The sequence below is a fragment of the Neofelis nebulosa genome, chromosome 14 (assembly GCF_028018385.1).
Source record: "Neofelis nebulosa isolate mNeoNeb1 chromosome 14, mNeoNeb1.pri, whole genome shotgun sequence".
Taxonomy (NCBI): domain Eukaryota; kingdom Metazoa; phylum Chordata; class Mammalia; order Carnivora; family Felidae; genus Neofelis; species Neofelis nebulosa.
In genome coordinates this window covers 3855925-4855760 of record NC_080795.1, presented here as the reverse complement: position 1 = coordinate 4855760, position 999836 = coordinate 3855925, and the positions used below count along the sequence as shown (strand labels likewise).

At 40.0% G+C, this 999836-nt stretch overlaps 3 protein-coding genes, 2 long non-coding RNA genes, 1 other non-coding gene and 1 pseudogene across 12 annotated transcripts; 4 read left to right on the top strand and 3 right to left on the bottom strand.

The window, feature by feature from the left end:
* Positions 1-106041: 106041 nt before the first annotated feature.
* On the top strand, positions 106042-106761 carry LOC131494776 (uncharacterized). The gene is made up of 2 exons (XR_009253592.1): positions 106042-106136; positions 106615-106761. It is a non-coding gene; the product is annotated as an uncharacterized LOC131494776 (long non-coding RNA).
* Positions 106762-148940: 42179 nt separating this feature from the next.
* LOC131494775 (bublin coiled-coil protein-like) lies at positions 148941-149190 on the top strand (annotated as a pseudogene).
* Positions 149191-219432: 70242 nt separating this feature from the next.
* On the bottom strand, positions 219433-247488 carry LOC131495058 (proline-rich protein HaeIII subfamily 1-like). Its single transcript, XM_058699828.1, has 3 exons — positions 247474-247488; positions 244984-245034; positions 219433-220263 (listed from the first exon to the last, which is right to left on the bottom strand). The coding sequence occupies exons 1-3, from the start codon at positions 247486-247488 to the stop codon at positions 219433-219435; spliced, it is 897 nt and encodes a 298-aa protein (XP_058555811.1).
* Positions 219700-290563, top strand: PCMTD1 (protein-L-isoaspartate (D-aspartate) O-methyltransferase domain containing 1). Of its 3 annotated transcripts, none has more exons than XM_058699376.1 (6): positions 219700-219858; positions 251386-251816; positions 263549-263651; positions 275480-275651; positions 277491-277614; positions 285177-290563. In XM_058699376.1, the coding sequence occupies exons 2-6, from the start codon at positions 251510-251512 to the stop codon at positions 285542-285544; spliced, it is 1074 nt and encodes a 357-aa protein (XP_058555359.1). In that variant the 5' UTR covers positions 219700-219858; positions 251386-251509; the 3' UTR covers positions 285545-290563. The 3 variants fall into 3 exon arrangements, with proteins under 3 accessions (XP_058555359.1, XP_058555362.1, XP_058555360.1); XM_058699379.1 differs by lacking the exon at positions 251386-251816 and adding an exon at positions 269846-270037 and having other exon boundaries at positions 219709-219858; XM_058699377.1 differs by lacking the exon at positions 251386-251816 and having other exon boundaries at positions 219710-219858.
* Positions 253644-254338, bottom strand: LOC131494777 (uncharacterized). Its single transcript, XR_009253593.1, has 2 exons — positions 254257-254338; positions 253644-253925 (listed from the first exon to the last, which is right to left on the bottom strand). It is a non-coding gene; the product is annotated as an uncharacterized LOC131494777 (long non-coding RNA).
* A 3987-nt stretch (positions 290564-294550) lies between the features above and the next one.
* Positions 294551-718569, top strand: PXDNL (peroxidasin like). Of its 5 annotated transcripts, none has more exons than XM_058699364.1 (23): positions 294554-295497; positions 457128-457199; positions 508004-508075; positions 532208-532279; positions 582550-582621; positions 587815-587886; positions 594013-594182; positions 596787-596904; positions 604537-604706; positions 608311-608577; positions 612373-612489; positions 614219-614377; positions 628404-628516; positions 631240-631396; positions 641775-641883; positions 643606-643763; positions 645997-647482; positions 675900-676034; positions 678838-679046; positions 695724-695826; positions 701166-701295; positions 715585-715698; positions 716469-718569. In XM_058699364.1, the coding sequence occupies exons 1-23, from the start codon at positions 295334-295336 to the stop codon at positions 716589-716591; spliced, it is 4362 nt and encodes a 1453-aa protein (XP_058555347.1). In that variant the 5' UTR covers positions 294554-295333; the 3' UTR covers positions 716592-718569. The 5 variants fall into 5 exon arrangements, with proteins under 5 accessions (XP_058555349.1, XP_058555351.1, XP_058555350.1 ...); XM_058699365.1 differs by lacking the exon at positions 294554-295497 and adding an exon at positions 395016-395119; XM_058699366.1 differs by lacking the exons at positions 715585-715698; positions 716469-718569 and adding an exon at positions 702912-703545 and having other exon boundaries at positions 294551-295497.
* Positions 718570-983642: 265073 nt separating this feature from the next.
* On the bottom strand, positions 983643-983750 carry LOC131495203 (U6 spliceosomal RNA). Its single transcript, XR_009253833.1, has one exon. It is a non-coding gene; the product is annotated as a U6 spliceosomal RNA (small nuclear RNA).
* Positions 983751-999836: the final 16086 nt, after the last annotated feature.

Sequence of the window (999836 nt, the reverse complement as noted above, 5' to 3'; positions counted from 1 at the left end):
CCTTTCTTCTGTGACTGATTATTTGGTTTGAGATGAAATCGGAGTCTGACGTATGAGCTAGATATGCACTTTGGGGATTTGACACCTTAATAATGCTTTTAAAGGATCAGACTTTTAACCATGGGAAATCCTTGTAAACACTTATTTCCAAGACTGGTGTCCTTGAATTTCAAAAATGAAGAAGAGAACCTTCAAGGACCAGAAACATCTCCACCCACACAGCTGGCTGTGCCCAGGACACAGGTCACTGTCCTCTCCGACATGTCTCCGCTATCGGGTTGTGTCCATTAGCATGAGTTTACTATTCCAGGAAATCTCTGCCCAGGGAGAATAATTGAAAATATTTTCATTATTTGTTCCGGGAACTTCTTCACAATGCATTTATCTGAACAGGAACTGCTCAAGGTACTCTCAGAGTAAATACCCGTCTCAGGACAACAGCCAGCCCGAAATGACTGTTCTCTCTTCTAGACTCACGCTGACCCAGCTTTGCTGTGGTGTCTCTTCTAAACTGTTATGTCGTGAATCTATCCCATTCCAATTACACTCTTATGAAAAAGTCTTCCTTAAATCAGACCCCCCAGACCACACAAACATCCCCCCTTTGCAAAGACTCTGCCAGGGTAAACTAAGTTTTGTGTTATCAACAGATCATTTTGTCTGGATTCTGTGGGAACGGCATTCGACACACCCAAGTAATTCCCACACACAGCCAGGAATCCATATCTGGATCTTCAATTTTTCAGTAAGCAGGTACACCCCTGGATCAATTTTGAATCATCCAGCAGCTAAGAGCTTGACTCTAAACATTTTCCACAACCTCACTGGATACTTCTGCAAACATAAAGCAAAACAGAATGCTTTTACTCTCTCCCACATGCCCTTTTCCATCTCCCTCAGATCATCTAGATCGGTAGGACAATGTAAATAGTCCACAGAGCCAAGGGAGGAAGAAGAAAAGGAGTAGAGGGTGGAGGGGGTGAAGGGGAAAGAGCGCCGGAAGCCGAGCAATCCCACCAGCCTGACGGCAGGGCCCAGGAGGTGGATGGATCGGGACTGCAGGGCGGCCCGCCGACGGCGAAGCTTCTTATATTCCCGCTTTTATGTAATTTGGCCTTAATAAAAGTACCTGGGGAATTGTCTCTTGGGGAATTGCCCTCCACAGGCCCCTGGGAAAAGAACCATTGGGGAAAGAAACTAAGGTTCTGCAAGGAAATTGTGCAGCCCTACATTAGCCCTTGCCACCCCCCATAAAGGCTCCTCTACCTAAAGGAAGGATAGCCCCATGCATTTCCCAGCCAAGGAAGGAAAAAATGGATTTGAAAGCCCCACTCCAGTAACTAAGGAGTGTATCTATGGGCACAGGTTACTCCGACCTCTAGGCCCACTTGGCCCCCAGGAGGCATTCCAGATGATGACTGAACCTAGTCGGTTAAAGTACAGAATGGTTCATTAGTTCCTAGGTGCATGGTCTCTCTGAGAATGTATAAGGCGTGGGTTTCTAGGGCCTTCTTGGCCCCCTCCTGGCACCTTGGACCGAGGCGAACACTTTTGTTCCTCAAGCCACAAGCGGTTCAGGGAAACAACTAAGAGGTCACGTCCCTGTAACTGTTCCACTTGAGGTGTTGAGAGATAGATGACCTTTCATGAAAACAGCAAAGCAAATGCTTTTAGATGACAGACAAACATAGATACATAATGAAAACAATGTAAGAAATTAATCAATAAGCAAAGGGCAGGAGGGAACGTTATGAGAAAATAACCATGTTATTCCTTAAAGGGTGATTACACATAGGAACACTTTTAGAATCAGGTAATGCCAGAAAACATAGATGACGCACGCTACGAGGAAATTGCTGGCAAATATAATGCCACGTTTGCCACAATAAAGCGGCCAATTCAACCCACTGCTGTTGCCTGTGTCCGTTTTTATTTTTGTTTTATTTTTTTTTCACTTTTTCGCCGACTCCGTTCATCCTTCCCGCTGGAGCGGGACTCTGGCAAAAGAGAAGAGACAAAGACAAGAAAAACGATCATTCCTCGGTAACATAAGGATTTTGAAAAGTAAGTAAAAAGTGAATTCAAATTCCTTGCTTGGAACAGAAGGTGATTCATGGGTCCGGACACGCACAAAGCCTGCTCCCTGTTTCCATAGGTGCTCCAAAACACTCTGTGTGTATGTGTGTGTGCGTTAACATTTGTTCGGTGCTCAGGGTTCGCCGGGAACTGCTCAAGTGCTCTGCATACATTATGTAACTCTCAGTACAATTCTGTGAGTTAAGAATCCTAATCAGCACACATCCTGAAAAGATTCGCACAAAGCGGTTAAGTGACTTGTGCACAGCTGGGCACGGCTTACCCCTTCACGTCTGCTCAGCCCTGCCCTCAAGAGCCGCCTTGTTCCGTCTGTCCCGTGCAGACTCTCCTCCCAGCCTTCCTGCCCTTCCAGCAGCATCTGTAATAGGTTGGGGCCGAGCGCTGCATTTCGGCTGGTGCCACCGGAGATACAAAAGTATCTGGGTGTATTGAGTTGGATAGACTACGGTTTTAAAATGAAAATTCCCCTTTCCGTGTTACTTATTCTCAATGTAACTGCTAGAAAATGTGAAGTTACACGTGTGGACTTCACTACACGTCTATCCAACGGTGCTTTCTGACCATTCCTTCTGCAAGAAGCCAGAAGAACATTCAAAACGAAAATCTAAGAACATATTCTGCTTTTTTACCTTTTCTGCAGCTTAGAAGTCGATAATGATTTTTGTTTGTTTTTTTTTTTGAGGGAGAAATCTTCCAGCTATGAAAACATATGAGATTATTATAATTTTTATGTATTCAGACAAAGAAACGAAGTAGCTAATCAGACCATAAAATCCATAGGTATACCAAATAAGCTAGCATAACCTGAAAATCTAATCATTTTAGCTCGCTTTTTTTTTTTAGTAATAACCAATCTACAGAATCAAATTCTGATTTAAACGATCACTAATAGGGGTGCCCGGGTGGTTCATTCGGTTAAGCATCCAATCCTTGATTTCAGCGCAGGTGATAATCTCACAGTTTGTGAGACGGAACCCCAAGTCGGTGCAGAGCCTGCTTAACATTCTCTCTCTACCTCTCTCTCTGCCCCTCCCCTGCTCACATGCTCTGTCTCTCTCTCTCTCTCTCTCTCTCTCAAAATAAGTAAATAGTTTTTAAAGAAATAAAAGATCGCTATAATAGTTGGAATCTTTTTCAGTACACAGCTACATATAGTGCTGACTTAGAAGCTTAGAGAGCCTAGAGGAAATTAGAAAACCCAGAAAGGGGGTCCTGGTTGGCTCAGTCAGTAGAGCATGTGACTCTTGATCACAAGGTTGTGAGCCCCATTGTTGGGCATGAAGCCTACTTAAAAAAAAGAAGAAGAAGGAGAAGGAGAAGAAGGAGGAGGAGGAGGAGGAGGAGGAGAAAGAAAAAAAACATCAGGTGGATTTCTTGTCTTTTACACAAGCACAATCTTTTGTTGATTAAAGAAACTGAGTTCATTACTGCCACAGGAAGAGAGCATCACTTCTGGAAGGGGAAAGACAGTCATGGGTTATTTATACTGTGGGGTTCTGGTTGAAGACAGATCTTTCTATGACAGTGCCTAACTAGGATCGGGTCATTTACGTGATATGATGGCTTACAATCATTGGACATGGGTTAAGAGGTGAGCATTCTGAAGGGAGTCTTGGAGAGCAAATAGATGTTTGACGCTATCTATTGAAAATTGACTGCTCTGACGTCCATTTAAATAGATTTGGGGTTGGGGGGGGTGTTCTGAAATGAAGAATAAAGTTATTTGCAGCTTTATCTTCCTGGGCAGAATTTCCTGGAATTGAAAAGTCAAGTGGATAAAGACACTATAACAATATTAATTAGTTGTATCAATGTATATGGTAAGCTATGTGAGATAGATGGTTTCTGCTCTCCAAGGTAAATCTTCAGAGATTTTATGGTGGGGTTAAGCAATCCTGAGGCCTTAAGGCTGGCAGGGATGGCCTACTGTGGGGACCAGCTAGCCAACGTCAGCAGGAGTCTCTAGGCAAAGGGACGCCACAGGTTCTCAGAATGTTGCAGGAGCAAGCCACTATCTACTAATGACCATAGCACAGCCTGACCCTAGACACCTCGATCCAACACTCCTTTACTGTGTGTATCTGGGAAGGGATTAATCAAAAGCATACACGCTGTCTTCGCCCCCAGCACACAGACACACGAACCTTAAGTCAAAGTTGTCGAGCACCCAAAAGAGTCATGTCTAATGTAACCCAAAAGCTGCTGAGCATATGTAATCTTAGAAAGTCTCTCCACAAAGCAGGTATTTGTACCTATAGTTTACATAGGGCTCAAGAGAGTTAAGTCCTTCAAACCCAGGTCTGTCTAACTCGAAATATCATGGTTGTCCCCACATTATATGCAACCTGGTCCTTGACTGAGAAAAATATTGGACCTGGGAAGGGGAGGAAGTAGATGGTGGAAAGTAACTTGGGAACACCAGCTGGGAGGCTACTGCAAAGGCTGAAAAGATGGCAAGGGCGTGACCAAAGGTAATTACAGTGAAAGTTAGGAGGAAGGCCAAGTTCAAGGAAACATTTATAAAGGTAGAATTATTATAACTTTGAGATTAGCTAAGAAAATTCACACACATGACAGATGATAGATAGATAGATAGATAGATGATAGAGACATAGAAACACAAAGACATAGAGACATAGATGATGGAGATGACAGATAGAGACACAGAGACACAGAGACAGAGACATAGATGATAGTGATAGATCGATACAGATCCATATATGGATAGATATAGACGGATAGATGATAGATAACGATAGATGATAGATACATACATACACACAAACATAGATGACAATAGATAGATGATAGATAGATATAGATATATAGATGGATAGATATAGATAGATGGATAGATGGATAGGTGATAGATATAGACAGATGACAGATATAGATTGATGGATAGAGACATTTGATAATGATAGATGATAGGTAGATAGATAGAGATAGAGATACATAGATGGGTAGATACAGATAGATGGATAGACAGATAGATAGATAGATAGATGATAGATATAGATAGATGATAGTTTTGTTTGTTTGTTTCTCTTTACTACAGGTGGAAAAAAAAAAACCTCTGAAGCTGAGCTGATCATCTAACGCTGGGCTTCTCAGGTGTGGTGAGCAGGCCACAGTGAGTCCCGGGGTTCTGCCCCGTAATCTCTCAGGGGTGCAGCAGTTTCAGAAGAACAGGAAGGGGACTCTAATCCAAATGATTATTCCTGCAGAAATCCCCTTTATCAGTTTGGTTCTTAAGAATTGCACATAAGCTGTGGATGCCCTGGGTTAGTTTATACAGGCTAACATTTTGTTAATGGGGTGCAGCTCGTCTCTGCAAATGTATTTTTGTCCGCTGTGCCTTATGTTTGCGTTGATTACATTTTCATTGTCTTGTTTTGTTGATACAGAAGTGAAGCAAGGGCCCAAAACTGACTCGTCGACGTGGAAACGAAGAGACGGCAATTCCAACACAAGTATTTCAACCTAGAAAACATACTCCCGTGAGGCAGACACTAACACTCTCGCCACTGATATACGGGGAGACTGAAGCATGTAGTGATTTCCTAAACTGGGATCACGTGGGGCGCCTGCGTGGTTCGGTCGGTTAACCATCCAAGACTCTTGATTTCAGCTCAGGTCATGATCTCACAGTTCGTTGGTTTGAGCCCCACATCAGGCTCTATACTGACAGCGCAGAGCCTGCTTGGGATTCTCTCTCCCTCTCTCTCTCTCTCCCCCCCTTCTCTCCCCTAAAATAAATAAATAAGCATTAAAAAACTAAAAGCCACAAACTGCACTCTTAATGAACCAATCAATAAACTGGAATTATAAAGCCTCTAGGTGGCAGAGCTTGGGTTTGAGCCCCACCATTTGGGGTCTGGAGCCTGCATCTGTAAGCACTCCATACACTGCCACACAGCTAACGGGGGAGCCTTTTCTCTTATCGCCCAAAATCTGTGAGATTTTTTTTTTTGCCCCACGAATGACAATTTTTAAGCCATTATTTATACTTAGTATCAGTACTGATGGAGCACCTGCTAAGTGTGAAAAAAGGAAGGGCGTTAGCACTGGAATGAACTGGTTCAACTTGAATGCCAACCCACAAACCTCTTCATTCACAGGGGGCAGCTGGCATTGCAATATGCTTCTTGATCTTAATGCCGTGTTGGAGGAAACAGTGAAAGTTGGAAAATTACCTTCGGACACCAAATATACACATTCTTAGCACTCTTTGTAAAGAGCCAGGAAGTGAGTTTGGTTTTTCACCCTGAAGTGCGCTTTCTAATAAAAGGGAAGATGTAAGTGCTAATTGAGACTTTTCTTTCTTTCTTTCTTTCTTTCTTTTTAATGATTTGATTTTATTTTTAAGATAGAGCGAGCAGGGGAGGGGCAGAGAGAGAGAGGAGGACAGAGGATCCAAAGCATGCTTGGTGCTCACAGCACAGAGCCTGATGCGGGGCTCGAACTCAGGAACCGAGCCGAGAGGTGATGACCTGAGCTGAAGTCGGTTTCTCACCTGACTGAGCCACCCAGGTGCCCCTAATTGAGAGTTTCCTTAAATGAAGAATGAAATAAAGATATTTTTAATTACCCTGATACTGCTAATGAAATCATCTCTCAGATTTTACGCAGCTTTGTTAAGTTGGGATCTCAAAGATAGTCAGTGTCAGAAGTATGATGACCCTATAGCTTTAAAAGCAAAATATCATAATTTCTAATGTTGAGGATAAGACAGAATTTCCTAAATAAAACAAACTACAGATCAAACAGTTCAATCACCTGGAGTTAATACTTGCACCAAACTTGATTATTTTTTCACTCAGTGGAGAAAGAAACCAATGCCCCATTATTGGATATACTTATAAACTATACTAAGATCAAATACGTGCCAAAATGCTTTCAGAGACACATGCGACCAAGGAACGGATCGGAAATCCATTTTCAGCTATTATCCAAGTTAACATTGAACCTCTCAATGTTTCAGTGGGAGGCATTTGTCACCTTAATACCTTTGAAGCACTGAAATTACAAAGAGGTGGGAAATCTTGGCATTATTTCTGGGTCCATGTTCAATCAGATATCCAGAACTTCCTGCCAGAGCCCCTGAACAATTGCTATCCTCTGAATGACTAATAATTACGCCAGGATTTTCTAATTTTGCTGGGTTTTGTTTTTTATGTTTTTTTTCCAAGTATAATTACCATACAGTGTTATATTAGTTTCAGGTGTGAAATAGAACGATTCAACAAGTCTACATGATTCTCAGCGCTCGCCATGACCAGTGTGCTCCTAATCCCTTTCATCCATTCCACCCTTCCCCCAATCCAGCTCCTCCCTGGCAACCAACACTTTGTTCCGTACACTTAAGTCTTTTTTGTTTTTCTCTCTTCTTGTTTGCTCATTTGTTTGGCTTCTTAAATGTCATATGTGCGTGAAGTTATGTGGTATTTGTTTTTCTCTGACTTATTTCACTTAGCATATTATATCCTCTAGACCCATCCGAGATTTTCCAATTTAATATAAAGAGTAAACACTTAATTGTGTTAGATTTTTTTTTAATGTTTATTTTTGAAAGACAGACAGAGCGTGAGCAGGGAGGGGCAGAGAGAGAGGGAGGCACAGAATCCGAAGCGGGCTCCAGGCTCGGAGCTGTCAGCACACAGCCCGATGTGGGGCTCGAACTCACGGACCGTGAGATCATGACCTGAGCCACCCAGGCGCCCAGATTTGGTTTATTTGAAGCTAACAGTAAGACCCAATTAAGAGGAGCTTTAACATCATGGAAAGTTCTTTCTCTCGTTCTCTCGCCAAGAAGTTGGATCGCTCTAGTTCTATCCACCTTTCTATTTATTGATTTTATTTTTGAAAGAGAGAGAGAGCATGAGCAGGGGAGGGGCAGAGGACAGGGAGAGAGAATCCCAAGCAGGCTCCGTGCTGTCAGCATAGAGCCCAACACAGGGCTTGATCTCACCCAGGGGGACACCACGACCTGCGCTGAAATCAAGCAGCGGAGCCTTAACTAACTGAGCCAGCCAGGCGCCCCTTTCTGATCCTACCCCTAGGTTGCAGCCACAAGGTCATCACGAGTCAAAATAGCTGCTGGATCTCCGGCCATCTCTCCTGCATCCCAGGCTGAGAGAAGGATGACAAGAAAGAGAAAAGAGCAAAAACCAGAGCCACAGAGCTCAGCCAAGTCCCTTGAACCAGCCGCCACGTTAGTGACCTCGACTTACCTCACTCCAGTAGAGTCGGGGGTGGGCGGTGAGGCGGGGAGCAGACCTGCCCTCCCGGCAGCCCTCCTCCTTCCGGGCTTCTCCCTCCCTTCCAGCCCCTCTCCCTCCTCTGGGTGCCTCCTGGGACCAGACGCACAGCTCCAGCCTCTCCCACCCAAACTGCCCTCGGGTCAGACCACGCCCCTCTCAGCCCCCCCACCACCCCCCCCCGCGCTCTCTCGCTTTCAGGTCCTCGGATCCTTGCCCCACCCTGTGTGGGGGAGCCCTGAGCCAACAGAGGACACCCCCTTTCTTCCACTACCCAGTGGAGGTGAGGTCGGGCTGTTTCAAAGTGTGAATGAGTTCGGGTCTAATGGCAGACGCTTTTGCCTGGCACACAGTAGGACTTTTCAAGCCCCCTCTGCCCGTTTCTGCTTATTTTTTTTTTAATTTTTTTTATTTTTTAAATTTTTTTTTTCAACGTTTTTTATTTCTGGGACAGAGAGAGACAGAGCATGAACGGGGAAGGGGCAGAGAGAGAGGGAGACACAGAGTCGGAAACAGGCTCCAGGCTCCGAGCCATCAGCCCAGAGCCTGACGCGGGGCTCGAACTCACGGACCGCGAGATCGTGACCTGGCTGAAGTCGGACGCTTAACCGACTGCGCCACCCAGGCGCCCCTCTGCTTATTTTTAATCATCACAGCTGGGCTTTTTTTCCGGATCTGTGCTAAATCCTCACGTGTGGGCAGGAAAGGGAGTCAGGGCGGGCAGGGGCTCAGGAGCCCAAACGTCGAGCATCACAGATCCCAGAGGCTCTGAGGTCTGGCTGAGTTAGTCGTTATTCTGCTTTGTGTTTAGGTGTAGTTGACAATGTTACATAACAGTGCCAGGTGTATAACATCCTGACTTTATATTTGTGTGTATTATCAAATGACCAGCGAGTGAAGTCTAGTTAACATCCACTGCCGTGCCCAAATTTATTTTCTTGTGATGAAAAATTTTCAGATCTATTCTTAGCACCTTTCAAATATACAATAGAGCATCGTTAACTGCAGTCATTATGCTGCACGTTACATCCCCAGGGTTTATTTGCTGTATAGCTAGGAGTTTGTACGTTTTAACCCGTTTTGCCCACCCCCTATCCAAACGCTCTGTATCTGTGAGCTGGGGTTTGTGTGTGTGTGTGATGCGTTTGTTTCAGATTCCACATGTGCGTGAGATCACTGTGCGTCTTTCTCCGTCTGACTTCTTTCGTTGACCGTAATGCTGTCAAGGTCCACGCACGTTGTTACAAGTGGCAAGATTTCATTCCTTTTTAGGGTTAACAGTCCACTGTATATATACATATATATGCCACACCTTCTTTATCCATTCGTACATCCATGGCCACTTAGGTTGCTTCCGTGTCTTGCTTTGTAAACAATGCTGCAGTGAGCATGGGGGTGCATTTTCAAGTAAGCGTCTTTGCTTTCTCTGCACGAGGACCCAGAAGTGGGATTGCTGGATCATCTGGTAGTTCTATTTTCTATTTTCAGTGTTTTGAGGAAACTCCCTGCTGTCTTCCAGAGTGGCTGCACCAATTTCCATTCTCCCCAACAGTGCACCAGGGTTCCATTTTCTCCACATCTCTGCCCACACTCGTTATTGCTTGTCTTTTGGTCACAGCTATTTGTCAGGTGGGAGGTGACATCTCACTGCGGCTTTGGTTTCTATCTCCCTGGTGACGAGCGATGCTGAGCACGTTTTCATGTGGCTGTTGGCCGCCTCTGTGGCTTTGGGCTAGGGTCTTGAAGAAGGAGCGAGGAACTGCAGTCTCATAGAAAGACGGTGGGGCTGCTGAGATGGCTGGGAAAGGGTGTGGTGCTGTCGCTGCAGCGCTGCCCCAGGGGTCTGGGGGCAGTGACGCTCTGGGGTCCCCTCGGCAAGGCTGCTGCTGCTGCCCAGCTGGAACTGCCAAGGGAGCCATATCTTCTCACCCCTGACCCCTCTTGACTGTTGTACAAACCCGGGGGAAGACTACCGCAGCTCTCTTAACTCTCGGATCGCCCCTCTTGGAAGGGGACCTACAATGTCTCAAGGCTGTCCTGTGGGGCTGAGCCAGAGTTTCCCTCTGTGGACCCTCTCCGTGGACTTTCTTGACATCCCACCCTTGAGGGCCTCCTCGTCCCTCCTTCCAAACTCCCCTGCCAGTTTTTCCCTGGAGCATTTCCCAATGTTACATGCCCTGGAGTCCTGGTCTTAGGGACTTTGGGTGAAGGACCCAATAAGACAGCACAGGGAGAAGGGGAGTAGCCAGTGGGCAGAGTAGGGGCGTGGCTAAATACAAGCCTTATCACTTCACCACCCTGCCTACACCTGACCTCTTTTTTTTTTCCAGTTTCTCTGAGAAATACTAATCAGCATACATCACTGTGTGAGTTTAAGGCACACAGCATAATAGTTTGAATTACATCTACTGTGAAATGTTTAACACAATAGGTTCAGCTAACATCCATCTTCCCATACAGATACATGATCTCTTACTTTGAGGGCATAGAGGGGCCAGGCACCCACAGGCAGCCCGATGATGGGATCGTCCTCCTCTACATTTCACTTTGAAACATCTCAACCGCAAATCGTCGTTTTTCACTTTCACCCAAACATGTAAAATAATGATTCATATTAGCAAAAACTGTAAGGCACTTAGGTAAGACATTTGATATAGAGTTAAAAACATCTGTATCTGTTTGAACACAGGGGTTTTATTTATTTATTTATTTTTTTCTACTTCTCCTCTAAAGGTTTTGGCACTAAATAGGCAGAGCCTGAAAAATATTACAGCCTGACTCATGTTAGCTAATGTTATATAGATTTAGAAAAACAAATTGGCCAAGACAGTTTTTCAAAACTGCTATGCAATAACCTAATGCTAATTTCTCTGCTGCAATTACATTTGGATGTGGCACTAAACAATGAGTAAATCAACTTTTCAATAGCCTTTTTTAGCCTGTTCCTATGACTGAATTACACACGTTTCCCACGATGCTCTTAATTTCAAAACTCATTTCCTATCATAGTGCATATCATTTTTCTGCACGTTCCCTCATGAATTTCAGGCTGTTTCTATATTTGATTCCTCAAGCACCTGATTTAGTTAGGGAACTCAATGTGAGGAAAGCTTATGTCACATATAGATAAATGCTTTACTCTTCAGTAAGAAGGTTGGGTTACACGACCTGTGGAGAGGAACTCATTAAAATGCAGGGGTGAGGGTTATGTATTTCACGCACTGTGACAACACTGACCCGGTTTCATCACCTTTCAACAACCTATTTTAATTTGTTTTCCTTCCCTCTTTTTTGTCCTCATAATTCTTTTCCAGTCAACCCTATGCATTATTCTATTTGAAAATTAGTCCAATGTATTCTCTGATTTAATTTGGCCCAGAGCCCTGGTTGGTAGATTTGTAGTCAGTTGATATCTACTCTCTATTTTGCAGACCCAGAACAATTTCTCTTAATAATGTCCTTTAATGGTCCCTAAAACATTTGAAGGCTTTTGCTGAAACTACACCTATTAAAGTTTACTTTTATCCGCCTGGGGAAATCCAAAGAAGTATTCGGAAAAGAGTACAACATAACGTGACCATCAGTGTGCAACTTCCTCACGGGACGATGTGTGGCAGGACATCTTCTCAAGCCACAAGGGAATGCGGTCTCCTCCCTTCAGCGGGTGCACGAATGCCCTATCAGAGAAGATGGAAATAGTGAACTCCACAAAGCTACACTCTCAGCATGTGACTGAAACCAGAGCCACTCTGGGTATGTTCGAACCACATCACCCTGCTGACTTGGGCAGGTTCATCAGGACTCCTAAACATGTCTGGGTCACATCACTGGCGAGAGAAGCCAGACAGTGCCGAACTGACTCTCCGTTTCTCCCAATGTTTTTGTTTGGACTACAGGGCGGGGATGCCCAGGTTTCAAGTGATCCCAGAGACAGTCAAGCCCCAGTTTCAAAGGCAATTCTCAAAACTACAGCTCCAGGCCACCCCCCCCCCAAAAGGTGCTCCGATTCCAGAGAGAAGTCTCTGGAATAGTTAAAGGGAAAGTGAGGATCAGGAGAAGCCCACCAGCCACTCCAACAAGGGATGTTTGAATTTTACTTCAGTGGCAAAGTAGGGCCTCAGAAGGAAGTCCAAGGTGGAGTTGAAATTGATTTTTCTTTCTTTTTTAAAAATGATTTTCTGTAACGATCCCATCGGAATCAAGACTTTCTGAAGCTGAGAGTCACAGCTCCTTTATGGGATGGGTAGTTGTCCTTAATGAGGAGAGGACTGGGGTGCAGCTCTTGGCTCTGTTAGTTACTACCTGTGTGAGCTGGGATGAGTTTCATAACCTTTCTTTAAAAAAAATTTTTTTTAATGTTTATTTATTTTTGAGAGAGAGAGAGAGAGAGAGACAAAGCGTGAGTAGGGGAGGGGCAGAGAGAGAGGGAGACACAAAATTCGAAGCAGGCTCTCCAGGCCCTGAGCTGTCAGCACAGAGCCGGATGCGGGGCTCGAACCCACGAACTGCAAGATCATGACCTGAGCGAAGTCAGATGCTCATCCGACTGAGCCACCCAGGCGCCCCTTCACAACCTTTCTTGGCCTCAGTTCCTCCCACTATCTAAAGTATCAGTTTAATCTAATTCAATATTTGTTGCATTTCCACCTAGGAATAAAAGGCCCAGTCTCCTATACGAATTCCTTGAACGACTCAAAGCTCATCTCTGATGAGGACAAGACCTAGACTGGATTTCTTTTTGATGTTGGGCTATGGCAGGGGGCAGAACTGGGAACCTCTGTTTTGTTCAATGCGTTCAACCTCTGTCTTATTCGAACCGACCAACACACGCTGCCAGCCACATCTAGTAAGGAAGAACTGAGATCCCAGGAAAGAGACGCTGAGGCGCAAATTTGCATGGAGGATGTTTAGTGGGAGTGTCCATGCAGTCACGTCCTGGGGGAGCAGAACTGGGCAGATAGGAGAGCTGAGCTGTGATCCAGTCCATGCAAAGACTTCAGCTGAGCTCAGCAGAGACTCTGGAGCCCAAAAGGCTCCACACTGAGGCAAGGGAGCTGGGCCTTGAAACTCCCCCCGCCCATAGATGAGTCCTTAGACCCTACCAGCTCTGTGGAGGGGGCATGGCCGGGCCAAGGCAGCTTACTTCAAGAGAAGGGCCCAGCTGCAAGCTGGCTAGCCACGCTCCCAGAAACTGTGGTGAAGGGGTGTCAGTGCTTCAGCCCGGTAGTGAGGGACTGGGGGGTGCCCCCGGCACTCACTCCAAGCACAATCATGGAAGAGGAAGTTCTTTTTCTCCTCACTGCATCGCAAAGCCAGATGTATTAAGTGCTATAGTAGAGGGAAGATCAACTCTGCCTGACGAAGCCAAAGAAAGTGTTGTGGAGGCAATAATATTTAAGCTGGGATTTGAGGAACGGATAGAATTCTGGAAAACTAGATGGAAGATGGGCTTTCTAAGTGAAGGAAACAGTGAAAAGAGGAATAAAAAATGCATTTTTTTAGAGGATCAGGTCTGGGGAGGCAAATATCACTCGGCCAGATTTAACTAACGCAAAAGGTAAGAAAGGGAAAGTAAGCAAAGAAAAGTTGCAGAAACAAGAATGGCACAAATGAGAGATAGAATGAGCAAGACCAGACACAGGGCAAGCTCCTGGTGTCTAGAGGGCAGAATCCTAGCCTAGAAGTGACACTCACTCGGGAACTGAGTTTGTGGGGTCCGTTTCACTGAACTTCCACAAGATAAAATAATAACTCCGGGCAGCGTTACTTACAAGTATTAGAAATGTCCTCAAGGGCTAGTTTCAGAATCCTTGGGATATTGAAGAGGATTGAGATTTAACTCGTCTCCACCCCGTATGCTGCTGGCATCCAGCACTTTCCCTTGCACACATTAGGGTTCCCAGAGGGACCGTGTTCTTCTGGTGGCTTCTCCCTCTAAAACCCCACTTCCGGGATTCTGGCCAACACTCAAAGCGATGGCAGAAGTCCACATGACTTCCTCCACTTGTGAACACCTGTCAGACAAGTTCATGAGCTAGCCGGAGTTCACACAGCCCCGGAACTAAAGCCAGGTAGCTCTCCCTGCCCCCAAGCCTGTCCATTCTGTATTTATATTAACAAATTCAAGGGAAGGGGGCGGGGTAGGGGAAACCTCCTGGTACATGCAGAGATTGTACTGAGTTTTAATGTTTAACATATCTTCTAAAGAACTTAACATAAAGTATGCTCATCACTCACATGTATGCCAGCCTAGTTATTATGAGAGATTCTTGAATAAACTCCTTTCTCTGATTCACAGTGTATGTCTTTTTAAAAATATGTGGAACTTCATCTATCTTTATAAGAGCCACGTTAGCAATAATTGGATAAAGAATACAACATTATAAATGCTTACAATTTTGTTACTAATTCATAAACTATTCATTTCATTTAAAAAGAGTAATAAACGGATACAATTTCGACTATATAATTTACGGTAATGGACTCATTCTCTCTTGGCTCTGTGGAAAAGCGGACAGAAATGCAAAGCATGTGACTACTTTTAATATATATTGGAAATAGCCCTGCTTTATTACCTTTCATGAAAAGCACAGGAAAAACATCTCCACCAATGCTCGTTTTTGCGTGACTCCTGGTGAAAATAACAATGACGATGTTTGTTGTTATTATTTGATACCTGGTTGTATTTTGTCTTGCAAATTATTCTTTATTGACACACAAATACATTAAGAAGTAAATATAGAAAGGGGCGCCTGGGTGGCTCAGTCGGTTAAGCGTCCGACTTCGGCTCAGGTCAGGATCTCACGGTCTGTGGGTTCGAGCCCCGCGTCGGGCTCTGTGCTGACAGCTCAGAGCCTGGAGCCTGCTTGGGATTCTGTGTCTCCCTCTCTCTCTGCCCCTCCCCTCTCATGCTCTCTCTCTCTCTCTCTCTCTCTCTCAAAAATAAATAAAAACATAAAAAAAGAAGTAAATATAGAAAAAATGCACTGAAAATCAGGAAACACAAATATTAAAAAGAGATTTTACAAAATGTTAGTATTTAAATGTACACAGAATTCATTAGCAGCCATTTCCTACAGCAGTAAATTCCTTCTCCTTACCTTCCCCCATACGTCCTCAATAATTGTCCTAACATGTATTTTTATAAATATGTTATCACGGGAGAGGTGAGTGGGAAAATCTTAACAGTTGAAACCTTTCTCATAAACCACGCTGAAGGAAAAAAAGGCCTGTAATTGTATCCAGAAAACACTACCGGGTACTTCTGTGCACCATGCTGTTCTCAGAAAACGTGGAAGGAGGATCTAAACTTTGCTGTGATCATAGATGCCAATCTCATTCATGAGAGTGGAAGGAAGGGACGGTGAGTTAAAACAGGGAAGCTATCGTGCAGCTAGACATTTTGACCCCTTCTTCGTCTTTTAAGTTGCATTTCCCAAAACAATGAGACCAGCAAGGAGAAAGGAACTGTCATGAGAGAGGAGGCCACCGCGCAGCTGAGTGGCTTATGTCCAGGCTCCGTGGTGCCTGGAAGGGGATGAATGGGGGTGCAATCTGGTCATCATGAGCCTTGTGCCCTGGCCTGGAGTGTGCCACCAGAGGACATGGCTGCCTTTTCCTAGTGCTTCCATTTAAACGGATCCCCTGTGTTTGTAATTTACTCAAAGGAAGCTGAAGTCCTCGAAATAGCCTTAAAGCAAGAGTATATAGAAAGTGCAGAGTAGTTAGAAAGCGGATGTTTAAGGGGTGGCTGAGAGAGACCTACAAAGAAAAAACAAGAACTAAAACCCAGAAATGTAAGAGAAGCACTAAGAGAAAAATAGCATCATAGAATTCAGGGAAAAGCCTCAGAATTCAGGGAAGAATATAATGAACAATGCTGAATGTAAAAAACAAGTCCAAAAGACAATAATTGAAATTTGTCCTTTGAAAAAGGTCATCTGTAGGTCACTTAGGACCTTCCCAGAGCATTAGCACGTCAGTGTCAGGGGCAGAAGAGAGAAGAGAAGGAGACAAGCCAGCAGCTGGAAGGACAAGCAGGTTCAAAGGAATCGTTTTGTTTGTTTCTCATGGAAGAGACTTGAACGTGATTTTAGGCTGATGGGAAGAAACTGGTAAGAGGCATGGATATTATTTATAAAGAAGTGTGCTTGAATAGCAGGGTTTTTTTAACCTTTTTTATTTATTTTTGAGAGGCAGAGACAGAGCACGAGGTAGGGAGGGGCAGAAAGAGAGGGAAGCACAGAATCTGAACCAGGCTCCAGGTTTTGAGCAGTCAGCACAGAGCCCAATGCGGGCCTCTAACCCACGAACCCGAGCTGAAGTCAGACACTTAACCGACTGAGCCACTCAGGGCCCCCAGAATAACAGTTTTGACATCCTTTTTTTTAACCTCTTTTATCTTCTTTCAACTATCTATGTTTTATATCCCCCACCATCAACCTCATATTACTTTCCTGTATCAAGTACACTTTTGGTCTATTAATTTGTGTTTATTACAATCATTAGTGTAATATCTTGTTAATGGCATCTCGTTATGATAATTTTATGCTGTTGAAAATACTATTTGCAACATACAGATGTTACAGGCCACATTCTCTCTCTCTATTTTTTCTATAAAGTCCATAAGTGTAGAAGGCAAATAGATTTTTAAAAATTCATTATTCTTTACAAAAAGGTTATTAAGGTCATCCTGTTAGCCTAGGAAAATTTCTACGGAAAGTTTCTACTTAAAATCATCACATTGGTCATACAGCGAAGGGTCAGTTTCAAGAAAGTCTAACAAGGGAGAATTAACACAGAGCTAAAAATTTTAATTTGCTTTCTACCAGCCTTCTTACTTCTAGGTATTGACCCAAGAGAAATGAAAGCATCCATAAAAATATTTGTACACGAATGTTCGTAATAGTTTTATTTGTGATAGTACTCAACTAAAAATGACCCAAATGTCCAGCAACAAGAAAATGGAAAAACAAATTGTGGTACATTCATGCAATAGAATGCTTCTCAGTAATAAAAGGTAGTGAACCATTGATGCATGCATGGAACAACATCATGGTGGAGAAAAATACCAGACAAAAGAAGAAACAGTATATTCTGTATGACCTTATTTATCTAAAATTCTAAAAAAAAATAAAAAGTAATCTACAGTTCTAGAAAGTATAAAGTGGTCTCAAGGATAAAGGGTACCAGAGAAAGATCATGATCTTATTCAGCCTGTTGCAATAGAGAGAATGTTTGTTTGAGTTGGTTTCTATAAGAATAGAAATATTGAGGGACGCCTGGGTGGCTCAGTCGGTTAAGTGTCCGACTCTTGATTTCAGCTCAGGTCATGATCTCTCAGTGCATGGGCTCAAGCCCGGTGTTGGGCTCTGGGCTGACAGAGTGGAGCCTGCTTGAGATTCTCTCTCCCTCTCTCACTGCCCCTTCCTCACTTACACTCTCTCTCAAAATGAATAAATAAACAGGTTTTAAGAAGAATATAAATTTTGAGAGCATGAAAAGTACTGGAAGTTAAATTTTCTTAATTTCTAGGTATTTCAGAAATATTTAGCTTAGATTGTCTCTAAGGCAGTCAGTCAGAGTATAGTTCCTTTAATTTAAGAGATCTTGTAATCTAATTTATTAATACTATCCAGATGTGGGGAAGTGTTACGCACTCACACAATCACAGACATATAAATATGACACAGACAGTGTAGCTTTATGAATTCAATTCAAAATTTTGCCATGGGTCAAAGATAAACACAGGATTGCATACTTACTGTTTTCTTTTAATGTTTATGTATTTATTTTGGGAGACAGAGAGAGAAAGCATGAATGGAGGAGGGGCAGAGAGAGAGGGAGAGGTAGAGAATCCCAAGCAGGCTCCATGCTGAGCCTTGATCTCATGACCACGAAATCATGACCTGAGCTGAAATCGAAAGTTGGATGCTTAACCAACTGAGCCAGCCAGGTGCCATACTCACTGGTACATTTAAAAAAGCTGTTCTCTTCCCAAAGGGTATGAATCCTTAATTGATTTGAAATCAAAATAGATAAAGTAGACAGAGCAGACTAACAAATAGTTACAAGATCTCTACAAACCATCAGTGTACTTAGAGAGATCACAAAATGGATTGACCATAAAACCAAAAGAAGCCAGTACCAGGGGCACCTGGATGGCTCAGTCAGTTACACGTCTGACTCTGCATTTCAGCTCAGGTCACGATCTCATGGTTTCTGAGTTCAAGGCCCACACAGGACCGGCAGTGTGGATACAGCCTGGGATTGTCTCTCTCTCTCCCTCTCTCAGTCCATCCCCAGCTCATTCTTTCTCTTTCTCTTTAAAAGTAAATAACTTTCAGGTGTGGAGTTTGGTGAGTTCTTTATAGGTTTTGGATACTAGCCCTTTATCCGATATGTCATTTGCAAATACCTTTCCCATTCCATTGGTTGCCTTTTAGTTTTGTTGATTGTTTCCTTTGAAGTGCAGAAGCTTTTTATCTTGATAAGGTCCCAATAGTTCATTTTTGCTTTTAATTCCCTTGCCTTTGGAGATGTGTTGAGTAAGAAATTGCTGCATCTGGGGCCAAAGAGGTTTTTTCCTGCTTTCTCCTCTAGGGTTTTGATGGTTTCCTGTCCCACATTCAGGTCCTTCATTTTGAGTTTATTTTTGTGAATGGTGTAAGAAAGTGGTCTAGTTTCATTCTTCTTCATGTTGCTGTCCAGTTCTCCCAGCACCATTTCTTAAAGAGACTGACTTTTTTCCATTGGATATTCTTTCCTGCTTTGTCAAAGATTAGTTGGCCATTCATTTGTGGGTCCAATTCTGGGGTCTCTATTCTATTCCATTGGTCTGTGTGTCTGTTTTTGTGCCAATACCATACTGTCTTGATGATTACAGCTTTGTAGTAGAGGCTAAAGTCTGGGATTGTGATGTCTCCTGCTCTGGTTTTCTTCTTCCATATTACTTTGGCCATTCGGGCAGAAGACATGAATAGACACTTTTCTAAAGAAAACATCTAGATGGCCAAAAGACACATGAAAAGATGCTCAACATCACTCCTCATCAGGGAAATACAAATCAAAACCACACTGAGATGCCACCTCATGCTGGTCAGAGTGGCTAAAATGAACAAATCAGAAGACTATAGATGCTGGAGAGGATGTGGAGAAATGGGAACCCTGTTGCACTGTTGGTGGGAATGCAAACTGGTGCAACCGCTCTGGAAAACAGTGTGGAGGTTCCTCAAAAAAAATTAAAATAGAACTACCCTATGACCCAGCAATAGCACTGCTAGGAATTTACCCAAGGGATACAGGAGTGCTGATGCAAGGGGCACTTGTACCCCAATGTTTATAGCAGCACTCTCAACAATAGCCAAATTACGGAAAGAGCCTAAGTGGCCATCAACTGACGAATAGACAAAGAAGATGTGGTTTATATATACAATGGAATACTACTTGACAATGAAAAAGAATGAAATCTGGCCATTTGTAGCAACGTGGATGGAACTGGAGGGTATTATGCTAAGTGAAATAAGTCAGGCAGAGAAAGATAGTTACCATATGTTTTCACTCATATGTAGATCCTGAGAAACTTAACAGAGAACCATGGGGGAGGGGAGGGAGGGAGGCAAACCATAAGAGACTTAAATACTGAGAACAAACTGAGGGTTGATGGGAGGTGGGGAGATGGGAAAGTGGGTGATGGGCATTGAGGAGGGCACCTGTTGGGATGAGCACTGGGTGTTGTATGGAAACCAATCTGACAATAAATTATATTTATGGGGCACCTGGGTGGCTCAGTCGGTTGAGCGTCCAACTTCGGCTCAGGTCATGATCTCGCTGTCCGTGAGTTTGAGCCCCACGTTGGGCTCTGTGCTGACAGCTCAGAGCCTGGAGCCTGTTTGAGATTCTGTGTCTCCTTCTCTCATTGCCCCTCCCCCACTCATGCTCTGTCTCTCTCTGTCAATAATAAATAAACATTAAAAAAACGTAAAAAATAAAATAAATTATATTTAATGTAAAAAAAAAGGAAATAACTAAACTTAAAAAAGAAAAAAAAAACCCGTACCAGAAATCAAGTACACGAAAGGAAGCAAAACCAAACCCTCACAATGCTTCCAGAAGAGAGGTCTGGCAGGAGTCAGACCACAGAACCAGAAGCTCCTCTCACTGCTGGGTCCCCAGCTGGCCAACCAGGAATGGAGCCCTTTGAAGATCTTGTCACCCAGATGGAGTAAATGAAAACTCAAAGTCAAGGTCCAATCTGATGGAGCCAAGGCACCATGCTGTCAAATCCAAGTACACTGGACAATTAAGGAGATGATTTTATTCAGGCTATCACATTCATTAATGAAGACTATCTCAGAGAAAAGAAGGCAGGTCGACAAGAGATTCATCCATCTCTCTGTTGGGAATCATTAAGAAGGGTGCAGATGGGTCTTAGCTCAGAATATACAAGGGTAGGCAGTCCTTTAGTGTGAGCTCTTTTTTGGAATACAAAGGGGTGGAGAGACTTTGGAAGACAAAAGGATGGGATGTTTCTTAATTGTTGCTGTTTTTCAGGACTTAGCTTAAGTCACATTGTCAGTGGTCGCCTGAGTTTAGGGGAAAGGGTGGGAGGAGAGAGGCGAAAGAGGACTCCAGAGGCACCAGAAAATTTGCGGTGTGATGGAGATCTTCATTATCTTGATTGAGGTCATGGTTTCAAGCAGTATAAAAGTGTGAAAAATTATCAAATTGCACGTTTTAAATGTATGTAGTTTAGCGTATGTCAGGTATACCTCAAGAAATAGGTTGAAAAAAATATGCTTGATAGAGTAGACTGACTGGTATAAGATTTCTTTTCAAGAAGGGATTGTGATCATATTGTGAATTACCATGTTACATTCAAAATTTTGGAAGTGACACCACTGTTCATAAGCTTTTTCACATGTGCTCAAAAACGGAGCCCTTTACCAAATTCTATTCTGTATTTTATTTTTTTTAACGTTTATTTATTTTTGAGACAGAGAGAGACAGAGCATGAATGGGGGAGGGTCAGAGACAGAGAGACAGAATCTGAAACAGGCTCCAGGCTCTGAGCTGTCAGCACAGAGCCCGACGCAGGGCTCGAACTCACGGACCGCGAGATCATGACCTGAGCCGAAGTCGGCCGCTTAACCGACTGAGCCACCCAGGCGCCCCAATACTCTGTATTTTAAAACTAATAATTATTTCAGGAGATATATTCTAGATGCTATAAATTTCTACCATTGCTAAGAATCCTTAATATTCAATCACTCAACTGAGAGCTATTTTCTCAAGTCAGCAATTGCCATTATATTATGAAAAACCAACTTTCTGCCTTGTTTAATTCTAATCTGCTTTAATGTAATAGAAGCAGTCCCAAAAAGATATGATTAAGTCTAACTTTTGTCAATTAACCATATTCAAGGTTAAGAAGATAACTCAATATTAATTTTTTTATTCCGTTTGTCTTTTTTGTTGCTGTTTCATGTTTTTAAATGTTTACTTATTTTTGAGACAACGAAAGACAGAAACAGAGCACAAGCAGGGAAAGGCAAAGAGAGAGAGGAAGACACAGAACATGAAGCAGACTCCAGGCTCCAAGCTGTCAACACAGATCCTGACGTGGGGCTTGAACCCACAAGTCGTGAGATCATGACCTGAGCTGAGTCAGATGCCCAACAAACTGAGCCACCCAGATGCCCCCTTTATTCAGTTTGTCTTAAAGTTAGATTTAAAAATAATCTAGCACCTCTTCCAATTTCTTATAATGACACAGAAGGGGACTGAGGACCAATTCATGTGGTACACGTACGTGTGAGCGTCATGTATTTTATGTGCCAGTTGACGGGTCAAGTTGTGCTTTTAAATTACTAGGGGCGCCTGGGTGGCGCAGTCGGTTAAGCGTCCGACTTCAGCCAGGTCACGATCTCGCGGTCCGTGAGTTCGAGCCCCGCGTCCGGCTCTGGGCTGATGGCTCGGAGCCTGGAGCCTGTTTCCGATTCTGTGTCTCCCTCTCTCTCTCTGCCCCTCCCCCGTTCATGCTATGTCTCTCTCTGTCCCAAAAATAAATAAAAAACGTTGTAAAAAAAAAAAAATTTTAAATTACTAGAGTAGGAGTCTTAATTATTTCTTTGAGTGAGAAGTGAAGGCAGGAATGAAGGTAGAATAAAAGTGAGAGATGGAGAGAAGAGATAATAACATAGCATGTTATTGGGCAAAATAAAATGTGGTGGGAGGGGGATGCCCTTAGGATAACTGCTCAGTCAGTCTTGTATCATTTTACTGAAAGGAACTTGAGATTTACAAGCAGAGTCCATTAACTGGACTTGTAACTTGGGTTTGGGATGAAGTTTGAGGTACTCATGGATCATCCCAGGGAATATGCAGTTATCTGTTTCATAAAGGAGATGTGCAGCTCAGCAGAGAACTTTATCAGGCCAATAGAACTGAAATATTGAAGAAAAAAAAAAACACTCTTACATACCTCAAGGGGAAAAGCATTTGTGATACTGAATTACCTAAGAAACTGCTAAAGTTACATGTTACTTTGTATAAATTCTTTATCATTGGAAAATATTCAGATTACTTTAGCAGTATTTTTCTTTCATGAAATCTAAGTTTATTTATATCTAATAAATTGAGGCCTGGCATTGCCCACATACTGTAATTTTGTTTTGGCTTTCCATATATAAATTACTTATAATAAAAATGTTTCATCCTTGTTACTGGTTGAGTTGTGCACACCCCCACCCCCCACCCCCAGAATTCATATGTTGAAGTTCTAACCTCCAGAACCTCCAGCTTTATGTGGAGATAGGATCTTTAAAGGTAATTGTTAGCCTGAGATTAAGTTAGAGTGGACTCTAATTCAATATGACTGGTGCCCTTATAAGAAAAAATTAGGACCCAGGCACACATACAGGGGTGTGGGGAAATAGGCTTCTACTTACATAAACGGATTAGAAAAAAAGATTATGGTGGAAAGCCGCCACCACAGGGTGAAAGCCCCTGAGGTTAGCTGGTGAAATAAAATATTGTGATGGGATCACAAGTAACTTGTTATAACCTGCAGGGAACTACTTTCCATCTGGTGCCAATGTACCGTGATGACAAACTCCACTTGCCCCCCAGACCCTTTGCTTCTCACACAAGTTGATGATTACTGTCTGATTGTTTTCTTCACGTTCACCACGTGGGTAATATCTTGTGAGCTCAACAAATACAGAAATGAAACTCCTGATCTGGGCTCTTGTCTCCTCCCAGACATTAGCCTCTCTTGTATTCAATTCTGCGTCCACTCTCTTGCTGGACAAGGGAGAACTCCAGACTCATAGTCTGTGACACAGGGGAGTCCCGTGGGAACATGGAGATGGCCATCAGCACGCCAAGGAGAGAGGCCCTAGACGGATCCTTCCCTCACTGCCCTCCGAGGGAACCCACACCTGATTCAGATTTCTGGCCTCCACACCGTGAGATAATACATTTCTGTTGCATACTTTGGAATGACAACCCTAGCAAACTAACATAACTAATATAACCTCCTATGCTCTGTTTATACTATAATGGATTAAGGAAAAATAACCTTTAGGCCAGTCCTGAAGTTCACTGTCATCTAAAGTCCATGCTGGCTGGGATACAAGCAGCAAGCTGACAAACCAATTGTTGTGTTACTTGCCCTAGTTTTAAAAGTGTTTAAGAGGAACATCTGTGTACTACTCATGTGCAGTTGCTGTTTCACCCACAGGCAGCTGTAGGACCCCCCAGACAAACATCCCCACATGGAGATAACTGCAGTGTGCAGTATAGCCACAAAAGCAGGCAATCAGCATGTGCTTTTAATTTTCCCTGTGCCAGTGCTGGGGTGCCAGTTCTGAAACTACTATACCAAAAAAAGAAAAAAAGAACGCGTTTCTCAGTCCATGTAAAAGAGCATTTGATCAGTTCTGAATAAGCTTGGCAAACTTGCCTGATGTAAGAGACACGTTTTTTTTTTGCAGGAAAAAATCTGTTTTGATAAACTTTCAAAACCAGTGAGACGTTGTTCAACATCATCCTTCAACAGTCCATCCTGCATTAAAAATTATTAGATTAGGTAAAAATGTGAAATAGTGAAGATTCTACCATTTTGTGATTTATGGCGTTCTCACTCATGTCTTCTCAGTGCGATAAATTTCATTAAATACTCAATAGTCACTAAGGAGTTGAAATTTGACAATTTTTCCAAATTCCCATTTCCTGCAGGCTGGTTACTGCTGAGAGGAGGACATCCTGTAGGTATGAAAGTTGATAATACTGCCCAGCGAATTTGGAAGTAGGTTTTCAAATAATTAAAATAACAAAAACAAATATGGATTATCATCCCTCCTTGCTATTAAAAGTATGTAATTCTTCATGTAGAGCAGATTTTTAATGACGCAAACTACTAAGAGTTGCCATATGTAAAAGAATCTCTTCTTTAAAGAGATTAGAGGGACGCCTGGGTGGCTCAGTCAGTTAAGCGTTTGGCTCAGGTCATGAGCTCACAGTTCGTGGATTCAAGCCCTGCACTGGGCTCTGTGCTGACAGCTCGGAGCCTGGAGCCTGCTTCAGATTCTGTGTCTCCCTCTCTTTGTGCCACTCCCCCACTCATGCCCTGCCTCTCTGTCTCTGTCTTTCTGTCTGTCTGTCTCTCTCTCTCAAAAATAAATAAGCATTTAAAAAATGTAAAGAGGACAAAGGGCTAGTATCCAAAATCTATAAAGAGCTCACCAAACTCCACACCCGAAAAACAAATAATCCAGTGAAGAAATGGGCAGAAAACATGAATAGACACTTCTCTAAAGAAGACATCCGGATGGCCAACAGGCACATGAAAAGATGCTCAACGTTGCTCCTCATCAGGGAAATACAAATCAAAATCACACTCAGATATCACTTCTGACTGATGCCAGTCAGAGTGGCTAAAATGAACAAAACAGGAGACTATAAATGCTGGAGAAGATGTGGAGAAATGGGAACCCTCTTGCACTGTTAGTGGGAATGCAAACTGGTGCAGCCGCTCTGGAAAACAGTGTGGAAGTTCCTCAAAAAATTAAAAATAGATCTACCCTATGACCCAGCAATAGCACTAGTAATTTATCCAAAGGATATAGGAGTGCTGATTCATAGGGGCACATGTACCCCAATGTTTATAGCAGCACTCTCAACAATAGCTAAATTATGGAAAGAGCCTAAATGTCCATCAACCGATGAATGGATAAAGAAATTGTGGTTTATATACACAATGGAATACTACGTGGCAATGAGAAAGAATGAAATCTGGCCTTTTGTAGCAACGTGGATGGAACTGGAGAGTGTGATGCTAAGTGAAATAAGTCATACAGAGAAGGACAGATTCCATATGTTTTCATTCCTATGTGGATCCTGAGAAACTTAACAGAAGACTATGGGGGAGCGGAAGGAAAAAAAGTGGTTACAGAGGGAGAGAGCCAAAACATAAGAGACTCCTAAAAACTGAGAACAAACTGAGGGTTTATGGGGGGTGGGAGGGAGGGGAGGGTGGGTGATGGGTATTGAGGAGGGCACCTGTTGGGATGAGCACTGGGTGTTGCATGGAAACCAATTTGACAATAAATTTCGTATTAAAAAAAATGTAAAGAGATTAGAATATCACTAGTAATTCAAGGACTTGTACTTTCTCCTGCGGTCTTTGGTGCAGTATCATATTTCTACAGTTGTAGAGTCCAGTGTTTCACACTTTCCAAAATTACAGTATATACTTTATAATAGTTGCTATTAAGTAGATGCTTCTAACACTTTCTTCCTTTTTACACATATTCATAAGTTTTCTATCTCCATATTTCTCCCTCTGTCTGTCAATATAAGTGTCTCCTCTCACTCTCTTTCTCCCCACCTCCTCTTTCATTTCTGTAGTTAAATAATCTCATCTAACTGATTTGCTTCATAATCTCGTATCAAGTTGTGTCAGGTTGAATTGGGCTGCAACTCCTGTGCTCTGGTTATGCCTATGTTAAACGATAGTGATGTGTGCTATCTCACATAACAGTATGTGTAGACACAGGGCAAGCTTCAGGTTGGTTAGCTCATTAGCTCAACTAGTCAACCAGGTGTCAGGTTCCTCCCATCTCTCTGTTCTGCTCTCCTAAATATCATCTTTATCCTCAACAGTTCCAGGCTTAATGCCATCCAGGGGATGGAGGCAGTCCATTTTTTCCTATGGCACTCCCTTAGGAACAAAAATGCTTTTCCCAGAAAGTCTGCTACAGAGTTCTCCTCACCCCTCTTGTCCCCTTCCCTGAATCAACTGTTAGGGGGAAAATGAGAGATCAATTGGGGTCACCTCTCTATCTTCTCCTGCCTCTCTCACTGTGGTCTTCCAGGGCTGAGCAGATTGTCATTATCGTCCTGATACTCCTCACGCCCAAGCTTCTAGTTCTTTGGCTTCCTGGCATTCTTCCAGCCTCCAAGACTAAGACCACTGGGATACCACAGTGAGCTGATGTCAATTTCCCCTTGTGTCCACAAATGCCTTAACAAAAAGATCTTCCCAGCACCTTCCCTCAAGTCCCGATCACTGTACTTCAGACTAGTTAACTGCCTTGCCCATAAATATAGAGTTAATTGCCAAGGGATGTTCAGCAAAACACAGGAGTTCACCCAAACCTAAAGGTTGGCAAATTATAGCAGCCACAGATGTGAGGAGATGGACAATTCAGTGGTAAACAGAGAGGAATAAAACATAGAGGGCATGGTACTTCTAGAACCCTCTCCCCAATAATTAATTATCATTCCTATTTGAGCTTATTTGAGTTTTGGGGTTCTCTTGCTTCAACTAAGAGTCCTGTCTAATCAATCACCCACTAGCTAAATCTCTCCAAGTCTCGTGTGCCTGCTGGAACTAACATCCTGTCAAGAAAAACTGCACAGAGCTGACAGACCCAGTTCTCTACAGACCAAACTGAGCAACTTGTAGGGCAAAAGCAAAATCCTTAAGAAGCTTCAAGGCAAGCCAAGAAGACTCAATGCTAAGTCCAAAATGGTGAGAGTGGGAATATAAAAGGAAAAGAGAGAAGAACGAGAGGAGAAGAGGCAGGAGCTGAAAAAGCAAGCAAGGAGGTGCATGAGTATGCTAAACTGTCTTAGAGATACAGACTCAGGTTAAATGGACTTTCTTTTTAAATTAGGAGAAAACAGTGTTTTCCTCCCAAAACTGACATGAGGTAATAAATAAGGTGCTGGAAACATTGAAAACTAGTAGATTTTTTTTCTTCTCTAGCTTTTGTCACAGTGAGATAACACATAAGGGAGTTGTTGAGGGGTAACGAATTCAACCTTCTTAAATTAATCGATGCTTCTCATTCCTTCTGCCTTTGTACAACATGGAAGCTGATGTTCTCTAGCATTACCAATGAGATTACCAGTGAAGAATGTACCAAAAAAAGAATGTCTCTTCAATAAATAATGCTGGGAAAACTGGACAATTACATGCAAAAGAATAAAACTGAACCACTATCTTATATGATAAACAAAACTAAGTTCAAAATGGGGGTTCCTGGGTGTCTCAGTCAGTTTAGTGTCCTGCTTTTGGTTTTGACTCAGGTCATGTTCCCATGGTTGGTTTTTGAGTTCAAGCCCTGTTTCTGGCTCTGAGTTGACAGCATGAAGCCTGCTTGGGATTCTCTGTCTCCCTCTCTCTCTGCCCTTTCCCCACTCATTCTCTCTCTCTCTCTCTCTCTCTCTCTCTCTGCCCCCCCACCTAAAAATAAATACATAAATATTATTTTTAAAAGGGTAAAAAAATAAGCTCAAGATGCAATAAAAACTTGAATGTAAGACCTCAAAAAAACAAACAAACAAAAACACCTAGAAGAAACCACAGGCAGTAAGCTTTTTGACATCAGTGTTAGTAATATTTTCTGGCACACTCTTTTCAAGCAAGGGAAATGAAAGCTAAAATAAACAAATGGGATTGTAGCAAACTAAATAGTTTTGCATGGTAAAAGGAACCATCAACAAAACAAAAAGCAACCTACTGAATGGGAGAATACGTTTAAAAATCATACATCTGATAAGGGAATAGTCCAAAGTATATAAAGAACTTACAACTTGAGAGGAAGATCGTGGAGTAAGAGGAACCTAGGCTTGCCTCATCCCATGAACACAACTAGATAACTGTGAAATCATCCTAAATACCCCAGTAATATACCCAAAGACTGACAGAACAAACTCTACAACTAAAGAGAGAGAAGAGGCCACACTGAAGAAGGTAGGATGTGCAGAGATGTGGTTTAGGGAAGAAATAGATCACAGCTGCTGTGGAGGGGAGAGAGCTATGGTCACAGAGAAGGGTGGGAAAGACAGAAGCACACAGGAGAATGTATAAGGATAACGTTTCCCCAAGCCATTGGCTTGGAAAATGAGAGGGGCTGAATTTCATGAGTTCTTGCAACCAGCGGGTCTTAAAGTTTAGAGTTTTAAAGGTCAGCAGCCTTGGCTGGAATAGATCCCAGAGGGCACTGCCCTGTTCCTGGAGAGAAGGCAGCCAACCCAGGGAGAGACAATGTGGAAACACTGAGCTGAAGAGTGCCTACAGCACACAGTGGGAGATTATTCACTCTTCTGGGAGCATGTCCCTAAGAGGTAGCATTCATGACACACCTCTCTAGGAACAAAGGAGATGGCCAACACCATTCCCCTCCCCCATCATTCAGCATAAACAAAGAGCAACTTGCAGAAACAGTGCAGCACCAACAGTGGCTGCCTAACTTGCTTACACCAAGCCCCACAACCCTAGACACCTTTGGGACAGCCATTCTCAGTCAAGTTTGCCTCAATCCCAGTGTGGCCGGTCCCACCGCCCAAAGACCAGCACAAACCCCTGCCCACACCATGTCTCCCAACCAGAGAGGTCTGCAGGGCCTCAGTTCCAGTGGAGGTGGTGACAGGTCTCGTTTCACAAGAGGACCAGAGCACCTAGGTAAAACTCACCACACTCAGTCCAGGGAACAAACACTGCCCACTGCAGGCAAGAAGAGCCTTGCAGATGACTGGCCTGAGGATAGAGCAGCCACAATACCATAGTGCTCACATGACACACACCAGACACACTCCCTGAAGTGCTTAGCCCCGGGCACTACATGACCTCTTCTTCATAAGGCCATTACATTCAGGAGCAGGAGACAAAACTGGATTTTCTAATACAGAGAGGAAGGCAGAGACTTAGACAAAATGCAGAGACACAGGAATTTATCCAAAACTAAACAACAGGTTAAGGCCATGGCCAGGGAGCTAAATAAAACAGATAGAAGTAACATGCCAGATGGAGAATTTAAAGCAACAATCATTAAGGATACACACTGAGCTCGAGAGAAGAACAGAAGATATCAGTGAGACCTTTCAAACAGAGAAAAAAGAGTTAAAAAGAGTCAGTCACAGATGAAGAGCACAATAAATGAGGTTAGAAACACACCTGATGCAATGAAAGGTGGCTGGAAAAAGCAGAAGAACAAATTAATAACCTGGAGGAAAAAGACATGAAAAACAATGAAGCTGAACAAAAAGAGAAAAAAAACAATTATGCAAAATGAAAATAATACTTAGGTAATTCCAGGACTTCATCAAACATAGAAACATTTGTATTATAGAAGTCCCAGAAGATGAAGAGAGAAAAGGGGGCAGAAAATTTATTTGAAGAAATAATAGCTGAAAACTTCCCTAATCTGGGGAACAAAACATACATCTAGATCCAGGAAGCACAGAGAACTCCCATCAAAATCAACAAAAGCAGGCCAACACCAAGATATATTGTAACTACATTTGAAAATACAGTGATAAAGAAAAAAAAAATCTTTAAAGCAGCAACACAAAAGAAGTCATTAACTTACCAGGGAAAACCTATAAGGTTAGCTGGACATTCTTCACCCAAAAGTGGCAAGTCAGAAGGGGGTGGCATGATATATTCAAAGTGCTGAATAGGAAAAATCTGCAGCCAAGAATACTCTATCCAGCAAGGCTATCATCAGAATAGAAGAAAAGATCGTTTCCCAGACGAACAAAAACTAAAGGCATTTGTGATCACTAAACCAGCCCTGCAAGAAATATTAAAGGGGACTCTTTGAGTGCAAAGGAGAGACCAAAAGTGATAAAGACAAGAAAGGATCACAGAAAATCTCCAAAAACAATAACAAAACAAGTAATAAAATGGCAATAAATACATACCTATCAGTAATGACTTTGCAAGTAAATGGACTACATGTTCTAATCCAAAGACATAGGGTGTGAAAATGGATTAAAAACAAAAACAAAAAAACCCACAAGATCCATCTATATGCTGCCTACAAGAGACTCATTTTAAACCTGAAGACACCTGCGGATTGAAAGTGAGACAGTGGAGACTCATATATCATGCAAATGGATGTCAAAAGAAAACCAGAGTAGCAATATTTATATTGGACAAACTAGCCTTTAAACAAAGACTGTAACGAGAAACAAAGAAGGGCATTATATAATAATAAAGGGGACAATCCAACAATAAGATATAAGTGTAAATATTAATGCAAACAACATGGGAGCACTCATGGCTTTGAATGACACACTGGACCAGGTGGACTTAACAGATACATTTACCACATTCCATCCTAAAGCAGCAGAATACACATTCTTGTCAAGTGCTCATGGAACATTCTCCAGAATAGACCACATATTAGGTCACAGAACAGGCCTCAATAAACGAAAAAAACTGAAGTCATACCATGCACCTTTTCTGACCACAAGGCAATGAAACTAGAAGTCAACCACAAGAAAAAATTTGCAAAAACCACAAAAATAAGGAGGTTAAACAACATACAACTAAACAATGAATGGGTCAAACAGGAAATCAAAGAAGAAATAAAAAAATACATGGAAACGAATGAAAATGAAAACACAATGGTCTGAAATATTTGGGATCCAGCAAAAGCAGTCCTAAGAGGGAAATACAGGAGAGATCCAACATGGCAGAGCAGCAGGGGGACCCGAAGTCCCCTGGTCCCTCAAACACAGCAGTGTTGAGGCCAAAGGACTTTGAATTCCAAGAGCCCAGGCTGTAGAGTGACAGAGACGTCTCCGGGGCCCATGGGGACAACCTGGTGGGCCATAGGTGCGTGATTGCGAGTTGAGAGAGATAAACCGAGCTGCGTAGGCACGGAGGGGAGGGATCCCCTTCTGCAGAGAGACAAAGGGAAGAGGAACGGAGGCTGGGGAAGCACAGGACTGTATCTGGGGGAGAGAAAAACCACCGACCCAGCGACGAAGACCCAACCCCTGACTGCGGGGCCTCCTCCGGACTGGGGCCGGCCGCCCTGTTCGTGCACCTGGGGAGAAGGGGGGCCAGCCCAGGGCTCGGGAACTAGTTGGGAGGCCCAGCCCGCGGTGGGAGAGAGCGGTCCCCTGCCCTGGAGTGCCGTGGGAAGAAGGGGCTTAGCCTTTCAAAGGACAAAGACTGCCTGCACCCCTCAGCCAGAGGCCATAGATCGGTGGCGCGGGGCGGCACTTGCCCAGAACCGGGGCACACGGAGCGGAGTCCTTTAAGACACCGGGGTTTCGATCCCAGCCAAGCACCAGGGAGGCTGGGGGGTCAGCGGAGCAAGACAAACCGCCTCGCTCGATCCCGCAGCACTGCGAGGACAGCCTTGATCCAGTGGTTTTGGACACCAGGTCTGGAGAGAAGAGACTGGGTGGTCACTCTTTTTCTCCCCGTCACCAAAAAGGCGGGGCCGCAGGGAACAGACAGCGCGCCCACCGGGGAGGCGGGCCCCGCCCACACCAAACCACGCCCCTCCGCACCTGCTAACTGTGGATCTACCGGAGCGGGATTGTCGCCGAGGCACCAGACGGCCCCTCCTCCAGACCAGCGCTGCCACCGCTTCCAAGGCACCCAGCGGTTTTGCATTTCCTGATTTAATTCTTGGACAATTCTTATTACATATACATTTTTTTCTTTTCTCTTTCTTATTTCTTCCCTCCTTTAGTCTGGGTGTTCTAGTTGTTGGTTCGTTTAGGCAGACACCTTTAATTTATTTTCTTTATACCTGTTCTACACCTCCTTCTTTATCTTCCTTTCTCTCTCTCTGCATTAAGCTGTATAGTCTCTCTTCCCGGTCAATTTTCTTTTCCTTCCTTTTTCCCTGTCCCTATCATTTCAGTCTTTGTATGGGATAAGGCCTCTTCCATCAACAATGCTCCCACCCCATTGTTTGGCTGTAGCTGGTGGTTTTGGTTTTTTTCTGTTTGTTTGTTTGTTTGTTTGTTTTCTTTTCCAAGGCTACTTCAATGAACAAATCAAAGCATGCCTGGTGAAGGGTCCAACACATCACTATGAGCAGGGAGATAAAGCAACCAGAGTCACAACAACAGAGAGCAAATAACATGCTCCAAAAAACACTTCCTGAAGGGCCGGGCCCTGGAGAATGTATGATCCCTCTTTAATATATTAGTGCTTACAGGGGCAGGACACATAACAAGCTTGTAAAACTCATAAGGAACAGAAAACTAGCCAAAATGATGAAACAGAAAAATTCTTCTCAAAAGAAATTCCAGGAAGAAATGACAGCTAAAGAATTGATCAAAGCAGACATAAACAATATAACTGAACAAGAATTTAGAATAAAAGTCATAAGATTAATCTCTGGACTTGAAAAAAGCATAGAAGACAGAAGAGAATCTATTGCTGCAGAGATTAAGGGACTAAAAAATAGTCATGATGAATTTTTAAAATGTTGTAAATGAGGTACAAAATAAACTAGAGGCGATGACAGCGAGGATAGAAGAGGCAGAGGGGATAATAAGTGAAATAAAAGATAAAATTATGGAAAGAGATGAAGCTGAGAAAAAGATAAAAAATTCTGGACCACAAGGGGAGAATTAAGAGAACTAAGGGATTTAATGAAACGTAATAATGTCCGTATCATGCGAGTTCCTGAAGAAGAGAGAGAAAAAGGGGCAAAAGGTGTACTTAAAGAAATCACAGCTGAGAACTTCCCCAACCTGGGGAAGGAAATAGACATTGAAACGCAGGAGGCACAGAGAACTCCCTTCAGAGATAACTTGAATCGCTCTTCTGCGTGACATATCGTAGTGAAACTGGCAAAATACAAAGATAAAGAGAGAATTCTGAAGGCAGCTAGGGACAAATGGGCCTTGACCTACAAGAGGAAACACATAAGGGTAGCAGACCTATCCACTGAAACTTGGCAGGCCAGAAAGGAGTGGCAGGAAATCTTCAAGGTGCTGAATAGGAAAAATATGCAGCCAAGAAGCCTTTATCCAGCAAGCCTGTCATTCAGAATAGAAGGAGAGATAAAGGTTTTCCCAGACAAACAAAAACTGAAGGAGTTCATCACCACTAAACCAGCCTTACAAGAGATCCTAAGGGGGAACTCTGTGAGTGGGATGTTGCAAAGCCCTAAGAGGGAAGTATATAGCAATACAGTTCTATGTCAAGAAGCAAGAAAAATCTCAAATAAACAACCAAATAATACACCTATAAAAGCTGGAAAAAAGAACAACAAATGAAGCCTAAAGCCAGCAGGAGGAAGTAAATAATAAAGAGATTAGAGTAGAAATAAATGAGATAGAAACTAAAAAAGAAATGTGTGTGTGTGTGTGTGTGTGTGTGTGTGTGTATATATATATATATATATATATATATATATATATATATATCATGGATCAATGAAACCAGGACCAGGAGCTGGTTCTTCATAGCATTAATAAAATTGATAAACCTCTACCCAGACTTATCAAGAAGAAAAGAGAAAGGACCCAAATAAACAAAATCACAAATGAGAGAGGAGAAATAACAACCAACACCACAGAAATATAAACAGCTATATTATGAAATATTATGAAAAACTATAACCCAACAAATTGGACAACCTAGAAGAAATGGATAAATTCCTAGAAAAATATAAATTACCAAAAATGAAAGAGGAAGAAATAGAAAACTTGAACAGACTAATAACCAGCAAGGAAATGGAATCAGTAGTCAAAAAAACTCCCAAGAAACAAAAGTTCAGAGCCAGGTAGCTTAACACATGTACTCTACCAAACATTGAAAGTAGAGTTAATACCTCTTCTTCTCAAACTATTCCAAAAAATAAAAAAGGAAAGAAAACTTCCAAATTCATTCTATGAGGCCAGCATTAGATAAAGATAAAACCAGATAAAGACATCACTAAAAAAGAGAACTACAAACCAATATACCTAGTGAACATAGATGCAACAATTCTTAATAAAGTACTAACAAACCTAATTCAACAATACATTTAAAAAATCATTCACAATGATCAAGTGGGATTTATTCCTGGGTTGCCAGGGTGGTTCAATATTTGCAAATCAATCAACATGATACATCACATTAATAAAAGAAAGGATAAGAACCCTATTATCATTTCAATAGATGCAGAAAAAGCATCTGACAAAGTACAACATCTATTCATGATAAAAAAGAAAAAAAAAACACTCAACAATATAGGTTAGAGGGAACATACCTCAACATAATAAAGGCCATCAATGAAATCATTCAATCAGCCAATATCATCCTAAATGGGAAAAAACTGAGAGCTTTCCCTGTATGGTCAGGAACAAGGAAGGGATGTCCATTCTTACACCACTTTTATTCAACATAGTACTGAGAGTCCTAGCCACAGCTATCAAACAACAAGAAATAAAAGCCATCCAGTGCAGCAAAGAAGAAGTAACATTTTTCACTATTTGCAGATGACATGATGCTATATATATAGGAAACCTGAAAGACACCACCAAAATCTGCTAGAACTGATAAATGAATTCAGTAAAGTCACAGGATACAAAATCAACATACAGAAATCTGTTGCATTCTACACATCCATAATGAAGCAGCAGGAAGAGATATTAAGGAACCAATACCATTTATAATTGCACCAAAAACAATAAGATAGCTAGGAATAAGTCTAGCTAAAGAGGTGAAAGACGTGTTCTCTGAAAATGATAGAACACTCATGAAAGAAACTGAAGAAGACACAAAGAAATGGAAAGACATCCCATGCTCATAGTTTAGAAGGACAATTTCTTTTTAATGCCTACACTACCCAAAGCAATCTACACATTGAATGCAATCCCTATCAAAATACCAACAGCATTTTTGACAGAGATAGAATAAACAATCCTAAAATTTGTATGGAACCACATAAAACCCCAAATAGCTGAAGAAATCTTGAAAAGGAAGCAAAGCTGGAGGCATCACAATTCCAGTCTTCAAGTTATATTAGAAAGCTGTAGTGATCAAGACAGTTTGATACTGGCACAAAAATAGACACATAGATCAACGGAACACAATAGAAAACCCAGAAATGAACCCACAACTACATGGTCAATTAATCTTTGACAGAGCAGTAAGGAATATCCAGTGGGGTGGGGGGAACATTTCTTCAACAAATTGTGTTGGGAAAACTGGACAACAACATGCAAAAGAATGAAATCGGACCACTTTCTTACACTATACACAAAATTCAAAATGGATTAAAAACCTAAATGTGAGACATTAAACCATAAAAATCCTAGAAGAAAATCCAGGCAGTAATTTCTTTGATACCAGCCTTGGCAACTTCCTTCTAGATATGTCTCTTGAGGAAAGGGAAACAAAATAAAAAATGAACTATCAAAATAAAAAGCTTCTGTACGGTGAAGGAAACAATCAACAAAACTAAAAGGCAACCTATAGAATGGGAGAGGATATTTGCAAATGACACATCATACAAAAGGTTAGTATCCAAAATCTATAAAGAACTTATCAAACTCAACACCCAAAAAGCCAAGTAATCCAGTGAGGAAACGGGCAAAATACATGAATAGACACTTTTCCAAAGAAAACATTCAGATGGCCAACCAACACATGGAAAAATGCTCAACATCACTCATCATCAGGGAAATACAAATCAAGACCACACTGAGATACCACCTCACACCTGTCAGAACAGCTAAAATGAACAAATCAGGAAACAACAAATGTTGGCAAGGATGTGGAGAAACGGGAACCCTCTTGCATTGTTGGTGGAAATGCAAACAGGTGCAGCCACTCTTGAAAACAGTATGGAGGTTCGTCAAAAAAATTAAAAATAGAACTACCCTATGATGCAGCAATTGCACTGGTAGGCATTTATCCAAAGGATACAGAAGTGCTGATTCAAGGGGCACATGCACCCCAATGTTTATAGCAGCCCTGTCGACAATAGCCAAATTATGCAAAGAGCCCAAATGTCCATCGACTGATGAATGGATAAAGATGATGTGGTGTATATCTATCTATCTATCTATCTATCTATCTATCTATCTATATATATACATATATATAATATATAATTTACATATATATATATAATGTAATATTACTCAGTGATCAAAATAATGAAATCTTGCCATTTGTTAACAATGTGGATGGAACCAGAGTATATTGTGCTAAGCAAAATAAGTCAGTCAGAGAAGGTCAAATTCCATGTGATTCCATCCTTATGTGGAATTTAAGAAACAAAACAGATGAACATAGGGGAAGGGAGGAAAAATAAGATAAAAACAGAGGGGGAGGCAAACCAAAATAGATTCTTAAATACAGAGAACAAACTGAGGGTTTCTGGAGTGGGGGGATGGGCTAAATGGGTGATGGGCATTAAGGAACGCACCTGTGATGAGCACTGGGTGCTGTATGGAAGTGTTCAATCACTGTATTTTACACCAGAAACTAATATTACACTGTATGTTAACTAACTGGACTTTAGATAAAACTTTAAAAAAAAAGAACAAACATATAGCCAGTATAACAATGAATTCAAGTATCTTTTCCACATTCACAACTAAGCAGTGAACATTGAATCATTGAATAAATTTACATCTCCCAGATCATTCCTCATCTTTGACTATATGTCATATTCTCTTTTCTAGTTCCTGCAACTAAGACTTTACCATTTGCCTGTCCATTTCCCTCACTCATCATTCTGAATTTATTTTTTACTTCTACTGATTTTGATTCACATTTGTCCCAGGCTAAATGACTTTTAACACCTGAAACAGAAATTGACCCTCCAGAACACATTTCATTTCATTTGCTTTCAATAATCCCCACTAATGACTCAAAATAAATTTACAATCAAAATCAGGTTACCACTTGGGAAACAATAAGTAAAAAATTTAAAAATGGCAGAAGACTTGAACAGACATTTTTTTAAAGACATGCAGGTGATCAACAGATCTGTGAAAAGATACTCAACATCACTCACCATAAGGAAAATGCAAATGAAAATTACAATGAGCTATCACTTCACATCTGTCAGACTGGCTCTTATAAAAAAGACAAAGTATAACAGATGTTGCTGAGAATGTGAAGAAAAGGGAACCTTCATAAACTGTTGGTCGAAATGTAAATTGGTGCAGGCACTAAGGAAAACAATATGGAAGATCCTCGAAAAATTAAAAGTAGAACTACCATATGATTTAGCAACCCCACTGCTGGCTATGTATTCGAAGAAAACAAAAACACCAGTTTGAAGCGATAAATGCAGCCCATGTTTACTGCAGCATTATTTACAATAACCAAAATATGGAAGCCACCTAAATGCCCATCAATAGATGAGCAAATAAAGAAGATATGGTACATATACACAATGGAATATTACTCAGTCATAAAAAAAAAGAATGGAATCTTGCCATTTGCAAGGGCTAGAGAGTAAATAAGTCAATCCGAGGAAGACAAATACCATATGATTTCACTCATACATGGAATTTAAGAAACAACACAATCAAGCATAGGAGAAAAAAAAGAGAGAGAGAGGCAAACCAAGAAACAGGCTCTTAACTGTAGAGAAAAAATCGATGGTTACCAGAGGGGAGGTGGGTGGAGGGATGGGCTAAATAGATGATGGGCTTTAAGGAACGCACTTCGTGATGAGCCCTGGGTGTTATATGGACTTGTTGAAACACTATATTCTATACCTGAAACTAATAGAACACTGTACTTTAACTATACCGGAATTAGAAACTTAATAAACAAACAAAAAAAGAGGTACAAAGTTTCACTTATAAAATAAATAACTCATGGGGATGTAATATACAGCTTAGGGAATATAGTCAAATTGTAATAAATTTGTATAGTGACACATGGTAACTAGGCTTATCCTGGGGATAATTTTGTAATATAAAAATATCAAACCACAATGACATACACTTGAACTAACAGCATACTTTATGCCAACTATACTTTTTAAAAAGATAAGTAACTGAAATATATTCTAGTCTTTGCTCTGCAACTAGCATTGGATAAACCACTTAGTTTCTCTGACTTAACTTCCTCCAACAATAAACTAACAGTTGGATTCTGTGATCTCTCTGGTATCTTTTTCTTCTAAGGACACGCTATTAAAATTCTAATGAAACAATGTCAACCCCTGCATTCATCTTCTTGCTAGTCTGTTGTTTCTTGTATCTCTCCCAAATCTACTTGTTCTTAACACTGGCTTGAAAGCAGAAGGTACTACTCTAAAAGTCATCTGGTCAAGGCTACAACTTATAACGGATAAGTGTGATCAAAATGAAATTAAGATTAGAGTTGGTTTTTTAACACCTACTGGGACAAACTAAAGACGTTCTATGTCCATCAAGAAACATTTTCTGAAACTAGTAAAGTCATTTAATCCAATAATTCCACATTAATATAATTTTCTATTCAGGGCTGAGCCATATGAAGGCTTATTTATGCATAAATAGATCCAAGTAAGCCTCTTCACTGTAGATTTTCAGACACTTCTCTAAGATGACCTGAGAGAAGTCACTTTAATAAAAGCAGCCTATATTAGAATATAAAATTTACATTAGAAAAAAATTGCAATATGTGTTGAAATTCCTAAAAGGTGGCCATTTTCTAACATTAGAATGGATACACTTTAACAAATGGCACATTTCTTCTGATTCATACAATGAGTAAGAAATTTGGTTTTGTGACATTATCCATAGGGAGAAAAAATAATATTTGTATTTTCATTCAACTACCACGAGTTTGACTTTTAAAGTGCTATGGTAGACACCTTTGGTATTGGTCAAAGTTAATCATGTCCCAATTCTCTCAGGTAGGTAAATATTCTTTGAAAACAAACAAGGGGGTGGACATTCTGTGACAATGAGATACTAAAGGCATTCAAGGGTTTTGTATTAACCATTCATCTTCTACTCAAGAACCTACTAAATATTTAGATATTATTTACATTAGTTTCAGCCTTCTGCTAGACTCAGTTAAGCCATCTGCTGGAGATTTCTTATTCTGTTTTGTTTTTTTAAGTCTAAGCCGATTCTAGCCCCACCCTCTCTCAGAGGGCAAATACAGAGTTTAACACGTAACCATACGGCTGTTTAGGTGCTCTGAACACCCCCATATCACCTCTCCTAGGACGTTAGGGATGATCTGTTGTCCAGTTAATTATTCTGTATTTGATTGGTGTTCAGCAGACAAATCCCTATTTTTGGTCTAACAACATTTAGAAGCCAGAAGAATTACAAATTTTACTTTGGCACTATGCGCAGTGAATATTTCAGAGAAAGGTGTTAGCAGCTCTTGATGTGATTAATTGAAGGTATATAACAATCAGTTTCCCAATTTCACTGGACTGTTTTCTGTGAGGAAGAGAAAACAGTCGTGCCTATAAAGAATGTCCATGGGTACTTGGTAATATGCATTTTACCATTGTTACTGGTGCATTGAAATGATGAAGGGGAATGTGGAGGGATAAGAGAAGCTACTTTTGTCTTGGCCAGGATTTTCTTTTCTTTTTTTAATGTTTATTTATATTGGAGAGAGAGAGACAGAGACAGAGAGTAAGTGGGGGAGGGGCAGAGAGAGAAGGAGACAGAATCCCAAGCAGCTCCAGGCTCTGAGCTGTCAGCACAGAGCCCGACATGGGGCTCGAACCCACAGACCGTGAGACGCTAAATCGACTGAGCCACCCAGGCGCCCCTTGGCCAGGATTTTCTTGTGTTTTCTCACTTGCAAATCTGTGAACAACAATCATTGACTTCTCGAGGATGTTTCTTTGTTCATTGCATTGGCAGTAAAAACTCTCCCCCAAAAGAAACTGTGTTTTTCCTCCAGGTTGGAGGCTGGCTTCAGACTCATTGGAGGCTCCATCCTGTCACCCTGGAGTAAATTCGCCCTTATGCACACTCTAGTATGAATACAGGAGATGTTCGTTTAACTCTCACATTCATGTCCTGTGGACCTCTGGTTAGGTCCACTATTCTTTACTCAGCTTTTTTCAGTTCTCTATCTCAGAAGGGCGAGCCACCTTATCTTAGGTTTATTGTGTGTAGACTGAAACCCGTGTTCATGGCAACATAAAAATGCTTATAGAAGAGCATTTTTATTGAAGTATAATTAACATACAGTGTTATATTAGCTTCAGGAATACAGTACAATGATTCGACAATCCTACACATCGTTACTCAATGCTCCAGTTAAGATCCGGTACTCTTGACCTCCTTTATCTAGTTCGCCCATCCCCCCACCTCCCCTCTGGCAACCAGCGGTTTGTTCTCTCATATCTTTGTTGTTGTTTGTCTCTTTTTTTTCTTTGCTGGCTCATTTGTTTTGTTTCTTAAATTCTACATATCTGTGAAACCATATGCCACTTGTCTTTCTCTGCCTGACTGATTTTGCTTAGCATAACACTCTCTAGCTCCATCCAGGTCATTGCAAATGGCAAATGTCATTCCTTTTTAGGGCTGAGTAATATTCCATTATAGCTATATCTTCTTTATCCATTCATTTATGGGTGGATACTTGCTTCCATATCTTGACTATTGTAAATATAATAGAATGTTTAAAAATAAGCAACAAATAACAGGTTATCGGTGAGTCTTTCCTTCACAGACCTCAGTAGCTGAGATGTCTGAAGGAGGTAGAAGGACAATGGTTAGAGCTATAAAAGGATCAGAATAGACTCAGGTACACTTTCTCTTTTAACTTCTGGGAGTTGTTACAGTGACATTACAATTAGCTCCTGTAATAACGTCCTATTGGACTTCCGTCCCCGTGTTTCTGCCTCCCCTCACTTGCATTCTCCTTCCTCAGGCAGTTCTTGACAATTCATGCTAGGATTTGCCAAAACTCCTTTATTCTCAAAGATTCCTTGTTAAGCAGGCCCAGTGCTGATAATAACCAAAGCCTTTACTCAGCCTTGGTGAACCTAATCCTTAGCGTGTCTCACCTCATGTCTGGTATGAAATCAGAAAAAGCTTTCATTCAAGTCATAATGTTTAATTTTCCCTGTTTTGTGCATCTGTGCATAAAACTTAAAAAAATCATTTCGGGGCGCCCGGGTGGCTCAGTCAGTTAAGTGTCCGATCTCACTGTTTGTGAGTTCGAGCCCCGCGTCAGGCTCTGTGCTGACAGCTCAGAGCCTGGAGCCTGCCTCCGATTCTGTGTCTCCCTTTCTCTCTGCCCCTCCCCTGGTCATGCTCTGTCTCTCTCTGTCAAAAAATGAATAAACGTTAAAAAAAAAAAAATTTTTTTTTTTTTTTAACGTTTATTTCGAGAGAGAGCGCGAGTAGGGCAGGGACAGAGAGAGAATCCCAAGCAGGCTCCGTGCTGTCAGCACACGAGGTTCAATCTCACAAACCATGAGATCATGGCCTGAGGTGCAATCAAGAGTCAACTGCTCAACCAACTGGGCCACCATGTGCCCCCAGAATATTTTCTTTGAAAAACAATGAGTTACACTTGGCCATCACATTGGTAAAGTAAAAAAGGAGATGAAACTAGTCTTGACCAGGGTTTTTGGAAATAGGTTTTCTATTACACCGCTGTTAAAAGCATTAGTTGCTACTCTTCTGAAGGAAAACTTGTCAACTTGTATCAAAAACTGTAAAATGTTGGTATCGTAGATCCAGCAATATTATTTCTTTTTTTTTTTTTTAAGTTTATTTATTTTTGAGACAGACAGAGACAGAGCATGAACGGGGGAGGGGCAGAGAGAGAGGGAGACACAGAATCGGAAACAGGCTCCGGGCTCCGAGCCGTCAGCCCAGAGCCCGACGCGGGGCTCGAACTCACGGACCGCGAGATCGTGACCCGAGCCGAAGTCGGACGCTTAACCGACTGAGCCACCCAGGCGCCCTTCCAGCAATATTATTTCTAAAAATGGCACCTAGTAAAGATGTGTGCAGAGAGGTTCATTGCAGCATTGTTTATAAGGAAAACAGAATTATCTTCATTGTCACATAAGAGGATGGCTAGGTCACTCGTGGTACATTCATAAAATAAAACACTATAACCCATTAAAAGGTAACTTAAAATTATGTGCGCTAATCTAGAAAAAAAATTTCCTGATACACATATAAGGAAAATTACAAGCTTAAAACAATATAAAACTGTAACAACAATTTACCAATGGTTATCTCTGCTTAATGAAATTACCGTTGAAATATACTTTTTTTAATACGGACATTAAGATTTTACTGCATAAACTTATATTTTGATATCTTTCAAGATAATCTTTAAAACTTTCAAGTTTGTTCCATTTTTTAAAGAAACATCGGGACTGTCAACATTAGCTACTCCATAATAACGTTGAGAGAGATTATTGGGAAGACAGATATAACAAAAAAAGGAGACAACAAAGGCATGCAGAGTTGGAATTCACAGATGATTTAAGACTTATTTTCATATCTTCTCTTTTTAAGCAAACATGGAAATAAAATCAGTTGCTGAGTTTAATTTCAGCAATTTCTTGTGTTCCCTAACAAAACTGGGGGACTATGGTGAGTGAACCAGAGCAAGAGGAATCATATATAGCCCCAAATAACTCACCGATTACACATTTATTGACCTACTGACTTGGTCAAGTTTGGCTATAGGCCCTTGATTATCAACATTCATGTTAATCAAAAGATAGTGAGAGGCCCCAGTAATTTTGCTGGGGTGGTCACTGGAGCACATTGTGAAGGAGTGAAATGTAGACATCCACAGCAGTTCCTGTCACAGTATTTTCCACACCGCATTTCACCTTCATGATTATTATCTCCGACTAGACTGTAAACTCTTAAGAGAAGGACACATCTGTTCTTCCCACAGTTAGAGCTCCGTTTCCCTCCATATGCCTAGTACGGCTACTTTGGCAGTTCGCTGTATTTGTTAAGGGAATGAATCAATGAATAACAAATGATCGTTGCTGCTCTTCCACCCATAAAACAGATCTCAAACACTCGGTTTCTGCTGCTTCTGATCCTGTGCTCTCGCCAGGAATCCCAAAGGTCTCAGAGAAGACCACGGGCAACTTCCTGTCCCTTCCCTCAGCCTCAGTGACTTCATCCAAGAGCAACTGTATCTGTCTGGGGAACTGCCTTGAGGCAAAGTAGTTGCATGAGCTCCTTGAGGACAGGGATAATCTCACAATTCCCTTCAACCCTCATCTACCGACTGGAGGCCCCCCGCACCCTAGGCCTGGATAAACATCACCTCCTTCTGTCCCCTCTCCTCCAGCTACAAGATTCAGCCAGAATGCTAGATAAATTTATTTGCAACAGAGAAGATAAAATAAGTTGCCCTACCAGTGTTTTAATTCAATTCCACATATTTCATAGTCCCAAAATTGTCTCAGATGGAAAAATTGGTCTGAAAGTATTCTTTCAGCAATTCTCCAAACTACCATTTGGAGCCTGGATAATTATTAACGCCAATCTAATAATAAGAGGACAATCTGTTTGTAGATATTTTCCTGGCAGTAGTTCGATGGTTTCAGTCCACTTTGGATCATTAAAAAAAAAAAAAAAAATGTTTCATGCTTTTACGTTATTATCAAGTTGCTAATTTTTTACAGTTACAAAATTCAATTTCATAATGACAGACTTTGGGAAATTTTTTGTTATTCATTCTCACAATCCAATTTTCCCTAAAAGAAAAAATTGCATATTTTCCATAGAATTTTATAAGGGCTTTGGCTTCCTTAGATTTTAGGGTATTTTTCCCCCCAGTACATTTTGAACTATTCTTTTTAGTGAAGCAGTATCAAAATAATTTTTTTCTCTGGGTTTAAGCATTGATATATGCATTTTTCTGTTTTCTGAAATTTTGTTTTATGAAATGAACAACATTCATAAAGTTACACCCTAACAATAAATTATACAAGGGTAAAATAAGTCATCTGAAACTCAGATTATGGTTCATCCTCATGATTAAACATAACATTACTGACATTGTTTTTCCAGCTTTATGCCATGATACCTTTCCGATTATCTCCACTGTGAGGAGAGTGTGTAAGTTCATAAAGCAACTATTTCTGCAGTTGGTAATTGTGATAACTGCACTCCCACTGGCTTTCTCCCCTACCTTGTATTGTTAGAGCATCACACCCACCCACCACATGATTATAGTTATCAAACACTTGTTATGTTTTATTCAGAATCCAAAGTCATTTAATACCACCTTTGCTGATGACTCCCAATTTTATGCCGTTAGTCTTGATGTAACCCTAAGCTTCGCATGTAATTCAATTGCATACCTGATATCTTACTTGACTATGTAATGGGTATTTCAAATTCAACAAACCTGAAACACAGTCCTTTACTAAAGATGTTATCCTCCTAGGCTTTCTGACCTCAGTACCCACCTTCTACTCAATTACTAAACCTAAAAACCAAGAACTACCATAAACTCCACCTTATTGTCCATTCCCCTCACCCAACCTGAACGAATCTCAAGTTAACCCACTTTTCTTCTTGGCTGGATCACTAACAAGCTTCTATTTTTCACCTCTTCATTGCATTCTGCTCTCAGTGGACAAAATGACCTTTAGAGAACATAAATCAGATCATTCCACCCCCAGCTGTACCTTGAAACCCCTCAAAATCGTCTCATTGCAGTTAAAAAATACTAAGTGATTAATGTTAGCTTGTCATGGGCTGATTAAATGATAGTTTTGCATCCTAACAGACCCAGAAGACAGGCATCTAGCGGGCAAAGCGCAAAGTTTACTTTTGATAACACTGTTTAGAGAATGCTGCTGAGTATCGGCCAAGTAGGCTGCTGCTAGCCCAGCCCTGGAGTAGGCAGGGGCACTTCCAGATGACCATGGGTCTGATGACAAGAACAAGCAGAGCCCATCACACAACACAGCACAGACGTGACACATGCCTTCTGCAGGCAAGAGTATTCTCCCACCAAAGAGAGAGCTCAGAAGGGGCACGCTCTGCTACTTTTCCGAGTCTCACCATTAAGCAAAAGCGCTGGTTCCCTGGCGATGGAAAGAAGCTGGAGAATTCCCCTCATGGAGACACGCTTCTTGGGACACAGAGTCTCCCAACACTCAGCATGGCTATAAGACCATTCTCTACCTCGCTCCTGTCCTACTCCTCCCCAGAGAACTCTTTTGCCAGGAGATCAGCCACAGTGATCTCCTCGCGTGTCCTCAGTTACGTCAAATTTTTTCTTCCCTGCTTCCATGTCTTTGACTGCTTTTTGCCTGCAAAGGGTCCATCTGAAGCCTGAACACTTTTCATCCTTAAGGTCTCGTATCAAGTGGCATGTCCTCAGAGATGGCAAACAGAACCTAAAACAAAACCTTAGGAATATGCCCAAATCCATCAGAACTGCTTACTATTGGAATTATTCTTTTTAATCCAGCAATTTGATGTTTATGTAATACAGGCATAAAGCATAGAAGCAGAAATGTTGAAAATGAAGAATTGGAGGGCGCCTGGTTGGCTCAGTTGGTTAAACGTCTGACATCAGCTCAGGTCATGATCTCATGGTTCATGAGTTCAAGCCCCATGTTGGACTCTGTGCTGACAGCTCAGAGCCTGGAGCCTGCTTTGGATTCTGTGTCTCCCCCTCTCTCTCCCTGTCCCATGCTTGCACTCTGTCTCTCTCTATCTCTCAAGAATAAATAAACTTTAAAAAAAGAAAATTGGAAAAAGATGTTAAGGAAACCAAAAGGTAGTATAGAGATCTTTATACTAGACAGAAGGGACTTTGAGGATAAAGCATTAGGACAGATGTTGGGAGATGATACATAGTAATAAAGAGGAACAATTATGCTAGTAGATACAATGAAGTCATGAACTTGTATGCACAAAATGGCCCTGAGATAGATATATATATATATATATATAGATAGATATAGATATAGATATAGATATAGATATATAGATATATAGATATAGATATAGATATAAATATAGATGTATAGGTATAGATAGACTCAAAATCCAATGGAATCTTATGGAAAACTGCCAAAACTATCATCTTGGTAGGAGACTTTAACACATTCTCATCAGAAACTGATAGATCAGGGTTCCTGGGCGACTCAGTCACTTAGGCATCAGACTCTTGATTTCAGAGTCTGAAATCGTGGTTGTGAGATCAAGCCCTGCATTGGGCTGTGTGCTGAGTGTGGAGCCTGCTTTGGATTCTCTCTCTCTCTCCTTCAAAATAAATACATAAACATTTAAGAAAAACAAAAAAAGAAGAAGAAGAAACCGATTGATAAACCTGGAAAAACTAAGCCATGCCACATTGGCTTCAAGACCATGCAGTGAGACAGGCTTTAAGGTGCCCCCGCAAGACCGTGAAGGCTGGAAGGTCAGTGAGGAAATGGGCAGCTGATTTGTGTCAGCACGGTAAGAAAAACTCTCGCTCTTAGTAAATGGACAAAAGGATTCCTAATAAAATTAGAGATGTGGCTAAGGAGATTTCCATGGCGAAATACCCCTGGCTTCTATTAGCTGTTTATAATAAAATATGAGAGAAATAAAATGAGCTAAATAAGGAAGTGGTTCATTTTCAAGTGAAATTTAGAGAAAATATAGAAAGACCAAAACCAAAACTGTTTTTCGTCCCTGGTCTTTTTTGTAGTGAAAGAGTCTCCACATTATAAATTTCCTGAGAGCAAAGATCAGACCCAGAAAATAAATAAATAAATAAATTAATTAATTAATTAAAGAGAGTAGCCCCAGGAACAAAACCCTGTAAGACATTTTGCTAAGACTTCAGGAACGTTAAGGCAAAACCTCATAGACTCTGTCAGAGTCACAAAAGAGCTCCATTTCCAAGTATCTTAAGACTGTACTTCATAGACTACCCAGGTAGATAGTAGGGCTTCTAAGAATTTTAATACGTCCCTCACCACTCTTTCAGCCCAAAGTAGCAAAAGACCTTTCTTGAAGGGATTTATGGGTGTGACTTTTATTCAATGGAATAGATTTATAATTTGATATACTGCAAATATAATGACTTTTAAAAGGACTTATAATATATTGGACTAAAAGGGCCAGAGATGGTTCAAAATGAAAAAGAGGCTTCTAGGCCTCCAGGCTCCCATGGAAGAAAATAGGCTGTGTGGGAAAGGGTTAACTTAGCAGATCTGAGTTTCTCAAACACATCACATTCTCAGGAAATACCTGATCCACAACTTGACCCTGGCTTGCTCCTAGGATATGAGCTCGGGGTCCCAGAATATTCTACTTCAGAGTGCTTTTGTATACCTGATGCTTTGGGGATGGTTTTGGAGTGGCTAAATAGGTTATGCAGGCACTATATGCCTACATGACTGACCCCAATAAAAACAGTAGATGTTAAGGCTCAGATGACCTTCCCTGATAGTCAACACTCCCGGTATGTTGTTACATATCACTCCTGGAAGAATTAAGTCTGTCCATGTGACTCCTGGGAGAGGACACTGGAAGTTTGCATCTGGTTTCTCCTGGATATTGCCCCTTTACTGATTTTGATATGTATCAGTTTACTGTTATAATCCATAATCATAAGTATAACAGCTTCTGATTTTGTGAGTCCCTCCAGTGAATCATGGAGTGAGGATGGTCTTGGGGACCTCTGATACAGTGGGTAGCAGAAGTGGGATTTTCTAGAATGACACTCACTCACTTGAAATATGGTGAAAGCATTGCTTGGGGAAAGGCAGGATGATATTAGGAGGGAATGACAAAATTCTGATGTCCAAATGGCCACCAAGTCACCTGTGAACTAAGACAACTGCTGTGCTACAATCAGTTATTGGAAGTGAAAACTATCAATGGAATTTAGGAAGATAGACCCGACTCCTGAAGCTTTGGCTCACTGGATATGGAAGGCAATGCAAAACAATGAGTAACTAAATATGCAATCTTAGTTGTGTTTATCTGTAATAGCTAAAATGAAAGCAAAGAGTTGTGTTGGGGCAGATCCTGGCCCTGTGCCAAACTCAGATGGTAACTGGTTTGAGCTACAGCTTTTAGTCTCAGGGTCACACTGAAGGGACAACTTATGCTGGAACAATAGATAGCACCTCTAGGACAGAGGCTAGTCTTGGTGGCTAGGGGAGGCAAAACCAAAAACTACTGATACTGGCAGCTTTCCAAAGAGCTTTTACTAAAATGGATTGTGACAGTGATTAACTTGGGAAAGTCTGCAGAACACTGCAGAATGGAGGAGCATGTTTGGGTTGATGCTTTTTTGGAAATATCTAGGGAGGAAGGTATGGAAGAAGAGGCTTACACAGCTATGCAGTTTTTCCCAACATCCCCTCAATGGGTCTAGGACCCAAGTGACAATGGGGGTGCTAGAAGTAAGAATGATCCTTAAGCAAGAACTTTAGCCAGAATTTCTAAGGGCTTATGTGGTGGATTGTGGCTTCCCTCTTACTGTCAAATTTAGGGTTGACAATGAATACAGCTATATTACCTAATGATCGAGACAGCCCCCTAATTCTATACCTAACCTTACGCCATATCAATGTAACCTTACCCCATGTCAGTGGGAATAGACTAAGTGGCACTTAGGAGGCACTTGACAGACGAGCATCACTGCTGGCAACTCAGCCAGCACAGTGGTGGGACCTATGTTCCTTCCAAAATTGGAAAAGGTTGGGTAAAAATCAATGACAAATGGAGAAAAGGCAAAACAGTAGCTAAGGGTAAAGGAATGCATAATAAGCTATGAAACAATGGAAGCCCAACATTACTTTGCTGCCTCAAGAAAAGCTCAGAGGAAGAGATGATATTCTCTGAGTTTAATTATAATAGATGCCTGAAAGGGTAAAGCTACATACTGCCAAGACCACACCTGCTTTTGAACCTGACAGGGTTAAAATAGAAGCCTGCAAACACGAGAGGGCTCACTCTAGGAGACATTTTGATCATACAATATGATCATGAACTAGACCACTTTTTAAATAATGATGAATGGGAGTCTAGTAATATGTCAATAACTTTTGACTCTTATTTTTTAGGTCACATTTATTACAAAGGATATCATTTGGCAAGGAATTTCTGGAAACTACTCCACACAGAGCCATTGGGCCACATAGTGTACAATTCTTGGCAGACTGATCTATGTAACTATAAACCTTGATGACCAGATGCTTAGAAAAGTTCCTGGTTACAGTGGATAAAACACAGAGACTGCATGCCTTACATGCTAAAACGTGTTGTGCACAAAAAACATACCAGCTCTGTTCTTGTGGATGGAAAACTTGAAACAGAATAGAAAGGATAATGGGAATTAAGCACTAGGCATCACACAGTGGATCTCAAATTCCCTAGGAAATGGTCCCACCCTGAGACAAGAAAGGCTGTGGTGGCCTCATAGCATACTCACACTAAATTACATTTGGTGTGACTACCATTCACCTGACCCTAGCATGCAGAACCTAACATTTTTGGGCATAGAACTAGTGTCTAACTGCACTTAAGCCATTATAATACAGTAGCAACATGCATGGTGGAGGAAACAACACTAGCCCATGAGATAGGAAAGGGCTTTAGAGGGAGACTGGTGCTGGTCTAGGTAACCCAGGACAAATTGAATTTACTTTAAGTGAGGAGAAGCACTCAGAAATGAAAAGATTTATTAACTAGAATAAGCATACTCAAGGGTATTCTCTTCTAGGAAGAAAACAATGGATGAAAGTCACCTGGGAAGATAATGAGGTTTTAGTGAAGTGGTCAAGCAAATCCAGCAGACAATGCTTCATAAAGTCAGGACCCAGCATTGGCAAAGGCTTGTCCCTGGCCCAACACGGTCTCTTGACTATTTTAACACAGAAGGAGACTGAAGTAGCCATGGGACAACGGCTCTCCATCCTAGCTGCTGAGATCCAAAGGGCACACCTATGAAAAACTTATGGACCTTTACAATTATCGAAATTCTCTGAGGGCACTTGTAATTTACTTTGATGCACGATGACTGCCTTCATCCCAAGAATAGATCAAAATAAGACGTATCTTGTAGTACAGTTAGCTGGATTAGGAAACATTCTGAATACCACCTGTTTCCTTTCTGTAGAAAGGATGTGGACCCCACTATATAACAGCACACAGTGGAAGCCAGTCTCAGTACAAGGCTTTTAACTGAGACAGAAGGACAGGCCTTGCCCCCCAACTGACTTGGAATCCAAAAATACCAAATCACATCCAACTATAATCATGCCTGTTCATTATAATTTCTTGTATATGGGCAAGGGATTATTTACTCTGTTGAGAAGGCATAGCAAATACATCTATAATTCTTACTGATGTGTTCTGTAATAAAATTGAATTTTACCATGACCACATTGCAGTATGGTGTAACATTGGCACTGTTGATAAAATTCAAGTACCTTCTGTAAATAATTGATCCAATAATACTGATACTGATGATCAAATGTGTTGGGAGATCAAGTTAAAGCCCCCACAAGACGTAATGCCAATGGAAAACCACTTGCCTAGGGAAGAACTGTATTTAGCAAACCATCAGCTGAATTCTATATGAAATAGTTCTGTACAAGTTTATCACAAGATACAAATAATAGATCAAGGGGGAGAGCAAATAAATCAATACAAAAATATGAAAATGTATGTAATGGCTTTAAAGGATGGATTAGTTGTTTCTTAAATCTATCCCTATCTCACCCTGGCCTCTCCAAATGTTAGTCATATTTATACTTATATTACTACTGTATCTCTTGTATAAATGTTCTACTAAATGTAGGTGCTCATAAAGATATGATTTCCTAGGGCAAGGACCAGGACAGGTGGGATATGCAGAAAAAGGTTAACTTAAGAGGTCTCGGTTGCTCAAAAACTGCACATTCCCAAGAAATATATCATTTCAGAACTGGACCCTGACTGGTTCCTGGGTAATGAGCTGTGAGCCCCTGGAATATTCTGCCTGATAAGAATAATTCTGTATGCCCGAGCCCTTGGGCCATGCTGTACCAGTTTGATCAGAGAGTTCATACTGATGATGTGATTTCTGGTGTGCATCTGATTTTCCTCTGGAGTCTGAGTAAGTGAGGTGTTGTGTGCCTAGATAACTGACCTCACTAAAAACTCTGGACAGCAAGGCTCAGGTGAGCTTTCCTGGTTGGCTACATTTTACTCATACTGTCACACATTATTGCTGGGAGAATTAAATGCATTGGGTCAGTTCACTGGAAGAGAGCGCCTGAAAGCTTGTGTCTGCTCTGTCCAGGACATCATCCCATGTCCCTCTTCCCTTTGCTGATTTTACTCTGTATCCTTTCACCATAATAAGCCATAACCATAAATATTACAAGCTTCCAATCTCTGTGAGTCCTTTGAGTGAATCGCTAAAAGTGAAGGTTGTCTTGGGGGCCTCCAACACACGAACTATGAAAGCTGTCATGCTGTAAGCAAGGGCCATTTCTCATAGAAAAGATATGACTAAGAGTGGGGTGCCAAGGTCCATGGAGAAACACCCTCAGGTGGCAGAAGGGGAACTAGCAATCTGTGCCTGTCAGGGTTTCAGAATTGCTATGGATCAGTGACTGCCAGGGGCCTCTTATTTTCCTCTTTTCTGATTAGAGGTATCCAATTTTCCTTATCACAGCCTCGCTGAAGTCTGTTGGTAAGTGGACGACAGAGAATATGAATCTTGAGTTCACAGGTCTTCAAATTGAGAGGGTCCACTCCCAAGGAGCCTCACCTGCACCTGGACCTAATTTGGATAAGGAGATCAGTAACCTCAAGCATGAGCCCTAGATCGTAATAGAATGAGACATCTGGAAGACATTCTAGGGGATAAGTGTATAAAGTATATGGTGGAAACATGAATCATTGAGGGTCAAGAGGTGGACTGTGGTAGTCTGTTGAGTTGGTACCTCCACTTAACCACATTTCCCAGTATTCAGGCTTCCCCTTGAATCCAGGCTGGGTCTATGACTTGATTAATCAAAAGAATAGGACAGAAAGATATTGTGCTCATTTTGTGCTGACTCTTAAATTCTGGAAGCTTTGACTTTTGCACTTTGGAGATCCCTGAGCTTCCATGTGAGAGGTGTGTCCAGCCTGCTGGAGAAACCATTTGAGGAAACTTAGTGTGACACCATGTGGACAGGCCACAGGGAACAAGAGTGAGAACAAGAGCAAAGGACACAAAGGCTACACACAGGGAAACTGATAAACACAGCCAACAAAGAGATCCTAGTCTGGGCGTCCCAGCTAGCCATTGATGCCATCTCAGCTGAGAAACTAGAAACGAGTGGAAAGAACATCTTAGACATTCCAGTCCCAGAAGATATCACATGGAGTTGGATGAACCACCCTGCTGAGCCTTGTCTGAATCCCCAACCACAGATTCATGAGTACATAAAACGGTTGTGGTTTTGAACTGCAAAGCTTTGGGGTCATTTGTTTTGCAGCAACAGATATACTTTAACAAATGCCCCCCCAACATTCCACTCTCATTTTACCAGCCAGTTCTTTCTTCTTGTCAAGAGTTAAAGCTGTCCATTTGATTGGTAGAGTATGGAACCTAAGTCCGGGTCCATTTCTGCCACACCAGTTCTGTGATCCAGTCCCTAACCTTGAAGTTCTATTTTCTCACACAGGAAAGAGGAATAATATTGCCTTGCTGCCTCATGGTCACAATTAAGTAAAATTATACTAGTAAAACATCTTTGAAAGAACTAAGCTTATTCTTAAGTTCTTCCCACAATGGAAACTATTAATTTTTATATGAAGGGACTTCTTCCCCACGTGCCATTGTAGGACAGTGAACACGGTGACCTACATGGGCCATGTTCAATAGGTGTCTGTTAGGTACTACAAGATGTCAATTCTCCTGGCCATAGAATAAGAAGCCACAGCCTTCCAAAGGATACAGTTTAGACTTACATATATTTTAAAGTGACTATTTTGACTACCATTGAGACCATAGGGTCTTTAGGCAGCTGCTTTTCGACAGCATGAGCAGGAACTTTAGAATTAGACGAACATGGACTGAAATCCTGACTTGGTTACTTTACGCATGATTTTGGATGTCACTTCACTTCTCTGCAATATACTTCCTTTTTCTGTGGAATGAGACTATAACAATACACATTTCACTATTGATATTATTTTGTTGATTAGATATAACATTGTGTTATTTATCAAGCTTCTATTCAGTTTTTCTTCAGTTTTGTCCAAAACTTCCATGAAAACAAAATATTTCTTTTTGTTTTTAATTTTTTTAACATTTATTCACTTTTGAGTTACAGAGAGAGACAGATCACGGGCAGGGGAGGGGCACAGAGAGAGGGAGACACAGGATCCGAAGCAGGCTCCAGGCTCTGAGGTGTCAACACGGAGCCCAGCGCAGGGCTCGAACCCATGAACCGTGAGATCATGACCTGAGACGAAGTTGGATGCTTAACCGATTGAGCCACCCAGGCACCCCATAAACAAAATATTTCTAATAAAATAATTGTACTAATTACTAGCACTAAAATTTATATTCATCTACTCATCATAGGGACTGTTTTAAAAATTTACATAATTCCACAAGGAATGCACCTATTTTCCATTCCATGAATAGAAACACTAGTGGTTGTTTTTTAATTAACGTTAGAATAAATTCTTATTGCATGAATTAGCCAATAGATGGCAAGACTTCAGAGAAAACTGAACTTCTGCTGCTCCTGTGCAAAATACTATCTGCATATCCAAAAGATCCTTAACAAAGATATACTACCTCCAGTTTGGAGTTTTTAATTCCAGCTTTGCCTATTTATATTTTAAGTGTTATGGTATCTTCTTTCAGTCTAATAATAATTTGTATTTTTGTATAATTTTAACAAAAAACATTCCATTGAGCATGAAAATATGATGATATGCTGTAGTACTATGTTAAAAATGCTTAGTGTGTTAACACTAGAGAAGATACATAATTCATCTCAGAATAGATGGTTCTTCGTTCAGGAAAATATGTTTTTTTTAGGAAAAAGATAGTCTCCAGAGTATAATCTGGAAAGAGATGGAGAACAAAGGAAGCTGATTTTTTGCATCTGAATTAAATGTTAAAGACACCAGGAGAGAGAGATTGAGTAACACAGGGACCAAGAGAAAAGACAAGCCTGTGAGGACCCCATGAGGAAGAGCTATTTAGGCAGCATGCCTCCCCCTGCTTCTTTTGGCCATTTTTGAACCCCCCTGCAAAATCTGCAGCCCCCGGAAGCATCTTGTCTTTTCAAATATTATATAATGTCTCCCTCTAGACCATGCGATCTCAGGTGTTTTAACGTGCTATAAGCCTGGGGCTCCGTTCTGATGCATATTTGCATAGTTTTGCAAATGCTGTGCTCCTTTTGCAGAATCTGCCCTCAAGTTTAAATCTACAAACAGCAGCTTGAGTAGGGTTTTGTAAATTAAAATAATTTTCAGGCACACTGGGACATTCATATCCTATATTATCCTGGCACTCTTGGCAAGAGCTCAAAAGTAATTGTACACTACATTAATATTAAACAAGCCCTTTAAAAATCTTTCTGAAGGTGGTGATACAGTTTCAGTGGCTTTCCCCCCACCCCCAGGCATTTATAAATATCAAATTGGTTTAGCAAAGAAGCACTATTAGAAGGCTTCATCATAAACTGCACCTCTTAAAATAATCCTTCAATATACCATGTAGTAATACCCAAATCTATGGCATTGAAACAGATGGCACAATTGTGCTATTTAGCACCAATGCCACTCTTGGACTGTTAATTCCTATTATAAAATTTGAGTCATGGAGGGGGAGATTATGCGACTGGTGCTGGTCAGAAGTGTGTTTTCATAAGGTCACACATTTATTATTTTTTTAATGTTTATTTATTTTGAGACAGAGAGAGAGAGAGAGATGACAGGCAGGGAAGGGTCAGAGAAACAGACAGAGAGAATCCCGAGCAGGCTCCGCACAGTCAGCGCAAAGCCCGACATGGGGTTCCATGTCATGAACCATGAGATCATGACCTGAGTTGAAACCGAGAGTTGAATACTTAACCAACTGAGCCACCCAGGCGCCCCAAGGTCACACATTTTTGACGTTAGCTTGTACAGTAGGAAACAGGGATCTTATTACACTTATAGCATAGCACTGTCAGAAACACAGGAGCTTAGTTTTAGGAAACTCTGGGTTTGCCTCGGGTAAAATCAAAGCCTCCTGGGATAGGTGTCAAGAAGTTGGCTGACGGAACCCCAAATTTGCACCAACCTTCTCTTATTTGAGAGGCTCCTCTGAAACAAGAGGGCAGAATGAAATAATGAAATAATGGCAGAATGAAGCTGGAAAGCAATATCTTGTTTTCTGAACCTGGACAATATAAATAACTCCAATGCTTAAAAGTGGTTAAAACTATGCAAGAGCCTCTTACAAAGGAAGGGGCACAGCTTCATGCTACTTGTTATCCTGAAAAGAGAATATCAAGAAAGAAAGAAAGAAAGAAAGAAAGAAAGAAAGAAAGAAAGAAAGAAAAGGAAGAAAGAAAAGGAAGAAAAGAAAGAAAGAAAGAAAGAAAGAAAGAAAGAAAGAAAGAGGAAAGAAAAGAAAGAAAGAAAGAAAGAAAGAAAGAAAGAAAGGGAAGAAAGAAAAGAAAGAAAGAAAGAAAGAAAGAAAGAAAGAAAGAAAGAAAGAAAAGGAAGAAAGAAAAGAAAGAAAGAAAGAAAGAAAGAAAAGGCAGAAAGAAAGAAAGAAAGAAAGAAAGAAAGAAAGAAAGAAAAGAAAAGAAAGAAAGAAAGAAAGAAAGAAAAGGCAGAAAGAAAGAAAGAGGAAAGAGAAAGAAAGAAAGAAAGAAAGAAAGAAAGAAAGAAAGAAAGAAAGAAAGAAAGAAAGAAAAGAAAGAAAGAGAAAGAAAGAAAAGAAAGAAGGAAAGAAAGAAAGAAAAGAAAGAGAAACAAAGAAAGAAAGAAAGAGAAAGAAAGAAAAGGGAGGAAGTCAAAAGATACTAAGGATTTTTGAGTAGTTAACATTCGTCTTCTTTTCCAACCCACAGAAATGGTGTGTGTATGGGGGAAGAGAGTGAGTTAACAAACCTCAAAAATCTTAATACCACCAAATGTGCAGAAAAGAGGTCCAATGGGTTTGGTTCTTTGAGGAGTTAGCCCAAAAAGACGCAGGAAACATCTGAAAGCACAAATGCTCCTCACCACTTCCACTGCATGCTGGGGAAGACTGCCAGGATTTGTCTTATTTCATTTGGTTTGGTTTTGTTGAGTTTGGTTTTGGTGGAAATAGGAGGAAATGAGAAAATGTTGACACACCAATTATGGAAGACAATATTAATGTAAAAAGGCTAAATTATCACAGTCCTTGTATTCGTTTGCTAACAAAATTCCACAAAGTGGGTGGCCTAACCAACAGGAATGTACTTCCTTACGGTTTTGGAGGCTGAAAGTCCAAAATCAAGGCGGCAGCAGGTTTGGTTTCCTACGAAGCCTCTCTCTTTGGCTTGTGGGTGGCTGACTTCTTGCTATGTCCTCACATCGCCTTTCCTATATGTGTGTGCATTCTTGGTGTTTCTTCTTCTTATAAAGACAAAAATCATATTGTATTAGGTCCCAAGCATATCATCTTATTTTAATTTAATTACGTCTTCAAAGGCCCTGTCTCCAAATACAGTCACATTGTGGAGTACTAGGGGTTAGGAATTCAACATATGAATTCGGGCATGGAGGTACAATGAAGTCCATGATGGTGGTCTAAAATAATGTGTGATCTATCAATAGAGACTTAGTAAAAGGTGAAGACTTAAAGGGGCGTGAACAGAAGGTCTACTTTGGGCATGGATACGTGAGGAGCTCCACAGACCCATCCCACAGTGGAACTGGTGAAAAACCATAAAAAGACGCCATTTAAATTCTCTGGAAATAGTCCTAAGGTGAAACACTGAACGAAGGGACATTTATTCGAAAAAACCTACTAAAACTCGGTCAGAACAGCAAGAGTCTATGGCATTTGAACCATGACCCATTCCTCTCTCCCTTGTTTCCTTCCACTGAGATGGCAATTCCACTCCAGATGCAGGTAGCTGAGACCACAGGGCTCCTTTCTCCCCAGCAACCCTGCTGGATGGCTCAGGTATCTTCCTGGGAGAGGCAGGTTTCAGCATTTATCCTCTCAGAAACCTGGCAAAGAAGCTAAGTTACAGAAGGGCACAGCCATGACATTGGGGCTCTCTTTTGTGGAGTGGTGGCTCTAGCTTGATTGCAGACAATGGATGTGCTGGGACCTGGATGTCTCTCAGCCCATACATGGCTCATGAGGTGGAAACTTCCCACCTGAAGAGACGAGCTACAAAGACCAGAAGTGACTGGTAAGACAAAAACAAAGTTTTACTCAGAAGGGGACCCTAGGAAGACTATAGCAGACTTCTCACCTGAATCATCAGAAACAACGGAGGTCAGAAAAAAATGGGTAACACTTTCAAAGTGCTCAAAGAAATAAACATCAACAAAGACTTATAACCAGCAAAGTTATCCTTTAGAAACAGAAGCAAAATATAGACATTCCCATATAAACAAACACAGAAAAAAAAATGTTGACAGAAGATCTACCTTACAAGAAATACTTCAGAAAGTTCTTTGGGGGGTTCCTGGGTGGCTCATTTGGTTTAGCTTCCAACTTCGGCTCAGGTCACGATCTCACCCTCTGTGAGTTCAAGCCCCGCGTCGGGCTCTGTGCTGACTGCTCAGAGCCTGGAGCCTGCTTCGGATTCTGTGTCTCCCTCTCTCTCTAACCCTCCCCTGCTCATGCTCTGTCTCTCTCTGTCTCAAAAATAAAATAAAACATTAAAAAAAAATTAAAAATAAATAAATAAATAAATAAATAAATAAATAAATAAATAAGAAAGAAAGTTCTTTGGACTGAAAGCAAATGATGGTAATTTGAATCCACATGAAAAACAAGGGTTTTGGTAAAGGTAAGTATGTATTTACAAAAGACAGCATAAATGTGTACTTCTCCTTTCTTCCATTAACTGATCTAAAAATCAATTATATAAATCAATATGTATATAGAGGTTACATATTTGGACCTATAACATATCAAGACATTTGCCCAAATTGTGACACAACAGAGAAGAACGGGAGCAAAGCTGCATTAGACTATGGAAATTACCACAGATGGTGATTCACAACCACAGGAACAAATGAAGAGAATCAGCAATGGTAAAAAATAAGGTTAATATAACAAAAGCTATAAATATACACTTACTCTCCTTTCCTGTCTCAGCTCTTTAAAAGATATGAGCTTGTATAATTTGTAACCATGTATTGTTAGGTTTGTAACATTTATAGATGCACTGCGTACAACAATAATAACAGAAGGCAGAAAAAGGAAATAAAGCTACATAGGAGTAACATTCCTTTATCTCATTGGAATTAAGTCAGTATAAATCTGAAACTGATTTTTATAATCAAGTCTAAAGCAACCACTAAGGAAACAACTCAAAAAAACTGTGAAAAAAATATTTAAAAAATCAAAATGTTATGTTAGAAAATATTCACTTAATGCAAAAGAAAGTAGCTAGGTCATAACAGAGGAACAGAAAAGAAGTAAGACACTTAAAAATAATAAAATGACACACATAAATCCAACTATATTCAATAGTAACACTAAATGTGAATGGATTAAATAATCTAATCAAAAAGCAGAGATTGTCAGACTAGATTTTTAAAAAATATTCAACTAGGGGCGCCTAGGTAGCTCAGTCAGTTAAGCATCGACTTCGGCTCAGGTCATGATCTCACAGTTTGTGGGTTCGAGCCCCATGTCGGGCTCTGTGCTGACAGCTCGGAGCCTGGAGCCTGCTTTGAAGTCTATGTCTCCTTCTCTCTCTGTCCCTCCCCCACTTGTGTTCTGTTTCTCTTTGTCTCTCAAAAATAAATAAATGTAAAAAAAAATTTAAAAACATTCAACTATACGCTGTCTATAGGAAACATACTGTAGATTCAAAAATACAAAAATATTAAGTCAGAAATGAAAAAAGGGACCTTACTTCCAGCCTTATAAAAATAAAGAGGATTATTAAGGAGTAATATGAACAGTTTTGTCAATAAACTAGGTGATTTAAATAAAATGGATGAATTCTTAGAAAGACAAAAACCCAAAAAGAAATAGAAAATCTGAACAAACCTATACCAAGTAAGGAGATTAAATTACTAAAAATATATTAATTTATAAAAAACTATGTTGAAAGAAACATGCAAGGTCAGATAGATGCACTAGTGAATCCTACCAAATGTTTACAAATCAATACAAATTCTTCAGAAACTATCCACCAGGAGGGAACACTTCCAAACACATTCTATAAAGCCAGTGATTACCCTGACACCAAACCCAGACAATCATAAGATGTCTAAGAAAACTAGAATGATAAAGAAAAAAAAACTATGAACAAATGTATCTTATGAATATAGATACAAAATCTTTCAAAAAAAATACTGGCCAGCTGAAACCAGAAACATAAAAAACATTATACATCATGACCAAGTAGGGTTTATCCCAGTAATCCAAGGTTGGTTTACCAGGTGAATATCAATATAATACACTATATCAAGTGAATTATAAATAAGATTAGCCAAAGGCAAAAAGAATGGACACCTCAAGTGGAAACCACCAGATGTTTATTTAGATTGAAGTTCTTTATTCATTGTCTAGTATAAAATAGGTTTTTGATAATTGTGGAATAACAAGATTTAAACATCTGCATATATATGGCGGGGCTTTAAATTTAGGGCTTCTCTACCCAAATGTTTCTCATGGTCTATATTTATTAAGAAGCCCCATAATTTCCCATATTAACACTCCTTTTTTCCCCAACATTCTAAACAAAATAAGCTGTTTTAACCAATAACTAGTAATGGGTACTTCCTGACAGTGGCTGTTCAAAAGACTCCCTTTTTTAAAACCTCTAAAATCCCACAAGAGTTCCCTGAAGTAATGAGATTCCCATCATCAAAAAACTATTTTGATACCCTACTCTGTGCCTTTCAAGGCAAGAGAGTGTCCTAGCATATTTAAAAGTGGTGCACACACAGAAGAAAAGTCATGGGCACAACATTGCCATGCTGGTTCGTCTAATTGTACACACCGAGGATGGGCCAGCTTCCTTTTGCTTCTCCAGCTATAAGGACCCACCACACAGAGGGATGGTGCTAAGAGTCATCATTCACAAAAGAAGGAAAATTGAAAAAGCTGGAAAGATATTACTCTTGTTTCTGTCATTATGACATATTTCAGACATGCCAAAAAGTCTTTTTTAAATTTTTTTTAATGTTTATTTATTTTTGAGAGAGAGAGAGACAGAGACAGAGACAGACAGAGACAGAGACAGAGAGGCGAAGGGCCAGAGAGAGAGGGAGACACAGAATCTGAAGCAGGCTCCAGGCTCTGAGCTGTCAGCATAGAACCCGATGCGGGGCTCGAACTCAGGAACCGGCAAATCAGACCTGAGCCGAAGTTGGGAACTTAACTGATGTTGAGTCACCCAGGCACCCCAAGACAGGCCAAGAAGTCTTAAGGATAATTTAAAAAACACTCATGTATCGTGAATCCAGGTTAAGAAATCAGCTGATACAGACACATTTCGTTCTTATATGTTGTAACATTCGTTTCATTTGTTCATTGGCCTTTATTTTAATTACATGACAAGAAGTCTGAAAAAAATGCCTGGGTAAGAATTAGAATCACAAGTTCAGGTCACATTCTTTGGCTGAAACAGAGACATCTTTTGTATCTCAGGCCAACTGAAATCTTCTTGTCATAATTGCCATTAGCTGCCATGGGTTTTGATTTTTACTTGTTCAAAAGTAAGCAATCAAAACATCGCCCCCCCCCCCCAAATCCCTTTAAATCAGTCTGTATAAAACTGTTCAAGGGTGCCGGGGTGGCTCAGTTGGTCAAGTACCCAACTTGAGCTCAGGTCATGATCTCACAGCTTGTGAGTTCGAGCCCCATGTCGGGTTCTCTGTGGTCAGTGCAGACCTCATTTTGGGTCCTCTGTCCCCCTCTCTCTCTCTGCGCCTCTCCCACTTAGGCTGTCTCTATCTCAAAAATAAATAAATATTAAAAAAAAATAAAACTGTTTAAAAGTCTCTGACATATGCAGGTGAATGTACATTACAGGAAGATTTTAGGGTATCGCTGTTAATTACCTTTATAAAAAATTTTAGGCTTCTTTTGTCATTCATTAGATATTCAGATAATTAATATCCCTGCCATCTGTTTTTTAATAAATCCATATAACATTATACATGAGTATGGAAAATAATCACTACTTATTTGGGCCATTTTTAGGCTTTTTGAATCATGGTTACAGCCAACTTCAGCCAGCGGAGAGATAGCATTGTTATTTTATGAGCCAGGCACTTCTCAACATTCCAACAGAAAGAGTAAGTTTTGAAGTATAGTCATTTCTGATTGTAATCCAGTCTGGAAGCTGAAATAGTCATCTAAGTATATATTAAAAGCTCTCGTAAAAATCATCTTGTGAGAAGCAATTGCAGAAGTTGAATCAAAGTGAATTTACATTCTAATTTATGAACACTGCTTGGTTTTATCTTAGTAAATATTTCACTAAGTTTCTTAAAACACTTTCTCTGTTAAGAGTTCTGCTTCAATACATTGGAAGTGGTATTTCCAAAGACTAAATTGCTCCATTCTCTGATTTAGTGGAATGTATATGCCATGTTTACTTTTTGAAGAATTACAGATGAATCATAGTGAATTTTCTTTTAAATCTTGGAAATGACCCAGAGCTATGACTTATCCATTGCTATTCTCATAAAATGTAACACTTGGTAGGAGAAAAGGATTCAGAGACAGATCTAACATATTTTCTCCCTAGTGTCCTGGGAAAAGGGAAGCTATGAGGTTAAATCAGGGTAAATAATTCACTACCTATTGTTCACTCAGAACAGAAGTGAAAAGTCGAATATGTGTGTTGCTGTGTTCGTCTCTGAGGGATGCCGTAACAAAATACCACAGCCTGGGTGACTTAAACAACAGGAATTTATTTCTCACAGTTGCGGATTCTGGAAGTCTGAAATCAAGGTGTCTGCAGGGTTGGTTCCTCTGGATCTCATTTCAACTTAATTAACTCTTTAGAGACCCTGTCTCCAACTACAGTCACACTCTCAGGGACAGGGGGTTAGGGCTTCAACATACGAATTTAGGGGACCCAATTCAGCTCGTAACAATTACATAGCACTTCTGCAAAGCCCACACTCTCACCAGCGGGCAGAGGCAGGGCGCTCATACATGGTGCCACTTTCCGAAAGAAGCCCTTTTGTTTCAATTCAAGACGATAATTTTCATCCCCGTTTTCAATTCTGACTCAACGCTAACTGCTCCAGCTGACTCAAAGAATCTGATAAATATTTACAGAGAGAGAAATAAATTATTGGACATCCAACTGAAAAGAAAACACTCACCTTGAGTTTCTAAGATAGCCAAGTTTAGACTCCAGAGCGTCTTCTGGCATTTCTGAAGTCGCTTTGGCAACTGTTAATAATGGAAATGCTGCTCTGCTAACAGCAAACATTTCCAATGACCCCACCAGCGGACCGAAAGCACTTCAAGCCACAAGGCTCAGCCATCAAGCATATGGCCCTACTGTCCTGGTCACACTTCCGTCTCCAGGAACAAGCCGAGTCCTGCTTCAGTGAGGTTCGAGGCACCAAGAGTCTGCCCTTTGCCTTGACACTGTTTTCTTCTGATGGACTCAAATTTAAGTAGAATGATTCTAGTCCTTCTTATACATATAAAAATATATTCTATCACTTTTATTTTTGTGAATGCAGAAATGGAATGTTATACATACTGTACTTAAGGAAATCACGTTATATCCTGGGCACCTAGCTAACACTCCTAATCTCTATGGCTTGGGAACTTACTACCAAAGAACCTCTGTAGCTTAAGGATTCATGCTCTGTAAGGATTCATGCTTTGAATTCAGAGCATGAATCCTTAAGCTGTGGCTTAAGATTCATGGCTTAAATAATTCATGCTCTAGCAGCCCCTAGAGCTCAGTGGTGCGTTCTAGGCCTGATGTAAGAGAGACCCCTGGACAGGACTGTCCTAGGAGAAATGTCACAAGGCCCAGCAGACCCACTCAGCCTCTGGGTGAAAGGAGAAAAGCAATCTGGGCTGAATGCCTTCTTACAAGGCTCATGCTAGATTGTCTCCATCTTACCTGTTTACTTCATGTTCACAAGCCTAGAAAAATGTACATGTCCTTCCTTCCTTCCTTCCTTCCTTCCTTCCTTCCTTCCTTCCTTCCTTCCTTCTTTCCTTCCTTCCTTCCTTCTTCTCTTTCTTTTTCTTTCTTTCTTTCTTTCTTTCTTTCTTTCTTTCTTTCTTCCATTTTTTCTAGTTTTAGGAAACTAAAACTCAGGGCTGTTGCTTTCCTATTAGCAAATAGCTCCTAACTAGAAATGCCAAAATTCCATCACATGGTCATCATCCTCCAAAACCTGTGGTCTTTAGGTGTCTCATACCTTCAATTAGGTGCAGAAGGAAATGCCTGGCCCCTATTGGCCATCAGAGTGGGGCAACCTTTTATGAGATGTTCTGTCAACAACTTAGGGAAAACTAACTAGCACAAAAGAAGTTCTATAGAGTTCTCAAGTTTTTGAGAATATAATTTCAAACAAGTATATATATGAGTTCTTTTTATAGGATTAAACTTGGCTCAGAAGACTAGTTTCTGAAAAAAAACAAAAATTTAAAAAATAATTAAAAAATAAAATAAATTAAAAAAAATTTTTAAAGACCAGTTTCCGAGGACTTAGTAAATATTTGTTGAGACAAAGAATAGAGACGTGTCAGGAAGTAGGTCAACCAAAAATGAGCACATTTCCTTTGATGATAAGCATGACTGCACAGGCAGTCCAAGCCCTGCCTCTGTCTCCCACTAACTATGGTGTCATCAGGTAAGTTGTTAATCCTTCGTGTCTCATCTTTTTCATCTGTAAAATGAGTATAAAACTAATAGGTGAATGCATAAACTGTAATACATCCAGACAATGGAATATTATTCAGTTCTAAAAAGAAATGAGCTCTCAAGCCATGAAGTCACATGCATATCATGAAGTGGAGGAGGTCGATCTGAAAAGGCTACATACTGTATGATTCTAACTATAAGACATTCTAGAAAAAGCACAATTATGAAGACAGTAAGAAAAAAAAAAGTAGTTGCCAGGAATGGGGAAGGGGAGGGACAAGACAAATGAGTATATAATGAGTACCTATGTCAGTCAGCCTGTCGGTCAGTAAGACCAATGGGTTACTCTACATAAACCACTAGAACTGGTTGGGGCACAGTCAGCTCCAGACTCCTACTACTACCGCTACCTCTGTACTAGCAATCTGAAGAAGAGGGGCTGTCACATCTATTAATCCCGCAGACTACTTCAATATGGCCAAGAAAAGGAGGAAGGCCGTTCTCCAAAGCCCACATGAATGAGTTATTCAGAACCTGAATACTGTGTAAAGAGATTGTTCACAAAATTGAGTGCGAAGGACTAAATGTTTACGTCCTTCAAAATGTATATGTTGAGGCCCTAACCCCTAACGTGGTGGTGTTTAGAAGTGGGGCCTTTGGGTAATTGGGTCTTGAGGGTTGAGCCCAGATCAATGGGATTAGAGCCCTTCTAAGAAAAGACATTAGAGACGTAACTTCTCTCTCCTCCAGGGGAGGACACAGCTAGAAGGTGGCCATCTGCAAATCAGTAAGAGAGCTCTAACCAGGAACTGAATCAGCTGGCACCTTGATCTTGGACTTTCTAGCCTCCAGACTGTAAGAAATAGATTTCCGTTGCTTAAACGAGACAGTTTGGGGTATTTTTCTTATATCAGCCTGTACTGACTAAGACATTGAGTGAGTGTCAACAGCACCTGGAGGGCTTGTTTGAACTCTATGGCCCTTCCCCACAGAGTTACTAATTCAGTAAGTATGGGGTAGGGCCCAATAATTTACATTTCTAGAAAGTTCTCAGGGGATATGATGTTGCCGGCCTGGGAACCGCACTCTAAGAACCACTGGTTTACTGAAAAGCCTGGCTCTGAGTTGGAGATGAGTAGAATGGCAAATGACCCAGGTGAGAGCCTAGTTGGAATCAGCACAAGTTGTTTTTTTTTTTTAATTTTTTAAAATATTTTATTTATTTTTGAGACAGAGAGAGACAGAGCATGAGCAGGGGAGGGGCAGAGAGAGAGGGAGACACAGAATCTGAAGCAGGCTCCAGGCTCTGAGCTGTCAGCACAAAGCCTGACACGGGGCTCGAACTCACGGAGTGTGAGATCATGACCTGAGCTGAAGTCGGACACTCAACCGACTGAGCCACCCAGGCGCCCCGGGATCAGCACAAGTTGTAAGCTAGAGCTGTTGAAATAATTGGTACTCCAGGTAGATCCAGAATTCCTTGACATCATTTTTTTCCGATGAGGTAAAATCTAAGAACACATGGAAAATGTAAGTCTAAAAATAATGAAAATATAAAAGAAATAAAACACTCAGTTCCAGCAAAATTGCCCAACATAAGAGGAAAGGGAAGGGATCCACTTTTATGAAGTGAGTTAAACTGCTAAAACTTCAACAAAATTTTTCATCAAATAGCAAGGGAGGAGGGCTCAAGATGGTGTCATAGAAAGATCTTGAACTCAGTCTTCCCACAAATAGAATAAATCTACGGCTACATATGAAACAATTCCCTCGGGTAAGGAACTACTTGAACAGCACATCCACAAAAGAGGATAAAAAGGTCACATCAAGTTGGGTATGAGAGGTGGAGATGCGGTCTGGCAAGAAACTCCACTCCAGATGCCAGAGACCCACAATCAGGAGGGATCTCACAGTATGAAACTTGCCCCTGTAGAGTGAAGGGTTTATGCCCCACATTAGGTGGGGACCTACACCAAAGGACAAGACCCCATGGCATCTGGCCCTGAAAAACAACAGGGCTTACTGCCAGGAGAACCACTGGGTTGTAGGAAATAGAAAATCCACTCTTAAAGGGTTTGTGCACAGACACAGTCACTTCAGGTTTCAACACAAAAGGAACAATTTGACCATATGCAAAGGAGACCCATTTCTTAATCTAAAAGCACCTGCTAGAGACACAGGCACATGTTGTGTTGGGACTCTCCCTGGGGACAGAGGTGCTGGTGGACATAATTCGTGTTCTCCTTCTGCCTCGCTGGTGCCAGTGCTGGCAGTACCATTTTTGTACCTTCCCCTGCCATAATCCATCAGCAGGAGTGCCCTGCCCCCACATGCCATGGCCATAGCTCACCCCATCACAGCCAGCAGGCATGTGCAGCATATATAGGGGATGCCCTCTGAGCGCCTGGCTGTGGTGGCCAGGGAGGATTGTGTTTCGGACACCATGGGCCTGAAGTGATTGGAGAGACTATCTTTGGCTGGCCACCACCCCCAGGGCACTGCACAAACAGCAGACTGACACACGTCTCTAGTCTTCACGTGCAACAAGCCTTTGTGCCCTCAGCTTCATTGTAAGGAGCAGGTTTCAGGTTTGCCACACAACCAGAAGCTACAGGGGTGTCCCCAGGGAACGTGCACAGGAAGACACTATACAGTGCCCTTCCCTGGCCCCACCATGGCTTGCTGATACCTCCCAGAAAGGAGTTTATTCGCTTATCTAAAGCAATGATGTTTCCAACTGTTGCCTAAGGGACACCTCCAGAACTCCTGATCCGGAAGCCAGCAGAGTTTACAATTATAGGCAGGCCCATAAAACTATATATATTTACATACCTTAAAAGCTGCACGCACGCACGCACACACACACAAAAGCTGCTACCTGAGGATCTGGCTTACAATTAGCCTGAACTAGGCACTATCTGAGATCCCTTCTTTTGGAACACTGGAAGGTCTTGGCACACCCTTAACAACTGGGACCTATGAAGAACAAGTCAGGCTACTTAGACAATCACAAAGTTCTGATTAAAATAAAAAAAAGCTAGGACAATGTTAAATAACAAATTTCATCTCCTATATAAAACCACACCTTCAAGATTGGGACAGGTAGCTATTTAGCCTGATATATAGAAACAAATGCAGAGAATCTAGCAAAATCAGGGAATATAAGAATATGTTCCAAACCAGACAAAACCTCACAAAAAGACCTTAATGAAAGAGAGGTAAGTAATGTGCCTGATAAAGAGTTCTAAGCAATGGTCATATAGAAGCTCATCGAACTCAAGAGAAGGATGGGTGAACACAGTGAGAACTTCAACAAAGAGATAGAAAACATAAGAAAATACCAAACAGAAGTCACAGAGCTGAAGAATGCAATAACCGATCTGAAAAATACACTATGTGGGTTCAACAGCAGATTGAAGGAAGCAGAGGAATAAATCAGCAAGCTGGAAGAAAGCGTAGTAGAAATCACACAGATAAAGTAGCAAAAAGAAAAAAAGAATTTTAAATATTTAAAATAGCTTAAGGGACCTATAGGACAATATCGAGTGGAATAACATCTGCATTACAGGATTCCAATAGGAGAAAAGAGAGAGAGAAAGAGGCAGAACACATATTTGAAGAAATATTATTAGCAAGGAGATTGAATCAGTAATTAAAAACCTTCCAAACAAAAGTCCAGGAAACAGACAATTCTACCAAATATTCCAAGATTTAATACCAGTCTTTCTTAAACGTTTCCAAAAAATTGAAGAGGAGGAAATGCTTCCAAATTCATTTTACAAGACTGGAATTAAGCTGATACCAAAGCCAGACAAAGATCCACACAAACAAAAGAAAGTTACAGCCCAATATCTCTAACGAACATAGATGCAGAAATCAACACAATGTTAACAAACCAAATTCAACAATACATTAAAAGGATGATACATCATGAACAAATAGTGTTTATTCCAGGGATGCAAGGATGGTTCAACATCCACATATCAATCAACAGGATATACCACATTAGCAAAAAAAAGGATAAATTTCATATCATTACCTCAAAAGATGCAGAAAAAGCATTTGACATAACTGAACAACCATTTATGATAAAAACTCTCAACAAAGTAGTGATAGAGGGAATGTACCTCAATATACTAAAGGCCATATATGACCAGCCCACTGCTAACATCGTACTAAATAGTGAAAAGCTGAAAGTTTTTCCTCCAAAATCATGAACAAGGCAAGTACGCCCACTCTCACTTTTATTCAACATAGTATTGGAAGTCCTAGCAATAGCAATTAGGCAAGAAAAAGAAGTAAAAGCCATGCCAAATGGGAAAGAAAGAAGTAAAACTGTCTCTTGCAGATAACAGATTTCTTTATATAGAAAACCTTTAAAACTCCACCAAAAAACTTTTAGAACTAACAACTCAATTCAGTAAAGTTACAGGATACAAAATTAATATACAGAAATTTGTTTCATTTCTTAAACTAACAACCTACCAAAAGGAGAAATTAAGAAAACAATTACATTTATAATCACGCTAAAAAAAACTCAGAATAAATTTAACTAAGGAGGTGAAAGACCTGAACACTAAAAACTACAAGACATTACTAAAAGAAATTGAAGAAATAAATGGAAAGATATTCCATGCTCATTTATTGGAATAATTAACATTATTAAATGTCCATATTACCTAAAGCAATATACAGATTCAATGCAATCCTTGCCAAAATCCCAATGAGACTTTTCACAGAACTAGAACGAATAATTCTAAAATTTGTCTGCAACTGCAAAAGATGCCAAATAGCCTAACTGATTTTGAGAAAAAACAAAGCTGAAAGTGTCATGCTCCCTCTTTTCAAACTGAACTACAAAACTATAGTAATCAAAACAGTTTGGTATTGTCATAAAAACAGAAAACAGACACATAGATCAATGGGACAGAATCAAGAGCCCAGAAATAAACTCACACACATATGGTGATTCATTTATAATAGAGGAGGTAACAATATATCATGGGAAAAGGACAGTCTCATCAATAAATGCTGGGAAAGTGGACAGCCACATGCAAAAGAATGAAGACCCCTGTACACATAAATTGCACAAAACCACACCATATACGGAAGTTAACTCAAAATGAATTAAACACTTAAATGCGAAACCTGAAACCATAAGATTCCTAGAAGAAAGCACAGCAGTAAGCTAGTTGACATTGGTTGTAATCATTTTTTTTCTTTTTTTTTTTAATGTGATTCCGAAGGCAAGGGCATCAAAGCAGGGATAAACAAGTGGAACTATATCAAACTAAAAATCTTCTTCACAGCAAAGGAAACCATCAATGAAACAAAAAGGCAACCTACTAAATAGAAGGCATTTGCAAATCATATATCCGATGAGAGGTTAATTATCTAAAATATGTAAAGAACTCATACAACTTAACAATAAAAATATTCAATTAAAAAAATGGGCAGAGGGGGCGCCTGGGTGGCGCAGTCGGTTAAGCGTCCGACTTCAGGCAGGTCACGATCTCGCGGTCCGTGAGTTCGAGCCCCGCGTCAGGCTCTGGGCCGATGGCTCGGAGCCTGGAGCCTGTTTCCGATTCTGTGTCTCCCTCTCTCTCTGCCCCTCCCCCGTTCATGCTCTGTCTCTCTCTGTCCCAAAAAAAAAAAAAAAAAAAAAAAAAAAAAACGTTGAAAAAAAATGGGCAGAGGACCTGAACAGACATTTTTCCAAAGAAGACATACAGATGGCTAATGAGCCCATGAAAAGATATTCCACATCACTAATTATCAGGGAAATGCAATTCAAAGCCACAATGAGATATCACCTTACACCTCTTTGAATGGCTATTATCAAAAGACAAGAAAATCAGGTGTTGGCAACGATGTGGAGAAAAGGGAACCCTTGTGCACAGTTGACGGGAAGTAAACTGCTGCAGCCACTGGGGAAGACAGCATGGAGATTCCTCAAAAAACTAAAAATGGAACAACCGTATGATCCAGTCATTTCACTTTTGCTTATTCATTCAAAGAATACAAAACTACTCATTTGTAAAGATCTACGCACCTGTATGTTCGCTTATCATATTCATAATAGTCAAGATAGGGAAACAATCTAAGTGCCCATTGATGGATGAATAGATAAAGAAGATGTGGGATAGATAGAAAGATGATAGATAGATAGATAGATAGATAGATAGATAGATAGATAGACAGACAGACAATGGAATTCTATTCAACCATATAAAAGAATTTAATCTTGCCATGTGTGACAACATGGATGGAACTTGAGGGTATTATGTAAAATAAGTCAGAGAAAGATAAATACCATATGATTTCATGTGTTGTGGAATCTAAAAAACAAATTAACAAACAAAAACAAATTCATAAATACTGAGAACAGATTGGTGCTTACTAGTGGGGGAGGGGTTAGGGGTAAGAAATAGGTGAAGGGGCTCAGCTGTGTAGTGACGGATGGAAATGAGACTTATGGTGGTGATCACTACACCGTGTATACAAACATCAAATTATAATGTGGTACTCCTGAAACTTACATAATGGTGTATACCAATTTTTACCTCAATAAAAAAACAAACAAAAGAATCAAGGCAACAACAATGAAAATAGAACAGAGAGGCATGTGTCACTAACTTAGATATCAGAAAGAAGTATTTATGCTGTTATTAAAGAATCAGGAGAGGGGCGTCTGGGTGGCTCGGTCGGTAAGCGTCCGACTTCGGCTCAGGTCACGATCTCACAGTTCGTGAGTTCGAGCCCTGCATCGGGCATCTGTGCTGACAGCTCAGAGCCTGAAGCCTGATTCAGATTCCGTGTCCCCCTCTCTCTCTGCTCCTCCCCCACCCATGCTCTGTCTCTGCCTCTCTTTCAAAAATGAATAAACATGAAAAAAATCTTTTTAATAAAATAATAATTAAAAAAAAAAAGAATCACGAGATATTCAATACCTGGAAAATCAAAGAGAACAGGAAACATTCTGAGGACCAGCCCCTGACAGGGAATGGTCCTCTCTCGGAACCCCAGGGCTCGAGGTCAGCGACGTCAGCTCATTCCTCTATCTACCAAAAGTGATTCTCTGAGGGAAATGAACACGCGGAGCGGGGAACACCAGCCTGAGGGGTCGGTCGTCGCAGCGCCAACCCCAAGAGGCCGTGGCAGCGGTACAGGAGGAGTAGACTGTGTCACCTGTCCGAGTCCTATCCTCAGCTTGACCCCGGGAGAGCATGGCCACTTGGAAAACAGGGGCACTCAAAACAGGGGTTTGATTACACTGGAGGGGGAAGAAACACACATCAATAAGGTCTTGGGTCTGTGGCTGCAGCTGCTGCAAATTTCTAATGTTTGCGATGAACTCTGCGAACTACTGGGAGGAAACACTATGCAGAGATGAGCTGTGGCCCAGCTTGACGAGCGAATTCTCGCAGCGAAACCTACGTCCGTACAGTAGTGGACACTAACTGACCTTGCGTTGAGATTGAAACAAAAAATGGTTCCATCTCCCTCCTTCCATCAGAAGTCACCGGATCTTTGCCCTGGTCTCAGCTTGCTACGTTCCACACTGCTGGTTCGGCAGACGTCCTTTTGCTTCAGTTAACGGTGACACCAACAGTGATTTGCTTGCGTATGTGTCTATTGTGTGCGTGCATACATGTGCGTCTACACTCGTGCACGTGTACTGCGCCCTGTGTGCATGTGTGGGTGTCACGCGTTTGCGTGCACGTGTGCCCATGAATGCACGCGTATGTGTACGTGTGCATTTGATGGGAGTGGAGCGCGTAGTGTGGTGTGTGACCTACTGGCCTTCTGGATTCTCCAGAAGGTGAAACAGTCAGCGGCTTGCGTTGCCTTGGCTGGACTTCTGAAATCCTGAAGGAAGCGCGGTTGGCAGAGACGGCCACGCAGCTCCAGCTGCCGCCAGGAATCACAGGGAAGACTTTTTGGCTGAAGCTAAAGGAAGTAAGAAACGGGAGGGTCATTTGGTGCTTTCTACTTTCTCCCTGGAAATCTATTAACGTACAGGAATTCGCCGTGGTCAAATACGGAACATTTTTACTTGCTGGTCCTTTGGAAGGACGCGCCTTTAGTTGGCCTTCTAGTTATGTTGCAAGGATGAGCCTTTAGTTGGCTTTCTAGTTATGTTGCATAATGTCTGGAGACCTATACTGTCAGCTGGGCAGGCCCGGAGCGGGAGAATAGAACAGGAAGGGGGTTGTCACCCTGAGGACGACACTGTTCTGGAGCAGAAAAGGGGTGCAGGGCACACGTGGGCTGGAACAGCCAACGTGATCCAGAGGGCTGCGGGCTAACCCGGATGACAGAGCGCCCGTCTCCCGGCAACTACCCCAAAACTGATGAGGAAACATTCAACCGATGACTTCCTCCATCTGGAAATCAAACTGCAGCCTGTTGCAGAAAATGAAACCCGGAGGAATGTTCTCGTGCCCTGACCACCTTTCCCAGAACACCCTTGGCCTCTCGCCTCTGCCTGCATCCCATACTCAGTGTCCCTGCAGGTGGCATGGCTTCTCTGATTGCAGGATTCTGAGGAGACATTGCCACCCCCTCCCCTCCCCTGCCAGTGGCTGCCCGACTTCCTGGTATGCAGCCTGCATTCAGTCAACCCTCATTCATGCAACCCTCATTCAGTCAACCCTCCAGCCTGCAAGGGAAGCTTCCAGCCTGGGAGGTGGAGTCCATGTGGGCGGGAAGGGAGAGGGTGAGAAGGAGGGGGAGGGTGGTTATTGACCAGACGCCATCTGCGTGAATCGGTGCATTCGTGCATCAGTGGGACGGAAGCTATCATTTTGACCACCTGTCGGATTCCTGCCTCTACTTCTCCAGTGGTTCCGAACTTGGAGAAGGGTCCGAAGAGTGTGGGACTATCACTGCTCAAACCCCAGCCGTGGTAGCAAAACCCTTTATTGGATATGGCTAGATTGGTTGTGAGGTATGAAGACCGGCGTCTGCAGCTCTCTCATTTCTGTTTGAAACTCTGCCACCCCAGCTTTCCCACGGGTGAGCCCCCCAGGGACTGCAAGATCCAGGGGAGTCATGATGTCTGGTTTTCACGGGCTATATCGCTGAAACTCCGCTAACCATGATGCCTGGGCTGGGAGAGGGCAGGAAAGGTGAAACCCCCACCAGCACAGAACTCCAGACTCTGGCTCCAGCCCGTCCCCCACCAGCCTCTCAACTGCTACCAACCGAGCAACACACAACCAAAAAACTATGCAGCACGAATCCCACCTTCTTCATGAATGTTTCCCTCTGCATCCCAGTCAAGAGTGTTTCTCGGCCTTCTGTGAACCCCTAGAGATTTTAAGCCTTCTGTAAGGCATTCACGACGTTCTAACCTATTCTGGTACTCCCGGCTTCTCTGCCACTTGACTCTAAGCCATTGGAGGGTAGGAGCTTCATCTTCTTCATTGCGTGTCCTTAGGAGAGCTTGCAAAGAGCAGTTGATACAAGTTCGTTCAATGAAATCAGTTTTACCTCCTGTCGAAAGTATTTAAAGTGCTCGGCGTTACAGCTTTGTACATTCGTCCCAGGGGGAATTATTCTTTACCACCCAGAAATTGTGAATTGCATTTCAGATGAAAGCTTTTGATTAAAACAGGCCTTGCTGGCAAAAGCCTCTCATGTCACTAGCTGTGAGTGGTGCCAGGATGCGAAAATGAGCCGGGTCCCATCCGGCTTTCAGATTTCAATAAACATCAATACTCATACGTTTAAAACGGAAGCAAAATCCTTCAAAAGATCTTAAACTGTGCTGGAGTAAGGATGAAATATACTGCTGATCTGAGAGTTGGCACGGCAGGCAGAATTTCTCAGTCTTTGATCAATGCTGAAATGGCCGAGAGTCTCACAATGGAAAATAACCATGTAGGTTACGCAGCCAGATCCCTCCTTTCGTGGATGAGGAAACTGAGACTCAGACAGGGCCGCTGATGGGACCGGTGACTTCACCGCTGGTCAGCTGAGGTGCTCGGGGCAACACATCCCCCTGGCTCCCCGCGAGGCTGCGGAGATTGCCAGTTAGTCCAAACCCAGCTGCTGAGAGAGCCACCAATGAGGCCACGATCCAAGTTGTAGGAGGAACAGTCTGGAGGCCATGCTCAAGGCTAGACAGAAGCAGAAAAGCAGGGGAGAGGGGACACCCTGGGCCAGGAGGAGGTGACGATGGCATGTGCTTTAGGGGATGTACTGGGGAGAGAACATTTTATAGAAATAATTTGTTTGATAAACTACTTTCTAAATTTTTTTAAGTGTATTCATTTTCGAGAGAGAGAGAGAGAGAGAGAGAGAGAGAGAGAGAGAGAGAGAGCATGAGCAGGGGACAGGCAGAGAGAGAGAGGGAGACACAGAATCTGAAGCAGGCTCCAGGCTCTGAGCTGTCTGTCTGTCAGCACAGAGCCCAACGTGGAACTCGAACCCACGAACTGCGAGATCATGACCTGAGCCCAAGTAGGATGCTTAACCGACTGAGCCACCCAGGTGCCCAGTTTGATAAACTACTTTCTAAATAAATTAAGGAATGTTAGTCCCCGATATTCTTTTTTATACTTATTTTCCAGTGGTTCCTGCCAGATTGTCCCTCTGGGCAAGACATAAGAAAATGATAACGTTAGAGCTCTTGTCCACAACACAGAAGACATGTCTCTTTTTATCCATCTCAGAGGAGGAAACAAAAAGACCTGAATATGCAAAATAGAATACATTCACACTTTGGACTATCATGCAGCTATGAAAAGACTAAGGAAGAGCTTCTGTAGTGATGTGCCAGCACTTGAAGAACACCCAGGTAATTCTGTGAGTAATACAAGTCAGTGAACGGCCTTATAATACCAGCCCACTTATTTAGAAAGCAAATGGGGCAATAGTCAGCAGGTGCACAGCCCTGTGTTCATAAATACAAAGGCATCTCCCTTGAATCATCTCCACAGGAAAAGGGAGCATGGCCTTGCCAGTCTATATCCATCCACGCTGTCCAAACGTTTGCTAACAAGGATGCATTTGTGTGATAGTTTTGTTAAAAAATAGATTGAAAGTGTGCTTTACTATACCAGTTATGTTGGCATTGCAGACAAAAAGGACATTTCTACCCAACTTTCTTGGCTTGTAGAGATAAGCAAAAGCTGCAGCGAGAAAGTTTTGGGAAGATGTGGCTTTAAAATTTTTATTTTATTTTTTTAATTTGTTTTTTAATGTTTTATTTATTTTTGAGACAGAGAGAGACAGAGCATGAACGGAGGAGGGTCAGAGAGAGAGGGAGACACAGAATCCGAAGCAGGCTCCAGGCTCCGAGCGGTCAGCACAGAGCCCCATGTGGGGCTCAGACTCACAAACTATGAGATTGTGACCTGAGCCGAAGTCAGACGCCTGACCGACTGAGCCTCCCAGGCGCCCCGCGAAGATGTGGCTTTTGAAGGGCCAAGAGGAGCAGGTCCAGAAGCCTGGGACCGGGTGAACCCTGTTGTGGTAAAGCATAAACCTGTCCAGAGAGGCATCAGCTGCTGTCAGGGCAACAAGGCAGCACGCCCGGCTGGGTGGCCTCAGAGAGCCACACGTGTACCTGATATTTTCCTGTAGGGACTCTGTCAGCGATTCGAATATATGGGTTATAAGAATTTATCACACAGTCTGCTATACAGTTTAATCAACAATGTGTGTCTGTTTCTCTTCTTGATATTTTTATAATAAAAGTCTTTTCCTGTGCACGACGTTAGCTTTAGCAGATCGAATGAGACAACCTTTCGGCAGTAAGCACACTCCTCTGACTCAAAGAGTGGCTAAAAGCGACATTAAAACTTTCCCCACATTGTCCTTTCCCTTCTTTTCTTTCACTTATCAAAATGATCTGAGGCCTCACGGTTTTACTGTCGTTTTGAAAATTACTTGGGCTTCTAAAGAAAAAGTGATCCAGAGATTAAACAATCGATTATCTTTAAGATTGATTAAGGATTGCCTGGGGACCATAATTTTATTGCAAATACATTACCCATAAACTACAGAAAAATCACCAACTAACTTGAACCTGCGGAAATCTTATTACTATAGATCCTAATACTGAACGTGCCCCCTTTTAAAATGAGAAAATAACCTTCAGCTCCTTTAAAATGTAGAGTTTGGCATTTTACTAAATTTCATAGGGAGAAAATGTAATGAGTCAATAAACCCAATTTGGAGGCTGGTTATTGTCACATAAATTAATTTGCCTGCTAAATGATCAGATTCACATCCACCTTTTTCCCCACCATCTGCCTCACAACAAAGTTGGCATTGTACTCCTTTGAGGACGGACGATAAAAATGTCATTACTTAAAGGCTTATTATCCACCGAGTCATGTTAAACTCCAATTTCCCTGTGCTTGCTAGCTAACCAGGTAAAGAACGGAGTTTAGATTTTTTTTTTTTCCCAAAAAAACTATATACACCAGTGGTACGCCTCGAGGCGTTTCTTTTTATCGGGCTATTGTCCAAAAGAGCAGTGCCGCCATGTGACCTTGGGACTCCTGCTTGGCGAGCCACCCCCATTTAGTGGGAAGATGACAGGCCACGTTTCCATGGCTCGGTTTTGACTTGTCTCTCCAAACACTTGTGATCTGTGAAATCTCTCCTGACTGTCACACTGAGTGATCCCATCCCATTTCTCTGCGCAATCAGGCACCTGGCAGGCTTTGCCAAACAGAATGCTGGTCAGGGAGGGGTGTGCGGGAGCCAGATTTTTGCTCTAGCCAAGTTCTAAATATGACCCTGATGGAATCCAAAGGCCAAGATAATCCTGACCAGGGTCTTCGTACAATCCTTGTTTGATGGTAGAAGGAGAAATATGCTCAGTAGAAAAAACAAACAAACAAACAAAACATGGTCGATATAAAAGAACTGTTTAATATTTAAAAGTTTTTTAAAAGTCAGACACCAAATCCAGAGTCACTACTAATAGCCTTTTTTTTTTTTTTTAAATAGCTAAGCTACAACACCCAGTGGTCAGTGATGATTTTGTGTTTTTATTTTTTGCTTTTTCATTTGTCTTCCCTAGCAGTCAGGGTAGCATTAAACATACCAAGCCATTCTGTGCTGTGTAACTCCTACCGTTTAAGCTTCACTGTAATGATATAATGTGGATTTCTTGTTTGATGACTCAAATTTTTTTGGAACTATGTGACATGTAGATAATTGCAGCTATTCAAAAAAATGGCTGATAATCATATTACTTGAGGAAAGAATAGTGGGGAATATATTTCAACCTCAGCTTTTCACAAATATATTCTTAATCCACTAAAAATTTTGAGAATTTACTCTATGTTAAATATGCAAAAATAAATACAATATAAAAAATAGACGGCCCATGCCCATAGGGCATAGAGTGTCTAGACTCTAGCAGGAAAATCGGAAAAGTAAAAAGTAATCTACTCAAGTATGTAATACAAGAAAATATTATATTAAGTACAATAGAGGGACAGAGTAAGCAAGGTCCCTGGGAGCAGCTGGGTCTAGCATGGAATGTGACTGGCCAGATCCAGGCAGGAATTCAGTTCTCAAGTGTTTCAAATGTCATGCAAAAGATTTTAGAATTTGTCTAGTTGGGAGCCATTGAATAATTTCAGGCAGAAGAATGATACAAGGTATGAGTTTTGGAAAGCGCATGTATTCCAACAGAATCAGAGCAAATGTGTTGGGACCAGGGTGAAATTCTCAGTGTGGACACCAGAGGAGGCTGCTGTGGGTCAATCCAGGAGAAGATTCTGAGTCAGAGTCACACAGCAACAGCAGGGACTCACAGAAGTGTGGGTTCAGGTGATGAGAAAGGACCACGGTTAGCCATCAGTGAGAACAACACAGTGAGGAAGGGAGAGGTCAACTAACTATGACTCCTAGATGACTGTCAACGACAGCTCACCACAACCACGTGGGATGAATTTCCATGTCCAGTACAAATGGTAAAAATGAAAAGGAATGAGACGCACTGATCACACAATTTACCTGAAGGGCAGGCTGTCTGGAGGGAGGTAAGGAGATTTTGCTGTCCCAACAGCACGAAGACGAAGCAGAAGGAAAAGGACAGAAATCTAGTCATCAAAGATTAACGCCCAGCCATCCAAAGAAGCATTTGGGGATAGTAGAATGGGAAAGGAAATGGGGTGGATTCAAGTTTTAATTTTAAAATTTGGGTTAGAAAGTGGTGAAAAGACAGACAAGACCTTGAAACACGCTAAATATATTGGTGGCAGTGGGAAAGGGAGGGATATCCAGAGGTCAGTTGGAAAAGGAAAATGGTGACAAGGGCACAGAGGACAAGGAGTAGACACCCATATGTGACACCTCCGCCCACACCCAGAGAGAAGCTTCTAGTCTCAAGGTTGGCAGGCAGCCGAAGCCGCAGGAGGTGCTCGCCCCTCCTGAGCTCTAGGTCGCCTTTCCTGAGCTTGCCCTGGGCACTGTCAGTCCCTGAATCTACTGGAATCTTGTCTCCACAGAAGATTTGCTAGTCGGTGGGTTTTCTCTGCAAGATCCCGAAACATCTGGCTGAGTGTTGGGACAGCTTGGGAGGAACCAAAAACACTTAAGCAACAAAAGAACACCAAGTCAACTTCCAAGGGTTGAGGTTCCTGGGCCAACATGAAATTTGTCAGGTTAATCTAAATCGTGGAAACTAAGTCATACTGCAGACACTTGCCTTGAGACTTACATTATATGAACCTGCTATCTTTCTTCACTCAAAATCAGATAATTTCCAGATAACGCTTTCCCTCAGTATTGCATAGCCTCGGCTTGAAGGCTTCATTTCCAGAAGGAATTTAAAAAATTCAATCATGGCCTCACCATAGGAAAGTTAAAGGGAATCCTTCCCAAGGTTAATGTTAAAGAAGCCCGAAGTTCATTCTACACTGTGGCATTATGGAAATAATCCCAACCTCCCGAATATAGTTTGAGTAGACAAGAGTGCTATTAGAAATCAAAAGTATTATAGACAACAGAGGAATTACATTTACAAATTGCCATTTGTATTCAGAAAATATAACATCTATTGCAAAGATACCCTGTGCATTACTTACATTATTTGAGACCACTTTTTCATACTAATGATTTCAGTACCACATAGCAATTTAAAACCTTTTTATCCTGTACTTTTTGTGAAGACACTTTTGGTCATTTTCATACCATGAATGTTAGTGATAATGGCAAAAATCCATCTGAATTAGTTACTATCTGATTTTTGTTTTATTCCTGTATACTCTTCTAATTTTCAGTTTACAAATCAAACATATTTGACTTGAGACTGCCAGTTCAACATCACCAAACTTTTCAAAATATTGGTGCTAAGTTACACATGAAGTTCATTGAAAATTTAATTCTATTTTAAGTGTGCTGAAAATTAGGCATATTTATTTCCTCTAGAAGAGAGCCTTTTGTCTCAAAACACCCTTTAGTAGTATTGACTCATTTTAACTTTTGGAACCAGGTTAGGGTGCCTGGGTGACTCAGTCAGTTAAGCGTCCAACTTCAGCTCAGGTCATGATCCCATGGTTCGTGGGTTCGAGCCCGGTGTCAGGCTCTGTGCTGAGAGCTCAGAGCCTGGAGCCTGCTTCCGATTCTGTGTCTCCCTCTCTCTGTCCCTCCCCCACTCACACGCTGTGTCTCTCTCAAAAAATAAATAATAGGGGCGCCTGGGTGGCGCAGTCGGTTAAGCGTCCGACTTCAGCCAGGTCACGATCTCGCAGTCCGTGAGTTCGAGCCCCGCGTCAGGCTCTGGGCTGATGGCTCAGAGCCTGGAGCCTATTTCCGATTCTGTGTCTCCCTCTCTCTCTGCCCCTCCCCCGTTCATGCTATGTCTCTCTCTGTCCCAAAAATAAATAAAAAACGTTGAAAAAAATAAATAAATAAATAAATAAATAAATAATAAACGTTAAATTTTTTTAAATTTTGGAATAAGGTTAATTTTAACTATATCAGTATAATATGGGAAATAAATTTTATTCAGATTTTTTCTAGAAATTGGGATTTCTGAGCTCCTATAAAATTTATTGGTCTCTCTTTTTGATATTCTTGTTATTATTATTCCTGTTCATATGCAGTTAATTTTCATTCTCTCCCATTGTTTCTATAGAGTCAAAAACCACAGGTCTAACATGTCTTAAATATTATGCTATGATTCAGTAATAATAAATTGTGACAAAGATGTTGGTATAGAATCAATACCCAAATCTATGCACATCATTTCATTTTTCTTCCTGAAAATTATGACAAATTTAAGTACTAGTTTACTAAAAGAGGTCTGCTATTGGAATAGGACTTACATTCTTTCGACAGAAATGAAGTAAAAGCGAGTCAAATGTCGGGGATATACTTAATGCTGAGTGCACACACATACAAGCACACGCGTGCACAAAGCACACGTACATTAGAAAGTCTGAAACCTACGGGTATTTGCTTAGAGCGACAGATGCCAGAAGATCTATACTACACATTCATTATTCAGATCTCGGCTAGCAACTCTGAACTGGGACTATTTAAACTGAATTTTGTTAACTCACTTTGATAATAGGATTAAATAGCTGAATACCATTTGCTCACCCCAGAAGCAAGTACTTTCATCATGCACAGCTGTTTTAACTTGAAAAATACATAATGTTTCCAGGCCCTGACTATGTATTTCTTAAAGAATGTGGAAATATCTATTCTACTGTTTGAAATAACACATAGTAATGCATTTTAATACCTAAGCGATGTAGGGGTGCCTGGGTGGCTCAGTCTGTTAAGCGTTCAGCTCTTGATTTCAATTCAGGTCATGAGCTGGCAGTTCATGACCTTGAGCCCCGCCTCAGGCTCTGTGCTGACAGCCTGCTTGGTATTCTCTCTCTCTCTCTCTCTCTCTCTCTCTCTCTCTCTCTCTCTCTCACTCTGTCTCTCCCTCACTCACGCTCACTCACTCTCTCTCCCTCTCTCTCAAAATGAATAAGTAAACTTTAAAAAATACTTAAGTACTATAAAGAGAATATCTAATGGAAAACAACAATTTGATCTTAAGAGATTCTGGAGCATATTCTGAAAAACCCAGAAAGTCATAATTGATGAGTGTCGTAAGGCGGTATTTTTGTCTCCATCTTCTTATCACCGCTGTAGTAAACATAAATGCTTTTAAGGAAAAATGGTCTTGGCTATTCTTTACAAAATTAATGTAGACCTCTGTGTTACAATCCCTGTGGATCTCTAAGGAAGCCAAATTAACAGGTTGAGAAAGGGACAGTCCACTGTCTGGGTCTGATTTAAGAAGATTCTTCAAAGAATTGGTTAGTGTGTGGTCGTTCAAAGACTGTCTTCCTTTACATAATGCCACAGCTATTTTTACAAATATGACAATAAGCCCCCAAAAGATGGGGGCGTCTCTATCATTAGAGCCTCTCTCCCCAGACTTACAGTACCTGGTGTATAGCAGATACTCAATAAATATTTGCTGAGTCAAAGTTTCTACCCTTTCTAATATAAGGGTGAGAACTGAAAGATGAGAAAAGATCCAGGCAAATAGAAGATGCCGTGAATATTGTGAATGTACCTCACCTTCTCTTTATATTGAATTCTACTTCATAATTAGAGGTAAGGCTAAATATATAGTGAACATATTCACCAACATGATTATAGACCATTCATCACCCAAGCCAGGAGCACACATGGCTCGTAAGGACCAGAGAGATCAATGGACTATGGACAGATGGAAACACATCATCAAAGAAATGATGGTGCAGAGATGGCAGAGATAACTGACCAAAGGGTAGCCTAACGGATGAACTGCCCAGCTTGTTTGGCTAAAGACATATTACTGAGCTAGCCCACTGCACTGAGACATAAGGCACAGAACTAGAGGCAGAAGATCTTTGGAAATGTACAAGACAACTGGATGCCAACGGGAGCCTACAGATGCCAATTTTTGAGTCAGAAAAATTGTACCTGGACCTCCTGTCAGGTAAGCTACCTAAAGTAAGTTTTTTCTTGGTCCTCTAAAAATTGAGCTTCTTTCCTTCCTTTCTGCCTACTCCTCTTCCCAGGGAACATTCTTCTTCTCTTCTCTCAATACTGGCTATGGGACTATTCTTATTTGTCCAGTTCCCATTCTCCTTGCTATCTCAGAAAAAAAGAAACACACTGCGTTAATTGGGCTTTTACTACTGCTTTACCAAAAGGCAACGGGAGATTTGGAAAATAGCAAGCCAGATCTCCAAAATTTGGAAGTTTCAAAGGCTCGGGAAACCACCTGAAAATAACTGGCATGAGTTTTTATGTGGGCGCATCCTTGCTCTAAGTGCTTCGCATGTACCAGCACATCGTTGTCATGGCAACCCCAGCAGATAGGTGCTATCATGATTAGTCCTTAAAATACAGAAACCAAAGTTTGCACAGTAGTCATGCCATTACCTGGGCTGTAACACAAAATAATCCGGGCCTTGCTTCTCACAGCATTTTCTTTGACTCTTTTCTAAAAAGTCTGGAAGTTTCTCTGCCAGGAAACCTCTCTTGATTCCTGGACTTCCTCGCATCTACCCACCTCACCCCCCTGAGACATTCTCTCAATAACTTGTAACTTCTCTGTGTGAAATAAGGGGAAATAGCACTCACTCTCGAGCACTGTTCTACCTGCTTTACGTAAATGTCTTCACGTAACCTTCAGAGACAAGGTAGGAAGCATTTTCCCCAGTCCGTAGGAGACAATGAGACTCAGAGACGTGAACGGTTTCCCTAAGTCAGGAAGCCGGTGCTCGCGGGCAGGGTTTGATCCTACACTGTTTCAGCCTTCCATGCTGCCCGCCTTTCGGCCAAGCAGGTCGTGGTCACTGATGCGGTCCACAAGGAGACACTGATTAGCAGAGAAGGCAAAACTTCCCCCATAAATTCAGAAACGGCAGCCAGATGCCCAGGGACGAAAGTCTAGAGGCCTGGGCTGAGTAGGAAGAGACAACTCCCAGAAGAACACAAATGTCACCGATGTCACCGTCCTGATTCAAACCGCACCGGCAGGGCTCAGCGGAGGAACCGTGCACCTGAGCTGAGCTGGATGTGCTGGTCGGTGGGAGCCCAGCGCTTTCCACACCAGTCTTGCAGGTAACTTCTGTGTGCTCCTCCCAAGGCTACTTCTCTGCCCTGTACCAGCCCTACATTACCTCCGGGGGGTTCCTGAGTCCCAGGGGAAGATCAGAGAGGGGCAAGAAGCAGAATTGTCACTCCTGGCCCCTTCCCAGCCTGCCAGCAGGTTTCTCCCTTAGGTTCCAGGTGTCCTTAGGCGTCTGACTTTTCCCTCCCGCCTGGGGACACCCCTGCTGGTTGCTTACGCCTAGCCCACTGCTTAGGAAGCAGCCGTCTCGGAAAGCTTCCTAAATGGTCCTCACTGGAGCGTGTCATCCTCTCGCCGCGGATTCCAGGACTGATACACACACACAACTACAAAACCAGTTTGAGGAATATTTTTATCGTAGATTCCTACTTGAAGAAATTATAGAAAATATAGAAGATATAGAAAGATTGCTTTAAAATATATAAGAAATTGTACTTTTGTCGCGACCTGTATCTATTTAAAATTCATTTTGGAACCATCGAAGTGATGAATTTACACGTTAAGACATCTAGTCTTCCGCCCCCGCCCCCCTCCTTTCTTTACCTCCTGGGTATCTTTCTCAAAGGCTACCACATTCAATTCATTTAACCATTTCCTCAACCTTTACCTCTATGCTTCCAGTTTTAGAGATGTCTACAATGTCTTTTTTTATTTGTTCAACTCTGGCCTACTGACATCTGGTTGTGAAGGACAGGATTTAGCCTCTATCCTGGCTACCCCTACTTTTCTCCTGCTTTCCTCCCAGTATAAAAACATCACAATGTTTCATCATTCACACTATGTGTAAATACCATCGTTGGCCTGGAAGTATTTTTTCGCTGCCGAGCCCATCAGCGTACTATAAACACATTTTCTTTTCTATACAATTTTATTAATTGACTGATTTTTTTCATCAGCTTGATTTTTCCACATCCCTATTATTGTTCATTCTTAAGCTTTCCAACAGTATCATTTAAACACTCTGAATACAACTTTCCATACAGTCCAGCATATCCAGTAGCTTATCAGTTCATTTTCTTTTTCCCAGGGAGGGCCCTGTTCTTGGGCTCCAACAGAGACTGGATATCTCGCTGTCCTGCACAGCTCCCTCCCTGGGACTTTTGCTGCCTTCTTATCTGTGTCCTGTCACTAGAACCCGAATCTTACTCTATTCTGACTTACACCTTCCCACTGGGGGAAGACCTCCTCTTTTCTTTGAAAGTGTATTTGAGTGGTCAGCTTTTTGAGAAGTCCCTTGTATGGAGTTGTCTGCTCTGTCCTCACATGGTGGAATTATTGTCCTTTGTCATGTGGAAAGTATGTCTCCATTGTCTTCCTCAATTCCAGTGTGATTTTCAGAAGCATCAGAGCATCCTGATCTTTTGTCTTTGCTTCAAACATTTATTTTAATCTCATGATACATTTAGATTCTTTTCTTTATTGATCATTGTCTTGGGGAGTCAGGTTAGTGGGAGGAGATGCTAGACCCACCCAGAAATTAATTTTCTTCAGTTTGAGGGGTGGGGGGGGCGGCTTTAAAAAATGATTTTTCTCTCTCCTAGAGAAAACTTCTGTTTTAAGGAAATTATTTTAAGAACGCAGACTACTTTTCCTATTTTTTTTTAATCCTTCCTTTACCAGTTTTCACTGTTTTACCATCTTATTTTCATTTCTTCTGGTTTGGGCTTTCTCCACTCTATCTTCTGAATCTTCAACTGAGTTTTTATTTTGAGTTCTCACATATTTTGCCATCTAGAGTTCTTTCTTATTCCCTCTTTGTTCCTTCTGATATTTTTACATGAATAAATATTATCTGTTATTTCTCTGAAAGCATTAGATATTATTTTACTATTTTATTCTCATGTCTTTATTATCATATCCCCACTGAGTTCCTTTATTTTCTTCCTATTTTCCTTTTTTTTTAATCATTGACTTTATGACTTTATTACTCTTTTTTTATTTTTTTTTTAATTTTTTTTAATGTTTTATTTATTTTTGAGACAGAGAGAGACAGAGCATGAACGGGGAGGGGCAGAGAGAGGGAGACACAGAATCGGAAGCAGGCTCCAGGCTCTGAGCCATCAGCCCAGAGCCCGACGCGGGGCTGGAACTCACGGACCGCGAGATCGTGACCTGAGCCGAAGTCGGACTTTTAACCGACTGAGCCACCCAGGCGCCCCAATTACTCTTAATTCATAATTAAGAATGAGACACTGATAACCCAATTGAGACATCTTGCAGCTGGGAAGGACTTGTAAGGAGTCGGCTTCCTTAAAGATGAATCAGCTGGGGAGCAGGGGCCTTACAAGTCCCTGATCTCAGGCATTTCCCCTGAGGCTGCTCTGTTTCCCTGGAGGAGAGCCCCCCAAGGTGCCCCCTGGAAGGGAATGCCAGGAGCCAATGGGGAGAGGAGTATGAACATTCCCCCATGGACTTCTGTAATCTCTTATGTTGCCTGATTTCTTCTACTCATCCCCGTCCCTAATCTATGTTGGTCCTGGTGAGTTTAGGGCTGATGTGACTCATTTTCACCAGGGACTAAACTTCTAAGGTCATTGTGGGAAAGGGCTTGTGGAACAGAGAGGAGAAGGGGAGAATCTAGGGCCCGGCTACTCCACCCTTTCCAGACACTCCTCCTGTCCTTGGCCCTGGCCATCCTCTACACCTGTTGGCTCCCCTTCCAAGGTCCTTCCAGAGAGCCTGGGCAGGGCCAGGCTGTCCTCATCAGCACTCCCTCCACAGATTCTTCCAGTTCTGCCTCTGTTCCGCAAGCTCCCCTTTAGTCACCTTTAGTCACCTTTAGTCACCACAGTGCTCCCTGTGACCACTCGTCACTTGTTCTCCTTATGACGAACAAACTAAAAGTGTCCATTCACTTGGAGTTTGTGGACTTAACACTTTTCTGAGTTTTTAACCTTCATTTCGTTGGTGAAGGAGCCAAATAGTTAAAGTTCACGTGATTAACAGTTATCAGAGGCCACCTGGCACCTGATATGATGTGGGCCAGGAGCAAATGGTCAAAGAAAAACTCTTGAAACATTTTCAGTGCAAGAAGGTGTTTCTGTTAAAGCACTGGGACTGGACTCCTTGTGGGCAGAAAGAGCTGCACTGGGATTACGAGGAGTGATTGATTATATACTTTTCAGTTGGGAGGGACAGAGATAAAGAATTTTCATATGTTAAAGAAGACAGGATCCTGGAGTCCTGGCTATTGTCAAGCTAAGGTTGTTTTTCCCTCTAGCAAAGCATTAACTTTGAGACATGAGAGCTCCTGGAGGAATGTGCCTCAAGTATCTGTGGATGGGCAGCGAGTTGTAAGGAAATTTAATTTCATCTACATTTCCTTTTGCCTTTGCTCCTCCCCTCAGCTCCCCTATCCCATTGCGCATTGCCCTTACCCAAAGCCTTTTTCCTTCCATTTCAAACTTTTCCTTTTATTTCCAGGGGAAAAAGAGGAACCTAAGACTCTTTTCTTCAATTCAAATGGAAATATGGAATTGAATGTGATTCACGTGGAGATATTTTTTGCACGACCTTTTTTTATTATTCTTCTCAGGAGTTAAGTAATTTTTTCCCCTTTTTTGTTTTATAGAACATTTATAGTGGAGGAAATACATCCAGAGAGGAAGCTGTGCTTAGCCAAAGGCTAATAGTCAATATTTTGACTGGACACATAGGAGAGACTCTATAGAGCTATTACAAAGGAGACCCAAAAGCTGGCAGTCATGGTAAATAAAACTTTTGTGTTTATGTCTGAATATGAAGAACATATTCATGGAATGAAATGGAATGAAAACAACACGAGAAGCACAAAGCCCAGTGATGATACGTGTGACAATGTGGTGGTTACTTTCATGTGTCGACTTTATGGGGGTGCCCAGATATTTGCTCAAACATAATTCAACACGTGTCCTTGAGGGTGTCTATGAGGGATGAGATTAATATTTAAGTTGGTAGACCAAGGAAAGCAGTTTGCCCTCCCCCACGGGCCTCGTCCAATCAAGGAAGGCCTGACTAGAACAAAAGTGCCCCTCTCCCAAGTAAGAGAGAGTTCTCCTGCCTTAAAGTCTTCAAACTGGAACATAGACTCTTCCTGGTCCTACAGCAGCTTCCAGCCTTTGGACATGAACCGGGACATCAGCCATTAGCTCTGCATGCTTTGGACTTACCAGCCTCCGTAATCATGTGAACCAATTCCATACAATAAATCTCTTTTTATCTATCGATTGATCAACTGATTGATTCATAGATATGTGTGTATATATGTATATACACATCCTATTGGTTCTGCTTCTCTGAAGAACACTGCCTAATACACACTGTTGGTATTGTACTGACGACCCCCCTACTCCCATCCTTGTGTCTGAATCACAGTCACTGAGTTAGTTAGCAAATCTGGGATAGCGTCAACTCAGCAGACATTGGAGGGTGGGCACACAGTGGGTACTTTATTCTTTCATTTAGCAAAAATATATTGATTACCACCTGTGTGGCAGTCCCGGTCCTAGGTTCTGGAGAAATAACATCTGCCAAAGACAGAGGCCCTTCTCTCATGGGGTTTACATTGTCTTGGGGGGCAGACAGGGCAAGCATGTCAGATGGCAATCAATGGAGAAGGAGGTCAAGCTAGGGAGGGTGGTCAGGGAAGCCTTACTGATACGTTGGCAATCCATGAGCGTCTAAAAAAAATAAGAGAACCAGTCAGGCAAAGGTCGGGAAGACGGCAAAGATTCCTGGCAAGTGCCCCGACCTTGGGGTGGGAACGTGTTCGGGACATTCAAGAAATAAGGAGGGGGCCAAGGTGGCTGAAACAGAGACACCAACGACAAGACTGGTAGAGTCATCCAGCAGCAGCCAGGGGCCAACTCAGGAAGAACTTGGAGGCCACATGAAAGCTTTGGATCTTGTTCCAAGGAAGAACAGAAAGCCTCTAGACTGTTTTGAGACAAAGAGTGAAATTATCTATTTGGGTCACTCAGGCTCCTGATGAATGTTAGCCTAAAGGAAGGACGGGGCAAAAATATTATTATTATTATAATACTGTCAATATTATTGTATTATCATTAAGATTATGGTTATTATTATGTGGAAAACTATGAAAGCTTATGAAAGAAATTAAAGAAGATACAAAGAAATGAAAAAACATACCATGCTCAATGAGATACCACCTTGCACCTGTCAGAATGGCTAAAATTAACAACTCAGGCAACAACAGATGTTGGTGAGGATGCAGAGAAAGAGGATCTCTCAAAAAAATAAAAAATAAAAAAATAAATAAAAAATACAAATAAAAAAAAAAAAAGAAAGAGGATCTCTCTTGCACTGCTGGTGGGAATGCAAACTGGTGCAGCCACTCTGGAAAACAGTATGGAGGTTCCTCAAAAAACTAAAATAGAACTACCCTACGACCCAGCAATTGGACTACTAGGCATTTATCTAAAGGGTACAAAAATGCTGATTCGAAGGGGCACATGCACCCCAATGTTTATAGCAGTGCTATCAACAAGAGCCCAATTATGGAAAGAGCCCAAATGTCCATCGACTGATGAACGGATTAAGAAGATATGGTGTGTGGGGCACCTGGGTGGCTCAGTTGGTTAAACGTCCGGCTTCAGCTCAGGTCATGATCTCACAGTCTGTGAGTTTGAGCCCCGCATCAGGCTCTGTGCTGACAGCTCAGAGCCTGGAGGCTGCTTCAGATTCTGTGTCTCCCTCTCTCTCTGCCCCTTCCCCACTCATGCTCTGTCTCTCTCTGTCTCAAAAATAAATAAAAATATTTTAAAATTTTTTTAAAAAAAGAAGATATGGTGTGTGTATGTATATATATATATATACAACATATATATATATATATATATATATGCATACACGCATATACACACACACACATACACACACACAATGGAATACTACTCAGTGATGAAAGAATGAAAATTTGCCATTTGCAGTAACGTGGATGGAACTGGAGGGTTTTATGCTAACCGAAATAAGTCAGTCAGAGAAAGGCAAATATCATATGATTTCACTCATGTGGTATTTAAGAAACAAAACAAATGAACATAGAGGGAGGGAAGGAGAAATAAGATAAAAACAGAGAGGGAGGCAAACCATAAGAGACTCTTAGTGATAGAGAACAAACTGAGGGTTGCTGGAGGGGAGGTGGGTGGGGGGATGGGTTAAATGGGTGATGGGTATTGAAGGCACTTGTCGGGATGAGCACTGGGTGTTATATGTAAGTGACGAATTACTGGGTTCTACTCCTAAAACCAATACTACAGTGTATGTTAACTAACTTGAATTTAAATAAACAAAATTCTTAAAAAGATCGTTATTATTTTAAAATACAGAACTACATTTGGCATACAGAAGAATAACTGGACTACAGAAAATAAAAACAAGAAATAAACTATAATATGTGAGCTGGTAGATGTGTTAACTAACTTTGCCACCATATTGTGGCGATCATTTTGCAGTAATACAGGTACCTGAAATCCATTAGGTTGTACACCTTAAACTCATACGATGTGATATGTCAATTATATTTCAATAAAGCCAGAAAAATAATTAATTAACGAAATGTTTTTTAAATAAGGAAGTAAGAGTAAATGGAATGGGAAGGTCTGAGCCAGCGCATCCCCACTTAAGTGGACAACAGAATTCCCTGGAAGCCTTGCGAAAACAGGTTCCTGAGCCACAGCCCAAGGGCTTCTGACTCAGTCCATCTGGAGTGGGGCCAGGAATGTGAACTCCAAGAAGCTCCCAACAGAGTAGCCTCATGTATAAATGACACTGATCTACAGATTTTCTCACTGCTTTCACTCTCCCTCACGTCCCGCTAAAACGTATATACTTAATACTGACAGAGCGTATCATATATTTTTCTTACTTGCATTCTGCCAATGCTTTTGTTTAATCTCTGCTTACATGTTCCGTCATCCATTCCATAAATATCTGACGGTGTGCTACATGTGAGCACATGGTAGGCATTGGGGCACAAGTTCTATTTTTTACGATCAATCATAGAATGTCCTAGAAAAGGAAAGCAAGAAAATGTATTTAGCGAAAGGTAATCTTAAGATGGCTGAGATGTGAACGGTATTAAGTAAACGTTTTACTGTAAGCAAGCGATAATTGTTGATGTCACCCGAGGATTTGATTCTGTCTTACACCATAGTACGCATTAGGTTTGTTTAGCAGGTGAGGGAAAAGTGTAGAAAGATAAACGGGTTTTCTCAAGACACAAAGAATGAAAGAAGGAGCCTGGACTGGGACCTGGGTGCTCTGGTTGACAACCACATGCATTTTCCCTTGTAACTCGCTGCTCTTCTAAAAGGACAACAATGTGGATGGAGGTTACATTTCAACATAGAAAGTAAAAGGCCAGCTGGAATCGCTCATCAGTACAATCTTACGATCCTATTTTTTTCCATACAATTCTATTATATTCCTCCTCAAGCACCTCCCTTAAAATGTCCCTTCAACATATACCCCTTATTATGTGGACTCATTGAAATGAAATGAAGGAATACTGGAGGTTATTGGAAACTAAAAAAAGGTGAGGAGCCATCGTACCTGCTTAAGATATCATCAATGTTCAGACACATAGATGGCACGCTTTAGAGAAGAGTTGACTCTTTTCTTAAAATATACACTATGAGCACCAAAATAACCCCATGGTAAAAAATATTTTTTCGTAGTAGGAGATGTTTGTTAAAAGAATACATGAAGAAAATAAATACCCTACCTTATAGAGTGCTTTGTGATTTGTTACTTGTTTTTGTTGTTTTGTTGTTTTTGTTACAATTTTGTTACTTGTTTTTAATTTACCATCACAGTAGAGGTCTAAACAAAGTATGTCTAATAGCTTTATCATCACTGTTTTGCAAATGAGAAAGTCAAGCCTCAGGAGAGCCACCTGACCGCCCGTGGTCACATGGGACCCATCTGTTGTTAGACACGCAGTATGGTCCAGGGGATTGACATAGCTACTTGACATTGATTAAGATGATGCTAAGATGAAAATATTTCTCTCTAAATGTAAATTGTCTTAAATGTATTACTTAAGGTTCTCTGGTTGTATCAGGAACTCACTGTGTGTGACAAGTAAAAAGGGACTTACTGAAGGGCTCTCAGGCAATCTCCAGAGCAGAAAGGAAACTGCAGAATTCAGCTTTGAGCTGATTAGAACCAAGGGCAGCTCTGGAGACTGGGTGGGGTGGACAATTTGACATCTGGGGACAGATTGTGGTTTGGATAAAGAGCCGACCAGGTCACCACTGACTGCACAAGAAACACCTTGATTTACAGTCTTAGCAAGACTGAGACATCGTGGGGGAGTTAAATCCCTATTGTAAATGTGGGTGCTGTGACCTAAGGAGAAACAGACACTGGGCAGGCAAAATGACATCTGTCCACTCTTCTTGGTTCACAGCTCTGGCTTATTTATGGTGATGCCAAATGGAGAGCAGTCCAAACTAATCTGTGCAATTTTCCAATGCACCTTATTCCTAGCAAGTGGAAAAATACGGTTTAAAATGCAGAGTTGGGTAAAATCCCAAGGAAGTTGAAATTTCCAAGCCAACAGGAACAACTCTTTTATTGTTGCAGTTTTTCTCAAGAGAATAGAGCTATCAGAGCTGAATAGAACATTAGAAGCTCTGTAATTAATGGTCTGAATTAGGTTTGATTTTGTATTTAACCAAATTTTGAATGATCGAGGACCTCGGAGTTAAAAATTCTGAGTTGAAAGGACAGAAGCCGGTTGCTTCATCCTGGCAATTATTTTGTTCAAGTAAATCAAGGCAGTGGAATTTAGGTTTCTGGTTTCTCTTTCATATCAGAAGTTAAATTGAAAATATATTATTACAAAATGGCAAGATGAGATTTTTCTCACTGCCTTAGCTGGACCTCATGTTCTGCTAGAGCTCATAGGTGATACTGATAGAGCACATCATAAATATTTAGTTGCATCCTTGTCAATTCCTATATTTAATCTCTGCTTACATATTCTGTCATACAGTCAATAAATATTTGAGAGTATGCTGTAGCTAGGCCGGGATACAAAGACACAAACACGAGTAGAGACTCACAGACATCATAATGTAGCCAGTGCGGCTGGAGAACAAATGATGGGTCTCTTGATTGCTTTTTTTCTAGCAACAGCACCCCAAGGTAAGCACGGTTATGCCCACCGCATAGACAAGTTGCACCTAGAGTCTACGGACCTGAAGGTTATGGTGCCGGAATTCAATCCCTGTGCCCCAAAACCTGTGCTGTTTTAATAAGACAAAGGCTTCCTCAGAGGGACCAGCTATGTACATGAGTCACACATGGATAAATGCTGAAGGGGTTGTACAGTCCGCTAGGGGACCCCAGAAGACTTCACAGTTCGTTCTACCTGGAGAGATGGTGACATGTGACTTGAGCCTTGAAGCACATATGCAACACTGTGCCAAGCAAAAAGGGAAGAAAAGACATTTCACATAGAGCAAAAAATTAGCAAAAGGAGCACAGACTTTCTTTTTTCTTTTTTTTTTTTTAACGTTTATTTATTTTTGAGACAGAGAGAGACAGAGCATGAACGGGGGAGGGGCAGAGACAGACGGAGACACAGAATCGGAAGCAGGCTCCAGGCTCTAGGCCATCAGCCCAGAGCCTGACACAGGGCTCGAACTCACGGACCGCGAGATCGTGACCTGAGCTGAAGTCGGACGCTTAACCGACTGAGCCACCCAGGGGCCCCAATGGAATGATGAATAGCCAGGTGATAGGATACATGCTGACGGGGGATCCTGAACATCATGCTGAAAAGATCAGCCAGACCCAGTCATGAAACTCCTACAAGGCATCGAAATTAGTTTTGTTTCTCAAAATACTGATGACTGTGGCTGAATGTGGCCATGTGACAGGAACCATCACCTGATATTTCCATCTTCCCAGTGTGGAAACGATAGATATACAGGCCTGGGAGATGTATCTGTCTTGGTAGATAGATAGACAGACAGATGTGAAGAGAAATATATGTTCGAATTAATTGTTTTAGGGGCACCTAGATGGCTCAGTTGGTTGAGCGTTGGACTGGGGCTCGGGTTGTAATCTCACGGTTGTGGGAACAAGCTCCGGGTCAGGCTCCACACTGAGCACGGAGCCTCCTTGAGATTCGCTCTCTCTCCCTCTTTCTGTGTCCCTGTCCCCTGCTCACACACACTCTCTCTCTTCTAAAATAAAATTAAAAACAAAAGAATTAATTCTTTTTTTTAATTTTTATTAAATTTTTTTTAACATTTATTTATTTTTGAGACAGAGAGAGACAGAGCGTGAACGGGGGAGGGTCAGAGAAAGAGGGAGACACAGAATCAGAAACAGGCTCCAGGCTCTGAGCCATCAGCCCAGAGCCCAACGCAGGGCTCGAACTCACGGACCGCGAGATCCTGACCTGAGCCGAAGTCGGACCCTTAACCGACTGAGCCACCCAGGCACCCCAAGAATTAATTCTTTTAATTCAGAATACAAAGTGAATACATTCTCAATACAGTGAAAAGTATCAATCAGCAGATACAAAATTGCACATGTTAAACCACACAATATAATCACAACAGGGGCGCCTCGGCGGCTCGGTCGGTTGAACATCCGACTTCAGCTCAGGGCATGATCTCATGGTTTGTGAGTTCAAGCCCTGCATCGGACTGTCTACTGTCAGCACAGAGCCTGCCTCAGATCCTTTCTCCCCCTTTCTCTCTGCCCCTGCTCCACTCATGTTCTCTCTCTCTCTCTCTCTCTCTCTCTCCTTCTCTCTCTCTCTGAAATAAAATAAACATTAAAAAAAAAGCAATATAATCACAATAGTGATAACCAACAATAATGTCACAGGGTGGTGTATATAGATAGATTTTTTTTTCAGAATCCTGTTTAATTTCGTGAGAACATCAGACAATGTACTCTCTTCCCCCAAATCTGAGATTAGACTTCATTTAGAAACAGAATGCTAACGTTGGCTTCGCTCAGAACCGAGAGCTCCCAGGACTGAGAACAGAGAAAGCAGGAGCCGAGGAAAAACAAGAGAATGACAAACGTGAAATAGATGCATTTTATAAACATATATTTAAGCCCATGCCCGTCAGAAATACTCTCACAAAGTATGTCTCTCACGTTGGAAACTATTGCTTTATTAAATCATTCACATGCTAGCCATCCCACATTCTGAGTCTATTTCTCTCAAAACAAATGAACATTAAAAAAAAAAAAAGGCATATTTGTCAGTGCAGAATGATTTACAAATTTTAGGGGAGGAAGCTGCCAGAAGATGACTGTCACATTGGTCTGACTCGTGTCCTACCCCTGGATTGGCATGACCCAGGGACAGTGCAGCCTGGCACAAACCAAATTTCCCTAAGTGCTCCTTTAATTCCAGAAAGGAGAGCAAGCCTTGTTAAGCCTGGAGACTTCCAAGTTCTGAGATGCTTTTCTATTTGTTTGCTTGAATGTGTAGCACTAGGTGAGGGGCTTAAACTTTTACTAAAATACGGTGATGACTGAGAAAAACACAGATTTTCTTTCACTTCTACAGCCCAACATCAAATGCCTTATTAGAGTAGTTTTCTGGGTTTTTTTTTTAAATTTTTCTGTTCAAGCTAATATGATTAAGTTCATTGAAGATGTCCAAGAGAACCAAGTAAAATTATTAAAAGAGGGTGTGTTTTATTTTCAAAGCTTTGGTTAAATTTTTATAGAAACAAACATAAGTAAATCATATATAAAAATCAGAGTTGTTTTTCTTCAGGACGTATTCTGTCATATTCATTAAGATACAATGCAGGGGCACCTGGGTGTCCAGTCGATTAAGGGTCCGGCTCAGGTCATGATCTCACAGTTTGTGGGTTCCAGCCCCGCGTCGGGCTCTGTGCTGACAGCTCAGAGCCTGGAGCCTGCTTCCGATTCTGTGTCTCCCTCTCTCTCTCTGCCTCCCCCACTCACACTCTGTCTCTCTCTGTCTCTCAAAAATAAATAAACGCTAAAAAAAAATTTTTTTAAAGATACAATGCAGGAGGTCTTGACAAAATCTGACCCGCAGAAAGAAGCATTTCTATTTGAAGCCATTTTGTGGAATATCAGCACATAGCTTTGTCTTCCTGAAATATATAAAAGTATTCTATTGTAAAGTAAATTATCCCCCTATCATCCCAGGTGGGCTTTTTTAAACAGAAGACAGATAGTGATATGCCTGTGTTCAAGTCCTGGAATGGCTTCCTGGCTCCTCAGAGTCATTGCGAAGGTTCTTACAAACGCACCCCTGGCATCCAGGAGCCGGCCCAGCACTCACAGATAACTCACAGCACAAATGAGTGTTCTCCCACTGACCACAAGCCATTTCACACCAACATCAGACAAGGCCGTTCTGCGGCCATGATCCACCAAACCTGGAACAAGGCCACCCTGTCGCCTCGTCTGAACAGTCAAAACATCAAGTTCAAACCACAAAATGACCGAACATCGCCCTCTCCTGGCTAGGATAAGTCACTGCGCTCTCTTTACAAATCTGCATTAGCCTTGCTTCTCATCACATCAGTAAGACAGGTATCCAATCACTGCCTCCTGACAGTATTATTCCTCAGCCATTCTTGGATCCCTCCTCCACAACCACCCAACACAAGTCCAAATCTTATCAGCGTTTCTTTCCAGCACCTTCCTGAGATGCCCCTGGTTCCTCCTGGTGTGCAAACTTCTTCAACCACACTTGTGGTTTTGGTGGGCATTGGATTTTCCCACCATGATGTGTTTTTGCCTTTGGCTATTAAATCCAAAAACAAAAACATGGCCTCTGATCACTTTTTCATCTAATTTAATGAAATTTTGCGAAGTATTAAATTGAGAATTGTTGAAGGTATGGCTACAGACTTCACATTTCAAATCTACCCTGTCAGGGTGGCTCAGTTGGTCAGGCACCTGACTTAGGCTCAGGTCATGATCCCACGGTTCATGGGTTCGAGCTCTGCACTGATTTGCAGAGCCAGCTTGGGATTCTCTCTCTCTCCCTCTCTCTCTGCCCCTCACCGACTCGTACTTTCTCTCTCTCTCTCAAATAAATGAATAAACTTAAAAAAAATAAAAAAAATAAAATCTACATGCTGATTTATTAAGAACTGTTTTGCAGGATGAAAGAGATTATTCCTAACAGAAAGTTGCAGGATCATAACACTGTTTCGTTTGTTTGTTTTTCATATAACATACCAAACTGTGGGCGTTCTTACCAACTAAGCCCAGCTTCCAGGATTGCAAGGGCAAAGGCCCTCGGATCCGTAGGAGGGAGGAGAGGCCATGTCTTGTAATCACAGACTGACAAACTTCAAAAAAGTCCGTCTAGAAAGAATCACAATGTCTGTCTGGAAAACGTAATATTGACGATTTGCTCTTTTTTATGGAGATTTTAACTTTGTTTTTCCAACAACCAACATGTAGCACTGACCATGACAGAGATTTTACCTTTACTGACACATCTACAAAGACACAGACATTTTTATGTCCTGGATGCCTGCTTCGTAAATATTGTACTCTCTGGGACGGCTCTATGTTATTGCTAGTGTATCTCTCAAAATAATAAGCTGAGGCTCATTATTACATAGTAAATACATTTTTCAATTTTTTCGTAGTGATAACTTCAAGTTTTGTGTGATTCGTTGTCAGATGTGATTAAGTTTTCGTTGTTTGTTTGGTTTTTGCCTTGTAATATTACTAACAAAGAGCTTTTTTTGATTGAAGAGTGACCATTCTGTCATTTTTTAATTTTTAGTTTGTGTCTATGTTGGTGCCATTATTTTTTTTTAATTTGTTTATTTTGAGAGAGAGAGAGAGAGAGAGAGAGAGAGAGAGAGAGTGTGTGTGTGTGAGCAGGGAAAGGGGCAGAGGGAGAGGGAGAAAGAGGATCCCAAGCAGGCTCTGCACTATCAGCATGGATCCCCTCTTGGATCTCGATCCCATTAACCAAGAGATCATGACCTGAGCCGAAATCAAAAGTCGGACACTTAACTGGCTGAGCCACTCAGACACCCCGGTGCCATTACTCCAATTTACGGTTTCTTTGCAGGAGTGTTCTTAGTCTCTTGTTCGTTTTGTGGACGCGGTTTAGTTAATACCAGAGAATGTAATCTGCAAGTACATTTAACTAGGCCCAACCAAACTGCAATAACTTTGCAATTTGCTGAAAGCTAACAGAGATAACATGATGCTCTTGACCCCGGGGGTTATGGCTCCCAACTGTTCTCTCAGGAGGCTTTGCAGCTGTGCTTGAAAAGGAACCAGACACAGGGACCTCGTGAGGACACAGTCTTCATTGGTAATGAATCTCACTGCAGCTCAATTGCTTTACTTATGACATATAAAAATACACGTGGAATGTTCTAGTTTTTCCCTCCTACACTGCAATAGAGCACAGAGCACAGCTTCTCATACTATCTTTAGTGAAGGACTAGTGGGCTTTTCCCCCCTTTCTTGGACACATGCATTTGCCAAATATAATAAAAATAAATGACTAGGAAAATAATTTTTTAAAAATGCATTCAAAACACAAAAGAAGTTTTTATTATTACGGTATCCATAGAACGTAAAATTACTGTCACGTGGCCATAGCTGTTTCTAAGCATCCGCTCTCAGTTCCCGTGCTGATCTCATCACAGACCAAGAGTCTGTGGGTTGGCACCAGCCCCACACCTTGCTCAGGCAGGGCGGCCCAGAACACTGAGCGGGGAGGTTAGCTCCCTGAAGACAGAAGTGGGGGCAGCATTTGCTACTGTACCCCCAGTACCTGGCAGGATGTCTGGAACGTAGAGGGTCCCCAATACACATTTGTCAAACAAATGAATGAATGCAAACAGGAATGATGTAAACGGAGCACCATTCATTCATTTACAAACATTTACTGAACATTTTGGTGTGTGTTAGGCATTGCTCTGGATGTGGGAAATGAAGCATTGAATAAAACGGACGCAGATCCCTGTGGTCACGTTGAAAAGAGGACAGCATTTATTAATATCAATCAAATGTGTACACCAAATGCTGGAAAACAGGAATATGTATCAGGTGAGTGTCTTTAAAAAGCTCATACCCTTGGGGTGCCTGAGTTGGCCAGTTGGTTCAAAGTCCAACTTTGACTCGGGTCACGATCTTGTGGTTCGTGAGTTCGAGCCCCACGTCGGGTTCTGTGCCGTTGGCTCAGAGCCTGGCGTCTGCTTCGGATTCTGTGTCTCCCTATCTCTCTGCCCCCCACCCCGTTTGCTCTCTGTCTCTGTCTGTCTGTCTTTCTCTCTCTCAAAAACGAATAAACATTAAACGAGTTTTTTAAGTTCATACACTTTGATTTCATAATTTAATTTGGGAGAACTATTATATATTTGTTATATAAATATATTCTACATAATTATATAATGCATATAATATGTACATATTACTATATACACATATATGTGATATATATCATATATAGTGATATATATATGATATATACAGTGAGATATATAGTGAGAAATATATATCATATATATGTATATAGTGACAGAGTGAAAAGTTAAAAATCTACCACCTAAAAATCTGGCAGGCTAGAAAGAAATGTTTAAATAAAGATTTTTTTAAAGTGTACTTGGTGACATATTCAGCTGTTAAATTGTATGTCAACCAGAGTGAAATATTGGTGGATGAAATGATGTAACTGGATCCCGGATTGTGTCACAACACCCCAGGAGAAGCCAGGGAGGAGGGAAAGCGAGGGGAGGCACAGATGTGCCAGCAGCCTCTGCCCAAACGTCGTATCTCTGCCTTTGCGTTGTGATAGCAAGTGACAGAATGGCGAATACCTCCGTGGAGCTCACGATGTGCCCAAGCAGTGTGCCAAGTCCTTTAGCTACTTCAGTGAATCCTCACAAAGCCCAAAGTACACACCTACCGAGTGGCGGAGTAATGGAGGACATACCTGCCTACTCAGGCTGTCAGGCACGTCCCCTAACCACCACTCTGCAAATACAACTACAAAACCCATGCCAGTGGCTTTTCCAGAATTGGCGTGGCCTCCCCCCAAAAGCGAACGAGAGTCTAACTTCTGGCAAAAGACAGAACAAAAGGAGGTCTTGAAATGACATTCTCATCTGCTTTTACCCTCCCGTCAACTGTTCCTTTCAAACCAGTCAACGTCTGCCCTCAGCTCAGAACCCTTGTATCCCTTCCATCCTTGTCGAACATCTCTGCTAGAAAAGCTCTTCTCCCAAGTCCTTGTTTTAGGGATGGGACTTAGTCCAGGGTTGGTCACAATAAAAGTCTTCTCTCCTCTTTTACATTTAGCTTCCAGAAGCACACATCCTCTTCCTCCGTACTAGATGCATATAACTGAGAGAATGGCTTTTAACAGAAGTATCTTATCTACAAAGACGTAGAGGTCTGTCTTGGTCACGTCTTTGTCATGATCAAGGACCCAGGTGGTTTGGTGTGGCTAACGCCCGAAGCTCCCAGGAAGGAGTGATGGCAAGAGGTGAGCGCCCTGTGTACATTCCGTGCTAAAGAGTTGAGATGTTTCCATGGGCAATGGCGGAGCCACGAAAGCAAGACAGTAACCTTATCTGATTCGCACCCCAGAGTGATGAAAGGTTTGTGCAACAAGGAGGCAGGGAAGGCAAAGAGGGCACAGAGGATGTCCTTACAATAGTCTGTGAGAATTCCTAGGGCTTGGATTAGGCCAGTGCTTCCTACATTTGAATGATTAGCTCCCATCTTTACAGTGTTTGTATAGAGAGTAAAGATGACCTTTAACTCTTTTTTTAGTAATTCATTTAAAAAAATTTTTTAAGTTTATTTATTTTTGACAGAGACAGAGTATGAGCATGAGCTGGGGATGTGCAGAGAGAGAGAGGGAGACACAGAATCCGAATCAGGCTCCAGGCTCCGAGCTGTCAGCACAGAGCCCGACGTGGGGCTCGAACTCACGAACTGTGAGATCATGACCTGGGTCGAAGCCGGACGCTCAACCGACTGAGCCACCCAGGTGCCCCTAGTAACTCATTTTTAAAAGAAACTTTATATTATTACTATCACCATAAATTGCATGACAGAATTATTTGTCATAAATAGAGATAGAGGTAGGAAGATACATTCAAGAAAACAAAACCACAGTCTTGAATCCTAGCTAGGCATTCTTGCCATGTAGGGGTCCATCTTGGTTGATAAGGATGATTTTAGGGATACACTAGCTCCAGGCTGAGATCTTTCCTTCAAATAATTGGAAGGAGTGAAAGGGAACAACCTTTTCTACATGAGTCAATATCATGTGAAACCACATCCAAGAAGTACCTCAAATGACCTCACCCTTTTCCGGTACATCTCACTTCAAAGGAGTCCCTGAACAAGATCATGGCCTTGGCAGTGAGGAAGCGAACCCAAGGTCCACTTAGGAGGCCCAAATCGTAAAACCAGGGGTCAGATGAGAAAGGCCACTAATTTCTCATGTCAAAGTCCCTTCCCTTTTTCAGATGTTAGAGTCAACCCAGTTAAAGAAAACTTTTCAGGAAAACAAAATAAAAATTGGAACATATGAAAGATATGTATGTCATAATATACACATATTACATAATATATATAATACTTTTCTGTACCTTATCCACCGAAATCACTCCACAGAGATGGTAAGGAAACAGATATTTAAAAGAATTTTATTAATGTTTATTTATCTTTGAGAGAGATAGAGTGTGAGCAGGGGAGGGGCAGAGAGAGAGGGAGACAAAATCTGAAGCAGGCTCCAGGCCCTGAGCTGTCAGCACGGAGCCCAACGGTGGGTGTCAAACCCATGAAGCGCGATATCGTGACTTGAGCCAAAGTCAGACACTCAACCGACTGAGCCACCCAGGTGCCCCAAGGAAACAGATATTTTAAACAAATACATTGTAATGGTTAAGGATCTAAAAGAAGGTGATGACAGAAAAAGGGTTATTTCATATTTGCCCATTATTATAAAAAATAAGTTACATCTCTAGCTATTGTATGTCTGTATCTCTTTCCTTCTGTCAGCGTATTAAAAGGACAAAAACAATTGTAAAAGGTTCACCTTAATAATTTCAAGGATTTATAACCTTAACATTCTGATTGTTGTAAGAAACTACATTTTAAGCACATTGGTCATAGGAAATTTTGTTTGTTTAAACTTATAAACAATCTTTTTCACAGGAGCTTGATTTTAATTAACTTCCTTGTCATAACGAACTATAAAGGCCTCAAAGATTTTAAGTAGGCTATTAATTATATGTGGAACAGAGCATTTTCTTAAGAGTTAGAAACATCTAAAAGTATTCATTCTGCCTCGTAAAGTTACTACTCAAGTAAAACACGTAAATGCTTTAACAAGTTAACTTTAATATACAGTGGGAAAAAAATCTAATCTTTCACAAACTAAAAGAACAAAACATAAAGTGCACGAGCTCGATAATCCAAACCTAAATTCTTCATTCAACCCGCTCTTCCTTCCTATCAAGTGTTACGATGCTTTGTGGGCAGCTCGGGATTTCAGCCGGTTGTGTAGGAAATGACAGGAGAAAAGTGGGTCCTGACCAGGCCTGGGAGCCCTGTATCCCTGCAGCCGGGGATGGAGTTTGAAAGGGGGGTGGCCAAGCCACACAGAAGGGACACGCAGGTGATGCTGCCGGTGGCAGGAAATCGTTACTGCCCACGCAGCACAGGAGGCAGGGCCTGAGGCTGCCGGATTGCAGCTCCTCTAAGGGCCCTGCCTCCAAATATAGTCGCATTCTGAGTACGGGGGGCTAGGACTCCAACGTGAATGGGAGGGAACACGGGTCAGCCCAGAACACCCAGGGCAGTTTTATCCTCAGCATATGCCACACCGTCGGTCTTCACCCTGTACTCAAGACGGAACTCCGTAAGGTAGGCTTGTCTCCTGTCACGTGCAAATGACAGCTATCAACCCAGCATCGAATAAGACACTGACATCTGGGTGCCTTTCGGACGGTCTCCTTGAACTTCAATGGGATTCCTAGATCTGAAAAGCCCCGAATGAAATAATAAAACCCAATTCCTGAAACTGCCCGGTCCAAGACAGGACCCTGATGCCACTGCCACACAGGTTGTGTTCCAGGCAGGGATTCACGCAGACTGTTCTGCAAACGCCCCCATCCCGCACCCCCAGGGGTGCCAGGCCGCCCCGCCTGCCTGCCGCCCCCCACCCCGAGCTGGCCCCTTCCCTACACTGATTCTAACCAGTCTGTGGCCCCCGTCCTCAACTGCCCTCCCACATAGAACAGCATCTGCTCTGAACAGGGGTGAAGGGAAGGAAGACAAAGAAAGGAAACACCGTCTCTGACAAGGTGGGCTTAGGGAACCCTGGGGTGCGCTGTTCCAGCTGAGCCCCCCCCCCCCCCCATCGCTGAGGCTGAGCGGTAAGGCCGCCTCAGGAGACAGGAGTGGAAGGGACACCAGCCTTGGCATCATCAGACCTGAGTTCAAAACGCGCGTGGCCGCCTCCCGGCTGTACCGTGCAGGCGTCGTAGCACACATTTATAACCACAGGTTTATCATCAAGAGCTGCGCTCTTCGATCCAGTGGCCACGAACCACACGGGTGGTTACTGAGCGCTTGAAACGTGGTTGGTCCACAGGGAAAGAAGCCCTGACTGTAAATACAGCCCGGATTTCACAGTCGGTACAAAAAAGAAGAATGTGAACTAGCACGTGAATAATCGTATGAAGACTGCCATCGAAATTATAATATTTCTGAGATGCCAGTTCAAATATATTATTCAAGTAAATTTCACCTATGTCTGTGGCTTTTTAAAAATGGGACTAGACCATTTTAAATCACCTATCTGACTTGTGTTCGGTTTGTACTGGAGAGCACTGATCTATAACACGACTTTGATGGCCATCTGTCCTGGTCTGACCAGAAGAGTCTTAAATCATGCCTAGTGTCCTTATGGAATGATCCAGTTTGGCACTTTTCCTGGATTTTTTTTTTTTTAACAAAGTAGTACTAATAGTTGCGTGAAAATAAGCTGGAATGAGTTTGCAGATCGGCATGCTAAATACCTACATACCTATATCACCTATTTCTTTTCCTGACCCTTTCCAGAAGCAATTTTACTTACACCTCCCTTTCAAGGACACATGCAGGCACTTACGGATTAAACAAAATGCACTCAGAAACAGGCATATTTGCAAATACTTGCGCATTTTGACAGCTGCGGCTTCTCCTTATGTCGGTCTCTTTATATTGGAATGACACCACAGCTGGTGTGGGCACACTGTGAATTATGTCTGCATCATAACCAAAGTCAAGGGCTTCTCTGCTCCCCAGCTTTCTTAACTTCGTAAGACCAACATTGCTTCCATGCCTCTGCACTCACCCAGAATGTTTTGTAGTATCATCCCCAAACTGGTATCTTCCACGTGGCAGAATTCACTCTGCCATTGCTAAGTGCTTCAACATCCATAGAGACTTTTTGACATTAAAACTATTACGGTCCATAGGGAGAAGTCAATGGAAAGTACCCATAATTCCGACTTTATTAACTCCAAATGGAACTTTGAAAAAGACCGAAGGCAATTTTATTTTTAACAGCTTTAAATAATAACTATATTGAAAAAAATATTTTCAGAAAATACCAGCTCCATGGTATTTTAAAAAAAGATAGGTCTTAAAAGTTGATTCAAGTATTTGAATATAAAGTATTACAGTATTTGAATATTTAAATCTATAGCAAGAAAAAGGACTCTGCCATTTGAATGATCGGATAATCAATATAAAGTTGTTTAAAATTTTTTCTTCAGTATACACAAATATATGCTATTTTTCTTTTTCAGAAGGAGATTTTTGAATGCAATTAGTTTGCAGATCTGCCCCTATAATAAACCAATGTGTTGGTTAATAAATTGATATTTTAAACTTTTTTTTTTAATTTAGGGACTCCTTTTTATTCTCAAAAGTGTCCCACGATAGGTAGGTGGTCTACCATTTGGTCAAGAGACAAGCCCAGAAACAACCATAACCCCCACCCTCCAGGGTTGTAGCCGAGGTCTGTGGGCTTCTGTGTGAAATGGTGTGCACATACATCCTTCCAGATGCATCAGTCCTACCTGTGACTATGATACTTCCACAATACCCCCGTTTCCCTCCTTTCCTTTTGCCTCATCTTCAAAAGCACTGACAATCAATGGTGTTATTATTACACTTTACTAGTACGTTAAAAAATACCCTTTAGCTAAGAACTGAATCATTAGCATATAAAACTTCTCACCCAATTTGCCTGTTCTGAATAGCTCTCTTTTCGGAGACTTTATGGTATAGTATGAGACCAAAGAAAGTGTCTTTTTCTTCAAAGTGACTACATGATCTCAATTCAGAATTTTTATTACCTAACAACTGTACCTTCCAAGTCAAGAGAATACTAATTAAATCAAGGCCCTAGTGGTGTAATCTTTAATCATAACCTAACTCACCAATATATGTTTTAGCGTTAAACAAAATACAAAGATTAATTTATTATGCTGTAATTATGTTAATTATGCTAATTTACTACCTTAATTATTAAGACACCACCATACCTAAGATGCCTTAAAAGTGAGTATGTAAATGAAAAAGATGATGACATTCCATTCAGAAGGTTGAAATCAATTGTCTTTTATCGTTTGGGGTTAGATTTACATTTTCTAACACGTGGTCTTCCCAAATTTTTGATTTCGATACTATTATTCAAAATAGAAGATAAAGGCTAATGAATCAGTCAGAAATCTACCCTGCCTGAAACTCTACAGGACACAGGCTGAATTTAGAGAAAAGAAAAGATCAGGTCCTGCCTGAAACACTAAAGGCCACGGGTGAATTCAGAGAAAAGGAAGGATCAGGTTCTGCTATTTCCTTCGGTCGTACTTCTGAGCCTGTGCCCGGAAGCCTGTGCTTAGGGACACAGCGGCCTTCAAGGACAGCGGCGTCGCGGCCCCTACCGGGCTCGTCCCGACCCACCAGGCACAGAGCGCCCCTGGCAGCTCTATACCAGAGGCAGCCGTGTCTGGAAAAGCCCAGAATTTCTGGACCTTTCTGCGGTTGTATTCTCTCACGAACTGCACTCACTGCAAGCTTGTGAAGATGAGACTCACTGCTGAGGTTAAAACAGAAGTCCCAGTTAAAAACGCAAAGCAACCTGTGATCTGGAAAACCGACGGTTCGAACCTTCGAGAAAAACTGTCACGGCCCCGTGAGCCTTGCTTTCGCGCCTCCCCCTCCGTTTACAACTAGTCAGACATCCACCGGGACTGGAGCGGTCCGTCCATCCGCGCAGGGGGCCGGGGGGGGGGGGGGGGGGAGGCTGGACCTCGGGGAGGCTGCAGAGACAGAGGAATCGGGTGGCAACCGGGGGGGGGGCGGCGGCCGTGGAGCTGGGGTGGCAGCAGAGACGGTGGCACCGGCAGCAGTGGGCAGCAGCGAAGAAGGTGGAGGGTGAGACTGGCGGGAGGCGTCTACAGCTGGAGGGGCTGGCTGCTCTTCCTTAGAGCCCAACTTGCTGAGAGGCCTCCTTGGCTGCGGACTGGGGGAGGGGAGGGGAGGGGAGGGGAGGGGAGGGGAGGGGAGGGGAGGGGAGGGGAGGGGTGGGAGAAAGGCAAGGAGCTCTAGAGGAGCACACTTCCGGCCCGTCTGCCCTGGAGTTAAGCGAAGAGGCCCCGCTAGGTGCCCTGGGATTCCCCTGCCTGTGGATTCCCCCCAAACCTGAGCAACCGGTGGGCACGCCCAACCCCAAGGGCTAGCACGCACCTCCCCCGACTCTGCCACTGGCCCTTTTTTTTTTTTTTTTTTTTTTTTTAGTGTAGGCTCCACGTAGGGGCTTGAGCTCATGACAGGCCCAATCCAGGGGCAAGACCTGAGCTGAGAGCCCACTCTTACCCGACTGAGCCACCCACCCAAGCACCTCTCTTTTTAGGCCGGCTCCCAACTGCAAAGGCCACACAGCTCAAGGAAGAGAAACTAAAACCTTGTGCTCAAGCGCCACCTACTGGAAAACAAAAGAAAGGCTTCTAATTGCCAACCTATTGAACTCCAAATGAATAAAATCTTACCCAAGTGTGAACAGTGTTCAGTATTTCAAGGGCAGCGACAGAAGCCCGTTTCATCGAATGCCAGGAAAAAAATCACAGTAATACGGTATCACAAACAGAAAATGACAGATCTTCAGCAACCAAATAGAGACATGGAGTATTGTGAAGTCACTCATTTTTGACAGCTGTAATGAAGAAATTCAACAAGCTCTGTAAAAAAACTCAGGCAATTCAGTGAACTCAAGAATAAAATTAATGAATGGGAGTGCTTTACCAAGGAGACTGAAATTCTAAAAAAGAACCAAACAAATTCTGGAGCTGAAGAACTCAATAAAGGAGATAAGGAATGCATTGGAAAGCATTGGAAATAGAGCAGATAAGATGGAAGAGAGAATAAGCAATCTGGAAGACAGGAATCTAGAAATGATTCCGGTGTAAGAGACAGAAGATCTTTTAAAAGTAAAGAAATCCTCTGAGAATTACCAGACTCTGTTAGGAGAGTGAACATAAGAATAATGGGCATACATACATGAAGAAGGAGAGGGGAAGAAGGCAGAGAGGTTATTTAAGGACACTTCCCAAACCTGAGGAAGGAACTGCATATCCAAGTCCGTGAAGCTAATAGAATACCTTATTATCTCAATGCAAAACTACCTTCTCTGAGATACGTTACAGTGAAGCTGTCAAAAGTCAATGATAAAGAATTTTAAAGGCAACCAAGGAAAGAAAGTAACTGACAAAAACGAAAACAAAACAAACAAACAAACAAACAAAAAAAACCACTCCCATTAGGCTATCAGCAGATCTTTGGCAGAAACTCTACAGGCCTGGAGAGAGGAGAATGACATATTTAAAGTATTAAAAGATAAAAAACTGTCAGTCAAGAATAATCTAATTTAAAACCTGGGGCGGGGCACCTGGGTGGCTCCGTGGGTTAAGCATCCAACTCTTGATTTTGGCTCGGGTCCTCATCTCATGGTTCAGGAGTTCAAGCCCCACGTTGGCCTCTGTGCTGGCAGTGAAGAGCCTGCTTGGGATTCTCTTTCTCTCTCTCTCTCTCTGCTCTTTCCCCACTTGTGCTCTCTCTCTCTCAAAATAAATAAATAAATAAACTTAAAAAAAATTTAAAGAATACTCCATCCAGTTGAGTTATCCTTCAGATATGATGCACAAAGTCCCAGGCAAAGCTAAGGGAGTTCACCACCATTGGATCTGCCTTACAAGAAATGTTGGAAGGAGCTGTTCAAATTTTAATGAAAAGACAAGAGTACACAAAACTTTGATTAAGGTGATACATAGGCAGTCAGAATTTTAAAACAGTAACTCTGTTTTGGAATTGGGTGTCATTTATAGCATAAAGTTTAAAAGAAAGAAATATTAAAACTATAGCCTCTACAACTTGGTAACAAAATCACATTAATTTAACATTAACAATATAAGAGAGGAATAAAAGGATGGAGGCTTTATAAGTGAATGAAAATAAGTTGCTGTCAGCATAAAATGACTATTTTATTTATAAGATGGTTTATGCCAACCTCATGGTAACCACAAAACAAAAATCTGGAGCAGAGACATGAAACATAAAAAAGAGGGATACTGAGAAAATCACCATGGAAAACCACCAACTCACAAAGGTAGAAACAGAAGAAAAAAGAAACAATGGAGATAACAGAAGAATTGGAAAGCAGTAGTAAGTCCTTACATATCAATAATCACCCTGAATGTAAATGGATTGAACTCACCAGCAAAAAGGCACTGCGTAACTGAATGGATAAAAAAAAGCATGATCCAACCATATGCTGCCTAGGGAGAGTCATTTCAGCTCTAAAGACACACATACGCTCAAAGTGAAGGCGTGGAAAACGATATTCCACGCAAGCAGAAAACAAAAGAAGGCAGGCATAGCCATGCTCCTATCAGGCAAAACAGGCTTCAAGCCAGAAAACATAACAAGAGACAAAGAAGGTCATTACATAATGAGAAAGGGATCAATGGATCAAGAAGTTACAGCAATTATAAATATGTACATTCCCGGCACCTGAGCACTGAAATATAGTAAGCAAATGCTAACAGATCTTAAGGGAGAAAGAGACAACAATACAATAATAGCAGAAGACTTCAATACCGCACTATCAGCAATAGATAGATCATCCAGACAGAAAGTCAACAAGGAAATATTGGACGTGAACCATGCTTTAGAACACATGGACCGAACAGACATATACAGGACATTTCATCCAATAGCAGCAGAACACACATTCTCCTTACATGCATGAACTTTCCCCAGAATAGATAATATGCTAGAACAGAAAACAAATCTCAGCAAATTTAAGAAGATTGAAATCCAATATACAAATGTATCACAGTGACACATTGTACACCTTAAATTTACATGTTTATTTAAAAATGAAAAAAAAAACTGTCTTACCTGCTTTGATCCTAATATAAAAAATAACATCTTTTTTTTTGCTAATTTATTTAAGTACCATAAATTATGCCAAAGGTGGTGTTGAGAGTGAGTTGAATCAATGAACTGATATGAAGTGGTATAAATATATTATGCATTATTATTCATTATCGCATAATATTTTATGACATACAGAGGAAGACTCTATCTTAGATTTGCATCCTGGCTATGCTGCTTACAAATTGCATGATCTGAGGCAATCGGTTTCATCTTTCTGGAATCCTGTATCTATAAATGGTTATGGATTGTGCTTGGTTACATAGAAAGGAAAACCCAAAATGACTAACAAGACAGGCATGCATTTCTATCACATGTATTTCTATAACTCTAGTCATCTGGGACCCTAAAACTTTCTATCTTTCTGCTCTTTCATTCTCAAATTCTGAGCCCAGGGGCTTTTATTTTTAAGATTATTTCATAAACCAGTACAGTGCCTGGAGCTCCAGCCATCACTTTCATAGTCCAGGAGGCAGGAAGAATGAAAAGGAGAGGGTCAGAAGCCCAAACAAATTAGGTTCCTTTAACATACTCCCCAGAATTCCCACACAACACTTCCAGTTACATCTCCGTAAACAAAATGTAGCCTCACGGTTTCATCTAGTTGTAAGAAAGGGTAGGAATTTAAGCCTTTAGCTAGGTACACTGACTGTTCCAAATGTAGTAAGAATTACACTCCTTAGGAAGAAGACGGGCATGGATATTGGGAAGCAACCACCGCTAGCAGTGTATTTATATGTAAAATGGAGTAAATTATGCCTAACCAAATGGTGTGGAATCCAGTTCAGGTTTCCTCTAAGAATCATGGAGGCCTGAGAACCAGGAGCACTGAGGGCAGAAGACCGAAGTTAACAGCAGTCAGGCAGAGACTTCATTCAACCTTTCTCCACCTTTTTACTCTCTTCAAGGCCCTCAGGGTGTTGAAGGATGCCCATCCACAGGGGGAAAACCGTCTGCCTTACTGACTTCACTGATTCAAATGCTAATCTCTTCTAGAAACACCCTCACAGAAACACCCCCAAAGTAATGTTGGAGCAGATACCTGGGCATCCTGCGGCCCAGTTAAAGTGATGCACAAAATTAACCATCATTCCCTGTGAAAGCAGCCCACCCTCCCAAACATGAATCAAGTAAAGTCTTCCTTCACTTCAAGACACATCATAAGCTCACCTAGAGCGGTTTCCATGTGAAGGGAGGCCTATTTTCCTTCAGATCAACTCAGCCAGCCCTCGTTGCCACAAGACCCAAACCCGGTGACATATATCGGCATCTTTGGGAGAAGAACAAAACCTGACTGGAGGAAATCGTTCCTGCACCAAAGTAATTGCAAGATTTTTATGATCTATGTTATCATAAAGCTAAGGGATCTGTATGAGGATGCATTTTCATGATGTCACATCAAGGAGAATATATTTAAAAACCATAAGGAGCGGGGCGCCTGGGTGGCGCAGTTGGTTAAGCGTCCGGCTTCGGCCAGGTCACGATCTCGCGGTCCGTAAGTTCGAGCCCCGCGTCAGGCTCTGGGCTGATGGCTCGGAGCCTGGAGCCTGTTTCCGATTCTGTGTCTCCCTCTCTCTCTGCCCCTCCCCCGTTCATGCTCTGTCTCTCTCTGTCCCAAAAATAAATTAAAAACGTTGAAAAAAAAATTTAAAAACCATAAGGAGCCAAATTTATTGAAATGGGTGCACCTGCCAGAGAGTCTGAATTTAATGTATTACCTCATGCTGTTGCAGATAGCTCTGACAGGTTATTTGGGTTCCTTGTTGTTGCTGTTGCTGTTGTTTTATTTGAGTATCGTTGACACATGATGTTACGTTAGTTTCAGGCATACAACATAGTGATTTCACAACTGTAGCTGTTATGCTCACCACAAGTATAGATACATACAGTCTCAGTGTATTTGGTTGGTTGGGTTGGTTGAACCTTGGACTTAATGGTAGCTTAGAGAAACAAATATATTAAAGTGAATATATCACCCCATGACCTGTATACCCACCCGCCCATGCACTGCATTCCCTTGGAGGAACCAGAAGACCCTGCATCCATTAAAACATTGAGAGACCCATTAGGGAGTGGGTCACCCGCATCTTTGCAAAGCTCAGTGGTGACACTGCTGTCTGTACACCATATACCAAGGAAGGAAATGCCATCACTGAGATGGATTCCCTGATTTGAAGGGTACAGGTAGCGGAGTCCTAGAATGGCGGAGTTCAACTGGCGGTCCATAACTCCCAAAGGCAAAGAGGGTCCACTAACCATAATGGGATAGGGAAGAAGTAGTCACCAAAATGTGTTGACCCACTGGCATCTTTGGCAGTGGCTAATTGACCATGATGTCCCTACAATGAAAGAGGAAAATGGCCTACTGAAATGTTACTTGATCTCTATACCAGGAAGATCTCCAGTTTTGTGGCCAGAATCTGGACTTAAGACCTCAAAATGGAGGGTCATGAACTTTTATCTCGGTTCCATACCTAAGCCATTCACAAACCCAGAGTGCCTTGACTAAAGTGTAGGCAGGCAGGGAGAGTCCGTTGAGAAGGGACCCTGCAGCACCAATACAAGTGTATAAAGGATTCCTTTCTTACACTTCCCCAAAGGTATGTGTGGCCATTTAATGAAGTCACTAGACCCTGGGAAAAAAAGGAAATACCTAGACCTTTGGGGATTATTAGGCTTTGGCTCTGAATTGAACTATTTCCTCAGCACCCAAATTATAGAATTATAGAATTACAGAATTCCAGTGAAAGGAGGGGCCTATAGTGGTGAGATGATGAATGAAGTTTGGGCCCAAGTTTGAATCATGGCAGACCATGGATTCATTAATGGAACTTATGGGTATTTTCCTGTTTTGCTGAATGTGTAATTAGAATGGACATTCTGACTTTGGAAACAAGATCCATTATGAGAGAAAAGACAAAGACGAAGCCCCTAAAACTTCCTCTCCCGACTGGTATACAAACCAATGACAATACACTTGCAGGGTATTTGCAGAAATTGTGCCACCATCAAAGACTTGAAAGATGTAGGGTACATGCGTATATCTAATTTGCCTCTCCTTCCTATGCGGCAGATGAAAGGGTGTTCCAGAATGACTTTGGATTGTCATAAACATAATCACATGATGCTGTAATGTAGCTGCTCTTCCTCATTGCTATCTTTATTAAAGCAAAGAACACAGCCCTGGATATGAAGTATTGATTTGCCAAAGGCTCCTTTGTCTCTACTAGTTAATAGGGACCACCAGAAGTGGTTTGCATTTTTCCCAGTAGGACCAAGAGAACAGCTTTGCAGTCATACCTCTGGGGCTCATCAACTCTTTTGCTGTCTCCCATAACATGGTTCTCAGAGACTGTGATCATCTTGATATTCCACAAAATATCACACCGGGCCACTACACTGATGATATTGTGATAATTTACCAAATGAACAGACATAAAAGTTACTCTGGATACCTTATTAAGATACATGTGAACCGGAATATAGCAGGCAAACTCCATGAAAATTTAGGACCCTAACATTTCAGTGATGTTTCTGGCACACAGTGATCTAGAGCATAAAAGAAGAATGACATGTAATGGCATCTTGCGATGGCTGCCACTGAAATAGAGGTATAATGCCTGGTGGGCCTTTTGGATTCTGCATTTTGGTGGGTTGTTTGTAGTAGCATTTGAGTATGTTGCTCTGACCCACTTATCAAGTGAACCAGATGCCTGTCCATTTTAAGTGGGGGAACAGAGCACAAGAAGGTTCTGCAGCAAGTTCAGTCTATGGTGCAAGATGCTCTCCTACTTGGGCCTATGACCAAGAGGTAGAATGATACTTATAGCATTTGTGGATGTTCAGAGCCTTGGGAAAACACAGATAGGGAAAGCATAGCTCAGATCTCTAATGTTTCACAGTAAGTTCAAATCTTCTGCAGATAACTATTTTCTTTTGTAGAAATAGCTTCTGGCATGCTCCTAGGCCTTAATGAAAGCTGAATGTCTAATGATGCTTCATCAAGTCACCATAAGGACATAAGACACCTCTCTGACCCAATAAGCCATGAGATTGGACATAAATAGCTACAATTTATTATCAGGTAGAAAAGGATTTAAGATCTTGCTTGAGCAAATCATAAAGGTACAAGTTATAGGACCAGATAGATAAGACAACCTTCATCAACTCCTGTATCACCTCTTTCCCTTCAAACCATACCTATAAACTCAGGGGGGGTGTTACTGATGACGTGTTGAATGAGAAAGAAAAAAAACTCAGGCCTGGTTTGCAGATACTTGTCCTGAATATGCTGGCCCCAAGTGAAAGTGAATGTTGACATTGACACAATTATGGACCCACTCAGGAGTGGCCCTGCATAAGACTAGTAAAAAGAAATCTTTTCAGTGGAAAATGGCCTTGTGTCTGTGGCATTAACTAATATCATAGATACCATCACCTAGATAGGTGGAACTAATATAATAAGAATGGAGCCTTCGAAAACTCAGTTTTAGTGCCAGTTGGGATAAAAGGACACTTAAAGCATGGGCTTGAAGCTTACAGAACACAGTAAATGCTTTGAATCCATGACCAATAAGTTATGCAGTTTCTCCTACAAAATATATACTGGTTCAACAAAAATGAACTATTAGGCCCTCATCAAAATAAAAAGTTTCTGGGGCGCCTGGGTGGCGCAGTCGGTTAAGCGTCCGACTTCAGCCAGGTCACGATCTCGCGGTCCGTGAGTTCGAGCCCCGCGTCAGGCTCTGGGCTGATGGCTCGGAGCCTGGAGCCTGTTTCCGATTCTGTGTCTCCCTCTCTCTCTGCCCCTCCCCCGTTCATGCTCTGTCTCTCTCTGTCCCAAAAGTAAATTAAAAAAAAAAAAAAAAAAAAAAAAAATTAAAAAAAAAATAATAAAAAAATAAAAATAAAAATAAAAAGTTTCTGCACAGTGAAGGAAACAATCAGCAAAACTAAAAGGCAACCGACAGAATGGGAGAAGATATTTGCAAACGACATATCAGATAAAGGGTTAGTATCCAAAATCTATAAAGAACTTGTCAAACTCGACACCCATAAAAACAAATAATCCAGTGAAGGAATGGGCAAAAGACATGAATAGACACTTCTCCAAAGAAGACATCCAGATGGCCAACTGACACATGAAAAAATGCTCAACATCACTCATCATCAGGGAAATACAAATCAAACCCACAATGAGATACCACCTCACACCTGTCAGTATGGCTAACATTAACAAGTCAGGCAACAACACATGTTGGTGACGATGTGGAGAAAAAGGATCTCTCTTGCACTGCTAGTGGGAATGCAAACTGGTGCAGCCACTCTGGAAAAAACAGTATGGAGGTTCCTGAAAAAATTAAAAATAGAACTACCTACCCCTATGACACAGCAGTTGTACTACCAGGTATCTATCCAAGGGATACAAGTGTGCTGTTTCAAAGGGGCACATGCACCCCAATGTTTATAGCAGCACTACAACAATAGCCAAAGCATGGAAGGAGCCCAAATGTCCATCGATGGATGAATGGATAAAGAAGATGTGGTATGTATAGACAATGGAGTCTTACTCGACAATCAAAAAGAATGAAATCTTGCCATTTGCAACTACGTGGATGGAACTGAGGGTATTATGCTAAGTGAAATTAGTCAGAGAAAGATAAATATCATATGACTTCACTCATATGAGGACTTTAAGAGACAAAACAGATCAACCTAAGGGAAGGGGAGCAAAAATAATATAAAAACAGGGAGGGGGACAAAACAGAAGAGACTCATAAGTATGGAGAACAAACGGAGGGTTACAGGAGGGGTTGTGGGAGGGGGGATGGGCTAAGTGGGGAAGGGGCATTAAGGCATCTACTCCTGAAATCGTCGTGGCACTAGATGCTAACTAACTTGGATGTAAATTAAAAAAATAAATTAAATTTAAAAAACAAAAACGAAAAACAAACAAGCTGGTTCAGGAATCAAGGGTGAAAATGGCAATGGCTCTTCTCACTTAGTTACTTACTAGCTCACTCATAACATGTCCATTGCCCATTCCTGAAACCTCGAGCTCTGCTAGTTTGGAGGTCTTGCTTCCGAGCAGAATTCTTTCACCAGAATGATAATAATTCCACTGCACTGGAAGTTGTGACAACCATTTGGCCATTTGGAACCCTCATGCCACCGAACCAGCAGGCAGAGAAGGGAGTTACTGTCCTGGCTACTTGACCCTGGACACCGGGGACACTGGATTCTCCTTCACGGGGCGGGCAAAGTCTGGAAACCAGGTTTCACCCAGGGCCTCTTGGGACTTCCATGTCCAGTAAGAAGAAATTGCAGGAAAACTCAAGCAACAACCTCAACGCAGAACCACTGACAATTCAGAAAGTTTGGCGATGAAGGTTTGGGTCATCCCACTGGGTAAAAACATCCTAACCTGCTCAGTTCCGGTAAAGGAAAAACACACACTGACTGGTGGAAGAAGAAAGTTACAGGACTGTGGCAGCTGGTGCCTTTCTTACTTGTGTGTACATATTAACTAATTTCTTACCTCCTCTCCTTTCCCTTAATTTGATACAAGGCCTGCTGGTGATGGTTAGCTTGCCAATTTTGTGTTTTGGTAACAGAGTATTCAGATAGATCTGTGATGGAATTGAAAGAATAATTAACAGCAGCTGGAAATGCATAGTATCACTGTTGGGACTTTGTGGATCCCCGCTCTGGGGAAAAAGTGAAAAACTCTTGGTACAAAAAGATAACTGTGGCTCATTAGGAAGATGTATGGAGTTGTTTCGGATGTTGTAAACAAGTTCAAAAATATATGCAAGGTGTATATAAATTGTATCAATGAGTAAATGTACTTTCTCAGCTTCAAGCCCATTCTTCTAAACTCTGTTGGGGGTGGGGGGGGGCAGGGCACCTGGGTGGCTCAGTTGGTTGAGCATCTGACTCGTGATCCCGGCTCATGATCTCATGGTTTGTGAGTTTGAGCCCTGCATCAGGCTCTGTACTGACAGTGTGGAGTCTGTTTGGTATTCTCTCTCTTCCTTTCTCTCTGCCCCTCCCCTTCTCACTTACACGTTCTCTCTCTCAAAATAAATAAATAAACTTAAAAAAATTGTTTTAAATCTGTTGGGACTCTGCAGACCACATTTATATCTTGCCCACTGGCTCCACATTAGGGTCTGCCAATCAGGGCACAGGAGGGTGACCAAAGGTTAAAGGAAGAAGAAGGGACACACTCCTGTCATCGTCACGCAGGCGATGTCCCCTGACTCTGCTTGTAGCAGTTTGTCCCAACAGCAGCAGTCCATTCACAGACCCAAGCTCATCTTGTCCCTTCAGAGATCCCAGCACCGGTCGGCACCTCGTCTTTGGAGATGTGGTTCCAGCCCGCTGGCGCCTTCTATGAGCTCAGAGACACTGGTATGGTCAAGCAGCCTGTCTTCCTCAAGGCCTCCTCAGTTCTTAGGGTCCCATCTACTAGTACGTAAGTTCTCACGATATCACCCATGTCCCTTTGTTCCCCCAGCCCAAGACGCGGTAACTGCTTCTTGATGTGGCTGCCTCTGTGAAAACAGCATCCACCCCTCTGAATTTTCATCTCACTGATACTAGTTAGCAGTCGTTGTGTCAATTCTCTGTTAAAATAACTGGTGTGGTTTCTGTTTCCTGACTGTCCCCTGACTGATCTTGTGGACAAAACGACTTTGGACTTGGGGGAGATGAGAAATCCTGGGTGCACAGTGCACGAGCTATATAACTCGGTAAAGTCATCAGTCCAAGTGTTAGTTCCCTTATGTATAAAAATGAGATCATAGTGTTGCTAAAGCTGTGACAATTGAATGATAAAATTCAAGCGGAACAGGTTTATTCATGAAAACCACAGTGCAGATGTACAGAAACAAAACAACACTTTGATTATAGAAGTTAGCTTAGCTCTAAAACACCGATTTCCATTGATGGTGGAAATAACCTTGCCGGCCGACATGACTGCTTCTGAGTCAATCCCATCACTCTTCCCTTTTCAAGGATTCTTGCCTTCTGTCTTCTTCCGAGGTCTGTCTGGTTGGCTCCCGGACTGTTGTGAAGCTTAGGCAAAATAGGGCACCAGGCCAGCGCATCACATCCTGTCCTCACGGGCTCCTTGGGGGCCTTTCGTCTGCCTTGTTTTCGGTGTTATTCTGTCCTTGGTCCTCGCTGTGGAATTCTGGCTAGTTTGCTCCATCTGGATGACTCTCAGCCAATTGGGCCACCTGTCCCCCCAGTGACCCCAGACACACACATGCCAGCCGACACCCCAATTCAGGACCCTCTCAGTCTCGGCTCTGCTCCCTGGGGTCTCCCATGCTCACCAGGCCTTCTGCAACCTGGCCTGGGGCTCTGGACAGTCAGATGGCTTGAACCCACTGCCTCCTCATCCCCTAACGTCCCAGAGGCGTCTGGGCCTCCCTCCCCAGGTCCTCTTCCTGGACGGATCTCCAGACGCCGTGGCTTTGTAGAAAGCCATGCTCTTTCTAAGAGAAAGGATTTATTTTCACTGCAAACCAAGCTGTATTATTTGAATTTTCTGCCACAAGTGGATTGTTTCCATTTTATTTTTAAAATGGCACAGAGATAATCTGGGCAATAGATCGTGACTCATTTTTGCGTTCTTACAATATTTTCTTCTGAAACTGAGTAAACGCTTGACTGATGTGGAGAGGGGCACACTAAAAACTTTCCACAGCATGTGCAGATCCTAAAGCGTCTGGTGACACGTCCCGTGTCCCATTCTGTAGTGACTCATCTCAGCCGCTGGCCCACACAAAGCCAGGCAGCCTCAGCACCAGGAAGGACAGGCACCCAGTTTGGGAAAAGCAGAGCAATTCTCTGCTTCAGTAATTGTGGCTTTCAGTCACACAAGGAATATTGCAGGTTTATGCTAGATGAGGCTTGCTTCCAATTTATTATACATTATTCTACAAAGCATTACTCATTATTCCACATTTGTGTGAAAGATAATGTCGTTAGTAGGCAAGAAGCAGAATGTGGCTAGGGAGTTTACCAAAAAGAATGGATTCAAAACCATGCTTACTGATTATGATCCTTATTGGAGCAGGGACAGAAAAAGAACTGGTTATGTATTAGCAAAAATCAAATTGTGATTTAAAGGCAGTAATTTAGTTAACCGAATGTATGCCTGTGATTAAAATGCAATATTGCTGTGATTATAATGCAATCAGCAAATTATTAAGCTGCAATCAAAATGTAAACAAGTCCTACGTGTCTGCCAGAAGTCTCCTCAGCTCATTATTTTTAACTCAATCTGTAAACTAGTTTTTAGTAAATAGACCCTTTCATATTTCTCCGCTGTCACATTCCATTTTTTTCTTTTAATTTGTTAACTGAAAGAAAATATCAGAGGGATGTTCTCAAAGAATGTAGTATATCTTTCCAAGTATAATTTTTAAAAGTATACAGATCAGGGCTTATCAGTATTATTGTACAAAATTCAATTTGTTTAAAAAAAACTAAACATCTTGCTTGCCTGCTTATGACACAAAAAAAGTCAGCAACATGTTAATGAATGATAAGCTTCACACTATTTTTATGATTGGTGAATTAGTTTACAAATTAAGTTAAAAGGTCACAGTACCTTGAGTATATAAATGTACTCAATGCCAGCCGTGGATTTGATCACACTTTGAAAATATTTTAATACAGGTAATTATTAGATGTTAAAATTATAAAATTTTCAAATTGTAACAAAACAGTGCATTTTATTTAAATCATACATGTTGACCTCACCCCCCAGGTTTCTGTGGTTGGCCCACATTCTTTAAAATATTTGACTGATTTTCTGAACCTAAACCACACAAGAAAGAAAGAAACCACCTCTCAAATATTTCATCCGTCGTATCCTAGTACCTGCCCCTAAGAGAAAACCTAAAATATTTTTCACCAACAATCTCCTAATTTTTACTTGAATTTAACATTATAGTGCCTACTGTTTACTATGAACCATCGTCTCCAGACTTCTTTGGATTCCTATAACATAATCTTCAACGAAGCTTTGTCTTTCATCGGAAAACCCTTGCTAGAAATTCTGACTGTACCTCTAATGTTGCAAGATAGGTGGGCTGGGCTGTCTTCAGGTTGAGACACAAAAGGCTATTTCATGTAAGCAAAATAGAGTGCCTCAGAATTGTTTTCTTAGACTAGGGTGGGTCCCAGTGGCAATTACCGAGTTTGAGGCTTTGCTTTCAGACAGCCTGCATTGTCTGTCTCTGGGACTGGAACAGCCGGGAGGCATCTTAAAACTGACCTGGTTGTTAAAAGGAATTTTAATTTTTCCTTTCTATGTCTTCTGCTTTAAAATAACAAGCAACAAAGTTAAAACAAACAAAAAAAGTAAAATATAATCTTTTCTGACTAATTTTTAAACACTCAAAAGTTAAATATAAAATCAGTGTATAATATTTTTAGGCATTTTTCTTTTTTCTTTTTCCATGCAAAAAATTTTATGAATCTGCTTTTTCCATATGCTTGCCTTTTAACTTACAATAAAATTCTGCGGTTTACTTATTCATTCTATAATTACTAAATATTTGAGTTGTTTTTAGTTGTTATTAACACATTATACAACTAGCTATCTTCATACAAATATTCCCACCTTTGAAATAAGTAAATAAAATGAATTGTGCAATCCTTAAAACCAAAAAAAAATATTTAATCACAACACTAAAGAGAGAACTCATTGAATTTTAAGAACACACTACATACACACAAGGAATATGTTCTGGGCAATGTTCTAAGTGACTTACACATATTAACTTTTAATCCTGCAAACAATGTCATAGAAGCAAGATCGTTTGTCATCATTACAGTGGTTACATTTTATAGATAAGGAAACTGAAGCACAGAAAAGTAAAGCAACTTGCTCAAGGTCACACAGATAATACACGAAAGAGCTAATATTCCAACCCAGGCTGACTGGAGTCAGAGCACATTCTCACAACCATTACACTACACTGCCTCTCTAATGAGTGTAAAAATAGAGGATCCAAAAGTAAGAAAGACTGGATTGAGATAGTGGACTGAAAACAAAATGATAGGAGACACACACACACACACACACACACACACACACACAAGAAAGAAGGAAAGAAGGAAGAGAAGTAGAGAGAGAGAGGTAGGGAAGGTGGGAGAAAAAGCAAAAGGAAGGAAGGCAGAATCGCAAAATCTATGACATCATTAGAAAGCAAGAAATAGGCAGCAGTGGAAGAGAACATGTGAGGAATTCCTGGACAATGAGGCCATCATAGTGGATGGGTCGGCGGACCAGCTGAGAGCACCTCGACACACACACACACACACACACCGCAGGAGGCATCAGCAGTTGGCCTAGTCTAGAGCTTTAACCCCGGAACATGTCCTATGAAGAGAGTGAACTAACTCCCTTTGGATGGTTCCATGTAGGGAGTAAATACCTGAGAAATAAGGAAGCATTGAACCATCATAACAACCATAAAAGAGAAAGAAAGAAAAAAGAAGCCTCTATACAGAATGGGAACCACCCAGCCAGGTAAAGATGGCTTTACCTGGTCCTTTGGGCTCCCTGTCCTGCCTGACTGTGCCATGCCCATGACCTTAACAAACATGAGCCTGTCATCCACACAGCTCTCCCACCTTACTGACCTGCCTGGAGTCAGCTCTCTCACTCAAGGGAAAAGCCAGTGGGAAAATGGACCTAAAAATGGCAGAAAAACTCACACCAGCAACTTGCAGGAGGAGGGAGAGAATCACCAGATGGAACAATTGATCCTTAAAAGTCTAAAGTGATTCAAGACAGAAAGTAACTTAGAAAAAAAATTAATTAGGGGCACCTGGATGGCTCAGTTGCTTGAACTTCCAACTTCGGCTAGGTCAGGATCTTGCAATGGTGAGATCGAGCCCTTGCGCCAGACCCCGTGCTGGGTGTGGAGCCTGCTTAAGATTCTCTCTCTCCTCTCCTTCTTCTTTTGCCCCTCCCCTCACTCCCTCCCTCCCTCAAAAAAATTAAATTAAATTAAATTAAAAAAAGAAGAAGAATATCTCTCCCAGCTAAAGAGAGGCATCAGACCTTGAGTTTACGTGCCTAGTCCAATATGAAATGGGAAAGCATTCAAAGACCATGACCTATATGCATCCTGATGAAATAAAAGAACCCAAAAGGCAAATAAAATACCTAATAGCTACCATTATGATGGAAGATGGGGGAACAAGGATCAGATGGCATCTGGCAATTAGATTGCTACTAGCAATTGGTAATTAGATTGCTTTAAATAATGAACATTATCTTCAAAGTTCTGAGGGAAAAATGCCAAGTTTCTCCACTGGAAAGGTACAATGTTTCCTTTTCCACATTCTATTAAAAGCCAGTCACTACATCCGGCCCACTTCCCCTGGAGAAAGAACTATCAATGAATGCACGGACAAATGTTAAAAGTAACCACAGTAAAGATAAATATTTTGACAGAGATGCATTGAGACTACACAAATATTCTGTTTCTTCTGAAAGGTTCAGGCTAGGATTCCAGCTCTGCTTAAAGTACAGCCATCATGTACTGGCTCGGCATGTGCCTACACCAAGATGACAGCACACATTCTCCTCTCTTCTTCATACCTATGATCAGAGGCCCCTCCACAGCCCTATATAAACTAACACACACCACCCTGAATCCTGTGACCACTGTCACTTTTCTTTTTAGCACTAGCTGACCTTCTATTGTAATTACCTATTGTAACCACCACAATGTAAATTCCATGAGAAAGGGATTTTTGTTTATGTCTTTCATTGCTTTATAGAGTGCCGACATAGAATCTGAAAATTGTTTGCTGAATGGAAAACTAAATATTAATATTATTTGGAACCAAAGGACTCTAACATTGTAATTTATATTTACATTAAATAATATTTCTTGTCTTTTTGAAATTCACCTATTATTCAGTCAACATTTAATTGAATACCTACTATATGCAGGAGTTTCATAGAGGGAGAAGTAAAAAATCGTGGTGGATAAAACAACACTTTCTTTTTCTTATTATTGTTTATAAACGCACAGATCTTCACAATGTTATTTGAGATAAAGGTCATAATGGACAAATTACCAAATGCTATTGGCATTATTGCAAGAAACTGTTAAAACTAATAGATAAATAAGGATAAAACATCACAGGATAAAAAGTCAATATACAGAAATCTGTTGCATTTCTATACACTGATAACAAGCTATCAGAAAGAGAAATTAAGAAAACTTTCATTTATAATTGCATGAAAAAGAATAAAATACTTAGAAATATATTTAACAAAAGTGAAAGACCTATACCCTGACAACTGTAAGACACTGCTGAAAGAAATTAAAGAAGACATAAATAGATGCACAGATATTCATGCTCATGGACTGGAAGAATTCATATTTTTTAAATGTCCATATGCCCAAAGCATTTTACAGATTCAATGCAATTCCTACCAAAATGCCAATGGCATTGTTCATAGACATAGAACAAACATCCCTAAAATTTGTGTGGAACCAAAAGATCTTGAATAGCCAAAGCAAACCTGAAAAAGAAAAACAAAGCTGGAGATATTAAACTGTCTGATTTCAAACTATACTGCAAGTCTATAGTAATCAAAACAGTATGGTATTGGTACAAAAATAGATATATAGATCAATTGAACAGAATAAAGCAGTCAGAAATAAACTCACACAGGCATGGGTCAATTAACTTATGACAAAAGAAATATACAAAAGAAAGAATATACAATGGAGAAGAGACAGACTTTTCAATAATGATGTTGAGAACAGTGGACAGCCACATTCAAAAGAATAAAAATCAGGGGTGCCTGGGTGGCTCAGTCGGTTAAGCGTCCAACTTCGGCTCAGGTCATGATCTCGTGGTCTGTGGGTTCGAGCCCCACGTCGGGCTCTGTGCTGACCGCTCAGAGCCCGGAGCCTGTTTCAGATTCTGTGTCTCCCTCTTTCTCTGCCCCTCCCCTGCTCATGCTCTCTCTCTCTCTCTGTCTCAAAAATAAATGACTGTTAAAAAAAAAAAAAAGAGTAAAAATCAGATCAGTATCTTACACCACACACAAAAAATTAACTCAAAGTGAATTAAAGACTTGCATATAAGACCTGAAACCATAAAACTTCTGGAAGAAAACACAGGATGTAATCTTCTTGACACTGATCTTGGTAATGAGTTTTTGGATTTGACTTCAAACACAAAAGCAACAAAAGCAAAAATAAAGTGGGACTACATCAAAATAAAGTTTCCAGCAAAGGAAACAATCAACAATATAGAAGGTCAACCTTTTGAATGGAAGAAAGTATTTGCAAATCATATATCTGATCCTTAATTTCCCAAATATGTAAAGAACTTACACAACTCAATAGCAAAAAAATCCAATTAAAAAACAGGCAGATGATCTGAATAGACATGTTGGCAGATGGCCAACAAGTACATGAAAAAATGTTCAACATCATTTTTGATGTTTTGATGTTTCTCATCAGATTTGATGAGAAATCATTGATTTGATGCAAATCAAAACCTCAATGAGATATCACCACACACTTCTTAGAATGGTTATGATGAAAAAAAGAAGAAATAACAAGTGTTGGTGAGAATGTGGAGAAAAGGGAATTCTTGTATACCATTACTGGGAATGTAAATTGGGTGCAGCAACTATAGAAAACAGTGTGGAGGTTCCTCAAAAAATTAAAAATAGAACTACCACATCATCCAGCAATTCCACTTCTGGTTATTCATCCAAAGAAATGAAAACATTAATTTGAAATATATATGTGGCCCTATGTTCATTGTAGCATTATTTTCAGTAGTTGTTTCAGTTGGAAACAACCTAAATGCTCACCAAAGGATGAATGGATAAAGACAATGTCACGCACGCATGCACACACTACAATATTATTCAGCCATAAAAAAGAATGAAATCTTGTCATTTGTAACCCTACTGACGGACCTTGAGGGCGTTATGCTAAGTGCAAGAAGTCAGACAGGGAAAGAAATACTGTATGATCTCTCTTATATGTGGAATCTAAACAACAACAACAAACCAAGCTCATAGATACACAGAACATATTGGTGGTTGCCAGAGGTGGGGGTGGGAGAAATGGGTAAAGGGAGCCAAAAGTTACAAACTTTCATTAGTAACATGTATTAGTCACGGGGAGGAAATGTAAAGCATGGTGACTATTATTATTTTTTTTTTGAGAGAGAGATAGAGAGAGAAAGAATCCCAAGCAGGCTCTGCACAAACAGCGTGGAGCCTGATGTGGGGCCTGAACTTACAAACCTCGAGATCATGACCTGAGCTGAATTCAAGAGTCTGACGCTTAACCAACTGAGCCACTCAGGCACCCCGGCATGGTGACTATTCTTAATAACACTGTATTGCATATATGAAAGTTGGTAAGAGAGTATATCTTAAATGTCCTTGTCACAAGAAAAAAAATCTTTTGTAAGTATGTATGGTGACGGATCTTAACTAAACTTATCGGGGTCATCATTTCACAATATATACAAATATTGCATCATTATGTTATACACTTGAAACTAATATACTGTTACACGTCAATTATACCTCAATAAAAGTTTTTCGAATTTTCTTTACTAGAAAAATATTGTGTCAAAAAAAATAGCAAGCCCAGAAATAGGTGGAAGAAGGAAGAGAAAAAAAATTTTATGTTTAGTACCTTTAATGACACTCTCATGCTGTTTACCTGTGCTCTCATTGTGCACCGGACCTTGTCAAAGATAAACAAAGCCAGGCATTAGTTAAAACGTTATGGACCGATTTTAATCAGTAATAACTACTGCAGTATGGAAAAGAGCCCAGCATGAACAGCATTCAACTTAGATTCTCTGGAAGGTGACTGCACAATTTAAAGGGAATGTGAGTACCTCGGGAGGGAGTGGGGATGGTGGGCGGGAGCTCGGTGGAGACAGGGAAAGGAATCCCTAAAAGCAGAAAGGGGGTTGGTCCATGTGACTAGGCCATTTGAGCTGGCTAACTCACGCTTATCCTTACCAAAGTCAGGTTCCTAGACTCTCACAAAGACCGGGAGGGCGCGGTCCTATCTTCAGGTGTTGGTTGGAACAGTAAATTCTTTTGACAGCCTGGACCTTTTCCACGAGGGATGGGAACATAATGGGGATGGAGGAATTGCCTTGAGGATGCTGCCTTGAGCTGTTAGAAACTATGCTGGTGTTTGCTCGGGTCTCTTAGTAGGGGCTGGGTGGGGACACAATCATTTGTACTTAAGAGTCTGCTTTCAAATTGTAATGTTTTCAAACTATGCATGTGATATGAAGAGTATCAACTATCTTTGGCTGAATATTTTTTTTTAGTGTCTTAAACCTGGTTCCTGGCAAACTAAAACTAATTAACGCTTACTCCTTTCAGTTTCTGTATTTTGATTCTTTAAAATATCATCTTCAATATTGTATTGCTCTATGGTGCAGAAAATAAGCTACTTTAAATATATACTTATATACTTAAGACTTAACACATAGTATGTAATGTCTGATTCTGAATTAAGAAGGTTTTCTCTAAATTCAGCGGTGGAGAAAATTAGCTTCATAAAAATGATTTAGAACTAGATGGAAATGTTTTATTTCCGTGTTTCCAGAAAGAAAATTAATGAGTCTCTGGGATCATTAAATTCTAAATAAAAAGTTCCTCTGCCGAAACATTATTTTTTTAAAAAGAGTGAAAACATCTTTCGAGCCAATAATATGCTATGTAGGTTTGGAAAAAATGACTCATTTGGGGAGTGTGAATGTGACTAAAATATTTAGTGAGCTTCCTTCACTACCTAATATGGACCAGTTCAGACAAGCCTGCATGTTTGCTCAAGTAGATAAGCAGTAGGGAATCTAAACTGTAGCATTTGCAAAATCTCCTTTATTACTAAGTGGTTCCTATGGGATATCTTTCATTCGTTCATGCATTTATTCACTTCACAAAAATCTGAGAGTTGGATCCATCAAAGACAAGGCCTGCCAGCCTGGTGGGAAAGTTAGTCACATCAAGGACCCCCCAGTTCAGTCCTGGAGTGAGTGGGGACAGCCAGACACAATCCATGCAGTCCAAAGAAATTTCAAGATAAGTGCTCTCTTAGCTTAGGTTTCTCCAGAACCCAACTCTGAAACAAGGGAAGGTATGTGATTTGGGAGTTGATTCCAGGAAAACACCACCCGGAAAGTGGGTATGTTATAATGTTGTGTCTCCCCTGGGATTCCTGGAAGCAAGTGCTGTGGGGACACTGCATGTGGTCCTGGAGTTGGGAAGTCCCCAGCTTATCCCATGGTGATGGCTGGGGACAGCAAATTGGTAGGGTCCCAGCGGTGTGCTCCGTGGACTTTACATAGGTTTCTCACTCTAGGTGAGTATAAGACCCTCCGAATATTTCTTACATGTCCCTTGGTCTCCTCAGAGAAAAACGTCTTACCATTCCTAGCCACTTTGTCTTTCGGTACTATCCCTTCCAATTCTGGTTTAGAAGAAGATGAAAAGCTTGAAGACAGTCTTCAATGATCAGTTTTTGCCTCGAATTTTATTTAATCCAATGATTGCTCTGCCAGACATACGGGGATGCTGTCAGGAGCACAAAGGCAGCCTCTGCTTGGGACAGTTGGAGAAGACTTCTTAAAAGGTGAGGCTTAAAACAGATGAGGAGTTTGCAATGTAGGGACGGGAGTAAAGCCATTCCCAGGACAGGAAAGAATGCGTGCAAGGCTCCAGGGCGCCCTAGAAAGAAGAAAATGTGCTTTGTGCCTGGAGTGCTGGGTACAAAGGATGTTAGAAAAGAGGTCTCAGGTTGGATAGAGCCAGACAGCACATTGGAGGATTAGGAAGGACAGCTGCCAAAAACAAATGCTTTCCTCCAAACGTGCTAGTAACACTAAAGATTTCCATAACCCAAAGTCAAGTACAATGACATAATAGAAAGGAAGACAGAGCAAGTTGGGGGGAGTGGGGTAACATAGCCAATCCTTCATTTATCCATAATGGAAATAATAAATACTAACTAAGTAATAATAGAAATAACGAGCAACGAGGAAGAATTTAAAGTGGCAACAAAATATGGGATGTACAAGTAAGACAATTAGACGTTACTAAACAGGCTAAAAATGATTGTATCTAGGAGTGGGGCCCAGAATGAGATTAAGAGGCAGTAAGTGGATGAAGAATCATTTGACTTCTAAAATATGGATATGAACATGTGTTAGGTCCATAAAAGTAAGGATAATTTTATTACAACTTCACAGTTCAGTACCTAAATGAATGTAGTTAATCAAGAAACATTATTTGCACGATCCTCTGTAAGATGTGTTCCATTGTTAGCAACTCTCCTGCCAAGAGAACCATTGAATGTTCTGACTGGGGAGCTCTGAAAAACTTTCTTACTTCCTATAAATGTATTAGAATTATGGTCAGTAAAGGCTTATTGCATGTTAGTGTGTTAAAAGTTGGTTCCATTATCGGTTTAAATAATTTTCCATAAATGCAGTCACTTTGAAGATCAAAAGTCTGCATTAAGATAACAAAAAAAAAAAAAATTTCATCATGTTCTCCCTAGAATTCAGAATCTCTTTAAAGCTGTGTTAAATATTAATAGAATTCAAATTTACGAGGTTGAACGCTGAAACTTTGAGGGAGAGAGGCCACTGGAGTATTTTCTTGCTTTTTGGTTTTTACACTGAGAAAACCCAAATGTGAAAGTGTTTTCTGCTAAACAATCATTGGCCAACATCCATTATGTAGAACTGGTTTTCTAACTGCGTAATTTTATTACGCATAGATGAATGATACTAACTCTTTCCCTAGATCCCCTCAACAGAAACTTTGACTGCCAGGCGACCATCTACAACACCAGACAGGCTTAGCAGAAAGATAACATGAGCCTATGATTTCCTGCTTCAGTTTTGTCAAGAACGTGTCTTTTGACAAATGTGTGGGTGTGCGCCCATGCACGCGGGTCTTTCCTATAACAATAAAGACTGGGAAATAATTGGCGTTTTAAAGTCCTTGTAAAATGCGGGGCGCCTGGGTGGTGCAGTCGGTTAAGCGTCCGACTTCAGCCAGGTCACGATCTCGCGGTCCATGAGTTCGAGCCCCGAGTCAGGCTCTGGGCTGATGGCTCGGAGCCTGGAGCCTGTTTCCGATTCTGTGTCTCCCCTCTCTCTCTGCCCCTCCCCCGTTCATGCTCTGTCTCTCTCTGTCCCAAAAATAAATAAAAAACGTTGAAAAAAAAAATTTAAAGTCCTTGTAAAATGGTAGATGCAAACAAAAGACAACTTTTTCCTCCAAGTTCCTGTCAGTGGCATTGTGTCTGTCACTTACTGGACCTTGGCAACTTGATATGCAAAGTGTGTGTACATCCTGGGCTGTCACAAATAATAAATAGCCCATCAATACATTGTTGCAGAGTGTTTATTGCCTTAGATTTAGATGACCACACTAATCACTTACAAAAGAGAATAGTTGCCTGAAACTGTTTTTTTTTTCCTGTGGTGTTGGTGGATTTCTATCAAAAAAAACCTTGATGAACTTTGGTGCATATTTTTATAATGGCTGACCAGAGTTGGTTAAAGCCACATACTGTGGCCATGAGATAATGCAAAGCTAAGTGACCCATATAGAAACGAATTGAGTTCCATACTGTGGCATTGGCTTCATGTGCTAACTAAACACATGACTTAACCTCACTGAACAGCTAGGTCAAAAAACATAGATCATGTTACAAACTCTGGTAGATTAAGAACCCCAAGTGATACATTCTCCCACTACACTTGAATGTCATTATGAAGGGAAAAGAATGAACAAAAAGGATGAGATGAGGGGGTATATTTTGCAATAAAACTGACAATTGAGGCAAGGAAGAGATTTATCAACAATTTCACATCATGAAAATGTGTGTTATAAGAGTTAAGTTTGTCAACTCCTTTTGAGGACTGTTTGTTGGGCAGCACTTTGAAATCCACTCCAGGAATACTGTGTAATAATTTTATAATGGGTACAAGTTACTCTTCACTTAATTTTTTAAATGTCAGCTATCCCTCCCAAAAGTAGACAATTCTTTTGACTCGGTGTGATTTAGTAATATGACATCTGTCGTGGTTTTGAAAATTAACAAACTGCCTGATTTTCCTTAGTCCTGAAATTTGTAACCTTGCCACAAGGTGGCAGTAGGTCTATCTACTACTTCAAGTAATTAACTACCGTCCTTTCTTGAGATCCAAATTTCGACCAAGAATTTCGTACAACTTCTTGTTGGTATGTAAATCCAGTGTATAAGTCTACTAATGTTACCAAACATGACAGATACGGAGAGTACAAAAGGCATTTTTATGGTCATGTGCCCCAAGGAGATTTGTGTCTGTCTGTTCTCAGCTGTGCTGGGCCCCCAAGGATGGTCTGACACCAATAACTCTTCAAAGGCATTTCTGACGGGGACAAAGAATAATATAGAAGTCTTTCTGAAATGGGTATAATTTGGTACTCACCTTAATAATCGTAAGTTGATCATTCTGAGCAATAAATTACTTACTACATTCTATTCCTAGGTTTTTTGTCTTGACATCAACCCCCTCCAAGGACATGCATCATTCTGTGACTCCTCAGCCTGACCTGCATCCCAGAGATTTCCTCAGAGGGAAAATCTAGTCCATCACGTTTGGCATAGTTACTCCTTCAAGAATTGTGGATTCAGGTAAAAATGTTCACTTGTGGAGGGGAGCAGAAAGGATAGGGTAGGAAGGACTGTGCAGTAACAAAAATATAAATGTTACAGGGGTGCCTGGGTGGCTCATTTGCTTGAGCGACTGACCCACAATTTTGGCTCAGGTCATGATCCCAGGGTCGTGGGATCAAGCCCCGAGTCAGGCTCTGCACTGAGTATGCAGCCTGCTTAAGATTCCCTCTCTTGGGGCACCTGGGGGGCTCAGTCGGTTAAGCGTCCGACTGCAGCTCAGGTCACGATCTCGCAGTTCATGAGTTCAAGCCTCGCGTCTGGCTCTGTGCTGACAGCTCAGAGCCTGGAGACTGCTTCAGATTCTGTGCCTCCCTCTCTCTCTGCCCCTCCCCTGCTTATGCTCTGTCTCTGTCTCTGTCTCTGTCTCTCTCTCTCTCTGTCTCAAAAATAAATAAACATTAAAAAAAAAAGATTCTCTTTCTCTCTCTCTCATCCTCTGACCTGCTCATGCTCTCTCCCTCTCAAATTAAATAAATAAATAAATAAATAAATAAATAAATAAATAAATATTATATAGTCCAATAAGAGTGGAAGCAAGCAATTGCTGACTTCTTCTGCATGCCAGATTGTGTGCTAAATGCTTACGGTGTGTTTCTATGTTGCCTTGCTGGGTAAGCCTCAGGCTCCTTACCTCTATGTGAGGATACTGTTACCTGCCTCCTGGGGACATTATATCAACGAGGTGGCTCATATAGACTCAGCGATAGACGCCAAGAGGTTGACTAACTTCATTCAAGTCACAATTCTAGTGAAAATGACAGAACTGGACTTTAAACACAGGCACACCCATTGCAAAGCCCGTGCGTTCCATTTTCTTGCAACACTGTCTTTGGTCTGTATTAAGAAAACACTTTTTGACTTGTTTTCATCATCAAAATATTACTTTTTCTTGATTCATCTGTTGTGTCCCTTTTAGTGAATTTTCTCCAATTAAGTGTTTCTTAACTTTCTGAGGTCACAAATCATTTGAACATCTGATAGAAGTTCTGCACTATTTCCACCCCCAGAACAAATGTCAAGACAATCTTGCACATAACTTCAGGAAGGTTATATGCCCCCAAAATTCTTTCATGAAACCTGCCTGTTACTTAAATATCTTATTTTTAAAATCATTTTCCAGTGTTCAGTTGGTGCCTGTTACACTAAATATGTGTGTTCCCTCCACAATGTATATAGTGAATCCCTAACCCCAAGTATGGTTGTATTTATAGATGGAACCTCTAAGAAAGTAATGAAAGATAAATGAGGTCATAAGGGCAGGGGCCCAGATCTGATAGGATTAGTGTTTTTGTAAGAAGAGATATCAGAAAGCTTGACATGCTCTCTCCCTCCCTCCCTCTCTCTCTCTCTCTCTCTGCATGCAAGCACCAAGAGAAGGCCGTGTGAGGACATGAAGGCAGCCATCTGAACACCAGGTGGAAAATCCTCACCAAAAACCAAGTTGGCCAGAACATTCATATTAGACTTCTAAAATTGTGAGAAAATAAATTTTTGTTGTTGAAGCTACCCAGCCAGTTGGTATTTTGCTATGAAAGCCCAAGGTAACTACAAGGGCACCCCCCATAAGAAGCGTATCAAACCCACAACTATTCAAAAACTTTCATGGATGTTCATGTTTACATCTTAAGTTTTAAATTTTAATTTTTTAATAAATGCTCACTTATAGAAAATTGAAATATACAGAAAAACCAAACTAAATTAGCAATTAGTTTTTTCTTTCTACAGATTAAAGGTAACTACTATTAAAATTTTAGTATGCTTTCTAAAATACAGTTTTGATTATGATACATATATAATTCCATATATTTTTTAGTGAACACTAGACAGAAACATTTCTCCATTTGATCAAAATAGCTGAATTAAATTTCTTCAAACATAAACATTTCTAAATTTAGCTTATTTTTAATTTTTGACATAAATTTTTAAATATATTTGATGTTATGAGTCACAGTATGAGATCATTATGCTTTTTTAAGGCTTTTTTGATACATTCGGACAAATCACTTTTCTAAATAAGAAAATAAGTTATTTATTTTCATGAGCATTTATGCACGTGAAATATATGTATGTATATGTGTGTGTGTATATATGTGTGTGTGTATAAATATTTGTGTGTATATGTATATATTATGTATATATAATACATATATATATGTATTACATATATATATGCAGCTTTTGCTTTGCATGATTCCAATATGCATGAATTTCAGTTACCATGACCTAGTTAAATAATACCAGTTCAACACAATTCAAATTTTGGTTGCAATGGTTATATAGTGAAGCATTTATCCTGCCAAAAGAGAGGTCTGATCTTTGCCCCCAGCCCCTGGGAGATAACCTCTACGTTGCTGGAGTTTCTAGAGCAATAGGAGTCTCTTGTCATTCATGGTGGACCCCTCAAACAACACTGACAATTTTTGCTAAAATGGTGATGAATGGTGGATGCATTGCACCACTTGGTATCAGCCCAGCCTCTGGGAAAGTGGTCAGGATTAGAGATTGAATTCAACCGTTGGGCAATCAATCAATCAATCAATCAATCATGCCCATTTGTCTAAATCCCAATAAAAACTGTGGACACTGAACTTCAGGCAAGTTTCTCTGGTTGGCAATACTCCATGTGTCACATAATGATGCCAATAGGGTAACACATCCTGAGGTCAATGGAAGCTTTACATTTGGAATCTTTCCAAAAATGTTTGATATATAATAATATATAATAATTAACCAGTTCTCTACAGATAAACATATGTATATATGTGGCTCTCAGAATAGTTTTGAAACATAATAAAACTATGCATTTGTATGTGCTTTTCAGTTTTCAAAGTGTTCTTACGTTCATTTCATTTATTGCTCAAAATACTCCTGAGGCTTAGCTGCTTCTGATGGCAAATCATCGTTCTTTTATCATAGGTGATTCTGAAAATTCTAGATAGACCAACAGACAAATAAATCAACAGAGTGCTCACCGAATCATGGAGTCTTTCCCTGGGAAACGATCCTACAGACCATGCCATTGACAGTTCATTTTAAGCCTGAAAGATAAAGAAAGTTATCCCACATCAAATATTCTTCCACAACACCAAGCTACTATTCACATATCTGTAGAATAGGTTTTTAAAGTAAAATGACCTAAAGAAAAGACTATTTTCCTCCTGACACCCATTATAAAAGTGAGAACCCATTCCAATGGAGAGTTATTCTCAACCACAATGGCGGTGAAGAGACCTAGGGGTTTTGGCTGTGCACACTAGCTCTACATCATAGGTAGTTATACAAACAGGGGAGTTTGGTGAGTAAAATCATCGGTTTGGGGCAGAGCTGGACCCAGGTTTCCCTCTTAGTCATCTGCTTACCAACTGGTTCCTTAGCTGGTTATCTGACCACTCAGCCCCACTTTCTTCATCTACATAATGGGGTGTATAAAAGTAGCAATTATCTTAAGAGGATGTTGAGAGGACTAAAATGAAATCATCTCCATAAAGTATCTGACACAGTGCCAATGATATAGCAAGAGCTCAGTAAATGTTAGTTATATATGTTGGCCCCAAATGTTTTCCTAACTTCAGGATCTCTGAAACCTTTCACTCGAACTCAAATTACAGAGTTTCCACATAAGCCATTCTACATTTTTGCTTCTTCTGGAAAATGACCCTCTTCCTTTGAGTACTCACAAAATTTGGTCAAATCGATTAGTGCCAGATTTAAAGCTATAGGGTTCTCAACACCTAATGAGCATAAGTGTAAGCTGAGAAACGTAGATATTAATGCAGATATTTGGGGCCCCCTATACAGAGATTACAATTCAATTTGTTTGAGGTACAGCCTAAATATCATTATTTTTTACAGTTTTTTAGGTGATTCTAATGTATAGGCAGAAGTATGAAACCAATACTCCAATTTATTACAAGTTCTATAATTTAAATTTTAAATTTAAGGCTTTATAGTTAAAATCTGACCTTTGCATAGGGAAATAAAATGCAGTCAACAGAAACTATCCCTAAGGAAACTCTGATGTTGGACTTATAATTAAAACTTTTTTTTCTAGGGGTGCGTGGGCGGCTTAGTTGACTTCTGCTTAGTTGACTTAGTTGACTCATGACTCACAGTTCATGAGTTCAAGCCCCACGTCAGGCTCTGTACTGACAGCTCAGAGCCTGGGGCCTGCTTCAGATTCTGTGTCTCCCTCTTTCTCTGCTCTTCCCCTGCTTTCTCTCTGACTCTCTCTCTCTCTCTCAAACATAAATAAACATTAAAAAAATTTAAAAAACAAAACCCTTTTTTTTTAGTTTATTTATTTTCAGAATGGGGGGAGGGGCAGAAAGAGACATGTAGGGAGAATCCCAAGCAGCCTCCATTCTGCCAGTGGCAGATCCCAATGCAGGGCTTGAACTCATGAACTGTGAGATCATGACCTGAGCTGAAACCAAGAGTTGGGCGCTTAACTGACTGAGCCACCTAGGCACCCCATTACTAAAAGATTTTAAATCAAGCCCAATAGATATGTCAAAGAACTAAAGGATACAATTTTGAAAGAAACAGTTCATGACAGTGTTGCCCTACCAAATGGAGACTACCAGTAGAGAGAAATTGCAAAGAAAGGACCAAATAGAAATTCTGGAGTTGAAGAGTGTAACTTAAATGAAAAAACAAAACAAAACAAAACACAACACTAGACTTAACAGCAGATCTCAATGGCAGAAGAAAGACTCAGAAAAGTTGAAGATAACTGTCTAAAGAAGACAAAAAAAAAACTAAAGAACAATGAAAAGCATCTCAGAGATCTGTGAACACCTGAAAACATGGCAACTTATACATAATGGAGTTCCTGAAGGAGAAGGGGAAGTGAAAGAGGCAAAAGGAACACTTGAAGGAAAAAACGGGCTGAAAACTTTCCAAGTTCATAAAAACATCAATTATTTAAGAATTTCTGCCAACCCCAAATAGGATGGACTCAAAGATATTTTCACCTCAAAACATCAGAGCCAAACTGTCAAAAACAAAGACAAAAAGAGAATCCTGGAAACAGCAAGTGAAAAGAGATTCATTCTGTACAAGGGATCCTCAACAAGATTTTGGCTGACTTCTGATCAGAAGCTATGGAAGCCAGAGAGCAGTGGGACGACACATTCACAGTGCTGAAAGAAAACCATCAAGAATTCTGTGTACAGCAAGATGATTCTTCAAGGTGTAGGAGAAATTAAGATATTCCCAGGCAAAGAAAAACAGCGAATTTATCTCTAGCAATTCCTGCACTACAAGAGATACTAAAGGGAGTCCTTCAGGTTGAAATGAAAGACATCAGCCAGTAACTCAAATCCATGCATATAAAGAAAGAGCACGAGTCCTGACCACAAAGGGGAACGTGACGGGCAATGTACGTGTATTTTTGCATGCAATTCTTTCCTACTTCTTTTGGCCCTAAAACATATTTATGGGGAGCCTGGGAGGGGGGGGCTTCAGTTAAGTGTCCTACTCTTGATTTCAGCTCAGGTCATGATCTCACATTTCGTGAGATCAGGCCCCACATCAGATTCTGTGCTGAGCTTGCTTAGGATTCTCTCTCTCCCACTCTCTCTGTCCCTCAAAATAAATAACCGCTCTCCCGCTCGCTCTCTCTCTCTCAAAATAAATAAACTAAAAACATTTATATTTCCATAAAGCAATAATTTTCAAACATATTAATGGGCTTATAATGCATATATTTATAATTTCAATGTCGATGATTACACAGAGGAGGGGAGAGAAAAGAGTGCTATACCGGGGCAAAGTTTTCACATAGTATTGAAATTAATATTTTTAAATTGAGGACACTAATTGTAATTTCTAGGGCAACCACTAAGAAAATAACTTCTAAAAATGCAGTAAGAGAAATAAGTGATTTAAAATGGTAGGTACAACAGGAAATACCTGTTTACCCTAAAAGAAGGTACTAGTGGACGAATAAGGGGAAAGAGATGTGGCACGTAAAGAAAACATACAGAAAATGGCCAAAAGAAATCTTACCTTTCAGTAATTATGTTAACTGAAAATTGATTCACCACTCCAATTAAAAGGCAAAGATTGGCAAAATAGATTTAAAAAGCATTATTCAGCTATGAGCTGTTTGCAAAACAATTTAGTTTCAAAGAGACAAACTGGTTGAAAGTAAAGTTTAGGAAAAATATAGTGTGAGAACAGTAATCAAAAGAAATGTTGGGTGGCGCCTGGGTGGCTCCGTCGGTTGGGCGGCTGACTTTGGTTCAGGTCATGATCTCGCGGTCCGTGAGTTCGAGCCCCGCGTCGGGCTCTGTGCTGACCGCTCAGAGCCTGGAGCCTGTTTCCGATTCTGTGTCTCCCTCTCTCTGACCCTCCCCTGTTCATGCTCTGTCTCTCTCTGTCTCAAAAATAAATAAACGTTAAAAAAAATTAAAAAAAAAAAAGAAAGAAATATTGGGTGGCTATAGTAATACCACAGAAAATGGACTTAAGGCAAAAACTGTTACTAGAGATACAGGACGTTTTGTAATGATAAAAGGATAGACTATTCGGGAAGACATATAACTGCAGATAAGAAAGTAAAATAATAATGAATAGGTAATTTCATAGAGACAGAAGAGTTGCCAGAAGCTGAGAGGAAATCATGGGCATGTGGTATTGTTTTGTGGTTATAAAATATGTAAAATTAGAATATACTATGAATAAACTGCGCGAATATACTAAAAAATACTGAATCGCACACTTCAAAAGGGGGAACTCCATAATACGTGAATTATGTCACAATAAACTTGTTATAAAAACCAAAAAGCAAAGGTGTCTAACATGTTGCTGTAGTCCCATTGTTCTCTGTTCAGTAACTTAGGGAGCTTGGCATAGCATAACTACAGTGCTAGCTTCATTGTCCTCAGTGACTCTATCCTTAAACCCCTGTAGAGATAAAGTGAGCTCCATTCACCTTTGCTAAATAATAGCTAATGGGCTAAAGAGTTGTCACATGTTTCAGCTGTCGACCAGGCGTGGGAAAGCGAAACATGGAATTCTTAGGACCTTCCGTGGAGAAAAACATACTGAAGCAGTGATTGAAAGACCAACTGTTGGCATGATATTACCTTGTAGCCTCCCTAAGTCACCTCTGACTGAGCAATTGGTCTACTTCCCAGTTATTTACTTGGGAGAAGAGGAGACTGAGGATCCACTGTGATTCTTCGATACTGCCAGACCATTTCTAGTGGATGCTGTTCATGGCAGAAATCGAATCAACGGCGTATTTTCAACCATGTGGCGAATAACCAGATGCAAAATATGACCCTATAAAAGGCATCACCTAAATGAAGCAGCATACTTGGAATTTACTTATCTTAATGAAAACTACCCTCTTGTGTATTTCTAAATTTCTTGAGACAGGTGGGAGTGTAGAACCCCTGGGTAAGAATATACATATCTACATATATGCTATATGTATGGGAGGATCCCTTATGAAATGTGACCTTACTTACATTTCTAAATGCCTTCACCTGATTAATGCCAAGGTTGTTTAACTTTCATGTCATAGTACCTTGGCAGAGGTGAATTCATACTCAGAAAAAGCTCATGTGATACTTCTGTGATATGGAAATATCTTCCTTGTTATAGTAAGCATCGGCTGCATACTAAAGCCCGCTCAGCAGCTGGGATGATGTAGGGAGAACCATTCTGGTGTCTATAAGTTGTCCATGAAAATTGAGAGTCTGTGTGTCTTCAAGGTTTCTATTTTTTAGGAGCACTAAACACTCACTGGAATTTTATTTTTTTTAATGTGTATTTATTTTTAAGAGAGAGACAGAGGCTGAGTGGGAAAGGGGCAGAGAGAGAGGGAGACACAGAACCCAAAGCAGGCTCCAGGCTCCGAGCTGTCAGCACAGAGCCCAACACGGGGCTCAAACCCACGAACCAACTGTGAGATCATGACCTGAGCAGAAGTCGGATGGGGAACCGACTGGGCCACCCAGGCACCCCTAGAATTTTAAATAATAGAGGAACCAACCGACACAGTGGAAACAACGGTTGTATATTCCCTGATAATTTCATACTGGGATCGTTTTACATTGCTGCACACGTACAATAAAGCAATGGCTGATCAAACTTTGTATATGAGGCTCCGCGTGTCGGGAAGTACAATCCCCTTGCGACAGCTTTATCAACATTCAATCTGCAGTGCAGCTATGACTGCAAAGAGCAATGCTTAGGCAGCTCTCCCCTCCCAGCTTCCTGCACACATTGCCCAAACGCACACCCTGGTGAGTTCACTAGATCACCTTATCTGAACCCTCCCCCTTTCTAACTCCTTCCTATGCTTTACTTTTTCTTCCCAGAATTAGCCCCATCTAAAACTGTTATTAACATTTTTCTTACTTGCATGTTCCTTTCCTCCTCCCCTATTAAACTCCGCATGCAGAGATTTTTCTTGTTCATGACCTCCAGCACGAGAACAGCACCTGCACATTGTAAGCACCCAGCAATGTATGTGCTGGATGAATAAATAAACGTTCATTTCAGGCTCTGAATGCACAGCGGTGTAAACTTTCCCAGCTCCCTAGTTTTGCATAAACGTGAAAGTCAATGAATTTTTAGTCTTCCATCAGTCAGGAATTTGGGCTCTGTTGCAGGCAAACCTGTGTCCTCCCTTGGGACTCGCTGGTGAAAACCTCTTGACTCTAGAGGATCATGGTTGTCGGGTTCAGCTATCCCGAAGCCTGGGTGTGTGACCCGGACCTTAGGAAGTCTTGAGTTCTAAGAGAAGATTTAATGCAAGTTCATGTCTCCAAGCTCAGAGTGAACCAGAAAAATACAGAGGCGTAACTGGTGGCAGTTAACATTTGGTGAAGAGAGTGATAGATTATATCTAAATGTTTGTGTTATTTTAAACCTCTCTCCTAATTGCATGTTATGTTCATTCCTAGTGGTGAGTGACACTTGCTTGGTAAAATCCCATCTGCTTTCTTCTGCCTTCCGGAGCAGCTGTGTGTTGCTAGAGGAAATTACAAACCAAGCTGAATGGTTTCACTTTAAATTCATGACCACAAAACCAAAATGGGCCCTTATCATGGTGCAGGACTCCCACCATGTTTCTTTAGTAGATAATACTCCTCTACACCCCTCGGCAACGGTTTCAAACTTTTTTCTCTTTTTTAAATCTCCTCCCCATACATGTTTCACTGAGACTCTGGAAGCCATAAATTAGACACACTGTGCCTGCCCCATCTTTTTCCCCTTCTGTTACAGGAGAGAAAAAAAAAATGTCTTTCCTTGTTAGGGGCTGAATTATGTGCCCCTCCAAAGTTCACATATTAAAGCCCTAACCCCCATTACCTCGGAATGTGACTGCTATAAAATCAATGCTTGTATACCCTCCTCTGCATGTAAGAGGACAGAGCCCCATAAATGGGATTAGTGCCCTCAGAAAAGAGGTTCAAGTGAGCTCCCTTGCCCCTTTTGCCTGTGAGGACACAGTGGAAAGTGGGCCATCCGTGAACCAGGGAATAGGTTCTTACCAGACACTGGACTCTGCCAGCACCTTGATCTTGGATTTTGAGCCTCCAGAACTACAGGCATGTTGTTTAAGCCACCTGGTCTATGGGACTCATTTCTTCAGATGAGTAGGTTTTATTTCCATGAAGATTATGAGTTGCACTTATTATAGTCCCGACAGCTTCTGGATCATTCCTATTCAGTGTATACTTGCTGTTCTGAATTGTGAATGTGGGGTCAGAAATTCTGGTAGAGCTGAGATTACTTTTACTTCTGGTACATTAAATGGGTAAACCATCCCATTTGTTGGAAGTATGAGCTTTACTCCCTAGGGAAGGGATAAGAAAGTCACAGGTAGTGCATTTGTCCAAGTCAGATTCAGTTTTTTCCTGGATTCCCATCCCACTGGGCTGGGAGCAGGTTCAACCAGGGACCTAGCAGGGAGTTTCTTCCCCTCCCCTCAGGGTTGAAGGAAAGTGTTTGGCTTCCTATGCCTTCCAGAACACTGGCCACCGCTAACATTTTCACTGTCCAAATCTGAAAATATGGAGCTCAAAAAACCTTGAGCTGAATTTGAAGACAGAGGTCTTTAGCAAAGCAAGCCCCCAGGATTTAAGTCTCCCAGGGACACCACACTGCTGTTTCCCTCTGAGATGACCCCCCTTCCATGGAGTCTTATACAGAAACCTCCTTGGCCCTCTGTTTCCCCCAGATCCCCTATCAGTAACATCTGCTTTGGTTCTCCTTCCGTTTTCAGTAGGCCTAGGTAGAATCTACTCGATTTTCCTCTAGGAGCCTACTTTAAAAATAAAGAAAACCTGTGACTTGGCCGAGCTTTTTTAATAAATGAGACTGAGGGAAGACAAAGTTCTAGGTATAGATGAAAGCAGAAAAGATATACAATTTTATCTGCTTAATCCAATAGGAATGTATTCAGTGCCCATTCTTTGCCAAGCACAGTTCTAGACATCAGTTGCAGCAGTTAGCTAAACAACATTCCTGCCAGCGTGAGGCTTACGTTTCATAGAGAAGACAACATATAAGAACATTCATTTATTCACTTATTCAATCAATGGTAGGTGGTTTGAAGAAAAGTAATGGGAAACAAATGAAGAAACAGCAATGAAAGTAAAACATAGATTGTAATGTCAGGAAAGTCTGAAGAGGTTGTCACACGAAGACCTGAACAAAACTATGGAAGAAGGACATGTAAATACAGAGAAGATAAAAATCATTCCGGGACAATGGAGAAGGGAAGCCTCAAGGTTCTCATCTTGGCTTGCTCAAAGACCAGCAAGGGAGCCAGCGTGGCTCAAGGGAGAATATGCGAGGCAAAGAGACTGGAACTTCACTCAGGTTCCCAACAGGGAGAGATCTGTAGGTCAGAGGTGGAACTCTCAATGTGCTCTAAGTGCGATGGAAGCCTTGGGGAGCATTCGTTTAATTGCTGCTTTGGGTGTTTGTATGCAGATATCACTAAAGCTGGCCAAGAACAGAAGTGTCTTTTGCAAAATCTTAGTCATTCCACAGTGTAGCTAGGGCTGGTGGGGGGGGGGGGTGGCGGCGGTGGCAAGGATGTGATGTTCATTGCACAGCGTGGATCCATTTTCATCCTTTTGTTGGACAATTAGTATACCCTTCAAATCAAGAAGGGAGCATTTTTCCTGACAAAATTTCTTGAAGTCTCCTATTAAAAACTTCTCTCCTTTTGGGATGAGCACTGGGTGTTGTATGGAAACCAATTTGACAATAAATTTCATATATTGAAAAAAAAAACAAAAACAAAAACTTCCCTCCCCTATTTTATCCTTATTATTTTTTTTTTTTTGGTCGTGGTGCATCTGAAACACCTATTACTTTGACGTTGGACCTCCCATAATTATCTCCTAATTTTCATATATTTCCCTCTTATTTTGCTTCTTTTTTCGTTGAGAGATCACTGACGTGTAACATTGTATTAGCTTTAAGTGTACGAAATAGTGATTTGATATATGCATACGTTGTGAAATGATCGCCACAATAAGTTAACACCCATCACCTCAGGCACATAATGGTAATTTTTTGTTCTTGTGATGAGTACTTTTACGATCTGCTGCCTTAGCAACTAAACTATACGATTCAGTATTGTGAACTATAGTCACCACGCTGTACGTTACATCCCCTGGATTATTTATCTCTTAACTGGAAGTTTGTACCTTTGGACCCTCTTCCCCGCCCCTCACCCCCACCTCCACCTCCAGCAACCACCAAGTTGTTCTCTGTATCTACAAATGCAGCTTTTTGTTTTGGTGTGTGCGTGTGCGTGTGTGCGTGTGTGTGTTTTCAGGTCCCACATACAAGTGAGATCTATGGTATTTTTCTTACAGCAGCTCAAATGGTCTACAACAGTAACTATATTTGAACATGGGGTCTTTATAGAGATAATTAAGTTAAAATGAGTTCAGTACAGTGGCCCCTAACCCAGGATGACTGGTGTCCTCATAGGAAGAGGACCTTGCATACACAGAGACATGCACACACAGAGGAAGACCACATGAACACACAAAGAGAAGACAGGTGAAGGAAAGGGTCCTTCTCCCATAATCCTCAGAAGGAACCAAACCTGCTGACAGCTTGATCTCAACTTCCAGCCTCCAAAACTGAGAAAAAGGTTTTCTGTTGTTTAAGCCGCCCGGTCTGTGGCGTCTTGTCAGGGCAGCTCTAGGACACTAATGCGTTCCTTCCATCGTAATACGTACCAGAAGTCAATCTCTTCAACCGTGGTTTGGTGCTCATGCCTCCCTGTGTTCTCTTGCCACTGCTTTCTGTTGTCCACTCTCCCTTGAATCACCAATCGTATGTCTTGAGTACCAACTACAGAAAATGCCTCTTCAATTTTATCATTTCAGCCCAGAACGCTCAAGTCCAGACTCCTTTGTTTGACTGCTTGACTTTTCCATTGAAATATCTTTGCAAATACTTCAACGCAATCTTTTCAAAATAGAAAATTCTTTTCTTCTACACATAACTCGTATTCCCCAATTTTTCCCACCAGCTTCTTGAGCCCTTAAATCAGAGCCCTTGTGATCACTCTTGACTGCTGACTGTCTTTGCCTATCATATCCTTCCATACCTATCAGTACATTCCATCACCGGCAGACTCTTCGCCTAAAAGATATGTGCCATAACATTCCTCTCTCTCCCTGTCCACTACCATTCACTAGTTTAGGTCACTCGTGCCTCTCACCATAAGGTTTATCACACCAAGAACTCACTAACGGGTCTCTACCCTAGCCCAGCCAGTTTTCTACACAGAACCCAGAATGGAATTTTTAGTACTTAAATCGGACCATGTTGTTTCCCTCCTCAGAGTCCTGATGTTCCTTCCCCAAGCACATAAATTTAAATCTCGGGACCCAAGGTCCTGCAGATGTGGCCAGTGCCCACCTGCATGACCTCTTCCCTTTGACACTGTGTTTGTGCCCTACCCCAGACAGCCTCCTTCATCCCATTCAGGACCCTTGCATAAGTTTTTCCTTATATTCCATACACCCTCTTACCACCCCCCCCCCCCCACATATAGCCAGCTCTTTTTCATCACACAGGGCTGGGTTTATATGCTGCCTCCTAAGAGAGGGCTTTCTTGGCTATCTTCCATAGCATGTTCCCCTCCCATATTTCTTCTCAGTAGCCTGCGTTGATTTTCATTTATAGCAAGACAAATTTTAGTAAATTTTTATATGTCTTTTTTTTTTCTCCAACTCTCCCACCTGACTACCAGCTATGCCAGAGCAGGGACCATATCTGCCCGGTTTATCATTTTATCCCCAGCATCTACCAAAGAACCTGATGAATAGCAGGTGATCAATAAACAGTAGCTAACAAAGAATACATATTATAGAAAATGCATAAACCCTTGTTCTCCAAGCTTGTAGTTATCCATACCTATTTCTTTTAAAACTAGGATTTCAGCCACTGATCCTTGAAGCTTCAAATCTATAAAATGATAACATACATCACATGTTCCACACAGCAAGCAGATCATTTACTATTTCCTGGCTACCAGCAGGAGGAGTCACAATGTACTAGGTTAAGACAAAAGGCCAGAAGTGGCAAGAAACCTCCACGAACTTGTTCTTCAAGAATAATCAGTGCCTGGGTTGCATGAGATTAGTGTCCCCTATTATAATATCATAAGTTGCATGAAAAAAGAGGTTACTCCAGGGTCTTGGTCCCAAAATTATGAAAATGTGATTCGTTTATTACAAAGAGGTGGACAAATCTTAGACAAGTCAGTTGACGTTGCTTTTTATTTGATGTCCTGCCTAATGAGATGAAGGACAAAGTTTAGCTTTGCAATCAAAGCAAATTTCAGATTTGCAAGAAACACCTGGTTTAGCCCAGATCTTCTAGAAAGCAGAGCCGGAAAAAAGGATTAAGTTCCTAAAGCTTATTTGAGAGGCGCAAGCCCAAAACAGTGAGGTGAGGAAAAATGCAAAGCCAGGCAAAGAAATGTATGAGACACCACGCATATGACACATGACAATACTTCACATCAGCTGGAAAACAACCAGCCTGATGTCCACGTGCAGGGCTCTGGGCTGTCCCCACTAGGGGGGGAGGAAGGGTGAGTATATTTGCTCAGCTCCCTCCTGTGTACCATTTCTCATCATTCAAGGCTTGCTCCGCAGGCGGCTCATTCCCACACCCTGGCTCTTGTCCTCTGGGCAGGTGGGAGCCAATTCCCACATTACCTGGTATTCGTGCAGGTCTGAAAGTGGAAAGGCAACTCGGCATGGGTGAGGCACCAAGTGAGAGGAGAGGGAGTCAGAGAATCTGAGCTAGGACGAGCCTGCCTGTAATCAACAACTTTCTCTTTAACTTCCTCCAGAAGATATCATCCAGGGGTGCCTGGGTAGCTTAGTCCGTTGAGCACCCAATTCTTGGTTTCAGCTCAGGTTATGATCTCACCGTTCGCGGGATCGAGCCCACGTCAGGCTCCAGACTAACATCAAGGATCCTGCTTGGGATTCTCTCTCTCCCTCTCTCCTGGCTCCTCCCCCACCCTCAAAATAAATAAACTTTAAGAAAAAAAGTTTAAGCGGTGCCTGGGCGGCTCAGTCGGGGAAGCGTCCGACTTCGGCTCAGGTCATGATCTCGCGGTCCGTGAGTTCGAGCCCCGTGTGGGGCTCTGTGCTGACAGCTCGGGGCCTGGAGCCGCTTCCGATTCTGTGTCTCTGTCTCTGTCTCTGTCTCTCTCTGTCCCTCCCCTCGCTTGCACTCTACTTCTCTCTCAAAAAGAAATAAACGTTAAAAACATTTTTTTAATTAAAAAGAAAGAAGACATCATCCAAACTAAGATTTAGCACCTCCAGAATTAGTTACCCTCTTTTGTTAGGAAGTTTTAAGTTTTCTTGAGCTAAAACCTGAGTCCTAATGGTCATGCTCTTACTGCTTCCATCTATGCTCCCTTCACTAAGCGCAGGCAGGAGACCGAGCACATTACTGACATCATCTCATGTATTCCTTACACGAACCCTGTGAAGTTAGTACGGTTGTCCTTAGAACAGAGATGAGGGTAATGAAGTTTAAATCGGTTTTTAATGTTTATTTTTGAGAGACAGAGACAGAGACAGAGAGAGACAGAGAGAGAGAGAGACAGAGCATGAGCAGGGGAGGGGCAGAGAGCGAGGGAGACACAGAATCCGAAGCAGCTCCAGGCTCCGAGCTGTCAGCACAGAGCCCGACGCGGGGCTGGAACCCACGTATCGTGGGATCGTGACCTGAGCTGAAGTCGGACGCTCAACCGACGGAGCCACCCAGGAGACCCGAGGGTAATGAAGTTTAAATACATCAACTAGCAGAGACAAGTTTCCACAACTATCCAGGGATGAGCTGGCACATGAATCTGAGCTGCCTGACTGAGCTCAGACTGAACCGCTGTGTAGACTGTCCCCTTTCACAGCCCTGTTGCCCAGGATTCCTTCCCTGGATGACACAGAAGCTTATCATCTCGTCAAAATACAACCCCCTTCAATATTAGAGGTGGCTTTCATGGCCCAAGCTCTCTCCACAGCCATTCTTTATTTTTCATGATTGCCTTGGTCAAACTATGTTGGTCCTTTAAAGGTTCTTGGAGATCATCTCTTTATACAGCCATTTCCTGCCTTTAGGTACAAATGAGGAGAAAAGAAAGAGTCTTCCTCTGTTTTCTATTTTAATTTGGTCTTTCTGCAATTAATACCACACACACACACACACACACACACACACACACACACACACACACACACCACCCCTTAAGTCTTTTTCCGATGGCATCTAATACTAGAACCCGATATGGAAGAATTTACAGCTGTACTTCACAGCTTGTTTTTTTACAGCATTTAGAAGTGTTTTTGTTTTCTAGCAGAATTATTAAGTGTTACTATATTAAATTCATTTACAATGCTTCTGTTTTGTTTCCAGAAAATTCTGATCTCTCAAGGGTTGGGTAAAACTAATTGCCAAACCCCAGGAAGAGAAAATTAATGTTAGAATAATATTTTCTGTTCTGTTTTTTTATTTGAAAAGTTAGAACTTCTCGTGGTCACAATCGTCATGGATTAAATCTCTGATAGATACAGCGTATTAAGTCATTTAAGGTAAAATTTACATTTTAGAATGGAGAAGTACAGGAAATAGGGTACAGAGCTATGCAAACTCTGCTTTGAATCCCAGCTCTGTAACTTTTACTAGACGAGTGCTGTCAGGAAAACCACTCCAATTATCTAACCTTGCTTTTGGCAAATTGAGGATAATGGTTTCTATCTCACAGGATTTGGGGGAAGACGAACATGAGATAACAATAGTTCTTGACTCAACTTTAATAGTCAGTAAACGGACTCGTATTTTTCATGATGGCTATTGTTACATACCTTCATAACATAAAAGTAAGCAAGCTTTGTTGTCCTCAATATTACCCATTGTGAATGTTTTCATATCAAAGATATCAGATTCAACAATCAACACAGATTTTTTAGGCAAATTAATGCAAAATACTTCTATATAGCTGCCTATTCAAAGATGTCCCCTGGGAAATACCAACACCCCGCATATACTGTTAGGTGTTCCATGAGAAAAGTTCCAAAATTAATACATGTGGGAAACAACATGATATTCCCTCTTGAAAGTTCACATGCATAATAGCATACTAAAGGCTCAGAGATTCCTTATGGGAAAGAACCTATTACATTTGTGCTAACCCAACGTATTTTGGAAATTACTTGGCCAGAAAATACGTATCTTTTTTCATAGAACATCTAGTACTGTCTCTCTCGACGCTGGTGTCACACGGGACCGAGCTTGGGAACACTTCATGGGAACATGTGAAGTGGGAGTAGCAATACCCACAAGGGAGGATCCGTGGAAGCGTCGTGTGGAAATAATCGTTTGGAGTGTGCTTCCCTGATGCTAAGGAACTCTGAGTCACAACGTAATTATATGGCACTAGCACAGTTGCCTTACTCCAAGCAGTCATTTTCATGCAGATGACTGGTGCGAAATAAAACGGCACATGATGCACAAGGCAAAGAAGTGCACACCGCTATTGGCTCGGGCACTGTGAAAGCAGTCTGCTCGCTTTGGTGGTGCCCGGACGAATTTCGCTATGGTTTGTTTTTCAAAATATTGGTTTAATTTGTGAGTCTATATTTCGAACACTGGTTTGCCTTTTCAAAGCGAGCAGTCATAGCAGGACACTGCAGGAATTTTGTGAAGGCACTTCCTGCTTCCTAGCCGAGCAGTGAAGGTGTGCAGGCAGGCGAAGGCAGGGACGCGGAGCTGCGGACTTGGCAGAGGGACAAGCTTTGCTGCTTACGAGCTGCTATGCCCTCTGGAAATCGGTTTCCCATTTGTGAGTCTGGAACAAGATAACCTATGCAGTAGCATTTTCCATAGTGATAAATTCTGTGTACATACAAGGTATTAGTATCAAAGTCCATATTGCTAAAAGATGGCGAAGAAAGGTCTACATGTGTGTATGAGTGAGAAGTAACAATTGTGACTACAAATTTGAGGGGATTCCTATTCCTCTTTGCTCACATTTCTAAGTGGGGATTTCTGCTCCATTCCCCCAAATCTCAGATCTATATCCGAGGACCAATTTCAGCCTTTACACGGCTCTCCACATAAAAACTGACTTATCTGAGCAGAGAGAAGTTGGCGTCTGACATCCATCAGTCCCCTGCCATCTACTGGTTATGATGTTCACTGGGACCTTGGCGTCCAGCTCCTTGCCCTCTGCCCGTGGCTTCCTGCTCTTCTTTTCTCCCAAGTGGCCTCCGGGGGCAGGATGGGACCCCAGGGGATAGGGGAAAGTGAAAGGAGCCTGCAGTGTGGGGTGGAGAATTTCAATTCAGAGATGACATTACTAGCAACCCTATTTTCTTAGGGTAGAAGGTGTGTAACTGGTTCTTCAGAGAGGAATCCAGTGACAAAGAGCGTTACTTATAAAAACCACATATCAAGTCTGTAACAAAAAAGACAGACCATATCTAGTGTTGAGGATGTGGAGAATACGGACCCCTTATATGCTGCTGTGGGAACGTAAAATGGTGCAGTTGCTTTGTTGCTTTGGAAAAGAGTTTGGCAATTTCTAAACATGTTAAAAATGAACTTACTATGTAACCCAAAAATTCCACCACTGGAAATTCGCCCAGGAAAAATACAAGCATGCATCCACACAAAGACATGTATATAAAACTTCCTAGCATCCTTATCCATAACAGACCAAAATTGGAGACAATCCAAATGTCATGAAGAGATAAATGCATCAGGGCCCTCTGGCTGATGCAGCCAGAGAGTGTGCAACCTTGATCTTGGGGTTGAGTCCGAGCCAATGTTACGTGTAGAGATTAGTAAAAAAATTAAAGAAAAAAGAGATAAATGCATTCAAAGTGTTGTGTATTCATAGATGGAACACTATTTAGCTAACAAGCAATGAAGTACTGAGATGTGCTAAAACATGGATAAATCTCAAAAGTATTCTGCCAAATGAAAGAAACCGGATGAGAAAGGCCACATATTATGTGATCCCGTTGATATCAAATGGTCCGAACACACAAATTCATGAAATTGGAAAGCATATCTGTGGTTGCCTAAGGCTAGAGAAGGAGTGGGGATTAACTGAAAATATGCACCACGGAGTGTTTTGGAGGGATGGGAATGTTCTAAAGTCAGATATTGGTGATAATTGCACAACTCTCTATATTTTCTAAAAATCACTGACTTGTACTTATAATGGGTGGGTTTTATAAAACTCAGTCAGGCTGTTATGAACGAGCAAAGCCACATAATACGTAATAGTTTAAAAACTGGTGTGCTTAACGTAAGTACTGAAATACAGGTATTTTATTTGAACATGTGCTTCCCTGGCACCTCCACCTTCTGCCCCGAGCCAGCTGTGGGTGCTGCACTCCACGATCACGCTGCCCCAGTGTCTCTGGAGCCTACAATGTTGGGTTCCAAAGGGGAACTGGGCCTGCCAGTGGAGGCGGGCACGGAAGGCAAGGATGACGGCTTCGGGGATACAGAATGTTACCATCAGCTCCATGCTGGACCAGATCAACTCCTGTCCGGACCACTTGGAGAAGAAGAACAACCACCTCCATGCCCTCCTCCGGGAGCTGCTTGAGTCCATCGGGCAGACAAGCCCTGAATTCCAGCGGCAGCTCGGGGAGGCTGCTAGTGATGTCGGTCCCTAGGCTCTGGGAGCCCCAAACTGCCCCAACCCTGCCTCCCTGGGCTAGGCTCTGGCCTGGGCACTCACCATTTGGCTTAGATACCTTCTCAAGGGCTGGCCTACAGGTCTCCTGGGGGTGTGTCTGTCTATGCCACCCTTCTGCTACTCCCTCTGGTGTGCCTGGGCCAGCCCCCAGCATCCCCTCCTGGGGTCAGGTGTGGGTCTGCAACCCACCCACCTTTGCCTGCCTGCCCCATTCCATGGCATTTCCCACTCTGCCTAGGCCTTGAGTGTCCACATCAAACAAATCTCTAATGAGAGAGAGAGAGAGAGAGAGAGAGAGAGAGAGAGAGAAAGGAGGGAGGGAGGGAAGGAAGGAAGGAAGGAAGGAAGGAAGGAAGGAAGGAAGGAAGGAAGGAAGGAACAGAGGGAGGAAGGGGAAAAGAAAAAGGGGAAGGGAAGGGAACAGACAGGAAAGGAAGGGAAAGAAAGGAAAGGAAGGGAAAGGAAAGGAAAGGAGAAGGGAAAGGAAGGGAAAAGGAAGGACAAAATCTGCTTTCAGCAATATTATAGTTCTTTGGGTGATTATTTTCCTCTGCCATTGAATGTATCTTAATAATTACATAAGAATTTTCACATACAATGAAAATTCTGCTACCAGTAAAATGCAGTCAGCAGGATTTATGAACTAATTTACAGGCAGTTCCCATTTGCAGGTCCATATTGTAGCACCTTCACATCTGAGCAGTAAGGCCCAGGAGTACTCCATACCCCAGAAGCTCTTGCAACATGGAGTCCTGTGAGAGTATTAAATTTGCAGAAATCCTATCTTTTTAGGATTTTCTTAATTTTGATATGGAATGGATATACACATGCTTACAACTACTCAATATAGTTTTCAGTGTATAGCACCTTGCTTTCTGAAAGACTATATGTAAATTCTCTGGCTAATCCCTAATGCCCTTAACACCCCCTGCTAATATACTAGCTACATGAAATACTAGCTACAGGAAATATTTCATTAAAATAACAGTTTCATATCTACAGTGCCTTGAGGAGTTGTACCTTACATTACCCTTGACTAGTTTTTGTTTTTGTTTTTGAAATCAAGAAAATGTTTATAAAGTCCTACGGAGGGGCGCCTGGGTGGCTCAGTCGGTTGAGCGTCCGACTTCAGCTCAGGTCATGATCTCGCGGTGAGTTCGAGCCCCGCGATGGGCTCTGTGCTGACCGCTCGGAGCCGGGAGCCTGCTTCAGATTGTGTGTCTCCCTCTGTCTCTGCCCCTCCTGCTCATGCTCTGTCTCTCTCTGTGTCAAAAATAAATAATAACATTAAAAAAAATATTTAAAAAGCTATACAGAGACCTGATTCAGTGAACTGATAATTTATTAAACAACACTCCTGAAGTTTAAGGGCCACGCCCAGAATATTTATTTTCTAGAGGGGCCTTACTGGTAGAGTTAGGCACATTAGTAATAACAGAAGCATTTTTATGTTCTCTACGCTTCAATAAAAATGATGCCCCATTACTTAAATCCCATAGTTCTGTAAGACAGATGAATAGATAGTCAACACCAAACCTGGAAAGCAGTAATTTCCGTTCAACTGTTATTTTTCTCATGTTCTGTGGCTGCAAATTCTGACAGAAACGGACAATGCAGTTGCTAAAACGAGTATGAAAATGATAATGAGAATCAAGAAGTACAACACTGACAACTAATCAGTTGCCAATAATTGAAACATTTTGGAACAAAGCACCATGAAAAGACAGTTTCTGTAATTGCTAAAGCTGCATAGACAAAGAACACCGTGGCCAAGTAGGTGCCAGTTCTGCACCTGAAGCATTAGCAAGTCTTAAACCTCGACCCCGGGTGGTCAAACAAATGAGAAACCACCAGCAAGAGCTCCCCGCTGGCAAGGAATAGTAGTGTTCCCTAAAATCTCTTTGAGGAAATGAGGCAGAACATTTCTAGGTGCAATGAGACTTTTTAAAAGAACTTCATGCTTTTTTTTCCATACTCTGAAAGATTAAAAGCTACTCCCTGAGTTGTACATGAAAATGACTTTCCAGGGGTGCCTGGGTGGCTCAGCCGGTTAAGCGTCCGACTTCGACTCAGGTCATAACTTCACGGTACCTGGGTTCATTTGTCGGGCTCTGTGCTGACATCTCAGAGCCTAGAGCCTGTTTCGGATTCTGTGTGTCCCCCTATCCCTGCCCCTCCCCAACTTGTGCTCTCTGTCAAAAATAAATAAGTAAATAAGTAGGTAAATAAATAAATAAATAAGAAAATGGCTTTACACACCCAGCAAAGTTATCAGATCTGTTTAGGACTGTTTTTTTTTTTTTAATGGGATATGTTTCTTTTTCTCAGTGACATAATAAGACCTAAGGAAGGCTTCCCTGCCTAGAAATCTCTGAAGCTGTTTTACATTTAAAAAGTTTTTAATTGTGGTATTATACCCAACATAAAATTTACCAAGTATGTTTACGTGCACAATTCAGTACTGTTAACCATGTGCACTTGTGCGAGCCATTTCCCGAGTATTTTTTATCTTGTAAAACTGAACGTGTATATTCACTGAAGTCTATACTCCTTATTTCTTTCCCCCCCACAGCCCCCGGCAACACCATTCTACTTTCTGCCTGTATGAATATAACTACTCTCAGTATCTCATTAAGCAGAATCGTACAGTGTTTGTTTTCTTGGGACTAGTTTATTTCACTTTGCACAGTGTCTTCAAGGTACATCCACAATGTAGCACATGTCAGCACTCCTTTTAAGGGCTGAGTAATAGCCCCTTGTATGTATATACCACATGTTGTGTATCCATTGATCTGTCAATGGGCCTTGGGTTGCTTTCACCTCTTGAATATTGCGGGTAATGCTGCTATGAACATGAGTGTATGTTCTATCTCTTTGGCATTCTGCTTTCAATTCTTTTGGATTCATATACCCAGAAGTAAAATTGGTGGTAATTCTATTTTTACTTTTTGGAGGAACTGTCATATTGTTAATCACAGTGCTTGTACCATTTTTACATTCCCAACAACAGTGCACAAGTTTTCTAATGTCTTCGTATCCTTATCAATGCTTGCTATTTTTTGATTTTTTTTTTTAGTAGTCATCTAAATGGATGTGGAATAGGGGCGCCTGGGTGGCTCAGTCGCTTGAGTGTCCAGCTTTGGCTCAGGTCATGATCTCCCAACTTGTGGGTAAGGGCCCCGCATCGGCTCTGTGCTGACAGCTCGGAGCCTGGAGCCTGCTTCGGATTCTGTGTCTCCCTCTCTCTCTGCCCCTAACCCACTTGCATTCTGTCTCTGTCTCTGTCAAAAATAAATAAACTTTGGGGCGCCTGGGTGGCTCAGTCTGTTAAGGGTCTGACTTCAGCTCAGGTCATGATCTTGTGGTCTGTGAGTTCGAGCCCCGTGTCGGGCTCTGTGCTGACAGCTCGGAGCCTGGAGCCTGCTTCGGATTCTGTCTCCCTGTCTCTCTTCCCCTCCCCTGCTCACGCTCTGTCTCTCTCTGTCTCAAAAATAAATAAACGTCAAAAAAATTAAAAAAAAATAAAATAAACATTAAAAAAATTAAATGGATGTGGAATATTATCTCATTGTGGTTTTGACATATTTTTCCTAATTAGTGATTTTGAGCATCTTGTTACATGCTTGCTGCTTTTAAAGCCTTTAAGTTGTAAAAACATGGCCAGTTTTTATATGGTCAACCATTTTGTCTCTAGATTCCCATTCACCGTGCTATTTGTTCAGCAGATTTCCTTTCTTTGGAAGCATTTTTAAGAAATCATAAACATGTCTGCAACAAAAAGATATTTCAAACCTCTGTGTTTTTAACTGTAACCATCTTTTTTTTGTTTTGTTTTTAGGTTTTTTTTTAATATTTATTTTTGAGGGAGAGAGAGAGAGAGAGCATGAGCAGGGGAGGGGCAGCGAGAGAGGGAGACAGAATCTGAAGCAGGGTCCAGGCTCTGAGTTGTCAGCACAGAGCCTGAACGGGGAGTTTGAACCCACGAACCATAAGATCATGACCTGGGCTGAAGCAGGACGCTTAACCAACTGAGCCACCCGGGCGCCCCCTGACTATGACCATCTTAACAAACATATTTTAAAAAAAAAAAGAAAAAAAAAGTTACAAATAATCTTAGCCTAATGGCTAGAAGCGTGAGCAAAATTCTGTTCTCACACTTGGGTTGGTGGTTGTGTTAGTTTGCTAGCGCGGCCATCACAAAGTTCTACTGAGTAGCTTAAACAACAGAAATGTATGTTCTCATGATTCTGGAGGCTAGAGGTCCAAGATCAAATTTTCATCAGGGGTGACTTCTTTGGAGGCCTCTTTCCTTGGCTTGTTGATGGCCTCTTCTCCCTGGTCTTCACACGGTCTTCCTTGTGTGTATGTCTGTGTCCTAATCTCTTCTTATAAAGGCACGAGCCATATGGTGTTAAGGCACACCGTAATGACCTTTCTTAACCTTAATTATCTTTTTAAAGACCCCATCTCCAAATACAGTCACATTCTAAGGACATGGGGCTGGGATTTCAAGGTATGAATTTAGAGGGGGACACAATTTCCCCCAAACTAGCTGTAGCAGATGAAGAGAAGATAATGCACTTCTGTCAGAGCCCAGCTGAGAGTTCAGACTCCAAATCTAGCTGGGAAGAAAGCCGTGTGGCAAAGCCTGTTATGGAAAAGTAACAATATACTACCCAAAAGGTTATCAATGGCCTTCATAGCATTGAGGGGGGTTGTGTGTAGAGAATGAAGAGTCCCTAAAGTCAAGAAAAACAGAAAAACAGAATCTGTCTTCTTGTAGTGGCAATAAGATGACCCTCAAGAGAAGAAGGAGTCAGGCTCTTTTGTATTTCTTTTTTGTTTTTTTTTTTCTTTTTTAATTTTACATCCAGTTTAGTTAGCATATGATCCAATAATGATTTCAGGAGTAGATTCCAGTGATTCATCCCCTATGTATAACACCCAGTGCTCATCCCCACAAGTGTCTTCCTTAATGACCCTTACCCATTTAGCCCATCGATGGCTCAACCCACAAACCCTCCAGCGACCCTCAGTTTGTTCTCTACATGTAAGAGTCTCTTATGTTTTGTCCCCCTCCCTGTTTTTATATTATTTCTGCTTCCCTTCCCTTATGTTAATCTGTTTTCTATCTTAAATTCCACATATGAGTGAAGTCATGTTTGTCTTTCTCTGACTAATTTCATCCAGCATAATACCCTCTAGTTCCATCCACGTTGTTGCAAATGGCAAGATTTCACTCTTCTTGATTGCCGAGTAATACTCCATTGTATATAAATACCACATCTTCTTTATCCATTCATCTGTAGATAGACATTTGGGCTTTTCCCATATTTTGGGATGGTGTGGGAAAATAGTTTCAAGAATTCCTTATACTTACATAAATGGGTTGAAAAAGCTTAAGGTGGAAAGCTGCCACCACAGGGTGAAAGTTCCCAAGGTTAGTTAGCAAGATATTGTAGTGGGATCATGAGTAACTTGTTACATCACCTGCAGGAAACTACTTTCCATCTGGCACCAATATACTTTTATCACTACTTCAAACTCCACTTGCCCTCCAGACCCTTTGCTCCTTACACACAGAAGTTAATGATTACTATCTGATTGTTTTCTTCAGCACAGTCACCACATATGTAAGATCTTGAGAGCTTAACCAGTACAGAGATGCAACTCCTGTTCAGGGCTCTTGTCTTCTCCAAGACATTAGCTTCTCTCATTTTCATTTCTGCATCTGCTCTCTTACTGGACAAGAGAGAACTCCAGACTCAGAGTTTATATGAGACTCACAGCTGCCATAAACATTGGGGTGCTTGTGCCCCTTTGAAAGACACACATCTGTACCCCTTGGATAAATACCTAGGAGTGTAATTGTTGGGTCATAGGGTAGTTCTATTTTTAACTTTTTGAGGAACCTCCATAACTGTTTTCCAGAGTGGCTGCACCAGTTTGCATTCCCACCATCAGGGCAAAAGAGATCCTCTTTCTCCACATCCTCGCCAACATCTGTTACTGCCTGAGTTGTAAATTTTAGCCATTCTGACAGGTGTGAGGTGGTATCTCATTGTGGTTTTGATTTGTATTTCTCTGATGATGAGTGATGTGGAGCATTTTTTCATGTGTCTGTCAGTCATTTAGATGTCTTCTTTGGAGAAGTGTCTATTCATGTTTTTTGCCCATTTCTTCACTGGATTATTTGTTTTTTGGGTGCTGAGTTTGATAAGTTCTTTATAGATTTTGGATATTAACCCTTTATCTGATATGTCATTTATAAATATCTTCCCCCATTCTATTGATTGCCTTTTAGTTTTGTTGATTGCTTCCTTCACTGAGCAGAAGTTTTAATCTTAATGAGGTCCCAATAGTTCATTTTTGCTTGTATTTCCCTTGCCTCTGGAAATGTGTGGAGTAAGAAGTTGCTGGGGCTGAGGTCAAAGACATTTTTGCCCGATTTCTCCTCTAGGATTTTACGTCTTACATTTAGGTCTTTCTGTCTTACATTTAGGTCTTTCACCCATTTTGAGTTTATTTTTGTGTATGGTGTAAGAAAGTGCTCCAGGTTCATTTTTCTGCATGTCGCTGTCCCATTTTCCCAGTACCATTTGCTGAAGAGGCTGTCTTTATTCCATTGGATATTCTTTCCTGCTTTGTCAGATTAGTTGGCCATACATTTGTGGGTCCATATCTGGGTTCTCTATTCTGTTCCACTGATCTGAGTGTCTTGTTTTTGTGTCAGTACTGTACTTTCTTGATGATACAGTTTTGTAATACATCTTGAAGTCTGGGATTGTGATGCCTCCAGCTTTGGTTTTCTTTTTCAGGATTACTTTGGCTATTTGGGGTCTTTTCTGGTTCCATACTCTTTTTTGTATTTCTATGGCTGTTGTTTCCTTCAACTACCAAGGACTGGCTCCTAGCCTGTTGTGGGCCCCTCTCATGGTTCTCTCTCTTCCTCAGCCTTGCATCTATATACTTTATTCTTTTTCTGTGTGTTTTACTTGGGCTGCTACCTTAGAAGGGAAGCCTTTTCCTACTTCCTTTGGGGAAGATATTAATATTTGTATTGAGGGTTAAGCTGCTCATCAGGCAAAAACATAAATGCAACCCATTATCCAAGTAACAGAATTCTTCCTTGCATCTTGTTATACATGGAATCCATTTCAGTCTTATTAAAATAAAATCCACCATGGATTAGCTTTCTGAGCAGGCAAAACCTGTTGGAAGTTGAATTTATTTAGAGAAATATATATCCTATACATAAATATTAGGAATAAATTTAACCAAAGAGGTGAAAGGTCTCGACACCAAATATTATAAGACGTTGATGAAAGAAATTGAAGAAGACACAAACAAATGGAAAGATAGTCCATGCTCAAGAACTGGGAGAATTAATAATGTTAAAATGTCCATACTACCCAGAGCAATCTAATGATTCACTCCAATACCTCTCAGAATTCTAATGGCATCTTTTACAATCCTACAAAATTTGTGTGGAACCACTAAAGACTCCTAATAGCCAAAAGTAATCTTGAGAAAGCCAGAAGCAGCACATTTTCTAATTGCAACCTATACTACAAAGCTATAGCAATCAAAATAGTATGATACTGGCAAAAAACAGACACGAGGATCAACGGAACAGAACGGAGAGCCCAGGAGTAAACCCATGCATATATGGTTAATGAATTTTTGACAGAGGAGCCAGGAATACACAGCAGGGATAGAACAGTCTCTTCAATAAACGATGCTGGGAAAACTGGATAGTCACATGCAAAAGAATGAAACTGGAGCACTACCCTACACAAAAATCAGCTCAAAATGGATTAAAGACAAATGTAAGACCTGAAATCATAAGACTCCTAGAAGAAAACATAAGATAATCTCCTGGACACTGGGGTTGGCAATCATTTTTGGATTTGACACACAAAGCAAAGGTAACACAAGCAAAAATAAACAAGAGGAACTACATCAAACTAAAAAGCTTCTGCACAGCAAAGGAAACCATCCACAAAATGAAAAGGCAGCCTATGGAACAGAAGAAAATATTAGTAAACCATATATCCGATAAGGATTTAGTATACAAAATATATAAGGGACTCATCCAACTCAACAGCAAAAAGCAAACAAACCAAGCAACCAACAAACAAAAAACACCAAGCAACTCAATTAAAAAGTAAGCAAAGAATTTGATTAAACATTTTCCCAAAGAAAATATACAAATGGCCAACAGGTACATGAAAAGATGCTCAACATCACTAGTCATTAGGGAAAGGCAAATCCAGACCACAATGAGATATCACCTCATACCTGTTAGAATGGCTATTACCAAAAAGACAAAAGGTAAGTATTGCTGAGGACATGGATAAAAGGAAACATTTTGCACTACTGGGTGGGGGGTGGGGGTGGGGAATGTAAATTGGTGCAGCCACTGTGAAAAACCAGTACGGAGATCCCTCAAAAAATTAGTAATTGAACTACATTAGGATCCAGCAATCTCACTTCTTGGCACACATCCAAAAGAAATGAAAACAGGATACTGAAGAGATATCTGCACTCTCATGTTTGTTGTTCACAATAAGCAAAATATAGAAACAACGTAGGTGTCCATCAGTGAATGAAGAATATATATATATATATATATATATGCACACACACATATATATATGTATATGTATATATATATATATATATAGGATAGAACCACATATACACACATATATACATACACACATATATATATATATATATACACACACACATATATGTAGGATAGAACCAGAAAAGACCCAAATAGCCAGAGGAGTGTTGAAAAAGAAAACCAAAGCCAGAGGCATCACAATCCCAGACTTCAAGATGTATTATAAAGCTGTAATCATTAAGACAATAAGGTACTGGCACAAAAACAGACACACAGATCAATGGAACACAATATAGAACCCAGAAATGGACCCCCAAATCTATGGCCAACTAATCTCTGACAAAGGAGAAAAGAATATCCATTGGAAAAAAGATAGCCTCTTCAGCAAATGGGTTGGGAAAACTGGACAGTGACATGCAGACACATGAACCTGGACCACTTTCTTACACCATACAGAAAAATACATTCAAAATGTATGAAAGACCTAAATGTAAGACGGGAAACCATCAAGATCCTACAGGAGAAAACAGGCAACAACCCCTTAGACCTTGGCAACAGCAACTTCTTACTCGGCATGTCTCCAGAGGCAAGGGAAATAAAAGCAAAAATGAACTACTGGGACTGCATCAAGATAAACAGCTTCTGCTCAGTGAAGGAAACAATCAACAAAACTAAAAGGCAACCAATGGAAAGGGAGAAGATATTTGCAAATGACATATTGAATAAAGGGTTGGTATCCCAAATCTATAAAGAACATATCAAACTCAATACCCAAAAAACAATAATCCAGTGAAGAAAGGGGCAGAGGACATGAATAGACACTATTCCAAAGAAGACACCCAGATGGCTCACAGACACATGAAAAGATACTCCACGTCACTCATCATCAGGGAAATACAAATCAAATCCATGATGAGATACCACCTCACATCTGTCAGAATGGCTAAAATTAACAACTCAGGAAACAACAGGTATTGGCCAGGATGTGGAGAAAGAGGAACCCTTTTCACTGCTGGTGGGAATGCAAACTGGTGCAGCCACTCTGGAAAACAGAATGGAAGTTCCTCCAGAAGTTAAAAATAGAATTACCCTGTGACCCAGCAGTTGTACCAGTAGGTATTTATCCAAAGAATACAAAAATGCTGATTGGAAGGGGCATATGCACCCCAATGTTTACAGCAGTGCTATCAACATAGCCAAAGTATGGAAAGAACCTAAATGTTCATCAACTGATGAATGAATAAAGAATATGTATATATATATATATATACATATTCTTTACACACACACACACACACACACACACACACACACACACACAATGGAATATTAGTCAGCGATCGAAAAGAATGAAACCTTGCCATTTGCAACAACATGGATGGAACTAGAGTGTATTATTCTAAGCAAAATAAGTCAATCAGAGAAAGACAAATATGATTTCACTCATATGTAAAACAAGAAACAAAACACATGAACATAGGAAGTAAAAATAAAAGATAAAATAAAAACAGAGAGGGAGACAAACCATAAGAGACTCTTAATTATAGAGAACTGAGGGTTGCTGGAGGGGAGGTGGGTGGTGGGATGGGCTAAATGGGTGATGGGTATTAAGGGCACTTGTTGGGATGAGCACTGGGTGTTATATGTAAGTGATGAATCACTAAATTCTACTCCTAAAACCATTACTACACTGTACCTTAACTGACATGAATCTAAATTAGGAAAAAACATATACATAAAGTACAGAGTATTATATAAAAGATAGAATATTATTCAGTCACAAGACAAAGGAAATCCTGCTCTTCACAGCACCATAAATGGAGAGGGCATTATGCTAAGTGAAACAAGACAAAGACAAATACTGCATGGTATCACTTATATGTGGAATCTAAAAAAGAAATCAAAGTTATAGAAACAGCAGAAAAGTGGCCCCAGTGCTAGGGCCTGGGAAATGAGGAAAATTTGTCAGTTATACATCCATAAGCTGAAAATATACGTATATTTAATGTATGTATGTATATCTGTGTGTGTGTGTGTGTGTGTGTGTGTGTGTGTGTCTGTGTGTGTGTAATTTAAAGGCATAGGTCAGGTTGATTCTTATTTCTAAAATTAAATATGTATTTTTTGCCTACTAGGCAGTTGTGCATAAGAAGTCTAACATTCCATTTTGCCCAAATAAACAGAAGTGGAGGGATTACTGTGGACACAAATAAATGGAAAGATAGTCCCTACTCATGAACGGAAAGAATTCATAGTGTTAAAATGTCCCTATACCCAAGCACTCTACAGATTCCACGCGGTCCCTAGCAAAATGGCAGTGCACACACACACAGACACACACACGTCTCTGACTGGCCTGAACTGACCAGGTGGAGATGAGTCACCGCTTATGTTTTATTTGGTTCCACCCCTTCCCACAGTCCTTCCGAAATTGTGTGCCAGGCTCTTAACCAGAGGACTGGAGACCTTAATCCCCTCGGGGCCAGTCCTAGCCAGCCTTGACGGGCCTGTCTCCTGACTCTCCACTCCTTGAGGCCTGTGAGCGTACTCCAGGGCCCCGTGACACTTGAGTAAACCTCTACAACCAGCAGAAGGACTCCTGCTCCCCATGCCTGGCCTGTGGCCACAAAAATGTGGGAAGTTCCAACGACGGCTTTCATGTCCCCTTTCCTTTCCTTACTGCTTGTGGCGCAGTTTCAGTCCTCAAGGATATGTTTGTTTATCAGTGAGGATAACAATCCTAGTCTCATATTTAGACCAAAAAAGGCTAGTGAAGGGGTTCATCCGACTCAATGCAAGACCGGAGCTCTCTCCCCAGCCCTTGCTCCCCTCCTCATTCTCCCAGGAGCAGGCTCGGTCCTGGCCCTCTGGGCTCCCGCCCTCAGTGAGCTGCCTCTGGGGACTGAGGGCCCAGGGTGAGGTGGCTTTCACTGAACCACATCCTCACAGATGAGCTCTTCTTCCAACCTGGGGTCAGCACACCTTCCTTTACTGAAATTCTAGCCTGTGATTAGCAAAAGCAGTCCAAGGCAGCCATGGGGCTCGTGGGTGGCAGTGTCGCCATGGTAACACTTCCTCAGGCTGTCCGGCACCACACCGAATTTGGAGCCGGAAGGGGGAAACCCGTACTCAAGATGGTAGGTGTGAGAAAGAGCAGAGTGCAGGAGGCGGTGGGGGCCGGGCCAGCTCGGGAGCATCTCCTGGCCACACCATGGACAACACTGTCCCTGGCGCATGTCTTCCTCCCTCAGGGGCTAAAAGGGGCACCACCTGTGCAGGCAGTTGGAGGAGGAGGGCAGTCTTGCACCCTGGGGAGTCATAGAAATGAGCTCCACAAGGAGGTGTCTGTCTGGATTAGAAATAGGGAAGTGGTCTTGCAAAAAGAAGAAAAAAAAGAAAGAAGAAAAAAAGAAAGAAAAAAGAAATAGAGAAGTGGTCTGCAAAATGGACAGAAAATGTAACTTCTTGACAAACACATTTTGTGGAGTTTTTGGGTGGTCTGATTAGCCTATGAAACATGCCAATGCTTGATTCTGAGGCCCTGGTATCACAAGGAGGGAGAGAAGGAGGGAGGAAAGGAGAAAGGATTTTAAAAGGACATGCGAGGGGCACCTGGGTGGCTCAGTCGGTTAAGCGTCCCACTTCAGCTCAGGTCATGATCTCGCAGTTCCTGGGTTCAAGCCCTACATCGGGCTCTGTGCTGACAGCTCGGAGCCTGGAGCCTGCTTCGGATTCTGTGTCTCCCTCTCTCTTTGCCCTTCCCCCACTTATGCTATGTCCCTCTCTCTGTCTCTCACTCTGTCTTGAAAATGAGTAAACCAACAAAAAAAAGAACATCAATGTCCTTAAAAGGACATGCTATTCAGAACTGTGATCTCATAGTATGCACTGTAATTAAGGGAAGGAGTCTGAAACCCAGACCTGCTTTAAATCACATTTCCCCGACTTAATCTCCAGCTTTAGGCACTATCTACTATCTCTGCCAATTTCCTTCTTTATTAAACACTCACCTCAGAAAACTGTGTCTAGCCTTTACTTTCCCCTAGCTAGTAGGTAGTCTTTATGTAACTGACAGGTTAGGAGAAAGATCTTCATAGACATATATTAGCCTTGACTGAAACCTACTTTGAAGTAGAAGTGAGCAGTATTGTCTAGTCCCATGAGGCTGGTGTTACACAACGTCAACATTTTACTTAGTCATTAATGACATTACTGAGCACCTATTATCAGATGCAATGTTCTAGATTGTGAGAATGCACCAATGAATGAGACCAACCAGGTACCTGCTCTTGTGCAGTTAACATCCTTGTGGAGGAAAGAGTCAACTGACAAGTAACCAAATGAAAAACAGTATCAACAATGATGAGTGCTATGAAATGATTAAAACAAATTTCAATGTTTATTTTGAGAGACAGAGAGGGCACACAAACAGGGGAGGGGCAGAGAGAGATGGAGACACAGAGAATCCCAAGCAAACTCCACACTCCCAATGCAGAGCTGGATGCGGGGCTTGAACTCATGAACCATGTGATCATGACCTGAGCCAAAACCAAGAGCCAGTTGCTTAACCATCTGACCCACCCAGGCACCCTGAGTGCTATGAAATATTTTAGGGAGTGTCGTGATAGAGAGTGATGTAGGGGTTACTGCATATTGGGTGACCAGGGAAGGCCCTTTGATGAGGCGATATTTGAACAGACCCTGAAAGACAGAAGCCCCAGATGCAAAGGCCTGCAGGCAGAAACGTGCTTGGGGTTTTGAAGGGCAAGAAAAGTAAGCCTGCGTAGATGGAGGTAATGAGACACCGTGGGGGACATCTGAGCAATCCTGATTGCTGTCTCCTTCTGTTACCCAGGACCCTAAAGAGCCAGAGCTCATGAACAAACGTGGAGAGGGGGGGAGGGTGGGTAGAATGCAGCTCCAGGAGTGGCAGCAGAGCCAGGGAAGTGAAGAAGGAAGTACCCACCCAGGCAGGCGATCTGAGGGCAGCACAGAGCATCATGGAGCCTGGAGAATGCACATGGCACCTGAGTATTCTGCAGCAAGAGTCCAGGATGCTGGTCTCCAAGGAGAGCCTCCAATCCTCCCATCCTATGTTCCTGAATCCTGGCCTTCCTCTGCACTCAGAAGAGAGCTTAGACGTCACTTAAGCAGCATCCGTGGGTCCTAACCTGAGTTCATCTGCAATGGCAGAACCATTTTTGGTTGTGGGTTGTCTTTATTCCATTCTTTCTAGACAGTATTCTGTTCATAACATGGACAACACTGCCCATCTCTCTCTTCTCCCATTTTTTTCACTGGGTAGTATGAACACTCAATAGACAATGTTGGAATTTGTTTAAGAATCTTAAAACAGGAGTGCCTGGCTAGCTCACTTGGTGGAGTGTGCAACTCTTGAGCTCAGGGTAGTGAGTTTGAACCCCACACTGGGTATAGAGATTAGTTAAAAATAAAATCTTCAGGGATGCCTGGGTGGCTCAGTTGGTTAAGCATCCAACTCTTGACCTTGACTCAGGCCATGATTTCATGGCTTGTGGGTTGGAGTCCCACGCCGGGCTCTGTGCTGACAGCATGGAGCCTGTTTGGGATTCTCCCTCTCCCTGTCTCTCTGCCCCTCCCTTGCTCATGCTCTGTCTCTAAAAATTAAATAATCCTAAAAAAAATAACACATTTAAAAAAAGAATTTTAAACTAGAAAAAAAATTGAAAAGCACTTTCTTTTTATTTATTTTATTCTTAAAAAATATTTATTTTTGAGAGACAGACAGGCAGAGCAGGAGTGGGGGAGGACAGAGAGAGCAGGAGATACAGAATCCAGAGCAGGCTCCAGGCTCCAAACTGACAGTAGAAAGCCCAATGTGGGGCTCAAATTCACAAACTGTGAGATCATGACCTGAGCTGAAGTCAGATGCTTAACCAAGTCACCCAGGCGCCCCAAAAAGCACTTTCTTTTCAAAGAAAAAATGTAATACCTTCTCCTGGTTTCTTGACCTTAGGATATGTTAAAAGCAAAAGAAAGGAATCCAAATGACTTGAAACACTATCAGGATCAGTTCCTTTTAGTAAAAGTTGATTGAACTTCTAGTTTGTAGTGGGCACTGATTATACAGTAAGTTAATAACCAAAAGGGTGAGTGAGGCAAGACTATTGCATATAAAGAAAAGTCCATTTGGAAAAAAAGTTTATTTCCTTCTAACAAACAGCAGGATGTATGAGTCTAGAGCTTAGGAAAATATTGAGATAGAAAAATATTTCCCAGCCACAAATCCTACTGTAACTTTCTATTTAATTTTGTTTAATGTTTACCCATTTATTTTGAGAGAAAGTGAGTGAGCAGGAGAGGTAGAGTGAGGGAGAGAGAGAATCCCAAGCAGGTCTGTGCTGTCAGGACAGAGCTGGACTTGGGGCTCAAACTCACAAACTGTGAGATCATGAGTCCAACCAAGAGTTGGACACTCAACCAACTAAGCACCCAGGCACCACACCAACTTTCTATTTAATTTTACGTATCTTAAAGTCAATCTTCCTCCACAAATTAGGGAAGAAATACATATTCAACAAGAACTAGATGTTATGAGATTTCCACAGATTACAATCCATGCCAGGCCAATTGCCTACATGCAGGAATCCAGGTATGGCACCAGATACAAATGCTTTATTGATCTCTGTGTCAGTCCAGTTTAGGTCTTATTTTCCTCCCAGAAATTATCATGGTGGAAGGACTGACATCTGTTTTTCGTCTTCTTGATTTTAGCCATTCTGGCAGGTGTGATATCTCATTGTGGTTTTGACCTGCATTTTTGATGTTGAGTGATGTTGAGCACCTATTCATGTCTGTTGGCCATCTGTAGGTCTTCTTTGGAAAAATGTCTATTAAGGTGCTCTGCTGATTTTTTAATTGAACTGTTTGTTTTCTTGATGTTGAGTTGTAGAAGTTCTTCTTATGTTTTGGATATTAACCTCTTATCAGACGTATCATTTGCAAATATCTTCTCCTACTCAGTAGGTTGCCTTTTTGTTTTGTTGATGATTTCCTTCACTATGCAGAAGCGTGAGAGGATTTGACACTTTATCAACGTTTTTTTTTTTTTTTTAATTTATTTTTGGGACAGAGAGAGACAGAGCATGAACGGGGGAGGGGCAGAGAGAGAGGGAGACACAGAATCGGAAACAGGCTCCAGGCTCCGAACCATCAGCCCAGAGCCTGACGCGGGGCTCGAACTCACGGACCGCGAGATCATGACCTGGCTGAAGTCGGACGCTTAACCAACTGCGCCACCCAGGCGCCCCGAGGATTTGACACTTTAAATGAGCTAATTAAAATGCAAAAGTGGAAAAGAGAGGAGTAGACTTTAAACAAAATAACGTGACCCCATGAAAATACCCAAAAGTCTTACATTTGACTAATGCATCCTACGGTCATTGCACATTAAATAAGTAAACATTACAAAATAAATAAGCAAATAAACTTGGACATGGAGTCCAAAGAAGAGCCGCAAAGTTGTACGTTACACGGCTCACTCTAGTAGAGTATGAAAATGAAATGCTGAGCTGCTACTTGAACTGTCTTGGCAGGTCTCAGTGGCAGAGACACTGCATGGGATCAGGAGTCTTGTGGAATATGGCTGTTCCCACCGTTAAAATAGTTAAAATACTTACCACGAGGAAGGAGCAAAGATCAAAGATGGCTCACACACAGGTGCTAACAGCTGCAGAGACTTTGAAGGTGCACTTTGGCCAGATTAGCTCCCTGGGCAGAAGCTCTTCTCACCTTTTAAAGAAGTCCTTTCAGGACCAATTATCAGAGCTTTCCAACATCCATTAATCCTAAATAGCAATAACTGCTTGGAGACTTATCAGGGACCTCAAACTGGAGAACACTAACAACACGGAAGGCTGGAGTCCCGTTTAGCAATGGTGCATAAATCTCAGTCAGTGAAACGGGAATGACGGTAAGAATTCACTAACAGTAACCAGCTCCAAGAATGATCAATACCTTCCAAGTGCACTGACTTCTGTACACTTAAATCTGAACATGTCCTGTGCTAAATCTACTATCATTTATGCACCATAACATGAAACTTGTAGTGCTTTAAGACAGTATTGGTGGGGACTGAAAAGTAATTTGAGCAAGGAGAAATTGCAATTCGAATATGGGTATCATAATGCTGAATAGTAAATGCTTACTAATTAAAATTGTCTTTGAAGTTATTGGCAATAAAATTTTAATAACTGTACAATATTAATATTGGATCAAATTAATTTGCTAATAAAGTTAGTATACTGAGTGACCTTATGTGAAAAAAATGTAAAAAGTTTAGTTGCAAAATGTATTTATGGGAGCAAATATTTTAAGATTTTAAGAAAAAGTAAGAGGTTGAAGAGAAGAAACGGTGTCTGATGGATGATTGAGTTGAACTCATTAAACTCATCCTAAAAGCTTTCCTTTAACTACTACAAGTGATGATAGTATCATCTACAGATTATGCCGGAGTCTCCCAAAGAAGTGAATTCTAGAAATGGCCTACTTAATATTAAGAACAAAAACTAGGAATCCCAGTTGTATAACCCAGCCACAGAGGATGGTAAAATTAAATGTGAGCTTTGAGATGAAAAGGTACGACCCCAAGAGTGTGAATGACTTATCAGTGGTCAAACAGGGAATTATGCTGAGTAGGGTCTTGAAAACAAATCCTCAGACAGGTGCTAGTAAACCTTCAGTGGTGCCAGACTGTCTGCAATAAATTAAATCATTCCATCTCCTCTCCATTTGGAGAAAGAGTGTCTGCTTGACAAACGGTTAGGTGAAAGCCTCACTCTCAGGATGGACATCAGCTTAGCTCCTCTGCCAAGGTGCAGAGTTGTTTTTATGAGAACTTGCAAAGTTCATACAAAGCAGGACAAGAGATTTTTAATTTGTTCATGAAGCTTTTCTTTATTCCATTACTTTTTAGTCTTACATAGAAAGAATATTTTGGGGAGCAGTATGCACACTCATATTTAAAAAGCATTATGATCAATGTGATCTAGATTTGAAAGTTCTCAGTTAAGATTTCACATTTATTTTTAGATTCTTTTGTAGTAGGTTATCAATAAACAAACAAAAACAATGATACATTCATATCTAGGTACATGTGGTCAGTTTGAGTGTATGAAAGATACTCATTAATAAGTTCATCCATCACCATATTTAAAAAAAATAAAACCATCCTCCCTTTAAAATTTTCGAAGTTTTGTTTTAAAAATATGATACTATCTGGGAAGAGTCCTGACACCTTAGTTATATACTAAATGTTTTATTTCAGATTTTTACAGTTAGTAGCTTTCTGGGAAATTAGTTAGCTCATAGTGCATCTCAGTGTTTGTGATAGCAATCACATTACATTTTTACTCGCAACTTGTGACATTTTTTACTTCAACCGTATATCAAGTGTAGCACAGCGAGGGACAGATGTTTAAAGTAACTACACAGTGCAGCATGTGTTCACATACATCTTTCAATTTTTTTTTAATGTTTATGTAATATTGAGAGACAAAGAGAGAGCGTAAGCAGGAGAGGGTCAGAGAGAGAGGGAGACACAGAATCCGAAGCAGGCTCCAGGCTCCGAGCTGTCAGCACAGAGCCCGACGCGGGGCTTGAACCCATGTACCGTGAGATCATGACTTGAGCCGAAGTCAGACGTTTAACCAACTGAGCCCCCCAGGCGCCACAACATTCATCTTTAAAATTGTCTTGGCTCTGTGTCTCCCTCTCTCTCTACCCCTCCCCCATTCATGCTGTGTCTCTCTCTGTCTCAAAAATAAATAAACGTTAAAAAAAAATTAAAAAAAAAATAAAATTGTCTTGGTTCGCAATTGGCATAAAATTTCTCTATGGATATATAAAAATAACATTATTCAACTTCAAAATACTGCATAACTTATGATTCTAAAAGTATATTGGAGACTAAAATAGAAAATCTAAACCAGCAGAAATGCATGGACTGTATGGAGCAAGCAATATTCCAGAGAGCACTTCTTGAGGCAGCAATGAGACACCTACTGCTCTCCTTTCAGTGGATGGTGCCTCTCCTGTGATTCCCTCTCTGTGCTCCCCTCTTTCTGTCTCCACTGTTGGGTGAATTGCTGATGCTGCCAAATGAGTTCCAAGATTAATTTATCTGAATGCATGTTTAGCCATGACATTCTAAATTTTTAAAAATTTCAAAGTAGACGTTTTCAATGGACATGCAAAAATACAAACCGAAAAGGCAACACAAATCCTGAACATGACAGAAGATCAAGAATTATTTGTAGGGGCGCCTGGGTGGCTCAGTCGGTTAAGCGTCTGACTTCCCCTCAGGTCATGATCTCATCATTTATGGATTCGAGCCCCACGTCAGGCTCTGTGCTGACAGCTCAGAGCTTGGAGCCTGCTTCAGATTCTGTGTCCCCCTCCCTCTGTCTCTGCCCCTCCCCTGCTTGCATTCTCTCTCTCTCTCAAAAAAACAAAAAAAAAATTAAAAACATTTTTTAAAAATTAAAAAACCATTAATTGTAAATATTTAAACTATTTTCAGTATCAGGGTTAGAAAGATTCTTTAAGATACTGTACCAAGTCCAATGTGTGGGTATTTTCCCCGTACCACCAAAAATGGGGTGTTCTTTGTGTAAATACTCAAGTCACTTCTGAAACAGAAATGTTACTTGGAAACTGTCAGATCCTACAGGTTAAGGGCTCTGTCCCACAAGACTGCTCCTCCCCCCAATTTCAGATGTCAATCACAACTTGGAGTCCCTCTCCCTGTCCCAGAGATCAAGGGCTGGAACTGAAAGTTTCAACCCTCTAATCAAGTTGGTTCCCTTGGCAACCAGCTCCCCCAATTTAGGGGATTTCCAAAAGTCACCTCATGAACATAAACTCAGTGGTGGTTAAAAGGGATCTGTTACAAATACCAAGACAACAAAAACTCCAAAGTGATCTCAGAGACTGAGGACAAGAGACCAAATATTATAGCAAAAGATACTCCCATTGTTTTCTACTTAGGAAATTCCAAGGATTTTTGGACTCAGTACCAGAATTGGGGACAAAGACCAAATATGTGTTTATTGTAAGTCACAATAAGCATAGTCCACTCCCTGGTCTCCAGGGAGGGAAGAGGGGCTGGAGGTTGAATGCAGCCATTCAATGGTCAATGACTTAATTATCTAAGCCTCCACATAAACCCAAAAGGTTGGGGTTTGAGGAGCTTTTAGCTTTATCAACAGGTGGAGGTTCAGGGTGAGTGGCAAGCTCAAAGAGGACACTCTTCCACTCTTCTCCATGTCTTGCCCTACACATTTCTTCCATCTGGCAGTATACATCCTTTTGTAATAAACTGGCAATCTAGTACGTTAAATGCTTCCCTGAGTTTTATGAGCCACTCTAGCAAATTAATCAACCCTCAGTAGGCCACTGGAACTTCTGATCTATAGTCCAATTGGCCAGAAGCACAGGTAGCAATCTGGACTTGCAATTGGCATCTGAGGTGTGTGGGCAGGTGGTCTTGTGGGACTGAGTCTTTAATCTGTGGGATCTGATGCTTCTCCAGGTGGACAGTGTCAGAAGTGACTTGGATTATAGGACATCCGGCTGATATTAGAGAACTATTTAATGGTGTGGGGCAAACCCTCATACACACAAAAACAAACAAAAAGTCACCACAAATCCCAAATACGACATCCCAAATATTTAAACCTATTTTCAAATAATTTTAGGATTAGAAAGATCCTTCCATTTAAAACAACTACTGCTTAACTTTCCTTCATGTCACCTTCATAGGCTTGAAAAACTTCTAAAATAATGGGAATTTACTATCCAATGCACCCGACTTCCCTTATATAAAATAGCTCTTTGCCTCATAATATCTTTCCTGGTAATAGTTCTACAAGAGTTTTGATATTTTCCTATATATGGTTTTGCTATGTGTTCTCTGAGCAAACTGGGTATTATTTCTTGTTAAATTTGTTTGTGGTACACACACACAGTTTGGAAAAATCTGGATCCCTTTAAAGTGGATGTATTAATTGAAGTGAGGAGCAAAATGAAGGAATTCATGCAGAAATGATAAAAGGATTTTTGAAAGTTCACTATATTAATTATACTTTGTTAATATATATGTATTATATTAACAGTCTATGCAGTATTGTTGGATATGTGTCATTGTCTAAATATATACTAAGTAAGTTAACTATATGTTGTTATGTGTACTTATTTGTTTAAAGTGGAGACACTTTAGATCCGGAATCAGCCACCACATGCATAGGGAATGCAGAGCTTCGTTTCTATGGCTGCTTTCAAATATGTGCCATAGTTAACAGTAATGTCTTAAAAAGTAACTCAAATAACCTGATGGAGACATCCAAATTCCCGGTGGCAGAGTGTATTTCACATCAATTTTTTTATTGAAGTATAACTGACATACAGTATCCTATTAGCCTCTTATGTACATCATGGTGATCCAGTATTTTTGTATTTTACAAATGATCCCCACATTGGTCTAGTTCCCAACTCTCACCATACAAACTTAGTCAGTATTATTGACTATATTCCCTATGCTGTACAATATATCTCCAGGACTTATTTTATAACTGGAAATAAGTACCTTTTCATCCCCATCACCTACTTAATGCATTCCCCCAACCCGCCCTCCTCTCTGGCAACTGTCAGTTTGTTTCCTGTATCTATGAGTTGGTTTGTTTCATTTTGTTGGCTTGTTTTTAGATTTCACATACAAGTGAAATCATATGGTGTTTGTTTTTGTCTGACTCATTTTACTTAGCCTAATACCTTCTAGGCCCATCCATGTTGTCACAAATAGCAAGATTTCATCTTTTATGGTTAAATAAAAATTATATATATGTGTATATATAATATACACTATTTTATATATATGTGTATATATATATATATATATATATATATATATATATATATATATGATATATGCCATAGTTTATTTATTCATCAGTGGCTTGCTTTCATATCTTGGCTACTGTAAACAATGTTGCAATAAACATAGGAAGCATGTATCTCCTTGAATTGGTGTTTTTCTTTTCTTTGCATAAATACTCAAAAGCAGAATTGCTGGACTGCATGGTAGTTCAATTTTTAATTTTTTGAGGACCCTCCATACCGCTTTCCACAGTGGCTGCACCAATTTGCATCCCCACCCACAGTGTACAAGCATTCTCCTTTCTCTGTATCCTCACTAACAATGGCTGTCTTTTTGATAACAGCTAATCTGACAGGTGTAACGTGGTACCTCATTGTGGTTTTGATTTGCACTTTTCTGATGATTAGTGATGCAGAGCATCTTTTCATGTGTTTGTTGGCCATCTGTATGTCTTCTTTGGAAAAAGGCCTATTCAGGTCTTCTGCATTTTTTTTAAGATTATTCATTTTTTTTATTGTGAGGTTTTATATATTTTGGCTATTAACCCCTTATAAAATACATAATTTGCAAATATCTCTTCCCATTCAATAGGTTGCCTTATTTTTTTGACAGTTTCCTTTGCTGTACAAAAGCTTTTTGTGTGATGTAATCCCCCCCCCTTTTTTTTTGAGAGACAGGCCATGAGTGGGGGAGGGGCAGAGAGAGGAGACACAGAATCCAAATCATGCTCCAGGCTCTGAGCTGTCAGTGCAGAGCCTGACATGGGGCTCAAACTCGTGAACTGCAAGATCATGACCTGAGCTGAAGTCGGCCGCTTAACCGACTGAGCCAACACCCAGGCGCCCCCATCCCGTCTTTTTTTAGATTTTGTTAGTCTTGTCTGTGGAGACTGGTTCCTCCTCCTCACCCCAAGATATGTGTATATATTTATTTATACATTTATAAATATAGCTAAGACTGATGTCAAAGAGCTTACTGCCTATGTTTTCTTCTAGTTTTATGGTTTCAGGTCTTACATTCAAATCTAATACATTTTGAGTTTATTTTTGTATATAAGAGAGTGGTCCAATTTCATTCTTTTATATGTAACTCTCCAGATTTCTCAACATCATTTATTGAAGAAACTGTCTTTTCCCCATTTTATGTTCTTGCCTGCTCTGTCATAGATTGACTATATCTGCATGGGTTTGTTTCTGGGCTCTATATTCCATTTCATACACCCATGTGTCTATTTTCATGTCAGTACCATATTTTTTTGATTACCACAGCTTTGTTGTACAGTTTAAAACCAGGGCACATGATATCTCCAGTTTTGTTCATCTTTCCCAAGATTACTTTGGCTATTCTGGGTCTTTTATGGTTCCATACAAATTTTAGGATCCTTTGTTCTACTTCTGTGGAAAATGCCATAGGGATTTTGATGGGGATTGCATTGAATCTTTAAATTTGCATAGTATGAACTTTTTAGTAATACTCTTTCAACCCATGAACACAACATCTTCTATTTGTGTGATCTTTCATTTTTCTCACAAATGTCTTACAGTTTTCAGAGTACTTGTCTTTCATCCCCTTGATTAAATTTATTCCCAGGTATTTTACTCTTTTTGGTGAAAATGTGAGTGGGACTTCTTTCTTAATTTCTCTTTCTGGCAGCTCATTATTGGTGTATGAAAACACAACTGATTTGTGTATGTTAATTTTGTATCCTGAGGCCTTACTACATTGTTTTACTCTAATAGTTTTTTTGGTGCAGCTTTAGGGTTTTCTATATATAGTCTCTGTCATTTACAAATAGTTTTCTTTCTTCTTTCCTTATTTGGATATGTTTTACTTATTTTTCTTGCCTAATTGCTGTGGCTAGGTCTTCCAATATGTTGAATAAAAGTGGTGAGTGTGGGCATCCTTGTCTTGCTCCTGATGTTAGAAAAATAGCTTTCAGCCTTTTACTGTTGATTACAATGTTAGCTGTGGGCATGTCATATATGGTTTTTATTATGTTGAGGTACATTCCTTCTATATCCATTTTGTTGAAAGTTTTATCATAGACATTGAATTTAGTCAAATAAATGCTTTTTCTGCCTGTGTTGAGATAATCATAGGATTTTTATCCTTTGTCTTTTTAATGGGGTGTACACATTGACTGATTTATGGATGTTGAACCATGCTTGCAACCCCGGAAAAAATCCCACTTGATTGTGGTGTAGGATCCTTTCAATGTTTTGTTGAATTTAGTTTGCTAATATTTTGTTTAGGATTTTGGCATCTATCTATATAAGGAATATTGGCTTATAAATTGTATGTGTGTGTGTGTGTGTGTGTGTGTGTGTGTGTGTGTGTGTGTGTGTGTGTGGTGTTTTGTCTGGTTTGGGATCAAGTTGGGTGCTGGCCTTGTAGAAGGAGTTTGGAAGCACTTCTTCCTCTTTAACATTTTGGAATAATTTGGGAGGATAGGTACTGACTCTTCTTTAAATGTTTGGTAGAATTCACCTACAAAACCACCCTGGACTTTTGTTTTTGGGGAGTTTTTAAATTACTGATTCAATTTCATTACTTATCATTGGTCTATGTAGATTTTCCACTTCTCCATGATTCAATCTTGAAAGGTTGTGTGTTTCTAGAAATTAATCCATTTCTTGTAGGTCTTCCAGTTTGTTGGCTTACAATTGTTATAATCCTTTGCATTTTTGTGGTACCAACTGTAACTTCTCTTTCTGATTTTATTTGGATCCTCTTTCCTTTTTTCTTGATGAGTCTGGCTAGAGGTGTATCAGTTTTGTTTATCTCTTCAAAGAACCAGCTTCTAGTTTCATTGATTTTTTCCTATTATATCTTTAGTCTCTGTTTCATTTATTTCTGCTCTGACACTTACCATTTCCTTCCTTCTAACCTTAGGTTTGCCTGTTCTTTTCTAATTCCTTTATGTGTCAAATTAGATTGTTTATTTGGGATTTTCTCTTTTTCAATTTTTTTAATGCTTATTTATTTCTGAGAGAGATGGAGACAGAATGTGAGTGGGTTAGGGGCAGAGAGAGAGACACACACAGAATCTGAAGCAGGCTCCAGGCTCTGAGTTGTCAGCATAGAGCCCAATGCGAGGCTCGAACTCACGGACTGTGAGATCATGACCTGAGCTGGAGTCAGATGCTCAACTGAATGGTCATCCAGGTGCCCCTGGGATTTTGTTTCTTAAGGTAAGTCTATATCACTATGAACTACCCTCTTACAACTGCTTTTGCTATGTCCCATACATTTTGAAAAGTTATGTTCCATTTTTATTTGTCTCAAAAATTTTTTAAATTTCCTCTGTTTTCTTCATTGATCCACTAGTTGTTTAGTACTGTGTTTAGTATCGTGTGGCTTAGTGTCCATGTGTTTGCGTCTTTTCCAGTTTTCTTCATGTAACTGATTTCCAGTTTCATACCACTGTGGTCTGAAAAGATGCTTGATATGATTTCAATCTTGTTGTATTTGCTGAGGCTTCTTTTGTGGCCTGATATGTGATCTATCCTCAAGAATGTTCCATGTACACTTCACAACAATGTATATTCTGCTGGTTTGGGATGGAATGTTCTGTACATATCAATTAAATCCATCTAGTCTAACGTGTTAAGGCCAATAGTTCCTTATTGGTTTTATATCTAGATGATTTACCCATTGATGTAAGTGGGAAACTGAAGTCCCCTACTATTTGTATGCTGTCAGTTTCTCCCCTTGTGTCTGTCTTACTTGTTTTATAGGTTTAGGCCTTCCTATTTTGGGTGCGTAAAATATTTACGAATGCTATATTCTCTTCGATTGACCCCTTTATCATTGCATAATGTCCTTCTTTGTCTTTTGTTAGTCTTTGTTTTAAAGTCTATTTTGTCTGATATGAGTATTGCTACTCCAGCTTTCCCTTTATTACCATTTGCACGGAATACCTTTTTCCATCCTTCCACTTTGACTCTGTGCATGTCCTTACATGTGAAGTGAGTCTCTTGTAGGCAGTAGACTCGTTTTTCTATCCATTTAGCCACTCTATGTCTTTTGACTGGAATATTTGGTCCATTTACATTTAAAAATAATTACTCATAGATATGTACCATTTTGTTAATTGTTTTTGTTAACTGCTGACATTTTGTTAACTATTTTGGGTTGTTTTGTGACATCAATTTTAATTTAAGAACACCTCATAACTGAGTTCTTTCTCTAAAGGTTGATAAAACACTTAATGTTTCCAGAAGAATATTATATTCAATTTAAAATTCACTCTTAAATTTACCTAAGTACCAACACAAGATTAGAGGGACATCAAGGTTACTCTTAAGGTTATTTTTAAATATATAGTGAAACTGTGGTTCGGCAAAGTCAGATGACTTACCCAAGGCCATACAACTAAGTGGGATATTCCATACAAAACCTCTGTTTACAAGTTTTGTTTAAGGAAAGATGCTTGACCTTAACATAGTACAAAATGTTACTAGTTTTGTTCTATGGTAATGAAGTAAAAGTACATGAGCCTGCTGCCATATCTCTACGCACTTTGGCTAAGTTTTAGTAAGCAATTAACAAAACTCACAGCAATTATACACTAACATTTAAAATATGACTTGAATAACTTTATAAAACATTATTATGAGCAAACCATAGTACCATCTGTATAAACAAATGAGATTTTCTTGCAAGAGTTTTGTCTTCATCAAGGCTGAGTATGAATAAAGCCATGAGATGTCCCAAGACCCAAGGGAAGAAATTAGCAGCAATGTAAACTGGTTCTCTTTTTGTTTATTACTTAGGGAGGAGGGAAAAGTTTTACTCTTCTATTGATATAGCAGAATGGTTAAGAACAAAGTATTAAAGTTTTTCCTTCCATCCCAGGCATAAACATTAACTGAAAACACCTATGTTGCACGAGACAGCCTGTGCCCTGACCACCCAGAATTTATATTCTACCACAGGCATAAAAGAGGTCTACACTGAATGGTACTGGCTCCACACTAGTGCAAGTCTACATTTCACTGAGCTTCAGCTCTCCTACAAGTCTAATGAAATTAGTATTAGTTCCTCAGTTACATGGAGAGGTGCAGTTTTGATCATAAAAAGAGATAATTCATGAAAAGTGGATAATACAAAGTTAGAAGCATGGTAAGCTAGCAATTAAGATGAGCTACTATTATAGATTTTCTTTTAAGGACCATCTTATGGGAAGGGTTCGTATTTTTTTTTTTCCCTCAACCAGGCTAGATGATCTTTTAAAACGACATTTTATATTTGATTTTCCTCTTTGTAATAACAGCATAGTGTTCAATCTGAAGTAGGCACCAAATAATCAGTGATTAGCTCACTGACCAACTGGCTTAATGAATGAGTGGCTATTATAGTAGTCAATATTTTGCTTTTCATCTTTGCACTCTTTTGAGACTTTTCATTGGTGAGTTTAATAGCCACATTGTGTACTAAAACATAATCTCTTCCAAAAAGATACTGTACTCCTTTAGTATCTAATTGACACAATATCTCTAAAAAGTAAAATTTTTAAAAATATAGAATGATGCAAAGATCACAGGCAATATGAAAAAAAAGATAAATTGGACTTCATCAAAATTTAAACTTTTGTACATCTAAAGACACTATCAACAAAATGAAAGGCAACCCACAGAATAGGAGAAAATATTTTCAAATTATATACCTGACAAAGGATTGATATTTGTAATACATAAATAACTATAACTCAACAACAACAACAAAAAGCAACCTGGTTAAAAATGGGCAAAGGGTTTGAACAGACATCTCTCCAAAGAAGACACACACACGGCCAATAAGCACATGAAAAGATGCTCATCATCACTAATCATTAGGGAGATGGAAATCAAAACCACATCCCAATTCACACTAAGATAGCTACCATAAAAAAATAAAAACAGCAACAAATGTTGACAACGACATGGAGAAATAGGAATTGTTGTGCATTGCTGGGAGGGATGTAAAATGATGCAGATGCTGTAGAAAACTGTATGGCAGTTCCTTAGGTAAAGTTTTGTTGAGGAAAAAAAATTAAACACAGAATTACTATTACAATCCAATAATTCCACTTCTGAGAAAATAGAACTCAGAACTCACAGAACTGTGGCTGGAAACAGGGACTCAAACAGACTTTTTTTTTTTGTATATCCATGTTGAAATAGCATTTATCATAGTAGCCAAAGTGTAGAAATCACCCAAATATCTATCGATGGGTATACAAACTGTGGTGTGTGAGTGAGTGAATGAATGAATGAATGAATGAATGAATAAATAAATGGATTCAGCCTTAAAGAGGAAGGGAATTCTGGTACACGCTAAACATGAATGAACCTTGGAAACATTATGCTCAGTGAAATAAGCCGAAAGGACAAATATTATATGATTCTACTTGCATGAGGTATGTAGTGAAATTCACAGAGGAAAAAGAAAACAGAATGTTGGTCCCCAAGGTTTAGGGGAAGGGATTAAGGAATAAGGAGTTCTTGCTTTCCTGTAAAATTCAGTTTGGGATGATGACAGATTTCGAGAGATGGACAGTAGTGATAGTTGGACAACACTATGAATGTACTTAATTGCACAGAACTGTACACGTAAAAATGGTTGAAACAGAAAACTTGTTATGTACATTTTACCGTAACTAAAAAATTAAAGTTAAAAATAAGACAAATGTCCAGAAAAATTCTTTTGAATAGTAAAATAACAGTGATCAAAATAATGAAAATGAGTTCTTATGTAATATCAGTGTATTAATGATTATGGAGGAGTTCTAAAAATTTTTGACACAATTATCTGAATAGACTACTCATTTCTTTAAAAAATTCATTTAATTTCTAAATACTTTAGCCATTTCAAAACACATTATTCTATACATTAAAGTAGAAATATTTCTTATGGCCATTCACTAACCTGTTTGCAAAGTCTACGTACTTTTTCTGTTACAAAGGTCCTTCTTCTACTTAAACCAAATGTCTCACATTGCAATTTAATCTCATGTCTTCTTTTTCAATGTCTAGTGGATTTGTTGTATTTGCTTTATTAAAGATGACTCAATATCCCCAATTAAAAAAGATGTGGCAATTCAGCTATCTTTAAGGAAGCAATTTTCATCTGAAATTTGCACAAACTTTCATTTCCTTCGCAGGGCAAGAGACAATGATTGGAACAGAGCCAAAGTGAATTCCTGAGACTGAAGCTTTTCCATCACGGAGCTCTGGCTGCATTGCAGTCACGGTGGTTTAGGTAAATCCCTGTGATGTTACCAAAACAAGGACCATCTGCTCCCAGGCCACACTCCCATCCTGCTAGAGAGCTGTGTTTCTTGGCTGCATTTAATTAAGGCAGAGGCTTATTAGCTTTCTGTGACCAATCTGTTTTATGTTTAATTATAACTTGCTTTCTTAATGTGCTATGTACTTTAGGAATAAAAGATTAAGGATAGCAAAGTTGTGAAATTTAAATACACATATTTTTCTAACTTTTCCTTTTGGAATGCTCGATTGCAAAGTATGTATAATAGAAGCGATTCAGTACTTCCAGAACAGTTTCCTTCTGATCAAATATTTGCATTATCTGGAAACTAAAATAAATATTCAATGCAGAACTGGAGGTCAAGCCTTTTCCACTCTTATCTAATTCCTCATTCTCCCAAGTTAACTACGTTATGCTAAAACTGAAAAAAGAAAATGCATAAGGAAATTAGTATCTTGTTTGGGTAATTTCATATTTTGATTCATGAACGGGAATAGAAAACACTTCACAAACCTATCTTTAAGCAAGGAGATAATTCTGTTAATACATGAGCTATCAGTATCTGTTTTCCTCAGTGAAAGTCATACCGACCTTCATTGTTTTTAATTCAATAAAAATTGACCTAAGAAATTAGAAATAACTAGCCAAAATTTGTGAAAAATGAGCTCGTAGTTCTGACGGACGTGGAACCGCATCTTTGTTGCCTGGCTTCAAGTTTACCAAGTTTGTGCAGTATGCTGCATGGTGTTCGGTGCCTGTGGTTTGAACAGAACTTCGCACATTAGGAAGAGACAGACCCACAGGCAGAGACTAGCTGGGACAGGGCTGGCCGCTCCCCAGCCGTGTCACCTTGGATGTCAGCTCTACTGCATGGTGCTACATCTGCAAGAAAGGACAGTTATTTTTGTCACACGTAGGGAAGTTATGTTGGCTACAGGCGGGGGACGGTTGGATCATAGAATTAACTGAGAACTACAACTTAATCTCCTGTCCATCCAGACATGGTGCAAAGCACTGGGGGTCACAAAATACACAGGCGAGTCAGGGCACTCCTTACAGCTCCCCAGGAGGTTTCAAATCTGTGGTCCTGGGCCATGAGGCTTGCCCTGAGCTCACCTCTCCCCAGAAGTCCCTCATCTCCTATCCTAGGGCTTCCGCAGCCCACTGGGCTCCATGCTCTACCCTGCAAGTGCTTCTCCCTCAGGACATTTGCACTGCTGTTTCCTGGGCTAAGAGACTCGCCTGCAGATACTATCCTCACTTCACTCAGGGCTCTGCTCAAATACCACCTCTGCCCTCAGGCCTTCCAGGCAACAACTATGCTTTTGTAGACTTCTTGTTCCAACACAGGGTACCCCTGAGCCGGTCTGTTTATCTCCATAATACATATTCCTACCTGATGTACCATAAACCTGTTTGTTCACTGATTTATTGTTTGTCTCTCCCACAAGAATATGAGCTTCGTGAGGGCAGGGACTTTGTTTTGTTCGACGTTGTGTTCCCATGGATTGAGAACAGTGTCTGAAATGTAGAAGATAAGTAAATAATTGTTTGGGGAAATAAGTGCATGAATGAAGGCATAATTCCTGGGGGAGAGAGACAAATAGGTCAAAACATTTGGAGCAACACTTCTGGGCGGGGGGCCAGAGAAAAGACGCCCCAGACAAGTGATATCTGAGAGGGATCTTAAAGAGAGATGTGCCAGGCAGAAAAGGAGGAAAAAGAGCATTATATTGCAGGAGGGCAAACACAGGAAGGCACAGAGTTACGACACTATTAGGTTCAAGGAAAGGTGGAACATTAAGCTTCATACACCACGTGGTTTCAAGTGGAGAAATTACAACACTATTACAGCCGGCACCTAATTCAACACAGGAAGTCAGACTCCTGGCACACTCAGCTGGGTAATTTGAGTAGCGTTAACAGACTAGTCACAAAGGTGGATCAGGGTTTAAAGATACCAAAAAGGGCTCACGTCACTCCCCGGGAACCCTTTGCCAAGCCTAGGCCTGAAGTGGAAATAGAAGACAGGCCAGACCCAGAGAGGGCAATGAGGAGGGACACGACCCACCCTGGGATCTGCCAGAGGCCACGGAGGAAAGGTGTGCCTCGACCTCCCCTTCCCCCAGCCTCCTATCACCTTCAGGGCCTCCCACTAGCTGAATCTAACTGGAAGCCTAAGGTGGGAGGCTTTTGTTGATGTGGTCCATAGGGCAGGACAGAGAAAATTCCGAGGGACCATGAGAAGATACCCACCACAGGAGAACTCTCTGTAGTGGTAAAAACTCTTCATAGAGCACCTTGAGATGGATGGTGAAACCCCAAATTTATGACCCGACAACCAAAAATGTTCATCATTTTATTTATTTATTTTTTTTCATATTTTTTTTTAACGTTTATTTATTTTTGAGACAGAGAGAGACAGAGCATGAACGGGGGAGGGGCAGAGAGTGAGGGAGACACAGAATGGGAAGCAGGCTCCAGGCTCTGAGCCATCAGCCCAGAGCCCGACGCGGGGCTCGAACTCACGGACCGTGAGATCGTGACCTGAGCTGAAGTCGGATGCTTAACCGACTGAGCCACCCAGGCGCCCCGAATGTTCATCATTTTAGTACCTGCACAGGCAGCAATGAGAGAAGTTTGTTTTGCTTCAGAGGAGGAGGAGAGAATGTGAGGAGAGAGAAGGGCAAGGGAGAGAACTCTTGTGTCTGCCGTATACAACGTAGCTTCCCCCCAAGGACCACAGATCTTCAGCAGCCTGCATATTCCTGAGTAGATCCATGGTTTTTGTGAGATTATCTTTGTGTGTGTGTGTGTGTGTGTGTGTATGTGAGATCTTATAAAGTAACTAGGTTTCACACATGGGACAACCCACCAGCCCTTGCAGAAACACAACTAAAGAGGCAGAACAGGCCCTCAAGTTCCCATAAATCTTTTAGGGCTATTAGTTTTCCACAGGCTACAAAATTGCCAAGGTTTGTCCAATTCTACCTAGATCTTTTGGTTCCAAAGAGTTGTAACTTTAGTTGTAGCTTACAATTATTAAGAAGTGTGGATTTTTTTTTTTTTTCCTCCAAGCAATGGTCTAAATATGGAGGAATTTATGTAGGAGGTTGTCATGGTGGGTTTGTGGAAGGTGGGCAGAGTGTCCACTTAAAAGAGGTTGTAAAAATAGGTTAGGCAAGAAAGACAATGCCCCTACCTATGACAAAGCCTCTGAGAATGTTCTGGGCTCTTGGAAAAATGTATGGCTCTACACTTAGGCCATGAGTATCATCCTTATTAAATCACTCAGGGCCCGAGTTCACATATACTTAGTCCTTAAAATGTTTCACTTAACATCCGCCCTTTGTTCAACTGCCACTAATCACTTCCCGTGTGCATTTTCTGAGGGGTTTTTCTTTCACTCCTTGGGTTTCTTTTAGATAGAGGTCATAATTTCTCTTTTCTCCCCCATGCAATGTAACACTGTGGTTCCTCTAGAGCTCCTGTCTTTCATACACACTCCTTACCATCTGGTATTTTCATGAATTAATCATTCTAACCAGCAAATGATGGTTTCACCTTACTAGTACGGAAGGAAATTTAAAGTCCCTGTTATGTTATATTGGAAGACAGAAAGGTGATGTCCTTAAACACTAAATGACATTTCTTCCCTTTAGGAAAAAAAATATTTCAGGAAAACAAATGCTGACCAAACATGGTAAATTTGAGCATTCGGAAAAGGCCAGAGCTCTCATGATACCATCAACATAACCCAAAGTCACTGTATATAAGCACCTACTGTCCCACATGCTTATCTGAAAAGGCATGACTTCAAAGGAATGTCGAAATTTAAAAGACCATTGTCCTTGGTAGAGACACTAATTTCCTAGAATTCAATGGTCCTGTTTCCTGTAATTTTCATCTTTGGGAAAACCATGGTTTCCATGAGATGTGACATTTATTAATGACACTGTTTTTAAAAGTTGTTTGAAAGTCATCTAACAGCCATTTTCTAACACATACACACGAATAAAGTTATATATTGAGCCGCAGATAAAATCCATCCACACTCTTACATTTATCAACTCAAAAATGAGTAAACAGGTAAAACATACTTTCATGTACTTTAATGTACCCTATGGCTATAAGCATAAGTTATTTTAATAGACTGATCTATCATCGATTTTTAAAAATTTTGATAGAGCCGGCTACAACCTTGCTGAACTTTGCTTCGTGGTGCACTGCCGAAGCATTGAAGAAAATCCCTATGTACAAAGCTTTCCCCGTGGCATACACGCCACACTCACACCCAAATGGTATTATTTTTTGGAATACACGCTCTTGGATTGCTTGAACCACTCAACTGCTTCTTAGTAGTTTACAAAACAGAAAACGAATTAAGGACTCTAATGTGATATTAAAGGTTAGGTCAGAAATGTTCAATACAGGAAACTGCTATTCAAAGAACATGCATTTTGCATGTGAGAATCCAGAATAATGGTTACTAGGTTCTTTATTCTCATTCCGTCTAAAATTCTAAAAAATGCAAAACATCAGGTAGCTTATTCAATGCCAGCGTACCTCAAAAGTTATGAATTCGTACTTTGATAATGGACTGTAACTGTTGCTCCAAGGGTGATTCTCAAAACACCCGCATCAGGATAATCTAAGATGTGAATCAAAAATGCCATTTCCCGAATGTGCCTGAAGTACTCCTGAAGCCCACAGCATGGGCTCTACTGCCGTGGGAAAAGAGGTCTCCTTAACGTCTGCATATCTGGCCTTGATAACCTGCCTCAAGGAACAGGTGGCACCCCTTTCAGTCTCGTAAGATACGGTACAAAACAGAAAGAGAAGAAAAACAAGAGATGTTCTTTGATCTTTACATCTTGCTCTAGAGTTTCTGTGTGCTTGAAACTTTGTTCTATTTTTGTTACAACACAGACCCGTTCTTCCCTCAGTGCTCTGGACTAAGGAAGTCGGAGTTGTGATTTAGTGCTACTGATGGTATAAAGGAGGGCCGAGTGTCTCCTCGCCAGGGGCAAGGCAGCCTTTACCAAGCTCGGCTGTGGGTTTACTTAACAAGCCGATTATGTGGCTCTCGTCATGTGCTAGCCAATGTTCTGAGTGCTTTACCAGTAGTGTTGACTTACACAAACCTCTAGATAAGCCTATCAGGTAGGTGTTACTGACCCATTATGAATGAACGCTTTTTTTTTTTGTCACCCCTCTTGAGAGCCTCGTGTCTCAAGTTCTCGGAACTTTGAAACGCACCACCAAAAAACAAAACACAACAAAAAACTTTGCGAAAGTAGAAAATGGAGAAATTGGTGCCTAAAATGTATTTCCTTGAAGTGTTCCTGGGCATGGAAAATCAGACTACTGAAAAGTTCTTCTGCTGGGGGTCCTACTTAGAGCTCTGGTATAAATTTGGGACATACCAAAGGGAAAGAGAGGTCACCCCTGAAACTCCGGGTGCTGCCTGAGACCTTGCCCCTCCAAACACTTAGGTGGAAGTCCCCTCCTCCCTACGGCCTGGCCAAGCTGCATTCAAGGAGGCTCCCAGTCCCCTCTGCAGCCCCAATGACAGGCAAACATCAGCTAAGGCAATACGTTAATCTCTAATAAAAGAGCCAATATTTTGCAATGTGGTCATCCACAGAAGCTGCGCTTCACGTTTACAATGGTAAACTACAATCACGGTGTTAAATATTTCTCTAAATTGTTCCGAGGCATGAGAACCGGACTTCAAATTGGCAAAGGGAGAACAGGGCACAACTCACGTCAAAGTCCCTCTCAGGAGGACACAGCTTCAAGCAGCCAAACTTGTGGTGTCTGTCCACTCCAGGTGGATCTGGAAGGGCGTATCTGAAAATTAAACGTGTGTCACACTTTTTCTTTTAACTCCCTGTAATCTCCACATTTCATAGAGAAGGGGAGGACTATGGAAAGGAATCAACATCTCCTAATGGTCGATTATATGATGCATTCACCTCCTTTTTTAGTGACTCGGGCAATTAAAAAAGAGCAGTCAGTAGAGTTTCTCATATCAGCTAATATATATTACATTTTAAATGATGTGACATTGTTTATGATCCCCAAATGATAAAACATCGGGCCTAAAATTAATTTTTCTAGGTGTATTAGTCAGGATTCTCTAGAAAAAAAGAACCAATAAAAACATATGCATGTATCTCTCTATATACACACACACACACACACACACACACACACAGTCTTTAACATATCTACAAACATGTCTGTGTGTCTGCCTGCCTATTTATCTATCAGAAGAGGGAGATTTATTTTTTTGTATAAAATCTTGGGTTTTTATTTTTTTTCATTTTTTATTATATGAGATTTGTCAAATTAGTTTCCATACAACACCCAGTGCTCATCCCAAAAGATGCCCTCTTCAATGCCCATCACCTCCCCTCCCCTCCCTCCCACCCCCCATCAACCCTCAGTTTGTTTTCAGTTTTTAACAGTCTCTTATGCTTTGGCTCTCTTCCACTCTAATCTCTTTTTTTTTTTTTCCTTCCCCTCCCCCATGGCTTTCTGTTACGTTTCTCAGGATCCACAGAAGAGTGAAACCATATGGTATCTGTCTTTCTCTGTATGGCTTATTTCACTTAGCATCACACTCTCCAGTTCCATCCATGTTGCTACAAAGGGCCATATTTCATTCCTTCTCATTGCCACGTAGTACTCCATTGTGTATATAAACCACAATTTCTTTATCCATTCATCAATTGATGGACATTTAGGCTCAACAATTTGGCTATTGTTGAGAGTCCTGCTATAAACATTGGGGTACAAGTGCCCCTATGCATCAGTACTCCTGTATCCCTTGGGTAAATTCCTAGCAGTACTACTGCTGGGTCATAGGGTAGGTCTATTTTTACTTCTTTGAGGAACCTCCACACTGTTTTCCAGAGTGGCTGCACCAGTTTGCATTCCTACCAACAGTGCAAGAGGGTTTCCATCTGTCCACATCCTCACCAGCATCTATAGTTCCCTGATTTGTTCATTTTAGCCACTGTGACCCATGTGAGGTCGTATCTCAGTGTGGCTTTGATTTGTATTTCCCTGATGAGGAGCGATGTTGAGCCTCTTTCCATGTGCCTGTTGGCCATCTGGATGTCTTCTTCAGAGAAGTGTCTATTCATGTTTTCTGCCCATTTCTTCACTGGATTATTTGTTTTTCGGGTGTGGAGTTTGGTGAGCTCTTTATAGATTTTGGATACTAGCCCTTTGTCCGATTTGTCATTTGCAAATATCTTTTCCCATTCTGTTGGTTGCCTTTTAGTTTTGTCGATTGTTTCCTTTGCTGTGCAGAAGGGAGAGAGATTTATTTTAAAGAATCGATGGGGCGCCTGGGTGGCGCAGTCGGTTAAGCGTCCGACTTCAGCCAGGTCACGATCTCGCGGTCTGTGAGTTCGAGCCCCGCGTCAGGCTCTGGGCTGATGGCTCGGAGCCTGGAGCCTGTTTCCAATTCTGTGTGTCTCCCTCTCTCTCTGCCCCTTCCCCGTTCATGCTCTGTCTCTCTCTGTCCCAAAAAAATAAATAAAAAACGTTGAAAAAAAAAAAAATTAAAAAAAAAAAAAAAAAAAAAAAGAATCGGTCAAGTGATTGTGGGAACCAGTTAATCCAAACTCAGCAGGGTGGGCTGTCAGACAGGAGATGAGGAGAAAATTGATATTGCAGTGCAAGTCCAAAGGCAGTCTGGAGCACAGTTCCCTCTTTCTCAGAGGGCCTCAATCATTTTTCTCGTAAGACCTTCAACTGATTGGATAAGGCCCGCCCACAGGATGAAAGATAATCTACTTTACTCCAAGTCTACTGATTTAAATGTTAATCTCATCTAAACTATACCTTCACAGCAATACCTAGACTGGTATCTGACCAAATATCTAGGTACAATGGCCTACCTAGTCAAGTTGCCACATAAAATTAACTATCACAGTAGGAAAATGATCAATGTTGTGTTGATGGGTACTTCGATTTTTAAATAGAATTTTGGAACTAGAAAGGTTTTTAAAGATGAAACATCTTAAAGTCAGAGATGTGTAAAGGATGGCCCCCACATCACGGTTGAGAACTATCAGAGTTCACTGCTGCACCCCCAGAACAAAAAGCACCCCTGACACTTAGGAGTGAATTTGCTCTATTCTAACACACACAGCACTGCCGTGTGTCAGGCATTGTTCTTCTCAAACATTACCATCAAGTCCTCGAACCTATCTTGGGAAGCGGGTACTCTATTATTTCCATTTTACAGACACGGAAACAGAGTCATGGAGATACAGCTCACGCTCAAGCTCAGCCAGTGTGACTCCTCATCCATTTGTTGGCAAGCAAGGCTTCTGGCAGTTTTGTTATTTCTCTGAGTTCTGGGAGACCACAGCCCCCAGTTCTCCCCGCTGAAGTCTCTCTATTGGCCCTGCAGTCCCATTCAGAATTCTTCACCATCCTTCACACTGCCTGGGATGGGCAATGGGGTAGGGCCAGGAAAACTTATTTTACAATCGTACAGCCTTTCCTGCAGAAGTGCTCTAGCGTTATTTTCAGAATCTGACATTTGATGCGTATTTTGCATTTCTTACTCTTTTCAGTTTTCTGCAAAAAGTAGATAATAGTAAAAGTTGTTCCTATCATCCTATGTTATTTGCAAGACCTGTAAGTAATTCAACTCCAAATTCACAGCTGTGTGAAAAAAGAAATTATTTCACCATGTTTATTTAATTCTAAGTGCAAAATGGGAAATATTTCTTCTCTTCCTCCTCATGCCTTCCCCATTGAATTAGGGTCCCAAAGTCAACTCCTAATCTGCGTTTATACTGGTGTTTTCATAGGCCAGAATGGGCAACCAGAAATCCTTACAGAATGAGATCCTACAGGACGCATAATGCACAGGGCTTTAATCTCAGAGGTAACTCACCAGGCATGCCTAGAACTCAGATTAAGACTCTAACAAGAAGATGATATGGAGACCACTTCAAATAGTTTGCCTTGTGCCCAAGGTGGGAGAAAGATGGAATGTCTCTGGGCTCCACTCGGAGGCAAGTCAGGAGAAAGATGGAACGTCTCTGGGCTCCATTCGGAGGCAAAGGTGAACGTGGATTTGAGAAGGCAGACCTTTTTACTCAAATATCCCTTGACCTGGGTACACTTGTTTCATATAACTTGACAGAAGAGAAAGTGATATGCCATGCTCCCTTCAGAGGAAATTGTGTGAAAGTGCTAAATAGTTAAATAGTAAAACAAAACATAAAAACAAATCTCTCAGTTCCTGCAGACACAGATGTATTGGCACTAATCAGGAAGCACATATGGATCTGTCTTAGAACACTGTTTTCACAGTTTGATCCTGTGAGCTTATTAGAAATGCAAATTAATGTGCCCCATTCATATCTACTAAATCAGAATCTCTGGAAAGAGAATGAACAAATTTAGAGTTTTAACAAGTTTTCTATGTGATTCTTGGGCACATTAGAGTTTGAGAGCTACTGCCTCAGCAAATATTTTTAAAAAATGTTTATTTGTCTTGGGGGGAGGTGGAGAGAGAGAGAGAGAGAGAGAGAGAGAGAGAGAGAGAGAGACAGGGAGAGAAAGAACATGCATGAGCTGGTGAAGGGCAGAGAGAGAGAGAGAGAGAGAGAGAGAGAGAGAGGGAGAGAGAGAATCCCAAGCAGGTTCCACGCTCAGTGTGGAGCCCAACGTGGGGCTCAATCCCATGACACGAGACCACGACCTGACCGGATACCAAGAGTTGGATGCTCAACCAACTGAGCCACCTAGGCTCCCCACGAATATTTTTTGCTATACCTCAACCTCAATCTAGAGGTGACACTTACCCCTTTCCCACCCACAGAAAGCATGGTATAAATTTATCCTGTCAGTACAATCCAAGCAAAATACAGGAGTTAAAGCCTGCTTGAGAGACAGCATAGCCTAGTGCAGTGGTTCTCAAAGAGTAGGTTTTGTTGCATTGAAGATTTGTAGCAATCTTCAGGAAGACAGCCAGTCTGCATGAGGCACTGCTCTGGCTCTCAGGATAGATCAGGGGATAGGTCAGCGAGGGAGAGAAAGAACAAAGCACCTGCTTCGCTTCAGGGAGCTCACTCCCAGGGCAGGGCAACACTTGAGAATGCATAAATGGCACAACTTCTCATGGAGAGGAGTGCTACAAAGAAAATAAAACAGGTGCATTGGCTACACAGCACAGCAATGGGGGAGGGGGCAAGAGGGAAAACTCTGAGAAGTCAACTTTTCAGACGAGAAATAAGAGACAGCAAATGAGAGAGAGTAAAATGTAAACTGCACAGCATGTGTTATGTTATATATCCATAAGAATTGCGATGAGTAAGATTCAAGAAAGCATGTAACCACATCTAGAAAAGGCTTTTGGATGATATGAAACCAAAATCAGGTATTTGACTGACCCTACTTTGGAAGCATTAGGTATTCTTAGAGATCAAATGGAATTTATTAATAGAAATTGAAATACAGAGCAGTTAGAGGTGCAGCAACAGAATGACAAGTGACCACTTGAGGCTCAGCTACAAGGAAGCCCAGGCATTTGGTGCAGAACAGCATGAAGCAAAAACTGGGAAGAGGGTCAACAGAACTCACACAACAAGAAGGAAAATCTGCAACAGATAAACCCAGCTTGCTGAAATTTGTACTAGTTCTAAATGAAGAAATATTGAAAGCTAATTTAGAAACACCAATTTAAGAACATTAATGTATGTTCTGCAAAATTTGTTGCATACAATTATGCATACTTGAACTGTAAACTACACAATTCTCATTCTGTAGTAGTCCTTCCATTAAATCCTTTTTATAGTCCATATTTATCAAGTCCCAGGTTGAACAACCTATATAATTTAATTATAATTATAATTTTATTACAAATAATAAAAATGATATGACCTTGAGAGCTCACAGAGATTGGAAGTTGGGAAGAGAAAGTGGGAAGTGACTGCCATCCTTTTACAGAGTGGAAAATTGAGAGGCTGTTTATGCTGGATAGAGCAGGAAACATAGGCTTACATAGATTTTTCTAAAGATAGAAAATATAGAAACAATAAATTCACAGGAATAAAATAGAAGAGAAGTAATAGTGAAGGGAACAATTTCCATATCCATTATTGGAAGAGGATGATGAAGTGTAGATTAGATGATAATCAATCAATAAATGGCAGTTCATGCATAATTTTAGAATAAGGAAATAGGCACTACCAAAATTTTAAAGGGAATGGTTAGAAGTAGTGTCCCATGGGAAGAGTGGGTCAGGGGTAAGGAAGGATGGGTGAAGGGACTGTTGACTTTAAGTTCTACAGGACGATTCGGTTTTTATTAACCATGAGACACCTCACTTTGATACAATTTAAATACGGAAATTAAAAAAAAAAAAAACAACTTTCCAGGCATCGTTGTAAATAAATATGTGGACCAGTGGACCTGTCAGTGAATTCTAAGTGCACACTGTTCTCATGCTTAGAAGCTCGCAACAGGACGCAATAAATAGCCTTTGTGGCACTGATGACCAGTGTGCTGCCTGAGGACAGCCAGCATCAGAATCACCTGGGGCACGTGTCACACAGTAAAATCCCTGAGCTCAACTCAGAACCACTGACTCTGAACCTAAGAGACAGGAGGACGGTGACAAACAGCATTTTTCACACAAGAGGCTTTTGTGGATACGAATGTCATAAGACTAAGTCTTTACAGTATTTTAAGCACTAGATTCTACGAAAATCCGAGGTGACAAGACAAACGATACTTCTGAAATTGAATGCAGGGGCTTGAGTTAATGTCGGAACCCACAGCTACTACATACCTGAAATGTGAGCTATCAGAACCCCTGCCTCAGTAGGAAAGTGAGGAGCACAGCACTTTGCACCACGCTGACAGTGATAGGGAGAAGTGGCACGTCTCTAGTCTGCAGGAGCAAGAGCAGCAGTTAAGGTCAAGAGATGACAAACAACAGAAATGAACCACTGGGACCTCATCAAGATAAGCCAGCTTCTGCACAGTGAAGGAGACAATCAGCAAAACTAAAAGGCAACCGATGGAATGGGAGAAGATAATTGCAAAGGACATATCAGATAAAGGGTTAGTATCCAAAATCTAATAAAGAACTTACCAAACTCAACACCCAAAAAAATACTTTCGTGAAGAAATGGGCAGAGGACATGGATAGACACTTTTTGAAAGAAGACATCCAGATGGCTTACAGACTCATGGAAAGATGCTCAACATCACTCATCATCAGGGAAATACACATCAAAACCACAATGAGTTCCCACCTCACACCTGTCAGAATGTCTCATGTTAACCTCTCAGGCAACAACAGATGTTGGCGAGGATGTGGAGAGAGAGGATGTCTTTTGCACTGCTGGTGGGAATGCAAACTGGTGCAATCACTCTGGAGAACGGTATGGAGGTTCCTCAAAAAATTAAAAATAGAACTATCCTACAACCTAGCAATTGTACCACTATTTATCCACAAAAAAATGCTGATTTGAAGAGACACATCCATGCCCAATGTTTATAGCAGCACTGTCAACAACAGCCAAAGTATGAAAGAGCCTGAATGTCCATCAATGGATGAATGGATAAAGAAGATGTGGTGTGGGGCGCCTGGGTGGCGCAGTCGGTTAAGCGTCCGACTTCAGCCAGGTCACGATCTCGCGGTCCGTGAGTTCGAGCCCCGCGTCAGGCTCTGGGCTGATGGCTCGGAGCCTGGAGCCTGTTTCCGATTCTGTGTCTCCCTCTCTCTCTGCCCCTCCCCCGTTCATGCTCTGTCTCTCTCTGTCCCAAAATAAATTAAAAATGTTGAAAAAAAAATTTAAAAAAAAAAAAAAAAAAAAAGAAGATGTGGTGTATATACATACAATGGAGTATCACCCAGAGATAAAAAAGAATGAAATCTTGCCATCTGCAACAATGTGGATGGAACCAGAGTATATTATGCTAAGTGAAGTCAGTCAGAGAAAGATACATATATGATTTCATGCATATGTGGAATTTAAGAAACAAAACAGATGAACACAGGGGAAGGGAAGGAGAAATTAGATAAAAATGGAAAGGGAGACAAACCATAAGAGACTTAAATACAGAGAACAAACTGGGTTGCTGGAGGCATGCTGGGTGGGAGGATGGGCTAAGGGGGTAAAGGGCAGTAAGGAGGGCACTTGTCGGGATGAGCCCTGTGGGTTTATATGTAAATGATGGATCACTAAATTCTGTTCCTGAAACCATTATTACACTATATATTAACTTGGATTTAAATAAAATTTAAAGAGAGAGAGAGAGAGACAGAGATGACAGAACCTGCACCAGGCTTGCAGCAGGTGGGCATCAGAGGCATCCATCCCAGGACACTGCCAAGCGAAGGTGTGCATTTGAAATGAAGTAGGACCTTTAGTCATTGAATTGGTGAGATCTGGGGGCTAAGGACTATTTCTCCTAACACAATTATTTATTCACAGTCTGAATACTCCTTGCTGGGGCTGGTGTTGCCTGAGAAAGAAAGTGATGATGGAAGGAGAAGGACGGGGAGGAGAAGATTGTCAGTGTTTTCCTTGAGATCAATATACAGAAAATATTTTAAATCAACATACATATTTTTAGCAAGACTTACTAAGCACAGTTTGTGGTTCACTTGTAACATTTGTTGACCCTCTAATATGTGTCTGACATTGCGGTATGGAAGGTGAGGAAGAGAAAATGCTTGCCCTCAAAGCTACAATTCAGTTAGAGGAGCAAACCGGTAGACAATTATGAAAGTGAAGGAGGTGGTCTGACTCTCCCTGGAAAAGTTAGAAATGGTAGTGCACTTTGAATGGAAAGCCAAAGATCTAACAGATCCACTGGCAGGCTGCAGCTATGAGCACCCTGACGGAACTAGAGAGACTGCGGTGATAGATGACCATGGAGGGGAAGCCTGTGGCTGTGGCCGTTCTCATTGAGGCTGCTCACTGGAATCGTCTTTTCAAAAACAATTAAAAAAGACTTTAAAAAACAGTAAGTGGTCAGTGAAAATGAGGAAGTAGGCAACTGTAAGCACTCATCCGTCCACAGAAGCATTAAAAAAAAAACAAATCAAAGGGAAACGATCAGAGCTACCTTTGCTCTGAAAAACAGCCATTACTAAATGCTGAATAAAGGTAAAAACTGAAAAATGGTAGAAAAGCTTCATGGCATTTTTACTTGCCCTTGCCGCACCCCCTCCCCAGCTCAGGGGTGGTCTTGAAGAAGGCCACCCACATTCCCAGTGTGGGACTCTGGTCTCTGGCTCTGGAAGGAGCAGAGCAGAACTTATTTGCAAAGAATTGGGTCTCTATGTTTTAATCTGTCTGAGGCTATCTGAAGGACGGACAGGAAGCATTTGTTTTTGTTTCAACTCAGAGCTCAGGCTGGAAAAGCAGTAGGTATTCCTCAAATCATTCTAAAATGAACTAGCAGCCTGTAGTCACCTGGACAAAAGATTACAGTTGAGGTGTATGACAGAGTGCCAAAAACTTAAAGGGAAAGCTGGAAAGAGAGTGTCTTTAGGAAATAAGGGCATGCAAAATCTTCCATGTACATTATGGAATTTAGAGGGCTATGCATACGGCCAAGACAGGATATATATTCACAGAAGGAGAGAGAAAGCCTTAAGCTTTCACTTCTGGCTGATTTCTGGGCTTAGTGAATGCAGGAAGAACATGGAGAAAATACTCTAAATGGGCTGGCTAAATACTGATGGAGTGCACTAGCAAACAGCCAAACTGCAAAGACTGGGAGAAGAGTGTGTGTGTGCGTGTGTGTTGTGTGCTTGGCATTTTTGTTTCTTCTTCTTCTTCTTGTTCTTCTCCTTTTTTTCCCCTTAGTTCATGGTGTTCAAGGAAATTACTCTCAAAACACTAGCTGAATACAACCTAAAGGAAAAGAGGCTTCAGAGACCACACATGACAAAGAACACACACTTTACAAAAATACTTTAGAAGGGTCACTAAACAAAAACATCCCACAGCACACAACAAAAACAAATGCTGAGGAAGGGGAAAAATCTGATTTCCAGTTTTACTACATTATACTGTTCAAAATGTCCAGTTTTCAATAAGAAATTATGAAGCATACAAAGAAACAGGAAAGCATGGCCCTTCACAGAAGTAACAGAAACTGCCTGAGGAAATACAGATTTGGACTTATTAAACAATGACTTTAAATCAACTGCCTTAACTATGCAAAAAAATCCAGCGTAGTCAGGACAATTATGTATAAACAAACAGAGAATAGCAGCAATAGACATTATAAAAAGGAACCAAATAGAAATTCTGGAATTGAAAAGTACAATAGTTGAAATGAAAGTGAAATTAAAGAAAACCTAAATAAATGGAAAGACATCCAATGTTCATGGATCGGAAGACTCAATATAGTTAAGATGGCAATCTACAGATTCAATAAAATCCCTATCAAAATACCACTGTTTTTTAAAAATTTCTGCAAAGGTTGAAAGCTTTTCCTCAAAACTTATATGGATTGTGAAGAGCTGTGAATAGCCAAACAATGTTAGAAAAGAAAAACAAAGCCAGAGGACTCATACTTCCCAATTTCAAAACTTATTATAAAGATACAGTAATCAAAGTAGTGTGTACTGGCATGAGGAAAGACATACAGACCAATGAAACAGAACAGAGAGTTGATAAATAAACCTATGTGTCTATGGATAGTTGATTTTCAACAATGGTGTCAAAACCATTCAATGCAGGAAAAAGTCTTTTCAACAAATGGGGCTGGGACAACTGGATATCCATATGCAAAAGAATGAAGTTGTACCCTCTACCTCACACCATAGGCAAAAATTAACTCAAAAAACTGGAACCATAAAACCGTTAGAAGGAAACTGAGAGGTAAAAGTCTTCATGACTTTTATTTGGCAATGGACTGATTCTTAGATACGACCAAAGCATGAGTAACAAAATGAAAAAAAAATGATAGATTCAGCTTCTTGAAAACCAAAAACTTTTGCGCACTTAAGGACATTATTATCGAGAAAGTGAAAATACAACCTACAGAATGGGAGGAAACATTTGTAAATCACATATCTGATAAGGTCTAGTAGCCAGAATATATAAAGAACTACAACTCAACAACAAAATAATAACAAATATCCCACTTTAAAATCAGGCAAAATATGGGGCGCCTGGGTGGCTCAGTCGGTTGAGCGCCGACTTCGGCTCAGGTCACGATCTCGCGGTCCGTGAGTTCGAGCCCTGCATCGGGCCCCTGTGCTGACAGCTCAGAGCCCGGAGCCTGTTTCAGATTCTGTGTCTCCCTCTCTCTGACCCTCCCCCATTCATGCTCTGTCTCTCTCTGTCTCAAAAATGAAATAAACGTTAAAAAAATAAAAAAATAAATAAAATAAAATAAAATAAAATTAGGCAAAATATGTAGACATTTCTTTAAAGAAATGTGCAAATGGCCAACAAACACATGAATAGATGCCCTACCTCATTAGTCATTAGGGAAATGCAAACCAAAACCAAACTGAGGTACCATTTCACACCTACTAGAGTGGCTATAATAAAATCAAACTGGAAATAACAAGTATTGGCAAGGGTAGATAAACTGGAATGCTCATACATTGCTGGCAGGAATGTAAACTGGTTCAGTTGCTGTGGAAAACAGTTCGGTAGTTCCTTAAAACGCTAAACATAGAATTACCATATAGCTCAGCAGTTCTATTCCCATGCATTTTGAAAGGACTAAAAGCAGGTACTAAAATCCATTTGCCATGCATACTCATAGCAGCACTGTTCACAACATCCAAAAGGTGGAAACAGCCAAATGTCCATCAATGGATTAATGGATGAACAATTATGTATACATACAGTGGAATGTTATTCAGCCATGGAAAGAATGAAGAACATTGAAGATAATTTGCTAAGCGAAAGAATTCAGACACACAAGATCACATATTGCATGATTCCATTTAGATGAAACATCCAGAAATGTTAAATATATAGAGACAGAACAAAGACTGGTGGTTTCCGGGGGGCTGGGTAAGGAGGGGGATGGGAGATAACTGCTTATTGAGAATGTGGTTTTCTTTTGAGGTGATAAAGAATTTAGAACTAAATAGAGGTGGCTACCTCTGAATTAGTCACTTTTAAAATACTAATTTTATATTATGTTAGTTTCACCTCAACAAAAAAGGCACAACAACAATGATAACAAAGCGTGGACATCAGCCCACACCAATTAAATCAGCATTTTCAGGCATGAGGCCCAGGAACTTTTAAGTCTTCAAAGCTATCCAGGTGATTCCAGGAATATCCAGATTTGAGAACCACTGGGCTGGATTGCAAAGAATTTGCTTTTTATTAATATTTTGTTTGTTGTTTTTCTATACTTACAGAGAAGGAAGCCGTTAAAGAATTTTAAATAGAACAATATGGCAACACATGCCTTTTAAGATATTTGGTAGCAGAGTGAAGAAAAATTGAAGGGGGCTTCGACTGGAATCCACTGGGTTTGCGGGGACTCAGACCGATAGGCCCAATCCAGACAAAGCCAGTGAAAACTGACAAGACCCAAGAAATAAAACATATGTGGAGGTGAAGTGCAAGGAGAAATTTGTGACCTGCAGTTTTCTGGCTTGGGCCATTGAGTAACTACTGAAAGAAAGCTCTGAGGAGACGGAGGTAAGAAGAAATGCTGGATCCCAGGCTTGCCTTTATCTAGGATGTACTGCGCTTGAGGTGATGTGCCCGCAGGACATGTGGGCATGGACATGTGGGCAGGACATGAGCTATGCAATGGGCAGTCAGAACTATTCCTCTGGAAGTCCTGTTAATAGTGTGCTGATGGGCTTTCCACAACATAACCTCTCCGACACTTACGAGATTCACAAAAAGGCAACAAGAGAACATCAAAAATAAATTAAGACTGGCAGCGTATCTCACAATAACTTAGAAGGAATTTCCAAAAACTGAACACCTGAAGCATTACTAGAACGACAATAAGCAATACATGTTTCGTCACCAAAACAAAGGGAAACTTATTTCTTCCCCCAGTGCTTACCTTAGGACTCTGAAGCTGAGGGTTTCTAACTACCTTAGTACATACCGAACCCCCTACTTTGAGGAAACATCTAGCCTTCTGTCTTAGTAGCTCTATGGTCGTTTCTACAACCATCGTGAAGCTCTGAATCCCAGAAATCAACAGAACAAGCACTGGCAGAGAAGGAAGAATGACTCTAGGTGCACATAATTCTAGGCAGTATAACCCCAATTACAGGAAGCTGCCTCCACAGGGCATCACACAAGAGACTCGGCCGGAAGGATTCTCAAGTACTTGACATATCAGCCATATGTGCAGGGCCTCTGAAGAGCCTAAAAAAGAGACACTATTGTCTTAAAAGATGAGAGAAGGTTCTTTCCCCCTACTTCTCCTTCTAAGTATAACTAAAAATCCCTGAACGTTACATATAAAAACAAACATAAGAAGACTATGAAAGTTGGAGAGAAGACGACAAACAGGATAGGGACCTTAGGACCTAAGGAACAAACCGGTGGTGACTTCCTGGGTTTTCTTTTTACCTCCTTCTCCCAGACTGGAGAAGCTGGCAACCCAGAATCACAAATGTGATTGTGCCAAAAATAAAAACAAAAGAAAACAAAAACAGTCACAACCTACGCCTGCTATCTAGTCAAAAGTTGAGGAAATAGACAGCTTAGCAATACAGAAAACCTTTAGACAATAACTGCTTTACTGCCAAAGAATTTAGGCAGTCTCTGGCAGCTAGAAGAAAGGGACTCTCCCATAGAACGTTCTGGAATGAATATCCTGCTGAAACCTTCATTGTAGTCTAAGGAGCCGGATTTTCAGAATTCTGACCTTCAGAACTGGAAGATAATAAATTTCTGTTGTTTTAAGTCACTAAGGTTGTGGTAATTTTTTACAGCATTAATAGGAAACTAATAAAGATTTTGGTACTGAGAGTGGGGTGCTGTGGTAAAACAATACCTAAGAATGTGGAAGTTGCTTTAAAATTGGGTAAAGTGTAGAGGCTAGAAGAATTTTTAGGAGAATCACAGGAAAAAGCTTAGACTGTTTTATTATTATTTTACTTATTTTAGAGAGAGAGAGAGAGAGAGAGAGACAGACAGACAGAGCATGAGTGGGGAAGGGAGGCAGAGGAAAAGAATCTTAAACAGGCTCTGAGCTCAGCCTGGAACCCAACACGGGGCTCGATTCCATGACCCTGGGACCCTGGGACCACAACCTGAGCTGAAATCAAGAGTGGATGCTCAACTGACTGAGCGATCCAGGTGCCCTGAGGACTGGATTGTTTTGAATACATTGTTAGTTAAAATACGAATGTTAATGGCTCTGCTAGTGAGAACTCAGAATGAAGGACAGGGTTAAGAAAAAATGATAACACTATTAGAGAATACTTAAATTATCATCAATAGACTGTGAATAGAACAAAGACATGAGTGCTTGGAAGGAGATGAAGAATGTTACTGGGAACCACAGGAAAAGGGATCCTTATTTTACAGCAGTATCTTAGCTGAATTGTTTCCTAATTTTGTGTGTGGTTTTTTTTGTTTTTGTTTTTTGAGAGCGAGCAAGCGAGCGAGCTAGTGTGAGCAGGGGAGGGGCAGAGAGACTCCCAAGCAGTCTCCACACTCAGCACGGGGCTCCATCTCACAACTGGGAGATCATGACCTCAGCAGAAATCAAGAATTGGATGCTAACCAACTGAGCAACCCAAGCATCCCTCTGTTTCCTATTTTTTATGTGGAAAGCAGAACTTACAAGTGATGGATTTACACACTAATTTTTTTTTAATGTTTATTTACTTTTGAGAGAGAGAGAGAGAGAGAGGCATAGTGCAAGCGGGGAAGGGGCAGAGAGGGAGACACAGAATCTGAAGCAGGTTCCAGGCTGTGAGCTGTCAGCATAGAGCCTGACACAGGGTTTGAACCCACGATCTGTGAGATCACAAAGACACTTAACCGACTCAGCCACCCAGGTGCCCCTGGACTTACACATCGTTAAAGAAAAATAAATTTCATGATACTTGTTAAAGACAGGCTGTCACTAAAGATGGGCTGCGAGAGATTTAGCTAAACAAGAGATTGAACTGTTACAGGGACAAGTAGAGATTTATAGCCAAGGAGCAGGGTAGAGGTCAGTGGATGGAAAATTACTAAGAGGAACCATCAAGGGTAGGGGGATTCTGGCTAAACTAACTTGAGGGGACTTTTGCTGAAGACAGGCTAACAAAGGTTGGGGATGAAAGTGATCAGATATCAAGGGTGGGGATTTTCACTAAACTGACCCAGAAAGGTTCTTGCTTAAAACTGAACTAAATAGGCCAAGGACAGAGCTCAAGGGCAAGGCCTAGTCAAAACAGGACTGAGGAGCCTGACTAAAGTTTGGTCGTTGGAGAGAATTTGTCAACGTTTAGCTGAGGGGATTTTCAAGCAGAGTGTTGAAGGTGAAGTCTGGTTCCTTCCTACTGCTTATAAGTAAAATGTGAGAAAAAAGAGATACATTGAATCAAGAACTGTTAAGCAAAAAGGAATTTGGGCTTGATGATGTAGGAAATTTTCATCCTATCCGGACTGTCAAAGATGCTAAAATTGAGAGATTCACTGTCAGGAAAGCATGCTCTGAGAGACAGCCAAGAGTGTGGCTGGATAACCTTTTGGTAGTGCCTCAGAAGGACAGAAAGGTTGGAGTATTCAGTCAACAGGGGGCTCTGTGACGAGTAGGCATCTGACTCATGGATCTCCTTAGCCATCTGAGCAAAACCCTGGAATAAATATGGGATTATCTAGGAAAGACTTGTGGAGAAGCCTATTGCTTAATGGAGTGAATCCCTGAGACATACATGGGAGACCCACAAGGAGCTTGGCTGAAACACTGCACTGAAACGGACCAAGGCAGAAGGAAATAAAGACAGACTGTCCACGCTGTCAGACTCCCACAGTCCTAGAGACGAGAGGGAGGCTGGTAAAACCCGACTGCAAATAACTGCTACCTTTTATGAAAAAAGAAAGATGACTCCAGGGGTGGGGCCAGGAGCCAAGGGCAAAGGTGAATCCATGAGCACAGATGATTATTCCCAGGCCTTAAAACCTAATGGAGTTTGACAAGTTGGATTTCTAAACTGCTCCCAACTAGTACGTCCTTTTCACCTTCCATTTTCTCCTCTTGGGAACGGGAATGCCAATAACTGGTATCCTACACCTGTCCCATCATATTTCTTGTTTTCTAGTTTCACAGGTCCCAGATTGTCAGGAATCCAGAAGTCATAAAGAGCATGTTCTTTGAGTATAATGGAATCTAACCAGAAATCATTTACAAAAAGGTAACAGAAAAAAATTTCCAAATTTAGAAATTAAACAGTATACCTCTAAACAGCCCATAGATTCAGAAAAAAAAAAAAAAATCTTGAGGACAATAAAAAAAAATTAAACTGAATGAAAATAAAAACATAATATATCAAAATTTGTAGAACACAGACCAGCACCAAGAAGAAAATTTATAGCACTACAATGCTTATATTAGAAAAGAAGAAAGTCCCAAATAAATATGCTAAGGTCTCACCTCAAAGTACTAGAAAAAGAACAAACTAAAACTGAAGGAAGCATAAGATAAAAATAAAAATAAGAACAGAAATCCACGAAATTGAAGGCAAAAGACAATAAAGAAAAATCAGTGAAACAAAGACTTTTTTGGGTAAAGATTAATAAACTGACAGACCTCTAGGAAGACCAATAAAACAGGAGAGAAGATACAAATTACTAATATCACTAATGAAACATGAGATATCACTACAGACCCTGCATTCATCAAAATGATAATAAAGAATACAAAGAAACTCTGCACACATAAGGTTGACAACTTAAATGAAATTACCACAACTCATCCAGTATGAAATAATGTGAACAGTTCTGTAATTACTAGGCAAATTGAATTTTTAACTAAAAACCCCCTGAAAAAGAAATCTCCAGGGACATCTGGGCAGCTCAGTCAGTTGAATGTCTGACTCTTAATTTCGGCTCAGGTCATGATGCCAGGATCGAGCCCATGCTGAACGTGGAGCCTGCTTAGGATTCCCTCCTTCCCTCTCCCTCTGCTCCTCCCCCACTTGCACATGCATGCATGAACGTGGACTGACTCTCTCTCTCTCTCTCTCTCTCTCTCTCTCTCAAAAAAAAGAGATCTCCAGGTTCAGATGGTTTCACCAAAGAATTCTACTAAACTCCAGTTTAAAGAAAATTTAACTCCAATTTACACAATCTCTTCCAAAAATTAGAAGAAAAAACACATTCTAATTCACTCAATGAAGCCAATATTACACTGATATTAAAACAAAACAGTAAAAAAAGAGAACTACAGATTCATATCTCCCATGAATATAGATACAAAAATTCATTTTTGTTGTTTATTTTTTTAATTTAAATCCAAGTTAGTTAACATATAGTGTAATAATGGTTTGAGTAGATGCAAAAATTCTTAAAATATTACCAAATAGAATCCAGCAATACAGAAAAAGAATTATACACCATAACCAAATGGTGTTTATTCCAGAGATGCAATTCTGGTTCAATATTTGAAAATCGACCAATGTAATTACCCTATTAAGAGACTAAAGAAGAAAAATCACATGATTGTATCAATATATACAGAAAAAGCCTTTGACAAAATTCAATACCCATTCATGATAAAAACAAAGTAGAATATAGGAACATTTCAATTTGATAAAGAACATCTACAAAAAAACCTACAGGTAACAGTATGCTTAATGATGAAAGCTTAAATTGTTTTACCTTAAGATCAGGAAAAAGGAAGTATACGTATTCTAACCACTTACAATCAACAGAACTGGAAATTTAGGCAACACAGTCTATATAAAAATCCCAAGAAATCTACTCATGCACACACAGAAGTTCTACAACTAATAAGTGAGTTCAGCAAGGTCACAAGATATAAGGACAACATACAAATATCAGCATTTTATATACTAGCAATGAGTATGTAGAAACCAAAATTTATAATTCAATACCATTTACAACTGCTCAAAAAAGTGAATTATCTAGTTGCATATTTAACAAAATATGTATAGGATTTGTATGCTGAAAACCATTAAACACTACTGAAAGAATCAACAATATTACGAAGTGAGAGATATTCGGCGCCTATGAATGGACAAACTCAACACGGTATGTCCACTCTCTCCAAATTTTGAGATACAGATTTAATACAGTTTCTACGAAAATCCCAGAAATGTAGTTTTGTAGGCGTGGACATGAATGTTTTAATACTTATATGGAAAGGAAAAATAATAAAACAGCTAAAAGAATTCTGAAGAAGAACAAAGTGGGCATAATTATTCTGTTTTAAAAACTTATATAGCTAGTGAGCCTGGGTAGCTCAGTTGTTAAGCATCTGACTTCATTCAGCTCAGTTCATGAGTTCGAGTCCCACACTGGGTGAGTTTAAACCCCACTTTGGGTGAACATCAGCCCTACTTCAGGTAAAACACAAGCCCTGGGTGAGCCCTGCTTCTCTCTCTCTCTCCGCCCTTTGTGGGATTCTCACTCTCTGCCTCTCACTCATTTGTGTCCTCTCTCTCCCTCAAAAAAACAAAAAACCCAACAACAAACTTATATAGCTAGAATGATAAAGACTATGTGGCATTGGCAGAGGGATAAACTCATAAATCAATGAAACAGAACAGAAAACACAGAAACAGTTCTATATACATACAACAAACTTTTTTGATAATGGTGCAAAAGCAATTCATGAAGGAAGGATAATCATTTTAATTAATGATGCTAGAGAAACTGAATATTATAGGAAAAAATAAAACTCAGCCTAAAACTCATACCTAATATAAAACATTAACTTGAAATGAATCATAGATTTAAATGTAAAACTATAAAACTTTTAGAAGGGGAGGTGTTCTTAGGCATGATCCCCAAATATGGATTTATAATAGACAAAATTGATACATTGGACTGCATCAAAATTAAAACTTTTGCCCCGTGAAGCACCCTGCTGAAAGATGAAAAGGCAAGCGATAGACTGGGAAAAATACTTGCAAACCACAATTCTGACAAAGGACTCATACCTAGAATATGTCAAGAACTCTCAAAGAATGACATTAAAAACACAAAAATTCAACTAGAAAATGAAAAAAGACATAAAGAGACATTTCACTAAAGAGAGTATACCAATGGCAAGCAAGCACATAAAAAAGATATTCAAGGTCACTACTATTAAGAGAAGCTAAAACAAAAAAAATAGCAACAATACGACAGACTGGTGAGGATGTGGAAAATCTAGTTCCCTTGTACCTGGCTGGTGAGAATGTAAAAACGGTACAATCACTGTGGAAAATAGTTTGGCAGACTCTTAAAAAAAAAAACTGAACATATACTTATCATGTGATCCAGCAATTGCACTTCTTGGTGTTTATTCCAAAGAAATGAAAGTTTACGCTTGCAGAAAAACCTGTATTCAATTGTTCATAGGAGTTTTATTTGTAACAGTTCCAAATGACCAAAGTGTCCCTCAATAGGCGAATGGTTCAATTAATTGTGGTACGTTTGTACCATGGAATACTACCCAGAAATAAGGGAGAAACTAGTGATACACACGACAACTTGGGTAAATATCAAAACATTATCTTTAGTGAATAATGCCAATCACAAAGTTATATATTGTGTGACTCCATTTCTGTGACATTCTTTACCTGACAAAATCAGACATGGAAAACAGATTGGTGGTTATTAGAAGTTAGGGATGGTGGGAAAGTGGCTGTCATTACTAAGGGGGTGGTTGATGGAAGATATTTGCTGGTCTTATTGATGATACAGTAGTTTTATGTCTTAATTGCACTGCTGGTTACAGGAATCTACACAAGTAATAAAATTATGTAGAGTCATCCATACAGAAGTAATATCAGCACGATGGTAGATTAGGAGGTCCCAGCCCCACACCGCCACCCCTCCCCCGCAACAAAACCAGTGATTGAACAATTACCTATGGAGGAAAATAGCTTTGGGAAAGTTTCAGTGCACAACTAAGAAGCTGCAGCAACCCGTTGGAGCATAAAAACCAAGAAGAGCTGCACAGAAAAGTTCAGGAAGCATTTTATCTGTGTCAACCTCATTCCCCAGCCTGGCACAGCATGGCGTGGAGAGGGATCCCTTCAGTTGCAACTTCTCCTGGGGGGCAGGGGGGCGGGGAGCGGTGGTGAGAGCAGGAGGACCCCAGCAGCCCTCACCACTGCAACAGACACCTACTGCCTTTGCCAAGGCCCACCCGGTCTTTGCTGATGCCCACACAGCTGCCTGAAGACCATGCTGCTGAGCAGGACACTCTCCTGGCTGCAGCCGCCTCTGCACTCACTACTCCTACTCAGCTGGGGCCATGGCTGCACACACACCTCCAGCCCTGGTGCCCCCGCATCCCCCAGAATCAGTGCCACCACAGGCCTCCCAGAACAAGCATCCCTATAGAGCCCCCCAGAAGTGGCATCCCCACATATCCCTGGACATGTCACTGCTGTGTACCCCACCTAGCAGGCAATCTCATACCTACTACCGGTGATGGTCTTTCCCCACAAACGACAACTCACAAAGTCTGCAACAGGTCACTGTTCTTTCAAATGCAGACACCCAACACGAAGCTACAAGGTGTGCACACAAAGACACCCAACACAAAGCTACGAGGCGTGGGCGCGTGCACACACACACACAAATCAAAGAAACATGACGCCATGAAACAATATATTTCCAATAAATAACTCCAAAAAATGGAGATCTACAGATTTTCCTGACAAAGAATTCAAATAGCTTTAAAGCTGCTCAGTGAGCTTCAAGAGAACACAGATACACAATGAAATCATGCAAACATGAACAAAACGAGAAGTTCAACAAAGAGACAGAAATCATAACGGAAAAAAGAACCCAACAGAAATTCTGGAGCTCATGAATACAATAAATGCATGAAAAACGCAACAGCAGACATGAGCAAGCAGAAGAGTCACAGACTTTTCACACTCGTATTTTGGTCTTCTCTTTGTGGAAATGGGAAAATTATCCACCCTCTTGCAGACAGACTGAGCCTATGAAAGGTTCTAGCTAATGAGTTCTGGGCAGAAATGCTGTGTGTCACCTCCAGGCTGGACCACTTATTTGCTGGCGTAAGACACTCCAAGAACTCTCTTTTCCCATTATAACAATCGTGCAAAGCACATGTTAACACAGTGGTGTCTGGGGGTGCCTGGGTGTCTCAGTCAGTTAAATGTCTGCCTCTTGATTTTGCCTCAGGTCATGATCCCAGGGTCATGGGATCAAGCCCCATGTCAAGCCCCATGCTCAGCATGGAGCCTGCTTGAGATTCTCTCCACTTGCCCCATCCCCCTTCTGCTCACCCACGTGTGTGTGTTCTCTTTCTCTCTCAAAAAGAAAATTAATATGGTGGTGTCTGGAATACTGAACCTTTCCAAGGAGGACAACTGCCTACAACGTCACCTGATAAACTTTTGTTGTGCTAAGCCACTGTCAATTTTGTGTTGTTAGAACAGCATAATCTAGCTTATTCAGACTGATATAGTGGAATCAGTTATGTATCAGGAAGCCATATAATTTATCATCCAAACCTGGACACCTTTGAGTCTAAAAGGATACACTATTAATAATTACAACAGGACAATAGTCATAGACTGGAACTGTCCTGGGTGACCAAAATGTGTGGTCACCTCAAATATGTGGTAAGTAAAAGCAGAGGTATTGGGAACATCTGACCATCAGATAGCTCTCCAAGAACATTCTCTAGTGGCATGTTGGAATGTGGTTAAAACCACAGCAGATTGTGCAAGTTTTAGATCATAAGACAATATAGTCAAAATGTTTTTCTAGTCAAATTAATTTTGAGTTTGTGCTCATATTCTATAAAACAAATGAGAAATTTTTAATTTGAATTGTATTTTCAGGTCTCCTCTCTCTGGGATTTTCAGTTTTTATAGAAAGTGAAATCATTGAGGAGGCTCTGCTGGCCATAAGCCATCAGTTCATAGTGGTTACTGCTGAAATGCCCATTGTTCCAGCTGGTGTGGACCCTTCACTTCTGTTGGTCCTACTGATTCCATTCTACCTTTGGGGCATGAGAAAATGTAGTAAAACTGTTAACTCCAATTCTAAAACTCCAGCCTCTCTGGATATACCATGCATCCACTTTCTTTGAGGTTTTGCCCCCTCCTTGGGGCACTGTTTGGTAAAAAAAAAAAAAAAAAAAAAGTTTTGTTTTGTTTTGCTGCCCCTTAGATCCAGGGTCACCTGTTTCATTCCCATTCTGGGAAGGGCCTGGAGGGTTATTTTTGTGTAAGCAAAGTCTGGTTTCTGCCTTGCCAATACTTTACCTCTTGAACAAGGCAAAGATCCACGCAACTTGGCTACCTGCTAAAACAGATTAATAAAAAAGGAAAAGTTGTCAGATAAAAATATAAACGACTGGTTCAGAGATATAGTTCATCTTCCAGCCCTTTAATTAGAAACTGAAGGAAGCTAAGAAAACAAAAAGTCCTCCAGAGTATAACAATCTAGTGGTCGCTTACCACTGAGGCCAAAAATTCTCTATCATTGGTAGAATATCATTATTTTATTCCCTTGTAATAATTTTAGATTTTAAGAGTTGCCTAAATAAAAATATTCCTGAAAAGAAATAAAGCTGATTTTATATATGAAGCATCTTGGTATGAATTCCTTTATCATATGGTCTTTCTAGCTGAGTTCTGGGTTCAACAGGACACATTGCAGAGAAGCAGAGAAAAGGATGGGCCGTAGGACAATATAGATGGGCAAGGTGTGGATGAGACTCTAGAGGGATACCTACACAGCCTTAGGCAGCATGACTGCACTGTTCCCTGAAACTATGACACACTCTGCTCCTGTTACACACTGATTTATAGTCAGTTCTGGCAGCAGGAGCAGTGGAAGCAGGGGGAGCCAACCATTTGTGCTTTTTGGATTGCCTTTATCACTTAGCCACGACCTTCAAATTGGGCAACACTGAACACTTTTCCAGAGGGTTCGGTGTTGACCAGACTCTTTAAATGTCTCCTTGAAAGGACAGTGAATTTAAATCGCATTCTGATTTATCCAGCATTTATATTACTCAGCATCTAAAAAATGGTGTTGATTATTTAGGACAAAGGTTTGCTTTAGGATTTCTCATTTAAAAGGTTTTGTTTTGTCCTAATAATGGATTTGCTGTCACAACCCTATTTTTAATATTGATTTTGGCAAATAATTCCATTCAGTGGGATTTTAAAAAACACTCTATTTGAAGACCATTTGGTTCTCGGCAATTCCTCATAATTATGGTGTTCAACATTATCAACCTATTTAGAGGAGAAAGAGTCTATAAATGCTAGTTATCACGTCAGTGCCCGGACTCACTACTGTGGTTCAGAATCTGATCAAGTAAGTCAGGCTTTTGGCCAAGTAATTTATCGTCTTCATTTCAGAATTCTAATGTCATAGCTTAAATACACACACATACACAGTAACTTCATGTATATTATGAATCACTAAGGCAAACTCTCAAATGGTCTGACCTCATAGCAATAGTTATGTACACTATGACTTTTAGCTCTGAGATAAGGTACTAGAATTAATTACACATAAATAAAAATGAACATGACTTCCCACTGTCTGATGCATGACCATCAATATCTGGTCTTATACTTTTCTACACTTAGCTCCTATTATCCCTTTTGTACTTTATGTTCTAGCTAAAAGAGATTGATCACCACTCTTCGAAAATGCACTATGAATTTTCTATTTCAGTGTTATTCTTTATGCTATTCCCTTCGTAAAATGACTGCTTTCTTCATCTTTGTAAAGTAAAAGTTCTATCTAAATTTCAGATCCTGATTCAAATTTGACTTCTGCCATGGAGCAGCGTACCCTTTTTATTATGTCATGGGTCACTTTCTTTGTTGTATTATTTTAGTACAAGTTTACTAAGAAAGCAATAATGTCACATATTGTTGTACATCTTTAGCATCATACTTTTAAGAAAATGTTCATTGAATTTTTAATATTCTTCAAAATTGAAAATTGTTACATAAAATTTAAAATATTTTTATCTGTAGTTTTGATGCATGTAGTTTATAAGCAGGATTTTAATGAAGGGAAAGCATCTACGTAGGTTAAAAACCATAATGGTTTTAAGAGTTAAAGCCACTATTTACTGCACACAATAAATTAGAAATGTTTATTTTCCTAAAAGAAATTCCTTTTAATATTACTTGGCAAACAAAAAGAATGAAATCTGGCCATGTGCAACAAGTGTATAATGCTAAGCAAAATATGTCAGAGAAAGACAAATACATGATTTCATTCACATGTGGAATTTAAGAAACAAAACAGATGGACATAGGGGAAGGGAAGGAAAAATAAGGTAAGAACAGAGAGGGAGACAAACCATAAGAGACTCTTAAATACAGAGAACAAACTCAGGGTTGCTGGAGGGCTGTTGGGTGGGGGGATGGGCTAAATGGGTGATGGGCATTAAGGAGGACACTGGTTGGGATGGGCACTGGGTGTCATGTGTAAGTGATGAATCATTAAATTCTACTCCTGAAACCATTATTACACTACATGTTAACTAACTTGAATTTATTTTATTTTTTTTTTCAACGTTTTTTATTTATTTTTGGGACAGAGAGAGACAGAGCATGAACGGGGGAGGGGCAGAGAGAGAGGGAGACACAGAATCGGAAACAGGCTCCAGGCTCCGAGCCATCGGCCCAGAGCCTGACGCGGGGCTCGAACTCACAGACCGCGAGATCGTGACCTGGCTGAAGTCGGACGCTTAACCGACTGCGCCACCCAGGCGCCCCTAACTTGAATTTAAATTAAAGGAAAAAAACAAGAAATTCCTTCTGTTGAGAATTTTTATATTTTCCTTTTATTGGAAAAATCTCCAGGATCCTGTCAATGTTAAATCTACTACAGTTCCCAAGTTACAGTTAATAATCTATCTGCAAAACATGAAGACCTCACCAAATGACTTCTAAGGTAACGTTCAGTTCTTAAAATTTTTATACTAGTATTCCATAATTTCATCTTCTGTTTTACATACAGCTGCATTAAAATATGTACTCAAGAAGGCAAGGGACTTTGCTGACGTACTACCTGCTGTATCTCCCACGCCCAGCATATCTTACATCCTAATAAACACTTGATGAATGAATGAGTTTGTCCTCCCTCCCCAGAAGTTTATATATTATGGAAATTCTACTCAATACATTTTTTTGTGGGGCACTGATCATGAGCAGGCCATGGTGATAGGCCCCAGGCTCCTATTAACCTTCTCACAAGCTATTTAGAAAGGCTTGTCAACAAATTAAATATGAACACAGCTGTAAAAGAAGTTAAAAACAAAATAATATGGAAAAGGCAATACAAAAGAATGAGAACGGTCAACTAATTTGGCCGATAGGAACTTTACTAAATGGAGAATGGGAGGTATTGACAGGTTTTAATTTGCTCTCTCCTCCCTTTGCTCTCTTCCTCCCTCGTACTCCCTCCTCCTCTCCCTGTCACCCCCCCTTCTTAGAAATGTAACATTTGTAGATTATAATTCTCATGGTACCAAAGAATAGGAAATATAGAAACGAATATACTTCCAGTATTTCTCTCCCATTCCTCAGTAAAAGACTGAGATCAACAAATTTGAAAGTTACACGCCATTACTCTTCAAGTTTATAATTAGTTTATATGTGGCTCTCTGAAATAAGCCTTGGTATATTTAAAAAAAAAAATCTAAAAATGGATCTGAATCCAGATCCAAGATGACACTTATATTTATTTTCTTAAATATTAATGATGTCTGAAAATTGAATAACCTACTTTTCCTATTTATTAGTGCTTGGATACCCTGGAGGAAAGTGACAATGAAAACTTGGAAAAAGAAGGAGAAGTTGAAAGTTTTCATGGTTACAGAGTATCTTAAATGCTGTTTGTCAATAAAATAACATCCTTATTATATCTTATTATTTTAACAGCTTAACATACATAAATATATGTGTACTTATAAAATAGTTATTACCTAAGTAGGACAATCCCTTCCCTAAATTGTTATTCTAATGAATGACAGTAAAACACAGTAAAACCTTGGTTTGTGAGCATAATTGTTCCAAAACATGCTTGTAATCCAAAGCACTCGAATATCAAATGAATTTCCCCATAAGAAATGGAAACTTAGATGATTTATTCCACAACCCAAAAAATTCATATAAAAATGATTATAATAATGTAACATAATACAAAATAATAAAGAAAATACAAAATATAAAGAAATTAACTTGCACTTACCTTTGAAAACCTTTGTGGCTGGTATAAGGGAGACCAGAGGAGGGTTATTGTGTAGGCTGACTTTCACTATCACTAACGGAATCACTGCTATCTATTGGCTCAATGGAATCTTTTTCTTTTCATGCAGTTTTAACAAGGAACCTATCCAATGACACTTACTTTTGCCTCCTTTTGAGCATTTCGTGGAAATGTGACATTGCACTGTCCATGAACAGATTCATCATTCACACTGCTACAGCCTTATTTGGATGGTGCTTTTCTACAAAATTTTGTACTGTTTCCTACACTTTACACATCTCTCTAATCTCATCTGAAGTGAGGGATTCCTCCGCCTTTTTCTCCTCCTCCTCTGCAGACGATGAGATGCAGATGTAGACCTCTTCTAAAATCTTGCTATTTCGGGCACTCGCATACCACGATTGTACTTCTCAATGATTTCCTTCTTAACTTCTGCTGTGATCATCTTCTTACTGTCTTTCTTTTCAACCTCTTTATGCATGGGGGCCATTGTATACGCTTGCATGGATGTTGACTACAGTACAGTATTAATAAACAATAGGTATATAATGTAAGTGGCAATAAGGCAGCAGAAGAAAGGGTCTACATCTGCAGGCAGCCTGACCTAGAATGAAGCAGAGCATTCCTAAGCTTACTCTTGTATGGAAAATCAAAGGACTGTCCACAGGCCTTTGAAGTGACAAAAAATATACTAATGACAGTTGTGGGCACCTCCCAACGTTCTGAAAAATTACCGATTACTGCCAAACGCTGCGGGCTGACACCAAGAATCCGAGCATAGGAGACGATCACCCACAATCCTACAGCGAGCAAGCGAGAGAGACAGAGAGAGAGAAGAAGAAGAAGAGGAACCACTGGCTCAGCTGGCATCACGTACTACTCGTACTGCAAGACATTGCTCATCAAGTTAAAATTTATTAGAAATGCTTGCTCCTCTTGTGGAATACTCGCAGAACACATCACTCACAATTCAAGCTTTTACTGTATTCATATTTGAGTTCCAGAAACCAGTCTGTTTTGCCAAATTTGAAACTAAGAAACAATGTAAATTTCATCATAAAGAAATGTTTTAACTTGTCCTTTTAAAGCTATTATAGAGAGGCAAAATCTGATATATGGAGGGAAGACAAGTTCCAGGGCAAGAGAAAAAGGGGGCAAAGATACACCCAGTATACAATTATTTCAACTGTTTAAGATGAAGCAATAAAAAGTTCTTTTGTCCTATCCAAAAGCAACAAAATACACATTCTTTTCAAGTGCACATGGAACATTTTCCAAGATAGATTATATGTTAGGCCACAAAACAAGTCTTAATAAGTTTAAGAGGATTGAAATAATGTCAAATACCTTTTCTGACCACAATGATATGAGGCTAGAAATTAATTACACAAAGAAAACAAGAAAATTCACAAATATGTGCAGATTAAAACGACATGCTACCAAACAACCAAACACCTTTTCAAAGAATAAAAAAATCCCTTGGATTTGTAACATACTAAAGTTTATAGGATGAGCAAAAGCTGTTCTAGAAGGAAGTTCACAGCAATAAATGCCTACCTCAAAACAAGAAGCCTCAAATAAACAATCTATGTGCCCTAACTACCCTGAAGAAACTAGAAAAAGAACAAAAGAAGCCCCAAATTAGTAAGAAGTAACAAAATAACGAAGAGCAGAAATAAATGAATAATTACCAAAAAGACCATTGAAAAGACAAATGAAACTAAGAGCTGGTTCTTTGTAAAGGTAAACAAAACTGACAAACCTTTAGCTAAACTCACCAAGGAAAAAAAAGAGGACTTAAATAAGATAAAATCAGAAATGAAAGAGGAGATATTACAACTGATAGCACAAGACTATCATAAGAGATTATACTAAGGGGCGCCTGGGTGGCGCAGTCGGTTAAGCGTCCGACTTCAGCCAGGTCACGATCTCGCGGTCCGTGAGTTCGAGCCCCGCGTCAGGCTCTGGGCCGATGGCTCGGAGCCTGGAGCCTGTTTCCGATTCTGTGTCTCCCTCTCTCTCTGCCCCTCCCCTGTTCATGCTCTGTCTCTCTCTGTCCCAAAAATAAATTAAAAAAAAAAAAAAAAGTTGAAAAAAGAGATTATACTAAATAATTATATGCTCACAGACTGAACAACCTAGAAGAAACGGATAAATTCCTAGAAACATACAACCTACCAAGACTGAATCATGATGAAATAGAAAATTTGAACAGACCAATTACTAGTAAGAAGATTGTCCAGGTAATCAAAAACCTCCCAACAAACAAAAGCATAGGATGAGACAGCTTTATTGGTGAATTCTACCAAACATTCAAAGAATTAATACCAATCCTTCTAAAACTCTTCCAGAAAATAGTTGAGGATGGAACTGTTCCAACTCATTTTACAAGGCCAGCATTACCCCGATACCAAAACCAGACAAGGATACCACAACAAAAGAAAATCACAGGGCAATATCCCTGATGAACACAGATGCAAAAATCTTCAACAAAATGTTAGCAAACTAAATCCAACAATACGTTTAAAGAATCATATACCATGATCAAGTGGGATGTATTCCAGGGATGCAAGGATGCTTAAATGTCCACAAATCAGTCAATGTGATATACTACATTAACAAAATGAAGGATAAAAATTGCATGATCCTCTCAATAGATGCATAAAAAGAATCTGAAAAAATTCAATGTCCATTTATGTAAAGACTCTCAACAGAGCAGGTATAAGGGAATGTACCTCAACATAATAAACACCATATATTACAAGCCCACAACTAATACCATATTCAATTAAAAAAAGTTGAGAGCTTTATGGGGCACCTGGGTGACTCAGTCGGTTAAGCGTCCGACTTCAGCTCAGGTCATGATCTTAACAGTTTGTGGGTTCGAGGCTCTGTGCTGACAGCTCAGAGCCAGGAGCCTGCTTTGGATTCTGTCTCCCTCTCTCTCTGCACCCCCGCCCCCCCTCCCCCACTCATGCTCTGTCTCTCTCCCTCCTTCAGAAATAAAATAAACATTAAAAAAATTTTTTAAAAAAGAGGTTCAAGAAGAAAAGAACGTTTGCAGCTTTATTCAGCACAGTATTGGAAGTCTGAGCCAGAGCGATTAATCAAAAACAAGAAATAAAAGGCATTCAAAATGGAAAGGAAAAAGAAAAGCTGTCACTATTTGCAGATAACATATTATTTACAGAAAATGCTAAAGACCCCATTAAAAATTATTAGAATAAATTAATTTAGCCAAGTTGCAGGATACAAAGCCTATACACCAGATTCTGTTCCATTTCTATATATTAATAATGAACTACCAAAAATGGAAATTAAGAAAAACATCTATTTACAATTGCATCAAAAAGAATAAAATAAATTTAACCAAGGAGGCAAAAGACCTGGATATTGAAAACTCTAAGACATTAATGAAACAAACTGAAAAAGATACAAAATAAGTGGAAATATATTCCATACTCACGGATTCAAAGAATTAATGCTGTTAAAATCTCGTATTACCCAAAGCAACAAACAAATTCAATGCAATCTGTATCAAAATCCCAAAGGCATTTTTCAAAGAAATAGAACAAACAATCCTAAAATTTGTGTGGAACCATAAAAGGTCCCAAACAGCCAAGGCAAATTTGATAAAGAGCAAAACTGGAGGCATCACACTCCTTGATTTCAAATTATATTACAAAGCTATAATAATTAAAACATTGTGGTATAAAAACAAATACACAGATGAATAAAACAGAATAGACATCCCAGAAATAAACTCACCCATAAGTGGTCAGTTTATTACTAAAACAAAAACAAAAACCAGAAAGAATATACAATGGGTAAAGAACAGTCTCTTGAATAAATGATGTTGGCAAAATTGGACAGCCACATTCAGAAGAATAAAACTGGACCATTATCTCAGACCATACACAAAAATGAAATGAAATGGGGGGCGCCTGGGTGGCGCAGTCGGTTAAGCGTCCAACTTCAGCCAGGTCACGATCTCGCGGTCCGTGAGTTCGAGCCCCGCGTCAGGCTCTGGGCTGATGGCTCGGAGCCTGGAGCCTGTTTCCGATTCTGTGTCTCCCTCTCTCTCTGCCCCTCCCCCGTTCATGCTCTGTCTCTCTCTGTCCCAAAAATTAAAAAAAAAAAAAAAAAAAAAAAAAGTTGAAAAAAAAAATGAAATGAAATGGATTAAAGACTTGAACATAGGACCTGAAACCATAAAACTTCTAGAAAGAAAAAGAGATGGTAAGCTCCTTGACAGAGGTCTTAGCAGTGATTTTTGAATCTAAGATCAAACACACAAGCCACAGAAGGAAAAGTAAACTAGTGGGACTATATCAAACTGGAAAGCTTCTGCATAGCAAAGGAAACCATCAGCAAAATGAAAAGGCAACTTACTGAGGGATAGTATTTGCAAATCATTACTGATAGCAGCTAATATCCAAAATATATTTTTTTTTTTTTAAATTTTTTTTTTCAACGTTTTTTAAATTTATTTTTGGGACAGAGAGAGACAGAGCATGAACGGGGGAGGGGCAGAGAGAGAGGGAGACACAGAATTGGAAACAGGCTCCAGGCTCGGAGCCATCAGCCCAGAGCCTGACCAGAGCCTGACGCGGGGCTCGAACTCACGGACCGCGAGATCGTGACCTGGCTGAAGTCGGACGCTTAACCAACTGCGCCACCCAGGCGCCCCTCCAAAATATATTTTAAAAACTCATACAACTCAATAGTGAACAAACCCCAAACAATCCAATTAAAAAATGGACAGAAGATCTATTATTCCAAGGAAGACATGCAGATAGCCAACAGGTACATGAAAAGATGCTCTACATCACTAATCATCAGGAAAAAACAAATCAAAATCACAATGAGATGTCACCTTACACCTGAAAAATGGCTATTATGAAGGGGTTTGTAATGAACACAAGACCCCCCTCAAAAAAGAAAAGAATGGCTACTAACAAAAAGACCAGAAATAACAAGTGTTAGCAAGGATGTGAAGAAAAGGGAACACTTTAGTGTTGATAAGAATGTATGTAATTGGCGCAGGCGTTATGGAAAATAGTATGGAGGTTCCTAAAAAAAATTAAAAATAGAAGTACCATATGATTCAGCAATTCCACTTCTGGGTATTTATTCAAAGAAAGTGAAAACAGTAACTTGAAAAGATATATGCACCCCCATGTTCATGGCAGCATTACTTACATTAATGAAGATATGGAAACCAGGTAAGTGTCCACTGATGGATGAATGGATAAAGTAATAGTGGTATATGTGTATAAGAAAATATTATTCAGCCATAAAAAAGAAGGAAATCTTGCCATTTGTGACAACATGGATGGATCTCAAGGGTGTGATGCCAAGTGAAATAAGTCGGACAGAGAAAAACAAATACCCTGTGATCTCTTATATGGGGAATCTAAAAAATGATAAATAAGTTAATAGAAAACAAGCTCACAGAGAATACATTGGTGGTAGCCAGAGGTAGGGAGTGGAGGGTGAGAGAAATGGATAAATTGTTTTTTAGTCTAAGTGAGTTGAAAAAAAAAAGTACTTATGTTATTACTTCCAAATTGTTACTTCATATATCTAAATGTATGCAGCAATAAATTATCATTCATCAACTTCTTAGACATAGGACATCAAAACATATAAACACAGCATTTAGATAACTTGATTTCTCAAATCACTTCATAAATGATAAATTTTCTCTTCAATAAGACCCATACTAGTCCTTCTTCCTTTTTTTCACTGAATATCAATTTACTTAGTAATAGAATGGATATTATACATCATTTTAAATACCACTTGGCAAATTTAATATTACATTAGTAATTATAGTGTTTGACAAATGTAAGATAAGTGACCTTAAGACTTCTCAACCTGGATGATCAAATGGATTATCTGTATAGCTCTTTAAGTATAATGACATCTCCCCAGCCAGCAGAAAAAGAGTTGATGTAGGAATCAATTGTCCATTATAATGGACATACTGTCCATACAATGGACCATTATAATGGACAATTGATTCCTACATCAATACTAAATAGGTTACTTTAGCAAATCCTAAAAAAGAAATGAGGCCTAAACCAATTATTTAAATATCGTTGATGTTTTTATGTATACGAGGGATCTCTATATAGAAATAACATATATGTACATATATAATGGTTTATAAGTACTAGAGAGTAATTCTCTAATTAAAATTCATTCTTAATTGGACATACTCTGGACAAACAAGTTCATTTTTAATATTAAATAGGGCAGGAGTTTCTGAAGTATCCCCTTAAAGAATAGGATCAAATGACTTTGGGAAAGTACAATTTTATGTTTAACATTTTAATGGTCAGTGAATTTGAGAGGCTAAGAGCAACTTTTCTGCTTTTCAGTATTTTGCTATGAATACTTTCGGTGGAGGGACGTGGCTCAACACAGCAAGTCACGTGTATTTACATATTTTGTTAGGTCTCACACGAGTTCTATTCTTTGATGTTCCAAGTTTTCTATTTTCTAAGATTCTATTATAATTTTATATAAACTTTATCACAGCTTTCAAAAACACATTTGGAAATTTCAGAAAATATAGAATAGCTTGAAAAGGTTACAAAAAATATTGGAGTCTGATCAACTTGGCATTTTGGCTAGGTAGTTCCTATGGTGGAAATAAAGAAAATAAATAGTTGCTAAACATGAAGGCCCAATAATGCAGCAGGGGTGCACAATTCTGGGCAACTTCCCAGTATGGAAAGGATTGCTTGGGCAGTCTTTTCAGCCACACCCACCATCACAAATACCATCTTTACATGTGAGGCAACAAAACATCATTGTATTATGACTTCGAGGATTGAGAAAGGCTCATAAAGGAAAAAATATTGGGGTGGGTATAGTTGCCTTAGAGAGGGATCATAGTAAATGCACTGGGAATACAAGAAATGGAGTATTTTCACCAAAGAAGCCTATATTTTTACCCCATTTCCTACTTGTGAATTACACATATTAAATAAACATACTATGTACATTTAATGATTACAACCGATGGTTCTCAAATTTTAGCATTTATCAGAAACGCCCAGAGGATGTATTAAATTAGGGTAGGGTCTCATGAATTTGCACTTCCAGTAAGTTCCCTTATGTTTTGATGCCTCTGATCCCAGATCACATTTTGAGAACCACTAGTTTAAACAAAGTCTTTTTCACTTTTCTTTAGAGAATAGCTACTTTATCTTGTCATAGGGCTCTTAATCCTTAATTTTGACTATACTGTTGCTCAGGATGTGAAGCAATCATAAGTGGAATCCCTGACAGTGAGATACAATACGAGGGAGAAATCTTGTTATTTAAAAAAGGTGCTAATGGCTATAGACAAAGATATAAATTAGAAGAATCCTTTTAACGGGTCAGCTCTAAGCCTGTTTTCCAGTTCCTCAATTTGTAAATTACATAGATATTACTTCTCCGGAATGTAGGGGGTTAAGCTTTCTCCTTCATTTTCAAATACTAGTCCTACTCTAGAAAACATTATCATCTTCCCAACAAAATACATTTTTGCTTCTTCAAGTCATCAACCTAAGGAAATGTTGATATGTTTTGTTTTTCAAACAGAAAAACAAGTACTGTGAGACTAACCCTCTTTTAGAGAGGAAAAATTTGTTTTTATTGTGTTTTGGGGGGAGGGGTAGCCAGGAGGTGATGGGACTTGTAACTGTACTGAAAATAGTACAAGGAAATAAAGTTATAGAACAAAAGAGTTCCATATTTAGTAGGATTTAGTGTTGGGTTTTCCCCAGACAGTGCAGGTTAAATGAAAGCTATAAGGAAATTTTTTCAGGCCTCACAGGCCAGCCTTGGCACGATAAACCAAAACTAAGGCCTATTATGCAACACAGGTGTTTGCAAAACCAGATGATGTGTTAATCTGGGCAACACATGGAGACCTCAAATTCTGAGGCTGAAGAAACACACAGCAACCATGCCATGCCTGTGGGATGGTGAACTCCTAGGAAGGTGACCAGAGCATCTCTGACATTACAAGGCCCCTGCCTGCCCGGTACTCTGCATTCACAAGTATCCACTTTGGGTGTTGTCCGCTTAACATTAAAAGTGAAACAACCTGGTATGGAGAATTGAGTTGTTACAGCAAGCGAGGCTTTGCTGTTGCCAGGACCGGACTTGCTACAACAGTGGACCGGGAACTCCAGGAATACAATGTTTGGGGGTTACCTAAATTCATCCCGGTCTAAATAAATCTCTGAACAATTCTACATGATGGAGTAACTTAAATTGTCCATTCCACAGACGGAGAGTGACCAACATTTCAGCAGACATTGTACTATCCACTGGAAAGCAATAGCGAACACAGTGGCCATGTGCCCAGACTTTGTGGATTATCAGCCATTCGGAAGACACATGCTCACCAGAAGTAAACTATACATGAAACATGCTCAATGGAGGCATAATCAGAAGCGGTCTAAATGATATAGATGGCGTGGCACCGTGAGACATGCGTACCACGGAAGATACAGTCGATGGCTTATTTACTGTTCAACTACTAACCCACAAAATGCCACTTAGTCCTACTTATTAACAAAGTACTTACTAGTAGTCTTATTAAAAATAACCTGTGGTCAACTTTAAATGTAATAGAGTACGAGGAGAAAGAAAAGGTCTAGGACCCTGAAAAATGCACAGAATGGGGAAAGTAAATACACACACGAAGGGGGAGAAAAGAGGGGGCAGTCCTAGCAGTTGCTTAACGATTTTAACGATTTTTCTCAATAACTTCTACTTAATTTGCTTATGGCAAGATATTTTCACGTGCTAACATTTCTGCCTGGAATAGCAGAAAGCTAATCCTGTAAGACTGTTATATGATCTCACCACAGTCAGGAGGGCGCTGGGACCAGGCCAAGGGCCAAAAAATCTGTGCAAGGGCTCTAATCTGGATGGCAAGCGAATAGAGATTTTGTAGTTCAGAGCAAAACGCCCCCCGTATTTGCATTCGCATTAAAGAACACAAAGTTCATTAAAGTTACACCAGGTTGGTGGCTTGATGGCCGACCACCGTAGCAGCAACTTTGCTCTCGTTCGCAACATTTATTTCGCGAGGCCAGCTCTGCCCGGGCTCGCAAGCTCCCCTTTCACGCATAGATTACTTAACCACTTTGTACGCCATCAGCTATGGTGGGAAACAGTAACCAGGGCATCGAGGCCATTCTGATTTACAGGGGGCAACCTACAAAGGTAGGTACCCTAAAACCACTGACGATCTGAAAACCAAAACCGGGCAGAATTCAAACAACGCAAGCCTACTTGGGGGCGGGAGTGGCACAGGCACGGAGAGACTCGGGAGTGATAAAGAAAAGCCCTGGCACAAAACTCACTGTACTTACGAGGAGACATACTGACTTGCAGGCGCACTAAACGTCACTTCGAAGTGTGACCAGCCTGCTTGCTGCCCAGGTTCACGGGGCAGCGTTTTCTCAGCCCTCCGGACCCTCGTCTCCTTTCCCTGTGTCAACTTTCGAACCCCTCTCCCTCAAAACCCTTTCTCTCCGCTAACGCGCTACGGGATGTTTACGCAAGCCACGAGGAACTTGCTTGGCACACGTGTCACCGGTTGTAAGTGCTCAATTTGCTAAATGATGAACACGTTAGCTGTGGGGGCAAGCCCAACGCCTGAGCCAGGCCGAGAACGCAGGGAAAGGCGCTGGCCCGGCGGCGGAGGCGTTAACACCGGGCGGTGGGGAAACTTCTGGGCTCCAAGCCGTCACTTTAAGGCGGCACAATCCTGTGGAAAATGCTTGCTCTTCAGATAAACCGGTGAGCACGTTCCGCAAAAGCTTCTGTATAGTTACCCCGCGGGGACGCACCCTCGCAAGTGCTCCGACACCTAGACGCCCCGTCCCGAAGCGCGGCGTAATAGAACGGCCTCCCCGAGGGGAGGCCTCCTCCCTCAACTCCAGCGCCGCCGCCGCGGCCCGCCTCTCACCTATTCAGCCCCTAGGCGTCCGGACGCTAGGAAGGGGGCGAGGAGGGCGATGCCCTGTTCTCGCGGGATCTCTCTCGACCGGGGCCGTCCCCAAGTCTCCTCAAGAGCTCGCGTTGTTTGGGCGTGGGGGCGGAGCAATCCCTGTGGTGGGGAGGGGCGGAGCCGGATGGGGGCGTCCCTGAAGCCTTGTTGACTCCGGCGTCCTCCTGGAGCAGTTCTCGCGCCCCCTGCTCTGCGCATGCCTGGGTTCCCGACGACTCCCGGGGCCGCGACGGTCGGGCTTCCCCAGCCGCGGGTCCGGGCCCCGCCCCTCCTCCGGGTTGCAGCGGCGGCGGCGTTGGCGGCGGTGGTGTGGTGGCGGTGGGGGCGGCGGGCTGCCGTGGAGCCCGCCGAGTCCTAGCGCCTGACCCTGCGCGTCGCTGCGGCGGGCCGGACGGACCGTCTCGCCGCAGGTAACGCCGCTGCCTGCGGACTCGGGGTCTTGCGGGTCGGCGCGTCCCGCGTGCTGGAGTGTGGCGGCGGGTCGGGGAGGTCGGGGGCTGGGGAGTCAAGGGAGGCCGGAGGTTTCGAAGGGGGCCGGGAGGTTGGGGGTCGGGGTCGGCAGGGTCGCAGGGGCCGGGAGTCGAGGGCGGTCGAGGGAGTCTGGAGGGGTCGAAGGGTATGGGAGGTCTGGGCGGATGGTCCTTGGGCTCTGACCCGGGCTCGGGGACCAGGACTCCCTGACGCTGCGGTCCGAAGACACCCACGGGCCCCTTCAAGGCCTTTTCAGTTCCACCCCGTGACTTTCTGTTGTTGTTTTGATTTGGAAGGAAGAGAATCCAGCCTACGTAGGCTCGGGGAAGCCTCGGGGGTTGAGGCTGGGAAGGGATTTACGAGGCTAGAGCAGGCGCTAACATTTTCTTACTTTCTGGGTTTTTTTTTGTTTGTTTGAGCGTTTACTACCGTTCAAGTGTGGTGCCCGTTTTTTAGGGCGTTTCGAACACTGACGTAGAGAGGAGCCCTGAGTAGAACGAGCGGGAGTAATCTTGCAAATGCAAGATTTTTTTTTTTTTTTTAACTTCTAGTACTGTATTTTTGTAGGTCTTTTTTTTTTTTTTTTTTTTAAACTGAGAAGTCATAACTATGTTTTGAAAATTACACATTAGAAGTATTTGGGTACGGAGGAGAAAGTACAGTTTTACCAGTGGCTATTTTCTCCCGGTTATTTTTTTAATTAACAAAATTACTACGTGCTCTTTAAGAAAAAAAGCAGCTAAACAATGAAGACGTCTGCTCCCCACCCCCTACCCCCCATTTTCCCCTCTTACTACCCAGGGTAACCAGTCTACAAGTGTGGTGTTTAGCCATTCAGGATTTTTCTATGCATGTAAGTATGTTTTAAGAAGAAAATTGGGATCATACATAGTATATATGCTTTTTATTGGCCAAGGGTACTCACATTTAGTCCTCCATTTTATTACATACCTCATTCTTTGTAAAAGCTACATAGCTATGTTGGTTTTTTAATGCTGAACGTTGTATCCAGTTTTTCTGTAACGTTTCAACTATTATTAAGTAGCTTTTAACAAGGGTTACAAGCTGTTATTTTGAAACAAATGTGGTAAAACTTCAAGATTGTCTAAGGCCAGATGGGGATACTTACATATTAGGCAAGTTAAGTAATATGTTTACACAGAGTTTATGGTAGCTTACATGAAGCTTGGATGACTCCATAAAGCAGGTTTCTAAAGTAGTTTTCTTTTTTGTTTTTTGGTACGTGCATTTTTCAAGGTACATTTAAATTCCGTACGGTCAGTTGAGAACAAATTCAGTTCCTTAAACTTGAACCTGCTCATGTGAAGAAAAAGTAAAAGGTAGAAAGCCAGTGGCCTAGAAGTTTGCATTTCAAAACAGATTAAAAAAACGAAACCTCCCAGCAGCCAGGGACTAAATATTTTGATAGTCGACCCTAGGGAGTGAGCTGTAAGTGAAACGATGATACTACACTGCTTGCTATTAAATAAGACAGAAAGCTGGGAAATTGTCACATTTTGTATTTCTGTGTGCAGAAGTGCTGGAGGCCGTGTTGATCTAATCACTGGCATGTACTTATTAACAATGCAGTGTGTGTTCATCCTCTTGCTGGCTTCCAGGGAAAACAGAACCGAATAAGATCATCGCAAAGAAGTCTGGTTCTAAAAGCATGCATATGTCCTGAAATCTTAGGCCCAAGTGTGTACTTTTTGGGGGAGCTGTGGCTCAAAAGGAGGCAAAATATCTATGGCATTTTAGTTACAGTTGCTGGTAATAATATGCTTTTTCTTTTTTATTTCTAACAACATAGGTGGCATTCTCTCCAGTCTGAGGATTAATAAACAGGCTCTGATAGATTAACTTAACTGCTCAAGATCTCATCACCTTTTTAGTGGTGGTGGCTGCGTTAGATTCAGGATGAAGCCAAGAACCTGTGTTTTCTTCTCTGCCGTGTTGCCTTTCATTAACGAACAGTGTCTTACAAAATTGTTGAGCTTAGAGTTTTTCCCTCTCTTTGTGCTTAGAGATGTTCCTTACAAAATAGAGACACGAGTATAATCAAATGCATTCAAAAATAGCCTAAAAATATTATGAAACTCTGGTATCCTTTTAGATGAGGTTTCTGGTGCTGTGTTATTAAAATATACCTTGAGCTGGTGTCGTTAAGAAGGTGAAGGATTGTGTTATTTTAGTCACTCTGATGGCATGCTAAATTTGGGTATCATAGTAAATTGTAGTTATTGCAGGTGTCTTCTTAAAAACTCGGATGGGTAACCTCATATAGGTTAACATTTTTATGAATTATAAACTAAGATAAAAAGAGTACAAAGAAGGCCCTAAAAAATGATCTCATTTTTAGTATTTTGTAGTTTCTCAAAAGCTCAGCATGACAATTTAATAAAGTGTAGGTCCTAATATTATGGTATATAGTACGTGTTTTAGTTTCCTCGCATATGTCACACAGTTGCATTTTAAAGAAATACGGCAGAAACTGAAGTTCATAAAGTACGATCAGTTGTAACATGTATTTGAGAAGAAACCCACATATGGGAAAACATTTGAGCTTTTATTTCTTGGTGATTGTTAAGGATGGTAACTGGATTCATATCTAAATGGCAGATCTGCTCTTGATTATCTCTTGGACAACTTAACACTGAATGCGAGTAGGTTTTATAGTTGTGGGATACAAAAATATTTCAGCACCAGAAAGATGTCTTTAGAGTATGTTAAGACCTATTGAGTTTTCAGCTGTTGAAGGGTGGGGAATACAATGCTGCATGTGTGTATTTTCAAAAATTAATAGATCTTATTGCTGATGGAAAGAAATAGTTTATTTTGCAGTTTAGCCTGAAATTCTTTTTGAAGACACACATTCATGTGTCTCTGTCCCCCCCTCCCCCATCAAGAAACTATGTAGGTCCTATTAATGATAACAAGAGAAGCATTAGGTAGGATCCAGAGTTTAAAATGTAGTTGGGTTTTAAAAACTGTTTAAATCAACTATTGTGGAATTTCATAGAGGATTGTTGTTCCCTCAGTGTCCTGTTTCTGGGGAGAAACTAGTTAAGATGAAAGAGAAGCCAAAATAGAAGGGGGAAAAAACCTGGGAATTGGCTGTCTCAAGTAGACAGAGGGAGAGGGGTTTCCTGAAATAGTGGGTAATCAGTAGAGTCAAATGTGTGGATGGATGTCAAGGAAGATGAGGACTTAAAAGTTACACTTCTTTGAGCTTTGAGATACTGGAAAATTATCTAATTATAATTATAGTGTGTTAGCTGGGTCTTGCTGGGGGCTGAGTTGGAATAATTAACACTTTTCAGTCACTTGCAGGCTCTTAGAACCTGTAATAATCACATCATCATAAGTCAGTTTGTAATCTCAGTTCTACGAGCATTTGAAGAGCTGTGGAATGCACGGTGCTGGCGAGGCTTTGTCTTCTCTGTAGCTTGCACAAGCCAGCATCTCAGACTTGTGCCTCCTTGTGGCCTTTGTGCATTTTCTCATCCCACTTCTCTGCAAGTGTTACTTTAGATTGAGTTCACAGCTCTGTTGTTAGAGTTGTCTTTTCTCTTTTCCAGTCGCACGCACACCCATGGTTCCACTGTTCATTCCCTCCCCCAGCCTCATTTTCTTTCCTAAGCTTCAGACCTGCCTTCTGTTCTCGATCAACTCTAAGTAACTCTCATTTTGTGATCTGGAACGAGAAGGTTCAGAATTAAACCGTGTCCTTTACACATTGAATCTTCCCCTCATTTTCATGTGTATTTCAATGGTCTTACCACTTTCTTAGTCACGTAGGCTTAAAATCAAAGGTTACCTTTGCTTCTTCATTCTCTCTTCTTCACACAAATTCTTTGTACTTCTATTGCGTTACGGTTCAGAAATCAGGTTCTCCTGCTGCTTTTCCATTTTCTCGGCAACAGAATGCTTTTAATCCTTTTGCCTCAACTGCCGTTAATAGGAGACGTCCCCAATCTCAGGTTTTGCCATTCGTCGTGCATACTGCTGTCAAATTAATTGTCCTAAAGGCAATCCTGATCACGTTTTCCCCGCCTGACAGAAGCAAACAAAACAAAACACACTTCTTGAATGTTTCTTATGCCAGCCTTTGTACTTAACGCTTTGTTCTCATTTGGTTGTCCTAGTAGTTTTCTGTTGCAGATACTACTTTCCTCCTCTACAGATGAAGAAATTTAGACCTTGCAAGCCTGGAAGGTTGCTAGTTGGTAGAAGAGGTGGAATTTGAATCCCGAACGTGTCTTCCAGCTGTTTCTCCCCAGAGTGGCTCCTGATCAACTCTAGAGTGAAGTTCTTGTTCCTTAGGTTTGCCTTTCAGGTCTCAGCGCTCTTTTTGGAAGTCAACTCTTGTTTTATTCAAACTTGTGTTTGCATTCTTTCTGTAAGAGAAAGAATGTAAACTTTTTTGGTTTCTCACGCATTTCCACTTGGAATTTTCTCCCTCTACTATCTCTGCCTTCTGAAGTCCTTCAAGTAGAAAGGCTAGCAGATACAGCTTATTTCCTCTTTTCTGTCTTCGGAGTGGTAAGGTCTCCCCTTACTCGTGTAGTTGCTTAACGTCTTGATAATCACTTTCTCTTCTGAATTTGTCTTTGAGTAGTCCAACAGTTGTAACTGGATTATAAAATCCTGAAAGCAGAAACCGTATCTTACTGTTGTATTTCCCAGGGGATGCTCAGGAAATACGTGTGGACGAATATGAAAATGATCACTAGTCATCTCCTTTAATGGCATTTAAGTAGGGTTTGATTTTAGTTGCTAGATGACACAAACAGTAGTTTACTGCAGTTTTTAATTGTGTGTATATATATAACAAAACCAGATTTTCTTGTTATAGGCTATCAAACCAGTTCTTTGTTTCCAGCTTGATTATGATAATCCTTATTGAGTATGACAATTTGTTATGATAATTGTGATAAGTTTATTTATTTATTTTTGAGACAGGGAGAGACAGAGCATGAACAGGGGAGGGTCAGAGAGAGGGAGACACAGAATATGAAGCAGGCTCCAGGCTCTGAGCTGTCAGCACAGAGCCCGACGCGGGGATAGAACTCACGGACCGCAAGATCATGACCTGAGCCGAAGTCGGCCGCCTAACCGACTGAGCCACCCAGGCGCCCCGATAAGTTTATTTTTAAAAATGCTGTTTTGTTTTTCTATATGCATATGTGAGTTCATTGTATATAAAAGTTCTTAAAATTAATGGTTTGACATTTGAATTCTTTTCTATGCTATTAGATCTTCAAATGAACTGTAATATTCTCATAATTCTTTGGCCTCAGCTGCTTCTCTGCTTATATGGATATGAAAGGCAGAATAAAACTTTCCCTATACTGCAGTGTCATTTTCTTCCTTTTGGTGATATCGGGACTCTCCCCAGCTGTATGATTAGCTGAAATGTCCTCCACAAATTACACATAACTCTTTGCTTCCTAAAGAGTTCACGTGAAATTTCAGACTTATTTGAACCCATCAAGGTTAATGGTTACCATGCAGAATTTACAATTTTATATTTCTCCGGTATCTGTCTTTGCGTCCCATATCGTGTTACAGTTTAGTAACTTATTAAGTAATTATTGTTTCATTAAATAATAACGAGGTGGGATATCTTGGTGATGGTGTTGGGGGAGACATTTGGGGTTTCTTTGGGGACGCTGAATGCATGATTATAAAGGAGTGAGGTTGATTCTCAAGCTAATCAATTTGCCAGTCTGCCTGCTGTCAACTTTCTAAAGTGTTCACAGCAACCACAAATGCTCTGGAAATAAAAGTTACAAGCAAGTTTAAAATAATGCATCGACTTTAAAATTAGGTAATATAGTCACATGGTTCAAATTCCAAGTGTACAAAAAGTTTTGTACACTGGAAATGTCTCCTCCTCAGCCTTCTGCTTTCCCCACTGGGACGTAGCCATTCAACTCTGGCATGATGTAAAAGTAAGAGTTTACTTGTATGCAAGTAAATGTGAATAAATACTCTTTCTCTTTACATACAGATGAGGTACACTGCACATGGTTTTTCACTGAATTTATCACTCATTCCATATCAGTAGGTAAAAAGCTTCATTCTTTAAAAATATGTTTTGCAGCCTCGAAGTATTTGCCCTCTATAGTCACATATACAGATTGTGTATGTAATGATTTAACTATATTTTCTCTTGGTGAGCATTTAGATGGTTTTCAGTTGTTTACTGCTATACCCCTTGGAGCAACAATTCGAAGGAAAAGAATGAAAACGTAGCAGCTTTTTCCCTGTAGGGGAAAATAAAGCTTGAAAGCTGAAATGGACGTTTCATGGTGGGGAATGAAATGGCTATCTTTTCTGCCCTGGATGATGAATGGCTAAGTGAATGGAGAGAAGGCAAAAAGGACAGTTCGTGCAGAAATGCTTGCTGGAATTCATCGTCGACTGTTGAATTGGTAGAGTAGGGACAGCGGTCCTTACGGGTAGTTCCCAGGACTAGTTGTGTGCCCTGGGCAAAGGTTAGCCCCGGATGTGTTTGGAAGTGCTGAGAAGTAATCCTCGATACCTAGAAACTGGTCTCTGGGACTGTGGCCTTTAACAATATACTTCATATAGATCGGAAAGCCATTCAGGTGATGAACTAAATTCCCTGTGTATCATGTAGAAGGAAATCTCAGGGCCTGCAATGCAGTCTATTTCATGTGGTCGTTAGGTTTTTTTCTTTATTGTATTATTGCGTGTTCCAAGATCACATTTGAACTACTAAAATGAATGAAATTAAAAGAAAATTTCCTTCTTCAGTGAGCCTCCCCCCCCCCCCCCCCACATCTATTCCTGTTAGGTTGCTTGGGCAATGGTTTTTTTAATAGTGTGGTGTGAATCCTTTCAGATTTATAAACGGAAAGGACACATTCATACATTTTAAAATGTCAGTCAGAATCCTGTTGAATAAATAAATGGTAAGAATGATAAAAGTCACAATTGAGTGAAATAAGTGAATAAGGTGATGATGGGATATAAGGTAAACAGTGAATGCCCTTTGATTCTTTCAGACCGAGGGTGCTATAAACACAGAGCACTGTCCTGTGAAGTGTAGCGACTGCTTAGGTTCTGTGGCCGCTCTATCAGGTTACCCCTGACAGGTCGTGGTTTTTTTTTAATGTTTATTTATTTCCAAAGGAGGGATAGACAGTGTGAGTGGAGGAGGGGCAGGGAGAGAGAGGCGCGCGCAGACACACACACACACACACACACACACACACACACACACACAGTTCCGAAGCAGGCTCCAAGCTCTGAGCTGTCAGCACAGACCCGACGCGGGGCTTGAACTCACCAACTGAGATCATGACCTGAGCCGAAGTCGGATGCTCAACTGACTGAGCCACCCAGGCGCCCCCTGACAGGTCGTTTAAGTTGTGTAGCCTGTGACTTTTATTTTTTTTAAAGTACTACCATATGCCTTAACAGCGATGTATTTTCTTTGTCATTTTGCAGTCATTCTGTCTTAAATGTGGGATTTGAGTGTTCTGATTGGCATTAAAAAATTAGGTTTTAGATGTTTGATAGATTGGTCTTTTCACAGTGGTCCTGCATATGGTTTAGGTTTTTAGAACAGTGGTTCATTTGCACTGACTTATTTCTGTACACCTGTGATTCTCTTTGGTCACCTAACATGCGCTTTAGTAATCATTGTAGAAATAATAAGTAAAAGATGGTTTGTTTTCGCTTTTTTCTCCATGTAACAGCAGTGGGAATTCACTGTAGAAAACCCAGAAAATACAGATAAAGAAGCAAAGGATTGTCAGGAATTTACCACCCTGGGATGGTATATCCTGTAGTTAATTCTGAGAGATTGCTATGTTACTGAGAATACAAATTAGAAAAGCCCAGCTTTATAAATCCGTGCTACCACATGAGGCAGATAGATTGGGTGATGGAAGTGTGGGAAAATGTGTTTTGAGTTTTCTCCCATCTGGATTCTTCGCTAGGTAACCGAGGCTGTGGTAGGCCCTCCGCTTTGTCGATTTGTGCGCATGTCCTGCCCAACGCGAGGTTGGTCCCCTGTTGGTGATGGGGGAGCTACGCGCCTCACTCAGCTTTTGTTCCGCTTACATGTCGTTGTGTTTCAGTAGTCCGTCTTTGAAATACTGGAATACTTTGAAGTACCTCTTAATGCTCAGAATGAGTACCTTTCAGTTGTCTGTAATCTTGTTACTCTCAGTCGTGTTAGACAAAAAACATTTTACTAATTTAAATAATGTCCGTTATTTCATTTGATTCTTAAAACTGAGGCATAGTCCATAGGAAGGGTAATGGGCACTGGTGAGGTTAACAGTGTTAAGGTAAAGGCCAGGAGCTCAGACCTTCATAAATGTTTGATTCTGTGTTTTTTTCTCACTGTTCACCCCAAGTTTGTTTTAAAGTTCAGTGTCTACCTGCTTCCTTTTATATCCATTACTACTCTCTGTTGTGTAGAACATTATTAAAATCAAGTCCTGCTCCTGAATGTCTCCATATTTTTTGTCTAGTGTGTCTTTCCATTCGTTTTTAGTGAGACACAGAAAACATTTACCTGTAGGCAGTCTATTTTTAAAAGGATGCTGCTCCCTCTTGAGGTCAATCTGGAATCATACTACAGTAAAAGAATAAATTATTTGTTTATTTTTATTTTTAAAATTTTTTAACGTTTATTTATTTTTGAGAGAGAGAGAAAGCGCTAGCAGGAGAGGGCAAGAAAGAGGGAGACAGGACCTGAAGCAGGCTCCGCGCAGTGAGCGCAGAGCCAGACGCGGGGCTCGAGCCCACAAACTGTGAGATCAGGACCTGAGCTGAAATCAAGAGTTGGCCACCTAACCAACTGAGCCACCCAAGGCGACCCCCATAGTTTTTTAAAATTAAGTATACGCCAACTTGGTGAACTTCTTGTTCTTTTTAAAATACTTACTTTGAGGGGCGCCTGGGTGGCTCAGTCAGTTGAGCGTCCGACTTCGGCTCAGGTCATGATCTCACAGCTCGTGAGTTTGAGCCCCATGTCAGGCTCTGTGCTGACAGCTCGGAGCTCTGGAGCATGCTTCAGATTCTGTGCCTCCCTCTCTCTCTGCCCCAACCTACTCGCATTCTGTCTCTGTCTCTCTCAAAAATAAATAAACATTAAAAATTAAAATAAAATACTTACTTTGAGACACAGAGCGTGTGCTTAAGAGAGAGAGTGGGGGAAGGGCACAGAGAGAGGGAGAGCGAAAATCCCAAGCAGGACCCACACCCAGCACAGAGCCTGAACCTGGGCTCACAAACTGCAAGATCATGACCTGAGCCGAAATCAAGAGTTGGACTCTTAACTGACTGAGCCATCCAGGCGCCCAGTACTCCGTTGAAATATGACAGTTTTGAATCTGCTACAAATCTTGGCAGGTACCAACAGCTAAGAAAAGATGTATATGTTGTACAGGGTCTTACGCTGAACTGAATTTTTGTAAGCGCTCAGTGAATCTGCATAGTAGCTCTCCATAATTCTAAAAGTAAGGTCAGGAATTAAGCAGTACTGTGCCCTAAGAGGTTTTCAAGCTTGAGCTTATATTTAGGCACACTTTTTCCCAGTGGTGTAAGTATTAGAAACACTGCAAGTTTTTTGTAGTGCTGTGTTCAAGGGTTAGGATTAGGCATAGATTTTCTAAGAGAAAAATGATTACGTGGCTTAATAATAACCAGACCAAACAGTTGATGGTTTTATTTTTTGCAGTTTTCCCAGTTGGTACTTCAAATTGAATTTCAGGGTCTCTATGAGGTTCTTTTACTAAAAATTAGTCTGTGGTGTAGTTATTGTTGATTCAGTTGGAGGATTTGTGACCACGCATTAAGAGAAAATGAACTCCATGGGGCGCCTGGGTGGCTCGCCGGTTATAAGCATCTGGCTTCGGCTCAGGTCATAGTCTTGCGGTCGGTCGTGCATTCTAGCCCTACATCAGGCTCTGTGCTGACAGCTCGTAGCCTGGAGCCCGCTTCAGATTCTGTGTCTCCCTCCGACCCTCCGCTGCTTGCTCTCTCTCTCTCTCTCTCTCTCTCTCTCTCTCTCTCTCAAAAATAAATGTTAAAAAAAAAAAAAAAAGAAAATGAATTCCAAGTTCTGTCCAGGGATATGAGCATGTGTCTTTGCACTGATTATTCTTGTGATCTCTTATTTCCTTTCCTGTATCTCGGGGGGAAAATAGGTTAGGTGACAGTGGACTTGGGGTACATATTACACATTTAAGTTGGGTTTGTTTGATTCCCTGTGGAGCAGTACTCTGCTGGAGATAGAGGGTAAATAAAATCTGGGGAGTGTATGTAGTAGACAAGTAATGTCCTTCCCCCCCCCCCGCCCCCCCCCCCCCCCCCCCCCCCGCCAAAGAGGTTCATGTTTTAATTTCTGGAATCTGAATATGTTACTTTCTATGGCAAAGGGAAATTAAAGTTGCCAATCCCCTGACCTTTGAGTTAGGAAGACTACGCTGGATTTTCCTGATGGGCTTGGCGTAAACACAAGGTTCCTGGTGGGAAGTGAGGACAGGAGGTGGAGCGAGGAGGACTCCGCCTTATGTTGCTGGCTTTTCGAGATTCAGCAAAGGGTCGTGAGCCAAAGAAGTAGGTGGCTATTAGGCCCTGGAAATGCAAGAGAACAAACCCTCTTAAAGCTTCCGGGAAGGAATCCAGCCCTGCTGACACCATCATCTGAGCCCCGCGAGACCGGTGTCAGACTGTTGACCTCTAGAACTGTCACGGAGTGAAGTTGTGTGGATTTAAGTCACTGACGTTTGCGGTGGTGTGTTAGGGCCATGGTAGGAAAGTAAGGTAGGTACGTAGAGAGCATTTGCTCTCTTACGGAAATGACTGCTAAGCAGTCCCTTCCCCCCAGGAAACACCAAGATGACCCTCCTAAAACTGATAAAACTGGTGCTACGGGATTTTGTTCTTTTGTGTGTCGTTGTTTTTGAGAGAACGGAAGGGAGTGAGCGCTACAGGGAGGGGTGGAGGGAGAGGGAGAGAGAGAATCTTAAGCAGGCTCCACTCCCAGCACGGAGCTTCACGTGGGGCTCTATTCCGTGAGGTCATGACCAGAACAAGATCAGCAGTTGGATGCTTCACTGACTCAGCCACCCGGGTGCCCCAGTGCTAGTGGGTTTAAATGGCGGTGGCCTCGAGCCCCTGCCAAGTGGATTTCCTCTCATTTCTGCAGCTTCCTGGAGGCACCTCTGCATTTCTGGAGCTGCTGCTTTTCTTTAATGATAAAGTTGTTCTACTGGGCAAGTGGGTCAGAATGGTGTGCAGGATGCTAGTGAAGTTGGGAGAACCACAGGCATGAAGACCAACTGGAAGTTAGTTTTAGTACTCTAGCTAACATTAATAAGGATAATGACAGAATAGCATTCTGACTAAAGAGGAGTATGAATAATTGAAAAAATTGCTAGTTTGAGAGGTGAGGGACTAGAAAGTTTTGGGTTCACGCATAATTTGGAGTGATGGCAGGAGCCCCATCCCCTGTGAAATTAATCTGCAAACTTATTAGATGCACTGTGAAATTTGTGCTAAAGACGAGGAGGCTTTTGATTGAGTCAGCAGGGTAGCGGAAAGGAGAAATGCGTACCTGCCCTAGAATCCCTGAGGCAGTTATGTTGGAGAAAGGCAGAAACAAAATCAACAGCCATGACATTGTTTTTCTGGCAGACAAGAGTCTGGGATCCTTGTCGGTTCGCTACGTGGAGTCTTTCCAGTTGGGAGGCAAGAGTCTTGTACTTGAAGAAGTTGTACATGTGCTTTGTTCTCAGTAGAAAGGAAAGACTATCCCTGCGCATTCACTGTAAATACACAAATTTCTACCCTAGGCTTGCCAGCTGTAAAACATGTTTGGAGAGATTAGAGTAAGGTAGTGGGATAAGACAAATTCTTACCAATTACTGTTTTTGAAAGTATTTTTGTTCCTCGAAAACACAAGTCCGTCCCAACCCAGCACTCCTTAAAATAAAACAAATGCCCTATAGAAACGTAAGGCTGTCTTTCTGGCAATTACCTCTTCTTTGCTGGTCAGTGCGTTTTAGCACAGTAGCACAGTGTGCGTGGCGTATTTAGTGTCATTTACTGTTGATTTCTTCCAAAATTGTTTTCTGCTAAATGAGTGATACAACAAATCTGTTGACTTCTTTAGTGCCTGCTTATATCTTTAGTTTTCCCTCTACGGTTTTCCAACTCTGGGACTGTTTTATTTCAAGAAATATTTTTTGATGCTCTTTTCTTTCATTTTGAAACGCCACTTACAAGAAGAAGTAACCTTTACCATTGCTTATCCCTGGCGTTTGTTTCAAGAATTTGGCTTGGCTGTTAACCTGCTCCTTTATTTCTCTGTGGGTTTCTATTTTTGGCTTACCTAACATGCATACATGAAATTGAATGAGTTTTTCAGTGGTTGATTTTGGCCTTTTCCAAGTATGCTAATAATTATTGAAATCTATAGGGGGGAAATGGGCACCGGAAAGGTCACGTGCAGCATTTAACGAGCTCATGTTTAAGCTGACTCCCAGATGCAGCCACTAAGCCATCCTCCCATCTAAAATTTTGACCACAATGGACTTCCTGGGCAGGAGTGTAAGATGGTGGAATTGGCAGCTGCCCTCAGTACTCTTAGTCACTTGGCTCTCTGACGTTCCTCTGGGATCAGGAGGGACAGCTCTTGCAGCACGGAAAAGCTGGTGACAGGTGTTTAACATTTTGCCGTGAAACTAAAACTCAGATAGTTGGAAGTTAAAAAAACAACCAAGAATGTTTGCGGGAGATAGCAATTTAAGTCATATGCAAGGGACTGTGGATGTCTGGCTGCAAAGTTTCAGGCTGTTGTATTGTCGGTTCATTTTATTGCCTGTCTGCTTGTTCTCCGTCGCCTCACTGACCTGACTGTAGTCTCCGTGGTTGTCAGCATTGTATCAGTCTAGTCCAAACAGGCCGGAGAAACCACACAGGGTGATACGAACAGGGAAAGTTCAACGTAGAGAAGTGTAGAGAAACATTAACAGAATTGACTGGTCAGCAGAAAGAGAGCTCTAAAGAATATGGAAATAGAAGGATTCCCCTCTGCCCCTAAAGGCCATATTTAAGCACCCAAGGAAGAGGCCCACCCAGGGCTGGGATCCAGACTTCGTTGAGAGAGCGAGTGGCTCATTGGGTGGCAGAGAAGTTGCTCTGGTGCCTCCTTAATGGATTTTATAGAAATCTGCTTTCCGGGTACCAGGGAAGATGTTCACAGAGAGGTGTTTTCCCAGAGGGTGTCTTCGACCAACCACCCAGGGGAGGGCGCTGGGGGAAGCCACTGGCTGCTAACCCCACCGCAGAAGCCTGCCGAACAGTGCACCGGACCTAGAAGCAAAGCCCTTTTTTCGTGCAGTGTCCGGCACCATCCACTCGTGCTCCGGCCAGACATTACCCGTCAGTAGGAATTGATGCAGGAAATAGAATTTTTTTCTATTTTCAATTGAATGAATTTGACATATGACACTGTATAAATTTAATATGTGTGATGTGTCACTGTGATACATTCATATCTTATGGTTGCCTTTGTAGCAATATTTTTCTTTTAATGTGTTTTTTGTTGTTGTTGTTGTTGTTGTTGTTGTTGTTTTGAGAGATAGAGCATGATCAGGGGAGGGGCAAAGAGAGAGGGAGACACAGGATCCGAAGCAGGCTCCAGGCTCTGAGCTGTCAGCACAGGGCCCGACGCGGGGCTCAAACCCACCAGCTGTGAGATCATGACCTGATCCAAAGTTGGCACTCAAGCAACTGAGCCACCCAGGCAACCTGCCTCTGTAGCTATATTTATCACATGACATAATTACAGTTCAGTATTGTCTGTATTCATTACGCTGGGCATTAGATCTCTGTAACTTATTAACCGCTCGTTGCATGTTTGTACTCTCAAACCCCATCAGTTTTACCCCCTGGTAACCATGATTTTACCCTCTGGAAGTAGAATATTCTTTTTTTTTAATTTTTTTAAGTAGGCTTCATGTCCACTGTGGAGCCCAGTGTGGGGCTTGAACTCACAACCCTGAGATCAAGACCTGAGCTGAGATCAAGAGTCAGATACTTAAGGGACTGAGCCACCCAGGCGCCCCAGAAAATTTTTGATTTGTACTTCATGTCTCTCTCGTGGAATCAGGGCAATTAACTGCTGTGCTCTTAAAACCTCTCTCCATTGCTTTTCCTCCCTGTGCCATTCGAAACCTTTCTCCCAGCTGAAATGATGGTAGACACCTTTTGACATAAAGGCCACTTCCTATTTTTATATTTTGTTCCCAGTCAGCTGGTCTTGACTGTTTCTCGTTTGCCTGTATTCTCTCACATTTAAATATCAAGAAGCAGTCCTAGTCCCCGGACCAAATATTTGAGCACTGCTTCTCTCTTTTTACTGCCCTGACTCAAAAATTAGCTCTGTGTACACCTTAAGGAAGGACTCTACGCTTCTTCCCTGGCTTACTTTAACACTATGGGGGTTTGTTGTTTTAAAACCAGATAAAGGCTTGTTATCTCAGAAAAGGCATCACTTTTTGAGCTTTTGTTGTATAATGTACTGGAAAGAAACTTGGAGCCTTGAATTCTTGGAGCCTTGAATTCTTGGAGCCTTGAATTCTGTCACAGTGGCCTTGAGCAAGTAGTTTTGTCCCCTGCGTGACTGGGTGAACTTGATACTTTTAGGAGTTTTCTTCTTTACAGTTTATTTTTCTTGACTTGCTTTTCACGGATATCAAAGTGCCGTATCTTATCTGGGTTTATATGCACAGAAAACTGTATGAATTATGCCTCTGCTGTCATGGATCACAGACTTTAAAAGCTTTAAATTCTAGAATGAGATTTCAGGTGTCAGTAATACATAGGCATCCCCCGTTTTATGAAAGTCCACATTGTACCACTTGGCTTTTACAAAAGACCTGCATTTAGTAGCTGTTTTCACTAACTGGAGGAAATTGGAAGAGAATTTTCACTTTTATGAAAAGAGCCATTACCTTACTAACGTAGGTCTTTCTTAAAGTGGCCTTGGAAAGACTTTGGGGGTGGGGAGAATACCTTTGCCTCAGGCCCCTTTCGGTTGAGAAAGTTTTCTCAGGGACACTCTGGGATAGCCCAGGAAACCTGTAGTTTGTTTTTGACTCATTTTATTCTCCTTTTATTGTGACTGCCACAGTACCTCGCTGTAAGGAAGATGCCCAAAAGGTCTTGTAAAAGTGAATGATTTAGAAAATGTGGTACACATGCCCCGGTTGCTTTCAGGTTGCCTTTCTGAACACATTTTAATTACCAACCTTTGTGTAACTCTTTGTACTTACAGTATTTGCAAAACTAAAGTATTCCTTCTTTTATGAAATTTATTGTGGTTTCACATTGCATTAATAATTCAGAAGAACATTTGAAGTCCCCTGCCCGAGCCCTCCTCCTCCCCCACTGTGTTTTTGTCTCTTTGTGTCTATTTTTTCCTAGTGAGAGTAATCTCCTCACTTCCCATCCTGAGGGCATTAAAGTGTCCTCAACTCTTTCCACCTTTATTAAGGACTCTGGAATCTCTACTGTGGTATCTCTGCTCCCAGGTTAACGTAGTATCATTACATTATTGAAGATTATTTGTATGTTTACAATATTTTTTTTTACATTTTTTTAATGTTTATTTGTTAGAGAGAGAGAGAGACAGAGTGAGTGGGGAAGGTGCAGAGAGAGAGAGAGAGAGAGGGAGACACAGAATCCGAGGCAGGCTCCAGGCTCTGAGCTGTCAGCATTGAGCCCAATGCCAGGCTCGAACTCGTGAATCTTAAGGTCATGACCTGAGCCGAAGTCAGCTGCTTAACTGACTGAGCCACCCAGGTGCCCCTGTTTGCAATAATTTTTTACATATTTTTGGTAGCACACATTTGTCTGTTTCTGGCTATTATATTACATTCCTTGTTAACTTGCTTTCATTTTGAACTCCTGAAACATTCATTTTGCCCTTTTTTTTTTTTTTTTTTTTTTTGTAACTGTAGTATCGCCAACTGAATATTAAGCTCTGTAAGCTTTTTCTCTTCTGCGATGAAGTATGCCCCGAAGCAGACCAGAGTAATAGTGCAGTGGAGGGTATAACTTGTCTAGCACTCAGACATCTCTGCTCTTCTTCCCATATCTTTTTACTGGGAAACTAAACAAAATTGATCACTGGGGGTGGTCTTGAATTAAATTCTTTGTTATAAGGTGCATCAGTCTCAAAGGCAGAAACAGCCTGAGAGGTCTGTGTAACTCAAATATTGGTCTCACCCTTCCATTTTCATTAAATGAATATCATGCCGAAGTTACTTTATTCATTCATTTAGTCTCTTTCGTCATTTACTGTTTGCTTCCATGATAGCCTCTCTGGTAAGTGATAGAAATTGGTGAGTAGCATGTGGAGCTTTCTCTTGAAGAAAAACAGTCCTACAGTCAAGTGGGTGAGAAATGAAATAACTTTGTGGAGCAGTGTTTCAGGTATAGTCACGGGTGTTTGAGAGCACTGAAGAAATGCACTGTTGTGGCCCCAGTGTTTGTGTCCCTGAAAAATTTTAATGTCGAAGCCGTAACCCCGAGTGTAGGTGTATTTGGAAATGAGGCCTCTGAGGAAGTAATTAAGGTGAGTACAAAAGGGTAAGGCTCTGATCCTGTAGGAATAGCGTCTTTATAAGAGGAGATGTCAGTGTTGGTTCTCTGACCACACAGCAGGGAAAGGCCATGTAAGAGAGTTCTCACCAGAAGCTGACCATGCTGACACCCTGATCTTGGATTTCTAGCCTATAGAACTGTAAGATAATTTCTGTTGTTTAATACCAGCCTGTGGTATTTTGTTATGGTAGCCTTAGCTGACTGATAGGCCCCTGAGTGTTCTGGAGGTGGGCTTAGAGGAGATTTTTAGGAGGAGGGGTTCCTTCTGGATTGAGAGATCATTGTAAAGCACTTGGTTGAGTGCTAGGCATCTAATAAATGTAGTACTTATTTAGTAAGGTACTTAAATTCCAATAATGGACAAAATCAGGCCTATGGAATTTCAGAACAAAGGTCGAATACTCTGCTTGTGGATGTGTGTACAGATGCAAGTATATTTGTAATAATACTGTTGTCCGGTGGTATGGGGTTCAGGTGACAGTCTGGGGAAGTTGAGGCTTTTGTCTCACGACCTTGTTTGTGGAAGAGAGACAAGTATCACCTTTGTTAGGGAGATTCATCTTGAGGGGACGGTGGCAGTGGTAGTGAGTTTGCTGTGGAGGATGGGAGCGACTGAAGGCCAGAGGTATTGCTAGGTGCTATTGAAAATCCAGTTGAGATTGAAGAACGGAAATCTTTAGTGGTACCAATCCAAGTGGTGGATTTTTTTTTCTTCTGTAACACTCCACGGTATAAAACACTACACAGAAGAGAGATACTGGATTGATGCAAAGTCAGGCGTTTACAAGAGGAGTGAGGCAGAAAGTTAGAACGAGGGGTTGAAATAATGGAAAGTAATGGAGTGAAGCCATGTTTATCGGACATGTTTGGTTTGGGAAGAAAGTGATATTGATAGGCGTCAGCAGATTATGGTGCGTGGCCCAAACCTGGCCCACTGCCTGTTTGTGAATAGCCTGCAAACTAAGAATGGTGTTTACATTTTTAAAAAGTTGGAAAAAAAATTTAAGACTAAGTGAGAATTATGTAAATGATACATAAATGTATCTATAAATATGTGTTATAATTTAAGTTGCAGTGTTCATAAATAAAAAAATTTGGAACACAGCCATACTTTGATTTACGTGTCGTTTGTGGCTGCTTTTGCTCTTACAGGCACAGAGTTCAGTAGTTGTTAACAGAAACTAAGGCCTGCCGGTCGTCAGGTATTTACTGAGGTCCTCAGGTCTTTGATGGATGATCTTTGCTGTAGCACTAGTGACAATGAGTGTGGTGGTAGAAAAAGAACGGGCAAAGTAGATGTCAGATGTGGTTGTAGAATCAAATAAGGATCCGGGGCTTGGATAGCGGGCGGGAGTAGGTCCTTGCAGTTGAACTTTGGGGCTCGAGTAGTTGTTGAAGACGCTCAGTTACTTGTGAGAGCCGGAGCGCGGAGACCGCAGCAGAGATGCCAGGGCTCCTGTTACCGATGGAAGAGTGGACACTCGAGTGTCTTCCGGTGGGAGCGGGGGAATGGGAGATTGCTGTTAATAGATGGGAAGATGTAGTAGAGAAAAATGCAAAACATGTTTTCCTCCACCTTTTGCAACCAGAGTTTGGGTTTATTTTGAATCACTGTTTATGTTTTAGGCATTCATAAACAAAGGGAAAGTATGTATGTGTGTTTTCTGTAGCTTTCTGTTTTATACGTGTGTGTGTGTGTGTGTGTGTAGTTGTCCAAGTCAAGTTAACGAGCTCATACTGATGATTCCTTCAATTCTGTCCAGCATCGCAAGGTATATTCGCAGTGTCTTTCTCTAGTCATTCCGTGCTTTGGTTTCCCTCAGAAACATCGTCCAGCTATTGAGATCTTGTTGAAAATTGACACCTAAAATCCAAAGTATTTTATAGATATTACATATGGATTTTTATGCATTTGATAAACGTTTCTTTTTTTTTTTATTTTTTTTAACGTTTATTTATTTTTGAGACAGAGAGAGACACAGCATGAACGGGGGAGGGGCAGAGAGGGAGACACAGAATCAGAAGCAGGCTCCAGGCTCTGAGCCATCAGCCCAGAGTCCGACGCGGGGCTCGAACTCGCGGACCGCGAGATCATGACCTGAGCCGAAGTCGGCCGCTTAACCAACTGAGCCACCCAGGCGCCCCGATAAATGTTTCTTGAAATGGGACCGTGGTCTTTTGTGAGGGGATGAAGTAAGCCTGTGTTAATGGAAACCGGTAACGGATTGAGTACTTGCTATGTGACAGGGACTGTTGGAGGCAGTTTACATACATTATCTCAGATACTTCTCATGCTAATCCTGTGAGGTAATTATTGTTACCAATATTGTTTTTATCATGTAGCAGCTAAGGCCTTGAGAGGTGAATGATGTTCCTGAGATCACATAGAAGTTATAGAATTAGGGTTCCAGTCTAGAACCTACACTGTGTTATATGATCTTTAAGTATAATTTTTATTTATGTTGACAACAGCACATTCTGTTAGAATATCACTTGTAATGAAGCTACGACCCTATATGAAATTATTATAATTTGATACATTAATATTCATTCTACAAATAATCTTTTTAAGGGTAGCAAATGAGTAAAATTGTTACATTCCTATTGATATAAATCCTGTTGAATTCAGACCAAAATTTTACATTGCGTTAATGTTCTAACTCACCACTATAACCCGTGTGGATTCAGTCTAGATATACTTAATACATTGTTTTCTGTAGTAGTTTCATTTTGGACATTTTTTTTTTCCTTACAATCTCCAACAAATTGTCATAAAGTCAGGTTTCAGTAATATTGCTTGCTATCAGTAATTAAATACTGAACTTAAGAAAATTTTCTGAATTTTTAAAAAAGAAACATTCTGCTCACTTAATTTTAAGAAATCTTGGCATGCCTAGGTGGATCTGTCGGTTAAGCATCCGACTGCTGATTTCGGCTCAGGTCATGATCTCACCATTCGTGAGTTCAAGCCCTGACAGTGCAGAGCCTGCTTGGAATTCTCTCTCTGGTGGCCCTCCCCATCAAAATAAATAAACCTAAAAAAAAAAAATCTAAACAAAGGAGTAAATTCGGCCTTTTTGGCTTTATACTAATGTTTGAATAGATTTTCTCTTATCTAAGATTAGTATATAATGATTTGCAAAAACTTGGGTTTCTGACTTGTGTGATTTTTTTTTCTAAGTTAAAAAAATGTTTTTCTAATGTTTGTTTGTGAGAGAGACAGAGCATGAGTGGGAGAGGGGCAGAGAGAGAGAGGGAGACACAGAATCCGAAGCAGGCTCCAGGCTCTGAGCTGCTAGCACAGAGCCCGACGTGGGGCTGAACTCACGAACCGGGAGATCATAACCAGAGACGAAGTCGGATGCTTAACCCGCTGAGCCACCCAGGTGCCCCAATGACTTGTGTGATCTTGGACAAGGCAGCTGCTGGGGCTCAGTTCTTTATCCATGAAATGAAGTGAGCTTTCTGTAACTGTTACCTTATAAGAAAGCTCTCTAATTTGACTTTAGCTTCTGGAGTTTGGTCTCTTAGTCCTGCATACCTGCCATAGTTCCTGAGGCGTAAGTAGGTGCCCAGTTTTGTTAATTGAATGAGGAAATCACCAAATGGAAGTCTTTTGTGCAAAACTTAGAATATCGAAATGGAAGGCAGTACTAGTAGCTTTGAGTAATTTTTTATTGAGAGCGAGAGCATTTAGTATTTTAAAGTGTACTATTAATAAACATTCTCAGTTATGAGTACGCAGTTTGCTGTTTACAGTTCGAAGCCCAATCTAATTAGTATGAAATAATTCCTTACATTGTTAAAAGCTTTCAGTTGTGTCAGTTTATTGTAGCCAAATTGAAAGTAATGTTTAAACATTTTTTTAAATGAAAATACACTAACCATTTAAGAGACTAATTTCCATGAAAAGAGATTGTCTACTGAACTGAAGCCATTCTTTGACTTTCTGTCCTCTGTGTGCCTGTGTCCTGCTCAACTTGCTGGACCAGTGGTGAAGAAGTTGTCTAAGTGAAGCCTGGCGGGAGGTACTAAGCTATAGTTTAATAAGCTTTCACAAGCGTTTTGGTGGTTCAGTTTGGACAGTTTTCTCCAAATGAGTTCTGTTGGTACAAGATTAATCATTTACGGTGACCACTTACTTTAGAGCTTGTAGCATTGTGGTGATGATCTTATGATTACAGTTTAAGAACTTCCTTAACTTTCTCTGGGTCATGAGTAAAAACAGGGATAGAGTTATTTGTCCCAATAAATGAAATGAAGGTATAGTATCAAATGTGGTGTGTGTGTGTGTGTATTTGTCAAAGGGTCTCAGACCTACATTTGCTGTTTTATTTCTGATAATGTGAATATTAGTGGTAATGCATGACATTAGATCTATGAATAAGACTGAAATATGTCTTATATGGAAAATCTAGAACAAATTGTTCTCAATCGGTTTTCTTCACATGGGTAGTGCAGATAATACCACCTTTCCTGTGTAAATATCCTGGAGTAGTTAATGAAATTGTATGAGTTGGTATGGAAGCGCTGCAAATTAAAATGATGTATAACGAGGTATTTTGTTCTATGTAGCTTTCACTGCCTGTCCATAGATAAAATGGTCATGGTGGACTCTGGAAAGATACCATTTTATAAGGCCAAAAAACTTTATAGTTAACCTGTTTACATTTTTTATTTTTGTGTAGCAAATATGCTTAGACAGTTTTAGAGTTGTTACAGGTGCCATCGAGAAAATTTGATTTAGTAGCAGTATCTTCCAGGTGAAAAAACTAAAGCCAGGAAAGATAACAATTTGCTCAAAATTGTATGGTGTGACAAGGCCAGTCTTTGCATTCCACAGTATGATATGCAGGAAGAATATCTCTGGTGTGAGTTCATGTTCTGGTTTGTGATGGGAACAGATGCCGATCATCTGAACTCCCAAATTGTGGGATTTTGCTTTGGGGATATTCTTTTATTTTTATTTGAATATTGTTCTTTGTCAACTCAAAATGTTTCAAATAAAAGAAGCCCAACTTTAAAAGACTGACCGGAGAGGAGCTGACAATGTATTTGCTTTTCTCTCCTGCTTCCCTATTGATCTCATGACGTCCTAAGAGCATCGTTCAGCAGACCAGAAAGCCCAGTCAGGGTCGGTTCAGTATTCTGCCTCAGACTCTCCCTGAGCTACAGGAGGTAAACACCTCTTCTGTTTGAAAGTTTTTCTGGGCTGTAGCTTCTGTAAGGATTTTTTTTTTTTAAGTGTTAAGGTTGGTTAGTACAACACTTAATGTTTCTTGAAAAATTGAAGATGTTAAGCAGTAATCCTAAACTTTGAGGCAGTAATTCTCTGAGGATTTTGGTAGTTCAGAGATACGTGGGACTGCATATTGAGGGCATTTGGAGTATACTTGTGTGGTGTTTAGGGATACACATGTCTAATGGTGTATTCATAGAGGTTTTAAGAGGTCATATATTCAGATCTTAGAGTAAAAGGAGCGGAGGAGACTTTGGAGGTACATGGAATCCTGTAATTTTCGGGGCGCCTGGGTGGCTCAGTCGGTTGAGCGTCCGACTTCGGCTCAGGTCATGATCTCACAGTCTGAGTTCGAGCCCCATATCGAGCTCTGTGCTGATGGCTCAGAGCCTGGAGCCTGCTTCTGATTCTGTGTCTCTCTCTCTCTCTCTGCCCCTTCCCTGCTCATGCTCTGTCTCTCTCTGTCTCAAAAATAAATAAAAACATTAAGAAAAAAAAATTAAAAAAAAAAGAAATCCTGTAATTTTCAAAATTATAAGATTTCAGCTTGTCTCATCTTGTCCTTTAAAAATGTTTTATATTTCCTGTTTCAGATTCTGTGTCTCCCTCTCTCTGACCCTCCCCTGTTCATGCTCTGTCTCTCCCTCTCTCAAAAATAAATAAAACGTTAAAAAAAAATTAAAAGAAAAATGTTTTATATTCCTCTCTCACCTTATATCCCATACCTTGAACTCACGTAAAGCCGCCTCCTACTGTTTTTTCCAGTCTTGTTTGAGTTTGCGCTGGTCTTCACTGCCCCCAGCAAAGGAGAATAGGAAAGTTAAAAGAATGAGGGGGGAGGTAGAGGGAAGAAAAAGGCATAGGAAGCAAGACTGGAATAGAATTGAGAATATAACTGAAGAGTCTACGTCTGTGAATATAGGCACCTTGCAACTTGATAAATATCAAAATATAGAACCTGGTTGCTTCTAAACAGAACTTTATTTTGTTACTTGAGACTGTGTAGTAGTGAATTGAAGGGTTGGGGAGGAGACGACAATCTTGAATTATCTTGAGAGAGTGGCTTATCAGCCGTCTGATCAGATGAAGATTCCAGAGTTCAAGAGAATTTAAAGGAAAAATACACTTTCACTTTGCTGTAGTTGTTAGGTATGTTCAAATTTGAAAGTATTTCCTGAAGTAAAAGGCTTGAAGTTGCTCTTACAGTGTATTATGTTTGTTATTTATTAAATGCTTGCTAACACCTTTACAACTGTGATGAATATTTTAAATATTTATTTTATCTTCGTTTTATTTGATCTTTATTATTGAGTTTACAATTTGGATAGAAAAGATGTGTTGAACAAAAGAAAACTATATGAGACAGCTACTTTTTGCTGATTTATGGAACAAATGCTCCATTAGAGAAAATTAGCACAGGTGGAAGTTAGCTAGTAAGTTACCAAAGAGAGTCTCCTTACCTGCCTGCTTCCTGAGCCCGTGTAAGTGAGCACAGAGGGCAGCTGGTCCTGATGTGGGCCTCGTGGCCTGGTTTATGGCCCAGAGCATGACAGAAGTCACTGCATTGGTTTGTGTTTGTGGTTTTGGTTTTTTTGTTTTTACATTAACGCCTCTCAATCAGTTTACATGCGAAGGGGTGTATTATTCCTTTCCCTTCTGTATACACTGTAACTTGGCTTTTCTTTAGGATTTACATTTTCACCCTGTACTTCTGTCTTCAGGAGGTCACTAAGTGATAACGTCACTAGATTTCAGAATTGACACTTACTTTTTTGTTTCCCTTTTCGGTCCTTTGTGTTTAAAAATGAACGTTTTGAATGTGTCTTTTTTTGTCCTAGATGTGAAAGAAAGTGAATTATTTATTGGACATGTGTACATTAGAAGTCTTATGCGCAGTGCTCTCTTTACAAATTTATGATGCAGTTAATATTTTTCTCATTTTATAGACAAGGACAACTGAAGATCACAGGTTAGACTTTTGCCTGAGGCTGCATAGTCAGTACATGACATCAGATGCTTTATTTCCACTATCCCATTCTTCTTTTGGAACCCAGAGTACTAGAGGGGAGGAAAAAGGAAATTGGAGAGAGGGAGGGAGATCTGAATCTTCTTAGCTAAGGGGATGAAAAGTTTACTTTTGAATTATGAGCCAGGAGCCTCTTTGCAAATTGTTCTGTTTCAGAAGGGTTTTATGGCTTGCCAAACTGGATTTGAGTTGTGGCTCAGCTACACATAAGCTCTGAGCTTTGGTCTCCTCATTATAAAATGAAGTTAGTACTTCCTCATAGAGTTTTGGTGAAGAAATAGAGCCCAGAGCCTGTATGTAATAGAGACATAGGAAATTGCTTGTGTATATTATCACTAATAAAAAAAATTAAGATGTGTATTTATCATTGGATATAGACTTACCTGGATGTTCTCCCGGTAGCTTTGGGCGCATGAGTAGTGAATCTTTAATGTTGGAGGAAAATATTTTCCTTCTGCTCTTCTAGGTTCTTTGGCTTCTCTGATAATCAAATTAATATAAGACAGATTGATGGGAGAAAATTTGAATTGTATGGGAGCCCCACAGAGACAGACCCAAGGAGAAGCTGGGCAGTTGAGGTTTACATGCCATCCATCCATTGAGAGCTACGAAGTGGGATAGGGGCCTGGGAGGTCATAGGGAGGTTCACGGGATGGTAAGAGCAGATATTCGTCCTGCTCTGCAGATGGGTCAAGAAAATTAAAAAAAAAAGAAAATGGCCTTGGTAATAGCTTTCTTTCTGGGCCCACCTCCTTAGCTAAACTCCTTTAGGTAGTTTAAAGAGAGGTAACAGTTTTGCTTTAGGCTGCTGGGTCTTGATTGCCTTCAGCTCAAAATGGTCTACATGCCAAAGTGGTACATCTCAGGGAGACTTGTTCTGAACCCCTTCATTAGTCTGTTCCTCCCTTTTCTTTCTTCTGTTGTTCTGTATTTATATCTCATCAGATCTGTTTGCCATCACTGAGAAGCACCCCCCGCCCCCACCCGTGTCTTTGCACACTCAAAACAGGCTTCGCGTGGCTCCTCTGATCTTTGAGGCGTGAGGAAGAACGACCCTCTGCTCATGCCCTCAAATAGCGTGTTGTCCTTTGGATGACTAATCTTCTTTCCCCCAAAGCGGGTGAGCCCTGTCCTCACCTTTGCAGAGAACGGAGCAGCAAGCAGCACCTGGCTGCCTGCCCCTGGTCGCTAGGAGGGAAAGAGCGTGAGTCAGCGTTCACTGTTCCCCAGCGCTGTGACATCTGTCCGCCATCTGTTTGCCGCCCGCCTCCTTTGACTTGTTTTTAACCTTCCGTAAAACATCCCTAAGGGGCCTGAAAGACACCGTAATATTGAACTGGGCCTTCTGTAGATCTTCCCCTAAACCAAATACCTTGAAACCACATCCCTTATTTTGAAAGACTGGCAAGCAACTTTTGGGAACACCTTACAGAGATCATCTCAGGTGAGCTCGTGTGAATGTACGCACCCTGTTGTATTCCCCCGAACCCCAGCACGCATACTAGAAGGAAAGTGCCAAGGAGCGAAATTGTGTTCCGTGAGTTGATATGGTGACTTCGTTCTCAAAAGATCTAACTGCGTGAGCTGTCCAGTCTTCTTTTCTGACGTTTCTCTATTCTGCCTTGGTCTTTTCTTTTTCTTCGGTTCCTTAGTTTGCTTTTATTGTTTAATGTAGGACTTGACCATTCCCATTTCTTTCTTTTCCATGTTTGGAGAGAATGGCAGGAGTGGGGCGCCAAAAAAATGTGATCAAAGTCACAGAGGTGCCCAGGCATGGACAGACATTCCTGCACAACTAGAACTCAGCTGTCCTCAAATGCGGGTTTGATGCCAAAATGGCAGGGAAATTAGAGCTCTGGGGAACCTTAGGAATCCTAGAATTTAGCCCCTTCATTTCACAGGTGAGGAAATGATGTTCTGGAGAGCTGCCCAGAGCCATACAGCAAAGTTTATCAGTGGGACCAAGGCTAGACCTTAGTCTCTTGACTTGCATTTGGCACTTTTCCGTGATTGAGGTGGAATTATCTCAGAATTAACAAACGACAAACACTTCTGTGACTTAATGCTGCGATGGTTTTTTAATAGTGTTTGCTTGACTCATAAAAAATGAAGTGTATTTCAAGTTAGGGGATTATTATTGAATTATCACAATATTCATTACAGATTTTAACTTACTAACTCTTCACATACACATTAAGTGTGATCCAAAATTCACTGTCCAGCAGTCAGCGGGGGGACTCATTATATTTTGGTGCCTCCATGCGGTGGGACAGCACACCTGGATTTTCGAAGAATTTTTGATGACGTGAAAATGCTTAAGACCTATTTGGCAAAAGTTTGAAGTAATAATATTACTAATTTTGTTAATAAGAAAGCATATATGTGCTTAGAAAGTGAATATTAACAGTGGCTCTTTAAATGTTAGGGTTATGAATCATTTTTATTTTACTTGGTTGTCAAATTTTATGCAAATGCACATATTTTTATAATTGAATCTGTCAACATTATGGAAATGTGATTTATAATAATTCATTTTCCACCCACTTTTAGGAACTGTATGATAAAATGACTTACCTTTGAAGCTCTGTGGTATAAATTGTTAATAATCTCTTTTTTGTTCTTTGATTTTTCTACCATAAACTATTAAGTGTATTTTTATTCCTTCAGAAATTATTTTCTATGTGTCTTTAGATTCATCTGGTCTAATACACACACACACACACACACACACACACACCCTTTATATTCAGCTTGTCAGTTTTGTTCAAATAATGCATGTGCACAATTTAGAAAGCCAAGTGATCCCTTGAAGACAAAGCCTGGCAGTTCATGGCTTCACTCGTTTCTGCCTGGAGACTCACACTCCACAGGGAACATAATGTGTTCAGCTCTTTCATGGTAAGGAAGTTACCTCTGCATTGCTAACTAAGATCATTCTTTTGCTCTTCTTCTTAAATATTTAGACAGCGTTTAGTTTCCGGAATCACAGATGAGGTGTTAGCTCCCATATCCCTCTTTATCTCTTCACCTCTTCCCTCTCATCCTTCCTAGTGTGCTTAAATGACTATTCGCGTTAAATTTTTTTTTGTAATGTTTTTATTCATTTTTGAGAGAGAGGGAGTGAGCAGGAGAGGGCCAGAGGGGGAGACACAGAATCTGAGGCAGGCTCCAGGCTCCGAGCTGCCAGCACAGAGCCCGACGTGGGGCTTGAACTCAGGAACCGAGAGATCATGACCTGAGCTAAAGTCGGATGCTTAACGGACTGAGCCACCCAGGCGCCCCAGCGACTACTCACATTAAATCAGCCACTGTGTTTTCGCTATTCCGACTGTATAAACATTGTCTTCCCCAGACCAAATAACGAATTGTAATTATGTTCTCTTTCTTTTACAGTTTTGGTTTTTCCTTTACATCTTGTTTTAAAATTAGTCATACAATATGTCTCTCATCTCAAAAGCCTTTGCTGGCTCCATTGCCTGTGGGAGGAAGTCCAAGCGCTGTGTGTGTGTGTGTGTGTGTGTGTGGCCTGCAAGCTTCCTTTTTCATGTCTCTTAGTCGTTCTTGCCTCACCAAGCACTGCTTCTATTCCTGCGCTTCAGCTCTGCGCTATTATTTGTAGGGCCTTACCAGGGGCCGGCGCATGGCCTCTTGTCTCCTTGTCTTTTCCACATGTTTTGAATACTTTTCCTTCCTTCTGCCTTCTTGCTTACCCGGTCTTCCACCTTTAGGAAAACTTTCCTGTCCTTTTATTGCGTCCCCGCGTCTGAGCTGAGTGTTCCGTAACGTCCTTGCACGGCTCTGCTTATCCCATTTCACAGTTTTGCATGCCAGCTCTTCTCCAGACTGATCTGTGGTCCCTCACATTTCCTACGATCCTTCAAGGGCCTGAGGTCAAGTACTGGGTTTTTCTATAACATCTGAAAACACCTACTAATGTTTCACAAAACAGCGGGACATGTGGGAGAAATAGCCTTAGGGCATACCACTGAAAACCTGTGCAACTGTATAACCAGGTTACTGACAAAGACGGACAAAGATAATAGCAATCCTCATAAGATTTCTAGCATAGCTAAATCTACTGGGATTTGTACCTGGCATCATAGTCCTTCAGTCTTTCACAGCCTTAAACCCCAGGGTTCATCTTCGTTTTGAAATTTAGGCCCTAGAAGACAGTTTGCTTATGGATATCATTTTATTTATTTTCATATGTCTATTTTCATCACAATTTTAAAATCTGAACCTGGATATAGCCTTAATTCATATGTTGTTTTAATTCAGGGACAGTGTCTTATCATTTTTTTTCATCTGCATTCATAGCTTCCCCAGACCACTTGAAGTAACTGTGACGGCATCTACCTTAGAAGCAGGTCCTCTGTAACTTCAGCTTTTTGCTGAAAGTTTTCGTAAGTTGCTAAGGTGTCTCTGTCATGTGCATAAGCTTGTACCTTGCTGTCACTTCACAGCATGAACATGCAGACCACCATGACTGTTATCTGCACATCCTTACCTTACATCTTGTTTAAGGAAACAGGATGCATTGCGGTGATTGCTCCTCTTATTCCAGAAAACCTTTCCTGATCACCTCCCTCCTGGATACCCTACAGCTTTGTGTTCAGATGTGTTTCTTTCCCATCAGACCAGAGTGTCCTGGAAGTCTGGTTCCGGTCTTGCGCTGCTCCTTCTTGACAAGGTGATGTGTTTCCCAACTTTCCAAGTACCTGCTCTCCGGTCTGTTGCAGTAGATCAGAAACACAGATTACACTGCACTCTCTGAAATGGAAGTGTAATTCTCCTGCCCTTTTAATCTCCCTTCCTTGTTAATGCCTGCGGCTGACTCTGCTGCATCAAGTAGATGTTCTTAAATTAGATTCAGCTCATGGGTTTGTAGGAACTCAGGCTCCTTCTGAAGCTGCATAAAACTTTTCCTTCATTCATTTGTCAATGAGAAGGACCAAAGTATGATCGGATTCTCAAAAGGATCCAGGCTTAAAAAAAAAAAATAAATCACTGGCCGACGGGATAAAGGTCTTAAGGTGATCGAAAGTACCCAGCTGCGTGTAGTTTCTTAAAAGGGTCATCTGCTTTGTCGCTTTAATACCAGCCATTTCCTCAGCCTTTGATTCCCTTAGTCCTTTAACTGTGTTACCCAGTCTGTGCCTTCTTGAGAAAGCTCTCCTGGGTTCCTGGATCCACTTTGCTTTGGGCTCCTGTAGCAGCAGTCACATGCATTGTAGTATCCCAGCCAGGCCTTTACAGATTGTTTCTACTTGAAAGTGGGCAAGGGATCGCCTTCCTCACAGGCTTAGCGTGGCTTTTAACGAGACCATGTGTTTTAACGAAAACACAGAGTACGGTACAGGGTCTGTCAGCAAATGGGAACAGTTCTTACTGGTTTGATTCTTCCTCCTGCCTTTCTCATCACGAGTGAGCACTTCTGTGTAGTGAAGTCAACATTTGTTTGTTTGCTGTGATAAGTTGGGACAGGTTAGAGTCCAGAAGGACCTGAGAAGGATTGGGTCACTCCTTAGCCCTGGAAGCAAACGGAAGGGGAATAGTTTTTCAAACTAGTAAGATGCAGCACTTCGAGGAGAGCCATCAAATGTCTTCAGAGTCACAATTAGGCTTCATAAAGTCCTGCGATAGGTGCCACGCTGGGACTGATGAGCTGCTTCCAGTTCAGCGTAGCCACTTTTTCTTCCATCCCGGGAAGGCATTCACTCTGAGTACCAGGTGAAAAGTTAGCCTACGCCTAGAGGCCGTGTTGTGAAACCCAAAATGAAACAAATCTCTAAATGCTAGAATTTTGCTCAGCGAGTTAAGATGCTTGGGTTAGAAAGGGGTGCCCAAACTAAGACTGTGGAGGGAAGAGCACGTTGACGTCTCCGTGTGCTGCGAAGTCTACTCATTGAGGACGGTGCTGTAAGCCCATGTGTTTTTCCAGTTACTTCTCTTTGGGGTTGTGGGGGCATTGGAGCCAGCCAACTCACTTGTCGAGGTGAGTTTCCGTAAGTTAAATAGTGTGACATGAGTTCACAGTATTTCCTCTGCTCAGAAAGTTTAAGGAGATCACAGGAAAAGACAAAAGAGGACACAGACAGACAGTGGGGACAGGGCCTGGTGAGGAAGCTGTCCCTGGACTATTGGGACAGTTCAGTCACAGAAGTCTGAGAACCCTGAGGAAGCTCGAGGCCTCAGTTGCTCTTGTACTCAAAAGTCAAGGGGCGCCTGGGTGGCTTAGTCGGTTAAGCGTCCGACTTCGGCTCAGGTCACGATCTCACGGTCCGCGAGTTCGAGCCCCGCGTCGGGCTCTGGGCTGACGGCTCGGAGCCTGGAGCCTGCTTCCGATTCTGTGTCTCCCTCTCTCTCTGCCCCTCCCCTGTTCATGCTCTGTCTCTCTCTCTCTCAAAAATAAATAAACGTTAAAAAAATAAAAAAATAAAAAATAAAAGTCAAGAGTGAGGGTACGGCCCTGCCAGGGTCGGCTGTCAAAACTCTTGTTTTTGGCTATGGGCATTTCATTTCTCACTTTCCCTCCCGTGACTTATTAATTCAGAAATTAGTTGTTACGTGAAATTAATTTATTAACCGTAGTTGAATCAAAGATTAAATTGTGTATCATGATGATGTGTTAAAATTCTCAGTTTATCAAGTTGCACTTATGTTTTCATTTGAAGATGCTGAAATTTTTAGTTGAAGTTTATTGTACCTGAGTGTAACATGTTCTGGTGCTTATGCTATTAAAGTTTTTAATAAAATTGTGGTCTCCTTATTTATCACCACAGGGTTTACCAAATAAAACACTTTAACACACATATGTTTGTGTGTGGGTGTGTGTATTTTAAACGTGTGGGAGTTTGTTTTCAAGTGGGTTTGTTTTGTTTTGTTTTTGTATTCAGTGTTTGGGTAATTATGTTGCTTTGTGTTAACATTTTGAATTTATGTGGTGCACTGAAGATTTTTAGCATTTAGGTGGTAGTGGAGTTTTAAGTTTAGGAAGTTTTAAGTCAGTGAAGTAATTCATGCATGTTAAACTAGACTCACGATACTCCGAAGGCTGCCTGCCTTAATGATTAAGAGCGTGGTTTCTGGAGTCGGAAAGACCTGGAACTGTGTCCCAGAATTGTCGCTTTCTAGACCAGCTCTGTTCAGTGTGGCAGCTACTGGCCACACGCAGCTGTTAAGCACTTGAAGTGTGGCTGGGGTGCCTGACTGATTTTTACATTGTATTTAATTTTACTTAATTTAGGTCTAAATAGCCACCTGTGACTAATGGCTACCATATTTGGCCTTTCAGTATGAGGTGACTTAACTCTTCAGTGTCCAAGATTTGCCACAGGTACAGAAGAGATCGAACTTAAGCTACCTTTTGTGGTTGTTATAAGAGTAAATAATAATCTTGAGGAACTTAACCCTATGTCTGGAACAAAATATATCCTTGAAAAATGGTAGTTATGATGACTATTATATATTTACTAAACTGGAATTACTTTTCCTTTGAGCATTAATTTAAACCTGTTTATTTTTATTCTTCCCTTTCAGGATTAATTTATTTTTGGAAATCAAGTGCAATTTTAAAGGGAAAACAAACCACACTCCATTATTGGAAGCCATTTCTGCTAATTTTATTACATTTTAAAATTTATGATTTGATTTGAATACTATCATGGGAGGAGCTGTGAGTGCTGGGGAAGATAATGATGACTTAATTGATAACTTAAAAGAAGCTCAGTATATCCGCACTGAAAGAGTGGAGCAAGCCTTCAGAGCGATTGATCGCGGAGATTACTATTTGGAAGGCTACCGAGACAATGCGTACAAAGACTTAGCCTGGAAGCATGGCAACATACACTTGTCAGCACCTTGCATTTATTCTGAAGTTATGGAAGCGTTGAAACTTCAACCAGGATTGTCTTTTCTTAACCTGGGAAGTGGAACCGGATATTTAAGTACAATGGTGGGCTTAATTTTAGGTAATTTTATTTTTGTGAAATTTTATTTTAAAAAGTAAGCTGAGTTTGTATAACTGTTTATGATTTCCAGGGTTTGTAAATTTGTATACGTTTGAATGTATATACTCAATAGAGTAGTTCTCCTCCTTACTTGAGTGTGGAAACACAAGGCGGTAGCAGTCTTTTCTTCGTCTCAGCCCTGACCCTGAGAGGCAGCATGTGCATTTCATCCTAGACTGAAGAAGTCCTCGGAAGTGTTTTTCATCCCCCGGTCATCGTCTGTTCAATATCGGACAGCCGGTAGGCAGAGAGCTCAGGAGTCTCGTGTAATCTATTTCAGGTGAAGGGCTGTGATTGGCGGCTGGCGTAGAGTTTCGTGGTCCTCTGTGTCCCATTTTAAAGGGAAGGGTGCCAGGTTTCTGATAGAGACACGGGAGTGGGTGTAGAGGGGGTGTAGAGTATATACATGGCACTGGTGAGGCCAAGGAAGGGATTGGAGAAAGAAAGTACATGTCAGTAAGCTTGCGGAGGACATGCTGTCTGTTCCGTCAGGCGTTGTTCGTGGTGTAATTATACAGCAGTGATCCAGAGGAACAGATCTCTGCCTTTGGGAAGCTGGCTGGGTGGTGGTGAAAGCACTTTACGTAGAGTACCTCACTTAATGATCCTAATCATCCTGTGATGTACGTACCGTTAGGATCCTGCGTATAAAGGTGAGTAAACTGAGGCACAGAGAGGTTGACTGACTTGCCTCAAGTCACATGGCTGTGAAGTGACACCTGGGAAAGACAGAATGTGGGTCGAAAAAACACGGATGGAGGAAAATATGCTCTGAGACATGATGTTGATGGAAACAGCCATTATTTTTACCAAGTGCTGCTACGTGACAAACATTGAGGTAGAACACCAAGGCCTGTCACGTAGACTCTTGCCCTGGAGTTCACAGACTGATGAGAGTGGAGAGACTTGAGAAAATCAGCAGTTTTCATCCAGTGTGATACATGCTATCGTTGAGGCATGTGCTCAAGTTGTAGTGATGAGACGGTGATTTAAAATTCATTCTGAAGTGATGGAGAACCATTGAAGGATTTTGAATAGAGAAATGAGTATACTCTCGTAGGGGGAGTCTGTGTCTCAGGGTGTGGGACAGTCCTGGTTTATCCCTGTTGTCCTTGCATCAGTATTTATAATGTCCTTTTCTTTCCTGAACTGCCCTAGTTTGGGCAGCCAATTATGTAGTCCCATTAAATGACTTTCAAGGCATTTTCAGGCCTGAAATCCTCCTTTCTTACACACTGACTGGCTCCTTACTTTCTCTCCTAGTCCTGGAACCTGCAATCCAGCTCATAAAAAAACAACTGAGTCAGTTCGTGATACATGATACAATCTAATAAATAAAACATTCTGTTTTATCCCACAACCGATGAGTATGTTTTTGATACGGGATGGTATGTTAAAAAATGGTGGCAAATTATTAATTTTTACCAACAAAGAAGTTTAGCAGCTTACATTTAAAATTGGTATTCCTGCCCTTCCTGAGACAGGACTTTCTCAGCAGGTTGGGGACCCTGACCTTTTTGAAACAGTGCATTTTTTGGCCAGCTCTGGCAGCTTTAGGCTGGAGTCTAGGCCTCACAGCCTGTCTGGCCAGTTTCAGAGCACCTGTTACCCTCTCTTCCACTTCTCTAGCCCTGTCAGCTGGCTCCTGCTGACGGAGGTCAGTCGTAGCGCAAGGGCTGGGGGGAAGGCAGGTCATAACTAGTTAGCAACCTTGCTAGCAGTGAGATTGCCCTCTTGAACTCTACTCAGTCTCCTCTCCAGGAGATTCATTTCCTGTGGCCAGATAGATGCATCTGTAGGCTGACCTCAAGCTTTATTGTGTCTTGAATGCCTACATCCATACCAGAGGGCAGTGTGGAGAAACAGACCCCCGTGTAAGTGATCCACGGTGCACTAGATGTTTTCCTCCTGTTACAAGGCTCCAGGGTGTCATGGTCTTTAGTTACATGTATGACGATGGTTACTGGACATTATGCCAGGATTTATCTGTGTCTGACAGAGTCAAGGCCAAGATAAAGTTCTTCGTGTTTTGATGTGGAATAGTCCTCTGGTGACGAAGATAAAAGCACTCTAAAGAAGGAAAGGCAGAAAGCAGAGTCTGTAAAACAATGATTATAGCTAATAAACCTTGGATTGGTCTAGCTTCTGAGGAAGCCTAATCTTTTTACCCCTGCCTCTCCGTTTTTGGTTTGCTTTGTGAGTGCTTTAAGCCAGGACAATGGAACTAAAGAAAGTCGCTTCTACGTGCCCTGTCATTAACCCGAGCATGGCGAGTCGGATTTGGGTCCGTTGCTTCACAGTGACCTTATTACCAGAAGCTCTGTCCTTATTAAGTAACTAACATCACGGCTCTGAGCCATGCTTCTCTCCCGGTCACAAGATGAGGGTGACAGGTGCTCACCATAGGCAGTGGTTCTCCTCCGAGGACACACCGAGCTTGATCTGGAGGAGTCCTGGCTGGCGCCTGGAGAGGGCGGTGCCTGTGGCTTGGTAAATACAGATGAGAAAAACGCTCGTTGAGGAATTTCCACCGCCACTCTAGAAACACACCTGTAGTACGTAGGCTACAATCTGGCGAGAGCTTTTGTTCAGTGAGCGGAAGTTAGGTTTTCTTAATATCAGCAAATTTCTCGTGGCTGAAGCAGTTGTTCGTAAGTGGAATGTGTTTTTGCTCCAGACGTGGAGAACGGATCACTCCGGCTCCTAATGTGCCTCACTTAGACAACTTATTTCACATTAAAGATAAATTCTTATTCCTCTGGCTTTTCCTGAAGTCTTCTGAGAACTAAAGACTGACACAAAGAATCAAGTACTGATTCCTCCTCTCAGTGCTGTCTTTTTGATACCTATGGAATCCCACTGAAAAGCAGGGTGCAAGAAAAGGGCTCCCAAGTCCTCAGTTTCCCAGAGTTGAGTTATAAGTATCAGATCTATGAAGGCAGATCGATCCTATGATCTTTCTAATTCAGGTGGGGGTGGTTCTCCATTCCGATCCTCTTTGCTTAGGTATTCCCTCCAATTTTCTTACATAACCCACGATGTAAAAGCTATAGCTTTCGTACGAAACTTAAAATATCGGGGTTCATCCAACTTAATGTTTTCCTCGCCTAGTTCCTGAGTTAATAGAAGTGACTGCAGCAACGGCCAGAATCATTCCAATGCTGTGTTTGCCACTACCTCAGCTTACAGTACTACTTCTTAAAGGTAAAACAGTTGGCCAGCTTATGTGCTTTACAGGCAACTTCCTGCCCACACTGTATCGCCCAGTTGCTGATGAGTTAGGCTGCGTGTTGCTGTCACGTCTCTGTACTCTTTTTCTGTTTACCAGAGGACATTGAATGGTCCTCCTTCAACTGCCGTGAGAGATGCTCCAGTATTAGCTTTCATGTCAGCCCCCTTCTCTCTTTGATGAGGTATCATTCACATTACCCCATTTTAAGTGTACAGTGAGTTTTAGTAAATTTGCAGTTATGCAAACAGTATCATAGTCCAATTTGAGAATACTTCTATCACCCCCAAACATCCCCCATTCCCAGTTGAATCCACTTCCTGTCCCCACCGCAGCCCCTGGCAACCATTCGTCTACATTGTTTCTATAGATTGTCTTTTCTGTACATTTCATATAGGTAGAATTCTACAACATATGGTCTTTTGTGTATGTTTTCACTTGTCCTTATGTTTTCAAGGCTGTAGCATGTATTAGTACCTCATTCCTCTTTTATGGTTGAATAATACATTATTACATGGGCATACCACATTTGTCCATTCACCACTTAATGGACATTTGGGTTACCGCTTTTTAGCGGTTAGGATCGATACGGTCACGAACATTCACATGGTGCAGATCTTTGGGCATCCGTTTTCATTTCTCTTGAGTGGATTCCTAGAAGTGGAATTGCTGGGCTCTATGGTAAATTTGTTTAACGTTTAAGGAAATTGTCAAAGCGTTTTCTAGAAAAGTGGCTGCACCATTTTCTATTCCCACAATGTACGAGGTTCTGGTTTCTTCGCTTCCTCACTGATGCTTGTGTGGTGTTTTGTTTTCTTTTTGTAATAGTATCATAGTAGGTATAAACTAGTATCTCACTGTGGTTTTAACTTGTACTTCTGTAGTGACAAATGATGTGGAGGAGAATCTATTCCTGTGTTTTTTTAGTCGTACCCATGTTTTTAGTTAAATGTCTTCACATCTTTTCCCCATTTTTTAATTAAGCTGTTGGGTGTTCTTATTGACGTCTAAGTGTTCTTTATACAGTTTGGATACAAACGCTTTATCAGAAATAGGGTCTTCAAATATTTTTTTTCATGCTCTTTTAAGCACCTCTTTTAGGAATCTATTTTGGCTCACTTTAAGCCAGAGATGAATCAGGGAAATCCAGAGTGGTCTTCAGCCCCCACCCCCCATTCTTTTTGATAAGACAAAACACATTCTGCAGGTTCTTAGTGTTTGCTTTAGAATATATTTTGTATTAAACCAAACCTCAGTTATTCCTCTATCCACCCCATCCCCCCGCCCTTTTTGTGTGAGGATTGGTTTTTTTTTCTTTTTCTTTTTTTTTTTTTTTTTTTTCTTTTTTTCTTTTTAGGAGTTACAGAGGCTCTTGGCATGTGCTTTATTTTGGGCTCTGAGCAAATCTGTTTTGAAAAGAACCATTTATTTCATTTAGGCTACTCATATTTTCTGAATTCAGTAAAACTCATCGCTGTTTGAACTGTTCCTTCTTTGTCCCAGTTAGGCTTCTGTGCATCTTCTGCCCACATACCCTGTCTTGAGCTGCCGTCACTAGTCTATATTTTAGGGCTCTTCCCTGTTTTCACTTATGGTTGTGGAGTGGAAGTCATTACTAATCTCAACCATCTCTCATTTTTACTCCCTCTAAAAATCAATACCCAGGTGATTTTGTGTTTATGGAATATTACTGCTAATTATTATAGGGCAACAAATAGTAATAAAAACATCAAATATTAGGAAACTACAGATTTTTAGAAATTTTACAAAGTTTTCATAGTAATTTCTGGTTATATTTCCTCATACTGTTCTTCAGAGTTCTAAGGCAGTCCCCTTGGTGTGAAAAATCTTAGGTTGTTCTTGCACATCTTGAGTTTGTATTTATCTTCAGGATCAACTCTCCCCAACTCAGATTGTCTTTGTTTTACAGTTAGTTGCTCCCTATTATTTGTGAATTTGCTACTTAAAATTTATTTGTAACTCTCAGATCAGTACTTGGTGGCTTTTGAGGTCATTTGTGCACGAGAGCGGAGGCGTGAACACTTTGGGTCACTCTGCATGTTCCTCGCTGGGGTGGACGGGGGACAGCTGTGCCTTCTTGTCACAGCTGGCTTTTAGAGGAGCCTAGCAGATGAAGACAGAAGGGGACAGTGCAGCACAAGCAGCTCCTCTGGTTCTGGAGCCCGTGTTTGGCCCCTCCTGGGATGCTCTCGGGCAAACATCTCTTAATAGTTCAGAAGCTCGTTTTCGCTTTTGTAAAATAAAGCGAACAAGCAGGTTGAGTTTTTAGGTTTTAAGATTATTATGTGTTTGAGGTATGTGTGCGTGTGTACGTGTCTCCCCTACTAGAGTGGTTCGGCACTTGGTAATTCAGTGTTTGCTGAACTTTATAGAACATAAACTACCGTAAGTTAGGAGTGTCAACCCTGTGTTTCGGAAGATTACTTAAGCTTTCCGAATTTGTCTCTTTATGTGTAAAGTAACTTGTGAAGACCTCACAGGGTAGGAGCTGGTGCCTATTCCCTTCCTCTCCTCGTACAGTTTTCCCTGAGTGGACTTGGTCGGTTGGACTGAGCACGTAGATGAGAGCCAGAGATCGGCTCGAGTCAGCAGGGCTACTTGGCCTGCTGGAGTTCCTGATCCCTTCTAGAACCTGTCTTAACATTCTCTTGGAGTGTGGCTTCTGCAGGGGTCGGCTCAGCCACCCTCCCACACCTTTGGCATTCAAGGATTCTTTCCCTGGATTTCAAGTCTCTTTCCACTGCCTTTGTGAACACTTTTCCGTCCTGTTAGGGAAGCTGATTTGGCTTTGGCTAGCGAAGGGTGAAGGGTGGATCTTTTCTTCTGTCTTCAGGTAACATCCATATACAGAGGATTCACCGGTTTCTAGCACCAAGGCCTGGCCCGTCTCCTGAACCGGGGACACTCTTGATCTTCCGGGCTGGGCCAACACACTGGATGCTAAATACATGGTGCTTAGGGCGCATCTCTTCAGTGTGCACAAGATTCCGGAAGTGTAGCCTGTTTCCGGCTCGGGTCACCGTCTCTTACTCTGTCCCACACGAGGCAAACAGTTCACGTTTTCTTCTTCCTGTTGTTGCTCATTCTGGTGAGAGGTAGCTTTTTATTTTCTACCCCAAATTCTTCCAGGTGGAAACCTGGACATCAGACTCTCTTCGCTCTTTCATCAGTTTTTGTGGAATGGGTAACATACTGGTAGGGTTAAAAAATGCCCAGCGAATCGAAAGGTATACTCGAAAAGGTTTTCCATTTCTCTCCATTTTGTCTAGTTGGCGGGTCCCCACTTCAAGAATAACTTCATAGAGTTGGGGACACCTCTACTTTTGCATGATACTCACATGATTATACGGATAATAGCTGACTTGAAGTCATAATCTCCTTCGGTACATGAAGGAAAGTATGTATTGCATTTTAGAAGATTCCCATCATAGCTAACGTTAACAGACTTCTTTTGAATGGAATGTCCTTCCCTCAGTCTTCCTTGGAGTGCCTCGTTCTGCGGTGGTAACAGATAAAATAGATTTGCCGTATACTTAATGCCTTTTGCCAGTATACTTGATATTTAAATTAAGACATGAAAAATACACATTTTAGGTTTTGTGTACATCATTTGCTTCAGTCCGAGTTGTGAGCCTTTTAAGTTTGGGAGCGTAGGTACATTTTTGTACTTTTTTATTCCTTCAAAGGTATTTGTTATATTCAACACTGTGGTGGCTGCTGAGGATCCAGCAGAAAACGAGACCCATCGTGTACACTTGAAATTGTGCTTCTCATTTCTGAACTAGCAGTAGAAGCATTGTTGTCAGTTTCACCGGCCCATTCTTCATTTAGTTCACTGTTTGTTGTGTGAATTGGTCACCATGCTGGCCCCAGTGTATCTTCAGGTATTTCACAAATATGCAGTGCAGTGAAAGAGCTGCTGAAAATCGCTTCCAGGGGAAATGATTACATCAAAGAGAATTTAGATCAAGTGTGAAGCTGTTTAAATTAACTTTTAAAACTGTTTTTTGTAGGTGAGCACGTTTTATTCTCAGTTGATTGAATTTACTCTGGTCGAAACCTAATCTCTATTTGAATGTTCCACCGTAGATGTGTGAGATAGTCCTAAGTTGCTGTGAACATAGTAGAATTGAGTGTATTCTTAGCCTGCTGGGCGGAAACATGTAAATGATCTGATTGTGACGTCTGGTTTTGGACATGTAGTTTACTTAAGGGCTCGGATCTATTTTCTGTAACTGTTCAAGCCAACGTGTTCAGATTTTGTGTAAACATACATCTAAAATTCAAGTGTAATAAAGAAAAATAGCACTTAGAAATCCGCCGTCAGCCGAGAGGAGCTCGAGGGGCTGGAGCTGGAACTTCCTGGAAAATTTTCAAGATTTGCTTCATGAAGCCTTTCCTAAACCTACAGAGCAGAGAACCAAGTCTAGTCTAGTCTTGGGTAGATCCAGCTAGCTTCAGAATGGTTATGTGAATGTGGCAGGACTCAGTAAACATTTGACCCTGTTTTTCTTTAACGTGCTCTTTTTGTACAAAAATGTATGGGAAAACCATAAGAAATTGTTATCTTAAGTGGCAATATGTGAGATCAATTTCTTTTTTATCTAGTTAACGATTACTTAATCTTTTGCGGATTCCTTTTACTTCCCTTTCCTTTATGTACCTTTGCACTATTTATGTCTCTTTGTTATACCCCAAGATGTTTACAGAGAGAATGAAACCTGTTCTCTTACCTGTTACTGTCTCTGAATTCTTACAAAGTTGCTTATAAATCTTCCCCCAATGCTTTATTTTATACAACTAAAATTAGTAATAAAATATCATTGGAACTTATTAAAAGATGTTTTTACATTATATATTTCAGTTGTTATTGAGAAACTTTATACTGGTTTCATAGAACTCAAGTACCTGATTCACCTGCTCCCTCTTGTGGTAAATACTTAGTTTTATCCAACATGCTTTTATTGGTAACACTTTACCAATGAGGATAGAGGTTTGGATAGTCCAAAGAGATTTTAAAAATCAGGAGGATGTGGCTAGTGTGCTCAGCCTGGACTGTGTTTAAGGTTATCTGTAGGGCCTAGGCCACACCCTGAGAGATTCCCTTGGTCTGTCTGGGGTGGGAACCAAGCATTTACAGTTTAATTTTTTTTTAAATTTTTTTAAAATGTTCATTTATTTTTGAGGGAGAGAAAGAGTGTGAGCGGGGGAGGAGCAGAGAGAGAGGGAGACACAGACTCCGAAGCGGGCTCCAGGCTCAGAGCTATCAGCACAGAGCCCGATGCAGGGCTCGAACTCACAAACCATGAGATCATGACCTGAGCCCAAGTCGGACACTCAACCGACTGAGCCACCCAGGAGCCCCTAGGTTTTCCTAATCGCTATTTGTCTTAAGTAAACTTTGATTTCTGTGTATATTTCTATTTTTTCTTCAATGTTTAGCTATTAGAGATAATGGTCAACTGTTAGTACTTTTATTTTTTTAATATGTAATACAAAAAAATGAAACCGTTAGCATTTACAGAAAAACCTCTTCACATTGGCAAATACAGAATAGAATTGGTAACTACTGAATACAAAGTTACATTTATACTTTATCTCTTAGATGGTGCTAGAAAGTGTTGACACTTCTTTTGGGTACTGTTTCATTTTTTCCCTTGTACCTTTCTGTTAGAATTCTTTTATTAATTTGAAAATCTGAAGACTATTTTTTGGTGATCTCTTTGACTAGCCCATTATTTTCTGATAAAAAGTTATATGTATGGGTATAGTCTGGACACTTTAGACCAAAGGGTGTAATGACGGACATGTCTCCTTCCCACCCTAGGTCTCTGAGGCCCTTTCCTTGGAAGTAGCTGTGTCTGTGTTCTTAGTTTTCTAGGTTTTATTTTCTGTTCTATTTAATGCCTGTGTCAAATATGAGTTGTAATAAACAGCATCACACTACATTTTTATCATATATTTAAAATGTTCCAGTTGTATTTTACATTCTAAATAAATGAGATATTGGCAACATTGCTATTTAAGTTCTGTCTTTTATTAATGAATTCTCTTAAATTTATTATTTTTAATATGTTAATTATACAGCTTAATAGTGATAAGGATATGTTTCCATGTTACTTACATTTCGTTCATTAAAAAATCATAAATGGTGTATTTGCACTAGAAGTTAATACATAATATATTCTGCACGTCTGTTTACGGTATGGTCAAACCCTTTATATATTAATGAAATTGTTTTTATACCCAGGTAATGTGAAAAACAAGTTATGTGAAAAACGTCCTTAAGAAATGTTCTAACTGAACTTTAACCTTATTTCCAAAAGTTGCCACTTTGGTTTTAGACAATAAGCAGAAAGCAAGGAAAGAAAAAAGAGACTTTTAAGTGATGAACCACCTGTGTAGTCCCTTTGAAATAGAACTCAAGGTCAGACTCCCTCTCTTAAGAAAGCAGTGTGAAATACTGAATAGAAGCCTTGATTTCCAGATTCTTTGCATGATACCTTTATTATGTAGCTTATGCATTTGGTCTTAAAGGAAACTTCAGATTCTAGCAATATGGATGTTTTCCATTGATTTCTTATCCATGTAGCCCGGGTTTGGTCTGGTCTTATAAGAATAGTTGATTACTATAGCTAGATTCTTAATGAATAATGAAAATATGGAAGTCTTTGTTTTACATTAAATGGATCACCTAGGAATTTATCTCCTAGAACAGTATTTTCCTCAATATGTGCATAATGTTAAGTAATTATGAGTTGAGTTTTTTTAGTGAGGAAAACTTTATTCAGTGTTTCCTAGCATTCTTTGTTTCCTTATGGAAATTCAAGTTATTAAAGTATTCAGATTCAATATAAAAAAGAGATGTCCCCATGTGTTCTCTGAGGTTTTTTTTTTTTTTCTTTGCCGCTTTTATTTTTGAAGACAGGTTATTTTTGTTTATGATAATAATCAGGAATTACAAGAAGTCTAAAATGATACCAAATAGGATGTTCCAGTTTTCAGACGACCCAACTGTTTGACTGTAAGGAGACAAAAACAGAACATTTAAGATTGCATCAATCAGCATAACTTACTTTAAAAGTATGAAAACACTGCAAAGGGAGTTAATTCTACCCGTTGTGTTTTGATGGATCATGTACCTTTTTACCCGTATCTGAATACATTTTTCAAGTATAACCGTTTTTTTTAAATCATATTAAATGGAATATGATAGAAATACAGTAGGTTAAAGCATTATCTGATTTTGGCTTGAAGATAGTATCCAAACATTTTGGTTTAATTTTTCTAGTTTCGGTAGTTTGTAGATCATACATCATTTTTTTCAGGTGCCCTCTGAACATTCAAACATGATAATTGATGACTGATTTTTCTTGTTTAAAAAATCTTAGAGGTCAGTAGAACTCCACTATGTATTGTATTTTAATGACATTCAGTAGGGGGTATATCCAGTTAATTAGTTCCTAAGATACAAGATACAAAAAAGAAGTACGCATAAGATAGGGAAGATACATACACGTATTTTTTTCCTAGAAGACCAATTTCAAAATAAAAATATAACTAAAGTATAGAGTAGAAAACTCTGTCTCAGTTTTGGAAGTTCAAAAGCACGTAGCCTACCCAGATGAGATTGTGTCTTACTGTCCTGTGTGTCACGGGGCAGGCGGTAATGCACCCAGTAGCTTTGGGAGATGAGAATTCGGTTGCCGGTATTTTGTGACTGTCCCAGGGCGCCCTCCCAGTACCATCTCCTGGGGCTCAGAAAGCTCTCCTTTTCTTCATTCCTAGAATGTCACTCCTCCCTGGCTGTGGGTAGAAAGAAATGCTAAGTGAAGTGTGAGACACCGGAACAGAAGAGTAAAATCGGCTGTGCAGTCCTGCCGTCTGGTGGCCACATTCTGCTAGACGTGGGGAGCTCCGGAAGGCATAGAGTGTAGGAACTTAGCATATAGTGGGATGTGTGAGACATTTATAGAATAGCCACGTTAGCCCCTGGTGTCAGGCACTTTAGAATTACCCAGTTTTTAACAAGTGATAAATGAAAATGTAATGGTGAAGAACTCAAAACTTTAGATAAGAATATGATTATTTCTTAGTCAACATTGTCCTGACAGATGGGCTGCTCTCGAGAGAACTCTCTATAACTTAGTCTTTGTTTTTCTTTCTTTCCTTCCTTCCTTCCTTCCTTCCTTTTTCTTTTTTCTTTCTTCCTTTCTTTTTCTTTTTTCTTTTTTTCTTTCAAAGCCATGGAAACAGATTTTCGATTCAGCTTTTTAAATCTGGCTAGCAGACATTCACATATTCAAGCCTTTTAAATGCCCCTGTGGTAGAAAAGTGAGCTGAAGTTAAAAGAACTCTGTAAAGACATATTACTATGCATATATGTGTGTGTATTTATAAATATATATATCTTATAAAAATGCTGCTGCTGCTACAATTGCAGGTCCTTTTGGAATAAATCATGGGATTGAGCTTCATTCAGATGTGGTGGAATATGCCAAGGAAAAACTGGAGAGCTTCATCAAAAATAGTGACAGCTTTGACAAGTAAGTATTCACATCTATAGTTTTGATTTGAAAGCAGTTGATAAGCAGCTAAATATGACATGTCTGTTCCTCAGTGCTGTTCATCGATCCTGAATTGCTCCACTGAATGCACCAGAAATCAGTGTGGTATAAAATGACTGAAAAAATTAAGTTAGAGAAGTCACGCGATAATTTTTGTTCTGTGTGACTGTAAATTATAAATAAATGCAAAGTAACTTTTGTAATCATTACTATCCCTGTATCCGTCAGTGATGGATACAGGGATAGTAATGGCGGTAGGGTTACGTTCCATTCATTCAAAATCATACAAGCACCTTTTCTGGCGTTAGAAAATACTGTTCTGGAACTGATTTTATACCTTTGGAGCAGTAATTTAAGAGTTCTGCCCTCTTTAACATAGGGTGATACCTGTTAGCATACAAAGGACTTTTTTTTTTTTTTTTTTTTTTAAACATTTGTTGATTTTTGAGAGACAGAGAGAGACAGAGCACTAGTGGGGGAGGGGCAGAGAGAGAGGGAGACACAGAATCTGAAGCAGGCTCCAGGCTCTGAGCTGTCAGCACAGAGCCCCATGCAAGGCCCTAAATCACGAAGCACGAGATCATGACCCGAGCCGAAGTCGGACACTTAGCCAACTGAGCGCCACCCAGGTGCCCCCGAAGGACTATCTTAAAAACACTCAATTACCTTGTAATATAACTAGAGTTAATTATCATAGAAATATATTGATCTATTTTGTGATAAGGTTGTGTTGAAGCCATTGCTTTGTAAAACATTGTTTTGAACTCGGACTTGCCCTTAGAAAGTGCAGACTTTGGTCCTTCGCCTGGCAGGGGAGTCTTCTCAGTGTGCAGTGTTCCTAAAATTCAGCAATGATAGCGCTACGGGGCAAGGGTGTCTTATGCTGAAGTGCACGAACTCTGCGAAATTGTGTAAAACGTGATGGCATATCTTCCAACTAGTCATATTTTCCAAGAAAGCCTTAAAAAGCTTAGAACACTAGCTTAGAACAAGGTCACCTTCTCTTGCAAAGTTTTAGTACAAAGCCAGAGTTCTAACTCTGCTTGTCGGGAGTGGGCCTTCCCCACTCATCTCTAGACCCTGGCCACGACCACGGAGGTGAGAAACTTGGGAGTCTGAGTCAGGGCTGAGGGCTTTTTTCTAAGAGAGTTTCAGCCCCGGGACAGTGCATGAAGGAAGCGGAGAAGGCCCTGCGAATGTCTGCCAGAGTGTTTTTTCCTTTTTCCTCCCCTTCTCTGCCCCTCCTCTCCGTCCCCCTGCTCTTCGCTTTTTCTCCCCTTGCCTTTGCCAGTGTGTATCTATCTGTCCTCTGGCAAGTGGCACTTGATTGGTTGACGAATAGAAAACGGATACGCTGCTGCAAATCCTCAGTGAAGGGGAGTCTTCTGTCTGGCTGTGGTTGTAATCGGGTTATGAGAGACCTCAGGCGGGCAGGCTCGAGTGAACTGGAACGTGTTCAGGTTTATTTTGTCCTATAGTTAATTCCATGTATTTGAGCAAGCCATTTGAAATTTCTGTGTCAATTTGGGGAACACCATCCTTTGTCTTATTTATGCTTGTCTTTATAAGTAGTGAAAATTTAAATCACATTGGAATCATTTTTCAAGTGCTTACCGTGTTGGTTCATATTCTGTTTCCAAGAATAACATATTGTTTGACAGAAAAAAAAAATAGTTTTTAGCCGAAGTTATTTTATAGGAAATTGGAATTCAGTTTTACCGTCCTTTTGTGTCTTATCATTTCTGTCTGCTTATTTGTAACATGTTAAATGCTTAAGATGTGGACAGGAATATTTTTTATATTGTTTATTAAAACTATAGAATTTTGTTGCATTTATTGGATTCCTATTTTATGTGTTTTTTGTTGTTGAAACAGTATACACAAAAGGACCTTTTGAATACCTTTGAACTTAGAAAATACAGAAGTACTATTAGTAAAAGCCAGTGTTTAAGTTCTGCCATGAAGTCTAGTATTACTAGATAGTAATCCATTTCCAACAGAATGCACTCAAGGATGAACCTTGAATCCCTGAAGCATCTCTATACAGGTATCTATGGAGCTCAAGTTTAGTGCTGACAACTAGGCCTGGGAAACAATAAAATATGTTATTATTTAAAGCATTTCTATGTTGATGTAATTTAAATATCAAATAATCCGTAACAGAGAAGTTCGAAGACTATATATTTAAGTGTCTCAATTAAAATTTTTTTTCTAAAATTGTTTTCATATAATTATAAAACCATTAAAATTTCCTTGTATTTCTTGAATTTGTTGTTACTCTGTGATATAGGTTTGTTATTCATAAAATGATGACTTATACAATATGGTGATATGATTTCTCTAAATGTTTATAATTTTTAATGGTCTTGCTATTTTAGTTAAAATAGTCAGACTTTATAACAGTTGTTTTTGAAGCATTGCAACTTTTTTTTTTTTTAATTTTTTTTTTTTTTCAACGTTTTTTATTTATTTTTGGGACAGAGAGAGACAGAGCATGAACGGGGGAGGGGCAGAGAGAGAGGGAGACACAGAATCGGAAACAGGCTCCAGGCTCCGAGCCATCAGCCCAGAGCCTGACGCGGGGCTCGAACTCACGGACCGCGAGATCGTGACCTGGCTGAAGTCGGACGCTTAACCGACTGCGCCACCCAGGCGCCCCAACATTGCAACTTTTTAAAGCAGATTCGTACATTAAGAAACTAGTCTAAAAAATTAGTTCTGGAAATATTATCTATTTTGGTATTCAGGTAGTGTTCTGAAGTTTATTTAAATATTTCAGATCTCTATATAGAAGTATCTTACGTCCAAAGAGCACTAGGTACTGGGAAAACGTTTCCATTTGCGTAAAGTGGTGAGTGGTTGGAAGCTGAGATATCAAAGTCGATGAGTTCTCGTTGGGCTCCTGTTTTGGTCCTTTTATATTATTTGGTTTTGGTGACAAACTATAAAGATATAATAGTGTTCTTTCTGTCTTGTGTTTTGATGATTTCTTTGCAATTTTTTTGGTGTTTGTGGATGATATTTCTATTTATATTAATTTTTGGAATTTGAAAAAGTTGCTGTGCAAAGTGATTTTAAAAATCCCATTTCTAAGCAGTCACATTATATTGTAAACAGGTCATCAAGATACATATTTTAATTAATAAAATAGAAAGTAACTCTGGAAAATTAATTGCTCTTTATGTATTCCTTAGTACCAGATTATTTTTGATTATGTGTAACACAGAATAGGTAGCTGAAACGTAATACTCTTCCTTCCTTACTTATCCTATTGGTTTGGATCTTTTTTTGGGGGGTGGGGAGGGTTGGATCTTTTTTAATCAGTTGCTTTTTCAAAACTATTATGTCACTTACGATTTAAACTGCATTTTTAAATTTTCCTACATGTATAAATTGGAGATCATAACTCCAAATACAGTAGGTAGGGAAAAAAAATCCATAAACTACTCAACCTTAAAATAAATAATGTAAGGTGACCTTTTAAGAAATGTAAGTGTGTGTTTTTGTGTTTATTTTATAAAGCAAGCTGGGTTCCTGAGTCTTGAAAGTAGTATTTCTTCTTTTAGAAGAAAGTGTCTTTATTGTAATGTATGCATTTTAAAATTTTCTTTCCATGCCTTACTCCTATATCAGCAAACAAAATAATTTGGAGAGGCTACTCTGAATTGACTGTATTTGGAGATGGGCAGGAGGGGGAGCTCTCTTGTATGGTTTATCCTTTTGCTCTACGTTGGTATTTCCAGATTCGTTGAAATTCCCTTATAAACATGACATTTGATTCCTAGGGTCCTCTAAAACATTGGCAAACTTCTCTAGTCAAGGACCTAGTAGTAACTACTTTGGGCTTCCTGGGCTAAATGGTCCCTTTGGCAACTGCTCAACCCTGCCATAATGCAGAAGCAGTCTTAGACACTTTGAAAGGGAGTGGGCATGAGGTGTTGTAGGGACACTTGCTTTACAAAAGCAAGCAGCAGGGTGGATTTGGCCTGTTTGCTGACCCTTGTTGTATCTTCACACACTCTCTTCAGAACGCCTTTATTTTAGTCCACTCTGATCTAGACAAGTCTTTGGGCCTAGGTCTTAAAGGCCCTTAGGTGTCTGGCTTTCATGAGGGAAGAAGTTTGGAGAAGGTCAAGTTATAATCAGTATTTGTGCTTGAGCAGTAAGCAAAGTAATCTCTCTGGTGGTAGTTGCTTGGAAGAATAATTCAGTTAAAGTAGCCTGAATTGTAAACCTTTATCCTGTAAATGCTTTGCACATGAGTTGGTAATTGGTATACACTTTTTTATAGCAATATTATGTATTTATGTAATATATACATGCGCATGTAGTTGACTCAGCTCCCTAGAATGCATGCTTTGGAGTGTGCCATTTCCTAGGAATACATCGCTCGATCGTGTCTCCCCTCCCTTTCAACGATACTTTAGCTAATTCTGGGAATAGTCTAATATCAGTAGTCAAATGAGTGCAGCATTGTTTGATATATTTGAAGATTTTCATTCCGTTTGAACAGAAGACTATAGTTTCTATATAGTTTGTTATATACATGAGTCATGATATGAGTACTGAAAACAGTAATGAGATAATAAAAAAATAATAGCACCTAATATGTATTGTCTGTTCATTAAGTACCACGTACATTCCACGTGCTTAATCCACAGTCCTAGAGGCCATTTTGGTGTCCACGTTGCCCAAGTGGGAAAACTGAAGACTGGACAGGCTGTGACCTCGGCTATGTCCATCTTTTTATTTACTTCTGAGTTAGCTATGATGATGTAAACAGTGATTTATCCCAATATTTGTTCCAGCAGGAAGCTACCCATGAATGACAGTCGAGCAATTTAGCCCCAGGTACAAAAGTTGAAGCAGCGCTTATATTTTCGTCATTTATTTCCTTTGATTAGGATTAAGGAGGGCTGTTAACATGGTTAAATGCACGGTAGCATTTTTATTACAAAGCATACTTACCCTGTTCACTGATGAAACTCACCTATGGTGTGAGTTACTTTTGGGGGCAGAGATGAGTGAGCGAGGCAATGCAGTTGAGGTATGAGTTTTCGTTAAGTGCAGATAGTATACTCTTATGTTTCAAAGATGTAATTGGCTTATGGCAATGTCTAGTGGCCTAATTTGAGTTTTAAGTATAGGTTTGTGTTGCATGTGCTTTGATTTGCCTTGGAAAAATGCTTCTATGTCCTGTCGACTTTACCACTAGAATAGTCCTGCTTCCTCTTTAAGAGAGTTATGGCACACTTGAAGTAGTTTTGCGATCTATAAATGTATATTCAACATTACTTCAAAATATTTCTCAGGTATTTGAATATTTTCGATACACTAATACTGCTCCGATGGTAGCTTTATAGCAATTACTACAGGTTGTGAACTGATTTCAATCATGACATGCATTCAAATGGTGGTAACAGAAGTGCTTGAAAATAGTCATCAGGGCTATTCATCAGTTCTGTATTTTTAACATCCGTGAGAAATGGCACGGGGAAAGGTTGGATTTAGGAGAAGAAATTACCGTTGAAATACTTGGACGCTCGCTTTTATGTGATGTACCTGTCCTGTTTCCTATAAAGTGTTTAGAGTCTGGTTTTGATCCTATGGATTTTCCTAAAGCTTCTTTCAATGAAAAAACACTGTATTTACTTACTCTTCACACTTTGCTTTAAATAATGCTTGAAATTATTCTGAGATGAGATTGATGCAGTTGGAAGGGAAAACACTTGAAAAGGTAAAGTCTTTGCTTTTTAAATTTTACACTATTCCGTAGCTTAATTATTGATTGTAAGAGTTTTTGAATGGTATAACTGCATTTGGAGGGCAAGAGATAATAATACTTCCCTGGATGTTTCTTCCCAGTGGAAAATTCTGAAGTTTTGCCTTGTTTTAACTAAACAGTCCTAGCTCTCAAGACCCAAAATGTATATTTTGACTAAGTGTTTTAAGAAAAAGAGGTTTCTGTGATTCATTTGGCAGGTGGTTTTGGATGAGGTCTGAGAACAAGGTAGGATTCTTTCCTATGACCTTGAAATCCTTTATTCCATCGGAATAATTGTCTAAACTTTCAATGACAGCATCCTGTGGCACATGATAAACTAGGTGTGCAAATTGTCAGCCCCCCACTTCAACAGTGTATTGAAGGGGAATGTTGTTTTTTCTACTCTCAGTCAGCTCCTAGACCTAGACTATCCGTCTAAGAGGGAAGCTGCAGGGCAAGGCTAGGTCACCCTGATCTCCTAGCAGCTTATCAAAAGAATTATATGGGCAAGTTGGCAAGGTCCGTGCTGTGAAGGAAATCACCTGTCCGACTCCAGATGAAGATATTTCAACACGCACCTATAAAGAAAACCACTGCTAAGGTAAGTGATGAGAATCCCAGTGTTATTTCGGGCCAGTGTTCGTGTGTAAGCCAAGATAATGTGCTCTCTGTTTTCCCACAAATGATTTCCAGTGTACGTTGTTAGTAAGAGTGTGCCGGATAGTTTTCCCTCTCCGCATAAGAGAGTCTGAAAACAGTTCCTGGCTTTACAGATTTAAATCAACAAATGATTAAAGTCTAAAGTGAATAAATTTGTAGTCATTACACGCATTTCAGAGCTGTTTATTTTGTGTACGGATAACTTATATCGTTAGGTATAATTCAGTGTAATTTAGGAGCGTGAGTCATCTCCATCTGGGAAATTTTGTTTTGGAAATTTTCTTCAAAGAATAAAAATGATTGCTACTTTTCACTTTACTAACAGACATAAAATTTTAATGAACTTTCCTAAATTAAGAATAAAAATTAGAGCAAGCACACGTGAGCCATAATTTATGAATAATAATAACCACGAAGGAAATGCCAGTTTGGTTTGCCTCCCTGCTCCCTCCTAGGTTTCGTATAGTTTTTGATTGATGTGAAAAAATGGAGTTTGGGTGTTCCTTTTCACTAATTTTAACCTAGATTTCCTGTATAGATCTATAAATAGTGTAGTACTGTTTTGTAGTAAACCGAAAAGTTCTGGCTAATTTATTGCTGAAGTCTTCCAGATTATACACAGATTGTATTTGTGGTTTAAAATATGTCCTTTGCCTCTATAGAGGTTTGTGGAAACTTAGGTGAGATTCAGCTTTCAGAAGATAGTGAAAGCCTACGGGAGAACATGTTTTCTTTGTTTTCCTGTCAACACCGGAAGAATGAATAGGAGTTGTAATTTACTCTGATGACCCGGTAGCTACCATCCACGTCTCCAGTCAGTCGTCTGGCTCTCTAAATACTGCCTGGGCATCATCTGCCACGGGTGGGGGCACATCCATAAACATTGTCCTACACACATCATTAGCCATGGCACTGGTGTCAGTTCATTTACCTGAAATGCTGTCATAAAAATAAGCCACAGTTTTACTGTTAGAATACAGAATGTCTAAGATCCTCAACTCTGTACCTAGTTAGAAGGACTAAAGCTCATCTCTAAGTCCTTTATTAGGAAAGATAGTCCATTACCTACTTTTTTTTTTTAGACACAATGTATAAAATAATAATGCATTTTGAGAATTGTTTTGTGTTCTTTAATAATGTGAAGGATTCATGTATTACTGGTAGAAAAGGTTAAGCCATAGTTATAATCAAGAGTCTCCAGGTGAGACACTATCTCTGGTAGATATTTTTCTTAATGACCACTAAACTGGTAGTGTTACAATTTTTTGGTAATGTGTTCGGCATATGAATTTTCTTTCTTTTTAAAAAAAAATTTTTTTTTAATGTTTATTTTTTGAGAGAGAGAGAGTGCAAGTGTGGGAGGGGCAGAGAGAGGGAGACACAGAATCCGAAGCAGGCTCCAGGCTCCGAGCTGGCAGCACAGAGCCCGACGCGGGGCTCAGACTCACAAACCGTGAGATTATGGCCTGAGCTGAAGTCGGATGCTTAACGGACTGAGCCACCCAGGCGCCCCTGGCATGTGAATTTTCTATGTTCTAGATGTTCTAGTGCCAACATTTGAAGACATTTCAGTGTCCTCAGTTTTACTTATGTCCTTGAAATTTTACTATGTTGTATCTAGAAATAGTCCCATCCTTTTGGAACATCTCAAGTTCAATTAAACTTTCAGATTCGAATATTCTGTTAAAATAAATTAATTTGACTATGTTAAATGAAAGTGTAAAGAACTCGTATGTATTTGTTAGAAATATATGTTCCATTTGCATTAGTAGAAATTTATAGATTTAGAGACTACTCCCTAAGAGAAAGCAAAATATACTTGTTCTGATCTGCATTACAGGGGGAAAAAGATGAAGTCGTTTTCCTAATGTTATTGTGGCTTATTTAAGATCTTCTGAAAGGCCCAAAAAAGTACCTTTCAGTTATAGGACAGTTGATTTATTCATTAAAGGTGAGGATTTTTTGAAATTATTCGAGTTTTGCCTTTTTTGGCATTTTGAGAAAAACTACCTTCTGTAGCATGAAGTTATGGCTTTTTATAGTGACCAGTTTAGTACAGCAAGGATCGTCATACTGTTACAGAAAGTATCATAGGCACATATTTTTCTGTATCTTTCTGGGCAAGTTTCTCTTCTAGTCCTAAGATTTTTTGGGTTCCTATTCAAAGTGGATAGGTAGAAAACATTTATGTTTTTTGTATGGTTCTCTTAGTAAATGTATTCTGAGGACTGTCATAGGTGGTGGAGATACATTTAAAACTCAGAAGAAATATTCACAGAAATAGAAAGGAATACCAGGGGAATGTTTCAAAGGGAAGCCTGCATTAAGGAGAAAATATTTGAAGCGCCTCGTCAGAGATTATAAGCAGAAGGGTATTTGTTTAGTGTCTTTAGTTTATGTGGCTGTTGAAATACACACGCCCCTACACATAAATAAAAGAAATATTGCGCTATTTTACATTTATTTTGGGCTAAATCTTTGAAATCCTGTGTGAATTTTATCCTCACAGTACAGCTCAATTTGGACTAGCTGCATTTTAATGGCTCAGTATCCACACGTGGCTAGTGACGACCATCGTGGCTCCCCTGTGGTTCTACATTGTCCTGTCTCATCTTGACATTTCTCAGGGAGCCTTTCTCCGATTCCCTAGGTCTATTTCCTTTCGTCCTTAGTCTTATGGAATCATATTCCTTTCCTTTAGAGCATTTATTATAGCTGTAAATCTGTATTAGTGACATTCTTTGATTCTTGTCTCTTCCACTAGATGTAGGCTTGAGTGTTTCCCATTCTGTTTCCAATCTTTACACACAACTGGGCTCGATAAATAATATTTCACTTAATGAATTGTGCTTCTTAGGAAATTTGACCAGAATCACACCTTTGATTTTAGAATCAGGCACTAAATTATTTCTAATTAATTTTGCTTGGATGAGGACGGATAAACTGTCACTAATCTGAGAAGTGGTCTTAATCGTAAGTTGTGTACTCATAATGGTGTTGTCTTAAGTAATAGTTCTGTAAGTTACCATGTATTTTTAACAAATAGGAAGCTTTTTAAACCGTAAGCATATTTTTTAAGTTGATTTAATAGACTTGATAAAAGAGGTTGAATAATTTAATTTTTAAAATACAAATTCCCAAAAAATAAGACTGACTTAAATTATCATAAAATTAAATTATTTAAGATGAATTTGTATAAGAATAAAGATTTTTAGATTTCCTTGAAAATAGTCTAATGTTTTCTTGTTAAAGAATGCTTACTGTGGGTTTGGTAGAATGATTACACCACATGATCCACAGTATCTTATACTTAAAAGTCAAGAAACTATACTTTGGCCATATCTTAGGCCATCCTAGGTCATCCCATAATCTTGAGTTTAAAAGGGATTTAAGCATGGCCCTAGCCTAGGTGCAGTTTTATGTGTACCATGCTAGTAGGAAGAATGAGACACTGTTAAAACAGAGTTGGGTAAGATTTCATTACTAAAACTAATACTTGAACTGTGTCTTGAAGGGATGGTAGGCATTTATCAAGGGAAGGAGAGAGGGAAGGGCATTTCAGTCAAAGGAGCCGCATGTACCCAGCTACAGGATTTCCAAACAATTTGTGCTACTTCCTCTAAGCAGCCAGAAGCACACACAGTTGACTCTTGAACAACGTGGGCTTAAACTGCGCAGGACGGCTTAAATGCAGATTTTAGTACGGTGCTATACGTGTATTTTCTCTTACTTATTTTCTTAATATTTTCCTTTCTCTAGCTTACCTTTTTGTAAGAATACAATAGGAAGTACATGTAACTAAAAAGTGCTAGTCATCCGTTCATGTGGTCATTGTGAGGCCTCCGGTCAACAGTAGTTTGTTAGTAGTTAAGTTTTGGGGGAGTCGTAAGTTATACTCGGATGTTTGACAGCAGGGAGGAGGTCAGCACCTCTAACCTCCGCCTTGTTCAAGGGTCAACTGTAATTCAGGTTGGCTACAACATAGTATGTGTGTGTGGGGGGGGGCAGTGAGGGGGAAGAGCAGGGAAGGCAGAGGCAGGAAATGAATCTGGCAGGACAGCTTGATGGTAGGGTCATAAAGAGCCCCATGTGGCACTCTAAGGAGCTTCACTCCGTCCTCTGCAGTAGGGAGCAAAATGATGGAGGGGAGACCTGAAAAGTGTGAGCAGCGAGGAGGCAGTAACAGTGAAAGAAATAATGAGGCATGGACTCTACCCTAGTGTGGGGGTATGGGCAAGAGAGGGTACACTGATAAGTCATCCCATCCCAACTCCTCAACCCTTCCCAGCCCACCTGTAAGCCTCCACTAAGAAGGTAGGGGACCAAAGACAGGGCATAGTTCTGGTAAACTCTTCTTTAAACATTAGTGAATATAACGTGTCTGTTGTTTAGTGAATTTTAATGAAAAGTTGTTATGTAATAAGTCTATTAATTAGCAAAGGACAGGATATGTTTTACAAAGTAGAAATGATTATGATTCAATCATTGTCATTTTTTCCCGCATGCCGAAACTTTTAACATGGATTATTCCATCCTCAAATAATAGCCTGACTTTTACGTGTGGTCATATTAACGTTAATCAACTTAAAAGTAAAAGGATATTCCATGAATTAGTTTTCTAAAAGATTATATGTTTTATTAGTGCATTGGGTTTTAATTAATGTTATACGTTAGAAACTATTTACAGATTTGTTACACCTTAAGGAATAAAGTAGGAGTCTAAATAGGATAGTTTGTAAAAGCATAACTCTCTATACCGTGAACCAACACTGTAACCAGGAACAGGCGGCCTGGACAAGATGCCTTTGCTTTGAAACCCTGTCTCCTTCTGTTGCATAGGGAGATCCCAGGGGCCAAAGCAGCAGTCACATCGCAGCCCTGTAATGTACCTCTGCTAAAATCTCCCTAATCATAGCGGTTGCTGAAGTGCGTCCTTTCCTGGCGAAGCTTTGCCACTGTCAGCCACGGCAGAAATGTCAAACAGAGATGTGGACTGCACGAGCCCTTTTCATGGCCGCTGGCCCATCGGCTTTTTTTTTTTTTTGGAAAGGGCAGCGGAAGGTGAACTTAGTATCTATCACTTGTGGGGCATCACAAGATTGGTATCATGAGGAGCTTTTCCTTATGCCCGTTTTTTAAGCCCTAAGTGAAGTTTCAGTATGGCAAAAAAACAGGTTGTTTTAAAAATGTGAATTATATCATTGATAATAAAACTATATATTTGGTCAGTTTAACTTCATAAATATGATATTTAAATCAAATCTCCTGATATTTTATCCTTAATTTTGGTAACTTCACTATTGCAAAGAAGTGGATTATGTTAATTTTTTTAGATTTAACCTTTTGTTTAAATGAATTAAAAGATGTTTGTTTTTTCGTGCAGATTTGAGTTCTGTGAACCCGCATTTGTGGTTGGTAATTGCCTCCAGATAGCGTCTGACAGCCATCAGTATGACCGCATTTATTGTGGGGCTGGTGTCCAGAAGGACCATGAAAACTACATGAAAATCTTACTGAAAGTTGGAGGCATTCTGGTCATGCCTATAGAAGATCAGGTAACTTCTGCCCTTTGCTTAAGCACGTTAGTTTAAGGTGGGAAATGTTCTGTCAGTGAAAAGTAGGCTGTGATTTTTAAGGAAGCAGTACTCTTCACAGATCTAGCTATAAAAACAACAAAAACAAAACCTTGAAACAGACTCTTGAACCAAAGCAGACACAGAAGAGATCCTTCTACTAGGGTTTGAAGAGATTTTCGTCTCCCCAGAGCTTAGCCTGTGTGATGTTTGCCAAGTTGCTTCCTCCCACAGTTTTTGTACCCAGAGCTGTTCAGTTGAGTGTGAAGATCTCTACTAGCCACTCAGTTTCCAACATTCTTTAGTTCTTTGAGCGTAGAAAAGAGAAATTCTATTTGGGATTTGGTTTGGACTGCTTAAATCCGTTAACGAAACAAGTAAATTTTTAAATCTTGATTTAATATGACATGGACTCATTTGAAAATATTTTTTCAGTTATTTATCTGCCTTCGGTTTGGGATTATTAGGGATAGTAAGTGTATGAAATACTAATGTATTCAGGAAATGGGTGGATCTTTCAAAAGGAAATTACTTTAAAAATTTATAAACATGGAGCGACCTGGGTGGCTCAGGCGGGTAAGTGTCTGACTCGATTTCAGCTCAGGTCACGATCTCATGGTCATGACCTCAACCCCTGTGGAGCCTGCTGGAGATTCTCTCTCTCCGCCTCCCTCTGCCCCTCCCCTGCTTGCACTTTGCTCACACGTGTGTGCTCTCTCTCTCTCTCTCTCTCTCTCTCAAAAAAAAATTTTTATAAAAATGCATTTCAAAACAAATCCTTAATATTCATATTAACCTAAATTTGAGATGTTTAAAATGCCTTGTGGTTTACACGGTAGAAGATAAATTATATAAGACAACTGGGACCTTGCCTCATCATTTTGGAGTTTATAATCTTCGGGGAGGGGGTCCCTTAACATCACAGCATGTTATTTGCAGCTCAGTAGATTTCACCATTACCATGCACTAAGCTCTGTAGCAAATTGTTTGTCCATAATTAAAAAGACATAATATAAAAACATTCATTAAAAAACATTCCTGGAAAAACATTGTTACTTGAATGCTTCCAGAGTTGAGACTCCCAGATGAACAATCTTCTGTTATCTGTTGAAAATACCTTTCCAAATATTTTTAAGATAGGGCTTCCCATTGGTATTTTATTAAATATTAATTATATACTATCATCCGAATGTCAAATGGGCTTATTTTTATAATAGAAATTGAAGATATTAATTCAGCTCGATCAAGCCATGTACTGAGCTAGTTTTTTTTTTTCCAAGGACTGGGGATGAGTTTTTGCCAGGTAGGTAAAACTTGTAATGCTCTTGTGATTAATTACGTTTATTTGTGAAATACTAAGTTGCGATTAGAATTAGAATCTGCATTTTATGACCATCATGGGCAACCATGTAGTTGACTCATTGGTACAGTAATCAGAACGTGGTTTTATTAATGCTTTATATAATGCTTTAACCAAACAACTGAACCTATGTGAGACATCTAATTTGGGATCCACTGGCAGGTGTGGGTTGGAATGAGACCCCTAGAAGGTATCAGACCCCAAATATAACATGATGGGTCACTCGACCATATTTGGATAGTCTATGTACATTGATTTATCTATCTTGAGCTGCAAATATTTGTGATTTCTTCTGTATTATTTTATGGTAAGTATTTAAATGGTAGTAATTTGGTTGCACTCAAATACAGGTGATTATATAGCAACCATTGGCAGTTATTCCATGAAAACAAAATTGTGACTGTAAGGTGATCGCATTTCCAGGATTAAGCTATTCTGTTTCTGTGTTTTCCTCCAAATAGTTGACACAAATTATGCGAACTGGACAAAACACTTGGGAAAGTAAAAATATCCTTGCTGTTTCATTTGCTCCGCTTGTACAACCAAGTAAGAATGATAATGGCAAACCAGATTCCGTAGGACTCCGTAAGTAACTGTTGGTCCTTTCCGACTGAACCGTGACTGTTGTTAAACTCTTATGGTTGGGATTTAATGGACTATATAATTATGAAAAATCGAATAAACATGCAGTTATATAGTCAACAGATTTATTCAGCTTTTTTGTGGGGGTGGGTTAAAACCCCTACCTTGCACCAGACACAGTTAGCTGCCTTCATGGACATATGAAAAGAAGGGGCAGGTGAAAGAAATGATGAATTTATTAATTATAGCTGTGACTTTACTAATTATATTAAATTTGTTGTCATTTTCTACACAGAAGGATGACACACACAACAGCCTTTATTTGAGCTGAAAAGAGCTTGGTTGTTCTAAGACCGGAAACAAGTTTCAGGGTAGTCGAAGTTCGTTGGCTAGAGTATAGAAGATAGATTATGTACAGGGCTTTCCTTATCAAAGGTAAAGTCAGTGTTGGTTGTGGATAGACTTGTTCGAAGGTAGGAAAATAGTAGACTGAATTGTAGGCGGTGGTAGAGAGAAGAAGAAGGATGGAGAGTTTGGCCTTGAGCGGCTAGCTGAGTGGTGGTACCATTCATTGCTGTTTGCAGGACTGGCGATGGAATAGTTTGGAAACAGGTGTAGGAAGATCAGGTATTTTATTCTGGCCGTGTTTGAGTTTCCTGTTGGCATGCACATGGCAGGCAGTCAAGTGGTTGTAAACCCACTGCACAAGGGGAGGTGTAAATTGGGAATCCTCAACCTAAAAATGGCATTTTCAGCTATGAGAATGGATGAGAGTGCTTGGGGGAGAGTGAGGAGAGAGAAGAGGTGTTTGTGTTGGAAATCAAGAAAAAAGCAGTATTTCAAGAAGGAGGAAGTAATAAACTTACTGCAGCTGAAAGTAGAAACAGAGGTAAGAGTAATATTAGTTGGCTTGTGATATATCGTGATTTTGGAAATCGGTGAGTAAGGTTCCTTCCCAAAAATGAACTAACTTTACCATGGTAGACTTCTTGCTTTAACTTGCTTTTTAAATGACTATACTTCAAAGGAACCTGGCTTTACATGTAACTTTATTTTCATTGTTTATTTTACCCTCTTGTGAGCTACGTGGTTTTTGTGGCCTGTTTTTCCCTCTTCCACGTTCTTCCCAATGGAGAGAAGGATTTGGCGGTCAGATAGCTAGGAATTGAAACGTCATTTTTATCACCTACTAAAGGAGTAGGGGCGGAATATGGCTTTGGTCCGCACCCTTAAACTAGACTATCCACGCAGCCACAGGCAGTAGTGGCCAGCCTCCCGTCGTGTGGGCTCGCTCCGTAAATGCAGGGGAGCAGAGCTTCATGTGTGGGTGAGCGGAGGAAAAGACCAGGGAAAGGCCACACGTGGACAGCTGCTTCGCACTCACGAACCATACAGACCACTCCTCCTGCCATGGGGACGAAGGTATGTGGTGGTGCAGACAGACCCATGTGGTTCTGTGGTAAGGGGCAGTGAGCGGCAGGGGCGGGGGTCTCTTCCCTAGACCCCGGGAGAGGGCTTCCTAGCGTTCTTCTGTAACGGGAGTTGCCATCAGAGAGACCTGTTGACCGCTCTTTCCAGAGTCACAAGATGCATCAATTCTGACACAGTGCTCTTACTTTAATCTCATTTAGAAAGAAATCAGGCACTCAGTTCAAAAAAACTTTTGAACCTTCCACAATTCGGAAAGTGTTAATCAGCCATTTTTTCCGAAAGTACTTTTTGCTGTTGTATGTTATGAAATTGAGTCAATCTACACAACAGAGCGACATAAGACGATTACATAAGGAGACTTGAGTATATAGAAAATTGAAAATAAGAATGATTAAAAAAAGGATTATCAAAAAGATCCATTCTGTTAGTAAAGTTACTCTGCTGGAATGTTGAATTTAAACTTCCTTCCTGTCTGTTCAGAGACACGTGCTAGATGTATTCTGGGACTGAAAGGGACTGGTGCTAGGAACGCCAGAATCAAGTAACTGTCACCTGTATTCACATGCATTGTACAGTTATTTCAAAGTATACTTTTTGGTAGACCATACACACACATTCCCTCGTATATATAGGTGTATGTATATACCATATACTACCTACTATAATATTTAGTAGACCGTCCCGTACTAAGATCATTGAATATTTCAACTCCTTGCTAAAAGCAATAACTAAAAGCAATAATAATAATAACAAAGTAAAACTATTTTTTCCCTCCTGTTTTCCAAATATTAGAATTACAGGTCATATTTATGACCATTTTCGTTAACCTATCATAACAGGTTAGAGAGTCACAAAAAAGAAGTAATGAAAAAAATTCTGTGACACGGTGGCCTAACCACAAATGTAATAATGTATATCTGTAAAGACATATAAGTGTCCTTATAGAGGTCCCTGTGGACTTCTGTGCATCAGCCATTTAGGTGTTTCACTTTCTCATGGAGACTGTTGTAGCCCGAGACATTCCTCTTTATCTGACAGTTTCCCTAGTTTAGTGTCCTTTAGAGGAGTCTAGTTTGTAAATGTGGTTTTGCAGTAACACAGTTACAAATGGGCAATTTTCATTCTTTCTCATTTTAAAGATGTCCATACAGTGTAGATTTAGGTAGTTAATAAGACTGTCCTCTGTGGGTTGATGGACATAACTGTGAATGTAAAGTAGGGGCATAAATTTGGTCGAAAGGGATAAAAGGGGGAAGAGCCCAAATTAAAAAAAAAAAAAAAAATCCGTCATACCTGTGAAATACTTACAGGTGAAATGATCTGTCCAAATTTGTCATCACAATCGTCTGTGGTGGATTTGGGAGGAAGAAATGGGAGTGTGGTAAGATTAGCTGTATGGTGAGGGTTCAAGCTGAGTGGTACATGGGGTTCGTTATACTATTACTCACTTGTATACATACTCGAAAGTCTCTACAATAAAAGGGAAAAAAAACCACATCAGCTCCCAATAGCATAAAAATGAGCCAGGAATTACGATTTTGTAAAAAATAAAAGCTTTTTTATGAATAATGTTCACAGAACGATAAAGTTCTGAAGATACTATTTGTCAAAACTTAATAGGATGTTTGGAAAATAAGAACAAGTTTCTTCTGTTAAAATTGCTGATTAGAGAACATTATTTCATTAATTATAGGGGATTAAGTTACGAAAGAATGTTAGCAAAAAAAGAGAGCTAAAAAAATACACATGCAAATCTCTGGCAAGTGTATTTTGTAGCTATGAAATTGCCTGTATAAATAGTTACTAAAATGTAGTTAGAATTTTCCTCAGGTTTATCACTACTTCTGATTCAATTCAAATCTTTCCTTTGTTCGCGGGGTGGTATGCAACATTCTAAAGGAGCTGCTTCAAGTTCAGGTGGGCCCTTTAGAAGGGGAAAAGGAAAAAGGGAAAAATTCTATACCAACTTAGGCAAAACTTTCCTCCATACACCACCCACTAGATACTTCCATCTCTCAGACATGTGGGTTTTTCCACCCCAAGGAATTCTCGAATTCTTTGTGGACACCAACTAGGTGTCCTGTGATCTGACCCCTCCTATCACTAACCACTGTTCGCATAGACCCCGGAGGTTAAAGGGCTTGTACGAGGCTGCCGCCATCTCCTCCGACTTGAGCCCCCAGCCACAGGTCCAAGTTTTCACCTGTGTTTCCGTCAGCCTGGCTGTAAATCAGGAACTCCCGTGACCCCTTTCTGGAATTCAATAATTTGTTGGAGTGCCTCACAGAACCCAAGAAAACAGTTCACTTACTGGATTACGGGGTTTAGTATAACAGGGGTCAGCACAGAAACAGCCGGCTGGAATCGAGGCACAGAGGGTTTGTGGGAAGGACCCAGCTTCCGCGCCTCCTCTGAGGGCCCTTCTGGCACTTGCGTGTGTTCATCAGCCCGGAAGTTCTCCGATCCCTTGCAGTGAAGGCTTTTTATGGAGGTTTGATTGATTAAGTCATTGGCCATTTATGACCGGCTCAACCTGCAGCCCCTCGTCCCCTGCCAGAGGGTGCTGGTGAAAGTTCCAGTCCTCTGGCAACCAGCCCGCTCACTCAGGGGCTTACGAAAAGTTGCCTTATTAGCCTAAACCCAGGGGTGCTTGAAAGGAACCTGTTATGCTCTTATCACTTAGGTAACTCCCGGGTGTTTTCAGAGCTCTGTCAGGAACGCAAAGCCAAATGTATATTTCTTGTTAAAAATCTCAAGGGGCAAGAGACTTCATAAATTGTGGCAACAGTTGTGTGGCCACTTATAGAAGCTGCTGTTTTTGTAGGTTCAAAAGTGGCCCCAAATCAATGCTTTCGTGAGATTGGCCTAAATAGTAGTCAGGGTGAGTATCAAATCCTTAACTCGTAACTGGAAGCATTACAAACAAGGGAGTGTTAAAGAATAGAAAATACGGGGGATTTTGAATATTTTCAATTCTGAGAATTATCTAAAAGTTTGTGTATCATTGAGACAAACTTTACATGAAGCTCTTGTGGGTGCTATTTTAGGACTTAAGTCTGAATCTTTTGCCATTCAGGGTCTAGTTGGTTTCTTTATGAAGTGAGGTATTCTGACAGTTTAGGATTGAAAGGTTCATCATTCTAACAGTGTCCTTGGAATAGCAGTGTTGGCAGAGGATGAACATAATTCAGGTGCTAAAAGAGAATACCGAAGGAAAAAAAAAAAAAAAAAGAATACCGAAAATGAGAGCAAGGTGCAAGAACAAAGACCAGCTGAAAAGACTAATTATAGCTCTATTTCTTAGCTCTTTTATTAAAATTCCCAAAACTCTTTTATAGATTCATTCTCCACCAGCCTCCCCCACCCCTGCTTTTTCAGTGTTCACTCAGGCACAGGTTTCTTCTGTGTCTACACTCCCCCTTGGGTGCTTGCCAGAGGCTGTTGGCTCTCAGATTTCTGTCCCCAGCCCTGGCCTTGCCCCTGAGTCCCAGACACATGATTCAGCTGCTTGCGGTTGGGCAGGAGCAGAGACCGTGCAGTCAAAACGCCCACGTTCAGGTTCCACCTCCTGTCACCTACGACCTCTGTGACCGGGACCAAGTTATTTCGCTTCTGTCTGCTTCCTTTTCCTCAGCGCTAAGTGTGCTGTTGCCTGTAACACGCGGAGATGGTGGCCAGCGTGTCGCTGTTGTTTTCCTTTCTGAAGTCTTCTTCCAGGAGATGTTCACAGACATTCCAGATTTCATACGGAACAGAGTTTTGATTTTCTCCTCCCCAGCTACTCTTCCTCTTTGTCGTGTCAGTAATTAATTGACAGTCGCATCTACCAAGCTGCCTGGGCCAAAAACTCTCCCACATCCAGTGCCCGTCCAGCCTGCCTTCAAAGTGTGTTTCAGACTTGTCCGTTTCTCTACGTCTTTACTGCCAACCGCCCTTACTCTAATCTGCATCACAGTGTGGTCAGATCTCAGGTGGATTACTGGAGTATTCCCGCTGGGCTCCTGCTCCCTCTCTTTATGATCCATACTCCACAGCGGACCCTCAGTGCCATTTTCATTGCATTATGACCCTGCCTTTTGAAAACCCTTGATACAAGGCACATTTTTTACCAGGGCCTGCAAGATCACCCCGACCACCTCCCTTACTGTTTGCTTCCTGGTCTAAACTTCATTGACACCAGCCTTCTTTCAGCTCTTTGGACGTGCTAAGCTCATTCACCTTCTAGTGTTTTTCGCCATTCCCTGTGCATGAAGCTATTTACAGACAGCTGTTTCTTCGCATCATCTAGATGTTAGCTCAGACACGCCTCTCCTAGGGGAGACCATTGGGACTACCCAGTCGGAAGTAGCCATACCCCATGATACTTTGTATGTCATTGGTGTTTTTTCTCATATCTTCTTTTTTTTGTCATAATTATTTCTTATCTATCCCTCCCCCAAATATATAATCTCCATAAGAGCGGGGACTTTCTTAGTCTAAATCGTTCACTCTATCTAAACGAGCTCTTTAATAGTACCTGGCGTATAGTTTAACACATGGTTGTTGAGTGACTGTGAAACAGCTTAACAATTTTGGGCGATAAGCAGAACAGGTGGTAGGTAGTTTACACATTTTAACATATAAGAGATGAGATTTCCCATCTGTTTTTACTTAACCAGTGTTTGCAAAACTCATGGTTGGCAGAAGCAGGACTTGAACTCAAATTGTCATATGTTTCGGTTTCCGTGTTGGATAGTTGGGAGCAGGCCCAGACAGTAGAACAAATGGTTTTTAGTTGAACATGCCCAGTATGGCCCTTGGGAATTCTTTTCTATTTCAGATTGCAGTAGGGGACTTGAAAAAAGTTTGAAGAAAAGATTTTGTCGTGGGCCACTTCGGTGTGTGCTGAGGGATCGTTGAATCAGCCTAGAAAGGCCTCCCATGCTGGAGTTTTACCAAAAACCCCGTCCCTTGCTGCAGCGTGTATCCAGTCTGTGATAGGGTCTAGGGGAAGGAAGCACTCGGAGCCTTGGACAGGGTGATAGACTGTGCACTTCTAGTACTGCAGGCCCCTGTACGGAGCACAAGGAGGAAGTGCCACGGCCCCTCGTTCCTGGAGCTTACAGTCTGATGTAGAGGGAGGCCACATACCAAAGAGTTCCTACAGAAGGCAGGATTTCATAGTTATAACAAAAAAGTTTGCAAGGGAAGTATCCAGAAAAAGAGTACCAAAAGGAAAGAAAGAAAACACAAATGGAGAGTTTTTAGTGCTGTTTAACTGAGGAGGGTTGTGTTTTGTTTCGTTTAGGCATTTGAGAAGGCTCCTTGATGGTGGTTTTATTTCCACAGGGGTGGCAACTAGGAGAAATGAATTTCACGTGGGACGAGAGAATTAATTTCTCTGTGTCTAAAGCATTGGAACAGAGCAGGCTACAAGGAAGAGTATGTGTTCTAGGGCTTAAGGGTTTGCAGATCGGTGGGAGATGGGAGCGGAGGACCGACTGTATTTGCTAGAAGCAAACATCAATAACTGAAGGAGATCTCAGTGTTTTGGCCTGTTTTGGCCTATTACATTGTATACAGCATGATTTCTGGCGGGCCTTTGCCTAAGTTGTACTTACTGATTTACAGAGGAAAACTCGGTGTGTGTGTGTGTGTGTGTGTGTGTGTGTGTGTGTGTGTACACACATGCACAAGCTTTAAAGCTCAGACTGAGGCGGTCGTTCAAATGTTGCCTTTGAGTTTTAGGAACAGATCGTTCTCTTGTATGGTTTTCAACATCAAAAATATAAAAAAATATATGTGGTATAAAATCTGTCTTCTCTTCTTATCCCCTAGCTGCTTCATTCTTACGGAACCCGTTTCTAAGTTCGTACTTCCTCTTTCAAAGAATATTCATGCGTATACCTGGGGACACACATACACACATATCTACACATAGATACCTCCCCGCTTTCCACAGAATTGAGAATGGTGGTGTGGCATATAGAGAGCACCTTTGAAATCTTTGTTAGAAAAAGAAGAAGTTTTATACTGGGTGTTTTCTACCGTTTGCTAAGAAATATTTTGTTCTGTGAAGAAATGAGCAGTGTGTAATGTTTTGCTTTTTTATGTGTTCTGTGTGTGTGTTTTGTTTGCGCTTTTCTTTTTTTTAGCTCCCTGTGCCGTCCGGAATCTCCAAGACTTGGCTCGCATTTATATCCGACGTACACTTCGAAATTTCATAAATGATGAGATACAGGCCAAGGGGATTCCTCAGAGGGCTCCACCCAAAAGGAAAAGAAAGAGGGTTAAACAGAGAATCAATACTTACGTATTTGTGGGTAATCAGCTTATCCCTCAGCCTCTAGACAGTGAGGAGGATGAGAAAATGGAGGAGAATAACAAAGAAGAGGACGAGAAAGACCACAGCGATGCCATGAAGCCAGAGGAACCACCTCAGAATTTACTGAGAGAAAAAATCATGAAACTCCCTCTCCCTGAATCTTTAAAGGCTTACTTGACATATTTTAGAGAAAAATAACTTAGATCACGAAGAAAGAATGCCTACTGATAATTCCTTTAGTCTTGAAAATGTAGCATTTGTTAGGAGTTAAAAGAGAGCGAATTCTTTCCACAGAGCGAACTATAGTGGAAAAGGTATAACTTGTTTCTGTCTTAGTAATAAAAATGATGTATTCAGTAATTAAAAAGAATCCCTTTTTATGAAATATATTTTTCTTTAAATCTTGGAAAAAAGGCTGTTTTAACTCAGAGTGACTTCAAGAGTGGAATACAACAATACTCAAGATTTGTATACCGTAAATCCTTTTCTGATTCCTTACAGATTTGTAGTGCTGAGGCTTACATTTCATTTTATAGAAGGTTACATAATTGTTAAGCATATACTGGTTTTTGAACAGCAGTTCTTTTCCTTTCCTCTATGAAAACCTTCTGAGCGAATTAGGAAATCAAATGCTGTGTAGACCCACTCACCTTACTTCGGTTGCGGTCACTACTGTTGAGTTGCTGTAGTATTCCGGGCAATCTATGAGTGCAATAACAATACAGATGTTGAATAATTTAGCTTTAAAAAAAAGTTTCGTGGAGTTCAGTGGCACTGCTACTTTTGCTTTTGAATCTATTGCCAAAAGACATGGGAAAATATCTGCTTCTCTCCTAGAGATTTTAAGAGCACATCAAGTGAATATTAAATAAAAAGTATATACTTGATACAGTTCTTGATTTGTATGGACCCTTTACATTTTCAGTATTTAAAAACAATGAGGTTATCCTACTCTCTGGAGTTTTAGAAGATAGTATGTTTGGGATGGGTTTTTCTCTTGTCCACTGTGTAAAGTGTTTGGTTTAAAAAAAAATCCACTGTTCTGTATGACTGTCGATACGACAGACAGGTAGGGAGTGAGCATGAGTAACGGCCCCTTTCTTGGGCTGCTCTCAGAAGCAGGTGCACTTTAGCAAATGGAACTTCTGGTTCATTTGAATCTTTGTCTTTGACAAGGTAGGACTGAGCGAGCCTCAGAAAGAAACTCATCTTTGTAGTGTAGGAGATGTTCACAGGAATTGTATGCAGATGCCTCTTGTTTTGAAAATCCAATTCAGAATCGTAGTGTAATCTTTGGGACCTATGTTGTGCTCATTTAACTTTCTCACGGTGCGTGGGTTGTTTGTTGTTGTTGTTGTTGCTTTTGGTGAAGTTCTAATTGTCACTTTTTTCTTAATATCACACACTTAAACTATCCATCATTAGAATATTAATTATAGCTTACCAGCGATACAACAGTAAATGCCATTTTTGATTTGTTCCTTTTCTTCCCACTAGGGCCTGAAAATAGTCATTCCTTGTTAAGAAAGTACACAATGGAACATACTTACTACTTCATGTAACATGGATTATGTATTTTTTAAAAGGAAAAATTTGAGTGTATCTCTTATTACCACCAGCATCCCTGTTCCCCGTAGTTGGTCAACTATGTTTAAGGAAACCCAACTGCTACATAGTAAAAGGATTGTTATTATCTCTTTTCAAAGATTCAACTATTAGTAATACATAGTTGGTTTAAAAAATCTCAGCTCTGGTAATTCTACACATTTAAAAATGAGCATTTGAAATATTCTAAGTATGAATTATCTCAAGTAAATGAGGGTATTTTAGTAATGGGAAAGATAATTTCATGGAAGGTATTTGTTTTATACCAGTGACTATAGGGCTAGGTGATAGGGGTTGGGGGGTTGGGTGTTATCTCCACAATTTTTTTTCTTTTTTTAGATGATTGCTAAGCTGTTACGGTTAAGAAATGTCCCATCGCATTTCTATCAAGGAAAAAAAATAGTTGATACAATTGTCATCTGTTAGGAACGGTCACTTTATTTTAAATTAAATGTTAGTTTTAGAAGTTTAGTATTGTTCCTGGTGCCCACCTGTTTTTATCCAGCACCACCCCCCCACCCCGGCCGCCCTCTCCGTACTCACTCTGTCGGTTTTGGAGCTCGTGTCCAGATAGTAAACATACATATTCTTAAATGATGATTTTACTATTCAGAAGAGAGTTTTTGTTAAGGATATATTTGAAGATTGACTTGCTCACATGGTCTTTTACTCTGTGGACCTTGGCAAAGTATACAGTAGGTTTTCGTTGCCATTACATATTTTTGTCATTGAAATGTATCTTTTGTGTTTTTAAATGCATCCATTTTACAGTTGTGACTTTATTATTGACTTTAAATAAAGAAGTAGAAATAAATGAAAATTAAAGTGAAAGCCCTTTTATTAATGGGAATATAGTAGAATGATCAAGAATATTTTGGGTTCGTGTTTATTTTTTAATGAATTCATGGTTACTTGGGTGTGAATAATTACGCTTTATAGGTGGAAAAAGTAGCAAAGAAAGGTAAAATTAAATGAAGATGATGAGGACTATATTCATGGGATTTTAACAGCCAGATAAAACATTGGAAATAATCTAGTCTTTTCTTTTGTAGAGAGGAGGGCTAGGGAGATAGCACGAGTCTCCGAAGTCAGACAGCTAGATGGAGAGGACTTTAAATAGCGTCCAGCACCTGATAAACCTCAAGACATAACGACCAAGAAGACAGTTTAAGTCTACACTTCTTACTAGTTGATACATTTGGTTCTAGTCCTAATAAACAAAAATGCCATTAAAACGGCATGCGTCACGGTTAAAACACCAAAAATGTTAAGTATTGGTTTCTAGCTGTTTGAGAGGACAAAAGTGAAGCAAAGCCTGTTCGATCATGGGAAGACTCGGAACGTTATTTTAAATAAGCAGTTGCATATAATTCAGTTTTGTTCTCTAGTAGCCTGGCATTTTCTTCCTAATTTAGGAAATCTCTATACCAGTGGATATATGCTTGAATTATTGTATACGGTTCATTGTCTGTATTTGAACATCTCATTTCCTTTGGAGTGTTGCCACCTTTGAAGACAGTGTAGGCTTTTTTTTTTTTTAATTTTATAAAGTATTAGGTATATATGAAGGATATTTAGAAGATATATGCAAAACACAAGGAAGAATAATTCAGCGTACATGTAAGTACACGGGTGTACCTACTACTGGGTTTGACTACTGGCATCACCGTGACCTGGGTGCCCTTCGCGGTGTCCTCTTTATTCCCCTGGGGGGTATTCCTTTTGTGTCAGTCACGACCTTGCTCTTTGCTATAGCGTTACCACATAATGTTCGTGTCTCTGAACAGTGTATCACTCGGCCTCATGCATACTGAACTTCACAAGTGGAGCTCTACTCTTGTTCTGCAGGTGACTGTCTCAGTCCACACTGCCTTTCTGAGATCGATCCATTTTGTATACAGCTGAGTCAGCACCCACGGACTCAGTCTATTTGCTCATTCTGCTGTCAATGGACATTCGTTGTCACGTCAGCTGGTTTGGTCGGCGGCATTCTTCGGCATGTCTTGTGACCATACGCGTGCGGGAGCCTTCACAGAGTGCACACCTGGGAGTAGAATTGCTGGATCATAGAGCATGTTTGCATTCGCCTTCACTGGGTGGCGCAACATAGCCGGACAGCGTGTGCCTTCCTGCCATGTTCACATGTTCCAGCTCTTCCATGACCTCACCTGCGTCTGATGGCGATCTGTGCGTGTTTAGTAGTGTGAAGTGTTACAGAGGCTTTGTTACTGGTTATGGAGGTTTTGTACCTTTCTGAGTGTTTCTTCGTCTTCGGTTTCCTTTCTGTAAAGCTTCTATTCAAGTCTTTTGGAAATGATTTAAAGAAATTGGCTTTCAGGGTTCCTTCTGTCTTCTGGCTGTTAACCCGCTGTCAGTTACGTGTATTGCAAATCTCTTCTGTTAGGTTGTGGTTTCTGTTCTCATTCTGTTTGTGGTGTCTTTAGTGAATTAAAATTTTCAATTAAAAAAATGAAGAGTTTTTTTTTGTTTTGAGAAAGTTGTGTGCGTGCGCGCACAAGTGGAGGAGGGGCAGACAGAAGAAGAGACAGAATCCTGAGCAGGCTCCTGCACCATCAGCACAGAGCCCAGAGCCCGATGCCAGGCCTTGAACTCACAACCCATGAGATCATGACCTGAGCCAAGGTCAAGGATCGGGCGCTTAACTGACTGCACCGCCCAGGCGCCCCTGTCCCCCATTTTTTTTAAGAGTGGGTACAAGTAGGGGAGGGGCAGAGGGTGAGGGAGGAGAATCTTAAGGCGACGCCATGCCCAGAGTGGAGCTGGATGTGAGGCTCAATGTCGTGGCCATGAGATCATGACCTGAATCGAAATCAAGAGTGGACGCTCAACTGACTCAGCCACACCGGCACCCCCACGTTTTCAATTTTAATTGTGCGAGATTCACCTTCACACAGCCTCAGTCCAGGATCATGAAAATACTAGCCTGTATTTTCTCACAAAAGTTCTGTGATTTTTGTCTTTCACATTTAAGTCTGTAGTACACCTCTACTGATATTTGCATAAAGCGAGAAATAATAAGTTTTTTTTTTTTTTTTTTACATAGTTGATCAACTGTTTCAACACCATTTTTTGACAAGTCCCATTTTCCTCCTCTGATCTGCAGTTTCAACTCTCATAAATTAAGTTTTCATATGTTTGTGCTTTGTGTCCAGATTTTCTTTTCTGTTTTATTAGTCATTTATGGATTCCTGTGCTAAAATTGCACAGTCTTACTTACTACAGGTTTACAATAATTCTTGATCTAGTGACGTAAGTCCTTTCAACTTAAATTTCAGGAATATCTTGGCCAGTCTTGGACCTTTTGACTTTGATAACCATTTTAGAGCCAGCCTCTCAGATTACATGCACACAGTCTTTTTGGGATTTCCTTTGGAATCACACTGAATTTATAGATCAATTTATGTGAGAGGTAACATGTTCATGATACGGAGTCCTCCGATCCATAAATATGGTACTTCTTTTATTTACATCTTGTTAAGTGTGTTAGTAAAGGTACACAATTTTGTTTCAAACATCTTCAGATTTTATGTGTACATGTTTTATATTTTTCGATACTGTTGTAATGTTTATTAAAATTATGTTTGCTCTGTATTGGTTTTTGAACATTACTTAAAACACTGTTGTGATTGTTCTAAATTTTCTACATAGATAACCAAATCGTCTTTGTAGAGACAGTTTGTTTTTCCCTTTGGATTTTGTTTTGTTTGGATTTTGTTTTTGTTTGCATATATGCTAGTTGGGGCCTCCTGTAAGTGTTGAATAGAAGCAATGAACAAGAGCAGCCTTGTTTCTTATTTTATTGCCCATATAAAGTCATTTAAAAAATTTTTTTAAGTTTATTTTAGAGCATGAATGGGGGAGGGGTAGAGGGAGAGGGAGACACAGAACCCGAAGCAGCTCCAGGCTCCGAGCTGTCAGCACAGAGCCTGATGCAGGGCTGGAACTCACAAGCTTGGAGATCATGACCTGAACCAAAGTCGGACTCTTAACTGACTGAGCTACCCAGGTGCCCCAAAGTCATTTTAAATAAATGGCATGGTGTGCTTAGAATACATATTGTGTTGTTCAGTATAGTGTTCTGTAAATGTCATTTGAGTCAAATTTTTGACTGTATTCAAATCTAATACAGTCTATGTAAACATTTTTTCTGTGCTTTTGTGATTTTCAGCAAAATCTCTCACTTTGATGGTAGAATGTCAGTTCGTTGTAGTTCTCTCCATTTTTGCTTTGTATATTTTGATACGATGACACTACACTTTAGGTTTGCTATGTCCGTTTGGCGATTTGAACCTTTAATGGTATGTGGGAACCCTTTTTATATTTTTATATTCTTCAAAGTCCATTTGGTTTGATACTTATGTAGCATTTAAAATTTTTACTTTCAATGTCTTTTATATCCTTATTTTTGCGATGTTTCTTATTAACATATAGCTGAATCTCTTAAAAAAAAATTAGAGTTTGAATTTTACTTAAAGCAATCCATCCATTTACTTTCATTTTAAATATTAGTACTGAGTATTTTGTGCTATACACCTTTTTCAATATTTTTGTTCTCTCCTCTTTTTAAAGGATAATTGTTTTCTCTTAGTTTTTGTCCATTCCTGTTTATGTGTGCTCCTTCCCCGCCCCCCCCCACCCCACTCAATATTTTAAAACACTCACCTAATTTATCAAAGTCTGAAGTTACCCTATCTTCCTAAGTGAGGCAAGGCACATAGGACACCTCAGCTCTGAAGTCATCGCTTCAAAATTAATAGACTAACATATTGTATGTATTATTTCTAAATACGTAAGCCCCTAAAGTATGCCATTAGCTTTACTCCCACATTTGCACTTTGTTTTCTGCTCATTATACTTTCTTTGGTCTTAAGTCATTACAATTTTCTTTTGCTTAAAATACATCTTTAATTTTTTTTATTTATTTATTTTTTTAATTTCAGAGGGCGAGCAGGGTAGAGGGACAGAGGGAGACAGACAGAATCTCAAGCAGCCTCCACACTCAGCAGATCCTGATGATGCAGGGCTCAATTCCACAAACCTGGAATCATGACCTGAGCCAAAATCGAGTCAGACACTCAACCGAGCCAGCTAGGCACCCCCATTTTTTTTTAAGTTTATCTTGAGAAGGGGGAGAGAGGCAGACAGAGAAAGACAATCCCAAGCAGACTCTGTGCTGTGAGTGCCCAGCCGGACAAGGGGCTCAAACTCACGAACTGTGAGATCATAACATGAGTCAAAATGAAGCATTGGATACTTAACCAATGAAGCCGCCGAGGCTCCCCCATCTTTTAAAATTTCTTTTAGTGAAAGACTGTAGGTTGCTAATTCTTAGTTGTTGTTGTTTCCTGTTTGGAAAAATTTCGTCTTCTTGAAAAGTATGACCGCACAATTTTAGATTAATGGTATTTCCCATAGAACAGTGGAGTTACGTTTCTACATTCTGGCTTTCACTACAGCTGTTGAGAAGTCGACCAATAGCCATTCCTTTGAAGGTTATCTGTCTTTTATCTTTGTACTTTAAAGATTTTTGTCCTGACATTGAAAATATTCTTGTCTTGGCACTGTTAATTCTCTAGTTTCATAAAATGTGCCTTGGTATGTATTTTTTCATTTATCCTACTGGTATTTGTCTCGTAGCTGTGTGGGTTAGTGTCTTTCATCAGTTCTGGAACTGGCCATTTTTTTCCTTATAAATATTGATCAACTTTTTGTCTCTCAGCAGTGAATTTAAAATAATTTCTTCAAATTGATCTTCTACTCACTAATTCTCTCTTTCGTTGCCTTAAATCTGCTGTTAAACCCTTACGTTGGGTTTTAATGTCTTAATTTTTCTTTTTCAAACCTGTTTGGTTGTTTTTATAATTTTCTGCTCTTTATTTATAAATTTCTGCTATTTATACATTCATTTCTCTAAACCTACAGGTCCTAATATTATATTCCATATATATTGAACACTTACGAGGTGGGCTTCTGTGCATGATGCTTGTTTTTTTTTTTCTCTAAATGTTTATTTTTGAGAGAGAAGGAGCGTGCGCACGCGAGTTGGGGAGGGGCAGAGAGAGGGAGACAGAGGATCCAAAGCAGGCTCCACGCTGACAGCAGAGAGCCTGATAGAGGGTTCAAACTCACCAACCATGAGATCATGACCTGAGCTGAAGTCAGACGCTTAACTGAGTGAACCACCCAGGTGTCCCTGTGCACTATGTTTCTAAGGCTTTTATAACTTTCTCTTACATTTTGTGGGTTTTGACTAAGCCAGAAGCACTACTAGGGCATGACCTCTTTTTAAGGTTTTCAGACCACTCAGGTAGAAAATTCATGTAAAAGCTAATTTGGGGATATTATACCTCCAGGGAGATTTGTTTTACTCCCTCCCCCTCTCAAGTGTGAAAGGCAATTTTCCTTGCATTTTCTGGGTGGATGGGGGAAGGGGGTAAAGTGGATTGTTTCTAGTTCGTCCTTCATGAACTTGATGAAAATACAGGTTTTCCACCAGACGGTCCACTTAGGAAAGGGCTTTTTCTTCCCGTCTACCCCCAAATCTGTTTATTTTACTTGGTTAAGCAAATACTCTGAAGCTGAACCAACCTGTGTTTACTTACCTTGCCAGCTTCTCATTTTCCCTTCATTTTTGGGCTCTTGTATGTGTCTTTCACTTAGCACATCGATGTATTTTTTAAAACGTTCATGGTATTTGACATATCTTAATGGTTTTCTGCAAGGGAGTTGCTCTAAGGCATTCTGGGAAAGAATCTACAGCCTGTACTGGCTGTGTCATGCACGTCGTTCTCTGTGCCTTGCTTGCGGTTCTTTGCCCTGTATTCGTGGGAGGTAATGGGTAGATTGTCTCATTTAATGGCAGCTTGGGTTTCTAAGGAAACCTATAGAAAGTGTATAGTCCATCCTGGAAAAATGCTCTATGAATACAAGCTAATATTGTATTTTGAACTGAAAACGCACACATTTGTATGCCTTGTCCATCCAAGCCCTCCAAGTCACAAACATTGGTGGTAAGAGCATAGTTATTGTAAGACGTGGGGTTGAAAAGAAATCTGCTTTTTTAGTTTATTGCGATAGACTTAGACAGTAAAATACACGTGAACAATGTCAGCATGCTTAAAGTGTATTTTAAAATCCTTCTCGTTCACGGACATTGTTTTCTTCTGATCTTTGTATTTTAAAAATAATGTTAAAACCCCACATATTTAAGTTTGAACATTTTGCCAAAAGAGGGCAGTATTCACCCGCAGTAGAATGTAAAGGGACTGAAAACTTACTGGAAAGGAGGCGAGTGAATTTATTTTTCCTCATAAGGTTGATAAAGTTTGACCAAACTAGCCCTGCAATGACTAGATTTGCCGGCCAGTCTGGTTCTCTGGGATGGCTGCCCCGGTGGGACCATCCCACATTTTCATGTGTTTTTCTATTACTTTGACATTTTTTAAAGTGCTAGTTCAGGGGGAAGAGTTGTTTGAAAACTTTAAGGATAAAACCAAAAACCTTTCCCAAATACCTGCTTAGAGTGACCAAAAAAGCACGTGTGTAAGGCGAGGTCATTGAAGTCTGTCCCGGCCCGTGACTCAGGGCCACTTCCCTCAGGGACCCGTGGCCGTTTAAACCCGAAAAATGAGGCTCCGGCCGGCCGTGGTGCACCCGGACCCGAGGTGGCTCGGCCTTGCACTTTGCGCGTTTGTTTTTCTATCAGCTTGTCCCCTCTGCGCGTTGGTACAGGAGTTCGCGGTTTAAACATACAGCCTTGAACGTTAAATATTCAAGGAGGAAATCGGAAGTAGCTGCTTTGAATGTCAAGAGTGGGGTGCTTTGGGTTTCCAGGAGTGGAATGCGCAGGAGGCAACGAAACCGATTTCTGGAAGCACAGGAAAATGTGAGCCTAGACCAGCGAATTAGAACCCTGCCTGCCCTTTAGGGTTTGGCGATATTACCGGATAAAAAGGAAAGCCGTTGTGCACTGGTTCAGTACATCACGAATCCACTTGAGCTGCAGAAGGACAGACAGCTCGGGGCCCGGAGGCCCGGGCTTACGTAACGCGCAGTGGAAGCCACTTTGGAAAAGCTTTACACTTGCGTTCTGCCGCCTGCGGCGCACGCTCGTTTCCCGAAGCGGCTCCGGCGGGGACGAGCTTCTCCGCGGCCCTCGGGGGGTGCGGCGCCCCCTAGAGGCGGCGGGCGCCCCCTGCCCTGTAACGTGATCTCCCTTGCTCCTGGATTGGCCAGAAGCGGAGTTTTCCCCGGGAGCCGCTCGTAGCTGGGCTCCCCAGCCGGGCTCCCCACGACGGGCCCCGCACGGCAGCCGCCGCCGCCGCCGCCACCGCCGCTTCGCTTCCGGCAGCGGATGGAGCGATGGCGCCCGGACTCCCCTGCTGGACCACTTGCTTCCTCCTGGTCGTGTGGTGCCCGCCCGCGCTCCCCTGCCCTAGCCGGTGCCTTTGCTCCAAGAGCACCGTCCGCTGCATGCACTTGATGCTGGATCACATTCCTCAGGTGCCGCAGCAGACCACAGTCCTGTAAGTTCACACAGATGCCGGTGCAGCGCCGCTCCGTTGCCCTCTGCCGGAACCGAGCGCTCCTCTTTTAACTGGGGTTCCTGATGCGGTCCCTGCTCCCGGCCGGGAGAGGGTTTTGCCGCTTTTCAGACAACTTAATGATTCTGCTTTGTGGGACTAGAAAATGTGAGCGAGGATGAGCTGAAATAAATGTATTTGCACCGGGTGCAGTTCTCTTTTCCAGCATCTTCCAGAACTTGCTATTGAGAATTTTCATCTTTGTTTAGGAGTTTTCCTGCTTAGGTTCTCAGGTTATTCCTTTCATCCTCTCCTCCAGAAACTTTCAGACTCCTAATTAGGTCAGCATGTATCTGTCCCATTTGGAAAGAACCGACTTGGCTTCGGAATGTGCTTCCAATTCATTATGTGCGGGCGACCTGGATTTTTTCTGTTCATTGTTGGGCTTTGCGTTGGGCGTCTCAGGTGGGGGACGTTCTCAGTCTCAGGCCCTTGAGGGACTGTTGGTTTTCCAGGGCGGTCCCTCCAAATGGACCAGGAGAGCAGAGTGCTTGGAAGCCTTCCGGAGCAGTGACTAATCAGCATCCGGGAGGCATTCTGGGATGGTAGAATAACCCGCAATATAGGAATCAGGTGGGCCTGGGTTCCAGTTCCGCTTCCTTCTCTTTAATATGGCGATAGTAAGCCTGTGTCGTAGAATTGACGTGTGGGTTAAATTAAATAATACGTGTGAAGTGCAGATCTTTTGTTACTATAATTTTCAAGCCTCACATCACAAGACAAGGAAAATCGCTGAAAGGACACATTTGAAGGGTTCTCCCTGGTAAAGTTTTTGTGGATTGTGTCATGTCCGTGGAAGAGGGAACTCCTTTCCCCGTTCCGAGTCCATTCTTGGGCAGAGGGGAAATAGCCTAAGATTCCCGGAATTTCGAGATGTTCGAGATGTGAGATAAGATCAGCACCGTGTGTGTGTGTGTGTGTGTGTTGGCTGTAATCATGAAATGAGGATTTTAGCCTGCTAATGAAAAGTCGAAGCTAGTGGCTGGTGGTTGTGTAGCAAGAGAGAGAGAGATTTGCCACACGTGCTTTTAGGAATTTTGATTGAGCCTTTTGTGTGTTGCTCGCAAATACCAAAATATGTCTTACTCTCAAAACCAGTAAGACAGATTCTTGAGCCTGGGACCCCTGCGTTGTGCAGCCAGTCAGAGCACTGCTCCAGAGGGGCCTTCGTCCTCGTCACCATCCCTGTGTCACTTTGTAGGAACGGTTTCTGACAGGAACAGAATCTTGGCGAGGAGACGGCTTGTCTCATCAAGTGCCATGGACTTAAAGAAAAGGCCACCTAAGTTCCAACCTGGACCTAAGATTTTGCTTCTTTGGTGTTTCAAAGAAGAAATGAGCACTCAGACACTCTCTTCTGGATGTAATGGGCAGGACTGAAAGCACACTGTCCATGTGCTTTTTTAGATGTTTATTTTTGAGAGAGAGAGAGCACGAGCAGGGCAGGGGCAGAGAGAGGGGGAGACACAGACTCCGAAGCAGGCTCCAGGCTCCGAGCTGTCAGCGCAGAGCCCGACGCGGGGCCGGAACCCACGAACGGTGAGATCGTGACCCAAGTTGAGGTCGGGCGCTTGACAGACTGCGCCCTCCGGGCGCCCCCACACTGTGCATGTACTTTCGAAGAGCCTTCCACTCCATGTAGAAATTAAGTAGTTCTCAGGTTCCAGACCAGGCCTGCCCGTGAGGCAGATGCCCTGCAGATGAAATGTGTGTTGCCATGGGTGAGTTCTCCACTCCTTGTCTCAGTTTCCTAGTCCATTCAATGGGGACGCTAACGGTGTTCACCCTCTAGGGTCATTCTGAAGATGACATGAGATAATGCGTGTCAAATACTTAGGAAGGTGTCTGGTCCCACTAAGCACCACGGAAGGGTTCACTGTCATTATATTTACAATTAAGGTCAGGAGCTGCAAACCCAAAGGCCTACAGGAAACCGGTTGGTACAGTAAAGACAAACTACTGTGTGAGTCGTGTGCGGGACAGCTCGGCTCGGGTCGGGGTCGGGGGTGGGGGTGCGGCCAAGGGGAGGGACGGGAGGGAGAGGCGGTCAGCGGTCTGGGCCGGCCAGCTCCTGAGCTCATGGCTGCCCTGTGGGAATGTGGGCCTATTGTTAATGAGCTTGCCATATTTTTAAGAAGATGCGGAAGTCAGAAATGAAATTCCCTAACTTTTACATCTTAGAGGATAATTAAGTCGTTTGCTCGTTTTTTGTCTTGTTTTGTTTTTTATGAAATGCAACAGCATATAGGCCCCACCACACGCGTTTGTGGATTCCTTTTATCCCGGGACCTTTCATCTGCGACCTTTATTAGAGAAATGGCATAAAGGCCACGAAATGTATGTGACGTTTACGAAACTTGGTGCTCTACCTCTTTTGGGCCCCAGATCAGCTGACCTGGGATTCCATGGTCACGTGAGCAATATTATGAAAGTACGCAAGTAACTGCATCAAGCTAAAAATGCTGAGGAAGAAAAACCCAATCAGCCTCTGAAAGCCAAGGCGGAGGGGACCTGGCCAGATTTCCCCCTAGCAGCAGCATCAGGAGTTTTTGTCAAACCACGCTCAGATGTGTGTGGTCATTGTGACAGTGGGAACGGTGCAACAACACGTCGCATGACACGTAGCCAGAGTGCTTGGTAAATTTCCTGAGCGGCAGTGTAATTTTCTTGATTTTGCCTTTACGTGTTTTGAAAATTTTAACCTGAATACAGAAAATATTCTTCTCAACCGTAGATAAGGAAACTTCACTATACTTAACGACTGATTATGGCTAATGAGTGTTTCAAGTATGGAAAAACACAGAACTACCCCCCCCCATTTTAATTTAATTCCATCTATAAAGAGATCATTGGGTGTTCAAAGCAAGTATCAGCAAACAGTCCATTACCATTTATTTATTTATTTATTTATTTATTTATTTATTTATTTAATGTATTTATTGAGAGAGAGAGAGAGAGTGGGGTAGGAGTAGAGAGAGACAGAAAGAATCCTAAGCAGGCTCCGCCCTGTCAGCACAGAGCCCCGACACAGGGCTTAACTCATGGACGGTGAGATCACGACCTGAGCCAAGATGCAGAGCTGGATGCTCAACGGCCTGAGCCACCCAGGCGCCCCAGTCCAGTACCATTTGGAAACTGTCACTCCTCAAGGTGTGCATTTTAGCAGGGCAAATCTTTCAGGGTTGGAATTGGAATTAGCAAACAAAAAATTTCTAGTAATGAACTTCGGAGTGCCTGTTCAATAGTCAGAAGCCCTGCTTAGCTTTCGTTGATCTTACTTTGGCCCCGGGTCATGAGGTTGTACCTCCGGAATCTCAGTCGCTGGTTCAGAAATAAGATGTTCTTAGAATTTCCGGGAGTGAAAGAGTGAGCATCAGTGGAACTCAGGGACTGTGATTAAACGGACTCTAAAAAACCATCTCAGTTTCACGAGAAAAATGGAAAAAATGAGAATTTCCCCCAAAGTTTTAAATTCACCAGTATGTACAGTGTGAAGTTTTCACTATTTAATTGAGGCATTTCCTTTATGTATGAAGCCGCCTTGCCCTCCAAGGAAGACAAACCTCGGGAGGAAGGCTGGGGGTGGCGAGTGGGAAAATGACACGTTCGGTCGTGAAAGCGTTTATCCAGCTGATAAAAATGTCATCTTGTCCGAGAAGAAAATAGGATTCCTTCAGCTCTTTCCAGTTTCCAATCCAGTTAGATTTTTTTTTTTTTTAATTTAACCCTCAGGGGTTACTTTGACCTTTGAAACAGAATTTTTCATAACTTTTTTATAACTGACGTAACTTGTTGGCTTTGAGTTATCACTTGCCGGTGGTGAGCAGGCCTGGGCGCCCTGGATGCTTCCCCCCTTTTGGCCCGATTGAAGGGAAGCATGAGGGGCCCGACTGAACTGCATCTAAATTCAAACCTCCCCCTGGTTGCGGACCTGTTGGGGAGAGAAATGGAGCTAAAAGTTGAAACGCATTTCCCATTTCATTGGCCACTTCGTAAGTCAAGGTACACTATTTCGGCACGTGCCTCCCATCTTGGGGACCTAATGCCGTGTAGCCTCACCACCCTCGTGACTCAGGACAGCTCGGTCCTCAGAGAAGAACGAGAAGAGGCTGTTCTAGAAGGGGCGGTGAGTGTTCGTGGAGCCCACGTGAGGATTTGGGGCAGAGGAACAGTGAGGAGAGGGCAAGGTCAGGGGTGTGGAGGGGGAAAAGCCGCCAGCTGTCGGCCCCACTGTCCAGGGTGGGGCCCGGCCCTGATCCCTGGGAGTCACCCTTCATTCAAGCCAACCTACAGGAGAATTAGTTTAGGGGAGAAACGAGTCCCATGTGGGCGTGTTACTTTGGAGGTCTCCCGTGGGACAAACAGTTGAAGTGCAGCGAGTGGTTATGGGGACCTGACCTGGAGATGCAGATCTGTGACGTTGAGCACTCCCCTAAGCCACCAGGGAAACTGCAGGGCAGAGGAGTGTGACGGGAACGCGCCCCTGAAGGGGGGAGAGTGAGCCGGCCAGGCCACCGCAGGGAAGGCAGACGACGCTTCCCGGAGTGGCGGGACCCAAGGACCGCGGCGCTGAGCTTGCGCGCTGAAGGACAGCCTGACCCTCGGACGGTGCAGATGACTTCGCAAAAGCAGCTTCAGCTGGGGAGCAGAAGCCAGACTGCAAGGATTAAGGAGTAATAGGCCGGCTTTTCCAGATTTCAGAACTTGGCCTCCGTCAAGGAGGTGTTAGCGTCCCCCTCTGAGTGTCGGTATCCTCATCAGCAAAATGGGGACGCATGATTGCCGAGTGATGCCAGGACCCATGTGATCTTGTGGGGGGGTTTCCTACCATGGTGTGTACCTGGGCGATCTGTGCTGATTAAATGAGTGGAGTAGACTAGTGTTTTCTACACTGAGCTCTGCATTTCAGTCCCTCCTGTAGATTCTATGTGAGATGAAGGAAAGCACCGCACAATGGCAGCTTTTAGGGGGGTGGTTACCACACGAGGTGGCAAAGCTGAGGTTCCCGTTCTAGTTGGACAGCTCCTGCGTATATGAAAAGCTGAATAGAGAAACCTTGTTGAGTTTTGCTTGGGCATCCTGGCGGGAGAGGCTCAGAAATACAGTAAGCTCGGGAGGCCAGGGGTGCAGCCCTGAGAGTCCTTGGAAGAAGAGCGTGCATTAACTCAGCCAGGAGGAAATGGAATTTCCCAGGAGACACTTGTAGAATGAGCAAAGGCAGCCTAGGCTACAACTCTGGAAAGCCCCGCAGGCCAGGGGAACAGATGTAAGCGGGAGCCCGGCCCACCAGCTGTGGTTGCAAGGTCTGTGCACTGCACAACGCCACCCCGTGCTGGGCATGCTGCCCCTGGGGAGAAAAGAGAGAGGAGTCCGAGAGGAACACGGCCACCGAAGAAGGAGGAGGCGTCCCAGAGAGGAGTATTGTCGGTGTTTCAAGAGGGAGGAGGGTGGTCAAACCCGGCAGAAGTGGAGATGGCAGAGTCCCACGTGTGCCTTCAAGATGTTGGAAGAGAAGGAGAAGGTCGAAGGGATCGAGTTGTTCTCGTTTGTTGTCTAGAGGGCGGGGATGCTTCGTGTGAGTGGTAGGCAAGGGGAATGGGAAGTCGTGCGGGAGGATTAAGGACGGGAGAGAGGGGGGGCTGGTATGTTTTCGTTGGACCTTGCAGCTCCGAGGGGAGGCGAGGGGAGGCGGCCCATCGCACGTCAGTGTGAGAACGTAGCTGAGAGCTTGAGGTCCAGATGGACGAGGCAGGGTGCAGACCCTCTTATCGGAAAGGGAGAAAATCCAGCAGGATAGAGGCCTCAAGCCTCAGAGCCAAGGCATCTGGAGACCATCACGGCTGCGGCAGATGGATGTCCCAGCCCAGGCTCGGAATGAGTCTGATGTTTCTGGCTCCAGAGGGAGAGAGAGAGAGAGAGAGAAACGTTATAATGATGGTGAGAATTACAGAAATTCAGTTCAGGAGACAGTGGATGTTGAGCAACCGGATGTTTGTGTTAATTTATTGCGTTCAATTTAAAGTGTCGCTTATTCGGTGGAGTGGTCGACTTACTTAAGGTGCTTGTGTTAGCTCAGGCTGCTGTACCAAAATACCATAGACTGGGTGATTTGTTTTTTTAAGTTTATGTATGTATTTTGAGAGAAGGAGAGAGAGAGAGATGGAGAGGAGGGGCCCTGGGGGAGAGAGAGAGAGAAAGAGAGAGAGAAGCCCAAGCAGGCTCCGTGCTGTCATAACAGGCCCGATGCCGGGCTCAGTCTCGCGAACCACGAGGTCATAACCTGAGCCAAAATCAAGAGTCGAACACTTAACCAACTGAAGCACCCAGGCGGCCCTAGCCTGGGTGATCGAAATGACATTTATTTCTCACAGTTCTGGAGGCTGAGAGGTCCAGGATGTCTCATGAAAGGCCTCTTCTGGTCCATTGAGATGCTGCCTTCTCGTTGATCCTCACAGGACGGAGAGGGAGACCATCTCTCTCCTGTCTCTTCCTGTAAGGGCGCTGATGCTATCCTGAGGGCTCCCCCCTCGTGACCTAAGTACTCCCCAAAGGCTCCGCCTCCTAACAACAGCACCCTGGGGATTAAGGATTCAACATGTGAAATTGAAGGGGAATCAAGAACTCAGCCCATAGCAGTGACTCGGGTTTAAGTTATCGAACTGTTTATCAAAAACAAATAGGTTAGTGACCGAATTGAAACATCATGGTGTGTTCTTTATTTAATCCTTTCCACTGTGAGATACAATAAACGATTTCTTGAGATACATGGGAGGCATATATGTTTCACAATTCTCCTTCTTGCTGTTGCGTAAGATGAAGCATATCTGACCAAAATTCGAATCATGGCAACTTTTCCAAGTGCGACACGAGACATTTAAGCATTTTAAACAGTCTGCCTTTCTTTCGGGCGACTGAGTAGCCACAACAGATGACACGACATGGTTTTATTGTCTGACTCCACACTATGCAGTGAAAAACAGGGTTATGTTTAAAAATCATCTTGTTTGACTGTTCCAGACTGATCAGTTTGGACTGATCATTCCGTTCCCAGTGATTCTTATCTGAGTAGGAGAAAAAAAATATGTTTGGATTTTGAAATGGAAAAAAGAAAAATATGAACCTGATTTCAGCTAAACGTATTTAAAAAAATCCGAACTCTACTAACTTCATTTATTTTAACAAGCAGAACCCAAAGGCCCTCATTTAACCTCAAATACTGCAAAGCACTAATGGCTGGATATGATAGGATAGATATCTATAATACGGTGTGTAAATGTTTTCCAAGGGTAAGGACACAGATTTTTTTGGAGGGGTGGGGAGTTTTTCTTTTAAGTTTCTATTTTCATGCCAGTATAGTTAACAGACAGTGTAATGTTAGTTTCAGGGGTACAATATAGTGGTCCAACAATTCTGTACGTCCCTCAGTGCTCATGATGATAAGTGTCCTCCTAATCCCCGTCATCTATTTCACCCAGCCCCCCACCCACCTCCCCTCCAGTAACCACCAGTTTCTTCTCTGTAGTTACGAATCTGTTTCTTGGTTGGCCTCTCTCTCTGTCTCCCCCCTTTGCTCCTTTGTTTGATTTCTTAAACTCCACAAATGAGTGAAATCATATGGTGTTTGTCTTCCTCTGACGAATTTCGCTTAGCATACTATTCTCTAGCTCCATCCACGTCATTGCAAATGGCAAGCTTTCATTCTTTTTACGACTGTGTAATATTCCATTGTAAATATATACTACGTCTTCTTTATCCATTCATCAGTCCATCTACACTTGGGCTGTTTCCATAGTTTGACTGTTGTAGATAATGCTGCAGTAAACATCGGGGTGCATGTATCCCTTCGAATTAGTCTGTTTGTATTCCTTGGGTAAATATCTAGTAGTGGGATTGCTGGATCGTAGAGTAGTTCTATTTTTAACTTTTTAAAAAAAGTTTATTTCTTTATTTTGAGAGACAGAGCGTGAATGGGGGAGGGGCAGAGAGAGAGGGAGAGAGAATTCTAAGCAGGCTCCACGCTGTCAGCACAAAGCCCGATGTGGGGCTTGATTCCACAAACTGTGAGATCACGACCTGAGCCAAAATCAAGAGTCAGATGCTTAACTGACTGAGCTACCCAGGCGCCCCTCTATTTTTAACTTTTCGAGCAACCTCCATACTCTTTTCCAGAGGCCGCACCACTTTGCATTCCCACCAATAGTGCGAGAGGTTCCTTTTCTCCACATCCTCACCAGTACGTTTTGTTTCTTGTGTTGTTGATTTTAGCCACTCTGACAAGTGTGAGGTGGTATCTTAGTGTGGTTTTGATTTGGTTTCCCTGAGGATCACTGATGTGGAGCATCTCTTCATGTGTCTGTTGGCCATCTGGATGTCTTCTTTGGAGAAATGTCTGTTCATGTCTTCTGCCCGTTTTTTAATTGGATTATTGGTTTTGGGGGATTCATAAGTTCTTCATGTATTTTGGATACTGATCTTTTATTAGATGTGTCATTTGCAAATATCTTCTCCCATTCCATGGTTGCCATTTAGTTTTGTTGATGGTTTCCTTTGCCGTGCAGAAGTTTTTGTTTTTTTTTTTTTGATACAGTTTATTTTTGCTTTTGTTTTGCTTGCCTCAAGGGACATATCTGAAGGAAGCTGCTACGGCCGATGTCAGAGAGGTTACAGCCTGTGTTCTCCTTTAGGATTTTTATGGTTTCAGGTCTCAGGTCTCACATTTACGACTTAGGTCTTTAATCCATTTTGAAGTAATTATTGTGTTTGGTGTAGGAAAGTGGTCCAGTTTCATTCTTTTGCAGTTTGCTGGCCAGATTTCCCAGCCCCATTTGTTGAAGAGACTGCCATTAGCTAATCTTTCCTGCTTTGGTGAAGATTAATTGACCATAGAGTTGGGGGTTCATTTCTGGGTCTTCTATTCAGTTCTGTTGATCACTGTGTCTGTTTTTGTGTCAGGACCATACTGCTGTGATCACTACAGCTTTGTAATATAACTCAAGGTCTGAAATTGTGATGTCTCCAGCTTTGCTCTTCTTTTTCAAGGTTGTTCTGGCTATTTGGGGTCTTTTGTACTTCCATACAAATTTTAGGATTGCTTGTTCCAGCTCTGTGAAAAATGCTGGTGGTATTTTGATAGGGATTGCATTAACTGCGTAGATTGCTTTGGGGAGTATAGACATTTTAACACCGTTTGTTCTTAGCATGGGGTGTTTTTCCATTTTTTTGTGTCATCTTCAGTTTCTTTCATCAGTGTTTTATAATTTTCAGAGTATAGGTCGTATATCTCTTTAGTGAGATTTATTCCTAGGAACAACTGTAAACGGGATCGATTCCTTAATTTCTCCTTCTGCTGCTTCATTAGCTGTGTATAGAAATGCAGCAGATTTTGTACATTGATTTTGTATCCTGTGACTTCACTGAATTTGCATACCAGGTCTAACAGTTTTTTGGTAGAGTCTTTCAGGTTTTCTGTATAGAGTATCATGTCATCTGCAAATAGTGAAAGTTTGACTTCTTCCTTGCTTGATTTGGATGGCTTTCCTTTTTTTGTTGTCTGATTGCTGTGGCCAGGACTCCCAGTATTACGTTAAATAACAGTGGTGAAAGTGGACATCCCTGCCTTGTTCCTGATCATACGGGAAAAGGTCTTAGTTTTTCCCCACTAAGGACGATATTAGCTGTGGGTTTTTCATATACGACCTTTATTATGCTGAGGTATGTTCCCTCTAAACCTTTGTTGAGGTTTTTTGTTTTTTTTTTTTTTCATGAATGGACGTTGTACTTTGTCAGATGCTTTTTCTGCATCTATTGAAATGATCGTATGGTTCTTATCCTTTCCTTTATTACTGGGGTGTGTCACGTTGATTAATTTTTATTTTATTTTATTTTATTTTATTTTATTTTATTTTATTTTATTTATTTATTTTTTTAAAAAATTTTTAATGTTTTATTTACTTTTGAGATAGAGAGAGACAGTGTGAGCAGGGGAGGGGCAGAGAGAGAGGGAGACACAGAATCCGAAGCAGGCTCCAGGCTCCGAGCTGTCAGCACAGAGCCCGACGCGGGGGCTCGAACTCACGGACCGCCGAGATCATGACCTGAGCCGAAGTGCGACGCTTAACCGACTGAGCCACCCAGGTGCCCCTGATTAATTTTTAAATATAGAACCACCCTTGCAGCCCAAGAATAAATCCCACTTGGTTGTGGTGGATGATTTTTTTTTAATGTATGGTTGGATTCGATGTGCTAGTATTTTACGGCGAATTTTTGCATCCATGTTCATCAGGGATGTTGGCCTGTGGTTCTCTCTTTTACTAGAGTCTTTATCTGGTTTTGGTTAGATAATGCTGGCCCCATTAAATGAGTTTGGAAGTTTTCCTTCCTCCTCTATTTTTTGAAATAGTTTGAGAAGAATAGGTATTAACTCTTTAAATGTCTGGTAGAATTTCCCCAGGGAAGCCATCTGGCCCTGGGCTTTTATTTGTTGGGAATTTTTTGATTCCTGATTCAATTTCTTTGCTGCTTATAGGTCTGTTCAAGTTTTCTGTTTCTCCTTTTTCAGTTTCGGTGGTTTGTATGTTTCTAGGAACTTGCCCGTTTCTTCCAGGTTGTCTAACGTGTTGGCGTATCGTTTTTCATAATGTTCTCTTATCTTTATATTTCTCCAGGGTGGGCAGGGGCTTGTGCTGGTCCTCTGGGCGAGGGGCCCCCCCCATGCTGGGACTGAGGCAGGCTTGACTGAGAAGGGCAGTTCTGCCAGAGCACAGTAAGGGGAGGCCTGAGGTAAGCAAGTTAGGCAGCCAGTGTTGGTGCCGCGCTGGTGACTTTGTGCTCGTGCTGAGGGGCAGGGAACTGAAATGGTGTCAGCCAACATCTTTGTTCCCAGAGAGGTGTTTCGTGAATGCTGCCTGTCAGGGGTGCGCTGTGAGACCAGCGAACGATCTCCCCACCGTGTGCCCCAGGTGTTCCTCCGATCGTTATTTCCATGCCGTCCGCCACCCACCCCCCAATTATTTGCCCACCTTCTCTCCAGGAGCAGGGCAGTGCCCTCTGGGCTGCATCCCTGCCAGGCGCCCTGACCGTTAAAACTGGAGTTTTAAGGCCTGCCGGTCGCAAGAACCCACAAAATTCAGCCCCCCTCATTTCCCAAACCAGTGGCTTTGGGCACATGTTCTCTTTGTGCATTCCCCTGTGTGCTCCTCTCTCTCTTGCCCTTCTCCTCGACCACGGCTACCCTCCTCTGCCGCATCCAGAATCTCTTTTTCCTCTAAACCCCGTCTCTGCACTTCCTACCTTCTTGGATGTGGCCTCTTCTCTCTCTTTCGTTGTGGAGTTTCTTGGCCAGTCTTCAGGTTGATTTCTGGAGTATTTAGGATGATTTGATAGTTATCTAGCTGTGATTGTGGTGCGAGACGAGCCTAGGGTCCTCCTACTCTGCCGCCATTTTGCAAATCCAGGAAGAGATCTTAAAATTCATTTCCCAATGCCACCTGGATTGGGAGCCCCACGAGTAATCAGTAGAGGCAGCTGCCTGCACACATGGTTTGAAAAAAACCTAGAGGGATCCCAAAGTTAGATTCCCCAACAGCTTACCAGATCCCAGCATTTGCCACCATCTGCCCTTGTGTTAGATCACCCAAGACTCCAGTGAAAAGCACCCATTTTGTCTTGCAGGGATGTTATGCCCTCACAGACCAAATAGGACCAGGGAATCGGTTCATTAAATTCGTACCAGAGTGTAGCCCCTGGACAATTAAAAAGTCTGTGGATTGTGTTTCTAGGAAGGTGCAGCAGGAAGTCCGGAGATGCAAGAACCCAACAGGCCTTGTACCCACTGCTCTTCCTGGCCGCGACGAATGGACACCCGTTGTCCTCGCTTGGCCCGCTTCTGCTTAGTCTTCAGAGGTCAGCTCGAGCTCGCCTCTGGGAACTGGTCTCCATCTCTTTTCCCTTCCTCCCAGTCTTTGGGAGATCCTTTTCCTGTCTTGACCAGGGAACATGCCGCATGGGATTAGGGTTGTTAACTGTCTCCCTGACAGACCAAGTCCCTCCAGGGCAGAGAAGACAGATTACATCGCTTCTTTTCAAACTCTGAGGGCCCGCCAACATAAAATATGTTGAATGTGTAAAGGAGCCAACTGGCAAAATGAAACTTGAGAGGTGGTGAAAACATCACCCATTTGGCACTTTACGTAGGGCAGGCCCTACCTTCTATGAAAGCTGCAGACTGCCCTGTTTGGCCTGGATTAACATGATTTCTGACAGTTGTGACCCTGACCTCGTGCTTCACCTGTGTTGACCACCACTCTTGTAAGCACGCTATGTGATATGCTACTTAATCGCAGGCTTAGAGAAGGAAATCAGTGCCTAGACACAAACATCTCTGGCGGAAATGAAGGAGAGAAGAGAAGAGAATTGGAGGCCCAAATTCCAGCACGTAGACGTGTGTTATCTGAGCACAGACTCATACTGTAGTGCGGGGGCAGGGAGGAGGTACTTAAGAAGATCGTCGCTTCTCCAGGGGATCCCCTCGGTTTCAACAAGATGTTGGTGCACAAAAAGATGGTTTGTTTCCTTCTTCACCCCACGTACATGGGACGGAGTGCCTTCCCACCTGGAGCTCTCCCCGTCCTGTGTCACCCGCCCAGCTCCCTGTTGGAGACAAGCAGACTTTGCTATCATCTATATTTGACCATCTCTAAAGACGAGCATAGATGAAGAGCTGGTGCAATTTTGAGAATTTATTTTTAAAATGTTCAAAATCAGCTAAAAGCAGCTACCAACTAGGGATTATAACTCAGGGCCCATGGGAGTTCTTGTCAGTGCTCACAGGAACATACCAAGAAAACAGGGCCATCCATCATTACACCGTTTAAACTTCTCCAAATTAGTTTCAGGAGTATTTTATTTACTTACACCTCACATTTGTCTAGAAACTATTTCAAGTGGCTAATAGCTATTTTTAGTTCCAGGAGAAGACAAAAATCAATGTTTCCCATCTACTTTTTCTAAATCTTGTATTTTCCCTTTTTGCACTTGTTTCTGATAATGTTTTTCTTTCCTTTTTTTTAAAGCTTATTTATTTATTTGGGGGGGGAGAGAAAGAGAGAGCACATGCAAGCAGGGGAGGGGCAGAGAGAGAGGGAGCGAGCGCAGCCCAAGCAGGCTCTCAGCTGTCAGTGCAGAGCCGGACTTGGGGCTCAAACCCGTGAACCAACCACGAGATCATGACGTGAGCCCAAATCCTGCATAGCCAACTGAGCCACCCGGGTGCCCTCATGTTTTTCTTTTTATTTATTTATTTTTTTTAATTTTTAAAATTTTTTTATTTTTAACGTTTATTTATTTTTGAGACAGAGAGAGACAGAGCATGAACAGGGGAGGGGCAGAGAGAGAGGGAGACACAGAATCGGAAGCAGGCTCCAAGCTCCGAGCCATCAGCCCAGAGCCCGACGCGGGGCTCGAACTCACGGACCGCGAGATCGTGACCTGAGCCGAAGTCGGACGCTTAACCGACTGAGCCACCCAGGCGCCCCATGTTTTTCTTTTTAAATACTAATCTCTTCAGACTTATTGAACGCAAAAGAAGAGGAAGTAGAATTCTGTCAGAACAGAATACCATGCTGTGACATCAACAGAGTTGTAACCTAGTGCCGAATGTTAGTCAGACACCCAGGTTATTCTACCTAGAGGGAACCTGTACAAAGAATCTGATATCGAAGAGTATCGATCATTACCAAACATGCGGAGGATTTTGTATCCAGGATGGAATTGCCGTTTGCCTTTATCCAGCACAGTAGGTCAAGTTGAGTTCTAACCCGGACTGTCTAGAGGCAGCAGGAAGGTAACTAACTGTACTAAGGGGAGTCGAAATTAGCACTCTGACTTTTACAGAATTGCCTAAACTGGCAGGGCTGCATGTTAGGCCAGACTTCCGGTGCATCGTTCACTTTTCTTCCTCCAGCAGACTTGGGCAGTGAGGTCCTGGCCAGGACAGCAGAAAGTCACTGGACCAAATTGTCACGGGTCTCTTGGTTACCCCAGCCACTGGGCATTCTCTCTGCTACAGAATGGCTTTTCCTTTTATGACCTTCAAGTCGTACATGGTTGCTTCTAAAAAGGGGTCATTCGGAATGACGCTATGCCATATCTATGCAGGGTGCACGGTACCTCCCGGCCAGTTTGGACCAGGTGCTTGTAATATGATTCTAGTCATGCTGGGAATAAAGTCCCATTGAAGGCATTATGACTGCATGGCGTGTCAGTATGTAAATTTAGTAAATTTATGTTTTGCCTAAAATATATTTCAGACTAACAGGTCCGGTTGAGGGCACTGTTCTCAGCAGCGAGGATCACAGACTGCCTACCTTGGAATTCTCCTTTCACGATTCGTTAGCGCACGTCCTTGGGCAAGTAACGGAAGTCCATTGGCTTCTATCTTCTCTGTAATAGAGTGCTTACCGTGTGTCAGGAACTGTTTAAATGTTACTTGCTGTAATTAGCACTAATATTATTATGGCCATTGAAGTCTGGAGGTACAGATGTCAATTCTAAAAGATCCTCTGTTTCTCTTTCTCCCTTGTGTGTAAGGCAGCATATAAATGTTATTTACAAAGATTCTGAAAATGACCGACTCCTGTCTGTTGAAACCCAAGAATTACTTTTGTTGAGAAAGCATTGGAAACACTCTTCAGCATGACTCTACTAAGGTTGTGTGTGAAACGATGACTTGATGTTCAGAAAATGTTATTTGTTTCTGAAACTCAGGTTTTTACAGGGTGTGAGAATTACGTGCGAGTCAAATCATTAGCCTAGAGAAGAGGGTTAGTGGATTGTAACTTTTTGGTAAGATTTGTAGATTTGCTTTTTTCCGGCATAAAGTTACACTTGTTGTGACATTAGGGTCACCCCGCTCAGATTTTGTTCTGGTCCCAAAGCCACCACCCTATTTTATTTAGCAAGCGGCTTTGTATAATGGAAAAGGGGAAATTCTTTAAAGTCCCCGCTGATTACAATACAGAAACGATTCCTAGTTCTGGCAGCGAATGTCATAGGTTAGAGCAGAGTTTTATACCACTTAAAACCATAGATTGTAAATTGTACGTTTTTTTTTTCTCAGATTCTAGTGTGTATTAAATCAGGAGACTTACGCTGTGGGAAAATGCTCTCTTCATCTTTCCCTCGGAGATATGTGTAGGGAAGAAGGAGAAGCTTAAGTGGTGTGTGTGTGTGTGTGTGTGTGTGTGCGTGCACACACACCGCTGTAGGAGTCTGAAACTCTAGAGTTGTTAAAAATAAAAGAAGATGGACACAGTGAAAAGATCAGTGGTTGTCAGAGGCCGGAGGGAGGAGGGATGAATAGTGGAGCACAGAGGATTTTTAGGGCAGTGAAACTGTTCTCTACGATACCACAATGGTGGATACATGTCAGCCTGTAGAATGTGCAACGCCCAGAGTGAACCCAAACCTGGACTGTGGAGTGGTAATGATGTGTCACTGTGGGTTCATCAAGTATTTCACCTATAATCGCACTACCCTGATGGGGCTGTTGGTGTTGATATTGACAGCTGGGGAACTCTGTACCTCCTGCTCAGTTTGGCCATGAATTTGATACAGTTCGGAAAAATGAAGTTTATTTGAAAACATAAAATAAATAAAAGAAGATCCCTGGGGAGGTACGGCGCAGGAGTCTGGAAAGGAGCAGGAAAGTTCTGGAGATCAAGAAAGTACCTGGAAGCAAGGGGGTGGGCACAGGCTGGAAAAGCAAGCCACCTGTGAGCTAAAATCTCTTGGCCCAGGAGCAGAGTGAAGCCAGGTCCAGTGTCTGGGAAGGGAGCCTCTGCACGGGCCTACAAAGAAACCAAGCGTCCTGGTGTGGGCCTGTTTATAGTATGACCAGGCGGTCATCAAAATTCGAGATGTGAGTAAAGCATATATAAATTTAACTTTATTTTAAAAGTTTAGATCCTGCTGCTATATGCTTCCCCCATGCTTCTTGACAGCTTGTTTACAACAAGTTTACAACAAATGTAAACAACAAGTGTTTACATTTACTTACTTAACGTTTTCCCTATGACTTTTAAGCTCCACAAAAGAAGGAATCATTCGGTCTTTGTTAACCCTCTCCCCGGCTCCTGACGGTTTCTGGAATTTGGGGGATGCTCAACAGGCATTTGTCAGGTGAAATGCCTGGGAGCCTTACCATGAACAACAGTGGCTTTCTGCCAGGCTTGACCAAATGTAGGAGGCAGATCTTCAGGCAGATCTGACGCTCCCCTGGGAGACAGGCGTTGTCTTCACTATTCTGTCATTGTACAGATTCGGCTTGGAGCCTGCACCCTGCTGGGACCGAGACAGGGAAGGCCCTTGCCCCACATTCCAACGCACGACACAGAGAGAAGCGGGTCTGGGGCGGGAGGATGTGCTTGTTTAGATGGAGTGGTCCCAGAGGCCCACTGAGGCAGAGACGTTTGTCATGGGATCTCAGTGACCAGAAGGAGCGGGTTTCCGAGGTTTGGGGTGAGCCTGCCGAGCAGGGGCCAAAGGTAGGGACCGGCATGGTGCCTTTGAAAGAAAGGCCAAAACCAGATGAGGCGAGAAGATAGGCAGGAACCTAGCAGGCACATGGAGTGGCTGCGTTCCAGCAGGACTTCCGCGATGGTGACGCGGAGATCTCCGGCAGGGGGTGCAGGTGCAAGGTGGGTCAGGGTGGGGGGACCAACACCTGGGCCCTGAGGTCTCGAGGGTGGTGCACGGCACATTCCAGAAGTTTCTCTCCATGAGCTGGGGCTGGGTTTCCTGGACGCCATCAGCCCAGGCCCTCCAGGGAAGGGTCTCCTTCCAGACGCCTCTCTCCAAGACTGGGACTGGGTCCCCAGACCTCATCACCCCCTGTCCCCTTCCTTCATCATTGCACCCAGGCAACTGGTCTTCGTACTTCGTGTCCCTTGTGTGGCTTTGCTTTTGTTTTAGTTTTTTTTTTTTTTTTTTTTTTTTTATTTTTTAATATATGAAATTTACTGTCAAATTGGTTTCCATACAACACCCAGTGCTCATCCCAAAAGGTGCCCTCCTCAATACCCATCACCCACCCTGCCCTCCCTCCCACCCCCCATCAACCCTCAGTTTGTTCTCAGTTTTTAACAGTCTCTTATGCTTTGGCTCTCTCCCACTCTAACCTCTTTTTTTTTTTTTTTTTCCCTTCCCCTCCCCCATGGGTTTCTGTTACGTTTCTCAGGATCCACATAAGAGTGAAACCATATGGTATCTGTCTTTCTCTGTATGGCTTATTTCACTTAGCATCACACTCTCCAGTTCCATCCACGTTGCTACAAAAGGCCATATTTCATTCTTTCTCATTGCCACGTAGTATTCCATTGTGTATATAAACCACAATTTCTTTATCCATTCATCAGTTGATGGACATTTAGGCTCTTTCCATAATTTGGCGATTGTTGAGAGTGCTGCTATAAACATTGGGGTATAAGTGCCCCTATGCATCAGTACTCCTGTATCCCTTGGATAAATTCCTAGCAGTGCTATTGCTGGGTCATAGGGTAGGTCTATTTTTAATTTTTTGAGGAACCTCCACACTGCTTTCCAGAGCGGCTGCACCAATTTGCATTCCCACCAACAGTGCAAGAGGGTTCCCGTCTCTCCACATCCTCTCCAGCATCTATAGTCTCCTGATTTCTTCATTTTGGCCACTCTGACTGGCGTGAGGTGGTATCTGAGTGTGGTTTTGATTTGTATTTCCCTGATGAGGAGCGACGTTGAACATCTTTTCATGTGCCTGTTGGCCATCCGGATGTCTTCTTTAGAGAAGTGTCTATTCATGTTTTCTGCCCATTTCTTCACTGGGTTATTTGTTTTTCGGGTGTGGAGTTTGATGAGCTCTTTATAGATTTTGGATACTAGCCCTTTGTCCGATGTGTCATTTGCAAATATCTTTTCCCATTCCGTTGGTTGCCTTTTAGTTTTGTTGGTTTCCTTTGCTGTGCAGAAGCTTTTTATCTTCATAAGGTCCCAGTAATTCATTTTTGCTTTTAATTCCCTTGCCTTTGGGGATGTGCCGAGTAAGAGATTGCTACGGCTGAGGTCAGAGAGGTCTTTTCCTGCTTTCTCCTCTAAGGTTTTGATGGTTTCCTGTCTCACATTCAGGTCCTTTATCCATTTTGAGTTTATTTTTGTGAATGGTGTGAGAAAGTGGTCTAGTTTCAACCTTCTGCATGTTGCTGTCCAGTTCTCCCAGCACCATTTGTTAAAGAGACTGTCTTTTTTCCATTGGATGTTCTTTCCTGCTTTGTCAAAAATGAGTTGGCCATACGTTTGTGGGTCTAGTTCTGGGGTTTCTATTCGATTCCATTGGTCTATGTGTCTGTTTTTATGCCAATACCATGCTGTCTTGATGATGACAGTTTTGTAGTAGAGGCTAAAGTCTGGGATTGTGATGCCTCCTGCTTTGGTCTTCTTCTTCAAAATTACTTTGGCTATTCGGGGCCTTTTGTGGTTCCATATGAATTTTAGGATTGCTTGTTCTAGTTTCGAGAAGAATGCTGGTGCAATTTTGATTGGGATTGCATTGAATGTGTAGATAGCTTTGGGTAGTATTGACATTTTGACAATATTTATTCTTCCAATCCATGAGCAGGGAATGTCTTTCCATTTCTTTAAATCTTCTTCAATTACCTGCATAAGCTTTCTATAGTTTTCAGCATACAGATCTTTTACATCTTTGGTTAGATTTATTCCTAGGTATTTTATGCTTCTTGGTGCAATTGTGAATGGGATCAGTTTCTTTATTTGTCTTTCTGTTGCTTCATTGTTAGTGTATAAGAATGCAACTGATTTCTGTACATTGATTTTGTATCCGGCAACTTTGCTGAATTCATGTATCAGTTCTAGCAGACTTTTGGTGGAGTCTATCGGATTTTCCATGTATAATATCATGTCATCTGCAAAAAGCGAAAGCTTGACTTCATCTTTGCCAATTTGGATGCCTTTGATTTCCTTTTGTTGTCTGATTGCTGATGCTAGAACTTCCAGCACTATATTAAACAGCAGCGGTGAGAGTGGGCATCCCTGTCGTGTTCCTGATCTCAGGGAAAAAGCTCTCAGTTTTTCCCCATTGAGGATGATGTTAGCTGTGGGCTTTTCATAAATGGCTTTTATGATCTTTAAGTATGTTCCTTCTATCCCGACTTTCTCAAGGGTTTTTATTAAGAAAGGGTGCTGGATTTTGTCAAAGGCCTTTTCTGCATCGATTGACAGGATCATATGGTTCTTTTCTTTTTTTTTGTTAATGTGATGTATCACGTTGATCGATTTGCGAATGTTGAACCAGCCCTGCATCCCAGGAATGAATCCCACTTGATCATGGTGAATAATTCTTTTTATATGCTGTTGAATTCGATTTGCTAGTATCTTATTGAGAATTTTTGCATCCATATTCATCAGGGATATTGGCCTGTAGTTCTCTTTTTTTACTGGGTCTCTGTCTGGTTTAGGAATCAAAGTAATACTGGCTTCATAGAATGAGTCTGGAAGTTTTCCTTCCCTTTCTATTTCTTGGAATAGCTTGAGAAGGATAGGTATTATCTCTGCTTTAAACGTCTGGTAGAACTCCCCTGGGAAGCCATCTGGTCCTGGACTCTTATTTGTTGGGAGATTTTTGATAACCGATTCAATTTCTTCGCTGGTTATGGGTCTGTTCAAGCTTTCTATTTCCTCCTGATTGAGTTTTGGAAGAGTGTGGGTGTTTAGGAATTTGTCCATTTCTTCCAGGTTGTCCAATTTGTTGGCATATAATTTTTCATAGTATTCCCTGATAATTGTTTGTATCTCTGAGGGATTGGTTGTAATCATTCCATTTTCATTCATGATTTTATCTATTTGGGTCATCTCCCTTTTCTTTTTGAGAAGCCTGGCTAGAGGTTTGTCAATTTTGTTTATTTTTTCAAAAAACCAACTCTTGGTTTCGTTGATCTGCTCTACAGTTTTTTTAGATTCTATATTGTTTATTTCTGCTCTGATCTTTATGATTTCTCTTCTTCTGCTGGGTTTAGGCTGCCTTTGCTGTTCTGCCTCTATTTCCTTTAGGTGTGCTAAGGGTCGATGTTCCCCAAAATCTTTATTAAATTGCTTTTAAATTTTGCCATTAAATTTTTATCTCATTTGTTATTATTTTGGCGGGAGTTCCCACCACTTTTTTTTTTTTTTTTTAAAGATAAAGGAGAAGCCTTTCTAAGGCTATGCCTTTTTTTATTCCCTCTTCCCAGGAGCAATCATGTGGAGCCATTATTTTCCCTCTGAGGGGAGACCCCAGGACTCCTCTGCTCCTTTATGGAAACAATGGTGGGGAGTCTGCTCTCTCAAACACTGCTCTAGGCTCCCAAGGTTAGTGTTTAAGGCCAAGACGAGGGCCTGGAGACAAGGGAGATGGGGAGTCTTGGCTTAGAACAAACTCCCTTGTCTCCAGGCCCTCGTCTTGGCCTTAAACACTAACCTTGGGAGCCTAGAGCAGTGTTTGAGAGAGCAGACTCCCCACCATTGTTTCCATAAAGGAGCAGAGGAGTCCTGGGGTCTCCCCTCAGAGGGAAAATAATGGCTCCACATGATTGCTCCTGGGAAGAGGGAATAAAAAAAGGCATAGCCTTAGAAAGGCTTCTCCTTTATCTTTAAAAAAAAAAAAAAAAAGTGGTGGGAACTCCCGCCAAAATAATAACAAATGAGATAAAAATTTAATGGCAAAATTTAAAAGCAATTTAATAAAGATTTTGGGGAACATCGACCCTTAGGAGTCTAAGGCAAGTTTCACCTGGGAAATTGGTGACTGACAAAATATCATACTTGCTGTTTGAATGCAGGTTGGTAAAGAATTTTTTGCCTCTTACTCTTGCCTCTAGAAGGTTGTCTATCCAGGATCCTTTCTGTCACTTTTCTTTCAAACTGGGGTTTGTAAAAAAAAAAAATCTATTAATGAAAGTTAACATGAGGGGCACCTGGATGGCTGAGCCTGTTAAGTGGCTGACTTTGGCTCAGGTCATGATCTCTCACGGTTGGTGAGTTCGAGCCCTGCGTGGGGCTCTCTGTTGACAGTGAAGAGCCTGGAGCCTGCTTCAGATTCTGTGTCTCTCTCTCTGTCTCTCTCAAAAATAGCCATTTAAAACAGAAAAATAAAATAAAAATAAATACAAATTAAAAAAAGAAAGTTAAAATGGAAGTAAATCTTATGATTTATTTCCATCCCTGGCTCTAATTTCATAATTTTCTTTTCTTTTCCCATAAAGTTATATCATACCTTTCTTTTAAAAAAAATATTTAATGTACCTTGAATAATCTCACAGATTTTAATACACTAGAAGCATTTTGAGAAAAGCATCTGTCTTGGCTTGTTCATTCTGAGTCTTGTTGCATTTTAGATTTGCTGTAAACTTCCCAGAATTGAAAAATAGGGGAAAATTTAGTAGAAAAATATTACATTTAGGGCAACAATAATAATGGTTACAATAATTCATTTATAAAAACGACTAAATCTGAACATCAGGAAACACAATTTTCCCTTTCATTTTCAAATATGGGTTATTTCTAAACTCCAACCCCCTTTATTTGTATGCTCTTTTTCCTGAAAGATACTCCTTGGGGGGATCTATCTTGTAATTAAAAGCCTTTTTCTAGTAAAGGCCATATGGAAACCAAAAAAGGGGAAAATGGGAGAAGATAATGCTCCTAGTTCCTGTGGCGTGATTTGTTTTGATATAGCATTAAAATTACACAGGAATGGGGGCACCTGGGTGGCTCAGTCGGTTGAGCGTCCGACTTCCGCTCAGGTCATGATATCGCAGTCCGTGGGTTCAAGCCCCGTGTCGGGCTCTGTGCTGACAGCTCGGAGCCTGGAGCCTGCTTCGGATTCTGTGTCTTCCCCTCTCTCTGCCCCTACCCCACTCGTGCTCTCTCAAAAAATAAATAGATAAACATGAAAAACTAAATAAAATTACACAGGCATGGCATCGTGGAAGGCCATGAATCAGAATACCTGTTTTCTTCTGACCCAAGCCTCCAAGCCCCAAGCCTCCAGGATTTTCTTTTTCCTCAAGGTACAAACTGAAGACTGTAACCAATAACTGCACGAGACACTGCTGAATACTGATCATGGCTTGTCCCTGGAGACTCTTGTGTCCTGCCCAAACCCTCATCCACCATTTGTACTTTCTAAACTCAATGATTATCTTTTTTTTTTTTTTTAATCTTTATTTTTGAGAAAGAGAGACAGGGTGCGAGCCGGGGAGGAACAGAGACAGAGAGAGACACAGAATCCAAAGCAGGCTTCAGGTTCCGAGCTGTCAGCACAGAGCCCGACGTGGGGCTTGAACACACCAACCGTGAGACCATGACTTGAGCTGAAGTCAGACGCTTAACTGACTGAGCCACCCAGGCACCCCCATGATTATCTTTTTGGAGGAAGAGAAAAACCAGATTTTATCATGGTCAGGGCATTCTCTGAATTCCAGTTTTTGTTTTTTTGTTTTTGTTTTTTTTCTGTAGAAATATCAACATGTTATCTGTGACTTTCTACTTCTGGTTTCATCCTCCCATGTTTAAAGTGACATGATCATCATCTCTTGAACTGTGAAACTGTGCCATGAATGAGTCGGTGGGGGCCTCCGCGTCCCCTCTCCCGCTCCTCCCCCACAGGGGCCTTTCCTTTGGAGAATTCACCCTTGCGCTATTCTCAACCACACATTTTAGGTGAGAATAACTTCATTCCTAGCTCCAGAGTAATATTTCCATGAATCCTCAAAATTATTAGCTGATTCACAAACATTTATTGCTAGTAGTTACTGTATTAATCAGAATAGCAATAAAATCCCATTTTCTTCTTACAACTATAAATGTGCACATCTCAAGGATTATTTAATGAACCATGCTTGTTCTCTCATTCAAGTCCTTTGACCAAAACAAATAGCCAGCATTACATTGTTTGCAATGAAACCCAAGCAGTGAATTCTGTACTTAGTGTGAGGAGAAGTTTTAGAGAGTGTGAAGTACAATATGCAAGAACATATTAGAAACAGCTTGCTCTATCTACAATGAAATATTTAGTGCTACTAAAGATCTTGATGGCGAGCCCAGGACTTCACTGGAGACCATTTGCTGAGAGAAGTGCGTCTTGGGTGTTTATTCGTAATTTTACGCATCATAGCAACACCGCAGTCTGGAGTATTTCAGTTATTTCAACAAGCAAGAGACACATGATGAAGATGTTTTCATTTTAACCGAAATATAATTCTTCTTACTAAAAAGAAGGGTAAACTGAATCTCGTTTTTCAGTCGTTTTAGGCACTAAATTATGACTCTTTTCTCCATGTATCATTCTATGCTATAAAATGTATAGCAACATAATAAAGGGAAGCCATGTGGAATGATGGTGTCTAACTGCAGGAGAACATTCTGTGTTGCTTACTAAGTGCTCCTCCGATGAACAAACATACTGTTTATTGTGTCTTCAGACATTCCTCTATCTTTTATTACTAGAAGCAAATTGTATTTGCTTCCTTGTAATATTGATGCAATTAGGAGTAAGGCTCCTGTAGAAAGAAGTGGAGGGTGTGAAGAGGGGGTGTGATAAGAGGGTGCATCAGACCGGCCATCCGACTGCCTGATTTTCTGTTTAATGTCATAGGAACTGTCAAGGGCCCCGAGGCTTCTTTGCTACTCACAATAATTTTGTGTTGTACTTGTAATAAATGGGAAAGAAGCATACGAAATCCGTGAATGAGATTATGGTAGGAGTGCACTATGCTGATCTGGGAATTCACAGAAATAATAAAAAGGCACGATTTGTCAAGGAGAAATGATTCGTTTTTGGCTGCTGGCATTTGCAGGTTGGCTCTTTGGCAGTTGTACATGGATCTTTCACCCATTCACAGACGTGAAAGTCACGTCTCACTGGAATGCCTTCTCAAGAGCTGGACGAGGAAAGTAAAATTATTTATTAAATATGTCTACTCCCTGCTGCAAAAAAAAAGGGAGGGGTTTAAAGATTTTGGTCTCAGAGGACTTTACAGTCTGCTAAACTACAAGTATTTGAGCAGGGATTTCCAAATAGTTGCATTATGCTATTATCTGTTCTACCAACAAATGGTTATTAATGTTTTCCCAGATTTACTTTTTTGAAAGAGAATATATTTAATCAAAGTCCATCTGTCTCCCAGAAGAGAGGGACAACCACAACTTGGGATTTTCAAGCACTGGACCTCCAGATGTATCTCAGGAATACAATTTTAGCACTATGGATTTAAAATATTTCAATTCCACTTGACCAATTCCTATCCAACGGGACTCCTTCTGAGCCTTACTGAACATAGATAGCATCAGTTGTTTTTGGTGGTGCTATAGTAGGAGCCCAGCCACCTGACTGATTAAACTCTTACAATTCAGAATGCCCATTCCCTGTGGAATTTCTCTTGGTTGAGAGAAGGCGTGGAGAGGCCCTTTCCCCTAAATATCAGATGCGTATCATATTTCAGTAATGGCCTCTAGTAGTTTATCCTCCGTTTATCCCATATTGAAGACAGGAGAGTATTATTTCTACACAGTTTAGTTATCATAAGACATGAATAGGAAAGCATTGAAATTAAGAGTACCCTGTGTTCTCTTTTGGTCTACTGACTCCTGGTGTGAACGCTTCAGTTTTAAAGGGATGTGAATACTCTAGAAAGCCAAGCAAAAACACGTTGCCACGATTCGTGATTCCGTTGCTGTTATTTCTTGCCTCGGGATTCTCTATTAACGAAGGCATTAAGTGTTGCTGAGCTCAGCAACATAAAGAGGCTTTCTGTAATGGCCAGTGGTTACTGGCATTTCAACCTTGTGTTCATCATGGTGTAGATAATAAAGCACTTCCCATTTTGATGGTAGGGGTATGCATACCCACCCAAGGCCAGCTAGTTCTGGACACCAATGACTTACGGTCTAAGAACTCTATCTTTTGGCAAAACGAACTGGAGTGAAATGGTCTCCAACTAAAACTATACTACTTTAAATCTATCTTGATACATTTTTACCCTAGAGGAAGCCTAGAGCCGTAACTGTGCGATACCGAATTTTTTAACTCAAATTTTGTAAAACTTTCTACCTGTTTGCATACTGTCCATTACCTCAATGATCAGCCAGTGCAGATCCGAGAATGCTGTACCTTTTTTTATAAGTCAATTTGCTTCATGAATATTAAAATCTCAGATTGCCCTCTGCTTCTTAAATTGAGTATAGAGGGAATGCTCAGTAGGGAGATTGTTTGACATATTCAGGACATTTATAAATCCCTAAAGTAAATTTTCTGCCTGGAAGGAAAATTTAAAAAGCATAAGGTTCTGTTAACTCTGGGAGATCGTTGTTGGTAATCTTGGCTTCATGGATACGTACATGTCTTGAAGTGTTAGCTAGAAGCTACTATAGTTCAGCTATAGAGTGAAATTCTTTTTATTTAACATGCTGTAAAGCAGTGAGCATATGCTGGAGGGATTATTCAGCATAATTCAATAAATACGAGAGGTGATTGAGAAGCATCCGTCCATATTCTTATGTGGAATGATTTATTCAACAAATATTTGATCAGTGACTATCAGGGGCCCTGTCCTGTAGTAAGAACAAGGGAGGAGAATATGAGTCAATTCTTTCAGGAGCTTGTAATCTACTGAGAATGAAAGTAAACCTACCAAAAGGCATGATGAGGCCTGTGGTTGGAGGGGCTAATCTGACTTTATCCAGATGTCAGGTGGCAGCAGACTGCTCTTTCTGCGTGACCTTAAAACATAGTGGCTCCTTCTTTGACCTTCTTGCCATTGAAAGATGATGCTTGTGTTCCTCTCCTTGAACCTGGGGCATCATGACTGCTCCAACCCATAACATGTGGTGGGAATCCTGAGGCCACTCGAAAGGCCAAGTGGTGCTGGTCAGTTTTGGGGACTCTCACTGCTGGAGCACCGGGGCCCCTAATAAGGATCTGGCTTCCCTGAAGCATGTGTGGTCACTACAGACCATAGTCCCCAGGAGGTCAGCCTTTCCATCTTTTCACAGAGGCCCCAGACACCAGCCACCCCTGCTGTGTCCTGCCCACCTTTCGGACCCACGACACCACGATGTTTTAAGTCACTAAATTTGAGGGTGGTTAGCTTTGGAGTCTTGGCACTGAACATGTTTTATATGGTGGTGGTAGCTGAGAATGTCCTGGAAGCAGTTGGGTGAGGAGCAGGAGGACAGTGTTGTAGGCAGGAACGGCTGCGGCAAAGGCTGGCGTCGAAAGTCACTCCTTACAGGGGCGCCCGCAGGTCATGATCTCACAGTGCGTGAGACTGAGCCCCGCGTCAGGCTCCGCACTGACAGCCTGCTTGGGATTCTCTCTATGCCCTTCCCCTGCTCACGCTCCCTGTCTCTCAAAATAAATAAATAAACTTTTTTTTTTTTAATTTTTTTTAACGTTTTATTTTTGAGACAGAGACAGAGCATGAACGGGGGAGGTGGCAGAGAGAGAGGGAGACACAGAATCGGAAGCAGGCTCCAGGCTCCGAGCCATCAGCCCAGAGCCCGACACGGGGCTCGAACTCACGGAGCATGAGATCGTAACCTGAGCTGAAGTCGGACGCTCAACCGACTGAGCCACCCAGGCACCCCTGGTTTGTTTTTAAAGAAAGTTACTCTTACGCTCATGCACCTCTGTTTTCTGACATTAAAAAAAAATTGATCTGGAATAATTATGACATTAGAGCATCACATCGGGAAATGGAAGTTTCGTAGCACAGAGGATGACGAATTCACGTGTTCCTGTGAGCAGCAGACAGTGTGCACCCCTTGTCCGCAAGACCACCCCCACCCCTCCTCTGGTGACAAGCTTCCCTAAGAACTTCCTTTTCTCCGGAGGGAGAGGGTCCCAGGAAACATGTTTTATGGGAACGTGGCTATTTTCCAGTAGATGGGAGTGAGAGTTCTCACTGAGAAGGACTGAGACTCAGAGCCAAGTCAAAGTGAGCCAGTGAACCAAAGTGAACCAAAAAGATGACATCACATGTAACTGGATGAAGAGTCACAGGGAAACGAACGTGCCTCAAAGTCCCTCAGGATGATGAAGTTCCAACTGAGTGTGACTTCGAATCAGTAGCCTTTCTGCGGCTGCCACAGGTGCCCCGTTCTTTAACGCGTTTGCGTGACGTGTTTGAAAATAGCCAGTCAAGGCCACGTGTGTGTATGTGCCCCATGCGTGTACACAGATCGTCCAAAGTAAACCTAAAAAGACGTTGCATCTTACGTTCCCTTTTCCCAAACCTAAAACGCTCACCACAAAAGCAAACACCCTTTTGGTTTACAGATGTTGTCCTCCACACTGTCCGTATATAGTGTAAGTTACTTAACCTATGCATCCGTAATTTTTTTTTTTTTTTTTTTTAACATTTTTTTTTTATTTATTTTTGGGACAGAGAGAGACAGAGCATGAACAGGGGAGGGGCAGAGAGAGAGGGAGACACAGAATCGGAAACAGGCTCCAGGCTCCGAGCCATCGGCCCAGAGCCTGACGCGGGGCTCGAACTCACGGACCGCGAGATCGTGACCTGGCTGAAGTCGGACGCTTAACCGACTGCGCCACCCAGGCGCCCCTGCATCCGTAATTTTTAAAGTTGTATCGGTTTAGGATAAATGGTCGTGGACGCGTTCTCCTAGGGGATGTCCTTGGAGCTGAGAGGTCCTTGGAGTCATGGGGACTGACATGTTGTCTTGGCGGTCTGAGAATTTTCTGTGACAAAAGCTGTGGTGTTTTTTCATCCCGTTGGCGTTCTCAACCGCCCGCTTTCAGTGCTTCTCGCAACTGACCGTGCAAGCAGGTCACCGGCAGATGCGGTTACAGAGCACGTTCTGGATCGGGAGGTCTTAGGAAGGCTTACCGCATGTCTAACACATTGTCCCGTGAGGACGGTGGTGAGTCTGGGACTCACAAGGATTGAGGTGCCACTTTTCAAGTAGCGTCACTGCCTGCCTTGTGTCTGAGTGATCGTATGTGACCCGTGTTGCACTGCCAGAGCCGTCACGGTTGAAAAAAAGCAGTGGGATGGCAACCTCTTGTCGGACAAGCACCCTTGTCAGTGAAGAAGAGGCAAAATGGCATTTATTGGCATGCATGTTCAGGACGAATCCTGGCCCCAGGGTGCACCGGAACTCGAAGCTCTAGGCTGCCCACGCTCTCCACTTCTCGACCTTCATGTCTGTGGGCTTGGCCTGACCTCCTCAGATACACAGCCTTCTCCACGGAACGAGGAAGGTCACCACTCAGGTTTCACTACATCCTGCATCACTGCGTCATCTGGCTCGGACCTGTTTTGGTTCCTGTCCTCACTCCTACCGTCTGGTGTCCCCTACATTTGAGATTTGGTGATAAAGCAGTTGGAGGCAGATAGGAGGCTCCCTGTCACACACCCTGGAAACTCACAAATGCCGTGTGGACTTGCCCCCCTGCATCAGACTGTGCTTTGTTGTGGCCTTTCCTTGTGGCCTCGCTTAGAGAACACTTACACAATGGTTTATGGTGTGTGTGTGTTTGGGGACAGGGTCATTACACAGAGCTGGCGCACTGATGAGAGACCATAAGCCGACAAACATAAAATATTAATATTCACCCATGATCTGTTAACAGTATTATTATGTCTTTACCCCCTTTTTTATTAGCACTAATTTATTTAAAAATTTTTCGTTGTTTTCAGTTTCAAATGCATAGGGTGTTTTTAGAGTCAGCTCAGCGCCAGGTCAGGTTGACAAACTCCGAGATAGGAATAAAGTAGAGATTCGATAAAAACTAGCCAACGACACTCAAGCTATTCCCAGGTTGTAGTTTTTGCATGCTTTTAAAATCTCAGAGCCGCGAATAGCAAAAACCACCAGGTTCTTTAAAAAGTAAAAGAGCATATTTTTGGATCAGAATACTTGCAAAAACTGCATCATAAATAAAATATAGCTTCTGGCAGCAACGGCAATGCCAAAAAGAAGACACCAGAGCTATTTTAAGAACTGCCGTTATCTTTCACTGAAAGCAAAAGCGCGGGAGGCTTCGAGGCAGGTAAAGAGAGCTGGGGTTTCAAGTCGGACAACTTGCGTTTGAACCCTGGCTCTGCCCGGTGGCAGCCCGGTGGCCTAGGGCAGCTGCTCCGTGTCTTAGAGCCCATCCCTCCCTCTGTAATCACATCTGACGTGGAAGCCTGTGAGTGGGAAGCAAATAATGAGCTTACGGCGACCAGGGCGCTGCATCCCCAGTGACCCCTCGGTGACTCGTGCATTTAAGAAACCGTGCAGACGGATGGCGAGGGTGATGGACTGACCGTGCCCTTTGATCGCTCTGTGTGCGCAAAGGGGTTGTGATGATGAGCCACGCCCTGCCCTGACACCTGTCACTGCGGGCACGGCAGAGTGCCCCATCGTGCAGCCCCCCTCCCGAGGTCCCTGCCCCAGGCCTGTTCCTCGTGAAGGAAAACTCTCCTAAGGAATGCAGTGGCTTCGCTTATTTGTTACCTTGTTGTTTAGTGTTCGTTTCAGGGCTCGAGTTCGTGAACATTTACTGACATCCGTGGCTCTCACTTCTGGATATTTCTATTCACTGCGTTTTCCCAGTACACGCTGAAGGATAATCTCTCTACACCCGACCTGACCTGATGAAACGCTGAGTACTTGGCACTGACTAAAGTCGTGGAAAAAAATAAAACAAACAAAAAACAAAAGGCAGTTAACAGAAACTTCAGACCTGAATGTAATCAATAAATTTGATCGCTTTTTTCGGGTAATGGTTGATGAGATTTTTACCTGGCATGAGGTACTCTGTCAGACACGGATTTGTTTCCTCCCTTTGAGGATTTTGGTGCAGTTTAAATGAATGGAGAATGATTACATTCCAAGCCCCATCCCGGGCACTTGACGTGTGTTAACACATTTTGATTCTCACAACTCTGTGTGGTAGATAATAAAGCAATTTCCATTTTAGGAATGTGGAAATCAGCTCAGAGAGGCGAAGGGACTTGACCAGTCACCCTACTGGGGTAAATGGTGGAAAATTGGAACTTGTTTTTCTGCCTTGGGAGGAAGCATTGATATTTAACAGAGGTTTTAGAGGCTATTATCATTCACATATAAATGTGTATCTATATATGCATATACACACATATACATGGATACACATATGTATACATATACTTACGTATACATATACATGAATACATATATGTATGTTCATATTATATTTATATATATTTAATGGGCATGTGGCTGTAAGACACCGTGTAGGAAAGGAGTAGTTAGTGCATTTTACTTACATATTTACCTTTACTTTTTTTCTTTAAGTGTTGATTTATTTATTTTGAGAGAGAAAGAGAGGGAGAGAGAGAATCCCAAGCAGGCTCTGCGTTAGCATCTCACAATTGTGAGATCGTGACCTGAGCTGAAAGCAAGAGTCCGACACCTAGCCGACCGAGCCAGCCAGGCGCCCCTTTACTTTCACTTTAATGTGAAAATATTAAAGGTTTGAATCAGGGCTTGTGTGAGCCTGTAGTGAAGCACTTTAAGTTGCCGACGGTAAGGCGGGTAATGGGTATATGGTGTAGGCTGTTTACAACGGCATTTATTGCTGGGCTGATAAGATTAAAACCAGAACAAAGCAAGAGGGGGTGTCGAAGAAAAAATTTTTCTGACAGTTGTTGAAAGGCAAGGAAGACTTTATTCAGGGGCACTGTGGTGGGTCCTAAGACTGTCATGACAGGGGAGAGAGATCAGGTTCACCTCTGGGTATAGCTGGGGATTTACAGCCTTCGAGCAGAAGGGGGGAGTCAGTAGATGGAGTGTTGCTAAGAGACATCAAGGGTGAGGGGAATTCTTGCTAAACTGACCTAACAGAATTCTTGCTGGGGGCAGAAGACGACGATCGTCTATTAAGGGTGGGGATAATCTCTTGAAACTGACTTAGTAAGATTTCTGCTACAACTGGACTAGGAAGTAAAAGACAGGATCTGGTTGAGAGCAGGGTTCAAAGGAGCCCGACTGAAGTCTGTTCAGGGATGGCACTGGGGAGTCCTATAAGGAATCAGGGAAATGTGCTACATCCGGACTTGAAGACAGGACTATAATATGCATTTGAATGTTAGTGGATGGAGGGGTATGTTAAGTTGGTTTTGGTATTTTTCTTTCACGACTAATTTCATGGTAAAGTTAATAAATGCTAAAACCATTGATTTTCTACCTATTCTCCAAATACATGTCTACTGAGGGTACGAAATTTCATTAGCTTTGTTTTTACTCTTAAATTGATGAGTTTTGGGTTTCTTTTAGTAATCAGATCAGTCTGTAATTTTCACTAAGGGCCTTTGTGGATGGATAGATACTAATTAGTAAGCAAATTACCTAAGTAAATAACTATTGTATGGACATGTTCAACATGACTAATGGAAGAACAAAACCCAAAAAAGCTATATTGTTCTTGTGTACATTTTTACTTTGAGGAGGAAATGAATCACTCTGAAATCATAGATTTTTAAAAACCTCGTACTTGGGTGAATTGTAAGTGAAGCACAGTTCCATGATGGCTTGAAAATACCCGTGTATCTTACTCTCGGGTATGAAAGCGTGTTAAGATGTTAAATGCTTTTTTCCTGACCTCTTACGTAACCTTCCTAAAACCATACGGGGGAGTTAGTTGCATCATTTTCTACTTCCTATTGTATTCTTTTTGTTTCTTTATTTTCCTTTATTTCTGCCTGTATCATATGAGACCAAACGATAAAAAGACAAACTGATGTTCTAACAAGAATAACCAAGGTCTGTTCTTTTGTTTCCACCCAATCCACAGACTTCTAATTTATCTTTTTTAAAAGTCTTTTTTGTGAACTTACAGAGGCAAGAGGTTCACATGGTTCTTTTAAATGTCGAATCAACCTAAAGTCATTAACATTTTAATCTTCCCACCCTGGCTAATTTAGAAAATGTAACATTGCTGATACTTCTCTGGAAAGTAATAAAGAATCGCTGTTAAAACCGTCGGTTAATGAAACATTTTTATGAATTAACTAGTGAGTACCACTGGAAGGAATCCCCTTTTACTCTAATGAGGTCCAACATTGTTACCGTCAAGCAGCAAGAAAAATTCTGATATTCTTTCGAAACAAAGTAGCAGGTAAGACAGACCACAGTTTGAAAACGCACTTCAAGTTCTGAATATCATGAAATGAAAGAGTCCTGTTGTTTCTATTACCATGAAACAATTCATGTTGCAGAGATCTTAAATAACTTTCCTGTAAGTTATACTACCATGGATTAAAGGAGACATTCATTTCAAAGTGCTGTCTTGAAGTTACACTGACAGTATTTGATGGGCTTTTCAAGTTACCTTCTTCAGAGTAACTATCTTTTTATATACCATTTTACATGTTTTATAAGATTTTCTGACTGTTAATTCCAGGAACAATGCTAATTTAAGTGAGTATTTCACCGAAGAAGGAGGGGATTTGCGAACCTAACTACAAACCACTCCATCATACGTTACACATAAAAATTCAGTTCCGTGGAGCAGCCTTGAATAACGAGAGACGAGGAAGGAACGGCTGCTGAAAATGGCTTCATTCATATGTGCTTCACGGAGGGACTTTTCAATATCAGAGTTTTAAAATGCACTGCTTCTTAGCAGCATGTTGACCTTGATCAGTGGTAGATAAGAGTAACTCATGGTGAAACCACAGCACACTGGGTACGTCTGGCCTCCGGGAGGAATGCCAACAGCATGCAGGCGGCTTGCCCTTCTCGTCTCCTGGGATGGGGACTCGGGGGCCAGACCCTGAAGGGGGAGCGCGGGAGGACCTCGCCACGGGTCCGCCCTCTGGGCCTCCAGCTCACTCAGCGAGTCTGCCTCTCTGCCCTTGGCCACATTCCTCCAGGCACGAGCTTAGCGTCAGGCAGGAGCCCTGCTGACAGAGGTCCTAGCAGAGGCTTCCGTCAGGCTGAACTCTCCTCTCCCAGGGAGTCTCGCGGCCAAGGGGGTAAATCACGTGAAGGGCTGGGGGTGAGGTGGTGTTTCCTAGAGCTGGAGGCGGAGGCTTGGATCCCAACTCGTCCCTCACTAGCCCTGACTTTGAATATGACAGAACAAGAACAAAAGGGTCAGAAAAGTCTTACCTCATTGTGGCGAGGGTTACACAGGAGGATATACGTCAAGGGGGGGGGGGGTGGGCACGAGGTCTGACCCACAGCGAGGGTCAGCTGTTGCTTCTGTTTCCAGACATGCCGGGTCTCCCACCCCACCCTCCAGTTGCTGCCAGAACGGTCTTCCTAAAAAGGCAAATCTGGTCTTGAGAAGCCCATTAGGTTCTCTTGATACCACATGGATTCCCCCCAAGCAGCAGGTGTCATTTGGTTCCGGCTAGGCAGAAAAGAGAGTGTGGGAGAAGCGAAGAGACGGAACCCCGAGGCACCTAGGATGTTCACACCCATCTCCTTCCCGTGACCTTCCTCTCCAGCTAATTTGGTTCACCCCCCACCGCTCGCCTCCCTGCCTCTCCAGTCTCCGGCAAGTGCCATTGTCTGTCTCTGGGGAATGCTGGTCTCTCTCTGTCTCTCCCCACCGCTCGCCTCCCTGCCTCTCCAGTCTCCGACAAGTGCCATTGTCTGTCTCTGGGGAATGCTGGTCTCTCTCTGTCTCTCCCCACCGCTCGCCTCCCTGCCTCTCCAGTCTCCGACAAGTGCCATTGTCTGTCTCTGGGGAATGCTGGTCTCTCTCTGTCTCTCCCCACCGCTCGCCTCCCTGCCTCTCCAGTCTCCGACAAGTGCCATTGTCTGTCTCTGGGGAATGCTGGTCTCTCTCTGTCTCTCCCCCTGCCCCTCAGGTGACATACTTTCAGGGTCCTTTTTCCCTTAAATGTCCCCGGTGATAATTTGGGGGTCTTTGATGTCTGAGGGACAGCTCCTGAGGCCTGAATGTCTCAGGGCACTTTGCATGTGTCCCCACCACAGGCCTCATTGTAAGGATTACAGCAGATGAAGTGGATCATGTCATCATTCAATACTTACATACTTACTTTCCCCGAAGATTACAAATTCCTAGTATAGTTAGGAAAGGGTAGTGTTTATAACTATCCTAATTCAATGGCTGTTCGTAAAACAATGGATTAATGTAGTCCGTGTTTACGAACATTTGTCATCTTGTAGGGCTGTGGGAAAGGGTTGTTTCTTTTAAAACTTCCCCTTAACCTTGTCTGCGGTATTGAGATTTCTCAGGAGCAGAGTGGGTCCCGATGGAGTTGGCGAGGCATGGCTTTTGTCTTAGACGTCCTTTTGAAAACCTGAATGCAAGCCCGTGGTTTTGGAACGCTCTTTAGTTCTGGTGTTGTTTTTGGCTTCCAGAGACGAGACCGATAATGGCGTGCTGTCACATGTGGGTCGTTCTCTGTAGTATCCCACATACTGTTGTCACCACGCCGCTGTCCATGTGTCTGTGCAGGTCTCTGGGGAGCAGGCATTCTCCTTTCGTGGGAAGATGGTGTGGCAGGCCGTGGTGGTCACTGGCAGGAAGATGTTTGTATCTTGCGTATGAGAGGCCACTCTCTGAGAGCTGCCTACGTGGCCCCGTCTGCCATCAGGAGCCAGCACAAAGGCATCCGGCAGTGTTTCTTTGAACATTTTCATGACCGCCACTTAATTTCTGCTATGAACATACCCTTCTCACGGAAGACCTGAATGTTTCGTCCGGTTTCGAAATGTGACGTAACCACCTTAATTTTAAATTTTAAATTAAATGAGCAGTTTGCATCTCAGAGCTGAAGGTCCATGGTATCCTGATCCAGAGGCCGGAAGAGAGGACTGATTATACAGAGATCACTGCCACCTAGATCCAGGGACCAAAGAGGAGAAAAGCCAGGCAACATCTGCCACAAGGCAACAAGAGGGAAAACTGCTTTGAAGCCAAGAGTAAGGACATGCTGATCGCCCTCCACCTAAGCCAGGTTTTTGGAGCCTCTGTTTCCTTTTTTGTAATAGTAGCTTCACGAAGGCAGAGACTCTGTCTTACTTTGTCACCTTGATAATGGCTACTCACTTAAAACTTGTTGACAGGGGCGCCTGGGTGGCGCAGTCGGTTAAGCGTCTGACTTCAGCCAGGTCACGATCTCGCGGTCCGTGAGTTCGAGCCCCGCATCAGGCTCTGGGCTGATGGCTCGGAGCCTGGAGCCTGTTTCCGATTCTGTGTCTCCCTCTCTCTCTGCCCCTCCCCCGTTCATGCTCTGTCTCTCTCTGTCCCAAAAAAAAATAAATAAAAAACGTTGAAAAAAAAAATTAAAAAAAAAAAAAACAAAAAACTTGTTGACAGCATGAATGTATGGTGATTCTACGTTTCTTTTAGTATGAAATTTCTATTGTTAAGTGTGTATCATAGGAAGAGGGAGACACCATTGAAGAAACAGGATATCAGATTATTAAAGCCATGCAATTCGGGGCGCCTGGGTGGCGCAGTCGGTTAAGCGTCTGACTTCAGCCAGGTCACGATCTCGCGGTCCGTGAGTTCGAGCCCCGCGTCAGGCTCTGGGCTGATGGCTCGGAGCCTGGAGCCTGTTTCCGATTCTGTGTCTCCCTCTCTCTCTGCCCCTCCCCCGTTCATGCTCTGTCTCTCTCTGTCCCAAAAAATGAATAAAAAACGTTGAAAAAAAAAATTAAAAAAAAAAAAAAGCCATGCAATTCTTTTTTTTTTAATATAATTTATTGTCAAGTTAGCTAACATACAGTGTGTACAATGTGCTTTTCGTTTTGGGGGTCGATTCCTGTGATTCATTGCTTCCATACGACACCCAGTGCTCATCCCAACAGGTGCCATCCTCAATGCCCATCACCCATTTTCCCCTCTCCCCACATCAACCTTCAGTTTGTTCTCTGTATTTAAGAGTCTCTTACCGTTTGCCTCTCTCCTTCTCTGTTTGTAACTATTTTTTCCCCTTTCTTTCCCTATGGTCTTCTGTTAAGTTTCTCAAGTTCCACATATGCATGAAAACATGATATGTCTTTCTCTGACTGACTAATTTCCTTTAGCATAATGCCCTCCAGTTCCATCCATGTTGTTGCAAACAGCAGGATTTCATTCTTTCTCATTGCCACATAGTATTCCATTGTGTATATAAACCACAATTTCTTTATCCATTCATCAGTTGATGGACATTTAGGCTCCTTCCATAATTTGGCTATTGTTGAAAGTGCTGCTATAAACATTGGGGTACAAGGGCCCCTATGCATCAGCACTCCTGTATCCCTTGGGTCAATTCCTAGTAGTGCTATCGCTGGGTCATAGGGCTGTTCTATTTTTAATCTTTTGAGGAACCTCCACACGTTTTCCAGAGCGGCTGCACCAGTTTGCATTCCCACCAGCAGTGCAGAAGGGTTCCCCTTTCTCTGCATCCTCACCAGTATCTGTTGTTTCCTGAGTTGTTAATTTTAGCCACTCTGACTGATGTGAGGTGGTATCTCAATGTGGTTTTGGTTTGTGTTTCCCTGATGATGAGTGATGTTGAGCATCTCTTCATGTGTCTGTTAAGCCATGCTATTCCTGAATAGCCACAGAGGAGAAGGGGCAAAGCACTCACACACAGGTGATTAAGACTACCCAGAGAATAGGAATGAGATCTGTGAAGTCAGCACCAAATATCAAGTACTCTGAAACAGGATAAAGTCCACTCAGGAACAAACCCTTTAGCTAAGACAGTAAGTTAGCAAAAGGGTAATCTAGATCCATAACTGCACTTGTGAATTGCAACGAGAATCCAGGTTGGCAGCAGGAGCCCAAAGATAGCAGATAACTTGGAAGACATCAAGCTTTTCTATTACACAAGCTGGTTTCTGGAGAAATGGTAACTATTGAACCAGTTGCATTAGAGTCGATGGAAGGTTGTGTAGGGGCCTTCGGCTGCTTCTGGGCCTCAAGTACAAAGTCTCAGGAGCACGGCATTTCTTCAAATGTGAACTGTTAGGCATATAGTAAGCCATTAATAAATGTTTCTGAAATGAATGAAAGGTGTGATGTTAACTGAACTTTGACGTGACTCAACTAGGAGATGTACAGTGAATGTCACCATTTATCTGTCTGCCAATGATGTGTATTCTTATTCATTCTGTGTTTTGGCCTGACTTATGATATATAGAATGGTGGCTGCTGGACATGTTTTTAAGTTATTACGTGAGTGTCTGTGCACATACACCCTCATGAAAAGTTAAACCCAGCTTGGCACTCAGAGGTTCCTTTTCCTTTTCTGTTTAAAATTTTCATGGCTCTGGGCGCCTGGGTGGCTCAGTCGGTTGAGCGTCCAACTTCGGCTCAGGTCATGATCTCGCAGTCCGTGAGTTGGGACCCAGCATCAGGCTCTGTGCTGACAGCTCAGAGCCTGGAGCCTGCTTCAGATTCTGCGTCTCCCTGTCTCTCAGCCCCTCCCCCACTCATGCTCTGTCTCTCTCTGTCAAAAATAAACATGAAAAAAAATTTTTTTTAATAAAATTTTCATGGCTCATTTTGGATGCTGAGAAAGCTCTTCTGGTCTGGTATTAGCATGATTATCTAAACATTTAGAACTTGGCTTTCATTGGCATCATGAATTTTTTCCCAAGTTCTTTTCCCAGAATTTGCACTCATATTTGAACTTGAATGTAACAAAAGTAACTCTCCATAATTTGCTCCTAATGTAGCAGAAAGACCACTGAATTTGCTATCAAACATGGATTCTTATAAATACTCAATTATCAACTTGCTGTGTATGTTGAATAAGTCAGTTAAATTTTCTTGGCCAGAGGAAGCACTTTTGGAATGGCAGAATAGGGACTTCCAAAAATCTATTTATCCATTATAAACAATAAGGACATTGGCAAAAACTGACAAAATCTTTTTTTTCCCCCTCACAATTCTGGAAATTAACCAAAAGCTTACAACAATCCAAGGAGCATTTATGTAAGAAAAGTGACTAAATTTCACTAAGGACTGAGGTTTGTGATATTTTACTTGCTTTATTCCACTCTCTTTATCCCCATGTCCACAGTAGCCTTGATAACCAACAGCTTAACAGTCATGGTAATTGTGAGGATCACTAACAGAGAATAACAGATTTAAAAATCCTTACTATAGACCAGTCCCTGGAGAATTATTACTATTTGACCTATGTGGAAACTCCTCCAGAAGTCCTATTCACCCATCTTATCTTTCTTTTATCTGATTCAGAGCTTTCTCGGTGGGGAAAGCCTTATCCTTAGGGAGCTGGTTGAAAACAATGAGCAGCAGTGGCTTAATATCACAGATGCCCTAAGCAAAGATAGTTGGGGCAAACGGGAAGCTGGTCACAGAAACTTAAACGGAAAGTAGGGAAACGAGTGTCTGTAGAAAGCTTTGAAAAATGCTGACATGTTCCAGGGAATGTAGAAGGCCATGCACATGTGCACGAAAAATTTGAAAAGACCCTAATCTCTTACATACGGCTGACCTTGACATCCTGCAAAGCAGGGAGTGAGAGCTAAAGCAGCATAGTAAACTGAAAGAGTTTTGAAGGCCCAACACACACACACACACACACACACACACACACACACACACACCATACTGAGCAAAGGGTGGAAGACTTATTGGTTCAAGGCATTTAAGGAAATTACTCTTTTATCATTAGCTAACTAATGATTAGCTAATTGAACAGAGACTTCAGTGGCATTACAAAGCAAAAAATACAGACTTTAAAAAAAGATTTCAAGAAAACCACTGAATAAGTAGCAAAAACAACAAAACTGGGGGAAAGCTTCTGATTTTCTGTATTGCCTCATTACATTATGTTAAATGTTCAGTTTTCAAAAAGAGGGAGGAGGGGGAGAGGGAAAAAGAGAGAGAGAGAGATGGAGAGATGCAATGAAACTGTAAAGTATGGCCCATGAACAAGGAAGAAAAAACAATCAATAGAAATTATCCATAAAGAAGCTCAGATGTAGGACTTAAAATAAATATTTCAAATTGGCTTTTATAAATATGTTCAAAGAACTAAAGAATTGTTCAAACAATGCCTAAAGAAATAAGGGCAGTATAAGAATTATGTCTTACCAAATAGAGAATATCGGTAAAGAGATATAAATGACTAAAATGAACTAGATAGGATTTCTGGAGTTGAATAATACAAAAATGAAAATAAAAAACAACTTGAAGGGCTGAAAAATATTTTTGAGCTGGCAGAATAAAGAATAAGTAAACTTGAAGACAGGTCAGTAGAGATTATCTAAATTATCCAGTCTGAGAAACAGAAAGGGGAAAAAATGAAGGAAAATGAACAGGGCCATTGGATACCATCAAGTGTAACAACATATACATAATGGGAGTTCTAAAAGGAGAGGAGCAGGAGAAAGGAACAGAAAGAATAGTTAAAGCAGTAATGGCTGACAACCTCCAAAATTTTCTGAAAACAATACACACATCAAACAAATTCAGCATACTCCAAATAAGATAAAATCAAAGTGATCCACACCTAGTCACATTATATTCAAAGTGATAAAAGCCACAAAGAATTTAAAAAGCAGGAAAAAAGAAGCATCACATACAAGGGGTTCTCAGTGAAATTTACAGTTAATTTCTCATCTGATACTATGGAAACCAGAGGGTACTGAATGCCACATTCAAGGGTGAAAATATTGTCAATCAGTAATACTATATCCAGCAAAACTGTCCTCCAAAAATGAAGAAATTAAGACATTCCCAGATAAGCAAATACTGAGAGGATTCATTACTAGCAGACCTTCTCTGCCAGATATACTAAAGGGATTTTTTTTTTTCAGGATGAAATAAAAGGACACTAGCCTATAGTTCAAATTCATACAAAAAATTTTTAAAAATTATAAATGTTACTAATCAGTGAAAGCATATTTTTGTTTATAGTTCTTTTCTTCTCCTATCTGACTTAAAAACCAACCAGATCAAACAATACTTAATAAACTGTGTTGACAGGTTTATAATAGAGATGTAATTTACATGACAATAATAGCACAAAGGAGTGAGAATGGAACAGAGCTCTAGAAGCACATTTTATTTACTTATTTTGCATACTATTTTTAAAAAATGTTTATTTATTTATTTTGAGAGAGAGACAGCATTGAGCGGAAGAGGGACAGAGAGAGACACAGAATCTCAAGCAGGCTCCAGGCTCCGAGCGGTCAGCACAGAGCCTGACACAGTGCTCAAACTCATGAACTGTGAGATCATGACCTGAGCCAAAGTTGGATGCATAACCGACTGAACCACCCAGGCACCCCTATTTTGCATACTATTGAAATTGGTATCGTATTAACACAACTAGTTTCATTTACAATTTTAACTGTAATCCCCATGATAACCACTAAGAAAATAGCTCCAAAAAATTGTAAAAGAAACAACGAAGGAATTAAAATGGCACACTGGAGAGATTTGATTTAATAGCAATATAAAAAGCAGTAACTGAAGAATAAAGGAACAAAAAATATGAGACATAGAAAACAGAAGGCAAAATGGCAGAAGTATATCCTACCAATAATTATACTAAATGTGAATGGATTAGACACTCCAATCAAAAGACAGATATTGCAGAATGAATGAAAAAGACATGATGCAACTATATAATATCTATAAGAGACTCATTTTGGATTTAAAGAAACAAATAAGTTAAAAGGAAAAGAATGGAAAAGATATAGTATGTAAGCAGTAGCCAAAAGACAGCTGAAATAGTTATATTAATACCAGAAAGAATAGACTGTAAGACAAATTTTTGCTAGAAATAAAGCAGGAGCTTTATAAATGATGAGAGATTTAATCCATGATAAACAAATGGTAATTATAAGCCTATATGCACCTAACAGCCAAATCCCAAAATACATGAATAAAAGTTGATAAAATTGAAGGGAGAAATAGACATTTTAATAATAATAGTATTATTAAATAATATTTTAATAGTGTTAATAGTATTATTAAATCATTATACTTATTTGATACTTTCAATACCTCAATACTTTTAATAAAGTAATTCAAATAATACAAAGCATTAACTCTGGGATGGAATTTAAAATCAGAAAACAGAAAAAGTTGGAGGACTTGTACTTTTTAATTTCAAAACTTAATACAAAGATGTAGTCATCAAGAGTCTGTGATAATGGCATAAGGATAGAGATACAGATCAATGGAATAGAATTTCGAGTCCAGAATAAACTCATATTTGTGATCAAATGAATTGACAGGGTGCCATGAAAATTCAATGTGGATAAAACAGTCTTTTCAACAAATGGAACTGGAATATCTAACTGTACATCCACATGGAAATGAATGAAGTTAGACCTCTGTTTCAAATAAAACTTAATGCAAAATGGATCACTGATAAAAATGTAAAGGTGAAAACTGTAAAACATAGGAGTAAATCTTCATGGTCTTGGGTTACAGAATGGATTCTTACATACAACATCAAAAGTACAGTGCCAAAAGAAAAAACAGAGTAATTGTTCTTCATCAAAGTTAACAACTTTTGCATTTCAAGAAAATGAAATGCACCACCAAGACAATGAAAAGATACCTCAAAGAATGGGAGTAATATTTTCAAATCTTACGTCTGACAAGGGTTGAGTATCCAGAATATAGAACACTTTCATGTCAACAAGAAAAAGACAACCTGATTAAAATTGGGCAAAGTATTTGAATAGCTTTTTCTTGAAAGAAGATACACAAATAGCCAATAAAGCACAGGAGGTGATGTTCAACATCATTAGCAATTAAGGAAATGCAAGTGAAAACACAATAAAATACAACTTTACATACAGTAGGATGGCTAAAATTAAAAAAGGACAGATAATAAGCGTTAGCGGATGCAGGTGTGGAGAAACGAACCCTCATTCACTGCTGATGGAATCGGGAAATGGAGCAGCCCCATGGGAGAACAGTTCTCAAAATGGCAGTTTCTCAAACTGTTAAACACAGAATTACCCTATGAACCAGAAATGCTGATGTTAGATAAATAAACAAGAAGAATAAAAACACATTTCCACACAAAAGGTTGTATACAAGTGTTCAGATCAGTATTATTCATCGGGAAGAGTGGATAAAGAAAATCTGGACTATCCATACAATGGAATATTATTTGGCAATAGAAGGGAATGAAATACTGATTCTTGCACAATATGGATGATACTTGGAAACATTCTGCTAAGTGACGGAAGCCAGTTACAAATCATCATATATTGTATGATTTTATTTATATAAATGCTCAGAATAGATGCATCCATAGAGACAGAAATGTGGATTAGTGATTATCAGGGGCTGGGAGGTAAGAGTCAATGCGGGAATTACAACTAATGAATGTGGTATGATGATATGAATAATGGGAGATGATTATATGGGGTGATTTTTTTTGGGGTGGTACAGATGTTCTAAAATTAATGGCGATGCCTGTAAAACTGTCAGTATCCTAAAAACCACTGAATTGTACCCTTTGGGTGACTTTTTTAGTTATGCAAATTGTATCTCAAAAGAGCTATTATAATTTTTTTCACTTGGCCTTCACTTTCTCATTTGAGAAATGAGAGAGTTAGGGTTGATTATCTTTATAGCTTCTTCTAGCTCATTTTACTCAAAAGACATATGCCTAGGAAGTTGTATGGAAATTGAACTTTTTAAAGCAGAAACCTACCTGTTTGCTCATTGTTTCCTTCTCTGAGATACTTTAATTTTATTTCCTACGTTCTTTGTTAATCCTGTACTCTACTCCCCCATTTACTCTGTAGAGAATGCGAACATATCAAGGCTTCCCAAGAGTATACAGTTTTTAAATTTTTTCAAGATTATTTATTTATTTTCAGAGAGAAATAGAGGGATAGAGGCAGAGAGAGAGAGAGAGAGAGAGAGAGAGAGAGAGAGAATCCCAAGCAGGCTCTGCACTGTCAGCATAGAGCCCCAACAGGGCTGTTTGTGCCAGGGCTTGAACAGGGCTTGTGAACAGGGCTTGAACTCACGAACCGTGAGATCATGATCTGAACCAAAATCAAGAGTTGCACACTTAACCAACTGAGCCACCCAGGTGCCCTGAATGTACAGTTTGTTTTTTTTTTAAATAATTTGTAAGTGTATACACGCAATACATTGTGAGTGTTAAGTGTAAAAGAAATCATTTTAATCTGGCAAGAGAAGTGATCTAAATTAAGTGACATTTTTTGTAACATACTTCATTTTTCTCAATAAGCATTTTTGGAATACCTTTTATCAAACAGTAAACTCTGGAGGCACTAATGTAAGTGGAAATATTTTAGATTAAGTAGGCACAGCAAGAGCATACAAAAAGGAATACCAGAAAATGTGGGTTTAATTTTAACTGTGATATGGGCAAGTCTATTAAGAACTTTAAACCTTAGGTTTTTATCTTAAAATACAGACAATAAGGGGTGCCTGGTGGCTCAGTCGGTTAAGTGTCCAACTTCGGCTCAGGTCATGATCTCATGGTTCACGAGTTCTAGCCCTGCGTCGGGCTCTGTGCTGGCAGCTCAGAGCCTGGAGCCTGCTTCAGATTCTGTGTCTCCCTCTCTCTCTGCCCCTCCCCTACTCACGCTCTGTCTCTCTTTCTTTCTCTTTCTCTCTCAAAAATAAATAAAAACATTAAAATAATTAAAAATAAAATAAAATACAGATAATAAATAAGCATGTATATATGGATGTATATGTGGGTATGTATCATAGATAATAAATAAACATATATATTTGGGTGTATATGTGGGTATGTATTATAGGTAACAAATAAGCATGTATACATGGGTGTATATTGGGTATGTATTATAGATAATAAATAAACATGTATACATGGGTGTATATGTGGGTATGTATATATAAATATAATTACTGTGCAGCATGCCCTTAGTATTCATCAGAAGTAATGACAACATAATAGGTGACATTTATTGAGCACTGGATGTGACCTAAGTGAAGAATCTTTTGTGATAGGGATTATTCCTCACTCCATTTTACAGATGAGTAAAACTGAAGTCACCCGGTTAATGGAACAAACAGGCTTTTAACCTTTTTATCCTCTAGGAAATGTCCTTCACTATAAAATCTCAGCAAATGTCCTGAGGCCTGTAGGAACCCTGACATTTGTAAAAATCATGTCATATTTCATTCTGTGCAGTCAGGAGCTACTGAAGAGTTGAATGATTTCCTTTCGGCCAAGGGTGGAAGTTGGCTGGGGACAGGGGGTTCCCAAGGAACTAAAGCACATGAGTGTTTCTGTTACAGAAAGAGGAAGAGAGAATTTTAAAGCCACCCTGGGACCTCTGTGTTGGGTTTGAGCCTCACTCACCTACTACCAGCTCTCTTTGCACATACACACTATATATCACGGATATTAGTGCTGAAGTTTTCAAATGCCACAGGTCCGCTTTATTTTTTAAAAAACTCTATTTTTTTTTAGAAACGACATGCTATTCTAATCATAGATGTTTTAAGTCTCATCACAATACATTAATAATACATGGAGCTGGAAAGTTCAAGCACTCAATCATATTGCAAAAATCGCATTTGAGTTATATGTCAGTGTATATGCTTATCTCACAACCTATGACAGATTTTTAAAGGATTCATTTTATTTCTGTACTGTGAAGTAGGAGTTAGGCAATATTTGTATTTAGCACAAAATGCTATTAATTGTGCTTTTCCCATAAAGTGTGTGTGTGGTTTGTTTAGAAGTTCAGTTAAACCGTACTAATTTATGAGCTACAGTAACTTCATTAACTGCCTTATTCCCTCCTCCTGGTCTATCATCTTGTTAAACCAAACCACCAGCTGGAATATGGAGTTAAGGAATCAAATTTAAAAATCAGCTTTCCTTATACTTATCAAGGATGAGAGGTTTCCTAATTAGTCTTGACAAGGAGTCAGTTTTGATGTGCTTGTAAATTTTAATATTACATTAAAGTACACATTTGTTGGGGCGCTCAGCTGGTTAAGTGTCCGACATTGGCTCAGGCCATGATGTCGTGGTTCATGGGTTCGAGCCCCGCGTCGGGCTCTGTGCTGACAGCTCAGAGCCCGGAGCCTGTTTTGAATTCTGTGTCTCCCTCTCTCTCTGCCCCTCCCCCACTCACACTCTGTCTCTCTCGCGCGCTCTCAAAAATAAAATAAACATTAAAAAAATTCTAAAAAAAAAAGTACACATTTGTTTGTAAGCATTGAATAATGATAAGGGTAGCAGGAGTTCCAAAGTAATTGTTAAGAAATTTGAATTTTTTCTTTTTTCTGGTTAAAATTAGCCCAAGAGTTATTAGGGAAGTTTGAGATACATGGAGAGTCTTAAAGGGACCCTCACTCAGCGAAGTCTGGAGGTGGCTAAATTTAGCAGGGTTCACTAAGGGCTGGGAGCCCCCACAGTAGTGCATGTGCCTTAGCTAATTCACCCATGTGACAGCCGTGTCACCAAGCAGAACGTTGCCTGGATGCATCCACGTGGAGACCCAGGTTAAATCAAATGCTCAGACACCTGGCTGGGAAATTCTAGAGGGTGAGGAACTTAAGCTCTTCTGATGTTCAGTCCAGTAGGAGAACAACGTGATTTTACGCTGCATCATTGCTTACTTTTTCTTGCTTTTAGTTTTCCACAGCATTAAAATGTGAGAAACTAATGAACGGTCATTTCCAGAAGTGTTTTTAAATGGAGAATTGATCTGTTTACAACTCTTCCCTATGGAGAATTTTCCAGTCTTTTCCCCTCTCTGCTTCCCGCCAATAATAAGGGAGTGCAGGTTGTGTGCTAATTGGAATGCTTCATGGTCCTTCCCTGTGGCTCTTACACTCAAAGTGGGACATAAGGGAAAAAACCCAAATGTGTAGAGTGAAAATTCTGAGATGCCCTATGTAGAAAACAGTGCAGTGATGAAACACTGGTGAGTGGGGTGGAGGAGTTTATTTAGAAACATCAGGGTTCCCTTGCCCGAGAAAGGGGCATTTAGGTTGAGACGTGCAGAATGAGAAGGCAGTCATTTGAAGAACTTTCAAGCAGAAGTGTGCAGTCTAAGGAACGATTTTGGCATTTAGAGAAACTGAAAGAAGGGCAGTGGGGCTTCGTGGCTGAGAGGAGAGTATCACAAGACACTTAGTAGATGAGGTGAAGGTGAGAAGCCTCCTTCAACCATCCAGGGGCAAACGAACAGCCCACGGGTACCTCTTCTCTAGAATCTGGTGCTCATTGCTGGCACAGCACACACATCATAACCCTAACATCTGATCTCATGGTCAACTCTGTTCTGGTCCTGGAAAACGCTTCTTCACATATCTTGCCTCAACTCTTCAAAACATAGGGTGATGTTACCTCTCCAAATGCTGCCAAGATTTGTGGGTTGTACCAGTGCTAACACTGGAGAAAGCCACTGCTTTGGGGTGCAGAGAGGATTTGAGATATAGGTCAGAGAGAGCCCGGTTACGTTAACTTGTCAAATCCCTCCATTCAAATTAGCGTGAAAAGCGTCCTAATTATTGCATAGTAAAGTATTATTTCCCGATATTGTTGAACATTCATTTCCTTCATTGTCTTCATCTGGCCATCCATAGTCTGGAAGTACTCATAAATTAGCACGGTATTTGAAACAGCTGTATGTGGTGGCTAAGGAATTTATAATGATACAATATAATTTTAATTTATAATAATACAATAATAAAACAATTTATCTTATCCTTAAATTCACAACACTCTACATCTATACATTCGTGTGTCTAGTTGTAATATATGTGAAGCACAATACAGATTCTTTACAGTGGTAACTGTATAGACCTAGAATGCTTACTAACAAATAGATTTACTTTTGTAAAAATGTTTAATGAAATTTAATTGCATTTTTATAATTAAAGAAAGGTTTTAGTTTAATTTGATTTAAATTTTGATATGGAGGGGTACCTGGTTGGCTCAGTCAGTGGAGCACGTGACTCTTAATCTCAGGGTCCCGAGTTCAAGCCCCACATTAGGCATGGAGCCTACTGTAAAAATAATAAAAATAAAATAAAATAGCATAACATAACATAACATAACATAAAATAAAATTAAAAAAATTAAAAAAATAAAATAAAATAAAATATAAATAAATAAATTTGATACAGATTATAATTTTGCAGTTGCCTTTTCATTTTATTGTTTCTGATTATTTTAATTCTTTCCCAGCTTTATTGGAATCTAATTGACAAAATTGTGTATATTTAAAATGTATAGTGTGATGCGTTGAAACATGTATACCTTGAGAAATCATTACCACAGTCAAGTTAATGAACACATTATAGCTCACACAGTTTTCTTTTTTGGTGTGTGTGCATGAGAATGCTTTAATTCTACTCAGGAAATTTCAAATCTATAATACGTCACCATGCTGTACCCTCAGAACTTACTTTATAACTGAAAGTTTGTACCCTTTGACCAACATCTTCCCGTTTTCCCCACTCCCAAGGCCTTTGGAAACTACCATTTTATTCTGATTCTGTGAGTTCAACATTAAAAAATCTTTAAGATTACCCATATTAGTGATACTATACAGTGTTTATCTTTCTCTGTCTGATTTATTTCCAAAAATGTCCCTCCAGATTCAGCCATGTTGTCACAAATGGCAGAATTTTCTTCTTCTTTTTTTTCAAGTTTAGTTTTGAGAGAGAGACAGAGACAGAGTGCGAGTGGGGGAGAGGCAGAGAGAGAGGGAGACACAGAATCTGAAACAGGCTCAAGGTTCCAAGCTGTCAGCACAGAGCCTGATATTGGATATTTGTATTTTTATTTTTTTAATGTTTATTTATTTTTGAGAGAAGGAGAGAAAGTGTGAGTGAGAGAGGGGCACAGAGATAGGGAGACAGAGGATCCAAAGAAGCAGGACCAGTGCTGTCAGCACAGAGCCCGATGCGGGTCTGGAACCCACAAAGCACGAGATCATGACCTGGGCTTGATCCCATGAACTGCAAGATCATGACCAGAGCCAAAATCCAGAGTTGGAAGCTCTTATTAGTTATTCAGTTGTATGAGCTCCCAGTATATTTTAGATATTACCCTCTTATCAGATATATGGTTTGCAAATACTTTTTTCCTATTCTGTAGGTTGCCTTTTCATTTTGTGAATGGTTTCCTTTGCTATGCAGACGTCTAGCTTCATATATTCCCATTCATTTATTTTTGGCTTTGTTGTTTTTTGCTTTTGAAGTCAAATCCAAATAAATCTTTGCCAAGGCCAATACCAAGAGGCATTTTCCCTATGTTACCTTTCAGGAGATTTAAGGTCTCAGTTCTTCCATTTGAATCTTTAAAATACATTTAGAGAGTGGTGGAAGATAGAGGTTCAGTTTTATTCTTTTGCATGTGGTTATCCAGTTTTCTCAGCACCATTTATTGAAAAAAAGTATCCTTTCCCCCTTGTGCATTCTTGGCACTCTTGTCAAAGACTAGTTGACCATATTTCTGGACTGTCTATTCACTTCCATTGGTCTATGTATCTCTTTGAATGCCAGTATCGTACTGGTTTGATTCATAGTTTTATAATCCAGTTGGCCCTTGAACAACACAGTGGTTGGGGCACCAACCCCTCATTTGGTTGAAAATTTGTGTATAACTTTTGACTTCCCCAAAACTCAACTACTAATAGCCTACTGTTGACTGGAACCCTTACCAATAACATAAGCAGTCCACTAACACACATTTTGCATGATATATGTATTATATACACTATTCTTACAATAACATAAGATAGAGAAAAGAAAATGTTATTAACAAAATAATAAGAGAAAGTGCACTTATGTTACCGTATATATATTTATTGAAAAAAAATCCACATGTGAGTGGACTCATGCAGTCCAAAACTGTATTGTTGAAGGGTCAACCCTTGAAATCAGGCGTGATTTCTCCAGCCATGTTCTTTCTTGGGATTGTTTGGGTATCTAGGGTCTTTAATGGTTCCATATGAATTTGAGGATTTACAAATAGGTTTTTCTATTCCTCTGAAAAGTGCCATTATAGTTTTGATAGAGATTGCATTGAATCTGTGTATCATGTTGGGTAGTATGGATAGTGAAACAATATTAATTATTCCAGTCTCTGAACACAAAACATCTTTATTTGTATCTTTAATTTCCTTAATTAATGTATAGTTTTCACTGTACAGGTTTTTCATCTTCTTGGTTAAATTTATTCCTAAGTATTTTATTCTTTTTGATGCAATTTGTAAACTGGATTGCTTTCTTAATTTCTCTTTCAGATCGTTATTGGGTATAGAAAAGCAACAGATTTTTCTATGTTGATTTTGTATCCTGCAACTATACTGAATTTATTAGAGTTTTCTGTTTATAAGATCATGTCATCTGCAAGCAGAAACAATTCTACTTCTTCTTTTCTGATTTGGATGCCTTTTATTTATTTTTTTTTTTTCTTGCCTAATTTTTCTGGCTAGGACTTTCAGTACAATGTTCAATAGAAATGGTGAGAGTGGGCACGCTTGCCTTGCTCTTAATCTTAGAGAAAAGCTTTCACCTTTCATCATCAAGTATGACATTAATTGTGGACTTGTCATATATGACTTTTATTATGTTGAGATATGTTCCTTTTAAACCCACATTGTTAAAGTTTTTATCATGAAAGAATGTTGAATTTTGTCAAATGTTTTTTCTGCATCTATTGAAATGATCGAATGATTTTTATCTTTCATTCTGTTAATGTGGCATATCGTATTTATTGGTTTGTGTATATTAAGCCTTCTTTGCATCCTAGGGATAAATCTCCCTTGATCATGGCACAAGAGCCTTTCATTGGGCTGTTGAATTTAGTTTGCGAGTATTTTGTGGAGGATTTACGCATTTATGTTCATTAGAGATACTGACCTGTAATTTTCTTTTCTTGTGTCGTTTTCTTGCTTGGCAGGAGAGTAATGCCTTGTAAAATGATGTTGGACATTTCCTTCTGCTTCATTTTTTTGGAGGAGTTTAAGGAGGATTGGCATTAATTTGTCTTTAAATATTTTGTAGGATTCACCACTGAAGCCATCTGGTCCTGGGCTTGTCTTTGTTGGGTGTTTCTGATTACTGACTTAATCTCCTTACTAGTAATATGTCTTCAGATTTATCCATTTCGTTTTGATTCAGTCATGCTGGGTTGTGTATTTTTAGGAACTTATCCATGTCATCTAAGTTAGCCAGTGTGCTGGTGTATAAGGGTTCATTCATAGTAGTCTTTTATGATTCTTTGTATTTCTGTGGTAACAGTTGTCATGTTCCTCTTTAATACCTGATTTTATTTATTTGGGTCTTCTTTTTTATTTTTTTCTTAGTCTACTTATAGATTTGTCAGTCTTTCCCAAACCTAGCTCTTAGTTTTGTTGACCTGTTTCATTGTTTTCTAGTCTCCATATTATTTATTTCTGCTCTGATCTTTGCTATTTCCTTCCTATGCTAACTTTGGGCTTAGTTTATTCTTTTTATAGTTCTTATAGGTATAAAGCCAGGTAACTTAAGATATTTATTTTTTATTAATGTAGGTACTTATTGTTATCAACTTCCCTCTTAGAACTGCTTTTGTTGCATTGCCAAAGTTTTGGTGTGTTATGTTTCAATTTTCATTTGTTTCAAGATATTCTTTCTTATTTCTCTTTTAAATTTTTTGATCCAATGGTTGTCCAGGTGTGTGTTATTTAATTTCCGCATATTTTTGAATTTTCCAGTTTTCTATTATTGGTTTCCACTTTCATTCCACTGTGGGCAGAAAAGATACTTGGTATGATTTCAGTCTTCTTACATGTGTGAAGACTGGTTTTGTGACCTAACATGTGATCTCCCCTAGATAATGTTCCATGTGTGCTTGAGAAGAAAGTGTATTTTGCTGCTGTTGGACGCAATGTTACATATATGTCTGTTAGGTCTGTCAGGCTAAAGTAGTTCAAGTCTAATATTTTCTTATTTATTTTGTTGTATGACCTATCCATTGTTAAAAGTGGGGTATAGAAGTTCCCCATTATTGCATTGCCATCTATTTCTGCCTTCATATTTGTAAATATTTGCTTAATGCATTTAGTTGCTCCAATGTTGGATGCATGTATATTTACAATTGTATACCCTCTTGATGAATTGACCATTATTATATACTGAACTTTTTCATCTCTTGCTATAGTTTTTGACTTGAAGTCTATTTTGTCTGAAGTAAGTATAGCTGCCCCTGCTCTGTTTTGGTTTCCATTTGTGTGGAATACCTTTTTCTAACCCTTTACTTTGAGCTTGTCTGTATCTTTAAAGCTGAAGTGAGTCTCTTGCAGGTGGCATATAGTTGAGCCTGTCTTTATTAGTCCTTTCAGTCAATCTTTGTCTTTGGATTGGAGAATTTAATGCATTTACATTTAAAATAATTATTGATACCAAAGGAGCCACTATTGTGTACTTGTTTATCATTTCCTGGATGTTTTATAGTCCCTTTTTTCCCCTTTTTTCCTTTGTGATTTGATAATTTTACATAGTGGAATGCTTTGATTCCTTTCTATTTTTCTTTTGTGTATCTACTCTAAGTTTTTGTTTTTGGTACCTAATGCCAATGAAGTGCACATAAAATATAACAGTCTGTTTCACACTTATAACAACATTGATCACTTACAAAAACTCTACTTTTGTACTCTCACCCAGAACATTTATATTTCTGATGTAACATGTATCCATTAACAAATTGCTGTAGCTATAATGATTTTTAATATTTTTGTTCTTTAATATTCATACTAAAGTGATTTCCTCACTGCCATTCTTCTGAATTTGACTATATACTTACATTTATCAGTGAGTTTTATACTTTCACATGCTTTTATTTTGCTAATTAGCATCCTTTCATTACAGCTTGAAGGACTCCTTTTAGCATTTCTTGTAAGGCAGATCTGGTGGTGATGAACTCTATTAGCTTTTGTTTGTCTGGAAAAAGCTTTACCTCTCCTTCAGTTTTGAAGTTCAACTTTGCAAATACAGAATTCTTGTTTGGCACTTTTTTCTTACAGCACTTTGAATGTATCATCTTACTCTCTCCTGGCCTGCAGGATTTCTCCTGAGCAATCTTGCCATGGCATTCTGAGGGTTCCCTTGTTTGAGATGGTTTTTTTTCCTCTTGCTGCTTTCAAAATTCTTTACCTTTGATTTTGACACTTTTATTAGAATGCATCTTAGTGAAGTCCTGTTTGGGACTTACAAGCTTTATGTGTGTAGGTGTTTATATTTCTTCCCAGATCTGGGAAGTTTTCAGCCATTATATTTTTAAGTAAGCTTTCTGCCCCTTTTCCTCACCCTTCTCCTAAGACTTCCATAATATGAATATTGTTTTGTCTGGTGGTGTTCCATAATTCATGTAGGCTTTCTGCACTCTTTTTCATTTTTTTTAAGAAGTTTTTATTTAAATTCCAGTTAGTTAACATACAGTGTCATATTAGTTTCAGGTCTACAATATAGTGATTCAACACTTCCGTATGACACCTGGTGGTCATCACAAGTGCCCTCCTTAATCCCCATCACCTGTTTCACCCATCCCCTACTCACCTGCCTTCTGGTAACTCTGTTCTCTATAGTTAAGAGTCTGTTTTTTGGTTTGCCTCTATTTTACCTTTGCTCATTTGTTTTGTTTCTTAAATTCCAAATGTGAGTAAATTGTATATTTGTCCTTCTCTGACTGACTTATTTCACTTAGCATAGTATTCTCTAGCTCCATCCATGTCATTGCAAATGGCAAGATTTCATTCCTTTTTTATGGCTGAGTAATATTCCATCACACACATGCACACACACATCATCATCATCATCATCATCACTACTTTTTTATCCATTCATCAGTAGATGAACACTTGAGCTGTCTCCATAATTAGGCTACTGTAGATAATACTGCTGTAAACATTGGGGTGCATGTATCCCTTTGAATTACTATTTTTGTATTCTTTGGGTAAATACCTAGTAGTGCAATTGCTGGATTATAGGTAGTTCTATTTTAACTTTTTGAGGGGCTTCTTTCATTCTTCTTTCTATTTTCTCCTCTTACTAGATAATATCATATGGCTTGTTTTCACTTCACAGATTCTTTCTTCTGATTGATTAAGTCTTCTGTAAATGCTCTTTATTGCATTTTTCATTTCATTTATTTTATTCATCAGTTTCAGAATTTCTGTTTAGTTCTTTTTTTTATAATTTCTATATCTCTGTAAACTTGTCATTTTATTCATTTATTTTTTTCTTATTGAGTTGTCTGTGTTCTCTTGTAGCTCTCTGAGCTCCCTTAAACAATTATTTTGAATAATTTTCCAGCAATTCATATATCTCTATTTCCTTGGGGTCAGCTATTGGAAAATTATATGTTCCTTTGGTGTGTTACCTTTCCTTGATTTTTTGGTGTTTCTTATAGCCTTGCATTGACGTCTGCAAATTTTCTGGAGCAGTCACCTCTTTCAGATGTCAGAGATTGGTTTTAGTGCAGAAAGACCTTCACCTGCGCGTGGGGGAGAGGGTGCTGGCTGGGTTGGATCCAGTGGTTCTGTCTCTGGGGAAGGCTCAGGGTGTCGTTTCTATGCAGCTCTATCAGCTGAGGTCAGTGTTGGTGAAAATTGCAGGGGTCCTTCTGGTGTCCACAGAGGTGAGGGCTGTTGAGATCTTTGGTGGCAAAGTCTTCTGGGACCACCTTACAGCCCTTTCTTCTGTAGGGAATGTTGTGGCTGAGGGGGTCCCACTTGGTGTTTTGTCTGGCGTGTGGCTGTCCTCATAGTGGTGATGACACTGATGTCTGATACTTGGGTGCCACGGGCACTTGTGGCCAGTAGCAGCTCTGGCATCTAGGGCACTGGCTAGCGTGCAGTGAGCGGCTCTGGTGCTTGAGAAATGGGTGCTTGCTTGCAAAGCAGCCGTGGAACTGGGGTCTAGAGCCCGGTGCACACTGAGAGGTAACGGCTCTGGCATCTGGGGTGCTGGCTAGCCCGCAGTGGTGCTGGATCTGGTGCCCAAGACCTGGGTGCAGGGCTGACGTGCGGAGCACAGGCGAGCACGGCGGCCACGGGGCCAGATCGCAGAGTACAGGCAGAAGCGGAGCAGTCATGGCCCTGGGGTTCGTTGTGTGGACCGGCTCGGGGGTGTCGGCAGCTCTGGTTCTGGGGTGGTGCAACAGAGGCTCCTTTGGGGGTGGGAGGCAGTAATGTCTTTTCCCCAGTGGACTACGCATACAAGCATCCTCCACTAGGCAAGCGTCAGGGAGTCTGCAGCTGCTGGGGTGGGGGTGGGGGGCCGTCGAGGCCTTCAGCAGCAGAGGCTACCCAGGGCCCTTCACGGGCCAGGCCACTGTCCCTCAAAATGGCACCTGCTGAATGGCTGGTATTGTCAGCCCCGCTTTCTTCTTCGTTGCTCCCCTCTTTCAGACATCTCTGCTAAGCTGATCTCCCCAGCAATCCTTTCTGCACAGTTATTCTTTTTCTCTTGCTTCACTGTGTTGCTGTAGGTTCTTAATTGGATTCTTGAGCCCTCCTGAGGCTATTTTCACTTGTGAATAGCTGTCTAATTGTTTTTTTGGGGTTTTTTTTTTTTTTTTTTTTTTTGGTCAGGGGGTTGAAGGCTGGTATCTCCTGTGCCATCCTAGTTCAGACTCTTTTGGAAAAATTCTTTTTGTCAAAATATACATGAAAAATAATTTATTCAGTTTTTTTTACATTTAACCCATACTTTTATGTTTCTATGTTTGAATTTTATAGTCTTTGGATACAATTACATTTTAAGAAATTATTTAGATCACTGAGAATAAGTGTATGTCAAGATAGGGCTAGAAAAGAAGACGTAAAAATTAAGCTCAGGAAAGGGGAGAAAAACAGCAGAAAAATAGAAAAGTTCAAAAGAATCTGCTTGAACATTTTAAATCCCCAAACCATGGAAGAATAGGCTTCTGTCAAGCATGATCCATATACAATTGGCAGAGTGCATTACACATTTTTTTCAGATTTAGTTACCGACCAAAAAGGAGAAACAAGCCATTGCCAATTGTTTAGATATTTACCACTGACCAAAATAATGAAAATAAGCAAGAAAACGATTCTCATGAAATCTACTACGTTGTCAGGTCTGATAAATTCCATGAAATTATAATCTTTACTAAATGAAGCTTGAATTACTGATCGAAATAATGAGAATAAATGACAAAAGTATTCACATCAAATTCCTAACCCAGAAGTAACAAATGCAATCCTGTCAGCTGTGAGATGATGAAGAAAATGCCTTCCCAGAGCCAGCAAATCGGATGAAAAAGATGTCTGTCTTGCGAATCTCTACTGTCTTTTGGAAGCTGATCCTGGAGAATGACTTTCAGCCCTTGTTGTCTGGAGGGTTGTTTTTAGAAAAAAACCTGATTCAGTTTAATGATGTGATTTTTTTCACTGAATGAAGAAGAAATATTTAGAAACTAGCCTTTAAGTTCAAACATTATGTATACTTTGTTACCACTGTCCCATGTTTTGTAGCCAATCTCTAAGACCAGCTTTTGGCAGTGAAGTTATTTGTGATGGAAGCATTTAGGTTCTTTATGAAGAGAATATAAAAAATTACTATTACAGAGAAATGTACACATGACACAGTTACTAGAATTAAAACAAATGTGAAGAAATAGCAGAAAGTTAGTAGTGTTTAATCAACAAAAGTAATAGCCAGTATAAAACATCGGTCTGATGTAAAAGTACAAATGTCCAGGGGTGTCTGGGTGGCTCAGTCCGTTGAGCCTCTGACTTTGGCTCAGGTCATGATTTTGCAGTTTGTGAGTTCGAGCCCCACATCGGGCTGTCTGCTGTCAGCACTGGGACTGCTTCTTTGGATCCTCTGTCTCCCTATCTCTCTGCCCTTCCCCCATTCACACTTTATCGCCCTCTCTCAAAAAATAAGTAAAAATTAAAAAAATAAAAATACAGATGTCCAATATCCAGCCAAACATGATTTTTTTTTTAATTTTTACTTTAGTGTAAGCATGGATATCTGGAATTTGAGGCTAGAATGTCTGAATATGTCAGATAAATATAAAAATAATGAAATAAATTAAAACCATGTAAAATGATAACATCAAAATGAAATTATTAACATAATGGGAATGTTGTACAGATCCAGATATTTCTTTAAAAGATATGAGATTTGTAATACATGTAATAACAATGTACATGATGAAATTAAGCATATTTTGTAGTATTTCCCATGTATTTTTCATATTCAGTATCCCTTTGCAATTGGATATGTAGAAACTGTGGTTTTATCCTGAGTTTAAATATCACTTTAAGAATTTTATTGACAGTTGCAGCTGCCTGAGTGAATGCAATTCTCAAAATTGAAAAACTCTCCAAGCACAACAGTGCCTAGAAAGATGGTCTAATTCGGCATTATTCTCAATAAAACAAAATTATGTGGAAAATCTTGATTGTAATCACATAATTAGTGATTTTGTTGATATGAAGGCAAAAGATACATTTTGTGAATAAATATGTGAACATGACTGAGTTACTTATGTTTTCATTTTACTACTCATCTACCACTGCATCTCAATTCAGGCAATAATTTTAATATTTTTAAAGATCTTATTATCATGAAGGTATACGTGTCAAGAGAGTGATAACATATATTTTATTTAATAAGTTAGGCTTACATCATTTCATTATTTAGGTAAATAGTGTATGGGGTCTATTTGTATTCATTTATTTGATAAATTTGATGTTACAATTTCTAAATTTAAAGTGTACAGTATGTTACTTTGATACATTAGTATATTGTAAGGTGATTCCCATTGAAGCATGTTTATGACATTACATCATTATAATACAGTATTGACTGTATTCCTTATACTGTGCCTTAGGTATCTTATGGCTTATTTACTACTCAATACAATTTTGTATCCTCAATTACCATCAATCTTATTTCCCTAAACCTATAGCCTGGAAACCACTATTTTACTTTCTGGTTTTATGTTTTTAAAGGCTCGACTTTTTTAAGATTCTACATACAAGAGATATCATCAGTACTTAAGTCTGACTTATCTTACTTAGCATAATATGCTGAACGTCCATCCATGTTGTGTCAAATGGCAGGATAACTTGGGTGAATTATTTGGGGGGGGATATATATCATGTATTTATATTCATTCATTGATGGGCATTTGGGTTGTTTCCTTATTGTGGCAATTGTGAAGAATGCTGCAATAAACACGAGAGTAGCTATGTCTTTGAAATACTGATTTTATTTTCTTTGGTTATATCCACAGCAGTGGGATTGTTAGATCATATGATAGATATATTTTTAAGTTTTTGAGGAGTGTCCATATTGGTTTCCATAGTGGTTGGACTAATTTACATTCCCACCAATAGTGTATAAGAGTTTCCTTATCACCACATCCTTCCCAGCTGTCTTGTCTTCTTGACGATAGCCATTTTAGCAGGTATGAGGTGATATCTCATTATGGCTTTGATTTGCATTTCCATGATGACTAGTGGTGTTGAGCATCTTTTCGTGTGTCTGTTGGCCATTTTTAAGTCTTCTTTGGGAAAATGTCTGTTTAGTTCTGCCCATTTTAAAAAAAAACAGGGTTTTTTGTTTTTGTTTTTTTTCAGGGTGCCTGGGTGGCTTAGACAGTTAGGCATTCAACTCTTGATCTCAGCTCAGGTCTTGATATCTGGCTGGTGAGTTCAAGCCCTATGATGGGCTCCACACTACATGTGAAGTCTACTTTAAAAAAATAATGTAAAAATAAAAAGAAACAGGTTTTTAAAATTAAGTTGTGTTAGTTTTTTATATACTTTGGATATTAACCCCTTATTCAATGTATAGTTTACAAAACTTTTTTTTCCATTAGGTAGGCTACTATTTCATTTTATTGTTTCTTTTACTGTATAGAAGCTTTGAGGTTGATATAATCCTATTTGTTGATTTTTGGTTTTGTTGTTTGTATTTTCGGCAATATTTCCAAAAAGCCATTGCCAAGACCAATATTGATGAGCTTCTTCCCTATGGTTCTTCTAGGTGTTTTATGATATCAGGTCTTATTTTTAAGTCTTTGATCCATTTTGAGTTAATTTTTTGTAAGTGGTGTGAGATCCAACTTTGTTGCTCTGCATGTGTTCCTCTAGTTTTCCCAGCACCATTTGTGGAACAGACTATCCTCTCATTAGGGACTCTTAACTTTCCTGTTGAATATTAGTTGACCATAAATACTGGGATTTAATTCTGGGCTCTCTGTTCTATTCCTTTGGTCTGTGTGTCTAGTTTTTTTGTTTTGTTTTGTTTTGTTTGCCAGTACTTTACTGTTTTTATTACTATGGCTTTGTAGTATAGTTTGAAATCAAGAAGTGTGATACCTCTGGCTTTATTTCTTTTCTCATGCTTTATCATTAGTGTAAAGGAATGACACTATTTTCTGTACGTTGATTTTGAAACCTGCCACTTTGCTGGAATCACTGATGGATTCTACCAATTTTTTGATTGACTCTTGGAGATTTTCTATATATAAAATTACATTATCAGCAAATAGCCAAAATTTAACTTCTTCCTTCATAATTTAGATGCCTTTTATTGCTACAGCTGGAACCTCCAGTACTATATCATAGTAAGAGCAGTAACACTGTCTTGTACCTATCTTAGGGGAAATCCTTTGAAAATAATGTTAGCCGTGAGTTTGTTGCATATAGTCTTTATTATATTGAAGTATGTTTCTTCAATTCCCAATATGTTAAGGATTTTTATCATGAAAGGATGTTTTATTTTGCCAGATGCTTTCTCTGAGTCTACTGACATGATGTGATGTGATTTTTATCTGTCATTTTATTGATGTAATGAATTACATTTATTGATTTTTGTATACTGAACCATTCTTGCACCCAGGAATAAATCTCACATAGTGGTTATGCTACATAATCCTTTATATGTATTCCTGAATTCAGTTTGCTCATATTTTGTTGAGAAGTTTTGCATCTATATTCATCGAGGATATTGACCTAGGAGTTTTCTTGTGATATCCTTATCTGGTTTTGGTGTCAAGGTAATACTCGTTTTGTAGAATGAGTTTGAAATTGTTCCCTCTTTCTTGATAGTTTGGAAGAGGATTGATATTAATTCTAATTTAAATATTTGGTGAAATTTACCTGTGAAGCTTCTGGCCTGGAGTTTTCTTTGTTGGGATTGTTTTTATTACTGACTCAATTTTTTGCTTGTTGTTTGAGTTTTTTTATTAAGTTTTAAATTTTAATTCCAGTATAGTTAACATACAGTGTTATATTAGTTTCGGGTGTACAATATAGTAATTCAACAATTTTATACATCACTCAGTGCTCATCATGGTAAGTGTCCTCTTAATCCTCATCATCTATTTCACCCATCCCCTCACCCACCTTCCCTCTGGAAGCCATCAGTTTGTTCTCTATAGTTAAGAGTCTGTTTCTCGGTTTGTCTCTCTCTCCCTCTTTTTTCCTTTGCTCATTTGTTTTTTGAATTCCACATGAGTGAAATCATATGGTATTTGTCTTTCTCTGACTGCCTTATTTTGCTTAACATCATATTCTCTAGCTCCATGTTGTTGCAGATGGCAACATTTCATTCTTTTTTATGGCTGAATTATATATATACATTTATATACACACACACACACATATATATATATATGTATGTATATATATATAAAATGACTCTGATTTAGTCTTGGTAGGTTATGTGTTTCTAAAAATGTATCCATTTCCTCTAGGTTATGTAATTTTTTGGAATATACTTGTTCATAGCAGTCTCTTATAACTTTGTGTTTTTGTAGTATCAGTTATAATATATCCTTTCATTTCTTTTTTTTTTAACTTAATGTTTATTTTGAGAGAGAGACAGAGAGACAGAGCTTCAGTGGGGGAGGGGCAGAGAAAGAGGGAGACACAGCATCCGAAGCAGGCTCCAGGCTCTGAGCTGTCAGCACAGAGCCTGACATGGGGCTTGAACCCACAAACCGCGAGATCATGACCTGAGCTGAAGTTGGACACTTAACCGACTGAGCCACCCAGGCGCCCCTATACTCTTTCATTTCTAATTTTGGGTTTTCTCTTCTTTTCTCTGTCTATAAAGACTTGCCATTTTTATTTTTTTGAAGAACCAGTTTTTAGTCTCATTGATCCTTTTATTGTTTTTCTGGTCTCTATTTTATTTAATTCCACCATGAGTTTTATTATTATTTCTTTCCTTGTGCTAACTTTGGGCATAATTTGTTCCTCTTTTTCTAGTTGTGTGAGGTATAAAGTTAGGTTGTTTATTTGAGACCTAATTTCTTAACAAATGCATTTACTGCTATAAACTTTCCTCTCAGAACTGATTTTGCTGCATCCCACAAAATTTGATATGTTGTATTTTCAATTTGTTTCGAGATAATTTTTATTTCCCTTTTAATTTCTTTGACCCATTGGCTGTTTAAAAGTGTGTTGTTTAGATTCTACATAGTTGAAGATTATCTTGTTGATTTCTAATTTCATGCCATTCTGGTCAGAGAAGATAGTTGGTATGCTGGCAGAGAAGATAGTTGGTATGATTTCAGTCTTCTTAAATTTGCTAAGATTAGTTTTGTGGCCTACCATATGATATTTCCTGGAAAATATTTTACATGCATTTGAGAAAAATGTGCATTCTGCTGCTATTGGATGGAATATTCTGTATATGTCTGTTAACTTCATTTATTCTAAAATGTGGTCAATTTCAACATTTCCTTGCCTATCTTCTGTCTGGATGATCTATCCATTATTGATAGTAAGGTATAAAAGTCCCCTACTGTTATTATATTGTTGTCTGTTTCTCCATAAGATCTGTTAGTATTGGCTTAATAAATTTCAGTGTTCAATGTTGGGAGATTATATATTTATGATTATTATATCTTCCTGATATATTGACCTCTTTATCATTATAAAATGACTTTCTTGGTCTTTTGTTACCATTTTTGGCTTGAAGTCTATTTTGTCTGCTATAAATATGGCCTCACCCACTTTCTTTTGGTTTCCATCTGCTTGGAGTATCATCTTCCACCCCTTCACTTTGAGTGTGTGTATCTTTGGGCATGATGAGTCTCTTGAGGGTAGCACATATTTGAGTCTTTTAAAGTCTACATCTGGGCACTTTGCCTTTTGATGGATGTCTTCAATTCATTTAGATTTAGTGTGATTACTGATGTATGAGGACTTACTGCCATTTGTCTTTTGTTTTTTCGTTGTTTTGTATCGCCATTGTTTCTTTTTCCTTGTGTTTCTATCTACCTTGTTAAGTCTTCCTTCATGAGTGTGTTTTCTATGATGATTTTTTCAGTTCCCCATTTTTTATGTTTCTTGTCTTTCCTCTAGATTTTTGTTTTGTGGTTACTATGAAGTTTTTATAAAGCATCTCATAGATGAAATTGTCCTTTTTCTGTTGATGGCAACTTATTTTCATTTCTCTATACAAGTTCTGTCTTTTTCCCCCTCCCTTTTATATTTTTGTTATCATGAATTACCCTTTTTTTTGCTTTGAGTTCATTGCTAAATTGTAGTAGCTATAGTTATTTTTTAATATGTATTTTTATTGTATTAAAATTTTTAAAAAGTTTACTTATTTATTTATTTTGAGAGAGAGAGAAAGAGAGAGAGAGAGAGAGAGAGAGAGCGCACAGGAGAGGCATAGAGAGAAGGAGAGAGAATCCCAAGAATCCCAGGCTCAATTTCATAAGCCATGAGATCATGACCTGAACCAAAATCAAGAATCAGATGCTTTACTGAGCTACCCAGGTGCCCCTATAGTTATTTTTAATGTTTTTCCCCTTTAACTATAATTAAGGGCTTTAGTGAAGTGTTTAACATCCTATTCTAAAGTAGAGTTACAAATTTCTGATTTTGTTTGTTTAACATCTTATTCAAAGTTTTGTGTAATTTTGTCTTTTCATTTCAGGTAGAAGAGCTCCTTTTCAACATTTCTTGTGAGGCAAGTCTAATGGTGGTAAACTTTCTCAGTTTTTCTTGGACTGGAAAAGCTTTATTTCTCCTTCATTTTTGAAGGAAGACTTTGTTGGTAGAGTATTTTTGGCTGTCTTATCTTTTGATACTTCGAATGTGTCAGTCCACTCCTTTCTGGACTAGAGTTTCTGCTGAGAAATCTTCTGATAGTCTAAGGGAGTTCCTTTTAAGTTGCTCACTTTTTTTTCCCTGGCTTCCTGTAAGATTCTTTATCATTGACATTTGACAGCTTCATTATAATATTTCTTCAAGAGGGTCATTTTGCATTGAGATAGTAAGATGATACATTAGCTTTATGGACTTGTATGCCTAGTTCTTTCCTCAGATTTGGGATGTTCTCTGCTATTGTTTTTTAAAATAACCTCTCAACTCCCTTCTCCTTGTCTTTTCCTTCTGGTTATACCATTATTCTTATGTGGGTCCTCCTAATACAGTTTTGTAGCTCTCATATGGTTTCTTTGATTTTTAAAAATCCTAGTTCTTCCTCCTCTTCTACCTGAATCATTTCTAGATTCCTGTCTTCCAGATCGCTTATTCTCTCTTCCATCTGATCTTCTTTATTACCAATGTTTTCTCATGAATTATTCTCATTTATTGAGTTCTAAAGAACTCCAGAATTTCCATTTGGTTCTTTGTTAGTGTTTTAATCTCTTTGGTAAAGCATGCATTAATTTTATTCTTGGGTTCACTGAATTGCCTTTCTGAGTTTTCTTGCAGTTTGTTGCATTTCTTCACAACAGCTGTTTTGATCCCAGTCTTCTGACTTTGTGTTTGGTTGCTGGAGAATTGTCATTTTCTTTTTGTGATACTGTATTATCATGATTTTTCATGGTGTTTGATGAGATGTGCCTCTGCAGGCACATTTGAAACACTGAACACCTTTCTTATTTGGGTAAAGTTTTGTTTGATTCTAACAATTTGACAGGTTGACAATTAGAAACCTTTCTTTTGCTTTCCAGCAGGTGGTGCTACAGCACAAGTTTTTGGTTTTTTTTCACTTGAGTTGCTTTGAGGCTGTATTTGGGAGCATACACTTTCCACCCTCCACCCCTCCTGCCAGGAGGGTCACCAGTGCTGACCCCTGGTGCCAGGGCCAGGTGCCCTGGTGCCATCAATGCCGCTTCTGTGGCCAGGGTGTCACTGAGGTCCTGTGTGTCACAGTGTGTGTGTGACTGTGTGTGTTTAGGGAGGGTGGAGACTGGTGTTGGGTGTGCTGCTGTTGCTGGGGAGATGGCAAGGTTAGGTGTCACTGGAGCCATGGGCACTGATGCCAGGGTGCCTGGGTCACAGGTGCTGCTGCTGTTTCTAGAGCCACGTGGCATGCAACAATGTGGGTGCTTCCCCACCTCCGGGACCTCTACAGGGTACAAGCCACTCACCCTCAGATGGACAGAAGGATGGGTTGCCCAGCCATCCTGGTGGTGTCTGCAGTGCAGGGCATCCTTTGTTGGGATGTGGATGTCCAACTGGTTGTACCTTAAAGGGGAAAACAAAAGGAAGGAATCACACCCCATGATGCTGAGCTCACTCCTTCATTGTATTCTTGCCTGCACCCTGCAAAAGTCAAGGGCTGGCCTGAGTAGGTGAACCTTCATCATTCAGTGTTGCACTTTCTTGTGATCTCCAGTAACTTGTGCAAAGTGAGTGCTTAATAAATGTTTGCTAAATGAATGAAATATTGCTTCCCTCAATTCTACTTGTCAATACAACTTGACTTTCAAAGCCTAGACGAGGACTCATTCTCAGAGAAGCCTTTTCCATTCCCCATCAGCCAGAAGTCATTGTTTCTCCCTCTTCCCTTCTGCAGACCTTACCTCTGTGCTACATCCTATAGTCACTGTGGATGCTCTCAGCAACACCCCCCTTCCTCCCCAACTCCATCCCACCAACAGCAACTTAAGGACAAACATACTGACCTTTACCAGTTTCCCACAGGATTCGGCATATAGATATCATTACATGTTTTCTTTTACTCACACTATATTTTAAGAAATTGATGTGAATTCTTACAGTTGAATCCCTATACCCCACATTGATGACACAAGTACTTCTGGTTTTACCCTTTTGCTATGGAATTTTTAACCCTGTATTAAATATACACATAACAAACACTGTCCAGTGAATGGTTCTTATAGTGTTTCAGTATAAATCTTTATGGCTTATTATCAAAATAGCTAATAGAAAATTAGCAAAATAAGTTTCAGATTCCTGGCAGGTTGATAATTGAAATACATGGTTTGAGGGCCAAAAGGTGCATTGGTTGGTTGAGGTTAAGTGTGATTTTCTATAAAATCAAAAAAAGGAATGCATGCTAGTTTGCAGTGTCTGAGATGTTTTGTCGAACAGAGCTGCATTACAGCCAGGCTCTGGGTCAGTATTTTTCAGCCTTGCTTATTTAATTGTAAATCTCCTTTAGGAAACTCCTTTATCCTGTTTGCTATAGATGATCAGTTTTTAGCTGCCACAATTTCCCCAGAAAACTGCATACCCCTTTAAGCACTTTATTTCTTTTTCATTTTTCCTTCTCTATAAAGGAATCTTCCCAACTTGACCCTAGCTGAATTTCTCCATTCTTTTTATTCTGCTTGCTTCAGGCAGAAAATAAACCAGATCACCAGTGAGCCATATGGTGTGAGATGTACAGGTTTAAGTACGTCATTGAGTTACTATTTAAGGATGACTGATATTATGGATCAGAGAGAAAACATAAAAAAAGAGATGTTCTTTTTTTTTTTTTCAATTAAAAAACAATTGCAAATGAAATTACATCAGTTTATAAACATTTGAAATGCATTCTCATTTTCCAACTGTTTGGTAAAAATAGAGGGATTATTGCAATTCCTGTGGGTCTTTACTCTTTCCTTAAGGACAATCTTTGTCAAGGATTCTGCCTGGTATTCATTGTCTCCCACTTGGGAAATCATGTGATGGTGGCTTAGCGAGGAAAATGAGTAATCAGTATTCAAAAATACTTTTTAAAAGAAATAGCTGATAGCAATTTATGGCTTTGGGTAAACTTAAATGAACAATGGAAAGGGGAATTAGCTTTCTCTGAAAACCATTCTGCTGGATTTTACATGAGCAAGAGAAATCTATTTGGAGGACAAATCTGTGCCCCGAATAACGAGTGTGCTATCACTTATTTACTATAGTTATAAATGGTCAAATGCCCACTGATGGGGAGGCTAATGGTACTGGTTGGCCGTGGCCAAGTGTTGGCAAGCACTACCTGCCTTTCCCGAGTCTGTACTTCGGTCTTGACCCAAAACACCTGAGCCACACAATTTGTGTACATCCCACCCACCCCCTTCCACCCCACATCATTTGCTCATTCGTTGTGAGCAGCCTTCGTAATGTGGAAAGTATTCATGGGGAGGTGAGATGTGACTACCAAATTAACTTCCATCTGCAGCGAAAGCCAAAGTTTTTCCCCTGCTGCCAAACAAATTCCTTGGGGCTACCATAACTTGGTGCTTTATTGTAATACAAGCAAATATCACTGAAATCATGACCAGTAATTTTAAATTAGGTGGGCATTGGGGAGAAATGAACAATGAGGACAGTAAACGTCACTGCAAATATGTGGGCTCACTGACCCCCGCCCCCAACTCATTTGGCAGGGGACTATAGTTTTGGTTCATGGTGCTGGAATATATGATCTATATTAAAACAGTTTTCTCTAGGTATAAATTGAAATTACAGAAGTACTTACCTTGGATAACAAAGAGGGGAATTTGGAGAGAAAACTACTTACTTTTCTAAACCTTTAATTTGAGATTTTCTAGGACCAAGTAGAACTATGAGGAAGTCAGAAAGAAAAAGGATGAAAGCAGGACTTTTCTATGCCTTGCCTCAGCTTCTGCTTCCTATAGTTCTTTGTTGAATCTGGGCATAATCAGAGGGCAAGACTGGGGGCTTCAGTTTTGGATTAGACCAAGTGTTCAAATCCAACATTCCATTTTTTTCTTATCAGACCTTGGGAATTGATGATAACTTGGAGTCAGACAGGTCAGCTGATATATGCAGTGAAGCTGAGAGAAACCATGAGCCTTAGCATAGTATGAAAGAAACATGCAAACTTACGTATTCACACATCACAGGGAAGTCATCAACTGGAAATGTTGGTTAAAATTGGAAGAAAATAAAAAATACTCTGACAGGGCGAAATCTACAAAGGAATTACTCAGACAAGTATGATTTAATAGTATTTGATCTTAACAACATGGTCTTTAATGTGATGTATGTCTACAGTGTGCCTTAAGTCCTTCTAAATTCTATTTTGTCAAGAAGACAAAATAGAAAGAAAAAGCTTTTTGTTAAGCTTTCAAGTAATTAGAATTAGAATGGATCTGCTTACATATTTGGCACAGTATCTAAGACATCTTGTTGCCCAGAACACATTTATATGACCTATGATGAGGTCTCTTGATTTTTTTGGCAAAGTAAAAGCAATGCTATTTCTGTTTGAAAAATCATTGCAAACTGTCTGAAAATACTTTTCCTCTCTAAAGATTTTTTTTTTTTTTTTAAATAACTCTGGCATTTCTCTGGGTTAACTTTGCTTTTTCTCGGCCGTGTGCACAAAGTTGAAAACCACCAAGGCAATTGTGGTTCTTGTCCCAAGCCAGAGAAGAGTTTCTCTGTCTGAACTGCTGTTTATTAGCAAAGACAATTTGTGTATTCAAAGGGGGATTGATTTTTAGAAGGTTGTGTCTGTTGAGCCACATACCTAAATGTTGGGTACACAGTGTAGTAAAAAAAGGTTTTGTGTTCTGTTCTGTTTTCTGGGAAGCTGATCCTCTAGGCATCTGTCTAGGTGATTTAATCCACTCGGGGCCTCCAATTCAGGTTGAAACTCTGAAATGTATTATGAATATTGACATGGTTGGTATTTGTGAAAGTACTGTTCTCCACTTGGCATCATTTGTGCATTTTTTCTCCCTTTTTTACTGGAGTGTTCTACACAGTGTGTGTGTTTTGATAAGGTACATTGGAAGTAATACTTCACATCGTTGTAAACAGGGCCTGGGATATTTCTGATCAGCCTGCACTACATCACTTGTTCTAATAGAAGAACACAGTGTCTGAGAGAAGGCAAATACAGGGGAAGAGAAAGAAGATGCATGTTGATATCAATGCAGTTCATCCTAAATTTATAAATCAAACTTGTATTATTTAATTTCTAATATACTTTAATAACTGACATTTATCAACACCCACACGCCCTATGAGGTAGAGAAGTGTTTCAGTTAACAGGAGAAGAAACAGAAGACCCTGAAGGTGATTTTGATTGGGAGTTTCATCGGGGGGGGGGGGTGCAGGCTTGGCCAGGGTTTATGACACCACAGTATCTCCCTGAGAATCCTAATTCAATCCCTACCTCTGCTCAGAGCAGCAGAAAATGAAGCCAATAATTCCTGCAAGGTGCCAAGGCGAGGTGAACTAGCAGGGGAGGGCTTTGAAGGCCTCTTAGGAGGGCTGGTTTGGAGATCCACCAGGGTGCTGAAACTCTGTGACGAGAAAGGTTCCTTCCAACTCCCAGGGGCTGTAATCCTTGAGGATTACAGGGGAGGCTCTGGAATTCTCAGGCATCTTGCCTGGATGGCGGTGAGTAGCCTCTGATTTATTCTTTTACGGCTGCCCCTTGGCGGCTTCTGTTGCACTTTATGAATACTCTGCTGTGGATCAGTTGAGGGCCCACATAAGTGTGATAATGCTCTTCTCTCAGCAAACTTATATTCTGGTGAGACATGTCACAGTTCTTCAAATACCCCAGGGCACTGGGACTGATGTGAAGAAAAAGGCTCTAAGGAAATTGGTAGCTGCGAGGGTAGGTAAATAAGGGAATCTCCATCATGCCACGCTGGGGCTGAGGGCAGCTTTATAAGTAACCCTGGCTTAAAAATAATTGTCAGGTCATTTCTTTCCAACAGATTACTATCCGTGTAAATATCAAACCTTCCTGGAGTGTCATTGGCCATAATTTGGAAGATTGTTTCTATATAAACACAAACATCTGCACACATTCTTTGAAGTAATCTTATCTTCTTGTATCACATAATTATTGTCACTGAATAATTTAAAGCATATAGACCAATGCAATTGCTACCAGTGCCCAAAGGTTTAAAACTATTTAAAAAGAGTTCACAGTGACTCCTTTTAAGTTGTGATTTTTTTTTTCAAGTTGTTGGCTAAATCTGTCCTGTTACATTCAAACTAGTTAAGTCTTTGAATTTATAATGAAATTTGAATGAACTCTGAAACAGACAACAGGTAGTTTTAAATCAAAGGAGGTTCTTAAATACAATACCCCCTCTGCTTACTTTTAATGTCCTCATCATGAAAATAAGCACCCGGTCTTTCCCAGGTAACTTTTAGCAGGTTATTTAGGACTGACAAATACCTCAAAGCCCAGCTGTCTTCATCGCGGGAGCCGCGGGAGAAGGACACAGGAAGGTAGATGCTTCTCGCCACTTGGGTGGGGACTCCGGGCACACTGACCTCCCATTGTTCTTTCTCCCCATCTTTAATTCCTCGTGAATTGTATCATTACTTGTGCATAGGTTTCTATAACCCCTACTTCACCCCCAGCCCCAAACTTCCCAGCTTTTCTTCTTGGGGCCCACTGTGAGGCTGCGGAGGAGCCTGGGCCGGGTGGGCAGAGCCGCAGGAAGAAACCGCGGTGGAGCTTGGGCAGGGTGGGCGGAGCTCGGGCCGGGTGGGCGGAGCTGTAGGAAGGAACCGCGGGGGAGCTTGGGCAGGATGGGCAGAGCTGCAGGAAGAAACCACGGTGGAGCTCGGGCCGGGTGGGCGGAGCTCGGGCCGAGTGGGCGGAGCTGTAGGAAGGAACCGCGGGGGAGCTTGAGCAGGATGGGCAGAGCTGCAGGAAGAAACCGCGGTGGAGTTCGGGCAGGGTGGGTGGAGCCGCAGGAAGAAACCGCGGTGGAGCTTGGGTAGCGTGGGCGGAGCTGCAGGAGGAAACCGCTGTAGAGCTGGGCCGGGTGAGTGGAGCTGCGCAAGAAGCCACAAGACTTCCGCCCTGTCCTTGCACACTACCTGCTCTGCTAGAGTCGGAGGCTGGAACTGTTCCTCAGCTCCGCACAATCCCAGCTTTCATTGCTGGGTCTCAGGTCAGCAAACAAAAATGGCCTCCACTGAAGACACAAACCCTTTCACTATCTGCTTGCAGAACATGGGAGAACGAAATCTAACTTGCTTAGGATTCTTCTTTTTTTGGTATTAATTAGGAGATCATCTCCCAAAAGTAGGCAAACGTGCCTTTAATAGAGAACCGATTACTGTTGTAAACTGACAAAATGTATGTGTAAATCCCAGGCGTTCTATTAGGTGTCACTTAGTAGTCTAGCGGTGTCTGTCACACAACTTTAGAGAGCCTGAGTTACCACCAGCCTCTGCCCGAGTCCTCCATCAACAAATGATCCATGTGATCCTGGGTAAATAACTTTGCTAAACGCTCTCAGTATGTCGGCCCCTTTACTACTCAAGATACTTACAAAAAGCGCAATTATCGCTTCTATATTTAGTTAAAGAAGCTGAGACCCAGAGAGGGGAAGTAACTCTTTTTCATTCCACGGGCTTGTTGAATAGGGGCTGAGGTCAGACCCCTAGGCAGGCTGTCTTCTGAAATCAAGCTCTCACTCCCGACACCTGCTATTTTGGCGTAAGGTAACTTTTAAATACAAAGTTACTTTTTACGGTTTGAAAGACCAGGTTGAATTCATTAGCGCTGTGGCCTGGGAACTGACCCAAGCTTCATCTTACTTAGCTAAAAGACAAAGCTAGTGTGACACCAGCTAATTATGTTTTAACTCGTGTTAAAGTGTACCCTGAGAATGTTTCCGGACTGCTGGAGCGTTGCTTTTGTGTTGCCACCTCCCCTTGAACCCTGGTCTCCTTTACACCTGGGAAGCTTGTGGACTGAATTTGCTCTCTCCCCGAGGTTGGTAGGGGTGACATTCATATTCAACATTCAGGTACTGTAGTGTGCTTTAATCTTAAACATCAGTAAATTCCAATAAGTTCTAGTTAGAAAAGATGAATCTTTTTATTCTCATAGACAAATCATATTTATTTTGACTAGACCAGTTTGCTGTCTTTCCAAAGTGGGGGGAAAAAATCTATCGTAAAAAAATGTTGCTAGAGGGAATGGCTGAGTGATAGTGAAATGATTTGTAATTGTTGGCCCTTGATTTTTGTTAGTATTTAGTACCCATTACTGACACTTACTGACCTGTTTTGCACTTTATTTGCCTTGCTTTCAAGTGAACAATCTTTTACTACATTGAGATATGACAAAGCTCTGGTTTCCAAACTTGACTCACATAAATAAGATACTGTTCTGCTGAGATTGAACTATATTATTTTTCCCAATGAGAGAAACATTTTTCTCAATTTTACCTTTTTTTTTTTTTTTTTTTTTTTTTTTTTACTTTATTTGATCTTAGATCTTTTCACCCATTACTGCTTGTCCATGCTAATGTCAAATATGAAGTGGTCTGGATAAAATTTCCGTATCTACTTTTTTAATTTTAATACTATGAGTTATTATTTCATGTTGGTCCATGAGAGGCATGATTTCTAGGTAACTTGCCATCCTCACCAGTTTAAGAACTTCTGAAGAAAAAAAGCGAACATTCTATATAGGTTGGGTGTTGGGAGTTCAGCATTGTGTGAAATGCAGTTTCCTTCCTAAGTGAACTTGAAATTGAGAAGGGTAAGCAAGTATGGGTAGATGTATTCATAGCAGAGAATTAGAAACTGGCTGCCGTGTGATGTCGACAGAAATTGAATGTGGTATAAAAGCATAGAGTAAAAAGAAGCAAATTTTTCCTGGGAGTGTTAGGAGGTGTCTGAGTTTGTGCCATTTGAGCTGGGTTTTGAAGGGCCATTGAGTTCACCTGGTGAATAAAATGGCAAAGGGCAATGTAGGAAGATGATATAACATTGGTAATAAGAATGGGAAGGTGCTTTATGAGTTTCTGTGTGTCTGGGGACTTGCCTGTTGCTCCAGAAATGGTGACCAGAACCTACTGTAGCAAACAATGGTGCCAGATTTCGCCCTCATTATAAAGAAAGCTGACTGTGACTATTGACTTACCCACTAGGTATCCTGACAAGAAGCAGACGAGACCCTTCTATAATCAAACTCCATCCAGACATCCCCTGCCTGATCCAGATGAAATAACATTGGTACATTTGAACATATAAACCTGTCAAAATTGTGTTAACCTGACAGTTCGGTCCTAGTGGATATCTAGCTGTTTTATTTTTTTTTTTTTAATTTTTTTTTTTTCCAACGTTTTTTATTTATTTTTGGGACAGAGAGAGACAGAGCATGAATGGGGGAGGGGCAGAGAGAGAGGGAGACACAGAATCGGAAACAGGCTCCAGGCTCCGAGCCATCAGCCCAGAGCCTGACGCGGGGCTCGAACTCACGGACCGCGAGATCGTGACCTGGCTGAAGTCGGACGCTTAACCGACTGTGCCACCCAGGCGCCCCTATCTAGCTGTTTTAATTTCTGTTTCTTTTATCATAAGGGTTCATTGCATTTTGGGATTTTTTTGTAGGTATTTATGTTTTATCCTTTGTAGCTATTTATGTCTTACCTTTCAACTTAGAGAGCAATGTTCATTAAGATATTAATTAATAACTAATATGTTAGTAGAGTATATTTACAGAATTAATTGCCTTAAAAGTATCATGATAGTAAGTTTCTATGTTAATTTGGGAGTACTCATAAGATAGTAAAAATGTATAGTGTATATTATGTACTAGATACTAGTCTACGGACTTTCTATGGATTAATTCATTTAATGTCCATAATAAACTTATCAGAAGAATCCTGTTCCCATTTTCAAGATGAGAAAACTGAGTGATGTGTCCATGGAAACACAAAGGGCAAGGGCGAATGGAGAGTCGGATCCCCTGTGCCTAGCTCCAGAGCCTGCCCTCCGTAGTGGAGGAGCCTTACTGAAATGCTGCTGGGCACCTTGACATTAAAAAGTGTACTTACTCTATCTTCTTGTTATAAAGGTGCGATTCCCAAAAGAGACATTGGAAGAATTTGATCACACAAGGCTTCTTTCTTGACATACCATCATGATCAATCTTTGTTTCCATTTCTTTCTTTCTTTCTTTCTTTCTTTCTTTCTTTCTTTCTTTCTTTCTTTCTTTCTTTCTTTCTTTCTTTCGAGAGCACACACACTCAGGCACTAGCTGGGGCACGAGTTGGGGAGGGCAGAGACAGAAGGAGAGAGAGAGAATCCCAAGCCGGCTCTGCACTGGCAGGCAGCACAGAGCCCCACATGGGGCTCGGATTCACGAACCTCGAGATCATAACCTGAGCCGAAACCAAGAGTCGGCCGCTTAATCGACTGAGCCCCCCACGCACCCCTGCCATTTTTTGTTTAGAAATAGACATTCAGTTTCCTGGGTGGGTTTATTTCATTTGGGGCAATATAGGTTTAATAAATAGTAATAATAATAATAATAATAATAATAATTGTGGTGGCTTAAAAAAGTAGTTTTGCTTGCATGAATTTGCTTGCAGCTCAGTGAGTAAGTTCATTATGGGCAATCAGCAGTTGCAGCCCAACCTTCTCAAGTTCCCGGTGTAGAACCTGAAGCCCAAAGGCTTACGGGGCTGGGGCACCAGAGAGCAGCTGGGTGGACACAGGAGGTTGGTCTCCTCATTTCACAGCTGGGTTCTTCCTACCACAGCACCTGGTTTTCTAGGTCTTCCAACTATTGCATTATATAATTGGTTTTTTACAAAAAAAAAAAAAAAAAAACAATTGTATAAAAGTACACGTAATGTAAAGTGACAATTTGAAGCACGTTAAGTGTCCAGTTTTGTGGCATTAATTACATACACGTTGTTGTGCAGCCCCTCCCACTACCATCCGTCTCCGGAACATTTTTCCATCTTCCCAAACTGAAACTCCGTACCCATCAGACAACATATTGCCTTCCCCTCTGGCAACCACCATTCTCCTTTCTGGCTCTATGAATTTGACTCCTTTAGATGCCTCACATATGTGGAGTCATGGTATTTGTCCCCTTGTGAGTGAATTATGTCACCTAACTGGATGTCTTCAAGGTTCACCCATGCTGTAGCAGTAGGGTTGTTTTGGGGAATTAATACATAAAATATAAGGCAGGTAAGATAAGCCCTGACGGTAAGCTCTTTGCAAGTTGTTATTGTTATTAATTTTAATTGTATTTGGAGTTTGTATCAAACTCCTACAGACTCTGTGGTTTGAAGCAAGACAAATCAATCCTGTTAACGGTTCTGAAGGCCAGAGGTTCGAAATGAGTTTCACTGGGCTAAAGGCAAGGTATTGGCAGATCTGGCTCCCTATGGAGGCTCTAGGGGAGAATCCAGTTCCCTGCTTTTTCTAGATACTCCCTGTATTGCTGGACTTGGGGCCCTTCCTCCTCGTCAAAGTCAGCCACACAGCATCTTCTCTCCTACTTGACCTCTGCTTCTGTCCTTCCGTCTTTAACTTCGACCCTTCTGCTTCTCTCTTATAAGGGACCTTGTGATTATGCTGGACCCAGCTGGATAATCGAGGATACGCTTGATCTTAGCCAAAAGGCCGAAAAGCGATAATTGAGGATAATTTCCCCATTTCAAGATCCTTAATTTAATCACACCTGCAAAGTTCTCTTTGTCAGATAAGGTAACATATTCACAGATTCCACTGATTAGGATATGGACAGTTTGGGGGAGCTTTATTCAGATAATAATAATAATAATAATAATAATAATAATTTAGGATTTACTTATGGAAGGAATGTTATTATTTGTTAACTCTTTGCTAATCACAACAGCATTGGTACTTACCTAGGAAATTGTTAAATCTCAACACTCACTTCAAATCTTCGGAATCAGAATGTGTGTTTTAACCAGATTCCTTATAGATTTTTTAAATGTTTATTTATGTATTTTGAGGGAGGGGCAGAGAGAGAGAGAGAGACAGAGAATCTCAAGCAGCGTCTACACTGTCAGCAGGGTCTGACACGAGGCTTCATCTCACAGACCGTGAGAACACGACCTGAGCTAAGGACACTCAACTGATTGAGCCACCCGGACAACCCTAGATTCCTTATAGATTTCAAAGCCCATTACTGTTTCAAGTGCCCTGCACTGACTCTTATACTCCCATTGTTATTTAAAACTTCTGCCCTCACCAAGTGCCCTAATGGAGACAGTAGGCATGGATAAATATATTGCCTCAATTTTATTTTATCTGCTTGATCTTCCCTTACTAATAAAATTACTACAACACTGAAGATTCAGAATCTGAACTAGAGTGTGGCAAACTTATGTCTCAAATGAGACTTTAAGGTGGTTATAGGATATAACGATGTTTGCTTTGGGAGTGATCGCTGACACTGTTTTTACCTGAAGTTAGTGTCTAACATGGGATACCCATCTGTGCTCTCTGTCTCCAGGGTCATTAGGTGAGAGTATTGATTGATGACCCTGGGAGCAGAGTGGTAGTGCCTTCTGTTTTAGATCAAATGATCTGAAGATGAGTAAAATCTGCAACTCGAAGCACATCTCCCCTCTTGGTTGTCTAACTTTGGACAAGAATATAAATTTGGGGATAATTTCTTATACAGCCTTGCTGGAGAGATGGACAGGATTTTAAATGGAAATGTGGTACAGGGGCTAGACCAACAGACCCAGGTGTTTTCTTCTTGTTACTTGTTTGTTGGATTGACTTCCTCCTATTAGGCTGTTTTGTTTTGTGTTGTTTTGCTTTGAAAGGTGTTTGAGGTTTTTCTGAAAGCTGGAAGCTTTACCTTAACATACCATTGAATTACTAGTAAAAAGTCCTTTAAAATTCCATTGTATTAGTAAGTTGTTGTCAGGTGCCAGCTTTATATTTCATTTAGCCTACAGGCATTTGGTGTTTGCTTCCAGTCCTCGTTAATGGGAAGTGGGTCTTCCAACAATCTTGTACCTTAAATATCTATTTTAAAATTAGCTAGTAGTATGAAATTGGCAAATGTCATTTCCATCCAGAGGTAAATTTTCTTCCGCTTTCTTTTCCTTACAACACATTGGAAAAATAAAGACCCCAGCATTTATTCCAGGGACTCCTGCGTGACCAAGAAAGGCAACCAAAAACAAACACACACCAAAAAACAAGACTAGGAAATACGGAAAGTGGAGGCTGTCTCCTTTGTGTTACGTTCAGTTTCATCTGGGCTGTCACGTAGTGTACTTTTTTTTTTTTTTTTTTTTTCAACGTTTTTTATTTTTTATTTTTGGGACAGAGAGAGACAGAGCATGAACGGGGGAGGGGCAGAGAGAGAGAGGGAGACACAGAATCGGAAACAGGCTCCAGGCTCCGAGCCATCAGCCCAGAGCCTGACGCGGGGCTCGAACTCGCGGACCGGACCGCGAGATCGTGACCTGGCTGAAGTCGGACGCTTAACCGACTGCGCCACCCAGGCGCCCCCGTAGTGTACTTTTAAAGGCACTACTTTGTTTCATTTTAATACGGTGACAAAAGACTTAGTTTTAAATGAAATGAGGGGAGCATTTTGCATGTCTCTTTTTCTCTTTTACGAATGATAATGTCGCATAAATACTTTCTTGGAACTGGATGATGATCTGTGGTTCCACTTCTATTTCAGAATTTATTAAATTTCAGAAAAACTCGGATTACATACCCACAGCACACTCCATTGGTTCTAAAATGTGTGCTCTCTCTGCGTGCTTGTATTGGCCTATCTGGTGAGTCCTTCAGATTTTGCTGAAAATGTTTTCTATCAAGAAACATCATCTCGGGGCACCTGGGTGGCTCAGTCGGTTGGGCGTCCGACTTCAGCTCAGGTCACGATCTCGCGGTCCGTGAGTTCGAGCCCCGCGTCAGGCTCTGGGCTGATGGCTCAGAGCCTGGAGCCTGCTTCCGATTCTGTGTCTCCCTCTCTCTCTGCCCCTCCCCCGTTCATGCTCTGTCTCTCTCTGTCTCAAAAATAAATAAAACGTTAAAAAAAAAATTAAAAAAAAAAGAAACATCATCTCTCCGTTTTCAGATTTTCATCTGCCTACTGCGGTAAACAAAGCAGTGCGTGTCTACTGAAACTTGTTAAAGCTTATCAGTTGGATTTTACTTCTGCTAACCTATTCTCTGATAGGTATATTTTAGTGTTTCCTTGATGTCCTGGTGTTTTGTTTTCCCTCTTTCCTAAATTTAAAAAATTGATTATTTTGAGATAATTGTAGATTCACATGTGGCCTTAAGAGATAGCAGAGAGATACCTTGTATACCAGTTACCCAGTATCCGCCAATGGTAACCTCTTGCAAATGTATAGCACCTTGAGGAAACTGACATGGACACAGCCCATGCCTGTCATTCAGACTTTACCTGTTCTACATGCAGGTAATTCTGTGTTTGTGTGTGTATTTGTGTGTGTGTGCGCGTGTTTGGTTCTGTTAGATTTCATCACATGAGTAGATTCACGTGACAACAGTCAAAATACAGAAAAATTACATGAAAAGGACTCCTTGTTCTCCCCTTCTTTAATCACAGTTCCTCTATCCCCACCTCTGACCATTGGCAACCATTAATCTGTTCTCTTTTGTGATGTCATTTCAAGAATGCTATGTAAATAGGGTTATACAGTATATAACATTTTAGATTAGCTTCCACCCAGCGTAATTCCCTTGAAATCCAGCTAAGCTGTGCTGTGTCAAGTTCTCATTCCTCTTTATTGCTGAATAGTGTTCCATGCTATGGATATACCATAATTTGCTTAACTATTCACCCACTGAAAGACATTTTGTTTTTTCCAATTTGTGGGTATTTTGGGTGTAAATATGGCAGCTGTGAACACTTATATACAGGACTATTGTGAGCATTACTTTTAATTTCTCTAGCATAAATGCCAAATAGAGAAATTACTAGGTCATATGGTAAGTATACATTTAGCATTGTAAGAGATTGCCATACTCTTTTCCAGAGTTATTGTAATATTTTTACATGCTCACCAGCAATGTATGAGTGATCTAATTCATCCAAATATTCACCAGCATATACCATTTGGATATATTTATGTGGGTCTATTTTGGGGTTCTCTATTCTGTTTCATTCACTTGTATGTCCCTTCTCTAAAACCACACAGGCTTGATATTGTAGCTATATAGTAATCCTTAACATGTAGACTGATTTTTTTCCACTTCTTCTTTTTCAAAAATTTTTATACTGTCTTTTTTGCCATATAGGTCTCATGTCTTTCCACGTATCATTTAGAATAAACTTCTTTATGTCCACAAAAAGAATCATAATTGAATTTTGATGGTAATTGAATTAAGCCTATAGATCAATTCAGGGAGAAGTAAAATCATGTTGAGTTATCCAATCCATAAACATAGTATGTGTTTCCATGTATTTAGATGTTCACTGATACCTTTTGTAATAAATATTTTGTAATTTTGTTATTTTTTAATTTTGTAATTACAAATAAATATTTGTAATTTTGTCATTTTTAGGGTACAGATCCTCTACATGTTTTGTTATATTTACACCTAAGTATTTCACTTTATTTGGAGTGATTGTAAATGATACTGTGTTTTTAATTTTGGTTTCCTTAAGTTCATGATTAGTATATGGACATGTAATTATTTTTTCCTGATTGATCTTATATTCTGCAACCTCACAGAAATCACCTTTTACTTCTAGGAGATTTACTTACTTATTTTCGTAGATTCTTTATGATTGTCTATGTAGACAATAATGTCATTTATAAATAGTGATAATTTTATTTTTTCTTTTCAATTTATATGCCTTTTATATCTTTTTCTTGCCTTATTGCAACAGCTTAGAACTTCTGGTACTCCATTGAATAAGACTGGTGAGGGAAAATCCTTGCCTTGGTTCCAATTTTAGGGGGAGTTACTCAAATTTTTTTAAATCATTAAGCACAATGTTAATTATAGGATTTTTGTAAATGTTCTTTATCAGGTTAGGGAAGTTTTCTTCTGTCTGTAGTTTGCTAAGAGTTTTTGTTTTTTTAATATCATGAATACATTTTGAATTTTGTCAAATGTTTTTTTCTGAGTCAAATTATAAGATAATATATAATTCCTTTTCTGTAGTGTGTTGATATGACTGGTTATAGTGATTGGTTTTTGAATGTTGAACCAGCCTTGTACATACTCCTGAAATAAAACTCAATTCATCACAGTATGTAATTCCCTTATACTTTCCTTTATGCTGTACTTTTGATTTGCTAATATTTTGTCAGGTATTTTTGTATGTAAGTTCATAAGAGATATCGATCTGTAGTTTTCTTCTTTTGAATTATCTTTGTCTAGTTTTGTTATTAGGGTAATATTGGCTTCATAAAATAAGTTGGGGCACGTTCTCTAGTTTTCTGTTTCTTGGAAGAGGTTATATAATGTTGCTGTTAATTCTTAATCAAATGTTAGAATTCTCCAGTGAAACTATCTGGCCCTCGAGAGTCTACTTTCTGGAAATTTCTAAATTAAAAACTCAATTTCGTTAATGGTCATGGGATTCTATTTGTCTATTTCATGTAGACTGAGTTTTGGTATTTCGTGACTTTTGTGGAAGTTGTCCATTTATTTTAAGTTGTCAGATTTATAAGTGTAAAGTTTTTTGGAGGCTAGCATGGTACCAGATGTTGGACATACAAGAGGTCAAGACAGTTTTTCTCCCTGCCCCCACTGGCCTTATTATCCAGTAGTACCAAGTAATTAATAATGTGCATTAATAAATAAATATGTATGACCTTAATCAGTAAATGATCTGTCTCTGAGATATCTCCTGTTAGTCTATCAAGTTGAAGAATTGATCACGATTGTTCTAATTGAGTGTTCTGCACGTGAGATTTCTGGGAGGTTGAGAACACTCACCTTCCCCGTTCTCAGATTTCCATGGTTGCTAATTTTGTGAGTCTCAGTGGCTCCATGCTTAGCATTGTCTTTCAATTTTCCTTGGAGGTTTTAAAGAACACGGCAGAAAATACTGTCTACACTTGATTTATTATGTGTCAGCCTAGAAAATTCCAGATGGTTTCTCTGGTATTTTTGCCTCATACTTAGAGGAATACTTGTTTGAAATTGCTAGGCTCGATGCCTATTTATACTGTCTGTGTCTTTTATCTCTCTCCTGTTAAGATGTTAAGATAATCATACAAATACTATGTATTGATGAACTGTAAATTCCTAAAGGGTTAGGAATTCTCTTGAACTCTCTTTTCTCAGGCCCCAACTGTTATAACCAAATTATTTCCATCATTTTGCAAGAACAAGTGGGATTTAAATAGACCAATTTATCTAGGCTATACATGCAAAGGAATTTAGGGTATTGAAAGAATCAACTATTTTCAGATATGTCCTGTATTTTTGCTTTAGTTTTTTTTTTAATTCTTATTTTTAGCAAACAATTTAAATACCAGTTAGTCTGAACTCACTGTTTGTTTACCTCTTCTCTTTTCCAACAAACTTAAAAATGAAACAAAACAAAACTCTTAGAGCTGTAAGTCCTAATATAAGGAACTTTGGAAGATGCTATCCTATTGACCCAAGCTGTGTAATATATCGAGAGTGAAATTTCATGTAGTGACAGGAATCATCTGCTCTTTGCTGATACGGTGAGAACATCATTCCTTAGCTCAAAAGACATACTTTGAGTCAAGGGTACTTGATGTTAACTGCAAAACAGGTATTCAAGATGTTTATTAACATAAAATGAAATCTTCCTTTGCAAGGATGCTACTTAAAACTCATTTTGAGCCAAGTAAATCTGCCTGTAACTCTTATTTTTTTCCCTTTACTTGTATCACACCCGTTTTGTTCCTTTCGCCTTCATGTCTCCTCTTTTTCCGAAAACGAATCGGCAATAAACTTGATTTCTATTCGTGGTAAACACACGGTGTGCAAATCTTTTACTCTCGCTTTAATTTTCTTAAAGTCTGCCCAACTGAACACTCTTGAGTTACATTTTAACGAGGTCTGTCAGTTCTGGGTCAGCCTCTTGGGCACGAAGTGGGAGCCAGAGTCTTAAATCGCTTTATAGGGCTCCTTCGGGGATGGAAAGAAAGAAGGGGAAGGAAGAAATATGTTACTTATCTATATTCTTCAGAATGCTAACGAAATATGTTTTCCGATACCAAGCAAGGCCAATACCAGGTTTTCCCTTTCCCCTCGGCCTTAGACCTACTCCCAGATTTGATTCCAAAGCGGTTGTTCCTGGGTATTGTGTTCATGCCACAGATAATTAGTGAGTACCTACTATGTGACGGGTACTGTTCCCAGAGTAAAATATACAAACGGAAGTCCGACTCCCACTAGAGCTACTAAGAAACAAACAGATCTGAAAATAGCCACAAGGCATCTATGTGTGTAGGGAACACAGAGCAGAGCATTGTTGAAGCACACCTGTGGTCCCACATCAGTACTTATTTATGTATAAACTGTTATTATGATTATTTACTTTTCTTTCTCCTTCCATTACAGTTAGCCCTTAGGCTCAGAGATGTTTATCTTAATCATCTTTGTATTCGCGATATATAGACAATCAGTGGTACTTAGGAGACAATTGATCAACTGTTTATAGACTAATTAGAGGTTTTCCCCCTATCACCTCAAAATATAGATGATGGTTTGACAAAACCCAGATTATAAAAATAAAGCAGGGGCGCCTGGGTGGCTCAGTCGGTTAGGCGTCTGACTTTGGCTCAGGTCATGATCTCACGGTTTGTGGGTTTGAGCCCCACCTAGGGCTCTGTGCTGACAGCTCAGAGCCTGGAGCCTGCTTCAAATTCTGTGTCTCCCTCTCTCTCTGCCCCTCCCCCGTTCGTGCTCTGTTTCTCTCTGTCTCTCAAAAATGAGTGAATGTTAGAAGAAATTAAAAAAATATATAAAGCAATTATTTGTTTACAAAATGTAATTTACAAAATGTAATTTACAGAATTAAAAATGAATCCTGAAATTTGGGATGTGTGATTAAGGAAAGAAAAATAAATAAAATTCAGAAAAGGTTACTTGATATTCTATATTTTATAAATATAAAATAGGGGCACCTGGGTGGCTCAGTCGGTTAAGCATCTGACTTTGGCTCAAATCATGATCTCATGGTTCGTGGGTTCGAGCCCCCCATCGGGCTCAGAGCCTGGAACCTGCTTCGGATTCGGTGTCTCCCTCTCTCTCTGCCCTTCCCCCACTTGTGCACGCGGTCTCTCTCTCTCAAAAATAAATAACCAGTATAAATATAAGATATATTTTATAAATATAAAATGTTTATACATTACAAGTATATTTGTAATTATATTTTAGAGTAGTTTTAGCTTCACAGCAAAATTGCGTGAAAAGTACAGAGTGACTGTATGCTCCTTGCCCACCCCACCACCTCCCAACTATCAACATCCTCTTCCAGAATGTGCATTTGTTACAATCAGTGAACCTGCAGTGACATGTCATTTTCACCCAAAGTCTATAGTTGACATTAGAGCTCACTATTGGTGTACATCCTGTGGGTTTTGAAAAATATAATGGCATGTATCCAACATTGTAGCATCATACAGAGTATTTTCACTGTCCTAAAAGTGAAAGTGTCCTCCCTTCTCTCTAGCCCGTGGCAACCACTGATCTTTTTACTTTACGTACTTTTGCCTTTTCCAGGATGTCCTAGCGTTGGAATCCTACAGCATATATAGTCTTTTCAGATTGGTCTCTTTGACTTAGTAATATGCGTTAAGTCTCCCCCATGTCTTTTTACGGCTTGATAGCTCTTTTTTTTTTTTTTTTTAATATTCCATTGTTTGGACGCATCGTGGTTTATCCATTTATCTACTGAAGGACGTCTTGTTTGTTTACAAGTTTTGGAAATTATTAATGAACTTTAAATATCTTGTGTAGATTATAGTGTGGCTATGTTTTCAACTCATTGAGCACGATAGCTGGATCGTATGGGAAGACTGTGTTTACTTTTGCAAGAAACTGCCTCACTGTCTTCCAAAGTGGCTGTCCTGTTTGCATTCTCACCAGCCGTGACTAAGAGTTCCTACTGGTCCAGAATTTGGTGGTGTCAGTGTTCTGGGTTCTGGACATTCCAATAGGTATGCAGTGGTATCTCACTGTTTTAATTTGCAACTCCCCAATGACACACGATGTTCAGCATCTTTTCATATGCTTATTTGCCACCTGTATGCTTCCTTGGTGAGTTGTTTTTTTAGGCGTTTTGCCCAGTTTTTAATTGGATTGCTTGTTTTCTTGTGGTCAAGTTTGAAGAGTTCTGTGTATGTTTTGGATAGCAGTTCTTAATTAGATACGAGTCTTGCAATTATTTTACTTCACACTGGCTTGTCTTCTCAACCTCTTGGCAGTGTCTTTTGCAGAACAAAAGCTTTTTATTTTTATGAAGTCTGGCTTATCAATTCTTTCTTACATGGATCATGTTTTTAGTGTTGTATCTAAAAGTTCTCACCATATCTAAAGTCCTTTAGATTTTCTCCTATGTTATTTTCTAGGAGTTTTATAGCTTTGCATTAAAATTTTTTTTTAATTTTTTTTTTTTTTTTTTTTAAGAGAGAAAGAGTACGGGTGGGGGACAGGGGCAGAGGGAGAGAGAGAGAATCTTAAGGAAGCTCTATGCTCACCATGGAGCCTAAAGCGGGGCTTGATCCCATGACCCTGGGATTATGACCCGAGCCAAAATCAAGAGTCAGACATTCAACCGACTGAGCCACCCAAGTGCCCCTATAGTTTTGCATTTTACATTTAGGTCTATGATCCATTTTGAGCTAATTTTGCTAAAGGATGTAAACTCTGTCTTTTTTTTTTCTTTATTTCCTTCCTTCCTTTTTTCCTTTTTTCCTTCTTTCCTACTTCCCTCTTTTTCCCTCCCTCCATCCCTCCCTCCCTCTTTCTTCTCTTCTCTTTTCTTCTCTTCTCTTTTCTTTTCTTTTCTTTCTTTCATGGATATCCAGTTGTTCCCACACCATTTGTTCAAAAACTATATTTTCTTTATTGTACTGTCATTGCCTTCCTGTCAAAGAACAATTGACTCTAAGTTTGTAGGTGTATTTCTAAGCTCTTGACTGCTCCATTTCTCTGTTTGTCTATTCTTTGCCCACACCACACCCCCTTTATTTATTCATTTATTTATTTATTTATTTATTTATTTATTTAATTTTTTTTTAACGTTTATTCTTGAGAGAGAGAGAGACAGAGTGCGAGCGGGAGAGGGGCAGAGAGAGAGGGAGACACAAAACCCAAACAGAATCCGAAGCAGGCTCCAGGCTCTGAGCTGTCAGCACAGAGCCTGACGTGGGGCTCGAACTCACAAACTGTGGGATCATGATCTGAGCCCAAGTCAGACGCTCAACCAAATGAGCTACCCAGGTGCCCCACCACAGCCCTTTTATTATAAGAAACTCCTATAGTAGCTTTGAACTTGGGCAGTGTTGGTGATCTGACTTTGTTTCCCTCTCCAGTATTGTGTCATTTATCCTGGGTCTTTTTCTTCTCCATATGATTAGAATCCGTTCGTCAATATCCCCAAAATAACTTGCCGGGATTTTGACTGAGATTGTGTTGAATCTACAGATGACATTGGGAAAAACTAACATCTTGACAATTTTGAGTCTTTCAATCCTTAACTGTGGAATATCTCTATTTAGTTATTTGATTTCTTTCATCAGAATTTGGTAATTTTGTCATATAGGTCTTATATATATTTTGTTAGACTTATACCTGAGAATTTAATTTTTGGGGCTGCTAATGTAAATGGTATTGTTTTAAATTTCAAATTCCACTTGTTCATTGGTGGTATATAGGAAAGTGATTGACTCTTATATATTAACCTTGTGTCCTGCAAACTTGTTGTGATTGATTCTTAGTTACAGGAGTTGTTCTGTCAATTCTTTCACATTTTCTATACAGGCAATCGTGTCATCTGTGATTGTGTTGACTTAAAAAAATTTTTTTTTTTTTTTAATGAATGAACATGAGAGAGAGAGAGAGAGAGAATGAGCAGGGGAGGGGCAGAGAGAGGAGACAGAATCCGCAGCAGGCTCTGCACTGTCAGTGTTCAAACCCACAAACCGTGGGGCTCAAACCCACAAACCATGAGATCATGACCTGAGCTGAAGTCGGAAGTTCAGCCAACTGAGCCACCCACACGCCCTGATTGTATTGACTTTTAAAGGAAGGTTGGAAAAGCTTTTCTGCTTGGACAGGGGAGTTTATTTTTACATAAGTGCCCCTCCGTTAAAAACTGTTCTACAAACATGTTTATAGTAGAATAAAATAAACTAAATAGCTTTTATATATGTCCCTTAGAAGTACAAAATTTCCCCTCATTAAGGCTCTTTCCTAACCAGTTCACCCCACTTGTCCTAAGATTGGTACTACATTTTGAAAAAGTTACCAATTACAGATCTTTAAGTTTAAATCTGATATTGTATATGTAAGGTGAAAGAACAAAAATACAACTGGGTAAATCTGAAGATCTAATTGGCTTTATTAAGCAAATCATGAACCCAGCAGCATCCTAACAAGTAGGGGGAGCTCTGCGGAGTTGTACAAAATGGAAGGTTTTTATAAGAGGGAGGATAGGGCAAGGAGTCATTAGCAAAAGAAAAGAAAGGATTGTTTCAGGCAAGGTCTTAGGGGTAGGGACAAGGAGTCTTATTATGCAGAATACCTCATCTTCCTTTGGGGGTTGGAAAGGGCCCCTGTAACAGATTGCCTCATTGTTGCTGATCAAAAAATTCTGGATGGATTGGCTTAAAATTTCACTTCTGGAGAGGTTGAAAATGCAATTAAATCTTGGTTTGCTATCTGGGGACAAGTGACTCCACCTTGGGCCTCTGGTTTTCTTTTTAACAAAGGTTAAATATTTTAGCAATGGCCCAATAAAACTACACAATAGCCAAGGTGATCTTTTTAAGACAGAAATTGAATTAAATCACTCCCTTGCTAAAAACTCTCAAGGCAGGGGTGCCTGAGTGGTTCAGTTGGTTCAGCATCTGACTTTGGCTGAGGTCATGATCTCACAGTTTGTGAGTTTTAGCCCTGAACTGAATTGGCCTCCCTGCTGTCAGCACAGAGTCCACTTGGGATACTCTGTCCCCTTCTCTTTCTGCCCCTCCCCCACACATGTACTCTGGCACTCTCTCTCTCTACAAAATAAACAAAGATTAAAAAGAAAAGAAAAAAAATTACCGAAACTCTCAAGGCAGCTCCCTATGGAACTTTATGTGGAATTCAGATTGCCTTCATGGTCCAGGAGCTCTGTCTGATTTGGCCCTGCCCATCCCCCAACTCCATCCCCTATCTCCCTGCTGTTCTCTATTCTCCCAGGACCTAACTTCTCCTTTGCCTCGGGTTGTTGAGCCACTGCTTGGAAGGCCCAAGCTTCTGATTTTCAAAATGTTGGCTCCTTTTTGCTAGAGGGACTCCTATTTATATTGTCTCCTTACTGAGATATTTCTGACCTCCCCCCACTCCCACTGGAGGTCAATCAGCATCCATGGCTGGCTGTCAATGGTTGTCACATCTATCATCATTATTATGCCTTCCCCTGTAGGTGTCTTCCTAGCACTTTTCAATGCCTGATACTGTCTTGTAAACTTATTCATTTGCCTTTCTATTATCCATAGTTGTCCACCATTATTTGTGTTGCAAGAAAGTTGGGAATTTGGGGGATCAAGTTCTTGCCCTCTCCTTTATCAGAATGTCCAGTGTCTAGCCATGCAATAGATGTTTGTTGCAGAAATAAATGGACATTCACTATAAAAATGATAAAGATACTACGCCTTGCCGATATTGAGTGTGGTATTATTATAAAATGTAGAAGTATGTAAAGGGGAAATATACACAGATAACACGTATGTATGAAATCACATAGTTCTTTGAAGAGAAACTGTTTTCTTGGTAATTGCCTTTTGGTGGCTTCTGAGATCTTTTTCTTTTGGCTCATGATATACATGTCATCACTCGCTATTCCTGCTCTTGATTAAGCATTGAGCCTGGAAAAGCCTTTGAAGCAGTGGCCTTCTGTGTCTACTCAGAGATACCACTGGGACTTACCTAGCGGAAAATTTTATTTGTCCAATGTTAAATGATTTCTAAGGCTTTCTACATGCCTTAGATGATAATTTGTGAGATTATTTTCAACTTTTAACTTATCTGTAAAATAAACAGACATGAGAAAATAGCCTTTGATTAGCAGCAACCTAGAGAATGACTAAAAATTAGGAATTTGTATCAGTAAGATTTTTAGTGTCACTGTGACTAAATTATGGTTTGATACAAATGAATGGGTGATAGGTTAGAAAAGCAGTTGGGTAGCACTGAATTGAGCTCATTCTTTGTAAATACGTTGGTACTACAATAAAATAGCTAGAGAGGAATGCTTTCTACAGGGCCATGTGGTGAGTCTGTGGTATGATTAAGGGTTTTATTAGACTTGATCCTTGCCACAAATCTATCTATTTAAGAAAAAAGAAATAGAGAAACTTGGTTTAAAATCGTGAAGTTGGTTTTGTTTATAATCTATATTTCCTTTGTAAACCCTTGTTTTGTTCTGTTTTGTTTTGTTTTTTGGTTTCAGGAAATGGATGGGGATTTAAAAAGGGAGACGATAATATTTGAAAGTTAGTATTCTTCTTCTCCTGTGTATTATCCAACTATTTGGTGTTCATAAAATTAGTCCTACCACTGGGGCTCCTGGGTGGCTCAGTTGATTGAGTATCCAACTTGTGATTTTGGCTTGGGTCATGATCCCAGGGTCATGGGATCAAGCCCTGTATCAGGCTCTGTGCTGAGTGTGGAGCGTGTGTGGGATTCTCTCTCTCTCTCTCTCTCTCTCTCTCTGCCCCTCTCCCCTGCTCGCTCTCGCTCTCTCTAAAGTAAAAAAAAGTCATCCTACCACATGTACAGACTATAGATGAAAATATAAGATCAATGATTATGGAGGCTCGTTAGGCTTCAAATTGTGCAGTTATGGGAAGTTTGCATGGCCATATGTGTCATAAGTGAAAAGCTTATTCTGATCCAAAAGTGGGATAAAACAGATATGTGATTTTTGCTGAGTTACTATTTGGAACTTGTTGCTGATAATGTATCTACCAGAAGCACTTAGTGTTTAAAAATATTAAAAACATTGTAAGAAATCGAATACATGTGTAAAATTTAGGAGAACAAAATTTTACTTTTATCTTCTTTTCTCTCTTCTTTGTTTATATTCCCCAAATGAATCCTTGGCTTTTCTATTTTTATAAGTGGTCCTGCAGTAGCAGACAATTTGAAACACTAGCATTGCCATGAAGAGAAACATTTTTATGGTATTATGCATTATTGAGAATGTTTCATATTAACCTATTTATTGTTAGAGTGGGATACAGTACAAAAAGTTTATGGACCCCTACTGTATACCTGTAGGCTGGAGCAGTTTTTATGTGCTTATACTCAGTTCAGTTTTAGTGTGTTCGGTTGTAAAATGATCCATGAATTAAAAACAAACAAAACAAAGTGCCGTGTTCAATGGTAAATGCAACCCTCTAATGCATTTGGGATCAGCATTTGGGATTCTTAGGCAAACTCTATCTTGTTTCTAGTGTGTACTGAATTTATGCTTGTTTTCTAGCACCTCGGGAACCATTTCCTCTTTGATACAAAATACTTCTTTCAGTTAGTACTATATAGAGATCATTTTATTAGTGTGAATGGACTAGTTAGACTCATGGACTCATCTCATTCAAGATGCGCCTAACTTTCTTGGATGGAGGAAGGCCAGGCAAGGGTAATGGCTCTGCTCTCATTCACGATAGTAATGGAGTCCTACTTGAACTACAGGAAAAGAGCTGAAATTCTGGAATAAACTTAGGAAGTCTTCTCTGGGTGTAAAGTCTGGTATTACTTTGTAACTTACCTCAAATTGAATGTTCTAGAAGGGTGGCAGATTCAATCGAACTTTCCAAGAGAGTTGACTATTGTTTTTTTTTTAAACGGTACTTTCTTTTCATGGGGTCAGCGTAATGAAACTTAGAAGAACTCAGGCCGAATTCATAGTTTGTAAATTATTTCCAGTTTTGTCTACCTTAAGCTTTATGCTGTGTGTTGTGTCGTTTAATGTTCTGTGAGTCTGTTATCATATAACCTAGACTGAGCTAAAGAGTGGCTCGAAGAACAGTGATTAATAAGAAGGCATCACGGACAGCGTGAGGACCTGTCTTCCTTACATTCTGTGTCTCTTGGCAGGGTCGTACCTGCCTTTTCCCGGTCACAAGAGATTTCCCTGAGAGCAGAGAGGCGTAGAGTGGGAGGTGAGGCAGACGTATGGGCATTTCAATGAATCCCATTTTTCTGGGGTTCACCAAACCGTGAGACAGAAGGCATAGGTTCTCCACTCGTTAAGAGACTTTAGCCCAAAGGAACCAAGAGCTGTTCACGCTACCCTGGGCCGTAGAGATAGTGGAGTTCAGCGCTGCTCACTTCGGAGCTCTTTTTAGTGAGAGAAACAGACTAACTAGTAAAGCACCGGTTCGATGGTGATGAAGTTAGAGCTACCCTGAGATACACACAGGGTATCAAGTTTCAAGAGTCCGAAGGTAATTGTAGACAACCCCTACTTTTACAGAAAGCTGAAGTGCAGGGTTTGAAGTGATTGAGTTAAGGCAACATCATTAGTTACTGACTGAGCTAAAATATCTGGACCAATATTATTTAAAAAGGTCAATGAGGGGCGCCTGGGTGGCTCAGTCACTTAAGCGTCCGACTTCAGCTCGGGTCACGGTCTCGCCGTCCGTGAGTTCGAGCCCCGCGTCGGGCTGTGGGCTGACGGCTCAGAGCCTGGAGCCTGCTTCCGATTCTGTATCTCCCTCTCTCTCTGGCCCTCCCCCGTTCGTGCTCTGTCTCTCTCTGTCTGAAAAATAAAGATAAAACGTTAAAAAATAAATAAATAAATAAATAAAAAATTTTAAAAAGGTCAATGTTCCCATGGAAACCTGATGAAGCGGATTTTTTAAAAAAAATCCAATAAAAGCATCTCACAGGATAGGATGATCTGTGTTTTAATTGCCATTTGAATATTTGCCCGTTGGCCAGTTACGTTTGAGTATTTGCCGTCTACGCTCATAAAAAACCAACAATCGTGAAGTGCATTGTTAGCAGAAACTGGACTCTGGCCCCAGTCAAAATGTTCTTCAGTTGTCCCCTGTGTCCTGGGACTTATAATTCATGCCTGGGAGCACTTGGCAATACTGATATTATGACAACTCAGCAGCTAATGGAGCGTGGCACCTCAGGTGCCAGAGGCAGAATGTTCACCTCCAGTGATGGGGCACAGCACGCGGCTCTGGGGGAGAAAAGAGAACATTTCGCCCTTGAATGTGTTCGCATTCAGGAAGAGCGTCTTTAGCTTTGTAGCTAGGTCTGTCATAAAACAATAAAACAAGTGGTGTTAGAAACACATTTACAAAAACAATTAGGAGTTTCAACATGTTTATTTGATATATTTTTCTCTTCACTTCAAGGGTTACTCCTAATAACCTCGCTTTTGTTCCTTGCTGATGAGAAGGGTGAACACGTTGACTTGCCTGATGGGGCACGTGTCATACTCTGTGAGCGACAGGCGTAGCACCGTGAGCATGGGGACGGTGCGGTTGATTCTCCAGTAAGCATTTATGGGAAGCTTGATATTTTCTTTTTTTTTTTAAAGTAAATGTTTTAAAGAGTGTTTCAAGTGGTTTTTTTTTTAAATGTTTATTTATTTATATCGAGATAGAGAAAGAGCATGAGCTGGGGAGGGCCAGAGAGGAGGAGAGAGGGCATCCCAAGCAGGCTCTGCGCTGTCAGCATGGAGCCTGGTATAGGGCTCGAACTCACGAACTGTGAGATCATGAGCTGAGCCAAAATCAAGAGTCAGATGCTCAACCGACTGAGCTACCCAGGTGCCGCAGGAATCTTGCTATTTTCAAGGCATTGCTATAAGTATCGCGACATAACAAGACCATTCAATGGTCTCCGTCTTCAGGACCTTATTATATGGTTGAACAGGAAAGACACCAAAGACCCAGAAACAAGTAATAAACAGAGTTTGTGCCGAGTCCAAAGAACAGTGGTGTAGTCTGGAAGAGTCAGAGAAGTCTGGTTTCTGGGTGAGAAGGGCGCTTGTGAGTGATTCCTGGAGAAGGAGCTGGGCAGGGGCTGAACTGAAAGATGTGCGAATTCTAGTCGATTGTATTGAAAGGCAAAGCAACGATACCATTCACAAGGATAAGGTGAGGGGTCCCTGGGTGATGAAAAAGATGGGCAGGGAGCTGTGGGCTTTCTGAGGAAGTTTTCCTGTCTCCTCTGGGCCTATCACCTCTGCCAGCTGTGGGTGGACTTCCCTGGGGCTGGTCCTGCCATTTTACCACCTAGGAAGTACCGTTCATGGCTGTCGTGACAAGTGGCCTAGTTTTTTTTTTTTTTTTTAATTTTTTTTTTTTTAACGTTTATTTATTTTTGAGACAGAGAGAGACACAGCATGAACGGGGGAGGGGCCGAGAGAGAGGGAGACACAGAATCGGAAGCAGGCTCCAGGCTCCGAGCCGTCAGCCCGGAGCCCGACGCGGGGCTCGAACTCGCGGACCGAGAGATCATGACCTGAGCTGAAGTCGGCCGCCCAACCGACTGAGCCACCCAGGCGCCCCAACAAGTGGCCTACTTTCAAAGGGCAGACCCACCCTCCACAGGGACACGTAACTTCAGGTTACTGAGAATACTGCCTTCTGCAATACCAACCGAAAAAGCAGTTGGACATACTTTCTAACAAACCTGCTCCTTTCAAAGATTTTCCGCAGCTTGGTGAGTAGCCCCACCATCCAGGGATGGTAAGAGAATGTCATCCTACTTGCTCCTTTCCCCTTTCCTTTTCTGGGCCCCCTGCCCCCAAGACGCACACGGACATACATTCAATTCAATCATTAAACGCCCACCCCGTCTCCACGCTGCCCCTCATTGCTATTACCTTAGTTCTCCAGCGTTATTCCAAGTGGCTTCTGCCTCACTGCCTGCTACTAGATTTATTTTTTTCCAAGTTATTTCTCTAGTTGTCAAAAGTAAACGTTCTGTAGGAACCACTCTGATCATGCCACTTCCCGTTTAATGTCTTCAGTGGCTCCCTATTGCCCTCAGGAAAATGTCCAGACATGGTTCACGGCCCTCGTTGGCTGGATGCCGCATGCTTATCCGTCCCCACCAGCCGTGGCTACGTCCCCGTCCCAGCCATAGTGTCAGTGAGCCCATTCGCTTCTCCTGACTGAGACACTGCACACAGGGAGTCTCTCTCCTCGATGTGTTTCCTTTCCCTTTGGAGCCTCAAGGAATCCTTTTCTGATATTCTGCTCAGGTTAGTTGCTTCAGGGGCTGCTTCTACTGTCCCCTGAGTGGTTCTGAAGCTGAGATCACCTCAGCAGGGTCCTTAATTGTCAGCTTTACCTGTCAGATCATAAGTTCTGGGAAGGCGGTGTCTGTGTCTGTTTTATTGTTGTATTTATTATTGTTGTTGTTGTTCTTGTTGTTGTTAATTTTCTCACCTGTAATTGTGAGGCCTGGAGACATTAGGAATCATGAATTGAAGAGTCTGGATTTGATTTCAGGTCAGTTTGACTCTCATGTTGTGTTCTGTCCACCACACCACATCCCGCTGTCTTCCCTAAGTTAACTCACACTAGTCAAGAAGATTGGGATTTTTTGGAATAGTATTCAGAAGGGAGACTAGTGTCCCCACACCATGCAGTTCTGTAACACCTACCGTTCAATTCAGTCCTGACGGGATTTAGCTGGAGATAGTGTCAGACCCACAGGTTAGGGCTCAGTAGCACAGGACTGCCCCCCAAGACCCCCTTCCGGCACCAACTACAAATCCAGGTGGCCACCTGTGTTTCTGACCGACTGGCTGTAAATCGGAGGTTCCCACCATCCCCTTCTTGGATTTGATTACTTTGCCAGAACAGCTCATAGAACTCAGGAAAACCATTTACTTCACAGATTACCAGTTTGTCAGAAGAGGATATAATTCGGAGACAGCTTAAATGAGGAGATGCACAGAGCAGGTATGGGGAAGGGGCACAGAGTTTCCATGCCGTCTCCAGGGGCACTGCCCTCCCAGCACCTCCCCGTGTTTACCAACCCAGAAATTCTCTCCTCGTGGGTTTTTGTGGAGGCTGTATTACACAGGCAGATTGATGCAATCATTGGCCATTAGCGATTAATTCAACCTCCAGCCCATCTCCCCTCCCTGGAGGTGGGTGGAGCGCTAAAGGGGTGAGGCCGAAAGTTCCAGCCCTCTGATTACATGGTTGTCTCCCCTGGCAACTAGCCTTCGTCCTTAGGTGCTTTCCAAAAATCGCTCATTAACATAAACTGCGATGTGGTTGAAAGGAGTTTATTATAAGTAACCAGACTTTTTTTTTTTTTTCTCCTTTATCATTCTGGAACTATTACTGAACCTGGAGCTATTTGAGCACAAACCACCAAATATTTTAACAAAAAATTCTCCCACTGCTTTTATTACTTAAGACATTCCAGTGGTTTTAGGAGCTGTGCTCTAGAAACAGGACAAAGACTAAATACACATTTCTTATTGTAAGTTACAATATCACAGCTAAAAGTGGATTCTTGAATATAAAGGGTTGTTTCAGGTTTTGTGGTCTGTGCTCATTTTCAGGGCTTGGCAAAACTTGACAGACTGCGGCTTGGAGGCATTGGTTTAGGGTTTGAACATAGTCTACGGACTGTAGCTCGACCATGGGTAGAAGCTCTTTGTTTCAGGGCTGCTTTCTGCCCAGCGAACATTGGCCCAGTCTGGGGGCTCTGCTGGAGTCTTCTCTGGCTTTGTGGCCTATTAGCCTTCGCTCTCTCTGCCTATCACCATCCAGAAGCTTCCTTTTGTGCATAGACATTCTGGGGCCATGCTGGGACAGCCTTTGGGAAGAAGATGAGATATGCCCTTTGTGTGTGAGTGACTGCTCAGTCTTCACTTATGTGGTGACAGTGGACACTTGTTCTTATCTGCGTGTTCACGGGGCCCGTGGTGTGAAATTATTTAAGGCCAGTAGGGAGTTGGCAGCAAGAGGAAAAAATAGGTGACAAATATCTTCCTGTTTGAATGTACACCTTATTCAGTGACTAGGATGATGTTTGATATTTAGTCCTAATTGTTTCGCTGAAATAACTAGCCAGTAAGTGAAAAATACACTCAATTTTTGAGTGTACTTGAATTTAGGGATTGCTGTGTTCACAAAATATCGAAGCTATTTACAAAATATCAGGACCATACTTTTTCTTTATTTGGGTTCATAAAAATAGATAAAATACTATGTATAAATTCTCAGAAAAACATTTTTTCACATGTGATTCATATGGGTAACGTCCTGATGATGCAAAATAAACCTGATTTATAAATAATATCTGCTTTATAAATAATAGCTGACTGTAAGCTTAGGAAAAGAGAAAAGAATTAAATTCCTATTTATAAAGATATTTCCAAAATGTAATAAAAGTTACAAATATCAATGTTAAACATAGCTTTTTAATTTTTTTTAATGTTTACTTATACTTGAGAGAGACAGTGCACGAGTGGGGGAGGGGCAGAGAGAGAGGGAGACCCAGAATCTGAAGCAGGTTCAGGTTCTGAACTGTCAGCACAGAGCTCAACATGGGGCTCGAACTCACGAACCACAAAATCATGACCTGAGCCGAAGTCGGAAGTATAACCCACTGAGCCACCCAGGGGAGGCGCCCCTAAACATAGCTTTTTAAAAATTTATTCAGACACAAGGGAAAAAATGCCATGCAAATTCATTTTTAAGGGCAATTTCCTTCTTTATAAATTTTCCTCCAAACTCAGATAAAGCTTATCTTTAGTCTATCAGCATTTTGATAGCAATGATAAGTTCAGCATCTTGGAAAATTAAAACCATCCAGCTTCTAAAGTTATAAAATCAATGCAGGAGTTCATGCAGATAATCAGTAACAATTTCCAAATATATTTACAAAGAAGTGGAAATCTCTAGTCCTTGGAGTGTCACATGAATTGTCACAGTGAAAACTGTAAAATGAGTTACCTCGAACAGATGTGTCGATCCGTGAGTTGAAAGTACGTGAAAAGGCATATTATAATATACTTTTCAAAAATAACTCTATAGAATATAGAAAATATAACTGAAGCAAATGTGACTGGGAAGCAAGTGAAAACTGTGCCTTTTTAGGGCAATATATGAAAATACAGGTAAAGGCAAACTATAAAATTTTAGCTATCGTGATATTCTCGGTTCCCTGTGGGTGGCTGCCATCTTTTTTGAAGAGGAAAGAAGATCTAAGCCTGGAAAAGTGTGCACTTGAGTTCAGATAACTTACACCTCTTTCCCTCAGAGTCCAGTGCAACCTGTGATACTGGCATTCCTCGACCTTAGTCTCTCACCAAAAGGAGAGGATGCCTCCCTGCTGGGTCCAGAGACACATTCAGCTGGTAGGGCCTTTCTTTCTTACTTCTGATGGTAAGGAAGAAAAAAAAACAAACAAAAAAAGCCACTTTATCATCATGAGTCTGAAAGCCATCTGCTAAGGATGTGACAACAAAAGGGTCGTCCGCGATGGTGCTGCTGAATGCGACAGAAGCCCTGGACAGCCTCAGCTGGTCTTTTCATGGGATGTATCTGTTCGAGCCTGATTTAGATTTTCTGTTGTTTGCAGCCAAAACCATTCCAAAGTGATATACTAGGAAAGGGAAAAGAAAGAAGGAAAGAAAGAAAGAAAGAAAGAAAGAAAGAAAGAAAGAAAGAAAGAAAGAAAGAAGGGAGGGAGGGAGGGAGGGAGGGAGGGAGGGAGGGAGGGAAGGAAGGAAGGAAGGAAGGAAGGAAGGAAGGAAGGAAGGAAGGAAGGAAAAGAGCACTTGTGTAAATAGTGTACATATGGGTCGTGATTAAAACTTTGCTTTTTAAAAACCTCCTCTGTCTTCTTCGCGGTGCACACTGTGGGGAAGCTGTCTACTTTCGTCCTGATGGTTACACGAGCTACACCTGCGGTGGCTTCCTACCTTCCATTGGTCCGTCCGAAGTTTCTCTCCTGCTGTTTTCGTGCTCTCCCCCATTGCCATTGATTTCTGTGCTTTGAGTTAGACGTACACACAATAATCTGGAAAAAAAATCATGGCACACATTCAGGGTCTTGTGGCATTGTCCTTAAGGAGTCTGAAATGTCTTATTTTTCACCGGATCTTCCCCACCCAGCGTGAGTCCAGTAGCTTATCAAAATGATAGCATCAAGACATATTAGATAGCTACACCTCAGTTTAACTGTTGTGTCGGACTGAAAGTCCCATTGCACAGAACAGCAAAAGAAGGAAGAGCATTTCTGTATTTCGGGTACATTTTATTTAAGTGTCTTTTATACACTCGAACATTTGAATACGTTTGCTTTAGGGTATTGCCTTTTTGAAGAGGTAGCGGTGCCACCGGAACCGCGACGGCTCCAAGGTACACCCGTCAAGAAATAAGTACCAAGAGGGAATTGCTTTATTAAACATGAAACTTTCCTCTGCTCATTAGGCTCTTGCCAGATGGGACTTGAGTGTTTTGAAGGCAGGCATCCACATGGAATTGTGTTCCTGACATTGATGAATGACTTTCTGAATCCCGGGATGGAGGTTTCACTCTAGGGTTTCAAGGATTGCCAGTTCAGGGTCTGACTCTAACTTGCCATGATACGCAGACCTGTAAGAACCGGGGTCGCCTGTGGTTCGGTGACCACACTAAGGCATCGGCATCTCTGACTCCAAAGGGTGCAGTTAAACCCTTGAATTTAAAGGCTTCTCTTGCCAGGATTCTTCCAAGTGGATGGAATACGACTTTTTTCAAAACACTTTTATTACACTTTTAGGTACAAGTAACTTACTGTGTCTGATGAGAAGCAGAGGCAGAGCAGATAGAACTTTGGATTGGAGACCGAAGCCATTGAGATTCGTAACAAAAGAGGTCTGTTCTGCCTCAGGGTCTGCTACTTCTATGTGACATGCTACCCGACTGTGTCCATGAACTTGACCGGAAGCACTTCTTCTTTCTACAGCTGACCCTTGAACAACATGGGTTTGAATTGGGCATGTCCACTTTTATGGGCATCTTTTTCAATAAATATGGTATTGTACCGTAAATGTATTTTCTTTATGACTTTCTTAATAATATTTTCTTTTCTCCAGCTTACTTTATTATAAGGATACAGGTTTTGATGCATAGAACATACAAAATATGTGTTAGTCAACTGTTGATGTTATCAGTGAGGCCTCCAGTCAGTCGCAGTTCAGTTTTGGGGAGTCAAAGTTTATATGTGGACTTTTGACTGTACGGGAGTCAGCGTCCCCGATGCGCATGTTGTTCAAGAGTCAGCTGTATTTCATTAGTATCTTTGGAGGGTGAATATACTGGCTAACATGATAATGTTTGTAGAGCCCCTTGTACAGGGACACCATGCTGTTTCTCTTAAGTTCTATCATCGGATGTCAGAGAGGTAGCTATTTATATCTGAAGAAACTAAGAATGAGAGAAGTCTATAATTTTTATGGTCACTTATTAGCAAATGGCATTCAAAGCCGTTTTTTCACTCTGCTGCTTAGTATAGTCACGATAGTTGTGGCTGGCAGAGTTGGTTCACATCCCAGCTTCGCAGATGTTTTTGGGCAAAGAAGTCAATCTCTTGCCACCTCAGGTTCGTCATCCAAAACACAGTTGTAAAATAATGCCCATGTCAGTATTGTTGAGAAGAGTAAACAATGTCCTTCATGCAAAGAACTCCTTGCGTATGGCACACATGAGCACTCAGTACGCTGTGGCCTTTATTGCAGTTACGCGTAATGATGTATCACCTCTGTTTACTCGTTCGCTGCTCGCCAGATCGGAGCTAAATATGTGGTCTATCAGTAGATGATTATGGTGTACAGATTTCAGCCTTGCTCTTGACTGCATCCGTATTTTGGTTTTCTTTTGTCCTCATTTTATAATTTATGCAAATATGTTTTCCAGTTTTATTCAAGTATGATTGATAAATACAAATCAAATAAAATTTGTATGTATTTAAGATGTACATGTGATGTTTTGAGATGTATATCTCTATAGATACAGGTATAAAGATACATACACACATGCATATACATACAAATGATAAATGATTACCACAGTCAAGCTAATTAATGTGAATGTCTTTTACATATTGCTCTCAGCTGCCTTCAACCCCTTCTGGAGTAAAGGAGCATATAAAATACATGCCTACAAATAGACTCTTCCTAGGGAAAGAGCACCTAGCCACGTTTTACTTCATGGTATGTCTTTCCTCCCGTACTTGGTGGCAGCATCTCATAGGCTTATGTAATAGGCAGTGCACTTGATACATTCACGGATGTTGTCTGTATCTTAGAACTCTGGCCTAGGATCCATATATGTCTGCTGAGTCATGGAAGCATATTCAAAATATGTTAATGAGACACAACTAGGTCGTTGTATTAGAGGGTGGAGAATTAAGCATCCAAGCCACAGGAAGGACCCATGTTCACTGTTGAATGGTAGAGGAAATGAGACTTCTGGACGGACAGGGTACCCGGTGACCGGATGAATGGTGGTAACAATGGAGCCCCACCTGGAGGCTGTTTTAAAGAATCTTGAAAGTACCTTTGTCAGACAATGGGGCAATAGTTGAGCTGAATAAAAAAGTAACTACTCATTGATTTCTGTGCTTTAGGAAGTGAGACAGGTATTTCATATACATTACCCTTAATATGTACAACAATCTAGGTATTTTTAATTCCATAGGAATAATGAAACTAAGCTCATAAAATTAAGTAACTTGCCCAGGATCTGTTTGTGAATCCCATACTCCGTTCTTTATAAATGACTCATCATACACCCAAAGTCCATGCTGTTAACCACTACAATATATCTCTATCACATTTAGTGACTCTTAGCTCAACACAGGCAAAGTGATAACAACAACAACAACAACAGTAATAATAATAATAATAATAATAGTAATAACAATGCTAAGGAAAATAAATTTAGGTTGTCATAAGCTATTGCTGTATCAAGTGACTGGCTCCGAAGGTAATGAGAAAATATATGTGTGTGTGTGTGTGTTCAAGAGTGAAATCAGATATTAGTATCTAGACACAGAAGAAAAACCAGCACATTCATCAATTAGATTCTCATTTCTGTAAAAAAGTAAAGAATACACAAATTACATTTAATAAAACCTCATGCTCTTATGTTAAGAGATACATGAAAACATTGGCTCTGCCACTGGCAGATGTTCAGAAAGTTGAAGATTTTCATATGATGAATCCCGATGGTTTCTTAAGGTTCTTATTGATTCAGACACACTAATGACTTATAAAGTAGGAGAGATCAGCCAAAGAAAACATTTGCCAATACTGAAATAAACATGCCAACTTAGCTCCTTTTTATGGGCTGAATAATTTCCTGTCCCAGTTAGATCAGAACAGTTCTGTATTTATTGAGGGATGTTGCTGAAGTGTATGATTCAGGTTGTCAGATGACACGGGATTTATCTTCCCTTCCCACTGATTAGACGTGAGACTTCAGTCTCATCTCTAGGCCCCCCAAGGATCCAATCCCCTCATCCATGGAACTGGTAAACAGACAAGCACGCAAACATCTTTTGGGGCTTCCTCCTGCTGTGTTCTATGTCGTCTTCTTACCCTACATGAATATGTTAGGGAGTCACCCCTTTTGTAAAGCCAACTTCCTGGAACGTTATCTCCTCTGTAGTACCACCAGATGCCCCGTCTCAAGACCATTTAAGTTAAAAACATTTTATATATAATTTTTATGACGACACCAGTGGCCTCGTCACATAATTTCACAGATATCAGAATGAGGCGGCATCACTAAAAGAAAGCACGGTACCCAAGTTAATGAATTCGAAAGAGTCTGTTGCTAACAAGGTGGGAGAAATAAATGTAAGTGACCTGAGGGAAAAAACCCAACAAACCACACCTTGAGTGCTGGCCCGGGAGAGTCAAATGTGGACAGTGCGTGAGGTGGGTGGTGAAGGGCCGTGGCCAGAGTGGGAAAACAGCAAATGAGTAAAAACAACCAAAGAGTTGGTTTGGTTTTCAAAGTCAAAATATCACCGACTTTATTGGCATCATTGTGATATAGGCTAAAACAATTCAGAAAGGAATTCTTCCTTTCCAGTCAGTGTGTCAAGATTTTTATTATGCTGCCATATTTACATTTAGTTCATCTTTTAAGAAGCAACAGAAACCTTAGAGTTGAGGAAAATGGCAAAGGTGTCAGCAAATGTCACTGGTCCTATGTTATCTGTGTAGTGAAAACCGGCAAAGGGTTTAATTTTGCCTCAGGAGAAGTTGGACATGCTTTCTTTATGGCACTTACGATTTCTTCCTCAGCCAAAGGAAGAATATTAACACCTCGTTGATGCTTTCTCTGTTTCCTTGGGAAAGGGAAACTGCAGCCCTTGAATTTGTAAGGTGAGTGGAAAAACAGCATATAATAGAAAGGGAAAGAAGTCTGACTGGAAGTCTATTTCATTGTCCATTCAGAAGATTCATTTTAGTTTGCAAAATGACACATTGGAAGAAATACTTTATATTATCATTTTTTTCCCCCACTCAGTCAATTATTTCCCCCTCTGGATTGTTCTCTTCCCTGGACCATTCTGTCTTGAATTCTGTGAAAATTAGTGACATTTTATTCTTTCTAGATTTTCAGTGCTTTCACCATTGTGTCATTGTGGTAATGGGATCTCAATAAGTAGCTTTCCGAACTGTATCGTTGTGGTACTAGCATCTCAATATTTACCAATGTCAGTATTTAAACTTGAATGTTTTCCTCAGTATCATACTCAGAAAAGCCTCCCCCCCCACCTTGAGTCATTAAAAAAAGAAAAAAGTTGGGGCGCCTGGGTGGCGCAGTCAGTTAAGCGTCCGACTTCAGCCAGGTCACGATCTCGCCGTCAGTGAGTTCGAGCCCCGCGTCGGGCTCTGGGCTGACGGCTCGGAGCCTGGAGCCTGTTTCCGATTCTGTGTCTCCCTCTCTCTCGGCCCCTCCCCCGTTCATGCTCTGTCTCTCTCTGTCCCAAAAATAAAAAAAAAAGAAAGAAAAAAAAAAAAAAGAAAAAAGTACAGACAGCTTTCCAGAATGACTGAAGTATCTGTTCACTCTACATATATTCAGAGGGTCACCAGTCTAGCGGTAACGGAAAGCTACCGGATATCCCCTCAGTGCTGTAAGACGACGATGGTGGGTAATGGCACCGCAATGTTACTAAATCAGCGAAATGGTGTCTTGGATTCATCAACAGCGCAATGTAGTCAGTGGCAGGCAATCATTCTGTGCAAAAGGGAGAGTCTGAGGGCACCAGGAAAGTACCGGGGGCGCATTTGCTGAATCAAAAACATGAGGCCTCGAGGATAACATTCTATAAAATGTGACCAATTTACGCAGTAGTCATTGGGGGTGACTTAATTTTACCGGTTACAATATTCTCATCTTAACAAGGGGGTGGAATCGGTGTGCTCTCTGTTCTGAAAAGCTTTAAAAATCATTGCAGGTGACTGCTGGATCTTGCTATTTTTGCCATTTCCTTCATTGAAAGCGCCCACAGAACGATTTCCATTTTTATTAAACGGATTTCGCAAACAATTGCATAAAGAATTAGAATGATACAGAGAAAAGCTAAGTTGTTTTTTTTTTTTTATGGTCTACTTTTATTTTAAGAAAACAAATGACTATTTTGCTTGGATCTGATGTCTAATGTACGTTGGGACTACATTTCAACCCTAATTAAGATAAACAGTTCACAATGGTAAATTCCGGCTTTGTTAATCAGCTCTTCTTATATTCTTATCATATTATATTTTGACTCCTCAAAAAATGTGTGCATTTTCATGGCGAGCACTTTATTATTTCGCTGCATGTTTTTCGACTTTGGTACTAGAAGGATAAAGCCCATTTTACTAAACAGGCCTTTCAGCCTGTTGGTTTACACTTGATGAATTTTTCATGCTGAGACAATTGGGTCTCCGCATACTTATACCAGTGGTTCTATCTTCAGATTAGTTGATATGAACTGATTGCAAAGAGTCGGAACATGTGCACCGGTCTTGTCTGTGGAACCAGGGTGACTGCAAGGCTGCTGTCCCAGGGTGATGTTAAACGCGTTTCTTTTCCCCCTCGAGTGTCCTATCGTTACTCCGTGCAGTTAGCCAGCTGCTGCTTTTGATAAGACGGCTCTAGGAATTTAAAATGTGTTCATTAAAAACACCACAGGCATATCAAACCTGAGATAAGAAATGCCTCGTGGCCCTATTTCACGTGAGACTTTTTATGTGTGTAACCTCAGAGTACCTAATGCCTTTGCACAGCTGCAAGCTGACATCATAAATACTTGGTCAAGTTTAAGGAAATCTCCCCAATTAGATTTTCTGAGGATAAGAGATGGGTCCTGGTTTGAAGTTGTGTTTTGCATAGTGAGGCATTTAGAAAAAATCCAGATGCATTTAAACTCCAAATGTTAGTTAGGCAGAATTTTTATTCACTCACATTTTTGGAAAAAGATCCAAATGACCTTAAAATTTGTTTGCGTTAGGGATGTAATTGTGGTCAGTACCCTTTCAGCTCATTCTTCCATACTTTTTATTTCTATAGTTTGCTGTTGCATAATGTGAAATTATGTCCAGAATTAATGCTCTGAAAGCCTGCAAAATTGTGAATAATTAAAGAAATGTCTTATTTTATTGCCTATTAATCATAAAGTATTAGAAAAATTTCCAAAGCAGTCTGGAAGGTTTTAACAGCCAGAATTCAACAAACCAGATTACATAATTTCCTGAGCATGTTGTTTAAGTTTGAACCCGTTCTTTACTCCTCCACATTTTACGTATATGCTGTCCCATTTTATGTCCTTTCCACTCAATGAGTCCACTTTAATATTTCTTGCAGGGCTGGTTTAGTGGTCATGAACTCCTTTAGTTTTTGTCTGTCTGGGAAACTCTTTATTTTTCCCTCTATTCTGAATGACAGCCTTGCTGGAGAGAGTATTCTTGGCTGTAGATTGTTCCCAGTCAGTATTTTGAATGTACCATGTCACTCCCTTCTGTCTTTCAAGGTTTCTCCTGAAAAATCCACTGATAGGCTGATAACCGTATGGGGTTTCCCTTGTATGTAACTGTCTTGCTGCTTTTAAAATTTTTTGTCACTACATTTTGCCATTTTAATTACCGTGTATCTTGGTATGGATCTGCTTTGTTCATTCTGTGAGGAGTTCTCAGTGCCTCCTGAACCTGGATATCTGTTTCCTTCCCCAGATTAGGGACTTTTCCAGCTATTATTTCTTAAAATAAAATTTCTGACCCCTTTTCTCTTTCTTCTTCTCCCGGGACTCCTGCAATACAAATGTTATTATGTTTGATGGAGTCACTGAGTTCCCTAAGTCAGTTCTCATGTTGCATAATTTTTTTTCTCTCTTTTGTTCAGATTGATTACTTTCCATTACTCTGTCCCGTAGGTCATTAATTCGTTCCTCTGCTTCTTCCAGTCTGCTGTTCATTTCATCAAGCATGTTTCTCACTTATTGAGCCCTTTGTATCTGCTGTGTTATTCCTTATCTCAGTGTTAAGGGTCTCACTGATGCCTTCTACTCTTTTCTCAAGTCTAGGGAGTATTTTTATAATCACTACTTTAAGTTCCCTATCAGGCATCTATTTCATTTAGATGTCTGGCCGCGGCCTTGTCTCCTTCTTTCATTTGGGACAAATTCCTGTCTTCTCATTTTGTCTGAGTCTCTGTGCCTGTTGATGTGTGTGAGGAAAGTCAGCTTTGTCTCCTGTTCTTGGGGGAATGGCCTTATGAAGCAGAGGTCCTATTCCCCAGGGCATGTCTCCTTGCGGAATGTCTCGAATGTGTGCTGTGTGCACTCTGCTGCCGTGTCCTGGCCGCTTCGTCCTTTAGGCCAGATGTCTGCAGATGCTCTCTTTGTCTGTTTTGGGCAATGTTTGGTCCCTGGCCCGAACGTGGTGCATTCTCGCCAGGTGTGCTCTGGCCTGCTTGTGAGAGGTGTTGCCACGGCCACCAGATAGGAGGCTCTGCAAAGCTCCCAGGTCAGGAGGTGTTGTTTGAGCAGGGGTTTGGGCCAGACTTCTACGGTGGGGGCTTGCTGCTGCACGGGGACTGAGGCAAGTGTCTGGGAAGGGCAGTTCCACCAGAGTGCAGGGGAGCGGGGCTTGCTATAAGCAAGCTAGGTGGTGAGTACTGGTGCTGAGCTGGTTCCCACAGGTGGCCCTGTGCTCATTATACTGAGGGGCAGGGGAGGGAAATGGCACCTGCCGGTTCCTTTGTTCGGAGAGGAGTCTGTCTGTGAATGCTGCCTTTCTGGGACATGCTGCAAGATAAGCAAATAACTCCCCCACTGTGTGCCCCAAGAAGTCTTCTGAGGCTGTTTCCATGCTGTGTGTCTGTGGATTGTTTTCCTGTCTTCTATTCAAGAAAAGCCCCAATGCCTCTGGCCTCTCCCTGGGCTAAGTCCGCTGACCTTTAGAGCTCCAGGCTTTATGCCTTACTGGTTGCGAAAACTCATGAAATCCAACCCCCTTGCTTTCCAAGTTAACTGCTCTGCGGATTCGTCTTCCCCATGTGGGTTCCCCTGTGTGCTAGTCTGTCTCTCACCCTTCTCTGTGACCAAAGCCACCACCCCACTGCAGTGGCCACAGTCCGTTTCTCTCCCAAACCACACTTCTGCACTTCCTACGTTCTTTGCTTCTTCTCCACCTTTAGTTGTGAAGTGTGTTCTTCCAGTATTCGGGTCGAGTTCCGGGGTATTTGGAATGACTTCGTACTTACCTGGTTGTATTTGTGGGATGAGGTGAGCCTGGGATTCTCCTGCTCTTCTAAAAACCTGAGCATGTAGTTTACTCTAGATTTACCTTCTGGAATCTGTGTCCAGTATCTAAAATTTGCCATAGAAGGCAAGTTATTTTTTTCTTACACCATAGGAGCTAAAGACATTATAATTTTCTTATAAGAACTGAAGTCATCTATTTTGTTTATATTCATTTTGATACTTGTGATCAATGTCTAAATACTCATTCCACAAATACTTATGAAATGATTACTGTGTCCCAGATGTGGTCCTAGGTGCTTGGGATAGATCAGTGAACTAAAAACAGAAAACTTCCTGCCCTCATGGACTTATATTTTAGCAGAGGGATAGAGAAATAAGTGAGAAATATAACAAACAAACATATTTTGTATGGTAATAAATGCCACATATAAAGGAAAGTTAGGGTAAGGTAAAGATGGCTAGGTGTGCTAGGGAAAATGATAGCGGCCACGGTATTTTTTGCTGACACGTTGTAAAATTATATTGTCTTTATATGTACTGTACTTTTGGAAACACTGCTCTAGGCCAGCATTTGGCCTAGAACACAAGGCCCCCTAACAGAACACAACCACTTGACAAACGTAAATTGGCAAATTTACTAGGAATGTAGAATAACTCTAGAATCTAGAAGTCACAGTTCTCTGGGTCCCTACTATGTATTATTTCTGTCTAGTGTTTTTGGAGCTTCATGACAAACTTGCGACTCTGTTAGATCTCTGTAAATGTTACCATCTGAGGCTGAGCCGAGCCACGTACGTAACCGTCAGGCAGAAGATCACCACACATTTATGTGATCACAAGACAACTTCATGTTCACTTCAAGCGGAAGGAGTGAGTTGCTTGTACACAAATTTTATTGACTTAAAATCTGGCATATGATGACTTTTGTCTTTTTTTACTTAGAATTTCAGCAAAGGGCTGGGCTGGAGGGGGGCATTATAAAAAAAGTACGCATTTCTCATTGGAGAAAACTAAAGTTAAAAAAGGAAGAAACCAAAGCGGTGTGTGGCAGTAAGTCCTTAGAGCTCAAAAGTAGTTTTGTGAAACAAAATTCAAACAGTAAGTTCAATTAGTAAAGCAGTAACTTGTCTGAATATACTCAAAAAAATTAAATTTATTGTCTTAAGCATTTTATTCATAAACAAAAACTATTCATAGCACAGCAGCATTTTCTTGATTCACACAGATGCTTAATTCCCGAAAAGGATGATAAAAGGAATAGAGGACCACAAATATTAAAACACAACGTCTTCTTTATTCAAGCCAGTTTTTCCCGCTTAGCTTTAAATTTGTGGAAATTGTTGATCCTCTGGCTGTGGGTGGATCACGGACTGCAGGTTTCATTGTTAGAAACAACTGTCGCTGGGGCCCCTGGGTGGGCGGTTCGTGGGTTCGAGCCCTGCCTCCTTCTCTGTGCTGACAGCTCGGAGCCTGGAACCTGCTTTGGATTCCGTATCGTCTTCACCTTCCGCCCCTCCCCTGCTCTCTCGCTGTCTCTCTCAAAAATAAATAAATGTTAAAAAAAATTTTTTTTTAATAAATTAAAAAAAATAAAAGCATTAGCAGTTTTGTAAACAGACAAAACTCCCCAAACCTGAGTCTCCTTTCCTTTACAGTTTCTCTGGCCTGCCTCTTCCTGGCAGTATCGTATTCTGACATGCAGTCTACAAAGTAGGCTGTTCGGAATCCGTCACTGACTGGCGTCCCAGAGCCCCGTGCGGGAGATGCCTGAAGTCACAGAGGTCGATAAACCAGCCAAGGGCAAGAGGAAGCGGGAGAGAAAGTATTTTCTATCTCTGTTCTTCAAGATTAAAATACCTGGAATGTTTTTTTGGTTACAAAAGCAATAGATGGTTAACATAAAATGCTACAGAATAATAGAAGCGTAAAGTAAAAATGATCTTCCTTTTCTTAGCTACCTCTGGATGTGTCAGCCCTGCTGGTCTCTGGGCGAGTGCTTCGGACAGTGTCCCAAAAGGCTGGGGAACCTGGGTGCTTGCGCCGCTCTCCCCTTGCCTGTGATAGGAATTCTTTCAAGCCGGGGAGTTTAGTGTCCTCTTGGCACTGAGTGGTGCTGGTCTGGGGGAAGGAGTGATGCTTCAAAATGAAAGTGTTCTTCCTTCCTTTTGGGGTGTGCTTATTCTCAGGTGTTTTGTTGCACGGTGTTGCTGCAGCTTCTGAAGTGGGCTCCTGAGCTCTCCCAGAACTATTTTTGTTCATGAATAGCTGTCTGGTTCTTGGTCTTTATGGGGAGACGAAAGCTGGGGCCCCCTACTTTACCATCTTCGTGAAAAGAATCCTGCGTCTGTGTTTATGAAAGGATTATTTACTCCAGTGGGGAGGAGAGGTAGGAAACCAAACCTTTGACAATACCAGAGATGCTCAGTCTACTGGAAGCGGGTATGATGCATAATTTATTAAACTAGCTGGTTGAAAAATGGAACTAGTTTGCATTTGGGGCCATCATAAGCAATGAAACAGTCCAAGCAGCCTCAGGAATGGTGCAGCTGTCCCTGGAAATGCTACACAGAGCAGAATTCATTGGAATCCAACCATTAACCTCCAGAGTATTTTTCTACGGTGCTGCTCCCTAAAGCCCTGAGCATTGCCTTTGATCCTTCATTATACTTCCAGAACTGGGAAAGTGCTGTCTGTTTGGTAGCCTTGTAATGGAATTCACTGGTTTGGGAAAACTGGACTCCAAACAGGAGGAACACAAGAGGCCTCATCTTTTTTTTTTTTTTTTTTTTAAATAGTTATTTATTTATTTAAAACATTTTTTTTAAACGTTTATTTATCTTTGAGAGAGAAAGAGAGACAGTGTGCGAGGGAGGGAGGGTCAGAGAGAGAGGGGGAGACACAGAATGTGAAGCTGGCTCCAGGCTCTGAGCTGTCAGCACAGAGCCCGACGCGGGGCTCGAACCCACGAACCGCGAGATCATGACCTGAGCCAAAATCAAGAGTCAGATGCTTAACCGACTGAGCCACCCAGGTATCCCAGTTATTAATTTAATTTCTTGAGATGTTTTATTAGCAATATGCCAGAGAAAGTAACCTAAGGAACACCTCCAGCACAAGATGTATAAAATCTTAAATAGATTTTCCTTTAGTTTTATAGTAGCATTGGGGAGAAAAAAGAAGGCTATCTTGGAACGTTGAGGTGAAGAGAAATCTTGGGTCCAGAGAGCTAGTCGAGCAGGCAGTCATTTTCTGGGTGGGCCGGGGCCCCCGGCCACAGGCAGTGATGTGGAGACACCCCAGCCTGAGAATCAAAACCTCAAAGTTTGAACCAGGGGACAGCAAGAATATTTGCTGTTCCCAGCCTTTTCACTAAGTGAACAAAGGGCAACTGTTTTCTTCTGCGAATTCTCAACCACAAACCAGCTCACAAACAGAGTTGGGGGCATGAATTCACATTGCTCGGGTGACCTTAAAGGCCATGAGGTGAGGATTTAGTATAAAATGTTTCTTGGTAGGTGTGTTTATTAAGGGCCAATAAAGAAAATGTACATACTAATAAAGAAAATTAGTCTGTATAGACAGACTAATGATTAAGATCCAGGATCTATGAATTTCTACAAATTAATAAGAAAAACACTAGAGAAAAGGCCACAATACAAAAGGCATTTTATGTAAGAGAATACACCAAAGGCCAATAAACCATTAAAAAATGCTTTATTTCTTCAAATCAGAGAAATGCAAATAGAAATAATAAGCTACACTTAACATCCGCTTTAATGACTAAAATTAAAAAGACTAAAGACCCCATCACATGCGTGTGCATCGGTGAGAACTAGTGGGAACCCAAACTGGTTCAGGCACTGGAGAAAATGATTTGCTCTTATCTAGTAAAGTTGAATCCATGCATGTCCTATAGCCAGCAATTTCATTTCCGGGTACATAACCTGGAAAAATTCTTGCACACACATACTAGGAGACCTGCCCCAGACTGCTCATTGCATCATTGTTTGCGGTAGTCACTGTTACAAAAGTAACTAACAACCCAATGTCTTCTGATCACTGGACGGATAGACTGTGATATATTCACAATCCAAAGTACTAGACAGCAGTAAAAACGACGTGGCCTGCTGCTCCACACATCCACATCCATTTTCAATTAAAGACACGGTCTGCCAAATATCTACACATGATCCCACCTTATGAAATGTTCAGCAACGTGCCTCCTACCATCTATGGGTGTATCCACGTGTGGTAAGCTAAGAGAAAAGCAAGAGAGGGATGACGCACAACAATGAAGGCTGGTGATTACCTCTTGTCAGGAGGGTGAGACTAGAAAAGGGTGGACACAAGGGACTTCGAAGTTATTGGTAGTTTTCTATTTTATAAGCAAAATCATTAGTACATTGGCATTTTCGGGGATTTTTTGATTTTCCAAGTAGGAAACACTTCTGATAATAGATTATTTTTCCTTACAAAAAAAATAGATAAAAGTACTAAAGTAATTTTATACTCCTTTGCTATGGGAAACAGCAGAAGAAATAAGCAAACACTCTAATTGTCCAAGAAAATATCTTTGCATAATATGAGCTTAAAGCATAATTTATGAGACTCAAATTTGCAGGAGGGATTCTTAATCATGGTGTGTTTAAATTGCTTGTTCTTTTTTTATGTTTATTTTTGAGAGAGAGAGAGAGAGAGAGAGAGAGCATGAGCAGGGGAGGGACAGAGAGAGACGGAGACACAGAATCTGAAGCAGGCTCCAGGCTCCGAGCTGTCAGCACAGAGCCCGACACGGGGCTCGAACCCACAAACAGTGAGATCATGACCTGAGCTGAAGTCGGACGCTTAACTGACTAAGACACCCAGGCGCCCCTAAGTTGCTTGTTCTTTCAAAATATATGCAAGAATTAATAGGATTATGAGCTGAACACATTGAATTAAATAGAAAACCTTTTAGAGGGAGATTCTGAGTAGACACTAGAAGTTTCTCTTAGGACTAGGCAGTGTTTGTTACCCATAGTTTCTGATGGAGTGGCTCGGTGTGGCTGGGACTGGACTCCAGGAACCTGTGTTTTTATCAAGCATGTTCAATGTGGGTATTCCAATCACCAGGTCTTGAAAAACATTGGGTTAGCATTGAAGTTAATAGTTTGCAAGTTTTGTCAGATAGAAGGTAGAGAAACAAAAATGAAAACTAAGTCCTCGAATATTTGGCAAAGATATGATTATGCTTGTTTATTCGAAAAAATTCAGTGAAAATAACAGATGAATCAGTGATCAATTCTCCATAAAGAACACACAGTTATAGGGAAAACATTCAGAAATTTCCCTTTGGCTGTATTCTGTGGACAGCTGTAATGAGAAACACCAGTATCTTTTTGGCTATGAAAAATGTCTCAAATTGAAAAATCTGTGCCTTGCTATTAAATTATACCTGTAAAAAATAAGTTTGATTAATGTGCTAAATGTAAGTTCCTCAGCACAGAAAATTAAAGAAGTTCCTTGAGAACTAAAAGATTAATTGCAAAATGCAGTAGTTTTCCACACAGTATACCTGATGCTCTGTGTAAATTTAACCTTAGCTGATTAGCGAAGGTTCCAGATTTCGGAGAGCAGGGGCAGTTGTAAAGTGTAGAAAAGAATATTTCTGAGAAGATTATTCTCAACATGGAGGGAACGTGGTGATCACAAATGAGACTGTGGAAAACGTAGAATCTACCTGCATGTTTGGATTCTAGGATCCCTCCTTTGCCACCACATAGATTATGTTGAGGTAGAAAACAGCCCGGAAGTTGTGTTTTGGTATTTTCTTTCAATGTATTTCCGGATTGGCTGGATACATTTGATAGTGACTGAACAAGTAGATACCTTCTTTGGAACCCTGATAGTCCAAGTACAGTTCTGGGAACATGGATAACGGTTCACGTTGATTCTGGAAGGAGGTAATTTTATTGAATCTTCCTATCAGCCATATGGCAGAGGCACTATTGTTGGGTCCATTTAATGGGGAGATTGAGGCATAGCAATTTAAGTATCTTGCCTAATGTTTCACATTTAGTCAACTGTAGGATTAAATTCATGCCCCAGTCACAACCTACTCATTATGCCTTTCAAATAGGCTTGTAGGTTGAAGGGAAGGTATTAGTTGATTCTGACCTGCAAGATCATAGTGAAAGCTGGAACATTCCTTTGCATAGCTGTATACAGTATTTGGATTTAAAGCAATTTTTTTCTCTACCATGTTTTTTTAAGTTTATTTATTTAGTTTATCTATCTATCAATCATCTATCTATCTATCTATCTATCTATCTATCTATCTATCTATCTATCTATGTTTTGGGAGAGAGAGGAGGGAAGGGGCAGAGAGAGGATCCCAAGCAGGCTCCAAGCTGCCAGCACGGAGCCTGAGGTGGGGCTTGATCCCACAAACCAGGAGACCATGACCTTAGCTGAAATCAAGAGTCAGACGCTTAATCCACTGAGCCACCCAGGCACCCCAGTCCACCATGTTTTAAAACTTTATTTCTCAAACCTCTCCCACTTGTGTCATTCGCTTCCCACTCTAAATTTCCCAGGACTCTGATGAACAAGGGTCATGGTTCCACTTCAGCTCTGGGTCACAACATTCCAGCAGTTAGATAAGTAGCAGAATCACCTGCCAAGTGGCAACTAAGCCACTCCAAATAAGTCAGTCTAGACGTCAATCTTTCTTCATCCAACTTGCTATGGAAGATGAATGGCTGAAATAAATGGAGGTGCCACTGCAGTATTGGATCCATTATGCAAACTGACCACACTTTACTTGAAAAGTTGTGGGAAAATAGTAGAGTAAATTCTTCTTCAGTTGAGCCTGGATGGGAAACATATTTTTCTAGTGTCATACAAATATTTATAGGAGTATTCTTGGTTAGTACACTTTTCAGTTTTGGCATATTAATAAAAAATAAGTTGGTTAATAGCCAATCTTCAGGATTTATCTAAAGTCCAAACTTTGGACGAGTGGGTCTCTGCCTTTCCTGTACACTGGAATTACATGGACCCTTTTAAAATGAACTTAGGACCACGTACATCCTCCATCACTTACATCAGAATCTCTGGGGATGGGACTCAGCCAGCAGGATTTTAAAACTCTCCTTAGGTGTATCTGAAGAGCCGTCAAGGTTGAGAACCACTGTCTTAGCTATTTCCCATGTGAGAGCCATTTGATTTGGTTCTAAGCAATTAAAGGAACTACATTTTCTTTATTCTTATATCTGGAAAATCCTGTCCTCGTCTATTAATAAAGATAAAATAGAGTACCCCACTTTCTCTTGATGGAAAAGCAATCAAGCGTTCAAACAGAGTTGAAATTTGTTTTGCTAGAAGTAGAGAAATGTATGGCGGAGAGAGAACCGCCACTAACGTAAATCGGTTATGCTGGTAATGTGTTTAATTACAGCGATGTCGAATGTGGGGTGAAATATGTGACCGAAGAGGTGACACTAATTGCTGTAATTAGCCGCCAAGGACTAAAGCACAGACGATCTCTGGCGTTGAGGAAGTGGAATCGGACAACGATTCTATCAGTTTTCAGCCTGAAGGAAAACCCTTTGAATTTTGAACTCATCTTGTTCTAAAACAAGGGGGAAATTAATCATAACTGAATAATGCATTAAATCTGTTCTGGAATGATAGCACAAATCATTCAAAGCACTATGTGAAGACCTGCTAAATATGGAAGAGGAGTTTTTAATGCAAACTGGGCGAGGGAACCCAGTGACTTCCTACGTGAGATTCACCTGCGTTCATACATTTTTAATAGGTGTCGTCTGTAATATAATTACATAAACAGGATGAAGATACAATTGTCTATATAAGTATATGTGAAGTAGTAATAACCAAATGCTAATGATAATGCATATAATTTATGTCATCTTATATAGAACATATTTTCCTGAATATACTTATAATTGCATGATTTTGAGAAAAGGACAATGATTAATGTTAGGAAGCTTTCTATAGAAAACTTTTCTAGATGGGAGGAGTCTTGAAGGCATGTATTGTATTAAAATCCCCCCTCCCAAAATATAGATTGCCTCGCAGAATATATTGCTTATTTTATGCATTTTTAGATACGTTTACACCAATAAACCTTCTGGTGAATCTTTGTAGAACAAGAATCATCACCTTTTCTATTTCCTTAGTTAATTTTGAATGTATTTATCCATATTTAAGTGATAACTCAAAGAACTTCATCTATAACTCTCCTTACATATGCACCTATTTTTGTCTGTTAGTTTCTACTTTGAAAAGCAACATCATAATCAGGAAAGGCCATTCTAAAGTAGAGCATGTCTCTGTATATATGTGTATGCATATGTGTGTTTGTGTATGTGTGCATGTGGATATGCACGTGTGTCTGTGTGCATACGTGTCTATGTGCCTGCATGAGCATGTGTTTCTATGCGTGTGTGTGTGTGTGTGTGTGTGTGTATAGGGATGTGCATGTGTGTAGGTGACTTGAGTCATGTCCAGTAAGGAGAAGCTTCCTGCATTCTACTCTGTCCAGATGCTCTTCCTATTGAACCAGCGTCTAACAATGCAGGGTACCATATCACATACCACAGACTGGATGGCTTCAGCAACAGACATTTGTTTCTCATGGTTCTGGAGGCTGGAGGGTCCAAGATGAGGGTGCCAGCCGGGTTGGGTTCCAGACAGCCACCTTCTTGTTATCCTCATAAGGGAAAGAGAGAGCTGCAGTGGCACCAGGTCTCTTGGCTCATAGCTCCGTCCTGATGCCCCCGTTTAGCCTTAATCATCTCCTGACGGCCCTGGCTACAGTGCATTCACGTGAAGGATTATGGCATCAACATGTGAATTTTGGGGCTACAACCCAGTCTATGGCATTCAGAGTCTATTTTCTCACCCAAGATGAAGTCAGTGCTGTTTTCATGGCTGTAGCAAGTGCCCACTGCCAAGAACCGAAGTGGATCACGGGGAAATAAAACACATGATACTTCGTTCAGACAATGCTATGCCTGAATTTGTACCTTTGTGTGGTATTTTAAGAAACTGAGAGCTAAAGTTTTATTCACCTTCAGATGTACTTTTTTTGTATCAGCCCTGTTCCCTGAGGAAAGTGGAAAATCTTGTTGTCCAAACCACTAGCCTGTGAAGGGTATGAAGTAAGAGTCAGGGGAGCATGGAGTTAGAGATCAAATAGCCTCTAATTATCAGCTTCCCCAGGCACTTGTCCTTGAAACTTTTCAGCTCTCATGTTCCTTAGTTTCAGCTTTACCGTAGCTTTTTATAGCAGAAGAAAGCTCACATTTCCTTAAAATAATGAGTTGGATCATTTAACGTGAAAATGTAGAGGAATCATAGTATCCAATATGAATGGCTGCCATGATCGACTTGGGAAATGACAGTTAATGGAAACACACATGCTTTGTACTGTCCTATGTGTTATTGTCTCTGAGGGTCTCACTCACTCAATATATCTTTTATGTAATCATTATGACACCAAACACAAAACGGCAATAATGACAAAGTGGGAACCAAATATGCGCCAGATTCTGTGCTAAGAGCTTTAATAAGCTGTCTTTATTCTTAAAAAATCCCGTCATGGCATAAAAGCCATCCCTATTAATAGGACACTAAATGTTTCTCACAGAAACTAATAGGAAATAATAATGCATTTATTTTCATCCTTTCCTTCATTTTTAAGCAGAAAGACAACTGATTTGGTGGTACTGAAGGAAATCCTATGCATAAGTAAAGGGGCTGCTCCAGCCCCAGTGGACCCCAAAACTGCAGCGGGTACAGACATCAGCACGGGCTGTCCTGGCAGCCTCTGAGGTTAATCAGCTCTGCTCATCCATCCTTCAGTTTCTAGTAAACATAGTTTAGTTGTATCCTTGACTGCTTTCCAGAGAAGCTCTGAATCCACTTGGATAGAATCACCATGTATGGTTTATTAGTTTCAACGTCCACATAGCCAAAAGACAATGAATAGAAGGCTTCCTCAAATAGCTTAAACAGCAAAGATATAGCATAAATACAGTGTGCCACGGAAGATGATGAGATCTGGAAGCATGAAGAGTAGATTTTCATAGAATTTCAGGTCAGAAAGTACCCTGAGATGGCCCTAATATTAGTCTGGTTTCCAGCCCAATACCTCCTTGTTGAGTTTAAAGAAAGTTAAGTCTAATATTGCCCTGCCATTTTATAAGTGGAAAACCTGAAGAACAGAGGAACTGAATGTCTTGTTTAAGGTCACAGAGCTCACTAATTGTAGAGTCAGGGCAAGAGCCCAGGTCCTCTTGCTCCAAATTCAGTGCATTTGCCTGAATGGCAAGGCTTAGCCACTGGAGGATAGTTTGGGGGTCACATGGTTCTCCTTTGTGCCAAACAATATGCTAATCAAGATGTTAAATGCATTAGCAACTCTGTTTAATTAAGGGTTATCGTAAATATTACAACTTGAGCATCTAAGTTCTCATCAGTTTGTTTGAAATCTCTACGAGATTTGAGTGTGAGCACCCTTTTGGTTGTGTCCAGGGGGTAGCCACTGGGGAAGCATTTTTCCTCAGGAGGCCAGGCTCGTGCCCATCGCCCTCCCATTGGTGGGACTGGGGGTTATAAAGAGAAAGCTGCTATGTTTCCCCCCACACATTGTGTTTTGGGATTTTACTTGAAGAAAAACACACCTGTGATTTGTTGACTCTGAACATATTATCTTTATTAGGTTAAATTCTTAGTGTGTACAGTTTTCCACCAAAACAACATACATCCTTTGATCACATATTTGCTAACAATGACAGATGCCCTTCCATGTTATTCATAGCCTGTGTACTACGAGCCAGAATCAAAGCGATAGCAACATTGCTTTGAAATTCTCTTACTAGATGGATCATATGAAGCAGGAAGCTTAAAATAAGTATCCGTTTATCTTCTGTGAAATGAAGATAATAATTTGGAGCCCAAACCCAGTGGTTAGTATGAAATAAATGTGATTTTATTAATCCTAACTCAATGACAGTATAAATTCGTAGCCTTGATGTGGAACCAGCAAATCTTCGGTTTATTCTGTACTGCCCTGAGCTTGACCAGTGTTTTGAGCAAATAGGACTTTACTATTTTGTGCTCACCTCTTGAAGTAAATGGAGATTATTTTCTTATGATGTGATATTTTCATGTTAGAGTTTGCCTAACCAAATCCAGTTATTTTTACATGCTGCGATCATTAATATTCCTTAAATGGATAGAGGCTCGGATGTCTTTAGAAGACAGATTGTATTTAAGCATGGAGAATCTGCCTGAAAATAACTTTGAAATTTGCCACCAGAATAAGTATTAAAGCCACAAAATTATGACCTCTAATGTGAGTCTAAGTATAGATATAATTTTTTGAAATTCATTTAACTATTGCATTTTGTGTAGTTTTTATTTATGTTGCAATTTGGAGGCATTGATAGGGACTTCTGCAATTCTGCCGGTGTATTTTCCATGTGGGTGATGAGAAATGTCACTTCTTTAAGATAAGGAGTGCTTTTTTTTTTTTTTTTTTTTGAAGTTTATTTATTTATTTTGAGAGAGAGAGAACAAGGGAGGGGCAGAGATGGGGGCGGAGAGCATTTCAAGCAGGCTATGGGCTTACAGTGCAGAGCCCAATGCGGGGCTCAAACTCATGAACTGTGAGTTCATGACCTGAGCCGAAACCAAGAGTCAGGTGCTTAACCAACTGGGCCACCCAGGTGCACCAGTATGGAGTGTTTTTAGTGGGAGAAAGCTGTCTATTTTTTAGATGTATGGAATACCCCACCTAGGAAACTGTGATCTGAGCAAATAGTCAGGAAATAGTGGGCTAATAGTTAAGAAATTAGTCCATTTGGACTTGAAGCATTAAAACTATAGTTTTGGCATGGTATTGAAAAAATGTATCCACCCTAGTGAACCCCTCTGCTCCCTCTGTGATTCATTTCCTGGGTTTCTTTTGGGCTCTGTTCCAATAAAATTCCTTCCCACTACCACCAACTCACTCTCCTAACTCTCCTTTATTAGATTTTTGACTTATTACTAAATTTTCAAATACTTGCTGAGGAGGTTTCATAGCCAAGACAAAAAAAATTACTCTCTTATTAACTTTCCTCATGTAAAAATTTTTTCTCCCCTCCATCCCCCAACACATTGTATTTACCATTCCAAATTCCCATATGAATCCGACGGAAGACAGTCAAGAGATTCCCATATTCAAATAGCTTCACATTTGTCTTGCTCTTGCTTTCTCTGTGTTTTTGGAAAGAATCATTTGAGAACAAATGCCAATTAGCAAAACTAATTTAGCACTGAATATTGCTTTATGCTCATCAGTTAAATTCTTATAGTACAGGGAGAAAGAATTAAATAGTAAAAGTTCTTTAGACCCTGCTCTTAGGATCTCTCATCTTTTGCAGGTTCTGTTAAAAGATAAAGTTTGAGGAGTATGAAAATCTTCAGAGTATACTTGAACAAAAATCAGTCAAATCAGGCAGAGTCAAACTGGATGTTATAAGGAGCACTCCACTGACAGGAGCCCAGGGGAAGACTTGTTTTTAAGTTTATTTATTTATTTTGAGAGAGAGAGAGAGAGAGAGAGAGAGAGCGAGAGAGCGCGCACAGGAGGGACAGAGAGAAGGGGAAAGAGAGAATCCCAAGCAGGCTTTGCATCGTCAGTGCAGAGCCCAATGTGGGGATCAAACTCATGAACCGTGAGATCATGACCTGAGCCGAAAGCAAGAGTTGGATGCTTAACCAACTGAGTCACCAAGGTGCCCCAGGGGAAGACTTGTAAAGAAGATGTGGAAGGAAGCAAAGCAAAAACATTAGTCGATTGGCTAGAGCCTAAGCATTTGCCTTACTTGGAAAAGCCTAGTTGGCTATTTGTGATCGGTGGTCCTTAGGTTTAGATTTCTGAACCTTGAGGGATTTACAGGCTTAGGTTTTAGAATGCTTGTGTAGACTAAGACTTGGAGCCACATAGTCTAATGGCTTCCTTGTTTAATTGATTTTATATTTCTTAGAGGCTGGCCTAGGGAAAGCGGAGGTTTGGAGATTGGGATGGCTGTAATGGAGACCTCGTCCAAGGGGGGGCGTCTACCTGTACTTGCCACAGCCTGAGTCTGCCTTGGCCTCGGATGCTTAGGGGTATTTTTGGTTCTTCCTATAAACAAGTCTGAATTTAGGTTGTAAGACCAATAAACCTTACTAACCTGACCTTACTATAGACCTTACTAACCTGAGTTAGTAAGAGGTCGTTTGGATCACTAGGACTGTGGGGCTTTGAAATACACCTTTTGAAACTATACTTATGGATGTAAGAAATCACACATTAGCCTTCTTCTGGCCTGGGGTGAGGATGTGAGTGGAGGGAGAAATAGAGATGATCTTGGCATTGATCAGTGGTGCTGTTAACTAGCGACACCTCTGTCTTGGTGCCTTTTGATAACTTCCCTTAGATGGTTTGCTCTGGTTTGTGCTTTATTTTATATTTAAGATTTTCCATTTCAAATTAACTTCCTTAATCAAACTTGTAAATATTAAACTCTAATTGAACAGCTGTTTCCTCTAGAAGAATAATACTTTTCCACATATGAGATCAGCCCATCAAGCTGTTGATCATCCACAGGCAGTTGTGTTTGGTCTTTGCACAAGGGAAAAAATAAAGGGCTGACTTTCATTATCAGAGAGGCTATGAGGACATGACTTTATTATTTCTCTATTACTTCACACAATGTGATATAATCTTTTATTAGACTTTCTCTACGAGCTGTTTGGAAGGAAATTAAATGTACAGCCTGTGAAACTCAAGGAGGCATCTCTGTGGTGATGAACTTTTGGTAGAGGCTCCTATTTATGAGGGATTTTAAAGTTGAAATCTGTGTTCAGTTTCAAGACAGTCTACCTCGTTGGAACATTGTTTTTCTATGAATGGGAAAATAATTTGCATTTTTATAGGACCAGTTTCCTCTCTATCTTATTTCCTTTAATTGGCAGAATGACAGGTGCTAGTGGAAAACTTTTGAGACAGTTTGTTGTTAATGTTTGGGTCTTCTTATAATTATTCATGTTTTATATTCTTTTTCTTTAGCATCAAGGCTCACTGGAGTGGGAAGCTATTGAAGCAGTTATTTCATTAGAAAAAAATGCATGAGATAACAGTCTCTTAAAATATCACTATTTTGGGTAGCATATATAAGACTGACTGCTAGACATGATGCTGAAAGAACCATCTGCTTCCCCCAAATAAAATCAACTAATAGACCAAATGAGGATAGAAATATTAGCTGTGCATTGATTTGATCAATAGGGAGGTTATGGATGGCGGGTCATAAATGTGTAAAGAAATTCTTTAATAGGTTTACATATACATTTTTGCCTAAAATAGAAACAAATCTGGATGTCTGTGATGGCTCCTAAGTTGGAGCTGAGTACAAAGAGTTGAGAGAAGTCACCAAGGGCCCAAGAGCACAGTAGCTTTGGTGTTGCCAGGGTGGGTGAGCCTCCTGTCACAGAAAATGTGGCCCTTGCATTTCAGAAGATGCCGACATAAGCCCCATGCAGCCTCCAGCCTTGCCCTATGACCGGGCTCCAAGCAACTTGCTTGGACACAACCTGCTGTTTGGACAGATGAACTCAAATATAGGCAGCCCAGTGAGTGGTGACAGTGGATACGTTTATTTGGTTGGGTAGTTGTAGGTGTCTGAAAGCCCACATTTCCTACCAGTGTGGTTAGGGAGACTGCTGTAGCCCCTAATGTACAAACGTAGCTCCTCCCTAGGAAGGCAAGCCCCTGAAGCCCACGTAGAGGAAGAGGGATTCCACTTGGGGATGGTGGTCATTATCCCAGAGATCTCATTCTTCCTGATTTCCACATGTAAGGATAAGGCAAGCTTTTGTAATTAGGTAATTCTTTGGGAAAGATGTGTGCTCACTGATTTTAGAAACATGTTCATCCAGGCTGAGTTTCTGTCTAAAGTCTGCCTTCGTGTTTGATTTCACTCACAGCCAGTAGCGGCTAGTAAAAACATGTGCGTGGTACCATATCGTTGCTCGATGGGTACTGTGAAACATTCCAAGTCTGGACGTAAGGGTTGACCAGACACAAAATACATTTTGCAATTTGATGTTATCATTGTTGTCAACTCATGCCAGAAAACTCGGGGTCCTCTAAGATCCTACCCTCCTCCTCTAACTGGCTCCAACCCAAAAGGCCACCAGAATGTTTTTTCAACCCCCTTATCATTTAACTAAAAGACTGGCTACATCAATTGCCAGTGAATTACATTGACTTCGCATGATGTTTTGTTTGTCTTTCTTTTGAATCCCCCAAACAGCCACAGAATGCTCTTTCTGAAACACAAATCAGATTATGTTATTCTCTTGTTTAAAAATCATACATGAGGGGCGCCTGGGTGGCGCAGTCGGTTAAGCGTCCGACTTCAGCCAGGTCACAATCTCGCGGTCTGTGAGTTCGAGCCCCGCGTCGGGCTCTGGGCCGATGGCTCGGAGCCTGGAGCCTGTTTCCGGTTCTGTGTCTCCCTCTCTCTCTGCCCCTCCCCCGTTCATGCTCTGTCTCTCTCTGTCCCAAAAATAAATAAAAAACGTTGAAAGAAAAAATAAAAAAAAAAATAAATAAATAAAAATCATACATGAGTTCTAAATACCTGTGAGATAATATTGAAATTACTCTGCCTAGCTGTACAGTCGGCACATTCTTGACTTCCCTCTCTTTCTCTACCCTACAGCCATCGGCTCCCCTTCTCTTGCCCGATGCATCTCTACTTTCTCCGGCAAGACCGATTTGCTACTGCAGTTGTATAACAGAATTTTTAAGAAATACTGGGAAAAAAAATGTTTACTGATCAAATGCTTTTTTTATTACAAAGGAAAATAATTTTCTTATAACCTAGACTTCCTACTTCATTGAGCAGAAGAATATCACTGAGACCATTGGAACAACGTATGAGCTGAAATGTCCATCTTGGTGGTATTTTAACATGAACAACACTTTAACAGCTCTTTAATCTTCCATTCTGAAAGTAGGCTGAGGGTTTTTTTTTTTTTTTTTAAATTTTTTTAACGTTTATTTATTTTTGAGACAGAGAGAGACACAGCATGAACGGGGGAGGGGCAGAGAGAGAGGGAGACACAGAATCAGAAGCAGGCTCCAGGCTCTGAGCCATCAGCCCAGAGCCCGACGCGGGGCTCGAACTCACGGACCGCGCGATCGTGACCTGAGCTGAAGTCGGACGCTTAACCGACTGAGCCACCCAGGCGCCCCAAGGCTGAGGGTTTTAATGTGCAGTTATTTAGGCTGTTTTTGACACACAGACCATGGCTTGCTTGTTTCTTATAACTTCAGTGACAGAGGTGTCGTCTCCTCCCTTCCCATTGATGTCTTGCTTTGTCACTATGTCACCTCCATACTCATTATCACAGTTATCATACCGTATCACAACGACTATTTTCAAACATGTTTATCTCCTTTGTTGGACCATGAGTTCCACAAACACACAAACTTTAATCCCTAGTGATAACGCCTGGCATGGTACACAGAAAGAACTTAATAAAACTGTTGCATCAAGTGTAATCAGTCATATGATCTTTCCAATTCCATTCAGTAAGACTTTTGTGATGTTCTGATTATAAAATTACTTACATACTCATATAGAAAACTTGGAAAAATGCAAAATTAAATTCCACAGACCATATACTTAACCTTTTGGCATATTTCCTGTTCCATATACATACATATGTATATATACATATATATACATATACATATATATATATATGTATATGTATATATATGTATACATACACACAAATTTACATATATAAATTATTTATATAGTAAGTATATATTATGTATATTATATATAATAGAATTGGAATCATGGCCATAGATACACTTAAAAAAATTTTTTTAACGTTTTATTTATTTTTGAGAGAGACAGAGACAGAGTGTAAGCGGGGGAGGGGAAGAGAGAGAGGGAGTCACAGAATCTGAGGCAGGCTCCAGGCTCCAAGCTGTCAGCACAGAGCCTGATGTGGGGCTTGAACTCATGAACCCTGAGATCATGACCTGAGCTGAAGTCAGACACTTAACCGATGGAGCCACCCAGGCTCCCCCATAGATATACTTTTTAAATGCATTATGTCATGAACATTTCTACCATGTCTTATTATCGTTCAGACTATATTTCTAGAAATGGAATTATTGGACTAAAGTATCTGACAACTTAAAACTCCTAAAACATAATGACAAATTGCTTTAGAGGAAGGTGGTTAACAATTTTCACCTTCACTAGCTGAGTATAGATGTTTGGTTTTGCTACATTCCTGCTGCTATTGAATTTTTAATTATTATTATTATTATTTAAACTTTTGCCATACGATATCACATATCAACACGAGATGAGAAATTATATTTGCAATCTTTTGGTTATTAATGCAGATGACCAATTGTCTCAAGTCTAGTATTCACTTCTATTTATTTCACTGTGAAATGTCTGTTTCTGCCCTCTATTCATGTTTCCACTGGGGTTTTGATGTTTTTCTTATTGTCTTCTTTGTAAAAGATAAAATATTGAGAATATTAACCCTTTCTGATTTATTATAATAATTTCCTATAGTATTTGCCCTTTTTTTTTTTTTTGCCTTTTGGTTTTTATAATCTTTGTGAGGTATAATATTTTTCTTTTTTTTGAGTGTTTATTTAGTTTATTTGAGAGACAGAGAGAGACAGAATGCAAGTGGGGAAGGGTCAGAGAGAGGGAGACACAGAATCCGAAGCGGGCTCCAGGCTCTGAGTCGTCAGCATAGAGCCTGACTGGGGCTCGAACTCACAAACTGCGAGATCATGACCTGACCCGAAGTCAGACACTTAACTGACTGAGCCACCCAGGCACTCCTAATATTTTTCAAAGCTGTAATATGTTTTGATTCAGTCTTTTGTCACTTAGTCTATTTCTTTATGCATATGAAGTATTTCATCATTCAAACCTTAGAAATGCCCTTATGTTTTTATTGTTCGATTTCTTGTTAGGTTTAACTTTTTATCTATCTGGAAATATTTTGATATTTTGTATGGAGTAAGGATTCAGTTTAACTTTTTTCATTAATTCGTGGTCAATTCCCATGCATATAAAATGCCATTCTTCTAGAAAACCACTGTTGTCTCCGTGCTTCCTGCTCAATAAGTGTTAAAAATATTGATCTCAGAACCTGATAGTCAAATGGGACTCATTAAATCCGAGAGCCATGACTGGAGAAAAAGGACAATTAATACCACCTTGCTAACTTCTTATTTCGATGTCTGAGTCAATAGGGGACGCACAGGTTTTCATTCTTCCTTTCGTTGCCCTGTTATTTCATGGCTGCTGTAAATCATTCTAGGCTGGGAAGAAAGCATGGCTGTGGTTCCTCATACTGAATTCTCTCCAGAGGTATGGAAGTGCCGAACCATTATCGTGAGGTGTTATCATATTACTAAGTGAGTTCTAGAGAATTGCTTAAAAACAACATCATGGTGCACTTGGCTAGAAAATAGATCTATTTTCTAGATTGATTTACCCCTAACCCCACTGGAAAGAGCGGTCAAGGGCAGAGATTACTCATAATTTCCTCTGTCTTATTAGAAAGAACTGGAGGACTCATGGCAGAGAAGGCTCATCTTCAGGTACGTCGTCCTTGGGCAAGAGTATTTGAGTTTGTTCAATGCATATTTCTGAAATTTTAATGTCTGAATAGAAGCTCAGGTAAATCATGTTACTTACACTCTTTATGCAGTGTTCATTACTTCAGTAAATACCTGTTGCTTTGGGCACTCCTTTTAAAGTGTAATGGGAAGCATAACAGAAACACCTGACAAACAAATATATCCTAAACCAGTGTAATCGGAAAACAGAATGGACTAAGAGTTTGGGAGACGATATGCTCACCCATGGGAGTGTGTCAGGGACGTGAGGTTGATGGTTGCTTTAAAAGAATCGTTTACTTTGAACTCAGTAGTGCCTGTGTTAATGTGTGTGCACGTAGGTAAGGGAGAAAGGGGTTGAGACTGGAGAGGATGGAGGAAAAATTCCGAGTGGAGGAAATGAAATGAGAACCGGCTTGGAGACAGAGAAATACTACATGTGTTCAGGGAGTAAGAGATAATAGGGTTCTTAGGATAAGTAGAAGGGGACGAGGTTACCGGAGTCCACATACACGGGGCTCAATCAGTGGTTCTCAGAGAGATGGATGGTTCCACTCTCGGGGGCCTGGCCAGATCTGGGTTAGGGTTCTGGTTGCTATAGTAACGTGCGAACTGGCATTCGAAGAGTGAGGGCCTGGCCTGTTAAGCAACCTGCGATATATGGGGCAGACCTAGTGAGTAATTTCCAAACCCTCAACTTTCAGATTTGCCACTAGATATTCATGGAGGCAGAAAAACTTGTGCGTAATGATTTTAGCCTAGAATCCATTCCGTTTCACAGAGGTCATTTCTAGTATAGTTGACAGAAGGAGAAGGGAGGAATGGAATAAAACCAGAAATGCGTAGACCCACTGGCTACCATTACCCTCGCTATTTGTTTTCTACGGCTGCGCGGCAGATCACCGCAGACTTAGCGCCTTACAGCAGCGGTACCCGCTCGTCAGTTCGCGGTTCTGTTGCTCAGGCATCCGGATACGGCGCGGCCGCGTTCTCGGTCAGCATCTCCCACAGCTGAAATCAAGCGTCCGTGGGGCCGCTGCCGCCCCTGAGGGCAGGTCTTCATGCAAGGTCATGCATCTTGTTGGCAGAACCCGCTTCCTTGCCGTCTGGGGCGAAGGTCCCCGTTTCTTGGCTGATTGTCCCCTGGGGGCCCTTCTCAGGTCTCAGCAGCCACGCTCTGCCACCTGCCACGCGGCCCTCTCCACAAAATAGTCGTTTTGCTCCTTCAGAGAGAGGAGGAGAATGTCTGCACGGTTTCGAATCTCTTCCTTTGCCTCTGCTCTCTGGACTCAGATTAAAGGGCTCATGTAATTACGTCAGGCCCACATAATCTCCCCCCCCCCCCTTTTTTTTAATGTTTATTAATTTTTGAGACAGAAAGAGAGAGAGAGAGACAGAAGGCGAGCAGGGAAGGAGAAGAGAGAGAGGGAGACACAGCATCCAAAGCGGGCTCCAGGCTCCAAACTGTCAGCACAGAGCCCGCCGCGGGGCTCGAACCCACAAACGGTGAGATCATGACCTGAGCTGAAGTCAACCACTCAACCGACTGCTTAGTCCTACTTTAATCACCACCGAGGGCCACTGTTCGCTAGTCTTACTTTTTTTAAAGCTTTATTTCTTTATTTTCAGAGAGACAGAGACAGTGCGAGTGGAGGAGGGGCAGAGGGAGAGAGACAGAGAGAGAGGGAAGGAGAATCCCAAGCAGGCTCCACCCTGTCCGCACAGAGCCCGATGTGGGGCTCGAACCCACAAACTGTGAGATCATGGCCTGAGCCGAAGTCAGATGCTTAACCGACTGAGCCACCCAGGTGCCCCAATCTCCCTTTTGATTAAGACCTTAATTATGGCTGCAAAGTCTCTTTTGCATGCAGTGTGATATGATCATGATAGTGATGGTCCATCATACTCATTGGTTCTGTTCACACTGAAGGAGAGGGAATTATACAGACATGTACATGGGGGCGTGGACTCTTGGGAGCTACCTTAGTATTCTGATTTCTAAATTGTCTGGAAGTATCCAGAAAAACTTTGTGCCAGCACCCTCGTGTTTGTGGCGGTGATTGAATACTTATCAGATCTGGTAAATTCTAGTCTTCGCTTTTGTTTTGGCCTTGACAGTGGATCAGATACAAAGAGATTATGTAAACTGGACACAGTCACCACTTCTCTTCTGAGAGAAATCATCACAGGGTATTTAATAAGTGTGTGGCTGCATAAGCTAGTGGCTATAATACCAAGCTCTGCTTTAATATATTGCCTTCTACATGGGGAAGCATACATAAATATTGGTGTCGTATTGTAGTGTCTATGAATTGCTATCTAAACTGGCTAACTTGTCAAGTATAATTTTGTTTTATATATTTCTTTATTTCATTTGATGTGTAGGTATTTAACATGGAGGTGGGTGAGAGGGTAAAGAATAGAAACGAGGTTATGAAACAATACAGGTGAGAACAATAGATTAGAGAAAGCAGAGGAGAGTGAGCCCTGGAAAACCAAGTCTTCTCTGCTTTCCTCCTCCCGGTGCTGGGCGGTTTGCCTGCGTTTTGCTACCACGTGATTTAGACTCCTCCAGGGGGTTCTGGTGAACTCTAGTTTGAGAACCAGTGCTCTAGTCGAGTCACACAATCTTACCTTTCTCTCATTCTTTGTATCTGTCTCTGTCTGTCTATCATCTATCTTTATCTTTATATCATCTATCTGTCTGCCTGTCTATCTCTCTGTATCTATCTATGTATCTCTATCATCTACTATCTACTGTACTATGTATCTCGCTATCTATCTACTTATCTATTATCTTTCTCTATTTATAAATGTCTTCTTACTGAAAGTCTGGAGACAATACTATTTTATACATTTCCAAAAATTTAGCATCTATAGGTTAACAAAAGTTTAGAATTTTAGGTTAAGTGCAATTGCAATTCCAGGGGAGGTAGGTCAGAAGAAAGAAAGTGGAATAAGGCTATCACAGCTGTGCAGCAAGGAACAGGTGAAGGCTGGAGCTGTGTGTGAAGAAGGACATGAGGCAGTGAGGCTATTCGTTCTTGAGTTCACACGAACACTGCACCAATAAGTGGGAATCCCGAGACCCCCTCGAAAAAGTTCTTCATCACCCGTGGTAGGGGATCAGGCAGAAGGCTTACCAGAAGTCTCTTGGTGTCATTTCCTGTTCTGTTTTTGCTTCAACATTAAAACAGTGCAGTGGTAGAAACTAATCCACAGTAGCAAAGATATCCAGAAAATGTCCATTGTTTTGGCAGTTCTTCTTTCGAAAAGTCTTTTGACTGACAATTTTCTCTAGAAATATTTCCTAGAATGTATATATAATGTTTAAAATTCTCTACACAGCTCAGTTTATGGTCTTTGTAATGGTCCGTGTGTAATAGCCCTATTTTCACTCTCGCACTCAAACAGTAATTTGCTAACTGTATTCTAGCGCCGGAATGTAAAGATCACCCCCTTCTTATTGGGCTGGTTCTGCATATTTTCTTTCTTCTTTATAGCTTTTCACATATGAAGTATTTTTATGTGTGCATATATTCCCTTACTCTTATAAAAAGTTTGCCTAAATACATCCTAAACTATGTTTTGTTTTGTTTTTGTTTTTTGTTAGTGGTAGACTCGTATAGATTCCGTAATAAAGAGCATCTAGGTTTTACAAAGCGCTAGAATGCTAGAGGGCGGGCTAAGTCCCAGTGGAAACGGAGCATCCGCTGAAAGTTGGAGTTGACAGACAGGTACTAGAAATACGGCATTCCACATATGTGGAAAAATGCTTCAAAACTGCAGTCGAGCTGTGCTGTTTCTTTTTGAGTTGGGTTATTTTGAAAATGCTACCATGTTTTTTTTTTTTTTTTTTTTTTTTTTTTTTTCCTGTTAATTCTTCAACTTTGAATAAACAGTGGTGTTTCTGATCATCTGTGGGCCATCCCCGAGACAGACTGGAGAGGGAGTGGGGCGGCAGGAGCCTGGCTGCTGGCTGCTGGTGGCTTGAGCCCACGCCGCCTCTCGCCTGCAGAGCCGCAGTGCTGGGGGTCCCAGGGCCGGCCTGCTTCTGTGCGAAGTTTAACTGGAACAACCAGAAGCAAGGAAAGTGACGGCATGCATGCCAACCCTACTCCTGAGAAGTCCAGGAATAAACACTATGAAGTAAACAAAGGAGTGAACCCTAGTAAACACTAGGAAGCCGGATACCGGGCCAGAAGTGGGAGAGAAAGTTAGGAGATAAAGGCAGGCGTGATCTGGAGAGTGAAAATTAAGGGGAAGAGGAGTAGGAGGTAAAACAAGTAAGGAGAGCAGTTCTCTTATGGGAGCTTCTGTACAGGCGTTGACGAGGGCCTGAGGGAGGGGAGAGAAGGGTATGTGTTTGGCTTGTGCAACCTGAAGAAAGCTTACCCCTCACTCCCCGCCAGGTTCTTACAGAAAGTTTGCTTTTTTTTTTTTCTTTCGTTATTTAATGGGTCAGCCTCACGAATGCTTCATATCCACTCATAAAGGTGTACCCAGATCCTATACTGGATCACAAATATCATGATGCCCTTCCGTCCCGGTAATAGCATCCCCCGCAAGTTTGTCTCACCCCACGAGGAAGAACCACCATGCCTACAGCCCCAGGCATGCCCTATTGATGTTTCTGGGAAAATCCAGGAACTCTAGAGAGCACCGTTGTTGGGAGGGCAGGGGGTAACACCGATATACCCGCATTCCCTCCTCCCCCACTCAATACACGTAAAGTTTGGTTTGTCACCAGGACTAAATAATGGCAAAAAAGGTATTATTTTTGAGAATATGTGAATAGTTTCCTTGAAATACACAAACACACGACATCAAATATACCAAGAAAATAGGTTTTCCTCCCTGTAATAAACTTTCACGTATAAAATTGTCACTGAAAGATTCCTGGACTCAATCGGATAGGACCCTCATTGGCAAACTAGTCATTGAAACCCTGGATAAATTCGAGAAACAGCCAAGCGAAGAGGACCACCCCTGCTTTTTTTTGTTTATAAAAAGACAGTCCTGTCTCACCATCCACAAGCTTCAACCCAGGTGCGTGCACAAGAGGTACAGCTGCCACAGAGACATCTGGCCTCGGGGAAAACCGACTGCCATTTGGACAGCATCTGTCTGCTTTGGATAAAGTGGCACCACAGTGTTAAGTACATCCGCACAAGTCTGGAGACTCACAACCACAAAATAAATCGTCAAAGCCTATCGTAAATGAAAAGAAAGTGAATATTTTTGAGCATAAATCAAAGTAAGTAATAGGAATAGAAGTGGCCTGTGACTTTTATTGTGTATTATTCATAAACACATTTCAGCAGATGGTAACTTGAGAGTAAATAGCGCGGTTCTTTGTTGCTAATGGATATGCGTGCCCCAGGAGAAAGTTACGCGTCTATCAGCAGGGACAACCCTCGCCTTTCATCAGTCAGTCCCACTTTGGGGAAGCTCTTCTGTCGGGAAGGGTCACAGAGGTTTGCACTTAGCTGAAGGAAATGCATGTTCATGAAATTGGCGCTTGTCAGGCTGCCATTCTACGCGACGAAAGGGACTTCTGTTTCCAGACTTTGAAGCTCTGTCCAAGTTCACATAATACTGACCATATCCTCAATGTCTCTGTCTGGTAGCTGAGGTGTGAGGCCCCCGTGCAAAATGAAAAGTCTTGTCTCTGACTTCTCAAAAGTGAGAAGGGTGGGCATAAATAATAATAATAATAATAATAATAATAATAATACCACCTTTTATTGAACACTTACTGTAAGCCAGCCATTTTACACCAACTCTCTCCAATTGTCTTCAATAATATGAATTAGAAACTCTTAACTCCCATTTTCCAATAGGTGTTATATCATTTGTCTGAGGTTGTACAAGACCTGTGACTCTGATGTGGGATGTCTCAGGCGATAGTTACACATCATACTATTTCACTGAATCCCTATTTGTAGCTATAACTACAGGAAGCCGAGGCTTAGAGAGTTTACACAAATCCCCAGGACTTCCAACCAGGTCTCCCTGATCCATATGTATATGCCCTTTTCACTAATAGTCTATTTTGCAGGCCTCCTAATGAAGAGGATATATTATCTATCCAAAACAACATTCCAAGTAAAAGGGAGAAATTAATCAGATGCCTATAACTGCAACGGACATTGAACAGTTAAGCAGAAAGGATGGAGTTCTGAGACGGACATCAGAGACGTGTGAAACTGACTTTGGTTTAAGCCACTTCTCTGTTCTGCAGTTAAATCCATGGCCTGGCATTTTTGGACCGTATTTGTAATAAAGGAATTGCAGCTTACAAATGAGGAAAACTCACGATTAGGAGATGTCAGATAATTAGCTAGGTGGATAATCTAGAATAGTGGTGTAAATAATGAGGTCTTGGAACATCAGACCAAGTCAGCTGTGATTTAGTAAGAGCGGTAATTCGATTCTTGGACACCCACCATATGCCCCCTCCTCCTCCGCCTGTGTATCAGAACCAACGCTTGAAGAGTAATAGATTTTGCCAAAAACAAGATCCAAGTTTCTCCTTCCTAGACGATGCTCTGTGAGCATCCTGCATCCTGCCTTCCCTTTACCTCATTCTCCTCGTGTGAAAGAAGGGGTTTTATGAGATAATCTCCATGGACTCTCCCCCCCCCCCCCCAAGCTCTGTCATTTTAAACCCTCCAGACCCTTTGTCATTATTCAGCACATTCTCCAGGAACTCCTGAAATCCTTCCTGATGAAGGAAGCCCCATTTCTAGGGTGAATTTTAGCTGTAACTCTGCCTTAAGGTTTCAATCCACTCATCTAATACCTGAGGAACTGAAAAGCTATAGTTTCCGTATTTACTCTCATTGTGAAATGTTTTATCTATAAAACTCTGAAAACAATTATAATTGCTTCAAATCTCATTTCATTTTGGGCAGAGATTTTGTACAAAGAAGTAGTATATGCTTTTTTTTTCGTAGAATTTGAAACCAACATTTCTGATTAATTTTTTTTTTTTTTGAGACAGAGCAAGCATGAATACGAGCAGAGGAGGGGCGGAGGGAGAGGGAGAGAGAGGATCTTCAGCAGGCTCCATGCTCAGTGCACGGATGTGGTGCTCAGATCTCGTGACCTGAGCCGAAATCAAGAGTCAGACACTTGACCAACTGAGCCACCCTGGAGTCCCTCAAATTAATTTTTTAGACCAGTATTTCACAAATGAAAACCATTTATTTATAAAATTAACATTGACTTCAAACCACCTATTTGCTCTTTCTTCATTTCTTCATTTTTATTTTTTTATTTATTTATTTTTTTTTTAATTTTTTTTTCAACGTTTTTAATTTATTTTTGGGACAGAGAGAGACAGAGCATGAACGGGGGAGGGGCAGAGAGAGAGGGAGACACAGAATCGGAAACAGGCTCCAAGCCATCAGCCCAGAGCCTGACGCGGGGCTCGAACTCACGGACCGCGAGATCGTGACCTGGCTGAAGTCGGACGCTTAACCGACTGCGCCACCCAGGCACCCCCATTTCTTCATTTTTAATTCTGACACATAAACCCATTAATACAAGATACATAATTCATTAATAGCAGTTTTATTCCATACCAAAAATACAGTTCAAAATCCCTTTTCTTCTGAATAGATTGGACAAATACTTTTTTTTTTCCCTCCTGTTTACTTTAATCAGTGGGGAATAATGATTTGGCTGAATTAAACATATGCAATATGTTACACAGATTATCTGGTTTTATAAAGGAATAATCAGGGTATCATGGACTAATGAGCAAACGGGGTATGCAGGGTGATGTATGGCTTTAAGCAATGGAAAGTCATTCAACTATTTGGCACCAGAAATGCTTACCAAGTATTTTCCTCCAATTCATCACCAAAACAAATGAGAAATGTAATTAGAAACAAAGTGAAGGCTTTGGCAGCAAGCTCTCTTCTTCTAAATTAGAGCTGCAAGTAAACAGTCATATTTGAATCCTGCAGCTACCACAACTAAAACTGCTCTGGTTTAATGAGTCAGTTATGAGGATACATCTCTACTCTTTCTGTTTTCTTTGTCCATTAACCTTGACCCATCTCAGGAGCTGAGTCCCACCTGGAATTCTACTCTGAGCTCTTGAGTCATTGTGTTCCTTTATTTTTTGACTGCTTAAAAGTTTTTCGCTAGGCTTACTTTCTATTTTTCTGCCTTTTTCATTAGTCAAAAAATATTTGTTATTTGGACTAGGAATGTATATACACTGAGCTAGACAATGTATGGTGATGAGACAGAATACAAACATAAACCTGTCCTAACAGTTCTGAAAATCAATTTAGATAGAAGAGATAGAGGCATTTGGCCAAGAAACACATTATCCCCACGTTTGGTAATTCTAAGCCGGGTGGGAGGGGTCTAGTTGACTCTGGATGGGGAAATGGACAGCTTCTGGAACAGGAGCACTTCTCTGTTGAAGAATGAAGAAGGGAGGGCTCGTGTCAAAAGCAATTCCATCCCCAGAGAACCACAGAGAAAACAGAGTCTTGTCAGAGAGCAAATGGCCAGGACAGATGAAGGAACTAATGGGTTTAGAAGACACATGTAGGGTATTCATAGTAGATAGGCTAACAACATCAGTAATAAAGTCAACAGATCTGTGTAATAAGACATGTTTATTGAAGACTTCCCATTTACGTACATTCTTTAATTTAATTATCTTAACCTTGTCCTATGGAGGAATAAAGGCTTAGAACTGTGAGTAACTTTCCCCAAAACAACACAAAATATTGGATGTTACACTAAGGATGGCTGGAAAAAAATTGTAAGCGGTGTAAGGGGTTAAGAATTTATATAAGGGGCTTTCCGAAAGTTTTCTGTATTGACTGAAGCAGAGCGACCTTGCAGCAGGAAGACCACCAAAAGGGAACAGCAGTATTTTAATGCAGAAATGACTGGAGTTCATAAGAGCAAGTGGGCTCCAAGATATGAAATAAGTGTATTGAGGAAGGGGGGGGGGGTGTTAGGCAGATGAAGGGCTATGTAGACTATAGGGTGATTGATATTCACTTTTTAAGATATTTTTTACTGTTTTATTTATTCTTGAGAGAGAGAGACACACACAGCATGAGCGAGGGAGGGAGCAGCAGAGTGAGAAAGGGACACAGAATCCAAAGCAGACTCCAGGCTCTGAGCTGTCAGCACAGAGCCCGACATGGGGCTCGAACTCATGAGCCGTGAGATCATGACCTGAGCCGAAGTCGGACGCTCAACCGACTGAGCCACCCAGGCGCCCCAGGGTGATTGATATTCCAAAGCTAGTCCTCAGTTTCCTGTGGACTTAGAGAAGAGGCCATCAATTCCCACTGTTACTGTCCAAGAATCTGAGACCTAGGGAGAAAACGAAATGTGTTCACAGTGGACACAGAAGTGTCGCAGAGCTGTTAAGTAAATGCTTTGGAAAGAGGCAGATCTCAGCGTGAAACCTCACCTCTGCTCTGAACTGTCCGAGCCCATGGGTAGCGCTTGGGCAAGTTGTGGGGCTGAGACACATCAGTCCGGCAAGGGAGTGCCAAAATATAGGAAAGGGCAGACCCAGCACACATGGCATGGTGGCTTGGCTGCCAGTTCCCCCACAGCCATGGTGAGAACCCCGACTCCTGACTCCTCCAGCCTAGCAAGCTGCTCCCGTGTCAGGGCCACGCACCGCTTTGAAGTTCAGCACAAAGACTTTGAACGGGACGAAATTCACGCGCTAGCCTGTTTCAGTGTGCTGCTTGCCTGGGCTAACTTCTCATCCAACAGCAGTCGCTTGAAGTTAAGCAGACAACAACAAAACCCCCTGTATCTAAGGTTATCCGAAATCTGTAAGAAGTTTCTCTTTCCAAAGTGGTGGCACCCAGTTATTTCAGGGGCTCGCCTTTTGATGCTCAGTTCAAGACGGCCAATTTGCCATTATTTCCTTTACATTTCAGTTTAACTAGCGCTGAGAGATTTCAACTCCCAGGGCTCTTCAGCTTTACTCACTGAATCCATCTCGGCACCAGTCGGCCTGAGTTTCATGCATCACCGAGCAGATTCATGAAGCTTCGATGCAATCTTTTTGTCTTTTTGGGCTATGTAGTAGAGTGCCTTCTCAGCCACAGTGAGAGGAAAACGGGCGATGACTCGAATCCTGTTCCTTAGTATGTATAAAAGGATACAGAAATGTATGTAATCCGGAGACACCAAGTGTATTTTGTAAATTTCAAAGAGATGAAAAGACATTTCTGAAATTTAACGGTTGAACATATTGGATCCATAAATGAATCTAATGCAGCTTCAAGATTTGAGCCACATTGTTTTAACCAGTGCATGTGTTATTTTCTTTAAAGTTTTCTCTTTAACGTTTATTTATTTTTGAGAGAGACGGAGACAGCATGCGAGTGGGTTAGGGGCAGGGAGAGAGGGAGACACAGAATCCGAAGCAGGCTCCAGGCTCCGAGCTGTCAGCACAGAGCCTGACGCGGGGCTCAAACTCACAAACCGCGAGATCTGACCCGAGCGGAAGCCGGACGCTCAACCGACTGAGCCACCCAGGCGCCCCTAACCTGTGCGTTTAAAAATTACTTCCTTACTTTGTATTTAAGCTCTGAGATTATTTAAAACACATTTATTTAGCATCTGTGACCTATTGGCATTTCCTAATTAAATATTGGAAGAGTTATGCCCACATCTAAAAACCTATAAAAGCCTAATTTTTTTTTTCAAGTCTGAATTGCTGAGGGGCTAACGTCTTTCTGTACATCATCTCTGTGTTGAACCAAACTATTTAGAGAGGCTGGTTTTGCCACTCTTCAGTTTCCTATACAGTTAAGGGACCATAGGTTCTCAGCATTAAAAGGGTTGTCAAAGTTGAATACATCTTCTGCTTGATTCTTCTTTATGATGTGCCAGTTGGGTCACCATCTAGCCTTTGTCAAGATGTCTGAGGTCATGAGCACTGAGTGTTTTCCATGCCGATTCATTTCATCGGACAACCCTGACTTAGAAACTTAAAACATTTATTAAGCTGAAATCTGTCTCCCTCTAGCCGCTCCTCTTTTGAGAGGAGCCCATAAGCATATTTGTGATTATAACAGTGTTGTTCACCTTGATAAAAGAAATACTTGCTCATTGCAGAAACTCTGGAAAATATAAAAAAGAATGAAATATAAAAATGAAATTCATCTGTATTTCTGCCCTGCTGAGATAATCACTATTTGCATTTGGTATCTTTTCTTATAGACCTTCCTATGTGTGCTTATAAGCACACTCGGGTGTGAAATTAGAATTGATCTCTGGCTTTATTTATACACTGTTTTTGGAACTATACCTTACGTTGTGAACTTTTCCCCACATCATTTGATACTCTTCAAAAGTATGGTTTCAAATAGTTAAAATTTTTGCTGTGCCATAATTTTCTTACCATCTTCTGAATTTGTTGGTCACTTAGTTCAGATAAATATATGTTTCTAGAATTTGGAATTACTTTCAAATATTTGAAGAGAGTACGAGTCTTTTCGAAGTTAAATATCCATCAGTTTTTATTCAAATGTTTCTCCTCTGGTACAGTTTCTCTGCCTTTCTTCATCTGAATTGATTTCTCCTGAATTGAATCTTGTTTTACCCACAATCGAACACAGTATTTTGATTGACGTCTGAGCCATTACAGAGCCAATTAGAAGTGTTTTCTTATAATTGATTAATGTTCTTCGATAGTCTAATAATGCAATGTAATATTTCATTGGCGTTTTCACTTACTAATGTTGGCCAATATTAGCTTTACGCTTAATTATTTTTAGTTTTTGTAAGTTTGTTTGTTTGTTTGTTTGTTTATTTATTTATTTATTTATTTATTTATTTTGACAGAGACAGAGACAGCATGAGTGGGGAGGGGCAGAGAGAGAGGGAGAGAGAGAATCCCAAGCAGGCTCTGCGCTGTTAGCACGGAGCATGATGCGAGGCTTGAACTCACAAACTGCGAGATCATGACCCGAGCCGAAACCAAGAGTCGGGCAGTTAACCAACTGAGCCACCCAGGTGCCCACACTTAATTGTTTTTAGATTATACAGCCTCACAGAGTATCTGGTACATAGTACTTGATAAACACTAATGAATAATAAAAACAAAATCCAAAAATGATCCCTTTTCATCTTAGACTTCTGTAATTCGGTGTTTGTGCCGTAAAGGATATTTACTCATTTTATATTTAAAATTTGTACCATTATTCCAAGGGTCACTTAGAATATGGCTATCAACAATATGTGATCTTCTCTTCAAAGCTTCAGGCTGTTTGTAAATTTGGCATTTCCTTCATTATTGTTCTCCATTTCATTGATAAGATGTTGAGCCTGACAGAACTCAAGACATGGGATTTTGGTACTTTTTGCAGAAACCTCCTTTGAGGTTAAAGTCAATCCGTTTATCTGTAGCTCTTGACCAGCTTTTGACCAAGTTTCCACCTGGTCCTTGTGAGGTAAGTTATTTAGCCCACTCTGTTATGTTAGCTGCATTTTCCAGATTCCAATACTCAGTTAACGAATGATTAGGCTTGCAAGAATTAATTTGTTTTTGGTGAAACCATGCTAATTCTTGGTAATAATTATTTAAAATATGCACTTATTAACCTTCTTCAAATAATCCATTTAGTTTCTTTCCAAAGATTTAAGTCGAGTTCACTTACCCATCAAGTAACCCATTTAAGCTACTTAGATTTTAGTTAATTTCAAAATTCTTTTCTTCCCTGAGGTATGTCTAGATGGAACATACCTCAACATAATAAAAGCTGTATGTGAAAAACCCACAATTGACATCATCCTTAATGGGGAAAAACTGAGAGCTTTCCCCCCAAGGTCAGGAACAACATAAGGATGTCCCCTCTCCCCTCTTCTATTTATCAACATGATACTGGAAGCCTATCAAATACCATATAGTACCACAGCTATCAAATAGCAAAAAGAAATAAAGGGCATCTAAATCAGCAAAGAAGTAAAATGTTCATTCTTTGCATGTGACATAACACTCTATACAGAAAACCTGAAAGACTCCACCCAAAATACTCTGCTAGAACTGATAAACAAATTCAGTAAAGTCACAATGTACAGAAATTTGTTGCATTTCTATACACCCATAATATGCAGCAGAAAGAGGAATTAAGGAATCAATCCCATTTACAATTGCACCAAAACCCATAAGATACCTAGGAATAAACCTAACTAAAGAGGTGAAAGATCTGTACTCTGAAAACTATAAAACAGTGATGAAAGAAATTGAAAACAACACAAAGAAATGGAAAGATATTCTATGCTCATGGAGTGGAAGAACAAATATTATTAAAATATCTATACTACCTAAAGCAATCTACCCATTTAAATCAATTTCTTTTTTTTTTTTTTTTTTTTTATTTATTTTTGGGACAGAGAGAGACAGAGCATGAACGGGGGAGGGGCAGAGAGAGAGGGAGACACAGAATCGGAAACAGGCTCCAGGCTCCGAGCCATCAGCCCAGAGCCTGACGCGGGGCTCGAACTCACGGACCGCGAGATCGTGACCTGGCTGAAGTCGGACGCTTAACCGACTGCGCCACCCAGGCGCCCCAATTTAAATCAATTTCTATCAAAATATCAGCAGCATTTTTTTTCATAGAGCTGGAACAAACAATCGTAAAATTTGTATGGAACCACAGAGGCCTCAAATTACCAAATCAATCTTGAAAAAGAAAAGCAAAGCTGGAGACATAACAATTTTGGACTTCAAATTATATTACAAAACTATAGTAATCAAAACAGTATGGTACTGGCACAAAAATAGGCACATAGATCAATAGAGCAGAATCAAAAACCCAGAAATGAACCCACAACTATGGTCAATTAATTTTTGCCAACGCAGGAAAAAATATCCAATGGCAAGAGACAGTCTCTTCAACAAATGGTATTGGGAAAACCGGACAGCAACATGCAAAGGAAAAAAAACTATACAACTTAAAAAAATTTTTTTTAATGTTTATTTTCGAGAGAGAGAGAAAGGAAGCAAGAGAGGCAGAGAGAGAGGGAGACACAGAATCTGAAGTAAGTTCCAGGCTCTGAGCTGTTACAACAGAGCCTGACGCGGGGCTCGAACTCACAAATTGTGAGATCATGACTTGAGCCGGAGTTGGATGCTTAACTGACTAAGCCACCCAGGTGCCCCAAAACTATAGCACTTTCTTACACCACACACAAAAATAAATTCAAAATGTGAGACCTGAGGGGCACCTGAGTGGCTCACTTGGTTGATTGTCTAACTTCGGCTAAGGTCGTGATCTCTTGATTTGTAGATTTGAGCCCTGTGGGTTTGCTGCTGTCAGCATGCAGCCCGTTTTGGATCCTCTGTCCCTCTCTCTCTCTCTGTTGCTCCTCCGCTCATGTGCTCTGTCTGAAAAATAAAAATAAAATAAAAATAAAAACCTAAAAAAAAGTGAGACCTGAAACCATAAAATATCCTAGAAGAGAAAACAAGCAGCAACTTCTTCGACATCAGCTATAGAAACTTCTTTCTAAGTATGTCTTCCGAGGCAAGGGAAACGAAAGCAAGAATAAACCATTAGGACTACATCAAAGTAAAAAGCTTCTGCATAGCAAAGGAAACAATTAATAAAACTGAAAGGCAACCTATGGAATGGGACAAGATGTTTGCAAATGACATCTTTGATAAAAGGTTAGTAATCCAAAATATATAAAGAGCTTATAACACTCACGACCCAAAAAAACAAATAATCCAATTAAAAATGGGCCAAAGATATGAACAGACATTCTTCTGAAGGAGATATCCAGAAGGCCCACAGACACATGAAAAGATGCTCATCATCACCAGGGAAATGCAAACCAAAACTACAATGAGATATCACCTCACACCTGTCAGAATGGCAAAAATCAACAACACAAGAGACAACAGTTATTGGTGAAGATGTGAAGAAAGGGAACCCCCTTGTGCTGCTGGTGGGAATGCAAACTGGTGCATCCACTGTGGAAAACAGTAGAGAGAGGTTCCTCGAAAAAGTTAAAAACAGATCTACCTTATGATCCAGCAATTGCTCTACTGGATATTTACCCAGAGCATATAAAAACACTAATTCAAAGTGATACTTGCACCCCTATGTTTACAGTAGCATTGTCTACCATAGCCAAGATATGGAAGCAGCACAGGGGTCCATCAACTGATGAATGGGTAAAGAGGTGGTGGTTTATATACACAATGAAATATTATCCAGGTATAAAAAATAATGAAATCTGCCATCTGCAGTGATGTGGGTACAGCTAGAGAGTATTATGCTAAGTGAAATAAGTCAGCAAAAGAGGGACAAATACCGTATGATTTCACTCATATGTAGAATTTGAGAAACAAAATAAACAAGCAAAGGGGAAAAGAGAGAGAGACAAATCAAGAAACAGACTCTTAATTATGGAGAACAATCTGATGGGAGGTGGGTGGGGGGTGGGTTAAATAAGTGATGGGGATTAAGGAGTGCACTTGTCATGATGAGTGCACGATGTATGGAAGCCTTGAATTACTATATTGTACACCTGAAAATAATACCACAGCCTATGTTAACTAACTGGAATTAAAAAAAAAAAAAAACTTAAAAAAAACCAGGCAACAGCTGGAGCTTTCAAGAACCTTTAGAAATGGGCCATGTCTATTCAAACAGTTTGCTCTCAGTAGAGACTGTGTACTTCAAATATTGTGATATATGGGGTGAATCTTTATGTGTACTAATGATATAATATGACCTAAATGAAGTTTAATTCAACTGACACAGAAAGAGAAAGTCAAATTATACTTTAGTGTATCTTTGTCATTCTGGAAATGGATATATAAATATTTTTACATAGAAAAAAGATAAGGCTGTATACGAAATTATTAATTGGGATTCTCTCTAGGGGAGTCTCTCTGAGTGATTAAAATGCTGTTTTTCATGCTTTTTATTTTTTTTTTAAAAATTTTTCAACATTTATATTTTTATTTTTGGGACAGAGAGAGACAGAGCATGAACGGGGGAGGGGCAGAGAGAGAGGGAGACACAGAATCGGAAACAGGCTCCAGGCTCTGAGCCATCAGCCCAGAGCCTGACGCGGGGCTCGAACTCACAGACCGCGAGATCGTGACCTGGCTGAAGTCGGACGCTCAACCGACTGCGCCACCCAGGCGCCCCCATGCTTTTTAGTGTTTTTCAAAATTATTACAATAGTATTTCACCAAATCTTAAATTAAAAAAATGCTATTTAATATAAATTAAAGCAACCCATGCTCCATGACTTATGTACACTGAGACTTCCAGGGAAGAAAAATAAAAGTCATACTTAACTATGACTTCTTTTACCACAAAATCATGTGAAAATGTCTTGCCAATAAATGTCCACATGGGTAGATAGAAGTCAGGAAAATAAAATACTATATGTTATAAACTGGAAAAAAATAAATTCTTTGTGTTTCATTTTGGGTGATTTCTATTGATGTGCCTTTCAGTTCACTAATCCTTTCTTCTGCAATATCTAATATACTGTTAATCCCATACAGTGTATTTTTTTATTGCAAAGATTATCATTGTCATCTTTAGAAATTTGATTTTAATATCTTCATGTAATTATTTAAGTTTTTGATCTGTGAAATTCTGATTTACTGTACTTGTCTGATAATTCTAATATGTGTATCAGTTTTGGTCATTTTCAGTTGATTATCTTTCTCCTTATGAAGCATGTTTTCATGCCTCGTTGCCTGCCTGGTAATCTTTGATGAAATGCTTTATATTGTGAATTTTATAATTTTGGGTGCTGGATATTTTTGTATTCCTATAAATCTCTAAGAGCTTTGCTCTGGAATGCAGGCAAGTTATTTGGAAATGGTTTGATGCTTTGGCATCACTGCATTTGGTACTGTTCATTCTTTCAAGTGGTTTTTTCTCTGGTGCTGAGTAGTGCTTTCACACACAACACTGACTGTTGTACTGAATACTTGAGAGGGCCTTCTGCGTATCTGGTTCTCTTTCTCTATGTCCTTTCCTTGTCTGTGATTCTGTGTCCTAAGAATTCCAGCACTGAGGCAATTGTTGGGTTAATCTCATTTGTTTTGAATCCTTTGGGAATCACTGCCTTTCATTGCCTACTACCTGCTGTCAGTGTTTATATATTTTGTCTGTTTCTTCCATAATTGTTTCAAGTGGGAGGGCAAATCTGGTCTTATCCTTGTTGCTCCGTCTTCGCCAGAAGTAGAAGAATTGCAATTTGGGTTTAAATCTTGGATTTAAATTGTGGAATTTTGCTAACTGTGGGATTTTGATTTTTGATTGATTGATCTTTAAGCTTTAATCTATTCTAATGATCTTTTTTTTATATGGAGCAGTCTATTTGGATTTATTGAAAATACTGATATATTTTCCTTTATTTCTATGCTCTTTTCTGGTTTCTGTTTTTCTTACCATTTCTGTGAATTTTTAAGCCATTTTTTTCTTTCTTGTCTTCTTTTGATTATTTTTCTTTTCAATTTTTCTTCTGGCAGTTTGAAAGTCAATCACTTCATTTCTATATTTTGTGATTCTACAAGAAATTTTATATGTCTATAATAAAATATATAATCTATAAGTCTAAATATAATCAATATTTTACCTTCCTCTCAAATAAGGACAAAAATTTAATTTTAATAATCTCCTCTGAGTATATATTTCCTTTTATTGTATGTTTTAATTCTCTCTCTTTAGAACTCACGATAGCAATTATCTTTAAATTTACACCATCAGTATATATTTATATTTATTCACTTTATTTACTGATTCTTTGTTGTTGTTTTCTTCTTGCAAGTAGAATTTAGCATAGATGTCCTGAGGAAAAACACTTAGCTTGTATTTTCCTGCCTAGCATGCCCACTGACCATGTAGAGACAACCATGCCTAGGGAAGTGGAGATGGTTGGACTGTTAGCTCCAGGGGCATAACCAGGTGTCCAGGCACCTGGACAACGAACTTTGTTTAGTTTGCTGTTTTCATGGAGATTTACCATAGTGTAGAACAGAGACAAAAATTAGTAGGTGAGATACAGTCACATAATTTGAAAAATGGTAGTAGCACAGTATTTAATTGTGTCCTTTAGGAGTAAACTCAGACCTTTATTTCTAAATAGGATTTGGTAAACAATATAAGACTACACGGGTCTCTGCTGTGATTTCTGAGAAGCTATAAAAGGAGAAAACTAAAAAAACGAACGAATGAATGAATGAATGAATGAATAAATAAATAAATAAATAAATAGAAAAAACTTCTTAGATTTTATTGCATCTTTAACTCCTAACACTGCAAGGTTTTTATTTGGGACGTGTAGATTTCCAGTATGATAATTATTAAGTTAATTCAGACTAATAATAATTACTAAGAAAATTCAGACTGATGGTGATTTTATACCTCGTTATTAGATTTGGTAAGAGTGTTTATTAGTACAGAGGTCAATAATTTCCATCTTTCCCCAAATGAAGACAATACATTCAGTTCACAGAGGTTAAAGAAATTGCCAGTACTATGCAGCTAGTTAGCGATAGACCTGAATTTAAAACTCACTGCTCTTTCTACTGCATCATACTTTATCAGCAAATGAGCAATTTAAAAATGATTAAATAAATCATAAAAACAATTTATCATAAGAATCAACAAATCCTGATGATATTACTTCATTGTTAATAAATGTGGAATTACAGAAGATATGGAGAGGTGTAATATATTCTTTGTTCTTAGGTGTCCGTGGAGGTATTCTTTGTGTGCATGTATGTGTGTGTGTAAAAATACCATTTTGTAATAAAAAATTAAAAAATCCCATCCCTTAGATGAGCACATGTCTCTTTTGGATCCTGAAATTCAGGCAGCTAGGCTAAATCCACTCCTGCTCAGTATGGCCATCTTGCTCTTGATAGTTATTTTATAATCCTTGGTTAATTAAATCAGGAATTTAATATAACTTTATGAGTGTGTGTGTAGTTCTTATATGTGTGCCTACATATGTAATAAATTCCTGTCAATATGTAGCACATTTGAAACCCTGAAGTTACCCTGAAAATCTGACGAACCATCTCCTAATCAAGAGACTAAAGGATGCCATAAATTATAAGTTGCCTAAGAAGTTTGAACTGTTTCCAAAACCTAAGTAAGCAATTATAATCATTCCATCATTCCAGTCATACAATACAACTGCTGACTAGAAACTACAATGAATTGTACAGTATTCTTTTGCTCATTAAAAAAGATTTTTCTGAAAATAGGTCATAACGTTACCATTTTTTTTTTCCATTTCTGATACTAGAAGCAAACAATATGTGCTCTAATGGAAAATCACTTTAATCAAAGTCAGAAGATCTGGTATCTAGTCCCCTTTCTGGTTAATTCTATGAACTTCTGTAGACTGTGTTTCCTTATTTTCTAAATCTGGATTGAAATACGTGATTGGTAGCTTTCTTCCAACATAGCATTTTTGGCTAACCTGAGGGATAAAATAAGTTGACATTTTAATGTATTCCTTCCCTTCATTGATTCTTTTTTAGATTGTACAATTTCTGAGTGACTTCAGTGTACACGTTACTGTATTATTTATTTTTCGCAATATTTATTTTACTTTATACTTACTGTCTTCTTGATAGACATACATACGTCATTCCTCAACACATGTTTATTGGTCATTTATTGTATGTAAGAGCATGTAGGAGTTTATGGACTTTATGATCAGGTGATCTTTCTAGAAATATCTGGAACATTTGATAAAGAATATGTTTCAATCTTTATTTCTCACACCACTTGAAGAATAATTTTTTGAATTGAAGATAATATTGTTTAACATATTATTCAAATTTTTAATGAGACTGGTATGTAACGGGATGGGAGAATTGACATGAATTATGATTCTGTACCATAAATTGAAACGTAACACCAGGAGTCATGTACATTTTCACAAATAAGTTATAGACACTAAAGAAATGGGTTGAATAAAATCCTTCCTAAAGAAATCTTCTCTTCTTTCAATCTGTCATGTTATTAACATGATAATTATTAGAAATAAGATTTCGTATTATGGTAAACACTTGTGGAGTTCACCATAATACTCAGCTGCTTGGCTTTTCTTCCAATAAAGGCTCCACAATGTTGGTAAGCTTTCTGAGGCTGACCCAAAAATCCCTCACCTGTGACACCAAAAGTGGAAAGTCCAATGCCTTCTCACTCAGGGATTCAGCTCTGTTTCAGGCAGAACCTCACCTATGTTGACACCTAATATTTCAAACAGGATGATTTTCAGGCATGGAAAACAGATGGAAGCAGATTTGTGAAAACCCATTTCTGAGCCTTAAAACAAAAGGCTTTTCTCTGAAATGAGCAAACATGTAATGTAACCACATGCTGTGGGCTAATTCTGAACACACCTCTAGTGCAAATAGATTTCAAAGAAGCAGCCCCCTTCTCTTTGTCTGTTTTTAGTAAGAGGAACTGAAGTTGCACGTTCTTTTATTTTTTTATATGAAATTGATTGTCAAATTGGTCTCCATACAACACCCAGTGCTCATCCCGAAAGGTGCCCTCCTCAATACCCATCACCCACCCTCCCCTCCCTCCCACCCCCCATCAACCCTCAGTTTATCTCAGTTTTTAAGAGTCTCTTATGGTTTGCCTCCCTCCCTCTCTTTTTTCCCTTCCCCTCTCCCATGGTCTTCTGTTAAGTTTCTCAGGATCCACATAAGAGTGAAACCATATGGTATCTGTCTTTCTCTGTATGGCTTATTTCACTTAGCATCACACTCTCCAGTTCCATCCACGTTGCTACAAAAGGCCAGATTTCATTCTTTCTCACTGCCAAGTAGTATTCCATTGTATATATAAACCACAATTTCTTTATCCATTCGTCAGTTGATGGCCACTTAGGCTCTTTCCGTAATTTGGCTAGTGTTGAAAGTGCTGCTATAAACATTGGGGTACAAGGGCCCCTATGCATCAGCACTCCTGTATCCCTCGGGTAAATTCCTAGCAGTGCTATTGCTGGGTCACAGGGTAGTTCTATTTTTAATTTTTTGAGGAACCTCCACACTGTTTTCCAGAGTGGTTGTACTTCCAAACAGGTCTACTATGAACTTCCCTTAGCTATTGTGGTCATTTTCTCAGCATGTTGATTTCTCTGTTTTTGCTACCCTATTCTATAATGTAGTGAGGTCATAGACATTTATTTAACATGCTTAGCTCTTTGGGTGAGAAGTTACTGCTGATCTCACTGTGGGGTAAATTGTGGCACAAAAATACGATTGCAGAAAACCAGCCATGAAAATAGCAGATTGGTAAGGAGGGAAACCGTTCTTCTAGAAGTCAGAAAGAAATACTCTTTTCCAAGTTTTCACTGTGTGAAGATTTAGTAGGGCTAATGTAGGGGCAAAAAGACTTTGTTTTTGCAAAAGGTATACTTTGTAACTACAAAGAGTGTAATGTGTTCATTTATTCGCCTCTTTGTTGAACCAAATTACATCTCAGTGGCCACGTGCAGGGGCAGGCACAGAAATTGCGGGCTGTGTTGCACGTGCTTCCAGAATAGTAGCTAAGGAAGGGGGAAAGGTACACTGAGGGCATGGCTGAGCTTTCCTTTTTCTTTTCTTCTTCATTTTTTTAGCGATACACATATAAGTATTTGTCTTTGACTTCTTTCACTCAGCGTATGCCTTCAAGGTCCATCCATGTTGCCAATGCAAGATTTCCCTCTTTGCTTATGACTGAATAATATTTCATGGTGTAGACCACATTTAAAAAATCTGCTCATCCACTCATGGACCATTAAGTTGCTTCTGTGTCTTAGCTATTCTAAATAATGCTGCAGTGAACATGAGAGCACACATATCTTTTCCAATTAATGGTTTGTTTCCTTCAGATAAATACCCACAAATGGAATTGTTGGATTACGTGGTAGTTTTATTTTTATTTTTTGAGGACCTTCCATACTGTTTTCCATAGTAGCTGCACCAGTTTGCAATCCCATCAACAGTGCACCAGGGTTCCCTTTTCTTTACATCTTTGCCAACACTGTTGTTTCTTCCTTTTTTTTAAAATAACAACCATTTTAACAGGTGTGAGGTGATGTCTCACTCTATTTTTGATTTGCATTTCCCTGATAATTAGGGATATTGAGCACCTCTTCGTGTACTAATTGGCCATTTCCATGTCTTCCTTTGGAAAATATCTATTCAGATTCTCTGCCCATTTTTTAGTTGGACTGTTTATTATTAATAACATTATTATTATTACTTTGCTATTGAGTTGTAGTTACACACACACACACACACACACACATATATATATGTTAGTTACATATATAATTAACTTATATATTTTATTAACCCCTTATCAGAGATAGACTTGAAAGTATTTTCTCCCATTCAGTAAGTTGCCTTTTCATTTTGTTGATGGTTTCCTATGCTGTACGTAAGCTTTTTAGTTTGCTGTATCCCACTTACTTAGTTTTGCATTTGTTGTCTTGCTTTTGATTTCAAATTCAAAAAAAATTTACCACCAAGACCAATCAATGTCAAGGATCTTACTGTCTATGTTATTTTTCTAGGAGTTATTTTTATTTTTTTTTAAATTCTAGTTAAACATGCAGTGCAGTGTTGGTTTCAGGAGTAGGATTCAGTGATTCATCACTTACATACAACACCCAGTGCTCATCACAAGTGCCTTTCTTGGTACCCATAACCCACCTAACCCATCTCCCACCCTCCTCCTTCTATCAACCCTTAGTTTGTTCTCTATCACTTAGAGTCTCTTATGGTTTGTTACCCTTCTCTCACTTTTTAATTTTTTCTTCCTTCCCATATATTCATCTGTTTTGTTTCCTAAATTCCACACATAAGTGAAATCATATGGTATTTGTCTTTCCCTGACTTATTTTGCTTAGCATAATACACTCTAGCTCCAGCCACGTCATTGCAAATGGCAATATTCCATTCTGTTTGATGGCTGAGTAATACGCCATTGTATAAATATATCACGTCTTCTTTATCCATTCATCAGTCAGTGGACATTTGGGCTCATTCCACAGTTTGGCTGTTGTTGGTAATGCTGCTATAAACACTGGGGTGCTTGTGCCCCTTTGAATCTGTATGTTTGTATCCTTCGGATAGATACCTAGTGGTGCAGTTGCTGGATCGTAGGGGAGTTCCATTTTTAACTTTTTGAGGAACTTCCATACTGTTACCCAGAGTGGCTGCACCAGTTTGCACTCCCATGAAAAGTGTAAAGGGCTCTTTTCCTCCACATCCTCACCAAGATCTGTTGTTTCTTGTGTTGTTAATTTTAGTCTGACGGGTGTGAGGTGGTATCTCATTGTGGTTTTGATTTGTATTTCCCTGATGATGAGTGACGTTGAGCATCATTTTGTGTGTCTGTTAGCCATCTGGATGTCTTCTTTGGAAAAATATCTATTCATGTCTTCTACCTATTTCTTAACAGGATTATTTGTTTTTTGGGTGTTGAGTTTGATAAGTTCTTTATTCATGTTGGGTACTAACCCTTTTAATTTTATTGATTATTTTCTTCACTGTGCAGAAGGTTTAATTTTGATGAAGTCCTGATAGTTTATTTTTGCTTTTGTTTCTCTTGCCTCTGGCGATGTGTCTAGCAAGAGGTTGCTGAGGCCAAGGTCAAAGAAGTTGCTGCCTATGTTCTCCTCTAGGATTTTGATGGTTTCCTGTCCCGCATTTAGATCTTTCATTCATTTTGAATTTATGTTTGTGTATAAGAAAGTGGTCCAATTTCAAACTTCTACATATTGCCATCCAGTTTCCCCAACACAATTTGTTGAAGAGCCTTTTTTCCCCCCATTGGATATTCTTTCCTATTTTGTTGAAGATTAGTTGACCATATAGTTTTGGGTACATTTTGGGTTTTTTTTTAATGCTGATTCATTGATCTGTGTTTCTGTTTTTGTGCTAGTATCACACTGTCTTAATGACTATAGCTTTGTAGTATAGCTTGAAGTCTGGAATCATGATGCCTCTAGATTTACTTTTATTTTTTCAGGGTTGCTTTGGCTATCCAGGGTATTTTTTGGTTCCCTCAAATTTTAGGATTATTTGTTCCAGTTCTGTGAAAAATGCTGATGGTATTTTTATAGAGCTTGCATTAAATGTGTAGATTGCTTTGGGTAGTGTCGACATTTTACCAATGTTTGTTCTTCCTGTCCATGAGCACGGAATGCTTTTCCATTTCTTTGTGTTCTCTTCAATTTGTTTCGTAAGTGTTCTATAGTGTTCAGAGTACAGATCATTTATCTCTTTGGTTAGGTTTATTCCTAGGTATCTTATTGTTTTTGATGCAATTGCAAATGGGATCAATTCCTTGACTTCTTTTTCTGCTGCTTCATTATTTGTGTATAGAAATACATCAGATTTCTGTACATTGATTTTGTATCTTGAGACTTTGCTGAGTTCATGTGTCAGTTCTAACAATTATTTTGGTGGGGTCTTTCAGGTTTTCTACATTAGAGCATCATGTTGTCTGAAAATAATGAAAATTTGACTTCTTCCTTGGAAGAAGCATCCTTTTGGATGCTTTTTATTTCTTTTTGGTGTCTGTCTGCTGAGGCTGAAACTTCTAGTACTATATTAAATAGTAATGGTGAGAGTGGGCATCCTTGTTTGTTCCTGACCATAGGGGAAAAGCTCTCAGTTTTTCCCCATTGAGGATGGTACTAACTGTGGGTTTTTCATATATGCCCTTTACGATGTTGAGGTATGTTTTGTCTATCCCCCTAGTTTGTTGAGGTCTTTTTTTTTTTTTTTTTTTTTTTTATCAAGAATGGATGCTGTATTTTGTCCAGTGTTTTTTTTTTTTTTCCCTGTATCTATTGAGAGGATCATGTGATTCTTATGCTTTCTTTTTCTGATGTGGTATATCACATTGATTTGTGAATAATGAACCAGCCCTGTAGCCCAGAAATAAATCCCACTTGATTGTGGTGAATAGTTCTTTTAATGTACTGATGAAGTCAATTTGCTGGTATCTTGAGAATTTTTTCATCCCTGTTCATCAGGGATATTGGCCTGCAATTCTCCTTTTTAGTGGGGTCTTTATCTGGTTTTGGAAACAAGGTATTGCTGGCCTCATAGAATGAGTTGGAAGTTTTCTGTCCATTTCAATTTCTTTGAGAAGAATAGGTATTAACTCTTTAAATATTTGGTAGAATTCCCCTGGGAAGCCATCTGGCTCTGGACTTTTATTTGTTGGGAGATATTTGATTATTGCTTCAATTTCTTTGCTGGTTATGGGTCTATTCAGATTTTGTATTTCTTCCTATTTCAGTTTTGATAGTTTCTATGTTTCTAGGGATTTGTCCATTTCTTCCAGGTTGCGCAGTTTGTTGGCATATAGTTTTTCATAATGTTCCCTTATAATTGCTTGTATTTCTGTGGTGTTGGTTGTGATCTCTCCTGTTTCGATAGTGGCTTTATTTATTTAGGACATTTCTCTTTTCTTTTTGATAAGTCTGTCTAGGGATATACCAATTTTATTAATTCTTTCAGAGAACCAGCTCTTAGTTTCATTGAGCTATTCTACTGTGTTTTTTGTTTACTTGTTCCTATACCATTTATTTCTGCTCTAATCTTTATTACTTTCCTTCTTTTGCTGGATTTAGGCTTTATCTGCTGTGTCTTTTCTAACTGTGTTAGGTGTAAGAGTAGGTTGTGTATCTGAGATGTTTCTTGCTTCTTGTTGTTGGCCTGTGTTGCAGTATACTTCCCTTGAGGACCACCTCTGGTGCATCCCAAACCTTTTGAACTGTTGTGTTTTCATTTTCATTTTCTTCCATGTACTTTTTAAAATTTCTTACCTAATTTCCTGTTTAACCCATTCATTATTTTTTTAATTTTTTAAAAATGTTTATTTTTTTATTTGAGAGAGAGGGAGAAAGAGAGAAAATAAGCAGGGGAGGAGCAGAGGGAAAGAGAGACAGAATCCCAAGCAGGCTCCACACCATCAGTGCAGAACTCATAAACTGTGAGATCATGACCTGAGCTGAGATCAAGAGTCAGATGCTTAACTGACTGTGCCACCCAGATGTACCCTCATTCATTCATAGTAGGGTGTTCATACCCTCATTCATCATAGTAGGATGTTTTTAACCCCATGTATTTGTGGTCTTTCCAATTTTTTTCTTGTGGTTGATTTCATGTTTCATAGCGTTGTGGTCTAAAGATATGCATGGTATGATCTCAGTCTTTTTGCACCTGTTGTGGCCTGATTTGTGACCCAGAGTATGTTCTGTTTTGGAGAATGTTCCATGTGCACTCAAAAAGAAAGTGTATTCTGCTGCTTTAGGATAAAATGTTCTGAGTATATCTGTTAAGTTCATCTGGTCCAGTATGTCATTCAAAGCCATTGTTTCCTTGTTGATTTTCGGTTTAGATGGTCTGTCCATTGCAGTAAGTGAGGTATTAAAGTCCCCTATACTACTGTATTATTATCAATGAGTTTCTTTATATTTGTTATTAGTTGATTTATATTTTTGGGTGTTCCAAGTTGGCATAAATATTTGTAATTGTTACATATTCTTGATGTCAGATCCCGTAATTATGATATAGGCCCTTCTTCATCTCTTGTTATAGTTTTGGTTTAACGTCTAGTTTGTCTGATATAAGAATGGCTACTCCAGCTTTCTTTTGACATCCAACAGCATGATAGATGGTTCTCTATTCCCTCACTTTCCATCTGCAGTTGTCTTTAGGTCTAAAATGAGTCTCTTGTTGAGAGCACATAAGTGTGTCTTGTGGTTGTTTGTTTGTTTGTTTGTTTGTTTTATCCAGTCTGATCTCCTGTGTCTTTTGATTGGAGCATTTGGTGCATTTACATTCAGAGTAATTATTGAAAGATACAAATTTAGTGTCATTGTGTTACCTGTAAAGTTTGTTGTTTCTGGTGCTGTTCTCTTTTCCTTTCTAGTCTTTGTTGCTTTTGCACTGTTAATCCCCAGGAAGTCCTCCTTAATATTTCTTGCAGAGATAGTTTAGTGTTTATAAGCTCCTTTAGTTTTTGTTTGTCTGGGAAACTCTTTATCTCTCCTATTCTGAATGACAGTCTTGCTGGATAAAGTATTCTTGGCTTCATATTTTTCCCATTCATCACATTGAATATATCATGCCATTCCCTTCTGGCCTGGCCAAGTTTCTGTGGGCACATCTGCTGTGAACCTGATTTGTCTTCTCTTGTAGGGTAAGGGATTTTTTCCCTTGCTGTTTTCAGGATTCTTTCCTTGTCTGTGTATTTTGTGTATTCAACTGTCATATGCCTTGGTGATGGCCATTTTTTGTTGAATGCAATGGGAGTTCTCTGTGCTTCTTGGATTTTGATGTCTTTGTCCTTCCCCAGATTAGGGAAGTTTTCAACTGTAATTTGCTCACATAAACCTTCTGTCCCCCTTTCTCCCTTTTTATCTTTGGGACCCAAGGGATATTATTTTAATATGTTTTTATAAGTTGCTGAGTTCCCTAAGTCTATTTTCATGTACCTTTTTCCCTCTCTTCTTTTCATCTTCATTATTTTTCATAATTTTATCTTCTATATCACTGATTCACTCCTCTGTCCATCCTTCTTGTTATGGCATCCATTCACATGTTATAGTTCAGTTAGAGTGTTTTTAATTTTTGCTTGACTAGATTTTAGTTCTTTTATCCCTGCAGTAAGAGATTCTCTAGTGTCTTATGCTTCTATCAAGCCCAGCTAGCATCCTTATAATTGTTTTAAATTTTAGTTCAGACATCTTAATTATATCTGTATTGACTAAATCCCTGGCAGTCTTTTCTTCCTGTTCTTTCTTTTGGGTTGAAGTCCCCATCTTGTCCTTTTGGAGGTCAAAAAAAAAATAAAATAAGAAGGAAGCTAGTTCCTAGATATGTTTTAGTCTTCTTGCTAAGAGAAGCTTGATAAAAAAGTAAAAAGCTAAAAACTTAGTTATAAAAAATAAAATAAATGGGGCGCCTCGGTGGCTTAGTCGGTTGGGCGACGGACTTCAGCCCAGGTCATGATCTCACAGTTTGTGAGTTCGAGCCTCGCATCAGGCTCTGTGCTGGCAGCTCAGAGCCTGGAGCCTGCTTCGGATTCTGTGTCTCCACCTCTCTCTGCCCCTCCCACGCTCATGCTCTGTGTCTCTCTGTCTCTCAATAATAAATAAAACATTAAAAAAATAATAAAATAAATGCAATTTAAAAATTACTCTTTCTTTATCCAAATGAAAACAAACAAAACAAACAAAAACCCAAAGGAAGCCAGATCTTGTTTACCCTAAAGCTGAAGCTTTTCAGCACTCCAGGATCAGTAGACTTGATGCCCGAATGCGGTTTGTGTTGGTCTTCTGTGGGAGGGGCCTGCTGGTCTGATTCTCAGGTGGACTGGCCCTAGTGGAGATGTGCCTTCAGGGCGGTGTGGCTTGGTGTAAGCTGCTGTGGTTTCCACTGGGTTGCACGATTTTTCTCTCACTGAGAAAATCTAAAGTCTGTCAGCTTCTCAGTTCTAGGAAAGAAGTGGGTAGATGTGGAGATTTGATTTCCAGTCATTTGTCTGGGCCACATAGGTCACATTTCCCAACACTCAGGCCGATTTGGTGTGTGACATCCAGGTACAAAATTTCAAGTGTCAGTGTCCAGTTTCATAGAGGGCTAACTGTCTATTCAGTTAACTGTATTTCTCTTTTCTTTTGAAAAATGGACTTTGAATTCGAGTATGTTTTCACTAATATTTATGGAAGTTGATTTTTCATTTACTGATGCTGATATAGGCATCTTATGTGCAACTGAACTGAAACTTAACTTTTCATTTGTTTTATATTCTAGTATTTCCTAATTTGCCTGCTATGAACCATAGCTGATTCATCCCACTATGATTATTGTCGTTGTTATTATTAAATACGCTGTCTCAATATTTATGCTAAGGATGCAAACTTTTTGCCTGTGTATACAAAGATGACTTAGACATATTTCCTGCTCTTAAGGAGCTCCCAATTTAGCTGTGTTGGGTGGGCAGCAGAGACACTGTAATTAAAAAATTACCATGTTGTATTTAAAATGTTGTAATAACAGAATATATACTGATGATGGTAATGTTACAACTACTAGCACTTACCACATTCTAGGCACTGTTCTTTTTTTTTTTTTAATGTTTATTTACTTTTGAGAGGGGGAGACAGAGACAGAGAGAGAGCAGGGGAGGGGCAGAAGAGAGGGAGACACAGGGTTGGAAGCAGGCTTCAGGCTCTGAGCTGTCAGCACAGAGCCCGACGCGGGGCTCGAACCCACGAACCATGAGATCATGACCAGAGCCGAAGTCGGACGCTTAACTGACTGAGCCACCCAGGCGCCTCTCTAGGCACTATTCTAAATAATGTGTATGAATTATGATATTTACTACAATGGGCTGAGTATCATTGTCCACATTTTATGATGAGGAACCGCTGAGAAAGTATGGGCTTTTCCAAGGTCACACGGCTGGGGAGTGGTCATGACCAAATTCAGTGTGCCTCTGAATTCTGAGGCCTGCACTTTTAACTTTATAACACTAAATTGCCTCCCACTGCAAAGGCCTCGGAGGAACACATAGGAGCCCAAAGAGTGGTTATGAAGGCATGCGTTCTTGAGGAAATGAAAAATGGATTTGGAGGCCGATCTCAGCATTGCAGTATGGAAGCTAGTCTGGGCATTGATGGTGAGGGACACCCAAGTAGAGAGCACAGATGACAGCTGCTACCACTGGCTGTGCCTCCTTCTGACTGATTCTGAGGCTGTTGCAAGGGTGATGCCTTCAACTTTACATGGAGGTGATATTTACATGTTGTCTTGGAAGGGACTTGGGCATGTGACCAAGAAGAGAGGGGAGGGCATTCCAAATAAAAGAACATGTGCACACGTGTAGAGTTATGAAACAATGTGACAGTGTATGATTGGAAAGTTTGGCTTGTTTCACTCCAGTGTGACTGGGGACAGGCAGCGAGCTGTGGAGCTAGGTCTGTGGCATGCAACCAGGATCAGCTTTAACCTGTGTAACAGGGCACCCGGAAAGCGGCTCTCACCGCCGACAAGTCCTTGGTCACCACATACGTGGTGGAGAACCAGGTCAGGGGAGATCTTTCTGCCTCCCCCAGAGCAAAGTAACAACCCTGTGGCCGGAAACTGGAAGGACGAACAAGATCAATGTAATCTGGGATGAAACTATAACCAAGTCTGACTTCAGTGATTCTGTAGTTTTCTTTCAGACTGTGTTTATTGGCTTGTGTGGCATATACCTGTCTAGCAGGGTCCAGCAGCATTGGCCATCCCCCGAGGCATAGGGGCGTTTATTGGGACGAGCCATGCTTAACATGAAAACAAAGGACAGAAAAAGTTGAGATGGTTGCATAGTATCAAAGTGACCTCAATGGTGTAAATTGTGTTAAGTCATTAATTTGAAAAGTTAAATGTTATTATCTCGAAATGTGTTTTCACCTCAATGACAGAGTTAGTAATGTCTTTACATTTAAGAGGTTACACTTGAGTTTTGTGTGAAAATTCACTTAACAGCTTCTTATTCCCCCAAAGACATTACTTTATGCAATGCAGTGCGTTATCACCTCAGAGTGAAGCTTTGCCGCTGGCTGCTATTTTCCCACGTAAATGAGTGGGATTCAGTGAACACCTTCAGCCTGTCGTCCGGTCCTTCTCATACTGTGACATTTAGGATACATTAAACCACCTCATCTCTCGCGAAATCATTTCTTTGACATAGAAGAGAGGACTGCCCTTTAGTGACATCTGCTGGAAGAACCAGGTACATCAAGGAAGAAGAAAATCTGGAACTATTTGGTCAGGGTTTCTGTTCACTTTAAGGTTTCCAAGATAGGAACACCACGCTTCAAAATTACAATGCTTTCTTTTACATTTGGGTGCTTTTAAGTATGTGGGTAATGTATCTGGACACTGGTGTTAATGCTGACTTCCCTTGGACTGGTTCACACCTTCTATTGACGTTATCAACCGTCGGCTCATTTGTGCACATGAGGGGTATTTGTTAATTCTAACCATGTAAATCCCTGAAAGAGAAAAAGGATTTAAGTGGAATACTAACTGCCCTGTCTGAGGAGAGTGGGAATTCAGTTTAGGATAACGAGGTGGAAATTATACTAAGATGAAAATGAGGAAACCTGTTTTTTTGATACAGCCTCTGGTCATCAGTGGCTGGCAGATGATGAATGTTGATGAATGTGCCCTTCCTTTGTCCTGGGCCCAGTTTACTCAGCACAAGTTTAAGGTAAGGTGGGAGCCTGGAGACAGCACCTACTTTGTAAGCAGACAAGCTAGGAGTGATTCCCCATGGCTACTTGCTTTGCTTTGAGGTGAATGAAACGTTTGGAATGAAATCAACATATTAATACCTGTCTCCAAAAGGTAGTGTTGAACTTTAGCCAGGATGAATATGTGAGTACGTTCCACTTCTCTCCTCTCCCCTTTACTTTTCTCTCTTGTCTTGTACATAAAGTTAGAGGTTAGACTAATTAATCTGTAAGACAACTTCTTTTTAAAATGTTCTTTAAGATTTTATAGCAGTACTTGCTTGTTGTAAGAAACTGGGACAGTAGAGAAAAGTACAGCCTAATTCTTTATGTTTATGTGTGTGTGTGTGTGTGTGTGTGTGTGTGTGTGTCTAGCTTCCAATTTTAACATTCTGTGAGCACCTTATGGCTCTCAGTGCTTTAAGACCCATTGCTTAATTGATTTCCTCATCCCGGGGATTTTGTGAACAAGTGTAGTGGAAAAAGCTTCAGTCCAGCTTGGCTTAATTAATAGTTTGAGAGGGGATTGCAATCCATTTCTGGAAAATAGTGCAGAGCTGGGCTGGAAATTTCACTGAAGAGCAAAGTGAAGCAGCTAGATTGAGGAAGCATTATTAGATTGTTCTAGTATCTTCTTTGAAGTCTTCAGAGTATTCTGACATATGTATAGGCACTTTAGCCATTACTGGAGATATGTAGATAAGTAGTCAACATACGAGAAACAAAAGGGAGGGGGAGATCGGAACTATCTGCCCAGCACCAAGCCTAGGCAACGTTCGTTCGCACACCACCTGCCCTTCCTTTGTTGTGCTCCTCGCTAAGCCGTGTCAGTGCACTAGTGTTAGTGCTGATTTTCCCTTGAGCACTGCAGCAACACCTCGTCAGGAGTGGAGGCCGCTCGGAGCCACCCTCCTCAGAGCTTTTGATATGCAGACCTGGCCCTTGAGTGACGGTGCATATTTCATGCATATTTCATGCAGGTTTGGAAGGCTTCCTTAAGCCTCCCTGGCCAGGCTTCCGAACCAGCTTTCTTACCCATGGCCCAGCTTTCTTACCCATGGCCCGTTTCACTCACTGACACTACCTCCCTCCCCCTTGCAAGGGATGGCATTTGGCCAAGCGTGCCCAGGTCTTTAGAAAAGCTACACTGAATGAAGGAATGAATGGACATCATCATTTCTTACTTCGGCTGGCAGGGTGGGGGGAGGTGGTGGTGGGAATATCAGGAGTCTCAGGGTTTTCTGGAGAAACTGGACAAATAGAATGAGGTCAATAAGATGTTTCTGAGACAGAGTGAGAGAGAAGACCGAGAGATTCATTTTAAGGAATTGGCTGGTGCTCTTGTGGGGGCTAGCAAGTCTGAAGTTTGAAGAGCAGGCTGGCAGGTTGGAGACCCTGGGAAGAGTTCATTTGCAGCTTGAGTCTGAGGCTGCTTGGGAGGGGGACAGCATTTCCCCTACCTCGGGGCACTTTGATCTTTTCCCCTTAAGGGGCGTAACTGATCAGATAAGGCCCACCCACATTATGGAGGGTATCTGCTTTACCCAAAGGCTACTGATTTTGGTGTTCATCACATATAAAAATACACTTTCACGGCAACATCTAGACTGGAGTTTAAAATCTGGGTACCGTGGCTTAGCCAAGCTGACACATAAACTACCCTTCGAATCAAGTTAACTTCAGGCCAAATAAACAGCAACAGACGATAACCTCAAGCTTTAGCTGCCTGACACTTGGTAGGCAGAAAATGAACCTGACATCAGAGAAAACCAAAGAGCGGGACTGGGTATCTATCAGGCAAGCCATGCACTGAGTGGTGTTCTCCAGCTGCTGTTTTTCAGGCCTGGAAAATGTATTTCCAGTTCCTACCCTGCAAGGGCTGTAAGACAGAAGGATACAGAAGTTGTAGGACAGCAGGAGAGGTGGTAGAGAGATCTCTTGCAGTCTTCCCCTCATTCCAAGGTCAGGGCAGTCTAGACCCTGTGGGTGAGGGGCGGCACCTGAGACAGCAGCTGAGAAAGGAAGACGGAGGCCGGGGCAGCTTCGGGAGCTGGGATGACACGGGGCAGAGTTGCAGGGAGCAGGGTGTGCGCATGCTCTGACTCCAGAGACAGGTGGGAGGTAGGGATGTGCGCTCCGGGCGAAGATGACGCTGGCCAGGCCGTCCGGAGCCCTTTGGCTTCCTCCTGCCCTTCCGGGAAGCCAGCGGAGACGAGAACCTGCTTACACTGTTTCTGCAGTTTTATGCTTTTGACTTTACAGTGACTTCGTTGCATCCCCGCCTTCAACAGGAATGCTTCTGACTCGAGTACAGATGTGCTTGATCTTTTTTTCATGAGGATAGGCTTTCTGCCAGAATGCATATTTGTCACTTAGGAGAAAACAAGTAGCACACTCAGGCAGAACCCAGCCTGTGAAGTTGGTGCTCTCTGAGGTTTTGCTCTCTCAGGGCCACATTCTTAGCTCTCGTGGCAGGAATGGGCCCCCTTAGCTCAGGCATCCGCTGTAATAAAGCCAAAGACCGTCTCCAGCCCGGGGAAGTGTTAGGAGGGCCCTCACCACGACGGGACCAGAAGAGCTGTGTAGCCTGGGTCTCACCTTCAAGAAGGAAGTCAAATTCAGACTTTGATTTTATCTCCTGATGACCTATGCATTCCGTCTACTGGTGTTTTCCAAGAGCATCCCATTCATCTTAGGATTTCAACTAGACTGCCATCTGTGGGCAACGCCAATTTTATTTTTCGTGTTTAAAGGCCTACTTGTTTAATGTTTACAGAAAATATGCCCTGTGTTTGGCATTTATAAAATATACTGGGAACCTTGGGATCTGCACCAGGTCTGGCTTCACTCTCCCTCCGTGAGGTCTTTCTCTGGACTTTTCCACACACTGACACAGTAGAAGTCCATCTAACCTGCCCCGAGGGTGTGTAATGGGTGCTGACGGGGGCGCGGTGCCCCTCATTCCCGGGAGGAACTAAATAGCAGGATCTTGAGCTATGCTAATCTGTTTGAGGCTAGTTCACGTTGCTGTCTGTCCACGCTTGTTCTCTGCCCGCTGTCTACGATGCGGAATCATTTAAAACTCTTTTTGAAGAAGAATCTTCTGGACTGAATTTGAACTAAAACCCGTCTCTTGTTGGTTAGAAACATGGATTCCAAATCTCTCACCATATAAATCATGAAACCTTTCTTCCCAGCCTTAGCAGCTTGAGCTGGGGGTGGGCCAGGGAGACAGACAGACAGACTCACGTTTAACCACTGCCAGGAAGCACATGTGCTCAGCTTTCATACTGGTGCATTTCCTAGAACTGCTTCTAAATTGAATTGCAGTGAACAATAAATGGGAGGAAAATTGGGCTAAGTAATGATTATTTTTGAATATTATATAATCAATATCACATATATCATAAAGGGATAAATTGTGCAGGATATATAATAATTCAACTTTTACTCTATGCGAATGGTGAAAATATGCCACATGTTATGCTAAGGGGAGTTTTATATAAATGACAAATTTTGTGTGGGTGAAATTCTAATCACCCATCTTGAGCAAAATAGAGGCAGTATGGGAAGATGAATTATGTTTTTGGATAAATTTATTTACCCAGAGAGCAGAATAATCCAAATTTGGTGATCATTTGAATTCAAATGATCTTCTAGTATAATTTCCTTAAAAAATGTGGTAAATATTACTTTGAGCAATTCATTGTGCAATGCCCCGTAAGCAATCTTAAAATGCAGCAATTAAAATTATCAAGGGAAGTCTTTGCTTAGACTTTTAGTTTATAACATACCTAACTATACAAGTTTACGTAGTAGAATATACTAGCAAAGAACACCAGGTGTGAACATGTTAACTTTGGTGCATTTGAATATGTCTTATGGGAATTCAAGTGAATGTGGAGAAAATCCTTGGGGCTCTAAGTGTGCTTTGCTCCTCTGGAAGAGGTTTCCTGTGGCTGCCTGAGTGGTGAGAACTGTGGGTCGTGTATCTCACGCTTCCCCGAGTAACCCTTGGGACAGTGGACACCTCGCCACACAATTCTTGTGGCAGGAGACCTTAGTTTTGTTTGCTAGTGAAGACTGGAGGGATTTTGATAGCCAACACATTTAACACCTTGACTTTCAAATCAAGCCAGTGAAAAGTTAGGTTTGCATTTTGGTGATTAGTTCAAACATCTTTTATCGTTATTTTTAATTACTTATATTACTGCTATGGCATCTAAGTGAAAGTAAATTGGGAATTGGTATCATTGTGTATACCCTATGATCTAGCAATTCTATTCTAAATATGTTCCAGAGAAACATTTCTTCACGTGCACAGGGAGACATGTATGAATGTTTATTGAAATATTGTTTGTAGGGGGCGCCTAGGTGGCTTAGTCCTTTAAACATCTGACTCATGATTTCGGTTCAAGTCATGATCTCACGGCTGATGAGATTGGGCCCCACGTGGGGCTCTGCACCGACAGCCCTGAGCCTGCTTGGGATTCTCTCTCTCCTTTTCTCTTTGCCTCTCCCCCTCTTCCCCCCCCCCCAAAAAAAAAACCACAAAAAAACAAAAAAAAACCTAAAAAAAAGAAATATTGTTTGTAAATATTGTGAGAATTTGAAAACAGTCAAAATGGCTGTTAGTAAGAGAATACATAAATGAACTGTGAAATGACATGATGATGTATTATAGGACAGTTAGGGATAAATATCTAGGTCTTTATGTGTAAATATCTAGAAAAGATGCAGTTGAGGGAGAAAAAGAGAGTTTTAAAAACTGTAAAAATTTGAGGCGCCTGGGGGGCTCAGTCGGCTGGGCGTCCGACTTCGGCTCAGGTCATGATCTCGCGGTTAGTGAGTTCGAGCCCCGCTTCGGGCTGTGTGCTGACCGCTCGGAGCCTGGAACCTGCTTCAGATTGTGTGTCTCCCTCTCTCTCTGCCCCTCCCCTGCTCATGCACTGTCTCTGTCTCAACAATAAAATAAACATTAAAAAAATAATAATAAAAATAAAAACTATAAAAAATTTGATACATTTTTGTAAATTTAAAAGCACTAAATATTTTATATTTACCTATGTTTATTTTCATATTTTTATATGTATACATTTTACCTTATATTTATTCACATACCTATATATGTGTGTGTGTCTGAAAAGGAGCATCACGCTCAGAAGAGAGGTTACATGTGGGAAGAAGGAGACATAGCTAAAATTAAGATAGTGCTTCAAAGAGACTTTTACTTTGCCCATAATATATTTTTACATATGATTTGGGTAATCAAAATAAAAATGTGTGGAATTATGAGTAGAGCCAACGATATCAAGTGATATCAGCTGTTGATTCTAAATACGGACAGCTGTTGATTCTAAATACGGACAATAAAGAGTATTCTTTTCTTACTTGTACTGTTCTGAATTTGTAAAAATTTTCAAAGCCCCAAAAAAGGAAAATGATTTACCCTTTTATATTTACTCCTTTCTTGTATTGTTAGAAGCTCAATTTGGGAGTACTATTAGGATTTATGGTTTGGTGTGAGAGGACAGTCCTTTCTGTAATTTAAAGTTCCTGTTTTGAAGGGAAACCAATGGGTCTAGGGTAATTGCATTTATATAACTTTATCTCTTATGAGTTTCTAGTGAGTATTTCACATCATTTATAAAGCTTCTTTTAAAAATATAGAGCAGAAACATCAAATAACAACGTATGATATTTAAGCATTGTGTTCCATCTTACAAAGAGGTGTATTCACAATGAGTTATTTTAATTGAAAGTGTTTTTAAAAATGTCACACATATCTTTTCTTTCTAGGTGTCAGGATTTAACTGAAACAGCTCCTATAAAATTGTACATAGGGGTGCCTGGGTCAGTCAGTTAAGTGTCCAACTCTTGATTTTGGCTCAGGTCATGATCTCGCGGTTCATGGCATGGAGCCTCGCCTCGGATTTCTCTCCCCATCTCTCTCTGCCCCTACCCAACTCATCCTCTCTCTTTCTCTTTCTTTCAAAATAAATAAACTTAAACAAAATTGTACATATTCTTCCGACGTCAACTCAAGAGAAACATAAAATGATAGGTCTTAAGAGGTAATTTTATAAAGATTTTTATATCAAGTATTCTAAAATAGAACTACTTTTTACGGTGGTGAAGAATTTTATTTTGAGAAATTAATTGAGGTGAAGTAGATTCATTCTTTCTTTCTTTCTTTTCTTTTCTTTCTTTCTTTCTTTCTTTCTTTCTTTCTTTCTTTCTTTCTTTCTTTCTTTCTTTCTTTCTTTCTTCCTTCCTTCCTTCCTTCCTTCCTTCCTTCCTTCCTTCCTTTCTGATTGTTTGTTTTCCTGACACACTAATACTCTGTAACAGCTTTCGGCTATGATTTCCCTTGGGTCTCACACTTCCAAATAAATTATTTCATCTTTCTACTGTGCTCCCTACATGAGTGATATAAACCGGCTCAAATAAACTTAACCAAATGACAGCTTCTTGCCTAGATACCAAAAAAATAAGGAGGCAAATTTGGTCTCAGGAATAGCTGGATGCATAGCTTTGTTTTCTTCTCCCCCATTTTGGCCTGATTTGTCTCTGGCCAGTCTGGGTGCTAATAGCCCTAGGTGCTCCTTGTTCATAATCTCCGATCCCAAAGAGCACAACTCTCTTTTCTTCAGCACCGGGCGACACTCCTGAATGCCCCCAACTTGCTTTATTCTGAGTCCTCTGCTTCCCACAGGAGAAACGGTGTCCGAGGAGATGGTGATTTCAGTTGGCTGGCCTTAAACACCCTCCTGAAGGGCACCTGGCTGACACTGCCCCCAAAATCACAGGGAGTGGGTCTAGGCAGACCAGGACCTTAAGTTGGCTTCCTGTGCATAGCATTTTGTTTGTTGCTCTGTCAGACCACCAATACTTCAGATACTAAGTAATGTAATTATCGGGTTGTCATCCTCGGCCCATCTGTGCCTGCTCGGTAGCCGGAACCAGGTAGGAACCACGTATTTTGTGTCCTTGTTACTTAACACAGTATGCGACACGTACTTGGCACTCAATAATTTACATGCTGCATAAAGCGATATATTAACTGATGAAAGAGAATGTTGGTTGTCTCTCTTAAACTAATTGTTTTGTTGACTTGGTTTAATACTTCCGTAGAAGGCTGTCGTACTCCTGGACTATGAAGAAAAGTTAACTGTTTCATAACTTTGCCTAAACCCGCGTAATGGTGTTACGTTGAGTTGATAAGTGACATCTGATCTGTCGATGTTTTCCAAAGTACTTATGCTCAATTGGCATGTTGCCATGTACAGAATTTGTTTTGGTGTCATAGGAATATGACCTAAAGGAAATGCGGTAACTGCCTTCAACACTGGGAAGAGCCCTGTAACTGGCTGCACTTGTCCGGCACCTTTGGACTAGCATACACACTGATATGTGTAAGTCGCCAGAAACAACAGACTTCCCTACTGATCAGTGCCTAATGTACCTAATTCTGCCTTAGGTTTGGTCTTTTAGTGCCGTGGTTGGTTATAAAGGGAGAATTCATTTTCAAGCTTCTGGAAATAATAACACCACTGGAATGTGCATATTATAATCTTTTCCCTCCTTTTTATGTTCCCAGAGACTTGCGGTTTAACAGAATACGAGAAATTCCTGGGAGTGTCTTCAAGAAACTTAAGAATTTGAACACTCTGTGAGTACTTATCGCTTATCTGTGAGGCTTGTAAAATTACGAGCTAGTTGGATTGCAATTTGCCATGAAAAGTCATTTTGAGAGTAAAGAACAGAATGGATGGGAATTAAGTTTCGCTAGCACTCTTATAATCAGAGATTCTCTGCTTCTTTCCACTGCTTGTGTTTTTGTTACCTTCTGAATCTGGGAGATATTCCTACTCATCTAATTGTCCTTTGTATTCTGTTTGTTTAGAAAAGCTTCATGGACAAAGAAACTGAGAGAAAGAGTAGTTAAACAATTTGTCTGTGGGTCCCCTATCCAAAGCAATAGACATGGAATTAAAATTCATGACCTCGTGACTCCAAAGTTCTGGCTTTCACCAACATGCCACTGGATCATCTCCTTGTTTGTATACTCTGAATATTTTTAAAATCATGTATTTAGGGGCACCTGGGTGGCTCAGTCAGTCAAGCATCCAACTTCGGCTCAGGTCATGATCTCAAGGTTCGTGAGCTCAAGCCCCACGTCGGACTCTGTGCTTGTAGCTCAGAGCCTGGAGCCTGCTTCGGATTCTGTCTGTCTGTCTGTCTCTCTCTGACCCTTTGTCACTTGTGCTCTCTCTCTCAAAAATAAATAAATAAACATTAAAAAAAAAAAAAAAACAGGACCAGGCCTGGGTCTGGTCTCTCGTCTATGCTTAAAAAAGATATATATACATATATATGTATATATATATGATACATGTATGTATATATACATATACGTATATATAATATGTATATATGTATATGTATATATTTATATATTTATATGTATATATACTATATATATATTTATATATATATACAAAATAAATATATATACTATATATATATTTATATATATATACAAAATAAATATATATATATAAAAATCATGTATTTAGAGGAAAAGTTACAACTTTATGGCTAAGCTCTAATAAAATATTTCAATGTGTATTACCCGTATTTTATTCACTCAACAGATACTGATATCTGTGACCAGCTTACCAGTTTGCTGGCTTTCGATCCAGACTAAAATACACAGGACCCTGCTATGGTATAGCAGATGGTCTGACCTTATGGACTGTTAGTAAAGAAAGACCCAACTATAAAAACGTATGTAATAAAAATTGACAACTGCTATAATAGAAGAGAGTAGAATGTTAGGAGAGGTGATGCTGGGGGTTTACATGTACTAACAGTGCTCTATATTTAAAATTTATTTATGCTGCACTTAATCCAGAGGGTGAAATCAGTGGAAGTTAAGACTATTTGTGTCTTTAGAACTACATGGGTATGTTAGTCTTCTTGACATAATATTTTCATAATCAAGTTAACAGTGTTTTCAGCTTGGCTGGATTTATCGCTGTATTACAGCCAAGCTAGTCCTTCTAACTTTAGGGTTGAGATTATGACTTTATACTTGTGCTTTTCCCACCTGGCTTCTTTCCAATTACTGATGCCTGGATACACATACTTTATCACGATAATTCTGGTTGGGGTGATGTAAGAGCATAAGGAAGTAAGGACTACAAGGGTTATTCCTTACTTAACAATAAAGCAGTTGTTCTCAAACCAAAATATGTAAAAAAGTTTCCTAGAGAGCTTGTGGACATGAAGACTCCCTCTCCCTCAAAGATTCTCATTTAACACTTTTTCAGGAGGGACCCAAAGATTTGCATCTTAACTAGTATCTCCAGGGGGTCTGACACTTGGGGAGTATCCTCACTGAAGCCTTCCGCCATTATCTACTGAGGTATGGAGGTGATAGAAAAGCAAAGATATTATTAATTTATCAGATTGTTAATGTTACCAAATGTTATCAAACCTCTTCTTTCAATGTAGTTGCCACTTTAAAAGGCTTTTGAGGAGTGTAGCAAAATGATCTCTATCACTGTTGGGCCACATTTTGGAGTTATAGTACACAATACTGTAATTATTAATGAACAGTCCACCTCTTCATTTGGTAGAAGCCATACTTATTAATTTGTGTCTAAATATTTTTATTAAAAACAAAACTGGAACAGTGATCACTTGTGGTGTTAATTACATTGAATACTTTGCCTTGTGTACATTAGTTCCATTCCCTGCTGCCGCTGTTATTTCTGTTTTACAGATGAGGACACTGAAGCTTGTAAGTGTGATGTCATTTACCCACATTCATACATCTAGAAAGGGGCAGTCAGGATTCACACACGCTTTGATTAACTGCTGGTTAACCAATGGTTTCTTATACATGATAGCTTTCAGGAAGGCTGAAATGACAGATGATGGGTTACTTAAATAATAAGTTGTGCAAGAGAAAAAGAAGTGAGGTCAGAAATGGGACACTGAAGGACTCTGGGATTGGAGAGAACTTGTGCTGGGCCAGTGTGATAAAGACCCTATTGCTCAATGAGTTCTGAGGACCCAACAGAGTTAGACTTACACTACAAATATGTTCATGAAAGTGAGGGAAAAGTAAACCTTTTAGCTGGTGTAACTACTGAGTTCCTTGTTGTGTGTGTGTTTTTTTAAGCAACCAAACTACCAAATTTTGTAAGAAAACCTCAATGTTTAAAATATTTCTCAAATAAGATATAATTATGAAGTCTGATTTTATGTTTTATGTAATGTGAAATCTTCACTATGCTTCATTTTATGAGAGCTTTTTACCGTGTTGATGAATCAACAGTCACTATTTCATTTATTTACTTTTATTTAAAAATCTGGTGTAATAATGTTGTTGTTTTTTCCCTCTCAAGACTTTGAAGGATTGATGTTTAATGGTTTGCCAAGGGTTTTACTCTGTAAGTAGCCATAACTTTCGTTAAGATATTTGATTTTTTTTTTTTAATTTTTTTTTAATGTTCATTTATTTTTGAGACAGAGAGAGACAGGCATGAACAGGGGAGGGTCTGAGAGAGAGGGAGACACAGAATCTGAAACAGGCTCTGGGCTCCGAGCTGTCAGCACAGAGCCCGATGCAGGGCTTGAACCCATGAACCGCGAGATCATGACCTGGGCCAAAGTCGGACACTCAACCGACTGAGCCACCCAGGTGCCCCTTGTTTTTATGGCTATTCTGTGATGTAGCAAGGGAACAAAATTTCCTGCAGTAAGTATCAGCATAGTTTTCTAGTTGGAGGTATGCAGGAGAATTTAAAACAAGGCATTCATTTCTGGGATAATAGAAACCTGTGGACAAGATTTGGCTTTCCATCAATTATTACTAATAAGACTTTGGTTGGATCTCTCTGTAGCTTGTTTACATTGTAACTTGCTTTTTTTATGGTGAAAAAATAACAACATATGGCTTTATGCCAGTCTAGCTAGTATCGTATGAATGATCCAGATTAAAAAAAAAATCTCAAAGATATGAATAAAACGCAAAAAGGAACTCTGAGAAAGTCTGAGAGACAACCAAGGCAGCCAGGACTCGAGAAGCTAACATCTGGGAAAGATAGGAGGCTGGCTGAGCTGACTCAAACCTTCAGTGCGACTTTTCCTTGTCTGGTCATTTGCCAATTCAAGATGCAGGGCCTGGGGACGAAGAGGAGACAGGCAGTAGCCTAGATTTCATGGGGGTCTCACCGGATTGGGAAGAGAAAGGCTGCAATTGAAGACCACTGTGACAACCAGCACTAGAGGGCCGGGACGCCTGAGAGAAGGCAGCTGCCCAGTAGTGAGGTGAACATTTTGCCAGCCATTTCAATGGAGGCACTTGCTGACTTGGAAGTCAAACGAATAGGGGAGAGGTTACCAAGAGGCCAAGGAGAAAGCAACTCCTGAGACTAATCAAAGCTGATCAGAGATTTTGGCCATTTCAAGATACCCGAGAAATAAAGGTAAGACTTTAGGGCCCATCACAGAAAAAAGCACCTGATAAATACCCCTGGTTTTAATTTTGTGCCCCTGAAGAGCTATGCCCTAGAAGCACTGGACCATCCTAGACTTGGTGAAGGTCATCTGTATTCTGCTGCCTCCTAAAAACAAATTGCTCCTTCTCTGGAAAAGTATAAAATGATCCAAACCCTCTACCATTTTTCACACATCATGTCTGGCAGTCAGTGAAAGGTGTCCAGGCATGCCAGGAAAACCAAAAGAAAAAGCAGATAGCTAAAAATGCTACGTTTGTTTAAGATTTTGAAGTTATAAAACACAGAGCTTAAAATAACTAGGATTGACATATTTAAAGGAGTATATTAAATGAAAGAAATTTTCACCCAAAGGAGGAAATTATTCTGTTTTCTTAGAACTAAACAGATCATTGCATTTGGGGGTTGAGTAGCTTGCTTTAGTCATAGATCAGAATATGGCAGAAGGGAGAATCAGCATCCTGAAAGACAGGCCATTAAAAATTACCTAGATAGAAGCACCTTGGGGGAAAAAAAAGATGGAAAACACAAGAAAGAGAGTAAAAGACTGGGACATGACAAAAATATCTACATGTAATTGGAGTCACAGACAGAGATGATAAAGAAAATAGGACAGAGGCAGTATTTGAAGAGATTTGAAACACCAGTGTTCCCCCAGAACAAAAGACACCAAGTCACAGATTCAAGAAGCCTTATGACACATGCAGGCTAAATACACAGAGAACTACACTCAGTCACATGGTAGTATATGCTGAAAACCAAAAACAAAGGGTCATTTAAAAAATATTTCTAGGGGCGCCTGGGTGGCTCAGTCGGTTAAGTGTCCGACTTCAGCTCAGGTCACGATCTCGCAGTCCGTGAGTTTGAGCCCCACGTCCGGCTCTGGGCTGACAGCTTGGAGCCTGGAGCCTGCTTCGGATTCTGTGTCTCCCTCTCTTTCTGCCCCTCCCCCGTTCATGCTCTGTCTCTCTCTGTCTCAAAAATAAGTAAAACGTTAAAATTAAAAAAAAAATAAAAATAAAAAATATTTCTAAGTAAATGTATATTATATTTCAAGAAATAACCATGGAAATGGTGAAAATTAAAAACAATGGAAAGGCATTTTGCTGAAAAAAAAAAAAAAGGAAAGACTTGAATTCTTTTTTTTTTTAATTTTTTTTTTTTTTTTTCAACGTTTTTTTTTTTATTTATTTTTGGGACAGAGAGAGACAGAGCATGAACGGGGGAGGGGCAGAGAGAGAGGGAGACACAGAATCGGAAACAGGCTCCAGGCTCCGAGCCATCAGCCCAGAGCCTGACGCGGGGCTCGAACTCACGGACCGCGAGATCGTGACCTGGCTGAAGTCTGACGCTTAACCGACTGCGCCACCCAGGCGCCCCAAGACTTGAATTCTATTCACAGGGAAATTGGCCTTTAACAATGAAGGTAACAAAAAAAAAAAAAGACATTTGCAGACACATAAAAGCTGAGATAATTTGCAGTCAGTAGGCCTGCAAATTGTTTTTCCCCTCAGGCAAAAAGAGAAGGATCCAAAGTGGAAATGCAAGTGTAGGAAGCAATGAAGAGCACATAAAGGGTAAAACCTTTGACTAACTTTAAATTATTGTTTATTTCTCATAGTAATGTCCATTTAACATATGTAGAATTAAAAGGCATCATGACAATAGCACAAGATGTAGGAGGAGGTTAAGTGCAATTAAAGTGCTTTCAGATGTTTTCTTTGTTAAGAAAGTGCTAAAATTATCAATTAAAGGTAGGCTTTAATTAGGTCAGTATAGGGGTGCCTGGGTGGCTCGGTCGGTTAAGCCTCTGACTTCGGCTCAGGTCATGATCTTGCGGTCCGTGAGTTCGAGCCCCGTGTCGGGCTCTGTGCTGACTGCTCAGAGCCTGGAGCCTGCTTCGGATTCTGTGTCTCCCTCTCTCTCTGCCCCTCCCCTGTTCATGCTCTGTCTCTCTCTGTCTCAAAAATAAATAAAAACGTAAAAAAAAAAAATTAAAAAAAAATTAGGTCAGTATCTCTGTTGTAATTTCTGGGGCAACCACTACAAGAATAATAAGGAATGTATACTTAAGTTAATGGGAGACAATTCAAATAATAAAAATATTTGATTAAGCCAAAGAAGGCAAGAAAGGCAAAAGGAACAAAGAGCAGACATGAGAAAGAGAGAAATGGGGCACCTGGGTGGCTCAGTCAGTTAAGCATCTGGCTCTTGCCTTTTGGCTTAGGTCATGATATCATGGTTCATGATATCGAGCCCTGCATTGGGCTCTGTGCTGATAGCATGGAGCCTGCTTGGGATTCTGTCTCTTTCTCTCTCTTTCTGCCCTTCTTCTTCTCACACTCTCGCTGACTCTCAAAATAAATAAACGAACTTAAAAGAAATTGAAAGATGGCGTATTTAAACACAAATACATCAGTGATTGCATATAACATAAATGGATTAAATTTTTTAATTAAATTTTTGACTAAATTTTTTGTCAGACTGGATTAAAAAAGGAAGTAAACTCAACTATATTTTGTTCCAAAGAAACAAATATAAGGGCACATAAAGGTCAGAAGTTGAAGCCTACCAAAGAAAGCAGTTTTTATTATACTAATATCTAACAGAGTAGATTTCATCCTGGATAAAAGGCCAATTCAACAGGAAAATATAATACAAAAACTGTGTGTACCTATAAAATTTATAAAGCTAAAATTAACAGATATAAAAGGAAAAATAGAAATAGCCATGTGTATGTAGGATTTTTTAAAAACTTCACTAAAAGACAAAAATGAATAAGTATATAAAAGCTGTTAACAGATAACTAACCAAATTTACCTAACATATATGAGACACTGTACACAACTGTAAAATAAATATTCTTTTCAGGTGCACATGAAACATTTATAAAAATGGCCATATTCTGTGTCGCAAAGCAAGTTTCAACATATTTGAAAGCATTACAATCATATAAAATATGTGCCTTGATTATAGTGAATTTAAGCAAAATTCAACTAAAAATCCAGTTCATCTAGAAAATACCAATAGTTTGGAGATTAAGCAATAAATACTCTTCTAAATAACTCTTGGTTAAAATAAAAGTAAAAAAAAAAAAGAAAATATATTTTGAACTCAGTCAAAATGAAAATAGGAGACATGAAAACCTGAAATATACAGCTATAGGAAAGCTTAGAGGGAAATTCATAGGCTTAAATGCATGTTTTAGAAAAGCAAAAAAATAAAAATAAATTGTTAAACATCCATCTCAAGAAGCTAGAGAAAGAACAGAAAACAAACCAAAGATAGAAGAAAATAAATTAAACAAGAAACCCAGAGATCAATGAAACATTATATAAATGATAATTTTCACAAGCCAAAACTTGCTCTTTAGAAATGCCCAAAGTCTTTTTGTCTTTTAAATCAATTATATGAGAGCTGGTAGTTAGAGTAAACAACGAAAGAGAGAAGAGGCACAACTTAACAATATCAGGAATGGAAAAGAGGTCATCATTCACATCCTATAGTCATTTAGACAGACAAGGAGAGATTATTATGAACAACTTTATGCCACTATATTTGAAATGTTAGATTTAATGGGATAAATTGGTCCTAAAATACTTAAACTGATACAGAGGAGAATCCTATTAAAAGTGTTAAATTTCACACGAAGAGACAGAACCATTAAAATCCTTTCCCAGGGGCACGTAGGTGGCTTACTTGGTTAAGATTCCAACTCTTAATTTTGGCTCAGGTCGTGATCTCATGGTTCATGAGTCTGAGACCCCTGTTGGGCTTTGTGCTGATAGTGCAGAGCCTGCTTGGGATTCTCTCTCGGCTCTCTCTGCCCCTCCCCCACTCATGCTCTCTATCAGTCAATCAATCAATCAATCAATCAATCAATCAACATTTTTAAAAAAAGAATCCTTTCTCAAAAGAAAACCCCAGGCTCAGATAGCTTCAGCAAAGAATTACTTAAAATATTTTTTTTAATTAAACTAATTGTGACACAAACCTCGCCAGAGAATAGAGACAGAAAGTACTTTTCAACTTATTTTATAAAGCCAGCATGATCTTCACAGCAAAATGCAGAAACATTTTTAGTCAATTTCCCTCAAGAATATAAACATGAAGATATTAAATGCAATGTTAGCAAATGATTCTACCAATGCATGAAAAAGATCATGACCAAGTTAGGCCTATTCCAGGAGTTCAAGTTTGGTTTAACACACAAAAATCAACATTATTATAATACAGGTAGAAAAGTCATATCATTTCAGTAAAAGCAGAAAACGTCTCATAAAACTTAACTTACTGATTTAAAAAAAATCTCATAGCAAGTTATGGATGGAAGGGAACTTCCTTAATTTGGTAGAGTATATCCACTAAAAATCAGTAATAAACATTCTACTTAACAAATAGTAAACACTTTCCTCCAAAAATGTGGAATGAGACATGAATACTCATTTGTAAAATTGACATTCAACATTATTTTGGAGGCAGTATTTTTTACCATAAGGCAAGTTAAGAATAAAAAGTGATGAGGATTAGAAAAAATAATTAAAATGGTAATATTTACCTGTGTCATTTTTGTGTACACATGAAATACAAAATATTCAGATGGGCTACTAAAATTAATAACTCATTTTGGTGATGTAAAGAATAAAGTGTATTTCTATATTCTAGCAACAACCATCTCAAAAATGAAAATTTTTAACCGATACATTTTGCAATAACATTAAACATTTTGATAAGTAGAAATAAATGTAACAAAGGCCATAACTCTCTGAGAAAACAACAGATTACTGGGAGAAATGAAAGAAATCTGAAATAAATGACTACAGTATCATGATTATGAATTCAAAGACTTGACATTGGTATGATATCATTTCTTTTCAACCTGATTTATAGGTTCAATGCAACCCCGGTCAAATATCAGCAGGCTCTTTTGTGGAAGTTTATAAGCTGATTCGACACGAATAGTTCATCAAGTGTTAAAAAAAGATATTGTAGAAAGATTTAAACTAGATTTCAAGCTTTATTGTAAATAAGAGAAATAAAAAGTGTGGGATTGTTTCAATGGCAAAGAAACAAATGAAGCAGAGTGAGGAGTCCAGAAACAGACCCACATGTAAATGGTCACCTGAGCTGTCACAAATACGTACTGCACTGAAGTGTGAAAATGAAAATTTTCTAGTAAATAGTGCAGGTATTTGGATAACCACGATGAAAAATATTTTAACCCCATTTCACTACTTTGCCATGTGTACAATAATGAATTCCAGATGGATCATAGATCATATAAAAGGTAAAAGTAACAAGGATTCTAGGAGATAGCATAGAAAAGAATCTTTATACCCTTTGGACAAAGATTTTCAGAGTATACAAAAAGAAAACAGTGAAGAAAATGACTGATAAATTCGATTTCATTAAAATTAAGAGCTTCAGCTTACTAAAGACACTTTCATGAGTAAAAAGAGAAGCGACAGGCTGGATATTTACAATTATGTATATACCATAAAGGATTTGCATCAAGAACTCTTACATATCGAGAAATAAAAGGCAAAATCCCTAACTAAAAAATATATAACATGTTTGAGCAGGCATTTGACAAATTATAATTTCCAAATGGTCGATAAACTCATGAAAATGTATATTCAGCATTCTTTGCTGTCACAGAAATGCAACATGAGATCACAATGGGGTTCCTCGCACCTCCGTTACAACAAAAAACACTCAAAATAGTCAACAATAATGGAGCCAATAGACCTCTTATAAATTGCCAGGATGAAAATTGGCTCAGTTATTTTAGAACACTATTTAGCGGTATCCACTAAAACTAAATACCCGTAGATCTGATGACTGAGAAATCGCACATCTAAGCATATAATCCACAGAAAGGAATATACATACATTTCAAAAGTTATGTATAAGAACTTGGTTGAGGGGCACCTGGGTGGCTCAGTTGGCTAAGTGTTCAACTTTTGATTTCAGCTCAGGTCATGATTTCACGATTCCAGAGATCAAGGCCTCCATTGGGCTTTGTGCTGACAGCACAGAGCCTGCTTGGGATTCTCTCTCTCTGCCCCTCCACTGCTCATTCACTCTCTTTCTCCTAAAATAAATAAACTTAAAAAAAGAGAACTTGGTAGAAAGTTCAGTATTATTTGTAATACTGAAAACTGGAGAAAAGCCAAATTATCTGTAAGTAAATTGCAGTAAATTCACACGATGGAATACTATAGAGCAAAAAAAAGAATGCACTACAACCACCTGCAACAACACAGATAAATCTTGTGAATGAAATGTTGGGAGAAGGATGCCAGACACAAAAGAGGGAATACACATGTTATGATTCCATTTATAAAAAGTTCAAAACCAGGTCAAACGAAATGCACACTTTCCATCTTGCTAGAAGCTGAGGTTTATTGACAAGCAAGGCATGAGGGAGGTTTCTGTGATGTTGGAGATGTTCAGTTTCTTGATTTGTGTGGTGTTTATATGAGTATTTTCATTTTTATATACAAAAATATCAAGTATACTTAAGAGGTCATTAAAATATTCACCATAAATTGATAGCCATAAGTAAACTATTTTGATGGGGAGATTGTACACAGTGTCTTATCTTCTCTTTACTTTTCTGTATTTTCAAAATTGTGTATAATGAGAGTCTAGTATTAAGAAGAGGCAGAAACTATCAGGGAAAAAAAAAAGATGGACAGATTAAATGTACTAACCTATCAAGTCCTAGTAAACTTAAAGTTATGCATAATTAAATATAGAACAAACTACATTCCTGTAAGCTAGCACAGTTAGAATTCTGCAGCTAGATGTGGTTGTAAAGAAGGAAGAGAAAGAGAGAAGCACCTAGGGGAATGCACAAAGAAAACGTTCCCCCAACGCCATTGGTTTGGAATATGAGAGGGGCTGAATTTTGTGAGTTCTTGCAACCAGTAGGTCTTAAAGCCTGGCGTTTTAAAGGACAGCAGGCTTGGCTGGGATAGAGCCCAGAGCACGCTGCCCTGTTCCGGGAGAGAATGCAGGCAAACATCCTAGAAACAGAGAGCATTGAAACAGCAATCTGAAGAATGCCTGGAGCACACAGTGGGGGAGATTATTTGCTCATCTTGTGAGTGTCCCTGGGAGGAAGCATTCATGGAGATATACCTCTCTGGGACCAGGGGAGCTGGCCAGCACCAGCTCCCTCCCCTGCACACCAGCATAAACACAGAGCCACCAGTGAGAGGCACTGCTGAGCCATCCTGGCTGCTTGCCTTCCTTACACTAAGCACCACTCCCTACCTGCCCTGAAAGGACTGCCCTTCTCCATCAAGCTTGCCGCAGTCCCAGGGCAGTAGGCTCCCTCCCCCCAGAAGACCAGCACAAACCCCTGTTCCCACCACGTCTCCGGATCAGAGAGTTCTGCAGGGCCTCAGCTCTGGTGGAGTTGCTGTCAGGTCTCATTTCACAAGCAGACCAGAGCACACCTAGTTAAAGCTTGCCACATTCAGGCCATGGACCAAATGCTGCCACAGCAGGCAAGGAGACTGCAGACGACTGGCCTGAAGGATAGAACAGCCGCAACACAACACAGAGCACACACAACCCACACGAGGGACCTTTGCTGAAGCATCAGGCCCTGGGCACTATATGCCCTCTTCTTCATAAGGGTACTACTTTCAGGAGCATGAGACATAACTGGCTTTTCTGACACACAGAAGAATGCAGAGACTTAGACAAAATGCCAAGACGGAGGAATTTATCCCAAATTAAAGAACAGAAAAGTCCAAGGCCAGAGGTCTAAGTGAAACAAATATAAGTCACATGCCTGGTAGAGAATTTAAAGCAACAATCATAAGGATACTCACTGGGCTTGAGAAAAGAATAGAAGACATCGGGGAGACCCTTACCACAGAGATAAAATATCAAATAATTAAAAAAGAATCATTCAAAGACGAAGAATGCAATAAATGAGATTTGGAACATGAAGATGTTCATTTGGAACAATGAAGACGCAATAAATAGCAGGGTGGAAAAAGCAGAGGAACAAATTAGTGACCTTTGTGGTTCCATTCAAATTTTAGGATTATTTGTTCTAGCTCTTTTAAAAATGCTGGTGGGATTTTGATAGGAATTGCATTAAATGTACAGACTGCTTTGGGTAGCATACACATTTTAACAATATTTGTTCTTCCAGTGCATGAGTTTGGATTGTTTTTCCATTTCTTTGTGTCTTCTTCAGTTTTTCACCAGTGACTTATAGTTTTCAGAGTGCAGATCTTTTGCCTCTTTGGTTAGGTTTGTTCCCAATTATCTTATGGTTTTGGTGCAGTTGTAAGTGGGGTTGATTCCTTGATTTCTTTTTGTGCGGTTTCATTATTGGTGTATAAAGATGCAACAGGTTTCTGTACATTGATTTTAAATCCTGTGACTTTGCTGGATTCATGTATTAGTTCTAGCAATTTTTTTTTGGTGGAGTTTTTCATGCTTTCTACATAGAGTATCATGTTATCTGCAAATAATGCAAGTTTGACTTCTTCCTTGCTGATTTGGATGCCTTTTATTTTTGTTGATGTTGTTGTTGTCTGCTTGCTGAGGCCAAGACTTCCAGTACTATGTTAAATAACAATGGTGAGAGCGGCCATCCCTGTCTTGTTCTTGACCATAGAGGAAAAGCTCTCAGTTTTTCCTCATTGAGGGTGATAGTAGCTGCTGTTGAATATATTATGCCATTCCCTTCTGGGCTGCCAACTTTCTGTGGACATATCTGCTGTGAACCTGATTTATCTTCCCTTGTAGGTTAAGGACTTTTTTCCCTTGCTGGTTTGAGGATTCTTTCCTTGTCTATGTATTTTGTGAATTTGACTATATTTCTTGGTGTTGGCTAGCTTTTGCTGAGTTTGATGGGAGATCTCTGTGCCTTTTGGATTTCGATATCTGTTCTGTTCCCCAGAGTAAGGAATTTTCAGGTATGATATACTAAAATAATCCTTCTGCCTCTCTTTCTCTCTCTTCCTCTTCTGAGACTCCTATGATAAGAAATCTTATCATGTTTTAAGAAGTTGCTGGGTTCCTTAAGTCTAAATTCATGATCCAATACTTTAATTTCCCTTTTCTTTTCAGCCTCATTATTTTCCATAATTTTTGGAAATTTGTCTTTTATATCACTGATTCATTCCTCTACTTTGCCCATCCTTGTTATCATTGCATCCAGTCAGTTTTGCATCTCGGTTATAGCATTTTTTGTTTTGGCTTGACTAGTTTTTAGGTCTTTGATCTCTGCAGTAAGGGATTCTCTAGTGTTTTCTATGCTTTTCTCAAGCCCAGATACTATCCTTATGATTGTTTTAAATTCTAGTTCACATATCTTACTTCTGTCTGTTTTGATTAAATACCTGGCCATGACTTCTTCCTGTTCTTTCTTTTTGAGTGAATTTCTCCATCTTGTCATTTTGTCTAGGTCACTCTGTGTGTGTGTGTGTGTGTGTGTGTGTGTGTGTGTGTGTGTGTGTGTTAGGAAAGTCTGTTACATTGCTGCTCCTTAGAGTGATGGCTGTATTAAGAAGAGGTTTTATACTATCTCGGACCTGGTGCTTCAGGAAGTCTATGAGAGTGTGCACTCTGCTGTTGTGTTTTGGCTGCTCCTTCCCTCGGGTCAGTCCTCTGCAGGGTTTCCCCTTGCCTGCAGAGGGAAGAATTTAGACCTTTCCCACTGTTTTTCAAGCTTTAAGTAGGTGTGTTTTGGTCTGATTGTTAAAAGAGGCTGGATCCTATTTCCCATAAAGCTGAAGCTCTGCAGCAATCTGTGATCACTAGACTTGGTGCATGAGAGGGGTTTGTGCTGGTCTTCTGGGGGAGGGGCCTGCTGCACTGGTTCTCAGGGGAACTTGTTTAGGAAAGACACATCTACAGGACACAGGGGGGTGGGGTTTGGTGTAAGTGGCTCCATATTCCCCTGGGGGTGCTGTGTTGCTCACTGAAGTTGGTTGGTGCTGGTGGCGCCACCCTGCTCTCTCATCACTGGAGAGGGGAGTGCTCACCCACCACTGTTTAGGAATCCCTTACAGAAGAGTGTGTCCCTGGCTTTTGTTAAATCCCTGCTTTCACCCTGCTTGTGTCCCAGCTATCTGCCTTCCAGGCAGGCACATTGTTGTGTTTCAAAAGTCCAAAGTTTAGGGACCTGGTACATTGCAGACCTGCACTCATCCTTTGGGGAGGGTCTTGCTCTGCTGTGGCTGGTGCTGGTTTGTCCCGTAGAAGCACTCATGTGACTATTCAGCAGTTTAGAGTTTATGGTAAAGCACAGACAAAGCTGGGACCAAGGTTTGTTGCGTGCAGCAGGCGTCTCTGATCCTATGCTACTGAGCCGGGCAGCATGTTGGTGGCCACTGGCTCTTTTGTCCCTGGAGAGGCTATGCCACGTCTCCCCAGTGCACTCCAAGAAGGGGAACTCTTTGTCCCCTTGCGACCCAGGGGATCCTCAGACCATGCTCTTCACTATCAAGCCTCTGCCCTCCTTTCCCACAGGACTGCTGCCAGGCATGACCCTGGAGATGGGGTGGACTTCTAAAACTTCAGACTTTCAGGGGTATCTGGGTGGCTCAGTTGGTTGAGCTTCTGACTTCGGCTCAGGTCATGATCTCCCGGTCTGTGAGTTTGAGCCCCACGTCGGGCTCTGTGCCGACAGCTCGGAGCCTAGAGCCTGCTTTGGATTCTGTGTCTCCCTCTCTCTCTGACCCTCCCCGTTCATGCTCTCTCTCTCTCTGTCTCAAAAATAAATAAACATTAAAACTTCAGACTTTCAGCTCTGCTGCTTATAAAAAGTTGTGGTAGTCCCTCTGTTTCCCAGTCAGTGGTTTTGAGGAAGGGTTTTTCTTGTGCTGTCCCCTGCATGCTGCTTTCTCTCTTTCTCACTCTCTTTCTCTCTCACTCCTCTCTTCTTGATAATGGTTCTCTCCCCCAAATCAACTCTCCACACCTTCTGCCTTCCACAGTGTGGCCATTTCTCTCCCTCCCAGTTTGTTCTCTCACTACTCACATTGATTTTTTGCGTGTTCAAAACGATTTGGTATTTATCTGGCTGTGTTTGAGGGGTGAGGCAAACATAGGGTCCCCTTACTCCTCTGCCATCTTAAGTCCTCCCTCTCTCTCTATCTTCTCGAACCATATATTCTGAAATATGCTTCAAGTAAAAAATGTTCTTGTTGGAAAAAAAGTGTTAACTGAGGAACTCATTTAACATAAAGCATGTCAGAGGGGAGGTGGGTGGGGAGATGGGTCAAAATACACGAAATGGATTAAGGTACATGTGTCATGATGAGCACTGAGTAATGATGTATAGAATTGTTGGATTACTATATTGTACACCTGAAACTAATATAACACTGCATGTTAACTATACTGGACTTGATATTAAAAACTTAATTACAAAAAAGAATTATATGGCTAGAATCACAAGGAGACCACCAGAGTCCAGTAGGAGGCAGTTGAATGGCCTCTTGCAAGAGACAGCTCATTCCTGTCTTTGAGAGGTAATGACAGTAATATGGCCACAATGTTACCAATTTGTTATAAGGACAAAGGAAAATAAGGAAAAAAAAGCTTTAAAAATAAAGTTTAAATTTTCATGAAAGAGGATTAACAATTTTGACCGTGTGGTTTTTTATACCAATATACAATACAAAGTGAAATCAAGCATCTGGTGATTTTGTTTCCTTGGGTCACCTTTGCACTAATTGCAATGGGCGATTCTCTGTTTCCTTGATGTTTAAAACAAATTCCAGCCACACTGCTCCTATAATTGTAAAAGAGTTTTCTGGAAAAGAGCTGGCGTTGTTGTTGTTGTTGTTGTTACTAAATACAGAGCTTGGTAATAGGTTATTGAAAAAGGAATCTGGAAACATTATATATTGCTGGGCCCTAAGGGCTAGAGGGTAAGACCAGGAATCTGTTATCCAAAGACCCTGGATTTTACTTTCTGCAGAGCAGTGTGTCAGGACTCTGTGACTCACCGGCCTGTTTGAGCTTTCTAGTTTCTGGATGAAACTGATAAGAATAACACATTTGGGAAGCAGGCCCAAATTAAATTATGGATAACTCAAATGGATTACTCAAGTGGACAACTCAATTATTCTTGTAAGAAAGATAATTGAGACCCAGAGGAACAACAGTAATTGATAAACACCATGGACAAACGTTATGCTATACCACAGAGATAAAATAAATGCATGCTATTATTTAAATAACACGACTGAAACACAGGATCTCAGTCCAGTGCTGATCCCCTCTGGTTTGCTTGCATTCTTCTGGGAGAAAGCCTTCCTCAAATGGCAGAGTAAAGAGAAAGCTGGGGAGAATGTCGGAAGTGGGTATTGTTTCTGGTCCTCCAAATAGTCATGAAATTTGGTGAGTTACTTCACCTTTCTAAGTTTTTATTAACATATCCCCCAACTTTTTAATTTGAAAATTTTCAAATCTGCCCCAAACTCGAAAGAATAATACAATGATTACCTGTGTACTTTTTACATAAATTTTCCAGTTGTTAACATTTTACCACATTTGCATTTCTCTCTCTCTTTTTATATGCACACATCTATGTGTGTATATACGTATTCATGTATTTATGTATTTGTCCTAACTGACTGAAATACTTCCAAATAAGTTGCAGATATGATACTTCATCTTCCATAATTTTTTATGCGTCTCCTAAGAACAAGGACATTTTCTTACATAACTGCAATATCTTATACCTAAGAAATTTAATTTTGATTCAATAATATTATCTGATATAGAGCCTATATTCAGTTTTTCCCGATGCCCCTCAAATTTCATTTATAGGTAGCTTTTCCTCTCAACCCAAGACCAAATACCAAATCGATATCGATACCAAATACCACATCACAACCAACATGCTAAGTTCAGTGTGTGACAACTCTGTAACTCTTTTTTGTCTTTTGTATCATTGAGACAGTACAGTCAGCACGCTGTATTTAAAACTTACTCAAACCAATTCTTTCCTCTGTGTGTGTTATCTGTTTGCTGTATAGTTAAGTTCATTTGTTTCTGTTTACATTCATTTTTAGGTTTTGAAAGAAGTCTTGTTTGTCATAATATGCACATGTCTCAAAAGTCAAAATTATATTAAGAAAAGACACATTCAATCTCATTCCTACCTTTATGTTTTCTACCCTGTTAGCATCACACCCTACACCAACTATTCCATTAGTTTCAGCTTTATCTTCCCCACATTTGTTTTGTAGTAATATGCAAATATGTATCTAACTAATATATAAACACAGCAAAAAAGGTGTATATGTATCTTATTTCACTTTCTGTCTTACACAAAAGGTGACATATCTTGCCTTTTGTCATTTGATAGCGTATTCTGGAAATCATTGCACAATAGTTCACCAAAGTCTTCACGGAAGTATTTCTATGGCACCACTGCACTCCATTGTGTGGGTTTACAGTAGTGTATTCATCCAGTCTCCTATCAATAGGCATTAAAGTTTTGTCCAATATTTTCCCATGAAATATTATGCCATAATAAAACAATGAAGCCGCTCATACATTATCTCCTATTTATGGAGTGAAACTTGTATATATGGTCTTGTTGGATATTCTTAATGGCTTTTATTGCAGGGCAATTTACACTGTCAATAGCAGTGCATGAGATTATCTACTTCACTGTAGACTCATCTAGCTCATAGCCATCAAGCTTTTGAATTTGATTTTTTGCTGCTCTGATGGGTAAGAAATGATATCTCATGTAGTTTTAATTTTCATTTTCATAATGTGAGTTAAGTTAAAACATGTTTCACATGTTTAAAAGCCACTTAGATATCTTTTCCTGTAGACTGTTCATGTCCATTGCCCATTTTTATATCAGGATTTCACTCTCTGTGTTCATGTTAACTGTTTTTATTCTAGAGAGAGTAATCCTTTATATGTAATGTATGCTACAAATATACTCTCCCGGTTTTTCATTTGTCTTTTAACTTTACTGAAGATGTTTGTTGTCTGTAATATCAAAGTTTTTATGTTAAATTTTAGGTAGTTAGGAGTGCCTAGGTGGCTCAGTTGGTTGAGTGACTGACTCCTGATTTCAGCTTGGGTCATGATGCCAGGGTTGTATGGGATTGAACCCCATGTCGGGCTCCATGCTGGGCATGCATGGAGCCTGCATAAGATTTTTTCTCTCCCCTCTGCCCTCTCCCCTGCTTGCACTCTCTCTTCCTCTAAAATTAAAAAAACCAGGTAGTTTACATATCCTTTCTTTTATTGCTTTTAACCTTTGGACTATATTAGAAAGCCTTTCTTAAGTTCCACATATGAGTGAAATCATATATTTGTGTAAGAAACACAACAGATGAACATAGGGAAAGGGAAGGAAAAATCAGATAAAAACAGAGAAGTAGGTAAACCATAAGAGACTCTTAAATACAGAGAACAAACTGAGGGTTGCTGGAGGGGAGTTGGGTGGGGGGATGGGTTAAATGGGTGATGAGCATTAAGGAGGGCACTTGTGGGGATGAGCACTGGGTGTTATATGTAAGTGATGAATCACTGGGTTCTACTCCTGAAACCAATAACACACTGTATGTTAACTAACTTGAATTTAAATAAGTAAATTAAAAAAGAAAGAAAGAAAGCCTTTCCCCACACTGAGTTCATAAATGAATTTATCCACATTTTCTTTCAGTAGTCATATGGTTTCATAAATTTACATGAAAATCAGAATGTGTTTTAATGTTTCTTGTGAAGTATGGATCCAGTTTTCTCTTTTACCGAAAGCCAAATGGCTACCATTTGTGATAACACCATTTATTCAAAAAGTTCAGTCACTTTTATCATACACGCTAAATTTCCATAGGCATTGGAGTTAATTTTGAACTTTCTAATCTTTTTTACTAATAGACTTTATTTTTAGAACAATTTTAGGTTTACAGAAAAATTGAGCAGATATTACAGACATTACAGATTTCCTATATGTCCTCCTCCCTTCTGGCACACAGCTTCCCCTAGGATTAGCATCTCACGTTAGTCTGATACATTTGATAAACTAATGGAACAATTGTATGTACGTTATTATTGGCTACAGCCCCAGTTTATGCAGACTTGCTTAGTTTTATGCAGACTTGCTTAGTTTTATGCAGACTTGCTTAGTTTTACCTAAGATCTTTCTGCTGTTCCAGCATGCCAGCCAGGATACCACATTACATCGAGTTGTATTTCTTTAGATTCCTTTTGGCTGTGGCAGTTTTTCATAATTTCCTTACGTTTGAAGACTTTGGTGGTTGTGAGGAGCACTAGTCAAGCAATTTATAGGATGCCCTTCTATTGGAATTTGTCTAGTTCTTTTTTTTCCCCTCATAACTGCAGCTATGAGCTTTGGGGAGGAGGATCACAGAGGCAAAGTGCCGTTGTCAGAACATCTTTTCAGGGATGCAGGCTATAAAAGTGATTGATGCCTGTGGCCGCTGACCTTGGTCACATGGCTGAGGTGATGTTTGTCAGGTTCCTTCACTCTAAAGTCACTCTTCCACCCCTCCCTTTCCATGTTGTATTCTTTGGAAGGAATTCATTGTATGCAGCTCACACTTAAAGAGCGGAACCTGGTCCCCTCTTCCTTTAGAGTGGGGTATGTCCATATTTTTTCGGTATTCTGCACAGATTTGTCTCTCCTTTCCAAATTATTTATTTATACCAGTATGAAGCTATGGATATTTATTTCATAGCTTGGGTTACAATCCAAACTACTTTATGTTGTTGCTCAACTTGTTCCAGCTTTGGCCACTGCGAGCTCTTTCGGTTGGTTCTCGCATACCTTTGACAACACTCCCATCACTGTGGGTTTTTTTTTTTTTTTTTTTAGCACTATTTTACTTTCTAGAATTAGTCATTTTTCCAGCAGTCATTTACCCTGTGTTTTGTTTTTGTTTCTTTTTGGGAATGGTATTAGAAACCAGAGTCTGGGCACTGTGTTTCTATTCTTTTTTCCATTGGTTTGTCCATTCATGTGCCAGCACCACATGTTAGTATAGAGGCTTACTAGTGTATTCTAATACCTGGTTGCCCTTTTCTTCTCCTTGCCCCCATTGTTGCTTCTCTTTTTTAGTTTTCCCAGCTTTTCTTTATGTTATTCTATGTTTGGTTTTCATTTGAAATTTAGAATCAGTTTGTGTAACTCTTGGGCATCTACATAAGAGGATAAGTCCCGAGTCATAGGAAAAACCTAAGTATAGCCTTAGTGGATACTACCAAATAGTTTCCTAAACTGGTTGAACCAATTTACGCTCCTATTAGCGATCTGTAAGAGAGCCAGCTACTCCACCATCACATGAACACTTGATATGTCAGTCTTTTTCATTTTTAGCCATTGAATGTAAGTGGTTGTTCACTGGGGTTTTAATTTGTGCTTCCCTTATGGCTACTGATGTTGAGAATATTTTTATATGTTTATTCGACATTTGTAGAAATTCTTTATACATTTTGAGGGTTCTTTCTTCAGGTATATGTAATATGTATATTTTCTCTCAGGCTGTGGCTTGTTTACTCTCTTAATGATGGCTTTTGGTAAACAAATTTATCTAAATTTAATGAAGTTTAATTTACCAGTTTTTAATGGTTAGTGCTTTTAGAGCTATTGAAGATATTCCTGGCCACCTTAGGGGTATACTTGTTATTCGAGAATTTTATAGGCTGGTTGGCTGCTCCCAATTATTTTTTGTGCCTGGAATTGGTAGGGGAGTCAAGAATATGTTCTATGTGGGTGTCCAATTGCTTCTTGACCCATTATGACAAGAATCACTCCTTCAGCACTGTTGCAGTGACACTTTTGACATAAATGAAGTGACTACATTTGTACGAGCTGTATAGCTCTGGAGTACATGTTGTGTACCATTGGCCCATTTGTCTGTACTTGTACCAATGTAATACTGTCTTACTTACTGTTGTTTTATAATAAGACTTAAAATCTGGAAGTGTAAATCCTACAAGTTTGTTCAATTTCCATAGAGAAGGCCTCCTGTTACTATGATTAGGATATATAAATTTAAAGGTCATTTTGGAAAATATTGACTTTTGTACAATACTGAGTAATCCAATTGATGACACACATTTTCTCTTCATTCAGTTAGGTGTTTACCGAATCTCAATGCAATATTTTTGTTTTCAGTGTAGAAGTCGTGCACATTCTTTATTCAGTTTATTCCCAGGTAAGAGATCTGTCTACACACACGTATGCAGACACATATATATCAAATGTAGTTACTAAATGCCATTTAAAATTTAATTTCTAGCTGTTTCTTGCTAATACATTTTTGTATACTGACTTGGCATTCAGTGACCTTATTAAATTAATCCTTCTTAATTCCAATTGCATGCTTATAAATCTTTGGGAGTTGGTATGTACACAGTCATGTCCTTTAGAAATAAAAAGTGTTCCTTTCCAATCTTTATATGACCTCAGGGAGATGGCATGCGATGTCAAGCTGTAGATTTCTTTGTAAGGCTCGTTTTGAGAAAATAGTGGCACCTGAAGAACTGGTGATTGATCTGTGGCACAACTACTGATAAGGGTTAGTTGGTTAGGTCTTTGCTCTTACTGAATTACAAAGTAAATGCATTTTTCTTACTTTTGTTGCTCAACAATTAACCTCATCACTAGTGGCTAATAGACTAATTTATCTGCACAAATCTGGCGTTGTAGCATAAATTGCACTCAACTTCACCAACATGACACCAATTATTCTGCCTCTCGATCCGGTCTGATCCTGGATGTGATTCTCGTAGTGCGATTTCCAGCAGCAGTAGGCCTAAGGTATTGAATGCAGTGGTGGCCAATGGGAGGAACTGTCACCGTAAGGCGACTGAGAGAGGGCATGCTCTCTCTTATCTGTGGCTGGTCTTTTCCTAATGAGTTGCTCTTCCTCATGATCTTACAAAAGAAAATCACAACATGAGGAGGATACAGCAAAGGTCTTGATGTCTATGGTTTTCATTCTTTACATTTTATGACAGAAATGTGTGTTGGTAACTGAAGGGCTGGCGGAGAGAATCCAGGCAGATCAGAGAAACTTTCCGGTTAGTAAATAGTTTACTCCAAGACCTCTATGAAGACTTCCTCTTTTTATTTTCTGTCTATGCCCGTCCGTCATCGGATTCTGAGTATCACTCTCTTAGTCCCTTGACTCCGTCACTATGTTGCTTTATAAAATGAGGTAACATCTAAGACGCAGCACCCCTAGGGAATGAATGCAGATGCTGCTAACTAGGTTTTCATCTTCCAAAGAATGTTTTTCGTCTACGAAACAGATCAATAATTATAATTTTTCTGAAGTCAATAGAAGAGGTTTAGTTAAAAATCAAGGCAAAGCATTTACTATTTATCATACATATGCTATATGCGTAGTATCACAGCAGATGGCTGACAGTGACTGAACATGTGACCTTGAGTCAGTCATTTGACTTTTTGGGTCCCAGTTTCCATAAGTGCAATATTAAAAATTCACATACCTCTTAGTGGAAAAAACAATTCCACAACAGGAACATTTTATAAGGAAAAATATGAAAATTATAAGCTTAAAAATACAGTACATTTAATGAGAAAGTTTCAAGTCCCATGAAGGTGTGTTAATTGCCAAGTCTCCTTCAAGTTCAATAGGGTGTTTCCAGACTGATGAGAGCATGGCAATTATAACAATGCTGGGCTCTATGTTGGTACTTCAATTGCTTTAATGTCTTATCTGACTAATTGAATACACAATTACCAGCCAAAGCGGATTCTCTTCTAAGACTTATTTGGAGCCTAGAAATTTTGCTGTTATTTCTTCTTTAGAAATCCTTTCACAATTGCAGACAAGGTGGTTGAATCTATAGGAATTTTTCTCCATTCCATATTCCACCTGATTAATTATTCTTCACTAGTGGGTCCCAGTTAGTAGAAGAAAAAAGAAATAAGGTATATAAATAGGAAGGGTTTGTTCATATCAAAGTGCACGAGCACTAACCCAGATTTGTAATTCTTACCCATTTGTCATTTTTTATGTTATTTAAATTTTATTTTGAACATAATTTTTAAGCACACTAAACGCTTTAGTAAAACACACAAAATCATTATAGCAACATAAATATAAGCCTGATGATAGCTTTTGGAATCATCTGCCTGGGTAAGAGTTCCAGCTTTGATTTTCCTGGTTGTGTGATGTTAGTTTCAGTGTCTGTAAAAGAGTGTAATCCTACTTCCTGGAATTAATGTAATTATTAAACAAAATATTATGTGCAAAACATAATGCGTGAAGTTCAAAGAAGATGTCCTGTCTTCTAGGGCGGCTGCAAAAATTGCCACAACACTGGTGTCTTAAACCAAAGGCAGTTTGTTCTCTGACAGTTCAAGAGGCCAGAGGCCTGACGTGAAGGTGTTGGTGGGTGTGGGGGTGGGCCTCTGGAGGCTCTGGGGAAGAATCATTCCTTGTGTTCTTCTCTGGTGTTCTTCAGACTGCCTTCTGTGTGTGTGCACATGTGTGTGCTGTCTCATCAGCACATATGCCCAGAATAACTTCCCATAATTTAATCCTTAAGTCAATTGTGTCCCTGAAGATCCTTCTTTAGTATCGGGTAATGTTTATAGATTCCAGATATTAGACCTCATGTCTTTGGGTGGCCATTAGTATTTTTTTTAACATTTATTTATTTTTGAGACAGAGAGAGACAGAACATGAATGGGGGAGGGGCAGAGAGAGAGAGGGAGACACAGAATCGGAAGCAGGCTCCAGGCTCCGAGCCATCAGCCCAGAGCCCGACGCGGGGCTTGAACTCCCGGACCGTGAGATCGTGACCCGAGCTGAAGTCGGACGCTTAACCGACTGAGCCACCCAGGCGCCCCATGGGTGGCCATTATTAAGCCTAATACAGAAAAGTAAGTGTTCCTAGTTATTATTCATTATGGGTGGTAGTCATAGTGGTGTTAGTAATAAGAGCAGTAGTAGTATAAAAATAGTATATATTTAGAGACACTCTACTTCTGAATCTCATAAGGAAGGATGATGAATGAAAAAGGCTCACTTTATGTGACTTTGGAAATCAGTACTAGAAAAGGAAACATTATATGAATCCCAAGTTATCTAAGAATCAAATATTAAATATTTTGAGAGTTCCTCTATTGAGATTAAAAAATAGCTTAAAAGGTGGAAGGAAAGAAGCTAATATTGTTGAGTGCCTTCACTGTGTCTGGAAGTATGTACTAATAAAAATAACAATATCCTATATTTATGGGGACACTGTCGTAAATGCTTTTCATCTATTTACTCATTTAAGAAACCCTATGGAGTGCTGTCATAAACCTGATTTTGCGACCAAGGAGACTGCGGCACAGATAAGTTGGCCACCTTGGTCGAGGTTGCAGAAAAATTAAAGCTGGAGCCTGTATTTGGAGCCGGTACTCTGGCTTCAGAGTTCAAGCTCACAACGGCTTCATAACACTGCCCCTTACGTGCAATAGTCTCTATGTAATATGGGGAAACTTTAACTACTGTATCTGTAAAATGATAGCTGTGACATTTTTCTGTATTTTCCAAAAGGTTTGCAGAATACTCAGAGGAATAGTTTAGTTCCTCCCTTGCTGGGTTTGGATGCTTCTAGAACACACTCGGCGGCGTGATTATATCCTTTCCTTCCCTGAGAAGTTTTCTTCATTTCCTTACGTCAGTGTCCTCCCTTTGCCCAACTTACTGCCATCTCTTGGTACTGGCTGAGAATAGAGATTTCTGGGGTGGGTGCCAGGAAAATCTGGCTTATGTAAAGTCCATGAAAAGCCCTTCTCTGATAGTAAGGTATGACCCAGGGATCTCTTGGCTGTGAGGAGTGGACTACTTGGGCAGTGGAGCCTCCCTGGAGTCTTCTTATCAGGTGTCTCTGCCTTAATTTATGTTGCTCTGAATTTAGAAACCCTGCTTACAGGAGAATGAATACTGGGAGTTACGAAAAGGAAGCTCCAAAATGGTGAAAGACACCAAAGAACATGCGTTTATCTTAAGATTGTATTATTTTTACAATGCATCTGTGTTTTAAATTCACTGACATTGGAGTGCCTGGGTAGTTCAGTTGGTCAGGTGGACAATTCTTGATTTCGGCTCAGGACATGATCTCATGGTTTGTGAGTTTGAGCCCTGCTTGGAATTCTCTCCCTCCTCCAAATAAGTAAACATTAAGCAAATTTTAAATTCACCAACAGTCACATGCACTTACACTCCTAGCTCATCCACTCTATCCATCCTCCTGCTACACTGAATGACTGGTTTTTCCTTCTTTCTAAGACCATACATACCCTGGATCATATCCCTTTGTACCTAGCCAATGACAGCATGCTTGCAATTGTCCCCTCTCTCTTCTGAATCATCAATTTGTCCTTTTCTATTATATCTTTCAAACAATAAAACAGGCACTCTACAGTTTGTGCAATATTAAGAAATAAGGTTCCTTTGACCAACATCTCTCTCCTTCTCTAGCTCTTTCTCTATTTCTTTTCTCCCCTTTAGGAACAAGGCTCCTAGAAGTGTCATTTTTCAGTGTATCTGTGTGCTTCCCACCCTTTTTTTCTCAAATCAGCTGCAATCCATTTGTAATACTGACATTGCTCTTTTCAAGGTAACCAATGGCCAGGACAAGGGTGTCAAATCCAAAGGTCATCCCTCAGTGTTCATCTCGCTTAATCTGTAAGTGGTTTTTGGCACAGATGATCCATCCCTTCTTTTGACATACTTTCCTAATCAGGCTCTGGGTCACAACTAATGTCAGTCAACTAGGGCTTTCCTAAGCCCCCCCCCACCCCGTATAGACTAGGGGGGCTTAAACAACAGAAATTTAACTTCTCACAATTCTGGAGGCTGGAAGCCCAAGGTCATGGAAAACCCTAAGAGTTAAGTGGACACAGCATGTACACTGACAGCTTTGATTCTTTCTGCCATCGTCCACCTTTAAAAAAACTTTTTAGAGGGCCCAAACACATTTTTTACACTTTAATATAATTGGCATACAATATCCTATTAGTTTCAGGTGTTCAACACAGCGATTTGGTATTTTTATACATTACAAGATGGTGTCCGTGGTAAGTCTGGTTGCCATCTGTCATCATACAAACTTATTACAGTATTATTGATTATATTCCATATGCTGTACATTACATCCCTATGACTGACTTCATAACTGGAAGTTTGTACTTCTTAATCCCTTTCACTTATGTTGCCCAACCTCCACCCCTTCTGGCAACCAATATTTGTTTCTTGTACCTATGAGTCTGTTTCTGTTTTGTTTGCTTGTTTTGGTTTTTCAATTGCACATGGAAGTGAAATTATATGGTATTTGTCTTTCTCTGACTTATTTCATGGAGCATAATAACCTCTGGGTCCATCGGTGTTGTTGCAAATGACAAGATTTTCCTTGTTTTTGTCTGTATAACATTCCATTGTGTATGTATATACCACACCTTCTTTATCCATTCATCTCTCTATCAGTGGATACTTTGGTTGCTTCCATATTTTGGCTATTGTGGATAATGCTGCAAGGAACATAGGCATGCAGAGATCTCTTCAAATTGGTCTTTTGTTTTCTTTGGATAAATCTCCAGAAGTGGAATTGCTGGATTTTTGCTAGTTCCATGTCTGTCACTCTTTTAATTTTTGATAACAAAAGTAGGCTCTCTGGCTCATAATGGCAAACTGGTTGGCTTTTATTTACATTTTACTAGGTCTGCCTATTTGAGTGTTTAAAGTGAGTATTTGTTAAAATATAAATTGCTCCTGGTTCACAATGACACATACTGGTTTTTGGTAGAGGCTAGTATTTACATTTTAGTAGATCCACTATTTCGAATGTGTGTCAACATGGCTGAATCCATCTTTGACACTTGCCATTCAGCAAAAACCAAGGACTGGAGTCTTGAAAGTTTGTTTGGAGGTTCCCAACAGAGCATATGTCTACCTGGGAAAGTTGCCCTCTTCCACAGAGCACTAGTTGTATGAAAGATACACGTAAATAGTCAAGGAAGAAGGAGGCATGTCACATTAGCCAAACTAGAACTCTTAACCCCGAGTGTTAGCTACTACCTTTAGGGTCAGAGAACCCTCGTTATTCAGTGAGGTTTTAGAAAAATAGATTGAGGTGAGGGAATAGTTTGCTTCTTATAACAGAAATATAGCTTTTATTTATTTATTTTTAATGTTTATTTTATTTTTGAGACAGAGAGAGACAGAGCATGAATGGGGGAGGGGCAGAGAGAGAGGGAGACACAGAATCCGAAGCAGGCTCCAGGCTCTGAGCCATCAGCACAGAGCCCGACGCGGGGCTCGAACTCACGGACCGTGAGATCGTGACCTGAACCGAAGTCGGACGCTTAACCGACTGAGCCACCCAGGTGCCCCGAAATACAGCTTTTATATTCATATATCAGAGAGAATGACAAGTCCTTGAAGATGGTGTTGGTTTATATATTCCTACAGATAGATAGGTAGCTAACTCTCCCAACAGTGGCTGGCAGATAGTATTATATAAGTGTTAGTTCTACTTACGATCTTTGATAAAATACTTCTTGTTATTGTCTCCTCATTAATTCAGGTCATTCGATGCCACCGTCACATTAGCACATTTTTAGCATAAAAAATAAAATTTGGTTTTAAAATCGCATTTTTTTTTTTTTTTTGAGTTTTCAAAGGCATTGCTTTATGACAGACGTTTGGTCACAAAGGCCTTGATTGTGGCATGATACAATGAAATCCTAATTTGCTCATTATTTTGGGAAAGCTCAAAGACTACAGGATATTCAAAGAAAACCTTTAAATCTTTGACTGGCTGTTTAGCAAGTCTGGTTATAAAGAAGAAAAGAGTGATAGAATTGCAGATCACAGTTTCTTCCCTTAGAGTACAAAAAATCTATTCTGAATAAATATTTTAAAGACAGGCTATTACTGGGCTTAAGCCAGGAAATCATTTCCATGCTGAGTTTCTCCTTTTTCTGTTTCTCTGTCTGTTGTGTGACTGGAACTTTGTTCTTTCCAAACTTCTTAACTTGATTATGCCTGTAAGCAAATCCCAATCATGTGTTACCATGTTCTAATAAAAATATTTTACTTTTATTCCTTGCTGTCCCTCCAGAGCGCTGTCTGAAATCTAGACCCTCATATTTTGCACGAGAAAACAGATTTTTCTCCATTAGAAGGAAATCGTTATATAGTTAACATTTTAATATTTATGATATCACAATATGATATGATCTATCATTCTGTATTTAATACTTTACTAAATATTAAAATTTAAACATGTTTTCAATTTAAGCGAATCTTAAGGAATCCACATAGATGCTTATAAAATGACAGAATTAGTGTGATTTGACCTACTTGGGGTTAGCTTGAAGATTAATCTATTTACTAATATTTGTCTTCATAAATATTTGATGGCGATGGTGTTTAGAAGTCACATGAGTGTTGTATAATTTATGAGAGTAATATTTTAAAATCATATGTCACTTTTTTTCCCATGGATGAAGTTAGTCTTCAGTATCCTAAGGATTCTAGCAATTTCCTGATAAAGCAGGCACTCTTATGGGAAATAGAAACGCTAGGTGACTTGGGCAAGCATTGTAACAAGGGACCTCGTCACTCTGACTCCACATTCTATTATGTATTCTCCAAATTCTATTGCTGTCTTGTATAACACTTTTTCAAGTACCTACAGTAATTTTTCAGGTTTCTATGTATTCTATTTTATTATTTTTATATCCCCCAGGACTTAGGAATAAATCTTGAACATGGTGGATAACTTTTCATAATAATTATTTAAAAATTTAAATTATATAAAGCTCATGATAATTATTCACTACTTACCACTTAAACTTTTCATTATTTAAAAACTAAGTTTTAGGGGCGCCTGGGTGGCTCGGTCGGTTAAGCGTCCGACTTCGGCTCAGGTCATGATCTCACGGTCCGTGAGTTCGAGCTCCGCGTCGGGCTCTGGGCCGACAGCTCAGAGCCTGGAGCCTGTTTCAGATTCTGTGTCTCCCTCTCTCTCTGCCCCTCCCCTATTCATGCTCTGTCTCTCTGTCTCAAAAATAAATAAACATTAAAAAAACTAAAAAAAAATAAAAACTAAGTTTTATTAATAAAACATATAAAATAATGGATAGGTGATGATCATCATTAATTATGAATACTTGTTGTATCTTGACTACTTGATGGTAGATTCATGTTTAAAACGACTTTCGGACTGGGAACCACCAAACCCTTGGCTATATCAACTTCCTGGGCAGGATTTGATTTTAAAAACGTTGAGTCTGCTTTGAGAAAAGGAACACATATGTGTACCAGAAAGACATGATAAGGTAGAATAGGCTTCCAGTCACCACCTTTTCCTTTAATGTCTTTATTTTTAACGCTGACAATCATTCTTTGTGGCAGCTTATGTATAGCGTGCAGTAGTTTGTTTTAGAAAAGATTTCTATTCGGGGGACTTAAAAGTAAATGTTTTCTATGATGAAACATAAAATGAGCAGAAAGGAGACATGGCATGATTAGTGGTAATGTGAAAATGCTAGATTCAAACGCAAAATCACCAGAACAGTTTGGGCAATCAATACTTGGGGGAACAGGACGCCTGACTGTTTTCTCCCTACCTGTGAGAAGGATTCACTTCTGCTCTCAGGGCCTGGGTCCCAGACACCCGCTTTGGGGAGGTAAATCCCACAGCCAGTCACGGGGGCTGAGAAAGCACCGTTCGGGGCATCTACAGTTCCTTCCCTGGGAGGTGTTGGGATGGGCGGGGTTCACAGTCGCTTCTGGATTCCTTTGTGCTCCTGGGGCTGACAGGATGCTGGCAAGAAACCAAGAGGTTATTTACCCATGTGGCTTTCTCTTTCCCGCGGTGTTAAATCTGGAAGCATCGTCTGTAACGTTCTTTTCTGAAAACGGCCGAAGAGTGACAGAAATGACAGTGGTAGAGAGAGAGGAACTCAAGAAAAGGGTTTGTCTGCGTGTTGTCCTTTCTTACAGGGCCACTGAGGGAGCCCCGGGGGTACGCAGGGCTCTGGGCTGGCTGCTACGGATCACCCCAGCAGAGAGGGAACGTCCTGCAGCACCTTCCTTGCAAAGTGAGGAGATAAGACATGGGCAACCGCAGTGCTTGAAACACAGGCAGAGAGCACGTGATCCAATGCTTCGATAGCCTGGGAGCCAAGTGCACACCTCGCTCGCGTGCACGCGTGTGCTTGAAGGGCGAGGGCCAATTAGCCCAGAGTCGCGAGGAGAAAAGCGAGCGCTTCCTGGATGGTTGCCAGGAACCCTTCCAAATGCTTTGCACACGTAACCCATTTACTCTTTTTACGAATCCTCCGAGGTCCCGTTGTGGTCCCAGGCGCTCTGAAGCACCAAAGGCTGGGTGACACAGGCCAGCTCGGTGGGAGAGCCAGTGTTGAGCCCGGAGTGGGGTGCTCTCCCTCCTCCCTGTGCCATGGGGTGACTTCGCCCAGGACTGCAAAGAGGAGGGGAGCCTTTCTCCCGTGGAGGATCTAGCTGGAGAGAAGGCAAGGAAGAGGTGACGTTTCAAGCCAGGGAGCTTAGGAAGTGTTGCATTTCTTCTTGCTGAAGTTCGACAAGTCTGATGTCGAGGAGAGCAGGCTTACACAGGCCCGCGGAGCTGGACGGGGAGGGGGGGGGGCCCGAGCCTCCTCGACTTCCTGCTCGGAGATGGGGTGCTGAGGCGCTCTCCCTGGCCAGCCTTCACCTTGGGTTTGGGGTCGGGGAGGAGGGCGCGGGGCGCAGGGGACATCTGAGCCGCAGGAGACAAGAGGCAGGCGAGCCTGCCTTCCCTCCACAGGACGGAGGCTTGATTTTTCTCTTCGTCTGTCAGAAATAAGTCTGTACACCCGGCTGATTTTGCAGAAGACACCGCGGGTCTGGCGGGCTGTGTGGATGACCCGCTTAGCCGGGGAGCCAGGGCTCGAATTTGGCTCCCTTGAGTCCTCATTCACAGCTGTTCCTACCGTCGCTTGTTCATCTTGCCCTTCATGGCTTTTCTGCTCCTTAACTGTCCTGTGGTCACTTTTTATTAGTCTTTTCCTTCTTGAGAGTTCGTGTGTCGTCATAATAACGTAAGACCTTATTCTAGATGATTTCTAACATTAACACAAATTATATTAACACAACACAATGATTTCTAACATTAACACAAATTGCTTAACATACAGACTGTTACTGGTACGTCGTCAGGCGTTACGTGATCTCAAATCATGTAAAATATCCCTCTGTACCTGTTTTCTGTTGCCGCGTGGCAAAATTACCACAAACTACCTGGCTGGAAACAACGCCCGTTCCTGAACCCACTGCTCTGTGGGACGAGGGAGGCCTGGCAGGTGTCAGTGGCTGAGTTCGTCCCTGGAGGCCCCGGAGAAGCACCTGTTCCCGGGCCATCCGGGTCGTCACAGAATTCAGACCCGGGTAGTTGTAGGAAGGAGGCTCCTGCTTCCTCGCTGACTGTTAGTCCGGACTCATTCTCAGCTGCCGGAGCCCCTCTCTGGTGGGAGGCGGCCCCTCTCCGTCTTCACAGCCAGACATGGCCCACCAAATCCTTCCATGCTTTTCCTCTCGCCGACTTCCCCTTCTGCGGGAGGAAGTAGAGAAAACTCTACTTTTGAAGGGCCCACGTGATTCTGTCAGTCCCGCCCAGATACTCTCACTTTCACTAACTCCAAGTAAACTGATTCGTTAACTTTAACTCCCTCTGAAAAAATTCCTTTTGCATTTGTAAGGTGATACAGTCACAGGCATGATGTTTCATTATATGCAAAGTCTCATCCCTGGGGAGTAGATCCAGTGGGAGGACATCTTAGGATCCTGCCTGTCATACCCTCCCAAGTCTGTAATTCTGCTTCACTTCTAGTATATATACAAATATATTTATGGTCTTGTAATATTATTTTAATGCATTATATCTTTCTCAATAAGATTTCATATGAGCACTTAGTAGGAAATTGATAAACTACTTCTGAATGCTCGTTAGTTTTAGAATACCAACGTTTGCTATTATTCCATTTATATTATGCAGAATACATGCTTGTATGTTACTATAAAGCAATCAAATACTATTCTAAAACCTACAGATTAGTAGCAACTTTATGATGTGTGGAAATCCGTAATATATGCTCACAAATGGGAACAGAAAATTTGAGAGTAATATTTATAAAAATCCAGTTGTAGGGGCGCCTGGGTGGCGCAGTCGGTTACGCGTCCGACTTCAGCCAGGTCACGATCTCGCGGTCCGTGAGTTCGAGCCCCACGTCAGGCTCTGGGCTGATGGCTCGGAGCCTGGAGCCTGTTTCCGATTCTGTGTCTCCCTCTCTCTCTGCCCCTCCCCGGTTCATGCTCTGTCTCTCTCTGTCCCAAAAATAAATTTAAAAAAAGTTGAAAAAAAAAAATTAAAAAAAAAAAAATCCAGTTGAATACATAAATACTTGATGTATATTCCTACTAAAGTTTTTAAAGGAGAAATTAGCAATATAGAAAAGTACGATTTTTGTTCATTTTACAGTATATTAGTAATATGAAAACTATGACTCATGAATCAATCAGTTGCCAAACTTTAAAGGGTAAACTGCATTGCTATTTAGCAATGTTATTTTCATTTCTTTAGAAGTTTACAGAAATAACAATATGTTGTCCTGAGAAGGCACACAAAAGTAATTTATTTAGTTGTTAGGAGAAACTATTTTTGTTTCCTTAAATGACTGAGTTGTAAGAAAGTCCCAGCTGCAAATATGCAAATGCCATGGTTACCCCCATGAATTGGGCTTTTGTAATATCCTGAATTCCAAGAAAAAATAACAAGCAAGACATTAAGGGTAAATGTTTGCAACATGTTGCCTAAAACCGCTCTGGGAATAAACTGTAGGGCTGTATATGGCAAATTAGGAAAATTTCACATATTGAGAGTTTTTAACTACTCTCAGGATTAAAGGCACTTTTGAAACCTTGAAAGTACAGAAAATCCTTTCAGGATATCTTTCAAAAATATGGCTAAAGCCATGTGTCTTCAGCTGTTACTTTCGTTCAGTGACAAATTTCATCCAAATTTTTCTTTGTAACATCTTTGTTGTGTTAAAAAAAATACATTTTCAGTTTTTCCTTAAAAATACAAATAGGTTTCCATAGCAAAATTTTTGAAGTCTGATCTTTATTACAGATCATATGCTCCAGATGGTGCCTCCAAGCCTAAAAGTATTTCCCCAAATATACAAGAAGTGTTAGAACTTTCACCTGTGTGAAAGAATATTGGGACCCAGAAGATTTAGCCATTTTTAAATTAAGAGCCACCAACATTTTTCTGAGTGCTCATTAAGGACCAGACTACCCAAGTTCAGTCCTCATGATAATTGTTTAGGGTAGGGCATCATTATTTGCTACGCTGTGCAAGCTGAGATGGTCCTTTTGGATCTGGGATTCAAACTTATGTCTGCATGCATCTGGAACCCCAAATTTTAATCACTGTACTTATTGCCACTGTATGAATCATCAGTTCCCAGGTGGAACAGCCTCTTCTTTATTTCAAATTTACCCTCCTCCAGAGCCCCGCTCTTCCCCGTGAGAGGTGCAGGCAATGACCTTTCACGGGGTGCCCTTCCACCAAGATGTGCATTCTGAGGCATTCCGAGCTGAGAACTCAACTTATCAGTGCGTTTTCCTCTGAAAGGGGAATGAAAATATAAACAGTCGGCTGATAGTTGGAGACTACTGCACCTTTCTCTTTAAAAGCAGATAAGGTTTTCCAAAGGAACACAATAGCAAGTTTCGAGTACCAGGTTCTTAGGATACAGTTCCATCCTGATCCCATGGGATCCATCAGTCCATCAGGCAGGTTTTCATTCAATTTCTCATTTACTGTTTGGTTTACTGAAGTCCATGGAAATGGAACTTTGTCCCTAATGCCAACACCTGCTGACTTTCAGATTGTACGGCCTCACCTTTCTGACTGCTTCGTTTGCGTTTCCTATTTCTGGCCTATTCTCTGCTTTGGTAATTGCCGGTGTCTTTGCCCGTTAGCCTCAGTCCTGCTGCTGCCATATGGAGAGCCTGGTGACTGGCAGCTTTTGTAGAGAGAGGTAGCACCTGGGGGCTCCGAGGACCATTTTCATTTCACAATGACTCAGTGGGGGAGCTGGAACTTGACAGCCAAGAAAGAGGCAGTGAATTTCAAAATGGTGGAGGGTTTTTCAAAAGACCTTTCATAACCGTTTGGAAATCTCTGTATTTGAAAAGACCTGGGGTACAGGAGGACTCCTCACTGTGTGTATGTGTCTGTGTGTGTGTGTGTGGGGGGGTGTGTACCACTAGAATCAGAAGGAAAGAGGACACCTTTCAACCCTCTTGGCTTTATTTTCCCTTTCCATCGTTAATAGTAGAGCTAGATCTAACAGGCATTACTTGAACTCTTGAGCCATTTATGTTCTTAAGTAAGCATGCTTGTTTCATTATAAACTAAACTCATATTTAGTGCAGACACCTTGTTAAAATGAAGAAAATTCAGATATAAAGTATCAAACCCAAAACAAATCCCAACACTCTGAGAACATTGTCTTGCTAACACTTGGTATATTTCCATTTAGTGCTGACTGATCCAGGAGTCATTATCTTTTAAGTTTCCCAGCCACTACATGGCACATACACACGCTGAAATGAAAATCCAGCATTCTGTTTGTATTGCTGTTTCCAATGGCATCAAGAGAAACAAGAAAATTGTGGCACTCAGTCGAAAAGCATCATACTTGAAGAATGCAATTCTAATTTTGAAGTTAATTACAATAGATTAGATAGAACATTTATATGCTCTGTTTGTGCTATCTTTTGGGTATCTCCTACTCATCTTTGGCAAATTAAAATGTCCAAATGTCATATGGTTTCAAGAAATGGGTCAATAAAATTATATTGCTTTTAAATTTCATATGCATTTATTCAGTTTAAAGGGGTTAGGGAAGACTGGGGTAGCCTTTGCGCAAACTGTCAAATTGGCGAATTATGCTTTTGATTTATTTTCTCAAACTTCCCTGGGGTTTTCTGTGAATAGTGCAACCTCCTGACACTTCTCAGACCCTCTTTGGTTCCTTTCATTTGTGCATGTGTGTGTATACACATCTATGTATATACATATACACACAGATATAAATACAGATATGGATACAAATATATACATGGGTGTATTTTTTTCTAGGAAGAATTTAGTTTAGTTTCTAGCCCAACAGAGACCCAACCAATGGATTTATACTTTGGTGCATTTAGGCACCTCAATTATAGTCTCTCCCAGACTTAAGCCATGACCAACCCTGACTCAACATCTCTATATCCCCCTGGCCTTCTTGGTAAGTGATGATGCCATTGTTCTGGTAATCCAGATTTGAAATTTGGGAGTAGCCTTTGATATTCATTTATGCCTCCATACTCAGTAGCTTATTAACCATGATTTGATCTCTAATCCTTCAGTCCATTTTTCTCTCCTCAGCTTTAATTTAGGTTTTTGGCAAGTCTTCCTTGGATCATGGCAATAATCCTCTGTATTAGGCAGCATCTGACAGGAAACAATGGTATACACAAATTGGGCATTCTGAAGAGAGTTTAGTTCAGGGACTGTTACAAAGGTTTGGGGATGGTATAGAAAAATACACAGAAAAAATGCAGCACCCTATGCTTAGCCTTATCCCGTGACTTCATCCCGCCTGAAGGGTAACAGGAGAGAACAAATATCAGACATAGATTCAGACATACAGAGAGCTGTGTGGAGAGAGGCTTTAACAGAATTGTGGCCTTAAGATGGAGGCTGGCAGTCCTCTGCAAATCTGTAGGTAGGAAGCTGGGGAGTAGATACTGTCATTTTGTTCTCCTTCCTCCCTTCGGGATCTTGCTGCTGCTCTGCGTTGGCTGAAGCTAACTGGAAGTCCAAGGGCAAAGGAGCCACTGTTTTCTAGTTTTAGTTCCTATACGTCAGCACAGGGCCAGGTGGAAAATGGCTAGAAATGGATCCCAAGGGCAAACAGAAACTACTCCAGCCTCCTTTCACTGTCTTGCTCTACGTCCCTCCATTCTAAACGAACAAGATAAAAGAAGTCTTCCTATTGTCACATTCCATCCTAAATGTGAGACAGAAAACTATTAAACTCCTAGAGGAGAACACAGGCAGGAACTTCTTTGACATTGGCAGTAGCGACTTCTTTCTAGATACATCTCCTGAGGCAAGGGAAGCAAAAAAGTAAACTATTGGGACTTCATTAAAATAAAAACTTCTGCACAGTGAAGGAAATAAAAACAAAACCAAAAGGCAACCTACAGAATGCGGGGAGATATTTGCAAATGACATATCTGATAAAGGGTTAGTATCCAAACTACATAAAGAATTTATAAAAGTCAACGCTCAAAAAATGTGTAATCTAATTTAAAAACGGGCAGAAGGCATGAATAGACATTTTTCTGAAGCAGACATACTGATGATCAGCAGACACATGAAAAGATGCTCCCCGTCACTCATCAACAGGGAAGGACAAATCAAAACCACAATGAGACACCACTTCACACCTGCTGGAATGGCTAAAATCAACAACCCAAGAAACAACCGCTGCTGGCGAAGATGTGGAGAAAGGGCAACCCTCTTGCATTGTTGATGGGAATTCAAACTGGTGCAGCCACGCTGGAAAACAGTATGGATGTTCCTCAGAAAGTGAAAAATAGAACTACCCTGCAACCCAGCAAGTGCACTACTAGGTATTTACCCAAAGAGTACAAAAATGCTAATTCAAACCTATGGCCTACCCCAGAATTTAAAGAGTGTCAATTGTACAGCATTCTACAGATAAAAAGCATGTAAAAAAAACCCCTGTTTATAGCAGCATTATCTACGATAGCCAAATTATGGAACTTGCCCAAGTATCCACCAGCTCTGGATAAAGAAGTAATGGTGGATTAAATGGATAAAATTCCAATACAATGGAATATTACTTAGCCATTCAAAAGAATGAAAGCTTGCCATTTGCAATGACATGGATGGAGCTAGGAGGATAATGCTAAGTGAAATAAGTCAGAGAAAGACAACACCAACTGATTTCACTTATATGGGCATTTTAAGAAACAAAACAAATGAACAAAGGGAATATTTTGATTACTGATTTGATTTTTTTTTTTTTTTGCTGATTACCAGTGTGTTCACATTTTCTATTTCTTCCTTTTTCAGTTTTGGTAGTTTATAAGTTTCTGGGAATTTATCCAGTTCTTCTAGGTTGTCCAATTTGTTGGCATTTAGTTTTTCATAATGTTCTCTTGTAATTTTTGTATTTCTGTGGTGTTGGTTGTTTTTTCCTCCTCTCATTTGTAATTTTGTTTACTTGGGTCCTTTCTCTTGTCTTTTTTTTTTTTTTTTTTAATTTTTTTTAACGTTTATTCATTTTTGAGACAGAGAGAGACAGAGCATGAACAGGGGAGGGGCAGAGAGAGAGGGAGACACAGAATCCGAAACAGGCTCCAGGCTCTGAGCCATCAGCCCAGAGCCCGACGCGGGGCTCGAACTCACGGACCGTGAGATCATGACCTGAGCTGAAGTCGGACGCTCAACCGACCAAGCCACCCAGGCGCCCCTCTCTTGTCTTTTTGATAAGTCTGGCAAGGGGTTTATCAATTTATTCATTTTTTAAAAATTTTTTTAAAAGAAACAGTTCCTGGTTTTATTGCTCTGTTCTATTTACTTATTTATTTTTGGTTTCTATATCATTTATTTCTGCTCTAATCTTTATTATTTACCTCCTTCTGCTGGCTTTAAGCTTTATTTGTTGTTCTTTTTCTAGCTCTTTTTTGTGTAAGGTTAGGTTTTTTCTTGCTTCTTAAAGTAGGCCTATCGGTATAAACTTCAATCTTAGAATCACTTTTGCTGCATCTCAAAGGTTTTGAACTGTTGTGTTTTCATTTTCATTTGCTTCCATGTATTTTTTCTTTCTTTTTTTTTTATTTCCTGGTTGACCTATTCATTGTTTAGTAACATAACCTCCTTATATTTGTGGTCTTTCCAAATTTTTTCTTGTGGTTGACTTCTAGTTTCATAGCATTGTGGTCAGAAAAGGTACATGGTATGATTTCCATCTTCTTCTATTTGTTGTAGCGTGTTTTGTGAACTAATATGTGATCAATTATGGAGAATGTTCAATGTGCACTTTAAATAAGTGTGTATTCTGCTGTTTTAGGCTGGAATGCTCTGAATATGTCTGTTAAGTCCACCTGGTCCAGTGTGTCATTCATAGCCATTGTTTCCTCCTTGATTTTTCTGCTTAGGTGATCTGCCCCTTAGCGTAAGTAGGGTGTTAAGGTCCCATACTGTCATTGTGTTATTATCAATTAGTTCCTTTATGTGCATTATTAACAGTTTTACATATTTGGGTACTCCCATGTTAGGTTCACAAATATTTGCAATTGTTATATCTTACTGTTGGATTGAGCCCTTTATGATTGTACTGTTCCCTTCTTTGTCTCTTTTTAGTCTTTGTTTTAAAGTCTAGTTTTTCCACTCTAAGTATTGGTACTCTGACTTTCTTTTGACATCCATTTGTGTGATAAATGTTTCTCTACCCCTTCACTTTCAATCAGCAGGCATCTTTAGGTCTAAAATGAGTCTCTTGTAGGCAGCATATAGAAGGGTCTTGTTTTTTTTTTTTTTATCCATTCTGACACCCTATATCTTCTGATTGGAGTGTTAATCCACTTACACTCAAAGTCATTATTGATAGATATGTATTTATTGCCATTTTATTACTTGTTTTGTCCTTGTTTTGGAGATTGTCTCTGATCCTTTCTTGTCTTTGTCAGTTTTGGTCTCTCCTATGACCTCAAGGAGTCCCCTTTAATATTTCTTGCAGAGCTGGTTTAGTAGTCATGAATTCCTTTAGTTTTTGTTTGTCTGGGAAGCTCTTTGTCTCTCATCCTATTCTGAATGACAGCTTTGCCGGATAGGGTATTCTTGGCTGCAGATTTTTTCCATTCAGCACTTTGAATATATCATGCCACTCCCTCTGGCTTGTCAAGTTTCTTTTGCGAAATCTCCAGCTCCCCTTATGGGTTTTCCCTTGTAAGTTAAAGACTTCTTTTGTCTTGCTGCTTTTAGGATTTTTTTCTTTATCACTGTATTTTGCAAAAGTAATTACGATAGGTCTTGGTGTTGGCCTGCTTTTCTTGATTTTGGTGAGAGTAGTGTGTGTCTCCTAGATCTGGATGTCTGTGTCCTTCCCCAGATTAGGAACGTTTTCTGCTATTATTTCTTGAAATAAATTTTCTGCCCCCTTTTCTCTCTCTTCTTCTTGGAGTTCTATAATATGAATTATATTATGTTTGATGGAGTCACTGAGTTCTCTAAGTCTATTCTTGTGTTGCATAATTGTTCTTTTTCTCTTTTGTTCAGCTTCATTATTTCTATATCTTGTCTTTAAGGTCTTAATTCATTCTTCTGCTTCTTCCAGCCTGCTGTTGCTTGCATCAAGACTGTTTCCAATCTCATTTATTGCATTCTTCATTTCTTATTGATTCAGTCGTGATTCTTTAACTTTGTGGTAACGGTCTCATTGATGTCTTCTTTTCTCAAGCTCAGTGAGTATCCTTATGATTGTTGCTTTAAATTTCCCGTCAGGCACGTTACTTACAACTATTTCACAAAGATCTCGGGCTTGGGTCGTATCTTGTTCTTTCATTTGGTATAAATTCCTCCCTCTTGACATGGTGTCTAAGTCTCTGCCTTCTTCTTTGTGTTAGAAAAGCCCGTTATGTCTCCTGCTCCTGAAAGTAAGTAATTGTCTAATGAAGATGAGATCATATAGTGACCAGAGCCTGACACTTCAGGGAGTGTCTCCAGTGTGTGGTGCATGTGCTCTGCTGTTGTGTTCTGGCTACTTTGTCCTTCAGGCCAGTCATCTGCAGAGGCTCTCTTTTTCTGCTGTGGGCATTGTTTAGTCCCTAGGCTGAACGTGGCAGGTTTTAAGTAGGTATGCTCTGGTGTGCTTGTGAAATGAGACCTGACACCACTTCCATGAGAACTGGGCTCTCTAGAGCTCTCTGGTCAGGAGATGTGGTGTGGGTAGAGGGCCTGCTGCACTGGGACTCGGGCAAACTTGACTGAGATAGACAGTGACGCCAGGGCACCGGGGATGAGGTTCAGTGCGAGCACGTTAGGTAGCTGGTGTGAGCTCTGTGCTTCTTCTCACAGGCGGATCTGTTTTTACGCTGAAGGACGTAAATGGCACCAGTCAGCTTTTTATGGGAAAGGTGTCTCCACGAATGCTGCCTCTCAGGAACATGCTCCAAGAAGAGTGAATAATCTCTCCACTGTGTGTGCCCCAAGCATTTTTCGGATTGCTATTTCCATGCTCTCTGCCCCTGGGTTGTTTGCCTGTATTCTCTCCAGAAACGGTACAGCACCCTTCATGTTCTATCTCAGCCAAGCTTGCTGACGTTTACAACCCCTGGCTTTAAGCTCTGCTAGTAGAAGAATTAATGAACTTGGCCTTTCTCATTTTTCAAGCCCATGGCTTTGTAGAAATATTCTTCTTGTGTGTTTCACTGTGTGTTCCTTTCTCTCTCATCCTTCTCCATGACCATGACTCCCCTCCCTCTGCAGCACACATAACTCTTTTCTCTCCTAAGCCGTGTCTACACTTTCTGCCTTCTTCTTCTTCTTTCCCTTTGGTTGTGGAGTTTGGTCTGTCAGTCTTTAGGTCAGTTTCCAGGGTACTTAGGATGATTTGATAGCTATCTGGTTGTGTTTGTGGGATAAGATGAGGCTTACCACCATATTTCAACTTTTTATTTATGTATACTTTTTATACTATTATCAAAAGCAATTTTACACTAATTTATTGAGAATGTATCCCAGGTAGGTCCAGAGTTGTGTGCCATGCTAATGATGGGTTGGAAACTTAAATCCAAGGTGGGATCCAAGTGCCATTAATCCAAAACTGCACAAGAGTCATGGTCTTAATTGGTGACCAGCAATTGAGGAGAGCAGAGCAGGGTGCTTAAGGGGGGATATCTCTTCTTATAGGAACCAAAAAGCATAATTTGTGTTTAGGAAGGCTATCTCAAGGAGATAAACCTTTGCCCAAAACCATGGGCTCTTTTTGTTTTTTCTTTGATTAAACTTAAAGTATTAGACCCATTCCTCAAGGCTAGACCTCAGTGTTGAAAAAATTGAGCAGGTATTGAAGAAAGTCAATAGCATGTGACCTTGTTTTTTAGTCTAACCAGGCACAGAGTAACAGATTCATGAAAAATGGGGCTTTGAGAACATCGCACACACAGGACAGGAAGGCAGAGAATTCCTATGGTTTTAAGGGAGGCAGCTCCTGGGCAGTTGTCCAGGTATGATGGTTGTTACCTGGTGATATCAGAAGCTTCTCCATACATTTGAGATTTTGGGAGCTTCCCTCAACCCCCCGAGGAACAAGCTGAAATAAAGAATGTTTAAAGTAGTGAACAGCTAGCTCTCCAGAAGTTCTCCTGGAAACAGCACACAAACACTCTTGTTCTTCGTTTCCCTTTAAAGATTGCTGGTTTCTCTCATTTTTGCCTATGCTATTCTTGCTCTTGGATTCATCCTTATACCTTAATTAGTCTGTTTGTGATTTGTCTCACCTTTGTTTCCTGTCTCCTACCACTTCTCTTCACCACTATCACTATGTTGGTCCGTTACCTCAATTCACCTTAGCTTCCTGCTTCCCACCTCTAGATTCTGCCTACTTTTCTCCTCTCCTTCTTCTCATACTTTGATCAGCCGTAACATTTAACCTGTAGGAAGTGAGATGGTAGGCTGCCACAACACCAAAATAGGTTTTGTGACTACTGTATATCATTCTTGTTAGTTATTACTCCCTTGTACGTGAAAATCGAGGCTGGGAAACTGGAGACCGTAGCTGGGATCCTTCTTGAGGCCTCAGACTCGGACAGTGAGTCTTAGCTGTGCATGGTTTCTTTCCACAGGGGATATTTGTTGCAACTGGCAGAGGGGATGCTCCAGCATCTAGAGGATAGAGCCCAGGGGTGCTACTAACCATCCTGTAATCCACAGGACATCACATCTCCCATCACAGAGTTATCCAGCTTCAATTATCAACACAGCTAACGTTGAAGACCCCGGTCTTGGGAACACTATATTCCATTGGATTTCCGGAGGTGTCTTTCCAAAGAGAAGCCTTTATTTCCAGGTCATTCTTTACCACCCTGTCCCTACTGTCATCCTGACACTCTATAAATAACCAACCCGACGTCCCTCTCATTTTCTATTTCCATAATATTATTATCTTATTTCAATCCCAAGTCAATTGTGGGGTATCCCGCTCAGTGTTATTATGATGATTTATTTAAAAACATTTTACAGATGGACAAATTCAAACTCCAAAATACTCAGCACTCAAAAGATTTATTGAAGATTAGAACACATAATATTTTTATTAAATAGTGCTTCTTGCAGTGCCCTAGAGTCTCTCTTGTAAAGCTGTCATTTATCCTTAGAGAGTCAGAAAAGCTTTAGAAATGACTTTATAAGAAGTCATAGCTAACACAATGGAATCTTGAGAGTTTTCAGGTTAATCTTCGTAGAATTGGCAGAGGGCTGGGGGTCTGGGTTAAGTGATTTGAGAGAGGATCTCATCAATTTGAGTATTTCTACCTTCAAGACTCACTGAAAATAAGGTTCAAAGCAGGAAATGAAAGAAATCTTTCCTTTTGCCTCACTAAATTAAATTTATTTTCTTTTTCTTCACCTTATTAATTCTTTGTGGCATAATGATTAAAAAGGAAGCCCAGAGGTCAACGAAAGTGGTCATAGCATCCATCTGCTTTCTTATTGTGCTGAGCAGTGATGGTGGGTAGGGGAGACATTTCTCCTGATAGTATAGTGGCTTCCCAATAATTTCAACAAGCCACCATTGATTACTTGTTGTAAGGGTAGAGAATTGGTTGAGAGTCATGGTGATAATGGGCAGCCCAACAGCCAAAAATAAGTCGACTTCATATCACCTTTGTTATGACCATTAGGGATTGCAGCTTCCTGAGGTTGACAAAGAAAATGAGATGATATTAATTACGACGATTAGTGCAAATTAACTCTCAAAGATGGCCTGCAGTGTTCCGCGGCTGGAATGCCTTGGACTGTCATCTGAGGGCATAGGAAAGTTCTTCCGGCTGCTTTCACTTCTCGGGTCTACCACTATACCGAATGGCCTGTGGGATGTTGGAGCTTGACATTTAATAAAATATTTGTCTCTAAAGTGCCTAAATATATGGGTCAAACTGTATTCCACAATATATCTAAGCATGTTAGCTTATCAGAAGGAAAATATCCCAAGCACATAAGCTTTAGAAAATTGTATGAGGCGGAGAGGCAAGTTCTTTCTGGGATACAAGGCACTTTTTAGTTAATAAAGGTTTTGGGGGGGACCTGGGTGGCTCAGTCGGGTAAGTGTCTGACTTTGGCTCAGGTCATGATCTCATGGTTCATGGGTCTGAGCCCCGTGTCAGGCTCTTTGCTGACAGCTCAGAGCCTGGAGCCTGCTTCGGATTCTGTGTCTCCCTCTCTCTGCCCCTTCCCCACTCACGCTCTGTGCCTCTCTCTTTCAAAAATAAATAAACATTAAAAGAAAAGAGGTTTTTGGGAGGTTGTGGGAAATGTGAGAAAAGTAACTGTGCCTTTCAATGCAGTAGCCTATGGAGGGAGCCATCTATGTGGCTTGATACGTGGCTCATCCCAAATGAAATGTACTTTAAGTATGAAACATGTTTGGGTGGCAAAACATTTGAAAATAAGAGTCTAAAAGAGACTAAAAGAGTCTAAAAGAGAGAGACAGAGACAGAATGCAAGTGGGTTAGGGGCAGAGAGAGAGGGAGACACAGAATCCGAAGCAGGCTCCAGGCTCTGAGCTTGTCAGAGCAGCACCTGATGCGGGGCTCAAACTCACGACCCGTGAGATCATGACCTGAGCCGAGGTCAGACGCTTCACCAACTGAGCCACCCAGGCGCCCCAACCTGCTGTAGATGTTCAAGGCTAATTTCATGTCCCTGAAAACTCTGCCTTTGAAAGTTTGGTTTAAATACCCTATAGTTAGAGAGTATTGTTTCTAATGTGGCAGGTGCTCACCCCTGAAGATTTATCGTGTTTTGTCTTTGTCATTGAGCTACGCGAGAACCATGAGGGTGAAGCTTCGTCTGTTTCGCAGCCCCGCTGGAATATGAGTGATCGCGTTGCTAGCTGTCAATCTCTGATAGGCATGTGTTCACTTCATTAAAAATATGCTGTGATGAGAAACAGACTCACATTTCATCAGTTGCACTGTTGTGAGAGTCAACACAAAGAGACATTAAAAATGAGACTTTTTTTTTAACGTTTATTTATTTTTGAGACAGAGAGAGACAGAATGCGAGTGGGGGAGGGGCAGAGAGAGAGAGAGAGGGAGACACGGAATCAGGAGCAGGCTCCAGGCTCTGAGCCATCAGCACAGAGCCTGACCCGGGGCTCGAACTCACGGACTGCGAGATCGGGACCTGAGCCGAAGTCGGACGCTCAACCGACTCAGCCACCCAGGCGCCCCAAAATGAGACAACTTTTAAGGTCTCTTTAGGTGTAACATTCTAGGATGATCTGTACTGCAGGATCATGTCAGCTTCTCGTCACACGTGTGAGTAATTTAACAAGAGGTGATTTTCCTTGTTTGCTGAAGTCAATCACACCACAATTCACAGTCATATAGCATTTGGCATCTTGTTTTTTTTTAGAAGAGCATCTAACCTTAATTTTTCTTTTATTTAACATTAAGAAATTAATTTTATTTATTATTAAACTCATAACTTAAGAGCCTTATCTCTGATGTTGGATTTTAAAAGGTACTTAGTAAATTTATATTATTCTGTACACCTGGCCTTGGGATTCCCTTTTTAACACTGGAATAAAATGGCCAAACCTGGGTGAGAGGCCAGGAAAATTGGAAAAGAGTATCTAATCTGACCTATTTTACATTTCAGCAAATCTATCCTATCGGCTGGGTAATTTCAAATTTCATAGCCTGCCTCCTCCAAAATAGATTTAATATTGTTAACTATATGCACATAAGAGAGAAATGTCTTTGATGTAGTATATGTCATCATATCTTTCATAATCATATCCCAGAAGGAATGTTTGTATTTAATATGGTATAATGCAAGAATATAGAAAAAACAGGGGTGGCTGGGTGGCTCAGTCTGTTAAGTGTCCAACTTTTTCTCAGGTAATGATCTCATGGCTCATGAGTTTGAGCCCCACATAGGGTTGTCAGCGTAGAGCCTGCTTAGGATCCTCTGTCCCCTTCTCTCTCTGCCCCTCCCCTGCTCCTGCTCTCTTTCTCTCTGTCTCAAAAATAAATAAACATTAAAAAAAAAAAAAAAAGAACATACAAAAGAACTAGGTATCTGACCTTGGGGAATTTACAAACACTGAATTCTTCTATCTAAAGTTGGGGAGAGATTTACTATAGTTAGCATTTATTTCTGAGTAGTGTCTTTTTGTTTGTTTGTTTTTAACTTTCTTTGTATGTGTCTGTGTTGTCTATTTTTTCTATAATTAGCACAGGTTATTTATGTAGCATTATAGTTCTAATATAGGTGACATGAAGATCACATGTTCCTAGTGCTGTGTGAGCTCAGAGGAATAGACATTAGCTCTGTATGTTGGAAGAGGACACAATAGCTATTGTCTGTCTGTATGTATATATGCACTAAGTGCATATGCGCATTCCAATCATTTAGATTTAGAATGTTCAAAAAAGCTTAAAATTAATGTCTTACACTAACGTTAAGGCCTAAAACGTTTTAGAAATCTAAGTGCATAGACAATTTTTTTTAATATTAATAATGGATTTTACAGATTGGATAATACACTCATTTTACTGTAATTTTGTAAGACGTTTCTTAAAGTCGTTCTGCTCTGCCTGCTATATTACTAAAAATGCACCCTTTCTTTAGTTTTGGTCTAGGTCTAAAAATGTCACATTTTTAGTTACTGCTTGTAATAATTATTTGTGGTGAGACAATATATGAGCACAATGGCAGTATTTTGTCAGTGTCCTGTTTCCTTGTTTACACTTGACTGGTGAATTCTTTTTTAATTTTCTTCTCCCTTCTAAGATTTCTAGTCTATAACTGGCAAAATTCTTTATGGTGAAAGACTAAAATGTTCTTTGGTACCATTATTTATATCACTAAGAGGTGGTATTCCATGACATTAGGTCAGAGAGAGGGGAGACATGAGTTATCATTATGGAAGGACGACAAGAGTATCATGGTCAACATAAGATATGATTGTATAATGGAAACACCCACAATCAACTGACAGGAGAATACCTCTTTTAGATAGTTTAGATAAGTGGAAAGACGAATCACATTCTTAGAGAGGTAAAATCAATATGGTAACATTTAAATGCTGATTAAAGTATCCAGGGGATTTTTCTTTTTTTAATTTGAAGAATGTTCATAAAGTATGCTGGGGTGGGTGATGGGTGGGGGGGTGGCTCTACAAATAACCATTAAAATTACTATTTTAAAAAGAAGAGGGGTAGAAACTACCCTATATAGAAAACAAAACAGAAAACAACATTTGAAATATTCCTATCGTAATGTGTCTAGAAATAGACCCAGCTCATGTCAAAGATATGTATATGATTATATTAACATTGCAAATCACAGAGGAAATATGACTATGTAGGTCAATAATAATGACGATACATAAGTAATTTGGAAAAAAATAAAAAATTAATTACAGATAAGTCAGATATTTAAGCATTAAAACCACAATAGCTTAAGGAAAAATAAGCTTTTAATGCAATTTTAGATTCAGAGAAGCCTAAGCATGACACAAAATCCCAAAGCTATGAAAGAAATGACTAACAAATTTCATTACATAAAAATTTGAAACATTTTAAATCTTATGATATAAATAATATGTATTTATAATATAAATATAAATCATATAAATCTGTATGATGTAAATAATAGAGAGCTGAAAGTACAAACTATAATCTTTGAAAAACTGTTCCTGACATGTTATAAGCAAAAATTTAGATTTTTTACATGCAAAGAGTTCTTAGCAAATTAATAACAACAAAGAACCAAGTGGAAATACAGAAAGGATCTATGTATTTACGTTACAGAAAAGGAATCAAGTGACCATCAGTATGCACTTTCAAAATATCTATATCTTTCTTTTACTTCAGAACATTTAGGTTTGAAGGCTTAAAATTTCAAAAGATAGAGAGGACAGTTTATCCCTTGGATCTGTGAAAGAATTTGTCACTCACAGAGAGATTTCACATGTAAATCTACCTTTTCCTTTGAGAAATATGCTTGAGGAGTTGATACATCCAATGGTAGAAGAGTGTGTTCTTTAAATCTGCCTGGTTTTTTCTTCCTTTCCTCCCCTACCCCTAGCCTTTTTTTTTTTTTTTTTTAACTATTTGAACTGCAAATGATTTATATGGAGCTTATAATAATGCAAGTATTTTTAGTGGTATTAGTGGTGGCAAATTTTCAAAAGATAGTCATTACTAATTTGGGTCAAGAATCTCTTACTTGGTAAACTACGGAATCATGGGTTACAGTCATTGAAAGTGTCAGACTATTTACTTCAGGGAGCACAGAAATGCAGTGTTAAGGGTAATCCTGCCGTGTTAAGGGTAGCAGAACCATATTTCTGGAGAGTGTCCAAATGAAAAGTAAACATAATTATAAAGCTGAAACAGATTAACGTTATTGCCACTTACCAAAAAACCCCTATTTTATTTGTGCTTAAATGTAGGTATAATGATTCACTCTGAGAGTAATTCTTGGCATTACCTTGAATGGAAATTTCATTTGACACAGGAGAAAGCTCAATTTTGCTTCTCCCCACATTGATGGATACATAACTATGCAAAATCTTTTATCTTTCCAATAGCTACGAATTGCTTTTTAACAAAACATTTCCACCCACACAGTGTGCGTTTGTCTATCAAGTGTGATGTGGGAAACAAAGGCAAAAGAAAAAATTAAATTTCCTTACTACTTACACCCCATTGACAAGTCCTTGAAACAGGCAGAGTGACCTTTCTCTGGGAGGTATCCCTAACCTCCTCCCAGCTTGAAGGTATATCATCATTCACCCGCCACAACCCCAGTGCAGCTCTTTCTGCCCACGGGTCCTACCCCTATGCTTGTTTTTTGTACCAAACCTATGTTTTTTGTACCTATGCTTTTTGTACCAAACACAGCTCAAGAATTCTTTCTTGGCCATCAGCTCCGAATCCCATTTCCACGTCAAAATGTCCGAGTATGTGTGTGGGAGACCATTTCAACAATGAAAGATAAGGTTAATAAAACCGGCCCGTCAGTCTGTTGCTGGTTTTTCTCCCCACAAGGTCCTGATCATCAGGATTGCAGACGTCCTGTTTTCAGGAATTATTTTATTTCCTCATAAAAGTGTAACATTTTTCTTGGGGGCTTTGTTTGCTTCTCTTTTTCCCCCTCCCTGGCAAAATAGGCAATATTAGGATATAGAATATAACCACGCATTTTCTAAAGCATGCATTGATTTTTTTGTGAAAGGATGTTAGATATTGTTTCATGTCCTGAATGTCCATAGAATTACTCATAAATTTTGAGTACAGCTCCTTTATGAAAAATTTTAAAAAATAATATATATGACAATGACTATAATCATTTAACCAGAACATTGTTAGGAAAACGTTCCATCCGTTAAAATTACAACAAAGGTATTTTGATGAAAAGCATACTGCTTTGAATAAACCTTAACAAGTTATATGTACTTATGATTGGAAAACACATTCAACTGTGAACCACTTTAATGGATTTGTTTCCTGTCAGCAATAAAAACATTTCTAAGAAAACCTATGAGTTAAATTGCTTGATCTCATACTTTAGATTATTAACACTCGTATTGAATTGCAACATTAAAGAAATAAAAAACAACTTCAGTGCAATTGTAGAAATTGAATGTTTTTTATTTTTAACAAAATTTAGATTAACTACATAAGAATATGCAGAAATATAGGCTTTGAGCACTTTTTATGTACTGAAGAAAGATGAATGAGGATAAGTAGTATTTTTTCCCTTTTCAGTTGTGGTATTGAAAGGCACTAATGACTAAAGGCATCCTTTGTATTAAGTGGATCAACTCTTTCCTAGGCACTAGGCACTGGGGAGAATTAAGAAACTAGTCAGTTTCCTATATTCTGTGTTTCAGATGAGATTGAGACTCTCTACACACACATACCATGTAGCACACAGACAAACCTATCACATAGAAGATGCACAGGCTACATATACACCCACGCATGCATGTGCACGTACACATATTCAAATATGCATCTACGTGCACACATATGCATATAAACACATGTATGTAAATATATCTATGCATGTGTGCGTACATACGTATACTTTTTTCTACATGTGTTGGTGCATGTATTTAATAGAATGTGGGGACAGAATAGTCATTCTTCAAGTAAAAATAGATGTACAATGGCAGTTTGGGGATTCTAAAGGAAGTATAGTAATGGATTTTATACATTAGATTAAGAATATGCAGAGACAGTAAATGACAAATTTTCTCAGGACAATGTTTGTGACTGCTATTAACTAGATATCAACTATCTATGTTGCTTTTAGCCAGCTTAAACATTTCTTGAACACATGGTAAACTATAAAGTTGATTAGATCATTGACTGAAGCTCAGAATTATCCATAAAAATGGACATTATCTCTGTATGACATCAACTCTAGTGCATGCTGTAGACTGATTGTTCTGCCTCCCTGGTGGCCAGAACGCTAGGCAGAAGCGGCGAGGAGTGTCTTTGGTACCATAGGTGGGGCATTAGATCGTGGCTTCAAATGCTGTTTGGGGAACTGTGTGGCTGAACCTTGAGTTGTGCATCATGGGGTGAGTAGGTTAGAAACAGTCGCGTTTGGGGTCTCTGGGATGTCTCCGTGTGTATGATGACTAAAACCATCACCTGCTCCATTGGCCAAAACACTGTTTTCCTAATAAGTCATACCAAAAAAAAATGCACGAAACAAATATTTTTATAATACACTCAAAGTGAATCTTTTGACATTTTACTCTGACAGTAGATACTAGAAGCTTTGGAGTATTTAAATGCTATACGGTATTCAGAAAAATGTGTGCCAATCCAATTAGTAGACATTCCCTGTACATTTAGACATGTCATAATAATTTAAATCCGAAAGAAATTTAAAGTGTACTTAGCAGGAAAAACAATCTGTAATTTTTATTTGCTCGACTGCTTTTCCAAAGTGTTCAAAGTGGCTGAGAGGTGATTTTCTGTAACTGATTTTCCTGTTCAAATCCAATTTACTTTTGCCGCCTGTTATTTTTCTCCCTGGATTTTTTAGAAGTCATTTTTGGACCATTTGATAGTCCTATAATAAGAACCTCACTTCCTATGGTGTAATTGACTCTCAGTTTGACAGTTCAACAAAGACACAATGAGAGTCCACTGTGGGCCGAGAGCTGTGATATTTATTTTTCCAAGTAAAGTGCTTAAGCCTGAGTGTATATAACTCTCCATCTGTTTATTTAGAAACATATTCCTCTGTCTTTGTGTCTTTGTTGATAATTTTCCTTTTATCCCAGGGTTTATAGTCCTCCTTTAGGGGTACTTTAGGGTAATTTAATAAATAGAAATTACTTTTGAAGGCTTTTATGACAAACTACTATTTGAACATAGGCTTTGTTGAGTAGAAAATTATAGATTTGTAAAGTTAATGAACATGTCAGTAAATGTTTTTCTACTATGTAAAGCACTATTTCTAGTAGAACTATTATAATATTTGCAGAGTCTGTTTCTCATTTTGGGATCTTTGTTTGTTTTTGTTTTTTCAGTCTCCTGAACAACAACCAAATCAGAAAGATTTCCAGAAATGCTTTTGAAGGACTTGAAAATTTACTTTATCTGTAAGTTGCAAGAAACATCAACAATAACTTACGGTGTTGATAGATTATTTGTGGCCTTTTTGTTTGCTTTAAGCGAAGTAATTCTTCATCTTCTTGAAAACCACTGCCAACCTTTACACAAAACACAATTGAACATTTCTAAGTGAAGTCAGTTGTTGCTTTCAGCAGATTATTCATCTGAACACAGTTGAGTATTTGTGCACATTTTTATTCCCGCCCATCCCTGCCACAAAAATTATAACTTGCCGAAAAATAAAAACAAAACAGTTTGTCCAACTTTCACATTCAAATCTAGTTAATCAATACTTATGAAAATTGCATAGATCCTAGAGAAGCTTTTTATATCAACAACTCAGCCATCCAAGACCTTCTGAAGCCAGTGAACACATGACAGTTAGGAACTTTAATGAACCTGGATGAGAACCAATTTTTGGAAAAATTAGCTCACAGATACAACCGTTGACAATTGCGGTGCTCTTTTGTTTATCAGAAGGAAAGGAGAATAAAACTGTTTCAAACGAGTTCCTATGTTGACTCAGAAACCATGCTGGTAAGTTGAAAGTTGGGAGATCCTAACTGGCATGCTTACCTGGAAAACTGAAGGAAGGAACTAGAAGGACATTTGTTTAAACGAGGAGTGAGTGCCGACACTTTCTTTTTGAAGAATCTTAAAGACGTAACTAACATTTTTACACAAGTATGTCCATTTGTGGATTCACTTATAAGCACTTTGTATAAAAAGTTGGTTGCTTTCTAGAAGGGAATACGCTATCCTACCTCCTTAGCTCCCTTTTCATGTCAGCAGTGATCACAGAAACTTCCTGAAGCCCGAGATTTCATATCTACACATCAGCTCTGGAGTCTTGCAGCCTTTTGTGTTCAGCTGAGATACCCCAGACTAACAGGCAAGGCTTCGACCAGCTTTTTTTCCTTCTTTTTTAAGTTTATTTATTTATTTTGAGAAAGAGAGAGAGCGAGCGAGAGAGAGCGAGCACCAGTGGGGGAGGGGCAGAAAGCGAAGGAGAGAGAGAAGAGGATCCCAAGCTGGCCCCACACTGTCAGCGCAGAGTGTGACGCAGGGCTCGAACACATGAACCGTGAGATCGTGGCCGGAGCTGAAGTCAAGAGTTGGATGCCTAACTGACTGAGCCACCCGGGTGCCCCAGCTTTTTTTTTTTTTTTTCAATCATTCAGTCCTAAATTGCTGGTTCCTTCTTAGAATCAGTCCATTCTATTTGCTGTCCTAATTGCTGACATACCTAGCGTGTCCGTTTTGATCTCCATGTGGGAAACCTTACTAAGGACCCTTCAAGCTTCTAGACTGGTGGCGTGAGTGGCCAGTCCTTGTAAGTGAAGGAGCTTTACCCCCTCGTGTTTCATTCCAGGCCTGTGGTTCTGTAATTCTTTACTCACTGGTATGTAAACAGTATCACCCTACAGTAAAACAAGCAAATTAATAAAAACCATAAAAACTTCATAATACTGTAAATAATGCCTTAGAAGAAACTTCATCACTAGTGCAATACTTAGTAAAGAATCTAGTGAAACGACAGTTATTAGGAAGAAATTAATTTTGGATAAAATGAACCTTCAACATTGCTGTGGCTTGGATCGATGACATGTCCAAGTGCAATTATCTGCTCTGTGCGAGGGAAGCATGTCACAAAACGTCCAATCAATTATCTGGCCAGTTCAGATACTACTCATTGAAATAGTTTTTTTTTTTTTTTTTTTTTAATGTTTGTTGTTTTTTGACAGAGAAAGAGAGAGAGAAAACAGGGGAGGGGGCAGAGGGAGAGGCTTCAGGCTCCTAGCTGTCAGCATAGAGCCCGACGCAGGGCTGGAACTCAAGAACCGTGAGATCATGACCCGAGCCTGAAACCAAGAGTCAGATGCTTACTTGACTGAGCCACCCAAGTGCACCCAGATACAAGTCATTAAATGAAAGATAAAAATCTTCTGCAAGATGTGTGTTTGGGAAAGGAGATAATTTATAAAAGTTCGTTATGCAGTAGGTTGTGAACAGATTCATGTGGCTAATGAAGTAAATCTTGCCATGTTTTCACTAACATTGCTAAGTAAGGATTACCTGTCAAATCGGAGAAGTTCGTAGGGATTGTATAGGGCTCCAAGATCAATTTGATGCAGACCACACCTGTCTGGATAAGAAGAAAATGGAATTGTAAGGTTTAGAAGAAAATGTCGGGTCTGAGGCAATTGAAGATGGCCCAACTTTGCCACTTGGTGTCAATAATACTGTAAGGTTACGCTGGCCGTCTGCTGTCATTCTGTGAGCTGATCCATCGAAGATGCTGGGAGCATACCTGAGCTCTTTGGAGAGAGGATTGACAAACCCTATGAAAAATGGCGGCGTTCGTTAATTCGGTGGTCTGTGGAGATGTTGGGGTAGGCAGTGGGGAAGGAACCCGGGTGCTAGTGTATAAAGATGAAAAGGCATGAGTAATACCTATATATGTGTTTGGGGGATAAAGACACACGTACTTATGGGACAATAGGTTTTGTAATATGGGCACATATAAGATGGTGCCAGAGCAGAGGAAGACCAATTCTGCTTCCCAGTGTGATGGGCAGGTTAGACTTCAAATAAGGGGGTGCTTAGGAATTACTGAATCATCGACCGAAGCTAAGAACTGTCGATATTGCCATTATGGCATCAGCTCTAAGACTGTTGTTTTGTTGTCTTGCCCACTTTTGCCAGAACACTTAATCACAATGTTGAGGAAAATAATATGCAAACAGCATTCACAAGGACCATGTTGGCTTTAAGACGGCACGTGTTGGTTGCCGCAGTGGGCGCAGGAGGAAGGACGGAATGAGCTAACTGGGAGCCAAGGGGTCAGACCGGAAAGACCTTTGACGGGAATCTAGACTATGTGGTATTGTTGATGAAGAGACGTGGGGAGAGTTCTAGGGGATGGGTGTGACGGGTTCTGCGGTTTGAGAGAGGCCAGTCTGGGAGCACGGGCAGGTTCACTTGAGGCAGAGCCTCAGTGGTGGGAAGGTACGCCAAGGTCGCCTGAAGTGCCGTGCATGAGGACAGCCCAGACGTAGGTCTGCAGTGGGGCTGCGGAGCTGGAGAGGGAATGTGGTTGTAGATTTGTTTGGTGACTTTATGGCAGATGAGAGGCAACGTCTGCTGTTCTCACAGGAGATCCGCATTCTTGTCTCGGTCCGTGCCACGAATACTCCCGTTCTCTTGCCACTGCCCTGGGAGCCTTCCCTGGCCCCTTTCCTACTTATCCTTTCCTTACACATTCCCACTCCTCCACACACCTAGGTTTTATTTTTGACTCCATTCCCTGAGTCTTTTTTTTTAAATATATATATTTTTGAACCTTTATTTACTTTTGAGACAGAGAGAGACAGAGCATGAATGGGGGAGGGTCAGAGAGAGAGAGAGACACAGAATCTGAAACAGGCTCCAGGCTCTGAGCAGTCAGCACAGAGCCCGACGCGGGGCCCGAACTCATGGACCGCGAGATCATGACCCGAGCCGAAGTCAGCCGCTTAACCGACTGAGCCACCCAGGCGCCCCCATTCCCTGAGTCTTCAGCTCGATCATTCAGAGGATATACTGTGTAATTTGATGTTTAATTATACTTGGTGTTTATTTCCCCTTCTCTCCCTGTGTGTCTGTGTGTTGAGGTCTCCATGGCCACACAGTTGAGACTCAGGGTCTCGTCTGTATTTCTCTCCAGTTGATAACAAAGCTTAGGAAACAATTCTATGCTAGCACACGTCTGTTTCTCTCTTTTCAGAATAAGGGTAAATAGCACCCTTATTCTTTACGTTTGTATTTATTTATTCTCAGAGAGACAGAGACAGCATGAGCCAGGGAGGGGCAGAGAGAGAGGGAGAAAAAGAGAGAATCTCAAGCAGGCTCTGCACTGCCAGCACAGAGCCCGATGTAGGGCTTGAACTCATGAACTGTGAGATCACGGTCTTGAGCCGAAATCAAGAGTCAGATGCTTAACCGACTGAGCCCCTCAGGTGCCCCCAGCACCCCTGTTCTTGAGCTGCTTGGTATTTTTTTTTTTAAGTTTGTTTTAATGTTTTATTTATTTTTGAGACAGAGAGAGACAGAGCATGAGCAGGGGAGGGGCAGAGAGAGAGGGAGACACAGAATCGGAAGCAGGCTCCAGGCTCTGAGCTGTCAGCACAGAGCCCGACGTGGGGCCCAAACTCACGAACCGCGAGATCGTGACCTGAGCTGAAGTCGGACGCTCAACCGACTGAGCCACCCAGGGGCCCCTGTCTTGTCTCAGCTTTAATGTCATCTCCCTAGGACTCACTCTAGGTCAATTGACCCTCTCCTCCTTTTTTCTCTATCAGAATGCCCTGTTTATTTCATTTATCAGGTATACCATAACTGTTAATGTTTTTCCCTCATTTTTATACTTATCTTCTGACTTCTCACTGGATTCTGTGAAGGCAAGTGGCCATAATCCTCTTATATACCAAATATCCCAGCCTCTAGAACAGAGTGAGTGCTTATGAAGTATTTGTTGACTAAATAAGAGAATATCAGGTGATCAATAAATGCCTGATATTTGACTGATTAATACTTTTAATTATGATGAGTTCATTATTTCTTGAAAAGGGAGATAACACCATTAAATGTGTTAGCTTTTTCAATAACGTATATCCATCAGTTATTTCCTTTGTGCCTTTTCCCAAGGATTCCAAGTGTTTGTATTACATAAAGTAGTTATAGTGCATGTATATTTAGGAGACTAATTTTTATTAGACCAGATATACCACAGAGTTGCAGTTTTGCCCTGCCAAACACAAAGGAGAGCACATATTTTTCCCTAAAACAAAAGCATCTCTGAACTCTTCTGAAATTCTAACGTGTTTTGGTCCAAAACGTATCATTGATTCCCCTGGGCAAAAACAAATTGAATATCTCAGGGTGAATTTTGCTTTCAGATTCACAAGAAAAAGCATGATTGTTTGAGGATATCTTTGGAAACTGGTTCATTGAAGGTTAGCTGAATTTTGGACCTAAGATACATTGAAAAACTGAGAGCAAAATGTTCCTTTTATTTGGTGTAGCAGACCAGCAACGGTTATGAACAGCAACCCTGGTATTCATTATTCTTAACCAAGTTAGAATGCATCTAATGATAAACTCCAAAATAAAATTTTATTTTTTCAGAAACATCCTGGCATCTACAAAGTGATAATAATCTCATTACTGATGAGCATTGAATCATTTTAAAAACTTATCCATAGGGTAGGAGCTGTTGCCTATCTGCTCGTATGTGAGATATATTGAGCATTATTTGGTAGTATTTATAGAGGAAATTTATTCCACATTCAAATCCATAATTTTGTTTCTGGGTTTGGTTCCTAGAGTTTCTTCTCTGAATTATAGCTTCTTTCTCCTTCTAGGCCGGTCCTTGGCATCACTGTCCTCATGAACTTCAATGACTGAATGCTACCCCCTCTGCACAGACTCAGCTTCTTAGATCTTTGGCTGAATATGTCATTTGAAGTTGTATATCCAGCATTGGCCTTTTCCATCTCTCTCTAGTCTCTGAATTTACTTGGAGTGTACCACATTTCCTTTACATCCGGTAGAAAAAAAAGATATTCTTGTGGAAATATTGGGCAATTTACAAGCAATGAGTTCTTGGGCAAGTGATTACCACCTTTAATAGTGTGAACTTGAGGGACACAACTCTCATCATTTCCGGCCACTCTGTTAATACACCCTGAGCATTAATGGCAATCTAACAAAATGAATGAAATTTCCATAAGTTTCTTGTTCATTGTATCAGTTAGCTTTTGCTATGTACCAAAGTACTCAAGAACTTAGTGACTTAAAATAGTAAAGAATTACTATTTCTCGTGATTGACTTATGGGTTGGTTGAGCAGATCTTCTGATCTAGGCTGGCTCAACTGAGGCTGGAAGCTGTAGGATGGCTTTACTCACATATCTGGCAATTGCCCGGTGTCAGCTGGGATGCCTTTCTCCTCCACGTGGTCTCTCTTCCTCTATCCAGCTAGACTGTGCTTGTTTATGATGATCTTATCCCTAGTCCCAGCAGAGATGAACTTGTCATGCCCTTCTTGTGTCATGTTTGCTAGTGTCCCATTTCCCAAGTCAAACCACATGGCCAAAACCTAATTCAAGCATTGGAAAAATGGATTCTACCTTTCGTTGGGCAAATCAGCAGAATCACCTGGCAAAAGGGTGTGGCTCCAGGCATGGAGAGAAACCTGATGGCCATTTCTGTAATCTGTCACATTTACATCGGGCTTCCGAGAGTGAGGCTCAAGTTGCAGTAACAATCAAGCATATCTCGATGTAGTCACCAGGATAGACTTACACAATGGGCACTGTGTTCACAAAGGGAGAAGAGGTCATTTCCACTTGGGAGCCATAGGGCTGGAAACAGGTTAGACTCGATGGAAGGAGCAATGCTTTAGCTTACTCTTGAAAGGAAGATGTGTGAGAAAAGGCAAGACGTGGTCTGGAATGTTTGGGAAATGGCAACTGTCCTTTAATGATTAGACTGTAGGGCCCAAATAGAGCAGGATGAGAGATAAGGCTGGTGAGTTTGTGAAGACTAAATAATGGGGAAGGGGAGGTTTGTATGCCAAGCTCTCTGTTTCCCCTTACTTACCCCTTATTTGCTTCTACTCACTCCAAACCAGCCTCTGTTCCTACTACGCTATTAGAAATTCTCTGACAAACGCCACTCGTGTTGTTAAACACGATTGAAAATATTGAAAATATTCCATTGTATAGTGTGTTTAATTATGTCTAGTGGTTTCCTTTTGTCGACCCCTCATCCTCTTGAAAAGTTCTTTGGTATTAATGACAGCTTTCATGTTCCTGGTCTTCCCTTCACTGTTCTGTCTGTTTTGTCTCAGACTCCTTCACCTAGAGTTCTGTCCAAGGCTCTGTTCTTTTTCATACTATGGTTGAACACGTCTGCTTCCAAGGTTATCAGTTGTTATCCAGATGCTGCTGACTCACAAATATTTATTTCAAGCATCAATTGTTTTATGTTTTCAAATCTACACGCACACACTTGCTTTCTCAATATTTCCACTGACATGTCCCATAGAAATTTCACACTCAACAGGATTTAAACTTAACTAAACTATCTTTCTCCCTTCAAACTTGCTACTTATTTTCCCTCCAAACGTGCTTCTTATTTTGGGAAATGGTGACAGACTCATCAAGTCATGTGAACTAAATATCCATGCATCATACTGGCCTTCTCCCAGTTCCTCTCCCACCGTATCTAATTAGTTGTAAGTACTGTAGGTTCTGCTTTAATGCTGCTCATATCTTCCCTCCCTATCCATGCCCACCATGCCGACTTACATTTAATCCTTGTTACCCAACACCTTGACTGTGAGAAAACCTCATTTCTCTGTCCAAGGTCTTCCTCTTCTGTGTCTCTGAAAGACAATCAATCAGCTATCTTTTAAAAAAATAAAGTTTCGGGGCACCTGGGTGGCTCAGTCGGTTAAGCGTCCAACTTCAGCTCAGGTCATGACCTCGCGGTTCGTGAGTTCGAGCCCCACATTGGGCTCTGCGCTGACAGCTCGGAGCCTGGAGCCTGTTTCAGATTCCGTGTCTCCCTCTTTCTCTCTGCCCCTCCCCTGCTCGCGCTCTGTCTCTCTGTCTCTCTGTCTCTGAGAAATGAATAGACCTTAAAAAAAAAACTAAAAAAAAAAAGTTTCAATCACGCAGTTCTTCTAAGGGTCCTTCATTGGCTCCCCATTGCTGTTTGGAGGAAGTAAGATATAATGAGCACCGTACACACTCGTACATCTTCAGCTTCTTCAAACCCTGTGCTTGAAGTACCTGATGTGTTACATTTGATGGCTCCCTGAGTAGACGCCTTCAGGTGGTCTCTGAGTTACTGGATTATACTGGTGTTGTGATTCCTGTGATTCCTTCCTGTTCCCTGATTCTGGTACTGAGATCACTTCACAGATCTATTATTTGTTATCACCTACTATGTGTATGAACAGTATACAATATCACAATCCTGTATGCCTTTATGACCAGAAATGGACACAGAGTAAATTACTTTATCAGGGACACAAATGTGGGGATACTATGCCTTGTGAAGAATAAAAGGGGAACAAGAGGGGAACAAGGTGTCTGTGGGAGGGGTAGGGGGGAGTAACACATGTTTCCAACCCGATGTGGCAGGTAGTGCCCTGATATACTGAGTGGAGTGGTCTGGTCCATGTAGCAGGTATCCACTTGGAGGCATAGCTGCCTCTCCGTGCCTTGGTGAGTGAAAACCCATGTTTCCGAGGCCATGCATGAACTCCATCCCTGCTGCCGTGGCCACTTTGTTCATGAGCCCATTGGGCAATGGCAGGAAGGAAAGGCTGTGGAAAGAGGCTGGCTAGTATCCACAGAATGGGGCATTTTATCCAATTGATTCTTTAATCCTCCTCTGCTGAGGTCATCCTTTGCTGGACATCCACATAGCACACAAATATTTTTATGTGTCTTGCCATGTAGAAAGATATATTCACTCATGTCTTCCAATTTCTTTTGTCACCCAATTTTCCAATCATGTTCCTTCCAAACATCTGGCCATCCACTCAGGATGATTTGCCATAGCCCATGAATTGGTGCATATTAGCATATCTGGCTTATCTCTCCTTCCAAACAAAGTGAACAACCCGTGCATTGCTTGCAGTTCTTCCCACTGGGAGGGTTTTCCTTCACCACTGTCCTCAGGGATGTCCCAGAAGGGGGCTAGAGTGTGGCAACTCTGCACTTCTGGGTGGTGCCTGCATCCCGGGCAGAACCACGTGTAAACTAGGCCCGAGTTTCCTCTTTCTCTGCCAGTTGATCCTAGGAAGCTCTCCATGAGGCCATAGCTACAGGCTGGGACAGAGAAGGTGGTATAGCAAGAAGAGGAACCATGGGCATTTAGGTCACTTCTTTATGTCACTTCTTTTTGGCTTTAGGTCCTGCTTGGCCTTGATCATGTATATGTCACCTCCATGTGAGGGCGGAGTGTTGCTGTACACATCCAGCTTTAGGGCTTGGTGGGTCAGATAACACCCAGCTCATGATGGACAGCTCAGATCACATGGTAACTTGGTGGCCCATGGATAAGCATTCGGTCTCTTTTTTTTTTTAATTTTTTTTTTAACGTTTATTTATTTTTGAGACAGAGAAAGACAGAGCATGAATGGGGGGAGGGTCAGAGAGAGGGAGACACAGAATCGGAAACAGGCTCCGGGCTCCGAGCTGTCAGCACAGAACCCGACGCGGGGCTCGAACCCACAGACCGCGAGATCATGACCTGAGCCGAAGTCGGCCGCTCAACCGACTGAGCCACCCAGGCGCCCCACATTCGGTCTCTTTTAAGGCTCAGTAGCAGGCCAAGAGCTGTTCTTCAAAAGAGAAAGTAGTTATTATATATTTTTAAATTTTAAAATATTTATTCTTGAAAGAGAGTGAGAGAGTGTGTAAGCAGGGAAGGGTCAGAGAGAGAGGAACACACAGAATCTGAAGCAGGCTCCTGGCTCCGAGCTGTCGGCACAGAGGCCAATGTGGGGCTCGAACTCATGAACCACAAGGGCATGACCTGAGCTGAAGTTGGACACTTAACCGACTGAGCCACCCAGGCGCCCCAGGTTTTTTGTTTTTTGTTTTTTGTTTTTCAATTTTAGTTATATGTACTTTTATATTCTCAAGTTTTTATTTGGGTCTTTTTTTGTATTTTCTATTTGTTGGTTGAAACCTTATTTTTTTATTTCCAGCTTATTTGTGATTAGGTACTGAAACATTTTTATGACTCCTAAGACATATATCACAGCATTCTAAAATCACTGTTGTCTTGCCGTTGGCATCTGTGTTAGTTTGCTAAGGCTGCTGTAACAAAGAACCACAGACTGGTGGCTTAAACAGGAGAACTTTATCTTCTCAGAGGTCTGAAGGTCAGAAGTCCAAGATCAAGGGGTTGGCTGGGTTGCTTTCTTTTAAGGTTCCCTCTCCTTGGCATGTAGATGGCTGTCTTCTGTCTGTCTTCCAGTGGTCTTTCCTCCATGCATATACGTATATCCACACATGTCCTAATCTCTTCTTATAAGCATGCCAGTCAAATTGGATTAGGGCCCACCCTAATGACCTCATTTTACCTTAATTGCCTCCTTATAAAGGCCTTATAATCAAATAGAGTCACATTCTGAGGTATTGAAATTTAATATTCAATCGGGAGTGGGAGTGGGGCACGATTTAGCCCATAACAGCATTTATTTATTACGTTTTTTTCACGCAGTTTGATATCTTCCTGGTTCTTACTATGGGGAGTAGTTTCTGGTTAGAACCTGGACCTTCTTGGGTATTACATTATGAGGCTCTGGATCTTATTTACTCTGCTTTCGCTGACTGCTGCTCTGTTAGGGAAGGAAGGTGCCTTTTCATTGTCCAGTGGATGGAAGTTCAGGGTCGCCAGTTGGCCTCCATGGATGTCCCTGTGGTAGTGGGATTCCTTGTTACTTCTAGGCAGAGTTGGGAGTTGTGGTTTTCCACTGCACCTCTGCTGACGTGTTCCTCACTGGGAGGAGTGTACATGCTTCATTATCCCCCCCCACATGGCCTGCACTGACACCAAGTAGAGGGGGTGGCTTTGTTACTGCTTCATGGTGGTGAAACTACTGACTGTCCACCGGGCACCGGGGCCTGATGCCACCCCAGTGGGGCACACGAGGGACAGCTCTTTACTGCTGGTTTGGGGTGGGAGGTAGAGACTTCCCAGGTGGTCTCTACTGTCAACTTGGGTGGGTTCCATTATTTTCACTCTTGGGGCCTGATGGGCCTGATGGAGGTGTTGGGCCTCATTTGAGCCTCACAAGGGTGGATGGAGGTCTAGCTCCTCGCTTGGCTCTCACTGGCATGGGTGGGGACGGGGCCACAGATTTTCTGTGGTGTTTGGCTGGAGTAGAGTGGTTCTTTCCCAGAAGTTTTCTGTTGTGGTAGACTTCCCCATTGCCTCATTAGCGTGAGTTTTTATTGCCTGCATTCACTGACACGTCCTGGTTGTTGGATGTTCAGCTTCACATCTGGAACTACTGAGCAAAAAGAAAACCCAGAAAGTGACTGCTATGTTATTCGTCGTTCGTTTGCTCAGACATCAAGCTCCTGGGCATCTGGCTTCAGTGGGCCAGGGAATAAGTTTGGGAGTAGGGTGGACGTTGCCATTGCTATGAGTCCCTCCAGAATTCTCCACGGAGGACCCAATCTATCCCTCAAGTCCCAACCCAGGGTGCCTGGATGCTGAGACCCAGTGGCCTGTGCAAGAGCACTTTCTCCTGCCTTCTTCTCCCTCAGGCATGAGGCCCTCAGGGTGTGTTGGATACGACATGGCCTTGCCCACCAGGACATGTCAGGACAGCTTTTCTCCTCACTGTGCCCTTGATGTGGAAGTTTGAATGTCGGTTACCATTAGATCCCATATGTGGGAGTAGGAGCTAGTATGTTTTCTCTTTTTTTTTTTTAATTTTTAAAATGTTTTTATTTATTTATTTTTGAGACAGAGAGAGACAGAGCATGAATGGGGGAGGGGCAGAGAGAGAGGGAGACACAGAATCCGAAGCAGGCTCCAGGCTCCGAGCTGTCAGCACCGAGCCCGACGTGGGGCTCGAACTCACAGACTATGAGATCATGACCTGAGCCAAAGTCAGATGCTTAACCTACTGAGCCACCCAGGCACCTCTAGTTTTTCTTTTTCTTTTTTAACAAAAGGAAAGGGATGCCTGGGTGGCTCAGTTGGTTAGGTGTCCGACTCTTGATCTTGGCTCAGGTCGTGCTCTCAGGGTTCGTGGGTTCGGCCCCGTGTTGGGCTCTGTGCTGAAGGCACAGAATTCTCTCTCCCTTGCTCTCTGCCCCTTCCCCACTCATTCTCTCTCTCTCTGTCTCTCTCTATCTCTGTCTGTCTCTCTCTCTCAAAATAAATAAACTTAAAAAAATAAAAAAAAACAAAAAGAAGAAATAGCTAATAATCACAACTCTCTAGTATAAGATAAAATTCCTTTGTTTTTATTATGGCAAAATATATATAACATAAAATTTACCATTTTAACAATTTTTAAGTGTACAATTCACTGGCATTATGCACATATACACATACATATGCACAATGTTGTGCAACCATAAGTATTTTCCATTTCCGGAACTTTGTCATCATCCCAAATAGAAACTCTGTACCCGTTAGACAATAACGTCCCATTTTTCCCTCTTCTCAGGCCCTGCAAATCTCTATTCTACTTATGTCTCTATAAATTGACCTATTCTAAGTATCTCATATAAATGGAATAATTCAATATTTATACTTTTGTGTCTGGCTTCTTTCACTTAATATGATGTTTTCAAGGTTCATCCATTATATGGGTTATCTAAAAATATATATTTTTAAATGTGTACTTATTTATTTTGAGGGAGAGAAAGAGTGCAAGAGCAGGGGAGGGGCAAAAAGAGAGGGAGAGTGAGGATCCCAAGCAGGCTCCCCACTGTCAGCAAGGAGCCCACTGCAGGGCTCGAACTCACAAGCCCTAAGGTAAGCGTCAAGTCAAATGCTTCTTAAACAACTGAGCCACCCAGGTGCCCCTAAAAATATTTTTTAGAATGTGTGAAAATGGTTCTGAGCTGACGATTGTATGCTTGGAGTTTGTCTTTAGCGATATTATAATACATATAATACTGTATTATAATACATATAATACAATAATACCTTGGTTTGTGAGCATAATCTGTTGCGGAATCATGCTTGTAATCCAAAACACTTGTATATCAAAGTGAATTTCCCGAAACGAAATAATGGAAACTCAGATTTGTTCTACATCCTAGAAATATTCATATAAAAATGATTAAAAAACTGTAATATACAAAATCATAAAGAAAATACAAAATATAAAGAAAAATAGGGGTGCCTGGGTGGCTCAGTCAGTTAAGCATCCTACTTTGGCTCAGGTCATGATCTCACGGTTCTTGAGTTCGAGCCCCATGTGGGGGTCTGTACTGACAGCTCAGAGCCTGGAACCTGCTTTGGATTCTGTGTCTCCCTCTCTCTCTGCCCCCTCCCCCACTCATGCTTTGTCTCTCTCTCTCTCTCTCAAAAATGAATGAAAAACATTTAAAAAAAAGGGGGCGCCTGGGTGACTCAGTCGGTTAAGCGTCTGACTTCAGCTCAGGTCATGATCTCACGGTCCGTGAGTTCGAGCCCCGCATCGGGCTCTGTGCCAACAGCTCAGAGCCTGGAGCCTGCTTCGGATTCTGTGTCTCGCTCTCTCTCTGCCCCTCCCCCATTCATGCTCTGCCTCTCTCTGTCTCAAAAGTAAATAAAAACATTTAAAAAAATTTTAAAAAAAAGTGAACAAATTAACCTGCACTTACCTTTGGAAACCTTCGTGGCTGGTGTGAAGGAGATAAGAGAGAGGAGGGTTATTGTGTAGGACGGCTTTCACTATTAGTGAGAGGGCCATTGTATACACTGGCATGGGTGTTGACTACAGTAACAATAAACTCTTGTCATATACTGTACTTAGTGTGACTGGAAATAAGGCAGCAGAGGAAAGGGTCTCTATCTGCAGGCAGCCTGACCTAGAAGGAAGCAACACATTCCTAAGCTTACTCTTGTCTGCAAAAGCCAAGGACTGTCCATAAGTGCTTTCAAGTGACAAAAAAATACACTAGTGCCAATTGTGGGCACCTTCCAACATTCTGAAAAATCACTGATTTCTGCCAAACACTGCGGCCTGAGAGAGAGCATCCGAGCATGGGAGATGATCACCCACCATCCTGCAGTGAGAGAGAGACAGCGAGAGCGAGAAGAACCATTGACTCAGTTGTGATCGTGTGACATTCACGTACTACTCGTATTGCAAGACATTGCTCCTTTACTAGAAATGTTTACTCCTCTTGTGGAACACTCGCAGAACAAGTTACTCGCAGTCCAAGGTTTTGCTCTACTTTCTTTCCAAAATGAATAAATATTGATGAAAAATGATGATTAAGCTCTTGGCCCTAGTTGTTGTAGAACTGAAATAAATTTGTTATTGAAAGCCAGACTTGAATTTCAAATGCAGATATCTCTGGAATATTTAGCACATGTTACTAGATAGAGCTTTACTTTCAGTAATTTAAATTATCTGGCAATTTTTTTTTAAAAGGACAGAGATAAATGATGATATAATTTTTAATTGTCATTTTTCTATGACTCTTTATGAGTTTTGGAAAATTATAAATCATTACCTTTGAAATCATGCAGAACACAGTTTTAGAGTATAGAAGAAACTTTAGTTTTTCCCCCATGTGGTAAGAATAGATGTGGCTTCCGCAGGAACTTTGCCCATTTAAAGACTTTTGCACGTGCGTTGTTTCAGTTATACAACAAACCTACTGCTTGACTCTCACTAATTCTCGTTTGAATGTTAGAATTACATAATGAGTAAAATGCGATACTACAGTGTGAGTATACGCTGTTGTTAGTAGAGAAACACATTTAAAAGTGGGGAAATGGCTTCTCATGGTGGTAATTGTTAAAAATAAAAAGCTCCAGGTTTGTTGGGTGTTCATGTTGCTGAAGACACTGGGAAGAATGCAGAGACAAGGAGGATGAAGAGATGGAAAGATAGAAAAACAAGAGGGTTTCCTTTTTCTTTTCCTTTCTACTCTTTTATTTTAAACATAATATCAGTTTAGTCTTTCTTGGTTGCAATAGAGCAAAATAAATAAACAATGAAACTGCTCAGAGGGGCTTATAAATTGTAGAGGTACTTCTGGCATCAGGCCTGGTTTGATCCAGCGGCTCAGAGGGTTACAGAGGGTTTTGTTTCTTTGCATCTCTCAAGTGGGCCATCTCTTAGGTCTAGTCCATCCAGAAGCCCTACCTGGTGGACCTTGGCAGCTCCATGTTTCCCTGTTGACTTAGCAAGATTTCTGTTCGGACTCATAACACCACCTCATGCGGGGAAAAGGATGGGTCTGTTCTGTTGATCCATGCGTAAAATAGAGGAAGCATTTTTGATATATGAGAAGCTTAGCAACGTCCCCTCTTGTTTCACTAGTTCGGGTCCTTCCCTGAACCAGTCACAGTGGCTGGAGGAATGGAATGAGTCCCTGACTTTATGACCCTGGAGCTGGGTATAAGCAGCATAACTAAGACACAGGAAGTGAGTCCATCAGCTATCCCCGAGGCTTTTCAGAGCTGCTGTGAGAAGGAAGCAGGTGGGTACTGGGTGGCAAAACCATCTTCAAATACTTGTGCCATTTTCTGTAAGCATCCAAACACATTAGTTATTAGGCAAATATCTTAACTTTTTCAGAGAAACTGTCTCAGGTCAGGTTTTGAAGAAGTTTTATGATGAGGAAAAATATGGCTTTATAAAATTAAATTAGTTTTCAGCTTTAATGGAGCAATTATTTTTATTTTGAACTTCTATGTCTTACTCAAATAGAGTAATCTTTTAAAAATGTTTAAAATAGCTTATTGGTTTGAAACGTTATGATTAATGCATATGATAATAAAAATAATCTCATAATGCGTTCAGCAGTCCCAAAAGTTTAAAGTTAATGCTATTCTTAAAAAAAATTTTTTAAGTTTATTTATTTTTTCAGAGAGAGAGAGAGAGAGGGAGAGAGAGAGAGAGAGAGAGAGAGCGTGAGCAGGAGAGGGGCAGAGAGAAAGAATCTCAAGCAGGTTGTCCACTGTCAGCAAGGAGCCCAATGCAGGGCTTAAACTCATGAGCCATAAGATCATGACCTGAACCGAAATCAAGAGTTGGATGCTTAACCGACTGAGCCACCCAGGTGCCCCCGGTTAATGCTGTTTTTGGATAGCAATTCCCATCTTGGACTAACCCCTCATCCTTCCTTAAAGGGCTATTAATTGACACTAAGTTGTTTTACTTTTTTAAGTAAATAGAATTTTATTTGCCTTTGTAGAGGCCCATACGGTTGTCATGTTTGCTTAAAAATATGTTTTATCTCTGTGTCTGCATCATAAAATACTTGAAAGAGCTAAAATGTGCATGTAATTTTATGTTATAAACATCCTAATGCTTTTTATGTCCTTTCAACATTTTAATTTGAAAAGTTGTAAGCAATAGAAAAGTTTGAATACCTGACATACCCTCTGTCTAAAAACTAATTAAAAATTGCACTTACTTTGTATATTTTTATGCATAATACATTTTTACTAAACCATATGACAATAATGTAAACACACTGTACAAGTCATACTTTCATACTGAACAGCTATTTACTTCAGTTACTATTACCTGATAAATATTGTCAACAAATAGAAAATCGTTACATAAACAGATATTAATGCAACTGTATCAGTAACCATTTATGTGAATGGTGTAAATACAGCAATTAAATGAAAGACACTATTTGAATGGTCTTAAAAAGAACACAATTATATGTGTCTGCAACACCCCCCCCACCCCCACCCCTTTACATTTAGAACACATTGAGATGAAAAGTAAGGCCATGGAGAGAGTTGTACCATGCTAACACAAAAGAAAATTATAGAAGCTATATTAATTTCAGGTAAAGCAGACTTTAGGACAAGAAAAATTATAAGGGATAAAGGGCATCATTGCCTAATGATAAAGGAGGTTGATTCTCTAAGAAGACGTACAAGTCCTTAATGTATATGCACCTACCAATAGAACATCATATTTTGAGGCAAAAACTGATAGAACTGAAAGGAGAAATAGACTAATCCATTCTTATAAGTTGGGGATGTTAACACCTCTCTATAAGTAAGTGACAGATCCATCAGGCAGAAAATCAGTAAGGACACAGTTGGGCTGAATATCACCATCAGTCAACTGCATCTAATCGACATTTGTAGAATACTCCATCCAACAGCAGAATAAACATTCTTCTCAAGTTCACATGGAGCATTTACCAAGATAGACTATATTTTAGGCCATAAAACACATCTCAGCAAGTTTAAAATGATAGAAGTCATTCAGAATATGTTCTCAGACAATAATGACTTTAAACTAGGAATCAGTAACAGAGAGATAGTTGGACTATTCCACGGTATGTGAAGGTTAGACAACAAATTTCTACATAAGACATAGTTCAAATGTCCACCGACTGATGAATGGATAAAGATGTGGTGTATATGTGTATACGTATATATACACACAATAGGACGGATATTACTCAGCCATCAAAAAGAACGAAATCTTGCCATTTGCAGTGACATGGATGGAGCTAGAGAGTAGTATGCTAAGTGAAATAAGTCAGTCAGAGAAAGACAAATACCATATTATATTACTCATATGTGGAATTTAAAAAAACAGATGAGTAAATAAAAAAAGAGAGGCAAAGCAAGAAACAAGACTCTTAACTACGGAGAACAATGTGATGGTTACCAGAGGGGAGGTGGGTGTAGGCTGAGTTAAATAGGTGATGGGCATTAAAGAGTGCACTTGTGATGAGCACCAGGTGTTGTATGTGAGTGTAAATTGTACACTTGAAGCTAATGTAACACTGTATGTTAGCTAACTGGAATTTAAATAAAACCTTTTAAAAACATTTAAAAAATGAAAAAATAAGACATGGTTCAGAGAAGTTTCAAGACACCTTAAAAATATTTTGAACCGAATGAAAATGAAAACACAAATTATCACAATTTGAAGAATTCAGTGAGAACGGTACTTAATGGAAATTTATAGCATCGAATGCATATTTTAGAAAAGAAGATCTAAAGTCACTAATCTAAGCTTCCACCTTAAGAAACTAAAGAAAGCAGAGTAATGTAAACTTAAAGCAAGCAGAAGAAAAGGAGTAGTAAAAATAGAGCAGAAATCAGTGATCCTAATGGCAAAACCAGATGACATTTTAAGAAGGGAAACTACCAACTAATATCTCTCATAAACATAAATGCAAAAGTCTTGAACCAAATGTTAGCTACTCAGATCCAACAATGTACACCCAAACCACACGAGAATTGTCTCAGGTGTATAAGACTGGTTCAACACTTGAAAATCAATAAGTATAATCCATCACATCAACAGGATAGAGAGGAAACATCCTATAATCACATAAATAGATGTAGAAAAAGCACTTGACCAAGTTTGACACCCATAATAAAAATTCAACACCCTTAACAGATCTCTGAACAAACCAGGAATAGAGGAACTTCCTCAGCTTGATAAAGAACTGTACAAAAATCCCTACAGCTCACAGATAATAATGAAAAACGAGATGATTACCCCCTAAGACTGGTGATAAGGCAAGGATGTTGCCTGTTACTACTCCTACTTAACCACCACACTGGAAGTTCCAGCTAATGCAATTAAGACAAGAAAAGGAAATAAAAGGTATACAGATTTGGAAGGAAGAAATAGAATTGTATTTGTTCTCAGATGACATGACTCTTTGTGTAGAAAACCCCAAAGAATCAACAGAAAAACTCCTGGAACTAATAAGCAATTATAGCAGGGTTGCAAGATGCTAGGTTAATACACAAGTCAATTGCTTTCCTATATGCCAGCCAGTGGGAGACTATTCAAGCTAACTCCTTTGTTCTTTGGAATGATCCCATTAAACTTTGAGTCCTTTTTTTTTATTGCTTCCAGTGAAGGATCGTATGTTATATACTTATGCTGCTGCAGACCTGGAAGCAGCCATTTCTTCAAATAGCTTGATTAGTTCTGGTGGAAAATAGCATTTGAAAATAAGATCTGAATGCCAAGTGTCTTTATTAGGACATTAACTGTAGGATTTTTGAGGGAGCGGAAGAAGGTTTTTGTTTTTTTTTTTTTAATTGTGATTTTATATTTATATGAATATAATATAACAAATTGGTGCAGCCACTGTGGAAAACAGTATGGAGGTACCTCAAAAAATTACAAATAGAACTACCATTCTCGGTTTTGGGTGTATTTCCGAAGGAATTGGGATCAGGATCTTGAAGGCTGATGTTTCTCAATTTCTCACTTCAACACTTGTATATCATTTTTCTTAGAGTGATAATCTTTATACGTACTAATATTATTCTTCAAAATCTTGGTGCTAATTGGTTTTATCTTGTAATTAATATTCTTTGCAATTTAAATAGCCACATAGCTACAAAATTAAACCCACTATGTTTAAGATTTCTTTTCATTTCCATTTTTTTCCAATAGAAAATATTCTAATTTCTCTGTGTTTTTCTGTTATCAGTTTTGTAGACCGTAAGGTCAGTTGTTTTTCTATTTTTACTTCATGTTAACTTTGCATTTTATTTTGTATTTCATCACATATTTAAACGTGTTAATTATTAACGTGGTTAGAAATTTTAATTACGGAACAAAATATATTCAAGAAGACTTGTTTACAACCTTTTTTTCTTCACTTACTGCCTACCCACCCCCTTGTACATAATAACCCCAGTAGTTGGTTTCTGGTTTACTATACCTGTGTTTTTTAATGCAAAAGTAAATATATATATATACATATATATATGTTTATTATATAAAATATATAAATTGAAAAAATATATATTCTTTATGCCAAAATAAATATATATGTTTACCATGTTTGTTATATATAACATATTGTAATATATATATTACATATGCTTAGTCTTAATTTTTTAAATGTTTATTTTTGAGAGAGAGGGGAAGAGAGAGAGCATAATTGGGGGAGAGGCAGAGAGAGAGAGAGACAGAGAAGCCAAAGCAGGCTCCATGCTGTCGGCGCAGAGCCCCAGGTGGGCGTCAAACTCATGAACCATGAGCTCATGACCTGAGCCGAAGCCAAGAGTTGGACGCTTAACCACTGAGCCACCCAGGCACCGCATGTTATAACGTATATATTACATCTTCTTATTCTTAATTGTGTTTTGTGTAGAAACAATCAAATTATACAATATGTGGAAGGTTTTGTTTTTTTTTGTTTTCACTTAATAAATAGTAGACATCACTGTATAGACTTTCATAGGGGGCTTTCTCATCTTTTAAGGCTGCATTGTTCCCCATGATGTGACTCTTCCATATTTTATTCAGTCAATCCTACTGATAAACATTTGAATAGTCTTCAGTGATTTTCTTTTTTAAAAGATGATCAAATCTTGTGTATATGCCATTTTTTTTTTTTTTTTGTAGAGGAATACCTTTGGTTCTAGAAGTCGGATTACTATGTCAAAAGGTAAACATCTATTCACTTTTTGCACGTATTGCTAAATTCCATTCCCTAAGGGCTGTGATATGACGCATCACCACTGGCAATGCACCAGAGGGCCTGTTTCCATACAATCTCAGCAGCAGGTCAGGTTGACAGAATGGAGGACTTTTTTCCTCAGGGTGAAAGGTTAGAAATGATATCTCAGTATCGTTTGCATTTGCGTTTGATCTTAGGAGTGCAGTTTAATACCTTTTCACGTGTTTGAATCAGTTTTATGTATGTTAAATGTATGCTGTCCGTAATGGCTTTTGCCATTTTATGATCGAAAATTTGTTTTTCTTCTCAAATATTAATCTTTCTGTGGTGATAGCTCTCAAAATTTTCTTTCTTTTTTGACTTGGATATGCAATTTTTTGCCAAGTGACATTTTATTATTTAAAAAATATTATTTTTGAATTGTTTCTGGATTATGAGTCACAGTTAGAAAATCTTCCACCACTCCATTAATAAAAGAATTCATTGTTGAGCACCTGGGTGGCTCGGGCAGTTGAACGATGGACTCTTGATTTGGGCTCAGATCATGAATTTATGGTCCTGGGATCAAGCCCTGCATGGGGCTCTGCACTGAGCTTATGGAGCCTGCTTAAGATTCTCTCCCTCCCTCTGCTCCTCTCCTCCACTCATGAGCTCTCTCTCTCTCTCTCTCAAAAACAATAAAATAAAGTAAAATAATTTTAAAAAGAAATAATTCATTTTTTTCTCAACACCTAATATTTGAAAATGAATCTGTATTATATTCTAAATTTATATATATAGTTAGTTCTACAGCTAAACCTTTTATTTTGTTTTCCCCATTAGACTATTTGTGTGCCAACACCACACTGGTTTAATTATAGAGGTTTTATTGAGTTTCCTAAATATATGTTATAGCCTGTCTCCTCGTTGAACTTCTTAATTAGGGTGTATCTAGCTTATTTGTTTACTTTTCCATAGAAACATTAGAATCAACTTATTCACCTATGTAAAATTGTGTTGAGGGTGCCTGGGTGGCTCAGTCGGCTGAGCATTCGACTCTTGATTTTCACTCAGGTCATCCGACTGAGTCACCCAGGCGCCCCAAGGCCATTGATATCATAGGTTCATTTTATAGTTTGTAATCTTACTACATTCTCTTAATGTTTTGGTAATAATTTTGGGATTGATTATTTTACAATTTCCAGTCATACAATCATGGTATCTGGAAATGAAGATAGCAATCAGTATGGGTTTTCTTCAGTATTTTAGATGATAATCACAAATATTGCTCCATAGAACTATTAAATGGTGAGTTCAGTTGCATGTAATTTTGCATTGATATTCAAACATGAGTTTATTGTTTTCTTGTGCAATTTTCCTCAAGTTTAGATACTAACGTTTGGTTTGAGTGACAGGTGATTAAATATGAGGGTAGAGGGAACTTTGGATGGCTTATTTCTTCTTAGTTCAAGACCATGCCTTCCTGCTGAGAGAGTGAAGTACAATTTGTTTAGTTAATACAGCCTCTTTATGCTGCGTCTTCAGATTCTATGATGTTATCTTATTTTGGTAAGAATTTTTGGCTTCTTCCTTCTTTCCATGGAATACCACTCCTCCACAAGATGCCTCGCTACTTTGAGGTGCCCCCCCCCCCCATTCACTTTCCTGGCCCCTTTCTGTCAATTCCCAGGAACTAGGGCTCTGCTTTCCCAGGACTGACAGGTTCTCATCATGTTGGTACTCTCTCAGCGTTCCTGTTCCACGCCCTCCTCCCATCTCTCCCGTCTATAAAATCCTACCTGACACTTTTCTGCAAAGCAGCCTCTGGAGCTCACTTTGCTGATGTTAATTTTTTCCCCTACTTAAATGTAAATTGAAGTTACTAATTTTCTGTTTCTCCTAGTGATTTGTGTTTTCCTCTTAGCTGATTTTCAAGATGTATGGACAGATTCAAATTCAGGCTACCATTATCCCACAGAAAGCTGGAAGTTCTCTTGCTGGTGTTAACCTAAATAGCAGTGTTTCTTGAATGGATACTTTATTGTTTTAATCAACATGTGTGGATCTAACAACAGAAGTTCTGTTTCTTTTTTTTTTTTTCCCTACTATTATTTGGTCACCTTTTCAGTATCATTTTCTATAAAAGATGAATCTAAAAGGAATCTGTGTGTATGATATAAAATTTTATGGGCAGTTTTCAGTTTTGAGGCTCCTCAATGAATGTTTGATAATTTAGTTTAATTTTTATGAAGCAGTTCATCGTTTTTAATGTGAAAATAACAGAAACCTATTTAAGACTTTACATGCATCTGTACAGAGATTGGATCAATTTTTTTTTTAATGCCTCAAGATGTGATACCTGAAAAGTAATGTGGTTCCTTGACATTCTGATAGTCGGAGGGTCCTTTACAGGGAGGTATATCTGAATCCTTTGGAATAAGTTTACAACAAACTTTTATCTGGTCTGTAGCCTTGGAATAGAAGTTTTCAACTTTACCGTATATTATTATCATCTGTGGAGTTTTGAAGAATCCCAGTGCCAGTTCCATCTGCCAGACCCATTATTAAATCAGAATTTGCAGAGGCATGCTCCCAGATACCAGCACAAGGCCTGAGACAGAGCTCAAAATGATGTCTTAGAAATGTTATCGATTCACATACCCATACACTGATTCACATACAACCACAGTTGAGAACCAGTGGTGGTTTTTGAGACCACAGCTCAATGCTGCTTATCAGCTAGTTGAAGAAACATGGTTCTAGAAGGTTCTTTTTCTTGCCATCCTCACATGTAGCTGTATTTTTGAGATTTGGGGTCAAAGCAAGATCTTCCGTAGTATCAAATAACGCCAAGGAAATCTCTCCAGTTAGACATAAGTCTCCACCAGTCACTACTGCTCTGAAAAACTTATAGGAGTTCTAATCTGTGGGAAGGGAAAGTAATTTGGAACTTCCAAAGTTTCAGTAAGCAAGTTTTGGAAAAGCAATTTCTTTTTCATTTTCAACTAGAATTGTGATTTCTATGGTTTGTGTGGAGATAGATTGCCTCCGAATCAACTGGAAAACTTGTTAAGGATGCAGTTTCCTAGACGTCACTCCAAGAGAATTGGATTAAGTTTTGGGGCAAGCTCAGGAGCCAGTGTGTTTTACAAAACACCAGAGGATTCTGATGCAGGCGCAATCACAGTGACCTCTAACCTAGGCAGGGGCACATTCCACAGGAACTTGACGGAACGTTTTAGGAATTCTGATTGCCTCGGATCCTCAGAGGCGCAAGTAGGAATGATCCGGGTTTCACTTTCATGACATCCACAAAAATCAAAGAGATTTAAAAGTGAAATAACTTTGCCATCCTGTAGTTGAAGAGAAAAGGACGTAGTGCTTACGTGTTACATAGATTTGTTCTCATCAAACCTTTTGGCCAGATTAGTTACATCCTCCTATCTGTAAATCCATTCACAGTATCCTTTCCTGTAGGTTTTCAGCAGCAGCCGTGACGGAACCAAAATACCTCTTGTGGATCTGTTAATATGTGTTTATCCCCCTTCAGAAGAGTCCTGTGATATTTGCCAGCTTGATGAGTGTAACTCTTAGTTCAATATATTCTGTATGATAGAATAGATGGGAAAAAATTGTTCTAGACAAACATTGCTTTTCCTCAGAGAAGTTGCTACCCAATACATGTGACCTCATTAGTCAGAATTTTTTATAATCACGCTAAGTTTCAGAATTTAAGGCAGTGATTCTTAATATTTTGGATCAAGGAGCTCTGAGAATCTGAGAGCCTTGGAACTGTCTTACCCAGATATCTGAACATATTTAAATGAAATCAAAGTTTCCATTTATTTTTAGAGAATCTGTGAACATCCCAAAGCTCTTTAGAGCCACATCGCAGTTTAAAAAGTCCTGATATAAGATATGTGGTATTTACATGAATTTAGAATTTAATAGGATTTGTTATGGTTTTCAGGTATCTGTACAAGAATGAAATTCATGCCCTCGACAAGCAAACCTTTAAAGGACTCAGATCCTTGGAACAGCTGTAAGTAATAAAAACTTCTTTCTTGAATCATTGATGGTTGCCGTTCAAGTGGAAGCTCTTTTAATGCCATTATGTGATAGTTGAGCAATTATTTTAAGCTATGTCATGCAGCTGGAATGATTGAATATTCTGTCATCAGTTGGATAAAAATCAGAATGTATGATGGAGTTGGCATGAGGGCAGGAAGACAGAGCCCAGCTGGAATCCCAGCTCCTGCATTTATTAGTGGTGTGCTATTGGGCAAGTTGCCTTCCCTGAATTTCTGTTTCCAAATCTCTGGAATAAAGATATTCCTGCTGCGAAGATTAAGATATTCCATGCAAAGACTCTAGCTGATCATATGACACAAAATAGGCATTTCATAGAAGGTAATTGATAGCTGTGATTATTTATTAATTTATCAAGCTCATAGACATTTAACTGATATGGGAATTCCCAGAGCATGACGTCTAACCCCTCATGGGACAAATTAATAACCAAATCCGATGTTAATTAAATGACTTGCCTCAGGTTAAAAGATCTACAACCCAGATCTCCTGATTGTTATCCTCGTGCACTTTTCACATGTGACACCCTACGGCTGGTTTCAAAGAGTTTGAAATCTCATAAACTGTAGGTTCACCTTTCAGAATTTCAGTGTGAAATAAGAATTTTCGGTATGAAAAAGTCATGATATATAGTTACACTGCTACCGACTGGCCATTTGATATTTTATTCAGATATTTCTCTCAATTATTAGTGTCTGTGACGCAAAATCTAGTTAGATATTTGAAGAGGTTTTGCCTCATTCCTGACAAGCTACATGATATTTTGTCAGCTTAGAGATATAGAATGCTCTTTGATTTTTAATTAATACGACTCTTAAATACCAGAAGCTTTTGACTCTGAGCTTTATTTCTGTCTTCAATGTGGCTTCTTATTTTCAAAAGGCTGTTTGCAATCATTTCTATAATAAATATACTTCATAAATGTCTGAAAAAATCTAGATTTCTTTTTTTCCTGGAGGGCCAAAGTGTTAGGTTATAGTATTAAAATATGATCAATCAAACACACTTTTAAAAATTATCGTTTCCATCTACTTCTCCCCTTGTTAATTTTCTTTTACACGACTAATGATCTGTCCTGTGGCAAAGTGTGTTTCTTCATGTTTTCCTTTATTATTTTAAATTGTGTAATGTTTTAGGAAATTTTTACTACATTGTGGAACCATCACAAAAACAAATAAGTATAAATTCTTTAATAGCAACAACAAATAAAATCTTTATGACTGTGTTGTGTTGTTCATCAAATATATTTACAAATGATTTATAAAAATTAACATGAAAAGTTCTAATTCTAAAGTGCACATGATTCTCATCAGTAAATGCTTTACATCCTGATAACAATCATTGGTCTTACTAACATTGAGTAATACTATTGTTTAAAGCCATGGAAACAGGCATTTCTGCTTGCGAATTTTAAAGCATGATTCCATGCTCTTGTGAATCATTATTCAAAGAGGATTTTTGGAATACAAAGATGTAATCTCTAATCCTTGGAAATTTTCATGATTTTAATCATAGCTCTGAAAGTCAGTTCATTTCCATGTATCTCTACCAAACTAAAGAGCTTGAGGTACCTGAAATATTTGTTCTTTAAGACCTATAATAAATAGGATTCTTATTGCACATAAGATCCTTATTTCTTTTAAGGATTCTTATTGTACATAACTGTTTTAAGATTAAGCTCCTTTTTGAGGAAGGCAGGGACACATGAGAGGTTTTTGTGCAGCCTTGCAAATATAGTAAGGCATTGTAATACCAATTCTGTTACTGACATGACCGTCCACATTCAGTATGAAAATACACTTTTTGATTTTCCTTTAGTCTTTAAGACACAGTCTGTGGTTTAAAAAAGTGGAAATGAGCAGTGAGGAAGGGATATTGAAGAAGGATTTGTGGGCTTAATTCTTTTTTTCTTTTTAAGATGATTTATTTTGAGAGAGAGAGAGACACAGAGAGCGAGTGAGGGAGGGGCAGAGAGAGAGGGAGAGAGAATCCCAAGCAGGCTCCATGCTGTCAGCGTGGAGCTCGACCCAGGGCTGAAACCTACAAACGGTGAGATCATGACCTGAGCTGAAACCAAGAGGTGGATGTTTAGCTGACTGAGCCAACCAGGTGCTCCAACCTAATTCTTTTTTTCGTTTTTTTTTTTTGTTTGTTTTGTTTTTAAATCTTTTGGTCAGTTGGAAATTTGATAAACTGCATTCTTTTTTTTAAAACCACCTCATTGAGGTGTGATGGACATACCTCAATGGCTGTGCATACTTAATGTAAACAACTTGAGTTTAGAGATAAGCATTCACCTGTGAAACCATTGCCAAAATCTATGCTATAAATATATCAATCACTTCCAAAAGTTTCCTTTCATCCATCCCCCTAGTTATTATTATTATTATTATTATTATTATTATTATTCATTATTTGTGATAAGAACACTTAACATCTATCCTCTTAGCAAATTTTTAAGCATACAATACAGCATTAAGTTGTGAAACTATAACACTACAAGAAGAAATCATACAGAACATCTTCTTGACATTGGCCTTCAATGATTTCTTGGATATAAAGGAAAAGCACAGGCAACAAAAGCAAAAATAGACAACTAGAGCTATGTCAAACTAAAAAGCTTCTGCACAACAAAGGAAGCCATCAACAAAATAAAAGGCGATTTATGAAATGGAAAAAAACATCTGCAAACATTCATCTAATAAATCCAAAATGTAGGGAGAACTCCTAGAATTTAATAGCAAAAGCCCAAACAACTAGATTAAAAAATAGGCAAAAGACTTGAATAGATCTTTTTCCAAAATAGACACACAAATGGCCAACAAGTATATGCAAATGTGCTCGACATCACTAATCATCAGAGAAATGCAAATTAAAACCACAATGTGAAGTCACCTCACACCTGTTAGGATGGCTATTATCCAAAAGAAAAAAAAAAAAAACACCGCAGGTAAGGATGGTGTAGAGGAAAGGTAGTTTCTCGTGCACCATTGGTGGGAGTGTAAATCGGTGCAGCCACTATGGAAAACAGTGTGGGAGTTCCTCAAAGAATTAAAAATAAGATTACCATGTGATCCACCAATCCCACTTCTGGGTATTTATTCAAAGAAGTTGAGATCAGGATCTCAAGGTGATACCCGCACTCCCATGCTCGCTGCAGGATTATTTACAATGGCCAAGAGATGGAAACAATCTAAATGTCCATTGACAGATGAATGGGATAAGGAAAAAATAAATATGTGTGCATATATATATGTAGTCACACACACGCATACATACAATGGAATATTATCCAAGCTTAGAAAAGAAAGAAATTCTGCCATTTGTGATAAAATGGATGAGTTTGGAGGGCATTATGCTAAGTGAAATAAGCCTGACACAGAAGGACAAATACTACATAATGCCATTTCTAAGAGAAATCTAAATAGTCAGACTCAAAGAAGCACAGAGTAGAATAGTGACTCCCAGGGGATGGGGGAGGGAGAAATGAGGAGATGTTACTCAAAGGGTACAAACTTTTAGTTATGCAAGATCCTAGATGCCTAGAGATCTACTGTACAAAATAGTGACAAACCACATTCTGCTTCAAGGGTGAATCCTGTCTTTGTGTTGCATTAGATTATCTTCTGTGTGTTGGCTACATGAAGAGAAATTTTGTGATTAAACACAACAGAGTTATAAATTAAAACACAAATCTTATTTTAAACATTAATAAGACATTGTTATTTTTATAAAGTAATTTGTATCCTTATATTGATTGTGTCAGGGGAGTAATTATCTTTGTAAGAATTATAATGGTTGAATTTTTATGTAGGAAGATGGAATGATTACAAATTAAGAAAGTGTATATTAAAATGAATACATTTGTGATGATACAATCAGTTTTACCAAATGGAAAGACCATATTTCTTGGGTATAATTTTCCATTTTATATATAGCCAAACACCACTGGTTAAGGGGGATAGTATCCTCAAAGCACGTTCTTATTCTACAAATGACACAGAGGACTCTAATGCTTCTACCTTTAAAAACAAGAGTAATTGCCATGTGCTTAGAAAGCACGGTTTAATGGACCTTGAGAAATTTAACAGAAGACCATGGGGGAGGGGAAGGGGAAAAAAAAAGTTATAGGGACGGAGGGAGGCAAACCATAAGAGACCCTTAAAAACTGAGAATAAACTGAGGGTTGATGGGGGGTGGGAGGGAGGGGAGGGTGGGTGATGGGCATTGAGGAGGGCACCTGTTGGGATGAGCACTGGGTATTGTATGGAAGCCAATTTGTCAATAAATTATTAAAAATAATATTTCTTATTAACCAGCCGTCTTGCTTTCAATTAGCTCTTCATCTAAAACTTCCATCTTTATTGTACTGATACATGGACCTATTTTCATTGGTTACTTTTTTTGCCAGTGAATGTCTCATCCGAGCCTCCTTAGTAGGCACGAAATATGTCTCATGAAAATGGTATCTTCTAGTCATTTTCCTCGTAAGACCATTGAACTAGAAATGACAGTATTTTAGTTAGTCATTATTGTTTAACTTACATTTCCTTTCCAGTGTCTAACTTCACATTCCTTACTTTCCCTGTTCTTTAGATGTTTACTTAATCCTGAATGGTCTATTTTATCTAGAGTATTTCTGTTAGATAACAGCAGGCTTTCATGCCTGTGTTAAATTTCACTCCATGCCTTAAATATCAACATCTTATTCCATTGTCTACCGAAATCATGGAAAGAGGCAGAACAGTGTTTCTGAAAACACAAGATCTTAGAAATCAGACTGAACTAAGTTTGATCTGATTGAACATGTGCCGCGCTTATTAACCTTTCATTGTTTTTTAAATGAGGAGAATAATAAGTATGTGCCAGGCTGGCTCTGAGATCTAAGGATAATATATATGAAACACTTGGCAAGAGAAGACCCTGAAAGAACAATATCTGTGAATTTCTATAGCGATATTTATTATTATTTTACTAATTATTTTCCGTACAACGTTTGACAAGAAACAGCTTATTTATTTTTTACTTTTAAGAAACGGATAATTTAAATGGTGTGTTTTAAAATGCAAATTTAAATTTAACCAGTGATACAAAATATTAATTAACTTAATTTCTTTGACCTGTCGTGATCTGTTTTTTAAAAAAATTTTTTTTTGATGTTTATTTAGTTTTGAAGGAGAGAGAGACAGAGCATGAGGGGGGAGGAGCAGAGAGAGAGAGGGAGACACAGAATCGGAAGCAGGCTCCAGGCTCTGAGCTGTCAGCACAGAGCCCGTCGCGGGGCTCAAACTCACAAACGGTGAGATCATGACCTGAGCTGAAGTCGGAAGCTTAACTGACTGAGCCACCCAGGCGCCCCTGTCTAGTTTATTTTAAAGGACTTTCCAACCTGATTACTTACTGTAAACCATAAATGACTATAAATGCTAAAAAGATAATCTTTCTAAACATGTAAATATCTCAGATTGTACAGTTAATATTTCAAAGCTTTTAAAAGAAATCTTATTGTTTTCAAGAAGTTTCAAGCCTAATTAAAATTTGTTAAGCATCTAAAATTACAAGAAATGGGATATTGGCATAATGCTTTTGGATTTATCGATGCTTTGAAAATACAAAAATTCTGACTGGAACAAAAGAATATATGTGTAAAACTTCTTTTGGTCATTCATTGCCTGAAAGTCCTGCATTAGAGCTACTTTGGGTTTATGTCCATTGTCAATGCCATTCATCCAAAGACCACCAGCAATATTCCCATAGTTAAACAAGTTGAGTTTGTCACTCCTTGCAGTGTGACTGAGAACACATGCTCTGTAGAGTCATAAATCGGGAGTATCAGTAAGAGGCTGTGAGAAAAAAAAACCAACATATTTTAAACTTAGACTTTGGCTGGGTGATTTTGAGAGGATAGGAAGGCAGGGATTTGCTCTAAATTGAAAAATGCCAGAAAGCGTGCACCAGTCTGTGATTGTGTATCGTAATAAATCTTATCTATAGAGAGTAGAGAATAGAATGATGATAAAGCTGTAATTGGTAAGGATATAGCATTCACTCAATCTGGTCAAAAGAAGAGACTGTTTGGCATTTTGTGGGTGGAAAAGTAATCTTGTTTTTATTTGTGCTGAGACAAAATTTAGAAGTAGCCGTGTCTTGTACCATTTTATCAAGGTCTCAGGATAACCCTGTCTTAGCTTGAATTCTGTGAGATTACGTTTAGTAGAGTCCCATGGTCCATCCATGAGTGCCAGGTCGGTTTCTGAATGTCGAAGATAATCTTTTTTTTTTTTTTTTTCCTTTCTCAAGATAAATTAGAGCCCAGAATTCAGAATAAAAGATAGACCATTATGGTGGTAAGGATTCTTCATTAAAGACTTTATTTAGTATCACCCTTCCATCATGATGACTAGTAACTTATTCTCAGTGTTAAAAGCATCTTTGATATATAACATCTAAAAAGGTTTCACTCACTTATAAACAGAGACAAATTTCTTCTTGTGATACGATGTTGGAGGAGAGAGATTTACATTTTGCTCTTAAAAACTAGAAAACCAGACAAAATATCTAAAGCAGCCATTTTCAGACATTGGACAACAGGCAACAAAGAGCTGTGATCCGTGACACAGGGACACAAGATGTGATCTCTGTGATGTCATAGCTCACTGCCCAGAGGGAGCTTCCAGACAGAAGCACAGGGAAGGTTACACAGCCAGAGACTAGCTATGTTGAGGAGACAGAGATTGGAGTTTGGGGATCGTGGCATGGCAGAAATTGGTGGTATGGGGCACCAGAGAGCAGAGAGCTGCACAGAGAAAGCCTTGGAGACCTGAAGAAGCTTCTCCTAGGGGCGCCTGGGTGGCTCAGTCAGTTAAGCGTCCGACTTCAGCTCAGGTCACGATCTCGCGGTCTGCGAGTTCGAGCCCCGCGTCGGGCTCTGGGCTGATGGCTCAGAGCCTGGAGCTTGCTTCCGATTCTGTGTCTCCCTCTCTCTCTGCCCCTCCCCCGTTCATGCTGTGTCTCTCTCTGTCTCAAAAATAAATAAACGTTAAAAAAAAAAATTAAAAAAAAAAAAGAAGCAGCTTCTCCTAGTCTTTGTGTGGTTACTGATCAGCACAGGTAGTTAGAGGAAACTACCTGCACTCAGAAGAGGACGACTGGAAAGCTCTAAGTCAAAAAAGTGCCAGAAACTCCTACACAGGCCTGAGAATAGTTGAGAATAGTTTGTGCTACCTCCAGCCAGTACGGAAGGACCTCATGCTACATAGCACTGGAAAGAGTCCTCAGCAAAGTGTCATCTTGATAGAGGGGCTACATGAGTCCTTTTATGAAGACTCCTTGACCTGCTCTGGCACAGGTTAAAGAAAACCAGAGAGAATCAAACCGCTCTCAGTGCCAGAATGAAGTCCACTATGTATCAAAGAAGTGCAACAAAATCTAGCACCCAGTAACCCAACATTAACAATTCTCATCCTTTAATCAAAAATTGCCAAGCGAGCACATCATGCCAGAGTTACAAAATCAAGAAACCAAAATATGATGGGACGAGAGGAGAAATGAACAAATTCAACACTCTTCTGTCAATAATTGATAGAAAAGTAGACAGAAAAATCCCCAAGTGTATAGAAGACAAGTATAACAGTATCAACCAATTTGACCTAACTGGTATTAATAGGGCAATCCGCCTTAAGTAAGCCTTAAAACTATACAACATTTTCAAGTGCACAAGGGACATTGACCAAGATAGTTCATATTCTATGCTACAAAATAATTCTCGATAATTTTCTTTTTTTAACAGCAAAATGGATTTATTCATGAATAGGAGAGAATTGCAATTTGGGGCAAACAGGCTATGGTAAGCCAGAGGCAAGTCCAACAAACAAAGGAGAAAATGTTATTTCAGGGGGAAGGAGGGAGTTGGGAGCTGTTGTTTTGGACCAAAGTCTATTGGAGAAAAGCAAGAGGTCAGGCTGATGATAGTTTCTCATTGGCTGAGTTGCTGGCGTAGTTGATTTCTTACAGGAGATGCGATGTGCATCTTTTCCTGTTGTCGCCTGTAATTGATGATTCTTACCTGTTGATGACTCTTCTGTTGGGGTCTGTTATCCACACTTCTTTCTGTAATGGACACAAAGTGGTATGGTGTGAAAGCTCCCCCTTCTGGCCTCTCCAATCCATTTTGGTGACGTTTCCCTTGACTAATTTTCACATTTCCTTCTTTTGATTAAGATCTTCCTTTGGAAACTTCACTGATGGAGAGTTAGGTTTTCTTAATTCAGTGGTCTTTTGGGCTTTGGCATCAAGGCTTTTTCTGGATGTCCTGTCCCACACCGGAGAGAAATTGTATAGATTGCAGACCTACTGAGGTCACATGCGAATAACAAGGAGTAGGAGGGAGAACTCTCAGGGACTTCCATCTATGGTCCATATTTATGGAAATCATAAGCATTGCAGATCATCTCCATGTTGGGTACCTCATTTTTACAAAGGTTTGACAGGCAGCAAGTACAGAATCAAAAGGAACATGACATTTCCCAATTGTAGATGGTTCTAAATCCACACCCTCGGACTGAAAGTAGCCAACTGAGAATATTTATTGATACATATTCCAACTGAGGGGAGAAAAGTCTCCCTCCAGAGGCAAACCTGGAGTCATATATTCCCGTCGGAAGTCCCCACCTAAAGCAGCCATGAAAGTAGAATACAGTGCCCTGCAAGGATACGCTGAAAGAACGGCGTGCATTTGGGAAGATACAGTGTGGGTAGAAACAGGAAGCTGTAGCTGATAAACTTTTTGCGAGACAGCGAAACTTCAAAGACATTTTAAAACAGTGTTCTCAAAAGAAGTGTTTGGAACTAACTGTGTCACCAGTAGTACAACCTGTGAAGTTGCAAATTCACGAACCATGAATTTGGATAAGAATGCAGAGACAGTTGGATACAGATGTGGTAAAAGATACAGAATGGACTATTCCTCAGCAGATACAAAGAATCTTGTCATTTGCAGCAACATGGATGGACCTAGAGGGTAATATGCTAAGTGATACAAGTCAGAGCAAGACCAATGCTGTATGATTTTGCTTACGTAGAATCTAAGCAAACAACAGAAACAGACTCATAGATAAGGGAAACAGACTGTTGGTCAGAGGGGAGGGGGAGGGGCAGATGAAACAGGTGAAAGAGATTAGGAAGTATAAACTTCCAGTTATAAAATGAGTAAGTCATGGGGGTGCAGTATACAGCACAGAGAATATAATCAATCTGTATGGTGACAGACGGCAACTGAACTCACCACGGAAATCATTTCGTAATGTATAGAAACATCAAGTCACTATGAGGCACACTTGAAACTAACAGACCATTATGTCAATGATATGTCAGTAAAAAATGAAAGAACAAAATAAAATTTGCATATTGTGAAAAACGCAAATAAAAATCGCCCTCCTTTGTTAGAGTAATCTTTTTTCACAGTGCACTCCTGGGAAGGAAAGACCTTAAGCATAACACCTTCAGCCTCAAGGTTTTCTCTGTTGGAAATGACACCTCCAGAAAGACTCTTTTTCAACCTTGCTGGAAAGGCACCTGTCAGGTGCCACTGACCAGCCCTTGTGCCATGAATCTCCTGGGAATAGACTTTTGGATTCATGTGACACATCTAAAGAAGGCATCAAACCCTGCCTGGACCTGTACACCATCTGGCAACCTGAAAGAAAAGATTTCTTGGAACTGAAGCAGATGATAGCTGATGAGATAGCAGTCCCAAGACGTCTGGACCAGACCACTTAGAATGTTCAGTAAATTTTGGAGCATTGAAATCATATAAAATATCTTTTCTGATAAAACAGCATTAAATTAGGGAACAATAATAGAAAGATATCGTATAAATTTCCAAATTGTTAGACCTACCAAGCAATTCGAGGAAGAAATCACAAGAAAAATTAGGAAATATTTTGAATAAAATAAAAATGAAATGACAGCATACTGAAATTTTGAGGATGTAACTAAAGTAGTGGCTGGATTGCAACTTATAACGTTAAACATGAAGATATCATGTTTGAAGGATGAAGATATCAAGTCAGTGATCCAAGTTTCTACCTTAAGAATCTAGAAAAGTGGAGCAAATTATATCCAAAGTAAGCAGAAAGAAGGAAATAACAAAGATGGGTTAAAATCAAAGAAATTGAAAACAGAACCACAATAAAGTGAATACACAAAAATCTTATATGTTCAAACGAGCAATAACCTTGATAGACTTTAAGCCAAATTTTCAGAAAAAAAGGGAGAAGATACAATTTATGGATATCAAGAATAGGGGGGCAGTACAGATACTATAAAAACACTAAATGGATAAAATAAGGGTTTATCTTGAACAATTTTCTTCCAATAAATTGGACAACTTAATGAAATGAAAAATAGACTTCAAGGATACACCTTATAAAGTTTACTCAAAAACAAATAGTCTGTATAACTATATATTAATATATATATAAGAAATTATATTTGTAGTTAAAATATTTCCAAATAAATTACGTGTCTAGATAGGTTCATTGGTGAATTGTTACAAACATTTAAGGAAGAAATAAGTCCAATTCTATACCATTTTTTTTTTTTAATTTTTTTTTTTCAACGTTTTCAATTTATTTTTGGGACAGAGAGAGACAGAGCATGAACGGGGGAGGGGCAGAGAAAGAGGGAGACACAGAATCGGAAACAGGCTCCAGGCTCCGAGCCATCAGCCCAGAGCCTGACGCGGGGCTCGAACTCACGGACCGCGAGATCGTGACCTGGCTGAAGTCGGACGCTCAACCGACTGCGCCACCCAGGCGCCCCACCATTTTTTTTTTAAATAAAAGAGGGACACTTTCCAACTCATTTGAGTTGCAGTCACTGTATGATAACAAAGTCAGACAAATGCATTACAAGAAAAGAAAATAAAAAGCCTGTATCCCTCATTAATATAGATGCAAAATGCCTTCACCAAATATTAGAAAATCAAATCTAGCAAATTATCTGAAAGGTATAATAAACAAATCATGCACAAGTACATTTAATTTAAGGAATACAGGCTGGTTTAACATTTGAAAACCAATATATTTCACCGTATTAATAGATTAAAGAAGAAAAAACACAATCATCTCAGTATATGCAGAAGACGCATTTGACAAGATTTAACAGTCATTCATGGTAAAAAATCTTAAGCAAATTAAGAGTGAACAGGAATTTTCTCAACCTGGGAAGCGACATCTAGGAAAGGCCCTTGCCTAATTCATATTCGGTGGCAAAATGACTGAGCACTTACTTAACTTTTCAGGTTGGGAGCAAGGCAAGAATGAAAGGAAAGAAGCATGGAAAGATGTTCATCATTCTAAGTCATTAGGGAAATGCAAATTAAAACCACCATAAGATACCATTATACACCCTTTAGAAAGGCTAAATTAAACACACTAAAAGCACCAAGTGGTAGGGAAAATGTGGAGCGCCTGGAACTCTCACACGTGTGCTGCTGGGAGTGCAAAATTACGGTCCCTTTCAAACACAGTTTCACAATTTCTTTTAAAGTTAAACATTTCAGACTGGGACACAGCAATTACACTTTTTAGTGGAAGTATCTACCCCGAAGAAATAAGACGTATTTCCACACAGATGATGATGATGGCATCTTTATGAAAATATCCCTAGACTAGAAACAACCCAGATGTCTATCAACCAACTGGTGAATGGATCAACAAATTAGGGTACATCCACACGGTGGGCTAACACTCAGTAATAAACAGGAATAAACCACTGATACTCATACCATCACAGATGAATTTCAAGCACATACGCCAAGTAATAGGAGCTAGATAAGTAAGACTTTATACTGTCTGAATACATTTATATTACATTCCAGGAAATGCACAGCTCTAGTGACAAAGAGCAAGTCAGTGGTTTCCTGGGGTGGGGGGTGGCGGTGGGTTCGGGAGGTAGGATTGGCTGCAAAATATCTGAGAGCATTTTGGGGGCTCATGGAAACATTCTATGCCACATTTGTGATGCTGGTTAAATGATGCATACATTTATCACAACTAATTTATTTGCATACTGAAAATTGTTTAATTGTTATCATATGCAACTTATACCTCAGTAAAACTGACTTAAAAATAAACAAAGACGAATGACTATCTTATCATTATTTGCCAGATGTTTCCATGCCTTTACCCTCATTCCCACTTTTGTTTGCCAAATCTATGATTTCTTATAGCGGCTTATGGTAAGTCTTGCAGTTGGGTAGTAAGATGCTTCCAATTTTGATTTTCTTTTTAAACATTGCCTGCATTCTCGTATGTAGTTTAGAATAAGCTTGCTCATTTCTGCCCTCTCTCCATTACCCACTCCATTACCACCAGGTAAAAGCCCTCTGAGATTTTGGTTGGAATTACATTGAATCTGTAGATCTGTTTGGTGGAACGTTTATCGCCAAACCCAAACATGCCATCAGTAGATTCAGACCAGATGTAGCAAAATGAATTCTTTTGGGTGGAAGTCTATCCAAAGCAAAATTTTACTCACCTAAGGAGTTTGGGTAAAATCAAAGCACGTCTTTGGCCAGTAACTGCATCACCTGTGTCTTGGGTAGAGCAGCTGTGAGAACTTTCCGGAACTCAAAGAACTTGAGGGCTGGGTGTGTGGTTACAAGGGACTGCAATTTGATCCTATTTCCTGAGCATCATTAAAGATCAATTTTGAAGCACCTTTCTAGGGATAGTTCTGTTCTTGCATCAATTCATTTTGTCTTCCTAACTGGCTTTGTGACGTTTGAGGTATAAATATAAGAAAATAGCAAAAATAATATAAAAACAGGGAGGGGGACAAAACAGAAGAGGCTCATAAATATGAAGAACAAACTGAGGGTTACTGGAGGGGTTGTGGGAGGGGGGATGGGCTAAATGGGTAAGGGGCTTAAGGAATCTACTCCTGAAATCATTGTGGCACTAGATGCTAACTAATTTGGATGTAAATTTTAAAAAAAAAAAAAGAAAAAAAAAAAAAAAAGAAAATAGAAATACGATATTCCCCGTTGTTCATGCTCCAGTACATCCCATTCTGGGTCTGGGATTGGCTTTTCCAATCCATTCCAAAGTGTCCTCCTACTCCTCGCTGATGTACCCCCGGCATGAAGCTAGCTCAGGCAAACCCTCTTTTGGGCACCGCATGAAAAGAAGGCTTTGAGGACCTTTCCCTCTTCTGCACAATTCTGGATAAAATCTGTAAGACAAAGAATAATTCTGACTTTGAAACCTCCAAGTTTGTTCTTCAATAGCAAATGGATGTTAAAAACAGAGAAGTTCTCTGATTTTTGGGGTCTCTCCAAGGTTTCCTAGGGAAAGGCCCAGACGCTCACACTGAGAAATAGGTCGGTGGGGGTGGAGTTGAGTGTTTCTCATCTCCCCTGTCGCCCTGTGTTTGCACACGGGTGCTTCTGACTGGCTGGGATCAGAGGGAAGGAAGGTGCTTGTATCAGACTTCAAGCATTGCTGTCGCTAACATGTCTAGAGAGGAGAATAAGATTTAGGGGCTTGAGTACGTTTTGAAGTCATGCTGTAAACAATTGCTGCCAATTAATATGTGTTTGGGCTTTTGATCGAATTTCCTTTTCTAGCTTATGTTGCAAGAGGACAGTTTGTGGATTAGTGTTTCTAAAGTTAAAACTTTCATCTGCCTTGCAACACGCTCAGTAGTGTTCCCGAATCAGAGAATATCCAGCCTGGCAGCGTGTGAGAATCACCCAGGGAGCTCATAAAAATAGCACTGGCTGCCCACCCTCGCAATAAATCAGAATCTCAGGAAGAGGAGGCTGGAGTTTCTTTTAAGGTCCCCTGGGAGATTCTAATGCGCAGTCAGGGTTGAGAATCATTATCTTTACCTTAAAGGTATTACATATCCTCAAGATACTCTCCGCATCTTATCTGGGTTTTGTTTCCTTTTCTTTCTGCCACCCTCTCTTAACCACCGTCACTGAGAGTTTATAAGCCCTGTTATCCAGAGTCTACCTTTATCTGGCATAAAAGCTGTGCCAGGTACCAGGCAAATAAACACATTAGGTTTGGGTTTTAAATGGATTATTATAAATATTTGGGTCCAAGTACTTAAATGGAAATCATCTCAACTTGTTTTTCTATGCCGCAGAGCACTTGGGTCATTGGCCTCAATTTCTATCCTTCTGTTCATTCCCAATATAATTGCATGAAAGCATTGTGTGTGTGTGTGTGTGTGTGTGTGTGTGTGTGCGCGCGCGCGCGCGCGCGCGCGCGCGCGCGCGTGCGCACATGTGCATTTAGTGGGGGATCAGAGGCAGGCTCCTTCAGCTCTGTTTAATAATATAGCCAATATTTGTGTATAGCATATGCCTTTGAAAATGAATATCGTAAAATGTATGATAAATTGTAAAGGAAGAACATAAAAACTAAAAAAAAATATTTACCTTTATTAAAAAGAGGACTTGGATTATTTAGCAAACAGTATGCCTTTATTGACCAGTGTAGTAAAATACTAGGCTCCATCACTTCTCTGTGCTCAGGAATGTATCATTTACTCTTCTGGAACCTTCCCATTTCTCCTTTGCCTTTTATCTGCCCTCCTTCGTGATATCTTTCCTTTAAGGATATGCTCAAGTTGTTTTCACACAACCCATTCTTGAGCCTATGTTCCCATTTAGCTACTATTCTCTTTCCTCCCTGTTTGCATATCAAGTATACATCACATTGTGACAGAGAACTCAGCTTTAACTGACCTCAGTAAAAAAAAGGTCATAATCCAATGACTTACCAAAGGAAAAGCCAAAACAAGCAAACAAAGAAAACCTCAAACAGCAAAACAACCAAGACGCTATGCTCCATTCCAGCTCAGACATCAAAAACGGTAAACAATACCACAGATTTTTCTCAGGCTTCATCATTAACACAGTGTTTTAGTACACATTGTGGCGTTTCATTTTCTAGTAACTGTGAAGTAAATGTTTCTATCATAAAATTAAAACAAACCAACCAACCCCGAATCCTGGGGAATTTGAAGCTAAATGTCCTGCGCGTTGTTGCCCAGTCCCAGCTAGTGGTAGAGTGAGATCAGTACTAAGGTCCTTTGCTTCTGAGTGTTGAGTTTTCATGAGAATATCCCTATTTAATACTGTAAAAATAGCAGGGTTTTTGTCCTAGAAACATTTTACCTTTTCTCAGTCTGGTTATTTCTCAAGTGGTGATGATGAAACGTGTATGGAGCCGGTGTTTCTAGAGGAATCGCGATGGTCCTCGGGGGAAGCATGCCTTCCCGTCCAAAGGTCAGGACCCCGCTGGCTCATCTGCTTATTCTGCACTGTAGACACAGCAGACCCATGGCCTCAACTCTTACAGCAACTTTATCTGTATAAGAACCTGTGGCAAAGACTGGCAGATCACGGTAGTAAAATTTAGCCAACAAATATTATGTATTCAACGGCATTTAGGGCGTTTTCAACGGAGTGTGGCTGGTGACAGGGGAAGAGGCTCTTCACCATTCCCTTATGATTGGAGTTTGGCAATAATTGACTCCTGTTTCTGTACTTGAGATCGTATGCTGTCCACTGAGATATCGATGACCGTCACCGTGCTTTCCTCGAATGCCTCCTTCTTTCACCTCTTAACCTTTGCAGATGCCCTTGGCTATTCCTGGCATCCCATCCCTGACTCAGCTCCTTGCTCAATCACCTGGGTAAGTCAGGGCTGTGTCTGACTTAAGTAACATAGTCTCTCCTACTCCACCTCCCTGCTTACCTAAAAGATCTTTGGTTTTATACTTACTTGCTCTTGAATGCGTCTACCTTCCTCTGAGGGATGAGCCCCTGGGCCGCACCCGGTTCCTGTCACCAGGCAGGGGTCTGCGGTCTTTGCACTGTGCTAACCTTGACAGCCGCTCCAGACGTGACCCTTAGGGCCTGGCGGCTGGCAGATGGGTTCTCTGCTTTCCTTCGGTAAAGGCTGGACAGGAAGGACAGGATAAATGACAATAAGCACGCCTGACACATCTCTTGGAAAAAGTGGAGACTTTGAAGCACACGGTCTTATGTGGTCTATACGGATACCACATCTTGCTGGGCAGAGACAGTGAGAACTCCCTCCCCTGGTTTCAGTTCCTTGGTAGCCCTACATGGATGTTGGCTAAACTCCTTCTTGGGGTTTGTTGGGATATGGTCTTCACTGAAACTGGACACTTTCAGCAGCCCATTTCCATAGGTGTCAGTCCAGAGGCTCAGGGATTGTTTTAATGTTTTAAAAAGTCACAGACTATGAGGATGCCTGGGTGGCTCATCTCGATAGGCGTTGGACTCTTGATTTTGGCTCAGGTTATGCTCTCACAGTCGTGAGACAGAACCCCACATTGGGCTCCACGCTGAGCCTGGAACCTGCTTGGGAGTCTCTCTCCCTCTGCCTGTGCCCCTCCCTCCCTCTCTCTTCCTCTCTCTTCCTCTCTCTCTAGATAGGTAGATAGATAGATAGATAGATAGATAGATAGATAGATAGATGTCACAGGCTATAGCCTTCCCCATTTGGGCTTTCATATGACTATAATTCATTCATTCATTCATTCATTCATTCATGTGCACTTTCAAAATATTTGAGTGTCTACTTTGTGCTAGGTATTTTGTAGGCACTGGAAATCAGTCGGTGAGTAAAACATAAAATACTAGCCTCAAGGTGCTTACGTTCTAGGGAGGAGAGAACAGACACAAGTCCATGTGTGAAGCAGCAGGGAGACGGTTGTGGCACTACTGTGAAAGGGTGAATTGTGGTGTTACATAGGGTAGGTGGGGGCTCACAGTGAGGCGCATTTGAACAGAGACCGAAGGGAGGAAGGGAACCATTTAGAGACAGAGCATTCCAAGAAGAGGGTATGTGCAAAGGCCCTGAGGTAGAAACTAAGGAGAGAGATCTATTGGAGGAACAGCAGGGAGCTAGTTGGGCTGAAGTTCAGGGTAAGCGGAGAGCAGCAGGGATATGTGGGCTGTGGTGGGCAGTTGGTAGTTGCGGTGGGCAGCATGAAAGAAGAAAGATACTGGGAATTTTGAGCTGACAAGTGATGGATCTGATTTATGTTTAAAATGATCATTATTGCTTCTTTGAACTATTCGGTAGGAAAAAGGCAAGAAGCTTAGAAGCCAGGATGGCAGAGATGGGAAGGAAGAGTATTTGTATTCTGGATATATGTTGAAAATAAAACAGGATTTCCTGAAGATCTGACTCATAAGGTAGGGGAAAGACAGAAAAGAAGAACGTGCCCAAAGTCTTGGCCTCGCCAGGATTTTGTAATTTTGCCTCCCCTGGGCATCATCTGGCAACACGCGGAAGCATTTTTGGTTGTATGGTTGGGGAACAGAACGTGCTACAGGAATCCACTGGGTAGAGGCCTGGGATGCTACCGAACATCCTAGAACACACAGTACCTTCTGCCTCCCCAGTACTTAGCCAGCCCTAAATGTCAACAACGCCCAGATTGGAAAACCCTGGCTTAGAAGGACAGGTTTCATTTACTGAGATGTGGAGAACGCACGAGGTGTGGCTGGGGGGAGCAGGAGCTCCGTTTGGACATGGCAAGCTGAAGGTGCCTGTTGGATGTTCCCGGGGGGAGATGGGGTCAGGTCTCCGGGTATGTCCGTTTGGAGTTGAGGACAGGGGCCCAGATTGGAGACTAGCTCTGGACGTTTTCATTGCATGGATAAGACTTACGTCCACCAGGCAGGTGAGATGAGTTAGGGAGGTACAGATAGAACAAGGAAGAGATCTCATTCAGACATTAGGAGATTTCCAGATGAGAAGGAAACCCAAGAGAGAATTAGAAATGACAGGTGAATGGCGAGAACCTAGAGAAGGTGTTGCAGAAGCCCAAGAACATTCGCAGGTCCTCAGGAGTGATAAGCCATGTTCCCTGCATTTGAGAAGTCAAGAGAGACAAGGACGCAAACTGAACATCAGACTTTGTAAACCAGTCGTCAGTGAGCCTCTTGGCAAGTTACTCCAGGCACAAACAGGGGGGCAAAAACCCAAGCGCAGCAGCATCAACAAAGACCGTGTGAGGAGAAGAGTAAGACGCTGACCGTCGGTCGCATCCAAAGAAGGCTCTAAAAATGCCGGGTCCCAAACTCTGAGCAAGTATTTCCGTGGGCTTGTTTCCAGCCTTGTCTGTGCATGTGTGCGTACGCAGTGGGACGTGACATTAGAATATACGTGGTTTTAGTTGCATTTCTATTTTTTCTTACTCATTTTATGTGTCCCGCTGTATTATTTTTACCACACACCACACACTTAACAGCTTAAACCACACAACTTCCTTGGTTTACAGTTCTCGGGGGCAGAATTTCAACACGGTCTCATTTGGCTAAAAGTAAGGGGTTGGCGGGGCTGTTCCTTTTCTGGAAGCTAGAGGGGAGAATCCGTTTCCTGGTCATTTGGGCTGTTGGCAGGATTCAGTTTCCTGTGGTTGTAGGACCGCAAGCTCAGGGCCGGTCCCAACTTCTAGAGGTGGCCTGTGTTCCTTGGCTCAAGGCTCCCTCCCTACAGTTCGAACCGGCAGGGGTGGGGGTGAGTCCCTCCTCTGTGCTGAGTCTTTGCTCTTTCTTCTTCTGTGACACCTCCCTGCTGGACTCTCTGGCTTTCCTTGTCCATTTTTAAGGACTCATGTGATTGTATCCCACTCACATAATCCACCCAGATAAAATCTCCATTTCATAGACCTTGACGTTAAGAACATCCTGCGAAAGTTCCCTTCGCTATTTAACGTAACATATTTGTTCACAGCTTCTGGGAATTAGTGCAGGGTTATCTTTGGGTGGCCATCATTCTGCCTACTGCAATAACATTAGGCATTCTTCGATAGCACAATTTAATGGCGAGACATTATTAGCTATGTGGATGCATTAGAAGTAATTTTAAACATATCTTCCATTTTTGGATATTTCAAAGCTTTCTATGTTCAGCAGTACCGTCGTGACATCCTTTTGCCTTTATTTTTTGTTATACCCTTAAGTGAAATTAGTTATATCTTTTTGACGTTCCCTGGCAGAACTTATTTTCTCCCCATTTCCTGCCTCCCAAGTCATTTTCTCAGCTGCAAAGCACATGGGGTGCCAGTCATTTTCAGTCCTAGGACAGTTGTCTAAATAACTTACGGATGAGTCCATTGAGCTTTTTTTTTGTTCGTATTTTCACCCACTCGTGGTTATTAATATTGCAATGGTCTTTGGTCTCTCCCTTTTCTGAATCGTCTCTCACACAACCACTAGATCAGGCAGATGAGGAAACTGGGGCACAGAGAGCCTACGCTACTTGGTCAAGATCAAGCAGCCAGTGAGTAGAGGAGCCAGGATTAGACCCAGGAGTCTGGAATCAGATTGCACTCCAAACCTCTGTACGTGCTTCCTGTTTTGCGTTCCTTTCTTGACTCTTTCGTTTTTTCAGAGCCCTAGAGAAGTAACCTCTGTCTTTACTCCATAGGTTTCCACTGTGCGTCCCCGGTACAATTTTGTCACACCTCTGTGGATGTTTCTCTCTGCCACATCTAGGCCAGAAAGATCATGAAGGACCTGTGTTGACTACTACGACCCATAGCTCACTTTACGTTTTTACGTGCAGAAAAGTAGTGACCATTTAGACAACTGTCCTGAGCCCGAGGCAAGAATATCTCCTGAGGCCATACCTCACAGAGTGGTTGTAAGGAGTTGATAGGGTGACTTATGCAAAGTGGCTAGATCAGTGCCCGGCAAGCATGAGATGCCACAGAAATGGTGGCTGCTACTGTTCAGGTGATCGTCTTGAGGGAGGGGTGAATGTCACCAGGTACAGATGGGAATTTGAAGGTAGAAGGCAGGGGAGGAGAGCGTACCGGGAAGGTGGAAAGCGTACCGGGAAGGAGGGCTTGTGAGTAAAGGCACTTAGGTATGAAATTTACACAACAGCCTCATCATGGCAAGAAGGGGGCGCGAAGGTAAGAACCCATGTAAGTTCCACGTCCCGGTGGGCCTTACACAGTGTGCTGAGGTGTCTTGCTGGGCAGGAGGAGCTAAGGAGTGATTTAAGCAGAGTTATGCTTTAGAAAGATTCCCTGGCAGCTGTCTAATAAATGGGCTGCTACATCCAAGATGAGAGGCAGCTGAAGAAATCATTAAAGAGAAGCGTCAGAATGAACACAACGGCATTGCGGATGGCAGGGGAGGTGTGTGAAGAAGGTAGAAAGTATACCAGCTGCTGAGCGGGCAGGAGGGTGAAATGAGGTGCTGGGTCAGCTGAGCGAATAGTGATGTCTTCTCCTGGACAAGGTACCGAGAAGGGGCAGGCTGGAGGGAATGCGATCCGATGCTGCGTCCCAGGTGCCCATAGGACAGTCAGGTGGAGATGTCTCGTAGGCAGCTGGAAATGCAAGTCTGTTCTGGCTGAATAAATCGGAAAGCTGTAAGCATAGCTATAGGTAGATAGTGGTCAAGGTGGTGGGTGACGTTTTCTCGTAATAGTGGTTGGAGGTATTTTCTTTCAATGGCAATTAAACTGCAAGCATAATTAACATCCAATCATATACTGGGAAAGAAGGTAAAGAGTAGGATATATTGTATGTTTGGAAATGCAGAGCTTGAGTGACAGGAAGAATAACTATTTAGTGACAGAAAGAGAAGAGGCAGGAGGAGGTGGGATGGAGAAGCATTAAAATAGATACCCTCGGTGCTTATCCCAGAAATGGAAATCTTCCTGAACTGCCGGGACATGTCTCCTCACATCCCTTCTAGATGTATCTAGAACCTCAGCTGCTATCTGCCACATTAAATTTTAGATACTATAGGCTTAGCAGGTTGACTATTAACACAGACACTAACCCCATAGGCTGTCTCACTCAATAAAAATTTAAAAACCGCTAAGATTCAGTTACTCAGTCATGGTGGTAGATGACTCATTCTGAAAGCGAGTAGCTATTCTGGTGCGTCGTTATGCTCCTTTCCTCCTGCAGGTGTCACCATTAACTCACAGTCCTGGCCTCCGCCGGCTCCGCACGCAGCCAGTGAGGCCAAGCACCGAGCCCTGGTCCACACGGGTCCTGCCTGTCCAGGACTCCTGTGTCCAACACTTGTGCTTTGGGAAAACGCTGAGGACATTGAGGACAGATTATGTAGTACAGTGAGGGTGACGTAGCCAAGAACCTGGGTTGGGTTTCCCTGTTTCTTATTTGTCACAACTCTATAAAAACAATGTTGGTGGTTTTAAGGCAATAGGCTCGAAATCGAGGGTGAGGAATATGCACATTTACCAGGTAATGTGCTGTCCGAGGTCCTAGTTTCTTCTTGTCGTCAGAGAAGTGACTGTTGGCTTTTTAGCAGGCGCCCACGGCTCTGCTAAGGGGAGAGACAGGCTGCCAGAATTTTCCTTGAGCCAGAAATCATGGATTTTATGGTGGTGTCTCTGACTGGCTATCATTCAACCCTGACTGATCCTTATAGTACCATCTCGATTTTCCTTCTGTTGAAAGTGGCTTACTGAAGTGTTCGAGTGAAAAGAGATGTTGTATTAAGTTGGATACATATTTCTGACCGTGAGTAATTCTAGATACATACAGAGAGGCAGAAAAATGGGCAGCAAAAACGTGTTGCAGGTGGTAATTACTGGGCGGTGGGGTTTTTAGAGTCTTTTTTTTAAAGGCACTTTCTGTGTTGTTTGAATTTTCCTCAGGTAATATATCATTTTTTAACGGCTTTTTTGAAGTATAATTTATATGCCATAAAACTCACCCATTGAAAAGCCACATGTAAGTTTTACAAAAGCTGTCATGCCATTCAAAATCACGAGCAAGTCAGACAAAAGACAAAATGGGCTTCATGGAGCCTTTCCTGTACTTGTCCTGTTGTGGGAAAAGTGAGATGTGTGGAGACTTTTCAAAGATTTTTTGGATGAAGGTGACAGATAAGCTCAACTAGCAATTTTTGAAAACAAAAGCAATGTTTGCTTTAAAATCGTTCTTCCTTCTTTTCAGCTCTCAGTCCCCTGGCATTGTGCTGCGTCCAGAACAGTGCCACACAGTGCCTTTGTTTCAATAAAGCAAGGTGTGCAGTTCAACAATTCCGGTGTTTTCCGGGATGCTTCGGAACTTTTGCATTTCCAGCATTAAACTTTTTCAAAGATTCCAAAAGTTTCAAGATTGCAGTCTTGGGTTGGGAACCTCCCAAGAGCAATTTCCTTTCAAATTGTGCTGTTTCTATTTCGGGAGAGAAATGGTGATCACAGAATAGAATTTGATTTACAGAATTTCCTGTTCTGTAACTAGGCACAAACTAAAAGTAAAAGAAGAATTTCATGGAGGCCTCTAAACATCCAAATGATACTTCTGAAAGACAAGTAGAGAATTAATTGCAGAAAGTGTATTTTATATTAATGGTTTTATTTTTTTCAGTTAATGATGCCATCGGGAGAAAAAGTACATCCAAAATGAAAATCTAGTGTCATGTATTTATAGAATCTTTTGACTCCAAATTAAGTGGAAAAATTTGCTGAAACGTTGAGACTTGTGGCGATCTTTTTGAAAAGTCCAGAGAAAAAGACTTAAGGAGGGTTTTTGAAATGCTCATATTGTAACAGTTTAATTACATTGACTTTTAGAGAAAACAGGCCAATCCAATTGCCCATTACATGTCAGCCATGAAAAAAAACAATTTTCAAGCTTCTTAGCCAGAAGAACTTTAACTTCATGGTAGCTAATATTTATTCTGTGTCTATGATGTGCTTGCACACTCTTAGCACTTTGCGGTTACCTTTTTTTCATTATAAGAAAACACAGATTTTCAGAGGACTAAAACAGTATCCCAAGTAAGAAGGTATAAGAATGTATAATAATATGATTATATTTAAAATAAGGTCATGCATTGAATGGTGTATATAATTCCAGTCATAAGTTGGGAGTCATGAGAAGTTAGGCAATGTATGTCGGTGAAGTGGCCGCTCACTGTAGGTCATACCACAAGTGCGTTTGAGTGTGACCTTTATCTTTCTGCAGAAGCCCCTGTGCATCTGAGTTACAGGCGTAAAGTCTTTCTCCGAGGGCCTCAGCTTGGGGGGGTTTCCGACGTGAGGCTAAGTTTTTTGTTCTGTTTTTTTCCTCCATTGTTCTCTTTAAACATTCTTGGGGATTTTCCTCTGTCAGCCCTTATTTTCATCTTTGGAAGATCCGAGAATTTTCAGATTTCTTCCAGAGGTTAAAAAAAAAAAAGGTCTAGCCTGATCTAGTTCACTCTTTTACTGTATCCGTCTTAACTTCTTCTCCTTCCGTTGCTCAGGGTCATGTCTGCGCTTGAGGTTCCTGCTGTTAGAGGGGGAAGGGTCGTATGTGCCCACCTTACAACGTGAACACGGGAGTCTCCTTGGGAACATTTGACTGAAGATGTATACAAATGGGCAGGAGGGGGATGTTTCTGGGACAATATCAGCTTGCGTTTTCTGCCTTTCTTTTTTTTTTTTTTAAGTTTATTTATTTTAAGAGAGAGAGAGAGACAGACAGAGAGAGAATCCCAAGCAGGCTCCACACTGTGTCAGTACAGAGCCCGACATGGGGCTGGATCCCACAAACCGTGAGATCATATGCCTGAGCTGAGATCAAGAGTCAGACGCTTCCTGGGTGGAACCACCCAAGTGCCCCTCAGTCTGTGATTTCATAAGGGCATGGCATATTCATGGTAACGGGCCTTGGGGCATCATTAAGTTCAGCACTACCCATTTGTGTTTGGCCTTTTTTTTTTTTTTTAATTTTAGTGGATAAAATTAAGAACAGGATAAATCCACTGATTTTCTCAATGTCACAAGGCAGGTTCATGGCAGACCAAAGTTGGAACTCAGGGTTTTGGACCACCAGTCAATTATTTTCCAGCATGCCATGACTGCTGGGCCATGTTGACTGCAGAGACACCCTGATAAAGAGAACATTTCATTGTTAAAAGAGTTTTCAATTGTTATTAAGAAAAACTTGCAAAGAATGAAATGGATGAATATTAACGATGCTTTACAACTTTCTTCTATTATATATAAGAATATTTTTTAAGTGCATGTCACTCACAAATCCTAATGTCGTGATCAATTGTACACTTAACTTTTCTTTAGACACGTCATAGATATTTAACTGTGCTCCTCTTGTACTGTGTTTCTTCCATAGCAGAATATACAACTGGCTGTTCATAAATGTGTAGTTTTAATTTCCCACGAAAATAATCATCTTTTTCTTATAGTGAAGGTTGATCTCATAAAAAGATAGCACTCTTGTAGGTAATTCCTTTTCTAGATAATGGGACTAAATCAGGTAATAATTTTATGTTTTCCACAAGGACAGATTATTTTATTATGTGGAAGAGACTTCTGTTACATTCTCTATAATGCCAGTTATAACTTAAAAAGTGTAGTATTTTTTTCAGTGAAAACTGGACTTACCTGGTGGTTTGTTTCATTTACTCCACCCCACTATAATTTCTGCAGTGTTCCTTCATCAGCACTCAGCTTGCCTATCTCTCTGTTGGATGAGTTGACATTCTCCTTCTGCTCATTTACTCATTTCACAACTGTCGACACACACTGGACCTAGTGGTGGTCAAAACAGAGAATCCAGAAGAAGAAAGGATAAACGTGCTTTTATACAGATTTACTAATTTCTTTTCTTTTTTTTTAAACAGCATCTAAGATAGATGCCTCCTTCCCATTTTATTTCCAGTGCATATAGTCAAGCTGCATTCAACTTTGTTCGTTCTGAAGTTGTATTATATCTTCTTTTCTCATTATATTAGAGAGGTCAAGAATAGGAAAATAAAAGACTATCTTTGCCTTCCACTTATTTTCTTTTATGAAGGTTATTCTTTGTTTTGTAGATCCAAGTTTCAGACCTATATCGGTTTCCTTCTGCTGGAAGAATTCCCTCAGTGTCTATATGTGTGTGTGTACCTCAGTTATTTTTTTAAACTTTTTTTTTTTAACATTTATTATTTTTATCTTTGAGAGAGAGATAGAGCATGAGTGGGGGAGGGACAGAGAGAGAGGGAGACACAGAATCCGAAAGAGGCTCCAGGCTCTGGGCTGTCAGCGCAGAGCCCAAGATGGGGCTGGAACTCACAAACTGTGAGATCATGACCTGAGCTGAAGTCCGACACTTAACTGACTGAGCCACCCAGGCGCCCCTGCACCTCAGTTTTTATTTGAGAAAATTTTTATTTCTCTTTAATTTCTGAAGTTACCAGGTATAGAATTTTAGGTTGGCAGTTTTTCTCTTTTAGTAATTTGATTATTTCACTCTACTTTTCTTCTTGCTTGCATGGTTTCTTTTCTTTTCTTTTCTTTTGTTTTCTTTTCTTTTCTTTCTTTTCTTTTCTTTTCTTTTCTTTTCTTTTCTTTTCTTTTCTTTTCTTTTCTTTTCTTTTCTTATGGTTCTTTATTTTTGAGAGAGAGAAAGAAACACACAGCATGAGTGTGGGAGAGGCAGACAGAGAGGGAGACACAGAATCCGAAGCAGGCTCCAGGCTCTGAGCTGTCAGCACAGAGCCCGACACAGGGCTTGAACCCATGAACTGTGAGATCATGACCGAAGTCGGACGCTTAACCAACTGAGCCACCCAGCTTCCCCTTGCTTGTGTGGTTTCTGACAAGAGGTCCAATGTAATTCTCATCCTGGTTCTTCAGAAGATAAGTTTTTAGTTTCCTTTTTGACTTTTACCTCTTTCAAGGCTTTCTCATTGCCTTTGGTTTTCTGCAATTTTAACATATCATGTTTAGATTTTTTTGTTGTTGATTTTAATCCTGCTTGGTGTCCTCTGAGCTGCTCGGGTCTGTAGCTTAATATTTGGCACTAATTTTAGAAACTTTAAGCCCTTATTTCATCTACCCAGTTACCCCTCTAGTATTCCAATTATGCACGTGTTACAACTTTTGATATTTTTCTATATCTCTTATACATTCTTCTCTTTTAAAAATTCTTTTCTCCTCTCTGAGTTCAGTTTGGGCAATTTTTATTGACTTATTTCAAGGTGTCTGATGTTTTCCTCAGCTGTATCAACTATACTAATGTGCATGTCAAAGGTATTTTTTATTTTTGTTACTGTGCTTTTTTTTTTTTTGAGTTCTAGCATTTCCTTTGAATTTTTTAATAGATCCCATCTCTCTGAGATTATCTAACTAGTCTTGCAAGTTGCTTACTTTTCCATTAGACCTTAGGGTGTTAGTTATAGTTACTTTAAATTCTCTGTCTGATAAATTCCAACATCTCGGTCATGTTTCAGTTTGCTTTTGGCTATCGCTTTGCTCTTTAGACTGTTTTCTCCTCAGATTTTGGCATTCCTCTTTTTTTTTTTTTTTTTGTTGAAACCCAGAAATGTTGAATAGATTCTGGGATGCAGATTCTGAGGTAAATAAGCTTGTAGTGTGAGAAGTGATGTCAGTCTGGTCAGGAGTGACGAAATCTGTGGTTGAGCTTCCCTCAGTGATCCTTGTGTTTGTCTCTCCTTTCAGTTTGGGCCCTTGTGCTGCTGCTTCTTAACAGTCTTTCAATTTTTCCATCTTTGATCCACAGTTATTGCTTCTGGAGGTTTCTTAGCACATGGATAGGAAGTGGTGGTTGGACATTGTCTAATCCTCTGATTATACTTTGGTCTTGGTGTTTTTTTGTTTTTATTTATTTTTTATTTTTGAGAACGTGTAAGTGGGGGAGAGGGACAGAGAGAGAGAGAGAGAGAGGAGAGAGAGAGAGAGAGAGAGAGAGAGAGAGAGAGAGAATTTCAAGCAGCCACCATGTTCAGCATGGAGCCCAATGTGGGGCTTGACCCCACAACCCTGAGATCATGACCTGAGTTGAAATCAAGAGGCTGTCACTCAACTGACTGAGCCACCCAGCTGCCCCTACACTTTGGTCTTTGGAGTGCACAGGGGGCCTGTGTCTTGAGGATGTGGCTTTCATAAGTGTCTCTGTCCTCCCTCCATGGGTAGAATTATGTGCCCCTGCTCCAATCTCTTCTCCAGTGTTCCTAGTGTCTGTCTGTGAAACCCTCTCCCCTCTAGGTTTATGCTTTCCTTTCTTACTTTCATTTGTTTTCTTGAGAGGAAACAGAGGCTGGAGTTGGGTTGGAGAGGTGCAGCTGAGATGGGATTTCACGGTGACTCTCTGGTGATAGCCTGCCCAAGGTTAGTGAAGACTTTGTTCTGTAAGGGAGAAAAGTCTGTGCACTTGACATGATGATTATTCTTTCCCTCCTCTGCCAGGGCCCTGGGGGAAGCTTTCTGATTTCCCCCTTGATCCTGTCTATAAGAGCCTAATGAGGTCCCAGAGGAAAAGCCTCTGAAAGTGTGGGGGCTTCCTAAACTGCAGCTGACTCTTGGCCTCTAGCAATTTGTCAAAATTCCCCCCTTAATGTTCCCATGAGCTTGTAGCATCTAGGGGTTTATGCTCCAGGTAAGCAAATCTCGGGTCCTGTATCTCCTTGGAGGGTACTCTCTTTTCAGATTTAAGGGAGATGGTTTGCCCGGAGACCCTACGTAGTTCTCTGATGAGTCCAAAAAAATAATTGATTTTCACCTTGTTCAGCTTCTTATTGAAAGAACAGGAATCCTAACTTCCAATTTCTCCTTTTAAATTTTATTTATTTTTAATAAATAAAAATATATCTATTTAAGGAGTACATCATGAATTTCATATATGTAAATATTTTATATATAAATACTATAGGTATATTTCATATATATATAGTGAAATGTTTACCACAATCAAACACATTAACATATTCATCACCTCCCACAGTTACTATTGTGTGTGTGTGTGTGTGTGTGTGTGTGTTGAGAATACTTGAGATATACTGTCTAAGCAAATTTCAGGTATACGATACATTATAATTAAGTGTAGTCATCATGCTATGCATTAGGTCTCTAGAAATGAATCATAACTTTAATCAATAACTCCCCTTTCCTCTCCAGCCTCTGGCAATCACCATTCTAGTCTCTGTAACCATGAGTTCAACTTTTTTTAATTTTTTTGAGTCTACATATAAGTGAGTTCATGCAATAGTTGTCTTTCTGTGTCTCGCTTATTTCACTTAACATAATGTTGTGTAGGTTCATCCATGTTGTGGCAAATGGCAGGACTAACTTCTTTTTTAAGACTGAATATTATTCAGTTGTCTGTATACACTACGTTTTCTTTATTCATTCATCTGTTGTTAGACACTTAGATTGCTTCCATACTTTGCTATCATAAATAATGCTACAATGAACATGGGAGTGCAAATATCTCTTAGAGACAGTGATTTCATTTCCTTAGGATATACACCCAGAAGTGGAATTGCTGGATCATATGGTATTTCTAGTTTTCGTTTCTTGAGGAACCTCCATTGCGTTTTCTATAATATCTGTACTAATTTACATTCGCACCAACAGCGCACAAAGTTCCTCTTTCGCCACATCTCCACCAACATTGGGTTTTGTTTGTTTCTTTGTTTGTTTTGGCTTTTGATAGCAGCCATGCTAATAGGTATGAGGTGATACCTCATTGTGGTTTTGACTTGCTTTTTCCCGATGATTAATGGCCTTGAGCACCTTTTCACATACTGGTTGGCTATTTGTATGTCTTCTTTGGAAAAATGTCTATTCATTTTGCATTCCCCAGTCTTCCATTACTATTTTCTCCTTGAGGGGGTTGACCCCTTAGGTACTTTCCCAGCTATTACTTTTTGTGCTAGTAATCTCTTGATCTGCATTTCTTTTTTTTTTTTTTTTTTTTTTTTATTTATTTTTGGGACAGAGAGAGACAGAGCATGAACGGGGGAGGGGCAGAGAGAGAGGGAGACACAGAATCGGAAACAGGCTCCAGGCTCCGAGCCGTCGGCCCAGAGCCCGACGCGGGGCTCGAACTCAGGACCGCGAGATCGTGACCTGGCTGAAGTCGGACGCTTAACCGACTGCGCCACCCAGGCGCCCCTTGATCTGCATTTCTTAATGAACTTACTCAGAGACCTGCTGCGTATTGTCATGGTAGCTTAAGCTCTTCTGTATGATTAACAACTTCTCCTCCTCCTCCTCTTCTTTCTTACTCTTTTTCTCCATTTCTTCAAATAATTTTTTTAACTTTTTTCTTGAGGTACAGTTGACACACAATGCTACGTTTGTTTCAAGTGTACAACATAATGATTCAGCAACTCTATACATTACCCTAGGCTAACTCCAAGTATAGCTACCCTCTGTCACTACACAATGCTGTTGCAATACCATTGACTATATTCCCTATGCTGTGCTTTTCATCCCTGTGTCTTCAAAGCATTTTTCATTGCTCTCGGACTCAGATATCGCTTTTATGTTTGCCTTCATTCTACAGATTCAGTCTAGATTTTTATATCTTGCTTGGTTTCTCCTAAAATCTCAGGATTAAATTACCAATGACTTTTTGCTTGTATTTCTTTTCATCCACTCCAGACAAGAACAGTCAAATCACATATCAATATTTATACTTTCCTACGGGCCCACCCAGCTTCTTATTCCAAAGATTCCATTTCTGTTTATAAAACTGTCTCCTACTAAAATTCCGGAGTCACCTTGTATTTCGCATCTCTTTTATCTTTTCTATTGTCCTTTAATTCTTTTCTTCCTCCTCACTCCTCCTTCCCCCATGTGCTCCCGTCTTCATTATGTGTTACTTGCAATTGGCACCTACCGGGTTATTTTTTGCCATCGTTATTTCTCCTATCTAGTTCATCCTTTGTATCTCTGTCCGATTCATCTTCAGCCACTTTCTATCTCATTAATACATAATTGCCCCATGCCACCTGCAGGGGTGAAACCAGATTCTCTCCTCTCTCCTTCTCAAGGTACTGTGTAATCTAACCTGTCAGTCATCTCTTACTTCCATACTGCATATAGTCCTTTACCGAGGTTAACGTTTTTTCTGCTATGATTTATGTTGCTTTCCCATCACTGGCCTTTTTCTCTTGTTCCTCTCTCTATAAGAGCCCCTCCAGATACGAATGAAGGTTATTTTAACATGTTCCTGACAGCTTAAATTCATAGTGATCTCTGTCACCTGCAACCAACCCAAGCACTCAGCTGTATCCCACACTTGAGAAGGCATTCTATGCTGCCTTATGTGGTGGTTGTTGCCCAAGCTTAGGTCTGGATATCCACAAGCATTGTGCACTCGTTGAGAATAGGGACTCTGATGGTCTCTGACATGCTGTAAGCACTACGCGCCCAGATGGAGTTCCAGGAGCACTCCTATGCCAATTAAATTTCAAGGTGGGCATCCACCTGTTGGGTTACCAAACCCTACAGAAGCCCCTGTTCATTTGATATGGGAGTTGACCATTATTTCTTATCTGTGCTTCAAAAAGATTAACATGTTAAAGAAGCCTATGATAAAAGCAAAACAAGATAACTGACTGTGAAGTCAAGGGATAGCACTGTGAAGAAACTTGTCTGGGGGCACCTGGGTGGCTCAGTCAGTTAAGCATCTGACTTCAGCTCAGGTCACGATCTCACAGTTCGTGGGTTTGAGCCCCACGTCGGGCTCTGTGCTGACAGCCTGGAGCCTGCTTCAGCTTCTGTGTCTGCCACTCTCTCTGTCCTTCCCCTGCTTGCTCTCTCTCTCAAAAATAAATAAAACATTTTAAAAATTAAAAAAAAAAAAGAAACATATCTGTAGCCTTACAGAGGCTTGTTGGGGATACAGCCTTGCCATTATATGACAATAAGTTAAGGAACTAACTACACTAAACAGAAACAATCTGTTAAAGCCAACATTAATCAAAACCCAAATTATGTTTCTTTTGATTTAGCACCCAACTATAAAGGCATAGAGTGGAGAATAAAAAGAGCTCTTTGCCGTTAGCTGTTAATTTACAAGGGCTCAAAACATATAGTCATTAATATATTATTGATTAGATGCTGATCTTCTTAAACTGGAAGCAACAGTTACAATGTACTAGACTGCAATTAATCTCAGTTTTTTCCTCTGAAGCTAGTTGAAAGCTTGTCACCAGTGAGGAAAAAAACAAATCCATGTAAAACTGTCCCTGGAAAAAACATTTAAAGAGCAATTATACATATAACAGTACTATCACTCATCTTTGATGTGCCGTACAAAGCGACTGTGATTAAGGGGCGCCTGGGTGGCTTAGTCGGGTAAGCATCTGACTTCAGCTCAGGGCATGACCTCATGGTTTGTGGGTTCGAGCCCCGCGTCGAGCTCTGTGCTGACAGCTCAGAACCTGGAGCCTGCTTCGGATCCTGTGTCTCCCTCTCTCTCTCTGCCCCTCCCCCCCCCTCTCTCTCAAAAATAAATAAACATTAAAAAAAAAAGCAGGTGTGATGAGTTTTATTTTGCACTTACTGTGAAGTCAAGGGACAGCACTGTGAAGAAACTTGTCTGGGGGCACCTGGGTAGCTCATTCGGTTAAGCATCTGACTTCAGCTCAGGTCACGATCTCACAGTTCGTGGGTTTGAACAAATCTTCTGCTCTGGCTAAGAGGCCAGACCTAGTCTTAGAAACCAGGAGTGTGACAGAGTTAAATCTCAAATGGATAGAGAAGAGTTTTATTAACTGACCGTTTTAGTTCTCTAAGCAATATTACACACACACACACACACACACACACACACACACACACACATATGTAGTTGGTTTTAAACTTGTTGACAATAAAAGCACTTTGTGCAATTATGTAATTAAATTAACATTTGCTTCATAACATACTTTAATATATGTCAGCAAATTGCAGCTAAAATACAGGATCATATTTTATTGGTGCACATCAATGGTTCTCCACTACAGCTTCTGATAAGAATAAGCTGGAGAATTTGTGAAAAATAACAGTGACTGTGCCTCGTCCACCCCAATTAAGTCAGGATCTCTCAGAGTGGGTGATTCACATCCACATTAAAAATAAAAAGTTTCCCTAGCAATGTTAGTGTTCCACCAGGGTTGAGAATTAGTAATGAAAGGTTACAGTAAATTGAAATGATCACCTAATACCATTCTATTTACTTTTGCATTTTTTTCTTCAAAGAAGGAAGAGGACAAAATACACGAAAACAAAATGAAAGCTGAGTAGTTAAGACCTTTTTGATAATCAGAATATATGATAAATAGGACTGGAGGGTATCAAGCTCTATGGCCTTGATAGCTTCTAATTCTTTTCTGCGCGGGTTTTCCTGCTGAAATAGGGCCTTAGAGATATTTTAACTCTTTCAGCGCCCTGAATGTCCATTTAATACATAATTTATACAGCCTAATCTGTATAGCACAATCTATTTCTAGTGTGATGAAACAGCTAAATCAACCCTGGCAACGTGTTAGTACCGAAGAGTGACTTATGATATAACCAATGACAAGAATAAAGATGATTGTGTGACTTCAGCCTCGTTATATCATTTCTTTGTATTTCTCATCTCATTCTGGGAAATGAGAATAATACTGTACACTCTAAGGAAGGCTAATATTTTAAAACCAATTTTACGTAGAAATATACTGGGATGGATGTCAATTTAAAGTAAGATGACGAGCCATGAAAAAAAATTTTAATTATTTATCCTAGTGGATTTTCTGACTATCAGTCCTTTTACCTTAAATGGGAAATAGAAATGAAAGTATATTCTTGGAAAGAATGTAATTTCTGTCTGCTAAAGCCAAGATTCTTACAGAGACTCAGATTTAAATACCAGTGTATCTGCTCAATGGGCCAAGTGAAAATTAACTTCTTTCTAGAGTCGAGTTTACATTTCTAATCAAAAATGGCTGTGCAGTATTTCACAATCACTTATCTACTTCATACCTTGCACGTTTTACATGAAGTTGATTCTTTGATGGAATTGTGATTGTGTTAGTCATCTCAGATGGAGTTTTATAAATATGGAATTTGCTTTGTAGAATTGCAGAGTTTTGTTTCACAGAAAGCTGTAATAATATTTTTTTCTGAGTCAGAAACATAAAGAAGATCTACCTGAAGCTGAATCAATATTCTTCCAATTGTTTCATTATTGAAAAGACTACCTCTTATTATCCCTCGGTGATGATTCTAAATTGAAGTTTTACATCCAAGTGGCTTAAAAAGTTGCTGAGAGGGTTTCCAAAGCTGCTATGTATCTTGATGAGTATAAAAATTGAACCAGGTGAGCACTTTAAAATTTCATAAAATTTGAAGTAAGGAAAGAGGGAAGAACTAATAGAAATATGATATCAAGACAGTCACCATTATTCAGTGTCAGTGTGTGTACTATGTTTATATGTCTCTCTCTATATGTATGTACTATATATGTAATATATATATGTGAATAATGCTTTATTCACCCTCGCCAAACTCCAAAATATTGTTACTTTCTCTCATGGCAAATAGGGACGCTAGATCTCAGGGAGTTTGGGTTATGTGCCAGAAATCACACAGATTGTACTGAGGGCGGTACTATACCTAAACCCTGTTCTGAATTCACAGAGAGGGGAAAGAGGAACAAAATAAATGTGAAGACTGACGTTTTCCTCATGGCTCCGAAGGACTTTGGTCACAGACGGGGAAGATCGAAATGTAACAAAACATTTATTATGCAATTGGATAAATGTTTAATGGATGTGTCATGAGAACGTTGATGCTGGGCATTCAATTTCTGAGTCAGCTTCCCAGAATCACTGTTCAGAACACCGTTTTCCTCACCTTCTTCTCCATGCTTTGGCTTTATCTGCGGCTTGCAATTCCTTGAATGCAGTCTGAATTGATGGACATGTGTCCCCTACCTGGGATGTTCTTTTCCCCGTGTCGGTGTATTTACCTAGAGACACATTCATTACAGTCTTTCAAAACATTAAACATTTTAGACTCTGCAAAATATTCTATAATTCCCATCCCTCATCAGTTGCTCCATAATCCCATATCTCCAGTGATCCTCCCCTCACTATGTTTTAAAATTCACATTATTTTTTTCAGCACCAGATTATAAGCCCCTAAAGGACGGAAGCATAGCTCCTTTATTTGTGAATTTCCACCTCCCAGCTGCATATCAGGCATTCAGCTAGTGCCCAATAAATGGGTTTTGAATGCACACCAATGATTGAATAGAAACACAGATCATGCCTGGGTAAGTGGGGAAAAGTCTACAGAAATCATGACGTTTTAATGGGGTCTGAAAGGCTGTGTAGAAATGTTCGAGGCAAGAAGTGGCAAGGCGCTTCACACAGGTGGTAACATGAGGAAAATCATGATAGAGATTAGTCTGGTAGGTAAGTCTGGTAGATTAAATAGGAAGGTTGAAGGGCTCAGAGGCTGAGGCCATTTCGAAAATGTAGCTAAGAGTTGTGTTATCCAGCTCTCATAGTGCAGAGCCTCAAGAATTTGTCTGCAGACTGAGCTTCAGAAACGCTGGGCTAGGGGCGCCTGGATGGCTCAGTTGGTTACGTCCGACTCTTGACTTCAGCTCAGGTCATGATCTCACGGTTCAGGAGTTCGAGCCCCGCATTGGACTCTGCACTGACAGTGCAGAGCTTGCTTGGAATTCTCTTTCTCTCCCTCTGTCTCCCCTCCCCTGTTCACACACACACACACACTCTCTCTCTCTCTCTCAATAAATAAACTTAAAAGAAAAAAAGAAGCTCTGGGCTAGCACCATGCTGTGGAGAATGTTGTATGTGAATTTTATCTTAGGTCTGTGGAGAAAGGATTGAAGCAGGGAAGAATGAGACTGGGAACGCAGATGGGAGCCTCTGTAGGGGTCTCTCCTGAGGCAAGACAGAAGCCTAGAGAAAGACAAGGTGGTGGGGCTGAGGTACGGGTTGTTCCCGGAGGTGATTTCACCACCACAACCCAGCAAAGCAGTTACATTTAGTCTTAGCCTGGTCCTGAGATGACTCGCCAAGACGTTGAAAGAACATCCAGTCACTCAACCAACACCAAGTACTTACGGTACGCCAAACACTGTCCTGAGACCTACCACACTGCGTTTCTCTGGGGAATACAGCAATGAGCAGAAACAAAGTCCTGGCCTCATGGTGCCAATATCTCAGTTGGAGAACCAGGCAAAAACAAACACATAGGTAAAGGATTTTAAAATCCTTTCCAGTTGAGAAATACTCCCAAGCGAGGTGCCAGCCCAAGTGCACACATTTCAAAGGCAATAAGGAACATTTACCCACATTAGGAATAAAAGATTTAGGAGTTGGAAGTTATGAGAAAGATTTTTGAAGAAGCCTTTTCTGGAAAGAACTGTGTTGTGATAGTCTCATCACCAGTGGTGAAGTACAGGAAGGAATCCCTGCGAACCTGTAAGTAAGAGACCATTTCCAAAGCTTCTTTCAGGATTTCTTGCAGTTTTGAGGGCATGAGGGGCTGGTGTCTCCATTCCAGAAGATCCAGGAGGTCAGAGAAAGCGGACCAGCTTCTCTGACGCAGGCGGAAAGAAGAGTGCTTGGGCTGGTGACCTAGCTTTTATTACAAGGAGTTTTCAGAGCATAAGTATTATAATCCATGGCATTGGATAAGATAATTTAGGGAGTGGGTATAGATAGATGAGAAAAGCGAAATAAGAGAAAGAAAGGACTTCAGATTTACCAGTAGGGAAGATAAGTAAGGAGAGGCCGGCCAGAGACCCGGAAGGATTGGTCAGCAAAAGCAGTGTTAGATGGAAATTGAAGGTAGATTGTCTCCACTCTGGTCTCGACCTCTCAGTATTGCCTCTCTGATCCAGAATGTCATAGTATAACGCTCCAGCTAGGCTGTCCTCTTATGGTTTCAATTCTCGCTAGGGAAACCTCATCTCTCTGGATGATCTTCCCTCTTTGATCTCCATCAAACCTCTCTCCCACTGTGCCCTTTAGAATTCTGCAGCTCAGTGACAAAAATGTTTCCATATCTGCAAGCTTTTCATTGAAGCTCTACCACCTTCTCTCTTCACCTGGGATCAGGCTGTGCTTCTTCAACACTGATGTTCTAAAATCCCCGTACAGTGAAGTCTAGCACTTTCATCAGCTAACGTGACTTCAGGTCCAAAGATTTTCTTTATTTTTTTTTGCCATGTATTTGTCTATTTAGCTAATGTCACACACAGCGCCTCAGATCCGTGTTTCTCAAAGCATGCTTCTGTAAAGTGTATGCTACAAAAGAGGAATTTTGCATAGTAGCAATGACTTAAAGCAAAAAAATGGGCAATGGTTGAGATCAGTGTGGGGATATGATTTTTCTCCATTTTCCCAGGACTGTACTTATTAGGTTTTCAGGTTCTCCACAGAGACGAGGAGGGTCTTGCACAGCTGCCAGGGCTCAGCTTGGGCTGACACAGCCTATGTGGACAATGGACACATATAAGGCGATGTCGTTTGTTTGAATTATTGCATCTTTGGAGGTCTAACAACCCAGGTTGGTTTACGTTATCTTCCTTTATCAGTCCTGTGTATGAGAAACAATTTAGATTGTACTGTTGGAAGGTACAACCTAGAAGATTGGTGTATTACAAAATACCATAAATGCTTCACTGACCAAGTCATGTGAAGTTTCACAACATAGTACTCAATCTCCTTATTAGGGTCTCAAGTTTGCATTTGGAAATGTTCATCCAGTGATGTTCCTTACATGTGTAGAAGTCTGACACTTTGTACAAAATATGAAATTAATGGCTTTAAAAAGGAACGAGGACTATACTCTGGAAATATGTCACATTTGCCAATTGAACAATTGAGTCTTCTTTGCAATTCTATTCATTAACCATTTCGTACAACTATCATTATGATTTTCTCTTCATACCTTTTCCTATCACATTACCTTTTGTATGTTAAAAGCTTATCTACTATGCATTTCTTTCTTACACTTCCAACCAAGATAGAAGCAATGTATTCTTTGTGCAATGCTAATATACCCATGACTTCACAGCAACCAACTTCCTCAGTGAGAAAAACAGCTCTGTGTTCTTCAATTACTGTAAACTGGTCTATTCACGGTTGATAGGCCTTCTGTAATCCGTATATGGCTTGAATCCAGAAATAACATATAAAATAAAACCATAGCTGTGGGCACAGAGAAAACAATATTCATTTATGGGAAGCTTTGGTCGATGACCTTTCTAGTTCTCTCTGAGGTGTAAATCCCCAGGTGGCAATCAACCATGTCTGGAAATCGGATTTATGGGTTCCACTGAGAGTGCATTCCAGCCTAGAACATTTAGAGAATTAGGGAATTTTAAAGTTGATAAGAATGTTGTGGAGGCAACTTAAGTCTAACTTTTATAAGGTTTGCCTTTGAAAAGCGAATTTGAGGGGCGCCTGGGTAGATCAGTCGGTTGAGCGTCCGACTTCGGCTCAGGTCATGATCTCGCGGTCCGCGAGTTTGAGCCCCGCGTCGGGCTCTGGGCTGACGGCTCAGAGCCTGGAGCCCGCTTCCGATTCTGTGTCTCCCTCTCTCTCTGCCCCTCCCCCGTTCACGCTCTGTCTCTCTCTGTCTCAAAAATAAATAAACGTTAAAATATATATATATAAAAATAAAATAAATAAAAAGTGAATGTGAGCTTCTGCAGCCAATTTAAAACAAAAGGCAACGGGCATATATGCATTCAAGTAAAAATGTTGTTGTCTCAAATGTTTGTGAACAGATGCATTTACAGGAAATTTTGAAACATACTGCATGTAATGACCTTTACTGGCTTTTGAGTAACTTTTATTATAGCTTCCTTCTGCTTCTTTTGGAAGAGTTTTGTTATTGACATAGTAGTCAAATGCCATGCCATGCTTACTGCCAAGCAGCCAGTAAGGTCATGCTGCTGGGTGAACTATAGGCAGGCTGCCCTAAGATGGGCCACTTTGGCCTGAAGACTATTTTGAGTTAAAAAGCACTCCAAACCCAGCGGATTCAGAAGCTCTTTACCTCACCCTCAACTGCCTGCCTGTACCGGGAAGAGGACTATTGACAGAGACTCCTCTTTACCCAAGAAACTTATCTATATAATAGGACACGCTTTGTTTTTTCAAACGCCTCCTTTTGCCTTCTGGCTGGTGGTCTTTCTCCCCTTGGTATCCTCAGACCCCTCCCCTCCCCCTAGCTCCTATAAGCATCGGGTTGTCTGTCTTGGGAATTTCCGTGTCTGTGTGGCTTCCCCATACACGTGCTATTAAATTTGATTGTCTCCTGTTAATCCGTCTCATGCTAATTTGATTCTTAGAAGGACCAGTTAGAAGGACGTTGAAGAGTAGAGGAAATTCTCTCTCCCAAACAGAACTAAGGACTTTTCTGATTCTTTGCCCATCCCGGCTCAGTTTCTGAGGCGATTTCTACCCAGGAAGAAGGCAGATGGCCCAGGCTCTAGCAAATCAAAGACTGGCTGGCCTCTTGCGCTTCCTCAGTGCTTGCCATCTTCAGAGTCTTTTCAACTAATCTGACCCTTAGAGCCAAGAACCAGTCTGGAGGCACACAGCCTCACTTGGCTGGGATCCCACGTCGGGCTTTAGCCTGCATTAATCTCTCTTTTACCTCACCTCTCACCTGTTAATCTCCTTCTTGCATCCAGGTCCTTAACACCCCGCTAGCTACAGTCCACCATGTTGGAACAAGTCCCAGATGCCTCATGCTTCCATGAAAATTGATTTCATTTGTGTGAAAACTCTGGAGGCTGAGGGAAAGGTGGGTCATGTGTGAGGTTGTGTAAGCACAAACCCTCCCAAGATGTTCCTTTTCTCCTTAGAATTAGTCCTACCTCTCTTCCTTCTTACATGCTACTCTCACAAACAAATCTACACTTTAACGGCCTGGACAAGCACGTACTGGAATATATCCTCCCTTGTGGTTTTGGTCCTTCCAGTGACCCCTGTCTATGCCGTCTTCCTTAGAAGTCCCATGGCACATGTTCTGTCAAGTTTATTTCTGCCTCTGTCTTCACAGTCAGGTGGTTTAGTCTTTGCACTTCTCTTTAGCCTATTTCTTTCCTCTAACTTTGTTGCTTTCTTTTCTTCACAGCATGAGCTCTGAAATTTCTCCAGTATGCTGCTTTTATCTGAAATACTCTATACTTTTTCCGCTTTCAAAGTTTTAGTAGATGTGTGAAGTGTGTGCAATACCCCATTCAGGGGATTTTATGGAAATGATCTTAGAAGGAGCCATCTGACCTGATGAATATTGTCCACTGTGACCATGCCATAAAATTATGGCGCATGAAGGAAATGTGAGGTCATGTCCTTATTACCTTGGGTTTAAATTCAAGTAAGTATTTTAGCAAGTAACTTAGTGAGGTAACGGGACATTGGAGTTCAGAGCTTGGAAGAAATATGACAAATGCTGTATGCTGGGGAAGGGGACATTTACTTTTTCCCCTTCTCGTGTTTCTCCAACATTTCTTCTCAAGCGTATTGTATCCTTGACAGGGGAGTGTTGCCTGCTCCACTGTGGGCGTTCCTCTCCTTTCCCTTGCACTCTCCCCACAGAAAAAGGAAGAACAAATTTCATGGGCTGGCAATTTAGAGTTGCTCTGTGATGACCCGTGGTGATGGCCAGGCCAGCCCAGCTCTTTCTGTTCTCTCTACAGCTAGCCTGCAACCCGGTCGTGAAGTGGCCTTGGAGAGTGGTCTCCAGTCCTAGGGATATCTCTGAAAATGAGCTTGAGAAGGAGGACCCTATGATTTCGATTTGGAAGCAGGCAGTTGGAGGCCCTGCTTTGGCCTCAGCACTAAACCAAGTTGTCCATTCTAGTTTTTCAAAAGAACTCTGCATTGGGAGTCACAGAATGTTGACTACATATAACAGTACATACATATTTGTACATATACATATATATATATACATGTACATGTGTACATGTATACATATATACATGTACATATACATATACATATACATACAAATAACTGCTTCTCAATCGGCTCTTGGTCATGTCTGTTGTATGAAGGACGGGAGTACGGGTGGTAGGCCTTGGCCAAAAAGTCCCTATGCCAAGCCCCTGTCTAAAGTTCTAAACCTTATGGATTTTCTCTGCCTCCTTTGCCCTATATTCCAATCAAATGCCATGGATATCTGCCGCATTCCAGGAAATGCTAGGTGATTTTTATATATGAACTGCAGTTCTCGGCCACCTTGAAACAAAGCGTCATTTGTTCCATGTCACAAGGAGGCTAGTGATTTTCCCAACGTCACAAAGTAAGGGGTCGCGTAGGGAGGTGACTACAGCCTCCTGTGCCCAAAGCCTGCGGTCTTTCATCGCACCACACTGTCCCCGTGCAAGGCCTGTGGTGACTGTTGGGTTTTCTCTCGGGTTTTCCCTGCATCACATTACACTTGCTCAAGTTCGTCCCGGACGCTCATTTCTTCATTTCCACACCACTCTGGGAGCCTCAGGTTTCCTCTTATTCTGTTCCCTTGTATTGCCTTTGGCCAGAGCGTGCCACTAAATCACAGCACTGATGATATCAATTCCCTACCCTTGACCCTTTTGATTAGTAACTCAAACAAGCACACATCTATCAGGGAAGACAGCCTATCAGGAGAGACAAGCAGTCACAATAATAAATAACATATAGAATCACGTAAGTCTATGGCAACAATTTTAAAGGGTGCGTGCTTAGGAGTGCCAGGGACATGGGAATGTGGCTGCAGTCTGAATCAGGAAGGGTCAGAGGGGGCCTCACTCAGCAGGTGCATGAGAGCCAAGACTTCAACTGGGGAGGGATGTGGCTGGAGCAGAGACACAGGCTCCGTCAGCATGGGACGCGGCAGATCACAGGAGCGGATTTGCTTTGTATGGTGAACGATTTGCTTTTTGTTCTGCACGAACCCTGAAGGGGTTGGAAGAAAGACGTGGCGGGATTCGTCCGACACGTTTTAAAATGATGACTGACTTCTGCCTTTTCCTGCCTTCTTCTGAGCTCTCTGTTAACAACAGACTGTGGCCGGGGGTGGGGGGTGGGGTGTGGGTGGGCAGGGGAGTAGTCGCGAGGCCCTTGGTATAAACCAGGCCAGAGGGGGTGGTGCCCCTGCCGCCCTCTGTAGCAGTATAGGTTTTACATGGGTGCGCATTCTGGGTCTATGGAAGTAACCCCTTGGATGTAGGATATCGGAGGAAGAAAGAAGGCAAGGATGCTGTCAAGATTTTTTGGCTCAAGCAACAAGAAGGAAGTGCCATCAGCTGGGAAGGAGGAGGCCCTGGGGGGGGGGGGTGTTATGGAGGGATAATCAGGGTTGCAGACTTGCACGTAAGTGTCAGAACTCTACTGGACAGCCAAATGAGACTTGGAGGCAGGAGTGGGAGAGAGTGGTCTGGACCTCCCGTGCGGCTGGGGTGTCACTGTTCTGCAGAAAATGTTCACAGCCACAGGACTGGCTGGCACCGAGTGTGGATGCAAAGTGGGAAGCCTGGGGACTGAGCCCTGTGCCTCCCGCACAGGAGGCTGGGTAAGAGAGAAGGAAACAGCAAAGGGGTCGAGAAAGAGCCACCCTTCTGGCAGAAGAGGCACCAGTGTGGAAAGTACACTGAGGAGGAGGGAGTTACCAATGGGCTCAAATGTCATTGAAAAATCAAATTTCAACACCAGCTCTAGCAGTGACGATAAAACCGTACTGAACTTACCTTGCTTGCTGTAGTGACAACTCAAAATGTGCCCCTCTGTCTTTATTTCGTATATTTCTGTGACATTTCAGAGTTGATCTTGCCTTTTACGTTAAGGAGAAAATTGAGGGCAAAATTTCAGAGACGTCTCCCTTGCTTTCCTGGCTACCAGGATCCTGTCATGAATTGGTGCCAGCCTGGTTCACTGGGTCACTCTCTCAGCTCCTGTTTAAAGTGACGCCTTCCAATTGTGCATTGGTACCACCCAGTCCCTTCCGTCCTCTGCAGGGTCTTCCTTAACTTGCTTCTTTTAGTTCTTTCCTCCTCTCCTCTGGCACCCTTGTAATTGCTTCCCACCATTTTGTTCTCCCCGGGCTCTGGAGTGTCTCTTCCCCTCTCCAGTCCTTCAGTGTCTGCTCCATACAGCACCCAAAGTCACCACCACTGTTCCTGCTTAAAAAGCAAACCAGGCTTGGGGCACCCGGGCGGCTCAGTTGGTTAAGCATCTGACTCTTGACCTCAGCTCATTTCTTTATCTATTTCAGGGTCATGAGTTCGAGCCCCACTTTGGGCTTTACCCGATGGGCATGAAGCCTGCCTAAACAACAACAACAACAGAACACCAGGTTTATATCACTATACTGTGCACCTGAAACTAATATAACACTGTAAAAAAATAATATAAAAACCAAACCAGTCTCCAGCTCAGCGTTTTGCAACCTCGGCAATGTTGACAGGAAGGGCCAGGTAATGTCTGTGGGGGCCGTCCTGTGTTGAGGACTTGGAGTGACATCCCTGGCCCCTTCCCATTGGAGGCCTGAAGGAGCACCTCCCCCAGCTGTGACAAACAAATGTATCTTCACCGATCGCCAGATATTCCCCTGAATTGGAAACTTCTGCTGTAGTTCCTCTCTCTCTCTCTCTCCAGCTAACTTCCAGTCTTTTGTTCACATTGCTACCAGAAGAATGTTTCTAAAATAGACATTTCACTAAGGATTTCCATTTCTTTAAATCTTATAATGTGTCCTGATTACTTTCAGGATAAAGTTCAAACATCCCTGCTGAGTTTCTAGACTTCTGCAGGCACTTATGCCTCTGTCCAACTACTTCTGTTCTGGAGAAGAGCCTCGTGCTTTCACTCCTCTGTGCTTCACATATACTTGTCTTCTTGCTTCCTAAAACTGCCTTTCTTCTTTTGCATCTAGGTAAGTACAGCTTGTCTGTAAAAATTAGCTAAAGGATCCTGTTCTCTGCGCAACTCTTTAAATCTCATTTGGATTCTTCCTATGCCCATGGCATTCCTTGTGTTCATTATCATAATACATATCCTACTCAACTACGGTCATCGATTTCTTATCTTTTACCTCTAACCAGACTGGAATCTCTGAGAAGGTCAAGGATATTGTCTTACACTACAAAGGAACTCAAGAAAGCTTAGTCATGCTTTAATATGCTAAAGGATCACAGAGAAGTAAAGTTATTTCTGACGTGAGCAATCATTATGGTCATCGTGGAGACATTACCATTTGAATTGCACCTAAATGGATGAGAAAACATTTTAAACACAGACACTGGTTTAACAAAAGGGAGATTCAAGAGGTGCTTGGGTGGGTCAGTCAGTTGCTCTTTTGACTCTTGATTTCTGTTCAGGTCTTGATCCCAGGGTCATGGGGTTGAGCCCGCGTCCGCCTCTGTGCTGAGCTGAGTGTGGAACCTCCTTGAGATTCTCTCCCTTCTCCTTTTTCCCTTCCTCTGCGTGCATGCTCCGTCTCTCCGTCTCAAAATAAAATAAAATAAAATAAAATAAAATAAAATAAAATAAAATAAAAATACATAAACAAACAAATAAATAAAAGGAGATCCAGACACAGGGAAATTGAAATTTGGTTAAAGGATGATTGGACTCATGTGAGGGAGGAAGGGACTCACAAGTTGGCACGAGATCTTGGGAAACTTTGAATTCCAGCAGAGGAAAGTGGAGAGATATTAGGGACCCTAATAAGAGGCCGTTGTAATTAGCGCTTTTTTTTCTGTAAGAGCTATCAAACAATCCAATATAGTAGATTGGAAAGAAGAGGGTTGGTTTAGATGGGCCATGTAGAGCTATTAGTTCAGGAGAAAAGAAATAAAGACTGGAAATTGGACTATACCTAAACTGTTTTCGAAACAGACTTTTTCCGTAAGTATTCTAATTTAGGATTGGAATAACATTTTGAGGAATCTAGCTTGTACAGTAAAATTTTCAACTGGTTTTAACTGTTTAAGAATAAATATAACCCTTGTATAATAGATTTTGGTAAAATAGACTATTATTGACTTCAGCACAGCATGCAAATAAGATACTAGAAAGCTTTTCTCTTGAACCTAATGGATTATGGTAATTCAGTCAATTTTTGTCTTTAAAACCAGTTAAAATAATTTACTGTGCTCTGAAATAAAGATCTCCGTTCAAATGCTTAATTAACTGCTAAACTGTATGAATAATTTATTGTTCTAACAGATCGTTCTGACTTGCTATTGTGCAATGAAGCTAGAAAATGCATATTTCAGTCTCATCTGATTCGCATGGAAAGTTGGGAGTCACAGTGGTGCATCCAGCAGGCAAAAATTCTCTGGTGCATCTGGAGGCAGGGCACAGAAGATCTCCAAGTCAGCCCTCACCTCTGTGTGCCTTCTCTGAGGTCTGTCTTAGGTGCAGGATTGTTGAGGGCTTTATTTGAAACATCTCCTTTGCCCTATGCTCCCCGCTCCTATCTCCTTAGCTTATGTTTTAGGTGGACGTGTGCAAAATTATATACACAGACACACCCAGACTCACACACACGTATGTGCAACTTCTGTCTCCCAGCAGCACTCCTTTTCCCTTCCTGAACTCAAGGCTTTTGAGGAAATAAGAGGTAGCTACTTTTTCCAAAAGGGTTGGGAACACTGAACTTCCATTCTTTTTGACTGTGCAGTTAGAAACAGATAAATACAGTGTTCTCCTCTCCATCTCTGCTCTCACGTTAGAGTGGGGTTGCCAAGGTGATGGTATGGCACAGTGGATTTGTTTTTATGTGGCCCAGTGAGTTCACACTAAAAGCTAAATCAAAACTAGCAACTTCGCTCCCCGAGAACCGCTCTTTCTCTATTATTTCTGTTATTTTTGTTGTCATTCTCTGGCCACATGTTCCTGCTCTGCTCTGCATGTTTCGTAAAACTTGGGAAGATTTTTGTTCTCATTTGGGCGGGCTAATACCTGGGGCTGGCTGTGTAAGTAAATATTTACTCAGAGCGGTCAAGTATGGTGTCCTTGCCCACAGAAAATTGTGATTCTAAAACACCTCTTTGGAATGAGATGAATTCAGAAAGCCCCAGGAATCTGCTAGATGTCCTCCAGGTTTGTTAGTGCCTAATGATTCTTTAAGGTTTTAGGAAATGCGATTAAACATACATGATTGCAGATCTCACAAAAGTCAGGCCTCTGTCAAAATTTGTCATGGTTCTTCCTCGAGAAAATGCAGTGCCCTTACAGGATGTTGAGCCAATATTAACTCAGAAAGTTTTCATTACGGTTCCTAAGCCAGTCCATCTTTTGTTTTACACACCCTAGAATGTACTAAATGTTCAAGGTCTTAGCCTCTCCTTTGCAAAGTCAATGCTGTGTGAAACCACTGGCTGGTCATTTGTTCTTTCAGTGATCAACTGTATAGTGAGTATCTATCTATCTGTTAAGCCTGTGCTAGGAAACTGGGAATGTTGGAAATGAGCTTAAACCCCGCACGGTCTCTGTCTTCATGGAACTTAGAGTCCAGTTAGGGAAGGTAGACATGATCAAAGACTCACTGAGACTCGTATAAAATTGCAACCGTGCAGGGCAATGAAAGCCTGTAAGAGGGGATGTGACACGGAGCCCGGAGAAGGCTTACTGGAGGAAATAACACAGTTGGGATCCAAACACGGAGTAGGAATTCAAGCAAAATGAGAAGGGAAAGGAAGGGGAAGACTGCATGAAGACCTTTGTGGGCAGGAGCGTGGCCAATACGAGAGCCCGGGAGAAGGTTGAGGTGGTGAAGGAGAGCGGGGTAAAAGGGAAAGATGGAAAAGAATTTTCAGGTGAGATCCTGAAGGGACTTGGCTCTGTTAGAGAACTTTCTCTTCATTCTCATACAAATTGAAAACATTTAAGAGTTCTAACAAGTATTTCCAGAGGGAAGAGAGGAGAAAGATGTAGGTAGACCAGTTGAATACTTTCTGTGTTGCAGCACCTAAGGTCATGCCCTGGTCTAGTGTAGTGGTTAAAGGGGATGGGATAAATTCAAGAGATACTTAGAAGGCAAAATCAAAAGAATGAGGAGTTTGTATAGGATATAGGGAATGAGGGAGGAAGGGTCAATCCTAGTTTTCTGACTTCGCACACTGATGTGTGATGGTTCCTGTGCAGGCAACCGCACAGGAGAGCAGGTGGGTTGGAGGACGACTATAACCTTGGCCGCAGACGTACTGGGTTTGTGACACCCATAGGATAGATAAGAAACTAGGTGTCTGAATCCAAATCTCAGAGGTACAGCTGGAGGTATAATCTGGAAGCCTTTTCCATAGAGATAATTGGAGCCATGCATGTGGATGAAATTATGTAGGGAGGCTGTGTTTGAATAAACATGAAATGACAATGGTGGTAATTTTCTGTGTCTAAATTTGTGTCTTATTTGTGTCTAAATTTCTTTTCTTTTTAAAACCTTCCTTTAATGTTTATTTTTGAAAGAGAGAGAGAGAGAGAGAGAGAACAAGCGCACACAAGTGGGGAAGGGGCAGAGAGAGAGGGGGACAGAGGATCCAAAGCAGGCTCTGTGCAGACAGAGGAGAGCCCGATGCGGGGCTCAAACCCACAAACTGTGAGATCATGACCTGAGCTGAAGCGGGTCACTCAACTGACTGAGCCGCCCAGGTGCGCGCTGCGTCTAAATTCCTTGGAAGGATTCAAAACAACATTCTGATCCCTTCAAGTGATCATTCACATTTATCTACCTGCAAGAAGTGCTTGAAAATGTCAGAATTTTCAACAGCCGAGGAAAAGTGAGGTTGTAAGGAGGATAGACTTGCTATGTTATCACGTTGAGTAAAGAGTAAAAATCAAGCCTAAATACTTCTCTGACTGCGATAAAGCCATGGCATAAATCAACTAAGCCTAACAAAACATTGTACTGCTTTGAATTGGGTTAAAGTAAAAAAAAATTGTTTTTTGAAAAAAAATTATGTTAGGAAATTTGTTGAATCACATGGACAAAAACCTTAGACATCTGTGCCACAATCAGACAGAATTCTCTTGGCTGTCTTACTTCCCTGCTAGGAATAAAATCTACTTTTGTGCATGTTTTCACATTCATTAGTAGTGAATTCAAATACTAGTTGCTTATCCTACTATATAGTGTATTAAATTGAAGTTCAGTAGAAAGTATGTGACCTGTAAGAGACCCGGGATGAATCTAGAATTGGGGAGATTTATTTTGGGGAAGTGTTCCTTGAATGGGGAATAAACAGGGCTGTGGTTAGAAGGTTCTCAGTATTTGCATGTTGGAAAAGATTATGCATTTCTTATGAATCACTAAGTACACGTTGCAAAATAGAGAATAGTTAAATGTTAAAATCAGTATTTTTCAATTACTCTACTGCAGCATACAAATCACAAAATCTATTGACAAAAAATGTAATTCTAGATTAGTCCTTCACATCACAGTAGCTACAGCACTGAACAGAATGTTGTACGTTATTTTCACTTTTAGATTGTCTCCTGGCCCTGATTTTATTTTTTTTGTTAAATTTTTTTTTTTCAACGTTTTTTTAAATTTATTTTTGGGACAGAGAGAGACAGAGCATGAACGGGGGAGGGGCAGAGAGAGAGGGAGACACAGAATCGGAAACAGGCTCCAGGCTCCGAGCCATCAGCCCAGAGCCTGACGCGGGGCTCGAACTCACGGACTGCGAGATCGTGACCTGGCTGAAGTCGGACGCTTAACCGACTGCGCCACCCAGGCGCCCCTCCTGGCCCTGATTTTAATTGGCTCAGGGCTCCCTACAGAAAGGGCTGCTCATCCTCGCTCATTCTTGTTCCCTTCTTTGTAGTTACCCGCGTTCCTGTGCGAGCTCTGGGACGCGTGTTTGACCCACGATGCCGAGGGAGAGTGTTTGTGCTAAACTCCAGTTTTTATGTGGTGAAAATTCTAGTAAGGAAATTGTTCACGAGAAGTTTAAAAAGTAGGAAGGAAGAAAAATGAGGGCCTAGCTCACTCATGAACTGGAGTACTCACTTTCAGAATCGTCAAGTTGGCATTCAGGTGGCCAAAGGACAGACCTGGGCTTGGGGCCCCCTTCCCTGTGACTTGTTAGGGTGGTCCAGGACCTGGAATGAGATACTTTCCCTCAGTTAAGATCTCGACACCTTCCAGGAGAGGAAGGCACTCATGTAGTGGGAACAGCAGCCAGGCACGCTGAGGAGTAGCCCCCGGGGGTGTTTGCGAGCACGATTTCGCTCCACGTGTGGCTTGGATTTATTACTGATGAGCTCGGGACTTCTCCGTGTGGAGAAGACATTTCCCTCCTTGCGAAAGGCTTTGCTCCTGACCCGGGTGAATCAGGTCTCACTAGGCCATCTGTATGTGCTCTGCCTGTCTGCTGATCTGGGTGCAGCTGTTCCCTTGGCGACCAGACAGGCTGTCGGGCCCGTGTGAGAAGAGAAACCTGTGCCTAAACCGAACCGCGGTCCCAGCAATTCCAAGCTGTGTGAAATTGAGTAAGTACCTTAACGTCTCTGTACCTCATTTTTCCCATTTAAATAATGGGGGTATTCATAGAACTCATCTCGGTGTAGCTGTGAGGATTTAAAATGACCAGATGCACGTAAAGTACGTAGAACAGTAAGTGTTTAGTGTTGTTACTATTACTATTATTTAGTTCATGCTAAATCGGAAGCCCTAATCAGCATTGATTCATATTCATTATGAAGCGTCCATTTGCACTCTGTTAGTGAGCAGGAATCCCAACCATGCGATACACGTTACTTGAAAGAAAAGTCCTGTGACAGACCTCTTTCCAAATCATTCTTCACTGCAGTCCCCGAGGCTCCTTCCTCTCCCGCTCCTTCCTCCCACACCTGGTCTTACCCCCCAACACCCGATGCCGTCTCTTCCTTCTCGAAGTCTCCTAGGCTCTACCTCTGGCACTGGGGGCTAGACCAATTACAGAAGTCATGATTTTCGGGAGGGCAGCGTGTGGTGGGTGTGTGAGTGTGTATGTGTCACATAAAGGAACAAAGACAAGGCTGTTTTATGCAAACATTAAAGCAATTATGTCACACGGTGTCACTGTTGTAGCTTTTATAATTAGTGGAACCCTCGGAAGGAATATGGCGACCACCAGCCAAGAGGCCAAATTTCACGGGGTGCGGAGTTGGCTCCCGGATCCAAACCAGCACAGTCTGCAGGGACTATTCCTTTCCAACTGCAACCTTTCATTCTGTTGTAATTATTATGCTTTTACGCTGCTGTCTGAAGTGCTCATCCTATGAGAATGATTTTATAAGAAAGAAGCCTGGGAATGGAGTAGTGGCGTCTCTTTTCCTTAAAAATCTTTTTTTCTTCGTTCAAAAGTAGTTCCAACTGTGATTAAATAAATCTATTTAAGTGTAAACATGCAAAACGCAAAGCTTCTCTTCCTGTGTCCTCCCTTCAAGTCACATCACTTTCTGTTGACTAAGTCAAGCGCAATTTATTGTGTTCTTCCGTCAGGACATAATTCAGTGTGAGACTCGGTGTGTCCTTTCTCGTGGTGACTTTTGTGTTTGCGGTGCTTTCCTGGAGGAAGTTCACTGTAGACTGCTGTACGCGGCTGTTGGTTTCGTTTTGACGACTTGAAAAGGCCATGTTTAGAAGTCAGGTGCAAGGTGACTATTTAAATTAGAAGTCAAGTGCAAGGTGAATATTTCAGTTAGGAGTCGGGTGCAGGGTGAGTAATGAAGTATGCGGCCTTAGCAGTGGATCTAAGACTTGCTTCGCGGAGTCCTCTGCTTTGAAGGCTCGTTTCTCCATTTCCTCACAGAATTTCTGAGAGAAAGGGAAACCTTTCTGTCGTCAGCTGCGCTGCTTTGTCACCCTGAGAGACGCCTTTCTGAAATGGCCGCTTTGGAAACATCCACTGGGTTGATTGCATAGAGGGGTACCAAGGACGGAGAAGGTCTAGTTCTAAAGGGATTAAAAAAGACACATTACTTTTTGTATATCCTCTGGCATAATTAATTCATTTCAAATATTCATGTTAATACAGTGTGTCGTTCGTTCCTTGTTCTCTCTAGACTGGAACATTCCCTCTATCCTGAAATGTAATAAGCATGTGGTCACTTGTCACGTGTCTTCTTATGATTCCAATCTTAATTATTATTCTAGCTTCACTTTAAAAATTTTAAGGAGTAGAGGAGGAACTTCACCAACACGTAGCATCTTTCTATTCAAGACCGCTACCCAAGAAAAGGGGTAACATACTGTTTCCGGATGTGCTTCCTATTGGTTCCCGGTTGGAATGTCCGGTTTTTAGGACCCAAACTGTAGAGCAGAGGGGACTTGAAATGCTTCAGAGCTGAATTTCAGCCGAGGCTATTGTTAATTTCTCATTTTATTTTACTTACCAGCACGCGAAATAACCAACTTGTTTTGTGCCTTGCAGCTATATTCATTTCAACCAAATAGAAACGCTACAGCCGGAGACCTTTGGAGACCTTGTGAATTTAGAAAGACTGTAAGTGTTGACTGTTTCCACGTCCTTTGCTTCTGCTTTACTTCTTTTTTTATACAACGTGTTGACTGCCGGGGAGATCAGGACATTTTGTTGTAAGCCTAAGAAGCAGGGCCTGCGCCTTTGTGCTCTAAGATACAGTCACTGTGAGACATTCTATAGTTTGAAATCCATGGAGAAAAGATGAATCACCCAATTAAAAATAGGGCAAGAGCGATGAGCAACATTGTGCGAAGGAGGTAAAACCACTTTGAAAACTTGAGGCAGAATTGACCACAGTTAACCATACACAGGCCCTGTGACCTATCGATCAGTCCCACTTCTGCTTCTAGACACAACAGATGTGCACCAGGAGGCACATTCTGGAATGTTTACGGCAGCATCGCTTCTAACCCCTCCACCCTAGAACTGACGCAAGCACCCGACAACAAAAGAAGAGAAATAGATTGTCGCGTATTCGTAACCCAGGAGACTCTACAGCACATACGAGTCTCAGAAGCGTTCTGAAACAAACAAAAAAAAAAATCAAACATCGAAAATCGCATAGTCTGATTTTGTTTTTAGAAGAAATTCAAAAACAGCAGAAACATGCATGGTAGCTAGAAGTTAGACAGTGGTTATCTTTGGAGAGAAGGAAGCGATGGGGGACAGCAGGAGGGGGCTTCTTCAGTCCTGACAGTTCTGTGTTTTTCTGTTTTCCCTGGATGGTAACTACACAGCTGCATTCACTTTTGGGGAAGTCATCGTGCTTGCAGCATGGTGGGCACACGCTTCCAGATGAATGTTGTATTTAATACAGCTTTATGCGATACCAGTAACAAACCCAGAGGACACTTGGACAGCCTTCTCTTGTGTTGTCTTTTACCGGATGAAGATGCTCTAACCCTTAATCTCTTCTGTCCCTCATAGTACCAAACTGATTGTGATTTTAGTAGAAGATATGGTATTTTTTTAAAGAATAAAAAAATGCAGGATGACAGAGCTACACTGAATCAGGAATCTGTTTGAGTTAAATATATTGAGAAAAAAATTGGAAATTAGGAGTTTGTAGGTTCTGAAAAGGATTCCCTTTCATAGGGATACAGGAAATAGACCCTTAAAATGGAAAGATAAAGAGAGCGAATCAACTGCTTTTCCCATGCCATTACTCTGACCTTATCTGCATACGGAAGCACGGAAATTGTAATGCATAAAATTGCCTTGTTTGGATTTGTGTGTTTGTTTTGCTGAAGGAATGAAACGGACTAGAGGGAACTGGGTAGGAAAGCATTCTGTACCCCTTTCTTGTTCTACCAGCTGGGAGCAGTGAGTTCCGCCTCGGCAGATTTCCGCTTCTCAAATGCTAGACTGAGGGAGGACAGGCTTCCCTCTCTAGTCGCCCCTCCACACAAAATCCATTACTTTTCTTCTGTCCTGTAATTTTTTCCCCTTAGCGTTCTTTGCCACAATCTCTTATCTGTTGGTGACCTTTCACATTCTGTCCTCTTGACTGGTATGGATTTATTTATTGTATTGGCCATCTGGGCTATTATTTCAGTAGAGTTGTGACAGAGAATGAGGCAAATTCGTATGCCTAGCCCACTATTTCGAGTCGGCATTCTTCTGCCTATAACTTTGAAGCATTTGTTGAAATGATGTTTTAAATGTCAAAATTAAATGATCGTATTAAGGTATTTCTCACTCTAAACAAATTCAGCCTGACTTTGCCTGTAACCACACGTCCGCAAGTAATGTGCGTTCAGCAGCAGCGGCAGCAAGAGGAAATCTAGAATAGTTCTTTATTTATAGGCTTTGATAAAAGCCCCCATGTGTTGCATTCATAAATAGCAACCCCTACCACTTGTGTGGAACGTTCTTTTCAGTGGAGGCATGATGCCAACGCAGACCAGTGAAGACCTGTGTCTTCGTCTTTTCTATGAAGAGGAGAATTACTTTGAAAATCCTGGCCCTTTACCAAAGTTAGATTTTTCTCCAGTTGATACAACTTCTCTTTAAACAGCCATAAACTATGTATTATGACATCACCAAGCAAAAGACTCCATATGCATTTGGTGAAGCCACATGGATTTAAACCGGTAATTGAGAGCTTGATGCACAGGCAGAAGATTGCAGTCATGCCTCTGGTGAAGTGTACAGAATTCCGACTTTTTGTCTAATAATTCACGGTTGCTATGGAAGAATGATACCGTTTCTCCCCAGTGCCACTTGCCAATTGCACAGTGGTGAGATCTCGGACGTTCTTCATAAAGCTGGCTCCTTGTATTTATTTTTTATGTTCATACTGACCTCAGCAAGCCATAGTTTGTATTTCGCCTGCTTTTTGTTTGGAATCTTCAGTGAATCTGTCTTTAAAAAATGGGGAAAAGAGATCAAGAGGAAGAAAACCTTGATATTCTGTATCCATAAAGATCATTCACGGTGACTGAGCATACATTTGGTTTTATTGGTTTGGGGAGAATACCAGTTTGAAACAACATCACACTAGATGCTTTACGGAGTCAACCGGCCTGGAAAAATGTCTTCTTTCTCAGGCATGCAGCTCACTAAAGCCAAGGCTTTCTCAAGAAGCTTTCTCAAGGTGTTAGGAGCTGAACAGGAGGTTTTCTCTACTTCTTAGAAGGCTCTTGGATTTCCAGTGGATATATCTTTAAACGCTAACATAAATTTCAGGCAGAAGATACACTTTTCTCTCCTCAGAACATTAATGTTGAAAAAAACCCTCGTTCATGGCTTGGCTTGTTTGATAGCATGTATATTTCTGTCACAGCAAAGAGATCAGTCTTTGTACCAATTCCAGTCCAATGGATACTGCTAATGTTTTTAATCAAGTGTCTTTAACAGAAAACATCAGCGGCAAATAATTAGACAAACTTTCCAATACAGGAAGAGGTGCTTTTTAGGACTTGTTGGGACTAAAGCAGTCAAAGTGATATTTCCACAAGCAGAACTCAACACATCATCTGCAAAGGCATTTTGAAGATTGACTTCAGGGAAGTTGGAAAGAAGAAAGAGAAGGCGGCACAGGCATGCATTGTCGCACCCCTGCTAAACAGGACTGCTGAAATAGTGCTTCTGTTTTAGTACCGTCACTGACATAGTAGTCTAGGAATTATCTAATAACAGTAATTATAATAATAGTAGCCCCATTTTATAGACAAAGGAACAAATAGTTACAGAAATAACAAGTGGTGATAACACCTGATTCGGGAAGCCCAGTAATATGTAAGACATCAACTAATGTTGAAATGACAGCAATTTGGACATTTTCATCACTGTACAAAATTAAGGAAAATTGTTGACAATGATTTTTCAATATTTACATACCTTGCTTCCAAATCTGTGGTGGTGGAGATGTTATTCTTTTTTCTTGATTTGATTTGCCTGTTCCACAATTAATTCTGGTCTTCTTGGCTTGGAAAATAGATAACATCTTTCGATCTCTGATTATTGATGCAATTTGCAGCCTTTTAAATACGTTAAGAGAATAATCAGCAGCCTTTTTACTGTTGTTATCACAACGCACTATGCTAGTTATAAATAGTCAAATAAGCTTGTAGTCCAGCAAACGCGCACACACACACACACACACACACACACACGAATAAGTTGTCCAAATTATTTGGCTTTCCCCAAGGTTCAACTGAAATGTACTACAAGCTTTTTCTCCATTATGAAATTCTATTCCAATATCCCCTGAGATATGAAAATGGATTAGGGCTTGTGGGGATTTAGAATTACTCTGTGACTTCCATCCGTACACCCGTCCTAACCTGTTTACTATTTCTTCTCTAGTCATTGCTTCTTAGTTTGGTGAATTGGGTGGGGCAGAGGATGATGAGTATAAGGAACTAAAATAGTAAGGATCAGGAAAAAATTTCTATCTATTCAGATGTGCTTCAAATTTCCAAAACCATAAAAACATTGTGCTCCTTCTGACTCCCTGTTACCTTAATCCCTAATAGATAATTAAAATTAAGCTAAAAACATACATTGCTAGGAAAACATGGTCAGATGACCCTATTAAATTTTGAGATAGGAGCACTGGTCATGAAGTGGGACTCAGAGAGAGGCTGGATGTAGCCAATTGTTAACACTTTCTACATATTATTCAATTATTTGTGCCCATTTCCTACAGTCTTCAGAAATAAATGGCATGAAGGGATGCCTGGGTGGCTCAGTCGGTTGAGTGTCTGACTCTTGATTTCAGCTCAGGTCATGATCTCAGGGTCGTGGGATCAAGTCTTGCATTGGACTCCACACTGAGCATGGACCCTGCTTGGGATTCTCCCTCTCTGTCTCTCTCTCTCTCTCTGTTTCTCTTTCTCTCCATCTCCCTCCACCTGTCACTCTCTCTTTCTCTCTAAAAGAAAGAAAAGAAAGAAATGGCATGGAGCTTTCCTCTGTTTTGCAGATTATTGTTTTGTCTTCTTTTCATACACATGCCCTTGGTTGAATATGTTTTCAGTGGTGCTAGTGAGAATGGGAGCCCAGCTGTCATCTGCTAGCCCTAATCTCTCTCGTCACAGTGCAGGGAGGTGGTATGGCCGGGCCGTGCTCTCAGGGAGCCCAGACCAGTGCTGGACTGACCAGGTGAAAGGAGAGGTAGAAATCCTGTGGCATGGGCCTCCTCCATTGCCTCTATCCATTACCTCTGGTGATGGAACCTAACTGGGAAGAGGAAGCCAGGGTCAAAAGAGCCTGGGGACGAGCTTCTTCTGTGATCTTCACGGGCTGTGGCCATGGATTTGAAAGGGAACAGGCAAATGGTTGGCTGAGCCACGGACCAAGCGGCACACAATGGAACTGGAGTTTAGCTAAACCGCAGGATCCGGTCAATCATGGTTTGCTTGCGGCCCCCTGCAGTCATACATACACTACTGTGCCATTTGTTTTGATGAAAACATTCTCTATGTTGATTTCCTGTGTGTTTAAAGACTTCCTTTTGTGGTTTTCTCTTTAGCACTTGTAATCTCTAACTAAAACAAAAAATTAAAAGACAAAAAAAGAACACGGATGAGAAAATACCAGTATAGTGGTAGAAACGTGCATGTAAGTCTTTAAAACGATGCTTGCCTATTTGCCTTTCCTCACTGAGATATTTTTGAAAATGTACTATGGAGTCAGTTAGACTTTTTGAAAAAGTCTCCTAAATCGTCCTTACTGTGCTGCGATTAAAAGTTACCCTTTGTTTTTCAGGTTTTTGCATAATAACAAATTATCGAAAATTCCGGCCGGGAGCTTTTCTCATCTGGATTCATTAAAGAGACTGTAAGTGAAAGGAAGCATGCAAACACAGAAACCATATGATTTCCCCCCAAATAAATAAACCCCAAGCGATGATTTGCCTTTGTCTCCTTCTGCTGTGAAAGATCATTGCAATTCTAGCGTGGTCGAGAGAAAACGGTTTTGTTAACTGCACAGCGATAGAGGACACAGATAGTCTACTGAGCTTTTCATGTATTCCCTTAGAAGTGACATTCAAAAGGAATACTGAAGACAGAACTTTCCTCGGTTCTCAGTAATTTCCTTGCTGGTCAAATCTAAAGGCTCCCAAGACTTCCTTTTCCTTTCGCTTTTATTTAAAAAAGAGATGTGAGAAGTTCCAAAGAAAGTCTGACTCCTCTGGCCAGACTTCACAAGCTGGGCCTCGTTGCACCGATGGTTACAGGTACACTTCATTTCTTCCGACACTAAACAATTCAGAGCGAACACCCCAATCCTGTTTTAGTCTCCAGCTGCCTCGCTTTTCCGTCTGCCTCTGTGACTCACTTGCCTTTACCCTGATCTGTCTCTGCACCCCGCTCTCTGGGTATACTTCTGCATCGTTGATGGATTTCTGGTTGTTATTTTTCCCCTGGGTGAGTTCCAGTTATCAGATAAAGATCAAATGTCCCGCTTCCCGGTGCCAGTTGGAGGGGACACGGGGGCAGACTCACAGAGGTTTCTCTCTCAGCCGTCTTGGGGGCCACGTTGTTGCTGTTGTCTTTCTGGTGTGATGTGCCCAGGTCCAGGTTGACAGGCAAGGGAAGGTGAAGATTTAAGTAGGTATCGGAACACCGAGGGAGAGAAATGTGTGTTGTACTTGGTGCCTGGAAATCACACTTGGAATCGCTGTGTTTCAAGGATTACGAATCATCAGGAGGAACGTTCATCCAGCCCCAGTCCATTGTTTCGGGCGTTCGTGCTCTGTTTTCTGTCATGGCCGTTCTCAGCGCAGATGCTGCCTCCCCCGTCTTTTCTCCTCGGGCTGTGCCCTTTGTGCTCAAACCCACCAAAGCCTTGCTTGGTGATTCTCTTCACCTGCCAGAATCTTACTTCTCAGAGCTGGTTGCACTGAGCCGTTTGGAAAAGTACGCGCGTGGATTCTCATTTGCTGTCGTAATCGACTTTGTCTTCTAGAGCAGTTTCAGGTGCGCAGAAAGCAGTGAGACTTCCCACGTACCCTCTGTCCCCACACACAGCCTCCGCCTCTCTCATCCCCCACCAAAGTAGAATAGCTCTTAAAATCCACACGTCGGGATCACCCAAAGTCCGTAGCACATCTTAGGGCTCACCCTTGGTATTGCACATTGTATGGGGTCAGATGAATGTGTAACGACATATAGCATATGGAACGTCGTATGGAAGATTTTCACTGCCCTAAAAGTCCTCTGTGCTCCTCTGTTCATCCCCTTGCGCCCGTAGCCGGCTCCATAGTTTCATCTTTTCTCGAATGTCAGATGACTGAAATCTTACAGCATTCAGCCTTTTCAGATGAGATTCTTTCATTTAGTAATAGGCACTTCAGATGCCTGCGTGTCTTTTCATGGCTCAATAGCGAATTTCTTTTTAGTCTAGAATACTAACTAGTCCATCGTCTGGTTGTACCACAGTTTATTTCTGCCTTCACCTGCTGACGGACATGTGTTTGCTTTCAAGTTTTGGCCATTAGAAATAAAGCTGCTAGAAATATCCACGTGTAGGGTCTGAGCGGACATAAGCTGCACGTGCTTTGGATACATACAAAGGAGCACGGGTCCTGGATCTTATGGCAAAAGTATATCTGGTTTTTGAGAAATTGCCTGGCTGTCTTCCGAACTGGCTGTACCAATGTGGTCCCACCAGCAGTGAGAGGTCACCGGCATTCAGTGTTGTCAGGGTCCTGGATTTGGGCCATTCCGATTGATGTATAGTGGGATGTTGTTGTTTTCCACATTCTTGGTTTTGAGTCATATCTGGAAAGTGAAAAATCCCAAGATATTTTGCAACAAGGCAATAGGATGCTTTATTCTGGTAGTGGGAGGAATATGTTTTTTACTTGCCTTCTTCCTTTTCTTGTTGAATTTGTTATGCCATGTGTAGTTAGAGTCACTGTCTTTGTATATTTGCGGTTATAATTCCCATTAAATGTTTCTTTTCTACATAGATTTCTACCTGGGTATCATTCTTGACTTCTAAGACTCTCAGAAAGTCTTGAAATGCTAAATCCCTTGTTTTTTCCCCTAATCTCTTTGTGCTATTCTTTCTTGTTAAATTTTAGTAGCAGCTTTTTTGTTCTAACCTCTCACATTTAATGAAACGCATTCACTCCATTGCTGGAACGCACACAGAGAAGCAAATACTAATCAGGAAGCAGAGGCAGACCTTATTTTAGAGTGATGTGCCGTTGTGTATATTCTATGCATGCACTGTCTTTATTTCGAATGTTTTAAGCCACTTTTATTTATTTATTTAATATAATTTATTGTCAAATTGGCTTCTATACAACACCCAGTGCTCATCCCCACAAGTGCCCTCCTCAATGCCCATCACCCATTTTCTCCTCCCCCACCCATCAACCCTCAGTTTGTTCTCTGTATTTAAGAGCCTCTTATAGTTTGCCTCCCTCCCTCTCTGTTTGAGACAATTTTTTCCCCTATCCTTTCCCCCGTGGTCTTCTGTTAAGTTTCTGAAGATCCACGTATGAGTGAAAACATACGATATCTGTCTTTCTGTGACTGACTTATTTCACTCAGCACAATAGCTACTAGTTCCATCCACGTTGTATGTTGTGTTGATGTTGTGTTCATAGATGGATGGTACACTGGTCCCTTCTGGTCATGGTAAACTGACATACAGACGATCTGAGCCAACTCTTCCAGGGTTCATGAGATCTTGGTCAGGCTGAGATGGTGAGCCCTGGTACCTGTTATTCCAAATCCTCAAACCTGTGACTATGCAGGCTCTAATTTATACATGAAAATCAGAATACAGGAAAGTAACTGAAGGCTAGTTAAATAAGCTATGTGTACCATCAAATAGATTCCATCTTCAACACTGAAGTCTCTCAACAATTGAAAGAGTGTCACTGCATTGGTCGCATCTGGGAGTCCAAGAAACCTGTGTGGCTCACATGTGCCCTATCAGCACTGGGAGCGGTAAGGGGACACCGGCTCGTGGTTTCCCCGTCTGTACCATATCATTTCTAACTCATGACGACCACATTCCTTCCAAGAGTACTGAGAAAGTTAAGGAAATTCTTTTTAAAAAGTGCTTTTGGATCTTTATGTGAAAGGGATTATGTAAGCGCAAGTGATATATTACTGTATTTTCAAATAGAAAGATTTGAATTTGAACTTACCCTGTGCTTTTTTATTCCTTTTCAAATTGCCCATTGAGCAGTGAACAGACCCAAGTGGGTAATTATTTTACTGTTGTGATTCTTGACTGAATGCGATCAAAGAGAAGTTGTCTTTGATTTAGCACATCGGGTGTGATATTTGATGTAAGAGAAACTTCAAAACAGAGGACAGTGAAATGGCAGTGATTTTAAGTGTATTACTAATAAGTATGGGCTAATAAAGATTAAGACAACCCACTTTTATTATTGATAAAATAGTGTTTTATCTAGTATTATCTAGTGTTTTATTTTTCAAAATTTATGGCTTTAAATGATAGGCTATGTTTTAAGTAGTGCTTTCTCGGTATAAATTTGGAAACACTCAGCTTGTAAAGCCTCCCCAAATGGATTTTTGTGCAAAAATACAGTGTTATGTGTTTTTTCACTACCATAAAAATTCTAGTACTATATGTTTTTTCAAATATAAAGGAGGTTTTTTTTTTTTTTAATGTTTATTTATTTTTGAGAGAAAGACAGAGCATGAGCAGGGGAAGGGCAGAGAGAAAGAGACACAGAATCTGAAGCAGGCTCCAGGCTCCGGGCTGTCAGCACAGAGCCCGATGAGAGGCTCAAACTCACGAGCTGCGAGATCATGACCTGAGCTGAGGTCGGACATTCAAGCAACTGAGCCACCCAGGCACCCCTCAAATATAAAGGAGTTTTTTAAGTGGCAAGTGAAAAAAGAATAACCTATAGTTGTTTTATTCATGTTTTGTATCCCCTGCTATGGATGAATATTTTAATTGAAGTCAGCGGTCATAAAAAGAAGATATGAAATCTTATGCTCTAGTGTTGTTAAAACACACAGGCATGAGGATACATATGGGAAAGAGTGGATCACTGATTAACAGAGGGTTGTTATGTAAGCAATGATGACATCAGGGAAATGGAACATTCAAGAAAGTTGGGTCCCAAGGGAGTTGTTGATGTCCTGGCTTTGGTTCAACTCAGAAATCTCATGGTGATACTAAAGTGAGAATTTACGCCTTAATATGTAACAACAAACTGCTTTTGATAAAATTACCAGACATTAAACTCAAAACATAAATCAGAATGAACTTTGGGCTCCTTCATGTTGAAATAGATCAGTTTTTTAGCAAAGTAGCTGGTTCAGTAAATCAGTCAGTGACAAGGAACAGCCAAGGACACTGAACCCAATACCTTGCTGAAGAAGTACCAGTCAAGTGTTACGTCTTATACATCACTCTGGACAAGGCTGAAAGTATTCTCCATTTCAGCTATGGCTTTATTTTCTCTGTTTAGTGTGAAATCTTGATGGAAGCATTCAGCAAATAAAATCCATACCATTCAGTAACCTTTTAATGAATGTGAGATTTTTCCCCTTAATTTTAACTATTTAATGCTGCTGAATATAGCTAGTTTTCAGTGTAATACAGTTCGAGTACAATATAACAATCTTATGAACGAAGCATCTACAATACACTTCACGAAATTATCAGACAATCTTTCTTAAATTTATTAAAAAATGTACAATTTTCTCAAATTATAAATTCCAAATCTAGAGAAGAACATGATTTTTTTTTTTTTTTTTTTACTTTTAGCTTACTATTCCCAGTAACTTGCTACTAATACAGATTCCTAAGTTAAAATTGCTAGGTGATTTTTAATTTTATATGCAAATTAATCCTTTAAATTCCTTTGTTTCCCAAATGATTTTAAAGGACATTTTATACAATTATTAAAAAATATAGCATTTTTAAATTCTTAAAAATCACATAAAGCATTACTTATGACAATAAAATTTGGACAACATAACATCCCCGTCATAAATATATTCATATTATCATTTCATCCCTTGAATTCCTTTGTGCAGAGTGTGACCTTATTACCGCTATAGACAGACTTGTGGATTTCATTTAACTAATGCTGCCCTTTCACCCTTCGGATGGATGAAAGAGATAATTTATCACTTTGTGTACCCTTTTGCTACACATCTTTTGGAAAGAATGGAGGTACACGCCATCAATCTCTTTGGTTATCTATCAATTTTATTTCATGAGGACAAAAAAAAAAACGTGCTGGAAGGGATTTGGAAAACGTAGTAAAACTTAGCGAAAGTGAACAACTTGTGGGCCTAGATTAGGAAATACCACAAAAAAAATGTGAAGGGCCTACCCGTCCGGTCTGCCAGAGACACTCCCAGATGTGGGCCTTTGTAAGATGACATCATTTCCAGTGATAGCCAGGCCTTTTAACGCACACACACACAAAGAAATTTTAAGAAGTCCTGCCTCTGTCCTTTGGGAAAATTGAAGACACAAGAGAACACAGGCCTATCCATACTGATGTCAAGGTGGTTTGCAAGAGAAAAGAGCCAGTCATCTGAGGCAGCTGCCCAAATCAGACACAGCACGTTTATAGGCCTCGTTTGGGTAATAAAAGCCTCTACTCTTTCTTGTAAGTAACCTCTGTGAAAAAGTTAAAAAAAAAAAAAAAAGTATACTACCAAGTGTAAATTCTCTGTTCTTAACATTTAAAAGATCTGTAACATATCACTATGTATGGTTTCAACTCTGAGCCTTCTCTAAGACAAGTAAGCATTCATTTGATCCTGTAGTTATTAAGGTAAGCTTACAGGTAAGCGTGTGTTGTAGTCTGTTGATGGGTACCGACGAATCCTGGAGTCAAAAATGTGACTAAGGAGGTAAATTGGAGGCAGTTAAAGATTTTAATTCAGAAGATGCAAACAACATTAATAGTCACTCAACAGTTGTAATTCTTGCCTGCATGCCTAGGCGTCTGGATTCCAATGCCCTAGTTTGTGACTGTGACTTAATGTGGCTCGGGGAACTTATGCAAGGCTATGCCCGGAATGGCCAAACTCAGGCTGCTGCTACATGTCAATATCCCAGAAGGCTCCAGGGACGCTCCATTGCTTCCGTAACGGTGGAGGAGTTCAACTGTGGTACGTAATTTTCTCTGTGCGTGGAAAACGGAGTTGTCTTTTGTTTGCCTTTTCTATAAAGGTTTGTTAATACAATGTTGCATTTAAAAGAGCATAATATCAAAAGATGCTATTAAGAGGTTTAGTTAAAAGTATGGTCAGTTTCTGTTTCATTACCTGCATTTTCGCTTAAGGGAGTTTTTATCATCATAAACAGAGCTGGGAAAGTCCTTGAGGATCATTTAATCCAACTTTCAAATTTCCTCAAATATTGAGGAAAACTGTTTTTCAACAAGGTCACAGGACACTGTGACCGGCATTAAAGTTTCCACTTATTCCTCAGCATCACTTAGTGCTGCTAATGATTAATAATTGAGGTTTTTCAGGGGTGCCTGGGTGGCTCAGTCGGTTGAGCACCGACTTCAGCTCAGGTCATGATCTCACGGTTTGTGAGTTCGAGCCCCGCGTCGGGCTCTGTGCTGACAGCTCGGAGCCTAGAGCCTGCTTTGGATTCTCTGTCTCTTTCTGCCCCTCCCCCACCTGTGCTCTGTCTCTCTCAAAAATAAGTAAATGTAAAACTTTCTAAAAAACAAATAAATAAATAAATAATTGCGGTTTTTCAACTTTAGATCAAATCGTTATTAGTATTCGCAATATTAATGCAAACTTTGGATTTGATAAACATAGCTCATATTCTGGCAGCTTTGATAAGGCTATTAGCCTTTACTTGAAGATCCAAGTACAGGTACTTAAAATATTATTTGGTTCTCACCTCAAGCTTTTAATATAAATGAGATAATACCTACCTATGTATCTATCTAATCTATATTTACATATAGCTTTAAATATGAATAGCTGAATGTACATACATACGTGTGCATGTGTGTGATAATTGGACTCCTTGGAGATTTAGTCACGTGATAGCTTACAGCAGACATTTTCTTTCTAAAGTCCCATTCACCGGAGGCCAAGTTTTTTTAACTTCTCTCAGCAGGTTATTTGGAAAATTATATCAATATGATTTAATTCCATCCAGATTGAGAAGAAATGTAACTTGGTCTTTATTTCCAAATAAATCGCAAATTGGTCCATACTTTCCACCTTTACTACCAACTTCAAGTTTATGTTGTGGTCCAGTTTGCCTGGAATACAGTACATGTTAACCGGTGTCCTGGCTTTCATTTTCCTCCCTCTCCAATCTATTATATTTGGGGAGATCTTTTAAAATACCTATCTGCTTATATAGTCCTTTTTGCTCTGACTCTTTTATAGCTGCCCACACCTGAAAATGAAACACGAAATCCTGAACAAGGCCACGCTTCCTGTATGTTGTATCCTCTGGCTCCTCTCTGTATCCTTGATCCAGTCTTCCTGTCCGTTTGCTCAGTGAAGTTTACCTGTCACGATGGTCTTGAAGTTCCTAAAAGTTCTTAAGCTTTTTTCCAATTCAAGGGCTGTCTGCATGCTTTTTACTCTGTCTACAGTATTCGTCTTGCACATCTCCTTATAATAGCCCTCTTCTTAAATAGGAATTACTTAGAAAGGCTTTATTTAATCTTGCTTTCTACCCACCTTCTCTCTATCACACACACACTGAGTCAAGTCCCTTTTTATAATCTATCTATCAAATCACCATTTATTTTTCTTAGTACTTGTCACAATATATTATTATACATTTTTGTGTTTGTTTAATTTCAGTTGTTTCAGTGAAATGATAAGCCTATGATTACAGAAATTTTGTTTTGATCACTGTTTCATTACTGGTCTTAGCATTGGGCCTGACATACTGTAATGTTGAATTTTTTTTTCCATAAATATATAGATGAATCAAACTACTTTTCCAAAAAGGGTAATGCCAAGTGTTGATCATATGGACTTTTGATGAAGTGGTTAAGATTGGGACCTATATAACATTCTTCAGACATAGTAGATCTGGTTATTTGTTAAGGACTGACAATCTCAAATCATGTACTTATGAAAAGAAGAGTTTTATCATTTAGAAAGGTTTAGAAAAATTTGTTAAGTTTGCCATAGAAAAGTGAAATTCCCTGCCTAACATTTTTCTCTCATAATTTAACTTCAATAATCTTATTTGATTCATTAAAAATCAATCTACTTTCTTATTAAAATAATTTAAATGTTTCCGTGTTTTACCTCTAATTATTACTTGAGAAGGGAAACATTCATTTATATCAATAAGGAATTTTGCTCAGCCAGGTTTGAGGTCTAGACATACAAATTCTTATAAATTGTATAAAGTGGACGTTAGATGGCTAATTGTCTAGGAAGGCTGCCTACAAATTTCAAGCTCAATTGAAGTACTTGGCTTGAAATATCGACCCATAAAATCAAACTTCTTCCATAAATATGGTTGTTTTGAACTACTAGAAATAAAAGCACAGGGAAATTTATTTCATCTACTTCATTAGAGATTCCTTTGTGCACCGAATCTTTCAAATTTCTGAAGTTTTGTTAAATATATGTCTAATGTCTAAACTGGCATATTACTGGGTAACTGCAAGACAATCTGTAAAACTTTAATGTAGACGGATATTAAATATTCTCAATCTTAGGATACTATAATTTTGTGTCTTTAAAAATACCCCAATAATTCTTTTGTCACAGAGAGCCCCCGAATTACTTTTGAGCCCCAGGATGTGGAGGTAACATCGGGGAATACTGTCTACTTCACTTGCCGAGCGGAAGGAAACCCCAAACCGAAGATTACTTGGATACATAACAAGTAAATATTAAGCATGGATGTGTGTTGTATTCTCTTTCCAATTTTATTAATCCATTTATCTTGTTTCAACTAGTTTATCTAGAGATGAAATTTCCCAAATTATCAGAATTTCTTAGAGACAAAAATGTCTTTTAGCATTCATCTTTTGACATGTCCAAATTATCTGGAGGACTTCTTAAAATTTATATTTCTAGACATTAATGATTGTGAATTTGACTAAAGGGATTTTGTATTATTTCTAGAAGGAAGTAGTGGGATAATAATAAACTAGCGTGTTTTAAAATCTGAACATAATTAGATATAACCTCATCTTAATTATTTTAGTTGCAAACTGGCATTTTACATTTGGTGTTGCAAATTTCACACAATAAATCAGTATAACGTGATGTAAGTGAATTGGCAATAAAGGATATACAAGATTATTTAAAATACTAGTTATTTCTTTTATTCTCATTGCACTATTTGATAAAATGTGGTATGTATCAATCTAAAAGTCTGAATATAAAATTAAATAGCAATAACAAACTTAAAAATTTAAATTAAACGTCTAAAGAACGAGTGGGAAAGTGATATGAAATAGATACATAGAATGAACTACATGTTTGATACAATTCAGTCACAGGACTTGGATAATTATATTTTCATTAATTACATTATTGGTACCTAGCATGCCTCGCACGTGTCCTTCCCAGACTTGCACAAAATCTCATTGTTTTCTGTCATGTGTATAATCAACACTATATTTTTATGCTTTTCTTCACAAAATATTCTGATATTAAAATAGTTTGCGTCTTTTCTGTATATAATTTGAATTTGTAATTTTAGTAAGAAACCCAGACATGTTTGTAAAATGTGTTTTTAATTCTTGCAGAAAACTAATAAGTGTAGGTTAAAAATAGCTTGGAAAGAAGGCAATTATGAACACTATTAAATTTGGAATCTGGCCCAGGAGAAAGACTTCAACTGATAGAAGACTTCAATTTATTTCCATCTGGAGATTGTTCAAGGGTACTTGAGAAATAGAAATTGCTGCTTGTCATGTCTTCAGACTGCTTGCTCTGCCTTCTTACAGTTTAAATTCAGTCATTATGTTTTCAAGGTTATAAAGGCACTGAAATAGTATTTAGAAAGGGACAAGTGAAATCCTGTTGCCTGATGGAATGTATGGCATAAGGGTTTTAAATATGGTGACTAAAGAAACTAAGATGCATTTAAAAGGAAACAGAGAAATGGAAAAAGAAGGAATAAAATGAAGGAAAGGTAAAGTGTAGGCAGAAATTTCTGTTACTGTATTAACCATTTTGCATAGAAAAAAAGTAGAGGTGAAAGGGAAGAGCTGATACCAAGCAATATTTAACATCACCAAATCTTAACTCACCCATTATTTGTCGTTGAGTATTTTTTTAAATAGAAAGATAACATATAGACTGAAAGTGCATGAACTTAAAGTCTAGTAGAGCAGATAATTTGAAACAAACATCTATTTAACATAAACCAAGCTAAGAAAAAAAAAATACAGCCAATTCATTAGAAGCTACCTAGGTGTCCCTTCCTTAACACTCTCTTTTTTCCTCCCCCTAGAGTCCTCTATCCTGACTTTAGGGTCCATAGAGCAGTGTGTTAAGAACTGATTAGACACGAGCAAAGGTAGAATTAGAGAATTAGAAGGTACGTTTGTTGGAGTAAATTAGCTTTCCGGATGGTTAAGAAACACAGAGACTATAATTCAAAGGCCCAGGACATATCCAGTAGGAGTTCCAGAAAGATAGGTTAGAAATAATGAGCTGGAGTCAATGTTTAGAGAAGTAATAATGAGGACTCTTTCATAAATGAAAAAAATCACGAGATTTCAGAATAAGAACTGTACTGATTCCCACCCAGGGCTTAAAAAAGAAATCTATACCTGGCGCGTTATGATCAGAAAGTTGAGAGATAAAACCTTTCATTCCAAGGTAATTTTCAGATTACTTTCAAATGCATAGCGATTACACTGACAGTTAACTGTACGTGGCTAGAAGGCAATCGCATATATTGAAATGTTTGAAGAAGAGAAAATCTAGTTTCCTTCTGTTTTATATTCAGCTAAATTATCTGACAAGTAAAATGAAGACATTTGCAAAGAGTTGAGCCTTACTTGGGGATTTTTGCTAAAAGTAATACAAGTTAGAGAGATGTGATATGCAAGAAGTAAAAGTAAAAAACAATGTATTTTTTTTTTCATTTTTTTTAAATGTTCATTTATTTTTGAGAGACAGAGAGACAGCATGAGCAGGAGAGGGCAGAGAGAGAGGGAGACCCAGAATCTGAAGCAGGCTCCAGGCTCTGAGCCGTGGGCACAGAGCCCAATGCAGGGCTCAAACTCAGGAGCCGTGAGATCATGAGCTGAGCCGAAGTCGGACGCTCAACCGACTGAGCCATGCAGGCGCTCCAAAAGCAATGTATTTTTAAACATGTCGATAAATATGAATAAATCGAGATTGTTAAAGTATTGGCCAACTTTAAAGTAAGAGAGAAGTAAAATGTTAGATGATACGAATAAAAATATTATAAGGAGAGAGGACATAATTAAATCATTTCCATGTCTCATTTTTGAGGTGTAGAATGATATTAACTTTGGATTTAGAAAAGTCAGGAAGGCCTGGTAAAAATTATGGTAAAATACTAAGAAACATGAAGAGACTACAACTATTCATACTTAGAGAAAGGAAAGAGTGATTAAAGAAAACTGGGCCAGTCAACAAAAGGCAGGGAGAGAGAGAATTAAGACAAAGGCAAGGCAGAGGAAAGAGAAAGTGAACAAAATATCTCATTAGAAATAAGTTTAAATACATTAGTAAAAACAATACATGTACAGATTAAATAGCCTTTTGAAAGACATTATAAGATTGGATTGAAAAATTCAGGGGCGCCTGAGTGGCGCCGTCGGTGAAGCGTCCGACTTCAGCCAGGTCACGATCTCGCGGTCTGTGAGTTCGAGCCCCGCGTCAGGCTCTGGGCCGACGGCTCGGAGCCCGGAGCCTGTTTCCGATTCTGTGTCTCCCTCTCTCTCTGCCCCTCCCCCATTCGTGCTCTGTCTCTCTCTGTCCCAAAAATAAATAAAAAACGTTGAAAAAAAAATTAAAAAAAAAAATTCAGCTGTGTAGTATTTATGTGTATCTAAAACATGATACTGGGAGGTGTTATATGGGTGAACATGTTACAGCAACGTTGCATCAATCAAAATAAAGGTGCCATAGCAATATTAATATCGACCAAAATAAATTTCAAGAAAAAAAGATAACTGCATATGATTAGTAATTGCATATCATTAGATCACAGTGATAAGAGCAGCAATTCACTGGGATATAAGAACCATTTTTGATGTAAGTTTGGGAGATTCTTTAGGCTTCTCAGGAGGAGAGTAAAGTGATTACCAGTACCTAGAGATAACAATCAAAATAATTTTTTGATAAATGATTGATTGAATTCAAAGAGGAGGGAGACCGTTCCAGCTGGAAGAAGGAGTAAAGGCACAGGATAGAAATTGCTGTGATAGGATCAGGAAAGAGGGTGCATCGTATTTGTTGGGATGAAGGTTTTGCTTATGAAAGTAATAGAAAAATATGAAAATTAACTGGAAGGCTGATGACTTTGGCTTTTCCTTTATAATCTTGGAGTACCACTGGAAGATGTTGAGCGAGAGAGTCACGTGACTAATAGAGGTTTCTAAACCAGCCATGCTTTTGAAGATAATTTAAGTTTGTGGGCATGCATGGTAACTTAACTTATCTTTCTATTTCTGGGACCTAGCCACAGAGCCTAGTTCTTAGAAAGCACTTTGTAAATGCTTATTGCAATGAATTGCCTTTAATAAATCAAACCTGTTTGTCGGCACATTTGCAAGGAAAACAAAAATCTAAGAACATTCTACTTGTGCGCACCTTTGTGTTTTTACATATGATTGCTACTTGGTTTGCACCAAGTTGACAATGTGATTCGTATATTGAGACACGAAGACCTGCTTTGAATTTTTGAAGGAACAGCATGATTCGTGAGCAAACAATTTTTATCAGCAAACAGAGAAATAACCAGGGAAAGGGATTGGTGCGTTGTAAATGCATGGGTTTGATGTTCTGGCTTTAATTTTTTTGGTTTTATACCATTTGGTTTTTGTGGGTTTAATTTTTTTGGTTTTATACCATTTTAAAGAGTAAAAATTGCTGAACTCTGTTGCATCATCTAGCCAGAAGACAGATACCATATACACACTTGGTAACTTTTGATATTTTGGGATTCAGTTTTAGAACGAGTTTTTCTTGCCACATTTGCTTTATTTCTCTGTGTGTAATGTGGGTGCACAACTATTTTCCCCCTCCTCTTCCTCCTCCATTTCCTTTGTCCCAATTCTCCGTCACATAGAGGCTGAGGCAGACGCTACGTTGTTACTAGCCTGTCATTTTACGAGACTCTACCTCCATGAAGGAGGAGACTATGTCTGTCATATCGTTCCAAGCATCTGGGAAGGGTTAAATTATAGTTTCTTATAAAAGGATACAACTCAGGAGCAGCCAGATGGAGAGGGCAAAGTATGTGGGAAGGGGTGCAGACCTTCTGTGCTTTCTGAGTGTGATGTTCCCCAAATATCTACGTGTTTACCAGTTTGGAAGCTCCAAGAACAAATTTTTTAAAAAATTTTTTAACGTTTATTTATTATTGGGAGACAGAGAGACACAGAGTGTGAGCAGGGGAGGGGTAGAGAGAGGGGGAGACATAGAATCTGAAGTAGGCTCCAGGCTCTGAGCTGTCGGCACAGAGCCCGATGCAGGGCTCAAACTCACACACTGCGAGATCAGGACCTGAGCCGAAGTCGGTCACTTAACCAACCGAGCCACCCAGGCGCCCCTCCAAGAACAGATTTTAAGGAAACTAAATCATCTTTGGAAAAGATGCAGTTCCATTATTGCTGGCATGTTCCTTTGCAAGTAGTCTTTTTTTTTTTTTTTTTAATTTATTTTGAGAAAGAGAGCATGTGTGAGTGGGGAAGGGGCAGAGAGAGAGGGAGAGAGAAAGTCCCAAGCAGGCTTTGAGCTGCCAGTGCAGAGCCTGATGTGGGGCTCAATCTCACGAACTATGAGATCACAACGTGACCTGAAATCAAGAGCCGGATGCATAACTGACAGCCACCCAGGCCCCCCTTTTGCAAGTAGGTCTTCTTCATTGGGTGTAAGGTTAGATGATTTTAGAATTGTGTTTAAAATCATTAGTTTAATACTAAATGAGACTTTTGAATGTGGGCACTTAAAGAAAACGTGCTTTCTGATGTTCATTGCAGGTTACTGACACTGAGTAGCTGTTTATACTTACAAGAATGTCCGTCATCTAGTTCCCTTGCCTATGCCTTGCATGACTGACCGTTCAGAAGCACTATTGTTTTTCCTAAAGCGAATCTCTTCAAAAATAGCAACTTGAAGTTCTTACTAACTGGTAGTTTTTCTTTTTTTTTTTTCTTTTTAATTTTTTAAGTTTATTTATTTTGTTTTTAAAAATTCTTCTTTTTAACGTTTATTTTTGAGAAAGAGGGACAGAGTGCAAGCAGGGGAGAGGCAGAGACAGAGGGAGACACAGAATCCGAAGCAGGCTCCAGGCTCCGAGCTGTCGGCACAGAGCCCAGCGCCGGGCTCAAACTCCCGAACCGTGAGATCATGACCTGAGCTGAAGTTGGATGTTTAACCGACTGAGCCACCCAGGTGCCCCTATTTAATTTGAGAGAGAGAGAGAATTCAGGAGAGGCAAAGAGAGAGAGGGAGAGAGAGAATCCCAAGCAGGCTCCATACTGTCAGTGCAGAGCCCAATGTAGGGCTCAAACTCACGAACTGTGAGATCAAGAGCCAAAACCAAGCATCAGATGCTTAACCGACTGAACCACCCAGGTGCCCTAATAACTGATAGTTTTTTTTAAAAATTAGGCTTTTCAGCGGGTGAAGAAGAACAGATTGCATCTGTGTGTCCTGTCTTCTCTGCTCCACTCTAAAAAAATGGATGTGAAATATGGCCATTGTGTGCCTCCTTATCCTTTGTGACAGAAATTGCTGAATAAGGATGATTTCTCCATCTCTTTAATTGAACATGCTGTAGTTTTTACATGTATGAAAATAAGATGAGTTATTATCCTTCAGTGATGGCACATATTTAAATGAGTAGACAAACTTGGAAGCTGTTGGCTTTGTAAAACAAATTAAAAAGAGAAATGAGATCCCCTCAATGGACTTTTTCCTCTCTAAAGGGTGTTATTGATGGATGATGTAGACTAAGTGTTTAATTGAGATTATTGAGTGATGAATGTGTGTGTTGGGGGAACATTTTATGTTTAATAAATTTATAGTACTAAGCAGATTCATACAAATATCTATTCCTCCTCAGACAAGATCACTGAGTATTTTAAAAAAGGGAAAAGTACCCTGGTACGACAAAAACGTTCTGTACAAACTTCCAACATATGTTTATGTGTCAGTAGCTTTGCATTTATTGCTAGAGATAACCCCCCAAAACTATATTATTGATGTCTGAACCTTCTGGATGATAGCCTTCACTATGTACTCAATGGATCTTCCATTTGGATGGATAAACGCCATTTTCCTGGTATCCCCAAAATGGTCCAGTTCCGTTAAGAGGGCCTAACATCCAACAACTGGGTAAATGGGTTGTGCTTTTTTAATGCCATGTCATGTAATTGTCCTTGGCTTTAGCTAGGTTGTCTTCAATATGAATATTTTCCTACTCCTTCACGAAATGTGAACGCATTCTGAATGACTCACAGAAAAGGGGTGCAAAACTTACATATGATCGTCTGATGATTTTTTTAATGGGAATTCAGAGGTATAACAATGTGCAGAAGTATCTTTCATTTGGATAGATGGCTTTAGTGTTTAAATTCATGCTGCTTTAGGGGCGCCTGGGTGGCTCAGTCGGTTGAGCGTCCGACTTTGGCTCGGGTCAAGATTTCTCAGTTGGTGAGTTCAAGCCCCATGTTGGTCTCTGTGCTGACAGCTCAGAGCCTGGAGCCTGCTTTGGATTCCGTGTCTCCCTCTCTCTTCCCCACTCATGCTGTGTCTCTCTCTGTCTCTCAAAGATGAATAGACATTAACAAAAAAATTAAAGGGGTGCCTGGGTGGCTTGGTCGGTTGGGCGTCCGACTTCGGCTCAGGTCATGATCTCGCGGTCCGTGAGTTCGAGCCCCGCGTTGGGCTCTGTGCTGACGGCTCAGAGCCTGGAGCCTGCTTCAGATTCTGTGTCTCCCTCTCTCTCTGCTCCTCCCCTATTCATGCTCTGTCTCTCCCTGTCTCAAAAATAAATAAACGTTAAAAAAAAAGTTAAAAAAAAATTAAAGTCATGCTGCCTTGGAAAGCAGGACATTTAAACCTCCTTCCTTTCTATTGTGTCTTGACTTGAAACCTGTGTTTAAGATATAGTCTCAGAAATGGGAAGGGACAACTAGGATTTAAACTAAAATGTTCTGGATTATTAAGATAATTTTAGAAGTTAACAAGTCGATATACACGAGCCATATTTATAAGTTCTTATATGTTCAGTCTTGTTAAGTGTTTGAGACATGATTGGGGTTAAATAACATGTGTGTAAAACGTGCATTTCCAGCCATTCATTGGATTTGGAAGATGATACTCGACTTAACTTGTTTGACGATGGGACACTCATGATCCGAAACACCCGTGAGTCGGACCAAGGTGAATATCAGTGCATGGCCAGAAACTCGGCCGGGGAAGTCAAGACCCAGAATGCCATGCTCAGATACTCCAGTCCTCCAGGTACGGCTTTTCTTCCTCAGGGAACTTGGGGTAAATGCCTCAGTTCTCCATCAGTTATTTGCACTAGAAAATGACTTATGTTGCTTCTTTAAAGGATGGACTGCTTAAAAGTGAAACTGTTGCCATTTTCTATCACTTTCTAGTCTTTTACAGAAATTGTTTTTTTCTCTTCAAGTTTTTTTTTTTTAAATTTCCTGCCTCCGTTCTCTTCTCTCATAGTCACCACAGGTGCTGTGCCAAGACTGCTGTTCTCCTTTTGATGACCTATCCGGCCTCCTCAGAAGACGACCCGCCCTCCTCAGACAGAGGGACTCAGTGGTACCTAGGCAGGGCTATCATCCTTTCTAACAAACGTTCAGTTATTCATTCATAATTAATTACCCGCCAAATATTTACTGAATGCCTACTGAGCTTGCTGTTGAAGATTCTATGGTTGACAGCCTATGCTCCTTTAACTTTCCAGGAGCTTTGCTTTGCCCTAATGTCAGTGGCCCATGTAAACCAGCCACAGTGACTGTGACAAATTTGTAGTAATATCATTTTGAGAGAGCTGATGGAAAGAGTGACACTGTTTCCTCAGCCCTTACTGAGTCGATAGTCTATTAGGCGATAGATTAGGCGATTAGCCATAATTCAACAAAATGGCAGGTTTTATGACAGGTAAGGAAAGGGGATAGGAGGATAAAGGGGAGTTCGTTGTGTGCTGGCAAATGTGTAAGCGCTGGCTCTGGGGGCGAGGGAGCAGCCCTGAGGTGCAACATTTGCCGACGATTGACGAGACACCGATGAATTCGGAGTTGGGAAGAGATGCACAGTAGAAATGGGAATTCGGAGTTGAGAAGAGATGGAGCAGAAATGCTACTGGTAGCATAGCATTTCTACCCTGCAGACGCAGACGTAGACCATCTCAAAACTCCAGATAATAGCAAAATGTGAAACAATGAGAAGTGGTAAACGTCAGAATTGATCTTTGACGTTCAGGAGGTTTATTTAGTTGTAATTTTAGGTCCCTGGATTTTTTAACAATGGCTGTGCTTCACAAGCAGCTTGAAAGATTCCCCAAATTTGATAACCGGCCCTCTAGAGCGGGCCGCCGCACAGCCCTGTCAGAGGAAGAGCCCTTGGAGCCGACTTGGAGATCTGTGTTCGTTCAAGAAAGGATTTCCCAGGACCTGTGACCTAGAAGCCGAAGGCAAGAAGTAGGAAACAGCCAGATAAAGAGGACTGAAACCTCATCGTAGTAGAAGGGGCAGTAAAGGTAGACAGAGCAGGGCACATTCAAGACTGGATGCCTCGAGGGTACAGATGCAGAGTTGGGGATTCCTTGAGATTTGGGGGGCTGTAAGGCAGAGCTGAATCGTTCATTACTGTACTCAAAGTGTGACCAAAATTAGATTGCTCTTTTAAAATGGTCGCCCAGGCTGCAGTTCGGAGAACAAGCAGGAGGACAGAGTAAGGTGAGGGGCGGGCAGGCTGTGGCGATGATGCACAGGAGAGCAGTGACGTTGGATGGGGCAGTGACAGAGGGAGTAGAGAAAACGCCACCGAACTAAGAGTTACTCCAGCAGAATTGAGGCATTTGAGTCAGAGATTGGCTGGATTCGGGAATTCCCTACGGAGTTCTTCGGTATTTTCTCATCAGCACACCCACTAGCTCTTTGCAAAGCATCATCCACTTTGGCCTCTAGGTCAAACCTGACTCTGTGCACGGGAGTATTCCTACTTTGACTTCTGGGCACTGCTTTCTCCTGATCCTTTTCTAAGGTCCTCTCCTTCTTAAAGACTTCAGCCTGCCTTGACCGTGTTGTTCCCCACACCCTCCAACACCCACCCTTCCTCCAGTTGGCCTGCCCTAACCACATTTCTTCCTCTTCTGTCGAACCCTCCTTGACTTTTGAAGCAATTCCCAAACATCAGACTTGAGTAATTTCTGTCCATTTCACAGATTCTATTGCTGGTATCTTTCCTGAGATTTGGATTGATCTCAGTCACCACCGCCTTTGTGCTCATCTTCGCATGTAAATTTTTTACGTCGCTCAAACACTTTCGCCTGCACTTCATCTCACGTTTGCCATCACCGTTGATGTTATTAACATCCTCCTAAAACTTCAGATTCAGCCTCCACTGCTATCTTTTCTTGATCAAGTCTCTAGAAATTTGGTTCCACGATGTATCGGATTATCTTCCTTTTCGTTTTCACTGCCATTGATTTGCTCCAAAAACCTTTTGTATCTCAATTGTTATAATACCTCTTTCCATTTTTCTACAGCCCTTTACATCTTAGTGCAATATAATGATTTTCAAGGTATGTTGTAGTTCTTCAGACTATGTGGCTTGTTTTCTGTTCTCGTAGCTGAAGCATAAGCTTACAAGGACGGGAGTATGTCTTGTGCATCTTTTCAACATCTAGAACATTTTATCCATCTTAAGGCATGCAATAGTGTGAAAATTAAATCTTGATTGTTGAATTAGATTAAACGCATTTATCTCTGTTCTTCATGGTATATTTATCTCAGAAATTAAGGAGCCCCCCCAAATTAGACCCGATAATTAGGCATTTTTAACACCCTACTAAGTCTTTAATTTCTGCTTCAGATTTCTAGAAAAGATGACGCTCTTAAGAATCGATGAGTGGAACACCCTATATGGAAGTCTAAGTTTTGTATTTACAAGAATACTTACCATCGTATTATGTTTGGCTGAAAGTGTCAGAAAATTTGATGAGACATGACTTGAACACACACAGTGTGTGTGTGTGTGTGTGTGTGTGTGTGTGTGTGTGTGGTTTATTCAGGTGCCACAAGCAGTGTGGGAGTCTGGACCGAGCTGCCACATTAGCCCAGTGCTCCAATGAGATCTTTCTATTCTTTAGTCCTTTGCACATAGACCTTTTTCTCCCCTCATAATTGTCACCTGTTGGTACGAAGTTGGCTCCTGTAACCCAAAACTCATGACCAAATGCCAGGCAGCAAACAGAAGGAGCAATGACTGACTAAACCACTCTTTTATCTGGGAAGGAAACTCGTCCAGTGACATGTGTCTACACCGTGCTGGCAGAAGAGTGTCACACGGATACCCTTAACTGCAAGAGAGTCTCAAAAGGGGATATTTTTCAATGGAACATTTGAGCAGTTAGCCCTGAAATAAAAAATAGGTGTGCCCCAGCAGTGTCTATGATATATCCTGGCGTACAGGGAAGCGGTCTTTAAAAAAAAATTACATGTTTATATCAAATCCGGATTTCAGATCTAGACATTTTAGGGGCACCTGGGTGGCTCAGTTGGTTTCAGCTCTCGATTTCAGCTCAAGTCATGATCTCCAGGTCCGTGATGAGCGTGGAGCTTGCTTGGGATTCCCTCGCAACGTCTCCCTCTGCCCCTCCCCCACTGGAATGCGTGCACACACACGAGTGCTTTCTCTCTCTCTCTCTCTCTCAAAAAAAGATCCAGATATTTTAGTTTTAATTACTTGAGAATATGTATGTATATAATATTTTAGTATAGAGTCATTTTGAAAATGACAAACACGTAAAAACCACAGTGTAGAATAAATAACCCTTAACTGCTACTGGCTGTATTTTGTTTTGTTTTCCTCTTTGCTTTAGCCAAGCCTAGTTTTATAATCCAGCCCCAGGACACAGAGGTTTTCGTTGGCACGAGCACAACTTTGGAATGTATGGCCACGGGCCACCCACACCCCCATGTTACTTGGACGAGGGGCAGCGGAGAGGCCCTGGATGGATCCAGGCACCTGGCTACTTCTGGAGGACTCTACTTGCAAAATGTCACCCTGCAGGACCACGGTCGATTTACCTGCCATGCCGACAATAATCAAGGCTCTGTCCAAGCCACAGCGAACATAATTGTACAAGGTACGGGAGCAGGAGGTCGGGATTGAAATGTTCATGCTGCCACACTCAGAAAATTATTTTTCAACTTAAAAAAAGAATGTCACGTACATCGGTGAAGAGATTTTTGTATTCGCCATGTCGTTTTTGACATAATAGACTTTTCAAAACTAATCGGCTTCACATTAAAACTTGCCTTTATTTTTACTTCAGTCTTTATCCCCATGCTGTAATCAACCGTTAGCCACAAAGGAGATGAAGTCATTCATCTGGCAGCAAACTGTCAAAAGATATTTGTGCTTCAGTATACTGTACAGACGTAGGAAAGACGCTTTAGATATGGAAGTGGAAATTCTGTGCCCTATGTTCATAGTCGCTTACCAAGCTGTCTACTCGGCATAGCTCGGGAATGCGCTGACGGCTCTTACGAGCCTGGGCTGTGTAGCTAAAGCAAGAATAAAACTATTCTGAGCACCACAAGTAGTTTATATGCATGGGCAGGCAATCCTGTTGTAAAGAACGTTGTGCTTTCGTGCTATGCTTTTGTGATTAACCTGGGCTGCCCCTCCCTTTCTGTTGTGCTGGTTGTGTGTGCGGGTGTAGGTACAGGTGCATGTGTGCTCACATACGCACTCAACACTCCTTGTGGGCTTAGAGGTGTAGTAAACAGAACAGAAGGCTTATTTGAACGATGTCAGATGTCCCATTCTATCCAAAACTGCTTTTTATCCGCTGACAGTGATACCTTTCGAGGGCTTCCTAGAGCCACGAACAGTATAGTTAAGAAGTTACGTTATTTTACTTAACACACTTGCATAAGGTGTTATCTGTCCAAAAACCAGACCCTGGGAAACATGGAACAAAAACTCATGTTTAGGAACAGGAGTCGGGCGACTTCGGGACGGTGAATGCTGGCTGCTGGGGAGCAGTGCGAGTGGCCCTCTGGAAGGTTCAGCACTTCACCCGTCCTGCGTTTCCGGCATTCAGTAAATGTTTGCCAAATTGCTTTTGCTTACCATCAGCTCTTTAAGCAGCAAAAGATCAATAACTTCTTGTTCCCATTCGTATGTCTGAGGAAAGAATTGCGTTCCCCCTAGAAATGTTAATACCATGGAAAAACGTTTTCTATACTCTAAAAAAGGTGTAGAAATGAAATTTTTTCGTGAAGTCCTGGGTAACTCCTGGGGGAAATTACTTTTAAAGGACCCAAACATTATGTTTAGGCTTTCCATGTGTCCGGGTTGAAAACTGCTTGCAAAGAAATAGTATTTGGGTTTTTTTCTTGCCTTATTTTGTATCTAATGTCTGGTGTTTAGAAGCATAACACCTAATGAGGCATTTACACTCTGACAGGCTCCTTTCTAGTCCTTTGTGTCTCAGCTTCTTGCATTTAGTTTCTACTTCTGTTTTTTCATCCGGATCAGTTGACGTCTCACCAAACTCTGACGTTTATGGTGCTGTTCATTTCTCATACTACAATACGCTAACGATTTCTTTTTACCAGGCAGTTTGCACTGAAATTGCCACCTGCTTGTCTTTTGTCCCAACTGTGTAGTTGGGTTACTTGTAGGTCCCTGTGTCGAGATTTTTAATCGGTCTTGAAATGGTCCGTTAATCATTCAATACATTTACAAAAGAGGCTTCTTTTATTCGCCTAGTGCACAGACTAAATATTTTAAGATGTACCCCTTTGTGTCATCTTAACAGATGTTCTATCAATTTTCTTTAGTTCTTTCAATGTCCATCTAAGCCAAGAATACAATGGCCCACAGATTAATTTCCTTCCCCAGACTGGCTGAACAAATAATAAAATGAAAAAGAAAAAGCCTCAATGGAAGGTGTGAATCACAGTATGGGCCACTTAGGTGAAAAAGCCTATAGTTCCCAACAATGTAAACAAAAATGCTTTTTTGTATGAGGCATCATGGTCACGGATTTTGTAAAATCCACCAGAAGGGTGACTTTTAAGAAAATGGCAGAACGCTTTGCCTAAGCATGTGGGGGTTTAGCATCGGAGCTGGGACTGTTGGCCACCATTGTTAGTTACGTAGAAGGCCCAGAAATGTGAACTCCATATCCTTGTTCAGTTACTACAGCCTGCACTGCCTCCCTTTGTGATGTTTAGCTCTTCTGAGTTTTCTCCCCATTAGATCTCAAAATTTCTTCATTGATCTAGCGAGTTGGCCATTTTCATGTGAGGAACAAGCATAAAATGATCATTTATTTATGTTTTTCCTAATTTCTGGTAGGATGTGGTCTCTGGGAATTAAAAATATTATTTTCCATGAAACCATATGAAATATGCTTTTCACCCAGACTTGGCTAGAGTTTTGTTACTACTAAAAAGTCGAAGTCAAATTTCCCAACATTTGTGCCTTGACCAAATGACTTGCTATAACCCCTCCCTACTTTTGCTTTATAGCTCTTCTACAGTGTCACAAATCGATTTTTTAATGTAGAAATATTTTTGTTCATTTCAAGTTATCCCTAGCAATTTTAAAAGTTAGTGTAATGTTCCAAAAAGAACATCAGGCTAGGGGTTGAGTGGACTAAATTTTCATCATGTCTCTGAGAGTTACTGAGTTCAACCTCCCCTAGCCTGGATTTCTTCATCTGTAGGACATGGAACCTAAGACTGCTGATCTGTGGACTGTTTTCTAGCTTGACTTTTCTAAGATTCTATTGCAAGCATCTTGCAAGCGTTCCTGAGGGCTTTCATAAATTTGAATGACCTTGGAATTTATCTTTTCCCATTGTTCAGCCTAGTGCCTTACTTAGAACTGAAGACTTTTAAAAATCTTTATTACTTACACACAACGTGAAAGCTGAAACATATATACCTTGCCTAACATTATTTATTTCATCATGTTTCTTGTAAATCCAGATGGGAAGGAAGGGCAAGGAGGGGGTGAGTACAAAGATCTAACAGCGAGGAGAAGTGGTCAGGTCATCTCAGAAAGTTGTTTGAAAATCTCCTCCCTTAGGGATTACTGGAGATCATTGTGCCCTTGAGTGGCCAAATAGATCTATTTTGCATATTAATGAAAGTCATGAACAGATTCTATAACTGTACATGCAGCTATTAGCTATTTAAACAAATTCAACTGCAAAAGATCTGAACACTTGGAAATCTTGGAACTTTGACTTAAATGTGACTTTTTCAAAGCGATCGTATCATGTGTTACAGGAAGCATTTTTTTTCCTGAGATTAACAGAATGACTTGTTTCAAATTTCATCATGTTTATGAAAGTTCGGAGGAAACAATTTTGTTAATGGTTCAAATACAATCCGTAGTTTTATATAGGTCTATCACAGTTAATAAACAACACGTGAAGCAGATTCCATAAGATTTAGAAATACTTCCCTCCTATTAACTACCACTTTTCTGCCTCGCAAACCAGGTATGTGTATCTCTGGTTTCTTTACAAGTAGGCACAGACATACGCAAACACCTACATACTCTTAGTAGCTTTTGTGTAAATAACTGGAAACAAATTCCAGTTAAGCAACTTATTTATTTGAGAGAGAGAAATTGTGCGTGTGTGCACACGTGCGTGCATCTGAGCAAGGGAGGGGGAGAGGGAGAGAGAGAATCTTAAGCAGGCCCCATGCTCGGCGCAGAACCCTGTGCGGGGCTTGATCTTACAACCACCGTGAGATCATGACCTGAGCCAAAATCAAGAGTCCAAAGCTTTACATACTGAGCCACCCCGGTGCCCCAAGCAACATATTTAAACCTATTTCCTTTTTTTCCCCTCTTGGCATTGAAAATTTATGGAGTAGTTTTTAACTTTGATGTACTTTTTCATTCTCTTTAGCTCCTCCACAATTCACAAGAATTCCCAAGGATCAAATGGTGCTAGAAGGACATTCTGTAGAATTTCTCTGTGAGGCTGAAGGCAACCCACCTCCAATAATTGCCTGGACCAAAGCAGGTATTAGCATAACCACAAGTATTGTGGGAAGAAAGAAATGTCTTCTTTTATGAGAGGATGAAAGACAGTTTAAACTAATTATTATAGGTACATCTCCGGATTAAATAGGTCATCATAATTTTTCGTGTTAAGTTTCAACATTTGAACGTGTGGCTTTCCTTAGATAATCCTCTCTGGGCCTCAGTTTCCTGATTGTTTTTTTCTCCTCACACTCACCTCCTCTCTAGCAACCATCAGTTTGCTTAGTTTCTTGATTTTAAGATGAAATTATTGGACAGTTCAGTGGTTTTAAATATTTTTTAAAGTGGCAGAATTCTCTTTGAGAATGAAATGAAACTGTTAAGTGCAGTGTAACCAACCCTAAGTGAAACTCTAGCATATGAAGTGGCTAAAAGTGAGCTGCTGTCTTTTAAGTGTGGGGTGGGTGTGGGGTGCCTCTGAGGGGGCCCGCGCTTCTGGTGATCCCTGGGGCATTAGACAACAAGGCCTACAGTCTCTGAGATGAGAGCTCCTCCAAGATTTTGCCCGTCTTGGAATTACTTTCATATTAGTTCAGGTGACCAGGTTAAATTCTAAACACGTCAACATTTGTGAATTGCTTTTGGCTAAAAGTTTTGCCCTCATCTTTACAAGAGTAGAGTGGGTAGGAGGTGAACTGCGAAGGGGCAAAGCCAAGATTCACGTCTCCCTCCTTTTCTTTACAAGTTGCACGGCCTTGGGTACATACGTGAACTGTGTTTTTTTTTGCCCAGAGTTCTCTCATCCATACGCTGGGAGTGATTGAAGATATTGCCGAAGGCACAGGGTGGTTGTGGGGATGGTTTTGAATGGATTTATGCTCATAAACATATAGAAGAGTATTTGGCTCATTTGTGTCCATAGTAAAGGTTCACTGTTATTTTTCCCTGTAGAGCAAAACACTTCATAAGATACAGATTGTCACTGAAATAGTTGAGAATGGAAACCCATTAACTTGTTAGTGGCCGTGAGGAGTGTAAACTCAGTATTAAGCTCAGGGGTGGTAAAGTGCAATGTTGGCCTGAAGTATGGCTGTGAGGGTTAGCAGCCCGAGTGTCACAAGTGCCACCATTCTCCAGATGCTGTCTCAGCACCTTAAATGTTATAATTCTATAATGTTGTCATAAGCTAAATATTGCACACATGTGTTGAAAATCATATTTAGGAAAAATCGTATTTTGGGGGAATCTAGGAATAAAAACTGTTGTTAAAAAATAAACAAATGCAGAACAATTCCTCTCCTAGCCAATTTTTGCCTTGTTTTCACTGCATTAAATAAAAAGTGGGAGGATGGTGGGGGGGGGGGCGGGCGGTGAAGAAATAGGCGTCTTGGATTAGCCTGTGCAATACCTCGCATGCCCTCTTAGGAATTTTAGCTTTTATTCCAAGAGGAGTAGGAAGCCACTGTAAGCAAGGGTAATGTTGGAATAAGATTGGTTTTGCAATTTGCACCCTAACTGTGGAAAATATAACTGAGGAGCAAACGTGAAGGTGGAGGGATTCCTACGGGGCTGATCAGTTTCTCCTTTTGGGGGCTGGTCAAGAGGGGCTGTCCAGATTCCAGGATGCAGTGGTAGGGGGCGTGGTCCCAATAGTGGGATATGGAGGCTTTCTGGAGGCATCCCAGCCTTTACCCAGCACCCGGCACAGTTCTAGCTGTCAGCTCTCTGAGCCATAACGATGGCGTACAAAGTACTTTCTCTCTTTGCAGGGGGGCAGCTCCCTCAGGAAGGTCCACATACAGTTCTCTCCTCTGGCACTTTGAGAATTGACCACGCGGCACATCATGACCAAGGCCAATATGAGTGTCAGGCAGTCAGTCCATTGGGAGTGAAAAAAGCGTCTGTCCAGCTGACTGTAAAACCCAAAGGTAATGCGTGCTGTGATTGGGTCTACATACCTGAAGAGAGCGCCTCTGTATGTGTCTGATTTCACACATCCTCCGGAACCTTATTACTTAAGTATTTTTTAGTTTATAAGATCTAAGAAAGGAGCGCCTGGGTGGCTCAGTCGGTTAAGCATCCGACTTCAGCTCAGGTCATGATTTCGCAGTTCATGAGTTCGAGCCCCACGTTGGGCTCTGTGCTGACAGCTCAGAGCCTGGAGCCTGCTTCGGATTCTGTGTCTCCCCTTCTCTCTGCCCCTTTCCCGCTCATGCTCTGTGTCTCTCTGTCTCAAAAATAAATAAAACATTAAAAAAAATTTTTTTTAAAAATCTAAGAAATTGCAAATTTGATAACCTTCTTCTAATCAATTGTTAAAAAAAAAAAAGACCTGAGGATTTAATTTCTATTAGTGATAAGTATTAATATCATGTTTTCTTCCAAAAATATTATTTTGTGTTTTCTTATAACATTTTTTTGCAAAGCTAGTTACTTAGCTCTACCTTTGGAGACTAACTTACAGAAATATACATTTCTCACAGCCAATGGGCTGAACTGTGGTCTTAATATTGATGTATCTTTTATTCTTAGGGTTATCGAGAATATACTGCAGACACTCTCTTTCAGAGTCATCATGAAATACAGTAGTTTGGTTTATCAAAAATAGTAATATTCTGGAATGAGTTTGGGTTATTGGTCCATAATTTATCATTAAATGACATGTTAGAAAAAAAAAAAAGGAAAAGTCAAGGCTTACATTTTAAAAGACAGGTCCAAAGTAAGAATGAAAAATCGTTGTTATTAAATACTGTGGAAATTTCTTTTTAGTTACTGGCTTATGTTGAAATGAAGGAACTCAGTTACTATGTGTATATATTATCTAAACTGTAGTTTACATTTAGATATAAGTTCCTGTCTTCACAAATTTGCTATAATTTGTTTTGATGTAGTGGATCTAAATTCAGAGGTAACGCATATTTAGATAACGCATATAAAACCTAGAGACAAAGGTTGTCTGGATGTAGCAATATAAATGTGAAAAGAAATATTAGTAAGTGTTGAAGTGTTCAATGATGCTGGAACATAGACATAAGATTACACGGAGCTAATATCTATGTACAATCTAGTATTTATTCCTTTCTCAAATGCTTATTATTACCTCTTTTTTTTTTTTTGATGGAAGTTGAGGTTCTATGAAGAGGTAAAAAGATACTAGGGAAGGTGTGCAAATAGCTATGGAAATGCATGGGAAGATTTGAAAACGCTATTGAAAGGTGAAGGGAACTGCCATGCCCTTGGAAAACCCCATTTCTTTGGTTCGTTCTTTCTAAGAGGAAATGCCAAAAGCTGCTCTGTGGAATATTTAAAACTACTTTTGAGTTGGTTTTCAACAAATTCAACTATTTTAAGAATCAGAAGGTTTTTACATTAATATCTTTTTAAAAAGGAGGACATATGTAATCAATGCACTGTAGTCTAATAAAATATAGCACGACCGTGCTGAAGTTAATGGTTTTAGTGTCATCCTTTTTTTGCCACATTGTTACATCCTTCCACTTCAATGACCTTCTAGATCTCAATTTAGAAATACACTCCTTCCCTAAGGAGGGTTCCTTTCCTCCACTCTGTAAGATATCATAAGATACCACTGTTGAAATTAATATTAGAATAGACCATTTAATCTAATAGGTGATCGATGTGGAGGAATTTGATAAATGTATCAAATATCCATAGCTAAGAAAGTATCATTAGCAACAGGCACAGATGTAGAAACACTACGAGCAAGTTTTTTAGTGAACAGAGAGCCCTGTGTGTTGAACGTACACTATGTGAATAGAGTGGAGGAGAGGGCTGTAGGGAGGAAATGCTTGGGATGGTTGGTTGAGTTCGAATGTATCAGATCTTGACTATAGGCCATGGAACTTTCCAAATGTTGACCATATCTATTATGTAGAATATTAATCAGCCTAAAGTGAATAGGCAAATGCTGGAGTAAAGAAACATTAAAAATAAGAAACCATTAGAACTATGGCTATAGTCAAGTGATATGTTAGGTGACCTGAATATCCATGACAATGGGAATGGAAGAATTAATGAATTCAAGTAAATGTATAACAAGTGGAACCATTTTATCTCTGAAATTATTAACAATATTTTTTCCCAATAACTACCCCTGAAAATATTTTGTAGACCCCGTTTTGTGTGTATTGAAGTGTTTCTCAAAGTGTGTTCTGTGGATTGCCAGTGGAGGAAATTTCCAAGACCCTTCCAGGGCGCTGTGGTTTAGGTTAAAACTCTTATAATATCAAGGTCTTATTTGCCTTTTCCACTTGGTTGACATTTGCACTGATGGTACCAAAATAATGGTGGGTAAAAGTGCTAGAGCCTTAGCATGAACCAAAGCAGTGGCACCAAACTGTACTAGTAATTTGTATGTTCTTCACTTGCAGTGGGAAAAAGATAATAATTTTATTTAACAATGTTACTGATAGAACAGGAGGAAAGCACTACTTTTATTAAATCTTGGCCCTCTAGTAGATGTATGGTGAAAGAAATAGGCAAAAGAAGCTGTCAATTATCAAATTTTGCTATAGTATCAAATATGTTTCACAATGATGTGTTAAATATCTTAAAATATCCCTACATTTTTGGGGTGCCTGGATGGCTCAGTGGGTTGAGCATTGGACTTCAGCTCAGGTCATGATCTCATAGCCCCACGTCAGGCTCTCTACAACTCTGCAGTCAACGAAGAGCCCACTTCTGCCCCTCTCTGCTCAGACTCTCTCTCTCTCTCTCTTTCTCTCTCTCTCTCTCTCTCACTCTCTCTCATAAATAAATAAACAAACAAACAAACAAATAAATAAATAAATATCTTCAAAAAGTTTTTTTAAATAAATAAAATATCCCCACATTTTGCAAATACTTACCTTTGTGAGGTCATATTTTATTCATATACTTCAACTAAAATGTCTAATTGCAAGAGACTGAACTCAAAAGCAGTTTTCAAATATTGAGATTTGGGGAAGTGTTTACTTTTGGAAAATTAATTAATGGTCACAAAGATGTGTTATTTATCTGACTATTGTATGAGTTTATTTCTGCCATATTTGAATAAGTAAATAAATTTTGAAGTTCTCAGATTTAATTTCTACTATGGTGAACATGGCTGCATATAACCAACATAAATAAAAGCTCTTGGAGCTTCTCCATAATTTTTAAGTGTCAAGTGTTCCTGAGATTAATGGGTGTTTGAGTTGCACTCATCTGTTGGATCTTCTTTGCCTGATTTCTAGATCTTTTCTTTTTCTTTTTAATCCCTTTAAACTTTGTTGCCACATCATTTTCCTAGCCTTTTTCATGTCTATCCTTTATGCCCCTTGCTGTGTTCTCAGTGGTGTGCGTTCCCTCCAGAGATGCTGCTAACCTTTAGTTATGCAATAGTTTTATTTTTTCCACTAATATTTTGCTCAAGTATATGCAAATATATATAAACACTGGATGAAACTAGTAATTTTATAGAAACATATAATTAATGAAAACGAATTCCGGAAGAGAGAGAAATATAAACAGAATATAGCAGGGGAGAAAAAAATGTTGGCAGGGATCACAGCAGTGCAGATACACAGCTGTTACTCGGCAGCATGGCTGAATAGAATGTTAATTATTCTGAATATTAAACTTGCAAAAGAGTTCCCTCCAATAAGAGTATGTGGTTATGTGGTTTCCCAAGGAAAACCATCACATGTATAAATAACAAAAATTCTAATGCTGCTTAAGTGGTTTTAGGAGTTAGAAATTAATAAACACACTAAAAATATTCTTAGTAACACAAACATAAGCTTGAAAATAAAATCCTAAGAATTCATTAAAATATATCAAAGGAAAACTATCTTGTGTATCTATGCAAAAAATCTAGGAATGTAAATAAAGAAATATAATTTGAAATCATAAATAACCCAGTAGCACATGAAAAACATATTGGTCCATAATTAAGTGGGTTTTATTCCAGAAATTCCAAGAGAGTGCAATAATAGGAAAGCTATTAATACATTTTATCATATTAATGGATTCAAGAAGAAAAATCATGATTCTTTCCATAGATACTAAAAAGACACTTGATAAAATTCAGCATTTATTCTCATTAAAAACTGTTAGTTAACATAGGTCTGAATAGACATTTTTCCAACATGATAAAATAGATTTACATCCCTAGATTTTTGCATAGATAGACAAGATAGTTTTCCTTTGATATATTTTAATGAATTCTTAGGATTTGTTATCAAACAACTCTTGCTTTGCTGAACTCATTAGCCAGAATCCTGCTTAAGAGAAGAATGATATAAATATTTTCACTAAAGAAAGGATTTCTGCTGTCATTCTTTCATTTAATATAGATTTAGGGAGACAAATCATTACAGTTAGCCAAGAGACACAAGAAAGAATAACCAGGAAAACTCTGAAAAGGAACCATAATTAAGGAGGACTTATCACACTAGGTTATAAAATATATAATCAAGCTACAGAAATTAAAACAGTGCCTCGCTAGTACATTAAGCCAAAATATATAATCTACAGGTTGATTCCCGTTCATGTGGGAATGCCACGTGTGAAAAAGATGGCGTTTCCTTTGAGTGAAGAAAAGGTAACGACTCAATGAAACATTTGGGAATAACTGGGTAGACCTATGCAAAATGACACCGGGTACATATAACACCCATTTTGTTCTGGAGATGTCTTCCCAGTCAGGAGGTGTGTGTGCCCGGCCCGTCTTGAGACCCGTGTCATGACCTCTTCCACACACAGCTTTGCTTGGTCTTTTCTGCTTTGGGTAGCCCTCCCTTCAGCTGTTTTGGTGGAGTGGGTTTTAGCGCTTCCCTAGTTTTCCTGAAAAGGAAGCTTGTAGTTTTATAAACAAAACCAGCAATACATTTCTGTTTCTCGTCCTCCCTGTTTATTGATTTCTGAAGAAACAATGGAACTGCCACCCTCATGCCTACCAGACCAAAAGTCTCCAATTCTTCTTTTCACTATTTGAATCTCACAGTGTATACACGGTTCTTTCCCTCGCCTTCTCTCCGTGCAGGCCCGGGCAGGTGACTCCACTAGGTTGGGCTGTCCGTCTGAGAGCAGGGAGTGGGAAAGGGCAACGTTTAGTTTGTTTTTGTACACTTTCTTCTTCTTCATCTGTCAATTCTTCTTGCCTAGTGATGGCCCAGAAGGAACGGAAAGGAAGGGACAGGCTCACTGATGGAAGCCGATGGCAAGGTGACCCTCTTTGATTTTGTTGCCGCCAGGTCTTGCCTGGTTATCAGGGTCCCCTGCGTGGCTAGCTCTCTACCCTTATATGTATGTTATTCAGAGTCCATATTGAGGTTCCGCTACTACTCAGTTCCCGGGTACGGGAGACCCAGCTCCAGCTTGTGGCCTTTTAGCCAATCTTCTTTCTTCTCACAGCTGGTTATTCCGTAGCCTCTGCTGATACGGTTTCCTCACTCAACGGGTAGTCCCAGTGGTGGGATTACCGGTTAGAGCGAAAAGGCAGCTCACCTGTATCAATTAAACTAACATCAAGGTTCAGAGAGTAGTTTTATGAAGTGGTAGAAGCCACAAGATGTTGGAGTCAAGTCTTCAAAGTGTTTCAAGAAAAATAACAGTAAATCTGGTATTGTAGAACCGTCAAACTTTCAAGTATGAGGGCTCAATAAAGATATTTTCAGTAAACTGAGAATGTTTGCAACTATAATACTACTTTAAGGAAATTTCTAAAGGCTATACTTGCTAAAAAAAAAAAAAAAGATCTCGAAAGAATGACTGACATCCAAAAAACAATGCAAAGGCGAACAAAGAAGCTGCCGAACACGAAGGTAATATTAAAATATTTTCTGTATCAAATATTAATAATTATAATTGTTATAGTGTGGCACTGAATAACAATCACATAAATGAATACTACCTAACAATGGAATATCACTTAGGAGAGTGATTATTTAGAATTCAAGTAGTATAATATTCTTATATATCTGGCAAAATGTCAAGGGTAAGTCTCAGAAAATAAAAATACGATCGTAAGTTTCAGATCAGAAAGGTGAAAAAGATGAAGTTAGAAAGTCAACAAATTAATTTTTTAAGTAAAAGGTAGGAAAAGAGTAAAAAAAATCTGGCAGTTATTTTGCAGACAAATTCTATAAATGTTTTAAGATCAATTCGGTTTTATACCAACTCTTTACAAAGAATAGAACAGGTAGTATTTCCCAACTTTAATAAAAGACATTATGAGAAAAAAAATTCAGAATAATCTGTATACAAAATATTGACCAACTGAATTCAATGACATTAATAGATTAATGGAGGACAGATTATGATTTTAACCAATGTAAATAAAATAATTTATCACCTATTATTAAGAAAAGATCTTAGCAATACAGAAATAAACAACTAAAATGTTTTCTACAAAAAAGCGTTTTGTGTATAATGTATATAACACTTTTGAAAATGACGTTTCTCAAGATAAAATGTTAGAATTGTTCCCTTTGGGAGTAGAAAGGAGATTACATTTACTCAACACTGTAATCGAAGGTCCTAGCCTGTGCAGAAAGAAAAGAACTAGAAACAAATGTTGTGGATTTAGAAAGAATGCATAACATTTTATTATTTATACGTAACAGGATTTTCCTCATACATAATTGAAAAACAATTACAAATATACTATCAGAAATACTAAGAATTTAGCAAGATCATTGGTTGATCTTAACAAGTAAGAATATTTTTCCTTTACATGTCAGCAATAAACAGAATACCTAATTTTAGTTTTAAAATGATACTTCTTTTTTAAATGTTTTATTTATTTTTGAGAGAGAGAGCATGAGCAGGGGAGGGGCAGAGAGAGAAGAGGACAGATGTGAAGTCAGCTCTGCACTGAGAGCCTGATCTGGACCTCGAGCTCATGGACCATGAGATCGTGACCTGAGCTGAAGTCAGATGCTCAACTGACTGAGCCACCCAGGCGCCCCTGAAATAATACTTCTTAAAATAGCAAGAAAGTAGCAAGTAGTTAAAAATAAATGTAACAATATGCTATTTTTGACTATATGTACAGTACTGGACTGCATCTCCCTAGAGCTTACTCATCGTGCTTAACTGAAACTTTATATACCCTTGGACTAGTAACTAACTAATAATTTATTAAGAAGGTGGATCATATGTTGAGTGTTTTTACTACAATAAAATGAAATTTAAAACAAACACTTAAATCTACAAAAGATGTGCAACAACGTGTAGAAAAAAAGTTCTGTTGAAAGAAGTTGAAGAGGACAAATCCTACTGTACAGATGTTAGTCCTTCCGAGGTTGATTTATAGGTCAGTGCAATTGCAGTGAAAATCCTGGTGGGGGATGAAACATTGATTAACATTGCATATGAAAGAGCAAGGAATAATCTTATTAGATTATTCCAAGATGTTATAAATCTATCGTAATTAACATATTGTGTTATTGGTATAGGGATTGACAAATTGATCAGTGGAACAGAAAGACAGACCTTATGTATTTATTTTTTATTTTAGAGAGAGAGAGAGAGCAGGAGCAGGGGTGAGGGGCAAATGGTCTGACATCTTCACTTTACTCTATAGTCCATAATCAATTCCAAATTTAAAAATAACTTTAATATTAAAAAGCAAATATATAATATTTCTGAATAAAAATAAGATTTTTATGGTAGTAGTACCGCAGAACTTTTAGAGCAAAATATAAAATCCACTATAAGAAAAGATTGATAAAGTCATCCACATTAAAATTTTTGTCTTCCATTCACCTTTAAAAAAAAGGAACAAAAGATATTTGCCACATCTATAACTGACAAGTGGGTTTTTTTTTATTATTTATAATATATGAAGACAGTGCTAGTTCAATAGCAAAAAAGGAAAGATAAATTAGCAAAAGGGGAGAGATAATGAGTACAGTTTGGAAAAAGTTGCATTTAATATGCTTGTTGGGACCGAATGTAGATGTCTTTGTGAGCATGAAGCTAAGTTGTGTTGTCTATGGTTGTGAAAGAAGTCGTTTAGAACCAAGGGGGTGTGTTGAGTGAGAAGATGAGAAGGCCAAGGATAGGAATTCCTCATAATGCAAAAGGAAGAAAAGCTGTGAATTATACCATTACAAATGGCCAGTATGACACAAAAACCCAGAGGAGAAAGGAATACCAGCAGCTAAGAATTATCTCCAAAAAGTGACCAAGTGGGTCAAAAGCTACAAAAAATTACTTTCAGTAAAGACTGATTTTCTTTTAAGATTCTGAATTTAAGGACCTGAAGAACAACAATTGTCATGCAATCAAGGGAACCAAACCCTTCTCGGAGGTAAGCTTCAGAGTAAAGGGGATGGGGGAGGTGGATACACAGACGCTATTTTTTTCTAAGAAATTTCCTTGTGAAGGAGAGCAGTAAAAAGTGTCAGTGGAGACGCAGCAGGGATATGGGAGAATAAGGGGAGAGCCTATTTTTCTGAAAGGAAGAAGCCAGGAAGTTGGAAGAGAGTAACAGATGGTTCAAGGTTTCTCAAGTGGCAAGATGGGATGGGATTCGCAAAATCCGACGAATACTCCAGTAAGAAGAGGTATTTCTTCAGTTTAGTTGAGGAGAGAAGGGTAGTTAAGAAGTATAGAGAAGTACCTCTACAAAGTGGAGTGTAGGAAGTTAAAAAAATTATAGCCTGGGGCGCCTGGGTGGCTCAGTTGCCTGAGCTCCCAACTTGGGCTCAGGTCATGATCTTATGGTTTGTGGGTTCGAGCCCCACATCGGACTCTGTGCTATCAGCTCAGAGCCTGGAGCCCGCTTCGGATTCTGTGTCTCCCTGTCTCTCTGCCCCTCGCCTGCTCACACTCTGTCTCTCTTTCTCTGTCTCAAAAATAAATAAATATGAAAAAAAATTTTTTAATTTAGAGCCTGCTGGCTTGTCTTTTTTTGCCCTTGTGGAGTAGAAAATGTCAATATTTTGTAGAAGTGGAAAATGCTAATATTTTGTAGGAGAAGGGTGTGCTGAGAGATGGTTTTTTTTGTTGTTGTTAAATAGGCGCTGAAGTGACAAAGGCAGGTTGATTCTGATAAAACAGGACACATGATCACTCCAGATATTTTGAAGGACAGACACGAAGAAAACAGTGCAAGTGTATTGAACAGAAGGACAATGGGTAAAAGGAGTTGGGAGTTTGGGAAGGAAAGTGGCAGAGGTGATGAAACTTGGGGTCTTGGCTGAAAGGGAAGAGAATGACACTGGATGGGGTTTGTCAACGGGAAGGAAATGGAAGGTTCCCAGCAATTTAGATGGCGTCATAATGAGGGGATGACAGACCAGGAGGAAGAAGAGGTTTTGCTGTAGGGTGTGGTATTAGATATTTCAAAAGATTATAAGTGATGGCATATAAGTGGTGGTAACGAGTAGCTGTTGAGACAGGAGGTGAACACGGCTGGAGATAGGGGATGTCACATAACGGAGGCCATGATGTGAAGTGTTGGCTATTAGAGATCCCTTGGATGAGTCAGGAAGGTCATTGCCTCATAGAGTCACTAGTGCTCACGAGATGTCCTCCATGCGTTGTCAGGAATCCATAAGCCGTAGTTTAAAAAACCCAAATACATGTGCTAACTTGGCATATAACGTAAGATTTGAAAATAACAAAATACGATTCTCACTTCAAGAACGGAATCTTTTTATCTTCGTAATGAATTTTTGATGTTACCATGTGTTTTTATTCCAATCGTAGAAAAAGTCACCAAGAAAGAAAGGATGAAAACCCCTTTGCCCACTACTCAAATGAAGAAATAAGCATCACAAATAGGCTGCAAGATTGTTTGTTCTTCTTTTCTATCTGTTCTCAGCCCCAGCCTACTTGCCACTAACCCGGGTTTGGTGCGTACTACTCCCCTGCATGTCCACAGAGTTGACTTATTTTAGTTCAAGCTTTTATTTTGAGATAATTGTAGGTTCACAGTTAGTTGTGAGAAGTAACACAAAGAGATCCAGACTCATTACCAAACTGCAGACTCCACCTACTAAAACCCTAGCAACTACCAATCTGTTCTCTATTTCTATAGTTCTGTTGTCTCAAGAATGTCACATAAATAGAGTCACACAGGATGTAATCTTTGGGGGCTGGTGTTTTTCATTCAGCATAATTACTTGGAGATTCATCCAGAGTTTGTGTGTTATCAGTTATTCTTTTGATCATCAAGTCATTTATCAGTTATTCTTTTTACTGCTGAGCAGTACGCCACGATGTGAATGTACCATAGTCTATTTAATCTTTCACTCGTTGAAGGGCATATGGCTTTTTTTTTTTAAACAAATTTTTTTTTTAATGTTTATTTATTTTTGACAGAGAGAGAGAGAGAGACAGAGCATGAGTGGGGAAGGGGCAGAGAGAGAGAGGGAGACACAGAATCCAAAGCAGGTTCCGGGCTCTGAGCTGTCAGCACAGAGCCCGACGTGGGGCTCGAACTCACAAGCCATGAGATCATGACCTGAGCTGAAGTCAGACGCTCAACTGACCGAGCCACCCAGGCGCCCTAAGGGCATGTGGCTTTTATTGTTTGATTATTACTAGGAAAGCCACTATAAATATTCTCATACGGGTTTTTGTATGTGAGAGTTAAGTTTTCATTTCTGTGGGATGAATGCCCAAGAGTGCACTTGCTGGATTGTATGGTAATGTCATCTTCGTTATTTTTTAATGTTTGTTTGTTTGTTATTTTGACAGAGAGAGGGAGGGAGGGTCAACGAGAGGGAGAGAGAGACTCCCAAGCAGGCTCCACCCTGTCAGCGCAGAGCCCGATGCGGGACTCAGTCCCATGAACCGTGAGATCGTGACCTGAGCCAAAATCAAGAGCTGGATGCTGGCACTGACTGTGCCACCCAGGCGCCTGGGTAGTGTCATCTTTAAATTGTTAAGGAAGGTCCTAAATTATTTTCCAGAGTGGCTTTGCCATTTTATATCCCCACCAGCAATGTATGAGTGATCCACGTCCTTGTCAGTGGTTTGTGTTGTCCCTATGTTTCATTTTAGCCATTCTGACAGGGGTGTGTAGTGATACCTTATAGTGGCTTTAACCTGCATTTCATTTCCCTCGTGACTAATGACGTTGAGCATATTTTCACAGGCTGATTTGTCACGTATATTCTCTTCAGTGCAATGTCATACCTTTTGCCCATTTCCTAGCTGAATTGTTTCATCTTACAGTGTTGGATTTTGAGGGTTCTTTGTATATTCAAGACACTGGTCCTCTGTCGTATATGCAGTTTGTAAATATTTTCTCTTAGTTGGAAACTGGCCTTTTCATCCTCTCAACATGGTCTTCCCAACACGAAAGGTTTCAAATCCGATGGAGTCCAGTTTCTCAATTTTTTCTTCAGTGGATTATATTTTCTTTTGTTGTTGTTTAGTTTTGAGAGGGGGGAGGGTCATAGAGAGAGAGAGAGAGAAAGAGAGAGAGAGAGAGTATCCTAGACAGGCTCTGTGCTGTCAGCACAGAGCCCAATGCAGGGCTTGACCAAACTCACAAACTGTGATAATGACCTGAGCTGAAGTCAGATGCTAAACTGACTGAGCTGCGCAGGTGCCCCGTGGTGGGTTATACTTTCAATGTAGGATCTAAGAACTCTTTGCCTGGCCCTACATTCCAAAGATTTTCTCCTGTTTTTTTAAAGTTATATGTATAGTTTTACATTTTATTTTTTATTTTATTTTTTTTTTCAGATCTTTTTGTAATTTGTTTATTTAAATTCAAATTAGTTAACATACAGTGTAGTATTGGTTTCAAGAGTAGAACCAAGTGATTCATCAATTATTTTTATTTATTTATTTATTTATTTTAATATATGAAATTTACTGTCAAATTGGTTTCCATGCAACACCCAGTGCTCATCCCAAAAGGTGCCCTCCTCAATACCCATCCCCCACCCTGCCCTCCCTCCCACCCCCCATCAACCCTCAGTTTGTTCTCAGTTTTTAACAGTCTCTTATGCTTTGGCTCTCTAGTTTTACATTTTATATTTAGGTGTGTTGTCCATTTTGAGTCAGTTTTTGTACGAGGTGTCAGGCTTAGGTTGTTTTTTCGTTTTGTTTTGTTTTTTGCCTTTGCGTACCTAATTGCCCAACACCATTTGTTGAAAAGGACTCCATTAAGTTGTTTTTGCACCTTTGTCAATAGCAGTTGGGCATATTTGTGTGATTGTATTATCGGGTTCTTTTCTCTGTTCTATTGATGCAGTTGTCTGTGCCCATATTCATCAATACCACACAGTATTAATTTCCATAACTATATAACCAGTCTTAAAATCTGGTGGGTTGATTCTTCTCACGTTATCCTTTTTTGTCAAAATTGTTTAGCTACTTCAGTTCCTTTGCATTTCCATATACGTTTTAAAATAATCTTCTCTATATCTCCAAAAACAATCTTTGTGAGATTTCGAAAGGAACTGCGTTAAACCGAGTATCAGTTTGTGGAGAAATAACATCTTTACTATCTCGAGACTTCCAATCCATGGGTACGATAGATCTCTACATTCATTTACATCTCATTTGATTTCTTACATCAACATTTTGTAGTTTTCAGCATACAAGTGCTATACATGTTTTGTTAGTTATATATGCAAATATTTTAACGTTTTTGAAAAATTGTATAAGGTATTCTTTTTTAAGTTTTTGTGTCTCTATATGTTTATTGCTTGAATATGTAAACATAATTGATATTTTTTACATTTATCTTGTATCCTGCGATCTTACTGAGCTCACTTTGAAGTATTTTTGTAGATTTCTTAGAATTTTCTGTGTAGACACATATCATCGGCAAATAGAGACAGTTTTATTTCTTCTTTTCCAGTCTGTATGTCTTCTATGTCCTTTCCCTGCCATATTACACTGGCTGTAACTTCCAGCACTATGTGGAATCAGAGTTCTGAGAGAAGACATTCTTGACCTTGTTTCCTATCTGAAGGGGAAACATTCACTCCTGCACCATTAAGTAGCATGTTTATTATAGGTTTTTGTCTGTGTTCATTTTCAAGTTGTGTAGGCTTTCTATTATTTTTTTTCTGAGAGTTTTTATTTAATCATAAATGAGTGTTAAACATAGCGAAATGCTTTTGACACCGATTGAAATTACCAGGACATTTATTCTTTAGTCGTTAGTGTGGTAGGTCCCATTGATTGATTTTCAAGTACCGAACCAGTCTTGCACTTCTGAAATAACATTTTAATATTGATGAATTCTATTTGCCAGTGCTTTATGAATGATTTTTGTGTCTGTATTCATGAGAGGTACTGGCCTGTAGGATTTTCTTTTTCTTTTTTGATTTTGACACTGTCTCATCTAGTTTTGATATTAAAGTAAGCCACCTAAAAAGAGTCTGGAAACACACACTCCTCTTTTAGTTTCTAGAAAAGATTGGATGTTGGATAGAATTCTCTAGTAAAGAGATTTTAATTCTTTCCTAAAGATTGATGTCTGAGGATTAAAAAAAAGTTAGGAATTCAATTTCTTTAGTAGTTCTAGGGTTATTCCAATGATCTATTTTATATTAGGTAAGAAACAATAGTTTGGTTTTTGAGGAAATAAAGTAAGATTGAGTCGCTTTATTTTAGCCAGCAATATATTTTAGATGTTACCATGTATCTTTCTTTCAGACTTATGAAAAGATATTGAAAAAGAATAATGAAAATGCTTGTACCCGCTACTTAGCTGAAGAGGTAAATACTACAAGTATTTAAGGTTAAAGGTTAGGGTTAAAATATTAAGGATAGAGGCTGTGTATAGTTCTCTTCCTTTTTTTCTGTTCTCGTATCTATCCTGAGTACCACGGCTTTGATGTTTATTATTCTCTCAGATGTCCTAGTAATTGCTTTTTAAAAAAACTAGTCTGGCTAACCTATGTCATATCCAGGTTTATACCATTTGACTTGGATGAAGCACGCTGACAAAAAATGATATTGACATGACGTCATTTTGATTCGCTTCCACAGCTCTCCCAGTGTTTACTCAACTACCTCAGGACACGAGTATACAGGTTGGCAAGAATATAAACATTTCGTGTCATGCTCGAGGAGAACCACAGCCCGTGATTACTTGGAATAAGGTAGGCTCTCAGCTAAAAGTAGAGTAATATTAAAAACACTGACAAATGTATTGACCTACTGAAAACAGGTAGCGATTCTCACATTGATTTATTACTGTTGTGATTTTTGCTAGCGAGGAATGCATTTTACACCGAGACAAGTTTATTTCCTGTTTCTTTTTTGTTCATCTTTTAAGCGACTGCGTCTGATTTTGGCTCAGGGCTTTGATAAAATTTATCCTTTCTCATTTGCTTGGTGACGAAAGCTTCATAAGCATAACTAAATTCTTCTAAGGAAAAATTGCTTTTGTCTTATATAGATTAGAAGTTTTAGTGACGAGCAAGAAACAATTTTGAATGAATAACTCAGAAGTGGCTTAAAAGTAGGGCATTAACTACAGCAAGAAAAGAACGAAAAGCTTGGTATTAAAGCAAAGGGACATGAAAAAAAACCGTCTGGTAGGTCAAGACCTCAGCGACTGTAAAACAAATAGCATCCCATTTATATCTTTTACTTCCTTTGGTTCTTTGAGCTATATCCTTTCAATGTAATTGTTTCTTTCATTTTAAGATTGTTATTAAAATGAAATGATTGGCCTCAGATTCTGACGTTCTCAAAAATAAGTGATGTTGCATACAGAAGAATGTCAGTTTTTACAGAGGATTTTGACAAAAAGTAAAATTGGTGAAAAGTTGCAAAGCTATTTTTGTTGTTGCCAAATAGCAACAAGGCCTTATTTTTGGTGGCTCCCTTCTGTGCTGTGGCTGAGCATCACGCGTGGTTCTCTGTACAAAGTAAGTTTATCGTTATCTCAGAGCTGAAATTTCGGGCTCACGTACTCTCAAATAGTCTGAATGGTTTTTATAATTTCTTTTGAACGTAATAGGAGATGACTCGAATATTTTTAGACTAAAAATAGGAAGTGGAAAATACACATTTTGGTCAGTCTCTAAAGCCTTATTTGGCATTATACTAAATGCTCTCTCGTATAATCTTACCAGCAAAATAGCTCAGTCTAATTTCTAAAAGGTAGCTTCAAATCCCAAATGAATTGATGGAGGGCTGACTATATGCCAGACATTTTTTATACACTATCACATTTCATCTTTATAGTGATCCTAAATTCATGAGTTTAAAATGGCTGTGAGTTAGGCTACTTTTGCTACAAGCAACAGAAACTACCTAAAATAAGGAGGTCAGGAATTTATGGGAAATCTACCTGATAGCTCAGAGACTCTAAGCAACAACTTAGAACTATAGGTTTAGCCTGAGGGGTCTGGCCGTATGTAAGGACAGCAGAAAGGAGTGCTTTTTGCAAAGAAGGTGTGATGATGGTCCAGCAAGAGGAAGTGGAGAGAGGCAGTCCTGAAGGAAAGAGACACTCTGGGCCTTACTGCCTGCGCACCTGCTCACTTCTTACCCCTTCTGTACTTCTGGTGGTTTTCCACCTACCCTCCATGTGGTAGGTCCTGCTTCTTCCTCCGCCGCCTGCCCTGAGTTACCTACCAGCCACCTTGGACTTGTTTCCTAGTAGTGGTCAAAGACAACTGTGAGCATCTGAGGACCTATAAGGCATTTTTTTTCACTCTGAACCTTTCTGGTTACATTCGGGCCTACTGGCCATCCCTGGGATCTGAGTTCTTTTGAAACAGCAGGTCCCATTCTCAGTTTCCTGTGTTTCCTGGGGAGGGGTAGGAGAGAAGCGTCTCGACCCCTGCTCCACTCCGGTGCAGTCCCAGAAAGCCAGTATCTTTTCCTTTTTAAAAGTTAACAGCATAGAGGCGCCCGGGGGCTCAGTCGGTTGAGCCTCCGACTTCGGTTCAGGTCATGATCTTGCAGTTCACGCAAGTATTTTGCGTCCTCTGTCTCTCTCTGTCTCGAAAATAAATAACCATTGAAACACTTTTGAAAGGTAATGACATAATAATGAAAAGTACATAAAGCATACTAATAATTACTGAATACATTAAGAATTTTTTTAATGTTTATTTACCCTTGCGAGAAAGAGACAGAGGTGTGAGTGGGGGAGGGGCAGAGAGAGAGACACACAGACTCGGAAGCAGGCTCCAGGCTCTGAGCTGTGAGCACAGAGCCTGACATGGGGCTCGAGCTCATGAACCTCGAGATCATGACCTGAGCCAAAGTCGGACACTCAATCGACTGGGCCACCCAGGCTGTCCGGAACTGAATACGGTTTAATAATATTTCATATGAAATGTAGTCATTTTCTCTTCTTAAGGTAGTGTTTTAATTAAGAAACACCGATATGTGAAACTTTGCAGCAACATAAAGCTTATGAGTACATGTGAAGAAGAAATAGAAGAGAAATCCGTAATATGAAAATATTTTTGATGCTTTTAGGTTGTAGATTTATGAAAAATTTCCTTCTTTTCAAATTTTATTTTTACTGTTGTTGTCAGAACCCTTTTGTAGAAGAAAAATATGAATAAACGGTATATTTTCCTTCATGGGAATTATTTTAAAATAATCATAATAGGAAATAATTACATAATTGAATTTCGAGTTTCATATTTATTATAGAGAGGGAGACAAACTGTGCTTCCTGACAAGCACTTCCTCTCTCTTTTCTTCTCTTCATTGTATTCATAAATTACCTCTAGTGCCTGACACAGTGAGTGCTCAGATATTTGTGGAACAAATGAAGCTATATCAAACAAAATGTAAGGTATTATTTTTTGAACGATCACATTTTCTTCCCGTGGCAACTCTTTCCGCTCCCTAGGCAGGTGTTCAGATTACGGAGAGTGGTAAATTCCATGTCAGTGGTGAAGGCGTGCTCACCATCTATGATGCAGGGCAAGCAGACCAAGGAAAGTATGAATGTGTGGCTCGGAACTCATTTGGCCTTGTTGCGGCCAACATGTTTCTCACGGTCATTGGTAAGTGTGGCTCCTTATACAACCCAAATCAGTGTCTTTGAAAGCTTCTACCCCTACTCCTAACTGATTCGCCTCGCTACCCTATATGGTCCCTTATATGTTCTTTCTAGTCAAACATGTTAATATTAGCTCAAAGTTATTTTATTTTTATTTATTTATTTATTTATTTTTATTATTATTATTTTTAACGTTTATTTGTTATTGAGAGAGAGACACAGAGCATGAGCAGGGGAGGGGCAGAGAGACAGGGAGACACAGGATCCAAAGCAGGCTCCAGGCTCTGAGCTGTCAGCACAGAGCCAGACATGGGGCTCGAACTCACAAACCGCGAGATCAAGACCCGAGCTGAAGTCGGACGCTAAACTGACTGAGCCGTCCAGGCACCCCAAAATTATTTTATTTTTAAAATCGAAGCTCTGAAGTGTAAACTACCTGAAAGGGCATCAAACACCAGAGCCAAAAGTGAACATAAATGGCGAGGATTTGCAAATAAATATATACCATGTTTTCTTAGTAACTGAAAATTCTGGAATATAAGATACATTCATAGCTAAATGAAAGTGGAGTCTGGAATATAAGATACATTCATAGCTAAATAAGTGGAATTTAACATGTATTAGTTGCTCCAACTAATGGAACTTGTAGAACTAATCACACTTCTAGGGGAGATCTGCCGCTCTGAGAACAAATATCTCAATATTTAGGAACATTTATGATTGGCCAACATATTTGGCATTGTTTTACCTTTCAGCATCAGTCTGGTGGTTTAGCTGGAGCCCTCTTCCAGTTGGTTATCAATGGTAACTGTTTAAAAAAAGTTGTCATTGTATTACAAAAAATAAAATCCTTTTTTAAAATTTTCACTGACTCAGTTTGCATTAGACGTGAGAGAGTCTGTCTGTAGGCAGACTCAAGAGGCAACCTCAGCCCTGGTTATGGAAATGGAGACAGGCTGTGATGGCGGACGGGCGTGTTCTCCACGTGGGAAGGCATTCGAGAAGACATAGCACATGGGGACACGTGAACTGACATCAGGGCTTTTGAGGAGCTTTTGCCTTATTGACAGTCAGCGGTGGAAATAAATGAGTTCAGCCACGAGCATATGGAGCACTATTTTGGGCTTTGCCTGCTTTTTGGTTTCCTTAGAAATGGGCAGATTTCATAAATAGGGTTTTGCAGATTTATTTTTTCCTTTGAGCTCTTATGGGTCTATAAAAATATTGGGTAACTCTTCTCATTATAAATACAGGCCTGGGTAAAAATAGATTTATGTAATTAAATCACATCCTTAGAAATATCACTATCTTTCCATCATAGAGCACAATACTTTTATCCTCTTCTACTTGCGAATTCTCCTAAAATATCAAACTTCCAAATATTCTATTTGTTGGGATATTTTTATAAAGTGCAGATTTTTATTAATGGCACATCAATCTTCACAGATTTATTATACTGTATTGTAAAGATGAATTCTCTGTAGAATATTATTCCTAAAATTATAATAATGTAGCTAGTAACTGCCACATATGCATTCTAGGAGGATCAGAAATGCTTTCTTGTATAGAATTTCTTAAAGTTACAAAATCTTAGCCTTCCTCTCTGTTTGCTATGAGTTCATGTTTTTGCTGATTTAAAATCTGTGATAGTTGTGTTTCTTTCTTTCTTTTTTAACAAATGGTTTGTTTAGTTTTGAGAGAAAGAAAGAGACCAAGAAAGAGAATCCCAAGCAGGCTCCACACTGTCAGTATGGAGCCCAGTGCAGGGCTTGAACTCACAAACACTGACATCGTGACCTGAGCCCAAATCAAGAGCCGGATGCTTAACCAACTGAGCCGCCCAGGCACCTCAGTTGTATCTTTTTATAAATTTATGGGGTCCTTTTTCTGCTGCTTAACTATTTGTGAGATCTATGGGAAAATATCCTTGGGCATTTTGGAAAAAAAACTTACTATAAAATTTATATTAATATCTTTTGTGTTTTAGAAATGCTAGAAATCTTTACCACTAAACAAACAGACACAAACACAAATATTCTCTCTCTGCGTCTTCTCTCCCTGTCTGTCTCTCTGTTTTGCTCTGTCACTTGCACACAAACACTACAATCACGGCGGTCAACATTTTAGAATCTCCAGCATAAGAATTTCATTGTGGTGGACTGAGGTTTAACTACCCATTTTATATATACACATTAACAGTAAAACATTTAGATTCATACGTATTAATCACTCTATTCACCAGATTTCAAAACAGTGATAGATAGCATTTACCACTATTCTGCTCTGTTGCACAGAAAGTAGAAAGTCGGGCTACAGGGTTAAAGTAGTACAAAAAAAAAAAGAAGTTAGTCAAGAAGAAAATTATGTTTTTCGCTCTGGAGACATTTATATGTCAATATAAGGGGAGATGAATTTATGTTTGCATCTCATACCAAATAAATTTTATGATATTAGAAATATTTTTATAAAGAGAAGAAAAAATATGAAGATATACATTTTTAAGTTTTGAATAAATTTAAGATTTAAGACAAGCGGTGTGTGTGTGTGTGTGTGTGTGTGTGTGTGTGTTCACACAGCCAAAATTAGCAGAATAGGAGGAAATGTGTCAATATAAAATATCACTTATGGAACATTTTATGACTTAGGCTCTTTCATTCACCAGTCATCCTAATTAAAGGGAAAAGACAGTTCATTATGGGAGGATTTTCCAATCTTCCTGCCCCAATGTAGCAGTTATGGAATGTTGTAACTCCACTCAGGGTGTAATAAGTGATACAAAGAGGATCATGCCTTTTGAGTTTCCATCCTGTATTGGAGTATATAACCATAGAAAGTAATCCAAAATAATAAAAATAAACAACAACAATGAAAGCAAAATCTGGGAGATATATATAGCAGACCAAGGAAGTCCTCCCTCTCTCTCTCTCTCTCTCTCTCTCTCTCTATATATATATATATATATATATATATATATATACATATACACCATACATTTGAATGAGTTGATGTTCAAAGTAAGGCATTTATAATAGCAAAAAAAAAAAAGGGTTTCCGCAAGGTGTAATTATTTTAAGGAGTTTTTTTTCCATAGATGTAATCAATTTTTAATAGTTTTAATACATGTTTAAAAGCCTTTAAGGCTGATACAGTATTTACTGAGAGCCTCTCCCCTAGGCTGTCCTCAAAGTATTTTACATTGGCGAACATTACACAGATCTGCAGACTTCTGTCTCTGGATAGTATTTGGCATATGAAAGCTACACATATTGCTTTAAACCAAAAAAAAAAAAAGCCTCACAATTTTTGTTCAAAACATGATTTATTTTAACACTTCCTATATATATTGATATGCCGTTAAGTGCTCTGAAGTTCATAATTCACTGTATGTTCTTCTGACTCATTTCTTGCTTGTGAAAATGGCTCAGTCTAACTGAGGACACAAGATGTTTATATTGAACATTAGCAGTGTGAGACAGTGGGAGAAAGCCTGGGTTAAGTCATCATGCTTTTACCTTTATTGATCTCAGCCACTTTGGATACCTTACTTACCCATAACTAGAATTAACTTTCTCATTTCTTTTTTTTAATTTTTTTTTTTAACGTTTTTTTTATTTATTTTTGAGACAGAGAGAGACAGAGCATGAATGGGGGAGGGTCAGAGAGAGGGAGACACAGAATTGAAACAGGCTCCGGGCTCTGAGCTGTCAGCACAGGGGCCCGATGCGGGGCTCGAACTCACAGACCGCGAGATCGTGACCTGAGCCGAAGTCGGCGCTCAACCGCCTGAGCCACCCAGGCGCCCCAACTTTCTCATTTCTTAAAAAAGTGGAATTGGACACTCTCAAGAGTCCTTCTTGGCGTAGGAATTCTGCTTCTCCAATAGTATTCAAATGTGCAGCAATAGTCCTGAAGCAGTTTTGAGCACATCTACACGACGGGATGTTTACCAGTGAGACACTGGGATAATATGTAGACAAGGCCAAAAATGAAATAGTGACACAGCATTTGTTAAATGAAAATTTTGCAGCACAAATAACACACACGGACTGTTTGTGATTATATAACAGTAAATCTAAACAGTGTCATCTTCTCTGAAATTCCAAGTTGGGGATCGAATTGTATGTTGGACATTTCATTTCGGATGACCCACAGTTCTTCCGATTCCACATGTTAGAAACCCATCTTGAATGTATTCGCAACTGAACTCCCTTCAATACAGTCCATAACGAGGTCCTTCTGTAAGGAGGAAGTCAGAGCCTCCTCCGATTTTTTTCTGCTCTCTCCTCCTTCTTTACCTTAACTGTATTACCAGTTTTTGCTGCAAATAATGCTTCTTTTCCATTTCGCCACCTGACCTCCTCTCTTATAGTTCATTCTTTGGTCATTTGGGTTTTTGCAATAGCTTTCTAAATAATATTTCCACTTATAATATTCCCTACTTTGACTCTATCCTCAACCCAATAAGTTATAAGTGAGAATTAAGGTGGCATCAGTTGACTTGAAATTAGTGAGACCTTTCCTTTTATGTTAAGTAAATAACCTTTATTAAACTGATACTAATATTACTAATAAAAAGTTAACATTTCTTGGGCATTTACCATGTGTTCCAAGTGCTATATTATCAATTGGCTTATTTAATTCTTTTGGGATCTAGTTATTTTTGAAATTGTGAATGAATAACTCAGATTTTTGACATTCTAATCCACTGACTTGTCATTGTCTAGACAAAACATCTGTTTCAAAACCACTGAAGTTGTTGCTCAGTGAGTGAGCTATGAACTATCGGAAAATTGTAATTATCTTTACCCAAATATATCAATGAAGTAAAATTGATATTGAATCATTTTAAGTTGCTATGTTACTATATTTATGTACCATGATTATGTCATTAATTTACATAATAATTCATAGATACATGACAATCTTGTTCACTTGTCAGACTTTAATAATACAATGGTGAAATATTTCTATAAACAACAACATATACCTAATACACATCTGCATATGTTTATAATACCTGTATCCATTTTGAACACATTTCCCATCCATTTATATATAAAACCTATTGTTTTTTAGAATGTTTTAAAATTTATTTTGAGAGAGAGAGAGCGAGCATGAGCAGGGGAGGGGCAGAGAGAGAAGGAGAGAGAGAGAATCTCAAGCAGGCTCTGCACTGTCAGCACAGAGCCCCACGTGGGGCTCAATGTCCGGAAACGTGAGATCATGACCTGAGCCAAAACCAAGAGTCGGACGCTTAACAGACTGAGCCACCTAGGCACCCCTATATAAAACCTATTCTGAAAACATACGTCTATCCTGATATAAGCCACATGTTAAAAAAAATTAGCATTAAATTTCAAGAACAAAATTTTAGTGTAGTAATGTTTGGATAGTTAAGAAATTATAAAGAAAGCAGATAATGAAAATCAAAGGCACACCTCAATTATTAAAACCAAAAAGAAGTAGTTAGTGTCTTTCCTTTCCCATTTCTGAAATCATGGTGGAGCCTGCAAGACAGTGAGCCCATTGACATACTTAATGATGCAAAATGATGAGTAAGGCAGAGTTGTTGCTGTTCAGAGAAAATTATCTCACAAAGGCAGTCATTAGTGTCCATTTGTATGCTGTGGGACTGTCTGCTTTCCTAGGACATCTCTGTCCAGCGTCATTGGCAGTCTGCCGTTCTCTTTAAGGGAAGATTTAATGTGGTAAGGTCTATTTAGTTATGATAGTTACATTACCTGGCTACTTTTTTCCAAGATGGAGGGGGAGATAAAGGATATGCAGTTGTGAAAGAAACTCAGCTTTTATTGAGGTCTAGGTATTCTGTGGTGAGAGTGAAGGCAGGGATACAGGTGTCCTGTGGCAGTGTTCCTCCTCTGGCTCCGTCCTGTTCTGCCCTCTCCCTTCCCCCCCCCCCGCCCCCACCCCCTGCCACATCCTTCCCATCTGGGCCATGCTCTGATAGGGTGGGCTCACAGCAGTTGGTGGGCCATGACCCCAAACTCCCCTTTCTTCAAAGGACTCACATTTATCTTTGGACTTTATCTTCCTGGGAGGTGATAGGTGATAGGTGCACGGACAGAACTGAAAGGAGATGTTCATTAGACAACTTTAAACGTGCTCGTCTGTAACCCTACTGAGACTTCTTCCCCCCATTTTAAGCCCAAGATTTAACAAAAGAAAATGATCTAGTTCTTCCTTCACATCTGCAGAATTTTGCATAAAAAGATGGAGAATATACTCAACATTTTCTGAACATTCTATCCCTACAACGTCAACTGAGGTAGTTTTTAAGACAAATAAAACATTAACGGTATTGTTTGATTCTAATGTGCCCCAATAAACTGAATTTGCTCCGCATAATGCAGTGCTGTTCTGAGAACATTATGGAAAGCTTTTCGCAATTTGTACCATAGCAAATAAAACAATACTGAGACCGAATGAATAGTAAAAAGGGTAGTTTTATTTTATCGTAAAACTATGAAACCTTAAGAATTCATAATTAAAATGACATAAGTGAGAGTTATTGTTACCACAAATATTTTCTTTGCGAACATACTACATATTTAATGTACTTTTAATAATCTGTGAACAACTTTTATGTGCTTTCTGTTTGTGCACATTATAATTTAATTATTGCAAACAATATTTACATATTATGCCACTTTTCTTGTTACTTTCCTCTCCTTTTCACATCTCCGCACTTGTTGGTTTCTTATTAACATGGAGAAAAAGCGGGTCAAGTTGAAGAAATGATAGGACGACAGAGGAGCAATTGGTAATAGTATGAGAGTATGGATTACTTATGGGTTTTGAACATAGTAATTATTGAAAGGCACCTAATATTTGCATCGTGACCTGTAGTTTTCAGAGAACTTTGCATGCCTTTTTATTTAATAATCATGTTTGGCCTGAGCTATATGTTGAGCAAGTCTTATTATTTCCACTTTATGAATAAGTCAAAAGATGAAGATGAGATTTTTTAAAATTCCTTATGCCTATACATTTTATACAACCATAATAGCCAAACTATTTTACAAACGGAATAAAAGCAAAATTATGAAACAAATAAGATTCAGATTAACATGTTAATCGATGCTCTCCCAAACTTTAGATATCATTTCCCAAGTTCTTTTTTTTTTTTTTTAACTTTTTTTTAACATTTATTCATTTTTGAGATAGAGAGAGACAGAGCATGAACGGGGGAAGGTCAGAGAGAGAGGGAGACACAGAATCCGAAACAGGCTCCAGGCTCTGAGCGGTCAGCACAAAGCCCGACGCGGGGCTCGAACTCACAAGACCGCGAGATCATGACCTGAGCCGAAGTCGGACGTCCAACCGACTGAGCCACCCAGGCGCCCCTCGTTTCCCAAGTTCTATCTGCCATAGTGAACCGCCTTTTGAGTTTTGACCAGCATTGTGCACTGTGCGATAACTCAGCCCTACACATAACCTTCTTACTTCCAAATCCAAATAGACCTTTGATCGTGTATCATGCACACAGGCGTAGGGGTCCAATGACAGTAATTGTCATAAATAAGAACACATCGTTGACGCCACTCTCTACACTTGAGGTTCGTGGGTAAGGGACTTAAAAGGAAACGATAAAGAAAAGGCTAACGTCTCGTCAGCCAACAGGTCAGCCCAGATTGATTTGATTGATCTTGGTTCCTTTATTATCAAGTAAACATGACAATTTGAGTGGGCTTATTCTTCCTGACCTGTTTTTGAACAGACCACAAGGTATATATCATGTTAGGTATTTGAGAATATTGTTTTCTCATAATCATTGCAGTTATATTGATTGATTGTTTAATTGGTTGATTAATCCATCTGCTTATAAGCCAATACCCCTCCCTGCCACATGCTCACTATGTATGTAGCAACTACAGTGCATTTATATTATATTTAATTAAATCATGTTCTGGTAATCTCTCTCAGCTTCGTAATTCTTACATTAAGCACGCGTTTTAGCATCAGTGCATGTGTCCATCCAGCTAATTCTTAACTGATGCATGGTATTTCATACTGTACGTCCACCACATTTTTCCCACCCACACTGCCATTGCTGAAAGTTTTCCCTAATTCCTTCCACACAAAGTTGCAATGAGCATTCTCGTTTGTATCCCTTATGGATTTGTTGAGAATTTCTCTGGATATATATACGTGGGAATGCGATTGCTGGGTGAGGGGGTGTGCACATATGTCAATTTCCTAAGTAAAAGCAAATCCAAAAATATATAGCTCACTAAACAAAATCTTGGAAATAGGAGTGTCAATGCTACCTTCTCACCAGCCCACCCGTGTCCACTCACCCCTGCCAACGGTTGGCATTAATCAGCTTTTTCATTTTCTCCAGAAGCATAAAATGGTAGTTCATTGGTATTTTAAATTTTATTTATGAGGCTTTCAACATCTGCTCTATACTTCCTAATTTGGGGGTTTCCCCTTTTACAGCTTGACTGTATATATTTTTTTCTCAGTGCGTTACAAGAATTCCTTGAATGAAACAGAATATTCTATGTCAGATTTAGAAATTACAAATATGTTACCTATTATGTTATTTGTCTATGACCTTTTTGCCTTTGTGTCTTTCCTTGAATGGAAAATGTTAATTTCATGTAATCAAATTAATCAGTTTGTCTCTGTTTCCTTTCAATTACCTTTAGTGAATGTATAGTTAATCCAATGTGATTTTTGAACTCTAAAAGGTAAAATTGATGTTCTGGAGTTTTAATATTGCGGTCATGATAAAGACTGAATTGCATTGACAGTATAACCTCCATCTCAAAAGTACTGCCCATAATCTAGTTTATCAAGTACGTCTTTCAGCAGAGACCTTGATTTTACTGTTTTCCTTATAATATCTATATTATTGGTATTTTTTCTGGAAATTTTTTTTTTTGCCAACTGAGAGAAGTTTATTTTATTTTATTTTATTTAATATATGAAATTTATTGTCAAATTGGTTTCCATACAACACCCAGTGCTCATCCCAAAAGGTGCCCTCCTCAATACCCATCCCCCACCCTCCCCTCCCTCCCACCCTGGAAATTTTTTATGTTAGTGATCTTTTTAAGACAATGAACCAATCCAATATGTGTATATTTTTGTGATACAAAGGAATATTTTTTATAACAAGCAGTTGTGGAATGCTATTTGCATTCCCCTAGTACAAAATACATAAACATATATATATGTACTTCTATACATATAAATATACATTTGCAATTTAATATATTATATAATGCAATATATGATACGTAGGTGCTAATGTCTAAAGTGCACACCTTCCTATTTTTACTTAAAGTTTTCATTCTTTTGTATCTCCTTAATGACATTATCTTTTAAATTCAATTGTTGGAGGGGCGCCTGGGTGGCTCAGTCGGTTAAGCGTCCGACTTCGGCTCAGGTCACGATCTCGCGGTCCCTGAGTTCGAGCCCCGCGTCGGGCTCTGTGCTGACTGCTCAGAGCCTGGAGCCTGTTTCAGATCCTGTGTCTCCCTCTCTCTCTGACCCTCCCCCGTTCATGCTCTGTCTCTCTCTGTCTCAAAAATAAATAAACGTTAAAAAAAAAAGTTAAAAAAATAAATAAATAGATTCAATTGTTCGAGCTATACTTACTCTCGCTTTCAGTGTTCAACAATGCAAAGAAGTTATTGTTTTAATTATGTCATATAAATTCTTGTTATGCTTTTAATATTCTCGCTAATGAACTAAATAATATGGATATGCTTGATTATATTTCTTATATGAATTTTAAGTATCCATGATCATTTTTATTAGCATTTGTCCCTTTACATTAAACTTCTTAAACCATCATCTGGAGGAGATACAATATGTTGAAAATTATCAGCTCTACTTTAAGTCAAAAGCTTCCTTTGTGGATAATATCCAAATTGATAGAATTCTCACACACTGAAGAGCTATAGAAACAACATGAGTTATTTTTCACTGAGTTCTTACTGAGAGTTCAATTCTTGCTGTAAGAAATCTCCATAGGGATGTGATAATATTTACTTCATTTTAATGTTTAACATTAAAGCAAGGTGGCTGAAGAGATAGGCATTTCATACCTTTCCAAAGATGACAAATTACTAACACGTTTGGATCCCATTTGAATTGGTGTTACAAAAAAAGAAATATTTCACATAGCTTTACTAGATTGTGGAATGTTTTTGTTCCCTAAATAATGCTGGTATTGTTGCTGGAAGCTTTGCTTCGGGATCGTTAACCTACTCTTCTGCAATGGACAGTATCATGTGGACACTGTATAACATTTTTATTGTCTTGGAAGTTTTTGTAATGCCATTTATATGAGATCGTTCCTAACTTCAAGGTCTGTTTGATACTTTTAATCATGGAATTGATTTTCAAAGCAATGCAGGCTAGACAAGCTGGCGATGACTTTGTCGAATCATCCATTCTTGACGCGGTACAGAGGGTTGACAGTGCAATTAACTCCACACGAAGACATTTGTTTTCACAGTAAGAATTTATTTTATTTTGATTGCAAAATTGTTTTCACTTCAGTTCTACTTGGTTTTTATAATCTCCATAAATCACAGCAGGCATAGTGCATAAAGTGCCAAAGTAGGTGTTTTCTTCAGTTTTGTGTTACCACCCTCTGGGCTGGCCACCATTGCCAGCTCAGCCTCAAAGAGAATGAAACTTATTCCGCATAGGATCTAAATGGCAGAAATTTACATCACAGGTCTGCTCTGTGTGGCCCCACAATAGGGATCGGGCAGTGGGCTCTGTTAGGTCCTCAACCACCCACCACTATCAGACCCGGTGCTCCTGCCAGTTCCAGAGTTGACACTGATGGTCAGGTTGAACACATCTGGTCGTGAACCGACAGCTTACAGGTGGAAGTTTTGTTTCGGATAATGTAATATTTTGGTTTGTTTTCATTTGAGTCACCAGTATCTTTAGAATGGTGAAGCCTTCCAGTTCTACAAAGTCCCCGTCAGTCCTAATGGAGGTACATGGGGCGCTTTGCATCCCCCGAACGTATTAAAGAAAACAGAACTGTTGTCTTCAAAGTCAAAGCCTATACCCGGTCTTTGTAGTTGTTGGTCAAGAAGGAATATGTTATAATGCCATAATCCAGTACAGCTCTCTTCCCTGCATACTTACAAACAGCATGGCGTCCTGATCATGGACTTGTGTTCTAGAGCCATACACCCTACTTATAGTCTATTGTGATTCCTCACTTTATCGCTTTCTATCTGGGCGACCTTGGGCAAGTGACTGAGCGTCCTAGTACCTCAACCTTCTTGCCTGGAAAATGGGGCTAACGATGAGATCTGCTTCATGGACATACTTGTTAGGAAGATTGAGTAAGTTAGTACAGATAAATTGTTTCAATAGTGTCTGTCACATAGAAAGGCTTAATTAAAGTGAGCTATTAATATGATTACTATTGTTCTCTGATCTAAAGTTAATTATGATTTCAGACACAGAGAACCAGATGTGCCTTAGCTGACCAAAATCTCTCAAACAGTCTCGCATTCTCAGTGACTAATATTCTTTCAACATACTTAGTTCAGTTCTTCAATGTGTACAAACCACTACTGTATGCTCGTCAGTAGGCTTGGTACTTGGAATATAAAGATGAATAAGGCATTATCTCATCCCTAACACAGTCTTTCTGTGGTGGAGGACACAATATGTCAGCAATTTAAGTACATCTCGTCGCGTACGTAAGAGTTGTATGTGACGATACAGAAGTAATTGAGAAGGTGGTAGTTTGTTGGGATTACTAGGGAGACTTTATGGGGAGAGTGATGCCTGAGCAGGATTTTAAAGGTGGATGGGAACTTCCAGGCAGTTACATATGAAGAAAGAGAAGACAGTGCCACGACCCAGAAACTGGGTGCACTGCACACTATTTCAGAGGGTTCACTAGGACCTATGTGTGGACCCCACAAGTTTATTTTTCACCATAGGTGTTGCCTTTTAAACAAAACTACTCTTTAAATCATTGATTCATTAAAAATGTATCTTTTGAGTTCAGTACTGCCACTGACACTTGGGACTCGCTCACTAACAAAATAGGAAAAGAACTCTCAGCTCCCCTGTGAAGCTTATCGTGAAGCTTTCCTTCTTGATTGTTCGGGAAATGTATTCTTAAATGCACAGTACACGTGAGATTCATGGATTCTGCAGTCTTGCCTTGTGAACAGTGCTGTCTTTTGTCACTTGCAGAAAGCCTCGCACCCCTGCTGATCTGCTGGCTCAGTTTCGTTATCCGCATGACCCGTTTACTGTGGAGACAGCCAGAGCTGGGGAGATTTTTGAGCACACACTTCTGCTGATCCAGGAACACGTGAAGCAGGGGCTCACTGTTGATCTGGAAGGCAGAGGTCAGCTTCTGGAGGCATTCCGTTCTCAGCCTACTGTCCGTAGCGAAACTGATCGTGCCTCAGCTTTTCTTCTCCAAAACACCATGTGATTTAGAAATGAATTTACCGCTTTTTACCAAATGGATGCAGACGTTTCTCGTAAGCACTGTAATTCAAAAGAAGTATGATCACGATATATCCAAACCTGTCAAGGTCTACCAGCTGTATATGCCTAGTATATCTAGGAGAACCACTTTAGGTGCACTTACTTTTTGAATCCGAAAGATACTACTCCTTCCTATGGAAAAGGCTTTACTCCCAGGGTAATGTGCCTCTACTTATCATGGGAATCACCTCAATGATTCAGCGAATTTATCGGAATTCCTTCCTCTATCTATAGCTTACGTATCCCTTCCAATCTTTTTTTTTCTCTTTTGCTATACTGAAATTCTCATGTATTTTTTCCCCAAAGCAGACATTTATTTAGTAAATGTCAAATGAGACTGATATAGAAATCTTTCATATTTTCTACATCTTTCTCTTTAAAATTAAATGAATGTGATTCTTTGCTACACACTATGTGCTCTGTGAGCACAACAGCAACTTCTGGAGGTTTGCCCTTTCTTTATTCCCCTTCAGAAAATAAACCAAGATGCAGTGCACAGGGCTGTTTCTGTGCCTGACCCACTCCTTAGTGCCCTATACAATTTTTCCAAAGCTCTGTTTAATAGCCCCTAGTGGTCCATTATGTCTTGGGTTTCAGAGCTTCCTTAAGAGAAATACCCAAGTGAAATTTCCATAGAGTCCATATTAGCACTTGAATCAAATTTCTGGCTGCTTAATTTTGAGTCTTACTAGCATGAGTTAGCCAAGGTCAGGTCTGCGAAAGCCCAGTTCTACATTCCTAAGTTTCAGGTCAGGACAATGGGTCTTTGATTTCTCTTCTCACACATATCTATTAGAAGAAGCAATTTTCAAGAATAACTTAGTCTAGATACCTAACTAGAAAATAAGCAATCAATATCTACAGATTTAGCTTTGCTAAAATACGCATCCACCGTGCATGATGCTTATTTTGCCAAACCGAGTATATATTCTCATTTAAAATACGAAAGAGCGTTAGCAAAATTTTCCCAAGAAAAAACCCACTATGTTGTTCTACCTCTGTCTTACTATTTGTGAAGTTAAAGGCCGTTTTTTCCCTCCAGGATCAGTTTGCCCTGAAAGTGAACCTAGGATCCAAGTCTTTATATACAGGAAGATTATTGTACATTTCCAAGATTAAGGTATCTGACGGCCCAACCCGAGACCAGCTTATCCAGATGAAAGACAAGTGGTTCTGGTATCATGAGCCAGTTTCTGATGATTCATTAGGGATAATAACTCTTAGCAAACAGGACTTAGTGAACAGTCTTCGAAGAGTTAGGATTATGCTGCAGTTTTTTTAAGCTCTGTTAAAAGAGGGGCTCCAGAACACCTTCAGGTTGTGTGGGACCTTCCCTGGGGAGTGACAGTTTGTAATAGTTTGGAAGTTACTGCTTCACCCCTTCATGTCAGATTTCATTGGGGTTAATATTCACACCATCCCCACGAACACATCTTAGACCCTGTCTTCCAGGAGCATAAAACCTGAAAGAAAGGATTCTGAACTGGGGGAAAAAGAAGTTACAATCTTGTGATAACAAATCTTTACCAACATTCTATTGGTAAAGTCACAGAACTAGGAGTTTGAGGAGAACTGGAACGTGTCTCTCCTTTCTTGTTCATTCTAGCAGGTAGTCATCGCTCCTAAGAGAGGCATCACTAAGCATCCCCCACCCCCATTAGAAGTTTTTTAATGTTTATTTATTTTTGAGAGAATGACAGAGTGCACAGGTGGGGGAGGGACACACAGAGAGAGGTGACACGGAACCTAAAACAGGCTCCAGGCTCTGAGCTGTCAGTACAGAGCCTGATGTGGGGCTTGAACCCACGAACTGTGAGATCATGACCTAAGCCCAAGTCGGATGCTTAACCCACGGAGCCACCCAGGCGTCCCCCTCGCCCCCCCCCCCCCCCCCCCGTTTTATTAGAACTTAGAACTTTCGGTTTTGTTCTAATGAAATCCTGCTGGATGTAAGAAAGACGTGTACCCCCCCCCCCCCCCCCCCCACCGAGTGGCCCGTCCCCACGGCCCCTGGGTCCGAGGTCCCTTCCCTCCCTCCGCCCCAGGGACCGCTGTCCTCACTCCCTCCCTCGCTGCTCTGCATTTCAGAATTCCGCTACAACGACCTGGTGTCCCCTCCCTACCTCAGCCTCCTCGCCAACCTGTCGGGCTGCACCGCGCACAGGCAGGTGCCCGACTGCTCGGACCTGTGCTTCCACCAGAAGTACCGAGCCGCGGACGGCACGTGCAACAACCTGCAGCACCCCGCGTGGGGCGCGTCCCGGACGGCCTTCGAGCGCATCCTGAAGCCTGCCTACGAGAACGGCTTCAACCTGCCGCGCGGTGCTGGCCGCCAGCCCCTCCCGCCGCCCAGCCTGGTGTCCACGGAGCTGGCGGCCACGGCCACGGTCACCCCGGACGACAGGTACACGCACATGCTCATGCAGTGGGGCCAGTTTCTGGACCACGACCTGGGCCACACGGTGCCCGCGCTGAGCACGGCGCGCTTCTCGGACGGGCGGCCGTGCAGCGCGGTGTGCACGAACGACCCCCCCTGCTTCCCCATCCAGCTGCCCGACGGCGACCCCCGCCGCGCCCACGCGGCCTGCCTGTTCTTCGCGCGCTCCAGCCCCGTGTGCGGCAGCGGCGCGTCGTCGCCGGCGATGAGCTCGGTGTACGCGCGCGAGCAGGCCAACCAGCTCACCGCCTACCTCGACGGCTCCAACGTGTACGGGAGCTCGGAGCGGGAGTCCCAGGCGCTCCGGGACCTGGCCGCGCCGCGGGGGCTCCTGAGGACCGGCCCGCCGTGGGCCCCCTCGGGAAAGCACCTGCTGCCCTTCGCGCCGGGCCCGCCCACCGAGTGCGGCGGGCCCGGGCGGGCCGGCCGCGGCCCCTGCTTCCTGGCCGGGGACCACCGGGCCAACGAGCAGCCGGCGCTCACGGCCATGCACACGCTGTGGCTCCGGGAGCACAACAGGCTGGCCGCGGAGCTGCGCGCCCTGAACCCCCACTGGGACGGAGACACCCTGTACCACGAGGCCAGGAAGATCGTGGGCGCCGAGCTGCAGCACATCACCTACAGCCACTGGCTGCCCAAGATCCTGGGGGAGCCGGGCATGAGGCTGCTGCGGGGGTACCGGGGCTATGACCCCAGTGTGAACGCGGGCATCCTGAACTCCTTCGCCACCGCGGCCTTCAGGTTCGGCCACACGTTAATCAACCCGGTCCTGCAGCGGCTGAACGGCAGCTTCGGCGAGATCCCCGAAGGCCACCTGCCACTGCACAAGGCCTTCTTTGCGCCGTCCAGGATAATCGAGGAGGGCGGGATAGACCCCCTCCTTCGGGGGCTGTTTGGCACGGCGGCCAAACTGCGGGTGCCGTCCCAGCTGCTGAGCCTGGAGCTGACCGAGAAGCTCTTCTCCAGCGCCCGCTCCGTGGCCTTGGATCTGGCGGCCACCAACATCCAGAGGGGGCGAGACCACGGCATCCCCCCCTACGCCGACTTCCGGGTGTTCTGCAACTTGAGCTCGGCCGAGAGGTTCGAGGACCTTCGGAACGAGATTAAAGACGCAGGGATTCGACAAAAACTGGAAAAGTAAGTGTGCAAATGCTGCCTGGACGTAGACGTTTCTCGGGAGCGGGAGAAGCGTTAAAGGAGAGCTCTGCGCGGACGGATTTGGCTGCCTGGGGATGTGATTGCGGTCATTGCTAGGGCGGGAGGACTCAACCATTAAAGGAGGGGTTGCTAGACACGAAGCAGGAGCCCCCTTTGTGGCTCAGTACTGCTGCCTCTTTGCTAAGTACTTGCTAGTACGTCTCAACTAGGAGACGAGGGGCTGGCGTGCCTGGCACAGGCATGCTCCCTGGTATCCTAATAAAGGCCTTTTCACTGATGTGATAAGATCACAAGTTCTGATGTAAAGCCTAGGAAAAGGCCATCCGTCACACGGGCTTTCTTAGGCAGGGCAAAGTAGTGAAATGAAAACAAAAGTTAGTTTTTGCCGAAAGGACAAACAATTCTAAATTTATCGTCAGAACGAAAGTCGAAGCTCCTTCATTGTATCGTTAATGTCTTTCAGTAAAGTATTAGTATTATGTTCTCTTCTTTTCGTAATTTTTAATTACTTTTTAATGTTTATTGTATGTTTGAGAGAGAGAGAGAGAGCGAGCATGAGCGGGGGAGGAGCAGAGAGAGAGAGAGAGACAGAATCTGAAGCAGGCTCTGTGATAGGGTCCCCTCCCTAAGGAGCAAAAAAAATCGTCAAGGCAACCTGGCTCTGTGTGCACCTGAGAACATCCCTCATGATCTTGTAACATGAGACCACTCAGTCAGACCGCATGTTTGCGTGTTACCATATATGGGAGACAAAGAAGTGGAAAATATACTAAAAACTACCCCATGGGCTGTTTGGGGGCTCAGTTCTTGGGGTATGAACGCAACTGAGCAGAAAAGCCTCAGCGTCAGGACTCTCTGTGCGAGAATCCTGCTACAGCTCCAGACTGGGAGCTGTCAGCACAGAGCCCGACTGGGGGCTTGACTCGGGGCTCCACTCGGGGCTCGAACTCCTATGTGAGATCATGAACTGTTAGATCGTGACCTGAGGTGAAGTCAGCGTTTAACCCACTGAGCCACCCAGGTGCCCCAATATTATGTTCTCTTTATGTGAGATTCAGATTAACCTTTAACTTACGAGTAGAGTACGTTTCCAGGAAACAACTCTACCTGTTCCTATGCTCCCCACCATTCATCCCCTAAAACAATGAAAAAAGAAAAAAAGTGTTTCATTAAGAAGTTTTGTCTATAGTAGGCTAAACATAGAAGGCTTACATGTTTATTAATAGCTTATGGTGTATTAATGTGACATCTTTCAGAGAAGCTTAAAATTGCAAATTATGGAGCTAATTGTCAATGTTAGGACTTTTTTGGTAACACCAAAGATGTGAATGTTTTTATGCCACTAGAATCTGTTTCATAGTGATGTAGAATGTTAAACTGTGAAAATGATAATACATGCAGAACAAATCAGAGCATCCTGCAGGTTGAATTTGCAGAACATCGACTTTGGACTCATGGAGACCTCGTTTAAATCATTATTCCACCCCCTATTAGTGCTGAGAGCTTGTGAAAAGTATTTAAACAGTTTAAGATCTCAGAATATCTATGTATGAGAAAGCACTGCGTCCTCAGAGTTGTGCAAAGATGAAATTGTATAGAATGTATCAAATACCTACAGTTCTGGTGCCTCCTGGGTAATCAGTAAGTGTTAGCTGTGGCTACATTTATTATGGCAGGATCATTTCAGTTGTCAGCATCATTATTAGCTCGCACATCTGCCGTGATCCAGCCCTGTGCTAGGCACTGAGACCCGAGATGAAGGAAATAGCGTCCGTGCTCTGGAGAGGCTGACAGCCTGCTGGGAAGGCAGGGAGCTGGCTGTAATCGGTGTGGAAAGGGCTGTCATAGAGATGGGAATTGAATGTTATGGGAGCACAGAGCTGAGAAATGGAAGGTACGTGTGAGATACACAGCAAGCTACTGATAAAAGATGCCATTTGATCTGCTCCTGGAATTTTCTGCGTGTGATAAGTTGAATGATGTGGGAACAGCGGGCAGCATCCCAGGGAGAGGGAAGAAGCAGGAACGTGTGGGGCTGTGTGGCAGGAGGCTGGGAGTAGGAAGGTGACCGGGGGTAGCTTTTAAAGGGCCCTGTGTGCCACGCGAGGGAGGTTGATCTTCCTCCTGTGTTTAAAGCAAGAGAGTGAGTGAGGAGAGACTTCTCTGTGAAATGCTGACCTGTACCAGATGTCCGGGGAGGAGGAGAGGCTCCAGCAAGGAATTCCATGGTTTCTGGAACAATCCAGGTGGAGCGAGAAGGCAGCATAGATAGGCTCCTGATGGTATATGCAACACTATCGGTATTCTAAACGTTACCTGTGAAGACATTGTCTGCATAGACTAAACCTGGGGGCAAGGCTTGCTTTGCAATTCATTGGAGTCCCACTTCTCAATATGCAGCTTACTTGCAAACTCACCACCAATTATAGAGTAGCCGAAATGTGTCCTTTGACAATGTTCTCATCACAGGGGCGCCTGGGTGGCTGAGTCGGTTAAGTGTCCCACTTTGGCTCTGGTCACGATCTCACAGCTGGTGGGTTGGAGCCCTGCTTCGGGCTCTGTGCTGATAGCTCTGAGCCTGGAGCCTGTTTCCGATTCTGTGTCTCCCTCTCTGTCTCTCTCTCTGCCCCTTCCCCACTCGCACTCTGTCTGTCTCTTAAAAATAAATATTTAAAAAAACTAAAAAAAAAAAAAAAAAAGTGTTCTCATCACAGCGTCCTCCTGAATCCTGAAGTTCTCAGGCTGCTGGTCATTGACGGAAGTGACATTAGGCCGGAACATAGATACCGGCCCCCTGCTGCAGGACACGGCCTCCCAGTGGCCAGTGCAAGGCAGGACTGGCCTCTGAGCTGGACAGTGGTCCATACACTGCACACTGTTCACGCGACTGCCTGGCTTTCTGTGTGCTCCTTTATTTTACTTTATTTTGTTTTTGTTTTTTGTTTGTTTTTTTTTTCTGTGTGCTCCTTTAATGCATTTGGGACCTTAACACTGAGTCTTCTGAAAACTGAACAAGGAGCCCTTATCCTGGCTTTGGGGGATACTGGAACCGTGGGAACTTTTGTGCAGCCTGGTGCACGTTCTTAGCCCGAGGGGAGCAGGACTGCCCAGCGTGGGTGGGTACGGGGAGGCCAGGAGGCAGAGCAGTGCTACGTTCCCCTTAGGCTGCCACGGGTCTGACTCTGACCTGGCTCTGGCCGGACATCCTTTGTGAGTTTGTGAAAGAGCAGCCATGGCCTCATTCAGCCATGAGCACAAAACAGGTACCTTGGAGTCGTGTTGACGGTCTCCGTCCTCAAGTCTGTAGATTTCTGTTTGTCACTGGCTCTAACTAGGCCGATTTACACAGTTCTCTCTGTACCTTCTCCTGTTACTTGTTACTTGTTTTCCTTTTCACGTTAATTTGCAAGCGTGGCTTTAAGTTTGTTTCTAAACCTCTCCAGGCAAATGTGGAAGCAAGGAGAGCGCATCCTTGGGTCAACGAAATAAACGCTGTCCCGTAACATTAAAAACTTCACAGTTCAGGTAATCAAGACAGATTAAGAATCGGCTAAAGCAGAGAGTCATCAAAATAAGGCCCAGGCATGTCTTAGGTATTTCCGCTTCACACGTTTGAGCACACATTAAGTCCCGTAACTCGTGCTTTGGGGCAGGAGGGGGGCGGGGAGGTGAGGGGCAGAGTCTGTATTCCGGTTTTGTTATTGCCGCTGTGACACAGATCTGCTGATCAGGATTCTCAGTCACCTGGTTTGGGCATAAGCTCATGCCCAGGCTGAATCTTCTGTGGGTATGGGTTGGTTCCAAAAGGGGAATAGGAATTTTCCACGGAAGCGATGGTATGAAAGCAGATTCCTTGTTTCCATTTTCCCCTACAGTTTATAGTTCTGTAACGTGCAACTAATTGGCATTGGGGTTTGACTCTCCTTTTGACGATCCTTCCCCAAACCCCGAGTTTCGTTTTCACAGGACCGAGTACTCTCCTCTTTTACACAAAGGTTTCATTATTTTATGTAACACATAATTAAATTACATCATCCAAATCACAAGTATGGCTGTGATAAGCAAGTTTGTAAACTCCACTGATTCCCAGCTGACAGCTCATGAGGCTGCAGCTGCAGCTCGGGCGGGAGTCCCCAACCCCAGGGCCGTCCGCCCCCATCCACGTGGGCAGGACGGCAGCTCGGGCGGGAGTCCCCAACCCCAGGGCCGTCCGCCCCCATCCACGTGGGCAGGGGCAGGACAGCAGCTCGGGCGGGAGTCCCCAACCCCAGGGCCGTCCGCCCCCATCCACATGGGCAGGACTGGGGAGCGCAGGCTCCACACCCAGCATGGACCCTGAAGCAAGACTTGATCTCATGACGGTGAGATCATGACCCAAGCCAAAATCGAGAACCGGACGCTTAACTGACGGAGCCACCCAGGAACCCCCACTTAATAGTTTTAATCGACATACAATATCTTCATATTCCAGAATATATCCCCCCATCTCTAAGTGTCATCAGGTCTACAAAGCTAACGATTTTCTTCACTTGTGTTATGTTGAAGGCTTGTGACAGTTTACCACCTGGAAGTAAAATCTGATTTTCCTTGTTGCTTGTACCTTCACGTGGGATCCTTTAGGTAGCTTTATAAAAAGCCGAAACAACATGCTATAACTTTCCTCTGAAACGACCACGAACAGCACCTGATCTGTCACAGGAAAGCCACATTGGGACAGGGTTTTTTAGTCACCTTTCAGTTCATTTCAGTCGGAATGGGGAGGCACTTTGGATTCTCCTCAAGGAGCTCAGGGCCGGGGGAATCACAACCCACATAACCCTCTCCTGTGACACGTTGGAGCAGTGGCAGCTAGCAAACCGGTAAGGATTTCTTCACGAAGGCGGTGTCAAAACCCAGCCCCCCATGCTGTTTCCCACGGTGGCTCATCAATTTACATTCCCACCAGCAGTGCACCGTGGTTCCTCTTTCTCCGCATCCTCGCCAACATCTGCCGTTGCCTGAGTTGTAAATGTTAGCCATTCTGACAGGTGTGAGGTGATACCTCACCGTGCTTTGGATTCGTATTTCGTATTTGGACGAGTGATGTTGAGCATACAGAGAAACAAAACATTATTAGTTTTTTTACTTGAACCTTGAAATTTTTTCCCTATTTTTTAAAGTTTAAATCCAAGTTAGTTAACATATACTATAATGATGATTCGAGGAAAGAATTTAGTGATTCGTCAGTTACATAACGACACCCAGTGCCCATCCCAACAAGTTCCGTCCTTAATGCCCATCACCGTGTAGCCCATTCCCCCCACCCAACACTCCTCCAGCAAGCCTCAGTTTGTTCTCTGTATTTAAGTCTCTTATGGTTTGTCTCCCTCTCTGTTTTTATCTTATTTTTGCTTCCCTTCTCCTGTGTTCATCTGATTTGTTTCTTAAAGTCCTCATATGAGTGAAGTCATATGATACTTGTCTTTCTCTGACTAATTTCGTTTAGCATAATACCCTCTAGTTCCATCCACGTCGTTGCAAATGGCTGGATTTCATTCTTTTTGATTGCCGAGTAATACTCCATTGTGTGTGTGTGTGTGTGTGTGTGTGTGTGTGTGTATCACATCTTTATCCATTCATCCATCGATGGACATTTGGGCGCTTTTTGGGTTTTCCATATAGAGTATCGTGTCATCTGTGAAGAGTGAAAGTTTGACTTCCTCCTTGCTGAATTAGATACCTTTTATTTCTTTTTGTTGTCTGATTGCTAAGGCGAGGACTTCCAACACTATGTTGAATAACAGTGGTGAGTGGACATCCCTGTTGTGGCCTGACCTCAGTGGTAAAGCTCTCAGTTCCCCCCCCTTCCTCCCTTTCCTCCCCTCTTCTTCTTTCCCTCCTTTCCCCTCCCTTCTTTCCCTTGTCTGCCCCTCCTTCCTTCTCTTCCTCCCTCCCTCTCCCTTTCTCTCTTCCCTACTTCTTTCTTTCATTCTTTCCTTCCTTCCTTCCTTCCCTCCCTCCCTCCTTCTTTCCTCCTTTCCTGGTCAAAATGTTTTAGTTTTCAAAGAGTTAAAAGACCATACAAAAATTACTCAAAAATGAATTACTTATTTTTTAACTTTTTAAAAGATCTTTTAATATCTTTTATTTATTTTGAGAGAGAGAGAAAGAGCATGAGTTGGGGGAGGGGCAGAGAGAGAGAGAGAGAGAGAGAGAGAGAGAATCCCAAGCAGGCTCCACACTGTCAGTGCAGAGCCCAATGCAGGGCTTGAACTCACAAACCATGAGATCGTGACCTGAGCTGAAATCAAGAGTAGGACGGTTAGTCAACAGAGCCGACAAGGTGCCCTTATTTCTTTTTTTATGGGATTGTTTTTACTCTTAAAAAAAACATGCTCTTTCTATTCTCTATTTCTCTCTATTTTTCTCTCTATTCTTTGCAAAACATATAATAAGCGGAACGTGAGGATTAATCATTGAGTGGCAAACATAAATTCTCAAACAGAGAGAGGCCATTTTGAAAGCTATTTTTGAATCCTCTTTTGAAAATATAACGTGTGCATTTTTTGTGGATGTGGTTACTTCTGTTCTTTAATAAGTGCGAGGTTTTTCGTCACCCACTCTCACGGGGATGTGCAGCTGCCTCAGCTTTTTTAAAGAATAGCTTATAATTTGCCAAGTAAGTAATTTATATTCAGTACATACTCCTATCTTGTAGCTGCCTCACTGGATACTATTAAAAAAACAAAAGCACTTAGTTTCTCCTCTTTTCCACCCTGAGGTACCACAGGGTCAGACTGCAGTGACGGCTTCTCAGTAGCTTATGTCTGTCTCTGCCCCCCTGCCCCCACTCTGCTCAGGACTTGGCCATAGTTCCCTCAAGACTCCTGGCTCTTGTGCTTCTAAATGTCTCTCAAACTTCCATACTCCTACCTGCCTTAAAGGACCTTTCGTTAACATCAGCCCTTTGACTTCATTGAATGATTAGTATGTTAGCAAGTTCAGTTGCTGTGAAAACAGTGACTCTTAGCCACTTCATGCTAGACCACTTGGAAGATCTTCCAGAACCTTTGAACCTTCTTTTGCAGAGAAACGCAGCAAAACTACACAACCCAGATTCTGCATGTATTATTAGAGGCCTCAGATTCTTAAAGCCGCCCATGGACGCTCCTCTCCCATTGATTTGGCACCCAAATCCGTTCGGCACCCTCCTTTCCCCCTCGGGCCTACCACGCATGTGCAGTGGGGGCTCGCCCGCCTCGTCTCTTGAAATGGTTGCTCCCTCAGCCGAAAGCAGCCCCAGACTGGAAACTCCCCTCTGTTCTTAGTCCTTGCTCAACTGTCCTTGTCTCCTGTCCCTATTGGAGGGAGTGACTTTGTTCTTTCAGTTACAGAAGGATACTCGACCGTTTAAATATAGCCAGGCCTCCAGAGGACCGGCATTTTCTCTCCACCTCTTATCTCTGCTCCTTTCTGTTCAGGATTTATTTTTCGTTCTCCCTCAGCTCCCTTATCTCCTGTTTTATACATATGGTGCACTGCAGACGGCTCTCTCTCAGCTCCCAAGGTCACATACAGGATTTCAGAGCACAGCCAGCACAAGATTCCCGAGTATCGTATTTTCTCTAAACAATACTTTTAGAAGTACACCGTCTTACACAATTATACCAACTCCTGTTGCTAGACCGTAAATGCCGTTTTTAGAGCCTTTCCTCTCCTGGTCGTTTTCGTTCCGTCACATTTCTGCCTTTCTAGGGAACCTATTAATTTAATGACGGGGTTCCAAGAGTCTGTCCTTCTTGGTTGCAGAAAAATTGTCTCATTTATCTCTGGGTCCCCAGAGCTGAGCACATGGCCTAGCGCAGTGCAGCAGTTTGGGAGACACCGGGGAAGTGTGGCCGCCTGGCGAGGCTCATTTTAGTCCCCTAAGGGCCCTGGGTTTGAAGATTAGTCTCCGTTTGAAGCCTCTGACCGGACAAAGTTTTCTTAGGTGTAAACCAAGTTTTTAGACTTATCCATACCAATTTACTTTTCCATCAAATATTTAGTGGCCTCAATTAACTGCGATGTATTCTAATTTTATATGTACAAAGGAGTGGAAAGGTACAGCACAGCAAAAGCCACATGGGTGTTCGATTCTTGCATCACCTCCACCCCAATTTCAAAAACTTAAAAACTCATTCAGTCAACCTTGTAGCCCTGAAACAAGGAAAACACACGACTGAGCAAATAAAAAGTGACAAGAGGCCAATTAAAAATCAGGTTGTCAGTCACTTATACCCAGAGGTCCCGTTCTTAGAAGGCACTCAAGACCGTTCATTTAGCAAAAACGGAATGCAAAATAATTAACTCAACACTTTAAAGCATGACATTTAATGACATTTAATTTAGCATCAGTTTGGTGGATGTTATCGTGATGAGTCTTAGTAATTGTGTTTTAGAAATGAATTTCTTTCAGAATCTGCCTTTATTCCTGCCTTTGAAAATTGAGGCTATATTAGATTATTTTACCATGATAATCACTGAGGACATTTATACTATGTTATACTGTTACGCTATACATTATGGTAATATATACTAATATTATCCCATAACTTAATTAGTCCTGGTTCTATACAAGATGAAATTATATTTCTACATACTTTATAGAACACTTTATCATGATCAAAATATGTGCTTCATTTTATTTTTAAATTCTATTTTGCCAAAAAATATATATCTGGATGCAATTTAGTATATCTCGCCTAAATCTCCCAGTCTGACTAAACCAAAATTACATTTTTAATCATTATATGGCGACTGTAATATGTGGTGAAATGCACATTGTAAGTATACAGCGTGATGACTTTGAACAGTGTTCATACCTGTGTAATGATCACCCGGCGAAGACAGAGAACGTTTCCTCGCCTCAGAAATTTACCTCTTGCTCTTTGCACTTAAGCTTCCCACCCAGGCCCTCCCCGGCCGCCCCAGATAGGTCTCTATCACTGGTAGTTTCTGGGACTTCATGTAAAATGAAATCGTACCGTCTATACTCTTTTAGGCTTGGCCTGTTTTGCTCACCGTGCTTTTGAAAATTCATCCAGGTGTCAGCTGTATCCATAGATGATATATTTTGTTGTGAACGTGAGTAGTAGTATTTGTATGGATGTACCCATATTTGTTTATTCATTCACCTGAGGTGGCCATTAGGATGTTTCCAGTGTTTATTCTGAATGACGCTGCCAGTGAAGACTCATAGGCAAGCCTTTGCCTGGACTTCCGTGTCTTGAACGGAAGTCTAACAGTGTACTTTCTGGATCACTTGGGAGCTCTGCTTGTCTCTTCTTCAGGTTGATATTTTCTACTGATTTTTCTTTCAAGTTCACGGGCTCTTCTGCCGTCCTCAACCCCCTTTTACAAACGTCACGTGAAATTTTCATTTCAGTTACACTGGTCCCCAAATTTACATGTCTTTACGGTTGCCAGTTCTCTGGTGATGTTTACCGAAATGATACCTCATTAAGAACGTATCTTATTTAATTTTGGAGCACGTCGGTGAGAACTCCTTTAATGTCCTTTCCTGATCAGTTCAACATCACAGCCGTACTTTTGGAGTTGAGTAGCATTGACTACTTCTTTTCTAATGTGCGGACCACATTTTTTGTTTTCTGTCTTGTAACTCTTAAATGCATATCAACTACTGGGATGCCACCTTGGACTTGTATGGGTTTTTGCTTTATGGTTTTTCTCACTGGAAATATGGAAAGCCCAGGGTGTTATCCACTGGGCCTCACTGACTTGAGCGGACCAGTCTCCAAGCTCTGTCTCCCATGCAGATGCTAGGCTTTAGGCTTTCTTGGAGTGTGTTTTATCCTTGTGAGGACAGAGCCGATCCGAAGACTTGGTGTTCTGTGCCTTGCCTGTCTGTCTGAGGTCACTAAGGTGTTACAGGGGTCTTCTGTTCTGATTCAACCCCCTGTGGTCATTGCTGTCTCTAGGACTCAGGTATTCTGCCCGACTCAAGGGCTGGCCCAGCCCCTCCCAAGCTCTGACCCCCTCCCCTCTGTGTTTCAGCAGCTTCAGCTGCTGTGAATTCTGGTCAGGATCCCTCAGCACAGCACCACCTTGAATTCTAGCAACGTGCACGGCCTAGGGTAAGTTTTCCCCAGGCAGAAAGCTGGACCTTTGTGAGAGGTTTCCCTTTCCTCAAGTCTCTTAGGTTTATGCTGCCTATTGTCCAATATCTGAAAACTATGCACTCATATTTTGAACTCTTTTATGGTTGTTTGTAATGGAAAGACTAGTCTCTTTCTGTGGTAGGGTCCCCTCCATAAGGAAAACAAAAACAGAAACAAAAAACCTCAAGGCCACCTGGCTATACACATACATGACAACATCCCTCACGACCTTAACATGAGACACTTTGAATCAGACTGCATGTTTGTGTGTTACCATATATGGGAGACACAGAAGTAGAAAAAAAAAAAATATATATATATATATAAAAAACTACAGTGGTGTAGTTCGGGGCTCAGTTCTTCGGTACGAACCCAACTGAGCCGTGCCAGCACGAATAAAGTTGCTTCCTGGAAAGAGAAGCCTCAGTGTCACAGCTCTCCGTGTGTGAGAATCCCACCACGTTTCCACTTACGACGCCACAGCCAGAAACAGAATCTTACATTCATTCTCACGTAGGTAGTTGTTTCCCCTACTATTCAGCCTTAGTGCAATTGTTTGCACAAAAGTTGTTACCTTCCTTAATTAAATCTGTATTTTAGGTTTCTCTCTACCTCTGCCTGACTTTTTACCGCCATTCTCTCTGTTTTCTCGCTGCATTCCTGTTTTCTTACAGCATCAGAATTATGGCAGAACACAAATTAGAGCATGTCACCTCTGCTTAAAAACATCATGGGATTTCCTCTTTCCTGTTAGGTTAAGAAACATACTGTACTTGGAGACAAGTCCCTTTAGACTCTGACACGAACCTACATTTCCAGCTCTGTTTCTTGTTTTCCAAACCAAACCCCGGGCGTTCTGTGCGTTACCTGTTTCGCAGTTCACTTTTGCCCTTTCCCGGAGAATGCCATGATCTTTCTGGCATTTATGTCTTTGCATAAGCTGTTCCTTCTGCCTGGAAAACTTTTCTCTCCTTCACCTCCTCCGTTAAGACCACCTCAGTCTTTCAGATTCAAATCAAAGTTTTTGAATATTGTTACCCCTGCAGAGCCGACTTTTCCTCCGTGGTCTGTACCCACTTTGTTCTCACTTACAGCAAAATACTTCTTACTGTAACTGCTTATGTGCTCAACTTTTCATTGAACTCTGAGCGTCCTGAAGGAAAATACGGTATCTCCTTAAACTTTCTATCCTTCACATCTGGCAGCCTTCCTATCTAACAATGCCTGGTTCTTCGCAAATATTTGTTAACTAGAGTACATATTTTTTTGTTGTTTTATTTTCTTTTTGGTTTCGAAGGATTTTAATTCTTATTGCTTTAGATCACGGATTTGGGCTATGTAAATCTTTACAAATAAATTTAAATTGAAGTAAATTGTAATATGTTACATAAATAATTTTTACTATATCGTAACTTAAACAATTACAAAAAAAACCCTGTAAAAATTGCAGTGTAATTTGTGACGATAACATGAATAGAATATGAGCATTGGGAATTATTTGCAACTCATTTACCAGTTAAGGAATTAAATCTGAATTTTAAATAGGCAAGTTTATTTTCTCTTATTTTATCATGACTTCTGGCCATTAACAGTACCCAGTAGAGAATCACTTTAAGGACAGTAGTAGTCTAACATGTTTGATCAACTTTTTATTTTTTAGTCCAAAGCCTAAATAAAATACTTTGGTTGAGTATCAGACCTGATGGGTGTATGTTCATACATGACCTGTCTGTGAAGATCGCCTTAGAATAGTTCGGTCAAAAACATTAATTAAAATACTAAAAAGTAAAATGTAACTAAGAAGTTCCTTCCCAGCTGTCCAGTGGAAGAGTCACTGTTCAGAAGCTAAAAATATAATCAAGTCCCTATTTTTCTGCTGTGAGCTAAAAATAGAAAATTGCTTTGCTACAAGCTCTTGAGAAGAAAAGCAAGGCTAATTTCGACTGACATATGCCTGTTTACTTACTGTTTACTTCCCGATAAATGTTCACATGCATCCCGGCCTCTCAGGACTCAGTTACCACTGAGTTGTGTGGAAATACAGGTAGCTTGTGCTCTGCTAAGGAAGCTCTTTGGGAACAGTGGGGGTCTTCCCAGGTTCCCGTGTCACACTGTCCCAGAACACGCCTGCAGTGTGCAGCCAGTGGGGGCGTCTCAGCGCACAGCTCTGACTTGACGTGTGCAAAGGGAAAGAAAACTGTAGCTTAGCTATTTCGATCACAAATCAAACATAAATGAATGCTGTATTCGGATTGCCCATCAAGTCTATCCTTTTTTTCTCGGAACCGTGGGTGGTCTGTTGAAGCCGATGTCCCTGACTGCGGGCCTGTTTATTGCCAATCTATAGAACACGGTTATTTCTCAGGCAAGTGGAGCTAAGATCCATTAGTGTCAATACCTGTAGCAAGAGAGGCACATGCTACCCTAATGTGTTGTAATCTTATATAATCTTCCCTTAGAAAAGAAAGAAAGGAGCAGTGGGGGCGCTATGGAATTATATTGTGACAGTCCCATTATCCAGTGACATTATGCTAGTGATTTAGAGAGGGGCAGGCTAACTGCCCTGAAAGTCAATTGAAGTGAGTATGGGTCTCGTTAGGCAGCAATAGATTTTTTTTTTAAAGTTTTCCAAAGCTATTTTTTTTCTCTGCTAAAAAAGAAAAAAGAAAGTGATAACATAGCCACGTGTTGCCTGTTTTCCGATATATCTTGTTCCGTTGTGGTGTTTCCTACTTTTCATGTCTGTTGAGTTATTCTATGACATCGTTTTCTCCCCTTGGAAACCCAATTGTATCCTGTCTGTTAATCCTTCAATGTCCTCTCTTCTGTAATTTCACCTTTTATTTAAAAAAAATGTTTAACATTTATTTTTGAGAGAGAGAGAGAGCACAAGTGGGGGAGAGGCAGAGAGAGGGAGACATAGGATCCGAAGCAGGCTACGCTCTGTGAGTGCCTAGCCCGATGGGGGGCTTGAACTCAGGAACCATGAGATCATGACCTGAACCAAAATCAAGAGTCGGCCGCTTAACCGACTGAGCCACCCAGGCACCCCTTCACCTTTTATTTTTTAATTAAACGTACGGTTTCTTTAAAATTTTTTCTGGTTCCTTCTTGTGTCCCATAATTTTCTTAACCCCCTTGTTTCTAATTTCTTTAATTTAGTGAATCCTTTTTTATTCTAAATTCTGTTATCAATGTCTTAGCTTTTCTGTTTGCATGAAGAGCATTGGTCCCCTCAGTATTAGATCAATTCCACACACATTTGTTAGGTTACTCTTATTTATAAACCAGGATTGGGAAAGGGGAGGCAGCGCAGAGGAATTAAATGGCATTGCCACATTTGACGATCTCTCAAGTGCGATTTTGAAGAATCTGTCAGGTGCCGTTTCAGTCATCAGGAGGGCTCTTTTGTGCTTTGCCCAGCATCTGGAACTGCGTTTACAAAGTCGGGGGACCCAGAATTGCAGGGCTTAGCATGTATCCATACGCACATTTTATAAGCACATGTAGCCGCGTGGACACATCACAGGCTCTTTCTAGGGCCTGGGGAGGGACCCCGGTGCTTCCAGCTCTGAAGAGTTATTTTCATTTGCCTCGTGGTAAGTCTGGCTCTGGGGCATTACTCAGTAACTAGACTTACCCACCACAGATACTTTTCCTTGTCCAAGCACGTATCTCTTAGGGTTGCTGAGTCTATGGCATCTTTGCAAAGGGTGAGGCAGAGCATTGTGCCTGTTTGGGTCCGTCCCAATTTGTACCTGGGGCTCTTCCAAGGAGAACAGATAAGTGGTAATGAGAGAAAGGCCCAATCCCTTGGGGAGCCCCTGGGCAGGCCAAAGACTCCCAGGCATATGTGACCCTAGGACTAGGGCCTGTACCTCTGGACGCATGAGACTGAAACGGTGCTATAAATGCTAAAACTTCAGAGTAAATGTGAATACTCCTCAGTCCAGACTCCAGCACAAGGTTTGGGAACCTATAGTTCACAGGCTGGCCACCTGTTCTTACAAATAGTTTTATTGTTACACAGCCATACCCATTCATTTGCACATTAACTGTGATCAGTTTTCCATTATAGTGGCAGGGTTGAGTATTTGCAATAAAGATTGTGTGGCCCGAAAAACCAAAAATATCTATTACCCGCTATTTAAGAACAAGGTTGCTGATGCCTGCTCTAGTAAAATACAAACACAATAGAAGAGTGATATTCTTTAATGAATTCTTCTAATTTATCTCAAGATTTGGGAATGATACTGTTTATTTTAGGCTTATAATTTTCTCATATCAAAATAAGACACTCACATATCAAATTATCTCAAAATGGAAGTTAGCTCTTTCTTGTTTATCTTAAATTTTATGGATTTTGTAAGGCAACCATTTAACACATGAGATGCTGTTTTTGTTTAAATGGTTTATGTTCCAGAATGAACAGAATAGTTCAGGTGGAACTTTCCTATATATGCCATGAAGACTTACCCACTTTCTAGGTCATTATTTTGTGAACTAGTGTTAACTTGGCCAAGCACAAACAGTTGACAAGTGGAGAATTTATCTGATTCCGAAGTCTAGGCTTTATCCACAGCCCAACTAGAGTAATATATAGCTCTGCATTGTTTCCTCTGATTGCTGTAACAAATTATCACAAATGTGGTGACTTAAAATGACATTAATTATCTTAGAGTTCTAGAGATGAGAAGTCTGGAATATGTCTCATTGGGAAGAAATCATGGTGTCCCTTTCTGGGGGCTCCAGGAGAATCTATTTCCTTGCCTTCCTAGCTTCTAGAGACTGCCTGCCTGCATAGCTTGGCTTGTCTACTGTCTTCAGAGCCAGCAATGGCGGTTGAGTTTCTCACATGACATCATTCTGACATTATTCTGTGGTCAACTCTCCCTGACCCATGCTTCAGGCTCTTATCTACTTTGAAGGACCCGTGTAATCACACAGGTAATCCACAGTCATCTGCCATCTCAACATTCTTAATTTACTCACATTTACGTTTCTTTTGCTGTGATAGTTAACATACTCCCAGTTCCCAGAGATCAGGACGTGCTCATCTTTGTAGGGGGAAGCGGAGGTGAGAGGTAGATAGTCATTACACAAAACTTACCATTGCCAGTATTTTCTTTAGTTTTTAAAAAATTGCCGGTGGTGGTGTTTTGCATTGGCTTTAGAACAGAAGGAGAATGTGAGAAACATTTTAATCCAGCACATACAAAAAAAGACTCTGAGGGGCGCCTGGGTGGCGCAGTTGGTTAAGCGTCCGACTTTAGCCAGGTCACGATCTCGCGGTCCGTGAGTTCAAGCCCCGCATCGGTCTCTGGGCTGATGGCTCGGAGCCTGGAGCCTGTTTCCGATTCTGTGTCTCCCTCTCTCTCTGCCCGTCCTCCGTTCATGCTCTGTCTCTCTCTGTCCCAAAAATAAAATAAAAATAAAAAAACGTTGAAAAAAAAAAAAGACTCTGATATCAGACCACAGGAGTTCTGGGCACTCTCGGACTCCTTCTCACTGTGTCGCTCTTTGTAACCTTTCCTAGTCTTATATTTCTAGTTTCTAAAATGAGGAATGCCATGTTTAAATGAAGCTGCTTCAGGTTCCAGTTGCCAGTAGTGTTGATTCAGGAGAATTAGAGAAAAATATTCTGCAAGTAAAGCTGGAAAGAATGTGTCTCCGTGGGAGTGAGTCTTTCCTTTTCTGTTCATGGTAGCATGACATACACATGAAAGGTACACTTCAGATTGGAAGTGAAACGGATTGACTTTATATTATGCAAAAATCTTAACAGGTCGTGTGTAACTCGAAAGTTTTTTTCTCACAACATACATACCAAAATGGAGTCGGGATGATCTCATTTGTGTAATCTCTAGTCTTGGTGTTAAAATTATTGAGGAGCTTTGGTATTCATGTCCATGACTATCAAGCAATTTCTCCGAACTTCACAATACAAAACACACTGTTGTCACTGTTGAAAATCTGTGCTTTGTGCCATTTAATTAGGGCAGCTGGTTGCCTCACTGAACAGATAAAAAGCCCAGGAGACCTTGAACGTACATCTTCACTTGTTGGCCGCAATTGCAGAAAGCAGTTGATGTGGTTTTCTGCTTTAGTGGATGAGAAAAGCAATAATAACTTTTATCATGCAGAATTCGTAGAATACACGGAAAGTATTTTTAAGTGCTTGATAAGTTAAAGGAAAGAAATGCGTGAATTAATATTCGTACTTACCTGAGAGTATTAGAGAAGCTGTAGGACCCAGGTGATGTATCTCGTGATGTATCACCTGGTCCTTTTCTGGGCTCAATAGTGACTTTGAGAACTTGGGCTAATTTCATGGCCTGCGTAGGTTTCCAGTTCCTTAAGCGTGTTATTCATCAGCTAGGACATCGGAAACTCCTAGAACGTGCTAAAATATGCACGTTCAAAGGAGCCTTTGAAAATATTTGAGTGTGAGGTTGACATGAGCTGATTGGAATCAGTTTAGAATGTTTTTAAATATTGAATCAAGTCAATAATTGCTTTCATTCTATATAACACCAGATGTTCTTTGCAAATTTGGGATGGCTTGGTCAAAATCCCCATTACTGCATTAACTCTGAATGGTACTTTGTAACCTTTTTTAGCTAAGGTAGAATTTTTTTAAGTGTGACATCTATAGTCAATGAATTCGCCAGCTTATTTTCTATCTTGAACTACCTGAAGTAACATTTGAAAGTGCAATTAAAATATGTAAACATATTGTACTGTATATAATATAAAACTTTTTCTTTGTTGTTCTTACCTATTCCATTATTGGAAATAACAGAAAAGCAACTTTAAAAAGAGTATGACATGTTCTATAAAGAATTTGACTAATAGCCTCCTTTCAGTGACAGTTTGACTTTAAGAGAGTTTCTTGGGAAATAACCAATTCAGTAAAGTAAGCCTCTTTTTGTTGTTGTTGAACTTTTTCTTAGACCTATTGAATAAAAAGTAAAAATACAAAGAAGGGTTTTAAACATTAAAAAGCTCAAAATAAAGGGCAATTTTTACATGCCATAAAGGACAAAGAAACTAAAAGCTGGGGAGAAATCAGTGGTGAATGCCGTCTTGGCCCAGGAGTTATGATACATGAATAGTGGTTCTAGAAATCAGAGGTGGGGGTTTTACTGCCCACCTAGGGCCAGGAGAAGCCTCCCGCGTATTGTAGGCAGAGGGCTGAAACAGAGATGCCTGCTCAAAGGTGGCTTCATCTATTCAAAGGGTGAAGGGAATGAGAAAAGCACTTTCCATCAGGAAAGAGGAAACAGCAAGACAGTTTCTTGACTAACTGTCAGGGGTTGATGCTGGAATGGAACACGAGGCTTTGTGAAATATTTCTGAAAGCCCGTGTTACACAGGAGAGAAATGTGAATTTACTCAGATGCCGTGATGCTGGAAAGAGCAGCAGCGTGGTGACCACCGTGGGACGTGTGAGACCATGAAGATCTTGGCAAAAGCTCGGGTGAAATCACCGTGTAGGTTTCCCACAAGCTGATGTGTACGGACAATCAGAGGAAAGACAAAACAGACTCCTAGGATGTTGTCTCCGTCACATATGCACACAAGTTAAAAACTGATGGGGTAAGTAAATAGCCAGAAGATAGCCAGAGATGAGAACAAATGAAAAGCAGTAAAACAAAACAAAACAAAACAAAGAATCAGGATGCGAAATCAAGGGAGATGAGGTCAGTATGAAAGATACTGTAAAGGTAATTGAGTAAAAGAATGTGTAGATACCATGTTAAAAGATACTGTGAAAGTAATTAAATAAGTAAAGGAACGAATAGATACCACATTAAAACAAAAGGAAAATGTAGGAAATACAGATATTTGAAAAAGAAATAGAATTTTCAAACATGATATACAACTACTTAGAATAAAGAATTAATGAACTGGAAGAGAAACTCAAAGGGATCATTCAGCGTGTAATACTAATTGATAAAAATAATAAATCATAAGAAAGATTCAAAAACACGGGGTGCCTGGGTGGCTCATCGGTTGAGTGTCTGACCTCTTGGTTTCAGTGCAGGTCATGGGACTGAGCCCCAAATTGGGCTCCACACTCAGCATGGAGCCTGCTTGAGATATTCTCTCTCTCTCTCTCTCTCTCTCTCTCTCTCTCTCTCTCCCCCTCCCTTGCTCATTATCTCTCTCTCTCTCAAAAAAAAAATAACAGACATGGAGAAAGATTGCAAATGCCAAATATTTATAGACATTTCAAAAGATAGAGAAAGGAATGCAGGCAAGACACAATGGAAGAGTTAATGGGAGAAGACTTACAGAATTGAAAGACTTCAGTCCTCAGATTGAATGAGCAATGTACCCATCTACTGCCTACCTAACTTAGAGTATAAAACAACCCTGTGTCTTTGAGGCCTGCATGGTTAAGATGGGCTAGGTTATGGTCATCAACAACCACAAATCTCACAGGCTGAACTTGGCAGACATTTATTAATGGCTGACTCATGTTAAGTGTCTAACTGAAGTTGGAAAGAATAAATATAAAAGCAAAAATTAATAAAGTGGAAATGTAAAAACTGAGAGTAATTAATATATCCAATTGCTAGAAACAATAAAAACACAAAATAAGCAGACTTTTTAAAAAAATGCTATTTTTATTTTTATGAAAATAATTTTGAAAGTCTTATTACATAAATAATTTCTTAATTGATCTTAGGATAATGAAAAATACAATGCCAAATTAGAGCCTTTAGAAATTTGAAATCGTCTAAGAAAAGCAACCAAATAGTCTCTGGGCTCTAAGTAAGGCAAACTCAAATTGTAAGGAGCATATTATATTGTGGAATATATAAAGAGATGAAACTCTACTCAGTTTATTGGATGAAACCAGCAGACCTCTAGTAATCAACCTAAAGACAACATCAATAAAATCATATCCTAGTATCTCTTTTTTGGTAAGGAATGAAAAATGTTTAAAGTGCTTCTCCATCAAATCACGAATAGTAATAGAATAGTCTAACATAATTAAAGGAGAGATGATTGCAGGAATGTAAGAATGAGTCAGTATCAATATAAGGATCACAATAGAATGTCCAATTATAAAACCCATACAATCATCTGAGAATGTGACAAAGTGACATTTGGTAAAATTGAATACACATTCAAGATGAAAGTCCTAACGGCCACAACACCTACAATAACAACAACGGCGGCGTAATTCTTAGTATTCAGGGAATGGAAACATCTTTGACCATTATATTCACCAGTGCGTTCAATTATTAATTAAGCTAATTAATAAGTATGAACTGTCTGGTCTGTTCTTGCTATTTGCTTAATAACAGGCACACAGTCAATATTCTAGTGAAAAAGGCAAATAACCAGCCGTTGTGTGACCAGTCCCCTTCTGTTACCTCTGTGACAAACACTGCTGAACTCTCACAGACTCTTTCATGCTGAACCCGGATATGACCTCAGAATTCTTCTGGACGTGGGTCTCATGGCAGCCAGCAGTTGCTCCCATTTGATTGGACTTCGCACACCAGAGGTGACCTCCTCACGGCCCCTCACTACAACTAGTCCCATCTGGAAACCCAGGAAGGCTCTCTTACCAGTAGTTTATGTGGCCTTTGAGTGTCAGTGCAACGCGCCGTGTTGGGAAAAGCGAGTGATGGGAGATACGAAATGGGGACTAAGCTCATTCTTGTAATTTGCGAATTGTCACCATTTTAGAATGTTGTCTCGAAGGGAGAATTGTAAGAGGAGGTGAAGATGATGAGATGTTAGCAGTGTCATAGTTTGTGGTGGGTTTCATTTGCTCTGTGAAGAAGGATCGCAGTCATCTGTGAAGGTGCAAGGGGAGAGCAATGGGAAGTCGAACTTGGGTGGAGAACGTCTAAGATAGTAATGGATCCGAGTGGAGGAGGTTCAGACGGAGTACCGAACCATAACCGTTTTGCAGCGTTGGAGATCCAGATGAAATTTATAAATCGGATGTTCACAGTTAAGATCAAGTAGGGTAACAAAAATAAAATGTTTACCACTTAACTGACATATAGAAAAGACTCTCCTCTATCTACTCTCCATATCTACCTACCTACCTACCTACCTATAGGCTATCTATCCATATCTTTCTATCGATATCATCTGCCTATTTATCTATCTACTCTCCATCTGTTTGTCTATTATCTATCTTCCATCTACCTAATCTAATCTATCTGTCTTGCTACAACTACAAAGACATATGGGGCAAGACTTCAGAGACTTAGAAGAAATCTCCATTTTTGTGGATACACTTTTATATACTATTTTATATACTATAGTTTGTGTTTTAAACACTTGTTTAGGCCTTCTGGTGGGCCTGGGCATTTTTAGAGCAGAGTCTATCAATTAGTTCTATTCTTAATTCCAGACTAGTGTTTAGAAAACTCCAGAAGTTATTAAGAATTTGTGGGTTATAAAAAGGGTTGGGGCACCTGGGTGGCTCAGTCGGTTGAGTTTCTGACTTCGGCTCAGGTCACGATCTCACTGAGAACTCAGAGCCTGGAGCCTGCTTCAGATTCTGTGTCTCCCTCTCTGTCCGCCCCTCTCATGCTCTGTCTGTCTCAAAAATAAATAAACACTTAAAAAAATTTTTTTAACAAAGGCTTAATTGTGTATATGTCATAATCAGAATTAAACCAGTAGCTTATTACTGTATTTCCTTAAGTGTGGGATGCTTCCCACAGGATGTATATTAGATAATTTTATGTGGTTTGTAGACATGACATTCAGTAATATTTTCTCATGCAGTGAAAAGTGTATTTCCTTTCCTCTTCAACTTATTTTTCTGTGTCTCTGGTTATGATATGATGAAAAGTCTCTTTAGGGCTTTTCATGTCTTTAACATCCAATACTTACTTGTTAAGGAATCTTTTAAATAAAAAGAGAACACTTCTTAGAGCCAGAGATTTCAAAGGGTTGCTACTATGTGAGTAAAATTAGTAAAAATGTTTTGTTCAGTATTTGTATTTTATCCTGACTATGAAAAATATACCAAAAAAGCAAATTTCTCATCTACGGCTACTACTGGGGTACAACAGAGGAGGGATTTAATTGTTACTAGTTGCCATGCTGTAAATTTGCGGATATTATTTTCATGCAAGATACTCTTTGGGAATGTTTTTCAAATATGTTACTGTTCCATGTGCATGAGTTTCTGATGGGGACAAACCTGTCCTTTTCACGTGAGGGAGTCCTTCTTAGTCTCCATGACTCCATGACTGCAGTATCTCTGTCTTGCTCTTGATTCTCTGCTTTGGTTTTATGCTTTTATTCTTCTGTTTCTTTCTATTCTTTATTCTAGTCTTTCACCCCTTCTCTTTCGCTTTTCTCCTAACTGATCACAAGATAGAGTATCAATGATTATTTGTATTATTATAAAATATATAATTAGTCTTATATAATATATAATATATAGATTATATATAGATTATATATAAATTATAAATATATAATTAGAGTCTTATACTCTGTACTCTGCTTCTGAAAATTTGATGACTATTAGCATTTTTAGTTCCCTATAAAATATTATGTATAGTAGCTTAGATGATTTTCTTCATACAAAGTTGTAGTAGCAAGAAAAGTTCCTCTTCTTGTGAAAGGAAAAAATGGATTGTATTATATATTTGTTCAAAAAAAGTGATACTTTATTTTCCTCCTTTGCCTAATTTTTCTGTGCCATTTCCATTACGGAGGTAATGTTTCTTAAAGATAGAGCTTTATGGTGCTCCAAAATGCATAAAATCTCAATTGTAGAGGAATTTTATTTTTTTTCAACGTTTATTTATTTTTGGGACAGAGAGAGACAGAGCATGAACGGGGGAGGGACAGAGAGAGAGGGAGACACAGAATCGGAAGCAGGCTCCAGGCTCTGAGCCATCAGCCCAGAGCCTGACGCGGGGCTCGAACTCACAGACCGTGAGATCGTGACCTGGCTGAAGTCGGACGCTTAACCGACTGCGCCACCCAGGCGCCCCAATTGTAGAGGAATTTTAAAAGAAAAAAAAATATGATGTCATTAAAATCTTTCAGGAAGCAGGTACAGTCCTGAGATAAGCTTCTGTTAAAAAGTTTTTTTGAGGAATTTCACCTCCCCGTTAAGGAACTCACATTTCTTTCTGGTGTTTAGGTGACTTTAAGTCAACCATAAAGTTACATTGTACGATGTGTCTGATGTGACTAGTCACACTGGTGACGTAGTATGTGCTCATTGTTTTAATTTCTTTAATGGTTTTGTCATTTGCTTCTGTCAAATTGAAGCAATCATCCTGAGGCAGAAGGAATTTTTATTTCGTGTGAGAGTACGCAAGGGCATGTTGCTTTTTTGAAGGACACGTTTCATATTTTTCTCTCCAAAAGCTACTAAATGATCACATTTGTTCTAAAAATTCAGAAGAGGGTCAGAAAGCTTTTCCCCAAGGACACCTTCTCCCAAGGCACCATTCCTTAGTGTTTGTGGTAAAGCCTTGTATTTGTTTCAGTAAAATTATATCTTGCTACATTATCTGTTTTTCACTTTGAATCAGGAACCATGGAGAGCCCTGAAAAAAAAAAATTCTATACAGGACCTTCTCCCCTGGTGTCTGTCAGAGCCATCCAATCGAAAGGTCTTATTATTCCTCCTTCTAAAGCAGACTTGAAGTCAGACTGTTGTTAGGAAATTAGATAAAGATGGACGCTGTCATCTTTGGGGTGTGCAATTGTTCATGCCGAGGTTTGCAGATTTTTTCTTTCAGCTCTTTGTGCATCAGAATTGTAATAGAAATACCACTCTCAGCGTAGCTGGACTTTGTTTATTTACTCTTCTCGGTCTGTGTGTGGCTTGTTTTGCAGTGATGGAAAAGGTTAGAAGCTAAATTCTATTAAACACAGTTAAATGTTACATTAGCAGAGCTTGGAGACCGTGAAGACAGTTTTCACACTTACTTTGGGCATTGCACACTAATGTGCCACTTAGGCCAACGTTATGATCCCAAGCACCTGAAACGTTCCAGTTTGCTCCCGCACTGCACACCAACGAGGGTGGTGTCACTGCTATTGTCAGTGTAGGAGCAGCACTGATCAGGTGCCGTCCCAGATCATGTGACTTTTTACAGTCATAACCATGCCGCCTTTGTGTTGGGTTACTCCTTTCAAGTATGGAACAAACGTTGTTGAGTGTTTGAGTATTAGCTTTGGGGAGGAAATTGAAGAAGTGAATTGAGGGGCGCCTGGGTGGCTCAGTCAGTTGACCGACTGACTTCAGGTCATGATCTCACATCCATGGGTTTGAGCCCCACGTCGGGCTCTGTGTTGACAGCTCGGACCCTGGAGCCTGCTTCGGATTCTGTGTCTCCCTCTCGCTCTGCCCCTCGCCTGCTCTCTCTCTCTCGCTCTCTCGCACTCTCACTCTCTGTCTCTCAAAAAATAAAACATTAAAACATTAAAAAAAAAGAAGTGAATTGATATACCAAAGAAATTAAACATAGAAGCTGGTTTATAGTCTTACTAGGGACTAATCATAACCAAGAAAGAAGAAATACAAGGCCTAGAATTTTAAAAATTAAAAAACTAGAGCTGACATTCTCCTGAGTAATGCAGATGAATGGGTAACAAATGTTTGGAGAACTTACTGATTTCAGACCTCCCTCTAATGAGGTTGGAGCTCAGTATTGTTATTGTTTCAGACATACTCCAGAAATGATTAATAACTTACTCAATATGGTTCGTACCTATACTAAGTGTCTTTAAAAGGCTCATAGGGGCGCCTGGGTGGCGCAGTCGGTTGAGCGTCCGACTTCAGCCAGGTCACGATCTCGCGGTCCGTGAGTTCGAGCCCCGCGTCGGGCGCTGGGCTGATGGCTCGGAGCCTGGAGCCTGTTTCCGATTCTGTGTCTCCCTCTCTCTCTGCCCCTCCCCCGTTCATGCTCTGTCTCTCTCTGTCCCAAAAATAAATAAAAAACGTTGAAAAAAAAATTAAAAAAAAAAAAAAGGCTCATAGTATTTCCTGGAGCTATGCAGTGAGCCACAATAAAAGCAGCAAGTTACAATAGGGATAGGAGTGGATTGGTTAAAAGGTGAAAAACAAATCCATATCAAAGGACTGACATTAACAAAGCCACGGTTACACTCTATGAGAAAGTTCAATGTTCTAATTTCTAAAACCTCAAACTACCATTTCTTTTATGAGCTCTTAACAATTCACAGACTTTTGTTTTTTTTCAGAGAGAGGAAGAGAGTGCAGGAGAGCAGGGGAGGGGAAGGGGGAGAGAGAGAGAGAGAGAGAGAGAGAGAGAGAGAGAGAGAGACTCAGGTTCTGCCATCTCTTGACTGTTAGATCACGACCCGAGCCGAAAGCAAGAGTGGAAGGCGTAACCGCCTGAGCCACCCAGGAGCCCCAGAAACATTTCATTGGAACACATGAATAACACAAGTATGGCAGCTATCATGATTAATATTCAGAGGTGTATGGAAACCATAGTGAAGACAATAAAATAAGAAAGAGGTAACTACTGGAAAGGATAAAATAAAACTGTCATAATTATTTTTTGCAAGTTCTCTACATATAAGGAATATAGGAAAAGTCAAATCGCGATACCAAATGAGGAGAAAGGACTAACAAAAGTTGTGCAATATGTTAGGAAAGAAAATCGAATAGTTTCTAGAGAACACCTAAGAAATAGAGTCATGTATCTCATTCAGGAGAAGCAATATTCAATAATTCAAATGTGTCAGTATTCTCCTAAAATGATGTATTCATAGTAATTCCAATTAAGATCTTAATAGTTCTTTGTTGTGGCATCCGCAAGCTGATTTTAAAATGAACTTCGTAGAGAAAATGGCCAAGAAGGATCTAACTGAGTGATTTGATGTTCCAGTTAGCAACACTTATTATACAGCTTTTAGTAATTAACACAGTGTGATATTGATTCACGAATAGACAGAAAGACTGATAGAATAGAAAGCCACACAAAGAAATGTGCTTACACGTGGAACCATGATATTTGAAAGTACTGCCGTGCAAATTAGTGAGAAATGAGAACATTCTCGGTAAGTGGTGCAGTAAAAATTGGCTATCCATGGGTAAAAATGAGTATGGATTCCTATCTCACATCACATATGAAAATCAATTCCAAATAGACGAAGGGCTTACATCTGAGAGGCAGAAGTTTAAAAGTTAAAAAAAAAAAAGTCAGAATATCTTTATGGCATTGGGGAAGAAAATGTTTTTTTAAGTAAAATTAAAAAAAAATACCACCTACAAAAAATTGAGAAAATTGACCTTAAATTCAAAACAATACTTTCATCAAAGTCGAACATAATGAGAGGGATTAATAAAAAAGGTCCCAAATTTGGAGGAATATATTTGAACATAGATAACCATGCATTAGCAACCAGAATATATACAGAACTCCTGAAGTGAGAAAGAACACCACCCAATAGGAAGATGGGAAAAAGACATAGTGTAAATAGGCATTTTATGTAAAAAAAAAAACAAAACCAAAAACAAAAAAAAACTCAATCAATATGTAGCAGATGCCCAACTAAATAATCAAGATAATGAAAATCCTAGTGAAGCACCTATTCACACCCATCAGATAAGCACAAATTCTACAAAGTAGACATATTGTCAAGTTAGCTTTAGAAAAACAATGGTCATTTGATTCTTTGATTCGGCATCTCTTAACGTGGCCTCCTACAAAACTATGAGACTACAAAGAAGACACATCCAAAAACACATGACTTATACATTCAGAATTTGTAGGAGACAACAATGGCATCAATTTCAAATTGCTTCAAGTTTGAAAATAATCCCCAGCTTCCAACAGAACTTCCATTGGAGCTCCACCTCCACGCAAGTGTGGGTGTGGAGAGAAGGATGGAGCATTCAAAAATCTCTGTGGACCAACGAAAGGGAATCGGCATAGATGAACTACAGGAAAAACGAAATCTCTCTAGAAGGACAAAGTCCGGCAGTAAGTGCTAAGTCTACATCACTGAATATGGCTCCAAATACAGCTCTGGTGTCTACACCAATCCCAGGGCCGAAAGTAACCAGAGAGAACCATTTTTAGGGACCGAAGGAGATAAGGAGAGAGGGGACAGTGCCCCTTCATATCCGACAGGAAGCTAAAGTAGAATGAAGTGAAATGAAGAATGCCTAAGGAATGAAAGAGAAATAAAGTGTGCCAGTGTCTGCTCTCCCCTGTTGCCACCAACACTGCAATCAACGATGTGTCCTGCATGGCAGTGACAGGAAGGTATGCTGCCCAACTGGAAATCCACTTCATGAAATGCCTGGGCAAAGAGGGGGTGGGGGACTTCTTTCAAATAAAGCTATGGAGCAAGAAAACAGAAATGCAAATCAAAACATTACAGAGAAAAATTCTCCCGGGGGGAAAAAAGGGAAGCAGAAGGAATCTATAATGCAACACTTGAATCTGAATTAAACAAGCACTCAAACACTCAGACAAGTACTTGGAGATATAAAAGCCCAGCTATCATCAGAAAGTAAGAAAAAAGATGCAGGAGAAGGAGAAGATCAGGGGGAGGGGGAAGGAGGAGGAGGTAGGAGAAGGAGTAAGAAGGGTCGCAGCAATGACACCGAACTAAACTCAAAAAAAATGTTGAAGAAATTCAATGTGCCAAGGGCACTACCTATTAAAGTTGAAGATATGCATGTGGATATGTATCACATACAACTTCTATATGCTTATTATGAGCCCATGAACTGTACATATATTTTAGGCAGTTTGGCATTATCTATTAAAATTAAAAGTGTCTGCATTTGAAGAGTTAGTGTTGGCATGTTCTAGAGCAGGGATCCGCAAACCACAGCCCATTGGCCAAATCTCACCCACCGCCTGCTTTTGTAAAGAAAGGTTTATTGGAACACAACCGCGTCCATTTTTTTTATATGCTATCTTTGGCTGCTTTGGTGAAAAAGGGAAGAGTTGACTAATGGCAAAATGTGGCACACACGCTGAAAATATTTGCTATCTTATCCTTTGTCATAAAAATTTCTAGTCTAGAGAGACCTCTGTCCGTATGAAGAAATATGGGTGAGAATGTTCATAGTAAAATGTTGAAAACCACAAATATTCATCACCAGTAGAATGGACGACTAAATCGGAAGAGTATCCAAGGGGCCACTCTAGGGCTGAGAAAAAGAACTAGCTGCAGGGGGGTACAGCAACAGGACGAATCTCCAAATAAACCGTGGTGTGAAAAGAAGTATGAACATTATGTTTCCATTTGTGCCAAGGTTAAAGCATATGAAGCTAAAGTATATGGAGTCCATGGAATCATACGCATGAAATAAAGTGTTAAGGACAGGTCAAGTTGTTCCCATGTTTAGGAGACAGGGAAAGACGGTCTCAGCAGCTCTCACATGGAGTCTCATGAGTACTGGTCATGTTTTCTTTCTTTAAGTGGATGGTGTGTCCAAAGCTGTTTGGCTTAAATTATCATTAGCATTATGATAGTTTTTAAATTTTAAAAATCACTTCAAATCCCAAATCTAAGGATCATTATCTTTTTATTTTGATTTTTTTTTAATGTATATTTTTGGGAGACAGAGAGATGGAGTGGGGGGAGGGGCAGAGAGAGAGGGAGACACGGAATCAGAAGCAGACTCCAGGCTCTGAGCTGTCAGCACAGAGCCCGATGTGGGGCTCGAACCCACAAAGCGCGGGATCATGACCTAGGCCGAAGTCGGACGCCCAACCGACTGAGCCACCCAGGCGCCCCAAAGGATCATTATCTTTTTAGCAAGAAAGAAATTTATCTAATACATTAAATTATTTCCACAAACTATTTTTTCACTCTGTTTAGCATAACTATCAAATACACTGACATGGAAATTTTTTAATGCTTAGTGTATTTGCTACATGTTTCTAGAAGAATTAGTTGGATATAGATCTGCAAACACACACACACACACACACACACACACACGCACACACACAGAGTTATAGTCCATATACTTACAGGATAATTAGAAAGAAGAACGCAGTAGATCTTACATGAATGGTGTTAAATGCTCTTGGTTGGGCCACTGCTCTGTTCCTGGCCAGCTGGGTGATCCCTGAATTCTTCCGTCATCTCAGCGTTGTTGCCTGTGAAAGGAGAGTAAAAATCATCTCTGCCTTTCTTTTTAGTGTATATAAAATGCAAAAATTGCTTTGCAGTCCTTAGTATAAATAATTCTGTGAGTGTCACTTTGCCAGTCCAGCGTGTGATGCCTGTCTGCTTGGTTTCAGGTTGTACGGCTCTCCAGGCAACATCGACCTCTGGCCCGCCCTCATGGTTGAAGACCTGATCCCTGGTACGAGAGTGGGACCAACACTTATGTGCCTGTTTGTTACCCAGTTTCAGCGGCTAAGAGATGGAGATAGGTGAAGAATTATGTTATACTTCTCGAAGATAACAAAATTGGGTTTTTCTCCCAAATCATGCATTATAAGTATGAATCTGTACTTACTATGGTTTAACATATATTGAATATGAGAAATAACAAATGGCATCTGGTCACAGAATTTTTCTGACCACTGATAATACCAGATGGCATTCATTTTTATAAGTTCTTGTAAGTCTTTGTAAGGAAGGAAGAAATAGACTGACTAGGAAGGGCATAGAAGTCAGTAGTTAAAAGAATGCACCAGAGGCGCCTGGGTGGTTCAGTCGGTTAAGCGTCCGACTTTGGCTCAGATCATCATCTCACGGTCCGTGAGTTCGAGCCCGGCGTCAGGCTCTGTGCTGACAGCTTAGAGCCTGGACCCTGCTTTGGATTCTGTGTTCCTCTCTCTCTCTCTGCCCCTTCCCCGCTCATGCTCCGTCTCTCTCGGTCTCTCAAAAAATGAATAAACGTTAAAAAAATATCTTAAAGAATGCACTGGACTATGACGTGCACAGCATATCACCTGAAACCTGTTGCCTCATATGTACATACAGTCCATCGAACAGTAGTACCCTGGGTGCATAGATTGTGGCAAGTGTAAATGATGTTGGTGGTGCAGGAGTTCACAGCAGGCTTGAGGCCCCATCCCTTCATCCTCATGGGAGACCGGTTGACCCAAGACCAGACCTCCTCGCAGAACTGTGTGCTGAGGGCACTTACTAGTGGAAGAATAAGTGGAGCTTCTTCCTAAAAATCTCTTGGTTTGGCTAAAGTATCTACTGTGGATCAACTTGAGTTTATGAAATTATGACAGCTGGCAGGAGACGGAAGTTAGTGTAATCTCTTTGTTGCAAGGCTAGCCAGGGATAAAAACGAAGAAAACTGAAAAACTAAGCAGCCCCCACTGAGTTGGCATGGGACACACTATTAGCTCTCCTCTGTTACTTGAACCAACTGTGTTCCGGGGCCCTCGCTGTATCTTCTGGATCGTTAGTACAGTCTTGAGTAAGGGCTAGGATTCTTGTGAACCTGTTTGACAGTTCAACGTTCTGTATTATCACAGTGATTATATATTTATACAAAGGAGTTAAACACTGCCTAAAACTTAGTTTTTTTTTTTTTAATTTTTTTCAGTGTTTATTTATTTTTGAGACAGAGAGAGACAGAGCATGAACGGGGGAGGGTCAGAGAGGGGGGAGACACAGAATCCGAAGCAGGCTCCAGGCTCTGAGCTGTCGGCACAGAGCCCGACATGGGGCTCGAACTCACAGGACTGTGAGATCATGACCTGAGCCGAAGTCGGACACTTAACCGACTGAGCCATCCAGGCACCCCTAAAACTTAGTTTTTAATTAAAGTTACACTAAAAACTATTTTTTTAATTTTTTAAGAAAAGTTTATTTAATTTGAGAAAGATGCAGAATGCCAGTGGGGGAGGGACAGAGAGAGAGGGAGACTTTCAAGCAGACTCTACACTGTCAGCGCTCATGAAACTGTGAGATCGTGACGTGAGCCAAAATCGAGCTCAACTGACTGACATAGCCAGGCATCCCCAAAATTATTCTTTATTTAAAATTTTTCTTCCCAGTCTCTTCTATTTATGAATTATATTATAAAGAAAGTAGTAACAGATGTAATTCCTTTATTGCACATTGGCCAACATTCAGAGTACAGTATTTCATTTTCATGTTTACAAATTAGTTTTGGCACTCTGGATTTATTGCAGCATATAGCTGTGCTAGTATGTTCAATCGATAATAATTTAAGAATATATGTGGTCAAAAACTAAGCAAATTTCGGAAAGCTTTGTGTTTTTTTTTTGAATAAACTGTTTTCTCCATGTGTATTAGTTTACTAGGACTACCATAACCAAGTCCAAAAGACTGGGTGGTTTAGATAACGAATATATTGTCTTACAGTTCTGGAGACTGGATCAAGATGGGGGGTGTTGATCCCTACTGAGGACTCTGTGGCCTTGTAGATGGCCAACTTCTCCCTTTGTCTTGACAAGGTCTTCCTTCTGGACCTGCCTGTGTCCGTATTTCCTTTCCTTGTAAGGACACTAGTCATAATGGATTATAATCGTAATCCCTCCCCCCCCCCATGACACCCTAATGACCTTATTTTTACTTAACCGCCTCTTTAATGGCCCTGCCTGCAAATAAAGTCACATTCTGAAATACTGGGGGCTAGGATTTCAACGAATGTGAATTTCCAGGGGACACAAGTCAGCCCATATACCATGTGAATGGTAACAGCCTTTGGCTTCCTCTCTTCTGTTGGGTGCCCAGCTTGAGAAAAGTGCTTGCAAATATTCCCTCAAGGAATGAACAAGGGCTCACTTTAATAGTGTTTTTAAACTGTATTGTTTTTTAATTGAAAATCGAGTGTGTTTATTCTAATTATCTAATAGATATAATCAACTAGTATGTATTAATGATTAAAAAGCACTATTTCTCTTTTAGGCAAACATGTCAGTCTTAAAATTGTTCAGGTAATTTCTAAGGCTAGCTTATGGAATTTTAGATTAGAAGACGTGCTTTTCTTTATTTATCTTTTAACTTTGCAAAGCTTTATTGAATCGTTTTGTAAAACGTGAATAGAAAGCAATCGTTCAAAGCAGGGGATTTAAGGACTGTATCAACACCGGAGGCAGTTGAAAGTGTGCTTGGTTGGAAAGCAGACAATCCTTTCGGTATCTTTGCTCCCCTGGAGCTCTGCCGCTGCGCTGTCGCCGCTGGGCCCGCAGCTCAGGGCCCTTCCGGGAGCCTCACTGCACCCCTCTCCCTGCTGGCCACCAGGTTCTGGTATGAGAACCCCGGAGTGTTCACACCCGCGCAGCTCACTCAGCTGAGGCAGGCGTCCCTGGGCCGCGTGCTCTGCGACAACGGCGACAACATCCAGCAGGTGCAGGCCGACGTGTTCGTGAAGGCGCAGTACCCGCAGGACTACCTGAGCTGCAGCGAGATACCAAAGGTGGATCTGGGCGTGTGGCAGGACTGCTGCGAAGGTGGGTGCGCGGCGGCCGCCAGCGTGGATCTGCGCAGGCGCGCCGGTGTGTAGCCGGGTGTCCAGGCCTACGCCCCTGAAACAAGGGTGAGCGCGGGAGACCGCGCCTGCGCTCTTCTCCCTTTGGACGTCGGGAGGATGCTGGAGAGGGCCACGGGAAGGCCAGAGTGCATCTCCCCCAGCCTCCTCAGAGTGGGGAGGGGCCCGGCAGTGTGGGGCGGGGCCTGTCGTAAGGGGAGGGGCCCGGCAGGGCGGGGCTTGTCATAGTGGGGTGGGGCTTGTCATAGAAGGAGGGGCCCAGCAGTGTGGGGCGGGGCTTGTCATTGGGGGAGGGGCCTGGCAGTATGGGGCGGGGCTTGCCATAACGGGGAGGGGCCTGGCAGAGCAGGGAGGAGCTTGTCATAATGGGGAGGGCCCAGTTGAGTGGGGAGGGGCCCGGCAGAGCAGGGAGGGGCTTGTCATAATGGGGAGGGGCCCAGTAAGGTGGAGAGGGGAATTGGTCGTCCGTCTGGTCTCTTGTTCTCACTGCCCTTCAGATGACTATGGCAAACATCAAACTCTAGTCATTGGTACTGCAGACGTCTACTTCCTGGGGGTCAGCTGAGTAGAGAGAGGAGGAAAAAAAATCATAGCAGCTCAGCTATTTAAACTATTTAGTCTCTCTAAGATGTCGCAGGCATGTTCATTGGAAATTTGGGGATGTCCTGATAGAGAACTTTGTCTAGTGATACAACATAATTTGCCACATCTACCATACCACGTTTTACGAGCCAAACTGTAACTAAGGTGCTTTATAAGCATGCATTTTGTCATCACAGTAACTCTTAAGAAATGTAGCTCTCTTCTCCTTTAATAACGACTTCAGCTCAGGACATGATCTCACAGTTCGTGGGTTCGAGCCCTTCATGGGGCTCTGGGCTGGCAGCTCAGAGCCTGGAGCCTGCTTCAGATTCTGTGTGTGTGTCTCTCTCTTTGTCTGCCCGTTCTCTACTCACACTCTGTCTCTCTCTCAAAAATAAGCAAAAAAAAAAAAAAAAAAAAAAAAATTAAAAAAATATGAATGTTGAACCAAAAACACAGCAACACCCGAATCAGTTTCCTTTTTCTCTATGGTGGGTTTTAGGGGACAGAAAAAAGTCACTTAGTTCTGTGAGGGGGAGGTGTAGTTTTCCTCCCCTCAAGTTCTTGGTGATGATGGCCAGGAATAATGAAATATTTCCGGCTCTCCAAAACATGGGACGCAGGGAGGCGACGTGCACGACAAGATGAATGGCAAGTAGTAACACTCCTCTTGCTTTTCCTCAGTCCTCAGACTGGGCACTGAGCCCACTGAACAGAGGAAAAAAATAGATGGCATGGCAGGGTGTGGGCCACGGTGAAAATAGCTGTGCTCTGGATGGAAGCGATGACTCAAGTCCAGGAAGCAAAAGCTGTGGTCCCATTATGCCCACATGTGCCTTTTCTAGATTCTCATACCGCCAGCCCCGTGTTAGGTGATTCATACATAACACCTACCTACCTCATAATCTTGGTGAGTCTTTCAAGGTGAGTATCATTATCCCCACCTCACAAAGGAGGAAAATGAGGCTCCTGGATGCTAAAGACAGAGTCTGAGGTCCCCCAGCTGGGATTTAAACCTATATATGGCCAACCTGAAGGCCTCAGCTCTTTTCTCTGTGAGCACCATCTCCTTGGAGCACCCGTGGGACAAGAGCACAGCACACACTGTGGGCGGGCACCAAATGAGGGCACCCCGCCTCTTCCACCCTCCCTTTCCTTCGGCCCTGTGGCTCCAGTGTACCAAGTTCATACATCTCAGGACCAAGAGGAGAGCTCCTCTCGTTACTTAAATTGTAATGCGTTTCTTGCTGGCAACATTTGTTAGGGAAAATGCAATGCAAAGATTTAACAGACAAGGGGAGGAGAGAATCTTGAGTGTGTGAAGCATTCTTATTAGTAAGATCCTAGGGCACCTGGGTGACTCAGTTAAGCGTCCAACTCTTGATTTTGGTTTAGGTCATGATCTAAGGGTCAAGAGATGGAACCCTGAACCAGCGGAGCCTGCTTAAGATTCTCCCTCTCTCCCTCTGACCCTCCCCACCGCTTGTGTGTGCGCTCATACACTTTCTCTCTCTCTCTCTCTCTCTCTCTCTCTCTCTCAAAAAAAAAATTTTTTTTTAACATAAAAAAGATCCTGATTTGTGGTCTTAAGTCATAGTAAGAATGCTCTTTCTCTGATAACATCTCAAAAATACCTGGAAATTAATTAACCAGTAGCAAATATCTATCAAGAAGTTGGATAGAAAAATGATGCATCTTCTTTTATGGCACTGTCATTTAAAAACATTTTTTTAATGTTTGTTTATTTTTGAGAGAGACAGAGACAGAGGGTGAGCAGGGGAGGGGCAGAGAGAGAGGGAGACGCAGATTCCAAAGGAGGCTCCAGGCTCTGAGCTGTCAGCACAAGAGCCCGACGCGGGCTCGAACCCGTGGACCACGAGATCATGACCCGAGCTGGTCAGATGCCTAAACCCCCGAGCCACCCAGGCGCCCTTATGGCACTGTCATTCTTAAAACCACACATGGCCACATGGTAACAGACCTCTTCCCTCCACAATGGTGAGAAGTCATTTCAGGAGCAAAATCACCTAAGCAGACACATAAATCATCGCGTGAGGTATCTCAACGTGTTTGTCGTGAGGACCCTTGTAAGTAGATGCAGATTTTATATCTCCTTACGTTTTTGACCCACAAGCATATTTTTTCCCCCAGAAAAACTAATTAAAAGACGTTCTTTAAAATGAGAGACTTTAAATAAAGACATTTGGCAACTGCTCAAAAGTGGACCCCTTGGGGCGCCTGGGTGGCGCAGTCGGTTAAGCGTCCAACTTCAGCCAGGTCACGATCTCGCGGTCTGTGAGTTCGAGCCCCGCGTCAGGCTCTGGGCTGATGGCTCGGAGCCCGGAGCCTGTTTCCAATTCTGTGTGTCTCCCTCTCTCTCTGCCCCTTCTCCGTTCATGCTCTGTCTCTCTCTGTTCCAAAAATAAATAAAAAACGTTGAAAAAAAAAAAAAAAAGTGGACCCCTTATTTATGGCGTAAGCTTCTCGTATCTCCCAATTAACAGCAGCATCCAAGTGTTTAGAGGCAGATATAATGATTCAAATCACTGAGAGTTGTTTTGTAGATTGTTGCTGTGTCCTTTTCCTGAGGCCAGACATTGTAGTGGTCTGCGTTAACTGGGGCCAGAAATGTATCAGCCACATTGTGTCCCCAGCTCAGACCTCAAGTTGTTACTTGCCCAACGCGTTAGTGGATGTATTGAGAGGATGTATGAGAGGACCTAGAAATCACTATTTATACTAATCATTATACTTGTCTTACTCGTGTTCTCATTCCTGTTGAAGAATCCTTCACTCTTCTCTGATTCTCTCATTCTCAGATTAAGATGAATACAGTAAGGGTGCTTAAGTGATTTAATTGTTTTAACCGACGTTGTCCTAGAGAAAAACGGAGCCCTGTTTGGGATTTGAACAGACGCTCCAGGCAATCTTAGTGGTTTATCTTTATTAGAAGGAAAGGTATTATCAAACTCACCCTCAAGTAAACTGTGTGTATTTCTTTTGAAGAAGAAATTTTTTTCAAGACGATTTCTTTGCTTCTGTTGCCCGTAAATAGTGGCTTACTGGTGAATACTGATTATCCAAAGTTGCAAATTTGAATTTAACTACAAAAAAAAAAAAAAAAAAATCATGGGGAAATTGTTCCTGTCCTAAATGCACAAACACATTCCAAAACAGTAATAATGTAAATGCACTTGAGGTTTAGATAACTATATATTATTATTCTTTGTAGGTAGAAGGCATAAGACCTAAAAGATGGACGCGGGACTTGAATGTCACTTAGAGAGCTGCGATGCTGTGCGTTTGTGTAGGCTATGAAGTGGTGCAGTAACTCAGGGTATCGAGTTGCATTTCATTTTCAGTTTGCATGTCATTTGTCATATTATGTCATACATTTAGGTTTGTTTCACACCATTGTATCAATATCCCTAAGTCATTAATGGGCATATTTGCGTATGTCAACATTTATGTAGCCGTTTAAATACCAACGCTGATATCCCCCCAGGCTGGATTATATACAAAAGAGTAAAGTTGCTTTGTTAAAGGATATATGTTTTTTAAATTAAAAAAAATTTTTTTTAACATTTACTCATTTTTAAGAGACGGGGAGAGACAGAGCATGAGTGGGGGCGGGGCAGAGAGAGAGGAAGACACAGAATGGGAAGCAGGCTCCAGGCTCAAAGCCATCAGCACGGAGCCCCACGCAAGGCTCGAAATCACGAACCTTGAGATCATGACCCGAGCCGAAGTTGGACGCTTAACCGACCGAGCCACCCAGGCGCTCTGCCTAGATGTAATTTTTCTTACCAACTCAGTCTCAAACTTAGCAGTTTCTTCGACAAAGGGAAGTGTGAATCTCATATTCCTTAGTTACTACATATATATATATATATTCCTTAAATATTGTATAAAATATATTTTTCTTTCGAAATATCCTTGGGCGTCAGGCCTGCACAATTTACCCTCCAAATCTTTTTTCTTATCCTTCCTATTTCAACCTCTTATATTTTGCTAAATGTTCTGATGTATTTTTTGCATATGACCACTGATATCAAATTCATTAATTTCAGTCTCAACAGGAACTATCCTCCCTTTCAATTGCTCTTTACTTTCTTAGTTCCAACATCATCTAATTAAGCTTTAGGAAGCTTTTCTCCGCATCATTTGCCCTGCCTTCAATTCCTTCACCCTAATTCTCTGTCTCTTCTGACCCGTGGGTGTATCGTCTCCCATTCTTGCCTTGGCTCTGCGGTTCCTGGAAGGGACACTTACTTTTCCTCTCTTGGATCATGGGGGCTCAGGTCCGGTTGCTGACATTACCTCCATGGCCAAAAAACCTTGCAGAAGGTGATCAGCCTCTCCCAGGCTCCAGGAAGGCAGCCCATCTCCCCATGATGGTCTCCACCTTCTGAGAAGTGGAGATCCCCAGCAGAAGGGGCAGAAGCTATCAGGGAAACCACAGAAATCTCCATGTCAAGTCCTTCCAGAGCTGAGCTGCCTAGTTCTCTTCCCAGGCTGGACAGCTCCCCAGATGCCAGGGACCCCTTAGGAGGACATGGCCTTGCCCTTTCTCAGGGCCTCAGCGCGGCCCTCTGCGGGCCCTGGTGCATGCATTGGCCTGCAGGGTCCCAGGCAGCGCCTCGTGCCCGGGCGGGAATCCCTGCAGCTCCTAAGGCATCCTCCAGGGGGCAAGGTAGGCACGTTTCTTCTTGCCTTTTGTTGAGCAAGACCTTCTGATCAAGGTCTAAGCTCTTTGGGGGAGGCATGGGTTCATGAGCTGTCCTATGTGACAGCGTTAACCAGCAGATGTGGTTGCTGAAGGTCGTGGAGGTTCCTGTTTAATCATTTTACGCACACTTTTGTGTGGGCTAAAAACATACTGAAGCAAGCTGTGAGAAGGCTAGTTTTGATCTGAACCTAAGGTAGGACCTAAAACTCAGTTACAAAACCCTGGTGTCTTTGAAGATGAAAAGCCTTCTTATGTAGAAACTCAGGAGTTACCACAAGGAAAAAGCAAAACACATTTTAACTGTTTACTGTGTCCTTCGTGCTCTCTCCTGTCCCGTTGTCTGGGCAGATGTAAATCCCACTGTCTCTAAGCCTATTTTAAGAGACTGTTTCGTTTAAAGAGGACTTATTAGGATTTATTTTTAATATTGTAGTCAGATCAAACTTCTCACAGGTTTCTATTTGGTCATTTTGTTTCCTTGTGGAGAAACTTGGGATATGACATCTATCTGTTAAAGATGATTATTTTTTCTGCAGTACATCTATCTGTTCATTAAGTAGACATCCCTAAACTCCCCATTTTCTTCATGTTGCATGGTTTACAGTTGCTTCAATATTCTGATTTTGCAAGTTAGTTATTTTCTAAGAACCCTATTATAATGTATCAAATTCTTTATTTTTAATTTATTTTTGAATTTTTAATGTTTATTTACATTTGAGAGAGAGAGAGAGATACAGAGCATGAGAAAGGGAGGACAGAGAGAGAGGGAGACACAGAATCGGAAGCAGGCTCCAGGTTATGAGCTGTCCACACAGAGTCCGATGTGGGGCTCAAACTCACAAACCATGAGATCATGACCTGAGCCGAAGTAAGATGCTTAACTGACTGAGCCACCCAGGTACCCCTGATCTGATCCGTTTCCTTCCAGACCCAAAATAAATCCATACATCCCTCTGTTTAAAAACAAAAATCACACAGCTAAACTCCAAAAACTTAGGGACACCAGGAAAACTTGCCTAGACATCTTGTTAGTTCCATTTGGTCATTGCCTGCTTTCTGCCTTTTGCCTTGTGGGTTTCTTTCTCTGCCCAGCTTCTCTGCCTTATGGGTTTACTTCTCTGCCCAGTTTATTTGACACACAGGTTTAAACCATCCTCTCTGTTGACTCCGATTCTGTCAATATGAGCAAACTACAGCTAAATATGTGTGAACTGATTTATTTGAAAGTATCTAAAGACAACTGGATGCCGTCTACCAAGATGATATGCTTCAGGAACCAGTCACTCAAGGAACCCGTAATTTGAACAGCCGATGCTGTTAGTATCAGAGAATGTGGGAGAATGACGAAGACAACATGGGAGGCATAAGCTGGTTCTGATAACAAGATGCATGTGTTTGGTACAAGGGATACAGCGGAAAACTAGGATGCTTATGAGTTAGTCTTTAAATCTAGCACTCTGGAATGATTACTATTGGTATGGAGTAAAGAAATAATATTCTAATTCAAATCATGGAAGATTCTCGTAAAGATTATTGTACCTACTGTTCGTGAGATTTCTCTTTTTCTGAGTATGTGAGAAAAATGCTATTCAGACATGTCCTGTCTGTAGACATGTATGTCTGTATTATGTCAAAACAACTTAATAGGTTGATTCAGAGTGTATATAAACATCAGGGCAGTTTGTGGAGACAATTATCAGATGCATAAATTGCTTGATTTGGTGTTACTTTTACTTCAGCCAGCAGGAAAGTAGGAGTTCGATGCCATAGGTATGAGCTAGAAAACAGTAAGTTCTTACCAAAAATATAGAGAAAAACATGAGGAACAAAGAGAGGTCCAGAACAGAGCCTTAGCTGTGGAAGTTATCTTATAAGGAGCACATATTCAAAGTATTGATTTGATTTGATTTGATTTGATTTGATTTGAAGGACTGAGAATCACTGAAACCTTGCAAGGGAATTGCTAAACTTCTAATTATCAAAAGATCATAGCAATCAAGATTAGCCAACGACAGAATGAATAAATTTAATAAGAAAGTTACAAATCTTGGGATGCTTGGGTGGCTCCATCAGTTAAGTGTCTGATTCTTGTTTTCCCCTCAGGTCTTGATCTCACGGTTCATGGCTTCAAGCTCTGCACTGGGCTCTGTGCTGATAGCGTGGAGCCTGCTTGGGATTCTCTCTGTCTCCCTCTCTCTCTGCCCCTCCCCTACTTACTTTCTAGCTCTCTCTCTCTCTCAAAAATAAATAAAAAAATAAACATTAAAAAAAGAAAGTTGAGGGGCGCCTGGGTGGCTCAGTTGGTTAAGCGTCCGACTTCAGCTCAGGTCACGATGTCACAGTCCGTGAGTTCGAGCCCCGTGTCGGGCTATGTGCTGACAGCTCAGAGCCTGGAGCCTGTTTCAGATTCCATGTCTCCCTCTCTCTCTGACCCTCCCCCGTTCATGCTCTGTCTCTCTCTGTCTCAAAAATAAATAAACGTTAAAAAAAATTAAAAAAAAAAAAAGGTCACGGACTTATTTTACCAGCACGTAAGATAATGCAAGATTTCTTAGATTTTCATTGAAATTTAATATAACACTTAACATAATTTATAAAGCATAAAGCATTTCACATTATATTTCTACGTTCTTTTTATCCCTTAGTTATCTTAGTTATAGGTCTTCAGAGCTAGAGATAACCTGAGAGATCATCTGATTTGAAAAAACCAAGAGACATGGGACGCCTGGGTGGCTCAGTTGGTTAAGCATCCAACTTCAGCTCAGGTCGTGATCTCACAACTTATGAGTTCCGGCTCTGTGCTGACAGCTCGGAGCCTGGAGCCTGCTTCCAATTCTGTGTCTCCCTCTCTCTCTGCCCCTCCCCGCTCATGCTCTGTCTCTCTCTCTCTCTCAGAAATGAATAAACTTAAAAGTATATATATATATATATATATATATATATATATATATATACCACTTCATTTTGAGATGAGGAAGCAAACATTGCAAACATCCGAGGAACCTGCCCTTGTTATTTATTAGCACAGCTCGAGATAGAACACAGATCTCAGGTTCAAGTCCAGGTTTTGTTTTGGTTTCTCCTTTTCTTACCCTGTAGTGTCATAGCTCGTTTTGTTTTCTCTCTACTTTCTGTAAGTCCCTTTTACCCGTAGTAAATATAGGAACTTTTCTTTAGCTGGATGCCCTTCCTTTTTAGAATCCTGTACTAACATTGTAAATGCAACACTCTTGACATTTTACCATCAATTTAAACTAATTTTTAGTATCATTTAATCAATAGATCAAGAGTCTTTGCATAATATTATAGACCTCACAGATGCAAATAGCAATATTCACAAGTCCTTATTGCCAGCCTACGTATTTCAGCAGACTATATAATTGGCACATTTGTTTGTGCCATAAATCAAATAAATCTCACTGTACTGATAAAATGGATTTTACATAGAGCATAAAACATTTCCTTAAGTATCAAACAGAAAATGATTTATTCCCCACTCATTTTAGAAATTAAAAATAACATCTAATGCAGGTGATGTATTAAGACACCATGCCACTTGACTAAATAAAACTTCTTTAAAATAAAACAATTTCACAAAGAGCCAACAGATGTATATTTTCTCCTGGGATTTATGGAACCATCTGGTCTTGCAGTTTCCAGCTGCATCGTTTACGTTAAGTTCTGTCTTTAAAGCATCAAGTAATTTTAAATACAGTATATTTTACATACAAATGTAAATATATTTATGTTTACTCTTGACTTCAGTTCAAATAAATTGTGCTTATGTTTGTAAACTAATGAAAGTTTAATTTCTTCCATAAGAGACTGATTTTATTACCATAATATTTCATGACGTTATGGCTGTTTCATGCTTAACTTACAAAAAGCCTTCAAAGTGTTGCTAAAGAAGTAAGATTTCAGCAACTTCTATAAAGCTTTAATGAACTAATTAATTTGCAACAGCGTTCTCAGGATTGTCTTTGAAAGTTGTTGCTGTTTCTAATAGCGTGCCTTGGGACATCTCCCCCCTCTCCTTGGCTGTGCTGGTGTAGTCTTTTCTATGAAAAGCGTGTTGACCTTGAGGTGAGAACAAACCTCATGAGCGGGATTAAGTTGCTCTGAACAGCCCTGAAATGATACAAAATATGATGTGTTCCAGTGGGGATACAGTTAATGAATCCAATTCTGATACTATTGACTTTACATGCGGCGTGAGGTATTCACTGGAAAATGACATCTCGTAAGTTCTGAGGATATTGAGTTATCTTCCAAATACAGCCTTCTGCATTTATTTACAATCTGTGACATCCCAGTGGGGAAAAAAAGTCTTCTATCAGAAGTAGGTTGTTAAATAAGCATGGTTCCATTAAGTTGTTTAAGTTAGGGAAAGGCCTCTTAACCCCCAAAATTTGTTTTTCTGGTAACCAAGTCCCGTTTAGTGTTACTGTAAAATTAAAAAAAAATCCTCATTATATTTAGAATTATTAGTGATGTTTAAGTATTGACACTGATAGTGAAGTGTGGTCCCATGAAGTATTAAGTTACTTACCAGTAACAAAGGATGTAACCTTGGCAGATCACTAGGGGAATAAAATCAACTATGTAGAAACTAAAGGAAACACTGATGAACCATAAGCAAAAATTAAAGGAAGCTAGTAAGAATCACATGTAGCTGAAGTTTCAGTGTACTAAGAGAATTATTAAAAGTAGAAAAGTCTTAGCTGTATCCAAAAGCAATTTTAACTCTACATCATTACAAGACACATACATAAGCCAAATATTTAGCATGTATAAATATAAAAGCATAGGTAAAGTAAGTCAGGCACATGAAAAGATAGAAACATGAGTGGCAATAACAATATTTTAAAAAGTTGAATTTAAGGAAGAAAGCATTAGTGGAAACAAGGTCTACTTTTATTTAACAATCTTTAAGTGTCACAGTTAGAAATGCTAATGTGTGAAATATCTTAGCATCTATTTAGCACACTTTAAAGGAATTGTATTTGAATATTATTGATGAGATCAATTTATAAGAGGTAATATCTGGGGCACCTGGGTGGCTCAGTCGGTTGGGCGGCCGACTTCGGCTCAGGTCATGATCTCGCGGTCCGTGAGTTCGAGCCCCGCGCCGGGCTCTGTGCTGACAGCTTGGAGCCTGGAGCCTGCTTCTGTTTCTGTGTCTCCCTCTCTCTTCCCTTCCCCAGTTCACTTTCTGTCTCTCAAGAATAAATAAACACTAAAAAAAAATTAAATACAATTGTTACTTAGGCATTTTTAAATCATTTGAACAGATAGTTTGTCAAGAAGGTAATGAAAATTAGGTGGAATATTTAATGCTTCAATAATAAATTAATATTTTAAATAAGGAACACTTTAGTTTTCTAAGGCTGCCATAATGAGATACCCCCGGCTGGGTGGCTTGAAGAGCAGACATTTCTTGTGTTACCATTTTGGAGGTCAGAAGAATTGTAGGTACTGATTACAGGACGCGAAGGAGACTCTGTTCTCTGCCTGTCCCCCGGCTTCCCGTGGTTGCTGGCATTGACATTACTTGGCGTCTCCTGATTCACCCCAGATTCTACATTCATCTTCACATGGGTTTCCACTTGTGTATCTGTGTCCAAGCTTCCCCTTTGTATAAGGACACCAGGCACACGGGATTAGGACCCACCCTCCGTCAGTGTGAGTTCTTCTTAACTAATTACATCTGCAGTGGCCCTTTGGCCAAATAGGGTTACAGTCGGAGGTACGGGGGATTATGGGTTAGGACTTCAACATATGAATTCAGGGGGAGCATCGTTCAATCCAGAAAAAATGCCTTTCTGTTGTTTGAAGCCAATGTGTGGTAACTTGTTACACTGCAGTAGACAATTGATACAGTTGTAAGGTGAAAAGAAAATGGAATGCTGATAAGCGTATGAAGAAATATCCATGGTTTTCTGCTGTGACCCCTCCCTTCAAAACAACTGGGAAAGTTCAGTATTGCTCACTAATTCAGATGAAACACCATCTAAAGATAGGAAATGTTCATATACTTGGTTCCTTCATAGGAACCAGGAGCTAGGAATTAAAGTTGGCTGTTGTATTATATAAATACAGTATAAAACCACAGCATTGAGTAGAGTTGTTCTCAAACTCCCCCCAAAATTGATTGTCATTTTTATTATGTTTCTTTAAGTTTTTGTCTGTACCTTTTTTTTCCTTTTTCTCTTCTCGCCAGCAAATGAGAAGCACTAAAATGTTAAGAAACAAATGCCGAAGATAACTTAAAACAGTGTTACATATTTTTGCCAGTTTTTAAGGCTGTCATCATTGATATATTTTTAATATGTGTAATGCAGCATTAGGACACCGATATTCCAGAGTTGCAGGGTTTTGATCAATTCACGGAAATGTGCGACTGCCTGAATCACGGTGGCTTCACTTCCCCTACTTGAATTTTATTTGTTCACCCATCAAGGAATGTCCGTCCACTCCAATGAGTGAGAATATCCAGGCCTGTTCCTAAGGCATCATGCTGAATCCTCTGACTTCATTAAATCAATCATCAGTGTCTATACCCCTTGTCCTGACATGTCTCCTTACCATGTGTCCACCTCTGGGCCAGACTAGATGGGGTCTAAGTTCGGATATGACTCTTAGGGACATTATTAGATTCTACATGCCTATTTAAATAAACTTTCCTTTTTTCAGTACTCACTGCCAAGCAGACTAACACCATGTTTCTACTCGTTTAATTTGATGGTGCATTTAAATAGCAAATTGTTGCTTTTGTACAAATTCAGCAAATTGTTCTGTGCTGTTTTTCACTACAAAGAAAAAAAATCCTGAAGTGTTAACAATGATTCGGGGAGCGGGGGGGATTGTTTTTTAAACTCACTTGGAATTGCCTTGAAAAAAAAAATCTGCCTACAAACACATTAAGTTTTAATTCATTCAAGGACATTTTTTGAATGCCAGTTGTATGCTTATGAACAAAAACATTTATAACTGACATTATGCAAAAGTTGTTTATGAACTAAATAACTCACTTATCTTATTCTCTAAAATTTATTCCAGAAATAAGGGCCATGTTTGAGCTTCCTCTGTGCCTGGCATTCTTGCCGAGTGCTTTGCTCCTCTTAGCTCATTTAATCCTCTCACCAAGTCCATGGGACAAATTGTGTTACCGAGCTCTGTACTGATGAGAGCGGAGTCAGCAAGTTCAAATTGCTTATCCAAACTAATATGATTGAAATGTGGAAGACGTGGTACAAAGCCAGACAGTTTGATTCTTGCAATCAAACTCTTAAACACAGAAAATGACAAGAAACTGGATATTTAAAAATAATGGTTCGTCCTCTTCGATTTCATTCATTCATTCATTCATTCATTCATTCATTCAAATATTTATTGAGTATGTATCATGTGCAGGTACTGTACTACTTGGTGAGGATAAACTGGCCCTCCTCTCTGATATCTTCTGAGCCAACGGCGAGTGGTAGATAGGTGTGCGCAGAGCGTTAAGAGAAGGTGATGAATTTCCATCTCACCTGGTCTTAGCAGTTCAAGAAAGGCTTCTTAGAGATGGTGACACGATACCTGTGGTGTTTGTTACTCGGGTGAGATCAAATAAAGTTGGCGCTGGGTGGTGAGCCACCAATGGCGCCGTTGAGAGAAATGAAGAGAGAGGAGATGTGCACACAGGGAGGGATTTCTTTTGGTTCAGTAAAGATCTAGGCCTTGATTCATGGGACACAGGCTAAGGGATGGGTTGGGGAGGACAGCGAAGGCTGTGGCGGATGGGAAGTTCCACATACTGGCGCACACACACATTGCCTGAGGTTTCTTGGAAACGAGCCATGTTGCTTTGTCTTCATCCACACTTCCTGATGCTATTCCTGAAGCAGGAGCTGCTGTGTTTATTTGTGCCCCACCCCCAAGTCATATGTAGACCAGAAATTTGACAATACTTTTGAGCCGATTTGAATTCAAGTCATTAACTAGCCCTATTCATTCATTCATTCATTCATTCATTCACTCATCTATCCGTTCATTTCGTTAACAAAGAATGGTACCATTATTTTGAAGTTCACAAACATATCTAAGAGTTTTAATCTTGTTATTTGTATATTTCTCATTCTTTGGTATAGTGTAGCAGTTAAGACTTTGGACTTTTGAGGGGCGCCTGGGAGGCGCAGTTGGTTAAGCTTCTGACTTGGGCTCAGGTCGTGATCTCGCGGTTCATGGGGTTGAGCTCTGCATCGGGCTCTGTACTGATAGCTCAGAGCCTCCTTCAGATTCTGTGTCTCCCTCTCTCCCTGCCCTTTCGCCGCTCAAACTCTCTCTCTCTCTCAAAAATAAACATTAAAACAATTTTTTTTTTTTTTAAAAAACGTTGGACCTTTGAGTCCAAATGTCTGGATTCAACTCCTGCCCCTTCTATAAAAGCTGGAGTACCTCAGAGAAGGCAGTGTAACTTCTCTGTGCCTTAGGTTCCTCAAGTTCACAATAGGGATAAAAATATCCACCACACGTTATGACAAAGTTTCAAATAAATAATTGACGTCAAGCCTAAGAACAGAGTTCGAACAAGTATATATACATATTTATATCAGATATATAAGCAGAGGTGTAAAACCAAAGCATCTACCAAATTAACATACTGTTTAAATTCAGATGTTGTTTGCACAAGAGCCAAATATTCAGCAATCAAGGATGCTTTGCTTCTTCAGCTATATATAACTAGGGATAATGCCAAAGTGAATTTTTTAAAAAAAGATGTCAGGACTCAAACAGCTGCCACATTAAAAGACCTGCATGGTCACTGCAGCCCTAGTGGGTTGCCCACCCAATCCTCCACTGATAGAAACTCTCAGTGCTCCTTCTCTGGTGAAACACGGGTGGGGGGAGTGCTTGTCTGTGTTTCTGTCCACATAATGTGCAACGCTGTATGCCTGACATTACAAAGACCACTCTTTGCCTTTGGGTTTTATGTATATGACCTTGCATAATCTGTTGGTGCTTTAAAATACATTCTGAAGTTCTGTCTCCCAAAAAACAAAAATGAAAGACAACAGATAATGTGAGTTGACCTGCAGTCCCTTTTCTTTACAGTTTTTCCTTTTTAATGAGAATTAGAAGGGGAGATACTTGCTTGACTGGAAATGCCATGTTTTTCCACTTGCAAACTCTTCAACACGGAGAACCACACCTTATTCCTTTCGATTTTCCCTGCATTGCTTAGTGTAATACCTTCGTTTAGGAAGTTCCACCTAAATATTCATTGCCAACAATGATCTATTGTTCTGAAAGAGAAAAACTATGTTTTATTACATGAGTTAAACCTAATGTTTTTAGCTGGGTTCTTTTTGTTCTCATTCCTACTTCTTTGTTTCTCACCTAGATCTGCAGATATTTGTGGACTGCTGATTATTGATGAGGTGCTAGGTTGAGGCAGTGGTGTAAAAATAAGCCTGTATAGATCTGTTAGTGTAATGCATAGCTTTATCTATAATGTCTGCAAACTCTAGTTTCAAAAGTAACATAAGAAATGGTTTCAGCAACATGCATTTCCCACCAGTTGATCAGCAGAGCTGCCCAGTTGAGGTAGTTTGTCATTGCCACAGTGACACCTCCCTTCTTGACTACTTCTGTGTCCCCAGGAATTCTGTAGTTTCATGTTCCCCCTTGATTGTCTGAAGTCTCCCACCTGTCCCGGGGCTCACCCCCTTTGAAGTGACTCAGACTTTGGGATAACCCATTTCTCTCCGCTTACTTACATTTACTGGTTTTTGAAAAAAAAGTTTTTAAACATTTGTGTGTTTTTTGAGAGACAGAGCATGGGTGGGGGAGGGGCAGAGACAGAGACTCTGAAGCCGGCTCCAGGCTTCGAGCTGTCAACACAGAGCCCGACGTGGGGCTAGAACCCATGAACTGAAGTCGGACACCCAACTGACTGAGCCACCAGGTGCCCCCACATTTACTGTTATTAAGTTGTATAAATAATGACTTTCTCATGGAAAACTGGGAAAAAACAAAGGAGGTAGAATAAGAAAAAAGAAATAACAAATGTAACCAGTGTTCTAGACACATCAGTGTTACCATTTTGACATGTTTTCATTTCAGTTTATTTTCTATATGTTTTAATATTGGTGAGTTCATACTGTATAATGAAGCCTTTTTTTTTTCATTTTGTGTCAAATTTTACAGAATTTGCAGTTCATTATGTTGTTTGAAAAACTCAGTCTTCAGCTTTGCTCAGCAATTTATCATGGGCCACGTTCCTCTTGATTTTAATTTTCATATACTTAAGGTGAAGTTGTAAGTTGTCTTTACTCCCCCTTCCCTTAGAAATAACTGGATAACTGCCCAACACAAAAAGCTATAGGGTAAGTCCTTGTTCCCCTCCAATGTATGCTGCCCAGTGTAATCTTTTAGTTTCAACTGCATGGTGAAATGCTCTGGGATAGTTATCATGTTCCTCTTCCATCTAGTTTTTCCACGAGTATTAAAAATTCCTTTATTTATTTGTTTGTTTATTTTATTTTATTTATTTAATTTTTTTTTTTTTTTTTTTTTTTTTTGAGGTTTAGTAGTTTTGCTCTCTGGAAAAGTAGGTTCTTCTATCATTGTTTTTTCTTCTTCTCAATATACCTTGTTTCCAGTCCAGCTATTTTCAGATGAAATTTAAAGGGCATTTTTTGTTGTCGTTTCATATTTACATAACAATTTTCATACCGTTCTCCTATATTTTTTTAATTGTGGCGAAAAACACCATTACTTCTACACAGAACGTGAAATCTCCCGTGCTCACTAACCATTTTATGCGCACAGCCCAGTCGTGTTAACTCAGTGCACATTGTTGTGCAGTCAAGATCATTTAAAAAAAACTCATCTTGGGGCACCTGGGTGGCTCGGTCGGTTAAGCGTCCAACTTCGCCTCAGGTCATGATCTCCCAGTCCGTGAGTTCGAGCCCCGCATCGGGCTCTGTGCTGACGGCTCAGAGCCTGGAGCCTGTTTTTTCGGATTCTGTGTCTCCCTCTCTCTCTGACCCTCCCCCGTTCATGCTCTGTCTCTCTTTGTCTCAAAAATAAATAAATGTTAAAAAAAACTCATCTTGAGTTGGTAGGCAGGGTAGGTAAAGTAACTTGAAGGGCTCGGAATTTCAAGCATTCTGTCTACTGCAGTTTTGTTCCTTTCCTCATTGTCAAGTCCTCCGGTGAGCCGTGTCCTCGGCCACACTGCGCTGACTGAAGGGCCTTGCACCCCCCTCCTCAGCTCAAGTGCTAATCAGGACGGTAATGCCAATGTCACACGACGCTCATGTGGATGCTTTTCCCCCACAGGCTGTAGGAGCAGAGGACAGTTGAGAGCATTCACACAAGAGTCTCAAAAGAAACGCTCTGCTCAATACAGCTATCCTGACGAGCAAGATAAGGACTTACGTGGGTATGTACAGAAGTATTTAATTTCTTTAGGCTGTTTACTAGAGATTTGCTTCAAATGTACAGTTTGAGGGGTTTTATAGGAACCACAGTCGACTCATTTACATGCAGGATAACTTACACGAAGATGGACAAATAAATAAATTTTGTGATAAATACGGGTCCCTTTTCACTGTGAACATCATATCCAGGGCAGGCTTGGCAGTAAGTGCTTCTCAACAAAGTACAGAACATTGCACATCGTGAGTGTTATTTTCGATTCCTTAAATCGCATTATGGATATTGCTGTGTTTTAAATTCTTTTTGAAAATAGGAAACTCAGCATATTGTTTGTAAGAAAAGCAATAATGTTTATCAAGTTAAGTTGAGTTTAGTTCATGTACAGTCGGTTGCAAGGAAGGTTTAATTTGTGACCAAGATGGGATATTTTTGAACTCTTGGGAAATCGGGAAATGTCTATCTTGTTACTTTGAAATTTGTTAGGACTTGTCTTTTGACACTTATATACGAGCTTCATCTATGGTTACTTCTTTGCAACGTTTCTCCTCACATTGTCTCAGAAGCTTCTGAACACGGAAACAGGATATATTCAAGTAGCTCCTTTTCACTGAGTAAATATCAGTAGATGCTTGTGTAATTAAATTACCCAAAACAACAAACAAACAGAACCTTTGTAATTCACAGCCCCCTAGGAGGGGTACGTTGTGACCACACACTAATAACTTTGTCCTTCATAGCAGCCTCCTAAGTATTCTTTTTATTTTTATTTTTATTTTATTTTTATTTTTTTTATTTATTTATTTTTGGGACAGAGAGAGACAGAGCATGAACGGGGGAGGGGCAGAGAGAGAGGGAGACACAGAATCGGAAACAGGCTCCAGGCTCCGAGCCATCAGCCCAGAGCCTGACGCGGGGCTCGAACTCACGGACCGCGAGATCGTGACCTGGCTGAAGTCGGATGCTTAACCGACTGCGCCACCCAGGCGCCCCAGCCTCCTAAGTATTCTAATTCAGCCAAATTCAAAGTACATCATTGAAGTTCCTGTCTTCAATTAAAGTGGGAATTTGTGAAGTAAGATTTACTTACTGTCTTGTAAGATTTGCCGTCTAGGAGGGGAGGCAGGGTCATCTGATGAGAGAGACGGGTAAAGGCTTCAGATTCTGGCACAGGTTCATGGCGTTTCCACTACATAATTCCAAGTCATGTAAAATTTCAGAATCTCCGCTTCCTCGACTGTAAAATGGGCGGTACTTTCTGGGATTGTTATGTTGGGAATACGTCTATGTGAAGCACCTAATGGTAATGTGGGATGTGGCGTTTTATAGGCATTCCATAAAAGCCAGGATAGCAAATGCTGTTCCCGTGCTCACTATATGCCGAACATTCTTTTAAATACTACGCAAATAGTAACTCATTGAACAAAAGCGCTCGTGCAGGTACTGATACAAAATCGAATTCGGATGCCGTGTGGTTCAGAACAAGGTGTAGTTAGTTCTTCTGGGCCTTTAGCCTAGGCAGAGGCAGTATCTTGCGAAAGCGACTAAGGTTTTGATGAAGGTTTAGGGCTTACCAGTGTGGAAGAACAGTGAGCGTAGTCATGAGAGCAAAGAAAAGTGAGGTGTGTGTTTGGAGAGTGGTAAGGCTGGAGTGTCTGAACAAGCAGGTGTGTTCAGTGCTTAGGGATGAAGAGCATTCCGGAAGAATGTTCTATAAAAGGAGATGGAGGCAGGGAAAGAAAGGGCTTTAATTCCACGCTAAGGAAGGAAACCTATTCCATATGTTCCTGGGGCCCCTTCTTGCAAGATAATTGGACCACTGACCAGGAGCTGGAGCCCCAGTGAGAACCATCTGTAAATAATCTAAGTGGCAGGAAACAGTCACTGGGCCCTTACGTAACTTAGCATTTCATTTGCTTTGTAATTCACTCTCCTCCATGACATGCTTCACCAGAGAAAACTTGGAAATAGATGTTGGCCCACATATTTGCAGGCGGGTTTTCTTTTCTTACAAGATGTCAATGGGGATGTGGCTCTGACAGTCACGTCCACACCTATGTGGCAAGGACAGCACAGCCAGTACCTGCCTTCTGCCCCCTCCTCTCCCCACGGCCACATCCAGGTCCTTCGAAAAGATTCATTTCACTTGTTTGGAGGTGATAACTGAATGTATGATATTATCCACACTCTTAAGATGATGGTGACCTTGTCGAAGTTGCGCTCACATGCGGCCTTTTGTCACTCGGCTACAGGTTGGACGATTTCAATTTCAGCCTCCTGCCAGTCTTCCCGTATTTTACGCTCACACACTTTGCAATTGGGAGTTATCGTTGACGTGACAATAAAAAGATAATAGCAGCTTTGTTTTGTCCTGTAGCGACGTACTTCAGTGACCCATTGTAGGTGGTTCTGTGCTGCTCGGGCACAAGACATTCGTATGACGGAAGGTGGGGGGGGGGGGGGCGTTCCAGGGGAAACCGGGCCGAGTTTGCTGACCGGCTCCTACAGGGCCAGATCCCCTCGATCGCCGTGCACAGAGCAGGCAGGCTATGACTCGTGCTTTTCTCGTGCTTTTCTCGTGCTTTTCTCGTGCTTTTCACTCGTGCTTTTCTCCACACATTTGTCTTTCTTGCGTTTACCCTCCCTCACTTCAACACACTGTTCATGAGTTTGCATCACTTTAACTTGACAAATATTACTATTCTTTCATCACAAACTCCATGCTGAATTTCATGCTTCTAATAAGAATTGAAAATGTAGTGGGGCACTTGGGTGACTTAGTCGTGAAGCATCTGGCTCATGATTTCGGCTCAGGTCATGAGATCCAGCCCTGTGTCTGGCTCCAGGCTCAGACTCCCTCTCTCTCTGCCCCTCCCCCACTTGCTAGCTCTCTCTCTCTCTCTCTCTCTCTCATAAAATATTTAAAAACGGGAATTTAAAATACAACAACATCCATACTGTCCATGTTTTCTTTCATCCACCACCACCCACCAATAATCTCCCCAGCTAGTATCTTTGTTTGTTTTCTCTCCTTCCACATTGCCTGAAACAAATCTAATCAGGCCCCAAATGTGTGGTTAAGAAAGGACTTTTAAATTTTGTTTCTAAAAATCCTGATTTGCATCTAGCTGTGCAATTTAATAGCTGTAGAATATGGACATGTTAACAACCTTCTAAGCTACAGTATTCTCATCTGAAAAACAAGGCTGTTTCAAGTATCTCTTAGCACCGCTGGGTGCCTTGATTGAGGTGATGATGTGGCCTCCGGGGCAGAACAATCAGAACTGCAGGGTCCCTGAAATGGGTAAAGAACTACAGTCTGCTTTATTTAGCCTCGGTGACTCACCCACACCCCCTACTCCAGGCAGAAGCCATTACTTTTTTCTCTGTCTTCCTCGTACAAATGTTGTATTTCCCGCTCGCTGGTCACCCAGTCTTTTCTGAGAGAATGTGAGCAGCCTCCTTGCTGGAAAGCACCCCTACATCTATGTAGTGTAATGCCAGTCACATGACCTCCCCCCATCCTTGTTCCATTGTAAACACCATCCGATAGTGTAAAATCCGGTCTTGCCAATATCAGCTACTCCCCACGTTCCTGCATTCAACGCGTTAGATCTTGGTGATGCCTTTAGACAATCATGCAGACTTCTTTGTGGTTAAATCCCTCTGGTTAGACGCTGATGATTTACAGGAGAGAGCACTATGAAGACAGAAATCTCAGATAATTTTAATTCAAATTATCCATTGTCATTAATATCATCCATATTGACACTTGTGACCTTGAATTGATTTGAACACAGCATCATAGTAAAAGCTGGTGTATGGCCCCTATTGATTCGTGGCACCTCTAAGTCAGTGTCTTAAGGGACATAGAGTTGATCTAGTGACTGAGCGTAACTGGCAGTGGTAACTTCTGTTCTTTTCCAGTGCTACCTTTTTCTAACTTCTCTCCCTCTGATGAAGACTCTGTAACGTGTCCTTGGTTTAGGAATTGTTTTACAAGCTCATAAGACATGTCTGGCAAGCCATTTTCTTACTCAACAATAGAGGACACACATCAAGCAGAACAAAGGGGAACGGTTTTGAAAGTTACGACGACTTCTTCACAAGGAACAACTTTTAACGAAATTTGGAAAAAAGAAAAAAGAAAACTTGGCATAGCATGTCAAGTAAATCAAATTTATATATAAATATTTTTAACAAGATAGCATAATCATAGATGGGTGGAACTTTCATTTCAGTTTTCTGAACTCATTATTTACCTCTGTCTTTTTTTTTTTTTTTTTAAATTTTTTTTTTTTTCAACGTTTTTTATTTATTTTTGGGACAGAGAGAGACAGAGCATGAACGGGGGAGGGGCAGAGAGAGAGGGAGACACAGAATTGGAAACAGGCTCCAGGCTCCGAGCCATCAGCCCAGAGCCTGACGCGGGGCTCGAACTCACGGACCGCGAGATCGTGACCTGGCTGAAGTCGGACGCTTAACCGACTGCGCCACCCAGGCGCCCCAATTACCTCTGTCTTTTGAGAACTTCAGTTGAGCTCCAAGAATTATCTTTTAAATTCAGCCCGAGAATTTTTATTTCCTTTTATTATCGACAATACTGAGCTATTTTGCATCTGGTTTAAGATTAGATTTTTGTCAGACTAGTATTCTTATCTTAATTTGGTTCTTGCCATGAATTTATAATAGAGCAAGGAACTTTCCCACCTGGGTGCTATATAATATATAATATTTAATTTGTCACTGCTCTTTCACTGTGAAACGAAATGAACAATTTTTAGCCAAAGACATAATTTGAGATCTAAATAATATATCAAATAGATAGGTAATACTTCATGGCATTCCTTTTATTTCCTAAGAAACATTTCCTTATCATTTTAAGTAAACTGTGTGAAGCAGATGTGACACTCTGGATTGTCTCCTTAAGTGCCATTTAATTTTAATTTCTAATTCCAGTCACATCTTTTTCTTTTTTTTTTTTTAATTTTTTTTTCAACGTTTTTTATTTATTTTTGGGACAGAGAGAGACAGAGCACGAACGGGGGAGGGGCCGAGAGAGAGGGAGACACAGAATCGGAAACAGGCTCCGGGCTCCGAGCCATCAGCCCAGAGCCCGGCGCGGGGCTCGAACTCACGGACCGCGAGATCGTGACCCGGCTGAAGTCGGACGCTCCACCGACGGCGCCCCCCAGGCGCCCCCCACCTCTTTTTCGTTTTATGGTCACACAGAGCAGCAGTGAGAATGCCATGTACATTCCAATGCCTGAGAAATACTTGTTGATTTTTTTTTTGTATCCTGCAACTTTTATGTTTCAGCGTTTTATTTGCTTCTTGTACACACAGGCAACAAGACCACTTGTCCGTAGGTGAAGATGGCAGAAATGTGACGTTTCCGGCAAAAACAGAGTTTGCCCACGATTTCGGCAATTTTGCAGCAGAAATTCAAAAAACCATCAAAGCTCTCAGAGAACAGGTATGTTCCCACGCCCAAATAGTGCGCCCTTATTGTATAGATTGGAATAAATAGATTAAAAAAAATCTGACCAATAACTCTGTAAGTATGTAGCACAATGCCGGGATAATAAAACGGGGTTATTATATACGTGGAGAGCTTCCTTGTAATAGTGGAATTCAGGGAAGGAGGACTTGGGTAAAACCCACATCCTGTCTACTAAATGCCGATGTGTGCCGCACACAAGGGTTCCTGTGTCGGGGGCTGTGTTCCTGCTCAGTGCATCCCTAAATAGTTGTGTTTGAGTCTCTCTTCATCTCTGTGGATGTAGATAATTTGTAACAGGCACAACGCATGCTTTTCTTATAATTTTTTTTTTTTTTTGAAATGGAGTCAAGCAAGCATCTTAGGGATTACTGCTTTGTCTGGCTTTCCTTTTCTGAAAAAGTGATGGTTGAAAATGAAATTTCCACATGCCTCCGCACTTTTGCTTATTTTCTCAGTTGTCCTGGCTCATGGTTTATTTCACTTTTCCTAAAACTTGGGAAGGAACCCATGAGAGATTTGGCTTGATTAGAAACGGCAATTCGATGGTTTGATTCAGACATGGAGTCTGATCTCTTTCAAGGCACGGTGCCATGCTGGCTGTTTCTTTGACTTCAGTGTTACTGGCTTCAGTATATGCTTTCCTTTGTACCGTCAGCGCCTTGAGGCAGAAAGCACTGCGGGGGGTGTGAGAAGAACCCAGGGTCTGCTGCCAGGAACTTCCGATTTTACGAGTTGTGTGACCTGGGCAATTTATGTAACCACTCAGAGCAAGTGTCCGGCCTCTGGACTTTCAGGAACGTAATGAGAATCATATGAGATTATATGGCAGGGGCACTTTGTGAACAGTAACCCTCTCAATGTATTACTGTTGCGTGTGAACGTAAACATATCATCTCGCATAGAAATGGGCGATTACCTGCTTGCTGTGTGTGCCACCCCGAGGGGCCGGCCGCAGCCACGGTCTGCATCAGTGCTCTACCTACCCATCAGTGCCCGTCCTTGTGACCAGAACGCCCACTTGTCCGGTCACGGGTCCGATCTGAGTCTGAACATAAATCTGAAAGATGTGAAGCATTGTTTCTAGAAGGTTATTCTTAAAGGTTCGGGTTATTCTATCTTGGCGTGGTTGAGGTGACCTAGGACTCTGGGACATCACTGAGTCTGGGAACCTCTGTTTCATTTGCAGTGAGCTCACGTGTCATAGACGAGATAAATTATAATGGCAGGGCAGAGTCCTTAGCACTGAGCTGCAGAAGGTGGACCCTGCTGATTTTAAACACTAGTCCATTTATTTATGTAGGTAATTCTTTTTTTCATAAACCTCTTTTATGGGATTTGCAGACACAGGTAGAATCCATAAGCAACATTTCAGTCCAATTTTATCTACATGTTGTTGGTGATAATTACACCTTTGATATGTTTTTTGGTGATTAGAAGCCTCCCAGATACCCTAAGACTACAGTAGCTGGCCCTGCTACGTGTCCAATAACACTCTGCGGTCGCACGTTATCTCTAAATCTATCCAGAAAATGTGTTTTTCCCTGTTAATTTGCTCTGTCTCTTCCATTCCATCGTAAATTTCTTAATAGCTGGGACGATCTCACCGCTGGATTCTCTGTGCCTGACACCTTGGTTTGCAAGCATAATTCGTTCTGGAAACGTGTTTGTGATCCAAAGCACTTGTATATCAAAGCGGATGTCCCCGTAAGAAGTAATAGAAACTCAGATGATTCATTCCACAACCCAAAAATATTCACATAAAAATGATTACAATACTGCAATATAGCGCAAAATAATAAAGAAAATACAAAACGTAAAGAAAAATAACTTAACCTGCACTTACCTTTGAAACCTTCATGGCTGGTGTGAGGGAGACAAGAGAAAGGAGGGCTATTGCATGGGACGACTTTCACTATCACTAATGGGCCATTGTATACGTTCACACTAATGTTGACTACAGTACAGTATTAATCAACTCTTGTCATATACTGTACTTAATGTAACTGACAATCAGGCAGCAGAGGGAAGGGTCTGACTGAAGAGTCAGCCTGACCTAGAATGAAGCAGAGCATTCCTAAGCTTACTCTTGTCTGGAAAATCAAAGGACTGTCCATAGGTCCTTTGAAGGGACAAAAAATATACTAATGCCAGTTGTGGGCACCTCCCAACGTTCTGAAAAATCACTGATTACTGACAACCACCACGGCCTGAGATTGAACTTCCAAGCATGGGTGATGATCCCCCAAAATCCCGCAGTGAGAGAGAGAGAGAGAGAGAGAGAGAGAGAGAGAGCTGGCGAGCCAGCAAGAAGAACCATGGGCTCGGTTGTGATCATGTGACATTCGGCATCACGTACTCCTCGTGTTGCAAGACATTGCTCGTTTATCGAGTTAAAATTTATTAGAAGTGTTTGCTCTTCTGGTGGAACACTCACAGAACAGGTTACTCGCCATCCAGGGTTTTCCTGTGGTTGTTGAAAAGCAGTCTTTTTGTTGTAATGCAAAGAGTGTCAGAGCTATCAGGAATACAAAGGGTGTGTTAGGAACGGACAAGGCTGAAAGAGGCAGTTAAAAGGTCCTGAGAGCTCTTCTAGAAGTCCGAGGTTTCCCTTCCGCAGATGGGAAGACGTTGCAGTGGTGCACAGAGCCGTGTGCGCACTGAATGACGCCTAACAAAATCTTCACAGGTAAAAAATGGGATAAAGAAACAACTGTGATGTAATACCAGCATTGGGAAATCAATGCAGATCGTGTAAAGGAGATTGAACAAGGAGAAGAGTTGAGAATGGAACACAGATAAATGGAACCCATTTCCTGGGTGGCTCTCAGGAGCGTCTACAGCTACACCTAGGACCAGAGCAGTAGGCACTCAGAGGTGGACAGGAAGAAGACAGGAGTGCTGAGGGCAAGCTGTATTTTCAGATAGGAGAAGCCCTTAGGATTTGCTACTAATCTGTCATTACTGTACAAAGACCTGAGTTTCAATGTTGAAATGGTGAAAGTGAGCCTCTTAGCTAAAGACCGACATTTCTGACGATTCAGCGTGTGCAGCTTTGTGGCTTTTCTATTGCCCGTCAACATGGATGCAATATATCCTGTAAATAAATAAAAAACAAAACTCAAACGCTTTGATGTATGAAAAATGAGCATCCAGATAAAGTCATGTGTATTTTTCTTGGTCAAATTAAAGACAATGAAGAAGTAGATTAAACAGGATATGGAAACAGTAGTCCATAGTGGTACTCATCACACAGGAGATTATTGTTGTTCTTGAGACCTGTCCCTTGTCTATGATAAAAGATTCCAACCTTCATTATTAGCGAAGGGTTTCGACCTTTACTTTCTAACCCTAGGTGCATTATGTCTACGGGGCTGTGAGATAGTGTCAGTCTTGACAGTTTCCGTTGTTTGTCGTTTACATTTATTAGGTGACTTTGGAATGTCTAGAAAAGATATACATTGATGTTGATCCCTTAACCATGATAGAATCAAAGTAATGAAAGTGGTCTGCAAATTCCATGGTATTCTAGCTGCATTGTAATCGGTGGATTATAGCGGATTATATTTGCCCTTTAAATATGATTCTGATCATCGCAGAGATAATTAGAGCCAAAGCTACACTCAGAACATTTAATTATTTCAGTTTTTGATAGTGCCTGATTTACTTGGCTGTGGAGGGTGTCTGGTCGGGGAGGTGGTTGTATATAATAAACAATGAGATGATATTTAAAAAAGTATACCTTTAATTAAAAGTAAACTCTGAGCGAGGTTTTCAAATTGGTGTCACAGTAAGTACTTTATAAAGAATAGTTGAAACTTGGGGACAAAATCTCAGATCCCTGGTATCATGTTGAATGAATATAGAGTATAATAAGGCATATATCAGACTCAAGCCATCAGATTTTTAAAAGGCAATCCAAGCCATCCAAATCAGGTCCTAAACCACTTATTTCAAGTTCTATTCAAGTTAAATAAGGTAGACAAGGTTGCATTTAATATTTAAAATTAATAAGAGAAGCATATACTATATTTTGGTATAAATGTCAAGACATAATAAAATTGAACCGTGGTCTTCATATGGTATATGCTTTTTCCACAACGCTTTAGTATAATGGGTATATTTTCTCCTTTTCTAGGACCCTATCATACAGGTATTCATTATTTTATGGTTGAGGTTTATGTTGTTTATACCTCTGTCGTTGTGACATTATTAGCCAGAGCTAGAATTTACTTAAAACATTATAGGCTAGGAATTTATCTTGCAGATATAGCTTTTGCTTGTAGAAAAGAAAATGTCCTGTATATTTTGATGCAATTTCCAGGGCCACAAGGTGATAAAAAATGGAGTCTACCTGTTTTACTATATGGAACTAAATTTTCACAGAATTACATAATCATGACAGGCAACTTATTTTTCTGTCACTTTTCAGAAATTGTATCGTACACAGATCTCAGACCTTATGACACAACTCAAAAAGTGCCTAATTTTGAGTATTGACGAATAGCACAGGGGAGATGCACAGATCTCACTGAACTATTTGCATGTGTTTACTTAAAATCATTTGGAATACCACATCAATTTTATGACATTTTAGAGGGAATTTTATTTTCTGATAGTTTGTTATTTCTTGTTATGGTTTTCTCAATAGAAAGATGAAATTCTGAAATTAAATGTAAACTGTAAACTTATTTTATTACCCAAGGGGATGTATTGTATAAGTCAGGTCTCAGTGAAAATAACAGAAACTCCTCTAGTTGTTCCAAGAAATATTGGATTTTCATACAAGAAGTCAGAGGTTTTCACAACTGTTTGGAAAAGTGAGAGGAACAGAAGTCATAGAATCAGGTGTGGGAAGCTATTTGGTCCACAGGAGTTTACCTGGAAGCCACAGTGAATCTCAGCAATTTTGCAGAAGTCTCGAGGTCAGCCTGTATACCTGTTAACAACAGTGCTCGAAAATAATACTGCTCTCCTTCCCAATCGTACGTGAGTGCCTCTCATGGGTAGGACTAACCCAGAACCATACATGGAAAGAGATTGGGGTATGGTTGTCTAGATTTCTCCTGAGATCTGTGGAAAGGTGCAGTTGATGATAAGTTAATGATAGGTAATCCATGGCCCATATTTAGGCAAGATCATATATTTCGCTCTAACTTGGTAATTGGTTGGGTGGTGGGAAGGACGGAATGTGAAGCTAGAAAGACACCTTGTGGTCACAAAGACAAAATTCTTGGTCTGAATTCAAATTCGTTTAAACAAACAGTCAAACAGGTATGAAGAGAGATATACAGAGCAACAGATTGACCATTGTAATTTATTAAGCCAAAGTGAGTCTTTTCATGAGTTCAACGGGGGCAAAAATAATAATAATTTAGCCTGGAGAAGAAAAGCATAAATTATAACTGTTCCAGAAAACCCAGATCCATCACTTTATTGAACAAGTATATGAAGATGAGTGAAAGAAAGGAACCAAAGATACTCCAGAGGCTTCTATTGAATTAAGGGACAGGTAATGTTACCAATGTAACATTAACTATTGTAACAAACCATGGAAAGTGAAACAATGAAAGCTAAAGGAAGTTGTGACATACATAAGGAACAGAAAGATGTCAAGTATGGCTGGAGACTAGGTAATCAAGAATAAGAAAAATGACATGAGGTGAGTCTGATGTTAAAAGTACTTCTGATAAGATCCCACATGGAAGTAAGGAACATGGAATTGGACACGGAAGGACAGATGATCCTTGTTACAAATGGCAAAGAACTTAGGTAATTTATGTCTACTGTTTTGTGGAACTCTAACCTGTGAGCGATGACCTTGGATATCTAGCTGAGGAGATTTCTAAGCAAAGTATTGAAGGAATGTTCTGACTTAACCTTCCTGCTTATAGTAAAATGCAAAAGGAGAAAGAGAAATTGCAAAAGGAAATGTTACGCAAAAAGCAACTAGAACTTGAAGATTTAGAAAATTCTTGGGGCGCCTGGGTGGCGCAGTCGGTTAAGCGTCCGACTTCAGCCAGGTCACGATCTCGCGGTCCGTGAGTTCGAGCCCCGCGTCGGGCTCTGGGCCGATGGCTCGGAGCCTGGAGCCTGTTTCTGATTCTGTGTCTCCCTGTCTCTCTGCCCCTCCCCCGTTCATGCTCTGTCTCTCTCTGTCCCAAAAATAAATAAAAAACGTTGAAAAAAAAATTTAGAAAATTCTCAGCTTCTCCTAGGTACCTATCTGTGAGAAATGAAAACATAGATCCACATGTGAACACAATTGTATATGAGTATTCGGAGTAGTGTTATTCCAAAAGTGAAGATAACCCGAATATTTATCAACTGATCAAACAGAATGTGGTGCGATGCGATGGAATATTTACTTGGCTGTAGAAAGGAATCGAGTACTGATACATGCGACAACACTGAGGAGCCTTTAAAAACATTATGCGGGGCGCCTGGGTGGCTCAGTCGGTTGAGCGTCCGACTTCAGCTCAGGTCACGATCTCACGGTCCGTGAGTTCGAGCCCCGCGTCGGGCTCTGGGCTGATGGCTCGGAGCCTGGAGCCTGCTTCAGATTCTGTGTTTCCCTCTCTCTCTGCCCTCCCCCGTTGATGCTCTGTCTCTCTCTGTCTCAAAAATAAATAAAACATTAAAAAAAATAAATAAAAAAAATAAAAACATTATGCTAAGTGAAACAGACCTGTCAGCAAATGTCACATACCACACGATACACCAGCTGTCCAAAGCTGTAAGGCTTGTAAACAAATCTATAGATTTGTAAACAGAACAAATCTATACAGATAAGAAGTAAAACCAGTGGCTCCGGGAGTGGAGAGGGAAATGGAGGTTGAATGCTGATGCATACAATGTTTTGTTTTGGTGTAATGCAGTGTTTTAAAATTTGCTCGTGCTGATGATTGCACAATTTTGTGAATATACTACAAAACACCGAAGGAGAGAGGTTTTCTAAATTCCTTGGGGTTTTCAACATAGACGATCCTGTCATCTGTGAATAAAGGCAATTTTGTATCTTTCTTTCCATCTACATACCATTTATTTATTTTTTCCCTTTATATATATATATATATATATATATATACGTATATATATATATATATATATACGTATATATATATATATTTTTTAACCTTTATTTGTTTTTGAGAGACAGAGAGACAGAGCATGAGTGGAGGAGGGACAGAGAGAGAAGGAGACACAATCCGAAGGAGGCTCCAGGCTCTGAGCTGTCAGCACAGAGCCCGATGTGGGGCTCAAACCCCCAAACCGTGAGATCATGACCTGAGCCGAAGTCGGACACTCAACCGACTTAGCCACCCAGGTGCCCGTATTTATTTTTTTATTATTTCATTGCGACTAATGCCGTAAGATAGTAAATGTAAGATAAAGAAATATAAGATGATTTACTAGGACTTCTGGTAAAAGTTTGAATAGGACTGGTGAGAAATGAGTTCCCCGTCTTAGGTGAACAGCACCCTGAATCTCATCATTGAATATGATGATTTTTGTAGCTTTCTAAAATCAACTTGTGAGAATTCCTCATTGTTACGAGTTACTGAGAGTTTTTATCGTGAGTAAGTGTTGGATTTTGTCAGGTCTTTTTTTGTTACTGGTATCATGAACATATGATTTTTTTTTTTTTAGTCTGTTGATATCATAGATTCCACTAATTGGTTTTGGATATTAAAAGCCTTGTCTCCCAGGAATGAATCACACGTGATTATGATATGTAAGTGTTGTTATACATTGTTAGATTAAATCTGCTGTGTTGTTGCAAATTTAACCATCCCCCCCCAGAAAACAGGGGCTTGCATCCCTTGTAGGTGGCTACCATCAAAAGCAGTGGAGACTGTGGGCACTTCCGCTCTTACCCAGTAGCAGTGAGGCACCCCTCTCCTTCCCCACTGGGGTGGTGTCAGAGGAGGCCTCTTGGACAGTTAGGACCTTCCACTGCTTCCCACTGGTAATGAGATCACTGTTTCCTTTCCCCACCCGGTGGTGTTCGTGGAGGCTGGGTGAGGAACAGTCAAAAAACGTACCTACCTTTCCCAGCTAGTGAGGTATAAGTGGAGGCCCAATGGAGAGCCAAGACTCTCAACTCCATATAGTATTAACGAAGAGTACTCCCTTGGGCATCAGCAGAAACCAAGTGGGGAACGTAGACTTCTACTCGCACATTGAAGCAACGGTGTGGTGCCCTCCTTCTCCTGCTAGAGCAGTTTCAGAGGAAAACACCTGCAGCAGAAGGTTTAAATAACAGCCAGAGTTCTCATACCATAACACTCAAGATGTCCATATTCAATAGAGAGTTATTCATCGTGCCAAGAACCAGGAAGATCTCAAATGGAATGAGAAAAAAAAAAGACAGTGGAATCCAACGGTCAAGTGACAGAGATACTACAATGATATGAGAGGGATTTTAAGGCAGCCACCAGGAATTCAAGGAAAAGAACACAGGGAAGTGAAAAACAGAAACCACAAGTAGAAAACAAAACAAACACTTAAATTGATATATTTAAGCCCTAACAGAGCAATACTTTTATTAGATGTAAATATTCTAAATATCCCGATTGAAAGACAGATATTAACAAACTATTTAAAAAGCATAACCTGGGGCGCCTGGGTGGCTCAGTCGGTTAAGCGGCCGACTTCGGCTCAGGTCATGATCTCGCGGTCTGTGAGTTCGAGCCCCACGTCGGGCTCTGCGCTGACAGCTCAGAGCCTGGAGCCTGCTTCAGATTCTGTGTCTCCCTCTCTCTCTGACCCTCCCCCATTCATACTCTGTCTCTCTCTGTCTCAAAAATAAATAAATGTTAAAAAAATAAAAAATAAATAAAAATAAATAAAAAGCATAACCTAACTCTAAGCTGTCTACAAGAAACTAACTTCCAAGGTAACAATATAGGAAGGTTGAATGTAAAATGGTGGAAAATGTATATTATGAAACATGAATCAAAATAAAGCAGGAGTAGCTAAGTTAATTTTGGAGAAAACAGATCTCAGAGGAAAGATTACCAAGGACAGAAAGGGATATTCTATAATGATAAAAGAACCAACCGCAAAGAAGACAAGTCTTAAGCATACATGCACTAGTTAAGAGAACTGGAAAATATTTGAAATATATGGAGCAAAACTAATAAAACTGAAAAGAGAAATAGACAAATCTGCTTAGTTCAAAACTTTAACACTCCTTTCTCAATGATACAGAGAACATCTAAAAGGAAAAGTCAGTAAGTTTCAGAAGAATGCAAAAATGTCTTCAAACAGTAGGATCATTTGTATAGCATACTTGCTCTAACATAACAGAACACTCCCTCTTTTCAAGTGCCCATCTCCAGGACCAAAACAGACTTTATTCTGGATTATAATAGAAACATTAATAAATTTTAAAGAATTCAGGTCATAGAGAGCTTGCCTTCTGAACACAGCACAGTAAAACTAGAAACAAGAGAAAAGCAACAGGACAGTGACCAAATATTTGGAAAGGAAGCAACAAACTTTTGAAGAGTCCATGAATCAAAGAGGAAGTGTTAAGGGGAAATAAAAAAAATACAACGAACTGAATGAGAATGGAGCATAAATTAACATAAAGTAGCACAGAGAGGGAAATTTGTAGCCCCAAATACAGACAATAGAAAAGAGGAAGTGTCTCTCAAATCAATGTAAATTTTTATCTCAAGAACCTAGAAAAGTAACAACTAAATAAATTCAGTGCAAAAAGAAGGAAAAATCTTCACACTTAAATTTGAAAACTTAAATCAAGTAGACTAATTCCTTGAAAAACACAAACTACCACAATTCACCCAATATGAAATAGATTATTTGAATAGCTTTATAGCTGCCAAAGAAATTGAATTATTAATTTAAAAAAATCTCTTCCCCAAATGCTATGTGCAGATGGCTTCACTGGAGAAGTCTACCAATTTTTAAAGAAAAATTAACAGTAATTTTCCAGTAATAGCAGAGGAAGGAAAACTTTTCATTTTTTGAAAATAGTATTAATCTGATACCAAAAACTAGACAAAAGCAATATAAAGACAGAAACCACAGACCAATATCCCTCAGGAATATGGATGCAACAACTTTTAATAAAATATTGGCAAATAAAATATAGCAATACATGAAAAGAATTATACAACATATTTAAGTGGAGTTTATTTGAGGAATACAAGACTGGCTTAATGCTCAAAATCAATCAGTGTAACCCACTGTAATGTAGTAGGCTAAACGGTGAATGATTGAATGCTTTCCTTCTAGAATTGCCAATACATAAGGATGCCCGTTGTCACCATTCTTATTAATCACAGTGATGGGAGTCCTTGCCAGTGTAATAAGGCAAGAAAAGGAAAAGGTCTACCGATTGGAAAGAAAGAAAGAAAACTATTTTAAGATGATTTTCTAAGAGGTCTTAGAAAATTTCAAGAAATCTACCAAACTATTCCAAGAATTAATAAGTAAGTCCACCAACGTCGCAGGATAGAATATACGCAAGATAAACATACAAAAATAAATTGTATTTCGGTACACTAGCAATAAGCACATGGGAAAATAGGCAAAAGACAGTTATGGTCCAGCATGTTTTTTGACTTCCCAGCAAACAGCCTCTTATTCTCAAGACTTTATAATTACGTCCAGAACAAAATTTCATCGTGAATTATATCTCTTATATTTATGGTACATAGTTCTCAGACTATTTCCCTTAAATAGTTTCTTTGTCATTTGAAAATACTTTATTCCCCTGAGCTCCAGGAATTTACAATGGATGTGTTGCTGTCATTTGTCTATTTTGCTTTTCTATAGTTTTCTCCTTGAGGATAGAAATTGTCACCTAAATATCTTTTTCATACCTTAGAATTGCCTCTCTCTCTTTTTTTTTTTTTTTTTTTTTTTTTTTTTTTTTGTTTTGGACTTACTCAACATTACTAATGTTTTCGTGTTCTCAGTATTTTTAGAAATAAAAGTATTGTTGTTTTTGTTTTTTGTCTTAGTCTTCTAGACCATAATCACTAACATCTCTAGAGATTTTTATGATTTTCGTTCACCCATGATCCTGCTCAGGCAAAGACTAATTCAGTCCACATCTGGTCATTGTAAAACCCTATCATTCCTGCCTCCATCATAATTTTTAATTTATCCTACAATCGTCTCCATTCTCACTGCTTACATGAAGCCGTAGATTTAGCCTTTTAGTTCATCAGTGTTTAGCTGGCATATACTGCATACTTAATAATCCTGTTGGGTAATGAATAAATTAACGAACAATGGATGTCACTTCTCAAGTGTAGCCACTATAATAATAAATTACCCCCAAAGGCCCATCCTGATGTCCTACTTCAACCCAAATGTGGTCAAATATTTTACATGATCAATTTTATTTATTTATTTATTTATTTATTTATTTATTTATTATTTTTACATCAAGACTTTTTGTTTCCTTCATGAATTCCAAGTTCATGAGTATTCTTGGCTCTTTAAAATGTAGTCCTAACCCATTTTTAAATCTAATTTCCAAATAACTTTTTTCACGTTTTATGTTTTTCTTTCCCCCCAGGTTAAAATCTCACTGTTCACCCTCCCCTCTTATTAACTTCATTCACCTATTTTCCCTCTAGCTGAAATGTACTCTCCCCTTGCCCACATGCTCATGTACATAAATACTCCCATAGCCAAATGCCATCTTTATTCAAGGCCTAGCACAAGTACCATTTAAATTGTAAATTCTTCTCTGATTACTCCCTTTTCTACCCCATTTCCCTAGAAATAATTGTTTTTCCTTGAAATCTCATGCCATTGTGTGTATGCTCTTATGACACACAACACATGGGCTTGTAGCATACTTATTTTTGCACAAATCCTCTCTCCCCTACTATACTGCAGACTCCTTAAGAAGAGAAACCCAGGAATATTTATCATTGTAGTCTTCCCTAGGACTAGGTGACATATAGCAGGTGCTCAATAACCACTTAAAAATAAATCATTGCTTTTACGTCTTCAGGACATCTAATTTGGGCTCTTGTTTGTATCCAAATTTTTCTTGGGCACAGCAGTTTCTGTCACATATAAGGAACAATGGTCAAGTCTTTGAAATTGTTTTATAATTTCCCACCAAATAACAGAGTTCAGAGAATCTGAAAGGAACGTTCACTAGAGGAGAAAAACGTGATTCTTAGATACACACTAGAAAGGTCTTTTGAGAATATAGGATCTAGTGCTAATGATGTTCATATGAGTTTGCTAGCACAGAAGTCACAAACACCACAGGCTAGGTGGCTTTACGACAGAAATTTATTTCTCAGAGTTCTGGAGGCTGGAAGTCCCCGATTAAGGTGCTGACAGAATTGGTTTCTCTTGAGGTCTCTCTCCTTGGCTTTCCTCTTCACACGAACTTGTCACTGGGTGTCTGGACCCTAATCTACACTTCTCAGAAGGACACCAGTCACTGGGTGAGGCCCCATCTCCATGACCACATTTTAAGTTAATTACTTAAAAATTTTTTTTTAAGTTTATTTATTTTTAGAGAGAGAGAGAGGCGTGAGTGAGCCATGAGCTGGGGAGGGGCCGAGAGAGAAGGAGAGTGAGTCCCAAGCAGGCTCCACACCATCAGCACGGAGCCCGACATGGGACTCAAGCCTAGGAACCGTGAGATCATCACCTGAGTCAAAACCAAGAGGGGCGCCTGGGTGGCTTGGTTGGTTAAGCGTCCGACTTCGGCTCAGGTCATGATCTCGCGGTCCGTGAGTTCGAGCCCCGCGTCGGGCTCTGTGCTGACAGCTCAGAGCCTGGAGCCTGCTTCCGATTCTGTGTCTCCCTCTCTCTCTGACCCTCCCCCATTCATGCTCTGTCTCTCTCTGTCTCAAAAATAAATAAACGTTAAAAAAATTTAAAAAAAAAAACCAAGAGGCGGGTGCTTAACCAACTGAGCCACCCAGGTGCCCCATTAAGTTAATTACTTCCTTAAGGACTTTGTCTCCAAATACAGTCACATTCTGAGGTATTGGGGGTTAGAGCTCCAGCATACGACTTTTGGGGGACGCTGTTCAGCCCATAGCAGTGCAGCCGCAACTTTCCTGAGTCATTCACTGCTCTTGGACTTAGCCTCTTCTTTTAGAAAACTATATTATTTTCATCCTTTCTAAAATTCTTCTTAATTAAGCATGTTTAATTTCTCTGTGGACCATTACTCTTTCGTAATGCGCTCTCTAGAATGTATCTTGGCGAATGTCACCATCATTTAGGGACCTTGTGAAACCTGGCACTTCGCAGTCTTGCATTTTTCTCCCTTCCCTCCCCCCAGGCCCACCAGCGAGCTCTACCTGCCCGGTGGTGTTTCCCACTCTCACTTCTCCCTTTCTCAGCTGAGCCCATGTGGATCTCCTCTGCCCTCACTGGTCTGCCTTCATAATGTCCTTACAGTGATCACTGTAATTCTTCCCCCATTGTCTAGAGACTGTAATATCTAAATTAATTCATCAGACTCTTAAGGTCCTGATTTTATGGCTGCCTTGACTCCCTCAGCACTCCCCCTGTGCCTTTTACCCTTCCACAGCAATGTATATTCCCGAGATACTGACCTGTTTGTGGTCCCCATGCTTTGGTCGGAGTTTTTCCCTTTTGTCTAAAACGCCTTTTCCCTGCTCGTTCTGAATGCTTTTGTCATATGTCCGCTTACAGCTCAAATGCTTTCCCCCACGTGAGGCCTCCCTTATTCCCTGAGGGAGAACCGAGAGAGGGTTGCCATCTGCTTTCCCTCTGATGTACGTACCCTCATTATCTAACTGTGACTTATTGACCCGCCGTTCTACCAAATCTTAAGCTCCTGGACACCCTGGATTGTTTTCTCTTTGAAATCTAATAAACATGTGTTCAAGGAATGCTGTTTATGATCACCTGAGTACAAGAAAATAAACTCTTGACTTGTTGAATTAAGATGAATGACTACCGAGAAGATTTCTCTCAAATATCTAATTTCACTCCTTTGATTCTAATCCTATTCTTTGTAACTTACCCGTGTCAGATATCAGATCCGTCTTCAATATTTTGCCACATCTAGGGAATTATTAGCTTCGACCCTAGGTGACTGAGAGTCAGTGAGTTTGGGGTAAAAAAAAAAAAGTTAAGAAAAATTATGTTGGCTTTGAAGTTTCTTTCGCCCTCTAGGTGTGTGCTCACACGATAGAGCATTTCATCACACCGTGTTAGTTATCTGCTTTGTTGCCACTGTTTCAATTCCCACTTCCTTTCCTTCGCCTCCTCTGTCAGATAAACAAGCTGGAGGCACGCCTCAGGCAGGCGGGATGCACGGATGATGAAGGGATTCAGAGGAGAGACCAGGAACACTGGATGAAAGACGACTGCATTCGCTGTACGTGTAAGGTACGCGTTGCCAGAAGTTTCTCCATCTTCCTCCTCCTGTTTGACTCCTGCTAGCCTGCCACTTGAGACGTAGCTGAAGAATTCAAGAGAGGGACTACGGTCTCTCTCGTGAGTAGATTTGAGGCCTATTTTCAAGGCCAAGCTACTGATGTGAGTTCTCGAGGTTTCTGGTTATCGATGTAAATACGGCCGCTCCCTAAGGAGCACTTGTTGGACACCATGTGGGCTTTTCACATTTTCACTGATGATTGAGGGAGCTGATGCTCCGGGTGCTGAGTGGGCTTTTCCCAAGGTCACACGAGTAAACAGAGGCAGAAATGGGGCTTGAGTTCATCTCCTTGTTCTCCAGTCAGGCTCGTGATGGTGGCGTTGCCTGAAAGCACTTGGTTAAGTGTTAAAACATGTCTCCTGGGATCCACCAGAAGGGAGCTGCTCAGTGTTTCTCGAGTTGAGTTTTTGAACAGAGCTGATGCCGATCGCTGCGGCCTCTCCCCACAATGAAAACCCACGAGCCTCCTCGTGTAGGTCACACCCTGTGCCCTACGGTTTGGGAGGTAGCATTTTATAAGCCAGAACTTCCAGCCTCGCCTTTCATGCTGCACGTTTAGAAATAAGGCATCAGGCAGGGTTACGTGTAAAAATGAGCTCTTACCGTGGGTAAGTTTTCGTGACATTGAGAGAGCCAATCAGAGTATGTATCAGCAGAAACTTTTAAAAAGGTCATGCCACTGTCAGAAACGTGGACATAAGCTTTGAATGTTACCTTTCAGAGTGGCCAGGTCACCTGCGTGGTGGAGACTTGTCCCCTGGCTGCGTGCCCCCGTCTGGAGTCAGTGAAAGGAACCTGCTGTCCGGTTTGCGGAGACCCGGCGGATTCCCCGGAGAAACGCTAACCAGTGTCATCGCTCTTGAGCCCTGAGTGGGGGAATTTCTCAGGAAAAGACAGGCACGTCGGACTTCAGTACTTTTCACCCGGAGTCACACTCCAGGCGCAGAAGTCACTGACAACATAGTTCATTTAACTCTCCAACACACTGGAGATCTTTTGTCTTTCCATCTTCTAATGTACCATGAAGTAATGCAAAAATTCAAGTCTGTAAAGTACATAGGAATTATTTTATTGTAAGAAGGATTTCGTATTGAAAGCTACCAGTTTTATTGGCCGTACATGGAAATGAAAAGAATATCATGCAGCATTGTTTTGTTTTGTTTTTTGTTTTTTGTTTTTTTTAGATCTGAGGATTGTGGAAAAGCTCGCATGTCAAAATTCAGAGAGATTTTATGATCTCCAGGAATTTTGAGAGAATGCGTCTTGCACTCAGAGAAATCATCTGGAAAGATTTTTGCGATAGCTTCGGCACAACGCATGATGCTGCTTTCCTCATCGCGCTCTGTCTTTTGCGTCTAGAACCTAGATAATGGCCAGACTTTGCTGGAAACGCACTTCCTGTAACCGTCACTAGGCTCTAACTTTAGAACATTAGGGGGAAGTCAGGGAAAGTATAATTTGGGGGAGCTTGCTATGTTGTACATTTGGCTGGGAAATACAAACACTGTGAAGGGAACGAGCCTTCAAAGGAGCACAATACCTGCCTTTCCCTTGTGCCATTCTTATCACGTGTGAGATGTCGAAATTGAAATTTTCCAAGTCTGAGCAACTTGGGAACAATTCAAATCAGAATTTACTGTCAGAAAAATGGGAAATGTCTGCGGCTTACACGAAAGGTCGTGCTATGAGGTTTCTTCTAATTTTGGCACTCTGTATAGCATCTCTACTACAACCCAATATAAAAAATAAAAATTAAAAAATACAGCCCAATAGAGAACAGGTTTAGCTATACTCAGAATTGGATATTTAGTACGTTAGGTGAGTTTCTTATAATCAATGCTTTTAAAATATTGTGCACCCGTATGTAGGGGCTGGTTACAGTTGTTGGTAGATTTCTTTAAGAAATTCTTTGTTCTAGAACCTTTGAGGAGAGACTTCATGTAGTGTCCTGCCCAGGGAGGCTCTTAGGGTGATAACTCTACTGATACCCAGTTGCAAAATAGACATTTAACAACAGGCATCATCTCCCAGTATTTAGAAGCATTGTGTAAAGTGCAGGACTCATTTTAGTCAAAATATCCTCATGGTTTTAGTATTATGAGTGAAGAAAGATGTTTTTGGAGTTTGATGATGCACATCATTATTTTAAAAATGTGCTGGTGATCCCCTCCCAAGATCCCAAATAACTTCTACAAAAAAGTTTACGGGCAAAACATAGTATGTCCTAAAGGTTTGACATTTGATGCCTTTTGAAATCCAAAATAATTTCTACTTAACGTTTCGAAAGGCAAAACGTAGCAGGTCCCAAAAGCTTGACATTTGGTGGCCTTTCAAAACCCAACAAAGTGAAATGAAGCCAAACCTCGTGGAAGTGTAATTTGTTCCTCTGAAACAACCACAGCAAGCGTATTGCAAATGACAGTAACACAGCTAAGAGTTGAGGCTTCTCGTCATGTTCATTTGTCATTGTATCCTTTTCTTCAAGTTGAAACAAGACCTGCATGGTATCTCGTGTTATTTTTTATACCCTGGCCACATGTTAACGTGGATGCCACCTGGTCAATGTTTGGTTCATTAACCATAAGCAAATATCAAAATAACAGCATCAAATTATCATTTAAAATGGAACACGGGAATTTTCAAGCTTGTCCGTCAGTCGACAATTGGAAAATATTCAGTCCCCCTTACAGATATGGCTATAATGCAGATTACCTTTCTTTTTTCTTCATTTTACTGCATTTCATTTATTTGACTATGTTTTTTAAATGTTTCATTCTTAAAAGTTCATATTGCACACAATAAAAATTTCAAATATTTCCCAAGGATATATAAACCTTTGTATTCCATTCCTGCGGTCCAAATGCGAATGCTGTTTTCAGTTTTGTATGTGTGTGTGCGTGTGTCTTTGTGTGTGTGTATTCTTCTATATGTTTTCTAGGCCACACAAGTGTGATGACACAAGTGTTTCTTCCTTAGTGATTTTGTTTATTCCAGGGAACCATAAAACACTGAGAATCCAAGTGTATTCGTTAACAGTATTTGACATGTTATATTCTGCCATGAAATCTGCTGGAGGTAAAATTTAATGTTTCTTACGTGTGACGCCTCTCTCATCTGGGAGGAAGGAGGGATCCACAAGGAGGTGTTTGCAAAGAAGATGAAAGCATTCTTGGGCTTCGTCTTTTCCTGATTTCCTTTGCTAAAGAAAAGCAGTTTTTTAGCCACGTTGTATGATTGCTTGAAAAGGTAGGAAAATATCTCCTCTCTTTGAGGGGCTCTTTAATGTCTACTCTTCTCTCTTCTGTGTATAAGTGGTCACCCTGCACATGGAGCTACACACCATGTAGTTGAAGGGGTGTAGACCGTTTTTATTTGAGATTGGCAATTAAAAATAGAGCATTTACCTGACAAGCAGTCTTTAACAGTCACATACGGCAAATAACAATGTTTAAGAATGAGTCCTTATATTGAGCTGTCTATTATGATCGTGTGTCCAGATCATGTGGTCAGTATGTTAGGGAGGCAGAGGTAGGAAAATTTGTTGGGGATTTGGGTAAGCAGTTTTGCATTTTTTAGTTTAATTGTGAACTGATGTTAATATAGACTTACTGAACTGTAATTGAACTGCAGTTCCTTCAGACATGCCTTGCCCAATGTCATGTGTAATGCATTTTTATTTGAAAATAAAATATGGTTTATTAGTAAATTAAATCAAGTTCATGGATAGCTCACACAGGAATCTTATCTTCCATTTTAGGAAAGAGGCACTTTATTAAGAGCCGTATTTGGTTGAGCGTCCTCAACATTTATTGGCACGATAGAGTTTGTAAAAAGCAATGTAAAACCGATTTGTTCCTCGTGGGTATACAAAACGAGGGATGGTGGGGCGCCTGGGTGGCTTGGTCGGTTAAGCGTCCGACTTCCGCTCAGGTCTTGATCTCGCGGTCCGTGAGTTCGAGCCCCACGTCGGGCTCTGTGCTGACCGCCAGAGCCTGGAGCCTGTTTCAGATTCTGTGTCTCCCTCTCTTTCTGCCCCTCCCCTGTTCATGCTCTGTCTCTCTCTGTCTCAAAATAAATAAACGTTAAAAAAAATTAAAAAAAAAACAAAACGAGGGATGATGTACTAAACATATGTAGTGCTAACATTTCTATCGTAAATATAACTCTATATGCTATGTTTTTAGCCCTTGTATTAGATAATTTGCAGACTTTTGTTTCAAGCATCAGAAATGAATCTGTTTAAATTTGCATCTCGAACATAAACTAGAGGTATAGAATATAGTATATTTCTCCAAATTATGAAACTCATTTTGTGTTCTAAATATACTTTGTAAAACAAGTGAGGAGAACTTCTTTAAACTTAATTATTAACAGAAATATATATATATATATATATATATATATATATAACACATATCTATCTATCTGGCGTGTGTGTGTGTATATATATATATATATATAACACATATCTATCTGGCGTGTGTGTGTATATATATATATATGTGGTACTATTCTATACATAACAATATTATGACATATATATAAAATATAGATTATATGTAAATAAACGTTAAAATATATTCTCTTCTCTTATATCTTGCTACCAAATATTGGTGTACGTTTGGAATCTGTGTGTGTGAGAATAATCTAATGTGAAAAATTTTTACTTGTTTTTTATCTTTGGAAGGGGTATATACTATCTAATTATTTATTCATTATTTATCTAGCTACCCATCATCCATAATTTGGTCAATGGGCTCGAAAATACTCTTAATTTCATGTGTGAGAATATATCTTCAAACAGTAGGAATAAAGGAAGATCATTTAAGGAAGGATCTCTGACTCAAAATTTAAAATATATTGTATGTTTCTATTTCTATGTATCACATTATTGAGTAAAAATCAGTTGTTTACTTAAAATACCTAAAATGTACATTAGTATAATGTATGAATATTATAAACTAACACAAATTCATAGTGTCATTTTTTTTAAGAACAAAACTGTCTTCTCTAAAAGGTGAAGAGATTCATTTAAATCATTCCAATTTTTTCCTCCTGTGGAATAATTACTTAGGAACCTTTTATTTAAAATTAAATTAAATTAAATTGAAAATTAAAAAATGTATTTATTTAAATTTAAGTCAGTTCACATGCAGTGAAGTATTGGCTTCAGGAGCAAAACCCACTGATTCATCACTTACCTACAACACCCAGTGTCCATCCCAACAAATACCTTCCCCGATGCCCATCACCCACACACCTAGCCCATCTCCCCACCAGCAGTCCCCCGTCTGCTGTCTGTTTTCAAGAGGCTTTTATGGTTTGCCTTCCTCTCTGATTTTATCTTATTATTCCTTCCCTTCCCCTGTGTTCATCTGTTCTCTTGCTTAAATTCCACATATGAGTGAAATCATATATTTGTCTTTCTCTGACTTATTTCACTTAGCATAATACACTCTAGTTCCAGCTATATTGTTACAAATGGCAAAATTTCGTTCTTTTTGATCACCCAGTAGTATTCCATTGTGTGTGTGTGTGTGTGTGTGTGTGTGTGTGTGTGTGTATGTCATGTATACATACCATATACATGTATATACCATATCTTCTTTATCCATTCATTAGTTGATGGGCATTTGGGCTCTTTCCATCGTTCGGCTGTTGTCGATGGCGCTATAAACATTGGGGTGCATGTGTCCCTTCACCTTTGTATCCTTCAGATAAAAACCTAGTAGTGCAGTTGCTAGATTGTAGGGTAGCTCTATTTTTAACTTTTTGAGGAGCCTCCACACTGTTCTCCAGAGTGGCTGCACCAGTTTGCATTCCCACCAGCAGTGTAGAAGTGTTACCCTTTCTCTGCATCCTCGCCCACATCTGTTGTTGCCTGAGTTGTTCATTTTAGCCATTCGGACAGGCTACCTGTCCGTACCTGACTGTGGTTTTCATTTGTTTTTCTCTGATGAGTGACGGTGAGCATCTTTTCATGTGTCTGTCGGCCATCTGGAGGTCTTCTTTGGAAAAGTGTCTATTCATGTCTTCTGCCCATTTCTTCACTGGATTATTTGTTTTTTGGGGGTTGAGTTTGAGAAGTTCTTTATAAATTTTGGATACTAACCTTTTATATGATATTTTATTGACAAATATCTTCTTCCATTCTGTTGGTTGCCTTTTGGTTTTGTGATTTGAGAATACTTTCAATGGGTCATTCACCAAGAGTACATCTACTTGAGCAACACAGGAGAAAGCATCTGGCATTGTCCAAAGAACGTAGACCTTGCTCTTATGTCCTCCAGGACCAGGAGGAGTTAGAATGAGAATTATAGTGAATTTTGAATTGGTATAGATTCCAGTTATTCAAATTTTAAAATAAAATACCATGTCAAACCAAACAAGTTGAATAAAGGCTAAATAAACTGATATGAATTACCCATCTGAAGTGGTAACAATGTTTTGGGAGCATCAGGACTAAGTCTAGTTAGAAGAAAACTTGGTTTCTTGGAGCCTTAGAATCCTTTAAACAATTGAAAATATCAAACGATCTGTTTTCTGGGAAAGCACGTGGAAGAAAGAACATAATTTGCTGGCAGGGCATGGAACAATGTGATTGGTGTGGGAAACTCAGCCTAGAGTCAGTGAATAGGATGATGTTTGTCCACAAACAAACAAACAAAAAACCCAAATCAAAACAAAAAAAAGAAAAACAATTTGTAAAGGAAAAGTATCCAACTGGATGTAACTATGAGAAGAAGTGTTCAGAGTCAGGCCTGGAATGCACACAGATGTATGTGGATGATTCTGGAGAACATTCCAGTTTGGTTGTGGTTAAAGACCATGTGAAGATGTGAAGTTTAAATTTACATAATCGTTGAGGTGTAGAAATCCCAAGCCACCAAATTAATGACCTGTGCCAATAAAGACTACAAACTCAAAATTTTAAGCGTAATAACTGAAATAATAGAAACATATGATTTTCATTTAGGAAAACATGATCAATTCAAAATAAGGTAAGAAAAGTAAAGATATCAAAACTTTGGTTACTGGAAAAATTAATGTAATGGTAATACATTTAAATATATTTGAAATCATATTAAATAAAAACATTGGCTCATCAGAGAAAATCCAGAGTCTCAGATTTATTAAAAAAATCTACACAAACGTATATACAAATACACAAATGCACACACACAAACACATACACAACAAAACTAAGACCTAATGTCACAAAAATGTTGAGCAAAAGGGATAAAGGGAGTTACCCCATATTTTAATGATTTTTGAAAGAAGTGTGTTACGGGTTGGATTGTGTTTCCCCCAAACTTAAATGCTAAGTACCTTATAAGTACCTTAAAATGTGATCTTATTTACAGAGAAATCCTGTAGAGACAACTGAGTTAAAATGAGGTCATTAGGGTGGGTCCTAATCCAGTATGACTGCTTTCCTTATGAAGAGGGCACATTTGGAGACAGATACACGGATGCACACAGGGAGTACACTTTGGGAACATGAAACCAGCCATCGATAAGCCGAGGAGAGAAGCTTGGAGCACATTCTGCCCCTTAGCCTCAGAAGCAACTAACTCTGCCGTACCTGATCTGTGAGCCCATGCGAAAGTTTCTGTTAAGCTATCTGGATTGTGGTACTTAGTTACAACAGCCCTTGAAAACTAATGCACGATGATTCTGGACATTCGGTAGTACAAATCAGATAAGTACAGCAATCCTTACCTATGTACACATAAGACATCATCACGTTCACATTAAAAACTGACAATTTATGACCTAAAATTTGTAAATCTATAATTACACCTCTTTCAGGTTTTCATACACTTCTTTCAGAAACTGACATATCAATCAGACAAAAGCTAGTTAATACTTGCACAGTATAGTTAACAAACTTGAGCTGTGCTCATATATGCAATCTTGCCCCTAACAGCAAGAGAATATATATTCTTTTAAGTTCTGTGTGAAACATTTTCAAAAAACTGACTCCTGGTTGCACAGCACACTTTAACAAATTTCGATAATTTTGTGGTGTTTTACAGACCATGCTATCCATTAACGGTGGAATCAAAAATAACGAAAAAATAAGAAAATATGGAAAATAAGAGAATTGATAGCATATACATACATTTCCACCCACAAAGAAATTAGAATGGATATTATGAAATATTTAGACTAGACCCAAAACTGAAAAGAAAAAAAAATGCTACATATTAAAACTTGTGGAAAGCATCTAAAATTGTGAAAGATGATTGAGCAGTGAGCCATGGTTTACTTTGATCTCATGTAAATGGTTTCGATTTTTGAGACCTTGAGATTTCCTCTGACCGGAAGGAGCCACAGAACCCCTGATATGTACGACTCTTACTTGTAGGGCAAAGCTGACAATGGAAAGTACGAGGAAAAGGTGTCAACCTTGAGATTTTTGTAAAGAAAATATCCTTTTGTCTGCTACTCCCGTGCCAATGCAGTAGCAGGGGGTTCTAGAAACACGTGACAGAGGCAGGGGGCAGTTGAGGAGAGCCTGCTGATTGTTCATTGCCTGGAACCCCTTATCTGTGGATTATCACTGCTGTTGTGATGGACAAGGGACTTGAAATGACATTTTTTAAAGGGAGAGGAGGTGATAATGGCCAAACTGTGTGGCGCCTGCTTTATGACCTATTAGATTTATGACCTATTATCTTTTTTTTTTTTTTATTTTTTTATTTTTGGGACAGAGAGAGACAGAGCATGAACGGGGGAGGGGCAGAGAGAGAGGGAGACACAGAATCGGAAACAGGCTCCAGGCTCCGAGCCATCGGCCCAGAGCCTGACGCGGGGCTCGAACTCACGGACCGCGAGATCGTGACCTGGCTGAAGTCGGACGCTCAACCGACTGCGCCACCCAGGCGCCCCTATGACCTATTATCTTTATGACCTAAAGAACCGGTGGCCTGACGTCAGCATCTTAAAAATCTTAGAAAGCAACCCAGTGCTACTTGTCAGTTCCTAGCCTCCAGTTGTCCCGGATGTTAACACAGAAGGTAAAGGATGTGCTTCCAGCCTTCCAAAACGTTTGAGATACAAATGAGAATAGAAAAAGTAAATCCTGCTGACCAACTTATTTGCATAATGTTTCAAGTAAGCATTAGGAGCAATGTTTCTTTCTTGATATATACACCAAATATTACGCGCTGTGATTTTGTAGGTAGATAGCCTCAGAGTCTAGTGTAGTTTGACATTTCTCACAGTCTGCCCCAACTACGTTTCTCTTAATGTTCAAACGATACGAGACAGAAATGTAAAGGCAAATACTAAATAATTTTTGGTTAAGACCACTCTCAGCTCTCCTCCTATAAAAAATTATGGCAAAGATTTCATCACTCAGTTAAAATAATCCAGGTTAGAAAATTTGGACAGCCAAGTCTGCAGGCATTTATTTTGTCATTGTTTTGATGAAGAATAACATTTTTGTATTAGTCGTCGCAAACATTTCTATATCCTTTTATACTTATTAGAACTGGGATTCATGGGGCACTTGGGTGGTTTAGTCAGTTGAGCCCCTGACTTAAACTCAGGTCATGATCTCGTGGTTCGTGAATTCAAGCCCCACATCAGGATTACTGCTATCAGCACAGAGCCTGCTTGGGATCCTCTGCCCCTCTCTCTCTGCCCCTCCCTTGCTTGTGCTCTCTCAAAAATAAATAAAACATTAAAAGAAGAACTCAGATTTATTATTATTATTATTAAATATTTTTAAAGTTTATTTATTTTGAAAGAGAGAGAGAGAGGCAGAGGGAGGTAGAAGGGCAGAGAGAGGGAAAGAGACAATCCCAAGCAAGCTCTGGGCTGTCAGTGCAGAGTCCCATGTAGGGCTCAATCTCATTATCACGAGATCATGATCTGAGCAGAAATCACGAGTCAGTCGCTCAATCAACTGAGCCATCCAGGTACCCCGGGATCAATTATTTTTATTTGAAAACAGGGTCAGTAAGAAAACAAACTCTTAGTTGTAGATTCATTAGTTTATATATAGTGACTGATGATGTTTTGAAAATTTTAAAGCAGTCAGTGCAGTTTGGATTGCTAGAATTGTATTTCTCATCAATCACTTTAAGTACATATTTCTTTTTTAATGAAATGCATTACCTTCACATGTACTTCATGTTAAAGTTCTTCATATGGTTTCTATAAAACACTGACATTTATGAATTGTCCAAATTTTCTCTCTTAGACTCCTACACATTCTTTGCAAACGCAAGCCCCACTTATATAAGTTAACTAAAATCATTTCTCTTAATAAGTATATGTCTAATTACAGTAGGTCATGGAAAAGATACTAATTAGGGCGCCTGGGTGGCGCAGTCGGTTAAGCGTCCGACTTCAGCCAGGTCACGTTCTCGCGGTCCGTGAGTTCGAGCCCCGCGTCGGGCTCTGGGCTGATGGCTCGGAGCCTGGAGCCTGTTTCCGATTCTGTGTCTCCCTCTCTCTCTGCCCCTCCCCCGTTCATGCTCTGTCTCTCTCTGTCCCAAAAATAAATAAAAAAACGTTGAAAAAAAAAATTTAAAAAAAAAAAAAAAGAAAAGAAAAGATACTAATTGTTTCTCATTAAAAGAATTCCCATATCAACAGATGTTCTGCAATCTAAAAAAAAAATTTGTAAACCATGATTAATTTATTCAAGACCTTTCTATTAAAAAAAATTTTTTAATGTTTATTTTTTTGAGACAGAGAGAGATAAAACACGAGCTGGGGGGTGGGCAGAGAGAGAGGGAGACACAGAATGTGAAGCAGGCTCCAGGCTCGGAGCTGTCAGCACAGAGCCCGATATGGGGCTCGAACTCACAAACTTGTAAGATCATGACGTGAACCAAAACCAATATTCAAACACTTAACCGACTGAGCCACCCAGGCATCCCAATAATGTTTATTTATTTTTGAGACAGAGAGAGAGTGCAAGCAAGAAAGAGAGGGAGACACAGAATCTGAAACAGGCTCCAGGCTCTGAGCTGTCAGCACAGAGCCCAATGTGGGGCTCGAACTCCCTGACCGAGAGATCATGACCTGAGCCGAAGTCAGATGCTCAACCAACTGAGCCACCCAGGCGCCGAAGACCTTACTATTTCTAAGTGGCAAGGGCCACAGTATGGCATTTTGGTGTTCTAAACAATGATTTTGTTGGACTAGATGGATGTAAAATTCATTAATTAGACACGGAAAATATGTGTCTCTTGAAACGTATTTAACAAGTTAACTTTCTTGATAATGGATGAAAGATTCCGTGTTCTTCTGCTCATTACTGGAGATTCCTGAGAGAAGGGATTAAATCATTATGAGATATATGTCTTTTTTGTATCATGACAGGCAAGTGGTTCTTTTACACAATTAGCCTCAGGCAATAAAGAGAGAGTTTTGTGCTTTAAAACTGACATAAATGTGCACTATGAAATTCAGGAATGGTAAAGGATCTTAAGAAGCAATTTTCTGAAGCACAGTTTGAAGCCATGTGTCATTACGTTAACAGCTCGGAAATTACAGGCGCTAACACACCGCGCTGGCGTGGGGACTGCTCATGGCAGTCAGAGACAGAGTGGCTGTGCTTCAAAAACCGGAGCTGACCTGTAAATAAGAAGTCACGCTGACTTTGAGCCCCAGGCAGTGTTCCAAGTAGCAAGGTACTCCACAGGCAGCGGCAACAATGGGAGTTGCAAAACCCACTATCATTTTGGGAGACCACCCCCTGTGCTCTCACCGGCTTCAAACTTTATTTGCAAAGGAAGTTCTACTGCAGATCCAAACCACACCTTTGACGTGGTCATTTAATAGCAGGAGCCGCAGAGGGTCTCAACTGCAAAAGAGGAAAAGGGTTATGTAGTTGATTTAGAACAACAAGAAAATTCTGAGGATCCGATCAACAGTCTTAATTACTCAAAGATGGCTGTTATAGACTTCAGCAAGCGTGTTTTTATTTTATAGTGTCGACAAATCCTTAGGTTTCTAATGTAAAATCAGGCCTACAACAAACATAACGGGGATGAGTTACAAATGAGCTGGGAGTGTAAAGGCCGGGACAAACACAGGGATGTCGCAGGAGTACTGGTATATCATGGAACCTGGGGGCTGCCCCTTTCCGGAGTAGAGACAGAATGGAAATTGGATTTTGTATCCTTCAGCATACTGAGATTGAAACGGAAAATCAAGTCTATACTGGAGGTCAGTCCTCAACAAACATTAAAAATAGAAACAAGCAAGGGGAATCAAAACCCAATAAACTAGAACCCAGAAATCAAAGTGAAGAGTCATGGGGAAAGGTAAGTGCGTCCATTTATAATGTATGTGTTTCTAGGTGTTGTTTTGATAAATTTCAGCGTTGGGATTACCATGCCTACGGTACCTGTTTTCATTCCCCCAGTACATTCTTAATATTCTTTTATATTAAGAAAGTTTCCACAGATGTGACAATATCCTGGCTACATAGTAAAACTCATCTACTTTATGATATGGTCTGGTTTGTATCACCTTATCGCCTGATACCAAAACAGAAAATAGGTTTAAGTTTACCTGAAATGTGATAGTAAAACAAGACAGAAAATGGTGTGTTAACAACTGTTCAAGCTATCAAATTAAACAGCATGAGGATACCATGGATTTTTGGTTGGGGTAGATTTTTTTTAAAATGTGTTCCTTGCCGTTTAGGGACCTGACTCAGTAATGCATTCACCTTAAAGTAGGTCTAAAAACCAAATCAAAGATGGAAATTGTCAGTTTTGATCTCAAAAACAAGCAAAGAAACAAACATATGTACAAAAAACAGGATCCAACTCTATTCTGTCGCTAGGACACTCACTTTAGATACAAAAATACAAAGGGGTTGAAAGTGAAACGGTAGGAAAGATGTACTATGAAAACAGGAACCAGGAGAGTTCCAGTGGGTCTACTAATACCATAGAAAATATATACTAAAACAGAAAACGTTACTAGACATGACAGAAATGTTCTCAAATCCATCAGGAAGAGATCACCATTAGAAAGAAATACACATCTGAAAAACGACCCCTAAACCATTACGTGGCAAAACAGAAAAGAAATCAGGGAAGAAATCGACAATTCAACAACAATAATAGTTGGAGATTTCAATATTTCACTTTCAATACTGGATTGAAAAATTAGACAATATCTCGATAAGAATATGGAGTATTTTGGGGCGCCTGGGTGGCTTGGTCGGTTAAGCGTCCGACTTCGGCTCAGGTCACGATCTCACGGTCTGTGAGTTCGAGCCCTGCATCGGGCTCTGTGCCAACAGCTCAGAGCCTGGAGCCTGTTTCAGATTCTGTGTCTCCTTCTCTCTGTGACCCTCCCCCGTTCATGCTCTGTCTCTCTCTGTCTCAAAAATAAATAAACGTTAAAAAAAAAAAAAAAAAAAGAATATGGAATACTTTAAAAACAGTATAAACCAACAAGAAATAACAGACACCAGTAAGAATAACATGCCACCAGCATAATACACATTCTTTGCAAGCACACAAGGAACACTTCCTGGGACAGATCATGTGCTCAGCCAAAATACAAGACTTGATAAATTTAAAATGATTGAAACCACACAAAATATGTGCTATGATCACAGTGGACTGAAATTAGAAATCAATAATGAAAAATAGTTGGGATATTAAAGAATATGTGGAAAATTGTAAACCACACATTGCTAAATAACCAGTAAATATAGAAGAAATTATAAGAAAAAATACTTTGAGATGAAAAAAAGAAAACATATCAAGACTATGGAGTGCAGATAAATTTGTGGTTATAGAGAGATTAAGAGCTGTAAATACCTGTATTAATAATAAAATTAATATCTCAACCCAATAACCTAAACTTCTGCTTTAAGAAAATGGAAAAAGAGAACTTAATTAAAGAATAGTAAAACAGTACAGGTAATAAAGATTACTAATCTTTATTAATATAGTTGGCAGGCTTTAGGTAAACGAATCCAAAAAATGAAACACCCAAATTACCAATATTAGAAAGAGGGAGTATGATCATAAAACATATAGAAATAAAAAGGATTATAAAGGGATGCTATGGATAACTGTATGCCATAAAATATCATAACTAGGTGGAAGAGAAAATTGCTAGATTCACTACCAAAACTAACTCATGAGGAAATAGAAAATCTAAACAGAACAAACACAAATAGAGAGATTTAATTAGTACTATAAAAAACCACCTACAGAGGACAGTCCAGGCTCAAATAGCTTCGCTAGTGAATTCTAACAAACATTTAAAGAATTAACAGCAATTCTGCATCAACTCTTCCAAAAAATGCAAGAGTTGGGAATACTCTCAAACATACTTCATGAAGCCAATATTACTCTGCTCTGTTATTTCATACCAAATCCAGACAAAGATATCATAATCAAAGACCAGTATCTCTAGTGGGTACAGATGTAAAAATCCTCAACCAACTACTAGCAAACAAAATCTAGTAACATATATAAAATATTCTATATCACATCCAAGTGGGATTTATCCCAAGAACTCAAGTGTGGTTTAACATCTGAAAATCAATTAATGTAATTCACTGTATCAATAGAATAAAGGACAAAACCCCACAGAACATACAGCTTATCTCATTATAGGCAAACATAACATTTGACAAAATCCAATACCACCATCTCATGGTAACAAACCTCAACAAATTAGGACTAGAAAGAAACTTTCTCAAATGATAAGGGCATTTATGAAAAACCAAGAGCTAGCATCATCCTTAATGGTGAAAGACTGAATGTTTTCCCTTAAGATCAGTAAAGGTTACCCATTCACCACTTTTATTCAGTTATGTGCTGGAATTTCTAGTCACGGCACTAAGACAAGAAAAAAAAACATTTAGCTTGAAAAGAAGCTAACCTATCTCTATTTGAAGATATGATCTTGCATATAGAAAATGTTAAGGAATCCACTAACAATGAGTAGAAATAATAAGCACATTCAACAAGGTTGCAGGAATATTAGGTCAGTATATAAAAATCAATTGTATGCCTATAGACTAGCAAGAAGCAGAGTGAAAATGAATTAAGATTCTATATTTTAGCATCAAAAAAGAATAAAATACTTAGGAATAAATTTAACAAAGGGACTTAGAATTTTTTTTACTCTGGAAATAATGATATATTGTTCAAAAAAATTAAAGAAGATGCAAATAAATAGACATTCCATGCTTATGGGTCAGAGGATTAATATTATTAAGATGGCAATACTTGCCAATATAATGTACAGATACATGCAGGACATTTCAGGTGAGAAAATCACAATGAGCAGAGAAGAAAATCATAAATGTGTTCAGAGCACAGTGAGCAGACCACTTTGGCAAGAATAATCATGTGGATAGAGAAACTTCAGGAGAAAAATGGGGTCTAAGTTTTGAATGATCTTGAAGGCCAATCTTAGAAGGTGGAATTTAATTCTTTAGGCCATGGCCATCTTGTACAGGTTTTTGAGTAAGGAGGTACAGTTATAAGTGCTTTAGGAATTTAAGTCTGGAGAACATGTGCAAACTGGATAGGAGAGCAAAGGATTTGAGGCAATGAATGTAAAATGTAGTGGAAGTTACAGTCACAGTGAACTTTACTCCATTTTAGTTGGTCTAAGCTCTGCTGTCCAATATGGAAGCCACAAGCCATGTATGGACATATACACTTACATTCAATACTAGTAAAATCTTACGTCCTCCGTTGCACTAACCACGTTTCAATTCTTACTCAATTGTGGCTAGTGGCCACCATATTAGACCGCACAGATAAAGAACATTTCTATCACAAAGAAAGTTCTATTAAACAGAACTATTAAGAGGCTCATCTCTTGATTCTAGGGACCCGTGTTTTATACTTGGGACATATAATGTAAAGACAGAATGAATGTAAGCCAGAAAACAGAGGGCTCTGGGCCCAATGCCCCTTTTTGAGCTGATCCAATAACAAATAAAAGGTGCTACCTGGATTCCTGCCATCAAATGATAAGAATCTGTACTACAAGCCATAAAGAAAAATGGAAAGTAACATGCAATTGTAAGACATATTTGAAGGGAAAAATAACGGAAACTAGTCCTGTATAAATCAACGAGCCAAACTGGTAAAAGGGTTACTTATTTACTCTTTAAGTTAAAAATATCCATCTGTGAGGAGCAATTAGCCTTAATTGAAGTTGACCCTTAAACAACATGCAGGTTGGGGTGCCAGGCGCCCCTGCAGTTGAAAACTCATGCATAGCTTTTGACTCCCCCCCCCCCAACTTAACTACAAATAGCCTGCCGTTGACCAGAAGCCTTACTAGTAACACAGTTAGCGGACGCATAATCTCTATATGTGTTATATTCTGTATTCTTAGCATAAAGTAAGCTAGAGAAGAGAAAATGTTATTAAGAAAACCATAAGGAAGAGAAAATACATTTACAACACTGTGCTGCAAAAAGAACGATCTCTCTGTCTCTTTTATTAGAAAACAAAGACTTGCACAGAACCCCTTCCCCCCTGGCAATTTCTGATTTTCTTGGCTCGTACCCTATGCCACCTGACCACCCCTACCTGCAAGGAAGCTTTGGAACATGAGTGTTTAACTCTCACAGTTTCTGTGGTGGGACAGCCACACGGGAGAAAGAATTTATGGATGACTACCAGTCAGAGGACCTTCAGTGTCTGCCATAACTACATCACTTTCTTCTAGGTATCAGGATTATTATCACAATTGGTGAAGAAATTATTCAGGATATTGGTTTCTATTGCACGGTTCCAGGCAAGAATTGATAAAGTGTACAAGTTAGCCCAATTATTTTGCTTTTGAGGATCCCTTTGTTGTATTGCGAAGGCGTTATCTCACAGATATATGGGTATTTTATGTTTTTATTATAGAAATAGTGGGGCATTTTAGCTATCTTCATTCTTTTTTTTCCTCAAGAATATCAAATGAGCGGGTATCAGTGTTAACAGGCAGTCGAATTGGATTGACTGCCAAAAAAGTAGCAATTGATTTTTGTATAAAAGTAGATTAGTGCTCCTGGGCTCTACTTTGTTCAATGAATTATTCATGTCTAGAAGTTATTTATGCTTCTATGTCATGAAAAAACAATGGAAAAACCGCTGAAAATAACTACTTGACACAAACACATGATATATGGTAAAACAATCTACTCGTCTACTCTGATAATGCATCATGATGCTTTCTTAGTGAGTGGGCAGGATGCAATTAAATATTTGCTAAATTGGACTGAAAACTAATCAGTCCAAAGGAAATATAAAGGCACAGTTAGAAAACATTAGAAAACAAGCATATAATCTCATTTTAATGACTAACTACTGTATTAGACCTTGGAGATGAACAATTCGATGCACTGCTACCTTTGAGTGTTCCTGTTTATCTTCTAGAATCACTATTCAGCAGCCATCTGATCCCATAGTCTGGTTCCCAGGGTTATCTCTGGACTCCAGGAATTCTGACTTACACTGAAGATTTGGACTGTAATTAAGTCAAGGGAAATGGCCACTAAAGACTAGCTTGCCAGTATTCCAGCAACTTCTAAACATTCAGAAGAATCCCTAAACTAGGGCTTAAGCACATATAAGTACCTCATAATCAATGGCTTCCCATTACTCTGTTGAGATTGGGTAAAACACACCTGTCTCAGATGGCACACTAACTCCTTTACTCACCTTGGGTTAGTGGGCCCCAAGCTCTTAAGCATACTCATAATATTTTTGAACACATGTTAAATGCAAAATTTGTGATAATGGTAGGGGGGATATAAAAATAAATAACACATGTCTTCTTATTCAAGAATCTCCTTTCTAAAAGAGAAAACAAATGCCTAGGATAATTATCCAAATATAAAGGGATTTTTTTAATGTTTATTTATTTTTGAGAGAGAGAGACAGAAACAGAGACAGAATGTGAGCAGGGGAGGGGCAGAGAGAGAGGGAGACACAGAATCCAAAGCAGGCTCCAGGCTCTGAGCTGTCAGCCCAGAGCCGGACGCTGGGCTCGAACTCACGAACCGCCAGATCATGGTCTGAGCCACAGATGGACGCTTAACTGACTGAGTTAAGGCATCCGGGTGCCCCTAAAGGGATTATTATTAATACAGTGAAGATTTAGTGGCCTCTCGATGACTCATTAAGGGTCCAACTCTTAATTCGGCTCAGGTCACGATCTCATGGGTTTGTGGAACTGAGCCCCGCGTCGGGCTCTATGCTGACAGTGTGGGTCCTGCTTCGGATTCTCTCCCTCCCTCTCTCGATACCCCTCCTTCCTCTCACTCTCTGTCTCTCTCTCTCTGAGTAAATAAATAAATAAATACAATGAAGATTCAAATAATGTGCTATAGAAGTATGCATTATATTGAATTTTTAGATTGAATGTAAAGGTATTAAATTACTTCCCACGTGGGTATATGCACGCACACACGTATCCTTCACTTTCAGAAAAGCCGTATATTTATTTTTAAAGAAATTGAAGAGACAATGTTATGAATGTATATATACTCATATGCATATGTGTGTATATCAAATAGTTACTGGCTGTCACTGTATGCATAAGTTTATCAAATATTAGCAAATATTCTGCAAAGTTGTTTTACAAACTTAGGCTCCCACTAGCAGAATATGAGGAATTCTATTCTTCCCTTAGGAATCTTAGTATTGGCCAACTTTAAAAATCTCGTTGTTATAGCTAGGGGCACCTGGGTGGTTCAGTCGGTAAAGTACCCCAACTCTTGATTTCAGCTCAGGTCGTGATCTCGGGGTCATGAGATTGAGCTCGGCATTGGGCTCTGTCCTGAGCACTGAACACGGAGCCTGCTTAAAATTCTCTCTCTTCTCTGCAACCCTCCTCCAAAATAAAAAAAAAAAAATTAAAAGAAGAATTTGTATTAAAAAAATGTATTTCCTATATCTGACATGCTGACATAATGTGATTTTTTTCTGATAAAAAGTGAAAAAGTATTTTTGTATGTTTATTTTCCATTCAGATTTCCTCTTTTTGTGTGAATTACCTCTTCATATCCTTGTCTGTTTTTTAATTAGAAAGTCCTTTTCTTAAACATGAATTTTTAGGAGTGCTTTACATATCTTGTGTTATAATCCTTGGTCATTTGCATGCATTGCTAAAATTTTCTCCCAGTCTTGACTTCTCTCTCTCTTTGTTATAGTAGCTTCCGTAGCGTAGACATTTCAGGCTTTAAAATAGTTGACATTATCAGTTTTTCCTTTATGATTTTCCTTTACGATTTTGAGCTTTTTCAAGACGTCCTTCCTAGTCTTGAGTGCTACATATTTTTTTCCTAAGAAAGTATTAAGGTATTTTTCCTTCTTTACTGTTAGTCTTTTTAGGTAGATCTAACGGTATTTTTTTAAGTAATGATAAGTATGAACTGATACCCTGTTTTTTAATCCTCTGTTGTATGTGATGTTTCCACGGGCCCTGGGTTTGTTTCTGGGCTCTCTGCGCTTTTGGATAGGTCTCCCTGTCCATCCTGGTGACAAATTTCACAAAGCCTTCATCACCATAGCTCCATAGCAGGTCTGGATATCTGGGAGGGCCGGCGGAGGCACTGTTTCCTTCAGAGGTGTCTTGATAAGTTTTGGTCCCAGGCATTTCTGTATGAATTTTAAAAAAAAGTTTTTTAGTGTCTATTTACTTTTGACAGACAGAGAGAGATAGAGCACAAAGAGGATGGGGTGGAGAGAGAGGGAGACAGAATCCGAAGCAGCTCCAGGCTCTGAGCTGTCAGCACACAGCCTGATGTGGGGCTTGAACACACAGACCGCGAGATCATGACCTGAACCGAAATCGGACACTTAACCGATTGAGCCATCCAGGTGCCCCCCTATATGAATTTTTAAATCAGCTTTAAAAGTTCCGTAAAAGAAATCCTACTGGGATTTTGATAAGAATTGCATTAAATTGATATATAAATTTAGCAAAATGATATTTTGTGATATTAAGTCTTTTCATATATAAATACACTATTCCATACACACATACCTACACACACACACACACACACACACACACACACTAGATCTTCCTATTTATTTAAACATTTTGTGTTGTTTGGCTCGTGAGTTCGAGCCCCGCATCGGGCTCTGTGCTGGCAGCTCAGAGCCTGGAGCCTGCTTCGGATTCTGTGTCTCCCTCTCTCTCTGCCTCAACCCACTCGCATTCTGTTTCTGTCTCTCTCAAAAATAAACATTAAAAAATTTTTTAAAAATTTTGTGTTGTTTCTTAGTACTGCATTTTTTCCATGAATGTGTTCCATATATTTTGTTAGGTAAATTTCTGGAAATATTGGATACTATGGCTATTATAAATTAAATCTTCTTAAAACCATGTTCTCTATGTATTTGTTGCTGGCACAGAGAGTTTTATATTGATCATAAAGCTAGTAACTCTTTTGAGTTCTTCAATTAGTCCTATTAATTTCTCTCTAGATCCTCTTGAATCTGTTAGGCAAACGATTATATTCTATGTACGAATTCAAAGTTTTTTATTTTTCCTTCCTATGACTGTACATTATATTTCTTCTTATTTTTATAATTTTGCATTATTGTATTGACTAAGGTCACCCACGCAATTTTGAGTAAAAGTCATGATATGGAACATTCGCTCTTGCTCTTAAATTTAAGCGCGGTGCTTTTAGCCTTTCACAGCTAAGTTTCGTATTCGTATCAAACCCATTTGATTGTCACATCAATACTATGCGGCCGGTAAGATGTATATCACGTGCATCTCGCAGTTGAGAAAACGGAGGCTTAGGAATGTGAAACGGTGTGCGTAAAGTCAATCCCAACAGCAAAGGTAGGAGTGGAACCGAGGTCTTATACCACCAAGGCCCGTGCTTTTTTTTTTCTTCAATATATGAAATTTATTGTCAAATTGGTTTCCATACAACACCCAGTGCTCATCCCAAAAGGTGCCCCCCTCAATACCCATCACCCACCCTCCCCTTCCTCCCACCTCCCCATCAACCCTCAGTTTGTTCTGTTTTTAAGAGTCTCTTATGCTTTGGCTCTCTCCCACTCTAACCTCTTTTTTTTTCTTTTTTTTTCCTTCCCCTCCCCCATGGGTTTCTGTTAAGTTTCTCAGGATCCACATAAGAGTGAAAACATATGGTATCTGTCTTTCTCTGTATGGCCTATTTCACTTAGCATCACGCTCTCCAGTTCCATCCACGTTGCTACAAAGGGCATATTTCGTTCTTTCTCATTGCCACGTAGTATTCCATTGTGTATATAAACCACAATTTCTTTATCCATTCATCAGTTGATGGACATTTAGGCTTTTTCCATAATTTGGCTATTGTTGAGGCTGCTGCTATAAACATTGGGGTACAAGTGCCCCATGCTTTTTTCAACAACATACCATGCTGCTTCCCCAGGAAGGCTAAGGACAACACACAGCCTGGGCAGTGTAGCATCCACACACCGAGTGCAGCAAGAACCAAGGTGCGAGCTGTCCTCGGCAGCTCAAGACGTGCTCTACCAGAGACAATCAGGAGGGACATCTCGCCGGGTCACTAGCTTAAAGCTAAACCATCACCCTCAGGTTGGGGGAGAAAGTCTGGGCGAGTTTTCATGCTGTCGAAAACGATACCACCTTGCACCGGAGAAGGAGCCTCTCTGTTTGTTTTTAATGGCTGGAAAAGCCATGTACCTTTTCGGTCTCCTGCTCGGTGCCTCGGCAGAACTTTCAGCCAAGAAGCCACCTTGTTTACCTGCAGCCGCCCCGCGCATATTAAGTAGCTTTACCTTCTTTCTGGGAGCTGCAATTAGAATTTTTAAAAGGCCTTAAAAGGGAACGAGCGCGGGCTCATGAATCCTTTCTGCGAAGTTTATTTCTGACTTGTATTATTTAATTCTTAATTCAAGAATGCAGATGCTGCTTTTTGCCTTTGCTGCATGGTTTTGAAATTCAGCTCTCGAGCACCATGCACAGCACTAATTATATATATGTATATATATGTATATGGCTGCAGCCGCCTTATCTCTATTCATCTCAGCTCTCAACCTGCTACGTCTCTGTCTCTTGAGTGGCTGCAAGCTGTCATACAGGCTGACAACATAGAAATCACTTCATCTGCCCACTCCTACTTTCTCACTCCAAAGCATGTCGGGACTGTGACACATGCTCAGTATTCTTCAACTCGACATTTTCAAGGTTTATAGTTCTATTTCTAGACAGAAAGCAAAAACCATGTTAACCTGTGTCAACAATGCAGAGACCCACTGCTTAGATCGCTTTCAGGACATACAAAACAGTACAGCCTCTCCTTGTAAAAGATTACTGGGATGCTATGTCTAAGCAAATGAACAATAAATTATGTAAATGAACATAAACAGGTCATATGAGGCACCTGGGCTTCTGCAGTATGGTCATGAATATAAAATTGAGGGTCTCGAACAATTAGGTTAATATTTTCAGTGAAAATCATATGTGTGTGTCTATTACTAAGAATCAAGCTTATTGTATGAGGGTTGGAGGCGATAATGACAAGCCTTGACCCTCTAAATATTAACTATGGATTAATAAGAATAAATTCAATTACTAGAAAAGCCAAATGTAATGAATGAAATGAATAAGCACAGATGCTCCAATACCTTCACCGCCTTAATAACTGGGTTTTCTCTGCCATTTCTTCAAGGGGCTTGGGTTGTTTCAGAGACATGTCCCCAGGAATTCAAGTTGATGAACGTGCAACTTTATTGTTTTAATTAACAAATCAAATAACATGAATTGTGCAAAGTTGCTTTGAGGACCACGTGGGTGTCAAGCATTTCCTCGCGACGGTGTAATCACGACCCAACACCAAACCAAAGCCGCTCCAGATCTCAAGTCAACCCAGAGCATGTTCTCAGCCGGAGAATCGCAGCGGGCTCTGGAGTGCGGCGCGCTCTCCCGGACCGCCCGCCCGCCCACGTGACCCCAAATACACGCTCACGACAAATAAACGTTGTGCTTGCCGCCCACTCACCTTCTCTGCCCCTCCCTGAACCTCTCCCTCCTTGTCTCTATGAAGCCTCCTCCACCCAGAGATTCAGGGCCGCGCGGTGGAGCCCGGGCGCAGCTTCAGAAGGAAAGGTCCGGGGCGCCTGCGCTCCTGTCTTCCACTGGGTTGTGGTTGGGGTCATGGCCATTACCCTACATTTCACCCCGCCTCTCCAGAGGAGGTGAAGATAATACCACCTCGCACGGTTGCTGTGCACATTTATGAATGTCAACTTTAAGCAGTGATTAGCATAGAGGAAATGTTAGCCAGAGATACGTAAGATTCTCTTTCCCTTACTACTTCGGAACAAAGCTATCAAAGAATACTCCTTTTTGCAGACCCATATCAGGTAGATGGAAGCATTCCTAAACTGATTCTCATTTGGTTCCTTAATAATAAATTAGATGGGGGGCGGGGGCTAAACCAAATGTTAAATGCCATTTGTCAATATGCCTTGGAAGCAAGGATGCTAATTTCAGAAATTGCCATATAAGTGTCTTTATTTGACACAAAATTACATCGTATTTCCCCCATCCCCGCATTCCTGGAATCCTTTAGCTTCTGGGCACTTCCCTTGTACGGGGAAAGTTTTGTTTTATTTTAGGACAAAAATAAATGTTCCATTAAAAAACGATTTGTCTATTTCCCTCTGGATTTTATGTTAAAGCATTATTACTAATATAACTTTTCTTGTCATGTCAGAATTTTAGTTGAAGTCTCAAGGCTAAGGCTAAGGAAAATTGGTGGTTAGTACCCACATTCAAAAGAATGGTGCTTGTATTGGTCAGGGTTCTCCAGAGAAACAGAACAAATACAAGGGTGTGTGTGTGTGTGTGTATACATATATACATGTATATGTATATATGTGTATATATGTATATATGCATATATGTACATATATACACATATATATAATATAAAATATATTGTATATGCAATAATATAAATAACCAATCTATCCATATGAAGATATTTGTCTATTTGTCATATAGAACTGGCTCATGCAGTCGTGGGGGGCTGACAAGTCCCACAATCTGTTGAAAGCGGTTGGTAGCTGGAGACCAGGAGAGCTGGTAATATAATTCCAGTGCAAAGATCAGCAGGTTGGAGAGCCGGAAGAGCTGATGTTTCATTTCAAGACGGGGAAAAGGTGATGTCCCAGCTGGAAGGAGAATTCATCAGGCAGGAGAATCCTCTCTTATGTGAGAAGGGTCAGTGCTTATATCCCAGTAGGCCCTTATCTAATTGTCTGAGGTCCGGCCACACCGGGGAGGGCAAAGTGTTTTACTTATTCTGCTGATTTAAATACCCTCACAGACATACCCAGAATAATGATTGACCAGATATCTGGACCCATCGGGGGAGGAGTCGGAGTGTGGAGGAAAGAAGGCCTGGGATCTCCCACCTCCAAGTACAACCGGTGAGCTGTGGTGCCCGGTGCTGCCACAGGGCCTAACGAGTCACGTGTGGATGCAGCGACTCTTGACCCCGTTCTTCCTGTTGACACCGGAAAGCAGGAGGTCACCAGCGTCATCTGCCTTAACGAGAGAAGGAGAAAGAGAATCCACACAGAGGAGTAGCTCCATTGTTGGGAGTGGCAATGCTATGTGGGTTCTCCTTTGGGTAGCTCAACGGCTGAGAAGCTGGTCAGGCTATTTGGTGAGATCTTTCTAAGGAGGCCGCCTGCCAGGATGAGGGACACTCAGCAGGCGTGAAGGTAAATCATATTAGGTCAGCTGGGGGACTGGAAAGGGAAATGACTAAGCTGAGAAGAGGAGATAACCTACGATACAGTTCAGGTTTTTCGGACATGAACATGCAGAGGTGAGTGGTGCAGGTCGGGGAGGCATCTATGCTCCACACAGTCATGCTGGAAACCCAGGCTCTTCCCATGGTCACTCCGTCATCTCCTAGGACATTGTCTTCTTCTGTGTGGTCAAAGCTGGTTTGTGAAACCTCTGAGATCCAGCTGAAAGTGGCCGAATGCTACCCGGAAATGGTCCCCTACCAACGAGACCTTCCTTAGATGGTCCCTGCAAGCCACAGCGTGGCTGGGAATTGTCTCGTCCAGCTCAGCTGACATTTGTTTAGTTCAGCTTTTTAAGAAATGGCACAATTGTTATTTACATATATGTTTTTAATGCTTTTAAAATCATTAAAGGTGGTAACGGTAATTTCTCAAGACAAAATTTGTTAACACTCACTCTCCTGAAATTATGTTGTTTTTTAAACACACATCTCAACTGACTATATTGAAAGTCATACCCTCCTCCCCGAGAAAAGCTATACCCAAACCAAAAACAAAAATGCCAAAGCTTTGTTATTTAATCTCTGTTCTAGTTTAGATTTACTAATTAATGCTTGCATTTTGGGTTATATTCAATGTACTATTCAATTTGGTTTCAAAATTTCTGGCCATTGTTTGAACAGCTTTCACATTACAATCTTACTGAAAACAAATGGATTGAATAATTATTCTGCTTTTACTTCTGGTAATCCGCATCCACATTTTCCACATTTTATACAGACGCGCACACACACACACACACACACACAAATTTTAACCATGTATTATTTGGTAATTTTCCTCATTATTGATTTTCTAGGCTCAGTGGGGGAAGAGGAGTTCTATGTGATAGTGTCTTCATTTAGCTGTGAAAATTTGCTGAGGGATTTTAAAAGTCACTATTATTTCTGCAAAGAAGGCATCTAAAATTTTCTGAGGCTATGGAATTATGGGCCTTTAGCAAAAATAAACCCTTAGTCTGTTTTACTTAGTGTAGCTCACATTACTTTTTAATGAATAAACATAAATGCTTTTTGGAGCTGGACCAAGTAACAGCCGAGGCAGCAAAATGCTACCCTTCCCTAACCAACTTGTTTTCCTGCGTGTGCGATTCACCGTCCGAGCCTGGATTATGTCACATGTAACTAAGGCACAGGAGGTTTGAAGCGGAGAAACTAGGAAGGATTAGAATAAGCATAGAAATTGATGAAATGAGGGTTTCACACACCAGAGGGCATTTTGAGAGGATGGTAAATAAATGTGTGTCTGGAGGTGTTTTCAGACCACGTGCATGTAATTTTCCTCTCCTTTAGGGCATTTGAGGGGAGTTGACGTCGATTGTTTTGACTGTCCCCCCCCAAGTCGGCTTCTGCCCCTGCGGCTGGTCTCCAGGGGTCCTCGCTGGCAACTGGCCGAGTAGAGACTGTCACCAACCGGATCCCACAGACATGGGGAAGGGATGTGAGCCAACTCGAGGAAATGTCTGGTCCTTCTTTTGTAAGATGTAGATGGAAACTAAACTGCGGTGTTGTGTAAGGGTTTAGAGGATTAGATGGCCCACGGTGAAAGATGGGAAGCATTAGATGTGTTGCACGCTGCAGCGAGCACAGGAGCCATCGAGGAGACGAAGAGGAACCAGGCCAGGAAAGGAGTCTACTTCTAAGCGTGAGGCTGTGGACACCACATGTACTCAATCTCAATCACTGTGGGTAAATTAGTTTACCTTTAAACATCACAGACTTGTGCTGCTTATCGTCGGTGGCGAAACATTACACAATTTGTTTCTTGGGGAAGTTCATTTATCTTTATGGCAGCCGGAAGGGGAGAAAGGTCTTGTGGTGTTCTCAGTGCATTAGAAGCATCTGTATCTTTTATGAAGGACTATTATCATACTTTTTAGTTCTAAACCATCTATATTGGCTGGCGTGTTCTTTATTTCTTCTTAAAGTTATATTTTTGACCGTATTTGTCAAAATCTCCTGTTTTAAGAAACTCCTTTATTTGTTCATGGAAACAAGACCTGACTCACTTTTTCCCATTCCCCAGACCCACTGTAGAAATGAAAGTGCTTGGGCGCCTGGGTGGCTCAGTCGGTTAAGTGTCTGACTTTGGCTCAGGTCATGATCTCGCGGTTCGTGAGTTCGAACGCTGTGTCGGGCTCTGCGCTGACAGCTCGGAGCCTGGAGCCTGTTTTGGATTCTGTGTCTCCCTCTCTCTCTGCCCCACCCACGTGCATGCTCTGTCTCTCTCTCTCTCAAAAATAAATAGACATTAAAAAATTTTTTTTTAATTAAAAAGAAATGAAATTACTACTAAGAAGTGATTGAGAATAAAGAAAAAAATTCGGGCTTTAAAATTTTTTTTTTAAGGGAGGGTGCCAATGGCTAAAGGTCTTTGGAAGATGATTTTGATAAAGGTGAAAGAACACAGTTCAGCACATTAAAAATTAAATCATTGGTAGTAAGGACCTCGAAGTGATTTGTTTTATCACTGTAATAACGCAATAAAGAAAAAATCCTTCAAAGCTAAGAGGAGAAAAGGAGCTAAGCAAGATTTTGCTTTTGTTCCCTCTTTTTAAAAAAGTGTATGTAAAGCCTGTGAACGTTTGGAGACACTGGGGAACTTGATGGCATGAGAAAGCGAATGGAGACTTGGAATTAGGAGAAGATGCATCTCTTTGTAAGGTCGCTGAAATGGTGAACTTATAGGAGGAATTCTTCATTTTGATAGAAGGAAATAAAGATCTCCCTCTGAGATTAAAGTTAAGAATTAGAGGCGGCTGGAAGGCGTAAAAGTTCTGCCAACTTAACAATAGCAATGGTTCACTGGATTCACAGATCTCCAAAAGACTTAAAAACTACCCTTTGGGTAAAGGTCCTTGTAGACTCCCCAGCCAGGTAAGGGGTAGTTTTTGGAGTCAGGTGAAACTTCTTCTAGGTGGAGCATATGACTCACAAGTCAGCCTCAATACCCAGCTCCTGTCAACGTCACCTGGCCACCAGCCAGTCCTCTACCATGCTATGGCATCTGTCATCAGTGACGGCTCACCTTGGAGACCTTTCATCAGGTCCATATTTGGAGACACATCTTGCGCTCCACCGTGAGCGGAACCCAGCTCCCTCGTCCCCCAGCCCTCTCTAAGCTCTACCTGGAGTCAGCCCTTAGGTGTTTCCTCCATGTGCCTCAGATGTCCCTGTGCCCTCTGAACCCCATGGAAGAAAGGATTCTTCGAAGCCCTTTTCACTTGGTGTCTATGAGGCATGTGTGAGAACAGCATGGTGACATCTTTCCTGCCACACAGGGCCCCCCTTCATTCTACGTTCTCTTATTCCAGGCTTCCTTTTCCATAGACTGGAGTGGATGGCAGCCCAGTGACTGGTTCACAGCATCTTAGCCTGACCAGCACAGAAACTCTGCACCTGCTCAGGCCTGGACCCCTCAACTGCCGGGAGTACCAAGTAACTAACAAAGTCCACCGGTTACTTTGTTCTTGTCGACTAACAAGCAACCTTCTGAAGAATTTGCTTGGAGACGGAAGTTCCCAATGATCGCATAAGTAGAGAATGTTTTGCTTGACGTTGGCCCGTCCTTAAAGCACGTTACAGACCAGTCAGACTCTGCACCTTGAGAAGACATCTCAAAATAAAAGGGTGAGAGTCCGTTTCAGAAACTAAAGCATCACAGATGTGATCAGTGACTCAGAAATCTCATCCACCCTACCTCTTTTTTAAGACGTTTTTCAAGTTCAAAAGAAGAAAAATAGTTCTGGGTGAACACCAAAGACAGTTTCGCTCACTTTTCCAGGGGGAGATATATCAATAAACCAGATCATATTTGACCATTTAAAATTTTTAAAAAGTCTGAGGGGCACCTGGGTGGCTCAGTCAGTTGAGTGTCCGACTTCGGCTCAGGTCGTGATCTCACAGTTCGTGATCTCACAGTTCGTGAGTTCGAGCCCCACGTCGGGCTCTGTGCTGACAGCTCAGGGCCTGGAGCCTGTTTCGGATTCTGTGTCTCCCTCTCTCTCTGTTCCTCCCCTGCTCACATTCTGTCTCTCTCTCAAAAATAAATAAAGATTAAACAATATTTTTTTAAATAAAATAAAAAATAAAATTTTTAAAAAGTCTGTATGATGCCAGGAATTCAGATAGATTTTTCAAAAATATATTCATGGGTAAAAAAGGCGTTCTAAAGTCGTTGATGAAGATATGCTTAGTTTTATTACATGCTTATGTTCACTACAAAATATACAAATAGGTACGTTTCCAAATCTTAGGTGAATTCGAAAAGTATTGGCATAGTCTACTAGACAATCGATACTTGTAATTTCAAAAGTGATTTTGGCCCAAGTATAGGCTACATTCCTAACACAATTGAAAAAAATAATTTTATAAGAGGAGCGTCTGGGTGGCTCAGTCGGTCGTCTTCAGCTCTTGCTTTGGGCTCAGGTCATGATCTCAGGGTCTGTGAGTTCCATCCCTACCTCAGGCTTTGTGCTGACGGTGCGAAGGCTGCTTGGGATTCTCTCCATCTCCCTCTCTCTCTGCCCCTCCACAACTTGTGCACACATACACTCTTTCTCTCTCAAATATAAATAAGTAAAACATAAAAAAAATTATAAGGACTTGTTTAAAAATTATAAAAGTTAAAAAAATTATTAAAAAAAATTATAAAAGATTAAAAAATTAATCTTTTTATAAAAGATTAATAAAAGATTATAAAAAAAATTATAAGTAATTTGTTTAAGTTTACTTTGTTAAGTGAACTGTTTACTTTGATAACATTTCTGAGTATCCAAATATTCTAAGCCAAACTATAAGGATGTTCCAAAAATTTAATTTGGTTTTACAATTTTAATTCATGTTTCTTTTGTTATGATCACTTTAGTCTTAAAAAAATGAAATCTAAGGTGCATTTTTCCATTTATAAGTTACCAACAAATGCAAATAGATTAGGTCTAAAATCTTGTTTCTTATCCCTTCTACTTAATGGATTCAAAGCATTCTAAACTTTGAGGGGTAGTTACATTCGCCTTTTTTTTTCAATGTTTATTTGAGAACATTTTGAGAGAGACAGAGAGAGAGAGAGAGAGAGAGAGAGAGAGAGAGTCAGAGTGGGGGAAGGGCAGACAGAGAGGGAGACACAGAATCTGAAGCAGGCTCCAGGCTCTGAACTGTCAGCACAGAGACTGACGCGGGGCTCAAACTCACAGACTGTGAGATCATGACCTGAGCTGAAGTCAGACGCTTAACCGACTGAGCCACCCAGGCGTCCCACATTTGCCTTTTGATAGTGCTTTACTGTGACTTAAGTATTTTTTAATCTTATGGTTACATATATTTTGTACTTCCAAATCACTTGCTCCCAATTCACTTTTGAAATATGTGACTTTCCTTCGTGTTGAAAACACCCAGACTCTCTGAAGGACAGTAATAAAATAAAAATCTCTCAGTGAGAGTAATGGTGAAGCTTTTAGTCTTTGCAAACACTAAAAGCCTCATTAAAAGCATATAAGCCATATGTAAGCTTCATTCTTAATTATTTTGCTCATTATTTTAATCTTTACTGCAAAGTCATTAATTAGAAATTTCAGAACTTGGCAGCTGTCACAGATGTACCATTAAGACTTTTAGCAGCACATTCAATTTCTTTTCGTATTCAAATTATTTGAAAGGTCGGATATCATTACCCATTTCCTAAAAGCTGTAGAAATACACATTGTTTGCTTGTGCCTAGAACCAATAAGTAATTTTTAGCATTTCCAAAATCCAATATATTCCAACATAGCCTTAGAAATTTGCAATTCAGTGGAACTGAACTTGGCACCATGGAAACCTTGACTCACCAAGATGGTGTTTTCTAAAACAAGTCTGTTAACTCTGTGTGGTCATGATACTATGTATATGGGGAAGTTATGAATTTTTTATTATTCCTTAATTGTTTGAATGATAATTGGTTGAGCAATGTATAGTATTTAAAAAGTTAATATAGAAAGTATTGAATGTGCTCGCAAATTAATTGTGATTTATTGCACATAAATTAAATGCAATCATTTACTCTAAAAAGAGACTTACAGAGAAAGACAGATACCATATGTTTTCACTCCTATGTGGATCCTGAGAAACTTAACAGAAACCCATGGGGGAGGGGAAGGAAAAAAGAAGAAAAAAAAGAGGTTAAAGTGAGAGAGAGAGCCAAAGCATAAGAGACTCTTAAAAACTGAGAACAAACTGAGGGTTGATGGGGGGTGGGAGGGAGGGGAGGGTAGGTGATGGGCATTGAAGAGGGAATCTTTTGGGATGAGCACTGGGTGTTGTATGGAAACCAATGTGACAATAAATTTCATATATTAAAAAAAAAGAATTTAAAAAAAAGAGACTTCAAATGGTAGGAGGTGAGGAAAGTCACTCTGCTTTCATAAAGTTGTTTATCCAAATTGTAATTTGTTTAAGATTCTTTTACTTTCAAATTACATCTAGTTTGACACAACTAATGGAGTGACAGTGGCCTTTGTTGTTTTTGTTTAGTGACACACAAACGAAGTTGTCATAGTACAGAGTGTATTCTTTATGGAATTAAAAGTTAATTAGCCAAGAGGGGATCTATGTAAATAAAGTAATAAATCTGCACAAAGATTTTATCTTAAATACATATCATCAAGGAAGACAAACATATTTCAATCTATAGGCACCAAAATCAGTATTTCCAAGATTTCTTGGAGCAAGGGTTATGCAAACTCTTTCTGTAGGAAGCCCGATAGTTAATATTTAAAATTTTTTAATGTTTTTATTTATGTTTGAAGGAGAGAGAGAGACAGAGCATGAGCAGGGGAGGACACAGAGAGAGGGAGACAGAGTGTCTGATGCAGGCTCCAGGCTCTGAGCTGTCAGCACAGAGCCCGACATGGGGCTCGAACTCACTAATCGGGAGATCACAACCTGAGCCAAAGTCGGACGCTCAACGGACTGAGCCACCCAGGCGCCGCTGGATAGTTAATATTTTAGACTCTGTAAGTCAGATGGTCTTTGTCGCCACTCCTCAACCCTGTCCTAATGAGACAGCTCTGTGTGTAGCCAGAAAGTAACCAAACACGATGTGGGAACAAATGAGCGTGGCTGCATTTCAATAAACTTTATTTACAAAAAGAAGTTCATCTTTAAACCTCCCAATACTGGGGAGTCTGGGTGGCTCAGCTGGTTGAGCGTCGGACTCTTGATTTTGGCTCAGGTCATGATCTCGTGGTTCATGAGATCCAGCCCCGTGTCAGGCTGTGCCGTCAGCAAGGAGCCTGCTTGAGATTCTCTCTCCCCGCCCCCCGCCCCTCCCTTGCGTGCACACACTCTCTCCCTCAAAACAAATACAAAAATAAGCCTCCCAGTACTTCCTTCGTGTTCCTCTCAAGTCTGAGACTTGTCCCAAGTTCATTCACCTCCTATTCTCCCCTCGCTCCTCACTTTCCTTTGGGAAATTTTATTTATTCTTATATTCTTACTACCACTAGACTGGCCTCTTCAATAATTATCTGGACTTTAGAAATAAATTTTTAACTCTGGTACTGGTGGTATCCCTGCCACTAACTGTCATCCTTATTTTTACACCTGCCATTTTCACCATTCATTCCTCGTGTGTTTATGACGGTGCCTGGCACCTACTGAGCTCTCTTTAATGCTCATATCTCAGAGAGGTAAGGGATCATATTTACAGGTGACTAGAACGTGGTTCAAATATTTCATTCAACCAGATATCTCCAATTGTAAAAATATTCTCAAAAGAAGTCCTGTCTCAGTTGGTGAACTTCATTATAACTGAAGAGGTGATAATTTAATGTTTTCTAATTTGTTTTCTACTATCAGGTGAATATTTTTTTAAGTTTATCTATTTATTTTGAGAGAGAGGGAGGACATGAGGAGAGGAGGGGAAGAAAGAGAGGAATCCCAAGCAGGCCCTGTGTCACCAGCATGGAGCCCGATGTGGGGCTGGAACCCACGAACCATGAGATCATGACCTGTCGGAAAACTAAGAGTCAGACGCTCAACCCACTAAGCCACCCAGGCACCCATCATACCAAGTGAATTATTGTAATCTCTGGGAAGATCACAAATTATCCTAAATTATGAATTGCTCTAAAAGGTGTGTGTGCATGTGTGTGAAAAGAAAGCAGGAAATTTTTATGATGTGAGACTATTGAATGAAGAACTCCGGGTGGTTTGGAAGAAAAGAACAGAAAGTCTGGGCCAATAACAAGAAAGAAAAATGTGATGGACATAAGTTGGAAAACTCATCAAATTAGACGAAATGGACTTTCAAATAAATTTCAATCACGAAGATAAATTGGAGGAAACCAAACAATAAATCCACTCAAGTAGTAAGTCTACCAAAATAATGAATCTAATGACGTTACTGAAGACGAGAAAGTAGATCCTTTGAAGTTGTTTCTTGTCTTTTTTTAACGACAACGGATATAGATTGTTTTACTCCATTCTTTTTTTTCAACGTTTTTTTTTATTTTTTTTTATTTTTTTATTTTTGGGACAGAGAGAGACAGAGCATGAACGGGGGAGGGGCAGAGAGAGAGAGGGAGACACAGAATCGGAAACAGGCTCCAGGCTCCGAGCCATCGGCCCAGAGCCTGACGCGGGGCTTGAACTCACGGACCGCGAGATCGTGACCTGGCTGAAGTCGGACGCTTAACCGACTGCGCCACCCAGGCGCCCCTACTCCATTCTTAATCTCATCTTTGTCGCTGCTTCAGTTCAAACGGGCCACGTTTTAAAGAATGAAGATCAAACTAACATGCGTTCATTTACTTCAGAAATTCCACATGTGATCCTGGTCTCATTTAGCAATGGCAACTCACATCCCGGGCAGCAAGTTCACAGGAATCAAGTGTGGGATCCGCAGGGCTGTTGATGAGATTGACTCACTGTTGGTATGAAGATGAAGAGACAGGGGGAATGGTGAACTGTGCTGCTCTGTCGACACACGTATTTCTCGAATATTCTCTTCGGAATAAAGTGCAGAAAAATTCCTGGGCCAGAATATCAAACGTTAGTCTCTGTTCTTGGCTTCCAACATCTCCACCAAGGAAGAGTTCAGCCTGTGTGTTCCCTGGCCCAGGCTCCAATCTGCAGTCAGAAGCTTCAAAGTGTCAATGGAGACCCTACCAAGCTGTCCCGCCATTACATCCAAGAACACAGGTCCAAAGCACAATTCAACCACAGTGCCCACATCAACATTGTTTGTTTACACCTTTCTTTACATTCTTTTTTTTTTTTAATGTTTATTTATTTTTGAGAAGGAGAGAGACACAGCGCAAGCAGGGGAGGGACAGAGAGAGAAGGGGACACAGAATCCTAAGCAGGCTCTGGGCTCTGAGCTGTCAGAACAGAGCCCTGCATGGGGTTCAAACTCCAACCATGAGATCATGGCCTGAGCTGATCGGCCACTTAAGTGTCGTCGGACACTTAACCAATTGAGCCATGCAGGCGCCCCCTTTCTTTACGTTCTTATCGCTGTTCTTCTCCTGGTCATCCTAAAACCTGGCTCCTTTTTTGTTTTTCTCTGTCTCATTTTACGTTCAGTTCTCATGCGTAATCAATTGCCAAATTCTAGGAATTCTACTTTTGTGATGTTTCTCAAACTCTCCCTTTCATTTTCTCCTCCATAGATTTGGCTCTAACCCTTTAATTAAATCTGACTAGCTTATGAGAAAAGCCTCCTAGGTGGCCACCCAACTTCCAGGTTTTTTTCAATTTCAATCTGACCAAACAATTAGAGTAATCTTAGCGGGAAGCTTTCCTGCTCAAATCAAAGGGTGTCCTAATTCTGTACAGCAGCTGAGGGAGGCCATTTTACCCGGTACACAGATCACATTCCTGTTATCCGAATAGTTGCTCAATATTCCTGATTTTAACACTTTGTGAGAGCTGTTCTTTCCACCTCAGTTGACCTGAACTCTGCCTCTCGACACTCTCCATGACCTTCAGGACTAAATTCAAAACACAGTGAAAAGATAAGAACAACATTGATTACCATCTTTCAGTTGCTCTAATAAACACTTGTGAGTTCAGCTCATCTAACACCGAAAACAGCAATATCATAAGGTGGATTCTAGTAATTTTTCCATTTTCCAGAGGAAAAAAAATTTCGCTTGAGAAGTTTAAAAATGTTTGTGGATCTCTTCCTATTCAACAGGTGTTTATTTCCAAGCCCCTTATAGGATTTTTTAAGTTCTGTGTGTGATGCTATTAATTCTGGAGATGCTCGTTTCTTGCTCATTCCTTGCTCATTCCTTGCTAACTTGCAGGTTCATTGAGAGAGGGACCAGCTTTACTATCTTTTATATTCCTCCCAGGATATAGCTAATGCTTATGCATGCTGGGTGCACATCTTGTACTTGAATAGCTCACTATAAATCTTCTGGAGATAGTGTGTATGAGTAGCTGGGTCTACTTGCCTCTCCTGCTGATTTCCACCTGATAATACCTTATCCCTGTTAAATCTCTGCTGCATATATTACGTTTTCTGGAAAGTCCTCTTTGTTTTCTCCCATACGCATTTGGCCCTTCCTGACTTATTTTATGGAATACTATTGTATTATCATACAAATATCCTGTTTTAATTATTTGCTAATTTTATTCTGTTCTGACCCCCAGACACCTCTGATAATCTAAAAGCTCTACCTGTTTGTACCGACCTAGCACCTTATCTTATAATAGTAGTTGCTGAAATATTATTTGGATTGAAATACTTAAACTTTTTCCCCCTGGTACTACTCGGAGTAAAAGCCTTAGTTATTGTAAAAGAGACCACAAACCAGGAAGACTTCAAGAGCAAAGTACTTTCTCATTTATGTAAGAACTGGCGGTGAGTCTTTAACATCATTGCACATCATGGAACAGCTCAAAAATGTCTGTCTTACAAAGACATTCAAAGGCATTGGCTGACGGTGACTCTTCTTGACTCTTCTCTCTGGATCATGTGTCTGTCAGAGTCTTCCTGGTTGCTCTAGCCAGTGAGAAGAAAGAAACAGCATAACATAGAGCCCTTATAGGGCACACCAGACATGGTGTGTGCCACAGCCACTCATAATCCACTGGTTCTGAATAGTTACATGACCACGTCTGCTATAACAGGTCCATACAGGACCTATTTCATTAGGTCTGGGTGTGGGTCCTTACAGTATGATTATCTTTAAATTAAATCCAAGTTATTTACTTCCTCCCACCCCCCCATAGAGACACCTCTAGTCTGAGGCATATCCAAGGTCTTCATGATGCATGCAGCTCTGATTAAGAACAGGAAAACCCAGAAAGCACCAAGAAGTCACTGACACGTAGCAACTATTAAATCCTGCCGGTCAGGAATTGCAAATATTTCCCCCCAATGGCATCTTTTCAGAGTTAGCCCGTCTGTCCTTTCTTCGTCCTGAACTCCCTTGTCTGTGGGTCTCCTGAGCCCCTGACTCAGACCCTCAGAAGATTCTTCATTGACCTTTGTTCTCCAGACCACATCTGAAGTGGATGTTGGAGAGTATGCACCCTTCTAAGACTGCATACATTTTACAACCTATCCCTGGGTGCATTGGTTGAATGGTGGTCCCCCCAAAAGACACGTCCATGTGCCCGTGTCCTGATCCGGGAAACCTATGAATGTGACCTAATTGGAAGAAACCAATTTGCAGATGTAATTAAGGATCTCAAGATGAGATCATCCTGGGTTATGAGTTGGTCCTAAATCCAATGATGTGTCCCTATGAGACAAGAAAGAAGAAGGCGTGAATACAGGCACAGAAAAGTAGGTGATGTGTAGATGCAGGCAGAGATTGCAGTGATGTGGCCACAGGGCAAGGAGTACGTGGAGCTACCAGAAGCTAGAAGAGGCAGGCAAGGAGGGATCCTCCCCTAACGCCTTCAGAGGGAGCGCGGCCCCACCAACAACTTGCTTTTGGACTCCTGGCTTCCAGAACTCTGAGTGAATCATTTTCTCGTATTTATAACCACCCAGATTGTAGCGTTTTGTTATGACAGCCACAGGAAACTAACAGACTAATGCAGGGAAGCTCAACCTAGTGTTTGCGAGCACAGAGATCAGTCTAAGACCTGAAAAATTGGACATTTTCAGTTCAAGCTTGTGGTTGCATACGCAGTACAACATAGAAGGTGTTTGAGATTCTACTATTGCACCTTCCATGGTGGCACTGCCTACACCCCAAACCATGGCACAGTCCCAATTGCCAAGCCTCCTGAGCCGGCTGGGGTCCTAGTCAAGGCCCAGCTAGGCCTGGTCTGCCTGTCCCCACCCCACGTCTTCCATTTCCGGTTCAGATGAGACGACTGGGACACAACATGGAATTAACCCGCCGTGGGAGCCGCTGGACAGATGGGGACTGAGTTGTGGCAGGGAACGGGGTGGACGCAGTGCCCTTTTTGTAGGCTTCTCTGACCTGGGGTTACAGCCTCTCTTCCCGTTTTCATCACAGTGACAGTCCTGGCCTTGCACCTTCCAAACACAGCATCAACCCTTTACTCCTGTCCCCAGGCTCTGGGTTCTTGAGGGCATGAACTATGATTGTAGCCTTTTGATCTCTGGCTCCCAGTGAAGTCCACATGCCAGTAACCAAAACCAAAGTTCTCTTCTGGATTTAGTTTCTATGACCGCTTACTTGATTTCCTTATTCAATTCAAGCATTTCTCTCAATTTAATGATTAATGGCTTGTGTTCATTTGAATGCGTTTGTTCTAGGCAGGTTGGTAAGGGCTTTATTTCCTGCCATGTAGATTCCAAAAGCATGAAGGTTTTTAAACCATGCAAACACTCAATTTTTAGTCTCCCTTTGTTTCCTTCTATTTATGCCTGGTATTTGGTTAATTCTTACTTGAGAGCATCTCAGATTCCTCTAGCTATTATCTCTGGTGTATATATAATCCATTGCATTTTATTCCTTATGAAGATTAAATAGACTATAAAAATCCAGCATATACTTGGTGGACAGATCTGTCTAAATTCTAACTGCCCACTGAGGTGTGCTACTTGGATAAGTAAATAGACTTGTCAAAGGCTCATTTTTTTATATGTAAACAATGGTCTTAAAATTATACATCTTATATGATTGATATAAGAATTGAATTAACAATGCCTATAAGTCCCCAGTAAATGAGAGGTATTTAGCAAGCTTAGAATAAATAGTGGGTTTTGGTGTGATGTCTCAAGAGATGTAAAAGGCCAAATAATTTTCAATAAGCAATTAAGTTCCTGAAAGAAGTATTATTAGAAATACTTGATACGTACAATTAATACATTTAATTATCTATCTATCTATCTACGTGTTTGTCATTTTTTTCAATCTCATAATAGTTATTTTTTCCCAAGGGAGAAGAAAAACAAGGTTATATATTAAAGAAAAAGGATAAAAGTCAGTATTTGAGATAATAAGACAGTAGGATATCTTAGAAGGAAAAAAATAATTCAATCTACTAAACTAATTTGGTTAGGAGGTGATAAAAAGACATGATGTAGAAGAATGAGGAGGGTGTGATTTATAATTTCACAAAAGAACATTTACGTGGCATAAAAACAAAAAAATGTAGCCAATTCTTGCAAAATACTTTGCTTAAAAAATGTTTATGTTGTCTATTAAGTCTTAACATTTACTCTACAGATGGCACTGAAATAGTTAAGTTGGGTAGAGATTTCATTTTGAAGACACTATTAACCCCTATTCAAGGAGGCCTTTGTTCGGTTTACGGCTTATGTCAGTTGCTGAATTTTTTTCTAATGTCATTTCTGCGTTGGCAGGGGCTGATATTTTCCTCTCTCCTCCTGGATGGTCTTTGCCGTTTCCTCACCACCTTCAATTTCATTACAGAGCTCTGCACTCTGGCATGCTTTATGTTTATTTGGCTACAAATATAAAACGTGTCGTATGAGTGCCAGAAAGGAACCAATTTTCTTCTGCTAGTTACCGCAAAGTCTCGTCTATTGCCATTATAATTTCTTTAATAAAAAGTAGGAAGAAAAGGAAAAGGTGTTCACACCTATTGGCTCGTATTCCTCCAAATCTACCTTTCATGGTCAAAGTTTGATAGACATTAATTCGATATACTATCTAACCATCAGTTAAAATCTATCCCGGACAATCGTTAAGTTTTTTCTTATCTCAATTCTGTTCACGTGCTCAGCTGAAATGCACAGATGGGGTCTTAAGCCCATTGCACGTAATACGGATATCAAATATAACAAGTATATTATTTTGTAATCATTTTTCTCCACACCTGTCACATGCAATAGACTACGTGTCTATGATAACACACAATACATTTTATCTTTACTCCCCTTCAATCTATGTGTTACCCATTTCCTTAGCAGACACTTCCCAAATAGTTCACTAATTAAACTGACTTAATTACAAATAAACTGACTTAATTAGAAAATATCGTGGCTTTCAAGTATAAAAAGTTATTCTGCAGTTTGCAAAATAAGACCATTGAAAGTGGGTTTTTCATATGAGAGTAGCTTCGGTTGCCTGAAATAAGAAAAACATATTAAATGTCATTTTTCTTGAAGTTTTTGAGTGTTTTTTTATGCATGTTACTTTTTATTAAAAATCTGACACTAAGGACCCTCGACTTTTCATAATAAAGGCATGGTGGTTCCAAAATGAGCATTTTATCTCATATTATAGCTGCCATGCTTATTTATGTCTAAACAGATGCTCACACATGAGAATTGGATTATTTATTTTTCAACACGCACCAAAAACGTTCCGGGTATGCTCATTTATTTTTATTCCTCCTCCGTCAGTATGGGTTTCTATCAGAGTTTGGTTACATTTATTTGGGATGTGCAAAATTGTGTGGAATTAAATCATTTAAGTATTTTTGCCATAGCTGCGCTGGATAACTCTCCACACCGGTGGATGGTGCGCATACAGTTTACTGCATAGGTTTCGTGGGCCTCACAGAAAAAGACAGTCCCAGGGAGCAGGCCATTCGCTGCATTCATGGGGAAGACCAAATCCATTCAGTGTGGCTTATTAAAATACTGTAGCAAAATGCCCTACCCATCTATGGATATTCACATTATTAATATCTGGAGTAAAATAAAGTGAATTATTTTTCTTAAAAAATTTTTTTTAATGTTTTATTTATTTTTGAGACAGAGACAGAGCATGAGCAGGGGAGGGGCAGAGAGAGAGGGAGACACAGAATCGGAAGCAGGCTCCGGGCTCCGAGCTGCCCGCACAGAGCCGGACACCAGGCTCGAACTCACGGACCGCGAGATCATGACCTGAGCTGAAGTCAGACGTGCAACTGACTGAGCCCCCCAGGCGCCCCTAGTGATTTATGTTTCTAAATGGAATATTTCAAAAACGTCAGTTGTTTGGAATCAGATTTAGGTTTTCAGTGGTGAGTTCCGTGAAGGTCAAATCAGTGGCAAAAAAAAAAAAAAAAAAAAAAAAATCACTGAATGTTAGGTGATGAATACTCTGTAACCTGCAGAGAAGACAGCCACTCTGGATAGAAAGATCTTCAGCGGGCTCCTCCAGCTGAGCCCAAACTAAGCCAAAGCAACTGAAGCCTGACCTAACCTAACCCAAGCCACAACAAATGGTTAACCACGAATTCCAACATGTTGCCGCAATGGCGAGCTATAGAGTACAAACCCAGCGCATCAGGAATTTCAAGTGTCATCCGGAAAAATTCTGATGACCCAAAGGCTTGGGAAGTATTTGACTTCAGCAAATAGCAACTCTTAACGAACATGTGATCCTTTGGAAAGCACCAGTGAGTGTTTAATTTTGTTATTGATTCCCTCTCTAGAATCATTTTAAATAAAAATTAGTCTTAAACTTGTATATTTCAATATTGTGACTACTAACATAGTTTTCAACACAATCAAGTGAATATTTTCATACACTGGTAGCACAGTGCAGGCGGGGATTATCCTTTTGAAAATGATGAGATAATTTTTGCTACTTTAACTTGTTGAATTGCCTTCAAGCCAAATATCTGAAAGGAATCTGTCAAAATAAAAGTATTCACCTAAAATAAAAGTTTCAGAAAGCATTGTAATAAACCGTAGATAATCTTGGCTTCTTCTACACCACTAACGTAAAAAAAAAACAAAGTAGAGACAAAGTAAACAGGTAATTGGTTTGTGACAGTCCATATTTAAAACATTTCCAGATAACAAAATTTAGATTTACAACCCTAAGGAATGTAGGCTGTGTTTAATAATTTATCACATAATCCTTCTTCATTTGAAATGCTTTCCAGAATACCTGTGATTAATGTGAATAAAAGATGTATGCATCTAGGAATAGATAACTGGAGGGAGATGGATAGACTAAGCGTGTGAATAGTTTCTATTTAAAACAGATGACATACATCTGATAAACTTTTTAAAACTTAAGATGTCAGAGGACAGCAGATTTTCTCTAAGTTTTAAGATAAGATAAAAGTGCAGAGTCCCATATGGGATGGGGTGCGCGTGCCTGAATTTGCTCACGCACACTCTGCCCGGAATACTTTTGAGAGACATTGCAAGTGTATATCTCACTTGTAATTCTCCAAAGCCTCCTATATAACTACAAAAAGCCAATCTGAGGTAATCAAGTGACAGTAATTTGCTTGTTTAACTCAATATCTACTTAATTTCTTGACACATATACACATTTAAACAGACTTCTACATTAACACACGTATGATTGTATGGCTTCTTTTAAGTGTGTTTACAAATGTTTCTATTTTATGCCTGTATCCTTTCCTCTTTGTCTCCTCTCCTTCCCAACGCCATTTCTTTTCTGCCTTTTGTTAATCTAACAACCTTGTGTATATCCTTCGACATGTTTCCGTAAACATATAAATATATATAATCAATGACATTTTTAGTTAATGATGACTTTCTACACATGGCGTCGTATGAGACATATTTCCCACATTTTGTTTTTCTATCACATCTCTAGAATAAGAAACTTAATAAAATCATCCCAAACTCATTTACTCCATTTCATTCCCTTGAATGATTGATTGTATGATACATCTTAATGTAGATGTATCGATGTAGCCTAATCAAACCTCCAATTTATGAAAATTAACTTTGTTTAACATCTGTGCTACATAAAACATCCTTTTCCTTGCGTTCTTCACATTCTTGCTTCGATATCTACAAGGCTGGCTGTCTGTCTTAACTGAAGCATTTATTTTTATATTTTGTGAGTGTGAAATCTATTTGCAAAAAGCCTTTAGGTTCTGGGCAGATGGACCAGGCTTTGGGGTAGCGATTCTCCCCTAACACATCCAGCTAGCGCTTCTAATAGTGTTCTACCTTGTCCGGTGTAATTGATGAAAATGCCCATTTATGGAAGTTAAGTCCATTCCACCACCCAGAATGTAAAAACGTGGAGAACTTCCATGAGAGGTTTTCGCGGGGCAGGCCTGAAGTGGTACCCATCACTTGCTTTCAGGATTTTTAACTCAACTTGATAGTTTGGCCACGTCTACCTTCAGGGAAAAATGTAGAGTAGTTATTGTATATGCAGGAAGAATCCCATGAGTATTTTTTCTCCACAATACAGGCTGGAACTTTATGAATCATTTGATTTTCAGACTTCAACTTTTCCATGATGTTGTTTCAGTCAAGTGAAGATATTTTCTTTCCTAGTGTGTATTTAATTATTATATCTTCTGCATCATTTCTTAATGATTTTTATCTCTTTTAATTTTTGTTCTCTGAGTTGAGAGAATTTTTGTTTCTTCCTCGTTATAGATCTCGGTAATGACCCATTTTCTTTAATTTGGTTAGTTTTTTTTTTTTTTTTTTTTTTTAAGTTTTATGGCAGACAGACCCTCAGGTGATATCCCATAATCTTTGTTGTTTGGTGTTCACATCCTGTATAATCCTTTCCCTTGAATGTGGGCAGGACCCAGGATTTAGTTTCGACCAATAGATTATGGCAATGATTATGGGATATCACTTTTCTTGGCCCTTAAGAAAGAGCGTGCCAAGTTGGAAAGGTCCTATGACAGGAACCTCTAGCCAACAGACAGTATGCAGCTGGGATCCCCAGTCCTACACATGTTGCACAGCAATAGAAAACTATCCATGTAGATTGAAAAGCAAGATTTTTGTTTGTTTCAGAGTGCCTCTCTCTTTCTTTCGCTCTCTCTTTCTTTCTTCTTTCTTTCTTTTCCTTTTTTCAGCTTGAAAACTTTCGTACTTGAAAGGTAAGTAATTTATTTTAATTCATTTTACTTCTGTAAAACTAGGGTTTGATATGAGTCCTGTTTCTCTAATTTTGCATTCTGATTCATTGTACGTCTTGCTGATCTTCTTTGGATGGCCACTGTGCTCAGTACGTGGGCGCTAGACAAGGTGGCTGCTGTATTCTGATAGCAGAAATCCATTCGGTATACCGTAAAGTGGGCTTCTCATTCCTGTGCCATACCTGATGTTTGATGGAAGGTTGTACTCCTGGGTTGAGGTATTTGGAGAAAATCTCTCTGCTCTACTATCCCTGTGATGCACAGATTCAGAGGAAGCCAACGCTTCACTACCCTTTGAGTCATCCTTGCCTTTGGGGATCCTGAGGATTGTGCATGGTCAATATTTACTTGCTTTTATGGAGCCCTCGGACGTTGGAGAACCAAAATCTCTTCAGGATTAACTCTTTCCAAGTCTCATTGTTAGGATTCCATCCTGGTGGATGGACCCATGCATGGGTCATTTACTGGAATCCTAATAAAACTCAAAACATCAAATGCTGTCACCCTGAAGTTCTAGTGGTCACTTGAAGAGGCAAGTCACATGGAATTCACAGTACAGGAAACAAGGGTTACTCAAGTGGTCACGTTTCCAGAATCTTTCTGTAATTGAATAATTGTCAATATTTTATAGTAATAAATTTTACTTATTTTTCACATAATACACGTTATTGTAAACCAAAATTAGTTAAAGAAATAAGCCTAAATAAGAAACTAAAAGTGGGGCGCCTGGGTGGCTCAGTCGGTTAAGCGTCCGACTTCGGCTCAGGTCACGATCTCGCAGTATGTGAGTTCGAGCCCCACGTTGGGCTCTGTGCTGACTGCTCAGAGCCTGGAGCCTGTTTCAGATTCTGTGTCTCCCTCTCTCTCTGCCCCTCCCCCGTTCATGCTCTGTCTCTCTCTGTCTCAAAAATAAATAAAGGTTAAAAAAAAATTAAAAAAAAAAAAGAAACTAAAAGTTAACTTTTGGGGCGCCTGGGTGGCTCAGTCAGTTAAGCATCTGACTTCAGCTCAGGTCATGATCTCCTGCTGCGTGAGTTCGAGCCCCACGTCGGGCTCTGTGCTGACAGCTCAGAGCCTGGAGCCTGCTTCGGATTCTGTGTCTCCCTCTCTCTCTGCCCCTCCCCCACTCACTATCTCTCTCTCTCTCTCTCTCTCTCTCTCTGTCTCTCTCTCTCTGTCTCTCAAAAATGAATAAACAATAAATTTTTTTTTAAAAGTTAACTTTTCTCCAATATTAAGATTATTACTGCTAGTATATTAGTGTATATGTTCCATTTTACCATGTATGTTTGTTATTTCACATTTCTTATACGTTCAGGGTCATACTATATAGACTTTTTTTTCACTTAACAATATACAGTGTACATTATCACATATTGATAAATGTCTTCCTTATTTAATTATTTAATTTAATATTTAATTTAATTTAATTTAATTATTTAATTAAATTCCTTATTATTTAATTTCTCCCTTAGTCTTTAAATTACTCTGTGTGATACTTAGTTACCCCAATTTTACATTATTTATGTTACCTCCGTGTTTCATATTAATAATGTTACAGTTAATGGCTTCATAAATCCATCATCATTACCTTTTTCTACTTGGAAAAATTGATAGAGATAGAATTTCTGGAGCGAAGTTATGCGCACAACTTAAAGATAACCAACAATTCTTTTATGGGGGGGTTGGAAAAAATGGGGGAGAAAAAGAGAAGCTGAGCCTGGAGAGGTGAGCAGAGGCCAGATTGTGATGCAACTACTGGGTCACACAAAAAAGTTGGATTTTATTCTAAGAGTTTTATCAAACAGCAATGGAGGGTGTGAGCGAGTCTCTTCTGCGTTTTTGAAAGAACAATCTGGCTGCTGCACGGAGCAGTAGCTGTGGCCAAGAGCACCACAAGGACACCTGTTTGGAAGGTATTGCAGGTAAGAAGTGACGGGGCAAAGCAGCCACTTCCCAGGTGTATTTTGCAAGCATAGTTCTCCGATTGGTGGAACACAGGTCTATGGGGAAATAAAGAATGAAGGATGTTGTACATGTGATGACCTAATCACTCAAAAGGCAAAATACTGAGTTGGGAAAGACTGAAAAGGGCAGCGTTTAGGGGAAGGTCACGATTCAAGCATGTTATTTCACTTTTGTGAATTTCGACATGACTTGGGACACTTATGTGGCAAATTGAACAGAACTCTAGCGGAGAGCCCCGGACTAGAGTGATACATGTTGTAGTCATGATATTTACAGCCATAATACAACATGGAGTCACAAAGACATGGAGTGTAGGTTGAAAAGGAAAGAAGACCGGATACCGAGGTCTGGGGAAATCCAACATTTAGATGTGGGACAGGAGGGAACAGCGAATGAGATTGAGAACGAATGTCTAGAGGGGTGGAAGAGAAAACAGGTGAGTGCATCTCTCAGACTGAGTGAACAACATCGAAGAACAACATGGAAGAAGGAACAGCTGAGGGGTGACAGTCGGTGCAAAGACGCAGAGCTAGCCTGTAGGCTCCCAAAGACGGAGGGATGGGGGGTTGGGGGCTGAAGACCCACCTGAGATGGAAAGTCCTGAATTCAAAGTCACATCACAAAGCGCAGTTGCATACTTTTCCCGCTCTTCTTAATTTTTGTGCAATTTGTAATTTGCCTTTATGCTGGGTAATCTTGACAAGTAAATTAACTAGTTAGCGAACTACCTATAATTTAGTGCGTACTGCGAAATGTTATTTTCTGTAGTTTAAGTGTATTTACAGGTAATTCCTTTATGATAAAGACGTGAAGCAAAAAGGACCCTTCAGATGTTGCTAAACATCAGTATCTCAGCTGTGTGGGACCTACGGCTGCTCAATGACTCTACATGCCTGTGGAGACTCAGCAGATCCGGCCTATGGTGCCATTGCCGTGTGGATGTGCAGCTCAGAGAATAAGTGCTTTGTGGCATCAACGCAGATATCCTTCGTCTCCTGACCCCCCTGACTACGTGGTAGCAGTCAAAGGGGATGGATCTTGATATGAATGAGGTATTACAAAATAAGTACGTTATTAATCCTCTCTGTATCTTATGGACAATTCATGTTAATGATCAAAGATGCCGGGATTTAAGAAGCACGTGAGTGGTCATGGTTAGCTTCCCAGGATTCATCAAATTCAAGCTGAATTCAAGTAGAAAGCGGGATTAGGAAAACATTTGATGAGAGGACATTCCACTTAGAAGCCCCGAAGGAGCTTAGCGTGAGCAAAGGCCGGTTAATGAAAAGTAGCAGAACCTGTGGATACACACAGGGGAAGCACCTGCTCGAGATAAATGGTCTGGAACAGTGGAGATAAAGGTTTCCTCCCAGAGGTGGACTCGGGACTTTTCTTCTCTCCTCCTTGTGTGGACACGGTTGGTTTCCTCCTTTGTGAGATGGAGAGACAATCGTGACGACAACGTTTAAGGTTTCTTACAGCTGGAAGGACGCGGGGAGGACTCGGGGGGCTTATCCTAAATGATTTGAATAGTCTCGGGAAGGCTGGTTTTTAAGATTTCTTTGTAACCAGGGTGTTTTAAAAATCAATATTAGTGTGTCTGTTAAAATTGGAGCAGCGGCAACTTATTTAGTGTTTATTGTTTGAAGACAGAATTTTCTGCACCTGTAGTTTTTACCTTGTTGTCGTTGTGTGTATATGTGTGGGGGTATGCTTCTGCATTTTATTCTCTTTCAGTGACTTTGGTGACATATCAGGTTCTTCATGTTGTTCTCTCCTGGGGTCTTGGTTGGTATGTCAAATTTAAGGACCAGCTACACTTTGGCAAACCAACTGTCAGTTCTGGGGAAAAAATAGCTACTTTCCTTGTACGAAAAGTTGCTAAAACAGAAGTAGAAACAGACAGCTTTTAGTGAGAATTCCAAATGACAGGGAATGACATATCTCTTTGACACATGGGATGATAAAATCATAACTGTATTATGGTGCTTGGATTCCTGACTTCATCTGCTGCCTTTGATAATCATTTGAGTTTTTCTAGTATTTTTATAATTATTTAGAATTTTTATATCCTTTATGTTAATTAATTATGTCAAACATTAATAGATATTAATAATTAATATTAATATTAATATTAACAATGGGTCATTTCTAGAGTTATGATCAAGCTGTTAACATTTAAAAATCATATTCCGTGATCTAAAAATGATTTATTTAATATATTTAAATGATTAAATATTTAATCAATGAAATCAATTACACAATAGTTAATATTTAGTAATTTGTTTGCTCATACCACTACCAAGTATCCTAATACTATTTTATTTAACCAGGAGAGAAGCAATGTACCATTTTATTAAAAGCACAGATGTTTTTTATATTGTATTTCCTCACCACAGACTTCTCTGAATCTAATAAAGGTTTGGGTGCCTTTCTTAGGCAAGGTCAGATGCATACTCGGAGAATCAGGACCCAGGAAACCATCCTGGTGGTGGACGCACGAAATGAGTCCCTTGTCGAGTCCAAAATTAGGCATTTCTTTTTTCCAGAGCCCTGAGCTTCAAAAGGATAGTGGGTATCGTGGTTATATCTGAAAAACGCTTCTACCTGTCCTCTCTCTAGCATCTGTGGGTTCTGTGGGGAGATTGATCCTTTGTCTTCCTTCAGGACGGGCATTGATTATTTTAACGGAATCAGATAATTATCAGCTGCCTCCAGACAACGTTTTGTTTTGTGTGTGTTTGTTCAGGGAATGGGAACATTTCCAACTCCCATCCCCTTGGCCAAAAGGATTAGTTCAAGAATGAGTATTTGGCCAAAAGCCAGTAAAATGCAAAGGTGATTGTGACGCTTTTCTGGGGAAGTCACATTTCTGACTCTTAAGAGGGAGTTGCAGAAAGTCAATTGTGGGGGTGCCTGGGTGGCTCAGTTGGTTAAGCAACAGACTTTACCTCCGGTCATGATCTCACAGCTGGTGGGTTCGAGCCCCCGCCCCTCTCGGGTAGGGCTCCCTGCATACAGAGCTGGTCTCAGATCCTCTCTCTCCCCTCTCAAAAACAAATAAGCATTGAAAAGAATTTGAAGATAGTCAGTTCTGTGTTCCTCTGAGCCTTGAATGGATGTGACGCCAAGGAATACAAGCAGCACGGAGAGGTGGAAAGTGTGAACGACCTGCAGAGACTTTGAGCTGGGACCCACGTGAACTGTATCCGATCAACGCCTGCTGCTTTACATCCTAAGAGGTTTGGAATGGAGTTATTTTACTCATAGCTTAAAGGACTTTACATGATTCAGAAATCTCTTTCTCCTTCCCTCATTTTTTTCTCTGTCTTGCCACCAAGCTCAGAGTCTTTCATTTTTCTTGCTTCGCCATTTTCACATCCTTGAGCGGCAAAGTTCTGCAACGTAAATACCTGTTATATAGCCCCAAATACCAAGTCAGAAGTTTCAGTCAGTTCCTTCACATCTGTCTTTTTTTAAATGTTTATTTTTGAGAGAGAGGGAGAGAGGGAATGTGTGCATGTGCAGGGAAGGGGCAGAGAGAGAGGGAGACAGAGGATCCAAAGCCGGCTCTGTGCTGAGAGCAGACAGCCTGATGGGGGCTTGAACTCATGAACCGTGAGATCATGACCTGAGCCCAAGCCAGACACTTAACTGACTGAGCCACCCAGGAGCCCTTTCACTTCTTTTGAATAAACTATATAATTCTAGGAAATAAGGAAAGTTATAATTTTATGCAAAGGAGCATAAGATTACATTTGAAAATGCATCATATCAAATTCAAGTTATAAACATTTTAGGTGAATCCTACGTCGGATTTACATTTCAGATGTTAAAAATATTTCCGTGAAGTTTTCAGTAGTATTTATCAATAGGAAATAGAAACAAAGTTGACCTAACCAAATATCTGAAAAACCAGCCCCGATAACAGTCTTTTGGTCATCTATAAACCATTAATTCATTCTGCCTTTCTGATTTGAGAAGAAAGGGAAGGGGAAGCCGTGAAATGGCCAACGCTGGGCACAGCCTCTTAATTTTGGGATGTGCTGCTCTATTTCAGTTAACTACCAAATGTGGCTAATGTGCGGTTTACCTGGATTAATGTCCGTTTCTTAGATAACTGTTTTTTTTAAATCTACCTCCTGTAGTTTGACTATCAATATGACTCTATTACTGAAATAGCTACTTATAATTTAACCAGTATAAGTAAGAAAGGTTACTTTTTAGTATTCTCCTGAAAACTTGATTACACTATTCTTTGTAATCAAATAATCAAATTTGATTCTTTGTTTTGATGTTTAAAACAATTATTTTTCTTTCATTAGAAAAAAATCATTCCTATTCTTAATATGTAATTTAATAGCTTATATGTTTGGTTTGCTCTGGTTATTCTCTATTTACCATTTTTTAATACATTTCTTCTTCATCTTTTATTATTTCTCATAGATCTGCTTATTGATTAAGTTGCTCTTGAGTACATATTTCCCATTGGCTAACGCGGTGGTCTTAGGGTACCTTTCCATACTATGGGTGATTTTCTAGACAAACACCCACTGATCCCATCACCCCCATTGGAAGGTTTCACCTCTCTCCTACCCCCGCCATCTGCAGAAAACAGGCAAAGGCACTCCAACTCCACTGATGGGTAGGATAAAAATCCCACTGAATGAGTTCAGTGGTAGAGTGAGCATGACAGAAGATAGGTCACTGGCTTTAAGGACAGAGCAACAGAGTTTACACAATCTGAACAACATAAAGAACACAGAATGAAAAAAAAAAAAGAGCAGAGTCTCAGGGACCTATGGGCCAATAACAAAAGAGCTAACATTCATGTAATTAGAATCCAAGAAGGAGAAGAGAAATGTAGCAGGACTGAAAAAGTATTTAAAGGAAAAAATGGCTACAAACTTCCCAAATAGGGTTAAAGACAAATATACAGAACTGTAGGAGTGGATTTTGCCTCTATCCTCTGAGATTCTTCGACTAGAGCCTTGAAAGTTAGGCTGACAGAAGACAGATTAACAGGAGAAAAGGCATACAAATTTTATTTCATGTTAATTTTTACGGGACACAGGGACCTTCCTGGAAAAGAAGACTCAAAGAAGTCAATAGGTCTGAGAGCTTCTGTACAGTTTTTAACCTAGAGCAATAAATCATGAGAGAAAGAGGTTTTTAGGCTTCTAGGGCTTGTAAGCTATGAGTGGAGAGATATATGAAGGAAGCTAATGCAAGGTAAGGGCTATCTTAGTGAGGTTTATTTGTGTAGATCTGTGCTGGTGCCAGCTTTCTGTCTCCTTTGTGACCATAAATATTCCCTGAAAGAGGGATTTATGGCAGTTCTTATTTTTCAGAAGTCTCTGCTTTTAGTCAGATAAGGGACATGTAGGGATGACTTTTTTCTGCATCTGTTGCATCTCAGAAGTCCACATCTCAGCATAATCCTTGTACCAAAGTAGCGTGTTTTGGGTGGCATATGATGAATCAAGTAGGTGAGTGGACCCCAAACAGGACGAATACGAAAGAATCCATGCTGACAGATCATAATTAAACTTCTGAAAAATAAAGACAAAAATACATGAATGCATCTCAAGAGAAATGACACATCACCTGTAGGCAAAGACCAATTTTAATGTTGGTAGATAATTCATCTGAAACCATGGAGACCCATAGGAAGTAGCAGGATATGTTTGTTGTTGTTGTTGTTATTGTTTGCAAGTCACTTATTCTCCTACACAAATCTAAACACATATAACAAGGTCTCAAAAACAAAAACAAACAACGAAAACAAAACCCAAATAGACAGATTTAAAAACAGGTCACGGACTTTTTTCTGCAAAAAAGATGTACAGGTAGCCAACAGGTATATGGAAAGATACTCGATGTCACTAATCATCAGAGAAATACAGACCATAACCATTAAGGACACCCGTTAAGGAAACCACACACCCGTTAGGATGGTTTTTTAATCCAAAAACAAAGGTAACAAGTATTAGTGAGGATGTGGTGAAATTGGAACACTTGTACACTATTGGTGGAATTGAACAATTATGTAGCTGCAATGGAAAATATTATGGAGGTTTCTCAACAAACTAAAAACTAAAATACTATATGGTCAAGAAATTCTACTTCTGGGTATTTTTCCAAAAACATTGAAATCAGGATCTCAAAGAGTTACGAACACTCCCATGTTCATCACACCACTATTTGCCATCAATAAAATGAAAGTAGCAGTATGTTTTAAGTTTTGAAGGAGTAAAACTGAATTCCACCCAGCAAAAATATCTCTTAGCGTAAAAGGGAAATCAGGACATTCTCAGCAGAAGCAAAGCTGAAAGAACTTGTTACTAACCAACCTACCTTAAAGAGTGTCTAAAGGTGATTCTATAGGCAGAAAAGAAATGATAACAGAACAAGGATTAGAACCTCATAAATGGAAGAAAACATTGCAATGAGTAAAGATAGGAATAACTATAATAAACTACTCTTTTTATGAATTTTTTAAACGCTATTTTATAGTTGAAGCAAAAATTATATCACCAGGTGATATGATGTTGACTATCTGCCGAAGAGATATTTAAGGAAAGTATATTTAAAGGGTGGGGAGTATAAGAAGACCTAAATGGATGTAAGATTTCTAGTCTTCATTTGAAGGAATAAACCATCAATACCAACAGGCAGTGATAAGTTCCATAATGTATATTGTAATACCTAGAGCAACAACTAAGATGACCATATCAGGCAGTATATTAAAAAGGCAGCATATATAAATCAAGATTCAACCCTAAATAATATTCAAGTAACTCCCCCAAAAAAGGTAAAAAAAGAGAAATGAAAAAGCACAAAATGGAGGAGATGTAAGCAAAAACACATACTGAGATTGCACATTGGAGTCCACACATGTGATAATTACCATTAATGTACATGGTCTAAATACACCAATTACAAGATGAAATTAGCAAAGTAGACCAAACCAAACGAAACCAAACAACCATCATTTATATGCTGTGTACAAGAAAAGTGCCTAAAATAGAGTTATAGGGTTAGGGTGAAAGCGAATGGATGGAAAATATACCATGAAAATATTAGTTAAAAAGAATAAATGGCTATATTGATATCAGATAAAGTAGATTTAGATCAAAGGAAATCACTAGAGACAAATAGGGCAATTACACAATGATGAAAGGGTCAGTTAACAAAGAAAATACGGCCATCTTAAAAATGTATGCACTGAACAAAAGAGATGCAAAAGATGTGAAGCAAAAAAGTTGACAGAATTGAAGGGAGAACAAGAAAAATTCATAGTTCAACTTGGGAATGTCAGCAATCAACAAGTGATCGAACTACCAGATCACAATCAGCAAGGAGAAGGAAGAATGAAACACCGTTACCAGCAGAATCAAGTCAGCATATGGAGAACCCTGCGCCCAGCAACAGTGGAAGATAAACTTTTTCTCAAGTGCCCATGGAAAACTCACCAAGACTGAGACCATATGCTTGTGCAGAAAACAATCTCAATCAAGTTTTAAAATACTTATATAGAGTATGTTCTCTGACAATAATGGTACCAATCTAGAAATCAATAGACAGATAACAGGAAAATCTCCAATCACTTGAAAATAAACTACACACTTCTAAATAATCTATGGGTCAAAGAGAAAATCTCAAAGGAAATTTTAAAAGCACATTGAACTGAATGAAAATTAATGTGCAACATATCAAAAGATATGGGCTTCAGCTAAAGCAGTGCTGAGAGGGAAATTAATAGTATTAAACACTTATATTAAAAAAGGTTTTGAATAGATAGTCTCAATTCTTACCTCAGTAATCTAGGATAAGGAGATCAAATTAACCCAAAGTGAACAGGAAGAAGGAAATAATAAAGGTAAAAGCAAAAATGAACAAAATTGAAAACAAGAAAACAAAGAGAAAATGAATAAAATAAAGTTATTTCTTTGAATGAATCAATAAAATTGATAAACCTCTAGCAAGATTTGCAACGATGAAAAAGTGTAAGACAAAAAACTCAAAGTTATCAAGAATAAAACCTGGGATATCGCTACAGTTCCTGTAGCCATTAAAAAGATGGCACAGACAGCTTTGCTCTCATAAATTTGCCAACTTGGAAGGACCGATTCCTCAAGAACTCTCAATCCTCACCCAAGGTGAAATAGAAAAGCTAAATATTGCTATAATTATAAAAGAAATTGAATTTATAACTTGAAAGCTCCTGAAAAAGCCGTCTCCAGGTCCAGATGATTTTACTGGAGAATTCCACCCCAAATTTAAATAATTAATACCAATTTTACAAAATATTCTTACATAAAAGAGAAGACCAAGAAACATTTCTCGAGTCATTTTATGAGGCTCATCTTACCCAGGCATGCAAACTAGACAGAGTACAAAACAAGAAAACTACAAATCAATATCTATCATGAAATTAGATACAAAACTTCTCAACCAAACGTTAGCAAATCAAATTCAGAAATGCATTAATATGCTATCTTATTTTGTCCTCAACAGTCACATGGGTAGGGACCGTTTATTATTTCCATTTTGCATTTGGAAAATGGAGCCCAGAGAGCAGAAATAGCTGGCCCGTATCTGTAAACTTGGAACCGGCAGGACCTGGATTTCAGTCTAGGTTGTCTAACTAACCCCAACTCCTGTCTTCTTAACAATCACGATAATGCTACAAATTCCTTATTTTCCTTTTAATGGTGGAAACTGCCAGTTGCCAAAAAAAAAAAAAAAAAAAAAGAAAATCTGTTTCTTCTTTCTTTAGTTGTAAAATCCTACTGTTGGCATATTGCTATTCAATTAAAAGATTATATTCTTGCTGTTAGGTGTGCCTTTGTTCCTAAGTGATTACAAATGGCGTTTAAGCAAAATTGTTCTGAGAGGTTTCAGGGTAAAGTCCTTGAGGTACTTTGGCTTGTGCTTCATCTTCTTTCCTTCTTCCCACTACCGATTAGGTTGCCATGATGGCTGAGTCCCCAGTAACCATGGTGGACCATGAGGTTAACCGAGAATGGTTGCTGAATACTAAAGACTGTAGGACAGGAGTTTAGAGACTGTTTCTTGGAGTATTGGGTGGATTTGCCACATATATATATATATATATATATATATATATATATATATTATCGGATGTCCTACTGTCAGATTCTGTCATGAGAGAAATAACTCGTTTAAACCATGGTTCTTTTGGGCCTTCAGATATATGAAATCTAACTTAATCCTAACTTATACTCCTACCATATCCTCCTAATTAATTCGAACGCAGATAATAAGAAGCCACAATCACCTTATTTATCTTCCATTCTGCTGATGTTAGAAATACAGGCATAATCCTTTGCTATTTATCTATATCCAATTTGGCATTTTTATCTGCCCTGAAAGGAATGAAATATGTTTGAGATTGTTATTTCACAAACCCATTATCTTTTTACTATTATTTTTAAGATTGACATTAATAGATGTTTTAAATTAAATTCTACAGGATTGATACTTGCCGGGCTTTAGACAAAAATATTTCCTTCAGGCTTCTCGTTACTGGCATTGCCAATAAAGTCGCTTTGCCCGCAGCCTGCCTCTACAGAATGATTTATGACTGCCGGCACTCGGTAAGCTCACAGAGCAGACTGAACTTGTCAGTGCGAACATCGTGGAAGCCCATCTTTGACTTGTGAGAGTTGTCAGATGACGTTAGCATTCTGCACCATTCTTTTGCCCCCTCATTATTTTTCTCTCATTGCAATAATATGGACTCTTCACTGGTAGTTCTTTTCCACCTCATTTTCACTCAGTTAAGGGAGGGAAATTACATGTTTCCTTATGTCAGTTTCCTGGGCATATTTTCGTAAGACTCAATATTTAGGAAAGGTGTACCAGAATCACATTATTTAATAAAGGGTACTTTATTAAAAGGTCATGATTTACATTTTTGATCATTGACATTAAACTAGTAAGTGTTTTTCTCTATATGTAGAGACATTGAATATTATACAAATGTTGAGTTAAAGAGCACTTACATTTATTTCTGCTGGTTAATGAGTTATTAGAGATACTTACTTATAATGATACTACATTAATCTATTATACTAATGAATATCTTATTATTAATAACTGAAGCATTGTAAATTAGTCTTCTGAAAATGCCTACATAGCAAACATACACTGTTCAGGAAAATATAGGGCAGAATTGAGTGCTTCACATATACAAACATCTATGACAATTCAATTGGATTCATCCAATTATTCATCCTCTTCCTCCCTCAAAAAAAAAAAAGAGAAAAAGAAGAAAAACATCTAAAAAAGCCCAATTTCCAGCTCAAGAAAATATTGGAATGCAAAGGAAGATGCCTTCGCGTATTTCCTAGTTGAGCTCATAAAATATGTAGGCAAACAGTCTTCGGCCATTCACCAGTGTGTACAGAGATGACCCATTTCTCTTGCGTCAGAGATACTATGGTCTGAAAGTTTGTATCCCCCTCCCCAAATTCAAATGTTGAAATCCTGACCCCCGCGAAGAAGATGCTATTAGGAGTTAGGGGTTTGGTTGGGGCTTAGGTCTTGTACAGCGTGGGGACACAGTGAGCGCTGGCTACGAAACAGGAAGCGGGCCTCCGCCAGAATGTGACCACGTTGGACTTGTGCCTTTTCGGAATGTGAGAAATAAAGTTCTGTTATTTATCAGCCACCCAGCCTGTGGTATTTCGTTACAGCTGCCCAGATGGACTGAGACGAGACCACCAGTGTGGTAAGAATTAGCGCCCATCATCAATAGCAAATGAATGCCGGAGAATAGCTGTGGAGACAATGGCCCAGAAAAAGGTCTTGGTCGCACTGCTGGCTGTTTTGACCCTTTGGAAGAGGTGACAAATGGATGTTAACTGAAATGCGCATCATTCTTCTCTTGGAACAGAAACATCCTCAGAGAACACAATGAAGAGTTTGAAACAGCAGATTCTCTATCTATTAAGCTTGCGATAATTTATTTGACACAAAACCAGACAGGCAATAATATCATAGTGTCACCTGAGCGTACCACATTCCCTCACCCTCGGAGCAGTGGTGTCACTGAGGATTGGAATGAAACTGAACAACTGAAATACTTGTTACATAAGCAGTGGCGAAAGGGGTTCAATGAAAGCATCGACTTCATCATTTAGCTCATCTTGTCTTTATAAGGAAAGGAGGGGAAGTAAGGCATGAACTTCAGGCTTTTAATTGAGAAGTGGGAATGAGGTGGTGGGAGAAGAAGGCAAATACACCAATTTATAAACCACCTTTCACGAAATATTTCTTTCATTTGGCCCCATTTAGTGGTCCCAGGTCCATTTTTCAACTTACGCATATCCATGGAAAGTAGGCTAGATTCACAAATGGCAACGCTTACATCCTTACATTTGACATAAAACGGCTACCATTAAGCTTCCTGAAGGGACAGCAGAGTGGGTCATAACTTCACCTCATGTACCAATTTACAGGTCATTGTGAAAGTGGCTCCAATAATCAGTGACAGGAATGCTGCAGTGATTTTTTTTACCTGCCAGATCCTGTGACATCTCCTCAGGGGTGGGGCCGAGAAGAAGTGTTATCGAGGCTACTGTTACTGGGACTGTAGGCTCTATGGTTGAGCACTAGGTCAGAGATGGATAACTTGACTTGGGGCAAAGATGTGCATGAAACACACAATAAATACAAATGAGGACATCATAGAAGACGGACGGTCACTCACACGTGGACCTCAATTTCACGAGCAATGCAAGAACCTATTTCCATGAGAGTAACTCAGAGCAACGGAGTGATATCCTAGGTTATCCTTTTAGGATATCGTGCTGGCTGAAGGGCAGTACTGGGAGAGACCTCTGATTCTCCCACAGAAAAGGAGATATTTTTAGCTCCACCTAAACATTCTGCCTGGACAGTTGGTGAAAAGAAGTTATGCAATGCTCCTACTGATTCATCCGACAGGTAATTGACTACAGCTCTGTTCATTTTATGGCTTCTAGGGCATGTTTACAATTCTGGATTTTTCCCAGATGACTGAGTGAAATACCACCAACATACAAGGTAGAAAGTGCCAAGTCCCGTCGCTTTAGCTTTTGCCCTCTGTGTGGTCATAAATCAAGATTGTATATTGCAGAGGCGTCTGCTCGAATACAACGGGAGCGGGTTATGGCTGCCTATGGTATGTAAGAACTCTTTTCGCTAAAGAATAAGTATGGGGATGAAAAACATTTAAGGAAATCAGAAATAGAAACTTAGCCTAAAAGGAGCGAATTTGGGAGTGTTTTTGTTAACCTGATATTATTGGTAAACTCTTTTCTGGAGTTTTAAATTTGTGATCTGGTGACCCAATATTAGTGATAAATCCTCTCTCAAAACATGCAAAGAATGTTTATAGGCAGTTTCATGGCATATGCACAGGGAGATATATTTGGGAATTGAATATACTTAATTGACAGTCTAGTGGGAAATGTAATAGTTTAGGGCACAGACTGTTTTCTCCAACTGCACTGACCAAGTGAATATTCAGTTGCACAACACATGTGATCGCTTGATCAGTATGGGCTCCGTTTTGCCACTTTCTTTAGGGATTTTAGACACTTAGTCTCGATTACTAAATCAGGTCAAAATCCAGGAGGCTCATCACCATGATGAAAACGACCACTCCTGGAGCACTATATAATGAACTCTCTTCCAGGAGTCTGGGCCCAGCTGGAAATCAGACGGGGGGTGGGAAAGAGGGGCAACAAATCTTTAGGCGAAAAGCCTAATTATCTGAATTGAACACTATGCCAACAACATTGGAGATGCCTTGCCCTTTCACTCAGTGAGGAAGCGTGAATATTTTAATCACTATATTATCTGATATTTTCAGATGTTAGTGAACAGGTGTGGTCGTGTCCCATACGTGGGGACAGCATGGAAAGACTAAGGTATGGCAGAACAGCATTGAAGTGTGGCCTAAATTTATTTCTTGTGGCCAACATACAGTTGGGTTCTGTTTCTCGTCTACCGTTGACCGTCCAACTCTTTAAATTAGCTTATTTAGAACACTGATGTTTAAAGTGGGCAGTGACCCAGCTGCCAAAGCATCTACCATTCTTTGTCAGTCTAATTACTCCCCTTATTTTTACTTTTGCTTTTGTCTCTCATACATTTTCTGATCTTAATTAAGCATTTTATATGGTTTCATTTCTTTCTTCTCTCTTAGCCCATCGGTCGTCTTATTTTTTCTTTTCAACAGTTTCCCTTGAGTTTGTCACACACATGTACAGCTAACCCAAGCCTTCTCTCAAATAACACTCTAAGGGGGCACTTGGCTGGCTAGGTTTGTAGAGCGTGCGACTCAATCTCGAGGTTGTAAGTTCAAGCCCCGCGCTAGGCGTAGAAATTACTTAAAAATCAAATCCTAAAAAACCCCACAAAAACCATATCACATTATACCACTTCGTCATGGGTATTGAAACACTTTGTAACAGAACACTTTCAATTATTCCTTCCAATACCTATAAAATTACTGCCATTCCTGTCCATATCATCATAAGCTATAATGACCAAATATTTCATTGTTATTACTTTAAATACATTGCTATCTAGTAGGTCATTTAAGAAATAGATTTCATTTTGCCATTTATTCATTCTCTAATGTTTTTCCTTTCTTTATGCAGATCTGAGTTTCTGCCCCATATCATTTTCTTTCTTTCTGGAGAACTCTTTGCAACGTTTCTTGCAAGGCAGTTCCCCTGGCAACAAAATCTCTCAGTTTTTCTTTGAGAAAGTCTCTATTTCTCCTTCACTTTTGAAAGATGATTTCACATGTTGGTTACAGAATTCTTGGTTGGTAGGTTTTTCTTTCAACATTTTAAATATTTTGTTCCACTGTATTCTTGCTTTCTTGGTTTCTGAAGAGAAACTGGTTATAATTCTTAACCTTGTTCCTCTGTAGATAAGGTTCTCTCCCCCATCCCCTGCCCCCAAACTGGCTTCTTTCAAGATTTTCCTCTTGCTCTGTGATTTCTGCACTTTGCATATGCTATGCCTAGTTGTAAAATTTAACTTCCAGGAATTTGTCAATTACAGTTAGGTTTTTATCCTTGCTACTGATTCCAACAGCAGTTTTTTTCTCCTGAACTTCTGCTTGGGTAAGTTGTGATTCTTTGTGTCTGCCTGTCTGTCTTTCCAATTTGGGGGACAGTGGTTTGCCCTCTGATTTCAATTGCCTGATGCATCTAATAAGAGGTGTTGATTTTTAGTTGGTTCCATTTTTGGTTTTTTTGTTAGAAAAAAAGAGAAGATAGGAGCAAGGTCTGTCAAACTCCTAAAATGACGGACTGGAGACTGGAAGTTACTCTAAATTACTTTAAAAATGTTTTTAATGTTTATTCATTTTTGAGAGACAAAGAGACAGAGCATGATTGGGGAGGGGCAGAGAGAGAGGGAGACAGAATTCGAAGCAGGTTCCAGGCTCAGAGCTGTCAGCACAGAGCTGATGCGGGGCTCAAACCGATGAACTGTGAGATCATGACCTGAGCAGAAGTCGGACGCTTATCTGACCTAGCCACCCAGGTGCCCCCTCTAAATTACTTTTGAATATCTTATTCTCTTGAATATCTACTGTAAGATTCTATCTTAGGGAATGTAAATGAACTCTTTTAAGAGGACCTGGGATGATAAAATTTCCCTCTCAAGGTCTTATCTTAGTCTTTTAAAGACATATATGTGTGTGACACTGATTTGGTTGTTAATATTGGATGTGCTTATATGATGTATCTTTAGAATGCCAAACAGCCACGAATAGCTCAGTCATCTGTAATCGTTATAATTTTAAGTAGTTATAAGGTAAAACATTCATCAGTATAAAACCTGGTTTGAAATACTGTTTACTTATGCATATATTTATAGATACATAGACATTGTCATTATTAAGTTTTATAATCCACTAGAATTTTGAGATGAGATTCTAACTGAGTGTTGCACTCTACCTCAGGTGTGGACAGTCTAAGACCAAAAGGTTAAATTTAGCCCATCAGCTGTCTTTATAAATAAAGTTTTATCGGGTCAAAATCACAAGTTCATTTCTTTTCGTATTGTCCACAGCTGCTTCTGCACTACCACGGCAGGGTTGAGTATTGCAATCGAGCTTATATGTCCCACAAAGTCTAAAATATTTACACCCCCATCCTTTACAGAAAAAAATATTCCAACTGCTGTTCTTAGTGGAGCAGAGATTTGAATTTTTTCTACATACAAATATTTAACAAGTAAAAACATTTTACAGAGGTGAATTTTCTTTGGTTTTAAAGCCTTTTTTTTTTAAGTGTGTGTGTATTTGTTATAGGCCATCGATATTTCTATGCTGTAAGGTGGTCGTTTAAAAGTGAAAAAAACACTTGTCTTTATATTGTCGAGTGGAACAACTATTTATTTAAGAATATAGGGTCTAGCAATAGAAAGGAAGTAGTTTTGTGAGTTTCCCTTGTTGTTGGATTTTCATGATTTCATGCCTTCACGTCACCCCTGCTTCCTCCTTGTATTACTGCCACGTTGGGATCCCCCAATCACTCGTCTTCGTTAATGAACGACTTTGTCATCTGGCCTAACACCTTTCCTTTCACGTTGCCTCTGTCACGACCCTGTTACACTTCAAGAGTCCAACTGCGGCTCAGGTCACGATCTCACGGTTCACGAGTTCGAGCCCCACGTCGGGCTCTGGGCTGCCAGCTCAGAGCCTGGAGCCTGCTTCGGATTCTGTGTCTCCCTCTATCTCTGACCCTCTCCTGCTCACACTCTGTCTCTCTCTCTCTCAAAAGTAAATGAACATTGAAAAAAATTAAAACAAAAACATTGTAGATAATACTCTAATTCACTCCATCTCCTCACCTCCTCTGTGTTTTCCTTTACTTGGACAGCACCTGACCCAGTCCCATGACGTACCATGAACCTCATCACCAACAACACTGGCACCTCCTTTTCTTACCCTGTTGCCCTGCTTTATTGTTAACATCTCCTGACCCAGCTTAGCTTTCACGGTAGTTTGCTATAATTTCTCTTGTTGCAGACATGGTGAGCTCACTCTTCTCTTCCTCCTGTTAAGTTCTTGTGATAGAAAATCAATGCTTGTAGAATTTAGCTAGTCACTCTGACACCTCAGAACATTGCAATATCATGCTGAAGAGTCTCACTCAAACCCATGACCACAGATTACAAATGGATACCCATCAGGGTCCAGCATCCAGTCCATACTTCCTTAGTATATATTTTTTTGCGATTTCTAAAATGTCTATGGGACAACTTCTATCACCTCAGCAAGTTTTAAGTCTAGTCCCCTTTCTCTTTCAGCGGATGGTCTTACTTTACATATCATTGAGGAATATGGAAATGATGTGGCATATTATCCCTTTCCTTATCACCACAAACCAAGCCACCTGCATTCACTCCCTCTTCGCTTATTTCCTTCTGGTTACAATGAGTAGACTGTCTCAGTTCCTGTCAAAGACCCACCCTCACTCGAGTATTGGTCTTACTTCCCAAAGACTTGGTTCTCGCTAGTATGTCGTATCTCCCTGGCATCACCAATATACCTGTTGCTATCGTTTCCCTTCTTTTAGCATACCGCCATGTGTCCCTTCAATAACATCATCAGTCATTCGACTCCTCGGCCCCACGCACTTTTCTAGCTACTGCTTCTTCTCTCTACTCCGTTTAATAGAAGAACAAGAAAATATGTGTTATTGATATAATATTTATGTATTGAACAGACACCGTCTTCATTTCTTCAGCTCATATTCTCTTCTCAGCCCCCTCGAGTCAGCCCTTGGGTCTGGATCTTACAACTGGGTGCTCAAATCCAGTACCTACCCAGCTGCTTCCCAATCGTTGATACAGTTGACCATGTTTTCCCTCTGGAACTTTCATCCCTTGGGCTTTTTCTGTTTTACCCAAACAGAATGTTCAGTGTCTCTGTCCACCATATTCCTCTATTAACTTTCTCTTTTTTTCTTTTTCCTTGTGTGTCTTCCTTTTCTTCTCGTCTTAAAAATGGTGTGGCATTTGCTCCCAGCCTCTTTTATCTTGTTCATCTACCTGTTCTCTTTACTATATCAGCTCTGTTACAGCTTTAAATACACCTATATATCAACGACTCTCAAATATATTCCTTAACCCTGAGTTGTCTCCATCACCTTGGACTCATATATCAGACTGTGCCTTTGACATCTCCATTTGGATGTGAAATAGGCACTTATTTCAAACTCAACACGCTCAAAATAGAACTCCCCCAACTGTATTTCTCAGACCCCAAATGTGGAAGTAATACCTCGGGAGTCATTGATCTCTTCTGCACCCAGTGTCCAGATTCAATCCATCAAGCCTTATTTGTTTCATGCTTAAAATACATCTTGAGCCTGGCCATTTCTTACCACCTCCACATTTACCTCCTTGTTCCAGTCACCATCCTCTGCCCCTTGATTAATTGCAGCTTTGTTTCACCTCTTACATTGTAGCTCCTTAAGATACACCTGTCACGTAGCAATCAATAGGAAGATTTTTTTTAATGTGACCACGTAACACCCTTATTTAAAGCTCTCTGACACTTTATCCCAAATTTATCTTTGCCTAAGAGTGTCTGCAAGATTTGGCCTGTGGGTTTATCTCTAACCTTGCTCTCCTTAATTTACAATGTTCTGGCCTGACTCACTTACTTTCAGGCACTTGAGTACATGATGTTCCAGCCCAACTCACTGGTTACTCCTTCTCTCCAGACAGGTCTCCTCCTCGCTTTTTACAGCCTTTATTTATTTATTTTTCTGGAAAGGGCTTCTTTGGGCAAGTGATGAAGGAAGCCGCTCAGTTACTCTTCCATCATCTTATTGAATTTTCTGTCTAAGTTCTTTAGGAGACTAACGCCAGGAGCATGTAGACTTCATGAGAGAAGGAGTCGTATGTGTATTGGTTCTACATCAGTGCCTAGGGCAGTGCCTGGCGCTGGCTATACACCAATCATGTGAAGGAGATGATGAACTCGGTGAAGTGAGTTCAGTGTGATAGGGCAACATCTCAAGAAACTGCGGTCCTCTCAAATGAGGAGAAGAAAAACATTTTGGAATAGAATTAAGCAACAGATAAGTTTGCCCAATACAATCAACGAATGAGGGGTTTTAGTTGTTAGGTTCCAGATTCAGTCAGGTGAATCTGCAGGCCCTGTACTCTTTAAATGGTGGAGTTTTGTTCCTGTGACTTTATTCTTGTGACGTGAGTGACGTGAGCTTTGTTTTGTTCTCGGGCTTCATATTCTCAGTGGATGTCTTGGGTAAGAATTGAGGCCATTGTCCTGGCCAAATACCCCAATGGTTGAGACAAAAATACTGAATAAAGAACACTGATTTGTTTGGACTGTTTTAAGTAAGTTTTAGTGGGTAAGTATATAAAATATGAATCCCATAATAATGAATTAAATATTAAAAATTTATGGGGTGCCTGGGTGGCTCTGTCAGTTAAGCTTGCGACTCTTGATTTTGGCTCAGGTCATGACCTTACAGTTCATGGGTTCAAGTCCCCCATCAGGCTCTGTCCTGACAGCACGGAGTCTGCTTCGGATTCTCTCTTTCCCTCTTTCTCTGCCCCTAGCCTTATCGTGCTCTCTCTCTCTCTCTCAAAAGAAATAAAACAAAATAAGATAACTTTAAAAATTATGAAGAAAATCAAACCCACTTTCTTCATATTTTTGTGTTACTTTTGGAACAACTGTGCACATTCAGTATTGTTGTATTTATTTTGCTTAAAGGAACCTGTCGGATAAAAGATCTAATAGATAAACCTTAGTTTTCGATTTGAAAGGTATAACGAGACTAATTACCTTAATACCGATAACTGAAGTAATTAACATTAAAAACTAAGTCTTCACTATAAAGAGTAAGCCACCCTAGTGAAGTTAGAGATGCTCATATTCTCAGGTACATCATCTAACATTTTTCATTTCATGTGATCTTTATGAATCAGCCTCCGTGAGGTGGGTCTCTTCCATTCTGTGTGCATGCGGCACATGAAGACACTTTAGCTTCATCAATAAACTATACTACTTGTCATCTGTCAGTCTTCCCAGCTTCTAAACACTTTGCTTATTTTTTATCTCCTCCAGTGGCTAATTTCTCCCCATCTTTCTCTAAGGAAAACTTCCCTCACCCCCTAAAATAGAAAGATGTGCTTCCCATGTATTCCCTTTGCTTTCCGTACAAACCTCAAGACAGTACTTATTGCCGGGACGGTTTATTTGACTTTCCCGGACCCTGAGCTCATCGTTGATAAGGGTCATATTTTTTTTTCACAATTATAACCTCAATGCCTTGCACATGTTTTTTTTTTTTCCAATCTTGATGAGTAATTTCTTTCTTCCCTTTCTCCTTTAATTGAAATATGATTGGCATATAAAATATATACTTAAGGTATACGACAGGAAGAATACATAGGGAAGAGTTCCTTGACATTGGTGTTGGCAAAGATTCTTTTAGATTTGACACCAAAGGCATAGGAAATGAGAATAAAGACAAAGAAGTGGGAGTACATCAAACTAAACGGTGTCTCCACAACAAAGGAAACAATCAACGAAATGCAAGGTAACCTATGGAATAGGAGAAAATATTTGCAAATCGTATATCCATGAGAGGTTAATGTCCAAAATAGATAAGGAGTTCCTACAACTCAATAGCAAAAGAACCAAATAACCTAAATTAAAAACAAGCAAACAAACAAACAAACAAACAAAAACGACACGGGACCTGAATTGACAATTTTCCAAAGAGGACATATTAAGGGCCAATGAGTATATATATACAAAGATGCTCAACATTACTGTGAAGGAAATGCAAATCAAACACAGATGCTAAGTAAGCATTGCTGCTAATTGAAGATATGTGAGTACCGCCACACAGTTACAGCTTTCACCCAATTATCTTTTTTACTTTGGAAACTCTATTCCTTCCAAATTCATCTTTCCTCCTCCAAATCAACGTTGACATTTACAAGTTTCTGAAACAAAGGTATTATTAAAATAGCCCCGAGTGATTGGTATGAGAAAGCTGGAGAGTAAAATCTTGCCATATCTTTTATGAGTAAATAAATCAGGATATGCTTCAAATTGATTGTCAGTGGGAGATACGCCGGTTAATCCAAATAGAACTTCGGGAAATGGAGCAGGGAGATCCTGTACGTGAGTGGGAAGCCAAAGAATACACATGTCTGTAACGGTTTTAAATTCTAGGCCATCAGCATCCCCAGCACCTTCATAATCGGTGCTATATAGAGAACAAAATCGTGACCCCCCCCCCCCCCCCCCCCAGTAGCTGACAGTCGGCAGGTAGAGGACGTGGAGATCACACGCGATGCAGGATCCAGGGCAGTGGTGGCCACGTGACAGCCAGGAGGTACCCAATGAGTGTTCTACAGCCAAGGCCAGTGCCTGGTACACAGTAGGAGATAGATATTGTTGAGGTGAGTGAAGGAACGAATGAATGTGGAATTGAGATGAGTCTTAAAGAGACGAGTAAATGTATTTGGCCAACCTTTTTGAAGACAGGTTCTTTATGAAGCCCAACGATAGTTCAGACATATTTTGGGAATGTTCCCTAGCGCCCCTGCACTTCCCCTCTCCGTTCCTTCCCGCTGTCCGAGATCCGTGTGTATTTAACAGGCACGTTTTAAAGCCTTCCCCGAAGAGACAGTTAGGGTGAAATGTTAGTGTGTGTGAAGGAAAGCTTTCAGCACCATTCATTGCTGGGCATAGGCAAAACTGCCTGCTACGGTCTGGGGAAACTATTTAAAAAGAGGTTTAGTAGCAGAAGACTGTTTTCACGTTGGCGTTTCCATATGGAGAAGAAGCGGGGGGCACAAGAAAATAAAGGAGCTTGGCAAACGTGTTTTTGTGTCTCTTTTTTAATGCTTTTGCACGTGGCTCACAGTATTTTTGCCACTTTTACCTTTAAATACATCTGTGCTGAAAAAGCAAACACTGGTGATACCTGGGACTGTTTGCAAATGGAAGTCTGAGGAAATCTGCAAGATAATAATATATCTCAGGCGAAATTATCATCAGATCAAATGCTGCTCTTGAACTATCAAAGTTTTTATAATGAAATGCAAAATCAAGATGAACTTTGTCATATTCAAAAAACCTAATGAATTAATTATAGTCCTCAAGTATGCACCAGTTTGAAGGAAAATTAGAATTTTGTTGCCGTGTCTTCAGGGATTATTTCATTTGTATAGGTCAACAGATTTAATCATTCTGAATTCACAAATGCTTTTAAGAACATTTTGCAGCAATAACGGAAAACAGGATTTGACAGCAACGTTCGCATGGTGCTCGACACGATATTGCTCCTGAAATAATTCATTTGCTATGTTTAATCTATGGAAACACGGGTTTTTCATTAACATTACAAGTATTCTCTGCTGGCGTCAGATCAATATATCCCCACAAGTAGCATTTATTTATATGAAAGGAAAAAAATTCGAGATATTTACTTTCCAGATTTATTCAGGTGAACATATTCTTTACAAAAATTCCAACGAATCTTTGAAAATAATTACAGCAACTTTGTAAGAACACTCCGTCACACCCTTTTCATCCCTAAAGCCGTATTACTTTGCAAAGAGCGTCGCTTAAATGTGTGGAGGGCATATATTCCAAAGTAGTGCAAATTTAAAAGTAGTATGAAATTCCACTTTACGCAAAATATCACGTTAACTATTAACTATCTTATCTATGAAAACTAATCATAAAAGACACAAGGAAAAATCAACTTTATGTTTCTCTGGTGCCAAAGACTCTGATATATTTTGTGTTTCCTATTTTCTTATACCACATGTCTTCTCCGTTCTAGCTTATAATTTGAGTTTTCAATTTTCCTAGACACCATCCAACCTACTCCATATTTTTGATGTAAAATATCTTGCTTGTCACAGAGCTTGTTCCTGCTTTTACTTTATTTTTAATTTATTTTCAATGTTTATTTTTGAGAGAGAGAGAGAGAGAGAGAGAGAGAGACAGAGCATGAGTGGTTGAAGGCAGAGAGAGGGAGACACAGAATCCGAAGCAGGCTCCAGTCTCCGAGCTGTAATCACAGAGCCCAATGTGGGGCTCGAACCCACAGACCGTGAGATCGTGACCTGAGGCGAAGTCAGATGCTTAACTGACTCAGCCACCGAGACACCCCAACATTTTCCTGCTTTTAATATTCACCTAATGTTGGTCTTGATTGATATGCCATTGCTCTCAGTCCTGTTACTGATATTATGATTATTTTTATTATAGATAATATTTGGATAATCCGATGAATTATACAAGATCTGGAGGTTTTTTCATTATTACCACACCTTCTAGTGTTATATAAAATAAGTTATTTGCAATCATGGTTTAATAAAAACAAAGTAAATGTGTCAGACTAATCCTCTGGCTATTGAGTCATTAATTTTGGCATCGTGAATATATAGTGTACGTATTTAGATATTGTTTATGTATGTACCGGGTTTATGACCCCCCCCCCCCACCAATGTCAAGATTTACATAAGAATCACAGCCTCATCTAGAGCTGAACATCATATTTTTGCCCAGGAGCCGCAAAGAAAAACACAGACCAAAAGACAAAACAAAACAAAACAACCCCCCAAAAACCACAATAATGTATTTACAAGGAAACTTAGCCACATTTCTAATTACTCAATTGAGTCATCTGTCTCTATTTATCTTCTTCGTCCTGTTGCTTCTAATTTCGAAACCTTGTGAATGTGGATGGATTGTATTCACCTGTTGACACTACTTTCTATCGTCAAGTGTTCTGTCGAACACGCTAACTGGCCAGGACAAGTTGGGATTGGTATCATTATTATTTTAAATAACATGGCCAAAATACAGTTGATATCAATATTTGTTTGTGTCTCTATTTGGATGGCCATGATTAAATCATGGGGAGATCATCACATCTCCAACAGTTATGTTGGGAATCTGAATGCCTGGGTTTATACCTGTATTTGCGCGTTATTCCTTGCTTTATGCACAGTGCAATGGCAGTGTTTCTGTTTGGTTGGCAGAGTTATGTACGTGGTGACTCCGTGAGCCAGACTTTTTCTTTTTCAAGCTCTACCATTTCCTAGGGGCTACAAGTTTAAATGCAATGAGGGTAAGGATGGCACCCTACCCGTTGTGGCAATGGATAAGCAACCTAAACTGTCTGAATTTCTACTTCTCCGTGTGCAAAATGGAGAAATAGATTTTCTGACCTTCTGGCACGAATCATTGATGATTATGTAGTCCTAGAAAACAGACCCCTGAAGAAAATCACATAAGAAAAAACATGGAATATACTTTACATGCATTTTTTATACTTTAGAAACATGTGCAAAGCTTTCTAATTTTTTAAAAATAGTTTTGTTTATTTTTGAGACAGAGACAGAGTGTGAGTGGTGGAGGGATAGAGACAGAGACACACACAGAATCTAAAGCAGGCTCCAGGCTCTGAGCTGTCAGCACAGAGCCCGAAGTAGGGCTCGAACTCAGGAACCACGAGATCATGACCTGAGCCATAGTCCATCCCTTAACTGACTGAGCCACCCAGGCACCTGAAACTTTCTAGTTTTTGACACTTAGCTTATTCAGAAACAGCACAGGCAAAATAAACTGCAGGTCTCGCAACTTGGAATATGAATAGAAATATTCTACAATATTTAAATAATGTCAGCATAGGGGCACTTAGGTGATTCTGTTGGTTAAGCATCTGACACTCTTTTTATTTGTTTATTTGGTTTTTGTTTTGTTTTGTCTTGATTTGATTTTTTTAAATTTTATTTTAACACTAGTTAGTTAATAGATAATGCAATAATGATTTCAAGAGTAGAATTTAGCGAGTCATCACTTACAATAGCATCCAGGGCTCAACACAACATGTGCCGTCCTTAATGCCCGTCACCCATTTAGCCCATCCCTCACCCGACATCCCTCCAGCCAACCTCAATTCGTTCTCTATATTTAACAGTCTCTTATGATTTGCTTGCTTCTCTCTATTCATCTTATTTTTCCTTCCTTTTCCCTATGTTCACCTGTTTTGTTTCTTAAATTCCACATATGAGTGAAAACGTATGATAATTATCTTTCTATGACTGACTTATTGCACTTAGCATAATACACTCTATTTCCATCCACATTGTGGCAAAGGGCAAGATTTCATTCTTTTTGATCACCGAGTAATGTATTTACAAGGAAACAGTCTTCACTATTCCATTGTATATATACGTACCCCGTCTTCTTTCTCCATTCATCACTTGATGGACATTTGGGCTCTTTCCATAATTTTGGCTGTTGTTGATAGTGCTCCTAGAAACATTGGGGTGCATGTGCCCCTTCAAATAAGCATTTTTGTATCCTTTGGATAAATATCTAGTAGTGCATTTGCTAGGTCATAGGGAACTTCTATTTTTAATTTTTTTGAGGAACCTCTGTACTGTTTCCCAGAGTGGCTGCACCAGTTTGCATTCCCACCAACAGTGCAAGAGGGTTTCCCTTTCTCCGCATCCTCACCAGCATCTGTTGTTTCCTGAGATGTTAATTTTAGCCATTCTGACTGATGTGAGGTGGTATCTCAATGTGGTTTTGATTTGTGTTTCCCTGATGAGTGATGTTGAGCATCTCTTCATGTGTCTGTTAGCCATCTGGATGTCTTCTTTGGAAAAGTGTCTGTTCTTGTCCTTTTCCCATTTCTTTACTGGATTATTTATTTTTTGGGTGTTGAGTGATAACCTCTTTATAGATTTTGGATACTAACCTTTTATCCGATACGTCATTTGCAAATATTTCTCCCATTCTGTCAGTTGCTTTTTAGTTTTGTTGATTGTCTTCTTCACCTGACAGAAGATTTTTATCTTGATGGTTTTTATCTTGATGAGGTCACAATAGTTCATTTTTGCTTTTGTTTCCCTTGCCTCCAGAGACGTGTCAAGTAAGAAGTTGCTGCGGCTGAGGTCAAAGGGGTTGTTGCCTGTTTTCTCCTCTAGGATTTTGATGGCTTCCTGTCTTATGTTTAGGTCTTTCACCCATTTGAAATTTATTTTGGTGTATGGAGAAAGAAAGGAGACCATGGACAGCATGTCACTGTCCAGTTTTCCTAATACCATTTGCTAAAGAGACTGTCTTTTTTCCATTGGCTATTCTTTCCTGCTTTGTCAAAGATTAGTTGGCCATTCGTTTGTGCATCTATTTCTGGGTTCTTTATTCTGTTCCATTGATCTATGTGTCTGTTTTTGTTTCAGTGCCATAGTGTCTTGATGATTGCAGCTTTGTAATACAGCTTTAAGTCCGGGATTGTGATGCCTCCAGCTTTGATTTTCTTTTCAACATTACTTTGGCTATTTGGGGTCTTTGCTGGTTCTTTTTTTTTTTTTTTAATTTTTTTTAAAGTTTATTTATTTTTGAGACAGAGAGAGACAGAGCATGAACAGGGGAGGGGCAGAGAGAGAGGGAGACCCAGAATCGGAAGCAGGCTCCAGGCTCTGAGCCATCAGCCCAGAGCCCGACGTGGGGCTCGAACTCAGGGACCGCGAGATCGTGACTTGAGCTGAAGTCGGACGCTTAACCGACTGAGCCACCCAGGTGCCCCGGGTCTTTTCTGGTTCTATACAAACTTTAGAATTGTTTGTTTTAGGTCTGTGAAGAACGTTGGTGTTATTTTGATAGGGATTGCATTGAATATGTAGATTGCTTCGGGTAGTAACAACATTTTAACAATATTTGTTCTTCCTATCCATGAGCACGGAATGTTTTTTCATTTCTTTGTGTCTTCTTCAATTTCTTTCATAAGCTTTCTATAGTTTTCAGCATATTGATCTTTTACCTCTTTCGTTAAGTTTATTCCTAGGTATTGTGCGGTTTTTGGTGCAATTGTTAATGGGATCGATTCTTGATTTCTCTTTCTGCTGCTTTATTATCGGTGTATAAAAATGCTGCAGGTTTCTGTATATTGATTTTATATCCTGTGATTTCGCTGAATTCACATATTAGTTCTAGCAGCGTTTTGGTGGAGTGTTTGGCTAAGCACGATCTCATGTCAAGTCATGATCTCACAGTTCATGGATTTGAGCCCCCGTTGGGCTCTGTGCTAATGGCATGGAGCTTACTTGGGAATCTCTCTCCTTCTCTCTCTGCCCCTTCCCTCCGCGACTTTCAAAATGCATAAATAATCATTAAGAGGAAATTTAAATAATGTCAGCATAAAAGAATAAGATTTCTTCCAATAATAAAAAATGAAAAAGTGCATAAAATCTAACAAAATAACAAAATATTTCATATCAGAGCAACTGCAAATTAAGACATTATTCTTTTGCACTGAAAAAGCACTTAATAAAATTCAAAAACAATTTCTCATATAATCCTTAGAAAATTAGAAATGGAAATATCCTCTTTAACATTATTAAAGTATGTATACCCTCCTATTAAGCTAACATAGCATATACTACTAGTAAAGCAGTGCCTTTAAATCAGGAAAACAGAGATCTAGATTCACTATTATAATGAACAAAGTTGAATATAGAACAACTAAATGAGAAATATAAATATTAGAAAGGAAAAAAACATAATTGTTACTTTTAACTATGTGATTATATATTTAGAAAACCAAGAGGAACAATACAAAAATTTGGAGAACCTGAACTCTGATGCTAATCCCAACACTATGAATTGGTTTTGTAGTGAGAATACTTCATAGGAGTGTTCAGGAAAATGTTCAGATACAGGTTGAATCTGGAAAAAAAAGTTTCACAATATATTAGCAACGAACAGTTGAGATACATAATGGGGTAAAGAATTACATTCACTTAGCAGTTTTTTATTCAACCAGTGCATGTTTATCAGAACATGAAGTTCCTTAGAGATAATGAGAATGTATTTGGATCTGTTCTAAGGCAATGGGAAACTGCTTTTCACAAAAGAACTTACATGCCAGGCACCAGGGTGGTTCAGTCGGGTAAGTGCCTGACTCTTGGTTTTGGCTCAGGTCATGGTCTCACGGTTTGTGAGTTCGAGCCCCACGTTGGGCTCTGCACCAACAGGGCGGGGCATGCTTGGGACTGGGGACTCTTTCTCTCTCCCTCTCTCTCTGCCTCTTCCCTTCCCCCTCTTCTCTTGCTGTCTCTCAAAATAAATAAATAAACATTAAAAAGGGGGAAAAAAGGAAATACACGCCAATAGACCTAGGGAAAAGTAGCCAACCTCAGTAATAATAAAGAAGTTAGCAAAAAAACCCAAACTCAGAAATCAAAAGAATATCACATGGACAAATATTAATAAAAGTGATCATTCTTAACACGCTTAAGGTACAGTGACATAGGTATTTCATACATGAAAATAGCATCAAAGGATGTAATTTTCCTAAAAGGAATTCATACACAGCTATAGTTTCAGACGTGTTTATACCTTATGAATTGTTGACCTTCTAAAGGAATGTATATTAGGGAAATAAACAAAGATGACAGCAAGATAAATATCCTCATCACGGTATTTTATATAGAAAAATAATTTTTATTTGTAGTTGTCTGGACTTGACTAATAAAACTAAAGACTGAGTACATCTGCTTTGAGATAAAACAGACTTCTAGATGAGTGTCACTCCTGTCACATATTACCTGTGTGATCTTGGACAACTTTCTTACCCTTTCTGCAGCTCAATTACTCCAACTGTAAAAGAGATAATTACAGTAACACTTGAATACTAAAAGACTTAATGTTTATGAAGAAACTTAAGATAGCAGTGAGTAGAAAAGTAAAATACGGAATGTTAAATCATATATGATCCAATTTTTAACTATATAGTCACTTTCTGCATGTATAAATCTGTATATGGATATGCATACACTATAAAAAAGGCTTGATTCTAAGTATGAACTGCATACCATGTATACACATAATACATGCAAAAGTATCCTTAATTTTAATGGTTAGAAAAAAAAACAGGTACGGTTTTGGTTATCGTGATGTTTGCTATCAAAGAGAGTAAATAAACATGTAACTAAGTAGAGAAAAATAATCACAAGGGAGCAGGAGATTAGGGTTATGGCTTAAGGTAAAATTTTCTTGATTGTTTACTTTCCAAATTTTATATATTATGTAGTATATATTTGTTTATTTTAATAAAAGTGAAATTTTGATTTTAACTGAATCCATTGATTTATACTTTTTTATAAAATCAATGAGAGGCTTTCTATACAACACACACACACACACACACACACACACACGGGAGAAAGAGACAGAGAGAGAGATGAGGGCAATGGAGCCTTAAATACTTAGATTCTCAAACGTCTCTTTTTCTTTACCTCATTTCCTGGGCTGGGGGTAACCTAGATGCCAGCCTTCGTGAACTGCATCAGAAATTCATAGCATCTGCCTCACAAACGTGGAAGTAAATCTTTGAAAAATCAGAGCTGGTGTACTTACTGGATGCACAAGTTCAGGCAAGCGTGCCTTGGGCACCAAGCACGTTTCCTCATCGTGGCCAAATGCAAAATGCCAGCACCACGTGTAAGGCCTCCAGGTCAAAGCCATGAGCCTGAGGCCTGTTCATGAGAATTCTCTCAATCGGCTTCCCCACCTTTAAGCAGCATGAAATCCTTATTTCATACTCTAATCCCTGAGTCTGTAACTCCTCTCCAGGGGCTGATTGTTTTTCCTGCCCTCAGGTTAGCATATTAAAATAATTGATTTGTGTTGTGATGAAGAGAAAGATATTTAGAATGGGAAGAAAGTAAAGTTCTAAGAAGCCTTAAAAAATGGGAAAGTGGAAATTAAGAAAGGAACTTGGAAGAGTTATAAATCAGGTTAATGATTCTTGAACGGGGACAAGGAGAGAAGAAAAAGCTCAAAGCAAAATTTGTATCTTCTAATTCTGTGTGATGCCACATCCACCAAATGCAAGCTGTAATGTTTTGAAGAAAACTTACAAATGAGGCCAGACAGTGTAAAGGAAAGGAATGAACATTAATGCTATCTTTCTAAAAAGATATTCATGGCGAAAAAATAAAGAAGTGTCTTTCTCTGACAAAGAGATAAAGACGTTCAAAGGCCTTCAGAAAGAGTGTCAGTGCATTCACATATCATTTTTGGACCAATGGAAACAAAGTGATTTAAAAGATTCTTTTCAGAGGCCTAAAATTTGGCAGCATCTGGGGAATAGTGGTTAAAGTGAAAATATCTTCATAATCTACTTATTTGATTTTTTCAAGCATCCCTTTTTAACATAATTATTTGCGAGTAAGAGGCAAACATAAAATAAACAGTTACAACTGAGAATAAAGTAAAAAGATACATCCTTCACCTAGAACAGATTAAAAGGGGTAAAATAACTTTTATATCACTTATCTATCATCTATCTACCTATCTATCTATCATCGATCATTTATTCATCTAATATGTGCATAGTCAAGTTACACAAATCATTGAAATACTGTAAAGTCACTCAAGTGGAAAATAGTGAGACCAAAATCCGGGTCTGTAAGAAGCAATTTGATTGATGGTTTACTATGATTTGGCTTAATGGTCCATTTCTTCAGCAAACATTGACTAAGTGGCTAATCTATAACCTTGGTTAGGCAGCAGGAACTGAATGGCAAAAAGACAGATACACTTTTGCGGTCTTAGGTTATATTCTAGATATGCATACAGGTAAAAGCTAGTAAATATCCATGAACAAATTCACATTGTGATAAGGTAGAGATGGAACTGAGACAAAATATTTGGGGTGGCAGGACATGCCTACTATATCATTCAGTGTTCAATTAGGGAACTAGAAACTGTACCAAGGATATGTGTATATATATATATATATATATATATATATATTAATAAAGGAGTTTATTAAATATATTTCAATGGTCACTAGCTACAAAGTAACAGGTGGGCAAATCATGCTAGTAAAAAATTAGCAATATCAAAGCAGAACACTATGCAAGTTAGTTAAGGTTATTAAAATCAAATGACTGAACTTGTCACACCAACATGGTAAAAAGAAATATGCTTCGTTTTAGAGATCCATTTCCTTGTTGGTATTGACATTTGGTTGAGATGGAAACTATTCTTTTATTAAAACTATTGGGTAACTGGGAAGTCTAATCATACAGCTAGATTTTTAAAAATTTGACTGACAACTTCCATTCCCATATGTTAAATACATTTAAAATTTTTCTGACTCTAATTTATGTGGGAAGAAGCTTTGTTTAATTTTTCTATTGCAAGATTTCAATGCAGTCTTAGTCTTAGTTGCCAGGGACCACAGGGAAGGGAAAATGGCGGATTTCTAATCAACATGAAAGAAATTTTAGTTAAATAAGATGAATAAGCTTTAGAGATCTGCTGTATAACATTGTGCCCCTTATAACAATAATATATCGTGTAACTAAATATTTGTTAAAGGGATAAGTTGCATATCTAGTGTTACTACCACAATAAAATACAATAATTAAAAATAGAAAAACAAATGTCCCACACAAAAGGATAAGTCTTGTCAAGTATCTGGAGAAATTGGGATGATTATATACTGTTACTGGTGATGTAATATGCTGCCACGGAAAACAGCATAGAGAGTCCTCCAAACATGAAAATTGAAACTACTATATTAGAAATTCCATTCCTGAATGTATACCCAAAAGAATTTAAAGCAGGAGTTTTTTTTTTTTAATCAGGATCTTAAAAAGATAGGTGCACTCCCATGTTCATTGCAGCATTATTCACAACTGTCAAGATATGGAAACATGTGTCCATTGGCTAATGAGCGGATAAAGAAAATATGTTATATACATACAATGAAGTATTTACTATTCAGCCTTAAAAAGGGAAAATATCTTGCCATTTGTGACAATAGGGGTGCACTGCAGGACATTATGTTAAGTAAAAGAAAGTAGACACAGAAGAAAAATACTACATAATACCACTTGTGTGAAGAATCTAAAATAGTCAAGCTCATAGGACAAACTCATAGAATGGTAGTTGCCGGAGGATGGGGGGAGGCAGAAACAGGGAGGCATTAGTCCAGAGATTTTTTTGCATCGCATAGTGCTTATAGTTAACCATATGGCACTGGGCACTTTAAAATTTGTTAAGAAGGCTGATCTCCTAGTAAGTGTTTTTATCACATACACAAAACACACACATGCACAATACCTCTGAAAGGTATTGGGTATATCTATCTCTTTGATTGTGATGCTGGTATTATAGGTGTTTATTTAAGTTAAGGTCCCAACTTATTGAATTGTATACATTAAATAGGTAGAGTTCTTAGTTTACAAATTGTATCTCAATCAACTCTTAAAAAAACTCAGTGGATTAACTCAAAAGAAATTTATTTCTCATTACTGACAGATTCTAAAACTTAGCAAGGTAGACTGGTATGCAGTCACATGAGGAACTAGAATCTTTTTTTTTAATTTTATTTTTTAAATTTACATCCAAATTAGTTAGCATACAGTGCGACAATGATTTCAGGAGGAGATTCCTTAATGCCCCTTACCCATTTAGCCCATCCTCCTTCCCACAACCCCTCCAGTAACCCTCTGTTCTCCATATTTGAGAGTCTCTTATGTTTTGTCCTCCTCCCGGTTTTTATATTATTTTTGCTTCCCTTCCCTTATGTTCATCTGTTTTGTATCTTAAAGTTCTCATAATGAGTGAAGTCATATAATATTTGTCTTTCTCTAATTTCGTTTAGCATAATACCTTCTAGTTCTAGCCACGTAGTTGCAAATGGCAAGATTTCATTCTTTTTGATTGCTGAGTAATACTCCATTTCGTATACATATACCACATCTCCTTTACCCATTCATCCATCGATGGACATTTGGGCCCTTTCCATACTTTGGCTATTGTTGATAGTGCTGTTCGAAACATGGGGGTGCATGTGTCCCTTCGAAACAGCACACCTGTATCCCTTGGATAAATACCTAGTAGTGCAACTGCTGGTCGTAGGGTAGCTATATTTTTAATTTTTTGAGGAAACTCCATACTGTTTTCCAGAGTGGCTGCACCAGCTTGCGTTCCCCACAAACAATGCAAAAGAGATCCTCTTTCTCCGCATCCTCGCCAACATCTGTTGTTGCCTGAGTTGTTAATGTTAGCCATTCTGACAGGTGTAAGGTGGTATCTCATTGTGGTTTTGATTTGTATTTCCCTGGTGATGAGTGATGTTGAGCATTTTTTCATGTGCCAGCTGGCCATCTAGATGTCTTCTTTGGAGAAGTGTCTATTCATGTCTTTTGCCCATTCCTTCACTGGATTATTTGGTTTTTTGGGTGTTGAGTTTGCTAAGTTCTTTGTAGATTTTGGATACTAACCCTTTATCTGATATGCCATTTGCAAATACCTTCTCCCATCGGTTGCCTTTTAGTTTTGCCGATTGTTTCCTTCGCTGTGCAGAAGCTTTTTATTTTGATGAGGTCCCAATAGTTCATTTTTGCTTTTGTTTCCTTTGCCTCTGGAGATGTGTTGAGTAAGAAGTTGCTGCAGCCAAGATCAAAGAGGTTTTTGCCTGCTTTCTCCTTGAGGATTTTGATAGCTTCCTGTCTTACACTGAGGTCTTTCATCCATTTTGAGTTTATTTTTGTGTACGGTGTAAGAAAGTGGTCCAGGTTCATTTTTCTGCATGTCGCTGTCCAGTTATCCCAGCACCACTTGCTGAAGAGGCTGTCTTCATTCCACTGGATATTCTTTCCTGCTTTGTCAAAGATTAGTTGGCCATACGTTTGTGGGTCCCTTTCTGGGTTCTCTCTTCTGAGGAACCAGAGTCTTTAGCGTGAGGGCCCTTGTATTTACTGGGCACCTTGATACCCACATATAAAACTGCATTTCCCAATCTTCCTTGTAGGTACATTTATGCTCATGAGAATTTGTTCTGGTTAATTACATATAAGTAAATACATAAATGTGGTCTATTTAAGAGGTCTCCTTGAAAAGCCAGGGGTTTCTTATTTTTTATTTCTTTCCTTTTTTTCCTGTGTGGTATGTGGGCCAAACGGGAAAGGCTCAAACAACCATTTGAACCAGGAAGTGAAAGTCATTTGCTAAAGGTGAGAAGACAAGCACCCGGAAAAACAAGAGTGGACTCCACTGAGACACCATCTCAGCCATGAGTACCTGCACTTCCTTGTACATGGAAGAGAAATAAACTTCTATCTTGTGTTAGACACAGCTACTGGGGAACTTGGCCCTATGCAGCTGAGTCTAATCTTAGCGGATACAGCAGGTGTAGCAAAGGACTTGGACTAGTTTTTTAAAAGTCCTGTTTTCTGTCTCTGTTATGTTTAATGACATGTGACACATTAGAAGTAAATTCTTGAAAGCCATGAATAAGAATAAGGAGACTCACCTTTATTGCTTCAATTTAACACTGTACTTAAATAATTGGTGAAGCAATAAAAAAAAAGAAAATTATTATGATTGGAAATTAGGAATCAGAACTGTCTTCATTTTCAGATGATACGGTTTTCCACATTGAAAACATACAATAATACTTAGCCCCAATCTTAGATTTCATAATGTAATTCAGGAAGGATGCTAGATATAAAATCAATTTAGAAAAGTAAGTTTCTTGGGGCGCCCGGGTGGCTCAGTCGGTTGAGTGCTGACTTGGGCTCAGGTCCTGATCTCACAGCTAGTGAGTTTAAGCCCCACATCAGGCTCTGTGCTGACAGCTCAGAGCCCAGACCCTGCTTCAGATTCTGTGTCTCCCTCTCTCTGTCCCTCCCCCGCTCACGCTCTGTCTCTCTCTCTCTCCCAAAAATAAAATAAATATTTAAAAAATTAGAAAAAAAATAGTAAGTTTCTTTGTAATACCAGCAAAGAAATTAGGGCATATAATAATAAAATAAAATATTCATAAAACTACCTTAAAATATAATTGACATAGGAGAAAATCTTTATTTAAAAGTGCAAAGATTTTGTAAAGAAAATTACAGCAGTATATATTTTTATATGCAGTAAACTGTGTCACAGTGTGAGAAATGTGTCAGTTCATTACAAGTTAATCTATAAAATCAACATAATTTCAATCAAACCCCACCTCGTTGTTTATTTTTGATAGATTTGGTAAGATAGTTCAGAAATACGTGTGGAATTTTTAAGAGTATTTTAAGGAATTTTGGGGGTTTGTTTTTATACTAGGTCAGATCATCTGCAAATGTCATTTGTTTTACTTCTTCCTTTTCAATCTGTGGTTTTTTTCTTGCTTGATATCTCTGGCATGAACCTCCAGTACGTTGTGGAAGATAAGTGATAGCAGAAATCCCCATCTTTTAAATTGTAGAGTAAAAGCATTCAGTGTTTTATTATTTATTATGATATCAGCTGTGGGTTTTTTATACATGTTCTCTATCAGATTGAGGGAGGTCACTTCTACTCCTCATTTATTATTTTTTACCATGAATGAATACTGAATGTGGTCTAATGATTTTCTGAGTCTATTAGATTGTCATCTAATGTGGTTTTATCCTTTTCTCTATTAATATGGTCTATTACATTTGTTTTTTGAGGTTAAAACTATATTGCCTTCCTGGGATAAAACTTACTCATGGTGTATACCCATTTGACATGTCATTGGATTCAGTTTATTAATATTTGGAGATGTTCATGTCCAAATTAATATTAATTAACTTAATACATTAATGAGACATTGATCTGCAGTTTTCTTGTGATATCTTTGTTTTGTTGTGATATCAAGACAATAGTGGCCTCAAAAGTGAGTTCGGATATATTTCCTACTCTTCAATTTTTTGGAAGTTCTAAATAAATAGTATTAATTTTTCTCCAAAATTTTGGTAAAATTCATCAGCGAAACCACAAGGTCCTGCTGTTTTCTTTGTGATAAATTTAAAAATTACTGAGTCAGCCTCTTTGCTTTTTAAATAAATGAAGAAAAATAGAAAAGCCAATGTATAATTATTCCATCTTTTATCATTACTTACCTAAAAGAAAATTATCTTTGCTAGAGTTCTTTGTTTATGAATTTATATTACTGTCTGATGGCACATTCTTTCAAACTAAGGAATTTTCTAAAGACAATGTATGGGATGGGAGAAAATATTTGCAAACCACATATCTAATAAGGGCTAATATCCAAGATACATAAGAAACCTATACAACTCAACAGCAAATAAAACAAAACAACAACAAAAAAACCTACCAAGTAATCTAATTTAAAAATTGGGCAAAGAACGTCAGTAGATGTTTTCCCAAAGAAGATACCCAAACGGCCAACAGGTACATGAAAAAGTGCTCAACATCACTAATCATCAGGGAAATGCAAGTCAAAACCACAATGAGATGTCACATATGTTACAGTGACTATATTATCCAAAAGGTAAGAGACAAGTGCTAGCAAGGAGATAGAGAGTTGTAGGTGGGGTACCTAGGTGACTCAGTTAAGCCAGATATGAAGAATGAATTTGTAATTTTTCTGTATCATCATCTGAATCATACTCTTTCAAGTATTTTCCTGACAATAGGTGGGATTATTTTACTGGCTACATATTCTCTTGTGATTATTTAACTGCTTACAATAGCTTTTGCGAGCAGTTTCTTGATGTGTTTTCCTTTACTCCCGCACATAGTTTTTATATGGCATCATCCTAGTGAAAATTATTCATGTTTTACAAATAAAATAAGGAATATTTTTGTAGTCTGTACTGGAGTCAATCAAATAAATTAAAAAAAATTTTTTTAACGTTTATTTATTTTTGAGACAGAGAGAGACAGAGCATGAACGGGGGAGGGTCAGAGACAGAGAGGGAGACACAGAATCTGAAACAGGCTCCAGGCTCTGAGCTGTAAGCACAGAGCCCGACGCGGGGCTCTTGAACTCACAACCGCGAGATCATGACCTGAGCCGAAGTCGGACGCTTAACCGACTGAGCCACCCAGGCGCCCCAATCAAATAAATTTTAAGCAACATTCTTGACCACTGCAACTTGTAACATTTACATTATATAGTTGCACAGCATGTGTAATGTCTTAGCAGTGCACTATACTACTGTGGGAGAAGATTAATGGCATATATAAAGATAACTTGCAGGTTAATTGACTTGTTGAAAGGTAAGGAACAGAAAATATTTAACTCTGGTTGTGAAAGAAGTAGCTCTTTATGAACTTTCCCCTTCTGTCATTAGTAGGTTACAATAAGAATCTAACATGTTTTAGAGATAAAGAGATGCTCTCAAAGAGCATCATTATGTGCATCATTTATTCATGGCCATATCTCTGTACGTAGCTAAGTTTAAATTTCTATATTGATTTAGCTTCTTGTTCCTTGGAAGTGTCTATTTGTGGATCATCTTTGTCAAAAGAACAAACCAGAAATGTATTTATGTCTAGACTAAGAATCCTTGGGACTATATTTCATAGGTAGTGTTGAAGCCATAAACCATCTAGGGTGGTTAATCATTAGCCAAGTGTCTGAGATTGAATCTTCTAAGTAGTTTTCAGAAAAATATTAAACATGTGCCTTAATTATCCTTGAGTTTTTCCAGAATTAGAATCATAAGGTGGTTGAAATTCATAAAAGAGCTTGACAAAGAGTATAAACTTTACTTTTTAGAAAAAGTTGATATTTAAAGTTTATCATCAGCCTTACCTGCACAAATATTTAATACACTTACATAGGTCTATGAACATATTCAGGAACAGATGGCTAATTTATATTTTAATATGTAAATTTGCTGGGGCACCTGCTTGACTAAGTCCATGGAGTGCCCGACTTCAGCTCAGGTCGTGATCTTGCAGTCCGTGAGTTTGAGCCCCGTGTTGGACTCTGTGCTGAGAGCTTGGAGCTTGGAGCCTGCTTCAGATTCTGTCTCCCTCTCTCTCTGTGCCTCCCCCGCTCACATTCCGCCTCTCAAAAATGAATAAGCATTAACAACAGGTTTTAAAATATAAATTTGTCTCCTAATAGTATTATAATAGGACCTGTTCAGTTCTCTTACAAATTAGCAAAGGAAACAAGTCTCATGAAGAATTTCACTTGCTACATTTAGATTTTAATAGTTAAAAGATGCATGAAAAATATTTATTTTAAGAATTGAAAGAGTAAAGATGGATTTCCTTTAAAGAGATAATTTAAAAATAACCATTTATTCAAACTATCCAATGCTCTCTCATAAAAGGTGGGCAATCTGATTACTTTGTTTTGCAACTAACAATAGGTTAATTGAAAAGATTTATAGAGCAGTATGGCTCCTGTGAGATTTTTTAAAGAATTCAGTTGTTTCTAGAGGTGGTCATTTAATTTTAGAAATCTTGCACATTTACAGAACCTAAACCAAGACAAAATATATAATATACAATTAGTTTAATAATACTATTCTTAAAAACACCTAAGGCTATGTACAGCTTTAAGAACACCAGTAGCGTATAGTCTTACACAGCATATTTTATATTACCGTCATATTTCTTCAAGTTTTTATTTAAATTCTAGTTATTCAGGATTCAGTGTAATACTAGTTTCCGGTGTAGAATTTAGTGATTCATCACTTACATACAACACCCAGTGCTCATCATTACAAGTGGACACCTTAATCCATTTAATCTATCCCTCCTGTGCCCACCTCCCTTCCCGAATCCTCAATTTATTCTCTGTACATCCGATTCTGTTTCCTGGTTTGCCTCTCTCTCCCCCTCCTTATATTCACTGATTATGTCTCATAGATTCCACATACGAGTGACACTGTAGGGCATTTGTCTTTTTCTGACTGACTTATTTCACATTATACTCTCTAGCTCCATTCACAGCAGTTACATTATTATTTACCCATATGATACAAAAGGACTGATTTGAAGGGACACATGTACCCCAATTGTATAGAAGCATTAGCAACAAGAGCCCAATTATGGAAAGAGCCCAAATATCCATCAACTGATAAATGGATAAAGATGTGATATATATATATGTATGTATATGACATACATATATATATGTCAATGGAATATTACTCAGCCATACTATAATACTTTTAACAGAGATAATTATAAAAATCTAAATCACTGAATAAAAACCTTGACTTAAAATGTTCACTTTCACATTTAGAGAAATATGCTTTAATTTCGGGGAAATTTTATTAAGATTGTGATCTAGCCGAATGAGTAAGCACATCCACATTTACGTGACAATGCCATTGTTTTATCTGCAAACAACGTGTGTTTATTGCATTCAAAAGAAGTTGTTTTGTTGCATAAATAAATCTTCAATGACAAACAAGACTTTTTATAATTCCCTCATTGCAGTTGTGCGTTTGTGTGTGTGTGTGTGTGTGCGCGCATTGGTAACTAACAATCATCAGGTGTGCCCCATTGCTAAACATTCTTCACAATTATTAATGCTTGTTAATTCACTTAAATCTTATAATTGCCCTGAGGTAGGTCCTAATGTTATTCTCAGTGTTACTGATGAGGAAACTGCAGGTAGAGTGAGGGAATCCGAGTTCAAAATTCCTGCTTTTGACCACTGCAACTGCGCATCATATTAAATTGACCGATATAGCTACGCTGTTAATGACATTTTAAGATTCCTCTGGAATTTGATAAATGAAAATTATAACACATTTATATGACCTATTGTAAAGTGGTAGTATATAAGGGTGTATAAAATTGAAACAAGAATAGAATCCAGGAATAGAGGCACTTTACTTGCTAATGAAAAAAATAACACTGTAATGTAGTCTTGACAAGAGTGTCTTTTAAATAAATGGTTATGAATCTCTTAAATTGAAAATAACTTTTGGGGGCGCCTGGGGGGCTCGGTCGGTTAAGCGTCCGACTTCGGCTCAGGTCACGATCTCGCGGTCCGTGGGTTTGAGCCCCGCGTCGGGCTCTGGGCTGACGGCTCGGAGCCTGGAGCCTGTTTCGGATTCTATGCCTCCCTCTTCCTCTGACCCTCCCCTGTTCATGCTCTCTCTCTCCCTGTCTCAAAAGTAAATAAATGTTAAAAAATTTTAAAAAAAAAGGAAAATAACTTTTGGGGTGCCTGGGTGGCTCACATGGTTGTGTCTGAGTCTTGATTCTGGCTCAGGTCATGATCCCAGGGTCGTGGGATCAAGCCCTGTATCAGACTCCTGCTGAGTGTGGAGTCTGCTTAAAATTCTCTCTTTCTCTTTCTTTGTCCCTCTCTCTGGTTTGCATGCACACACACACACACACACACACACACACTTTCTCTCTCTCAAAATCTAAATAAATAAATAAATAAATAACCTTTGAGCTTCATGGCGTATATAAACATCAATCCCAGATTAATTATAAATCTTATTATGAAGAATGAAACAATAAAATCTTTAGAGACATACATAGAAGAATGTTTCTGTGGGATAACTTGGGACAATATTTCTTAAAGGAGGTACTAAAACCACTAGCCACAAAAACTTTTGCTGAATTGCATTTATTTATCAATAAATACTTCAGATTATCAAAGGTACTATTAATCGAGTGACAAAGTAGCCAACAGAGACATAGAAGGTAAGGTAATCATAACACATAATTCTGACAGCGTATTCATATCCAGAATATACAAAGAATACCAACAGATCGATAATAAAGAAAAAGATAACGTGACACAAAGATGGGCAAAAGTCTTAAAACACTTCACATAAGAAAATCTCCAAATGTCCCACAAACATATACGACACCGTTCATCTTCATTTGCTACCTGAAAAAATGCACATTGCAACCACCGTGCAATGCCACTACACAACCTAAGGAAAACTAAATGGCAAATGACGATCCAAGTGTTGTCAAATACATGAAGCAACTGAAACTGATATATTGCTCGTGAGAGTGTAAACTGGAACCACCAAATCCAAAAACTGTTGGGCAGTGATCTCTTAATGCCAAACACGTGCATACTTCATGACTCAGTGCGTCTGGTCTTACCCACACAGTAAACTAAAGTAAGGATGCATATTCACCAAAAGACAGGCTGAAGAATATCATAGGAAAACTATTCACAATCGTCTCAAAATACTTTTTTTAAAAACCCACATACCAAATCTCCATCAACAACAGAATGAAGTTGGTAGCTAAAAAGAAGACCGATAGCTGAGGTGTGTGTGCTATCAATGAAAGTGAGACATTGTACATCAATAGGAATAAACAAAGTATAATTACATGCAAAAACTTACGCGAAACTCACAAAACATTGAAGGAAGCCAAACATAACGTGCAAATTCCGAATAGTGCATTTGTATGAACTCCATAATTTACGGCGTTAAAAGTTTGTGTAAAGCCACTTTGCTGAATGGTTGTCGATGGTAGTAATAGTGACTTAGAGGAGGTTCTGGGTTTGTTCTGGGGAGCAGTGATGTTCTCTCCATCTTCATATTGGTGTGGGGAATTGTATCATTTTGTAAAAATTCACTTTTACTTTATGCAATTTTGTATGTGTACCTTGTAGTTTATAAAAAAGTGACTTCAACATTATAGTGGAAAATTTCTTAAAGTTATTCATAAGGATCCATATTGAAATTGTCCTTGTCTTATAGACATTATTTGTTTTAGTTATTAAGACCATTTCATTCTGAACCCAGTGAAAGCATGACAATGTGACAACCAGATTTTCATTTCCGTCCTCTAGGTGACTTACTGTCTTTAAATTTTTTTTTTTTTTTTGCTAGAGTTAGTTTTGATTATTTGGCAATTACTTAAGATCCATAAATATTATGGAAATATTGGCATATAAAAACAAAAGGAAGAAGGCATAAAATCCTCTCCGGTCTCTCCTATTAAAGCACATTGAATAGAAAAGTCTAGATGCAATAGAAGAGGGGTCAAGGCAGGAAGAGCTACTGATCAAAAACTGGTCCAAAAACATGTTACTTAAAGCAATTTCCCACAAATTTCCTAATATATCAATAGAAAATACTTGGACTAAATGAATGAAGTGCTCAGAAATCAAAACATGGATTTGCAGCCACTTCCAAGCCCTTTAAGTGGCTAAAGGAAATCATCGGTAAGCACAAGTGGGGGTCAATTGTAGTCCCTGTGGCTGTTATACTGGGCGAGCCACTTAAGCCTCTTATTTTAGGTTTATTTATTAAATGAGGATAATATTTGATGTTTGATATTTTTTTTACAATAGCTATTTTCTTTTTTAAAGCTTTTTAGACTACAGTTCTAAAAGTGAGATTGATAGTAAATTAGAGTGTAAATATTTTTGAGCTCTATGGCTTAGAAGTATTCATACTCTAATTCACTAGCAATCTCCTTTTGGAACCATCGTCTAGTTTTCATCTATTGTGAATAAAGCTGCTATAAACATTCATGAACTGATTTTTGTGCAACATAAGTTTGCCAACATAAGTTTGTACTTCTCTGGGAACAAATGGTCAATGGTTTTCTAGATTTACAATGTCATTTTACATTCTCACCACCAGTGGGTGAATCATTCAGTCTCTAGGTATCTAGTATTTATCACTGTTGTAATTTAGCCAAGTTGATAGGTATGTTGAGATATCATAAATTGCAGTTTTAATTTGCACTTCGATGATGGTTAATGATGTCAAACATAATTTCATGTGTTTGCTTGACATTCATATATATCCTACTCAGTGAAATGTTTCTTCATGTGTTTAGCGCAATTTATAACTGGATTTTTAAAAACTGTTGACTTTTGAGAGTTCTTTATATACACTAGGTACTAGTCTTTTGTCAGATATGTGGTTTACAAATATAATTTCCCAGTCAGTAGTTTGTCTTTTATCCTCTTAAAAAACCTTTACAGAAGCAAATAAAAAAAAATGAGCAGAGTTCAATACACACACACACACACACACACACACACACACACATATATACACACATATATTTTTTTCTTTACAGATTGTGCTTTTTGTGTCAGTTTTAAGAACACTGATCATTTTGTTTAGAGAAATTGCTTAAATGATTCTGTTTGGATAACTTTCTTGAGCTGTTCTTTTAGGATATATATTTATCGGTGGCAAATTCTATTAATTTTATGTCAGCCGAGAAGTCTTGACTTCTCTTTTATTCCTGAAGGATATTTTTACTGGAAATGCAATCTGGGTTGACAGTACTTTTAGCACTTGGAAAACGTGCCACTTCCTGATGACGTCAGGGGCTTCTGAAGAGAATCTGTCATCTTAATTGTTTTGTTGTTGTTGTTATGGTTGCTGTTTTTTTACCTACAAATAAGATACTGTTTCTCTCCCTGCCTTCAAGACTTTTTCCCTTTCCTTTGTAAATTTGAATACGATCTGTCTTGGTGTTTATCCCGTTTGGTATTTACACAGGTTCTTGTATCTGTAGGAGTATGTCCTTTGTAAAACTTGGGAAGTTTTCAGACATTCTTTGTTCAAGTATTTTCTTAGCCTTGTGCTCTTTCTCCTTTTCTCGCAGCAGTCTGATACGAATGTTAGAAGTTGGGTTATGATCTCATTTGTCTTTGAGGTTCTAGTCATCTTTTCTTTATTTTCTCTGTTGTTTAGGTGGCATAATTTCGATCATTCACCCAGTTCACTTGGTCTTTTTCTGCCCCACCCACCCCCGCTGCTGGGGTACACGTATACCGAGGCTTTTATTTCAGTTCTTAGAATTTTAACATCTCTGTCATCACAGTATTGGCACCTGTGAGTGGTATTTTCTCATTCAAGTTGAGATTCTCCGTGTTCTTGGTATAATGAGTTATTTTCCAATAAAACCTGAACATTTGAGGCTTCGGAATTTATATAAACCTTCTGTTTATATCGCTTCGGAATTTATATAAACCTTCTGTTTATACCTCTAATATCACTCCAGTAGGGGAGTGGAGGTACCCACTCTATCTCCCAGTGGAGAAAGAAGTCCAAATTCTGCATTAGACCCCACTGAGACCGGAGTGGGAACTATCCTTCTTGTAGCTGGGCCACATTGGGAGTTCCGGATCCTACTGATACTGCCCTGTCTGGGCGGGGGTAGGAGTAGGGATTAGTACTTCATTACTGCTCCCCACTGACCAGTCTCCACTGGCACCAAAAAAGAGCCTCATTACTGCTGAGTAATGGCCAAAGTTCTGAGACTCCTTGGATGCCACCCCAATGCAGAAAGAAAGGACAGCCTCATCACGACTAAGTGGTGGCCAGTCTCCCCTTCTGACGTCCAAGACATCAGTGGTGGTGGGGGAGGGGGAAACCTCATTTATACTGGATGAAGATCTCTTTGCTTTCATTTCATTTTCCCTCTATTAGTTTGCTATTGTTCCTATAACAAATTACCACAAGCTTAAAGGCTTAAGATAACGTACATTTATTCTATTATAGTTCTGGAAGTCCGATGTCTAAAATCAATATGTTAACTGCTGGAAGCTGAGCTATCCAACCAGCCTGATGGCAGGGCCCAGGCGGTGGACGGATCTGGACTGCAGGGCGGCCCGCTGACAGTGAAGCTTCTTGTACTCCTGCTCTTATGTAATTTGGCCTTAGCGTTGGTCGGGGAAGCCCCCCTACCAATGAAAGTACCTGGGGATTTGTCAGTTGGGGAATTGCCCACGATGGGCCCCCCGGGAAGAGAACCATTGGGGAAAGAAGATTCTGCAGGGAAATCATGTGGCCCTACATCCAGCCCTTCCCACCCCCTGTAAAGACTCCTCTACCTAAAGGAAGGATAGCCCCATATATTTTCCAGCCAAAGAGGTAGACAAATGGGTTCGAAATCCCCACTCTGGCAACAAAGGAAGGTATCTATGGATACAAGTTACTCCAACCCCTAGGCCCCCTTGGCCCCCAGGAGGCATTCCAGAGCATAACCTGGTGGGTTAAGATACAGAATGGTTTATTAGTTCCTAGCTATACATTGTCTCTCTGGGAGCACAGGAGGTGTGGGTTGCCAGGGCCCTCTTGGCTCCCTCCAGGCACCCCAGACCCAAGTGATACTTTTGTCCCTTGTACCGCACGCAAATGGCACAAAGGAACAAGTTAGAAGTCATGTCCCTGTAAAACATTCCACTTGAGGTGTTGAGAGCTAGATGACCTTGAAAGGGTAGGAGGGAATGTTACAAAAAAATAACTATGTTGTTCCTTTATGGGTGATCACACAAAGGAACAGTTTTAGAATGAGATAAAGCTGAGAAACATACAAAACGCAAGCTACAAGGAATTTACTAACAAATATAATGCCACGCTTGCTACAATAAAGCGGCCAGTCTAACACACTGCTGCTGTCTGTGTCCATTTAATTTTTTTAATTTATTTTTATTTATTTTTTCTCTTTTTCGCCGACGCCGTTCATCCTTCGGGAACCCCTGGACCCGCAGGAGCTGGACTCCGGCAGTTAACAAGACTGTGTTTCTTTTTGAGGCTTCAGAGAAGAATAGTTTCTCTGTTTTTATCAGTTTCTAGAGACTGCCTGCATTCTTTGACTCATGGCTCATTCCTCCCATCACCCCAACCTCTTGTTTCTGTTGTCACATTTCCTACTACTGAATCTTACCTGTCCACTAGCCTTTTATAAAGGCCCTTGTGACTACAGTGAATCCACCTGGATAATCCAGGATAATCTCCTTATCTCAAAATCCTTAACTTCATCCTATCTGCAGAGTCTCTTTTAACATGTAAGGTCACTTAATCACAGACTGCTAGGATTAGGACCTGGACAAGTTTGGGGTGCCATTATATAGTTTATCCCACCCCCATCTAAACCATTGTTAAATCTTGCAGTTTCCACTTCAAAAAAAAAAAACAACAACAGGATTTTTGTTCATTTTTATCACTCTGATACAAGCTTCCATTTGTATTACCTTGACACCAGCCATCAAAGGATTTATGTAGCAGCAAGAATTACAAATTAGAAACCTGAAAATCTTTGGAAAGGTATGAAAATGGGGCTCAATTTTAAAGAATGTTACAATGACTCTAAACCCATATCTTTCTATAATAACACTGAATGTAAATGGACTAAATGTGCCAACCAAAAGACATAGGGTATCAGAATGGATAAAAAAACAAGACCCATCTATTTGCTGTCTACAAGAGACTCATTTTAGACCTAAGGACACCTTCAGATTGAAAGTAAGGGGATGGAGAACTATTTATCATGCCACTGGAAGTCAAAAGAAAGCTGGAGTAGCCATACTTATATCCAACAAACTAGACTTTAAATTAAAGGCTGTAACAAGAGATGAAGAAGGGCATTATATAGTAATCACAGGGTCTATCCATCAGGAAGAGCTAACAATTATAAATGTCTATGCACCGAATACAGGAGCCCCCAAATATATAAAACAATCACTCAGAAACATAAGCAACCTTACTGATAAGAATGTGGTCATTGCAGGGGACTTTAACACTCCACTTACAGAAATGGATAGATCATCTGGACACATGGTCAATAAAGAAACAAGGACCCTGAATGATACATTGGATCAGATGGACTTGACAGATATATTTAGAACTCTGCATCCCAAAGCAACAGAATATACTTTCTTCCCCAGTGCACATGGAACATTCTCCAAGATAGATCACATACTGGGTCACAAAACAGCCCTTCATAAGTATACAAGAATTGAGATCATACCATGCATACTTTCAGACCACAATGCTATGAAGCTTGAAATCAACCACAAGAAAAAGTCTGGAAAACCTCCAAAAGCATGGAGGTTAAAGAACACCCTAGTAAAGAATGAGTGGGTCAACCAGGCAATTAGAGAAGAAATTAAAAAATGTACGGAAACAAATGAAAATGAAAATACAACAATCCAAACGCTTTGGGATGCAGTGAAGGCAGTCCTAAGAGGAAAATACATTGCAATCCAGGCCTATCTCAGGAAACAAGAAAAATCCCAAATACAAAATCTAACAGCACACCTAAAGGAAACAGAAGCAGAACAGCAAAGGCAGCCTAAACCCAGCAGAGGAAGAGAAATAATAAAGATCAGAGCAGAAATAAACAGCATAGAATCTAAAAAAAACTGTAGAGCAGATCAATGAAACCAAGAGTTGGTTTTTTGACAAAATAAACAAAAGTGATAAACCTCTAGCCAGGCTTTTCAAAAAGAAAAGGGAGATGACCCAAATAGATAAAATCATGAATGAAAATGGAATTATTATAACCAATCCTTCAGAGATACAAACAATTATCAGGGAATACTATGAAATATTATATCCCAACAAACTGGACAACCTGGAAGCAATGGACAAATTCCTAAACACCCACACACTTCCAAAACTCAATCAGGAGGAAATAGAAAGCTTGAACAGACCCATAACCAGCGAAGAAATTGAATCAGTCATCAAAAATCTCCCAACAAATAAGAGTCCAGGACCAGATGGCTTCCCAAGGGAGTTCTACCAGACATTTAAAGCAGAGATAATACCTATCCTTCTCAAGCTATTCGAGAAAATAGAAAGGGAAGGAAAACTTCCAGACTCATTCTATGAAGCCAGTATTACTTTGATTCCTAAACCAGACAGAGACCCAGTAAAAAAAGAGAACTACAGGCCAATATCCCTGATGAATATGGATGCAAAAATTCTCAATAAGATACTAGCAAATCGAATTCAACAGCATATAAAAAGAATTATTCACCATCATCAAGTGGGATTCATTCCTGGGATCCAGAGCTGGTTCAACATTTGCAAATCAATCAACATGATACGTCACATTAATTAAAGAAAAGATAAGAACCATATGATCCTGTCAATCGATGCAGAAAAGGCATTTGACAAAATTCAGCAAACTTTCTTAATAAAAACCCTTGAGAAAGTCGGGATAGAAGGAACATACTTAAAGATCATAAAAGCCATTTATGAAAAGCCCACAGCTAACATCATCCTCAACGGGGAAAAAGTGAGAGCTTTTTCCCTGAGATCAGGAACATGACAGGGATGCCCACTCTCACCGCTGCTGTTTAATATAGTGCTGGAAGTTCTAGCATCAGCAATCAGACAACAAAAGGAAATCAAAGGCATCAAAATCAGCAAAGATGAAGTCAAGCTTTCACTTTTTGCAGATGACATGATAATAAACATGGAAAATCCGATAGACTTCACCAGAAGTCTGCTAGAACTGATACATGAATTTAGCAAAGTTGCAGGATACAAAATCAATGTACAGAAATCAGTTGCATTCTTATACACTAATAATGAAGCAACAGAAAGACAAATAAAGAAACTGATCCCATTCACAATTGCACCAAGAAGCATAAAATACCTAGGGATAAATCTAACCAAAGATGTAAAAGTTCTGTATGCTGAAAACTATAGAAAGCTTATGAAGGTAATTGAAGAAGATATAAAGAAATGGAAAGACATTCCCTGCTCATGGATTGGAAGAATAAATATTGTCAAAATGTCAATACTACCCAAAGCTATCTACACATTCAATGCAATCCCAATCAAAATTGCACCAGCATTCTTCTCGAAACTAGAACAAGCAATCCTAAAATTCATATGGAACCACAAAAGGCCCCGAATAGCCAAAGTAATTTTGAAGAAGACCAAAGCAGGAGGCATCACAATCCCAGACTTTAGCCTCTACCACGAAGCTGTAATCATCAAGACAGCATGGTATTGGCACAAAAACAGACACATAGACCAATGGAATAGAATAGAAACCCCAGAACTAGACCCACAAACGTATGGCCAACTCATCTTTGACAAAGCAGGAAAGAACATCCAATGGAAAAAAGACAGTCTTTTTACCAAATGGTGTTGGGAGAACTGGAAAGCAACATGCAGAAGATTGAAACTAGACCACTTTCTCACACCATTCACAAAAATAAACTCAAAATGGATAAAGGACCTGAATGTGAGACAGGAAACCATCAAAACCTTAGAGGAGAAAGCAGGAAAATACCTCTCCGACCTCAGCCGTAGCAATTTCTTACTTGACACATCCCCGAAGGCAAGGGAATTAAAAGCAAAAATGAACTACTGGGACCTTACGTAGATAAAAAGCTTCTGCACAGCAAAGGAAACAACCAACAAAACTAAAAGGCAACCAATGGAATGGGAAAAGATACTTGCAAATGACATATCAGACAAAGGGCTAGTATCCAAAATCTATAAAGAGCTCACCAAATTCCACACCCGAAAAACAAATAACCCAGTGAAGAAGTGGGCAGAAAACATGAATAGACACTTCTCTAAAGAAGACATCCGGATGGCCAACAGGCACATGAAAAGATGCTCAACGTCGCTCCTCATCAGGGAAATACAAATCAAAACCACACTCAGATATCACCTCACGCCAGTCAGAGTGGCCAAAATGAACAAATCAGGAGACTATAGATGCTGGAGAGGATGTGAAGAAACGGGAACCCTCTTGCACTGTTGGTGGGAATGCAAACTGGTGCAGCCACTCTGGAAAACAGTGTGGATCTTCCTCAAAAAGTTAAAAATAGATCTACCCTATGATCCATCAATAGCACTGCTAGGAATTCACCCAAGGGATACAGGAGTACTGATGCATAGGGGCACTTGTACCCCAATGTTTATAGCAGCACTCTCAACAATGGCCAAATTATGGAAGAGCCTAAATGTCCATCAACTGATGAATGTATAAAGAAATTGTGGTTTATATATACAATGGAATACTACGTGGCAATGAGAAAGAATGAAATATGGCGCTTTGTAGCAACGTGGATGGAACTGGAGAGTGTGATGCTAAGTGAAATAAGCCATACAGAGAAAGACAGATACCGTATGTTTTCACTCTTATGTGGATCCTGAGAAACTTAACAGAAACCCATGGGGGAGGGGAAGGAAAAAAAAAAAAAAAGAGGTTAGAGTGGGAGAGAGCCAAAGCATAAGAGACTCTTAAAAACTGCGAACAAACTGAGAGTTGATGGGGGGTGGGAGGGAGGGGAGGGTGGGGGATGAATATTGAGGAGGGCACGTTTTTGGGATGAGCACTGGGTGTTGTATGGAAACCAATTTGACAATAAATTTCATATATTGAAAAAAATAAGGAATGTTACAAGGATTTGATTGTGCATATGAGTGTGTAAAGAATATTCCAGTCATGGGTAATTTTATACAAACTGGCTTACATTAATTGAGTTTCTACCATGTGCAAGACCTTGGCAACCAATAATCTTGACTTGTAGCCTTGTACAACTGGGGAAAAAATCAGGAGATGCCAAATATATTAAACTGTCTGAGAGGAAACTTACAGAGTTGCTATGTTGTAATGAGGTGCATATCGGACAGGTGGAAAGGCATTGAATTGCAACTGTTGAACGGAATTAAGAATATCATTCTATAAAAAAGAAATTTAATGAAATACAACTAACCTGAGTATGTATATGCACCAGCCCCAGCTAGGAAAAGTCTAAATATAGGACTGAGGATACCTACCACTTGACTAACTAAGCTGAAATTTAATAACGGCAATAAGGCAACATGATATCATAAATAAACTTGGAAAATTGGAGAGGTTCCTAGAGGATTTGCACACGCATCATTGTATCCAGTGGTATGGGAAGATTTTTTTTTTCCTGTCAGCCAGATGGGTAAAGTGGAGGATGCACATGATGCAATCAACAAGAGTAACTGATTATCACAAAATTGGAGTGAAAAGCAGATACTGACAGTATATACAAATGGACGGCATGCATATTATTAAAAAGACAACCAAAAACCAAAAACCAAAAACCTTTCACCAAAACAGGTTAGAAGATAAAGCTGCAGAGAATAAGACGTTAGAGTGGTTGCATGTAGATTTGACATTTTACACCTCTTGGTTTTCCATAACATTCTGCCTTAATTTCAGAATGGGTTTTTTTGTTTGTTTGTTTGTTTCATGGGGAAGAGTGATACATAGAAATACTTTTGTAGGAATCAGGACTGGGTCTGATTTTCATTAACATTATACTGATATCAGTTGTCACTTTTCCTGAAATTTCCCAGCAAGATATAGCTACACAATGTTTCAATGTCAAAATGTCAGCCCCAATGTCACAGAAATTTAAAAGATCAAAATATAAATCAATTGCCTCGCTGCCATAACACAATTATTGAATCATAGCCTATATTCAACTGTTTTTCTAGAGACTTGAGATAAAAATGTTTTCCGAAAGAGGGGAAATTTGTTTCCATCTGTGGATTTTATTAAGTTGCCATAACCTTCTAAGCCCTTGACCAGTGTGAGCAACAAATCAGTAACTGTTTAAAATCTGAGGATTTGAGTGATCTATCTTGGTGCAACAATCTATGCAGAAGATTTTATCACTTTAGATATTAAAAAATATTTTGTAAAATACACTTTAAAGTTTTAAATGTGTCTGGCTATTTGCTGGATTTGGAAATGAGTCGTTTTCACCAGATGGGACCTTGGGACAGAATGCATTGTCACTGGACCAGAACGCTCTTAAGGAACTGTAGCAATTTATGTTTTCTCAGCAGAGCATGTACCCTCCAGTCACAAAAATTGATCTTAGCAGGAGAAATATATTAACATTTTTTAATTCAAGAGAACAAACGTAATTTCAGTGTTTTACTAGAGAAAACAACTTTTAAAACCCTGTTAATTAGACTCAGAAAACCATAAAGGCTCATTGTAGACTATAACCTAGATTGAAAATTTCACATATTGGAGAATTGATTGATAATCAGAACTGAGTAGCATTGCCTGTCTTTCAAAAAATAATACTTGAATACATCAATTAGAATTATCTATTAAAATGTAATATTGTTGCTGTCACACCATCAAGAAAACACATGATTTGACTCCTAATGAAGTTATATATTTAAAACAATAGAAGCTTTGGCTAAGAAAAAACTGAATATTAAAATTGGATGGATGAAATTGTCAAAGGATGTGTTGACAATAAAGGTGAATTCAGTAAATTATATATCAAACTGTTTAGTGGGTATTAAATAGAGTTGCCTAAAAAGTGTTTTTCAGTATCTGGAATAAGAACTATTGTTAAAAAGTTGATATAAAGCTATAAATATGGATTCCTATATATATTGCTTGGGTGTGGGAGCTTGTCTTGTCTAGAAGCTCCAGCCCTCTCCCCAGAATAATTTTTGTAAAACTCCATAAACGTAGTTTCTAGACCTGTTTAGTCACAAGAAACCTCACTAAAGAAAACAAGATAAATAAACATAAAAAAAAAGAAAGCACAAAGATAGAAGGACTTCATTGCATATTTATTGTTATCCTTGAACAGAAGTGATTCACCCAATTAGGTCATTTTTACTGTGAACAACACGGCCTAGTAATATATACCATCAATTTCCAAGGAAAGAAGGAAGGAAATTAACTAAAGTTAAAATTCTATTTTTCCCTCTTTTCTTGTTATTCTGTTATGAAGGATAATTGTTCTAAATTTTTCCTTTACTAACTATTTTAATGATTTTTTTGATTTTTTTGATCGTGGTGAAAGTGTATAACATGAGATCTACCTTTGCAACAAATTATGAAGTTCACTGTACTATATAAACTACAAGCGCAATGCTATGGAGTACATCTCTAGAATTTATTCATCTTGCATAACTAAACTTTATATCTGTTGAATAACAACTCCCTATTTTCTCTTTTCCCAGACTCTAACAACCATCATTCTCACATAAGTGAAATTACGTAGTGTTTGTCCTTTTGTGACTGGCTTATTTTACTTAGCATAATATCCTCCAGGTTGATCTATGCTGTTGCATATGGCAGGGTTTTCCTCACTTTTGAATCTGAATAATATTCCCTTGTAATGCATACACCACATTCCCCCCTCCATTCATTCATCAGTGGATATTTATGTTGTTTCCATATCTTGGCTATTGTGAATAGTGCTACCATGAACATAGGAGTGCAAATATCTCTTCAAGATTCTGATTTCAACTCTTTTGGATATGTACCCAGAAGTGGGATTAGTGGATATATCTTTGACAAGGAGCCAAGAATACATAAGAGAAAAAGTAGTTTTTTCAAAAAATGGTGTTGGGAAAACTGAATTTCCACATGCAAAATAATGGACCCTTATGTTACACAAAAATCAATTGCAAATGGATTAAGAACCTATACATAAGACCTGAAACTGTAAAACTATTAGAAGAAAACATAAGGGAAAATCTTTTTGACATTGGTCTTGACAATGATTCTTTGGATATGACATGAAAAAGCAGAGGCTACAAAAGTAAGAATTGGGGTTCCTGGGTGGCTCAGTCATTTGGGCACCCGACTTCAGCTTAGGTCATTATCTCGTGGTTCCCAGGTTCAAGTCCCACTTCGGGCTCTGTGCTCACAGCTCAGAGCCTGAAGCCTGCTTCAGATTTTGTGTCTCTGCCCCCCCTCCCCCCTCATGCTCTGTCTCTCTCTCTCTCTCAAAAATAAACAAAAAAAAATTTTAAAAAGTAAGAATGAACAAACTGACTATAGCAAACTAAAACTCTTCTGCACAGCAAAGAAAGCAATCAACAAAATGAAAAGACAACCCATGGAATGTGGGAACATGGTTGCAAACCATATGTCCATATCCAAAGGGTTAATACCCAACATATATAAAGAACTTTAACAACTCAATAGCTAATAATAATAATAATAATAATCATAAATTACCTGAATAAAAAATCATCAAAGGATCTGAGTAAACACTTCTCCAATGAATATATACAAATGGCTGATAAGTATTTCACACCTGTTAGGACAGGTATAAACAAAAGAAAACAAAACACACAAACATAAAGATGACAAGTGTTGGCAAGGATGCGGACAAATTGCAACATTTTTGCTCCGTTGGTGGGAATAAGAACTGATGCAACAACAATGGAAAATAGTGTGGTTTCCGAAGAAGAAGAAGAAGAAGAAGAAGAAGAAGAAGAAGAGAAAGAAAGAAAGAAAGAAAGAAAGAAAGAAAGAAAGAAAGAAAGAGAGAAAGAAAAAAAGGGAGGAAGAAAGAAAGGGAGAAAGAGAGAAAGAAGAAAAAGAATATATGATCCAGCAATCTCATATCTAAAATATTTTTTCTTTCTTTCTTTTTTTATATTGTGTTTTAGAGAGAGAGAGAGCACAAGTAGGGGAGAGAGGCAGAGGGAAAGAGAGTGAGAGTCTTAAGCAAGCTCCACACTCAGTGTGGAACCTGATGTGGGACTCAATCCCACGACCCTGAGATCATGACCTGAGCTGTAATCAAGAGTTGGATGCTCTACCAATGGAACCACCCAGGCACCCCTAAAATATTATTTCTTATAATGTCATTGTCAACTTATTTTTTTCCTCTATTTTCTAAAAATACTTATGGTTTATTTATTTATTTTTTTTTTAATTTTGCTAGAATTCTCCAGTGAGGACTCGGGGTATGAGATTCTTTTCCTGTCAGAATATTTTTAATTGCAAATATAATTTCTTTAAGAAATACATACAGCTTCAATTTTGTTCCTGCATCTCTTTTGCTGAAGTTCTTTCCCCAACAAATTTGTGGATCTTTAAGTCTATTGACAGAAAATGTTCTAAGTATGTAGAATCTGTAGTGAAATACATTCTATCAATTTTCATATTAGTCATTTGTGTTTATTCTTTCTATAAAAGAAACCCTTGCTCAGACTTGTTAAAGATTTGCTACATTTCTTAATCTTTTCAAGAATCAATTTTGTCTTCATATTTTTTTCACGTTGGTTTGTTTTTTATTTCATTGATTTCTGCTCCTATTTTTATTATTTCCTTCTCCAAAAATGATATGTAAATGGCCAAGAAACACATGAAAAGGCCCTCAGCATCATTAGTCATTAGGGAAATGTAATAAAAACAACAATGAACTACCACTTTCCGTGCATTAAGATAGTGATAATATAAATAAATAAATAAATAAATAAATAAATAAATAACAAGTGTTGGCAAGGATATTTAAAAATATATGAGTACCTTAAGAGACAAAACAGATGAACATAATGGAAGGGAAACAAAAATAATATAAAAACAGAGAGGGGGACAAAACAAAAGACACTCATAAATATGGAGAACAAACTGAGGGTTACTAGAGGGGTTGTGGGGGGGGGATGGGTTAAATGGGTAAGGGGCACTAAGGAATGTACTCCTGAAATCATTGTCGCACTATATGCTAATTAATATGGATGTAAATTTAAAAAATTAAAAAATAAAATTAAAAAAAATTAGAATCCTTGTACATTACTGATAGAAATTCAAATTGTTGAACACAATATAAGCGTGTGACTCAGGCATTCTACTCTTAGATACATATCTAAAAAATTAAAAAGTGATACTCAATGAATGTTCGTAGCAACACCACTCATAATAGGCAAAAGGATATCTTTGGAAATCTGATATTTGATAAAATGTGATATATCCACACAATGAAATATATTCAGCTTTAAATGGGACTTCTTCTATTACATGCTGTCACATAAATGAATGATAAAAACATGCTAAGAGACATAACCCAGAGACAAAGGACACATATTTTATGATTGCATTTACATGAGGTCCCTAGAATAGTCAAATTCACAGAAACAGAAAGCAGAATAGAGTTAACAGTGGCTGGGGACGAGGGGAATCATACAGTGTTTGTCTTTCTTTGATTTATTTCACTTAACATAATACTCTCTAACTTCACCCATGTGATTGCAAATGGCAACATTTCATTATTTTTTATTTTTTAAAAAGTTTTAATGTTTGTTTATTTTTGACAGAGAGAGACAGAGCATGAGTGGGGGTGGGGCAGAGAGAGGGGAACACAGAATCTGAAGCAGGCTCCAGGCTCCGAGCCATCAGCACAGAGTCCAACGCGGGGCTCGAACCTAAGCGAAAGTCAGACGCTTAACCGACTGAGCCACCCAGGCGCCCCAATTTCATTATTTTTTTATGGGTGAGTAATGGTCCATTGTGCATATTCACCAGTTCTTCTTAATCCATTCATCAGTCAACAGACACTAGGGCAGTTTACATAATTTGGCTATTGTAGATAATACTGCTATAAACATCAGGGTGCGTGTTTCCCTTCAAATGAATATTTTGTATCCTTTAAGTTAATATCGAGAAGTGCAATTACTGGATCATAGGGTAGTTCTATTTTTAACATTTTGAGGAACCTCCATACTGTTTTCCAGAGAAGTTGCACCAGTTTGCATTCCTGCCAACGGTGCCGGGGGGGTTCCCTTTTCTCTGCGTCCTCACCAACACCTGTTGTTACTTATGTTGTTGATTTTAGCCATTCCGACCCGTGTGAGGTGGTATCTCATTGTAGTTTTGATTTGAATTTCCCGGCTGGTGAGTGATGTTGAGCATCTTTTCATTGTTGGCCGTCTGGATGGCTTCTTTGGAAAAAAAGTCTATTCATGTCTTCTGCATATTTCTTAATTGAATTATCCATTTTTTTGTGTGTTGAGTTTGATAAGCTCTTTATACATTTTGGATACTAACCCTTTATCGGATAGGTTATTTGCAACTATCTTCTCCCATTCCTTTTAGTTTTGTTCCTTGTTTCCTTTCTGTGCAGAAGCTTTTTTATTTGGATGAAGCCCCAATAGTTTGTTTTTGCTTTGGATTCCCTTGCCTCTCATTATGTGTCTAGGAAGAAGTAGCTAGAGACAATGCCAAAGAGGTTACTGCCTCTAGGATTCTCATGGTTTCCTGCCTCACATTTAGGTCTTTCATGAATTTTGAATTTATTTTTGGGTATGGTGTGAGAAAGTGTTCCAGTTTCATTCTTTTGCGTGTTGGTGACCAGTTTTCCCAACACCGTTTGCTGAAGAGACTGTCTTTTTCCATTGGATTTTCTTTCCTGTTTGGTGTAGATTAATCGACCATACAGTGATGGGTTCATTTCTAGCTTTTGTATCAGTACCATACTTTTTGATCACTACAGTTTTGTAATATAACTTGAAGTCCAGAATTGTGAAGCCTCCAGTTTTTGTTGTTGTTGTTGTTGTTGTTGTTGTTGTTCTTTTTTTGGTCAAGGTTGCTTTGGCCATTTGGAGTTTTTGGTGGCTCCGTACAAATTTTAGGATTGTTTGTTCTAGCTCTGTGAAAAATGCTGTTGCTATTTTGACAGAGATTGCATCAAATGGGTAGATTGTTTGGAGAGGAAAGGACATTTCAACAATATTTGTTCTTCTGACACGTGAGCATGGAATGTCTTTCCATTTCTTTGTGTCGTCTTCCACTTCTTTCATCAGTGTTTTATAGTTTTCAGAGTATAGAGCTTTCACCTTTTAGTTAGGTTTATTCCTAGGTATCTTAGAATTTCTGGTGCAATTGTAAATGGGATTGATTCCTTATTTTCTCTTTCTGCTGCTTCATTATTGGTCTATAGAAATACAACAGCTGTCTGTAGATTTGTCTTCTAGGTCACTAATTCATTTCTCCGTTCATTGCATCAAGCATGCTTCCAACTTCAGTTTTTGTATTCTTCATTTTTGATTGATTTTTTTAACTCTTTAATTTTTGTGGTAAACGTATCCCTGAACTCTTCTGTTGTTTTCTCCCTTCCAGTGATTATCCTTATGATTGTTGCTTGAAATTCCCAGCAAGCATGTTCCATCTATTTCACTTAGCTCTCTGGCTGTGGCCTGATCTTCTTGTTTCATCTGGGATAAATTCTTCTCTTCTGACCTTTGTCTAATTATCTGCCTTTTCTGTGTTAGTAAAGCCAGTCATGTGTCCTGCTCCTGAGAATAATGGCTTTACAAGGAAGAGGTCAGGTAGTGCCCAGGGCCTGGTGCTTCAGGGAGTGTTTCCGGTGTGCACTCTGCATGCGCTTTGCCATTGTGTTGTGGCTGCTCTGTCCTTTTGGTCGGTTGTTGCAGAGGCTGTCCTTGCCTGCAGTGGCCAGTGTTTGGTCCTTGGTCAGAATGTGGTGAGTTTTAAAAACGAGGTGTGCTCCGGTCTGCTTGTAAAATGAGACTTGAGCCTACTTCCACTACAATCGAAGCCCTGCAGAACTTTCTGGTCAGGAGACATGGTGTGGGCCCTGGGGTTTCTGCTGGTCTTCTGGGGGAGAGGCCTATCACGCTGGGGCCGATGCAAGCTTGACTGAGAAGGGTTGTCCCACCAGGTGCCAGGGTGTAGAACTCAGTGTCAGCAGGTTGGGCAGTCAATATGGGCCCTGTGCTGCTTTTCATAGGTTGGCTCTGTGTTTATGTTGAGGGGTGGGATCAAGAAATGATGCAACCAGCTCCTTTGTCCTTGGAGAGGCATTTCCAGTGAAGGCTGCCTTTCAGGGAAGCACTTCGAGAAGAGTGAATCATCTTCATGCCGTGTGTACAGGTATTTATCAGATAGCTGTTTCCACACCTTCTGTCTTGGGTTGCCTGCTTGCCTTCTCTCCTGGATTAGGGCACCACACTCAGGACTCTCTCCCAGCCAAGGCTGCCAACCTTTAAAACTCTAGGCTTTAAGTTGTGCTGGTTGCGCTCACAGAAATCAGCCCCTCTCATTTTCCCAGCCGGTGTCTCTGGAGAAGTGTTTTTCTTGCGCATTCTTCCATGTGGTCTTCTCTCTCTTGCCCTTCTCTTTGACCATGGGTCCCTCTCCTCCACACCACATGTGATGTTTCTCCCGTAAACTACGTCTCTGCTTGTCCTGCTTTCTTCAGTGTGGCCTCTTCTCTCCCTTTAGTTGTGAAGTTTCTTTCTGTCAGGCTTCAGGTTGGTTTCTGGGGTTTTTAGGATGATTTGATAGGTATCTAGTTGTGTTTGTGAAATGAGACCAGTCTAGGGTCCTCGGACTCCACTAACAACTTCCCTCCCCTCCCCGGAAAGAACATTCTTAAACTAATGGCAAACACCAAACCACACAACCAGGAAGCTCATTGAACATCAGATAAGGGAAAAACAAAAAACTAAAAACAAAAAACAAAACCTTCACTTCATATCATATTCAAATTACAGAAAACAAAAGACAAAGAAAATTCTATGAAAGGATTCAGAGGTGAAAATCCTTACCTATGGAGGAGCAGGATAAAAATACATTAGATTTCTTGTTATAAACCACGTAAGCAAGAAGAAATAGATTAACTATTTATAGTGCTGGGAAAGAAATCCCCTCTATTTTCTTAAAGTTCTAATGGAGTGTAATTACCCTTCAAAAATAAATGAGGAGAAAAAGCATGCTCAGATAGATAAAAACCGAGAGAATTCATGGCCCACAAACCTGCCCTGGAAGATATGTTAAAAGATTGTTTCAGGAAGAAGGAAAATATCTGATGTCAGGATCTTGGATCAGCATACCAAAAGAAAGAGCACAAGAGAGGGTACAACGGCCAATAAAATATTTTATAATTTTAATAGATCTAAAAGATACAGTTTGGTTGTTAAAAGTAATAATGGTAACAAAATGTTGATTGATCACGGACTAAAGATGAATTAAATAAATGAAATCCAAATTTCAAGGGATATGAGTGTGGTATTGGGAATTCTCTGTTACCTGCAGTAACTTGAAGCTGAATAGTTTGTTTAAAGGTGGAATTCAATTAGTTATAAATCTATGTTACAAGCCCTAGGGAGAGCACTAAAAGAAAAATTGAAAAAGTACAATTGATATGTTGAAAGAGGACATAAAATGGAATCATAAAAATGTTCAAGTCAAGCTGTAAAAGGCATATATATTTTTGAATTCGTGTTTTCCTTTTCTTTGTGTCAACTCCCAGTAGTGGCATTACTAGAGCATATGACATTCCTTTTTCTTTTTTTTTTTTTGAATATTTGAGGAACTTCCATACGGTCTTCTACAGTGGCTGCACCAATTTGCATTCCTACCATCAGTGCATGAAGTCTCTTTCTTCTCCACATCCTCTCCAACACTGGTTATTTCTTGTCCTTTTTTATCGTAGCCATTCTCAGAGGTGTGAGGTGATAGCTCATTGTTGTTTTGATTTGCATTTCCCCAATGATTACTGATGTTGAGCAACTTTCATTAGATATGTTTGACCATCTCCATGTCTTCTATGGAAAAACATTATTCATACATTCTGCTCATTTTTAGTTGGATTGTTTTGTGTGTGTGTGTGTGTGTGTGTGTTGTTGAGTAGTGTATATATATATATATATATATATATATATATATATATTTACAGATTTTGAATAGTAACCCCTTTCAGATATATCATTTGCAAAGATTGTATACCTTTCAGTAGATTGCCTTTTCTTTCTGTTGATGGCTTCCTTCATTGTGTAAAAGCTTTTTGTTTTGGTGTAGCCCCAATAGTTTATTTTTGGTTTTGTTTCCCTTACTTAAGGATACAAATCTAGACAAATGTTCATACAGCTTATGTCAAGGAAATTACTGTCTACATTTTCTTCTATGAGTTTTAGTGTTTTGGGTCTCTTACTTAGGTCTTTTTTTTTCTTTTCTTTTTTCTTTTTTTCTTTTCTTTTTTTTTTTTTCTTACTTAGGTCTTTAAGCCATTTTGAGTTTATTTTGGGGTATGGTCTAAAAAAAATGGTCCATTTTCATTCTTTTACATGTAGCTGTACAGTTTTCCCAGCACCAATTGATGGAGACACTATCCTTTTCCCACTGTGTATTCTTGCCTGTATGCACTTCTATGTTTATTGAAGCATTATTTAAAATAGCCAAGGTATAGAAGCAACCCAAGTGTCCATCGGTAGATAAATGGATAAAGAAGAGTGTGTGTGTGTGTATTTAAAACTGAGATCTATTAAAAACTGACTTTAAAAACTGAGATCTTACCATCTGCAATAATATGGATAGATATATAGATGTAGAGGATATAAGTGAAATCAGTCAGAAAAAGACAAATATCATGTGATTTCACTAATGGTCAGAATTTAAGAAACAAAACAAAGGAAAAAAGAGGCAAACAAACAAACAAAAAACCATACTCATAAATACAGAGAAAAAACTGGTGTTTGCTAGAGGGGTGGGCAGGGGAATGGGTGAAATCGATAAAAAGGATTGAGAAATATAAGCTCCCAGTTACAAAACAGTTAAGTCATGGAAATGAGAAAGTATGGCATAGGGAATATCGTCAAGAAGACTGTAATAATGTTGTTTGGTGACCAATGGTGATGATGCTTATTGTGGTGAACACTGAGTGATGTATGGAATTGTTGAATTATTATGTTATACACCTGAAACTAGTATAGCACTGTGTGCTAATTATACTTCCACTTTAAAAAGGATAGAAATCAGACAAGGAAACCTTTAACAATAAGTAGAGGAGACCTCAAACATAGTCATATTAATCCAAATATATAAATAATCACTTCAAATGTTAGTTATCTAAATATATCAGTTAAGATGCAGAAATTATTAGCATTTATGTTTAAGAAACAAGAATCAACTATGTGTTGTCCATAAGAAATTCACTTGTAAAACAGAGATAGGTTAGAAGTAAAATGATGGAGAAGTACCTGCCATGCTAACACTAATCAGAGGAGAGCTCGAGTAGCTGTATTAATTTCAGGTAAGGCAGCCTTCAGAGCAAGGCAAATTATCAGGGAAAAGGGGAGTTATACAATTATTAAGGACTCAATTTCCTATGAGGGATCAATTTCCTCAGAGAACAGACAAACTTTAAATGTATATGCACCAAACAATACAACATCAAAATATGTGAGGCAAAAACTAATGGAACTGAAAGGAGTAAAAGACCAATCTGCTATTATATCTGGAGAAGTCAACGTATCTCATCAGTTATTGAAAAATGAAGCATGCAGAAAGCAATAAAAATTTATTAAGCTGGTCAGCACTATCAATTGAGTTGCTCTAATTGACATTTATAGAATACATTTAACAACTGAAGAAAACACATTGTTCTCAAATTTTCATGGAACATTTATCAAGATAGACCACAATCCGGACCATAAAACACACCCATTAAAAATTTAATAGAATTGATTCAACACAAACCATCTTCAAACTCTTTGAACAAATTGAAGGGGAGACAGTATTTCCAACATCATTCTATAAAGACATCATTGCCTTGATAACAAAGTCAGATAAAAAAAACATTATAAGAAAAATTCAGGCCAATATCTCTGAGGAGTGTAGATGTAAAAATCCTCAACAAAATACTAACAAACAATTCAAAGCCCTTTAAAAGGATTATATACCACGACCAACCCAACGGAGATTTATTCTTCAAATGCAAGATGGTTTAACATATGATAATCAATGTAATACCCTCATTAACGGAATAAAGGAATAACAGAATAAAGGAAAAATTTAAGAGAATAGAAAATATACAAATTGTTCTCAGGCAACAATAGAATTGAACTAGAAAACAATAACAGAGAGGGACCTAGACCTTTCCCAAATATTTGGAAATCGAACAGTTTACTTTTAAACAACATGTGGGTAAATGAAGAATTCTTCAGATAAATTTTAAAATACTTTAACTTAAAAGAAAATAAAAATATATTTTATCAAAATGTGTGGAAGACAGAGAAAGCAGCACTCAGTGAGAAATTTATGTTTTCAAAGTTTTAAAAAGAAAAAAAAACAACGAATAGTCTATGATATTACTTTAGAAATGTGAGAAAGAAAAGCAATTTAAATCTAAAGAAAGCACAAAAAAGGAATAATAAAAATTTGAGCAATAACCAATGAAATTTAAAACAGGATAATATCAATCAATGAAACAGACAAAAAAAAGAACCTGGAATTTTTAAAATATCAATAAAAGTGATACATTTCTAGCCAGGCAAAACAAACAAACAAAACAAGCAAGAAACAAGCAAGCAGAGAAAACAAACAAATTATCAATATAAGAAATGTAGAAGTGATCAACGCTAATGTTATCAATTACATTAAATGGATTAACAAGGAAAAAAAAGAACAGGTCTATGATCATAAAACTGATAGGCAGATGAAATATATCACTTCTTTGAAAGAGATCGATTACCATAACTCATACAAAGAGATGATAACCTGAATAGCCCAATGTGTATTTAAGAATTGGAATCAATGACTAGTAACCTTCTAAAAAAATTCATCAGACAAAATGGTTTGACTGATAAATTACAAGAAACATTAAGGAAGAAATTATACCAACTCTCCACAATCTCTGGATAAAAATAGAAGCATGGGAAAGCTTCTGAACTCATACTATATGTATAGAATTACCTTAATACCAAAACCAATAAAACAAAACATTAAATAAAAGAAAAATAACATATTATTATCTCTCAAGAACATAGATAGAAATTTTCAACAGATTATTAGCAAATTGATGTTAGCAAAGCATAAAAAATATTATATACATCATGCCCCTATGGTATTTATTTCACATGTGCAAGTTTAGTTCAACATTAGAAAATAAATCAATGTCATATATAGAATCAACAAACTAAAGGAAAAAAATCATATCGTCATAAATATTGACAAAAACTTTGACACAATTTGACGTCCTTTCATCATTAAAAACTCTCAGCAAAAAGGAATAAAGGGGGAACATCCTAAATTTGATAAAGAACATTTACACAAAACCTCTATTATGGCAAAAAACTGTATGCTTTAGTCCTAAAATTGGAAACAAAGGATGTCCTCTGTCACCACTCCTATTCAATATGGTACTGGAATTTCTACTAAGAGAAGAAAAGGAAATATATGGAATGGAAAGGAAAAAATGAACCATATTTATTTGCAGATTGCATGATTGACTCTATGGAAAATCTTAAAAATTGAAGGAAAACTGTAAACTAATAAGTAAGTTTAGCAAGACTGCAGCATACAAAGTTAACATTTAAAAATTCAATGGGGCACCTTGGTGGCTCAGTCAGTTGAGAGTCCGACATCGGCTCAGGTCATGATCTCGCGGTCTGTGAGTTGGAGCCCCGCTTCTGGTTCTGTGCTGACAGCTCAGAGCCTGGAGCCTGCTTCGGATTCTGTGTCTCCCTCTCTCTCTGCCCCTCCCTCACTCATGCTCTCTCTTTCTCTCTCTGTGTCAAAAATATATAAACATTAAAAAAAAAAAAATTCAATGACTTTCTTATATGTCAATAAATGAATCACTGAACTTAAATATATAATGCAATTTACATAGCACACAAATAAAATACTTTGGTATACAAATGAAAAGTGTAGAGAATCTATATGTAGAAAAATATAAAACACTGATAAAAGAAAATCTAAAATAAAATCCTATTCCATATTTATGATTTGGAGAGTCAATAATATTGATATTCACTTTTATGGGATTAATTTTACAGATTCAGCACAATCAAAATCAGAATCCAAGCAAGATATTTTATAAAAGCTGACAAACTGATTCTTTGAAATGGAAAGATAAAAGACCTAGAATAGCCCATACAAGACTGAAGAAGAACAAAGTTGGAGGACCCAAATTACCGTATTTCCAGACTTACTACAATGTTAACCTAATAGTGACAATCTACTGTCAGCAAAAAATAAGCATATAGATTAATGAACCAGAAGATAGGGCCCACAAATAAACCCACACAAATATCATAACTTAACTTTTGACAAAGTATTTCGATTCAATGAAGAAAGTCTTTCAAACAAATGGTGCTGGAAAATTGTGTTTATTTTCAAAAAATACTACAAAGCCTAGATCTTACACCTTTCACAAAAGTTAACTCAAAATGGATCATAGTCCTAAATGTAAAATGTAAATCTATACATCTTCTAGTGGAAAATACAATAGAGAAATCTGTCACTAAAGGTTTAAAGGCGAGCTGTTAAATACATCAGAATTAGGATCCAAGAAAGAGAAAATTGATAATTTGGACTTTATGGAAATTAAAAATTTCTTCTCTGCTGAAGACGCTGTTAAAAGAATTAAAAGACAAGATGCACACTCGAAGAAAACATCTGTAAAACACATATCTAATGAAAGCCTCATATCAAAAATATACAAAGAAATGTTAAAACTCAACAATAAGAAATAAATAAGCCTGGGGTACCTGGGTGGCTCAGGTGATTGGGCATCTGACATGGGCTCAGGTCATGACCTCATTGTTCATGGGTTCAAGTCCCACGTTGGGCTCTGTGCTGACAGCGTGGAGCCTGGTACCTGCTTGGGATTCTGTGTTTCCCTCTCTCTCTGTCTCTCCCCTGCTCATGCTCTGTTCTCTCTCTCTCTCTCTCTCTCTCTCTCAAAAATGAATAACAAAACATTAAAAAGAAAAGAAATAAATAAGCCAATTGAAATGATCAAAAGAGCTGAACAGACATTTCATCAAAGAAGATGTACAGATGGCAAATAAAAATATAATGAAATTCTTAATATCATAAGTCAACAAGGATTTCAAATTAAAACCACAGTGATATACGATTACATATCACATATCTCAAGCAGGCTCTGCACTGAAGGTGGATGGGCTTGAACTCCCAAAGCACAAGATCATGACCTAACCAGAAATCAGGAAGTCAGATACTTAACTGACTAAGCCACCCAGGTGTTCATATATCTATTCTTGATCTGTCAGCTGAGAGGGCCTGGAAACAAGGACAACCAAGATCTTAATTTTTAGCAAAATTTATCAACAAAAGGAGCCAGAATTCTATGGAGATGTGGTTGATCATGACACTGGCACAGGAAATACACGGCCTTGAGTGTTCTGTAGAGTCAGAAAATAAGACAGTGCCAAACACACGCACACACACACACACACAAACACACACACACAAACACACACACACAAACACACACACACACACAATATGACAAAAGGGTGTAACAGTCAACTGAAAGGCCTCCCAATGGTCAAAGCTGTATGAATTTGAGCAACAAAACAAATATGACGGTGTTGGATTATAAGCCAAAATATAAAGTAAGTACATGATTAAATAAATAAACTGGATATATTACACAAAGCTCTAGTGCAGAAGAATTTCAAATAATTTAGAATATTTTTCTTGAATAATGCAGATTCTTTGCCCTGAAGGATGTGAGGCACTACTCCCCATTCCTTAAGTGTGGACTGCACATGGTGACTTTCTTTTGTATTTATTTTTGTAGTGTTTACTTATTTATTTTGAGAGAGAAAGAGAGAGAGCACACATGAGAAGGAGGGCAGAGAGAGAGAGAATCCCAAGCAGGCTTCGCACTGTCAGCACAGAGCCAGCTTGGGGTTTGAAGTCACAAAGTGTGAGACCGTGACCAGAGTCAAAGTCAAGAGTTAAGCATTTAACCGGCTGAGCCACCTAGGTGCCTCCATAGTGACTTTCTTTTAAAGAGCACATTATGGAAAGGGAGTAACTATGGTCTAGAAAACAGAAAAGGCTAACATCAGCAGTGATGAGTCACATTGATGGTATGTATTTTGGACATGTGATAAGAATGACAGTTTACCTATGTGTTCCTTCTCCATTATTTACAATCCTTCTTTTTATATATATAATTTGTTGTCAAGTTGGTTTCCATACGACACTCAGTGTGCATCCCAACAGGTGCCCTCCTCAATGCGCATTACTTATAATCCTGGTCTAATCATGAGAAAAACATCAGGCAAATTCCAACTGATGAATAATTGACAAGGTATCTGACCAGTCGTCATCAAAACAGTCATGATCATCAAAAACAAAGAAAGTCTGAGAAACCATCACAGCCAAGAAGGGCCAAAGGAGACATTGCTACTAAAGGTAATGTGATATCTAGATAAAGTTCTAGAACAGGAAAAGGGCATTAGGGGAAAACCAAGGAGATCTGAAACATGTGTGGATGTTAATTAACAATAATTTACCAACATTTGTTTATCACTTGTGACAAAGGTACCATACCAATGTGAGATATTAATAATAAAGAAATTAGGGGATGGGATATAGCAGAATTCTCTGTACTCTTTTGGCAATAATTCGGTGATTCTAAAACTTGTAAGGTAAAATGGGCTTTGAGAGCAGAGTGGAGTTGGTGGAGTAAGAGGAGGGCCTTTTGGCTGCCTCACACACAGCTATGTAAGTATCAAATCATTCTGAACACCCAGGGAATCGATCTGAGTGAGGACAGAGAAGACAAAGTGCACAGCTGGAGGGAGAAAAGAGGCCACATCATGGACGCTAGGAGGTGTGGAGATATGATTTGGGGGACAAAAGAACTGCAGGTACTAGAGGGAAGGGACCCTTGATCCTGGAGAGGGGAGCAAGAGAAAGAGAGAGAGAAAGAGAGATAAAGCAGCATGCCGGGAATTACGTAAGGAAAACATTTCCTCAAAACCATTGACTAGCAAAATGAGAGGGGCTGATTATCACGAGTTTTTATAAGCAACAAAGCCGAAGTCTGAAGTTTTAGAAGTTTGTGCCATCACCAGGGTCGAGCCTGGCAGGCCTAGCAGTGTGGTGTTTCCCCCTTTTGGGGTGCCTTTGGGAGAGGCAGCACTGCCCCTCAGGGGACAAAAGAGTCTGCAGGCACTATTGAGCTTCCCTGGTTATTAGCCTACAAGCAGAGGCAGCTGCTGAGGGCCACCAACCTGGATGCTGGCTCTTTGCTACGCATTGTCATAAATTCCAAGTCACCTACTTGGTTGTGTGACTGATTGTCTGGGACAAAGTGGCACCAGTCACAGTGCGGAGAGACCCTCCCCCAGAGGATCTGTATGGGTCCCTGCTGTGCTGAGTCCCTAAAATTTGGAGTCTTGAAACCCAAATGTGTGCCTAGACAAAACACAGGAACGCTGTGCCGCTGTGGCAGACGGGTGGCTCAGACACAGACAGGGCGAAGGCAGAGATCTGACACAAGCCTAGGACACTCTTCTGCGAGGGCTTCCTGAGCAGCAGCAAGTGCGAACTCCCCTCCCCGAGGAAGAGAGTGGGCTGACGCCGTTTGCACCCGTCCCATCGGAACGGATGAAGTTCAGTGAGTGGCACGGCACATACAGTGGAGGCTGGAGCCACTGACACCAAACCCTGCGAGCCTGCATTCTGCAGGTGACTTTGTTTTTTTTTTTTTTTAAACCAAGGCAGGTATGATTGAGAGCCATTGGAATTCTACCAGATATTTCAAGAAGATTTATTACCTCTTCTTCTCAAAACTGGACTGGTTTTCTGGGGAAGAGGCCCACTGCTGTCCACTGCTGCTCTGCCTCTCAGTCACTCCAAACACTGGGTCTACAGTACCAGGTCTACTGATCGTAGAGTGCTGCAGAGATTCAGCTCTAGTGGAAATAGGACCTCTGTCAGAGGAATTCAGCCCCAAAGAAAGAACAAGAACTTCTAGAAGAAGTCACATCCAGGGAGCTAATGAAACAGATATAAGTAACATACTTGAACCAGAACTTAAGACAACAATCATAAGCTGGGCTTTAGAAAAACATAGAGGAAACCAGGGAGTCCTTCACCACCGAGATAAAAGACCTAAGAACTAGGCAGGCTGAAATAAAAAAAAATGCTATGCCCGAGATGCAAAACTGACTGGATATAATGACTACAAGGATGGAAGAATCAGAGAAATGAATAAATGATGCAGTAAATAAAATTATGGAAAATAATGAAGGTGAAAAGAAGAGGAAAAAAATATTGGATCACAAATGTAGACTTAGAGAACTCAGCAACTCCATAAAGCATAGTAACATTCCTATCTTAGGAGTCCCAAAGAAGAATAGAGGAAAAAGAAGGCATAAGATTTATTTGAGCAAAGTAGAACTGAAAACTTCCTTAATCTGGGGGAAGGAAACAGACATTCAAATCCAGGAGGCACAGAGAACTCCCATCCAAATCAACAAAAGGCAGCCAACACCAAGGCATATCATAATAAAGTTTACAAAACACAGAGATGAAGAAAGAATTCTGAACAACAAGGGGAAATAAATCCCTAACCAAAAAGCATAGACAAATAAGGTTAGCAGCAGATCTCTGCATGGAAACCTGGCAGGCCAGAAGGGAGTGACATGATATATTCAATGTGCTAAAGTGGGAATAATATGTAGTGAAGAATACTTATCCAGCAAGGCAATCATTGAGAATAGAATGAGAGATTCTATAGAGTTTCTTGAACAGACAAAAACTAAAGGAGTTCATGACCACTAAACCAACCCTGCAAGAAATATTACTCTTTGAGTGGGAAAGACCAAAAGCAACAAAGACTAGAAAGGAGCAGAGAAAATATCCAGAAACAAAAACTTTACAGGTAGCACAGTGGCACTAAATTCATATCTATCAATAATCACTCTGAATGTAAATGGACTAAATGCTCCAAACAAAAGATATAGGCTATTAGAATGTATAAAAAAAATAAGACCCATTTATATGCTGCCTACAAGAGATTCATTTTAGATCTAAAGACACCTCTGGATCCAAAGCGAAAGGATGAAAAACCATCTATCATGCTAATGGATGTCAAAAGAAAGCCGGAGTAGCTACACTTATACCAGAAAAGTAGATTTTAAACCAAAGTCTGTAACAAGAGATGAAGAAAGCACTCTATCATAATAAAGGTTCTATCCAACAAGAATATCTAACAATTGTAAATATTTATGTTCCCACCTTGAAAGAACCCAAATATATAAATCAACTAATAACAAGCATAAAGAAACTCACTGATAATACTACAATAATAGTAGGGAATTTTAACACCCCTTTTACAGATCATCTAAGCAGGAAATCAACAAGGAAACAATGGCTCTGAATGACACACTGGACCAGATGGACTTAAGAGATATATTCAGAACAGTTCATCCTCAAACAGTGCAATACACATTCTTTTCAAGTGCAAGTGGAAAACTTTCCAAAATATATCATGTTCTCAGTCACAAATCAGGCATAGGCAAGTACAAAAAGACTGAGATTATACCATGCATATTTTCAGACCACAATGCTATGATACTTGAAGTCAACCACAAGAAAAAATTTGAAAATACTACAACTACATGGAAGTTAAAGAACATCTTACTGAAGAATGAAAGAGCTAATCAGGAAATTAAAAAAACACATGGAAGCAAATGAAAAGGAAAATATGACAGTCTAGAACCTTTGAGATACAGCAAAGGCAGTCATAAGAGGAAAGCATATAGCAATACAGGTCTACTTCAAGAAACAAGAAAAGTCTCAAATACACAACATAACCTTACACCTAAAGGAGCTAGAAAGGAACAGCAAATAAAGCCTACATCCAGCAGAATACAATAAATAATAAAAATTAAAGAAGAAATAAATGATACAGAAATAAACAAAAACAGTAGAACAGATCAACAAAACTAAGAGCTAATTGTTTGAAAGAATTAATAAAATTGATAAACCCTTAACCAGACATACTAAAAAGAAAAGAAAATGGACCCAAATAAATAAAATCACAAGTGAAAGAGGAGAGAACACAATCAACACTCCAGAAATACAAATAATTATAAGAGAATATTATGAAAAGTTATATGCCAACAAATTGGCCAATTTAGAAGAAATGGATCAATTCCTAGAAACATACAAACTGCCAAACTGAAACAGGAAGAAAAAGAAAATTTGAACAGACCCATAACCAGAAAATAAATTGATTAAAAAAAAAAAATATCTCAACAAGCATGAGTTCTGGGCCAGATGACTTCCCATTGGAATTCTACCAGACATTTAAAGAATAGTTAATACTTATTCTTCTCAAACTGTTTCAAAAAATAGAAATGGAGGGAAAACTTCCAAACTCATTCTATGAGGCTAGCATTACCTTGATTCCAAAACTAGACAAAGATCCCATTAAAAAGGAGAATTACTGGGGTGCTGGGTGGCTCAGTCAGTTCAGTGTCTGAATCTCAGTTTTGACTCAGGACATGATCTCACGGCTTCATGGGTCTTAGCCCTGCATCAGGCTCTGCACTGGCAGAGCAGAGCCTGCTTGGGATTCTGTCTCTCCCTCTCTTTCTGCCCCTCCTCCATTTGCATTGTCTCTGTCTCTCTCAAAATAAATAAATAAACTTTTTTAAAAAAGAAGAATTACAGACCCATGTCCCTGATGAACATGGTTGCAAAAATTCTCTACAAGATACTAGTACATTAAAAAATCATTCACCACGATCAAGTGGGATTTATTCCTGGGTTGCAAAGTTGGTTCAATATTTGCAAATCAATCAACATCATACACCACATTAATAAAAGAAAGGATAAGATCATATGACCCTGTCAATAGATGCAGAAAAAACATTTGACAAAATACAGCATCCTTTCTTGATTAAAAAAAAAATCCTCAACAAAGTATGGATAGAGGGCATATACCCCAACATCATAAAGGCCATATACAAAATATCCATAGGTAATATCATTCTCAGTGGGGAAAAACAGAAATTTCCCCCTAAGGTCAGGAACAAGACAGGGATGTCCACTCTCACCATTGTTATTGAACGTAGTCCTGAAAGTCCTAGCCTCAGCAATCAGACAACAAAAAGAAATAAAAGGCATCCAAATTGGCAAGGAAGAAGTCAAACTTTCACTATTTGCAGATGACATGATACTCTATGTAGAAAACCCAAAAGACTCCACCAAGAAATTGCTAGAACTGATACACAAATTCAGCAAAGTTGCAGGATATAAAATCAATGTACAGAAATGTGCTGCATTTGTATTCACCAAAAATCAAGCATCAGAAAGAGAAGTCGAGGATCATCCCATTTATAATTGCACCAACACCCCACCCCCCCAAGAATCCTAGGAATCAATCTCACCAAAGAGGTTAAGGATCTGTAGTCTGAAAAGTATAGTACACTTCTCAAAGAAATTGAAGATGATGCAAAGAAATGGAAAAACATTCCATGCTCATGGGTTGGAAGAACAAACATTGTTAAAATGTATTTACTACCCAAAGCAATCCTCACATTTAATGTAATCCCTATCAAAATACCACCAGCATTTTTTACAGAGCTAGAACAAGCAATCCTCAAATTTATATGGAACCACAAAGGACCCCGAATAGCCAGAACAATCTTGAAAAAGCAAAGCTGGAGTCATCACAACTCCCAACCTCAAGCTATATTATAAAGCTGTGGTGATCAAGACAGTGTGGTCCTGGCATAAAACAGACATATAGATCGATAGAACAGCATAGAAAACCCAGAAATGTACCCACAACTATATGGTCAACTAATCTTCAACAGACCAGGAAAAAATATCCAATAGGTAAAAGTCTCTTCAGCAAATGGTGCTGGGAGAACTAGACAGCAATATGCAGAAAATGAACCTGGACCCCTTTCTCATACCAAACACAAAAATAAACTCAAAATGGATGAAAGGCCTAAATGTGAGACAGGAAATTATCCAAATCCTAGAGAACACCTCCTTGACATCAGCTGTAGCGACTTTTTACTAGACACATATCCAGAGGCAAAGGAAACATGAACTACTGAGACCTCATCAAGATAAAATTTTTCTGCACAGTGATGGAACAATCAGTAAAACTAAAAGGCAACCTTTGTAAGAGAAGATATTTGCAAATGACATACCTGATAAAGCGTTAGTATTCAAAATGTATAAAGAAGTTATCAAACGCATCACCTAAAAAATAAATAATGCAGTTAAAAAAATGGGCAGAAGACATGAACAGCTATTTTTCCAAAATAGACATCCAGATGGCAACAGACACATGAAAAAATACTCAACAGCACTCATCATCAGGGAAATAGAAATAAAAACTACAATGAGATACCACTTCAACCTATCAAAATAGCTAAATTCGACAACACAGGAAACAATAGATGTTGGCAAGGATGTGGAGAAAGGGGCACACTTTTGCACTGCTGGTGGAAAAGCAAACTGGTGAAACTACTCTGGAAAACAGTATGGACGTTCGTCAAAAAATTAAAAATAGAACTACCGTATAATCCCACAATTGCACTACTAGGTATTTACTCAAAGGATACAAAAACATTGATTTGAAGGGGCATGCGCACCAGGGGTTATAGCAGAATTACCAACGATAGCCAAATTCGGGAAAGAACTCAAAATGTCCGTCGACTGATGAATGGATAAAGGAGATGTGGTATATGTGAATATATAGATAATATATATGTATAACGGTGATCCAAAAGAATGAAATCTTGCCATTTGCAACAATGTGAATAGAACTAGGCTGCATTATGCTAAACGAAATAAGTCAGTCAGAGAAAGACAAATACCATATGATTAAGAAACAAAACAGATGAACATAAGAGAAGGAAGAAAACAAGAGAGGGAAGCATACCATAAGAGAGTCTTAACAATAGAGAACAAACTGAGAGTTGCTGAGGGGAAGGTTAGCAAGGCATGGACTAAATGGATGACGGGTATTAAGGAGGGCACTTGGGATGGGCACTATATTTAAGTGATGAGTCACTTAATTCTACTCCTGAAGCCAATATTACACTATATGGTAACTAACTAGAATTTAAATAAAACTTGTAAATGAGCAAAACTAAATAAAATAAAATATGTTTTATTTTTTATTTATTTAATTTTATTTTTTAATAAGAAATTTATTATCAAATTAAATGAAATGTTTGTTTAAAGAAAAATTTTAAAGTATTATTTCTCTTTTGTTAAAAATACAAATTTGCATATTTCTGATGTCCTGAAAATAAGCCTATATAACTTTTGTACTTCTGTCACAAATATATACAATTTTGAATTTAACTATAGTAGGCAAAAGCATGTACCTGTCATCAACCATGACTATTCTTTTGTTCTAAATACTTGCGAAACCCTATGACGAGCTGGGTAGCCTTGTCTCAGGTGCAGACTTATGGCATCTCACTTCCCTTTTCTCCTTTGTTGCCAGGAAGTGTCTACATCTTTTCTCTCTTGCCATTTATAGTCTCAATTTTGATATTTTTATCTAATTTGGAAAGCCGCTTCACACTTATTTAATAGAGAAGTAGATCAATGAATAAATATGTACATTGCTTATTGTAGTCCTTTCACTCTTTGAAAATCTTTTGTTTTTCAACTCTTTTCTGAACACATTCATGTCATTATTTTTAATTTTTTGCTATCTTTGAGTATTTGTCAAAAAGTCTTCTATAGGCAAGAAAAAATAGAAAGAAAAGGCTTTTCAAGAAATTCATCTTTAAAGTGTTATTTTTTCATTCTAGGAAACCAAACAAAAAGGATGATTAAGTACTTAAATAATTTTTATGCATTGTTCATGTAACTGTAGTCAATGCAGCTGTATGAGGTCAAGAATAAGAATTCCACATTTTCTGAACTGAAGCGTACTGAATCAATAGGTTTCATGAGACTATTACAGATTGCCCTCACAGTTTGAGAGATTCCACGTGTATTTTTTGTGTTAAATAACCATTTTTTTATTGAATCAATGTCACAAGTGTATACCCAAACCAAGCAAACAAAAAACTCGTTCACATTGTTTGAGGAATAAATTAATACTGTACACTGAAGTTTTTCAATCCCTTGAAAGATCTAAAACACCATTTTATTGTGTCCCTTTCTTTTTTTTTTTAACATTTTTTTTAACGTTTATTCGTTTTTGAGAGACAGAGGGAGAGAGCACGAGTGGAGGAGGGTTAGAGAGAGAGGGAGACATAGAATCCAAAGCAGGCTCCAGGCTCTGTCAGCACAGAGCCCGATGCAGGCCTCGAACTCACAGACCAGGAGATCATGACCTGAGTAGAAGTCCGACGCTCAACCGACTGAGCCACCCAGGCGCCCCTTATTGTGTCCCTTTCTAAATATATTATATATAATATATATATATATATAGTACATGCATGCTAAAATATAATTTTATTGAACAGAGTGACTACAGAGTGATCAAGGTCAACGGACTGGAATTGTTATGGCCCCAGGTTCCATGATGCCCTAGATGTCACTGTAGCAGTCAGTGTAGACAGTGTGAGCCCCAGGGCTGAATGACAGCCACTTTCAATATATTTGGAGAGGTAACAGACTTCGAAGTCTGTATCAATCCCCTCATTTATTCCTAACAATCATTGATTATCTCCATCGTCTAGATGACAAACTTTAGAAGTCAAATCACTTGACTCAGGTCAACCAGTGAGTATGATGTACAGATGAGATTTGTCTGACTTCACGGCCTAAGACGTTTGCAATTGCACATGATTGCACATGTTACAGTTTAGGAACTCCCACTTAATTTAATCAAAAGTACTTGTTACCGGAACTACACACACTCGCACACACAATCAAGGTACAAAGTTTTAAAAACACAAAACTTGTTTTCCCTCCGACCCTATCCACACCCAGTCACTATTACCACAAAGGGCTATTATCATTGCTGTTATTTTCTCAGATGCTAAAACCTTCCTGCAGGCACTTCTGTTCAGCTTGCTTTGCAAACAAAATGTGCTCCTATCCTGTCATTCTCTACACATGTGCAATTTTGGCCGCAAATAAATTCTTTCCTGAAATGTGATTCCTGGCTCATGCTGTTCTTACTCAATTTCTGATGCCCTGTTGTTTTGGACTGAGTCCTTCTGGCTATAAAAGATGGCTTCCCAATTATATCCAACCACTTTTCCATTTTATATTGTGTTTACCATACTCATTAATCATGGTTAGAAAAATATTTCAGTGACTCAAATTTCCGTCTGCTCCAAGTATATATGTTCTAAATCACTCATTTGCTGTGTTTAGCTTGTCAGTCTCTTTGATTGACTCCTTTTTTCCAGCATCCTCTGGTTTCTTCGTGTTACCCAAGGTTATTGAAGGGGAAATTTGTGGCATATTGACCTGAGATATAAACCGTCTACACTTAATCTACTGAAGCATAAGCTTCTTATTTCAATTAACGGCCATTTAGAGTGTGCCTGGCCTTGTGCCAAAAGCTTTACATACGTTATCTTCCCTAACCCTCACACTTTTTAATGAGGTAAAGGTTAGTACTGGAACTTTAGATATAAGGACAATGGACACAGATTAGAACTCAGGTATGAGTTCCAAATCTAAGCTCTTAACCCGTTTTAATGTCTCTACTTCTGAAGATTTTATCATATGCTTCCAGATTTTTTTTTTTAAGTTTTATTTATTTTTGGGACAGAGAGAGACAGAGCATGAATGGGGGAGGGTTAGAGAGAGAAGGAGACACAGAATCTGAAACAGGCTCCAGGCTCCGAGCTGTCAGCACAGAGCCCGACGCGGGGCTTGAACTCACGGACGGCGAGATCATGACCTGAGCCGAAGTCCGCCGCTCAACCGACTGAGCCACCCAGGCGCCCCTGGTTCCAGATTTATTTGGTGGCATTCTCTTGAATAATTCATCATAATTTGGTCTTCTGGAAATAGTTTAAAAAGTATAAATAGATTCTACTTTCATAAAAATAAGATAACAAAAGAAGTTTCTTTATTTTCTTTACTTTTGGATGAAGATATATTTTTCTGTCTTATTTTACAGTTCAATTAAAATCCCCAAGCACATTATTATCATGAGAGACATCCAAATATACCGTTTGGTGTAATTTTATCAAGTACGAGTAGATTCATTTTAGAATAAATTCTTGCATCAGTATATGACTGTAATAAAGTTTTGAGACTTTGATTTTCAGCAAGGAAGTCATTTGCAGGTTATTTGGTAACAACTGCAGTATTACTCATTATCCCTACCATACAATTTAATGCCTGGCTCTTTTGTGTGGACATATTGGCCTACTAAAAATAAATATCGGAACAAGGATCATGTGTAAACAAGTAAGATTAACATTTTTCGTATCAAATTTGAGTCAATGTCAGGTATGTGTCTATAATATTTTATTATGAATGGGGTTGTGTCTACATAATGCTGATTTTTCTACCAGAACAGCAAGGCTAGTGCTTCTCACGAAGTAGATACAAAACAAATATTTAATAAATTAGTAAATACTCACTGCTCTGATTTCAAAAATCAATTCAGCAAGGCTATTTTGAGCAAGTGCTACATATTTATCTCTATAAAATGTTTAACTGGAACTAAAATAAGGGTAATTTTTGCATATTTATGAGGATTTTTTACATATGAATTAAAAGTCATTTTCTCTACAGAAGTCTGTTACTTTCTTAGGCAAACAAGGTGACTCATTGAATGTATTTGTTCATTGTTAGCTTCTATAAATTCAAGACCATTAATTTATTGTTTCAATAAAGCACACCCAAGAAAATATCTTAATTTTATTGTCATTAAAACCTGGTCCATCTTTTAAATACTGGGTTATGGAAAGAGCCTAAATGTCCATCAAGTGATGGATGAATAAAGAAATTGTGGTTTATATACACAATGGAATACTACTTGGCAATGAGAAAGAATGAAATCTGGCCTTTTGTAGCAACGTGGATGGAACTGGAGAGTGTGATGCTAAGTGAAATAAGCCATACAGAGAAAGACAGTTACCATATGTTTTCACTCTTATGTGGATCCTGAGAAACTTAACAGAAACCCATGGGGGAGGGGAAGGGGAAATAAAAAGTTACAGAGAGAGGGAGCCAAACCATAAGAGACTTTTAAAAACTGAGAATAAACTGAGGGTTGATGGGGGGTGGGAGGGAGGAGAACGTGGGTGATGGGCACTGAGGAGGGCACCTGTTGGGATGAGCACTGGGTGTTGTATGGAAACCAATTTGACAATCAATTTCATTAAAAAAATAAATAAATACTGAGTTCTGTAAAACTTCTGACTCAGGGATTTTTCTTTAATTTTGTGTTGAGACAAAACATACATGGTAAAGCAGACAAATCCATAGTGTGTATCTCTATAAATTCTTACATGTGTAAACACCCGGATAGCCACCACACAGATGAAGATATAGAATACTACCAGTCCTCAGAAGGTGCCCGCCTGATGCCTCTGAGTTAGCTTCTAACAGTATGTAGACTGTTATCACCATAGACCAGTTATGCCTGATTTCAAGCTTCAAATAAATGAAATTATTTTATATATATATTTTTGATATAAATTCATTTATGTTCTTGCTTGCAGTAGTAATTCTATTTTTTTAGAAGGCAAATGATGAATATACACCTATATATTTATTCACTTTGGTGTTTATAGACATAGAAATTGTTCCCGAATTTTGGCAATTATGAATTGCATCAATATGAAATATCTTTTGTGTATCATTTGATGGACATAAACACTCATTGCCAGATGTGGAGGTGCTGGGTCCTAGCAGGTACATATGAGTCACTCTAGTAGATACTGCCAAATTATAGCTGCCAAAGTGTAGATGACCAATCTATACCCCCACCAAGCAACCTATTAGAGTGTCTTCTGTTCCACATCCTTGTTACACTTGGTATCATCTCTCATTTTTGTTTTAGCCATTCTCGTACCTTTATAGAGATATTTCATCCTCGTTTTAATTTTTTATTTCCTGATAACAGATTTTCTGTAGTTTTGTGATTGATTTTAGGAGTTCTTATATATTCTGCCTATGAGTCCTCAACAAAGATGTGTTAAAGTCATTTCCTCCAGTCTGCTTTCGCTACTCATTCTCTTAATGGAGTCTTATTGGCTTGGTGAGTTCATCATTTTAATAAGGTCATATCATTAATCCTTTCTTTAACTATTAATGCTTTTTGGGTCTTGGTTACGAAGTCTTGCCTATTCCAAGGTAAAGAAGGTATATTCTTTTGTTTATCCTAAAGATTTGATAGTTTTGACTTTTGCTTTAAGGATATGATATATTTCTTTGTCGCCAGTCTAGTGGAAGAAACTACCCTGCAGGTTTATGTCGATGTAGAATTTGTCTTCCTACCACAAAGCAACTGGCATGGAACAAATTCTCGTTTCCATAGTTCTGAGGACATTATCCCCCACCATGCAGCTAGAAGGAAAGAATTTGTTTAGACAAATGAAGAGAAATTGTGTAATTGTATTAAGGCAGATTGCCTTGTGTAATAGAAATTACTAATAGAAAAGCCTATGATCAATGACTCTCCTGCACCCATTAATGTGATTTCCTCCAACTGTACTAGACAAATAGTTGTTAGAAGAGAAGTTAAAACATATCTAATCAGAGGAAGGGTAGGCTTACATTGTTAGCTATAATTTATATACATCTAGGTTTGTTTTTGAGTCTAAGAGAAGACATTTAAAATACATATATTTCATATTGATTATTAATTTACCTTTTCTCCTCGTTTTTCATAACTTTGTTGACAGTATATGGATGTTAATAAATATTGCAAAACTAAATTAAGAGACACTTTTAATTCTCCAAAGAATTGACTACAATAAATACAATGGTTGGATGTTCTCACAGGGATACAGGGAGACAGTTTCTGGGAAAGTGGCATTATCTTCAAATGCTTCATTCAAACATATCTGGTTGGCTATTTAATCATGGGTTTTGTGTGTGCGCATGTGTGTGTGTGTGTGTGTGTGTGTGTAAAACTTAGAATATATTACATTTGTAATGCAGAGATTTACATGTTCTTTTTATTCTTTTCATGATCCATCTGTATCAGTTTCAAACTGTGGTTTTAAAAAAAATTTGACCCACCAGAATATCAACAAAATTAAATTCAGATAAGTCTTTAAAGCAGATGTGAACAAATAATTATTATGTACAGAATGTCCCCCACATTCTTAAAAAAAGTGAACACTTAAGTCACTTAGTTTCTCTTCTCTCAGTTTCATCAAAGAACCTAAGTTCAAGACATATTACCTCAGCCTTGTTCACCCTAGTTCCTCTGCCCATCATTAACAGATGAAAAATGGGTTTGATAGAAATTACTACTTGCGTATAAATAAGTAAAACAGGGTCTACCAGCTTGCAAGGAAGAAGTCACAGTTAAAAAGACAGGTTGAATGATGGGCAGTTATTAAAACCACCACATATCATCTATGATGAGCTTTATGAAGGTTTCTGTAAGTTCCTGATCTTCATTGCTACTCATCATTGTAAACATTCACTCCATGGAGCCTTTGTGACTAAAAGTAGAGAAATAGGGGTCCAAAACTTTCACTTCCACTCTAATAGAAAGCTGGATAGAGAGGGAAAAGGCCTACTCAAACAAAGGTGGGTTTTTTGTTTGTTTGTTTCTGCGTTTTATTTTTTGTTTGTTTGTTTGTTTTTAAAGAGATCATGAACAGAGAGATGGTTGGACGGAGGGAAGAGAGAGAATCTTAAGCAGATTCCGTTCTTAGCATGGAGTCCAATGTGGGGCTGGGTCCCATGACTCTGGGATCAAGACCTGAACCAAAATCAAGAGTTGGTTGCTCAACCAACAGAGCCACCCAGGCGCCCCATAAAGGCTTTTTTAAATGGCGCTTAATATCACCGAATTACATTTTTTTCAAATATTTATTTATATTTCAGTTAGCTAAAATATAATACAATAATGGTCTCAGGAGTAGAATTCAATGATTCATCACCTACATACAACCAGTGCTCATCCCAGCAAGTGCCCTCCTTAATACCCATCACCCATTTAATCCATCCCTCCACCCACCTTCCTCCCTCAACTCTGTTTGTTCTGTATCATTAACAATCTCTTATGGTTTTCCTCCATCTTTTTATTTCACCTTCCTTCCCCTATGTTCATTTGTTTGATTTCTTAAATTCCACATATGAGTGAAATCACGTGGTATTTGTCTTTCTCTGACTCACTTATTTCACTTAGCAACGCACTCTTGTTCCATCCATGTAATTGCAAATGGCAAGATACAATTCTTTTTTTAAGTTTATTTTGTTTTGAGAAAGGCGGGCATAGATAAAGAGAGAGAGAGAGAGAGAGAGAGAATCCGAGGCAGGGTCGTCACTGTCAGCACAGAGCCTGATGTGGGGCTCAGTCTCACCAAACTGTGAGATCATGACTTGAGCTGAAATCAAGAGTCAGATGCTTAGTCAACTGAGCCACCCAGGTGCCCCCAAGACATCATTATTTTTGATCCTGAGTAATTTCCATTGTGGATCTATATCTATATCTATATCATTTATATCTATCTGTATCATTTATCTATATCTCTCGCATCTTCTTTACATTTGTTACCTGTTGACCCCATAAGAAAGTAAGCCCACAGGAGAGCAGGACCATTGTCTGCTTTGTTCACTCTTGAATTCCCAGCACTTTGAAAGTACCTTTTATATAGTAATGCAAAAGCCCACGATATTCATAACGAGAATGAAAACTCAGGATTCGACTTATGACCTGAAGATACTCTATAGGGTAGAAATGATAAATTATTGGAGAGATCATTGAAATAAGTTATTATGCATCAGATTCAACTATTTTTGTCAAGCTATCTTAATGTATTTAATTTAATATGAGGAGTTATATATGTAAATGGGATCGATAATATAGACTGGATTGCCCTCCCTAAATTCACACAACTTACTATGTAATTCCAATTAACAAGGAGATTAAGATTGTCTGCAAATTACTAGATGGAGCTACCAATTAGAAATGACTTAGATATGTGAAATGTCTAGCTTCTTGCCTGCCACACAGCAGACACTCCCTAAACATCATTTCCCTTCTTCCTTACCCTTCTAGACTTTGCTCAACTTAAAGTAAATTAGAATCAGAGTAGTGAATTTTTCAAGTCAATGGTTTAATTTCAAATATAAGGAGCAATTGTACTTGTATGTACAAGTGTAAAATATACAACTTATTAATTTTAGAGTCAGGTATACAATAGAAAACATATGGGATTCGGAAACTGGCTGACAAAAACTTGAATATAGGCCACATATTTATTAACTGATTAACCTTGGATTATTGTGTTTTTGTTTAGTTTTAATTTATCTATATGCCAAATACTGATAATCCTGTCAACATCACAGAGAGGCTAATACACTTATGCTCTCCAAGAGGTCCAATTTGACTCATATTTTAAAGGTTAGCCTGATGTACGAAGGGTTTTAACAAGAACCTAGTAAACTTGTAGTAAAACAAGATGAAACAAACTGCAAACAAGTGTGTAGAAAGAACACAAAAGACACGTCAAAGAAAACATTCAGGGAAGAAAGCATAGCTATAAACCCCTGAGTAGAGACTGACTGGAAATAGAACTATTTCACTTTTAAACAAAATTTTTGTGTCTCATGTTCGATAGGAATTATCCAATTTGGATAATATGTTTTAGCCAACCAAAATAGTAGTATTTCCCTTTCTAGAAATGTAACTGATTGGACCAACATCCCCTAGATCATTGTCACTGAAAGTGATGTCGTCCTCAATACAAAGAGATCATTTTTGGGGGATTGCAGTGCCTTGAATGAAGTGATAACATGCGTGTTCTGTGTAGAAAGGAAATCAAATCAGTATTCTAGATGGTAACATTGCCAACAGAGTCATCTTTCACGGAAAAAATGAAATATGTATTGTAGTATCGCACCTTGGGAAAATGTAGCTTCAAAATCCTTCAAACAAATGTTCTATTGGGACCTAGCAGTTCTAGTAAAAAGTTTAGTAGAAGTTTTTGAAACAGAAATCAATAATGTAAGATTTATAGTATGTATTAATTTTTAAATTGTTCTTTAAGACATAGTGTATGTTTTATCAAGCTTTTCTGACACAAATTAATTTAAATGTATGAAATATTGATATGACAGTTTACAGATTCGGAATGTTTGGTCTCATTAACATTGCATTTTATTAAACAAAGATGATGTACTGTTGTATGTAATATTTCCCCATTTTGATGTAGCATAAACGATTACAAATGAATAACAACTTGGTGAACCATCTCAAGAAGTTATAGCATTTGTTATTCTTTAAGCTTGTACTATGTTCAAGAACCTATATAAATACTAAACTGAATATTAAATACCAAACACTGAAATATAAGTCCTGTTCCTATCTACTAAAGGGCTCATGATATAGTTGGATAACCATATGTATCAAATATATAGTTAAATATCACTCCCTTTTTGATATGTCTGAGGAATAATGTAATAATCCAGTGCTAAACAGGATAAAAGCAAGAACAGTTGTTGGCATTAAGTGATGGGGGAAGTACAGATAGACCAGATCAGATCTGGGTAGAAAAGAAGTGGGAGTAAGAATAGCTTTTAATGCATGGGCCGCCTGAGTGGCTCAGTCGATTGAGCAGCCGACTTCATCTCAGGTCATGATCTCACGGTTTGCGAGTTCGAGCCCCTCATCGGGTTCTGTGCTCACAGCTCGGAGCCTGGAGCCTGCTTCAGATTCTATGTCTCCCTCTCTCTCTCTGCCCTCCCCTGCTCACGCTCTGTCTCTCTCTTTCTCAAAAATAAATAAACATTAAAAAAAGAAAAAAGAACAGCTTTGATGCAGAGGTAGTAATATGCTTTAGGCATGAACCGGTAGTATGAAGTCATGAGGATTTAGACAGGAAAATGAGAAGTAGGTTTAGAAAAGATGAGTGGGTATTAAAATGTGTACAGAGCAACTGGTCTCAGGACTTTGTTTTGCTTTTGCCAGTTTCTTGGGTATTTGGGTTTGGGTTTGTCTGGTGTTTTTCTCATTTGGGGAAGGAAGATGGCAGGGATAGATGTATTTCTCAACATATCATGTGCAGGGTACGTGCTATCAGCTTGAATTATCATCAGTGGCATTGGCCTTGATACCCTGACCAAGGTCACGTTCACCAGGTTTCTCCACTGTAAAGTGAATTCCCCCTTCCATATAGGTACTTTTTGGAAGAAAATCACTACATATAGGCCATACTTCAAGGGTGCCCCACCTCTTTGAGTGGCGAATATTTACATAAATTATTTGGTGTTCTCTGTGAGATGTGGTAGTTTTTAGGCCCTTTTAGTGGATAGAGGTAGGAAATACATGTATGCATACTAATTGTGCATAAACACATCTCGATCATATATAAAATATGTTTTATTTTATTATCTTAAGTGAAATAAGTCAGGTAGAGAAAGACAGATACCATATGTTTTCACTCATATGTGGATCTTGAGAAACTTAACAGAAGACCATGGGGGGAGGGGAAAGGGAAAAAAAAGTTACAGAGAGGGAGAGAGGCAAACCATAAGAAACTCTTAAATACTGAGAACGAACTGAGGGTTGATGGGGGAGAGGGGAAAGTGGGTGATGGGCATTGAGCAGGGCACCTGTTGCGATGAGCACTGGGTGTTGTATGAAAACCAATTTGACAATAAATTATATTTAATAAAATAAAACAGAACGTATATAATACTGTATTGCATATATGTATATAATATAGTGTATAACATATAATTTGTATACATATGTATGTCCATGGGGCCTTATATTAAGCTAAGCAGTTCCTGCTGATATCCCAGCTCCAATACAGTACTCCATGATTCATACTAGCCTTTCCCTTTACTTATCTCTACAGAGTGATCTTTTAAATATATAATTCAGAAAATTTCTTTTCTCTGCTTAAATCTTACCAGCCCTCTCACCAGAAAAAATTCCAAACTTATAATCTGACCTACAAGGTCTTATGCTGTACTAGCCAAGCTAAACTCATCATTTATTTTAAGGACTATCTGTGCAAGAGTCAAGAACCTGTCTTTAGCCATTTCTCTGTTTATTCATGTGACGAGAAAAAATAACAAAATAAAATAAATACCATAGTCTTGTGTTTGAACTATAAATTTCAAAGCCAAATTCATTTTAATGAATATTTAATAGATCAATTAGCATTGAATCAATTGTTCGCAACACATCAGTCTTATATTGGAAAAGTCAAATTATATTAAATTTGGAGTAATATTTTTCAAACACCTGACCATCATGAATCCATTAATCTGGTTTGTTCTATACAAGAGACAACAAGAAAAATCAAATAAAACCATAATAATATGCATTTCATGTGTGGTGGTGGGGGGACACTCTTAGATTAGGAAGTTATACTGTTTGCCGTTCGTGACTCATGCATCTATGTCAAACTCAAGAGAACGCTTGAGCAATAGTAAGGTTTAACATGCTATTAGTTTTTCTAAACTTTATTTAGTATAGAAATTTCTAATTGCTAATTATGCTTTTAGAAAGAGGAAAAGTACTTTGTTAAACAGTCCTGGAAACTCAGACTTGTTTCTGACAACTTCAAAACTTCAGAGGCATTTTTCACTACAAATGAATAAATAATACATAAAAGTTGGAAATTTGAAATTTAAGCTCGGAACTAGACAAGAACGGCTTCCCTATCACCTCTTCGGTATCGTTCATGCCTAGAATATTCTACATGGTGTGCTGTTGAATTTAGACATGCTTTTAAAAGTACTAAACAAGTGGGTAAAACTTAATCAATTGTCAAGATCCCCCACAGTTTCTTTCCCTAAGAAATAATGATAGCGTTTTCTCAACGTAGAGAAGAAAATAAAAAATCATCTCCCGACTGAAGTGAGACGGTCGTGCTTTGCAATATAACAAATAGTACCGATTTCTGAAGAATTAAACAAACCCTATCCCTCATTTTGATAAATGAAGTGTATGTCTGTCCCCTGGAAGGAAAATATATTCAACTGTGTAAGGCAGACTTGACCCTACGGCCCATTTCTGTGCATGGCATGACCATGACAGAGAGCTGGACACTTATCTCAATGATTTGCCAAAGTCATAGCCTTCACTGTTTCTTTCAACCATAAAGTGTTATTTATTACCAATTGCCTGTGGATAAACAGCCCAGTCAGGTGATTGACATTAAAGCACTTTCTTGCTGTACGTAGAAACATAGCTGCATGAAAGATGTTTATGCTGATTCTAAATTATGATTTCAGTCTCTGCTATGGCTCACAAAAAAAGCTGCTCAATAAATAAAAAAATCCTTTCTCATTCAGTGAAAAGCACTGAGTAAGCACTCTCTCCTAAAGGATGCCCACATATATGCCAAGAGCTGATTTACACTCTCACATGATTTCCTCCAATTGTGCATGTATAATCATTCTTCTACTGATGTGTAATTTCCACAGTGTCATATGACAAATAGGTTGGCCAACAATTTATTCTTTCTTGTGCCTCAATCATAAGAGTTTTTACATTAACTCTGGTACTGGTTGTTAAGTTTCTCAGCAATAGAGTTACTTGGATCAGTTTTTGCTGTGACTAGTATTCCTTGATATTTCTCTAGTTTGGGTCTCTTGTGAGCCTTCAGAGAAAAACAAAAGACATTTCTTACTATAAGACATACTTCTGATCATGTTCTAGAAAAACCAAAAATTTCAGAAAAACATAATGATGGAAATTTTGCCACCTTTGTACATTTTTTTTTGACAAAATCAATTGAAGGGTAATGTATAGGAATTAGGGATTTTGGGTATTACAAAAAATTGTAGATAATTATAATTGTGTTTTCTATTCAAAATTTACTTTTTCAGAGCCTTGGCGTAGCCGTAACATTTAAATATGTACTTTTTATTTATATTCCAAATCATATTCTGTGAGTCATGTTCTCCTTTGACAGTTACATTGTTATTCTGGTTTTTTTTATACTTATATGTTTGTGTTTTCTCCACTAGTGAGAGAATTACCACTGGTAATTGCTATTTGTTACTTTAATGAATCCTTTTTAGCTTCTGATTCATTTTTGTAAATTAGTGACACAACGAACAATATTTTAGGGGCACCTGGGTCAGTTAAGGGTCAGTGAAGGGCCCAACTCTTGATTTTGGCTCATATCAAGATCTCATGGTTCATGAGATTGAGGCCCATGTCAAGCTCTGTGTTGACAGTGTGAAGCCTGGTTCGGATTCTCTCTCCCTCTCTCTCTCTGCCCCTCCCCTCCCCTTGCTCCCTCTCTCTCAAAATAATTAAACATTAAAAACCCCCAATATTTTAATAGTAAAAATGTACATGTAACAAAGTAAACAATGATACATGACTGACACGAAAACAGGTTGTCCTAGAAGAATGGCACCTAGCTAACATAAGGTAGACAGGGCCCAATTTACTCACCAGTCATGCTTACTGCTCCATCAGGTGCAGAATTGAAGGGTGCACAAAACAACCCTCAATAATATAGATAAATAATGTTTAATCCAATGATTTTAAAAAGCAAAGTTAATGCAGAAATCCCTGATGAATAAAAAATGTCAACCTTTTAAATTAAGATCAGTATAATCCTAATCCTAATCCTTCAGTCTCTAATATGAATCTACAAAGCACTGATAGACATGACAAACGCTCTATGCAAGAGTGTTCATAAAATATACAAGCAAGTTGAGAAATGTTTATAAATCAGATTGCCTCTGCCTTTTCTTTTGAAACAACCGGAGCAGTTGTGGACCTCCCAACAGACAACTGGGAGCTATGAACAGATTATATTCTAGAAAAACTGATAAAAACTTATGCGCTCCAAGTTTATGCTCTCTGATTGGAAAGAGTGGTATTTTGTGTATGTGTTGCTTGTGTTTAATGAGATGAACTCTGGTGTAGTTTGGGAAATTTCTTCCTTAATTGCAAAATTGTATCTACATCTAAGCTGTAACCGTTATATATAGTAAAAGGTACTCAGCACTCTACCTTTTTTCTGTCCATAAAGATAATAGTTTCCACAATTACATATTCAAATTCCAGCATGATATGAGCAGGGTGAAACTGCAATGTTTTATTTAGATCTTCTTTTCCTTGGACTTGTTCCTACATGAAACTATTCATATTAAGGTGAAAAATATTCAGTGTTATATATTTCTTTTGGGGATATAATTTTGTTTGAAATATGTTTTAGCATGTCCCAAAGTGTGCAGTAATGAATCATACACTGTAAATTTAAGCCCTAGGATTCCTACATCAAAGGCAAAGTTTCTTTCCATAGCATATAAAATGTTTATGATTCCTGAGCAAATGAAATCAGTTAAGAAATTATGTATGCAACATAGTTAATGTGCCAGAAAAAGATTAAAGAAAAATACAACATGGCATAAAATCCCGCATCATAAAAGGCATAAGACCGCATTTCAATCATTGCTTCCATTAATAGCAAGAACTCTAGGGCTTGCCTTAGTGTGACAGAAAAATGTGGGGCAACTGTCACAGTGATTAAACCATAATATCTGCCCACCTCCATGCAACTTCATTTTATAAGTGTTTGGGGGACCCCCTCAAACATGAGATGCCTGCTGGGTGGCTTAGATTTTGAAATGCGAAATGGGTATAAAGCCCCAAATGATGAGAGGAGTCAGTCCTAGAATATTAGGTCAAAGCGGTCTACTTAAGTCAAAAACTCTTTTTTATTTCATTGTTTAATGTTTATTTATTTTTGAGAGAGAGAGAGAGAGAGAGAGAGAGAGAGAGAGAGAGAAAGCGTGAGCAAGGGAGGAGCAGACACACACACACACACACACACACACACACACACACAGAATCTGAAGCTGAGCTGTCAGCACAGAGCCTGATGAGGGGCTCGAACTCACGAACCATGAGATCATGACCTGAAATGAAGTTGGACACTTAACCAACTGAGCCACACAGGCGTCCCCCAAAACTCATTTTTTTAAAACAAAAGGATGTAATCTCTTGGTCAGATTAAACTGAAACAGTTGACATGGTGAGAGTATGAAAGACAGCTTCTATTCCAAAGAACTTGGCTTTATTTTTCTCTTTCAATTGTTTTAACGTCTCAAAAACATCTCAAGAAGGAACTCAAAAAGCAATTAACATCATTTATCACATTGAAAACGTCTCAAGGCAAGAGACATAGTAATGCCAGTTGAAAAAATATATACGTAAAGGCATAGACACATTTTGTACATATATTATACATTAGTATTTCTTTCTTTTTTTTTAATTTTTTTTTAAATATAATTTATTGTCTAGTTAGCAAACCTACAGTATATACAGTGTGCTCTTGGTTTCTGGGGTAGATTCCTGTGATTCACTGCTTACATACAACAGCCAGTGTTCATCCCAACGAGCGCCCTCCTCAATGCCCATCACCCATTTTCTCCTCTCCCCCCCCCACTTTCCCCATCCACCATCCGTTTGTTCTCTGTATTTACAAGTCTCTTATGGTTTGCCTCCCTCCCTCTCTGTTTGAAACTATTTTTTCCCCTTCCCTTCCCCCTTAAGTTTAAGTTCCACATATGAGTGAAAACATATGCTATCTGTCTTTCTCTGACTGATTTATTTCACTTGGCATAATGCCCTCCAGTTCCATCCGTGTTGTTGCAAATAGCAGGATTTCATTCTTCCTCGTTGCCAAGTAGTATTCCATTGTATCAATAAACCACATCTTCTTTATCCATTTGTCAGCTGGTGGACATTTCCATAATTTGGCTATTGTTGAAAGTGCTGCTATAAACATTGGGGTACAAGTGCCCCTATGAATCAGCACTCCTGTATCCTTTGGATAAATTCCTTGTAGTGCTATTGCTGGGTCATAGGGTAGGTCTATTTTTAATTTTTTTGAGGAACCGCCACACTATTTTCCAGAGCGGCCGCACCAGTTTGCATTCCCACCAGCAGTGCAAGAGGGTTTCTGTTTCTCCACATTCTCACCAAAATCTGTTGTTTCCTGAGTTGTTAATTTTAGCCATTCTGACCAGTGTAAGGTGACATCTCAGTGTGGTTTTGATTTGTATTTCCATGCTGATGAGTGATGTTGAGTGTCTTTTCATGTGTCTGTTGGCCATCTGGATGTCCTCCTTGGAAAAGGAGAATTATTTGTTCACTGGATGATTTATTTTTCGGGTTTTGAGTTTGGTAAGTTCTTTATAGATTTTGGATACTAACCCTTTATCTGATATTTCATTTGCAAATATCTTTTCCCATCTAATTGGTCTCTCGATGAGGTGCCAATAGTTCATTTTTGCTTTTAATTCCCTTGCCTTCAGAGATGTGTTGAGCAAGAAATTGCTGTGGCTGAGGCCAAAGAGGTTGTTGCTTGGTTTCTCCCCTAGGGCTTGATGGTTTCCTGTCTCACATTTAGGTCTTTCATCCATTGTGAATTTATTTTTGTGAATGGTGGAAGAAGGTGGTCCAGTTTCATTCTTCTGCATGTTGTTGTCCAGTTCTCACAGTGCCATTTGCTAAGAAACTGTCTTTTTTTTGCATCGGATACTCTTTCCTGCCTTGTCAAAGATTAGTTTGCCATATATTTGTGGATCCAATTCTGGGTTCTCTATTCTATTCCGTTGGTCTATGTGTCCGTTTTTGTGCCAATACCGTAATAGCTTGATTATTACAACTTTGTAGTAGAGGCTAAAATCCAGGGGTGTGAGGCCTCTTGCTTTGTTTTTTTTTTTTTTTCACAACATAACTTTGGCTATTCAGGGTCTTTTGCGGTTTCATACATAGTTTAGGATTGTTTGCTCTAGCTTTGAGAAGAATGCTGGTGCAATTTTTATGGGGATTACATTGAATGTGTAGATTCTTTGGGGTTGTATTGACATTTAAACAATATTTCTTCTTCCAATCCATGAGCATGGAATGTTTCCCATTTCTTTGTGTCTTCTTCAACTCCTTTCATAAGTTTTCTATAGTTTTCAGCGTACAGATCCTCTACGTCTTTGGCTAGGTTTAATCCTAGGTATCTTATGGTTCTTGGTGCAGTTGTAAATGGGATCCGTTTCTTGAATTCTCTTTCTGTTGCTTCATTATTGGTGTATAGCGATGCAACCAATTTCTGTACATGGGTTTTGTATCCTGCAACTTTGCTGAATTCATGGATCGGTTCTAGCCGCTTTTTGGTGGAGTCTTTTGGGTTTTCCATGTAGACTATTATGTCACCTGTGAAAAGTGAAAGTTTTACTTCTTCTTTGCCAGTTTGGATGCTTTTATTTTATTTTGTTGTCTGATTGCTGAGGCTAGGACTTCCCAAACTATGTTAAACAACAGCGGTGAGAGTGGACATCCCTGTCGTGCTCCTAATCACAGAGGGAAAGCTCTCAGTTTTTCCCCATTGAGGATGATATTAGCTGTGGGCTTTTCATATATGGCTTTTATGATGCTTAGGTATGTTCCTTCTACCCCTACTTTCTTAAGGGTTTTTATGAAGAAAAGATGCTGTATTTTGTCAAATGCTTTTTCTGCATCTATTGACAGGATCATGTGGTTCTTATCCTTTCTTTTATTAAATGTGATGTATCACATCGATAGATTTGCGAATGTTGAACCAGGCCTGCAGCCCAGGAATGAATCCCACTTGATCATGGTGAATAATTCTTTTTATATGCTGTTGAACTTGGTTTGCTAGTATCTTTTTGAAAATTTTTGCATCCATGCTCATCAAGGATATTGGCCCATAATTTTCCTTTTTTGTGGGGTCTCTGTCTGGTTTGGGAATCAAGGTAATGGTGGTTTCATAGAATGAGTTCAGAAACTTTCTTTCCATTTCTAGTTTTTGGAAGAGCTTGGGAAGGATAGGTATTAACTTTGCTTTAAATGTCTGATAGAATTCCTCTAGAAAGCCATTTGGCCCAGGACTGTTATTTGTTGGGAGATTTTTGATAACTGATTCAATTTCTTGGCTGGTTATTGTTCTGTTCCAATTTTCTATTTCTTCCTGTCTGGGTTTTAGTAGTGTGTGGGTGTCTAGGAATTTGTCTATCTTTTCCAAGTTGTCCAAGTTGTTGGCATATAGTTTTTCATAGTGTTCTGTAATAATTGTCTGTATTTCTGTGGTGTTGGTTGTGATCTGTCCTCTTTCATTCGTGATTTTATCTATTTGGGTTCTCTCTCTTCTTTTTGAGAAATCTGGTTAGGGATTTATCAATTTTGTTTATTTTTTCAAAAAAACCAACTTTTGGCTTCATTGATCTGTTCTACTGTGGGTTTTTTTTATTCTATATTGTTTATTTCTGCTCTGATCTTTATCGTTTCTCTTCTTCTGCTGGGTTTGGGGTGTCTTTGCTGTTCTGCTTCTAGTTCCTTTAGGTGTGTGGTTAGGTTTTGTATTTGGGATTTTTCTTGTTTCTTGAGATAGGCCTGGATTGCAATGTATTTTCCCCTTAGGATTGCCTGTGCTGTATCCCAAGGGTTTGAACTGCCATATTTTCATTTTCATTTGCTTCCATATATCTTTGAATTTCTTCTTTAATTGCCTGACCCATTCATTCTTTAGTAGGATATTCTTTAACCTCCATGCATTTGGAGGGTTTCCAATTTTTTTCTTGTGGTTGATTTCAAGGTTCAAAGCATTGTGATCTAAGAATATGCATGGTATGATCTCAATTACTTTACATTTATTGAGGGCTGTTTTGTGAGCCAGTATGTGATCTATCTTGGAGAATGTTCCATGTGGACTTGAGAAGAATGTATATTCTGCTGCTTTTGGATGCAAAGTTCTGAATATATCTGTCCAGTGTATCACCCAAGGCCATTGTTTCTTTATTGATTCTCTGCCTAGATGATCCGTCCACTGTTGTAAGTGGAGTAGTAAAGTCTCCTGCAATTACCATATTCTTATCAATAAGATTATTTATGTTTGTGATTAATTGATTTATATATTTTGGTGCCTTCAAGTTGGGGGCATAAAGATTCACAATTGTTGGCTCTCCTTGATGGATAGACCCCATAATTATTATACAATGCCCTTTTTCATCTCTTGCTACAACCTTTAGTAAAATCTAGTTTGTCTGATATAAGTATGGCTACTCCAGCTTTCTTTTGACTTCCAGTAGCATGATAGATAGTTCTCCATCCCCTCACTTTCAATCTGCAGGTGTCCTTATGTATAAAATGAGTCTCTTGTAGACAGCATATAGATGGATCTGTTTTTTTAATCCATTCTGATACCCTATGTCTTTTGATTGGGGCACTCAGTTCATTTACACTTCGAGTTATTATTGAAAGATATGGATGTAGTGTCATTGTGTTATCTGTAGATTTTCTGCTTGTGGTGATACCTCTGGTCCTTTGTAGTGTTTGCAGTGTTCCAATCACAGACTCCCCTTAAGATCTCTTGCAGGGCTGGTTTAGTGGTGATGAACTCCTTTGGTTTTTGTTTGTCTGGGAAAACCTTTCTTTCTCCTTCTGTTCTGAATGACAGCTTTGCTGGATCTACCATTGTAGGTTAAGACCCTTTTGTCCCTAGCTGCTTTCAGAATTCTCTCATTATCTTTACATTTTGCCAGTTTCAGTAAGATATGCCATGGAGAAGATCTATCCCTGTTAAAGCTGAAAGGAGTTCTTTGTGCCTCCTGTGCCTCCTGGATTTGGATGTCTGCTTCCTTCCCCAGATTAGGAAAGTTCTCAGCTATAATTTGTTCGAGTAAACCTTGTGCCCCTTTCTCTCTCCTTCTTCTTCTGGAACTCCTATGATACAGATACTATTATGTTTCATTGAATCACTTAGTTCTCTAATTCTCCCCTTGTGGTCTAGTATTTTCTTAACTCTCTTTTTCTCAGCTTCATCATTTTCCATAATTTTATCTTCTATTTTACTTATTCTCCCCTCTGCTTCCTTCATCCTTTCTGTCGCTGCATCTAGTTTATTTTGCACCTCATTTACAACATTTCTTAATTAGTCCTATTTCTTAGTTCCTTGATCTCTGCAGCAATAGATTCTCTGCTGTCTTCTATGCTTTTTTCAAGCCCAGTGATTAATCTTATGACTATTATTCTAAATTCTTACCCAGATATATTGTTTATACCTGTTTTGAGCAATTCTTTAGCTGTCTAAATTTCTGGAATTTCTTCCTGGAATTTCTTTTGAGAATTCTTCCTTTCTGTCATGTCCTGGCTGGGATTCAACCCCCAACGTCTTAAAGGCTCCTGCTCTGCATGCCCGGTTCCAGGGTAGAGTCACTCCGCCCAGCTGACAAAAGGTCTCTGGCTCCTTACAGTGCTGAGTGGGTGTGAGAGGGGCCAGATTGTCCCCCTCCACAGTCTCCTGGTTTGTTCCACTTCACAGTCTCCCATGCCTCCCAGGAGCTCAGCTGAGATTCAAACCCTGATGTCTTAAAGGATCCTGGTCCATGCCCCCTGGTTCCAGGGTAGGGCCACTCCACCAACCAGTGGACAAATGTGCCTACATCACCCATCTTATATCCCCCAGTTTGCAGGCATACATCTATGACCTGCCAAGTCGTCCCCATGGGCCCCTGGATATGTTTCTGTCACTCTGTAGCCTGGGTTCCTGGAATTCCAAGTCTTCTGACCTCAATACTGCTGAATTTGGGGGATGAAGGAACTTTGGGTCCCCTTACTTCTCTGCCATGTTGACTCCTCCTCCCATACATTAATATTTCAAAGAAAACTGGTTTCTAATCTGTTTTTGGCAAGCAGGCTTAATGATAAGTTGAGCTAATTCAAAAGAAATACTCCAGAGAGAGAGAGAGAGAGAGAGAGAGAAAAGAAAGGAAGAAAGAACAAAAGAAAGAAGAAAAGAAAGAAAGAAAGAAGGAAAGAAAGAAAGAAAGAAAGAAAGAACAAGATAAAATATTGCTTCCTTTTTTTTAAAGCAGCTTCTGCAGCTGTTTAAATGTTTTTTAGGAAGTCAGTGGGAAAGATTGAGTTGGAGCATTCTCTGGCTTTTATTTTACTGATTTAATTTCAAAACTTGTCTACCTCTGTGAGTGATGAATGGGAATCATCTATCAGGTAGATAGAAAGTAATAGAGCTAGAAAGGTGGTTTTCAGCTTTGTTCAGAAGGCTATCAATAACTTGAGAGACTCATTTACGCGTGAATACAAGTCCTCAAGGAGTCTGTTTAGTTACATTTGGGAGATCTGGAAGGGGATATGGAAGAAATGTGTCCCTATCACTAAGACAATGTTATGACAGGAATGAATCACTTTAGAATGGATGGAATATAAATTATTAAGTGTCTCTTGGGGAAGATACAGTACTCAGTGCATCATAAGTGGGTTTCTGTTTAAATAGCTACAAGGTTGCCACTCAGTGCAACAAAATAATGATTAAAAGTGGCCAGTTTTAATTGATAACCAGTTCGGGATGATTATTAAGAAGATGCACAAGCCGATTAGAAGGAAAACAAACTTGGTTCATTCTTTTGCTGCAGCTTGATGAGAAGATAAGGATGAGGACCTTGGATCTCAAGAGTACAAGTAATTAATAATAATAAATAGTTACAATAATAAAGGTTTTGTTTGTTCATTTAAAAATCTTAATATTTAGGGGTACCTGGCTGGCTCAGTAAACATCTGACTCTCGATTTTGGCTCAGGTCCTGATTTCACTGTTTGTAAGATCTAGCCCCACCTTGGGCTCTGTGTAGACAACGTGGAGTTTACTTGGGATTCTCTCTCTCCCTCTCTCTCTGCCCTTCCCCCGCTCAGGTGCACACACGCTCTCTCTCTTTCAAAATAAATAAACATTTAAAAAAATATTAATTTTCAGAGCAGTTTTAGGTTCAAATTAACTTCAATGAGGCCCAATTTAACAAATTTACCTTTTATGGAATGTGCTTTGAGTGTCAAGTCTAAGAATTCTTCACCAAGCTCTAGGTCCCGATAATTTTCTCTGACTTTTTTCTAAAATTGTATAGTTTTATGTCTTACATTTATGTTTGCATGCATTTTCACTTAATTTTAAAAATGAAGTATAAAGTTTAGATTGAGGTAGTTGTGTTTTCTAAGAATATTTTTTAATGTTTATTTCTTTTTGAGAGAGAGAGAGGGAGAGAGAGAGTGTGTGTGCATGAGTGGGGGAGGGGCAGAGCGAGAAGACACAGAAACTGAAGCAGGCTCCAGGCTCTGAGCTGTCAGCACAGAGCCCGACGCGGGGCTCGAACTCACAGACTGCGAGATCATGACCTGAGCCGAAGTCGGATGCTTAACCGACTGAGCCACCCAGGCGCCCCTATGTTTATTTATTTTTGAGAGAAAGAGAGAGAGAGAGAGAGACAGAGCTTGAGCAGGGGATGGGCAGAGCGAGAAGACACAGAAACTGAAGCAGGCTCCAGGCTCTGAGCTGTCAGCACAGAGCCCAATGCGGGGCTCGAATCCATGAACCACAAGCTCATGACCTGAGCCGAAGTCGAATGCCTAACCAACTCAGATTCCCAGGTGCCTGAGATTGAGGTAGCAGTTTGTTGATTTGTTTTTTGTTCTTTTGCCTATAGATTTCCAGTTGCTCCAACAACGTTTGAAAGACTACTCTTTTCCATTGAATTGTTTTTTGCAAATTTTTCAAAACTCAGTTGTAGATTTTTTCCCCATTTTTTTAGAGAGAGAGAAAGCCAAGTAGTGGAGAAGGGAAGAGGGAAAGAGAGAGACTTTTAAGCAAGCTTCACAATCAATGTGGAGTCTGACACAAGGCTCAGTCCTACGATCCTGGGATCATGACCTGAGTCTAAATCAAGAGTTGGACACTCAATCGACTGAGCCACCCAGATGCCCCAGTTGTGAATATTTTTATGGGCCTATTTCTGTGTTTTCTATTCTGTCCCACTAATCAATGTATTTATCCATCTGCCAATACAATGGTCTTGATTACTGTTGCTATGCATTATGTGTTAACATCAGGTACAATGATTATTCCCACTTTAATCTTTTTCTGTTTTATCATTGCAAGTCTGAGGTCTTTTCCATGTAAATTTTTGGATAAAATTGTCTATGTATACAATAATACCTCACTGGGATTTTAACAGGAATTGTATTAAACCTATAAATCAATTTGGAAGAAAATGACATTTTTTAACTAAGTTGAGTATTCCAATCCACTTTCTCTCTATTTAGGACTTTGATTTCTTTCATTCGAGTTTTTAATGTCAGCATACAGAGTCTACACATCTGTGTTAGATTTATATCTACAAGGATTTCAAATTGGGTAGCAACGGTAATGTATTCTTAATTTTGGTTTCCATATGTTTATTGTTATTATAAGATCATGAAATTGATTTTTTCATTAAAACTTTTATCTTAAATAGTTTATATTTCCAGAAAAAAATCTGAAGAATACAGAGTTCCCTCATATCTTACATTCAATTGCATCCACCATCATAACCTAAATTGGTATGGTATAGTGTCATAATCAATGAGGCAAAATTGATGTTATTACCATTTAAAGTCCATACTTAATTTAGATTTTCTTAACTTCAAACCAATGTTCTTTTTACATTCTAGGACTTTATCTAGGATACTTCTCTATATCTAGTGGTCATGTCTCTCCTGGCTCTCCCCATGACAATCTGTAAACATTTCTGAGGAACAATGGTCCATGGTGACATTAAACAGACAATAAATAATTGGATAAAAGAGATAAATACTCTATGAGGAAGGATTGAAAATTATTTATATATAACACATTAATCATGTTTTCTATTTTCTGTGTTTTATGATGTGCTGACTACTTGGGGCCTTGGTGACCCTAGAAAGACTGGCCTGTGTAGGGTTAGCTAATTCCAAAAGATAGTAAGCAACCTGCCTGAGAGCACACTTCTCACATGCAAGCCAGTTGTTCAAGAATGCCACTGTTTCATGAAAACCACAATAAAGCCTCTTGCTTATGTTTCCCCCTCACCCTTTATGTCTCTTGACTGGCCTTCGTGCTTCCCCATGTGGCTCTGCCTGGTGTGGATGCCCCAGCCTCTTGGGAATTTTAAGAAATAGACTCTTTTACAAGCATCATACTAGTGTAATTGTAAGTGGGATCGAATCCTGATTTCTCTTTCTACTGCTTCATTATTGGTGTATAGAAATGCAACAGATTTCTGTATGTTGATTTTATATCCTTTGACTTTGCTAAATTTATGTATCAGTTATAGCAGTTTTTGGGTTGGGTCTTTTGGGTTTCCCACATAAGATATCATGTCATCCACAAAGAGTGAAAGTTGGCTTCTTCTGTGACAATTTGGATAATTCTATTTCTTTTTGTTGTCTGATTAGCGAGGTTAGGATTTCCTAACTATGTTGAACAACAGTGGTGAGAGTGGACATCCCTGTCATGTTCCTGAACTTAGGGGGAAAGCTCTCAGTTTTTCCCCATTCAGGTTGATATTAGCTGTGGGTCTTTTGTATATATGGCCTTTATGATCTTGAGGTATTTTCCTTCTATCCCTACTTTCTTGGGGGTTTTATCAAGAAAAGATGCTGTATTTTGTCAAATGTTTTTTCTGCATCTATTGAGAGAATCATGTGTTTCTTATCCTTCATTTTACCAATGTGATGTATCAGGTTGATGATTTGTGGATATTGAATCAGCCCTGCAATCCAGAAATATATCCCACTTGATCGTGGTGAATAATTCTTTTAACATATTGTTGGATTTGATTTGCTAGTATCTTTTTGAGAATTTTTGCATCCGTATTCATTGGGGAAACTGGCCTGTAATTCCCCTTTTTTAGTGGAGTCTTTGTCTGGCTTTGGAATCAAGGTAATACTGGACTCATAGATTGATCTTGGAAGTTTTTCCATTTGTATTTTTTGGAACAGCCTCAAGAGAATAGGTGTTAACTCTTCTTAAATGTTTGGTAGAATTCCCCTGGAAAGCCATCCAGCACCGGACTCTTGTTTGTTGGGAGATTTTTGATTACTGATTCAATTTCTTTACTGGTTATGGGTCTGTCCAAGTTTTCTATTCCTTCCTGTTTTAGTTTTGGTAGTTTATACGTTTCTAAGAATTTATACATTTTTTTCCAGATTGTCCAATATGTTGGCATATAATTGCTCATAATATTCTCATATTATCGTTTCACAAATGAAAGAGGAGAGGTCACAACCAACACTGTAGAAATACAAACAACAGTGGAAAAATGGTCAGAAGAGATAAATAGGCACTTTTCCAAAGAAGACATCCAGATGGCTAATCGACACATGAAAAGATGCTCAACATCACTCGTCATCAGAGAAATACAAATCAAAACCACAATGAAATACCACCTCACACCCACCAGAATGGCTAAAATTAACAACTCAGGAAACAACAGATGTTGGCAAGGATGTGGAGAAAAGGGAACCCTTGTGCACTGTTGGTGGGAATGCAAACTGGTGCATCCACTCTGGAAAACAGTATGCAGTTTTCTCAAAACACTATTTCTATTAGAAATAGAGCTACCCTATGACCCAGCATTGCACTACTAGGTATTTATCCAAAGGATACAAAAATGCTAATTCAAAGGGGCAAAGAACCCCAGTGTTTATAGCAGCACTATCAACAGTAGCCAAATTATGGAAAGAGCCCATGTCCATCAACTGATGAATGGATGAAAAAGGTGGCGCATATATACATGCAATGGAATATTACTCAGTGATCAAAAAGAATGAAATCTTGCCATTTGCAACAATGTGGATGGGATTAGAATGTATTATGCTAAGCAAATAAGTCAGTCATAGAAAGAGAAATATAGGATTTCAGTCTTATGTGAAATTTAAGGAACATAACTGATGAACATAAGGGAAGGGAAGGAAAAATAGAATGAAACCAGAGAGGGCAGCAAACCATAGAGACTCTGAAATATGAAGAACAAACTGAGGCTTGCTGGGGAGGAGTTGTGTGGGGGAATGGGCTAAATGGGTGATGGGCATTAAGGAGGACACTGGTTGGGATGAGCACTGGGTGTTATAGGTAAGTGATGAATGGCTAAACTTTACTCCCAAAACCATTATTACACTACATGCTAACTAACTTGAATTTAAATTAAGTGAAAAGAGAAATAAGAGTAGCTTTACTGTCCTGGGCAAAACAACAACAACACCTCCCCACAAAAAAACCCTCGAAACATCATACTATGCCTGATTTTTAAAAAACCACAGGGTATGTTATGAAAGGACAATCTGCCTTCACAAGGTAGCGCATAATACTTCACCTCAGAAATTTGGGCTGGATATAGTGACTTCTTTCAAACATGTACTGTAAGGAAATAGGGTGGAGAAAGTCAACTTTATAGTGGAGAAGCTTGACAAGCACTACTTGAGGTTCAACCTGCATGACTTAATACCAGTGAGATTTTAAATAGCTCACTCTACACTAAAAGATCCAAAAACAAATTAAAAGTTTACTTAGAATTGTGTAGTTGTGAAAATACTTCATATTAGAACTTATGTGATGCATCCAAGAGGTATCTCAAAAGGTTTTTAAATCCTTAGAAGAAAGTATAGGATGACATCTTGGATTTGGCAATGTTTCCTTGGAGGTGACACCAAAGCTTCAGGTAACAAAACAAACAAAAATACAAGTTGGACTTCATGAAATTAAAAAAAAAATAATGTTTATTTACTTTTGGAGAGAGAGAGAGAGCAATCAGGGGAGGGGAAGAGAGAGAGGGAGACACAGAATCCAAAGCAAGTTCCAGGATCTGAGCTGTCAGCACAGAGCCCGATGCGGGGCTCGAACTCAGGAACAGCGAGATCATGACCTGAGGGGAAGTCAGATGCTTAACTGACTGAGCCACCCAGGTGTTCCCTTCATGGAAATGTTAAAAAAAAAAAAAAAGGATAGAAAATTATGCACCAAAAGACCCTATCAATAGAGTAAAAAGGTAACCCACAGGATGGGAGAAGATATTTGCAAATCATATATCTGATACGATATTAATAACCCACACATATAGAATAGCTAAGACTCAACAACCAAGCAAACAACCTGATTCAAAAATGAGCAAAGGGCTTGAATAGACATTTCTCTGAAGAAGATGTATAAATGAAAAGATGTTCAACCTCACTAATCATCAGGGAAATGGAAATCAAAACTACAATGAGATACCACCTCACAATTAGGATGGTTAGTACCAAAAACAGAAAACAAGTGTTGGAAAGATGTGGGGAACTTGGAGACCCTGTGCACTGTTTGTGTAAGGTAAAATGGTGCAGCCACTGTGGAAGACAGTATGGTAGTTCCCCCCCACCCCCCCAAAAAAAATAGAATTACCATATGATCCAGCAATCCCACTTTTGGGTACATGCCAAAAAAAATTGAAGGGAGGGTTCTGAAAAGATATTTGTACAATGTGTTCATAGCAGCATTATTCTTTACAGCTAAAATGTGGATATAACCCAAATATTTACTGGCAGATGAATGGATAAGTAAAATGTGGTAGATACATGTTATTTTTCTTTAAAAAGGAAGGCGATTCTGCAATATACTGCAAAACTGATGAAATTTATCATTCCTAATGAAATAAGCCATTAAGAGACATTAAGAGACATGTCATTAAGAGACAAATACTGTTATGATTCTACTTACGTGTGGTACTTAGACTTGTCAAAATCATAAAGACCGAAAGTAGAATGATGGTTGCCAGAGACTGAGGGGGAAGGAAGGATGAACAAGCAGAGGATTTTTAGGGTAGTGAAGCTACTCTAGGATACTGCCATGATGGATACTTGTCATGACACATTTGTCCAAACCCATAGAATATACAACATGCAGAGTGAACCTTGTTGTAAACTGTGCATTTTTACAGTGATGGTAACATATTAATGTAGATTAATTGCTTATAACAAATTTTCCGCTCTGTTTGGTAATGATAATGAGGGAGGCTTTTTGGGGAGTCGCGGGGGGGTCAGGGTATGTATGGGAAATCTCTATACCTTCAACTTAATCTTGTAGTGAACCTAAAACTGCTTTGACAAATAAAGCCTGTGAAAGAATATGAAGACAACCTCATATTTATACAACAAAAGTAGACCAAAGCTTCTGATAAAGGATAAGTTGTGTCATGAAACTATAATTGTTATGAATTTGAATGTATCACATAACCTAACGTCAAAGTATGTAACAGTAACTTCAGATAAAAAAAGGAAGTAATAATAAATTAATTCTCCTAGCTCCACCAATGTAATTAGCAATCTTGATGAAAATTGCCAAAATATGTTCCTTGGCTCGAACAGTATAGGAAAGATGCTTGAATTTGAATTGCCTTTACGTCTATTCCACTCCTAATGACATGTTCAGCTCTACAAGAAACAGAAAATTATGATGCCAATTAAATCGTTACAGATCGTGAAAAAGAGTAAATATCCACATTATTTCAACATTGTTTTTACTCACCTGCGGCAGTTAATTTTGTGCCAACTACTGGGCCATAGGGTAGGGCCAAGCATTATTCTGGGTGCTTCTGGGAGGGTGTTTTAAGGTAGATTGAGGAAAGCATATTGTGCTCCCTCATGTGGCTGTGCCTTAACCAAACGACGAAAATGGATGAGTTCCCCCAAGTGAAAAAGAATTCCTCCTGCCTGCCTGTCTGTCTTTGAACTAAACCTCAGCTCTTCCTGGGTCTAAGCCTGCTGGCCTTCTCCCGGGAACTGCCAGAATGTCCAGTAAACAGGTAAGTAAAAACCCTTTATATAAAATCTATGTGACACTTCAGCTGTGTCGGAGTTTCCATTTCCCTAAACGACCCCCAACAAACAAATTTCGTGCATCAGACTTATTTTTCTATCTGGGAAGTGTAAATTTTAATTTTGTTTCCTGGGAAATTGTTCGTACTTCTTGTGCGATTCAGATCTCTTTTCCTGTGCATTGCTTCTCCTGTCCGTTTAGCTATTTCCTGTCTTTATTTCTTCTCAGAATTATTTATACATTCTCAATGTTAATAATGTTTTTTAAATATTTATTTAAATATTTAAATAAGTGAGACAGAGAGTGTAAGCTGAGGAGGGACAGAGGGAGTCACAGACTCCTTAGCAGGCTCCAGGCTCTGAGCTGTCAGCACAGAGCCCAACACGGGACTCGATCCCAGGAACCACAAGGTCATGAGCTGAGCCCAAGTCTGAAGTTCAACTGACTAAGCCACCCAGGTGCCCCAATAATGTTTTGATTATAAATATGAAACTCTTATAAGTGATAAAAGTACTGTGTATTTATTTTTCATCACCACCCATCTCCAGAACTCTGTTGAGATAAATAGTTTTGGGTGGGTCTTGATCCTTAATTCATTTAGCAGTATTCGTGCCTGTAGCCCTTGCACCTGACCAACCTGGAAAAGGAGCCTGGGCCTCGCATCGGAGTAGTCATTTTATTTATTTATTTATTTTTTTGTCGTAAAATACGCAGAATATAAAATGTACCATGTTGACCCTTTTTTAAGGGCACAGTTCCGTGGGATTAAGTACATTCATATTGTTGTGTCGCCATCACCACTGTCCATCCCTATGACTCTTTCTGTCTTGTAGAACTGAACCTCTATACCCATTAAACAATGACTCCCTTTTTCTCCCCTTATCTTTTAGAGTGTCCATAGTTTTGCCTTTGCCAGATGTCGTGTCGTTGAAATCATACAGTATGCAGCCTTTTCAGGTTGGCCGTTTATACTTAGCCATATGGACTTAAGTTCCTTCGTGTCTTTTCATGGCCTCGTAATACACTTCTTTTTAGTGCTGAGTACCATCCTGTTGTACAGACGGACCACAGTTTGCGTGCCCATTTACCTAGGGAAAGACACCTTGGTTGCTTCCAAGTTTGGATAGTTATAAACATAGCTGCTTCTTCTTTAGGGGAACACCAAGGAGCACAATGGCTGGATCGTATGGTAAGGGTTTAATTTTGTAAAAAAAACTGCTAAATTGTCTCCCAAAGTGACTGTACTTCTTAACACACCGACAGTGAATGAAAGCTGCCTGATGCTCCCCTCTTCTCCCTCATGGGTGCCGTCAGTGTTCTGGATTCTGGCCATTCTAACAGGCAGGCTGTGGTATATCACTGATGCTTTAAATTGCACTGTCCTGGTGACAAATCATGGGGAGCATCTTTTCATAAGCCTATTTGCCATCTATACATCTTCATCGGGGAGGTGTCCGTATTTGGCTTGTTTTCTTATTGTCGAGTTTGAAGATTTTGTGTATATTTTGGGTAACAGTCCTTTATCTACATCTTCTTAAAATATTTTCACCCAGTCAGTGGCTTGGCTTTTTATTCTATTAACATTGCCTTTTGCAGAGCAGCTTTTAATTTTAATGAAGTCCAGCTTATTAATTAAGTCTTTCACGGGTCATGCTTTTGGTCTCGTATCTAAAAAGTCACTGACACGCCCAAGACCATCTAGGTTTTCTCCTAGGAGTTTTATCTTCTAGGAGTTTTATAGTTTTGTGTTTTGCGATTAGGTCTGTGACCCATTTGGGGTTAAATTTGTGAAAAGTGTGAAGTCTGTGTCTAGATCCATTGTTTTGCATATGTATGTCCAGTTATTCGAGCACCATTGTTGAAAAGACCACCATGGCTCCATTGTATTGCCTTTGTCAAAGATCAGTTGACTATACTTCTCTGAGTTTATTTCTGGGTACTCTATAGTTGTCTCAATTGGCATTTGCAAAGACTGCTATCTCTTTGTTTGCATTTGTTTAATGAAATTGCTTATTCTTTTACTTTCATTTTTCCTGTCAGTTTATATTTACACTTGCTTTTATCTTAAGTATCGTGAGTTTGAAAAAACAAATCTTTTTGCCTTATGGGAATTAGCCCTGTTGGATCTAATAGACGTGTTAATCCTAATTTGTCATCTTTTTATGTTTAATTCAGTTTATAATGGTTCTTTCAGCATATTGATTTTATTTCTCTCTTGTATTTGTATACTTCTCTTTTTCTTCAGTCCCTCATAATTACTTTAATAACTCTAGAAGATACAGTGAACATTTCTTTTTGTTCTTTTAATTAACAATTTAATTGATACCCTCAAATATAAGAAAATCGTCTTCTGGTTTATTCTTCATCCATGCATTTCATACATAAGGAGCACTGCAAAAATACAAGTTCACTTGTGACAAATTACCACAAAGTGAATTAAGCATTTAAATAACCCTCAAATCTCTAACCCTGTTCTCTCAAAAGGTACCTACTACCCTGACTTCTAAATCTAGAGTGCATTTGTTAGTGGCTGGAGTTAACATGAATGGCATTACAGAACATTCTTTTTTTATTTTTATTTTTTGCCTCTGACTTCTTTTGTCCAACTTTACGTTTGTGAGGCTTATTACGTTATTTTTTTTGTAACAATGAATGATTTCTTTTGATTGCTGTATCACATTTCATCATATCAAAATATTTTCAAAATGGTACCTAGTGAATAACAGAATTTGTTAACTTTGGTTTTAATGTGGTATTTTAACAATCTTTACTTTATAACCTCTTAAGTTTCTGTGAAGTAATAGTTCTTCAAACTACATTTTTTATAGATATTACCTGGTATTGTTAATTTTATGTGTCAACATGACTAGCAGGTGCCTGCCCACATGTTTGATCATTTCCTATTGGTTCTGTTTCCCTGGAAAATCCTAATACATTAATCCATGTTTTATTGGAGAAGCTTTACTTTCATATATTTTACGTTTATATCCACAACCTATCTATAAGCAATTTTTTGATTGATATAGAGTAACAATTTTCAGAAGATTATTTAGATAAATTTGCACAAATTGATCCAAAGGGTAAATGTGCGTAAATAAATATCATATATTCTTATAGCTCTTGAAATTTTCTGGAAGGAAACACTAAGAACTATTAAAAGTGATGATTTCAGTGGAGTAAGTGATATCATCAGGTGTGGGTTATAATTTCTTACTTTGTATGGATGAAACGGAGTATACAGTGGTGGTTAAAGTGTGCTTACAATCTGTCCCTTGCCAAACAGAGCTCTGAAATCATTATTCTGTAGGGTTCCAGAAGAGACTGAGATGAAAAATGCAACAAGAAGCATCTCTCAGGAAGCAGGAAGCTGTCTTTGCTCTTTTCCATTGTTGTGCCAAAGATCAAAATTATAAAACATTTCTTCTTGCTGAGAGTCATTAGCTCTTCTCTAAAATGTCACTTGGGTAGCCTGTAGAAACAGCACAACTCTTACTAGTTACCCTGGGGTTTGTTAATAACTTGCTGCAGAAAAAAAAAAAAAAAAAAAAAAAAAAAGGAAACAAAACCATGCTGTGAATAGGCCAAGTAATGAAGCCTGGAGGAATTAGGAAACTCCTTGTAATCCTGGCTGTGATTTCCAGCAGACCAAACGAACTAAATCAAGTCCAGCTCAGGTTCCATGGTGTGGAGGGTGTCTCTGGAACCAGCCTATAAACACTTACTGCGCATGATGGACTTCCAAAGCCCATGTTTTGATGACTAACAGCATAAAAGAAGATTTTCACAATATGATCTGAGAATATTATGGCCCTTCAGCGCAATACAAGTTAGCACTTCCTTTTCTCATTCTGTCGTGTAGGAAAAGAATGCCATTATTTAGTGACCTAAAAATGAGGAATGCATCTTTGAGCCTAGCCTAATGAAAATCTACGTTTTCTGAAGAAAGATTTACAACCAGGAAGAGAATGAAGAAAACATGAGAGTAAATAAATGGTTTTCCCCTAGCCGATACATCAAATGTTCTGTGATGTTGCTAAAATGACATACCTGGCCGAGAATGTATCTAAAGATGAATCCCGTCAAGATGCTAATGAAATTGATGCGATGTTGATGTATCCGCAGTCCTAGCGTTCAGGCCAAATTCAGAGTTTGCTTTGTGCAGACTTGAGGTTCGTTATCTCATGTTACGACCGCAATTTGAGGTTCAGTTTTTGCGTGAATCGTGGCGATGACTGTGGCTTTAATGAAGTTGAAGTTTCTGGCTGTTGTCAGTGAGATCGCCTCCCACCTGCGGGAAGTGGTTCTCACTGGCACTGGAAAGGGTCGCTCTGTGACCTTTGGTGAGGGTGGTAGTGTTAAGAATAAGTGATCTGCTGTTAGGGGTGTCGCTGGTGAGAAGGCCACTCACACTGGCACAAAGGAAACACCGTCTCAGAAAAGTTCCCTAGGTTAGTGTCCTCATTTGGAGAAAAGCTTATTGCTTCAAAATACCCATGACATTTCAGTTTCCCACACAAATAGTAAAGAGTGATAAGCCGAAAATAAATTTTATTTTCTTTCGTGGCTTTCCTTTGAGTATGGGATGATCTGCAATAATCCATTTTAAAATAATGCACGATAAGACCATTTTTTCAAAGAATCAGAAAACTATCTTCGGTTACTCTCTTATTCAGCTTTTCTCTGACTCTTCGTGCTGAGATTCAGCTTTGAAAAAAAGTTGGCAAAAACACCGGACTCACATCAGACACCCGATTAATGCTAGGTCTTTTCAGTTTTGATATTTCCATTTAAAGTAGGGAGGGAGGTGAAAACCCATTTCTATTTTAATTCTTCAAGAATGAGATTACGTGCATTTTTGTCTAGACAAAATTTGAGGTATATTTTAGTAGGGATTTGTTTATATGGTCTCTCAAATTAAAGTAACAGAATTTTGAGTACAATTTTAAATTTCTTGTTACTCCTATTCATGTATTTCCCAAGAAAAAGTTTATTTAGAAGGCTGAACTCAGCCTATCAGATAAACTATAGGCACTTCATTAGAGATCAATGAAAGAAATCTCTCTAGTATATTACAAGTACACCGCTTTTTCTATGGTGGCTTTCAGATATCAACCAACAGCACTGCTTGTTTTCATAAGAGTGAAGCCCTCAGGGGTGCCTGGGTGGCTCAGTTGGTTAAGCGTCCAACTTCGGCTCAGGTCATGATCTCACAGTTCATGAGTTCGAGCCCTGCGTCCCGGCTCTGTGCTCACAGCTCAGAGCCTGGAGCCCGCTTCAGAATCTGTGTCTCTCTCTCTGCCCCTCTCCCCCTCACGCTCCGTCTGTCTGTCTCTCTCATAAATAAATATATATTAAAAAAAATTAAAACAGAAGAGTTAAGCCCTTAGAGGTCAAGGCTTTATGATTTCTATCAATTATTTTATTTATTTAATTTTTCCATTTTATTTTTATATAGTCTGTGTTTTGTGACATTTGCTAATGATTAGGAGCATCACTCTGGAGTCACACTATCTGAGTTCAAATCCCCCTGGAAAACTTTGTGTTAATCTGACCAATTCCCATTGGAATTTTTTGAGAGAGAGAGAGAGAGAGCATGAGCAGGGAAATGGCAGAGAGAAAGGGGACACAGGATCTAAAACAGGCTCCAGGCTCTGAGCTGTCAGTACAGAGCCCAACATAAGACTTGATCTCACAAACCACAAGATGATGACCCGAGTTGGAGTCACATGCTTAACCAACTGAGCCACCCAGGAGCCCCCACATGGGGTGGTTTTGAAGGTGAGATGAGATAATACACATAAAAGGCTAGGACTATGCCTAGAACATTATAGATTAATAAATACCACTTATTGTTGTTGTTATTGGACAAAGATAAATGATCACAGTATAAATTTTGTGCTCAATTACAGATTGATATACCTCATTTCAATTATATCCACCATTACTATTTTGATTTTGAGTGACATTGCGCATATTTGGACAATTCAATAATTGCAGGAGTTTAGTGACCCCTGCGAAATTCCTTAAGAATACAAAAGTACTTAGTATAACTGACATATTAGGAGTTTAGTAGACACTTTTTTTTATATATATACCGGAAAAGAGTATATTTCAAGTTTTCGCTAGAAACTGCCAAACTGCCTGGTATTTGTTATTTACAGACTTTCTTGCTTTTTGTTATTTCTCATTTCCTACTAGCCTCACAGCAAAGAAAATACCTTATATTATAGAAAGAGCTGGGACTACAGTGTTTAACAGTGTGATGTCACAAAACTGTGTGAGTTATATATACAGACCAGAGCTAAACAAGAAAAATGACAAATGGTTATGGAAACCCTCATTGACAGTGCTTTGTCTCTAATTTCATCACCAACTAGGATAATTTAAAATTGACCATGGATTAGCTGGAAATAGGTTACTCGTGCAAAAAAGATACCATAAATGAAGGTAACTAAGCTTTAGTTTAAATACACAATTTTAGGGGTGCCTGGGTGGCTCAGTTGGTTAAACATCCGACTTCGGCTCCTGTCATGATCTCACCGTTCGTGGGTTCGTGCTCCGCGTCAGGTTCTATGCTGACAGCTCAGAACCTAGAGCTGCTTTGGATTCTGTGCCTCCCTCCGTCTCTCTCTGCACGTTCCCCACTCACACTCTGCCTCTGTCTCTCTCTCTCAAAAATAGGCAAACATTAATAAATAAATTAATTAAATAAGCAAATAAGTAAACCAACCACAGTTTTAATCAGTGAAATTGAATAGTCTTATTCTGGTGGAATAATCAGCTGGCTTGAAATAGAAAGATCTGTTTATAATCCTGGCCATGCTACTTGCCCCCAGTGTTAGTTTGAGCAGGGCCTATGAACATTCTACATGAGGACAGCGATGTTGCAGCTGACTAGAAGAAAAGAGCCGTTCTTTAGGGCATCCACCCAGCTGCTGATCCCAGTCTCTCAGGAGGACACCACGGTGGTGGGACTGGCATGGTCCAGTGGATGTTCCCAGCTTTAGAACTTCAGAACTTGAAATTACTAATTTCTTCAAACTGGTTGGTCTCTTTGCAAATGTAGGTTGATGACAAAACATACACGAAAATAGCGTATGAATGGAAGGACAATGTTTTTTTTAATTTTTTTTTAACGTTTATTTACTTTTGAGACAGAGAGAGACAGAGCATGAATGGGGGAGGGTCAGAGAGAGAGAGAGGGAGACACACAATCTGAAACAGGCTCCAGGCTCTGAGCCGTCAGCCCAGAGCCCCACGCGGGGCTCGAACTCATGAACTGCGAGATCGTGACCTGAGCCGAAGTCGGACGCTTAGCCGACTGAGCCACCCAGGCGCCCCTAGAAGGACAATTTAAAATATAGAATGTAAGGAAAAAGCCTCTCAAGTACACAAAAATTCCCAGGGAAGAGAGTCAGACAGACCAATATACTCAGCAGATGCTTAGATGCTGGGTGAGCGTGGAACCAGGAAGATAAAAAAGTGCGACATCTTGGCATAAATTAAATCTACTGGTTTTTATTCTTTATGTTCTGACATACATTTCTCAACCTTTTTTTACACAATGACTACCGACTTTGATAATTCTTGAGCACATGCTAGATTTAAAACTGAAGCTTTTTCCAGAACCATTTTAAGGAAAATAGTAAGTCTGTTATCAGTCTTACTGATCATCTGAAATGATTCCCATGTTTCACTAGCAAAATAATTATAGTAATACAATCTATTTTTTGTCAGCAGTTTTTATACTTAGATTCTTATTACAGTAAGGTATTTTTTTTATTCTGGTTTTGAGATCATTCCATAAGATCTTTTTGTTTTTGTTTTTGTTTTGGAAAGATACAAAACAAAACACAGTGTTCTTACATCAGGTTATCACTCAGAATCTAGTAAATGAATAGAGTAGTGACCTACAGAGAGGTCATCAATTCTACCCTGAAGTTAACAACTTATTGGCTAAGTGATTTTTGCACAAGTTCTTTGAACGCTCTGTGAGAGAACATGCATATGAAATGTGGAGATATTAAGATACTTAAGTGGCCCACGTGTCGTGTGGGACATACGTGATAGTGGAACAGTGCGTGGCAAATAGGAAATGTAATGTGATTATCAATAATGACAAATTTTTAAACAATAAATCAAAACTTCCAGTTGCAACCAGGATGAATTACTCCCCTGGTCTGCCAGAACCCCCCTCTTTAAACTAGAAAATTGGGGGGGGGGGTTCTGCTTAGTGACATTGCGACTAGATGAAGGATCCCGCCTAATTCCGCTAATCTCTTGTTCCCTCCCATCTCTCCTGGACCGGCCACTGCAGACCTCCGATCCGGAACGGCCACAGGCACAGACAAAATAACTCCAGGAAAGGCCAAAGGATTCGGAGAGGGTAGAATAAAAATAAGAAAGGCTTTTTGGCAAAGCAAGCAAGCGTCACCCACCCAAATGCCAAAGCGCAAACCGGAAACTGTAGGCCCCTCCACACCCAGTCCCTCTGGTTGTGGTTTCAGCGGCTCCAACTGGCAGCTAATCTTCCTTCCCCCATGGGTGGGGGGGAGGGGGGGGAGACAGGTGCAGCTCTGAATATCCCACGGGGGTAGGATGGTTGGGCTGGTGGGGGCTGATCTTCCAGACAGGGCCCAAAGAAAGAGGCATGATTCAAGGCCGAGTGGGAACCCGCTCTTGAGTCTGCCTCCAGTGGAGGGAGGTGACGCTTGGATCCCTCCAACAGGGCAGTGTTAGCAGGACCCCGCAGAGAGCTGGAGCTCTTCCCCAAGCGGCATCGGCATCGGGGACGCGGGATCCAGCCTCAGTGAACGAGGTCCTGCGAAGTGAAGCCAGCGCCCACTCCCCTTGTGTCTCTCCCCCACCCCACTCCCTCCCCCCAGGGTCAGCAAGGCGCAGTGGTAAACTGAGCTTCCGCCGCTACCCTTGAGCAACCAAGTCATGCACATGTGCGTTCCACTTCCTTGCTTTGTGCTGAGATTGGGCCCAGCAAGGAGCTCAGCTTCAAGCACCACTTGAGGGAAAGAGGGAGTGCGGAGTCGGTACTCCACTTTCCCAGGCAGGTGTCAACAGGAGTCTGCAGGTATCACCTGGGTGAAGGGCGCCCTGTGAATCTGCATTCCCGCCAGGGCGAAGAGGCACACAACCCCCCCTCAGGCTGCCTGCGGCCTCCAGAGGGGGATTGCTTCTAAAAACTAATCAGAGGGTAAAAATACAAGCAGTGGGATTGAGAGTTTCATAATATTGTTTAAATGTCCACAATACAATGAAAAAAAATCACTCATCATCCAAAGAAGCAGGAAAACTACAATTCAGCCGAGAAAAGACAATCAACAGACACCAAGACTGGGATAAATCAGATGTTGAAGTTTCCTCAGGAGGATTTTAAAGTAGGCTTCAAAGATTACCCGTCAAGTTTTACAGTCTTGACATAAATAAAACTATACAGAATCTCAGAAGAAAACCAGAAGTTATAAAAAAAAAAAGAACTGAATTGAAATTTTAGGACTAAAAAAAAAATCACCGAAATAAATACACTTGCTGGTTGGGCTCAAAAATACAGCAGAGATGACAGAGGGTAGAATCAATGAGAGGTGAAATCAGATCAATAGAATTAGAGAGAGAGAGAGAGAGAGAGAGAGAGAGAGAGAGAGAATAGATTGAAGAAGAAAAATAACTAACGGAGTCCCAAAGACCTGTGAGACAATAAAAAACCCTAATATTTCTAACATTGTGTCCTTGGGTCCTAGAAAGACAAAAGAGAGAGTGGGACTGAAGAAAGAAAGAAAGAAAGAAAGAAAGAAAGAAAGAAAGAAAGAAAGAAAGAGAGAGAGGGAGGGAAGAAGGAAGGAAGGAAGAAGAGAGGAGGAAACAAAGAAAGGAAGAAAGGCTGAAAACTTCACAAATTTGGCAAGAGCGTATCCTAAATGTTCAAGTAATTCATTGATCTCCAAATACGATAAACTCAAAAAAAATCCACAATAAAGCACGTCATAATTAAACCTGTGAAGATAAAGACAAAGGAAGAAAACAAACAAAAAAAACCTTCAAATCATCTGAGAGAAATTGTGTGTTATTTACAGGGGGGGAAATGAATCAAAGTTGACTATTCATATGAATCTGCGAACACCAGAGAAAAAGAGCACAACATATTTCCTCTTTAACAGCTTTATTGAGATAGAAATCACATATCATACACTCAAGTGTGCAATCTAATGCCTTAAAAAATTAGATGTATGGACCTGTGTGTCACCAGAATCTAATGTTAGAACATTTTTATTACTCAAAAAAAAAACCCCAAGAGCCATTACCAGTCACTTCCCATTCTCTTCCACATCCTGCCCCACAAGCACTAGCTTACTGGCTCTCTCTCTAGATTTTGTTATTCTGGATATTTCATATGAGTGAAGCAAACAATATTTGCTCTGGTCTTTTTTGATTGGATTCTTTCACTTAGCATTATAATTTCAAGTTTCAGCCATGTTGTAACTTATGTCATTACTGCAATCTCATTGACAAATAATATTTTATTGTATATATATATGTATATATATATATATATTGTAATAAAATATATATCATGGCATGTTACTTATCCATTCATCAGTTAATGGATATTTGGATTGTTTCTGCTTCTTGGGTATGATGAATAATGTTGCTATGAATAATTGTTTTTTTTGTGTGTGGCTATTTTGCTTTCAGTTCTCTTAAGTGCAATCAGAATACAGACCTAGGAATGAAATTGCTGGCTCATATGATAACTAGCAATTTGAGAAGCTGCCCATTGACTTTTCTCGGTGGTACCCTTTTCTCAGACTCTCCTTGTTTTTTATGACCTGACAGCTTTTAAGAGTACCACTCAGGTATGTTGTAGACTGTCCCTCTCCTGGAATTTTTCTGATGCGCTCATCACTATTAGATTGGAGTAATGTGTTTATAGATGAGGTCAGAGGCCAAGTGTCATTTTCACCCCATCAAGGTTACATACAATCAAGAGGATGGGTTCACCTAGATTACCTGGCTGCGGTAGTGTTTCTCAGGATTCTCCATTGTAAATTTCCCCTTTTTATTTCCTCCCCATATGTTTTCGGAGGAGATCACAGGCACACGGCTGTGCTTAAGAAGTGGGGACTTTTGTTCCTCCAAGTATTTCTGCAGTTACTGATTTATGTCAGTACGGAGTCACAGATATTAATTTTACACATTGGATTAGAATCTAGTAAGTCTTTACTTCCTAAAAAACCACGTTTGCTTTCCATCCCTGCGGATTTTTCTTTTCCAGCATGTCACACAAACGGAAAATAAATGGAGTTTCTTATAAACTGAGTATTTTTTGCGCAGCCTTTTGGATTTGACATTCCATCATCTTATTGCATCTATCGGCAGTCGTTCGTTTTTATTACAGAGTGGTATTCCATTCATGGCCTACCACAACGTATTGTCCCTTCGAAAGTTAAAAGATATTTAAGTTGTTTCCACTTTGTATAGTTATAGATAAAGCCGATATAAACATTTATATCTAGGGTGTTTTTTTTTTAATGAATATAAGCTTCATTTCCTTCTGGATAAATGCCTAAGTGTGGGATTGCCGAAGTGTATATAGCATACCTAGGTTTAAATTTGTAAGGAACTGACAAAGTATTTTCCAAAGTAGCTGTGCCACCTAACATTCACACTTGTTACTGTCAGATCTTTTTTTCAACTTTTCTAATAAGTATGTTTTAAAACTCATTGCAGTTCTAAAATGCAGTTCTCTAAGGACTAATTATGTTGAGAGTCTTTTCTCGTGATTATTTGGCGTTCATATATCTTCTTTGGTGATATTCTTATGCAAGCCATTAGCTCAATTTTTAATTGTGTGTTTTATTATGGGTTCTGAGAGTTGTTATATTTTATAGAGAAATTTACTTGATCATTTATACATTTAAAAATACTTTTACCATCGGTTGTGTATTTTCCATTCTTTAAAAAATTTTTCTTAATGTTTGTTTTTGAGAGAGAGAGAGAGAGAGAGAGAGAGAGAGAGAGACAGAGTGTGATCTGGGGAGGGGCAGAGAGAGAGGGAGACACAGAATATGAAGCAGGCTCCGGGCTCAGCTGTCAGCACAGAGCTGGATGTGGGACTGGAACCCGTGAACTGCGAGATCATGACCTGAGCTGAAGTTGGACACTCAACTCATTGAGCCACCCAGGTGCCCCAGTATTTTCCATTCTTACCAGCCTGTTTTGAAGAACAGAAATTCTTGATTTTGATGAAGTCCAACTTACTATTATTTTTTAAGGATTGCACCAATTAACTTTTGCCTAACCCAGGGTACACAGATTTTTTTAATGTTTTCTTTGAGAATTATAGTTTAAGTGTTATGTTTAGGCCTATGGTACATTTTTATTTAATTTTGTATATTATGCAAAGTGTGGGTAGAAACTCTTTCCTTCCTTTCTCCCTTTCTTCCTTCCTTCCTTCTTGCTCTCCTTAATCTTCTAACTCTCTTACCTCTTGCTCTCATTCCTTCTGTCCCTCTAGCCCCTTCTTTTTCTCTTCTTTCCCTCTATTTCTTTTTCTTTTCTTTCTTTCTCTCTCTTTTTTTCTTTCTTTCTTTCTTTCTTTCTTTCTTTCTTTCTTTCTTCCTCTTTCTTTCTTTCACCGTGGTATTCAATTGTGTAGTCTTTCATATATTTGAAAACCTCTCCTTTCTGTCTTGAATTGATTTTGCATCTTTGTTAAAAATATACTTCCCATATATTTGTGGGTCTAGTTCTTGATTCTGTTCCTTTCCATGGATCTATGTATCTACCCTTTAGCCAATAATGCATTAGCATGATAATAGCTAGAAATCAGATAGTTGAGGTCCAAATACACTCTCTTCAACATTGTTTTGAGAATTCTTACTCCTTTTGTTTCCATACACATTACAGAATATGGTAGTCAATTCCATTAAAATTTTGCTGGGATTTTGATAGATATTGCATTGATTCTATACATTGCTTTGGAGAGGAGTAAATTTTAAAAATCTCACATCTTGGCAAGAGGAGAAGATGATGGCAAAGTAGGAGGCCCCTAGGCTCATCCTGTCCCTCTATCAAAGCTAGATAAGTATCAAATCATTCTAAATGCCCTGGAAACCAACCTGAAGACTGACAAAACAAACTCCACAACTAAAGGAAGAGAAGAGGCCACATCAAAGAGTGTAGGACAAGTGAAGATGTGTTTTAGGGGAGAAATGAATCATGAGTGCTGTGAAGGAGAGAGAGCTGTGGTCAGGCAAGAGAAGGGCAAGAGAGAGAGAGAGCACAAAGGGGCATGCACTAGGAGAACACTTCCTCAAAGCCATTGGTTAGGAAAAGGAGAGGAGCTGATTTTTATTAAATTCTTGCAACCAGCAGGGCTTAAAGACTGGAGTTTTAAAGGTCAGCAGTCTTGGCTGGGATAGAGCCCTGAAGGCACTGTGCTGCTCCCATAAAGAAGGCGGGCAAATAAATCGGAGGCAGACAGTATGGAAACAGTGATCTGAAAAATGCCTATACACACAGCAGGGGGATTATTCGCTCTTCTCAGAGTGCTTTCCTGAGAGGCAGCATTCACAGAGACACCTCTCTGAGAACAAAGGAGCCAGCAGGCACCATTTGCCACTCCCACCCCTCAGCACAAACACAGAGTCACCTGCTATAAGCAGGACAGCACCCACACTGGCTACCTAACCTGTTTCCTCTGGGTCCACACCCCTGTACTCTGGTGAGACAGCCCTTCTCAGTCAAGCTTGCCTCAGTCCCAATGTAATAGGTGCCTTCCTTAGGAGACCAACAGAAACCCCTGCTCACACCACATCTCCTGACCAGAGTTCAGCAGGATCTCACTTCTAGTGGAAGTAGTATCAGGTCTCATTTCACAAGCAGACTAAAGCACACCTAGTTAAAACCTGCCACGTTCTGGCCAAGGACCAAACAATGCCCACAGCAGGCAAAGAGAGCCTCTGCAGATGACTGGTCCGAAGGTCAGAGCAGCCGAACACAACAGCATATTACACGCAGCACACACCAGACGTGCTCCCTGAAGCACTAGGCCCTGGGCACTACATGACCTCTTCTTTGTAAAGCCATTACTCTCAGGAGGAGGACACGTAACCGGCTTCTCTAACACAGAGAAGAGGGTAGAGACTTAGATAAAATACTAAGACTGAAGCATTCATCCCAAATGAAAGAACAAGATAAGCCACGGCCAGAGATCTAAATGAAATAGATATAAGCAACATGCCTGATGAAGAATTGAAGGCAATAATCAGAAGGATAGTCACTGGGCTTGAGAAAAGAATAGAAGACATCAGGGAAACCCTTACCACAGAAACAAAAGAGTTGAAAAAGAATCAATCAGAGATGAAGAAATGAGACTGGAAATAGGCTTGATACAATGCACAGCAAGCTGGAAGAAACAGAGGAACAAATAACTGATATAGAAGACAAAAATGGAAAATGAAGCTGAACAAAATTAGAGAAAGAATTATGGAACACAAGAACAGACATACAGATCTCAGAGACTCCATAAAACACAGTAATATTCATATTATAGGAGTCCCTACAATATGGGGAGAGGGAGAGGGGGCAGAAGAAGAAGAAGAGGGAAAAGGGGGCAGAAAATTTATTGCAAGAAATAATAGCAGAAAACTTCCCTGATCTGGAGAAGGAAACAGACATCAAGATATAGGAGGCACACAGAGAACTCCCATTAAAATCAACCAAAGCAGGCCAACACCAAGACATATTATAATTAAATTTGCAAAACACGTGATTAAAGGAAAAGTCTTAAAAACAGCAAACAAAAGGAGTCCTTACCTTACAAGACTTACAAGAAAAGACCCATAAGGCTTGCGGGAGATTTCTCAACAGAAACTTGCCAAGCCAGAAGGGAGTGCCATGATGTATTCAAAGTGCTGAAAGGAAAAAATCTGCAGCCAAGAATATTCTCTCCAGCAGGGCTATCATTCAGCATAGAAGGAGAGATAAAGAATTTCCTGAACAAACCCAAACTAAACGATTTCATGATCACTAAACCAGCCCTTTAAGGGGACTCTTTGAGTGGAAAGGAAAGACCAAATGTGAGAGAGATAAGAAGAAACAACTACAAAACCAGCAATAAAATGGTGATAAATACATATCTGTCAGTAATTATTTTGAATGTAAATGGACTAAATGTTCCAATCAAAAGACATAGGGTGTCAGAATGCATAAGAAAATAAGACCCATCTATATCTTGCCTACAAGTAACTCATCTTAGACCTAAAGACACCTGTAGATCGAAAGTGAGGGAGTGGAGAAATTTTTCTCTTGCAAATGGACGTCAAAAGAAAGTTGGAGTAGCAATAAATATATCAGGCAAAGTAGACTTTAAAACAAAGACTATAATAAGAGACAAATAAGGCGCTATATCATAATAAAGGGAACAATCTAACAAGATGATCTGACCATTTTAAATATTTATGCACCCAACCTGAAAGCCCCAATAAATAAAACAATTAATAACAAACAAAGAAGAACTAATTGATAACAATACAATAATAGTAGGGGACATTAACACCCACTTACATCAATGGACAGATTATATAAACAGAAAGTCAATAAGGAAACAATGGCCTTGAATGGCACACTGGACCAGATGGGCTTAATAAATATACCCAGAATATTCCATCCTAAAATAGCAGAATTCACATTCAAGTGCACGTGTGTCATTTTCCAGAATAGATCACATAGAGGGTCACAAATCAGGCCTCAACAAATACAAAAAGATTGCAATCACGACAGGCATCTTTTCTGACCACAAGGCTACAAAACTTGAAATCAACCAGAAGGAAAAAATTTGGAAAACAGCACAAATACATGGAGATTAAACAACGTGAATGAGTGAAGTAGGAAATCAAAGGAGTAATAAAAAATACATGGAAACAAATGAAAACCGAAACACAAAACCTTGGGTCGAAGGTCCAAATCGAAGGTCCAAAACCTTGGGATGCACCAAAGGAGTTAAGAATGAAGTATATAGCAATACAGGCCTACCTTAAAAAGCAAGAAAAATCTCAAGTAAACAACCTAACCTTACACCTACCTAAAGGAGCTAGAAAAGGAACAACAAATGAAGCTAGAATAAGTAGAGGAAAGGAAATAATAAAGATTAAAGCAGAAATAAATGATAGAAAAACTAAAAAACAAAAACAAAAACAAAACAAAAAACAGTGGAACAGATCAATGAAATGAGGAGCCAGTTCTTTGAAAAAGTTAGTTACATTGGGGTGCCTGGGTGGCTCAGTCAGTTAAGCATCCGACGTCGGCTCAGGTCATGATCTCGCAGTTTGTGAGTCTGGGCCCCGTGTTGGGCTCTGTGCTGACAGCTCAGAGCCAGGATCCTGCTTCAGATTCTGTGTCTCCTTCTCTCTCTTCCCCTTCTCAATCTCTCTCTCTCTCTCTCTCTCTCTCATAAACATTAAAAATTAAAAAAAAGAAAACAATAAAATTGATAACCCCCTAGCCAGACGTACCAAAACAGAAAAGAGACCCAAATAAATAAAATCACAAATGAGAGAAGAGAAATAACAACCAACACCACAGAAATACAAATACTAGATGCCAATAAATTGAACAACCTGGAAGAAATGGATACATTCCTAGAAACATATAAACTTCCAAAACTGAAACAGGATGAAATAAAAAACTTGAACAGAATGATAATCAGCAAAGAAATGGAATCAGTAATAAGAAATCCCCCAAGAAACAAAATCCCCAACATCCAGGGCCATCCAGGGTCAGATGGTTTCCAGGGGAATTCTACCAAACATTTAAAGAAGAGTTAATATCTACTCTTCCCAAACTGTTCCAAAAAATAGAAAAGGAAGGATCATTTCCAAACTCATTCTGTGAGGCCAGCATTACCCTGATAAAAAGGGATAAAGACTCAGCTAAAAAAGGGACCTACAGGCCAATACCCCCAGTGGACATCAATGGGAACATCAATTCTCAATAAAATACTAGCAAATTCAATCCAGCAGTGCCTTAAAAAATCATTAACCACAACCAAGTGGGATTTATTCCTCGGTTGCAAGGGTGTTTCAATATTCACAAATCAATCAATATGGTACACCACATTAATAAAAGAAAGGATTAGAATCATATGATTATTTTAATAGATGCAGAATAAACATTTGACAAAGTACAACATCCATTCATGATAAAAACTCTCAACAAAGTAAGGGTAGAAGGAACATACCTCAACATCATAAAGACGATATATGAAAAACCCACAGCTAATATTGTCTTCATTGGGGAAAAATTGAGAGCTTTCCTTCTATGGTCAGTAACAAGACAGGGATGTCCACTCTCACTACTAATTTTCAACATAGTATCAGAGGTCCCAGCCACAGCAATGAGACAACTAAAAAAAAAACAAAAAAGAAAAAAAAGAAAAAAAAAAAGAAAGGCATCCAAATTGGCAATAAAGAAATCAAACTCTCACTATTTGCAGATGACATGATACACTGTGTAGAAAACTCAAAAGACTCCACCAAAAAATTTCTCGAACTGATACACACATTCAGTACAGTCCCAGGACATGAAGTCAAGATATAGAAATCTGTTGCATTTCCATCACTAATAAGAAAGCAGTGGAAAGAGAAATCAAGGAATCAAGCCAATTTACAACTGCACCAAAACTGCAAGATACCTAGGAATAAACCTAACCAATGAGGTGAAAGGCGTGTACTCTAAAAACTATAAGATACTGATGAAGGAAGCCGAAGAGGACTCAAGAAATGGAAAAACACTCCAGGCTCATAGATCAGAAGAGTAAATATTGTTAAAATGTGTATACTACCCAAAATAATCTATATATTTAACGTAATCCCCATCAAAATATCACCAGCATTTTTCACAGAGCTAGAACAAACAATCCTGAAATATGTATGGAACCACAAAAGACCCCACATAGCCAAAGCAAACTTGAAAAAGAAAAACAGGGACCCCTGGTAGCACAGTTGGTTAAGTGTCAAGAGTCAAGAGTCAAGAGTCAGCTCTTGATTTCATTGCAGGGCATGATCCCAGGGTCATCAGATTGGGCCCCACATCAGGCTCCATGCGAAGCATGGGGCCTGCTTAAGATTCTCTCTCTCCTCCCCCACTCTGTCCCTCTCTCCCACTCTCTCTCTCTGTCTCTAAATAAATAAATAAATAAATAAATAATAATAAATAAATAAACAAACATTTAACAAAAAAGACAAAGAAAAAGAACTGGAGTCATCACAATTCTGGACTTCAAGTTATATTACAAAGTTGTAGTGATCAAAACAGTGTGGTACCGGCACAAAAACAGACACAGTGATCAAGGTAACAGAATAGATATCCTGAAATGAACTCCCAACTTTATGGTCAATTAATCTTTGACAAAGCAGGAAAGAATATCCATTGGGGAAAAGACAGTCTCGTCAACAAATGGCATTGGGAAAACTGTACAGCAAGATGCAGAAGAATGAAATTGGGCCACTTTATTACAACATACCCAATAATAAATTCAAATGGGTTAAAGACCTAAATGTGAGACAGAAAATCATTAAAATCCTAGACAAGCAGATAGGCAGTAGCCCCTTTGATGTCAGCTGTAGCAACTTCTTACTACACATGTCTCCTGAGGCAAGGAAACAAAAGCAAAAATAAACTTTTGGGACTACATCAAAATGAAAAGCTTCTGAACAGTGAAGAAAACAATCGACAAAACTAAAAGGCAAACAAAAACTACATACTGAATGGCAGAAGATATTTGCAAATGACATATGTGATAAAGGGATAGTATCCAAAACATACAATGAACTTAGAAACTCTACACCCCCAAAATGAATAATCCAATTAAAAAATGGGCAAAAGACATGAACAGACATTTTCCCAAAGAAGACAGCCAGGTGGTCAACAGACACATGAAAAAATGCTCATCATCAGGGAAATACCAACCAAAACTACAATGAGATATGATTTCGTACCTGTCAGAATGGCTAAAATCAACACCACAAGAACAATGGGTGTTGTTGAGAATGCGGGGAAGGGGCAACCCTCTTGCGCTGTTGGGAACACAAACAGGTGTAGCCAATCTGGAAAACAGTATGGAGCTTCCTCAAAAAGTTAAAAATAGGACTACCCTTCAATCCAGCAATTGAAACACTGGTTATTTACACAAAGAATACAAAAATGCTAATTTAAAGGGACACATGCATCTGACGTTGGTAGCAGCATTATTTCTACTACCCAAATTATGGAAACAGCCCAAATGTCTGTGGACTGAGGAATGGATAAAGAAGTGGTTTGTATATGTGTGTGTGTATATATATCTATATATCTATATCTATCAGTATCATTTATATCTGTATCTAGATCTGTAGATCTATAGATCTAGATATATAACAGAATATGATCCATAAAAAAGAATGTTATTTTGCCAATTTCAATGACATGGGTGAAACTAGAGAGTGTTATGCTAAGCAAAATAATCCAGTCAGAGAAAGACAAATACCATATCATTTAACTCATATGTGGAATTTAAGAAAAAAACCCAACGAGCATAGGGAATGAGAGAGAGAGAGAGAGAGAGAGAGAGAGAGAGAGAGGAAATAAACTATAAAGAGGAAACTAATGGTTACCAGAGGGGAGGTGGGAAGGGGGATGGGTTAAAAAAAATCATAGGGATTATGGGGGGCACTTGTTGTGATGGGTACCAGGTGTTGAATCACCTGAAAGTAATGTTACATTTCCAGCATGTAAACTAACTGGACTTTAAATAAAACCTCAAAAAAAAAAATCAAATCTTTCTTCCTACAGACTCCTAATATCCATTTACTTAGGTTTTCTTAGAGTTTAAAAATCTTTTATTTTTTTTTTGTTTATTTATTACCTGCCTTCTTTTCTAATATAACACCTTCAGCATCCATTTCACTTATGTTTCCCAGTTCTTTTTCTAAAGTTAATTAACAAAGAGCACAATAATTTTGATGTGTAAGCTCTCTCTTTCCAGTCAGACTTGTACATTGGATTTCCGAGGCACATTGCCATCTGGACCTACAGGGGGGCGGTGCAGCACTGAACATTTCGCGGTGGTGCTTAAGGAACATTGACATTCCTCTGCTCAGCAAATACTTCAGGTATTTCGCAGTGTGACTTCTATTCTACCTAGGAAATTTCACGTAAGAGGAAGGCCTCCTACATAATATACACAGCAGTATTCAGGACCTGACTCCGATTTTCTTTTCTCTTTGTCCTGATCCACAGGCCATCAAAGATTTGAAATGATTTTCAGGCAGTTTTAAAAATATGCATACTCGATGACCATAATTCAGAAGAAATTAAGTTTAGACTTTGTAATTTTTCATTACTAATTTCTGTAGTGCAAATGGACATGGCCAACCCACCCCCCACCTTCCTGGCATCTCATTGGCCCATCGCAGCGTTGTGGGGTAAAAATCCCACCGTCGAAACAGAGCTTTGTTCTTGACTGACGTTTCATTCGAGGTATCCATTTCCCTGCTGGTATCCAGAGCTACCAAATCTTCTCTAATTTAGTGCTAATTCTCACCGGCTTCCAATCAATTAGATCAGATATTTAATTCTGTTTTTTAATAACAGTTACTATATTGGTCAGGTTATTGGTTGCAGGCCACCACATTCTTTCTTTTTAAAAGGGCTTTATTAAGTGATGCTATATATTAACCTAACTTGAATGATGAGGTCATATTAATTTGCAGACGTTGAAGAGACATTACATGTAGGTTTAAGAATCAGGTGTAAGGGGACGCCCAGGTGGCTCAGTCAGTTAAGTGTCCGACTTTGGCTCAGGTCATGAACTCTGGATTCGTGAGTTTGAGCCCCGTGTAGGGCTCTCTGTGGTGACAGCTCGGAGCCTGGAGCCCGCTTCGGATTCTGTGTCTCCGTGTCTCTCTCTGTTCCTCCCCCACTCGCTCTCTGTCTCTCCCTCTCACAAATAAATAAACATTAAAAAAATAAAAAAAAAGAATTCGGTGTAACTAAAAAGATAGTTTACATATTTAACCGATACAGTAATATTGTGTCTTCATAAGATAGAATATATCTTTGAACTAAAATAAATAGAAACTTGTAAACTATTTATTTTACTGTTGTGTATATGTTCTAAATGTCTTTGCTGGGAACTTTCATCACAAAATTAATTATAAGATTCTTGACTGGTGGTTTGGTTGAACGGCCAAGCAGTTTGGAAAACATACAAAGGATCCTTTTTGATCGCTCGACTACCACACCGAAATTGCTTAAGGCACCAATGCAGTGAACACAACAGAGTTTCTAAAGCCTGCTTTTTATTTCAAAGTCATTTTTCCCTTGGGTGAAATCACTGAATCTGATACTCTTTGATATTATCAGACAAATCTACCAACTTTGGTAAATTTTCATTTTGTTCTCTTACCTACCAAGTCGGGTCAGTTATGACCCGGAATCAAATATCTTCTTAGACCCTCTTCCCTTCATAGATCAATAGTCATACATACATGAATATTACCAAAAAGTATGGGCAATGTTTTGTTGGTGGGGGTGGTAAGAGAGTATCTTTACCTGTCCGCATAGGAGACGTCAAAAGTGCCCTAATAGTTAAAGTATGACCCCTCTATGGTAAGAGAAGAATGAACACAAATGTTCTTTAGCTTAAGGCTCAACTCCTGTGAAGGGCAAGAATCATATTTTAAAGAATTTGAAAGTGAAATATAAAAGTGGAAGACAAGGTTCTGGTGACGGCACTTAAACTACAAATGTCCTCATTAAATAACAAAATCTAGGAATTTGATTTCTGGAACATGCGGCCTTGTCAGAGAAGAACTGACAATGCTGTTAGTGTTTCTAACTGAATAATTCAAGAAAAATTACTACATTGAGTAAGTTGAAAAAATGCTGACCATCTGTAAAAGCTCAGCCTTCAGCTGAGGGCTGTCACCTTAACAAGTTCAGATGTTGGTGATGGCGGGTACAGTATCACTTGGTGTTGGGAGTGAAGCTTCGTGTCTCTGATACATTGAAAAAGACCATTCCAAACCACGACGTGAGTAGGAAAGGATGTCATCGTGGTTGATAAGACTGCTACTGTACTGGGACTGGCTTAGTGAGCTTTGATCAGACAAGTGGCTTCTCCACACATGAGAATTAATTTTACATCGGAAAGTTGTGAAGTTTAGATGGACAGAAGTACTCCGGTTGAGTTTCGTGTTGCTACAGCAGCCCGTGTCTGACCTACTCAGCTGTTGAATGACCAGTATACATATACATACAAAATGCTTCTCCTTCAGATTTCAAACCAAGGGTCCATTTCCACTATTTCTACGAAAAGAGGTGAGAATAAGAAAATACATTTTTTCCAAATGTAATATGATGTGCATATAATATCAAGAAAATTAGTATCTATGGGTTATTGTAGTCTATTTCCTAAAAATTTTTTTAATGTTTACTTATTTTTGAGAGACACACACAGAGCGTGAGCAGGGGAGGGTCAGAGAGAGAGAGGGAGACACAGAATCCAAAGCAGGCTCCAGGCTCAGCTGTCAGCACAGAGCCCAACGTGGGGCTCGAACTCGCAAACGGTGAGATCGTGACCTGAGCTGAAGTTGGCCACTCAACCGACAGAGTCACCCAGGCACCCCTGATGTAGTCTATTTCTTATAAAATATGCTAAGTTAGTATAAAGCATCCATAAGAAAATAACATAACGTACAGGTAGAGACCAGTGTGGTATAGTACAAAAGGCACAGAAGTTAAATTCACAATATCTTGAATGTGGTTTCGACTTTGCCACCAACATTTTTTATTATGCGATATTTCTCAACCATAATTGTCTTGTTCAAATCATAATGACAATAATGACTACCAAGGTATAAGAACCAAATGTAGTAATGGATATGAAAATGATTTTCGAGTTTTAGTCTTTAGGTAAATACTCCTGAACATTATTAAATGTCTGCTTATTTTCTGTGAATGGGCATATTCATTCCTGCTGTTTCTGGATCCTAGTGCCAAACTTTCAAAATGTCAATGAGACACTCATCTATGAATGATAAGCTATGTTGTTCACACATCATATATTCAAAATAAAGTGTCTCTCTCTACATATATATATGTGTGTGTGTACATGTATATACAGTATGTACTGATTACCAATTTTTAAAGTATTTATCAGCTCACAACTCATCAGCTATTTTCAGTGCTTAATCTGAAGACATTTTATGACTTTGCAGTGGGCAAAGCTCATTATATCAATATCAATGTTGATTTTTGAAGTGGAAGGGAGAGTTAAAATTGTAGGTGACAGAATGATTAAAATTTTTTACTGAATCACAAAACATTTTTAAATTAGTTTTGAATTATGTTATTACACGAATTCAGAAAACACTAAGAACTGATTTGTAAAATCACTATTTTCTCCCACTGTTAAGAAGTGTATGTTCTGGAGTACCTGGGTGGTTCAGTCAGTTAAGCATCTAACTTTGGCTCGGGTCATGATCTCACAGTTTGTGAGTTTGAGCCCCGCATGGAGCTCTCTGCTGTCAGTGCAGGACCTGCTTCAGATCCTCTGTCTCCCTCTCTCTCTCTCTCTCTCTCTCTCCCCCTCCCACTCGCATGAGCTCTATCTCTCTCTCTCAAAAATAAATAAACATTAAAAAAAGTGTACATCCTTGCTATTCTTTTAGGGCACTTGAGAATCAGAAATACTCATGATATATCACCAAATGCAAGAGCCAACATTAGCAAATTGCAATAGATGTAAGGTGATGACATTATTACCCAGAAAGATCAAAGTCCTTGAAGAAAATATAGCCAAGGATAATATTACTAATTAGTAGTATGTGCTAGAAAAACTAATAAGTCATTTATTGAGTTAAATGAAAGGATTAGAGAAATGTTTTTCATAGACTTGCTAAGTTTTTATATATTTAAATGCCTTTTAAAATCGAAACCACATCGTTTGTTGCTGTACCTTTAAGACAAAACTAAAACAAATAAAAAGGTCTTGTGTTGATCAAGGCCTCACTTTTTTTTGGAGGTGCTACTCCTATCTATTTGCGTCTTTATAATAAGTGTATTCACCAAACGGTCTTTGGGTTGCTTGAATATTTACTTTTCTGAGAAGTGGAAAGTGACGAGAACATCTTATTGTTTGCTCAACATAAGCATGTGACTCATGCCTGAGTAAGCTTCATTCTTCTCTGGAATATCTCCAGCTAGAGATTTGAGACCGTCTTCTCTGCCTGGATTACACTGCGTAAACATTCAGGCCTGGCCTGTTGGAACCGTCTTTCCTTCCATGGGGACAGCCACCAATGACAGAGGAGCAAAAGGAGAAACGGGTTGAGAGACTCACTTCTCCGGTCACAGGGTGCCCAGTGCCTGAGAGGCTAGTTCCTACAATACCTTCCCCTTCAGTGAATTCCCCTGTGTCTTTCCCAACAATATTGTTCTTAAAAACAAAACTTAGAGTGGTGCTGGTAAGAAGTTCCAAGCAAAGCATGAAGACACATGCGGCATTTGGAAGAAAATGTAAAAGGTTTTTTTTAATGTATTTAGTTTGAGAGAGAGAGAGCAAGTGAGCATGAGTGCGGGAGGGGCAGAGAGAGAGGGGGACACAGGATCTGAAGCAGGGTCTGTGCTGAGAGCACATCAGCAGAGAGCCTGATGTGGGGCTCGAACTCACGAACCGTGAGATCGTGACCTGAGCTGAAGTCGGACATTTAACTGAGCCGCCCAGGCGCCCCAGAAAATGTAAAAGTTTATAGTAGATTTACATTATTAGAACAGAAAAAATACTAGGCTTTAAAAAACCGGGTTAGAGATCAGGGGTCTAGTATCACAAAAGGCAGAGGCAGTGGTCCCATTAAACGTATGACTACGTCTTCCCAACTTCGTCAGCCTGTTTACATGAATCACAATAATGGAATGACAATAAATATAACAATATAAATTCTCTCAGTTCTCTGCATCTGTATCCCTGAAAAAGGTGGCATTGAAGGATTTCTACAGTGTTTTTGATGGGGTGCTTCATAGGAGTTCGTGTAAAATCTCTTGTCATTTCCCACTGATAATCTTCTGAGAACAGGTGTTTCCCACCAGAGAGTCTGAGAATGACCACCTGTGCCTATCGCCATCGCCTTCCCCCTATGCGGAAAGTACTGGAAAGCCCAGTGGCAACATTTTGAAAAGTTCTGCTGAAAATCTGTAAGAACTTTCCCCCGTTCATGTTACAATTTGATAATTTGATGGACAGTTACCTTAGCGGTGCTCCCTGACTTTCAGGGTCTTCCCGACTTTTTATAAAACTGTTCTTTCTGCCTTCAAGTACAATCCCATCCCTCAGACAGGTGAAGAGAAAACAGACAACGAGGGTGGGCACACTGCTCAGAACCAGCCCTCCTTCCTAGCCTAAGGCTCTCTTACCGAGTCCAGCTTATTGTTTCTTAGTCCTTCTTGCCTTGGGGTAAGTTCTCTTCGAAGATGCTTTCTCCTCCTTTCAAAGTAGGTTTAAAGGTTTGTCACACAAACTTGCCAGACCTATTTGAATTTCCTGTAGATTCAAGCCGGATCACCCATTTTGGATGCTTTGGCAAAAGAGACCTAGAAGAAAAAGCACAGGGATAAGATATGTGGACATATAAAAATGCTTTAAAACAGAAATTTTTCTTCAAATTTTCTGAAAGGAAGTAGAACAGGTTCCAAAATAATCATCTTACGGACCATCTTACACAAAAATTTCGTGTCTGACCAAGCTGTAGGCTCTCCTACCAAGTTTTCTACTGGAACATGAACTTATTTGTTTGATACCAGCGTCATTTTTAACCGAGTTACAACTTCCTGCTCTATATGTTTGATCCTAGTATTGCTTGTAGGAACATTATAAGAAAAGAATGAGAAAAATAATGACTGTATTTTTGTGGAAAATAATCAGGTTGTCTTGATCTTATTTGGACAAGAGTCACTTCACTTTATTTGTTACTCACCTCGAACTATATAATGTTGCTTTGCAAAGAAAGCTAGATGCGTAGTGGAGTGAACGCTTCTCATTTGTAAAAGACAATCATTAACGTACTATTCAGGTTTATTTTTCAGCATTATTTGCACTATTTAGTGATTAATATGGCGTGATTTCTTTATTTGTTTAATACTCTTTTAGGCCATTATAGAATCAAAGACCGTTGGCCTTGCCTACGGAACACGAAAACAATCCTTGTGAAGCTTAAATGCATATTTTGCCTTGAATCTTTAGTCTATTTTTTCTTGAATCTCCATTACCATGTAATTCCGTACATGTTCTGCTCAGTCACATGACGAATGGATATTGTCATATTGTCAGGTAATGAACATGCAGTTAGTTTCATTTCAGTGGTCATGGATTTCCATTTGTGAGGCAAAGTAATATTCTTGCTTCCTAAAATCACCAGCTGGGTCATAGTTAAGCACTGATGTGAAATCATTTAATGGGGATCTATTTGAATACCAGAATTTAAAAATGCAGTTTTCCGGACTCTTTTTTGGTATTTACTCACCATGATTTAAAAACAAAGGCAGTAATATAAGGTCACGGCTGACACTTTTATATTGCTTCTATAATCTTGGTGAATGACTTTGATTTGAGACACCAGTCCATAAGTGAGAAGGGCCTGTGGTGAGTTTGCCTCTCCCTCTTAACGGAGGCTCCTCAACAGTTCATGATGCCGAAGGCCCTGCAGACACAGAGGGAATTCCAAATGCCTTGTAACTCTTCAGGCAACTCACATGAACTGAATCATAAGCAAGATGAATAGGAGGTCTGAAAATTGGTTTGCCAGCCTACACACCAAAACTCAGATTGGAGGGTAACTCCCATTAGCCAAACACTAAGTAGGTATCATATCAATTAGCGACCGCTCAGGGTAACACTACGTCCAGTGCAGAAATGAATGGAAAGCTCTGTGCTGTGTTATCATCATCTCACAGTAATTACGTCTAGAATATAATTTGGCCTGTAAAGCTCGTGCAATAGCTGTGAGGCAGCATGTTGATGGAGCCTAGAAGAAGAAGAATGAAAAATTCTCTAAAATAGTTTGCAGGTCTGTAGGCCTCTGTAGTCCAAAATTTCTCAGTGACGTACTTTGACTCTTGAGGCAACTAAACACAAAATCAAAGTCTCTTTTTCTTCTAAAACTCTGAACAGGATTTTCAGGTAGTTAGGACCTGTCGCTTCACAGAGGCAAACGAGAGATTTATGTAATATTGCACTAAATTGAGACTTTTTTTAAAAACAATAATTGATCCTGCTTTGTTCATTCTGTATGTTGTCTAATAAGAACTAAAATAGGATAGAAAGCAGCTTTACAAACAGTTATTAACGTAATGTTATTGAGTGGCCAGTTAGCAGAAATAGCCAATAGAGAACTGTAACATTTTAAAATAAATTTTAAATTTCTTTTAGTATGAATATAGATCTTTCCTGAGATTATTTGGAAAAAAAGTGGTTAAGAGTTAGCCACTTTTGAAAATGATAGATTATGTCATATTTTCTCTCTTTCCTCTATATGATACATCCACTTATATTTTGTTATTTAAAAATGTACACACACACGACACAGATACCACCGTATCTCTTTTCTATCAGGTAAAGATAAATGATATATCTTTTACAAGGAGCAAAACTGGATGACTCAAAAAGTAGGCAAAACGCATATATGCCTAGAGAAACAGAAAAAAAAAGGAGGATTTAAAGTTTGCTAATGCAGTATTTTTTGAAAAGCAGTAAATTAGTCATCATAAGAAAAGGTAGTATTCCTCACTCTTAAGTAGTATTACTTTTATTTTAAATTAGACATGGCATTGCCCCAATATTTTCAGAGCCTAAAAGTCTTCATCTGGCTCTGCTGAAGAGACCATTCTGTGACCACAGAGTGAGCTCTCTCTTAGAAGCCTTATGAATCTCCTCTCAGGAAGCTCTGACCTCAGCTCCAGTGTTCTCTTTCCCCTTTTGGCGGGTAGACCCTAGGGAGGCCCACCTCATTCTGTCCTCTAGTGTTTACACTCTGTATAATCCCTTCCTCTTGAATATGTGTGGGACCTGAGCCTTGTTTCTAGCTGATAGAATAGACCAAGGTGGAAAGATGTTGCCGATGTAATTAAGGCCCCAGACCAGTCGATGTTAATTTGATCAAGAGGGAGATCATCCTAAGTGGGCCCGACCTAATCTGATAAAGGCCCATGAATAAGGAGCAGGGAACTCCCTGATCTGCAAGATTCTCCTTGCTGGCTTAATGAAGTAATTGCCCATGTTAGAGAAATCCATAAGACCGGGAATCGCAGATGGCTTCTAAGAACCGTGGTGACCTCCAGCTCCTAGTCAGCCAAAAAGCGTAGGTCCTCGATTACACAGCCACAGTGAAATAAATTCTGCCAACAAAACGAATGAGCAAATTCTTCCCTGGTTCAACGCCAGCTAAGAATATAGCCCAGAAACGCTTTGACTGCAGACTCGTGAGACTCTGAACAGAGGATCCAGCAAAGCTCTTCCTGGACTTCTAACTCATGGAAAGCGGGAGATAATAAGTGTACATTGTTTTAGGCCACCACGTTTGTGGCGACTTATTCCAGAGCAAGAGAAAACTAATAGATTTTCCTTCTTGTCTCCAGCCTTTGAGATAATATGTTGTTTCTTCCCAGTGTGATTAAAATTTGCCAGAATTATGAGAGTCTCAGGGAGTAAACCATTTCTCTCTAGCAGTTCCTAAAGGGAAAGTTGTCATGTCGGTCGGACTAGACCAAATCTCTTCTTCTGTGAATACTCCCATTTTCTCTTTTATGGCACCACACCACAACCGCTGAAAATCGGCAGCCTCCTCTTTGCTTGCATTGACTTCGCCAATGAACTTATTATTTCGTCAATCCAATTAAGAAATTACACAATTTTCCTTGGCGATGTACTAGATTTCACGTAGCCGAAAAATGGAAAATTTTAAGAATACACTAATTGTTTAGTCTCAAGAACAAAGACATCACCCTTCAGATTACATAACAATACTCTCTTTAACATTAAAAGGAAATCCTCTATAATCATGGACCTACAACTTTAGTAGATTTTCTTTCTCTCTGTGAGTTATCTTCCAGTGTAAGTCTATGCCTTTAAATGTAGATCTTCTTCAACCTACAATGCGGTTGTGTCCCCATAAACGCATTGCAAATTGAAAATATCACAAGTAGAAAATGCTTGTAATACATGTAAACTACTGAACGTTATGGGCTTAGACATGCCTGCCTTAAACTACTCCAAACGCTTCTATTAAGTTGAGCAAAATCACCTAAGGTAAGACCTATTTTGAAATAAAGTGTTGAGTCTTTCATGTAACTTACTGAAAACTACACTGAAAGTAAAAACCGGAATGGTTGTATGGGCACAGATAGTTGTCACTGCACTGGCTGTTGATTCTTCTGACCATGCAGCTTCCTGGGAACTGTGGCCAATGCCAACACCCAACATCAAGAGAGAGGGTCGCACCGTATATCACTAGCCCCGGAGAAGATCAAAATTCAAAATTAAAAGGATAGTTTCTACTAAATGCGTATCGCTTTTCCCTCATAAGTCGAACCATCAAAGTCAGAGACGGTGTGCATATGTTTTCAGGACAGACCTGTTGTAGTTGCTTTTCATCAACTTTCCGAAGAAAATAAAGCCCTTTCTCCTAGTATTCTTCAAATCATGTGCACACAGAATGGACGAAATTATCAGGCCCTTGCATGACATCTATGGAAGGTTACTGTGAGATGGGATGAAATCAATGTGAAAACAAGAAAGAGAAACAAGACTGAAAGAGACAACCTGACCCTGCATTATCGTAAGTAAAAAATTCCTTAATTATTGTCAGTCTCCGTGAGAACTTGGTGGAACCTGTGTAAACAGCTCCACTCAACTGTCACCTGCTGGCTTCAGTCCAGTAAGGCTTTTCTCTCTCTTTTTTAACTGATCTTATTTGCAGTGCAAAGTCATTTCATACTGTCCCTTTTTCTGTTTGTCTGCTGAAATCCTCGAGAGTTTTCTTATTTAGTGAAAAGAAAAAAGAAAAAAGAAACCCAAGTCATCTGTTTTACATTGGAATGGTCTATTTGTATCGATATTTCCTTTTGATTATAAATTACGCATGGTACATTGTTAGTTATGCTCTGTAATTTCCACTGAAAACTCAATAATCTTGTATAAGGAGATAGATTTTCAGGCTCATTTACTTTGACAGAATATGTGATGCACAATGAGGCAGATTCATTTGCCCAAGCTATTTCCTGATATAAAAGTTATACAGTATGAACCCAATCAGAGGGACATCAAATTTCTCTGGTTACTTCTTGTTTAAGAGCAGTAAACACTGAGAGACAAGAGGAGAAAAGGGGAGTGAAAATGAGCATTTATCGAAAGCAAAGTACATGTCAGTCTTTGTTAGCCATCATCTCATTGAATTCTAATAATAAACCAGTAAAGTGGTATTGTGAGCCCATTTTGAGGTCAGGGAAACTGAAACTCACGTAAATAAAAGAAACACATTGAACAAATATGTGTGGAACATCTTCTCTCGGTCAGATCTCGTAGGCACTGCCGATTGCAGAGTCATAGAACACTTGGGAAACCAAATGGAAGTTTGATTCTAAGACTCATTGTAAAAAAAGTCTATGTCTTGTCCACCGTGATGAGTTGATAAATTAAAAACGAATTAAAATATGGTTTTTGAAGCAGGTGAGGTTTGTTTTAAATTTCTGCTCCATCATTTATAAGATGTGGAACCATGGTCACGTAATCTGATCTGATTTTCAGTTTCCCTATTTGATTCCTGAAGTTAATTCCTGAAACCGATGGTGTCTTTCTCTTGCTGCCTCATCGTGGAGCTAGACGGAATGTTGAGAGAGCACTGAGCCCTAGCCTGGGCTCAGTAGATGAAGTTTACTATTGTTCTCCCTGCCTGGCAGCTTAGAACTTCTATTCTAAGCTTGCTCACAGTGGTAGCCCCCCGCATGCTTCCTGAATAACTTAATAAATACTACCTTATTAACAGTAAATGCAATGATTAAAAGAATGCATTTTAATCTGCTTCATGAAGAAATCATTTAATTGAATGAACAATTGAATAGTAATTGAGTGATAATTGAATAACGTCTGTCCCACCTTCTTTCTTGTACATTACGCAGTAAACAGGCACTTGTGTTATTGACACACTTTACCCACTATCAGACCGGCCACTTTTAGGGTGTTCTGTACTTTTCTGAAGAGAATTCTTCCACCAACAAGTTAATTGGCAAACAAAACGCTCTACAATTTATTCTTCAGAACTTAGTACTAGGGAATGGGGTAGGTTTTAGAGGAGGAGGCAGACACACATATAATGTCCATGTGAAAGTGATACGCTTTGCGTAGCCGGCTCTGCCTTGTCCAATGGCATATGGGCTGGACTGCTGGGCACTGGACAGAGAGAGGGAGAGAGAGAGAGTAAGCAAGACAAAGGTGTGGCATGTTCCTCCAGCTCTGCCATAAATCTGCTCGGTTAGAATGCTTTCTGCTGCAGACATGAAAGTGGTCTTCCCTCTAACTGACAAACGGCTTAAAGAAAAACATGCCTCCAATGGAGGAGAGGAACTCTATAAGGCGGATTCTCATGGCCTAGATTCTTTGAGATGTTTTCCAATGTTCGTTTGCAACAGTAGCATTTTGCAAATCCGTGAATGGAAAACGACATGCAAGTTTGGGAGTTTTTATCAAGCAACCACCCGAAGGACATTTTCCAGGATTCAAGACAGAAACCATGAGCTAAATTTACAATTCACAAGGAGGAAGATGCATTTTGTTTTGTCCTCTTAGTAGAAGTTCTGAGGTTTGATGTCATTCACCTATAAGGTAGCAGAAGCCCCTTACATTCCTGTTTAAAGGGGACATGCCAGGGTGCTGGGTGGCTCAGTCGATTAAGCGTCTGACTCTTGGTTTCGGCTCAGGTCACGATCTCACGGTTCATGAGATTGGGCCCCTGCAAGGGGCTCTGTGCTGACAGTGCAGGGCCTGCTTGGATTTCTCACTCCCTCTGTCCCTTTGCTCCTCCCCAACTCATACTTGCTCTCGCTCTCTTTCTCTCAAAATAAATAAATAAACATAAAAAAAAAATAAATGGGACATGCCTTTTAGAAACAGCAGCCCTACGCCTGGGTGGCTCAGTCTGTTGAGCATCTGACTTCAGCATAGGTCATGATCTCGCAGTTCGTGAGTTCGAGCCCGGCGTCGGGCTCTGTGCTAACAAACAGCTCAGAGCCTGGAGCCTGCTTCCGATTCTGTATCACTCTCTCTCCGCCTGCCCTGCTCATGCTCTGCCTCTCTGTATCTCTCAAAAATAAATAAATGTTAACAAATATAAAAAAAAAAAAATTAGAAACAGCAGCCCTAGTCCTGCTTATCTGAGGTGTTGAGGAATCCTAAAAACAGAAATGTGGACACTAACAAAAAGCCTGCAGGGGTGTTAGTGGCTAGTTTCAGGTCATGTGCACTCAGGGGACACAATAGCTTTCCATAATGAAAAGCATTAAAGGGTACATTAGTTTCATGGGGCCACTGTAACAAAGTATCCCAAACTGGGCACTTTAGAACAACAGAAATGTATTGTCTCACTCACAGTTCTGGATGCTGAAAGTCTAAAAGCAAAGCATCAGCAGGGCCGTGATCCCGCTGAAACCTGTCAGGGAAGGATCTCTCCTTGCCTCTCCAGCTTCTGGTAACCTGAGACGGTCCCTGGCTTGGGGCAACAAAAGTCCCATCTTCACACGGCTCTCCCTGTGTCTGCACACGGTCCCCCATCTGTGTTCATCTCTGTGTCCAACTTTGCCCTTTTTGTAGGGACGTCAGCCGTATGGGATTAGGACCCATTTAAATAATTGCACTGTAGCTTGGTTACCTCTGTGAAACCCCTCTTTCCAAATAAGGCCACATTCTGTGGTCCTGGGAGTTAAAATTTCAATATGTCTTTCTGGGAGAGGCAGTCCACCCCATAACACTGGGTTACGGGCAGAGCTTCTGGTCCCCACAGAGCTCTGCTCTCTTCGGAGAGGAGTTAACTTTACTAACATCTGTTCTCCATCTCAGAGGGAATGTTTGCAGCGACCTTGCGAGTGTAGGGAGAAAACAGCGGTGGTCCCTTTCTCTCTTGCGAATAGCTAGGCTTTGGGGGACACGGGAAGCCAGGAGGCAAGCACATGAGTCAGGGCGCTGCTGCTGTGGGAACTGGGGGCTCCATGGTGGCAGGGCCCCGGGAACAGGTGAGCCTGGAGGTGGTGGCAGGGACACGGGTGGGCGGGCGGCCACCGTGTAGCCTTCCTGCTGAAGATTTCCACGTCATCTCCTGGGAGAGAATCTCAGAGGAAACTGGGACTCTCCCGGGCTCGAGTCATTGGTTGTGATTTATGTCCTCCTTTAAAATAAATGTTTATTTTATTTTATTTTATTTTTATTATTGCGTATGTAATGTTGTATTCTTTTCCTGAAAGTGACTGAATCAATTTAGAAACTTCAGGCACAAATGTGTATCCGCCTCTGGGAGGAGACGAGCCTCAGTGAGACTGTAAATGTTCAGATGTTCCTCAAGAAGTGACTTTCATCAAGGGCAAATCTGAACTGGTTGAGACGCTGCAGGTGGCCGTCCTGCAGGTGGCGAAGGCCTACCCGGGTGGGTGAGCTGTGGCTGTCCCAGGCACTCAGCCTCCCCTTGGGCACTCCCCTTGGGCCCTCCGCCCCGACCTTCTGCCTGCCAGGACATCTCCATTTGGGAACCTTTTCTGGCTGCCCCAGGACGACACTGGGTAGTCTGTATACACTGCAGTCAGGGTAACTAACTCCCGCTAAGTTCCTAGGTCCCACTCTGTGAGCCCCGCAGGCCTCCGCCCAGGCCCAGGACAGGGCCTGACATGTGACAGGTGCACTGGCTCTTCTCAAATTTTTTTTTAATGTTTATTTATTTTTGAGAGACAGAGAGACAGACAGGGTGTGAGCAGGGAAGGGGCAGAGAGAGAAAGGGAGAGATGCAAAATCCGAAGCAGGCTCCAGGCTCTGAGCTGTCAGCACAGAACCCCACGCGGGCCTCGAACCCGCAAACCGTGAGATCATGACCTGAGCCCAAGTCGGAGGCTTAACCAACTGAGCCACACAGGCACCCTGGCTGTTCTCTAAATACACGTAAAGTAGTGACCTGGATATTATGATGGGGACTTCAATCTTCAGCAACAACCACTCCTTATACTTTTAATGATTTCCCTTTACTTCCTCTCCTTACTCCCTTGAGGAAAGTATCTGGTAGCTTCTCTATTTCAGTTCTCCAGTATCTCGGGTTTTGCCCCTGAGAAGTACCTTGTGTACCCATGGTCTTCTGCTCCTGCTCAGGTGATGTCCCCAAATTAACTCTCAGGTGTGATCTTCACGTTGGTCTTTTTTTGCTCCCTAGCAAGTATCGGTGTTCTTTATTTCCCACTTTTATATGGTATCCGTTTACCTATGAACAGTTCATCTTGCCTTTTTTCTAAAGGAAAAAAATGGCTGAAACAAATAGTCATTCCAGTCAAAGATATATTTGTGTTATTGGGCACCTGGGTTGCTCAGTAGGTTAAGTGTCCGACTTCGGCTCAGGTCATGATCTCACGGTCCGAAGGTTCGAGCCCCTCATCGGGCTCTGTGCTGACAGCTCAGAGCCTGGAGCCTGCTTCGGATTCTGTGTCTCCCTCTCTCTCTCTCTCTGCCTCCTCCCCTTCTCTTACTCTGTTTCTGTCTCTCAAAAAATGAATAAATGTTAAAAAAAAGATATATTTGTGTTATTCACTGTTAAACACCATCTACTTCTCTTCATGAGAGAATCAAGAGTTTACATGTGCGATAATTTTATATAAATATTATGTTCATACTCCATGTATCGACTAATAGGCCATTTCATTAGGTTATCCATTTCCTTTAAACCATGATATTTTTTGTGACTGATGTTGTCATCTCCCCAGGAATTTCTTATAAAACCTCCCCAGAGGAATGGGATCTGATTTTCCCTACTCCAAGTAAATAACCCCCTAATTTTGCACGTATTTTTAGAAGTTGAATACAGTGACATTTTCAATGAATTCTTAAAAGGATAGCATAGTTTGGAACCATTTCTCAGTAAAAGGGTGTGCTGGTTATGTCAGATAATGCGAGAAATGCGATCAGGTTTCTGTTTTCTGTTATTCTCTAATGTTACCAAATGTGTCAACAAGGGAGAGAGACTGCATCCCAAATGAGGGAAATTGATGTGGCCCTATTTCACAGTCATTTTGTGCCAAGGACTGCTGCCTCTGGGCCCCCCACGGCTCTAAACCACACAGGTTCAGAATTTGGTTCCATACTCGATTCATGTTAACATTTCACTTTTGCCTTAATGACCCAACTGGCTTTGCCCCACAAGAGCAAATGAAAGCTTTTCCATCAGTCCCAGTGCATTTTTCTCCTGACTCTCTTTAAGCATCAGTTATTATTAGTTCTTATTTCTATCGCAGTATGCTCTTACCGACTTCTCCTTTGTATGTTAGACTTTTCAAATTAAGTAGTTACAGTTGGTTGGTGAAGTATCTATTTACATTTTCCAGCCTCTGGGTTTGAACGCTTTGTCACTGTTTGAATTCTCGTCATTCCAGTTGGAACTATGTGAGACTAACTGGATTCGTTTTTGTTCTTGATCCATCCCGGTCTACACCCACCTTGACCATCCATTGTTCGTGATGTCTGAAGGCAAATTATTAGTCACCTTGCATTCTTCCTTTCGTCTCGTATCATTACCATGTCTTTCTGTGTTGATAGGTAACACGCACATCTTCACATCGGGAAACGCTGTTACATGTGTGTATGAAACCGAAAGTGCCATCCTTTAGAGTAATACACAGCAGATGAACGTGTGACTGATAGTCTATCACCTAGATACAAGTCTAACCACGTTAATTATCTCCTTCGAGTTCTGTAAAAACGATAAAGGGCAAAAACAGTTTCAATAAAAAATGTTATCAATGTATTTAATTCAGCGATTCCCATCTTTCTGTTTTGTTTTTGTTTTAACTCCTTCCTAAAGATTATACACATCTCATGTAGCATTTTTTGAAATGTTTGGAATGAATTATTAATCTGTGATGCTCTACTCAGGTGCACAGTAAGCTTTTGGAAAACTATTTTAAAGCATAAAACGTCCATTATTTAGACTCACAAAGATGGAAAGGCCAGGCTAAATGTTATCCTATTATACTGTTTAGGACTTCTGGAAACAGACATCATGATGCCCGTTTGACCAAGAATCTTTTATGAGAACTTGTGTCTAAGTTGAGGTGGCCGACAGAAGTCGGTAAGATTTCCTTACCTGAAGCACCAACAGAAGTCTCAGAAAGAAGTGATCGTTGAAATGATCCAGGATGGGCACCTACGTGTGAGTGCACACACCTGCACACACACACAGGTACACACACATGGATGCAGGAACACATACGCTGGATTAGTAACAAAAACTGGTGTAACAGTCCTTATCCAATTCTTGGACCACTAAGAATATATTCAGAGGCTCCATTTTGAGAAACACTCTAATCAGTATAAACACAATATGATGAAATAGTCACAGAATTTAAAACCTATCATGGCACCTTCTAATTATTTAATAAAATTAGGCTAACAATGGCACTTTGATTGTAAAGATGGCTTTGGCATTGACAGACTTGAAGCAACTGGTCAGCACAGGCTCTATCCACCATCTCCAACTCTTTGGGCTGGAAAATTTCAACTTATTAAGGCTTCAGTGCTGTTTACCCAACTCTTTCTAAAACCTTTAATATCAAATGTGGGAGAGATTTGATATGTATTTTGTCCCCAACCTTTTTTTATATAATACGCACTTCGCTCTATGCTTGCCTTTAGTAGTTATTTAATGTGAAAATTCGTTTTTCTTTTTCATCAGTATAGGAGGATATTTTGCCTGGGTGAACCAAATATACAGAAATTGATTTCATACTTCATGTGTCAATTAAATATTTAGTTAGCAACTGTGTTTACTTGTTTGCTTGCTTGTTTCTTTCTCAGTTAACCACTCGGGTGAGCAAGGATATTGTATTCGTCAACTTGGGCTGCCATGACAGAATATCACAGCCTGGGTGGCTAAAACAACAGAAATTTATTTCCTTATAGTTCCAGAGGCTGAAATTCCAAGATCAAGGTGTCGGCAGGGTTAGTTTTTGGTGAGAGTTTTTTTTCTTGGATTGTAGATGTGTAACTGTTTTTCCTGCTGTACCCTCACTTGGCCTTTTCTCTGTGCACGCCCAGAGTGACCTCTGATATCTTTTCGTCTTCTTATAGGGACAGGGAACCTAAAGGATTAGGGCCTCACCCTTATAGCTTCTTTTAACCTTAATTACCTCCCCAAAGGCCCTATCTCCAAATGTAGTCATATCGGGGGGGGGGGGGTAGGTCTTTAACATATGAATCTTGAGGGGAGAGGCACAATTCAGTCTGTAACAGATATATATTACATATGGTTTATAATGTTTAAAATAGTAAATTATTATTTTTGGGTAATCCAGTAAATGAGTCTGATTCCCAGGAAGCTGACTTTGAGATGGAGATTCACATGTAGGAAATTTGCTGGGAAGAATTCTTCAAGTGGGACAGGAAGAAGAAAGGGGCTTTGCAAAAGGTCCCGGCTGTAATGAAACCAGCCTGCTATCTGGGACACAGGACCATTAACTCAAACAAATTAGACTCTAGTGTCTTATCATCCCATGGTGGAAAAATTGCCATATGGAGTACAGAGCAAGTCCCAATAAAAGAATTATAGCATTTACTCCTGAGGCATTTAAGCAAGGTCATGCTGTTTGTAGTAGAAAATTATACATTAATGAAACAAAACAAAGCAGTTTGGGGCAGGCTATTGTATTTGGCAGATAAGAAGTGCTTGACCATGGGGCATTATGACCTTGCAGTCAGAACTTCCCATCATGAGTTGAGTTATATGAGATACTCCAAGTCATATGACCCTTTGACCTCAGGAACAACCCATATGAGTTAGAAGAGGCACCAGCCAGCTAAGAAATGAACAAAGCCAAAGCCAGAGTGAGATGCATTAGCAACTGACCCAGGCTCAGTGTCCCTCATTGCTGCACCGGAGTTCTGTTTCAGGGGATGGGGTCACTGAGGACCGTTGATGGACAAAGAAACAGCTGAGCGTGATTCACATATTGGTCATGAACACAAGCTGAAAAGAGATAGACAATGCATTAGAGCCTCACTCAGAGGTCTTATGGAAAACTTGCCAGAGGACATTATAATGCATGCCAATGCTTATCATACACTATGCTTTAAAAGAGAAGTGGTAAGGAGCGCCTGGGTGGCTCAGTTGGTTAAGTGTCCGATTTCGGCTCAGGTCATGATCTCATGGCTCGTGAGTTCGAGCTCTGCGTTGGGCTCTGTGCTGATTCCTCAGAGCCTGGAGCCTGCTTTGGATTCTGTGTTCCCTCTCTCTCTGCCTCTCCCCTGTTTGTACTTTCTTTCTCTGTCCCAAAAATAAATAAACATTAAAAAAAGAGAGAGAGAAGTGAGGTAGGAACATACAGGTATGTATATGTACAATACATATATGATACAATACAATACATATATACATATATGATCTATATAGATGAATTACTTAGAATGGGCACAGAGTATGATGGGATATATGGCCAATGGGGCTATTCCCCAGAAGCCATCTGTTGTAAGGGGGATGCTTGTTATTTAGGTGGAAAGATCAGGAGTGAAAAACTACTCGGCCTGTGGATGTCAGTCAGCTTCTGACCCCTACCTCTTCCCGTATTATTAGGTAGGTGGCAATTTGGGTCCTCCAGGAAACAGACTCTGAGAGGAATTTAACATCTGGTATGTGTGGTCCTCAGTGAGGCCCTTAGGAATTAAACCTGTAAAAAAAGAAGGTAGGAAGTGTCACTGGGTAGAGAAAGAACACAACCCGTGATTAGATCTCCTAGTTTTGGCAATCCTATGGGATTCTGGAGCTAAGAGGGACTGAGTTGTTCCATGTTGGACCAAAATAGCCAGAACTTAAAAATCCACTTCAGGGGCACCTGTGTGGCTCAGTCAGTTAAGCATAGACTCTTGATTTTGGTTCAGGTCATGATCTTGAGGTTGGTGAGATTGAGCCCCACATCAGGGTCTGCACTGACATCATGGGGCTTGCTTGTGATTCTCTCCCTTTCCCTCCCTCTCTCTGCCCCTCTCCTGCTCTCTCTCAAAATTAATAAATACATATTTAAAGAATAATACAATAAAATCCATTTTAATCAGTCACTGAAAATAGTCTGTGCAGGGAAAGAAAATGACCTTCAGTGAAGTAGCTTTCCAGAGCTGGGATAATCCTTGAAGGAGCTGACTGGTGAAGACTTATTTGGTAACACTTCAAGCACGAAGGCAACCAATTTTCCCTGAAGGTGGAATGTGGTGGTATATCTCCATGTCCAACATAATCTACCACTCAGTTTTGGAATATGACCTTAGTGGATGCAGCATTTGCTTTAAGCATACAACCGGTAAATGGTGTGGCTTCCACCGATCTCCAGAACATGAGTCCAGGGCCAATGGCACTGCAGGAGAGCTAATACCAAACGCCCTTTCACTATGTCACCTTTCAGCCACTAAGGAGTTATTGCTTCCTATCTCATCCTTAGACTTGATGGCTTTGAAGGTCTTGGTTCCCAAGACCCAAGAGAAAATCACTTCCATCAAGAAAGGTGGCATGGAATTGGGAATCTTCAGGTCATTTGGACCACTATATGCCACTAAAGAGCAGTCACAGCAGAAAATGACTGTTGGCTGAGAATATTGGTCCCACTTGCCATGAGAAACCTAGGTTACTTAAACACCTTTGGACCAAAGGGCACAGCATGAATTCCTGCATCTAAAAGTAAATGCCAATATCTTGACTGAGATAAGACCACCGAGGACACAGGTCCATCAGGATTAAAGATTTATATCACACTCCTGTTATGTGCTATAACATAGAACATAGAACATTTAGTCAAGGTATGAGCAGAAGGTAAGGGGGGCATGAAATAAATAATGGAAGGAGGGCACTGTGTCTAGTGATCATTTTTATAGAGGCTGATTTTGGCAACTCTGTGCATTTTAATTATTTCTTCCTACTTCTTCAGTATTCTATTTGTGCATAAGTGGAGTCTAATGTCATAAAGTAAGTTCCAAAATTAAGCATAAAGATATTTATATCATGTCATGATACACCATGGCCAATGACGATGACACCTTCTGATATTTCTTCTTGTGAACAAAAGGCAGGAAAGAATACTGGGTGGAGATGTGGTTGTCTTTCTCTCGTTATTCTCTATTGGTGTCTCCCAGATGTGTTCTGTTCTCTTTCCTCCTCTGCCAATCTCTGTGGCCCACAAGGATCTTCTTGAAGTTTCCCATCATCCCAGATCTTTTGCCAGCTGGCTTTCAACTGGGAAAGAACATTGGGAGACACAGAAATGCTATTGGAAGATAGAATGAAACAGAAATCAAGAGCATTTCTTCCCTGCTCTCTCCATGCTGTAGTGGCAAATGGTTGCTCTCTTAAATATTTCAGCATGTGTTATTTTCCTTAATCTCAACCACGCTCTATCCATAGTTTCTTGATTAAAAACTCAACATTTAAATAATCTGGGGTGGATTCTGTTTCCTGCTAAGACTGTGATTGATACAAATATTTCAATTAATAGTATCTGTACAGTCTAACACAGCCACCTTTAAATCAGTTAAGCTCTTTACTTTCTACTCAAGTACCTGTTGGCCACATTTAGGTATAGCCATGCTTTCGGTGATTCTGTAGTGATGTGTTTCTAGATTCCTCTGAAAGTGTCATTCTATAAGTCCAAATCTGCTCCTGCTTAATTTGGTGTTGTTCTCAATACAGGGTTTTAATCAGTAGTTAGCCCTCTTTGAATGAGTCATCTATAACATAAGAAAAACATTGGAAAGGAAGTCTTGTAATAAAATAGGAAGGGAAGGCAATGGAAGTGCCTAATGACAAGCAAAGCCCTCAAGACAAACCCATATAGCAATCTATTATGATTTCAATTTTGTAGATTAGAAACAACCTCAGAGTGTTGAAGGGATTTGTGCTGGCTCCCACACTTTGTAAGAGGGAGGAGATAGTAAATGCTATTAGAGAAGCCATTAACTGGAGACCCTTAAACACTGTTCTCACCATGTCTATTCCATGTTAGGGTTTAGGACTTTTGTGTGTGTGTGTGTGTGTGTGTGTGTGTGTGTGTGTGTATGCGTCTTCTCTATTTTCTGATTACCGGTTCAAGAAGTGGAAATCTGGTGGTCTTTCATTGATTAAATTGACCTTTTGCTTAGTTTTTACTTTGCTTAAATTCAGAGTGTTTGGATTTCATATTTTAAGTACCTTAGGTCAGTATTGGCACATATGTGCTAAAAAAAAAATAGCCTCCTTGAAAATAAAGATCTTAGATTGCAGAGATATGGGGGCAACAAACAAACAAACAAAACAAAACAAAAAACCACCCCAAAACCAGGCTATAGCAAGTATGGGGAAATCATAATCTCTTGTGCCATCATTCATTTTTATTAAATGCCTTGGCTGTCACCTCGGGCATCTAGCTACTCCTTACAAAGTTATTATTTCTTTACTTTGGTTGACAGGAGATTGATCAAATCTGCTTGTAGAAATCTAAATAACATCAGTAATATCAGGGAGCTGGTCATGTTATTTTGAACCTGTCTAGAGCATTTTTTCCGGAACTAAAGTCTATAAATGAAATTTTAAGAAATAAACCTAGGTTGATATTTTCAACCAATAGATACACCACTTTAGTTTAAGATTGTGGGACAGAAAGTAAGTCTAGAATAGTTCATGTGATTTTATTTTGTAATTGCTTTAAATATATATATATATATATATATATATATATATATATATATATATTTACCTAGAAACATGTATTATATATTGTATCATACAGAACAAGTATTTGAAACTTTTTATTTGGTTACATTGAGGCACAGTTTAGAAGGAAATTATAGATGTTTTCCTAGGAAACTTATTTATCTGGCTGACAAGCTTAAATTTGTATACATGAACAGACCTTGCTTTTGTCTTCATGGAGTAGTCTTTGAAGATATCTTGGTAACAAGGACAAAGGGAGATACACAAAAGAGGTTGAATTTCCTAATATTCTAAGTGTAGACATCCTTAGCACTGTGAAGCAGCTATTTGAAAGGATTCATTTCATAAATATTGGTTAAATCTTGTCATTCATCCCATAGATATTTTTTGGATATCTACTTTGTGCTAGTCTCCAGAAAATAGAATAATTTTTTTCAAGTACAATTAACACACAGTGTTGTATTAGTTTTAGGTGTAAAATAAAGTGATTCAACAATTCTGTAAGTTACTCAGTGCTCATCACAATAAGTGTTCTCTTAATCTTCTTCACCTTTTTCACCCATCCACCCAACCCATTCCCCTCTGGCAACCATCAGTTGGTTCTCTGTATTTAAATATCTGGTTCTTTGTCTCTTTTTCTCTTTTTTCCTTTGTTTTGTTTCTTAAATTCCACATATGAGTGGAATCATATGGTATCTGTCTTTCTCTTACTGACTTATTTCACTTAGCATTATACCCTCTAGCTCTATCTAGGTTGTTGCAAACGGCAAGATTTCATTCTTTTTCTATGGCTGAATAATATTCCATTATATATATATATATATATATATATATATATATATATATATATCTCCACATCATTATCTGTCCATCTATCAATGGACACTTAGGTTGCTTCCATATCTTGGTTATTATAAGTAATGCTGCAATAAACATAAGGCTGAATATATCTTTTTGGATTAGTGTTTTTGTTTTCCTTGGGTAAATACCCCATAGTGGAATTATTGGATCATATGGTAATCCTATTTTTAATTTTTTGTAGAACCTCTATACTGTTTTCCACAGTGGCTACATCAGTTTGCATTCCCACCAACAGTGCACATTTCTTTTTCCCCATATTCTTGCCAACACCTGTTTTGTCTTCTATTTTTGATTTTAGCCATTAGGTATGAGGTAATATCTCAGTGTGGTTTTAATTTGCATTTGGAGAATTGTCTGTTCATGTTTGCTGCCCATTTTTTAAATTGGATTATTTGGGGGGGGGGTGGTTGGTGCTGAGTTGTATGAGTTATTTATATATTTTGGATATTAACCCCTTACCCGATATATCATTTGCAAACATCTCCCATTCAGTAGATTGCCTTTTAGTTTTGTTGTTGATTTTCTTTGCTGTGCAAAAGCTTTTTATTTTGGTATTGCCACAATAGTTCAGTTTTGTTGCTGTTGTTGTTTCCCTCGCCAGAGGAGACATATTTAGAAAAATGTTGTATGGCCAATGTGAAATAAATTATTGCCTATGTTTTCTCCTAGGATTTTATGGTTTCAGGTCTCATAGCAAGTCTTTAATTCATTTTGAGTTTATTTTTGTGTATGATGTAGGAAAGTGGTCCAGTTTCATTCTTTTGCATGTAGCTGTCCAGTTTTCCCAATACCATGTGTTGAAGAGAATTGTTCCATTTTATATTCTTGTCTTCCTTTGTCATAGATTATTTGACCATAAAAGTACAGGCTTATTTCTGGGTTCTCTATTCTGTTCAATTACTCTCTGTGTCTATTTTTGTGCCAGTACCATACCGTTTTGATTGTTACAGTTTTGTAGCATATCTTGAAATTGGGAATTGTGATACCTTTGTTCTTCTTTCAAGATTGCTTTGCCTATTTGAGGTATTTTGTGGTTTCATACAAATTTTAGGATTATTGTTTCTAATCGTGTAAAATATGCTGTTGTTATTTTGATAAAGATTGTATTAAATCTGTAGATTGCTTTTGGTAATACAGAAATTTTAATATTTGTTCTCTCAACCCATAAGCATGGAATATGATTCCATTTGTGTCTTCAATTTCTCTTACCAACGTTCTACAGTTTTTGGAGTATAGGTCTTTCACCTCTTTGGTTATGTTTATTCCTAGATATTTTATTCTCTTTGGTGCAAATTGTAAATGGGATTATTTTCTTAAGTTCGATTTCTGCTACTTGATTATTTGCGTGTAGAAATGCAACATCTTTGTGTACGTTAATTTTGCATCCTATGATTTTACTGAATTCATTTATCAGTTCTAGTAGTTTTTTGGTGAAGACTTTAGGGTTTTCTATATATAGTATCATGTTACCTGCAAATAGTGAAAGTTTTACTTATTCCTTACTAACTTGGCTGTCTTTTATTTCTTTTTCTTGTTTGAGTGTTTTGGTTAGGTCTTCTAGTGCCAGTGAAATAAAAGTAGTGATCTTGCTCCTGATCTTAGAGGAAAAGCTCTCAGTTTTTACCCATTGAGGATAATATTAGCTGTGGGTTTTTCATATATGACCTTTATTATATTGAGGTATGTTCCCTCTAAAACTACTTTGTTGAGAGTCTTTATCACGTCTGGATGTTGTACTTTGTCAGATGCTTTTTCTGCATTTATTGAGATGATTGTATGTTTTTATCCATTCTCCTGTTGATGTGATGTAACACCTTGATTGATTTGTGAATATTGAATATTCTTGCATCCCTGGAATAAATCCCACTTGATCATTCGAAATGATTATTTAAATGGTTTGCTAATATTTTGTTGAGGATTTTTGCATCTATGTACATTTGAGATGTTAGCTTGTAGTTTTCATTTTTGTGGTATATTTATCTGGTTTTGGTATGAAGGTAATGCTGGCTTTGTAGAATGAATTTGAAACTTTAGTTCTCTTCTGGTGTTTTTTTTTTTTTTTTTTTTAGATAGTTTGAGAAGAATAGGTATTAATGAACTCTTGTTTATATGTTTGGTAGAACTCACCTGTGAAGCCATCTGGTCCTGGACTTTTGTTTGTTGGGAGTTTTTTAAATAGTGTTTCTATTTTACTTCTAGTATTCAGTCTGTTCAAACTTTCTATTTTTTTCCTGATTCAGTTTTGGAAAGTTGTATGTTTCTTGGAATGTATCCATTTCTTCTAGGTTGTGCAATTTGTTGGCATATAATTTGTCATAATATTCTCTTGTAATTCTTTGTTTTCTGTGATATTGGTGGCTATTTCTCCTCCTTAATTTCTGATTTCATTTATTGAGTTCTTTCCCTCTCTTTCTTTTATGAATATGGCTAAAGGTTTTTCTTGATCTTTTTGAAGAACCATTTCCTGGTTTTAATAATCCATTCTATTGTGTAAGTCGTGTGAATGTGTGTGTCTGTTTCATTTATTTCTGCTCTAATCTTTATCATCCCCTTCCTTCTACTGGCTTTAACATTTGTTCTTCTTTTTCTAAGTCCTTTAAGGGTGTAAGGTTAGATTGTTTATTTGCGACTTTTCTTGATTCTTGTGATAGGCTTATATTGGTAAAATCTTTCTTCTTAGAACAGCTTTTGATGCATCTTAAAGATTTTGGACTACTGTGTATTCACTTTCATGTATCTCAATGTATTTTTTGATTTCCTTTTTGATTTCTTGGTTGATCTATTCATTGGTTAGTAGCATGTTATTTAACCTTCATGTATTTGTGTTTTTTCCACATTTCTTTTCTTGTGATGGATTTCTAGTTTCATACTGTTGTGGTTGGAAAAAATGCATGATATGATTTCAATCGTTTTTGAATTCGATAGTCATTTTGTGGCCTACTGTGTGTGATCTATTCTGGAGAATGTTCCATGGGCACTTGAAAAGAATCCGTATTCTATTTTTTATGGAATGTTCTGAATATATCTGGTTCAATGTGTCATTCCAAGCCACCATGTCTTTTTGATTTTTAGTCTGGATGATCTACCCATTGATTTAAGTGGGATGTTAAAGTCCTCTATTGTTACTACACTATTATCAATTTCTTCCTTTATGTCTGTAAATAGTTGCTTTATGTATTTGGATTCTCCCATGTTGGGTGCATAAATATTTATAATTATTATAGCTTCTTGCTTGATTGTTTCCTTTATGATTATGCAGTGTCCTCTTTGTCTCTTGTTACAGTCTTTTTTTTTAAAGTCTATTTGTTTGAGATAAGTATTGTTGCTGAGGCTTTCATTTTGCTTCCCTTTGTGTGATAAAGCTTCTTCTATCCCTTCACTTTAAATATGCAGGTGTCTTTAGGTCTAAAAGGAGTCTCTTATAGGTAGCATATAGATAGGTCTTGTTTTTTATCCATTCAGTCACCCTATGTCTTTTGATTGGAGTGTTAAGTCCATTTACATTCAAAGTAATTATTAGTAGGTATGTATTTATTGTCATTTTGTCACTTATTGTCATTTATTGTCTTTTTGTAGTTCTTATCTGTTCCTTTCTTAAATGTTTACTTCCTCCACTGGTTTCATGTATATGATGCCATGCTTTACATACTTTTATTTTGTGAACCCCTTGACTGGTTTTTACAGTTGTATTTGATTTTATTGTTTTTGTGATTAATCTGCTAGTTTTATTTTGTTTGTATTTACCTGTGAACTTTTTCCCTTTCTTCATTTTCTTACTCCTGGTTATTGCCTTTTCTTTTTGCTCAATGAATTCCCTTTCATGTTTCCTGGAAGGCTGGTTTAGTGGCGATGTACTCCTTTAATTTTTGTTTGGGAAACTCTGTATATCTTCTTCTATTAGAAATAATAAGCTTGTTGGGTAGAGTACTCTGGGTCACAGGTTTCTTTTTTCTTCTTTTCAGTACTTTGAACATATCATGCCACTCCCTTCTGGCCTGCAAAGCCAGTACTGGAAAATTTGCTGTTAACCTTATGGGGTTTCCCTTGTATGTAACTGTTTTCTTTTTTCTTTCTGCTTTTAAAATTCTCTTTATCACTACTCTTTGCCATTTTAATTTCTATGTATCTTGGTGTGGATTTCCTTGGGTTGGTTTTGTTGGGGCCTCTCTGTGCACACTGAATATGGATGCCTATTTCTTCCCTCAGATTAAGGAAATTTTCAACCATTACTTCTTCAAATAAATTTTCTGTCCCCTTCTCTCTTTATTCTCCGTCTGGGATCCCTATAACAAAGTTATTATTATGTTTATTATTATTATTATTATTATTATGTATTATTATGTTCACTCTTCTCATTTTTGATTATTCTTTTCTCTTTTTGCTATTCAGCTTGGTTACTTCCCATTGCCTGGTCTGTTGGGCCACTGATCCGTTCCTCTGCCTCCTCTAAACTACTATTTATTCCCTTTAGTGTATTTTAATTTCAGTTGTTGAGTTTTTCTTTTAAATTTTTTTTTCAATGTTTTTTATTTATTTTTGGGACAGAGAGAGACAGAGCATGAACGGGGGAGGGGCAGAGAGAGAGGGAGACACAGAATCGGAAACAGGCTCCAGGCTCCGAGCCATCAGCCCAGAGCCTGATGCGGGGCTCGAACTCACGGACAGCGAGATCGTGACCTGGCTGAAGTCGGACGCTTAACCGACTGCGCCACCCAGGCGCCCCCAGTTGTTGAGTTTTTCATCTCTGATTGGTTCTTTTTCGTACCTAAATCTCTGTGTTCAATGTCTCACTGAGATCCCACACTTTTTTCTCAAGTCCAGCGAGTATCATTATGACCATGATTTTGAATTCGTTATCAGACATATTGCCTGTCTCCTTTTCAGTTAGTTCTTTTGCTGTGATTTGGTCCTGTTCTTTCACTTGGGACATATTCCTCTGTCTCCTCATGCTGTCCAACTTTTGTTGTTGTTGTTGTTGTTTTTGTTTTTATGTACGAGGAAAATCAGCTATGTGTCCTGCTCTTGAAAGCAGTGGCCTTATGAAGAAGTCTTGCGGTGTCCTGTAGTGTAATTTCCCTTGTTCACCAGAACCTGATGCTTCAGGGGTATCTCCTATGTGTGTTATGTGCACCCTAGTGTTGGCTAAACCATGTTTGTCTTTAGTTCAATTGTCTGCAATGGTCCCTTTTCCCTGTTGCAGGAAGGGTTTGGTTCTCGTGCTTTTAAGGGACCAGTCTGGAGCCTCCTTGGAGGTCAGTTGGGTCAGACCAGATGTCTGTCCCCAGTCTGTTCGCCAGGGCTGGGGTTACATCAACCTGCAAGACACTCTTCCCGCATTGTCCTCTGAGAGACTTTTGTTGGCGGGTAGGGCCTGCGGTTAAACCAGATAGAGATCTGTCTGTTGTGCCCAGTCTGTCTGTTGAGGTTACAGTGACCTCACAAAAGGGCTTTCTCTTTGTGCTGCCTCCTGAGAGATTTTTGTTGGTGGGCTGGCAGGCAGAGTAGATGTCTGCTCCCAGCCCACTGCTGGGGCTGCAGTCAAAATGCGTGTGGTTATCTTCCCTTCTCCTCGGGGCAGGGGTCACTTTGCCAGTGCTGCTGGCTGCTGTTGGGGTTGCTTGCAGAAAGAAACATGTCAGGAACTTCTTCGGAGGGACTTTTGGTCAGTAGAGGAGGTTGGATGGGCTGGGACCACAGGAGAACATGGGGCAACACAGAATGAGCAAACTAGGTGGATAGTGTTCATGTTGTTTTTCCCCCACAGGTGTCTGGTTATCTAGGCTGAGATGGGGAGGGGGAGAAATGATGCCCCCCCAGGGCTTTTCTTTTTGGAGATGTTTCCTAAAAATCCCTGTCCCTTCAGCGCACATTCTGAGATTAGTAAATAAGTCTCTTTCCCATGTACTGTAGGCACTTTTCAACAACTGCTTCTATGCTGTACCTGGATGGAGGTTTTGTTATGCTGACTCTTTAGGGGCAGCGACTCAGTTTCCTATCACCTTCTGGTTCTGTCAGAGCTAAGCCCACTGATTTCTAAAGTATTCAGAGTTGAGGCGCCTGGCTGGCTCAGTCGGTTCAGCGTCCAACTTTGGCCTAGACCATGATCTCATGTTCCTGGGTTCCAAGCCCTGCATCAGGCTCTGTGCTGACAGCTCAGAGCCTGGAGCCTGTTTTGGATTCTGTGTCTCCTTTTCTCTCTCTGTCCCTCCCTGTTTGTGCTCTCTCTTTCTCTAGTAAATAAATAAGCATTAAGGAATATAAAATAAAGTACCCAGAGTTAAGCACCCCGGTTGTAAAAAAAACCTCATGGAGTTAAGGCCTACTGTTTTTCAAAGCCAAATGTCATGGGGGTTCCAGTGGGGGCTCCAGTAGGGGCTCCTAGTGCTGGGGGTGCCTGTTGTGAGGTCTAGTCCTTTTTCTTCTCTGTGCTTGTGTTGTCCTTCCTGTTTGTGCTTAGTCTTGCCAGGAGTTGGACTTCCAACTGTGTCTCTGCCCTAACTACTCTTTTCAGTGTGAACTCCTCTCTGTGATTAACTGGGGAGGGTCTGTTCTGCCAGTCTCCAGATTGTTTTCTGGGTTAGCTGCCCTGAGGTGGCTGTTATCTAGCTGTATCCTTGGAATGAGCTGAACGCAGGGTCCTCCTATACCCCCATCTTCCCAGATTTCTCCTGAAAATAGTGTGGTTTTTGAGCTCTTACCGAGAAAGCAAGTTCCGTGCCAAATGTTGCATTTAACCTTGACAATGATTTCGCACAATGTCCAGTGTAAATCTGACAGTTTTATCATCTAAAATCTTCATTTTCCTGCGTATTTATAACTGAACCTCTTCCTCATATCTTCCCAATAAGGCAAAATATGCCAAATTTATAACACATATCATGGTCCATTAGGGGTAGTATACTTAGCAATGACTGTTTAGAATAATTACAAATTCTAGGCTGTGCGGAACACTGCCATGCTGCCATGAATTGAGCTAAGTGTCTCACCCAATTTGTACTTATCTCAACAGCCCAAGTCTGTTGTGGTCCCCTTTTTATAAATGAAGCAACTAAAGTTCATACATGATAAGAAGCTTTTCCGAGGTGCGCAGGGTGTGTTCTTGGGGGGCATTAGGACTTTAAAACAGATGTTTGCCCTCAAAGCTGGTGCAGTGCAGTGAGCCCTGATGTTTATGTCCATTTCCTGTCACCGCTTCCTCCAAAACAGTGAAGGCAGAGACCTCTGTTTGTCTGGAGCTCTCTTGGCCACAACTTCAGAGTGATGGTGGCTGCTGGGTAGACTGGCTGTCAGTCAGAGGAGAAAGAAAGAGCTCCTATTCCACTCAACACAAAAGGGACATTTTTGTGGGAGAATCATCTCAAAGGAAAATGACATACATGAAGAAGTCTTGTCTGCAATGACAAGCAAGAGGAATCTAGACTCCAACTCCCACTGGTCGCTTCTTTTACTGACAACTTGTCAGCAAAATTCAAGTAAAATTCAGCATAACCTCTATCCCGTTATGAATATCTTCTTTAAACGAAAATAATTTTCTTATCCCATAAGGGATTCTTCAAGAAATATAAGGCAATTGCAAAAGAGTACATTTATTAATGTTAAGTTTAATTATTAAAAGAAAATGTACTTATACAGAAGGCTGGAATTTAAGTTTAGAGATGTTGGTCCTTTTCATTAGTATGAATTAACAGCATGACACAAATCAGTAAATAGCATGCAATTATTTGGTAATGAGTTGTAATCATAAGTCATTTCCCAAAGAGTACATTAAGTATTCATTAGAAAAATTAATCACTATTAATTGCATTAATCATTTCAATTAAAAGACAGTGCATTTTTATATGAATCTGGGATTATTTTAGTTTCCATCTTTGGAAAAGTCTCAGTTTTTTTTTCAATTTTCTGGATTTTTAAAAAACAAAAATAAAATGAACATATGGATATCTGTATACATCTTATTTTTACAATGTTTGAAGACTAACTAAAGTGATTCCTCTTTATGTGGCCATTATTAGTCTTATATGAAGTTACAGAGCCTCGAAAAACAATTCAGTATTTCCAGAAAAAATACAAAATCTACAAAATGGTTTATAAGATAGATCTCTCATATTTTAACATTTACATCTGTATGATGAGTGACATTCTAATTTCCTTGGTCCATTGCTATGGCAGACTGATGGTTAATTTTGCAAATCTAAAAATTCATATTGCATTATAATTCAGCCAATCACAGATGGAATTCTGCATTTGATTTTCACCAATTTAGTCCCACATCTACAGGAGATAAGGGTTTCCTTCAGGGTGCACATAGGCTTTCAGGTCAGTTATGTGGCACTTGAATTAGGAACTAGTGTCGACTTGACTGGGCCATGGGATGGTCCCTGTTATCTGATAAGACACATTTTCTTGTCTTGAGAAAAATATCACGTATTTTCTGAATGAGTCTTGAGGATGTTTCCAGAAGAGACTAGTGTGTGGTCTGGTAGACTGAGTAAAGCAGAGTGCCCTCCCATATTTGGCCACTCAGTGCCTAAATAGAGTAAAAAGGTAGAAGGGAGGAGTTGCTTTCTTTGCCTGAAGGCTGAGCTGGGACTAGGATCTTCTGCCTTTAGCACTCCACGTTCTAGAGCCTTGAGATTCAGACTGGGATCCACCCTTTTGGCTTTCCAGCTTTCCAGGGCTTTGACCTACATCACTAGCTTTTTTGGGTCTCCAACTGGCAGATAGCAGGTCTTGGAACTTCTCAGCCTCTATAACCTAGTATCTATGGAAGCTCTTTACTATGATTAGATTTAAAGACATGGATGGCACTATTCCCATTAGTAAAGAGAGCATTGACGGTCCATGGTAGGGATCAATAGTGACATGGAGAATAATTGCACTGAATACTCCTAATCGATCACTACAAGAAATAAAGAGCAAGGTGACTCTCTGTATATTTTAGAATATTTTGGGGAAACTAACAAATATAATGATATTGGTTGGTTTTTCCTGTTTTAGACAAAATGGAGGAAGAAAAGGGTGAGCTCAAGGATTCAAATTCTAGTTCAAGTGCCACATAACTGAGCTGAAAGCCTATGTGCACCCTGAAGGAAATCCTTATCTCCTATAGATGCGGGACTAAATTGGTGAAAATCAGATGCAGAATTCTACCTGTGACTGGCTGAATTATAGTGCAATTCGAATTTTTAGCTTTGCAAAGTATTAAAGCAAGAGCATTGGTTAAGAAAGGATGGGGTCTTATAAACTGGGTTGGCGATATATGGAAAGACCCTGATGATACTGAGAACATTGGTACCCTAAATTTCAATGAGTGTCTTTTCTCAGGGGAAGTGGCCTCACTGCTACCAGAGGCAATGACATCCCCACTCACAGTGATAACAGAAGACTTTCCACTTCTGTCTGAGGTGTCTGAGACGATTAACCATGTACTGCCTGAGGAAATGGTAATGGCCTCTCCTGAGGCAGTTGCCAGGCCAGACAAGACTGATTCTTCTCACAACCCACCCTCACCACCCCTCTCTGCTTCTAGATCTATAATGGGACTTAAGTACCAGTAAGGTACTCACCAAAGGGGAGTGTACAGAGTGTGACCCAAAGGAGGTGGGTCACACCCTGAAAATGCTACGTGAGTAATTTACACAGACAGAAATCTGGGGAACACGTGTAGGAATGAATACCAAAGATGTGGGATCATGATGGAAGGAACACTAAGTTGTGTCAGACCAAATCTATTGATGTAGGTTCACTAAGCAGAGATTCTGCATTTAATGGGCTCGTTTGGTGAGTTAGAAAGTGCTCTAAAATTTGCTTGCTTGGCTGACACAGGAACCAAAAGATGGCCTGTCGTGAGAAAATCCGAAATCCCCTGTGGTTTAATGGAGAGGACGGGATGCAAAGGCCTAGGGAAACTGGAATATTAGGGTGGATTTGTTGTTTAATACCTGCTCATTCACACTGGGAGGATCCAGAAGGTAGGCCTTCTGTCACAAGTGTGAGAAATAAATGTGTGAGGGTACCCCAGAATCCTTGAAGAGCTCCATGATCACTCATTTCTAGGTGAGACCTCACGATGCAAACTCTAGCCACTTAACTGGGAAAACTAAATACCAGAGGGGTAATGAGATCTTAGGCTCAGGGGCCAAGAGGAGACACCCAAATGCCAAAGGCAAGGTGGGGGTCATGGGTAGCAGAGTCAAAGCAAATCTGTGGTGTTAGCTAGTTGATCATTGTATTCCTCGAAGTGAATGGGCAGGATGCCTACTAAATTCGTACCTGATCTATCTAAGCAGAAATGTTCTAGAAGAAGTGAGCAAAAGAGTAACCTGAATCATAAAAACAGATGGTCCCTCAATTAATCCTCAAACTTGAGCCAATTTATAGACCCAGAACCCCTTGAATAAAGGAAAAGCTGGGTTCCCTTGGGAGCAACCCTGGTATGCTAGCAAAACTTTATACTATTAATCTCCCCAGCTTTCCCCAAAGGTACTCATAATCTTTTACCATTATAAATATATATTGGACAAAAGGGGAAAAAAGATAGGCTTTTAGGGGACTTCTGGACACTAAGTCCACTGGCTTTCTTTTTTTTTTTTCTTTTCTTTTCTTTTCTTTCCTTTCCTTTTCCTCTCTTCTCTTCTTTTTTTCTTTCCTCTTTTCTTTCCTCTTTTCTTTCTTTTGCTTCAGGAATTCATTAATTTTACTGAGTTCATTTGTATTACAGTTTTTACTTTTTTCTTTTTTTTTATTATATTTTTAATGGTCATTCATTTTTGAGAAACAGAGACAGAGTGCAAGCAGCAGAGGGGCAGAGAGAGAGAGGGAGACTGAAGAGGCTGAATCTAAAGAATCTGAAGGAGGCTGCAGGCTCTGAGCTGTCAGCACAGAGCCCGACACAGAGCTGCATCTCATGAACCGTGAGATCATGACCTGAGCCGAAGTCAGATGCTCAACCAACTGAGCTACTCGGGCACCCCTATATTACAGTTTTTAATTGAGACAAAATTTACATAGCATTGGACCGACCACTTTAAAGGGAACAGTTCAGTGAGGAGCACTTAGTGCAGTGTCTGTGCGAACATCACATCTACCCAGTTTCAAAAACTCTGTATCACTCTGAATAGAAACCCAGTACCCACTAAGCAAGTCGTTCCCCCTTCCTCCCTCTCCTCACCTTCCAGGGACCAGTCTGCATTGGCCTATATGGATTTGCATATTCTAAATATTTTATACAAATGGGATCGCACAGCGTGTGATGTTTTGTCTACTTTCTTCCACTTGGCCTAATTTTTTGAGGCTTATCACATTGTACCAAATATCAGTATTTCATATTTTATGGGTGAATAATATTCTATTATCTGTATACGGCTCAATTTTTTATCCACTCGTTCACCCACTGATGGACATTCGGGTTGTTTTCCCCTTTTGCCTGTTGTGAATAGTGCCTGCCATGTATGTACGTGTATTTATCGGTTTCCTTTTCTTTAGGGCACATGCTTAGGAGTGGAATGACTGGGTCATATGGCATTCTAGGTTTACCATGTTTTTTTTTTTTTTTTTTTTTTTTTCAACGTTTTTTATTTATTTTTGGGACAGAGAGAGACAGAGCATGAACGGGGGAGGGGCAGAGAGAGAGGGAGACACAGAATCGGAAACAGGGTCCAGGCTCCGAGCCATCAGCCGAGAGCCCGACGCGGGGCTCGAACTCACGGACCGCGAGATCGTGACCTGGCTGAAGTCGGACGCTTAACCGACTGCGCCACCCAGGCGCCCCTTTACCATGCTTTTTTATTTGAGTGTGGGGACGCACAATGTGACATTAGTTTCAGGTGTACGATGTAATGGCTCGACACGTGTACACACAGGCGTAGCCACCAACTGTCACCATACAAGGCTATTACGGCACCACTGATGATATTCTCCATGTTGTACCTCTCCTCCCCATGACTCATTCGTTCCACAACTGGAGCTTGTATCCTGTAGCCCCCTTCCCCCTTTTTGCCCATCCCCACACCTCGTCCCCTCGGGCAGCCACCATTTTGTTCTCTGTACTTACGGGTCTGGGTCTGCTTTTTGATGGTCTATTCATTTGTTACCATTGTGAAGAGCCACCACCCGTTTTCCACAGTGGCTTCGCCATTGTACATTCCCACCAAGAATGGAGGACAGGTCCAGCTTCCCCACACCCTCACCAATACCGGTTAGTTTCCATTGCTCCCAGGCGGAGTCATCTTTCAGTGCCAAGTCAGACTGCTCCGGCTTTGCCTTTGCCGTCACCTGCTTCTGCAGTGGCCGCCTGCAAGCCTAGGGTCCCCCCCGCTTTTATTTCTGAGCCTATATCCAGATGTGCATGCTGGCCGTGCACATTGCCTTCCGCGTTCCCTGGTATATGAGTGTTCATTCCCGCAAAAGACTTCTTTCCGTGCCTCCTCCTTTTCACGTTGGGGTCCCCTTGATTTTGGCCCTGTGCGCTGTTCCTTGACCTACATGGGCAGGGATAGTGTATGTCCGTAAACATTTTGACAACACCAGGGCCACTGCCTGGAAAGCTACTCCAGCCCCAGGGAGTAGGGAGGAGAAACAAAGGTCAGCCTCTGTGCAGGTCCCTCAGGGAAATGCTGAAAAGTCAAAACGCAACATTTTACGCTAGGTGTTTTAAGAACCACATTATTTTGAAACAAGGTCCATCCTAATCCCTGACACTAGTAAACCACATCAGGAACACGTGTCACCATACCTACAGCTGCAGCCGCTACCACTGGTTGGAGAATGGGAGCCGGCAGGGAAAGTGAACAGAAATGCCACACTTTCTTATCAAAAATCACCAGCTCCGCCTTTTTTAAATGAACCAGTCCTCTGGTTGTGACAAGTTTTGGATCCGATTCCAGAGTTCCAGAAAATGGATTCTAAAATTCTTCTTTGATGTGAAGTTCTCTTTCATACCCTTAAAGATTTACTAGGGGCGCCTGGGTGGCGCAGTCGGTTAAGCGTCCGACTTCAGCCAGGTCACGATCTCGCGGTCCGTGAGTTCGAGCCCCGCGTCAGGCTCTGGGCTGATGGCTCGGAGCCTGGAGCCTGTTTCCGATTCTGTGTCTCCCTCTCTCTCTCTGCCCCTCCCCCGTTCATGCTCTGTCTCTCTCTATCCAAAAATAAAAATAAAAAAAAACGTTGGAAAAAAAAAAATTTAAAAAAAAAGATTTACTCTTGGCTTTCAAGTTGTAAAATTCACTCAGACTGAGCCAAATTCTTGTTACCCTATCCCACAAGTCAGGCTTGTCTAGGTCTTTCCCTTGCCAGTAAGTGCTAATTTTATTTTTCCTGGTTTATTTGTTTTGTTGTTGTTGTTGTTTGTTTGTTTCCATGATGGACATATAGGGTATATAAGATCAAGACTTCTGTTTATTTCGTTTCTGTGTGCCTTATATTAGAAAATATGATAGGCATTCATTCAATACATATTTGTTGAATAGACGCAGAATTATCTTTTCACAGACTTTCACCTGGATTCTTCAGTATGAATAAATCACTCTTATTTATACTGTAGTTTGTCTCTTACTGCATTTTATTACAATCTGCCTCATTCAGCTCTAATGTATGCTTTTAAGTAAGTGCAGTACTAGTCTGCGAGAGCCTTGAGAATGAGGCTTTATGTACCTAGCACAATACCTTAGCAGGAATAGATGCTCGGCTATTATTAATGGCTTTTTAAAATCTCCATCTGGATTCTTTTAGAATTTATAACAAGGCCATTAATGGGCATTACCTAAATAGTATGGTTTGTCCTCTAGAATGTGTATATTCTATAGGTAATCATTTAAAGTCAGTCTATGTTCAGTTAATAGTAGATTCTTAGTTTTTTTTTTAAATTTTTTTAATGTTCATTTTATTTTTGAGACAGAGAGAGACAGAGTGCAAGTGGGGGAGAGGCAGAGAGAGAGGGAGACACAGAATCCGAAGCAGGCTCCAGGCTCTGAGCCATCAGCCCAGAGTCCGATGCAGGGCTCAAACTCACGAACTGTGAGATCATGACCTGGGCTGAAGTCGAACGCTCAACTGACTGAGCCACACAGGCGCCCCTAGATTCTTAGTTATTAATAACTTTTACTACTTACTCTTCTCCCCTCGTAAGACAGGGTCCAACAGAGTGCTTTTATATTTATCAATTTTTGTTTAAAACTCCAGCTACATTGTTTGGGTACAATAATTACTGGAAATAATGAAGGGTATGGGAGAAAGGAAGCAAAAATTAATTTCAGGAAACTAGAATATAAATGATCTCTCTCTTTTTTTTTTTTATTTGTAGAGTTCTATCGTTCAGAAATACCACAAAGTCCTTTTTATGGGCTGAGAATAAAACTTTTATATTGATCTTTAACCCTGTTTCATCCTTTTTAAAAAATTTTTGGTAGTTTTTCAGTAGTAGACAGGTAACACAGGAAAAACAACAGCAACCAGGACAAAAATGTAGTTAGGAGATAACCAGAAACAAACATTTAGGAGCACATATTTGTATCTTTCACATTATTACTAGTGGGGCAAAAAAATGAGAACAAACATTTACAGTAAGGAGATTGCCAATAAACATTGATGTACTGATATTATGAGTCTTAAAATAGTATATTTAAAAAAAACTGAGTTGTTCATTATACAATGTTAATTAAAAAGGGATCAAAATTTAATATATTCTGAGACACTTTTGCTGCTTGAAAATTTCCAATACTTAATGAAATTGGAAGAAAATGCATCAACAGTTTTAACTGTACTTCAGGGGCTCTGAAAGTACAGACACCATTTATTTAATAATTTTACACTGTTAAAGTGTCCAAAGCGTCTATAATGAGCATTCCTTTTTTTTTTTTTTTTTTTTGCCTGTTCATTTATTGACCACTCCAGTGCCAAATGTGGGCCCGGGATCCTTATGCTCACTCTTTATGGAATCTTAGTGAACTAAATGGAGACCACCCAAATGCGATCGGAGGTCATTTACGCAGAACTTGCTACTTAGCAAGTCATGACATTTGCATTTGGCAGAAGGTGGGCAGAGCAAATGGGAAAACTTTAGCATGAAAAAAAAAATAGGTAAACTGTCAATTCGGGACCAAGTGCTGATCACCCTGAGCTGGCTGCTACAGGGGTCGTTGGGCAGATTTCCTACGATCACAGATGGTCTCTCATTGTCCATTTGTGTGTAGGTACAGAGTCTCCATCATTACAACTCCCTCTCGTGTATTTTACGGCACAGACATAATGTACATTCTTAGTTTTATTTTTAAAGCAAAAACTATTCAAAAGAGCACATGTAGCGTTGTAGGTTATTGACCTAATCTAGGTAATACTACATGAAACATGTAAAGGCTGCCACAAGCCTGGTTACGCCCATAACTTCTCTCTTCATTCACCCAATGTAGCAAGTATTTTCCAAATACGTGAAGTAAGTCAGTTACTGTGTTACATGCTGGGGCAGTGTCACTGAGGGAGATAGAAACCCGCTCTCACAGACCTGCATTTCTCATGACTGTTGCAGCCTGGTCTCTGTCCCTGACCTACTCACCTACTGGGCTGTGTGCGCTTTCAGGCAAGGCTACGCCGGTAAAAGTTACATCTCTGGTACCCGGCATGGGTATGTTCAGTGGCTATGCGATTTTTGAAGGAATATAGGAAGTAGTGTTTTTTTAAACTCTGAAACTCAGTGTCAGTGTTCCGGTCAACACTGGCCACTGAAGGAGTCCGTAGGAGGTGGAATACAATTGTAAACTCTGCAGGTAAAACCCGTCGCAGAGACTTCTTAAGTGCCAGCCCTGATTTTCTTGCCACGAAGGAAAACCTGTTCGATGCTGCGGTGCGATGATAAGAAAGCAAGAGTGAGCAACTGAAATGTTTTAGCTTCTAGTGTTATCAACTGTGAATCGAAACACGATATTGGCTTCTGGTTTTACTAAGTTTCAACCAAACACTCTCTTGAATTATGTTTTAAAGACATTAAATAAAATATATGTTAATAAAATATAATGTTAAATACATATTCAGGAATTTATTTCCTGCTCCTTAGGAAAGTGCCTTTGGAGTAAGTTAGAAAGGAGTAAGCGCTGCCTTTGGAAAGAACAAGCTTGGAGAGATGGTTTGGGAAGGACAAGTTTCCTGCTTCTGCTTTTAGGAGCAGGAAGATCTGAGCTCAGGTCATGAAATGGGACCACTGTGTACACATCCTGCTTCTTTAAGTGGGTGTGAAACCCCACTGGACCTGTTGCTGGGGAAAATCCGGCACTAGTGAGACCAAGGTCTAATGGCGCCATCTTGGTTAGTCCCGTCCACCATGCAAGAAACACCCAGTCCTGGTCCTGAGAACGTGTTGCTTCAGACTCAGGTGAGAACTTAAGAGAGCTGGTGACTGGTACTTCGTGCTTGGCCAGCTTTGGTTTCTTCTCCTTTTTAAGAACCTGATGTTAAGTGGACTCAACAGAATGAGTAAATGACTATGTGTTAGAGAAATGGGGGATGGGCTCTTTCCACTTCTCTTAACTCCTTTCCTAAAGCATTGGCAATGGCAATATAGGATAGCAAAACATAACACCTAGATTTAAAAAGTAAAGTTTCAAAACTTTTCATAGCAAAACAAAGAAAAAGATCAACACAATGTATTTTTAAAAATTAGAAGGAAGGAAACTTTTTTTTTTTTCCTGGTAACTCCGTAGGATTGATAAGAACTTGGTTTTTGTCAGTATTCCAAAAGTTTGCATACCATTTGCTCAGCCATAAAGAGGAAAATTTTGACTATGATATTGTTATAGTTCTGAACCCATCTACAATTCTCGTCATCATGTTTGATTTCAAGAGAGAACAAAGCAACCTACATTATATTAAGACCACAAAATCACATGTCAACATTGATAATGAATTATTAAAAATATGTGCTTTGTCTTAACCTTTGAGGAGTCACAGTGAAAACCTGGAGACAACCTGGATGTCTTTCAACAGATAAATGGTTAAAAAACTGTCATTCATCCATCTCATGGAATATTACTCATTGATGAAAAGAAACAAATTATATTTACACATAACAACCTGAATCCATTTCCAGAGAATTACACTGAAAGAAAAAGCCTAGGAGGGACCTAGGATAATGGAAATTTCTGTGTCTTACTCTGTCAATGTCAATATCCTAGTTGTTACATAGTTTTGCAAGGTGTCGCCAATGGGGTGTAGGGCGGAACTGGGTAAACGAGTACATAGAATCTTTCTGCATTATTTCTCACATTGCGTATGAACTTATATTTATCTTAAAACAAAAATTGTAACTGAAGGTATTGTGCTGTGGATCTGAAATCCATGAAAGTATGTTTTAACCCTGGTAAATCTTATCGCTATAGACAATTAGAACTTTACCTAAATTCTCTGGGTCTGAGTTTTCCCATCTATAAAATGAGACTGTCATAGGGCTATTGACATGATTAATGAGATTATTGATGTAATAACTAGATTAAAAAAAATAAGAAGTCAGGATACCTGGGTGGCTCAGTCGGTTAAGCGTCCGGCTCTTGGTTTGGGCTCAGGTCACGATCTCACGATTTATGAGTTTGAGCCCCACATGGGGCTCTGCACTGGCAGCAGATTCTCTGTCCCCCTCTCTCTGCCTCTTCCTCACGCACACTCTCTCTCTCTCTCTCAAAAATAAATAAATAAACTTTAAAAGTAAATAAAATATAAAAAGTCAAAAACTTAAAAAATAAAATAAACTGTAAAAAGTTTAGGTGGGGCGTGGGTGAAACAGGTGATAGGGAATAAGGAGGGCACTTGTTGTGATGAGCACCGGGTGTTGTGTGGACGTGTTGAATCACTATCTTGTCCACCCGAAACTAATATGACATTGTATGTTAACTGACTGGGATTTAACTCAAAATACATTAAAAAGATTAAAAATAGGGGCGCCTGGGTGGCGCAGTCGGTTAAGCGTCCGACTTCAGCCAGGTCACGATCTCGCGGTCCGTGAGTTCGAGCCCCGCGTCAGGCTCTGGGCTGATGGCTCGGAGCCTGGAGCCTGTTTCCGATTCTGTGTCTCCCTCTCTCTCTGCCCCTCTCCCGTTCATGCTCTGTCTCTCTCTGTCCCAAAAATAAATTAAAAAAAAAATGTTAAAAAAAAAAAAAAGAAAAAAGAAAAAAAAAAGATTAAAAATATATGATATATATTAAACAATAAAAAATGTTGTATAAATTCTAAATATAAAGACTTTGAGGTTAGTTGTTTTTTTCATGTTTATTTGTTTTGAAAGAGAGAGAGGGAGAGAGAGAGCGAGAGCACAGGTGAGGGAGAGGCATGCAGGGCTCTAACTCACGAACGGTGAGGTCATGACATGAGCAGAAATCAAGAGTTGGATGCTTAACCAACTGAGCCATGCTGGCGCCCCAAGGTAAGTTCTCTTAAGAAAATACATTTTTCAAGTTAAAGGTTATAAAAGTGTTCAAATGCTCACATCTACAAAAACTGTAATAGCTTAAACTATTTGGTTTTAAACAGTTGGCAGCAGGATCCCAGTGTTGGGAACTCCCACAGGTTGAAAGAGGACTGGGGTTGCTCTCTTAGCTTCCTTCCCCCAACCCAGAAGACTCTGAGGCTCTATAATACGCACCTTAAAAATTACTGATCTATAATATATAATGGCACCGTTTAAAACATGTGAGAAATACTATTTAGACTCATTTAGACTCATAAATTATTAGGTTGATACAAGGTAAAAGTATAGACCGTAATTTGAATTTTTAAGTGAAGTGCAAAGGGCACTTTATACGGATTATCTCATTTAATCATCAGCGTAGCTATACAAAATTGGTATTATTCATACATCCATATGTAGATTTAAATTTTGTTTTTAATGTTTGTTTTTACTTTTGACAGAGAGACAGAGCATGAGTGGGGGAGGGGCAGAGAGAGAGGAAGACACAGAATCTGAAGCAGGTTCCCAGCTCTGAGCTGTCAGCACAGAGCCCGATGCGGGGCTCAAACTCACACTGCGAGATCATGACCTGAGCCGAAGTCGCACGCTCAACGGACTGAGCCACCCAGGCGCCCCCCCATATGTAGATTTAAAAGACAAAAGATGCGTGGGACGCCTGGGTGGCTCAGTTGGTTAAACATCCAACTCTTGGTTTCGATTCAGGTTACAATCTCATGGTTTTGTGAGTTCAAGCCCCGTGTGGGCTGCTGCTGGCAGCACAGAGTCTGCTTGGGATTCCCTCGCTCTCTGCCCCTCCCTCACTCACACTCTCTATCTCTCTCAAATAAATAAATAAACTTAAAAAAAAAAAAAAGGTGCTGAGAGGATAATTAACTCTTCTAAGTCAAACCCCAGTGAATGGGAAGGTGTTACTCACATCAAACAGCCTTCGGTCTCAGTCAATTTTCTGTATGCATTTCTAAAGGCTAAGTGCACCAGATGATTTATTGGACTTATAATTTTGGTTTCTTATCTTTATCATTGAAATATCTGTGTTAGCTGAGAAGGACCCCTTTCAGTTCCCCTTGATTTTGTGTAGCTAATGACTTCAGCGGAGGATGTTGTAAAAAGACCAGTAAGCAGTCTATTTTCAAAGACCAGTTCAGCTTCTGGGGCTGCAAGCGACAGTCATGTGTATAAGCAAAGAAAGGTGCTGCAATATTTAGATGCATGGAGAGCAGCAGAGAGGTCAGGGTGAGCACAGACACAGGAGACGCAGACCTCACGGTTTCCTCATGTCCGTTTCTGGAAAATCCTGACTCCTAGATTCTGTTCTGGCACCACCACTCCCTTGCTGAAGGCTGGCTGGCCTCTCTGGGGTAAGTGGGCCACTTTCTCCAGGGATTCCCCATTTCAATTCAGTCCCAGCTTCCAAAACACCAAGACAAAAACACTTTACAGGAGAATTGCTATCTGCTGGGTACTTTTACCCGCTGTCCTACAGCACATTCGTTTGTTTACACGGATCGGTCTTCCAGTTCACTGGAAGCATCTGGAGGGCAGAATTAGCTAGCATCTTACTTATCTTTCCGTCCCTAGCCCAAGCACCTAGTACCTGGTACATATAAAGTTTCTCTGCAAGTGTTTGTGACATGCAGCTGGGATTTCAGAATGTTTATTTCACACGTTTATTTTGACTAGTGGGTCATGCAACTTAACCTGTTCCAACTCAAACTTTTTCCATTTTACTGGACACACGACTTAGTCTTCTCTGTGAGACATCTTATTATTTTTGTGTGCAGGTCATATGCCTACTTCGCATGCATCAGATGCATTTCAGAACAGTCTGACGCTATTCAGTGTCATTAGTGATAAAAGTCATCACTAGTTCTTGTGTCCAGAAAGAAAAGCAATTTTGTGAAAAAGGTTTTCCAGGGGAGAGTTGGATCTCTCAAATTCTTGTCCATGAGTTAGGCACAGTGTGGGCACTTGTGCAAACCAGCCAAGCAATTTATTATAGTGGTGTGCTTTCTTTCTAGGAAATGGCATCGCCATTGATTAGTCATCAATATCTCAGCAGGGAATTCTAGTTAGGTATTTTCAACTGCCTAAAGTTTTCAGATCAGCAGCGTATAATTACAGGCTTACTGTATAATCACTGTCACAATAAAGTAATTGTTGCATATCACTGTTATTGCCTTCTTTTTCTGATCCAAAGCGGTTCCCCCCGGGTGAATCCCTGGTAAATATTTCATATTAGAATATGAAAATAAAATGAGGCATTGCGAGGACAAAACTTAATTCATTAACTGTCAAGTCTGAATTTAAACAGTGTGAAAATGTCCATGACATTTCCTGACTACTATCTGAACCTTCATTTGTTCATGAATTATTGAACTCATGTTTTAAAACTCTTTTCCCCAAACTAGAACAAAAGATATCTGTGCTATAAAACCCCCAATTTTATAAATGGCAATTTAATGCAGTGCAAAGAGACACTTTAATGACAAGAATGAGTCATTGATAAAGTGAATCTAAATTCTCATAAAATATCACATTTATTCAACTGGAAATATAAAGCCAGATGGCAAATCTGATACATAGAATATGAGTATTCCAGGGTAAAATTGCATTATATTACTAAGGAGTATCAGGACTTTATCATTAAGTGAATTTATTAATAAGCTTCCAAAGCTCCAACATAGTAAGCAAGCGCTGATGGGTTGCGATGCTTTAGATGAAGTACTTTTACAGAAATCTTCTACAAGTTTTATCTCTTGATTCACTGTTGAAAATGGTGTAATAATGAGATCAGTAAAAAAAAAGAAACTTCTTCCTGTTTCCACGCATTTGTGGTCGGGAGTAAGTCGGTTTAAAGGACCTCATTGAAAGAAATGGAAGCTGCAGGCATTCAGTTATTTGAAGGAAGAGAAGAAAAGGGCAGAAAGACACAGGACATGACCGAATCCTATTATAGGCCGCGATGAAAGATGAAGGAAGAGTGTTAAAACGTTAATTGACTGATGCATATCATGAGACACGATATGGGTCAGGGGTCTTTATTTTAAGTCTGTGGAACTGAGCTTAGTACACAAGTAACTTACACGGTATCTGTTCTTGGGAGGAGGGGAGAGTTTCGTCTTTAATGATTGACAAAGAGCAGCACTGGTGCGAGAAAAAGTACTGTGGCTGCTTGAACCGGCTTCAAACACATACTAAAGAGATCCTGCTCAGTTTTCTGATTAAAATCATCTTTGGATATCGGAGCCCAAGACCCTGTTATCCCACGAATGGATAATGATCTCCCTATGTGCTCTGAGAGAGACCAAGTAAATGTGACTACCGGCCTTGTTTTATTTGCCCAATTCCATTGACCTTTAAGCAGTAAAAACATCTTCTGGCTTCTGATGACAGAGTGGATGTGCGCATTCTGGGGTTCATTGTCTGTGTGGATTTGGAGGTAGGCTGCTTTTCGTAGGGAAGCCCCCAGATGTATACACACATCATACTACACTCCGGGAAAATAGAGGTGGGCTGAAAAACAGGCACTTGAACACCGGCTCCCCCTTAACGAATGACACTAGAACACCATCGAGAAAGAGCCTGAAGTTAGCAGTGAAGGCCCAGGTGACGGGACTCTCAAGCAAAGGGCCAAGAAAGAATTCTTAAGACGTGTTTGGTGCAAAAAAGTGATTGTATTAGAGCCCAGGGACAGGACCTGTGGGCAGAAACAGCTGCACTGGGGTTGTGAGGAGTGACTGATGATACATTTTTAGGTTTGTGGAGGGAGGGAAATGGAGATAAGGCAAGTTTCTAAGGTATTTGAAGCGAGGCTTTCAGGACCTTGAGGGGCTAGCTGCTGGTAAGATAAGGTTACTTGCAGCCCCTTTCACAAAACAAAAGCATTAAGGAGCTAAGGCAGCCACGAGTTGCTGAGGTGTCTATCAGTGAGCTGCATGCTTTAAGGAGATTTAGTTGAAGCTACATTTTTTTCCCCTTTGTTTTCCTCATCACAGGGAGGGATATCATGTGTATTTTAGGTTACATGTACTGATTGTGCCTGAGGACCGGGCAGGGAGTGATGGGGACACTATCACCCCAGTGCAGAATAACACATCTGAAGGTATCCTTGTTGAAACCAGAGACTGGGGCAGGAGTTACTGGAGAAACGGAATAGCACCGAAATTAAAACAACGGATAGCACTAAGGAAGATCTTTCGACAAATGCACCGAAAACAGTAACAACATACTGTTAAAGAAAGCATTCCTGCCTTGAAAATACAACTGCGTATTCTGAACAAAAGAGCTTACTCATTTGTCAGTGAATTAGCCTAAGAAGGACTTGTATCCAGGGGCGCCTGGGTGGCTCAGTCAGTTGAGCGTCCGACTTCAGCTCAGGTCATGATCTCACGGTCCGTGAGTTCGAGCCCTGCGTCGGACTCTGGGCTGACGGCTCAGAGCCTGGAGCCTGCTTCGGATTCTGTGTCTCCCTCTCTCTCTGCCCCTCCCCTGCTCATGCTCTGTCTCTCTCTGTCTCAAAAATAAATAAAAACATTAAACAAATTAAAAAAAAAAAAAAGAAGGACTTGTATCCAAACATTTCCAAAGGGCTCCAGAGAGTGCCAAGAAGGAGTTGTGACTCAACGGTTTTGGTTTCAGAAGTTTATATTTAATGATTGGAGTCGGCAGAAAAATCTCTTGGATGTGGAAAGACTCTGAAAATGCGCGTCCTGTTTTAAAAGAATTATTGGGAAACATACTCCTTATGGTCATTAGTATGAATCTAAAGGAAGGATTTAAAAATTTTTTTCAACGACATTAAAAAACTGGCAATATTCACAGTGAAAACAGACGGGGGCACTGCACGCAGTTCCTTTTAAGGAGTGGTGAGTCCTTGCTCCCAGCTCTTGAGCACCTGTTTCCTTCCACAGTGGACGTGTCCCTCTGATTCGGGTAGAGTGTGGTCCTCACACTCATTTAGGAACCCCCCCCCCCCCCCCCCCCCCCCGCTTTACCCACAGAGGTGAGTTTCACCTTAGGGGCGGTTCTCCATCCTTACTTCCGGGTAATTCACAGATTTCCAAAGCAGTACCTTCTGAAGCTGGGCAGGGAGCGCACGGTTGAGCGCAGGGAGAGAGAGGAAGGGGAGGGAAACCGTCGAAGAGAAGCACGGTAGCAATTCACGTTTCAAAGTTTCAGCACTACCTTGAGTGGAAAGTTTCCCTCCAACCCACAGAACCATTGAGGCTCTTGAATCCAATGCGGGCGCACACACACATGCGCACACAACTTTCATGAGGACAAAATAGAATGTTCACTGACAATATACCTAAATCTATAATAAGGACGAGAAAACATTTTCCTGAAAATGAAAAATCTGCAGGCATTTCCCCTGCCATCGATGCCCTAGCACTAACCAGATGGCAGAAATCATGTTTATAATCACAGTTATGTTTAACATGGCTGCACCAATGGCCTCGCTCTCCAGTGTCCCTGGCCGGAAGAGGAAAATGCCTCCAACATCCTTGGAGACCACAAGTGACGTCTTTGTTTATTTTTTTTCTCTTATGTATTAATACAGATAAACCCAACACCCGGGGCGCCTGGTGGCTCAGTCCATTAAGTGTCGGACTCTTGATTTTGGCTCAGGTCAGGATCTCACAGTCGTGAGATGGAGCCCCGCTTCCAGCTCTGTGCTGAGCAGGGGGGCCTTTTTGGGATTCTCTCTCTCCTTGTCTCTCTGCCCTTTCCTGGCTCACAAGTGTGCTCTCTCTCTCTCTCTCTCTCTCAAAATAAATAAATAAACACTTAAAAAGAAAAAAACAACAACAACTCTACACAAGCTAAAAAGTGACAAAGTTATGAGATGGGTAAAATGCCAACAGTTCAGTAGAGATCACTTTCTTCTGCCAGTAAAAAGGCTGCTCTGTGTTTATCCCCGTACTTGGCACCAGGAAAACTGTTGACATCTGTAATTCCTTTTATGGTGCCACTTAGATGGCATTTTTGCAAAGGCAAAACTGGAGAGACAGAAAACAGGCCCCTAGCTATGAGGGGCTGGAGATCCAGAAGAGGCTTCACTCTAAGGAGCCTGAGGGAATGAATGATTCGAGGTGATGTAATTTGTGTGGTGACTCTATATAGGTTTATCAAGACTCACAGAACCGTGCCCTGAGTTAACTCTACTGTATATAAATTATGGCCCAATAAAAAATAGAGAAAAAATAAGCGAAAGCTATGTAAATAATAGAATTCTTTCTATGTAGGAGGAAAGTAAAGTAGGAGACATAAACTTGTAATATAAAGCTGAATGTTTAAATTCCACAAGAAGGGGCGCCTAGATGGCTCAGTTGGTTAAGCATCTGACTTTGGCTCAAGTTGTGATCTTATAGTTTGTGGGTTCGAGCCCCGCTTCGGGCTCTACTGACAGCTCAGAGCCTGGAGCCTGCTTCAGATTCTGTCTCTCTCTCTCTCTCTCTCTCACTCTCTCTCTCAAAAATAAATACACATTTAAAAAAAATTCCACAAGAAGAACAAAGTATGCATGGATCACTGAATGGGTAAAAATAACTCACACTTTCTTTCTTTCTTTCTTTTTTTTTTTAAATGTTTTACTCATGCATAGTGGTGAAAAGCCTCCACTCACAGATACTCTTTTTTGCATGCCCTGAATTTGGGTTCCAAACCAACCCCTAATTCTGTATTTAGTAACATTAGCTTTTCATGACCTGAAGAGATCACTTTTTATAAACTTCTTTGTTCTGCCCATTGTAAGACTGATGACTTCTCTTCTGTATTTACTACATTCAATTTTAAGGCTATATATCGCCCATCATTATGTTTCGTCTCATTTTCATTTATTTTTCGAGGTGTAATTGGTGCGTAACATCATATTAGTTCCTGGCATACAACATAATGATTCAATATTTGTATATATTGTGAAATGGCCACCATAATAACTCTAGTTAACATCCATCACCACAGTTACACAAAAATTATTTTTGGTTTTGTGATGAGGACTTTTACTTTCTTCGCAACTTTCAAATATACAACATATAATATTATTAACTATAGTCACCAAGCTGCACATTACTTCCCAATGACTTATTTCCTTTTTAACTGGAAGTTTGTACATTTTTGACCCCTTCACTCACTTTACCCACCTTGCATATCAGAGAGATCATGCAGTATTTGTCTTTCTCTGATTTATTTCACTTAACATAATTCCCTCAAGGTCTATCCATGTTGTCACAAATGGCAAGATTATATATATATATATGTATGTGTGTGTGTGTGTGCAATCTATTATATATATATAATATATATACAATATACACATATACAATATATATAATATATATAAAATATGCATGTATGCATATATACAATAATATATATACAATATACATATATACAATATACATATATACAATATACATATATACTCTCTATCTCTATCATCTATATCTATATCATAACTATATCTATATCATCTATATCTATATTTATATCTATATCTATATGTAGATACACACACACACAATCACACTTTACCTATTCATTACTTCCATTTCTTCCATGTCTTGGCTGTTGTAAATAATGTGGTTTAAACATGGGAGTGGGTTTATTTCTGACTTCTCTCTTCTGTTCAATTGTGTCTCTTTTTATGCCAATGTCATAGTGTTTTGGTTACTACGGCTTTGTAAAATGGTTTGAAATCAGGGATACTGATGCTCCCAGCTTTGTTTTTTCTCAAGATCACTTTGGCTATTGGAGGCGTCTAGTGGTTCTGCACACAGTTTAGAATTGTTTGTTTAAATTCTGCAAAAGATGCCCCTGGAATTTTGATGAAGATTGCATTAAATCTGTAGATTGCTTTAGGTAGCATGGACATTGTAACATTTTACGTTTAACATTAGGCATTTTAACAATGTTCTTTCAGTTTGTGAGCAGACAGTATCTTATTTGACTGTGTCTTCTTCAGGTTCTTTTATCAATGTCTTATAGTTTTCAGTATACACTCTTTTACCTCCTAGGCTAAATTTATTCCTAGGTATTGTATTCTTTTTTGATTCAATAATAAATGGGATTATGTTTTCAAATTTCTCTTTTTGATAGTTTCTAAGAGGTCAGAAAAGACTCTCCATATGATTTCAATCTCCTAAAATGTATTCAGACTTGTTTTGTGGCCGGACATATGATCGATCCTGGGGAATGTTCCCAGTTCAGTTGAGAGGAATGTGTGTTCTTCTGTTTGGGGATGGAATGTTCTGTGTTATCTAAGTCCATCTGGTCTAAAGTGTCGTTTAAGGCTGATGTTTCCTTATTCACTTTCTGTCTGGATGATCTCTCCACTGATGTAAGAAAAGTATAAAAGTCCCCTACTACTAATGTATTAGTCTCTATTTCTCCCTTTAGGTCTGTTGATATTTGCTTTCTATATTTATGTGCTCCTATGTTGGGTGCATAAATATTCGCATATGCTATATCCTCTTGTTGGCTGTCCACTTTGTGTAGTGCTGTTTTTTGTTCTTTGTTGGAGTTTTTGTTTGAAAGACTATTTTGCTTGATATCAGCATAGCTACCCCTTCTTTCTTTTTTTTCCATTTGCATAGAATATCTCCTTCCATTCCTTCTGTTTGTTTGTACCCGTCATCTGAAGTGAGTCATTTGTGGTGATCGAAGACATAAGGATGTCTGGAAGCTCTATTGATAGTGTGACATGTGAGCACGTACCTGAGTGACAAGACACAGTCAGCCACATGCAAATCTTGAAGAAGGGACACTCCAGCAAGTTCAACAGCCTGAACTTCCATGACGGGGACCCTGTTTGCTCTTAAACCATTCTCCCCAGTGCACCCCACTTCCAGGAACAATGTTGGTGCTCAACACACAGGAGTTGATGGGCTTAGTCGCCACCTCTTTTCTGAAGACCTTCCTCTTAGGTCGGAGCTAATCATTAATATCTGTGTGATTTCTATACATACACATACTGTTGATAAACCACAACACCGGTAGCTGTCATTTCCTTTCTTGCTCACAGATATAGACCAAGCTCTCAGGGTAGGAAATGCCGGTTACCCACCTTCACAACCTGGGTCCTAGCTGAGCACTCCTGACTTGACGTGGTGTCAGTGCAGGGCTCCTGGTGAGTGTCTGCCCCCCTTACCCTTATTTGCTCTAACAATAAGACTGATGAGGTAAGAGTATTGCTTCACGACTCTGGGAGCTTCCTGCGTATCATCTGAAAGTGGCTCCCTTGGCAAAGGGCAGGGAAAGGCCGAAAAAAGAGGTAGGCCATTTCAGATCGGTAAGAAGCAATTTTAAGAAGCAAGGGAACTTACATACGAGGCTTGTATTGGGCGGGTAGACCTCTGAACCTGCCCTTCAAATCTGAAAAAGTTTATATACGGGCTTTAACTGGGTAGCTTCTGGGAATAAGAAAACAAGTGGAGGACACATTCCAAAGAGGCCAGCGTGAGGAGCTTCCATTCGTTCAGGTCCAGATCGCAATTCAACCAACGGTCACGTCTTTCCAATGACTTTTCCCAATATTTCACTTTTTGTGACCGGCTCTTATGGTCTCATATGCCCCCCCCCCCCTTTTTGTGATGCCCTGTGCAATAAGAAGAGTTCCTACCATCCAGGTGGCTCATTTGGCAGCTATCTGGCTGCATGGGACACAGGTGTCATAGCAACAACATATGTGCATGTAAGCGAAAGCACAGATTAAGACAATAATTCCCCAAATCAGTGACAATTTTTTTAAATCAAGATCCCCGTGATCTGAACCATTGATTTCCTAAGTCCCCTAGGCTGGGGGCTAGGTTACTCCTCAGGGCATTCACTTTTGTCTTTATGCAATTTAATAAAGGTAGAACATTAGCAGACTCCTTAGGTATAAACACACATTTTGTTGGCATGTCACAGATGTCTCCTTGTGAGACAATAATAATGTCCAAAGCCATTTCATTTTGGAGGATAGTTTTGTTTGTTTGTTTGTTTTTAATTACAGACATTCAGTGTTAGTAAAGACAGGTTTTGTTCACTGTCATTCAAGTCTTGCTGGGTGAATTTAGTATGGCCTATAATGTCCTCCAGGCCAATGAAAGGAAAAAAGATTGCAGCCAAATGATGGTACCAGTAGGAAATAGAATGTACCCATCTGGCCTGAAGAAAAGGGAGGTTGGCAGCTTTAGGGACTTGACTTGGTTGAACATACCAAACATGTTGGCTGGGGGAGGCAACATTGTCAGGTAAATTGTAAATTCCATTGTAAATTCTCATTGTAAATTCCATTAGATAACTCCTTCCTCCCCACCCCCAAAACAGATCACTCCTTCCCCAGGCATTATGGGGCTTGTGATTCTCAGCAGCATAGCACCGTTGATCCAAGGTGAGAGGACAATGGCTATTTCCTGTCACTTCCACACCCTTGCTGTATTGGGTGTCTTGGCAGGGGTCTTGAGTCTAGTATATGGGGCAATAGGCTCTGCTGGTTGGCCATTTAAATGTAGCAAAGCCTGGGATAGTACTAGTCCAACAACCAAGGTGGTTTTACCTCTTAGAAATTTAATCTACTGCTTTCATATTTATTTTTTTCTCCTCTCCTCGTCTCCTCTCTTCTCTCTTCTGTCTTATCCTCTTCCCCTCCCCTCCCTTCCCTTCTCCTCCCCTCCCCTCTCCCCTCCTCTCCTCACTTCTCCTCCTCTCCTCTCCTCTCTTCTCCTCTCCCTCTCCTTCACTCCTTCCTTCCTTCTTTCTTTTTTCTTTTCTTTTCTTCTTTCTTTCTTTCTTTCTTTCTTTCTTTCTTTCTTTCTTTCTTCTCTCTCTTTCCCACTCTCTCTTTCTTTCATTTGTTCTTTCCATTGAATGGAATGGAATTTCCATCTAATTTCATGTTTCTTTGCCCAGTCTTGTATACCATTAGCTTTGAAATCACTATCTATTCAAAAGAGGTATCCATACATGATACTCAACCTTATTAGTCTCCTAATGGTGGCAGCCTGATTTGCATGGTAACAGGAGGAAGTGTGGGTTAAGCCACACAAACCAAGGCATATTTAGAGCCCTCACTTAGAGAAAAGGGGCCAAGATAACCAACTTGCCAACCTCACTTAGAGACAAGGGGCCAATATAACAAACTTGCCAATCCCTCACCAGTTGGGAATTCTGATGCATGGCCCCAAACTCCTTTGGCATTTGCCATGGACACTGTTTAGAACACAAAGGACATTTTATTACTGCACTAATGGAGTCACTGTATGTTAAGGGCTATCTGGCACCCGTGACATCCCATCTAGGCACCGCAGGGCCACACATTCTAGGCACCCGATTTGCTGTGTCCACTGATAGGTCAGTTGCTAGGGCTTGTACCATAGGTAAGGCATCAGCTTCCTGATTGCAAGGGGCGTCAGGGCCTTCTGAGCTGGGACATGGAAAACAGCGAGGACTGCCTCGGGCTCTTGTAGGCAGACCCAAGTATCCCTCTAAATGTCTTGACCCCATGAGGGCCAACTCATGAGTCATCTACTCCTGTGCTTTCCATTGTCTAAGCCACAAGGTTAATCTCTTTAGAGCAGCCCAACTTCAGTGGGCTTCATGGTAAGTGCTTATGAATGATCACCAGACAGATCACTCTGAGTTTGGTCCACTGGCTGCTGTGGTTCCTTCCGTCCCAAGAGGCTCCATCCGAAGTGGCACTGTGCATACTGCTAATACCCATTCCTTTATGAGGGCATATTGGGTTGGTGCCCCCTCTAGAGCTGGGGCCAAAACCCCAGGGGCCGTCTCACCTTCTGTTGTTTCAGCCTCCATGCCCAACCCATACTTCTGGCATCACAGACACATCTAACCCAAATGCCGACCCTGCTTGGGAGATGCCCCCGGCTTGAATCTGTTTCACTTGTATTTTTGCCTTCTCAAAGGTGGCTTACTGCTCTACCCTTAGTCCTATGTGTGCCCTTTCTTTACCAGGTAGTGAAAGGGACAGAGGCACCACGGCAGGTAGAAAATACAAGTCCTTTAAAACCCCAAAGCCCCACAAAGGCTTCCATCTTGTTGACATTTTTAGGGCTTATACAGGCTTGTATCTTATCAAACAGCTTCTGGAAGAATATGTGTCTTATCCAGCCACACGATTCCCAAACCCTCATGGCAGCGTCTGGGCCTTGACTTTGCTGTGGGCTCACCACCTGTCCTCTCCTTCACAGATGTTTTGACCAAGTCTGCAGGGCGTCGAGTCCTCACCTGCTGATATGATATCATTAATACAATGGACCCATTTTTCTGATGTGGGGAAGGAGAATGGGGACAGGTTCTGGGGTATTATCTCATGGCATATGGTGAGGCTGTGCAGGTAGCTTTGGGAAAGCACTTAGAAGTTTCTGTGTTATCCCTCCCACATGAAAAAGTGTTGATCTTATCAGGTTATCAGAAACCGTCAGTCTTTTCCATGAATCTCTTTAAAGATGAAACACTTTTGCAGAAATACTTTTAATTAAAATATCAGAGTAAAGCAATTAACTGTCTGTAAATGATAAAAGACTTAAAAATGGTCATCATTAAAGAACTGACGAGAGTGTATTATAATGCAATTGACAAGGGAGTTTCATTATTTCTGTGACATACAATTTGAATTTATGACTGATAATATTATATCAGGACATAATAGATTTTTAGGAATTTTACAAAAATATACCCTAAAGAAAGTGTAGCATCACTTCTTATTTGACTGTGCTACTAATGAAATTAGTTGTAAAAAAATTTAGCTTTTCTTTCAATAGAGAAGCCCGTTTTCTTAAGTAATCAAAGACCTGATAAAGACAAGACACAGAATCATTTTTTTTTCCTGGGCAGATTACGTTAAAGGTATAGAAAAACCTTTGCTTACAATTTTTTATTAAGAGCAGATCTTATTTTAAGATTATTTTAAGAGCAGATTTTATTAAGAGAAGATCCATTTTATACCAGTGTACTTTTGATTTAAAATTTTCTTAACTGAAATAAATCTAGTTTGGTCCTAGCTTGACCGTATATAAAATATCTTTTAAAGTATTTTTTCACAAACTCTTTGAAACTTTTTATATCAATTTGTCTTTTGTCTTCTTTATTAAAATTTTTTTTTAACATATATTTATTTTTGACAGACAGAGAGAGGCACAGCATGAGCAGGAAAGGGGGAGAGAGAGACACACACACAGAATCCAAAGCAGGCTCCAGGCTCTGAGCTGTTTGTTAGCACAGAGACCGACATGGGGCTCGAACTCACGAACTGTAAGACCATGACCTGAGCTGAAGTTGGACGCTCAACCGACTGAGCCACCCAGGCACCCCAGCTTTTGTCTTTTTTAAAAGGAATCCTATAATATAAATTTTACTTTAGGATAAAATTACATTTTGTTTTTTTTTTTAAACCAACCCCCTATGCCATTTGTATCTTTTGTTATTCAGAAAACCACATTTTATTTTTATTTTTCTTACTTTGAGAGAAGGAGAGAGATCGCGTGTGTGCACACATGAGTTGGAAGAGGACAGGGGGAGAGGGAGAGAGAGAATCCCAAGCAGGTTTCATGCCCAGTGTGGAGCCCAAAGCAGGCACAATCTCACCAAGGTGAGATCATGACCTGAGCCCAAATCAAGAGTCTGATACCTAACTGAGCAACCCAAGTGCTTCCCATTTTATTTATCTTACCTACTTTTTATATAGTCATTTTTTAAAACCCTTATTATTTATAATAGTCTTGTGAAAAACCTTATCTCTTTTACACATCAATTTTGGGGATACCCTTTAGAGGTAAGAAATCATTGTATATACAGAACATCGATCTATGGACATACAAAAACGTACAGATACAAACAGGAAGCCCACAGCTTTCATTTTAAAAGTCTATCTGTGAAGCACGTACCCGCTCACATGGCTAAAGCTTTCCCCTGGTTTGTGAACTCATGGAGGCTGTGGACTTGACTTTTTTGGGCAGGGGAACTCCTAACACAGTCTGTGTTTTCATCTACCCACCCGACTACCCCCATCCTGTCTCCTGCACCCCCTTTCCCCCCCGCCACGTGACCTTCTCTTTTAGTCTGTGTAAGCAAGGATTTGGTTATCTCCTGGGTGTTTATTCCAAGGTCATGATAAGATGGACAGCTTCAAGGGACAGAGACAGGATGTAAGTTTTTTCCTAGGTGTTTTGGAGTGATTGTTGTTTGACATTTTTCGTGTTGGGGGTCGGACAGCATGGCGTGTTGTCCGCTTCCCCCGTCAACCACTGTATCGTCTCCTCCTGTGCATCACTTTTCCAGAGATCTCACCCCTTGGCGTCCCGATCAGGCTTTGTCACGACTGCTCAGATCTTGATCCCAGGCTGCCTGCGCCCTCCTCGCTTTGCAGAATGGCACCTGAAGCTCTCCAGACCTCTCATCCTGCTCTCCCACCCTGCCTGCCAGCCCCGAACCTAGCAGAGTACGGACACCTCATGCCCTTCCCCAGTCTCAGCTGTTCCTCCAACCTTTAACTCCAGTTTCAGCCTCTAGTTGGTGTCCGTGTTCAAGGAAAGGCCCTCAGTAGAGGTCGGCCCACCGCCCAGGCGTGAGTTTCCCTTCATCAGGCACACCAGGAGCAGCTCCTTAAACAAGCTCATTAAAGCAGCTGGCAGTTTCAAGGCATCCCCGTGCTCCCAACGTGGTCCGCGAGCATCGGACGTCCGGGCTTCCCCTGCGTTCAGTCGTGGATGTCGTCCATGGTCTCAACACCACAGTTCTATGTCAAGGCTGTGTTCTCGGGGCAGCATCTAGGAGCAGGGAAGGTGGGTGCCACGCACACTCTGGGGACAGGGGAAGGAGTGGGAAGCCTCCGATTGCTCGGGTCCAGCTTGTGGGTCAACCGGAGGTCTGCCACTTGCAATGACCTCCCCCAACAGAGAACCATGTTGGTCGTTACCACTTGACAGGAAGACAACCTGGTACCGTCACCACCCCTGCACAGGTAGGACTGGAAGGCCTGTGTGATCACATTGCCGCAGACCCACCCTGGAGCCTCTGAACTGCAGCCCAGACTTGCCTGCCCTGGACTTCCTGTTAAACGCGAGAAATAAACCCTTATGATCTTGGCCTTTTCATTCAGTGGTTCAGCCAGAAGCAATCTAACACACCGCATAACTGCACAGAGAACTTCTCACATTCCATGAGTGAGATTTGCTGTTCATTTTCTCCTGTGTGTTTTTAGCATCTGATAGAGGAGCTTACGGTTATTTATCCTCGGATGCCCATGACTATGTTAGCAGAGTGAGTGCATCTACACATTTTCCCTTTGGGGGTTTTTCTGATCCTAATTCCTTCTGTCAAAGCACGTGACTCTCTTTCTGTAAAATGTATCTCCAGATGCCGATCTTGCCTGCAGCGTTGCCCGTCTAACCCGCCCTGCATAACTGCAGTGCTCACTCGCGTGGCCCCACAACACCTTATTTATGGTGCTTACCTGCAGATTCCAAACACCTGTACCTTCTGTATAAAACTTGGAGTCATTGAGGTTTCCCCGTGTGTTTCCAGTCTAGCTGTCCAGATTGCAGGAGGAGACCAAGACTATGGAGGAAACAGTAGGGGCCATTTGGAAAGGATGCAAGTTTTTTTTTTTTTTTTTTTAATGTGTATCTATTTTTCAGAGAAAATGTGAGTGAGGGAGAGGCAGCGAAAAGGGGACAGAGGATCTGAAGTGGGCTCTGTGTTGACAGCAGAGAGACTTACGCAGCGCTTGAGCTCACGAACCATGAGATCATGACCTGAGCCAAAGTCGGACGCTTAACTGAGTCACCCAGGTTCCCTGGAAAGAATGCAAGGTTTTCGTTTATTCAACAAATAGTGAGCAAGGCAGACAGTGAACAGAACAGATATTTTCTCCCCTCAAAGGATCTACTTTTAAGTTGGTTACACGAGTATGGAACACCTCTTCATCATTACAAGGAGTTCTATGAATGGAAACGTTTAGGGCTCTGCAAGAAGACATTAGTCTGACTTCAAGGAAGGTGTCCTCAAGACCTAAGGTGTGGAAGGCGAGTTAGGGAGTCACAAGTGGAGAAAGAGTACATAAGGCAGAAATAGTAGCATATCCGACAACCCTGAGTTGAAAGCGTACGATATCTTTGAGAAGCAAAAGGAAAGGTCATCCGATGCCAGAATGCCCATGGTAAGAAATTTGAATTTGTCCTAAGAGAAAAGACAAGGATTTATGTCTCATCACAGTCGGGTAGGGACTGGGAAAGAAGGGAAAGAAGATGGGGTCATCTGATCAGATTTGCTTTTTAAAGTGAAGATTCTGGGAGGGAGTGGATGGAGGTAATAAGGCTGGATGTTGCTCCTTTTGTGGTTCGGCGATTTCCGACTTGATGAGCTGTGTGGCCGGCGGCACCATTTTGCAAAACCCATGGATCCCAGGATTCGATCAGCCGATACTCACAGGAGTATCGTGGGGGAAGGCCATGAATTCCGACTTGGCCTTGTGGAATTTGCGATGCCTGTGAGACGATCCCAGAAAGTCGTGCGATCTGCTGCCTTCAACAGTGGATCTGGCGAGGGTGTGCTCCTTCATTAGCCACCCTACAAATCCCCTTCCTTACCTGTTCTCAAGCCTCCCGAGCTCCACCTGCTGGGTCTCTTACGAGTCCTCCTATCTCCAAGCCAATTGCATATTTTAGGCACGGTCCTAACTCCGCAAATTGATTGTTTCTCTGTGAATTAGTTATGATGATCTAGGCCCTCTGACAATTAGTTACAGATGTCAAATCAAAATGCACAATGGTGGGAGCACAGTATAATTACCTCTTACTCATTAATAGTACCTGCAGTGAGCAGGGTTATCATGGCCATTCTTCACATTGAGGTCTCAAGATGGCAGGCACCCTGTCTCCTTCCATGGGCTTCTAAGTTCAAAGCTCTGGGTGACTGTCTCCATCCTATGTAGCTGGAGGAGGAAATGGACAGAGAAGGTCATGGATGGAAAATTGTCACGAGCCAAGAGTAGAAGAGCCTCACACGATCTCCTGATGGTCCCTTTGATTTTAGCTTAGTTATAAGGATGCACCCAGCTTCCTGAGAGTCTTAAGAAATGGAATTCTGTCTGCTGGGTGCTAGGAAGAAGTGAACAGAGATTTTGGGAGACAGCTAGCAGGCTTTTCCACAGCCAGGCATCGTATTTTAACAAGAACCTTGTTTTCTTCTAAAACATTCCTTCTGTAAAGTGCTGATTGTTCTCACGGGTGCTCAGGTAAAATGGACTCCACAGACCCAATATGAGTTACCCAAACCTCCCTCTCCTCCTGCCTGGTATGAGCAAACACACTGACAGCTAGTCATTAAGGGAGCCCGTGAGGTGCAGTCCACACAGTAGGAGACAAGGGCAGAAGATATGTATAAGCACATACATTGCCTTAGAACTTTCCTTCACATGCATAAAAATTGTTGTCTATTCTTCTGTAATATCCTGGGTACCTTAAATCTCCATTTTAGTCTATGTATACAAGCCATTAATAGCTTAATTACTCCGATCCCGTCTTCCTAATTTCCAGTGGTATTCTCTGATACCCTATGCTTATTTTCCTTCTTTCTACCTGATTTCTCTCTTCCCACACTGGAATGCGAGGTCCACAGGGACAGTGTTTCTATTTATCTTTTTCTGCCCTGCTGTCACGTTTAGAGTGATCAACATTCCTTGACCAATAAATATTTATTCAAAAAATGTTTTCCTGGCAAAAAAATGGGTAGGAAATTGGTTGGCAATAATTAAGTAGCATAAAAAGACAGTGAAGATTGGAATACATGCTGGACGTAGTAGAAAAGGCAACTCAGTTAACACTTAAAAAATGATTATAGAAAGACATGGGAAGAGACACTAATATTTACAAATGTAATAATAGTTAACCTTTTAAAATATTTTCCACAGAACTAGGAAACCTGAGTACAACAGTGGAGGCAAAACATTTTTTTTAACATTTTATTTTAATTTTTTAAGAGACAGAGAGGGACAGAGCATGAGCAGAGGAGGGGCAGAGAGAGAGGGAGACACAGAATCAGAAGGAGGCTCCAGGCTCTGAGCTGTCAGCACAGAGCCCGACGTGGGGCTTGAACCCACGAAAGTGAGATCATGACCTAAGCTGAAGTCGGAAGCTCAACCGACTGAGCCACCCAAACCCCCCTAGGCAAAACATTTTTTAATTTACTTTTAATTTTGTTTTTCCTGAAAAGCTAGAGAAAGAACACAGAACTGAAAGTAATTTGAAAGTTTCGATGGCAGGCTTAAGAAATTGTCCTTAGACTTAAATCTGATTAAAGAAAGAAAGTGATATTAAAAACAGACTCAAAAGTGTCAAGGTCACACACACACACACACACACACACACGCAAAACCCCAGAAATATCAAAGAGCTGACCCAGATTAGAGGAGACAAATGAGCCATGACGACCACATGTAACCTGTGATCCTGGATGGTCCAGGGCTAGAGAAAAGGCATTGGTAAGTACGTGATGACATTTGAATAAGGTTTATAGAAAAAAAAAAAAAAGGTTTATAGATACGACGATACCACTCTATCAGTGTTCATCTCCTGATTATAATAATTGTCCTGTAATTTGTGTAAGTTTTTAACATGTGGGGACTCTCGGTGTATGTGGAAATCTTAGCATTGTTTTTCACCAGAAATTATTTTATTTTATTTATTTTAAATTTTTCTTAATGTTTATTTATTTTTGAGAGAGAGACAGAGTGTGAGTGGGGGAAGGGCAGAGAGAGAGAGAGAGCACACAGGATCTGGAGCAGGCTCCAGGCTCTGAGCTGTCAGCACAGAACCTGACGTGGGGCTTGAACTCACAAACCATGAGATCATGACCTGAGCCAAAGTAGGCTGCTCAAGCGACTGAGCCACCTAGGTGTTCCTATGTTATTTATTTATTTTTTTATGTTTTATTTTATTATTTTTGAGAGAGAGATAGAACAAGTCGGGGAGGAGAAAAGAGAGGGAGACAGAGGATCCAAACTGTAGAGCCTGATGTGGGGCTCGAACTGAGCCACCCCAGCGCCCTGCACCTGAAATTATTTTAAAATGGTAATTTTAAAAGAAAAATCTCAGATATTCGTAGAATATAAAAAGAGTAAGAAACTGGTTGTTTTCAAGAAAGCAAAGAAAAGGTATATTAAGAGTCAGTGGATGCCATTTTCAGAATAAGAAGTTTCATAAGATAGCATGATCTTAGAATTTATTATTTCTGCGTTTAAAATGTATTATTTTTAAAATAAACTGTTTATTGCATAATAGTACACTTACTACTCTCTATTTACGTGTAGCAATGACAAGATTATGGAATAGAACATTCCCACATTTGTAGTTTATGTTGTCCCTAAAAGCAGAACTGGCAACAAGGACTTGTACGCAGATAGTTTAATTTGAAAATTTATCACAGAGAATAGAACTGGGTGGGGGGAGGATTTGGAAGAGTGGAATAAGGAAAGGAAAACCAACCCAGTGGTTGGGGATTGGGCAAGTCAGCGTCAGTCCTACAGAGGACCCTTTGAGGACCTGTGTATCTGATGTACGCATAGGAGAGATTTGTCTAGCCTAACACATGTGTTTCCACATTGGTCAAGGTTTGCCAAAGGAGTGTTGCCTAAACACTTCCAGATTCGTGCGTATGCTTGAATGGCTCAGCAGACTCGTTTAGGTGGGTGGCAGCAAAAGAGAATTTCCAAACAGAAAGAAAACGGTATATAGGAAAATTGAGGACATATGTTCTCAGCCCATACTCCCGCTCAGCTGGTGGCTGTAGCAATCGCCAAATATAAACATTAGACCGATTGATGTTCCGCCTAGTCCTTGAACTTTTGGAACTTCTTGTGCTCGTCATTGAGGAGGTCAGGATCATCGGCCCATTTACAAGTATTGCTGGACATACAAGCACCAAACGATAAATCTGTGAGTGTGCTGGCTTCCAGGTGTATTTCTTTCTGTCTCCGTGTAGTATCATGACTAGATCCTCATGATAATCACTTTCAATGAACTCTACCAACGTGCTAACTTCATCCATTGCTTATTGGTCAACCAGCACGGGGCCCCCAAAACTTTCAGGGGGAAAGTCACAGCTTTGACTTCAGTGGGACTCTTACTGTTTACCCCTAGGGAAATTACCCCCACTCCCCGCCGCACCAAACACACATACACATACTGGAGACAAGCACCTCTTATTCAATGTAATCGTGGACACAGGAAGTATAAACTTCTTTATTATGTTACTTGGAGTGACGTTAAGAAGATCCAATCTTCTTTCTAAGCCTTTGCATTAAAATCTATGCATTTCAGTGACTATGGACACTGTACAGTGTTTTATTTGTTGGTTCCATGCATATACTGTATCTTGCAGGAAATCACCCAAAAACTAAGCTGAGCATTTAATAAGCTTTCCATCACTGGACTAGGCCAGCTGTTTCCAAGTAATGCCATATATGAGCAGAGCACTTGGGCCTCTTGGTTAGGTGCCTGTCATATTTCCACCTCAAAAAATGTTCCTTGGTTTGAGGTGATGTTAATCACGGTCCCCTGTAAATCAAGTATTCTGTAAACCCCCAGATGGTGGTAATGACAGACGTGTTTTGAGTGGGGAAGGCAAGTCCATTTCTAGAGTTGGTATTGAGTGTAGTGAGGACGGATCTCCGTTACCCTCAGGGTGGAAGGTGTCCAACAATCAGCGTGTCACCAAGAAGTCGGCTCACCTTGCTGGGAAATGGTGCAGGATCAAAAGCTCAGTATTGGTTTCTGATCTTGATAGGCTAGTCTCTCAGCAGTGGCAGCGTGTAGATTGACCTTTGTTAAATAAAGTCTGTACTTTGAACCGAAGTATAGACTTCTGCCATCATGACCGCTCTGTTGGAAAGTCCGTTGTGCTTAGCATGGCTAACTAGATAGGTACCCCAGTCGTCCACGGAACAAGCCATCTTGTTTAATTGTTGAGTGAATGAACAGCCCAAGGGACAGGGTGCTTCCTCTGCTCACTGATTTGACCTAATGGTTAACAAGGCCAAACTTCGTCCCTGCTCCACACAGGTATTAGGACACGGCTTCAGCTTCCTTTGGCAAAAGTTAGAAGTAACAGTGGTCATATACGCGAAGTAGCGCTTAGGATCCTTCTCCAAACGGAAACGTCCTTTCTTTTATTGTCGGTGTCCTCTCAGAGCGTTGGCTTACGTTTGGAAACTGCGTAAAGAATCGCAGGTTTTCATTTTTGTGGCTGAATTCCGCATTCGCTTTTAAGCTATTGTTACTTTTTCTCCGCTAAGTCAGGTAACTCCCTATTTTCTTACCCACCTCTTCCCTTGGATCACCCGGAATAGGAAACACATCCTTCTTGCCTTTGTCACTTGAGAGCTACCACCTGGCCTATAGGAGGTGCAATCTTAGCAACTTCCTGATATGGCCATCGGAAACATGTCAAAGCAGGATGTTCTCTCTCCCTGGACCTTGGCTCCTCTTACAGTTACATTCTGGACCTAATTTTTAGCACATTCTAGCCCCTAGCTGAAAGAGAAGAGTCTTTTTTTCTCCAAATGTTTATTTATTTTTGAAAGAGAGTGGGGAAGGGGCAGAGGAAGGGATAGAGAGGATCCTAAGCTGTCAGCACAGAGCCCCGTGCAGGGCTCAAACTCACCCATGAGATCATGACCTGAGATCAAGACCTACGGAGCCACCTGGGCGCCCGAAGAGAAGACTCTTTAAATGCTGTTGTGGAAGATGTTTGTCTTGTTCAGGGATAGCATAATCAATAGCTGGCTAATCTTAGTTGGCTGTTGTTTTCTTCTAGGATTCTAAAACCTTTAACAACCTGGGAAACGGTCACGGTCATTAAGCTATTTAAATGCCACACCAATACTTAAACCCATGCTTTATTTTTCATGTGTACCTCATCATAACCAACCACTGGTCAGATCTCAGTAATTGCAATTTTATTGTAGGTGAGGGATTATCATTTCTCTATTTTTTTCTGCACTCAGGTGTGACTTTCTTCTGACCAATAGTATTCCCATTCCAGAATTTCATCCCGAGGAACTTCTTCCTCATGTACCAATATATTTAACTTGGGTTTTCCCCAAAAAGCAGAGCCTGAGACAAGGGGTTGTGGGCAAGTAGTTAAGTATGGGAGGTAATGAAAGGGGACATAATTGAGGATACTAAAAACAGAGAAACCCGTAAAGGGGGAAATACAATTCAAGAGTGCATGTTGAGCTAATTACTGTTGTGGGTAATTGGGGCTCAATTTAGCTGGGGATCTCTGAAAAGCAATTGTGAATATACCTCAGAGCTGCCTGCATGGAACAAAAAAAAAAAGTAGTACAGAAGTCCCAGCAACTGGTTTCTGTCTAATATTGGCAAAGGCTGTAAGGAGTAGTGACTACCTTGCCTTTACATATTTGCATACATTCCAGAATATCTGAGGGGATTCCTATGGTTAACCCATGTGGCAGCTGCAGAGAAGTCCCGGGCAGAAGAGACACGGTCGAAGTCATACAAATGTAACCAGAGAACACCTGCATTCAGAGCAAGGCCAAAGCCATGACTGAGGCAAAAAGGGTATAGGCTGAGAGCATCTGATCGTGGGCATGGAGATGACCATAAATCAGGATTCCACAGGTCTTTTCTGTGTCCCCATATGGTCACTACCCACCCCAAAGATGACCACTTTTCTGGCTTTCGACACCTTGGATGACGTTTGCCAATTTTGAACTTAATTAAAACGGAATTGCATAATATGAACTGTTTGCAATGAGATGTTTTTCACTCAGTGCTGTGTTGGCCAGATTCATCCATGTTGTTCTGTGTGCCAGTAGGTCATTCATTCTGCTCGCTGTCTGATCAAGTTCATGTGATGATAGTGCCATTTACCATTTTGCTGCTGATACACATTTGGGTTATTACCACGCTATCGCCCTTCTGAGTAGGGCTGCTGTGAGCTATGTGTCTTTGCACACACAACTGTGTGCATTTCACTTCTGCCTGTACCTAGGAATGGGATTGCGAGATTCTAAGTATGAACACGTTTGCTTGACTAGATACTTCCAACCAGTTTCCAAAGTAGTTGTACAATTGGCTTTGCTACCATTGGGGTATGAGGATTGCAGTTCTTGATTTCTTTGCCAGACCTCATACTAGACGTCTTCATTTTCACTGTTCTGATAAGTCTTCAGTAGAATTTGAGATTCTTTGCCCTTTATCCGTGAGTATAATGATTATTTTGTTTCACTGAATTATAAATATTACACCCGCAGTTTTTTGTCCCCACCCACTCTGATACTGGTCAATTGTTGGTTTGTTTCTGTTGTCTGTTTTTCTCCTTTATTTGCCTTAGCATGTTTGTTACTTTCTTGAATGATAGCTGGGAATTTTGTATGAAAAATTGAAGATAGGCTATCTTCTCCCTTCATAGAGAACTTATCCTATACTCTGGCAGTCTGGGCAGGGAACGGAAAGGTAGATGACCTCAAATCCACCAGGGGCTGATTCATGGTTGGTTCATAGTCAGTGTGTGTGTGTGTGTGTGTGTGTGTGTGTGCGCGCGCGCGCGCACATGTGTGTGTTTTAAGTTTTACTTATTTATTTTGAGACAGACAAAGACAGCATGAGTGGGTAAGGGGCAGAGAGAAAGGGAGAGAGAGAATCCCAGGCAGGCTCCACGCTGCCTGCACAGAGCCCGATGCGGGGCTCGAACTCACAAAACCATGAGATCGTGAGCTGAGCTGAAATCAAGAGTGGGATGCTGAACCGACTGAACCGCCCAGGTGCCCCCTGGTTTGTAGCCTTTGCAAGGTGTCATCTCCAGTCAGTTCACTGAACGGTTCACCCACGCTCCTATGGTGCAGGACCCCAGAGGACAGAACTCACAGCCAGGGGTAATTCTTAGAGCCCTCCTTCTCTTTGAGTCCTAGAGTGGGTTCTTCTAGCAACTTCATTCTGCTTTGCAGCCTTTTTGTTTTTTATTTCTTTGCTTCTTATTCTCCTGCATTGTGCAGATAACTCTCATACTGTTTACTATGTAGATAAACGTGACAATAATGTTGGTTGATTCTCTCTGCTTCTCCCTGCTTTCTGTGGCCTTGGCCTCTTTTTTTAAAATTTTTTTAAATATTTATTTTTGAGAGACACAGAGAGATAGCATGAGTGGGAGAGGGTAGAGAGACAGAGGGAGACCCAGAATCCGAAGCAGGCTCCAGGCTCTGAGCTGTCAGCACAGAGCCCGACGCGGGGCTCGAACCCATGAGCCACGAGATCATGACCTGAGCCGAAGTCGGATGCTCAACCGACTGAGCCACCCGGGCGCCCCGGTCTTGGCCTCTTAATCGTTGGTTGTCTTGACGTATTAGCTCTAATTTTTTATTCTCTCTACAACATGAGATTGCTCAAAGTTTTGTTGGTACCTCTTCTCCTAGCATTTGCCTTCTGTCTGGCTTGTTAGTCTCTTTCCTACACAAAAACTAAGCAAATGCCTGAGGGGAAAAGTGGCTTGTATAAACACGAGTTCTTCCCTTTCCCCAGGATGTGTCATTTCATGTCCTGGACACGTTAGAAGCCCTCCGATTCTTTCCAACCATCTTTTGGTTTGTTCAAACCATTGTTCTCAGTGGGGGCATTTATCGGTTTCCAGCTTCTCTATCAACAGCCAGGAGTGTAAATGTCCAGCAAACTATCTTGCTTTTTATTTTTTGTTATGTCCTCCAGTAATCTCCTCTAGTAAGTGTTCCCTCTTTCTCTCTTGTTCTCTCCCCTCTACTTTTAACCTCTATCTCTGGAGTAGAACGTTTTCCTCTAGCTATAAACATTCTTACTTTTCTGACAACCAAATGAAGAAAAAACTCTGACCTGGTCTCACGTTTGAAAATAGCCCTTTTTTCTTTTCTAAGGCAAGTTTCTTTAAAAAAAAAATCTTTATCGGGGCGCCTGGGTGGCGCCGTCGGTTGAGCGTCCGACTTCAGCTCAGGTCACGATCTCGCGGTCCGTGAGTTCGAGCCCCGCGTCGGGCTCTGGGCTGATGGCTCGGAGCCTGGAGCCCGTTTCCAATTCTGTGTCTCCCTCTCTCTCTGCCCCTCCCCCGTTCATGCTCTGTCTCTCTCTGTCCCAAAAATAAATAAAAAACGTTGAAAAAAAAAAATCTTTATTTTTCTGCTAGCTCCATTTTCTCCTGTCCAATTTCCTCCCCAAACCTTTACCCCTGAAATGCATTTTTCGATACCACAACTCTGCACAAACTACTCTAGATTACATGGACATCTCCATTCAATTCAAAATCTCTCTCTCTCTCTCTTTTTTTTTCTTTTACTTTACTGAAACTGTCAGTTTCATGTGAAAGCCTCACCTTGGCCGTCCCTCTGGCTCTGTGCCCACCTCCCCAGAGCTGGTATTTATCCCTCTTCTCAAGTCTTCATCTCTCTTTTTCTGCCTGTATGTTTTAACGCTTGTATTTTACAAACCCAGCCCATTGTTCTTCTTAATTTCTCTGATTTCCTTGGGCAATTCCATAGTTTTGATTTCTGCTGTCAAAATGTTGCTGACATAAATCCATGAAGTTTGATTTCGAGTCTTGGCTATTGTCCTGATACCATAGGCATTAAGAATAAGGATTCTAGAGATATCATGCCTGGGTGTGAGTTTTGCTGACAATTATTATTTGCGTCAACTTGACCAAATTAATTGACCTCAGTAAAATGGGCATATAATAAAGTATTTTTTAGAGTGTTTGTGGAAACCATTCTATGTAATCAGTGTAAGTCCACCAAGAACAAATCTGGAGTCCAATAAAGTCAAGTTTATTGACTCATGCAATGAGGGTAACAGAGGTGTCATTTAATTATTGTAATGTAAATTACAATTACACCAGAGGTTCCGTGGGATGTAACATGAAATAAAGGAAAAGACTGAGTCATTGTTAGTTTGGGGAAGGATGGATTTTAAACAAAATTTCAATAAAGCCAGGGCGCCTGGGTGGCTCAGTCGGTTAAGCATCTGACTCTTAATTTCCGCTCAGGTCATGATCTCACAGTTCATGGGATCAAGCCCATGTCTGGCTCTGTGCTGACAGTGCAGAACTTGCTTCGGATTCTTTCTCTCCTTCTGTCTCTGTCCCTCCCTGCTCTCTTGTGTGTTCTCTCTCTGTCTCTCTCTCAAAATAAATAAACTTTAAAAAAAAATTAAAGAAAGCCATATAAGTGTGTACGTGTGTGTGTGTGTGTGTGTGTGTGTGTGTTTCTGTGTTACAGGAAGATTCAAAGTGGAGTGCAGTAGTAAAAGTTTGGCTTGAATCCATTCTTTCTAGATTTACATGCTCTGTGACCTTGGGAAGTTAGTCAAACTTTCTGTGTCCAGTTTCCTCATCTATTAATAATGTTTCAAAGGAATGTTTTGATGATTAAATGATTTCAGTAGTGTGAAACGTTTCGAAAAATGTCTGGCACATGGGAAGGCTTTTGCTGGTAATGCTGTTGTCGTTATTACCTGATAGGTGCAAAGAAGATGCGGGAAATATCGAATCACTAACTGGTATGTAACTAAATACATGTATCCGTTTTAGAGAACCTACTAATCAATAGTGTATAAATAACATTTTAAACACATGTTTGCTGAATATTATTTTAATGTACGTGCGGTCAGAACTACAATCTCACTGGACGTGTAGTAATTTCATTAGGTATAGGCATTAAGTAAGTTTTGGGGAAGATTGCTATTAATTGTTCCTCAAATACTTTGGGGGTAAAAATGCAGTTAAAAGTTTGAGAAATCTTCATCTTTAATAATAGCTCTTATCTCACTAGCATCTTTCTTATGAATACTTTTACACTGTCAAATATGCATTTACATATATAAAAAGAGAGAGGACATAGAGACTAAAGTGATTGGAGAAGAACCTTCCCAATACTTTAAGAGGAAAGTTGATTTTTGTTTTCTCGTAAAAACACCTCTTCATTAAATAAATTTGGAAATATACAAGCAGAAGACATTAAATAATATTCATAATCTCACCACATAGAGTTAATCATTTCAACATGTGGGTACATTTTCTAGATGTAATTTTATTTAGTTGGGTTTCTAAATTTAATAATCAATAGCACATGAGGAGAGACTTTTGTTTTTAATGTTTATTTATTTTTGAGAGAGAGAGAGAGAGAGAGAGAGAGAGTACGAGCAGGGGAGGGGCAGAGAGAGAGGGAGACACAGAATCCCAAGCAGGCTCCAGGCTCTGAGCTGTCAGCACAGAGCCTGACACGGGGCTTGAACTCACAGACCGTCAGATCATGACCTGAGCCCAAGTTGGATGCTTAACCGACTGAGCCACCCAGGCGCCCCGAGAGACGTTTTTAAGAAAATATCTCAGCATAAATTTACAGATCATTTGCATAATGAGGCATAATAATTTCTATCAAATGGTTTCTCTTTTTAAGTCCTATTTTCAAAGGAGATGTCAATATTTTATTCACTTTAGTGGTCATTTCATCCAAGTGATTGTCTGAGGTGCTTGCCACAGAATCTTTGCCAGACCAGCCACATAGTTCACAACAAATTAGGCCTTTTGTTGGTAGCTTTCTCTCCTGCCAACTCCCTTTCAGTCAGAAAAGGACAGTTCTTTGCCATCGTTGGATTGGTGGAACCATTGGTGCCCTTGTTTTTTCTATCATCTTGTTCCTAGATATAAGGGGAATGAAAGTAATGATAATGGCAACCATTATTGCATTTTGTTGTTTTCTCAAACTCTTTTTAAAAAGTTACTTTTAAAAAATAGCATTTCTTGGGGCGCCTGGGTGGCTCACTCGGCTAAGCGTCCGACTTAGGCCCAGGTCATGATCTTGCAGTTTGTGAGTTCGAGCCCCGCGTCGGGCTCTGTGCTGACAGCTCAGAACCTGGAGCCTGCTTCGAATTCTGTGTCTCCTTCTCTCTCTGGTCCTTCCCCTCTCAAGCTCTGTCTCTCTCTCTCTCTCAAAAATAAAGAAACTTTATAAAAAAAAATAGCATTTCTTATTCTAGTATTTAGGTTATTTATTTTATAACAGACAATAATTTTCCTTCTTATATTTCATTTTCTGCATCTCAAATTAGTAACTGTAGTCTAAGACTTACATTATCAATTATCTATCATCTCTCAAAATTAATACATACATATATTATAATAAATTTGCAATTATGTAAGAGAGTAACAAAGCAAAGATTCAGGATTTATGTTCTAATACCAGTACACTTAGAAAATATGGCATAGAGGGGCCCCTGGGTGGCTCAGTCGGTTAAGCGTTGGATTTCGGCTCAGGTCATGATCTCACTCATGGTTGGTGAGTTTGAGCCTCACATCGGGCTCTGTGCTGACAGCTCGGACCCTGAAGCCTGATTTGGATTCTGTGTCTCCTTCTCTCTCTGACCCTCCCCTGCTCACGCTTTCTGTCTCCGTCTCTGTCTCTCTTTCAAAAATGAATAAACATTAAAAAACTAAAAAAAAGAAATATTGTATAGAGAAGCCATTAATCAAAAAAAACTTCTTTTATATATCAAGAATTATATTTAACTATTTGCAATAATAATTTATCCACATTTTTCTGTAGATAATAGAAGTATAACAGTATCAAAAATACTGTACATATACAGAATGTTATATTCTGGATTTTTAGAAATATTTGTCAAGGTAGAAAGATATCAGTTACCATAGGCATACACTGATTGACAAAGTCCCCTAGGTAGAAAATCATTAGGACCATGTTAAAGACTGTGTTTTGATTTTTTTTTCATCTCAGTATCTTTGTTGATGATGAAAAGAGTTTTGTCAGCTTGAAAAGTATGAATTGATGAGGCTGAAACTTGAAAGCAAGATCCATTTCTCTCAATAACTTTACTTTTAATATCTGTGTCATTCTTGATAATTTGGGAAATGACCTTAGTATAGACACAGAAAATTCACTAGTATAAAGAGAGCTGATTTCACCTCTGAGGGTTTGCTAGTTTTGTACCATTACTGAAAATTGGATATAAAAATTACCCACAGAAAAAGAAAACATGTCAGTTACAAATAATTGGCCTCAATGCAATTAAAAAAAATCAGACTTAAAATGAAATCGCAGCATTTTATCCATGTAAAAAGCCTCCAAATTCCCAGATATTCATTGGAATTTAAATGCATTATTAATGATATTTTCTAAAAAGCACAATGCTTATTGTATAAAAATGGGAAATAATTTAGAGTAATAACAAGTGACTGAGAAAAGGCTCAAAATGATGACATAGTAGCTGCTTTTCAAAAATGTGATAATTATGTTATAACTTCTAGGAAGATTAATAGAAGAGAATAATAGTATGTCTAATCCAAAAGAAAAGATAATCCCCAAATAATTTCTTTTCTCCTTTGAACTGTTTTCTGCCCCTGATTATATTTGTGTTTTATATTATTGCTAACACAAGTACTATTATTTTTATTAACAGCTTCATAGAGCTATAATCCACATAGCCTAAAATTTCCCCATTTTAAAGCAGACGATTGATTGGATTTTCGTGCCTCCTTGACAAGAACCTAACTTTAGAATGTTGTCAGCACCCCCAAAAGAAGCCTCAGGAGGTAATTCTCAGTGTATTCCATACTCCTAGCTGTAAGCAACAAACTGACCTGCTCTCTGTTTCTATATGTTTACCTATTCTGAACATTTCATGTAACGAGGATCATACAATATGTGAGTTATTGTGACTGGCTTCTTTCACTTAGTACAATGTTTATTTATTTATTTATTTATTTATTTTTTAATATATGAAATTTATTGTCAAATTGGTTTCCATATAGTACCATGTTTTTAAAGTTCATCCATGCTCTAGCATATATTAGTACTCTATTCCTTTTTTGATGTAGCTATATTACACTTCACTTCTTCTTCATCTTTTTTTTTTTCAGCTTATTTGTTTATTTTTAGAGAGAGAGAGAGAGCAAGGGCAAGCAGGGTAAGGGGCAGAGAGAGAGATCGAGTATCCCAAGCAGGCTCCATGTTGATAAGCGGGACTCGGTCTCACAAACTGTGAGATCGTGACCTGAGCTGAAATCAAGAGTCGGAAGCTTAACGGACTGAGCCACCCCAACATTTCACTGATTCTTTCATTAGTTGATGACATTGGAGTTGTTTCCACTTTGGGGCTCTTATGAATAATACTTATGAATATTCAGGTATAGATCTTGTGTAGACATGTTATTGTTTCTCCTGGATATGTACATAGAAGTGACAGATCATAGGCAAACTCTGTGTTTAAGAATTTGAGGAGCAAAGCTGAAGTGCTTTGCACGTAACTACACCATTTGACATCATAGCACAAACATTTAAATTTTTTTTTCAGATTTCTTTATTTTTGAGAGAGAGAGAGAGAGAGAGAGAGAGAGAGAAAGCACAAGTAGGGAAGGGGCAGAGAGAGAGAGAAGGGCAGAAGATAGGAAGCAGGCTCAGCGAGCCTGATGCAGGGCTCGAACTCACAAGTCATGAGATCATGACATGAGCCAGTTGAATGCTCAACTGACTGAGACCACCAGGCATCCCGAATTTTGATGTAGTAGAATATATCTTTTTTTTTTCTTTTTTTCTTTTTTTGGTTTCATGTGCTTTTGGCATCATGTCTAAGAAATCGTTCTTGAGTGAAGGTCATGAAGATTCATCCAATGCTTTCACTAAGAGTTTTCTAGTTTTAACACTTACACTTAGATCTCTGTTCCATTTTGAGTTCTTTTTTTATATGGTGTCAGGTATAAAATCCAACTTCACTCTACTGTGTATGGACATCCTGTTGCCCCAGCACCATTTGGGGAAAAGATTATTTTCTACTCGCTGAATTGTCTTGATGCCCTGGTCAGAATCAATTGCTAATACATGTAAGAGTAAATTTCTGGACCCTTCAATATCTTCCACTAATCTACTACCCTATATTGCTTACCTTCATAGATATTAAAATCGGGAAATGTGAATCCCCTTCTTTTCAAGACTTTTTCAGCTATTCTTGTTGATTGACATTCCCTACGAATTTTAGTTTCAGCTTGTCAATCTCGTGAAAAGTAAGCTGCAATTTTGACAAGGATTGGTTGAATCTGCAAAACAATTTGTGGAATATTGCCCTCTTTACAATATTAAATCTTCCGAATCATAAACATCGATGTCTTTCTATTTCTTAAGATTTCCTTTCATTTTTTTCAACATTTTGTAGGTTTGAGTATACAATTCTTATCTCCTTATGCTCAATTTATTTTTAAACATGTTAATTCTTTTTTATATTGTAAGGGGAAGTTTTTCTTAATTTCTTTTTCATCGCTACCTTACAGAAATTGATTTTTGTAATAATCTTTATTTTGTAGCCTTGTTGTACTTGACTATTAGTTCTAACAGCTATTTTTTAGTGGCTTACGGGATTTTCTGTGTATCTGATTATGACAGCTTCTCTTTTTTTTTCTTTTTAACATTTATTTATTATTGAGAGACAGAGAGAGACAGAGAATGAACATGGGAGGGGCAGAGAGAGGGGGAGACACAGTATCCGAAGCAGACTCCAGGCTCTGAGCTGGCAGCGCAGAGCCCGATGCGGGGCTCGAACTCACGAGCAGTGAGATCATGACCTGAGCCGAAGTAGGATGCTTAACCGACTGAGCCACCCAGGCTCCCCTGATTATGACAACTTCTGTGAGAGATAGTGTTAAAACCTTTTTTTCCCTAATCCAAATGTCTTCCCCACCCCCACCCCCCCCCACCCCACCCCCGCTTAATTTCTTTGGCTGGAACCTTCAGCACAAAAGTTGCACAGAAATGGCCAAAGCGGACATCTTTCTTTTGTTCCCCATCTGTCACCATTAAGTACGATGTTCATTTTGTGGTTTTCTTAGTTGTCTAGGATATTTTTCACCTTCTTTTAGATGGAGATTTTTTTTTTTTTATTATTAAACGCTAAGTAAACAGTAAGTGCTAGCTGAAGACATCCAGGCTCAGTGTTGCTTTAGCATGGAAGACGTTTGAAGGCATTTGGATCTCTCTGCCCCGTGAATCATAACACCTGTGGGAAAACCTTCAGGAATACTGGAGGAGATCTCTTAAGTATCTTCCCTTCCCAAGAAAACATTCACATACACCATTTTCAAGGCCCAGGAACCTCTGGGTTGCCTATGATTTAAAAGCCATATTGGTAGCCAAACAATAATCCCAGCTGCTAAACTAGCAGAGATTTGACATTGCTATTATTTAATTTGAGATTATAAAATGATCTGCTTACCTCTTTAGGGTTGAAGCACCAAATCTGAGAGGCTGGTTTTTTTTTTTTTTTTTTTTTTGTCTTCTATTTCTTTTGGTCTGTTCCCACATCTACTACCAACATCTAAAGTAGTGGATATAGAATAATATGCCAGGGATTGGTAGGTTTTCTTTTTTTATTACTGTTACCTGCCATTGCCATTATATTTCTCTCATATGAATTTCTGTTTCTACATCAAGCAACAAAGTGAAAAAAAAGAAAAAATTAAACTTCCTTATTTTCACTCCCTCATTTATTTTTTTCCTTGTTTTGCTCCTCGAGTGACATATTAGAAATACTGCTTCAAGACTAATAGTCAAGGAGGATGTTTAAATCAAAACTGAAGTTATAATCAAAGCTCATTACTTTTCAGAAAAGGGAGGAACATGGCCATCAATGCAAGATTTCCTTGAAAATTATGAGCAATTTCTCATTCATTCACCTTCAACTCTAACATGCACGTGCTCATGTGTTTTTTTTTAATTTACCTAACTTAAAATATATCTTCCGAGGAATATATTTGCATAGGAGAAAACCATAAAATACAAAGTTTTCCTGCTGATTGAAATGCACTTAATAAGATCCCCCGCTGCATTTCTGTGATTTTCATAAATCTTTCAGAGGGGCCTGAGGAAATTATATTTTCAGCTGTGTTCACTGTTTAAGCAGAATTCAGGTTGTCATTATTCTCTTTTCATGAATTAAGAAAAAGGTTATTCTGTGTTTGTTGCCCTATTGGTACCAGGTAGAATCTCAGTAGCTGGCTGATTAAAGACCAGATAACTATTATTAGATCACATTTTATTTCAAGCAATCTAATGAAGAGAAAATCATTTAATATATATTCCTTGCTTTCTAAATATTGTATTTTCATTATGTGGAAACCTAAGGGTACAAGCACTACGGAGAGCGATATGTACAGAGTAGAACAAAATATGGTAAGTCTGTGTTAGGGGTTTATCAAATTGAGTGTGACAATAAAAATTACATACAAGTGTTAACTGTGCATTCAACATCTTAGATGTTGAGTTTTACTAAATCAGCGCAGACAAGTCTTTTTTATCAATTTTTTTAAATGTGTATTTTTGAAAGAGAGAGACAGAGCATGAGTGGGGGAGGGGCAGAGAGAGCCAGAGACACAGGGCCGGACGTGGGGCTCCAACTCGTGAACTTTGAGATCTTGACCTGAGATGAACTGGGGCACTTAACCGACTGAGCCACCCAGGCACCCCATAGCCTAGACAAGTCTTAATAAAGGTAGGTGTCCCTGTTGTCTTTCAGAGGCTGCTGTTTATTTGTCATCATAGACTATTTTTTAGTCCATTGTTCTCATTTGTCTGAAAAGGGGAATGCTTGTAATTGATAGCTGAAAAATAAAGCCATTTCTTATTTGAGACTATAAAATTATGTTTATTACATTTACACTATTTTCATAACCCTTGGGTTCTCCCCATGAAAGCTCCATCCTGGTGTCAAAACCAAGGATTAAGGTATGGGATTTCTGGAAGTTGACTTCTCAACATCCATTTCGTTCTCAAAATAAGTCATTCTTCATAATCCCTTTCTCCTCCAGGGCGATTGGTTTAAAAAAGACCATGTGACTTGAAACTATAAAGGAAAGTCCTGGAGGGTGCTGTAGATGAATACTTCCAGACTGCCTTGTTTTCTGCTTTGCCAGTGAATTTGATGCTTGGAAGGGGACAATCACACTGGGAAACATAAGATGAAGCCAACATAGCAAGGGAGACAGAGTCCATCATGTGGAGAAGTGAATCCAGAGCTCTGCCATGTCATTTTTGGAGCAGTCGTATTTCCAGACATTTTGCTTGGGAGACAAGAAATGTCCTCACTGTTTCAATCAAAAAGAATTGAGTGTTTCTTTTCCTTACAATGAAGGACATCTCACCCTTGGTGAGATTAAATATTATTATTTAATAATAAAATTAAATATTTTATTGCAACTAACACTGTACAATTTTTAATTATTTGAAAAAAAATTAAATGGCTTTGGTACGGGATCATTTTTCAGAGATAAGGCTTTATTTGTCAATATATAAAATACAAGATTTGAAAAAAATTAAATTGTACGACCTACAGACCTAACATTACTTCTGTTAAAAACCAAAATTCAACCAAGTAAGTCTGAAGATCTCATTATTAAATGATTCGGGAATCAGACAACATCCCATCTAGCAAGTAGAGAACAACTCAAGAAACTGTATAAAACTGAAGGTGTTTATAGGAAGGAGGGTGGGGCAAGAAAGTTACCAGCAAAAGACAGGAAAAGATTGTCTCAGGAAGTCACTTTTCCTTAAGGGAAGTCACAGGGGATCTCATCACGTAGATTACTTCTTCTTCCTTTGGAGAATGGAAAGAGAAGGTCACGTGATAGACTCCCTGGTGCCCATTAAAAAATTCCAACAGGTTAAAGGTTACATTCCTCTGAGTTGAAACTATTGGTAGATTAGGGGGTTAGGTCTTGGTTTACTGACTTGGGGCTGTAATCTCAGTGACACTATTTTAGACCTGGAGTTTTCTTTCTAGCACCGCTAACATGTACAAGGAGGTTGTTTTTTAAAATAAATTTATTTAACTTAAAATATATCTTCTGAAGAGTATATTTGCATAAGAGAAAGCCATAAACTACAGAACACTCCTGCTGGTTGAAACACACTTCATATCGTCCCCTGCTGAATTTATGTAAATTCTGCAAATCTTTCAGAGGCATCTGAGAGTAGTTCTATTTTCAGCCCTGTTTGTTGTTTATGGAGGAGCACTTGGGGAAATCTCAGGTCGCCATTATTCTTTTTTTCCGTGAATCAAAAAAATAAGTTATTTTGTGTTTGCTCTCCTTTGGACACAGGTGGAGTCTCACTAGATACTTGTGTAACTTCTATGCCATTCTTCCCCCCCAATTTAGAACTGAAATGCATAAATTACAAGATATACATCACTGTTTATAAATTAGGGAGTTTTTAAACATGCACATTTTTAATGTCCCGAAAGCAGCTTCTTATGTCTTAGTGGTGAAGCTTTTTATTCGCACCACTAAAGGCAACATCAGCTTCTGTAAGCATACTCACTATAACTCGGCAGCTAAAGAGTTGATGGATGGTATGGCCATGATGAGTCAGTGTGTGAGTAATACACATCACCTGGATATTCTAATCCTAATTTTTCTGCCTTTGGTTGCTTTCCAGAGCATTTTAGGAATTCTTTCCTGAAAAAAAAAAAATTGCATCCTTTTCTTGTCTGGAAACACGTAATCTTTGTGAGTGATGTGGGAAACAAAGGCAGAAGAAAAAATTAAATTTCCTTCCATTGACAAGTCCTTGAAACAGGCCGGGTGACATTCCTCTAAGGAGCTCAGCTGCCTCAATGATGACGCTTTGCTAAGGGCACAAGGCCGTCTTAGCCTGACCCCCCAGGATCCTGTGCGTCTACTTTAACATATAAAAATTCCTATTGAAACTTCTTTGATCTTTAACCCCCCCACCAAGACATATGTTGGCAATCATACTCCAAGCTGATGGCCCACTGATACACATCAGAAGGGAGTCAGGACTGAGGGTTTACTAGACAGTAATAAATGACTTTTTCCTAACAATAGCCAGCCCTCTTTAAGGGTCCCAAAAATCTTGCTTCCAAAATTCCTTAGAGACTTACACTATCCCTAACCCCCTCCCAACCTGAAGGTATATAATCAGTCACTCCTCACGACCCCAGTTCAGCTCTTTCTGCCCATGTGCTTTAATAAAATCACCTTTTTGTACCAAAGATGTCTCAAGAATCCTTTCTTGGCCGTCGGCTCTGAACCCCAACATTTTATACATCAGTGAGCATTCAAAAATTTTTTTTTTATTATTAGGACATTATTTCCCATTAATTTATGTAATGTGGATAATAGCATTTGCTCTCCTGGTATTAAATCCAACTGCAGATTTATAAAACATTAATAATATTAATGACACCCAGGTTAGCGAAAAAATATACTTTCATATAAATTTTGTCTTATACTTGAAAAGAGGGAAAAAGCACATGGTAAATGGTCTTGCTTGATAGTTTCCATTTCCTTGTGGGTGTGCTGATCTTAAAATTATAATTAAATTGTTCTTAATGTAAATTTAATTAGACTTTCTGTTATTTTCACGGATTATGTCTTGATTTTCAGACTCTTGGAAATACACTGTATTTCCTCTAAATATTTTGTTTCATATTTAGTCAATCCCCAGGCATCATTTTTATTATTCATACCCCGACTTCCCACTTATTTTTTTTTTTAATGTTTATTCATTTTTGAGAGAGAAAGAGAGAGAGAACAGGCAGGAGAGGGGCAGAGAGAGAGGGAGACACAGAATCTTGAAGAAGGCTCCAGGCTCTGAACTGTCAGCACAGAGTTCGATGTGGGGCTCGAACCCACCAACCGTGAGATCATGACCTGAGCGGAACTCAGACGCTTAACGGACTGAGCCACCCAGGTGTCCCACCACTTAGTATTCCATTATCAGTGTGAAAGCCCCAAGCTGTACGAACTAAGGCTGGAGGAAGAAGTCAATGGTGCAATTGGTTATGCAGGTAGAATGCCACACTACGAAGGCAAAAAAGCCACTTTGAAAATTATATAAAAGTATATGTGTAAACACTACATCATTTTTAACCTTCGAACACTGAATTCCTGGAAATGTGTTGTAAAATGTATGGTAAAATTATATGAGATCAATACAAGTGTATTGATACGACAGCTGTTTTATTTTAAGTGAAAATATATACAAACAGGCTGTGCATCTTCTCCTTACAATATGCTGAAATGAAATATCTAATATTTTGGCTTTTGTTTTCATAGGGATGCCATGTTGCTCACGTTAAATCTCTTCCGTAGGATACAGTCATACCTATAATCTTTTTCTCTTTGTTTCTCTTCACATCAAGTGGGGACAATTGGCTGAAAATCGCCTTTGTGCTTTAGGACGTGGAAAATGAGCAAGGATCTGGGCTGACCTGCACCCAGCCAGCCTCTGACCCTCATTGTCCGCAGTTTCTTCCACTGAGCCAGTCTCCCCTGTGAGTGTGTGAGGTCACAGTTACCGCCCTTCCATTGTAGGAACTCTTCTTTCGATTATCCAAAGAACGTGCCTCTGGAACTTTTTATCTCTCTTATCTATCAAGTGCGTACAGATCAAAATTTTCTGTTACAATTTAGGAAACTTACATGCTAATTTTGGTTTGTTATATAGCAGCTTAGAATCCGCTAGTAATGATCAAGCCAGTCCCTTTGCTAAGGCAACATTTTGAAGTTAAAAAACATGGGGCACACCATTTCCTTTTGTTCTACCTTTATTGGGGTTTAAATAAATACCCCAACTTTATGCCAGATTCCTCGGCATTGTGGCTGAAATGTTAAAAGTCCATCCTGTTTTCCCTCTATCATGTGTTCTTTTCATGGTTTATTGTGAGGACATAAGAAAGTACAATGACCTTGGCCCCATATAATTCTTACCCCAGGTCATTGTCGGCAACTCCAGCCAACATTCTCCAGCATAGACCCTACGGGGATCACTTGTCTAAGTTAAAATTACATGATCTCAAAACAACTTTGTTTATTTACCACATTTCTGGAAATCATGGATGGGCAATCAGATATATTTATAATAATTTTTTCTATAGAAGAAATGTGATTCATAAGCAATTTACAAAGGACTATCATCTGCTTCCCCAGGATTTTTGGAAAAGAATTGGAAAATGAAACCTACACAGTTGAAATTAATAAATAACAACATAAAATGTGGGAGTCCTATTTGCAAAGCAACCTCTCCGTAAAAATAGACACAAATGAAACATTCTTGATATTAAAAAGGCAACAACACTCTACAAGATCGTTATAAAAATCCTGGCCTGAGCTGATTGCACTGTAATGATAGATATCAGAGAGAGAGAGAGTTACTCTCTCTGTTTAAACTGTTTACTGTTTATTCAGCTCAGTTGGAAAGCAGAAAAGCATCTTATGTTCTGCTCTCGGACATATAAATTATCATGATCATACATTTAACATGCAGTTCAAAGTGTTTTTAAGTTGAGGTGTAAAAAATATTAAAGGAGTACTAAACTGACTATTTGAAATTAGTGATGTGCCCTAAAATCCAGAATAATGCTAGCTCTAGGAACATGTATATGAAACATGATATCAATAGGAATGTTACTTCACATGCTTTGAATTACCCCTTTTTTCTTTTCATTTTTTTATTTTGAGAGAGAAAGTGAGAGTGTGAGTGGGAGGGATGGAGAAAGGGAGAGACAGAGAATCCCAAGCAGGCTCTGAGTTGTCAGCACAGAGCCCAACGCGGGGCTCGAACCCACAAACCGTGAGATCATGACCTGAGCTGAAATCAAGAGTTGGATGTAAAACCTTGAGTCTGATAGCTTTCTGGATGCATATATTATAATATATAATGTAATATTATATAATTATATATATTAGGTTATATTATATTTCTATGTTTTTATTCTCTTCTTATCAACTGCTGCTTTCATGAATTATTTCCATGAGGCAAACTGAAAAAAATATTTACAGCCATCTCCTTGAACCTCAAGGTAAAATGCAAAATCATTTTCCCTTAATTATATTTCTTTTAAAAGTCCCTTAAAGCAAAAGGATAACAATACTACCACCACGCCATTCAATATAAGGTGTCATAGATTGTAAGACTGACCATTATTTAAAGGGATACTAAGAAAAAAAAGTAGGATAAATTATGTTATACTATCTTGCCGTTTGTATTTTTTATCCTTTACTTAAGAATTTTCAGAAGTTCTGTACCGATTTAAACATAGATCTTTTTCATGTCATGGATGTGTATAACTTAAAAAATATATATAAATATATTGACTGTATTTCTTCAAAAAACTTCATTTTTAGAGTCCCACTCATTTCCATAACTTTTTAATTCACTTTTGATTTGAGGTCCATGTTTTCCTGCACATTAGTTTCTCTTGTGCTATAAAGAGCTGAGGTGATGGACCTTTTCTGAAAAGAAAGCTCCTCTCTGGCATCTTCCTCCACATCACTGACCTCTGTCATGCATGTTTTGATGCGGGTGCTTACTTGATTATACCAAAACATTATTGGAAGGTTTTCAATAACAGTCTGCAATTATATTCTTTCCTCCAGGGATTTTTAAGAGCTTATTTACAGACATAAGGGGCTGTAGCTGACCACACAAGTCGCCAGGATAGAACCTACTCACCACATTTTTCATATCACTTATTTGTCATGTTTTCAAATACCCACCCAGGACTTTCATTAAGAACCAAGATTCTCGATAGCTTAGCGTCAGGCTCTAGGACTTCCGCTGCGCAGAATTTACAGCTAACTCCCCATCAGCTCTCCTGACCTCCATTCAAGTCTCTGTGCAGGCACAACAAAATCACCGGGGAAGATTTCATTCTTAAGACTTATTACATGGGTTAAAATTAAATATGGAAGCAATGTTTAGTATACCAGCAGTAAGCCATAGCTTCCTAGTGACATCAAATGGTGCTTTTCATAATCAGCATTCATGATCCTGACCTACAAAGATCGAGCTACAAAGCACTGACATCATACTCTTAAGGCATGTCAAAAACTGTGGATAAACCACTATTTTCTATATAGTTTTTTTTTTTCTGATTTAAATCACCTTAGGAATTAATGCTGGTCTACTGAAGTAGACAGGAAATTTCTAACACATTAACGTTCAATGCCTTTAAAATAGTACCAGCTTACGCATGAGCCAGACGTGCCAGAGTTTTCTTGCTGTGGATTTCTTATGTCTATTATAAAGAATTTGACAATTCTTTTTGCCTTAATTCACATTGCATGACATATGATAAGCAATTTTGGCAATATATTCCTAACAACATAACACAGTCACCTGAAAGTGTCTTACATTAAGCTGGGTTTTTAATTCACAGGCCAACAAACAGTTGTGTTCATTCCTCCAAGCAATGAATATTTATCAAATTTATTGCTTGGAAACCTTAATATTCTGCTTTGTTTCCATATTTTCTTTAGTGCAGTGTTGAAATTTAGTATAATTTTCAACACATATTAAACCCCAGTTAAGCTGAACACATGTACGACTAGTAACACACATTTCTCAAACTGAATGACAATGTGAATTTCTATGCCTAAATTTGCACACGGACAATGCATTGAGAAATATTTCGTTACAGTTGCCTCACGGACCGTGATTTGCAAACACATTTATTGAAAGGTACACTCAATTACAAAGATGTTAAAATGTGGAAATTTGCATCTTATAATAGATAAATGTGACCTTTTGTAAGAGCATATGTTTTAAGATCAAAGTGCGTATTATCTATTTTTATTTGATGGGAGACCCCAGCGGTGATTCACTCTTGGCTTAGAAACAGATTGTAAATTTATTATGACTACATGTGAGAAAATTGTAGTGGACTTTATAACAGTACAGACTAAGTCTTTACAGTTATGGCCTTTCAGTATAATATTGGAACTGTAGACATAGCTTTGTTGATTCAAAAATTCCTTACGAACACCAAAATATTGATTAGAAAGTTCACAGTGGTGAGATATTATCACTGAAAAATACCCACTAAAATACTATGGAATCCCTTTTGTATACTATGATTATATACCCTAAACAAAAACCTGTGTTGTAGTTTTTGTTTTCATTGAGACATGATGAAATTGAACCCTCAGCAAGGTTTTTCTTTTTAAATTTATATTTTCATGTTTATTTATTTTTGAGACAGAGAGAAAGAGACTGTGAGCAGGGCAGGGGCAGAGAGGGAAGGAGAGAGAGAATCCCAAGCAGGCTCCAGGCTAACAGCAGAGAGCCCGATGCAGGCTTTGATCCCACCAATCGTGAGACGATGAACTGAACTGAAATCAAGCGTCAGATGCTTGACCAACTGAGTCACCCAGGTGCCCTGGAAGGTGTGTGTGTGTGTGTGTGTGTGTGTGTGTGTGTGTGTATGCTTAAAGCTTTTATTTTATTTTACTTTTTTAACTAGACTCCATGCCCAATGTGGGGCTGAAACTCACGACCCCAAGATCAAGAGTTGCATGCTCTACCGACTGAGCCAGCCAGCAGCGCCCCCAATAGAAAAATTTTAAAGAAATTTGACCGAAAATTCATGAAGAATAATAGATCACTTTCTGAAGTAGCTAAAAAAAACTGACGACAGCTGTCAATAAGAATGGTCATAACTACACCATCATTTCATTCTTTAAGGTAAGTAATTCTTGAAAGAGTACATTTCAATGCCAAGATCAGCTCCCCAGCTAAAGTAATGCTATAGGATATGTACTGTTCTGTATCTGTGACAAATACCTGCAAACATTTTCTGAGAGTGTAAACTCGATGGTTAAGTCCTCTTATGACTGTATGATGGCAGCTACAAGAAAACTAAGCTATTAATGAGAGTGGTTATAGTTTACTTTTTAAAGAGTAGGTGAAGGTGATTCAGAGCACACTTATTATGACAGGCAGTAAGTAATGATGTATAGAATTGTTGTTGGGGCGCCTGGGTGGCTCAGTCGGTGAAGCCTCCGACTGCGGCTCAGGTCATGATCTTGCAGTCTGTGAGTTCGAGCCCCGCGTTGGGCTCTGTGCTGACAGCTCAGAGCCTGGAGCCTCTTCAGATTCTGTGTCTTTCTCTTTCTCTGACCCTCCCCCATTCATGCTCTGTCTCTCTGTCTCAAAAATAAATAAACGTTTAAAAAAAAAAAGAATTGTTGAATCACTATATTATACACTTGAAATTAATATAACACTGTTGTTAACTCTACTGGAATTAAAATAAAAATAACAAAAAAGAAAATAAATAAGAAAACAACAAGTAAAGATTAAGTATTTGTGTAAAAAAATAAGTGGAGTTCAGTTTAACATATTACAGTATAATTTTATAGCTACTCGATAGGGCATTGAGTTGGACATATATGACAATATTAATTAATCAGAAACTAGGTTACCTAAGTGTTTTAGTGTTTTGTTCCATATAAATGTGAGTGAGTATGTTTTCCTTTTTCAGGGAGCATTTGAAACATTTTTTTTTTCTTGAGGAATCTGAAAAATTCATTTTGATATGAATAGACTAGAAATAATTTTTCCAAGGTGCCTGGGTGGCTCAGTTGGTTGAGCATCCCACTTGGGCTCAGGTCAAGATCTCACAGTTGATGAGTTAGAGCCCAGAGTCGGCTGGCGTTGGGCTCTGTGCTGACAGCTCAGAGCCTGGAGCCTGCTTCAGAGTCTGTGTCTCCCTCGCTCTCTGCCCCTTCCCCACTTGTGCTCTGTCTCTCAAAAATAAATAAATGTCAAAAAAAAAAAAAAGAAAGAATTTTTTCTATTAAACTGATTCTAACTGAATTCACTGGTACTCCAGTAGAAATAGAGATGTATTGAAAATAAAGCCAGGTCCATCAACTGATGAATGGGTAAAGAAATTGTGGAAATTGTGGTTTCTATACACAATGGAATACTACGTGGCAATGAGAAAGAATGAAATATGGCCTTTTGTAGCAACGTGGATGGAACTGGAGAGTGTGATGCTAAGTGAAATAAGCCATACAGAGAAAGACAGATACCATATGGTTTCACTCTTATGTGGATCCTGAGAAACTTAACAGAAACCCATGGGGGAGGGGAAGGAAAGAAAAAAAGAGGTTAGAGTGGGAGAGAGCCAAAGCATAAGAGACTCTTAAAAACAGAACAAACTGAGGGTTGATGGGGGGTGGGAGGGAGGGGAGGGTGGGTGATGGGTATTGAGGAGGGCACCTTTTGGGATGAGCACTGGGTGTTGTATGGAAACCAATTTGACAATAAATTTCATATATATTAAAAAAAAAAAAAAAAAGAAAAGAAAGCCAGGTCAAAGTAGGACAAGCTTTTTTACCACTATTTTGTCACTTGTCATAGTACAAAAGTGATTCACTTCTTATTTTTCAAACTGGAATGAACGTTGTTGGATCATTCGATATGACTCATGATACCCAACAAATTGTTTAGTGCTTTTAATTTAACTTCTAAGGTGTATTATTAACAATTACAAAGGTAGAGCAATCCTGAAACTGTTTTTTGTGTATTGCAAGTTTGGGAAAACTAGCAAATGTATCGGTGTTGTTGGTGGTAAGGCCGTGAGGAAAGCAGTTACGCCCCCCGCCCCCCAAAACTGTGCCTCTGTGGCATACTGATTAAAATAAAGTTACTTAAGAAACAGCTGGTGAAAGGACACTCTCCTAAGCTGAAAGAGTTAGCTGTCCCAGAAAAAGAAAGATAAGACAGAGCTTTCATGACATAAGAGAAGTCATTTTAGGTCTTGAGCTTTGAGTTTTGTGACTTATGCTTGACCCACACTACTTGCCCAAGCACATTTCTTGCAGAACTTCCTAGCAGGTGTTGGAATTACAGAGGAATGCAAAAACCTCAGTAGTTTAGGATTTTTAAGGAAACAGACTGCAAAAACTAATAGTCTCTACCTGGCAGGAGATAGTTTGACTCTATCAGAGCCAGTAAATCAATGATAAAACTCCCAGGGCTGTTTCAAAAGTAGATGACCTACTGTACATTTTTGAGTCATTTTTCCAGGATTTGAGCCCTTCTGACAACTCAAACCCCAGACTATCTAGATCCAGAGAGCTGTTGGTGTGGACCCTTGCAGGCCCTGTGACATCAATCAACCAGGACCTGGATTTTGACCACCTAAGTGACTTAGGCCCCAATTCTACAATGCACTCTCCCCTGCCAAGCCCCTCCATGGATTTGCATGAACCCTTAGCTTGAAACTGACCCAATTTTGTTGTTTGGAGGGGGACAGTGCTTTGGGAAATATCCCTGGTGTTTCCTCTCCTAGTTGCAGGTAAAATCCTTCCTTTTCCTACTCTTTGGCTTGGTTGTACCTTCTGGCTTGACATCTACTAAGAGGTGAACCCAGTTTCAAGTAACACTCTGACCTTCCTTTGTGCCCTTGAAAGCAGGAAATACATCTTCCATGTGAAAGGTACCCTCCTGTACAGCAGAATATAAGGCATCCTTATCACCAAAGAGGGAATTTAGGGCCAAGGAGGTGGTATTAATAAAACCTTGTTACTTCTTCACCAATTTACTGCCTCAAGCTCCAATCCCTTTGTCTTGTCAATTCTTCACAAATTTATTTTTTTCTTTGTCGAAAAGGAATAAAAGCTGTCTGTTTTGGTTACTTCTTTGAGAATCATATTTTTTATGGGGCTCCCATATGTATGGAGTTAAATTTGTTTTTCTCCTGTTAATCTGTTCTATGTCAATTTAACTATTAGAGCAGTCAAAGAACCGAGAAGGGAAGAAGAGAAAAGTTTTCTGCCCCTAGACCTGTTACAGTGGAAAAAAGGAGATAGAAAAACAAAATGGGAAGGCAGAAACTCTGTCATGATACAAAATACTCAAGTAGAGTGTTAGATAAAATCTAACAATGATCAAATCATAATGATATATCATGACCAAGTGGATTCTATCCCAAGAATAGAAGATTGATAGAACATTTGAAAGGAAATGAATGAAAGTCACCTATTAATATAACAGGCTCAAAGGGAAAAAAATAAAAACATAACGATATTTTAGTTGGGCTGGCCAGCTAAAGTGTGGGCTAAATTCAGCTCACCAGTTTCTTTTGCAAATGAACTTATCCCAGGCTGGGTGGCTCAGTGGGTTGAGTGCCCAACTCTTGATTTCAGCTCAGGTCATGATCCCAGGGTCATGGGATGGAGCCCGGTGTCAGGCTCTGTGCTGAGCTTGAAATTCTCTCTCTCTCTCTCTCTCTCTCTCTCTCTCTCTTTCTCTTTCTTTCTCTTTCTGTCTCTCTCTCCTCTATTCCCTCTTCCCTACTCTCTCAATACATACATACATACTTACATACATACATGTCTTACCCACGGCACATTCATTTATTTATTATTTTCTTTGCTGCTTTTGTGCTGTAATAGCGGTCTTGAGCGGTCACAAAGAGACTGTACAGCCTAGAAATACTAAAATATTTTCTCTCTGATCTCTTACAGATAAATTTTGCTGACCCCTGACCTGATACATATGGGACACATTTTTTGGCAAAATTTAATGGCCATCAGTAATAAAAATGAAACTAAGCAAACCAGGTATAATGAGAACGGTTGAAAGATAAACTGAGGCACATTAAAACTTTTAGGTTTATCTAAGCCAAAAGTGATTCCATCTGGGCAGCACCAAATTGGAAGTGACCAGGAACCCGCTACCCACAGGAGCAAGTGAATGACTAAGAGAGGATGTGGAAGCAAAGCAAGGAAATTATTTGACTGGCTTTGTAAACAGCTGTCTTATTTCTGAAAGCCTAGTGGGCTGTTTGTGATTGATTGTCCTTCAGGTTTGAAATCTTAACCTTGAGGCATTTCAAGCTTAGGTGTTGGTTTGCTTAAGCCGACTACTAAGGCCCTAGAGTCATCTCAGTCTAATCGCCTCCTTGTTTAATTAATTTAACAAAAGGATATTTATTAACTTGATAAACAGCAATTATGAAAAACTATAGTTAGGAACATACTTAATGGTGGATGACTGAATGCTTTCTTCCTAAAACTGGGAAAAATCAGGATGTTGTCTCTTGTCACCTCCATTCGACAGTATACTGGAGGTCCTAATCAGTGTAATAGTACAAAAAAGAGACATCAAGGATGACAGATTAGATAGAAATAAAGTGTAAGTGTCATTAGTTGAAGATGGAATGATCATCAATATAGAGAATGCTAAGAAAACTACAAAATAGCTATTAAAAATAACAGTGAATTTAGTGAGAGCACAGAATACAAAATCAATATAAAAATCAATTTGTTCTCAGATGTCAGTGAAAATGGCATGGTAATAACTTTGAAAATCCTCTCCTCCATAAAAGCCACAGCAAGAACAAAAAAAAAAAAATGGCAAAATTGTCAGAATCAACATTTTCAGAATCTGAAAATTAATCCCAAATTTTTGAGCATTTTTTTCAGGAAAAACAGCTGAATCTTGGTGAGAACAGTAAGTTTTGTGGCTTTTTAACTTCATCGATTGTGGGGAATAAGTTTAGGAATTCCGCGAGCTTGCACCAATGGGTTAATAAGGCTTAGGATGGAAGTTTCCAGAATAGGTAAACAGGGTGAAAGTGCCCCCAGCATAGAACAAAGGTGTAGAGCTGCTTCCAAAGGACAAAAGCTTCCAGAATAGGTAAACAGGTAAACAGAGGGATAGATAGATAGATAGAAGGCAGCAGCAGGGTGAAATTGCCTGGAGCTAATTAGCAAAAGAAAGGTGACCTGTTGACCCTGAGGTAGCATGCTTTATCTGTCTTATACCCTAGGCAAGTAAAGATAAACAGACATAGTGCCTGGTACCTGGGTGCCTGCCATAAACAGCCATCTGCTCAGAACCAAGATTTTTTTTTTTTATTGATCCCTAACACTGCTTACCTTCGAAACTCCCTTTCTCCCACACATTTGAGTTAATGATCACTGTTTCGTTGTCTCTTTCTGCTTGTCCACCACATTCGTAAGCCTCCTGATCCTAATAAAAATGGAGCGATGACCGACCCTTACTCAAGGCTCTTGTCTCCTCCCAGACATTAGCCTCTCTCGTATTTCATTCTGTGTTCGCTCTCTTGCTGGACAAAAGAAGCCTCCAGACCCAAAATCTGCGACAGTTAATCCCTGTCCCCACCTCCAGATTTGAAAACCAAGAGCCCAGGGAAGGGTGATCGAATATGCCACTCCACAAATGCCTCTTTGGCATAAGGAATACTTTGAGTCAATTACTTTGAGAAACGGCAGACAGAAGAGACACTCGGAAAACAGAGTAGACTTTGCCCTATTTGTAAGTGAAACTTCCATTTGTGAATTTCCCTTAGAAAGAGGGCTTATAGGATGAGAGCTACTGTCAGAGATCACTGTTTTGCCTGAGAGATGTATCTGCATGACAACAACCTACATTTCCTCCTCTCATTTTCCTAGGAATTAATTGCCTTCCCTCCACCCCGAAGTCCCAGAGCACTATCCCATTCCTTAGCTCAGGATGGCATATGAACTTCAATCTTCTGGCCATCTTTTGAGCTTCATATTTTTGTGAGAATCCCATGCGTATCTAAGTAATTAAAATAATTTTTCTTCTCCTGTTAATCTGTGTTAAGTCAATTTAATTCTTAGACCAGCCACAGAATCTAGAAAAGTAGAAGACAAAATTTTTCTTCCCCTACAGTTCCATGTTAACACCAGCATCCTGGAAGCGAAAGCTAGCCATGGGCAGCCATCCCAGGAGACAGGATGTGGTTGGAGCTCCTTCAAAGCCTCATTTGCAAATGACTCTAATCATTTGACCTGGCGGATGGTTCCTTGGAAGACCTCATGTGCAACGCTATCTTTACTTCACCTGACTAGACGTAAGGCTCAGTAGAAAAAAAGCCTTTTCTTTATAAAAAAAACAATTATAAGCACTGCATTTAAATATACTTAATTCCAAGAATATGTCTCAAAGTATCATTTGGAATAGAACACTGGAATCAATATAAGTGTTATCAAGGGAGTACTGGTTATATAATATGTGATATGAGGACTTAAAAAAATGGGGTAAAATGTCACAAGTTTTAAAATATGCTTAAGTTAAAAAAGGTAGATTGGGTGACCTTCTTAGAGATAATTGTTATTGGAGAATGTATTTAACATTCTAATATCTTATATTTCGAAAACCAAACAAAAACTTATTTTTGTAATGTAAACCAGGAACTAGAGCCTGATAAAAATAAGAACAATCTTATAGAATGGCTGGATATTGTATTTTCTAAAGATTAAAATGAAATCTCTATTTAATAAGATTTCTGGGCCCTGACATTTATTTAGGCCATTTAGTTGTATTGAACGCAATAAGATTTTAATTGAATGAAGAAAAAAATTGAGCATCTATTAAAGTTTACTGTAACTGGATTTAAATAAACATCTTAAAAGGAGAGCTTACTTAAGAATCTACATTACACAGGATAAAGCATGATATTGCATAGGGATTTAGGGATTATAAAGATAAGATGCAAAACTCAGTGTTAAACTGTTATTATGCAAAAGAAAAAAAAGAAGAGGGAAAAATGCAAACATGGAAAAATAAAGCCTTGACCTCTCACACAGCCATGTTTGTATATTGGAAAATTCGACACATTTTTTTGTTAATTGGCAAATTAAATTGACCCCTGGGTCCCAGGCCTAGCCAACCAGAATCTACCTTGTACCTCTAAAGATTTGGTTTCTCTGGACATTTTACGTGAATGAAATCTTATGCTATGTGTTCTTTTGTAACCAGATTCTTTCACTTTGGATGGTCTCAGAGTTCACCCATGTTGCAGCATCTAGCAGCACATCACTTACTTTTCTTGCCAAATAACATTCTATTGTGTGGCTATGCCATATTTTGCTTATCCACTCATCACCTGATAGACATTTTGGTCGCTTCCATTTTTTTAACTATTAGGAATAATGCTGCTATGAATAATTTATACAAGTTTTTGCAAAGATTTGTGTTTTCATTTCTTTTTAGCCTAGAAGTGAAATTGCAGAGTCTAGATAGCTTATTGTTGAGGCAGTGTGTGGTCAGAGGTTGCGAACAGGTCCCCTTTCTAGCCATAGTTCAAATGGGCTAAAGTAAGGAAGATTGAGGACCTTGACCTAGAACTTACCGCAAGCTGGGCACACCTGGGGTAGAGCGTGCATCCGACAGGCAGGGCCTAGATGGGCAATGGTGCCTCACTCTCTTTGACTGCACCCAACCAGAGGACAGCTTCTGCAACACAGGGTCAAGAAGAATGAGAAATGCCAGGGACCCAACCCTCCTAGGGGTGAGGGTCATAGAGTTTCTGTAACACAGAACTTGGAGTTAAGAGAGGTGTGCATGGCTCAAATGCAGACGCAGTCTTGGTTCTTTATAGATACTTACTAGTTTTAATGGAATGAATATCTATCCATTAGCTGTATGCTCTTAGGATAATTTCCAAAGACTGCAATTATTTTTCATAGTTTTCACCAATTTAATGGTTGTTTGCCAAGAAGAGGGTCCATTAGGCTCTTCCCTGAATTATTCAGGGAGCCCCAACTCTCTAGGGCATGTTATTATATTAAAATGCATCTTACAATTCACATTCTTTCTACTTCTCTATCATCTTACGTTCTTTAAAACAATTTAAGTGTTAAGAGGGGAGTCATTATTTTGAACATAGTCCATTTTTCTCTGCCCAGGGGCACCTCATTTAAAAAAAACATTTTTTTAACGTTTATTTATCTTTGAGAGAGAGAGAGAGCAGGGGAGGGGCAGAGAGAGAGGGAGACACAGAATCTGAAACGGGCTCCAGGCTCTGAGCTGTCAGCACAGAGCCCGACGCGGGGCTCGAACTCGCGGACCGTGAGATCATGACCTGAGCCGAAGTCGGACGCTCAACCGACTGAGCCACCCAGGCGCCCCTGTCTTGGTTCTTTATACTTACTAGTTTTAATGGAATGAATATCTATCCATTAGCTGTATGCTCTTAGGATAATTTCCAAAGATTGCAATTATTTTTCATAGTTTTCACCAATTTAATGGTTGTTTGCCAAGAAGAGGGTCCATTAGGCTCTTCCCTGAATTATTCAGGAAGCCCCAACTCTCTAGGGCATGTTATTATATTAAAATGCATCTTACAATTCACATTCTTTCTACTTCTCTATCATCTTACGTTCTTTAAAACAATTTAAGTGTTAAGAGGGGAGTCATTATTTTGAACATAGTCCATTTTTCTCTGCCCAGGGGCACCTCATTTAAAAAACATTTTTTTAACGTTTATTTATCTTTGAGAGAGAGAGAGAGCAGGGGAGGGGCAGAGAGAGAGAGGGAGACACAGAATCCAAAGCAGGCTCCAGGCTCTGAGCTGTCAGCACCGAGCCCCATGTTGAGATCACGACCTGAGCTGAAGTCGGGCCCTTAAACCCCGGAGCCCCTCATTTCTATGTCTGAGGCTGTGTTCTGTACATCTCCAGTGGGCACCGTTCACATAGTGATCATGTCGCCCGGCTGTAAGTAACCTGTGGCATCTGCGGGTGCAGAAGCTTGAGACTCCCAGCTTTCTGTGTTGGGCCTGGGGATGGGCCTCTCACTCACATTCACTTTGCTGCCTTCGCGCTGCCTGGTGCTGATTTATGCACACAGCGTGTAGCACTTCACCACCCAGGGGCACATGATGTGTCGGGGCGCCCCGACCACGCGCGCCTCGCGCTCAGGGCGGATGCCTACGCAGGTGATTTCCAGCTGGTTCTGTGCTGTCACCAGGTGGAGCTTCAGGTGCCGGTGCAGCTGTCGGAGCGCCAAGACCAAATGGAATACCTGGGCCTTCAAGTCCCCTAAAGCTCAATAGCTACCCTTGGACAATTGGCACGTGGCCCTTCAGTGGCCACTGAAGGCCACATTCACTCTGGCCATCGTCGTGACAGGTACCCACGACGAGGCGAGTTTCAATCTGATCTGGAAGTGTGGCTCCACACGCCCCCTCTTCCCTGCCTCCGGGACAGAATTCTCCCTGCCCTTCCAGTGTCCCACCCCCAGCTCACCCCAGCTTTCCTCCCAATAAAGCTGCCTCTTGCCTCTTGTTTTAAAAAACCCAAAACAAAAATCTAACAACCTTGGTCAGTGAGCCTGAAAATACTACTTTTGTGTGAAAAATAAAAAATTTTTAAATGTATGGTGGATTTTTAGAGTTATACATTATCTTGAGGCAAGTGTAGACTGATTTGGATTCAAACTTCTCAAAATTAGCATATTTCAAACTCTGGAGGACCGTGATAGCGTGGGTCTCCTTGTAATTGAGTATATGTATGAAATTCGTCGCTCAAAAAATGTGTATATATATTTTTGTTTATTTTGTACATTTTATACATAATATTTATAATATATTGATACAGTATGTCCTTTAGTGAAGATCTGTCCAATTTTTTTTCAGGATTATATATACTGGAGTTATATGTTTTGGGAGGAAAAATTACAGAAATTAAGTACTGGTATCATTACATTATGTGAAGGGTACATCCTATTATCATGAGTTATCCCTGCTAAGGTTAACCGTGATCACCTGGCTGAAGAAGTATTTGTCAAATTTCTCCATTACAAAATGACTATTTTTTTATCATTCTTCCTACTGGACTTTTTGGAAGGAAGTCACTAGGTGCAGCCTCCACTTAAGGAATGGGAAGGATCGAGGAGCTGCTCCATGGTCTTGAAGTATCTACAATAATTCCAATTATTATATTCTAATATTCTAATAATTTCAATTATTTGGAATTCTTCTGTAGAAATTTGTCTCCTTTTCCCGTTTACTTAATTTATCATTTACTTGAATCAATATGGATAATTGGAAGACTCAAAATTATTTTTTAGGGGATTTTCAGGATAGTGAAAATAGTCTGTATCATATTATGATTGATACATGTCATTATAGTTTTGTCCAAATCCAGAGAATGTACATACAACACTTAGAGTGAACCCAAAGGTAAACCATGGACTTTTGGTGATGATGGTGTGTCAGTGTAGTTATCAATTGTAACAAACATACGACCCCGGCGGGGGTGTTGATTATGAGGGAGTCTATACATGTGAGGGGACAGTGGGTATATGAGAAATCTCTGGATCTTCTCTGTTCTGGTGTAGCCTGAAACTGTTCTACAAAAAATTAAGTCATATATGTGTCTCTCTAGATAAATTTTCCTTTGTATCTATCGTGGAAATTGTAATTAGTGTTGTATCTAAGAACTCATTACAAACCCCCCAAACCTCGTAGATTTTCTCTTCTGGTGTCTTCCAGAAGTTTTGTGTTTTGCACTTTGCATTCAGGTCTATGCTCCATTTTGAATTAATTTTTCTGAAGGAGCTAAGCTCTATGTCTCAGTTCACTTTGGAATGGGGATTATATAGTGATCCATTGAATAGCCTTTGTTTCTTTTTTTGAAATCAGTTGAATACATTTGTGTGGGTTTAATTCTGGTTGTCTCTTTTCTTTGATCTGTGTCTCTTCTTTCCCAAACACTACATTGTCTTGATAAGTATATCTTTATGATAAATATGAAATTCAGGTTGTATCAGTCCTTGAGCTGTTTTTCTTTAGTTTTGTGTTGGCTATTCTAAGCCTTTGCCTTTCCATACATTTGGAATCAGTTTATTCATATTTATTAATTTTTTTAAATGTTTATTTACCTTTGAGAGAGAGAGAGACAGAGTGTGAGTAGGGGAGGGGAAGAGAGAGAGGGAGACACAGAATCCAAAGCAGGATCCAGGCTCTGCGCTGTCAGCACAGAGGCCAACGCGGGGCTTGAACTCATGAACCATGAAATCATGACCTGAGCCCAAGTCGGAGGCTTAACTGACTAAGCCACCCAGGTGCCGCATGTTTATTCATATTTAAAAATGTTTTGTGAGGGCTTTGTATCACATCGAATCTATAGATCGAGTTCTCAAGAAAATGTGACATTTAACAATTTTGAATCTTCCAGCCCAAGAACATGGAATCATTCTAGTTATTTAGATCATTTTAAATTTATTGCCTCAGAGTTTTGTGCTTTTCTACATGCATATCATATACATTTTTTATTAGATTCAAACATAAGTTTTATTGGTGTCCTATTGTAACTAGTATGTTTTTAAACTTCAGAATCCAACTGTTCATCACCAGGAAAGCAATTAAGTTTTGTAAAGAAACCTTATATTCCGCTATCTTGCTATACTTTCCTATTAGTGCCAACAGTTTTGTGTTAATTTTATCAGCCTGTAAGGACTGATGTATATGTTCTCTTTGAATCCGAAGACTTTTCATTTACTTTTCTTGTGTTTCGCACCAGGGAAGGCTTTTGGCATAATGTTGAATAATTGCTCCCAATCTTGCTCTCTGTTTCAAACCGTTAAGCAAGATGTTAGTTGTAGGATTTTTCCAAGTTGGGAAAAATCCCACCTATATTCACCCATTTGAAGCGTGTAATTCAACAACTTTTAGTTTATGCACAGTATTTGTAGCCATCATCGTGTCAACTTTAAGACCTTTCCGTCACCTCTTAAATAAAACCTATACCCTTCAGTTGTTACCTCACATGCTTCTTTTGCCCTAGCCCTAAGAAACCAGTAATCGATTTTTTTTTGCATATATTTGCCACATTTCACACAGAGAATCAAAAAATATGTGGAATTTTGTGACTTGCTTGTTTGCTTATCATTATGTTTTAAAGTTCATACATGTAGTATCATATATTCATCATTTATTCATTTTGGGGGCCAAATAGTGTTCCATTGCATGGATATACCATATTTTGTTTATTGATTCATCAGTTGATGGACATTTAGAGTTATTTTCCACATATTAGCGAGTATAGTGCTGTGATGAACATCTGTGTGCAAGTTTTGGACACATATTTTTATTGAGTATATTGCTATTTTTTTAAATTTTCTGGGAAACCTGTAGAGTTTTATTAAGTGACTGCATTATTTTATATTACCATCAACAATTTATGAGGGTTCCAATTTCCCTACATTCTCATCAATAGTTATCTGATTTTTATGATGACATCCATCCTACTCTGGGTGTGAAGTATCTCATTGTGATAGTGATTTGCATTTCCTTAACCAATGATATTGCACATCTCATGTGCTTATTGGCTATACTCGTATCTTCTTTAGAGATATGTCTATTGAAATCATTTGTCCATTTTAATCAGTTTCTTGTCGTTGTTGTTTTGTTGTTGTTTGTTTTTTTTTTATTATTGGGTCGTAACAATTCTTTGTATATTCCGGACACATATTATTTATCAAGTATATGATTTGCAAATACTTTCTCCCATTCTACGTGGCGTCTTTGCACTTTCTTGATAGTATCTTTTTAAGCACCATAATTTTCAATCACTTGTGTTGGTTGTGCTTCTGATGCCACAGCCAAAACTGTTGACAAATACAAGGTCATAAAGTTTTACCCCTAAGATTTTTAGAGTTTTGGCTCTTATATTTCTGCCTCTATATCTAGAGTTTTTGTTTGAAAGTCTATTTGTCTAATATTGGTGCAGTCACTCCAGCTTTCTTATATGCATAAAATGTATTTTTCTCCATCCTTTTAATTTGATCTTATTTCTTTTCAGTCTGACAATCTCTGATTTTACTGGATTGTTTATCCCATTCATATTTAATATTACTAATATAGATAAATATACCTGTCATTTATCCTTTTGTTTTCTATATGCGCCATATCGTATTTTTTCTCTACATCTTGTTTACTGCTTTCTTTTGCATTAAGTTGAAAATTATGCAACATTTTTAATTTCATAAATTTTTTTTCACTATATTGTATTGAGTTAGTCTTTTCTTTAGGGGGTGTTCTTGGGCTTATCATGTACACTTTAACTTAGCAAAATTTACTTTATTCTTTTTACTATATATGAAGCTAATTACAATGAGATACAGAAAGGTTATTCCTATATGGCCCAACTCCTCTTTCTTTACTTTGGGAAGAGATAATATGTATAATATGTATAGTTACGTTGCACCCTACACATGTCACAAACTCAACAGTACAGTGTTATAATTATTACTTTTGCAATTTTATGTCTTTTAGAAAGGTGAGAGAAGAAAGGCGAACGAGTATATATGTACAGCCTTTCTCATATCAGTCTTCATAGTTCTATTCCTGTTTGTATCCATTCTTCCTTTGGCTTCAAGTTACCATTGGAGCCATTTCCTTAGATCTTTGCTCCTACCCCAGTCCCTGGTGCCATTATTGGCGAATACATTACGGTTTTGTGTGCTATATAGGCTGAACAATATAATTATACACATATATTGTTTTATACAATTGCCTTTCAAATCACTTAAGAGAACAAAAGCAAAGAAATATGCATTCATACTGTCTTTTACATTTACAAAATAACTTTCACCAGTGCTCTTTTTCTTCATGTAGTTTCCAGTTACTGTCTGGGTTACTTGCTTTCAGCCTGAAGAACTCTCTTTAGTAGTTCTTGGAAGCGGCTGCTTCTTGCAACATCATTATTAATTATTATATGGGAATGTCTTTATTTTACTTTTATTATTAACATACAGCTTGCCGAAGATAGGATTTGCTATGGACTTCATCGTATACCCCCAAATTTATATGTTAAAGCCTTAACTTCTGATGTGACTGTTTCTGGAGACTAAGCCTTTAGGAGGTGTTAAGGTTGAATGAGGTCATAAAGCGGGGCCCTAATTCCACAGGACTTCTGACCTTATGTTGCCAGAAAAGGAAGAATTCTCTCTTGCTTTTTTTTCTTTTCATACATGCAATAAGGAACATTTATGCGAAAACCTATTGAGAAGAGGACCATCTATAAGCCAAAATGTGAACCTTCCCCAGAAACGGAATCAGCCAGAGCCTTGATCTTGGACTCCTGGCCTCTAGAACTGTGAGAAAAGAAATCTCCGTTGTGTAAGCCGCTCGGTCATCCGTCCATTGTTAGGGCTTCCCTAGAAAACTAATATAGACTTCTCACCTCCAGGTTTGTGTTTCTTTTTCTTTTTTTTCCTTTGAGCCCTTTGAATATGTTTTCTCACTGCTTTCTGCATCCATTATTTATGATGAGCCATAAACTATTAGTGTTTCTGAAGCTTCCGTCTAAGTTCTTCTTCTTTTTGCTTCTTTCAAGATACCCTCTTTGTCACCGGCTTTCATTATTTTTATTATGATACAAGTTTTGGAACGTTTTGTGTTTCTTCTACTTGGAGTCTTTCAAACTTCTTCAATGTGTACAGTTTTTCCTCGAAGCTGGGAAGGTTTTAGCCATTATTTCCTTGAGCGTTTTGCCAGCTCCTTTCTGTCTCCTCTTTACTGGCACTCATGTTCATTGTTGCTGTGTTGGTTGGTGGGATTCCCGGGTCCCCGCTTTTTGCCGAGATTGTTTATTTTTATTGCTTCTTTTTCATCCCTGTTCAGATTTCCTCATCTCTGTCAGTCCGTCTTCAAGTTTGCTAATGTCTATTTCTGCCAGCGTAAATCTACTGTTGGTTCCCTCAGTGAATTTTAATTTCAGATATGGTAGATTTTCCATTTGGAGATGCATATGTAAATCTCTTTCTCTTTATTGATGCTCTCTATTTTTTTTAATGTTTGTTTATTTTTGAGAGAGAGAGAGAGTGGGCAAGCTGGGGAGAGGCAGACAGAGAGGGGGGCAGAGGATGTGAGGCGCAGTCTGCACTCACAGCAGAGAGCCTGATGCGGGGCTCGAACCCACAAACTGCGAGATCATGAGCTGAGCCAAAGTCGGACGTTCCACTGACTGAGCCATCCAGGCGCCTCTGATGTTCTCTATTTGATGAGCCACTGTCATCACACTTCCCTTTCCTTTCTAAAACATGGTTTCTTTTACTTCTTTGAACATATTCATAACGGCTAGTCTGAATGTTGGTCTATTACAGCCACCATCTGGTAGTTCTCGTGGGCAGTTTCTGCCGCTTTCTTTCCCCCTCAGATGCGCGTCGCACTTCCCACCTTCTCTGTGCGTCTCACAGTATTTTGTAAGGGATTGGGCTTTCCAGATCATATATTGCGGCAGCTCTGGGTACTGTTCTCCCCTCCCCACCCCCACCTTCCAAGACCGGTCGTTGTTAATCGTTTGCTGGTTCAGTCACTGGATTGCATGCTTTAATAAAGTCTGGTTCCTCCCCGCCTTGTGGAGCCCCCGATGCTGCTTCTTGGAGGGTGCAGCGTTGGGACTGCACACAGTGAACCTGAGACGACAGTGGCATTTGTAGGAGTTTCTTTGCTTCTCTGTTTTCCTGAACACACGCAACGATTAAGCTCCATCCGTTTTGCAGGCTTATTACTCTATTGTTTTCAGGAATGCCCTGGCGTATTTTGTTCCATGCAATGAACCAACTAAATCAGAGCTCAGTTTTTGAGGCCAGTGTTTAAGATTTGTTCTGACCTCGGGACAGTTCTTCTCCGTCAGCTTCTCTTTGATTCTCTGTGCTAAACTAGCTAGTTTTGGGTTTACCTTATATCTCTAAGATATCTACTGATTTCTTCCTAAATTGCTTTTCGCTACAACCTCTAGTGTTTTTGATGTCATCTTGGGCTTGAGTTTGCAGTCTTGCAAATGAAATCAGTTCTTCTGGAAAAATCTTTGGCCTGCTCCCCCCCCCCCCCCCCCCCCCCGCTCCGGGGCCAAATCTTGGAGTTACAGCTCTAGAACCCGTGGTAGGGACAGTGGCATGCTTGTCTCTGATCGAAACCCACTATGCATGAGCCAGGTACTCAGCACAGTGGGTGCTCGGGATTCTGTAAGCTCCTTTCTTGCCCCTCCCAGTGCAGAGAGTGACTCTCCCAGAGCCTCTGCTTTACAAATAAGCTTGTGCTACCTTCAAAGGGGAGCCTGCATCCAATGAGCGGGAGGAGGGCAGAAAAGGGAGACCTTAGCTCTCAGCTCCGCTCACCTGGAATTTAGGCTCTGCAAGAAATGACTGGGACAGAATGACAATTGCTGTTGTCCTGCGCCTCCTGGGAAGACATGGCAGCCTTCTGCCCTAGAGATCAGGGGGGAAGTTCTGTGTTCTAGGCTATATCCATTTGCAGTGGAGTTTCTGTCACATTGGGCTGGAAGTGGTGTCGGGGGAGGGAGTGTATCTTGATCTAGATGACATAGACTGTTCCCGTTCCTAGAGAGTTTTAGGAACTTTTCTTGAATAAATGTTTCTGCATTTGCTGCATGACCTTTGGACCATTGGTAGAGATCATAGGTGGTTGTTTTCTAAAATACTTTCCAACAGTCTCACTGGGAGCATATCTGCAGAATATCTCATGTTGTCATGCAGAAAGTCTAGATCCCGAATTTTGGATTTTTTTTTCCCTTTTCTTTACCAGTCAGTATGATCCAATAGTTTTCCTCTTTTAGTTTTTTGACATAGTTGATCTTACTGGTTAGTTTTTGAATGTTGAATGGGCCTTGAATAAATAAATCCTCCTTATTTATTCTTTCTTGACACTGTATATATTGTATAAATCTTTTTATGGATTGTTGAATTCAATTTGCTAATATTTTGTGGAGAATTTTTTATCCATGTTCATTACAGACATTGATCTGTTATTTTCTTCATTGTAATGGCTTCATACAGTTTTGGTAATAGAGTAATGCATACCCCATAAAAGGCATTAGAAAGTTACCCTCTGCTTTGTTTGTTTGTTTGTTTGTTTCTTTTCCCGGAAAGGATCACATAGAATTTGGCATTATTTCTTCTTTAAACACTCAGTAAAATTCATCCGTGACAATTAAGCCTTGTTGCTTTCTTTGGGGGAGGTCATTAATATTGATTCAATTACTAGAATTGATATTGGCCTACTCAAACTATTGATTTTGATTGTATAAATTTTCATAGTTGTGTCTTTAAAGGGATTAACAAAATTCATCTAAGTTATCAAATTTGTGGGAATAGACATTCATAATGTTATTTTTCTTTTAGTGTCTATGAGGTCATAGTGATGACTCCTCTTTCTAAGATTGGTACTAGAAGTCTTCCCCCCTCCCCACCTTGGTCAGCCTAAGTGCTTATCGATTTTATTGATCTTTGCAAAGAAAGGTCAATAGTTTCGTGGCTTTTGTTTTCCTGTTTCCAATTTATTTGTTTTTTGGATCTATTTTTTAAATTATATTTTCCTTCTACTTGTTTCATTCTTAAATCCTTCTTTCTCTAGTTATTTAAGGTAGAAGCTTCAGTTACTGATTTTAGATCTTTCTTTTTTTCTTATACATGCTTTTATTGCTATACATTTCCCGAGTACTGCATCCCACAAATTGTAATAAGCTGTTTTCATTTTCATTTAATTTCAGTATATTTTAATTTCCCCCCAAACATCTCTTTTGACCCACATATCATGCAGAATTGTATTTACTAGCTATCTTTCTGTGACTGATGTCTAGTTTATCTAATTGAATTGCATTACGATCTGAAGTCATACTTTATATGATTTCCAGCTTTCGTAATTTGTTAGGGTTTTGGGGGAGCCTAGAATGTGAATGTTACATGTGAATATGGAAGGAAGTATATTCTACTGTTGGGATGTATTCTACCCATGTCAATTGGATCAGTCTGATTGATAATGTTTTTAAGCTCCAATAGACCTTAGTGATTTCTTTTGCCTTGCTTGATCTATCAGGCTTTAAGTTCTTCCCTCGGCCCCTTCTGGGCAATCTGAAGAAAGCCTGGATGCTCCCCCATTTGTCGCTTGTGGGAGATTAAACCACACAAGCTCCTGACCATGTGTAGGACCCCCCACCCTCACACATGCCCTAAACACAATGAAAACTCTGAGTTGGCCTCCTTTCCTTGCTCTTTCAAGCAGTTTTTGAACCTGCATGGGAGCCTATCCCCAAATAGCCCCATGTGTAAATAATAAATGTTTTCACTGACTGATCTGAAGCCATTAGGAATGGTATGTGACATGTCTCCACTTCTGGCTGACAACCTTGTGCTTGAGTTTTGCTGCACTGAACTACATTTGTTGAGTTCCATAGAAATGTGCTTACATATTTATCTGACTTCGGTTGGAATTTTCAATATTTGGTTTTGGAGGGACAGTCATACAAATTTGGGGCCCTCCTTCATGGCCTTGGGTTCTGCATCTCAGCCTGGAAATATCAGCCTGTGTTTAGAATAAAACTGGTTGACAATAGGTGTGGGGGAAAAGAGTCTCCACCTGTTACCAAGTTCATTGTGTGTCTCAACCAAGTTTTGGTCTCTGTTTTGTAAAGGGCTCAAAGGCTTGTACTCTATGTAGCATATAGGAACATCAGTTGGTCACCCATGAAACAGCGGTCACTAATGAATTTTTAAAAATAGAGAGAAAGAAGGAAAATAGAGTCATTATCTCGAATGCTGAGGTCTGCACATCTAAGAGCACAAGGCTCCCCATGACCCACAAATATACCTCTGCTGCTGCTATCTGTGCTTCTGTTACAACAAAGATCTTGATCCTTGGGATTACAGAGAAAAGCACTCGTCACCCCTGTGGCACAGTGAAGAGGTTAATTCAAAGCCGATAAAGCCCAGCTTCAATCCTATAAGCAGCCGTTGCCTTGGGAGAGGCCACAATCCATGGAGACGCTAATTTGAGGCTCTCTGGAGAAAGAAGCTCATGTAATATGAGAAAGGTAGAGAGGAATTTGTCTGAAGTATATTCAATAACAACAATTAAAAAAGAAAAAAAAGGAAGGATACGAGAAAAATAGAAACCTGGGTACAGAGAAGGAAACAACAAAAATACCTGAAACAGAGGTCCACAATTTGACCCAATCCAAAATTTACTGAAATAATTAAATAACAAAACATAAAGGGCCACTGATTGACTTTTGTGTCTCAACAGCTTTGCTTTTATTTTTTATTTTTATTTTTTTAATATGGAAGGCTTCATGAATTTGCGTGTCATCTGTGTGCAGGGGTCATGCTAATCTTCTCTGTACCATCCCAATTTTAATGATACAGTGCTCGCTGAAGCAAGCACTCAACAACTGTGGATCTGAATTAGCTTTAATATCTGCAAAATGTATCCACTGGCAAATCTTCATGGTTTTAATCTTTACGGTCTGGGCTCAAATTACAGACATACCTGGACATTCCACATATTAAGCAAGGCTTTCCCTGTACTCTTAAAAGACTTATAAAATATAAAAGTACAAATAGATGTGCCCCAGCTTTACCATCAAGACTACTGTCTTGCCTAAATTCTGCATGACCACAGAATCCATTACACTGAAATATCTCAGAAGGGGCATTACTGTTACCCAGTGAGTAGCAAGTTAAAATTAAATTGGTCTTTGGAATTTTCAAGTTGTCTGGATAAAATAGGACCCCATAGATATTCCCCCAGTCAACATGTTATGGCCCAATGTAAATTAAAACAGAGATTTCAAGGATTAAAACCCACCATTCAAGACCTATTTCTTTTTTTTTTAAAGCTAATTATCCTCATTGCTTCTTCACTCAGTCCAGTTTAGCCTGTTCTGAAACACAGAAAGAACAACGTGGCTCCTCATATAGATTACTGCAACCTTAATGCCGTGGATCCCATTGAAACCTCGGTACAAAGTACTGAAATTACCTGCTCTATCGAATCAGCAACTGGTAATCTCTCTCAAAATGTCTTATTGGATTTGGCTAATATGTTCTGTTCAGTGTTCTTTCAACAATCTGTCAGCTGAAGTTTTCTTTCAACTCTGAAGAGATACCGTACATCTCACCTGTCTGCCCATGGGGCTTTGAACAAGCCCTTGAACACGGTCTTTGCCACACAAGTCTTTGCAACAAGGCCTTTGAACACAGTCTTTGCAAGCAAGGACTTAACTTCCCTCAACTTAGTCCAGGAGCACAAGCATGACATCGCACTCATTGCATCCTCTTTCAGGGACATTCATTTGGCACACTCATTCAGGACATACAACCACTCCCAGAGAAACTCACAAAGCACAGGGATACATTGTAGGCCTTATGAACTTTGTTCAGCCTCCAAACATTACTGGTAAATAAAGGATTGCTCATACTTGCCGTGACTGAGGAACAGCTGTTGATCTTTTAGCACGCACAACGTAAAAAATGTCCAACAACTTTTCAGCCATTTTGGCTTCTGAAGACAACATGTCCCTCACTTCCAAATTTTACTTAAGTCCCTGTATGCTTTGCTTGCAAATAAGCCCCTCCTTGATTGGGGACTCTATAACAAAAACCTCTGGAATCTGTCACAATCGCATTAGAACAGTCATGCCCGCTAGTGCCTCTTCCCTAGCAAGAGGCTCCTTCAACTGAGGAGGCTTTAGCAACCTCCTCTCTGGAGCACCCATGGTAGCCATAAGGTGACCGTAGGTTGACCATGCTTCTGATGCAAGAAAATCCCAGTGCCAGTAGTGTGGAATCGCTGGCAACAAGCTGCTTTTCTCAAAACAGAGCCTCTCACAGGCCCAGAGGCTGTAACCCTCTGTATGCAGCTGCCTGTTATGATTTGGTCATCAAAGTGGCACCCTTATGGCTCAGAATGGCCACCAAGGCCTCTTATGAAGCATGGAGACAAACTTGGGTCCTCTTGGGCCCTTTGATATTAACCTGCATTCAAGATAACTGCTTCTTTCCTTGCTCTTGTCCAGTTGAGTGGCAGGACCATCAAAGGCATTCTTTATTTCAGTTAGTGGTTTTGACTTCAAGCGTTCCCTTTTGATTATTTTTTTGAATTGTCTTGTATTTGTGGTTTTTGCCCATCTTTAAATGGTGTCTATTTTCCCCCTTAGAGCCTTTAAGACATTTTCCTAGTAGTTTAAATCTGCTGCTTGATGAATCCATCACCTATGACACATCCAAGTCTGTTTCTAAACTTGTCTCTTTATACACTGATTTTTCTTGCCATACAGCATATTGTGTTGGGTAATCAGAATTGAGTTAAATAGATCTTCAATGAGAGGATTTAAAGTAATACATCTAGAATTTGGGCCGTGTTTAATGTTTGCTGTAGATATACGTGCCAAAGACTTCAAATTCTCCTACTTTCCTCCTTTGTATTTCCCTACTTGATTTTGAGGTCCTTATGTATCTGTTCTCCAAGACAGTCCCCTCTTAAACTTCTTCAGAAGGATTGTTATTGGTATGGTGGTAAGGTGTCAAGGAGGAGAAGTATTCTATAACTTCATGATCGAATCTCAGGCTTATAGTGTCTCTGCGTCTCAGAGACAGGCCTGTGTCTCTGGACTGTGACCGTCACAAGTGTTTCTACAATGATGAAGGGTTTGTTTTGTTTGTTTTGTTTTGTTTTGTTTTGTTTTGTTTTTTAACTTTTTTAGTAGTATAGAATGGCTAGAAGAAGCTGAAGTGGCAGGCAGGCCTTTCCCGCGTTGGGATAAGGTTCTGGTAAAGTCTCTACCCACTCCCAGAATATTTCTTTGTTGCAAAGAATACTCTGGGGCTATTTTTACAATGATTACTCTTCCTTTGCCTTGCCAGATCCACAAGGAGACCTTTCTTGACTCTTCACCAGGAGAACTTGGTGTGGCTCCTGGAGCACGTGGGGGTCCCCCTAAGACCACAATCACCAGTAGTTTCCCCTTCTCAGGCTTGTCTACACTCCACCTCCAGAGATTAGTCAAATTTACCAATTAAGTGATTCTCTCAGTTTGTGGTTTTAGTGGCTCTGCTGTCCATGAGTAGACCTCAGATATGAGTCTCTAGATTTTCCAGGTCAGATTTTGGTCAAATTTGACACAGTCTCAGTTCTCTGATGAGTCAATGCAAAATTATTGATTTGAGGTTGTCTAGATTTTCCTTATTGTATGTGTGGGGGCAGTGACTTCCACACTCTTTACAAGTCAGAACTGAAACTGGAAATTTGAAATAATTGTTTACTTTCTCCTCATCACTTCTTGCTTTATTCCTGATACCTTTCAACCATTTCCTCATAGACTGTTCCTTCTAGAGGTCTTCTTTTCTCTTTAAGTCTCTGGTTCAGGGTGTTAGTCAACTATTTCCACAGACGTTTTCCTTCAGCATAGTGATATGATTCAAATCAGGATAGATTAGAATAGATTAGAATCTATCTAGGATAGATTAGAATCTATCTCTCACAAGAGAGAGATGAAGAAAGGAAAATTTCTGTCATTGTACCAGATTTTTCAGAAAAGCATATGGGATAAACAATTTTTAAAATTCATATATGTTAGTAATTTGGACTACTGTTTGATTCTTTGCTTGTTTTGGACTACCATTTGATTTTTGAGGCAGATTTCCCAGTTTCAAATTAGCTCTACTATTTTTTTTTTACTTATTATAGAATGTATTTACATTATATTTCCCTAGATTTCATACTCATGTTATAAGGAGGTAATATAGATCAAATGTTTGATGCCTTACTTAGCACATGGTAATCCCTCAAGACATACTATATATTCCTTACAGTTCTTTTCTCTTTCTCTCTCTTTCTTTCTCTCTGATACATTAAGGCAATAGGACCAACATTAACCAGCCATATATCCTTCTACATTTTCTTTCTTGCTGACACACATATGCAAGTATTTAAAGTCATATTTACGGGAGTTTATTCTGTTGCCAATATTGACATTGCATTGATTCATCAAAATGGTACGTCTGTCTCTTCCCTCTGCCTTAGCAAAGGAACGTCCATTATTTGTAGGCCCAGGGAAGAAGTACGTGTGCCCAATACTTCAGGAAAATGGTGAGGTGTGCAAGTAAAATCTTATCTTCCCACATTTTATACAATGCTTTATAGAGTATAGAACACTGATAGCCACATTACCTTATTCAATTATTACATGGCTATGAATAATAAAAAATTAGTATACCTATTTTATAGATGTGATTGAGGACTTCAAGTGGTCAATCTACTCTTCAAAACTACAGAAAGTCCCAATATCTAAGGAATGTTTTACTAGATCTTATGGGAGGAAATCAAAGAGAAAGTTATTAAGTCTAAGCCTTTATACAGAATTCTACAGCACAAAAACACTTTGAAAAAGAAAGGCTATAGATAGAGTTTTAGCAAGAATGGTCAATTGAAATGAATATACTATGGGGAATAGTTTATCAGAAATAGTTCTTGGGGGGCGTCTGAGTGGCTCAGTGGGTTAAGCCTCCAACTTCAGCTAAGGTCATGATCTGATTAGTTCATGGGTTCGAGCCCACCTTGGGGTCTGTGCTGACAGCTGGGAATCTGGAGCCTGCTTTATTTTCTGTAGGTGTATGTCTGTCTCTCTTTCTGCCCCTCCTTCACTTGTGTGTGCTCTCTCTCTGTCTCTCTCTCTCTCAAAAATAAACATTTTGAAAAAAAGAAATAGTTCTTGGAAGAGGGAGAGATTGTCTTGTAGTTTATTAACCGTGTCTTGGCAGCTTGTTTGGGCAAGAAGGATACCGAAGAATCATTAGGAACTAAATTTATATGAAGGTTACAGTAGAAACTTTTCACTGCTTAAGTGTTTCTCAGAGCCCCTCAACTTGGTCAACAGGGAGGTTGGGTCTTATTGTTTGCTCATATCTGTATTTTCAGAACTCCAGATCTATAAAACTCATGTAGACTATAGTCTCAGACAATTAGTGATGGTGACATCAAGGCTGTTGCAACTTTTGTCTTTTTTGGTGAATGTCAGTAATTTCTTGAATAATGGCTGAATTGAAACCACATAAGATTCTAAATAAACCAGCAGTATATGTCAGTTGCAAGTATTAAAGTGGGAATTATCAGAAGAACTGTGATGCTACCTTTAGCCAAGATCCTGTCCATCTGAGATTAGAAAAGATTCCATCCCAAACTCCAGTCCAGAGAAGTATATATATTTCTCATTACCTTCTTTTACCTCCTTGGGTGTATTAAAAATAAGATGATAGGGGAAGGGCTCCTGGGTGGCTCAGTCGGTTAAGCATCTGACTTTGGCTCAGGTCATGATCTTATGGGCGCAGGAGTTGGAGCTCTGTCAGCACAAAGTCTGCTTCAGATCCTCTGTCCCCTCTGTCTCTGCCCCTCCCCCACTCAGTCTCTCTCTCTCTCTCTCTCTCTCTCTCTCACACACACACACACAATAAATAAATAAACTTTAAAAATAAGACGATAGGGGAAAGTTAAGAATCCTATTTTGCAATGAAAACCTTAAATTAAAAAGCAAAAATATTGCCATGCAAAGGAAGCAAAAAAGCAAAAAAAAAAACAAAAAAAAAAAATTAAAGTACTATTCCAAGGATATTAGGTTCATGAGTCTTGGTCAAAAAGTTTTAAATGGAAGCTAATCAGTTCTCCCAGTCTCTCGTTCTTGACACTCCTGTTTCAGGAGCCTCTCAAAGGAGTTTTCTTTCTTTTTTTTTTTTTTTTTATTTTTATTTTTGGGACAGAGAGAGACAGAGCATGAACGGGGGAGGGGCAGAGAGAGAGGGAGACACAGAATCGGAAACAGGCTCCAGGCTCCGAGCCATCGGCCCAGAGTCTGACGCGGGGCTCGAACTCACGGACCGCGAGATCGTGACCTGGCTGAAGTTGGACGCTTAACCGACTGCGCCACCCAGGCGCCCCTCAAAGGAGTTTTCAATTTGGATCTCTCTTTAAAGTGAAAATAAAGGAGGTGGCTATATAATGTCATTTAACCTGGAGACATGAAACTTGGGGGAACTTAACTGGAGTTTTATTTCAGAATTTACCATGGCCATACCTTGTGAAGTCCCTTCTAACAAAGTTCAAGAGTAATCTTACATTGGTGTCATTTCCTCTAAACCAAGTGCAAGATCATGCACAGGTTCTTGTAGCTCTTCGGTTTGAAAGGTTACCTATAAATACTGATCACAAACTTTGGCACATTGCTTGAAAGCTTGCAGCATTTAGCCATATTGACCTTTCACATGATGGAGTCGAGGATGGGGTGAGATCCTCACTTTTGTGAACTTCCAGTTTCTAGCTGATATTGGGATAATCTATAAGTTCTTGTTGAAGTGTATGCACTGAAATTATGCTGTCATCAGTTTAAAATATTGCCATCATTTTAAGATTTTACTTAATCTCCATGGTAATCACAAGAAAATATCTTTAGAATATACTCAAAAGGATATTAGAAGGATATCAAATCATGTGACTAAAATAATCAATAAAGCAAAAAACATTCAATAAATCAATAAAGTAAGAGAGAAAATGAAGGAGAAATAAAAGCTATAAACAAAACAATTAACAAAATGGCAATAGGAAGTCTTCTCTGATTAGTAATTACTTTGAATATAAATGGATTACATTTCCCAGTCAAAAGAGGTAGGCAGGCTGAAAGGATTAAAAAAAGGATCCTGCTATATGCTATTGATAAAAGATTCGCTTTAGATCTAAAAAATATACATGAGCTGAAAGTGAAAGAGTAGAAAAAGATATTCCACGTAAATGGTACCTAGATATGAAGGAAACATTGACGGAATTGAATGAGGAAATAGATAACAATATAATAATAACAGATTTCAATTCCTCACTTTCAATAATGGCTAGAATAACCAGACACAAGATTGACAAGGAAATAGAGAATTTGAACAACACTGTGGAACAGTTGAACCTAACACACAATATACAGAACACTCGACCCAACAACATTCTTTCAAGTGCATGTGAATGTTCTCCAGTGTAGAGCGCATGTGAGGCCACAAAATTAGCGTTAACAAATTGAAAATGATTGAAATTATTCAAAGTATCTTTTCTGAACACAGTGGAATGAAACTAGAAATCAATACCAGAAGGAAAACTGAAAAACCCAAAAATAGTGGAAATTAAACTATTCACTCTTAAACAACTAATGGTTCAAAAAAAATCACAAGAGAGATTAGAAAATAACTTGAGGGAATTGAAAACAAAAACACAATACTATGGTTTGCAGCAAATGTAATGCTGAGAGAGTTTATAACTGTACCTACATTAAAAAAAAATCTGAAACCAGTAGTTTAACTTTATACTCCAAGGAACCAGAAAAAGAAGAAAAAAAAATACACCAAAACTAGCAGAAAGAAGGGAATAATAACAATTAGAGCAGAATGAAAAGTGAAATAAAACAGAATGAATATATAAATAAATTGATGGGTGAATTTATGATGAAATGAATTAATAAGTGAAATGGGGAATATAAAAGCAATAAAAAATCAACATAATGAAATTTTTTGAAAAGATCAATAAAACTGACAAATCCTTAGCTATATTAAAAAAATAGACTCAAATAACTAAAATCAAAAATGAAAGAGGCAACATTACAATTAATGTCACCGAAATACAAAATTACATATATATATATATATATATATATATATATATATATATATATTACAAGGAATAGTTATATACCAAGCAATTGAGTAACCTACAAGAAATTAATAAATTCCCAGGAACACACATCCTTCTAAGACTGAATCATAAAGAAACAGAAAACCTAAACAGACCAATGACTAGTAAGGCGATTGAATCAGTAATCAAAAACCTCCCAACAACAAAAAAAGCCCAATAACAGACTGCTTCACTGGTGACTTTTCCCAAGCATTTGAAGAATAATTAGCATCAATCTTCTCTTTAAAAAATGGAAGTGGAGGAAACACTCCCAAATTCATTCTACGAGGCTAGCATTGCTCTGGCATAAGAAACAAAGACAACGCAAGAAAAGAAAACCATAGACCAATATCCCTGATGAATATTGATGCAAAAATCCTCAACAAAATACTAGAAAATTGAATTCGACAGCACAAAGTTTCATACACCATGACCAAGTGGGATTTATTTGTGGAATTCAAGCATGTTTCAGTATATGAAAATCAATTAATTTCATACATCATATTGACAAAATGAGAGACAACAGAGATGAACCTTAAGGACATTATGCCACATGAAATAAGTGTGACAAAAAACAAATATTGTATGATTCCACTTGTATGAAGTATCTAAAGTAGTAAAATTTATATAAATATAAAGTAGAATAGCGCATGCATGCCATGGTCTAAGGAGAGGGGGAAATAAGAATTGTCTTTTAACGGGTATAGTGTTTCAGTTTTGCAAGATGGAAAAGTTCTGGAGGTCTGATTCTTTGCACAATAATGTGAATATACTTAACACTATCGCATCTTTAAAAATGGGAAAGATAGTAAATTTTTCTGTTGTGTGGGGGTTTTTTCTTGGACAATTTAAATTAAATAAAAGAAGACAGTCCTTGTGACCTCGGGCAGGCGAAGGACTTAGGTGTATTAGTTTTTGTCGGAATGTATAAAAAAGGGAGTCAATTCAGTAAGGTTGGTAATCCAACATTAGTACTGTTTTATGAGAACAAGGAGTCATCTAAGTTTTCTTTAGGCATTTGCTGGAAAAAGTCAACGATATTTTCCAGCCTTTGATATTTCATTTTACGTGATGTCATGGCCTACACAATACACTTGAGTCTGACAAATTAAAGTTTATCTAGACTGTTTTCCTTGTATGCCAACACTGTCGGCGAATGATAGAGATCTTTTCATTTCCAGTTATGACTGACATATTTGTGACAATGAGAGAGTGCTACTGTAAACACTTAGGTATATTGTTGATTTGCCTAAGTGGATGAAAATGAATATCGTGAGTATGGGCAAAGAACATACTAAAAAATACCTAGCATAGATTTATCCCTGTAAAATGAGCAACTGTGTTGGAAATTGATGATAGGCTGGTACTAAGTTGAGGGAATACAGCAACAGATATACGGATACACAGTCTTATTAATGGTTCTTAGATCTTGGATAAATTGGAAGCCATGTCCATTTATCTTTGAAATTTCAAGAACAAGAATATTACAAGGCTAAAAGAAATGATAATTAGTTCCTTTAGGAGGTATGTGGATACAAGGAGCATAGTCCTTTGATGACTTCAGGTTTTAGTGGATATTGGACCAGTTTCAAAAAAGGTGTAGCCAGATTGATCAAAACTGTAAGGCACACCTTCCTTCATATGTCACACATCTGGACTGCTGTTTGTGTGGAGACTATTGGAGGGAGATTCAAGGACTAGGATGTCAAAAGAGGAAGCATAAGGTACCAGGCAATCAATTTGTGCCATCATCAAATTATAGGCTGGACTTTTAGAAAGTAAATCTGGTCTATAATTAACAGTGACAGCCTGATTATGAAGTAGATCTCATCTTAACAAAGTCACTGGAGTTAATTCACTAAGCAGAAAAGAATGTTTGAACTATGGAGGGAGTCCAGGGAACAGGCAACTGACTGAAACGCACCCACAATCTGAGAAGAAGGAATCTTGGGATTCCTGCTACTGAAACATTTTTATTGCTTGACAGAAAAAATTATGGAAAAGTAAAAGGAATACGGTAGAGAATGTAACCGACACGAAACAGAAATGAAATGTTTTTGGTGGTTGCAAATTATATGTCAATTTCACTCTTTTGTATTAAAGGCAATGCAGATGAGTGGAGTTGCTTTCTTGGAGGTATATTATCTTGTCAGACTGTCCCTTTTCATTTTAGTTACTACTTTCCAAGCTAAAGCAAGAAAATGGTTCTACTAGTGTCCCTTTTCCTTATGATATTGACAGGTAGTTTTGCCTAGACTAGACATAGGGTGTCATTGTTATTGATCTCATTTACATTACTAATATGAAGATCTATTACTTTGGTTTACGATTTTTCTTTTAATGAAACACAGTACCTTCAAAGGACTCAGCCGCATCAGGCCTAACACCATTAACGAACAAGGGCAGCTACAATGTCATCTAATTGAGACCAGAATACTCTCTGATAGAGTGAGAAAGTGGTTTCTAAAGTCTGGACTGATTTGTAGTTCCTGTTCACATGACTAGATTTTCAAATTTCAATAACTATAAATCATGTTTAGAACATTTTATGGACCCAGTAAAACCTCTCATGACCATATACAGTTAATCCCCATTGTCACAGCCAACCATAAGCAAAAACTAATCTGCTTTATGCCCTACAAATCTGCCTTTCCTGGACAATGCACACAAATAGAATCATACGATATGTTGTCTTTTGTGTCTGGCTTTTTTGCAGTTAGCATAATGTGTTTGAGATGCATCCCTGACATGACAGCATGTATTTATCCCATCTTATTGTTAAATACTATTCCATTGAACACGCGAAGCTTGATGGACTTTTAGGTTGTTCCAGGTTGGGGCTACTATGAATACTGCTAGATATGTTCATGTGAAATTCTTTGTGTTGATATGGGTTTTATTTTCCTTCAATATAACCCTAGGAGTGGAATTGTTTTGTTGCATGGTAGTTTTACATTTCACTTTCTGAGGAACTGTCAAACTTCTTCCTAAGTGGCAGGGCCATTTTACAATGCCACCAACAATATATAAGCTTTCTCATTTCTCCATATCCTCATCAACATCTGTTATTATCTACCTTACTTGTAATAGTTATTTTTGTAGATATGAAATGGTATCCCATTGTGCTTTTAATTTGCATTAATGAATAATAATGATTATGTGTTTATTAGCTATTTATATATCTTTTTGCTCTTTTATCTTATATTTTGACTTTTATTTCTGTCTTCTTAATATGGGGTTGTAAGAGTTCCTAGTGCATTCTGGATTCAAGTCTTTTATATGTGTTTCAAATATCTGCAAATAGTCCCTCAAATATTTGTCTTTACATTTCCTTAGTAGTGTCTTCTGAAGGGCAAATGTGTTGAATTTTGATGAAATCCAACTCATCAATGTTTTCTTTTATATACCATGCTATTTTCATTAGCCTATGGAATCTTTGGCTAATCCATGGCCATAAAGGTTTTCTTCTACTCTTTTAAAATTTAAAAATAATTTTTTAAAATAAATAAAGAGCCATTACTCTTAAGTTTATCACCCATTGGAAGTTAATTTTTATGTATTATTTAAATTCAGGGAAAGGCAAACATTTTGCATATAGATATCCAATTACCCCAGTACCATTTGCTGAATACACTATCTTTTGGCTAGTTAATTGGCTTACCATCTTTTTGTTTTGTTTTCTTTTCCCAAAAAATCAAGTGACCAGATGGGGTGCTTCAAGAATGTCAGAGTGAAGATATTAAAAAAAATATGTGCTCAACATCATTTAGCATTAGCATAGTGTGAATTAAAATAATGAGATATTACAACTATTAGACTGGTTAAAGTCCAAAAAATGGTCCACTGTGGTTGAGTTCTGTGAGGCAACAAGAGCTTGTATTCATTATTAGTAGGAAGACAAAATGGTAGGACCATGGTGGAAGACAGTTTGGCAGTTTCTTACAAAGGTAATTGTAGAATTATCATACAACTCAGTAATATGCTCTTTGCCATTTACCTAATTTGAAACCTTACATCCACATAAAAACATGCACATGAATATTTGCAGCGTCTCTTAATCATAATCACTACAACTGGAAGCAACTTACTTGTCCATCAATAGATGAATGGAGAAGCAAACAGTGGTGCATTCATGCGATGGAAAACTATTTGGTGAGAAAAAGGAATAGGTTTTATATGGCTACCGAGCCATATAAAAACAGAAAAGAATTGTAAATAAATATTGATCAGTGACAGAAGCCAGTATGAAAAGACTATACTCTATGACTCCAATTATATGACATTCTAGAAAAGGCAAAATCATAGAGACTGTAAGAAGTCCGTGGTTGCCAGGGATCTGGGCAGAGAGAGAAGGTTGAATAAGTAGAGTATAGGAGATTTTTAGAGGAGTGAAACTATTTTATGTGATACTGTATTGCTAAATACGTGCCATTATCAATGAAACTGTACAACACGAAAATATGAAATCTAATAAAAACTATGGACTTTAGTTAATAATGTATCAATATTGGTTCATCAGCTTTATCAAATGTACCACATTAATGCAACATGTTAATAATAGAGAAATCTTTGATCATGGGAAAATGGTGTTAATGGGTATTCTGTACTTTCTGCTAAATTTTCTTAAGCCCAAAACTGCCTTTAAAAAGTTATGTTAATTCTGGGGGCACCTTGGTGACTCAGTCGGTTGGGCATCTGACTTTGGCTCAGGTCATGATCTCATGGTTTGTGGGTTCAAGCCCCACATCGGGCTCTGTGTTGACAACTCAGAGCCTGGAGCCTGCTTCAGATTTTGTGTCTCCCTCTTTGTCTCTGCCCCGCCTCCCTCTTGTACTCCGTCTCTTTCTCTCTCACGAATAAAATAAAACATTAAAAAAAAGTTATGTTAATATTTTTAAAAGCCAAACCTAAAAGAAAAAAATAGACAAATCAACTATTACAGTTCGAGACTTCAACACTTCTTTTTGAAAATTGATAGAAAAAATGAGACAGAAGATTGGATATTACTACGAACCCTGTAGAAACCAAAATAATAATGAGGGACTATAACATATAGCTCTACATATATAAGTTTGACAAGTTAGATAAAATAAACCATACCCTGAAAACAAAAATAAGTGAAACTCATCCAGTATGATATACATGACTTGAATAGCTTCATAAATACTAAAGAAGCTGAATTCAGAATTAGAAAACTCTCTCAAAAGAAAAAGAAAAAGAAACAAACAAATTCCACGGCCAAAGAACTTTATTGTGAAATGTTCTCAAAGGTCTAACGAAGAAATAATTCTGCCCAATCTATTCCAAAAAAAATAGGAGGGGTAACACCTCCAAATTTATTTAAAGTTAGTCTGACCTTGATAGTAAGACTAGGAAAAGATGATACCAAAAAAAAGAAAAATAAAAAAAAGGAAACTAAAAATCAAATATGTTTTTAATGTAAAGACAAAAAATCTTTTACAAAATATTAGCAAATCAAATTCAGTAATTTAAATAAAAAAGATTATACACCATGACTATGTGGTGGGGGTCTGGAATATTAACAAACTAAAACCAACCAACCAACCAACAAACAAACAAAAACAACCATGATCCTATCAATTGATGCAGAAAAAGCACATGACAAAATTTGACATACATTTATGATGAAAACTCTCAATACACTAGGGATAAAGTAGACCTTGTTCAAATTACAAAAAGCATCTATAATAGTACAGAGCTAACATTATGCTGATAGTGAAAATCTGCATAGCTTCTTCTTAAGATAAATGATCCCCTTAAGATGATCAAGGATGTCAAGTTTTACCAGATTTACCTAATACAGACAGCATTCAAAGTTCTGTCCAATGCAATAAGATAATAAAGGGAAATAATAAGCACAGAAGTCACAAAGTAAGCTATAAATTAGTCGTGTTTTCAGATTACACAATTGTTTATGTAGAAAATCGCTAGGAAGCTAAAAAACCTGACTAATAACTGTTCAGCAAGGTCACAGGATATAAAGTAAGTGTACAAGAATCAATTATGTTTTTCTATACCAACAATCAACATGTGAACATAAATCACTCAAAAATATGAGACTCTTAGGTATAAATATAACAAAACATGCACAAAACTTGTATGTTGAAAACTACACAGCGTGCGTGAGAAAGGTAAAAGAAACCCTAAAGTGAGAGACATACTTATGAAATATAAAATTGATTCTCCTCCCAAAAATATAGGATTTATTAAAATTCCGGTAACATTTGTGGAAAAATGAGAAGATTCTAAAATTTATATGGAAAAGCAAAGGAACTAGAATAACTAAAACAACTATTAAAGAGAAAAATACTGGGAAAGAATTATTCTACCCTATTTCAGAGCTAGAGTAATTAAGACTTATTATGTGGGAAGAGGGATAGACATAGACCAATAGAATGAAAAAGAGAACTTAAAAACGTGTATCTTCTACATACAATTATCTGCTGAACTGGTACAAAAAAGGTACAAAAAAGTCTCAATGGAGAAAAGATAGCCTTTCCAACAAATGACGTTAGAAAATTTGACATCATTTAGGAAAAAAAAAAATCAACCTCTACTTGCTACAACTTGGACAAGAATGAACTCAAAATGGATCACAGCTATAAATATAAAATATAAAATTATAAAACTTTTAGAAAAGGAGCTTTGGAGAAAATCTTTGGGGTCTAGGCTTAGGCAGAGCATTCTTAGACTTAACACTAAAACACAAGATTTGTAAAATGAAAAAAAGTGTGAAATTAGAATTTATTAAAAGTAAAAACCCTTGTTTTGTGAAAGACTGTGAAGGAAAGGCTACACAGGAGAAGAAAATATTTGCAAACCACATGCCCAACAATAGACTTGTATCTAGCATATGTAAAGAATTTTAAAGCTCAACAATAACAAGCAAAATGTAATACAATTAGAAAATGAACAAGTCGTGGGTACACATTTCACTGAAGAAGATACACAGATGAAAGATATGTACATGGATACATTTTCAATTTCATTAAATGTCAGATACATGCAAATTAAAGCCACAGTGAGAAATCATTATGCAATATCAGAACGGCTAAAATAAAATATATGTGTGTGTGTGTGTGTGTGTGTGTGTGTATATATATATATATATATATATATGTATATATAGTGGCAACACCAAATGCTGGAAAGGGTGTGGAGAATATGGATCACTCCTACATTGCTAATAGAAATGTGTGAGTAAATGGAAAATGTGTACTAAAATGGTACAGCCATTCCGGAAAATAGTTTGGCTCTTTTATTAGAAATCCAAGTATAAAACTACCACTCAACACAATTCCCCTCTTGAAGCTTTTCTCCTGGAGAAATAAGAAGTTATCTTAACAATAATCTTATACATGAATGTTTATATTTGATTAAAAAAAATTTTTTTTAATGTTTTTATTTGTTTTTGAGACAGAGACAGAGCGTGAGCAGGGGAGGGGCAGAGACAGAGGGAGACACAGAATCCGAAGCAGGCTCCAGGCTCTGAGCTGGCAGCACAGAGCCCGACGCGGGGCTCGAACTCACGGACCGTGAGATCATGACCTGAGCCGAAGTTGGATGCTCAACCGACTGAGCCACCCAGGGGCCCCTATATTTGATTTTTTAAACCATAAATACAAAGTGGAAACAATGCTAATACCCTCAACAAGTAAATTAATAAACTATGGTACATCCATATCATGGATTACTACTCAGCAATAAAAAGAAACACAGAACAACGTGGATGAATCTCCACGGATACATACTGAATGGGAAAAGCCAATCCCAAAAGGTTACATACTGGGGCACCTGGGTGGTTAGTCTGTTGACCTCAGTCTGATTTTGGCTCAGGTGATGATCCCAGGGTCATGGGATTGAGCCCCACACTGGGCTCCACACTGAGTGTGGAGCCTGCTTAGGTTTTCTCTCTCCCTCTGTCCCTTTCCCCCACTTTCTCTCTCTCTCTCTCAAATATAAAAAATAAAAAGGTTACATACTTATACTTTTGCAAGGCATTACCTTGGGTAAAAACAGTAAAGGGTACATTGGACTTCTGTATATTATTTCTTATGACCACATGCAAATCTACAGTTATTGCAACATAAACATTTAATTTAAAATATATTCTGAACAGATGGTTACCAAAAGGGAGGCTGATGGGGATATGGTGAAATAGTTGATGGGGATTAAGAAATAAATAAAATAAAATAAAATAAAATAAAATAAAATAAAATAAAATAAAATATGTTCTGCCAGAGCTTCAGCTGTCTGGTGTTATTGACACTATAATGTAAGAAGCCAGATAAAAAGAAACTTTTTAATGTTTTTATTTATTTTTGAGACAGAGAGAGACAGAGCATGAGCAGGGGAGGGGCAGAGAGGGAGGGAGACACAGAATCCGAAGCAGGCTCCAGGCTCTGAGCTGTCAGCACAGAGCCGGACATGGGGCTCAAACTCATGAACTGCGAGATCATGACCTGAGCCGGAGTCGGACGCTTAACTGACTGAGCCACCCAGGCGACCCAGAAGCCAGATAATAACTTAGAAATTCACGAGGAGACTTTCTATTATTCAAACTGTAAAGTTTAGAACAATCAATACAGGTATTGCAGCCTTCCAACTCTCAGCAGTACAATTCCACCTCACTGGTCGCATACCATGAATAAAAGAAATAAATAAATTTAATATCTTATCCAAAGAAAGGAGGGGAAAAAGACAATCCTGTGGCACTCAATGCACAGGGGCAGAGAAAGGGTCAAGGGCA

Coding starts and splice junctions, on each gene's coding strand:
- LOC131495058 (XM_058699828.1), bottom strand. Junction 220,264..244,983: donor CTGCTCCGTTCTCTGCAAAG/GTGAGGACAGGG, acceptor ATCCCTTCCCAG/CCTCAACCCCCGAGGCTTCC.
- PCMTD1 (XM_058699376.1), top strand. CDS start 251,510: ATGGGAGGAGCTGTGAGTGCTGGGGAAGATAATGATGACTTAATTGAT. Junction 251,817..263,548: donor AATGGTGGGCTTAATTTTAG/GTAATTTTATTT, acceptor CTACAATTGCAG/GTCCTTTTGGAATAAATCAT. Junction 277,615..285,176: donor ACCAGATTCCGTAGGACTCC/GTAAGTAACTGT, acceptor TCTTTTTTTTAG/CTCCCTGTGCCGTCCGGAAT.
- PXDNL (XM_058699364.1), top strand. CDS start 295,334: ATGGCGCCCGGACTCCCCTGCTGGACCACTTGCTTCCTCCTGGTCGTG. Junction 594,183..596,786: donor GGTGGAGGAGTTCAACTGTG/GTACGTAATTTT, acceptor CTTTTGTCACAG/AGAGCCCCCGAATTACTTTT. Junction 608,578..612,372: donor AGCGAACATAATTGTACAAG/GTACGGGAGCAG, acceptor CATTCTCTTTAG/CTCCTCCACAATTCACAAGA.